The 1,055,109-nt window shown below is 41.8% G+C and overlaps 16 protein-coding genes across 53 annotated transcripts; 9 read left to right on the forward strand and 7 right to left on the reverse strand.

Moving 5' to 3' along the window:
- Positions 1-4,753: 4,753 nt before the first annotated feature.
- On the reverse strand, positions 4,754-15,372 carry LOC144599134 (fetuin-B-like). Its single transcript, XM_078409865.1, has 7 exons — positions 14,989-15,372; positions 12,201-12,311; positions 11,129-11,216; positions 8,936-9,102; positions 7,937-8,047; positions 7,649-7,735; positions 4,754-5,241 (listed from the first exon to the last, which is right to left on the reverse strand). The coding sequence occupies exons 1-7, from the start codon at positions 15,184-15,186 to the stop codon at positions 4,945-4,947; spliced, it is 1,059 nt and encodes a 352-aa protein (XP_078265991.1). The 5' UTR covers positions 15,187-15,372; the 3' UTR covers positions 4,754-4,944.
- A 7,848-nt stretch (positions 15,373-23,220) lies between these two features.
- LOC144599423 (alpha-2-HS-glycoprotein-like) lies at positions 23,221-40,011 on the reverse strand. Its single transcript, XM_078410282.1, has 7 exons — positions 39,740-40,011; positions 36,511-36,621; positions 34,801-34,888; positions 32,604-32,770; positions 28,455-28,550; positions 27,279-27,362; positions 23,221-23,944 (listed from the first exon to the last, which is right to left on the reverse strand). The coding sequence occupies exons 1-7, from the start codon at positions 39,929-39,931 to the stop codon at positions 23,483-23,485; spliced, it is 1,200 nt and encodes a 399-aa protein (XP_078266408.1). The 5' UTR covers positions 39,932-40,011; the 3' UTR covers positions 23,221-23,482.
- Positions 40,012-90,302: 50,291 nt separating this feature from the next.
- LOC144599426 (anosmin-1-like) lies at positions 90,303-194,563 on the forward strand. Its single transcript, XM_078410291.1, has 14 exons — positions 90,303-90,603; positions 121,921-121,968; positions 148,367-148,429; positions 156,100-156,307; positions 159,573-159,757; positions 162,273-162,402; positions 167,235-167,440; positions 175,708-175,843; positions 176,495-176,650; positions 180,309-180,403; positions 185,952-186,123; positions 188,919-189,157; positions 191,406-191,548; positions 191,902-194,563. Exons 1-13 carry the CDS (start codon positions 90,391-90,393, stop codon positions 191,544-191,546), a joined length of 1,992 nt encoding a protein of 663 aa, XP_078266417.1. The 5' UTR covers positions 90,303-90,390; the 3' UTR covers positions 191,547-191,548; positions 191,902-194,563.
- A 15,729-nt stretch (positions 194,564-210,292) lies between these two features.
- LOC144599424 (uncharacterized) lies at positions 210,293-236,072 on the forward strand. The gene is made up of 10 exons (XM_078410284.1): positions 210,293-210,420; positions 214,489-215,992; positions 220,041-220,146; positions 223,596-223,743; positions 224,328-224,375; positions 225,422-225,499; positions 226,561-226,698; positions 230,708-230,791; positions 232,433-232,483; positions 233,658-236,072. The coding sequence occupies exons 2-10, from the start codon at positions 214,504-214,506 to the stop codon at positions 233,766-233,768; spliced, it is 2,253 nt and encodes a 750-aa protein (XP_078266410.1). The 5' UTR covers positions 210,293-210,420; positions 214,489-214,503; the 3' UTR covers positions 233,769-236,072.
- A 4,436-nt stretch (positions 236,073-240,508) lies between these two features.
- On the reverse strand, positions 240,509-272,265 carry ncbp2 (nuclear cap binding protein subunit 2). 4 transcript variants are annotated; one of them, XM_078410295.1, is made up of 5 exons: positions 271,977-272,242; positions 259,740-259,869; positions 244,993-245,174; positions 243,845-243,983; positions 240,509-240,904 (listed from the first exon to the last, which is right to left on the reverse strand). In XM_078410295.1, exons 2-5 carry the CDS (start codon positions 259,770-259,772, stop codon positions 240,806-240,808), a joined length of 453 nt encoding a protein of 150 aa, XP_078266421.1. In that variant the 5' UTR covers positions 259,773-259,869; positions 271,977-272,242; the 3' UTR covers positions 240,509-240,805. The 4 variants fall into 4 exon arrangements, with proteins under 4 accessions (XP_078266421.1, XP_078266422.1, XP_078266420.1 ...); XM_078410296.1 differs by lacking the exons at positions 259,740-259,869; positions 271,977-272,242 and adding an exon at positions 248,242-248,374 and having other exon boundaries at positions 240,511-240,904; positions 244,993-245,169; XM_078410294.1 differs by lacking the exons at positions 259,740-259,869; positions 271,977-272,242 and adding an exon at positions 248,242-248,424 and having other exon boundaries at positions 240,512-240,904.
- Positions 248,099-250,537, forward strand: LOC144599430 (protein NCBP2AS2-like). Its single transcript, XM_078410298.1, has one exon. The coding sequence runs from the start codon at positions 248,873-248,875 to the stop codon at positions 249,143-249,145; it is 273 nt and encodes a 90-aa protein (XP_078266424.1). The 5' UTR covers positions 248,099-248,872; the 3' UTR covers positions 249,146-250,537.
- meltf (melanotransferrin) lies at positions 272,103-381,791 on the forward strand. 6 transcript variants are annotated; one of them, XM_078410289.1, is made up of 17 exons: positions 272,103-272,140; positions 300,982-301,101; positions 328,355-328,512; positions 334,601-334,700; positions 337,724-337,909; positions 341,120-341,276; positions 341,882-341,949; positions 345,957-346,144; positions 349,425-349,599; positions 352,976-353,127; positions 360,771-360,867; positions 364,699-364,893; positions 367,461-367,614; positions 375,009-375,073; positions 377,560-377,747; positions 379,222-379,411; positions 380,649-381,791. In XM_078410289.1, the coding sequence occupies exons 3-17, from the start codon at positions 328,405-328,407 to the stop codon at positions 380,711-380,713; spliced, it is 2,088 nt and encodes a 695-aa protein (XP_078266415.1). In that variant the 5' UTR covers positions 272,103-272,140; positions 300,982-301,101; positions 328,355-328,404; the 3' UTR covers positions 380,714-381,791. The 6 variants fall into 6 exon arrangements, with proteins under 6 accessions (XP_078266415.1, XP_078266416.1, XP_078266413.1 ...); XM_078410287.1 differs by lacking the exon at positions 272,103-272,140 and adding an exon at positions 293,602-293,984; XM_078410288.1 differs by lacking the exon at positions 272,103-272,140 and adding an exon at positions 293,602-293,984 and having other exon boundaries at positions 328,358-328,512.
- LOC144599427 (GPI alpha-1,2-mannosyltransferase 4-like) lies at positions 277,226-293,733 on the reverse strand. Its single transcript, XM_078410292.1, has 3 exons — positions 293,644-293,733; positions 287,610-287,766; positions 277,226-280,269 (listed from the first exon to the last, which is right to left on the reverse strand). The coding sequence occupies exons 2-3, from the start codon at positions 287,725-287,727 to the stop codon at positions 278,639-278,641; spliced, it is 1,749 nt and encodes a 582-aa protein (XP_078266418.1). The 5' UTR covers positions 287,728-287,766; positions 293,644-293,733; the 3' UTR covers positions 277,226-278,638.
- A 3,765-nt stretch (positions 381,792-385,556) lies between the features above and the next one.
- Positions 385,557-739,700, reverse strand: LOC144599431 (disks large homolog 1-like). Of its 29 annotated transcripts, none has more exons than XM_078410301.1 (26): positions 738,760-739,700; positions 738,428-738,559; positions 723,945-724,108; positions 610,002-610,166; positions 518,405-518,500; positions 513,936-513,989; positions 506,053-506,103; positions 500,321-500,445; positions 496,792-496,961; positions 494,559-494,695; positions 488,799-488,943; positions 468,466-468,601; positions 445,952-446,108; positions 443,541-443,643; positions 432,297-432,411; positions 423,980-424,156; positions 413,746-413,812; positions 409,396-409,495; positions 401,247-401,288; positions 398,144-398,179; positions 395,500-395,550; positions 393,990-394,091; positions 391,296-391,468; positions 390,696-390,805; positions 389,137-389,228; positions 385,557-387,323 (listed from the first exon to the last, which is right to left on the reverse strand). In XM_078410301.1, exons 1-26 carry the CDS (start codon positions 738,776-738,778, stop codon positions 387,217-387,219), a joined length of 2,826 nt encoding a protein of 941 aa, XP_078266427.1. In that variant the 5' UTR covers positions 738,779-739,700; the 3' UTR covers positions 385,557-387,216. The 29 variants fall into 29 exon arrangements, with proteins under 29 accessions (XP_078266427.1, XP_078266430.1, XP_078266426.1 ...); XM_078410304.1 differs by lacking the exon at positions 409,396-409,495 and adding an exon at positions 409,000-409,045 and having other exon boundaries at positions 518,405-518,503; XM_078410300.1 differs by having other exon boundaries at positions 409,396-409,492; positions 518,405-518,503.
- Positions 739,701-761,912: 22,212 nt separating this feature from the next.
- LOC144599355 (E3 ubiquitin-protein ligase TRIM21-like) lies at positions 761,913-766,153 on the forward strand. The gene is made up of 6 exons (XM_078410147.1): positions 761,913-762,323; positions 762,424-762,519; positions 762,605-762,838; positions 764,350-764,372; positions 764,472-764,587; positions 765,474-766,153. The coding sequence occupies exons 1-6, from the start codon at positions 761,913-761,915 to the stop codon at positions 766,151-766,153; spliced, it is 1,560 nt and encodes a 519-aa protein (XP_078266273.1).
- A 76,147-nt stretch (positions 766,154-842,300) lies between these two features.
- LOC144599434 (D-beta-hydroxybutyrate dehydrogenase, mitochondrial-like) lies at positions 842,301-859,687 on the reverse strand. The gene is made up of 6 exons (XM_078410331.1): positions 859,562-859,687; positions 852,885-852,945; positions 851,292-851,402; positions 850,237-850,378; positions 849,216-849,368; positions 842,301-844,552 (listed from the first exon to the last, which is right to left on the reverse strand). The coding sequence occupies exons 1-6, from the start codon at positions 859,630-859,632 to the stop codon at positions 844,083-844,085; spliced, it is 1,008 nt and encodes a 335-aa protein (XP_078266457.1). The 5' UTR covers positions 859,633-859,687; the 3' UTR covers positions 842,301-844,082.
- Positions 859,688-866,454: 6,767 nt separating this feature from the next.
- On the forward strand, positions 866,455-900,404 carry LOC144599435 (D-beta-hydroxybutyrate dehydrogenase, mitochondrial-like). Its single transcript, XM_078410332.1, has 5 exons — positions 866,455-866,762; positions 884,085-884,195; positions 886,338-886,479; positions 894,169-894,321; positions 897,192-900,404. The coding sequence occupies exons 1-5, from the start codon at positions 866,550-866,552 to the stop codon at positions 897,659-897,661; spliced, it is 1,089 nt and encodes a 362-aa protein (XP_078266458.1). The 5' UTR covers positions 866,455-866,549; the 3' UTR covers positions 897,662-900,404.
- Positions 900,405-909,932: 9,528 nt separating this feature from the next.
- LOC144599135 (uncharacterized) lies at positions 909,933-914,377 on the reverse strand. 2 transcript variants are annotated; one of them, XM_078409867.1, is made up of 2 exons: positions 914,231-914,377; positions 909,933-911,031 (listed from the first exon to the last, which is right to left on the reverse strand). In XM_078409867.1, exon 2 carries the CDS (start codon positions 911,024-911,026, stop codon positions 910,010-910,012), a length of 1,017 nt encoding a protein of 338 aa, XP_078265993.1. In that variant the 5' UTR covers positions 911,027-911,031; positions 914,231-914,377; the 3' UTR covers positions 909,933-910,009. The 2 variants fall into 2 exon arrangements, with proteins under 2 accessions (XP_078265993.1, XP_078265992.1); XM_078409866.1 differs by having other exon boundaries at positions 909,933-911,071; positions 914,231-914,375.
- Positions 914,378-917,025: 2,648 nt separating this feature from the next.
- On the forward strand, positions 917,026-979,873 carry LOC144599136 (very long-chain specific acyl-CoA dehydrogenase, mitochondrial-like). The gene is made up of 19 exons (XM_078409868.1): positions 917,026-917,147; positions 924,602-924,671; positions 927,542-927,614; positions 936,227-936,291; positions 936,734-936,868; positions 937,706-937,850; positions 941,201-941,324; positions 941,922-942,047; positions 946,136-946,334; positions 949,930-950,034; positions 952,352-952,438; positions 953,324-953,386; positions 954,501-954,602; positions 956,472-956,569; positions 961,591-961,663; positions 967,789-967,861; positions 971,112-971,184; positions 974,379-974,454; positions 979,736-979,873. The coding sequence occupies exons 1-19, from the start codon at positions 917,059-917,061 to the stop codon at positions 979,871-979,873; spliced, it is 1,914 nt and encodes a 637-aa protein (XP_078265994.1). The 5' UTR covers positions 917,026-917,058.
- Positions 979,874-995,794: 15,921 nt separating this feature from the next.
- On the forward strand, positions 995,795-1,015,871 carry LOC144599137 (apolipoprotein D-like). The gene is made up of 6 exons (XM_078409869.1): positions 995,795-995,890; positions 998,053-998,182; positions 1,001,889-1,002,010; positions 1,009,280-1,009,359; positions 1,014,577-1,014,612; positions 1,015,490-1,015,871. Exons 2-6 carry the CDS (start codon positions 998,072-998,074, stop codon positions 1,015,729-1,015,731), a joined length of 591 nt encoding a protein of 196 aa, XP_078265995.1. The 5' UTR covers positions 995,795-995,890; positions 998,053-998,071; the 3' UTR covers positions 1,015,732-1,015,871.
- Positions 1,015,872-1,031,721: 15,850 nt separating this feature from the next.
- LOC144599138 (apolipoprotein D-like) lies at positions 1,031,722-1,045,991 on the forward strand. The gene is made up of 6 exons (XM_078409870.1): positions 1,031,722-1,031,846; positions 1,033,660-1,033,787; positions 1,037,690-1,037,811; positions 1,041,061-1,041,152; positions 1,043,275-1,043,313; positions 1,045,490-1,045,991. The coding sequence occupies exons 2-6, from the start codon at positions 1,033,680-1,033,682 to the stop codon at positions 1,045,723-1,045,725; spliced, it is 597 nt and encodes a 198-aa protein (XP_078265996.1). The 5' UTR covers positions 1,031,722-1,031,846; positions 1,033,660-1,033,679; the 3' UTR covers positions 1,045,726-1,045,991.
- The last annotated feature ends 9,118 nt before the right edge of the window (positions 1,045,992-1,055,109 follow it).

Genomic DNA, 1,055,109 nt, shown 5'->3' on the forward strand with positions numbered 1-1,055,109 from the left:
ATTCTATTTCTCTGTCCCCACTGTGTCTGCCCTCAAGATGATGCTTTCAATTCCAAGACAACTGAGATGTCCTCTTTCTTTGGTAAACGTGGTTTCCCCGCTGCTGTCATAGAAGGCTCCCTCACCTATGTCTTCTCTGTGTCCCGTAGTTCTGCTCTTGCCCCCCCCCCCCTCCCCCACCCCATGCCCCCACTTAACTGCATCTGGAATTCTGATGTGTCCTCACGTACATTAGCAAGACCAAACATCACCTTTTGACTGTTTCGCCAAACACTTGCACTTGGTCAACCAAAGTCGACTAGATCTCCCGGTCGTCAACTATTTTAACTCCCCTTCCCAGTCCCATACTGGCCTTTCTGTCCTGGGCCTCCTCCATTGCCAGAGTGAGGCCACGTGCAAGCTGGAGGAACAGCACCTTATATTCCGCTTGAGTAGTGTACAACCCAACGGTATGCACATTAAATTCTCCAATATTAGGTAACTATCAGAACTCCACTTCTTCCCTCCCCTTTATTCCTCTCCCCTCTCTCCCCTGCGTCCAACTAGCACCTATATTTCCCCTTCCCCTCCCCCTTCCACCTACATTCCTTCCTCCAGTTTCACTATTTGAAACTCTTCACTCCTTTTGCCTTCTGTTTTTCATCTCTAGCCTTTGTCCACCCTCTACCTTTGAAAAATGGCCCTCACCTGTATCTTTTTATTACTGGCCAGGCTTTGTCATGCCCCTCCTATCTTCCAGCTTTCCTCCATCCCCCCACTACAATCAGTCTGAAGAAATGTCCTGACCCAAAACGTCACCTATCCATGTTCTCCAGAACATGCTGCCTGACCCGTTGAGTCACTCCCAGGTTTTGTGTCAGACAGACAGGGAGAGATGAAGAAATATGGTGAACTGATGGGCTGAAATGTTTATTTCAGCACAGGGACTGTAGCGGGTAAAGCAGATGAATTTAGAGCCTGGATCAGTACTTGGAACTAAGATGTTGTGGCCTTTTTACAGAGTTGGTTGCGAGGAGACAGAACTGGCAGCTCAACCTTCGAGGGTTTCAAATTGTTGGAGGTGACAGAATGTATTGTACAGGTCAAATTGACCATGTCAGCTAAAATTGAGTTCGATAAATCACCGGATTCAGACAATAGAGATTGTACCACAAAGTATTTTATTACACTAGCTAATAAGGCACGTAGACTCACATATCCGCGTTCACACTCTCAAACCCCGAGCGCACAGCAAAGAGTGTACTCAGGGTTTGGTGAATTAACAGCACAGCATTCCAGACCCTTCGAAAACAAGTAGATGTTTTGGAACATGTTCCCAAGCAATTCTGGTTATGTCCGGGTTTGCTGAGCAAAACACTGCAATAACTGGGCGGACCACCTACGTCCCCTAACGCAAGTCTTGCGGAAACAGTGCGCACAACCGGCTAAGTGTGGTATGGCCTGGTTGGACGCAAAACACCATAAAGTACCGTGTTGGGCGCCCTCCCGTAGCAGGAGAGAACCCCAGCCTCGGACCGCATCGCGAACAGTGCCAGGAGATCAACATCAGGTCACCACCCGGGGGCGCTCTTTGCTGTGTGCTCGGGGTTGGCGAGTGTGAACGTGGAGACAGGAGTCTACATGCCTTATTAGCTAGTGTAATCAAATACTTTGTGGTACAAACTCTATTGTCTGAATCCGGTGATTTATCGAACACGACACAGAGTCGGAGGTAAAAGAGATGGAGGAGTTGCTCTACTACTCAGGAGGAACATCACGGTGGCACTCAGAGAGCACACACTGGAGGGTTCCTCAGCAATATGGGGAGAGCTCAAAATAAGAAAGGTGCGATCATTCCAATGGGATTGTACAATAGGCCTCCCAGTAGCCAGTGGGAGATGGAGGAACTGTTATGTTGACAGATTACTGAAAGACACAAAAGCAATAGAACTGTCGACTCTAACATTAGTGGGCGACTTTAACTTTGCCAATATTAACTGGGGCTTACTGAGAAAAAAAGCCTTAGATGGGGCAACATTTGTCAGGAGTATCCAAGACGGTTTCCCGAAACAGAATGCAGATGGAATGTGTAGGAAGGAACTGCAGATATTGGTTTGCACCACCCCAGCAACGGACTGTTCCAGCTGCTACGGTCAGGCAAACAGAGAGGATGAGACGGAGTTTCTTCCCACAGGCCATCAGGACTGTTAACTCTCATATCACCAGGGACTCATTTAATTTACTGTATTAATTTATTTTTTGTGTTAAAAAATAAATAAATTCTATTCTGTTTTGTAGTTTTAGCACAATCCGCAGGCGTTTCATTTCACTGCACATCTTGTATATGTATGTGACAAATAAAGTTGACTTGATAGACACAAAATGCTAGAGTAACTCAGATGGACAGGAGCATCTCTGGATAGAAGTAATGAGTGACGTTTTGGGTCGAGACCCTTCTTCAGAGTTAGGGGAGATGGAGACACACAGATAAGATAGACCGACTCGAGGATGGCCATACTGAACTCTGTACTGAGAAATTATCCTGGCCAGGTGATCAGTGTTTCAATAGAAAAGTGTTTTGGGAACAGTAGTCACACCTCCCCAAGCTTTAAGATGATTATGAATAAGGATAGTTTGGCCTTTGGGATAAGGCAGATTGCACTTATTAGGCAGGAGCAAGAGAGAGTAAATCGGGAGTTTTGTTTTTGAGTAAGTCCACATCGATTCAAGTCCAATTTACTAGTAAGTTTGCAGATGACACCAAAGTAGGTGGTATCATAGACAGTGAAGAGGATTATCAAAGATTCCAGCAGGATCTACAGCAGGGAGAGTAAATTGGGTGCTGTTGTTATTGGGTCAGTCCACATTAATTGAAGTTCAATTAATTATTGTTTGCAGATGACACTAAAGTGGGTGGTATTGTAAAAGTGAATATGGTCATCAAAATTACAGCGGGATATTGATCAGCTGGACTTGTGCATTGAGAATTGGCTAATGGAGTCTAATGCAGATAAGTGCGAGGCATTGCAGTTTGGGAAGTCAAGCCAAAGTCACAGTGATAGGATACTGGGGAGTATAGTAGAGCAGAGGGATCCAGACATGCTTTGCGGAACATAAAGCAAGCAGGAAATAACTCAAGCGGACAATTAGAAGGGCTAAAAGAGGTCAAGAAATGTCACTGGTCACAATGTTTTATATGCTCATTAAAAACAAGATGGCAGCAAGCAAGAACCAGTCATGGGTAAAGGAATGAGTTTTTACTTGGAGTCAAAGGATGTAGAGAAGATACTAAATCAGTACTTTGCATCGGTATTCAGCAAGGAGAAGGACTTGGAGGACAGTGGGATCAGTGTGGGGAATACTAGGGCAGTTTTGGATAAAGAAGGAGGAGGTGTTTGGGCATTAAGGTGGATAAATCCCCAGGGTCTGAGGAACTCTATCACAGGTTATTATGAGAGGCAAGAAAAGAGAGGAAGAGTCTGAATGAAAATCTTTGCAACTTTGCTAGCCACAGGCGAAGTTCCAACGGACTAGCGAGTCGTCAATATTGTTCCTTTGTTTAAGAAGAGAAGTAGAAGTAATCTAGGCAATTACAGTATAAGCCAGTGAGCCTCATGTCAGTTGTTATGGAAGCTTTGGGGTGGTATGCTTCAGCAAGGAATCTTCACATTGACTGGTTGAAGAGTCGCAATGTTGCTTTACCTGCTTGCACAGAGTGCACAGCCCACATCGGGGCTGCACCCTCCACTTTCACAGTGAACTCTTGAGGCCATTTCTGCTACACAAAAGCTCACAAGTTGATCAACGTTTAAGAAACAGTTAGACAGGTACATGGATAGGACGAGCTTGGAGGGATATGGACCAAGCGCAGGCAGGTGGGACGAGTGTAGCTGTGACATGTTGGTCTGTGTGGGCAAGTTGAGCCGAAGGGCCTGTTTCCACATTACTGTATCACTCTACGATTCTATGACTGTGGGCAACTGTGAGCATAAAGAACAGCAAACCCTATCATTTAAAATCTCAAAATCTAAATGACTAAATGCAGCCCTATTAATTGAAGTAAGTTTTACATCAAGACATAAAAGCTGAAATTTAATATTAAATTGGATCAAAAATCCAGTAAGATTACAGCTGGATTATTATAACCAGCCTTGGATTATTATTCCTCTTGTCAAGGAGTGATTTTCACTTCCACATTTATGGAAGTACACGGTAGACGAAGGTCTGGGGCAGTAGAGGCTGTGTAGCTGAGACATGTTATTGTTGCTGGACTATGAAGAGATCCAAAGAACCATCTAAACAATTTGCTTTGCTTTCTTTGGAATAAGGAAGATTAAGGAATGAACAGGGGAACGATTGGGGCAAGTTGGTAGAAAGAATTGTTTGATGGAATTAGGGAGCTTAGACTGAGGAGACTCGCATTAGATATCACTCAACAAACTTTGTATAGTACATTGGATCCCAAGATAAATGTTGTTACAGAACAAAGAACAAACAAAGCATTGCAATGTTAAAGTTTTTCAATGTGCTGATGTGACTAAATTTGCTGACCAAAACAACTAAAAGTTAAAGATACACTTTGTACTGTTAGTAATACAGTTAAACATTTCATGAAGAGAATAAACAGAAAAGAGCAAATAGCAACTTACTAGCTCAAGGGGTTTAAATGACAGAAAATGTATTGTAACTAGAAGTGCCATCATGAGAGTGAGAGTATATTGAATAATGCCATTGATCAAAGTGTAGTGCATTAATTTTTTTCTAAAACGTCACATTCATTTCAGGCTTTTATTTTCTTTTAAAGTAAATCAATTATACATTTCTTTTCTGGTTTTCTTCTTCAAATATGTTTCAGGTCTGTGCAATTCGCAATCAATAATTCCTAATATTAAAGAAAATATTAAAGAAAAGAACAGAATGTTGGTCTGCTGTGAAGCTTCTCTCTGTTTTTATTTCAGAGGCACATCACATAGGCACAGCGGTTCTTCCAAAGTACCTGGCTCTCCCCGGACAGTTCCTACGAGGTGCAGGCAGTTGTGGGTAGTCATTTCTACTGCCTGTGCCAATAGTGAAGCCCAGTGCACCCTGCACTTCCTCCGAGGATTCAATTCTCCTGCGAGTTCCGCTGTTTGGGCTTGCCTGTATTCTACCAGGTTTCTTCTTAGGTTTGGATTGCCTCTTATTTCTTTTTCCTTCTCCTTTTTGTCCAAGTCTTTGTTGGATACAGCTCGCTACTCTATTCCTAGCTGAGCTGACGACCACCTTCAACAATACAAAAGATTAAGTCATCTACTTTGTGTATTGCGGACAAATCTATCAGCACTGATAGAAGCAAAGCAGTGACAAATTGTAATCTATCAGCTATTAGGATCAAACCTGGGTCTCTGGCGCTGTAAGGCACCAACTCTACCGCTGTGCCACCGGTGGCGAAGCGGTAGAGTTGGTGCCTTACAGCGCCAGAGACCCAGGTTTGATCCTAACTGTGGGTGCTGTCTGTACGGAGTTTGCACGTTCTCTCTGTGACCTGCATGGGTTTTCTCTGGGTGCTTCGGATTCCTCCCACACTCCAAAGACAGGCACGTTTGTAGGTTAATTGTCTTCCATAAATTGTCCATAGTGTGTAGGATGATAAAGTGTCTCTAAATTAAACTAAACCTGACTGGATATTTACCAGGGAATTACCAGAGTCCAGAAATTAAACATATCAGCAACAAAGTTAGACTGGAAAAGCTAGAGTTGTTCTCCTTGGAACAAAGAAGGATATCAGAGATTTGATGGAGCTGGATGACTGGAATATAGGGAACAAATAAAGCAAACCCATTCCCATTATTGGATGGTTCAAAGAGTGGAGGAATGGATTTAAAATTAATGCCAAGGAATAAAAAGCAAATATGAGGCAAAACAGAATTATTCAGAAAGTTCAAAAGGCACATCGCATAGGCACAGTGAGAACTTGGGAAATAATAATTTGCAGTTAGAAGTGAAGAGCTTGATTGTTGTGCTGAAGGGATTGCTCTACCAAAGCCTAACATTGATTAAATGGGGCTGAATGGCCTCCTTGCTGAGACTGCTGTTTGGTGACTTCTCAAAATTGGCTACAGCATGAACAAAGGTGCCTTGACTGAAGGGGAAACCCATGAAGGGTACTAAATCCAGATAATCACCTACCCTTGTGCCAGATCTCAGTTCTTCCCTGGTTTATTTGATGCAGGAGACAATGGTCTTTGGACAAGCCAAATGCCAATGCTGCTTGGTTAGAGTAATGGATGCTACAGGCAAGCAGGCAAGAGAAGGCAAGAGAACTAAAGGCCATAGGGAATTAAGTTAAAACAGAGAACAAAATGAATTGGAAAGACATATTATTTTTATGTAAAGGTGCCATTAAAATTGTGAAGTCACACATACTGATTAATTCCATCAACAGGGAGAACAGAGACAAGCTGAACAGCTGATTAGCCTTAGATACTGTAGACACAAAATGCTGGATAGACACAAAAAGCTCAAGTAACTCAGCAGGACAGGTAGCATCTCTGGAAAGGAGGAATGAATGACATTTTGGGTTGAGACCCTTCTTCAGACTGGTTCGGGATAAGGGAAATGAAAGATATAGATGTTGATGTGGAGAGATAAAGAACAATGAATGAAAGATATGCAAAAAAGTAACGATGATAAAGGAAACAGGCCATTGTTAGCTGTTTGTAGGGTGAAAATGAGAAGCCAGTGTGACCTGGGTGGGGGAGGGATAGAGAGAGAGGAAATGCTGGGGCTACCTAAAGTGAGAGAAATCAATATCCTACCACTGGGCTGTAAGCTGCCCAAGCAAAATATGAGATGCTGTTCATCCAATTTCCATTTAGCCTCACTCTGACAATGGAGGAGACGGAGGCCAGAAAGGTCTGTGTGGGAATGGGAAGGAGAATTAAAGTGTCCTACTGGGTTGTATTAGCCTTCTTCTCTGCCAGATACCTGACTGTTCTCTCCTGTTTATTGCCAGTGCATGCAGTAATGCTGGCAATGTTCCGTCCATGTACAGAGATATATATTTTCCCGAGGCCCACCCCTGGAACATGGCATGTCCCTTTGGAATGGTTAGTGGAAGTTTCTATCCTTCAATAAACACACGAAACATGCCACAACAAACAGATTCCAGCACTCTCAGTCTCTTGTGACTCAAAGCATGTCAGTTATTTCAAAAATGGTTTTCCTAATCATCCTTCGTCTGATCCTTGAAACTCAATCCCAATGACAACTTGTTTTTTCTAATGCCTCCCGTCTAGAAAATAACACTCAAGACTCATTTCAGGGGCATTTGTAATAACAAAAACTGACACTGTGCATATGTGGAGTCATTAGGGCAGTAACAAAAACAACGGTCATAGAAGCAGAGTGAATTCAAAGAGGGAATGAGGGGTAGAGAAGCAGGGAAGTTGAGGAGTGGATTCCAGAATTAGGGCCTTGGCAGCTGAATGTGTGTCTGCCATGTGTGCAACAATTAAGTGAGATGAGCAAGTCAGATTTATGACAGGACAGATATCCCAGGGGGTGGGAGAGCTAGAGGAAGCTTAGAGCCACAGAGACAGGGATGATGGATTACAGAGATAGAAATAATTGTCAAGCATTTTGAAGTCCCTCTTCCGATGTTTAATGATGTACCTCAGCGACAGATTACCTTTGGTCCGTAGAGTTCACAATTCACTTCAACCTTCTCTTGGCCAGAAATGGGTTTAAAGACAGAGGCAGTGCAGAAACCTTTGGTCTACAAAGCAAAAACAAGTGACAGGAAATACTTAGCAAAAAATGCAACCATTGCTTCCCTTATCATATTCTCTGGTTTATATTGTGTGATTTTAAGATTTATATTCTCAACATTACACTTAAAGATAATGTTTCCTTCACAAATACACACAGGAAATTTGGGAAATATTGAATTGCAGGTTTATATGGAACCAATACTTACACGAGATGCAAACGTTCCTTCATTCACTGGACAATTTGGATGACGGGAGGTTTTAGTACATGCAGTTCCCTGGATGATAAATTCAACAAATATTTTTTTCCCGGCAAGCATCTGAATAAAAACACAGGTCAACATTTATTCAGCCATAAATAACAGTGGAATAACCAAATCAAATTATTACATCAATCATTTTGGAAACATGAATGTTTATTGGCCATATATGTGCATATACAAGGAATGTGCCTTGGTGCTCCGCTCACAAATGACAACACAAACATACAGTTAACAATTAAGAATAAAGCATAAACACATCAAAACAATAAGGATACAATATTACGGTTTAAACATGTGGGTGAAAATAAACCCGAGCAAAAAAGATACTACAGACTCTGGTTGTTGATTAGAACTACTATTCGTGGGAAGAAAGCTGTTTTTATGTCCGGCTGTGGCTGCTTTGACAGTCCGGAGTCGCCTTCCAGAGGGAAGTGTTTCAAAGATTTTGTGGCCAGGGTGAGAGGGGTCAGAGATGATCTTGCCCACTCGCTTCCTGGCAAAAGTTTTAAAAAGTCTAAATAAATGCCAGCAGCAAGTTTAATTGTACATACCTATTTGTAATTTTCACAGGTGTATATTCTGATATTTATACAAAGTGCTACCAACACCATGACAGCAATCACCATTCCCCTTGTGGCAGGTGGGACAATGCATAGTTTTTGTTCTGGCTACTCTGCTGTGCCAGAATTGGATCAGATCTGTTGGATCTGTTAGATGCTACATTTCTAACTGTACAAGCTGACCTGAAGTTGGATGATGATCTTAACGGGTTGCTATTTAAATACAACGAAGGGTTATTGTGAGCTGGGTGGGGGGCATCTGAAATCTATATGGAGTCTAGTAATTCTTTCCATTTCCATTTCCCTACTTCTTTTCCCATATTCCTTCAGATTTCTTTTATTTTTTCACTGAACCCACGCCAGCAAATGTTGACATCAAACTAACCTGGGAGGAAGCTTTAGTTATTTTTTTTACTGCAAAATAATTTGTCCTGTTGCTGTGTCGGTTGTATTTTTTCAGCGCTGCTGTAACAGCATGGTTGGCATCTGAATGATTTAGAGCAATACGATGTGGGCAGGAAGGGCACCGGCTCAGAACCATGTCATCAGAGTCTGTAGTGAGAGCACAAAATGCAGCAAGCTTTTGTTTTACCTTTACAGAAACATAGAAACATAGAAAATAGGTTCAGGGGTAGGCCATTCGGCGCTTCGAGCCAGCACCGCCATTCAATATGATCATGGCTGATCATCCAAAATCAGTACCCTGTTCCTGCTTTCTCCCCATATCCCATGATTCCTTTAGCCCTAAGAGCTAAATCTAACTCTCTCTTGAAAACATCCAGTGAATTGGCCTCCACTGCCTTCTGTGACAGAGAATCCCACAGATTCACAATTCTCTGGGTGAAAAAGCTTTTCCTCATCTCAGTCCTAAATGGCCGACCCCTTATTCTTAAACTGTAACCCCTGGTTCTGGACTCCCCCAACATGGGAAACATTTTTCCTGCATCTAGCCTGTCCAATCCCTTAAGAATTTAAAATTGTATCTATAAGATCCCCTCTCATCCTTCTAAATTCCAGTGAATATAAGCCCAGCCGATCCATATAAGCCCTGTCAATTATATTCATAGTAATATTTTCTGGAATGAATAAACAAAGTACAGGAGAAACTCATTTGGTCAGACCGCATCTGTGGGGGGATTTGGACAAAAGAAAGATCTGAAGAAGGGTCCCAATCTGAAACATTGTCTATCTACTTCCTTTCACAGATGCTGGCTGACCCGCTGTGTTCATTCAGCAGTCATTTTCACTCAAGTTTTCAGCAGCTGCAGTCTTTAACGTCACACAATATTTTCTTCGGGTAAATTATGGAAACACTAGTCTAAAAATAAATCTTTTGATCAGTGATGCTTCTTAACAGGCAGATGCTAATTATTCTTTTTTTACAAAGACAATATCTAATATTTATACTATTTAAAATAGACCTCAGGGGCAAATTTTGCACACAAAGGATAGGAAAGGTTTGGAGAGATATGGACCAGGCACATGCAAGTGGAACTAGCTTAATTGGGCATGGAGAAGATGGGTGAAAGGGCCTGCTTCCATGTTTTATACCTCTATGAATCTATGACTGTGACTCTATTCTTCAGTAGTTAGTAACAAATAATATCTACTAGACTACATTAAAGATGACAGTAAAATGTAGAGACGACAGTACTTCAAGAGTCAAGAGTGTTTTATTGTCATATGTCCCAGGTAGAACAATTAAATTCTTACTTGCAGAAGCACAACAGAATATGTAAACATAGTACACTGTAAATAATATAATAAATGAGAAAAAAAAAGTTCAGTGTGCGTTTATAAAATAAAATAAAATAAAATAAAATAAAATAAAATAAAATAAAATAAAATAAAATAAAATAAAATAAAATAAAATAAAATAAAATAAAATAAAATAAAATAAATTGTCATACGCATAAACAACAACCAAACAGTAATAGTGCTGCATTTAAAATTCTAGAATAACTTTTATGAACTGTGACAGCAGCAATCTCCATAAATCACTACCATTGACATATATGCCACCAGGTAAAATATTTGACAAAAGTGGAATGAACGTATTCATTCAAGGGAAAGCTAAATGAAGAAGTCAACAGAAGGTTACTTTGGTGGAGGTGGATAAAATAGGATATGATAGGCACAATAATCACATCTTGTCACATGCCTGGCTAGATGTTTTATTTCTGTGCCATATATCCTTGGTTAGTTATAGGATCGTCACAGGATGTTGCCGTATGTGGCCTTGAGAGAGGTGTCTCATAGCCTCAGCTACAATCTTCTTAATGAATAAACAAGCAAAGATTTAACATATAAAGACTGGAGAAAAGCTACTTTGGGATGTCAGGCACCATTAAAAAGAAAAACGACTGCTTGACTCAATATAACACCCACTCTATTTGGGGGTTGTTGAGGTGGAATTAACTATTAAAATACAACAGGGGGATAACCAGCAAATAGTAACTTATTGGTTGCTGAGTTATTTTGTTACTGAATCTGTCAGGGTTAAGCATTAGTTGTCAAATAGAACTACCTTCTTGGTACAGCTGAATAAAGATGGCAATCACAGACATCTCTGACTCACCTGGTGATATCAAGCACCAGTACCTCTGGACCTCTATGCATCCGGCTGTTCTATTCATTTGTAACTGAATTTTACAGTCACCAGAAATCTATCAGGAAAGAAGTCCATTATTATTTATATCTAACTTAATTGTCATAGTGCACATAATTTTTAAAGGCCGAAGTGCAGTGTAAAATATGGAAGCAGAAAAACAATCAAAGTTTTTGCTCTAAACAAACAGTTGGAACCATTTTTGAAAGATCGGGTAATTGAGGGTTTCCGGGGAAGTGGCACAGAGGATAGTAGAGTGGTAGTCGGGTTCGATCCCGACCACGGGTGCTGTCTTTACGGAGTTTGTACATTCTCCCCGTGACCTGCGTGGGTTTTCTCCGAGATCTTCGGTTTCCTCCCACGCTCCAAAGACGTACAGGTATGTAGGTTAATTGGCTTGGTAAATGTAAAACAAAAATTGCCCCTAATGTGTGTAGAATCGTGTTAATGTGCGGGGATCGTTGGTCGGTGGGAACCCAGTGGCCCAAAGGGCCTGTTTCCACACTGTATCTCTAAAACTAAAACTAAAAACTAAAAGGAGGGTTTGAGGCGAAGTTGAGGCGAATATATCAACGAGGATCATATCAAGAAGCAGGGCAGGCTTGAGGGGCCAAGTGGACTAATCCTGCTCCTACTTTGCAAGTTTTCATTATATCTGACTTTAAATTAATAAGTAGTAAATTATCATTCCATAATCAAATGCATGTTAGATAATCTGGTTCAGTGACGCTGAGACCAGTATGGTCTAAATTTGAAAAGCCTTATTTTGGGAATAAGATTACACCTGTTGTGGCATCAGTGTAACTTCAACCCTCACTTGCCACAACTGCAGTTGATGTTAAAGTGAGTGACTTTTTCACACAGAGGGTTGTGGTTGTTTGGAATGAGTTGCCAGAGGAGGTAGTTGAGGCAGGTACTATAACAGTTGGGAGTTAACGGATTCAATTTGTAGGCATGGATGCTTACTGAATGGACAGCTTTTTCATGTATGACACTGCATGTCAACTTGTTAAAGTATAAAATACTCAAAAGAGAAACGTACAGCTTCGGGACCGGTTGGCACTGCACACCCTCCTACAGGTTTCCGATTCAATGAGTGGCACCTGGTTTCCAGTATCTCAAATTCAATGTACATAGAAGGTGTACCTTGCTTCTGAAAGACAAATGAAAATGTAAAGTGAAATAAAATTAGTCCCTTCCCACACCCATACTGACCTTTTTGACCTGGGCCTCCTCCACTGTCAGAGTGAGGCCAAACGCAAATTAGAGGAACAACACCTCGTATTTTGCTTGGGCAGCTCTCAACCCAGCGGTAGGAATTCTCTAAGAATGATTTCTCTAATTACAAGTATTTCTTGCATCCTTTCTCTCTCCATCCCTCCCCCACACAAGTCCTGCTTAGTTTCACTATTTGTATCTAATCATTATCACCTCTTCCACAGCCAACAATGGACCATTGTGGACTCCACCTTTCCTTGATCATTCTTGCTGGCTTTGATTCGTTCTTTTTCGTACCTTTAATTCGTTTGTTCTTTGTACCTTTCCATGCCTCGAGTTTCCCTCTCCCCTGAATCTCAGTCTGAAGAAGGGTCTCAACCCAAAACGTCACCTATTCATTTTCTCCAGAGATGCTGCCTGACCCGCGAAGTTACTCCAGCATTTGGTGTCTATCTTTAGTCCCTTCTCATCTGTGTTTGCAGTGAGGTTGCAAATTCCTGTCGTGGATTTGCATACTTAAAATCAATAAAGAAATTAATTGTCTCTGATATCATCAACTAGGTATGAACCTACAGCTTTAATTCACCTGCACATTTTCTGCCACACCTCAGCTTAACGAAAGAGGAATAAATTGCTGATTCCATTCACTGCCTATTCTGGCACTTTCATGCACCACATAACTGCATCATGGATATTCCATAGCAACAATGAGCTCGTTCCATATACCCACTATCCCCACTGTGAAGAAGTTGCCTCTCATGTTCCTATTAAATATTTTCCCTCTCATCTGAAACCTGTGCCCTCTGGTTCTCAGTTCCTCGACCCTTGAAAAAAGACCCTTGCATTCACCCATTCTATTTGCCTCATGATTTTATACATCTCTGCAAGATCAACCTTCAGCCTCCTGCGCTTCACGAAATAAAGTCCTAGCCTGCCCAACAACTCCCTTAGTTTAGGCCCTCGATTCTGACAATATCCTCACGATTCTTCTCTGCATCCTTTCCAGCTTAATTATATTATTCTCATAGCGCGCCCACCCGCCAAACAACCGCGCCACCGACGACCAGAACGACGACCGAAGACGGGAACAATCCCCGGTAGGCCCGACTTGCCCCACAGGCCTTCCAGGGGACGGCGGAGAAGCCGGGCGGCGAGGCCTGTCAGGGCCGAAGAAGCCTCTGCGGTGGCAGCGGTGGGAGCCTCAGCGGTGGTGGCGATGGGAGCCTCGGTGGGGCCTCGCGGTCGATGAGTGGGGGAGGGGGAGGGAAAGACAATGGGCACCCGGCACGGGGGGACTGCCGTGAAGAACAATGGGGACCCGGCGTGGGGGGGATCGCCGTGAGGGACAGTGAGAGAACAAAGGGGGACCTGGTGTGGGGGAGGCGGGGGCACTCTAGTTTAGAATCATCTGTCCAGGGGATAAGTCTCTGTTCGTTTGTTTGTCTGTTCATTTGTTCTGGTGAAGGCACGGCGCACACGGCAGCCAGCCAACATTCACTTGTCTTGTTCTTTTTGTTTTCACTTTTAATTTCAAGTTCTTGTGTGTTGTGACTGTCGGCAGGCCAATTTCCCTCATATCGTATCGTATCGTATCGTATCGTATCGTATCGTATCGTATCGTATCGTATCGTATCGTATCGTATCGTATCATATCGTATCGTATCGTATCGTATCGTATCGTATCATATAGCAAGATGACCAAAAATGAACACAATATCCCAAGTGTGCCCCACCCAAGATTGTGCAACTGCAACATAATGTCCCAACTTCTACACTCATTCCCCTGACTGATGAAAGCCAATATACTGAAAGCCTTCTTAATCATCCTACTTATCTGTGACACCATTTTCATGGAAAGATGTACTTGCATTCCTAAATCCTTCTGTTCTCCAACATTCCCCAGAGCCTTACTATTCACTGCGAAGATCCTGCCCTGGTTTAACTTTAGAAAATGCAACAACTTGCACTTATCTGAATTAAACTCCATTTGCTGTTCTCAGTCCACTTGCCCATCTGTTCAAGATCCTGCTGGAATTCTTAATAACCATCTTCACCGTCTATGATACCACTTATTTTATTGTCATCTGTAAACTTATCAATCACGCCTTGTACATTCTCATCCAAATTGTGCCCAGCGCTGTTCTGTGAGGCACGCCATTAGTCACAGGTCTCCAGCCCATAAAACAACCTCACCCACTTCTTCCTAACACGAGGCAGTACCATCCAACACCACTCTCTGCTTCCTACCAGAGTCATAGTAATTTCCCGATCAAAATGTGCAATAACAAATAGCAGCTTTATTCCTGCCGTAAATGGCAGAAAAGGGTGAAAGTGCACAGTAGATCTGTCAGCTGCTGGAAGAGGGGAATGGTAGATGAACATTTCATGGGTTATAGAAGGTTGGCCAGAAGGTTGGCCAGAAGTGCCAGCCTCTGGAATGCCCCAACGTTGCAGTGCTGACCAATCATCACCATGTTGGTGTCAGTCTGATAAAAAAAATCATCAATGCTCTCCCTGTTTGGGGAATGTTTTTGGGGCACATCCATGTGGCATCACTCCTGTGCTGCCCTAGTCCTGTAATAAATTAACTAAGCTCAGCACTTCATACTCACCTCTCTATCTTCCTGGACATTTTCAACTTTGTTCAGCACATACTTGTATCCCTGTGGCTGGTCAGCATTGATGTGTTCCACTGCCAGCTCTGCTGCCTTCATCACCCTCTGCTCACTGCAGGAGAGGGCTTTGAAGGGAGCTGCATGTGAGGGATGGAAGGACAGAGTGCCTACCACAAGCACGAGCAGCAGCTTCATGTTATCTGAAAGCAACGATGATGTTCCGAGCTGAACTACTTGTGAGTAACCCCTCAAGTGGTCTCTCCAACATCGGGAAGCCCGCTAAAGTAGCGGCAGAAATTCAGATATCACTTATTCAGCATTTTTCCAAATGCAATCTGGTTTGAGCAGAGACATTTGACCATGGGAAAAACAAACTTGTGAACTTGGAAAAATAAACAGGATAATTGATGAAGTCAAAGAAACAAAAAAGCAGTGTCCACAACCTCTTGAAAATCAAAGGTCGCTTGACACATGTGTACACCACTAATCAATGAGAAGGTAAATAACCTATCCTATTAAAAGATAAATGAAAACGACAAATGAAAAATACAACAATTGCTGGAAATTCTAGTTTAAAAATGTTAAATGTTGCAAAAGCACCACACGCACATTGTATCTGAACATTAAAAGGGGGTGTTAGGAGAGGCCCCCATTACCAGACCTTGTTCTTTGGTCATGGCAGAGAATAGCAGAGTCCACCGCTACCTGTAAGTTGAGCCATTTGGTCTACCTGATCTTGAATTTCCAGATACCTGTCATTTTAATTCCCCATCCAAATCCCAGTCTCACTCTTCTGGTCTTTAGTCTCCGATACTGTTTCAACAAAGCCCAATGTGAATTCCAGAAATACCACCTCTCCTTCCATCTAGGTGCCAGATGACCGATGAACAGCAAGCACAGTATCTGAAAGAAAGGCTGCAAGGATAAGACAGTTAATTAAATGCTGGTAGGTCAATCCTCGCTTATAGGAAAATTACTGTAAAAAAATCTGAGGGACAGGAAATTTCTGCACTTGTAAAGGCAGAGGTTGATCAGGCCTCAATCAGGCCTCAGGTTAATCAATGAATATGGTTTTGCTAACGAGAGGTTGCTTCTGATTAATGTGATTGAATTTTTCAAGACCAGCAACTAAGTGTGTCGATACGTGTGGCTCAGTTGGTAGTTTGTGCATGAACTGCAGTAAGGCCTTTGATAAATTCTACATGCAAGATTAGTTCAAAAGAATGGGGGCAACTTGACAAATTGCATCCAAATTTGACTTTTTGTTCGAAGGCAGGTGATAGTAGAGGATTATTCTTTTTGTGATTCAAAGCCTGAGACCAGTTGTGTACCACAAGGATTGGTCCTGGGACTTGCTATGGTTTCTCTATCTTAACAACCTGGATCTGAATGCAAGAGATAGGATTAGTAAGTTCACAGATGACATAAAGATTGGTGATGGTATTGAGAGTATTGGTAGGATAGTCTTCAAACGCAGAACAATATTGATCCATTAGTAAATGGGTAAAATAAATGGCAGGTGGAATTTAATCCTGAAAAATATGTAGCGAGATATTTTGGGACATCCAATAAGGCTAGGATATATTGAATGAATGGTAGCACCCTTAGGAGGTAGTGAAGAACAGAGGGATCTCATTGTACATGTTCAATGATGTCTGCAGGAAGCAATACAGATTAATAAGGTGGTTAATGAAGGACACTTCGTTATGTATGGCGTAATGCATAATGTCAGGGAGTACTCCTGGGATGTCAGAGAGTACTTTCTTGAACTTCTATAGGTGTACAAGAGAGAGAATCTTGACTGGTTACACCACGGCCTGGTTCGGCAACTTGAAAGCCCAGGTACGAAGAAGACTATAAAAAGTGGTGAACACTGCCCAGTCCATCATGGGTACTGACCTTCCCACCATCAAAGGGATTTACAGGAATTGCTGCCTCAAAAAGGAAGCCAGAATCATCAGAGACCCACGCCAGCCTGGCCACACATTCATTTCATTCCTGCCATCGGGAAGATGATATAGAAGCCTGAAAACTCCGACAATCTGGACGTTAATCCAGGTTAAGGAGCAGCGTCCGCCCAACAACCATTAGGCTATTAAACACTACAACCTCAAATAAGTTCTGAACTGCATAGACTTGGGGGCATTGGTTTTGTCTTTGTGCACCGTCATTGTTTATTTGTTCATGTGTATGTATATGTATATATATACTGAACATTTTTCCCATTATTGTTAACGGAGTGCTATGTTTACATATTCTGTGGTGCTGCTGCAAGTAAGATTTTCATTGTTCTGTCTGGGACATATGACAATAAGACGCCCTTGATCCATGACGCCTACCATTATTGCCCAAGGCTCAGAGGATAAGCAGGGGGATTATGGTGCAGCTATATAAATCACAAGTCAGGCTCTGATTGGAGTACTGTGTGCTGTTCCAGTTGCCACGATGTCGGAAGGACTTGGTTCGAGGGGTTACAAAGGAGATTTATCTGAATATGACTTGGAATGTAGTGTTTCAGTTATCAGGGGACTGGATCAATTGGATTTCTTTGGAGCTTTGGGTCATCTGATTAAGGTAAATAAAATTTCGAGGTGGGTGAATAGGGCAGGCAATGAGAAAAAAGTCCCTTTAGCAGAGATGCCTGTCACTAGAAAGCGTAGGTTAAAGATAAGAAGCGATAAACTTAGAGGGAATGTGAGGAAGGATGTTTTCTTTGGGAGACTGGTTGCAATCTGGATCACACTGCCTGCGGGGTTTGTGGAGGTAGCTGAAGTTACGGTGCTTCAAGTACTCATTTGTAAACATTTAATAAGGAGCACTTGAAGCATCACGACATAAAGAGCTGGGGTTGTGGGCTTGGAAATGGGACGAGAATCAACACGCATTGGTCTGTGGCAGTTTGAGAGGTGGGCTTCTTCTTTAAAAAGTAAGATTCTGGGAGGGATTGACAGCTGTTTCCCCAAACTGAGGTGTCTATGGGGCATTGCCTCAAAATAAAGTGCCACCCATTTTGGAAGAAGATGCAAAGAACATCCAGCACAGGAACTATAGTATAAGAAAATAACTGCAGATGCTGGTACAAATCGAAGGTATTTATTCACAAAATGCTGGAGTAACTCAGCAGGTCAGGCAGCATCTCAGGAGAGAAGGAATGGGTGACGTTTCGGGTCGAGACCCTTCTTCAGAAAATAAAATTACGAGGTGGGTGAATAGGGCAGGCAATGAGAAAAAAGTCCTTTTAGCAGAGATGCCTGTCACTAGAAAGCGTAGGTTAAAGGTAAGGAGCGATAAACTTAGAGGGAATGTGAGGAAGGATGTTTTCTTTGGGAGACTGGTTGCAATCCGGATCACACTGCCTGCGGGGTTTGTGGAGGTAGCTGAAGTTACAGCGCTTCAAGTGCTCATTTTTAAACATTTAATAAGGAGCACTTGAAGCATCACGACATAAAGTACTGGGGTTGTGGGCTTGGAAATGGGATGAGAATCAACACCCATTGGTCTGTGGCATTCTGGGGGGGATTGACAGCTGTTTCCCCAAACTGAGGTGTCTATGGGGCATTGCCTCAAAATAAAGTGCCACCCATCAAATTCCAGTCCACCCGAACAACATCCCCAAGACGGCTATCATCACCCCGTTCAGGCTCAAGAACACCACCCAGGCTTTCCAACGGCTCATGGACACAGTGGGCACCGTGCACACCTCCGGCCCCTCTGCCAGCAGCTCAACGATCATGGCCTGGCGAATAACCTTGCTAAGTGTCAGTTTGGCCTCCCTTCCATCAGCTTCCTCGGCCACTACATCAACTGGCACGGTGTGGCCCCACTCCCGACCAAGGTTGAGGCCATTCGCCAGTTTCCCCAACCCTCTACGGTGAGGGGACTCCAAGAGTTTGACGGCATGGTGAACTTCTATCACCGTTTCATGCCAGTGGCCGCCTGGACCATGCAACCGCTGTTCAAGGTCCTGGCAAGCAAGTAGCAAGTAGCAAGTAGCAAGACCTCCTTTGGGACGATGCAGCCATGACCGCTTTCAACAACGCTAAAGAGGCGCTGGCAAAGGCATTGTGGGCAAGAGCAACCGGGTCGCAGATGCGATGTCCCGCACTGCCATCAATGCCATCCACGTTTTGGCCCCGGGTGTCGACCACACGGCCCTGGCGGCCGCACAGCGAGAGGATGAGGAGATGCTAGCCTACCACACCGCCGTCTCAGGCCTGTTGTTGGAGGATGGGTGATTCAGGCCCGCTGACACCACGCTCCTTTGCGACGTGTCTACGGGACAGCCGAGACCCATCATCCCCGCAGCTTGGCGCCGCCGGATTTTCAACGTGATTCATGGTTTGGCTCACCCTTCCATACGGGCAACAACGGCTCTGATGGCGGCCAAGTTCATGTGGCACGGGTTGCACAAACTGGTCGGCAACTGGGCCAGGGCATGCATCGCCTGTCAGACTTCAAAGGTTCAGCGTCACACCAAGGTGCGGTTGCAGAATTTCGACCTGCCGTTTCGACCACATCCACGTCGACATCGTTGGAACACTGCCTCCATCCAGAGGTGTCACCCATCTTCTCACCACCGTGGACCGATTCACAAGATGGCCAGAAACCGTCCCGCTCTCGGATACCTCCGCTGCGACGTGTGCACGTGCCCTCACTGCCCACTGGATCGCCCGCTTTGGTGTGCCGGTGGACATCTCCTCCGACAGAGGTGCGCAGTTCATCTCCGAGTTGTGGTCAGCAGTGGCCCGGCTGTTTGGCGCTCAGCTGCACCACACTACGGCCTCCCACCCGCAAGCCAACGGCCTAGTGGAACATTTTCACCGGCACCTGAAGGCATCCTTAAAGGCACGGCTCACAGGCCCGGAGGGCGGCACGGTAGCGCAGCGGTAGAGTTGCTGCTTTACAGCGAATGCAGCGCCGGAGACTCAGGTTCGATCCTGACTACGGGTGCTGCACTGTAAGGAGTTTGTACGTTCTCCCCGTGACCTGCGTGGGTTTTCTCCGAGATCTTCGGTTTCCTCCCACACTCCAAAGACGTACAGGTATGTAGGTTAATTGGCTGGGTAAATGTAAAAATTGTCCCTAGTGGGTGTAGGATAGTGGGATCACTGGGCGGCACGGACTTGGAGGGCCGAAAAGGCCTGTTTCCGGCTGTAGATATATGATATGATATGATATGACTGGATGGACGAATTGCCGTGGGTACTGCTGGACATACGCACTGCCCCAAAGGTGGACCTGGCAACTTCTTCAGCCGAGCTGGTGTAGGGCGCCCCGCTTACGGTCCCGGGGGACTTCATCCCGGTGGCACGTGGACATCAGGAACCAGCCACGACCGTACTGACATGCCTCCGGGAGAAGGTGGGCACGCTCTCTGCCGTCCCGACGTCCTGACATCCCACCACAGACTTGCCCCCACGTACATCCCACCTGCCCTCCAGGACTGCCAGTACGTTTTCCTTTGCCGCGATTCCCACCGTGCACTACTGCAAAGGCCTTTTGAGGGACCTTCCAGGTACTGCAACACGGTGCCATGACCTTTGCCATCGACATGGGCGGCAGGTACGAGACTGACTCTGTGGACCGTCTTAATCCGGCACACTTGGACATTGACCAACCAGTGCAGCTGGCACAACCCCGCCACAGAGGGCGTCCACTGTCACGACCGCACCCGCCATCAACTCTGCCAACCATGACACTGAACACAGGAGACGCGTACACACGATCAGGCCGCCTCGCTTGTCAGCCAAACCGCCTCCATTACTCCGATTCCGGGGGGGGGGGGGTCATGTGGCCGTCTGAGCCATTTTGGTTTCAAACCGTCGTTTGTCGGACTCGGTCTCTCGCGTGGACTGGGCGGGATCTGGGCCGACCAATCGCGGGGTCCGGGGGGCGGGCCGTTGTGTGCGGGGGTTGGAATTTGAACTTGGGGATGCGCGCGTGGGCGACGTGGCTGTATCGGTTAATTATTAAACGGTGTGTTTACACAACGCGTGGACCTCTACACTAACCTCATTATTACAGACCTTGTAATGGATATAAATGAGAGTGGATGAAATCTGTTGTAACCGTGACACCCATTCATATCGGGCAGGTCAGATTTTTACAATCTATTTCAGAAAACATTGCCATTTTATAGGATTACAAAACTCCAGGGTGGAAAATAGCTAAACCACCTCACAAAATGGAGATTTACTGTGTATCTGATGGTTAACCACCACCAGCAGAATATTGGAAATCCGATCAGGTGGAGTGGAGAGGTGCCACAGATGGAGGCCCGAGCCCAGGGAAAGGCTCCATACTTGGCAGGGGTGAGGTGAGGGTGGGGAAGGATAATCATGGGCAAAACGGATTCTCCTCATCATGACTGATGAAAACAATCGCTCGGCCTCAACACCCCGTTCACGTCTTGTAATGTTAAAGCTGGCAGGCAGCCTCTCTCCCCTGGAGCAGGGAGTGACAGAGGAACACCGTTTCCATGCCTGCAACTCTAAATTGAGCTGTAGCTGAGAACAGGATTTTATCGAATTCAGCCTCTCTGCCGTTTCTGCCACGTACGGCGGTTTCCAAGATCTTTGCCGACTTTCCAAAAGCACCCCTTGGATTAGCTGGTCACAGAGGACAATCAGCAATAGCGGACACCATTTCCCTCCCCGTGGCCCAGTAAAATGAGGGGCTGCAGTGTTCAAGGAAGAGATTGACCGACACAGGAGTGAGGGAGTATGGGTAAGCGGTAGGGATTGTGGTGCCGTGCAGAAGGGTGGATCCACTGTGATCATATTGAGCAGTGCATCAGGCTCAAGGGGTCACTTGGCCAATTCCCATTGACAGTTTCCATTGTTCTCTTGTACACCTCTGCCTGCTGCCCTCTTGTGAAGGACCAGGTACGAATATCTAGTGTGAACAATAGGCTGAAGATTTCTCAATATCTAACTGCACTGCTGTGCATAGTGTCCATTAATGGACTATGGGAAGGGCACTCCCCATTTGAAGCACTGAGGACCCCCTCCTCATTTGCAACCGGTCCCATCTTTTGCCGTGTGTGAATCAAATTTTCTTTTTGATTTCTTGTATTTTGCACAGGAAGAGTGTCATTTCTTTTGCAATTCCCTGATTTGCTGTTCGTTATTTAGGTATTTTATATTTTGTTATTGGAGAAAATGCATCCCATCGAGTCTGAACCTGCTCACAGAACAATTCTATTCTCCAACCTCGCAGTTTTTCCTGGAAACTATTATCCACATATCAACACGTAAACCTAATTCCTCTACTATCCCATACTAGAGGAAATTTACAGTGGCCACTCAACCTATGAACCAATTTATTTCAGGCGTAGTTCATAAGTGATAGGAGCAGAATTAAGCCATTCAGCCCATCAAGCCTATCCCACCATTCAATCATGGCTGATCTATCGTTCCCTCTTGACCCCATTCTCCTGTCTTCTCCCCATAACCCCTGACACCTGTACTAATCAAGAATCTATCCATCTCTGCCTTAAAAATATCCATTGAGGATGTAGCTGGAGTTTAAAAAAAATACAAATTGTTGACAATCTTGTAAATGTGGTGATGGGTGGTTATACTTGAATGCTGGCACCTGACTGAGTTGTGGCACCCAAATAGCTCATTCACCTCAGAGTGAAGCTTTGTGTTCAACTCTCTTCAATGAGAGTTTAGCAACATGCTCTCTCACTGCTCCCCCTCTGTGATCAGTCTGAAGAAGGGTCTCGACCTGAAATGTCACCCATTCCTTCTCTCCTGAGATGCTGCCTGACCCGCTGAGTTACTCCAGCATTTTGTGCCTACCTTTGTGTTCAAGTCTGTCTCCAGAAAATTGTGGAATTCCAGTTTCATACTGCAGAGGGCCACAATTCCTGGTGCCATCAAATAAGATAGTGAACAGTGTCCCAATTATTATTTTTTAGAGGGTCTTACATGTACAGCCTTTGCTAGAAGTACTGAAGAGGAGTTCTCTCTAATGCACTAGTCAATATATACCCATCAACCAACATCATTAACATAAACAGATCATCAGACCTTAATGACATTGCTGTTTACGAGAAACTGATCACATCATCCCCTTTAGTGTTGCTGCAATATATTCATTGTGGCTGCAGTTTTTTTTAACTCCATGGTCATGAGAGGTGCTATCCGAATACTAGTTGTACTGTACGAATCCTTATTGTTAAAATAGTTTAATTGCAATTTAACATTTAAACCAAGAGAAGGCTAAGTTCAAACATATTTTATTGCACATACAAAGTAAAAATCACAAAACAAAATTTGAAGATCTCCAAAATTTTTGTGTGACTTCATAGCGTTGTACATATCATTTATACAATTCCCAGGTCATTTTTTTTGTTTTATTAAGATAAATCTCCAGAAAGAGGAAATGGAAATGTTCCTTATTCTGGTGCAGTTAATTATCCACACAGTAATGCAATATTGTTGTTAAGAATGGGCTTGCCTTTTCGACAGGGAGTTAATTCAGTTCATTGATACTCATGATATCTGTGTTTTTCTGGGCAGGATAGCAGATCTGCAGGGAGATCAGGGAATACAAACGGCTTGCCAGGACTGTACACCAGTTCTTCAGAGGATTCTGAGGAGTCATCGAGTGCTGATCGTTTGCGTTTGGGAGGAATACCCTCAAAACTTTCAGCTTGTTGGATGATAGGTACAGCTTCTAGTGTACTGAGGACATCAATTTCTTCATCGACAATAGTCTGTAATTCCATTGTTGGAGGTAGAGTGCCTCCCTCTTCTGTTGCTGAAGGAGCAGTGCCTCCCTCTTCTAGTGCTGAAGGAGCAGTGCCTTCATCTTCCATTGCTGGAGGAGCAGTACCTCCCTCTTCCATTGTTGGGAATACTGTGCCTTCCCCTTCCATTTCTGGAGGAACAGTTGCGTCCCCCTCAATTGCAAGGCCAGCCTTTTCCCTGCCCGATCCTTCCCCCTGCAATATCAAAACAACAAACTTTGTTATTGGTATTAAAACCCTTCCTTCCTGGATTGCAACAAACCATTCTTTTTTGTTCTCTAGATTTGGGAATTAAGAAGCTTTATTTTGTGTATGAAAGACTGATCTGATTTATACATATATACATGCACATGACAAGTTTCTACATTACACTGCAGTCATTAAATAAATATATTGTTGCATATTTGGGTGGAATATTGGGCCACAATATGAAAGATATAGAATTGGTAAACACAACATGCTAGAATAACTCAATACGACAGGCAGCATCATAATCCTTCTATCCAGAGATGCTGCCTGTCCCGCTGAGTTACTCCAGCATTTTGTGTCTATCTTTGGTGTAAACCAGCACTGCAGTTCCATCCTACACGCATAGAATTGGTTCAAAATTCTTTCGAGTTTGGAAGTATCGGAGGTTACCTAATTGAATGATATAAGAAACAGGGATGGTTGCGTTGTGTTTTATTGCTTACTGTATCCTCTGAAGAATTCTGGCCAAATAAGCAAATCTACTTCCATGCATCTACAACTAATACAAATAGACTCATCGGCATGACAACTGCACTTGCATCTGCCAAATGCCTGGGTGGTCTTGCCAACTCACTGCTTTCAGTGCTTGACATGGCTTGCACTTTCTAACCAGAAAGGTAACTGGCAGGCACGCATTAGTGGTATAAATTGTAAATAATCCATCCTTGAAATAACTCTTCTAGCACTTGGTCTATGGCTCTTCAAATCAAAAGTCTGCATGCAGACAAGGGCTGAACTGTGTTGAGCTTTCTGTCTCTACCACCTTGTTCAGCAGGAGTTTCAGACCCCTCTGGGTAAATTGTGTTGCCCCATAATCCTTCCACTAATTACTTTAAATCTATGCCACCTGGGTTTTCATATTGCTGCTAAAGGAAAACTTATTTGTGTCTTCTGGTTGCTTCAAATTTTCCTTTCAACTTAATCTCTACTCATTCTATGCTCTCTTGAATTTTTCAATATTAGTTCTCAGTATCTGACTTCCATTTTAATTTTACTGCTATCTTCCAATCTTGTTATCCAGGGGACTCTGGATTTGGCAATCTTATCTTTCTATTCTTTGTGGGATCACATTTATCCTGATCTTTTTGAATGTCTCCCATTGGTTTGAATCTGCTTTAGTTTTGGGTAGTGATTTCAATCATGATGCAAGGTTTCAACCTGAACCACCAACTTACACCTTATTTTCCCTCCACAAATGCTGCTTGACCTATTCAGTTCTTCCACCATTCTGTTTTTGTTCTCAGCTATGCAAGTTAGTCTTATCCCAATTTTAAACATTTGCTTCCACTTTATCTTTGCCCTTTTCCATGACCATGCCAAATCTGAAAACGGGAAATTATAGACCAGTTAGTCTGACATCAGTGGTGGGGAAGATGCTGGAGTCAATTATAAAAGACGAAATTGTGGAGCATTTGGATAGTAGTAACAGGATTGTTCCGAGTCAGCAAGGATTTACGAAGGGGGAATCATGCTTGACTAATCTTCTGGAATTCTTTGAGGATGTAACTAGGAAAATTGACAGGGGAAAGCCGGTGGATGTGGTGTACCTCGACTTTCAGAAAGCCTTCGACAAGGTCCCACATAGGAGATTAGTGGGCAAAATTAGAGTACATGGTATTGTAGGTAGGGTACTGACATGGATAGAAAATTGGTTGACAGACAGAAAGCAAAGAATGGTGATAAATGGGTCCTTTTCAGAATGGCAGGCAGTAACTAATGGGGTACCGCAAGGCTCGGTGCTGGGACCGCAGCTATTTACAATATACATTAATGACTTGGATGAAGGGATTAAAAGTACCATTAGCAAATTTGCAAATGATACAAAGCTGGGTGGTTGTGTGAACTGTGAGGAAGATGCTATGTGGTTGCAGGGTGACTTGGACAGGTTGTGTGAGTGGGCGGATGCATGGCAGAAGCAGTTTAATGTGGATAAGTGTGAGGTTATCCACTTTGGTGGTAAGAATAGGAAGGCAGAGTATTATCTGAATGGTGTCAAGTTAGGAAAAGGGGACGTACAACGAGATCTGGGTGTCCTAGTGCATTAATCACTGAAAGGAAGCATGCAGGTATAGCAAGCAGTGAAGAAAGCCAATGGAATGTTGGCATTCATAACAAGAGGAGTTCAGTATAGGAGCAAAGAGGTCCTTCTGCAGTTGTACAGGGCCCTAGTGAGACCGCACCTGGAGTACTGTGTGCAGTTTTGGTCTCCAAATTTGAGGAAGGATATTCTTGCTATTGAGGGCGTGCAGCGTAGGTTTACTAGGTTAATTCCCGGAATGGCGGGACTGTCATATGTTGAAAGACTGGAGCGACTAGGCTTGTATACACTGGAATTTAGAAGGATGAGAGGGTATCTTATCGAAACGTATAAGATTATTAAGGGGTTGGACACGTTAGAGGCAGGAAACATGTTCCCAATGTTGGGGGAGTCCAGAACAAGGGGCCACAGTTTAAGAATAAGGGGTAGGCCATTTAGAACGGAGATGAGGAAAAACCTTTTCAGTCAGAGAGTTGTGAATCTGTGGAATTCTCTGCCTCAGAAGGCAGTGGAGGCCAATTCTCTGAATGCATTCAAGAGAGAGCTAGATAGAGCTCTTAAGGATAGCAGAGTCAAGGTGTATGGGGAGAAAGCAGGAACGGGGTATTGATTGAGAATGATCAGCCATGATCACATTGAATGGTGGTGTTGACTCGAAGGGCCGAATGGCCTCCTCCTGCACCTATTGTCTTTTGTCTATTGTCTAAATCCAGTTCAATTATGATCTTACCACAACATTGTTCCTACCTGCCCAGTTTCATTCCCTAAAACTACATCCAAAATGGCCCCACCTGCTGCATATGGTTTCAACAGGTTTTTCTGATTGTAACTTAGGAAATCGGTGCCCCTCTAGATTGTACACTGACTCTATCCCCATTAAATAGGGTAATTGGTATACATTCCTGGTGAATTTACACCTGTCAGTAATTTGCCTTGAAATTTGCCCTTCACCAGATGAAGTGACGATCCTATCAAATCTTTTGTCATTTTAACTGCTCATTCAAATCACCCTTTGCCTAGTGAATATAATAACTTACAGAAAATAAGGTACATTTATGCAATCTAATCTAATTTTAAACACCTTGGTTTCATTCTGGTGAATTGGCATGATCTCTGCTTCAATGTATTCATACAGAGATTTGATATTGTATGGCAAATAAATATTGTTAATTCTTGATCTATAGTCCTACATTAACAGTGGTGATTGTAGTATTTTCTTATGATCAAGGACTAAAACATTACCTTAGATCCAAAAAGTTCACATTTCACATCCACAATCTCGCCAACAATGCCCGGAGTAACAGTGGACGTACAGAACCCATAGATCTTCAACAGTAAAAACAAAGAATGAAACACAATGATTAAAAATCTGAATGTTTTTCAATTAGAGTCATAGATAGAGTCTTAGGGTGATACAGCGTGGAAACAGGCCCTTCAGTCCAACTTGCCCACACCGGCCAACATGTCCCAGCTACACTAGTCCCACCTGCCCGTACTTGATGCAGCTCTATGGGACTTCGGTTAGGCCTTATTTGGAGTATTGTGTGCAGTTCTGGTCGGCCCATTACAGGAAAGATGTGGAAACCCTGGCCAGGGTGCAGAGGAGGTTTACCAGAATACTGCCTGGATTGGAGGATTTCAGCTGCAGGGAGAGTTTGGATAGACTTTAATTGCTTTCCCTGGAACATCGGAGGTTGAGGGACGACAATGGAAATAAAGAAAATTATGGGAGGCATAGATAGGGTAGACATCAGAACCTTTTACCCAAGGTGGAAATGTCTAGCACTAGAGAGCACAGCTATAAGGTGAGAGAGAGAAAGTTTAATGGAGATGTGCTTTTCCACAGAGGGTGGGGGGAGGCTGGACCAGATTGCCAGAGGTGGTGGTGGAGACAGGTACAACTGTGGTGTTTAAGAAGCTTTAAGATAAGCACGTGGACATGCAGGAAATAGGGTGCTGGATAAGAGAGAGCTGGATAGAGCTCTTAAGGATAGCGGAGTGAGGGGGTATGGGGAGAAGGCAGGAACGGGGTACTGATTGAGAGTGATCAGCCATGATCGCATTGAATGGCGGTGCTGGCTCGAAGGGCTGAATGGCCTACTCCTGCACCTATTGTCAATTGTCTATTGTCTATAGTGGGATCTGGATCATGTGCAAGCAGACGAGTTCAATTCAGTGAGTCATCATGTTGGGCACAAACGTTATGGGCTGAGGGGGCCTGTTCCAGTCAGTCCTGTACCGTTCTTTGTTGAATATTCTATACATGTTGAATATTCTATATTCAACAATAAATTATCAACACCCATTAATTATTTCTCTAAATCATTACAAATTATAGATAATGTTACTTGCAAACTACTTGAAAATTTTGAATGATTATAATTAGTAACTCAGTCAACATTATTTATCTGTACTCACCGGATTTAGGAGAATATTGAGAGTGCATGCATCGCTGTGTTTGAAACAAGTTGTCTCTTTGATGACAAATTCTACATATACCGGAAAACCGACTCCCTGAAATATAATTACAATAATGTTTCCATTGAATGACAGATTAGCTCATTTATTGCTCTCGCTGTGTGCTCAAACCTTAACTTCAGGATTTCAAAGAAATATCTGTTTTGGATACAATTACCTGACAGCAACTCAGGATCTGAAAAATATATACGTGTTCCAAAGCATCAACTTTATACGTGAGTATGATTGTAAAATCCTTGACACATTGGTTATCTCCGTAATTTAATAGCAGGAGATTGATAAGGTGCGAGAGTATGTTTAAACATAGTCAACCCCATTTTCCCTATGAGTTTGTTTTGATAGAATGTATCTTCATTCCCAAATGATTTAAGAATGAAGCAAAGTTTTAATCGACATAACCAGGAGACTGGGTTTGCTATCCAAATCTATTATGTGTAGAATCTTTACACCCACCATAGTAGTCAGAGGCAGTGCACAGTGACTGGCCAAACACAGGCTGGATGTGTTGAAATGTACATTGAGGGACATACGGAAATGTTCTTCAAAGCTAAGAATGTGTAGGAAAATAACTTCAGATGCTGGTACAAATTGGAGGTATCACAAAATGTTGGAGTAACTCAGCAGGTCAGGCAGCATCTTGGAGAGAAGGAATGGGTGACGTTTCGGGTCAAGACCCTTCTTCAGACTGATGTCAGGGGGGCGGGACAAATAAAGGATATAGGTGGAGACAGGAAGACAGTGGGAGAATGGAAGGGAGAGGGGAAGAGAGGGACAGAGGAACTATCTAAAGTTGGAGAAGTCAATGTTCATACCGTTGGGCTGTAAGCTGCCCAAGCGAAATATGAGGTGCTGTTCCTCCAATTTCCGGTGGGCCTCACTATGACACTGGAGGAGGCCCATGACAGAAAGATCAGACTGGGAGTGGGAGGGGGAGTTGAAGTGCTGAGCCACCGGGAGATCAGGTTGGTTAAGGCAGACTGAGCGAAGGTGTTGAGCAAAACAATCGCCGAGCCTGCGTTTGGTCTCGTCGATGTAGAGAGGTTGACATCTGGAACAGTGGATACAATAGGTGAGGTTGGTGGAGGTGCAGGTGAACCTGTGTCTCACCTGGAAAGACTGTTTGGGTCCTTGGATGGAGTCGAGGGGGGAGGTAAAGAGACAGGTATTGCATCTCGTGCGGTTGCAGGGGAAAGTGCCTGGGGATGGGGTGGTTTGGGTAGGAAGGGACGAGTGGACCAGGGAGTTACAGAGGGAACGGTCTCTGCGGAAAGCAGAAAGGGGAGGGGATGGGAAGATGTGGCCAGTAGTGGGGTCCCGTTTGAGTTGACGGAAATGTTGGAGGATAATTTGTTGGATACGCTGGCTGATGGGGTAGAAGGTGGGGACAAGGGGGATTCTATCCTTGTTATGAATGGGGGGAGGGGGAGCAAGAGCGGAGCTGCGGGATATAGAGGGGGCCCTAGTAAGAGCCTCATCTATAATGGAAGAGGGGAAGCCCCGTTTCCAAAAGAATGAGGACATCTCTGATGAAACACCTCACCCTGGGGGCGGATGCAGCGTAGGCGGAGGAATTGGGAGTAGGGGATAGAGTCTACACCTCCATCCCCCACAAGGATGATCTTGAAGCCCTCCGTTTCTTCCTCGACCGTAAAACCAGCCAATCTCCATCCACTAACACTCTCCTCCGCCTAGCAGAGCTGGTTCTTACCCTTAACAACTTCTCCTTTGACTCCTCCCACTTCCTCCAAACCAGAGGCGTAGCTATGGACACTCGCTTGGGCCCTAGCTATGCCTGCCTCTTTGTCGGGTACATCGAACAATCCCTGTTCCAGACGTACACTGGCCCCATCCACGAACTCTACCTCCGCTACATTGACGACTGCATTGGTGCTACCTCTTGTACCCATGCAGAACTCACTGCATACATTTCATACATTTCACCATTAATTTCCATCCTGCTCTTAAATATACTTGGACTATCTCCGACATCTCCCTACCGTTCCTGGATCTCACCATCTCCATCACAGGAGACAGACTAGTGACTGACATCTACTACAAACCTACTGACTTCCACAGCTATCTGGACTACACTTCTTCCCACCCTGGCTCCTGCACAAAGTCTATCCTTTACTCCCAATTCCTCCTTCTATGCCGCATCTGCGCCCAGGATGAGGTGTTTCATACTAGGGCATCAGAGATGTCCTCATTCTTTAGGAAACGGGGCTTCCCCTCTTCCATTATAGATGAGGCTCTCACTAGGGCCTCCTCTATATCCCACAGCTCCGTTCTTGCTCTCCCTCCCCCCATTCATAACAAGGACTGAATCCCCCTTGTCCTCACCTTCCACCCCATCAGCCAGCGTATCCAACAAATTATCCTCCAACATTTCCGTCACCTCCAACAGGATCCCACTACTGGCCACATCTTCCCATTTCCTCCCCTTTCTGCATTCCGCAGAGACCGTTCCCTCCGTAACTCCCTGGTCCACTCGTCTCTTCCCACCCAAACCACCCCCTCCCCAGGCACCTTTCCCTGCAACCGCAGTAGATGCAACACCTGTCCCTTTACCTCCCCCCCTCGACTCCATCCAAGGACCCAAACAGTCTTTCCAGGTGAGACAGAGGTTCACCTGCACCTCCTCCAACCTCATCTATTGTATCCGCTGTTCCAACTTCCAAGATGTCAACTTCTCTACATCGGCGAGACCAAACGCAGGCTCGGCGATCGTTTCGCTCAACACCTTCGCTCAGTCCGCCTTAACCAACCTGATCTCCTGGTGGCTCAGCACTTCAACTCCCCCTCCCACTCCCAGTCTGACCTTTCTGTCATGGGCCTCCTCCAGTGTCATAGTGAGGCCCACCGGAAATTGGAGGAACAGCACCTCATATTTTGCTTGGACAGCTTACAGCCCAGCAGTATGAACATTAACTTCTCTAACTTTAGATAGTTCCTCTGTCCCTCTCTTCCCCTCCCCTTCCCAGTTCTCCCACTGTCTTCCTGTCTCCACCTACATGCTATCTTTGTCCCACCCCCCTGACATCAGTCAGAAGGAGGGTCTAGACCCAAAATGTCACCCATTCCTTCTCTCCAAGATACTGCCTGACCTGCTGAGTTACTCCAGCATTTTGTGATACCTTCAAAGCTAAGAACATCATTTAGGTACAGGGAGTATATGATAGAGATAACAAGGGAATTTGGATACCTGTGCAATGCTAACTAATGTATACCCTCTAAAACCTGACATGTAACTGAACTTCCTAAATTCAACACCCTCAGAGATATTCATATGTTATTAATGTGGCATGAGTTGCCAATGGACACTTTGCTGAAAAAATAATCTATCGCTACACTGCAATACTGATATGCCTGTGGATCGGTCTATTCTGTGTGACCAAACATATTCAGACACTTAATTCGATTATTTAATAGAATATAAATTAACTTTTGAGAAAGCAGAATAGTAAGCCCCATGGAACTGGTGTTGAGGCCAGTCAGGGGGTTGTTGTCAGTGTAGGATGTAGTGGTTTACGCTGTGAAATCTGATACTGTGGGAAATCCTTGGGTCATGTGAGCCTTGTTCTTAGCAATACAATCATGTCATCTATTCCTGTCCAATCGGAACAGCTCAGTGCTTCAGCTCTAACAAGTTAGGCCATATTGTAGTTCCACAAAGCAAATCACTTACTATGACTGGGTCCGAACAATCCTCCAAGCCTCACACAGGCAAGATGGCAAACTTAGAAAGCAATGGCAACAAGTGGTGCAAGAGTACCTAACATTAATATTAAAGTAGTGCCTTGGTGTAGAATAAGAGGTGTCTATTCTAATTACTCCAAAACCAAAAATTACAGATTCGCATTAGTTAAACTTTGCCAAACCAATGTTGAGCTTCCTCATGGATCATGGAGTGCGATGGACATAATATTTCAGTTAACAAGAAATACTTCCTTGTGATCGTCTCCAACATTGTCCAAATGCTGCCCTTGCACTATCTTCTGAAAGCTAAAAGTGCGAGGAGCACAAATGTTGAGCTTGGGTAACATTTACAATGAAAAATGATCAAAGAAGTTAAAACATAAGTTGACTAACCTTTGTAGAGCTTCGCATTATTCCATGAAGATCAAAACGATGTGTAAATGTGCTCTCTTTATTGAATTTGTCAATTGAAACCGTTACAGCATGTTCCACTTGATGACTGGTTATCGGTATTAGATGCGGACAATCAGGGCATTTCTTTAAAACATCATCCACTGAATCTGCAAAGTGTTACAGTATTACTGAATATCCCGTCGGGTACACCTGGTATTCAACTGAACAGCTGTTGGCATTGACGGAAGACTTTGTAAATATAGGATGCCATGATCAGAATTTATTGCCAGAGTCACCTACTCAACGCCTGTAGTCTTTACTCTTATAGTGTTGGTGTCTAGGGGATTCCCAATTTAGATACAGTCTCAATAAAGGGACTGCAATATCTTTTCAAGACAGAAAAGTATGTTATATGGAAAGAAACGATAATTGTGGAATTAGTATATACCCTGTTTTCATTGTGTAACTTGATTTTCAAAGTTGGGAAAGTGGTAATAAAGATGGCATACACTGTAGCCACTGTTGGTGGTATACACTGGAGACTGTGTTGGTGGTATACACTGGAGACTGTGTTGGTGGTATACACTGGAGACTGTGTTGGTGGTATACACTGCAGACAGTGTTGGTGGTATACACTGGAGACAGTGTTGGTGGTATACACTTCAGACAGTGTTGGTGGTATACACTGGAGACTGTGTTGGTGGTATACACTGGAGACTGTGTTGGTGGTATACACTTCAGACAGTGTTGGTGGTATACATTGCAGACAGTGTTGGTGGTATACACTGCAGACAATGTTGGTGGTATACACTAGACAGTGTTGGTGGTATACACTAGACAGTGTTGGTGGTATACACTAGACAGTGTTGGTGGTATACACTGCAGACAGTGTTGGAGATATACACTAGATTGTGTTGGTGGTATACACTGCAGACAGTGTTGGTGGTATACACTAGACAGTGTTGGTGGTATACACTGCAGACAGTGTTGGTGGTATACACTGGAGACAGTGTTGGTGGTATACACTTCAGACAGTGTTGGTGGTATACATTGCAGACAGTGTTGGTGGTATACACTAGACAGTGTTGGTGGTATACACTGGAGACAGTGTTGGAGATATACACTAGATTGTGTTGGTGGTATACACTGCAGACAGTGTTGGTGGTATACACTGCAGACAGTGTTGGGGGTATACATTGCAGACAATGTTGGTGGTATACACTAGACAGTGTAGGTGGTATACACTGGAGACAGTGTTGGTGGTATACACTGTAAACAGTGTTGGCGGTATACACTGGAGACAGTGTTGGTGTTATTCACTGTAAACAGTGTTGGCGGTAACACTGTAGTCGGTGTTGGTGGTAAACACTGCAGCCATGGTGAACCATTGGTGAAGAAAGTGAATATTTATCACAATGGCCAGAGTGCTGGCCAAGAATGTTCTGGGATGTTCTGATGGAGTTCAGTACTAATCCGTACGTGGAGAGTATTAGACTCAGAGCTACATGACATGGAAACAGGCTCTTCAGCACAGCTCGTCCGTGCTGACCAAGTTGCTCAGCCAAACTTGACCCACTTGGCTATGCCTGGCCCATATCCCTCCAAACCTATCCTATTTATGTTCTTGTCCAGGAGTCTTTTAAATGTCATGACTATACCTGCCTCTACCACTTCCTCTGGAACCCTGCTCCCTGTACGCACAACCCTCCCCATGAAAAAGTAGGCCCTCAGGACCCTTTTAAATCTAATCCGTATCACTTAAAATCTATACCCCCTGGTTGATGACTCTTCTACCCTGGGGTAAAGACTGTGGTTGTTCACTTTATCTATGCCCTTCATGATGCCTCTCCGCTGGTTAACCTGAGGACTACCTTCAGCAACAGACTGGTTTCAAGAAGATGTCGCACAAAACGCCACAGGAGATCCTTCTTCCCTGTAGCTATCAAACTGTACAACTCCTCCCCCTTCTGTTGTGGGGTAGACTGACTCCCCTTCCCCCTCCCCACTCCTCCCCAATCTTTGCACATCCCCAATCCTTTCCACTCGTCACTTTAATTTCATGTGTCATGTATCTTGTGTTTTATGACTGTTGGCAGACCAATTTCCCTGCTGGAATACATAAAGTTCTATCGTATCGTATCGTATTCAGTTCTGAATTGTACAACAATTTGTCAATTCAACAAAAACAACAACATACCTGGGGATACATCACACTTGTAGCCACTCACATGATTGGGATTTCCTGGCGAGGTGTCTAAGATTATTTTACAATCTCCATCGCCTTTCTAAAGTAACAACCAGGCAAAGGCAATTTTAATTCAATTGGATTAGAATATCATCCACCATAATCATAGTGACATTTCAATTATCGTTAGGTATATTTGTGATAATGGGATCACACTAACAATTCTCAAATTAAAAATTACTACCTGCAATGGAATAACTTAAGAAATTCATATAGTACTCCCGCATTTACCTTTTTAATGACGGTACAAACAGACAATGGAAATTACTATTTAAATGTAGATTGCTAGAACGGTAATGGTGTCAAAGTTTTAGGCAGTAGAACATTTGTGCCCAGATTTACCACTGATTAATAAGCTTGTTGATTTTTAATTTACTGGCATCTACCAGATTAAAGCATGTTTTTAATATTCACAACATCAGTATTAATAACTTATTTATTCTTGTGTATCATGGAGAGCTTGAATAGGCCAGCAACATTTTCACAATAACAATAACACTCCCAAACAGAACTCAACCACACAACTCGCAAGTGTATATTACTTAGGTCTTTAAAATTTTCATTCAACATCAAAGTTATCTATTTAAAATATAAGCAACAAGGAATCATTTTCTCTTATCCGTTATGTACAATGTACAAATCCTATCCAAAATTATGATTGTTTCTCTGTCCACTTGACACAAGCTACAAAAAGTCACTAGAAATCAGCTTGATCTTGTAATGGAGCCATGTCGCAAAAGAACAAAAACCTAGAGTTCCCTCTGTGACTTAACGATTTGGAGTCTTCAATGGTCCTCAGCAGATCTCACAGGTCTTTTTAGATTAGTTTAGTTTAGAGATACAGCCTGGAAACATTCCCTTCAGCCCAACAACCCCACGCTGACCAGCGATCACCCCATACACTAGCACCTGTATCCTACACACTAGGGACAATTTACAATTTTAACCTAAACCAATGAACCTACAAACCTGTATGTCTTTGGAGTGTGGGAGGAAACCGGAGCACCCGGAGAAAACCAACGCAGGTCACATGGGGAACAAACAAACTCCCTGCAGACAGCACCCGTAGTCAGGATCGAACCCGGGACTTTGGCGCTGTAAGGCAGCAACTCTACCGCTGCATCACCGAGCCGCCCTTGGTCTTTTTGGAGAACATACTGCAGTAGTCGAGTAAGATTGTACAGGTCTGAAACATTGGGTGCTCAAGAAATAACCAAGATACCTCCACTGAGTGCACTAGGTCAGCAGTAGCGGAAGAATCAGCCCTCTCCCGACCTCACTAGAAATGGCAATCATGATGGGCCACGTTTGAGCTACCAGTGAGATCTGCTCTTCATGCTTGATCTAGATTGGGAGTTCAGACCAATCGTGTTGCCTCTGAACGTAAACTATATCAAATGCACAGCCGTTATGAAAAAAAATGGGGGGTTTTCTCTAACCTAGTTTGCCATTTTTATTCTGTTCCTTTGCAAAATAATAACTTGCAAATACTGCCATGCTGTCCATTACTGAACAGGAAATCCAGAAATTAAAATGACTTTTATAAAGATTACCAATTGATTTTTGTCATCACGAAACAAAGCGTTTAATCCAACATTCCCCCTCATGGATTTCACCCTGCCCTTTTTCTCCCCTGGCCCTGTTCTGTTTTGAAAGACTCACTATTTCCTTGAATGGTCGAATTGGACATTCTGCCAGTGATTTAGGACTCAGCACATGGCACTTCGTCTCTCGAATATCCACCTCTAAATAGTAGGTTGTATTTCCATTTGTCTGAAAAAGAAATGGTTGTTAGATATTCCCAAAGATTTAGCTCATATCAATGATTAATTGCACCCATTTCAGCAAACTGGCCTTCATCAGTCAGAGTATTGAGTGTAGAAGTTAGACGGTCATGTGCAGTTATGTAAGTAAGACGTTGGTGAGGCTACATGTAGAGCATTGTGTTCAGTTCTGGTCACCATGATATAGGAAAGATGTTGTCAGGCTGGAAAGGGTGCAGAGAAGATTGACGAGGTTAGTGCCAGGACTCGAGGGCCTGAGCTATGGGGAGAGGTTAAGCAGGCTAGGATATTCCTTGGAGCACAGGAGGATGAGGGGTGATCTTACAGAGGTGTACAAAATTATGAGAGGAGTGGATTGGGTAAATGCACAGAGTTTCTTGCCCAGAGTAGGGAAATTGAGAACCAGAAGATATAGGTTTAAGGTAAAGGGGGAAAGATTTAATATTAACCTGAGGAGTAACTTTTTTGCACAAAGGGTGGTGGGTATATGGAACAATGCCAGAGGAGGTAGTTGAGGCCGATACTATCGCAATGTCTCACCCAGAGAGTTGTGAATCTGTGGAATTCTCTGCCACAGAAGGCAGTGGAGGCCAATTCACTGGATGTTTTCAAGAGAGAGTTAGATTTAGCTCTTCGTGCTAAAGGAATCAAGGGATATGGGGAAAAAGCAGGAACGGGGCACTGATTTTAGATGATCAACCATGATCATATTGAATGGCTCGAAAGGCTGAATGGCCTACTCCTGCAACTATTTTTCTATTTTTTTGATATTTACCATGTTTAAGAAGCATTTAGACAGGTTCATGGATGATAGGTTGAGAGGGATATGGGCCCAATGCAGGCAGGTGAGACTAGTGTAGATGGGGCATGTTGGTTGGCATGGGCAAGTTGGGCCAAAGGGCCTGTTTTGATGCTGAATGACTCTATGACACAATAAATTGGTCACATCATAGCCATCATACAGTCTCAGACCATCTAGAGCATGTGCTCACATTGTTCTGAACAGCAATGAAATAACAGCACTGCAGTCACTATGGAATAATACTTTAAAAATCATATCTGAATGCACGGATTTGTAAGAGCACTGAGTTACTCAGTACGAGTATGGATACTCACACAGGATACTTATCTGCTTCTCTGCTTCCAAAGAACTTATAATTAGATCAACAACATCAATAATATTGTGTCATCATTCTGAAGAAGGGTCCCAGCCCGAAATGTTATCTGCCTATCCCCTCCACAGATGCTGCTGACACCTCGAGTTCCTCCAGTTCAAGATTCCAGCATCTGCAGTCTCTTGTGTCTTAATAATGTTCAGTTTGGATATCATTTTAACATCACATTATTTGGTCAGTGGTTCACTCATTTTCCTTCAGTACTGCAGTTTAGTTTTTCATCTATCTGATCTGCCGTGCAGTTTGGCTCATGAACCACAGTGAGAGACAAGCTGGCTGCCCTTCTCATGTTGCAAGTCGAAGTGATGGCTGAGAAACAGACTGCTCTGCCCAGCTAACAGCTTTCATGGGTTTGACAAAGTGGGTTGGAAACAATAACTGGTAGCCAAGCACAGAGCTGCTTACACAGGTGGCAAAACCATTTCACATCTTAGCAGAATGTCACAACGTTTCCATTGAGCAGAAGCAGTGGACTCTCACTTTTGATTTACCAACTCAAGCGCTATATTGAAGCAGCAAGTACAAAAGTGTACAATACCGAGGGAAGGTATAGTGGAAACTGTAATGTCCTCTGTAAGACCCTGTTGTGGCTAGCACAATGAATATACGCCCGACATCTTGTAAGAAGATTTTATTACTGATCCTTCACCAGGAAATTTCTAGAAGGTCACCTGACCTCAGTTACAAGGCACAAGCCCATTGGCCCTAGAAGGTCACCTGACCTCAGTCACAAGGCACAAGCCCATTGGCCCTAGAAGGTCACCTGACCTCAGTCACAAGGCACAAGCCCATTGGCCAGCTTCTGCTCTTGGCCTCAAGGGGGCACTGGCATTTACATTACATATACATCACATCTCCCCCTTTACTTTACTTACATCACAGAAACCAACTGACCAAGGGGCAGATGTGTAGAGCGAGTAAATGAACTGTTTGAGACGTCAGCATACTTTGTGTTGCACAAAAGAAACAAATGAATCATTTTACTGAAACTAATCTTGAGGAATAATATTGAAGATCTGATGATTCTAGCTTTCCACGCCAGAGTAAAAGACTCTCCGTAAAGGGATGTCAAAGATTCCCTTTAAAAGGACATCGCATAATTCGTTGATGCTCTGGTCACTTTTCTGTGCACCATTTTAACAATTCCCCTTTGTCTCCTTCTCCTTTAGAACCAGTACCATCAGTAACATGAGCCAGGACAGTTTTGCTGTTGGCTATTTTGGAATACAGTACTCTTATTGAGGAGGTTTACCATTCAACTAGAACTTAACTTGTTGACTTTTGCCCACACGGCAGTTTATTGAATGTGGCTGATAATTACACCTCCAACTATTGCCGAGTTGAATAATATGAGGACTCGGGTACCATTCTGCACCCTGCAACACCCTGCGACAACCCTGAGGCCTCTCGCTCAGTAAAAGTGAGGGTGGTAGCATCTGAAAATGGCGTGGAAGGACTCACAGCGCTGCTGCCCCCTCCACTTTCACTGTCACCGACTCCATCTTGCTGGGCTCCTCCACAAAGGCAGCTCAAGCGGAGATGCACGCATACAAACAGGACCCCATTGCAATGTTGGAATCGAAATGGGGAAGTGTGCCCAGTCAGTGCTTCACCTGATACTGGGTAAATCAAAGGAGACAATGCATAGGTTTTGTTTAAAAAATACGACTGTGAAGGGATCATCAGCACCCAATGCAGCTTCATGAAGCTAACGTGGGCCGCTGGTGACTCCCAATCCCACCGTCTCCCTGCTCCCTCCCCCTCCAACCTTCCCCTCAGACTCTCTACCCTCTACTCCAGGCTATAGTTCATTCCATAGAAGCTACACTGCCTCAGAAACCAGCGATGCAGCCCTAAAAACGGCATGTTATTAATTAATTATGAACATCAGTAGTCATGGAATAAAATCTGCATTCATTCTTGTTTCCATACCTGCTTGTGAGAGTTCTCGACTCGGTCCAGAGCGTACTTGAATCCCTGTTTTCGTCCTGCATTGATCTGATCAATTGCCTCTTCTGCCAGTGCAATACTTTCTGGACTAGTGCAAGGCACTGCTACATACGATGACACAACCCAAGTTGTGAACAACTCCAAACAAATTGCAAGTGCAAGGAGCGACTTCATGTTCCTGAAACTGCAGTGTTACTGGGACCACAACCAGATGCCTCACAGATGGAATGGTCACAGAACTAGCAGTGACAGCTCACAAAGACTGATTGGATTAAATACTCTGGGTCTGGGAAGAAATCAATGAAAATCTCACATGACCAAAAGATAACGTTGGAAAAAAAACAGGACTGATTACAAAATCAGAGATAGGAGTTACCTTGTTGAAATCGAAAGATACACTGAAGGTCACCCTCATGAAAGGAAACTTACAGTCTCGTACAAAGTGTTCACTGGGTCATCAGTTTATTGATTCAAACAGTACATTTTAAAAATGTGGGGTCACAATGTACAATTAACCCCTACTCATCAGTTACTTTTCTCAAGCAACCCCACAGTTTTGAAGATAACTTGCCTCCCTCAACAACAATTCTGAGGTGACTGGAAACCCTTATGTCAGATCATATAGACTGTGCCCAAGTGGGGAAGTGGTCAGGGTGAGTGATATGGCTGACTTCAGCATTCAGTCCATGCTAACCACATGATAACTGGACGTATGCAGGTGGAGGGAGTTGAGTGGGAAGGGTTAGCTCCAACTAAAGTAAGACTAAAGCAATTTAAAGGTAGCTTACATCTCTGGGATAGACACAAAGTGCTGGAGTAACTCAGCGGGGCATGCGGCATCTCTGGAGAGAAGGAATGGGTGACGTTTTGGGTCAAGACCCTTCTTCAGACAGACATCTCTGGGAAGTTGATGTGACTTGGGAAATATTGAGGAATGGTACAACATGGCTAAAAGTTTTCAGAGTTTTAGGTTTTGCAGAGGGGACCTTGAAGAAAGAGGTGGGAAGGATGAGGGATGACCTATATTGAGGTGCTCCTGATACAAAATTGAAAGCCAAAAAAACAAATATACCTCATGAAGGCATTGTCAGGAATTAGGCTCAGAGACCTGGTTGTAATAGTGCACAAAATTCCATGGGCTCATGCGAATAATCAGTTAGATAAAGCCCCTTCGAATGCAAAATCTTACTAAATTAGCCTCAAATATTCCTCAGTTCAGTGCATCGCTAACACTCATTTATCTACTGGACCAAGACCTTGCTCCTTGAAGCTCCGGTGGTCATTGGTGTACAACAGCTACTGCACATTAAAATACACCACACAGAGGCACCTTCCGAGCCAGATCATGTATGTCAGAATTTGGAGCAGCAGGACCTGTAATAAAGTGCTTAAGTACACGCTAAGATACAACGCATCATTTTATTGAAGCACTTACAGCATAGGACCTGCAGTACATTACAGCTCCGAGCTGCTACATCTACTGCCTGACGTAGGCGAGTTCTTAATATTATAAAGCACGTACTAGGCGGGACTACTACTAACAAGCACTATGATTGGCTAGCATGCAATAGCCCATCTACAGGACCCTAATGGACAATTCCCACAGTGATTCAAATAAGGAACTCAAGACACGTTGCAACTGAAATTGCCGCACTAATGGCTAATTTAAAGAACAAGCCAATGGGTACACCTTTTCTCTGGAGAGACAAATCAGAATAGGAACACTATCTTCATAAAATGATCAAGTTGACCAGAGACTTGTTCAGTACACCATCAGCCTATTGAATCTTTTCTTCATCATAACATACACACTCTATGCTTCTCTACCAGGCTTTCACCGCACACTTGTTTACAGCCTGTTTAGTGTGGTTCAATGCAGTTTATTCCAAAAATGAACATGCTGTCAGCACCAATTTGGGGTTTTGAACACACTAATTGAACCCCATAAGAAGTTGTTCATCATCCTGACTTTGTGTCAATAGCATTCTTGTATATTCTTCATTTACTTTCTAAATCTGTTTGTTTCCCCATCCTGATTTCCCATCCGGAGCGTCTAGGCTTGTATAGACTGGAATTTAGAAGGATGAGAGGGGATCTTATCGAAACGTATAAGATTATTAAGCGGTTGGGCACGTTAGAGGCAGGAAACATGTTCCCAATGTTGGGGGAGTCCAGAACCAGGGGCCACAGTTTAAAAATAAGGGGTAGGCCATTTAGAACGGAGATGAGGAAAAACATTTTCAGTCAGAGAGTTGTGAATCTGTGGAATTCTCTGCCTCAGAAGGCAGTGGAGGCCAATTCTCTGAATGCATTCAAGAGAGAGCTAGATAGAGCTCTTAAGGATAACGGAGTCAGGGGGTATGGAGAGAAGGCAGGAACGGGGTACTGATTGAGAATGATCAGCCATGATCACATTGAATGGCGGTTCTGGCTCGAAGGGCTGAATGGCCTCCTCCTGCACCTATTCTCTATTGTCTATTGTCTATTGTCTATTTCACGTCCCCCTTTTTTCAACCTACGATAAGATATGATGGAACTTTGTTTATCCCAGGAGGGAAATTGGTCTGCCAACAGTCATAAAAACACAAATTACACGAAACATGAAATTAAAGTGACGCGTGGAAAGGATTGGGGATGTGCAAAGATTGGGGGGGGGGGGGGCAATCTCAGTTTATCCCACAACAGAAGGGGGAGGAGTTGTACAGTTTGATAGCCCCAGGGAAGAAGGATCTCCAGTGTGTCATGGAGGGGGTGTGTTGCATTGTCCAGGATGCTACACAATTTGAGGAGCATCCTCCCCTCCAAGACCACCTCCCAGCCTTCCTGATGAGTTTGTTAATCCTATTGGCGCCTGTAGCCTTCGCCCTGCTGCCCCAGCACACGGCAGCAAAGAAGTAGATGATAGAACATCTGCAGCATCTCACAGCAGACGTTGAAGGAATGGAGCCTTTTCAAAAAGTGCAGCTGGCTCTGTCCCTTCTTGTACAGGGCCTCAGCGTTCCTGGACCAGTCCAGTTTACTGTCCAGGTACACTCCAAGGTATTGCACTTCTCCATAGTGGCCGATCAATGATCCCTTCCTAGGATTTGACCAAATGCTACTATTGAGAAAAGGGCAGCTGCGAGATGAAACTGACATAAATGACGGTTTGATGAAGCAATTTGATGGGCATACCCTCAAGGAACCATAAGCAGAAAAGTAGCCTTGTATTCTGCCATGTACATTTTTCAGAGAGAAAATAGTTGGACCTACAGGAGCCAATATGCAATATGCATATAAAAACACACAAAAATATAACAAAATGCTATCGGAAATATTTTAAGTTCGTAATAAGCAAAGTTTAAGCAGTTGTAATATATGAGACATTGACATATAAATTCTACCCAGTAGTTGACAGTTTCTACCAAACATGCAATCTTGTTAGTGAGTAACGGACTTGTAGAAATTTGTTCCAAGTTGTCAATGCTCATGACGCAGATACGCACAGTGACATCAAATAGATAAGCACAAGACCCAGGAACAATGCAGGCTGTTCATACTAAAGGAGGGTTCGACATTAGATAAAAAGAACCTGATGTTCATTTGATGTGGGAAGGAACTGCAGATGTGGGTTTAAACCAAAGTTAGACACAAAAAACTGGAGAAGCTGAAGAAGGGTGTCGACCCGAAATGTCACCCATTCCTTCTCTCCAGAGATGCTGCCTGTCCCGCTGAGTTACTCCAGCTTTTTGTGCCTGATCTTTGTTGGTCTGTGTCAGGGGATTGTGTCTGGTTCTTTTCTTCGTGATCGCTCCCAGTTCTTGCCTCACTGACATTATCTGACAGATCACTCTAGAAAAACCCTGGAGCTGTTACTTACTTGGCCACCAGACTGTCTACGCACCTAACCACAATCTCCACTGCCCCATCCAACTGTTCAGCTGCCTTCCTGACCCTGGCCTCTGATCGCCTGTCCAACCAATACCCGAAACCCAACACTGAAGACCTATTAAAAACACTCCATCTTCCAATCTTCTAAGGATGACCATTCACAATTTGGTCCAATCTATTGTCCTTTACTCAAACCCACTCCCACTGTTGAATCTCCCTCTAGCCACTTCCATTTGCCCAATCCTGTCTAGACCCCAATTGTGTCTCTACCATCCCGAACCTTTAACTCAAATCCTCAATATAAACTCCGTGGAGAGGCTATGACCATATCAGTTTTTGGCCTGTTCCCTTGGTATCCCTCATACCCAAGACCTTGGTATCTCATGATTGCCCTTTGAATGTCTTTCTTTCCATGATGGAAAGTATGAAATAGAAAATGCAATGGGTCTAAATATATAAAATTAAAAGAAACTGCAGACAATATGATATGAAATCCACTGGTTACAGACTTCCAGTGTTTCTCTGATTGGAAGTGTGTAATTGGTGATGTTCTGCAGAGATATTGTTGAATGCAATATATATAAACACATTGACAAAAATGTAGATGGCTAATTAGTCGGTTTGTAGACTATGGAAAAAACAGTGGAGTTGTGGATAGTGAGGATTGTTTGCAAAAGTTACTGCAGAATATAGATCACTTGAAGGTAAGTCCAGAGAAATAGCAATTGGAGTTTAGCACAGACAGTGTAGAACTTCGGGAGGTCAAATGTAAGGGCAAAGTGGTTGTTAAATGGCAGGACTCTTCGGAGCAATGATGTACAGAGAGGGATTTTGGGGTGCAAGTCCATAGCTCCCTGAAAGTGTCAATGCTAATAGATAGAGTGGTCAAGAAGGAGTATGACATGCTTGCTTTCATCGATATAAAAGTCTGCAAATCATTTTACAGCTCTGTATAATTTGGCTAGGCCACATTTACAGTTTTTTGTGCAGTTCTGGTCACCGCATTGCAGTTAAGGATATCAAGGTTTGAAGGAGATGTAGAAGAAGTTCACCAGGATGTTGCCTGAATTAAACAGGATTACCTCTTCGGAGAGGTTGGACAAACATGGATTGTTTTCTCTGGAGCATCTGAGGCCAAGGGAAGACCTGATGGAAGTTTATAAAATTGTCAGAGACATACATAGCGTGGATAGTCAGAGTCTCTTCCCAGAGTAGAAATATCAAATAAGATCAAGTAAGTTCAAGGTAAGTGGGGGGAAGTTTCAATGACATATGCAAATCAAGTTTTTTTACACAGAGAGTGGCAGGTGCTTTGAACATACTGCTGGGGTGGTGGGAGAAGCCCATACAAAAGTCATATTTAAGAGGCATTTAGACAGGCACATCAATATGTGGGGAATGGAAGGATGTGAATCATGTGCAGGCAGATGAAAATAATTTAATTTGGTATCGGGGTTAGCATAGACATTGTGGGCTGAAGGGCCTGGTCCCGTGCTGTAGTATACGATGCCCTATGTTCTATACTAACTGTTCAGGCCACAGATCAATCGTCAGATCTGGGTAAGAGATGTGGTTTCAAGAGAAAATGGCAGGGACAAAGTGAATATTTACAGTAGGGTGAGACAAGGTCAATTGATTAAATACATTCAGACATTACACATCCTTATATTTGATGTGCGTCATTAATAACACGGCCTTGGGACATGTCCAGCAGGTCAGGCTGTATGAATAGAGAGAAAATGACTGATTCAAAAGCACTGATGGGCGCCTGGCAGAAATGGCCAGTTCTGAAAGTCATTAAATGGCAGGAAAAGTCATCTAAAATTGAAGAATTTGCAATATGCCTTGAGATCAGGTGCAGTATTGTTCCTCAACTTGTACAGGGCTGGAAAGTAAAAGTGCAGGAGGCAGCAGACAGATAGGTCAGAGTAGGAATGGGGTGGAGAATTAAAGGGACAGGCAACCGAAAGGAACATTGTTGCTCCACAAAGCAATCACCTGCTCTGCATTGGCTCTCCCCACTGTAGAGCAGGCGACAATCTGTGAAATAAAAACAGAAATTGTTGGAAACATTCAGCAGGCCCAGCAGCATCTGTGGAAGGAAAAGCAACATGAATGTTTCAGGTCCAAGGTCCTTTGTCAGAATTGGGAAAGAAGGAAAACAAGTTAGTTTTCAGTAAAAGAAGAGATGGGGCAGAATGGTTAGAAAAAAGGGAGTATCTATGATTGCGCGAGACCAAGCAAGTTAACGAGACAGTTGGAATCAGATTTTGTTTCCTTGTTCATAGAGTTCATATTTCATAAAGTCATAGAGCAGGGAAACTGATCCTTCTGCCCACCAAGTCTGTGCTGACCATCAAACACCCATTTCCTCTTATCTTCCAATATTTCCATCGTATTCTCCCCACGTTTCAAGGGTTTCAAGGTTTCATGGTCAGTTTATTGTCATGTGCCAGTTAAGGTACAGTGAAATTTGAGTTACCATACAGTCATACTAAGTGAAAAGCAACAAGATACACAGCCACATAAAAGTTAACAAAAACATCTACCACAGTGGATTCCACATTCCTCACTGATGGAAGGCAACAAAGTTCAATCTTCTGCTTCCTCTTTGTTCTCCCGCGGTCGGGGCAGACAATCCATCCACAGTCGGGGCGATCAAAGCCCCCGCAGCCGACGATCGAAGCCCCCGTCGGGGTGATCGAAACTCCCGCGTCGGGGTGGTTGAAACTCTTTCCGCGGCATGGAGCTCCTGAATTGGCCTCTTCTTACCAGAGACCGCAGGCTTCACGATGTTAAAGTCCACAGGCCCCACGGTTGGAGCTTCAATCCCCGGCAGAGGGATCGCTAGCTCCGCAATGTTAAAGTCCCGCAGACTCCCGCGTCTTGGAGCGTCGGGTCAGTCTCCAGGAAAGGCCGCCAATTCCACGATGTTAGGCCACAGTGCGGACGGAGATACGATACGGAAAACAAATCGCATCTCCATCGAGGTAAGAGATTGAAAAAAATGTTTGCCCCAACCCCCCACCCCCCCCCCCCACCCCCCACATAAAACAAACCAAGGAACACTAAAACATACTTTTAACACGTACTAAAAATTACAAAAAAAGAAGAAAGGACAGACAGACTCCCCTAGATTCTACTATTCCACATTGATTTATATACCAGGGCCAATTTAACCCTCTGACTCACACATCTTTGAGATGAGGGAGCAAAGTGAAGCATCCCAAAGACATGAAGGTTGCTCGGTTAATTGGCCGTTTAAATTGTCCCTTGTGTGGAGGTGAGTGGTAGAATCTGAGGGGAAGAGAGAGAATAAAGTTGGATTAGATCAGTGTTGGATTAGGATAAATGGTTGGTTGATGGTTAATGTGGACTTGGTGAGCCAAAGGGCCTGTTTCTATGTCACATATCCCCATCACCCCATGAAACCCATGCAGACACAGGTAGAATGTGTGAATTCCACACAGTTAGCACCAGAGGTCAGGATTAGATTGAATTGGCGTCACTGGGACTGTGCGGTGGTAGGTCTACTATTGTGGTGCCCATTAGGTGCCACGTCGTAGGTGTGCCCCAAAGGTCAGTCAATATGAGAAATAAATAATATGAGTCCAAATTATCAATGGATGACAGGCAGGATGGAAAATTCTGATTCAGATAGTGAGCCTCAGACTGGGATTAAAGAGGAGAGAAGAGGAGAACTAAACCAGATCAGTCTGAAGAAGGGCCTCGACCTGAAACGTCACCCGTTCCTTCTCTCCCGAGATGCTGCCTGACCCGCTGAGTTACTCCAGCATTTTGACTCTATCTATGACTCTATGTAGCAGTCCGAACACAATGCTGGTTAGGCAGAGTTCCTGGATTTAAAACCCAGTAACAATGAAACACAGGCAATATATACCCAGGTTAGCAGGATGTTGTGTGACTCGGAGGGGGACCTGCAGTTGACGATGCTTCCATGTACCTGCCATCCTCATCCTACTGAGTGGTAGAGGTCCCATGTTTGGAAGGTGCTATTGGGGTAGCCGAGATGAGTGACTGCAGTGTACTTTGTGTACTTTGCAGCTTCTGTGCAAGGACGCTGTAGAGAACGAAAGTTTAGAATGGTTTGTGAGGTGGCAAAGCAAGCTGCTCTGTCCTCCTCTCCAGAGATGCTGCCTGTCCCGCCGAGTTATTCCAGCATTTTGTGTCTATCCTCTGTCCTGAATGATGTTGAGCTTCCTGAGACTTATCAAAGCTGCATTCATCAAGTCACATGGAGAGGACTCCATCACAGTGCTGCCATGGGCTGTAGATGGTGGAAAAACACTGGGATTTGGCGGCTGCACCACCACAAGAAACCCAATTTCTCACCTGTTCAGGAAACCGCTGTAGTTTTGTGGCTGGTCTAGTTAACATTCTATTCAATGGTGACCCCCAAGATACTGACGATGGGGGGTCTGCAATGGTAATGCACTAAAATGCCAGGTATGTGAATAGACTCTCTTAGCTGAGGTTTTAGTAGCACAAAAGTAATTTGCCCATAAGAAGATGTTCTCTCGGTCTTGGATCCATGTATGCACGGACTGCTTCATTTGCTGAGCAGCTACGAATGGAATTGAACATCGTAAAATCCATGAACAAACATTTCCACTTCTAAAACCTATGATGGAAGGTCATCTATGAAACTGGAGAAGATGGTTGATCCATTGTTCACTGCTCTGTCAAAATCCTACAGTGATGTCCTAGGGCTGGAGTAATTGTCCCCCAGCAAATACAACACTCCTCCTTTGTAAGGAGTATAGTTCCAAGCACATTGACTTCAGTTTTGCCAGGAAACTTTGGTACCACTCTTGAGCAACCGTTTCCATGAACTCGATGGCAGTCACTCTCACCTCATCTCTGGAGTTCAGCTGTTTGATTCATATTTGGACCAAGGTAGTGAATAAGTCTGGAACTATTTAATCCTGGCAAAATGTGAACTGGACACTAACATGTCAGTTATTGGTGACAAGGTGCCACTTGACAGCACTGTTCAGGACATTTTATAACAGTTTGTTCCAACAAGGGTTGCCTTCCCTCACTCTCCATCTCTCCCCCATTCTAGTTCTCCAACCAGTTTCACTGTCCTCCTGATTAAATATTGCTGATTATATGCCTCGTTGTCACCTTTTCCCCAGCTAACGATTAACCATTCAACAGTTCCTTGTCAGCATCTGCTTTGATCTGTTGTTTTCACATCTCACCCTTCCATACTTCCAATCTGAAGAAGGGTCTCGACCCGAAGCATCACCCATTCCTTCCTTCTCTCCAGAAATGCCGCCTGTCCCGTTGAGTTACTCCAGCATTTTGTATCTATTTTCAATGTAAACCAGCATCTGCAGTTCCTTCCTACATATTTTTTCGTATTGTATAGAGTGAACTATGGGGTCATACAGTGCAGAAACAAACGCTTCTGCCCACCATGTTCATGCCGACTATCCCATTTACCAGCACTTGGCCCTTAGCCCTCTCCACCTTGGTGATTCAATCATTTGTTGAGATACTCCTTAAATGGTGTGAGAGTACTTGCTTTCATCAACACCCTGGCTGTGCATTCCCAATTCTAACCACCCTGGAGGTGAAAAACGTCTTCTTTGGATCCTCTCGAAGCCCCTTAACCTTTATCCTATGCCCTTTAATTTTAGACGCCTTTACAATGGAGAAATGTTTCCTACTAACCACTCCATTTATGCCCTCATAATTTTGTATATCACCATCATAACCCCCCCCCCCCCCCCCTCCACATAAAGTAAAACAAACCCACACTACCCAGTTTTCTTATGCAGTAGCCGAATCATTCCATTCCAGGTGATATTCTCATTTATCTCCTCTGCACCTTCTCCAACGTAATCCCTCTTACTATGTAGCAATCTCAACAGTGTTCTACTTGCAACCTGGCATTTTTTTATAAAGCTGCATCTCAATCTCCCTCCCCATATCTTCTGCAGTCGTGGCTGATGAAGACAAGCATACCTTATACTTTCTTCACCACATAATCTATCTTTGTTGACCTCTTCGGGGTGCCTTGGACTTTTACACTAAAGTCTTTTAATTTCTCCATATTCCCGAGGGTTTATTTTTCCTCACAAAGTGAACCACCTTACACTTGTAAGTGTAAGGTGGTTCACTTTGTGAGGAAAAATAAACCCTCGGGAATATGGAGAAATTAAAAGACTTTAGTGTAAAAGTTCTCTCTATCTGACCAAGTTCTATCTGACCATTGTTCTGACCATTGTTCTCTCTATCCGACCAAGTGAACTGAAGTGGCTGCAATGCACTTTGTGCGGATCACAGGAGGGAGCCGAAATGGATGATCTATTTGCTATTTCTTGTTAAACATTATTCAGCCGCACAGTCGTCATCAGCCTTCTTCAGCCATATCTCTCAAACTCGCATTTTGTCCCCTCTGCGTTCTGCCATCGTTGGAGTTGGGGAAATTCCTGAGCCTTCTTCCTTCTTTTACCTGGTTAATTATCCACTGCCATTCACGTCTAAATGTAGCTGGACTGCAAAGTTTCCATCTGACCAGCTGGCTGTGAGATCACTCAGCCTTGCTCTCTGCTGCTTATCAGGCCTGAACTGCAGCCTCAGCAGGCTGGCCCCTTGTCATTTTAGCATACCTGGTGCTCTTCACAACATGCCTTCTGCATTCCTCATTGAACCAGAATTAATAACTCGCTTTGATAGTAAAGCTATAGTGAGGGATATGATGGGCCAGTGTAGTAGTGTATATTTCTGCTGGTGTTGATGGTCCACAGTGTCTCATGGATTTCGATCTGCCAAATCTGTTATAGTCATAGAGTCATACAGCATGGAAACAGCCCCATCTGCCCAACTTGTCCACACTGACCAACATGTCCCATCTACATAAGTCCCACCTGCCTGCGTTTGACCCATATTCCTCTAAACCTATCCTAGCCATGTACCTGTCCAAATGTTTGTTAAACGTTGTGATATTCCCTGCAGAGTTCAGAGTCTATCATATTTAACATTATGGCAAGGTTGTAGAGTGTCCTCAATGAGAAGATGGGATGTTATCTCCACAAGGATTGCTCAGTGGGCACACCACCAACACTATTCTGGACAAATGCATTCTGTTAGGGGTTCACTTAAATATCTCTCAGCTTTTTGATGAGCTGAGAAAATGAGTCCTTCGTGATGCACACGACCAGAACTGCCCCCTAGCCAAGAGAACTGCAGTGCTAATCAAGAAATGTTAAAAGTCTGCTGCTCAGAGAGGCACGTTGCAATTTTCTATCTCAATTCTGTCTTTTCTGTGAAATACGGCATACTGATATGACATACACGTAATGATAAGACATGCATAGTAGGAGAAAAGGCAGCAGGGAGTGTTGCTGAAGAGAGAACTAGGAGTACAAGTACATAGTTTCCTGAAAGTGGCAACATGGTAGACAGGGTGGGGAGAAGGATGTGTAGTATACTTGTCTTCATTGTTAAGATATTGAATACGTCATGCTCCCATTGTTCAAGACATTGGTCAGGCTTCACTTGGAGCACTGTGTGCAGTTCTGGTTGCAACACTACAGGAGAGATGTGATTCAGTTGCAACATTTGCAGAAAAGATTCCCAAGGAGGTTGCCTGGACTGAAAGGCTGGTATTACAAGGAGAGATTGGGTAGGTGGTGTCTATGTTCCCTGGAGTGAAGTCAGCCTGGACGTGACATGATAGAAGTGCATAAAATTATCAGAGGCATAGATGGCTGTTTTCCTCTAAAACTAGAGCACACGGGTTTAAATGAAGGCTGAGGTTTAAAAGCGATCTGAGGGGTAACCTCTTTCACACAGAGGGGTGTACATATATCAAACAAACTGCCAGAGGAAATAATAGAGGTGGGTACAATTATGTCATTTAAAAGACATTTGAACAGTTACATGGATAGGAAAAGCTTGAATCAGCAACTTGTTAGACATGGATGGGTTGTGCCAAAATGCCTGTTTCCATGCTGTATAGCGTTATGAATAAATGAATCTAAAGAATAGTTGGTATGTGAAATGAGCTACCAAAAGAGGTGGTGGAGTTAGGAGGCATCTTCACAAGGAGTTGAATGAGCATTCTACGCAGCTTTGATCAGAAGGTCAGTGGTAGAATGTCACCTGCCCCGCCAGACCCCGGGAGCTTCTGCATCAATGGTTACTCTGGCAGACGTCAGATCGGTTTTGCTGAGAGTGATTACGTGGAGAGTAACTGGTCCGGATGGTGTCCCTGGCCATATCCTCAGGGCCCGTGCGGATCAGCTGGTAGAGGGATTCACGAACACCTTTAACCTCTCACCACTCCATTCTGAGATCCTCACCTGCTTCAAAACGATCCCTATCATCCCGATTCCAAAGAAAGGTAAGGTAGCGTGGCTTAATGACTACCATCCAGTGGATCTGACGTCCACCATTATGAAATGCTTCAAGAGACTGGTGATGACGCACATTTACTCCAGCCTTCCAGCCAACCTTGATACACAGCAGTTTGTGTTCCCTCACAACAGGCCCACATCAGGCACCATCCACCCTAACCTTAAGCTTATCTTTGGAACACCTAGACAACAAGGACTCCTGTGTTGCACTCCTATTTATTCACTAAAGCTCTGTCTTCATCACCATAACCCCAATCAAACTCATCCCCAAACTCTGGGATCTAGGAGTCAGCTTCCCCCTCTGCCACTAGATCCTCAAAGATCTGACCCACAGACCTCAATCCATGAGAATAAGTGACAACGTCTTCTCCACAATAACTCTCAAAACCTTAGCATCATTGATGCTGATTGCAGCACATACTCCACCACACTTCCTGACACCATGTCACTAAGTTCTCTATCTCCTTCCGGTACTGTGTCTCATCATTGTTTGTGATTCAGCCCACCACAGCGGTGTAGTCTGCAAACTTATAGATGGAATTGGAGCTGAATTTGGCCTTAGAGTTTTTGCTCTAATTCCATCTATAAGTTTGCAGCCCACACCACTGTAGTGTGCCAAATCAAACAATGATGAGACAAAATACAGGAAGGGGATAGAGAACTTAGTCACATGGTTCCAAGACAATAACCTCTCCCTCAATGTCAGCAAGACAAAGGAACTAGTTATTGATTTCAGGAAGCATGGTGGACTACATGCCACCATCAGCATCAATGGTGTGGATCTGGGAATAGTTGGGAATTTCAAGTTCCTTGTTGTTAATATTACCAATGATCTGGCATGGGCCAACATTGATGCGACAGTCAAGAAGGCACACCAACACCTCCAATTCCTGAGGAGTCTGAAGAAATCCAGCATTTCTCCAATGATTCTTCTAAACTTCTACAGATGCACCATAGAAAGCATACTGTCTGGTTGCATCGCAGCTCGGTTTGGCAATAGATCTGTCAAAAGCGCAAGAAATGTCAGAAAGTTGTTAACGTTACCGAGTCCATCGCACAAACCAGACTTCCCACCAGTCACTCCATCTACACTTCACGCTGCCTCGGAAAGCACCCAAAATAATGAAAGACATCCCACCTTGGTTATTCCTTCTTCTCCCTGATCCCATCCAGCAGAAGGTACAGAACCTTGAACGTGCACTCCACCAGAGTCAGGAATAGCCTCTTCCCCTCCATTATCAGGCTTCTGAATGGCCCTTCCATAAGCTAGGGTACTGTTCATTTTACATCTATGCCATTGAGGACATTGGACTCTGTCTCAGGAACTGATGCACTACAATGCACTTTGATGTCAAGAACTATATTCTGCGCTCTATATCTTACCCTTCGCTCTATTGTATTTGAGTTTGAACTAATTGTATCTATGTAAGGAATATCTGATTGGTTTGAATACACTGCAAAACAAAGCTTTTCACTGTACCTCGATATATGTGACAATAATAAACCTGAACCTAAATAAAGCATAGAGGGAATTAATGCAGACAAATGGGATTAGTATAGATAGGCATAATGGTCGGCCTAGACATGGTAGACAAAGGAGCCTGTTTCTGTGCCTTTACAACTCCTTGACTCTATAACTGTGCATGTGTAATTCACTGTATGGTGTGATTTTGACTGTATAGTGTATATATGGCTGTATAGTGTATTGTGTATATATGGCTGTATAGTGTATATATGGCTGTATATGGCCGTATGGTGTATATATGGCTGTATAGTATATATATAACTGTATAGTGTATATATAACTGCATATTGTATATATGGCTGTATAGTGTATATATAGCTGTATCGTTTATATATGGTTGTGTAGTGTATAATATATATGGCTGTATAGTGTATAGTGCATATGTGGCTGTATTATGTGCGGCGTATATATGGACGTATAGTGTATATATGGCTATAGAGTGTATATATGGCTGTATAGTGTATATATGGTCGTATAGTGTATATATGGCTGTATAGTGCATATATGGCTGTGCAGGGTATAGTGTATATGTGGCTGTATAGTGTATATATGGCTGCATAGTGTATATATGGCTGTATAGTATATAGTGTATATATGACTGTAGTGTATATATGGCTGATTAGTGTTCTCTAGATGAACTATAATATATAACCACTGTAGCATCCCAGCAAAGCTTAGATTTAGAAGAATGAATGTGTAAATGCTTTACAATCAGTGGCACGATACTTAACCCGTTTGTAAGTACAATATTTGTAGGGAAATGTTGATATATTTTAAATAGTTTAATTACCATTGCAATACAGAGCTAACAGGAATGTAATTAATGTATATTAAATCTCAGTTTATTGAAAATAATGTTTCTGTCACGTCCATTTTAGGTTGTGAATAATAGAGTTCGGGTTCCCAAAATTATGCACATTAATGCATATTTATATCATGAGTATTCTATACAAATCTTTACATTTCTCATTGATGCCTTTCTGGAAAAGATAGGTGAGTCCAAAAGATCTGCAAATGACAGAGAATCACTGTCAGTAACTATTGGTATTTGTATTGTGTTGGATTATTATTGTCACGAGCACCAGGATACAGGGAAAAACTTTGTTTTGTGTGCTATCAAGATAAAAAATATCCATGATTAAACTCCAAACCATACATGAATACAACAGCTAGTGCAAAAAGAGAGGAAACAGAGTGTAGAAAATAGTAGGTAGACACAAAATACTGGTGTAACTCAGCGGGTCAGGCAGCATCTCAGGAGCGAAGGAATGGGTGACATTTCGGGTCGAGACCCTGCTTCAGACTGATGTCAGGCAAGGGGGCGGGACAAAGATAGGATGTAGTAGGAGACAGGAAGACAGTGGGAGAACTGGGAAGGGGGAGGAGAAAGAGAGGGACAGAGGAACTATCTAAAGTTAGAGAAGTCACTGTTCATACCACTGCCCAAGCAAAATATGAGGTTCTTCCAATTTGTGCTGGGCCTCACTATAACAATGGAGGAGGCCCATGACAGAAAGGTCAGACTGAAGGAGGGAGGGGGAGTTGAAGTGCTGAGCCACCGGAAGATCAGGTTTGTTAAGGCAGACTGAGCTAAGGTGTTGAGCGAAACGATCACCGAGCCTGCGTTTGGTCTCGCCGATGTAGAGAAGTTGACATCTGGAACAGCGGATACAATAGATGAGGTTGGAGGAGGTGCAGGTGAGCCTCTGCCTCACCTGGAAAGACTGTTTGGGTCCTTGGATGGAGTCGAGGGGGGAGGTAAAGGGACAGGTGTTGCATCTCCTGCGGTTGCTGGGGAAAGTACCAGGGGAGGGGGTGGTTTGGATGGGAAGGGACGGGTGGACCAGGGAGTTACGGAGGGACCAGTCTCTGGGGAAAGCAGAAAGGGGTGTAGATGGGAAGATGTGGCCAGTGGTGGGATCCTGTTGAAGGTGACGGAAATGTTGGAGGATAATTTGTTGTATACGACGGCTGATGGGGTGGAAGGTGAGGGCAAGGGGGACTCTATTCTTGTTACAAATGGGGAGAGGGGGAGCAAGAGCGGAGCAGAGCTGCGGGATATAGAGGAGACCCTAGTGTGAGCCTCATCTATAATGGAAGTGGGGAATCCCCGTTTCCTAAAGAATGAGGACATCTCTAATGCCCTAGTGTGAAACACCTCATCCTGGGCGCAGATGTGGCGTAGACGGAGGAATTGGGAGTAGGGGATAGAGTTTTTCCAGGGAACATGGTGGGAAGAAGTGTAGTCAAGATAGCTGTGGGAGTCAGTAGGTTTGTAGTAGATGTCGGTCACTAGTCTGTCTCCTGTGATGGAGATGATGAGATCCAGAAATGGTAGGGAGATGTCGGAGATGGTCCAAGTATATTTAAGAGCAGGATGGAAATTAGTGGTGAAATTTATGAAGTCAGTGAGTTCTGCATGGGTACAAGAGGTAGCTCCAATGCAGTCGTCAATGTAGTATTACAGCTGCAAAGAAAATGCAAATAACAAAAAGGGTCGCAACGAGGTGGATTGGGGAGTCAGGAATGCATCTTAGCTTGTGGTCCCTTTAGGTGTCGATACCAGTAGGGAAAAAGCTGCCCTTGAATCTGGTGGTAGGTGCTCTCAAGCCATTGTATCTTCTGCCCCACTGGAGAGGGGAGAAGAAAGAATGATCGAGGTGTGAGAGGTCTTTGATTACATTGGCAGCTTCACCTGAGGCAGTACAGTTGGAGTTATAGACAATAGACAATAGACAATAGGTGCAAGAGTAGGTCATTCGGCCCTTCGAGCCAGCACCGCCATTCAATATGATCATGGCTGATCATTCTCAATCAGTACCCCGTTCCTGCCTTCTCCCCATACGCCCTGACTCCGCTATCCTTAAGAGCTCTATCTAGCTCTCTCTTGAATGCATCCAGAGAATTGGCCTCCACTGCCTTCTGAGGCAGAGAATTCCACAGATTCACAATTCTCTGACTGAAAAAGTTTTTCCTCATCTCCGTTCTAAATGGCCTACCCCTTATTCTTAAACTGTGGCCCCTGGTTCTGGACTCCCCCAACATTGGGAACATGTTTCCTGCCTCTAACGTTGATAGGTGGGAGGCTAGTCTGTGTGATGGACTGGACTGTGTTCACAACATTGCAATTTCTTGTGGTCTTGAGCAATGCTGTTGCCAAACCAAGCTGTGATGCATCCTAATAGGATGCTTTATACGTTGCTCCTATTGCAATTGGTGAGAGTCATTTGAAACATGCTGAAATCCTTGGTCTTCTGAGGAAGTAGAGGCATTGGTGTGTTCTCTTGGCCGAGTATTGATGTGATTACACCAGGACAAATTGCTGGTGATATTTACGGTTTGGAACATGAAGCTCCATCTGAAAAGTGGAAGCAGTGGCTTTGATCATTAATTTCTGTTCTCATAAGTTCATATGTCATGAGACAAAGAAGCAGGATTAGGCCATTTGGCCCATCGGGATGGGTGGCACAATGGTGCAGTGGTAGTGTTGCTGCCTTACAGCGCCAGAGACCCGGGTTCGAGCCTGACTATGGACGGGTGCTGTCTGAACTGTGCTTCAGTACATTTCCAAGCTCTGCTGTAAAGCTGCAGCAAGTAAGAATTACATTGCTCCGGTTCCTCTCTGGTGTGTATGGCATATAACACTCTTTCATTCTCTTTGCCCTATCTTCAACATTTTGAAATTATACGCAGGATCAGGTCATTAATACCAATCAAACAAAAAGCAATGAGCCAGACTTGCTTGATACCAGACTGACACAAAATGGTGGAGTAACTCAGTGGGACAGGTAGCATCGCTGGAGAGAAGGAATGGGTGACGTTTCGGGTCGAGACCTTTCTTCAGACTTTATTACTTGATACCAGTCTACTCTGAGATGGAATCTGTTGTTAACTAATTGATTAAGATCTCATCTTCCCTCATGCTATCACTTAACAGAGGCTGGAGGCGAATTTGAGAAGGATGCCTCTAGCTTCCTGTCAACTAATAGAGCCGAAAGGGTCTGTGAGGTCAAAAAAAAATGCATGGTGGATGATGCTGCATCCCTTCATTTCTTCTCAAGTTAACACGGTGAAGATTGTGTCTATTGTAATGCTGGATGGGAAAAATCAAAACAGCATTTGAAGGATGCCACATGGGGGAGCAGTTGAGGAGGACTCTGGCAATGACTGTTACTGTAGCAGGGAGCAGGGAAACCTCTGCAGTTATCATAAATGAATTCACTTCCTTTTTTGAAGATGGTTACAATGATGATTCCTGCTCTTCAAGCATTTGGCCTCTTCCATCATTTCTGCTATGCTGTGATGTATATTTAAAATCATCTAACTTGTCTTTCTACATTTGACTCCTTAAGCAGCAGATGGGAAATGGATGTCAAGATTACAGGTTCGTTCAATGACTTAATGTCAGACTGCGTGCATAGATATTTTGCCACTGCTAAAGGATTGTTTAAGACATGAATTCATGCGGTGAACTGTTGACTTTTGAGAAAAGCTATTATTATCACTGGGGCTTTTTTTTAAAGTGTTTTTCCTTGATGTTAAGAGGGCCACATTTTGCCCTGCCCACATTCAGAGTTCAAGGTGGGTCAGGTCTTCTGGGGAAAGTTTAAATCCAGGGCATCTTTTATAATGACCTCATAATGATTCCAGAAACATTAAAATGCCTTTGAAGCAGTTTTTTAAGTTTTAAGAATCAGCGCGGAAACAGGATCTTTACCCACCGAGTCAACATTGACCAAAGATCACCTGCTCACACTACTTCTAAGTTATCCCATTCCCTGCAAATTAGTGGGCAATTAACCTACAAACTGCACGCCTTTGGGATGTGGAATGAAAACGGAGCACCCGAGGAAATCCACACGGTCACATAGAGAGAGTGTGCAAATAGCACACAGACTGCACCCAAGGCAGGATTGAACCCAGGTCTCTAGCACTGTGAGGCAGCAGCTCTATCAGCTATGTTGGAATTTAGAAGATTGAGGGGGGATCTTATAGAAACTTACAAAATTCTTAAGGGGTTGGACAGGCTAGATGCAGGAAGATTGTTCCCGATGTTGGGAAGTCCAGAACAAGGGGAAGTCCAGAACTAAGGATAAGGGGGAAGTCTTTTAGGACCGAGATGAGAACGTTTTTTTTCACACAGAGAGTGGTGAATCTGTGAAATTCTCTGCCACAGAAGGTAGTTGAGGCCAGTTCATTGGCTATATTTAAGAGGGAGTAGATGTGGCCCTTGTGGCCAAAGGGATCAGGGGGTATGGAGAGAAGGCAGGTACAGGATACTGAGTTGGATGATCAGCCATGATCATATTGAATGGCGGTGCAGGCTTGAAGGGCCGAATGGCCTACTCCTGCACCTATTTTCTATGTTTCTATGTTTCTATGTTTCTATATTTCTATGTTCAAATTAATATTCTGTGATAAAGTGGAAAGAAACAGAGCTTAATATTGAACCCAGGTCTTTAGCACTGTGGGGCAGCAGCTCGACCAGCTATGTTCAAATTAATATTCTGTAATAAAGTGGAAAGAAACAGAGCTTAATATTGCATCTTTTTTGCTGCATTTTCACTGCTGTCTTTTGCCTTCAGAAGAGAAATAAACAGCTTGGGGGATAAAAGATGAGACAAATATGTCTGAAGAGTTGCTTTTTTTGCACGGGATGTGCTTCAATTACTCCTGAAATTACTAAGTATCTTTGATGCCAATAAATGTATTTAAATACAGTCAGATTAGATGAGAACAAGGGCATCCTGTGCCCACTTGAGCACTGAACCATCTCTTTCACAAGGTTCAGTTTAGCATTCAATCGTATGACCATATCTGAGCCTCAGCACTGATTGTCGATTATCTCTTTCTGCACTCAAGATTACCGTCTACTGAAAATGATGATATGCACTTTTTATTGACGTAATCGGCATCATCCTACAGCATACCAAACGGTATCAATTCTACCATTAGATAAACTGTTACTTATTGACTTTGGGAATAGATTCATTATCAGTTTCCCCCTTTGATTAACTCAGATCGCTGAAATGTTGTGGCAAATATTTTTTAACATTTCACTACCTTTGCAATTGCTTTCGATTTTTCAGACCCTGGAAGAAAGATCAAGTCAATGATTATGAACTTGCAGAAAAAGTGCAGGACAAAATTGCAATACCAACCCCAAAACCAACAATAAATATATTAACAAGGCCTTTCTGCCTTTCTTATTTATTGGGAATTCTGTTTAACGGATATGCTGGTTTTGTTATTTTAGGAGGAACTAGACCAAGTGGACCCGTTGGGCCCAAACCTCTCCTGCATTGGTGCAGCACCCTCTCCTCCTCTCCTCCCCCTCTTCCCCCCCCTCCCCCCCATCCCTCTCCCCCTCCCTCTCCCCCTCCCTCTCCCCCCAGCTCCCCTGCTCTTTCCCCCCTCCCCCTCCTCCCTTCCCCCTTCCTCTCCTCCCTCCACCCAGCTCCCTTCCCTTCCCCTCCCACCTTCCCCTCCTCCACTCCATCCCCCTCAACACCCCTTAACCTCCTTCCACCCCCTCCCTCCCCCCTCCCTCTCTAGGCAATAGATTTAAACTTTAAAATGTGAATGACTAAAAATATAACACCGATTTCAAGAAACTTCTTCCATTAGCACCAAAGGGATGACAGTGAGTGAGGAGGGCCTAAATTGTTGCGCTATCGTGTAACGTTTTGGCTGTAGTTCAGGAACAAACAAACAAACAAACGAGAGTTTTAGTATATAGATAAGTCATGAATATAATCTCCTAGAATTTAGAGAAATTTTGTTTAATAATGTCCTTAGGTCTCATGAAAAACTAATTGTCTTATTTAGAGGACTGTAAGAATGCATTTACTTGAATCCATTCTATGAATGAATGAGAGTGGAGGATTTGGTTGGGGGATTTCATTGTTCCATTAAATCTCTTGGCTCTTGAGGATTTGTTGGTGCACTTTCTTTGTTCAAGATAAAACAAAGTAAGGTTTTATTTCAAGGTCTATTCATGCAGAATGGACTGATGGAGAGTAAATGGACAGAGTAAAATATTGTAAAGTCAATTACTGCATGCCACCAAAGAATAATAACACATGGAAGATATGTTGGAAATCATCAGGAGCATAACATTGTCCGACGGCTATTTGTAGGGTATCACAATTCAAGTAACACGAGCAGGAATACCAGCAACCATGCCGGATAACACCAGTTCATCAGTTTAGTGTTATGTCAGAATTAATTCAGCATGGAGAATCTGGCGGATTCAATATGGAGAGAATAAAAGTGGATTAGATTAATGTAAGATTAGTGAAAATAGTGGTTGATGATCAGTGTGCACTTGGTGGGCTAAAGAGCATGTTTCAATACTGTACCTATTTATCTATCTATCTAAATCACATGACATACTGCCAGGACTCAGATATTGCCCATATGGTTGATTTGACCAGATTCTCTCTCGCCTTCTCTGTGTTTTTAACTCAAGGCCTTCCTCTTGCAATGGCGTGTTGTCACTACTGATGTCTTGGACCACTCTTTTATGTAATTTTTCCTTCAACTTTCGAAAGGAAGCCTATAATTTTATTCAAATCCAAAGTTCTCATGACTCTGAAGACAATCATTTCAAATCCAAGTACTGAATAAACAAAACACATCTATTTCCCTCTCATACTCAAGGGTTCTTAACTATGCTGTTGCCTGTTCGTACTTTCTTTCTCATCATATAGTCCCTTTACAAAATGGCCGTCCCCAGACACCTTATCTTGTCCCCACTGTTTCTTCAAGGTCACACCAAATAGCCATAAATCAATCTTCTGATGTACATCCTTCTTTAGCGATCCCAGCATTTCTCTCTCTGTCTCTCTCCCTAGAGAGTAGCTTCCTCCCAGAGGCTGCTGGAATACTTCACACCTTATCTTTGGCTACAACTATTTATTCCAATCAGACGCAAGGAAAAACATGCCAACTTCCCCCATTGTTGATGGAAAGGAATGATTAAGCGTACCGACGCAGGATTGAATCGAGAAAGGTTGTACACACGAGAAATTCACATCATAAGGCAACATGCTGAAGCAAAATCCATATTTATTCAAACAGATGTTCTATTTCAATGATTCAAGGCCAGTAGACTGTTGAGAGGTCAATATCATCCCAATCAGCTACCTAACATCTGAGAGAAAAAGTAGAGCAAGAGCTGAAAACTTCAATCTGACAATATTATTCCTGAGGTTGAAGGAAATCATTGCGTTATGCCACAACTGTAATATAATAGCCTGTGGGGATTATAACGCCATTGTTAATAATGGTTTTGAATCTAATCCACCCGCTGTCAAATGTGGAAGATTTGTTAATGACCATAAGTGAAGTTGGGGACTTTTCAAAATAATATCTGACAAATGTCTTGCATCAACTTATGTTGGAAAAAGTTCAAGTCATACTTAGCCACCAACACACACCAAGAATTTTTCAGTTCAAACTGCCATTAAAGGGATCAAAGGTTTAGTGTGTTATTTTGATGACGTTCTCATCTCAGGTTGAAATAGGCAGAATTATGAAGACAGGTTGAAAGACTTGCTCCAAATTTTGGTAAAGCACAGGGATGTGCACACAAGCCAGGGATGTGCACACATTCTCGGTGTCCGAGCATGAGGTGAGGTGGGCTCTGACGCGTGTGAACACGAGGAAAGCTGGAGGCCCAGATGGTATATCTGGGCGAGTACTAAAGTCTTGTGCTACTCAGCTTGCTCCAGTGCTCACCACAATATTCAACCTCTCCTTGGCAAAGTCCGTGGTCCCTGCATGCTTCAAAAGATCCATCATTGTACCGGTGCCAAAGAATGCCTCTCCAGCGTGTTTAAATGACTACCGACCGGTGGCCCTCACCTCGGTTGTCATGAAATGCTTTGAGAGGCTAGTCAAGAAGCACATCTGCGCCCTCCTTCCTCACAACATGGACCCACTACAGTTCGCATACCGTCCGAACAGGTCCACGGATGATGCGGTCTCCCAGGTTCTACACACCGCTCTCTCTCATCTGGACAGCCAGGGGGGCTATGTGAGGATGCTGTTCATTGACTTTAGTTCAGCATTCAACACAATAGTCCCCAGCAGACTGGTTGAGAAGCTGCTGGAACTGGGGCTTAGCACCCCTCTGTGTGCCTGGGTCCTGGACTTTCTCACTGCCAGGCCCCAAGTGGTCAGGATGGAGGAACACACATCTAGCTCCCTCACCCTGAACATAGGATCCCCCCAGGGCTGCGTCCTTAGCCCCCTACTGTACTCCCTGTACACACATGACTGTGGGGCCAGGTTCAGCTCAAACTCCATCATCAAGTTTGCTGATGACACTGTGGTGGTGGGCCGGATCTCCAACAACGATGAGAAGGCCTACCGGGAGGAGGTGGCTGATCTGGCACTCTGGTGTCAGGACAATAGCCTCCTCTTGAATGTCACTAAAACAAAGGAGCTGATTGTGGACTTCAGAAGGGCTAAACATCCAAGGACGTACACGCCACTGGAGATAAATGGGTCGATTATGGATAGGGTGAGCAGTTTTAAATACTTGGGAGTCCGCATCGCAGAGGATCTGACGTGGGCAACGCACATTGCCGCACTGGTGGGTAAGGCTAAGCAGCGCCTTTACCACCTTAGACAACTGAGGAAATTCAGAGTGTCTCTGAAGATCCTTCATTGCTTCTACTCTGGGGCTGTAGAGAGCATCCTGTCCGGCAACATTACAGTCTGGTTTGGGAACAGCTCTGCCCAGGACAGAATGGCCCTGCAGAGAGTAGTGCGTTCGGCAGAACGCACCATGGGAACTACACTCGTCCCCCTGCAGGACCTATACATCAGGAGGTGCAGATCCAGAGCAAGTAAGATCATGAGGGACCCCTGCCACCCCAGTAACGGACTGTTCCAAATGCTACGATCAGGCAAACGCCTCCGCTGTCACGCTGCGAAAACGGATAGGATGAGACGGAGCTTCTTCCCACAGGCCATCAGGACTGTCAACTTTTATAACCCCAGAGACTAAATTTTTGTCGACACTAATAGTAACTTATTCACTTTATTTATATGCTGTAACTGTAATTCTTTTTGTGCACAACCCGCAGGCATTGCCACTTTCATTTCACTGCACATCGTGTATGTGTATGTGACAAATAAATTTGACTTGACTTGACTTGACTTGAGTGCGTGTTAAAGTAAAGTATTTCAGATGTCTTCACAATCCCTTTTACATTGTGCGGACAACGATGGTCTGTATCCTACCAAAGAAAAGGAGAGCACAATCAAGAACGTACATTCCAAAGGGCATCTCAGAACTCGGATGCCTTCTTGGTTTAATAATATCAAATTTGGAAATACTATTGTATCTATTAAATGATATATTGAGGACGGTTGTTCCATGGAATTGGATGAATAGTTGTAACAAAACAAGCAAGTTGTTAAACATCAGCTTGGTGAGAATTCCATACTTGTACACAATATGTCAACAGAGATCAAACTAATATGTGATGTATCTCCACATGGCATTGCACCAATGATGTTTCATAATGTAGGCAATGTGAAAGTAAGTCCTACTCTACTTGTATCTCATGTCAGTGCTCTGGAGCAGAACTATGTTCAAATAAAATGAAAGAATTGCTGCTTTAGGATCTGGAATAAATGTCAGAAATCATGGTTAGTTATGATTGTAAAATTGTCCCTGAATTTTCAGGTTATAAAGTTCCAAGCTTATTCGTAAGATCATGGTTTTACAATCATAACCAACCATGAGCCTCTGACATCCATTCCAGATCTAAATTCAATTCACTCGTTAATTTCAGCACAATTGAAATGTAGACAATGCGCCTGTGTGCTTGCAATACAGATCTGATAATCACAGATACTGATACTGTACTGCATGTAGGTAATCAGCTGCTGCATTCACTATAGCTGATTTGGCAGAGTAACTAAATAAAATGCTGTTTTTGCTGAGATATATGGAAACATTGCCAGCTCATATCAGATGCTGATTTTTGCTCATATTTTGTTTGCAAGAAAGAATGGTTGTGCACTGTGGGGAAACAGAACAATGATTCATGAGAGAAACAGATATCAACTGATAAGAGCTATATCGAAACAATGCCCTGTTAGATCTCTGATAAAGAATCAGCCCTAGAATTATCTGTCATGGTCTGGATTAGATAAGGACATGGAGATAATAATGAATATATGCACTATACGTCAGATGGTAAACAAAATACCAACATCAGTTTCATCTTGCATCCAAGGAATATCTTACAAGAGAATAGTACTGGTCACATATCGTTTTTCGGAGTTTAAAAGATAACAATTGATCTCTGGAAAAACAGCCATTCAATGTAGATTTAGGGTTCTTTTTGTCATGTATACTGACTACTTCACTGTGTCCGAAGTGGAAAGCTTTGTTTTACCAAACTTAAAAGGAATAGGTAGAGCAAAGGGAAAAGATGCAGAACACAGAATATAGTTGCCAGCAATGTTCCAGAGACAAAGTCCAATGTCAGCAATGAGATAGGATGGAGAATCCGACTGTACCCTAGCTCATGCAAGGCCTGCAGAAGCCTGAAAACAAAGGGGAAAATGCTGTTCCTGAGTCTGGTGGTGAGTGTGAGAGGTGTGTCAGAGGTTATGGGGAAAATGGAGTGAGGAGGGAGAGATAGATCAGCCATGATCAAATGGTGAAGTAGATTTGATGGGCCGAATGGCCTAATTCAACTCCTATCACTTATGACCTTATGAGTGATTTCAAGGTTCTGCCAAGGAGAAGAAGGAATGACCAGGGTTTAATATGTCCATCCTCCTCTCCCGCCGGGGCGGGATTTTTCTTTGTGCGTTTTTTCTGTTGCTAATTTCAACTGTTCCTGTTCGGTGCCTGGTTTTGAGCTGACAGATCTCTTCTCAGTCTGACAGATTTCTTCTCAGTCTATCCTATTTAACACGATTGTAGTGCCACAGAACACAATGGAAAATACCCTTGGTGAAAAGTTTGGACTTTCCATAGAAATGCACAATGCTCACTTGTACCTTCGCTGACAGGAGCATATGGAACTGGAACAGATTGATTGGTAAAGATGAGGTCAAGTAAGTTTATTCCTCATGTTGTTTATTCAGTATCTATCTCAAACCCAATCTGCCACCAATATCCTTCAGTGACTTCACCAACCAATAGTGGCGCACCCACATTCCCGGGTGATTGACATTGATTTCCCTCTTCTATCGGAGTAAATCTGTTCCCTTGATATTTCCAGGTGCTGTTCAACATGGAGCAGCAGTGAATCATTGGGATAGTAGATAGTAATCAGAAGAGCCTCAATACTGGTGATATTGGTCAAAAGAAGATGCTAATGTTAATTTAAGAAAATAACTGTAGATGCTGGTACAAATCGAAGGTATTTATTCACAAAATGCTGGAGTAACTCAGCAGGTCAGGCAGCATCTCAGGAAAGAAGGAATGGGTGACGTTTCGGGTCGAGACCCTTCTTCAGACTGATGTCAGGGGGGCGGGACAAAGGAAGGATATAGGTGGAGACAGGAAGATAGAGGGAGAACTGGGAAGGAAGAGGGGAAGAGAGGGACAAGGGAACTATCTAAAGTTGGAGAAGTCGATGTTCATACCACTGGGCTGCAAGCTGCCCAGGCGAAATATGAGGTGCTGTTCCTCCAATTTCCGGTGGGCCTCACTATGGCACTGGAGGAGGCCCATGACAGAAAGGTTAGACTGGGAATGGGAGGGGGAGTTGAAGTGCTCGTCCACCGGGAGATCAGTTTGGCCAACGCGGACTGAGCACAGGTGTTGAGCGAAGCGATCGCCGAGCCCGCGCATGGTTTCGCCGATGTAAATAAGTTGACATCTGGAGCAGCGGATGCAATAGATGAGGTTGGAGGAGGTGCAGGTGAACCTCTGTCTCACCTGGAAAGACTGTTTGGGTCCTTGGATGGAGTTGAGGGGGGAGGTAAAGGGACAGGTGTTGCATCTCGTGCGGTTGCAGGGGAAAGTGCCCAGGGATGGGGTGGTTTGGGTAGGAAGGGACGAGTGGACCAGGGAGTTATGGAGGGAACGGTCTCTGCTTAACGCAGAGAGGGGAGGGGAGGGGATGGGAAGATATGGCCAGTGGTGGGGTCCCGTTGTAGGTGACTGAAATGTTGGCGAATGATTTGTTGGATCCGCTAATGTTAATTTGCATATCCTTCCATAAGATGTACAGGATTTTGCAGGGAGAGCATTGGGAATATCTCTCCAGTATTGTGAGGTATGTAGGAGATCACCAGATCCTGGGCTCTGTGCCAGGCTTGGTGTGTTCATATTGGACCCTCTATGCCAAATATCGTGTTTGTGTAGTGGACGCAGTGGTTAATTTCACTACATTAACTGCCTGCCTTCACTACATTTCCGTGGTCTCTTCATGACCCTTTACAGTTAGAGGGCATCGCTGTTCAGCAGGGACAGATTGCTAGAGGACCTTTGGGTTGTGAACATCTAGTGTAAGTCTCAGGATCTCTTATGTTTTCATGAATATGTCAATGATGACAATGGAAAATGCCATTGGTGAGAAGTTGGGACTTTGAGATTTTCTAATTTTCCATTTGCTCTGGAAATTAGCTCTACTCCAGTGCAAGTCCTATTAGTCATGAATTGTTGTATGGCAGTGAGGAACATAAAGAAAATGGTTGGAGCACTAACAGAGCCTGCTTGATCATAGACTGTCTACAGTCTTCCAATAAGATGGAATCATGGCATGCCATTATGTAGAAGTTTAAGATGGTATAATTGGATCATTCACAATAGACAATAGACAATAGGTGCAGGAGTAGGCCATTCAGCCCTTCGAGCCAGCACCGCCATTCAATGCGATCATGGCTGATCACTCTCAATCAGTACCCCATTCCTGCCTTCTACCCATACCCCCTCACTCCGCTATCCTTAAGAGCTCTATCCAGCTCTCTCTTGAAAGCATCCAACGAACTGGTCTCCACAATTCCACACCTTCACCACTCTCTGACTGAAAAAGTTCTTCCTCATCTCCGTTCTAAATGGCCTACCCCTTATTCTTAAACTGTGGCTCCTTGTTCTGGACTCCCCCAACATTGGGAACATGTTTCCTGCCTCTAATGTGTCCAATCCCCTAATTATCTTATATGTTTCAATAAGATCCCCCCTCATCCTTCTAAATTCCAGTGTATACAAGCCTAATTGCTCCAGCCTTTCAACATACGACAGTCCCGCCATTCCGGGAATTAACCTAGTGAACCTACGTTGCACATCCTCAATAGCAAGAATATCCATCCTCAAATTTGGAGACCAAAACTGCACACAGTACTCCAGGTGCGGTCTCACCAGTGCCCGGTACAACTGTAGAAGGACCTCTTTGCTCCTATACTCAACTCCTCTTCAGGGCCATATTTCAACATACTATCCGACCCAGTTTTTATAGAAGATAATAATAATAATAATAATACATTTTATTTATATAGCGCTTTTCATATACTCAAAGACGCTTTACAGAGATTTTGAGAACATAGGGAAATTAATAAATAGATAAATAAGTAAATAAATAAATGAACAGAGAAAGGAGACAGTAGGTGAGGTGACCTTCAGTGGTTGAAGGCAGTACTGAACAGGTGAGACTTCAGCGATGTTTTGAATGTGGTGAGTGTGGGGGAGTCTCTAACGGTTTGGGGTAGTGAGTTCCATAGGGTGGGAGCAGCGATGGAGAAAGCCCTGTCCCCCCAGGATCTGAGTTTAGTCCGGATGTGGGGGGATAGGAGATTGGCAGCGGCAGAGCGGAGGGTGCAGGTGGGAGTGTGCCTGTGGAGGAGGTCGGTCAGGTAGGATGGGGCCAGGTTATGGAGGGCTTTGTAGGTTATGAGGAGGATTTTGTACTGGATTCTCTGGGGGATGGGGAGCCAGTGGAGTTTATAAAGGACGGGGGTGATATGGTCACGGATCGAGGTGTGTGTGAGTAGACGGGCAGCGGAGTTTTGAATGTATTGAAGTTTATTGATGATTTTTGAGGGTGCGCCATAGTGCGCCATAGTGCGCCATAGTGCGCCATAGTGCGCCATTTTTGAGGCTGTTGCAGTAGTCCAGACGGGAGGTGATGAAGGCGTGGATGAGGGTTTCTGCAGCTGTGGAGGAGAGGGATGGACGGAGACGGGCAATGTTTTTGAGGTGGAAGAAGGCTGTCTTTGTGATGTGTTTGATGTGTTTGTCGAAGGAGAGGGTTTGATCAAGGATGATTCCAAGATTCCGGATGTGAGGTGAGGTGGATACTGGGAGACCATCAATGTTGAGGATGAAGTTTTGGGTGGATTTGGTGAGCATTTTTGGACCAATGATGATGATTTCAGATTTGTTGCAATTGAGTTTGAGGAAGTTTGATTGAAGCCAAGATTTTATTTCAGTAATGCAGTTTGTCAGTGTAGAGTGTGTGGTGGAGGAGATTGACTTGGTGGAGATGAGGAGCTGGATATCATCGGCGAAGCAGTGGAAGTTGAGACCATGACGGCGGATTAATTGACCAAGGGGGAACAGGTAGAGGATGAAGAGGAGGGGGCCAAGGACTGAGCCTTGGGGGACACCTTGGGGGAGGGGAGCGGTGGGGGATTTACAGTTGTTAATGGAGATGAACTGGTGTCTGTCAGAGAGGTAAGATTTAAACCAGGATAGGGCTGTGCCGGTGATGTTAAGGGAGGTTTCAAGTCGGGTGAGGAGAATGGAGTGATTTATGGTGTCAAAGGCGGCGCTGAGGTCAAGTAGGATGAGGATGTTGAGGTTGCCAGCGTCGGAGGAGAGGAGAATGTCGTTTGTGATTTTGAGGAGCGCAGTTTCAGTACAGTGGTTTGAGCGGAATCCAGATTGGAAAGTTTCATACAGGTTATTGGTAGAGAGGTGGTATTTTAGTTGGGAAGCTACAGCACGTTCCAAAACTTTGGACAGAAAGGGTAGGTTGGAGATTGGTCTGAAGTTGTTTGGGGTGTCAGGGTTTAGACCAGGTTTTTTCAGAATGGGGGTGACAGCAGCGATTTTGAGGGATGGCGGGACGATGCCAGTGGACAGGGAGGAGTTTATTGTTGCAGTGATAAGTGGAGAGAGAGCAGGAAGGCAGGCCTTGACAAAGCTGGAGGGGATGGGGTCCAGAGAGCAGGTGGCAGTTTTTATTCCTGTGAAGAGGTCAGAGAGGTCGGTGGTGGAGATTGGGGAGAACTGAGGCAGGGGCTGACAGGATAAGGGGGGGCAGGTGGTTTGAGGGGGAGCAGGTGCGTTGGTGGTTAAGGTGCTGTAGATGTTGTCTATTTTGCTTTGGAAGAATGAAAGGAAAGTGGTGCATTTGTCAACTGTGAATGATTGGGAGATGGTGTCCAGGGGGCTGAGGAGTTTGTTTATTGTAGAGAAGAGTGTTTTGGGGTTTCCGGAGCCAGAGTGAATTATTTGAGAGTAGTAGGTGGAGTGGGCATGGGAGAGGGCATCTTTATAGTGCTGTATGTGGTCTTTGTAGGCTTGGGAGTGAATTGTGAGAAGATGAAGTGTTATTGCAACCTGGAAATTCCATACAAGCTAGACAAAGATTGCCATTTTAGTTCTGCATGAGTGAACTTTCTGCTCAATGGAGGCAGCCAGAATATTGACAGTGGGGAACTGGGCAAAGGTGGTGCTGTGAACTCTCCCTTCCATCACCATAGCAACCCCATCACACATAAAAGGTTGCAGTCCTCACCATCACAGTACAATACAATTCAATACAATACAATATATCTTTATTGTCATTGTACAGGGGTACAACGAGATTGGGAATGCACCTTCCATACAATACAATAAATTAATTAGCTAATCAGTATAAATTTATACAACCCAGTGAAACAAATTAGAAACAGTTTAAAACAGTGTAAAGTTCAAGTAGGTCTGTGCCGGTTCACTGTGCGATGTGACCATCCGGCTCAGCAGGACCGGTTCATAGCAGCTATGGCCCTGGGGATGAAGCTGTTCCTGAGTCTGGAGGTGCGGGCGTAGAAGGCCTTGTAGCGTCTGCCCGATGGTAGAAATTCGAACAGACTATTGCAGGGGTGTGAAGAGTCTTTGTGGATGCTGGTGGCTTTTCTGAGGCATCGTGTTTTGTAGATGCCATCCAAGGCTGGTAGCTGTGTTCCGATAGTCTTCTGAGCTCTGTGGACTACCCACTGAAGAGCTCTCCTCTCTGCCTCCGTGCAGCTGAGGTACCACACAGGGATGCCATGCGTTAGGATGCTCTCTATGGTGCAGCGGTAGAAGGTCGTCAGCAGCTGAATGTGTGCACACTGCACTATAGCTTCAAGCTGTCTTTCAGCATAATATCCCTACTCTGTTCTTCAGCTCTCCTCAACCAATCAGTCTCAAACTCCACAGATGACCCAACTGTTAACCACCGATCACCAGTCGGTCATTCACACAATATTTACTCATTTACTGATATTAGCCACTTCCTCCCCAGTCAGAAGCAACCGATCATCAGAGCACACTTACTGGCTGAACCTCATCCCTCCCCATCAAAACAGCCACCGTACCTAAGGAACCAAACCGTGAATGATGATCGTAGTTCCAACTCCCTCCCACCGCTGACCACATTGGCCAATCCTCAATCCATCGGCCACTTATCAGTCCAATCCCACCCGCAAGTTCCACAACTCTTTCTCCCGCCCCTTCGCATTCGGCAGTGACCCCAGGCCTGGCGTGAATGTTGTGTGCAATGATACCAATGGTCCCACAAACTATTAACTAAGAGATATTGATGGGTTAATTGAGAGGGCAACAAATTGGCAAAAGATAATGTCAAATTGGTCACTTTGGAAGGAAGAATAATAAGGCATATAAACCTATCAATATTTCTCTGTAATCAGTATCCTCCCTCCAGTGCACAATCTTTGTATCATCCACTCATTAACCTGAGTTGCTTTCCCTGCAGAATTTTTCTACTGTTCTACAGTGCCATCTTCTGAGAAGCAAGTGGAACAATAAAATCCTGGTTTCTAATGCTTCATAGGTAGTGCACAGTTTCACACAAAGCACTATCAATGCCTAGATTATTTTTTGTGCTTGCAAAGTTGTGATTAATAGTTATAGTGGAACAAGTTAATGAATACTTTGCTTGGTATTTGAATGGAGAAAGACTGCTTAAAGTTGTAGTGCAAAGAGATTTGATCATCCTCATACATGAAACTCAAGGGGCTCGCATCCAGACATGGCCAGCAATCAAGAAACACGGGGAATGCTGGCTTATATTTCAAGATAGCTAACACGTAAAAGTAGGGAAGTCTTAGTGCCACTGTGCAATGGCTAATGAGACCACGACTGGAATACTGTAAACAAATTTGGCTCCCTTATTAAAGGAAAATGATGATTGCTGGAAGTAGTTTAGTTTGGTTTAATTTAGTCTATTGTCGTGTGTGCCGAGGTACAAGGGAAAGCTTTTTGTTGCATGCTATCCAGTCAGGGATAACACTTGAGTCATCCAGTGTACAGATACAGGATATAGGGAATAACATTTAGTGCAAGATAGTCCAGTATAGTCCTATTAGAGATAGTCCAAGGGTCTCCAGTGTGGTAGTTGGTAGCTCAGGACTGCTCTCTAGTTGGTGATAGAAGTTTCACTAACATGCTCTCGTGTAAGGAGAGACTGGCCTATAAAGAAGGGAACAGGTACTCATTGGAACTTAAAAAGAATGGCAGGTGATACAGAATACAGAATACAGAATAGCTTTATTTGTCATTCGTTTTACCGAACGAGATTAATTTGCCAGCAGTACGAAAAACAAAAAAACACAAGACACACAACCCCAACACAAACATCCATCACAGTGACTCCAAACACCCCCTCACTGTGATGGAGGCAAAAAAAAACTTCCTCTCTCTTCCCCCATGCCCCTCCCACGGACAGACAGCTCGACCCCCACCGAGGCGACCGACCTGCACAGCCCCCGCAAGGAGATGGAAAGTCCCCGTGGCCGAGCCGAACCGGGCGATGGAAGGCCCCGTGGCCGAGCCGCACCGGGCGCTGGAAAGTCCCGCGGCCGAGCCGCGCCGCGCTGGAAAGTCCTACGGCCGTACCGGGCGATGGAAAATCCCGTGGCCGAGCCGCACCGGGCGATGGAAAATCCCGCGGCCATACCGTGCGATGGAAAATCCCGCGGCTGAGCCGCTCTGGGCGATGGAAGGCCCCGCGGCCGAGCCTCGCCCCGAGGAAGAGACCTAAAAAAGAAAGATTCCCCCCTCCCCACACCTCCCCACACCCCCCCCCCTACACCCCCCTCCCCCCCCCCCACACATACACAGCCAAAAACAAAACACCCCAACACCAACATACAAACAAAAAAGGATAAAGGACAAACAGACTGCCAGCGAGCCGCAGCCGTTAGGCGCCGCCACACGTGACATCATTATTGAAACATATGAGGTTCTTATGGAATCTTGGTCAGGTAAATGCTGAGAGCATGTTTGCCCTCATGGGAGAATCTACAATCTGAGGGTAAGGTCTCAAAATATGAGACCACATATTTAAGCCTGGAATGAAAAAGGATATTTTCTCTCGACAAGTTGTGAGTGTTTAGAATTCCTTGTCCCAGAAAGCTAAATTTTGGGTGAAGCCTTGAATATATTCAAATCTGAAATTAATCTTAAATCACAAAGAGAATGGAGGATTATGCACATAGATTAGGGAACAGACTTTGAGCAAATTTGGGTCAGTTATGATCTTACTGAATGGCTGAGCAAGGCTGAGTGGTCGACTGGCCTCCTCTCTTCCAATTTCTCACTGAATTGAGGAATCATAAATATCAATAAGAACTTTGATCCAAGATTCAGATAATCTCAGAATTCTTCTACTTAATGCTTATTTAATGCTGTGTACTGGCATTTTCATCCAAAAGCCATTTTTGGGAACTTGGTGTCTGTATTATCCACTTTTGTCCTGGCCAATGATAATTCCATTGAATGATGGTAATGCCTTTGAATATCAAGGCCAAATACAGTAGTTGGGCTCTTTCTTGATGTAGATCTCTGCCTTCTGATATTTGGCTTTTCCACCCTGGAAAAAAAATACTGTACATCCTATCCATTCATCTAATATTATGCTTTCATCTGACTTTGTGATGAAAGTAGATGAAACAGATGAAGATGATTGGGGCATTGGGTGCAGTCCTGACAAATTCCTGCAGCCATGTCTTCCTATAAATGGGATGATTGACTTTCAACAACCACAACATATTGCTTTCTTCATGTTGAAATAAGGATGTGATGAGATCTGGAAGTAAGCGATACAGGCAGAATCCATACTGGCTATTGATGAGCCAGTTATTAGTGAGCAAATGTGATCATTGTTGATGACATCTTCCATGACTCTGGTGTTGATAGAGGGGTAAGCAATTGAGTCATAATAAGCCAATGTGAAGTTGTCCTGCAACCTTCACGGTGACAACTATACCCGAACAACTTTGCTGGAGGCACGGTCAATTTAGCAGCACTAGTCCCCAGCCTTATATTTTACCTTTTCTTCATGAGGTGTCATAAAATCAGTTTCTGTTTTACTTTTTCTCATTGCAAATCCACCAAAGCAGGTATCTTCCCAGATAGACACAAAATGCTGGTGTAACTCTGCAGGACAGGCAGCATCTCTGGAGAGAAGGAATGGGTGATGTTTCAGGTCGAGACCCTTCTTCAGACTGAGTCAAGGGAGAGGGAAACTATGATCGGGCAATGTGTGAAAAAAGCTGTTGATTAACTTTAATGTTATTCCTTATTAGTGCAATGTTACTTAGTCATTTGGACACCCCAATGAAAATATCTAACTTTATTTTTTTCTGAAATATTGAAACAATCTCCAGTTTTATAAACAAAAGGCATGAAAGGCCAGAAGTTTAAATCTGTTGGATTTAAAAGTACGCTCTAGACTGTGCAGCATATCTATGGCCACCAGTGGGCGCTCATATCACATTGCAAACAGCTTGGCCTCAACCCCAGCATCATTGCCAGTGCTACAACTCACTGAAGCAGGTGACTGATTCTACCTGTCCAAAGCAAGCTTGGTTATAATATGGCACGTGTTATAAGGACATGCAAACAAATATATAATGGTATCAATATTGGTTTATATATTAGGTAATATGTATTGGGTTACAGTAATTTCCACTTCAACCTTGAACACAATGGCTACAATCCTGAATGATTGTAGCAGTGGTTAAGTTACTGCACCAGTGGTCAGATTTCTGGACCATTAATTCAGATACATAAGTTTGAATTCTACCACAGCAGCAGGGAATTTAAATTGATGTGACTAAATAAACCTAGAATTTAAAAGAGTTAGGTTCAGTAAGAATAAACGTGAAGCTACCAAATAGTTATTAAAATAATATTTTACCACACATGAATGCATCAGGGAGTGCAAAAGAGAACATAAGCTGAGTACAGAATATAGTGTTACAGTTACAGAGAAAATGTAGATAGAAAAAGGGCAAGTATGGTGGTGAGGCAGGCTGAAAGATTGGGTATTCCTCCTTAGCATATAAGAGGTCTGTTCAAGTGAGTGAATACAGCAGAAACGTCACCTATTCTTTTTCTCCAGAGATGTTGCCTGAACCGCTGAGTTACTCCAGCATTTTGTGTCTATCTCTGCAATTTCTAGTGGGGCAGAGCAATTGCCAAACTAAGCTATGATGCATCTCGATATGATGCTTTCAATGGTGCATCTGTAGACATTGAGACTGGACAACAATGCGCCAGAGAATAGCATGCAAATCTGAGTTTAAATGTCTGGAATTAATTTTTTTCACAGAGTTGCCAATGTCTAGAATAAATTCCCACAGAATGCAACAAGTGTAAATTCAACTCAGTCCTCCAAATAGATACTGAGTGAGTTCTGGAGAGATGAAGATAATTCATCTTTTAAAAGGTTAATGAAAGATATCTGTAATTGTTAATGTTCATTCCAGCAACTTTCTAGATCGTCCTCTGAGGTCAGTAATGTATTTCCCAGATTTTCTTCAAATCTAAGGTTTGATCTCTGAATTTTATTTACCATTTCATGACACTAGAATGGCTCATGGCACACATAAGCTACAACTTTACTGGATGGAATAGACTTTATGGTTAATTTGGCACGTTCTTAATTGTTTGTTTCTGTTTTTGGTGCTGTTTTTAAAACAAATTATTTTATGGCAATCAACAACTATCAGTGCAGAGCTTTGTGTATTATTCTCGCACCTACTCAAAAATAGACGATGTGAGAACCCTGAATAATTTTGGCACAAGACTGTCTGAATGATCAGACTGAAATATACTGTAACAGTACAGCACAGGAACAGACCCTTGAGTGCTCAATGCTTCATCCCACCATTATAACACCATTATAGATTCAAATTCGATGACGGACCCAGAGTGTGCTTCATTTTTGTACTGGTCTGAATGCTTCAAAGACATTGGGAAAGAAGCGATGAGTAATTTGATCTGACTCAATATTTTCTTTTAGCTGGTCGGGAAAAGGTAAATATTTCCACAGTGGTTTCGGTTGCAATAATTCTATTAAAAATTGGTGTAATATCCAAAGATGTCTTTGGGAATCATATTCCCTTTTCTCCACAAGGACTTTAATAAAAAGTTCAAATATCCTGCAAATGCTGTATTTTAATAACAGTGCAGATCAGAATTAATTTATTTTTAAGAAGGACAGTCTGAAAGGCTACATCAAATTAAGCCATGTAGTATGATATGTTTTGAATGTAGCATATTGCAATAGTTTAATAATAAGCTCTTATTTAGTTCACAGGAAACAATCATCTTCAGCATTTCTGCCCTTATTGCCATGCCTTGCTATGCTTGCATGCTTTGGAAAAGACAAAATCACTAATAAATTCAATGTGTCACATAGGAGGACCAAGACCTGCCCATATTCAAACAAAACTGTATGATGTCCAAGAAATAATTTCCTTTTGGGGGGTGTAAAATAAATGAAGTACAGCAAGGCAATGCATGTTCTGTCCAGAAGCTCCATCTATAATATTAATTTGGGCTGATGTCTGAAGTTCACATGCACAATAGAATGGACCTTGCACCATGGCCTGGTATGCTGCAGATCACAGATCAAATGTTTTCTCCCCCACTCTCTCTCTCCTACAATCAGTCTGATGTAGAATCCTAACCGAACTGTCAGCTAACCATTTTCTCCAGAGATGCTGCCTGACCCATTGAGTTGCTCCAGCATTTTGTGTCTATCTTTGGTATAAACCAGCATCTTCGGTTCCTTTTTATTACAGATCAAAGGTGGTAGGTCATGATAAAAAGTTATCATGGATGGAGAAGATTGGGATGAAACTCAGGTGGGAAGCAGAGGAAACGGAGAGATTGAGAGTTGGGTTAATACTTTAGGAGCAGGGGACCAGGATTGACTTGGTGGTTGCTGGTAGAGTTGGTTTCGGGTCTTGATCTGCAGCTAAATTCTGTTGTAGGTCACCATCCAACCAAACCTGGGGAGTGAGAATAGTGGAGGAGACCAATTGCACGGGTGAACAGGAGAGCAAAGTGCCCAAGGCAGATACAATTGGGAGCAAATTTATCTTTTGAACCAAGAAATAATAAAAAATCTAATGTTATTTTGAATTGGCAAAACATACAAATGATAAAACATGTCCACTGTCCAACAACCCCTGGTTAACCATTGAAGAACATTCAATTAGCAGGACACAAAGGAACTCAGCAGGCCTAGCAGCATCTGGAGAAGAATGGAAAGATGTTTTGGAAGTGTAGGAAAATAACTGCAGATGCTGGTACAAATCGAAGGTATCACAAAATGCTGGAGTAACTCAGCAGGTCAGGCAGCATCTCAGGAGAGGAAAGGGTGACGTTTCGGGTCGAGACCCTTCTTCAATTTGACCCGAAACGTCACCCTTTCCTTCTCTCCTGAGATGCTGTCTGACCTGCTGAGTTACTCCAGCATTTTGTGATACCTCTGAAAGATATTTTGGGGTCGGAATCCTTCTTCAGAAAGCTGCTGAGACGTAATGGTAGTGTGTAAAAAATGGCTCCAACCCGAAACATGGCCTGTAGAGTCTGAAGAAGGATCCAGATGTGAAATACCGCCTGTCTATTCCCACTCCAGATATTACACGACCCACTGAATTTCTCCAGCACTTTGTGTTATGCTCAACATTCCAGCATATGCAGATTTTCATGGCTCCATTTAATTAGCAAGTATGTTTTCTGCAGAAAAGCAGCAAATTAATTAATAATAGTCAATAAATACTTTGAAGGAAAAAACACGCATGCATAAAAGTTAAATGTGGAACAGGGCAGTAGGTACAATTCCAAACACCACCTTCCAAACACTCTTGAATAATCTGTTCTCAACACTCAATCACCTAGCTATCCAAATTAATCTTGAATGTTGACATATTTTTGCGTTAGCTTCTCACTCAGGAAGTGAATGCACAGCCTTGAAGAATTATATCCTGTTTCCAGAGGTAATTAATTTGGTGACCCTGGATGTATAGGTTAGTGAGTGGTGCATAAATAGGACAATATGAGAGAGCAGAGTTTTGCATGATCTCACGTTCATAGATGGAAAAGATTGAGGGAGAAATTCTTTCTGGTTCTTAACGAAGGTAGACAGAAAATGCTGGAGTAACTCAGCGGGACAGGCAACATCTCTGGAGAGAAGGAATGGGTGACGTTTTGGGTCGAGGCCCTTCTTCAGACTTTCTGGTTCTTGTTCAGGTTGCTAGTTTTATTTTGGCAACATATTAAGTCATTGTATGAAATCAGTTAGCAAGGAAATAAAAACTCCAGGTGTGCAATTAGTCTTGGGTTACAATGCAAATGGGAATGCTGGTATTCCCCTATGCTTCATTTGACACCCAATGAAATCAAAGGAAAAGAAAATCAAACTAAGTGTTGAGCAAGGCGATAATCTGCTGTCATCCATCTAACACCACCACCCAAGGCACGTTTTATCCCATCAGGATTTAAACCATTAAATCGTGATGTTTTCCTGAAATAAAGGGTTTAACATTTTTTCTTGTGATCACATCATTATCTAATTACTAAACTATTTTTACTTTAAAAGTCCTTTTGAAGAAAATGTTCAAAGGACAGCTTTCCCACAGCTCACACAATATAATTAGTACTCCTAAACCTACCAGCCGTACAAACAAATGGAATATTCAATTAAGCAATCTTCTCCTTACTTAATAATAATTTTGAGTGGGTCTCACTAATGTGAAATAACTTTGTGGTGCTGACAATGATCAGGAGGCATTAGTAAATCACTGATTACTGTATCCAATTTCTACTAGCTTGCCAACGTTGACACTGGAGAAATGGCCATTAAGGGAAAATATTTATAACTAATATAAAGTTATGTAATTCACCAAATTTTTCTAGCAAGTTCGAAGTACGATTTCTTACCATCTAATGATCTCAAATTCAGTAAAATACAATAGATGAGAAATCTGAAGGGAAATGCCAAAATAGTCAACAGGTCAGGCAGCATCTATGGGGTGGAAACAACATAGAAACATAGAAACATAGAAAATAGGTGCAGGAGTAGGCCATTCGCCCCATCGAGCCTGCACCGCCATTCAATATGATCATGGCTGATCATTCAGCTCAGTAGCCTGTACCTGCCTTCTCTCCATACCCCCTGATCCCTTTAGCAAAAAGGGCCACATCTAACTCCCTCTTAAATATAGCCAATGAACTGGCCTCAACTACCTTCTGTGGCAGAGAATTCCACAGACTCACCACTCTCTGTGTGAAGAAATGTTTCAGTTTGATTACTTTACACCTGAACTAGGAAAATTTACAGCAGAATAATATTTAATTTTCTTTGAACAACACAGATCTTCTTGGATGGTTCAATGTATGGATGGCATTTTAGGGTAGGATCAAAATTAGGATTAGGGTTGGAATGATTTAGATTTGGGGACCTTGAAAGTTATCAGTGCTTTGCTTCAGCCATAACCCTTGACCAGACAAAAATCACCGTATCCAATTTAAGTAATGTTGCATATGTTTCTCAGTGAGTTAATGCTTGTCACCTCCAAGGAAGAGGTTTTTGGTGAATGAAATCCATGTGCCCTCGCACTATTTAACCAGTATCTATTGCAGTTTGACACAAAAAAAAGTTTCTCGTGATTTTTAAACCACTGTGATCAGTTTGGATTGTTCTCTCTCAGTGGACATGCTTTGAGCATTATTTAACAGGTGAGGCACATCTCTAATGCATTTACCTACAAAATGATGAAAAGCTCTCTGCCAAAGAAAGCATGTTGATGGCCCTAACATTTGTAACATCAAGTGTTGAAGTCAGAAGTATGCCCTTCAAAATGACAGTGAGAAATCCCAAAATAAATCCTGCACAAAAAAAGGTGGTTCAATAGACAATAGACAATAGACAATAGGTGCAGGAGTAGGCCATTCAGCCCTTCGAGCCAGCACCGCCATTCAATGCGATCATGGCTGATCACTCAATCAGTACCCCGTTCCTGCCTTCTCCCCATACCCCCTCACTCCGCTATCCTTAAGAGCTCTATCCAGCTCTCTCTTGAAAGCATCCAACGAACTGGCCTCCACTGCCTTCTGAGGCAGAGAATTCCACACCTTCACCACTCTCTGACTGAAAAAGTTCTTCCTCATCTCCGTTCTAAATGGCCTACCCCTTATTCTTAAACTGTGGTCCCTTGTTCTGGACTCCCCCAACATTGGGAACATGTTTCCTGCCTCTAATGTGTCCAATCCCCTAATTATCTTATATGTTTCAATAAGATCCCCCCTCATCCTTCTAAATTCCAGTGTATACAAGCCCAATCGCTCCAGCCTTTCAACATACGACAGTCCCGCCATTCCGGGAATTAACCTAGTGAACCTATGCTGCACGCCCTCCATAGCAATAATATCCTTCCTCAAATTTGGAGACCAAAACTGCACATAGTACTCCAGGTGCGGTCTCACCAGGGCCCGGTACAACTGTAGAAGGACCTCTTTGCTCCTATACTCAACTCCTCTTGTTACGAAGGCCAACATTCCATTGGCTTTCTTCACTGCCTGCTGTACCTGCATGCTTCCTTTCATTGACTGATGCACTAGGACACCCAGATCTCGTTGAACTCCCCCTCCTCCTAACTTGACACCATTCAGATAATAATCTGCCTTTCTATTCTTACTTCCAAAGTGAATAACCTCACACTTATCTACATTAAACTGCATCTGCCACGTATCCGCCCACTCACACAACCTGTCCAAGTCACCCTGCAGCCTTATTGCATCTTCCTCACAATTCACACTACCCCCCAGCTTAGTATCATCTGCAAATTTGCTAATGGTACTTTTAATCCCTTCGTCTAAGTCATTAATGTATATCGTAAATAGCTGGGGTCCCAGCACCGAACCTTGCGGTACCCCACTGGTCACTGCCTGCCATTCCGAAAGGGACCCATTTATCCCCACTCTTTGCTTTCTGTCTGTCAACCAATTTTCTATCCATGTCAGTACCCTACCCCCAATACCATGTGCCCTAATTTTGCCCACTAATCTCCTATGTGGGACCTTGTCAAAGGCTTTCTGAAAGTCGAGGTACACCACATCCACTGACTCTCCCCTGTCAATTTTCCTAGTTACATCCTCAAAAAATTCCAGTAGATTTGTCAAGCATGATTTCCCCTTCGTAAATCCATGCTGACTCGGAATGATCCTGTTACTGCTATCCAAATGCTCAGCAATTTCGTCTTTTATAATTGACTCCAGCATCTTCCCCACCACTGATGTCAGACTAACTGGTCTATAATTACCCGTTTTCTCTCTCCCTCCTTTCTTAAAAAGTGGGATAACATTTGCTATCCTCCAATCCACAGGAACTGATCCTGAATCTATAGAACATTGAAAAATGATCTCCAATGCTTCCACTATTTCTAGAGCCACCTCCTTAAGTTCCCTGGGATGCAGACCATCAGGCCTTGGGGATTTATCAGCCTTCAGTCCCATCAGTCTACCCAAAACCATTTCCTGCCTAATGTGGATTTCCTTCAGTTCCTCCATCACCCTAGGTTCTCCGGCCCCTAGAACATTTGGGAGATTGTGTGTATCTTCCTCAGTGAAGACAGATCCAAAGTAACGGTTTAACTCGTCTGCCATTTCTTTGTTCCCCATAATAAATTCCCCTGCTTCTGTCTTCAAGGGACCCACATTTGCCTTGACTATTTTTTTCCTCTTCACGTACCTAAAAAAACTTTTGCTATCCTCCTTTATATTATTGGCTAGTTTACCCTCGTACCTCATCTTTTCTCCCCGTATTGCCTTTTTAGTTAACTTTTGTTGCTCTTTAAAAGAGTCCCAATCCTCTGTCTTCCCACTCTTCTTTGCTATGTTATACTTCCTCTCCTTAATTTTTATGCTGTCCCTGACTTCCCTTGTCAGCCACAGGTGTCTCTTACTCCCCTTAGAGTCTTTCCACCTCTTTGGAATAAATTGATCCTGCAACCTCTGCATTATTCCCAGGAATACCTGCCATTGCTGTTCTACCGTCTTCCCTGCTAGGGCCTCCTTCCAGTCAATTTTGGCCAGCTCCTGCCTCATGCCTCCGTAATCCCCTTTGCTATACTGTAATACCGACACTTCCGATTTTCCCTTCTGCCTTTCCATTTGCAGAGTAAAACTTATCATGTTGTGATCACTGCCTCCTAATGGCTCTTTTACCTCTAGTCCCCTTATCAGATCAGGAGATCAAAAAAATTGTTTAAAAGAAAGTTTGCTAAAAACCTCTCACAAAAGTGCTTTCATTTGGAATTACTCCTAGCAAATTTCACTACTTTTAATATAGGTTTTTGAAACCAAAAGACCATAGGTCATATGAGCCAAATTAAGCCATCCAACCCATTGAGTCTACTCCACCATGGCTGAACTATTTTTCCCTATCAAACCTGTTCCCCTGCCTTCTCCCAGCAACCATCTACTCATCAAGATGCTCTCAACTCCACCTTAAAAATTCACCACTCTGGCTAAATAAATTCCTCCTGATCTCCATTTTGAAGATACATCCTTTTATTCTGAGGCTATGCCCTCTCGTCCTACACTCCCATTACTGGAAACATCCTTTTCATATCCACTCTATCTAAGCCTTTCATTATCTGGTAGGTTTCATTGAGACCCACCTTCATCCTAAACTCCAGAGAGTACACCCCAGAGTCTTCAAATGCTCCTCAAACGTCAACCCAATCATCCCTGGGATCATTCTCGTGAATCTCCTCTGGATTCTCCAAAGCCAGCACATTCTTCCTCGGATATGTAGTCCAAACGTCCTCACAATATTCGAAATGGGACCTCACCAGTACCTTATAAAGCCTCAGTATTACATCCTTTCTGTTATATTTTAGTCCCCTCTTAAAGAATGCTAACATTGCATTTGCCTTCCTTATCACTGACTCAAGCTGCAAATGAACTTTTTGGGAATCCTGCATCAGCACTCCAAAGTCCCTTTGCGCCTCTAATTTCTGAATCCTCTCCCCATTTACAAAGTAGTTTATGCCTTCATTCCTTCTACCAAACTGCATGACCATACACTTTGCTGCGTTGTATTCCATTCGCTCTACTTTGCCCACTCTCCCAACCAGTCCAAGTCAATCTGCAGCCTCCCTGCTTTCTCAACACTACCTGCCCCTCGACCTATCTTTGTATCGTCTGCAAACACGGCCCCAAAGCCATCAATTCCGTCATCCAGATTATTAGTGTATAACATGAAAAGTAGCGAACCCCAACTCTGACCCATGTGGAACACCACTAGTTACTGGCAGCCAACCAGAAAAGACCCCCTTTATTCCCACTCTTTGCTTTCTGCCAGTCAGTCAATCTTCTATCCTAGTAACTTGCTCCAATACCATGGGCCAATATCTTGTTTAGCAGCCTCATGTGTGGCACCTTATCAAAGGCCTTCTGAAAATCCAAGCAAACAACATCCACTGACTCTTCTTTGTCTATCCTGCTTGTTACCTCCTCAAAAAACTCTGACAGATTTGTCAGGAAAGATTCCCCCTTAACAAAACCATGCTGACTTTGGCCTATTTTATCAGGCGTTTCCAAGTATCTTGAAACATCCTTAAGAATGGACTCCAAAATTTTACCCACAATAGCAGTCAGACAAACTGGCCGATAATTTCCTTTCCTTTGCCTTGCTCCCTTCTTAAACAGTGGAGTTACATTGCGATTTCCTAATCCTCTGGAATCAATAGTTAATAGTCGTTTATTTGTCACATACACATAAATGTGTAGTGAAATGAAACATTACCCGCAGTTGAAACATTAAGACCAATAAGAATAATCAATAAAAGTGCAATAACACATACAATCATACACTAACACCAAACAAACGAAACATCCATCACAGTGAGTCTCCTCCAGTCCCTTCTCACTGTGATGGAAGGCCACAATGTCTTTTCTCTTCCCTGCCGTCTTCTCCCGAGGTCAGGCTGTTGAACTTGCCACGTCGGGGCTCCCGACATTGGAGCGCCGCGCCGGACGGTGAAAGGACCACGGCCTATTCCAGGCCGCGCCGGACGGTGAAAGGTCCGCGGCGGGCCGACCCAGTCCCCGCGATTCGGGGCGGGTGAACACGCTGCCTCTGCCGCTGCCGGTGCTCCCGATGTCGGCCCCCACCCAGGGGCCTGCGGGCTTCCGACGTCCACGCGGCCCGCGCCGGAGCCTCCAGAGACGAGTCGCAGCCGCTCCCGCAACATCTGCAGGCAGCCAGCGCCGCAGGTGGTGAATCCGGGCCGTGGGCTCTGCGAACCAGAGCCCCAGGTGGTCCCAGATGCATGGCCGGTGGTAGGCCGCAACGGGAACGGAGACACGACACAGAAACAAAGGTCGCGTCTCCGTTCGGGAGAGAGAATTTTTTACAGTTCCCGTTCCCTCCCACCCCCCAAATATAACATACAACACTACACCATATTAAAACTACAATTCATACAAAAACAACAAAAAACACAAAAGACAGACGGACTGCAGGCAAGCCGCAGCTGCGACGGCAGCGCTGGCTCCTCCCCCGTAGATCATTGCTAATGTCTCCACCATCTCTATACCTATTTCTTTCAGAACCCTGGGATTTATCCATCTTTAGACCTTTCAGCTTCCCAAGCACCTTCTCCTCTGTAATAGCGACTGCACTCACTTCTGTCCCCTGACTCTCTTGAATTTCTGGCACATTGTTGGTCTTCCACTGTGTGAGCTGACGCAAAAAACTAGTTCAGTTCATCCGTCATTTCTTTGTTCCCCATTACTATTTCTCCAGCATCATTTCCCAGCAGCCCATTGTCCATGTTTGCCTCTTTTTTACTCCTTACATATCTGTAAAAACTTTTTGTATCCTCTTTTATGTTACTGGCTGGCCTTCATTGATATTTCATCTTCTCCGCTCATTGCTTTTTTAGTTGCCTTCTGTTGGTTTTTAAAAGCTTCCCAATCCTCCAGTTTCCCCACTAATCTTTGCCATGTTATGTGCCTTCTCTTCTGACTGCATGCTATCTTTGACTTCCTTTGTCAGCCATTGTGGCCTCATTCTCTCCTTGGTATATATTTTTTTCACTTTGGGATGAAAAGATCCTGGGTTTCCAAATTATTCCCAGAAACTCCTGCCATTGTTGGTCCACTGTCATTCCTGCTAAGGACGCCCTTCCAATCAACTTCAGCTAGCTCCTCTCTCATGCCTCTTTAGTTATCTTTAATCAGCAGTAATACAAATACATTCAATTTCAGCTTCTCCCTCTCAAACAGCATAAATAATAATAATAATAATAATAATACATTTAATTTATATAGCGCTTTTCTAGAAACTCAAAGACGCTTTACAGAGCAAACAAGACATAAAAACAAACAAACAAACAAAAGATTTATGCAGACGGAGAAGCGGCGAACAAACAGCGCCAGCGTCCTCTCACGTCAGGGTCCGGCGTAAACGGTTGACAATAAACAGTAAATGGTTGACAGTAAACAATAAAGAACACAAGACACACAATTACAATTTAACACAGACAACCATCACAGTGATTGCTCCAGACACACCCTCACTGTGATGGAAGGCAAAGAAAAGTCTTATCTCCTCCTCATTCTTCTCCCGCGGTCAGTCAAACTGCTGTCTCGAGGCGATCGAGTCTCCCGACTTTTGAAACCCCCGCCGGGCGATGGAAGGTCCCAGGGCCGAGGCGAGCAGGCCGATGAACGTCCTAAGCCCCCACCGGGCGGTGGAAAGTGCCGCGGCCGAGCCACGCAGGGCGATGAAGGTCCTGCCAACGGGTCGATCGAGCCTCGCGATTCGGGGCGGTCGAAGGTGCTACAGCTGGAGCTCCCGAAAGCCGGTCGCCAGCCAGGGACCTGCGAGCTCCCGAAGTTGCGGTCCACAGAGCCTGCGGTAAGTCCAGGTAAGTCCAGGTAAGATGGTGAGTCCAGGCCCTGCGACTGGAGCCTTCAAGGTCGCTCCCAGCTGGAGGCCGCCAACTCCACAGTGTTAGGCCGTAGCGCGAACGGAGATACGACATGAAAAAGGGTCGCATCTCCGTTGAGGAGGAGATTTATAAAAAAGGTTTCCCCCACCCCCCCCCACCACCCCCCACATATACACAGCCAAAAATAGGTCAATACATACATTTAAACGGTAACAATAGACAAAGACAGAAAAAAGACAGACAGACTGCCGGTGAGCCGCAGCCGCAAGGCGCAGAAACGCCCCCAAGACATTAAGTACAGTTTTAAAGTCAGAAACGTGGAGCAGGTTAATTTCTACGCAAGGATGTTGAAGGGTTAGGGTGTATGTGTGTGTCCAGTGGGATAATGTTTCAGGTTAAGCTTTGGGCCCATGTCAAGGTGAAGGTTCAAATTTGAAGTGTTTCAACCACAGATGGAATGGCTTGGAGCATTTTCATTTGGGATTTTCTATCAGGGGTGAAGTTAGATTTAAATTTAGATTGAAGTTAGAAATACATTTAGAGTTTAAGATTCTGGTTAGGGTAGAAGTTTTAGGTTTAGAAATTAGTTTAGATTATTATCGCCTGTACCGAGGTAGAGTGAAAAGCTTTTGTTGCATGCTATCCAGTCAGCGTAAAGACTGTATATATTTACAATCTACAGTGTGTAGATATAGGATAAAGAGAATAATATTTAGTGCAAGATAAAGTCCAATTAACGATAGTCCAATGGTAGGAGGGTGGATGAATTGATTGAGTGCTAAAGATATTATGATGGTTGCACTAACTCTATTTAGAATGGAGTAGATAATTTAGTTTACTTAAGTGCAAATAAAGAAAGCCACATTCTGTTTACATTGTGCCTTTCGTATCCTGAGGATGGTCCAAATCATTTCAATGATATTGAGGTATTGCTGTGGTGTGTCCACTGGTGTAATGGAGTAAGTGTAGCAGCTGACTGTGGACGGAGCTTTGTTATAATGACCGGATAATTTGTTTCACTTGGTTGAGGTATAAATATTGCCAGCTTACATGTATGGATAATCCACTTTAAACTAAAGCTTTTGGATCTTTTTTGCCTCGATGGGCCAAGCAAATGTGTCCTCGGTTTAACATTTCCTTTGAAAGTGAATATTTTGCTCTGCACTACCTCAAGAGAATGGTTTTCAAGAACCTAGATTGTCACATTTGTAAATATATTTGCGTGACACTATCCATTTGCAGGTATAAATATCATGAAGCATTCAGATGTATAGTTGTTACAACATGCTTGAATTAGTGGCACAATATGGGCACCGCAATTATTAACTTTATCTATATTTCAAAATGATTGTGATTGATTGCAACAGGATGCAAATCTACAAGTTGCAAAGCAACATCCAGAACTTGTCAGAAAGGTATTTATAACATTTCTCCAAACTTAATTTAATAAACACGTGATGAATTATTACCGTAACAATTCTCTCAGTGATTCCCATGCAAGTAGCTCTGCTATAACATGATACTTATGCTCCTAAGAAACCTAGTGTCATAGGAAATCACTTTATAGATGCGTTTGTGTCAATGGAGGTAAAAGGGTTAAGGGAGGAGAGAGTTTCAAATTCACAATAACAAAGTTAGCTTTCCCATAGGGACATGCCAAACTTCCTAAGCCTTCTAAGGAAGTCGAGGCATTGGTGTGCCTTCTTGGTCGTTGCTTCAATATGGGTGGTCCAGGAGAAGTTGTTATAGACAATAGACAATAGGTGCAGGAGTAGGCCATTCAGCCCTTCGAGCCAGCACCGCCATTCAATGTGATCGGCTGATCATTCTCAATCAGTACCCCGTTCCTGCCTTTTCCCCATACCCCCTGACTCTGCTATCCTTAAGAGCTCTATCTCGCTCTCTCTTGAATGTTGGTGATATTGACTCCGAGGAATTTGAAGTTTTCGACCATCTCTACTTCGGCACCGTCAATGCAAACTCGATCTGCACCACTTTGCTTCCTGAAGGTATCACAAAATGCTGGAGTAACTCAGCAGGTCAGGCAGCATCATGGAGAGAAAGAATGGGTGACGTTTCGAGTCGAGACCCTTCTTCAGACTGATGTGCTTCCTGAAATCAAACACTATCTCCTTTGTCTTGATGACGTTGAGAGAAAGGTTGTTTCTCAACACCAGTACACAAGGTTCTCAATCTCCTTCTTGTACTCTGTCTCATCATTATTTGACATCTGGCCCACAATGATGGTGTCGTCTGTGAATTTGAAAATCGAGTCTGATTTGCACATGGCTGTGCAGTTGTGGCTGTAAAAGGAGTAAAGAAGGGGGCTGAGAACGCATCCTTGCAGAGCACCAGTGTTGAGGATTATCGTAGAGGATAATTTGTCCCCTATCCTCACTGATTGGGGCCTGTTGATCAGGAAGTCGAGGATCCAGTTGCATAGATCAGTGCTGACAGTAAGTCCTGCAAGTTTGGTGATAAGCTTGGATGGTATAATGGTATTAAAGGCAGAGCTGTAGTCTCTGATGTAGGTGTCTCTCTTCTCCAGGTGTTCCAGGGATGAGTGTAGAGCCAGGGAGATGGCATCATCCGTGGACCTATTGTGGTGGTGGGCGAACTGCAGTGGCTCAAGGCCCCTGGGCAGACTGGATTTAATGCATTCCAAAACAAGCCTTTCAAAACATTTCATGATGGTGGATGTCAAGGCTACTGGACAGTAGTAGTTTAGACATGAGGTCTTAATTTCATATTCTGGAAACACATGTTATAGCAGAACTACCTGTACTGTTTGGAGTCACAGAGACTGCAGATACTGAAATCTTGAGTATAAAATAAACCACTGGGGGAACTTAATGGGTCAGACAGTCCTGATCCAAAATATTGTCTGTCCATTCTCTCTCCAGATACTGCCCAACCATTGATTTCCTCCATCGCTTTCTTCTTGAAAAAGTATAACGCTCACACCCACTCTTAGGAATCTTTGGCTCATGATCACCGAAAATGGAAAAGAAGCATTCAGGATGGCATCTGGGCCCCCCTGTGTGAATGGTAGAGGAAGCCTTTCATCATAAACCAACAACCCATCTGTCCCATTTAGAACCTCCCACACTAACTACAGTAGAATCAGAGGGCCCCGCCTTGCCTTCATGGGCCATCTTGGAATCCACTGGAGCAGAGTGGAAACAAACCATCCTAGACATTGGGGAATAAGTCTAAGAAGAAGAAGAATTGTTGATAGTTGACCTTTATGGGAGAAATATGCAAACTGTCCAGATGCACAGGGCTCCAAATCTCATCGTGACATTCCATCAGCCATTCACAGTCAGGCGATGTTAACAGTTTTGGGTGTGTGGGAATTGAACAATTGAACATGGTAAATGGCCATTCCCATTTACCAAATATTCCACACTTCACGTGCAAGGAACATTTGGGTAGATATTGACACAGCAAGGGACTGCTGATGCTGGAATCTTGTGCAAAACACAAAGTGCAAGAGGATCTCAGCTGGTCAGGCAGAATCTGTGAAGGGAATGGACAGGCGATGTTTTGGGACGGGACTCTTCTGCACACTGATTGCATTAAGGGAAGAAAGCTGAAAAATGGGGGCTGGAAAAAGCCTTGCAATAGTTAAATATAGGTGGGGTCTGAAGAAGGGGCCAAAACGTTGCCTATCCATGTCTTTCACAGATGCTGCCTGGCCCGTTAAGTTTAGCATTCTGTGTTCTAAATAGTTGGATACAGCTGAGGGGGGTGGGGGTTGATTAGCAGATAAGTGGAGTAAGTGGCAATGGCTATGTGAAAGTGAGAGATAAAAGGGAGAGGGAGACCCAGGGAACTAAAGATGCTCCACGAATGCTGCCTGTCTGCTGAGTTACTCCAGCACTTTGTGTTCTACTACAGTGGCAGTTGATTGGCAGAGAAGTGGAGTAAGTGACAATGGCTATGTGAAAGTGAGAGATAGAGGGGAGACCCAGGGAACTAAAGATGCTCCACGAACACTGCCTGTCTGCTGAGTTACTCCAGCACTTTGTGTTCCACTACAGTGAAATGCAAATGGCACTTTTCTGGGACATTCACATCTAATCAAGTCCTGGCGTCCAAATATAGAGGGAAGAGGTGGAAGCAAGGAGGTTTGCCAGCCAGCCAACGAAAGTGTGGGAGCAGAGCTGTAGAGGCGTGGTCTGAGGGGGCGTTTCGTGTGTGTATAAGGCGGTCCTGGGGGGGGGGGGGGGGGGGAGTTTGGCAAGGGCTACATGTATCGCAGATGCTGTGGTGGTCACTGTAAAGGTGCAAAGTTGTGGTGCGGGGATCGGTGAAGTTTGCAGCAGCTGTGAGGACGGCGGCAGGCGCGGTGTGTGGTGCTGCTGCTGCTGCAGGCTGTGTGTGTGCATTGAGGGATGCGGGCGGTGCGCTGCCTGCTGCCCGGGCTGCTGCTGTGCTGGCGGCTGCTGCTGCTGCTGCTGCTGCTGCTGCTGCCGGCGGCGGGCGCGAGGCGGCCCGGGGACACCGGGAACACAGTCGCCGCCCACAGCGTCTCCCGGGCCCGCTGCACCTCGCGCTGCCTCGCGCTGCACATCGCGCAGCTCAGCGCCAGCTTCAGGAGTCTGCAGGTAAGACTGGCCCCTGCACCTGGGGAGGAGGCGGGGGGAGACATGCACCTGGGGAGAGGTGAGGGGAGACATGCACCTGGGGAGACGTGCACCTGGGGAGAGGTGGGGGGAGATGCACCTGGGGAGAGGTGGGGGGAGACATGCACCTGGGGAGAGGAGGGGGGAGACCTGCACCTGGCGAGAGGTGGGGGGAGACATGCACCGGGGGAGAGGTGAGGGGTGAGGGGAGACATGCACCTGGGGAGAGGAGGGGGGAGATATGGACCTGGGGAGACATGCACCTGGGGAGAGGAGGGGGGTGACATGCACCTGGGGAGACATGCACCTGGGGAGAGGTGAGGGGAGACATGCACCTGGGGAGAGGTGGGGGGAGACCTGCACCTGGGGAGAGGAGGGGGGAGACATGGACCTGGGGAGAGGAGGGGGGAGACATGGACCTGGGGAGACATGCACCTGGGGAGAGGAGGGGGGGACATGCACCTGGGGAGAGGAGGGGGGAGACATGGACCTGGGGAGACATGCACTTGGGGAGAGGTGAGGAGAGACATGTACCTGGGGAGAGGTGAGGAGAGATGTGCACCTGGGTAGAGGTGAGGGGAGACCTTCACCTGGGTAGAGGTGAGGGGAGACCTGCACCTGGGGAGACCTGCACTTGGGGAGAGGTAAGGGGAGACATGCACCTGGGGAGAAGTAAGGGGAGACCTTTACCTGGGGAGACATGCACCTGGGGAAGGCCTACACCTGGGGAGAGGTGAGGGGAGACCTGTACTTGGGGGAGACCTGCTACCTGGGGAGAGGTGAAGGGGGACCTGCACCTGAGAGAGTAGGGAGGAGCCCTGTATCTGGGGAGAGTAGAGGGGACCCCTGCACCTGGAGAGGTGAGGGGAGACCTGGACGAGCAGAGGAGTGTGCTGGATCTGGGGAGGGGGAATGGGGGGGTGGACCTATGTCTGGGGAGAATAAGGTGAATCCTTGTATTTGGGTACAGGAATGGGAATCCTATCTATGGCGAGGAGAAGGGTAATCCTGGGTCTGGGCATAGGAGGGGAAATCCTGACTCTGGGAGAGTGGAATTGGAAAGAGGGGAAGAAAATGTCTATAGAGTGGAGTGGGTGGGCAAAGAGAATTCATGGATCTAGGGAGAGAGGAGGAGGATGCCGGTGTCTAAGGTGAAGAGGAGCCAGATTTCTGAATCTTGGAAGCGGCAAAAAAACACCAAACCATCAAATACCAAAACTGATGGGAAGCAATGGGTGAATCCCTGGACCTTGCAATGGGAAGGGAAGGATTCGAGGAATGTGGAAAGAAGAAGGTATCCCAGATTCTGTGGAAGAAGCAAGATGCTATGCATTATGGAAAGCGCAAATACTTGGATCTAAACAGGTGTGAAGAAGGGTCTCGACCCGAAACGTCACCCATTCCTTCTCTCCAGAGATGCTGCCTGTCCTGCTGAGTTACTCCAGCTTTTTGTGTCTATCTTCGATCTAAATAGGGAGATGAGTATAGGGGATTGTATCCTCAAATCTGGTAGGTGTGAAGAGAATTCAATTGTGATAGAGGATAGAGTGAATCCCTGTGTTTGGGTAGAGGAAAGTGAGGGATCCTTGTATCTAGGTAAGATCCCCTGAGGAATGTGGGTCAGGAGACAGAAACATCAGAGAGAAGGGAAAGTTATTCCAGTCCTATCTAGTCACTTCTGACAGCTTAAATTGTTTTTTGCAAGACTGATTTATATGGCTCTTCCCAATATTTGTTGTAGCTAAGGATCACTTAAAGTACACAAAGAAGGACATAAAGTGGAGGTCTTAATCAGGTCTTTACACAGAATTCCCACCATACACGCCCTGCCCCTGGAGAATGGGAAGGGAGAAATGAAATGATTGTACACAAGACTTGCTGTACTGAGAAGGAAGGCCATTAATTCTGAACGTGGTTTGGTGAAAGATTTTATTTTACCTCAGCGAGTCACAGAATACAAAATTGCCACAGGTGGACTGATAGAGCTGTTGCCTCATAGTGCCAGAGATCTGGGCTCAATCCTAACCTTGGGTGCTGTCTGTGTGGAGTTTGCGCACACTCCCTGCAAACTGCGTGGGTTTCCCGAGTTAACTGGCCTTTGTAAAAAGTGGATGAAAGAATGTGATAACATAGAACTAGTGTGAACGGGTGATCAATGGTCAGCATGAACACAGTGGGCCAAAGGGCCTGTTTCCTATGTCTCTAAACTAAATTAAAGTAAACTAAATCCTGTGTGGTGTTCATGTATTGTCTTTCCATTGACTGGTTGGCATGCAACAAAAGCTTTTCATTGTACCTCAGTACACATGACAATAAACTAAACTAATCTATAAACTGAGACATTAGTAACCATCCTTCAGGGCAGAAATTGGGTTGTAACGTTACAGTTGTATTTGTGGCAATCTCCAGTGCTTTTATATTTAATAATCTGTCCAATTATAACTGGTTACTGAAAGCCTTATGAAATATAGTGATCCATTTAAAAGTGATATAAAGTTTTTCATAGTTTCTTTATACTTCAGCAGGTGCTAAGTTTTCAAAGCTACTGATACGTTCTGTCAGTGTTTTAAACACATATGTAAATGTAAGTGGATAAGAGAGTGAGAGATATCCTGCCACAGAAATCTAACCAAATTTAAGTCTTTTAAATCAATTACGATACTTACAAGGATACAGAAAGCGAAAGGAATCAGTTTTGTCACAGAACTTCCACCAAATTTTGTTTAGTATTTTTTAGATTTAATATCCTAGTCACATTATCAAAAGGGAACGTGCACTGATGAGAATACAACCGAGAATACCTAATTAAATAAATCAATCCACACCATGGAGAACTGATCAAAAAAAGAATCACATAGTGCTTCACTACTAATGAAGTACTTTTGAACAGCGGCATCTGCTGTTTAGTAGAAAAATATGGCAAATTCCCTCAAACAGGAATGACAAAAGGCCAATTAGTTCCTCAATTCAATATTTCACATGGAAATCGTCATCTCTGATAATGCAATAACTCGTCGTTACTGCTACAATGGTACTGCACAAGTGTTGGCTTAGTTTTCTATTCTTAAATCCTGAAATTGATTTTAATTTGCTGGCAGATCCTAGCATCCTACATGCCCTGAGGGTCTGATTCTTAAAGCATCAGCTGTCAGTACAGTACACCAGCTCCCAGTGACACTATATGTCTTCATAGTGTGGCCAGACTTTGTTTCCAGATGCCATGACACTTTTCCTAAGGCCTACGGAGGTAGGGCCCCACCCAGAGCTCTGACACCCTGCTTTTCCTCAATGAATGAATAAGTTTATTCGCCAAGTATGTGCATATACAAGGAATGTGCCTTGGTGCTCCACTCACAAATGACAACACAATTAAGAATAAAGCATAAACACATCAAAACAATAAGGGTACAACATTACGGTCTAAACATGTGGGTGAAAATAAACCAGAGCAAAAAAGAAACTACAGACTTTGGTTCTCCTGTTACAGTAATGGCACATTCTGGAATCCCTCATCACCATAATTATCTGTGAACTCTTCTTGAAAACTAGACCTCTTCTGTGTATGTTTCCAGATATTAAATATTTACCCTATTTCTCCCAAATCATAGATTTGGATCCGAGATCCCCAGGGATCCCAAACCCATTGCTGTCTTCACAATCTCCAAGAACCCCCATCTCATTCTGTACCAATTGCTGTTGTCGCAAGGCTTCGCACTATGAAGTGAACTGTAATGCACTAATCATTGCTTGACATCTTTCTGAGTATCTTGAGCTTCCAAAAACAGAACGGGTAAAAATATGTGCTAATTCTGACCTGCCATGCTGTTCATAAGAGTTTGCAGATACTGAATATGTGATTTTATGTTATTAAGGGGTCGAAAACTACAGGGGGCTTACCTGCAAAACGGTCTATGGGATTGTTCTACAAGAAATATTTTATTTGGATATTACTTTTGCAATTCACTAATGGCTGTCCATAAATATTTAGGAGGGTTCAGTGCCATAAAATGTGTCAATTTCCACCGGATTTGCAATCTGACTCCATCAATAGAGAGTATGTGGTATCCACACAAACTCATTAAGTTGGTTGATCAGACAGCCACACTGAACTATTTTTACTGACAAGATGGCAACAGTAATTAACATTTCACGGCAAGCTAATTAAAGGATAAGACTTGCACGTGCAATTAAAGGAAAAAATAAATGTTAATGTAAAATTTAAAAATATCTAGGACTTTTTTTTAAGGAAGGCAAGGGATAATCCCACCCTCTTTTTAAACTAATTTTTCAGAGCTGGAGAGGTGATTCGGCAAAAAATATAATTTTGAATGTATCATTGTAATACTTTAAATCTGGATTAACATTACAGGATTTTATTTCAACAAAAATATTCCATAAAAATTGGCATTAACATCCAATGTCACGAGTTATGGGGAGAAGGCAGGAGAATGGGGTTAGGAAGGAGAGATAGATCAGCCAGGATTGAATGGCGTAGTAGACTTGTTGGGCTGAATGGCCTACTTCTGCTCCTCTTACTTATGACATTAAGTTATTGATTCTGTGTTGAATGCATCTGTGAAGGAGCAGAGAATCACATTCGGTATGTACCAGGTCTCCACATTTAACTGCTTGGGTGATATTGAAAGTTGCTATCCATTCCATGTAGTAATGTAACGACAGGTTTCTCTCATTACGACTGTAAATGTTGGGCCGTAATAGTAATTAAGGCTTACCTTTTAGTTTAATTTGGTTTAGTTTGCTTTAGAGATACAGCATGGAAACAGGTTTTTCGGCCTGCCGAATCCACGCCAACCATTGATCAATACCTTCGATTTGTACCAGTATCTGCAGTTATTTTCCTACACAACTTGCCGCTCCACTGCGATTTCTCCTCAAGGTATGTCTACTTTGAAGACGTTCTCCTCTTCTCTTCGATGAGAGTTTAGCAACATGCTCTCTCACTGCTCCCCCTCTGTGATTCCTCCTGCCCTCCTACTCTACGACCATGTTTTGACCCAGACTCGCTACCACAGCCACGTCTGTTTTCTCGGGACTTGCCTGCACCTTCAACTTCTTTCTCTAACTTCAGATAGTTCCTTTGTCCCTCTCTTTCCCCTCCCCTTCCCAGTTCTCCCACTGTCTTCCTGTTTCCAACTACATCCTATCCTTGTCCCGCCCCCTCCCCTGGAAGAAGGGTCTTGACCCAAAACGTCACCCATTCTTTCTCTCCTGAGATGCTGCCTGACCCGCTGAGTTACTCCAGCATTTTGTGATACCTTCGATTTGTACCAGCATCTGCAGTTATTTTTCTACCCATTCACATTGGTTCTATGTATCCCACTTTCGCATCCCATCCTTACACATTGGGGGGCAATTTACAGTGGCCAATTAACCTACAAACCCGCCCATCTTTGCCATGTGGGAGGAAACCAGAGCACCCGGCAGAAACCCAAGCAATCACAGGGAGACCATGCAAACTCCACACAGACAGCACCCAAGGTCAGGATCGAGCCCTGGTCTCTGGCGTTGGGAGGCAGCAACTCTACCAGCTGTGCTACCATGCAAACCTCTATGCCACTGTGCCCTCCATTTATATTCTGTAACTAGCTGATGTAAAATAAAATCTTCCATCAAATCACGTTCAGTATCAAAAGTTATACTTCCCAGCACAGTAAGTCTGTGTACAATCATTTCAATTCTCCCTTCCCATTCTCTAGGGGAAGGGTGTGTATGGTGAGAATTATGTGCAAAGGCCTGATTAAGCTGGCTCCACTTTATGTCCTTGTTTGTGTACTTTAAGAGCTCCCTAGCTGTAACAAATAATGGGAAGAGCCAATTGAAAAGCACAAAAGCACAATTTAATCTTGAAAATAGTTAGCAACTTATGAATAACACAACTAAAGGTGAATAAACTTGATGGTGCATTGCCTTTTTTGATTATATAATGTCCTTATAGCATCTTCTTTGTCTAGATGGGCAGTAATGGAGATATTTCATGGGCAATTAACATTCATAATTGTGTCACTATGTATTCTAGTTCAGAAGATTAACTGAGCATGTTGCCATTAATGCTAATGATCCTCTGTCTTAATTTTCAATTACTTTTCAGTAATCCTCAATGCTTGGGAATCTGGAATGTATTTGATCAGTAAATTGTCTGTCAATTGGTACTTAAATGTATTCAATTAATTGGGGGGGGGGAAGCCTGTTCAATGTATTGCACTGAACTGTCTATCCGTTGACATCACTACTGCTGCTCTGAAATATTTTAGAAATTTGAAAAATAAAACATCTTTTGCTTGTTAAAGGCTCCTCAGGAGAAACCTATGCAGAACTATGAATGAGGGAAAAAGGATAAAAACAAAAGTGGGTACTGAACTTAAGGTCAGGTTTAAAAAAAAATCACTTTCATCTTATTCCATGGGAAAAAAAAGATTCGCTGAAGTGTAATGACAGTGATCTGGTTTTTTTTGGTGGGTTGGGAGTGGAGTGAGACTATTTGTGTGAGTGTAATAAAACAGAAGCTTTTTGTTAATTTTCTCATTGAAGTTTATGTTACTGCAGCTCACATCGAATTCCTGTGGGACACGTATTAGTCAAACAGTACATCACAAGCAACATTTGAGGCACAGCTTAAAGTTTTTCCTCCACTGTGGGTCCTTACGCCACTGGAGAGTTGATTTTTACAATCTTTTAATGGAGCGTGGAGCTTTTCATGCCAGAAACATATGTCAGGAATTTGGACAGGAAGGTTACAGGGCCCCACAGGATTTTCTGTCCATTAATTTTAATATTACAAAACCTCTCGCGCTCCAAACATTGATTATTGACAGTGTTTGCTTCAAAAGAATGAAGTGCTGAGAACAGGATTATATAAAATCCACCCATCCATCTCTAGACTTTGCAATATGTTATACATTTTTGTTTATATGTTTGGTAGGAGGCTTCTAAGTTGCACTAACATATGAAATATCCTGTTGGGCCAAATTAACTTTTGATAATATTGAAGACACTATAACAAATTCTTATCACTCGCATGATACCAGCAAACAGAAATTTCAGTTGGCGTTTCCTTTGAAACTTGATTGTGTGAACAGAGCAACCACTTATCCTAGATATAATGCAGATGAAAGCATTTGTGGTTTTACTCATGCCTGCAATTGTATTGCTGGATATTGTTGATACAAGTTGAATGATCTCAGTTGTTACTCAATTGCTAGCTGTGGTTGTGATCTAGTAACTCAAGTACAGTAACCCAGGTTGACCTCCAGCGCAGCACTGTGGGTATGCTACATTGTTGGAGATGCTCTCTTTTGAATGCAATGTTCTTTCACAGATGGACATGAAAGATTCCATGAGATTGCTTCAAGGATGGGGAGAGAAAAGCCTCAGTGTCCCAAACAATTATTGTCTTTGAAATCACATTGCTAAAAAAAATTGGCTAATCGTTATCAACGTGGTCCTTGTAGGAATTTGCAGTGCACAAATTGGCTATTGTGTTCTGAGTACAAACTGATGTTCTGTCTGATGACAATTCAAAATTACTTCATAGTTTTTAGGACATCTAAAAGGAATGTGGAAGTCACGACATAAATATAGGTTTCCTATTTCTGAAGTATATGCATATATTACATTTTCTATTGCATGAATTGTGAGAGTAAATGTATAATAAAGGCAAATTACACGCTTTAATTTTCCAAGACCCAATTCAATATTGGCCCTGGTAATACTATATTCTTTACTGAATTTATTTTCACTTTTGCTGAACTCGTGTGGAATAATCTGCCTGATTATTTATGTAAAGCAAAGTTTTTCACTGAACCTTCGTACACATGACAATGATAAACCAATTTCAAATGGAGCAAAAATCAAAGTCTTGGACCATTGGGATTAGGAAATGATGAGTGATAGGTGGATCCAGGTAAGAGTATCACAACCCACTGAACTCAACAGCTTGAAGCCAAGGCAGGAGAACAACTTAGAAGCTCAAAACTCGAAAAGTGAAAGGCCTAGATGGAGTGGATGTGGAGAGGATGTTTCCACTAGTGGGAGAGTCTAGGACCAGAAGTCATAGCCTCAGAATACAAGGATGTTCCTTTAGAAAGGAGATGAGGAATTTCTTTAGTCAGAGGGTGGTGAATCCATGGAATACATTGCCACAGAAAGCTATGGAGGCCGTCAATGTATATTTTTAAGGCAGAGATAGATAGATTCCTGATTAGTACGGGTATTGAGGGTTATGGGGAGAAGGCATGAGAATGGGGTTAAAAATGGAAGATAGGTCAGCCATCATTGAATGACAGAGTAGACTTGATGGGCCGAATGACCTAAATCTGCTCCTATCTCTTACGGATTTATGAAAATGGCTGAGTTCTTATTTCCTGGACACATCCAGCTCATACGTATCATAGATGTTCAATCTCACTGCACCTCTATCAATATAAACCTTTCGGAATTGTACATAGATAATGTTTCAGTCTCTTTTTAGTCCATGTGAGGAGGTAAGAGCTTGGTCCTTTAGTTTTTTTACTTCCTCTGTAGTATGCAGAAACGTTGCTTTCACCGAGGTTCTAGTGGGTAGCTTGATAGCTGAGCTAGGATTGCCTGAGGGATTTTAACTCCTGCCATGAATAGAGGTCCAACCAGTTCCACCTCATCGGCACCCACATTCATCTGAAAGATAAACAAACTCCTTGGAGGAATTCAGTTGGCCAGGCAGCAACCCTTCTTCAAACTGATAGAGTAGAATGGAAAATAGCTTGCAAAAAGAGGTGAGGGTAAGGGGTGGGGCAAGAGCCAGCAAGTGATGGATAAGCACAAAAAGCTGGAGTAACTCAGCGGGACAGGCAGCATCTCTGGAGAGAAGGAATGGATGACATTTCGGGTCGAGACCCTTCTTCAGACGATAGGTGGATCCAGGTAAAGGGATTGATTTGCAGGTGAGTTAGGTAGGTGAAAGAAGGGTGGAGATAGTAACCAAGGAATCAAAGCTGGAGGTGATGAGTGAAGAAGACAAAACGGTGCAAAATATAGAATGTAATAAGAAAGGAAGGTGGGGAGTGAATTTTAGAACCAGAGGGATGGATGGTAGGTGGAAGGGAATGGAGAGGAGAGAAAAATGGATGACACATGGTAAGGAGGCTTGGATGATGAGCGGATGGAAAAAGGGAAAGTATAATGGGAGATAGAGTGGTGGGAGTGGAAGGAAAGGTATGTGTGGAGGAGGAGGGGGGGAGGGGTGAAAGAAAGCTGGGTGGATGAAAACGAAGATAGACACAAAATGCTAGAGTAACTCTGCGGGACAGGTAGCATCTCTGGATAGAAGGAATGGGTGATGTTTTGGCGAGAACTTTCTTCAGACGGAGTACAGGGAAGAGGGGGACACAGAGAGACAGGAAAGTGTAAGGTGTGAACACGAGACATCAAAGGGGATGAGATCAAGGCAAATGTAGGGTAGGTGGCAGTGTTAGCTAGGGGAAGGTGACAACGAAGCATACAAAGATAAAATGTCCAATCAAAAGCACCAAATGTAACAGACAAGGAGGAAGTGCATGTAAACCTCTGTCTCATGTGCCACCGTGGGGTGGCATGGTGGCGCAGTGGTAGAGTTGCTGCCTTACAGCGAATGCAGCGCCGGAGACTCGGGTTCGATCCTGACTACGGGCGCCGTCTGTACGGAGTTTGTACGTTCTCCCCGTGACCTGCGTGGGTTTTCTCCGAGATCTTCGGTTTCCTCCCACACTCCAAAGACGTACAGGTATGTAGGTTAATTGACTGGGTAAATGTAAAAATTGTCCCTAGTGTGTGTAGGATAGTGTTAATGTGCGGGGATTGCTGGGCGGCGCGGACTCGGTGGGCTGAAGGGCTGTTTCCGCGCTGTATCTCTAAATCTAAATCTAAAATCTAAATCTCACCTGGTATGGTTGCTGGGTCCCTGAAAAGAGCTGATGGAGGAAGTGTAGAGAACTGTTGCACCTCCAACAGTTACAGGGATAAGTGCGTATTTGAGGGGGGGGGGGTGTTAAAGGTGGGTGGGAAGGAGTCACAGGGAATAGTGGTCTCTGCAGAAAGCAAATAAAGGTGGGAATTTGAAGATGTGACTTTGGTGGGACCACATTGAAGCTGGCAGATACATTGAAGAATAATGTGTTGGATGCGGAGGCTGGTGCATTGAACGATAAGGACTAGGGAAATTCTGTCCTTTTTCTGACTGGAGGGAACAAAGCAGGAGCAGAGCTGTGGGAAACAGGAGACATGGATTTCCATTCACAACAGTTCCCACTCTCCCTTTCTATTCTAGGTCCCCAGTTCTGCTCCCTTTCCACTTACGAGGCTCCTGGATCTCGCACTCCTTTCTATATCACCGGCGCTCCAGTTTTTGTGTTCTCCTTCCACTCATTGGTGCCTTGCTTCCTGCTCCCCATTCCAGTTCATTGGGATCCTGGTTACTGCACTCCCTTTCCACTCCCTGCACTCCCTTACCACAGCCCATGGCTCCCACATTCCCTTTCAACTTTCTAGTCAACTAGGAACCTCATTGTGCAACACCTTGAAGAAAATGAATTGAAAGCAGTTGAAGTTTGGATAATAATACTCGCTGGTCTGGAAAGTCGACTAATGAGTACCACGACAACCTGAATATGCTGGATGCTTGACGTTTCACTGTAGTTACGAAGGCAATTGGCATTTGTTGTCCCATAGGGCTTGGAGTTTTGAAATGAAAACATGGTGTTGGTGAGGCTAGTGTGTACAGATTTTGCCCTCTTATTTTGGTTGTCTTATTTAAGTAGCATTAGGAGCAGACCAGCAGAGTCACTGGGATGTGCTAGTTGGCCTTTTACAAACCGCTAAAAAAATTAGAGTTCTAAAAACAGAAGTCTGGAAGAATGAAGTGTGATCTTATTGAAATGGGTAAATTGGGGCATGACAAAGTAGATGTTGAGATGTTCCCACTTATGGGAGATTCTCAAATGATAGAATATGTTACAGGAGAAAGAGAGAAGTCCTTTAGAAATGGGGTGCATTGGAATATCCTCTCACAGAGGGTGATGAATCTCTGCTCTAAAGGGGTTTTGGAGAATCACCACAGCTATTGAAAACAAGATTTATCAGTCAGAGAGTTGTAAATCTGTGGAATTCTCTGCCTCAGAAGGCAGTGGAGGCCAATTCTCTGAGTGCTTTCAAGAGAGAGCTAGATAGAGCTCTTAAGGATAGCGGAGTCAGAGGGTATAGGGAGAAGGCAGGAACAGGGTACTGATTGAGAATGATCTGCCATGATAACATTGAATGGTGGTGCTGGCTCGAAGGGCCGAATGGCCTACTTCTGCACCTATTGTCTATTGAAAAGGAAAATCAATTTTGAAAGATGGGAAGTTTAACAATAGGAAGTGGGAAATTAGCACAGAAGAGGAGTTTTGGTCTGGGGCAAATCAGCCATGATCACATTCAATGGCAGGGCAGGCATTTGTGGCCTGTGGGGCCACTCTTGCTCCTATTTTTTGTGGGGGGTTTTTATGACCTGAAGCCCTATTTCTCCATTAAAACAAAAGGAATAGGAGATCCCACGCCAGAATCCAAGAATTAATTCCCCAGCATAAACGGGCAAGAGTGAACTTTGCCATTGGCTTCATGTAGAGTTTTGAAAAGTGACCGCACCCAGTATCATTCCGTAAATTTCGGACTTTAGCATTTGGATGGCATGCACAGATGTCACAAACTTGTTGCTATTTCAAATAAAATGTTACAAATGTTAAACTTCAAATAAGATTTGTGTATGATTGGTAATAAATTTTGCAGCTTATCGAGCACATACCATTCTCAAATCTATCTAATTTGTGTTCCGAGTCAAAATTTAATGTAAGTTGGAAATAGTAATTGTAAAAGTCACCTTTAGGTACCGCTTATAGTATTCTTCCTGTTATCACTAACTCCTCTATTCAATATTACCTGCTTGTTACCCTGGGGCATTTTATAAACCATGCTTTATCTTGAATCAGTGCAGATTTTATAATGAACTAATAGTCTTTTTAAGTGAATATTTACCAGTTTTCTTCTCTTGGAATGTTACTTGCTCAGAGATCAAGAAAATTTATGATATCAATTAATGCTCGCTGCAACGTACAGCTAATAATGTATGAAGTATTTAGATTGATATCTGATAGGATTTTTTGGGGTGAGAATGAATGTCTGATTTGTAATTAACCGAGTTTTGAATTTGGATATCTGATTGATTTTCGGATTTATTGGTATCTCCTCATGTTGACTGATTTCATCATAATAATTGTCAAAAGCTCACAAATCTTCCACATAGTCCTCCTAAACATGCTGAGATAAGTATTGTCTACTTCTGAGTATTTATTGTTCCTGAACATTTTTGACCTGCCAAAGACTTGTCTCTGGAGAAAATTGGCATAGGATTGATTTGATTTAGTGTGGTTTCATTTAATCTGTTTCAAAAAACAGATGCTTTCTGCATTATATGTTAAGGGTTAGTAATTCTATATGGTGTAAGCAACAAAGAATTATAGTCTACTGAAATTCAATGTAGTTCAGGAATGGAGATTGTAACTTGGTCTCGTGGGAATTCACTTTATATTCCAATAGACAGGCCTAATACCCACTTTAGTCACTCTGCAGTTTCCTATCTAAGAGACCACAGACTTTATTTTGGCCTGATGTACTTGTACTGATGAAAGATGATGTACTTGGTTTGCAAGATTATTTCCAGGGCTTTGAGAATATTGAATTTTGGTTTATCTATGGCCAGGCATATCATTCCATGAGCACAGCTACTCAAGAATTCCATATTCAGGATTTCCCCCCAGAATTTGTCGACTTCCACTTTCTGCAGGAATAGAAGTCAAAACAGAAAATTCCAAAAAAAACTCAATTTATAAAGCTGAATCTGTGAGAATCAGAGTTAACAGTTCAGACTGAAAAAAGTTAGATATATTATTTTTTTAATGGGGACAGGTTGCTGGAGGCAAATTCATTTTTTTGCTTTCAAAAAGGAATTGGTTCAGTACTTGGAAGAACAGGGCAAGGGTGTTTCTGTGTTTTTGTTGTGTCGCTGGCAAAGACTCCAAACAACAAATGGGCCTTTCTATGATACTGGATGTACAGTGGGTTGGAAGATATTATCTCACAACATAATGAAATGTACATACTTAATGGACAGGTTCTGCCACAGCTGAACATTACTTTTGTCATTTATTACATCAACATCAATTTCTCCGTTGCTGATTTGTTATCTGGCAAATAGCCCATCTGCACATAATCAGCAACTTGCGTTGGTTAACAGCACAAAAGAAAATTAAACCACTCAACTTGTTCAAACTATTTTCAAGGTCCTTTGAGTTAATATATTAAAAATCTTACACAAGGCTGTGGCTCAGAATAATTGTACTTTTTGAAATTGTTTACATTTCTAAGAATGAGGCAATTTTTGGAACCGGGACAGCACAGCTGTGTAGCCAGTGGAACCGATGCTTCACAGGTGCCCCGGTTTCTTCTGACTTCCGTGAGGCACGTAGGTTGGTTTGTTAATTGGCCACTGTAAATTGTCCAGTGCAGTACAATCTGGGGGGAGTTAATTGGAATGTGGGGAGAATAAAAGAGAATTAGTGCAGGATTAGTGTAAATGCGTGTTCGATGTTCAGCATGGACTTGGTGTGTCAAAGGACTTTCCCCCCATTTCCCTTTTATCTTGCATGACTCTAAATATTAACTGTTCCTGAGTATATATTTCAGAAAAATATTTCCTGACTAAATACCTCAATGCTTTATCACATCGTAGAAAAGCTTTTGTAACTTGTCCCAACCTAAATTAGTCAAGGGTTATAGTGAAGCTGCTGACTGTGTACATTTTGAAAATCATACTATCATTTGAATCTCACTCTCCTGATAAATGAGTATGCTGAGCTTCAATACAGATCCACAGGACATTGTTGCAGCAGGAGGGCGAAGAATGCCTATGTATCTGGCATGGAACCACATGGAATCAGACTCGTCTGTTCATTCAATCATGTTCCTCTCCCAAAGTATCCACTTCAAGGATAGAAATATGATTCTTTCAAAAGATGATTGCTAATGAAACTTGATCTTGCCAGTTAGGAGTCGCAATTGATGAATGATATCAAAAACTCCTCTCTGCAAATCTGATGAATAATATAATTTCCTCTGTAACAATCATCACACGAACATCGCTCAAAAAAGTATGCAGCTACATGCTCCAGCAGAAATAAATTGATGTGGAATAAATCAAACATATAGTACTGATAGGAAAAGGTCACGGGAGGTCCACCCAAATCTTTCACAGTCAAGATCAATCATGTGAAGAGAGTCATAATGATTCAACTGAACAAACCCCTTTTGTGACTGGTATTTGATATATTTAAAAGGATTACTTTAAAATATTAAGACGGGCAACAAGAAAAAGATATTAACTACCTCCGGCAATGGGAACACACATCTTCCAAATGTTAGAATGTGCAGTCGTTTTGTGTGTACTCACAAAGATGAGTTTAAAGATTACTTTTCTTCAGTATTGTTAAATCTCTTTCAGTCATGCTCATTCAAATGATGATCTCATTGATATGCCGTGGCGTGCAGTTCCATTATATTTACTCAGGTGGATTTGTACTTCAGTGTAGGTAAGTCATTTATTTGTCAGGATCCTATAAACTTTAGCCTGAAAAAACAAACTTAATTTTTAAAAAGTGTGGGTCAAAAATCGTGCTGTGCCTGGAAGGGCATGTGAAACATGCGATGTATAGCAAGCTAATGCATAATTTATATAAGGACTTTCCAGTACAAAACACAATTGCATACGAGATCAAAGGATTTGTGTACAATGGAATAGACCTCACTCTTTGAATGTGCTCTAAAGCCTTTCCTCCACCATTGCAGCATGAATTGTGGGTAGTAAACAGTTTATGGGTCATGGGGGAATGGGAGTCAGGGAATGTTTCAGTAGAGAGCAATCCAAAAAAAGTGTGGTGTGGGTGGTATCAAGATGACAATTGGAAAGGCTCGGCACTGGAAGGGTTCAGTTGGACTATCGGGAGAGGGGGTATCAAATGTTATTTTTGCAGGAGGGTCTGAATTATGAAGGGGAGAGGGGATTCGAGGTGGAGATGTAGTGTGGTGTGGTTTTGTGCAGCTCCACCTGTGCAGTGCGGTCAGTCAGGAGCTGCATGCACAATCATGCACACGTGATTGCTCAGGAAACTGGAGGTGATTTCCCACATAAACAGGAGAAGCATTCTGCACACCTGCCATGCCCTTGTATATCCTGAAGTGACGACGCAGGTAGACAGGGTGGGAAAAAATGGCTTCTAGCAAGTCGGGATGTCATGCTATCGTTGGTGAGACAATGGAGTAATTTGGAGTATTCTGTGCAGTTCTGGTCAGCTTGCGAGAGGAAGGATGTCATTAAGTTGGAAAGGTGTAGAAAGAACATCACCAGGATGTTAACTGGGTTCAGAATTAGATGTACTTGAATTAAATCAGGCATCCTCTCAAGATGCATCACAACAGTGCTGACACACAGAATACAGACCACAGGGCTGAAATAATCTGATGTATATTGAAGAAACCAAGCACTCAATGCAGCAGGCTCTATAAACTGAATAAATTACAGAAGTTTGGAAAATTAATTCCATTTTACCAAATCAACCTGTTCGCTTCAGCACAATTACCAATTGCAAATCGTATATGCAAACAAGAAACCAAATCATATCAAAGCATGGAGAACATTAGAGTTGTTCAGTAACTTTATGCAAATGTGCATCATATTGTGGTGAGTAGGACTTAGCAATACTCAGTCAAAGATTGAAATTCTTTATTTTTAACATAAATAAGATCCCATCTCGTGCTGGGGCACCTCAAGACTGTGTGCTCAATCCTCTACTCTTTCTATACTTGTCACTGTGCAACCAGTCACAGTTCTAATGGTATCTTCAAATTCACTGACGATACCACTATTGTTGGACAAATAATGGATAATGATGAGTCAGAATATAGGTGAGAAATTGAAAATCTAATTGAATGGTGCCGGATCAATACTCTTCTTTCAACGTCAGCAAGACCAAGGACCTGAGTGTTGACTACAGGAGGTGAAAGCCAAGGATCCATGAACTTGTCTTCATTGACGGAACAGGTGGAGAGCATGAATAGCTTCATGTTCCTGGGAGTGCATATCTCCAAAGACCTGCCATGGGGCCAGCACCAAGAAAGCATCAACACCTCTACTTCCTTAGAAGATAGAAGAGATTTACTACGTCGATGAATAATGTATTGAACCTCTACATGTGTATGGTAGAGACCATACGGACTGGTTGCATCACAGCTTGGTTCAGCAACTTGGAGGCCCAGGAACAAAGATTACTGAGGGTGGTAACACTGCCCGGTCGGTCCATCGCAAATACTGTCTATCCACCATCAATGGATCTGTAGGCGGTGCAGTCTCAAAAAGGCAGCCAATATCATCAAAGATCCTGGCCACACTCTCATTTTGCTCCTACCATCGGGAAGAAGATGCAGGAGCCTGAAAACCATGATCACAAGGTTCAAGAGTAACTTCTTGCCAACAACCACCAGGCTCTTGAACACTACACAACACTAACCTTAGCAACTATAAACCTCTGACTGCTTTTGGTTGCACACTGTTCTGCTGTTGATGTGTATGAATATTAAACACTCTTGACTCTCATTGCAGTGTCAATACCGTAGTTATATTACTACAGCAGCTTCAGAGTCCTGTTAGATTCTAATCATTTCTATAAAATTTGGAAATGTGAAATCTCTAGCTGTATATCTGCTCTCGTTCTCTTAAATCCTCAGTCTTTGATGCATTCCCCTCTCCTACATTCCTCCTCATTCTTGCCAGAATCTTTAACACTGTAATTCTACTCCTTTAGATTTACTCCGTAGACCAGGCTTTATTTTCCACTTATTATAAAAACCAAAACAAAACCCATTGTTTTGAACAAAATGTTGGTCATGCTTTCTAATCTATTCATCCATGGCTTAGCATCTGTTTCCCCTAGCCCTTTATCTAAATGCTGTTGTTTCATAATGGTCACTATCTTTGAATTGCTAAGTCACATTAAATTTCATTCTGACTGTTTGTAATCTAATTGGAAACATTTTTGGTTGAAGAAGCCCTGTTTGTTGAAGCCTATGTAGTTTTCCACATGTGTCATCTGCCACCCTTGCATTGAAAAGGTTAACCTGGGTTGGGCACAGTCTGCAAGCCCTGTGGCAAAGTGTACTTGATCTCTCTCCTATAATTGATGGAGTCTGAGCCCCTCCAGTGATTGCACTTTGATTCCTGATAAGATAACACCTAACTAGCTGAGAAAGAGGTGGCACATGGAGAAAATGGACCCATACTGTTGTGAAGGAGCAATGTGTTAATTATGCAATGGATGAAGTAAGCTGCCCCTTAAGCTTGCATTCACTACTCTACTATTTAGAGAATGCTTTCTTTAGATATTTATGATTTCATTCTTAAATCAAGCAATAATCTCAAAACTTTTATTACTTTTGGTGCTTTAGTATTTCAAACTGTTGCCGTGACAGAAGGGGTTCTTAAATCCTTTGGAGTATTTCCTGTGATTAAAGCACTTAGTGGTGCATAAGATCCTGTTATGTTTACTCTTTCTCAGAGTAGTTATAATCTGTAATTAGACTGATCTTCCCAAATTTGAAATCTTAATTTTAAGTACAAATTTTTTTTGTGGAATATTGTCCGCCTTTAATATTTAAATAGAAATCCATTTTGTCCAGATGTTTTAAAACTGGAAACCCGCAGAATCACTGATTTTTAAGCTAAACATACATGAGGAACCTTTGACAGTGAACAAATATAGTATTTTTAATCATCATTTCTCATAAATTACAGAAGCGAAACAGGTTAAAAATAACTAGTGATAACATTATTAGGTACAGCTCCTGTTGAATTGATTAAAGCATATGTGGGTAGGCTGAATATAGTTGATGAAAGTGGTGGCAGTATGTGGTTTGTGAAGTTAATGGGAGGATGCGGTTAGGAAACGTGGTCATGATGCAAGGGAAGACATAGCCAGAGGAAAGAAAGGGAAATCTGTTAATCTGTAAGTATTTGATCATGCAATTGCATCGGAAAAGGCAAAGAAAGGGATTATTGGAGCCCTTCTCATTGAGAATTGTAATTGTAATGGAGATGTAAGGAAAAAGAATGTGTGTGGCCTGTGAGATTTTTTTTAAGAAGAAGGACTCAAAATGCTGGAGTAACTCAGCGGGTCAGGCAGCATCTCTGGATAGAAGGAATGGGTGACGTTTCAGGTCAAAACCCTTCTACAGACTTTCTTTAGTTTAGTTTAGAGATACAGCATGGAAACGGGCCTTTCAGCCCACCAACTCCACACAGACCATCGATCACCCGTTCCCACTAGTTCTATATTATTCCACAGTCTCATCCACTCCGTAAACACTAGGAGCAATTTACAGGGGCCAATTAACCTTGTAAGATATTACGGCTTCAGCATGTTGATAGAAACAAGCACAGGTTTTCAGTAAACGCTGTTGCCAGTGTGGGTCTTCGTTATTTTACAAAAATACACTGCGCGTACTCACACATATTCACGAAACTGATAAGATATTAAATATATCACATGACACAAATCATACCATTCTCATATTCGGTTCTTAAAGTTACAGTTGCCATTATATACACTACACTGCTGTCCCCTTAGAAAGTAAAATAACTTGTAAATTAGACAAACAAGAATTATTTTATAAATTTAATCTGACCACTGGTTTACGCACACTTTCTGATCTCCCGCGTGGTTTGGGGGAGTGTCAGGTTGTGGTTCTAAAGGAGAGTCAAGTTCAGGATCATTTAACTTTCTTTGGAGATTCTGATTTTACATCTGAACTTGGAGTAATACCAAAAATCCACATGAACCCTCTGAAAAGGTCTAAGCCACGACCATGTTTGCAAAGGGGTTTGGGCAGGCCTACTTCTACAACTTTGGCGGATGGTACATGTGCTTGCCATTGCTTCTATGTCATTGTCTAACCTTGGCCAATACATGCAACCTCTGGCTATAGACTTTATTCCCCCAGTACCTCAAAGGTTTTAAAGGTATTTTATTGTCACATGTACCACTGTCACATGTACCTGTGTGTTCACAATGGTTCTTTAAGTAATCTTTGTCTTAAACAATTGGGTACTACTACTCTGTAACCCCATTTAATATACCCTTGCTCACATGACTGTTCATGTCGTCTATTGTGATAAGATTTTAGTTCATTAGTACATGGTTTTATTTCTGACAATCCACACAAAGTTTATTCGTATACTTGTGTTAGCACTGTTGAGTTTCAGCAACAATTTCAGCTGCTATGACTGGAAAGTCATTGTCCACTGCTTCTGTGACGTAGATGGCACCTTCAGTGCCCACATCTGGTTCTTCATGAAGCAAACGCGACAATGCATCAGCGATAGCATTTTCTTTGGAGCAGCGGTACTCAATGCTGTAGTCATACTGTGACAGGAGAACTGCCCAGCACTGCATCCTTGAGGCTGCCATTGTAGGCATTGCTGACCACGGACTAAGAATAGCGAGAAGTGGCTTATGATCAGTAACCAGGGTGAATTTCCTACCCAACAGAAACTGATGGAATTTCTTGATCCCAAAGATGATACCAAGTGCTTCTTTCTCGATTTGTGCATAATTACACTCACTCTTGGTAAGTGTAATTATGCTATAGGCTTTTCTTCTCCATGTTGCATTACATATGAAATCACAGCTCCTACCCCACAACTATACACATCACAAGCTAACTTTAACTCACAATATGCATCGTAGTAAACAAGTAATGCATCACTGGTCAAGCTCTCGGGTAAGAAGCGTGAGTAATACTGTACCATACCCAGGAAGGAGCGGAGTTGAGACACATTCTGTGGTGTTGATGCGCTTGCTATAGCTTCAATCTTTTCCTTCACTGGTTGTAGTCCATGTTGATCCACTTCCAAACCAAGATACACTACTTCGGTCTGTAAGAATGCACATTTGCTTCTTTTCAACTTTATATTGTGATCATCAAGCCGTTTCAATACTTCACTGAGTATCTCCAGATTCTCCTCCTCAGTAACAGTTGCAATCAGTAAGTCATCTTGATTGCTCAAATAATGTGATATTCCTTGCAGCATCCTGTAGCTTGGAAGATCTTTGGTGCTGACTTTACACCATAGGGTAGCTTTGTGTAGGAATACAGCCCTGTGTGTGTGTTCATGCTGGCTCTTACGATCAACATTTAGCTGTGCATGTGACAGTTCTAGCTTAGAGAATACCTTGGAACCAGCAGGTTCAGCGTATAAATCTTGTGAGGTTGGTAGTGGATACTGTTCATCATCTACTGCCTGGTTGATGGTCACTTTGTAGTCTCCACACAATCTCACTGTGATGTCCGCTTTCAGAACCACTACTATTGGAGTAGCCCAATCACTGCGATCTGTTTTAACCAGTACACCGTTTTGTTCCAAGTTTTTGATTTCAGCTTCCACTTTACTTTTCAGAGAATATAATAATAATAATAATAATATATTTATTTTATATAGCGCCTTAACACATGCACAAAGCGCTTTACAAATACAATTAACATAGAAACAAACAGACAAACAGACAAACTATCCTGACGGAAAAGCTATGGCACTAGTCGCGGTCTACAGTAGACTGGTTCCACATCAGGTCCACATCAGGTCCAATCCTGATGTGTGCTTGCTCACCCCTTAGGCCATCGTAGCTGTCATTGAACATAGCATGATGTTTCTGCAACAACTGATCCAGTTATGTTTGCGCTTCGACTTGGAATACAGATTTCCAGTACAGTTCAGTAAGCGGAGCCAATTTTTGCCCATCAGCATTGGCCAATTGACATAACTTGTGACAACTATTGGCAACTTGAGTCTTGCCTTTGTGTTGTACATCACAAACTATCTCTCCACGTGTCTCCAATACTTCTCCAGATTACGTTTTCAGCTAAACGTTTGTTACCGTGATAGGCATATTGCTAAACAGATTCATAGGTATCTTTGCCTATAATTGTGCAATCAGCAGCAGTATCAATACACATAGTAATGGATTGATTGTTCACTTTGACCCTTGTCTGAAAATCTTCCTTTCCAGACCCGCCGTTCGTAGTATAGATGCCGTACAGTCCAAGTTCGTTACTCGCTGACTGGTCTTCGGGGTTGTGATACCCACGCATTTGGTTTTGTCCAGCCTTTTGTTTTGCTTTGTCCTGTGATGGTGCTCTGCATGCTGATGCAATGTGGTCTTTCTTTTGGCAGTTGTAGCACGTAGAGTCCTTGAACTGGCACTTTTTGCTTTGTGTTGACCATTGCATCGATAGCACATATCTGCGCTTTTCCCAGAACTTTGCTGTGAAGGCCTTTTCTCTGTCTTGTCATGCTTGTGTTTTGGAACTGCCTTTTGACTGTTGACTGTGTTGGTTGAAATTCATGTGCACTTTGACACGCCATCTCCATGGCCAAAGCAGTTTTGCATGCCAAATCAAAGGTAAGGGCTGGTGTGTTCAGTAATTTTGATTGGATTCGCTCTTCCAGCATCCCACATACAAATCTATCACTCAAAGCTCGATCCAGAAATGTTACAAAATTGCAGAGTAGAGACAACTTCTTCAGTGAGATAATGTACTCGCCCACAGTCTCACCAGCCGTCTGTTTTCTTGTGTGAAATTTGTAGCTTTCTGCAATCTCTATGGGCTTCATGGAGCGAGCATCAAGTTTTGAAAGAACAGTCTCAAATGAAACATTCCTTGCTTTCTCTGGTGCTAGGTTGGTGAGAGTTTCATAAACCAGGACCATTTTCAGTTAATGGAATGGCTTTGTTTCGTTCATGGATGGCCTTGTTTTGTGCTCTTACCTGCACTTGATCATCATCTGTTTCGTCCGCTTCAATAAGGTAATTTGCAATAAAAAACATTTCCATTCTCTCACAGTATGCAGTAAAAGTTTCACCGCTCTTGGCGAAAGTCCCTAGTCGGCCTATGTATCCCAAGGATGCCATCTTGCCCCGTGGACACAACACAAAGATAATAATAATAATAATGCATCACATTTATATAGCGCTTTTCATATACTCAAAGACGCTTTACAGGGATTTAGAGAACATAGGGAAGTGAATAAATAGATAAATAAGTAAACGAACAGAGAAAGGAGACAGAAGGTGAGGTGACCTTCAGTGGTTGAAGGCAGTACTGAACAGGTGAGACTTCAGTGATGTTTTGAATGTGGTGAGTGTGGAGGAGTCTCTGACGGTTTGGGGTAGTGAGTTCCATAGGGTGGGAGCAGCGATGGAGAAAGCCCTGTCCCCCCAGGATCTGAGTTTGGTCCGGATGTGGGGGGATAGGAGATTGGCAGCAGCAGAGCGGAGGGTGCAGGTGGGAGTGTGCCTGTGGAGGGGGTCGGTCAGGTAGGATGGGGCCAGGTTATGGAGGGCTTTGTAGGTCATGAGGAGGATTTTGTACTGGATTCTCTGGGGGATGGGGAGCCAGTGGAGTTTGTAAAGGACAGGGGTGATATGGTCACGGATCGGGGTGTGGGTGAGTAGAGGGCAGCGGAGTTTTGAATGTATTGAAGTTTATTGATGATTTTTGAGGCTGTTGCAGTAGTCCAGACGGGAGGTGATGAAGGCGTGGATGAGGGTTTCTGCAGCTGTGGAGGAGAGGGATGGACGGAGACGGGCAATGTTTTTGAGGTGGAAGAAGGCTGTCTTTGTGATGTGTTTGATGTGTTTGTCGAAGGAGAGGGTTTGATCAAAGATGATTCCAAGATTCCGGATGTGAGGGGAGGTGGATACTGGGAGACCATCAATATTGAGGATGAAGTTTTGGGTGGATTTGGTGAGCGTTTTTGGACCAATGATGATGATTTCAGATTTGTTGCAGTTGAGTTTGAGGAAATTTGATTGAAGCCAAGATTTTATTTCAGTGATGCAGTTTGTCAGTGTAGAGTGTGTAGTGGTGGAGATTGACTTGGTGGAGATGAGGAGCTGGATATCATCGGCGAAGCAGTGGAAGTTGAGACCATGACGGCGGATTAATTGACCAAGGGGGAACAGGTAGAGGATGAAGAGAAGGGGGCCAAGGACTGAGCCTTGGGGGACACCTTGGGGGAGGGGAGCGGTGGGGGATTTACAGTTGTTAATGGAGATGAACTGGTGCCTGTCAGAGAGGTAAGATTTGAACCAGGATAGGGCTGTGCCGGTGATGCTAAAGGAGGTTTCAAGTCGGGTGAGGAGAATGGAGTGATTTATGGTGTCAAAGGCGGCGCTGAGGTCAAGTAGGATGAGGATGTTGAGGTTGCCAGCGTCGGAGGAGAGGAAAAGGTCGTTTGTGATTTTGAGGAGCGCAGTTTCAGTACAGTGGTTGGAGCGGAATCCGGATTGGAAAGTTTCATACAGGTTATTGGTAGAGAGGTGGTATTTGAGTTGGGAAGCTACAGCACGTTCCAAAACTTTGGACAGAAAGGGTAGATTGGAGATTGGTCTGAAGTTGTTTGGGGTGTCAGGGTTGAGACCAGGTTTTTTCAGAATGGGGGTGACAGCAGCGATTTTGAGGGATGGCGGGACGATGCCAGTGGACAGGGAGGAGTTTATTGTTGCAGTGATAAGTGGAGTGATAGCCTGACAAACTCTAGAAAGATGATTTGTACGGCTGCTGCTTTAAACTACAGTCCCATGCATAGAAGGATCTGTGGCCTATTGTGTCCAGTTTGCAAACAACTGCACCACAGCTTCGTATTTGCTGTTTAAAATGTTAAACAATACTGCATATTGCAAAACAGTCCTTCACTGTATTTAAAGGTTGAGTTCACAAACTTTATCTGATCCTCGTCGCCATTGTAAGATATTACGACTTCAGCATGTAGATAGAAACAAGCACGGGTTTTCAGTACACGTTGTTGCCAGTGTGGGCCTTCATTTTACAAAAGTACACTGTGCGTACTCACACACATTCACGAGACTGATAAGATATTGAATGTATCACATGACACAAATCATACCATTCTAGTACTCGGTTCTTAAAGTTACAGTTACCATTTTATACACTACAAATCTCTAAACCCACATATTTTTGGGATGTGGGAGGTAACCAGAAACCCACACACTTGCAGGGAGAATGTGCAAACTCCACACAGACAGTACCTCGGGTGAACACCCAAACCTGAACCCTGGTGTCCGGCGCTGTGAGGCAGCAGCTCTAACATTCGCACCACTGTGCCACGGGAGAACAAGATAATAATTTCAATCTGAGGAAAATGTAATGAGATGGGTGTTAATAAAATTACATTGAGAACAACAGAATAAACGTTGAACTTAGCAAAGGGCTGTAGCGAGGAAAAGACAATAGCTTGGAAATTAATGTGCTGAAATTAATCAAAAGAATCGGCTTGATTTTTTTTTTGGCTTCTATTTTTTTGTTTGGTCGATCTCTGTTAAATGGAGGGCAAAAAATGTGCATGTTTCTGACATCTGCTGTGACATTATGTAGGTCCTTTCAACAAAGGCAAATATGATATAAAAACACAACCAGGTAAATAATATAGTATTTAATGTTAGTGTACTACAGAAAATTCATCATTTTGATGCACTGAACAAAATAGTACCGAATATTGGTTTACTGAATAGCTAGGATTTTATTTTTAAAACCTGTTCATCATTAAATGCAATAAATGCAGAGAATGTTGGAAATGGAGAATGTCAGCATCAGTCAAGAGAGGGATATTTTATGATATTTCAAGCATATAACCTCATCAGAGTAGAACAATCCTGATTACAATGTACAATCAGGACCCCATTACCTGCTTCACTACAGATTGCTAACAGCTGTTCATTTATTTCCCGAATTTTGTTTTTATATCAAATTTCCATCATTTGTCTTTTTTCTTTTTTATTTGTAACCAGCTTATGTTTCTACTCTAATAGCTTATCGCTGAGCCATCATAACCTGTTAGAATTGTTGGATTAAAACTGCAAGTTTTTACAGGTATTTACCCACTTCTCTCGTGCATGATTACTTTTCGCCACTGAAGTTTATGATAGTAGAAAGCACTGAGAAAACTATATATGTCCTTATAACATCACAAATCTAAGCCAAATCTAAATGGCATAGCATAAAGGAAACACCTTACCATCTTCATTTGAGAAGCAAGTGAGATATGTTTATGTTGTGACCGGGAACTACTTGAAGTGTGAATTGTTTCATTGTGAAGCTGCCATGAAAACAAGGTATCATGACTATCATAACAGATCATTATAGTGAAGTAATAGGTGACCAACTCCAACTGTATTTGGGCAGTATAGTGGCAGAGCTAGTAGAGCCACTGTCTCACAGCTTCTGCTATCAGGGTCCAGTGTACAGACACTCGATGCTGCCTGTGTGGGATATGCACATTCCCCCATCGGGTGTGTGATGGCTGGCTCATATCACTCTGATTATTAAAATGTGTCTTTGAAGACACATTTTCTTGACTATTTTCTCAAGAAAACATGTTTGTGTTTTTGATCCAGAAATTATACATTCAATTGTCAAGGTATTTGGGAACAGAAGTTGGAAAAATTAATTCTATTCTGGAATTGAATGCAATTGAGTCTGAAGAAGGGTCCCAACCTGAAACATCACCCATCCTTTTTCTCCAGAGATGCTGCCTGACCCACTGAGTTACTCCAGCACTTTGTGTCTATCTTTAGCATAAATTATCTCTGTGCTACAATCGAGCAAAGGTTTATCTTTGCATTATTTAGTCTCATTGACACCAAATTGCTCTTTCATCCCTATTTTCAAATCCCATGGCACCATATTCTCTGAAATAATTAGTGTTTTTCTACAAGGATTGTAATTTTCAGGAACACATGGACAGCCTACTCATAGCACTCAATCTGTTCAGTCCATCTGGGTTCCTGTTGATAGAGCAGAAATCAGCAGCCACACTTACTGCCAGTAATGTTCATTGTCTAAATTTCCAACATCCTTCAGTCAGCTAGCGTCATATAGCATGAAACCAGGCCCTTCTCCATAACTTGCCTATGCCAAGCAAGATGCCCCATCTACACGTGACACCTGCTCACGTTTGGCCCATATTCCTCTAAACCTTTCTTATCCATGTATCTATCCAAATGTCTCTTAACTGTAGTTATTGTACCTGCCTCAACTATCTTATCAGGCAGCTTGTTCCATATATCCACCACCCTCTGTGTGAAAAAGTTGCCCCTTTGGTTCCTATTAAATCTTTTCCTTTTCACCTTAAACCTTCTCTGGGTAAATTCACCTCATAATTTTATACACCTCTATAAGATCACCCCACATCCCTCTGCACTTCAAGGCATAAAGTCCTACCTAGCCTGTTCAACCTCTCCTAGCTCAGGCCTTAACTGCTAGAAAAAAACATTTTGTCATGCCTGCCATGAAAGCTAGCTACCCATGCTCAGAGTAAATTAATATATTTATAAATGATATGGTTTTAAGATGAATAGACTTTTAAAAAGTGATTGTTCAGGTATATGAATTGAGATTGAAGGCTATCGAGTGAAGTTGCCAAGATGATGAGGTCAATTTTCTTGCAAATCACCTAATAGCAATAGCAGAGAGGTCCAGATTTGTCATCAGTTACCCCTGGGCAAGGACTCTCATGTAAGATTTGAACAAATTCAATTATCAGCAGATTATTCTGGTTTGAAAAGAGGGGGTCGGGGGAGCTTATATCTCGTTAAAGAGGAATCTAAAAAGTTGAGAGGTGAAGATACGATGAATGGTCACAGTCTTTTTCCCAGGGTGGGGGGAGTTCAAAACTAGATGGCATTGATTTAAGATGAGAGGGATAGATTTAAAAGGGACATGAAGGGAAACTTTTTCACACAGATGGTGGTGGGTATATGGAATGAGCAGTATGTGGAAGCTGTAGAGACGGGTACAGTTACAATGTTTAAAGGATATTTTAATGGTTGCAGGGGTGGAAAAGATATGGGCCAGGTGCAGACAGACATATCAGCATGAACAAATTGGGCCAAAGGGCCTGTTTCCATGCTCTGAGACCATGACTATGAGGTTGCTTTCTGTGATGAGGGGTGTTTCTGAACACAGCAAGCCTAGTCTTAAATCTCTAGTTTACAAGAGTGAAAGGTGACAGATATATTCAACAGAAGATAGTGTTAATGTATGGGGATCGCTGGGCGGCACGGACTTGGAGGGCCGAAAAGGCCTGTTTCCGGCTGTATATATATGATATGATATGATAAGCAGTAATTTTCAGTACAAACTCCTGGAGTTGATGGCAAATGCCAAAGAGGCAGTGGAACTGCTCGCTCCCACACTGCCCAATCTGGACCACCCAGATTGCCAGAAATTGGGTGATTTGCTGGGAAATTGGCCTCATCATCTTGACAACACCAGTGCATGGCCTTTAATACCACATATACCCGAACACTTTTATTTTTAAATCTGGTCAGCTTAAAAGAATGTTACATATGGAAAAAAGGTCTAACTGACTAAACGATACCAGTACTTGAAGAAATCAAGTCTGAAGTGGAAACATCACCAATACTTTGGTGGGCCAGCCTTAATTATCAGATCAAAAGGATTAGCTGCAAGAGAGAAACTGTCAATGTTCTGACAGAGAATTGTTTTCACGATCACTGTTCATCTTTGGGGATTTAAAGTAAACTCCTCCCTCAGGGCTGTGGGCTCTGTCTAACATTCTGAGGTCTAAAATCCCGCGCAGACCTCAGCTCTCCAGCTTTGGATGTGGTATTCATTGCAGCTGTTGTTTGAAGATTTTGCACTTTGTTCCTGTTAAAATGAAACAAAATATATCAAATCACCAGCAAATTGCAACCAATTTTGTTACCAGAATACTAAAATTATAGTTTTGGTTGTAGGTGACTGTGTGTATTTGGAAAATCATTTGGGAGATGGATGGCAGATTTCCGTCTTTCAATTCTTGTGCTGAAGTTTCTGTTACATACATTGTTTTCCTTCATGATATCATCACATATTAAATCTCAAGTTACCAAAGGGGTCGCAGCTCTTTAACTCTTTAGCTCTGTGCTCCAATCCTTAATAGAGCAATTTGTAAATCAAATGTGTCGATCTCATTATTTGGTTCACCTGCTCCAGTAACACCATTTTTTATGTAAGTCAGAGAAGACTAGGAAAATTTGTTGTACAAGTACAAAGCTGTCGTCTTGTTATTTTAAATATATCTCCACATCTTCACTCTTAAAGCTCTTTGAATATGCTGTGACCTCCCAGATTCTCTATTTGAATCTATTTTTTTCTGCTCCAGCCAACAGCTCCAAAACAGGTCTTTATCAGAGTCACAAATGATATTTCAAGTCAGAGTGACAAAGATTAATCTGTCCCTCCTCTACCGTCTGGACCTACCTACTGTCTGTAATCCACTTAACTGCAATTTTACTCCAAACACCACTATCACCCATTTGAGTGAGGCCACACTCACTTTCTTTCTGTCTATCTGCATCTATTCCGTTGCAACCAAAATACTTTATGCTAATGGTCACGTGTGGCTTCTCTGATGTTTCCCTAAGGTTCTCCCTTTTGCCACTGACAAATATAAAGATAGGATCAAGTGTAACCATTTGGTCGTTTGGGTCCATTGCACTGCTCATCCACTTCAGTACCCTGTCCCTTCTCCCCCTCCCCCCCCCCCCCCCCCCCCCCCCGAGCCCCTAGTCCTTTGGGCATTATGAGATATATCTACTCCTTAAACATTTAATGACTTGGCTTGGCTTAGCTTCTTCCTCTTTCTTTAGTAGAGAACTCTGCAGATTCACAATCCTCTGGGTGAAGAAATGTCTCCTGATATTGGTGATCCTCGGGCTGGTTCTGGACTCTCCATCCATCAGGAACATTCTCTGAATGGTCCTATTACGATTGTACATGTTTCCATGAGATTTCCTCCCATTCTTGCATATTCCAATGAAAATAATCCTAACTGACCCAATCTCTCCATATACACCAATCCTTTTTAAGATAAGAACATTCCTCCTCAGATAAAGAGACCAAATCTATACACAAAATTGCATCTGAGCTCTCAGCAAGGCATTGTTCTTGCTGCTGCACTCAAATCCTCTGGTAGTGAAAGCCATCAGACCATATGCCTGAATAACTGCTTGTTCTGCCTAAATACTTATTTTCAATGACAGGTGTACAACGATTCATTACACCTGTTCCTTTTCCCAATCTATAAACCTTTGGCATATCTCCAGTGACTCTTACAAACTTCTGCACATGCACCATAGAGCATACTATGGAACGGAGATGAGGAAAAGCTTTTTCAGTCAGAGAGTTGTAAATCTGTGGAATTCTCTGCCCCAGAAGGCAGTGGAGGCCAATTCTCTGAATGCATTCAAGAGAGAGCTAGATAGAGCTCTTAAGGATAGCCGAGTCAGGGGGTATGGGGAGAAGGCAGGAACGGGGTACTGATTGAGAATGATCAGCCATGATCACATTGAATGGTGGTGCTGGCTCGAAGGGCCGAATGGCCTCCTCCTGCACCTATTGTCTATTGTCTATACTGCCGGGTTGCATCGCAGCTTGGTTTGGGAACAGCTCTGCCAAAACCACAAGAAATTGCAGAGTTGTGAATGTAGCCGAATCCATCACACAGACCAGACTTCCATTTTTCTGAGGCACTTCACGCTGCCTCGGTAAAGCAGCCAACATAATCAACAACTAGTCTCACCCCGACCTTCCATTCGACATCAGACACAGGAACAGCTGCTTTGTTATCAGCTACTCAACTGTACTTTTATAAGCTAAAGTACTATTCGATTCACCTCTACCCCATTGAGGACATGGGACTTCGTATCTGGAACCGTTGCGCTGCAATGCTGAGAACTTTATTCTGCAAGTTCCCCATTGCTGTATCTATTGTGCTTTAGTTTGAACTGATTGTGTCTATGTATGGTGTATCTGATCTGTTTCGATAACATACAAAACAAAGCTTTCCACTGTACCTCGGTACGTGTAACAATAATGAACCTAAACGTAATTTGTGTAAGCATAATTTGTTTTTTATTCCATCGTACTATTTTATTCGGATTCAGGACCCTAGTTTCTGATTGAAGTTACTTTACATTTTAATGAAGAATGCTCTTCCCTAAACACAACGAGGTTGTTAATTATTGCTTTCTCCTTGTACCATGCCCAATCATGTGAGTATTGTGTTCAGTTTTGGTCACCCTGCTAAAGGAAAGATGCCATTAAGCTGAAAGAGTGCAGAGAAGGTTTACAAGAATGTTGCCAGCACTCGAGGAACTGAGCTAAATGGAGAGGTTGAAAAGGCTAGGACTTCATTCCTTGTGTCGCAGAGACTGATGAGTGACTTTATAGATGTGTGTAGAATCACAAGGGACAAAGATAAGATAAATGCACATTGTCTTTTTTCCCAGGATAGAGTAAACAAGAATCAGAGGGTGTAGGTTTAAGGTTTAAGTTGAAAAGGTAAGGATTTAATAGGAACCTGAGGGGCAACCTTTTCACAGAAGGTGGTGGATGTATGGAACAAGCTGCCAGTGAACATGGTTGAGTTGGGCACAATAACAACAGTTAAAAGACACCTGTGAAAGAAGGAACTGCAGGTGCACGTTTAAACCGAAGACCAACACTAAAAGCTGGAGTAACTCAGCGGGACAGGCAGCATTTCTGGAGAGAAGGAATGGGTGACGTTCCGGGTCGAGACCCTTCTTAAAAGAGACCCGGACAGGTACACGAATAAGATTCCACGGATGTGGATATGGGCCAAATACAAGCAAATGAGACTAGCTTAGAGGGGACATCTTGGACGACATGGACAAGTTGGGATGAAGGGCCTGTTTCCAAGCTGCATGACTCAATGATTATATAAATCTAAAACATTTTTGAAAGAGCATGATTAGCAGTGTGGAAAACCATTTCTTTTTTTAATTTTCATCATCAAAAAATATTTTATGTATTTAAAGTGCATATATGTAAATATGACTAAGAACATAGTTGCTGCTCAAAAACAAACATTTTAGTAAGGATTCAGCAAACTTAACTCCTCCATGAACCACAAAAATTACAAAATGTTACTTGTAACAAAAATATATTCATAAATTTATTGTGTCAATTCTTATTGCATTAAATATTGTTGAGCTGTGGTTAAATATTAGCTATTTTATTGTCAGATTACATTATTTATTTTTCAGGAGATTATTAGAAAATTGATAAATTAATTTTGCTTTGCAGAATGATGAGATTCTAACATGGTGTGAAAGACACAGGAGATGTACACAGGTGAGTAGTCCGACAGTTTTCTTTGCAATATAATTCAAATGCAATCCCATTTTGCAACTTACATTAAATGTATTTCTTAGCTATGTGCTTGTTAAAACAGATGGATCGTGTAATTCTTTTTAACCCAGTTCCTGCAAAAGTCAATGGTTTATTTGTAAATAAAGCAGCAGGTTTCCTGAAGTTTGCTGATGGAATTACAGTAGATGGATTACATGAAGGAAAAAAATTGGAAAAGTGATAATGGGACATTATGAATCTCGTCAAAAGGGGTGTCTTTAGATGCTCCATGTTTAAGCTGCTGAACCTTTTTGCTTCAGTTTACCCACCTGGAACTTAATCACATGCATCATAATGTCTTGGACATCCACACACCTGGAAGTGATTTATAATATTGTGACCCTAATCATTATTTCAACTGGTCTTGTTAAACTGTGAAACTGGAGCATTCCGATTTCTGTCTGCCGTTTCTGTTTGTGGATTGTCAAACTTTTTTTGTGCTAGCTTTCAGAAGTGATGAAATTGCTCTATGCATTGCATATTACGCACAGGAATATACACAAGAAAATAGGAGCAGGAGTAACCCACCAGACCCTCAAGCATTCCTCGCCATTCAATATGATTGTGACTGATCTGCCAACAGCCTCAACTACCCTTAATGCCAATTCCACGTTGTTCTCAACTGCCTGATTTTCAAAAAATTATCTGTGAGAAGATATTGCTATAAACCTCAGTTACAAATGACTGTCACCTTACATTGTAACTAAAAGACCTTTGGACAGATAAATGTGCAGAAAGGGATTTGATGGGCAAATACAGGCAAATGGGACTAACCCAATATTCCGACTTGGTCGGCATGAACAAGGTGGGCTGAAGGGCCTATTTCAATGCTGTTCAGCTTTATAAATCTATGAATCTATAACTATGTCCACTCGTACAAGACTCTTCCACATATAGAAGTCGCACAACATTCACCTTGTCGTGCCCCTTGAGGATCTTATATAATCTATCGCTGCTCCATCGAGAGTGTGCTGGCATACAGTATAACCACATGGTATGCCAGCTGCTCAAAAAAGGACAGGAGGGTCATCACGACGGCCCAGAAGATCATCGGCTGCTCACTGCCCTCCCTGGAGCACCTGTTCAGCCTACGCTGCCTCAGTAGAGCAGGCAAAATAATAAAAGATCCATCCCACCCCGGCCACCGTCTGTTTGTTCATCTGCCCTCTGGTCGACGTTTCAGGTCGATCAAATCCCGAACAAACAGACTTAAGAACAGTTTTTACCCCAGGGCCATACGAGAACTGAACACTACCTTCTGCACTAGGCAACACTGTTAAAAAATCTTTTGTACTTAATATAATTGTATTTATTTGTTTTTGCATTTATTGCATATATGTTTTTACGCACCGTCAGGATTGGCTATTTTTTAATTTCGTTGTACTCGTTGCAATGACAATAAATGAATATTATTATTATTATTAATTCTGTTAAACTTCAAACTTCAGTTAATTTTCTTCCCTGTCATGGTTTATAGATGGCAACATGCTGTTGCCATTATTTTAATTGCTTTATTAAGCAATTATTAGATTGCACTGTTACTTGTGCTTTAAGGAATTATATATCTGAATCTTCATGTTTCTGTGTTTATTAATACCTTTCAACATCTGTCCATTAACCATTATTTGCCCATTCTTAATTCTTCTTCCAAAAATATTTTATTATGAACTTCCCAATATTCAATTGGCTCTGCAACTCGCTGTTCTATAGTATTTCCATACACTTTTCAATTGCTTTGTATCCGTTGCTAGCAAATTGATTTCCACAACATCTATGTTAAGACAAACCAAAACATGATACTGTGGCACATCTTGTACGAGGCAACATTAGTTTTTTTTCCCCTTACCTTGAAGCAGCAGTAGGTCATTTTGCCTGCAGAGTAGGCAATAGGATCAATCCCATTTCAACACTAACTTACTGGAAGCAAAATATAAGAATGGCATGGCAAGAGCATCCGGGTAATAAGTCCAACAATTCATCAATTTTGAAATATAGGATCTGGGAATGAAAGAGAAGAAGCATTTGTGTGTGAAGGTCCATAGAATAAAGAGAGGGAAAGAAGGATCGAACTGAGAAAAAGGGAAAGACAAATTACAAAATATTAAAAAAATTTAAATCTTAAAAACAATCGGAGAACAATTCATTCAATGCGGGATTGAGAATAAACAAAGTTATTTTTCTTTTGGAATGGAGGGATTGATTGGTATTGTATCAAAATTGTCATATTGTTACATGTTGGCTGTGTTTCTAATAATGAGCCCAAATCTCTTGTTAAAATAAATAGGAAATTAACATGAAAATCTGGTAAATTCTCAAAGGTAACGGAGTTTGCAAATGACTGAATATAATAAAGTAACTATTAAGTTTGTGGGTTTTATACAGTAACTGGCATATGTCTCCCACCTCTGAACTTCCTTGTCATTGTGCAGGAATAATCACTTGCATCATTAACACGACTTTATTTTTCCAGGAAGATTTGTCCCCAAACTTCTCTGATCCAGGCAACATTCTGTCAATTTCTTCTCGTGCTGCTGGCATTCCTTGTATATAATTTAGTTTCGTTTATCATTGTCACGTGCACCGAGGTACAGGCAAAAGCATTGGTTGCATGCTATCCAATCAAAGAAAAGACAATAGATGATTATGATCAAGCCGTCCACAGTGTACAGATAAAAGATAAAGGTTACAATATTTAGTGCAAGATAAAGTCCAATTAAAGGTAGTTTAACGGTCTTCAATGAGGAAGGTGAGATGTCAGGATCACATTCTAGCTGGTGAGAGGACGGTTCAGTTGCCTGATAGCTGCTGGAAAGAAACTGTCCCTGAATCTGGAGATAGTCTCCCTGCTAACTTTTATTTCTTCTAACAGTCTTCCGATGAGATAACTTTGAAATTTCGAATAGAGTGTCTGCACCGTTTCCTTTAACCAACTAGTTACTCCAAAATAAAACATCACATTTGTCAAAAGAAATTTGAATTTAGTAGATCCATCCCATGGCTATATTCTCAACAGAATACTTATTCATACATAGATAATATTGCTCTGTCTGTATATAATTTTTCTTTAGGTAGTTCAAGCAGCTCTCAATCCAAGATGTTTCTTTGCCCTTATCTCTATCCAATTTTCCTACCCATTTTATCTGTCAGAGTAACTTGTCTCAGAATCCTAAGCAAAATCAGGGGAAAAAACAATTTTGGCCATGCACTGTATATTCTATATTGTTCGTCACTGTCACTATTCTATATGAACTGGGATTATCTGATGTCCGAGTTACATTTTTCATTGTTTAAAGTTTTATTTGATTTCAGATATGCTTTTTCAATTATTTTGTAAAAAAGTTCGAGTCTAATGTTTATCAGAAAGATGCCTGGGTTAGGGGGTATTAGCTGGAGGGAGAGGTTGGACAGAATTGGATTATTTTGTCTGGTACGCCGGAGGTTGCAGGAAGACCTGATAGAAGTATATAAAATTATGAGATAAATAGATAAGGTAGACTATCAGAACCTTTTTCCCAGAATGGAAAAATCAAAAACTAGGCAGCATACCTTTGAGATGATCGGCAGAACACAGTTGTGAGTGCCTGGAACACACTGTTGGGGGTGGTGGTTGAAACAGGTACATTTGAGGCGTTTAAAACACTTTTGGATAGACGTATGGATATGGACGGATATGGGTTATGTGCAGATAAATATGTGATCTGCATAAGTGATTAGGACAAAGGTGTAGACTATTTTCTAAATGGGGTGAGAATCCAGAAATCAGGGGTGCAAAGGGACTTGGGAGTGCAGAATCCCCAAAAAGTTAATATGCAAGTCGAATCGGTAGTAAAGAAAGCAAACTCAGTGCTAGCATTTCTTTCAAGGGGGTTTATGTACAAAAACAGGGATGTAATGTTGAGGCTCTATATGGCGCTGGTAAGGCAACATTTGGAATATTGTGAGCAATTCTGGGCACCATATATGAGGAAGGATGTGCTGGGTCTGGAGAGGGTCCAGAGGAGGCTTACAAAAATGATCCCAGGATTGAGTAGGTTCACCTATGATGAGCGTTTGTCAGCACTGGGCCTGCATGCGCTGGAGTTTAGATGAATGAGGGGGGGAGGGGGACCTCATTGAAGCATACAGAATAGTGAAAGGCTTGGATAGAGTGGAAGTGGAGAGGATGTTTCCACTAGCGGGAGAGTCTAGGACTAGGGGTCATAGCCTCAGAATTAAAGGTTGTTCTTTTAGGAAGATGGGGAGAAATTTCTTTAGTCAGATGATGGTGAATCTGTGGAATTCTTTACCACTGAAGGCTGTGGAGGCCATGTCAGTAGATATTTTTAAGGCAGAGATAGATAGATTCTTGATTAGTGTGGGTGTCAGAGGTTATGGGGAGAAGGCAGGAGAATGGAGTTAGGAGGGAGAGATAGATCAGCCATGATTGAATGGTGGAGTAGACTTGATGGGTAGAATAGCCTAATTCTACTCATATGCCTTATGACCTTATGATCATCTTGACATCATGTTCAGCACAGACATTATTCTTGAACTGTACTGTTCGATGTACTAGACTGTCTAATGTTAAAACTTATCACTGCCTTCTGTTTTATATTGTACCTCAAGTAGCCATTTTCTTACGCACAGTTGGACTCTTTAAAATTTAGAGGTCCTTGTCTAGATGTTTCAAGGGTATTAGTTTAGCACAGTATTAATTCTTGACATTAATTCGCTCACACCAGTATTAAAGTATTGATCAAGGAAAACTCGGGAAGTTCCTAAAAATCAAAATATGTCAGTTGACTTGTCTTTAACCAAGTTAATAGTAGCCAAGGGACGAAACACTAATATCTGCAGTCATGAATGTGAAATGCAAGTTACATGCTGCAGGGAGTTGGTGAACACCAAGACACACAGCTCATGCCACAGGAGGAACCACGTATCTGCAGTCAGTTGTGCGTCAAGGCTGCACAAGTGCTCAATCCTAACTTTTCTGCACAAGAATTCCTAGCTTCGTCATTGTACCGAGCTGCACGAACTGCAGATTTGCTTACATTTAAGAAATTTGGAAGGAGAATGTTAGAAAGTTTTCATCTGAGACCAGTTATCATAAAATAGGTAACATTCAGCATAATGTGATGATTTTCATTTTGAGTTCCTAACCAACAAAACCACATGTTGCCTCATGTTATTGATGCACAAACACTGAAAATATTCAGTGATGAGTTTATCATTTCTGATCAGCAACTAGAAATTTGCTTATGCTATGGGTCATTCCTGTTCATCCTGTGGACAACTTGTTTTGAAATCTATGGTCACCTTTATGTGTGATTCTATTTCCGTTGAGTGCATTTGTATGTATCTTAATAACCAGATGTGGCTTCAATGACATATACAAGTTAAAAGCATATCCAAGTTAATGTATCGAGGCAAATTTCTGATAATGAAATTATATGCTGCATTCTTTGGATTCTCTTTCCAAACAAAAAGTGTTAAACTAACATACCATTGTTTTGAGTTTAAATATATATATCTTTTAAATATTTTACAGAAGTTGGACAAAATGTATTTACAGAAGAAAAACATAAAATGAAAACCATTAAAATATTGCAAACTATTTTATGTAATACCTTAAAGACAAACAGTCTTTGTTTTTAATTTATTCTAACTGTTATTTAGTTGAACAGATGAAAACTTTCATTAAATGGGTATTTTATTAATAAGACATATCTATTTCAAAGCTTGGTTTTAACATACAGTTTTGTTCGCAATTACAATTATTTGAACTTGTTGACACCTGCAAGTTTAACACTCAAGAACTGGTTGGAAACAATTATGTACACGGGTACCACTCACCTTGCTGCCTGATCCAAAGAGCAGGTTATAATAAAGACAGCAAGAATGGAATAATGCATTAGCCAGTTAGTCTTCTGGACTGATTTAGCAGCATGCCACTTAAAACCAGGTTAAAATTGCTGCTACAGCCACGGTCTCTTCCCCTCCTAGATTAAAGTGTCACATCTCACTGACATGGGCACTGCTCAAGCCAGGACAGAGTGTTCACATCAAAACTGAAATAGCCTAATTGCTTGCAGATGGAGTCCGTCATACTAAACCAGTAAGAAATAATAGGAAAAGCAAATGTTGTGCCTCTGATTAAAATAAACTGAATCCTTTCACATCTCAGTTAACTAAATTATCAGAAAAAAATACAATTATAATTTTCAAAGCAAAATGTCATGGGTGTGCAATAGAACTCGGAATCACACAATTTCATTGTTAAGTTCACGGTAAGCAAATGATTTGGCCACAAGCAGTGGAGATTTTAATCAGAAGTTACCTTTCCATTTGTTGCTTTTAATACGGCAGTGTTCATTTTAAGTTACAACTGTTTTTACTTGGACTAGACGGGACTAAAAGTAAACAAATTTGTAATTAGATCTTTAATTTGTAGTTGAATCGTTGTTGGTTAACTCATTAGAACATCATTACCAAGAGAATTAAGAGTTCTAACCTGCTGAATTCTATTCTGCATTTGTGTAATTATTTTCTTGGGAGGGGCAGCCTGCAAAAGATAAAATAACTTGCATTCATATAGAACCTTCCACTTCATTTAGAGGCCATCCTATAGCATTCTAAGTCAATGGAGTACTTTTGAAGTCTAGTAATTGGTGTTATAGAGGAAACATGGGAATTTCAACACAGCAAGCAAAGCTCACTTAAACAGCAGTGTGATAATGGCTGGCAATGCATTTGATAATGTTGAGTAAGGAATAAGTATTGGTCAGGATATAAGAGTATCTGACCTGCGCCAGTGCTATGATGTCTTGTAAATCTTGGGAATTATCAGAACTTCTTTTTAATAGATGAGATGGAAGCTTACATATTGAACATGCAGCACTTGTTCAGTACTGCACTGAGCATCACATTGTAGCTGAGAGGCAACAGTGGGCGGCACGGTAGCGCAGCGGTAGAGTTGCTGCTTTACAGCGAATGCAGCGCCGGAGACTCGGGTTCGATCCTGACTACGGGTGCTGCACTGTAAGGAGTTTGTACGTTCTCCCCGTGACCTGCGTGGGTTTTCTCCGAGATCTTCGGTTTCCTCCCACACTCCAAAGACGTACAGGTATGTAGCTTAATTGGCTGGGTAAATGTTAAAAAAAAATCTTTTTTAATTGTCCCTAGTTGGTGTAGGATAGTGTTAATGTACGGGGATCACTGGGCGGCACGGACTTGGAGGGCCGAAAAAGCCTGTTTCCGGCTGTATATATATGATATGATATGATATGATAGTGCTCTGCATTGAACCACAGCCAGACAAAATCGGTATTGTGTGATGCTGTATTTTCATTCAAGAATACGCTACAAAGATGTATTGCATAATCTTTGGGCGACAGAATGGCACATCCTGTAGAGAGAAGGCCTCAGAGTGGCAAACACCTGGGTTTGATCCTGACCTTGGTGCTGTCTGTGTGGAGTTTCCACGTTCCCCCTGTGAACGTGTAGGGTTCCTCTGGGTGCTCCGGTTTCCTCCCACTTTAAAGACATGAGGGTTTGAAGGTGCATTGGCCTCTGTAAATTGCCCCTTGTATGTAGGGAAAGGATGCAAAAATGGAATAACATAAAACTAGTGTGTGATCGGGTGAGTAATGGTTGGAATGGACTTGGTGAACTAAGGGCCTGTTTCCATGCTGTATCTTTAAAATAAAATAAACGAATACACTATATGTTCATTTACATTACGTGAAACCAGGCATGAATTCAGTTCCAGAAAATCTTGCATTGTGTTGTACACTTGTCGGGTCAAGGAAAGGTTCTCACCACAGCACATCAAGTTCCCACACTGGGAAATAAGCCTTCACCCCATAGTGAGGTTAGAAACATAGAAAATAGGTGCAGGAGTAGGCCATTCGGCCCTTCGAGCCTGCACCGCCATTCAATATGATCATCGTTGATCATCCAGTTCAGTAGCCTGTACCTGCCTTCTCTCCATACCCCCTGATCCCTTTAGCAAAAAGGGCCACATCTAACTCCCTCTTAAATATAGCCAATGAACTGGCCTCAACTACCTTCTGTGGCAGAGAATTCCACAGATTCACCACTCTCTGTGAAGAAATGTTTTCTCATCTCGGTCCTAAAAGACTTCCCCCTTATCCTTAAGCTGTGACCCCTGGTTCTGGTCTCCCCCAACATCGGGACCAATCTTATAGGGTCATTTCATTTGAGAGCGCAGACTTTTAGTCTTTAACCCTAGCCAGGTGTAAACAATGCAAATAATAGATATTTGGAGAGGGTCCATGGGAGAGAAAGTCGAACACATTGAGATCAAAAACAGGAAATGGTGGAGTGTCTACCTATTATGTTCATCCTATCCATTGTTGCTTTATGTTCCCTTTCCCTGTTTGTATTTGATGGTAAGAATGCACCTTGTGTGCGATCCACTGTGTGGTTTAATCACCATTTTAAAAGAAGCAATTTAGAGAAGTGGGAGTATTTTCTGTTTCCAGCTCCTATTTTAATGTTTGGTAATTCCATCTGATCTGGTTGATTTTCATTGTACCATTTAGGAATGAGAGGGTAGAGAGTGGTGCATAGCAAAGGGGAGAGGGAGACAAAAGATCCTGTTGTACACTTACTTGATAATCTTACACTGAATGCTCTACTCGGAATATTGCACAACCTGAGAATCAAATTTTCATCAGATACTTGTTCTTTTTTCAGAACGTCATATACATATATTTGAAAAGGATTAGGAGATAGAAATTATGTCTTTTAGAATTAATTATTATTACAGGTTTATAAGATGCAGTCTTGTGACATATTATCCAATTTGCACCTCAGTATGTGCACAAATTGGAGAGATATTTCCATGCAGATTGTAGCAATTTGGGTATTACAGTTTGTAAAAGTTGCTACTGATCTTTCCAGTCTTTCGAGTCGAGTGTCGTATGATGCCTCGTGCAGCCTTTTTCCAATAAAAATGCTATTACAGCAAGCTGGTAAATCATTTCATGCTGACAGGGAAGGGAATTGTCATCTATTGAGCATGTTCAGGTGGCAGATGTGGAATGACCTGTAGCTACTAATGCAACAAATCTTCCATCTGTGTGAGTTTGTGTGACAGTGAGCTCCATCAACATCTGACATCTTTGAAATTGTTATAATGATCGTAATAAAATTTGTAACCAGATGCAAATTCCAGACACGCACCAAGAGGCACTTTGATCAAGATGGGTTATACCTCTCTCTGGATAGTGCCTTGCAATGTTAACCTTTTTTTACATTGCAGCTGCATCCATTTTAAACATTACTACTACTTAACATTTTCTCACCGACTTTTTTTTCTGTGCACCATGTTGAAAATTGAAAATTCAACAGAATAAGGAAATTAAATTGAAATTAATCTTTTTTTTAAACTTTTGAATTGGCTCATCTTGCATATATAGTAGCATAATATATATATAATATATATATATTATGCTACTATATATGCAAGATGAGCCAATTCAAAAGTTTTAAAAAAAGATTAATTTCAATTTAGTTTCCTTATTCTGTTGAATTTTCAATTTCAATATATATATATATATATATATATTATAAATATAATATACAATAGCATAAAAGGGCTCAATTTTCCTATAATTTTTTTTATGCTGTTAAAATTATCTAGCACCATGCTATGCTTTATAAAATAAGATTCTAAGTTAGGTTATGCCATTCTGAAGAACAGTGCATTTTCCTGCTTTTTGGATTTTATATTCAAGAGGCCAGAGATGCACTTACCTAAGATCCAATGTCATGCAATCTGATAAATCTTTTAAAATCTGACTATAAATTTCTTACCACATCTTTTTCCACCAAATACTGATCGCAACGTTGTGCTATTGCACCTGTTTACCCTTCGGTTAGAAATTATCGAGCTTCCTGCATCTTTTGCAGCACAGTTCACTTTGTAAGTCAGTGGGGCAGGAAAAAAATCACTTCAGTCACATTTATATTATGCAGACAGTGAGTTCTTTGTGCAGTACATTGACACATTGACAGATTTCAGGAGACACTTCCCGATAAACTGACTTCCGTTTCCATTATACTTTCCATGATGACAAATCCACTAATTTGTGTTAGATATTGTTGACAAGAATAAATAAAAGAAGTACTTGTACTGTAATGCAATTACTTTCTCTTCCATAGCTTTCTGCAATGCCCAGAAATTAATAGTTTAGAATGATTAGAAATATATTTCTTTAAGCCCCAAGAAATGCCACTGCCAGTTTTAAATAATAGGGAACTTTGCTAATATCAAGCTCCTTGTGAATGTATTGGGTGGATTGGTAGGGAGAAGGCCTGCAATGAGGATTGCATCAAGAACTTTCTAATCTAGATGGTTCTGTGGGGTTACCTCAGAGATGAGATAACAAAGAATTGTTAGTTGGAGACTGGACAGATTCTCCAGAGAGAAGGGAAAATTGAAGGGAGAATTATCAAAGGCTTTTGTGTGAGCCTCAAATGCTTATTGCTGCTTGGCTGAGACATGGAACCCAGCATCCTAACTACTGGAATATGCCACAGAGAATTTGGAAGAAAGCACATAATCAAAAACCCAATATTCCCCTAGAGAAATTCCATAATAATCTGTACTGTCATTCGAAATTATGGATGGTGATTCTCAGTAAGGTTCATAAATAGTTTGGATAGATTTAGACCACATAAAATTTTGTATCTGACTGTTTTAAAATGATCGCACTAATTTTGTAAATACAGTGGAGTGACTTTTGCTCTTTAAGTCAGATGATAGTGGCTTATTGATTGCACGTTGTCATTTGACTCGGTCTAATTTTGGGGATTATTTTACTTTCCAAAATGGTAGCTTGATCATCTGCTTAAAGTAGTTGATGTTCGATCTCTTTAATAATTGCACTTAATAAATGCAACAAAAATTGCTCTCAATTTTTTTGCTCAGTCCTGGCTGGAGATCTGGACTTGAACATTGAGATTTTCTAAGTTCTCCATGCAGTAAGTTGCTTGTAAGTTTTTTTCAAACTCTTCTGTGTAGATAAAACTTTGTCTAAAATATGTATGGTTAGCATTTGTCCTGAGCAAAAGGAGTTTATTTTGTTCACACTAAAAATATCAAGTTTGTAATTCTTTCCTAACTTACTTTCTCATAAATGATGTTCTCAGCTTCATTGGTGGAACGAGGGACATATGAAAAAGCTTTATGCAATACTTTTGCCCTCCTGGGTTTTCATACTCCAGTCAACACATCATCAGTTGATAAGATTTATCTTCTCTACCCAAATGTAATAAAAGTAGCTTATGAGCAATTACCGACATGAGATGTTGAACAAAAACAGAACAAGCTGGAATCACTCAGCAGATCAAGAAATACCTATGGAATGAGAAAAAGAGTTAACATTTGAGATTGCAGTCCTTTATCAGAACTCTTTCCACAGATGCTGCACGACATGCTGAGTATTTCTGGCTTTTTTTGTTTCTGTTTCAGTTTTCGCCCATCTGCTGTTTAGTTCTAATTTTCACCAACAAAAAGACCATTGTGTTTAATGATTATACCCTCACTGAGTATAGACTTTCCCTGGTAAATCTCAAATTATGCATGTAAAATTATAAATAAAAACTTAATTTAATGTGGGATTTTTTAATCTTAACATTGTCAAGAATGCAGCGTGATAAGATGTTTCAGCTAATGTTGGTGCACTAGATGTATAAAATTGTTATCAATTGAACCTGAAATGCACTCGTATCGTGGAGCATGTGTACAATTCCGTAATTTGACATTTTATAAACTTACCCAAGCTGTTTTTGTTCCTGCCAAAAGTATAGAGGTGCATTAAAATCCAATTCATTCCAAAAATGTATTTCATAATCCTTGGTGGCAACAATGGAAGCAAAAATGCTGATGCTGGAAACTTGAAACCAAAACAGAAAATGCCAGAAATACTCAGCAGGCCATGCAGTATCTCTGGAAAGAGAAATAGAATCAATATTTCAGAATTGTTGACTCTGTTTTTCATTCCTTCTTAAGGGTGGCACGGTGGCGTAGTGGTAGAGCTACTGCCTTACAGCGGCAGAGACCCAGGTTCCATTCTGACTATGAGTGTTTGTCTGTACAGAGTTTGTACCTTCTCCCCGTGACCTGCATGAGTTTTTATGAGACCTTCGGTTTCCTCCCATACTCCAAAGACGTACAGACTTGCAGGTTAAATGGCTTGGTATAATTGTAAATGTAAAATTGTCCCTAGTGTGTGTAGGATAGTGTTAATGTTCGGGGATCGCTGTTCGGTGCGGACTCAGTTGGCCGAAGCGCCTATTTCCGTGCTGTATCACTAAAATAAATTTGTCATTCATCATCTAAAGCTATCAGCAAAACCTATTCCATTTTCTCTGCCACCTTTTCCAGTGTGTCTGTAAATGCATCGACATTATTCACTTCAATCATACTGTATGGTAATGCACTTTATGTTATTATCACTGTTTGGGTAAAAACATTTCTTCTGAATTCACTATTGGATATTTTTGTGACTCTGTAATATTAATGGCCTTGAGTTATGCTCTTACCATGAACATAACAGCATGGAAACAGGCCCTTCAACCCAGTGAGTCTGTGCTGACCATCGATCACCCTGTACACTAGCACTCTCCTATACACTAGGGACAATTTACAACTTACAGAAGCCAATTAACCTACAAATCTGTACGTCTTTGGAGTGCGGGAGGAAACTGAAGCACAAGGAGAAAATCCACGTGATCACAGGGAGAACGTGCAAACTCCACACAGACAGCACCCGCAGTCAGGATTGAACCTGGATGTCTGGTGGTGTAAGGCAGCAACTCTACCGCTGCGTTACTGTGCCACCTCAGTGCTTGTATATCTTTTTTTGTAATGTAGCAACCAGAACTGCTGCTGCTCCCTTAAGTGTAGGTTGATTGCAAAAAAGGGGCAATTGATGGCCATTTGTGAGAGAGAGTTGCACAGTTCTAGGTAAATATGAAAAAGTGGGATGGAACTAGAGATTGCTCCCCAGGACCCAGCTTTGATCCAATGGACTAAATAGTCTGCTTCTGTTTCGTTACAAGCATTAGCTAGCCAGGTTTTGAAGCAGTTTTAATGCAACACTCCTGCTTTTCAATATTATCCTTCTAAAAATTAACTTGGTTTGCAGAAGGGTCCTGACCCGAAACATTCCCGATTCACGTTCTCCAGAGATGCTGTGTGACCTGCTGAGCTATTCCAACACTTTGTATTGCTATTCCAAAACACTTTATTGTAAACCAGAATCTACAGTTTCTTGTGTCTACATCTTAGTTTGCATTTTTCCAAGCTTTGATAACGATGCTACATTTATAAAACGTTTCCATAGAAATATCAAAACCTGGTGTAATAAAAGATGTTGCAGCATCATATTCTAGCATCTGGTAAATTGTATGTACAGATCCATCACTAAACACTTTGTGCTCTTTAAATTATACTGAACACTTGGGTATAGTTTGATTTCAAACAGACATGTTATTCCCAGCACTGCAGAGTGAATCTAGAATGAGCATACTGCATCATTTTTAAAAGCAACTTGTGATTAGTTTTCCTACAATTCTTTGCCTAATGCTATTCACAATTTTAGATTTAAAGAAATGGTGAACTTTATTTTGAATTGAAGGGATGGAATGGAAGGGATATAATTCATACACCAGTTTGTGTTCATTAATATGGAGGCATGAGTATACTGCTATGTTTTCATTACTGAGGCATAAGGATTGGATTTGGGGTAACAATTCACCCAATCACCGCTGTAGCAATGTGCTCAAGCTCATACACCATTTCTGAAATTCAATTCCGTTAAAGTTAATGTTCTGCACTCGGGTCTAGTGATCTTGGATACATTTTTGTTCTTTTTAAAACTTCATATGTGGTTCAGTATTGTCTAGTTTTTGCTCACTCCAGATATTATTAAATGGTTACTTGAATTTTGTGGGTGATGAAGAACTCTATGACCATTTTGCTATTAATTTTACAAAATTTCAAAGAACACCTTTCCTCTCTAGAAACACTGAATCGTTATCATCATGTTCCTTGTGGCTTATCTGGGAAGGGGTCATTGGGTCATAAGGCCATGTTCACCAGGACTGTTGCTCCTTGAAGAATCATTCATACACTCAAACCAGATGACACCATGGGAAAATGATTGATATTCTAGCTGCTTGATTTAGAAAGGCTGTTGAGCTAAATTAAATGCTTATTTCTTCGGCTTTTGTAACTTGCCCTTTAACCTTCATGTTGCAGAGCCATTTTCGAAAGCATAAGTAAATCACTGATGACACTGTGTACATGGTCATTCACTTGTCTGTTGTTGTGCAGTCGTTTCTACCTCTCTCTCCTTTCTGTCTCTCTCATTCTTTCTTATTGCTTCCTTCACTGTTATTTTATTTTGCTTTGTAATTTCCTTTGTCATCTTTCATTTTAGGTCATTGATATGGAACAAATATTAATGACCAAGGCAACTTTTACAGTTGGGGTTATGTAGAAATTGCAATCTTAATTGTTTACATCTCAGACCCTACCTCCATAATCATTCATCATTTACGCTATCCTTCAGTCCCATTGTGGTGTTTCCCATGGATCTGCAGTGGACTCTTGGGTGCTCATTTTAAAGGCTGAAGGAGTAAAATTGAGCATTCATATTTGTAGATGACACCCAGTTAGCAGGTCTGGTAAGTTGGGAGAAGAAAGTTATATTTCGCCTGGGCAGTTTGCAGCCCGGTGGTATGAACGTCGACTTCTCCAACTTCAGATAGCTCCTCTGTCCCTCCCTTCCCCTCCTCCTTCCCAGATCTCCCTCTATCTTCCTGTCTCCACCTATATCCTTCCTTTGTCCCACCCCCGACATCAGTCTGAAGAAGGGTCTCGACCCGAAACGTCACCCATTCCTTCTCTCCCGAGATGCTGCCTGACCTGCTGAGTTACTCCAGCATTTTGTGAATAAATCGATTTGTACCAGCATCTGCAGTTATTTTCTTATATTACTGAGGGCCCTGGTTAAATTAAGTAAGGTGGAAACTATGGAAGATTCAGGTGGGAAGGAAGAGATCCAGGTGGGAAGGATACAGAGTTTACACAGTCATCTTCAAACTCTCAGTACTATGATCTGAGGTCCCCACCTGCTTTAAAAGAACATCCATAATACCAGTGCCCAAGGCGACATGCCTCAGCAAGTACCAACTGACAGCACTCGCGTCCAGTGTGGCGACGTGCCTCAAGAGGTTGGTAAAGACACAAATCAACTGCTGCCTTAGCAATCATCTGGGCCCACTTCAATTCACCTACAGCCACAACAAATCGACAACAGATACGATCTTGTTGACTCTCAACTCTGCGCGGGACCACTTGGACAAGAAGAACACGCAGTGGGCAGCGGTAAAGTTGCTGCCCTGCAGGGCCAGAGACCCAGGTTCGACCCTGACTATGGGTGCTGTCTGTACGGAGTTTGCACGTCATCCCTGTGACCTGCTTGGGTTTTCTCTGGTATCTCTGGTTTCCTCCCACACTCCACAGACGTACAGGTCTGTGGGCTAATTGGCTTGGTATAATTGTGAATTGTCCCTAGTGTTAGTGTGTGGGGTTGCAGGTCGGCGAGGATACGATGGACCGAAAGGCCTGTTTCCTTACTGTCTCTCTAAACTGAACAAGTTGTAGCCTGCTGTTCATTCACTACAACTCAGCATCCCTTCTAAACTTATCATCCTACTCTGGGAACTTAGTCTCTGCTTATCCCTATGCAACTGGATCCTCAACTTCCTCCTCGGCAGATCATCACAATACGAATGACAACGACACGTCATTCACTGACTATCAGCACAGGATCACCTCAAGGTTGCATAATCAGCACTCTGCTCTACACACTCCATTCCCATGATGGTACAGGTAGGCACAGCTCCAACGACAACTTTAAATTCACCAACAATACCACCGTCATTGAACAAATGATGGTAACCATGAGTCAGAATACAGACGGGAGAACAATTATTTGCTTGAGTGCCAGAGCAACAATCTTGCTCTCGGTGTTAGCAAGACCAAGGAACTGATTACTGACTTCAGGAAGGGAAACCCAAGAGACCATGCACCCGTCTTCACTGGCAGGACAGAGATCGAGAGAGTCGACAGCTTCAAGTTCCTGGATGTACACTTCTCTGATGACCTGTAATGAGCCCAGCACATTAATACAATTGCAAAGAAAGCTCACCAATGCTTCTACGGCCACTCATGTTTGAGGAGATTCGATGTATCACGGAATATTTTATTGAACTTCTACAGATGTACTGTGGGGAGTATACTGATAGGTTGCATTTGGTATTTCAAAGGCTCAAGAACAAGGCAGTAGAAAGTGGTGGACATTACCTGGTGCATCACCAATGTTGGCCTCCCCACCATCAAAGGGATCAACCCATACTACCATGGCCATGCTCTCATCTAGTATGTAGCATCACAAAGGGCTTTCAGGACCCTGAGTACCGCCACCTCCAGAGTGAAAAACAGCTACTCCCGACCAATTATTAGGCTTGTGAACCATTGTACACAACCCTAACAGCAATCCTACCTGAGCACTGAACTACTATGAACTTTGCACCACCAAGGTGGCACGTGTATTTTGCTTGCACTATTATGGTCTGGTTTATTGAGAACAGATAGTTTTATGCATATTTATTTATTTTGTTTCCTTTAAACCGACTATAAAGCTGCAGCAAGTAAAAATGTCATTGTACCTGTTTCAGTGTATATAACAATTAGCACTCTTGACTCGAGATTTTGAAGAGCTCTGGTTTTGAGCACCAGATTAGTTTAGTTTTGAGTTACAGCGCGGAAACGGGCCCTTTGGCCCACCAAGTCCGCGCTGACCACGATCCCCACACACTAACACTATCCTACAGTCACTAGGGACAATTTACATTTATACCAAGCCAATTAACCTACAACCCTGTACATTTTTGGAGTGTGGGATAAACGGAAGATCTCAGAGAAACCCCACGCAGGTCAGGGGAGAAAGTACAAACTCTGTACAGACAAGCATCTGTAGTCAGGATTGAACTCTAGTCTCTGGCACTGTAAGGTAGTAGCTCTACCACTACACCGCCCTAAATCTTGAGAAAAGGGAATATTGAATAGATCTTGGGTTCGTGCAGGTAGTCCAATTAGTAGTTCCAGGACTTTGGCCCAGTAGCTATCGAAGAAAGGCATACACCTCCAAGACAAGAGGATGTCTAACCTCGAGAGAAATTTGGAGACAGATTTTCCCATGTTTCTGCCACCTTTGTCATCAAGATGATGAAAATACAGAGATATAGCTGTATAACCCATATGTGAGACATAATGCATTTGCAGAAATTTCATGATAATGTGGATAGATGTTTACGCCAGTAGAATGAATTTGTGATTAGTTGATTTTGCAGTCATTGGTCACATTTCCATATTTTCTGTGCTGAATTATCAGTCTCAGGATGCAAGTGTCAGTCCAATGAAGAAGAGTCTGCAAAGGATCTATCCCTTCACTATTCACAGCCCCCTCTGTTCAGCTTCACGGAATCATTCCAACGGAAAGGACAAAAGCTTACCTCTATGTCACAGTTTATCTCTCAGAGCCATCTCCAAGCGTTTGGCATGCAGTGCATTAGTTCAAAGAATAATGGCCTTTTAATATTTATTACTAGGTTACAATTCATTGAATGAATGACAGTTACATCCTATAGAAGAGAGCTTCACTCCATCAGTCTTGACTAAATTCGATCACAATTCTCACTGAGACAGGTGTGTAACACACCTTGTAGGCACTGTGAAGAATGTAGATGAGCTTGCAGGTTATCTATGATCATAAGAAAGGCAAGGAATTAATCTTAATTACTGTCAAAAGTGTATCATTAAGCAGTTGAGCAGAAAAATGAGCCATGATGACAGTCATGTTCAGTCAGCTCAGCAACCTTCATTCCTGTAAATACATTTTATTTTGTTTTTACATTGTTCCCTTCCAATTGGTTTTATTCTCCTGCTTTCCATCCTGTTCACCTTTTCAATTTGAGACTGTTGTATTTAGCCTGCTATTCATTTGGTGCAATGGAATTCACCATATTGGTTCAGAACAAAACAAAATGCCATTTACCCAAGGCTGAAAATATCTTTTGGCCTTTTACAGCTTAACACATTTTTAATCCTCTCACTCCGAAATTACTCGACCCTGCGGAAAAAGGAAACAAGACTAAGGGATTGCTAATTAGTCTCAACCATATTATCCAAAGGTGGAATCAGGAGGACCCGCGTTTGTTTGGACACCACTGTCATTTAGCAGCCCCCCCCCCCCCCCCACCACCGCCCCCTGGCTCCTGACACATGAAGCTACATCACAACCTCAATCCCCAAACTACTAACCTACAGTCATTGTGATATGATAGAGCAGTTACTGATCATCCCATTAACTGTCTCTCTGGAGAGAGTAAATCATGCTAATCTATTGGAAAGTGACAAAGTGAGTACAAGTGTCTGCTCCACCACACCCCGTCTATCCTTTGCGGTCTGAGCATCTGCTTGCTGGACCCTTCTCCTATAATCAGCTGCCCGGGTGAGGAGGGTGATCTCATGCTATTCAAAGTCAGAAAGTTCTTATGGGGCAGGCCTGCTTTTCTTCTCTGGTTGTTCCCCACTGGGGCATAATAATGACAGTGTATTTGCTCTCGTTGTTGTGTGTATAGAATATATATAATTTCTCCTAGTAATTTACCAGCCAAATGGTTATTTATAATCCTTGTCCTTTCTGTCATAAAATGTTGAAACTAACAATCTTCAGAGGACAGGCATGGTAGAAATTTATAGGTCCCAAAGGCCTTGAAAATTCCTTAACCAGTTGTATGTCCAAAAGGAATTGTAGATTTTAAATAATAAACTGTCTGCAATACAATCACAAGGGGCTGGGAAAGGCGAGATGATCTCACAAACAAAACAGGTATCATATTTATGAATTATGACAATGCTCGCTGGCTCTCTCTTTCAAGAGACTGGCGTTAGCAGGTTTTAATGCTTCAATTAAAATTTGAAGCAGTAAATCATTTTATTCTGGTCATCACTAGCATCTCGTTTCCCTCCAGCTGCTTAGCTCCTCATTTCATTCCTTCCTTTCCCATCTCCTCCGTGTATTCTAAACATTTGTGCAGGAAGGAACTGCAGATGCTGGTTTACAGCGAAGATAGACACAAAATGCTGGAGTAACTCAGCGGGACAGGTAGCATCTCTGGGGAGAAGGAATGAGTGAAGTTCTTCAGACTTCTGAAGAAGGATCTCAACCCGAAAGTCTGAAGAAGGGTCTTGACCCGAAACGCCACCCATTCCTTCTCTCCAGAGATGCGGCCTGTGCTGCGGAGTTTACTCCAGCATTTTGTGTCCATTCTCTCCATTTGCCAGGGTATGAGACTTGGTTGAGCAAGTCCTGTTCTGCATTTTCTAAATAGGGTGAGAATTCAGAAGTTCGAGGAGCAAAGGGTTTTGGAGTGCCGGGGTAGGATTCCGAGAAAGTTAATTTGCAAGTCGAATCGGTAGTAAGGAAGGTAAACACAATGCTAGCATTTATTTTGAGAGGACTTGAATACAAAAACAGGGATGTAATGCTAAGGGTCTATAAGGCACTGGTCAGACCGCATTTGGAGTATTGTGAGCAATTTTGGGCCTCATATTCGAGGAGAGATGTGCTGGCATTGGAGAGGGTCCAGAGGAGATTTATGAGAATGATCCCAGGAATGAGTGGGTTAATGTATGATGAGAGTTTGGTGGCACTGGGCCTCTACTCGTTGGAGTTTAGAAAGATGACTGGACCAAGTGGACCCATTGGGCCCAAACCACTGCTGCATCGGTGCAGCACCCTCTCCTCCCCCAATCCCCCCTCCCCTCTCCCCCCTCCCGTCCCCTCCCTCGCCCCCTCCCTCTCTCCCCCCTCTATCCCTTTCCCTCTCCCCCCCTTCGCCCTCCACCCTAGGGTTGCCTCCTACATTGGTGCAGCACCCTCTCCTCCCCCGATCCTTCCCCTACTCCCCTCTCCTCTCTCCTCCCCCACCTCCACCCCCTCCCTACCCCCACCCTCCCCCCTCCCTCCCGGGAGCAACCCGCAATTGCTGTAGCAACCCGCCTCCTGGCCCGGGCAGCTGCCATTAGTGGAGCGGGGGTGGGGAGGGGAAGAGTCCTGTCCCATCCCGGTGCGAGGATGATCAGTGGTAGACGGCGGCGGCTCTCCCACTGTTGCTGAGCCGCTGGACGCTGGACGACGTGGGGAAGGCGCTGTGCCGGACGGGGAGCCGAGGGCAGGTCCAGCGTCAGGCCTAGGCCTCAGCCTCCACCTCCACCAATGCCCGGCCTCACCGCCGCCGCTGCTGCTGCTGCTGCCGCCTTTCCCCTTGGCCCACCTCAAGCTCATGGTTACCCGGTCACGTTCAGGCCCAGGCTCCAGCTGCTTCCCCCGTGACCAGGCCTGGCTCTCCCGCCCCCAAGAGACAGGCGGCCGAGCCCTGCTCAACGGGCCCCGACTGCGCAGGCGCGGACGCGTGTGTTCTGCGCACACATAGATGCAGCGGCCATCTTACGTAAGTGACAGATCAACGGAGCCCCAACTGCGCATGCGCGGTTTTAAAAACTTTGAAATGGGAACAACTTTAAAAATATAACACGGATTTCAATGAATCTTCTTCCATCGGACCACGGGATGACGGTGAGTAAGGTGGGCCTAAAATTGTCACGCTGTCATGTACAGTCTTGGCTGTAGTTCAGGAACAAGCGAACAAACAAGTTTTAATATATAGATGGGGACCTCATTGAAACTTAGCAAATAGTGAAGGGCCTGGATAGAGTGGATGTGGAGAGGAGATTTCCACTAGTCAGAGAGTCTTGGACCAGAGGTCATAGCCTCAGAATAAAAGGACGTACCTTTAGAAAGGAGATGAGGAATACAGTCAGAAGGTGGTGAATCTATGGGATTCATTGCCACAGATGCTGTGGAGGCCAACGCAATGGATATTTTAAATGCAGAGTTCTGGGGAGAAGCCAATAGAATGGGGTTGAGGGAAAGATCAATCAGCCATGATTAAATGATGGAGTAAAATTGATGGGCTAAATAGCCTAATTCTGCTCCTATAAGTTTATGAACATTGAAGGGAGTAAGAATGATGTAAAGACGCTTTAGTTAGAAATGGAGATGCTTGATAAATCAGTCAAACTTAAGCTAAAACTCCAGTCCAGGTGGCTTATTTTTACATCTATTAAAGGAGGTGAGATAATATATGCTTTGTTACACCTACACAAAAAATCAGTAGAAAGTAGAATTGTCCCCTGAGGACTGGCCAAAGTGATTAGAGAACATGATGTAGAACGTGTCCAAGGAATCAGAGACCACGAATGTCAGAAATGTCACAGATGTTGGAATCCTTATTTAGTGAGATGTGATTTAAGGGGTCTTCATTCAAGCTTTAATATTTCGGTCACAACATCTCAAAGACTTGTATTGCAATGATCAAATTACTTTCACAATAATTTTCCTTGAACCATCAAAGTTCACAGTTTTTTAATTTTATGCATTTAAGTATATCTTGCTCCAATCTCAACTCTATTCATCATTGTGCTCTGGACCTTGTAATGACCTAGGATCATCCGCAACAGAGATAATACACAGAGGTAATTCCATCCACCCCCCTTCACATTTTCACACACTTCCACGGCAACCTGTTATGCAGCCAGTCTGTGACTGCCATAGAAATGGGTCGTTTAAGGTCTAGTAATCTTCTCCGCACAAAGCTTGGCAAATACGTGACAATCACAATGAACCTGTTTCCGATTGGAAAATGCAAATGTTCCATTTTCTTGGTGTAAATCACTTTAGATTACTCAAATGCCTTTTTTGACTAATTTCGCTATTTTCTGCACGTATCTTCAATGGTGTCAATAATAAACAAAAATAACACACCAAACATAGTGAAATCTAATTTCTGATCAGTTATATAATTTTGTATCAATCACTCTATGTTACTTGCATATGCATTCTCCTCCCCCCTTGTCTCTTCCCTCGCTTTTTAAATTATGTCATATTTGAATGATAAGGGGTATTCAAAATTACTTTGAGATTTGTTGCGACATCTTTCTCACAACAGATTGTGGAGACTGCAGAGAAAATGTGATGCGTTCATGAAATGGAGCTACTGTGATGTTTGTTCAACTGAAATCCCATCCATTATAGTGTGTTTGAAATGTCCTGCCTATTAAACTGAGGTGGAGATAAATTATATGGTTCTAATGAGCAAAGTATACGTTTTGCCAATTGAAACTGTTCCCATGGTGATGAGAAAACTATTGTGTACATTACTCTGTTTTGTCATGGGTTTTATTGTGACGGATAATTTAACATTATATATATCATGTGTTTGTTTAATTATACCATTTTGTTCTATGAATCACATTTTCTTGTCTTAATGAATTCCAAGTCAGTTACACATATGAACGTAGACACATCTTTGGAGTAACTCAGCGGAACAGGCTCCTCTGGATAGGAATGGGTGACATTTCGGGTCGAGACCCTTCTTCAGGCTGAAGAAGGGCTCAACCCGAAACATCGCCCATTTGTTCTATCCAGAAATGCTGCCTGTTCCGCTGAGTTACTGTAGCATTTTGTGTCTATCTTCGGTGTAAACCAGCATCTGCATTTCCTTCCTACTCAGTTACACATGTTGTACACACTTATAAGAAATGACCGATTCCAAAGAAAAATCCTGAAATAGAAATTTATTTTGCTTTCAATCTATGAAGAATCTTGTGTGACTTTTTATTACTATGTTTCCTGCCACAGAGTGGAATGCTCTTCAGTTTCACCATGCAAGGATACATTGTTAACAGCAAATTAGTAAGTAAAGGTTAGCTGGAGCGTTGCACACCATTTGCAGTGGAGCACGTCTGATGAAAGTGTATTAGAGAAGTTCTGGGAGCTATTCAATTTCCCTTCATCTGTGCCGAGTATGGATAAACATAAAAGGGCAATGTAACACACAAGGATGGAAGGAAGACCAGCAATCAATTCAATGGAAGTTGTTATTTGTGCAGGACCAGGTAGAGCAACTAAAAATCATAAAAACCTTTGGGCTCGAAGAGAATATGTTCCACTTCACTAATGATTAACAAACAAGAAATAGGGTGAAAACAAAATACCAAAAAAAAAGAAAGATTAATATGAATCAGATTGGAGAGTGTCATGCTTTATATGTGATATGCACTGACCAAGAAGAAACTTGGGCTTGATAGAGTTACAGAAAACAATGTACCTTACTATCCATCTACAACCCCTAAAGGGAAATTTGTAAAAGTAGTTCCAAATGAGAAGCATTACTCCAATTTTTTTGTGTCCTTAGAGTATCTGGTCTTCAAATTCTGGACATCTGAGACCACACCTGGAGTATTGCGTACAGTTTTGGTCTCCTAATCTGAGGAAAGACATTCTTGCCATAGAGGGAGTACAGAGAAGGTTCACCAGATTGATTCCTGGGATGGCAGGACGTTCATATGAAGAAAGACTGGATAGACTCGGCTTGTACTCGCTGGAATTTAGAAGATTGAGGGAGGATCTTATAGAGACTTACAAAATTCTTAAGGGGTTGGACAGGCTAGATGCAGGAAGATTGTTCCCGATGTTGGGGAAGTCCAGAACAAGGGGTCACCGTTTAAGGATAAGGGGGAAGTCTTTTAGGACCGAGATGAGAACGTTTTTTTTCACACAGAGAGTGGTGAATCTGTGGAATTCTCTGCCACAGAAGGTAGTTGAGGCCAGTTCATTGGCTATATTTAAGAGGGAGTTAGATGTGGCCCTTGTGGTTAAAGGGATCAGGGGGTATGGAGAGAAGGCAGGTACGGGATACTGAGTTGGATGATCAGCCATGATCATATTGAATGGCGGTGCAGGCTCGAAGGGCCGAATGGCCTACTCCTGCACCTATTTTCTATGTTTCTATGTTTCTATTCTTGTAGTTCCTAAGATTGATTCACCTTATGATGGCTAAAACTGAGGCTAGCTTATTTTTGCCCTCTGGCAGCCACCTCTCCTTGATACTGTATAACATTGTTATAACATTCGAGCAAATAATTTGATAGTCAAATTTTTAACCCCATGTTTTCTCTATGTTTATTCCAACTCTTCCTTTTTAATGTAGGGGTTAAAACTTTGAAACTTCAAAGGTCCTTTTCTCAAATCCTTTGACTACCTGGCCCATCAATCTTGAAAACTTAAGTAACAGTTGTAAATTACCAAAGGCAGATTTGTGGTATCTAGGTGATTAGCTACTGTCTGGCTCATGGATATTGAGCCTCTGTTCTTTATACAAATCATAGAAAAACTATTTGAATGAATGCATTTTTTATGACCTTGCAGATGTTGAAGTATGAAAATTCTCCATTGGAAAATCAACTGAATGCAATGTTCCACTGAAAAATAAGACCAGTGAACAAATAACGATTTGTCACTTGTGATTGATCAGCTTCTGTATTTAGATTAAGTGTTGTGCTTTAAAATCGGCATGAAAATAGTTCAAACTGCATCACTGAAACACCTCTGTTTGTGAGCTATGTGGAGATGCTCAATACCTCCAGAGCTCAGCTTTATGGTGCACACAATCTTCAGATTAGAGTTAAATTAGTAGTTGTTGGGTGAAGTTTCTGTAAATTGGTATTGGCATGTGTATCCCCTGTTTCAACCCTTATTTGATGGATAGGGGAAATGTATTAAATTCAAGACTGTTGAATATCATGCACACGTTTTGTAATGTTACTCCTGGAAATTTCAGTAATAAATGTTTTTTAATGAAAGGTGTTATATTATGTAATGCACACAATTTTATTACACCATGGAGCTACAATTGACATGACCTGTTCCTTTAAGTAAAATAATATTACTGATGCTTACATATGACATCTGGAGGTCAATTGAGGGTTAATTATTGTTGTTGAACAAAGTTTGCGTACTGGCTGTTGCTTGAAAATTTCCAGGGCCAGATACGAAGAAACCATCATGAAGCAACTGGTTTTCTTTTCCTTTGTTTCAAAGCTTTGACACTGCGTAATTTCCCAAAATGTGTTTTGTAAAGTCCAGCATGCTTGGGACAACAGGCTTATATTCTTCACCTTTCTGGTGCCACTACCCTCAACTCCATGAAGCATAAGTGAATTTGTATTAATCGGGATGCTAGATGATTGAACAAATTTTATGCCTGCATTGTTCTTGGACTAAAACTGCCAGTGATACATTATAAATGAATGTTATTGTCTTCTCATCGAATAAATATTATATTTCATGCACGAGAATTGTATCAAATGCACAATTGGTGGAAAATATTTGGTAAACTTGCAGCAACTCCCACCAATAGAATGTCCTGACACTGTAATAGGTTAGTGCAAGATATCCATTTAGACTTCTATCACATTTTAAATATGATGTTGTTAGATTGTATTCCCATCTTTAATCCAGAGGTCCTAAAGACATGGTTTTTTATAGATTTAAAAATAAGTTCTTTAGGACCTCTGGACTAAACAAGATTACACATATCACACACATTAGATTTCATTTTCTTTTGATAAGTAGTTTGATTTAGGACCCTTGATGGTCTGCTTCTTACAAAGTCTAAATATGTGGCAGATAGTCTGCTTTGATAATGCAAAGCAGATGTCCATCTTATAAAAGTTTGAAAAATTAGTCCAAATGGTTGTTTGCACCAAACAGGTTCGATCATTCGGCCCCCTCGGAACATATTGTAAATATTAAACTTCAAATCAGAAAACACTTGCTTTAAGTCACCTTGAACACGTGTAAAATGAGGTTGATAGAAATGTTTTAGGACTGGAGAATGAAAAGGGTGAGCATGCCAATGGTTTCAGCAAAAGTGGCAAGATACATCCATTCATGTTCCTTCACTCCAAATGTTAGCTTCTTGATTTGTTCAGGATCAACTCTCATGTGATTTGCACTATGTTAAGTGCAGAATTTGATTTTAAAAATTCAATTGTGACAAAAAGGAATATTGTTAGACCTGGTCTAATGTATGTGTTGCATTATTCCAGGATGGGGTGTGATAAGCAACATGTGCACTGTATTTTCACAAGTGTATTTGTAACCAGCTTGGTGATGATTTAAAAGGCTCTGGTGCCATTTGGGATATTCTGTATCATATGTTCATTTTGCAGTGAGCTAATAATGAGAATTAGGTGAGAAACAGAAGAAAAAGATGCTGAACAACTTTAGGGGGTTCACTGTGGTAAAACTAGTAAGCTAAGTGCTAATTTTGTTTTCCTTTATTACAGTGTCTACAACCTTGCAAGGTGTTGTGGGATACCAATAAAAATCAATGCCAGCAACAGTGTGAGGTAGGAAAACTTTTAATAAAGAATTTACAATGGATTCTGTTTGCTGTGGAAAAGTAACGGACCATTCTAATGATGACAAGCCCTTGTTCAAATTACAAACAGAAAATAATAAAATGTTTAACTGCTGTAATGTTCATTCATATTTTTGCTTTAGTTTATACGCTTTGGCCTCCTGAGGCCCTAGAAATAGAAAGTCAAGACCACATTTAAGGACAGGGAGGTACTATTCGTTTTAACAAGACAATAGAACATTTCCCTTCTCAAGGAAAACATGAGAAGGAACATTGACTGAGTGCACAGAGAAAGCAGGAACCGGCCCCCAGTGAAAGGGAAACATCACTTGATGAGTCCGATGCCCAACCATAGAGATTTCAGAATTGTCAGATCGTGGATTATCCAAGTCATAGTCACAGAGTGTGGAAACAGGCCCTTCGGCCCAAATTATCCACACCGGCCAACATGTCCCAGCTACACTAGTCCCACCTGCCCGCATTTGGTCCATATCTCTCCAAACCTGTCCTATCCATGTACCTGTCTAACTGTTTCTTAAACGTTGGGATAGTCCCAGCCTCAACTACCTCCTCTGGCAGCTCGTTCCATACACCCACCACAAATTTGTGTGAAAAAGTTACCCCTCAGACTCCTATTAAATCTTTTCCCCTTCACCTTAAACCTAGTTTCTCTGTTCCTCGATTCAGCTACTCTGGGCAAGAGACTACCCATCTACCCAATCTATTCCTCTCACGGTTTTATGCACCTCAATAAGATCACCCCGCATCCTCCTGCACTCCAAGGAACAGAGTCCCAGCCTGCCCAACCTGTCCCTATAGCTCAGACCCTTAGCCCTGGCAACATCCTCGTAAATCTTCTTGTACCCTTTCCAGTGTTACTGTGTGTGCAAAACTGCGATATAGGTTAAATAATTTTCAGCTGCACAGCACTTTTTTAAATATCTGGAGCAGTGTGAACAAATTTCTTGGCCCACATTTTTTAATTTTACAACAGATTAAATGCAAGTTACATCCAATGCATTTTTAGCCTCCTGACAACAGCTCCATTCACTGTGGACTTCTCGTGAACCGTTACCAAATCCAGACAATCTTCTTTCTCTTTTCTTTGCTAATGAATGCCCTCTAATTGTGCATGCACAGAGAATTTTACCACCATTCAAGCATGTAGCTGGTATTCTGGGTTCTTGGCAACCACTAACTGGAATGATGCTGACTGTATACAAATGTTTCTCGTATCTTCAGACATGTTTGTATTCTGAGGATACTTTGCATTTGACTCAAGTAAAATGTTTACAATGAGAACAACACATACCCTCAAGTCAAAGCCAGGTCAGACACATTCAAGAAGAATGGTCAACCGCAGGTCACTATGCAACGTGCTAAACCTAAAACAACTATTTACCTACACTGGGGAGGTGAAGGTCACATTAGACATCTCCACTTGCTTTTGATTAATCTGTCCAGTTGCTAGACAGCGAGTTCTTTGAATTTCTTCACTCATAGGTTTGCAAACTGCAGTCTAAAGGGATTTTGTTTTGGATGAAGTGGGGTGCATGGTGACGCCAGTGTTCACAAGGTAATAAAAGTATAAAACAGAATATCAATGCACCAGATCGCTAGGGCATATGATGCCACTCATTGTGACAAGGAGAGAGTGAGGCGAAAGGAATACCATTTGTCCCCATCAACAGTCCAGTTACCCAACTGCAGCATTCAATTCCCAAGGACATTAAATTAAAAACAAAGTGATGCCATATGTTGAATATACCTTTGTTATTTTATTTCCAATTCTCTATTCAAATAAAAAATTCCATCTGTTAGTTTCTTTCTCACCTCAAAGCTACCAAATATGTATTTGCTTGATTCACATAGCCATTTTGTGATAATAAAATTTAAAAGTATTTAAAGTATTTAATTTGAACACTTTCAATTGAACATTAATGGTAAGAACATTGAATTCTCCAAATTTATAGACAATAGACAATAGGTGCAGGAGTAGGCCATTCTGTTCTTCATAGAAACATAGAAAATAGGTGCAGGAGTAGGCCATTCGGCCCTTCGAGCCTGCACCGCCATTCAATATGATAATGGCTGATCATCCAACTCAGTATCCTGTACCTGCCTTCTCTCCATACCCCCTGATCCCTTTAGCCACAAGGGCCACATCTAACTCCCTCTTAAATATAGCCAATGAACTGGCCTCAACTACCTTCCGTGGCAGAGAATTCCACAGATTCGCCACTCTCTTCGAGCTAGCACCACCATTCAATGTGATCATGGCTGATCATTCTCAATCAGTACCCCGTTCCTGCCTTCTCCCCATACCCCCTGACTCCGCTATCCTTAAGAGCTCTATCTAGCTCTCTCTTGAATGCATTCAGAGAATTGGCCTCCACTGCCTTCTGAGACAGAGAATTCCACAGATTTACAACTCTCTGAGTCAAAAAGTTTTTCCTCATCTCCGTTCTAAATGGCCTACCCCTTATTCTTAAACTGTGGCCCCTGGTTCTGGGTAACTAACCTCTTTTTTCAATCATCCCCTCTCTTCCCAGTTTCCCACCGGGATTCACAACCATTTCCCCCCTTTTCCACCTCCCTCTGACCCCTTTCATCTCTGTTCCTTCCTTTGGCTTCACAATTTGCACTTCTATCCTTATCTCAGATTCTCCTTTTCTAACTGAAAAGCTCAAATTTCTCTAGTTTTATAACTCTTTGATCATGTTATAAATTTGCTAAATTGTTCAGTCCAAAGTGGGATGCAGTATTTCGTAACTATCCCAGAGTACTGTGCAATTTGTTCAAAGCACTTCCTTCGACTTCCATTTCACTATTTTGACTATTTAGTTTGACATTCTGTTGATTTGTTCAATGAATCACTCACCTATTTAGACACATTGAACAGGAGTCAACCAACATTCTAGCACAACTTTTAGTTTCATCTGTAACGTTTTATAAAGCGAGTTCCAACATGGTATCACAGCATTTGTCCCGCCCAATAGATTCTTGCTTAATAAACAAATAGTTGTAATTGCAAAAACTCAACTTGTTCCCATGTCTCATTCTCAGTTTTTTTTCCTCCATCTATCCAACCTCAATCACTAACCTTGAAATTGGATTCTTTAGATTTCCAACTATATGTAAGGTGGATCCCTCTTCTAAATCTCTTCATTTTAAAATCTTTACCCTTAGAAGCCACCTCTCTCTCCCCCTTTCACCCCTGTACCCTTCCCCCTCCCCCTCCCCTTGCCCCATCTCTCTTTCCCCCGTGGCTCTTTCCCAGCACCCAGAGTATAACTGAATGAAAATCATCAAGACCTTTGATAAGGTTCCAAATGGTAGGCTTCTCGGGAATGATTTGAATGAGTATGTACAAGGCATGATTAGTAAGTTTGCAGTTTGCACTAAAATAGGTGGCATCGTATACAGCGATGATGGTTTTTAAAAATGACAGCAGGATTTTGATCAGGTGGCCAAGTGAGCTGAGAAATGAATAATGGAGTTTAATGCAGATAAGTGTGAGGTGTTACATTTTGGAAAGCAAAGCATGGCAGGACCTTCACAGTGAATGGACAGGCCCGGGGGGGGGGGGTTGTTGTAGAGCAGAAGGATCTAAGGGTGCAGGTACGTGGTTACTTGAAAGGTAGATAGGCTGGTAAAGAAGGCTTTTCATACATTGGCCTTCATCAGTCAAGGCATTGAGTATAGAAATTGGAACATTATGTTGCAGTCACACAAGGCATTGCCGGGGCTGCATTTGGAGTATTGTATTCAGTTTTGGGCATCCTGCTATAGGAAGGATGTCATTAGGCTGAAAAGAGTACAGACAAGATTTATGAGGATGTTGCCAGGACCAGAAGGATTGAGCTCTAGGGAGAGGTGGGGCAGGCTAGGACTTTATTCCTTGGAGTGTAGGAGGATGATGTGTACTTTTATACTGGTGTATAAAATCATGGGGGGAATAGATAGGGTGAATGTACACAGTTTTCTAAAAGTAGGGGAGTTAAAAACCAGAGGAGCTATGTTTAAGGTGAGAGGGGAAAGATTTAATAACAACCTGAGGGGGAACTTTTTAACTCAGGTGGTGGTGGATGTATGGAATGAGCTGCAGACGACGTAGTTGAAGCAGGTACTATAACTACATTTAAAATAGTCTTGGACAGGTACATGGATAGTAAAGGTTTACAGGGAAAGAGGCCAAACACAATCAAATAGTTGTCATGGATGAGTTGGACTGAAGTGCCTGTTTTCATGCTAAATGATTCTCCGTACTAAGCCACTTTAAGGGACATTTAAGAGTCAGCTACACTATTCTGAATCCAATGTCACATCTCAGCCACGCCAGATATGAATGGCAAATTTTTTATCCAAAATAACCTGAGAAGGACTTTCAGAATTTAAAGGATTATATGGCTGTCTTTAACACTGTTGATATCCCCTTTGATTTTGGATAGTATCCTTTTATTTCTTACATTCTTCCTGTTTGCTACCTTTTTTATGGTTTAACTTTGCTCAGGTGCTACTTTGTGTTATTACTTCACTTTTATTCCCTTTGAACTCAGGTTGTTCTATTTAAGGTGTAATCACAGGTGCTCACCTTTCGATTTAGCTTTGCTCCATCCTCTCGCTTAAATTGGCTGTAACTTTGTTTGAGCTACTCTTTGTTCTCTTTGAAGTTTCACCTCATCAATTTAAACTTGCTTGACCCAAAAATGAGTTTTGTTTAGCGGTGGATCAGCAAAGTCCTCTTTCAACACACACACAAGGTATATTTTATCAGTTCCCAATCCTTGAAATGTACCTCTGCCACGATCCCAGTTTAGTGCTTCTGATGACGATTCATGCTTTTGAAAATTCATAAAGCTGTCCTGCGTAGCATCCACCTTGGTTGATTAGAATGAAAGTGTTTCTATTGAGAGCCCAAATCTAAAATGGCTGCATATTGTCAGCTTACAAACATTTTCTGATTCTAAGTGTGCCTGAATGTTCAAGATCTTTCACTGCACTGAAAAAACCCCTCCAGTTAATATTATCGCATCAGGAGCAAGAAATGGCAATTCAGCATTTGTCTCACCGAGCTTTACTTGTGAGGCATAACGATTATTGTGTGGTAATGACATGCACTAAATCATAGTAAAAGCAACACATTTGATCGCAACAATTGACTTTTAAACCTTCAAAATGTGTTTCTGGTTTTTGTGCTTTTACTGGTACACAAGAATTGAAATGGGAAAATATATAGCGCTTAGAAGACAAATGAGACTGAATATGTATCTCTGTTTCTTCTTCTGACCCTAAAAAAAACAAGTCACATCCAAAATATAGCAGATCAGTTTTCCCAAGCCCACTCTCCTCAATTTAATTACTGCTCAGTGCCTTTATTCCACCGGCTATGGCTAATCATTCAGTTATTACGCACCTGCTTTCTGGAATTTGTATTCAGAACAAATGAAACTTTCAATTGCCTTCAAGCAGTTGTTTCATAAGTCATTTTGCTCTGGTTAACACTGAGGATAAGCACAAAATGCTGGAGTAACTCAACAGGTCAGGCAGCATCTCGGGAGAAATGGAGTAGGTGATGTTTCAGTTCGAGAACCGCCTTCAGACTGAGAGTCGGGGGAGAGGGAAATTGGAGGTATGAAAAGGTACAAAGAACAAATGAATGATAGGTATGAAAAGTACAAATCAGAGGTACAGGTAAATATAAGCTCAGTAATTCTTACACAGTGGCACTGTGCTTTAGCGTACTAAAGAATGTTTACAAAAAATCTGTAATCTCATTTAGTTTTGATATTCTTGGTAGGCATTAATTGTAATTAGGATGTAACATTTTTGATACACTTCCAGCTAGTTCTGCTGTTGGGAAATCATATAAATACGTGACTATTTTCAGCAAATAACCTTGCCATTGAGCATCCTGATAGTCTGGTGATACTTCAACTTAGTAATATAGTCATTGATTAAATAAAAGTTAAAAGTCAAGAAACCCCTCGGCTTTGTGAAGATGCACAAAATGTGTGGTAGGTCAGCAAATGTTTTATGCACGATAGAGAATTCCATGTACATTTAGCAAGCGCAAAAACCTTTCCTCGTTTTCTTAGATGTTGTGAAGAGAACTGATATCAGCAGAGTTATGGAGTGGAGTTGTGAAGTGTCAGTCAGAAGGAAGTCAGGATTTTGAGGAGAAGTGGAATTGCTGTGGTGACAAAGCTGCATTTGGAAGCCAGTGGGATAAAGTTGATTCCCAATGGCAACTTACAGTGAGGCATACATTTTTAACTTAAAGGCACCATCTGTACCTGGTGCCCAGCGCCAATCTTCAGTCAGCTCAGACAACTCCTGTTTAAGTATCACTGAAGCAGATCTCATCTTTGTAGGTAAGGTTTACTTCAGTAATACTGGTCAACCCATGCATTTATGAACCTGTGGAAATTGCATTCAAGTATGTACTAGTGGGAGAGTCTGGGACCCGAAGAGGCACAGCCTCAGAATAAAAGGATAGGAATGGGAATACTTTATTGTCACATGTGTCTAGGCACAGTGAAATTCTTTGCTTGCGTACGCAATGTATACAAATAGCAGCCACCAACGGCTCTGACAAAGTTACAAAGCACGCCGGCTCCACCCTCCCACCAACAGTTCCCTCATGCCGGGTCCCCATTGTCCTTTGTCCCCCCCCCCATTGTCCATTGTTCTCCCCCACCTCCCTCACGGCTGTTCCCCCCACGCCGGGTCCTCCATTGTTCTTCCCCTCCCCCATTGTCCATTGTTCTCCCCCCACCTCCCTCACAGCTGTTCCCCCCCACGCCGGGTCCTCCATTGTTCTTCCCCTCCCCCCTCACGGCGGTCCTCCACACTCTCATCAATCGTCGATCGCGGGTCGACCCACGAGGTTTCACCACCGCCGCGAGGCCCCATCGTCGCAAGGCTTCACCGCCACTTCACCGCCACCGCCATACCACTGCCAACACCCCACTTCACGCCTCTGTGGTGCCGATCCAGGCCTCAGTCGCGGGCTCCGTCGGCCGACCCAGAGTCCAACCCACGAGGCCCCGACCCGGGCTTCTACGTGACGATTCGGGAGGCATCGAGACTGCGGCACCTCAATAAAAGCCTCCGGCCGCGTTCCCAGTCCACAGCCGCGAGGCCTGTCGGGAAGCCTTCTGGCCACTCGGCCCGTCGGGAAGCCTTCTGGCCACTCGGCCCACCGGGCACTTTTAAAAAGGAAATGAGGAGGTATTAACAGCCAGAGGGTGATGAATCGGTCGAATTCTTTGCCACAGACGGCTGTGGAGGCCAAATCTTTGGGTATTTTGAAAGTGGAGATTGATGGGTTCGATTAGTAAAGGTGTGTTAGTAAAGTTATGTGGAGAAGGCAGGAGAATGGGGTTGAGAACGAAGGATGGATCAGCCATGGTGGAGTAGATGCAATGGGCCAAATGGCCTAATTCTGCTCCTATGACTTATGAACTTATTATGTACCACAAACAACTGAATGTCTCTGTCTTTTGTCTTAGAACCTTCCTGATTTAACGCCAAAAACACACAGAGAACCAAAATTGCGTGTTTTATTTTTGCTGCAGTAAACATGTAATCGACCTTGAATAAACTTTTATGGTGTCTTTTTAATTCAGCGGATTGCATCTTGTCTCTGTGTTGTAGAAGCACCATGAATGTTTGACCAGCTGTGAGTTTTTGAGATCCATTCAAACGGTGAAGCAAGGGAATTGCCCAGCACCCCAGAAAGCCTCCGGCTTTGCTGCAGCTTGTATCCAAAGCTGCAACATGGATACTGAGTGCCCCAGTATCAGGAAATGTTGTCCTAATGGTTGTGGTCAAACGTGCCAAACACCAACAAATATGTTCAAAGGTAAGATTATTACAGTTATAAGATAAAGTCATTGTATTTTAGTTTTAGAGATGTAGCATGGAAACAGGCCCTTCAGCCTGCCGAGCCCATGCTGCCCATCAGTCACCCACTCATACTAGTTCTATGTTATCCCACTTTCTCATTCATTGCCTGCACACTAGGGGCAGTTTGTAGAGGCCAATTAACCTACAAACCCACACATCTTTGGAATGTGGGAGGAAATCGAAGCACCTGGAGGAAACCCAAACGGTCACAGGGAGAATATGCAAACTCTACACAGACAGCACCCGAGGTCAGGATCGAACCTGTGTCTCTGGTGCTGTGAGGCGGGAGCACTAGGCACTGGCACTGTGAGACTGGGTGGCATGGTGGTGCAGCGGTAAAGTTGCTGCCTTATGGCACCAGAGACCCAGGTTTGATCATGACTGTCAGGATCGAGTCCTGGTACATTCTCCCCGTGACCTGCGTGTGTTTTCTCCGGACGCTCCAGTTTCCTCCCACACTCCAAAGACGTACAGGTTTGTAGGCTAATTGGCTTCGGTAAAATTGTGAATTGTTCCTAGTGTGAGTCAGATAGTGTTAGTGTGTGGGGATCACTGGTCAGGGCGGACTTGGTGGGCAGAAGGACCTGTCACTATGCTGTTTCTCTAAACTAAACTAAACTAAACACTATCAGCTACTGCTTAATCCTTTATGTCCTTAGTTCTATGTGAACTTTTATTTATTTTGGTGGCTATATAATTCAGAATATTTATTTCAGTCTAGGTATTTTTCTGCTGGATACCTTCCACCGAAAATAATGCAGACTTATTTATATGCTGTACATATATTTCCCTCACTGTAATGTAAAGTTTTGTTTTTGCACAGATGCAGATGAGTTGGAATGAAATTATTAAGCAAATTTAGATTAAAAATTAAAAATGTATTGGAGAAATTTGGTCTTTCTAAATATCTACATTTAGGCAGAGAAAAACTCTTTAAGCAGGGTGTGCGTGATATTCAAGAGCATGTGGACTATGTTTTGTTGAGTTAGATGGTGCTTGGTAGAATCCACTGGTGCAGAATATATGAAATATGTGTTCTGTTTCGGTAACGTTTCATGAGTCTTTGAATCAACTTGACTGAACACTTGCATTAGCTGCCTCTTAAATAGCAGTTGACTTTTTTTCATTTTTTTCTATTTTTGAATATCTGTTTGGGACCAGTAAAATGGGGTTGTGGATGAGATTAGTTTACTTTAGAAATACAGTATGGAAACAAGCCCTTCGGCCCACCAAGTCCACGACGACCCGTGATCACAAACATTATCCGACACACTTGGGACCATATTACAAATTTTACCGAAGCTAATTAACCTACAAACCTGCACGTCTTTGGAGTGTGGGAGGAAACCAAAGCACCTGTTGAAAACCCACATGGTCACAGGGAGAACATACAAAGTCTGTACAGACAGCACCCATAGTCAGGATCGAGCCCTGGTCTCTGGCGGTGCAAGGCAGCAACTCGACTGCTGCGCCACTGTGCCGAACCAAAATCATTGCTTTCAGAACACAGGGAAGGTAACTTAAATCCAGTAGTATAAGAAAATAACTGCAGATGCTGGTACAAATCGATTTATTCACAAAATGCTGGAGTAACTCAGCAGGTCAGGCAGCATCTCGGGAGAGAAGGAATGGGTGACGTTTCGGGTCGAGACCCTTCTTCAGACTGAAGAAGGGTCTCGACCCGAAACGTCACCCATTCCTTCTCTCCCGAGATGCTGCCTGACCTGCTGAGTTACTCCAGCATTTTGTGAATAAATTAAATCCAGGGTATACTTGTCTCTACTAATGGCTGAAATGCATCATTTTACTTTTTCAATAAATGCAGCAGTCTATATTCCCATATATATTTATCAGAAAAGAATATATAGAGAAAATAGTTTATTTCAAAGAACAATCCTTCAGGCAGCATTAAGGTGACTGACATGACCCTGGTTTATGTGATATTGAGTTCCTCGTAGCAATAGGGAGAGCTTCCTGGGGCTGTGCCAAGGAGCACTAAGCACAGCACATACAGTGCTGGTCTCATTGCACATTGGCAAAGGACACCTCACAATTTCATCTCCATCAACTTAACGTTGGGAAAACTCAGCAGATTCCTTTACAGTTCTACATTCCAGCCCATGTTTTTCTGTGATGGCCCCAGGAGACATGCACTGTCAAGTTTTCAAGAAAGAATTCTACCTTCTTTTTCTTCTTGGGCAGTCCCTTGGATCGAGGAATTCTGCCGCAGCGCTTTGATGCATTCAAATGCATACCTGACACACTTGTCCATGGCATTGTCCCATAAAAACAGCAGTTCTTTTGAGGAAAGCCACATGGCGAGCGACATTGCCTTTGCTGCTTCTCTGGAAGAACTTCCAAAAGGCTGCTTTAAAATATCCTCACACCTCCTAAAAGTCTAAAACAGCAAATCACATGTGTCTCTTTCATGAATTAAAAACACATATAGAGATGTTGTCCAGCTAGTATTCCACACAGTGTTTTATGCGTCTCTCATTATTATAGAACCCATATAATGGCCTTTACTGGATAATATCTTCATTTGGGGAGTCTTTGACAGTTTAAACACAATTTATGCCTCGCGTGTGTGTGTATGATCAAGCTATTTTCTGCATCGTACATGGTATTTCATTAACCATCTGCTGTTATTTTTCTTATGCAAGGCTCAGCAGGGTTTCAATGCACACATCCTAAGTGTGTAACTTACTTTACTTTCTTAGCAAAGTAATTTAGGAATAGTTAACTGTTAATATAGCTGATACTTATTCAGCATTTTAACTGCTCTGTCTTTTGCATTGAAAACCAGTCTCTCTTATTCATGCTTGAGTACATTTGCTACTTTATCAAACATCAGAAATATAAGCAGGAATGTGCCATTGACCCTTGTGTTTGCTCCATCATTCAATAAAGTAATGGCTGGTCACTTCCCTCAACAATTTCACTGCAATACCCCCATGTCCCTCGATTCCCCTAACATCTAAATGTACCAAAAACTATTGTTCACTTACATCTCTTTCTCAATAATTCAATTGTCATATCTCAAATATCGTTTTTCATTCATGCAATTTGCCTAGAAATGTATTTGTCGTCAGAAATATGAACTGCAAAAAAAGGAGCTGTACATCTTATTGCAGAACCTGAAATGTAATTGTTTTGGAGTCTACCAACTAGGCATCAATTCCTGGGAGCCTACATTTATAAAGCTTCATTTTGCTTTTCAGGGGTCCCATTAAGGCCCAAGAAAGAATTGAGTTTTGCAGAAGACAAAAGTGGAAAGCTCTCAGTTGCATGGATGTCCCGGTTCAATGTTTCCATGGAACCAGTATTTTATATACTGCAGAGAAGATGGAATTCGGGAATGTATCCGAGTGAAGATGATGCCAGCAAATGGGAGACGGTTGCTTATGTAAGCTTAATACATGAGGCATGCTACACAAATCATATAGCCGAACGTCATTTTATTGAAATGACTCTGTTTCGTTTAGTTTAGAGATACTGCGCGGAAACGGGCCCTTCAGTCCTCCATGCCTGCGCCAACCAGCGATTCCCGCACACTAACACTATCCTACACACACTAGGGACAATTTACAATTTTACCAAGCCAATTAATGCACAAACCTGTACCTCTTTGGAGTGTGGGAGGAAACCAGAGATCCCGGAGAAAACCCACTCGGTCACTGGGAGAACGTACAAACTCCGTACAGGCAGCACCTGTAGTCAGGATCGAGCCAGGGTCTCTGTCGCTGAAAGGCAACAACTCTACTGCTGTGCCAACATGCCGCCTTGTGGATGCTTAAAAAAAGTAAGGTGGTTTGGTTTAGATTCCCTTGGTCTATCTATCTGTTTAAGAAACTGAGAATGCACCGCTTTATTTTTAAAGGCTGTGTAGTTCTAATTCCATGAGGGGGTGTTCAGTATCATCGTAATTAGAATCATGGAGCCCTGGTTGATTAATTGGGTGCAAGCAACACACAAATAAAGAGAGATGTAATAAAGATAAACAGAACCAAATTTACAGAAGCTGACTACAAATAGCAGTCAATTAATTAAATGAAGTATCCTTTCTTTTTAAAATAAAAGTTGGAACTTGAATGTTACACATGAAGGAGCCATTATCCAACAGGAGAGTATGAAAACTATGTCCAAATTCATGCTCTGGTCCTGAGAAGCTTAATTATGGGATAATAATCACTGGGAAATATATATTTACTGTTTAAAGCAGAAATTGGATGTAGTGCTATCACCCATTCAGTTTTGCTGCAAAATTTGTAAGATTGACTAAAAAGATGTTTGAAACAGCAATAGACGGGTTTACACTCAAAAATGCTCGAAAACAGAATATTTATTTTTCACAATACACAATTAAATGCAGCTTCCAAACTTTTGCACCATTGCATTCTGAGAAAGGTATTTATTAGTCCTAAAGACACATTCCCCGTGGCAGCCAGGCACTAGCAATGCATGTTATTGTTCCCATGGAGGAGGGAGAAGCTGCAGGAGAGAGGGACAGAGACCCTTAATTTAGTGAATAAGACTTGGCTATCTTTTTCATGAGATAAGTGCCTGAAGGGACATTCTATGTGGCAGATTGACCTGGACACTAATGAGGGTGTTCTCATAAGTATGTTGAATCAACACCTCGTCCACACAAAGCAGCCTTCTCCCTCTACAAACACTAAACACCAACAAATTAATCAGATGAGAGAGAGAGAGTGCAGACAACATATTAATAGCTTAGTACATCCAATTTTGGTGGGCTGTTCACACTGATCCTAGCACATTAATGAATCAATCCACAATCCAGTTACTGAAATGGCTCTTTGCAACCACAACCATTTTCAGTGATGTGCAGCTCACTCTCACATGTCTTGTGAGCACATTACACTTATTTCTGATTTCCTGAATGAGTGCAGATTCTCGTACCTGGAGAATCTTGACCTACCTCTGGCCAGTAGCCCTCATAGGTGGTCAAGTCAATCTTCTGCAGAGGACCTCCCTTCAGGCACTTATTAAAGAGTATCTCCCTTGAATAAGTGCCCGAAGGGACCACCGGAAGACGTCCTTATTCCCTGCTGCGAGATGAGGCTGTTGTGATATTGCTGACCCTTTCTCTGGTAGCTTTCATTATTATCTTGCTCCTTTTGCACCTGTTGTAGTTCAGCCTTGCCTCCTGTCCCACCAACTCTGGTTTACATACAGCTCCTCTCGCCTTGAAATGGTAGGATGAACAGAATACAGCAATGCTGATCACATTCCCTTGTGGTTGGGTGGGTATTGCAGGTTGATGATACATTTTCAAAAGTTTCCACAATGTATCATTCCCATGAGGACTTGTAAACGTTTATAAAACAATATTTTAAAACCTCTGACTTTTTTCCATATGTTTCCAATTTTTAAAATACGCCTCCCCATTCTTCAGTGGCAGGTAATGTAACCACAGTATAGAACACCTGACACTGAATACATGGGTCAATGTCAAGCATTTTAATGAATATTAACAGGGACAGATCATCCTTTGTCATAATATCCAGTGAGAGCAATGCCCTGTTTCCATAGATAGTGATTGTGAAATTTTATTGTATGTTGAACAGTGGAATATTTTATCATTTATTAACAATAATCACCCTTGTAATCTGCACATCTCTGAGAAAGTAATTTATTTTAAAGTTGGCAGCAGTCCCAGTACATTGATACTACCACTAAATATGTTAATTTTTAGTAATGAGTAATACCATTAAAACATTTAATCATGTTCTAATGAATTATTGTAAAGAGAAATTGACATTTAATTTTGGAATGCCTGAGATGTAACAAAAAGAAATTGCCATTCATCAATTTGGTCCCTGTGGCTCCTAACAATATGTTGCACTGAAGTCCACAGTGAGTAATTGGTCTTCATTTCCCCTTTTCCAAAATCCCAGACAACAGAGGAGCATGTTGGCCTGAAAAATATGAGGCCAAACATATGGTACCAGTTCAGAGTGGCTGCCGTCAACATTCACGGAACCCGAGGTTTCACCACCCCCAGTAAACACTTCCACTCCTCGCGAGGTGAGTAATTGCTGCTAAATGGTGATAATAACCATTCTTGCTTGGAAAGGACAGCCATCAGACATCAATGGCTCTCTCCCCAGTGTACTCACATTCCAATCTGCAGAGTCCTTGAAACCAAGAGTGCATTCAGATCACTGTGATCAATTTAAAGCAATGTTGGAATACAGAAAATAATTGTCACAGTTACTAATACAGACAGGTTCTGTTTTCTATATGACTGGTAAACAAGTACGAGTCAAAAATGTTATCTGGTTATATTGGCATAATTTAGGTGTAAATTACATTTAGGTATTTTTCCATTGTGCTTGTACTTCATCATATTTGTGCATATGACTATAAATTCAACTTGGCCCGACTTGAGATTAAAGCCATTCCAACTTAATTTTCTTTAACACAATCAGTGAGTAATGGAGATGGGATGGACTGCCTGAAAGCATGCTAGTAATATTCAAAATGAAATCAAAATGTGTAATTGAACATTTTCAGGGTTATAAGAAGAGGAGGGTTAAAGAAATGTCTTTTAACCCTTTAACAACTACCTAGCACAATTACAATAGATAAAAGGCCTCTTTCAATGCTTGAAAGCATTATAATTTCAAGGATTGCCTCAAAATTGCTGGAAGGATGGTTTTGAACGATGGCAGCTTTCAATAACATCAACATCAGGAATACCAAAATAATTGATTTCAACATATTTAATATTGCTTTATTCCCTTCCCAAACCATTTACTCCACCCGAACCACGTTACACAAAGTCTCTGGATTTCTCTTGGTTTAGGTTTATTATTGCCAAGTGTACCAAGGTACAGTAAAAAGCTTTGTTTTGCTTGTTATCCAAGCAGATCACATATACTGTACATACTGTAAATACAATTATGTCAAATTCAAGTACAATAATTAGAGCAAAGGGGAGAGATACAGAGTGCAGAATATATTTCTCAGCATTGTAGCCCTTCAGATCCATAGACAAAGTCCAATGTCCGCAATGGGGCAGAGGTGAATTGGACAGTACCCTGGTTTATGGAAGGATCATTCAGAAGCCTGATAACAGAAGGCAAGAAGCTGTTCCTGAGTCTGGTGGTGTGTCCTTTTCAAGCTTTTGTACTTTCTGCCAAACAGGAATAGAGAGAAGAAGGAATGATCGGCGTGGGTAAAATCTTTGATTATGTTGATTGCTTTTCCAAGAGAGTGTGAGGTATAGATAGAGTCAATGGTGGAAGTCTGGTCCGTATCATACACTAGACTATATCTACAACTCTCTTCAATTTCTTGCAGTCTTGGGCAGAGCTGTTCTCAAACCAAATTGTGAGGCAACCCGACAGTACGCTTTCTGTGGTGCAACTGTACAAATTTGAAGACATGCCGAATTTCTTCAATCATGTTAGGAAGTAGAGGCATCGGTGTGCTTCTTCAGACCACAGCCGAGGTTCAAATCCTTTCCCTTTCCTAGTTCCATGTTTAATTTTGGCTGTTTACACCATTATGCCACTGAGACTTTTGGCCACAGTTTTGTAAAATCAACATTACCAAAACATATTCCTGATCATTATCTTTTTGTTATACTTTTTGATATACTTTTTGTTGGTATTTATTCACAAAATGCTGGAGTAACTCAGCAGGTCACGCAGCATCTCAGGAGAGAAGGAATGGGTGACGTTTCGGGTCGAGACCCTTCTTCAGACTTTACTTTTTGTTGGAGCCTGCTTTGTACCAGTTGGTTTTCATTCTATTATTTCAGGAAATGGTTTGTTGACAGGTAAGGGTTTGGGTTGTCTGGAGGTTGTAAAAGGCAATATAAAATATATTGATTTTGGTATTAAGGTTTCATGGTGCTGATTTCTATGGTGTTGAGATTTTCCCACCAGCTGCTCTATGAATTGGGTGGGAACAAAACAAGAAGTCCAGGTGTGGAGAGTTGCAAAGCCAGAGCCTGCAGTGAACTCAATCCCAGCTGTTTTACACTTCTCCTTTGATTTCAATAAGAAAATGGTAGGTCAGAAGTTCCACCCAGCGGCTTCCCACATATAACCCCAAAAGTCCTCCTGATGAAAGACATCCTTGCTGATAATGGGGTGTGGAAAAAACCCAGCTGACAACTGGACATTCTGGTTTGAAAACTCAACCAAGCCTTGATGTTATCAAAGATTTATCACTTTTCTTAATATAAAATAATCCTTTGTTCCAGCAGTGACTTACTCTTTTTCATCACATGAAACATTTGCCCCTAGGTTAAAGGTTATAGAGTTCATCCTGACTTGAATAAGGATCATAACCTAAACAGGTGCAATAGGATTTTAATAGAACTACTGATTGATATTTCTCCATTAACCGTATAAAGATTTCATTGATCATTTTTCAAATAAAGTTAAGATCTCAACTCAGTCTGTTTGTTGCTTTCTGAGACGGCATTCTCACAATCCCCAGCACTTGCAAAACAAAAAAGCAGTAAGTTTGAGCAAAAGGCCAACCCTTGAAGCTGGAATTGTGACAATGAGCCTCTGTACTTTTCTAGTGCCCTGGTCTGAGTGATAAAGGAGCTGTCAGCCTTTACTCTTCAGCACAATCTGATAAATCAGGTAAAGAAAAATGTGAGGACGCAACTCCAATGCTCATTTAATTTTGGGATATTGAATTTCATCTATCATTGTGCCACATCACAGAAGCAATTCAATTATTTATTTATCAGTGCTGAAAAGGTAGAGTAAAGAATCTCAGTTCAGGAACCACTTTGGATGTGGGTGTACCTCTTGAAAATTCACTAAAATCTGAGACCTTAGACATGGGCAAACACTGTAAGCAGCTTACTTCTGATAAAGGGGAATTAACATTTATGGTCGAAATCAGGTTGTCTTAAAGGGTCTGGAGTTGAGAGGAGTCACTGGATCAGGAAAGGCATTTGTTGGTCAGTGTCTAAGGTGTTGAGATGGGCCATAGTTTGTGGCATGGCTGGGAATGGTGTTGGGAACCATGGCCTGAAGATCTAGCGAAGTCATGGATCTGGAATTGATTGTCATGAACCAAGTGCTACTGGCTGGGAGCTTGATTTGTGCGAGTTGTCTATTGAAGTTGGTGAGATAGGGAAAGGTGGGGTGGGAATGGAGAGTGTAGATAAATAATTAACTTAAAGGGATTTATGAATGAAAGATACTTTATTGTTGCATGTGACATGTCACAGTGAAATTCTTTGTTTTGCATGTCATACACAAAGTATGCAAAGAGTTGCCACGTATAGGGCGCCAACAAAGTTACAAAGTGTCCAACGTAATCCAAATTGTCCCTTTTAGTTCTCAGTGGTCCCCCCCCCACACCGGGTCCCTGTTTGTTCTCAGCCCCCCCTCCCCCATGGCAGGTCCCTCTTTGTTCTCTCTTACCTCTGACTTAATATTTCTTAATATCTCTTAACATCTCTGACTTACCCAAGTCATATTGGGATCTGTTCAGAGACCCTGCTCTAGATCATGCTGCTGCAGAAAAGGCTGTGCTGTTTAAACCTGGTTATTCTGAGAGGACACACCAACAAGCAAGCCTCAGAACTAGCTTTACTGCACAACATCATTCATGGGGTGCACATCTGATCTAGAAAAACATGACATCACACAATGGCGGTACACAGATGAAACTGCCCTGTTAAATTTCTAGAGTAGTATTATTCAGCTTGGAAATCATCATCATTGCATTCCACTCTTGGGTGAAAAAAAAACAATTTCCACGCACAGTACATTGGGGAAAAAAAATATATAGCACATGCCAAATCCTAGGACACAGTATTGATTCTTGATATTGATATATAAAATGTCCTCCCAAAATTATTCTTGCAATGAACAGAATCAATGTTTTATGGCAACATGGGGTATCTGTAAGAAACTAAAAAATGAGGAATAAGACTTCAAACCGGAGGACTGCTGCCTCATGGAGTCTACTCGTGGATTAAAATGATCAATGGATCGTCTTCACAAAATTAAAATACTTCCCAAAAGGATTCCAGAAGTTCACCAGGCTTATTTATTCACTATTCATTTCCAGTGTTTTTTACTTTTCATGGTTGAGCCATAGTTTTCCCAGTTGTTATCCTCTAAGGTCACCATCACAGTAAGTGTAAAGTTATAATGTTGTCCATTTTCTAATATCAGGAGACTAGAAGTGATAGGAGCTGCTCGAGTAATTAATATTTAATTTTAATTAAAATTGTATGCAGACAATGGATAATGGTGACAATTATTTCTATAATAATGTAAGTTTATTGTATTGGATTTATTTTTGTAAGATTTATAATAATATATTTGAAATATTATTGCTATAGTTATTATTATATGGCTACTAATTATTATATTGTTATTTTTGTGTGGGATGTTGGTTAGTCAGTCTAGCCCCACATTCATTTTTGTTCCTACCAGCAATTGTATTGGGGACAATTTGTGCAGAAGTCCCTTAGAGGACACTTGGAGACTGCATGTTGACTTACCCGCTGCTGTGATTGCCTGTGATTAAAGACAAGTAAAGAACCCAAATGTAGCCTGATTATTACCCATAACCCTGGGAGACTGGAGTGTCAAAGCCAAAAACTTAGGGTTACATTTCAGTCAGATGGCCTGCGCTCACGGAAGCTTTCACAGTAACATAAACCACTCAGCATCCCGAGTTTCTGACAGCAGTCTGCAACATGGATGGTAATCTTTAGCAGTGGGAGAATATCAAACACTGTGAACTAGGAGTCTTTATCAGATGCCATGTGATATTTTACACATGAGTAGCCCCAACCCTCCTGCCCGATCCTTTCATTCCATTTCAGTACCATTCTGTAATTTGCTGTTATTTAACATTCCTTACAGATCCTTCACCACCAGATGCACCAAGTAATTTGAGGAAAGGCAACTTCACTGCAAGGAACAATGGCGCTTTCAGTCTGATAATTCACTGGGATCCACCCCACAAGAAAGATCTTTACATTCACCATTACAAAATGTACTGGAGTCAATCGGTTTCTAGGAAAACTGTTTTACTCACAAAGAAGGAAAACTGGAAGATAATTGATGGAGTAAGTTTTGAATTTGATCTAAAATGGCTGGGTCTCTTTGTGTTTCAAGCCTTAACCCTAACCTTTATTTTAGAAAACAATTTACTATATTATATATATATCTGCTAGAAATTTACATATATCAATTGCTATATGTATCCTGGAAATGCTAAGTGATGCAATAGTCAGTTTTTAATTATTCAGCAAAGCACACAATGTGGGAGGAACAAAGCGGGACAATAGACAATAGGTGCAGGAGTAGGCCATTCGGCCCTTCGAGCCAGCACCACCATTCAATGTGATCATGGCTGATCATTCTCAATCAGTACCCCGTTCCTGCCTTCTCCCCATACCCCCTGACTCCGCTATCCTTAAGAGCTCTATCCAGCTCTCTCTTGAATGCATTCAGAGAATTGGCCTCCACTGCCTTCTGAGGCAGAGAATTCCACAGATTCACAACTCTCTGACTGAAAAAGTTTTTCCTCATCTCCGTTCTAAATGGCCTACCCCTCATTCTTAAACTGTGGCCCCTGGTTCTGGACTCCCCCAACATTGGGAACATGTTTCCTGCCTCTAACGTGTCCAACCCCTTAATAATCTTATACGTTTCGATAAGATCCCCTCTCATCCTTCTAAATTCCAGTGTATACAAGCCTGGTCGCTCGTGTCTTTCAACATATGACAGTCCCGCCATTCCGGGAATTAACGTAGTAAACCTACGCTGCACGCCCTCAATAGCAAGAATATCCTTCCTCAAATTTGGAGACGAAAACTGCACACTGCAGAAGGACCTCTTTGCTCCTATACTCAACTCCTCTTGTTATGAAGGCCAACATTCCATTGGCTTTCTTCACTGCCTGCTGTACCTGCATGCTTCCTTTCAGTGACTGATGCACTAGGACACCTTTTCACGTCCCCTTTTCCTAACTTGACACCATTCAGATAATACTCTGCCTTCCTATTCTTACCAATGGTGCTGTGGATCTCTGATGATGCTGTGCATCTGTATGATGATGGGGTCGACAGTACCCATGATGAACTGAGCACTGCTCACAAGACAAGACTCTGGCTGCTGAGCATTGAGCCACACCTGATTATAAAGCCACTCAGTGAATAGCAGAGCATTCAGGAAAGGAAGGAGGACAGCTGAGGGAGCTGAAACCCAAATTTAAATGGCAGCGATATCTGCAAATTGCAATCAACCTGCAGATATTGCCAAATCAAAAAGTTTCTAACTTGAAAAGTTTAATTTTATTTGTAGGGTTCTAATGCTGACTAGACAACGAAAGAACAAGAGAATATAGTATTTTAAAAACAAATAAATTGCAGTAGATAAATATTAAAGGTAAATTAAATATAATAAGCATTTCAATGATAAAATAGTCACTCATTTTCATCCACTAAGATGAGTGGATAAGGAAAGCAGGAAGGGAGAATTGAGCAAAGAGCCAAAGTTAGCCAGTTTCAGAGAAGCGATGTAGAGTTCTGGGCATTCAATCTGAAACATCCTGCAGACCCCTCTTCAGAGTTAAATACCTTTCCAGCAGGCTTATAGCAGTCGTTGTCTTGATCACCAGATGCTACTTAATATCTCTCTGTAAGCAGAGGCTAAGCATTGTCCAGAAGAGGCCGGGGAAGTTTGAGTGACAAAGGATGATGGCAACATTGCAGCATTCTGTATACCAAGCATTGACAGAACACAACAGAGTGCAGCACAGGGACAGGCCCTTTGGCCCACAGTGTCGATGCCGATCTCAACTAATCCGATCTGCCTGCACATAGTCCATATGCCTCGATTCCCTGCCTCTTCAGGTGTCTGTCTGTGCCTTTTCAATGTTGCTATTGTACCTTCTACAACTACCCCAGGTTGTGTGCTCCAAGCACCTGCCTCTGTGTGGAAAAAAAAACTTGCCTCTCAAATCTTGTTTAAACTTTTCCCCTCTCTTAAACGCATGTCCTCTAGTCTTTGACATTTTCATCATGGAAAAAGGACTCTGGCCAAGTACCCTCTCTATGCTGCTCAATCTTTTATACCTCTAAGTGGGTTCCCATCAGGCTCTGACACTCCAGAGAAAACAATACTAGTTAGTCCAACCTATTTTTATAATAAATACACTCCAATCCGGCTGCTTTGCAGTCAATGATGTAATGAATGCTTACTGGTGGTCAGCTGCTGTAAAGATTAAATTATCAAGTTGGGGCCATTCAGTAGCACTGGGACAGCCATTCTGAGGTAGGGCACCATCTGGCTGGGGTCAAAGATGCCCAGTTACTCTGATGTGCCCCATGCTGCTGTGTATTCACGTTTGCAATGGAGCTGGTGGAGGAAGGGTTGTTGGGTGAGAGGGATAAAGCCCATTGAGGTGCATCCTGCAAGGCTTCTTGATTTTTCTCCACTGCATCTGCTGCAGACAGTTATTCCCCATTATGGAAAGTCCAAAGAAAAAATCCTACTGCTCTTCAGAAGCACAGACCATCGCAGGGGTATATAAATCTTCTGGTCAGCCAATGCTATGAGAGCCAATTGGAGATAAATAATTATCTTTCTTAAGGAAATGAATCAAGAAAACTGTTTTATTATCAGACACAAGTTGTAGAAATCACTCTTCATACTACAATCCCTGAACCTACCTCGATTAGATAATCTTGAGGAGTTCATATGTTACATTAATCTCAAATGAATTAAACTACTGCAAAGATAGCTGTAATAGAATCATAGAGTTATACATCTTTGTACAGCCATTCATCCTACTACATTTAACGTGACCTTTTTGCTCATCCACACTAATCCTAGTTGCCTGCATTAGGTCTGTATCCATCTATTCCTTTCCTATTCCAGTGCCTGTCTAAATGTTCCTTAAATATTGTGACTGTATCTGATTTTCCACCTTCTATGGTGATGGGGCTTCAAGGAAACTTAAGGGAAGAGTGGTTGATAAAGAATAACGAAAGCAGGAACCCTTTGAAACATCTTCCATTTAACTTAAACTTATGCCTTCTTATTTATGATTCCATTATAATGGGGAGGGGGGGGACTGACTATCCACCCATTGTGTGTCTCTTATAATCTTATTTGCCTCAGTCTTGTCCCTCCCTCCACTCCTTTGCTCCAGAAAAAAAGCTCATCTTCTCCAATCTCACCCCATAGCTAAATTCCTCCAATCCAGCAATGTCCTAGTGAATCTCTTCTGCACTCTCCCAGTGCAACCACATCCTTCTTCTTGAATGGTGGACAGAATTTTGCAAATTACTTCTAGTTTGGTCCAACCAGTGTTTTGGAAGGTTGCAACATGACATCCCCCTGAACTTTTATATTCTGTGCCTGAAGGTCATTATATGCCTTCTTCGTCACTTTATCTATTTGTGTTGTCACTTTCAGAGAACAATGAACTTGAACCCCAAGATCTGTCTGTTCACCGATGTTCCTTCGAGGACTACTATTTAATGTTTATGTTCTAACCCTATTTGACTTACAAAAATGCATCAGATGGCACTTGTCAGGATTAAATCTAGTAGTGAAGTATGGCATTGTAAGTGATGAAGGAGACAGTAATAGAAAGTATATTTGCAAGATGTCACTATGGGAACTGATAAAAATGCTTTTTGACATCTCAACGTCCCTTCAGGCATTTGCTGTAGATGTATTTCTAAAGCACCAACAAAATTATCAAAAATCTTTCATCTGTACATCTGGCTTTAAGATAAACGTGAAAATAATTCATAGGATCGTAAAACTATCTGTTCCAAGAATCTTGCATTCAAGCCTGTTTTATGGCTATTTGACGTGTGTTGGCTGAGGGAGATGAAATATTTAGTTAAGACCAGAAGTGAAAGTTGATCAGTATGGTTTTACTGATGTGAGACTGGCCAAAGAATTCAGCACAAATGGGTAAAATATAGTAGAAGGTGCATACCACCAGTTACATAGAAACATAGAAAATAGGTGCAGGAGTAGGCCATTCGGCCCTTCGAGCCTGCACCGCCATTCAATATGATCATGGCTGATCATCCAACTCAGTATCCCGTACCTGCCTTCTCTCCATACCCCTTGATCCCTTTAGCCACAAGGACCACATCTAACTCCCTATTTAGAGCTATTTCTTGTATGGTTAGTCTGATAACGGCACAGCAGATTTGTTACATTATCAGAAGTAGTTCCATATTACTGTGTCAACCAAATGTCTCATTATTCCAAGCACAATTGTTGAGTACAAGCTATTCAATGTACTTTGAGATGATATGAGAGTCCAGCTATAAGGTACTGTATCACAACATGATGACAGGACTCCACACTGTTTATATTTCACACCCAGAGTCTCAGCCGAGGTATCCAGGAGAGGGTTAAATCAGAGAGAGAATTGTAGCTCAAGGTTTGTTGAGTTTGACATGTGATTGTCAAAGAAACTATTAAGTTACTTCCTCACCAACGAAACATGGAAGGAAAATTAATCGTTTTGAATGTAACCCTGACGATTTCCAACTAAATTAGGAAAAACCTGGGTTCTGGTATTCAATCCATTGTTAGTGCCTCAGGTTACAGTCACTAAACGGGAATTTGAAATTATTGCATTCCATAATTAAACTTCTCCTTCACTGGATCTTGCTAACTATTTCAAATCAATTTATTAAAAACTAGCTTCTCCAAATGGTCCATTACAGTTGGGTTGGTGTTTTCATATTTTGACTAGGATATAATGAAAGATCAATTATGAACAAATGAGTTCCTATTTTCAATATTGGCCATGACACAAATCACTTTTGTTTTGACTATTTTGGTTTTCAGATTTTCTACCAGATGTTCAACATTAGTTTCTTAAAACAAAAGGGTCATTCTTGAATGCTAACTAACTGACTAGCATGAAACAAAACTATTTATTTTTATAGATTGTTTTATTTGGATGGTTTTCAACTTGATTCTGTTTCCTTGGTGCCTCAGGAGGTTATGGATGAAGCAGTTAATCTTACATTTCATGTTTAATTTCGCATTTAGAGCAACACATATTGACATAGCCTATACATTCAATAATCATTGAAAATTGTATGTTCTGTCTGATTATAGGCTAGTTAGTATATCAAAACCCAACTGCTTTGCAGATTCAAGTGCAATAAAGATGACAGACACAATTTGTTTTCAACAGTAATGCATTGGGTAGTTTGAGGAAATCCCTTGTAATAGTCCATAAGTGACAGTCATAGCTAAACATCACCAAACCCAATTAAACGGTGAATGTAATAGGTGTAACTGCCGGGCATTTCAAACAATTTGATCTACAACATGCAAGTTGGCAATTCAACAAAACACAACTCAATGAAGACACAAGAGATTGTAGATGCTGCAATCTTGAGCAAAATATAAACTGTTGGAGGAACACTGCTGCTGCCTAACCTGTTGAGTTCTTCCAGCAGTTTGCTTTTTGCTCATCTCAATAAAGGTAATTTGCAGACTATAAACTTGTTACCTCCAGAAGCTTGTTTCATAAGATATATTGACTTTATTTTTAAATTAACTTGCTGAGAATTATATCAAGAGGTAGTTGATATATTATTTGCCATTTATCCACAAAAAGCAGCAGATATTGGAAATGCTAACAGGAGGGTACATGGTGAACCAACAAATCTGGACCATCTGCTCCAAGGTTCAATGGCCCTTGTGGTCCAAGATGCCATTCGGGCGGCATGGTGGTGCAGCGGTAGAGTTACTGCCATAAGGTACCAGAAACCTGGGTTTGATCCTGCCTGCGGGTGCTGTCAGTACTGAGTCTGTACATTCTCCCCGTGACTGCATGGGTTTTCCCCGGGTGCTCCGGTTTCCTCCCACACTCCAAAGACATATATGTTTGTAGGTTAATTGGCTTCGGTAAAGATTGTAAATTGTCCCTTGCGTGTTATGCAAGTGTATAGTGCTAGTGTATGGGAATTGTTGGTCAGCGCGGACTCGGTGGACCACACTATCTTTTAAATGAAAAGTTTAAAAATATGTACTACTGAAAAGCTCGTCTACTGTAAAAGGACTTTCCTTTCTGTGTTTCCCTATTGCAGGCACTGAAGAGAAATCAAGTAAGTTAACTCCAGGTCCATGACGGGTGGGAGGTAATAGTATCAGTCAGGGGAAAAAATCAAAACTTGTAGGTTTATGGAGGGTCCTTGTGGATTTGGGAGTGTGTGTGGGGGGGAGGGGGAGATAGTGCTGCAGGGATGTGGTAATCAACTGCAAAGAATCAGTATGGCTATTACAGCATGGGTCAGACTGGGGTGGGGAGATCTTTAAGGAGAATGGAGTAGGAAATTGGTTGGAGATGAGATATGATGGTTGGAAGAGAGTTGCCCAGGAAATAAGTAGAATCACAACTAGAGATCAATGCAATGAGGTCAGAGGAGGTCTGATAACAGATGGATGGCTAGGGTAGCTTAGTTTAGTTTAGAGATACAGCGCGGAAACAGGCCCTTTGGCCCACCGGGTCCGCACCGACCAGTGATCCCCGCACACCACACCATCCTACTAGGGACAATTTTTACATTTACCAAGCCAATTAATCCTACATACCTGCCCGTCTTTGGAGTGTGGGAGGAAACCGAAGATCTCTGAGAAATCCCACGCAGGTCATGGGGAGAACGTACAAACTCCGTACAGACAGCACCCGTAGTTGGGATCGAACCCGGGTCTCCAGCGCTGCATTCGCTGTAAGGCAGCAACTCTACTGCTGCACCACCGTGCCGCCGTGCAGCTTCTGTGGAAATGGTAGTCATTGGTAATGAGCAGGGGATGCTGCTGCCATGTACACCAGGTCTTTCCAGACTTTCCTGCATTGTTTGTCCTGACAGCGATCAAAGCAATTAAATCTACTGTTTTACTACATCTCACTTTATCCTAATCGAGGCATCCTTTATCAGCAAAACCTTCTGGACACTTGATTTCAAATGCAGAGAATAATTAAATTCCCCAGAACAATCTTACCTTTCTGCAACCCCTATCCTACTTACACCATTGATTTCCTGTCCTGTTTGTGGGGCTCCATTAACTTTCTACCCATTCAACTTCATTATACTTATAGTTAGCTGGTGTTTCCTAGTAAGTCAAATCAGCTCCTGCAAGCTTTGCATTCTTTGCACAATCTCTATTAGCTTCCTCTACCCTTTTAACGTACAATTTTCCATCAATACCTCTACCCCTCTATGTGGTGTAACAATGTTCTGAAACGACCTAGATTATTCCTCCCCTCCCTTTGTCTACTCCAGTAACTTTGAGTCAGAGCACTTATTATCATTAACATTTCCAAGTTATATTATATACTAAAATCAATATCTCAAAGTATTACATTCTGCAGTCACAGCCAGGTTACTTTACAGATATATTTGATGCACTGAAGTTATTTATCAATTTTGAATATTAACTAATTTACCTTTTATTCAAATGTTGATTTTTCTATGGATTTCATATATTTCAGTTACCTCTATTTTATAATATTTATTTATTTGTTTGTTTGTTTGTCTATATGTTTATTCATGAGTAGCTACTTAATGTTAAAGTGCAAATAAATAATTCCTTACCCTTCTCTAAGTTCTGTCATGCCTGCATTTTCAACAGCTGTGAAGTTTCTATTTCATTCTTTTGTTCAAGTGTTACCACCATTCCAGTTTCAATCGTCATTCCAAATCCTCCTCCTTTGGCACAGTGGAAAGATGGGTGGGAACAACATATTCCAAGGCTGGATCAATTCAGCAGGCTTGGAATTCCACATTGTGCTTACATGGCACTTATGCCATAGACGGTGTGTTGAATTTGATTATAAGTGACTAGCTTTAATCAGGGCATTTCAGGGAATATTTTCTGTGAAGTAGCTATAAAAGTTATAAAAAGCAGGTTCAAGTTGAATTAAGATTCAGAGGTTAGTCAAAGATATTTTGGCAAAACACTAACAAGGTTTAAAAGCAGAAGGGATTCTGGAAGATTCACTGATGCCACCATCAAAATTGTAAATGTCCCGATAGAGGAAGGAACTTGACAAAGTAGCAGATTAAACTTGTTGCAAAGGGAATTATTATTATTTGCTTGACCTGACAGGTGCCTTGTGAATCAACCTCTGGACATATTGAGGATTGCCTTTGTTACCTGCAAACAGTTCATGTTTTCAAGCTTATCCCATTCTTACAATTGCGAAGAAGAGTTTCAATAGAAATATGTCTCAACACTGACAAAGCAGAAATATCTTTTGGGAAACGCCCTTTACATTAATAATGATAACATTGCAAATAGTTTAAAACCTTTCAAATTATGCATCTCGTTTAAGGTGAAAGATGAAGTTGAAATTGAAGACCTTCAGCCAAACACACAATATCTGGTCCAAGTACAATCAGTGGCCAATTGGGGACAAAAGCGATTAAAGAGCAGTAAAGCCCTGTTTTTCTTTACTACTCCTTCAACAGGTAAGAATACTGAAACCCTTCCTGCCATTGGAGTGCTGAAATCATTTGTGGTTTTCTCCAATCTGCTTATAATGCTGGAATGTTTGTTAAAGATGGCCTTTAGATAGCAAGGACATTTTTGAAAAATGTAATCCCCGTGACTGAAGACAAATCTGTTGGATCTTCCTCTCCCTTATACCCACAGAGATCAGAAACTTAGCTGATCAAAAGGCCCAAGGTTTTCAATCGAATAGTGCAACAATACTTCTATATATTGTACCATAGAATCACAATTACTGGAGAAAAAGGCACCATTAATTAATTAACATCCTGTTTATTACTGAGTTGTATCGTTGCAAGCTAATTGTAATTTTTTTTAGTGCAATTAACTAAAATTGCATGTGAACTCAACAATCTGCAGATTCCTCCATAGAGGTGTACAAGCCTTTACAAAGTAATGGCCACTGTGATTAAATAGTTGACATATTCTCATGCCACTAGCAATCCTGATAGTGTGGGTGGGGCTAAATTATTTTTTCTATCTTAAGTCTATCTACTGCCACTCTTACTTATTAAATATTATGTAAATATTTCTCTTTGTTGTGAAAACCAAAATTTGGAAGGGTTGGGCAATTGCAAAAAAAAACTCTTGACTTAAGTTCCTTTATTTAGACATTCCAACAAATGAAGCTATCACTACAACAGAAGTGTCCAATGAACTTCCACACATACATCAAATGTTTGACATTGGAAGTCTAGAGGCTGCAGACCCATATTACCATGGCAACCAGCTGCAAGTTAAAGTGCACTGGAAAAAAGCAAAAGAAGGTAAGACATCCAAGCTAATTTTAACAGTAATGAATTGGTCTAGAGGTCTTTTGTTCTCCTAGATTTCTCCATAAACTTTAATTGAAAGGACCAAAATTAATTACTGCTGTGGCCAACAGTGGTAGACTCTTATAACACTCTTATACTTGGTGTGATAGTGCCTAACGTATCGTAGAATTGCCATTGAACAGTAGGCAAAAAAAGAATTTCGCTGTACTTGGGTATACATGGCAATAAAGTACCAGTGAACCATTGAACCACCATCTCTTGTTATCCAGTTTTGTGCTTTACAACTGGAGCGAGCAGTATAGTGGTTGATCTTCACAAAGTTATATTTCAATGACAGGACAAATGATTGTGCAATGCACAATAACAATTCCAAATATATTCTGTTAACTGTCTTCTGGGACAGATTTCTGCTCCATTCTAGTGAGCAATTGGAATTGTCAATGGATAACTTTCGGTGTTCCTCAGCAGCAGTTGCACGATGCACATTTGTTTTAAGGACGCATCCCTTCAAGCACTTTGTTTAGGGAGGGCAATAACAGGTACAAATTGAATACCTTCTGGCAGGGTGTTCATGGCATCAGTCATTGTGCCTTGACGTTAGCTCTCCCGTTTTGGAATTCAGAGTTCCAGCTGACTCCATCAGCTTAGGACAGAACACACATTTAGAGCAGGAAGGACCTCACAAGGTAACATTTTTAAATATTCTCCACTGGACTGGATGGTTTCTGGTTGACGACCTCTGTCAATTGCTGGGGTTATGCAAAGCTTTGTCGTTGTCCATAGTTGCAAATTCAGGTTGCTTATATTTAGTTTAAGTTTAAAGGTGCACCATGGAAACAGGCCCTTTAGCCCACTAAGTCCATGCTGACCGTTAGGGTTAGTGTGAATCATGCACTCACAGTAGTTGCATGTTTATCCCCCTTTCTTATCCAACCCATGCACACGCACGCACAAACACTCACGCACATACACAAGGGACAATTTACAGAGGTCAATTAACCTACAAACCCCACATCTTTGGGATGTAGGAAGAAACGGGAGCACCCGGAAGAAACCCACAGTGGAAATGCACAAACTCCACACAAAACAGCGCCCTAGGTTAGGATCGAAGCTGGGTCTGTAGTGCTGTGAGGCAGCAGCTCTACCAGCTGCACCACTGTGCCACCCATGGAGTCTTCAGAGGCGAGGGATAGATGCCAAGACCAGTTGCTCCCAGACATGGTGCTTTGTAGATGTTCATAAGTGATAGGAGCAGAATTAGGCCATTCGGCCCATCAAGTCTAATCTGCAATCATGGCTGATCTATCTTTCCCTCTCAACCCCATTCTCCTGCCTTCTCCCCATAACCCCTGACACCTGTAGATGTTTACTTCAGGTTATTGTACAACTGGAGGATGGAGAGCAGGACATGCTGCTGGTAATAGGAATAGAGGAGGAGTGGGTAAGAGCTCTCAGCAGAAAGCCATATCCACACAAAGAATTCCCTTGCTTGAACTTCAGCCTTTCACCTATCAAGAAACGTTGGTGCTGAAATAAGAACTGTCTCAATTAAATCAATTAAAGTCATTGCTGCAATCTTAGAGCATGGCAAGGACAGCATTGCCAAAAGCTGTCATAACAATGAACTTCTGTGTATCTAACCCCTTCAGGATGAAACTAGGTTTATTAACATCATATCACTGAAGCTCAATATTCAGAGAGAACTAATTACATTTCATTTTATTTTATCAAGTCCTAGCAAACAATGAGAATAGATGTCTTTGCTAAGGTTGCAATTTATCCCACATTGCTACTGCCTGCCACTGTATTACCCCATATTCTCTGCTTGGTACTGAAATCAGGAACGAGACCAATCCTTCAATATCCAGCAGGCCTATGGCAGTAATTTAACATTTTGGCCCAGCAGTTTGTCACAGACATGATGCTTCCTTCTGGGGGAACCATCACTAAGGCAAACCACAGGATACTTACTGGAATACGAGGGGTGCCTTTTATGACGTAACCAATAATCCTGGTTCATAATCCAATAAATATCACTAAGGTAGCACAGTGGTAGAGCCGCTATCTCCCAGTGCCAGGGACCCAGGTTTGATCCTGACTACAGGTGCTGTCGGTGTGGAGTTTCTACATTCTCCCTGTGACCACGTGGATTTCCTCCAGGTGCTATGGTTTCCCCCCACATTCCAAAGACAGTGCAGGTTTGTAGGTTAATTGTATTTGTAAATTAGCCCTAGTGTGTGGGTGCGAAAGTGGGCTAACTAGTGTGTGGGTGATCGATGGTTGGCGTGAACTCGATGAGCCGAAGGGCCTGTTTCCATGCTGCATCTCTCTAAATGCACGACATGGTGGCGCAGCGGTAGAATTGCTTCCTTACAGCACCAGATACCCGGGTTCGATCCTGACTACGGGCGCTGTCCATACGGAGTTTGTACGTTCTCCCATGACCTGCGTGGGTTTTCTCCGGGATCTCTGGTTTCCTCCCTCACTCCATAGACATGTTTGTAGGTTAATTGGCTTGGTATAATTTTAAATTGTCCCTAGTGTATAAGATAGCGTTAGTGTGCAGGGATCCTGGTCGGCACGGACTTGGCGGGCCGAAGGGCCTGTTTCCGCACTGTATCTCTAAACTAAAAAAACAAACATATGCAGGCATCGTGCATGCAATGAGAGCCAGGCTGCCAGACAAAATCTAATAATGTGGAGCACTGATGCACTGAAATAACACTTTTGACGGAATGATACTTAAAACATGTACCAAGATTGGTGCTTCAGTTGCATTCAGCACACGTCATTGTTCGGAGGGAGCAGTCAGTGCCATGAGCTATACAGTAGTTGGCATCTATAGAAGGAGGATGTTCACAGCAGGGGCTACTAAGGGGAGGATTTTTACATTTACATTTCAGTGGACAAATTTCTCTTTTATCCTCGATCAGAAAAGAAACATGACGTGATTGAGAAAGAGGGATATTTATTGTTGGACAGCTTGCTGATGGTCATCAGCTTCAAAACAACAGAATATTGGACATACAAGAATGGTTTTCTGCACTGATAAAATGATGAGCAATCTTACAAAGCAGTTAAAAAAATAATAATGTTGTGAACTGGGCCACAAAGTGATATTTTTGCAAGTCTGATTCCAAAGAAACTCTAAAATGAATTACTTCTCTTTACTTTCTCTTTTGCATCTGGGCAGTGAGTTTTTCCCAATGTACGTCAGTGCATTCACGGGAAATTAGCAGTCAACTTGACAACTTGACTGTTGACAGCACATCTTAGGTGGCCTGACATTACTTGGGCTTTGCCCTAGTATGAACTCACACTTCAAAAAGAACTCGGCAATTTTTGTACTTCATTTTTGTATTACTCTAATGTTAGTAGACAGTGTTGTCTCCTCACATAAAAAAAGATGAACCAACTTGGAAGTGAAGCCCAGCACGTCAGCACCAGTTTTGTTGGTGAGCTGAATGCAGTGCACACTGTATTTTCCCATGCAGTTATCTGCCTGAGATCAGTAATTAAATTAAAAGGCAAATTGACGTGACTTTTATATGTGTGCGTGTTTGTGTGCGCCTATGTGTGTGTGTGTGTGCGTGTTGTGTGTGTGCATGCCTGTGCTTTTGTTTAAATGTAGAATCCTTGTTTCCCTCAGAGAATCTCAAGGATCACAATACCTACCTGCTAACATGGATGCCAGAATCCTGTGCCAAGAACAAATCACAAATACAGCAACATGCAACTGTCAAGGTTGGCAATATATACCTGATTGGTTTTTAAATATCGTAAAATTCAAGAAAAAATAAACGTATTGTTTCAACTTTCCTGTCTATTTGTATGAAAAGGACTTGGCTCCTTCATTGTTTCCCCTTATGGTTTAAATGAGTAGAATTGCATGATTGTTCTCCAGACCTTTTGTTTATTAAAAAAAAAGCATTAACAGGAACAAAGTTTCAAAGGGGTTCGGATGTTTCAAAGTTTATGACCAGTTCACCGACACATTTTCCACAACATCCAGATTACATTGCATAAGGTAAAACGTGAATGTTTGATCACAGTTTAAAATAGAAAATGATGTGAAGCAATTAGCTGGAAAGAGACGAAGAGACACAGTTAACATGGTTGAAAGAAATGTTCTCTATGAATCCACCATTATAGTTCAGAGCCTTAGTAAAAGATGCCACCATGACATTGTAAAATGCCCATCTATTTCAATTCATCCGGTTGATATTCTCCACAGCCATGGCCTGGCTAAAAAGCTGAAACTACGATTAACTTAATTTATTTCGACATGACTTCAAGTGTTCTGAATATATTTCGATTTTCGTTCTCTGAACTAAAAATAGTTTTGTAAAAATTCTTTAGTAAACATACAGAAGTATAAAAATACCCATGTATTTAGTTTATCCATTACACCCTTAATTGGTCCTTGTCACCCTGCGAGGACTGTGGTAACTCTTCACTGAATACTCCCTTATAAATGCAATTGCAATTTGCAATTCCCTTCCAACCCTTTAATGCTTCAGTTGTGAATGAAATTGTAATATTTCTTCTTAAGCATCATTAAATTTCAAACTGAATGATAGTTGGGATTGAATCAAAATCCTTTGGATTACAAATTGTTGCAACAATGGGATTTTTCAGAATACGCTGTGGATGTAGCTTTCTTTTATGAATTGCAGTGTTCTTGGATACATTTTGAGGGAATGGCCTTGGTTTCCTAAGTTTGTCAATTATCAAGAGCAATGCTTCTATTTTTCACGGTTTACTGTGAAATTGCAGCCAGTGACGTTGGTCATATTACAACATGTTTGAAGTTGGCATCTGTTTATAATAAAGTACAGATGGATCGCTTGTTCACTGAAACCTATCGCACAACACTGTTTAAAGAACCCAGCGTATGCATCCATCATTCTTATGTTGACAGAGGATTTACCCAACTAGTAAAGTAAATTATTTAGTCACATAGGAAACTGGTCTTTTGATCACAAACAGCATTCTTTCCATTACATTTTAGGGACATGTACACAGGCAGTCGGGCAGAGTGCTTTTGAAGGTGTTGAGGGTGGATGCCGTCTTGTTGCTGATATTGTACAGATATTACTTTTAAGTTAGGTACTTATCTACCTATCTATTAGTTTGAAGTTAGGTACTTATCCACAACAAAACATTCCACCTAAAAATGGAAGAAATTATTAAATAAGAACCAAAATTAAATTTAAAAATATCCTGCCTACGATTCTAAAAAATGTTATTTGTCTTCCTTACTACTAAAACAATAAACTGTTTTAATGAACTCTACTTCTTTACAGGATTAGAAATCATTTAAGAGCATTGCATCCTCTGTTGTTCCAAATCAAAGTCACAATTCACTCAATATGTTAGGACCAGGGGAAAGGCTCAATACATATTAATGCCCAGAATTGAACTGTGTCATTCCAAGTATTTCTGTGCTGTGCAACTAATAGAACAGCAAAGTAAATCATGGATCCTGGAATACACAGTGTCTTACAATGATGTGGGATGTGTGCTTCAATACTATTTCTGGATTATCACTGATTTATGGCTTGACTGCGCCATCTGCAGGCCACTCGTGCAGAAGCACGTTCACCACACGCCTGTGAAGCTGGCTTCTGTACATCTTAAAGGGGACATATGTTCCAAACAATCACTACGAACTTGAATTAGGTAGGTCCCTTCAACATTATTTACCTTTATGCCCACACCCTTCTCTACCACCACCCTCCCCTCCACAACTGCCCAAGCAGTCCCTAGATCCACAAAAGAAAAGAAAAAACCTTATACCATACTGATGGATACCAGAATGATGGTAGCAGTCTTTCAATCTGCCACTCCCTCTTTCCACACATACCTAATGCTCCCCATCCCGTATATGAATCTCCTGTCATAACCCAACAATATTTAAAGGAAGGAAACGTCTTACTTTGTGTAAGGCCTGTTCAGTAGTGCACAGAGATTTGCACTAACAAAATCCTAGGCACTTTTAACTAAAAATATTTGCTTGCCAATGTCTGTAGAGGTCTCTTAATAGATTGCGTTACTTTAATAAACATTCATTAGATGAACCTCCATATCAATGTTCGGGACTAACATTTTAAACATAACAGTATTTTGGATCATTTTAAATAGGAACAGTGTCACAAATTCTGTCCCCATGCATCCAGGATACCCGTTTTCCAAACTCAGTAGCAGGAAAAATTCAATGTCACAAGTCTGTTATCAGTGTGCCTTACTAATAACATTATAGAGATCTATCTGTGGTTTCTTCCCATAGAAACATCAAGGATTATCTGAAATTTGTTTACTTTGGAACAATGTCTCTATCCTTAAATCGTAAAATCCTTTTTGAGTGCCCTTGCTCGTTCTCCCACCTGAAGGTATCATTTAAATAGGGTAATGTAAGAAAATAACTGCAGATGCTGGTACAAATCGAAGGTATTTATTTCACAAAATGCTGGAGTAACTCAGCAGGTCAGGCAGCATCTCAGGAGAGAAGGAATGGGTGACGTTTCAAGTCGAGACCCTTCTTCAGACTGATGTCAGGAGGGCGGGACAAAGGAAGGATATAGGTGGAGACAGGAAGATAGAGGGAGAACTGGGAAGGGGAAGGGGAAGAGAGGGACAAAGGAACTATCTAAAGTTGGAGAAGTCAATGTTCATATCGCTGGGCTGCAAGCTGCCCAAGCAAAATATGAGGTGCTGTTCCTTTTAAATAGGGTATGTAATCACTCATAAACTGACCATTACCACTACTCAGTTTATCCTACCAAACACTGCCCACTAAACTGGCAGCTTCCACCCATTCTTGTCATCTTAACAGCTGCTTTATTACATAGGACAAAATTAAAATATGCCGTAATGGATGTTACTGTAGTGGACTAGTAGTTAGCAATCTGGATGATTGATTCAGAGATACAAGTTTAAATCCCACCAGGGCAGCTGGGGAATTAAAATTTGAGTAATTATTTAAATCAAGAATTAAGTGGTAGTCTCAGTAACAAAAAAACTACTGGCTTTTCAGCAAACTTCATCTGATTTCTTGATGATCTTCAAAAAAGGAAATCCTCCATCTTGCCTGTCCTGTATGTGAGTTCACACCCATCAGTATGTTGATTTTTACCTAATTCCTCTGTTCAGCGACAATTATGGATGGACATTAAATGCTAATGTTGCCAGTAATGTTCACAATCTGAGAATCCATTTTAAAAAGTGATTTGAATTTTTGTGAAAATCTTTTATTAATTGAAATCTGGAACTCGTGTTCATAAGTGATAGGATCAGAATTAGGCCATTTCTGACTATCAAGTCTACTCCGCCATTCAATCATGGCTGATCCTTTCTGCATCTGCTCTACCCCCTCATCATCTTGCATGCTTCAACTATGTCCCCTCTCACTCCTAAATCGATTGGATAGAAGCATAGCTTACCCACTCCTCAAAAAATAACCCATCCATTTCATGCATCAGTTTTGCAAACTTTCTTTGGTCAACATCCAAAGCATTGACATGATACTGCTTGCTCACAGTTATCCAGATGAGCTCTCATCAATAGTCCATATAATTGAAGTATAACCTCCCCACATGTGAATCCATTACTCCTTTCAAATTAATCAAACAGTTAACTTTCCAAATTATTTGTTGCTTCGCCTTCAAGCCTTTTATAACTCATGCATTAGGACGCCCTAATTCGCTTAACCTATCTATATACCTTTGCATGTAGGAAGGAGCTGCAGATGCTGGTTTACAATGAAAATAGAAAATGCTGGAATAATTCAGCGGGTCAGACAGCATCTCTGGAGAGAAGGAACGGGTGACGAGACGGGTCAAGATCCTTCTTGAGTCTGAAGAAGGGTTTTGACCCGAAACGTCGGCCATTCCTTTCTTGTGTCTATTTTCGGTATATACCTTTGGTTCCTCTTTACAGGTTACTTCTCCACTTATAGGTGCATCTTCAGCAAATTTAGCATCATGCGTTTAGCATCATTGCTAAATTTGCTGATGACACAACGGTAGTTAACCTATGCTGGCAACTCATGGCAAAGCAGGCTTTCACAACACATGCACGGCCTGTTTCACCTTAAGTGAAAGGGGATCTGCCTTAATTGAAGATAAGACACAAAATGCTGGAGTAACTCAGCGGGTCAGGCAGCATCTCTGGAGAGAAGGAATGGGTGACTGGAGCACTGCCTGACCAGGTCGAGACAATGAAGGCACTGAACGTTGGATTCAAATCTCCCCCCTGTAATGACACTCCTGTAGAGGGTCAGGAATCCTCTCATCATTTAATTACATGCAGGACATTAGAAATCCAGGGAAATCTGTTCCAGAATCAGATGGATCTTGGCCAGATCTGCTGATATCTTTTCTTTTCTGCTTAACTTCATTCTATTCCCCCTCTAACTAGTTTAGCTCGAACCCTCCTTTCCCAGCAGCCTGGCCTTTTGCATTAAGTTTCATCGGGAGAATTGGTTGGTCAGGGACCTCTGAGGCATTGACCTCTCTGGTAAAATTCAGATTCAAGAACAATAGCCACAACAAATTCTGAAAAACCCGATTGCAACAAATTCTAATCCAAATGATCTTCCGATATATCTTCCATTATGTCTTGGTTTCCCTTTCATTTCATTGTTTACCCACACCCTCCCACAAAATGAAAACCTCAAACTATACAGTGCAGTTCATCCACTCCCTGCCACCAACCAGGTATAATTTGCTGAGAATACAAACAGTCTGAGCTCTCACCAGAAAACGGAGTTGATAACTTAAACACATTTAAAAGTAATTTATTTTCTAATAATAGATTACCGCTTGTGATGAATCATTTATGCATCAGGTCTAAAACCCACACATTTTCATTAGTGACGGATTCCTTCAAAGAAAAACAATTATCAGAACTCTGCATTTTTAGTAATTTGGGGGTTCTTTAAACTGATTTCATTCTGCACCTTAATTCCAATGTTGGGCAGATATTCCGGATCATGTGGCTGAATCCCAGATGTAGTCTTGAATTCTTTTCTAAATACATCATGAATTTCAGTGCTACTCACATTCAGGAGTGTCTATGTTTTTGAAATTATTCAGGCTAATCATCAACATACATATGAAGCTGGAGTAATGTTGCCAGAGCAAAGATTGATGGTTTGCTTTTGTCGTTTAGTAAACATTAGACACGGTGCAGCTTTATTAATTGCTTCTCTTTGCATCCAATGTTGAATCTAAATAGAAAAACAACACGATATTCTTCATTCTGCTATTTATTGAATTTTTTCTTCCTTCAGGGGACTCATTTCATTATCAGTGGTCTCTTATTTGCTTGTGACTATAAGGTGACAGTGCAATCCATCATTCTCCAGGGGCAGGCACCGCAGGCCATAACTTATGTGACAACTCCACATTGCAGCAATTCAATTAAAACCAAAGTGTTAAAACGCCTATTTTGTGCGAAAAAGGGTGAGTATGTTTGGAAAGATTTCACTGTATGGTTGGCATGTGACTCTGGCTAAATTTTCTGAATTTACCTCGAGAACCAGAGGACATAGGTTTAAGGTGAGGGGTGAAAGATTAAATAGGAACCTGAGGGGTAACTTTTTCACACCTAGGGTGTATGGAACGAACTGCCGGGGGCAGTAGTTTGGGTTACCAACTTTCTAACTCCCAAATACGGGACAAGGTGACATCACCGCCCCGCGCCCCACGTGACCTCACCCAGCCAGCGGCCACGTGTTCCTGTTCCACCAATGGCGGCCGCCCGTGCCGGGAGGCGGGTTGCTAAGTAACCTCCATTAGGCGAACACAATCGGCCCCACTCCCCGAACACAGTCAGCCTACACTGTCCGGGCCTACAGTGTCCGGGCCTCAGCGCACCCCCCCCAGGCCCTAATACGGGACAAGGGCGGTCCCTCACGGGACAAACAATTTAGCCCAAAATACGGGATGACCCGACTAATATGGGACAGTTGGCAACCCTAGCAGTAGTTGAACCAAGTACTATTGCAATATTTAAAAAACATTTAGATAGGTACAGGGATAGGACAGGGTTAGAGAGATATATGGGCCAAACACAGGCAGGTGGGACTACTGTAGATGGGACATGTTGGCCGGTTTGGTCAAGTTGGTCCAAAGGGCCTGTTTCCACGCTGTAAGACTCAATGCTCAATGACTCTATGATTGTACTTACATTTCATTACTTGCTCATTCTATGCAATAGTATTTTCTAACTCTAGCATCAGTGTTTCACCCATAAAGTATCTTACCCATTGCAACATTTCATATATGCCTTAAACTTTAATTGTTTGGCATTTTCCTTGCGTATGTACTTAAAAGCAGAGAAGCAAAAGTACAAAGATATTTCCTGGACTGCCATGACACAATGTATAGAGGAATATCTAGAAAGAGGTTTGCACATCAGTAATGCATCTGAAATTATCCACAGGCAGCACATTCTCTCTGAATAACTGCATCAACTTAAAACAATATCTTCAATTGCAATAACTGACTTATTTTCTCAGTTCTCATATAAAGCAATATACCCATCTAACCACTGTTTAAAGTGTTACTGTAAAAAGGGGCATAGAGTGTTAGAGTCATGATGCAGCTCTATAGGACATTGGTTAAGCGTATTTGGTATATTATGTGCAGTTCTGGTCGCCCATTACAGGAAGGTTGTGGAAACTTTGCCTGGGGTGCAGAGGAATTTTAGCAGCATGATGCCTGGATTAGGGTGTATTAGCTACAGGGAGAGATTGGACAGACTTGGATTGTTTTAGTGAGATGTGCAGAACAGATTTTTTACAGAGGTTGGTGAGTGTCTGGAATGTGTTGCCAGGGTGGCGTTTGGAGCAGATACATTAGTGACATTTAAAAGATGTCACATTAGTGACATTTTGTTAAGCTGGAAATCTATTGTTTTTATTTATGCGTCCAAGATGTGAATTTAACTGGTAATGTTGGCATCAGCTGTCGATCTCTAGTGGCCCATGAACTGAACAGGCAAAGTATAACTACATTGGAGGGTCTAGAGTCAACTGTAGGCCCGACTGGGTAAGAATGGCAGGTTTCATTCCTGAAGAATATTAGTGAACCCCATTGGCCTAACATTAGTACACAAATTTCACCATTTCCAAAACAGTATAATTTTAGATTTACGCAATTTATTTGATTTTAAATGTCCCAGCTGCAACAATGGGATTTAAATTCATGGCTCTGAATAGAACTTTAGTTCTTGGTTCTGTATCAATCATTATGCATCAGACCCAACAATTACTTCTTTAATCTTCCCCACTCACAACAAGCCTTCAATCACCAAAGAGAAGCAAAAAGAATCTTCGGTAAAACTATTGAGGTGGAGTGAAATCTAAAAAAGCTTACTCCTAGACCAGGGTGCATTTGCTGGTTGGAGTGGATGCAGCCATTTGTCCTAGTTTCTAGTTTGTGACTGGCAAGTGGATGTAAAATAGTATAAATGATTCAAGATGGACATAGTTTAACAAACATAAATGCTGAACAGCAGCTGTTCTCCACTGCACTAAATTCTTCTGCCTGCATTAAAATCATATTTTGTCCTTTGTGAATATTTCATGTTTTCATGAAACAAAGCACTGGAGAATAAGGGGTGTTTATTTCCAATATTGGAGGCCGTCATTATTTACTACTTAACTCAGACCTGACATTTCTTTCATTTCTTCTACTAGCTGCTCCACTAGTTTTAAGATAACCCATATGGCTTACAATGCATAATCATTGTTTTGGTACCTGAATACTTTTCAACATTTTCAAACTTTAAGCTTCAAATCTACACCTATGAGCGTTTGAATGCAAAACCATGTCTTGTGATACTGAATTATAGGCAGTATCTAAATTATCTATTGCATGCTGCTGATGATAGTATTCTGAGATGGTGGGAATTGGATGCAGAGTTCACAGACATTAAATAAATAAATGCATGAGAAGGAAACAAAGCATGGTATTGTCTGAATACAGATTTGGTTGAAGTTGCTTATTCCTTGCGGCAGACTAGAAGTGTGGTTCTGATTATCTTCAGTTCATTTTTATGTTATTCTAATTTCTTTAAGCTCTTTTCAAGAGGTAAAAATGGAAGACAAAAGTATAATGACAAGTATTTTTATTTACTGTTGCAGATTATCTAAATAACTTCAATAAGAAGAAATATATATGCCTATATATTTGTGCATTAAGAGATAAACATGTAAGTGCACAATGCTAAGATTCTTATGTTTTGATTTCAGGTCTTCGCCAGACATCCAGTAAAACTTCCCGAAAGGTTACATTGAAAGCAGAAAAGCTGACTGCGACTTTTGTTGCCAAAAATGGCTCAGTCAATGGAGAGTTTCACTGGCAGGTTTTACGAAGCCAACATCATCAGCAAGCCACTGGGTACCAAATAAATTGGTCAGAGATATCTGCTGCTAACAGACCGGTTGTCATGCCGAACAAGACCATTTCCCAGTTTCAGATACTGCCACCAGTAAGTTGCTAGTTTTTAGTTTTAGAGATACAGCGCGGAAACAGGCCCTTCGGACCACCGAGTCTGCGCCAACCAGCGATCCCCGCAATATTAACATTATCCTACACACACCAGGGATAATTAACATTTATACAAAGCCAAATTACCTACAAACCTGTACGTCTTTGGAGTGTGGGAGGAAACCGAAGATCTCGGAGAAAACGTGCAAACTCCGCACCTTGTGTGAATCATGGGGAAGGGTAGAAAACCTTCAGCTTCTACTTCAACTGTGTGGAAAGTTTGCAATTTTATTTACAGATGTTGATAAATACTCGTGTAATTGATGTGTAGGAAGGAACTGTGTCATGTTTCGGTCGAGATCCTTCTTCAGACTCAAGAAGAGTCTCGACCTGAAACATCACCCATTTCTTCTCTCCGGAGATGCTGCCTTTCCCGCTGAGTTATGCCAGCATTTTGTGTCGATCTCTAGTGTTATTGATATTACGTAAAGGAACTGGATGTAACTTTATACCCCAAATTGGTGCAAAGTGGGTGGGGAACATGCACCTGAAGAGGTCAGAGTAGAATTTGGTCAAGAACAAAACAGAAAGCTGAGCTTACCAGATCTGCACCCAGTATATATATATATACATATATATATATATATATATATATATATATATATATATATATTATATATATAGGTGGCTGAAACACAATAAATTTAGCCAGCTGCAATGCAGCTGGAGCCAGGGTAAAAGGACAGGGTGTGGAAAAGAGGGTTTAATAGATGGGGTGTAAGGTGTAAAGCATTGGGTAAGGATTCAGAAAGATAAGAACATTTCGTACTATTTCTAAAGTCAAAATCAGTGAATATTATTTAACTTTTGAGTGGCTCCTGACATTCTTTAAAGAGCCACTGTAAAGCCAAGAATGATCGGGTTGAATGTTGGTGCTCTGCACAATTCATCAGCTTTGTCCTAAAACACGTTCGAGGGTTAATCCCTGATTTAAATAGGTCCCATGACCACTGAGACACAGATCCAGTGTTCCAGCCGGCTGGATAGATGATGAGATGTCACCACTAAATAAATCATCCTCTGAGCACATTTAGCACCCAATGTAGGTTCAGTTTCTATCCACAAATACCAATCTTTATCATTTCATGCTAGCCTCCGTGAATTTATTGAATGAACTGCTAAAATTATTTCTCTCTTTCTGATATAATACTTTAACATCTCATTCAATAAATGTATCAGATTACAAAAAGAAGCATTCAGTGTAGGTTCATCAGGATGAAAAGTTACATCTAAAAGGAAAAGTTTTAAGTACTTGAATTACTTCCGTGGAGAATCTCAAAAAGTTTCCAAAGTGACGGTGGTTTTGGTTGTGATTAAAGAAAGACTATTTCTCGTGCTAAGCAACTCAGTGATGAATAGTGAACAATTTAAAACTGCCTGCAGGAGGAGGAGAGAAGTTTGGAAAATCTTCTAGATGGAAGGACCTCAGAGCATAGAATATTTTACAGTTGGAAATGGTTTAGGCATGAGTTGTAAAGCCTCCTTTAGTGGACAGATCTTTGAAGTAGAACTGACACTGAATAACATAAGGTGCAACAGAAAGATTAATTTAAAATTGTTTTTGCAAACATCTAAAACAGACTTCAATCTATGTTGTGGTCCTTCATGGCAATCCCGCTCTGATCACAACACATGCAACTTACGTTTCTACTGTAAGAAAAGCAACATCCTTGATAATTCAGTTTAAATTGAAAATTTTGGTTCTGGGAAAAAAAGGTCCGAATCTCCATATTACTTACATGTTATTAAGGCTGATTGCTCTTTACCACCTTATAGGTAGAAAGAGCAGCAGCTTCAATTTGGCACATATGCTCTCTGGCTGTGCTGGTACTGATGACTCTTACCTTTTGTCCATTATTTATGGTTCACCATGCTATAAATTATAGCCAGAATCATAAAGCTACTCAGATGTTAATGTCAATAGAATGTGAGGACTGATTTACTGGGCAGACATTGCCTAACTTTATTAAGTAATTCCCTTTACTTCTGACTGTACTTATCCTTTTTATATTTCGTCAGTGACCTCTGCTGTTGGGGATTTGTATAATGCTACCTCTAGCATGTCTTGGAGCCCATTGAATATTTAACCAATTTACCACTATTCCATTTTTTTAAACATGTGAGACCGAGGTTAGATTATAAATGATAAATCTTCCACTGAATGCTGAACTATAATCGTGCATTTTCAGGATCAGCCTTTTACAACAATCCCCAAACTTCGACCTTCAGCCACTTATTGGATTCAGGTTCAAGTCTTGACTACAACTGGGAAAGGACCAACCACTGTTAAAATATTTCAAGTTCCACCCGATTACAACACGGCCTTATAAAGGTTGGTCATATCTTCTTCCATAATATTCTGATTTCTACCAATAAAATCTATTGTACATCAAACTGAAAATAACTATTGTTGAGACAAGATTATTGTTTGTGTCACAGACACAGTATGCTGTACTACACTCTATTCTCAACATACAAGAAGATATTTTATAATGATGTTGCATAAATTACATATATGCATCTCTAAGTAACTTTAGTTTTAACTAAAACTAATCATCAGATGATTATAAGCTTGACAACGGTGTGAGTGCACTATATATAGTTTTATTTAGGAAATTTTACTATAGCGGTAGCATGAATTAATAAACTCCTTTGCATTGCTAATATTTTTAACATAAATTTCAGGTGCTAATTGTGACAATCATTTGCATCTGCTGTCAAGAACCTCACAAAGAGAATGGAACTTCTGCCGAATTTGGATTCCATACAAAGTCGTCCTTGTTCTGAAGACTCAGTTGTTTACAGAGCTACCTGAAACCTTGAGCGCCCTGCTCCTCCAATGTTAGATGTCACAACCCTTAGTGACTTTTTCTGATTTGCTCATTTGCCATTAATGTCTCAAGATATAAATGCCAGGAACAAATATTCTGGTGTAACAAATAACCAGTGACCCTAAAAAGCTGGGATTATTATGATGGAGGAAACAAACTTGCGACGGTCTCTCAGTGCTTTAATGATATTTTGATTAAAGGGAAGTAACATGCCTGACATTCCCTTGACATTTACAATGAATCCCAAGAGCCAGCACAAGCAGAATACTACTAATTATGACCTTGGGTAAAGCAGGGTAGAGTCCTACTAATCATTGTGATTTATGAAAACATACTCTGTGGAATAACTACTCCAGTCATGCTTAATAATAATGCCAAAGAAAGCTGATTGTGGTTAAAGAAAAATATAATGTGGTTTCTGATAAATAATGAGATTGCATAGAAGTCATATTAGAGAAGAGTTTCATAATTAGATCTGCTCTTTAAAACAGAAACCTTTAAATCATTTCCACCGAAGTTAACTTTAAGATGTGTTTGGAGTCTAATGTTTACATTGTATCAAACTCTCCCTCTAACATTACATCAAATCAAACAATCAGTTTGTGGGTTAGGAATAGAATTGTAATTTCTTTCAGGCATTCATTATAAGTTCCAGGATATTTCCCAACATTCCTGACTAGTTAGAACTTTTTTTTTTTAATTCCCATACCGCAGTGGAATTGAAATCCTAATATTCTGCACATATTTAACCACCTGTGACAGTGCTCACTGGGCAATTTCTCAGTCAAGTGGAAATGGGAAAAAAATTACCCGAGGCTTTTAACAATGATAACAAATGAGGAATGCACAATATTTTGGCCAACAATATGGGAAAGAAGGTTGCAGGAAATTATTGTTTTCTCTCACTCCCTTACTTCATGCTGGAACATCTTACAAAAAGGAATACGAAAACAGAGTTCAATTTAACATGCTTGCGTGTTTCTTGAGTGGAAAATTAGTACTGCAGTTTTGTATCCTTGCAGGGTCCATGCTCCTATCCTCAGCTTATCAGGACATTGTTGCATTTGGAGAACGGTCGAGAATAACTGCGCAAACCTCAGTAAATTTATGATCATGGATCACACAGGTTGGGACTGGTCTTGCGTAGATAAGCAAAATAAAGGATAACGAACCAGGACACTTTTACACCAATCCATGAACCTTGGCAACTTCACAAGATTTGCTTATAATGAACGATGCATAAAGCTCATCGTGCTTACCTTCCAATTTCCATTGACTGAAGTACTATTTGTGGTACGTGTTATTCAAATGTTTTCAAAAATGAATGGGAAATGCTGTTGTAATTGGCAAGATGGAAAGGAGCACTGGATGGAAAGGGCAAGTAGAGTATCAAGGAGGCAGTCAATGGAGCAGTGAAAACCATACTACCAGCACATGACCAAAACTATCTATACATGCTAATATTTGGGTAAAATAAAACACATTTCTTGTCAGTGGCTTTCAGAAGGTGCTTGTATTGTGAATTGGTATTCTCCACAAAAATGCGATGCACCATTGATGTGATTCATTGTACGGGGTCCATGCAAGAAACATTTATCAACAAGGTTAGTTAGATATTTCTATCCTTGGTGACACAAGGAAAGGTCTAGCTAGACCACAACCTTTGGGAAGTCGAATCTCACCAAGACTGTGCCAAAGTGTGGTAATTTCAACACAATGCAGATGTAGGACTAGCGGGACCAGTGGCAGGATACCACCCATCCACATGAACTGGATCCCTTGTTACACATGCAGGAAGGTGGGAATTCACTGCTGTACAATAGAGTATGAGTTTGGTGCCAGGTCTAAGATATTTTCCTTGGGTGGCTGAAAAGTGTGCTGGCACGGTGAAAGCAGTGGTGGATTTCATTGCCCATGTCTGTCCAAGTAAGGCCTTTCACGATATGGGACGTGTTCCTTGTTGACCAAGGTCTAGAGCTGGATCTAGATTGTCAGGAATCAATGTACTGCAGTGTACTAGATTGCTTTCCTGGAGGTTTAATATGAGCCTATCGCTTTGTAAACTATATTGTATGCTTTAAAGGGAGCCTATCCCTTTGTATGCTTGGAATGGGTGATGGTTTTGAGCTCCTAAATCTCCTAGTCATTCTCAACAAACCAACCTCGGTACTTTCTGGTGGAGAAACTGAGTTTCTACACAGGGGCCACTTCTTGTGGATTTCTGGGCTAAATGTACTATAGATGCCATTCAACTTCAATTGATTGGGTCTTTGAGTCGTTATTATAGATTTTTCTGCCCTTGACATTTAGGGGCCAAGATGACAGAGATGATGGAACCGGTTCGCCACTAATCAGTCCAGCAGTCATATGCTAATATGATAAATTAACAGAATAAGAACAAGCTGTATAGTTGCTTCAGGCTGCACAGACACCAAATCAATTAATGGCTGATTTATTCTTGAAATCATCTCTGCCTTCCTACGTGCTCCTCATTATGCTCCCCCCCCCCCCCCCCCTCCTACAGTCCAGAAATCTGTCTCAGCCTTAAATACATTCAATAATTCACCTTCACTGTTTCAGGGATTGGAGGGATTGACATGAGCTCTTGTAATTGTTGCTCAGATGAGAAAGGATGCTGGTTATTTTCTGTGTCCTGACATTTCATTGAAGGATAGAATCCTTTCGAGTATTCTTTCCTGGCTTCTTCCCAGCCATCCGGGACATTCCAGAGGATTGACCTCTTCAGTCCTGGCATTGAAATTGCCAAAAAGAATCAGTTTGTTCTCCAATGGAAATCGTGTTTGGAGCAGATTTCCACATTGGCTACCTCCATTGCTTCCAGGATTTGGGACATATCTACTGTTGACCATATTGTGCTGTTTCTAACCCGGGGCTGAGGTCAAGTTCAGGTTGCTGAGTTCTGCTCGGGTTTTAATTTTACATCTCGAGAGTGTGACACCGGAGGAGACTATATAGGTCGCAAAGGATGAGTCCATGTGTTGGAGTAACTGGGAAATGACATAAAGCGGCAAAGACAAAGTTGATGGACGATCTGCAATTGAAACAGAATAGCATTATACGGAGCAGAGTTCATGGCGGGTGAAGGGTCTGCATTGGAGTAGCCAAATCTGAAAGGGATTTAGATATGAATGAGGGATGCGGTAGATGGTGGGGGTGCAGCAGGGTGCCATGAAGGCAGGTTAATAACACAGAGAAGTGAAGAATGGCTTTGCCACTTTAAATAAGAGGTCATTATGCACAGCTTGCGTCAAGGATCAGAGCTGTTATTTAATTGGGAAACAAGTAAAAGAAAAGGATATAATACATGAATGTGACTTCAGAAGGTTAGAAAAAAATAAAAAGGTAGTTGTCAAGTGAGTCATTTCCAAACTATTTTGAATGCAAGCATTAGAAAAAAGGAAAGAATGTCAAAAGTAAAAGATTTCTAAAAATAATTCAGTGATGTCATAATATTTTGACCATCTACTTTGTGCTTTTGTTTTAATCAGTGATGATTTATTCTGGACTGTTATTTATAGATTTTATGTGGAAAAATATGACCTTGTTTGTTTTGTATATATTTTTCCAGGGACTGTAAGTAATATGTTGCCTTCCTTTGTACAGAAATGGACCGGGTCATTGAAGTGGTCAAATTTCTGAAATTTTTTCCTTTTAGTGCAAATTTTATGCATGTTACATTTTGCTAATAAACACGTTTTGATAAACGGCCGACTGAAATGTGGCCTTTTTGCAGTAGTTTTCTTCCCTGAGGTATGAATAAATGAAGTGCCATTAGGAGGCTGATAACAGGTGTGGGACTAACAAGGTGGTAGAATTGCAAATTAAGTGTGCAGCACATCAGCTCTCTGGAGGGAAAGGGAGGATGCTTGAGGTGCCCAGGAGAATGGGCTGTGCAAGGTCTTGCAGCTTTTAAACATGTTGTGGTGGCACAAGGGTTACCCTTTTCCTAAAGAAACTTGGTCTGCTCTTTGTATCAAGCAACATAGCAGAGGCGCTACTAACCAGAAACAGAAGGAAAATAAGAGCTCGAGTCCTGCTGAGTCGAACAGACATCATCCGTCTGACTCTGTACAGACATCATCCTTGTGAAAGCATCGAGAGCCGACTGTCAGCTGATCTTTTAGTCTCAAAGATATTCCTTTCTTGTGTGGAAAAAGATTTGGTCTAAAAAGTACAGCAAAGAAAATAACTTGAAGGACAAACTACAGATTGTGAACCTTCTATTTAAGTAGGTGTGACATTCTGACCCGCTATTAGAACAGTGCAGGTTCGTCATCTTTTCCTAAATTAATTTATATTCTCAAGCAAATTGTATCATATGACTAAATAGGTCAATATATAAATGTTGACTCTCAGAAAGTATTTGAAATGATGTATTAGTATAGGGTTATTATTGTCACATACAGTGATTATTGTCACATGTAGAGTGAAAAGCCTTTGTTTGTATGCAATCCAGTCAAGCCAAATTATACTACACACGAGGGTAGACACAAAATGCTGGAGTAACTCAGCGGGTCAGGCAGCATCTCAGGAGAGAAGGAATGGGTGACATTTCGGGTTGAGACCCTTCTTCAGACTGATGTCAGGGAAGGGGGCGGGACAAAGGATGTAGTTGGAGACAGGAAGACTAGTGGGAGAACTGGGAAGGGGGAGGGGATAGAGAGGGAAAGCAGGAACTACCTGAAGTTAGAGAAGTCAATGTTCATACCGCTGGAGTGTAAACTACCCAAGCGAAATACGAGGTGCTGTTCATATTTCAATCAAGCCAAAACCAAGTGCAATAGGTAGTGGAAAGATAAAAACACCAGAGTGCAGAATATAGTTTTACAACATTGCTGCATTACAGTTACAAAGAAATGTCTAACTTCTGCAAGGAGGAAGATCGGGATTATGCCCTAGTTTATGGGAGGATAATTCGGTAGTCTCATAAAAAGGGAAGAAGCTGTTATCATTGAGTATCATGGTTCCTCAATCAAGCATCATCGACTATCATTGTTCCTGAATCTGGTTATATATGCTTTCAGGTTTTTGTATCGTCTGCCTGATGGGTGAGGACAGAAGCAGGAATGTCCTGAGTGGAAAAGCTCTTTGGTTATGTTGGCTGCTTTCCCAAGGCACTGTGAAATGTAGATGGTACCAATGATGGGAAGATTGGTCTGTGTGATGGACTGGGCTTTAATCTTTAATCAGACTTTATCTTGCACCAAATGTTGTACCCTTCATTCTAAATCTGTGCATTGTAATCATGTATACTCTTTTCTTTGACTGGGTAGCACGCATACAAAAACGTTTCACTGTACTGAAACTAAGCTAACTACAACCACATCTCTCTGCAATTTCTTAGGGTCTTGAGAAGAGCGATTCCCAAACCAAGCAGAATGCAACCTGGTGCTTTCTACGGTCTATCTGAATAAGTTGCTAAGAAACATGATGATCTCCCTTAGTCTCCTGAGGAAGCAGGGATGTTTAAATTTTAGACTTTGGACTTACAGGGAGGATACAGGACTTTTGGCCCACTGAGTCCACGCCAACCAATGATCACCCCGTACACTAGCAATATTCTGCACTCTAGGGACAATTTACAATTTTTATCAAAGCCAACTACCCTACAAACCTGTATGTCTTTGGAGTGTGGAAGGTTATTGGAGCACCTGGAGAAAACCCACGCTGTCACAGGGAGAACGTACAAAGTCTGTACAGACAACATCTGTAGTCAGGATCAAAGGAGGTCTCTGGCGCTGTAGGGCAGCAACTCTACTGCTCCCACCAGTGTGCTGCCCCCAAATGTTGGTGTGTCTTTTAGCTGTAGCTTTAAAGTGGTTGATCCAGAACAAATTGTTGGTGCTATTTGCACCTTGGAACTTGAAGCTCTTCACATTGCCACTTTTCCACCATTGATGCTGATTGGGACATATACTCCACCTTGCTTCCTGAAGTCAATAACTAGCTCCTTCATCTTGCTGACATTGAGGGGGAGATTATTGTCTTGACATCGTTATTGATCTCCTTTCTATATTCCTTATCATCATTGTTCAAGATCCAGCCCACTACAATGGTGTTATCTGCAAACTTGTAAAAAAGGTGTTAGAGCAGAATTTGGCCGCAGTCATGAGTCTATAAGAATTATAGAAAGGGGCTGAGAAGGCATCCTTGTGTGTTGACAGTTATTGTGGAGGATATTCTGTCACCTATCCTCACTGATTGTGGTCCATTATGTGCATAGAGTCATGGACGCATGCAGCACAGCATAACACATTTTGGCCCACTAATCCTACACTGAGCACACTTTATGCTCCCCACATTCCGACAATGCTCCCCAAATTCGACTACTTGCCTATACACTAAGGACAATTTATCATCACCAGTTGACCTATCAAACGTCTTTAGGATGTGAAAGGAAACTCATTTGATCACAGGGAAAATATACAAACACTGTGGATACCTCTGACGGTCAGGGTTGTAACAAGATCATCGGAGTTGTGAAGCAACAGCTCTATTATCACTGTGCTGCTCGGTGTTGATCAGTCTAAGATTGGACGTTGATAACCGTATCATTTATAGTTCTCCAAGTGCTCATTAATGACATTTTCTTACTGTTTTAATAAAGGTATTACTTTATTCAGATAAGAAGTTTATACATCCAGTTGAGCATTGAACTGTTCAATTAATTAATGTTGGTATTGAATACCAACCATCTCACTTTAGATAACATGTTGTTGTGACAAAGAATTTTATTTTATAAATGATCCCAAAGTATGATTTTAGCAGTAAAGCACAAGATTTTCAGCACATTTGCTTTTCGCTTTCATGGCTTGTTCACTGGTTGATCTCTATCCAAGAACCGAAATAAAAGTTGTGATTAACATTTACACTCATGAGCCAAAACATTATGACCACCTGCCTAATATGCTGTTGGTCCTCTGTGTGCTGCCAAAACAGTGCCGACCTGCCGAGGCATGAACTCTACAAGACCCCTGAAGGTGTCCTGTGGTATCTGGCACCAAACCATTGGCAGCAGATCCTTCAAGACGTGTAGGTTGCGAGGTGGAGCCGCCGTAGATCAGACTTGTCAATCCAGCGCATCCCACAGATGCTCAATCGGATTGAGATCTGGAGAATTTGGAGGCCAGGGCAACACCGTGAACACTTCATCATGTTCCTCAAACCATTCCCCAACAATGTGTGCAGTGTGGCAGGGCGCATTATCCTGCTGAAAGAGGCCACTGCCATCAGGGAATGCCATTGCCATGAAGGGATATACCTGGTCTGCAACGATGTTTAGGTAGGTGACACGTGTCAAAGTGACGTTTACATGAATGGCCGGACCCAGGATTTCCCAGCAGAACATTGCCTAGAACATCACATTCCCTCCACCAGCTTGTCGTGCTCCCACAGTGCATACCTGGTCCCCAGATAAACGCCGCACATGTACACGGCCATCCACATGATCTAAAAGAAAATGGGACTCATTGCTCCAAGGTCCAGTTCCGACGCTCGCGTGCCCCATGTAGGCGCTTTCGACGGTGGACAGGGGTCATCATGGGCACTCTGACAGGTCTGCGGCTACACAGCCCATACGCAGCACTGTGTATTGTGACACATTCCTCCCATGACCACCATTAAAATTTTCTGTTACTTGTGCCACAGTAGACCTTCTGTCGGTTCGGACCAGATGGGATAGCCTTCGTTGCCCTCGCGCATCGATGAGCCTTGGGCGCCCAACATCCTGTTGCCGGTTTGTGGTTTGTCCCTCCTCGGACCACTGTCGGTAGGTACTCACCACTGCTGACCGGGAGCACCCCACAAGCCTTGCCGTTTCAGAGACGTTCTGACCCAGTTGTCCGGCCATAACAATTTGGCCCTTGTCAAAGTCGCTCAGGTCTTTACTCCTGCCCATTTCTCCTGCATCCAACACATCATCTTCAAGAACTGACTGTTCACTTTCTGCCTAATATATCCCACCCCTTGACAGGTGCCATTGTAATAAGATGATCAATGTTATTCACTTCAACTGTCAGTGGTCATAATGTTTTGGCTCATCAGTATATTATAATTGTCTCCTGCATTCTAATAATCATTTTTTTTCTAATTAAGTATATTGCAGACTAAACATTGTTATTTTGGCATTACATCTGTCATCTCTACTTTCTTCAGGCTGTGGAAGAATCAAATAATTATTTTTTTTAATTACATCCAGACAAACATTTAGATCCACTCTGTCCAACTGCTGTAGGACCTACTGGATTAACCTCAGAAAAGATGTAGCGGACAAGTGAAGTGTCAGTGTGTTATTGTTTTGAGGATAGTGAGCATAATGTAAGTTTCAAGGTGTTTATGGAAAAAAATAACAAAAATTAAGGTCTGAAATTGAGAGCCAATTCTAAGATCATAACCCAACAACAGTAGGACCTAACTGTTGTAGTTCGTGACCAATTAACAGAAACAGTCAGACAACCGAATTCGTTTAACCTCTTTATTCTACTCACCTAGGTGGGAGAGAGCCTAGGCACCAAAGCGTTCAGAAATGCTCAGGCAGCTAATGTAGCCTCGCTCTCCGAAAACTCAGATTCACACACATTTTATATCCTAAATACATGTGCCAGTACTTTTCCGCTGCCTTATATGGCAAGTTTACAATGTCCTATAAATCTTTATGTGTCCTTCGGGACCTCCGTGTCCATTGTGACCTACGTGTCCTCTTCTTTCTTGGGAACAAAGGGCAGTCCATGTGGCAAGATGTTCTTCTTAACACTTGCCGGTTGCTGATATCAGAGGATGCGATCAGCCAGAAACCGTGCTACATGCTGACAAACAGGATGCCTCAGCAATATAACCAAGCTGGAACATTTTACACTCCTGCAATAGCACCCACATAGCTGCATTCCTAATGTTAACCCTTACATAACAACAGTAGACGGGGAGCAGCTGCTTGCAGGTCACACAACGGACGACAGGTGGGAGTCTTTCCGACATAAAAATGAGAGCTTTCAGGGCCCAGGTGTTCCTGCACAGATGAAAGGTAAGGACCATGAGTCGAAGCAACCCTGGTTCCCAAGGGATATCAAGGGTTGGATACAAGAAAAATGAATCGTCTGGCAGCTACAGAGAACTGAAATTGAGGAGGCTCGATAGACAGTGGATGATGGTACTTGAGAAAAGATATCAGGAGGGAAAAATAAATAAAATAATATTGGTGTGCAAGGTTAAGGGCAAGAGGGTAACAAGGGAGAGAGGATGTTCAAAGATACATTCTGTGTTTGAAGCTGCAGGATATGGGTGAGGTCTTATATTGGGGCAGCACAGTGGCATAGTGGTAGTGTTGCTGCCTTACAGCACCAGAGACCTGGGTTCGATCCTGACTACGGGTACTGTCTGTACTGAGTTTGTACGTTCTTTCTGTGACCATATGGGTTTTCTCCAGGTGCACCAGTTTCCTCCCACATACCAAAAATGTGCAGGTTTGTAGCTTAATTGGCTTCTATCAATTGTCCCTGGGGTGTAGTCTAGAGCTAGAGTAAGGAGTGATCATTGGTGGGTGTGGATTCAGTGGGCCGAAGGGACTGTTTCCACTCTGTATCTTTACTTTAAAGTTACCTAAACATGAATGTTTCTCAGTGTGAAGAAGGGTCTCGACCCAAAACGTCACCCATTCCTTCTCTCCAGAGATGCTGCCTGACCTGCTGAGTTACTCCAGCATTTTGTGTGCACCTTCGATTTAAACCAGCATCTGCAGTTCTTTCCTACACATTAATGTTTCTCATCTGTATTCATTATGGAGAGGCATATTGTGATTGATTGATTTAACAAGAGAATCGATGAAATTCTAAGAAAACCCGAAAATTGTAGATGCTGCAGATATTAGATACTTTTATGTGTCGGAAAGAACTGCAGATGCTGGTTTAAACCAAAAATCTGTCTCGTCTCTTCCTTCTTTATTGTTTTATAGTATGTGTTAAATGTATGTTTTAGTGTTCTTTAGCTTGTTTTATGTGGGGGGGGGGGGGGGGGGACGTTGGGGGAAACATTTAAAAAATCTCTTACCTCGACGGAGATGCGACTTTTTCCGTATTCATACCCTTTATGGTTTTATATTTTCATGGTTTTATATATGGCGATATAAATCCAGGACCTGATGAGGTGTATCCCAGCGGTAGAGAGCAAGGCAAGTGACTCCAGATGACTGGATGGCAGCAAATATGATACCTTTACTAAATAATGGCAACAGGGATAAGCCACGTAGTTAAAGGTTTGTGTGTCTAACATCAGTGACAGGAAAATTACACAAATATATAAAATATCCAAGGCAACCCAAAGAAAATGACTGGGCAAAAAACAAGATATTAATGCAAAAACACAATTAGAAAACAGGTCCGTCGTAGTGCAAATGGTAGTCCATGATGCTCCGTTGCTGTGGTAAGATTAGGAGTATGCGGGTTGGTTCAAGAACTTGATAGTTGTAGAAAAGCAGCTGCTCCTGAACATGGTGGTTGGTGTGGGTCTTCAGGCCTCTTCCTGATGGTAGCAGTGAGATTGGACCTGGCACAGACCGTGGGGATCCTTGATGATCGATGCCTCGTTCTTGAGACGGCTTGTGTACATGCTTTTGATGAAGGGGAGTGCTGAGCCCACTCTCTGCCTATCTTGCATTCCTGGAATTTCTGTACCAGGCCGTGGTAAAATGAGTAAGGACAGTGCATCAATATAAGTTAATTAGTGTATTCAGTGACATGCTAAATCTATTTAAATTTCTAACTGGAGACATTAACCCGCCTTCTTCGTGATCACATCTATATGCTGGGTCCAGGAAAGGCCATCCAACATGTTAACGCCTAAAAATTTGGAACAGCTCTCTCCACCGCTAATGAAATGTGGTCTCGTGACTTCCGCTAATGAAATGTGGTCTCGTGACTTCCGCTTTCTGAAGTCAATGATAAGTTCCTTGGTTTTGTTAATGTTGAGCGAGAGTGTGTTGTTGCGGCACCACTCGACCGGGCGTTCTATATTTCTCCTGCACATCACCATTTCAGAGGGACAAACTCAATCTATAGTTAGAATGGCAGGGATTAATTAAATATAGTCTGCAAGGCATATACGAGATACTGTCTGACCAATGTGATTGATTTTTTTAAAATAATACAGTATTGATGAGGTCTAGGTCGAAACAAGAAACATGATTACAGGGATGTCTTTAACAAGGTCCCAAATGGGAGCCAGGTCCAAAAGGTAACAGCCCATGATCCAAGGCAAGTTGGTAAATTAGATCTAAAATTGGCTTGGTAATAGGAGGTGGCGGGTGATGGTGGAAAGTTGTTTTTGAGATTGGAAGCCTGTGACTAGTGGTGTACCATGAGGATAGGTGCTGTGACCCTTCCTGTTGTATACAACAACAATTGTATATAAATATAAACAAAGATAGACACAAACTGCTGGAGTAACTCAGCGGGCCAGGCAGCATCTCTGGAGAGAAGGAATGGGTGACATTTTAGGTTGAGACCCTTCTTCAGACAGAGAGTCAGGGGAGAGGGAGTCTAGTGATATGGAAGGGTAAGGTGTGAAATCAACAGATCAAAGCAGACGATGATCAATATTTATATGAAATCAATATAGAATGGTTCATTGTTGGCTGAGAGGAAGGTGACAACGAGATATACAATCTGTAAAATTAATCAGGACAGTGAAACTAGTCGGAGAACTAAGATGGGGGAGGGACAGAGAGAGAGGGAAAGCAAGGGTTACCTGAAGTTAGAGAAATCAAGGATGTGCTTTGGCAATACTCTACCGGGCTGTTGGTAAGAAAATAATTGCACTGTGCATTTGCACCACACTTGTGACAATAAAAGCACCATTGAACCATTGGAGATCCTTGGTGCATCCAAGGATCCTTGAAGGCTATGGTATGGTTCAATAAAGGAGTTAAAAAAGCATTCCGGACAATTGCCTTTATTTGCCAGGTCATAGAATATAAGAACAGGTAAATGATCGTACAGCTTGTTACAGTAGAACGTCTCAAGGTACAGATTTAGTACCTGTGCAGTTCTAATCATCGCTTTATCTGAAGATATCACAAAATGCTGGAGTAACTCAGCGGGTCAGGCAGCATCTTTGGAGAGAAGGAATGGGTGACATTTTGGGTTGAGACCCTTCTTCAGCTTTATCTGAAGATGTGATTGCTCTGCAGAGGGCACAGAGAAGATTCCGCAAGGTTTACCTGGGTTACTTCTGAGAGAATGGATTTGTTCACTATGAGGGGAGGAGGCTGAGGGGATTGGGAGGTGCAGGTAACCCCCACATTACGGAGGGGACGGGGTTGTGTTCCTAGAAAACGGCCGATGTCATGATTTTTCGTGACGGGAAACTGAGTCATCAGTCAGGAAATGCGAGTTGCAAAACGTTAATTTTTTTCCCCACCTAAATTCTCTGAGAGTGACTTTTATTCCATATCTCAGACTTCTGGGTAGCAAGTGGTGAATTTTGTAAGGCCAAATTCTGGTACCCAAATAGCCAAGGGGTTACAAAATATACAAAATTATGAGGGGGATCGGGTGGATAGCAGGAAACCTTTCCCCATTGCAAAGGTGCGTGAAACCAAACCTAACGGCTGCGGCTCTCTGGCAGTCTGTTGTCTTTTTTTCTTTTTTTTTGTTTGTGTCGGTGTTGGGATGGTTTTTGTTTCTGTTTTTGGCTGTGTATGTGTGGTGGGGGTGTGTGGTGGGGGTGTGGGGTGGGGTGGGGGGGTGGGGCGGGGGGAAACCTTTATTTTATTAGGTCTCTTCCCCGGGGCGCGGCTCGGCTGCGGGCCTTAACATTGCCGGCGCAGCTCGGCTGCGGGACGTTTCAGTGCCCGGTGCGGCTCGGCTGCGGGCCTTAACATTGCCGGCGCAGCTCGGCTGCGGGACGTTTCAGTGCCCGGTGCGGCTCGGCTGCGGGCCTTAACATTGCCGGCGCAGCTCGGCTGCGGGACGTTTCAGTGCCCGGTGCGGCTCGGCTGCGGGCCTTAACATTGCCGGCGCAGCTCGGCCGCGGGACGTTTCAGTGCCCGGTGCGGCTCGGCCGCTGGACTTAACATCGCCCGGTGCGGCCGCGGGACGTTTCAGTGCCCGGTGCGGCTCGGCCGCGGGACGTTTCAGTGCCCGGTGCGGCTCGGCCGCTGGACTTAACATCGCCCGGTGTGGCCGCGGGACGTTTCAGTGCCCGGTGTGGCCGCGGGACGTTTCAGTGCCCGGTGCGGCTCGGCCGCGGGACGTTTCAATGCCTGGTGCGGCTTGGCCGCTGGACTTAACATCGCCCGGTGTGGCCGCGGGACGTTTCAGTGCCCGGCGCGGCTTGGCCGCTGGACTTAACATCGTCAGCGCTGTTTGGCCGCGGGACGTTTCAGTGCCCGGTGCGGCTCGGCCGTTGGACTTAACATCGCCCGGTGTGGCCGCGGGACGTTTCGGTGCCCGGGGCGGCTCGGCCGGGGGGCCTTCCATCCCCTTGCGGGGGCTGTGCGTGTCGTTTGCCTCGGTAGGGGTCGAGCTGCCTGTCCGTGGGTGCGGGGGGAAGAGAGGGGAAGTTTTGTTGCCTCCATCACAGTGAGGGGGTGTTTGGAGTCACTGTGATGGATGTTTGTGTTGGGGTCGGGTGTCCTGTGTTCTTTTCTTTTTGCTGTATTTTGTGTGACTGCTGAAATTTCGCTCGGTGTTGTGCCGAGTGACAATAAAGTGTTGTTATGTTATGTTATGTTATATATTTAAGGTGAAAGGTCGGAGATTTAGATAGGATTTGAAGAGTTGTTTCATACCTAAAGGATGGTTGGAATGCATTGCCCAAGGCAGAAACTCACAAAACATTCAAGTTTACTGATGATAGCATTGTTGTTCACTAGATCTATGACAATAATGGGAGGATGTGCAGAAAAGAGGTAGAAACCCTTCTTCCATGGTGTCAGGACAATAACCTACCCTTTCAACGGCAGCAACAGAAAAGAGTTTGTTTTTGAATTAAGGAAACCGGGCGGGGGGGGGGGGGGGGGGGGTGGCATACGACCCTGCTCCCTCATTAACAGAGCAAAAATCCTCATTAACAGAAACTGCTGTAGAGATGGTTGACTGCTTCAAGTGCCTAGGCATCCATGTCACCAGCAACCTTCAAAATAATACAGCGATCAGGAAAGGGTATCAGCGTATTTACTTTCTTGGGTATCTGAGGGATTCAGCATGTCCTCCAAGGATTCCCTTGTACTTCTACACATGCACTATGAAAACCACTGACGGGATGCTTCTCAGCCAGTGTGCCCACTGCTCAGTTCCTGGCCACCTCAACATGCAGAAGTGAACACATCAGGGTTCATCACAAGCTCATCACTTCCTTCAATCCAGTCCGTCTTCACGGTGCATGGAAGGAAGACTGGAAGTATTGTCAAGGATGCCAAGCACTCTGGCCATTTCCTTTTCCTCTCTTCTACCTTCTGAGAGACAATACAGGAATTTGAAAGCTCAGATAGCCAGACTTCAGAACATCTTTCTCCCCACTGCTATTAGGCTGCTGAATCAACACCCCTTTCCTGGAGGTACTGACACATATTGTTAAGGTCCCGGCCTGCCTGCCGTGGAACCAGGAGATGGAACACGACAAGCTTGGCTCCTGCTCCCCCCACCCCCCAATGAAAAATGGGAACCAGAAAAGAGGTGGAGGGAGTCATCAACAGCAGTGGACTCTGAACTAGGGTCCGGTAAGAAGAACCAGGGTCTTACCTTCCGTGCCCGTAAGATCGGCCGTGTGAGGCACCCCGAGGGCATAAAGATGGAAGATGGCCAGGCAAGGATAGGGACAACAGTTCATGGGACAACCGGATGGAGGTGACGGCTGCAACGGGCCTTTATGGCCTGCTGCAGAAGGGACTGTGAAATGGCGCCAAAACCTGGCGACTCTGACATATGGAGTCAGTGGGCTGTTTCTATGCATTATGTACATAGCCAGGGATTGTACTTATGTAAGGCAATAATCTTACTGATCCGTGTGCAAAAAAAAAATTTCACTGTACCTTGCTACACATTCTCATAAAGGAACGATTTGAACGCCACCTCATTATTGCTGCCTACCCCATTACTGCTATTCCATTATTGTACTTTAATATTCTTTGACACTATTCACATCTGCACTACAATCTTGCACCTTTTGCTGATTTGTACTCGTTGATGTACTTAATGTCATATTTATCATTACTACATGTGTGCTGTTTAATTTGTGAGCCTCATGGGAACAGATGAAGAATTTCATGGCACCTTTGTGTAATTAATAAACTAAGGAGACGGAAGGAACTGTAGATGCTGGTTTACAAAAACGGACACAAAGTGCTGGAGTAACTCAGCAGGCCAGGCCGCATCTCTGAGAAAATGGATAGGTGATGCTTTGGGTTGGGACCCTCCTTCAGACAATAAGCTAATCGCTATCCAGCACTTGAATTGTAAAGGCAGAGTGAAACCAACGCTGGTAAGTTGTCAAGTTGAGTTTATTGTCATATGAACTTAATACAGTGAGGTACAGGTACATTGCAAATCTTGCCTGCAGAAACATCATCGGCACATATACACAGATACATAAAAACATAAATTATACATAAAATTACCCATAAAATTGTTTAGGATGTTAAAAAGAAAGAAGACTGCAGAAGAAAAAGCCATTACTGCAAAACGCAATAAGAAAAAAACAAGTCCATGGTAGTACAAGAAGTGGTCTACAGAGCTCTGTTATTAAGGTGGGATTAGGGTTATGCAGGTTGGTTCAAAAATGTGATTGTTGTAGGACAGTAGCTGTTCCTGAACCTGGTGTTGTGGGACTTCAGTTTTTTGTACCTCCTAACCGATGATAGCAGCAAGAAGAGGGCATGATGATAGATGCCACCTTCAAGAGGCAGTGCCTCATCCCATGGAGCTGAAGGCTGTGCCAGTGATGAACCAGGTTGAGTCCCCACCACTCATTAGAGATGAGCACAGATGAGTAGTCAATGGTCTGCATGAATATAGTGGGCTGAAGAGCTTGTTTCTTGTGCTTAATGACTTGATGGCTCAAACAGATTATAGGCAGAAGGAAATGCAGATGTTGGACTGTTGAGCAAAATGCACAAAGTGCTGGAATAACTCAGTAGGTCAGGCATTTCCCCAGAGATTAATTGATTTGATTGAAAGATACAGCCTGGAAACAGGTCATTTGGCCCACTGTGTCCACACCAATCATCGATCACACGTCCACACTAGTTCTTTGTCATCCCATTTTATCATCCACACCCAGGGGAATTTACAGAGATCAATTAACCTACAAACATGCATGTCTTTGTTTGGGATGTGGGAGGAGACTGGAGCACCCGAAGGAAACCCACGCGTTTACAGGGAGAATGTGCAAACCACACGCAGCACCCGAAGTCTCTGGCATTGTGAGGCAGCCCTTCTACCAGCCATGACATGTCACCGTGCCACACTAAATGCTGCCTGACCAGCTCAGTTGCTCCAGCACTTAGTATTGTTTGCTGAAACAAAATATAGCTGGCTGCCTGGAGAACTGAGTATCAGGGAGGCAAAAGGAACTGGTTTACCAAAAATCAACACAAAGTGCTGGAGTAATTCAGCAGGTTGTGGTGACACCTGGTGGCAACCCAAGGGCAGAACGAACCATCGGCGCTAGAGGGCGGCCGGTGTGGGAGGCGCTAGCCACGGGGTCGGTATCTGAGTTGGTATTTAAGGCCGGGCAACGCCCGTGACTTGGTGTGTGGAGTAGGGAGCTGTATTGCAGAGAATAAACACGTCTAAACAGATCCTGGGGGGGACAGGGCTTTCTCCATCGCTGCTCCCACCCTATGGAACTCACTACCCCAAACTGTCAGAGACTCCTCCTCACTCACCACATTCAAAACATCACTGAAGTCTCACCTCTTCAGCACTGCCTTCAACCACTGAAGGTCACCTCACCTTCTGTCTCCTTTCTCTGTTCGTTTACTTATTTATCTATTTATTCACTTCTCTATGTTCTAGAAATCCCTGTAAAGCGTCTTTGAGTGTTTGAAAAGCGCTATATAAATGTAATGCATTATTATTATTATTATTATTAGTGCACGCAACTCGTGTCCGATTAGTTTTTGGCGGGACTCCTTCTTGTCCCGCTACATTGGTGACCCCGACGCCGAGGAAGGGTAATCCTGGAGGAGAAATTTGAAAAGAAAATGCATTCTGCCGCTGCCGCCCACAAGGCCAACGAGGCCGAACTCAACACGGTATCGCTGAAGCTCCATCCATTTTGGAACTCTTAGCCGGGGGTTTGGTTTCCACAGGCTCTGGCAGCACCTCTGGAGACTGAGGGTCAGTCCACAGATGCTGCCTGACCTGCTGAGTTACTCCAGCACTTGGTCTCTTTTGGCGTATTGACCAGCATCAGCAGTTATTTGTTTCTACAGAGTGCTGAAGTATCAGCACTGGCGGATCTCTGAGTGAAGATAGACATAAAATGCTGGAGTAACTCAGCGGGACGGACAGGCAGCATCTCTGGAGAGAAGGAATGGGCAACGTTTCGGGTCGAGACCATTCTTTAGTCATAAATGGGCGACATTTCGGGTGGGGAACCCTCCCCTCTGACTCTGTGCGTCCAACCTGATCGCTGGCCGCCTGCGCCCCTCCTCCGGCCGCTGCCGCCCACAGGAGTGGTCCCTTGACAAAGATACTAGAGGAGCAAGATATACCACTCGACCCTAAAACTCCATAGTACGTCAGGCGCCATTTTAGTAGGCAGAAACTTGCAGAAACATTTTAAAAGAAAAATAACAACAATCTGTGAATTGATAGATGAGATACATTCTGCATTTTAATGGTATAATCACGCATACTGTTCCCCCAAAACACTGATTACACTGCGAGAGGCATAACGAACGGCGGGCTTTGCCTACTAAAATGGCTCCTTTGCGTACTACACTTCAGTATAGGCGATTTCAATGGAGTGGTCCATCTTGTTCCTCTAGTATCTTTGCCACCTGACGCCTCGCCGTGAGCTCGGTGACGCGGGAGCGGCGGCGGGGGGCGGGCCGGGCCGGGCCGGGCATTGCGTGCGCCTGCGCGACGGGTGGAGGGGCCGGGCAGTGCGTGCGCCTGCGCGGCGGGGGGGAGGGGTCGGGCAGGGCAGTGCGTGCGCCTGCGCGGCGGGGGGAAGGGGCTGGGCAGAGCAGTGCGTGCGCCTGCGCGGCGGGTGGAGGGGTCGGGCACGGCAGTGCGTGCGCCTGCGCGGCGGGGCCGGGCCGGGCCGGGGAGGGGACGAGCGCAGTGATCCGGCACATGGCGGGCAGCCGGCGGCGGTGGCAGCCGGTGCGGCATGGGTAGCGGCTGCGCCCCAGGTAACCGCCCACCGCCCTCCCTCCTTCCCACCCTCGGTGATGGCGGAGCAAAGCCGCATCTCCAGTCGGAGTGCGGAGCAGCCCGCTGTGTGGCGCCGGGGAGCCGGCCTGCGAGCGGCGAGGGCCCGTGGCCGGGGGAGGGAGGTGATGGGGGATCTCTCGGACCGAGAGCTGAGGTGAGGGTGGGTGAGGGACACAGGGCAGACTAGCGCTGCGTGGGACTCAGGGTCCAGGTTGTGGGCGGGTACTGATTGGGATTTCATGTCCAGGACAGGTTATGGGCGGGTACTGACTGAGGATCAGTGTCCAGGTTGTGGACAGGTACTCTGGGGATCAGTGTCCAGGTTGTGGACAGGTACTGACTGGGGATCAGTGTCCAGGTTGTGGACAGGTACTGACTGAGGATCCGTGTCCAGGTTGTGGACAGGTACTGTGGGGATCAGTGTCCAGGTTGTGGACAGGTACTGACTGGGGTTCAGTGTCCAGGTTGTGGGCAGGTACTGATTGGGATTTCATGTCCAGGTTATGGGCGGGTACTGACTGAGGATCAGTGTCCAGGTTGTGGGCAGGTACTGATTGGGATTTCATGTCCAGGTTATGGGCGGGTACTGACTGAGGATCAGTGTCCAGGTTGTGGACAGGTACTCTGGGGATCAGTGTCCAAATTATGGTCAGGTACTGACTGGGATTCAATATCCAGGTTGTGGGCAGGTACTACTTGGGTCTCAGGGAAGATAGACACACAATGTTGGAGTACGGTCCAGGATTGGGAGAAGGAACTGACCTGGGATCAGTGTCCAGGTTGTGGGCAGGTACTGACTGAATCAGTGGCTGGTCTGGGCAAGTATTACCTGGGGATTAGTGACCAGGATATGGGAATATATTGCCTGGGCATCAGGGACTGGAGTGGCAGGTGGTGCCTGAGAATCAAGGGCAGGTGGTGGGCAGGTACTGTCTCAGGATTGGGGGCCGGGCGAGTAATGCCTGGGGATCAGATGCAATAGGAGGCCAGGAGCATTGTCTGGAGAGCCAGATGCAGGGTGGGGAATGGGCATTGCCTATGAGTTTAGGTTTAATGGGGCAGGGACTGCATGGGGATCAGGTGCTGTTTGGCATCCAGGTACTGGTGGCAGGTACTGTGTCCGCTGCAAGAAAACTGTGTTGATGTTTGTTGTACTTTCAAATTAGATTTTTTTTGCAGTGGTGATCTATAAAGGTTGTAATCAAATCATAAGAAAACAATCAGGATGCTCCAAGAATATTGAATGATTGAAATACTTACCTGCCAACTGTAGTCTGCAATAACAAAAGATACACTGACTTTTTAAACAAAAGAATGACAACAGATGTGACTGGATAATCATTACAGCGTATTGGTTTACATAACATCTTTAAACGGTGCTGTGTTAACAGAGAATAGCATATCTGGAGCTCCATTAATGTAATCATTTGAAATAAGCATCTTTTTAAATTGTTGCATATGTATGTAATTTTTATTACATTTTAGAATGTTTTGTGTTTGGCTGTAACATAAGATCTTGTTTTGTCAAAACAGCCATCGCCTTTGTTTCCAAAACTTTCTTTAAGATGCATTTGGCTTGCTCATTTTGAAAGTACCACAGAACATTTTAAAGTGTTAATGAAACTTGCAGCAGACACCATTGTGAGTGTTATAAGTAGTACGCATAGGAGTGAACACAGTTACAATCTATTTTCTAATGAGATGATTTGCCCTTAGGCTAAGGCTTTTTTTTTGAACAGATGGTTCTGGGACTTTTTCATGACTTACTGTATAGGTTTTCATTCACATTCATATAATCATTCACAAATGCTTCATCTTAATATTTCACCTGCCACCTTTTCAGTGGTGTGATTGGACCTTTTTGCTAACAATCTTAAAATGCTGCTGTTCTAACTGGTAACTTACATTTTTCATAAATTAGAGGGGATCACCAGTATGATGGTTACGTTTCTGCTCTTTGGAAGTCCATACCATTCATGTGGCAGCACATGTTTGAATCCCACATCTACAACTGGACAATTTAAAATTAGTTTTAAAAAATTGGTTTCTGTAATACTGGATTGTCGCGGAGACCCAACTGATTCACTAATGTCCCTCGGGAAAGTATTTTTTTACTCATTCACAGGATGTAAATGTCACTAGCAAGCATTTACTGCTCATCCGAAACCATATCTGCCTTCCTACCCAGTCTGGTCTGTGTGATTATTACTTCCACAACCTGGTCATTGACTCTTTATGGCCTCTAACATAGCAGCAAACTTAGTTCATGGGGAATATGCAGTATATGACTGGCTGTGTGAATGATGTACAAATCCCTCAAGCTTATTAATAGGTTTTCAAAAATTGGGGACAGTTGGGTAAAGTATCCTGTTAATTTAATGGAAGGTTCCATCTCCTTATTGAAATTGATTAAGTATTACTCTCTCCACTGGCATCTTGTGAAAACCAGTGGAAGGAAAATGTCCCCTCAGTCAGTATGGATCCTCTTTGCAATAAGTTCGGAGAGATTCTGCCGAGTTCATAAGGGACGTGGTCGGTTAATGCAAGGCTACCTCTAGATGGAGGTATCCAATTAAAATGCCAGTTAGATGTGGCAAAGCCATGCTGGTGCTGTAAATTGTGTTCTTCTTGAGCTAAGGCAAAATACAACACCGTTCAGTTGTCTAGTAGTAATTGACTGGAAAGTGAAGAGTTGCACACATACACACACAGAATGCACACATTCAACCAAATTTCCGACAAAATCCGCCTTCTTTGCTTCCATGTTCTTGGGGAAACATTACTAAAGGAAGACGCCATGCAGTTATTTGTGGGAGTTGGCTGTATGTAAATGTTCTGCTGTTTTCCCTGCATTAACAGTGACTGCAATTCAAAGAAGTGATTGGGATGTTCCGACGTCATGAAAGGCCCTAAATTCACATCTTTTATTTTCATTTAACATTTATATTTTAAACGAAGCAAAAAGTATTTTTGTGCATTACTCAGTCTGCTGCAGTTTTTGCAATTTAGGTTTAATTGGTAGCCATTCCCCCATCTTAAATATTCATTTCCCAATTCATAAGTACATCATGGCTGCAGTGTCACAATATGCATTGCAGTTACTGGTGCTCCTCGACTTACGATGGGGTTACATTCCGAGAAACCCATCGGCAACCAAAAATATTGTATGTCGAAATACATTGAATACACGTGATCATGTGGCCGGAAGCGAGTTGCGGCTCGCTACGGGTTGCTGCCTTTTGCATCATCGCAGTCGAAATATCGTAAGTCGAAGCATCGTAAGGCAGGGAGCATATGTACTCCTTTTGGCCACTTCTGATAGTACCTCTCAAACTACAGACCTCTGCTACCCAGGGCATGGTTATTCAATTACTTCCATTACACATTTTACCTCCAAATTGTATTCATTTCTAACTTGGGAAAAATGCTGCTGGAGTTCCCAATTCTGGGAATATTGTCTCCAGAAGGATCACAAAGGTAGCCCACTGCCATCTTGAGGGTAACTAGAAATTGCAATAAATGTCATCCACACCACAAAAAAATGCTACTGGCAATTTGACGCATTGCTAAACTGTTGGTCAAAGTTTCCTAATGTTAGAACAGAGTTCTGTTTCTCCCTTGGCTAACCACGGGATGGGGAGCATTCTGCATAATCAATGGGATGTGGAGCTAGGGAGAGAAACAGTTTAATGACAATTCAACTTCCAAAATTTAAAGCAAATTTCCAAATACCATCTGGACAGCAATTGGTACACCCATTTTAGAATTTGTTTGGTATTTCCAGGGTTTATTTTGAAGTGTTGTGGCGTGGATCATGTTTGGCATGTTATTATCTGTATTTGTTTTGTAAATTATCCACAAGGCCAATTCTAAGGAAGAGGAGTTTGTGGGTTTGGGCTTAATTTCATTTTGGAAACCATATGTTTAAAGTCTGCCTAATTATCTATCTCTTTCAACAAAAACCTTAAACTTGATGTTTCCTTTCAAAAATGATGAAATAATTGATATTGTATTTTGTTAAAACTTTTTTTAATGTTTCTTCACAGACAAACTGTCAGAGTATGAAGGAGCACAGCAATAACAAATGCTGTAAAAGATTCTTAAAAGTAAACCTCAGAGAACAACTGAGAGCCCACCACAGCAAATGGTACCGATTGGATGGCTCGCTGTGCTCGCAAAGACAGTTTTATTATCAGCAGAAGCAACGTCTGTGGTTGTCAATCAGGAAAAAGCGGGCCAAATCTGTGCTCAAGAAGGCCCTTCCAGATTATCTGCAATGCGGGTCTCCGGAAAGCATTGAATGCATGCGAGTGACACTGAAGAAAAAATCATTGCTGGCCTCAGGAGTCGATGACACGGCAACCAAGGAAGCGTGTACAACAGCATCTTTGGCGCCCTATGAGGAAGTGGAGAGTAAGGGGAGTAACATTTGGAACAGCAGTATTGTTGGTCCTGATTCTGATTGTAAATCAACCATTTTATATTGTAAGCCGGTCTCCAGAAATCTAACTGATCCAGCTACAAAAGTTACGTTTCCCAAATCTGCTCTGAGGAAAAATAGTGGGCTTCAGGACAACATTATAAATCAGAAGCTATCAAATGGATATAACAAAATAGACTTCCAAGCAAGTAGAGATTTTGTATCCAATAATTTATCTCGCAAGACAAAACGACAGCTGAAAGGGCACAAAGTCTCTCTGCTCTATAGGAAACTCTCTCTCTTTAGTTTCCATTGTAGAATATTTAATTGTAAAAACAGACGGAGAAAGGTTGTCAGTCAGAGAAAAGAGAAGCTAAGACGGACACAATCATTGGGTACTGTCTGCGTAAATCCCCAAAAAACTGCCCAGCATTTGGATAAAATAGCATTTGATATTTCTTCACAGCCAGCTGCCAAAGGCGACTTATCCACTCAGAACATGAACTCTGCTTCAGATCAGAATTGTGGTACATCGGAGAAAGCAAAGCAAATTAAGAATTTGTGCCTGGCTAATTGTTGTGAAGTTTCAAAAATGCCCCTTGGTGAAGGAATGGACATTTTGCAGACTCAAACGCCCCATTTTGCTCATTCAGCTGAACTTAATAATCAAATGGCAAATGAAAGCTCAGACATAGTGCGTTCTCATTCAAGCCAGCTTGGTCTGGATGCTTGTGTTAATCGGCTCGTAGCCCCTGATAAGTGGCCCAAGACTGATGGATCATCCCAATTGTTTGCTGCCTCGCAGGGAAGATATTTAAACCAAACCCCAGTCTGTGACGGGGAGATGCAGGTCATCAATGCTGTAACGGAACCCACTGCACACCCATGCAATCACACCAGTGTTCCTGTGACTGATAGCGCACAGTCAGTATGTTGGCAAAGTGGTGAGCCGTGTCCTGTGCTTCAGCCGCAGCTGCTGGACCACATTTACTATAGATCTTCAGAGGAACGTTCTGGCCATGCATTGGTGAGGACTGAGCAGCCAGCTCGATGTCAGGCTGAGAAAGGGAAGGAGAATGAATCTCGAACCTGTTCTGTTGCCACTGAACGATTAATATCCTGTATTCATGGTACAGTTTCTGGTTTAAGAAAACTTACTATTTCCTAAGATTATACCATGTACAATAAGTGTAGAGTATATATCAACGCGGACTGTTCGGCAAATTGCAATATTCTCACCCCATTTTTTGGTTAATTTTTCTTTTTTTGGAAATCGGGCATTGCTTCGCAAGGTCAGCATGCACTGCCCATTCCAAATTGCCATAGAGATGGAGCTGATAAACCTCCACCATAATCTGCTGCAATCCTTGTGAAGATAATTTTGGTGTTACTATAAATGATCCATAATATATTTCCAAGCCAAGAGAGTATAGCTTGGATGAGAGCATGCAGTTGGTAATTCCATGCTGTTGAAGCTCTTATGCATCTTGATAGTAGAGGGTGTGGTTACTCAGAGATGGTGGCACAGTAATCATTTGTGAGTAACAATGTACAACGTGCCCATGCTGACAAAGATGCCCCATCTACACCAGTCCCACCTCCTCACATAGGGCGGCACGGTGGCACAGCAGTAGAGTTGCTGCCTTACTGCCAGAGACCCAGGTTAGATCCTGACCATGGGTGCTTGTCTGTACCAAAGATACTAGAGGAACAAGATAGATCACTTGACCCTAAAAAACGTCGTATGTCATGACGCCATTTTAGTAGGCAGAAACTTGCAGAAACATTTTAAAAGAAAAATAACAAAAATCTGTGAATTGATAGATGAGATATATTCTGCATTTTAATAGTATCATCACACATACTGTTCCCCCAAAACACTGATTACACTGCGAGAGGCATAGCGAACGGCGGGTTTTGCCTGCTAAAATGGCTCCTTTGCGACCTACACTTCAGTATAGGCGATTTCAACGGAGTGGTCCATCTTGTTCCTCTAGTATCTTTGGTCTGTACGGATCTTGTACGTTTTTCACGTGACCTGCATGCGTTTTCCCTGGTAACTCCAGTTTCCTCCCACACTCCAAAGACGTACAGGTTTGTAGGTTAATTGGCTTGGTTAAATTATCCCTAGTGTGTGTAGGATAGTGTTAATGTGAGGGAATCGCTGGTCAGTTTGGATTTGTTGGATCAAAGGGCCTGTTTCCACACTATATCTCTAAATTAAATTTGGCCCATATCCTTCCAAAGGCCCATATCCTTTTCTATCCATGTACCTGACAATAGACAATAGGTGCAGGAGGAGCCAGCACCGCCATTCAATGTGATCATGGCTGATCATTCTCAATCAGTACCCCGTTCCTGCCTTCTCCCCATACCCCCTGACTCCGCTATCCTTAAGAGCTCTATCTAGCTCTCTCTTGAATGCATTCAGAGAATTGGCCTCCACTGCCTTCTGAGGCAGAGAATTCCACAGATTCACAACTCTGACTGAAAAAGTTTTTCCTCATCTTTTAGATGTTTTTTAAATGTTGTTAGTACCTGCATCAACTATCCTCTCTGGTAACTTGTTTCATATACCCACCCTGTGTGAAAACTTTGCCCCTCGGGTTCTTTACCCCTCTCACCTTAAACCTATGTCCTCTGGTTCTTGATTTCCCTACTCTAGATAAAAGACTGTATCTACCCTATCGGTTCCCCTCATAATCTTATACACCTCAATACGATCACCCCACGTCCTCCTGTGCTCCAAGGAATAAAGTCCTAGTCTGCCCAACCTCTCCCAATAACTCAAGTCCTGGCAACATCCTCATAAATCTTCTCTGCACTCTTTCCAGCTTAATAACATATTTCCTATAGCAGAGTGACCAATGCTAAATACGATGCTTCGAACGTCTTGTACAATTGTAACATAACAGCCCAACTTCTATACTCATGACCCTGACTAGTGAAGCCAATATACACTTTGAAGATGGTACAGGGTGTGCTGATGTTAAATTAATTACGCTATTGTAGTACTGTATTCGCAATCTGGATTGCAGAATTCAAATCCTATCATAACAGACGTGAAATTTAAATAGCTAATGATGGTTCACCAATGTTCTTCATCTACCATTTTTAGTATACACTGGTTATATGTGTCTGTAGATCTTCCAATATGATTGACTTAAAATTCCTTCTAAAATGGTCACGCAAGGTGCTAGTTGCACTGTAACAGCTACTGAAACTAAAAGGATAAATCCTGGCACACCAGCTGGCATTGACTTGGATACCAAATTCGAATAGGGCAAAGTCAGATCCCAACCGGTAGAACTTTCAGAATCCTTCTCTCAAACATCTAGGAATCACTACCAGAAAAAGAGCGGTTACCCGATGATTCAGTTGAACATCATCCAACCACCACCAGTGAATGGGTCACTCCACTTTATATTTCTTTAAGACAGTACATCCTGAGCCACCTTGATAGACACAAAATGCTGGCGTAACTCAGCGGGACAGGCAGCAGAGAGAAGCAATGGGTGACGTTTCGGGTCGAGAACCTTCAGACTCATTTAGCATGGTCTGTGGATATTCAGTCCATTAATGTGTGACAACATTATGGGGGAACATCTTGCTTCTTCTCTAGGAGTGGCCAGTTATTCAAAGAAAACAATTTTTTTATTTAATTCATATTTTTATTGAAGGACATTTCCTATTAATAGTTGATTGCTCTGCATCCGCCTTGGATAATAAATAAAGATAAAACTTTCTTAGTAAGACATTAACTCTTTCAGTAATTCTAGGATGGAAGCCACTTTACCAACATGGAACAATACAGTACAGAAACTGTCCCTTCAACCCACAATTTCTATTTGGAACATGATGCCAAGTTAATCTCCTCTGGCTATATGTGATTCGTATCTCTCCATATGTGCTCATCGAAAAGCCTCTTAATTGCTACTATTATATCTTCTTCCAACACCATCCTTGACAGTGCGTCCCAGATTCGCCCAAAATACGCTGCACATCTCCTTTCAACTTCTCCCCTGTGATCTTAAAGCTGTACCCCCCAGTCTTGACATTTCCACCCTGGGAAAAAAAGATTTTGACTGTCTACCCTATCTATGCCTCTCATGATGTTATATACTTTTATCAGTTCTCCCCTCAACCTCTGAAGCTGCAGGGAAACAGTCCAAGTTTATTCAATCTCTCCCTATAGGCAATACACTCTAATTCTGGGAAACCAGAGCTTTCTGCATCCTCCCCAAAGCCTCCATATCTTTCTTTCAAAGAGGGAACCACAACATCTACTACTCCCCCCCGCAAGGAAAAATTCTCTGCAAGGAAAATAAGAATTCAAATTTCTGCCAAAGCATTTTTTGGCCACCACGTTGAATAATCATGTTCACCTGATGGTTGAACGCCGGGTAGTTTTTTTCCAGTTTGCACATTTCCTGACCAAAGAGAAACATTTCCCATTGTAAAATAGCTAAACTTTGTATGTAGTCATTTCCCATTTGAGTTGGTGAGTGGATTGATTGCAGACAAGGATACCTTGATTATTTGATCCAGCATACAGGTGTTATTGTCTAACAGTAGAGAACAATTTTTTGATTTTTTTTTTTGAATGCTCCTTTAGATTTTCCTCTCCTCGCCCACTTTTATTTTGCTCCTCTCTTAAGCCAAAGGGACAACAGTCAATTAGAGGTGGATTAATTCTGCAATGATCAAGGATAGACCTTTAATACCAAATGGATTTTTAATGATAGAGTCTTTAAAACCTTTCAGTTTTAAATCCTTGATTGTTTTCAGAAATATGTTTGAATTTGTTCTGAATGAGTTGGATTATTGCTATGAGAAATATATAATGCAAGTTCCTTGTTTGTTTAAATGCTAAATCTGTATTTTGTCTCCCATGAATTTCTTTATCTTTCTCTAGGTTTATTTTGAATGTGTCCTATGGGAGGCATCCAATTATATTTTAATGGCTTGGCTATGACAGACTATTAGCAATTTATCCTTAATTTTGTTCAGATGAGATAATACATAATGCTTTGTACAGTAATAGATGCTACTTGGAAATTGTCAGCCCAACCATCAAGCTTGAACTGATTATTTCTGCTCTTTGTTTTAGCAAACAATCAATTCCAACCAAGAATATTGTTGGATTTGTGAAAATGTGATCATTATATATTTTTTCAGCTTTCCTGGATGAATTTTTGAGAAAATATGGAAGCCTTATCCCACTTACCGAAAGAGATGTTCTGATGAAATTAGAACAGATCTTTCATCAGGATTTCCGTGATCGGTAAGTAGACCACGTCCTGGTGAGTCCCTGAACAGTTTAATTCTGTGCTTCATTTGAACATTTTTGACACACTGAATGGCCTGAGATTTCTTCAGAAATTTTAAAAGACCATGGGTCAGAATTAGACCATTTGGCCCATCGAGTCCCCTCTGCTATTTAATCATGGTTGGTCTATTTTTCTCTCAACCCCATTCTCCTGCCTTACCCCCATAACCTTTATAACATTCTTGGTAATCAAGAATCTATCAATCTCCACTTTAAAAATACCCAATGTCTTGGCTTCCACTGTCGTTTGTGGCATTGGATTCCACAGATTGACCACCCTCTGGCTAAAGAAATGCCTCCTTATCTCCATTCTAAAGGTACGTTCATTTAATCTGAAGCTGTGCACTCTGGTTCTAGACTCCCTTTACGAGAAACATCTGTTTCATGTTCACTCTATCTAGGTCTTTCATTGGGTTTCAATAAGATCCCACCTCATCCATCCAAACTTCTGTGATTGCAGGCCCAGAGCCATCAAATGCTTCTCATGCGTTAACCTAATCATCCCTGGGATCATTCCTGTAAACCTCCTCTGGTCCCATTCCAATCCCAGCATGTCCTTCCTTAGATATGCGGCCCAAAACTCCTCACAATATTTGAATGTGGCCTCACCAGTGCCTTATTACATCAGCATTACATCCTTTCTTTTATATTCTAGTCCTCGTGAAAGTGAATGATAGCATTGGATTTGCCTTCCTTACCACTGACTCGACCTGCAAATTTCCCTTTTGGGAATATTGCACATTCCCAAATCCCTTTGCACGTCCCGATTTCTGAATCCTCTACCCATTTAGAAAATAATCAGTGCCTTGATTCCTTCTACCAAAGTGCATGACTGTACATTTTTCACCACTGCATTCCATTTGCCACTTCTTTGCCCACTCTCCCAACCTGTCCAAGTTCTTCTGCAAACTTCCTGCTTCCCCAACAAGATCTGCCCATCCACCTATCTTAATGTCATCCGCAAACATGGCCACAAAGCCATCAATTCCATCATCCAGACCATTAACATATAACGTGAAAAGTAGCGAACCCAACACTGACTCTTGCAGAACACTATTAGTTACCAGCAGCCAATCAGAAAAAGCCACTTTTATTCCTATGCTTAGCCTTCTGCCGGTCAGCCAATCTTCTATCCATGTTAGTACCTTGGCTCTAGTACTGTGGGTTCCTATCTTGTTTAGCAGCTTCAAGTTCGGCATCTACCAGACAACGGGTTTCTGAAAATCCAAATAAACAACATCAACTGATTCTCCTTAATCAATCCTGCTTGTTACTTCCTCAAAAATTCAGACTGATTTGTCAGGCAAGATCTCCCCTTAACAGAGCCACGCTGACTTTGGTCTATTTTATCAGGTTCTCACAAATACCCGGAAACCTTATCCTTAATAATGGAAATTTTACCTAATTCAGACCAACTAGCCTATAATCTCCTTTCTTTTGCTTTGCTCCTTTAAACAGTGGTTACATTTGTGATTTTCCAGTCCTCTGGAACCATTCCTAACCGTGGTGTTTATTGAAAGGTCACTACTACTGCCTCCACAATCTCAACAGCTCAACAGCTACCTCTTTTTGAACCTTGGGGTGACACAAAAAATGTAATCAGGTCATCCCCCATTTCTTTGATCCCCATTTCTACTTCTCCACCACATTCTCCACTGTGATGGAAGGCAAATAACTTATATCTTCTTTCCTCGTTTTCTCCCGCGGTCGGGGCAATCGAAACTTCCGCAGTCGAGGCGATCGTAGCTCCTGCATTGGGGCGATTGAAGCTTCTGCGTTTGGAGCTCCCACAGTCAATCCCTAATGAAGGGACCGCCAGCTCCACAACGTTAAAGCCGCAGTACAGATGGAGATACGAAAAAGCCCCATCTCCGTCGCAGAAAGAGTGAAAAAAGGTTTCCCCCAAACCCCCACCCCCACATAATACAAAAACTAAAGGTACACCAAAAATATATAAGTAAATACAGACCAAAACAGCAAAAGAAAAAAAAAATGAGACAGGTGTTGGTGTAGCTGCCATTTACGGCGCCAGCATTGGAACCAGCATGTGTTCAGTGAATACAATCATTTCAGTGGAGAGGAACAAGTATAAAGAAGAGGGATGAGTTCCAGGTAACCTGCGATTTTTTTAATTGATTACATTAATCAATGTTCAATTTTACACCAAAGATAGACACAAAAAGCTGGAGTAACTCTGCGGGACAGGCAGAATCTCTGGAGAGAAGGAATGGGTGACGTATCGGGGGTCTCGACTCTAAAAGGGTCCCGCTGAGTTACTCCAGATTTTTGTGTCTGTCTCTGGAGAACATGCTGCCTGAATAAAGATCCCGACCTGAAATGTCACCTATACATGTTCCCCAGAGATACTGCCTGACCCGCTGAATTACTCCAACACTGTTTCTTTCCGGCGTTTTAGGTGTCCAATTTCTGGAAACTACTCAAACCTCAGTTGGACTGTTTGCCACAATCGCTATGTCTTGCATTCTTATATGTGGGAGTCTCTAACCATAACTGTTGTAACATCAACAGGAATTTATTCTTTGAGAACTTTGTATTATGTTCTATTTCATTTTTTCAGATACTGACAAACATTTAATATCCATGATGCAGATAATTACTGTATCATTTACAAGTAGTACACAATTCTTCCTTCACTTTAAACCTCCCACCATTAAATACAAACCTACTTCAGACTAAAAATAGCTGATTACAAATTAGCCAGTTTCAAAATCAGGACATCGTGTGACAAATTACTACTTTTTGTCTGATTGTGGAGAGCTGAACCTAAAATGAAACAAAACCTCGGTGCTTTTAAGAGAGACGGGAAGATATTTTAACAAGAAAGTACCCCTCATGCACCTTTTTTATGTACCCTGGTCGTCTTGCAGAATCTTTTGTGGCAATTTTATTAAACGACATAACTATTAAGGACAATCTCTTCTCGGACACAAATATCACCTGCAATACAGAGTAGATATTAAACTATATCTTGAATTGCTGGAAATACTCAGCAGGTTGCTTAGCATCAGTTTTTACAGGTCAATGATAATCCACCGTAACTCTAATGAAAGATTAGTAACTCTAATGAAAGACTCACTGGTCATTGAGTCCGTGACCAGCGATCCCTGCACATTAACACTATTCTACATATATCAGGGACAATTTACAATTTTACTAAGCCAATTAACCTACAAACCTGTACATCTTTGGAGTGTGGGAGGAAACTAGAGCTCCAGGGGGAAACCCACACAGGTCACGGGGAGAATGTACAAACCTCGTAGAGACAGCACCCATTGAACCCTGATCCCTGGCGCTGTAAGGCAGCAACTCTACAGCTTCACCACCGTGAAAGCATTTGTAGTGCTTTGCTTCCCAAATGTGTCATTTTGTTCCATCTCCTGCAGGAAAATCTTCATCAAGATGGAAATCCGAAAGTACCAGAAAGCACAGGTCAATAAGCCTGCTTCTGGTTTCCAAGTGGTTTACAACAAACACGTTTTGACTTTGGACGACCTGGCCACACTTTATGGAGAAAACTGGCTAAACGACCAGGTCAGACAAGAATACAAAAGTGATTTTTAAATTTTCATCTATGAAAATGTTTCTCACAAATCTACCAACTTGGTTTGTGATGTGATTGAGAGATTGAATGTGTAATTAAATCTGAGCTCTATCTAGATTAAAGAAAGGTTGTATTCTTGCAGGTAGCCATAATCCACACCCACACTCAATTTCCGGTGGTACATTACTGAATGATACTCTTGGTTACTCAGCACATACGAGCACGTACGATTTAAGTAAGATGGTTCCACCATGGCAGCTGGGAAATTCATATTCAAGTCATTAAATAAATGCTGGTATCACTACTGGTAATAATAAAATTACTGGATTAGCTGATTCACTGTTGGATTCCCACAATGGAAATTGAGCATTTGAATGCTGCGTGTCCCAAATGTGACTATACCTGCAGAACTCCTGTTTTTTCAGCCCTTTGGAATGGCCCATTATGCCACTCATTTCACTGGCAATTACATGTGAACAATAAATGCCAACCATTCCAACAGCATCCACGTCCAACTTTAAAAAGGGCAACTTATTGAACTCTACCAATAATTAGTGCATTTGTTATCTTGTAGGTAATAAACATGTACGGAGAACTGATTGTGGATGCAGTGCCAGATAAGGTGAGTGTATGAACAATAGTATAAAAAGTGTGACCTTTGGAATGATTTGTTTTATCATCGTTTTGATGTTATGCTTTGCCCATTTAATAACATGTTCATGGTCGTTTATCTGTTCACGTTTGTGAGGTTAAATCATCTTGCTCATGCATCTGTAAAGGATGCCAAAAATGCCAATCAAGATTGCCTTTTTGTTGCCCCAATTTGTTAACCCAGAGAGTGCAATGACAATCAGAAAAGCTGCAGGTGTCAGGAATCAGGTCAGACAGCATCTGGGGAACAAGATTCTTTTGGTCTTCAAACTGAAACATTAAACCTGTTTGTCTCTACACAGATACTGCTTGAACAGTTGTTTTTCTGGTGTTTTTTGTTTTTAGTTCAGTGAATTAGCAATTTGTACAGATTAATTCTTAACTGGTTGATTTAACTTGGGCTCGTTGCTCCTCTTAGAAAGGAAACCAGCAAGATTGTCTCTGTGATGGCTACCCAGCATTACACATGTGAAATGTTGGTGTGTGTTGGATTTATCTTTGTTGTTGTGCAATCAGGTAACTAATACTCACATGCAGAATGGACATTTGGGACAACACCTTGGCATGGCTGTTGTCTCACTGATCCAACAACTAGGGTTTAATTCTGACCTGTGCTGCCAGTGTGGAACTTGCATAGCCTCCCTGTGACCATAAGAGTTTCCTTCAGGTATTCTTGTTTCTCCCCACCTTCCAAAGATGTGCAAGTTGAAAGTTAATTCACCATTATAGATAATCCCTCGACCTGTAGATGAGTGGCAGAATCTCAGGTGGAGGGAGGTTTTGATGGAAATATGGGAAGAATAGTTTACAGGAACATTAATGAGTAATGAGATTGATCTGTGAACCAGAAAATGCTCAATGGCCCGAAGTGGCCTCCTCCATCTTATAGAAATATAGATGTTTGGAGTGTGGTTGTCATTTAGTAGTGTCTTGAGAGGGAGAAAAATCTGGGAATTAGAGTATGTTGGTTATTGGTCAGAAAAGTTTATTTTCATTAACTGCCTTTTGCCTTTCTAGGTTCACTTCTTCAATAGCTTCTTTTACAAGCAGCTTCAAACTAAAGGATATAATGGAGTGAAGAGGTGGACAAAAAAGGTGGGACTCAAGGAAATTGGTAGGGCAGCAAGCTGCAATTGTGTATTTTGCTAGATATTGATTTCGACAGCTACCAATTTTTTAATGGGTGAATGCTGTGTTATACTCAAGGCATATATTCTAGATTGTAATATCCACAGTGCACCTCTGCATAAATAAACTGATTTCCATTTGTGTGTTTCAAATTTTGCGTGATCTTCGTCCTTGAAATATATCTTTAACAAAATTGGAATGCCATCAGTATCGACAACACCATAACAGGCACCTAAATATTTAATATGGTCCTGATCCAAATTAATCTCGTGAACTAAAACTGACCACTAGCGAGTAATCAAAAAATATAGATTGATACATTTGTTGTTACACAACCTGAACTAAACGTTTCTTGTGTCTACCACATCCACATTCAAGATACCAGCTATTCCGTGTGAAAAATGTACCCATCAACTTACCTTAAACCTATGTCCTCTAGTTTTAGATACCCCTACCCTGGAAAACAGACACTATCTAGAGGCTAACCATAAGACACACGCCCAGGTCTGATCACCCTGCGGTGGGCCTGCCTCGACTGAGGGTGTCTTGTGATAAAAGGCCGAAACACCCAGTGACGTCGAGGTACACAACTGAAGATGTGTCTGAATGGCAGCACCTAGTGGTCATCCCCAAGAACAACACCAGTCAATTGTTGTGCAAACCCTAGGGATTGTAACATCCAGTCCGACTAATCAACCTACACTATGTCTCATAATTTTTCATTATAACTCAATTCCGGCAAAATCCTCGTGAATCTTCACACCTTCTCCAGTTTAATCACATCCTTCCTGTAGTGAGTGAGCAGTCTGCAGAACAGAAGCTGGGCAGTGAAAATAAGCTAAATTTCTTCGAGGTTCATTTATTTTTTGTTTTGCTGCCATGGATAATATGAGTTGAATGCCTTATTGTGTTGTAAACGTTTATTCGATAAAGAATTCTAAATTTGCCAAACTTGCCTTCTACTTCATTTGGGGTTTTTTCTAAGTGATCTGCCACATTTAACTTTTTTTTCTCTCTCTCTTCTCCAGGTGGATTTATTCAGTAAAGCCCTTTTACTAATCCCTATACATTTGGAAATCCATTGGTCACTGTTAACAGTTGATCTACCAAATAGGAAAATTTGTCTTTACGATTCTCAAGGCATCCATTTTAATTCCTGTGTTCAGGTAAGAGAAGTAATTTGAGGAATTTCTGATCACCATTTTTTATCATTTGTTCCTGAAGATAGTGTCATTTGCTGGTATCTGATATGAGCCCCCTCCTATATTGAGGTGTTTCATTTGTGAGCTCTGATCAGCTTCCATGGTGGAATGGTCTATCAAAGCATGATAATAAATCATTCAACCATGGAATTCAGTCTTCTCTTCACATGAAGTTTTTTAGATTGCCAGATGTCAACCTCGACGAAGCGCCCTGTCAACTTGCATTTTTTCATCATCTTCTAATCCAGTTGATGAAGCCAGTTAAAACAATCCCACTGTAATCAATTTATACAATACCGACTTGGGTTAGCCTTCCTTCCTACATAGCATTTTAAAATCCCAGAATTCTCCAATGTATCTTCTAGGTTGGAAAATGGTTAAATGTAGATCTAATTTAATAAAAGACTGCCCAGCTATTTGGCTACAGAAAGTACAATTACATTTGTGCAATATAATATCATGTAGGATTAGGCTGACTGAGCGGAGGTGTTCAGCGAAACGATTGCCAAGTCTGCACTGTCTACCACTTATTTCTTTTATCCATTTCTATGTATCTTCAATTTGCCATTTGATCTTTATGGCTACAGTGTTTATATGTTTAGTTTTACTGGTAAATTTATAGTATTGTGTCTTTGAATGCAAACCAAAGTTGAAGGAATTGGGAGAGATAGAATTAGTGCAAGGAAGTGGTGCCCAGGAAAAGGGTCAGCAATGATTTTATCGAATGGACCAAGGGCCTGAATGGCCTACTCCTGCTTTGATTTCTAGCTTTTCTGCAAGAGGCTAGGATGCCAAATGGCCTGCTGGCCTTTATTGCGGAGGAGTGGAGTATTAAAGTAGGAGCTCTGTGCAACGATTGTGCAAGGCTTTGGTGAAACTGTCCTTGGAATAGTATTTGCAATTTTTATTCTCAACCTAATGGAAGACATGCTCTTTGTGGAGGTGATGTGCTATCGATTCACTAAGTTGATTATTGCAATGAGGAAGTTATTTAATGAAGATAGATGAGTGGAATGTGCCTATCTCTGCTGCTGTGTAGAAGAATGCAACAATGTCAATAAAGCATGGAAGGTTCTGAGAAGGCTTTACAGGATTGGTGTTTCCTGGTGAGAAGGTCTGAAAACCAGGTGCATAATACCAAGATAAGGCGTTGACGATTTCTTTACTTGGAAGGTTGTGAGTCTTTGGAATTATCAGTGTAGAGGGCTGAAGCCATTGAGTGTATTCAAGGCTGGTATAGATGGATCTATGGACTTTTGATTGGATTTAGATAGTAATTAAGAGCTGAGGGGTTTAGGCAGGAATACAGTTATACTGGAATGGCAGAGCAGGCTAGAAATATCATCATATCATATCATATCATATATATACAGCCGGAAACAGGCCTTTTCGGCCCTCCAAGTCCGTGCCGCCCAGTGATCCCCGTACATTAACACTATCCTACACCCACTAGGGACATTTTTTTACATTTTACCCAGCCAATTAACCTACATACCTACATACAAATATTGAGGTATCTAAGAAATTGGAATCTTGCCTGGTTAGTGGTGTTAACAGAACTCCTGGCATAGTTTTCCCATTTTGTTCCTTTTGTATAATTCTGAGAAAAAAACAGATAGTGCTGTGTTTGTATGTTGTGGCACAACCAACGTCTAGTTTAAGGTGAAGGCAAAAGATTTAATAGGAATCTAAGGGGTAACATTCACACAAAGGGTGGTGGGTGTATGGAACAAGCTACCTAGCTGGGTTGAACTAGCTGTAGTTCAAGCTGGGACTATCCCAACTGACAGATACATGGATAGGACAGGTTTGGAGGGATATGGGACTAGTGTCGCTGGGACAAGTTGGGCCGAAGGGCCTCTTTCCACGCTGTATCATTTTCTGACTCCATGAAACATATTGCTATCCACATAGATAATCTGCTTATAATGTCTTCTCAATGACACCTCAGCAGGCCCATTGTTGTAATGAGATTTTCCTCGATATATTTAAATTAAAATAATATTCTGGGAACTACTGTGGAATACTGAAGTCATTTTCAGATGGGTAGGATGTTTTAATGTATTTTATAAGCCAGGCGGGCAACAGTACAGGTGGTGCTGGAAACCTGAAATAAAATTCACGAGGTCAATGTTATCATCTTTTTTAAATTTTCATATTTTTACTGTGGTTGATTGACAATATTCATTATTTCAATGCTGCCCACAATTAGCCTTGTCTTGAAGTGGAGCATTGAGTAAGTATAGGATGGAGAAACAAAAAAAAGGTTCTATTAAAAAAAGACACAAAGTGCTAGAGTAACTCAGCGGGTCAGGCAGCATTCATGGAGAACATGGATTGGTGCTGTTTTGGGTCGACTCCAGTTCAAAGTGAAAGTTGTTCTGAATACAATGCATTGAATAGAAACAACTCTGGATGACTGATGTATAAATCAGAGGAAATTGCAGGAAGAGAGATTTGTCCTATTTCCCACAGCCTTGTAATTCAAGTCTCCTTGAATTTGATAGTTTGTCTTGTAACATGTGGTGAGATTGTGAGGAAGGAGAGTGGGGCCTGGGGTATTTCCTTTAATGATTGTGCATGGAACAAAAATGCAACTGTTTCCAGATGAGAACACTAAATAGTCTCATAGAATATTATTTGACAATTAATTTAAAATCATTCAGTCTGTCCATGTTTATTCGTCTCACTTTAGTCCTGAGAGGCAGGCAGAGTATCATTTATTTCTGTTACACAAACACTGCCTCAGAGCCTTGATTGTTCTGCAGTATAAGTGTATTTCAGTTGAAGTCTCCCTGCCTCTGGAATTACTTCTTTGAAATCCTGGTCAGCAGTTTCACATCATAAACTGGTACAACATTGCTTTGGCCTGCTGTGTTTGTATGTTGTGGCACCGCAACCAACATCTAGTTTAAGGTGAAGGGAAAAGATTTAATAGGAATCTGAGGGGTAACATTCACACAAAGGGTGGTGGGTGTATGGAACAAGTTGCCTATAGGAGGTAGTTCAAGCTGGGTCTATCCCAACTGACAGATACATGGATAGGACAGGTTTGGAGGGATATGGGACTAGTGTCGCTGGGACAAGTTGGGCCGAAGGGCCTCTTTCCGCATTGTATAATTTTTTGACTCCATGAGACATATTGCTATCCACATAGATAATCTGCTTATAATTTCTTCTCAATGACACCTCAGTAGGCCCATTGTTGTAATGAGATTTTCCTCGATATATTTAAATTAAAATAATATTCTGGGAGCTACTGTGGAATACTGGTCATTTTCAGATGGGTAGGATGTTTTAATGTCTTTTTTATTGGAAAATAGATACCCTAAAAAAATAGCATTTAAAAATACCTAGTATCTTCATGAATAATTGAACCATACTTTGGGTTTGAACTCCTTTTTCTCTAGTGAGAGAAAGATGCTAAAGAATAATGGGCACCTCTCCCAGCCAGATACACGTGGGACAGTCAAAGACTTGTCCCACCCTGGCCGTTTATTCTCCCTTGGGCAAAAGGTTCAAAGCACGCACCACCAGACTTGGGAACAGCTCCTTTCCCCTGTTATCAGACTTCTGAACGGTCCTTCCATAAGCTAGGATACTGTCCGATTCACCGCTGCACCATTGCAGACATTGGAATTTGTCTAAAGAACTGTTGCACTACAATGCTGATAACTATATTCTGCACTCTGTATCTTCCCCTTTGTTCTACTTGTTATACTTGAGTTTGACTTGATTGTATTTCTGTATAGTATTATCTGATCAGATTGGATGGCATGCAAAAAAAAAAAGCTTTTCACTGTACCTCAGTGCATGCAACAATTATAAACCTACACCTAAACCTCTTCCGGAGTTACAATAAGATTGCTGATGAGTTTGTTTTTGATTTATTGCACTGTGGCTTGAAATAATAATTGTAAAATGGTTACTGCTTAGCTTATTTCTTTGCCACCTTCTTTCTTTTGGTTTGTAGAACATTATAAAATATTTAAAGACAGAAGCCGGTGAGCGAAATTGCCCCACGTTCCTGGAAGGGTGGAAAGCTTTCGCCACAATGGTAAGGTTCAGCCAGGCTGATACGCTTCAAAGTTTCATAAAGGTGCTGCAGGAATCCCAGCAGGCCCATTCTTTGGAAAGTGAACCAAAATGCCACACACGTGACCAGGCGTCATCACATAAAGTGATACATAAAAAAATTCTTGTAAGAGATTAATTTTATTCATTGCTAATTTCCTACCTACAGAACTATGATGCGTCTTTTTTTTTAGTTCACAGAGTTTGCAAGATTAAACTGAGTAATGAAAAAAATGCTTCCGTGTGAGGTCACACACGTAACCAGTCACATTTGACCTCTGACCGTAAACAAACATTGTCAGCATAACGCATAAAAATTTCACTTGATAAACTACGACATATATAGGTCATATATACAGTACAAAACAATATACCTGTAACGCTTTCAGAATTAGAAGAGATGTATTCCACAATCTTTCATAATTTTGGTCACACACGTGACTAAGAATGGCCCAGCAAAGGAAAATGTAACCAAGTATGTGCATGGGCTAAAATTGATGGGGCATTATTAGAAGGGCTAATTGTATTTAAAGTGAATAAATCATTTGCTATAATGTGCATTCTTGATTGTGATAGGAGGTAAAGGAGAAAATTGCAGAGGCTCAGGTCACAACCTTCCAAACTCTGGTCTGCACATATTCAGACATATCCTCTTTTGTCTTTACCCATCCCATTCTCTACAGCCTATATAATACAGTTGTTTTCTCACTTTCCCAGTTCTAACGTTCATTGGTCTGTCTTTGTGTGTGCTGCCTACCCTTCTGAGTTCTTCAAGGGTTCCTGTTTTATTCCAGCAAGACACCCTTCCTTTTGTAGTGCAGCCCTTGCAGTAAAAGCTAAGCATTTCCCTTCCTAATTGCTTGTTTAACTTGCATATTCAAACATTTCTCACTCTATTATTTCCTTTTGGTTGGAAGGTTGTGACCTGAGCCTCTGCAATTTTCTCCTTTACCTCCTATCACAATCAAGAATGCACACTATAGCAAATGATTTATCCACTTTAAATACAATTAGCCTTTCTAATAATGCCCCATCAATTTTAGCCCATGCACATTCTTGGTTACATTTTCCTTTGCTGGGCCAATCGTAGTCACGTGTGTGACCAAAATTATGAAAAATTGTGGAATACATCTCTTCTAATTCTGAAAGCGTTGCAGGTATCACTCTATTATTTCCTTTTATTCCATCAAAATGCATACTTGCAGATTTTTCCATTGTGTTTCATCCGCCTCCTGCTTCACTCATTTAAAATCCTTTTTGTAAACGCTCCCTCTTCCTCTTCCTCACAGCTCACTTACCCATGCGTTTGCTCACTTACCCATGCATTCTCCGGTAACCTATCCACTCAGTATCTAAATATCATTATGTTATATTACATAACCTGAATCTGAGAGTCAATACTATTAATTTTAGAGACTGCTTTCGGTAGAAAAAATGCTGGTTTAAAATTTAGCTGGGCAATGTGAATTGTAGATCTCATATACAGCTGGAGTTGACTTAAAACCTCTTAACCTCATAGGCACATTAGATATGGGAACTAAATGGTCAGGACTAGTAGAAGATTCAGAACATCTTTAAGTGGACTGTTGTTTTATTTATTTATGCCTTTGTTCTTCTTCCCTAGTGCATTCCTCAACAAAAAAATGATAGCGACTGTGGTGTGTTTGTGCTTCAGGTAGGATAACTCTCCATCTTCCCTGATTTAATTGTGTGGTTGAAATGTCATGAAAGCTAATGACTAACAAAATGTTCAAATTACCTTCTAAACAGGAGCTGCTTCCTGCCAGCAGTATTCTATCTCCAGATTGTTTTGGGCTTCACACACCAAAGAGCAGATTGATCTTGTCATCAGTACATTTTATAATCCCTAAATTGTTTAGGAGCCCATGCTATGTAGCTTAAGTAAATAGTAGGGCAGAAAAACAAGCCAAAATTAGATCACACAGAGCTAAATTGATCCAGTCTAATTGTTATTCGAGACTTGTTGTGAACTTCATGAATCATTTTCATATATGTTAGGTTCCTAGCTACTGGTACTAGTTTACTATTTCCGAACATTAAGAAGAAAGGGAGAATAGAGAGTTTAATTTCATATTGCCGGATCTGAACTTTCAGAACATCTCCAAACACTCCACGTAAAATATCCCACTTTACTGTGACTTTTAGGGAGAAACTGGGTGGAAATCCAAAATTAATTATGGGCTGTTTTAATGTTTTTGGTTTGGTGTTTTTGTAATTCAAGAAAATATTATATTGCCATTTATGTCCAAATATGTTCTTCGCAATATAACAAAATCAGACTTGAAATGTCCAGAATCTAGCATAAAATTAGAAAAGCCCATCGGAATCTGAAACGGCAAAATAGTGCTTAACAACAGTGATGGTGTGCTGTGTGGTTATTTTTCCTATAAATAATAAGATCTGACTAATTTTTCCTCGCATTAGCATATATTAAGAATTAAGGTGCCAGATTAAGGTTCTGAGCAAAGATTTTTAGCATTTTAGAAAGCTTGTAAAGCTATCAAACAACACTGTCAACCGTGCCCTCTGGTCCTGAGTTACGCCAAAGACCTGCCCAAAATTCATCCCACCACTAACACTGGCAAAATAAAAAAATTGTAATTCATTCACTTTATTGCTATCTTGCTGTATACAAAATCATCAACGTATTATTAAATTATAGATATTTGGGGGGAAAATAGAATAAGTTGCTGCATGAAGAACACGAGTTCAATTTGCGTAAATATATCTACTGTTAATTTCCCTTGTCCTGCCAATATTTCGAAGTATAATTTGTATGTTTTTGATATCATTTCGATGCAGTAACACAGTTTCCATTATCCTTCTAGTACTGCAAGTGCCTGGCTCTAGGAAGACCTTTTCTGTTTTCTCAAAAAGACATGCCCGAAGTAAGAAAATTAATCTACAGAGAACTGTGTGAGTGCAAGCTTATGGAGTAGGCAAGCAGGATGAAGCTGACTGAAACTCCTCACAGGAAATTGCATTCCAGCAGATAGGTGTGGCCAAAGTGGTTTGTAATATCTGGAAGGTGAAGAGGGACGAGACAGGGAGGGAGCACTGAAGGACCAGTGCAGTGTTTACCTCCTTTCCAGGTGTGTGCATGGCCCAAGCATCTGCAGATTTGATAAAAGCACAACTTTGCTTGATTGCCCTGTTGCTGACAAATTGCATGTAGCAGTAGACTATAAATGTAGACTTCCTTACAGGCTCCATATTCTGTGAACCTCTGAGTAAAGGAAGTAGTAAAAGTTACATTAACCTAGCAGGGAGAAAACTGAAGTCTTAGTGTAGAAATTGTCCCAGGTATTAATAAGTGAGAGCCCCTCTTCATATCCACGGGGGAGATTTTTGCTGTTTCCATGGATGTTTAATGGCCATTAGGTCATTGTGTTGAGCTGCAGCATGTTTAAAAGTGAAAATAGTTTCATTTAAAAAAGCAGTAATTCTGCAATCAATGCTGCAACTCTTACTTGTTTAAGCCAAACCATTTTCCCATTTAATTTTTTCACATACATGTACAATAGGTTCCTCTGTGAAGCAGTGTTGCTTCTCCTTTGCAAGTGTGAAACATTGGAATGGTTTTGCTGTGATGAATAATAATCCATTCTCAAAGTTGATGTGTACATCTGCCTGGCTCAGTAACGATGGAAAACCCTTCCTCTTTCTGACTAAAAGTATTGTTTTGTTGCATCTTCTATTAATTTGGATGGTTTACTCTGAAAGATGAAGGAGCACATAGGGCATAGCCAGTCATTGCAAACCAGGATATAGTAAACTTAACTGGGTTTTTTTAATTGAATATTTGAAAGTGAACATTACTGGCAAGATTAGCATGCATCCTCCTCAGGTTGACTGAAGTAGGAAAACGTTGGCCGCATTGTACTGGTAGCAGTTTGATAAACTGAGGGCCTTTGAATCATCTCCAACGGTACACAACTACTGTTGTGCACAAGGCATACTAGACAAGGATATGATGGACATTTTGTTTTAAAGAATAATCAAGAACTTTTATCCTTATTTCAGGGATTGAAATAAAAATGAATTCCATTTCCTAAACTGCCATAGTGGGATTTGATCATAGAATTTTTAGTCCATTACATTACAGTCTTCTGCCTACTTTAATAATTCCATTTTCCCTTTGAATAATTTTGACATCAAATTATGTGAGATGTAACTTAAAACTGGCTGATCGATATAAACTCTTATCGATATCCTAGTTAAGAATTATAGGAATTGAGTGAAGTGTGTGTGAGAATCATTCTAAACAATGGTCACTTTGAAAATAGTGCAAAGTGTCATCTGCTATTGTCCTACTGTGTTCAGAATTGATATTGCGCCTAGGTTTCAGATTTTCTGAAACCAGATTATTTTATTAATTATGTCATCTTTTCAAAATTGTGTTCAATCGTACACTCAGTGTCATACATTCAATATCTGCACTCAGTAACTCTAGGATTCAAAATATTGTTTTGCTATTCAAATGCTTTGTAACAATCAATTCTTTCAATTGTTTAAGATTAAATCCATCAATGAGAAATAATTAGGAAATGCTGGGAATAAACAGCCTTTACTTGGTACAATAAACCCTTGCAATAATGGACCCGGGGGTGGGGGGGGAAAGAAAATGGTATCCGTTATTGGCGATTGTCCGCTATAGCCGTCTGAGGGTAAAGTTTAACACTAAGCCGGCAGGGAAGAAATGCGCCATTGGGGGGGGAGGGGGGAGAAAGGATTAAACAAGCAGGAATTCACAGGCTGGGAAGCCACAGAGTCCCCAGCCCCTCACATGGTGCACCAGGGACGGGGTCCAGTACTCAGGCCGCCTTTATGCTGCTCCCTCTCTCCACTCCCGCAACCCGAAGCACGGCACATGGCGCCAGTTGATTAAGTAACTGGCAGATGTGGGGGGGGGGGGAAGGAATACAACGAGAGTCTCGTTGTAAAGAGGTCCATTATTATCACAGTTTACTGTACTTTCGTTTTCATTATCCAGGAAGGAATGTTTAAATCCGAATTTCCAGAATCTCCATAAGGGCATGCCAGTTGAGTTGGTGATCTTGTATTCAATCTGTATTCAGAGTTTAGCAGTACAATGAAACATATACGGCCAGGTGAAAAATGTTACATATATAAACATTAGTGCAATAACAGAAAGTGTAAGGTAGACTTTTTTTTAACTCACAAAAGGTTGTAATTAGTTCTATGTTGTTATGGAATTGACAATAAAGTAATTGAATATTTAACCCTTTCTTTGGTACTCTTATTGTATCTCCCATTAAACCTTATTTCTCCATTAACATGCCCTTCAACACAGCTAGTTCGTGCCAACCAAGATGGCCCATTAAAGCTAGTCCTATTTGCCCATGTTTGGCCCTTGTCCATCTAAACTCTTCCTATCCATATACCTGTCTGAATATATTTTAAATGCTGTTATCGTATCTGCCTCAACTACCTTCTCTCGCACCTTGTTCCATATACCAACCACCCTCTGGATGAAAATGGTTGCCCCTCAGGTTCCTCTTAAAACTTGTCCCTCTCACCTTAAACCTATGTCCTCTGGTTTTCAATTCCCCTACTCTGGGTAAAAGACTCTGTATTCACCTTATTTATTTCCCTCATGATATTATACACCTCTATAAGGTCACCCCTCAGCCTCCTGCACTCCAAGGAATAAGTTCCTAGCCTGTCCAGCCTTTACCCATAGCTCAGACCCTCAAATCCTGACAATATGCTCATAAATCTCTGCGCACTTTCCAGGTTAATATCATCTTGCCGAAAGCAGGGTGACCATAATTGAACACAGTGCTCCAAATGTGGCCTCACCAACGTCTTGTACAACTGTAACTTAATGTCCCAACTTGTATATTCAATATCCTGACTGATGAAGGCCAATTTATCAAAACCCTTCTTCACCACCCTATCCAAATAGACAAACCCACCAGTCCTCTCCCCAAGCCGCCAGCAGATTGGGGATGTCAACTCACATGGATTTCAGGCCCAGTTCTAGACAGTCTGAAGGGTCTCGACCCGAAATGTCACCTATCCCTGTTTTCCAGAGTTGTGCCTGACCTGATCTACACCAGCACTTTGTGTCCTTTTGTGTATTAACCAGCATCTGCAGTTCTTTGTTTCTACTACTTATGGAATAAAACTGTTTGTAAACAATTATTTATCATACCAAGGATACAAGAAGAGCGAAGGTGTGTGACGATGAGAAAGAGAAGTAAGCATAGAGTGCAGGAGCCCCCAGTGGCTCTACCTATTGGAATCAGGTACACCTTCATGGGAGCTGTCGGGCGGACGACACGTCATGTTTGAGCAGCGACCAGGGCTGTGACTCCAACCCTGGTGTGAGGCTCAACGGGGCAGAGTGACATCAGGCAGAGCCATAGTGGTGGGCGATTCGATAGTCAGAGGTGCGGACGAGATTCTGCGGCAACAGTCGAGACACCAGGATGGTGTGCTGCCTCCCTGGCGCCAGGACGTCTTGGAGCAGCAGCAGAGCATCCTTGAGAGGGAGGGGGAGCAGCCGGTGGTTGTTGTGCATGTTGGCACAAACGATATAGGTAGGAAGAGGAAGGAGGTTCTGCAACATGAGTTTAAGGAATTGGGTAAAAGACTGAAAAGCAGGACCTCCAGGGTAGTGATTTCAGGATTGCTTCCAGTACCCCGTGCTAGTGAAGGTAAGAACAGGAAGATAGGGGAAATGTATGGCTGAGTAGTTGGTGCAGGGGCAGAGATTTAGATTTCTGGATCATTGGGGCAGGGGTGACCTCAACCCGAGGATACCAACATCCTGGCGAGCAGGTTTGCTGAGTCAGTGGATATTTTTAAGGCAGAGATAGATTCGTGATTAGTATAGATGTCAGGTTATGGGGAAAAGGGCGTTAAGAGGGAGATAGATCAGCCATGATTGAATGGAGTTGTAGACTTGATGGGCCGAATGGCCCAATTCTACTCCTATCACTTATGATCTTATGACCCAGTAAAGCAACTCTCCATCCTTTTACCCCCACCTCTATTCCATCTGTACCACGTGTGCCCTGGAACATTAGCTGCCAGTCCTGTCCCTCCCTTAGTCAGGTTTCCGTAATGACTATAATGTCCTTCTACCCTTGATAGAAAAAAACAGTATCAAGATCTGTACCAAAACAGTATCAAGGCTGTAAATTGACAACATTCATTTTCAAATCATGGACTGATGTTTTCTGTGGAGTTGGTTCAAGATGCACAGGGATACTGCATGAATGAAACCTGTTCAAGTCTACCTGTGGAAATAAAATGTTTTGCACATCAAATAGCACTCCTGAATTTAATATTCAAAATAAAAGCAATTATTTGCCGTTCTCCTCTATTCCCCCTATCAAGTGCACTGTGGACGGCTCGCTTGCAATTATGTATTGTCTTTCCACTGACTGGTTAGCACGCATCAAAAGCTTTTCACTGTACCTTGGTACACATGACAATAAATTAAACTCAAAATGTTGCATACCTATCCACACCCAGAGTTCATCTGCCTTGCTCGTCAGGCCTCATGCATTGGTAATAATGCAACTTAATCCAACGGTCCTGCCTCACTCACTGCTCATTCTGTCTACTGAATATGCTTTCATTGCCTTCTTACCTTATGCCAGTATTGGATTCCGCCCCCTATTTTTAACCTTCCAAGTAGCACTCGCAAACCTGCCTGCCAAGATATTAGTTCCCCTCCACTTCAGGTACAACCCATCCCTTTTGTGCGGGTCACCTCTGCCTCAGAAGAGATCCCAAAGGTCCACAAATCTGAATCCTTACCCCAACTCCAAAGCCACAAATTCACTTGTCCTAGCTTCCTGTTCTTACCCTCATTAGCACATGCCTCAGAGAGATTACCCTTGAGGTCCTCCCTCCCCCCGCCATCCACCCCAGTGTACCTGCTTTTGAGGGGAATGGCCACAGGGGATTCCTGCTTTCCCTGCCTATGCCCTTTCCTGATGGTCACACATCTACTTTCTGTCCATATCCTAGCGTGATTACCTCACTGTAATTCCTATCTATGACATTATCAGTCTCCCAAATGAACCAAAGGTTGTCCAGCTGCTGCTCCAGTTCCCCAACGCAATCTGTAAGGAGCTGCATCTGGACAATCTCCCACATGTATAGTCCTTGGACACTACAAGTCTCCCTGACATCCTAAATGAGCATATCACTGCCCTAACTGCCATCTTTACAGCACTAAACCGCAGATGATTTACAAAAAAAACTCTCGCCCCTAAGCAAAAGCCTCGTACATCACCTCCATATGGCCGTCACCTCAAAAGTCTCACTACACATGGCTGCACCACTATTGTCTATCTTTTCGTACATCTACAAGGAACAGTCACTCCATGATGCTAACTGCTTACAACAGCAAAATTGAATCTTAGTGAGTCGTGTGACCATGCTCACCTTGGTATCTTTCTCAGTGTAGACTAATTGGTTAATTGTATAGTATTTAACTGAGTGAGGTTACAGTGTTCTGATTAAGTATTTAAATAAAGCATTGTTTTACCACTATATATTTTGGCATAAATTCTCTGAGCATTCAAAAACACCTTCCTGTTACCTTTAAACAATTTTGAAAAATGGTTGGGAATTGGACACTGCTATTAAATTCAAATTAATTTAATTGAATTTTCTCTCTTGTAAACATGCAACCTATTTGTTAGAATAGAACAAATTTTCTTTCCACGGAGGTCAGCTCTTTGCCACAGTCTAACAATGTTTCATGAATGCCATTTGCAGGCAGGCCACGGCTTTCTCCCACAAAGTAAAAATTGCACTGGCCCAGTGTTATGTAGCTAACAGTCTTTGAGTTAACATATCACCAAAAGCTCAGTAAATTCTAGGGTGGCACAGCAGTAGAGTTGCTGCCTTACAGCATCAGAGACCCGGGTTCAATACAGACTACGGGTGCTGTCTAACCCGAGTTCGTATGTTCTCCCTGTGACTGTGGGTTTTCTCTGGGTACTTGGATTTCCTCAAATTCAAAGACCTGTAGGTTTTTAGGTTAATTGGCTCCTGTAAATTGTCCCTAGTGTGTAGGATAGAATTAGTGTACAGATGATTGTTGGTCAGCATGGACATGGTGGGCCAAAGGGCCTGAATTCATGCCGTATCTAAACTAAACTAAAATCACTTGCTTGTAACCTCCATTGTTCTCCAGTAAATTGATCCAAAAATTGTTATAATTTCTGTGTAAATGTTATAATACTGGTTAAAATAATTGAAACTGCAAAACATAATACTTCCGAACACTAAAGTCCATCCAATGTCCGTGACACTGTTCAGTTCAAAAAAATGTATAGATGATGTGATTAGAAAGACAATGTAAGAAAATAACTGCAGATGCTGGTACAAATCGAAGGTACTCGAGACTCGACCCGAAACGTCACCCATTCCTTCTCTCCTGAGATGCTGCCTGACCTGCTGAGTTACTCCAGCATTTTGTGATTAGAAAGACAAAGTTAGTGTTATTTCCAAATGTTGCATTGCTTTCGATCTTAAATAGACGAGCATGTTAATTACCAAAGCATTCAGTAAATGTAATTAAATTCCCTATCACCTACATATTTTTTCAGCACAGCTAATAAATAGTTCATCTTTTATTATGATCTAAAACTGTGATACCTAGTTATCCACAGTTAAAAAAATGAATCCCCTGAAATGGTCTCAACAACCCTCTCAGCACTAAAACCAAGGGTCACTGGTACAAGGGTGGAAACTTGTACGTTTGCATGTAATAACAAAAAGCTAGATCTTCACAGGTTTTGATACCTCGTGTTAAGATTTCACCAATTTGCACGGTCATCAGTTTAACATTTTATTCGGCTCGATTTAAACATTACAATTCAGGAATTTAAAAAAAGTAAGCTGGTTTCACTGAGGAAAGTGGACGTCCAAGAAAATGAACAACGCAAGAGGCAAGTCATTGAATGGGTAGGCTTCCATGAAGACTCTAGAATTTCTGTCTTGGCTCTGGAACTCTCTGCATCTGGACTAGTTTTCCAAACCCACCTCGGCCTGCATCGTAATCTGTCCTGTATTCATCACGTACCTGCATGGAAATAAATGAAGTATATAATGCTGTACATTGATTATCAACAGTATAATTTATTAATTCTTCCTTGTCTTCTTTGTACTACTTAAGACATTTAGTGTACTAGTTCATGTCAAATCAAGTAAGAATATTTACAAATGCGCTCTTATGCCTTAACCAGCAGACACTGCAATATTTGCCTAGTGCTTTTCCGTCATTGTATAAAATTCAATGCTGCCCACAGCAAAAATTGTCAGCAACAGTAGAATACGTTACAAATTTGCACCTGCACAAAACTGATGTACAATACAGGATAAGATAGGACCAACAAACAACCACTGCTTTTCTTTTTAAAGCAAATTAATCACTGGAGACTGGTGCAAAAGGGATAATTTGGGTTTTGGAGAGGCAGATATTTCTGAGCAGATCTGCCTCTTCCTATGCACATGCTGCCTGACCTGTTGAATATTCCAAGCACCAGGTTTGCATTGATATTCATTTTCAGGAATCTGATTTTTTGATGCAATGACCAGTCTATAAAAGCAAGGTTTTGGTTTGGCCTGGGATAAGGACAAACTTTGGCATCTCACAACATTGTGACAAATTTTAACTTTTGGATTTTCAGCACCTTTTCATGATGAATCTTTAACTGCATTTATTGAAGTTATATTATAAACAACTATAATCACATTTTTCATTCACTATTACTACAAGACTATAGTTGAATCCTGCAGACAAGGAACTGTAGGTAATGATTTACAAAAAAAGGCAGTGCTGGAGTAACTCAGCGGATCAGACAACATCATTGAACAACCCGGATAAGCAACTTTTCAGGTCAAGGCCCTTCAGACTGATTGCAGTAGTGGGGAGAAAGCTAGAAGAGGTGGAGAAAGACAACGTCTGGCAAGTGATAGGATACATGTGAGAGGGGGTTGATTTGCAGGTGGTTGGACAAAGGCCAGAGATGAAAAGAATAAATGCTGATGAGTACACCCAGGATGTTTAGGCGCTAAAAACCTAAAATGTTTAGGTGCTAAAATAGGCATAATAAAATTACAAAAAAGGCACGAAAAAGGCATTTATTCACAAAACAAGGCATAAAAGGCATGTATTTCCACCACCAAAATATGGTTAAAAATGATAATTTTATAGGTATACTACATTAAATGACCAAAGTTACCTGGTTGCACATAATTACTAGCATTTTTTTGAAATTATCTGGTATTAAACTATGCCGTCTGCCAGACAGAATATGCTTCAGTCCTGAGAAACTTCTTTCTACCCCAGCTGAGATCACTGGTGCATAGCCAAAACAAGCTGCAGACTCTATATTCATGTCGATATACTCCTTTGATTGTTGACCTGCCTCCAGTGTACCGATGACCACATTGGCAACATATCTCCCCACAGCATAGGTTGTTTCATCTATTGAGATCCATATTTTGCTGCATGCAACTTCATCTCTAATTTTCTACACAACAATGTTGAAGTTGCTGTCAACATAATTTTTCCATAATGATGACTCGCTCGGTATATGTTCCTCTGTGTGTTTCTCTAAAAAACCTCAGAGTTGTTTTCCAATTTCCACAATGGAATTCTAGCATCAATGAATGCCTTGTACAGATCACTCGAAAACTCAGATTTGCGACTGGATCTAGCAGTAGGAGACAAGCTTGCGTATTTCCCACCTTCAATTTCTCTGCCGCCGACCTGTGTTTAGCTGTATGTACATGCTGGGAGATGAAATATTTCTTATCATGATTTGCCGCTTTCTCACATGCTTTGTAAAACAGCACACATTTGGCTGTGGAGAATATATCACTCCGGTCGGTACACTGTCACCAAATCGTTCCGTTTTTTACAAAGTGTTGACTTGACTTTAGGCATTTTGACGCTTGCAGCTGTAGATCCTACATGAGCGGGGATGCAGACCTCTACAGGCATGCCAAGTACAAGCTGAGAAGAGGAATCAGAGCTGCCAAGGAAAGGTACTCTGAGTTGAGGAGCAAGTTCTCAGCTAATGACTCTTCTTCAGTGTGGAAGGGCTTGTAAGAAATCACCAGCTCCTTGGACAATCGTCAGCTGACCAACGACCTGAAAGAGTTCTACTGCAGGTTCGATAAACAGAAACTTAACCCTGGTACCCCCTCCCCAAACAACACTTCACACCTACTCACAGCCTGAAAAGACTCGACTCTTCCCCACCCACCCCTCTCCAATCACCACTTAACACCCACTTACAGCCTGACTGCAAAAGACTGGGGCCTCGTCCACTACCTACGAATAAACGATCGATGGTGGCGCCCCTGGTTTCACCCCAGTGGTGGAAATTTTCTTGTAAGTTACATTAACACGGCAAAAAAAGGCTGATTTAGGCACTCGATCGTGAAAAAGGCATTATCTTGTTGAAATCATCAAAAAAAGGCACGAAAAAACACTTATGGCACTTATGGCAAAATCCTGGCTCTAGTGATGAGATAAGGATATAAGATACATGAAGTTGAATTCTCCAATTGAAGGTAACTAACCCTTCCCCCCACCCCCTTGTGGCCCACCTGGATGCACACCCATTTCTCCCACAATCCTGTCCCCATTCACCCATTCCTATTTCCACCTATATCTCTTCCTCTGGCTTCACATTTCACACCTCTTCTATCCCTATTTCATGACCTATTCTCTTTTCATCTCTGGCCTTTGTCCATCCACCTGCTAATCAAAACTCCCCTTATATCTGCCGATCAGGCTTTGGGCCGTTCCCATCTCCTGTCCAGCTTCTACACACCCCCCCTCCCCATCAGTCTGAAGGACAGTTTTGACCCGGAAAGTAGCCATTCCATGTTCTCCAAAGATGCTGCTTGACCCGTTGAGTTACTCCAGCAGTGTCTGTACTTGAATCCTTAAGATTTAACTTTAGTGTCATTTCTCAAAACCATCAAGTATCAAATACAAACCACATACCTGACCACCAGATTTTCCTCGACCAAACTGCCTTCCGTCTTTGAAGCCAGTGTCCCAATCTGTCCTGATAATGCGGTCATCCAAACGTGTTCCATTAATAAACCTCATGCAATGTTCAGAGTCTCCACGCGTGTAAAATCTAAGTAATCCATGAAGGATAAATCATCTCTCAAACTCGTGCATTAAGTTACAGAAACAATAGCAACTAATTTTGTCATGTTTTGGATGAACTGTTTCTTATGTACAAAAGAATGTTAATGCGGGAATATAATAATTCTTTTTTTGAACAAAGTGCTAATATAAAAGATAGTCACAAATGCTGGAGTAACAGCGGGATAAGCAACATCTCTGGAGAGAACGAATAGGTGACATTTCGGGTTGAGACCCTTCTTCAGACAAGTCGGGGGAGAGGGTAAAGGGAAACAAGAGATAGAGTGGAGAGAAATAGAACAAACAAATGAAAGATATGCAAAAAAGTAACAATGATAAAGGAAACGCTATTAGTTGTTTGCTAGGTGAGAATGAGAAGCTGGTGTGACTTGGGTGGGGGAGGGATGGAGAGAGAGGGAAGCAGAGATTACTTGAAGTTAGAGAAATCAATATTCATACCACTGGATTGTAAGCTGCCCAAGTGAAATATGAGATGCTGTTCCTCCAATTTGCATTTAGCCTCACTCCGACAATGGAGGCCTAGAACAGAAAGGTAAATGTGGGAATAGGAAGGAAAATTAAAATGTTTGGCTACCTGATGGGAGATCAGGTGGGTCCAGGTGGACTGAGTGAAGGTGTTCAGCAAAACAACTGCCCAGTCTACGTTTGGTCTCACCGATGTATAAGAGTATTACAAAGTTGGTTTGGGATAATTTTAAATCAATAGATTTTTGCTAGGTGTATATTAAAGGGATACAGATGCAAGGTGAATGATATAGAATTAGTTTCCTAATAAAATATTATCTTAATGAAGTACAGAAAGACTTGCCATGCTGTAGGTCTTTTCCAGTTTTTATCCCAATACCACATGAACCAGAACCAACACTCTTACACAAGTTCAATTGAATCAATGCCTCTGTAAAAACTCTCATACTTTTTAATAGTGGTTGTTTCAGAGACGATAAAAATTTTTATCTTGGTCACAAACAAAAAGATACTCCACAAAACAGAATCCACATGACGTTTTCTTGATTTTATCCAGGCCCATGATGATTCTTTTGACATCTCCACTTTTTGAGAAGAGTTCATAGATCTGTTCTTCAGTTGTGTAAAATGATAGATTCCCAACATAGAGAGTACAGCTATATCTCAACAGTTTGTCCTGCTCATATCGGCTTCCCTTAAGAACAAAGAAACAAAATTTAAGTCAGGACACATGGAACAAAAAATCATTTGCACAATAGATCGCTACCAGGGAAATAAATTCACAATTCTGCTCTCCCACAAGATCCAAATACCATGCAAACAAATTTCAGATCATAACATCCCAGGGCAAATCTCTGCAATAAGTGGGCCAGTTGCCAAAATGAAAGCTGGTCACTTCTAGACGTACCAAGTGCCCTCCTGAAATAGAATTTTCTACACTTACAAATGGTTGTCCAAATCAGTTGTAGGACTTTAGATTTCCCCTGCATTCCTGGCCAGTTTTCAAATGTGTGGGCAAACACATGTTCGAAAGAACACCAGAAATGTAATCAATGGTAGCAGGCCAGGCAGCATCTCTGGAGAGAAGGTGACGTTTCAGTTCGAGACCCTTCTTCATAAAAATACATGTTGGGGATATTAATTCCATCTGATGGTCTGGAAAAATCTGCACCAAGACAGACGTGTCCCATTTTAGAATGTAACTCTACATTCAATGCAGACACAAAATGCTGGAGTAACTCAGCGGGACAGGCAGCATCCTTGGTGCTTCTCTCCAGAGATGCTGCCTGTCCCGCTGTTGCTCCAGCATTTTGTATCAATATTCAGTGTAAACCAAAGATACTAGAGTAACAAGATGGACCACTCCGTTGAAATCGCCTATACTGAAGTATAGTACGCAAAGGAGCGGAACGGCCGCCATTTTAGTAGGCAAAAAACAGCCGTTCGCTCTGCCTCTCGCAGTGTGATCAGTGTTGTGGGGGAACAGTATGTGTGATGAAACCATTAAAATGCAGAATATATCTCATCTATCAACTCACATTTTGTTGTTATTTTTAATTTTTAAATATTTTCCCCGTGCTTAATTTCTCTGAATTTATTATTTCTTACTGTTTCTGCCCATTTCCCTCCCATCCTTCCTCCCTAGCCCCCTCTTGTGCAGTTTCCCTTGTATTGCTCAAACACACTCTGCACAAATTTAACACACATACATATATACACATGTATATATATATACATATACACACATACATATCTCTAGTTTCTTTCTTGTGATTTCCTCTAATTATTTGTTTAGCAACCTTTTTCTTTCAATCTCTCTCTATATCTATCTATCTATCTATCTATATATAATCAGTCATGCGCACACTTCTCAGCACATGGTTTGCCCTATCATGATCACTGTTCTCTCACATACATTTCATTAGAGCCTACCCATATACATTTGCAATCAGTGACATCAAACTTATTTCCAGAAATCCTAATATTGTGAATAAAATAACTATGAAAACATGTCAAGATATTTTTTCATTCTTTTCATTCTATATTAGTGTAATAAAATGTAATGCATACATACCTACACTGATAGAGGTGCTAGCTTTGGACATGAATAATGTACATTACCACCATAGTTTAGTTTTGAATGTAACATATAATTGAGGGGGTTGGTGCAATATAGTGCTAACCCTAACTTTTGTGAAAAATGAGTTACATGCATTAAGACGATCCTTACCCATTACCCTACAACCTGTAAAAATTTCATATTTAAATTCAACCGATAAGTTGGTCAAATAACATAGGCACCTTCTTATAAGAAAATAACTGCAGATGCTGTTACAAATCGATTTATTCACAAAATGCTGGAGTAACTCAGCAGGTCAGGCAGCATCTCGGGAGAGAAGGAATGGGTGACGTTTTGGGTCGAGACCCTTCTTCAGACTGATGTCAGGGGGGCGGGACAAAGGAAGGATATAGGTGGAGACAGGAAGATAGAGGGAGATCTGGGAAGGAGGAGGGGAAGGGAGGGTCAGAGGAACTATCTAATTAGTCACCCATTCCTTCTCTCCCGAGATGCTGCCTGACCTGCTGAGTTACTCCAGCATTTTGTGAATAAATCGATAGGCACCTTCTTGTTTTTTTTTGTGATTTATGAATTTTTCAAATGTGAATATCTCATAACGACACATTTGTGGGTAAGCAGTATATTGCACCAACCCCCTTCAATTTTACATCTTTCAAAAATGAACTTCATAAACAAGGATAACACTTTTTATTTCTGTCACTCATGGTAAAATTTACATCATTTCGTGTGCGAGATATACAGGGTTGCACTGTTTTGTATATCAGCTAACCAATGAAAAGATCAGGTCCTGATTTATACTAGCTCTTCACCTACACCCTTTTTCTGAAGAAGGGTCCCAACCTGAAACATCACCCATCCTTTTTCTCCAGAGATGCTGCCTGATTAATTCCAAGACTGTGTCTATTTGAATTAGATTCATGCTTCTGTACCATTTCAGGCAGCATTGGTCATTTTAGTGTCTGTCAAGGGTTTTTAACTAATCAATTCACCAATTGAAATTTTCTTGGCTCTAAGTATTAAGTTAAATGTCTTATTGTGGATACAGTAGAGTTCTATTGTTTGCAAATGCCTAATCTCTGCTTCCCTGACTGTTAAAAATAAAACAAAAATAGATACAGCTCGTGGAGGTGAAATTAAAATTAACAGAGAAAGCAAAGAACAGTTCATTAAATATGATCAATTAGCCAGATAGACAGTGGATCTATAGTGCAAATATTCAATCAGTAACATCCAAAGTTTAAAGATCACGAAGCAGCAACTCTTCAAGAAATAGTTATAAATTTCAACTATCAACTTATCCAAGAAGTTGAACAAAAATAATTGTTTGCAAACATTTTATATACGAAGAAATCGCAGAGTTGTGAACACTGCCCAGTCCAGCACACAGAATCTGCCTACTAAAATGGCGCTGAAATTTACCCATGCCCTACTACGGCTTTCAGTCGAGTGGTCTATCTTGGTATTTTAGTATCTTTGGTGTAAACCAGCATCTGTAGTTCCTTCCTACACTCTACGTTCAATGATTCAGCCGCTACGACTCTTAAGGGTGGGAAAACTCCAGAGATTCGTGGCACTCTGGATGGGAACTCTTGCTGAGCTCCGCCGTTATTCCGTGGCCGGGATGGGGAAGGTCCTCGGCCGGGGAGCGAGGCGATGGCGGGAAATACCGAGGACTCGTTACCCGAAAGTGCTGGTCCCGGTACTGGCTCAGCTCCACGTGAGAATCGCTGTTGAGAGCGTTCAGCAACGCTGCCATCACTCCGGCCGGGAGGGAAGGAGAGAGGGACAGCGCGGCCACCAAGGAAAACACAATCTACTGGCGAAGACCCGCGCTGCAGGAAGCCGGTCCCCACCAAAGATGTCCGGCTGATCACCGAGCCCCGACTTGCCGTTCCGGGTACTTATCTGCTCGGGCACTTTCAAGAGCGTTTTATTGTTATATGCCCCAGATGAACAAAACGTTTGAAGCGTGTTTTATTGGTCTATGTCCCAGATATAACAATTAAACACACTTGCAGCAGCACAACAGAATATGTAAACACCGTACACTATGTGGTCAGGGTGATGTGGTTCTTTAAAAACAATCACAGACGTGTTTAAATCATTATCACGTACTCATTTTATAGTCGTTGTTGTAAACAGAAAACCGCCAGGAATAGATTTTAAAGCGGATACGCTGGGCTCCACCCATCAGCGTGTGACCGGTGCTGGTGTTGACGGAGCCATCGAGCGGGTCTCCGTGGTCTCCCAGCCTGGCGATTCATTGAGTGGGCGGTGCCGACGAGGCCGCTGGCGCTGCTTCACGGTCGGCCATGGTCCTGCGAAGGCTGCTGCTGACACTGGTCCACAACGCGCAGCTGGTGGAGAAGCTGTCGGAGACTCGGACGATCCGCAAGGCGGCCCAGCTCACGGCCTACGCCATCACACGGCTGCAGCTGGGCGGCCAGGAGGCGGCCGAGCGGCTCGGCCGCTCCAGCGCCCTCAGCCAGGGCCCGCTGGCCCGCAGCCTCGGCACTCTGGCCCAGAGGGCGACACGCCTCAAAAACGCACTGATGGACGCCGCCGCGCAGATGAAACAGAAGTAACCCGGTGTCTAACCGAGATCTAGAGTCGGCAGCTGGAGCTGGAACAAGGACATCATGGAAAACGTTTCTGTTGCGAGGCAGAGCAAGAAACTGGTCTCGGAAGGACAGACTCGGGAACATGACTGCACAGATCTCGGTGTCCAACTTTCACTGCGCGGCTTGTCGAATTGAGGATAAGGTCGAATTGAGGATAAGGTCGAATTGTGGATAAGGTCGAATTGAGGATAAGGTCGAAATCATATACCAGGCCAAACTATTTCACATGACGACTTTCCTGGGGGACAATGTGTTGGCCTCCCACCTTGCTTGCCTGTATTGTTTAAAATGTGATTGAAAATGTACTTGAATATACTGAAGCTTGAATAATGACAACTTAAAATGACTATTGAACAGGCAATTGGAAGAAATAAACATGCTTTTTGGCCTACTGTATTGATCCAGTGACACTAAACCTATAATCACAGCATTCTTCACCCTATCAGCATCAGCTTCCTTTCTGATTCTACAACTAATTTACAGTTGGGGCTGTTTACAGTGCATAATTAACCTACCAATCAGAATGTCTGTGATGTGCGAAGACAATCGTGTGTGTTTATATATATCGTATACTGAATACTACTGCTACTAAATTTATTTGATAAAGTTGTGCACCTATTCTTGATCTTTACTGCAAGATCATTCTGTTTGTTAGTGAGGAATTAACATGAATGGTCTTGTTTTTGTGTAATGCCATTGATTTCAGTAAAAATGGCCAAAAGTAATTTATGGCATTGATAAATAATAAGATTAAGCCTAATATTTCTTTATCTGGCTCATTCTTTGGCAATGATATTATAGTGCGGAACCAAAAAGCTTTCTTGAAGAAGTAGGTAGATGCAAAAAGCTGGAATAACTCAGCGGGACAGGCAGAATCTCTGGAGAGATGGAATGGGTGACGTTTCGGGTCGAGACCTTCAGACTGGTTAGGGATATGGGAAACAAGAGATATAGACGATGATGTAGAGAGATAAAGAGCAACGAATGAAAGATATGAAGAAAAAAAAATAACGATGATAAAGGAAACAGGCCATGAGCTGTTTCACCAGTCTGAAGAAGGGTCTCGACCTGAAACGTCACCCATTCCCTTTCTATATAATATAATATAACAACTACAGCATGGAAACAGGCCTGTCCAGCCCTACCAGTCCACGCCGACCATTCTCCCTGACCTAGTCTCATCTACCTGCACTCAGACCATAACCCTCTAATCCCCTCGTATCCATATACTTATCCAATTTACTCTTAAATAATAGACAATAGACAATAGGTGCAGGAGTAGGCCATTCAGCCCTTCGAGCCAGCACCGCCATTCAATGCGATCATGGCTGATCACTCTCAATCAGTACCCCGTTCCTGCCTTCTCCCCATACCCCCTCACTCCGCTATCCTTAAGAGCTCTATCCAGCTCTCTCTTGAAAGCATCCAACGAACTGGCCTCCACTGCCTTCTGAGGCAGAGAATTCCACACCTTCACCACCCTCTGACTGAAAAAGTTCTTCCTCATCTCCGTTCTAAATGGCCTACCCCTTATTCTCAAACTGTGGCCCCTTGTTCTGGACTCCCCCAACATTGGGAACATGTTATCTGCCTCTAATGTGTCCAATCCCCTAATTATCTTATATGTTTCAATAAGATCCCCCCTCATCCTTCTAAATTCCAGTGTATACAAGCCCAATCGCTCCAGCCTTTCAACATACGACAGTCCCGCCATTCCGGGAATTAACCTAGTGAACCTACGCTGCACGCCCTCCATAGCAAGAATATCCTTCCTCAAATTTGGAGACCAAAACTGCACACAGTACTCCAGGTGCGGTCTCACCAGGGCCCGGTACAACTGTAGAAGGACCTCTTTGCTCCTATACTCAACTCCTCTTGTTACGAAGGCCAACATTCCATTGGCTTTCTTCACTGCCTGCTGAACCTGCATGCTTCCTTTCATTGACTGATGCACTAGGACACCCAGATCTCGTTGAACTCCCCCTCCTCCTAACTTGACACCATTCAGATAATAATCTGCCTTTCTATTCTTACTTCCAAAGTGAATAACCTCACACTTATCTACATTAAACTGCATCTGCCATGTATCCGCCCACTCACACAACCTGTCCAAGTCACCCTGCAGCCTTATTGCATCTTCCTCACAATTCACACTACCCCCCAACTTAGTATCATCTGCAAATTTCTAATGGTACTTTTAATCCCTTCGTCTAAGTCATTAATAAAATCGAGCCAGCCTCCACCACTTCCACCGGAAGCCCATTCCATACAGCCACCACCCTCTGAGTAAAGAAGTTCCCCCTCATGTTACCCCTAAACATTTGTCCCTCAATTCTGAAGCTATGTCCCCTTGTTGGAATCTTCCCCACTCTCAAAGGGAAAAGCCTACCCACGTCAACTCTGTCCGTCCCTCTCAAAATTTTAAAAACCTCTATCAAGTCCCCCCTCAACCTTCTACGCTCCAAAGAATAAAGACCCAACCTGTTCAACCTCTCTCTGTAGCCTAAGTGCTGAAACCCAGGCAACATTCTAGTAAATCTCCTCTGTACCCTCTCCATTTTGTCGACATCCTTCCTATAATTTGGCGACCAGAACTGCACACCATACTCCAGATTCGGCCTCACCAATGCCCTGTACAATTTTAACATTACATCCCAACTTCTATACTCAATGCTCTGATTTATAAAGGCAAGCATACCAAACGCCTTCTTCACCACCCTATCCACATGAGATTCCACCTTCAGGGAACAATGCACAGTTATTCCCAGATCCCTCTGTTCCACTGCATTCCTCAATTCCCTACCATTTACCCTGTACGTCCTATTTTGATTTGTCCTACCAAAATGCAGCACCTCACACTTATCAGCATTAAACTCCATCTGCCATCTTTCAGCCCACCCTTCCAAAAGGCCCAAGTCTCTCTGTAGACTTTGAAAATCTACCTCACTATCAACTACTCCACCTATCTTAGTATCATCTGCATATTTACTAATCCAATTTGCCACACCATCATCCAGATCATTAATGTAAATGACAAACAACAGTGGACCCAACACAGATCCTTGGGGTACTCCACTAGACACTGGCCTCCAACCTGACATACAATTGTCAACCGTTACCCTCTGGTATCTCCCATTCAGCCATTGTTGAATCCATCTTGCAACCTCACTATTAATACCCAACGATTTAACCTTCTTAATCAACCTTCCATGTGGAACCTTGTCAAATGCCTTACTGAAGTCCATATAGACAACATCCACAGCCTTGCCCTTATCAATTTCCCTGGTAACCTCTTCAAAAAATTCAAGAAGATTAGTCAAACATGACCTTCCAGGCACAAATCCATGTTGACTGTTTCTAATCAGGCCTTGATTATCCACATAATTATATATATTGTCCCTAAGTATCTTTTCCATTAATTTTCCCACCACAGACGTCAAACTAATAGGTCTATAATTGCTAGGTTTACTTTTAGAACCTTTTTTAAACAAGGGCACAACATGCGCAATGCGCCAATCTTCCGGCACCATCCCCGTTTCTAATGACGTTTGAAATATTTCCGTCATAGCCCCTGCTATTTCTGCACTAACTTCCCTCAATGTCCTAGGGAATATCCTATCAGGACCTGGAGACTTATCCACTTTTATATTTTTCAAAAGTATCCGTACCTCCTCTTCTTTAATCCTCCTAATTTCCATCACTACTCTACTTGTTTCGCTTACCTCACATAATTCAATATCCTTCTCCTCGGTAAATACCGAAGAAAAGAAATTGTTTAATATCTCCCCCATTTCTTCCGGCTCAGCACATAGCTGACCACTCTGACTCTCTAATGGACCAATTGTATCCCTCACTATCCTTTTGCTATTGACATATCTGTAGAACCCCTTGGGGTTTACTTTTACATTACTTGCCAAAGCAGCCTCATATCTTTTTTTCGCTTTTCTAATTTCCTTCTTAAGATTCCTTTTACATTCTTTATATTCCTCAAGAACCTCATTTACTCCCTGCCGCTTATATTTATTGTATATCTCCCTCTTTTTCCGAACCGTGTCCAATTTCCCTGGAAAACCACGGCTCTTTCAAAGATGCTGCTTGTCCCACTGAGTTACTCCAGCTTTTTTGTGTTAGCTGTTGGGTGAAAACAAGAGGCTAGTGCGACTTGGATGGGGGAGGGATAGAGAGAAAGGAAATGCCGATGCTACCTGAAGTTAGAGAAATCAATATTCATACCACTGGGCTGTAAACTGCCCAAGTGAAATATGAGATGCTGGATACCAATGGAGGATACCTAGGACAGAAAGGTCTGTGGGAATGGGAAGGAGAATTAAAGTGCTTCGGAACTGGAAGATCAGGTAGGTTCAGGCAGACTGAGCGAATAAGAAGGTTTTGTATATGTAATATAAAAGAAGAGAAGAAAATCTTTTGGGGGATTTCATAATTTAGGGGTGTAGATAACTAAGATACAGGAAATAGTGGAAACTTAAGAATAATTTGTTAACATGTATTAAGATGCAGATGAGCCTATTCAGTCTCAATTGGATTACTTTGCTGGAAACCAATCAACCCATTCCTCCTCGTTTTATTCCCCTGTAGTTCTGCAACATCCAACAACTACACTAATGATTCCGTCATTTAGCTGCATTATGGATAATTTACAGTAGTTGATTAAACTAGCTGGGATTTGGTGGAAACTGGAGCACCCAGAGGAAATCCATTTGGCCATTTTACCATTCATTCCCCTGCTCTCTTAGTTCCCCTTTATGTTTATTTGTGTACCGCGCATGGTTCACCAGATTTCTAATTTTATCATCGGCAAATTTGTAAACTGCCCTGTTCACCAAAGTCCAAATTATTAAAATGGTTTTTTTTAAAAGCAATTCTAGTACCACTCCCTGAGGTAGTTTGTTCCAGATGAAAAATAACCTTTATCTGCCACTGTTTCATGTTCCTTCACCAATTTTCTGCCCAAGCCACTATCATATTTATTTAAACACATTCAGCTGATCACATCCATGATGGCTGCCAAGACAGCAATCAATTTCATTCTCCCTTGTCTTATTTCACTGTAGCCTTGCAAATGTTGTTTTTTTCTTGCAATTTACCCACATTAAAGTGATTAACATTGAACAATTAACCTATAAAAACATCTTTTCCATAACACGAATTGGATATAACATGAGTGGTGAATTAGAGAACATTATTTGCATTAAGCAGTCCAAATTGGTTATAATATGATTTCAATTGGGAACTAGAGAACCACTTAAAAGTTACTTTTGAAAGTGACTTTCGAAACAGAAAAAAATATGTCTTGTATTTATACAGTGTAGGGGTCAAAAAATCCATTACCATGTAACCTCCCGCACCAATCATGGACCATTGCCTCTTAACACGATCTGTCAATGTCACTGCAGGTGGCCATTGAAATTGACAATCATTTCATTTCGGTTGACACCTGTGCAATGATAATCCAGTAAACAACATACAATACAGCCTTTTGTATTTTTTGCTTGCAGGAACTAAAATAAATTATTGCTCTTAAAAAAACTTTTACTTTTGAAAATCATATGGAGAAAAGAACTTCATTATTACGAGTCTGAAACTATCCAGTGCCTGGTCCACTTTTCCCCATTGACACAAATGTAATTAAAACAAGATTTTCTACAAAGTTTCTCAGGAACCCAACTTTTGTGTTATAGTAGAAAAATGAAGTTACGATCAAACAATGATCCTTAGAGCCATGAGGTATCAACACCATGCTGTAACAAGATGTGGTCACTGCATAAAAAAACAAGTTCTGAAGAGTGGGTGATGCATGGCTGGAGAAAATGTGAAATCTATTCTATTATGGTTTCTGTTCTTGTGTCTTCATGATATTTTCCACGATGTCCTTGTTCTTGTGCCTTTGGAGACTATTGATTCATTTTTACAATTAATATCATCATATTTTTAATCGTCATGTAATTTGATTAAATTCTTGTGGCTAAATGTACAACAGTGATTTGGAAATCTTGGATAATTTCATATTAAATAAATATGAAATTATTATTTCTTGGTATTAAGTCAAATTATTAATTAATTAGAAACCATTGGACCGTACGTTGCTATTTAACTAATAATACAATGGCCATGAGGAAATCATGCTCAAACAGTTTAGAAGTCTGATATGTTAACTATTTTTCTACATATGCTGTCTACATATTGAGTTCATCTAACGATTTATTTTTATTTCAGATTTCTAGCATCTGCAATTCCAGAAAATTTGCAAAATCTTACAAATACATCATAATAGCAGACAGTATGTAAACTTCAAAAATAAAGCAGACTTCCTTACTTTTTAGAATTATTTTCCTTTATATACACCTTGAAAATGTAAAGACTCAGCTGCATCAATATATCCTTAGAAAAAAGTTTAGACGTATCAGGAGGATCTTCCATGGACAAATGAGGGAAAAAGGATGTAATAGATTTACACTGAAAGTTACAAAAAGTAAAGACGTATTCAACAGTACCAGGTGCAATGATGTACATATTCATTCGGTTGTGGTCAATAGAAGAAAAGGGGTCAAGTAATTTATTCACTGTGCTGTTGAGCACAGAAATATCAGACCCACCCAGATCAATGATTCTGACAGATTCTTGATCTGATTTGACATTCAGGAGATGTCTAGGGGGCATATAAGTGTGATAAAATATCAAAATGTATTCTTCCTGATTAACTACAGAATCCTTGACATGGAGAGCTTTTTCTAAATAAGAAATACAAGGAATCAGTCCACCCTGGTGTAGGTAGCCAAAATATACTGAACACAGGATGTTAAAAACAACACCAACTATCTTCCATTTTGATATCTTATGTTTTATAGCACAGTGAAGAACAACTGGTACAATAAGTGGACTAAGAAACCGTACTTCCTGATGACTGAAAAAAGAAAGAATGATAACAGGAACAAAATAAACTAGAATTAAATATTCAGTAATTAAAGGTGTAACAGGAAACACCATCAATAATCTCTGTTCAAATTGCTGTCTCTTTGGAGCATGACTTTTAGCCCCACAGGTAAATATGCTGAATATGATTTGGATACCAGATACAACAGCTGACAAATGAAGAGTACCAAACAGCATAAGACTATTCACGGTCAGATGTGTAAACCAGGGATGACTCCCATGTGTCGAAAGGTTTTCTGATTTCAAGTTGTACACAATGAAATTGAGAGGAGTTAAAGCTATATGTCGTCTTAGATTAGCAATGAGCTTATGTATAGCATTTCCAGTATTCAAAAAACAGGGAATGTCAGAAAACATTGCGTCAAAATATAATGTATCTACCATAATGAATGTAAAAGTGGGTACAATTACAGATGAAAAAGTGCCAAAAGTATTGCTCAAAATTGTTCTGAAACTGAACTGAAATGCGCCTTTCTGATCATGGGAAAGCCACAGGAACATAGGCACTAATGCATAAACAATGAAGGTGGGCCTATTGAAAAATCCTGATACTAAAACAATCCCTATAAGACATTTATTCTTCCTTCTGCTCTTTTTGCCAGCATCTGATGCCACATTTGTTTGCTTTGTGTCTGTAGCCACCAGCAACAGCAGCAATGCAAACAGAGCTGCTTCGATGGAATTTGAAAATGTCCTGGTGTGAAAAACCAACATCACATGAGAGCTACTCAACAGGGTTAATGCATTCCATGGGTCTAAATTCCAGAGACAGGCTAAATGGTATACTGAGTAGTCCAAAATAAAGGATAGGCACGTCAAATAAAGTCTGGGGAAAACCAACAAAGTATAACTGTTTATGATGTTGCCAAAGAGGCCAAAATTTTGTAACGTTTTAAGTATTGTGAATGAAAACCCTGCTGTGACCAATGGGAAAAGAACTGTCCTGCTGGGGTAACAAGTATTGAATTCCCAAGGGTGGAAGGTTTTCAAGTTCAAAATGTCACCTGTAAAGAAAGCATAATGAGCTTGAAATGAACATAAATGACTTTATACAACATAGTCATTTATACCACACAGAAAGATCTAGATGGAGAGAGATCTGAATGCCGTAATACATTATTTACAAAAGGCGAGCAGGCAGCTATAGCATGTAATTAGGAATGCTAACGGATGTTATTGTTTCTTGCAAGGTGAACTGATTAGAAAAGTAGGGTGCTTATTTAGTTTAAATTAGCTTAGAGATACAGCGCGGAAACAGGCCCTTTGGCCCACTGAGTCCACACTGACCAGCGAAGACAATTTACAATTTTTAAAAAACCAAAGCCAAATTAATCTACAACCTGTATGTCTTTGGAATGTGGTAGGAAACCGGAGCACCCGGAGAAAACCCACACATTCACAGGGAGAATGTCCAAACTCTGTAAAGACAGGGTTGAACCCCGGGTCTTTGCTGCCCTTGTGTTTATGTTTATTTACATACTCCACATCAGGAGAACCGCACAGTATTGGTCTTCTTATTTAAGGAACGATGTAAAATCATTAGGAGCAGTTCAGGGGTTTAATAGATTGTTACCAGAAACTTGGCAGGTTGTGCAATGAGTTGGATGGGCTTTGCTTCACATGAAGTCAATGGAAGACTGAAGGGCATACAATTGAAACATACAAGTTCTTGAGGGTTCTTGACAGCATCGGTATGGAGAGGATATTTTGGCTTGTGGAAGAATCTCAAAAGGATTGCCATTTGCGATAGAAGTCAAATAATTTGTTTTCTCTCAGAGAATTGAGAATCTTCGAAACGCACTAACTCAAAAGGTGCTGAAGGGTCAATTTCTGAATGTTTTTAAAGTAGAGGCTGATAGATTGGAGTCATAGAGTCATACAGCACAGAAACGTGGCTTTCAGCCCAACTCGTCCGTACCATCCAATGTGCCCATCTAAGCTAGTGCTAATTACACACTTCCGCATGTTTGACACATATCCCTCTAAACCTGTCCTCAAAAAGGCAGCTAATATTATCCAGGCCACACTGTCTATTCTATTGGTTGCTTCTATTGGGAAGAAGGTACAGAAGCCTAAGAACCACTATCTCCAAGTTCAAGAACAGCTTTTGCCTCTCTAACATTGGACTCTTGAATCACACTGCATAACCTTATCCACAACCTACCTCAGCAATTAATCACTATGGAGTTTTTATAGGTTGCACCACTTACTTTGGCTTGCACTTTATGGTTTGGTTACTTAATATAACTGACAATTTATTTATATTTATTGGTTGTGCTTTTGTTTAATGGGCCAGGAAAGCTGCAGCAAGTAAGAATTCCATTGTTCCATTCCCAGTGCAGATGACAATTAAACACTTTTGACTTTTGAGTCTTTTAAAATTTGTTATTTTATGTGCCTGAACAACTTACTTGTTGATTCCACAACCCTCATAATTTTATGACCTCTATAAAATCAACCCTTAATCTCCTATGCTCCAAGGAATAAAGTCCTAAACCTTATTGACAAACAATGGGGTAAAAGGTTTCAGGGAGTTTGTGTGTTTCTGGAGTCTAAATTATATTCAGAACAGTATGAGCTAATTGAGTGGCTGAATGGCCTACTTCTGCTCCTAAATGTCACTGGATCAAAATTGATTTAATTCCTTAAACATTACCACAACTTGCCACAGTAGAAAATGAAGCAGACTACTACTTTAATGGCTACCTCATCTCCAAGCCTCAAATAGGTTTGTTTTATAGGCATTTAGCTTGATTAATAACTTATTGACTGCTGACAAATGCTTTGGTTTCCTAATCTGTCGGATCAGTATTTACAGCTGAATCACTCTGTTGAAGCAGAACTCTATGGAGGCTGAGGTATTAATAATGTTATCCAAGGACACTAAGATTCACAAAGTAATGTTAAATGCTGAACTTAATAAACCAATTACATTCTCTGACAAATTAAGGATATACCAACATTTTATTATTTTATTGTAACATCTATTAAAAAACTTATATGATGTAAATTTGAATTAAGATTTTGACCCTAAGCTACAAAGTCTGCCATTATTGCATATTCAGCAGCTGGTGTAAATGGACCTGGAGAAGGGTTGGTTTGGGTGGGAAAGGATGAATGAACGAAGGAGTATTCATCCATTGCCTGTTTGATTTCTTATTGTAATTACTTTAATCTATCCTAAGCATATCTTGCGGCAACTTGCAATTTCAAAGGCAAACTGTTCTTCGGTACATGAAAACTAATCAATATATGTTATGCCTGGATTACGTTTTGGTTAATTATATAAACTATGATACTTGAATTGAGAGCAAGTAAAAAATATTGGAATAAAGAATGACATAGTAATTAAGGTGCTTGATTTTGGACTCCATCATCAGTTGAGATCTCCAATGAACATTGCCCCAGAGGTGAGAATTGTTAGTCTTAGCAGCTAGGGGTTTAAGCATGAATAATGACATTTGCTTATTATACACAATGATTCAGATCTAAAGCATTATTAAGCTTCAATAACACATGGAGTTTACTTCCAGAAGGAAACAAAACTAATATTTACAACAAAGAATGCTTTGTATGAGTAGAAAGCAAAATCAAGTAGATATTTTACCTGCCATAACCTCCGGAGACTGAAAAAATTCATCAGGGTGTATATAGCCTGTTTGTGGAGCCAAACACCATAGTATCCTGAACAGCCCAAAAGCCAGCCACATTACCTTGGGCTCCATCCAAAACAGTCACTAGAAAAATAGTAAATATAAAATTTTAATGATGATTAATTTAATATATAGGTCCAATGTCCAAAATCAATAAACCAAAAAGAACACGTCTCCTGTTTTTTTAGATTTAGAGATACAGCGCGGAAACAGGCCCTTCGGCCCACCGAGTCCGCGCCGCCCAGCGATCCCCGCACATTAACACTATCCTACACACACACGGGACAATTTTTACATTTACCCAGTCAATTAACCTACATACCTGTACGTCTTTGGAGTGTGGGAGGAAACCGAAGATCTCGGAGAAAACCCACGCAGGTCACGGGGAGAACATACAAACTCCGTACAGACGGCGCCCGTAGTCAGGATCGAACCTGAGTCTCCGGCGCCGCATTCGCTGTAAGGCAGCAACTCTACTGCTGCGCCACCGTGCCGTTAAGTTTTGTTACTTAATTTCCATCCTCTGTCTGATCCAGCCTGAAGCCCCTGTCATTGCTTTTGAAGTGGAAAACCAGGAAAATATTTTTTCGAATTTAAGTTTTGTATCCAATATCTGTGAATATTAATAAGTTCTTGGTCCTTAGATTTTGGATATAGGATCTGTCGTTTGAATAAGCTTGTGGTAAAATAAATTATGTTAAAAATTAAGTTAAAATGTTTAATGTCATGGAATTATTGGAATGGAAACAAGCTCCTTGGCTGACCACATCTCCACTAACCATAAAACATCTATTTCCACTAATTCTACATTAATTCCATTTTTATGTTCCCAACAGTTCCCTCACTTTCCTTCATATTCTATCACATAATACACACAAGTGAAAGTTTACCATGGCAAATTAACCCACCAACTGGAAATAACCAGATGAACCACACAGTCATCGGGAAAATGTGCAAACTCCTCAAAAACAGTAGCAGCTGTTAGATGGAATCCAGGTCACTGGAGTTACAAGATGGAAGCTTTACCAGAAGTGCCAATGTGCCAATCTTCACTGTGATAGAGAAGCAATGTATGCTGTAAAATCAATGGTGATTATTCAGGTACCTGCACAGATACTGCTGGTCAGTTCTACAAAACAATATTATAGTTCATAGAACCTTTTATAGATGGCGGCGCTGCCCTAGCAGCTGCGGCTTACCTGCAGTCCGTTTGTCTTTGTGTTTTTGTTGGGGGATTTTGTCTTAATTGTAAATGTGATGTCGTGTTTTTGTGGTTGTGTACTATGTGTGTGTGTGGGGGGGAGGGAGGAACTGTAAAATTGTATATTTGTCCCTTCCGAACGGAGACCCGACCTTTGTTTTCTAGGTCGTGTCTCCGTTCCTGCTGCGGCCTACCATCGGCCAAACTCCTGGAGCTGGCGGCCTCCAGGGCTCTGGTTCGCAGAGCCCGCGGATCAGACTCACCATCAGCGGAGCCGGCCGTTCTCGGAGGCTGCGGGAGCGGCTGCGACTCGCCTTAGGCTCGGGCCGCGTGGATGCCGACATCGGGAGCTCCGGCAGCGGCAGCGTGTTCGCCCGCCCCGGATCGCGGGGCTTGGGTCACGGACATTTCACCGTCCGGCGCGGCCTAAAATAGGCCACGGAATTTTCTCTGCTCGGCGGGGGCTTCAATGTCGGGAGCCCCGACCGCCCCGACTTGCAGCGGGGCTTGGGTCGGCCCGTTGCGGACATTTCACCGTCCGGCGCAGCCTGGAACATGGCAACGACAACAGCCTGACCGCAGGAGAAGACGGCAGGGGAAGAGAAAAGACATTCTGGCCTTCCATCACAGTGAGGAGGGGACTGGAGGAGACTCACTGTGATGGATGTTTCTTTTTGGGGGGTTTTGTGTTGGTTGGGGTTGTGTAATTTGCTTATTTTATTGCTCTTATTGTTGGACTGTGGGTGACGAAATTTCGTTCAAAAAACTTGTTTTTTGGATGACAAATAAAGATATCTTGATCTTGAATCTTGGTACAGACTGCAAGCATTAATCTATTGAATAACTTCAACAATTGCTTATGCAAAACAAAATAATTATTATAATCGCTACATGTAGCAAGTGAGTCATAATGTGGCGGATCAGGCCACTCCTTGGGTCAGCCCCCTCGTTACGTGACGGACAGGCGTAAGGGGTTAAAAGCCAGCCCATGGGGAGGCGTGGCTCATCCCTAGGTGGACTACGCTGTGGGCAGGAGCTCACAGCCTAATAAAGAACCTTACTTAAAACTGCCTGGCGTCTTGCCTTTTCTCTGGCCTCCGCCAGGCCACTACAATAACATAATATATTAAAGCAGAATTAAAGATCAAACCAGAATGGTGCCTAGTTTACCAGAATGCTGCCTGGATTAGAGGGTTTCAACTGCAGGAAGAGGTTGGATAGACTTGGATGTTTTCTCTGGAATGTCAGAGATTGAAGGGAGACTTGGTAGAAGTATACAAAATTATGTGAGACCTAGATAGGGTAGACAGTCAGAACCTTTTCCCAGGGTGAAAATGTTCAACACTCGAGGGCATAGCTATAAGCCGAGGGGGGGGGGGGAAGTTTAATGGAGATGTGCAGGACAAGATTTTTTACACAGAGAATGATGGAGGCATGGAACACACTGCCAGGGGTGGTGGTGAAGGCAGATACGATAGTGGAGGGAGATACAATAGTTTAAGAGGCTTTTAGATAGGCAGGGAATAGAGGGATATGGATCATGTACAGAGGAGATCAGTTTGACCAGGCATCATGTTCGGCATAAACATTGTGGGCCGAAGGGCCTGTTCATGTGCTGTACTGTTTCGCAAATTTACAAACACAATGATATACATTGAAATTTCCTTAAATTTTAATGTTTGACTGAATTGCTCCATATTGATCTTGTTATATTTGGTCTTATTTGATCATTGATCCATGTAGTAATAAATGAATGCTTTTGGCTGCCAAGTATGTCTACGATATTAGGGCACAGATTTTTGTATTTGTAAATATGATCTTTTCAAAAAACATAAATATGGTTATGGGGATAATGAAATTCACCTACACTTATGACCAGGGAAGCTGACAATATTCAATTTTAGAACAGAGAAGGTTAAGAAGAGGTACAAGTATTCAAAAATATGAAGGTTCCAGCAAGTTAAATTTTGCATATTTGAAAAGGTTGAGAACTAATGGACATACATTTATGCTGAATGGCAAAAGAACCAAACATGAGGCAAATATATCTTCAAGCTCTGAAATAGTCATGAAATCAGAAATGGCTTTCAAAAAGGAATTGGATAATTTTTAAAGAAAAAACTGCAAGCAGGGTTCGTATACTTGGAACAGCAAAGAATTCAAGGACTTTCAAGTTCCAAAAATCCAATTTTCAAGGACCAAATTCCAGCAAACATCGATGTTTTTTTCCAGTTTTTCTCTGTATAGGTAAGAAAATACTGTATTCAAAACTGTTAATTTGGTGTATATATGGTTAATTAGTAAAAACATCAATGATTTTGTAGGTTTTTTTGCTTTATGCAAAGAGTTCCCCTCAACTCTCCACGACTCTTTAACTTGTCCCGGAGCCGTGGAACCACGGCTGCAGCTGCGGGGACTGGAGGCAGAAGCTGCCGGCGAAGGTTCACCGGAGAGCAGATCGCCACTGACCCAGAGCCGGGACAAGGTGAGAGATCGCAGCGCCCCCTCGCAAACAACAAACCCAAGGAAACTTCCCTCCTCGCCGCCACCGCCGCCGCTCACCCCGGGATGCGGGGCTTCTGAACAACAACTACAACGCTTGTGTTTGTTCTCATTTCGCTGCGTTAGAGGGAGATGGGACCGGGGAAGCGAGTGGAGGAGCCGCGCAGATCACGCTGGCGCTGGGAGAGAGAGAGGAGAGAGAGGAGGAGAGCGAGGGGAGGGAGAGAGTGAGGGGAGAGAGAGAGAGGGGAGAGAGAGAGAGGGGAGAGAGAGAGGGGATAGAGAGAGGGGTAGAGAGAGGGGATAGAGAGAGGGGATAGAGAGAGGGGATAGAGAGAGGGGAGAGAGAGAGAGAGAGGGGAGAGAGTGAGGGGAGAGAGTGAGGGGAGAGAGAGAGAGGGGAGAGGGGGAGAGAGAGGGGGGAGAGAGAGTCGGGGTAAAGGAAGCAGCGGTTGAGAGCGGGAGCGCGGGGAAGGGGAGGGTGTCAGACGGTCCGGTGAAGGAGCGTCGCCACTTGCGGGGGCTACTTCCTCCCTCTCTCTTTCCCCTCTCTTTCCCAGCGGCAGCGAGATCTGCGCCGCTCCTCCATTCTCTTCCCCGGCTCCGTCTCCCTCTAGCGCAGCGAAATAGGAACAAACACAAGCAGCGGTGTCGAGGAGGGAACAATAGGCGACAAAGACAAACATGTCTAACAATGTTTCCCGACTTTTAATAAAATACGCATTATAAACGATGAAAGAACGCCACATTACTCTGCATGAATTAATACTTTTATCATAAAAAGTGAGTTTTCAATGACTTTCAAGGACCTATTATAAATCCAAGGACTTTCACGGCCTTGAAAAACAGATTTTCAAATTCAAGGACCGTACGAGCCCTGTGCAAGGCTACAAGGAAAGTGTCATGGAATTGATAAATGCATGCTGATTCTTTAGTGCATTATTTGGGATGTGAGAGGTGCCAAGGTCAGTACAGGCCCACCTTGGATTATGGCAGGGTTCTGTTCCTGATAACCGTTCGTAACTCAAACAGTTCGCTAATCAGAAATGTGGCTGCCGCGTTCCCACACAACACAAGATACCTGTAGAGTTAGGTTGTTCCATGTCGATAGAAAGTTTGGAGATTTTAGTGTAAATTAAATTTTAAATCCTATTGATGGTTTTAAATAGGACACTGCTGCTGGTCTGGATGGCGTGTCGCTAGATAGGATTCACAGAATGGATATCAACAAGTTAATTGGAATGTATTCTTCCTGGGTCAAATTTCAGCTTGTGTCAAGAACAGTCGGCTGCAGCCACACAACAGATGGCAAATCCATCCCTCCAGTCCCCCAAATGCCTGTTCAATAATTCAGGCTGTACAGAAGTCAGGCATCTGTAAACTGAGGAACAGCAGTGCATTTTACAGATGGTACATAGTACACAGAGGGAATTAATGTTTAGGGTGGTTTGATAAGGTACCAATCAAACAGTTTGCTTTTTAAAAAAAATAGTGTTGAACTTCTTGAGTGTTGTTGGAGTGACATTTTTTCAGGTAAAGCAGAAAGTGTTCCATTGCACTCCTGACTGTGTCATGTGACTTAGTCCATGCCAAACATGATGCCAAGTTAAACTAATCTCCTCTCCCTGCATGTAATCCTATCCCTCCAAACCCAATCCAGATCCAAGTACCCATACAAAACTCTCTTCAATGCCAATATCATAAATGTCTCCACCAACTCTCCTGGCCACAAGTCCCAAGCACCCATCATTCCACGTATAAAAATCTTGCCGCGCACATCTTTAAACTTTGTCCCTCTCACATTAAAGCTATGCCCTCTAGCTGTTGATATTTCCTCACTAGAGAAAAGGTTCTAAATATTTAACTTATTTATGCCTCTCAAGATTTTGTAAACTTCTGACAGGTCTCCTCTTAGCCTCAGGTGCTCCTGACAAAACAATCCAGGGTTGTCCTACCTCTCCTTATGGCTAATACCTTCGAATCTAGACAGCAGTCTGTTAAAAAAAAGACATAAAGTGCGGGGGTAACTCAGCAGGTCAGGCAGCATCCCTGGAGAAACATGGATAGATGATGTTTTGGGCCAAGACCCTTCAGACTGATTATAAAGGAATTGGGTGGGGGGGAGAGGGGAGAAAACTAGAAGAGAGGAGGGGCAGGACAAAACATGGCAGGTAACAAGTGAACAGAAGCTAGAGTGGTTTTTAATAGGCAAATCGTTGGACAAAGGCTAGAGCTGAAAAAAAGGAAGGAATGTAGGGCAAGGGGGAGAGGAGAGATTGGTGTGAGTCTAGGTGGGGCAAAGAGGATGGGGGTGGGGAGAATGGAGGGCAGAAAGGGAGGTGTAGTGGAGAAAGAGGAGGGGGGAGGTGGGTGTTAAAGGTTTCCTAAAATGGAGGATTTCTATGTTCATACCATTGGGTTGTAAGCTACCCAAGCGGAATATGAGGTGTTCTTCCTGTTTGCGCATGGCCTCACTCTCGCAATGGAAGAGGCCCAGGACTGAAAGGCCAGTATGGGAATAGGAAGCGGAGTTAAAATGGTTAGCAACCAGAAGATCCTGTAGGCCTTGGAAGACCGAGCGCAAGTATTCAGCAAAACATTCACAGGGTCTATGCTTGGTGTCGCCAATGTACAGGAGGCCACATTGGGAAAACTGGATGCAGTAGATGAGGTTAGAGGACCTCTGTCTCACCTGCAAGGACAGCTGTGGTCCCTGGATGGAGGCGAGGGAGGAGGTATAGGAAAGGTATTATATCTCCTGCAGTTGCAGGATAAAGTACCTAGGGAGGGGGGTGGTTTGGGTGAAAAGGGATGAGTGAACCAAGAAGTTGTGAAGGGAGTGGTCTTTGTGGTAGGCAAATAAGGATGGAGATGAGAAGGTGTGACTGGTGGTGGGATCATGTGAGAAGTGACGGATAGCCACATCGGGAACACTGGATGCAGTACATAAGGTGAGAGGATATGCACGTAAACCTGTGTCTCAGCCAGAAGGACAGCTGGGATAAACCTCCTCACCGGTGCCCCACTTAAACCTATTTCTCTCCACCCCTCCACCCTCCTTCATTCGTCCCTCTGACTTCAAAATTAATAACTCTTTAATCCTTTAGTCTCACGTCTTTTTTTAAATCTCTGGATGTTGTCCAACCATCTGCATATTAACCCCCCCCCCCCCACCCCACCCTCACCTGTATTCACCTATTACTTGTCATGCTTTGTCCTGCCCCTCCTAGCTTTCTTTCACCCTTCTCCCTCACAATCAGTCTGAAGAAGGATGCTGACCTACTTCCAGCATTTTCGTTATATGTCAGCATTCATTTAACAATTTACAATGAGTTACAATGGATTACATGGTCACATTCTGAAGCAAGAGTAAAGGTCAGATTGTCAAAAGTTTCAAGCAAGAAGGTTCCTACAGAATACCAGAGATTAATAATACAAATTTGACGAGAGGCCACATGAAAAAAAGAGCAATGCCATTGAATGTCCAATGTTGCTATTGGACCAATATCTAATATGTACCTAGAACATGTTTGCTTATGGATTTTGCATAACATGAAAATCAAGTGAAAATAAGGTAAAAAGAGAGAAAGCAAGGAGATACTACACTACCACAGTCATGAACCTAAGACCATTTCCTTCTGCTTCCTTTTTTTCCCTATCCTGTAAATATCATATTTCTGTTTTTAATTTCAATTCAGCGGCAATCCTAGGTAATGCGATACAACCTTTACCTGTGATGAAATTGCCCTCCTCATACTATCATGGCTAACTATATCATATTAAATTTTCATATTATTATCATATTGAACCTGAAATGATACTCATTTGTGGAAGAATGCATATCTTCCCCAGCGTTATCTGTTCCATGATTATAGATTATATAAGAGGTATGATACTTTGAAAGCTTCCCTATAAATTCCAAAGATAGACACAAAATGCTGAAGTAACTCAGTGGAACAGGCAGCATCTCTGGAGAGAGGGAATGGGATGTTCCGGTTCGAGACTGTTCTTCAGACTGAGAGTCAGGGGAAAGGGAGTCTAGAGATATGGAAGGGTAGGGTGTGAAAATGACAAATCAAAGCCGACGATGATAAGGAAATGTAGAATAGTACATATCTTACCCTTCCATATCTCTAGACTCCCTCTCCCGACCCAAAACCTCACCCATTCCTTCTCTCCAGAGATGCTGCCTGTCCCGCTGAGTTACACTAGCATTTTGTGTCTATCTTCAGTGTATAATCAGCATCAGCAGTTCCTTCCTACACCCATAAATTCCAATGGTGAATTTGATGTAGGATTCATTTTCCTGACTTGTAGGATCACATCGATTCAAGATAATTTGTTGAATTTGCAACAGTCACCATAGGTTTTTGTGCTGTGTTCAATGCTGATTGGAATCCACAGTACTGCAATTCACTAGATTCTCCCTGGAAACCTGAAGAGAATGTTGTTTGCTTTCATATGCTGTAGGTGGTGTTGTGATCATTGTTCCAGTAGTGCCTTGGAATCATTCTTATTGTTGTGCAAGCCTATTGGGGATTATCTGATATCCTGCCCGCTTGCAACTAATCAATTAACATTGTGCTTGGATAAAAGAATAATACATGATTTTCAAGTATCACTTATAAAACATTTAGCACTCTTTTGTGGCAAGTAGGACTTTATAAAAATGCATGTCACCCCCACACATATATTTCAATCCTCTAACACCTACTTATTCCTTGTCATTTGTTTCCTCTACCTTATTGGTGGTTGCCTATGTCTTTGCTATCTTGTATGACTTCCTATCCTTGACACATATAGGAAATACAGAAAGCACCATCCCTCTCAATAAACCCCATTTCTGGTTTCCAATTCCATCCTGTCATTGGCTACCATGTCATGCTGGCCCAGATTGCTTGCAACATTAACATCCTATTTGACCCTGAGCTGAACCTCCACAGCTTTAAGTCTCCACTTGAACCCGATTTCAATCTCGATAATATTCCCTGCTTGCGGCTTTCTTCAACTCACCTTCTGCCTTTACTATCAGTTATTTTGACTTCCTGAGACAACTTCTCCAATCTGAAGAAGGGTTTCGACCCGAAATATCACCCAATTTCCTTCTATCCAGAGATGCTGCCTGTCCCACTGAGTTACTCCAGCATTTTGTGTCTATGTTCGGGGTAAACCTGCACCTGCAGTTCCTTCCTACTCAACTTCTCCAATGCTTTACTAACTTGCCCTTCATCACCTTCCCTGCAAAAATGTAATATCCAAAACTTTGTTACCTTTATTTTAACTTGTAATGTCGTCTTCATCCATCGAGCACACGCATAATGATCTAATTTGGCCTCCACAGCTATGTTCTTAACATTATATCATGTGCATGCAAAAATGTACGTTACCACACCAACCGTAAGCCCACAACTATCCAAACCGGAAGCTTTGAAATGAACCCAACTATCTCCTTTTTGCTCCCATTTAAAACCTAGCTCCTTTATCAAGTTTTCAGTCTCCTGCCCAATCATCTCCTTTGTTGACTTGAAGATATAAGAAACTGCAGATGCTGGAATCTTGAGCAAAAGACAAAATGTTGGAGGAACTCAGCGGGTCAGGCAGCATCTCAGGAGGGAATGAAGGAATGAACAGGCAACGTTTTGGGATGGGACCCAAAATCTGAAGGGTCCCAAATTGAAATGTTGTCTATCGAATCCCTGCCCAGCTGCTGCCTGACCTACTGAGATGCTCAGGCTTTTTGTATTTTCCTTTGTTGACTTAGTATATTTTTAACATTTACCACGTTATAAAATGTACACAAATGCATTATTTTTGCTGCCCATTGTTCTTACTTGCGGTGTTGGGCAAGATCCTGTTAGTTCCCAGTAATTTCTTGTATTTTTCCAAGATCTCCAATGTAAGAGCTCCATATGTAAGAATCTGTGGCGGGAAATGGGCATACAACCTTTCCGGTCAGGACATTTCTTCAGACTGATGGATTGATGAAAAAGGATCCCAAAGTGAAATGTTGTCTATCCATTTCCCTCCACACATGCTAACTGACCTGTTGAGCTCCTCCAGTCTCACTTTCTTAACTTCAAACACACTGGCCTTCCTTTTAGTTCTAAAAGTAATCAGTAGAAGGAGCTTACCATTTAAAAAGGCATATCCTTTCCTCTCCTGTATTCTTCAAAGTGAAAAAAATATTTTTTGGCAGTTTGTGAAAAAGTTTAAATTTTGGTAACTTTCCACAATATCTTCAGGCAATTCCACAATTTTGAGATTCCACGACCATCTGCTGTCCTATATCATTAATGATTGCAGGTGATAAATTATGTTTGTAACACACCTTTGAAGTACTTGAGATATTTTATAGCATTTAAATGCTATATAAATAGTTGTTGACAAGGCTACCAACTAGATAAACTGAATATCGTTAATTATCTTGAGATTGCAAACTTAATTGTTAATTTATTCATTGCTTTAAAGAAAGAGACAATGGCTTACATGTTGGCTCTAAATGATTATCATTCTAATTCAATTGCTAAAACTGTTCACAATAGTAAATTACCGTCTCTTCGAAGTTTTATTCACAAAATGCTGGAGTAACTCAGCAGGTCAGGCAGCATCTCGGGAGAGAAGGAATGGGTGACGTTTCGGGTCGAGACCCTTCTTCAGACTGACCTTCGAAGTTTATGTTGGGTCTGAGCAAACATTATGTTGAGTCTTTCCTGCTGTAATTACCCAAAGTATACTCAAAGTCTCTGTAAATTCATTTGCGACTCCAGCAGCTCTTCAGCTCCCACAGTATTAAATTTGAAAGACCTCACTCTCTGTCTCTCCTCCACTCATTTCTCCCTTGAGGCACTCTGCCAAGCCACCCCCTTTGATCAAACACGTTCCCACCTCTTCTAATGTGGGACAATGTTAAATCAAGGTTAACAATGGATTGATTTTTCTGGAATGTCAGAGGGTGAGAGGTGATCTAACAGAAGTATATACAATTATGAGAGGCATAGATGGGGCACACAGCTAGAACATTCTCCCCAGAGTAGAAATGTCAAATTCTAGAGGGCATAGATTTAAGATGAGAAAGGCAAAGTTTAAAGGAAATATTTGGCAAATGTTTTTTGCCCAGAGGGTGGTGGGTGGAGATAGATACTATAGTGGTGGAATGCACTGCCAAGGGTGGTAGTGGAGATAGATACTATAGTGTTATTTAAGAGGCCTATAGATAGACACATGGAAATGCAGAGATTGGAGGTATATTGATCATGGTGCATACGAGGCAGAGATTAGTTTAACGGCATCATGTTCAGCACAAACACTGTGGACCGAGGGGTCGGTTCCTGCACTGTACTGTTCTTTGTTGTATCGCTCGGTATCGTATCTTGTGGTCATCACTTCCGAAGAGTCCACCAGGGACTATATTGGAAGTTGACAAGAGTGGGTCTGGTCCAGCGGGGGCTGTGCGGTCTCTGGGCCTGGATGGAGGTCTTGAAGGTTTAGGTGGGCATGTCAACAGAGGATTGTGGGAGGGTATTCCAGAGGGAAATTGCTTCAGGGAAAAATGACTGGATATAGGGAGTAGATGTGTGTTGTTGAACTACAAGTTGCCTGTTGTGGCTTCTTCTGGATCTTGTTGTAACAAGATGATGGTAACATTCTGGAGAGATGTTTTGAGAGGTCCTACTACTTAAAAAATCCCTGCATTTGCTATGTGCATGAGGCTGTTGTTGCCCACATGCAGGTATTTCAGGATGCACCAGAGGTACAATGATTCCCTCTCCAGACGGCCTCCGCCTCGGCTCCCTCCTGCAACCGCCAGGCTGAAATTCTGGGAGACGGGCGATATTCTCTTCCTCCCTCACATGTAGAGTCATAGTCATAGAGTGATACAGCGTGTAAAAGTAGTAATCTGAAGAAGGGTCTTGACCCAAAACGTCATGTATTCCTTTTCTCCCGAGATGCTGTTTGACCCGCTCAGTTACTCCACCATTTTGTCTCTAAGGTACATGGATAGGACAGGTTTGGAGGGATATGGGACAAATGCAGGCAGGTGGGACTAGTGTAGGCCATTTGACCCAACTGCCAACATGCCCCATCTACACTAGTCCCACCTGCCTGCATTTGTCCCATATCCCTCCAAACCTGTCCTATCCATGTACCTTAGAGACAAAATGCTGGAGTAACTGGTCAAACAGCATCTCTGGAGAAAAGGGTGACGTTTTGGGTCAAGACCTTTCTTCAGATTACCACTTTTCTCCAGAGATGCTGTTTAACCCGCTGAGTTACTCCAGCTTTTCGTGCCTATCTTCGGTTTAAACTATCTGCAGCTCATTCTACACTATCCAATTACGTGCCTAACAGTTTCTTAAACGTGGGGATAGTCCCAGCCTCAACTACCTCCACTGGCAGCTTGTTCCATACACCCACCACCCTGGCTTTGGGTGAAAACATTCTACTTTTCTTCTCTCTCTCGTCCTCGATCGGCAAAGTTACCACTCACCACGTTTACAAGCGAGTGTAAACCTTCCTCCTTGTGTTTTTATTTTACCGCGCACGTTCCCGCCACCCGTTCAAAGGCCCAACGGTCGCTCACGCGCGCGCGCGCGCGCCAGGCCCCCGGCGACCGGTTAACTGGGCGGTCGGGCTCGGCGGAGGCCAGCGATGGTGAGCGGCTTCTTGTTTAAAACTGTGTTCCTTCCAATGTTCAATTATTTGCTGCTTCCCATCCTGCAGCAGAAGCAGATCTTTCGAGAGACGAGCTCTCCCGGCATATCTGCCATTCCCCTCAACTGTCTGGGCTCCACCTGCAGTCCAGCAATGTCGACACAAACTCAGCGGGACAGGCAGCATCTGTGGAGAGAAGGAATGGGCGACGTTTCGGGTCGACACCTTTCTTCAGACTCCCTTCAGACTGATGAGCGCACATAACAAAATGACCCTGTTCTGCTTCAACTTTAAAAAAATCTTATGTGTATGTAGTAATGGGATAAAAGCCACTGGGTAAAATGGTTAGATAGGAAAATATCACACTTGAAGAGAAACAAAGTAGTAAGCTAAAAAGGCGACGTTTTAGGTCGAGACCCTTCTTCAGACTCGACCCGAAACGTCACCTGTTCCTTCTCTCCAGAGATGCTACCTGTCCAGCTGAGTTATTCCAGCATTTTGTGTCTATCTTCGGTGTTAACCAGCATCTGCAGTTCCTTCCTACACATTCCACTGTAGCCTGCCAGCCCCTGCTTTACCCCTCACCTCTACACCATCTCTCCTCAGTCTGAACAAGGGTCTCGACCCAAAACGTCACCCATTCCTTCTCTCCAGAGATACCGCCTGTCCCACTGAGTTACTCCAGCATGTTGTGCCTATCTCCTCCTCTACACCAGTTCTGATGCAGGGACTCGACCTGAAACGTTGACAATTCCTGTAGGAAGGAACTGCAGATGCCGGTTTACACCGAAAATAGACACAAAATGCTGTAGTAACTCAGCGGAACAAGCAGCATCTCTGGAGAGAAGGAATGCGAATAATTCATCCATATCATAGCTAAATGCATAAAATATCTTAATGTGAATGATGCTTTCTAGCAAAGTCCTCGATCCACTAACTTGCTATTGGTGGACCCACCTACTGGTGATGTCGGCAACCGTTCCCATCTCATATAAACATAGCACAAAAAGTAAGGAAATTTGTGTTTGGCAGATTATTTCTTTGTTGTAACAATGCTTCTTGGCAATAAATCTTATACCGTTGGAAAGCCTGTTTATTTCCCTTTTAAATGGTGCCACATTTGTAAGGAACATGCATTTGTGGGATGAGCAGCAGAGCTGAGTATATGGGTTGCGCCCATGAAAAATTTGCCAAATCTTCTCTGCCAATGCCAAACAGCTTATTCTGCTGTTGCTATTGACTCTTGTTTTGAGCTTCTGGTACCCCCAGGTGCTGACAATCAGGTGCCTGATTGGCACCTGATTGGCAGCATCTGTGAGCATGGGCCCTGCTACAGTGGTCAGTAGGTGTCTGCTCCAAGAATCGGCATGCCACGTTTGACTGATCTGGATAGGGCCCGTGCGATAGGGCAACTTCAAGCTGGTGTTCCGCAAAACCAAGTTGCGGCATTATTTGGAGTGAGCCCTAGTACCATCTCCAAAGTGAAGGCCAAGTTCCATATAACGGGGGATGTCAGAGACAGGCCACGAAGTGGGCGTCCCAAGAAGACGACACCCGAAGAAGACCGTTTCCTCACCCTGTCAGCACTTAGGCTGTCTTCTACAGATTTGCAGTCAAGGTTTGCAGGACGATATGGCCGACGGCTCTCTGCCCAGACAATTCGGAACAGACTGCACGCAGCCGATCTCCGGTCTCATAGGGCTGCCAGGAGGCCTGCCATGACTGCCCTTCACCGTCAGGACCGTTTGCACTGGTGTCGGCAACACGTGCACTGGAGCCTGAACATGTGGAGGAACGTTATGTTCAGCGATGAGTCCAGATTCTGCCTACGGCAGTTGGATCATAGGGTCAAGGTGTGGAGAAAACGCGGAGAACGCTATGCTGATTGCTGCACCGATAGAGTAACATCTTTTGGTGGAGGCAGTGTGATGGTGTGGGGCGGCATCTCCCTCACTGGAAAAACGAGGCTTGTCATCATTGGAGGCAATCTCAATGCAGAGAGATATCGAGATGAGATTCTGCAACCAGTGGCAATCCCATATCTCCACAGTCTGGGACCGAACTCTATCCTCTAAGATGACAATGCTCGCCCCCACAGAGCAGGGTTTCTCAGAGACTACCTCCAGAATTTGGGAGTGGAGAGGATGGAATGGCCTGCCAGCAGTCCTGACCTCAACCCCATTGAACACTTGTGGGATCAGCTTGAGCGTGCTGTTCGTGCCAGAGTGACCAACACAACCACGTTGGCTGACTTGTGACAAATGCTGGTTGAAGAATGGGATGCCATCCCACAACAGTGTGTGACCAGGCTGGTGACCAGCATGAGGAGGAGGTGCCAGGCTGTTGTGGCTGTGTATGGTTCTTCCACACGCTACTGAGGCTCCTGTTTATTAAATGAATAAATTGTTAAATTGCCAATATGTCTCGTTTCTTCAAACTTCAATCATCCAATCCACCAAACAACACCGAACAAGAGTCAATGGCAGAATAAGCTGTTTGGCATTGGCAGAGATTTTGCAGAATTTTCATGGGCGCAACCCATATACTCAACTCTGCTGCTCATCCCACAAATGCATGTTCCTTACAAATGTGGCACCATTCAAAAGGGAAATAAACAGGCTTTCCAACGGTATAAGATTTATTGCCAAGAAGCATTGTTACAACAAAGAAATAATCTACCAAACACAAATTTCCTTACTTTTTGTGCTATGTTTATATATATTACATTATGCATTCAGCTACAATATGGATGAATTGTTGATTACTTTAAAAGGAGGATTAAATTTCTCTAATAATGAATCATCTTCCCTTTGATTTGGCCAAATAATGGGAGTGTAGATATGAAAAGCTGGAAAAAACACAATTAATGTATTAACCTTTAATACCAGCATGTTTAAATTGAGTTTTACTTGTTAATCTCCAAATCTTTATTTACCTATAGTTTGACTTTTATATTTACTCTTTAATTTGATTTCTCATCTATATTCTTTACATCATTTACATTCTTACAAATTTCCACAAATTCTGTTTCAAAGTTCATTGTCTTCAAGATCAATCTCACAGATCCTTATGGAGACACAAGAGATTGCAGGTGCGAGAATCTAGAGTAAAAGATAAATTGCTAGAATAACCCAAGAGGTCAAACAGCATGTGGAGACAAAGGGATGGTTGATGTTTCAGATCAAGACCCTGCATCACGACCGACAGCATAGAAGGGAGTGAGATAGAGGCTGTAAGATGAAATAGATGGAACTAGATTGGATAGGGGGTGAGGTAAAAGATGAAGTCTAGATGGAACTGGAAGGAGATGGGGAAATGTTGAAATCCAGGCTGGTAGGTGAAAAGATTAAAAAAAACTAAAATAGGGCCATGGAATCAGTTGTGGTAGGGGAGGGGGAAGAATAGAAACTGGTAGGTGCAATGAGATAAGCATGATGGGCAGATGGCACCAAGTGCTGCTGGGAGTTAGGAATGTGGAACCAATGAAAACATCTAGGAGATATTTATGTGGAAAATGGCACCATGTAATAGAGTGGGTTCCCTGAAATTGTAAAATTCAATGTTGATACCATTTGGTTCTAGGCTACCCAATGAGAAAGCGAAGTGATATTCTTGTAGTTTTTCCTTTGGCCTCACCTGGAGAAAGCTGAGAACGGACAGGGATGTGTGGAAATGGGAAGGGGTTGAAATGACATCCAACTGGAAGCTCAAGAGGGCCACTGCGGTCAGAGCACTGTTACCTAGGCTATGTTTCGTCTCACCAATGTACGGGAGGTTACATTGTGAGTACCGAAAGTAATAGACCAGGTTAGAAGAGGTGCATGTGAATTGATGCCTCACCTGGAAGATCCCACAGGTGTCAGACTAGAGTTTCAATCTCTCAGTAGTTAATTGTGTACATAGTTTTTTTGTCATTAAAGTATTTCATTATAAAATTTGTAAATTCTTATGGAATAATTGTCTATTCCTATTCTTGTGGGAAGGGTAATGTTTCCTCACAGAAGATAATTAACTATGCATAGCTAACCTACATGTAGAAGAAAACACAATTTATCCCACATGATACACCATGCAAAATTCATAATATTAGGGGCACAATCTTATCTGCAAAGATCACCCTCACCTTTTTACATTGTCAGTCTTACTACCATTCATAGAAACATAGAAAATAGGTGCAGGAGGAGGCCATTCGGCCCTTCAAGCCAGCATCGCCATTCATTGTGATCATGGCTGATCGTCCCCAATCAATAACCCGTGCCTGCCTTCTCCCCATATCCCTTGATTCCACTAGCCCCTAGAGCTCTATCTAACTCTCTCTTAAACCCATCCAATGATTTGGCTTCCACTGCCCTCTGTGGCAGAGAATTCCACAAATTCACAACTCCCTGGGTGAAAAAGTTTCTTCTCACCTCAGTTTTAAATGGCCTCCCCTTTATTCTAAGACTGTGGTCGCTGGTTCTGGACTCGCCCAACATTGAGAACATTTTTCCTGCATCTAGCTTGTCCAGACCTTTTATAATTCCTCAAATACAATGTTGCAAACTTAAAATAAAACACCTATTAACATATGTAGGTAAAATAAACTGCTTTTCAATGTCAACATATGTATAATTATCTAAGAAAATGGTCATAGTTATACAGCAGAGAAGCATGTCCATTAGTCCACCATGTCCATGTCAACCATCAGGTACCCATCTGTGCTAATAACATTGACCAGAACCCAGCCCATGGCTTTCTATGCCTTTGAGATTCATGCACTCATTTAGACACTTAAATGTTGTGTGAATACCTTCCTGCTCAGGCAATGCATTAAAGATTCCAGCTACATGGAAAAAAAAATCTTACTCAGGACCCCCCAAATTTTCTTTCCAGTTTTCATCACCTCTGCTATTTGGAAAGGTTTCTTACCATCTATGCCTGTCACAGTTTTGCATTCTTCTATCAGGTAACACATTCAGTTCCAAGGATAACATATCTAGTTTATCCAATCAATCTTCATAATTTTAAACGTCTTATTTGTTTCTATACTTAGAAAACTTGTCACTGTTCTTGACAAGTGTGTTTTTTTCTGCATTCTAACTATTTTGTTTTGGTCATGAAAACTACTGTCGATAGATTCCACAAAGATGCTTTGTAATATAATATTTTATTACCCAAAATGCAAAACACTCAATCCCTAAAAATGTCAATTTTCATTTCTTTATGATTCTTTCACCCTTTTATCCCATACCATTATAAAGTAGAAGGTAACGCTCTGTTGGTCTCTTCCATCAACATAATTGGTGGTGTGTGTACGTTTTCTTTTGTGATGGATTTATTTAAATGTTTGCTTGAAAACCCACAAAACCAGCAAATCACACAGGGGGGACATTGCAGACATATATACATCATCATACACTTCCAGAAGCATCAGAGCATCATATATACCGATTAGCCAAAACATTATGACCAGATGAGCCAAAACAATATGACCACTTGCCTAATATGCTGTTGGTCCTCCGTGTGCAGCCCCATATCCAGCAGGGTGCGATGCACTGTGTATTGTGACACATTCCTCCCGTGACCACCATTAAAATATTCTGTGACTTGTGCCACAGTAGACCTTCTGTCAGTTCAGACCAGACAGGATAGCCTTCGTTGCCCTCGCGCATCGATGAGTCTTGGGCGCCCAACACCATTCGCCGGTTTGTCCCTCCTCGGACTACTGTCGGTAGGTACTCACCACTGCTGACCGAGAGCACCCCACAAGCCTTGCCGTTTCAGAGATGCTCTGACCCAGTCGTCTGGCCACAACAATTTGGCCCTTGTCAAAGTCGCTCATGTAGCGGGACGAGAAGGAGTCCCGCCAAAAACTAATCGGATATGAGTTGCGTGCCCTAGATGTGTTTATTGTCTCCAATACAGCTCCCTACTCCACCCCTGTTCACGGGCGTTGCCCGGCCTTAAATACCAACTCAGGTACCGACCCCGTGGCTAGCGCCTCCCACACCGAGACACCGCCCTCTAGCGCCGATGGTTCGTTCTGCCCTTGGGTTGCCACCAGGTGTCACCACACTCAGGTCTTTACTCCTGCCCATTTCTCCCGCATCCAACACATTAACTTCAAGAACTGACTGTTCACTTTCAGCCTAATCTATCCCACCCCTTAACAGGTGCTGTTGTAACAAGATAATCAATGTTATTCACTTTACCTGTCAGTAGTCATAATGTTTTGGCTGATCGGTGTATATCATTATTTATGTTTTCTAAGTATCCTGGTTCCATGATATTCTGTCTGCAGAAACCAAAATATTTCTTCCCGCATTTATTATTAAACACAGCAATTCTATGATTACTTTTTAAACAACAAAATTTTGAGCATGCGTTGAATTTTTATCTGTTTCAGCTTTAGATGTTGTGAATTATGTGACATTCTGTAAACACATTCAAGTTTTACACTCGGTACATGTTCCAAGATAACTTCACATTAATACTGTACAATAGACACCAAAACTAATACTACATTTCTGAGTTCTTTGACTTTATAATCACCTCAAAAATATAAAGACTCAGCTGATTCCATTCATTCTTCAATAGAAGGGAAGAAAGGTCAGGAGGATCTTCCAGAGTTAAATGGGGAAAGAAGGACTGAACAGTTTTCCAATTAATTCCACAGCTATCAATAGCATTTTGAACAGTACCTGGTGCAATGATATAGATATTCTTTTTCTGATTCTTCCCAATATGTTTGGAATAGCTATTATCAAGTAGACCATTCACTGTACTGTTGAGCACATGTACATCAGACCCACCCAGGTCAATGATTCTGATGAACTCTTGATTTGATTTGACATTAAGAAGATATCTAGGAGGCATGTAGGTGTGGTAAAATATCAAATCATATTCGTTTTGCTGAACCATTTGATTCTTTGAATGCAGAATTTTCTCTAAGTAGGACAGAGAAGGAATTAGACCACCTTGGTGCAAACAACCAAAAAGCACTGACCCCAAGATATTAAATAGGACTATAATAATTTTCCATTGGAATATATCACATTTTGGAGCACTGAGAATAACAAGTGGCACAATGAGTGGGACAATATATCTTGATTCCTGATGACTAAACAATGATAAAAAAAGGATGGGAATTAAATAGACAAGGAACAAATACATATCAAAGTGGGAAATAGAAGAAAACTGTGACGACAATTTATTTTCCAAATGGTTTTTGCAAGTAGTACGAGAGTTGGCTTTGCAGGCAAACTTGCTGACCATCATTTTGGTACCAGATACAACAACAAACAAATGAAGGCAACCAAATAGCAAAAAACTATTCAGAGTCAAATGCGTAAACCAAGGGTGACTCCCATGTGCAACAAGGCTTTTTTGATCTAAGTTATACAAAATAAGATTGACAGGGGTTAAAACTAAATGTTGACTTATGTCGACAATATATTTGTACACAGTATTTCCGTCTTTCAAAAGCCAGTCCCCTTTGGACAACAATGAACCAAAATACAGTGCATCCGTCACAATGAAAAGAAAACTGGTTGCAATTGCAGAAATCAAAACGCTAACACAGTTTATCACGATTCGTTTTAAACTGAACTGAAATGTGCCTTTCTGATCATGAGAAAGCCACAGGAGCATTGGCACTACAGCATAACCAATGAACGTGGGCCTGTTAAAAAATCCAGAAGCTAAAACAATTCCAATAAGATGCTTGTTTCTTCTGTTCTTTTTTCCAGTATGTGGGCCCACATTTGCTTGCTTTGTATCCACAGCTACCAACAACAGCAGCAATGCAAATAAATCTGCTTCTATAAGATTTGAAAATGTTCTTGTGCAAAAAACCAGCATGACATGTGACCCACTTAGCAGCATTAAAGCATTCCATGGATCTACTTTCCAGATATGGGCTAAATGGTATACAGAGTAGTCCAATATAAAGGACAAGCTTGTCAGGGTGAATCTGGGGAAAACTAATAATGTATAACTGTTTATGATGTTGCCAAAAAGGCCAGAATTGTGTAAGGCTTTAAGTGCTGTAAATGAAAAGCCTGCTGTGACCAGTGGGAATAGGACTGATCTGCTGGGGTAACTGGTATTAAATTCCCAAGTACGGAATGTTTTGAGGTTCAAAATATCACCTGTAAAAAAAACAAAGTGAATTCAAAATAAGAAAAGCAAATTAATTTGATGGTTACATACATTACAAATTTGATGGTTACATACATTACAGAGGCAACAAATTACACCCTTACCTTTTATTTTAACTTAATCTCCTTCAACTCCTGGTCTCAATATCTCCTCTGGTCTTTAGTGAAATTGCATCTCCTCTAATGCTAAAACTGGTTCCATGAAACGTCTTTTCATTTCATTTTCTTTATCGCTTACTTATTAAATAGATAAATTCTTCACTCACCTCTGGAATCCAAGTTGCAAAAAATGCAATTTTTGTTCCTAAACTTACTATGGTTATTGGTCATTGTGTTGCTCTCTTACTACTCTCCACAACTAGTCTCTCTTCCTCGTATCCTCATTGCATTGAGATTAGTCGGTCCATCTCCTGCTTGAATTTATTCTTCTCGAGCTTCAAAACTAAGGAAGCCTTTTCCATCTTCAATTCTTCCTACAATGTCTTGGTTTTTATATATATATTCTTGGCACTGCCTAATCCTGAATTATCTTCTTGGCTTTCCTATTCTTTTTGATTGTGGCTTCACTGAGGCCTCATCCTAATAAATAAAACAAAATCTTGTTTATAAGCAAGACGAGATGAAAGCACAAAGAAACATTAATCATTTTAATAAAGTATTCAAGGCTTACTCAACCACATTATTTCTGAAATGCCATTAACTTTCCTAATATCCAAATCCTCACCATAAAGAGTCAAAACTGGAGTGGAAACTGATGACCAGATGAACTGATAGAACAGAAAATATTCAACAGGTCAGTGTACAACAGTTAACATTTCTAATTCACGACCGTGAAACAGGAAGTGGACAAGCTGCAGGAAGAGTGGATGAGGGGTAGACCTGTGTGATCAGGTGAAACTGAGGTGACAATGGAATAAGCATAAACAATATCTGGTTAATGAGTGAATGGGAGCAATGGAGGTCAAGAACCTAGACAAAAGGGGAGGAGGCCATAGAGCGATAGCTCAGTGCGGAAATGCGATGGAAAATTCAAGCGGCAAACAGCAGAATGTTTGGAGGACATCCCTGAGGTGTGAACACGGGTGCTCTTCAAAGCGATCACCCAATCGGTGTTTGGTTACTACAACAAATTCTATAACTTCAGGTAACTTGGTTTCTGTCAGTATTAGTCGTCCAATTGTGATATTTGCAAATACTGATTGGGTGATTGCTTTGCAGAGCACCTAACTGACATCTACAAAGGCAATCCTGAACTTCCCGTTGCCTGCCATTTCAATTCTCTATATCGCTCCTCCACTAATTTACCTGTCCGTAGGCTCCTGTATTATTACAATGAGGCCCAACACATGCTTGTGAAATAACCCAGCTATCCTCTGGGCACGTCACAACCTTCTAGACTTAATATTGAATTCTAAAATTCCAGGCAGCATTTTTTTAGAACAAAGATAGGTGACATTTCTGTTCAGGTCCCAAAGACTCTTTTCTCTAAACTTTGACACCCTGACTAATCAAGAACCTGTCAATCTCTGCTTTAAAATACCCAATAATGACCTCCACAGCCGTCTGGCAATCAGTTCCACAGATTCACCACCCTCTGGCTAAAGACAGAAAAATGAAAGCAGACCATCCTGCCAAAAGAAAACGACAGGATGGTCAGCCTACAAGAAAGATACTTGTTCCCTTTCTCCAACATACACCCGTATGCATCTACAACTGAAGCCCAGTGTATTTTATCTAGGCAGATTGCCTGTTTGGTGATGGTTCCTATTTCCAATGGATAGTGAGAGACTAGGCCAGCACTAAAAATTGGGATTGCCCTTGAGACAATAATGCTGGATTTCCCCAAAAGCACCTGTTTATCCTCACGATAAAATAGTAAATAAGAGATGCTGGAGTGATCAGCTGTCAGTTTAGCTGGAATGTTTACAGTCCCATCATGATGCCAACAATTTGGCAGCATCTTTCTGCTTTGGGAACTGTCATCACAGATTCCAGGTCTGTAGATAGCTCTGCCAGGGGACTGACCATCACAGTGGAACTTAACCGATCACTGCAGGGACAGTTTCAGGCTCCATCTCTGCAGTCATGATGAAACTGAACTCCAGTGAAAGGAGCTAGAAGAGAGGCACAGTGCCATATCTAGTAGAGCCACTATTTCAAAGTATCAGAGAGGCAAATTCAATGCTGACCTCATGTGCTGTCTGTGTGGAGTTTATACATTCTCCCTGTTATTGCCTGGGTTTTCCCTCACATCACAAAGACATAGGGGTTAGTCTACTTCCAATCTTTTAAATAAAGATCAAATATGATTTAAATAGCTTTACCATCTTGGCTCCCAGAACATATTTTAGTAACTCCATACCTGAAAAATAACTATGTACACATGCCATCGATTTGTATTCATATATTGCCTTTAACATGGCAAGATACCTTGTCAATATTCTAGAGAGATTAGATGAGCTTTGCTGACGTCATATTGCATTGTGATGTTTATCTAAGTTCCATAAAACATATACAATTTGCTTCTTCAGCAAATGCTTGCCTCTATTTTAAGAGACTCGTTACTTCCAGATATGTGGAAATCAAAATATCGGCGGCACGGTAGCGCAGCGGTAGAGTTGCTGCTTTACAGCGAATGCAGCGCCGGAGACTCAGGTTCGATCCTGACTACGGGTGCTGCACTGTAAGGAGTTTGTACGTTCTCCCCGTGACCTGCGTGGGTTTTCTCCGAGATCTTCGGTTTCCTCCCACACTCCAAAGACGTACAGGTATGTAGGTTAATTGGCTGGGTAAATGTAAAAATTGTCCCTAGTGGGTGTAGGATAGTGTTAATGTACGGGGATCGCTGGGCGGCACGGACTTGGAGGGCCGAAAAGGCCTGTTTCCGGCTGTATATATATGATATGATATGATACGGGTAACACCACCAGCTCGCCGTCTAAAAACAGCACCGAAGGGGCGCTGGCTAGCGAGGCTGGAGGGGGATCCACCGCCGGGGATGTGCACACATTCTCGGTGTCCGAGCATGAGGTGAGGTGGGCTCTGACGCGTGTGAACACGAGGAAAGCTGGAGGCCCAGATGGTATATCTGGGCGAGTACTAAAGTCTTGTGCTACTCAGCTTGCTCCAGTGCTCACCACAATATTCAACCTCTCCTTGGCAAAGTCCGTGGTCCCTGCATGCTTCAAAAGATCCATCATTGTACCGGTGCCAAAGAATGCCTCTCCAGCGTGTTTAAATGACTACCGACCGGTGGCCCTCACCTCGGTTGTCATGAAATGCTTGGAGAGGCTAGTCAAGAAGCACATCTGCGCCCTCCTTCCTCGCAACATGGACCCACTACAGTTCGCATACCGTCCGAACAGGTCCACGGATGATGCGGTCTCCCAGGTTCTACACACCGCTCTCTCTCATCTGGACAGCCAGGGGGGCTATGTGAGGATGCTGTTCATTGACTTTAGTTCAGCATTCAACACAATAGTCCCCAGCAGACTGGTTGAGAAGCTGCTGGAACTGGGGCTTAGCACCCCTCTGTGTGCCTGGGTCCTGGACTTTCTCACTGCCAGGCCCCAAGTGGTCAGGATGGGGGAACACACATCTAGCTCCCTCACCCTGAACATAGGATCCCCCCAGGGCTGCGTCCTTAGCCCCCTACTGTACTCCCTGTACACACATGACTGTAGGGCCAGGTTCAGCTCAAACTCCATCATCAAGTTTGCTGATGACACTGTGGTGGTGGGCCGGATCTCCAACAACGATGAGAAGGCCTACCGGGAGGAGGTGGCTGATCTGGCACTCTGGTGTCAGGACAATAGCCTCCTCTTGAATGTCACTAAAACAAAGGAGCTGATTGTGGACTTCAGAAGGGCTAAACATCCAAGGACGTACACGCCACTGGAGATAAATGGGTCTATTGTGGATAGGGTGAGCAGTTTCAAATATTTGGGAGTCCGCATCGCAGAGGATCTGACGTGGGCAACGCACATTGCCGCACTGGTGGGTAAGGCTAAGCAGCGCCTTTACCACCTTAGACAACTGAGGAAATTCAGAGTGTCGCTGAGGATCCTTCATTGCTTCTACTCTGGGGCTGTAGAGAGCATCCTGTCCGGCAACATTACAGTCTGGTTTGGGAACAGCTCTGCCCAGGACAGGATGGCCCTGCAGAGAGTAGTGCGTTCGGCAGAACGCACCATGGGAACTACACTCGTCCCCCTGCAGGACCTATACATCAGGAGGTGCAGATCCAGAGCAAGCAAGATCATGAGGGACCCCTGCCACCCCAGTAACGGACTGTTCCAGATGCTACGGTCAGGCAAACGCCTCCGCTGTCACGCTGTGAAAACGGAGAGGATGAGACGGAGCTTCTTCCCACAGGCCATCAGGACTGTCAACTTTGATAACCCCAGAGACTAAATTTTTGTCGACACTTTTTGTGCTATGTTTAGTAACTTATTAACTTTATTTATATGCTGTAACTGTAATTATTTTTGTGCACAACCCGCAGGCATTGCCACTTTCATTTCACTGCACATCGAGTATGTGTATGTGACAAATAAATTTGACTTGACTTGACTTGATAAAACAACAACTAAATATTATAGTTCCCTGCAAATTAATTCCTTGATTAGATCTGGTATTGTTGCTATTATTAGGTTAAAATGCTTTTAGCTAATTGTCATTGATGTGCTCTCCCTCAGTGGCATCATCTAAATTGTATTGTCTGGTTCCTGTGTATTGAGAACATGAAGTCTTATCTTACCACTATCTTAAACATTTCATGTTACTAATACAGACCTCCCAACATTTGATTTTACAAATTCAGAATTTTGATGTCCAAACGTCAGAATTTTACATCAAAATTCATTATATGGCGCGTAATGCAACTTTTCAGCAAAAAAAGTATACACGCCACATGCGCGTACGCGTTGTACGCATGTGTGAAAAACTATTATTTTCACCAGTCTGTAGTTCTTGGACTACATGTACAATGTCAGGCCTATCATGAGTATATTCTGCTATTTATAGAAAGGTTATTGAACAGAAATACTTTTTACAACACAAAGAAAAAAATGTTTTGTTTTGTTTTCTCTATTTTGCTTTTTCCTTACACAAAATGTATGATTAAGTTATGAAGAGAGGTTCATTTAAAACTGAACATACCTAATTTCATTGAAGACATACTTCCTCCAGTGGTCTTCAACACCACATCACAACAGTCCATGTCCCCCACTCCTCCCCACTACCCTCCCCACCACCCACTCCCACTCTACCCCGACTCCCGCCTACTCCATCCCCCCCTCTCCCGCCCTCCCCACCTACACTCCCCCCTCCCCTCCTCACCCCTCCCACCCCACTCCCCTCCCTCCCTTCCTCCACCCCCCCGACTCCCACTCCCCCCTCCCCCGCACCCCTCTCAACATTAACGGGCCTCACGCTACGCAGCGAGGCGAGCCCAGTGGCGGGCGGGGCCAGCGGCGAGGCGAGTCGGGGCCAGCGGCGAGGCGAGTCGGGGCCAGCGGCGAGGCGAGTCGAGGCCAGCGGCGAGGCGAGTCGGGGCCAGCGGCGAGGCGAGTCGGGGCCAGCGGCGAGGCGAGGCCAGAGGCGAAGCGGGGCCAGCGGCGAGGCGAGGCCAGAGGCGAAGCGGGGCCAGCGACGAGGCGAGTCGGGGCCAGCGGCGAGGCGAGTCGGGGCCAGCGGCGACGCGAGGACGGGCCAGCGACGAGGCGAGTCGGGACCAGGGGCGACGCGAGGCCGGGCCAGCGTCGAGGCAAGTCGGGGCCAGCGGCGAGGCCAGAGGCGAGGCGGGGCCAGCGACGAGGCGAGTCGGGCCCAGCGGCGACGCCAGGCCGGGCCAGCGGCGAGGCAAGTCGGGGCCAGCGGCGAGGCCAGAGGCGAGGCGGGGCCAGCGACGAGGCGAGTCGGGCCCAGCGGCGACGCCAGGCCGGGCCAGCGACGAGGCGAGGTGGGGCCAGCGGCGAGTCGAGTCGGGGCCAGCGGCGAGGCCGGGCCAGCGGAGAGGCGAGGCGGGGCCAGCGACGAGGCGGGGCCAGCGGCGAGGCGGAGCCGGGCCAGTGGCGAGGCAAGGCCGGGCCAGCGGCGAGGTGAGGCCAGCGACGAGGCGAGGCGGGGCCAGCGGCGAGTCGAGTCGGGGCCAGCGGCAAGGCCGGGCCAGCGGAGATTTGAGGCGGGGCCAGCGGCGAGGCGGGGTCAGCGGCGAGGCGAGTCAGGACCAGCGGCGAGGCCGGGCCAGCGGCGAGGCGAGGCCGGGCCTCGCCACTGAGGCCCGGCATGAGGCGAGCGGCCGAGAGGTAGGGCGAGTGGGAAGGCATGTGTTTTGCGGAAAAATGTGAGGTGAAATCGGAATGGTGGAAATTGAAATAAGAAAGCGGAACTTTCCGCCAAATTCGGAAGGGTTGGGAGGTCTGCTAATATAGCAGCCAGTCCTGGGTGATGAAGTGTTTCCACCATTTAAACACTTGACTGAAACCACCATCATCCAATCCCTAACAATCCACGGCATCCCTGGTCACTGTCTGAGGCCGAACAAAGTCAATTCCGGTACTCACCAGATCATCCACATTTCAGCTCTACTGTCTCACATATTCTTCATTTTTTCAACTCTGACATCATTGCTCTTCTGACCCTATTTTAATCACTTCATCAATGGCAGTTGCATATTTACAGATTGGGGCTTTTTCCTGGGAGTTATTTCCCTACAGTTCTTTTCTGCCCAGGCCTCTTTGATAACTTTCATTAAAATCTATCACTGGCCATGTTTTTGGTCATCATTTCTAAAACTTCCTTAAATAGGTTATTACATCTCAAAACATTGACATGCTCCACTGAAGAAGGTGGTAAATAATGACTGTTATTGAGCATTATTTCAGTACAAGATTACATACATTAAAGGAATTCTGTAGATAAATATTATTGGTGATGGAACAATTATAAAAATGAATTCTGTATATGTGTAAGAAGGAACTGCAGATGCTAGTTTAAACCAAAGATAGACACAAAAAGCTAGAGTAACTCAGTGGGACAGGCAGCATCTGGAGAGAAGGAATGAGTGACATTCCAGTTCAAGACCCTTCTTGAATTCATTTATTTTGGTTGTATCAGTATTTCACGTGATTATTAAATTGGCCTGTGAAGTTACATGGATTGCAGCCAGGTAGCAAAATAAACAACAACAAAAAAACAGGAATCCAGAATAATGCAAATGTCAGCATGCTGTGCCAAGTGATGTAGTGTGAATGCAAGATAGATGAAGGGGTTTAATTGGGAAATTGTTAGTAGGGGAAAAAAAACTAACAAATACATCATTGCTTTACCTGCCATGATCTCTGGAGATTGAAAAAATTCATCAGGATGTATGTAGCCTGTTTGCGGTGCCAAGCACCACAGTACCCGGACAACTCCAAGAACCATCCACACCAATTTGCGCGCCATACTGAACACGTTACCAGAGAGTACAAAAATGTTGTATGGCTGTTTAAAACAAAAACATTTCTAATTAGTTCATTGATGCCATCAATTTTGTTCACACTTTCAGAAACTATCGACAATATTTTAGCAAAGATATAAGATAAACAGAGTGGATCAGTCTGATCTATAAAAAGGAAGAGCGGAAAGCTGCTTAAACTAATGTCAGCAACCCAAGGGGAGGGAAAACATAGGTGGAATCAAAGTTCTCTACTCTGAAATATTAATGTATTTTTAGGAGATTCTGGTGAATATATACCCAGAGTGCTTTGTGATTTACTTGAATGTTATTGATATCATAGTGGTATATTTTTCTCTTGACAGTAAAGGGGAGCATATAGCCTGCCCAGTCCATAGGGAATTAACTGTAACATCTCCAAGTTTGTCGATGACACAAAGCTGGGTGGCAGTGTGAGCTGCGAGGAGGATACGATGAGGCTGCAGGACGACTTGGATAGGTTGGGTGAGTTGGCAGATGCAGTATTTTGTGGATAAATGTGAGGTTATCCACTTTGGTGGCAAGAACAGCAAGGCAGATTATTATCTGAATGGTATCAGATTAGGAAAAGGAGAGGTGCAACGAGACCTGGGTGTCCTTGTACATCAGTCACTGAAAGTAAGAATGCAGGTACAGCAGTCAGTGAAGAAAGCTAATGGCATGTTGGCCTTCATTGCGAGACGATTTGAATTTAGGAGCAAGGACGTCCTACTGCAGTTGTACAGGGCCCTAGTGAGACCACACCTGGAGTATTGTGTGCAGTTTTGGTTTCCTAATTTGAGGAAGGATATTCTCGCTATTGAAGGAGTACAGCGTAGGTTCACCAGATTAATTCCCGGGATGGTGGGACTGACATATGATGAAAGAATTGGTCGACTGGGCTTGTATTCACTGGAATTTAGAAGGATGAGAGGGGATCTTATAGAAACATAAAGTTCTTAAGGGATTGCACAAGCTATATGCAGGGGAAATGGTTCCCATGTTGGGGGAGTCCAGAACCAGGGGTCACAGATTAAGAATAAGGGGTAGGCCATGGAGTAATGGGGTAGGAGACTGAGATGAAAAAAACGTTTTCAGCCAGAGAGTTGTGAATCTGTGCAATTCTCTGCCACAGAAGGCAGTGGAGGTCAATTCACTGGATGTTTTCAAGAGAGAGTTAGATTTAGCTCTTAGGTCCAACAGAATCAAGAGATATGGGGAAAAAGCAGGAACGGGGTACTGATTTTGGATGATCAGTCATGATCATATTGAATGGCGGTGCTGGCTTGAAGTGCCGAATGGCCTACTCCTGCACCTATTTTCTATCTTCTATGTTTCTAAATTAGAAGGGGGTTATATTCCTCACATGAGGTTTGTTGATGTTACTCGGGGCTTTTAAAACAGCATGGTTTAGGGATAGGAATCATTTGATATGTCCATATCTTATATGTTGGAGTCCTTTAAAGGCCAGCTGGTCGGAATTCAGAACGAATTATGTTCATGTGAGGAAGTAAGACTATACTGGATTATTAGATATATTGTAAATTTAGTCAAAAAGGAAAATAGTATATGGAAAGTTTAGGAACTGAAATCAGATGGGGCCTTGAGGAATGTAAAAGGAAACAGGAGAGAACATAAAAAGGGAATCAGGGGGGCAAAGTGGGACAGGGAATGTCTGACAAGTAGGATTAGGGAGCATACCAAGACATTTTAGTGATACACGAAAAACAAGAGGATAACTTTGGAGAAGCTATGACCACACAAGGACAAAGGAGAGAATTTATGCCTGAAGTCAGGGGAGGTGGGAAAGATATCAAATGAGTACTTTGCATTAGTATTCACTCAGGAGAACATGCCTATCAGGGAGGAGTATGTTGATATTCTCCAGCATATTGCTATCAAAGAAGACTGCTTGGGCTCTGATGAACATCAAGGTCGGTTAAGTCTCTAAGGCTAATTGATCTATTCCAAATATTGATTGAGGCAAGAGAGGAGATTATGAGGGCCTTGACAGAGATCTTAGTATCCTCTTTAGCTTATGCAGAGGACTGGAGAATAACCAATGTTGTTCCTCTGTTTAAGAAGAGCAATGGAAATAAACCAGGAAATTATAGACATGCGAGTCTTATATCAGTGGTAACATATAACATATAACAACTACAGCATGGAAACAGGCCTGTCCGGCCCTACCAGTCCACGCCGACCATTCTCCCTGACCTAGTCTCATCTACCTGCACTCAGACCATAACCCTCCAATCCCCTCCTATCCATATACCTATCCAATTTACTCTTAAATAATAAAATCGAGCCAGCCTCCACCACTTCCTCCGGAAGCCCATTCCATACAGCCACAACCCTCTGAGTAAAGAAGTTCCCCCTCATGTTACCCCTAAACCTTTGTCCCTCAATTCTGAAGCTATGTCCCCTTGTTGGAATCTTCCCCACTCTCAAAGGGAAAAGCCTACCCACGTCAACTCTGTCCGTCCCTCTCAAAATTTTAAAAACCTCTAACAAGTCCCCCCTCAACCTTCTACGCTCCAAAGAATAAAGACCCAACCTGTTCAACCTCTCTCTGTAGCCTAAGTGCTGAAACCCAGGCAACATTCTAGTAAATCTCCTCTGTACCCTCTCCATTTTGTCGACATCCTTCCTATAATTTGGCGACCAGAACCGCACACCATACTCCAGATTCGGCCTCACCAATGCCCTGTACAATTTCAACATTACATCCCAACTTCTATACTCGATGCTCTGATTTATAAAGGCAAGCATACCAAACGCCTTCTTCACCACCCTATCCACATGAGATTCCACCTTCAGGGAACAATGCACAGTTATTCCCAGATCCCTCTGTTCCACTGCATTCCTCAATTCCCTACCATTTACCCTGTACGTCCTATTTTGATTTGTCCTACCAAAATGCAGCACCTCACACTTATCAGCATTAAACTCCATCTGCCATCTTTCAGCCCACCCTTCCAAAAGGCCCAAGTCTCTCTGTAGACTTTGAAAATCTACCTCACTATCAACTACTCCACCTATCTTAGTATCATCTGCATATTTACTAATCCAATTTGCCACACCATCATCCAGATCATTAATGTAAATGACAAACAACAGTGGACCCAACACAGATCCTTGGGGCACTCCACTAGACACTGGCCTCCAACCTGACATACAATTGTCAACCGTTACCCTCTGGTATCTCCCATTCAGCCATTGTTGAATCCATCTTGCAACCTCACTATTAATACCCAACGATTTAACCTTCTTAATCAACCTTCCATGTGGAACCTTGTCAAATGCCTTACTGAAGTCCATATAGACAACATCCACAGCCTTGCCCTTATCAATTTCCCTGGTAACCTCTTCAAAAAATTCAAGAAGATTAGTCAAACATGACCTTCCAGGCACAAATCCATGTTGACTGTTTCTAATCAGGCCTTGATTATCCAAATAATTATATATATTGTCCCTAAGTATCTTTTCCATTAATTTTCCCACCACATACGTCAAACTAATAGGTCTATAATTGCTAGGTTTACTTTTAGAACTTTTTTTAAACAAAGGCACAACATGCGCAATGCGCCAATCTTCCGGCACCATCCCTGTTTCTAATGACGTTTGAAATATTTCCGTCATAGCCCCTGCTATTTCTGCACTAACTTCCCTCAATGTCCTAGGGAATATCCTATCAGGACCTGGAGACTTATCCACTTTTATATTCTTCAAAAGTGTCCGTACCTCCTCTTCTTTAATCCTCCTAATTTCCATCACTACTCTACTTGTTTCGCTTACCTCACATAATTCAATATCCTTCTCCTCGGTAAATACCGAAGAAAAGAAATTGTTTAATATCTCCCCCATTTCTTCCGGCTCAGCACATAGCTGTTCACTCTGACTCTCTAATGGACCAATTTTATCCCTCACTATCCTTTTGCTATTGACATATCTGTAGAACCCCTTGGGGTTTACTTTTACATTACTTGCCAAAGCAGCCTCATATCTTTTTTTCGCTTTTCTAATTTCCTTTTTAAGATTCCTTTTACATTTTTTAAGATTCCTTTTGGTAGGGAAATTATTAGAAAAAAATCTTTGGTGTAATCACTACTTACATCTGAAAAAGCAAAGCCTTATTTTGGATAATGTGCAGGGGAGGTCATGTCATACAGACTTGATTTATGTATTGTTTGAGAAGGTGGCAAAACTGGTTGATGAGAGCAGTTGTTGTATGTTGTATACTGGATGTTGTATACATGGATTTTAGTAAAGCTTTCTAAAAGTCCCTTTTAGTAGATTCATGAAGGCGTGTTAGATTGAATTCAAATTTGGCCTCGCCAAAGAAGATAGAGTAAGGGGTTTATTCCAAATCAAAATGTCAGTGCCGGGACTTGTGTTTGTGATAGAGATAAATCATTCATCAAAGAAGCAGGAGGCCTGATTAGTAAGTTTGCAGACAACACAAAAATTGGCCGAGCGATAGATAGTGAGGAACACTGTCAAAGGATTCAACAGGATGTACACCAATTGGAAGTGTGGGCAAACAATGACAGATGTGGCTTAATCCAACAATTGTGAGGTATTCCACCTTGGAAGGTCAAATGTAAGATGAAGTATACAATGACTAGCAGAACCTTAGGAGCATTGATGTACTAAGGGATCTTAGGGTGCAAGACTTTAGCTCCCTCAAAGTGGCAAACACATGTAGAAAGGATCATAATGAAAGCATAGTGTGCTTGCCTTCATCAGTAAGGGTATTGAATACAAAAATTGGGAAGTCACATTGCAGCTTGATAAAACTTTGGTTAGGCCATGTTTGGAGTATTGTGTGCAATCTGGTTACATTACAGGAAGGTTGTGGAGGCTTTGCAGAGGAGGTTCACCAGGATGCTGCCTGGATTCAAGAGAATTATCTTATTGCTAATACTCTCCAAGAGGATAGGTGGTACAAACTTGGATGGCTTTCTCTGGAGCATTGGAGGCTGGAGGGCAACCCGATGGGCATCTATAAAATTACAAAAGGCATAGATTGGGTAGATAGTCAAAATCTTTTTGTCAGGGTGGAAATTTCAAATAGTGGAGGATGCAACTTTAGATGAGAGGAAGAATGTTTAAAGTAGATTTACCTTTTTTTTTAAAATTACTCCAGAGTGGTAGGTATCTGGAAGCATTGCAATGGAAAACATAGAAACATTGAAAATAGGTGCAGGAATAGGCCATTCGACCCTTTGAACCAACTCTGCCATTCAATATGATCATGGCTGATCATCTAAAGTCAGTACCCCCCGTTCCGGCTTTGTCCCCATATCCCTTGATTCCCTTAGCCCTAAGAGCTAAATCTATCTCTCTCTCTTGAAAACTAGTGGAAACAGATACAACAGCAATGTTTAAGCGGCATCTAGACCGGCACATCGCCAGGCTAGGAATAGAGTGAAATGGACTCTGTCCAGGCAGGTTTGATTAATTTAAACTGGCATCAAGCTCGCCACAGGCACAATTTTTACTAGTACTTCACCACATTTGTGCATGACAGGCTCGACTTGACTCGAGGTAGCGTTGGCTGAAAAGGACCTATTTCTGTGCTGCGCTACAAAAAGGTGCTTTATGTGTGTGAAACTTTCTTGTATAATAATTGCAAGAAGTGCATGTTAGGAGTGCAACTTTCCAATGGTCCACTGGCTGGCGGGCCGACCTCATGGAGAAGCTGCCGGGGCGGACTGTGAGCACCGCTGATGTTTGATCCTCCCTCCAGGCGGGGCAGCCGCGGACCCCGGCGCAACAGCAAACACCGCGAAACGCGGAAGGGTCGCCCAAACGAGACAGCGGCGCTGAGCGAGGTGACAGCGCTTCCCTACATCGCGTTTAGACAAGTGCCCGTCTTCATTCCCCACAGCTCCGACATTTACCTCTGTCGCACACCAAGGTTCGGAGCAGCCACCGAAGGGCGGACGCAACAGCAGCAGCCGCGCAAATATTTTCAAACACGGTCGCCCCGATTTATGGCGTCATGGCGCTGCACCTACGTCGTTGTCAAGACGATGACAAGAAGACTTTAAAGGCGCGCGTTCCACAGGCAATTATTTCCTTGCCGACAAGAAACAATTCTTTCAATTATACTTTCCTGGCAAATGTACCTAGATGCAGTCAAACGGTTCAGAAACAAGGAACTGCAGATGCTGGTTTACAATAAAGACACAAATGCTGGAGTAACAACAGGCGAGGCAGCATCTCTGCAGAACATGGAAAGGTGAAGTTGAATTGAATTAAATACATTTTATTAGCCAAATATGTATACATACAAGGAGTTTGCCTTGGTGCTTTGCTCGCAAGTAACAACATGATATACAGTAGACAATTAAAAATAAAACATTACAATTTAAACATGTGAAGAATGAAATAAAATACCAGAGAACATTGAGGCAACAGACTTTTGGCTGTTTCGGGTTGAACCTCTCTTCAGAGTCTGAAGAAGTGTCCATACCTGAAATGTCACCTGTTCATGTTCTCCAGAGATTCTGCCTGACCCACTGAGTTACTCCAACACTGCTTTTTACAGTGATTTTTTTGTATTTTGCATACAATTCAATAAAATCATAAGATGCATATGCACACTCGTACATAAAAAAAAAGCACGAATATTATTGTGTAAGAATAGTGGACTTCGCCAAGGCAGTACACAAGAGTTGCCATATTTCTGACACTACACTGTCTCCTTTAAGTTTCAAGTTCTTAAAAATCTAACTTGGCCTGAAAAGGCTGTTGTCCTGGCGGCTGCACTGGGTCGGTGATGCAAGAATCGTTCTGAACTGACGATACTGTCAATGATGTGTAGGAAGGAACTGCAGATGCTGGTTTAAATCGAAGATAGACACAAAAAGCTGGAATAACTCAGCGGGACAGGCGGTATCTCCAGAGAGATGGAATGGGCGATGTTTCGGGTCGAGACCCTTCTTCAGACTAAAGACGTCACCCATTCCTTCTCTCCAGAGATGCTGCCTGTCCCGCTGAGTTTCTTCAGCTTTTTGTGTCTATCTTCAATACTGTCAATGACATCCTTCCACCGCTGCTCTGTGCCGCTGCAGGTCGCATCCAGTCTGCATGTTTGTGGATCCTCCAGCGACGCCTGATCTATGTGATCCCCCGGCTGCTGCAGGGCCTCCAGTAACCCACTCCACCAACAACTTGGCCCGTGAACACATCCACTTGCCTCGCACCACCATTCATCCGTGCATTGGGGCGTCTTTTGCAGCTGACTTTGGACCTCTCGGAGTGCCGATAATGCATTCACTCTTTCAAAAAATATGAGCAGCAAGCCAACATAAACAACTGTTTATTCACAAAATGCTGGAGTAACTCAGCAGGTCAGGCAGCATCTCAGGAGAGAAGAAATGGGTGACGTTTCGGACTGAAGAAGGGTCTCGACCCGAAACGTCACCCATTCCTTCTCTCCTGAGATTCTGCCTGACGTGCTGAGTTACTCCAGCATTTTGTGAATAAATACCTTCGATTTGTACCAGCATCTGCATTTAATTTATTATACATAAACAGCTGTAGTCATCTGATAAATAACATTGGAGTTACTCACTTTTTATAAAGACTTTATCAGGTGAGTGTCAGCAACGTTCTGTTTCACAATAGATTCAGGTAGACTGAATGATAGGGAGAAGATCAATTAATAAAAGGCATCCCAAAGTGTTGGAAAAATGCAGCGTTCTGAGGAAGAAGAAAGAAGGGCTATCAACTCAAGGCAAATCAACAAGTCAAAAGCAAATACACCAGATTCTACAAATCTAAAAAAAACAAAATGTTGGAAATATTCAGTAGCTGGGTAGGATCAGTACAGAAAAGAACAAACATTTCAAGCCAGTGACATTTTGAGTCATAGAATCACACAGTGTGGAAACAGGCCCAACAAGCCCACACCGACCAACAAGTCCCATCTACACTAGTCCCACCTGCCTGTCTTTGGCCCATATCCCTCTAAAACTATCCTATCCATTTACCTGTCTAAATGTTTCTTAACTGTTGTGATAGTACCAGCCTCAACTACCTCCAGCGGCAGCTCAATCTATATACCCACCACCCTTTGTGTACAAAGTTACCCTTCAGGTTCTTATTATCTTTCTCCTCTCACCATTAACCTATATCCTCTGGTTCTCGATTCCCCTACCTTGGGCAAGACACTCTGTGAATTTGCCTGATCTATTCCTCTCACAAGTTTGTACACATCTATAAGTTCACCCCTCATCCCCCTGCACTCCAAGGAATGGAGTCTTAGCCTGCTCAACTACTCCACATCAGGCCCTTAAGTCCTGGCAACATCCTTGTAAATCTTCTCTGCACCCTTTCCATCTTGACAACATCTTTCCTATGGTGCCCAAAACTGAACACAATACTCTAAATGTGGTCTCACCAACGTTTTACACAACTGTAATATGACCTCCCATCTTCTGTACTTTACCATGTATTCCTCTTCCCCAGAGATGCTGCCTGACATGCTGAGTTACTCCAGCTTTTTTTGTCTATCTTCTATACTCAATACTCTGACTGATGGCCAAAGTGCTGAAAGCCTTTTTGACCACCCAATATATCAGTGACACCATTTTCAAGGAGTTATGTACCTGCACTCCTAGATTTCTCTGCTCTACAACACTCCCCAGTGCTCTACCATTCACTGTGTAGATTCTGTCATGTTGGACTTCCCAAAATGCAACACCTCACGTTTCTCTGTATTAAATTCCATCAATGCCTTGCTGAAATCAACAATTCTGATGAGAAGCAAATTAATGATATCAGTATTCCATAAACACTTCGTTCCCACTGCGTTGGAATATCCTGGGAACCAGAAATTTAGTTTCACCTTGGTGGCAGCGAAAGTTCCAGAAATAATAATCACAGAGAGAATTATCAGTCACTTGGATAATTGTGGATTGGTTAGGGAAAGCAGGCATGGATGTATTAAAGGCAAATTGTATTTAACTGGCATGTTAGTGTTATTTTTTTGATCAAATATTGGAAAGAAATGATAAAGGAAATTTAGATGTATATATGGACTTATAACATGCATTTGACAAGTTGTCACAAATAAACTCATCAACACTGAAGAACATGAATAAAACAGAGGAGCTTTGATATAAATTGTTTCAGTAATTGTCTTTGTGGGCGGCACAGTGGAGCAGTGGTAGAGTTGCTGCCTTATAGTGCCATAGACCTGGGTTCAATCCTGACTGAGGGTGCTGTATATACGGAGTTTGTACGTTCTTCCTGTGACCGCGTGGGTTTTCTCAGGGCACTCCGGTTTCTTTCCACACTCCAAAGACATACAGTTTTGTAGGTTAATTGGCTTTGGCAAAAATTGTAAATTGTCCCTAATGTGTTGGATAGTGTTAGTGCACTGGAGTGATCACCAATCAGCACAGATTTGGTGGGCTGAAGGGCCTGTTTCTTTGCTGTATCTCTAAAGTCTAAACAGAGAACAAAATAGTAGTGAATTGTTTTCGGTAGTTTAGTGAACTGTACAGTCATTTCCAGTGGTCAGTCCTGTAACCACAGGTTTTTTAAATATAAATGATTTGGACTTGAGAGCATGATTTTCAGATCTACAGATAGCAAAAAAAAAGTGCAGTGAACAGTGAGAAGAATGGTAGAGACTTAAGGATGATGGTGGAATAGAAAGAAAAGTTACAGATGTTATAGTGAAGTGTTAATTTTGGAAGGAAGAATGAGAAGAGGCAACATAAACTAAAACATATTTCTGAAAGGAGTACAAAACATAAAAATCTGATGGCATATATGCATACTTCACTGAAAGTGCAGGGCAGGTTGAGAAAGTGCTTAAAAAAAGCAATGAAATCCTAGGCTTTACAAATAGTCATACAGAGTACAAAAGCAAGGATGCCACGAAGAACCTTTATATAAATAATATTTCACCCAAAACTGGAATACACAGTCCTATCTTACCTATCAAAGATCAGAAGGAGACCATTTAGCCTATCAGGTCCATGAGACCTCCTACAGAACAATTTATCCTCGCGTTATTTCCCCATAACCCTGCAATTATATTGTCTAAGGGGAATTTACAGCAGGTAAACAGGCTCCTGACAATGGGATATGGAAGGAAACCAGATCCCCTGCTGGAACCAGAGGGAAGATATGAAAGCTTTGGGAGGGTGGAAAAGAGATTTATGAAAATCATTTCAGGGATGAGGGTCTTGAATCATGAGAATAATTTGAGGTATTTTAAAATCATGAGATATATTTCATTTCATTTTATTTTATTTCGAACATGTTAAAAGACATCAATTAAAAAACAAAATAAACAAAAAAACAGAAGAAATACAAGGAATTTCATCCATTACTTAACATGTGCGAAAAGGAGTAGGAAGAAGTGTGAACTTATTTAATCCTACCCCCATTCCCTAATCAATATTTATCAAGTATCAGATATTAATGCAAAAATACTCATACACCCTTATATGTTCATATAGATATACTTATTTAAATAATGATGTGTTATTATATGTAGACCCCTGGTGACTGTTAATCCCCTCCTCACTGTACCTAGAAAAAATCATGTGTGTATATTTGTTTTTAAACTGGATGATGTTTGAACATTGTTTTAATTCCGCATTCATTCTGTTCCATAGCTTCACTCCACTGATTGATATAGAAAATCTTTTCATTGTTGTTCGAGTATTGCGAATCTTGAAATTTAATGTTCCCCTTAAATTATACCCCCCCCTCTCTTTCATAAAACATTTCCTGTAAGTTACTTGGTAGCAAATTGTTTCTCACTTTGTATGAATTGAGCTGTTTGATATTCCACAATGTCATAAAATTTGATTATTTTAGACTTTATAAATAATGAGTTGGTGTGTTCACAAAAACCGACATTATGAATTATTCTAATGGCTCTTTTTTGCAGTATGAATAGTGGTTGTAGTGAACTTATATATGTACTTCCCCACACCTCTATACAGTAACTTAAATAAGGTGAAACTAGTGAACAGAACAGAATGCAAAGTGATTTGTTATCTAGGAAATGTTTTGCTTTGGCCAGAACTGAAATGCTTCTAGATACTTTACTGTGGATATGTTTAATGTGAGATTTCCAGCAAATTTTTTCATCTATTATCACCCCAAGGAATTTAGTTTCATTTACACTTTCTATGTTAACACCCTCTATCTGTACCTGTGCTTGATTGTTTATTTTACTGTTCCCAAATATCATAATTTTTGTTTTGCTCAAGTTTAGTGATAATTTGTTAATATCAAACCATTTTTTAATTTTGCAAAATTCTGAGGTGATACTGTCCAAAAGTTGCTGTAAATTTTCACCAGAACCAAGAATGTTAGTGTCATCAGCAAATAGGATGAATTTCAATATTTTTGATAATTTACATATATCATTGATGCAGATGATGAAGAGTTTAGGACCCAACACTGACCCCTGGGGGACTCCACACACAATGTCCTAGAACTCTATAAATCAAAGCGATTGACAAAACACCAGGACTATGAGGAGAGGGATGTATAGAAGGATGAGCCGGATTTTTACAAATCTGAAGAGCTGGTTCAGATTTGATGGTTCAAATGGCTTCTTACATGCTGTAACCCTTCTGTGTTTGTCAGCATAAACCCACCTCACGGTGGACAGAGATAAAAACAAAAACCTGACAATCTTGTTTATAAGAAGATAGCTGCTGGGCAGAATGTTAGAATCTAAACCTATTTTTCCTTTTATATAGGGTATATGTGTATAGAAGTTGGGAGGCCATGGTGCAGTTGTATAAGAAGTTGGTGAGGCCACATTTAGAGTATTGTATTCAGTTCTGGGCACCATGTTATAGGAAAGTTGTTGTCAAGCTAGAAAGGGTACAGAGAAGATTTACAAGGATGTTGCCAGGACTAAAGGTTATGAGCTCTAGGGAGAGTTTGAGTAGGCTGGGACTCTATTCCTTGGAGCACATGAGGATGAGGGGTGATCTTATAAAGTGTATAAAATCATGAGTAGGATAGATCGGGTAGATGCACATAGCCTCCTGCCCAGAGTAGGTGAAACGAGGACCAGAGGACAAAGGTTTAAGGTGAAGGAGAAAAAATATTTAATAGGAATCTGAGGGGTAACTTTTTTGCACTAAGGGTGGTGGGTGTGGACATCCATCACAGTGACTCCAAACACCCCCTCACTGTGATGGAGGCAACGAAACTTCCGCTCTCTTCCCTACGCCCAAGTCCCCGCGGCCGAGCCGCACCGGGCGCTGAAACATCCCGCGGCCGAGCCGGGTGATGGAAGGCCCCGCGGCCGTACCGTGCGCAGCTAAGTCCCGCGGCCGAGCCGCGCCGGGCGATGGAAGGCCTCGCGGACGAGCCGCACCAGCGATGTAAAGTCCCGCGGCCGAGCCACACCAGCGATGTAAAGTCCCGCGGCCGAGCCGCACCGGGCGATGTTAGGTCCCGCGGCCGAGCCGCGCCGGGCGATGGAAGGCCCCGCGGCCGAGCCGTGCCGGGCAATGGAAGGCCCCGCGGCCGAGCCGCACCAGTGATGTAAAGTCCCGCGCCGGGCGATGAAAGGCCCCGCGGCCGAGCCGCACCTGGCGCTGAACCGTCCCGCGGCCGTACCGGGCGATGGAAGGCCCCGCGGCCGAGCCGCACCGGGCACTGTTAAGTCCAGTGGCCGAACCGCACCAGGCGATGGAAGGCCCCGCGGGCGATGGAAGGCCCCGCGTTTTATTTTATTTTTTAGCGCAAACGGAGATATGACTCGGAAAGGGTCGCATCTCCGTTGAGGAAGAGATTTTTTTAAAGGTTTCCCCCACCACCCCCCCACCACCCCCCACATATACACAGCTAAAGATAGGCTATTTCCTACATCTAACACTAACAAATAGACAAAGAAAGAAGAAAGACAAACAGACTGGCGGCGAGCCGCAGCTGCAGGGCAGCGCCGCCACCGCAATGAGGCCAGTGCGTTGTTTTGTTGGCATTTGTTGCCTATTATACAGCAGTCACAATTCCAGAGTATATGGTTTTGAATGATTGGGTGTAATCAGCTGACAACTTGTCATGTTTCATGTATGCGTTATAACAAACTTTAACATGTCATTCTGCATTCATTATCACCTTGAAATTAAAATGCTTTAGTTTTTGCACACTGTAATTGTACATACTATTAGGTGATTTCTAATCACTCTCTAGACACTAGAAGACTTCAGCTTCTGTTTATTTTTTATTTTCCCTTAAAGGTGAAAGAACTTTAAATTAGAGAACCCAAAGCACAGTGGAGGCATAAGAGGGTAGGCCTCAACTGGAACACAGGAACTGAGTTGGAAACATTTTCAAAAAGGAAGAAATAAGGCATTTAGGTAGGTGAGAAAGTGTTATTTACGCTGATTGTAAGTGCAGCTTCTGGTCTTAAAACCTTATGGAAATTTTCCTTTACATACATTATTTCAGAGACAGTACTTATTGTTTTTAAAAGTCAATCAATAACTTCAAAAAGATTTTTATGTTACAGGTTTCATGCTCCATTCCAGCCACAGGCGTTGATGTTGTAATGTTAGTGAGCCGGAATGACTGATTTTAATCCTGTATGTATTAATGCATGACCTTCAGTCAAAGCAGAAAGGGTAGGGGAAACAGGTCACTGAGCCATCACAATGGATTGCTTTGTTATAGTAAAGAAGATATTACTGTTATCACCTGCAGCTTCCTGAGATCACATTTCTGTGTGAAACAGCTGAGGAAATTTTAATTAAAAGTAAAGAATATCCTTTGTTCTTTTTCTTGTTCCTTCATATTTTATACAATTATCAAGATAAAGACTGGTGATGCTGGAAAATTAACCAGTAACTCCATTGTACTATATTTAGTACCTTTATGACCTATAAAAACTAAACTGTTAATTTAAAACCTTTTGCAGTTGAATTTCAAGTGATCTGCATTAAAAATGTCCATTTACTAAAATCTGGTTTGGCTACGATGTCCGTTTGCCGAATGGAAACCCATTCTGTACTTTTAACATTCAGTTAGAGCTATCATACATCGTATGTCACTGAGGTTTTAATCTTTGCAAAATAAACTATCTCTGATAGTTTGATCTCTAATAGCTGGAAGGCCGTTAACCATTGCTTGCACATTTAAGGCCATTGTATGTGGAGAAATCATTTTTATTGGATGAGTAGCATAGTAATAGCATATTCAATTGTAACTTTCAGAAAGGAAGTGGATAAATTCATGAACGTGAAAAGATTGCATGGATTTTGGGGAAAAAGCAGGTGACAGCTTTACCGGATAATCTTTGAAAATGTTGCTGGAGATTGATTGAATGGGCCACTTTCTGCAAAGCTACTCAATTCCCTTTTGCTGCCTGAGGTGCCACAATATTGAATTTCTCACTTATGTCCAACTGCCTCTCTTCTGTTCCCCATAAAACCCATTTTTAAGCAAGTATTTCCAGTCAGATTTTCTTCCTTGGCTTAGTATCCACTATCTTTCCCCTCCTCTATTTCCCATCCCCGAGTCATCTATTTTTTATACCTATTTTTTCCTCTTATCGCCTTTCCCCTCCCGCTGTCCCTTTACACCCATATCCCTCCCTTAGATTTACATTCCTCCACTTCACTCCCAATCTGACAGACTTTATCTCCTTTTCACCTCTTGAACTTTGTCACTTTCTCCACCCACCTGCCAATCAAACCCCCCTCACTTGTATCCATTTATCACTTGCCAGGCTTTGCCCCACTCACACCTCTCTTTTCCAGCATTTTCCTCCTCCACACCATCAGCCTGAAGAAGGGCCTCGACCCAAAATGCCATCTGTCCATTGGTCAGGCATCATTGATTCAGCTGTTCAGGCATCATCTTAGGAGAAAAGGAATAGGTATTGCATTCCAAACATTCTCAATTTTCTGGAAAGTATATCTTACCAAACATCTTTCTGCATCTGTAATGGTTACAATAAAATTACCCATTCAGCCCAGAAATGCTGCCTGACCCGCTGAGTTCCTCCGGCACTTTGTGTTTCGCTCATGATTCCAGCATCTGCAGTTCCTTGTGTGTCTGCTTTCTCACTCTTCTTTAATGTATCGTGTTTGTTCTCCTTCACATTCGAAGCAGTCAGATCATTTTTGATGTTAATATCATTTCATTATAAAATGTAAACTTTGGTTGGAAGATATTGCACTGTTTAGAACTTATCTTTGTATGATTTATGTTGTGCAAAAGGAATAGCTAAGCATTCTCTTCCTCAACTACATGGAACTTCTTGTGATCTCAAACTTAGGACACTCTCATGGTTATGCTGATGCATTCAGTTCAACCTCCTAGTCGATTTCTCTGATGATATCTAAAACATGAATGAAGCAAAAATGAGTTAAAGCATTGCATATAATCACAACTTATTTTCGATGTATTTTTAATATGAATAATATGGGGCAACATTAATTTCTCTGGAATGCCAGAGGTTGTGGGCTGGCCTGATAGGTATATAAAATTATGAGAGGCATAGTTTAGGTGGGCAGTCAGAACCTTTAACCCAGAATGGAAAATCAAATGCTCGAGGGCTTAGTTTTAAGGTGAGAGGGTGAAAGTTTAAAGGAGATGTTTGTTACATGGGGGGGGGGGGGGGGGTACATTAAATACATTTAAGAGACTTTTGGATAGGGATATTGATATGCAGGGAATGGACTGACATGGAATATGTTCAAGCGGATAATGTTTGGTCCTGGCATCAATATCAGCATAAACATTGTGGATCCAGCCTGTTCCTGTGCTATTTTGTTATATGTTCTATGTAAGTGGTGACACGAAAATTCAACTTTAATTAAATTAAAAACCAACTTAAAAGCATGACGGACAGTAATCTTCTCCATCACTAGGATTCAGATCTTTATCTTCCTAAGTGGTTGAAACTTTGGAATTTCCACCATAACCCCCCACCTCTCTACCTCTTTTTTTCTGCCGCTTTAAAATCTGCCTTTTCCTCATAGCTTTTGGCATTCTATCCTAATCCAAAAATCCCCATATGTGATTTGATGTCAAGTTTTGTTTGATGATTAGCATTAGTGATAATTTAGCAGCACTAGTTAAATAAAGTTTTGTTTCTGTAAACAGGTGATCTGCATTTGTGAAAAGTCTATGGACCACTAAAGTTCTCAGAAGGGCTTCACTATTTTCCTGTTAAGAACAATTATATCTTAATGATTGTAGTTCCGCTTTATGAATTTCATATTATCGTTTGGCACTCAATCCAGAATTTGAACCAAAAAATAAAACACAATTATCGATCACTGTTCACATTGCTTGGTATCAGAAAGGCAGGATGGCTCATTGACAGAACTTAAAATGGATATACTATTCTGCAAATGAAAAATACTCATAAATTCAAGCAAAATAGTACAAGCAAACAAATTTGTCATAATTCAGCAATAATATTGCAAAAGCTGCAATGAATCATTTCAAGTGTGAGTGACCACATAACTCTTAAACATTGCAGATAGACACAAAATGCTGAAGTAACTCAGTGGGTCAGGCAGCATCTCTGGAGAAAAGGAATAGGTATTGTATTCCGAACAATCCATTTTCTGGAAAATATATCTTACCAAATATCTTTCTGCATCTGTAATGGTTACCATAAAATTACCCATTAAGCTCAGAAATGTAATTTATGTAAGAACGGCTCTGGCTTAACCCTTAGCTGCCCCCTTAAAACGTTTAGCCACTCATTTTTTGGAGTAATTAGGATTAGGCGTTAAATGATGACTTTGCCAACAACATCCAAACCCCATTAATGAATAAGAAATTTTGAAAGTACTAGTATCTAACATTTGTGCGTGATAAAATCTTCTCTTTTTCCATTTTCTTTTCCTTTGCATCCTTTTCCTGGGCCGGACATTAAAAAACAAAAGTCTGGATAGGTACATCGATGCTTAAATCAAAATAAGAGATTACTTCACATGATCTTCCCTCCCAGCTGTTTCCCTCTGCAATATGGAATATTTGTCCTGACAATATTCCATGGTCAATGGTCAATATGGAAACATTGTTTCAGTAAAGTGTAGACAGAAGCATAAAACAATAAAGCAACAGAGTGTATAAAAAGGTAAAAAACTGGAAAGTTTGAAGAAATATAAAATGGGAAGGATGAAAAACAGCTCAACTATAAATTGGAACAGGTTTGAAAATAAAGATTTAGCTAAGAAATAATGAAAACGATGTTCATATTTATTTTCCCAGAAGGACAATGACATTTTGAAGTAACATTTCCATGGATCAGCAGAAGTTGAAAGAAAAATGACACAAGGATAGAGCGGCATATAGATCAATTACAGATATGGATTGAAAAATGGCAGATGGAAATTAATCTGAGCAAATGTGAAGTGTCATACTTTGGGAGGTCAAATGTATGGGGAAAGTATACAATTAAGCCAAATGCCTTATCAACATTGATGGGTCTTGGGTACAAGTTCTATAACTCTGAAAGTGGCAAGTAGGTAGAGGGGTCCAGGCGTTGTATGGTATGCTTGCCTTCATCAGTAGCAGACATGAGTATAACAGTCAGGAAGTCATATTGCGGCTTTGTAAACCTTTGGTAAGGCTGCATTTGAAGTATTTTGCGCAGTTCTGGTCCAATGGTTACTCCATTGGAGGAAGAATACAGAGGCCTTGGATAAGGTACAGAAGAGGTTTACCAGGATGCTGCCTGGATTGAAGGGTATTAGCTATAAGGAGGGGTTGGACACACCTGTATTGTTTTCTCTGAAGTGTCAGAGGCTGAGGGGAGACTTGATAAAAAATATATAAACCGACAAGAGGCATAGAAAGGGTAGATAGTTAGAACCTTTTTTCCCCTGGGTGGAAATGTCAAAGACTAGAGGACATAGATTTAAATCTAAGAATGGGAAAGTTTAAAGGATCTGTGCAGGGCAATTTTTTTCACACAGAATGGTAGCTGCCGGGAAATCGCTGCCAGGGAGTGGAAGCAGATACGATAGTGGCGTTTTAGATGTGTGGGGAATGATGAGATATGGATCTCATGCAAGCAGAGGAGATTAATTTAGCTTGACATTATATTTGGCACAGATATTGAGGGGCAAAATGTCTGTTCTTGTGCTGTACTGTTCTGTGTTCGATTTTCTAATTGTTCTTGCAGCTGTTACTATGCTTTTCTGCAACATACAAGGCCAGCATCAGAGGTTGTCAGACAACAGAGGAAAGTTAAAGTGACAAGAGATAGCTCAAAATCACTATTGTGGATGGAATGGAGATGTTGGGCGTAGGGATCATATGAATTGCAAGAATTTCCTCTTTGTCCGGGGCAACAATAACTTCAGTTTAGTTATATCAGCTTATTCAAAATGTTTTAAATTTCAATTCTGACACTTCACTCCATCACCACAGGTTTCTATTCCTTCATTATATCCCAATTCATCAGTCTACTACTACCTTAGCTGCTTATATTTCCTCTTTCCGTATAATTCTTCGGCATGTTGCTTAACTAAAACAATCTCCTGTAGGATTTATTTTGTATATTTTTTAACCACTTTTCAAATTAGTTTAATCAAATCACAGGAGCCCAATTTTTCAATTTTGTAAAATAGTCTGACCCTGTTATATAAATTCATCTATCCTCTCTGCATTGAAGTATTGAGAGAATTTGTCTTGGATAATGCTGGTACATTGCAATGAAACTTTGTGTTTTCAAAATAGTGTGGTACAAGGTTAATCATTAAACATTCTCCTGAGCAATGCATTTACAATAAGACAGATATCTGTTTAAAGTTTTTCCTTTTGTGTTTTGAGAGTTTTTGTCGATATTTAGAAATGAATAAAGCTCACGGTTGTCAAAAGTAAGAGCAAAATATCAATTATTTTAATTTGAGACTGTAAACTCATCCCATCTAATATAATTGGGATTAAAGTGTACTGTCAGTGTTTTCATCACTTTTCACTTTATCCTTAAAGAGCATTATTATTAAACTTAGATGTGGAGCTTTGCACAAAAGCTTATTCTGTTCAGTATGTCATCATATCATTTGCGTTTTAATTGCTTGGCTGTGCAACCAGTTTCTGCAAACACAAAAGCCTCATTCTTTCTGTAGTTAAAGCTATTGAAGCAGTAGAAAAGCTATCCTTGACTACCTTAATTCATGTTTAGTTTAGAAATACAGGCCCTTCAGCTCTCCGAGTCCACGCCAACCAATGATCACCCGTCCACTAGTTCTATCCTACACACTAGGAACAACTTATACAAGCCAATTAACCTACAAACCTGCACGTTTTGGGAACATGGGAGGAAACCAGAGCACCCGGCGAAAACTAATGCAGTCACAGGGAGAACGTACAAACTGTGTACAGACAGCATCAATAGGCAGGATCGAACCCAGTTCTCTGGCTCTGTAAGGCAGCAACTTTACCGCTGTGCCACTGTGCTTGAACTGTGTATCCCACAAAATAATCAAAAATGCCTTTCTGGTTATCTAAACCAAGAGAGTTACGTGAAGAATATGCAAGGCACATTCTATAAAGATGAATTGAAACTCATAGTTAACTACATTTCTTTTTTTTTAAACTGCATGTTCTTTTTCTCATGTTTCCCGAGTTTCATTCTTATTTAAGAGAAGTAAGGGTGTCCTTTTCATATTTGGTCAATTGGTCAGAAGATTCATTTGACCGTTATGTAAGACATTAGAAGGTAAGGCTGATTTTTCCTCCACCTCAAGCTAAATGATGAGGTTGATAAGTTAAAAATCCAACAGCAGATTCCAAAGTACAGCAGCAAAACACCTGTTATATTTACCAATGGTTGAACTTGGGTTTATATATTCCTAAAATATGTATTATAACACTCTTTTCAATTACGATAAATCAGTTTGAAACAAATTTCAATGAAATAAATGTGGATAATGCAAATTTATATATTAACCACTATTCAGAGTACAATAAAAATTGTGAATTTAATACTGTGATGAATGCCCTGGAAAATATTCTTGCATTGCAAATTCAAAAATGTTGATTATAAAAGTGTACAAAATTAACAAAAGATTACTGGGACAGATACCTTGACAGGAACAATTATGATGTCCAACAGATGAATCTTAACCCCTTATCCTAACTACTTGTCAATTAAACCCAGTTTAATTCCAAAAAATTCATGATAACCTGATTCATCTTTCTGAGTTGATTTAGTTAATCTGGTGGATTTTAGTAGGATTAACACAACTAACTTCTCATCAGGATTCAGAAAGTTTACACAATCGATTGTTGCTGTTCCTAAACACTGGTGTGTGACATCAGGCTCCTGTACCTCCTGCTCAATGGTAGCACCGCAAAGGTGACATGGTCAGATGGTGGGGAGTACATCCAGTTCCTCCAGCTGTTTGTATTTTGCTTCAGATTCCAACATTTGCAGTATCTTAGTTCTGTCTTTAGTGCTAATACCCTATCAAGCCCTTGCAATAAACACAAGACCAGCCAAAATCCAGTTCAAAACAACATGAATGTTTTCTTCTCTGACCCCTCTCTGACATTCCCCAGTATCTCCTCATTTGGTTTGGTGGTAAAATTTGTTTGATAATCTCTCCTATGAATCAATGAAGGATATTTTAGGTAATTAAAAATAATATGTGATTTTGACTGATATCACAGTCAAAGTTGATGGTCACCATCAAACACAATGGTGCAGAAACAAAGAACTGCAGATGCTGGTTTATACTAAAGATAATCACAAAGTGCTGGGCCAGGCAGCATCTCTGGAGAAAAGAGAAGGAGAAAAAGGACGCCCATCCTTTTTCTCCAGAGATGCTGCCTGACCCTCTGAGTTACAAAAGTGCATTTTATTGTTGTTGGAATATCAGGACCATGTAAAGACAATACTTTGAAAATTTTGGATCACAAAGAAATTTCTCAAGGTGAACTTCATGCTTCCTGGAAGCAAACAATTCTGCAAGAGTCTGCATGGAGGGACAATACCCAGGGAGATGGATCTTGGGGATGAATGCTATCCTCTGTATCTCTGGCTTTCAACACCAGTGCAATCTCAAGCATAGTTTTGCAGCACAGATATGAGACCCATGCATGCGGCAGAATAGTAGTGTAAAAATGTCCCCTCAAGAGGTGATCCTGCCCTTGTTAGTCCAGGGAGGGCATTAGTCATTAAGAAGGATGTAGAAACTTCATTATTATGTGCTACATGATGCAAAATCTAGCAAGCCAGTGCTGGGGAAAGAGAAAAGAGCTGATCCAGAGTCTGAAGACCATAAGACAGAGTTTGAGGAGACACAGTTGCAAGAAGGCTGTCAAAGGATGTTCCTGCTCAATATCTGCTGCTTCATCTTCCAGATGAGTGGCAAAGGCAGACATTGGCCATAGGATATAAAGAATGATTTGCAATATCTCTGCAAAATAAAGTTCCACAAAACTTCAAGTGATCCTCTTCACACCACTGTTTTTAACATCAGCAGAATTAACCACCATCCAAGCTCATCACCAAACACATGGGACTTGTCAAGTCAAAGTCAAGTCAGCACTCATCTCTGCAACTGTGTCCTCGACTTCCTGACCAACAGACCCCAATCAGTGAAGATAGGGGACAAATCATCCTCAACAATGATCCTCAACACTGGTGCTCCACAAGGATGCATTCTCAGCTCCTTTCTTTACTCCTTCTAGACCCATGACTGCAGCCAAGTACAAATCCAACTTCAATTTACAAATTCACAGATAACACCACTGTTGGGGGCTGGATATCAAAAAATGACGAGACGGAGTACAGAGATTGAGAACCTTGTAATCCGGTGTCGAGACAACAGCCTTACTCTCAATGTCAGCAAGAAAAGAAAATAGTGGTCGACTTGAGGAAGTGAAGCAGTACACATTCCCCAGTTTGCATTGACGGGGCCAAAGTAGAGATGGTTGAAAGCTTCAAATTCCTAGTAGTAAATATCACCAATAACTTCTCCTGGACCACCCATACTAAAGCAATGGCCAAGAAAGTGCACCAGGCCATTAGAAGGCTGAGGATGTTTGCCATGTCCTTAACAACTCTCACCAACTTCTATAGATGTGCCGTAGAAAGTATTTAATCAGGATGCATCGCAGCATAGTTTGGGAACAGCCCCGTCCAAGACCACAAGAAATTGCAGAGAATTGTGGACGCAGCCCAGACCATCACACACACCAGCCTCCTTTCCATTGACTCACACTGCCCCACGAGGCCACCAGCATAATCACGGACAGGTTCCGCCACGGCTAATCCCTCTTCTCCCCTCTCCCATCAGACAAGAAGTATAGAAGTGTTTATGGGTTCTGATGTATTAGAACCTCCAGATTCAAGGACAGTTTCTTCCCAGCTGTTATCATGCAACTGAACCATCCTTCCAACAACTAGAGAGGAGTCCTGTGCTATTATCAACCTCAGACTATCTTTGCTTGGACTTTACTGCACTTGCACTAAACATTATTCGTGTTATTCCCTTTGTCATGTATCTACACTGTGGATGGCTCGATGGGAATCATGTATTGTCTTTTCACTGACTGGTTAGAACCCCAGCAACCCTTCCAGGTGAAATAAAGGTTCATGTCCACCTCTTCCAACCTTGTCTATTGCATTCAGCGTGGCCTCTTTTACATCGGCGAGACTAAGGATAGCCTATCCAACTGTTTTGTCAAACACTTGCATGTGGTCCATCAAGGCCTCCTGAAGAGCTCGGTTGCCAACCATTTTAACTTCCCATTCCCCTACCAACATTTCTATCCTTGTCCTCCTTCATTGCCAGGATGAGGCCAATTCAAACTGGAAGAATAGCACTTTATGTTCTGCTTGGGCAATCTGCAATGCAATAGTATGAAAATTTAATTCTCCAATTTCAAGTAATACCCCTACCCTTTCCTCTACCTACCCCCCATCCTCATCCCTGTGTGCACATATTTCTCTCACCATCTCCCACTATCCCATCTCTCTTCTCCTTATGCTCATCTCCTCTTCCTTAGCCCCCTGTTACCTTTTTAGCCCTCCTCGTTCCTTTCCCTCCTTTACCTCACTGTCACCTCTCTTTTCCAGCTTTTTGTTACGCCTATTCCATCAGTCTAAAGAAGGCTCTCGACCCAAAACACCACCTAACCATTTCCTCCAAGGATATATTTATGTCTTACTTAACAAACCATTTTATGGGTTCTGATGTATAAGGTCTCTAATCTGGTTCTGATAAATGTTTTGCTTATTTAGCCTTCATTGCTTAATTTCTATTTTATTTTTTCTCTCCCAACATTTAGATTGATTGATGATTTCAATTTATCGATGAATTTTAGGTAACTCCATTGATGCTTTTAATACATAGAAACATAGAAACATAAAAAATAGGTGCAGGAGTAGGCCATTCTGCCCTTCGAGCCTGCACCGCCATTCAATATGATCATGGCTGATCATCCAACTCAGTATCCCGTACCTGCCTTCTCTCCATACCCCCTGATCCCTTTAGCCACAAGGGCCACATCTAACTCCCTCTTAAATATAGCCAATGAACTGGCCTCAACTACCTTCTGTGGCAGAGAATTCCACAGATTCACCACTCTCTGTGTGAAAAAAAACTTTCTCATCTCAGTTTATCCTTAAACTGTGACCCCTTGTTCTGGACTTCCCCAACATCGGGAACAATTTTCCTGCATCTAGCCTGTCCAACCCCTTAAGAATTTTGTAAGTTTCTATAAGATCCCCCCTCAATCTTCTAACTTCCAGCGAGTAAAAGCCGAGTCTATCCAGTCTTTCTTCATATGAAAGTCCTGCCATCCCAGGAATCAATCTGGTGAACCTTCTCTGTACTCCCTCTATGGCAAGAATGTCTTTCCTAAGATTAGGAGACAAAAACTGTACGCAATACTCCAGGTGTGGTCTCACCAATGCCCTGTACAACTGCAACAGAACCTCCCTGCTCCTATACTCAAATCCCCTCGCTATGAATGCCTAACGTACCATTTGCCAACAATACATTGGGCAAAAAGAGATTTGAAACTAATTCAATACGTGTGCTTTGTAGTGAAATGAAGATGATTATAATAAACAGTATATGAAATTGGTGTGTTTACAATGATTAATTTTTGAAGAGAAAATAAAACAATTTTCATTTTTATGCATTGTTAGGTTAGGTAAATTGTGGGTTAGATGCTGGTGTATGTGCCAAAGATAGCCAACAGGACCAAGTTCCACCTTCTACCGCCCATACTTCCACCCCCACCCCCTCGCCCTCGCCCCAACAATCTATATACTAAAACTCTTGTTTGTTTGTTTGTTTGTTCCTGAACTATAGCCAAAACGGTACACGATAGCGCGACAATTTTAGCCCCACCTTACTCACCATCGTCCCTTTGGTGCTAATGGACGACGTTTCATTGAAATCGGTGTTATATTTTTAAAGTCATTCACATTTTAAAGTTTAAATCTATCTCCTAGGGAGGGGGGTTGGAGGAGGTGTAAGGGGTTAAACATTCGACATTTCGCCATATCGGTTTTATTGCAGGGGTGTAAAAAAGGTGTAAAAGCTCCAGCTCGATTATGTTGCCAGGACATCCTGTTGCTCAGCATGGAGGCACGGTTTATGGTTGACCATCCTTTGATATGGGCAACTGGCTTTAAGGCTTTGATGCTTAACCATCCTTTGATGGTTAAGGGGAACATTTGGTCATATCGACTGTTCTTTGGTCCTGGGAATACCGAGGACATGTAGGTCACACAGGACACGGAGGACATAGGGGTCCTGAAGGGCACATAAAGATTTATAGGACATTGTAAAACTTGCCATATAAGGTAGCAACAGGAAATGTACTGGCACATGTATTTTGGGTATAAATATGTGTAATTGTTAGCATTCGGGGAGAGAGACTACACTAGCTTCCTGAATGTTTCTAAACGCTCCGGTTTCTAGACTCTCTCCCACCTGGGTGAGTAGAATAAAGAGGTTATACGAATTCGGTTGTCTGACTATTTTGTTCATAGGGCACGAACTACAACATTTGGCGTAGTCGGCAGGATCTCTTTGGCACTGTCAACCACGAACGACTAAGAGGCAGCGGTGACTGAAACACGTCCGAAGGGGACAGAGTGCACTTCTCGACCGTTGTTCGAGACCCCGGACGTTGACGTTTTTCAGACACTGAAGTCCCTCGTTTGGGGTTGATTTTGTGTTCAACTGAGATTCACAGACGAACCGATAAGGAAAAGGGCAAGGATAAGGATGATATTGAGGTAAGAGTCTTTATCGCATGAGTCTGTGGTCTGGGTAAATTTAAGAATAATTTCATAACGTGATATAGTGATTGGTTGTCAGGCCAGGAATGGGACAGGCTATGGATATAAGAGAAATTGATCGTTTGGTAATTGGATGTCAGACATGTGAGACGGACTTTGGATAAGGTGATGGCGGTGCCCCGGTATTATAACGTAAAGGGCGGTCACTCTTGTTGACATTGTCTTGGTCTGGGTAAATTGATCGTTTGGTAACAATTAATGTGGGAGCGAGAAGCAGTGAAGAAATGGAAAAAGAGGATTAAAAAAATGGAAAGAGGGGGAAGCACCATCAGGAGTCAAGGGAGCGAAGTTGGAGGGAAAATGCAAGTAGTAGAGGGATATCAGTGTGTGATAGGTTGGGAATACCGAAAACATGCGATATTTTGCAAGCGGAATGTAAGGTGTATGATCTAAGACTTGACCGTGCTACCGGAGCTCGAGGTGAATTTAAAACCTGTACCAAAGGGATATATCTCGCCCAACAACAACAAAAGTCAGAATCCGAACCACTGAAGTCTATAGCGGCTTTATTAGGTAATCAGGAGTCCGAGGGTGACGAGGAACCCTGGACACATCCGATCCCCACAGCCCCACAGGCAGAGCCACCGGCTGCGGTTGTGCCAGTCCCGGTTCTACCCTCCCCGCCAGAATATTGGGGACTACCCCCCGATAATGAGACAGCATCAGGGATTATGGATAGGTCCCAGACAAAGGGTTAAGTTGCGCCACGAACAAGAATCCGCATGATCGGCGCTAGAGATTGATGTTACTGCCCACCATAGCCTTTGTCAGTATACCTCATGCTGCCCAGCAGGCTGAATTATTTGCCCTCACGCAGGCCTGCCACCTTTGCGTTGACCAATGTGCTAATATTTACACCGACTCACGATATGCCTTTGGGATTGCACATGATTTTGGTAACCTGTGGCAGCACAGGGGCTTTTTGACTGCAGCAGGCACTCCTATTAAAAATGCCCTGTTTGTCCGAAGTCTACTAGCGAGTTTAACACTCCCGAAAACCTTGGCTATCATTAAATGTAATTCGCATACATCTGTCAAGGATCCCATTTCTTTCAGGAATGCATTGGCTGACACATTGGTACGCACAGAGGCCCTGACCCCTACCATTTTAGTTTCTTCAGGTGAACAACAGCAGTTTTCTGCAAATACTGCTATGCCCAGTGTTTCGGAATTCTGCCAGCTTCAGGGGGACGCCCCCAAGGCTGAGAGACACCGGTGGAGCCAGGATGGGTGTTCCCCTCGCGAATCTGACTTGCTTTGGGTTACTGCCTCTGGCAAAGTTTGTGTCCCTAACGCGCTTTTACCTGTTTTGTTGCATTATGTTCACTCTCTTACCTATGCTGGTAAGAGGGGAATGTTGGATGTAATAAATGCTACATGGTATCACCCCAAAATATATTGGGGTTTACAAATTGATTTTATTGAATTGCCACGTGTACTTAGTTCTAAGTATTGCTTAGTTATTGTTGATGTGTTTAGCTGATGGATTGATTTTGCTATTGATGTTGCTATTTTGCTATTGTTACTCCTGCTATTAGGGGAAGTGCACTCAAGATCTATATGGGATTGTGGTTAATCTGTATTTACTCCATGACATTTATGTAAAGACGTTCAGATGATATGCAGAGGAGGCAATGGCACAATACCCTGGAAGGCAGAAAGAATAGGACCCTGCTCAGGATGGTTTAATAAAACCAGAGCTAAACAATTGAGAGACCAAGCCTATTGGGTTGTACCCTGTGGACATGCTTTGTGCCAGTTTAATTTCCAATGCCTGACAGATGAATTTAGTTTTTGTCTTTCAGTCCAGGTATTTTTAAATTCATGTTACAAGTTGACAAAGCTTTTAATCAGGCATAGCAACTTCATGGTGAACTATTTTATGGATAACACCTTTCCTTACTCCTATTCCGTGCACGCTTTACTATTGACTTATTTATTGCCTAGTATTGAGAGCGATAACCATTTGCTCGGAGGGTGAGCTGGTGTTTCAGAACACCAGGTCAGCATGTGACAGAGCTGATGTTGTCACCCAAGGATTATGAATGCCAGTTTTTGCAGGAACAAAAACGGTTGATAGCAGCTGTTCTACGCACGTCCAGTATTCTGGCTGTTCCACGTGTTCAGGATGTGCATGCAATAATTCAGCATTTCTCATACAGGTATATAACAAAGAAGGAAATTTGAGCACAAGACTGCTGGACTAGTGTAGATGGTCTAAACGAACTGGGATCTGTATCTTTGGCTTCACATTTCAACATTTGTTTTTTTTAACTGGATGAATTGAATATTTGAGAATGAATTGAAGATTACAATTGTGCTGGAATTGTGGACCCTTCCCATTCTTGTACTAGCTTAGTTGATAAATTAGCCTTTGAAGCCTATTTACTTGGGTCAGTGGGTACATGAGATATTTAAAGGAAGTATTTTGCTTTTCATTTATTCAATGCCTGAGGACCACATTTAGAAAACCTCTATGCGTATAACCCCACTCTACTACAGGATTAGCCCCAGCTGAGGTATTATACGGGAAACCACTCCGAACCCCTTGGGGGATGGAGGGAGAGGGGTGCATCAACCTCCATGAACTGTACGACCTGGATGAGCGTTTAATTGAATAAATGAAATTATTAACCCAATCTTTATCAGCCTAGCATTCTCAGGTCCGAGACGCCCAGAGACCACGGGACAACATGAGGCTGAGATGGGATTGTGGATTATATTGACCCTCGGTAGTCAGATAGAAGGACGAACCTCGGATCTCCGGCAAACCAATCGTTTCTTCAACCAATCGTTTGACCAACCAACCACGCGAACCAATCGTTTATGTCAGACATATGCTTCACAGGTGGAACGGTCTGCCTGTTGGGTGTGCGCCCCAGGTTTCAACACATGGAAAAAGCATGATGCCTCTTTACCCGGTCCCCTTCACTCCGAGTGAAGTCAGGTCTGCCCGGTTCTTTTTGAATCACTCACAGAGCCCTGGCCCCAATAATTGGTGTACGGATTACGACAACCAATCAGATGACTGTGGATGTCAATGTTTTAATGGGTGGTTCTTGAGATCCTATCTTAATCAAACACAGGAGAATTGGCCCCGGATGCAAGTTAATTCTCCTCATGACTCTCCAGAAACACCAATAAATACAACCTGTTTCTGTAGAATGGGATTCAGCACATGCACCCATATCAGTACTACAGTTCCCCCAAGACCTCTCAATGGGACTTACTTAATATGTGGGAGCAGAGCTATGTCTGGTTACCAGGACTTTCGCCACGGTATGATCAGGGATCTTATGAGACCTGGACAGGGTGCTGTTATCTAGCTTTTGTAATCCCACATTTACGAATCATAAATCATCCTCTACAGCATCCAGAGTGGCGCTCTAAACGAGCTGTATCGGAGTTTGAGAGGTTTTGGTGGATAATATTCCCGAGATGGGGAACCGCTCGGGCGGGAACTGAAATTTGAAACTTAGCTAGTGCCCTGGAACAATTAGCAAATTGTACTGCTGATGGACTGTACGAGACTCAGGAACAAATAGGCCAGTTAACAACTGAAATGATGGTCCTGCGTCTTGTCGCTCTCCAGAATCGTATGGCTCTAGATTTCCTGCTAGCCGAGAAAGGGGATACCTGTGCTATGATAGGGCAAGAATGTTGTACATTTGTACCAGATGTATCCTCTAATATCACCAATATCGCGGGGCATGTGAAGGATGTTATAGAAAGAGCATTTAGTGTTTGAGCCCTCTGAGGGGGCGCTGTGAACTGTTTATGTATATGCTGTTATGTTTGTGTGCCATTGTATGTATGTTCTTAGTACCTGAACTGATGTACAGCGCTTTGGTCAATGTGGGTTGTTTTTAAATGTGCTATACAAATAAAATTGACTTGGCTTGACTAGGAAAATAGGGGCAGATTTAGCCCAAAATCAAATTAATGCTTCAGGATGGGATTGGTTTGGTTTAGGATATTTGTGGGGGCCGATTTTCCATTATGGCAGTATCTTTCTGTTAATTGTAGTGATTCTGTTAATTTGTTATTGTTTCGGTCCATGTATACGCCAACTACTTGTTAATCGGTCAATTTAAAAAGAAAAAGAAAACAACACAAACGGTGATTATAGTATAATCAGAGGGGAATGTAAGGGGTTAAACATTCGACATTTCGCCATATGGGTTTTATTGCAGGGGTTTAAAAAAGGTGTAAAAGCTCCAGCTCGATTATGTTGCCAGGACATCCTGTTGCTCAGCATGGAGGCACGGTTTATGGTTGACCATCCTTTGATATGGGCAACTGGCTTTAAGGCTTTGATGCTTAACCATCCTTTGATGGTTAAGGGGAACATTTGGTCATATCGACTGTTCTTTGGTCCTGGGAATACCGAGGACATGTAGGTCACACAGGACACGGAGGACATAGGGGTCCTGAAGGGCACATAAAGATTTATAGGACATTGTAAAACTTGCCATATAAGGTAGCAACAGGAAATGTACTGGCACATGTATTTTGGGTATAAATATGTGTAATTGTTAGCATTCGGGGAGAGAGACTACACTAGCTTTCTGAGTGTTTCTAAACGCTCCGGTTTCTAGACTCTCTCCCACCTGGGTGAGTAGAATAAAGAGGTTATACGAATTCGGTTGTCTGACTATTCTGTTCATAGGGCACGAACTACAACAGAGGGAGTGGGAGAGGAGAGAGGATAAGGGGGGTCGAGAGGGAGGGGGAGGGGGGGAGGGGAGGGAGGGGGAGGGGGGGGAGGGGAGGGAGGGGAGGGGGAAGGGAGAGGGGGAGGAGGGGGGAGGGGAGGGGGAAGGGAGAGGGGGAGGAGGAGGGAGGAGAAGGGGGGAGGGGGGGAGGGGGAGAGGAGAGGGTGCTGCACCAATGCAGGAGAGGTTTGGGCCCAACGGGTCCACTTGGTCTAGTAATCTTTAAAGTTAAGGACATATGCAGATATTTACAATTTGTGTACTCCAAGTGCCCCTCTCACAGCTGACAGATACGGATTCGACAAAAATTTCCCTCATTAGGTATGTAAAGGTTGTCCTACTTTTCTTTAATATATGATTTCTCCTCTTTGGGGGATTATCATATCATATCATATATATACAGCCGGAAACAGGCCTTTTCGGCCCTCCAAGTCCGTGCCGCCCAGCGATCCCCGTACATTAACACTATCCTACACCCACTAGGGACAATTTTTACCCAGCCAATTAACCTACATACCTGTACGTCTTTGGAGTAGTGCTTATCATATCATCTGTGTGTTCTTTCCAGGAAGGCTGATGTTTAACTCTGCTCCCCTGATGATTTTATGCTCGGACTAAGAGAGTATATGATCTCAGTTTACTAAAGACCTTCACAAATTTACAATGGGGCATGGTTTTTACCTTATCTATGTGCATTGGATTTTGACCTGAGTTTAAGCATTAAAAGGTTATTTTCTTCATGCTAATGCTAGCAGAAAAGTTACTGTGAGTAAAAGGTGAGGTCAGCCCATAGAACTGATCCTGATGTTGGAAAGAAAAAGGCTAGCATTCATATACTGTCTTTTATGATTAAAGATATTACATGTATTTTGTAATTGTGAAGTAGTCTGAAGAGTAGTCGTGTTATGATATAGGATAACATTCACAAATAACAAATTCCCACAAACAGCAATGTAATAAAGATTAGATAATCTATGCTTGTGTTTGTTACTGAGGAATGAGCATTGACCACTTCACCAAGGATAGCTTCTCCATTTTCCTTTGGAATACAACAGTGAGATCTTTAAATTCATACAAATGATGGCAGCTCCAATAATGTAGTGTACAATAGTGTAGTGTACACTGGAGAGTTAACCCAGAATTGTATGCTGATGAATGTCTATGAAGTGCGATTTGAATTCGTAACCATCTGTCTCAGATCTGAGACTACTAGCATCTGAATCAGATACAGGTGGCCTTAACCTTTTTTTTTGGGGGGGGGGGGGGGCACAGAGGAATACTTCATTTTATTTTGTTCCACAAGGAAATTTGTGCAAGTAATAAAAGTAACCTGGCAAGTGTCTGTGCCATTCAGAAATTTCTCCACAGTTTTTCCACTCTTTACCTCCTTCTCCTCTAACCTGGGGCTGCATGGAGAAAAAGATGGGTTAAAATCAAAAATGGATGGCACAATTGTCCAGTATTGTCATTATGACTCCAAAGGCTTCCTCCAGACCCCCCTGTTCCTTTTGTGTCCTAAAAGTCAAATGATTGGTAAATAAGTTGATTATTGTACATTAATCATAGTGTTGGAGGGTGGTAGATGAATCAGGTGTTTGATGGACCCTCTGTACAATTTGGGCAGAGCACATACGGAGTATTGCATGCAGTTCTGCTCGCCCCATTACAGAAAAGATATGGAGGGTTTGGAGAGGGTGCAGTGGAGGTTTACTACAATGCTACCTGGATCAGCCAGAGGGAAAGGTTGGATAGACTTGGATTGCTTTCTCTGGAATGTCAGTGGTTGAGAGCGCCTGCGTAGAGTGGATGTGGAGGGGATGTTTCCACTAGATCTATCTCTCCTTCCTTACTCCATTCTCCTGCCTTCTCCCCATAACCCCGGACACCCATACTAATCAAGAAGGCCATTGCACTCGACTGCACTTAATTCTTCCCTGTTTCCTTGTATTGTCAATACAATGGTTTCCACAGTCTCAGAATTAAAGCAAGTTCCTTTAGGAAGGAGATGAGGAGGATTTTTTTTCATCAGAGGGTGATGAATCTGTGGAATTCGTTGCCAAAGAAGGCTGTGGAGGCTGTCAATGGATATTTTCAAGGCAGAGGTAGATAGATTCTTGATTAGTATGGTGTTAGGGGTTATGGGGAGAAGGCAGGAGAATGGGGTTGAGAGGGAAAGATAGATCAGCCATGATTGAATGGTGGAGTAGACTTGATGGGCCGAATGTCCTAATTCTGCTCCTATCACTTATGAACGTATCAGGGGAGACTGATAGAAGTATATAAAAATTATGAGAGGCATAGAAAGTGTAGACAGTCAGAACCTTCTTTTCTGGGTATAAATGTCCAAAACTAGATGTCCTAGTGAGAGGGGAAAGTTTTTTTACAGATTGATGGAGGCCTGGAATGCCGTGCCAGGGGTGGTGGTGGAGGCAGATACAATAGCGGTGTTTAAGAGCCTTTTAGATAGGCCGATAGAAGTGCAAGGAATAAAGGGATATGGATCATGTACAGGCACATGAGATCAGTTAAACTTGGCATCCTGTTTGGCACAAACATTGTGGGACGAAGGGCCCATTCCTGTGCTGTACTGTTCTCTGTTCCAAAACTCATACTGATTGGTTGATTACTATAAATTACCCATAGTGTCAGTGGGTGATAATGGAAGGAGGTACAGGAAAATAAATGGGAGAAAATATTTGATGGGAACACTGTCAGGACTGGCGTGGGTCAAATGGTTTCATATTATATTATAGGACAATTTGAGAAATACAAAATTGGCACTTTTGATCTGTGAGGAAAGCTGGAGACATTACTGAATTGGCTGCATCAAGGCCATAAGGTTATAAGTGATAGGAGAATTAGGCCATCAAGTCTACTCCGCCATTCAATCATGGCTGATCTATCTCTCCTTCCTTACTCCATTCTCCTGCCTTCTCCCCATAACCCCGGACACCCATACTAATCAAGAAGGCCATTGCACTCGACTGTGCACTTAATTCTTCCCTGTTTCCTTGTATTGTCAATACAATGGTGCAAATCATATTTAATCAAGTGCTTATGCAGTTAATTCCCCTTTGGAAGGCTCGATTGATTCTGCTACCTAATAGGTAGCATGTTTCAGATTAAATCTCTTCCCTCCATTAGATTAGAATATTTAGTTCCCCATCAGGGAACTTCTCAATATCAACCGTGAAGATAGTGGTAAGCTATTCTATTTCACTTTTACAAGTAAAACAGATCAAATTGGTTTAAAGGAGGAAAGACCTCTTGGGTATTTTCTAAGTCCATCAAGTGATTTGAGTGGTCAGCTGATTTCTGAAGCTTTCTGATTTTTGTTGAGACAACTTATCTTAAATTTTAAAAACTTGTTTTTCGGTCTGCCTCACAGTATTTTAGAAATGTGACCATGAGCTCATCGGAGTATGCAACGTTTGCAGGTAGTCCCTGGAAGTGATCCATGGGTGTGTCTGAACTTTTGCAGCCAACGTCGGTCAGAAGAATGAATAGAAAGCTAAGTCTTCATCGCAGCAATGAGTGTTTGGCATGTTTGGGAAAGACCAAAAAACAGAGTGAGGATTTCATTTCCATCATTAAGATTTTGAACACGTGAAGCAATGAATGATTGTGAACATTGTTTAAAATCTTGAAATTTACATTTTGTTTTTATTTTATTTTAAAAAGTGAGCAATTTTCATTAAATAATGCCTCCTTCTACAAATTTTAAACATTTGCCATTCTCACTTTTCCAATAATGTATGAATAGTTTTAATTGTGAGACAGTTTAACATGTATCAAAACATGTGTGTATTTCTTTTTCAATAAACATATTTTCTTGCCGTTATGTGGACAGCAACATTTCCCACGGATTAAGGAGTGCCCCTTTAAAAAAAATCAGCGAAACACAAAGTATGCAGTGTATCGGGATCAGAAAGACGCGCGGGTCGTTGAGCACATAGATGTTGAACTGAACGTCCTCGTTGTATGCACATTCTGGTCTTGAATGTGTATCTTTGGGCTTTGGCGTTAAATTAGGACGAAAGTTATTTAACTTTTCCAGGTTCATCACAAAAAAAAATCCAAAGACCTATTGCAATTTGACAATATGATTTGGGGAAAGTCCGAAACTTAACTCCCGACAAACGCCTCTTACAATCATTAACCGGAAAAAAAAACGAAGTGGGGCACTGTGAACTGTATAAAAGGGAGCTGAGAAAATCAAGGTGGAATCGTCCTCAACCCTTTCGCACCATGCGGCTTTCCACTACTGTGTGCATTTTACTCGGCATCTTCACTTTGGGTAAGTACAATAAAGTCTTTCAGTTCTCGCCAAAGTCAAAGTTGTAACGTGAGGCTAAAAGGCAGAAAAGTCTACCAACCAAGTCGATAATAGTCAGTCTGTTTGGACAGGGCAAATGCAGAGGAATCCAAGGAAAGAGTTTCAAAATAATTAGAGCGCGGCACCTTATGTTAAGTAACTAGCATAAACTAATTTAAAGTATTCTTGGATATTTGTCATTTATTTTTTGTTGAACGAATGTAAGATTTGTAGAACTGAATGCCCTTTTGGACTTTTATATATGACCAATATAACCTTAACTGGGTAGGACGTTGCTCCTCCAAGACTATCGTTGGAGTAAATTGGGATTCGAATTCAATTAACATTACAGTAAATTCATTTTGAATTCAGTGTGCCAAATCCAAACTCTGAATGTGCAGAAGGAGAGAAATATGGGAACTCTCCACGAACCTACCTACCGCAAAGTCTGACACATACTCAGTCACCAGAGGGGTGGCTGACACTGATTACACTTGTATCTAGACTGGCAAAGAGTGATGTATGAAGGTCAGTCAACTAACAAGTGCTACAATATGCTGTATGTGGCATATAAAGAGCTTCTACACATTCTACCTGTCGGCTAACAGATTACTTTTCAAAATCCTTTTGTTTGATGGAACCAGAACCTATGCACAAGCCTACTGCAACTTGTCCAAAGTCTTGGCTGTTGCTAAATACCCAGTGACTCGGCTGCGAAGCTATTTTAGACTGAAAGGAAAAAACAAGTACATCAAGTTTAGGCAGGCAGGATCATTCTAATCTCTTGATGAGTGTTGGAAGTGTAGAGGTACACCTAAAAGGGATCAGGCGTGCAAAAAGAGGGCGTGAGATGGATCTGGCAGGCAAGTCAAAGGAAAATCCCAAGAAATTCTACATGAAGATTAAAAGCGTGGCTAGGGAAAGAATATGTCCCTTAAAAACCAGCATGTGTGAAGTCACAGGAGATGGGTGTGATTTTTAAAGAACATTTCCTGTGAAGATCATGGAAGTTAACAAATTGAGGCAAATGAATTGTGATGACATAGACCAGAAACAAATTACCAAAGGGCAGGTAATGGCATCTTGAAGCGCATTAAGTTGGATAAATCTCCAGAGATGAGACGCAAAATGCTGGAGTAACTCAGCTGTTCAGGCATCATCTTTGGAGGAAATGGATAGGTGACGTTTTGGGTCGGGACTTCTACAGACTGATTGTGGGGTGGGGGGGTGGACTGGAAGCAAAAAAAAAGGCCAGGATGATTCATGGCCATCAACAGATGAGCTCAGACAGGGATGTTCCCTGATAGGCCAATTGTTGGCTCGGGACAGTGATCCCAAGGGAGAAACATCATTGCGAAATGTGCACTTTTAGTGGAGAAAGGTGGGGAAGGGGAGAAAAGACGACGGGAGGGAAGAATGTTGTGAAAAATTACAGCAGGATCTTGATCAGCTAGGTAATTGCGCCAAGGGATGGCAAATGGTATTCAGTTTAGCTAAGGGCAATGTGTTGCATTTTGGGAAGTCAAACCAGGATGGGACTTTCATTGTGAATGGTAGTGCCCTGAGAAGTGTTGTACAACTGAGAGACCTAAAAGAACAAGTACATAACTCCCTGAGAGTGGCGTCAACAAGTAGACAGGGTGGTGAAGGCGGTGCTTGGCACACTGTGCTTCATCAGTCAGTGCATTAAGCACAGGAGTTAGGACAGTATGTTGCAGTTATGCAAGACTTTGGTGAGGCTGCACCTGGAATATTATGTACAGTTTTGGTTACCTTGGTAATGAAAAGACGTCATCAGGCTGGAATGAGTGCAAAGACAATGTTTCAGGACTCGAGCCTGAGTTCTTATGAGAGGTTAGGTGGCCTAGGACTTTATTCCCTGAAGCAAAGAAGACTGAGGGGGGCTTAGATAAGGTGAATGCACACAGTCTTTTTCCCAGGAAATGGAAGAAAAAAAATTAAAGGGCATAGATTTAAGGTGAGAGTGAAAGATTTAAAAGGGACGATGGGTAACTCCTTCACACAGATGATGGTGTATATGGAGCGAGCTTCAGAGAAAGTGGTTGGGACAGGTATAATAAAACATTTAAAAAAAAGACAGGTACATGGATAGGAAAGATTTAGAGGGATAGAGTGGATGTGAAGAGGTTGTTTCCACTAGTGGAAGAGCCTTAGACTAGAGGTCGTTGTCAGAGGGTGGTGAATCTGGAATTCTTTGCCACAGAAGGCTGTGCAGGCCAAGTCAGTAGATATTTTTAAGGAAGAAATAGATAGATTCTTGATTAGTACAGGTGTCAAAGGTTATGGGGAAAAGGCAGGAGAATGGGGTTAGGAAGGAGAGATAGATCAGCCATGATTGAATGGCGGAGTAAACTTGATGGGCTGAATGGCCTAATTCTACACCTATTCCTTATGACCTTATGATATGGGCTGAACATAGATAAATAGGACTAGTGTGTATAGGCATCTCTGTCAGCATGGGCAAGTTGGGCCGGAGGGCCTGTTTCCATGGCATTTGGCTCTATGACTCTAGCAAAGAATAAGACATACAAAGGTGGTTTTGGCACTGACCTGATTGCACATCTTGTTTGTCAGCCTTTGAAATACAAAGCTACTATTGTTAAACCCAATCATTCACCTCTCAAAATAATGAATGGTGTCTCAATGGTACTTTCAAGCAGCTTTATCCAATAATCTGCTTACTCATGCACAGTTTTTGTTTTATCAAAATCACTTGGCTCTAGACAGCAGAAGTTGGTTCAAATATGGAGTGGAGAGCTAAATTCCAAAGGGGAAGAGAAAATGGTTACCTCTGGAATTAAGAGAGCATTTGACCAAATTTTCATCAATAAGCCAAAATGAAACTCAAGACGTTGTGTGATCAAAGGGAAAATACTCTGGTGGTCTGTCACACCATACAAAGTAAGTTGGTTTGGTTGTTGGAGGACTATTATCTCAGACGCAGATCATCACTGCAAGAATTCTCTAGGACAACTTTTGGTGTCCAATATGCTCAGTCATGTTCGGTTGTTTCATTAATGACCTTCCTTCCATCCATAGATCAGAAATGGGGATTGCACAATGTTCAGTTCCTATCACAATTGCACAGCAAATGAAGCTGTTCATGCCTGCATATAACCAGATATAGATAAAAAGATTACAAGATCAAATCTAGATAATGTGCAGGCAAGAACTGGTAAGTGTTTAGGTAACAGAAATACTAGGCAATGACCATCACCAACAAGAATCAATGGCATTAACATTGCCATGTCCCTCACCATCAATGTATCACCATTGACCAAAATCTCAAATCAACAAATCGTATGAATATTACAGAAGATAGACACAAAGTGCTGGAGCATCTCTCAGTGGGCCAGGCACCATCTTTGGAGAAAAGGAGCCAGTGACATTTCGGGTTGGAACCCTTCTTCATTCAGTATAAACCAGCATATCTTCTATGACTAGCAATATGAATATTCCCACATATTCTTATATCTTCGGGATAAACCAGCACCTGCAGATTCTTCCTACACATGTGAATATTATATCTGTAGGTGAAGGTCACGAGCAAGGTATTTTTCAGTGAGTGATTCGACTCCCAATGCACCAAAACTTCTCTACAGCCTACAAAATACAAGGAATACTTGTGACTTGCTATGAAGAATGTAACATGGAAGGTAGACACCTAACAGGGCAAAACGCCTTTCTTGATTGACACCCCATCCATGGGGTGGGAGCTGCTTTACGTCCTTGTTGTCCACCCTGGGTAGATCTACGGAACTGGCAAAATTTGCAGCAAAGCCTCAACTACGGTACTCTGAAGCACCAATTGCCACATTTGACTGTTGTAGTTGACATACGAAAGAAAGAAAGACCCCATCCATAACCGAAACATTAATTTCATCTACCTCCGTTGCATCGTGGCCACAGTGCACACCAACTACTAGATTCACTTCTGGAGAAGGGTCTCGACCCGAAACGTCACCCATTCCTTCTCTCCAGAGATGCTGCCTGTCTCGCTGAGTTTCTCTAGCTTTTTTTGTCCATCTTCAGTTTAAACCAGCATCTGCAATTCCTTCTTACACACTAGATACACTTCAGTGGCTCTGCAAGACTACTTCAATAACAATTCTCAAATCCGTCACTTTTACCAGCAAAAGGACAGGCACTGCAGATGCACTGTTACAAAGATTTCCCTCCAATGTGCACAATATCCTAACTTAGAAATATATTGCCATTCCCTTATTTTGACTGTGACAACGTCCCGGAGCTCCACACCCAACTGCACAGCAGAAGTTCCTTTACTGGAAGGACAGCATATGTCACTTTCTGTCATTTCCCATGATTTTAGTTTGGTTTAGTTTAGAGATACAGTGTGGAAACAGGTCCTTTGGCCCACCGAGTCCACACCAATTAACGATCACCTGTACACCAGTTCGATCCTCCACACTAGGGACACATTTACAGAAGCCAATTAACCTACAAACCTACACACCTTTAGAATGTGGGAAGAAACGGACATCCAGAGAAAACCCACGTGGTCACAAGGAGCACGTCCAACTCCGTACAGGCAGCACCATTGGACAGGTTTGTAAGGCAGCAACTCAAACGCTAAACCACTGTACCAGCCTCACTGTGCCACCCTTATGATATTAATGTTGACTTTGCCAATAGCTCCCATATCCCAGGAAGATATATTTTTAATAAAAATAAAAGCACTCCGAAACTCAAATTAGATGACATTTCAACATAATGCAAATAGGATAGTATGTGTAACAGATATCTGGCTGATTCACAATGCCAATTTCACACCCAGTTATCAATTTGAAATTGCATCTCAAGTTAACAGACTGATGTGAGGTTGGCTCTGAGAATACCACTTGTTACGATACTTATCGTTACAATACATTCAGAGTTTTTGTTCCTTATGTAAGGAGAAACACTTCTTATCTGCTGCATCTCCTATTGAATTTCCAAGATCGTGAGCTCTCATTGTGAAGGGATAGGGCTGTAAATACATGCCTATTATTACAACATGCTCATGGGACATGATAAGGGTGGGAAACAGGAGTCAAAACATTTGTGAGGTGAGTCATGTCATGTAGTGAGAGCTTGCACATGTTCCTGCTATGTTAATGCAACATTGTTCCTGCTATTCAAATGGAATTTCAATCAGAATAAACAAGTTAATGAAAAAATGATGACATTTCATACAAATATGTTTAATTGCACATGTGGTAATATCTAATATAATTTAACCAAATTCATATGGTTAAACATTAAGAGCAGGTTATATTTGTTACATTTGCCAGGTATAACTGTTATGAATCAATTAACCTTATAGATTTGTTTACTGTATAAATCCATTTACATAAAGAAGCCAGGATTTAGCTCGTTGTCTTGAAATCATCCTAATTTGTATTCCAGAAGACTCAGTGGAGTAAAGGAAGGTGGTTCGATCACCATAAAGTAACTCTCTTTCCAAACCACATTGCATTTAAATGATCTTGTCTAATAATTGAACAATGTTGGGATCAATGGTTAAGCATTGGATTTTTGACTTAAAACTAGTTTTGTTGTTCAAGGTTGTTGCAGAATTCTTTGAAGAGCAAAGATTTAACGAATGAGATGCTTGTAAACATTGTCTGATGCTGAAATAGATTGACAAATCCTCAGCATTTCGCTTGAAGTAATATATATACTCACCAAGCCGTACCCAATACTAGTACGCCAACAATTTAAAAGCTATCAAGTGGATAGAATTTAAAGCGCACAATTTACAGTGAGGGGGTCAAACATTTAGAGCATTTGAAATTCAGACATATTTTTAATTTTCTGCAGCCAATTTGATGCTTTCAGAGTCACAGGCCAAGATCAGTTATTAAGCTTTCCATATCCTTGTATATCATTAACTTGCTTGAAATCTGAACTTTGAATCATTTGATAATGCCATTTGTGGCTTCACAAACCTACGTCTTATTTAATCACTGCTTTATATCTGTAACTTGACAAGTAAAGGAAATCTTAGAGAACATGTCACTTACGATAACTGTTTTGGAGCTCTGCCATTTAATGAGCTGAACACAAAGCCTTTCCTCACATCCAGAAGATTAAAAAAATAAATTAAATATGTAGAATAATTTAATTGTTCCCTCCAAAACAGTGGATCTTTCTGCATTCAAGGTCTTGCATTGAAGCATTGTCATTGAAAGAATTACTTTCAGTAGGCACAGAAACCCATTTAGTGATGTTAGTGTGTATTGATCAATTATCTTTCATCTTTCCAGCAGCAAATGGGTTAACAAAGCTTCGATGGTGTGTTACTTCTGGTCCTGAGATGAAAAAGTGCAACCAAATGAAGGAAGCCTTTGAATCTGCAAAAATCCAACCCTTGATATACTGTGTCACTGGAAATTCAGCGATGGATTGTGCAACAAAGATAGTGGTATGATTATCCTTTCCCCATTCCTAAAGCTTCTATGCAAACAGAATGACCTTATATCTAGATGTATTTCTTTAAAGTAGTTTGCTTCTCTGAATTTCAGTTATATCTCTTAATTACTTTTCTTACTTGAAAAGTAAGTTCCTTCCATCGTTGACATGTGGAGAAAGAAACAAAGTTAATGTTTCATGCTGATGACCTTGCATCAGAATAAGGATAACGTTGGAGAAAAAAAAAAGTTCTCAATGTCAAAGAGAGAAAGGAGAGTTGAAGAGAACAAACAATAAAGTCAGTGATAGGGTGGACACAGAAAGAGATTGGATGACCTAACAGGCGGTGTGCTCTGAAAGATGATTGTAATGGCCAGTGAATAACAAAAGGTGTACCTGGCAGTGGTGTGCTTGGGTAGGCTGAATGAAATCTGAAATTACCGGAAGAGGTGAGAGAAAATTGCTGTATGCTGGAATTGTGAGATGCAAGACTAGAATGGGTGATTACTTAAATGTTGAGCTCATGCAGCAATATGCCTCGTCAGAAGATAAAATGCTGTTCTTTGAGTTTCTTTGGGAAAATGTTGAAGGGCAAAAACGTATAGATCAGAATGAGAGAGTGGTGGAGAATTAAAGTGACTGGTTCAAATCAGCCTTATGAAGGCTGGAAGAGGAGTGGGTTTGGGTGTTGAGGTGCTCTGGGTGGAGTCTAATCAAAGAGAGAGTAGCAGGATAATTTGGGGAGCTATGTACCCAGGATACATTGCATACATTCTTGTTTCTGCAAAGCCCACACAGTGCTGCAAACCTGCATAAGCTTCCAGACATAAATCCACAGTTCCCTTCAGCTGGTGGGTTAAAACTTGGAGTGATATTAAACCTGAGGTAAATAGCCTCGTTTAGTTGAGGAATCTGCCTCCAGGAGGAAGTTTGGTTATCAGAAAATAACCCGTTTGTTGTGCAAAATCTGCACTAAGACTAGTTGGCTCAATGGGCATTCATTTTGCAACACCTGGTGGAAATAAACAGGATGACTTACATTTTCCAGTCAACCACATTATTCACATCTCTAACCACAAACCAGAAAACTATGTAAAATTATTTCTGACTACAAACAGCATCAGACAGCTAATAACTCAGTTACCCAGGCAACCCTCAACTCAGCTGAACAACTGAACATCAGAATTGTATATAGGAGGTTACTAATTTCATCTAACAATTCAATTCATTCATTTACAGGATTACAGGGAAAGCCAGCATTTGATTTCCATCCCTAGGTGGTAATGAGCCATTTTGTTTGGCTGGTGTAGTCTGTGCAATAGTGGTACTACTACATTCCTGCTGGATATAGAGTTACATGACCATAAATTAGATAAATGGTGGAATAATAAGACATTTCGATGACGGGGTGATGGGTGACTTGGAAGAGAGCTTGGAGAAGGTAATAGTGTGTGCCTAATTGCCTTTTTGTTCTAGATGTTAGAGCACAGCCAGAGGGTGGTGAATATGTGGAATTGGTATTTTTATAGTGGAGATTTAGTGGTATTTTTAAAGTCTAATCAGATTCTGGATTAGTAAGGACGTCAAAGGTTATAGGGAGAAGGCAGGAGAATGGGGTTGAGAAAGAAAAATAGCTTGGCCATGATCGAATGATGGAGCAGACTCAATGGATCTAAAGGCCTAATTCTGCTCCTATGTCTTATGGTCAAATGCACTGTTGATGCTGAACAGGCAAAGGGGTATACAACAAAGTGAAATACTTGTCTCAAAATGCTTGAGAGGCCATGTTAAGTAGGCCATAGAGTCTACAGGTTATTTCAGCTGGAGCAGCCCTTTGCAACATCTGTTAAGCCTAATTCTGCACTGTTTCAATTTTAAAGGGGGCTTCCTTGAAGATGTCCCTGGCCAACATTCGAAATGCAAACTGTTTACTTACTGGCTTTCCGCAACAATGGCATCCATCTTAAGTTAATCTAATAACTTTGGCTTGGCGTGATTCTCTTCACCCATGCACCAATTACCCAGCCTCTACAGGTCCACAAATCACTGAACCAGCAAATGCCACACTGATTACCTGACCACATCACCCCCCCTACGACTAACTCTTCACTTAGCCCAACTCTCCCCTCATTGGCAGTCCCAGACTATCCCCACCACCACTGATGGAGGAGTTGGACCTTAGTTCATGTTGCCCAACCTTCTCCCTCCTCCTTGGATTGTCCCTCAGAATCTCCTGATTTTCTCAGCATGCTCTGGACTGGTATGGCAAACAAAGTAAAGGTTTTATCTCACAAAACACTGACTTAAAAGCAGTTCACTTCAATTACTTTAGTCGAGTGACCATTTTATGACTTTCTGAAGTCATTGTAAAACATCTAGGCTGTTATTGTTACACATTATATTAAGGCAATGTTATCTATGACTTACTTCAGAAAATTATTTTGTTGTGATCCTTGAGGAATAACTCTTCCTGTTTTTGACGGTCATGCAGACGTTTGCTATATCATTTGAAAGCTAGGAATATATTCTTTCCTGCACTTGTTTGAAATAATATACTCAGAGAAATGAAAATGTTTGGTAATGATCATGTTGGCTCCTTATTTTTTTGGCCTGGCTTAAAAATAGATTGAAAGAGTACAATCAAAATGCATTTGATATCCGTTGTCAATATGATATAACATAAGTTTTAACTTTCGTGTGATCTGCTGTGCAAAATAGCCATTCTGAATCTTTTCAATTGTATCATGCCGAATTAGTTAAATGCCTAATACTGCTTGATGAATTAAACAATGCTGGGTATGCTCAGCAGGTCAGGCAGCATCTATAGAGGGAGAATATGCGTGGAAGAGTGAATTAAACAATAATTGAAAAGCAAAAGATTACAGATACTGGAAATCTGAAATAAAAATTAAAATGCTGGAGGTGCTTAACAGCAACTATGGAGAGAAACTTCTCTCGTTAATTATATTACTATGGTAACTTTTTTGATGTATAATTAATTATGTTTAATCTGTGATGCAAAATATTACATTACTAAATTGGATGGTTGGATTTGCAATTGGAATGAGCATCACTTGTTGTGTACCTTAATATATAGGCAGCCTTAGCACTGCTCCTGGAATTCCTGATCCATAGATCCATAAGCAACATAACATTCTCCACGATAATTCTCAGTATCGGTGCCCTACAAGGCTACATTCTCAGCTCCTTGCTATGCTCCCTACTGTGCTAACTCTTTCTACAAGTTTGCAGATGGCAGCTCTATAATGGTGAGATGGAGAAAGGAGAGAGAGAGCTGAGTAGCATGTGTCAAAACAAAACCCTCTCTCTCAATGTCAGCAAAATAAAGGAGTAATCATCGACTTGAGGAAGTCGGTTGGAGTCAAGTCAAGTCAAGTCAAGTCAAATTTATTTGTCACATACACATACTCGATGTGCAGTGAAATGAAAGTGGCAATGCCTGCGGGTTGTGCACAAAAATAATTACAGTTACAGCATATAAATAAAGTTAATAAGTTACTAAACATAGCACAAAAAGTGTCGACAAAAATTTAGTCTCTGGGGTTATCAAAGTTGACAGTCCTGATGGCCTGTGGGAAGAAGCTCCGTCTCATCCTCTCCGTTTTCACAGCGTGACAGCGGAGGCGTTTGCCTGACCGTAGCATCTGGAACAGTCCGTTACTGGGGTGGCAGGGGTCCCTCATGATCTTGCTTGCTCTGGATCTGCACCTCCTGATGTATAGGTCCTGCAGGGGGACGAGTGTAGTTCCCATGGTGCGTTCTGCCGAACGCACTACTCTCTGCAGGGCCATCCTGTCCTGGGCAGAGCTGTTCCCAAACCAGACTGTAATGTTGCCGGACAGGATGCTCTCTACAGCCCCAGAGTAGAAGCAATGAAGGATCCTCAGCGACACTCTGAATTTCCTCAGTTGTCTAAGGTGGTAAAGGCGCTGCTTAGCCTTACCCACCAGTGCGGCAATGTGCGTTGCCCACGTCAGATCCTCTGCGATGCGGACTCCCAAGTATTTGAAACTGCTCACCCTATCCACAATAGACCCATTTATCTCCAGTGGCGTGTACGTCCTTGGATGTTTAGCCCTTCTGAAGTCCACAATCAGCTCCTTTGTTTTAGTGACATTCAAGAGGAGGCTATTGTCCTGACACCAGAGTGCCAGATCAGCCACCTCCTCCCGGTAGGCCTTCTCATCGTTGTTGGAGATCCGGCCCACCACCACAGTGTCATCAGCAAACTTGATGATGGAGTTTGAGCTGAACCTGGCCCTACAGTCATGTGTGTACAGGGAGTACAGTAGGGGGCTAAGGACGCAGCCCTGGGGGGATCCTATGTTCAGGATGAGGGAGCTAGATGTGTGTTCCCCCATCCTGACCACTTGGGGCCTGGCAGTGAGAAAGTCCAGGACCCAGGCACACAGAGGGGTGCTAAGCCCCAGTTCCAGCAGCTTCTCAACCAGTCTGCTGGGGACTATTGTGTTGAATGCTGAACTAAAGTCAATGAACAGCATCCTCACATAGCCCCCCTGGCTGTCCAGATGAGAGAGAGCGGTGTGTAGAACCTGGGAGACCGCATCATCCGTGGACCTGTTCGGACGGTATGCGAACTGTAGTGGGTCCATGTTGCGAGGAAGGAGGGCGCAGATGTGCTTCTTGACTAGCCTCTCCAAGCATTTCATGACAACCGAGGTGAGGGCCACCGGTCGGTAGTCATTTAAACACGCTGGAGAGGCATTCTTTGGCACCGGTACAATCTTTTGAAGCATGCAGGGACCACGGACTTTGTGGTGAGCACTGCCACAGTGTGTATTGAAGGTGGCGAAGTGGTGATGGACAAGAACTTCATGTTGCTAGGTGTAAATATCACCAACATTGCACACTGATGCTATGGTCAAGAAAGCACACCAATACCGTTACTTCCTCAGAGGGCTAAGGAAATTCAGCATGTCTCCGGTCACTCTTATCAATTTCTACAGGTGAATCACAGAAGCATCCTGCCTGGATTCACCATAGCTCTCATTGACTCCATCTATTCTTCATACTGCTTTGGGAAAGCAGCCAACTTAATCAAGGACCACTTATATCCCGATCACATTCTCTTCTCCTCTCTCACACCAGACTGATGATACAAGAGCTTGAAAGCACCTATCACCAGATTGAAGAACTGCTATAATCTTCTCCGCTATAATCAGACTTTTGAACGGAACTCTCACACTAGGGATCCAATCCACCTCTTCGTGTTCCTTGCTCTTTAAAAAAATCTGAACATTATCAGTAGCTGTAATACAATATTCTACACTCTGTTTATTTTTACTTTTGCACTACCTGATGTAATCATGTATGGCATGATTTGCCCGGAAAAAATGGAAAGCATTCTTTTTTAGTTTTTCTCAGCACGGGTGATAATAATAAACCAAGACGATTACCAATACCCTAGACAATTCTAAGTCTACTGATCCTTCTGAAACATACTTGAGTAAATATAATCCATCGGGCATTTGAAATGTGAATGTATCATGTTTTAAAGTGTTCCTCTGCCAATTGCCTTTATCTTGTAGTCATAATCTGTTACATATTATCCATTGGAATGAGAAATATTAATCAATAGATTTCAACCATAGCACAGCTGAATACTTAACAGTCAATAGAAGATTATGGTAATGTTGCACTGTCCAGAGATTTTAACAGAAATGTAGGGTGGAACTTAAGTGTGTGGGTTAATTTATTTCAGGTGAGATGTTAAACTGAAGTTCTGCCTGCCTTTTAGGTGGAATTAAAAATCTCACAGTACTGTGCCATTTCAGTAAAGAACAGAATGTGCCTTCCCAAAGTATGTGGCAACATTTAACCTTCAACCAATGGCTTGGAGAGATTATTTCAACATTCACACATTTGTTGTTTGTGTGATCTAGTGCACAAATGGTCACATTTTCCTATATTGTAGCGGTGAATACATTTCAAAAGTACATAACATTTTGTGATTTTATGTATGTGAATGCAGATTCTTATAATAATGAGACTCTACTGCTATTTCTTACTATTCAAAGTAAAATCTTTCAACTGGTAAATTTCTTCAATTGTTCAAACAGACCAAAGAAGCAGATGCTGTGTCTTTAGATGCCGAGGAGCTTTATCAGGCTACAAGGGCACATGACCTAAAGCCAGTGGTTGGAGAGCAGTATGATCCAGGTATTGCATTTATAAAGATACAAAGAAGCACAGTCAATACATACATCTCAGACTTAACTTTTACGAAGGTAAAGGAGAGACTTCATCGTTAAAAAATCACATCAGTTGTAAATTTGTGTCAGAGTAAATGTAGCATGGGAAGCTACAGAATTAGGTGTGGGAGAAGGCATCTGGGGGAGATAAGACTTGAGGAGGTGGAGAATATAAAAGGAACATAATGTAATGGGGTTTTTTACTGCATTAATAATCCAGAAATCTTTATTTATTTACTCTGTTGCATGTTGTCATGGGAAAGCTGATTCAGATTCCACGTTGTACAGAGAGCTTCATTGGGAAGACATGAGTTGGGATTGTGGTGGGGTATAAATAAACTCAAATTTAACTGCAGCGTATGTGGGATCAGCTGCACAACTACTGACACAAAGGGGTGTCAGATTCAATACAGATTACCAGAAGAAACATCATTGACAAGTCTATTTGGTCAAAACGCAGCCAGTTTATGCAGAACAACAACCTCCCTTGGAATGTGGCCAAATGTTACTAGTAATTCTGAAAAATTATGTTTCGAAGTCTGGCTTTTCAATTATAACACATGTAAGTTCCTTCCAGTGAGACAAAGTAGCCTTTAACTTTTTCACATTCCTTTTTCCTCTCAATTTTATTTACAAGCTTCGAGCAAGTGTCTTAACAACAATTTCTTGTCAATATAAAAACGGGAGCATGAGAAGCTGAAACAGAGTCATATGACCCTTAAACCTGAACCACCATTCAAAATGATAGTGCTCCATTTAACTGTCTATTCCCATATGTAGTAATTCTGCCAGTGTCAAAAAACTCTTGATTCAGCTTGAACATATTCAGTGACTGAGCATCACAGCCCTTTAAGGTAGGGAATTCCAAAGAGATATAATGTTACACTCCAATAACGCAACATAAAAGTTTGAAACTTAACTGGTGTATAGTATCAAGGCTCCATCTCTCCATCCCTCTGCCATCCTAGTTCTCTGACTAGTTTTACCTCTCCTCCTGCTTAAATTTTACTGATTATATGTCTCGTTGTCACCTTTCCCTCATCTAACAATGATCCACATTTGGGATGATTCTACATTTTCCTTGATCTCCATCCCCTCTGATCTCTCATTTCCATACCTTATCCATCCATCTGTCTCCCTCTTCCCTGACAGTCAGTCTGAAGAAGGGTCTCCACCCAAAACATCACCCATTCTTTCTCTCCAGAGATGTTGCCTATCCCGCTGAGTTACTCAAACATCTATAGTTTCAAGGTTTAAAAAAAAATTGAATTGAAAGCTACAGCATGGAAATAGGCCCGTCGGCCCACCAAGTCCATGCCAAACATCGATCATCTGTTCATACAAGTTCTGTGTTAGACCCACTTTCGCATCCACCCCTTACACACCAGGGGCAATTTTACAGAGGCCAATTAATCTACAAACCAGCATATCTTTGCTGGAGCACCTGATGGAAACCCATGTGGACACAGGGAGAACATGCAAACTCCACACAGAGAGCACCCAAGGTCAGGATCAGCACCCGAGGTCCTGGTCTCTGGTGTTATGGGCAGCAGCTCTACCAGTTGCACCACTGGAGCACCTGTGCTACCCGAGGTCAGGATCAGCCCTCGAGGCCCTGGTCTCTGATGTTATGGGCAGCAGCTCTACCAGTTGCACCACTAGATTACCTATGCTGGTGATGGGGATGGAGGAGTGAAATGTAAAGCCAGAGAAAGAGAAAAGCAATGAAGGTTGAATGCCTTTACTTTGCCCCCTCCTATCCCAGTGCCTCACATTTCTCCTGCTACCTCCCAGCATCCTCGTCACTCTGTTCATTACCCCTCCATCATACACTCATCTCCCATCCCCGCCCCATATTTCCATTATATCCCACCTCATTCCTTCTCTCCCCCCCCCCTCTTCTATCCTTATCTATCCCTCTGGCTTAATAATTCATTCATCCTCTTCTTTACTGATCTGATACCATTTTGTCCCCCTTTCTTCTCTCTAGCCTTTGTCACTTACTCCACTTATCTGCCAATCAACCCCCCTCTGCTTTCACCTGTATCCATTATCACTTAGAACATGAAGTGCTGGAGTAAGTCAATGGTTCAGATCCCATGTCATCCTGAGCTGACCCACTGAGTTACTTAAGCACATTGTATTCCATGCAAGATTCCAGTATCATCCAATTCCTGGTGTCTCCACCTATCACTAGGTCAAGCTTTGCCCTACCCCACCTCTCTTTTCCCACTTTCTTTCCCTTCCTCCATCACTCTGAAGAAATGTCCCGAACAGAGATATCCTCTGTTAATTTTCCCTCCACGGATGCTGCCTAACCCGCTGAGTTCTTCTAGCACTTTGCTTTTGCATGTCATTTGTGCTTTTGTTTTGTTTGCTCCAAAATTGGCCTTTCAACCACTGCTTCTGGGAGGTATGGCTTGTGCTACTGGAGTAGTTAAATCTGGGGAATAGGTGAGTGTAGATCAGCCAGTAGAGAGAGAGAGAGATATAGCAACAAAAACATCTGGATAATATATATAAAAGATTGGTGATTGCGGTGAGCTTTGGTCATCAGCGGGGAGTTATTGGTGTTGGCTTAAAATTTGAAGATATCATCATAACCTCAGGGAGCGATAGAACAGGAAAGTGCCCCATTGAGCTAGCGAGGCTGACTAATCATCAAGCACCCATTTACAACAATCCTATACCAATCTGAAGCATGTAGCCTCAATCAAATATTTAAATTAACGTCCATCTCCTTGCTTATCACTTTCCTGCTTCCTTCCACTGCTATTAAACTTGGCAGCTGCATTTGGGATTGTTGATTGGGTGTTAACAATTTCTGCCACATTTTAGTTGGAAATTCAAGAGTTCACTATTGTGCTTAGTACATTGTTTGGTGTGGTGTTGCAATATTATTAAAGTTCCAGTAACTCCATATTAAACGTCTATCAGATTTGCCATGACTCATGTTGATATTAATTTTTTTTTTCTTTCTCATTCCTTTAGAAGTTGGAACCTTTTATTTTACAGTAGCCGTTGTTAAAAAATCAGACAAGTCAACCACGATCAGCAATCTGAAAACGAAAAGGTCCTGCCACAGTGGATACGATAGCGTAGCAGGGTGGAAGGTCCCTATCGGTTATCTGATTTACCATAGAAAGATGTCGGTGATGGGTTGTAAGATTCCACAAGGTAAAGTTTAGGTCTTAAAGTTGTATTTGAATGCTATTGTACCTAACTTTCTGTGAGTTAGTGTTAGGGTAATTTATTGAAGGGAATGGGAGTTTGAGGACAGGCCTTTCCGGCAAGCCGTCAGGTCGCTGTCAGAGGCTGTCGAGTGAAGCAGCAACTGGCTGTGGCTGAAGAGGAAGGACTCCAACCGGGCTGCAAAATGACCAGCAAGAGGGGTAAAATCGGAGGGGAACACACCTGGGATGCCAGGCGTCGCTGTTGAGCCCTCTGGAGGTGTCATGGGCCTATCAACGACACACCAAGGAAGGAGGGTGCCCACCTCATGACCCCAATGAAGTCTTTACCCCTACGCCCACTCAAGATATTAAGAAGGTGCCAATTATAGTAGGGATTGTAATATCAAGTCCTATAAACTCAACTGATCAGTCGCCCCATCAATCGCCCCACACACATTTCTTTCTACCCCAGCCTCTTATTTGTCACTGTCAATCTCCATCAATCTTCCTCCTTCACCCTATTTCTATCTTGCTATCTGCTTTTCTTTCATCAATGGTTTTGCCCATTTGTTTGCCTGTAATGCCCTTCATATCCATCTTTCATTCTCCATCCCTGCACCCTCTCTCTTTTCATTTAATTTCTGGTATTTTCATTTTGTCTTTTTTTAATTTAACTAGTCCTTTTGGATTGCATTCTTTTAATGTTGACAGACATTGTCACTGAGTAATCAGAGGGCATCAGCTGGATAACTGGGCATTGTATTCTAACACTGTCAGAATTTGCAGGGCCAATCATTTGTGTAATCTTGGTGATCTCTTGGCCCATAGTGAAAATGACTGGAAATTCATCACAAAGCAGACAAGAAATGTCCAATTCAATAGCCTGCAAAGATTACTCACGAGGAGTGATGGCCGGAGTTAAATGTACTTATAAAGATTAGTGGCGAGATATGGACTCAGGAGCCTTTACACCATTTAATACTATTTAAACTTTTACAATAGTTGTTTCAATAACTAAGCAATTATCAATTGAATTGGTAAGTGTGAAGGCAAGACTCTGAGTGATATGCTGATGAACATGAATGCTAGATCCTAAGGCTAATATTATTGAGATGATGCTGAAAGTTGCAGTAGTGAGAAAGGTGCACACCTTTCCTCTCTGAGACATTAAAGCAAAGAAGACCATTGTAAGGTGTTTAAGAGACAACAGAGGAGGAGAGCCAGAAGATGCGGCTAACTGTTGCAATCATAATCATTATCACTGTTAGTTTTGATGCATGAAAGGTGTAAGCCTTGCAGTAGATGTTACTACTTTTCAATTAACTATCTACAGTGTGAAGAGCTCATTAAAGTTGGTGTGAGGCAGGGTGAACAAAATACCTTTTGAAAAAGGACATCACCCATTGATCTCACTACCTGAGAACTCACTTTCCCATCCTTTGTAAGACATAAGAAATGGGTGTGTGGGGTGAGCAGAGATGGAGGATTCTAATGAGAGATACACTTTTCATGTGTCTACCAAAATATGGTGGTAGCACAATTCTTGCTGCAAAACCCCATGCTCAAATAGGTTGGGAAAAGAGCAAAGGAAAACAAAGGAAAAAACAAGAGGATAGTTTCAAGTATAGTCTCAAAGTACTGTTTTAGATCTTAAATTAAAAGCAGAAATTGCTTTAAATTTGGGTTTAAAGTTTAGAGAGACAACGTGGAAACAGCCCCACTGAATCCGTCCCAACCATCGATCACCCCACACTAGTTCTATCCTACATACTAGGGACAATTTACAGAAGCAAATTAACCTACAAACTTGCACGTCTTTGGAATGTGGGAGGAAACCAGAGCACTCAGCCGAAACCCAATATTCAAGGTTAATGTCTCGGATTAATGACCTAAATCAGAAGTGAAGGAGGTTAGTGATTTAACAGTCTGGAATTTTTATGGAACCCTCTTGGTCATTTACATAAACAACATTCAGCATATTTTGCTTCACACTGATGAGTGTGTGATTTTCAAGTTGTGTTTTATTTTCCAACTCAAAGATGCAATTGAATATCTTATAAAGCTGCTTCAGAAAGTGTACTGGACTTCCGATTGTGACTGTCAGGTAATCTGTGGCTGCAATGTGCACTGACTGCTGACTGAGTTAGCAGGCTGGGCCTTGGGTGAACTTTGGATCACCCATTGGTTATCAGTGTGCAGCCAAGGCTGCATGACGCAGATGAGATGCGATTCCTAGTCGGTGAGTGTCAAGAAACCCTTGGAGACATTTCTCAGTTATGCCCTTTTCTTAAGGTGCACAGAGGTCTCATAGCCACTTCTCCCCACAGTTGAGAAACATCAAGTCAAGAGAGTCAAGAGTGTTTTATTTACATATGTCCCAGATAGAACAATTAAATTATTTCTTGAACATCATCAACATTTAGACAGATACATGGATAGGACAGTTTGGAGGGATATGGATCAATCACGGGCAGGTGGGACTAATGTAGCTGGGACGTTGGTCGGTGTGGGCAAGTTGGGCCGGAGGTCCTTTTTCCACACTTTATCACTCTATGACTCTATTTTCCACAAGAACAGTATATTTAAAAGATATAGTACAGTCTTTTTAAATGCATGAGCATCCCAACTAACATAGACCAAATCTCATCACTAGTTTCCTTTCACCTTTTCCTCTGTCCCCCATATTTCACAACCTCCCCTTGGATTTCTCCCCCACCCCAGTGATTCTCTTCGCCAGATCCCAGACTTGCATTAGAGTAAGTGGTACTTCACTCACTCACTCTAACTCAAGTATACCCTTCCATAGATAGGGAGACCAGACCTTAATAGAAATCTGCTGTAACACATCACCTTCCATTTGTGCCACTTTATATTTATTTTAAATTTGGAAATAAGCCCAGCTTTGACTAATTTCTGATTCATTGCAGGAGTTTTATATTGATTTAATGTAAATGAGGACGTATAGCTGGAAACAAACATGCAAATTGGTCAACTGGTTCACTGTTTTTTGTTTACAGCCTTATGATAAAAGCTTTGGAGTATTTGAAAGACTAACGGTGTTTTTCAGTAGATTGAAAAGTAAAATCTGTCTGGAGTCAATGCAATACTCTTATTTATATATCATTAACTTAAAATCAGTGTTTTTTAAGGCGGACTGTCGACATCCAGATTATTCTGATCTCCCTGATCTGTTATTTATTTTCTTTCTTCCTAGCTGTGAGTAATTTCTTCACACAAAGTTGTGTCCCTGGAGCACAAGATGTGGATTACCCATCAAATCTTTGCCAATTGTGTATCGGTGATGAACAGGACAAGTACAAATGTAGTGGGGATTCCAGGGAGAGATATTACAGTGACAGTGGGGCATTCAGGTACATAATGTCCACAACTGTTATTTTCTTGTTTCTTTATAGTCATACATAGCACATATAGAATAAAAATAATATAAGCTAACTTCTTATCTTGCCTGAGGAGTGAATGTATGGTGTAGTACTAATGCTTGCAGACCACATTCTCACATTGATATCTAGTCTAATTAGTTGGTGCTATCTTACCCAACTGTCCTCTGTAATGAACTGACCTTGTCCTTCAACCTGAGAATATAATGTTCTTCCCTTACTCCCTTCCACTAAAACCAATAACGAGTATGTGCAATATTCTGCTCTTTTAGCCTCTGTTCCCACTTATCAGCAATGGGAATAAAATGTAACAATAAAGGAGCTTTCCAGTACTGGTTGCTGAAGGAGAAAAGGAATCATATTGCAAAGGTTTTTGCTCTGCCTGATAATCGCTGTGTTTATAGATGGAATGTCTCAGATTATTCACGTTGATTGTTGCTGTGCTTCCCAGGCTAGGTGGTGGTTGGAGGGGCGAGATGCAGGAATAATAACATGCTCCAGGGTTATTTGTCACCTCTTAATACTTTACCATCAAACATGTCTTGAGTATTTGAATGTTCCCCTTTTTTCCACTTCAGGTGCCTAGCTGAAAATGCAGGCGATGTTGCCTTTGTTGAACATTCCACTGTCTCAGATAATACCAATGGTGAGTGATGGGGTAGCACATTACACTGTGAGTTACTTTGCTAATGTGAATTGCATGAGCAGTCTATGCTTGTTTTACACAAAGAATTGTATCATGTTTTGAAAATGTAAATAGATTAATTGATTGATAGACAGACACAAATTGCTGAAGTAATCCAGCGGGTCAGGCAGCATCTCTGGAGAATATGGACAGGTGAGTTACTCCAGCATTTTGTGTCTCTCTTTGGTATAAATCAGCATCTGCAATTCCTTTTTATTACGTATTGATTGATTGATAGTTCTGCACTTGTGCTCTCTCAATTGTTATTAACTTTAAAGAAATCTCTGATCTGTTCTCTATTGTTCATTGATGGGCTTGCACTTGCAGGTGAGAGAGAATGATCTAATCAATGAAGAATTGCTCCAAGATTTACAGTCGCTGCCCATTGTTGAATCTCTTGGTTTGGTTCAAGCTGATTAGTATTGCTCCAGTGTTAATATCTGAAGAAGCATCCATAACTGAGATTCCCTTCACACAGAAATGCCTCCGAACTAGAGCCCAGTGACATGGGGAGTGAGAGCATGTGATTTACTTTTGGGCTTGGGGGAATTTTAAGTTCACTTTGACTTTCAGAAGAAACTAACAGTAGCTTCAGATGGTTTATTTTTTCAGCACAAGTTAGAGATAGATTGCCAAGTCATTATACCAAGATTAATACTTATCACAGGCTATCAGTGTGGTCTTGTGTTACTGTTGATTATGTGAAAAATGTGGATGCTTTTGGCATTACTGTCTATTTCTAGTATTTTCTCAGTTAAGGTATCTCAATTACTGCTGAATCGGAAATTGTATTAGCTGTGTTCTCCTTTCTGCAGATAAGTCCCACAATTGATTTCTTCCCTTCCTCACCCTCAGATTCCTTTCTCTGCCTCTAAAGAGTAGCCATGTTTTGGGATTTTCTTATCACAACTCTTGACATAAAGCAATGGTCTGCCTCCTTGATTGGCCCATTTCCCACTTTTCAGCTTACTACTTTGTTTCTTTTCAAGTGTGATATTTTCCATCTAACCATCTTACTCAGTGCATTTTATCCCTTACTACATACACATAAGATAGAAAAGTGGAAGCAGAACAAGGTGGCTTTGTTATCTGAGCCCATCCTGCCACTCATCAGTCTGAAGGGAGTCTGAAGAAGGGTCTCAATCCGAAACATCACCCATTCCTTCTCTCCAAAGATGCTGCCTGTCCCGCTGAGTTACTCCAGCATTTTGTGTCTATCTGCCATTCCAAAGATTCACTCTCAAGGTGAAGACATGTCTCCTCAGTTCAGTGTTTAGACTTTAGAGATACAGCATGAAAACAGGCCCTTTGGCCCATCAAGTCCGTGCCGACCAGTGATCACCCCATACATGAACACTATCCTACACATTAGGGACAATTTAAACAAAGCCAGTTCACTTACAATGGAGTTTGGGAGTAAACCGGAGCACCTGGAGAAAACCCACTCGATCATAGGGAGTACGTACAAACTTCATAGAGACAGCATCCTTAGTCAGGATTGACTTATCTGTTCAACTAGTTATGTCTTAAAAGAAACCCTGTCGTTAGCAATACATGATTTCCCTCTCATAAATCCATGCAGATTCTGCTCAATCCTATTATACCTCGTCAGATGTCTTGTTACTACATTTTTAATATAGATTCCAGCAGCTACCCAGCAGATTTTAGGCCAATAGTTAGTAGTTTTCTCTCTAGATATTATGAGCCATTGAGTCATTCAGTACGGAAGTATACCCTTTGGCCCAACTCGCCCGTGCCAACCAAATGCCCATCTAAGTCAGACCACATTTGCTGATGATTATTGTATTGGTACATCTTTTCATGCCATTTCCTTTTTACATACCAATAGAAGCTCTTATGATCTGTTTTTATTTTTATTTATCAGTTTGCTGACAAATTCTATCCTACCTTTCTTTATCAATTTCATGGTCTTCTCTTGCTGAGTTCCATCATGCTTCATTCTTCAGAATTAGTTTAGAGATAAAGCATGGAAGCAGGCCCTTTGGCCCTCCAAGTCCATGCTGGCTCTCAATCACCCGTTCCCACTAGTTTTACGTTATCCTGCATTGACATCCACTCCCTACATACACACTATTGTCCCTACAAACCTGTACGCCTTTGCGGATGTGGGTGGAAACCAGAGTACCGGAAGGAAACCCACGCAGTCACAGAGAGAACATGCAAACTCCACATATTACAGCACCTGTGGTCAAGATCAAACCTGGCACTGTGGCACAAAGGCAGCACTGTGCCCCCCCTCCCTTTCTTTTTGTAGAAGATAGATAGATATACTTTAAAAAATGTGTGTACGTGTGTGTCTGTGTACGTGCGCGAGGGAGAGAGAAAGCAGCTCCTGCATTATTCTGACTAAGTTTAAGTTTAAGTTCATGCCTTGGGGAACAATGTGCAATTTGATTCTGAGCCTTGATGTGCCCAATGGATTTAAGTAGCGAAGGTTGTCTTGTGCGATGCTCAAGTATAGTAGTTGATATTTAGAGTATATTTTAGAGATACAGTGCGTACAAAGGCCCTTCCGCCCTCCCAGTCTGTGTTGAGCAGCGATCCCTGCACACTAGCATTATCCTACACACTAGGGATAATTCACAATTCTTACCAAAGCCAACTAACCTACTATTCCTGTACGTCTTTGGAATGTGGGAGGAAACCGGAGCTCCTGGAGAAAACCCATGCAGACACTGGGAGAACGAACAAACTCCGTACAGGCAGCACACGTAATTAGGATTGAACCTGGGTTTCTAGCGCTGTAAGGCAGCAACCATACGGCCGCCCCGTTTATATGTTTACTGTTGAATGACTTTTCTCTACATGCATATAAGGAAAGCATTTGGGAGATCTCTCTCTCTCTCTCTCTCTCTCTCTCTTATCTGCAATGTTGGTCTGTGAAGTTTGATGTTTGTCACTGGTATCTGAAGGATTGTTTCGATTGCACTTGCTTTGCAAGTGTGTGAAAGAATGGCACTCTGCCAGCGTGCTCAGGGTTGGCCTGAGCACAGTTTGACGCTCCTATATAGGATGGCGATGATATAAGGCCACCAGTAGCATATGCAAAGTCCTGGAACAGTGCCTGACTGAGAGGCATGGCACACTGTGGTACTGAGAAATGACTGTTTGCAATTGTGAGTCTATGACAGCTGTGTGCTTGTTCAAAAGTTGCTTGTTCTATTCCCATCTTTGTTTTTTTTTTCATTTACGTACTGGTGCCTTACAACAGATTTCTAATTGATGCAATCTCTTAGCTGAAGTGGCACGACTCTTGAACTCAAGTCACTGATATTCGTTCACTATAGATAAGGTTACTTGTATTATTTATTGGTTGGACTAAAGTGAGACACTTGGTGTGAAGCAGGGCTAGATGTCGAGTGGCATATAAACCAAGACCGATCGCTCTAGATTTTGGACACTCAGCTCTAGATTTTGGACTACTAGGTGGATTGACCTGCATGAATTGGGCTTCAATGGTCATGAACAGATGAGAAATGTTTTATTTTTTGTTTTCCACAGTGAAGAATCCTCCATACTACAATTCCCACAGAGGAGGATACTCTTAGAGTGTACAAGATATTCTCACTCCCTGAATGACAATCAAAGGCAGCAGAATCTGTAGATATCTCCAACTTTTTCTCAAGGAAGATAATGCAATACTGATTTCCTATACTGACGTTTGTACATCAGCCCTACCCCACATGATCTCAGGCTGTCAAAGTGCTTGGATTGTTTTCTCGAAACCATCAACAGTTGAAACCTCCTTAGGATAAATCACCTCCAAAATATGGTGAAAGTAGCACTGATAAACTGTGCTTCCTTGCACTACTAACTTGGTAATTGGATCAGAATCTCATTGCTCTCCATTGTTCACTGCGCTAAGTCTTAGGTCTTGTGGAATTAAATTAAGTGGAACATCACATCATTATCATTTGCTCAAAGCCTATCATTAAATTGTTTTTCAGGAAATAATGTCTCTCCATGGGCAAAGGACCTGAAATCTACTGACTATCAACTTCTGTGTCGAGATGGAAGCCGTGCTGAAGTTTCGGACTGGAAGGCATGCCATCTGGCCAGGGTGCCCACCCGTGCAGTTGTAGTGAGAACAGATACTGATGGCACAGCCATCTTCAATGTACTGGATGCAGGTCAGGTATGGAGATGTTTTGCCAGCTGAGCCAATTTGTCAGTTTTCATCTTTTAAAAAAATGTATGTTTAGATGCAGCTTGCTTTGGATGAAAAATAGTATAAAATGTTTATATACACGTTTAGAGTTTAAAGATACAGCATGGAACAGGCCCTTCTCCCCATCGAGTCCATATCAGCCATCAATCACTTTAGACTTTAGTGCGGAAGCAGGCTCCTCAGCCCACCAAGTCCGTGCGCACCAGTAGTCACCCGTACACTAACAATATCCTGCATGCTAGAGACAATTTACGATTTTACCAAAGCCAATTAACCTACAAACTTATACGTCTTTGGAGTGTGGGAGGAAACCAAAGCATCCGGAGAAAACCTGTGCGGTCATAGGGAGAACGTACAAACTCAGTACAGACAGCACCCATAGACAGGATCAAACCCAGGTCTCTGGCGCTATAAGGCAACAACTCTACCACTGCGACACTGTGCCGCCCCGAATCACCCATTCAAACAATCACTCATTCTATGTTATCTGACTTTCTCATTCACTCCCTGCACAGGGGCAATTTACATAGGCCAATTAACCTATAAACCCTCACGTCTTTGAGGCAGTTCAGTAATTGAAGCTTGGGTTGTTGTATTAAAATCCTAAAATATCAATATTCCAAACATTATTTTGGAGAAGTTTAATTTGCGGGAAAAGACCATTTGAAAATGCTTCAAAAGCTATTCCCTTTTCATAAATTCACTTTGGAATTGTATGGGAGTTGGCTGCTCGTTCAATACATTTGCACCAGTGCTTTTGAAGAGCAATGTCTTTAGTACTTGCTTTTTTCCCCACACCTTTTAAAGTTTCTCCAAGCATTTAGTCATTTCTCTTTTGAAAGTTACTATTGCTTCCATTTCGGCAACTATATCCTTAAAAATTCTAACCGGAGTGTGGAAATATTGTTCCCCATGATAGCTTTGGTTCTTTCGTCAATTATATTGTGTTGGGTACCCTCTGTACCCAGAAACTCACTTGATTTCATCAGCACTTAAGCCCTTTAGACCAGCCATGTCAATAGCTTTCTGTATTGTTATCCGTAAGGTACAGGTGATGTTAAATGGTAGTCTGTGTTGACAGGTGCAGACATTGTCCTTTCTGTTAGTCCGAGAATGAAAGATGCTATCCATAGTCAGATAATATGAAGATAAAGACTTGTGAAACTCTTATTAATCCATTGCAGCTTTTCTGGAGAATTATTGACTATTGTTGATTATTAGAATGGTTTGCTATTTTAATAGAAATGACATTCGTGAAAAAAAGTTCTTCTGCTTGACTAGATGGCAGAGGAATTGCTTTAAGGAGAACCATTGACAATTAGCAGTGCCATACAATTATGGATATACCAGATCAGAATGTCTTCCCTGCTGTCATCAGACTTATAAACGGACCTGTTGTAAGCTAGGGATGAAATCCTGATCTTCCAATCTACCTCATTTCAGCTCCTGTATTTTTTTTAAACTCTTCCCTTACTCTATTGTAACACGTGTTCTGCACTCTGTTTCCTTTCACTTTGTACTACCTGTTGTACTCGAGTATGGTTTTGACTGGATAGTAGGCAGAACAAAATTTTCACTGTCCCTTGGTCCATGTAGCAATAATAAACCAGTACCAATATATCAGCACAATTAATATTGTTTGTTTGAAGTCTCAATGTTATGCAGTTACGGTGCTTCATTTCTGTACTTTTAAATCAGGCTCTGCAAGTAGTAGGAGCCAGGAAGACAGTGGGAGAACTGGGAAGGAGAGGGGAAAGAGAGGGACAGAGGAACTATCTGAAGTTAGAGAAGTCAATGTTCATGCCGCTGGGGTGCAAACTGCCCAAGCAAAATATGAGATGCTGTTCCTCCAATTTGCGCTGGGCCTCACTATGACAATGGAGGAGGCCCATGACAGAAAGGTCAGACTGGGAGTGGGAAGGGGAGTTAAAGTGCTGAGCTACCGGGAGATCAGGTTGGCTAAGGTGGACTGAGCGAAGGTGTTGAGCGAAATGATCGTCGAGCCTGCGTTTGGTCTCGCCGATGTAGAGAAGTTGACATCTGGAACAGCGGATACAATAGATGAGGTTGGAGGAGGTGCAGGTGAACCTCTGCCTCACCTGGAAAGACTGTTTGGGTCCTTGGATGGATTCGAGGGGGGAGGTAAAGGGACAGGTGTTGCATCTCCTGCAGTTGCAGGGGAAAGTACCTGGGGAGGGGAGGGGAGGGGGTGGTTTTGGTGGGAAAGGACGGGGGAGTTACGGAGGGAACGGGTAGCATTGACTTCTCTAACTTCAGATAGTTCCTTTGTCCCTCTCTTTCCCCTCCCCCTTCCCAATTCTCCCACTGTCTTCCTATCTTTGCCCCGTCCCCACACCTGACATCAGTCTGAAGAACGGTCTCGACCCGAAACATCACCCATTCCTTCTCTCCTGAGATGCTGCCTGACCCGCTGTTACTCCAGTATTTTGTGTCTACCTTCGAGTTGAACCAGCATCTGCAGTTATTTTCCTAAAATAGAACTAGTGTGAATGGGTGATTGATGGTCGGCATGGACTCAGTGAGCCGAAGGGTTTGTTTCCCTGCTGTATATCTAAAGTAAACTAAACTATACCTACTGCTTCTCATTCCTCCCCACGGTGCACAAGGAACACTGTTGAAACCACGGTTTAGTCCTGCTTTTTTCTTGTAGAACTTATTTCTTTCTGCCTTTACTCTGTACTATTTCTTCTTTTCAATCCCTTTCACTGCCACTTTGCCAGTTTTCCGTTCCCTGGTTCTAAATGGTACTCATTCACTTTGTGCCCGAGACCCGATCTTGACTACGGGTGCTCTCAGTGCGGAGTTTATACGTTCTCCAGGTGCTTCAGTTTCCTCCCACAAACCAAAGACAAGCAGGTTTGTAGGTTAATTGACTTCTGTAAAATGCCCCTAATTTGTCGGACATGGAACTAGTGTTTGGGTGATTAACGGTCAGCATGGTCTTGGTGGGCCAAAGAGCCTGTTTCCAGGCTGTATCTCTAATTTAAATAAAACGTCTCACATGAGGATCATTTGCGGGGGCCTATTTTAATTTCAGACTCTTAACCTTTGTAGTTTTTGATTTTTCTTAATGAACCAATTCTCTCTCATTGATATAAATTGATTTTGAACAAATTTGATGGGTGACTCTCTTCCAAGAATTGGTGGTGCAGTACACAATTCTAGATAAAGACACTGTAATTGTTGTTTCAAATTCTTCTAATTTAAAAATATCTTTTGTTTACAGAAACAATTTGGCATCACCTCTGCTGGATTTAAGATGTTTGATTCCGCTTCATATAATAGCAAAGATTTGCTGTTCAAAGATGCCACCAAAGAATTAATTCTGATCAGAAACCAAACTTATCAGGCCTGGCTAGGGACAGAATATCTACAATCCTTGCAAGGACTTGATTGCTACAGTAAGTGATAGCTTTCAACTCAAGAAAATCATTAACACACTTGAAATGGTTTAACATAGTGACAGCTGAACTGTGAAATACATTTTGGCATGTTGGAACATTATTGCTCAAATTCTTCTGGTATGGTCAAAACAAACCAAGAGCTTGCAGATATTTGTTCATTCGATTTTAAATCATGTATTGGTTGGCATCGGTGCCAAAGAGGGATTGGCTTTGTTGAATAATAGTTATAATGCTTTTTTTCATTTGTTTTAATAAGCATTGTGTGTGTGCGAGATACATCTTCTGGATGCACTGGGACGCATCCTCAGTGATGTGACCTGGGGTCATCGGGTGTTTCGGGTCTCACAACATCAGACACCCTCGCCCAGGCGACCCAGCCGGGGTTGATCAGGCCTCGACTTGCGTCCCAGCAGTAACTGCCCACGGATCAGCCCTCTTAATCCAAAGCCATCTAGTGGCTTTCTCTGTGGCTTCGCTTGCGGATTGAATGGCCCTCTTCTTTGCCAGCCCCGTAATGCCCAATTGGTTGAGGACTTTGCAGAGTGAGCGTCCTGCAAAGCCTCTACAGCCCACCTCTATGGGTTCACAGCATGTCTTCCAGCCTCTGTCCAGGCACATCTCCACCAGCTCCTGGTACTTTGTGCATTTCCTCTCATTTGCTTCTTCCATACGCTCCACCCAGGGCACTGTCAGCTCCAGAATGATCAGCGGTTTTGTCACTTCGGAGGTGATGATCATGTCTGGCCGGTGATGTTGCTGTGATGTGCTGCGGAAATTTTAGCTGTTTGCCCAGATCGACGTGCAGCTGCCAGACAGTGGCCGTGTAGAGGAGGCCCACTCTTGTATTTGGTTGTGGTCGAGGCTTCTCTCCAACTTTGACAAAAGTGATTGATTTCTTCGGGGCGTGGTGGTGTTTGCTGTTACTGATGGCAGTGGTTATGCTCTCAGCAACCACCTTAAGCACCTGGTCATGGCGCCACCGATAGCGACCTTCACCAAGGGACTTTGGGCAGCTGCTGAGGAGATGTTCTAATGATCCCCTTCCAGTGCAAAGTGGGCAGGAAGGTGTCACGCTCTTGCCCCAGACGTGGAGGTTTGCTGGGCTTGGTAGGGCATCGTAGACAGCTTGGACAAGGAACCGGACACGCTGGAAGTCTGCCTGCATGATGTTTGACCAGGTAATCCTGCGCTGCAGTATGCTCTCTCACCTTGTCCACACTCCCTGCTGCCTGAGCCCCACCGTCCTGCTCACACACTCTTCCTCCACACCTGCTCGGACCTCTTCCTGGATGAGATGGTGTCTCTCCTTGCCCTGGGCCTTGCCAACCTGGGTCTTAGGGAAGTATCCCAAGCCCGCTCTGCCAGTTGCTATGACTCCCACCAATGCCTTTTGTCTTAGGCGTGACTCTGCCACCTCCACTGCTTTCTCCGCCCTCCATTTCCTCCCTGTTCTCACCTCGATGCCAGCCGATGACACCTTCTGGTCCCTGGAGTCCGTGTACTGTAGGGCTTCTCTTGTCCGTGCCACCATAAACTCTTCAGTGAGACCACTGAATGGGAGCTGCAAGATGTTACTGGTCCCGTTCAGTGCTCTATAAGCTGTAGGTTATTAGACACAGAAATGCGCTGCATCCTTAGGTGATGCAAAGGTATCATGGAAAACATTTTCATTTCTCATCTGCCCCCGGGAAGAAGATATAGGAGCTTGAAAACTGTAATGTCCAGGTTCAGGAACAGCTTCTTCCCAACAACCATCAGCCTATTAAACACTTTAACCTCCAACTAGACTCCGAACTACATAGACTTGGGGGCATTATTTTTGTCTCTGCTCTATTATAGTTTGTTTTTTTTGAGTTTATTAAGGTGTTTACAAAGCCATCCTTTTTCTCCAGATATGCTTCGTGACCCGCTTAGTTACTCCAGCACTTTGTATTTATCTTTGGTATAAACCAGCATCTACAGTTCCTTTCTACACATGTTTACAATTCAACTGTGCTGCTGAAAGTAAGAATTCCATTGTTCCATTTTGGGACATATGACAATTAAACACTCTTGACGATCCACAATGTGGAGAGTCTTCTTTTGTTTGGAAGAATTGCAAATTTTCAACAGGTTATCAACCAGTTTAAAGCCATAAAGCTGCATTTCCTGTTTTTGCAATGGGAGCCTCAAATTCTAACTTTAAGTAGCACATTAACTGATGATGCGCCATGTACAGTGTAGAACATGCAAGTGGGGTGCATAGACACACATACACACATTTCTAGTGAGCACCATTTCTCGGGACCTGGGAATACAGGGCATAAATACTTCTGTAGCATTCACCAGATAGTTTAGTTTCATCCATTCAAAGCAGTTTGAGACTTTTATGCTTTTCCCATTTAAGTTCAGACATGGATCTGTAAATGTCTTGTTTGGCTAAACTATATTATAGAATCATTTGTTGGCTACTTCTAAAACTATACTCGGAAATTAAAACTAAAACGAAAGGTTCTAGTAATTTGACATAAAAATAGAAAAGTTTAGTTTATTATTGTCACATTGGGACCTAGACAATAGGTGCAGGAGTAGGCCATTCGGCCCTTCGAGCCAGGACCGCCATTCAATGTGCTCATATCTGATCATCCACAATCAGTACCCCGTTCCTGCCTTCTCCCCATACCCCTTGATTCCGCCAGGCCTAAGAGCTCTGTCTAACCCTCTTTTGAATGCATCCGGTGAATCGGCCTCCACTGCCTTCTAAGGCAGAGAATTCCACAATTTCACAACACTCTGGGTGAAAAAGGTTTTCCTCATCTCAGTTCTAAATGGCCTACCCCTTATTCTTAAACTGTTATCCCTTGTTCTGGACTCCCCCAACTTCGGGAATGTTTCCTGCATCTAGCATCATAGCATCTTCCTATGTTCTAGGAAACACCTGCATCCTACATGTACTCACTGTACATGAGTACAGTGTATTCATGTACACTATTCAATACAGTGTACATGAATACAATCAAGCCGTCCCCAATAACATATAAGGGATACAACATTCAGTGCAAGATATAACATTGAAGTCAGATTAAAGCTAGTTCTCAGGTCTCCAATGAGTTTAATGGGAGGTCAGTACCGTTCTCTAGCTGACAAGATAGATGGGAACACTCGGCAATTCAGGCAGTTACTGTGGAAAGAGAAATCGAGACAATGTTCTAGAGCAAAGATCTTTTATCAGAACTGAGGAAATGAGAAAATACATTGGTCTTAAGTTTCAGAGAGGGATTGATAGGAGACATCCTTGATTTGGTGAGGCTAGAGGTTTATGTGTTTTTAACTGCAAATGATGAGATTGTTCCGTATGTATAGTTAATAAGTGTGTGTTGCTTTCTTAACTCAGTCCTGCCAGAGACTCTGCGCTGGTGCACGCTGTCCAGAGGGGAAATACTCAAATGTGGAGCTATGGCTGAAGCGTTCAACAGTAAAAACCTGACACCATCAATTCAATGTGTGTCTGGTGACATTCCCAGTGACTGCATGCAAAAAATTAAGGTAGGATCCATATTGGCACAATGCCTACAATAGTAATTGCTCAAGGTGGATGGGTGGATGGGTGCATTGGTACAGATTCCTGAAGAACATTAAAACAAAAATAACCCAAATTGGTATTTCGAGGCTTGCATGTTTCCTCACTACAGACCATTGCAGAGAAATGAATGGTTCGTCATACATCATTATCTTCAGTGCAAACATTTCACAAGTTTATTTGGGTTGTTCAAAAGGGCGTGAAGAAAAAAGAACAAAGCCTTCTCTGTAACAATGCAACTCATTAATTTTGTGTGACCATTTTGTTTTAAACCAAATCAGGGAACATACAATGTCATTAAGCAAAATAGGTTGTGCACTTCACCGAGACAGAAATGTCTTGAAACCTACCTTTTAATAGTTTTGCGTTTACATTGCAAATGTGAATATCATTATTGCTTTTAGGGCTTCTTTGTATTGGAATGTAACTGTGGAAAGAAAAACAGAGTTAATGGACCAGTTAAATACCTTTCATCAAAACTGGAAAGTCGCAAGTTAACTTTAAGTTACAAAGGGGATAGGGAGGGTGGGCAGCACGAATGAAATTTCTCAGATAGGGTTGCCAAGGTGATGCAAGATACTGTTTATAAATAATACTAGAACAGGTCCAAGGGCCAAGGAAGATTGGCAAATAGTGTTATACTTGGACAGTACATAATATTTTAAGGAGTCCACTTGAACAAGCTGGTATGGTCTGATCCCTTCCTTCTCCCTATTCAATTCACAATCTTTCTCGCAAGCTCTTGTGTTCACCTCCTCTGTGCTTTCATCGCTCTACTGCCACTACCAGATCTCCTCATTGCGTGATCTCCTGAATCTAAAAATTGTCCCTAGAGTGTGTAGGATAGTGTTAATGTGCGGGGATCGCTGGGCGGCACGGATTCGGTGGGCCTATCTCTAAATCTAAATCTAAAAAAAATCCCCATTCTCCCCAATTTGTTTCCTCTGATTCCTGCATATTGCTCCCATTGTGGCGGCTCCCAAGGGTCGGGCCATACCACTACCGACCCCTCGGCACGGAAATGGACCAGTCCAGGGGGGCGGTCCGGTACTACATATATAAGGACAAGGTTTTGGGCACGAAGCCATTCCGGCAGACTCGACCCGTCTGATAACCGTGTAATAAACCATAACGCTCCCAAAGTACCCGGCTCCTTGCCTTTATTTCGGGCCTCTACCGACGCGCCACATTGGTGACCTCGACGGTCCATTCACAGTATGATGGACACAAGATCGAAAGCCGACCATCCGTCCAGCTCGCAGGCCGACCAGGCCGCAGCTGTCGACGCGGTAGGCATCAAGCTCCCGACTTTCTGGACCACCCAGGCTCGCGTTTGGTTTTACCAAGCGGAGGCCCAGTTCCAGCTGCGGGGCATCACATCGGATGACACCCATTTCTTCCACCTGGTGGGAGCCCTTGACCAGGACACGGCCAAAGAGGTCACGGAGTTCCTCCAGGACCCACCGGCCCACGATAAGTACACAGCCCTGAAGGAGCTGCTGCTCCAAACTTACGGGCTAACCCGAATGGAGCGGGCCGAAAGGCTCCTCCACATGCCAGGCCTCGGTGACTGGCGCCCATCTAGCCTCCTGAAGGAGATGGTCGCGTTGCTCGACGGGCACAGACCGTGCCTGATGTTTGAGTATACTTACCTGCACCTGCTGCCGGCCGACATTCGCCTGCAGCTCACAGACGCCTCCTTCGATGACACCCGGGCCCTCGGCAGGCTTGCGGACGCGCTGTGGGCGGCGCGCCGTGATGACGTCAGCGCGCTAAACGTCACTCGAGCAGCCCCCGATTTTCTCCGGTCGGGCGGGGGAGCTGTGGAAGGAGTTACAGCTATGCCCCGGAGGCTTGCGAGATCGCCCCCGGTGGCCATTGCGGATCCTGCACCCGCACATGCACCTGCAGTCCCACACCAGCAGGCTCCAGCCAGCACCAGCAGGAGGCACTGGTGTTATTACCACCAGCGCTGGGGTGCTGCAGCCCGACAATGCCGCCAGCCGTGCACGTTCCCGGGAAACGCCGGGGCCGGCTGCCAATAGTCCCCGCGGCGGCCGGCCAGATTCACCGCCTCTTCGCCTGCGATCGGCGCTCCGGGGGCCGCTTCCTCGTGGATACCGGGGCGGAGCTGAGCGCCGTGCCCCCTTCGCTGCTGGACATTCGTTCTGGGAAGCGGGGTCCCATCCTCACCGCTGCAAACGGGAGCCACATTTGGACTTATGGCGTCCGCACGGTCCACATCGTTTTCGGCGCCAGTCATTTCACGTGGCAGTTTACTATCGCCGACGTCTCCCAGCCGTTGCTCGGGGCTGACTTTCTGCGGATTCATTCTCTCCTAGTGGACGTCAGGCAGCAGCGCTTGGTCCACGCCGCCACAGTGGAGCCCATTGCGTTGTGGCTGAATGACCCCGTTGTACACCCACTGTCGTCCGTGGACTCCCATTTTGCTCGGGCTCTGCCGGAATTCCCGGATATTATGGCCCCGCAATTCCGGTCGTCGACCCCCAAGCATGGGGTGGTCCATCATATCTTAACTACCGGCCCACCCCTCCACGCACCAGCACGCTGACTGCCGCCTGAGAAGCTACGCCTGGCACGACAGGAGTTCCGCACGATGGAGTCCTTAGGGATCGTCCGCCCTTCCAACAGCCCATGGGCATCCCCACTCCACATGGTCCCCAAGGCAAACGGGGGCTGGAGACCTTGCGGGGATTATCGGCGGCTGAACGTCACTACCACCGAGGACCGATATCCCGTGCCCCATATCCAGGACTTCAACGCCCATTTGGCTGGGGCTACGATATTCTCGAAGGTGGATCTGGTGCGGGGCTACAACCAGATCCCGGTCCGCCCGGAGGATGTGCCCAAGACGGCAATCATCACGCCGTTCGGACTCTGCGAGTTCATACGGATGCCGTTCGGCCTCAAGAACGCCGTGCAGGCATTCCAACGGCTAATGGGTGGCGTGTGTCGCGGGTTGGATTTCCTGTTCGTCTACCTCGCAGCAAGAGCACTGTGCCCACCTCCGGCAGCCCTTCCAGCGGCTCAGCGAGCACGGGTTGGCTATCAACCTCGCCAAGTGCCGTTTTGGTGTGGCCACAATTGACTTTCTCGGCCACCGTGTGTCTTTGCAAGGCGCGGTTCCCCTGCCGGACAAAGTCGACGCCATCCGCCGGTTTCCCCGTCCGTCCTCGGTGCGCGGTCTGCAGGAGTTCGTCGGCATGGTGGCGTTTTACCACCGGTTCCTGCCTTCCGCGGCCCACATCATGCGGCCGCTATACGAGCTGCTGGCGGGGAAGCGGAAAAACGTTGTGTGGACCGACGAGGCGGTAACAGCCTTCGACGGCGCGAAGGAGGCCCTGGCTCAGGCTGTGCTGCTGGTTCACCCACGGGAGGATGCCCCGACAGCCCTTACGGTGGACGCCTCAGAGTCGGCGATTGGTGCCGTACTGGAGCAACTGACGGACGGGGGTTGGCACCCCCTAGCTTTCTTCAGCCGGCACCTCAACAACGCCCAGAGGAAGTACAGCGCCTTCGACCGCGAGCTCCTAGCTCTGTACATGGCCGTGCGCCACTTCCGCTATTTCCTGGAGGGCCGCCCGTTCACCGCTTACACGGACCACAAGCCGCTCACGTTCGCCCTGGCAAAGGTCTCCGACCCGTGGTCCGCCCGACAGCAGCACCATTTAGCATACATCTCGGAGTTCACCACCTCCATCCGCTTCATCGAGGGGAAGGAAAACCGGGTGGCCGACTCGTTGTCTCGCCCCGCCATCAATGCCGTTTTAGAAGTGGCGTCCGGCATTGATTATTCTGCCCTGGCGGAGGCCCAGCTAACGGACGGGGAGATGCCCGCCTACCGGACTGCCATCTCTGGCCTCCGCCTTGAGGATGTTCCCCTCAGCCCAGGAGGAGCGACGATACAGTGCGATGTGTCGGCAGGTCAGCCGCGCCCCATCGTTCCCGCCACGTGGCGCCGCAGGGTGTTCGACGTTGTCCACGGGCTGGCTCACCCATCCATCCGGGCGACGACCGCACTGGTAGCTGCGCAGTTCATGTGGCACGGTCTGCGCAAGCAGGTTGGCCACTGGGCCCGCACCTGCATTCCGTGCCATACGGCAAAGATTCAACGCCACGTCCGGCGCCAGTCCAGGAGATCGGTCTAGCCTGCCGGCGTTTCGACCACCTGCACGTGGACATTGTGGGCCCTCTCCCACCGTCCCAGGGCATCACACACCTCCTCACGGTGGTGGACCGCTTCACACGGTGGCCGGAGGCCATACCGCTGGCCGACACAGCCACAGCTACATGCGCTCATGCGTTGGCCACGCACTGGATCGCTCGCTTTGGGGTGCCGGTGGTCATCTCATCGGACCGGGGGCCACAGTTCACCTCAGCTGTGGTCGGCCATGGCCCACCTTTTGGGCGTGCGGCTGCACCACACCACGGCCTATCACCCGCAGGCAAATGGCCTGGTGGAGATGTTCCACCGGCAGCTGAAGACAGCGCTGAAGGCGCGACTCTCCGGCCCCGACTGGATGGACGAGCTACCATGGGTCTTGCTGGGCATCCGGACTGCGCCCAAGGAGGACATGGCTTCATCATCAGCGGAGCTCGTATACGGGTCGTATGCGTGATCTCCTGAATCTAAAAATTGTCCCTAGAGTGTGTAGGATAGTGTTAATGTGCGGGGATCGCTGGGCGGCGCGGATTCGGTGGGCCTATCTCTAAATCTAAATCTAAAAAAAATCCCCATTCTCCCCAATTTGTTTAATCTGATTCCTGCATATTGCTCCCATTGTGGCGGCTCCCAAGGGTCGGACCATACCACTACCGACCCCTCGGCACGGAAATGGACCAGTCCAGGGGGGCGGTCCGGTACTACATATATAAGGACAAGGTTTTGGGCGCAAAGCCATTCCGGCAGACTCGACCCGTCTGATAACTGTGTAATAAACCATAACGCCCCCAAAGTACCCGGCTCCTTGCCTTTATTTCGGGCCTCTACCGACGCGCCACACCATCCCTCAATTTCCCCACTTTGCTCCATTACACCCTTCCTCATAATCTCCTCACCCTGCTCCCATTCCCAGATCTTATCAAACAGCAGCATAGTTGCACCGATAGAGTTGCTGCTTTACAGCGCCAGAGACCTGGGTTCGATCATGACTTCAGGTGCTGTCGGTACGGAGTTTGTACATTCTCCCTGTGACCGCTTTGACTTTCTCTGGGTGCTCCGATTTCCTCCACATTCCAAAGACATGCCGATTTTGTAGGTTAACTGGCTTCAGAAATTGTCGCTAGTGTGTAGAATAGAACTAATGTATCATTGGTCGGTGCAGACTTGGTGGGCTGAAATGGCCGTTTCCATGCTGTATCTCTAAACTAAACTAATCTTTTAACTTCGATCTGTCCACTCCACTTTGATTGCTCACACTCCCGGATTTGGCCCTCTAGATCCATGCCAACATCTCATCCTTACCAGTCTCACTGACCCAATTTCTGCATTCAGCTTCTGTAACCTGATCTCACCACTTATGTTCCCCATTCTCACCACACTCTTTCTATCCTGCAATCCCCCCTCAATTTTTACCCACTGATCTCTGCACATTGCTCCCACCTACCAGTGTCCTAAGCCTGCTCCTCCCCTCCCCCCCCCCCCCAATTATTGCAAATCTGCACCCAAAACCCAATCTCACCTGGCCCGCACCCTCTCACTCCACTCCCAACCACAATATTATCACTTCCATTCTGTCCACTAATGTCCTCACTCTTCTACCCCCCCCCCACCCCCGATCTCCTCATCCCTCTCCATTCCCTTAGATTTCTTCAGCCAGACCTTACCCTTTTCCCAGATTTCCTCACCAACGTTCTCTCCATCCCTGATGTCCATTTCCCAATCTCACACTCCCCAACACAGTTATCACCCACAAACACGTTGCCCAAAGCAGCCCTTTCCCTATCTCCTGCCATCTACCGGTTGCAATCACTGAAAAAGAATGAGGGGAAGATAATGAAATGATGTGTGACATTGAGTGCATCTGTTTTTTTGTGGAAGAGGGATGATATTTGTGATCCTCAAACATATGCAGACAAGCAGACATTTTATAGTTTCCCTGTAAAAGTCCTTCCCAATCTCCCCAAATACCAACAGCCTTCAGTGGATCTGTTGAATTACTGAGGATTGATCACAAGCTTAGGCTGATGGTGACACTGGTTGCCCAAGAATTGGACACCTCATTCATTGGTTCTTCATGGAAAGTGGGATTATCTTCTCATACAGTTTTGGTTATTAACCGATAATTTGTACAGTGATCTATTGGATATCAACATGGTTTATTTGGTTAGGTCAGGACACCTGTCAGCAAAAGGGCAACTGAGCTGTTATTTAATTATAAGAATTTATTTCACTGAATGTAAAGAAACACACACGTACAGTATTTAAGAATTTTGAGCAAATTTCCTAATTTTAATTTCATGTGTTTTGTTACTTCATTGTGCTTTCTGATTTTCCAATGGCAATTACCATCCCCTGCACTGGTCACACCTCTGATCTGCCCCCTTTGATCCATACTCAGTCTCATCCTTGCATGGTGGCCAAGTTGTCATGGGCCATGTGCGAATTAGGCCACACTCCTTCCATGGGGGAGGAGCAGGCTGCAAGTGGATGGACAGCCTCATTCCTGGGCTGCTTCTGAAAGCTCACTCTTATCAAAGCATTTCGCTGTTTATAAATATTTTTGAATATTAAAGATTAAATAGACTTAAACAAGTAAAAAATATTAATTGTCTTGAAAATAAAAACATTAAATTTAATGTTCTGTTGAAAGTACACGACAGTACTGTAAAGTAATAAGAAGATAAGTATAAAGAAAAATAAATACAAATCTTAACTTTAACAGTTTAATGGGGGAATTAGCAATCCGAGACAACTCAATAAGGCTGTTGCTTATACGGCATCAATGGCTGGTGCAGAGTGGAAAGACCAGCTACAAAGTCAATGATCTGGAACTAATGTTGAGTACTATAAAATAACAATAAAAGTAAGTACAAAGGAAAAGGAAAATAAACAAAAATCACGTTGAAATCCAATAGATCAGCCTACAAATGATCAATGAAGAAGTAAAACTGGATGAGAACAAAAATGGGTTTCCAAGTTCTGGGTTGTGGTGCACAGTCACAGAAGTAGCCTTTGGATGCTGAAACTCGAACATAGACCAGCAACAGGCCATTTGGCCCACAATGTCTATGCCAAACATGATGTGACGTTAAACTAATCGTCTATGTGTATATTAAATCATGTGTTAAAGAATCACTGAAGCACGCCAATGGACATCTTGAACCAAGTAGATGGCTGTATCAGAACTCCCAGCTGATAATTAAATGTTCAGTTTCCTTGTTGAGAACCACCCCTCAATGCTTCTTTTTCTTAAATAATATGTGAAAAAAGTATATCAGTAATGTCCAGCCCCTACCTAGTATCTCCAGCAGGAAGACATAATTTTCATGTTCCTACAATGCCTTTTCTTTAATTCTGTAATAAAATGTAAATTTAATCAATAGAATCTCCTAATTTAAATAGACAATTTTGTTTATTACTTCACAGAATAAAGAAATTGATGCAGTCACTTTGGATGCAGGACATATTTACACAGCTGGAAAGCAATATGGATTGGTGCCTGCTGCTGCAGAAAGTTACACAGGTAGGAAATACAATAGTTTAGTTTAGAAATACAGCGCAGAAACAGGCTGTTCGGCCCACCGGGTCCACACCGACCAGCGATCCCCACACATTAACATTATTCTACACACATTAGGGAAAATTTACACTTATACGTAGCCAATTAACCTACAAACCTGTACGTCTTTGGAGTGTGGGAGGAAACCGAAGATCTCTGTTAAAACCCATGCAGTCACGGAGAGAACGTACAAACTCTGTACAGATAGCACCTGTAGTCTGGATCAATCCTGGGTCTACACTGTAAGGCAGCAACTCTAGCACTGCGCCACCATGCCCCCCTTATAATTTACTGTGCCACCACAATAATTCAGCAATCGTGCTGTTTCATTAAAAATTATACTTAAAGTGAGTAGGCATTAGAATTAAGGTTGACTAACATACTCCTGGAACTTTGCTGCAATTTTGAAACTGTAATTCCCAGAAATCGCAAAGAGGCTATTGAGTCCTCTTGGAAAGCTGAAGCAATCTTCATCTTATCCTATAATTATCACAAACATACAATAAAGAGTCATTTTCCCTATCTTTCTCGAAACAGCAATTTTTTGTGCTTTGACCATTTGGAAATTAATTTCCATTGATAAACAACAAATTTTTGTGCTCTAACGATTTAGAAATTCATTTCCATTACCAAACGGACCACATTTCATGTATATCTAAGTAGAATTTCAATATTACTTTCTAGGCAATATACAGTATTTTGTGTGTGACCATTCATACATAGGGGAAAACTGTATTCTATCTAGTGGGAGAGAATGGAAAATTAGCTATAGTAGAATTCTGTGATTAGTTCAGTGTTATTCATAATAATAATAATAATAATGTATTTTATTTATATAGCGCTTTTCATATACTCAAAGACGCTTTACAGAGATTTAGAGAACATAGGGAAATTAATAAATAGATAAATAAGTAAATAAATAAACGAACAGAGAAAGGAGACAGAAGGTGAGGTGACCTTCAGTGGTTGAAGGCAGTACTGAACAGGTGAGACTTCAGCGATGTTTTGAATGTGGTGAGTGTGGAGGAGTCTCTAACGTTTTGGGGTAGTGAGTTCCATAGGGTGGGAGCAGCGATGGAGAAAGCCCTGTCCCCCCAGGATCTGAGTTTGGTCCGGATGTGGGGGGATAGGAGATTGGCAGCAGCAGAGCGGAGGGTGCAGGTGGGAGTGTGCCTGTGGAGGAGGTCGGTCAGGTAGGATGGGGCCAGGTTATGGAGGGCTTTGTAGGTTATGAGGAGGATTTTGTACTGGATTCTCTGGGGGGATGGGGAGCCAGTGGAGTTTATAAAGGACGGGGGTGATATGGTCACGGATCGGGGTGTGGGTGAGTAGACGGGCAGCGGAGTTTTGAATGTATTGAAGTTTACTGATGAATTTTGAGGGTGCGCCATAGAGGAGGCTGTTGCAGTAGTCCAGACGGGAGGTAATGAAGGCATGGATGAGGGTTTCTGCAGCTGTGGAGGAGAGGGATGGACGGAGACGGGCAATGTTTTTGAGGTGGAAGAAGGCTGTCTTTGTGATGTGTTTGATGTGTTTGTCGAAGGAGAGGGCTTGATCAAAGATGATTCCAAGATTCCGGATGTGAGTCATAGGTCAGTTTTTCAGTGGAAGCATTAAAATAAGTAGTTTACATCTGTTAAAATGTAAAGTAACAGTGACAGTGTTTAGAGTGGCACAAACTGATCATTTGCATTAGCGTGGGCTGATTCAGTTTCCATTTCTCACAAAGTTAATACTTTACGCTCTGCATGGTATCACGTAGAGGTTGAACGAGTGCACTCCACGTAGAGATACTTTATGGAGTGGCCAGCTGTGTACAGGCCAGCCTTTATCACAAAGTAAGAACAATTATTGACCTGGGCTAAATTAGTGTAAAGATAAAACTCCATTACCAAATTGGTTATGGTCTTACTCAGAACATCTTGTTCAAACATTTGGACATTTTGTCAACAATATTGGCAGAAAGCCACAGATTGTAAATTACTTTTTTTTAGACTATTATGCTGTATTAAGGTTGTTCAGTTCAGGCCACAGTGTGACATTCGTGAGTATGAAAGTCATCGTAATCACTGAGTTGGCAAGTTCAAAGTCAAGCCCTTGAGCGTCAGAGGCAGACGCTGACTGGGCATTCGAAGAAGACAAATTACTTCTGACTTGGAAAATAGAATTAGTACCTCTGGGGAGAAGGGGGTGGAGATAGAAGAGAAGATAGTATTTCCATTTTCCCCACGCTAAAGATAAACAATGGATTTCCACATAAGCATATCACAGTTCTGTGTTTTTTTGGCCACTATGTCTCTTTTTTTACTTTGGCGTGTTAGTAAGCTGGGTGTAATTAAAATGTTATGCAAACAGGTGTAAACCAGTAACAACAGGTTGAAAATCAGGTGTGTAGAAATGGATTCCAAAAATAGGCATTTTCGTCATGAATTAGCATTTTTGTAGAGATTGTGACCTTCAGTGTCAAACAGAGGAACTTCACAAAAGAATAGCCTGTAGAACCTTTCATATCATATCATATCATATATATACAGCGCGGAAACAGGCCTTTTCGGCCCACCAAGTCCGCGCCGCCCAGCGATCCCCGCACACTAACACTATTAACACTATCCTACACACACTAGGGACAATTTTTACATTTACCCAGTCCTTTCTAAAAGCGCCCACATTTACCTGCAGTAAGTTGTAAGTCGTGCAAATCTAGCACCATACTAAGTTATAAAGACACCAACCAAATGCTACCTTAGAAAAATAAGTTTGAATGCTTAACTCTCCTTACTCCCTCCATTTGATTATAATCTTAAGTTGTGTTTTTAAATAAAATTGAAATGGTTAGATAGTCTATCCATCACTATTTGCTTTGTGGCCACTGAAGATGAATATAAAATTATTAAGGGATTGGACACACTAGATGCAGGAAACTTGTTCCCGATGTTGGGGGAATCCAGAACCAGGGACCGCAGTTTAAGAATAAGGTGTAGGCCATTTAGAACTGAGATGAGGAAAAACTTTTTCCTCATCTCAGTTGTGAATTTGTGGAATTCTCTGCCTCAGAAGGCAGTGGAGGCCGATTCACTGGATGCATTCAAAAGAGAGTTAGATAGAGCTCTTGGGGCTAGCGGAATCAAGGAATATATGAAGGCAGGAACGGGGTACTGATTGTGGATGATCAACCATGATCACATTGAATGGCGGTGCTGGCTCGAAGGGCAGAATGGCCTCCTCCTGCACCTATTTTCTATAGTATCTATGGTATCTATAACAATTGGAAAAGTCATTCGGCCTCTTATACCTGCTGCACCATTCATTAATATAATGTCTGATCTTTCATTTCAGCACCACTTTCCTACACATCCCAAATCGCTTGATTCTCTTCGTATCTAAAATCTATCAGTCTCTGACTTGAGAACGGAATTTCTGCACTTCTCTTGGTAGAGAATTCTAAAGATTGCTACCTTTTGTGTGAAGAGATTTCTTCACAATTTTGTCCTGGATGGCCAACGTTTTATTTTACGACTGTGACTCGTTGTTATAAACAACCCAGCTCGGGAGAAATGTTAGCTTTGCGTCGACCACCCGATGACTTGTAAGAATTGTGCATGTTGCATAGAGTAGTGGCCCATTCCATTTAACCTTATCTTCTGCTACAAACCTGCCATCCCAAGAATCGTCCTGTGACCAATCAATGCCTTCACAAATACATCTTCCCTTAGGTCGGGAGTTTAGACTTACACACTAGAACTTCACTGCCAATTTCATGCTGAATGATATTGATATATTAATTTCATGCCTTAGATGATAACGATGGAGCATCATATTATGCCGTGGCTGTAGTAAAAAAGTCAAGTCACAATTCGTTCACGATCAATCAGCTGAAAGGAAAGAAGTCTTGTCACACTGGGCTGAACAGGACAGTTGGCTGGAACATCCCCATTGGGACACTGATTGAGAGAGGTGAAATCAAGGCTGACAAATGCAAGATTAGTAAAGGTAAGAAAGATTTTTTTAGTCGTAAACGTACTTGCCTTTATGTTCCCAACAACAACTTTGATCGATTTGTTAATATGGAATAACATTCCTTGCTTGTGGGCCACTATCTGCTTAATACACACAAACCAGTGCGGACTAAATAGGTAAAATCACTGTCATTCCAATGTATCTTTTTAAAGATTACACAGGCCACTGCAAAGACGTAATTGTAATATCAGTTTTAGTTAATTACATAAGTAAATCAAAGTTGCAGATGCTGGAAACCTGCAACAAAAGGTGTAAATATTGGGACCCTGATCCACCATTTGCTTGTTATTTTAATATCCCATCTCAGCACTCACCATGTACATTGTAAGCAGGAGAACAGCATCCATCTTGCATCTGGGCACAATGGACTCAACACTGAATTCAAATATAACAGATAACCAGCCTTTCTTTGAACACAAAGTGCTCCAGTAACTCAACAGTTCAGGCATTTACATCTTTCCATTATCTGTCCACACGTATGTTCCTGTATCTCCTACTAGTTATTACAAGGCCTCTATTTTAACCCCATCAGAGTGATTCCACCTTTCCCCCTTTTGAGCTCTTCCCACATTGCCTCAGTGGATGAACCCTGCAATAGATGCTCTCTACGTACAGCTGCAACATTCTCCTTGACAAGTAATGCAACTCCTCCACCTCTTTTACCCCCCTCTCTAATCACGTCTGAAACATGGAATGTTGAGCTTCCTGCCCTGTCCATCTCACAGCCGAGTTCTCTGTCATTGCTACAATATCATAGCTCTATGCACTGATCCAGACTTCATCCAGTTATCCATAATACCCCTTGCATTGAAATAAACATACTCTACTATTCTAGTTTAAACCCTTGCAAGTAACATTAGCAAACCCTCCTGCAAGGATATTGGTTCCCCTCCAGTTTATTTGCAACCCATCTTGTCAAGGTCCTGCCTGCTCTGGAAGAGAGCCTAATGAACCATATGTCTGAAGCTCTTTCTCCTGCAACAGCTTTTTAGCGCATGTTGAACTGCACTATCTTTCTATTTCTTGCCTCACCACCTCGTGGCGTGGGTATTATTCCTGAGTTTACAATCCTGGAGGATCTGATTTTTAAGCTGTCTGACTCCTTAAATTCTCTTTGAAGGACATCATGTCCCTTCCTACTTATGTCATTGATACCAGCGTGGAGCACAACCTTTGGCTGCTCAGCCTCCTCACCCAGTATGGCCTCTGCCCACTCAAGGATATCCTTAACCTTGGCTCTAGGGAGGCACCACACCATCCTGGCATCTCAATGGCAGCCATGGAACCACCTTATTGTACTCCTGACTATTAAGTATCCTATGCATATTACTTGTCTAGACGCAGCTCTATCCTGCTGTTCACCAGAGCCAGACATGGCGCCACAGTTCAGGCCACTGCTGACATATGCCCCTGAGAGGCTATCCCTCCCCAAATGGTATACTTGTTTAAGAGGGAGATAGCCACAGGAGACTCATATACTACCTACTTGCCCCTCGTGGCAATCACCCATCTATCAAGCTAAACCTTTGGTGTAGCTACCTCCCCGAAACTACTGTAATCCTGCTTCCTGTATGCTCATCAGTGTGTCTAACTGCCGCTACATCCAATCCATGCAGTCCATTGCATTATATTGTTACAATTTCCAGAACCAGACTATAAAGATTCAATAATGATTCCATCTTTCACCTTTCCCTTGGGAACTTGCCTTTACAATTGCAACTTGCTGCTCGATGGAGCAGTGAGACAGTCTTTCTACATCAATTGCAGGAATCTATGCAAGTATTACCTCAGCGACCAGTTACTGGGAGTGAATGGGATGGTCTCAGATTTCCAACAAATGGAGTCGCATGTCATGAGCTTGATGGTTGAAAATAAGGGGAAAAAACTTGCCGATTGGTAATTGGAAGTGTAGTACTTACATATCTTGTCTGTGTGACTCAGTATTATTGCAATACTTGAAAAGTTTAAAACATAAATCCTTGAAATTGGAACTCTTCCTGCTTCCAACATTATCTAAAACCAATGCATTGTGATCTGTCGGGAACGTTTCAGACCACAGGTGCTTCCACTGCAGAACGTCACGAACTGGGTGCAGGTGTGACCCAGCGTCCATCAGGTCAGGACTACCAACCTATGCTGGCCACTAGTGGGAGAAATCGTGAACTCGTATTTGCTGCAATGTAAGAACACAAGAAATAGGAGGAGCAGGAGGAAGCCGATCTCTCAAGCCTGTTCTGTCATTCTTTAAGCTCTTGACTGCTCTGATTTTGGTCTAAGCTTTACATTCCCCAAAATGCATTACTCCTCATTGACTAAAATCTGACCATATTTGCTGTAACTATATTCAATAATTAAGTCTGCACATCTCTCTGGGGTAGAGAGTTCCAATGATTCATGACCTCATGGGAGGAAATTTCTATTCATCTCTATCTTAAAAAGGCAACCCCTTATACAGAATCACTGCCTGCTTGTTTTAGGCCCGTAACATCACTTTAACAAATTTGGTGATGATGGACAATTTAATTGTGTCTCCTGTACAGCGGTTAGTGAGTTCTTCTCTAAGAGCTGTGTGCCAGGTGCCAATCAGAAGAGCTATCCATCACTTTGTGATTTGTGCATCGGGGATGAGGAAAGGCAATCAAAGTGTGACTTTAGTCCGAAGGAACGATACAGTGGCTATACCGGAGCATTCAGGTAATCTTGTCAACTAATTATGCTATCATCATATCATATCATCATATATATACAGCCGGAAACAGGCCTTTTCGGCCCTCCAAGTCCGTGCCGCCCAGTGATCCCCGTACATTAACACTATCCTACACCCACTAGGGACAATTTTTTACATCTACCCAGCCAATAAAGCTATGTTTTGTACCGGTTAGATGGTGATTCAAAAAAGGGCCATTTGCGTGACAATTCTTCAAACTGCATCCTAACAGGATGAATGACAGATTTTCAACTGGCTCTCCAGATGTAAAGGAGAGCCGGAGTGCCAGCATAGACTTGATGGGTTCAAACAGCTTTATCCCTAGAGCGATAGCTGCTCTGAATCAGTCCTGCTGAGAGCCTGCCATGATCTGTCTCTGCCCCCAGGGTCATCTGGCACAACTGACCCCTGCATGAACCTTTTTTTTGCACTTTACCTTGTTCCCCCCTCCCCCACATCCCCCAGATGCTATTTGACCCACTGAGCCTCCAGCAGGTTGATTGTTGATCCAGATTCAACCAGATGCAGTCTCTTGTCCTCTCTTTATGTATTGGCTGCTTGCTTTGGAAACCACTTGATTTCAGTTCTGTTGAAATCAATGCAAATAAAAATGGTGGATGTGGAATGATTGAGTGAGCTGTATCGACATGTTTGTACCATCCACCCAGGTGGCAACTTGTAATTCAGTGGCCAACATGTTAGTTCAATCTGTGCCACTCTTGTGCACCAGAAGTGATGAACTTAGATCATGTCGGCAGCAAGGCTGGGCAAGAAAATTATTAACTTAGCTTTAAAACTAGGCAGTTGTACATGGAACCCAACTGAATGGTGAAAACCATTGCAGTAATTAAGACAGGAATTAGATATAAGCAGCAAAACATTTTCTCTAAAACAAAATCTCAGTGACGAATTAAAAGTTACTAATTGTTTGTCAGCATTTTTGTTTTTGAGGTCATTTGCCATATTTGAACTTTGTTATTATTAACGCAACACTGATAACCAGGCCTTGTTTTCACCTCACTGAGATCTCAACACCTTTTCAATATTTAGTTGAGCTTTAGAACAGGATAGGTTCATTACAATAGGTATGTTAGAGAAAGGATTTTGGTAATAACAAGAATAGATTTCTAATAATATTAACCAAAGGGGAAATTAGTTCCGGGAAATATATGGGGTAATGGGATTGATGAGCTTTTTCTGAGAGCCAGCATAGACAAGATGGGTTGAATGGCCTCCGAGATCATGAAAAATATGAAAATGTGAATCATATGAAATAATTTTTATTTTTGGCGGGGGAGGGTAGGGTGAATATGCTGATTTGAACATGACATTTATGTTACTCTGGTTCATTAGCCATAACATCTTTGGAGCGTACATTGGGAAAAAGAGATTAGGAGAAGCAATTTATTTATGCAAAAAGTATGTGAAGATCAACGTAACATGATTGCTTAAGTGCTTGTGATCGGCAGAATTATCTCTCTACCAATTGAATGACATGACCCAGGTCGAAGTTCTATTGTAGAGAAATTAAATAAATCACTCATATTTTCCTAATCTCACTGCGTGATGTTTAACAGTTTTAGATAGGTAGAGAATGAAAGATGCATCTTAGAGTTAGTCAAGCTGAACAAAAGAGGTGAAGATTTACCTGCAGTTGGTAAAAACAAATTTAATTGCAGTTGAACACCAAATATGCGAGGTAAAGAATTTATCACTGTACTTTACTACTGCTTTATACTACATGATAAGATTAGGCTGTGCGAGAATCTGTGGTTATAAAATCTGCTTGTTAAAAAAATGAAATGTTTGCATCTGCACAATTTAAAATATTCATGGTGCTAATTATTAAATGGACTGGGAAAGGAGAAATATAATTTGTATGCAAAGAGTAAGAGCATGTAATGTTAAGGCCCTGTCCCACTTAGGCGATTTTAAGGCGACTGCTGGCGACTAGGCTGTCGCCGAACGTTCGCCGGGGTGTCGCGGGCATGATCGTGAGGAGTCTTCAATGAATCGTAGCGGATCTCGGCACGTTGCGGAAAAATTTTCCAGATAGAAATTTCTCGGCAACAGCTGGCTTGTCGCCAGGTATCGTAGCTTATTGCGGGCGCTGTCGCATGCTGTCCCCAGGTTTGCTAGGTTGTCGCAGATGCATTTAGAAGCACGTAATATTAAATTAACTAAAGGCATTTGACGATACCAGAAGATAGTTTTGTTTAACCAATTTATTTACCGTCAGGACATTTGACAGGTAGATTGGAGGCGACAGTTTGACGGTCAGGTAAGCGTGGGAATTTTGCGATGTTTCCGAAGATGGTGTAATCTCTTAGCCAGGTGCTAGTTTCACAAAAAAAGTAACTTGTATTGATCTGACTCGGCATTGTCGTGGTCATTGTTGTAGGGTAAAATAAAATTTTGGCGATCTGCTACGACTTTGAGAGTCGCCGGCAATCGCCTTATAAATCGCGTAACTGGGACAGGCCCTTAAGCTCACAAATGGTGGTCGCAAAAATTACCCTGTTCATAGTAGAAGCACAGATTCTTGTGTGACACCTTCATTTGCCACTTATTTAGAGTTAAAAAAATTCAATCTAAATGTCCATTTGGACTAGGATAAGATCAACTGGCAAAAGTAATGTACATATGATGATGTACTCCAATCACAATAAGTGTCTCATTTTAGATTTGATAAAGGCATTAAATGAGGAGAACGAAACAACAGCATATTAATGAATTAGGATGTTTAAACTCAGAGTGTGGAACGAGAAACAGGAATAACAGGAAACCATGACATTTTGTAACTTTCAACACAGAAAACAGATTCAATCCAACATGAAGCAAAAAATTCCAAGGGGAGGACCCACTATCGATGGTTAAATAAAGAAGTCAAAAGTAATGTCAAACTTAAAAAAAGAATACAATTCTGTGATGTCAGAGCACATGTTTGAAGTTCAGACAATACAGAAACAACTTATAATGACTAAAACAATTATTAATGAAATGCAGGGAATTGATAGGGTGAATGCGCAGTCTTTTACCCAGTCTAGGGGAATCAAGAACAAGAGGACATGGGTTTGAGGTGGGAGAGGAAAGATTTAATAGGAACCTGAGGCACAACTTTTTCACTCAAAGGGTGGTAGGTATAAGAGATGAGGTGCCAGATGAAGTAGTTACAATAACAACATTTAACAGACATTAAACAACAGGTATGCGAATAGGAAAGGTTTAGAAGGATATGTACCAAATTTGGGCAAATGGCAATAGCTTAGATGGGGATCTTGGTCAGCGTGGACTTGTTGGGCTGAAGGATGTTTCCATGCTGTATGACAATAACAGATGATGGATGCAGACAGTGAATCTGGAATAAGAGGCTGCAGAGGTTTTACTTCATTTCCATATCCTTGTGCTCAAAGCTGATTAATACCACTATCATGGGCTGGGTCAGGCGTTTGCTGGGGCCATGGAAAGGCTGACGTGGTAGTGGTGCTTGCAGTGCTGCTGCCTCACAGATCTTGCACCCTGGGTTCAGTCCTGATCTCTGGTGCTGCCCGTGTGGAGTTTGCCCAGTGGATGCTCCAGAGTTATGCCAATGCAAACAGTCCCGATGACCATGTAGGTGATTGGTAAAACCTGGGGAGGAGTTAATGGAAATGTGAAGTGAATAAAATGGATTAGTGTAGTACCAGTATAAAAATGGGTGGTCAATGATCAATACAATTGTCCAATAGGACTGTGTACAGATTGGGGAGAAAGGTAGCCCAAGGTAGGAGAGTCTGGATAATAGCCTTATGTTGGTTCACCAAGGATTCCTAACAATGATCGAAACCACTGAGTGCTCCAGATCCCGATAACCAGTATTTCTGCAGCTCACAGAAAACAAAAGCTCATTCAGATACCCAAGGATTGCTTCCAGAATTTGAGTTCTGTGGCTATGGCTTGAAAATAAGAATGATGCAAACATTAGGTGTAAAAATGATGTGAGTAAAAGACAGATCTTCAGCCATTTTACAAATTAATATGCAAGAAAATAATTATTTGTCATGTCCATTAACATTCTGATCATTTAAAGATTACGTGATATTACATCAGCAACATTCTTAATGTAGCAAGGTCATGATTATACGAGTGGGATTTTTGTTTTTCAGTGAAATATATTGATATCGGACTAAATAATATTTGTGAACTGCTCTTTCTTGCAAACGGACCAGGTTTAAACTGCTGCATTATAAAAGTCACTCTCTGGTCTCAGACAGGGGTTGAGTCATAGCTCTACCTCAATCCAAATGATCTAATTTCTGCATTGTGGTGTTAATTATGGTGCAACAAAAAATTGAGAATAGGAGAAAAAGCAAGCTAGAAATGTGAAGACCGAAAATAAGAGCTTCCAAAGTTATTTAACAAAGTGAGCATTGGACTTGCAGAAAGTAATGTTGGAAAATTAGGGATGGAAGTATTGGAATATGGCAGATGAATTGAATAGATAATTTACATCGGTTTTTCACCAAGATACAGAAATTGTGCAATCAGGGAATCAAAGGGAGGCACTCAGGGAAAAATACCATCGTCTGGGAAGTGGTGCTCAGCAAATTGTTGGATCTGCAGACTGACAGGTGCAGGATGCTAAAGGACCTCATCTTAAAGATGGGTGGTGAGATAGTTGATCATTTAGTTTAAATTTTTCAAAATTTAATAGATCCAGGTAAGTTTCCATAAGATTAGGCAAAAATAAAATACAACGGGCATTTAAGAGACTTTTAGACAAGCACATGGAAGTGCAAGGAATAGAGCGATAGGGATCATGTACAGGCGGATGAGAGCAGTTTAACGGCATCATGTTCGGCACAAACATTGTGGGCCAATGGGCCTGTTCCTGTCTGGTACTTTTCTATGTTAACTCATTTAGTTTAAAAGAGAAAGCATAAAGTAGGAAACCATAGTCTGTCATAAAGAAAATATTAGAAGTTTTTATTAAAGATATTATAGCAAGGCACTTCGAAAACAAAATAGGTAAATAGGCATAGTTAACATTATCTTTGTGAAATGGAAGTTACATTGATTGGAGTTCTTTTGAAGAAAATACATGTGCTGTAGATAAAATGGAACTAGTGGATGAAATATATTTGGATATTCAGAAGACATTGGGTAAAATCCTGCATCAAAGGTTAATGCAGAAAATGAAAGCTCATTGAGTCATGCTGGTGACCATGGTGATCACATTCCAAATAGAAAACTCAGCGTAGGCAGAAGTATGTTTTCCTATTGGGAAGATGTAATGAGTGGTGTGAGCCATAGCTGAGATCTCAGCCTTTTACAATTTACAGATACTGACTGGATTATAAATACCCAATATATGGATGCCATACATGTGAACAAGGACCCCCCCCCCCCAAAAAAAAAAAAATACAAAGGAGAATCTGTTTTAGGAAAAAAATACATTTAAATGTAACCTTCCCACTGTAATAAACACCTTTGACTCAAGATCACAGGTTCCACTGTGGCAGGCTATGTGAGAGAGTTGCTTTGGAAATTCGGCAATCGCTTCTGTTGATACTTGTGCAACAATTCTCTTGAATAATGTAACATGCACTGATATTGAGCCCATCGAAGCCAGCCATTGGTTCTGATTCTGGATCATTGTAATCAGGCAAGGAAAGTCAATAAATAAATATTCATGTTAATTGGCCCTCATCAACATTGTTTGTGGTGCAGTGGAATACTTGCTGCTTCACAGCGCCAAAAATCCAGGTTCGATCCCGACTACGGATGCTGTCGGGATGGAGTTTGTACGTTCTCCATGTGATCGCCTTGACTTTTCTCTGGTTTCTTCCCACATTCCAAAGATGTGCAGGTTAATTGGCTTCTGTAAATTGCCCCTAATGTGCAGGATGCAGGAATGGGATAACATAGAACTAGTGTGTGGGCGATCAATGGTCGGCATGAGCTCGGTAGCCTAATGGGCCTTTTCCACGCTGTTCTCTAAACTAAAACTAAATATTACAAAGTGATTTTGTATAAATGAACAAAATCAACTTATGCTGTCTTCATGACTCAGGACATCTTATATATAAATGTGGAAACGAGGAACTGCAGATGCTGGTTAATAAAAGACAGATTCTCAACGAGGAAGGGCCCCAACCCAAATTGTCACCTATCCATGTTCTACAGAGATGCTGCCTGACTCACTGAGTTCCTCCAACATTTTGCGTCTTCTTGTATATAAATGTTTCGTTTAGTTTAGTTTAGAGATACAGCGCGGAAACAGGCCCACCGAGCCTGCACCGACCAGCGATCCCCGCACATTAACACCATCTTACAGACACTAGGAACAATTTACACACACACCAAGCTGATTAACCTACATACCTGTACCACTTTGGAATATGGGAGGAAACAGAAGATCTCTGAGAAAACCCACGTGGTCATGGGAAGAACGTACAAACTCTGTAGACAGCACCTGTAATCTGGATTGAACCCGGGTCTCTGGTGCGGCAAGCGCTGTAAGGCAGCAACTCTACCGCTGCGCCGCCATGGCTGTTGGACAAAAGGATTGAAGTTATTGTTGCTTATTTTGCTGATGACATAAATGTATAGAGGAATGTAAATTGTGAAGGGTACATAGAGACTTTAAAAAAAAGATAAAGATTAGTAAAGCAAATGGGAAACATGCACATGTGGATGATTGAGGATATGTGAAATGGTCGTTTTGTCAAAAATGAGAGTATATTATCTAAGTGTGAGATTGCAGAGCTCTGAGATAGAAAGATTTGGGTGTTTTGGTGCATGATACACAGAAAGATGAGGTGCCAACCCAACAAGTAATTGTGAAAACTAGTAAAATGTTATGATTTTTTGGGGGGGATTTAATATAAAAGTAGAAAGATTAAGCTTCAGTTTTATTGGGCATTGGTGAGACTGGGCATCTGGAGAACTATGGATAGGAAACATAGAAACATAGAAAATAGGTGCAGGAGTAGGCCATTTGGCCCTTTGAGCCTGATCATCCAAAATCAGTACCCCGTTCCTGCTTTTTTCCTCCATATACCTTGATTCCTTTAGCCCTAAGAGCGAAGACCTCTGTATTTAGAAAAGGATGAAAAGTGCATTAGAAGCAGTTTGGAAAATGTCTACAAGACTAATATCTGCAACAAAGGGATTGCTTAATGAAGAAAGGATGACAGGATAGTTTTATATCCACTGGAGAAGAGAGGGAGAGAGAGATAGATGGGTTCCTGATAAACGAAGGGTGAAGGTTTACAGATCCAGAAACTACTATGATCACATCGGGATCAACCATGATTTTATTAAATGGCAAATAGGATCTGAGGGGTCGTGGCCTGTTCCTAATTTATATTTTGAGATGTATTTTTCTTGAAATCAACAGGTGTCTTGTAGAAGTGGGAGATGTAGCATTTGTCAAACATACAACAGTTGATGACAACACTGATGGTAAGTCCAGTTGACTATTTTGTTTGTTTCAGTTTCCATGATTTCCAAGCCCTCATCTTGATTGCTAATTTTCTTTTAATCTACATTTTTTTCCAGTTTCTCCACTGTAAATCTACTCTCTCATATCCTGGACAAAGGAAGTTTTGATCTGTAACTTAATTCAGAGTTCAAAAACTAAATACATAGTTCAATTGAGCTGTCAAAGTGCCTGCCACTCCTATCTTAAAGTTGCTATCACTGTTAGTTACCTCTTCTGAACTTCACCAACCTTATTCTTAAATCAGTTTCTTTCCAGCTGTTATCAGGCAACTGAACCGTCCTCTCACCAATAAGAGAGTGGTCCTGATTGCCATCTACCTCATTGGAGACACTCGGAATATCTTTAATTGGACATTACTGGATTTTATCTTGGCATAACATTATTCCCTTTATCCTGTTTCTGTACATTGTGGATGGCTTGATTTTAATCATGCAGAGTCTTTCCACTGACTGAACAGCACACAATAAAAAAGCTTTTCACTGTAGCTCGGTACACATGACAATAAACTAAACTAAACATATCAAAATGAACATGAATCACATTTTTCTGGACTCATCTTTTCAATAATTTGAGCAGTTTATGATAACCAGAATTTGTGCAAGTCTATTGACGGTTGTATTAAAGCTAGTTAGGCTGCTTGAGGTATTTTGAACTTCCCTTTTGACCAATTCTAACTTGGCATTTGTGACCTAGGCAAACCACACCACGTGACATGAAAATCCTTACTAAAACCATGTAGAATCTAAACCACGAACAATAAAATCACATAGAAGAAGCTGAGGGCAGGAGGAAGAGAGTGAGAAATGAAAGACACTGGAAAGAAGTTTAGAAAAAAGAATACAATAATAATACTGAAAGAATGAGATCCATGGTTAAGAAATTTAATTTTCAAAGCCAGTTGGATTGTTTGGTAATAATTATAACGTGAGCAAGGCATTAAAAATAAAGGTAGCTTGTAATGTGCCCTAACCTTTTATGATGTGCATTTCGGTAAGTACTCCAAATTCAAGTCCTTGCACAGATTTCATTGTAGAATTTATTTGTTGGCCGTGATGTTAGTGTAATGAAGTAACTGAAGCAAGTTGAACATTAACATCTGGATTTCATCATATGGACTGCACCTGTGCAGACTGCAGAAGCTGCTGCCAAGTTTGTTCCATAATACTATTCAAAGACTCTGCTTCCACCTCACCATCATGCTTAAGTCCAAGGCTTCACATAAGCACTATTAGCTGCAGGTTTTCTCTGCTGTAATAAAAAAAACGTTTCTGAAGATGTCACTTGCATTTCAGATATCTAGCATGGTGAATAATCAGCTAGACAGCAGTTTGCGGCATCACTTTCAATGTGGACATCATCTTTCATTGCCCCCCTTCTCTACTAAGCAAACTGGTGTCACTGAGTTTCTTAGAGTTATGTACAGTGCACAAAGATCCCTTGTAACCCATATACGTTTGGTAATTTCACAATGCATTTCACTTACTCCCACTGCGCACAGTTTTCCAAAATGCCTCTGAATTCAAAAATTTCCAAATATTAATCCTTTTCCTTTCAAAAGCAAATTTTGATACATCCACTTTTTCCGCCAGGAAAAAAAACATTCTAAAATTCTCAAAATAAGACAGAATGTGCTGGAGTAACTCTGCAGGTCAGGCAGCATCACTGGAGAATGTGGATAGGAGATGTTTCTAGTCGGGATCCTTCTTCAGACTGATTGGAGTAGGGAGGGGAGAAACTTGGAAAGAGAAGTGGGGTGGGGCAAAGCTTGGCTAGTGATAGGTGGATATGGGTGAGGGGGATGGTTGGACAAAGGCTAGAGATGAAAAGACACCAAATTGTGAGATAAGGTCAGAAGGGATAGGAGCAGAATTGGGCCATTCAGCCCATCAAATCTACTCTGCCAATCATGGCTGATCTATATCGACCTCATAATCCCATTCTCCTGCCTTTTCCCTGTAACCCCTGGAGATGTGAAATGAGAAGCCAGAAAAAGGAATATAGGTGGAAGGGGATGGGAACAGGGGATGGGGACAAGGGTGGTTATAAACTGTTATTTTCAGCATTCTTTTGATCTGTTATTTTTCTCAAAATTCACTTTGGATCTGACTGCATTGAACTTCATCTTCCACCCATCTGCATAAACCATTAATCTCCAATTTCCTGCATTCTTCCTTGCATTTTGCCATGTCTCGAGGACATATTAAATATCTGCATAATTTCAAGCCAATAATAGTCTTACTTTTTGCTTTCAGTTCATTGAAAGTTCTCCTAGCCATGAAGTTACATCTATTTTAGTATCATTAATATTTTTATGATCATTTTGTCCGCAAAAATCTGATAATCTATGCAATTTTTTAAACATGCTCTCTTAGAATAACACTTTTCATTTCAAAGTTGCGTGTTTGTTATCCAGATTTAGATTCATGAATGTAAATTTCTGCATTAGGAAGAAATCGGGAACCCTGGGCAGCAAATCTAACGCCCAGCGATTACCAGTTGCTGTGCCTGAATGGAGCTCGGGCGGAAGTGGATCAGTGGAGGGACTGCAACTGGGCCAAGGTTCCATCTCATGCAGTGATGGTCCATCCTACCACACCCACGCTTACTATCTTCAGGTTACTTGATGAAGGACAGGTAAGCAATGTCCGGACGCCAATTGGATTTGTGAAAAAATCTAATGGAGGGCAGCACTGTGGGCCAGTGGGACAGGTGCTGCCTCACAGCACCAGAGACTCTGGTTCGCTCCTGACTGCGGGTATGTTTGTGTAGAGTTTGAATGTTCTCCCTGTGATTGTGTGAGTTTTCTCTGGCTGCTCCAGTTTAACTCCCGTATCCCAAAGACGTGCAGCTTTGTAGGTTGAATGGCTTCTGTAAATTGTCTCCAGTGTGTAGGATGCAAAAGTGAGATAACATCGAGCTATAGACTAAAGCAAAACCTTTGTCATTTTAAATCCAAAGAGTGAGCCACAAGACTTTTGCCTGCTCTCTCAGCAACTGCAGATCAACCATCCCCTTAAAGCTTCACAATTTGGGATTGTCTTCACAAGTGGTGTACAATTTGATGTCTTCAGTGTTGATACTAACCAAGATTTTAAAAAAGACAGGAGTTCAGGCAGCTTCTGTGCAAAGGAAAATTAAATCAATACTTCAGATCCTTCATCAGAGCATCACTGGCAGCTCCTGCTGTGCCGATCTCCAGCTTCGCCTCACTCAATCACACACACAAACTTTTGCTGGAAATTTTGTCTCAGCTCTATCCGAGCTTATTGTTAATCATTTTGCTCCACCTCCTTTGCCCCGATTACATTCCTGCTCAATTGATGACCACTTCTTGTGTTAAAAACACTTCACTTCAAGCTGCCATCATCTACTAATTATCCCACTGCTTACATATTTATAATCTACATTGTCTTTTCCTCTCCCTGTTCAGCAAACCTGTCATTGGCCTCTCTTATTCTTTGTGAAACAGCCTATTTTATCACTGTGTTCCAGTTTTTCTGCCTCTCAGTTCTATGTATTTGCTGTATCAATGGAGCATTATCCTTTCTTATGCTCTATAGAGACAGTTCTGCAGAATTTGCCAAAGTCAATTTCATCCTCCTTCAGTTAGTCTTCTCCTGATTCTGCCCATCTAAATATACCTAAGGCATCAATAACAATCACTACTTTCTTCTCTATCCATTTTTGAGTTGCGGTTCTCAAGGATCCATTCTTGGATCTTTTTCTTAAGACTTGGGAAATCTAGCAAAAGACATGCGACTAACTTTCACTTAGATTTTATTGACCTTGTACTGGACCTATATTTGTCTAATTCTTTTCTGTTGCTGCTATCACATTGCATGTTCTACTGCCTGAAGCTCAATATTAGGAATATTGGTCTCATCCCTATCATGAACTTAACTAGTCTGGTTCCAACTCATAACATGGCCCAATATGATATATGGCCCAATATTTTTTTCACAATTAGCTGAACTAAACCTGTTAGTGGTCCTTCATTACACTGAGTGTAATGGGTGACAATTCTTGAGCAACTGGAAATCTCTCCTCTTCAAAGTTACCCATTGTATGTGATTTGAGGCACTAAATAATCCCAAATCTTGCCTTCTAGAAATTCTTTGGATCTTCTAGTGACCCCAATGACTTTCAAATGTTTAATTCATCGGGCTATGATGGAAATGATCTGCTCTTTAAAGATTCTACTGTGAGAATTATATCGACACAAGGAAAAAATACTTATGAAAAATGGCTTGGAAAAAGCTACCTGGAAGCAATCAAAAAAATTGAATGTTCGGGTGCAGGTCAGTGATATACTTACCAGTTTACGCTACGCAGAAACGGCCCATACTTTTCCCCAACACATGGCATTTCATTGGTTTGTCCATTATTAATTCTCGCAAAGGGATTCTGGATTAGTTCCACAAGTATTGACTGGTCACCCTTAGGCATTTTGTGCCGACAGTGGTTCCACAGCGACATGTGCAAATGTTTAGCATGTCAATTTTGCTGTTGTGCATGTTCAGTTCATAAGGTCATAAGGAATAGGAGTAAAATTAGGCCATTTGGCCCATCAAGTCTCCTCTGCCATTCAATCATGGCTGATCTATCTCTCCCACCTAACCCCATTCTCCTGCCTTCTCCCCATAACCTCTGACACTCGTACCTGGACACCCAGTTGGACGAATATCAACAGGATTTTTGTTATTAATTATTTCCAGACTGACTAATATCCATACACTCTGACTTATGGTTACTGGGAATAGTAATTTCACTATTCCTTGTTCCCCTTCAACCCAACCCAGATTCACAAGGCAACGGCCCTGTAGACTTTGATCTTACTTGGGATCATCTATATACTAAAACTCTCTTTTGTTTGTTCCTAAACTACAACCAAAACGGTACACGATAGTGCGACAAGTTTAGGCCCACCTTACTTACTGTTGTCCCTTTGGTGCTTATGGACGACGTTTCATTGAAATCGGTGTTATATTTTTAAAGTTATTCACATTTTAAAGTTTAAATCTATCTCCTAGGGAGGGAGGTGGGAGGGAGGATAAGGGGGGTTGGGGGGAGAGGGGAGGGGGAGGAGGGGGGAGGAGAGGGTGCTGCACCAATGCAGGAGAGGTTTGGGCCCAATAGGTCCACTTGCTCTAGTTGATTAATAAAATCTAGATTTCTATTCTCAAGTCTTCTTTTCTTAACGTGAGAAGTGCAGTTTACCTGCATATACCAAGTGTGGGGCATTCAGGTCATATGTGATTAGTGGGCAATTTGTATAAAAAATAATTTTTGCAATTACATCTCTAACAATATTAATGCTAGAAAATAGGACAGATGGCACTGTGTGAAAACCAAATAATGCTGTGGAGATTATAGCTGATATTTGGTATTCCAGAGCTGACTTTTAACATTGTACTCAGATTGTAAATTATGCCAGCTTTGGGAAGGGATGTGACAGTTTGTTAATAAGGTGTTACATTACAAATTTTTATTTCTTTTTTGATTAATTACTAATTAGAGATTCCCCTCAAATTTCAGCAATTCCGTCGCCAGTGTTGTTGCTGCCTCTACTCATTTTAATGTTGCACAGTTTGTGTGTGTAAGTTGCTTGCCTTGACCTGCCACCATGACCAAATCAGATGCACAATGAGACGTCCTTGTTGAACCGAACTGCTCAAGGAGAGGAACTGGAAAACAGAAAATACTCTGCATCAGACAGAGTTAGTTCAGAATTTAAACTGCTACAACGTTGCAAAAAATGGATGTTAAAACAATAAAAGGACATTAGTTTTTCTAAGCTTACTGATGTTGCAACAGTCACAGAGCAGCCGATTGAAGAATAATTTGTAAATTTAAGCATGTTTTTTTTGTTGCAAGCTACAGTAAAGTGATTTGGGTTTGATTTGTGAGTGTTTAGACAGGTCATTGTTGTAACTTATTAGGTGCACATTTTGTTCTTTTTACCTGTTGGCAGTGTATCTAAAAGGAAATACAACAGCAGTGGGTACATTCCTCATTATTGCTGTTGAAGTAATAATTTGATACTGTTTACATATAATGGAACTACTTATAGTCATTTATACAAAATGCTTTAAATGTAGCTTAGCTCTTCAGCATTTATTGTAAAGTCTGTTTGAATTTTTTCTGCTCAAGCTAATGATCACTTCAGTGACATTCGGTATGTATGCAGCTGTTTGTGCTAAACAATGATGCCAAGTTGAACTAATCTCTTCTGTCTGCACATGATCCATATCCCTCTATACCTTGCATAGCCATGTACCTATCCTAAAACCTCTTTATTGCCCCTATTGTGTATACCTCCACTACCACTGAATAAATAGGTTTAAGGTTAACCCTACCACCCCACCCAAAAGCAGTTTTGAGTCATTGTGTTTGCTCCTCTTTTAAACACTGTAAGCTTCTCACAGGATTAGTTAGGAGGGGTGGGGGAGCTGACACATCCAGTCATGAGGATGTTAGGAAAGAACTGCAGACGCTGGTTTACACAGTAGACACAAAATGCTGCAATAACTCAGTGGGTCAGGCAACATTTCTGGAGAGGAATGGGTGACGTGTCTGACGAAGGGTCTCAACCTGAAACGTCATCCATTCCTTCTCTCCAGAGATGCTGCCTGACCCCCAGCATTTTGTGTCTGTCCCAAGGACAGTCCTGTCCGGGGGGGGGGGGAATGAGGATGATCCTGTCTTCATGGTTGGCCTCCTGACCCAGGACGGGTGGGGGGGGGGGGGGGAGGGGTCCTGTGCTGGGGAGGGAACAGGATCCTTTCATGGGAGGGGGTTGGTGGACAATATCCTGTCCTGAAAGGGGGGGGGGGGGAATCCTGCCCTCAGGGGCTGGTGGGAGATGGGTAATGGTATTTTATTGTCACATGTGCAACTGCACAGTGAAATTCCTTTTTTGCATACACTTCAGTAAAATATTGCCATACCCAAGCACAATCCCCAATTAGCAAAGTGCATAAGTAGTCCAGAGACTGCATGCAAGAGGCGCCACATTTTGCTTTCATTCCAAAGTCCAGTCCGATCCGTGCCCTGGGCCCGATCCAGGTAAGCATCAAGGTGCTGCATGGCCTCCAGTCATCGAGTGAACCAATGTCACCTCTCCTTACCCTTCCACCTTTATGTCCTGGGGGCGCCTCCCGCAGCCGGCCTTCAGGGTGCGGAAGGCAAGACCCTGGTTATATGGTTTTTGGCGGTCTCAAAATGGGTAGTTAATATAGCGAAAAGGTGCAGGATGAAGTGGAGAGTTAGCACATATGCAGCAGGATAAATATATTCCTATGGTGCCATAAAATTCCACGAACAATAAATTCAGCTGCTCTATTAAAAGCCATCATTTTCCAAATAAAGTGCAGGTTCATCTTTAACTCAAGGAGGTAAATCCAAAGAAATGCCCGAGGTAGGCAATGATTATATTGCCAGGGAATTCTGCACAGAGGATGGGCTTGGACATATCTGAGGAACAACGGAAAGGGAGTTTATATAATCTTCTGTGAATTTATTTAGTGATGCAGAAGTTAGAAGCCACATTACTATGTATGTTACTCTGGTGCTTTTTTTGTGGACAAAAATATGCCGGTATGCATATTAATTAAAAGTTAAGCTAAGTTTATCAACAATTTTTTGCTATCAGTTTTGAAGTTTTGTTATCAGTTTTGCTATCAGAAGCTATCAGCTTCTGTTTTGATTTTTGTTTTCACCAATCAACATCTAATTTAATAAACTAATAATACAAATGCATAAAAATCAAATTAAAATTCTAAACATTTGCGAATCTAGTTTAACTTTGTAGAGGTGCCACTATGCCGGATGGCATATATCGTCACAAAAAAAGCATTGTTTGATGTGCTATCAGCAACTGTGCTTCAGTTTGATCAGTGCCCAATAACAACAATTTTAACATTGATACTACCTTTCTGTGGCTGTAATGACTGAAAATGCTTATTTCTCACCAGTTTGCTCCACAGGGTCTCAAAATGTATATACCATTTAACAATTATTAGATTGACATAAAGACCACGCCAAGGTATAACAGACTTTCGAAATAGTGGTGCATAATCAAACCTACCACAATGTTAATATTTGATAGTAAATTGGTCTTTTATTTCAAGCAACCATGTTTATTAATTTCTCATGTTCAGCAATCTTTCATGTCAATTGTTAATTCCTGCAATTTATGGGGTGGAAGTACAATCATCGAGGCCATATGACTTCCCCTCTCACTGTCCATTGTGGTAATCTCAGGGCTGAGAAGGTAAATCAAGTCACTTAATTCTGAATTAATTTAGCATTTAGTTTTAAGCATTGCAATGTACATATTTTGTTCAAAACAATTAAAAAACATGCAAATGTCCCAATGTAACTCATGTCAAAAGCTGGGGCCGGAGGTTCTGCAGAACTATTCCCAAGGCCTGTTCACTGCTCCGGCCTCACTGGACATCTCCCACGGGCGGGAGATCTGTTTGACTGCATCTCAGCTTTCGGTGGACTGAATCCAGCTCGATTTGGCCTCATGTTTAACTTACCAACTCACTGGCACAACTACATTTTGAATCACTCGTTATAACCTCCATCATGTTATTTGCAAAAGAGGTTCCATCTCTTTGAATGAAAAAACCTCATCAAGAATGAGATCTGAAGATTTAACTTTAAAGAAATAATATATTTGTCAATACTTTGTTTAACCACCAGATACAAGAATAGAATTAATCAAATAGAGTGTTTCCCAGTGGTTCAATGTGTAACTTCATGAGAATCCCTGGTCTGTGCTTTAACTACATGGATAGTACATGTTAAAATCCTACAGTGCTGCTGTGGAATTTAAATTTATTAAAATAATTCATGAATTTAAAAAAATGACAACCTTGAAACTACTGGCTTGTCATAAAACTTCTTTACAGATACTCTTAAGGAAGGCAATTGGTATTCCTTGCCTCATTTGGTTTATATCAGACTAGATCCAGAGAAAATGTAATAAAAAGGAACTGCAGATGCTGGTTTATACCAAAGATAAGACACAAAATGCTGGAGTAACTCGGCGGGTCAGGCAGCATCTCTGGAGAAAATGGATAGATAATCTGCCGGGTCAGGATCCAGAGAATGTAGTTTACATTTAATTATCTTCATATGGCCGAGCATCTCATTCATTTCAAGGACAATTAACATTAGGCATAAAATGCTGACTACGCTAAATGAACAAGAACAGCCATTCATCTTGAAATGACTGCAGTGTACATGCATCACACGCTTCATTCCACCAACCTTTTACATTTTCATCTAATCTATATACTAAAACTCTTGTTTGTTTGTTCCTCAACTACAGCCAAAACAGTACACGATAGCGCAACAATTTTAGGCCCACCTTACTCACTGTCGTCCCTCTGGTGCTAATAGAAGTTTAATTGAAATCGGTGTTATATTTTAAAAGTTATTCACATTTTAAAGTTTAAATCTACTAGGGAGGGAGGGAGGGAGGATAAGGGGGGGTTGAAGGGGATGGAGGGGAGGGGAGGGAGGGAGGAGAGGGTGCTGCACCAATGCAGGAGAGGTTTAGGCCCAACAGGTCCACTTGGTCTAGTTGATTTATAAAAGTACCAGCCTATTTTTTAGATTTATCTTTAATCTTTTCATTGGGAACAATTAAGGACTTGCTAAAGACACGGAGGCGACCGCATGGTCTATACTTTTCCTGTTCAGTCAAATATGGATCATTGTTCTTCACCTTCCCCATCTAACCCTGGTTATACAATAGACTGAAGGGTCTAGACTCAAAATGTCACATTTCCATGTCCTCCAGAGATGCTGCCTGACCACATAAGCCCAATATACCAACTTGGTCAGCATGGACAAGGTGAGCCAAAGGCGATTCTTCTGTATGTACAGTTCCTTGACGCTATGTCCCCTTATCCAGTATTCATTCATAAACCTCTTGCCACAAAATGGTATTGACTATTAAGAATATTTAAGATTCATAACTTTTCAATTCATGAACAGGGAACATGGACATAATAAGAGCCTGCATTGACCCTGAGATTCTCTACTCAGAACCAAATGAAGCAGTATAATAATCCCTTAGTGATGAATTTAAGGTCTGGGAACCTTTTGTTTGTTTCTCCGCCATTACATTCTGCAGTACCACACCTATCAATGACCTGGATGGAGAGCAAAGTGATCTCCAAGATCACTTATGCAGTATCCAAGTTAGCTCACCTTCTGATTTTCTTGCTGTTTATAGCATCATCTTACCTTGAAGGACTGTGAAAGGTAACCTTTCCAAGAAAAGCCATGGGCCTTAGTTTTGACGAAAGATCTGGTACGACATTTTTATTTAACTTAACATTAAGCCAGATTTCTTTGTTTTTCCATGATGATAATCTTCATCCGGAGTAATAAAAATTCTCACAAAATAATAAATTGTACATTAAATTTTATTAGCTGTTCCCCTCATTTGACAATGGAATGGATATAGATGAGTCTGTACAAACTGCAGCACCAGAGGTCATGTGTACTGAACTGCTTGTAATATTATTCCTATATAAAACATGTCATCTCCAAATTACTAGCAAAGGTCAGGTACCAGGCAGTTAATCTAATAATGTAGTGATAGAGCCTTATTTGAGAACATACCTTATAATTGCTAAAATAAATTCTCTGAAAACAAAACATGTAAATGTCTGATTGAAAGCTACAGTGGAAGATACTGTATGACATCTTTGCAATTCCCACATAGAAACATACAGAAAATGTAAAAATTCATTTAAAGTTGCCTTTAATGTTTTGAAAACATGCACATCTCTGAAGAATCTCACACAGAACTTTCAGGAGTGGGGTGGGGCAGAAGAAAACTGGCTCTTTCGATTATTTCCTGCATTTTTTCTTAAAAACCATTTCATCTCCCCACCGCCACATTCCCTGTGTAATCCACAATAGTTAAAGATGGGAAAACTAATTCACACCTACTTGGAAATTAAAGAAAACATTCATGGAGAAAATGGTTAGAAGCAAAGAAAATATATATTCCTGGTATGTTATATAGTGTATTTTGTTAAAAGTATGCTTAATATAGTTGATAATTTATATCAAAATACATAGTTACTGAGGGTTAATTATTATATATCTTAAAATCTCAAATCTTACAGCCCGTTACAAATAGTCATGATTAGGTTTCAGCTCTGTTCCTCAGTCAGTTCCTTATTCTTTATCACTGCATTGCCCAGAACGTCCCTATTCAAAAAGTCCTATTGAAAATCAAGTCAGTTATCAATTAAAATAGTCACTATATTCACCGGCTTCTCTTTGCTCCCCCTCCCACCCTAAATAATCAAATTCATAAAAGTAGATTCTCTGCAAAATTGTAAGTAATATTCGCAGTATCATAGGAACACATTCTAATCGGCATTCAATATAAACATTTATCGTGCATTTCCACTGGCAGAAGGAAAATAAAACTAAAAGCATGGTCTATTATAGAACCTCTGTAAAGTGAATAAAAATTCCTTTGCACATGAAAGACTAATGTGGATTTATAGTTTGTTCAATGTATGCAGGACTCAATTAACCAGCACTGAAAGGAAGAAGTAAAAGACCTCCCAATAGCTTGGGCAGGTAATGAAGGAGACAATAAACAATAAAGCCGCCAGGATTTCCACTGCCAAACCATGCTTCCAAAATTCACCGTGCAAAAAGCTGCTTAGAATTATTATTTTCCAAATCCAATGCTACACATGAAGATTACTTTCCCTTTGTTTATTTTTAAAAGAAAAATATATATAAAGCTTTTTCTGAAAATTGCTGAAGATTTGTTGCCCTTAAACATTAAGGAACTGTACCATAGAATCTCCCTTCATCAATTAGTCTGGCCGCGCCCCTTCATGTAAATAAAACAATGGTCATAATTTTAATCGAGTATCACGTACAAGCAATTTTCACAAAAACAAAAGATATGTGAATGCCCCCAGTTGAAAGACAAATCACTTTTCATGACACACAAAGAGAGAGAGAGAGATCTGTGATCACAGGAATGAATGAATCCTGCTGAAGGGGTCCAGAGCCATCACACACAATGGACAATGTTTATGACATGACTTCACAGTTTCTCCTTGGTTGGGACCCAGATGCAAGGGCCGGACTGCTCTTCAATCATCTGTATCACCTGGGTGTAAATCTCCTCCAACACATTTCCCTGCACAATACCTGACCAAAACAAAGACAGGAATTAATATTCTATAAAGCCACACTTGTTCCATTTCTTTATTCTTTTAACAAAGGTAAATTTAAACAGTGGAATTTTGAAATAAAAAAATGTTGGAATATTTTGAGGATAAATAGCAACTATGAAGGAAAGCAAGAGGGATTCTGATAAAGGGCATATTGTTAAAACTTTATACGAGAGTCTTAGAGATACAGCATGGACACAGGCCAGTGATTAACCTAGTCCATGTCAGACTGCAACCATCTGCTTGTACTAATCCTACATTAATCCAATTTTTATTTGCCCCACATTCTCATCAACTCCTCCCAAACTCTATTACTCAGCTACACGAGTGTAGTACACTAGAGGAATTTACAGTGACAATAGACAATAGAAAATAGGTGCAGGAGTAGGCCATTCGGCCCTTCGAGCCAGCACCACCATTCAATGTGATCATGGCTGATCATACTCCCTGCCCTCCTCATACCCCCTGACTCCTCTATCCTTAAGAGCTCTATCTATCTCTCTCTTGAAAACAACTAATTGACCTACCAAACTGCGCGTCAAGTTATGGGAAGAAACCTTTGTGGACACTGGGAGAACTTGCAAACTCCACGCCGACAGCACCCGAGATCAAGAATAAACATGGGTCTCTGATACTGCACATCAGCAGCTCTACCAGATGCACAATGTGCTGCCCTAATGGCAGCTCTCTTTATAAAGGTTGACTGACTGACTGAAGTTTTTAGTGTTTCATATTTTTATTTCACAAGAGCAAATGGACGCTCTAAATACATTACTCAGAGCACTGTATTTTGTTCTTGGCACCACACTGCCAAAATTACACCTAGATTCTCGGGGTTCAATTCTAAGGAGAGATTATATAAAGCCAGGGGCCCGGGTTAGATTCTGACTACGGGTGCTGTCTGTATGGAGATTGTATGTTCTCCCGTGACTGCGTGGGTTTTCTCTGGGTGCTCCGGTTTCCTCCCACATCCCAAAGACGTACACATTTGTAGGTTAATTGGCTTTGGTAATTGTCCTTAGTGTATAGGATAGTGTAAGTGTGCGGGGATCACTGGTTGGGGCGGATCAGCGGTGTTTAATTTATCTTTACATGACTTTAACTCGATCTTTTTTTATTTCTAATACATTAGTGTTCCTCAATAAATTTATTTCCCAATAACTTTTCATTTCAATGGTTTTAAATGTAGTAAACTTAAGGACTGGAGGATTCTCCACCACAGATCTGCCCTGCAAGATGTATCTTAAGGATCAGCTGGGTTTCCATATTAGAATCAAATTAGTGTGGACGGATGGACATCATATTTGAAGAGCGGATCAACACCTGAATTATCTGGTGAACAATCTCACTAAATCACAGAACAGATTCAAGGGGATACTTCATTTCTTTTGCACCTATGGGGCTAACAATGCCTTTTGGCCTCTAGTAACTAGGGACACATCCAATTCAACCAGAAATGATGAGAGGCACCTCTTTACTGACAGGTCCTACAATCAGTTGTAATGCAACATCAAACTGGAATATGGTTCAAAGGGTTCTTAATACAAGGATTACATCTGGTTCTTAATACAAGGATTACAAATTAAAACAAAGGTGTACTTATAATATAGGTTGCGAGGAACTTCATACTTTATGTGATCAACAGAGGACCAACTATAATATAACAGAGCCTAATCTTGGCTGATTTTAATCAAGCTCGCTCATCAACTCACTCATGAAGCATCGGCCGAGTCTCCACTCTCAGACAAAAGCTGTGATAACTACGACCGTGGAAGCAACAGAATACTAACATGTGAAATGTTCTGTAAATTCCAGTTCAAGTTTTATGGCTCTGTCAAACGTTTTCCTTGCTTGATCTGCTGTTAGACGCTTATTCATTTCCCTGAAGTGGAAAACACACATTTTAAAATTCAGTCCCTGAATGGGACAAGATGGAGACTCATGTCAGAAAGCATGGGATAGCATAACACATCAGATATCAACCACAATTATGGGATAGCATAACACATCAGGTATTAAACACAAATGCTGCAAAGCACTCCAACTGGCCATTTATTGAAATGTCAAACTGCAGTACATCTTCCCTTTTCCTTCTCTGATCCCCAAAATACCACTTGGTATTAAAACCGGTTTATTCATAACTATAACCAATAGATACTAAAGATATATTATCCCTTTAATTCAGGCAACATCTACCTGATGTTGCAGCACAGAACTCTTTTGCTCCACCAACAGGAAGGCACAGCACTGCAGCAGTCAGAGCGACTTCTAGTCTGATTTTCCTCTACACAATCTGCAAGCCCTTCTTTCTCTAATCTCCAACTACCCCACCACTGCTAATATTCACCAGCACTCAGGAAGAACACCATATCTGACGATTGCTGCCTCTATTCACCCGGTAGAGTGCTCGTGCCATTAAAATATTCTGAGGCACTCTTGGTTGACACGCGGCCTGATCAGGCATTGCCAAGTGAGTCTGAGAGATGAAGGCAAGATTGCAAGTGCAGTTCTTTTACCTCCTCTGATCTGTGGAATTACTGCCTAGATCTACAGCTAAGTTAATGTTCCCTTCTTGCCAACAGAGCCCAGCAGAAGCTCCAGCTTGGAGTGGGGGTGGGAGAAGAAGCATTCATGCTATGCCTGTGCCCACCTATACTATGAATTTCCGGTGACTGGTTAGCACATAACAAAAGCTTTTCACTGTACCTCAGTACACTTGACAATAGACTAAACTAAACACTAAACTACGACCCCTCAAATGATGCCATGAACAAACTTGCACAAACAATTACAGAAAACTGGGAACATCCCTTGCCCTCTCTTAAAGGGGATGCAGCTGGTATAAATATCCTTCCTTGTTCTATTAACGACCATTTCCCCGCTTCCCCAAAGCATAGAAGCAGGTTCTGGCCAGTTCGGATCAAACAGCATCTGCCCACTGTTTTAGAAGTCCCAGATGCCATCCATCTTCAGCTTCTGCCCTCAAAGATATTGAGTGCCATGCTTGAAGGTGGGACCCCTGATAAAGAAACCAACTATGACACAAGACCCATCTCAACCTTAACTACCAGACACTAATGGAGATTTTGTGTATGCAGATAATGCCATCCATGAGCAACTTCCAGGCGATTAAACTTGGCTAATTTAATAGCAAAAGCGGAACTCCTCTGCGGTTTCAATATAAGTAGCCCACAACAAGATTCAAGGTTGGATATTCAATGATGAGAGTAAGTCCACTTGCTGGAGTATTGTAGTGGTTGGAGTAGCCTGGATTACCTGTAAGAACAGAAAAATCCCCTCCCAAAGCAAACTCTGAAAACCTTAGTTGAGGTCTGCACTCTGCACTCACATGATGTTTTCAACTGATTTTGGTTTGATGAAGATAGCAATCGGGTGCAGCTGGGCTATTTGAAGTCTCTTAATAGCATTTCCTGACACATCCAGTATACAGTGTTTACCCTAAAGTGTAAGGAAAGGAAAACATTAAGAAGTTCATTGTCTGGATTGTTTACAAAATTAAATTCACAGTAAAAATATATTTCCTTTTTTCTAAATGCTATATTTCTGTCTTCTAATTTGTTTATATCAATAGGGTCTTCGGTCATTTTTTAAACTTTAATTTAGCTATCCAATTAGAATGAATATCACATTGTCAGCAATCACAGATAAAAGTGATCAACTTGTTAGACAACGAGCAAGGCATACGACTTAGATGGAAAACGTGGTTACAAGTGAACCTGTATGATTAGAAATATTTTCAACATTTTGTTCTAGTTATCTTTAAAGGCAATGAATATAAAATATAACGATAATACGCTGACACTACCAGGAGACGTCAGAGTTGAGCTGAATATAAAGCTTTTATTAACTATTTGCTGTAAAATGAGACCAATCTTGATTTAGACACCCAACAGTTTTATGTTAAAAGATGTGCTCATGGATATGCTACCTTTTCTGCCACTTCTCTCACAGACTGCACACTGGTTCCATACAGATGATTGTTGTACTGTCCGGCTTCAATAAATTTGTGATCTTGAATGTCTTTCTCCATTTGTTCTCGAGATGTGACAAAGTGGTAGTCTCGGCCATCAACTTCATAATCCCGCTTTGGTCTTGTTGTGTCTGCACAAGTGAAACATTGCCGTTACACACTTTCTTTCTTTTACTTGAATTGAATCATAAAATTTAAAATATTCCAGAAGTGGAAATTTAAAACCTAGTGTCAGAATCAGCTACCCGCATCAGAAACAGAAGTGAAAACATACAGGAGAAAGCTCACCTGAAGTCAGAATTGGCCTCAACCACACTTGAGATTTAATACCCAACACTGAATTACAAACATTTCTAAACTATTGATGTACACCCACATTCAGCTATTCCAGAGAAAACATACCAATAACCAGGTTGGGCTGGATGAAACTAGAAGTGGAATAGCTGTAATCGGAAATATATTAACCGCCTATTGATTTAAAATGTTATGGGTCTGAAATATGCATATTATGAAGCTGTATACCATCACCAGTGATGTCTTTGGTCTCTGTTCAGTTGCATCAAAACCAAAAACCATTTTGATTTAAGCGATGATTCACCGTCATTACCAATCTCTCAGGACAACTACTTTGTGCACTAAATGATGGGCTGTGACAGGAACAACGCCATATTATCAATTAAATAACACAAAATGCTGGAGAATGAATCGAGCAGTATCTGTGTGGGGGAAGAAAGGCAATTGTCGAGGTTTCGTGTCGAGACCCTGTATCAGGATTGGGATGATGACGAAAGAGAGCCCGTATAAAGAGGCAGGGTCTTGACCCAAAATGTAGACAATTCCGTTCATCTCACAAATGCTGCTTAACCCGTTGAATTCCTCCAGCAGTTTCTTTTTACTCCAAATTCCAGCATCTGCAGTCTCTTGTGGAGCTACTACTGGACATCAGTTATTTAGAACATTGAACAGTATTGCATAATAACAGACCCTTCAGCTACAATGACCATGTAAAATATGATAGACACAAAATGCTGGAGTAACTCAGCGGGACAGGCAGCATTTCTGGATAGAAAGAATGGGTGACTTTTCAGTTCGAGACCCTTCATCCGACATAAGAAATGTGATATCTATTTAACCTACTGGCATCTGCCTGCATTTGGTCCATATCTCTCCATCTTTTGCCTGTTCATGTGCATGCTTAAAATGCCTCTTAAACGTTGTTATTGCATCTTTCACCAGCATGTTTCAGGCACCTTCCACTCAGTGTAAAAAAACGCCTCACAAATCTACTTTCAATTTTACCCCTCTCAACTTAAATCTATGCCCTCACATTTCCACCCTGAGAAAATAGATTTTTAGATTTAGAGATACTGCGCAGAAACAGGCCCTTCAGCCCACCGGGTCCGCGCCGCCCAGCGATCCCCGCACACTAACACTATCCTACACCCACTAGGGACAATTTTTACATTTGCCCAGCCAATTAACCTAAATACCTGTACGTCTTTGGAGTGTGGGAGAAAAGCCGAAGATCTCGGAGAAAATCCACGCAGGTCACGGGGAGAACGTACAAACTCCGTACAGACGGCGCCCGTAGTCAGGATCAAACCTGAGTCTCCGGCGCTGCACTCGCTGTAAGGCAGCAACTCTACCGCTGCGCCACGGTGCCGCACGATTCTGAATAGCTACTCTAGACAACCTTCTTCACTATTCACAACTCTGCCAATTTCTGTGTCTTCTGCAAACCTACTAGTCAGCCCACCAACAATTTCATCTATATCACTGGTCACAGACTTCAAGTCTGAATAAAACCCCTTTAACACTACCTTCTGTCTTCTCTGGCCAAGCCAATAATGAATCCATTCTGCCAGGTTGCCATGGATCCCATGTGCTTTATGCTGCTCCATCAGGCTACCACAAACAACCTTGTCGATTTCATTACTAAAGTCCACGTAGACAACATCCACTGCCCTACCCTCATCCACCATCTTTGTCACCTCCTCATAAACATCAATCTAGTCTGTAAGATATGACCTCCTTTGCACAAAGCAATGCTGATTTTTCTAACTGGTCCATGCTTTCCCAGATCTGTGTAAATTCTATCCACTAATTTCCCTGATGCTGGTGTAAGACTCACTGGGCTATAATTTACTGGTTGTCCCAACTGTCCTTCGTGAACAATGGAACAACTTGATGATCCCCTATCAACAGGAGCAGTGAGGTGTTCGCAGTGCTCGGACACCCTGATGGTCGTCTTAATCAGTACCTGCAGAGAATTTATTGCTTTTCAACCACAAGAACCAGGACTACTTGGGGGAGTAGTACCAGGGGATAGATAAGCACAAGCACCTATGTATTCCTGCATCGGAAGCTTCAGTATGCCTCAGGGAGTGGGGCAGGGAGGAGGAAACTGCTCCAAAGGCATCTGAAGGCCAAGATCTAACCAAAACCCTTGATATAAAGAACTGATGGTGGGTGGAAAAAGCACAGGAGGTCCAGCAACTCATGTTAACCGTGACAACCGTTGGTGGTGTCAAGGTCATCTATGTCCAAATACACAAGATCCTATTCCACAGAATGCCAGGCGTGGAGATGTTTACAAGGACACATGTGGACGACACCCATTGTGAGGAATAACTTAACTGACAAAATACTTACGTGGAACACATGATCCAAACTTGTCTGGAAACTCCGAGATCAGATCATCGTTAATTCGATCTTTCATGGGTCCGAGGATGATAACTGGTCGAGAGTAGCGGACTGTGCAACAAAAATACAAACTCAGTTGGCAGATTTAGACGGGCTGCTACATCTGCATTTCTACGGCAGTAACTACTGGTTTATCAGATCATTTTGAAGGTGCATGGTTTGACAACAATCCCTTCTCTTATTTATTAAGATTACTTTAGCTTTGAATGGAAAATAATTCGTTGTTGTACATTATCAGACCTTTTGTTATCTATCCCCATATATCTCCGACTCTGGTTATGGGGGAGTTAAGCCAGCTCCTTTCAGTATGGCAGACCCTTTTTCCCCACTAATGCTCAAATAACTTTTAAATATAGCCTGCTTCAAAGTACATCAGAAAGGGAGGAGAGTGCAGAATTGGGAGATGAGTAAAGGAGGCAATGATGACTATAAAGAGGAAAGCTTGGAAAAGTGTAAGAAGAAACTTGATCTGGGGAAATATCCCAGGGTAATGTTTGAAATATGTTCCAGTCCTGGAAATCTGCGGGGTAAACCTTAAAAAATGTAGGAGACAATGTATCCACACTTAGAAATGAGGGAATCCACTTGAACAGAGTACTGGAGAAAATCGAAAGGATGGAATAAGATTACAGAGTGAGAAGAATGAGTGTGAGGACAACATATTGGGGAAATGAATGGGGGTTGGAAAGGGAAAGTCATTGAATAGTTGGATACTATATGGCAAGGATGTAAGCTGAAGAATTTATTTGTGAAATGCAGAGCTTGGGAGGCTGAAAAGGAGTGGATTGGAAAAAATTACCTCAAATTAACAAGGATTTCCCCAAGAATGGTGGTGAAGGAGAGCTGTAAATGTAGAGATAGAGCACAGTAGACTCAATAATGATCTAGATATAGAATTAGAAGTTAGTCTAGGTTAACTGGACTAGTTTTGTTTAGATAACTGCAATGTTTGCATACGATGAATCTTGAATTAAAGAGAAGTTAACAGAGGTGTGATTCACTGCCTTAGATTGGAGAAAATATTGATCGAGCAGAACCAAAAAATGTCTAGTTTGTCTTCATAAAAGCACATGGCAAGTTTGAAACTCCTGCTTCAGCTTGCTGTCTATGCAAATCACCATGATCAAAAACTATTGCCAATATGCTGTTCAGCAGTGGGGCAAAAGTTTATATTGTAGTTTTTCATATCATAAGCCATAAGTTTGGAGCAGGACGGATGTAATTTGAACTTGGCCTAGCATTCCACTTCCCAGTCATTGACTAATACTATGGTGGATCACAGCCTTCACATCATCTGCGTTAGTTAGATGTGGAGGATAGAAAGATGGGGTGTGGGGAAAATTGACATTTTGGGCTAAAGAGAATATTGTTTTCAAAAATCTACATAGATTCATAAAAGAGGGACAAGATTTGTTCAATTTTTCTGGACCGTTACACCGATGTGCCAGTTCCTACTTACCCTCCTGTTGGCCAACTGGTTCGTAGGAGAGGACATAATCTTCCTGACCACCTATCCCAAAAGACAATATGTAGATGCACATTTTTACAATAAAAATCATGTTACAAAGACACGTCTATCAAAAGTATGAGACAAAAATTGGAGCTGAAGCAGGAGGTTGGGGAAGAGGCAGGAGGGAAGATCAGCAGAGCATTCTCCTTCACAGATGTAAGGTTTGATGTTAGAACCTGATGTTTCCCAATCTCAAATGCTGTCATAAGCAGCATTAACAATTCTGTTTATGTAAAAAACAAAAAATGCTGTAAATACTCAGCAAGTATATTGCTGGGCCTGTTACTTACTCAGCCATCAACAATTAACATTGTAAAAGCAATGTTGAAGTTCATGAATACTATAGTGTATTTTTTTTTTTTAAGTTCAATTTAAAAAAAAGTATCTGCACTGTATTTGCTGTTTTATAAAGGACAACTTTCCAACATATGCAATCTGCATTAAATTTGAAAACGTTTGCAGTCGCAAATGTGACTAATATGCAGTTTTAGAGTAATTGAATGTATTAAATGAACACTCACTAACAATCTGAGTCCTATGAAATATGAATCCAGGACTTGAGATTTCAGGAACTGGAATGTCTTGATAAATTGGAAAAAAAATTGCTCTTCTGAAATCCAGGTTTCTGATCCAAGGAAATGATTCAACCCTCTAGGTTTAACTTTCATATATTTAATATTGATCACATTAAAGAACTGCCTTGAATACATGAAGAAATATGGCATATAAATCTACTAATAACTTCTAGTGACAGAATGGTGAATGTCTTTTATTATTAAATTATTTAGCTTGGAGAATGTTTTATCCAATTGGAATGTCAAATTGAATTTGATTAGATTCAAAAGGTAATTCAAAAATGCAAAGCCTGTTACATGTTCCTTGAAAAATTAGTAATAATAAACTAAATTGTATGCGAGGAAAGCAGAATTAAGCTTGTGGTAAAGCACAGACACAGAGGTCTAAATGGTTTACTCCCCAATATTTCTGACACTGTAACAACACTGAAAGGCACAAAAGTATAATTTAAATGCATTGGAAAACTATTCATGCCACAGTACTGAACAGTTGCACATCAGCAACATTAAAGACTGACATATCAGTGGTCAGACACTTACAGCAAGTCCTTGCTTAGAATGGATGCTTATTGCAATTCAAATGAACATTTCAACTGCCACAAAAGAAATACCCAACTCCTACCAACCTAGAATAATTTTCATTAAAAAGGAACACACTTTCATTTTAAACTCAAACGATAATATTAGATATTAGCTATCAGGTGAAATGTACATCTGGGATTTATTACTTTTACATTACCTTGATTATCTGAACTGATTGTACTTTACAAAGTTAAATATAAATGATCATCTTTGAGTTGACAGTTTACTAATTATATAGATGATGGAGAACAGAGTGATCACAATTTAAGGTATGCAAGGCCAAACCCTGCTTAGATGCAAGTAGGTTTTTCATTTCTAAGAGTAGCGGACCTTTGGAAAAGGTCATCAGCTTTTGTAACGGATGCCAATTATCTGAACCCCTTCAAGAGAACATTCAAACCCTTTTGTGAATGAGATGCAAATTACTTTTGACAAAATATAGAAACTTCAGAATTATCAGGGCTAACATGACTTCCTGATGTAAGAGGAATTTTTACTTGTTTTCTCCCCCCCCTCTCCCATGGTGAAACTTCTCGTTTCACAATCAATGCCCCTTCCAAAATTTGCCTGCTCTTTTTCTTGGCCAGCTCAAAGCGCTTGGCAGGATAAATCCTAAACAAGGAAAAAAAGGTATCACAATTTATCTGAAGAAATTTCATTTTGGGAAGAGGTCCATCTGTCATTATAGTATTTGTATGTTCACTTCACATTTTAGTGACCATCTTAGAATGGCAGGTGAAGAGTGAAGAGCTTTAGCAGTTATATATTCAATTAAAGTAGTACATTCACAATCTTTCATAAAAGATTTAGGAATAAGCAAATAATTACTTTTCCAAAAGCAAGGGAGATTGTAACTAATTGTAGTTACTCCAGATTGATCTCCTGGCTGTGATGTGTTATGTCTATGTTGCAGCTGCCATAAAGCTTAGTCTGATTAGTGTTAGACTGAATGAGACAAGCATGTTTCAGTGCTACTTCAACTAAAACAACACTGATAAGATGAAGTATCTCTGTGCATGTTTCATTATTACACCTTTTATTGAAATGTATGCATTAGGATCAATGCATTGTTCAGGATCAATGCATTGTGCAAAAGATCAGAGGAGGGGAAAAACAAAAAAATATTGATTTGTGTGGTGGGGGAAGGGGAGGTGGTGGGGGGAAGCTTTAAGGGAAGGTTCATGTGTTATAAAACAATTAGTAGGTTCAGAAATAATTAACCAGATGAATGTACAACTTTAACTGCTTTCAAGCAGAAGAGGAACTGTTAAAAATTGATTATACAGACAAATGTATTGGCCAAAAGTGAAGCATCTCATGCAGTTTTATGCACTTTTTGACAATGAATCTATCGAGAGTTGGAAACTCATGCAAACATAGGACTGATGAGAAACATTGCAGCTTGAGATACATAGACAGAAGGGTTTGAAATTAACCTCTCGTTTCACCATACTCATCTGTAATCATTATTTCTGTCATGAACAGAGGAAGGCAGAAGGAAAAAGGGGAGAAGTAAAATTTGCAAAATAACAATTTGAAAAGTATTAAGAAGATTCCATTAAGCAACCTGTGCAGCACACCACACAGAACTAGATCAGTGATAGCAGCATCAGTGTTGGCTGCCCTTTCTTCAATGTCTCTACACATTTAATAATAACTGTGCTCCATAAAGGATTAATAAAAAGTAATAATTCATATATGGCTAGTACCTTACAGCGAATGCCAATTAATCAAGACACATTACACAGTATATAACCTAGCTGGCATTCCATGGGTGAAAGAAATCACGCTGACTGGTGAAACCAGAATTCAAACATGAATCAAGTAGTTATGCGTGCATCAACTTAACTTATTTTCCCAAAGGGGTAGATAGTATCTTCTTTTAAATAATATTCGGTTCCAATTTAAACTGACGCCTGTGCACAAAAGGCAGCAGTATCTTGAAGATGAGTTTTGAATTAAATTTAAACAGATAAAAACAGATATCGTGCCATCTTTGCTTGTGTCCAGTACCCTGTGAATTTTGTCTTATCTGGTTTTATTAATCATGTTTTACAAGTCAGTTGTGTTTTCAATGAGATAACCTTCAAATACATTGATTCTAATCCCCGTGAAAGGGTAGCCCATAAGGAAATAAAACCTAATTTGGCTCTGATGTAGCTAAGCAGATGCTGATTTATTCACTAGATTACTTTAACCTGAACAGATATTCACATCTATTGCCATTTTGTCAGTAATAGGTGGGCTCCTTCCACAACACCTAATCTCTCAGATTCAACCAGCCACACCGTATCAATATTATTGCCACACCTTGTCAATACTATTGCCACACCTTGTCAATACTATTTCTAAAGCTGCCCTAAGGTTTGACATGATTTTTTTCCTAAGTTTCAGAAATTATGTGCTGTGCATTTTCTTTGTATGATATCTTTGTATTCAAGCCACTCTACATTCTTTCTTGGCATCACAATACTGAATTATGACCTACTCTCTTGATCTTTCCAGGTAATCTCCCTCCTCAGGATTTTTAACACAATCAAGTGGTCAGTGAAGGGATGGAGGACATAATAAAAATAAACTTGGCCAAGGAAAGAAAACCAAAACTATGCAAATCTTAATCTGTACCAGTAAAGAATCTGTACCAGAAAAGTGTAAGAAGGAAGTGCAGATGCTGGTTTAAATCGAAGATAGACACAAAAAGCTGGAGTAACTCAGAGGGACAGGCAGCAGGCAGCATCCCTGGAGAGAAGGAATGGGTGATGTTTCGGGTCGAGACTTCAAGGGTCTCGACCCGAAACATCACCTGTTCGTTCTCTCCAGAGATGCTGCCTGTATGTTGAAAGGCTGGAGCAATTAGGCTTGTATACACTGGAATTTAGAAGGATGAGGGGGGATCTTATTGAAACATATAAGATAATTAGGGGATTGGACACATTAGAGGCAGGAAACATGTTCCCAATGTTGGGGGAGTCCAGAACAAGGGGCCACAGTTTAAGAATAAGGGGTAGGCCATTTAGAACGGAGATGAGGAAGAACTTTTTCAGTCAGAGAGTGGTGAAGGTGTGGAATTCTCTGCCTCAGAAGGCAGTGGAGGCCAGTTCGTTGGATGCTTTCAAGAGAGAGCTGGATAGAGCTCTTAAGGATAGCGGAGTGAGGGGGTATGGGGAGAAGGCAGGAACGGGGTACTGATTGAGAGTGATCAGCCATGATCGCATTGAATGGCGGTGCTGGCTCGAAGGGCTGAATGGCCTACTCCTGCACCTATTGTTTATTGTCTATTGTCTGTCCCGCTAGGTTACTCCAGCTTTTTGTGTCTATTTTCTGTACCAGAAAATAACTTCTACAGCTGGAAAACCTCTACATTGAACAAAACGGCAATAATATATATTTTTAGTAATACAATCTTTTGGTCTACCAGAATTTGTAAACTCTCTTACAATGTAAGCCACCAATCTATAATTGCTAGAAATAACAATGCTGCACCTCCAACAGGAGGATAGAATTACAGTCACTCAATATGCACAGATAATATAAATATGGACAGAGGAATTTATGAGATGGTTAACAAGATGCTTATATAGAAACACCATTTTAACATTTCCGGTTTTGGGATTATTGCATGGAGTGATTTAATACTAACGAACAACAGATAACCTATTCCCACAAATCTTTATTGGTCGACTTGGCAACATATTGGAATTCCTTATTTCCATCCTACTCTTTCTCAAGATTCAATTTAAGTTTAAAAAAACTGATAAAAGAACATCAAATATAGAGGGCAAATAACTGCAGACTTCAACCTGGGTGAAAAAGACAAACCCTAGAATATATGAACAAAAGTCTTTTAAAATATTACCATAGGACAAGCCACTCTGAACAGAACTTACATAAATCATATGCAACTGAAACACAGGCAATGACAGATATGAGAATATATCATCATTAGTTACAAAAAGGCGAGTGTGGTCGGTGGAACTCATTAATGCTACGTGGGCGGGTTGAAGTACTAGCTCCAACATTTCCTCCCTAAATCTATTCACATTGTTATTTCTTTTTTTAGGATACTCCTCAAAATCACTGCGAACTTGCTTTTAGCCATTTGTCATAATGTTGCCGTATATAGCATGGAATCAAATTTTGTTTGTTTATACACCGGCGAAACATTTTGGAACATTAATGGCGTCATAATCTTTGCAAAATTAAAGTTGCTATTTATAAAAGGCTAATGCATATCCTTAACTGCAAAAAATAAAACACCGCTTCAAGAGGGAATTCAATTAGTTTCCCCCAAGAAAGAGAAATTGTATTTCCAAGCATGAAATGGCCTTAATTTTTAGTCTTAGTTGAACTTACATTAATAGTATGTTTTTATCACCAACTGAGATGCTGCATGGTAATATACAAAAGCCATATATGAACCACTTTTTAAAATTTGCTCGGTCATAAAACATGCAGCTTTTTGGGCAGTGCCATTGAAAGCACTGCCAAGGATTAGGAACAAAAGGGTGAAAACAAACAGCAAACAAGAAAAAAACTTACGGTAACTACTTTCACTATCACTGGCATTAGAGGTTACATGCTCTGAAATCATAACAAAGGAAATATGAGCAACATATTCAAATGTACCAATGCAATACAAATTATGGTCGGCAGAAATTTGCATTTCAAAAATGCAGATCATACCATGGAATCGTGAAATGCATTAACAATTTTATTGAATGATGATGTAATTACTGTGAACTGGAAAAATTGACCAGTCTAAAGTCAAACGTAACAAAATATTTAACCCAAACCTAAAACCTTTAAACCACTGGGTATTAAACTGAAAATGCTAAAAAGGGCAGAGTAGCATACCACATAAATATACAATGGCATCCAAGCAGGAGCATCGCCATTATTAAGTTTTCAATGAAGCCAGTGAATACCACCAAGCTACTCGAGAATACCGCTTAACCCAGCTTAAAGAGAAGAAGCACCAAAGAGGCATCACACCATTTGCATTGTAATACTGTTCAATTGTTATGCAAGGAAGGCAGACAATTGGGAAATTACACTGGCTACCAATGAATATTTTGGAGAAAAATCCTTAAGGAACAATCATTTGAATGACCTTGTGTTGAATGACAATGGTGCAATATTGAGCCTTACCATTTAACATTCTCTGAAATACAAACTAATAATTTCAGATTTAATAATTCCAAGCATATTTTAGACCAGAAATAACACACTTATACATATCAGTTGTTCATTACAATAAAAATGAATAACATTCATTGGCTGTGAAACTCTGCCTATGACACACAACATTTCTGTCAGTTTTTACATTTGGGACTAGCTGCATGATTTTAGGAGCTAACCAGACTGTAAAGCATGTGGTCAATGCTCACGCAGTCTGCTTGGAGTTATATCTCTGTAATCTGCCGCTATTGATCAAACAGAAGTGAGCAGAACTTCACTTACAAAACAATAGAAAAACATCCAAATTATTTCATTTGAAACATTTTATTTATCACCAACATCTCACAAAATTGTTAAGCCCATTTTCCATGATGTATCACTGATCCATATGTATCAGTGCTCCACGGTGCACAGCCTATTTTGAGGTATTTGTGCACATTTACCAAAGGAATCTGATTAAAACCTTGAATGACACCGATAATCTGACCATCAAAACGAATTGAACATAGTCTGAGAGGGACAAATAGTCATGTTAGTGATAGCGGTTTTCAATGCCACAATGTAGTTTGTGTAGGAAATAGACACGGTAGGTACTGGAACTCAACACATTTAAGTCATTGTTAAGTGGCCAAATTCTGCATTTACCAATCTTGAATTTATTTTGTATTGGGTACATGTTGAGGAAGAGAATAGATTTTACCCTTACTAAAAACTAAGTGTCAACACAGTGCTGGAAATGGTTGAAAATAAAGAAAAAAACATGTCCCATCCTTTATTATGGACAACTTTAAGTATAAAGCACAATCTGGATTGTTAGCTAATTTGGAAGTGCACCATCGCAGGGGGATGGGAAAATTATCAGTGAAATGCTTTGAGTGAAATAGATAACAGAAGCCAGGGCAATTGTCAGAAAGTCAATATTCTCTGCTTTTCTACCAGGAATTGTAACTTTTGGTGGAAAAAAAACATCACAAGTCGATTTTCAATAATCATGACAGAAATGTGTGCTTGACTTCAGATTTTACCACACTAAGCGCTGGTTACAAAATGTTTTAATTAACTTTTCCGTTTATGTATCAACAAACCCAGACTTGAAATATCTACGACCACATCTTAACCCAGACCCGAAATTCTACGACCACGTCTTAACCCAGACCTGAAATGCCAGCGGTATAAACATTGACTTCTCTAATCTCAAATACCCCTTGCTTTCCCTCTTTCTCCATCCCCTCCCTAGTTCTCCCACCAGTCTTACTGTCTCCAACTACATTCCATCTCTATCCTGCCCACTCTCCGCATATCAGTCTGAAGAAGGGTCTCGACCCGACACGTCACCCATTCCTTCTTTCCAGAGATACTGCCTGTTCTGCTGAGTTACTCCAGCATTTTGTGTCTACCTTCAAGTATTTAACTATCTGAATATACTCTACACTGGGAAGCAAAGTGTTTATCAGCTGCACTTGTTATTGAGAATAATGAATGGAAGCTTCCCACAGTAACACATGAGTATTACAAACCATCAATAAATGGTCAAGATTCTAATCTACACAGGGGGCAGATATGTTGCATAGAAATTAATCCAATTTTAACGTCACTTTCGTCATTTTTAAAGATTTACCTACTTTGAGAAATAAACTACAATTTTGTAAATCTCAGACTTGCTTCAAATATTTCCCATTACTTGTCCAATATTCATTTCAAAATTCATTTCATTTTATGGAGACATAACTTGCCCCGCTGAGTTCCTCCAACAGTTTCGTATTTGCTCCCTTCAGCCTTGACTGGAAAAACTGTATCTTCAAATACACCCCACTTTTCTCTGAATGTTTATGCTTAAAATATCGTTACTTCTGAGGGCAAAGGGGCATTCCACATTATATTTTGTGAAGCATTTCACCAGCATAGTTGTAATTACAGTAAAACTCAGACAATCTGAGATGATCAGTATGATCGTTGAGAAATTCAGAGAGTTTGGTATCTGGCTCACAGGGACTGTATTTCAGGCACTCCCTTCAAACTCACCAGAGCCCAGTTTCCTTTGCTCCCTTTAAACTGACTTGGTTCTTTTCCCCATATATCATTGAAACTCACTGGAGCCCCTCTTCCTGTGCTCCTTGTCAACTTACCAGGTTTGCCTGAAAACCTATTATACGACTGTGTAATAAGTGAAAAAAAAGGAATTAAAAGCATGTTAATGTATTCATTGGAAATAACTCTCAATTGTCCAGAAAATCTGCTCGTCTGGCATCAACATTCTGAACTTTTCAGATTTACGGAGTTTTCTTGGAATTGTTCAGTATAAATCGGAGTGGGTAGTTAAACCACGACATCTGACAAAATGGATTCAAGTGAGCGAGTCGCTGAAAACATTTCAGGATTGGCTCAGCACAATTGCTGAATATCACTGTGGATGTTTTAAAACTTCAAACATCATTTATGCCATAAATCAATGCCTCAGTAGGTTATTAAGGGATAGTAATTAAGCTGTACAATAGACACATATTTCAGTAGTTTCTACAGACAGCAGGATCACTGCTGGAGGCAATTGAAGATGGTGCATCTCAGTTGTGGTGCAGTGGCAGTCCAGAGCTCTGGACTAACTATGTGGAGACCCAAGTTCAAATCCCACTTTGACACCTGTGGAATTTATATTCAAATAAACTAAAGACAGGTAGTTTTCAAAAAGATGACCACTATTAGCCATCCTCACCTGGTCTGGCCTACATGTGACACCAGACCTATAGTAATGTAGTTAAATTGTTCAGCAAAATGGACTGGCATGCCACTGCATTCAGGGAAAGTAGAGGTTAAAAATAAACAGTGGCTTTGCCAACAATACTTCCATCACAACTAGCGAATAAAGAAACAAACAAAGTTAATCTTCAGCTAATTTGGCTCACTCCACATGATATCCCAGCTATTCCTTCTTCTGCCTGCTCCCATCGGGCAGAAAGTCCAGAGGCTTGAAAGTGGGAACCAGACTCAGGAACAGCTTCTTCCCTATTATCAAGCTTCTGGACAGTCCTTTCATAAGCTAGGGTACTGTCCAATTTACCACTACCCCATTGCGGACATTGGATTTTGTCTATGGAATTGACGTGCTACTATGTTGGGAACTATATACTGCACTTTGTATCGCTCCCTTTGCTCTAACTATACAGCACAGATACCAGCCCTCGTGCCCCATCCATCCATGCCAAACAAGGTGCCTGCACCTAGTCCTTCCCTCCTAACCTTTCCTGTTCATATAACTGTCCAGGTGCATTTTAAATGACATAATCGTACCAGCTCTACTATTTTCTCTGATATCATGTCCCATATACGCACACTTTCTGCAGAAAAAGATAACCTGCAGGTCCCTTTTAAATCTTTCTCCTCTCACCTTAAACATATGGCCTCTAGTTTTAGGTTGTTCTTAGCTCAGGTAAAAGACAATGGTTATTCACCTTCCTACGGCCCTCATGACTTTATAAATCTCTCAACCTCGTACTCTCCAGGGAAAAAAGTCCCAACCTATCCAGCCTGTTCTATTAACTCAAACCTTCTACACTCAATAACATCCTTGCAAATATCTCGCAGTTTTTCCAGTATAATTACATCCTTCCCATAGCAGACATAGAACTGCACACAGTAACCCAAATGTGAGCTATTCACCTTTTGTACAGCTGTAAAATGGCGTCACAACTCCAGTACTCAATACACTGACCAACAGACAAATGTGCCAAATGCCTGTCTACCCATTTGCTTTTTGTTTCCTTCAGCTTTGTTTGGAAAAACTGTATCCTTTGATCTATTTGTGTTACGACATTCATGGAACTATGTACCTGTCTCTCTTTTCTACAACACCCCCCAGGGCCCTACCATTTACTGCATAAATCCTGCTCGGCAGAAAAGATAGTACCATTGAAGAGATTTTTGGATAGGCACATAGATATGCAGAGAATGGAGGGATATGGATTATAGGTGGGCAATTAAGAGTTGGTGTTGGCATCATGGTTGGCACAGACATTGCAGACCAAAGGGCCTGTAGCTGTGCTCCGGTTTCCTCACACATCCCAAAGATGTATGGGCTTGCGAGTAAATTGGCCACTGTACATTGCCCCTAGTGTGCAGGAAGTGGATGCGGAACAGGGATAAACACAGGACTAATGTGAATATGGATCCAGTGGGCTGAAGGGCCTGTTTCAATACTGTATCTAATAGTCAATGTATGGAGGGAATTGTCCACTGCCTCTACAGATGCTGCCTGACTTGGTGAGTTCCTCTAACACTTTACTTGGTGTCCATTTTGGGTTTTGCTAGAACAACTTGGGCTGAGACCTTGCCACAGCCTTGGTGCAAAGACCCGAATTTCAGAAGTGAACGGACAATGATCGACTTTGACATCAAGGAAGTATTCAAGAGTGGCAAAAAAAGAGAGGTCAATGGGCATGAAGAGGAAAATACTCCAATATTTGTGTGCACGGTATCTCACAAAGGAAGACAGTTGTGGTTCTTTAAGGTTGATCATGGGACATTATTTCAATGGCCTTCCTTCAAACATTAGATCAGTGGAAGGATGCATTGACAGCTTTTAGGCAAATAAAGTAATCCATGTTAGCATGCAGCAAAATGTAGATAATCAGGCAATTTACCTCATTGCTATAAAAGGGCCAAACAATTATCACCTGCAACAATAGAGTCGAGCCATCTACCCTTGATGTTCAAGAGCATCACCACTACTGAGCCCTTGTGTCAACATCCCATGAGTCAACATTAACTAGAAGCTCAATTGGGTCTGTCATTTAAGTACTCGAGCTGCAAGTCAGAGGCCAGATATTCTGCACTCACCGACCGCATGGTACTCAAAGCCTTTCTTCGTGGCACAAATAAAGAGTGCAATGTAATACACTCCACCTGCCGAAGTAGCCTGGCACCATATTCTTAATCATACTCTGCTGATCTCTATTGTTACCATTTTGGAAGTGCAATGATATGCACAAAGTGATAAATTATACTAACTGATTTTTTAAAACAAACTGAACAGAAGTGAAAGGTAGGAATATGAAGAACATTAGGAAATTACCCCATCTCACCACCCACCCAGAGTTTTATTTCATCCTCGTCATTTTTCTCTAAGAACAGCTTAAATTAAATTAGCTACTGGATCAAGGTTGCATGCAGTTCTCAGGCATTTTTTCTTCGCGTGAACTCCTTATTTATGCTATAAGAAGGGGTGGGAGGGAAGCCAAACAAGATCTGCAACCTCTTATACCTCCCACAAATCTACTCCAACATCATGTTTGGGTACTTTTCAGCAAGGGACAGTGGGTAGCAAGATAAGCAAACAAAACCTTTTGTCCAAGCTGACTTCTTGATCAGTGCTATTCAATTACACAAAACCTGGCATGTTTTCACCAGTTAGTTGGCAGCATTGAATGATCGTATTGGCTGTCCGTTTTAGAATTTTCTTTCAAAAGCACTTTCAGATACCAAATAAAAATCTTTAAATTCAATTTATCAGCATTTAGAGCAAGGTTGAATTGCTTGTTAAATTCTTGCAGACTACAGCAGGTAATGAACTACTAACTGATAACTAAGTCAGTTCATCTCATGAGGCTAACAAATAGATTGAACTTCCAAGATGATAAAGAGATTTGTAGAAAAATTTGCCCTGTACATTTGATTTCAGGGTGACAAAGGCATGATGGAAGTACCTAACTCTCAAACAAAACATTAATTTTAATTCATCAACTATGACTACATTTCACTACCTCCAGTACTTCGTACAATTAACTATGCTTGCAATTAAAGTTCTAATAGCCTAAAATAACCCAATATTTAAAACATGCATCTACCAGGACTGTATAGACACTCCTCAAACACAGTGAAAAAGAATGTTAACCAGACTAAGAACCCCTATCAGAAAGCCAAGAAAATTGTTAAGAATAATCTTATCCCATCAAGCAAGCAACAATTAAATAGGCATATTTATAATCTTTAAATCAGATTGAAAGATTTTTTTAAAAACTTGTGGTGGAGAGAAATTTGCTTGTTCTGACACAGCGTGTGTAAACCCAAAGTAATTTTCAGACACAACAATGTGTCTTTTACTGAAGTTTACAGCTGTGAGGATTCCAATGATCTTCATAGACAGAACCTTGCTGTTTAATTTCAGTCTCTCATATATTTAAGGATATTTGTACTTTTCCAATTGAATGCATCAAGATTTTGTTTCGTGAATTAGTTTCATGAAATGTACAAAAACACAAGGTATCAAAGACAGTAAACTGAGACAGAGGATAAGGATTCAGATGTAATCTCTGATCCGATTCCAGACTCATAATACACCAAAGGTACTGAGCTGAGGGTAGGCGGTTTTGGGGCAGGAGGATGTCTTTAGTAAACTCTGTGGCTAACAGACAATCGCAGCAGCAAGCTCATCGCAGATCCATACCATAATGAGGGAAAATAACGAACTGAAATATAAGAGAACCTACTTTGTTGCAGCTAATTGAACAAAGGTAATATAACTTCTTTATGATTTCTATTTCCATGAAGTCTGATGTAGTTTAAGGATTATTAAAATAATTTCTTTCCTCCAGCTCACATTATGCAGATCACACGGATTTCCTAATACATTAAAAAAAATCATTTGGTAATGGCCTCCAGCTTTTTCCAATGTCAACATTTAAAACTTGATCATGCACTGAGCCAAGCATTGATATTTTGGTTACTTCGGAATACAAATCAGCAAGTTTATGTACAGAGGCATGCAAAAGGCAGAGGACTCCACCCAGTTGAAAACAATTGTAAGAAACCAGGTGTCATTTATATAGTTTTATGCAAGGGGATTATTTTACCTATATTCAATTAGTTAACAAATTGAAGAAATGCCTGCTTTATCTGTAAAGTTGACATAGGAAATGAAGCCAGGGGTGGTGAACCTGACTTTGCATGGCAATGATTAAAAAAGTAAAAACAAAGATGTAAAAACCAATACCACGAAAACCAATAACCGTGAACCTCCCCCATGCCAGCAGAACCTTACAAACCACTACAGAAAGCAACACAACACCCAGCTTAGAAAATAGATGGAGGCAAATGTGAATGGAGAGGATTTTCCGGCACTTACTCAGGCCTTTTGTTCCCATAACGTCGTCACCTAACCCGGGGATCTCCTGTAGAGTAGTCCCCAGACAGCAAGCAATAAAGAAAAAAGAACAATCACAGAAGAAAAAAAAATCTGTCAGTGACACATAACAAGACCACTACCATGACAGACTGTTTACGCGAACATAACTGGTTTAGAGGCTCCCCAACCCAGAAGTTAACCGTAAAATCTTGGCATACAGTTATATTAACACAAGTGGAAACAGCCAATTTCACACAGATGCACAATTTCTTTAATGAAAGGTGGGGAGGATACCAGCTGTATTCAGCAAAAACACATTGCCATGGTAACATAGCAAAGGTCCCTACTTGGAGATTGACCTTCTCTACAGGTTTGTGTCTGTTTGCAGCTACTTACGTTCAAGATCACTGGTTTCCTGCTCACTCTGCTCCTTGCTCTTGTAGAAGGGGAATTTTCGGGAAAAGATGTTCTTTTTACGCTTGTCATTGAATGACTGCTGAGGAAGAGAAGGAGTGGCAAAAAAAGGGGTGTCTAATGTCCACGTGATTAATGCCCGACCCCAGAAACGCGTGGAAGCTGACTTGGGCCACAATCCCTTGCAATATTTAAAAATATTGTTATACTATTAGATAGATCCAAGAAAATGACCTGGCGCCGTATGTATTTTATTCCTGGAATAAATTTCCTACAGAACTTGAGAAAAACTGTAATGAGCTACCCTGAGAATATTCTGGGACATTTAGCAATTTTTATTTTTTAAAAAGGATGACAGCTGCAATCTTTGCTGGCCTTAAATCACTTCTACAGGATAAAAGGAATCATGTTTTGCAACTGAGATGATTCAACAAAAAGTAACTGATCAAGATGTAAAGAAAAAATTGTCGACAGGAGCTGTTAGGAAGGCTAATTTTCTTGCTAGAATTATTTCAAAAATCTTCTTGGACCAAGTTGAACGCAAATGGATAGATCTTGATATTGAAGGTTGTGAAACAAGGATTTAGGGCAAGATGTGGTTGTTCACATGCTGTCTTATGAACTTTTGAAGTCTTGATTAATAAACTTTAATAACATAGTCAAATTTCAGCAAGAATTTCATTATAAAAATTTACAGCCAATCTAGTAATATCAACGTCAAGGTGCACCAATACAATAAAAATCCAATTTCTCAAGAATTTTTAGGCAGATTTATTCCATATGGCAAAATTTAAAACATTGAACAAATAAAGATATTAAAAACAAATCTCATTCCCAGATTTATCATGCATCATTTGAAGAAACATTAGAAGAACTACAGGTAAATAGACACTAATTTAAGCATCTGAAGGAGCCAGCTGGTGTCAGGAAGCAGGATGCAAACAAAAAAAAACGTGAGAACAACTGTGAGGAATAACAAGAGAGACAGCTCTCGATACAGGAAACTAAGACAAAAAATTACTGAAAATATATATGGGAACTTTATGTGTAGAATGTCTTCTCTACAGAACTTAGCATTTGTAGTTATGTGAAAAAAGTCAAGAACCAAATTAGTTGGATTCAGTTACAATAATTGTGTTGGTGATTTTCCACCAGTTGCATCTTAGCTGTATCCCAAGAAACACTACATTTCACCCTCATCGGCTAAGATTTGTATTTGTATATTAAAATCTTTTTTTCATTTGGACAGGATTCATGGAAATGACATCCAGTGAAATAGAATGGTAAAATTAAACTCCAAAATTATCAAACCAAAATGGCACAAGAAAACTAATCAGATTAGCTCTAAAATTGTATTAGATTTCTCACCAATGAGTACACCCAAAACAAGAGAAATTGGATTCTGAACTCTACAGGCAAGTTTTTCTTTTAGATAAGAGTGCATGCATAGCGTGGTACAGCTTGACATCTGACAAAGCCATGACAGAATTTGAACATGATTTGGTAAAACAGCTCCAGTGAAGCAATCTTTATCAATGGCAAGCGTAGTTTCTTATGGCAATCCTCTTGCAATACAACACATGCATGTTTCTGTGCACATTAGTACACAACCATAAATAGACGTGTAAAGAGCAACAAAACATAGTTTCTAAGGTTAGCATAGAAAACAGTCATAACAAACTTATTTTAATTCCATAGCAAGTAGAAGCGTGCAGTTAATCTTTTATTCATTCCTGGCTATTTATAATTAAGCAGTTCAAATTAGCACACGTTGATAATAAAAAACTAACAAGTCAATGTTTATGAATCAAAACCATAATTTTAAAGTAATTTACTTTTTGATGTTGATTCAGGACTAAACTTTATTTCAACCAGCAACATCCACAACTACCCCTCACTACTTTCCACTCTCTCAACGTCTCTCTATTTCCCTATTCAAAAAGTACCACTGAAAGAAATAGCAATGCTGCCATGATATATTAGGAGAGCTATTGTTGAACCCTCTGGTGGTCAGCATATTAATAAAGACCCATGACTCCTAATGCTCAAGCAGAAAAAAAAAGTCCATGGATTTTTCTAGATGTTCTCACTATGACAGCAAATAAAACTAAATGTGATAATGCAATTTAGAATCTGAGGCATGAAGCATATTGGAACTCAAGTGTGGCAAAGTTATGTGTTTTAAGATATTCCTGATAGGTGTTCTTTTCCATCTGCAGGTGTTTCTACAAAGAGTAGAAAAATGCATACAATGTTAGATGATAACTTATTGCCAATGTGCAATCACAATCCAGACGTTCCACTCTGTGAATGTTGGCCCCCAAAAAATGCACTTGACAGCTATAACTATCAGTGGTACAAAAATATATATTTCTATTTTAAAGAGAACTTCCATCTCGCAGCCCACACAATCTCCTGTCCAAATCATACCCACAACCATAATTTCCTTTTAAAGATACAAATGTATGTCAGTTTTAGAAGATATAATTTAGATTTGCTATTTAAATTCTGCAAGCAAGCAGTGTGCTCAGAACCTTAGATAAAAACATCAGATACCATTCATTAATGCCCAATTTTAAACTAAATTATGAGGGCATCTTCGCTGATGCCCATTAAAAGAATAGTTATCTTATTGATTTATTCTCAGATTGTTCTTGGAGCAAGACACATTTAATGCATGAAGGGCAGAATATATAAATCACTTCAAATTGTCGTGTGCTGTCTGTCTATGTGCCTGTAATCCTGCTGCAAGCAAGCATTGTATTTGTACCTTACCGTACCTGCATATGACAATAAACTCGATTTGACTTGAAATTTAAACATACAACTTTTTTTGCATGTCAAGGATGGTGAAGTGAATGCTGTGGTATCCGAACAACAAAGGAAGAGGGAGAGAAACAGTTGAAAGTAGTATCAAATATGGTTCAGCTGGAAATAAATGTTGCCTGTGTGATGGAGACTGAGAGCAATGATGGGACAGCTGCCTTGCTGGCATCATGTTTACTGACAGAACTGGCTGTGAAGATAGTGTTTTGCACAACTGCTAAATGTGGATGTGGCTAATAGCCAGGGCTGGAGGTAGCATTATTGGAACAAAGTGCAACAGCCGTTTGGAAAAAGTTTCTTGGCTTGACAATAATTACAAAAATGGTCTCAAACAGCGCAAATTTTACCTAACACCAGTTCGTCTTTATTTACATGAGGACATTGGATTGTATTCTGAATCATCTACAGTAATTATTCATGTGCTATTCAATTGGTTGACCCTCGATACTACTTTTGCCCTTCAATCCGACACAACCTGATTGCATCGGAGTCTTCCTTCAGTGGATTTATCACTGGGCAGTCGGCAGTGAAAGTTTTGACACAGAATACCTTTCCATTTAAATAAAAGCCCCACAGAAGATTATATTAACCTTGAATAATTGAGCACCGGGTTTTTGGAATTAACGGTTTTGAATTTGATTGGGATAATCAGATCTAATTTAGAAGCCCATTTACATTCTTGAGTGGCACCCTTGATTCAATGGGAAAACGCTAAGCAGTTTTGTAACCAAACAAAATCCATACATTTGTTGAATGGTTTCTGATGTTTCTCCATATTTATAATTTGTGAAAGCTGCTGAAAGGCTGTTTGATTGCAGTATATGTAAAGTAACTTGCTGCCCCCAACAGTGGCGTGATGTGCAGCTCAGCCATTATCCTCAATATTCATTCAATCACAAGATCACGGTACCACTACAATTACAGGACCTTGGTCCGAGATTCAACACAAACTCCCTTTGCAGCTGATTAATTAGGTACTTTTCCACTGTATCCATGAAAGACCCAGTTATAGGATCAGACAAGCCACTCCACTCTTAATGTGCGAAGCAATTACATGGAATGCGTTCAGGATTTTTGCTGGGGCTAAATATTATGTCCAGTTACATAGCGTCTTTAATCAAAAATACACTAAGCTATTCAACGTTTTAATTTAATAACTGCATCACTTACGTCACAAAATAATTGCATGACTGTGTGACGGTCAGAATTTAATCCCTCTAAGTCCTCAATTGTGACACGCATGGATTTAAATAAAATGGATTCACTTATCAAATTTTAAGAAATAATAAAAATTCATTATGTAATTTTCAGACCCTGACCGTCCCAGTTTAGCAGAGGAAGTCTACAAAGTGAAACAGTTCTATGCCCTTGAGATATTTTTTAAATGTGTTTCACACATTAAGTGTTCACAATCAAGACATTCATGTCCTTGTAATGATGTAAATCATTTTACGGACACAAAGAAATGCAAATTGTAAAACCCCCCTCTGCCCCACATATACTTACCCCTTTATCTCTTGATTTTGAATTGAATTTCACAGTCTTTAACCTGGCCCGTTCTTTCTTTTCAACCCTTTCCGAGACAGCAAAATAAAGAAAGCCAAATAATTAGAATGAAACTCAAGTCATTTAACTGCAAATCTGCTAATACATTTTAAATTGAAGCCCTAGTTTTCACCAATGAACATATTCAAGCCAATGAAGACAGCAGCATTTCACCATCAACACTGTCAAGGGAAGCACAAAAAAATTAACCTACTTACCGACGAACATCCTTAGGACTGTGTTGCCTAAAGCCAACATGTACAAAGTAGCACAGGCACTAAAATTTGATTCATTTATTACTTTGTTTAAATATGAGAAACATGGTGCTGTATAAAAATGGAAGATAACTTTGGGATGGCGTGAGATGTTATGATTAGCTCAGTTCCTGACATTTACATCCAATTCTCTAACAAAACCTTGCCTCTGTGAGGAGGTATCGTTGAGTAATGTAAAATTTGGCTCACAGGGTGGCATTCACAGCAGGGCTCTCTTTCTTGATCCACAACTGTAATTGGCAGAGGCTGCAAGTTTGGCTCAGTTACTTTGTTCTAACCGGGATGGTTTCCATCTTTGGGAAACCCGATCAGAAATAAAAATAGAAGCAAAATGTTAGAAATTTACTGCACACAAGGAAGCTATTTGACCCATCATATCATAATGGAATGAAAGCCAATCTCACCCTCCAGCTTTTGGTCTATAATGTTGTAGGGTATGTATGTAAGAAAATAACTGTAGATGCTGGTACAAATCGAAGGTATCACAAAAAGCAGGAGTAACTCAGCGGGTCAGGCAGCATCTCAGGAGAGAATGAATGGGTGACGTTTTGGGTCGAGACCTTTCTTCAGACTGATGTCAAGGCAGGGGGCGAGACAAAGAAAGGATGTAGTTGGAGACAGGAAGACAGTGGGAGAACTGGGAAGGGCGAGGGGAAAGAGAGGGACAGAGGAGCTATCTAAAGTTAGAGAAATTAATGTTCATACCGCTGGGGTGTAAGCTGCCCAAGCGAAATATGAGGTGCTGTTCCTCCTGGACCAGTTCAGCTTGATGGAAAAGAAAGGAACACACCAAATGCCTAAACTGTTTTTTTAAAGTCAGTCTGAGGAAATCATATGAATTGTGATTGAGTGGAATGCACTTTTTGTGAAATGCAAATCATCATTTTTGAGAGTGGATGTGGCAATGTTTTTTTCTATCCATCGATGTTTGCTGTTTAATAATTTAATACCTCATATATCTTTTGTCATTCAATACATTCTTTCATGGAATAAATATTTAGATGCCTGTATAAATACAAAATGTCATATTTAAAAATCTAATACTTAGTAACTTGAAGATTTCCATGAATGTTTAGTACCTATTTCAAATTGCTTTGGCAATTGTTGCTCCACACTAAAACCTTCAGTATTTGGATTTCCAGCTTCCTCGATACCTCAAGCCACAATTTGAAATTCAGAAATTACTCAGCAACCATAATCAAAAATGGAGAAATTACTGAGTAATCATAATCATTTTAATTACAAAATATTTCCTCGACATTAAATGTTGTACCTCATGCAAAGAATGACAAATGTGAAACCTGATCCTATGTGAAAGGGAATCTTAATCGACAGGATGACGCCAGAGTGCGTTACTTTCAATAAACATACTTAAAAACATTTAAACACATAGCACACACGTATTGCTGGCAGTTTATTGGAGGAACGTAATGGATGGAATTCAGGGGCCATGCCCTGTGTCACTGGCTAGTAAATGGTACTTCTAGAAATTTCTCGGGCATGTGAAGTTCGATATGCGAACATGAAGTTGCAACAATTTCAAACCACTTATATGCTTGAGTGAGCTACACTAATTGGGAATTCTCCATCATTGACTTCAACGTATAAGAAATGTGAAAGATTCAGTTTAAGTATTACTATCATATCATATCATATCATATATATACAGCCGGAAACAGGCCTTTTCGGCCCACCAAGTCCGTGCCGCCCAGCGATCCCCGTACATTAACACTATCCTACACCCACTAGGGACAATTTTTACATTTACCCAGCCAATTAACCTACATACCTGTACGTCTTTGGAGTGTGGGAGGAAACCGAAGATCTCGGAGAAAACCCACGCAGGTCACGGGGAGAACGTACAAACTCCTTACAGTGCAGCACCCGTAGTCAGGATCGAACCTGAGTCTCCGGCGCTGCATTCGCTGTAAAGCAGCAACTCTGCTCATTGCTTATGATATAAAAGGCTCCTTTTGAGTCTGGAACATGTTAAATTTCAGAGGTATTTATTTCACAAAATGCTAGAGTAACTCAGCAGGTCAGGCAGCATCTCAGGAGAGAAGGAATGGGTGACCTTTCGGGTCGAGACCCTTCAGAAATATTTATTAGAACTTTGATAGCAACTAAATCAGGATAAAACATTGCCACTTTGGTTCTATCAGCAGTGTGGAAGTTGGCAATTGTCCTACTGCACCAATCCAAGCACACAACGGGATACGTGTCTTAGAAACTGGTTGCAGAACAAGACCTCATCATGGAGAATTATGCTGGCTCTTTTTATTCAAGTTCCTGCCACAGGCACAGGACAATGGAAGTATAATTTCTCATATTAGTGATTGCAGCGAGGTTGTCACATTTGCAAATACAAGGTCCTTAACTAAACTTAACGTGCCATTAAGAATTTTAAGCTTTAACACCACTGCTAACTCTGGATTCACAAGTATACAGGATCAGGTAAGGGTAGCTGATTTACGTACCTCGACATCATTAAAGAATGATCCCGGGGATGATTGGGTTAATGTAGGACTAGTGTTTGAAGGTACTGGGCCTGTACTCGCTGGTGTTTAGAAGGATGAGGGGAACCTCATTTAAATGAATAGTGAACGACCTGGATCGAGTGGAGGTGGAGAGAATGTTTCCACTAGTGGGAGAGTCAAGGACCAGAGGGCAGTTTCAGAATAAAAGAACATACCTTTAGAAAGGAAATGAGAAATTTCTTTAGTAAGAGGGTGGTGAATCTGTGGAATTCGTTGGCGCAGATGGCTGTGGAGGCCAAGTCATTGGGTACTTTTAAAGCAGAAATTGACAGGTTCTTGATTAGTATAGGTGTCAAAGATTATGGGGAGAAGGCAACAGAATGCTGTTGAGAGGGAAAGATAGATCAGCAATGATTGAATGATGGAGTAAACTCAATGGGTTAAATGGCCTAATTCTGCTCCTATGACTTATGAACTTATTGGGAAACCTGATGAAGTATTCACTATTTTCAAAAGGTCACCATCACTGATACTGGGCTTTTACAAATATATTTAATTCAGTTTATATTCCTCAGCTGCCATACTAAGAGTCAAACTCACATCTCCAGACCAAAATGTAGAAATAAGGAACTGCAGTTGCTTGGGGTCGTAAAAAGACACAGGTGAGCTTACAACTCATTCTCCAAATTTAGATAATGATTAAAACTCCCCTCCCCTTCTTCCCTCATCCACCCCACCCATTCTTTTCCCAGTTTCCCCTGTGTGCCGCACATGGGCTCACACCTATTTTCCCTTCCCCCCCCATCCTTCCCAACTACATTCCTTTCTCTAGCTTCATAATTCTTCAATCCTTTTATCTTACACCTTCTGTCTTATCATTTCTGGCCTTTGTCTAATCATCTACCTATCAACCCCCCCCCCCCCCCTCACTTGATTCACCAATTACATGCCAGGCTTTGTCCCGCCCCTGCTCTCTTCCAGTTTCCCACCCACCCCCCAACAGTCTGAAGAAGAGTCTCGACCCAAAATGTCACCTTTCCATGTTCTCCAGAGATGCTGCCTGACCCACCAAGTTACTCCAGCACTTCATCTCTCTTCTTCTTCAAACCATAAGTCTGGAGGATTCATTCCAATGTTACCCAACACACACAACCATCAAAGAATGCTGGCTCAGAGCATTCTCTTCATGAAATTCTATTTTTAAAGTTAATCCACAATCCAGACATGACCTTGATGGTCAAATGCTAACATTTTGTTTTGCAAGGACAGTGTTAAATAGCAAGTAACGACATTGAACTGGGTGAAAGATATCTTGTCTTTGCCATTAATTAATGAAGACACAGGAACCCTGCAGCAAATTACCTAAGTAGATAATTTCCATCCAAGGTTGATCAAAGGTACATGCAATTAAGATAACTACTATCAGAAATGGATATGAAGTTTAAATAAATCCACGTGAATGACTCATTCTTGCTACATTTAGAACCAGATAGACTATCAGCAGAAACTTAGAAACGAGCAAGTCTTGCTAAATATTGATATCGAGAGCTATGCATCCAACTGAAATCAAGTTTTCTGGTGGATGCATAACCAGAAATGTCTGGCAAGAAAAGCCTTCAAAATACTTATATGCACAGTATGCTATTCATTTACACCTTCTAAATGGAAGTGGTGAATACTATTTCACATCCATAATTGATCAACACCCGCTTACAGTTATTTAAGGGATCACAACAAGGGACAAGTGAGAAGCATTGGTGTACTGTTCCTTGCCCATCATACTCTATAACTTTTAATGTGCACTGTTATATGCCTGTTCAATTGAAAAAGTACTATTGTTGGACAGTTCTTTCCTTATACTTCTCCTGGATTCACTATCAACATTATTGGATACAACACATAGCTAGAAATTGTACTGTTCCTGAAAGGTTAAATGGATCCATGGCAATTTTGGATATGAGCCCCTTGGATCTGCAAAACATAATATATGAAGTGCATTTATTCACAAAATGCTGGAGTAACTCAGCACGTCAGACAGCATCTCAGGAGAGAAGGAATGGGCGATGTTTCGGGTCGCCTGAGATGCTGCCTGACCTGCTGAGTTACTCCAGCATTTTGTGAATAAATACTTTCGATTTGTACCAGCATCTGCAGTTATTTTCTTACATATATGAAGTGCATGTTGTGGAATGAGAGCAGAGATTTATAGGTGGAGGCATGATCAAGCTTAAGATGGGGGTGGAAGGGTGGGAAAGTAGGGCGATAATAATTGTTGGGGGAGATGTTTAGTTGGCAGATTATAGATGTTTGGTTGGCAGATTATAGATGTTTGGTTGGCAGATTATAGATGTTTGGTTGGCAGATTATAGATAAGGCTGCTCACTAAAAGTTTAATGCAAAGGGAGATGCCAAAAGATTGTCAGCAGTATTGAGAAGCTTCATGCTTAGTGGAGGCTGATGCTAAAAAGATGCAACAAGTGTTTGGGACACTTAACTGTATGCTGACTACTGAGACGCATGCTGACTATAAGGTCAAGAATATAGCCCTGGTACTGGGTATGAAATTAAAGTGACCAAAGCTTTTTGTACTTTCCAGAACTGCTTACAGTTGCAATAAATAATCGATGAATGCTCTCTTACTGACAAAGCCCAGGATACAACTTTCTGTTATTCATCTGGATATGTAAGAAAAAAAACCCTGCGAGTATAAATACACAAAATTTGAGATCAAATCAAATATGATACATTCAGGTAAGCTGACCTTTGCTGGGACAGTGAGGCGAGTGGGTGGTGAAGCAGACATAGTCAGGTTGAAAAACTGTGGCTATCCAAGGAGACTGTACAATTAAAGGTGTTAGTTCCAGAAATATGGATGGAGTGAAGCATTGGAAACCATTTAACAGGTTTTATTTAATAGGGAGCCATGCAATTTGGCAAATGCAGGAATAATAGATGGAGATAAAAACAAATCCTGAGGTCAAATGTCAACTGTTCATGTCCCTCCACAGATGCTGCCTGACTTGCCGAGTTCTGCCAGCAGCTTGTTTTCTGCTCCAGATTCCAGCATCTGCAGTCTTTAGTGCCTCATCAGACTTGGTTATACAGATTAGGTAAGATTATTTCGGAGAATGGAAAATGCTGAGCCAGGCAGCATTATAATACTCTAGTCTGGCCATGTTAGTTTAGGGAGAAATATTAGCCAGTACACTGAGAATGCACTACTTCCAATAACGCCGTGGCACCTTTTACATTCAAGTGACAAAGCATACAGACGTCATCTTAGCATAATGCAGCAATCGTGCTGTGAAGCACTCCCACAAAACTGCAATGAAGCAATGTCGATGTTACATATATTTCACCTGAAGTGGATTTTGAACTCAAGGTCATCTGGTTCAGAGTGTTGCAAATAAACCAAGGTTAACTACAAAGAACATCCGACCTTAAAATAATTTTGCCTGGTACATTTCCTAACTACTTATACTGCTTTTGGGCAAAGTCTAAAATGTATAGACATCAAAGGAACATGCTATTAATTCCTTAAAGATTTCGGCACAATTCCACATTTTCAATCCCAATAGTCCAATTATAATTAATATCCGTTCAACTTTTTAGATAAGTTTGACTCTTAGAATCAGCAGACTTACAAAGTTAAACCTGTGGTTATGAATGCTGGATGTGCTGTTTCACATTCTATTCAACATCAGTGAGGAGAATGTTTGTCTTCACTGGATTTTGACACCGATTTATAATTGGTTTGGGGAAATTAGTTATTCTCAAAAGGCATTATGTATTCCATTCATTCTATCTGTTGCTAAGTTTGGACTGAAATGAGCAAATCACAGGCAGATGGCAAAAATTGATATGAAGTAATGGTGAGTGCATTATTTTACGTATTCTGCATTCTCATCAAAATTCTCCAGCTGACTCTACTGGGACCAGAATGCCAAAGACTCAAGTCAAGCCTCTTAAATATTCGGTATCCAGCAACGCAATTACAAAATTCACAAGATGATGGTGGGATAAAACATTTGCAATTTTTGTTTCAAACTCCCATTGTGCCTGAATAATCATATTTTGGAGCTTTATTCTATAGCAAAAAAAAAGTCATATTTGACTATGACCTTGTTATAATTAAAACTGTGAAATTTAGGTCAACAAAGCTTGCTTGCCATAATGAACACTTACATCAACAGTCATTTTCACTGTGACGGTTTTGCATTAAACTGGAAGGGGGGAGCAGGGAGACAAACAGCTGTGCCCCAAGCTGACCCCAATCATAAATCTATTCTAGATCTCAAATTTGATTGAAGATCCTTGTTCTAAAATTTCCCTGCATGACAGTGAACACTGCAGAGAGGAGGGAAGCTGCCATTCAAAGCCCTCCCTTTTTTTATATACTGTATTTCACTATATACTTGATTCATTAAAAAAAAAATCAAAAATATACAAAGAGAATGTTCACGTCAACATTTGCAGAACAAATGATGATATCCCAGCACTTAAAAACAGCACATTATCCTTTATGAATTTGCAGTCTTAAAACAAATAGTTAATGGGATTTTAAAATAAATTTTAATATATGCAAAATCTAGAGGGTTCTTTCCGAAAGAGTTTCTACAGATTTTTTGAAACAATTAATTTACTTACAATGTTCACCACAATTTTTGATTACACTGGATTCCTCTCTGGCCAGGATGCACTTTGACCTATGCAGTGCTCACTGGTCCCAGAAGGCCTCCAGTGAACCGTGAACTAACTGCCCATTGCCATCTGGGGCACAAGGAATTGCAGATGCTGGAATCTTGAACAAAATGCAAAGTGCTGGAGGAACTCAGCGGGTCAGGCACCATCGTTGGAAGGAATGGGCAGATGATGTTTTGGGTTGGGACCCTTATTCAGGCTGACTGGAGTAGGGGGGGGGGAAAGCAGGAAAAGAGAGGCGGGGACAGTACAAAGCTTGGCAACTGATAGACGGATACAGGTGAAAGGATTAGATTGGTAGATGGATGAAGTTAGTGACAAAGGAAAAGAAAGAGTATAAGATAAGGAGAGAAGAGGAGCGAAATGTAAAGCACGAGGATAAGATATAGGTGGAAGGGGTTGGGCGGGGGGATGAAGGGGAAATGAGGGACTTGCAGATGGGAGATGAGTGTACAAAGGAGGGGAAAGGGTGATTGGACAGGGATTGGAAGATAGTGGGAGAAATGGGTGCACACTGGGGTGCGGGGACACAGGAAAGAGAGAGGGGGTGGGGGGGGGGGGTTACAATTTGGGATTGGAGAATTAAATGTTCATTCCATCAGGTTGTAAGGTGTTGGGCTGGAGCTTGGACCGATGAATGGCAAACCTGGCTAGGCCCAATGCGGCCGATCGGAAGGTCCTCCAATTAATGGCCAGGATTGTGGGGCTGAACACGAGGCCGAACATAGGTTTAATGCACTGTGCCATCAAGTTCATCCAATCTTTAGCCTACCAAGTAACTGATACTACACAGGGTACCAACTAAATCAACCAAATGAGCTTGTGCCCACAAACAGGTTTTAAACTCAATTAGAAATCAAGAAAGAGCAAACAAATAACACTCCCAAGGACAGTCAATCAAGTCACTTAGTTTATATTTCCAAAATATTAATAAAATTGTAAATAGCATGTACTATAAAATGCTTTCATTGATGAGTCACCAATTAAACTTTGGGTATTTGTAGATTATGCTTAAATCTGCTGCTTTCCACCAACACAGAAATGGGGCTATAAGTGGGCAAACAAGGGGAAACATGGCTCCCCCTTGCACAAAATTAAAAAGGTTGTGCATCTTTAAGACCTAAAATACATAAACTGAGCTTCTACAATGTTTCCTTCTGCTGAATTATCCAGTTTTCCTATTGTTGATGTTTGTTCATATATCCATAGTTTCAGATGCATTCATGTCTGCTCAATTCTTGTAAGTAGTTGCATGTAAAATGCCAACTGATTAGATATTGGAGCAGTAGTGTATTTGAAAGTTTAATTTTTCAAATCTCCAGTGTTTTAATAGCTGCCAACAATTATCATCTTCCAACTCTGAATACGTGAGAAATAGAAAAAAGAATACCAATCTACAGGAAGCTTTTGTGCTTTAAGCATATTTTCAAGTTGTTCAAACCTAATTCGCTACAGTCAACACATACTGTCTAAGTTCAACAAAATCAGTGAGTTTTTACAATCACATTTACTTTCACATCACTGTCACATTTGACTGGATGCGAGAAGGTGCAATGGAGAAGCCCCTATTGGCCACTTAACTGTGAAGATTACTTTGCTTGTCTCTTCAAGATAGGAGACAATGTAAACTTGCCTCATTGCACAGCATGCGGGAGATGCTGGATTATTTTTCTAACGGCAGCTTTATACATACCCTGAGGAACAATCAACATCATCATCTGCAAAGCGAAACCAACACAGACTAGATATTTCAGAGAAAAGCTCACTTTCTTTTAACACCCAAAATTCAAGGAAACAAAACATTGAATTCAAAGCTCCAAGACAGAATGATATGGTTTCATTCTTTTGTTATCATGTATTTATTCACAAAATGCTGGAGTAACTCAGCAGGTCAGGCAGCATCTCAGGAGAGAAGGAATGGGTGATGTTTCGGGTCGAGACCCTTCTTCAGACTGATGTCAGGGGGGCGGGACAAAGGAAGGATATAGGTGGAGACAGGAAGATAGAGGGAGATCTGGGAAGGAGAAGGGGAAAGAGAGGGACAGAGGAACTATCTAAAGTTGGAGAACTTTATCATGTGGATCCTGTGATTCCATCATGTGGAGATCATGTGATTCCAAGTATTTATTATAATCACATTTCAAAGTGAATATCAAAATAAATTTCTTAGTATAATCTACTTCTGCCCAGATTGTATTACCATGTCAACTGTTTGATTTCAGGCAGAATATTTTCATCAAATATAAACATTTATGAGCTACAGGTTGAAATATAAAAAGTGATAAATATTTTAAAAATGGATGCAAAAATGAGATGAACAAAATGATGACACTAGACTAATTAAAATACCATATTTTAGCTCCCTTACATACAATCTGTAATTAGAGCTAAGAACCAGTGCAATCTTTCATGTTACAATTTTATTAAAGACTGAAAATACTCCTCAAAAATGTTCTTTGTAAATGTTATGCATAAACCTGGCATCCCAATAAGAGGGATCTCGACTCAAGACGTCACCCATTCCTTCTCTCCAGAGATGCTGCCGGTCCCCCTGAGTTACTCCAGCATTTTGTGTCTATCCCGATAATCAACACGCGAAGTAGACGGTATTTCATTTGTTTTTCATTAATTTCGTCAAAGGCAAGTAATCTGGTTTTAGTGATTGCATTTTGACGTGTTCAAAGTACATCCTGCGTTTAAAAATGCATCTAACTAACTTGGAAGTTTGGAAAAGGTCATTACCTTCGCTTGCTTGGGATCACTCCGATTTCCTCACTCTCACCATCCAGCGTCACCTGTCGGGCCTGCCACCACTCATCATCTGATGCATTGATCACGTGAAGGATATCGCCAAAACTGAAATTAAGGCCTTGGCTTGGCAGACCACTGTCTTTGGTCTTGTCATAATCAAACAAAGCTCTGAATTTAAAAAAAAGAAATGATTACACAGAATTAATATTACATTAATACACAGAAATAGGTCATTTACTCTCAATAATGTGTTTACAAAATAATTCAATTTAAGCTCCAACTCACTCTCCTGCTTTACCTCATTATCTCTCCCCATCTCCTTCTCCCGCGTGTGCTTCTCTTAAATGAATCAATACTCTCCCCAACCAATTCCTATGACAGTGAACTCCATGCACTCTCCATTCCAATAGGAGGTTTCCTTCTAACTGCCTCGGAAAATCATTATGAACATTTTATAGTGGTATCTAAATTTTGGCTTGCCTTATCACTGGAGTAGTGCCCCCAATTTTAGGCACCTCAGTTTAAAGTTTGAAGCCTTTGAGAGGGTGTAAAATAAATTTTACAAAATGATTCCAAGGATGAGGGACTTCAGTCATGTCAATTGATTGGAGAGGCTGGAGTTGTTCTCCAGGGAAGGGTGCAAGGAGATCTACTGCAAGTATTTAAAATAACTAAGTGTATGAAAACAGTGGATGGAGACGAATTGTTCCCATAGGCGCAGGGGCAAAGGCAGGATATATAGAATAAAGGTAATTATGAGAAAAAAAGAATGGCACATTGGTTAGAAGTGAAAATGCTCTCTGCTTGTTCCAATAAATCTTTCAACATTTTTAAAACTTTTACTGGATCGCCTGACCATTTCAAGAAGTGATAACAGCATTGCTTACAGTTTATTATAAATAAATATTTATTCACTATTGTTGTTCACCCACAATAAATATTTCAGATACTTTCTATTTTTAGCAAATTAGAAAAATGCCGGAAAGAAAGATCGAGCAGGATCTGTGAAGAGAAACAGTTTATAATAATCTGAATTTTGCCAATAGTTTCATTTGGGAATACTAATTTTGGGAAGTGTTCACAGAAGATTTTTCCATGATAATGTTTTAGTCCTCACAGAATTCAGCTGGACAGTTATTCATGAATTTACTAATAGTTATACTGGGAAATATGCCTCTTGGGTGGAAGAAAATACTGTGGCTGTGAAAGTCATTTTCAGGTGACTTGCATTAGTTTACCAGAAATACAGAGCGGATAAAGGCCCTTCGGCCCACCGAGTCCACGCCAACCAGCGACACCTGCACACTTACACTATCCAACACGCATACAAGGAACAATTTACAATTATACCATGCCAATCAACCTACAAACATGTATGTCTTTGGAGTGTGGGAGGTAACTGGTGATCCCGGAGAAAACCCACGCAAGTCACAGGGAGAACATGCAAACCCCATACAGACAAGCACCCATAGTCAGGATAGAACCCGGGTCTCTGGCTGTAAGGTAGCAACTCTACAGCTACGCCACCATAAATGATTTAAATGAACTATGTTCATTTTATTTACTACAGTATTTTAATTTTGAAGATGTTTTAATTGTGAAACAGCAAGTCTGGAGGCAGGCTTAGTCAGTGGTTAAAGTCTTTTGCTGGGGATGTTTGGACATCATCACGTGATGCAATTTACATTTGGAAGACCGATCGTACAGGACCTCTCCAGTCACAGTCAGAATTGGTCACAAAGTTGACAAGTATGAAGTCAGTGGGTAGGGGTGGGAAGCCCAAGTTCAAAATTCCAGACTATTATTTCAAGGGTAATTCAGAACAGAAGCTCAATTAAATATATATATATATATATAAAAAAAAGATTTTTTTTGGAGGTGACGAAGGTGATCCATGAGGGCAGGTCAGTGGATGTTGTCTATGTGGCTTTGAAGAAGGCATTTGATGAAATCCCTAATTGTAGGCTGTTCCAGGAGATAAAAATGCATAGAATCCATGGTGACTTGGTAGTTTGGATTCATAACTGGCTTACCCATAAAAAGACAGAAGGATGTTGTAGAAGGGTGTTATTCTGGCTGGAGGTCTGTGATCAGTGGTGTTCCGCATGGATCTGGGCGATGACCTCTAAGGTTTGTGATATGTATAAATGACTTGGACATGAAAGTAGATGGGTTGGTCAGTAAGTTAGCAGATGAGACCAAAATAGGTGGAGGTGAAGACAGTGAGGAAGGCTGTCAAAGGATATAGCGAGATTTAGACGAGCTACAGATATAGGGGGAGAAATGGCAGATGGATTTTAATTCAAGCAAGTGAGAGGCGCTGCACTTTGGGACGTGGAATGCACATCATTAATGGCATGACCATTGATGCACGGAGGGATCTTGGGGTGCATGTGCACAGCTCCCCGAAAGTAGCAACACAAGTAGGTAGAGAAGTAAAGAAGACTTGCGATATGCATACTTCATCAGTCGAGGCATTGAGGATAACAGCCAGGAAGTCATGCTGCAGGTTTATAGATCATTTGTTGGGCTGCATTTAAAATATTACGTGCAGTTCTGGTGGCACCATTACAATGAAAGATGTTGAGGCTTTGGAGAGGGTGTAGAAGAGGTACACTAAATGTAACCTGGTTCAGAGAGATGTTGGACAAACTTGGATTGTTTTCCCTGGAAGATTGGAGGTTGAAGGGAGACTGCTCCCTTCAACCTCCAATCTTCCAGGGAAAACAATCCAAGTTTGTCCAACATCTCTCTGAACCAGGTTACATTTAGTGTACCTCTTCTACACCCTCTCCAAAGCCTCAACATCTTTCATTGTAATGGTTCCTGATAGAAGTATATAAAATAATGAGGCATAGATAAGGTAGACAGTCAGAACCTTTTGCAACAGGCTGAAAATATCAAAGGTTAAAAATGAGATATTTAAAATGAATAATATTAGGAATAAGGTGTAGGCCATTTAGGACTGATATGAGAAAAAACGTTTTCACCCAGAGAGTTGTGAATTTGTGGAATTCTCTGCCACAGAAGGCAGTGGAGGCCAATTCACTGGATTCACAAGAGAGAGTTAGATTTGTGAAGAGGATTCACAATTCACAAGAGAGAGTTAGATTTAGTTCTTCGGGCTAAAAGAATAAAGAGATATGGGGGAAAAAGCAGGGACGAGGTACTGATTTTAGATGATCAGCCATGGTCATATTGAATAACAATGCTGGCTCGAAGGGACGAATGGCCTAAACCTGCACCTATTTTTCTATGTTTCTATTAGAAGGCATGGCTTTAAAGTCAGGGGGGGAAAGTTTAAAGATGATGTCCATGGCTATTTTTTAGAGTGGTGGATGCGTGGAACACACTGCCAGGGTGGTGGTGAAGGCAGATATGATAGAGGCAATTAAGAGCCTTTTAGATAAGCACATATTGTGTGAGAAGGAACTGCAGATGCTGGTTTAGACCGAAGATAGACGCAAAAAGCTGGAGTAACTCAGCGGGACAGGCAGCATTTCTGCATAGAAGGAATGGGTGACGTTTTGGGTCGAGACGCCACCCATACCTTCTCTCCAGAGATCCTGCCTGTCCTGCTGAGATATGGATCACATTCAGGCAGTGGAGATTAATTTGGCATCACGTTCAGCACAAACATTGTGAGCTGAAAGGCCAGTTTCTTTGCTGTGCTGCTTTATGTTCTTTGTTCTAAATGAAAATTGAACTAATACACCAAACGAGTTCAATCATTCATTTACATAATCCCCATGACTCCTGTTTATCTTCTTCCACATCTGCTCTTTTTTTTCCTCCTTAGTGCATAAATTTACAACAATTTATTTTTCAACATTCAATTTTAGTTCCTGAATTTTCTTTTTTAATTACAGAATTTTTCTTCACATGCTAGTGTTTTTCTAATTTCCTTTTTGCTACATTTTATCTCTAGATAAATTGCACAATAGTACTGCGAGAACCAGTTAACATGAGCAAAGACTGTAGTCATTAACATTGTGTGCTGCAGCACCCTCATTATTTGATGTCTTATATGATGATGCATTGTTATCAGCCTTTACAACTTCATGGTCTACTCCGCCATTCAAACATGGCTGATCTATCTCTCCCCCTCAGCCCCATTCCCAATATCCCTCAAACAGAAAAAGTGCTCAGGAAATTAAAATCTCACTTGCTGGCTGATACAATAAGATCATTGCTCTATATTAATTCAGGAATATATACATGTCTGCTTTTCAGCTCAATTCAACATTATTTGGAACCGTTATTTTTTTAGTCATTTCTTTATTCCCTTAGTTCATTCTTCAAATCCACTTATGACCAATTAGCTTCACTTTATCTTGGATGTGATTGCGAAATTTTAATTAAATCAGAATTATGTAAATGAATCAGATGCAAGGAATTCATTTATCTTAGCTCAGAAGAAGCAATAGCACAATATCCAAAATGGCCTCATCTTGAATTGGCGAGTCTTTCCCACATCAGTAACACGGTGGCGCAGTAGTTGCTGCCTGACAGTGCCAGAGACTCGGATTAATCCTGACTATGGGTGCTGCCTGTACCGATTTTTTATGTTCTCCCTCTGACCGTATGGGTTTTCTCTGGGGGCTCCGGTTTTCTCCCTCATTCCACAGACATGCATGTTTGTAGGTTAATTGGCTTCCGTAAATGATCCCTATCGCGTAGGATAGAACTAGTGCACGGTGATTGCTGGCTGACGTGGATTCGGTGGGCTGAAGGGCCTGATTCCATGCTGTGTCTCTAATCTAAACTAAACTAATCTTTAAAATTCTGCTCCTTTTAGTCTTGCCTCTCTCTTAGTCTCCACGTTTTATATGATCTCCGTTTGATTTGTCAAGTGTCTGAAGCTTGTTTTTTTCCCCCCCAATAAATATCTGGAAGTTGTAAATGTGTTCAGCAATCAAGTTATATTTTCAGATATGTTATTGAAAATGCAGAAATGGAAGAATGGAATTAATTTCACATCAGAAAAGTTAAAGCACTATGTTTGGCTTTAAACTAGTAAACAGGGTATGTGGTAGAATTCAGGAACAACTTAAATTTAAGAGCAGCAAGTCCAAGAGCAGAAAGGTAATCTTGGTTTGAATGGATTAAATGACTAAAACGGCATTAGGCCAAAACTAAAAAAAATGTTGACGGCAATATAAATCTAAGAGGTACTCAGAGAACAAAGTTAAATTAAAGGCCATCTTTGTGATATATCTGCAGGGTCAGAATGAACCAGGATACTTGTTAAAAAGATGTGATGAGCAAAGTAAAATAGACAGGATTGGGAGAGTGGATGAAATAGCTTTGATAATGAAGAAAATGACAAATGTAATGGAGGGAAGATCGTAAGTCACAAACAACAAGAATCAATTTGGTGGATTTATGAAACAAGAAGACACAATGGTGTAAAATATTTATAGGCTTCCGAACATGCGATTTAATATTGGCCCAAGTATAGTTCAGACGTGCAACTAATAACTGCACATCTGAAAAATTGATAGCTGGTGAAACTTTATTTCTCGTTCCATTACGACTCTACAATATGTATGATGGCTCACTGCATCAGGAGAAGCCGATCAAAATAGACCCTGAATGTTACAGAATTAAGAACCGTAAATTCTCAGGAATTCCATCTTCATCATTTCATGTGATTGGAGCAAAATTCGACCATTCGGCCCATGGTGTACTCCGCCATTCAAACATGGCTGATCTATCTCTCCCCCTCAGCCCCATTCTCCTGCCTTTTCCCCAGAACCCAATACCCATACTAATCAAGAATCTATCTATCTCTGCCTTTGAAGTATCCATTGACGGCCTCCAAGGCCTTCTGTGGCAATGAATTCCACAGATTCATCACCCTCTGACTAAAGAAATTCCTCCTCATCTCCTTCCTATTGGTACGTCCTTTTGCTTGTCAGTAAAACACTAGGTTAAAGTCTCAAGCTAACAGTTTTTTTTAAAGCTACATCATCAAATAAAACACACCTGGCAGTATGAAATTAATGCACCTGCAATTTATTTTAACTTCTGAAAATGGTTCAAAAAGTATTGAAATCCATCAAATACCAAGTCATTTGTGCCCTTTTTTCTCCATCAAATTCCCAAATAAGGTTTTTATTTCTGCAGCAATTAGAGTTGCTAAGCAACCACTTTATATAAAAACTATTAACAACCATTCAGCTAATGTGGTTTGGAAGTCCAAGCATAGTAGTCTGAGGCTAATGGGACTCGAGCCATTCAGGTTCCAAGGCACCAGGGTATCAGCAATTTTATTTGGTAAATTCCTTTCGTTTTTGAAAGTTAGTGCTATTTCCTAAATTCCTTCGAAATTTTGACTTTGCGAACAATAGGCAGTGATTGATGTAAATGTTAGTTGAATTGCCTGTGTACACAGGGCATTCATGAGAGACGGGACTGGATAGCAAGAGATGGCTGTCAAGATATAATCCAATCATTTCAAATATTCCGCCAATGCTTTTATGAATTGAATTCTTGCACCCAAAATTAAAATGTAAATGGGCGTGCAAAATGCTGTGCTGTGTTATGTATTGCTGAAAGGGGGGCCTGAGGTTGGAAGGGGAAGATCTTAAGATGGGAGAAAGAGAGGATGAGTAGGCAAGCAATGGCACTAAGGAAGGTGCAGCAAATAGTCAGTAACATTCACATTGTAAAAAGATGGAGAATGGGGGTAAATAAGGGGGGGGGGGGCCTGAAATGGTGAATCGTTCTAGACCTAACATGTAATTGATGCTTCCATCAAGTCTATGGCCCAAGTCAAAAGCAATAAGAAAAATCAGAGTGGAAATGCAACAAAAAAAAACTAGAGGTTAAGGTAGAGGGGAAAGGTTTCAAGATGTGTGAGATAGGTGTTCCCCTCCCACATACCCCCACAGAATGATAGGAGCCTGGGACATGCCAGGGGAGATGGATGAATCAGATACAATAGCACTATTTAAAAGGAATTCAGGCACACTCCAGTTTAGACCCAGACGAATGGGTAATAGAGCGATGGTTGATGGCCCCCTGTACCAGAATAGAGGAGGAATAAAGACACTTCAGAAGCACTCGTGCAGAAGACGTCATCATTAGGACAGTCTAGAACGAGTGGATCACCCGTTGGGCCCAAACCAACCCTGCATTGGTGCAGCACCCTCTCCACCCCCACTCCCCCCATCTCTCCCACTCCCCCCTCCCCTCCCCCTCCCCTCCCCAATCGCCCCCTCTCCCTCTTCCCCTCCCCCTCTCTCTCCCCTAGGGTTGCCTCTCCTGCATTGGTGCAGCACCCTCTCCTCCCCTACTCCCCCCACCCTCCCCTCTCCCCCTCCCCTCCCTCCCCTCCTCCCTCCCTCTTCCCCCACCTCCCCCTCCCGGAGTACTCTTTTTAACTTCTTCGAAGGGAATGCATCTGTGCTGTATAACTGACATGCCATGAACAGTAATGATTACCAGCAGGAACTAATGTTTCCCGAGAACATTAATGACAAATGGACAACAATATACAAATATAACACATGTATTGGCAACCAAAATACAAGTGGTTGTGCACAATTAAATCTTTCCAATGGTTATTTGGTTAATAGATATTAGGAAATATATACCAATTACAGTTAAACAAAGAAAATGCTATTAAAAAGGATTTGCCCAAACAGGTGCTCAATTAAGAAAATGTGACCTCGAACAAACTATTGGGGCTTTCGTTTTGTAACCTCCATAGCAGCTGGTACATTTATAATAAATTATTCGGCAAATCAGAACCTGATCCACCGGACATTTAATATTACTTCTATTCTAATATTCAACTCAATAACTAATAGTCTATTAAACAAGTAAATGGCTAGTATAAACCTTTCTATTTCTATAAAGTGCATATCACATGGAAAAGTGAAAAATTCATCATCAAAAGAAATGGAAAACCTTACAGATCACTGAATAAATCTGAATACATTTGAGTCTAGATTTCTTCTTTCCACCTCTACGACATCTGTAGACATTATCCAAAATACAGGCACTGCAAACGCAGATTATAAAATGAGGAATAAATACATTTAGGAACTGTGCAGCAGAACAAAATGACGTAGTATGAAGAGTATAAAATGTAAGGGCCTGCTGTTCCACAAAGGAGTATTAGTCTTTTTTCCCCTGACACTAGGCTGAAGAAGGGCCACGACCCGAAATGACACATTCCTTCTTTCCAGAGATGCTGCCTGTCCCACTGACTTACTCCAGCATTTAGTGTCTATCTTCGGTTTAAACCAGCACCTGCAGTTCCTCCCTGCACATTAGTTTATCACTGTTTTGTTTTTACCTGACATAGAGGGACCGCTTCTGGTTGGTTCGCAGTGACCCCGATCCAGAGCTGATACTGCTGTTCATCATCTGCTCCCGTAGGTCATGAATTTTGGCTTCAAATCTGCTGTATTCTGCAAAAAAAAATCTTAAATCAACGTGTATTTCTTTTACATCTACAAGCTAAAGCAATACATAAACACACAGATCCTATCTAAAAAGAATTGTTCCTGTTTAGTGACAGACGATGACCACTTGTCAAAATTAACAGTTTAGTTTGTGAATCACTACCTACAAGCCAATCAACATATTCGCACTTTTGCACTTACGTAAGCAGCCACTGCATTAACTCAGTGTTGTTCTACTTAGGTAGAGAGACAACAACAGTGAATGAAAACAGAACCATCTATCAGTGATTGCTCCCCATAAGTAGAAACAATTCATAGTTATTGATACGTTTAAACAAATGTATCATCATCAATATGATCTGCCTAGAGATCTGTTAAATTCAGGTATTAATTTGAGCAATGGAATGACATTTTTTAAAATAAAAATATATTATTAATCCCTGGCTGGAAATGTTTTAGCATTAAGATACAGTCCACTGACTGAGCCCTGGAAACAAATTCGTCAACTGACAAAATAACAAGGGCTATGTAAAATGATTTGGAAAGTGTAATAAGCAAGGGCCACATATTATATACAAATTTCTAAGCGTCAAATAGATAACAGTACTTCGAAATCAAATGCCTTGTGTCAGTTTAAAATAACTTCCACATCAGTTATTTTAATAATAAATGTAGGAACTGTGCAGCAGAACAAAATGACGTAGTATGAAGAGTATAAAATGTAAGGTATCGGTACCGAATGACAATAAAGCTCATATCATATCATCATGTAGAGGTAATATTTTTTAAATGACTGAATCAGAGAAATTAGGAGGAAATAACTGAAGAATGCTTTCCACATAGCACCTATTACATTATAAACAGAATAGAAGGGGAAGAAACAAGTAAACCCCTGCGCTGAATTATGTTACTGTTCTGTAATTAGAAGTTGGCACTCTGTGCAGATGATCACACTTCACAATCTCTCCACATTCAACAACGAATCTCTGCATTTCAAAGTTAAAAAAATACCAACTGCCAACATATATAATGTTCGTCTAAAATTGAATTCTTACAATTTTGCAGCTTTAATCTGTGTTCATAGCCATAAAAAAAACATTGAATGCCAAAACAGTCCCATATTCATTAAATAACGTATATTTAAGAGTACAATTTTGAATTTGAGGTAAACATTTTAAATACTTACCAATGTCTATAAAACCAGATTTTTTTGCACTACTGCCTATATGGCAGCATTTTTTTCAGCTGCACAGAACTAATATTATTCAGAATATTGCAAAGCACATTTCTAAATGGTGAATGCTGCAGTCCCATTATATTGTCAAGTGTACCTATTCTGCACAAAGGTTTCCAGCATTGTAATAATCAGACAGGATTTCTTCAATAGAAACCTCACACTGATAACTTCAGTTGCTTTCTGCTGAAGCTAATTCAGGATACAGCAACAACAAAGATCAGAAACAACCTTTACCAGATTACTGTTACCAATGCATTCCACCCATTTTCACAAATGGGGAAAAAAGTACTGCATACAATAGCTTGGTTTTATTTTGAATATTAAATTCAGGAATACAATTTAATGTTGTGCAAAAGACATTTTATTTCCCCAAGTAGACTTGAACAGGTTTCATTTGCACAATATCCCTGTGCATCTTGAATCAACTCCACAGAAAGCATCAGTCCATGATTTGAAAATGAATGTTGTCAATTTACAACCGACAGATCTTGATAGTGTTTTGTTTTCCATCAGGGGTAGAATGGGGAGGATGAGGAAGGAAAGAGAGGAGAAAGAAAAAACATTTTATCAAAACATCAACATGGTTTGCCAGTTACAGAACTGATTGGATAAAATCAAGTTTACAAGGTATTCTAAAACTGGATGAAAACGGACATTTTCCTAATGTCCACATTTAAAATCACTTGTGACTGCCATAAAAACATGTTTATAGCTTGGATTACAATGCTTATATTTTGTTGCTTTACTCTCACACACAAGAGCTACTTTGATACGTTATTAAGATTTTCTTCAATTCAGACCACAAACACAGCAATAGCTTTTATACCATTTGAGGTTAGGTATCTGAGAAATTGTAGTTCTTTTAAGTAATGAAGAATTTTCGCAAAAGGACACTTTAAAATAAATCTACATTTGCTTCAGGAAGTATTTCTTCGTTAAAATGCTCTTGGAACTTCATATTAAACCTGGTTCCCAAGCAGTAAATATGTTGAGCAGAAATATTTCTGCATTTATGCTTGATATTCAGTTGTACATGGGATAAAATATATTCAGCAATTGGATAGCTCGTTCAAGACTGCAATGTGGATATTATGGGCAAACTGCAAAGGGAGGGAATTCCTAATAAATTAAAATCAATTAAAAAAAACTGCAGATGCACCAGGAGGACAGTAATCTGTGCACTTCTTGATGAAACAAAAATTGAATCCCTAAAATTATCAAAGCAGTAAAAAAGTGTGGGGTAGGTTGGTTCAAGAAACAAAGAACACTCTCCCTAAATACATGCAAAATCTGAGCATCAATGGCGAGACCAAAACTTATTGCCCCCCAAGCAATTTCAGAGAACTGTTATTAATCATTGAAGAGTAACTCAACGGGTCAAGCAGCATCTCTGGAGAAAAGGAATAGATGATTTCTCGGGTTGAGACTCTTCTTCATAATGAGTCAGGGGAGAGGGAAACTAAAGGTATGAAAAGGCACAGAACAAATCAGAGCCGGCATCGATGACCAAAGAAAGGTGGAGCCCACAATGGTACATTGTTGGCTATGGAAGAGGTGATAATGAAGGGATACGAATAATGAAACTAGCAGGATCTATTCTAGCAGATTAACAATCATCCATGTGAGCTAAATCACATATAATCCAGACTGGGCAGGGACAGCAGATTTATTTGCCCTGAACGAAAAAGGTTTTTACATGAGTTTGGTGGTTTCATGGTCACACTTTCAGATGCAAGTTCCTTTTAAAAAAAAAAGAAAATAAATTCCCTTGCTGACATTGTGGAATTATTTCAGGACTAACAATATCGTCCTCTGGAAAAGTATTAATTAATTTAACAGCTGTTCAACTAACATCTGTTGTCTAGAAATTACCAGAGTCAATAAATTAATATTGGAGTGACTGAACAGTGAAAGGATTTGCAAAAGGTAGGTCATGCCTAACAAACTTGGCTAAACGCTGTGATCAAAGTAGGAGCCTGGGAAGATGTTAGTTATACTGACATCCAGAAGGCATTCAATCGTCCCTCAGAATAAACCCAATTAAAGATGAAACATAATTTAAGTCAAATTATTGAGCCCATTAGGTCAATGATTGACTGAGTAACAAAAATAGCACTCAAATTGATAGGATGGGACTTATTCTGTTAAGTCACAACTGTTCAGATTACTTAAAAATAATAGATAAATGGTTTTCTATCACTTCATCCAAGATACGCAAGGCAAGTGACATGAGAAGCATTATCAAGTGATGCGAGTTAGCATAAAATACAACAGAGACACAAGAGAGATGCTGCAATCTTGAGTAAAAAGCAAATTGCTGGAGGAACTCAATAGATCAGGTCGAATCTGTGGTGGGAAATGGACAGATGTTTGAGTTCCAGTGTGACTGAGCCTTGAAGAATCCCACCCTGAAACACTGTCTCTCCATTTCCCTCCACAGATGCTGCCTGACCCATGTGTTTTTTGCTCATAAGTAAAGCAAATGGGATTCTAATTTGTGTTCTATTTGTAGTTTAGATCATGCTATATGTATCCAAAGCTCTGAACACCACACCCAAAGTAATGTGGGCAGTTTTGGGCATAACGCCATACCCAATGCAATGGCCTTGAACGGAGTGTATGTGGATTTTTCATATTGATACTCCAAGATTTAAATTACAAAGTGAGATTAGAACTAAATTCACTGGATTCAGATAATTAAGGAGTGATTTAATTTGAATTTGAGATATTAACAGGTACCAATAACTAAGATTGAGAACTCAACTCCTGTCCTGCACAATCAATCGCTTCCCTGAGCAACAGAAGTATCAACAACACAATTATCAAATAAATTCCGGCTGGGCACAGCACATAGAAGGAATTCAGATTCCCGAATTAAGATTCTTACGGTAAGGATGATTCAACCTTACATTCTTCTGTAAGGTGATGTCTGATCCCACTGCTGGCATGCCTGAACTCCATAGTGCTGCCCCTGATTCCAGGAGTTGGAGTATAGATTTGTCATGGTGCTGCTCCCGAATCCTCAGTGCTGAGGGAGACAGGATGCGACATTGACCCTGGTTTCCAGAGGTTGGCGAGCTTTGCCTACAGCATCGCTCCCCTCAGTATGTCAGCAGTAGGGTGCACCAGTTCTGTTACTGTCAGTACTTTACTTCCGGTCACAACTCTTTTACTTTGAGGTATGTGGTCAGGTTCAACTTCCTGTTCCTTTCACATTGTACCGTACTTCTGCCAGCCTTCTTATTCCTCATTGGAAAGGTGGTGTCAAGGAAAGAGCGTTCACACGCGGCCCTGTTTCCACCAATCTTTCCACCACTACGCACAAGAAGCGCAGATGCCAAGAAGTGTGTTCAGCTCTGGCTGAACAAATTTTAATCTTGTGATGTGAACTCAATACGAAGATTGGAAAGGTTGCACGCCTGCTCTGTGGACACTTCCAGCATCTCCTGTTGTTGGCTTTTAGATTTTCAGGCTTTTCATTATCTTGAGTGGTGCAGCCTGCTCCTGGTCACTTTCCATCTCCATTGTGGCCTCTGGACCAGTTTCGAAGGTGGCTGTAGGAGATTCATATAATGCCACCTCCACGCTGTTCTGCTTTCCTCCTCCTCCTATTCCTCATCCTGGAGCTCCTCATGTTATACAATATCAATACAGTATAACATCCTTGGTGTCTGCCTTTAATCTCTGCCCTTAGCCCCAAAGTACAAAATACCTTCGAAGGAGGGTAAGGACATCAAGGACAGGCACATGTGGATTGAATACACGAACAAGGGTTTGCTCCTTTCCTTGTTGGATTGGGCAGCCTCTGCACCCAGCAGTGGGAAGGATGTTTCCGTATCCTTCTTCTCAAACAACTATCCCTTTTTTCAAAGGTTACAAGGAAATAGCCTCAGCGAAGGAAATCTAGCAGCATAAAGCAATACCTCGAGCAACACCTCCTTCCCTCCAAAGGTGAAGCAGCTTCCACAATCTGTGACACAGCGTGCTCAGGCAGAATAGCTGTCCTTGTGGCAGCAGATTGTGATTAGAGTCCCTCTCCTGCCACCTTAAGGAAAAACTATATAAATCTCGGAAGATCACAATATCTCCCATCAACATTGTAGTTCTCGACATATGCTCCAGGATGTTTTGTACAAGGTAACTATCATTAAAAACTCTGCGCATAACCATTCTACTAACAGTGGACAATAACAGTAATGAACACGTTGAAGGTCCACCACTAAGTATGACGCACTCTTCTAGAATCTTCAAGAAAATACTCCCTCTTAAACATTTATTTCTGCAAATCAAGGTCTAATGATATGTGATAAGCCCATTGCTATATATGAAGGAGACATTTGGACCAGTGCGAACAGATGGCCCAGAGCTGCTACACTGTCTTATGTGGGATCAGACAGCTGCCTTAGCTGCAGTACAAACTTCCATTAAACAATCTCACAAGCCATTTTCAATTAAACAAAAACAATTTAACCAACTGTGCATTTTAATATTTATTTCTCCCTGGTGCGGCTCATGGTGCATTCCACATCAGAGTCTCAGTAACATGCTGGGCAAAACTTATATCATTTCCATTCCTTAACATACTCCTCAAATCAATGCTGTTGACTGACGGCAATGTAATATTAAGATTAATACATTTTCTTTTGAGGGCAGCTTCTCAATTTTATTTCATATAATTTACAAAACCGTGATATCTTCTGTTGGCATAAAGCCAGGAAGAAGCCTCAGTTAATGAGAATAGCAAGTAAGATTCTGAACCATATTTGACTAGATGATTGATTGAAAGATTCAGCATGGAAACAAGCCCTTCGGTCCACTAGGACCATGCTGACCATCGATCACCCATCCACACCTGTTCAGTTATCCCACTTTCGCATCCACTCTGCAACGTAAATTAACCTGCAAACCTTTGGCACCCAGAGGAAACCCACATGGTCACAAGGAGAACATGCAAACTCCACACAGGCAGTAGCCTAGATCAGGATCGAACCTGGGTCTGTGCTGAGGCAGCAGCTCTATCAGCTGCACTTTGTCTCCTCAAATAAACAGTAAAATCTAGAGGGAAAGATTGTTTAGTCCTTGGTCCCTATCTTACCTTAGCTAAATTTGCCTTTAGGTCATCTTCCCAGAAAATCTTCAGAGGATATAACCACCCATCCAGAAAGTCTACAGGCAGCTGCACCTGACATATCTCTACTCCCTAAAGATAAACTTCTTGTAGGTATTCCTCTCATAAATACAGTTCACACAATTCATACTTCTGCATTTCAAAACTAAATTATGAATGGTCCCTGCAGTAGACACCTTCACGTAGTATTGTACAGGTATGATCCCCTTTTAATCGTCAAGCCCTTTATTAAATTCTCATTAACTTGCTTGAGGAACTGCTGGAGACCCTGCTCACTCCATTCTTATTCTTACTGCCAACACAAAAATTGTGGTTTATTTGTGTTGTCCTGGAGGCACTGTTAAACCCGTGGTGTTAAGGAAGGTAAGGCACGGGGAAGATGACCTCTGGATAAATTTGCATTTCAGAGATTCTTCATTGCATGCAGCACACCTACGTGCAGGTTTACAAACCCCCCCCAGACAAAGCCTGTTGCGTTACAGAGTGGAAAGAGAAAGCAAACACATGGGCTCAGGCACTCAAGGGCCCCGGCATGAAATACCCTAAACAGAGCATGGAAATGGTTAATGGTAAACATTCCAAATTGGAGAGAATTTGTAAAAGTGAGCAGTTACAAATCATCAATGCAATTGGCAGTAATTTGTAAATAGTGAAACAGTGTGGAAACAGGCCCTTCAGCCTAACTTGCTCACACCGACCAACATGTCCCATCTACACTAGTCCCACTTGCCTGAATTTGGCCCACACCCCTCTAAACCTGACCAATCCAGGAACCCGTCTAATTGCTTCTTAAACGTTGCGATAGTCCCCGCTTCAACTACCTCCTCCGACAGCACGTTCTATATATCTACCACCCTTTGCGTGAAAAGGTTACCCCTCAGTTTCCTATAAAATCTTTCCCCCTTCACCTTAAACCTTATGCCCTCTGGTTCTTGATTCTTCCATTCTGGGTAAGAGACTCTGTGCGTAGTTGATTTTACACAATGCAAAAAGATCACCCCTCATCCTCCTGCAATGCAGGAATAGAGTCCCAGCCCGCTCAACCTCTCCACATAGCTTCGACCCTTGAGTCCTGGCAACGTACTTGTAAATTTTCTCTGCACCCTTTCCAACTTAACAATAGCTTTTCTATAACACGGTGAACGCAATACTCTAAATACGGCCTCGCCGACGTCTTATGTAACTGCAACATGACCTCCCAACTTCTATGCTCAATACTCTGACTGATGAAGGCCAATATGCCAAATGCCTTTTTGACCACCGCATCTATCTGTGACGCCACCTTCGAGGAACTATGTACCTGCACTCCTATCGGAGATGTCCTCATTCTTTATGGAACGGGGGTTCCCCTCTTCCAACTAGTCTTCCCGTTAACCCGCAGCACCGCTCTTGCTCCCCCCAGACATAACAGGGACAGAGACACCCTCGTCCTCACCTTCCACCCCATCAGCCGTCGCATAAAGCACATAATCCTCTGACATTTTCGCCATCTCCATCGGTATCCCACCACTAGCCACATCTTCCACATCCTTTCCGCTGAGACCATTCCCTCCACAACTACCTGGTCAACTTGTCCCTTCCCACCCAAACCACCCACTCCCCAGGTAATTTCCCCAGCAACTGCAGGAGATGCAACAGCTCCCCCCTCGACACTGTCCAAGGACTCCGACAGTCTTTTCAGGTGAGGCAGAGGTTCACTTGCACCTCCTCCAACCTCATCTATTGTATCCGCTATTCAAGGTATTGACTCCTATATATCAGCGATCATTTCGCTCAACACCTCCACTCAGTCTGCCTAAACCTACCTGATCTACCGGTTGCTGAACAATTTAACTCCCCCCACCCATTCCCACACTGACCTTTCTGTCTTGGGCCTCCTCCATTGTCAGAGTGAGGCCCAGTGCAAATTGGAGGAACAGCAACTCATATTTTGCTTGGGCAGCTTATACCCCAGTGGTATGAACTTTGTCTTCTATAACTTCAAGTAACCCTTGCTTTCCCTCTCTCTCTCCATCCCTCCCTCCCACTTCCAAGTTCTCCGACCAGTCTTACTGTCTCTGACTACTTTTTAATCTCTGTTTGATTTGTCGTAACCTTTTCCCAGCTAACAATGATCTAGTCTACATTTTCCATGTTCTCTATGCCCTGCTTTCACACCTTACACTTCCTTATCAATGTCTCTCCCTCTCCCCTGACATCAGTCTGAAGAAGGGTCTCGACCCAAAACATCACCCATTCCTTTTCTCCAGAGATGCTGTCTGTCCCGCTGAGTTACTCCAGCATTTTGTATCTATCTACCTGCACTCCTAGATCCTTCTGCTCTACAACACTTCTCAGAATCCTACCATTCTCTGTGTAGGTTCTGCCCATGTTAGACTTTCCAAAATGCAATGCCTCACATTTCTGTATTAAATTCCACCAACCATTCCTCAGCCCACCTGCCCAACCAATCAATATCTTGCTGCAAATTACTGACAAAGAATAATTGCTACTGGAGAGAAGGAATGGGTGACGTTTCGGGTCGAAACATCACCCATTCCTCTCCAGAAATGCTGCCTGTCCCGCTGAGTTACTCCAGCATTTTGTGCTTCGGTTTAAACCAGCGTCTGCAGTTCCTTCCAACACATGAGTAATTACTACACTGATCTGTTTAATGTAAATATCTAGAGCAACTGCCATTTAATTATTAATCACAAATGCAACTGTAACCAACAAAGATAAAGTTCACCTAAAAAAAATGGATGGTCAGACAGTTGCAAACTTTAAACATTCATATAATTGGAGGAAGCAAAGTATTTTAAAGCCATCATTCTTCTGGCAGTTTGTGGTGTGGACCACTAGCTCACTGGAAAAAAATGGAATATAAAAAAAAAGACATGGTGTAATTGTCAGCTTAAATACAAGCAGATTTCAACTTCTCATCGGGAATGTGACATTGATATAAAGGCAATTCCTAAAGATATTTCAAGTGAATTATCTGAAAAGTGAGGGGAGGTCGGCTTTTAAAGGAAATAAGATAAAGTGATTTGCCAAATGATTGATGTAAGAGTGCTGCACTGCAAGAGTTAAAATAGATTACCCATTTACTAAATTGGCCAGGTACCAACAATTACAAGCAATGACATAACATAAATGATTAAAATATCTACTTGCACTTTGTTTTAATTCACAAAGTGAATTCAGAAGCACCAGGTTTCAGTTCCATCTTCCTCAACTCTGCCATTTTAAGTGCTAACTGATTAATAATATTTCAAATAAATCATAATAGTTAAAAAGCAGAGCTTGAGTTATGTGCTTTATCTAATCATGCAATGTCCTGCCATTAGAGGGGCAGCATTAATGCAATTGTCAAACTTAATGAAGAGAGGTGGCTGCAAAACAGTTTGTAAACTTTATGACTTGTTTTCCTGTAAGAGGTTTCTATTTTCTGTACCTTTAATGAGGACAATTTTAAGCTATGATAATTTATTTATGAATGCACAGTCTGCACTTTGCGGGTAGGAATTATTGATAATTCTGATCCATTGATCATTAGTTTCCTTTCTTGTCAATTCAGAAACATCACTGATTCGCTCGTTAAGCGTAAAGACAGAAACACACATTTACAAATTCAAACCATTTACAATATACAAATATAAACCAATAAAATGTCCACACACGTACTTTTAAATGTTAAACGGGATTTGTTGGGATATTGTAAGCAATTTTGGGCACCATATCTGAGGAAGGATGTGCTGGCTCTGGAGAGGGTCCAGAGGAGGTTTACAAGAATGATCCCAGGAATGAGTAGGTTAACCTACGATGAGTGTTTGTTAACCTATGATGAGCATTTGTCGGCACTGGGCTTATACTCGCTGGAGTCTAAAAGAATGGGAGGGGACCTCATTGAAAATACAGAATTGTGAAAGGCTTGCATAGAGTGGATGTGGAGAGGATGTTTCCACTAGTGAGATAGTCTAGGACTAGAGGTCATCATGAAAAGCTTGCATAGAGTGGATGTGGAGAGGATGTTTCCACTAGTGGGATAAGTCTAGGACTAGAGGTCATCATGAAAAGCTTGCATAGAGTGGATGTGGAGAGGATGTGTCCACTAGTGGGATAGTCTAGGACTAGAGGTCATTGTGAAAGGCTTGCATAGAGTGGATGTGGAGAGGATGTTTCCACTAGTGGGATAGTCTAGGACTAAAGGTCAGCCTCAGAATTAAAGGACGTTCCTTTAGGAAGGAGATGAGATGGAATTTCTTTAGTCAGAGGGTGGTGAATCCGTGGAATTCTTTGCCATAGAAGGCTGTGGAGGCCAGATCAGTGGATATTTTTAAGGCAGAGATAGATAGATTCTTGATTCGTACAGGTATCAGAGGTTATGGGGAGAAGACAGGAGAATGGGGTTAGGAGGGAGAGATAGATCAGCCATGATTGAATGGCAGAGTAGACTTGATGGGCCAAATGGCCCAATTCCACTCTTATCACTTATGACATTCAATGAACGATCTACAAAGTTGGAATGAATATATTGGAACCAGTATTACCACAGACAAAAGCTCTCCAAGCATTTCTGTCAGGCACTAATAGTAAATAAACATTGTCCTATTTGATTGTGGTGCAGATGTGATATAGGAGACAGCCAAACATCTGACGAAAATAACTAGATAATTCCAAATTCATTTATATTAATATAAATGCTCATGATTTACTGAAGAATACCAACATTAACTGAAATAAAAGTAAAATAAAGATTTATTTGTGTATTCATTGATCCAAACTACTCACCCTCTGGCCTGTATTGCGCTACAATGGTGACTGCTTGGCCAGCATTTTTCAGTGCTGCCGCTGCCTGTTCATGGGTGGCACCCCGCAGGTCAATACCATTCACCTGCATCACAGATCAAAGGCAGTCAAGAATTTGAAGTAAACATCACAAAGTATCTCTGTATTCCCTTGACTCCATCAGGTTTCAGGAAGCTTCTTATTTTTTATTAAAACTTCTTAAAAATATCTGTTTTCATTACATAATTCAAATCAAAAATGAGACAAACATCTCACACATGAATGAGGTTTTATACTTTCAATTTATTTTAATTCACTTTCTCAAAGAAGATAGCAACACAAGTAGATAGAGTGGTAAAGAAGCCATATGATATGCTTGCTTTCATAGTATAAGAGTCAGGAAGTCATGATGCAACTGCATAAGTCTTTGATAGACACAAAATGCTGGAGTAACTCAGCGGGACAGGCAGATTTTGGAGAGAAGGAATGCATGACGTTTTGGGTCGAGACTCTTCTTCAGACAATAAATCTTTAGTTAGGCTGAACTTGGAGTATTGTGTGCAGATCTGTTCGCCCCTTTACTGAAAGGATGTGGAGGTTTTAGAAAGGGTACAGAGGAAGTTTACCAGAATGATGTCTGGATTAAGGGGCATTAGCCTCAGGGAGAGGTTGGACAGACTTGGATTGTTTTCCCTGGAACACTGGAGGGTGCGGGGAGATCTGATCGGAGTATATAAAATGATGAGAGGCAGAGATAGGGTAGACAGTCAGAATGTTTTTCCACGGATGGACATATCAAATACTGGAGGGCATAGGTTTAAGATGAGAGGAGCAAAGTTTAAAGGAGATGTGCAGGGGCAAGTTTTTGTTTGTACATACAGAGGGTGGCGAGTGCCTGGGGTGGCGGTTAAGCAGATTTGTTAGTGGTGTTTACAATACTTGTGGATAGGTAAATGGATATGCAGAGAATGGAGGGATATGGGTTATGTCAGAGGTAGATAAATGGCATCTTGTTCGGCACAGACATTGTGGGCCGAAGGACCTGTTCTTGTGCTGTACTATTCTATGTGAGCACAAAGGGGAGAAAAGAAAACACTGTCTAACGCAATCTTGAAATCAGAAAAATGATCTATTGGGGGTGCTGCTGATTCGGAACATCAACACGGGCACACTCTTATGAAATACTGCTTGCAAATGAATCTGACCCTTCAATGTTGAGTGTTAAAACCTGGGATAGATCAATGACTCCAACAAGGATCATTGAGCCGTGCTGGAGGAAAGATCTGGAATTTGTAGGCGGGGAAATACTGGAATGGGAGAATATAGTGGAAGAAAAATATTTTCGTGACCACATTTGTTCAATTTTGATATCTCACCTGACACTGAAAATGATCTGTAGACCATCTTCAAATATGACTCAGCAAATACACAAAAACAAATGCCTGAACTCCACAAAGGAGAGACTGGAATCATACGAGTTTTCAAGAGAGAGTTAGATAAAGCTCTTAATAATAGCGGAGTCAGGGGATATGGGGAGAAGGCAGGAACGGGGTACTGATTGTGCATGATCAGCCATGATCACGGTGAATGGCGGTGATGGCTCGAAGGGCCGAGTGGCCTACTCCTGCACCTATTGTCTATTGTCGATAACCATTATGTATAGAATTATCGGGTAGAATCAAGAAACCAAGGACTGAAATAATGAGAAAGGGGAAAGTGTGTTTAAGTGTCAAATCTACCCCTTGCTTTAGTTATTTTATTATTCATCACAGAAAAGCATCGCTAATAAGTTCCAAATCCTACCATTACACTAAATTAAGAGATTCTTTGGTAAAATGCATGTTTTTTTGCATGATTTTTTAACAAGAGGCAAGTACTTACTGTGCATCCTATTTTTGTTCTGGTCACGAATTTGTTAAATTAGCATGTTTTATTTGTTTAATTGTTTTGCTTTTTATCCCATTTATTGCCAACCCATGACATTAATCTACTGGGGACCATCTCACTGCATCAACAAAGCTTTGATTTGGAAATCATAATGTTAAAGAAAAGATTGATGACAGCCACTTAATACTAAATTGAGTGATCAATGGGATAAATGTTTCACATCCTCGGACAAATCCCACTGCACAGTGCATGCACAGAATACTTGTGCGCTGTTCTTGTTTAATATGCAGAATTCTACAAAAACATAACTGAATTCTCATAAAGGTTTGCTACATTTAATTACATTTTAATAAACATGTGAATGCAAATGCTTTATTGCTGATGAACTTAAAAAAATGAATTATGAAAATTTAAATATGAGAGCTTGTGGAGAATGGCAACTCCAAAAATGTCTGAGAATTCCAAGAAAAACAATTATAATCAAGGATAAAATTAAGGAGGCAACTTCAAAACACAAGGCTCTTTACCGAAATGATTCTGTCTCCTTTTCTTAGTTCACCGCTCAGGTCAGCTGGGCCTCCTGCCAATATGAAGGAAATAAAAATTCCTTCTCCATCTTCACCACCAACAATGTTGAAGCCTAGTCCTGTTGATCCTCGATGCAAAACCACTTTTCTAGGTTCCCTACAATGAGAAAAGATAACCAGAGTTTCCAAACAACCTTCTAATTAATATAACAGATTCACACTCCAGCAGTGTTCCACTTAGATTAGGAAAATCTCTATTGGGAGAAATCTGCTAGATAAAGAAGATTAATGGCTACAGCGATTGTTTTACCTATGCAGAAACAGATACAATGATATATGGTGTCAAAGTTCATTTGAACAAAGTAATTCATTAGTCCACTTCCCGTCTGTACATGGCTCTTGGAGCGAGAATATAGTGAGAACAGAAGGAATTGAAGGATAAAAGCCTGATGTTGTTTCCTCTTCAAAATAGCATATTTTCAAGTCAATTTGATAAAGTAAAAATTAGTAGAAGGGCTTTCAGATTTTTACAACTAACTCGGGATCCTCAGCTTTTATCCAGCAAAATTACAATTAACTATGAATGACAATAAGAAAAACATGGAGCTGAGCAAATCCAAAAGAAACTGTGTTCTTCTTTCCACAGATGCTGCCTGACCTGCTGAGTGTTTCCAACATATTCTGTTTGATTTTCATATTTAATAATTGTATTCGCAAGAGAAATACCAATGAAGTTAAAGTAAAAAGGTTTTCTGGAAAAATACATCTTTAATTATTGATTCACTGTTGGTCAACCTGGGAAAAAAAATCACATGCATAACAAAATCTGCGTTGATCTGTCCGTGAAGGCAACATTGTAATTGGAAGTTATCAAATAGTTGCATTTATAGATAACGGCTACTCAGAAAGGCAGAGTGCTGTAGGCACATGTTATTAGACAGTCAAAATTCCAGCTGTTGGCAGCGGCGAACACAGCTTGAAGGAAGTCCAGAGGAAATATAAACCAGTGAATCATTCACATCTTGACTACACTTTGGTGCTAGATATCAGGTGTTCCAGATATCAAGTACATCTTGTACTAATCTATTCTCCATTCTTCTGATCTTTGTAGGATTCATTCACACAAAATGCAGCATCTAACATCTGGAAAAGAGGCACCACACACAAACGTCTGCCATTTTGGCAAAGGGAAAGACAGTAGAAAAACAAGACAATACAATCCACAAAAATCAGATGGGCCTGTATCTCGCATTTCTATCTCTTGTACCTCAAATAATCAAATTTAATATTAATGAACTATCATATTTTTAGTTTACAATTATTCTCAGCTTTAACTGGGATAGTTCATTGCTTTTCTTGGGGATAAAATAAACATTCACTTGAACAAAATAACATATCAAGGCCTACAAAGTTAATTAAACATTCTGAGGAATGACATAATAAGTCCAAAATAAAATTAACTGCAGCAAAATTCAAGCTTTTAATTGAAGTACTAATTATTTGCATATACTTCAAAAAAGAGAGGAATAGTGTCACCAATGACTGAACCAAAAGATGGCAGAGTCAAATGCATGGGCTTTATGTGATACCCGTCATTAGCCTCACCAGAGCTCAATTTGAGTGGCAGTCTCCAAAATAACGGTATGCATTATAGGGTAAACCACAATAAGCCTGTTATGAACACGTTTTGCCAAAAGGCAACAATCGTTGCTGTACAATACCCTCTCTCGCATTTCTGCTTAAGGCTGTTGTTAAGGTTAATCAACATCAGAGGGCAGCAAATCTCAGCCCATATTTATCAAGAACAGCTTTAAAAAAGTTAACAGTATTTTTACTAGAGTTCTCCAGAAATGGATAACTCCTGTGATTTCTGTTGCATTTTGCAAAGAGATTTATGACTTCAAATTTCCTCTCGGTGCTGGGACCGCAGCTATTTACAATATACATTAATGACTTGGATGAAGGGATTAAAAGTACCATTAGCAAATTTGCAGATGATGCAAAACTGGGTGGTAGTGTGAACTGTGAGGAAGATGCTATGAGCTTGCAGGGTGACTTGGACAGGTTGTGTGAGTGGGCGGATGCATGGCAGATGCAGTTTAATGTGGATAAGTGTGAGGTTATCCACTTTGGTGGTAAGAATAGGAAGGCAGAGTATTATCTAAATGGTGTCAAGTTAGGAACAGGGGACGTACAATGAGATCTGGGTGTCATAGTGCATCAGTCACTGAAAGGAAGCATGCAGGTACAGCAGGCAGTGAAGAAAGCCAATTGAATGTTGGCCTTCATAACAAGAGGAGTTGAGTATAGGAGCAAAGAGGTCCTTCTGCAGTTGTACAGGGCCCTAGTGAGACCGCACCTGGAGTACTGTGTGCAGTTTTGGTCTCCAAATTTGAGGAAGGATATTCTTGCTATTGAGGGCGTGCAGCGTAGGTTTACTAGGTTAATTCCCGGAATGGCGGGACTATCATATGTTGAAAGACTGGAGCGACTAGGCTTGTATACACTGGAATTTAGAAGGATGAGAGGAGATCTTATCGAAACGTATAAGATTATTAAGGGGTTGGACACATTAGAGGCAGGAAACATGTTCCCAATGTTGGGGGAGTCCACAACAAGGGGCCACAGTTTAAGAATAAGGGGTAGGCCAATTAGAACTGAGATGAGGAAAAACTTTTTCAGTCAGAGAGTTGTGAATCTGTGGAATTCTCTGCCTCAGAAGGCAGTGGAGGCCAATTCTCTGAATGCATTCAAGAGAGAGCTGGATAGAGCTCTTAAGGATAGTGGAGTCAGGGGGTATGGGGAGAAGGCAGGAACGGGGTACTGATTAAGAATGATCAGCCATGATCACATTGAATGGCGGTGCTGGCTCGAAGGGCCGAATGGCCTCCTCCTGCACCTATTGTCTATTGTCTCTCGAAATCACTGCACTTTTACCTATCTCAACTCTTGCCCCATCCTTCCCCTCACTTCTTTCCACCAACTATCTTCCTTCTACTCCAGAATGGTCCTGACCTGAAACGTCATCTTTCCATTTCACTCCATAGATGTTGCCTGTTCGGCTGAGCACCATCAACAGTTGTTTTTTGTCCAAAATTCCATCACCTACCGTCCCTTGTGCCTCCATTAAACGGATAAATGTCATGCCATTTTTTTAATGCTATTAATATAAATTGTAAAAAGTCAGGACCCAGCTAATCTTGTGGACATTTCTGGCCCTCTACTAGTAACAGTCTTCTAATCTGAAAGCAACTCACTTAATTCCACATTGTTTTTTTGTTCTTTAACCAATCCACCATTCACATTTTTATGCGAGCAGCAAACAATCAAATGGTCATTAGCATGGTCCTGGGACTAGGTCTTAGCCTCGGGCCCAGTCACCACACAAACTGCTCTGCTTTCAGGTAGTTATGGCAGGTAGTCAAGATCAATCTGGTGAATCAATTAACTCAACATTAAACAGAAACAAATACAATGGGGAATAAATCTTCGTGGAACATTAAAAAACTTTGCAAACAGGTTTTGAACAAATTGAACAGGATGAAAGACGAAGAGAATAAGGTGCTCTGTAGGGTTAAAACCTCCTTCAGCCACTGGACCCACACTCTCAACTAATGGCTGGCCTTGAACAGATTGTTTATGTATTCAGCTATCGCCTAGATTCCAATTTATACTAATTTGCTAAAGCAAATTACCAGATTTATTTGACCTATTTGACCAAATGATATTTGCCATTGCAACAAAGATTAATGAATTGATGAGATAATGATGAGATAATGAACCTTCCATAACTGTTTGTGTGGAATGACACAAACCTGTTCTGCCATATTTATCGGCAACTTTCCAAAAGCTTCTCATGAGATTGTTGCAGAGGTAAGTGATCAATCATGGTCTTTTTGAATGGAAGAATAAGCTCGAGAGGACAAATTGTTTACTGATCTTTCTCGTGTTCTTTTGTCCATTACTGCTGTTTGGTAGGTCAATATAGGAGACAGGAGGTTATTTGAAGATTAGTAGGCAATATTAAATTCAATGTTCATATAGCCTTTCTCAATCTGAAAGATTATATGAACACAAAGTACATACAGAAAGCTAGGAAAAATGTTGAGCTATTTAATAACCTTAAAGCAGCCAGTGTAGGGACTGAGGCATCATTTTCTAAAGATAGTCCCCTTAAATGGCTGCTTTCTCAACTAGGAAATGTGGATTGAGAACTTGTGTAATTGAGTGGGGTACAATAAACACAAAATAACAGTATGGTTATAGTCATAATGAAATTAATTTTGCAAAAGTCAATTTGAAAACTTCAAACAACTCCCATTATGCTTAAAGGAAGGTAGACACAAAATGCTGGAGTAACTCAACAGGACAGGCAGCATCTCTGGAGAGAAGGAAAGGGTGACGTTTTGGGTCGAGACCCTTCTTCAGACTGATGTCAGGGGATTGGGCAGGACAAAGATAGAATGTAGTCAGAGACAGTAAGACTGGTGGGAGAACTGGGAAGGGGTAGGGAGGGATGGAGAGAGTGGGAAACCAAGGGCTATTTGAAGTTAGAGAAAACAATGTTCATACCCCTGGGATGTGAGATACCCAAGTGAAATATGAGGTGCTGTTCCTCTAATTTGTGCTGGGCCTCACTCTGACATGGAGGAGGCCCAGGACAGAAAGGTCAGATTGGGAATGGGAGGGGGAGTTGAAGTGCTGAGCAACCGGGAGATCAGGTAGGTTAAGACAGATTGAGTGGAGGTGTTCAGCGAAACAATCGCGGAGCCTGTGCTTGGTCTCGCCGATGTAAAGAAGTTGACACCTGGAACAGAGGATACAGTTGATGAGGTTGGAGGAGGTGCAAATGAACCCCTGCCTCACCTGGAAAGACTGTTTGGTCCTTGGATGGAGTCGAGGGGGGAGGTAAAGGGATAGGTGTTGCATCTCGTTATGTTTTGCGTATTTGAAAATTACTTCATATTATATTCAAATCCTTAATTATGTAGCACAGGCATGCCGATCCAAAGCCAGCAAGTGATAAGAGCAAATAATTAGAGTCCAAGATGATCAAAGAAAAAATGAACATTTCAAAAAGGGTACCCAGATGGGCATTGAGCTTGTGATTCTGGCATTCTGGCAACCAAGTTTAGGTCTCCCCAAGCTAAAGTCCATTCAACAGCAATAAATATGAACATTATTTAATTAAACAAGTATTTTACATGGGACATGCATTCTATGACTAAGATCAAATTCAGAGGATGTCAATTTGTATTTCTCTATTTCAACACTCCACAAAGATCTGCCACCCTGATAAAAAAAACTGCAAGATTCATCATCATGTTTATGTGGAAGAAATGTTGCAAAAAAATGTTTACCATTTAAAATGGTTTTATTTAGGAAAAAAATTAATATCTTACTTGAAAACTCTATTCTATAACTGGTGCATCATCTGTTCAGCCTTCAGACAAGGATCATCTAGGAGCTTTACCCAGTAGAAACATTTCCCCCTGCGACACTGAGCTGTATATGCCCAAGGCCGCAGATGTTGAGGGGTTAAACATTCATCAGTGTGTGTGTGCTAAAAGTTGAGCCCATATCTGATTTACAAGAAAACGACTCAAAATAAAACGGAAAGGTAGCATTACAAATTTGCAATGCCCTTCACAGGATTTACTGAGAGGCTTTACAGCTAAACAGTAGACAAAAAACCCCTCCAAAATACTGTCCAGTATCAAATCAATAGTAACCCCAATAAATAGATAAAAATAATGCTTTGCCTTGTATCATTAAATGGGTTGACCTGGCACCAAAATCAAGCACCACTGCACAGCTGCCTTCATCTACAGACTCATCTCCAAGCTTATCCTTCACCAAATCACCGAGTATTTCCTTTAACCCAACAAACGCCAACATTGCTCTTCATCCACCATACCATATGCTTTCTGCTAAGTACGAAATGCAGATTCAGTGGAATAATCAGTACTCTTATCTGTATTTTATGTGTGCACAGCTAGTCAAACAGCGATAGATATGAACACACGAGGCGGCTCCAACTGAATATACAATGCACATGAGCTTCACTGAAAAGCGGCAGGCTGCCAAACGCGAGAGCCAAATTCTAGACATTTTACTTGACATAAATCACATCTGCAAAGCCCATGTGGCGTGAACTGTGGTCCCTACGCCCAGCACAATGTGTGCTGGTATTAACATTTCTTTTGCACTTATTTCAATATTTACAAGGAGTAGTTAAATATTTTGCCTCATTGTCACTTGAATAATCTCTGCATACTACAGATGTCAGCATCCAGGTCACAGTTACAAGGACAAATGTCTTAACAAATTGACCCGAGTGACTGCAAATAAAGGGAATATGCCATAGCTGTCAATGCATGCATCAACTCCCCTGGGATGAGCAATTTACTCAGTCAGTGAGGAATATTTGATCTGTTTTATTAGCAACAAAATCCACTTCATACAACACAAGATCTTTTTTTTGCATGGATATGGCTTGGGATTCAAAACTCCTTTAAATAACTCCTCTCTGGTTAGCTTGAACAATGTGGTATTACTCTTCCTGTTGAATAATATGCTAAACCAGAGGCTACTCAACCATGTGGAGCATTTGAGCTAATTCTGTCCAATCACATTTATTCATGTTCATTTGGGTTAGCCATTAGTGGTGGAGCACTGCAACTGATTGCTTACTCTGGAGGTTTGAGAAGCTGGAAACCTTCCACTGTCATCACTTCCACTGCCCTGAATTGGTATCGGCAAATCAATAAGATTAAGACTCCCAGCCCTGTAAAACTCAATTTGTTACAGCAACTAAATTATTGAGGGCACCTTTTGAGGTTAAAAGTAGATTTAGAAAGTTGTAGGAAAATAAACAAGAAATAAAGTTGCCATTTTCTATTTATCCAACAGAGGAATATGATTTAAGGATAATAAATGAGAAGCAATGGTATACCAAGTGTTTTTATGATGGCTCTATCCTTAAAGCACACTAAATCTAATCATCTGCATTTTCCATCAAGTAGATTGCACAATCTGAATTATTCCCAAAGCTTTCTAGTTCATGTCCGCATTATAAATAAAATAAACAAGAATGCAAAAAAAAAGTATAATCCTGGTCTTGGGGTTAATCCTGAATTACACAGCCAAATAAAGAGTTATGTATTTTCACTGAGAAAATGAATTAACCGATTTGTGGATGTGTTTTGTTACAAATATCATTACATTACAGGCCTAGTGTTCCAAACACACACTTTGGCACAAACATTCTCTGATTTGCAATACACAAATGTTTTATTTCTGAATAGGGTACTCATGATTCATATGCACCCATGTGAGGTACAGTATGCGTAACAAACGTTTGACAGAAGTGTTTCTTGACATCTTTTTATTAGTCAAAAGATTTCTGCTTCTAAAGATGGTAAAATGATTGTTGGTTACAACCAATGGTGCAAAGAGCCATCTTGCACCTCAATATATTTGGAAAAACTGACCCCAAGATTGTTAAAGAACTAGCTTCAATCCTGATCTCCAGTGCTATGGAGTTTGCAGACCTCCTTGCATATCATAAAGATGTGGTTGGAGGCACAAGAGACTGCATATGCTGAATCTACAGCGAAAAAAGGGAGAACAGGTGGAGGAACTCAGCAGGTCAGACAGCATCTATGGAGGGGAATAACAGTCAAAATTTCATGTCGAGACCTTTGATCATTCCAGATGAAGGGTCTCGACACAAAATATAGACTATTTCCCTCCATAGATGCTGTCTGACCCACTGTTCCTCCAGCAGTTCTCTCTTTTCTGCTACAAAAATGTGGCCGGTATTTTAATTGGCTGCTGTAAATTGTCACGAACATGAAGAAAGTGGAAAAATCTGAGGAGTTGACAGGAATGTTGGAAATATAAAATGGGATTATTCTAAAAATGGTATAAACAGGGCTTGATAGTTGATTCAGACTCTGTGCAAATTCCTGAAATAAAAGTTGGTAAAATGTTCAGAGCAATGGCACAGTGAAATCTAATGGTGTAACTGTGGGGTGATACATTTTGGAAAAATTAATAATGGCAAAACATGTACAAAAATGGAGCATCAAGGAAGAGTTCTTGGTGTGCAAGTCCAAGGATCCATGATGGTGGCAGTAGTGAAGGTTGTATTTACTTTCATTAGATGGAACGTAGAATACACAAAGGTTATGGTACAACTTCTTAAAACATTGGCCGGCCACAACTGGAGTACTATGTACTATTCTGATTTCCGCACTAGAGAAAGGACATGATCGCACCAGTGTGTGGGTAGCCTATTGATCAAGATGTTGCCTGGGATGGAGTGTTTCAGTTCTTAGGAGAGACTGATTCAGCTGGTTTTGTATTCCTTGGTGCAGAAATGGCTGAAGGGGAACCTAATGCAGAGACATAGTAGGGCAGCTAGTAGGAAGCTTCTCCTCATTGCAGAGATGTCTAAAACTAGAAGGCATGCATTTAGGTTCAGTGCTAAGAGGCTTAGTGGGGATCTGAGTAAGAACTTTTTCTCCCAGAGGTTTGTAGGAATCTGGAACACACACGGCCTGTAGGTGGTGAAGGCAGGTACTCTTAGAACATTCAGATAGCAAGTATCATCAAGATGAATACTTGAATCATGAAGGCAAAAGAAGGCTGTGGGTTAAGTGCTGGTAAATGCAATTAGTGCAGATGGGTTGAAACGCACATGGGGGGCTGTCTGACTCCACAGCTCTAAAAGGATTCTGTTTTCTAATTTCTCATAACATCAAAGGCAGAAATCAAGATCAGGGGTAGATGGAGTTGACATTTACATGTAAACATTAAAGTCGTTTCTTACTCATTGAGTCAGTTAGGCTCTTTCTATGAACATCACCCCTTTGTGAACTACTTCCAAATGCAACACTTCCCTGATCTGAAAATATATCTTAGTTGCTTCAAAGCTGTTGGGTCAAAGTTTTGGAATCTCACCTCCCAGCACAAGGATATATCTTGGAGTACAGTCTTCAGGACAATAACTGCCAAATTCAACCGCATCTCATCAATAAATCTATAAAATTCCCACTTTGCCCCTTAGGTCCAATTCAGTTCATCTGCTCAAATGCAGCCTACAGTCAGTCAATGGTTCATGTGGTTCCTCCAAGTTCTATCTTAGAAACATTAGTTAATTGTTGCTGTTTTTCTTCTGAACCGAGTCAAATATTTAAAACTGGCAAAATCCCAGATAGGCACATGGATAGGAAAGGTTTAGAGTGATATGGACCAAATGCAGGCAAATACTCTTAGCTTAGATGGGACACCTTGTTTAGCATGGACGAGTTGGGCAAAGGGCCTGTTTCCGTGCTGCATTCTCCATGACTCTAAAATCTATTGACAGCTTACTGCTGTTTAACAAGCCTCTGCTACATGGTTTTCCAAATTACTCTTCTGTTTTCCAAGGAAAATGGCACAGTTTAAGTTTTTATGAAGGAGAGGAAATCAAAATAAATGCAAGCATTGTGTAGGAAAGAACTGCAGATGCTGGTTTAAATTGAAGGTAGACACAAAATGCTGGAGTAGGCTGCATCTCTGGAGAGACGTTTTGGGTCGAGACCATTCTTCAGACTGATGCTACCAGATTGTACCAATGCAGATTGTACCAATGCTCATGATTAAGGTCACTGCGGCATTCATCAGGTATGAGGGCTCTTGTGCGCAGGGCTTGTCATCAAGGGAAAAAACATCTGGAAGCAGACCAAATTGTAAAACATCTAGCATTGCCTCGAAGTATATATTGAGCAGAGATACTAACTAGGATATCATGGATAATTCCTCCTTCGTCCCCTTCAAAATACTGCCACAAAATATCAAAGTCAACTTGACAAAGGAAAATTGATCTCAGATTATTCTCATGAAAATAAACAATTCTGGCAGTGTAGTATTTTCTTGGAACTGTACAAGAAAATGTGAAATCTCAAATCTCTGGCATGAGATTTTTACTCACAACCTTCTGACTTAAAGGCATGAGTGTTGACAATTGAGTCACAGCTGACTGATTTTTGGGTATGTTATAGTTTGTATATTCTTTAATGAGCTGTAATCAAATTACATACTGAATAAACTATGAGCAGATTGAATCTCAAAAATATCCCAACATCACAATTACGTGGCTCAAGACTTTATTACTAGGAAACCATGGAAGAAGTGGCACTTCTTCAAGCAACAATTTAATTTTGCATTCCTTCAGTTGAAGCTTCCTGCTTTGGCAGATTAAATTAAATGAGTTATATCCAAAGATGCCATAAGTTATATCCCAGCTGTGCAATAAATGTTTGATGACTCTCTATGTTAGGTGCAAGGGAAATATGTTGCACTTGCCATAAGGTTAGAACTTACAACTTAGAATCTCCAAAAAAGCCAACTGGAGCAGTCAGTGCAACGTTACCTTCGCAAAAGAAAAAACCTTTCAGATCCATTCAGAAGATCAAATTGTTACTTAGAGCACAGACCTTAATTACTCCATTGCCATGAGAGAGCTGTCACCACAAACATTTGATGATATGGTGCTGTTATTGAGTATCTTTTTCATTGCAGCCTTCAGAAATCCAATGTTAGTAGACAATGGAATACCCTGAAGGACATTTTTCGATTGAACACAGGAAAATGGAAAGCATTACTATTACCATAATAAATTGGCTATTCTTGCATTCAAACAATGGGCAGCTTTACAGTTAAACCAAGATGACAAAGGCACCAAAAGGACAGAACATTTCTGGAGGGTATTCCTATCTCAAGACGAAGGAATGGATGAAAAAATCCAATTTATGTTCCATTATGTAAAATTCTTCTCTTTTATTTTTATATGACATGAATACCACCATTGGTTTTCCAAGAGGCTGATTTCCAGACAGCATTACGCACAAGTAGACAATAAAGATATGATAATCAGCTCAATGCCACTTCGCTTTTTCTAAAAAGACACCTTTTGATGCAGGAGAGAAAGAAGTGACTTATTCCAGGACGTGATTAATCCTAGTACCTGATGCAGAACATGAAGTTCTACAAGGAAAAAAACACTCTTTCTGAACCTGGCAGTGTTCCAGATGAGAAGCCAACTGCCAAACCTAACAAGGACTATGAATATTAGTAAAATTCAAAAAGATATTAAAAAATTAAAAATCAATTAATTCTTTATATAATTAAAGATTATAAATGCAAACACGATAAAAAGCCTGAGGAGAAGCCAAATGCCAAGCCTAACATGGACTATGGACATTTTGAAAATTCAAAAAGATATAAAAACATTAAAAATCAATGGTAGACACAAAATGCTGGAGTAACTCAGTGAGCCAGGCAGCATCTCTGGAGAGAAGGAATGGGTGACGTTTCGGGTCGAGAACCTTCTTCAGACTGATGTCAGGGGAGGGGGTGGGACAAAGATAGAATGTAGTGTCGGAGGGAAGGAGGAATCACAGAGGGGGAGCAGTGAGAAAGTGTCGGAGGGAAGGAGAAATCACAAAAATCATATTATTTATTTATATAATTAAAGTTTAGAAAAATGAACTGGTTAAAAAGACTTAGAAGAAACTGTACATACTCAATCGGTAATATAAAAATATTGTAACTTGGCTTTTTTTTAACCTTCAAGCCATCCCTTTCCATTCAAACAGATAGAGTTGCTGTTCCGAGCCTCATCTGGTCTAAAATGCCAGAGGTTCAATTGGCAGATGCTTTATGTGGATTTCAATGCCAGAGAGTAATCGGAGAATCACCAGGGAAGAGCAGTCATGTAAAATCAGATAGCAAAGATAACAACTGTTTGCATGGGAATCCTGACCTTGAGGCACTTGTGTTGAGGAATGTTTGAAAGTTTCAAATTTAAAAAAATAAATGAATAGTAATGAAGGCGTACAGTATGCTTGTCTTCATTTGTCAGAGCACTGAGTATAAGAGTCAGGAAGTCAAGTTACAACTTTGATAGGATTTTGGTTGGGCTGCATTTGAATATTGTGTGCTGTTCTGGTTGCCTCATTACAGGAAGGATGTTTAGTTTAGTTTAGAGATACAGCGCCGAAACAGGCCCTTCGGCCCACCGAGTCCACGCCGACCTGTCATCGCCACATTAACACTATCCTGCACACACACTAGGGACAATTTACAATTTTACCAAGCCACTTAACCTACAAACCTGTACATCTTTAGAGTGCGGGAGGAAACCGGAGATCCTGAAGAAAGCCCACGTAGTCACGGGGAGAACGTACAAACTTCACACAGACAGCACCCATAGTCAGGATCGACCCGGATCTCTGGTGCTGTAAGGCAACAAATCTAGCGTTGCGTTCACCATGCCGGGTGTGGAGGCTTTGAAGTGGGTGCAGGAGGTGGATTAGCAGAATGCTACCTGGTTTAGAGGGTATTAGCTATAAGGAGAAGTTGGACAAACTTGGAATGTTTTCTGCCAGCAGTTGACGGAAGTCCTGATAGAAGTATATAAAATTATGAGGCATAGTTAGGGCAGACAGTCAGAATATTATTCCCAGGATGCAAAAGTAAAATACTAGCAGATACAGCTTTAAAGTTAAAGTTAGCTTCAAAGGAGATGCGTGGGGAAAATTCTTTTCAGAGAGTGTAGTGGGTGCCTGGAACAAACTGGAGCAGGGTGGCAGTGGAAGCAGATATGATGGTTGCATTTAAGAGACTTTTAGATATGCACATGCATATACAGGGAGTGGAGGGATATTCAAAACTCAACATACTGTGTTTCAAAATACTATATGTTCAATGTAATTTGAAGTTGATGCAACTGTACTGTATTTGCATCTTCCAATCTTTATTTTGCTCCCCACAATTTTCAATTAATTTCCAGGTTTAGATTGTGAGAATTCTCCAGTTTGAATGGCTGCTCATCAAGCTTCACTGAACACAATCCCTACTGTGGGGCCAAATATAAACTGACAAAGGGAAAGAGGATATCCGTAAATGAAAGATAATCTTCAAGGTTATTGGCAAGTACTATCCTTTGCTGGTGATTGAAAATAACCATGATGATTTTGATTTCTAAAATTAAAAAAGGATAAAGAGACAAAGGAAATTGGACTTATCTTTTTTGAGGAAGTTGCACTGGTTTTCAAGATCCCTATCTAAAGATAAAACTGGCTAAAATGTACATTCTAAAGCATACTGCAAATACCATAGAACACCAAATGATAAGATTTGCGAGTGTTGGCCCAAGGATGGATTTTTTAATTCATAGGTGTAATGCATAATGAGAAACTGAGTGGTTGAGATTAATATCCCAATAGGTTGTATAAAAGTCACGCCGAACTGTTTTGTGTCCAGTTTCTGATATAACCCAATTCTTGGATTGATAACTCTGACTTCTTCCCTTTCTAGGGTTGTCACAGAAAAGTTACAGCCCAGGAGAAGGCCACGTATTTAGGGAGTAGACAGATAATGTCACCCTTCCTCAGGCTGATTGTAAGGGCGGTGGGGGGGGGGGGGGGGGGGGGTGGGGAGAAGGCTGGAAAAGAGATGTGGGACAGGGTAAAGCCTGGCAAGTGATATAGATACAAATAAGGGAGAGAGTGATTGGCAGATGGGTGAAGTAAGTAAAGGAAGAGGTGAAAAGGAGACAAAAGGGTGTTGGATAAGGAGAGGTTGAAATGTGAAGCCAGTTGGAGGTATATAGGTGGCAGGAGACATGGGTCTCAGGGACAGGAGATGAGCTGATGGTGGAGGGTAAGGGACAGTGTGGGTGGAAATGGGTGTGCACTGGCATGGGGAGGGCTTAAGAAAGAGAGGGGGGGGGGCTATTGAAACCAGAGTATTCAATGTTCATAGTGTCAGGTTGTAATCTACCCAAATGGCATACGAGTGCTGTTCCTCAGGTTTGTGCGTGGCCTCACTCTGGCAATGGAGGTGGCCAAGGGAAGAAAGGGAATGGGAAGTGGAAAGGTGAGTTAAAATGTTTAGTAACCGGCCGTGGGGTACAAAGATCATCACCTATCACGTGCTAGGTTTTATCACGCACCACCTCTTTTCCAGCTTTCTCCTCCCTGCTCCAATCAGTCTGAAGAAGGGTCCCGATCTGAAACGCCATCTGTCCATTCTCTCCACAGAATCTTCCTGAGCTGCTGAGTTCCTCCAGAACATTGGGTTTTGCTCGCAATTACATTTTCTGTGGTTTGATATGTGGCCATCTAACCAATACTGACAATCCAGCTAGCTCTATTCCCCAGCCATCTTCCACTCAGACCCCATGTAACAAGGGCCATTTCTTCCTTGTAGTAAATGCAAAAACAGTGTTTTGTAAAGCTAAATTAAGCGAGCTTGTGACCAATGAAGACACAAAGACTACAGGTGATGGAATCTATAGCAAAAAAAAAGAACAGCTTGAGGAACTCAGCAGGTCCAGAAAATGGACAGTTGATGTTGTGGGTCAAGATGTCCAATTAAGTCAGCTAGCCTTTCTTGTACCTCGCCATCAGATACTAGTTCACACAGAAACTTAATTACATTGTTGTTTGCCGTGTCTTGAGCAGCATCTTCTCCCTTAATAATTCATGTACTCATTTTATGCCTCAGTCTTGGTTTCTGCCTGCATGAATAAACTTCCTTTCCAAAGTTCCTGATGTCTTACACTCCTTTTAGCAATCACACACCTATAGAGTACTTTGGATTTTATTTTATGTACAATGTCAGACTTTCCTTATGCTTTGATTTTTTTCCTGATCCCTCTGAATATTCTGTCATCAACTTGCCATCAAGCACTACTTTTTCATCTTCCTGCACTATGTTACTATATTCTTTAGCCATTCAATACATTGTAAAAATCATACATTAAAAAATTCATTAGAAAACAGGTATCTGCATAAATTGCACTGCATTCAGGTTATGTAGTCTCTCTCTGAAAATTACTGAGAATGGCAGCCAAAGGAAACTAAGTTTAAAAAAAGAATGCTGAAAGTGAAACAAGCAACATTGTGGGACAAAGATATAATCAGACCAGAAAATAAATTGTACATAGACACAAAATACTGGAGTAACTCAGCGGGACAGGCAGTATCTCTTTAGAGAAGGAATGGGTGATGTTTCGGGTCGAGACCCTTCTTCAGACTCTGACTTCTTCAGTCTGAAGGACGAGACGTCACCCATTTCTTCTCTCCAGAGATGCTGCCTATCCCGCTGAGTTACTCCAGCATTTTGTGTCTATCTTCGATTTAAACCAGCATTTACAGTTCTTTCCTACAGAGAAAATCAATTATTGTTGGTTTAATTAAAAGACAAAATGTTTAACAGTGGAAAGACAATAGTGCCCCTCATTACAAGCTGCCATTAAAGGCAGTTGAGAGTGCAAAACACCTCAACAGACAAAACTAAAATAAAAATTTGATACCTGGTGAACTGCATTGTTTATGCTACCATTTAAAACACTAGATTAAGTTTACATTTTAAGTTTAAGTTTAGTTTACAAAGAGGAAACAGGCCCTTCGGCCCACCGAGTCTGCACCGAATAGCGATTCCCGCACATTAACACTATTCTACACACACTGGGGACAATATTTTTACATTTATACTAAGCCAATTAACCTACAAACCTGTAGGTCTTTGGAGTGTGGGAGGAAACTGAAGATCTCAGAGAAAACCCACGTGGTCATGGGGAGAACGTACAAACTCCATACAGACAGCACCCGTAGTCGGGATCGAACCCGGGTCTCTGGTGCTGTAAGGCAGCAACTCTACCGCTGCGCCACCGTGCCACCCTAAAAGTGTATCCGTGCAATTTTACTATTAAAAAATTGAATGCTGTGGTGAATAATGACAATAGGTGCAGGAGTAGGCCATTCGGCCCTTCGAGCCAGCACCACCATTCAATGTGATCATGGCTGATCATTCTCAATCAGTAGCCCGTTCCTGCCTTCTCCCCATACCCCCTGACTCCACTATCCTTAAAAGCTCTATCTAGCTCTTTCTTGACATTAGAAATTACAATAGCCTTAATAAATTAAGGTGCGCATCCCAAGATTTTAACAAACTTTAGCAATGACCTTCACTCAGGCTATGTGCTGAGATGTATACAGTGTTGTAAAGATCAGCGAGTCACATCTTAAGGGTACATGACACTTCTAATCCTGGGTCAACATTTCTTCGCTATTTTTTTCATCCATTCCACTCACTGTACAACTTCGTGATGTTTTTTGGGAACTTGAAAAGGAGTATTTTGCCTTTTATCTCGCTGTCTTCAGAGTTAAGACCCCATTCAAAAACTACATTTCAAGCCTCCCATTCACGTTATAGATTTTTTAAAAATCCCCTAATTCCAGACAACTTTTGCAGGATTTTAGACACGTCAGATAATTTAACCTGGAGTCAAACTTAGTTTGGTACCACAGCAACTGAGCTACAGGAATACATATAGCTAATATCCACAAGCTAATGATAGAACTACCCTTCGGTACAATTTTATTCTCAATCTATGCTACCACTGAGACATAGCATCCAATATAAGTTTGGAGGAGAGCCCCGAATACTCTACCCAAAATTGTCTTTGCAAATTTACAACTGAATTCCAGAAACATTTACAAAGTGTATCAAGGGACACAAAGCAAAGCCATCTCCGTGGATCCAAGACACAGGTGAGGCATCACAGAGGGGGATCTGAAGAAGGGTCTCGACCCTAAGCGTCACCCATTCCTTCTCTCCCGAGATGCTGCCTGACCCACTGAGTTACTCCAGCATTTTGTGTCTACCACAGGTGAGGCATGATCTCCATAGGCTAAACAAGCTGTGACTGACTGATTTACTCTTGACCTCCGCCCTTGTAAAACTCATTCTTAATTATTACAAAGCCATAACGGCACATTAAATCCAATGCAATATACAGGTGCAATATTTCACCTCAAAACATGGCCTACTGAGTTCTTGGATTATAATCTAAATTGAGCTGACTATCCAAGCACAGAACCAATTTTAACAAGGCATTTATTTTGAAAAGTACAGACGGCAAAATGATATCAACTGTAAATAGCCAAGTGTAGATGGTAATAGACTGGAAAACGTTTAAATTCATTTTAATAATCTCTTATCGCGTACTCTTCCAAGTACACCCAATATAAAAAAATTGTCATTAAATTTATAAAATGATCTTTGCTTCAGCCCTTTGGATTACATTATTTTGTTGGGGAATATTATTGAAATTTTTAACGAGTTCTGCTGCTAAATTTACATCCCCACATGAGCATTTCTCTTGGGGAATTGGAAATTAAAATATTAGTTATAAAGTTTAGGATGATCGATAGACTTCATAGATAACGTAAATATAATTCCACAGCTTTCTATGCCACTCAAGGTAACAGGTTACTATACTGGAGACTGCACAACCCTACTACATTTGGACACTCAGGTTTCTGTTCATTTGTACGTTTCAGTACCTTTCTATTAAGTATGCACTGTCACTTCTTGCTTGACTCCTGCTGTGTTATCAGAAACTGGAGCAAATGCATTAAAAAAAGGTTAAGATGGAGAAGAATACGAAGATGGTGTAGTAATTTTGGCTTTTTTTGAAGGATGTGGTTAATAACAGGCAATTGCCATACACATGAAAATGAAGGAAATGGGAAGAAAACCATCCAAAATTCTTCATTCTCTCCATCCTCAGCACTCCCAACCCAACATTCACACCTCGGGTAAAGGCACCTCATTTATTAATTCACTAGATAAGTAATCCATTAACACAATCTAGAAACAAATTTAAATCATACCACAGAAATTTTAAATTCAATTATTTCAATAAATGGACTAAAAAGCTATTTATCATTAATGACAGATCATGAATTTGAATTGATGCAAAACTCCATTGCGTTAATGACTATCCTTCAAGTGGGAATCTGCCATCCCTATCTGGTTAGGCTTATATTTCAACAGTCAGCAGTTTTATTTTTTAATCATCCACTGAAATAAACAAAGCCACATCGCTGAAATCAATATATAACAAAATAGGATTAAAATCATGCAGATATGCAACATTCAAATAATAGCTGCTGAATTTCAAAACAACAAGGCATGTTCAGGCCAGTCTATTCTGTAATGTCGTCTTGAACAACAACTGGCCATTGGGATAATGGTCTCTCAGTCAAGTCAATCAGTAGTTCAATATAGCCCTGGGTACAAATCACAACTTCCAATGTTCCAGATTCCTGCATCAGCAACCGCGTATGTCCAAGCCTACTACAGGTGGCAGCAGAGGTACAATTTGCGTACAAATGTGCACAAATACAATTAGACACGCATCTTTCAAAAGTTTTTAAACATACCACACCAAAGGACACATACACAATCAGCTTCCTCAAACCCCAACTTACAATGTTTCTATATGTTCAATATGCTCAGTAAGAACACATCTTATTGCGATCATTTCTCCTGCTCCTGTCCGGCAGAAAGTGCAGAAACAAGAACCCTCAACATTTTTTTCCCTCCATTATCAGGCTTCTAAATGGTCCTTCCATAATCTGGGGCGCTGTTCGATTCACCTCTATCCCACCGAGGACATTGGACTTTGTCTAAGGAATTGAAGGGTCTCGACTCGAAACGTCACCCATTCCTTCTCTCCAGCTTCTCCTGCTGCCTGTCCCGCTGAGTTACTACAGCTTTTAGTGTCTATCTTTGATGCACTAGGATGCTGATAACTATATTCTGCTCTATCGATTGTGCTTGAATTTGAACTTATTGTGCGTGCATGTGCATATCTATCTATCTATCTATCTATCTATCTATCTATCTATCTATCTATCTATCTATCTATCTATCTATCTATCTATCTATCTATCTAGTATATTTGATCTGTTTGGATAACATGAAAAACAACGATTTTCATTGTACATGTGACAATAGTAAAGCTAAACATGAATTTAAAAAAAATAGGTCTAATCTTCGCAACGAGTTCTCACAGCAACTGCTTGAGCTCAGGAAATCAATCGATTGACTGTTTGCTGCAAGACCTCAAAAGCAAATATATCTCTTTTAAAATAATGAGCAAGTGGACAGAGCAGTCTCAAAGCGATCAAATCCTGCACAACTGGGGCCAAACTTATTTTTGTATTTTATTAGATGGGGAATGAAGTCTTGCATCTCATTTTGTAAATTAGAGTCAACTCGTTCATTCGGAGCAAATACCCAAGTTAATGTCCAGTCAACATTTTATTCAAGGATGGAAATCTGACCTCAACACCCTTCAATGTGGACTTTGAAGACAATTATTGGTTCAGCTAATGAAAGATTGAAGCCTCCATTTGAGAAAAATAAAGAGGGCGTACTGGTTCTAACAGTCAGTGCTGGCAAGAGATGAAAAAATTCTATATGGAAATGAATATTTCAAAAGCAGAGGATCTTTGGTGCTCTTTCCACTCCCACCAGTGCAGGATTAGAATAAATCAATTCAAGCAAAACAGGTTTTTTTGTGCTGAACAGATTAGTTTAATATAAACCAAATAGAAGACAACTATTCTGCAGAGAACTGGAATTTTGGTTTCGTTATTTGCCACTGGAGATTTAAAAAAGACATGTTGCAGGGCACCTTGAGCAGAGATTTCCAGATGACACGAATAATGAAAAATCATGGGAATATTGAAGAGGAAATAAGGTTGTCTTTTTACTGCTATGGGTAAATATTAAATCAATTTTAAAGGTCCATTGCTGTCACTACAAAGTTTGGGTTGATTTTATTTAAATTACTAATTGCTTTTATTAGCACTTGTGTTAAATGGTGAATTCAATAAGCAAATAGTTGCAGAATTAATTTTCAATTTAATTTCACAGGAATATTGAGGTTAGTTTTGTTCTGGCACCTGCTTCAGAACAGCCATAACTAACTTGTACATTTAATTTAATTTAACAGTGAACTTGGGTACTTTAAACAGTAAGCACAAAACAGCAGTAGAACAGGCAAGTGGCGGGGTGCGTGGTTCAAGAGATAGTTTTTCAGAGATTCTCTGAAGCTGGGGATTAAGAAGTGTGTTGAGATTCAGAGAATACTCTTCAGGTAGAGATAAGTATATTAGCTGCGTTTTGATACCCAATGACAATATGACAGTACAAAAAGAAATTACACCAGCTGTGAAGTGAAACTCCATAGATTCTTGCTTAAGTAGTTTGCTGGTAAGTTGTGCAAAATAGATATCAGTAAACAGGAATCTCTGAAGAAGGGTCTCAACCCGAAAAGTCACCCATTCCTTCTCTCCAGAGATGCTGCCTGTCCTGCTGAGTTACTCCAGCATTTTGTGTCTAACAGGAATCTTTAACTCCATATAGGGCAACAAGAAATTAATTTGTGAGGGCCATATATTTTATGCCTCCAATTTGAAGTGGTAGCATTAAACTTTGGTGGTGGTTTCAAGAGGTTGTTCAGTAACGCAACAGAGGGGTTTATGGAATTTTGAAATAAAAGGACATATTTATTAAAAGAAACATTCATTATATTGCTGCTCTGGGTGGTGGTGATGATGGAACTGAAGTACTTGTGTATTAACTGCAAACATCACACAATAAAGATCATGTTCATGAACTAACTCAGCTTCATGGTAATGGATTTCTTAAAATGAAACTCCTTCTCCAGCATGCGCAGTCAAAACATTACGGATAGGCTTTTGTTTTCACTGCCAGCACAATAATCTGACAGGAAAGATCGCACAACTGCTACATCATTCAGTCGATATTCTGCCAAAATCAATGAAGAGAAAATCAGATTGACTCTCAGGGCGAGCAATATAATACTCCGATAACTACCCACCAAAGACAAAACTCTGTACCATGGGCTTTATTGAGGACATGTAAACACTAGGAAAGTAGGCCAGATGTATCTGGAATAAAGCTCAAAAGGCTTCTTGGTACAGTAATTGCACATGTTGAGAAAATAACTTGACCATAACAGCAATTATGAAGCCTCTGTAAAATAGAGAAGGAATAAAATATATTACAGGTTCACCACCGATTTTCTGGCAAATGATGGCCTGGACAAAATTATGAGAACGCACTTGAAATTTTCCCTGGAGGTCCCACTGAAAATGTGGCGCCTATGCCTGTGAGGCGGCTGATCTGGACCTCATCAGGACTTCCGTGGCCGATCGGCGGGTCGACTTTGCCCGCTGCAGCTGGGCCTCTAGATCTCTGGTCCGGAGGGAACCAGCTGATCCATTCCCATAGCCGACTTTCCAAGGCAAACTTCTGCAAGCCGATATCTCGGCTCCTCGGCGGCCTAGGCAGACCAGTCCAGAACCGTTGCACTCCCCTGAGAGGGCATGATCTCTGTTGGCCCGGCAACCATGGACCTGTACTATATATACACCATAAAAGAAAAAGACGGGAACCAACAATCAAGCAAGTTAAAAAAAGTAACTCAAAGCTACATGAAATTGATGTCAAGGATTTAGCAAGCACAAGGATTTCTGAGAACTCTAGTGAAAGATTGTAATGCTGAATGGAATGCAGATGGGGACACCTTGCATGAACTGGGGGCAAGTGGAGCCAGCTTACAGCCAGATGGACTAAAGTCTGGTCAGCAGTTAAAAATATTACAAATTCACAGTACTTGTTTAAGCCAAGAAGAAAGGAACATTGAATGGGAGCAAGTTGATACACAAAAAAATTGTAACATTGTCCAGGCCATCCTAAAGATACTTGAATAAAGAAAACTTGTACTGCAGAGAAGATAAAGCAATCCTGAAGGAGACTTATGAATCTCTGGTATCCGACTGGGCTTAAAAAGGACCATCTGCTGTTAAATCTCGCCTACAGATTTGGATGCAGAAGTGGGTGGTGTATCAGCAATTACTGGGGTAAGACCAGGACAAATGCCACATTGATTATTTGATTCTTTGCATGCCAAGAATACTCAATATTTCCACAAAAAAAAGTACTGCTTGTCATTCGCCAGATGGCTTTTGAGAATTTTTTAGATTAAACTGTAGAAGTGATGTTGATGTAGTTACTGCAAATGTAGAAAGAATGAGTCAATTTCCCAGCAGTCAAATAAACCAGGTAGTGGAAACATCTGTTACACACCAAAAGGAGTTAGTTACCAATAGATCAGTGTTAAAAAAATAAATTAGCCAGCAGGAGCCAGGAGACATCAATCAGGCGCCTGGACAGTTATGGATACTTCAGATTGGAAAGCCTATTGTTCATCTGCTGGGGCAGGCAGCAGTGTGTTGACAGCTCTGTTTGGCTGGACAGATTCTCCAAAAGGAGCCAATTCTTATAAGATGAAAACATTGATCGTGTTTTGACAAACACTTGCAAGTGAAATTGTGCAAAGAAAAAAGATAACAGCGAACTCTGTGGTAATTGTATTCAACAAAGCCCACAGCTCTCATTAAAAGAGATTCACAGGACATGAGGACATGACACTGCATTTAGGAAAGGAGACATATTTTACACCCCCCCCCCCCCCCAAATAAAAAATAAAATCACTAGGGGCTACAGTGATGGATTTTCTGTTTTACAGTTACAGAAAATTGTAATTGCATAATAAATTCATGAAATCTTACCTGGTCATTTCGTCATCACCCACAACTTTAGTAATTGGGGAGTATCTGCCTGGCGATGATGGAGGAAGAGACTGTTTGTATTCTGTACTTCCTAAATAGCTGGGTGGTGCAATATGGTTTTCCAACTGTGAGTAAGCTAGAATACAAAAAAGATATGCATTGGTAGCACAATCCTATTTTCACATATTTTGCCAAAATATTCTGTAAGTGAAAGCCACACCTCAGAAATTACCAATTAAAATAAATCTTGACAAATATTCATTTCCTGCAGCTTTTGCTACAATCTATGTTAAAACTACTTAGTGGTCCATTTCATCAGTTTGAACTTAGTGCGTTTACTAATTTAGATCTTTACCATTTCTTTCTCATATTGTTCCTCATCATGATATATTAGGCTCAGAATTATCATGAATTGTAGAATGATTAAAATAGTTGCCTGCCCAACAGAAAGAAGCATTAGCAAATTGGTGGTACATATGCCAACAGAAGCAGGCTTCAGATGGTCACTGTGTGTTGTTATTTCCCAGCAACATGAGGCACAGGGCCAAATAAAATGGACAAAAAGATGCATTAAAGTGGAAAATAAAATCTTTCAACGATCAGTTAGTCATTAAACATGAAATATGCTTCCTTTTGCAACTTCTGTGTTAAAGGAGTGGGGGTAGTGAAGAACATAAAACAGAATTGTACAGCACAGGTACAGGCCCTTCAGCCCATCATGTCTGTGCCCAACATATCACCAAATTAAGCTAATCTCTTCTGCCTGCACATGATCCAAATTTTTCCATCCCCTGCAAATTCGTGCCTAAAAGCCTCTAAAATGCCACAATTGTCTACTTCCACCACAATCCAAGCCAGCTCATCCAAACACCTTTCAATTTTGTATAAACAAAACGTCCCGCACACTTCATTTAAACTTTGCCTGTCTCACTTTACCTTTACAACAATATTCCCTGTAATATTGGACATTTCCACCCAGGAGAAAAAGGATTCAGACCCTATCTACGCCTCTCACAATTTAATAAACTTCCGTCAGATCACTCCTCGGCTTCTGATGCTCCAGAAAAAACAATCCAGGTTTATCCAACCTCTCCTTACAGCTAACACCTTGCAATCCAGGCAACATCCTTGGAAACCTCTTCTGCACCTTCTCCAAAGCATACATATATTTCTAGTATTGAGGCAACCAGAACTGCACAAAAGAGAAGTCGTCAGCTACACATTTACATTATTGACTGCCTAGAATTGTCCATCTTATGACCTGCAACTTCCTCCAGTTAAGAGGGTTAACTTCTTCAACCCTATTACCAACTTAATCACACTATTTGTTTTTCCTGAATCGAAGAAAATCACAGGGCTAATCTATCCAACTGGCTTTATATATGGCAATGGATAATTGCAATTTACAACACGTGACTCAACATACGACGCACAACCATTACTTTCTACAGGGACTTCACATTGCACTGAAGACAGATTAGTTTTCCCAACATGACCTGCGATGAAATGTGTGTGCAACAACTAAACAAAGAAATTGGAATTATATGACCACTGATTCAAAACAAAGGACCATGATTATTCATTGCCACATGAAATGATTTTGCAAATTAGTCAGTTCAGAGGCAATTTGGGACAGAGCTTGTCAGTGAAACACATGCCCTGTGAACGAATATGTATTTGACCAAAAGCTTTTACGAATTCGAAGAATCATAGCCTAGAAATCCAACGGATCCACAGAATGCAAGAGCATCATGACTATTGTTCTTTAAAAAAAAATCTGTTTTGTTTATTCTGCAGTCTGATTAGCACATTGTAATATTGCAAAATTCAACTTGAAAGAGTTCAGCAATGAGGGGCAGCCTAGAAACATTCATCTCATTGTAAACTAGTCAGTACCTTTGATGCATAAATATTCTAAATGATTCCGCTCAAAATAAAATAAGTACTAAATTATGTCGTCTCAAATGCTAAATGTAATCAACAGGGATTTATAAAGCTATACATAAAAATCACCAAAGGTTTCTCACTGGATTAGCATAGAAGCCTGATGAAGAACATGATTTTTAAAATTATTATGCAAAGCTAGTTGGTCACTGCATTAATTTAAATATACTTAAAATAAAATGTTGCTCAACATAAATTAACAAACCTGTGGAGATCAAACTTGTGTTGAAGAATATTTTCAATGAATTAACGAGGAACTTTACCACAAAAATCGCTGACAGATGGGTTAAGCGTGCTGCTGCTACATTGTAGCCTGACTTCAATTCCATAAAATCAAATCAACATGACAAAGCTGAAGTCTAATATTAGATGTAAAATTAAGTTTCCACCTGTCTTTCACTTCACACTTTATATATATATTTGTATATATATATATATATATATATATATATATATATATGTGTGTGTGTGTGTGTGTGTGTGTGTGTGTGTGTGTGTGTGTGTATATATGTAGCTATATACACACACACACACACATATATATATATATATATATATATATGGTCCCAAGGATTCAAAATATATATATAATTTTGTGATCAGAAGTGTGAAGTGAAAGATTCAAGTGGAAACTTAATTCAGTGGAATCATCTTTGATCCTTTCAATTTCACTATTATCAACATTGTCCCTTTCAGTTTCACAGATTATATAAACAACTAAAATGGCGGCACGGTGACGCAGCAGTAGAGTTGCTGCCTTACAGCGCTTGCAGCGCCAGAGACCCGGGTTCGATTCCGACTACGAGTGCTGTCTGTACGGAGTTTGTACATTCACCCGTGACCGAGTGGGTTTTCTCTGAGATCTTCGGTTTCCTCCCACACTCCAAAGACGTACAGGGTTGGAGGTGAATTGGCTTGGTAAATGTAAAAATTGCCCAAGTGTGTGTTGGATAGTGTTAACGTGCAGGATCGCTGGTCGACACGGACCCAGTGAGCCGAAGGGCCTGTGTCTGCGCTGTATCTCTAAACTAATTTATTATTACGCAAAATATGAGTACTGAACATTTTGTAATTCACAAATAAACCAAACAGCCTAAAATCTGAGAACACAAGGGCTTTCTGACTGCAGGCAACTGTTTCCCATCAAGACCCATCAAGATAATAATTTGATCTGATTGAAATGAGAGTTCATTGAATGTTATACATGGCTATCTGAACAATGGTCGATGATGAAATTCACAATTTACTTAATACTTGTTAGTCCAAATTTAACTCCATTTTAAAATCAACAACACTCCCCATCCCAATGATAATATCAAAGCAAGTTCTTGCATTGCAATGTTATCTCTGAATGTATTTTCTGTTGAGAATTAACTTAAATGTTATTAACCTTCATCCAACAGCATTAGTTTATTCAAAGCTGATGCACCTTAATTTTCTAAATTCAAGTCAATTGTGCACTTGTACATTCCCAGGGCAATATCTTTTGAAAGGCTTACTGATTCCTTCATTTTAGGAAGGAAGTCATTTGCCATTATTACACTAATATCCTCTTACAACAAACCCACCTATTTGTTTCACATTATTCATTAATGGAAACATTTAGCTTTGTATTGAATTGCACTCCATATTCTGTCTAACAATTATTCACTCACATGATTATCTTTTGCGTGCCAGGACGTGGAAAAACATAGTAACACGCTTTTGTTTACATTACAAAATATAATTTTATGAATTTATGATAACATTTTAACAAATGAGCCGTCTACTGGGCTCAGAAACCTAATGACAGAAAGTGACGGCTTTCTATTCCAGCTAAGTGCACTCAATTATTTATAATAGCCATCAGTAAATTGAAAAGGTTAATCAACTGTGTAGATGTTCCCAATTTAAAACAATATTAAGCATTTTAAATGTTTAAATGCCGCTCCAGAACAACCTACCTGCAAAACTAGGCAGCTACGATCCAGCAAATTGGCTGGTAATGTAACAGCATGCAGGATCAGGCCTATTGATCTTGGGCTTGAATATGATCAATTAAAAGGGTAGGTGCGTAGATATGTAAGGCATGGGTCATAGGCAGACAGATAAGAGTTCAACTTGGCATCATGTTCCGCACAGACAATGTGGGCTGAAGGACCTGTAGTGTACTGCATTCTGAACATGCCCAGTTTTAGGGGGTATGCAATGCCAAAGATACATAACCCTAGATGAATCTTTTTAAACAATCTGGAGTTTCGCAGTCACCATAAATGCTGCAAGCTTTATCTTTGAGATTTATTTTATTTTGTTTATTTAAATGTCCCAGCTTCTCTAATGTGACTTGAACTCAAAATCAATAGGCTAACCGTTCGATACCTTTCGGTCCAGTAACTTAATTGCAATGGTAAAGAGCTCCTCTAAAAAAAACCTTGAACGTGGGTAGGTGAGAAGTTTGAAAATGTTCCTACCACACAATCACATATTCCTTGTTCACAAAGATCGATAAATCATAATCTGGAACTGAACATCTACCTGTTCTCAGTTTCAGTTTATTGTCATGTGTACCGAGGAAAGCTTTTGTTGCGTGCTAACCAGTCAGCAGAAAGCCAATACATGATTACAATCGATCCATTTACAGCGTACAGATACAAGGGAAGGGAATAACGTTCAGTACAAGGAAAAGCCCGCAAAATCCGATCAAGGATAGTCCGAGGGCACCTAAGAGGTAGATAGTAGTTCAGTACTGCTCTCTGATTGTGGCAAGATGATTCAGTTGCCTGATAACACTGAGAAGAAACAGTCCCTGAATCTGGAGGCGTGCATTTTCTCACCTCTAAACCTTTTTCCTGATGAGAGAGGGGAGAAAAGGGAGTGGCCAAGGTGCGACTCGTCTTTGATTATGCTGCTGGCCTTTCCAAGGCAGCGTGAGGTATAAATGGAGTAAATGCATGGTAGGTTGGTTTGGTTTGTTTTCCATGACCCAATTCCAAGATCAATGGGCAGCAATGGTCTGATTAACTCGGTATTGGCAGCAATAGCTGCTGGGAGCTTCTCTGTGCAGAGCACACAGACGCTTCCCTTGCATATTTCAAAAGTGCATGCACTGTGTAGGACCCTGGCGTTTGTACAAAATGCCATCTGTGTGAAGAGAGGACAACGCTGAACTGACTTAAAAACATTTATTAAAGTGTCATATTTGATCTCAGGACCAATTTATTTGGCTCTCAATTTTCTATCATAGCTATTGACATGACTCTCTGTCTGCATTACAGTCGGAAAAGCTAATCAATGTTTTATTCATTAAATTGATCCTGCACTCAGCCTTTTATGACCACTAATGGCTTTGCTGCTCACTTCCCACAGACATTGCCAGTGTGTGACTGCTGTTGAGTGCTCACACCTAACTAGCTATGTTCATCACCCATCAGTTCACACACACCAACGAAGCAGCCCATTATCTATATACTAAAACTCTCATCTTGTTGGTTTGTCAGTTTGTTCCTGAACTACACCCAAAACGGTACACGATAGAGTGACAATTTTAGGCCTACCTTACTCACCATCATCCAGTGGTGCAATGGATGAAGTTTCATTCAAATTGGTGTTATATTTTTTAAGTTATTCACATTTTAAAGATTAAAAAAAAACGCATGTGCAGTTAGGGCCCCGTTGATCTAGTACTTAAATAAGATGGCTGCTGCATCTGTGCGTGCGCAGAACAAAAGCGTCCGCGCATGCGCAGTTGGGGCCCGTTGATCTCGGGTACGAGCAGGGCTCGGCCGCCTGTCTCTTGGGGGCGGGTTTGCCGGCTCCGTAGCGTTGGGAGAGCCAGGCCTGGTGCCAGGGGAAGCAGCCGGAGCCTGGGCCTGGCCCTGGATGTGACCGGGTAACCGCGAGCCTGAGGTAGGCCAAGGGGAAAGGAGGCAGCAGCAGCAGCAGCAGCAGCGGCGATGAGGCCGGGCGTTGGTGGAGGCCAAGGTCTGGGCCTGCCCTCAGCTCCCCCATTCCCCCTCCTCTCCCCAGCCGGCTCACGCTGCCCAGACTCCAGCGGCATTGGCGCAGCAACAGAGGGAGAGCCGCCGCCATCTATCCACCGCACTGAACATCCCCGCAACAGGACGGGACAGGACTCTTTCCCCCCCCCCCCCAACCCCGCTCCACCAATGGCGGCCGTCCGGACCGGGAGGCGGGTTGCTGTGCAACCTCCGTTAGGCGGCATCCGGGCATACAGCGACCTCCCCCCGGGCCTAATACGGGACAGTTGACAACCCTGGGGGGGGGGGGGAGAGGGGGAGGGGGGGGGGAGAGGGGGAGGAGAGGGGGAGGGAGAGGGGGAGGGAAAGGGGGGGAGGAAGGGAAAGGGGGGAGGGAAGGGGGGGAGAGGATGGGGGGATGGGGTGGAGGGAGGGAGGGGAATGAGGGAAGGGGAGAGGGAAGAGGGGTGGGAAGAGGGGAGGGGGAGGGAAGGGAGGAGGGGGAGAGGAGGGTGGGGAGGGGCAGAGGGAGGGGCAGAGGGAGGGAGGGGAGGGGGAGAGGCAGAGGGAGGGAGGGAGGGTGGAGGGAGGGAGGAAGGGGAGAGGAAGATGGAGGAAGGGGAGGGGGTAGAGTGGAGGGGGGAATGGGGAGGGGAGAGGGTGCTGCACCAATGCAGGAGAGGTTTGGGCCCAACGGGTCCACTTGGCCTAGTGGTTTAATAGATTTTGCCCATTACTTCTTCTTTGACGTTGAAAGATAACGTGCTCAATTTGGGGTTGAAAGAGCATAAAGGCCTTGAGAAATGGAAGAATCACCTCACCAAGTTAAGCATCTTATACAAAACATGGAAAATAAATTTCTTCCTCTCCAACTCTGAAATCCTCTTTCCCCAGTTAAACCATATTATCTGGGATAGTAGAAAGGAATATATAAAATGAATACTTTTTTACTAAAGCATCTATTGCACCATAACAGAAGACGCCACTCTGGTCTTGTGTACGAACAGCAAACTGGGTTGCAAAGATATTTTGAAGGGACCATCCCTCCCCATTGTAAAAATAACATGGCAAACTGGCAGTATCTGGAAAAGTTTGTCAGGCAGTGCTACCACCACCCATAGCTTAATGCAGCTTACAGATGACTGACTGAACATTCCATTCTCCCAGCTTTTAATTATACTGCTGTTTGAGACTATAACACTTCACATTAGCATTCCCGGCTAAGGACTGGAATTTTCCACATACACACCGACATCTAAATATTTTACAGCACATGGAGACCAATCTGAAAGCCGTACAAGAGCTTTCTGACAGAGCCGTTTATTCATTGTCACTCACTTCCCCTATCTCCAATCTCTTCAAAGTTTTTCATGTTAAAGTTTTAACCCCCCTTATATTAAAATTCTTATTATAACAGAGACCATCTAATTTATCAAGTCTATCTTGGAAGCCAGAGGATTGGGACTCTTTTAAAGAGCATCAGAAGATAACTAAAAAGGCAATACATGGAGAAAAGATGAGGTACGAAGGTAAGCTAGCCAAGAATTTAAAGGAGGATAGTAAAAGCCTCTTTAGGTACGTAAAGAGGAAAAAAATAGTTAAGACAAATGTGGGTCCCTTGAAGGCCGAAGCAGGTGAATTTATTATGGGGAACAAGGAAATGGCAGACGAGATGAACAGGTACTTTGGATCTGTCTTCACTAAGGAAGACACAATCTCCCAGATGTTCTAGTGGCCAGAGATCCTAGGGTGACGGAGGAACTGAAGGAAATTCACATTAGGCAGGAAATGGTGTTGGGTAGACTGATGGGACTGAAGGTTGATAAATCCCCGGGTCCTGATGGTCTGCATCCCAGGGTACTTAAGGAAGTGGTTCTAGAAATCGTGGATGCATTGGTGATCATTTTCCGATGTTCTATAGATTCAGGATCAGTTCCTGTGGATTGGAGATTGCCTACGCCATCCCACTTTTTAAGAAAGGAGGGAGAGAGAAAACAGGAAATTACAGACCAGTTAGCCTGACATCGGTGGTGGGGAAGATACTGGAGTCAATTATAAAAGAAGAAATTGCGCAACATTTGGATAGTAGTAACAGGATCGTTCTGAGTCAGCACAGATTTACGAAGGGCAAATCATGCTTGACTAATCTTCTGGAATTTTTTAAAGATGTAACTAGGAAAATGGACAAGGGAGAGCCAGTGGATGTAGTGTACCTGGACTTTCAGAAAGCCTTCGATAAGGTCCCACATAAGAGATTAGTGGGCACAATTAGAGCATATGGTATTGGGGGTAGGGTACTGCCGTGGATAGAAAATTGGTTGGCAGACAGGAAACAAAGAGTAGGGATAAATGGGTCCCTTTCAGAATGGCAGGCAGTGACTAGTGGGGTACCACAAGGCTCGGTGTTGGGACCGCAGCTATTTACAATATACATTAATGACTTAAATTAAGGGACTATTAAAAGTAACATTAACAAATTTGCAGATGACACAAAGCTGGGTGGTAGTGTGAAGTGTGAGGAGGATGCTATGAGGATGCAGGGTGACTTGGACAGGTTGTGTGAGTGGGCAGATGCATGGCAGATGCAGATTAATGTGGATAAATGTGTATCCAGTTTGGTGGTAAGAACAGGAAGGCAGATTATTATCTGAATGGTGTCAAGTTAGGAAAAGGAGAAGTACAACGAGACCTGGGTGTCCTAGTTCATCAGTCACTGAAAGTAAGCATGCAGGTGCAGCAGGCAGTGAAGAAAGTTAATGGAATGTTGGACATAACAAGAGGAATTGAGTATAGGAGCAAAGAGGTCCTTCTGCAGTTGTACCGGGTCCTAGTGAGACCACACCTAGAGTATTGTGTGCAGTTTTGGTCTCCAAATTTGAGGAAGGACATTCTTACTATTGAGGGAGTGCAGCATAGGTACACGAGGTTAATTCCTGGAATGGCGGGACTGGCGTATGTTGAAAGACTGGAGCGACTGGGCTTGTATACTCTGGAATTTAGAAGGACGAGGGAGGATCTTATTGAAACATATAAGATTATTAAGGGATTGGACACTCTAGAGGCAGGAAACATGTTCCCGATAGTGGGGGTGTCCTGAACCAGGGGCCACAGTTTAAGAATAAGGGGTAGGTCATTTAGAACGGAGATGAGGAAAACCTTTTTCACTCAGAGAGTTGTGAAGTTTTGGAACTCTCTGCTTCAGAAGGCAGTGGAGGCCAATTCCCTGGATGTTTTCAAGAGAGAGTTAGATAGAGCTCTTAATGATAGCGGAGTCAAGGGATATGGGGAGAAGGCAGGAACGGGGTACTGATTGTGGATGATCAGCCATGATCACTGTGAATGGAGATGCTGGCTCGAAGGGCCGAATGGCCTACTCCTGCACCTATTGTCTATTGTCTTGATTCTAGCAGAGCAATCTTATCAGTACTGTTTCCCCCTCGTCTCATTTCGCTGCAATTTAAACCCTTTCACATGATCATTAAGCTCCCAGTTGGATTCTTTTCTCATTTCCCCACATGGAGGATTGATTGACTGTAGCCAATTAACCTACCAGCACATCGTTGGGATGTGGGAAGAAATTGGATCACTGGGCACCTGGAGCAGTGAAGCAGCAACATTAACTGCTATGCCACTGTGCCACCTTAACTCCTTGTGAACAGATTTGTGGCTCTTAATTACCAATGGAAACTATATTTTCTGTATTTATCCTACTTTTAAATCTCCTAATTTAGAATTACTGTCAGATTTCCTTTGAATTGAATTTTCTTTCAAGTTCAAATTTACCTTGTTGTGACCTTGAAACTTTGTCAGTGCCAGTAATGTGGCGACTCTGTGTACTGCCTGTATGATTTTACTGGATTGTGTACATAAACAAAGAATTTCACTGTACCAAGGTAGATGTGGTAATAAAGTATCATTGAAGTCATCAAATCATTGTGCTTGCAGAGTAACTCTTTTTAACTTAAATACTTAGAAAGATTTTATTCCAACCAATGATTCGTGTAATGGCATGCTTCTTGGCTAACAACCTTCTCACCGAGTACAATAGTAAAGTTATTATGTATTTGACTTTTAAAATATTCTGAAGTTTTGGATACAAACCTAGATATTTCTACATCCATACTTCTTAAATTTCTGCTTTTTTTTCTTCCAATTACAGTAGCTCCCATTTTTGTATTCCAATTTTCATCTGACCTGTCTGTTCAAACTACAAATTCCATCTAATATGTTCATCGCCCTCAGAGATAGTTACTTAATCCGATCATTGTAAATTTTCAATATGCATTGCATCCAAGTTCAAACTCACCTATATCTCACTTGGCATGCGGGATACCTTCCCAGGAATAAGAGCATTAACGGAATCAATGCTAAAAGGAGTTATAAATGTGACTGACAGCAGTGTTGTACCAGTTGCTTGGTGCCAATTTCTGCCCTCTTTGCTTCTGGAGACGGGTACCAGGGATCTGGTGTGAAGTCCTCTACCAGCAGTCTTGCAACACTTACTAGCCCATGGCTTCGTGTGGAGAAGCTGCATCTGATGACTGGTGGTGTGTAGGTTGGGGCAGGCGGCAAGCCTACTCTGCACTGAGATGTGGGGCTCAGGGATGCCCCCTGACTGGTACCTGGAGTGCAGGCAATTGCTGGAAGCAGCAGCAGTTGTTCCACATGGTGGCAGTGTATCCAAACCTTATGGACTTTCATCAATTCATGTCAGATGTGATGGAGCTGCTGTTTCTCCTTTCTTTATCTGCATAGACCTCTTCAGCCAAGAGTTTTTTCTATGGTGACAAGCTCAATGGCCAGTCATACTGTTGAGCTTATTACCATAGAAAAATCTTTAGCCCAGGAGAGAAGCTTAACTAAACACAGAGGATGCAGCAGCTTCCATCACATTCAACAGGTGGTGACGAGGGAGATGGTAGGAGACTGTCAGGGTCAGGCAGTCTGTCAACACATGGGTTAGGCATTGTGACTTTGCAGCAAACCCTTGGGCTCACATACTATATGTATGGTTACAAGCTTCCAGGTTCCCAGCACAGCGGCTCACAACAACCGGGAAGACAGGGTTTGGTGCCAGCTTCCCTGACCAGCAACGTGACAACGTTTTATTAAAAGTGTGGGATTACATACATGCAAGCATTTAGTCTGGAGGACCAAGAGTATAATAATAAATCAGCACTCAGAAAATGTTAAATGGTTTACAATGTGAATTTACAATGTTTGAGTACGACCAGTGAATCAATGGCCAGATAAGGATTATACATTTAAATTCTATTATGAGTTATGCATGTCATTGTTTGTTATCATCTTTTTTTAAGTGAAAGGTACTCGCAGAGAGTCACTCATGAAGGACTTAGCAGATTATGATCCAGCAACAAATTTAAGATTGTGTGTAACCCGCAGAAATTTGCAGCTGGTAATGCTCCCATATGTTTGCGTTCCTTATATTTCATGATGGGAGAGGTTTCAAGTTTACAGGTCTAATTACAGCGCAGGTACACTGAACTGCCTTTCCCGAATCCATAATTTAACAACCAGTGTGCACATTCTGGAATTAAATTATCCATGAAAGGAAGGTGGTTCTTATTTATTTGGAATGTGGTCGTTGATCAAAAGGCCAGCCCAACCTGATTGTTCTCACAAAGATGGTTGTAGACCACATCACTGAACTGCTGCAGTCTTGGTGAAGCCACTAACACAAGGCTCTTGGCTATGGAGATCCAGGATTTAGACCCTGCAGCAATGAAGGTCAGAATGGTGCGAAATTGGAAGGGAACTTGCAGGTGGTGGGCTTCCAATATGGCACCATCGAGCAAGTGCAGTTTCATATGTTGCCGTCGATGGCAACAGCAGGATTGTAATGGGTGTTGAACATGTGGATGGTGGAATCAATGACTAGTCTTATTTTCAAGAGCATGTAACTCTCTTTTTGGAGTAGTTTACTGCTTGGTATTTGAGGGGCACAAATGGAAAATTTTGCTTTGTAACTCTGTGACAGAATATTATCTAGGTCTTGTAAGAAAATAACTGCAGATGCTGGTACAAACCGAAGGTATTTATTCACAAAATGCTGGAGTAACTCAGCAGGTCAGGCAGCATCTCAGGAGAGAAGGAATGGGTGACGTTTCGGGTCGAGATCCTTCTTCAGACTGATGTCAGGGGGGCGGGACAAAGGAAGGATATAGGTGGAGACAGGAAGTTAGAGGGAGAACTAGGAAGGGGGAGCGGAAGAGACGGACAGAGGAACTATCTAAAGTTGGAGAAATCAATGCCCAAGCGAAATATGAGGTGCTGTTCCCGAAATATGAGGTCCAATTTCCGGTGGGCCTCACTATGGCACTGGAGGAGGCCCATGACAGAAAGGTCAGACTGGGAGTGGGAGGGGGAGTTGACGTGCTCAGCCACCGGGAGATCAGGTTGGTTAAGGCAGACTGAGCGAAGGTGTTGAGCGAAGCGATCGCCGAGCCTGCGTTTGGTTTCGCCGATGTAAAGAAGTTGACATCTAGAGCAGCAGATACAATAGATGAGGTTGGAGGAGGTGCAGGTGAACCTCTGTCTCACCTGGAAAGACTGTTTGGGTCCTTGGATGGAGTTGAGGGGGGAGGTAAAGGGACAGGTGTTGCAGGGGAAAGTGCCCGGGGATGGGGTGGTTTGGGTAGGAAGGGACGAATGGACCAGGGAGTTACGGAGGGAACAGTTATCTAGGTCTTACTGCATTAAGGCTTGGATGACTTTATTTGCCAAGATGTGAACAGAGCTGAACATTGAGCTGTCTTCAGCAAACATCCCCGCTTCTGCTTGACAATAGAGGGATGGGGATTCAGAAACAGCTAAAGATAGTTAGCCTGAGGTTCTGGTCTGAGGAATCCCTGCACCAATGCCCGAGGGCAGAGATGATTCATCTCCATCAACTTTTCTTCTTCTTTTATGCGAGCATGTGTGCGAGCATTCTCTCCGATACTCATTGACTTCTGCTTTACCAGAGCTCTTGATGTTATATGCTATTAAATGCTGCCACATTGCCAAATGTAGTCACTCTCACCTCGGGAATTCAGCTCTTGGTTCCATGTAGTGTAAGAAAATAACTGCAGATGCTGGTACAAATCGAAGGTATTTATTCACAAAATGCTGGAGTAACTCAGCAGGTCAGGCAGCATCTCAGGAGACTCTTCTTCAGACTTCCATGGTTACACAGAGATGGCGAACGAGTCTAGAGCCGAGTGAAGCAAGCAAATCCCAAACTGGGCATTTGTGAACCCTTCTCGAACTTTACTGACGATGGAGATTAGTCTGGGTGGTAATTTGTCAGATTTAATCTGTCCTCTCTTGAACATAGGACGCACTTGGATAATTTTCCACACTGACAAAGGATTGGTGAAGTAAATGTACTGGAGTAGCTGGATAAAGGCATGGCTAGTTTAGGATTGCAAATCTTCAGTAATAGAGCCAGGATGTTATGTGGCCCTATGGCATTTGCTGTGTACTTTGAAATGTGTAACTGTTGAAAATTGCTAGCACCATTAATCACTCAAATACAGAAAAACAATCTAAACATTATGATTGCCTTTTAGTCCATGCACATTCACAGCTCCAAATAATGTCATTCCATTAATATGACCCTCCCCAAAGTTGATTTACACTGTCAAATTGTAAATGAGCCGGATTGTGCTGAGCTGGCCAGATGACACAACTGCTGCCTATGCTAACCCATAGCTACACAAAGGTTTTGTGGAAGCACAGTTCTCAAACCATTACCACAATAGGTCTTAGCAAAGGGAGCTTTGCATGGTGACTGGGCTAACGTTGATGCAAATTCAATTAGCATAAGGCATGTTTATTGTTTACCAAGTCTATGATTGGAGATAATTGAAAATGATTCAAAACTATTACGTTAAAAAGTTAAAAGAAAACAATAAACATTTTAGAAACAAAAATATGAGGAAAAGAAAATATTAAAATATTTACCTTTTAAATAAAAAAATAATGACAGCATTCAAATGAATGAGTCCACACCAGACACTGGCATGAATCTGAGGAGCCAGATATAAAGTGCTATTCATCTCAGTGGTTTTCAGAATGTCCCTTGACTCAATGGTGAGCCATCGAGCAGGGTGCTCAGCATGTAGGCACACAAATCAAAATATGCTGCTGTGCACACTGTGGTTAGCTGGAACACGTTATTTCTCATTTTTAAACTTGCAATCTCCTGACATAGTTTTGGAATAGCTTTATTGAGCTTTGTGACAGTGGTTGGTAAGAGATTCCAGCAAACAATCAATAGACCTCAAAATCCACAGTTGTGTCCCTCAATTTCCCCTTTTGCCCAATTAAAGCATCAATGAAGTCTGGCTGTGGCTAATAAAACATACTTCAGAGCTCGCTGCTGCTCATGGGTTGAGGTCTGATAAAAATAATTGCTTCTATTTCCAATCAGTGCCCTTCTGGTGTGATTTATTGATATTGCTTTTATTGCTTGAAGCAAATTGCTTTTTCATGACACAGGAATTCTAATATAGTAGAGTGATAGAGTAACAGTTGTACACAGCAGAACCAGGCCCCTTACCCATGTTAGGATGGTATCCTTCCAAATCTTGCCGAGTTAACTATCTGCCCAAAAATAAATAATAACCAAGAGGGTGGAAAATCTGTGAGTCCAACGTCTAAGGGGACCAGATTATTGGAATTTTACTGTACTGGTGTTTCTAAAAATTCTTATATTTATAGCTGCTGGATCCTTGTCATGTGAAACATTTTTGTAATGAGGCAAACTGCATTGGAAATAAGGGGGTTAAGGGTTGACTGAGGCTTGGAATGCAAGAGACAGCAGTGATCCTGTAACAGCTTAAAATATTAGCTAGATTGAGTCCTGGTTGTCACATTATTGGCAGGATGTGAAGACATCACAATTTGGTGCAGAGAAAAGTTGAAAATGTTGCTGGGTCTGCAGAGAGTTGGACTTGGCTTGGGAATGAGACAGACACGGAATGAGAGAGGAAATGGAGATGTGCAAAGTTATGAGGACCCTAAACATGGAGAACAGGAAGGATCATTTCCATGAATGGAAGGTTCACTAACGAACAGATGTAGATTTGGCAGAAGGATTAGGGAAACCTAAGGTATTATTTACTTTCATCAAAGTAGTGGCGAGGGGTCTAGATCTGATTGAAAAGTTGGTGGAGGCAACAGCCCTCAATACACTTCAGTATACTACTAGTGTACTGCTTAGTATTGTTCCGCACAATTCTGATTTAATATCATGCTCTTGGCCCTCTAGTCCAAACACTCACAGGAATTTACGCACTGATGCTTTAAAAAGATGCCCACTTGGGCTGCACACTGAGGACCCTAGATCTCCTCTACTGATCTCATAGCGATAAATCACTCATAGCTCAGTGCGGTGAAGCAACCTGTGATGAATGAGGCAGGCAGGCTTTATCGAGTGATGTATAAACACGTATCACTGATCTTCGCCACCATATCAACTGCTTTAGCAGAAAGAGGCAACTGCATTACTCCAGCAGTTTGTGTTTTGCTTAAGATTCCAGCATCCGCAGTTGCTTGAATCTCATCATTTACCTTTATTTCCTAACCATCTGTGTTCAGGCTTAATTTCCTTTAAAGAGGAACCTAAGATGAAGTTTATACTCATGATTGGTATCCAGTCAAGATAAATTATTTTCATTAAAAATAAGTCAGAGAAATACATCCCATCTTCGGGAAGAGCAGTTCTCATTCCTAGAATGCACTCGAGTGGCACAAGCGCATTTCTCTTTAAGAGAAAGTGTGCAGGGAGGTGGAAGTAACACATAATCAAATACTGTGGTGATAGAACATAACTTTGGACAAATTTTACAACAGGCAGTGTCAGCCCTCTGGACTGGGAACAAGATTGCACAAGAATGATGTAAATTAAAAACATAATTTTATCAAGACTAATGACTGCAGTATTTTTGAATCAATATTTGTCAAAGTCATAATTTCACAGGACTGGAAGAAATTTCAGAACATTTGCCAAACTCCAACCTAAAAATAAATTTTAGGATGGCTAGCCTAAGCCTAAATGTAACAACACAATACAAAACTGGATCATAAACTTGGGGTAAAACGTTTAGTTATTTTTGTTCATTTCAATGTGTTTAAATTATCTTACAGTAGTCTGGTGAAATCATTATTTCATTCGTTCATTTTAAATAATCTACAATTTGAATAAAATTTCAACTACTTTAAAATTTTGTCAGAAGCCATCAAGATTTTCCAGGTGGGAGACCTCAGGAAATGTGCCCAAACCCTGGGGCATTCCAGCAGTCTGCACTGGTTCACAGGATGGCTGCAGCAGGCAGACATCCAGCGTGACTGCTAGTGGAGCTGCAAAAGGCTAGTAATGCTGCAAAAGCCAGGGCAGGAATAGGGGAATGGGTGTCATTCTTGATCCAGTATAATCCTCTCCATTATCAGCATCATGCTGAGTGCCCGCACAGTGGTGCAGCTAGTAGAGCACCACAGACCCGGGTTCGATCCTGACCTTAGGTGCTGTTTGTGTGGAGTGTGCACGTTCTCCCTGCGACTGCGTGGGTTTCCTCCAGTAGCTCCAGTTTCCGCAAACACCTCAAAGACGTGTGGGTTTGTTGGTTAACTGGCCTCTGTAAAATTGCACCTAATGTGTAGGAAGTAGATGTGAAAGTGGGATAATAGAACTAGTGTGAACTTGTGATCAATTGTCTCCGTGAGCCAAAGGGCCTATTTCCATGACGTATCTTTAAAGGGGTGGCATGGTGGCACAAAGATTGAGTTACAGCCTTACAGTGGCAAAGACCTGGGTTCGATCCAGACTATAGGTTCTTACTGTATGGAGTTTGTACATTCTCCCTGTGACTGCGTGGGTTTTCTCCAGGTGCTCCCTTTTCCTCCTACATTCCAAAGACATGCAGGTTTGTAGGTTGATTGCCTCTGTAAATTATCCCTATGGATAGAACTAGTGTGTGATTGCTGGTCGGTGTGGACACGGTGGGCCGAAGGGCCTGTTTCCATGCGGTTTCTCTAAAACTGATGGTTACTGACCTCATGGCTGCACTGATTTTTTATTTGGGGTTAGTTAATTTGTCCATTTTCATGGGATTGTGTTATTCTTTCTGAAGTTGATCAGAGTCTGTTAGATCTTTCTAAAGATGTCTTGGCAATCTACTTACATCAGCACCAAGTGCTTAGACCAAAATAACCAATGAGTCAATAATTTTAAGGAGAGATGTAGAAACGAGGAACTGCAGATACTATTTACCAATTTATTTTTCTATTTACCAAAAAAAAGACACAAAGTACTGGAGTAACTCAGTAGGTCGGGCAGCAACCCTGGAGAAAATAGAAAGATGACATTTTTGATTGAGACCCATCTTCAGACTGATTGTGTGGGGGGGGGGGGGGGTTGGGACGCAAGAAGAAATTAAGAGGGCGAGACTTCTAGCTCTCTTCCCCACTCCACACCAACGCACGTGCACGCGCACAAGTCCGCGTGCACACACGCAGACGCTCAGTCTGAAGAAGGGTCCAGCCCGAAACGCAAGCCATCCATGTTCCCCAGGGTTGCTGCCTGACCCACTGAATTACTTCAGCGCTTTGTGTCTAGTTCTGAGATCTCTGCTTCCTCCTTGCCATCACAGAAAAGAACCTTTGGACATTGTGATTCACTCCACGTGATATCAAGTAACAGCCGATAGTAACAGATACAACAAAAGCCATAGGAACAAATAATGTTCTGATTGTAGCACTGAAGAGCTGTACTCTAGAACAAGCAACAGATCTGGTTAAGTTGTTTCAGTGTAGCGACAATGCAGGCGTCTGCATGACATTTAGAAAGATGTACCAGTAGGTGTTGTTCCCTTTATCCTGTCGACTGTGAATAAGCTAACTGCTGTAAGGTTGCTGTTGGGAGTGATATTAAGCAGCACCTACTCACCATACATGCCCACTGATGCCCAGATTATTAAGCTCTAGACATCAGAGTCTTGGACCAAAGAGCTGGATTTCAATGATTCCGTCCTTGGCATCAAGATAACATTTGACCAAGTGGAAATTTAGGAAAACATTGAAACTAAAATCAATGGGCAATAAAGGGGAAAATACTCATGGCTCTATAAGTGCTGTAGTTGATGAAGGTCAATCATTTCAGCATCAGGACATCAATGCAGGAGTTACTCAGGGCAATGTCTTAGATCTAACCACTTTCAATTGCTTCAATAATGACCTTCATTTCATCATAAGGTTAGAAGTGGATAGACTCACGAAATTAAGTTCTCATTGCCAGCATGTCGAAAGATCTAAATAACTTTCCAGCATTGTGTTTTTATTTCATATTTCCAGCATCTACAAATTTCTTCTTGATTTTCATCAAAACCCCATTAACCACCACTGGCCAGTTACTGTGGCTGCAAGAGCAGGTCAAATGCTGGGTAACCGGAGGAAAGTGTCTCACTTTCTGACAACCCAAATCCTTCATGCACATCGACAAATGTAACTCCAACTGAATCAGCTAGACCCTTGCAGGACAAAACTGCCAGCTTGATCTCTACCCCATCCAGATGCCTAAACGTTCATTCCTCCACTACCAATGGATGAAGTGTGCACCTTTAACAAAGTGCACAGCAATTTCTTGCCGTGGCTGCTCTGACCCCACTGCCCAAATTACTTCCACCAAGGAAAAGGGCTGCAGGTGCATGGGTGCTCATCACCTGCAAATCCATCCAGGTTGACACATCCTGACTAGGAAATATATCACTGTTACTTCATTGTCATTAGGACTAAAACTGGCTACTTTAACAGCATTCACCAGGAGTTCACGATACAAGATGGCAGGTCCTACCCAGCAGGGTAATTAGGGCTAGCTAGCAAGGCCGACATACCCAGAAATTATATAAATTAAAAAGAGCCTTAATTCAAAGACGGAATACAGTTAATTCACTAGCAGAACGCCAAGTCAGTGATCTCACACAGTAATGGTCACTCTGTCTCCATAGTTATTGCTTGATGAACCATTTCCTCTCTTTTTCTTCAGATTTCTATTATCTGCAATTTTTTCATTCACCATGCGCATAGTCTCAAGTATATGTGTTACGTTAGAACACGTTACGTACAGCACGTTATGTTTGCCCCCCGGGTCTGTGGCATCCATGATGCCATTTTAAACTGATTCCATCTGCTTGTGCATAATCCATAGCCCTCCATCCCCTGCCTGTCCAAATGCCTCTTAAACATTATAATGGCATCTGCTTCCATCACCTCTCGTAGCAGCGTGCTCTGGGCATCTACCACACTGTGTAGAAAATGTTGCCTCGCGCATATTTTTAAAACTTTATCCCTTCTCATCTTAAATCTACACCCTCTAGTATTTGATATTTTATTTACCCCTCTCACAATTTTTACACTTCTATCAAGTCACCCCTCAGCCTCCAATGCTCCAGAGAAAACAAAACAACAAAACCAAGTTGTGGGACAACACAAAGCTAGTTTGAATGGGTGATCAATGGTCAGCGTGGACTCAGTGGGCCGAAAGGCCTGTTTCCATGCTCTCTCTATAAAACTAAAACCTAAAACTAAAGTTTCTTCAACCTCTACTCAGAGCTAATGTTCTCCAATCTAATCACTCTTCAAAGCCTCTACATCCTTCCTGTAACATAACTACACTTGATACGCCAAATGTGACTGAGCCAAAATATTGTAGTTACAACAGATATGCCAACTTTTATACTCAATGCTGCAACTGATGGCAAGCAAGCCACATATTACCACCCTATATCTTTGCATCTCAAGATCCCTCTGTACATCATCATTCCTAAGAGTCCATCCACCTTCTATATATTTTCCTCTTGCATCTGAACCACCAAAGTTACGTGTTCTTGTTCTATGCCAGTATGAAACTTTGCGAGTCTTCAAGGTACAACAGAAGTCTTTATTACAGTAACTCAATGATGGCAGCAAGACAACTAAAATGGCTGCCACCCCACAATCTGACTCCAATGTAGCCCAACATTGGGAACTCCACACTGTGTACAGCCAAGATAACTATGTACAAAACATCTCCCTTTGTCCTGTGCAGCGCCACCTGCTGCATGGAAGGAGCAACGGGTCCTCCCACCCCACACAGTACACCAAACATCACACAAAGTACAACAAACTTGTATTTACTCTGGATTAAAAGCCATCTGTCATTTATCTGCCCTCATCTCCAACTCATCCTGACGCATCTTTTGGCAACCTTCTTCATTTTCCACAACTCTGCCAATTTGTGCGTCATTTGCAAACCTACTAATTACCCAACCTATATTTTCATCCAACTCATCTACATAATCATATACATATGTTAACTACTTAAAAACAGTTTTCAATAATTAATTCTCGGCGTTGAAAGCACTGCACACCAGCAGTGAACTGAGAAATACTTACAATTGGTGATGTCTGGAGGTGCATACCCATCATGCATGTACATGTTGGTTGGCTTTGCGACCTTCAAGTATACCACTTCTGCTGTGTTTTTTAAAGCCGTCACTGCATCTTCATGGGTAACTTCATCTAGACTGGCTGTGTTAACCTAAAATGCAGAAGGCAACATTGCTAATATATATGTACATTAAAACAGTAAGATCGACACAAAGCTGGAGTAACTCAGCGGGACAGGCAGCATCTCTGGAGAGAAGGAATGGGTGACGTTTCGGGTCGAGACACTTTTCTTCAGAAAAGGGTCTCGACCCGAGACTTGCCCATTCCTTCTCTCCAGAGATGCTGCCTGTCCCGCTGAGTTACTCCAGCTTTTTGTGTCTATCTTCGGTATAAACCAGCATCTGCAGTTCCTTCCTACACATTAAAATGGTAATCTATTGCTAAAATCATTGGTGTTTGCTGAGAAAAAGTCTATAAATGTACTTTTACAGACATTTGCATGTATACATCATATGTCAATTAAATGGAAATCAGCACACAATAACATACTTGATCAAAATAAGTTTTATTGCCCAAAATGTTCTTTCCTTTTACCCATGGCCCACCTCTAACTTGCCTCAGCTATGTTGAGACATTTGAAAGGTGGAGACAAGTGCAGCAATTTATTTCTCACTTCCTAATCTGAATGAAGTCAAGCATGAGCTTGAAATCAGATGCCGGTACTGGGCTGGAGGTAGGTTGCGGTGACCAGAGAAGTCAGATGCACTTCACATCTGACCCTCAGCTGCAGCATCCCTTTCATTTGATTGTGAAGTGCAAAATATTTTTTGTAAAAAATCTTATAATGCTGAATCTGTTTTAATAATTGTTATTCTTTCATTGAGTCATAAAGTTATACAGCATGGAAATAGACCCTTCGGCCCAACTTGCCAAAGCCTGAAATAAACTAATCCCACCGAGCCATGTTTGGGCTATATCTCTCTAAATCTTTCCTATCTAAGTGCCTGTCTAAAGATATTTTAAATAGTGTTATAGCACCTGCTTCAACTACATCCTCTGACCGCTCTTTCCATATACCCACCACTCTCTGGGTAAAAAAATTGTCCTGCAGGCTCCTTTTAAAGCTTCCGCCTCACACCTTAAAACTATGTCCTTTTGAGTCATCATTTGGCTAAAACATTGTGCATCTACCCTATCTATTCCCCTCGTGATTTTATACACCTCTATAAGATTACCCATCAGCCTCCTGTGCTCCAAGGTATAAAGTCCTAGCCTGCCCAACCTCTCCCTTTAGCTCAGGCCCTCAAATCCTGGGAACATCCTCACAAATCTTCTCTGCACTCTTTCTAGCTTAACAACATCCTTCGTATAGCAGAGTGTCCAAAACTGAACATAATAATGTGGCCTTACCAATGTCTTGTACAAATTTAACATAACATCCTAACTTCTATACTCAAATCCCTGACTGATGAAGGCCAATATATCAAAAGCCTTTATGACCATCCTACTACCTGTGATCCCACTTTCCCGAAACCATGTACCTGCACTCCTAGTATAAGAAAATAACTGCAGATGCTGGTACAAATCGATTTATTCACAAAATGCTGAAGTAACTCAGCAGGTCAGGCAGCATCTCGGGAGTATTCACAAAATGCTGGAGTAAGCCTGCACTCCTAGATCCCTCTGCTCTACAACACTCCTCAGAGGCCTGCTATTCAATGTGAAGGCCCTGCCCTGGTTTGGTTTCCCAAAGCACAACACCTCACACTTACCTGCATTAAACTCCATTAGCCATTCCTCATCCTACTTGCCCGACAAATCAAGAACATGCTGTAATTTTTGATAACCATCTTCGCTATCTACAATGCCATCCACATTAGTGTCATCCACAGATTTACTAATCACGCCTATCCATTGTCATTTAAATCATTAATATAAACCACAAACAACAATGGGCCCAGCAATGATTCCCGAGACACACCACCTCTCACAGGCCTCCAGTCCAAATGATCTGAAGTGAATTTATGAGTTTTTAAAAAAACTGAAAACCCTTTTTAGTATTTTTTTTAAATTATCTGCAATCACAAACATGTAAAGGAGTTCAATGAGCTTTGATAGTAAGCTTAAGGATTGAGAAATGTTCAGAATCCAGTGAAGGTAGATCTAGGCATTGATAAGGGAAAGTAGAAAATTAAAGTTGGCTAGCAAGTAACATTAAAATGCCTCTAAATATAAATGTAAAAAGGAAAATATCAGTGAATATTACCCTGGGCTCCTGACTGTCTGAGAAATGAGAAATTAAATAGTAAAAGAGAAATTAAACACATTTTTTGACAGTTTGACCAGAAGGCACAGCAAACCTACCAGAACATTAGAGAATCACAAACAGTAGAACGGCAGATCCAGAATGGACCATGAATGCTAGGAAGTAGTATTAGTTAAAGAAAGGTACTATAGAAAGTAAAGGGACTGGAAGGCAATCAATCGTCAGGACTTGATGATTTACATCCTAGGGTTTTGAAGATGGCAACTATGGAAATAGTAGATGCACTGGATGGCATCTCTCAAATTTCATAGATTTCAAAATGGTTCCCACAATTTTGAAGGTGGTATATGTAACTCTACCTATTTGACAAAAGAGAGTAAGGGGAAACAGGCTATGTAGACTAGTCAATCAAAAGTTAGTTTGGCAAATTGCTCGAATCGGTTAACATGGTAATCGTAACAGTTCACTTAAAAATTTACAATAGGATTGGGGAATGTCCATATGGATTTATGAAAGAGGAATCACTTTTGACAAAAATTTTAGGGGTTTTCCAAGGCTGCAGATAGCAGAATGGACAAGAGTGAACCAGTTTCAGAAAGACTTTGCTGAGGCGTCATGAGAGTCATTAAATAAAACTGAAGGACATAACATTGGAGGTAATGTAATGAAAGTGCATTTCATACAGAAAATAATAAGAATAAATAGGTCATTTAGGCGTTGGAATTCAATGACTAGTAAGATGCAGCAGAGATTGGGGCTGCAGATGAGATGATCGAGTGTGATACATCCAAATATGCTGATGATATAAAGCTAGGCAACGTTGTTGACTGTGTGGAGGATGCAGAAAGGCCTCAGGATGATAATGTGAACAACTGTTATGGAAAAAAAATTTGGAGATTTAAAAAATTTAAATTGGAGATTGAAAAGTGTTGGTTTTCAATTTTTAGCCTTGTACCTCAATAACTCAAAATAAACAGGTTGCTTTCTTTGGTTGAATACTGAAGGGCTTGATGAACAGACGTTGGAGAAGATTGAACAGAGAGTGAAAGAGAGAACAAGGTGCAATTCTATGTGATCCCATTGCCTTCCCACTCAAGTTTCTTTAATCCACTGATCCCAACATCAAATTAGTTTGATTGGATGGACAAACAATCCATTTTGCCACAATTGCTATTTATACCACTTATTAAATCAACCAGATGCAATAGATCAACACAGGATCTATGTCATGGATAAATTGATTTATCGGTCGGTGAACCTCCCACAATAGGTTTGTGCTAGGAAGCAAAGAATGACCAATATATTCTTCAACTTCCCAAACACTTCTCAGCAAGTCCGTACATTTTCACAGGGCCTGTACCCATGCTGTACTGAGATTTGATCCAAATTCTAATTGCATGGACTAGGAAAGAGCAACAGCAACATTTGGAAGGTGAAAGTTCTACTTCTAATATGTGATTCGGATGGATATGGAACATTCATTTCAGGAAAGAAGGAAATAAGGTATTGCCAGAGGATTTGATCTCATCTGAAGTAGAGAGCATTAATCGTCAGCTCTTTTTTATTGGTTCCAGTCTCTCTTTGTCAAGATCTTTACTGACATTCTTAGATAAATGGGCCAATTATACCACGAACACCACTTAACTTTTATTTAAAAACTTCTGAGAAACAGCAGAGTGGAATCTGAAGCAGTAAATTGGATGGTCAAAATCTGAATAAATTAGAGGTCTAAGCACTTTGAGGGAATAAAGATTTTACTGCTTCCATCGCTGTCGTGCACTGTAGCAAACACTGCAATGCTATAAATCTTTGTCTATCCATGCCAGATGGATCTTGAACACTAAGAATCGCAATGAGAATTCAAAGGAAGTGTTTGATGTATTGATTGAGTTCCATTCAGTAGCAACAGTTCAAATGAAAATCATCTATTAACAAAATTACATTTACAGCTATTCCAATTAATACTTTACAAACATTGAAGAACAAGGCATAATCCATTATCTGGAAATTATAATTTTCTCCAGTAATAACTGTCAAGTTCCAGTTGTTAATTGTTGAAATAATGTTACAGTTCTTTCATTATTATTCCAGACCCAAAAGAATGCAATTGGCAACCAGCTCAAGGTGAAACATTAACCACATAACCCAAAAATCACAATTTTCCATTAGCACAATCAAAAATCATCATTTTCTTGCCTCTTTTGATGGACCCATTTTCCCTCTAGGGAAATCACACATAGATTAATGTGAACTGAATGCTCTTCCTAGCTCTGTGTTTGAGAAAGCAGGTAATTTATCTCTTTTGTTTTGATGCAAATGCCTTATAATTTAAAATTGTTATAGAGTCACAGTCATATAGCACATAAACAGGCCCTTCAGCTCAACTTGCCCACGCCAAACAAGATGCCCCATCTACACCAGCCCTGTCTACCCACGTTTTCCCCATATCCCTATTAACCTTTTCTATCCATGTACCTGTCCAAATGCCTTTTAAATGTTGTTATTGTACCTGCCTGAACTGCCTACTCTGGGAGGTTGTTCTATATATCCATCACCCACTGTGTGAAAGAGTTGTCTCTCAGGTTCCTATTAAATCTTTCCCCTCTCACCTCAAACCTGCGTCCCCTCAATTCCCCTACTCTGGGTGACATACTCTGCCTTTACCTTATTCATTCATTAATCTTCCACTTTCCTTGCACTTTATTGACTTGAATTGTGCTGATGGATAGCAGGACAATAATTTGTGCTTCAATGTGTGCGAGATGAAAGGTAGAGTTTGCCTGATTGAGGACAAACGCTAGCCTAACTGACACTTCACTCCACCGACAGACTCTGCAATGAACCCAGGCAAACGTGGGCTTGGGCTGGGTGCAGTTCATATCCAACTAGCAGCTTTGCACCAGGAAGAGTTAGCATGTGAATGGCAACCCAATCTTTTAAATGGGGTCATTGAACCAATGGAAAACAGATAATAAGGCAGTTAAAATTCTAGAAATACTCATCAGGTCAGACAGCATCTGTGGAAAGTGGAATAGTTAATGTTTCAGGACAGACACCCCGCTGGGAAAGGGAGAAAATAAGAGTTTCAGTTGAATAGGGTGGGGAAAACGAGTAAATGTGGTAGTTGGAGGCAGATTGCGCTTCTGCGTTAAGTATTACTTGAAGTGGGGTTGTGGAACACACCCAGCCAGCCACGCTCTCCAAATGGAGAGAAAAACTGAGTCAGTTCTGATGCAGAAAGACAGTAAAAAGCGACTTTAAACTGAATCAGTGTGTATCAGAACTGACCATTTCTGTCCACAAACCTTCCGTGAGTTTGGTTCAGTTTTGATTTTCATGTATCGTTAAGTGCTTCCCACAACTTATTATTCATTATTTTAATCGGCAATTGCTTAAGGTAGCAAAACAATGTCAGTAATTTGTGATCCAAGCATTGTCATAGTTTTATAGAGCAATTTATTTCCTTTGCAATTGATATAGAAAATATACTGAAAACTTACTGCCAGAATTTTGTCTCCTATCTGCAAACGGCCGTCTTTATGTGCTGCCCCTCCTTCAATAATTTTGGTTACATAGATGCTGTTATCTCCTGGAATGTGCTGGTTTCCGACACCTCCAGCTATACTGAAACCAAGACCTTTGGGAGAAAGAAAAATCATATTTCAAATCAACCAAAATATTTTTTTCTTGGTAGAAGAGATATTACCCAAACAACCACATGACATTTCTTAAGCTAGTACGGCACGGATCAACAGCTCAAACATGATCATTACCCAACCATCTACTTTATGAACTTAACATTTCCCACGAATGGTGACAAATCTGCTTATAAATACACAATTTATTCATCACCATCCATTTTTACTTTCATTAGCGTAAAATCATTATTCCTATATTAATTAAGTACAAAATGTTTCTAAAAAGTTCTTTGGGAGAGAATCTTTAGTAGAGAAGGGCTGCTTGATGGTAAGTGTTGATTCAACAAAACGAGTCATTCAGTCCAATGAATTAGCACCAACCATGAAACACGCTGCTCATCCACACTAACCTCATGAATTAAAAACCTGGCCCCGTCCGATTCCATCACTCACCAACATATTAGGGGCAATGTAACCTACTGATCTGGATGTCTTTGAAAAGTGGAAAGAAATGGAGCACTCAGGGAAAAACCTGATGGTTGCAAAGAGAATGCACAAACTCCACATAGACAGCATCAGAGAAAAGGATTGAACCTCAGTTAATGCTGCTGTGCCTCAATGCCAACCAATTAGATAAATGTAAGCATCGTCACCAGTGGCTTCAGTACTCAATGATCTGTATTAATTCTAGAATTACCAGAGTTACTCAAGTATTTATTCAAGTACAGCATGAGGTCCAGCAGTCAATCATGCAAAATGATGGAAACATAGAAAATATGTTTTCTATGGAGGAGGCCATTGGGCCTTTCGAGCCAGCACCGCCATTCATTGTGATCATGGCTGATCGTCCCCAATCAATAACCCGTGCCTGCCTTCTCCCCATATCCCTTGATTCCACTAGCCCCTAGGGCTCTATCCAACTCTCTCTTAAATCCATCCAGTGATTTGGCTTCCACTACCCTCTGTGGCAGAGAATTCCACAAATTCACAACTCTCTGGGTGAAAAAGTTTTTTCTCACCTCAGTTTTAAATGGCCTCCCCTTTATTCGAAGACTGTGGCCCCTGGTTCTGGACTCGCCCAACATTGGGAACATTTTTCCTGCCTCTAGCTTGTCCAGTCCTTTTATAATTTTATATGTCTCTATAAGATCCCCTCTCATCCTTCCTTCTAAATTCCAGTGAATACAAGCCCAGTCTTTTCAATCTTTCCTCATATGACAGTCCCGCCATCCCAGGGATCAATCTCGTGAACCTACGCTGCACTGCCTCAATTACAAGGATGTCCTTCCTCAAATTAGGAGACCAAAACTGTACACAATACTCCAGATGTGGTCTTACCAGGGCCCTATACAACTATGGTCTTTACTCCTATACTGAAATCCTCTCGTTATGAAGGCCAACATTCCATTAGCTTTCTTCACTGCCTGCTGTACCTGCACACCAACTTTCAGTGACTGGTGTACAAGGACACCCAGGTCTCGCTGCACCTCCCCCTTACCTAACCTAACACCATTGAGATAATAATCTGATATATTGTCAAACCAAAGTTTATCGGAAAACATTATTGGGGAGGTGCCGTAGATTTTGATAATAAGTGAAAGAAAAAAGGAAAACCAAAAAGATCAGTCAGGCAAACTTTCATGTTCGCATTCTTCTCTTGAACCGATTCTCAGTTGGAATTACTTATGGTACCCTTGAACATATCAGCAGTCACCTTGCATTTCATGTTTTACATGAAATGTCTTCAATATTTGAATATCTTTTCTGAATCTTCACATCCTGAGGAAACAAACCTTGACTCTCCAGCCAACTCAGATTTATGAAGCTAAATATCAGTTGTCAAATGTTCTGCAGGTTTACAAGGCTCAACCAGAATCGTACATTGCATTTACTCACAGCACAGATTCCTCATCTGTGAGAATCTATGCTGCATTGCTGTAACTATGCAGCTTCATACCCACACATGGGAAATTACTTCAAAGGAGGAACGAGAACCAGAGGTAATTGATGAACAACGCCAAATATCTCAGACTTTGTCGTGGAGAACATGTTTAAAGTTCATTTAACAGATTTATTTTTTTAATGCAGAACCTACCTTTTGGCCCTTTAACTAGTTTTATCTCTAAGATTTTTTCTGTGACTGCTTTCCTTCTCCGCACATATAATCTCACAATCGATCCGGCCTCTTTTAAAGCTTCTACTGCTTTGCTGTGCGTTACTTCCCTTACATCTACATCATTTACTCGAAGGATGCAGTCATTCACCCTAGAATGTAACAAAACATACATTGAAACAAGCTGCACGCTCTACAGCATATAGTTTTCTTTTTAAAAATATTGTGAATAAAACTTTTAACAACCGGTAACTCTTTCAAATGCATCACGACTCATTTTTTGCGGCAGAAATAAATAGTGCAAGAAAAAAAATAAATAGGGGAGAACATTAGTTAGGTATAGTTAAAAATGAAAGGAAAGAACACAAATACTGAATCATTAAGGAAAAGTCAGCATTGTGACTAAATATTCTGTAATAATGCACTCATTGATCGTGGAGCAAGTGCTGGAATTTTAAAATAATTCAATGATTTTTTTTTTTTAGGACAACTTTCACCCAATTGTGATTGTTTCCAAGACTAGAACAATTTCCTGTACTTTGCTTGCTTGTCGTGTACAGAAGGCCCAGTGGTAAATAAATCAATAGAAATACATTAACATGATTGAAAAACAAATTCAGGGAATTAAATTGATCTTTGCCAGGAAGACAAATGAAACAAGTATAAATCATGAGTTTTTTTTATGCCATACTCAATTTCCTCTTTGACCACTGCTGAAGACCAATTTCAACATGTGGTATGGATAGACAAATCATTGAAAGTGTTGAAACAGGTTGAGAAACTGTTTAGTAAGGCTTTTTAAAAAAGGCACAGAGTGAAAAAGAAGGGAAGTCAGGCTGGATTTTGACAAAAAAAACGGACGGCCTCAACTGAAGGCATCAGTGAGGCCCAACAAACATTCCCAAAACCGATTCCTGGGATGAGAGACCACAGTTACGAGGAAAGCTGAGAGAGGCTGGAACTCTTCTTTAAAACAAAAGAATGAGGAGAGATGTAATTATAGTACACCAAATAACAATGGACCAGGATAATGTAGATAATGGGGGACCATTCCTGATGGTAGCAGGAGTCGTGGACTGGAGGAAGCACTTAGAATCTAGGATGTTTACTTGCAGATAGATGTGGAGGAGGCAGGTTCCATTGCGGGTTCCAAAAGAAAATTGGATAAATATATGGCGAGGAAAAATAGGCAAGCAATGGGAAAGGGGCTAAGAGCTAGATCTACCAAGTTACTGATAGAGAACTGGAACAGATACGATGGGCTGAATGGCAAGCACCTGACTCTTCCCATGGATATAATGTAATAATACTATGCTTATAGAACTCTGTATGATCTAGTACATAGTACTTAAATGATTCAATCATTGAGGTGTTCAACTTCGTAAACTTGTAATATTGAATTCTTGAATCATTACATGTTCTCAAGCTGTCATTAAAGTTCAAATTTTAATTAAAGTTCAATCTTTAATGAGTATAAATTATAAATAGAGAATGCTATCCTTCTGGTAAAAGTGGTCAATTCAACATTAATATATCAAATACAAAATGGCAAAAACTTGAAAAGGTGGACAAACTCAACAGCTGGCTCCCATCTTGCTCATTTATAACCCAACTCCACTATTCCCAGGAATCACAGGATGAAACGATAGATGCAATATATTTAACACTGATATTAATCATTCAAGTTCATTTAGACTTAGGTTAAGATTAATCACATCATTCAAGGAAATAACCTCTAGGGAGATAAGGAAACATTCTAAAAATGGAAACATTCTAAAAATGTTATGTATCAACTTATGATGGAAAACTTCCAACTAGTTATAATCATATATTGCATCAGCTGTAAATCTTCACGTTGAGCTGTGAACTTTAGCCATACCATTTAAGGGAGAGTATATGAACGTGTTCTCAATAAAGAGCAAAATGTGAGATGATATTGGGGCACTCTGTAAGAAAATGTAACTATAATTCAAACTCCAGGGATAAAATCTATACTTAGTCCAGATTTGCAGATTGGGAGATGGCCACCTTAATTTCCATTGCATCAGTGGGACTGTTGTCAGATTACAATCAGACAGGAAGGAATCCTGAGGAGTATGTGAGGATTTAAGCAAGAAGCAATACGCAAAGTTCATGGAAAGCATTTATCTTTTGAAATGGTCTTTCTTTTGTATTTAATACACTTTTAATCAATTAGATCATCCCTTAATTTGCTAGACTGAAAAGGAACAAAAACCCCCTTTAAAATTTAAAACATTAAAGCCTTCATTAGAAGATAGGCAAAACGGTAGTTTATTCAACAGGACAGGCAGCATCTCAGGAGAGAAGGAATTGGGTCGAGACCTTCTTCAGACTGAAAGTCAGGGGAGGGGAAGACTAGGCCACCATTCTTTTTCTCCAGAGATGCTACTTGACCCGCTGAGTTACTCCAGCATTTTATGTCTATCTTCCGTATAAACCAGCATCTGCAGTTCCTTCCTACATTAATCCTTCTATAGGTCTGGTAAATCTGCTCTGCGCACCACTAACATTAATAGCGCCATCTTGATAAGCGTTGCTGAGCGCTGCATAACGTTCTCCAAATGAGGTCTGATAAAAACTCCACCCATTTAAACCTCACCTTCTACATTCCAGTTCTCTTGAGATGGCTATTCCATTGTTTTTTTTTATTGTTTTCAGTGCCTTTTGATCAGATTTTTAGTGACGTACACAATGATAGCCAAATCTATCCATTTCTCCACTGATCTAGTGTTTAAGAATATCTCAACTGCCATGTCAATCCAACAGAGACAGGATTTGTTGGCAAGAACTTCAATTACATTTTCCTGCCCCAAAAGGGATGCAAACTAGATGCTGTTTGGCAATATTCCTATAAAACGGAATCTCATTCTCTTGCTACAGACGTGGGAGTACTTCTGGCCATGCACGCGCTGGCCAGACAACAGGCAGTGTTATAAAGGAAGGCATGTTAAATAATACAATACAAAATATAATATTCTTCAAGCAATATGCTCCTTTTGTCCAACTGAGACCACAAATAATACATGGACAGTGTCCATTGGTTGGTCACATGAAATGAGTCCCCATGTTGAAATGTGATTGCAAAGGCTATTTTCAAGTTGGCAGCGTGCAGAAATTAATTCTCTGCTCTGTGACAAATTGATAGGTCTTCTCGACACTCCTAATACTTGACAATTATTTTTTTTAAAGGATTAAAATAGAAGGAAATGCATACATGCATATCCTTTCTAAAGACTGTATCCCCTGTTGTTGAAGTAGTTTACAATTACAATTAAGCCTTTGCATTTTGAATTCTTGTGGCTCCGTTTACAGTTACAATCATTAACATCTGATGTTTTTTTTAAACCACAAGGCACTCAGGGAACATCTCAACAACAGATGTGGAAGCTGATGATAATATTTTTGGTCGCCCATTCATGCACTCTCAAGAACACACTTGAACGAATGAACGTTTGTTATGCAAGCAGCAATGCATCCCAATGAGACATACCGCAATCTTCCATCCTGTGCAGCTGCACCTCCTGCAATGATTTTTGTAATGAATATACTTGGATCGTCACCAATATGTGGATTATCAGTACCACCTGCAATGCTGAATCCGAGCCCAGAATTCCCCTGTGCAGGAGAACAAATAGAAAATCAAGCATAAAAAATGTGTGCTGAACACATGGGAGAAATCTGGACAATAAAGGTTTCATTTTCTCACATAATTTAAATAGAAACATGCTGGAAATACTGAATAAGTCAGGCAGCAGCTGTGGATTGTGAAACTGCTAAGATTTCAGGACGACGATCTTTTTATATAATCAATGCATAGTCCTAATAAAAGGGATTTGACCAAAAACGATAACTTATTTCTACAAATTAATTCATGGGAGCTGGGTGTACCTGGAAAACTCAACATTTATTATTCATCCTTAAATGGCATCCAGTTGATGATAGTGATCCTTGAAATTCCAAATATTGAACCAATGCCTGTAATGCTTTGAAGTACAAAGTCAAACTAGAATTTAGTCTGAATTACGTTTCTGAATTACTGCATTCCATTGGCGGAGGTGCTTCTTAGTTCTTTCAGAATGTGGTTAACTTTGCCACTGGTGGGTGCTCTCAAGCTAACTCTAGTGAAGGCCATTAGAGACCTCACCCAAAATAAATTCTGTACCCTTCTCATCCTGAATGTTTATCCAATTGACACTGACAATGTTGGAATAGTCACCACCGAGGAACAATGGTAATAATGAGCAAGAAGCTTCTTGTTATGAAATACCGCAGATCTTGATTCAAAGTTTAGAACTGCTTGGTTCATTCCCACCAAATGGCCTACCACCATGCACCATCTCTTGTAGGTTTTTATCTTCCAGGCTGCACTTTGGTGCCGTCAGCGATGGCAGCGGAGCTCGTGTTGTCGACCTCCCCGTGGTGAGCCCTGTCAACTGACCTCAGTCAGGCGAACGACAACCAACAGAGACAGCAGAAGCAGCTTCGTAACTTCTGCTGCCTCAAACGCAAGAAGAAAAAGCGATGGCATCTTCGCAAACAGTCTGTCTGTCTTTTCGTCTTTTTGTTATTTTTAGTGTGTTTTAAAAAGTATGTGTTGATGTTCTCTGGTTCGTTTTATGTGGGGGGTGGGTTGGGGAAAACTTTTTTTTCCAATCTCTCACCTTGCCAGAGATGTGATTTTTTTTCCGGATCATAACTCCAGTCGCTCTACAGCCTAAAATCATGGAGCTGGCGGCCTTGCTCGAGACTGACTTTGAGCCCTACAGCGGGGCAGTGGCCTCACCGTCGGAGCCTGCGATCCCTTGCCTGGGATCGACGCTCCAACCGTGGCCTGCGGATTTCAACATCGAAGAGCTCACAGTCTCGGGTAGGGACTAATATCGGGAAGTTTCAATCCGCAGGAGGTTCGACTAGCCCCGACCCGGGGTCCGATTGCCCGGCGCATGGGAGCTGAGACACCCCCAATGCGGGTGCTTCAACGCCCCAACGCGGAGAGCCCGACCGCCGGCTATGAGAGCCAAGATCGTCCTGTCAACGGAAGGCTCGAGGCCCCCGACCACGGGAGGACAAAGAAGGGAAGAGATTGAACTTTTTTTGGCCTTCCATCACAGTGAGGAATGTGGAGGAGTCACTGTGGTGGAAATTGATGTTAAAATGTATTTTGTGTGTCTTGTTGCTTTTTATTGGTATGACTATGGCAAATCAAATTCCTTGTATATTGCAAAACATACCTGGCTAATAAAGTATGATTATGATGATTTGATTGCTCTACAATTAAGGTAGAAAAGATACTTTACAGAAATGACCAAGATGATTGCACAATTGTTGCATCAGAATCCAATGCCTAGGCTAAAGTTGGGTAGCAAAGGCATTACAAGGAAGGGGCTAGTGAAATCAAGGGATATTGGGAGAAGGCAGGCACAGGTTACTGATTGTAGATGATCAGCCATGATCACAATGAATGGCGGTGCTGGCTCAAAGGGCCAAATGGCCTCCTCCTGCACCTATTTTCTATGTTTCTATGTTAAGTGTCAACAGCATTCCAGAAAAATCTGCAGGGGAGTTAAATGTGCAGCTAACTGGATAGAGGCAGGCTTCATTCTTCAAAGGATGACCAAGAATCAGATGAGTTTTAGTAACAATCCAGTTGTTACCATGACCAATATTATGTTTTTACTCCACAATTCTAGTTACATTATTATTACAATAATTTCATTTAGTTTAGATTCTCCTGTGACTTTGGTGGGATTGGAACTCAATTCTCCAGATCATTAGCTTCTGAATTAAAATTCCTTGTAGTTAGACTAAGCGAGTTAAGTATTTCGACTGAGCATGCGCAGGTCATATAGTGTAAGAAAATAACTGCAGATGCTGGTACAAATCGAAGGTATTTCTTTCACAAAATGCTGGAGTAACTCAGCAGGTCAGGCAGCATCTCAGGAGAGAAGGAATGGGTGACGTTTCGGGTCGAGACCCTTCTTCAGACTGTCGGGGGGCGGGACAAAGGAAGGATATAGGTGGAGACAGGAAGATAGAGGGAGAACTGGGAAGGGGGAGGGGAAGAGAGGGACAGAGGAACTATCTAAAGTTGGAGAAGTCAATGTTCATACCACTGGGCTGCAAGCTGCCCAAGCGAAATATGAAGTGCTGTTCCTCCAATTTCCAGTGGGCCTCACTATAGCACTGGAGGAGGCCCATGACAGAAAGGTCAGACTGGGAGTGGGAGGGGGAGTTGAAGCGCAGGTCATAGATCGCAGGGGCAAAATATTCTCGCCGGCTGATCTGCTGCGTGTAAACAAACCGTCATTTCATTCATATTTTCCAGTTTTGCTTCGTTAAGAAAATACTGCTTTCAAAACTGTTAATTAGGTGTGTATATGGTTAATTTGTACAAAACTATGATGATTTTGTAGGTTTTATTGCTTCATGCTTCAGTGAGTGAGCAAGACAGTGACTGAATAACAAGCATTTTTTATTGTTCTTTGTTTTGGAGGGTGGGTGGAGAATGAAATGAAATGTATGATTTCTATAACTATCAAGAGACATCTGAATGAGTCAGTTCATCTCTGAGGCTAGAATATTTGTCGTGGTTAAAGTTTGATGCAAGTTAAGGACAGTGTTTTCTATTTCAACCTGTTTCAGTGCTGCACCGAATGTGTTCTCTTACCCGATCGCAGACATGCTCGCTGCTTTTTGTCTGAAATATTGAAATTAATGAAGATGTTGCCGTTAAGTCGCACTTCAGAGTTAAGTTGGGGAGTGGGCAATCCCGTGACGCGGGTATGTTTTCATTTTTCGCCGGAGAGGCAAGGAAATCTGGCGAAGTGTTCGTACCCACACACCCATTGACATCAGTCTGAGCCGCCTGCCCCTTTAACACACTCTCTGACACAATGTTCACATCTGCACATTCACAACTCAAACTGTCGGCCCGATGCACAGTTCCCAGGGTAGGTTTTCCTCTTCACTCGATCTTTACTGCGGATTCTCGGGGTTGACGTGTAGTTTCCTAGCTCAGTAACTGTTAAGCTCTCCGAGGCCGCTGCTCCTCAGAGTCTCTGATCCCTGGATTCTGATTCGTCTCATCTTTGTTCTGACATGACCCAGTCATTTTAAACAGTCCAACACCTGACACAGACTCTAGTTGTGTAGGAAGGAACTGCAGATGTTGGTTTAAACCGAAGATAGACACAACAAGCTGAAGTAACTCAGCGGTTCGGTCAGACAACATCTCTGAAGAAAAGGAATAGGTGACGTGTCGGGTCGAGACCCGTCTTCAGACTCTAGTTGTGGTATCAACAACTCACAGTATGTCTGAAATATAATTTATTTACTTGTTTATTTAAAACTGATAGAATTGAGGTCTCTGGTATGAAGGGGCTCCCCACTAACACTTCTGAAGAAAGGCCGAGTTTTATTGAGAACTGGTTGGCATTGGTGTACAAAGAGTTGGCTGGGCAAAGATCAAAATTCACACTATATTCTAACACAAAATGTTGGCTAAGAATCCGTTTAAGATTATAAACTTACAACAAATTAACTGAAGTACTAAGTAATTTATGACACATGACCGTAGCAATTTTGAAATTAGTCCTTTGTCCACTGGGAATAATGGCTGAATAGGTCTGTTAAACGTTTTGTTAAGAAACTCTGCCATTTTTGTCTACAACGTCTCTAGAATTACTGCCAATCCATTACTTATTTTTTAATATCTACATGAACTTCAGCTTCTCTGTTGTCAAGCTTGTATGCAATTAAAGATTTTCCCATCAAGTGCAAAGAATTTTTGAAAGCTTGATGTGAATATTAAGCAGATTTATAGTTAGAAGCATCTTAAAGTAACAGCTTGGATAAAGAGCAGTGCTTCAATCAAACCCTCTGAAAATCAGCAAGGATCTCCTTCTTCGAATTCAGAATGAAAGACTCCATATTGAAATAATTCTTGCTGAAGCAATTAATTTGATTATTATGTGACAAAATATCTGATGAGGATGGCTGGCAAGGTGCTGACTGATATGGGACTACCAATCTGGAGATTTAGGAATTCATTTTCTTTTGCTTAATAATTATAATGGTTAAATAAAAACAAGGGCATCATTCATGTCCTGGGAAAGGAACTTCGCAAATAAATTTAAATTGAGCACTATTTTTCATGATATTCAGCATCTCAGAACAGAATCATTCAAGAAAGAACATGCATACAGACATGTCACATCCATCAGGCAGAAGATTTTGAAACCTGAAGTGACACAAAACCAGGATCAGGAACAGCCCTTTCCCACGTATCATGTTCTTGAACCAACCTGCACTACCCTAATCCTATTTTGACAATGGTGGAACACCTTGGAGCACCTCTTGCACTTGTAATGATTCGCTTTTGTTTAATTGCGTTTTGCACTGATATCTTGACTTTTTTTTGCAGTCTTTTTGCTTTTTACTGCCTTGCAAAAATGTGTCATTGATCTATATTTTGTTTTTGTGTGTCTGTCAATGTGCCTGTGACGCTGCTGCAAGCTAGATTTTCATTGTAACTATCCTCACTGTATTTGCACATATGACAATTTGTCATATTTGTACATATGTACTTGACTTGATAGAAGCAGATTATACTACTTGGATATCCAAACACGTTAAAGAACATAATAGACATTAATTGTACATCTGCGTGACAACTTTTCTTAATTGGAAAATGGGAAAGGATGCTGTTGAGATACAAGGCTATTAAATAATTACAACAGTTGAAAGATTTTCAGGTAATTACAGAATGATTCTACAAGGATACAGTAATATCCATTACTAATCCCCTGGTGCAAAGGTCACGTATTAGTTAGACAAAGCACAACAATATTCTGCAACCAATAAATGTGTTTACAAAAGTTAACGCCACAATAAAAACTGTCTTGTTGCTGTAAATCAAATGCATGGAACCAAATCATTACTTGCACTAAATATTAGATCAAATCATGGTTGATATTTTGTGTTGCAAATATTGCTCTCAAATGTTATAAGTTTGCAACTATAAGTATTCAAATTGAACATGATTTTGTAGATGGACGACCAACAGTTGCCAGTGGAGGTTGCTGAGCAACTTGCATGAATTAGATTATCAAAGAAATGGAAGTTTGAAATACATTCCCATTTACTTCAAATTCATTTAATTTTATATGAACATTCCTCTAACCTGAAAATACCCAATTATGAAAGAAAACATAGCTCCCTTACCCGCTCCAGCGTGATTTCTTCATATTCATAGTCTGTATCAGTACCGTTGACCTGCAAAAGTCCCAAAGATACAAGTAAAACATGATGTCAGCTACTCAAGTTGTATTAAGAAAAACTAAAATGCTTTACGTTTCAGTTTAATACAGAAACAAGGAATTGAAGATGCTGGTTTACAAAAATGGACACAAAGTGTTGGAGTAACTCAGCGGGTTAGGCAGCATCTCTGGAGAACATGGATAGGTGCCATTTTGGTTTGGGATCCTTCTTCAGACTGATTGTGGTTAGGGGAGGGGGGGAATAGGGAGAAGAAAACCAGAAGAGCGGAGAGGCGGGGCAAAGCCTGGCAAGTCATAGATGTGGGGAGTTTTTTGATAGGCAGTTGGTTGGACAACGATCAGAGATGAAAAGACAGAAGGTGTGAAACAAAAGATTTGAAGAGTTGCGAGTCCAGGTGCGAACACAGAATGGGGGGAGTGGGGGTGAGGAGTTTGGTAGTTACCTAAAATTGAAGAATTTAATGTTCACACCATTTGGTTGTAAGCTACCCAAGCAGAATATACACCAATCAGCCAAAACATTATGACCACCTGCCTAATATGCTGTTGGTCCTCCATGTGCCGCCAAAACAGCGCCAACCCGCCGATGCATGGTCTCCACAAGACCCCTGAAGGTATCCTGTGGTATCTGGCACCAAAATATTAGTAGCAGATCCTTCAAGTCCTATACGTTGCGAGGTGGAGCTGCCAGACTTGTCAGACTTGTCCATCCAGCACATCCCACAGATGCTCAATCGGATTGAGATCTGGAGAATTTGGAGGCCAGGGCAGCACCGTGAACACTTCATCATGTTCCTCAAACCATTGTGTGCACTGTGGCAGGACACATTATCCTGCTGGAAGAGGCCTTTGCCATCAGGGAATACCATTGCCATGAAGGGGTGTACCTGGTCTACAACGATGTTTAGGTAGGTGACACGTGTCAAAGTGACGTCTACATGAATGGCCGGACCCAGGATTTCCCAGCAGAACATTTCCCAGATCATCACACTCCCTCCACCTGCTTGTCGTCTTCCCACAGTCAGTTCGGACCAGACGGGTTAGCCTTCGTTGCCCTCGCTCATCGATGAGCCTTGGGTGCCCAACACCCTATCGCCAGTTTGTGGTCTGTCCCTCCTCGGACCATTGTCGGTAGGTTCTCACCACTGCTGACTTATTCACTTCACCTGTCAGTGGTCATAATGTTTTGGCTCATCGGTGTATGGGGAGCTGTCTCTTTAGTTAACCTGTGGCCATTCAGGTCAAAACTGGCATTAGGAATTTGGTTAAATCGATTGGTTTATATTGTGAATACTTTATGGTCACAAGAAAAAGGTGAACTTTGGAACTTGATTGCACTTCGGATCTAGCTAGAGTTTGTAGGTCTTCAAATTTTTAATTTAAAGATAATGAATATCACAATTAATGAAAGTTCTTCATGTCTAATTTCCCTGCATACAATTCACCCATCTGCAGGCTTTCATGATCCATAATTCCCAAAGGATTATTCATGTAATATTTTGCCAAATGAAAGTCACAGCTGCAATTTTTGCCTAGTGCAAATACACAAGATTTTTTGCCAATAAAAAAACAAGTGACAAATTGCAATGTGGTTAGAAGCAGCTGAGAGAAAACATTAGCATGGTAATGTACACTTAAAGTTTATTAGTACTTATGGCTTTGCACAATTTTTATCAGTGGTGACTAGCTGCACACTGGTTTCAGAGAATAGAAATTGAAACTTGGTGACAGCACAATTACTAGAAGAATAAACCAACCTGAAGTGGTCCATAAAACAAGAAAACGGGAAATCTAAGTACATGAGGAAAGATTAATAAAGGAGAATTGGACAAGCAAAATAAACAAACGTCTTTTCTGAAACTGACTGGGAAAGGAACGTAACATTAGCACTTTGGCAGTGGGAAATGAAGAGCAAAGCAATATAGTCTGAGGGAACCACTGGCTATGTCCTCAATGGATTTGAAAAGTTTCGACACGATTGAACTTTGTTTATCCCAGGAGGGAAATTGATCTGCCAACAGTCATCAAACACAACAAGAAACGTGAAATTAAAGTGAGGTGTGCGTTTTTACACTTCTTGCTGCCTGACCTGCTGAGTTACTCAGGCACTGTTTTTTTTATATGGAAGTTATTGGCAGAAGGGGCTTTGCAAGAGGAAAGGAAAATGTATCTCAACTAAAAGGTGGTAGAGGTCTGCATCTCAGTGCCTGAAAGGTTTGTGAAGACAAAGTGTCTCATCACATTTAAATGATGTCTGAAGAACGGTCATGATCCAAAACGCTGTCTGTCCATTTCCCTCTGCGGATGCTGCCTGACCCATTGAGTTCCCCTAGCACTTTGTGGTTTTGCTTCAGATTCCAACATTCGTAGAATATTGTGTCGCCACATTTATATAATGCATTTTGTCTGAAGAAGGGTCCTGGCCCAAGATATCACCAATCCATGTTCTCCAGGATTGCAGTCTGACTCACTGAGAGGGTTATATAAGAAAATAACTGCAGATGCTGGTACAAATCAAAGGTATTTATTCACAAAATGCTGGAGTAACTCAGCAGGTCAGGCAGCATCTCAGGAGAGAAGGAATGGGTGACGTTTCGGGTCGAGACCCTTCTTCAGACTGAAGAAGTTATGTAGTTACCCCAGCACTTTTAGTCTTTCCTTTGTAAACCAAGCTTGTTTCTACATAATGTTTGGATGTGTAGTTAAAGGTTTTTTACTTACATAGCTGTGGACCTAAAGGAGGCGAGGTTGAATAGCTTATTTTTTGAAAAGCAGTTATGATAGGCCAAATGGCGTTTATCTTAGTTGTTCCACAATTCATTCAATCATTTTAAACATTCCCCAAGATGTAATCATAACTTTTCAAGATGATATTTAGCTTTACACAAATGAAAAGCTTTAAAGAATTACGATAAAGCTTTCTCAGCACATGACACGGAGGAAATATCTGAGCCATTTGCTGCCATCTGATTTGACAGCAAAATGAAATAAGAACAGAAGTTTTCAATCAGATTGATGGGAAAGTGAAAATGAGATTGTTTAATTACACTTCACAGTTGTGGAAAGATAAACAAATCTCTTGCATGGTTTCTCATTGTAGAATGGAATAAAGCATGCAAATCAAAATTCAACAGTGGAATGAAGAAGGGTGCAATCAGTAAAATCCACAGTGCTATCAATCATGCACTTGCAGACAGAGTCATATAGTCACACAGTACCGAAACAGGTCTGCCCTGACCATTAATCAACCATTTCTTCACAAGCTCCATTTTCATTTTCCCCACACTCTCAGGAACACTTCTCTTCCCCAAATCCTCCCATTCCCCACACCCATGCTTGTAATTCCCCATTGCCACACTGGAGGCAATTTCCAGCCGCCAATTAACCGATCAGCCTGCATGGCTTTGGATTGAGAGGAGATATTGGATGACTTGGAGGAACCCCACGGGTTAACTTCACACAGTCATGACCAGAGGTCAGGATTGAACCAAGATCACTGGAGCTGTGAGGCAGCTGCTCCGTTAGCTGCACAGCTGTGGATGAGGAACCTGGATAAAACAGGAAACTGTAGATGCTGGTTTACAAAAGAAGAAAGTGCTGGAATTACTCAGCAAGTCAGGCAGCATCTCAGAAGAACATGGATATGTGACATTTTGGGTTGGGACTCTTCTTCAGACTGATTGTTTGGGGGAACGAGGGGGGAGAAGATTCAAAAGCGGGGGGGGGGGGGGGGTGGATAAAACCTGGTATATAATAGGCCCAGGACTGAAAGGTCAGTGTAGAAATGAGAAGAGGAGTTAAAATGGTTAGCACCCAGGAGATCCTACAGGTCTTGTCGGACTGAGTGCAAGTGTTTGGTGAAACGGTTGCCAAGTCTATACTTGGTCCCATCTAGGTACAGGAACCCACATTGGGAACAGTGGATGCAGTAGATGAGGTTAGACGAGGTGCATATGAACTTCTATCTCACCTGGAAGGACTGCTGGTGTCTCTGGAGCTGGCATAGGGATAGGTGTTGCAGCTACCACCTGCATTTGCACCTATTTTTCCCCTCCCCTTCCACATATATTCCTTCCTCTAGCTTTGCAATTTACAACTCTTCAACCCTTTTGTCTCACACCTTCCATCCTTTCATCTCTGAACATTGTCCAACCGCCAACCTCTCGTATAACCCTCCTCATCTTTGCCAGCCTATTATGTGCCAGGATTTGTCCTCCCTCTCCTCCAGCTTTCATTTACCCCCCCCCCCCACCATCAGTCTGAAGAAGATTCCCGACCAGAAACATCACCTCTCCATGTTCTCCTGAGATGCAGTCTGACCTATTGAATTACTTCAGCATTATGTCTCTTCTTTTGGAATAAAGCAAACTGGCTACAGTTTTCTCTACAAATCTAACTAAATACTCTGGCAAGCATTCTGGAAAGTTACTGTTCATGTTCCACTTTTCTTTTAAAAAGGAGTATCTTCACAGGACGAAGAGGTGGTTAAGGGACTCTTACTCTTAACCTTTAGAGGTGTGGGTGCACCCTTAACTTTCAGAGGTTCAATGCATCAGCTTTAAGCTACTGGTGAAAACTAAATATTACAGTAATTGATTTTCCAAGCTCGCCATTTGGCTTTATGTGAATAATTTGGTATTCAATTAAATGTGCTAAATGTCATGTCGGTTCAGATTCTGAACACTTCAGTAAAGATTCTTCGATCTAATTATGTAGATCCTCCACACAGGTTCTAGATGCCCTGCAGAGTCGATAACACTGTAGTGACTTGAGTCACAAAAAATCCATCAAAAGTGGCATGAGAGGCAGGCACTGTTCACCCATGACAAGACTCTGACAAAATTTTATTCAAATCAATGAAGTATTTGTTGATAATGCCAATTTTAGTTCTTTGTTTGAATGTTAGGGAGATTAGAGAAAAAAAATCTAAGAGAACACCGGAAAACAATGCTATTTAATCATGAACATTTAATTTTACAGTGAAGATCATTTCTTTACAGCAGTGAGAGTTGTAGTATTTGTGGCCAGTCTGAGAGATTCATTATGATATCTTTATGTGAACAATCTGGTTGTCAGTTCAGAGGTATAATCAAACAAAGCTCACAAGTTTCTTAATTATATGATGTGGAGAGCCAAAAGGAAGAATTAAAAATGAAATGGAAGTAATTTTAATAGCATCTATAAAGAAATATTAGGTATGAGAAGATACTCACACCATTAGACACTTGAAACGCTAACTAAACTATGAATTGTATTGGTTGCATTAAAGAGTTTGGGCTTTCTGCAGTAACATTGGGGGAATTTTAAATGCATTGAATTTTCATGCTTATTATGTTATCTATGAGTGTTGTGTTTACAGGTCTATTATGTTGCAGCAAGAATTTCATTGTTTTATTTTGGGTGCATATGACAATTAAACACTCTAAACTTGACTCTTGGTATTCAGCAATGTGGAGCACATGCGAGGAAATTATTAAAAAATGAAGCTAAAGAATGAAAATACATCTTTTGCAATTTGGTAAAGGGAGTTTCAAGAGTGGAATCTTGCCTAATGATGGCAGAGGTCAAATCTCATTAGGCAACTTTATCAGCCAACCCATCCCTGAGGAAATTATTTTTTCAACAGCCAATAATAGCAATAACAAACAAATGCACTATTTCAGGCCACCCCATGAAACCACAACCAACAGGATTGAGTGTAGGTTTCTCCTTGGAAGATTGTCCAGAATTACATAGTCCAAGCATTTTGAGTGATTCACCCACCAGACAGAAAAATGGCAGTCAAACTAGGAGTTCCTCCAATGAAAAGATTAGTTTCATTTCTTTATCCCAATCTTTGGGATGCACGCAAACATATTCACTCCCACACAGTGCCCAACTCCAACGGAGCTGCTCATCTGCTCCAGTTATTCAGCTGCATAATGGTGGTCGTAGAGGCGATATGATGAGGCATTTAAGAGGCTTTTGGATAGACACAACATGGACATGCAGTGAATGGATGTGGATCATGTGCAGGCAGTGAAGCTTAGCTCAACTTGCAATCATGTTCTGCATGGACATTACGGGTTGAAGGGTTGTAAGGTTGTTCCTTTACTATATTGTTCTATGTTCTAAATGTGCATTCGGATTTCTAGTTATCATGAGTAAGAAATTTGAAGTTAACAATCAACTGGAAGGCAATGAATGACCATTTCCTTACTGTAAGGTTGGCAATAATTATATGTACAAAAATAGTTGCGAATTACCAAATTAGGTGTTGAAATGACCCAGCAAAAGTGACTAATTTTAAAAGGGCACATTAAATGCTCATCATTCAATAGGTGCAAAGATACGCCATACAATGTATAATTGATTAATAACTGATGGCAGTTATGAATCATACCTTGTGGCTGTTGCATCTTACACATATATGTCTTTGAAGTAATTAAATGTCCAGGGCATATACAACAGGATGCAGCAGAAAACCGTAATTCAATCTGGTTATATTAACAGGGGTGCTTTGCAGAAATTTCTGAAAATTTGTAAATGTTTTAATAACAATTGGCATACCATGATAATACATGGCATAAGATAACTGGCAGATTACCAAGAATATAGTTATTCATCATATAGAATGTAGAAATTATTAGCTGTCACCTTTCGCAAATTCTTGTGACATCAGTTGAAAAGAATAGAAGCTTAGGACAAGTATAAGAATCAGCAAAATTATTCTTTTAAATTCTATGCCAATCATTCAAATACATATAGGTTATACATAATTATTGGACTAATTTTAAGTCATCCTTCACATTTAAAAACGTCTCACAAATGTCTGGTGATAAATATTCAGATTAAATGAGCTAGCCCAAAGGACTGAAGTAGTTTGGAGAATTCCCCTAAAGAATTTATGTTCAAATAAATCAACTGCCAAGATATCCAACAGCGAAAAAAAATTGACTTCGAAAATTGTGAAGTCATAGTCATACAGCGTGGAAACAGTCCCTTCGGCCAAACTTGCTCAAGCTAACGATCATGCCCCATCTACATTAGTCCCACCTGCTTGAGTTTGGCCATCTCAAGCTATCCTATCCATATACATATCTAAATGTTTCTTAAACGTTGCATTAGTACATGCCTCAACTATCTCCTCCGGCAGCTTGTTCCATACACCTTTTGTATAAAAAAAGTTACACCTCAGGTTCCCATTAAGTCTTCCCCGACCCCCCCATCTTAGAATCCACAGCAAACAAATTAACATACTGCACTGAAATAACAATTCCTACTTTATAAATAATAAATACTACTGAATATTTAATGTAATACAAGTTGCTTATAATGCGAGTGTAATGTAATATGATTTGTCTCTACAAGAGATGGACAATTCTTTCAGTTGTGGAACAAATCACGTTCTGCAGAGATAGGTTCAACTTGTTAACATGAATCATCTAAAATGAAGCAATTTTATACCTGCATCTTAAAGTACAAATGTTAAAAAACTGACTCAGGCATGGAAATGCCAGTTTACTAAGCCATTGCTTTGCATTCAGTACTTGCTCGCTTCACAAATCATGAACTTTAACTGAAAACGTTGACCATTAGGGCTGTATTATTCAAGAGTTTTCATTCTCATGGAACAGGAATGTAGAAACAAGATGTCAGTATTTAATAATGCCAAGACGTCTGTCCACTGCTGACAGTCTGCTTTCATTCAATCCCAATAGTTTGAATATCAATTTTCAACAACAAGGCGCTTAATCTAAAAAGCAAATCTTGCTATATGAATGGAAAGAGAATTAAAATGTTTATCAAATCATCCAGATACAAACTAGTTTAAAAAATGTAACTTACATATGGTTGAGACTCCAAACTATCTGTATTCACCACAACTGGAGGTGGATTCGCCTTTAAAAAATGAAGACAACCTGGTTACAATGTCAGAATAGCAAATCATGTTAAAAATGGAAATCAATATGTAAAACATAATTTTTTAACACTCCATCCATTTCAGACATTCTCACACGAAAATAGCTGAGTGAGGGGGTATGGGGAGAAGGATAGCGGAGTGAGGGGGTATGGGGAGAAGGCAGGAACGGGGTACTGATTGATAGTGATCAGCCATGATCGCATTGAATGGCGGTGCTGGCTCGAAGGGCTGAATGGCCTACTCCTGCACCTATTGTCTATTGTCTATTGTCTATTGCATATAGAATAGAATGATATACTGTCATTCTGGCTCATTAATTGTACTTCAGTTTGCAAAATTTGAATGCCTTTTTTAAATGGTTTTCTGAATTTTTACAAAAGTGCAACGATGGAGAAGAGCCTACGTTTCTCAACGATACGAGCTGAAAGTTACACCTCAGAAACGACCACATGACCTTCAGTCTCACCTTCCATGTGAGCATATTCCAAGTCACATTTATCCACCCTCTTTCCATATCCCTTCTTCAACATCCAACATGAACTTGAATGTCAACCACTAACCATTTGTAATGAACTCAATAGCTTGACATACCTGTGAAGAACTCTCCTGTTCTAACTCATGTTGAAGCTGATCTGTGCAACTTCATTCTTGCCCTTTCAAATGTGGAAACAGCTGTCTATCTTATCCTTTCGTATTTTAAGAAAATGTTCGGATTGTCCCAAAATCCATATTATCAAAAGATTAAACTCTTACATTTTTAAAAATCACGAATCATTACTCTTGAGCACAACGCTTGAGCACTCATTACTTCTTAGCATTTATATTCTAAATCTCCAAATAGCTTAATCGCCTCAAGCTATTTAAAGCCCCATGGACCAGTAGTCAAGAAACCCACCCCTTTCTGATCTGCACAGCCTTGTTTGCTTGAATCAAAATGCATTAATTCACACACCTGCTATAGAAATTAAAATGCCTCCTGTTAACACATCAACCTTCCATTTGTTTTATGAAGAAAAAAAAAATGGTATATAGACCCACATCCAGAGACATGTGCAGTGAACAGGTGAAGCCCCAAAACAGTTTTAACCCATTTTATGCTTTCCGAAGAATAACTATTTTTAAATCCAGTTTAGCATCCTCCAAAATATTCCTTATATTTTAATTCACATGTGCAAAACATCCATATGATATCCTGTCTAAATTTTCCCTGCTGTGAATATACAGTGGATTTTCGACAATTTTTCTACAAGAAATTCTTTGTGGTGAAGGGCAAGTCGTATTTTTCCTTTGAATTTCATATCAACTGTGACCTTCCCTTTAATTACATCCTTAAAGACCTTAACTTTTCTTGTCATTTACGTGCATTGAACATTACTTGAACTGCATTTGAGCTGAGTCTAAAGGAGCACTAAATGGATCAAAAGTGCTTCCTCAGAAGCACAAATATAAAAGAGAGCAGTTGTAAATGGCACAATTTGTAAAACTGTTTAAAGATTGCAAAATGCCAAAACTATCTACACTATCGGTAAGAGAATATTGTGTGAATAAGAGGCAGTTAAAATAAAAACTCCTTGGAGCAAATACATGGAGAAAAACCCAACATAAATAATTCATTTGGTCTTTTGAGGATAAGAATGCATTTTCATTTATTTTCCTTCATTGAGAAATGGGATTTTTTAATACATTAATAATTCAGCTAAATCTTTTTTGTTCTGCATTTCTAGGCCATGAGCAATTAATATTTATAGCAATGCATTTATTCTTAATAAGTTACACCTGCAAAGTAGCTTAAAAAAATTGACAAAACAATATGATGTTTTTAAGATCAGCATCACAAAGTTTTCTTTTGAAGATGATAATTTTACAATTTGTATTCTCTATTGAATCAATATTTACTAGCCAAATGAACTAGAACCAAATGATGCAACTCAGCAGAATAGGTAGAACTAATAAAGGAAAATGGTCATTTTTTGAGTTTAGTTTAGAGGTACAGCGCGAAAGAAGCCCTTCGGCCCACTGAGTCCGCGCCGACCAGCGATCCCCGCACATTAACACTATCTTAACCACACTAGGGACAATTTACACTTATACCAAGTCAATTAACCTACAAACCTGTACGTCTTTGGAGTGTCGGAGGAAACCGAAGATCTCGGAGGAAACCCACGCTGTCATGTAGGATTACATATCATTGATTAATCAAGGATTGATCCTGATTGTATGGATAAGGCAGGAAATAACCATTGGCAAGGACAAAATACAAATAGTAATGCTAGCATGATTTTGTGATCACCTGCATGAGAAAATACATTCTTATCCAGAAAAACAGGTACATGATTGGAAGGAAGGGAGAGAGAGAAAAGAGTGAATACCCAAAACATTCATTGTCTTGTGATGGGTAAATATTCTTTACCCAAGGAGATCAGAATCATCAAGCACAAGAGCATAGAAATGGGATTGTGCAGCCCAACAGTCTAAACTACTGAAAGGAATTGATCTTGTTTGCAGAAGGAATATGTAATTTGGCAAGGAGCAAAACAAAAAAAATAATTGAAGCAAAAAAAAAAGCATAAAGGAACCAAGAGTTTTGACAAATTAACATCTTGAATGAAAGCCTTAAGAAATGTGTATTTTGAGGGTTGAATAAATATAAAAAAGGATCAAGATCGGTGTTTAGAAAATAAAGGTAATTTGATCTTTTGCCCTGAACTTAAAGTGCTTTAAGAACTGTGTGATTTGAATGTCTGTTGCAATTGTAACTGTACACATTTTCATCATCCAGAACAAGTTAATCTGTGCCATGAAGCCCCAAGATTGAAGTATCTAGATTAAAACATTGTTCCTACTAATTAGTGTGTCAATTTCTGCTCCAAATGAATTTTTCTGTAGTGATGTATATTCAGTGAAGTAGTTACTGGGTTTGAAACAGCAATTTCCATAACTAACTGATTCATAAAATTCAAGCATAATAAACTAGGAAATTCAAAACATGAGCATCAAACGAGAGATTGCCCCACACGGTTGTGATTAGTGGTGTGCTGTGGGAATTGGTGTGGGGACCATTGTGGTTCATCATCTATGTTAACAGTTTGGATGAGAATGAATTGTCATCATTAGTACGTTTGCTGATGACATTGAAATTGGTGGTATCGTGAGGAAAAAAAGTATCCAAGGTTACAATTGGATAGTGATCAACTGGAAAGACGGGCAAAGGGATGGCAAATGGATATTAAATAGAGGTATATAAAATGATGAGGGGAATAGACAAGGTCACAGTCCTTTCCTCATGGCAGGAGAGGCTAAAACTGGAAGGCATAGATTTGTGAGAAGGGTAAGATTTAAGGGGACCTGAAGGGCAACTTTTTATGCACAAACGGCAGTGGATATGTGGAACTAGCTGACAAAGTGGTCGAGGCAACTGCCATTACTACATTTAAAAGACATTTCGATAGGTATGTGGATAGAGAAGATTTAGAGGGATAAAGGCCAAAAGCAAGCAAAAGGGACTAGCTCAGATAAGCAACTTGGTTGGCATGGACATGCTGAGTTGAAGAAGGGTCTGGTTCCATACTATAGAACTATGACTTATTCATATCTTTGCGTTCTCCATGTTGTTGAAGTAGCTCAATTTAGGCAAACATCTCTGCTTTCCCATCACACACTTTCAAATAAAAATTCAGAGTCATTCTATTAATTTATATCATTGCACCATCTCATCATATTCCTGAGGCAGGCAACCAGAACCAAAGAACACCTTAGCCTTGGGAATCCATATACAAATTCAGTGAAATTATTTCAATGTAATAAATATAATTGAAGTTGCAAAATATTGCTACACATTCTCGTGTGGGTATGCAAAACATCTCTGATTGGCAAGTGGGAAAAATTGTGCCGACCATCCAGTACAATCTTCCAGATGATCCACCCCATTAATCTGATATTGTACTACATAAACCTGACATTGAAAAGGTGAAGTGATACCTTATTTTCACAGGATTTGAGAGGATAGAACTGGTGCAGTTTTAAAGGATCACTTAATGTCAAATCAAACAAAAAAATGAATTTGAGAATAAAATATACAATGCATACCAGAAGATTATTGTGCAGGTAGCATGTAACCTTGAAGATTACTAAATAATGAAAATATCGGGCAATATGTATTAGAAAAGAGCCAGTGAGCTAGCAGGTCAGTACTCTGGAGGGGATTCAAGATTGGATGTGTTAAAATTTCAGCCAAAGTTATCACTTTGTCACTTTGGTTCTAATTACTCTTCATAGAAATACAGTGATCTAAAAAAAACCATAATATTAAGATTAAACAATGCACAAAATAAGTTTTAAATATACAGCAACAGAATCAAAACATTCAAAAGAAAAAAAGAAAAAGTAACAAAACCTGTTGACTGTCAGACGAGAAGACACTGGCTTCAGCGGGGACTGGCATAACAGGGATCACAGGGATTACAGGAGTAGAGGGAGGAGAAGCCTCTATCTGCTAAACAATAGCAAAGGGATCAAATTCAAGGTGCACACCAGCATAGCAACACAATTAATCCTAATAACATAATAAATTGCAAAATTTACTGCTTAATAGCAAACTCAAAAATTCAGAGAAAATAACAAATAAGAATTTTGAGGGAAAAAGTGAAGTACAAACCAAGATTTAATTGTCAAACATGAGAGTGTTTATTTCCTTCTGAACAATTAATGTAACAATAGTGCAACCTTGATATAAGGCAGCTATTGGGGGACACCTTTAGCACCGGGGTCTTGTAAACCTAATATTTCATTTTAAACAAATTTCCAGAGAACATGGGTGCTGCCTGACCCGCTGAGTTACTCCAGCACTTTGTGCCATTTTTGTAAACCAGCACATGCAGTTCCTTGCATCTCATATTTCATTAATTTTGGAGTCCCTCTCTAAAGAGCTGCACTTTCATTCCCATGACATGGCGCCATGTCCCAATGCCCTCATCCAACAGAAAACTACCTCATCAATGCAATTGTATATATACAAACGCATACACTCCCAGAATTCGAATAGATACAACATCCATTCCCAGTATCGCCACACAATGTCAATTGTTGAATTCCAAGCTAAAATTTGGGGAACAGTTCCAACGGTCACCAGCAATGAACTGCCAATTCCGTTTCAGCATCTATTACTCTTTTCCTTGTACTGCTTTATCTTAGGGGATTTGGCAAACAAAAATCTCTTGCATTCTAATTGTCTACCTGTGACACTGGAATAACTGGGGTGCAGTTGAACATAGAGAACATTTCAAGAACATTGGAGCCATAACATTTCACTTAACCATTTATAACAGGTGCATACATATTAACCATACATGACTGGTGCAGACATACCAACCCTTCTCTAAGGTATAGGTCTCAGACTCCAATATAATTCTCACTGGGTACAAGTCTACAGATAGTGACTCATAGAGGGATGAGTTCTGCAGACACTAAACTTTCATGACTCCACTTTTGCACACATTAGAACCAGTTTGCCATAATTCTGCCCAGACATTTAATCCTTTAATTTCTCTTTGTAAATCCAATACAACCTGAAAAGGTTAAAACTAATATCGGACTACAGACTTTGATCTTACACTGTCATGAAATAAATTTCGTGAATTGGAAGGGATGCTAATAGTCAAAGCATATCCAAAATATGATATACACAGGTGTGTTATATCGAGATTGCACTGTACTGGTTTAAATTCGCACAAAAAAAATCTAATATCTTCCACCAGATTCACTCTTTACCAAAAATACCTATGCAAGATTTAGCAAAAATTCAATATATCTACAAAAATATAAAATTATACAATTGCTATCTTAAGCAATGGGATTTGACCATTTCTCTCAATGCATTAAAATACACCAATGTTCGTTATTTGACATATGAACCAATTTACACCTGAGGTTTTTACTTCAATAAAAACCAAATTATCATCCTCATTGTATAAAAGAAAGGAAATTCCTCTGTGATACATTTTCAATTTCAAAAATTAGATGGTTAGTGTGTTAAGTACGTGATTATGTTGAGTATTTTAAGAATAATTTAAGAAATTAAAAGCTTGGAAATTAAACAGTAACAGTAATATTAAAAAATGAAACGTTGCTTAATAAATACTTATTAACCCTGAAAGGCAATTAATCTGAAGGCAGCACCAATATAAACCTCAAAATGGATGTGGCACATATATAAACTTGGGCAAGAAACATTAAATATGCACAAAAATACATTATTCATGGTGAATTGGCATTCCTGCACTGGATACTGCTTCTGCTGTACACAGCATAGGCTACCACAGCAAGCCAGCAGCCATTCATCCATCTGGTCCCAAATATTTCAGTCCGAAGAAGGGGTTTGGCCCGAAACGTCACCCTTTCGTTCTCTCCAGAGATGCTGCCTGTCCCGCTGAGTTACTCCAGCATTCTGTGTCTACCTTCCACTTATATTTGGATTTCCGTTCAAGGGAACTTGTGCCTGTTTCTGCATCTTCCTTATGATCTTTATTGTTGTCAGTCTATTCTTCCTATTAACACTTTAGTTCGGATTGCAAGTATTGAGGTGATAGGGAGAAAAACAGGAAAAAAACTAAGAATGAATCAAAGGAGCAAGAAAAGTGAGTAGCAAGGGACTGCAAATGCTGGTTTAAATCGAAGATAGACACAAAATGCTGGAGTAACTCTGGAGAGAAGGAATGGGTGACGTTTCGGGTTAAGACCCTTCTTCAGATTGAAGGAAAGTGGGTGTTCACGACAGCTAATTTGTTTTGCACTAAATTTTTTAAATTGTATTATAATTCATTTATGAAATTTTACATCGGCAAACATAATTTGATTGTTAATATTTTCAAATTTTACTTAAAGTCTTCCCAACACCTCAAAAGCTGCTCAAACAACGCGTTAAATAACCCCAGGGAGCATGCATGGGAGAGGGTGCAGGAATTGTCCCTGGAGGGCATGGGCCTGTTGGTGCACCAACATGGTTCCAGAACACCTGCAATTTACCTGGGCTGAACAGAGGATCATGTGTGCCTTCCTCACCCAAATCAGGCAATGAAATCCCAATGGTGAATAGGTCAAGGGGCGAAATCTCGGGGGGGGGGGGGGGGGGGGAGGTGCTTTGTTGCCTGTCAAAACGACCCTTTTAAAATATATCTGACCTCCACCAGTGAAATTTTTAATCTGGACATCCATTAGATTTCAACTCAGATATTATATGTTCATATATATATATATATATACAGCCGGAAACAGGCCTTTTCGGCCCTCCAAGTCCGTGCCGCCCAGCGATCCCCGCACATTAACACTATCCTACACCCACTAGGGACAATTTTTACATTTACCCAGCCAATTAACCTACATACCTGTACGTCTTTGGAGTGTGGGAGGAAACCGAAGATCTCGGAGAAAACCCACGCAGGTCACGGGGAGAACGTACAAACTCCTTACAGTGCAGCACCCGTAGTCAGGATCGAACCTGAGTCTCCGGCGCTGCATTCGCTGTAAAGCAGCAACTCTACCGCTGCGCTACCGTGCCGCCAGTGCCACTAAAAGACTCCAGAAATCGCTTCTGTTAATAATGATAAATCCCAGAAAACTACTCTGCAGCCTTAGAATCCATGGAAGTCCAGCAGAGCAGACTGTGTAGATGATCGAGTCCAGGGTTGAAGTCTCGTCAACAACCCATCACACATCAGCATTGATCAAGCTTTGTATTCGTGCAAGTGAGTGTGGTTATCTTTTCTCTTTCTTATTATCTTCCGATTAACCCTGTCGATGTTTAGTTTTACTCAATCAAGAACATTGCATTTGTATAGTATCTCATTAAATACTTTACGTACAATGTTTAAGGTTGAAGCCAAATGACTAATTCCCATGTAAACAGAACAGCTATTTTGCACATAAGTATCGGTCCGGAGAAGAACACATCAACTGTGTAATGCAATGCCGTCCAGGCCAATTGAATAATTATTTTCAAACCAGTGAAAAGTTTTAACCACAGCTTTTTAACGAGAATTAAGGAAACAAACAAAAACAATCATGAGCGCATCCCAGTTCTACACAAATCACTTATCTTCATCTGAATAACCTCAGATTTGTGGATGACAAAAGCAAAATCTGCAGGTGGTAGGAATTAAAACAAAAACACAAAACACTGAAAATATCAAAGACATCACAGCAACTGTGGAGGGAAAAAAAGTTAATGTTTGGGGTTGGTTTTAGCATCAGAACTGGGAGAAGGAAACAAGTTTGTTTTAAATTGTAACGGGTACTTTATTGGGATAATAATGGGAACAAATGTGATAGATAAATGCCAGGAGAATCCAGGTGACTCAAGTGGAACTGATACGATCTAAGAGCGGGCATTGAAGGCGGCTTGCTTTAAGGTGCTGCCCCAAACCTAACTTTTAAATCAAGATTTATTTTTGGGCATTTGAATAGACAATGGAGAACAATACAAATTTGAACAGACGGTCAACATGTCTGCAGACTGATGCTTATCTAAATAAGAAAGCAAAAAACTAGAACCTCTCTCAGGACACTGAACTAATTAAGAACAATGACCAAAATAAAAACCACCATGAATAAATAAAACTAAAACTAGAATGAGACAAGCATGTGCAACACATGTTAAGATGAACATAATAGCAGCAATGTGGCACAAGGATATGTGCCAGACAGCAAATTCCAAATTTACCCCAAACAACTTGCCGAAAAATAATCAAATTATAAATGGCTATCGACACACATTTTTCTTGGACAGTTTTATCTGTTGTATTTATACCAACTAATTTTACTGACTTCCTACAAAATTATAGAACTAATTTTATTCTAGATATTGCATTCAACCATATATGCAACTGATATAAATTGTACATTAACTGCCCACAAAATACATTAAAAACTACAAGTTGTCGATGTTGTCCTCTATAAAATTTAAAGAAACTAATTTTGTAAGAAAAGTTTGGGTTGAAAGATTTATTTTTGTAATTTGGATCTGCTTTTTGGTGGGTAAGGTATCCTCTCAGGTTGATTGCAACAGTAACTCAGCGGGACAGGCGGCTGCCTGACCCACTGAGTTACTCCAGCATTTTGTGTCTATCTTTAGTGTAAACCAGCATCTGCAGTTCCTTCCTTCACAATAATGCAACAGCGCTGGCTAGATCTGTGGAACTACTGACCTAATTGCAAATAATCAATTTCCTTAAATAAATACAAAAAAATTAATTAGAAGCACATTAGAATGCTCGAAATTAACCAAACAAAATCTGAGCTCATCTTAAAGCATATCCGCCACTTCCTTGCAATTACTTTTTTATGCAAATCCCATTGCAATGAAGAATGTGGATTGTACTACTTGTACCAGCCACAGTCAGTATAAAGCTGGTGCACAGAGTGGTGCACAGAGTGGTGCATCGGTAGCTGGCCGCAAACTCACCTCAGATTCCTGGTTTTCTATGTGTAGGCTCAGAAGTCAAACATGAACCGACCATCAGGAAGAAAACTGATTCTCAGCTGAACCACTGGCCAAGACAAATTATGATTCAGCCCGATGTTTGTGAACCTGGCAGCTAATGCAAGTTGAAGAATGAGAGATAAACGTAATAGTGTGAAAAATAGAGCTGCATGAGTATCCTGTACAACTGGTTTAGTGACAGAAGTTTAAATATCACAGCAGCTGGGGAATTCTGAAATTCAACTAACGAAATACATCTAGAATTGAAAATCTCGTACCAATAATAGTGACCATAAAAGTACCAGATTACTTTAAAAGCCATCTAGTCCACCAATGTCCTTCAGGAAAAGTTATGTCTACTCACAATTCAGGCACCAGCATGGTCAACTCTGGCCTGACCCTTTTGTAAACCACCAAGTTCAGGGGCAATGAAGATGAGCCTCATCAGGAATGCCCTTATCTCACAAATGGTTATATATAAACCATCATCAAATTCAAATACAACCTCCTTTAAACAAAATCATTTATTGTTCTACCTGTATAAGCGCAAAACAAAACACATACCAAAAGAGGAAATAATCCATCCTCAAATACAAGGCTAACAACAGTTCGGCAATAAACTGTCACCTACAAAGTGATGCGATGTAAAACAATTATGATGTTAAGTTTCAAGGTTATTACAACATTGAATCCTGAAGCTGTTCAAAACAATACCAATGACATCATGCCAAGAAATATCCAGTGCACAGCCCAAGTTTAAACAATGCTCCAACAAAAATGTTTCCTGAACTCAAAATCCATTTCAATCACCTTCTCATTTCACAGGACCAAAAAATACAATGTTAATTCTGTTGATTAGCTACTATTCGCAAACCACCCATTTCCCTACAAGCTTTTTATTCGACATGTATTGTGTTATGATGAACAACATTATGGCAGAATTATCCATGCACCACAATGTGTACAGGCATGGCTGGTCTCATTGTGACATTATGCTTCTGCAAATAGCATGAAAACAAATAGTCATCGCCACTACTTTACTGCAGCCTCATGGAGGAACTAATGGCCCACTCACACTTTGGACAAAAAAAGCATCAAACTGGGCACAGGGCAGTGCAAGTAGAAGCTAAAGAAAAATTTAAGTGCTTATAAATTGAAATCAAGTATTGAAACAACTTAGCAAGTAAATTTATTTTGAAAATGGACTAGTGGACTTTCGGAAAGCAAGAGATCCGAACTAAGATTCTTCTCATTGTTCAAAACACGTGCTTATTCACATTCTTTTGTTACTGCATATGTACGGGGATCACTGGGCGGCACGGACTTGGAGGGCCGAAAAGGCCTGTTTCCGGCTGTAGATATATGATATATGATATGATATGATAACTTGTATCTTTAAATTTGGCATTAGATATTTGGAGGGTTTCCCTTTTACAGGATATTATCTCAGAGTAAGTCAGATAACTCATCGACTTACCACTTTCTAAAATTAATGACGAGGAGGAATACATGCACTTGAGGCTCCAGGTCTGAATTGAGTGGATTCTGTAAAGGTGCCCGCTTTACAGGAGGGGGGGAAGAGAGGTATGTTGATAAAATGAAAATGCGAAATGGAATGTTGAATATATCAGCTGGGTTCAAGGCACTCAACAGCATGATGCGTTGAATAAAAAACAAAAACAGCTCCATAAATTTTTTTTAAAGCTTTGTGTGTTACATTATAAATTTCAGATATCTTCCAGATACCTGAAATTAGACATTCATGAGAACTGATCAATTCCATTGTACAGGGGCTACTGTCATGATTGTTCTATGGCTTTCACTTTGACGTACGCACTAATAACTGCACTGACATTATCAAGAAAAGATCAGCAAACAGTTCCACAGACACTGACCTTATCAAAGGAACCAGTTGACCATGAGCTGTCCGACCACCAGCCGCTGGTTGCTTTCACTTTAGCAGTACTTTTTGTGGGGCTTTTTTTAACACTGTCATGCAGGTTTGTGAACTTGCCTCTATGTTTAGTTTAGGATATGGGCAGAGTTGCAGAGGTATAGTACTTGTGTTTAGTAAAGTGCTGCTGCTGAGGCTCCAGATCTTGTTCATGCGAATTCACTTGCAACCTTGGGCTAATCGAAAAATGAATTAATCTCCCCAGTTCACAACCTTCTGCCACACTACAAGAGTATGCATGTTTGTAACAATAAGTCGTCATTTTGCAGCTCAGCAAGAGAGAGGAATGATTTTGTGGTACTGAAGCAAAAATCGCAAATTGCTAGGTCAGGCAGCAAGTTTTTAAAAAAACAGTACTGCGATGCTGGAGAGTTTATCACGAAAGTGCTCCGCAAGGAAAGCAGAAAAACAGAATCTGATTCTAGCCAGCAGCGCTCTCCAATTAATGAGCACCAATGGGCACTGCACATGACGGCCCTCTTTCCCAGGCACGAATAATCAATGCGTAGCACAGACTTGTTATAGGGGTGGCAAAGGTCACCTTACAAATACATTCAATACATTCTAACGTGTTATCATCCTCAGAACCTTTCATTCTTAAAAAACACTGATGTTCAAAATGCTGTGGGTCGAGAGTTGGAGCAGCTTAAACCCGGCTATGTATCTCAAAATGAAAATTCTATGAGTACAAATTAAAAAATTTACAAAAGTCCAAGGATTTTACATATGGGAATGTAGTCTATTTCATTGTCAGAAATACTGTGTAAAGCAAAGAAGCAAGATTATTAAATGGACCACAACCACTGTCAGTTGTTTTTTTTCCTCAAGTTAACATTTAAAGGTTATTAATCAACATATTTACTACTAATACTTCCATCTCACCCAGTCCAGCTAATGCAATCACAAATAGGACATCATTTAAATTTATGTTGCTTATTGTTAATCTCATGTATTTCATGCGGATTATTTTTGGAGATATATCCCTTGAAGAGCAAAATACAGAAATTTGTTACAGAAAATGCACAGATTCAAAGCTTTAAAACAAAGCACTGAGGGATACTTGGTGAGGCTCAAATCATGGGCAATCAGCTGGTAAGCACAGGCAGAGATGAATAAAAACTGACAGCAATCCAGACTAATCACCATGGAGCTGCCACAGCGCATCTCGTTTGATGTACATATTTGAGGCTCCAAAAGCCACAAATAATGTAACAGTCAAGGCAGGGCAGTTTGAGGAGAGAGGAGCGAGGAGAGCAGCATAAAAAGCCATAATGATGGCCCAGGCTCTGCCTGCAGCTTGCAGAATTCCCCATTGCTTTGTGACAGCAATGTGCAAGTGAAAGCAGAAGCACCACTGTTCAATTCATGGTAATGTTGAACTGGCATTTGAGAGATTTCGGCAATTTCACATCAACTGGTATAGGGCCAAGTTCAGATTTTAACAGCAGCATTTCCTGTCAACTATTAACCGATCAGCCTAGCCCCACATTCTTAAGTTAAAAGACTACTAGAAATGTTAAACTGCTTTCGTGCCCTTTTCAGATCTTGCTTGGTTAGGATTTGTAGAATTGCCTTCCTGAATATAAATTGACATATGGAGAAATAACACTCTGAGGGACAGTGCAGAAGAGGTGAACCGTGGAGATTAATGACCAAGAACCATGTTCGCATTATGTTGTGTTGTTGTGAAGGTATATGTACATTGAAAAGCTGGGGCCGCATGGATTTATCAATGATAAAACTTCTCATTGGAGTTAACCTACGTAATAAGATAACAAAAACACGAGGTACAGATGGTACATCTTGTAATGAAAGTGTGTGTGCTGGGTCTCAGTGGCTAATCACATCAAGATCAGTGAACAATGAGGAATAAGAATGGGAGATATGATCAATCAGCAGAAGCAGTTGCAACCATAGCCATAAGTAGTGAAGTTGAAGTGTCAACATAGTCTTTTAATTTAAGAATGTGGGGCGAGGCCAATCATGTTGAGGAAGGTTTTGTACACAGCAACAATCAGCTGAGTTGAGGATTTTTGAAGTAATAGCAGCTTAACTGATTTGAAAGTAAAACTGTATGTGATTTTATTGTTGCTCAAATCATTTATAATAGTGGTAAGCGTATTAATAATGTCTGTAGAAGATATAATACATAATCTCAATAAAACTATAAAGTTAAAGCTCTCAGTCATCTGTTTTGGTTTTAACTGCAAACCTGAACCCACATTGGGGTCAGAAAGGTTATAAAAAAATCTGAGGTCCTGCAGATTAATTGCTTTAGTTTGTATCTAAATACAAGCTGCAAGGCGAGGATAAGGTTCTCAGTCTGCTGCGCATGCTAGGGATTTCATCACATCACCTGATTTGTGTAACAATCCACGTTACTGCCATGGGTCATCAATAGTCAAAATGCCATACCTTCCAGCGTCAATGAAGAAATAAATCATGCAGCACAATAGTCCAATCTTAAGGAAGAGCCGATGCATAATTGTCCTCGCCCATTTCCAGCATTTGTGCACCTCAGCGAAATGCAAGCAAAGTAAAGGAGGCAGTGCAACAGATAGTAGGGCTGCCGCTTCCTGGGTTTAATCCTGATCTGGGGTGCTGTCTTTGTGGAGTTTCGCATTTCATTACGTTGCACAAATGCTGGAAATGGGCATGGACAGTTATGCATAGGCTCTTCGTTAAGATTGGACTATTGTGCTAAATGATTTATTTCTTCATTGACGTTGGAAGGTATGGCATTTTGACTATTGATGAGTTGACTATTTGTGGAGTTTGCATGTTCTCCAAGTGACTGTGAGCGTTTCCTGCAAGTGCCCTGTCTCCTTCCACATTCTAAAGACGTGCTTGGTAGGTTAATTGATAACTGGTTATTGTCCCTATTGCGTGGGTGTGTGATACCATCCGGAAGGGGTTGAGAATAAGGGGAGAATAAAAAATGGGATTGATGTTGGATTAATGCACGGTGGGGGGGTGGGGGGGGTGGGGAAGGTTGATGGTTTGTAAGGACAAAGGGCTGAAGAGTCTATTTCCATGCTGTATGATTCTATTACTAAAAAAATATTAATTATGCTCTTCAGATATTTTCCAGTATCTGTTATCTTAAATATTATTTGTTCACAACTGCAGGTCATTCTGAAGGTATGACCATCTCAGAGGTTCGGCTCGTTCCCTACACAAAACTGGTTTAGTTGAACATCAGAACATTCTGTGCAATTTACACAGAAAATAAAAATGATTTTTGAAGTACCTGCACACTCTGCTTTAGCTTGGCCTTGAAAGTTACCTTGTTCCTTCACTTCTGTACAAAAGCCAAAACCGTTTTTTTTTAAAATAGGACCAATAGAAGGCCTAGGGTTTTAACTTCTTAATATATTACTACTGCTCTGTAAAGCTTCAAGGTGTTCTTCAATGTCCCTTATCTCATGCCAGTCGGGTTGCAGTCTGCAGTTATATTAATTTAACAGAGTCTTCATTGCCATTGATGGCCTCTCAAGAATTCCTGAGTCAGAATCCTGCCATCTAGAAATCCTGGAGATTCACTCCTCTGATTAAGTCATGGTCAATCTCCTGTCTTATACCTGCAGCATTCTCAGAAATCTTAACAGACCATTACCCATCCTCGTACGCAGTAAACGCCACACGTTGATTGAGTCGAAAAACATTGCCCACTCTTTACTTCTGGGATGATTGTTTTCACCATCTGACTGCCACAACTGGCACGGAGTAATTTTCTTGATATATAATATGTCAACCCTCATCTTTCAATCCATAACCACTGCTGTGTCTGTAACTCAGCAACTCAACACTGAATACGAACCTATAACACCCTACCTAAACTTCACACTTCACTCAGCATTAATTATGGATTCATTATCCAGTGACACTTTTGGACCTCGGATGGAAAATGTCCCTATAAATTCATTTATACAATGCAACCAAATATTTTTAAAGCCTAGAGCTAGAATAATTGTCAGAACTTAAGACTCTCTTAATTTTGCTGGAGAGGGCTGCAAAAAATAAATGTGCAATCGACTAAGAAGCAGAATCACCGTCAAAAACTTGGGGATGCCCACATTTAATTGTGTTAATTTCTTGCACCTAAAAAATTACAATGTAAACATAGCAAATGCTGATCATATGAAAAATAGCAGATTTATTGTGTTTTTTGGAGATTCTGCATTTGTTCCCAGGACCATCTACTTACTCTTGAACTATCATGATTGAGAATTGTGTTCTCTGTCCTGCGTTCATAAAAGTGATTGTATAATGTGGAATCTGCCAAAGGTGCATGCATGACGGATAAAAGGGATGGACCTGACGGATAAAAGGGATGGACCTGATTTCTGCACCTTCCTGCATGGTCAAATGGTACCGACATTCACATTTTAGGCTTCACTTGAAAGTTTTCACTGCAGCCAATTATGGAACATGACTAGCCACAAAGTATCAGTCTAAAAAATAAACCAAGTATTGCAAACATCCAAAATGAGTTTGATAATATTCAAATAAAATTCCTCTGGGAATGGCTTCACAGCACTTTGTGTTTTTTTAAATTAATATAAAACCAGCACCAGCGTCCACAAAACCAGATTATCTCATTATTCATTAAACATCTTGTATGTGTAAAACCTGTCTGCATGAACGTTACCCAAAGTGCTAACCTACCTAATAGATGGCTGCAATTCATAAGCAAACTATAAAATAGAATTTAGGAAACTGGTGATACGAAAATTGCTTCTTCAGCACCACGTTATACATCATTTTCAAAAGCATGACAGGTCATGCATATTTTCCTACCTTTCAAAACTTTGGCAATATTTCAATTTTAAGTCATGAAATAAATTTAAATAATGCTCCAACATTAAATGAAAATAAACCAGGGGTGACAGAATTAATTATTAAATCACTAAGACAGCAAATTAGCCACATGATCTTTACCTTGTACTAAAAGGCCAAAGGAAGAAAATAACATTCCGCACCGTGCACTGAATTCACAAACTTGACAGTTACTCAAAATTATCAAGTACATGACTTGCATTCCCCAATATCCAAATCATAATTTAGATGCAGCTGTTGAGACAATTTCTTTTTGTATTCAACTAAACCTCTAAGGCCTTACATTCAAATTGAAACAGTCTCTATGTCAGAGAAAATTTATACTTTCTAAAATTCTTATGTATATTTGAGTACCTAAAGGTGAATAGTGGAAGTTATTTTCTAACTAATTAAAGCCCCAAACCAAGAAAATCTATAATTTTAACTCCTGCTATTCAACCAAGAGGTTTGAAACTGCAATTATTTCTTTGAAATAGAGTACCCAAGACTGATGGATATTTTGGTGGTCATTTTCCTACTTCTAGAGCATTTGTAATGGAGATTCACGAATGCAAAAATCACAATATTATTACAAAAAGAGGTAGAACAGAAAAGATTAACGAGGATGTTGCCAGGACTCGAGGGCCTGGACTGCAGGGAGAGTTGAGCAGACCAGGACTTTATTCCTTGGGGCACAGGAGGATGAGGGGTGAGCTTATAGAGGTGTACAAGATCTTGAGAGGAACAGATAAGAGTACGGTAATCGAGAAACAGAGGACACAGGCTTAAGGTGAGAGGGGAAAGATTTACTTGGAACCTGTGGGGCAACTTTTTTTAACACATATCATATCATATCATATCATATATATACAGCCGGAAACAGGCCTTTTCGGCCCTCCAAGTCCGTGCCGCCCAGTGATCCCCGTACATTAACACTATCCTACACCCACTAGGGACAATTTTTTACATCTACCCAGCCAATTAACCTACATACCTGTACGTCTTTGGAGTGTGGGAGGAAACCGAAGATCTCGGAGAAAACCCACGCAGGTCACGGGGAGAACGTACAAACTCCTTACAGTGCAGCACCCGTAGTCAGGATCGAACCTGAGTCTCCGGCGCTGCATTCGCTGTAAAGCAGCAACTCTACCGCTGCGCTACCGTGCCGCCCATAGGATGGAATGAGCTGATGGGAGGTAGTTGTGGCAGATACTATCACAACATTTAAGAAACATTTAGACAGATACATGGATACGATAGGTCTAGAGGGATATGGGCCAAATGCAGGCAGGTGGGACTAGTGTAGATGGGACATGTTGGTTGGCGTGGCAAGCTGGACCGAAGCGGCTGTTTCCCCTCTGTGTGCATCATTTAAAAAAATCAAATTAAGTCAACATGGATTTGTGAAAGGCAAATCATACATGACAAATCTATTGAAAGTTTTTTGAAACGTGATGAGTAATATAAAAGAAGGATAACCAATATTGGATTTTCAAAAGGCTTTCAATAAAGGTTCCACATAAGAGATTAACATGCAAAATTATAGCATGCCGCATTGGGTGTAAGCTGCTGATATGAAAGCAGTACACTTGCTGGCTGACAGGAAACAGGGTGTAGGAATAAACTATTTTTCGAAGTGGCAGGCAGTGACTAGCGAGGTCCCTTTAGGATTGGAGCTGGGACCCCAGCTATTTTCGATAAATATTAATTATTTGGATGAGGGTATTAAATGTAATGTTCCATGTTTGAGGACACCATAAAGACTGAAGGAATGAGATATTTTTTCTCCAAAGATTGGTCTCTGTGGAATGTCTGTGCAATGTTCAAATTAATCATTAAATATTTTCCATGAGCTACAAACTGAATTGCAGAGCAGGCTCAGAGGGTCAAATGGCCTCCATCTGCTCCTAGCTTCTATGTTTCTTTAATGAATGGCTAAACTAAAATTGATTCAATTTTTGAGGAATAAATGTTCTCATGAGCACTTGAAAAAGGAACTATCTGGATTTATATCTCAATCTCACCTGCATCTCCAAAAATCCAAGGAACGAGTAATGTTCCAAATAATATTAGATAGCTGTTTGGTCATAAGAAATGTAGTGGAACTCCCTTTTGTAAAGCTGAGACCTGACCTTTTAGCATTATAAGTAGTACAGTGCTCTCCATAATGTTTGGGACAAAGGCCCATCATTTATTTATTTGCTTCTGTACTCCACAATTTGAGATTTGTAATAGAAAAAAAAATCGCATGTGGTTAAAGTGCACATTGTCAGATTTTAATAAGGGCCATTTTTATACATTTTGGTTTCACCATGTAGAAATTACTGCAGTGTTTATACATAGTCTCCCCCCATTTCAGGGCACCATAATGTATGGGACACAGCAATGTAATGTAAATTAAAGTAGTCATGTTTAGTATTTTGACTGCTTGAAGACTGCAATTCATGGACATCACCAGTTGCTGGGTGTCTTCTCTAGTGATGCTCTGCCAGGCCTGTATTGCAGCCATCTTTAGCTTATGCTTGTTTTGGAGGCTAGTCTTCAGTTTTCTCTTCAGCATATAAAAGGCATGTTCAATTGGGTTCAAATCGGGTGATTGACTTGGCCACTCAAGAATTGACCATTTTTTAGCTTTGAAAACTCCTTTGTTGCTTTAGCAGTATGTTTGGGATCATTGTCTTGCTGTAGAATGAACTGCTGGCCAGTGAGTTTTGAGGCATTTGTTTGAACTTGAGCAGATAGGATGTGTCTTTACACATCAGAATTCATTATGCTACTACCATCAGCAGTTGTATCATCAATGAAGATAAGTGAGCCAGTACCTTCAGCAGCCATACATGCCCAGGCCATAACACTCCCACCACTGTGTTTCACAGATGAGATGGTATGCTTTGGATCTTGGGCAGTTCCTTCTCGCCTCCATATTTTGTTCTTGCCATCACTCTGATATAAGTTAAATGTAGTGGCAGTTTCTATACCTTCTCAAAGTCCAACGTTGATAGCCATTACAGCTCGGGGATTTAAGAGAGAGTTAGATAGAGCTCTAGGGGTTAGTGTAATCAAGGGATATGGGGAGAAGGCAGGCACGGGTTATTGATTGTGGACGATCAGCCATGATCACAATAAATGGCGGTGCTGGCTCGAAGGGCCAAATGGCCTCCTCCTGCACCTATTTTCTATGTTTCTATGAAGAAGGGTCTCGACCCAAAATGTCACCCATTCCTTCTCTTCCGAGATGCTGCCTGACCCGCTGAGTTACTCCAGCATTTTGTGTCTACCTTTGATTTAAACCAGCATCTGCAGTTTTTTTCCTAGATACTATGATTTTGATCAGGAACTAGAGAACCACTTATCGGAATTGACAAGCAGGATTTTTAAAAAGGCTGTCTTGGAGTAACAAATCAATGCTGGAAGAAAAACTTTATTGCACATAACCTCCCTGCAGTAATCAGATACTTATCTCTCAAAATACAGCCACTAGCTTCATACGGAAGATCATTGACATTGCAAAGAAGTCACTGCTATTGATACTTGTGCCATGGTACTATATTGAACAATGTAAGATACAGCTTCTAGTATTTTTAGCATGCAGTAATAAAAATACACTTATGGCTATTAAAAATTTTTTTTTTTGAAAATCCCACAGTAAAAATAACTTTGTTAAAGCATCTAATCTCTATATTAACGATTTAGATGAGGGAACTAAATGTGACATCTCCAAGTTTGCAGATGACAAAGCTGAGTGGCAGTGTGAGCTGCGATGAGGATGCTATGAGGCTGCAGGGTGACTTGGATAGGTTGGGTAAGTGGGCTGATGCATGGCAGCTGCAGTATAATGTGGATAAATGTGAGGTTATCCACTTTGGTGGCAAGAACTGGAAGGCAGATTATTATCTGAATGGTGTCAGATCAGGAAAAGGGGAGGTGCAACGAGACCTGGGTGTGCTTGTACATCAGTCACTGAAAGTAAGCCATCAGGTACAGCAGGCAGCGAAGAAAGCTAATGGCATGTTAGGCTTCATTGCGAAAGGATTTGAGTTTAGGAGCAAGGAGGTCCTACTGCAGTTGTACAGCACCATGGTGAGACCACACCTGGAGTATTGTGTGCAATTCTGGTCTCCTAATTTGAGGAAGGACATTATTGCTATTGTGGGAGTGCAGCATAGGTTCACCAGGTTAATTCCCTGGATGGCGGGACTGACATATGATGAAAGAATGGGTCGACTGGGCTTGTATTCACTGGAATTTAGAAGGATGAATGGGGATCTTATAGAAATGTATAAAATTCTTAAAGGATTGGACAGATTAGATGCAGGAAAAATGTTTCCAATGTTGGGGGAGTCCAGAACCAGGGGTCACAGTTTAAGAATAAGGGGAAGGCCATTTAGGACTGAGATGAGGAAAAACTTCTTCACCCAGAGAGTTGTGAATCTGTGGAATTCTCTGCCACAGAAGGCAGTGGAGGCCAATTCACTGGATGTTTTCAAGAGAGTTAGATTCAGCTCTTCGGGCTAAAGGAATCAAGGGATATAGGGAGAAGGCAGGAACGGGGTAATGATTTTGGATGATCAGCCATGATAATTTTGAATGGCGGTGCTGGCTTGAAGGGCCGAATGGCCTACTCCTGCACCTTTTTTTTCTATATTTCTAGCCCCAAATACCCCCTTTTCCCAATGACAATCATTTTTATAACACAATTTTCTATAATGTGAGGTTTCTTAGAAACGCAATTATCACGTTATAATACAACCATCTCTACTTAGATCAATGTCAGGATGGTCTGACTAGTTTATACTTAAGGATCAAGCACACTGCTTTAGGCCTGGAGTTGCAATAAAGCCTTTTTAATTTTAAAACATAACGCAAATTACCCAAAATTTATTGTTAGTGTAATTTATAAAGCACCATTGATTAATGAAACAAAATCTTTTGTGTTTTACTGACATCAATCCTACACAAGTTGCAGAACTACCCTGTGAACTGTATCAGTTACAGAAAACAAAGCAAGATGACTAGACACACAAACTCCCATTAGAAGGCTCAGTTACATGCTAACCTTTCAGTACTTTGCTTACATTGCTACATTCCAGCACTAGAAACCCCGGTTAGATCCTGACTACGGGTGCTGTCTGTACGGAGTCTGTACGTTCTCCCCGTGACCACGTGAGTATTCTCCAGATGTTCCGGTTTCCTCCCACACTCCAAAGACGTACAGGTTTGTAGGTAAATTGGTTTGGTAAATTTGTATATTTGTGTGCGAGATAGCGTTAGTGCGCAGGGGATTGTTGGTCGGCGCGGACCCGGTGGGCCAAAGGGTCAAGTCAAGTCAAGTCAAGTCAAATTTATTTGTCACATACACATACACGATGTGCAGTGAAATGAAAGTGGCAATGCCTGCGGGTTGTGCACAAAAAGAGTTACAGTTACAGCATATAAATAAAGTTAATAAGTTACTATTAGTGTCGACAAAAATTTAGTCTCTGGGGTTATAAAAGTTGACAGTCCTGATGGCCTGTGGGAAGAAGCTCCGTCTCATCCTCTCCGTTTTCACAGCGTGACAGCGGAGGCGTTTGCCTGATCGTAGCATCTGGAACAGTCCGTTACTGGGGTGGCAGGGGTCCCTCATGATCTTGCTTGCTCTGGATCTGCACCTCCTGATGTATAGCTCCTGCAGGGGGATGAGTGTAGTTCCCATGGTGCGTTCTGCCCAACGCACTACTCTCTGCAGGGCCATCCTGTCCTGGGCAGAGCTGTTCCCAAACCAGACTGTAATGTTGCCGGACAGGATGCTCTCTACAGCCCCAGAGTAGAAGCAATGAAGGATCCTCAGAGACACTCTGAATTTCCTCAGTTGTCTAAGGTGGTAAAGGCGCTGCTTAGCCTTACCCACCAGTGCGGCAATGTGCGTTGCCCACGTCAGATCCTCTGCGATGCGGACTCCCAAGTATTTAAAACTGCTCACCCTATCCACAATAGACCCATTTATCTCTAGTGGCGTGTACGTCCTTGGATGTTTAGCCCTTCTGAAGTCCACAATCAGCTCCTTCGTTTTAGTGACATTCAAGAGGAGACTATTGTCCTGACACCAGAGTGCCAGATCAGCCACCTCCTCCCGGTAGGCCTTCTCATCGTTGTTGGTAATCCGGCCCACCACCACAGTGTCATGAGCAAACTTGATGATAGAGTTTGAGCTGAACCTGGCCCCACAGTCATGTGTGTACAGGGAGTACAGTAGGGGGCTAAGGACGCAGCCCTGGGGGGATCCTATGTTCAGGGTGAGGGAGCTAGATGTGTGTTCCCCCATCCTGACCACTTGGGGCCTGGCAGTGAGAAAGTCCAGGACCCAGGCACACAGAGGGGTGCTAAGCCCCAGTTCCAGCAGCTTCTCAACCAGTCTGCTGGGGACTATTGTGTTGAATGCTGAACTAAAGTCAATGAACAGCATCCTCACATAGCCCCCCTGGCTGTCCAGATGAGAGAGAGCGGTGTGTAGAACCTGGGAGACCGCATCATCCGTGGACCTGTTCGGACGGTATGCGAACTGTAGTGGGTCCATGTTGCGAGGAAGGAGGGCGCAGATGTGCTTCTTGTTTGTAGTGGGTCTGTTTCCGCGCTGTATCTCAAACTAACCTGAAGGTAAATCAGATGTGTTGCTCTTCGAACGCTCAAAAATATCAACTTTGCAGCTCCCAGAACGAACCTTGGCCTCTTGTGCACTTTGTGCTGGATTTGCATGTTCTGTCCACGAAAGCATAGATTTCGGAGGGATGCTCTGGTTTCATCCCACATTCCAAAACTTTGCTGTTAGGTTCATTGATGACTGTACATTATTCCTCTGCGTAGGTTAATGGCAAAAATAAAACAATGTGGGAGTTGAGAGGCATGTACAAAGGCAAGTAGGTAGTAGGAATATATAGGGTGAAAATTGGACAAATGGAATTGCATCCCTGGTTACGGGCATGGACTATAGAGGTCAAACAGCCTCCTCTGAAGTCGTTACAAGTATAAGATGGGATAACCAGCAGTAAATTGGATATTGAAATAAGAAGCATTTTGTTTTTGCAGAAGAGTTAGTTGATATCTGGATGCAGCAGAGGTGGATTCCATTGTGGTCATCAAGAGGAACTGGGTAAAAAGATAGTGGATAAAAATTTGAAAGGCTAGAGAAAAATGGTGGTGGGTAGAACTATGGAGCTTTTCTGATAAAACAATGGCGTGGACTTGGGCCAAATAGCTTCCTCACTGATGTTCCATGATCCCATTAAATATGCAACAGTGTCACGTTCCCATCCTTGGTTTGAATGTACTGCTTTATATATGCTCGTTATGGTAATGCTTTGGTTGGCACATAGCTACTAAAGAACAGAAGAAATAAAAGCACCAGGCTTGTCCTCCAGTTAATAAAATCACTGTCAACAAAGTTCATTACCCACGTGATCTCCACAGCTTTCAATCCTGCTGATGCCCTCCAGTAAAATGAATTCTATGAAATTATTCATCCAATAAGTTTTTCAGCTCATTTCTGAACCTGGCCTTTATCCCTCATATGTTGCAATCTAGATCTGAACACAGCCACTCTACATCAACACATCAGTTTCTTACGCAATTTTATATGTTCCACTATCTCTATCAAATGGATTTCTTCTGTTGCATTATTGCACTACTTATTGAATTAATAAATTGCAGAAGAGTTATCAGTCTGAAGAAGGGCTCGGCCCGAAACGTCGCCCATTCCTTCTCTCCTGAGATGCTGCCTGACCTGCTGAGTTACTCCAGCATTTTGTGAATACCTTCGATTTGTACCAGCATTTATTTTCTTACAATAAATTGAAACAATCAACAATAAAGCAGATCGGCTGTTCTGGATTTCAACTCAACATCTCAATTTGATTGTCATTGTACTAGACCCCAGCCCAGAACTCTCTGCGGAAAAATAAAACTTGACTCATCCAGTGACTCAGAATATGTGAAAGCATTTCACAACCGATGAATTACTTTTAAAATATTTTAAACTGCTAAATCTGCCAGCTAATTTACTCAGCATTGTTTTCAAGCGATAAGTGATGTGGCCTCAAAATCAGTTTGTTAACTGCTGGATAAAAGTTGGCAAAATCATGATTGTGAATATGATATTCTTCCAAAAAATTTGAAAATTCCTCACTTAAATCGAACAAGTGGAGAAAGTTTTGTCTTAACCAGTTATTCACAACTGCACATCCAGTGGTGTGGCAAATCCTCAGTACTGCACTTTGTTAGATTAATACTCAAATCCTGTAATGAATTTAACGCAGATTTTCAGGTGAAGGTGCTGTCACCAAATTACAAGTTTGATCTGTGCATATAGAAGATTTTGCCTTCCGTTTTTCATTATAAATTCCTTTCAATTTTTATGTTACAGTTGAATTTCAGAAATTAAATCCCAATTTTTCTCATTTTTTGTCAATGATGCATTACTCCAACGTTTATTCCCCATTCATTTGAAATGTCTATATTAGGTTGATGGTTTGTTTAGGTGTACATTATGGAGCTAGCGGATGAGATTCACTAGGTTATTGATGATAGACACAAAATGCTGGAGTAACTCAGCCGGACAGACATCATCTCTGGAAAGAAAGAGTTGGTGATGATTTGGGTCGAGACCCTTCTTAATTATGACTACTTTACAGACATTTTGCCTACTTGAAGTGTACTGTTAACATTAAACATTTGATAACTTTTGTAGCAGAAATCGAGAAACAGGGAACGTAGGTTTAAGGTGAAGGAGGAAAGATTTATTAGGGATCTGAGGGGTAACTATCACATAAAGGGTGGTGGGTGTATGGAACGAGCTGCCTGAGCAGGTAGTTGAGGCATGACTATTGCAACATTTAAGAAACAATTAGACAGGTACATGGATAGGACAGGTTTGGAGGAAAAGGGCCAAAGGCAGACAGGTGGGGCGAGTGTATTTGGGACATGTTGGTTTTTGTGGGCAAGTTCGGCCAAAGGGCCTGTTTCCACACTGTATGACTCTGAAGTAGGCTGCCAATTTTAGCTGTCAGATCCTTTAACCTTTCCAACTCTTCAGTTCTGAGTTCCCAATTAATAGAAATGTTGAGTCATTGCCATTGAAAGTGAGAAAAGGTATGCATGCCATTTAATGCGAGAAACAAAAGGGACAACAGATTGGATAGAGCAAAGAATTTTAAAGTAGCACTTGCAGAGTCATTGTCATAAAATGGAACAGAAAATGTGGAATGGGAGAGAGAGCTTGGTCCGATTTAGCCAACCGTAATGAACACAAGTATCGCATTCCATCATCTGAAAGTATTTGGACCATTAACAACCAGGTTCTGTCCTGTTAGATGGTCAGTGATGCTTATTAAACAACCCTTATAATATAGAACATTGCTATCATAGAAATTTAAAATAGAGAGCGAATTTAAAATCTGGCAGGCTGATTTGGCAGTGCTACTGTAGAAGATTTAAAGTAAATTGGCATAGAGGCAGGATCCACAGCAGTAGTGGGGCAGATAAGAGTTTGGAAGTTGATAGATAACTCAATGATAGCAGGTTTGCTAGAGTGGACATGCAGGAGCACAGCAGGGAGCAAGGAAAGACTGTGGGATTAAATTGCATTTATCTCAATGCAAGAGGTCTGTCAGGTAAGTCGGATGGACTCAGGGAATGGACAGGTACATGGTGTGGGGATATTATAGCCATTACAGAAACATGGCTAAGGAAGGGACAAGACTGGCAGCATAATGTTCCAGGGTGCAGGTGTTAGAGCTGGGCAGGGGTGAAGCAAAGAGAGGAGGGGGAGTTTTATTTTTGATTAAGGAGATCATGGCAGTAGTCCAAAACAAAATTACTGAGGGGCACCCAGTGTGACTCCATGGGCAGAGCTGAGAAGTAAAACAAGGGGTGACCATCCTGTTAGGATTGTACTAGAATAGTCAACAGAAATTAGAGGAACAAATATGTGGAGATTGCGGAGAGATGCAAAAATAATAGGATGGTCAAAGCAGGTTATTGTAATTTTCGAAAAATAGACTGGGACTGCTGTACTGCTAAGGGCAGGCAAATGGGACAATTTAAATGGGCACAATTTTTTTTTAAATGGGCACAATTTTTTTTTAAAGTGTTGGATGTGGCGGTAGGTGGGGAGCAAGTCAAGGATCAGGGGATCATCTATCCTTCCTCCACTAGGAGCCGGGGGGGGGGGAGCGAGAGCAGAACTGCTAGACATAGGAAACACTCCACAGCGGCAACAAGGGAGCCTTGTTTACTGAAGAGAGTATATCTGAAAACTTAAAATGGAAAGCCTCATCTTGGAAGCAGAAGCAGCAAAGATGGAGAAATTGAGAGTAAGGAAATGGTGTCCTCACAAGAGACAGGGTGGATGGAGATGGATTTTACATGGGTCAAATATGGGCAAACGAGACTAGCTTTAATTGGGATCTTAGGCAGCATGGATGAGTTGGGTTGAAGGGCCTGTTTCCATGCTGTCTGACTACAACGATGTCATTTGACCCATCGCAACACATATTTGGGCAAGGACTTTTAAGAAAATTAGTTTTACCCATTTAAATATTACAGGGCCAAATAACTAAATCCCCCTTATCAACAAATACTTAGATTCAAATCTCTTGCATGTTTCTAGACAAATACCTCAGCAAACAACGCCAAGATTATGTCATATGAAAGCATCAAAGTTTTAATGTAGGGTGTAGCAACAGTAAATAATTTGAGCTGGCAAAATAAATTAACATGGCACTGAGACACTCAATGTAATAGTCATCGCCAGATGGCGCAACACCTTTTACCATCAAAGCTGCACATGTAGTTAGGAACCAAATTTTAAAGCGTGGAACATTATCCAAACTTTCAAATACTTTTATAGAATTATAGGTATACAGGAAGAAAAAACGGGCCCTTCGGCCCAACCTATCCATGCCAACCAAGTTGCCTAACCAAGCTCGTCCCATTTGCCTGCACATGGCCCCTATCACTCCTAATCTTTTCATAAAAGTGTGTAATGTGTAACTTATATTTTCTGAGTCCGCGCTGGTGACAATAAACATAAGTTGACAATCTTTACCAGCCATATTTCCTCAGATTTTACCTTTGTCAAAGTCATGTCGAGCAAAAGAAAATGTCTTACTCAAAATGAGCTTACTCTCCCCATTCCAGTGTAATATGCGGAAATTAGTGCTTTCAGATAAATTACAAATTGACCAATTTCAAATAATTCACCATCAGAATTTTGTTTGGCGGAATTAAAAATGTCACTGATTTTTAAGAGGACAACCTTGTGTCAGAATTTTAATAGACTCCTACTGCTAACAATCAAAACAAGAAATCCTGTGCAGTCAATACAAACAGCAGCAATGTAGCCCGCTGCATTTAGTCGACAAGAACTCTGGCCGACTATTGAAGTGAGAGATTGAAGATGCTGACAAAGGCTGTGGCCAATTGATTGGTGCACGATTTCAAAACACATCCAGGGACTCCACCCGGAACAGCCACTTTCCAAGAACCATTGTCACCTTTGTGAAAGCAGATCAGACTTCTGCTACTAAGATGTATGGAATAGAGCTAGTGGGGGATGGGTGGAACTATGTTTTCTTGTTCAAAACTGTTCATAAAATGCACTGAGTTCATCTGGTAAAAATCAACAGTGCCAGAGATCACCTCAGATTTCGTTTTGTAGCCCATGAAGGTGTTCAGGTCAGGTCAGCCACCTGGTATCCGACTGTAATAGTGTTTTGTGAAATTGAGGAGCAAGGTGAATTTAGGAGGGAGACTCAACAGGCTGCAGATGCTGGAATCTTGTGCAAATTAGGAGGGATTGCTTTTTCCCAATTTGTTAAATCAGTGAGGAATTTCATCAAACTAAGAAAGGAAAAGGGTAGATGGAATTACTTAACATGGCAAAGCCAGAATGCGAAATGCTTTATCCCAAGGATGCCTTAAAAATGGAGAAAAGGTGGAGCACTGGAAATAAATATGGATAACTCCAAAGATAACACTGTTCTTCTTAGTAAGCCGAGACATCAAATGCACAATGCGGTAACTCAATGCAAAAGATGTAGCTATATTTTTAGTTTGACAAACGTGACAAATAATATTAGATTGTTCTCCACCTTCCCTCGTGACAAAGCCCCTTTAATGTCATAAACTGAACAACCAGATGATGCAAGTGACAAATGGTGCACTCTTTACAGGGGCTCATAAGAGCAACAATTCTCAGGGTTTGCATTTAGATTCAGAGGACAGCTTTGTGCTTCAACAACACATTGTGGTTTCAAATCTCAGAGGAGTGCACGATCTGCACCAGTGTGACATTTCCATTTTCCACTCCAGCCACCCTTGTGGCATATTTGAATTAGGTAACTAGTTCAGTGCCAATTAGTCTCAGGTCCCAGAGCAAAAGATCTTTATGTTCAATCCCCTGCATCACCTCCATCTCCACCTGATAACTTTACTATTCTATCTAACTGTGGTTCATAAAACCTACACCATCCACTGCAACAAAAAAAATGGTTTTAATGTGTTTCAGTGAAATACTGGGCACAAGCCAAACATACTGAAACATTCATATTCAGCAGCAATAAAAACATATACAGAAAATAGCAAGACACTGCAGATGCTGGAATCTGAAGCAAAAACCAAACTGTTGGAGGAACTCAGCAGGTCAAGCAGCATCTGTGGAGGGAAATTGTCAGCTGAAGTTTTGGATTGTGGTCCATCATCCAGACTGAAGAGGTAGAAGGGAGATGACTAGGATAAGGAGGCGTAGGAAGGTGGCTAAAGCTGCAGCAATAGGTTGATTGGAGGACGGTGAGGGGGGTGGGAGAGGTGGAGAAGAAATAAAGTCGAGGAGTAGGACAGCAGAAGACATTACTGAGTGTTAGCAGTTAATGAGGGTCTCTCAGAACTCCTATCAAAGAGAGGAAGAAAGCTTCCTCAGAGTGGGCATAACCTGGAGACTTTGCAGGAGAGCAATAAAATAGAAACACAAGAGACTGCAGATACGGGAATATGGACCAGGAACCAAACTGTTAGAAGAACTCAGCAGCATGTGTGGCGGGAAATTGGACAGCCAACGTTTCAGACCCTTTATTTCGACTGAAAGAGCGAGGGCAGATACCAATATAAATGTAAATGGCGAGAGGTTGGACAAAAGGTCTGAAGAAGGGTTCTGAACCAAAACATCACCTATCCATGTTCTCCGGAATCACTGCTTGCCATCACCACATGTCCGTTTTGTAAACCAGCATCTGCAGTTGCTCGTGACTACAAGAGATGATAATAGGTTAGAATTGATAGAACTAATGAACAAATCGGAAGAATGTTTAATCAGCACTGGCTACAGAACAAGTGGATAAATAGAAGAGCATTTAAATTGCACTCGGTACATGACAAATGTCAATGCTCATGCAATGACATAAGCACTGCTTAGCAGATGGCAGACATTATAAGTGAAAATAAGACGCTGATAGGAGAGGAAGTGGCATTGAAAGCTCAGGTGGAATATGATCTAAAAGATGCCAACAATTTAGTTCAACACAAGACAGCAGCAGGAGGTTGACATCTTCATCTTTGTCATCTTCATCTTATGTTAACAGCACTTTATTGCATTATTGTTACTGTGAACCAGTATTTAGAGTAAAATGCATAATCATACCCCCGCTGATTGTACCAAAGACAACTGAAATTACTTCCAGAGGATCTCTATGGAAATGCCAAAATGTAAACGCCTGTGTCGCTACTTCAAACTCCGAATCACTTCCACACCTTAATGAACTCGGTAGCAATTTTACCATCCTTTTTAAATTTACTCATGTATGCACACGATGTAATTTGTCAATTTAACGATAGTCGTTCAACTTTTATTTCAAATACTCTCAGTACCTAGAGTTCTTGAAAGATTAAGAAAAAAACAAACTTTAAGCCAATTATTTTATCTTTGTGTAATTCAGCTCTTCAGGAAAATCTGCAGGCCAGGCCTCAAAACACCAACTTCACCAAATGATATCTCAACCATATTGTGTCAGTTCAACATGGGTACCCATGAAACTATAACTGATTCCTCTTCTTCCAACAGGTTGAGTTCCAAATTTAATCTTATAAAAGGTGTGATGAAGTGAGGGAGACGGAAAATGAGAAAATAAATTGAAAAATTCATAATTTTTTAAACATTGTAAAGACAATCAACTGAAAGTGAAGAATCTGTTACATAATCACAAAAGTTTAAAAAATTGAATGCATCAATGTAAAATATTAAATCTAATATCTTCCGGTAAAGCAACATGTGTTCCCAATAGGTTGAAGGAGTTTCTCAAATTTAAACTGAGTAATTGTCTCATACTCTATCAATGTTGCTGCAGCAACTAACTGTAAAATAATTGAGTGTAAACTGGGAAAGGAGGCCGATTTAAAAATATAGATTTTCATTCACCTCCTGGGAAGCTGGCATTCCTGCAAAAACTTCATAGACCCATAATTAAATATTCAGAGTTCTATACAAAGACCACATAAATGCGTCATAATTCGCTGGAACATATTACCTCCAAAAATGTGTCTGAAAACTACAGAGTAAAAGCTTCCAGACATGTCTCATTATAGTTCACAGTTTATTTTGGATCACTTTATATGCAAAGCAGATTTTTGCCGAGATATTGCTATGATTAGAATCAGAACAGGGAAACAAGCCTTTTGAAATGTCCATCTACACATCTCCGCACGAGGAAGGAACTAAGTCCAAACTCCACATAGACAGCACTTGAGATCATGATTAAAACTGTATATCCAGGGCTGTGCAGCAGCAGTGCTAATTCTGCACTACTACATCACCCTGTTCTTACCAACACTTGTTAAACCAACGTTATTTTCCATAATGGAAATGATTTAAAACATGATTGCAAATGACAAAGATGTCTGAATTTGGTTTCACAAGGATTATAAAAACTACAATGGACAGAAATGGAATGAAATGACAAATCCAGGGCAAAAATCAAAAAGGACCACTTTGCAACATAATTATATAAGGGGCAAGAGTGTTATAAAAACAAGCCTGAAGGCTTTGTGTCTCAATGCAAGGAGTATTCGGAATAAGGTGGATGAATTAAATGTGGAGATAGTTATTAATGATTATGATATAGTTGGGATTACGGAGACATGGCTCCAGGGTGACCAAGGCTGGGAGCTCAACATCCAAGGATATTCTATATTCAGGCGGAATAGACAGAAAGGAAAAGGAGGTGGGGTAGCGTTGCTGGTTAGAGAGGAGATTAACGCAATGGAAAGGAAGGACATTAGCTCGGAGGATGTGGAATCGATATGGGTAGAGCTGCGAAACACTAAGGGGCAGAAAACACTAGTGGGAGTTGTGTACAGGCCACCTAACAGCAGTAGTGAGGTTGGGATGGCATCAAGCAGGAAATTACAAAATGCATGCACCAAAGGTGCAGCAATTATAATGGGTGACTTCAATCTACATATAGATTGGGTGAACCAAACTGGCAGGGGTGCTGAGGAAGAGGATTTCTTGGAATGTTTGCGAGATGGTTTTCTAAACCAACATGTCGAGGAACCAACGAGGGAGCAGGCCATTCTAGACTGGGTATTGAGTAATGAGGAAGGGTTAGTTAGCAGTCTTGTTGTGCGAGACCTCTTGGGCAAGAGTGATCATAATATGGTGGAGTTCTTCATTAGGATGGAGAGTGACAAAGTCAATACAGAAACAAGTGTTCTGAACTTAAAGAAAGGTAACTTTGAGGGTATGAGGTGTGAATTGTCCAAGATAGACTGGCAATTGATGCTGAAAGGGTTGACGGTGGACATACAATGGAAGGCATTTAAAGGTCGCATGGATGAACTACAACAAGTGTTCATCCCAGTTTGGCAAAAGAACAAACCAGGAAAGGTAGTGCATCCGTGGCTAACAAGGGAAATCAAGGATAGTATTAAAACAAAAGATGAAGCATACAGATTAGCCAGAAAAAGTAGCATACCAGAGGACTGGGAGAAATTCAGAGTCCAGCAGCGGAGGACAAAGGGCTTAATTAGGAAAGGGAAAATAGATTATGAGGGAAAACTGGCAAGGAACATAAAAACTGACTGCAAAAGCTTTTATAGATATGTGAAGAGAAAAAGATTAGTTAAGACAAATGTAGGTCCCTTGCAGTCGGAAACAGGTGAATTGATCATAGGGAACAAGGAGATGGCAGACCAATTGAACAAATACTTTGGTTCTGTCTTCACTAAGGAAGACATAAGCCATCTGCGGGAAATAGCGGGGGACCGGGGGTCTAATGAGATGGAGGAACTGAGGGAAATCCAGGTTAGTCGGGAAGTGGTGTTAGGTAAATTAAATGGATTAAAGGCAGATAAATCCCCAGGGCCAGATAGGCTGCAGCCCAGAGTGCTTAAGGAAGTAGCCTCAGAAATAGTGGATACATTAGTGATAATTTTTCAAAACTCCTTAGATTCTGGAGTAGTTCCTGAGGACTGGAGGGTAGCTAATGTAACCCCACTTTTTAAAAAGGGAGGGAGAGAGAAAACGGGGAATTATAGACCAGTTAGCCTAACATCGGTAGTGGGGGAAATGCTAGAGTCAGTTATTAAAGATGTGATAGCATCACATTTGGAAAGTGGTGAAATCATCGAACAAAGTCAGCATGGATTTACAAAAGGCAAATCATGTCTGACGAATCTTATAGAATTTTTCGAGGATGTAACTAGTAGAGTGGATAAGGGAGAACCAGTCGATGTGTTATATCTGGACTTTCAGAAGGCCTTCGACAAGGTCCCACATAGGAGATTGGTGTACAAACTTAAAGCACACGGTATTGAGGGTTCAGTGTTGAGGTGGATAGAAAATTGGTTGGCGGACAGGAGGCAAAGAGTAGGAATAAACGGGTCCTTTTCGGAATGGCAGGCTCAGTGCTGGGACCCCAGTTATTTACAGTGTATATTAATGATTTGGACGAGGGAATTGAATGCAACATCTCTAAGTTTGGGGATGACACGAAGCTGGGTGGCAGTGTTAGCTGCGAGGAGGATGCTAGGAGGCTGCAGAGTGACGGATAGATTAGGCGAGTGGGCAAATGCATGGCAGATGCAATATAATGTGGATAAATGTGAGGTTATCCACTTTGGCGGCAAGAACAGGAAAGCAGAGTATTACCTGAATGGTGAACGATTAGGAGAAGGGGAGATGCAACTTGACCTGGGTGTCATGGTGCACCAGTCATTGAAAGCAAGCGTGCAGGTGCAGCAGGCAGTGAAGAAAGCGAATGGTATGTTGGCATTCATAGCAAGAGGATTTGAGTTTAGGGGCAGGGAGGTTCTACTGCAGAAGTACAGGGCCTTGGTGAGACCGCACCTGGAGTATTGTGTGCAGTTTTGGTCTCCTAATCTGAGGAAAGACGTTCTTGCCTTAGAGGGAGTACCGAGAAGGTTCACCAGATTGATCCCTGGGATGGCGGGACTTTCATATGAAGAAAGACTGGATAGACTAGGCTTGTACTCGCTGGAATTTAGAAGACTGAGGGGGGATCTTATAGAAACATATAAAATTCTTAAGGGGTTGGAGAGGCTAGATGCGGGAAGATTGTTCCCGATGTTGGGGGAGTCCAGAACCAGGGGTCACAGCTTAAGGATAAGGGGGAAGTCTTTTAGGACCGAGATGAGAAAACATTTCTTCACACAGAGAGTGGTGAGTCTGTGGAATTCTCTGCCACAGAAGGTAGTTGAGGCCAGTTCATTGGCTATATTTAAGAGGGAGTTAGATGTGGCCCTTTTTGCTAAAGGGATCAGGGGGTATGGAGAGAAGGCAGGTACAGGTTACTGAGCTGGATGATCAGCCATGATCATATTGAATGGCGGTGCAGGCTCGAAGGGCCGAATGGCCTACTCCTGCACCTATTTTCTATGTTTCTATGTTTCTAAATATTGGTGTCCCCGACCGCTGTTGGTTTCTGCCCATGTCCTACGGAGATGCTGCCTGACCTGCTGAGTTACTCCAGGAATTTTTTTTTTGTGTGTGTGTGTGTTTTTGTTTCTTCGTATAAAGTAAGATGTGACCGCCCCCCGCGCCCCTACCCGCCGTGAAAGGGGAGACCCGAAGATCAAGTTGTTGAAACACAACGTGAAATGGATCTGAGAAGACTGTGCCGATTCATATGCCAAATGTGGGGAAACTCCATAATCCATCTTCAAACGGCAAGCATAAATCAATACTCTGGAAGGAAATTGCTGAAATTAAAAATGTGCAGAAATGCACACACACTCCCTGATTTACACAAGGGGTTACCTCCTGTAAACTCTTACACAAGTCAGATTTTTGCGCAAGTCGGAATTACCTTAAAACTAGGTCGAAACAAAGAATTGCCGATGCTGGTTAGTACACAAAACGTAACAATGTGCTGGAGTAACCCAGCAGGTAAGGCAGTATCTTCGGAGAACATAGATAGGTGGCGTTTTGGTTTGGGACCCTTCTTCAGACTGATTCAGTCTGCTGAGTTACTCTAGCACAATGTTATTTCACCTTTATACTAGGTGCCGATGGTGCTGGTCTGCATCAGCGAGACCCTTTCCCATCGGCTGCTGCACTATTCGGCTGAGGCGGCTCACGTTGTAGCCCTTGGATGACAGAACTTTCTTCAGGCCGCTGCCACTGACAGGACGTGCGCCTTCATCATGAGGCACCCTCCCCTCTCACCAGCTGCCGCTTCTACCTGTGGGCATCGCTTTGGCTGGTCCGCCGCTCCCCCATTCACTGCCGCTGCCTCCTCCTCCCCCAGTGGAAGGATATCAGTAACTCCGGAGAAGGAAGTGGAGGGGGGAGCGGGCAAAGCAACGGCTGACAGGAAGAAGCGGCAGCTGATGAGAGGGAAGGGAGCCCCACAGTGGCTGAGCATGTACTGTTGGTGGCGGCAGCCTTAAGAAAACGCTGTCGGCCATGGACTACAATGCAGATCCCAACAACAGCCGCGTCAACTGGACGGTGCGGTAATTGGCGAAGGGCTTGCCGGTGCACCTTGTGGAAGATGGTGGCGACTCTGCTGGGTGCTGCTCTGCATTGCCTCCCTCGTTCTTGCTTGCCTCCCCAGTGTCGCACCGACAATGGACTAAACTGGAAGAGCAGGAGGCCCAGGCTGCTTTATATCTCTGAAGCAGACGGGAAGCCCTCGCCATGCTCCTGTTGCAATAACACAGGTCATCCAGGAAATAGGACCTCCTATTGTGAATAGTTTACGCAAGTGCGAGTTCATGCAACTCGCCTGTTATGCAAGTTGGAGAGTGCCTGTATTAGAATAATACAGATACTATAATTCGTTACAGCTACAATTTCATTGCATAATGAGTACCATGTCTACCGAGTGCTGTGTTTGCAAATCTGTTGTGCTGTAAGAATTCCATTGTTCAGTTTTGGGACCTGTGAGTATCAAACACTTGTCTATTGACTAATGCCTCAATAATGTGAGAACATAGTTTGTCCTATTAAGCATAGTGCGAAATGGTTCACATTTTGCAATAATACTAAAACTGTGAGAATATGGCAATTATTTATTTAATTAGAGCACAACACAAAAGATGGTATCAGAAATTTAGGTTTGTCATTATAATAAGTGTAAAGATTTTACACTATACGATTTCAATGCATGCAATCATTTGTTTGATTCCACTGGACACTTTATAAGCTCACTTTAATTTCTATTGGAAGCAAACAGTTTTCTTCTCCTCATGCTCTGCAATTTTCAAATTTTGTTGTGATAGATATGGACAGGCATGTGCAGAACCCAATTCAAAAGAGATTATTACTTTTCCAGGCAGGCAGAAGTTAACAAGATTAACTTTCCAAGCAGGTAGAAGCAATGTGACCACAGTGCTGTCTGGTCAGAACCCAAACTGCATCTAAAATATCCTCATGCTGCAGTGTAAAAGCACCTTCAGAATGACTTAAAATCATTGTTCCTGCATTTAACTTTAAACCTATTCCAGGAGGAACTGCAACTTAATAAAATATTCATCAGTAATTTTGCAAAGAGAAAAGAACCTTCAGCCAAACGGCTGCCACAATTGTGTTAGCTGTCATCTCTGATTCACGCACATTGCAAAAAGGAAATGATATACATGCTTCTGCTGCACAGAAATTTTGAAAAGAGCAAAATACAAAAACAGCAGCAAAATATTTGGGTAATAATATCAATGTAGCTATTACATCCAGCTACAACTTTAATGATATGTATCCTGAATAAATGGAAACCAAATATGTAATTACATAGTGCATTAAGGAGTGCACAAGCAAGTCTAATAGATTTGTTGAAATACAAGGACCGTCTAATGAAAACCAATCTGAAACAATAAGGGCATTTACTTGAGCACCATTTGAGAACACAAATTAATTCCCGAGCAATGACAGACATTGTTTAGGAAGAAAGGACAGAGCAAGCACAAATTCTCGCATTTATGTCGTTCATTTCATTCATTTATGTCGTAAGACAGCAAAGCTCTGAGTATGTGTGTGCGTCACAGCAGAAAACTAAAAATCACACCAGGTTTTTAGGGAAACAAATTAGCTACTTGAGCAAAGAGCAACGAAGAAAAGGAATAACTTTGACAATTCCGCTCCGTTTCAACTAAAAAAAAATAGAAACATTTTCTACCATACAATTAATGAACCTACGATTTCATTACCAGAAATGTAGATTGAATGCTTTAATTAGCAGAGCTTTACCTGAGTACAACTGCCACCTGCAGATATACAGTCAATAAAGTAGTGCCTGCGGGTAAAAAACGCCAGCAAAGCCTGCCAGCGGGTAGATTCCACTTCATTCTGCCGCGAGCTTAGCTCATCAGCCGAACTCCTCTTAGCATATTGCTTCAGTTTCAGCCCGGTAGAATGCAGGCCAGCACTGGCATTGCCTCTGTTGGGGCGCGAATACACAAGTGATGTGTTGTTGCCGAAGATGTAATTCATCTCTGCAGCACTGCAGGTGGTTGCCAGGCAGTGTCTACCACTACCAGCTGCCAAATGGTGTATGTAGAAACAACTGCAGATAGAATTTCATCAGCATCACTTTAAGTATGGGAGACAAAATCTGGCCACCTGCAGCAGTTGAAGATCATATCTTGAAATTATTTAAGACCAGAGAACGTAGTTTTAAAAGCTTTGCACAATCATTGCTCTTTGAAAAATCTCAGTGTTGAATGTCCTAATCCCATTTAGCTCGAGTTTCTCCTTTCCATGAACTGATTTTTTCTGGAGAAGCTAAAGTAGTAGTAAACACAGTTGCTCCTTGCTGATCATTCGGCATAATGAACGACAGGATGTGAGGTCAATAATCAGGTAAAATTGTACAGGCATTGGGCTGGCAATCTGGAACTGGCTAATATTGGTAAGAGGCAGGGGGGTGAGCGGAGTACAGAAAGGACTGCAATAACTTGGTTGTGACCTTCCTGGATAGTAGAAGAAAGCATTAAAAAAATGTGACAATTGGAGCGTGATTACATGAACCCATTTACTTCACACACCAAGAATTTAAACTCTCTGAAAGTGCTCACATTTTAATGTACATATAAAACGGATACTGCAAGCAGCAGCTTATCCCCTCGTAATTTTTTCCAATAGTGTTTTCTCCAAGATATTGACAATTGCTTCCGTTGAAAAGCCAACAGGGGATAGCCACAGGAAACAAAAATATTATAGGACTATTAACTGTGATATCAACAGCACGGAATGCTCCTAATCACTTAAAAGTGAACAGTGCGGTTAATATGCCCACTTCAGGACCATTTGAAATTGAATCAATATTTCACTGCAATACCCGAGATTGTGTTGAAGAGCTTCTGAAACCAGAATCTTTCTGCAAAGTTTTAATGGGTATGCAAGAAGCATGCACTCAAGATGCAAAACCACCAGACTACGCCCATTTGCCACAGGCGGCCATTAAGTCATTTACATATGGCATTACATCAGGAAAGAGGCAGAGAAACTTTTTGGGGAAGATTTTCCACTGCCATTTCCCTTTTTGGGACTACATTGTTGCTCTCAGCACAGTCTGGGTGCTGTCTTCAGCTGGGAAGATAGCACCCACTTCAAAGGCATGGGCCAAATATAACAGAGAAGTTGCTGAACAACATAATTAATGGAGAGGGTGGGCATGGACATAGAGCAGATGGTACTGTTAGAGCTTTGGAGGCTTGCGCCTCAGCCTAAATTGGAGTTTTCGATAGCCATTTGGATATCACAATGATGCCAAAAGTGGAAAATGGAAAAATCAACCAGAGAAAATGAAAGAGCTTTATTATCAAGCTCAATGATAACTTTGATTTTAATTCTGGGTGCAAACTAAGATATTCCATTTTCCCAGCAAATCTCCACCACCAACGTTCAACCACAGGAAGCCAAAAGTTTTGATTCTGTAAATATTCATAAATTCTGTAATTTAATTATATTATCTACAAGGGCTTTTGTTTCTGTCTTGAACAAATATACATTTTTGTAAGTGATTTATAATTAAATCAGTTATATTCTCTTAATCCGATGCAATTCCTGGCTGGAGGATGAACAGTGTGTGCATGCACTCACTTTTAAATATTTGTAGGACAATAGACAATAGATGCAGGAGGAGGCCATTCGGCCCTTCGAGCCAGCACCGCCATTCAATGTGATCATGGCTGATCATTCTCAATCAGTACCCCGTTCCTGCCTTCTCCCCATACCCCCTGACTCCGCTATCCTTAAGAGCTCTATCTAGAGCTCTAATATTATAGGACTAGTAACTTCTTTTTCTTCGTTGCTCTTTGCTCAAGTGGCTAATTTGTTAGCTCTAATATTATAGGACTATTAACTGTGATATCAACAGCACGGAATGCTACTAATCACTTAAAAGTGAAAAGTGCGGTTAATATTAATAGTAGGAGATGGAATCAACCATCAATCAAGTGAAACATATGGCACCCTAAATCTCATCTGGTGACAGCCTTTCCAATGGAAAATAACTTGTTAATTCTTTATGATTTGTGACCAGAAATGTTTTTTACTCTCACGGAGACAAAAAAAAATCTTCATATCGAGATCGCCCTCCACAATGCTGTATGGAATAGACTCAGTACAGCTATGTCGGCTCAAAATCGGACATCCCATGGAGCTGTGTATGGTCATCAGCTGCAGAAAGTGTCATCTCGCGACCTGTAACTTTGTGATCCACCACACAAAAAGATAAAATAAATTCAACCCAGCTTATTACTAACGAATCACTCTATTCTCAAACTTCCAGCTTCCAACCATACCATCTCTACTTCTGAGGAGGACAAGATCAGCATAGATAAAAACAGAAAGTGCCGGAAATACTGAAAAGATTAATGGCAAGGTTGCAAAACAAGTGAGAAAGTAAGCTGTGAGGACATGAGAGATACGAAAGTTGAATGGGGCAGAGATCTGGCAGACGGAGAATAATGTACAAATTTGTAAGATTGTAGATTTTGAGGAAAATAGCCCAATACCTAAGAAGGAGACAGCAGACCAGAGATGCAGAGGCTACTGACTATCTAGTGCCTACTTTTCCAAAGTCCACTTTGCAGGAATAGGAAGTGATCATGATGTTTTAAGCTGGTGGAACTAAATGAAAAAAGGAGGGAAGATATTCTTCAGTTATTTTATTGTCATATGTACAAGTATGGCGAGGTACATGTACAATGAAAATCTTCATTTTAGCAGCATCAGAGGCAGAGACCCAGGCAATACACAAAACATGTTGTTGTTGTTGTTGTTCGTCCTTCGAGTTCGAAGATGACCATGACTTCACTGTCAGTTGTTCACAAAACATAAGTCATGCAGAAATTACAAGACAAAGATTGTGCAAAAAAACAAGACATTAGTTCAAATATATAATTAGAAAACAAGACCTTGGCAGTGCAAGAGATGGTCTGTGGCGTTGCGTTGTTGAACTGGAATCAGGGTTGTGCAGGTCAGTTCAAGAACCTGATGGCTGCAGGAAAGAAGCAATTCCTGAACCTGGTGGTGTGGGACTTCAGGCTTCTGTGCCTCCCATCTGATGGTAGCATTGTCCGGAGAGCAAGGATCCTTGTTGATGGCCGTCTGGAAATGCTTTTGATGGTGGGGAGGGCTGTGCCCGTGATGAACATGGCTGAGTCCACCACTCTCTGCAGCCTCTTGCATTCCTGTGCTATGAAAATGCTGTTCCATGAGAACACAACCGGTAAGAATAGTTTCTACAGTGTATCTGGAGAAATTTGGTGACATCCCAAACCTTTTCAAACTTCTAAAAATAGAGGTACTGGTACGCTTTTTGTGATTATATGCACGAGCTTAGAATAGGTCATCCAAGATGTTAACGCCCAGGAATTTGAAGTTGCTGCATCTCTCAGCCACCAATTCGCCAATAGAACTGGCACGTCTCCCCCAAATCTCTCCTTCTGAAATCACCGATTGGTTCCTTATTATTGCAACAACTCTCAATCAAACGTTCTCTCTTTCCCCTGTGCTGACTCATCATCTCTGTGATGATTAGCCAACAACAGTGGTGCCATCAGCAAATTTATAGATGGCATTGGAGCTGTGTTTAGTCACACAGTCATGGGTAAAAAGAGAGTAGAGCAGGGGGCTGGGCACGTAACCTTGTGGTGCACCTGCATTGATGGTCAGTGAGATGTGGTTACCAAACCACACTGATTGAGGTCTTCTAATGAGGAAGTCCAGGATCCAGTTGCAAAAGGAGGTACAGAGGCCCGGAGACTTGAAACAGTGCTGAGGGGATAATTAGTATTGGAGAGGTTGATTTTATCTGATGCTGAGCTGGAGTTAATGAAAAACAGCTCAACATATGTGTCTGTTAGTCCTGAGCAGAGTGGATAGCATCTGCTGTTGTCTTGTTGGGCTGATAGATCAATTCAAGCATATCCAGATCAATTCTGAGGCAGGAGTAGATCCATACCATAACCAACCTCACAAAGTACTTCTTAGAGTGGATGTGAGTGGTACCAGAAGGTAGTCATTGAAGTAAGTCACCATGCTCTTCTTGAGTACTGGTACAATAGATGCTTTTTGAAGCAGGTGGGAACTTCAGACCGCAGAAGCGAGAAGTTGAAGATGTCCTTGAATACTACAGTCAGTTGGTCCACGCAGGTCTTCAGCACTTGGCCAAGTATGCTGTCTGGACTGGACGATTTGTGTGAATTGAGCCTTTGTACGAACGGTCTAATGTTAGCCTCAGAGACCTAGATCACAGGATCAACAGAGGCTTGGAGGCGGGGAGTGGAAGGAAGCTTGTGCAAGAGTGTCGTTGTTTTCATTTAAACGGCATACATAAAATGCATTGAGCTCCTCTGGAAGTCATTTGTCACTTATGCTACACATTGATGCAGAAAGTGACAGCATGCAAGCCCTGCCATAGCCATCAAGCATCCATCAGCGACTCTGTTTAGTCCAGAATTCTCTCAATTGCTCACGGTGACCTTCAGGAGACCGCACCTGGAGTTCTCGACTATGGACCGGCCCCGTCCTAAATACCACAGTTCCAGCATCTGGTTTATTCAGGGCTTCTGGTTAGGAAAGACTCAATATTTTTTTTACAGAGCATTTTTTTATATAGTCAGTGATGAGTGGTATATTCATTCAGGTCTGCTAACATATCTTTGAACATGGCCCAGTCCACCAATTCGAGATAGTCCCATAACTGTTCCTCTGCCTCCCCTGACCAGCTCTTCACAATTCTCTTTGCTGGTGCCATGCTCTTCTATCTCTGCCTGCACACAGGAAGAGACAGCACAGCCACATGGTCAGATTTCCAAAGTGGAGGCAAGGGGTAGCGCAATAAGTGTTCCTAATGGAAGTATAACAGCAATCAAGTGTATTGGTGTTGAAGGTGATATCCTGATAGTTGGGGAGATACTTCTGCAAGCCAGCCTGGTTGAAGGCTCCAGGGTATGCTGTTTCGTGCTTGTTGATTGTGGCGCTCAATTCCCCAAGCGCTAACTTGAGACGGTATGTTGACTGCAGTCAGGCTGGCGACGGTGAATTCTCCTGGTAGGTAGAACAGTCGGCACTTACCACCTGATGTTCCCATTTGAGCGCCAGGATGAGTTTATCCTGAAGCAGTCATTGCTGCCTCTCCCTCTTCCAGACATCGGCATCCAGGCTATACACTGAATGGAAAAATCCTGGGGCAGAGCCATGTCTCTGTGAAAGAGAACACAGCAATCCCTTATATCCCTCTGGTACAAGAGTCTTTCTCTCAAGTCTTCCATCTTGTTCTCTAAGGATTGTATATTGGCTAGAATGTTGCTGAGGGGATTGGTGGGGTGGGGTGGGATTGGGGGTGGGGTTGGGGGTGGGGAGGGTATTGCATGCTAACACATTTAAATGGCTTGTAAGCCCATTTCTACTGTTGTAGTTCTGGCTGCAGATTTCAGTTTTTAAGAGATCAAAATGTGGGTGTACGAGTGTTGTCCTGCATGCTGCCTACAAAATGTCTCCTCTCTCCAGTGCCATCTTGTCAAAACAAATGATACAAAGCTTTATGTAACCACAATCTGGAGTACTGTGTACAGTATTAGTTCCTTATCAAAGAAAAGATGTTAATGCACTGGAAGCAGTTCAGAGAATATTTACCAGACTTACAACCAGAAAAAAAAGGCTGATGTTCCGAAACAATTGGCCAGGGTACACTTGTACCTACTCGAGTTTAGAAGACAGAGTGGTAACTTTATTGAAACATACAAGTTCTGAAGGGTCTTGGCTGGGTAGCTGGGGAGAGAATGTTTTCTTTGCGAGAAATCTGGATCTCAGGATCACTGTTTAAAAATAAGGGGTTCCACACAACACAGATGAAGCAAAACTTTTTCCTTCGGGTGGTGTCTTCGGAATTGTTTCTCAAAAGGATGGCAAAAGCAATTTATTTGAATACCTTTAAGTCAATGTTAAAGCAAGAATGTGAAAGGATACCATGAATAAATCGAATGAGGAATTGAGTTTAAAACCAGTTCCGCTATGATAATAAATGGCCGAGCTAGCTCAAAGGGTCAAGTGACCTACTCCAATTCTTCACTGATGTTTCATCTCCGTGCCAGTAAATTAGTGCAGGATGTCACTCATTCCTCAAACTACTGTCTTAAGACCAATCACTTTCAGTGCTTTAGCAAACAACTCCCAGCACAGTGCCATAAGAGAAGAAATGGACATGATTGTGGCAACAGTACTATGCTTCCTTTTAAACTCTTCAGAAATGGAACTGTCCATTCCAGTACACAACAAACCCTAGACAATATTTAGCTCTCGGTTGTTAAGTGCCAAAGAACATTTATGGCACCAGCTGGAACAAGAGTCAGCTGCCAATCTTCAACATACAATAGCATTAACATCATAGAGAAATCCATTATCAACACTGCGACCCACTATCAACACCCCAGGAGTCAACTTTCCATGACATAGAAGGCACCTCAAAAGCATGACCCCTTTTTACTTGCCTAAATGAACACGAACATACACACACGGACACGAACAGGCACACACTTCAGCATCACCAAAACAAAGCAGTCCCATTTTACTGGCATCCTGGGTACCATCTTAAACATACATTCCCTGCACCATCACCTCCACCATCAAGCAGTGGCTGCTGAATGCACCATCTCCAAAATGAACCTGAGGTTCTCCAACAGCACCATCGGCTCCCATGATTTCTTCCATCTAAGGAAGACATGAGTAGCATGGGAAGACAACCACATGCATATTATCTTCCAAGTTGCACACCTGTTCTTTGTCTTCACTTGGTCTAAATTCTGGAAGTCCTACCAACAGCACTGTGTGAGTACCTTCACTAGAAGGCTCACCACACCTACTCAAATGCATTAAGCATTAAGGAATGGGCATAGGGATTTTGCCAGTGAAACGCACATCCCACAAAATGAAAAAATAAGAAATAAATGTCTTCCGTATTTAATGTGGCACAGGGCAACTCATTTTAAATTTAGAAAAAATATGGAAACAACAGAGCAAGGAAAATACACAAATGAAGTTTTATTGAAAATGGCATCACAAGTATTTAGGGTGGTCAAAAAGGCTTTTGGCAGACTAGCCTTCATCAGAGTATTGAGTAGAGAAGTTGGGAGATCATGTTGCAGTTGTACACGATGTTGGGAGGCCACATTTAGAGTATTGTTTTGCGCACCTTGTTACGGGAAAGATATTGTTAAGCAGGAAAGGGTGCAGAGAAGATTTACAAGGATGTTGCCAGAACTCGAGGGCCTAAGCTATAGGGCAAGGTTCAGCAGGCTAGGACTCTATTCCTTGGAACGCAGGAGGGTGAGGGGTTATATTACAGAGGTTTACGAGATCATGAGAGGAATAAATTGAGTAGACGCAGAGTCTCTTGCCCAGAGAAGGGGAATCGAGAACCAGAGGAAAAATCGCTTTAAGGTGACGGGGGAAAGATTTAACAGAAACATGAGGGGTAACCTTTTCACACAAAGAGTGGTGGGTGTATGGAACAAGCTGATGGAGGAAGTAGTCGTGGCAGGTGCTATAGCAATATTTAAGAAACATTTAGACAGGTACATGGATAGGGCAGGTTTAGTGGGATATGAGCCAAACACAGGCAGGTTGGACAAGTGTAGATGGGACATGTTGGTTAGTGTAAACAAGTTGGACAGAAGGGCCTGTTTCCACACTGTAAGACTCTATGACTATAAATCTTCCTTTGGGATAGGTATAACATTTTGTAAAATCTCATTAAGGAGCATGGTGATTCCATTATCTTCGCACACGAACAGATTGTTTGTTTGCATATCTCTGCCAATGCCATGGGCCATAAAGGGGTAATTGATATTCAGAATCACAATAGGCTGGTGGAAAGAGAAACATGGAATTCAGGATAAAATTAGATTTCAAATGCCTGCTTACCCTGAATCACAGTCAAACCATCAAGCTTAAGAGATATTACTTTGGTCTGGAAAGAGCAAATCCACATCCGTTTGCAGATTTACATTACAGCACTCAGCATACATTGCTCTTAATGACGACAATGGAGTTGGTGAATCGCAACTAATTTGATTGCCTTCTAAATATTGGAGCATTTTGCAATGTCCCTGCAGATTGTTGTGATTCATACCCCATTCGTACAGAAACAAGACCTTGTTGCAGTGAACTTGAATTCAATAAAATAGCATCAACATTTTAAGAGGGAAAATTTGATTAATGGTAATAAACAAGCATGTGCATTTAGCCCTCATCCATTCGAGCTGTTAAAGGCAGCGTAAGAAATACATGTACACCCCTCAACCTGCTAAATGTTAATCTGTGGCATCACCTAAACACTGCCATTTTCACCAATGCCCTTCAGATCTTACAAAAGGTCAACATATTTCCAGGCAAGAGCAGCCTGGTGAGGAACAAGTGTGTTGGCCCAGTATCTTGTAGAAGAGTCCTTGTTTTGCAGGTATCATAGCTAAAATCATAATCCCAGGAAACAGAAGCAAAGCCATATTCTGTACTGCAGAAACAAGATTGCTGCAGACGCTGGTTAACAAAACAAAAGAGTGCTGGAGCAACTCAGTGGCTCAGAAAGCATCCCTGGAGAACATGGATAGGTGGCAGGTATTAGATGAACGTAGGCGAGGGGGGTTTTGATTGAGAGGTGGATGGACAAAAGACGGAGATGAAAAAAAGGGGAGGTAAAAAGGATTCAATAGTTGCAAATTGTGAAGCCAGAGGAAAGAATGTGGATGGGGGAGTGGATTGTTAATGGTTACCGAAAATTTGAGAGTTCAATGTTTAATGGTTGTATGATACAGAAGCGAAATACGAAGTGCTGTTCCTCATCTTTGTGTTTGCCCTCACGATGGTTGGAACATGCTGGCGGTGATGGAAATGCTGGAGGATGATGTGAACAATGCGGAGGCTGGTGGGGTGAAGGTGAGGGCCTGGGGAACTCGATCCATGTTCTGAAAGGAGGTTGGGGGAAAGAGGGAGCAAGAGCAGAACTAGGGGACACGGAGATGTTGGTGAGGGATTCATCTATGACAGCAGAGGGGGAAACCGTGTTTACTAAAGGCAGAGGTCATCTTGGATGTCCAGGAATAGGTAAGATGATCCCACCACCAGTCACATCCTCCCATCCTCCCCCCTCACTACCTTCCGCAGACTCCTTGGTTCACTCATCACTTACCACCCAGACCACCCCCTCCCCGAGAACCGCAAGAGATGGAACACCTGTCCTTATACCTCCTCTCCTGCCTCCAATCAGGGACCCCAGCAGTCCTTCCAGGTGAGATAGAGGTTCACACGCACCACCTCTAACCTCATCTACTCCAACCGGTATTCCCAATGTGGCTTCCTATACATCGGCGAGTTCAAGTGGAGATTCAGTGACTGTTTCGCTGAACACTCGTGTTCAGTCCGCCAAGATCTACTGGATCTGCCCGCTGCTAACCATTTTAACTCCCCTTCCCATTCCCATTCTGACCTTTCTGTCCTGGGCCTCCTCCATTGCCAGAGTGAGGCCACATGCAAACTGGAGAAACAGCACCTCATTCCACTTGGTAATTTACAACCCAACGGTATGAGCATTGAATTCTCTAATTTTAGGTAAACTCTAAACACCGGCCCTTCCCTCCTCTTTCTCCTGTGCCCCTCACACATTTATCTCCTCACCCTACCCTCCTTCCTCTGGCTTCACAAATTGCAACTCTCCAAATCTTTTGTTTCACGTCATTTTTTCCCATCCCTGACCTTTGTACAACCATCTATATTATCACAAAACCTGGCTCACCTGTGTTCACTTATTACCTGTCACATTTTGTCCTCCCCCTCTTTTCTTCTAACTTTCTTTCCACTACCCCACTTTGCAATCAATCTGAAGAAGGGTCCCGACCCAAACCTTCACCTATCTTTGTTCTCCAAGGATGCTGTTTGATACATCAAGCAGCTCAGATACTCCACAAATGGCTTGATTTGGTTGCTCGAGGTGAACCGACATGTGCTAAATCACTGGGAACTAGTGGTAGTTGATGTTAAAGGATGGTCCTAAAGAAGGGAAAGTTTGCATGACAATTCTGGTATGAATAAAGGCTGAAGACAACCAAGCTGTCTAAAGAGGGCAGCTGATATGCATACTCACATCCTTAAGCAGTTGCTTGCACACCTGAAAGCCTAATTGCAATGCTCAAATGGAGGGACACAAAGTGCAATGTTGCACTTGGCTGGGTGCAGACCTGGAATCCAAGCCTGATCTCTCTTGTATGTTTTCAGAACAAATCGTCACCTGAAGTACCTGTGTTAAATGGGTCTAGTAGTGAATAAGAGCAATTCAGCTGTTGTGTTCATGCAGTACTCAGTAAAAGTGGTTATAGTTTTAGGCTTCCTGGATCAGCTGTTGTCTTATCATTATTAGTTCTCAAGCATACTACCCCAGTCAATCCAATAAAGTCTAGCAATTGATTGTTAATCAACACAAACTGGTGTTGGTCTTATGAGGGGCTGTAGTCTGAAACCAGTCCCTGTATGGTCATCCGCAGCTGCCACAACAGCTACTGAACAAGCCATGCATAGCGAAAGAGGACACACGTGGACACATGGAAGACAGGTACCAAGGGAGTGCAAAACATGAGCAGTGGCCCAATTTTGATAGAGCGTTTATGTTTCCTTATTTTTCCATGAAGCAACAGCAATAATGAGGAAAGGGAAGGGGCAGGGACAGAGGTGGAGAGAGACAGCAGCTGCAGCATATAACAAGCCATTGTGATCAATTCTTGCTGAACTCTGCCTTCTCAGGCATTGGCCTTCAGGTGGGTGGATATTCAGGAAGCACTCCTGAAATATCTAGCGTGGATAGAGCTTCAGGCATCATCATCAAGGCTTGATGCCACCAAAACTACAGAAGGTGAGATGAACTTCCTGTTGCTAAATAAAGTACCCAAGTGGAAACTATGGATTTGGGTGGTTGTCAAAACCCAATTTGGCGTGATTGACAAAAGGTCGGCAATTCCCAAGGATTTATATCATCGATTGACGGCTTCACATTTTGTCTGCACCACACTTCTTCTGAATGAGTGTGAACCCATAGCAAAGGGGCAGCACCATGGCGCAGCGGTAGAGACCCAGGTTTGATCCTGACTACGTATGCTATCTGTATGGACTTTGTACATTCTCCCCGTGACTGAGTGGGTTTTCCCCAGGTGCTCCAGTTTCCTCCCAAATTCCAAAGACTTTCAGGTTTGCAGCTTAATTGGCTTTAGTAAAGATTGCAAATTGTCCCTGGTATGTAGGATAGTGCTAGTGCACAGGAATCGCTGGTCGGTGCAGACCCTGTGGGCCGAAGGGACTGTTTCCATGCTGTGTTTCTAAAAGAAACAAAATCTCTCGCACACAGAAAAAGCAAAATACTACTGAAAATCTGAGAAAGAATGCTGGAAGCATTAAGTTGGTCAGGTGTGATCTGTAGAGGGAAAAGTGTTAACGTTGCACAATTGCACAATCATCTGTTCCTTCAACAGAATCAGACAATACTAAAAGACACTGAAGGAAAAGTGAGTAAAGGGGCTCAAGCAAAGTAACAATAAGCAGATAGATTAATCATTTAAAGCTCCCCACTTCGTAAACCATTCTTTTTCATTAATAACTGGAGAAAAAAAAATCGCCTTTTAATTTCTCTACATATACTAGCATATTTTCTTATTAACAGCCTCGACTAGTTTCAAAATTTGGTTGGCATTTTGGAATACTCAGAGGATAAACTTCACATGGTACATTGAGAAGTGTTGACAGTGACATAATGAACTGCAGATGCTGGAAACTTGAGCAAATCAAAGTGCTGGGGGAACTCGGCACTTCAGGCAGCAACTGTTGGGGGAATGGGCAGGTGACATTTCAGGTCAGGACTATTCTTGTTTGGGCAGAAGTCAAAAGTCTTTGTCCATTACATGTATTATGATGTACAGTGGAATGTTCCATGGAATCATGCAAGGAACTGCATGTCAACAGTCAGAATAACAAGTCTTCCCTTTCATTTATTTAGGACTCTGCCAATCTGAGCAATTATTGTTCTTCCCTAAATACTCCTGAACAGAAAAGGAGTTGAGTCAACTCCATCAAGGGCTCTTTCAGCATGTGTGTAAAGACCCCGATTAATATAGTCTTGCTTTTCAAAAAAAAACTCTTATCTACTTTGGTTTAGATTTTAAATTTTTTACGTTGGGATTCAATTTCATGTCTCTGTAACAATGGTCCAGTAGTCTGGCTAGTAGCCTAGTAATGTAACCACGATGCCAGTATACGCACAGTACAGTATCTGGTGTAAGAGCATCTGGTCGCTACATTAGGTGCAAATAAGTACAGGCATCATGTGCCAAGAAAAAAATATCGGAAGTGAAAGCACAGAAACCTAGTTGCAGAAATGGTAAATTCTGCATTATCATATCATATCATATCATATCATATATATATACAGCCGGAAACAGGCCTTTTCGGCCCTCCAAGTCCGTGCCGCCCAGCGATCCCCGTACATTAACACTATCCTACACCCACTAGGGACAATTTTTACATTTACCCAGCCAATTAACCTACATACATTGATTGTAGCTTATCCAGACTTGCTAAAATGTGTACTTGAAACATATTCTACAGCTGGCTAGATATACACACTTCCAAAATAAATTGAATGAAAACATTGTTAAAGATCTCAGGACATCCTAAGGTATCACAAAATGCTGGAGTAACTCAGCAGGTCAGGCAGCATCTAGGAGAGAAGGAATGGGTGACGTTTCGGGTCAAGACCCTTCTTCAGACTGATGTCGGGGGGGGGGGCAAAGAAAGGATATAGGTGGAAACAGGAAGACAGTGGGAGAACTGGGAAGGGGGTCACAAAATGCTGGAGTAACTCAGCAGGCCAGGCAGCATCTAAGAGAGAGGAAAGGGGTGACGTTTCGGGTCGAGACCTTTCTTCAGACTAATGTTAGGGGGAATCACAAAATGCTGGAGTAACCCAGCAGGTCAGGCAGCATCTAGGAGAGGGGGAATGGGTGACGTTTCGGGTCGAGACCCTTCTTCAGACTGATGTCAGGGTCAATGATACCTTCAATTTGTACCAGCATCTGCAGTTATTTTCCTACACTACTCAGGATATCCTAAAGTCTTTATTGCTTACGAAATATTAAAGTGCAATAACTGTTGGGAGTATGCTCTCACAAATAACTGACCAGATAATAGTTTTAAGGAAAACTTGTGAGGAGGAAAAGCTAAGGAACTCTTGAAAACTGCAGCACAAATAATCCTGTGACATCTTTGTACATCTGAAAAGACAGGAGTGTTCTTATTTAATGTCTTAGCTGAAAGACAGCATGTGTAATGGCGTAACCTTTTCTCAGAACTACACTTAAATGTCAGGCCACGTTATGTAATGTATGCAGTGGGACTTGAATGTACAACTTTCTACCGTAGCAGCACTCAAACTGACACTGAGCTATAACAGGCAACAGATTAACAATCGAGTACAAAAAGATTGCAACAAGACCATGACAGATCATGCACACTATGCTGCAACTTCCCACAGATCTTTTTCAAAAAAATCCGTTTAAAATATTCTATATATCTGGCAGGTTAGATAATATCCATCAAGGCTGCGGTTTTCCTTACAGCAGGATATTTTTTTAAATGGGAGTCACCAGTAAGTGTGTGTTTTTTTCCCTCCGTTTCCCAATGTCCTCAGGAAGACTGGTGCTTACTTCTCAAACTGCTGTAATCCTGGTGAAAATGTTCCGACAGTTTAGCTGTCCAATACATGTCACAATGAAGCAATATTTTGAACATGAGTGAGTGAACATCTGGATGAGAGCTTGAGATTTGATGATTTGCCCTGTACTAGCCTGCTTCCTTCATACACATTTGAGATCATGATTCTAAGAGACATGGCAAAACTATCTTGGTGCATAGCTTGTACAGTGAAACAACAGAATGATGGAAGTAATGGGTATTCAAGTCAATGCATATTTTTTTCAAAACAGCATTGCTTAAGTGTTGTTGGAACTTCACTCCAGGAAAGTGGGGAGTGCTTGCTCACAGTCAAATTCTTCCTTGTCAAAGCTTCCAGGGAATTAGAAAGTTAATCACTCGTTAATCACTCGCTATACTAGCTTGAGTAGCCAGTATACAAGCTTCTCAACTGCCTCCAATGCTGTAGCTGTACAAGTTTAGTGGTTTGCATAACTCCGCTCCTCATAGCTCATGGAAGTGGCCAATGGTTACACTCGCGTTTCATTTCCGACACACTTCTTGCAGCTGTAGAGCTAATGGGAAGCTGTTGCAGATGTTGTATATATGGACCAGCAAAGCATTCGACAAGGTTCCGCGTGGTAGGCTGCTCTGGAAGGTTAGATCGCATGGGATCCAAGGAGAGATAGCTGGTAGACACAAAATGCTGGAGTAACTCAGCGGGATAGGCATCATCTCTGGAGAGAAGGAATAGACGACGTATCGGGTCGAGACCCTTCTTCAGCTGAATGGGGAAATTGGCTTCATGAAAGGAAGCAGAAGGTGCTAGTGGAAGGTTGCTTCTCGGACTGGATGCCTGTGACTAGTGCTGTGCCTCAGGGTTCAGTGCTGGGCCCATTACTGTTTGTCATCTATATCAATGATGTAGATGAGAACATACAAGGCAAGATTAGCAAGTTTGTTGATGATACAAAAGTGGATAGTTTTGCAGATAGTGGTTGTGATAAATTGCAGCAGGATCTTGATCGATTGGCCTGGTGGGCTGAGGAATGGTTGATGGAATTTAATACAGAGAAATGTGAGGTGTTGCATTTTGAGAAATCTAACAGGGGCAGGACCTACACAGTGAATAGTAGGGCTTTGGGGAGTGTTGTGGAGCAGAAGGATCTCGGAGTGCAGGTGCGTGGTTGCTTGAAGGTGGAGTCGCAGGTAGATAGAGTGGGCAAAAAGACTTTTGGCACATTGGCCTTCATCAGTCAGAGTATTGAGTATAGAAGTTGGGAGGTCATGTTGCAGTTGTATAAGACGTTGGTGAGGCCACATTTGGAATATTGTGTTTAGTTCTGGGCATCATGTTATAGAAAATATGTTATTAAGCTGGAAAGGGTGCAGTGAAGATTTACAAGCATGTTACCAGGACTAGAGCGTCTGAACTATAGGGAAAGGGTGAGGAGGCTGCAACTCTATTCCTTGGAAGGACGAGGGGTGATCTTATAGAGGTGTGTAAAATCATGAGAGGAATAGATCGGGTAGATGTGCAGTCTCTTGCCCAGAGTAGGGGAATCGAGGACCAGAGGACATAGGTTTAAGGTGAAGGGGAAAAGATTTAATAGGAACTGAAGGGTAACTTTTTCACATTAAGGGTGGTGGGTGTGTGAAACAAGCCGCCAGAGGAAGTAGTTAAGGCAGGGACTGTCCCAATGTTTAAGAAACAGTTAGACGGGTGCATGGATAGGACAGGTTTGTAGGGATATGGATCAAATGCGTGCTGGTGGGACTAGTGGAGCTGGGACGTTGGCCGGTGCGGGCAGGTTGGGCCGCAGGGCCTGTTTCCACACTGTATCACTCTATGATTCTAGTCACTGCCAAAAATCTGTCTGAGATGGCTCCAAATAGAGAAGGACCAACCGGAAAGCATCAAACCAACACAGGTGTCCTGCATAAACAGTCTCCCTCACAAACAACCCACCTACCACCTGCCCCTTCTTTGAAATAGTCCAAGGTTCCCACATTGGCCTGATTACCGATCTCAGAACTCAAAAATGAACAGTACGTGAGTCACTCGAGCTTGGGGGACTGGTTAAGAATATTTGAACTGAAAATGTCCCTAACTTGACACCTTGTGTTTGCAGTTTACCTTTGTCAGCCCAAACTTGCATGGTCAGAGTATTGCTGCAAGGGCACACAAACTATTTTTTTCTGAGAAACTACAAATGGACTGATGACTATAATCATCAGCCAATATCAACTCATTTTATCAAAGGCATTGCGAACTGGGGACGTTGATGGGATGGATGATTGATGGCACAACTGACTATGGCTGTGAGGAGGAAACATTTCTCGATTAATTCTTCTGGTGATGAGTAAGAAGAAGATGCTTGATTAGAAATAACATTACAATTTTTGCACCAAATAGGACACCAAACATAATACTTTTTCACCCTTGCTGTTACTTAAATGCTTATATCCCACTGCAGTCAAAACCAGCCTTTTATGTTAAAGGTAGTTCATCTCATCTCAATTCTGGAATTCTATTATTGTGCTCCGAATGATTCTGGCAGAACCAAAATGGAGGGTGGTTGGGAGAGGACAAAATACAGAATTCAATCATCTAGCACGATGCTTTTCACTCTTAAATTGTCCCTGTTAGATGAAACAAGGAAAACTTCTATATTTCATGAGTCCTGTCATTTCTTGATGTGTATAAAACATACAGCCAATGGTGATCCCAAAATAAAATTGCCAGATATGCAAAGCCACAGCCTTGGGTTAACTTGATTAATCTCTTTTGCCTGTTAAGAATCTCAACAATCCATACTCGCCATCTTACTGAACGCTGACGATGGGAAATAGCTGCATTTCCCTGCAACATATTTACAAATGCAGCTGATGATTCATTATGAAATGCTATCAATCACACAGCATCACACAGCAATCAATCTATGAGCTTGGAGCCAAGTGAGAATGGTTTATAGAAGCATGTCATCCATGACAGGACTTGCAAGACTTTAGTTGATTTTTGGGTACTTTTGAACAAATAGAACCTCAGTTTAATAATTAAACATTACACCAGAAGTGGGGTTTCAGAGGGGTTTAAAACTCAGTACATGCTTTGATCAAATGCAATTACTGTACCCTAGCACACATTGGTAGGATTGAGACCTTATGCTTCTAAGGGTCAAGGAGTATCTCTGGCAACTGAGGGACATGAATGAAAACATTGATTTGGCTGGAACTGGGGTATCCTGTTCTGTTTTGGTCACACATTTTTGGAAGAGTAGCCTTGGATAGAAAATATTTAATAGGATGATTCCAAGGATGTCGGATTTTAGTTACAGGGATGACTAAGTTCTCTCTTTGGAGCAAAGTTATTGACCGGGGTTGCAATGGAAAGCTTTTGATATTAAGACAAGTTTAGACCATTGAGTGAAACTGTTCACACTGGCAGAAGGATCATTACCCAGAGGGATATGGGCCAAATGCAAACAAATGTGATCAGCTTAGATAAGTATGTTGGTTGACATGAATGAGTTGAACCAAAAGGCTTACTTCTGTGTAGTATTACTCTATTACTAAGCGTTTGAAAGAAAAAACATACATGCAGGAATCTGGGAAGGGGAGTGGGATAATTGCTCTTGCATCGAACTAACACAATCTGTGAGCCAAACAGCTTTCTTCCATGCTCTCGTGCTTGTAAGCTTTGTAATTTTATGTAGAATGACTGACTGCCAAAGCACAAGAAATCACATCCAAGCAGGAGTGAAGATACAAGAAGAGTGCACTGAATCAACTGCAGACCAACAATCTGTTCAAAGCAGACATTGCTGAAACACCACCCATTCCTTCTCTCCAGAGATGCTGCCTGTCCCGCTGAGTTGCTCCGAAGGTGTCTATCTTAATTTGTTCAAAGTTCTGCACTCTGAGTTCCAAGCTCCACAAAGAGACACTACCTTGATAAACTTGCACTTCTTTCTACAAATACGGGACATTTAAAAATTTGCATAGCTTCTGAATGGACTCCCCATACGACAGAATAATAATGGAACATTGGATAGAAACACTGCTTTGTGTAAATATAAACATGCCCATAAAGTGGAAACATAAGAAAATACAAATGCTGGAATCTTGACCAAAACAAAGTGCGAGATGCACCTTGGCCTCCTCCATTGTCAGTGACACCAAATGCCATTTTAATTCATTTTCCCATAGTGACCTCTGTCGTTAGCCTCCTTCATTGCCAGTTGGGCCACATGCCATTTTAATTCACCTTCCCGTTCCCATGCCTACCTTTCTGTCCTTATCATTCTCCAATTCCAGAGCGAAGCCATACACAAACTGAAAGAGCAGCACCTCATATTCCACTTGAGTAGCTTATAGCAAACAGTAGGAACATTGAATTCTCCAGCTTCAAGTAATACAACCCCTATCTCTTTGACCCCTGCCCCCCTCCAATCCTGGTGTGCACCCACCTGTCCCACCATCTGAGTCACTCCGCTTCTCCCTCCCACCAACTGCACATGCACATCACCTCTCTTCCATCCCTATGTCCTATATATCATTTTATGTCCTCTTCCATTGCCCCTGTCCACACATATCCTTCCCGCCAGCTCCACATTCCACTCTCCCTTTTCTTTTCTCTGTATCAGTATCACCTTGAACCTTTATCATCCTTCCGCCCCCGCTCCACCTGCATCCACCTATCACTCACCAGGCTTTGCCCCACACCCCTTCTCTCTTTTCCAGCTTTTTCCCCCTACTCTATCAAATGGAAAGATGGTCCCGAACTAAAATATTACAGATCCATTCCATTTACAGATGCTGCTTGACCCACTGAGTTACTCCGGCCCAAAGTTTTGGGACCTCACTGCCCACGGTAGAACAAAAAACTAAGAGTACCATTAGTTTTGTTATTCTGCTACTTTTGTATTGATGTTCATCTAAAAACCACTCAGAGCAATCCAAAAACAAAATATTTCCATCATTTCCATTATTTCCATCATAACAATATTTCCTGAAGAAGGGTCTCGACCCGAAATGTCACCCATTCCTTCTCTCCTGAGATGCTGCCTGACCTGCTGAGTTACTCCAGCATTTTGTGAATAAATACCTTCGATTTGTACCAGCATCTGCAGTTATTCTCTTATATAACAATTTTTCCATCATGTTAGCAATTCAATACTCAGACCAACACAAGTACTGTGAACCCTGTACAATTCTTTACCAAATGTTTACAAAGTTGTATTCACAACTTGTTGGTTTGTTTTGAATTCTGCATTGTTAAATTAAAATGGACCAGTTAACATTAACAATTTTGGCTCCTTCAAAATGTTCAATCTAAAGAGGAAAGACCATATTAAATGCATCAATGGTAACATTAGTCAAACCCAACGAATTTTAAACACAAATTGGCAAATTACACAAGTTCAGAAATTCAACATTAAAGTACAAAAAAATTACTCATATCATATAAGTATTGAATTTTTACATACAGAAAAAGATCATGAATTGTAATGTGTAGAAATCACAAAATGCCAGGGTTATAGGAACTGTAATGTAGCATAAGAAGCCAGTTTCAAAAGTGCCAAGTGGTTGTTTGATCTTTAGCTGTGTGCACGTCTCATTGCAGCACTCATCTGCCCTACAGTATGTCAAAAGGCCTGTCAAAAAGCTGTTTGCTGTTCAGACTGCTGCAACTTAACACTCAAATTTAATTGTTCCAGGTGCAGCAGACCTTTTAAAATTGCGATCGATCATGGAGGTTTGGGCGAACAATGAACTTTTAAACTATGCAAATCCCGAGTCTATGTGCAATGCACAATTGCTCACGGTTTAACTCCACATGGATGTTTTCCAAGAATTAATTTTCAAAATAAGTGATTTTGTAGCTAGATTAATTCAATAATAGCTGATAAATACATCTGTATAGACTAACTCAGTAGCATAAGCACACGCGGCCTGCCTCAGGTTTACTGGTAAGTAATCAATGCAATGCAATATTCACCCTTCCCGCAGCATTTCCCCAAGCAAGTTTATCCTCAAAGCACCAGCCGATCATCAACAAACTTGATCATGGAATACCATGTAACCTTTCATGCACTATCTATAACTTCAACTGTGCAAGGGAGATTGTTAGCAGGGAATCCTAAAAATTCTTCTAGAAAATAAAGCAGCACCAGACCAGAGCAACGTGAAGATAAAAAGAAGAAAAAACAGTATGCAGAAATATCTAAACTGGAAGCTTCTTTTTAAAAAAATGTTGATTTTTAAGAGTTTGACAGAAATAAGTCAAGGATATCATATTTCAGTTCTAAATCTATACAAACCATGAAGCAAGCATTTACTGTCTGTTTCAACAACTTACCGATAGATGAAGATGCTGCTGTCTAGACTTCCTCACATTCTTGATAAAACGACGGCCCAGCTTTTTGGCATACCAAACAGAAGCAAACATCCTTTCCCTACTGCTTTTATTCTACCTCCTCTACAATGGGACTGCTGTATTAGATCTCACTTTATTGTGAAACATCTGACGGTAGCTGGTACTTTAGGAAGATAAACTAGATTGTGCTGCGTCACACAGTCACAGGTTGGTTTTATAAAAGGGGGGGAACCCGATTCCTTGCAATAAATTAGATCGTGTCACACTCTCTGTATGAAGGGCAACCCTGGCCCACACAGCTTGTGTTAAGATTGAGCCCACTTTATATGCTTAATGTTTTGCACCTTTAAAAGCACAGAGTCGGATGAGAGCTCATTTGCAGACTGAGCTGATGTGATTGCAAATAGATTGAACAGAATGCTGCTCAATCCAATTTAAAGGCAGCAGTTAGGAGGCAAGGAGTGGGTGAGTTGCGCCAAGTCTGGTAAAGCTATGACAAGGAACAAAGCTAGTTTTCCACAGGCATGCGTGATTCAGCAAATAAACCCTGTAAGTGCTGACTGGATGCATTGGTTGCATAGTCACAAGTGTTGACTTATGCCAGGAAACTACAAGATACACGACCATCTGCAAATGTGCTGCAGGATAAACTGTAAATGTACTCCGTAGAACGGTATCTCTGAATGCTGGTTAAGCACATGACACTTTAACCTTGGCAATGAAATAATCCCCTGTCAAACACCATAAAAGACTTAAAGCCACTTTTTGCATGAATTAAGTAAATTGATTTAACTATTTATGCAGAATAATTAGTTGCACGAAGCTTTATGTTTAAAATAAAATTAGGTTTAGTTCAAGGAAAAAAGCCCGTTATTTCTCCCACATGTCCAAAAAAAACCTGCCCAAGTATCGTATTTACATAGCATTGCAATTCATTGACTACCAGAAGAGTACCCTATGCGAGACCGCAGAATTCATTTCCCAATGATTATCAGCAGCAACTTACCACTACCAGTTTAGCAAATAAAATACGATATCATCAAGAGCTTTCACTCAGGTTAGTCGTGACCTGCATATATTAAATTCTTAATTTAAAAAGTCAAGAACTGTACAAAAAGCCAGTTATTTGGGAAGTGGGGGAGGGTAAAGAACACTATGGCTTCACTATTGGAGAAGTAAACCCTGTTGCACTGGACTGGATTAAAGAAAACAGTCCAATTGAGAATGATGAGCAATATCCATGATACGAAGGCTGTCCTCTGTCACGGCATAGAGGGAGGGGGTGGTACTGTATTTCTTTTATTCGGCTCCCAATGAAGGAAAAATAAATAATGCATGCTGCATCAAATTATGCAGTATATCAGGTGGGGCTATATTTAAAATATCTCATCAAAATCATACATTGACATAATACAACATCTTGTTTAGAATGACTCAATGATCGCAACAACAATCAGAGCCATATGGAGCAGCAATAAGGGACTGGTGAATTAACCCCTTAGGTAGTGCAAGTTAACGAAGGTATAATCCATTTTATTTCAACTACACCAATTATAGATAATATTAGAGTTAAAGATAGGGATGACCATAATTTAAGGGAGAGCAGGAAAAAAGGCAGCACAAAAATCTGCATTTTTCGAGGTCTAAATTGAGCATAACAGAAGGGATGGATTGTTCATTTACACACACAAAAGGTACAAAGTCATTATCTCATTTAAAGAATGAATTGTTTAGTGTGAGCAGTATCCATTCCCAAATTTCTGGCCGTGGACACAATATCAAGCCATTGCTATAAGATTGAAAATCACTACTCAAGTGTTCTTAGAATTATACAATCAGGGAGACGCATCATGGACATTGCCTTTTGGCCCACTGAGTTCATGCCATCAACCACCAATTTACACTACATAGAACAGTTCAGCACAGGAACAGATACCTTGGCCTACAATATCTATGCCGACCACAATAGCTGACCATAATGCCACAATAAAGTAATCTCACCTGCCAACACGTGATCCTTATCCCACCATATTCATGAACCTATCTAAAAGCATCAAATACCACCATTGCAATTGCCACCACCACCACCCCTGACAGCACATTATCTGCATCCACCACCTTCTGTCGAAAAACTTGCGCGGCACATCTTTAAACTTTGCCTCATACCTGACAGCTTAAGCCCTCTAGTCTTTGACATTTCCATCCTGGGAAAAGGGTTCTGACTTTATTTATTCCCATCAGGTCTTCCCTTGACCTCAGGCATTCTAGAGAAAACAATCCAAGTTTGTCCAACCTCTCCTTGTAACTAATACTGCCTAATCTAGGCAGTATTAAAGGTAATACTCCTGCTCCTTCTCCAAACCGTTTACATCCTTCCTATAATGGGGGTGCCCAGAACTCCACGAAGTACTTTAACTATGGCCGAACCAAAGCCTTATAGAGCTGCATCGTGGCTTCTTGACTCTTGCACTCAATGGCCCAACCAATGGAGGCGAGCACAGCATACGCCTTCTTGACCACTCTATCTACTTGTGTTGCCACTTTCAGGGAACTATAGAACTGGACCCCAAGATCCTTCTGCACATTAATGCTTTTAAGGGTCTTGCCACCAACCATGTACCTTCCCTCGCATTCACATTCATCCCATTTCTTTTTTATTCTCCTCATGTTTTCATCAACTGCCCCCAAATTCTATCCTCACCTGGACATCACTTTTATGGTGGCCATTTAATCTACAAAACTGAACATCTTTTGAACGTGGGATGAAACCAGAGCACCAGTGAAACCCCATGTAATTACAGGTAGAACATGTAAACCCCGCACAGATAGCAATCAAGGTCAGGATTGCATTGAGTTTGCAACAACTCTACTAGATGTGCCAATGGACCTCCCTCATATTGAGTTACTCAATACGTTTTGAATAATAATCCAAATGTTCAGTCCCCCATTTATTGCTCCTTGCTAATTGCCAATACAAGCAGATCAACCAGCTTCAGTTTTGTTTATAGATGTAGCATGGAAACATGCCCTTTGGCCCACTAAGTCCATACTGAGCATCAATTACACATTCACACTTGTTCTATGTTATCCCACTTTTGCATTAAACTCCCTACCCATCAGGGACAATTTGCAGAGGCCAATTGACATACAAATCCGCACATCTTTGGGATGTGGGAAAAAACCGTAGCACCAGTAGGAAACCCACACTGTAATTGGGAGAATGGGCAAAAGTCCACACAGACAGCATCAGACGTCAAGATGGAAACCAGGTTTCTGGCGCTCTGAGGCAGTAGTTCGACCAGCTGTACCACTGCCTCACCCTCTGGGAAGGATTGGCATTACAAAATGAACTCTTGTCCACTCTTGCACAACTGAATCTTAGATTTTTCTCCCAAGTTGTGGAAATTCAATTACTGTCCAAACAATTAGTCGTTCAAGCAAATAGACAGCATTTTAGATCCATGAGATTACAAATGTGTTATAAAACCGCAGCCTCGTTTTATGGATTAACAGTCCAGTACAGTCAGCAGCCAAATGAAAACTATGACCCATGCTAGCCATATTCAAGGACAGTTAAAAAGGAGTGAAATAAATGCTCCTGGTTCCTACCCTCAATGTCACTCAATCAAGTTGTCCAGCAGTATAATCTGAAATCAGCAAATTAGCTTCAATACCAACAAAACTGCAAAATATCATTTTTCAGTCTCTTTTAGGGTCACGTTTTAAACTATATATATTTTAAAAATGTAACCAGTGAAAGCGCAGTGTCACTTAAATAACAAAGCTGCTAATATCTCAATAAAATCAGTATAGGAAAGTGGTTTAAAATGACAGAAAAGCCATAAGTGGTTTTTTTCCATAACGCACTGGGATGCCAAGATAATATATCATACATGAAAACATGTGGGATACAAGATCATTTTCAAATATCAATGTACGCGATGACATTCATTGCTTGTGCGATAACAGTCATTTGGTATCAAATGTGAAGATCAAGGGCAATATATTTTCTAAATAATAACACATTTTTATTATATATCAGTAAGGATATTTTATTATATCATTTGTTATCTGCACATTGCAAAATATATTTTAGTCTGATAACCATTCCCGATGACAAATTCAAGTCTTTGTTTTTTTACAATCAAATTTTAACATACCTTGTATGTTAGGAAGGAAGTGCAGATGCTGGTTTAAACTGAAGATAGACACAAAATGTTGAAGCCAATAACATTAAAATTATCAGACAATAAAGCAAAAGAGGTTTAAGGATAAAGATAATAAATTTACATTTAGAGCACTGGAAGACCAGAAATCAATGTGCAACAGCTAATCTAGGCACATTGGGAAGGAGAGACTTGGTATGATTTAAGGCATTAATAGCTGAATTTAATACAAGCTGAAGTTTGAGTATTGCTAAAAGGAGTGATGAGTGGAGATGGAAGTCAGTAGCCTAATGCAGTCAATAGCTCGTCATAGAATTGAAGTAACATTCTAGTTCAAGCTGAAACAATGACCAGAGTGGAAGATGGAGTCCACGACTGGGCGGGGGTGGGGGGGGGAAGGAAGAGTATTTGAGATATGTGGGTAGTGTGCTTGGTGCATGAATGTCAAGTTCACATGTTACATGAAGATGACAGCGATGGTGCTGACTGCAAGAGAGCCAGTGAAGGAGGTAATTCTCCCCACTACTGAATGCAAGAAATTGTTTCTCCACAAATGGTTCAGTGGACATGTCAGGAAACAAGAGGAAAGGTGTCACCAGAATCACGGGCCAATCTAGGAAACTAACAAAAGCTACTTAGCAACATCTCACCAAAGACAATTATGCTAATAGCACTTTTCTACAATGCCTCAGAAGAGCCAACCCTTTACCACACTAATAACCAGGAAAATATCTGTCGAGGTTCCCAATGCAGCATGGGAGTATACATCAAGAAATTCCACACTCCAAACTCATGGTTTTATGAGGGACTGATCGACACCAGGAATATGAAGCCAAAATTGAACCCCAAAGTCTATAAAAGTCAACATGGCGATGTTTTTGGGGACACTAGGCAGTTGGAGACAGTGGTGTTACAAATACACATTGCAAGCGCAGAATCTGCCTCTTGTGGTGCTCAGCACAAGCCTCACAGAAATCTTCCATTTTCAAATGCACAACAACCAGGCATTATCAAAACAAGCTTTACAAAAGGAATGGCACTAATAACAACTAAGTGATGTCATAAGATCCTTCATTCAGGCAAAGGTTTGGAACTAACCAGTCCCGATGGTGTGCCTGGCCAAGTTGTTAAATGATTTGCGGACCAACTGGCTGGAGTTTTCAAGGACATCATCAACCGCTCACTACTACTCCCCAAGGTCCCCATCTGCTTTAAAAAGACAACTCTAATGCTGGTGTTCAATCAGAACAAGGTGACATGTCTTTATGTGCCAATCAGTGGCACTCACATCCGTTGTGATTATTTGGCCTTGAGGGTTGGTTATGACACATATCAACATCCGCCTTAGCAAGGTCCGGGACCCACCACCATTCACCTGCGGCCACAACAGCTCCACAGGGGATGCCATTTCACTGGCTCTCCACTCTGCACTGGACCACTTGGACAAGAAGATCGTGAACATCTGACTGTTGTTCATCAACTACAGCTTGGCTTTCAACAACATTATCTCCTCCAAACTTATCATGAACCCCAAGGAAATGGGTCTCTGCTCATCTCTATGCAATTGGATTCTCGAATTCCTCATTGGCAGTCTTCAATTGGTATGAATTGGCAACACCTCCTCAATGACATTCAGCACTGGGGCACCTCAAGCTGTGTGCTCGGTTCCCTACTCTCTTTGCCCATGAATTTACAGTCAGACACAACTCTAACAACATCTGTAAATTCGCCGATGTCGGACGAGTCAGAGAACAAGAAAGAGGTTGATAATGCGAAGGAATAGTGTCAGAAAGACCAATCTTGTTCTCAATGTTAGCAAGTACAAGAAGCCGATTGTTGACTTCAGAAAGGGAAAGGCAAGAATCCACAAACCTGTCATTGACAGGGTAGCGGTAGAGTCCACAGCTTCAAGTGCCTGGGCATGTATATCTCTGTGGATCTGTCCTGGGCCCAACATATTCATGCAATCAAAATTGTAATCATGCAATTCATGTAAACTCAACAACTCCTCGACTTCCATAGAAAAATGTGGAAATTTAGCATGTCACAGGACACTTTATCAAACTTGTAATGGTACAAGTGTACATGGGTACATGGTAGAAAGCATACTGGCAGGATGCAATAACTCGGTTCAATAACCCGAATGCCCAAGGACAAAGGAGGCTGCAGAAAGTGGTGGACATTGCCCAGTCCATCACCTTTCCACCATCGAAGGGATTTACAGGAAACATTGCCTAGAAAAGGAAGTGAGCATTTTCAAAGAACTACACCACCATGGCCACACTCTCATCTCACTGCAAACATGGGAAGAATGTACAGGAGCCTGAGAACCATGGCCTCCAAGTTCAAGAACAACTTTTCTCCATCAACCATTTGGGTCTTGAACCACACTGCACAACCCTACCTCAGCAACAATCTATGGTCTTTTAAGGTTGCACTACAAACTCTGGTTTGCATTATTATACTTTGGTTATCCAGTATGACTAATTTGTATGATTACAGTGTATCTATTTGTGTTGTACTGTGTTAATGTGCCTGTAAATCTGCAACAAGTATGAATTTCATTGTCCCGTTCTTGGTGCAATTAAACAATTTTGACTCAAAGTGATTCAATCTTGGCTTTTCACCTCGTGCTATCGTAGTAGGTTGAGAAGCATGTACCCTCAACCTAAATGCTGTCTTCAACCATTCACATCATTCCCAGATCACTGAAATGGCGGAGCAAGATTGAGGGGTCTGGTGACCAACTCCTGCTCTTTTCTTGTGTTCTTGGTCACCTTAATTGGGGGAAAGTGCCTTGGGGAATGGAGTTTACAAATTATAAACTTTTGGCTTAATTTAATTTCACACTTCATGAAAGTCTTTTTGTCTAAAAATAACAAACAATGAGACTTTTGGATGTTTAATCGTCTTTCTGGAGATTTTTTCCTTCCATAAATGCATTCAGAAACTGATTTTATCTCAACCAAAGCATTCTTCACTGCCAGTCTTCTGACCACAGGTTAGAGTTATCCGGCCTCTATCTCCTATCCTTAATTTAATTTAAAACAAAATGCTGCAAATACTCTTTAGGGAACTGTAAAATCCAATTATGATCAGTATTTTCTTACCTTTTTGTGAAGAACTACATTAACATTTTCGACTTTAAAGACACCATATAAAACCAAGTTGCTTCCATTAATATACTCTACAGTTGTCCTGAATACATATGGAAAGAAAACAGCCACTTCCTGATGACTATCAATAAACATTTAAAATAGAAAAAAAACATTCTTTTTTTATTACAGTCAAAGATGGCCAACCACCAGACTGACTTTTCCCAATATAAGCCGTACTTTTTTGTTGAAGTTATCAAAACTTATTTTAAACTGCAGAGTACACCAATTTCACTTCAACACTGTTGCTATGATCATAAGCAGGTAATTGTAAGGACAGATTAAGAAGTCTGCAAACCTGGTAACAAAAGAGATATAATCAACTGAAAAAAACCACTAATTTATTGTGCTGCTGATATTATTTGAAAACAAGCATCTGCGGTTCCTTCCTACACATTTTGTCTGCATATCCTAAGATAGACACAAAGAGCTGGAGTAACTCAGTGGGACAGGCAGCAGCTTTGAAGAGAAGGAATGGGTGACGTTTCGGGTCGAGACCCTTCTTCAGACCCTCGACCAGAAACGTCACCTATTCCTTCTCTCCAGAGATGCTGCTTGTCCCGCTGAGTTACTCCAGCTTTTTGTGTCTATCTTCGGTGTAAACCAGCGTCTGCAGTTCCTTCCTGCACATTTTGCCTGCATATCCTGTGTGATACTGCCACACACTGGTGAATCCAAAAACCGCAGCTATGACCATTTATTGACAAATTTGATTTATACATATAATTTTGAAGCAAGGCTCATATTTAAACACTCACTTTCAGCTGATTGACAATACAGAGACAGAAACACAACTTGTCAAATGTTAGAGCATTGTGACAGTCCCAATGGTAGCACACAAATTCAAATTGACAGTTTCTAGCCCAGTTATACATAGGAATGTCATTGGGTTCCTTGCAGTTGTATCGTCAGTCAAAATGATCATAAATGAGCTTTGTAGAAACAAGGGACTTCAGATGCTGGTTTACACCAAAGATAAAGCGCTGGAGTAACTCAGCAGGTCAGGTAGCATCCCTGAAGGAAAAGGATGGGTGACGTTTCCGGTCGGGACCCTTCAGACTGGAAATGACCTTTAATCTCAATACCACTTTCCTATACTAACCCAATATGCTTTGATTCCTTTAACAATTAAGCATCAATTGACCTTTGCCTCAAATATACTTATTGATTTCCTTGCAAGGAACCAGAAGTCATTTTGGTACATGTAGTCTATACTAGTTCACTGACCAAACTCATTCTGTGACTAATTTTCTCTGGAACCTATTCTTGTCACATTCCCATCAACTTTCCCCATTCTATCACTCACCTGCACACCAGGGGAATTTTGCAGAGCACCCAGGGAAAACATTTGTGGCTGTAGGGAGTTCACGCAAACTCCACACACACAACACTGGATGATTGATGGTTGAAAGTGGGCTACTAGGAAAATGAGCAAAGGGAATGGCAGTTGGAATTCAACTCAGACAAAGTTAAATCTGGGCAGGGACATATACATTGAATGGTGGGGCCCCAAAGAGTGTTGTCGAACAAAGACTCGGAGTTACATGTACTAGCTCCCTGAAAGTGGCAACACGGTTGGACAGAGTGTGACGAAGGCATGCGGCATGGTTGCCTTCACTGATCAGGACAATGACTGCAAGAGTTGGGACATCATTAGTGAGACCATACTTTGAGTATCATGTAGTTCCAGTTGCCACATAGAAAGGATGTGATTAAGTAAGAGAGAACGCAGTAAGATTCACAACAATATCACTGGGACTGAATCCCTGGAATGATGAATGACCACATAGGGGTTTATAAAATCATGAGGCATTGATGAGAGATGGGTGGTTCAGTCTTTTTCCCCAGGGAGGGCGCTCTAAAATGATAGAGTATTGAATTAAGATTTGGAGGGGGGAAAAGATTAAAGATTGCCTGATGGGCAATTTCTTCACACATGGTAGTGTATATGGAACAAGCTGCCAGAGAAAATGGCAGAGGTAGGAGCAATATATTTGGAAGTCATTTGAACAGGTACATGGTTATGAAATGTTTAGAGGGACATGGGCCAAGTGCAGGCAAAATGGGACTGGATAAGGTAGCTTGGTTGGCATGGACGCATTGGGCCAAAAAGCTTGTTTTCAGTGCTAAGCAACTGACTTTATGTACTGGAGCTGTGAGGTAGCACCTGCATAACCCAGACCACGTGCCACCTAATTGATCTGCACAGGCCTCGAGTAGAAAATTGCAAAGATTCACCATCTTCGTCGCAAATCATTTTTTCCTCTTCTCGGAAATGAAAGATCAACCTTTAGTTCTTGGCATGCAGATAGGCAAAACACTTAACCCAAAATTTAAACCAGTTAAGAACTTTGCATAATTCAATAATATTGATTCTTATTTATCCAAACTCTAGAGAATAGGCCGGTCTAGTTAGTCAATCATCGCAACCCTCCATTCCAGGAATCCTTCTGATGAACATTCTCCATGCTCGCTCAATCAAATAATCCAGGTGTGGTTCACCAGAGCCCTGACATAAATGCATTATAGGCTAATCTTGCAAAAAGGCCAATGCAAGAAGCGACTTCCTAATTGTTTGCCGTAGCTTTTCTCTTTTAGTGATTCATTTTCAAGGCTGGCCAGATTCCTCCAAACACCAGCACTCAATCTTTCCCCATTTAAAATATCCTTTCCTTTTCTACTCAGCCAGTCCATATTCTATGAAGCCTCTGCCTTCTGTCAGCAAACTTAAATATGATACTTAGTCCCATCATTGAAATCATTGATAAATTTTGAACAGCTGAGGCCCCTCATTTGTAATCTCCCAACTTGAATATGATCTGTGCACTTCTACTGTTTGTTCTGTCCTGAACCAATCTGCAGGCCACACTAGTATATTATCCCCAATCTGATGTGCTCCAATTCTATTTGATAACCTTGGGTGGCATCTCGCCAAAGATTCTGAACGAGCAAAGGTAGCATATCCATGTGCTCATCCTCGCCCTCTGCTGTTAGTTCCACTCTCATGAAGATGTCAGATTTGATAGGCACGGGTTACTGATTGTGGATGATCAGCCATGATCACAATGAATGGCGCTGCTGGCTTGAAGGGCCGAATGGCCTCCTCCTGCACCTATTTTCTATGTTTCTATGTAACATAACTTCATTTTCATAAATACCTGAATACCCTGGCCAATTCTACTTTCTAATTGCCCTGTCACCACTTTCACAAAGTGAGATTATGGCATTTACATTGTTTGGACTCTCTGGTCTGCAGATCAGAGTCATAGAAAGATAAAATGATATACACCAAGGAAACAAGCCCTTTCAGCTCACCAAGTCTGCATGAACCATCAACAACCCATTTTTAAGCCAGTCTTACATTAATTCCATATTTTTTAATGCTCTCCACACATTCTCATCAACTCTCCCCTGCTAGATTAAACAACTCACCTACGTAAAAATAGAAAGGTGAGGTAATCAATTAATGCACCAGCCTGCACGTCTTCTCTCATGCGATCACAGGGAGAATGTGGATGTTCCATCCACACGGACATACCTTTGTGGTCAGGATTAAACCGAGATTTCTGGTACTTTGAGGCTGCAACTTACTAGCTACGCCACCGTGTCACTCTGGGTCTTCCTCCTTTCTTAAGTATTGGAGTTATGTACCGATTATACAGAACAGAAAACAGGCACTTCAAGCCAACTCCACATCAACTAAGGTGTCTAGTGAGCTAGTCCTATTTGCCTGTGCTTGACTGATATCCCTCTGAGCCTTTCTGTTTGTTTAGCTGTCCAAATGTCTTTTAAATGCTGCAATTGCTCCTGCCTCTACCAGTTCTTCTGACAGCTTGTTCCATTTACCCACCACCATGTGTGAAGAAATTCCCCCTCATGCCTCTTAAATCTTTCTCCTCTCTCTTTACATCTATGCTTTCTAGTTTTAGGCTCCCTGACCCTGTGAAAAAGACTGTGACCATCCACCTAATCTACGCCCCTCATGATTTTATAAGCCACTGTATGGTCATCCTTTAGCACCCTTCAATCCAAGAAAAACTGTTGCAGATTATCCAGTTTCTCCTTGGAACACAAGCCCTTCAGTCCCAGCAACATCATTCTGCATCATCTCTGACTTATCCATTTCCTTCCTGTACTATGGCATACAGATACTTCAAATGCTGTTCCACCAATGCCTTGGACGGACATAACATGATGTCCTAACTCTTGAACTCAATGCCATATGCCTTTATCACAACCTAATTTTGTTGTCACATTTAGGGAACTATGTACTTTAGCCCTCCTAGTACATGTTATTCATCACTCCCCAGGGTCCTACTGTTCACTGTATATGTTCTACCCAGAATGATAAGACCCTGGGGAGTGTTGTAGAATGGTGTCAAGTTAGGAAAAGGGGAAGTACAAAGAGATCTGGGTGTCCTTGTTCATCAGTCACTGAAAGGAAGCATGCAGGTACAGCAGGCAGTTGGAGAAAGCTAATGGCATGTTGGCCTTCATGACAAGAGGAGTTGAGTATAGAAGCAAAGAGGTCCTTCTGCAGTTGTACAGGGCCCTAGTGAGACCACACCTGGAGTACTGCGTGCAGTTTTGGTCTCCAAATATGAGGAAGGACATTCTTGCTATTGAGGGAGTACAGCGTAGGTTCACTAGGTTAATTCCCAGAATGGCGGGACTGTCGTATGTTGAAAGACTGGACCGACTGGGCTTGTATACACTGGAATTTAGAAGGATGAGAAGGGAGCTTATTGAAACATATAAGATTATTAAGGGAGTCCAGAACCAGGGGCCACAGTTTAAGAATAAGGGGTAGGCCATTTAGAACGGAGATGAGGAAAAACTTTTTCACTCAGAGAGTTGTAAATCTGTGGAATTCTCTGCCTCAGAAGGCAATGGAGGCCAATTCTCTGGATGCTTTCAAGAGTTAGATAGAGCTCTTAATGATTGCGGAGTCAGGGAGTATGGGGAGAGGGCAGGAACAGGGTACTGATTGTGGATGATCAGCCATAATCCCATTGAATAGCGGTGCTGGCTCGAAGGGCCGAATGGCCTACTCCTGCACCTATTGTCTATTGTCTATAAAGACTTGTCGATACAAGTACATAGTCCTTCCCAAAGTGCGCTCCTTCCCAAAGTGCGCAACTTTGCACTTTTAAATTAAATTCCAGCTGTTGTTCCTTTGCCCCCTTACCCAGTTGTTCAAGCTTCTGCTGTTCTGTCCACCATACCACCAACTTGGGTGTCCGAAGAAGGGTCCCGACCAGAAACGTCACCTCTCCATTTTTTCCAGTGATGCTTCCTGACCTGCTGAGTTACGTTTTTACCAATTTTGGCGTCCCATGCAAACTTCCTAATCATCCAAATCATTTATATTTAAGACATTTGTTACTTTACAAATCTGTGGGAACCATTATAAAAACAATGGAACTAAATCACTTCCTTTTTTAAAATGCTATAATAAGATGACTATTCATTAACAGGAAAGTTAATTTCTCCTCTCTCATTGTACAATACAAGACCTAAAACTGCCCGTTCCCCAATCGGTTCACGATACGACAAGTGAAATTATATAAATTCATCTTTTAAATCAATTAACCAGTTGGCAAGTCTCTCTCTATGTTAAGGGAATCTGGAGGTTCCTGCCACATGAGCGTTATTTACAACAGCAGAGGGAGCACTACACTAAGCTAAGGCAGGACTTTTCAGATGAAATGTTTAATTCTATGCAGGAGGGTGGTCTGATCACATGTTTAACAATTGCGCCTGAAACGCCAAAAAATATTTTCTCCTCACTTCATTTCATGAGGGGGTCGTGGCTGTGCACAACATCTGTTTTATAATACTCACTGCACTTGAACAATTTGAAAGCATTGCTAAAAAGCTTTGGAATGCTCAGAGGTCATCAAAAGTTACTCAGTGTAAGTTTTCTTTCATTGTTGAATACAATTAAGCTTTGGTCCTGCAGAAATTGGATGCCAAATACCAACTTTCAGATTTATCAGTTGTCAGGTTACCCCCCAGCATGATTGCATTTTTACCCAGTCAATTATCTTAGAATGGATGTTAAACATTGCCCATATGACAAAAAAAATCAATTTTAACTTTTCAATGAACAACCTATCTAGTTAAAAATAGACGAAACCAGTTACTAAAAAAAACAAATTTTACAATTAAACCTCCAATCTAAAAGAAAGCTGTGAAACACCATGAACATGTCTCAAAGGCATGACATAAATGCAACAATACATTATTCCTTTATAAGGGTCTGAAGCAGGGTCTCGACCCGAAACGTCACCCATTCCTTCTCTCCCGAGATGCTGCCTGACCTGCTGAGTTACTCCAGCATTTTGTGAATAATTCCTTTATAAGGCATGGTTTTTGACCAACTTAGGCTGAAAAGTGCAATAGTTGATTAAAGTCTTCATTGAGTAATTCAGAATTTCATGTTTCTAGCTATAGCAGAAGCTGACAATAAAAAAACAAATTTCAATACCAGTAGGACGACAGCTAGTAAAATGAACACAGCATGCATCTTGTTCTCTGGTATGGTTTCTGTTCTTTACTTTCTAATTTAGGAGCATAGTTGGTAATTCTAGGTTGCCCGAGTGTCTATTTTTTAAAAAAGCTTCACAGAAAGAACACGAGAGAATCACCTGTAGAGATGCCTATGTTAAGGGAATCTGGAGGTATCATAATAAAAATTAACTCCACCGTCACAAAACTCTTCCAGCTACTCTTCACAAAGATGGCTTGCTTACCCCAGGGATGTACACCCTGCAATTTGGACCCTGCTGGTGTACATCTCTGAAATCTTCACTAAGTTCAAGGCTCCTGCAAGTTTGCAAACACATCAAATTTGCTGGCCATATCTTGGCTGGCAATTCCCCAGTTGCACTCTGCTGCTGGGCCATGTGCAGTCCAACCACAAAGCTGGAGTTTGATAGAGGATCAGCTTATTGATCCCATGCAAGGTAAAATTAAGTTCATGTTCAAATTGAATGCTAAGCTGCTTGGAACTGACGGCATATAGCCAGTGACTCAGTATCTTCTCTCATTCGTTACCTAAAGTACCGGAGGAGAGCTGGAAGTTTCAACAAACAATGACACTTTACATTGCTTACAGTGATTTTAAAGAGCAACTGAATAGATTCTGCATTGAAACAGTATAGAAACTGTCAGACGTTGGCCACATGCTGCAACTCCACAAGTGGAATCAACCAATATTACATTATGCTTTCAGGTGGAATCCAACAACCAACTCGAAACATGATGAGGATAATAGGAGATAGACACAACAAGCTGGAGCAACTCAGCGGGACAGGCAGCATCTCTGGAGAGAAGGAGTGGGTGACGTTTCGGGTCGAGGCCCTTCTTCACAGTTACCCATCCTTTTCTCCAGAGATGCTTCTTGCTGAGTTACTTTGTGTCCATCTTCAAAATATGATCAAGCAATCGCAGAGAACAACAGAGGTAAAAAAAAAAAGCTGAAACACTCAGATCACATAGCAACCGATTAAAGAGAAACAAGATTAATGTTTTAGATCTTCATCTCAATGGCCTGAAATGTTAACTTTCTCTTTCTATGGATATTACCTGACTAGCATTTTCAAAATGTTCCCTTTTAATTTCAGATTTCCAGCATCTGAAGTGCTTTGATGATCATAGAAGGGATACAATTGAGTTGTCTAAACAAATGATTAGAGACATTCATTATAGTTTGATTGGTATTTTTAACTCCAAATGAATCAGGCAAAACAAAACTAATCGCTACACCAAACTACACAAAAAATCCACATCGATACAGATTTTTCTGATTATATTGAAGGCAATCACACTCTCGAGAAAGAATGCATACTGCTGCAAGTTCAATTTATAAAAAATGCTTACGAACCTAAAGAACTTAGAAACTGTCATGTCGACTCCACAATATCGTCCAAATTCCTCAAGATTAAGTGAACCAACATCAGTGTCAACTCCCAAGCCAACATCCCTGGCATGGATGCCCTAGTTAGACTCCCTGGCATGGATGCCCTAGTTAGACTCAGTTGCCTAGGTTGACGGGTCAGTTTCCCAACACTGACTCCAATCTGAACATTTTCATGAAGACCAACTGTCAGACAGAGAACATTCAAGACTCTATCCCCTACTCCCAATTCCTCCGTCTACGCCGCATCTGCGCCCAGGATGAGGTTTTCCATACCAGGCCATTGGAGATGTCCTCATCTTTAGGGTACGGGGGTTCCCCTCTTCCATTATAGATGAGGCTCTCACTAGGGTCTCCCCGATAGACCGCAGCTCCGTCTTGCTCCCCCTCCCCCCATTCGCAACAAGGACAGAGTCTCCCTTGTCCTCACCTTCCACCTCATCAGCCATCGCATGCAGCATATAATCCTTCGACATTTTCGCCACCTCCAATGGGATCACACTACTGGCCACATCTTCCCATCTCCACCCTTTTCTGCTTTCCGCAGAGACCGTTTCCTCAGCAACTCCCTGGTCAACTCCTCCCTTCCCATCCAAACCACCCCCTCCCCAGGTAACTTCCCCTGCAACCGCAGGAGATGCAACACCTGTCCCTTTATCTCTCCCGTCGACTCCATCCAAGGAACCAGACAGTCTTTCCAGGTGAGGCAGAGGTTCACTTGCACCTCCTCCAACGTCATCAACTGTATCGCTGTTCCAGGTGTCAACTCCTGTACATCGGCACGACCAAGCGCAGGCTCGGCGATCGTTTCGCTGAACACCTCTGCTCAGTCCACCTTAACCTACCTGATCTCCCGGTTACTCAGCACTTTAACTCCCCCTCCCATTCCCGATTTGAGCTTTCTGTCCCGGGCCTCCTCTATCATCAGAGTGAGGCCCAGCACAAATTGGAGGAACATATTTTACTTGGGTAGCTTACACCACAGCAGTATGAACATTGACTTCTCTAACTTTAAATAGCCATTGTTTTCCCTCTCTTTCCATCCCCTTCCCCTTCCCAGTTATCCCACCCGTCTTACTGTGTCCGACTACATTCTATCTCTGTCCCACCCACTCCCCTGACATTCTGAAGAAGGGTCTCGACCCGAAACATCACCAATTTCTTCTCTCCAGAGATGCTGCCTTCCCCACTGAGTTACTCCAGCTTTTTGTATCTACCTTCGATTTAAACCAGCATCTGCAGTTCTTTCCTACAGAGAACATTCAAGGATTTGCTCAAAACTTTCTTGAGGAAACATATCATTCTTACAGACTTCTGGGACCACCTGGCCCATGTCTGCTTGAAGTGGAGCAGCTGCCTTTGGGGTGGCATTGGGAGCAATGGTCAGGAGCATAGATAAGCCTTGCAAAAGCCGTGGAAGTAGCTGTCTGCCTCACAAAATACCCATCTGCCTGCTCCCCATTAATGGGGAGTCTGCGATTCTCACTTTGTCCTCAGGACTCGAGTGGAAGCAAGTCATACTGAGGAACTGTGTAGCCCTTTGAAAGAGGTAAGATTAAGACTGGACAACTGACTGGTCAGGGGAACAGCCTTTACTGGCAGACAGCAGTTAGAAAAGTGAAGAGCAGCAGAGAGAGCAGCTTCAGTGAAAACCGCTTTATGTCGTACATACTGTATAAATAGATTCTAAAGCACATGACAAACATTGATGACACAAACACAATTTTGTCCCGACAAGATATGATGGATAAAAAGGTTGAGGTGAATGTATTCTATTTCCAGATGGATCTGATAAGATGAGAGGTAGATAGAGTGGTCAACAAAGCTTTTGGCACATTGGCCTTCATCAGTTAGCGCACTGAGTATAGAAGTTGAGAGATCATGTTGCAGTTATACAAGATGTTGGTGAGGCCGCACTTATAGAGTATTGTGTTCAGTTTTGGGTACCATCCTATAGGAAAGATATATTCTCAAGCTGGAACAGGTGCAGGGAAGATTTACGAGGATGTTGCCAGGACTCATGGGCCTGAGCTAAAGGGAGTGATTGTGCAAGATAGGACTCTATTCCTTGGAGCGCAGGAGGATGAGGGGGGGTAACCTTAGAGGTATATAAAAATCATGAGAGAAATAGATCGGGTAAATGCACAAAGTCTCTTGCCCAGAGTAGGGGAATCGAGAACCAGGGGACATGAGTTTAAGGTGAGGGGAGAAAGAATGAATAGGAATCTGATGGGTAACTTTTTCCACACAAAGGGAGGTTTGTGAATGGAACGAGCTGCTGGAGGAGGTAGTTGAAGCAGGTATTATCACAACGTTTAAGAAACATTTAGACACATCCATGGAAATGACAGGTTTAGAGGGATATGGACCAAATACAGGCAGGTGGGATTAGTGTAGATGGGACATGTTGGCCGGTGTGGGCAAGTTGGAACCGAAGGGCCTGTTTTCACGCTGCAAGATTCAATTACTCTATGACATAAAGATACTGCAAAGAAATAAAAGCTCAGGCATAAGAGGCAGCATATTAGTGTTGAGGGAAGATTAGCTAGTTTACAAAAAGCAGGAAGTAAACAAAAATGTGTACTGGTTTGGAGAGTGGGGAGGGTGGGGAGGGGGAAGGGAGAGGAAGGGGGGAGGGAGGGGGAGAGGGGAGGGGGAGGGGGGGAGGAGAGGGTGTTGCACCAATGCAGGAGAGGTTTGGGCCCAACGGGTCCACTTGGTCTCGTAGGTGATAAATTTGAAGATGTGGAAAGATGGTAAAGAGAAGTGAGGATGCAAGGAACTTATTAGAGAGATAAATAGGTTAAGTGAACAGGCAAAGCTCTGTCAGACGCAGAATAATGTAGGAAAATGTGAATCTGGTCATTTTGGCAGGATGTTCTACTGCACGATTCTAAGCTTATGCTTTTATTTATCTAGGGCTCTAATGTGACCACAAATGGACAGGCTCATCTTGTAGTTTAGTAGAGTGGAAGGGACATGATTGAACTCTTCAGGATCCCAAGGGTTCTTGAAAAAAGTTGATATGGAGAGGATGTTTCCTCCTGTGGGAGAAATCTACCATTAGGAATTACTGTTTAAATATAAACGGTTGTCATTCAAGACAAATGGGGCCTGGATTAGAGCACCGTGCCTTTGAAACACGGACTTTATGGATATTTTTTAAGTAATGGTGGATAAATGTTTAACAAACAAGGGGGTAAAAATATATATTTAGTTAACAAGAATGCATAGTTGAGGTTATAATTAGATCAGCCGTGATCTTATTAAATAATAGAGCAGTCTTAAGAGACAGAGGAGTCTATTCTTGCTCCAATGTTGTACATTATTTTACTTAAATTATGTTAGGTTTTAAGTATAAGTATGCAAGACAAGAAATAAGAATACTTAAAAATGGAGAACATTCATTTCAATGAAAGGGTACAGAGGTAAATACAAAAACAGGTTCCTTTCACGCTGTGATTAAAACAATCCCCCCCATTACTTAGCTTTGAAGTTTCAAACACAAATTCTTAATGCATAGCTCTCTGAGAGGATAGACAATTCAAAAGTCAGCGCACTGAAATGGTCATTGCTTAACTCACCCTTGCTGACCAAGATGCCCCATCTAAACTAGCCCTATTTGCTTGCATGTGGCCCAACCTTTCCTCTCCATGTACCTGTCCACCAATGTTGGATATACTTTTCAAATTCATTGGCTGGAATTTCTCTTGGCAAAGTGGAGATTTGAACTCAATCCTCCAGATCATTAGGAAAGCATCAAGAATTGGTTCTGCAACATTTTGAAGTGTAAGCTGTAGCAGCACCTCACACAGGCCTTTTCACAGCATCTATGGTCATTCCATTTTAACATTTCCATTGTGGAAAATATCCATCTTCTTAGAGGCACAAATTAGTAATTTGGCGAAATGGCAATTTAATCCACAGTGGCAAAACCAGGTAATGAACTATCACGGTACAAACAACATACAGGGATACTAGTGCATTTTTTTGAAAGCCCAGTAAACTGAAGCTTACATTGACAGGTCATTAACCCAAAACATTATTCCTCTGTGCAGAGAAATTTCACATTCTCAGAGAGAAATCTTTGACTTAGACAGAACTAGAATGCAATCTCTCTATCAAGGGGAAACCATTTCTCAGTATCCATTCTGTCAGTTCCTCCCAGAAAGAAATGCAGAAACCATTTATTATGCAACAGATAGATGCAGCTGGTAGAGCTGCTGCCTCAGCACCAAAGACAGTGGTTTGACTCATCTGACTCAGATTCTGTCTGTGTGGAGTTTGCACATTCCCCGTGTGACAGTGTGGGTTTTCTCTGAGTGCTCCGGTTTACTCCCACATTCCAAAGACGTGTGGGTTTGCAGGTTAATTGGCCACTGTAAAATTGCCCTGGTGTGTACGGTGTGGATGAGAAAGTGGAACACCATAGAACTAATGTGAACAGGTTGGCTTGGACATAGTGGCTTGGACATAGTGGGTCGAAGAATTTGTTTCCATGCTTCAGATGCAAAAGAAACATGTTTAGTGTTTGTACGCTGTTTCATTCAGGTCCCACTTATAAGCTGTTTCAAGTGGGCTACGAGAGGGAACAGTACGGCAAACTGAGCATTAATTAAAACACAATGTTACATATCCAAGTTTATTGCTGACACAAAGATAGGTGAGAAAGTTGCCTTTGAAGAGCAGATCTGCTAAAAAGGACAGGAGACAAGGGACTGCTGACGCCGGAATTTTAAGCATTAAACAAACTGCTGGAGGAATTCAGCAGCTCCGGTGATATCTATGGAGGAAATAGACAGATGGCATTTCAGGCCGGGACCCTTCTTCAGTCATCTGTCCATTTCCCGCCACAGATACTTGCTGAGGTCCTCCAGCTGTTTGTTTTATGCTAAAATATAGACAGGTAAAGCAATTAGGCAAACTGCGAGCAGTTGGAAGTAATTTGGGGAAAATAGAGGTGGCGCAGTTGCGTAGAGGATAGAAAGACATCCTTAAAGCAGTGAGGAAAACAATGAACATTGGCATGCTGGGACATCTTGTCGTACTGGTTCAGGAAAAGTGCAACAAATGATTAGAAAACAAACGGTTTTGCTGAGATTGTACAGGGCTTCAGTGAAACACAAATGGAGTACTCCAGTCTCCATATCAGCAATGATGTGCTGACCTTCGAGTCAGTGCAGCACAGAAATGCCAAATTTATTCCTGTCATGTCAGTTATCTGGCAATGACAGATTGAGGAAGATTAACCTACACTCGAGAGATTCAAAGGATGAGAGGAAATCTCATTGAGATGCAAGATGTCGACAAAGAATGATGGAGAAGGTGCTGAGAAACTGTTTCCCCTTGGTAAAGAGAGTCTGTCTGAGTGGAAGTGGTCAAACATTTCTCTCCGAGAGACATCTGTATCTTTAATTTTTTCTACTCAGAAAATCACGGAGTATTTTCAAGGCTGAACAATAGATTTCTAGAGACCTAGGGAAACAGGGGACAGAGTGATCTGCTGAGGGGACAAACCACAGATGTCAGTCAAGATTGTCAATGGTGTTACCACTAACAAGCTATACGACCTGTTCTTCTGCTTCGAAGGTGTCATGAATGAACAACTGGGAGGTTGCTGCTTATCGACCTCAATGTCAGCTAAATCCATTGTGTTCCATTATACTTATAAGTTTATTGACTCATGTACGAGGTGGCATCTCCTTCCCTTTGTGCAGGAAGGAACTGCAGATGCTGGTTTATACCGAAGATAGGCACAAAATGATGGAGTAACTCAGTGGGACAGGCAGCATCTCTGGAACGAAGGAATGGGTGTCTGAAGAAGGGTCACGACCCGAAACGTCACACATTCTTTCTATCCAGAGATGATGCCAGTCCCCGCTGAGTTAATCCAGCATTGTGTGTCTATCTCCTCTACATCAGTTCTGATGCAGGGACTCAACCTGAATCTCCTACCCTTTATTCCTTAAGAACCTGAGCACACAGAAGAATTCCAAGGAAGTAGGAAATGAACAGATTTGTTTCATGTTATTCAACTGGCCTGGATCCAGCCATTTCTGGCTGGTCACATAACTGTACTGCCACAGGATCATGTAAAAACAAGGAACCAACTGTTTTCTCATTTATACCAAGATAATTCTGTACCCAAGAGGCTGCCATCTGGTGTTAGAAGAACCAAACTGCAACAGGTTTCCAATTGTTGTCATCTTTCAGATAGCCCTGGCAGATTTCTTAAGTAGTTTTAATGCAAGATTCAACAACTGAGTATTCAAAAGAGCTTGCCAACAAAACGCGTTACCAAGGAAGGGAGAGATAAAGAACAAATGACTTGAAACAGTCCCTTTTTCCATCAAAAATATCCCAAGAAAATAATTAATATTGAACAGTGTGTTTCTCCACTAGCCCACTGTGTAGCAGAGACTGTGATATTGTTCATCCTGTCCATCATACCTATCCTGCAGGGCAGAGTACAATTCGGTTTGATTAATCCATGGGTTTTCAGACCTCAAACCAATAGCTAGAAAGATCCACTAGGCTGTCAGATTTGTGACATCCCTTGATAAATTACACAGTTAATCTGAAGCTTGCAATATTTTCTTTAGAATGCCCTTTCTATGCCCTTTCTTTAGAAACACACTTCCTGTACACAAAAAAAAAATCAAATTTCAAGGACAAATTGAAAAATTCTACTGGAAATGAATTACCAATCTTTTGTGTGCCACTGATTAATTTCAGAAGAATGGCAATTTGCGCATGTGAAGACAAGATGAAAAATGTATTTAAAATCTCCAGTAGGAATCACGAAGGGCAGAGTCAGCTACAAGACACACAATTAAATATTCTACTGAGGTTTACCACCACAAGATGCCATAAATTATATACCTCAAGGAATCAAAATACTAAGATTTTCCACTGGAGAAAAAAAAAATTGTATTTAATTTATTAATTGTGTGAAGCACTTCCAAACGCAGAGAATCAGGATATTTAACTGGAGCAAGCAAATTGGTTTTGACTCCAGTCCCCAGGGTAGATATGCCGTTGAATTATTTCTGTTGCCATCTGGACTGTGCAACTGTTCACCTGGCACCATGCAGTCTAATCTTTCTCTATCCGCCACCTCTCAAAACAAAATGGATTGAAGGGGTACATTTAAAATATTGGGGGGAAAAAATATGATATTTTCAGTTCCACACCTTTGTTAACCTTTTGCTGCATTATAATTTTTCATAATAGACAGATTCTGTTTGTACCATATTTTTACTTTGATGCATCTCAAGATTGGAAGTATCACAAAATGCTGGAGTAACTCAGCAGGTCAGGCAGCATCTAGGAGAGAAGGAATGGGTGGCGTTTCGAGCGACGTTTCGGGTGGAGACCCTTCTTCAAGATTGGAAGAATTGTTCAAGATAAAAGTTAAGAATCATGAAAGTTATGAGAGTAAATGCAGAATTGTTGACCAGACCAGCATGCTTACCAGACAATTGGATGTTACTCCTGTGAATACTTAAATGTATTTCTTTTTTTTAAATATACGTTAAATATGTTAAAAATACATGTTAAGAGTGTCAGGGGTTAACGTGAGAAGGCAGGAGACAGGAGAATGGGATTGCGAGGGATAGATCAGCCATAATTGAATGGCGGAGTAGACTTGATGGGACGAATGGCCTAATACTGTTAGCTATAACTTATGATATAATAAATAAATGTATTGAGTAAATAAATAGAATGAATACATTTATTCCAATGAGCTTCCAGGTGGCAGGATATATAAAGCACTCCAGAGCCAGACTCCAGCCACAAATGTATCATCGCTCCCTATTCCTGGTGTTCTAGACATTGCACATGGCTCCAGCTACACCTGCTCAAGAGTCTGGGCCCTGATTCTGTCTGCACACTCCAATTGGACGAAAGAGTAAAGCAGATGACAAATCATCAGGATTTCTGAACTACAAGATGATGGACAGTAGGAGTATTACTGCAATATCCAGTTATTAGTACTTCTACAGAATATATGATGGTAGCACAATCGAATCTACAGTCCAGTAAAGCAACACCATACCCAAGCACATCCCCGATTAGTAATGTGTAGAGAAATAGTTTATTGAGTGCGCATGCAAGAGGCACCAGGTTTTGGCCCAGTTTTCAAAGCCTCGCATAATTTCATATACCTCTATCAGGTCTCTCCACAACCTCCGGCATTCCAGAAAACACAATCAAAGTCTGTTCAACCTCATCCTGCAACTAATACCCCTAATCCAAGCATCATTCCGGTAAACCACCTCTGCAACATTTCTAGGGTTGCCAACTATCTCACTCCCAAATACGGGACGAGCGGGAACACGTGGCCGCTGAGCGGGTGAGATCACCGTCCCACGCCCCACGTGACCTCACCCAGCCAGCGGCCACGTGCTCCCGCTCCACCAATGGCGGCCGCCTGGGCTGGGAGGCGGGTTGCTACGCAACCTCTGTTAGGGGCTCCCAGAAATCGCAACAAAATGTAGTAATAATCAGTGAGATCCTAAAATCCCAGGGTTTAAATGTACAGGTTTGGGCTAACAGTGTAAAATTTATTCCCGTCATTAATGGCACTGGAGACACCAAGGAATTAAACCGGACTGTCAATGGGGAACCTGCGATTAGTGTCAAAGAATGGCTCAGTTTCTGGCTGTTTTTTGTGGATTGGACGAATTCCCGTAGGTTTAAGGAATTTAAGTGGATTGTAACCCGCTGCGTGACTTGGAAGCACTGATTTAATGTTACTCCCTCTGAGTCTGGTTTAATTCCTTGCGGCAGCTGGTAAACCGAGCCGGGCTCTGCTGCCTTGGAGGGCACGTTTGGATGGTTGGTTGGGTGGGCGGGAAGTCGCAGGGTTTTTTGATTCCTTTCCCCTCCCCAGAACTTACAGACTAAGGCAGCGTCCTTGGTAAACCTGCACATAATGCCGGTGGAGTTTGTGATTGAAGCGGTGGGCGAGCCCGGCTCGCAAGAGGGGGCGGCGCCGGCCATCAGGAGGAACAGGGGGCCGAGCTGCCCCAATAGGAACATGGTGTGCAGTCGGCGTTACTGAGAGAGCTGCCCTAGATGTCTCCAGTGCCATTATATATATGGAGCAGGCGCTGGCCGCACTCGCACACACTGCAATCGCTATCCCAATGCAAGGGCGTGATGGATTTCCTGCCCATACTCTGCAGAGATCCCCACTTGTACTTTAGAAACCATCTTCCGACCTTTACACAAGGAGTCACAATGCTCCACCGTCCGATTTAGAGCGATTTGGGAATGAAGACCGGCCGCCAACTCCAAACATTAACTCTGTTTCTCTTTCTGACCCGCTGAGCTTTTCCCCCCGCGGCATTTCCGTTAAATTTTACACCGTTAGCCCAAACCTGTACATTTAAACCCGGGATTTTAGGACCTCGCTGATTATTACTACATTTTGTTGCGGTTTCTGGGAGCCTCTAATGGACGTTGCATTGCAACCCGCCTCCCTGTCCGGGCGATCACCATTGGTGGAGCGGGAGCACGTGGCCGCTGGCTGGATGAGTTCACGTGGGGCGTGGGGTGGTGACGTCACCCTCTGTCCCTTATTTGGGATTGAGGAAGTTGGCAACCCTACCAATACGGGACAAGGGTACGGGAGAAACCAATTTAGCCCAAAATACGGGATGTCCCAGCTAATACGGGACAGTTGGCAACCCAAACCATTTCCAAAGCCTCCAAAATCTTCCTGCAATGAGCCAGCCAGAACTGCACACAATACTCCAAATGTGGCCTAGTCAAAGTCCGATAAAGCTGCAACATGACTTCCTGACTCTTATGCTCAATGCCCCAACTTATGAAGGCAACAATACCATATGGCATCTTTATCAGATGATGCACAACAATATGGCCAATACCATTCCCTGAGTAACACCACCAGTCACAGGCCTCCAGCCCAACAAACAATCTCTGCTTCCTACCAATGAAGCCAATTTTCTATCCAGTTGGCTAGCTCAAAAGTACAAAGTAAAATTGATTTTAAGTTAGGACATTTGAAACATCAGTTAAAACAAGCTCAGGTGCCATTTATTTTTAAACCAAGCAGCTTGGATCATTAAAACTAATGCAATTCACAGGCTAGGATATTTGATGTTGTTTTAATGGTCGCAATTCCTTCAGTGCAGTACACTGCTGAAGATCAAAGATAGATACTAATCTGACCAATGCTCATTGTTTAATGAAATAATGCGATGAGATCCCCGATGATCTCATGAGGGCGGAAGTGGTGTTGATGGATTTTCTGTTGCAGGATTACAGGTGTGTCACTCCATGCAAATTCTTCCAGCACTTTGTTGCTGTCAGTCATCGCTTCATCTTAAATGAGAGTAATCAAAATACATAAAAATGCACAATTTTGGTTAATTCTGCTCAACACTGGATGAATGTAGTATTTCACCAATTGGCAGCAAACTTGTCCTAGAAAATATGCAATATGCAGTTGAAGCACAGCTATACTTTTTATGTATTCCTTCGGAGTACAGGCATTGCAACAAATACAAGGCCATTAAAGGTCATTATACTTCTCAGCTAGAGATGCTGCAAGGCACTTTTATACGTGTCATTTAAACCAATTCTCTTTGCAGACACTGCAATTCCCAGGTCTATAATGCTGCTGCCAGGAATAGGTAACAAGATAAAGAATTGAAAATTTAAAAAATTTCCAGAAATTAAAACTGAGTATGCACCAGGGTGAAGTGTCATAAATATACACTATTGAGATTTCATTTGGAGGGTTAACAAAAACTTTTCTCAAGTAGTTCAGACAATTCAGCTGCATTTTTAAACATCAAATTTCAAAGACCTTAACTACTTGAAATATATTCCAAATACAATATAGTATCATAGACCATTGCCAATGAATAATATCACATCAGTTTCATTTCCCCAATCCCTTGGTGGCCAGAAAATGTTTTGATGTTACATGGGAACAAAGACTGGTCTCGCAAAAGAAATTCCCCTTTGTTAATAAGGGTAAGTTTTATTGGATTGGCTTTAAACCACTGTGTCAGAAACTGGTTGAACCAGAAAAATAATACTTCAAAAAGCAGCTTTCAGTCATCCCAGTCAAGATTATGTGGCAACAATAACAAAAAATGATTCATAGTGTTCATCATTTGGGAAAACAAATTCTGGCACAGCACACCGCAATCACATAGCTTCTGAGCTCTCTCCCCTCGACTTACATTACGACATCACTCCAAGAGACTCAGAAAGACAGGTTTTTGCAAATAAGTGAATTCTCACGTATGTTAAGTATTACTCTTTCATAATCCAGTCATACTAAAGTCACATACTTGCAGATTTGAATTGTTGTAAATTTTAAATACTCCTTTCTCACTCAACCCATGTTCTTATGCTTCACTGCATAATTTTACACTTTGCTGAATATTCTGACTTGCAATTTCCAATTTCTATTCCTTCACTAAGGTTTCCTCAATCCAACTGGTTGATGTCAGTGGAGGCACAAGACACCGACTGCAGTTGCTATTATTTGTAGCAAATAAAGGAGAGCTGCTGGATGAACAGCAGATCCAGCCATATCTGTGGAGGGAAATGGGTAGTTGAGATGGATCTAGATGAGACCCATCATCTAGACCTAACGTCCACATCCCACCCCCACCTCCTGTTCACCTTTTTCTCCTGATTACGTCCACTCTACTTTGAGCCTATATGAAGGGTCTCAACCTGAAATGTCAACTATCCAGCTGCTGCCTGACCCGATGAGTTCCACTAGCAGTCCTCTTTTTATTTTGTTTTAAGTCAGTGGCGCTTGCCTTTGTGCACCAGTTTCCTGAAATATTTTGGGCTAAATTGGTTTATCCCGTACGGGATCACCCTTGTCCTGTATTAGGCCCGGGGGGCACGGGGGGAGGGGGCCCGGACACTGTAGGAAAAAACTGCAGATGCTGGTTAAAATCGAAGGTAGACACAAAATGCTGGAGTAACTCAGCGGGACGGGGAGCATCTCGGGAGAGAAGGAATAGGCGATGTTTCGGGTCGAGACCCTTCTTCAGACTGAAGATTAAAAAAAAACTAAAATACTATATTTCTGAGTGTTGTTTTGCACAAGTCAACTGAGATTAAACGGCCCCTGTACCGCACGGTTCAGTTTGGGCACGGCGATCTGCGGGCATCTCGGTCCCCGGCGCTGTGCGGCCGCTCATTCCCACCGGCCGCTCCACACTCCGTCCCGACTCAGTGACGTTTCCAGTCCGTGCTCCGGCTTCTCCTGCGGCCACTCCGCCTCTTGCTCCTAGGAGGCCCACTGACGAAGCCCCAGTCCACGCTGATGGGCTGCCCGGCCAGCTCCGACCCGCTCAAACCCTCCATGGCCGCCTGTGCCTCCTTGTGGGTCTCGTACTCCACCAGAGCGCAGCCCTTGAGGTAGCCGGTGTGCCGGTCCAGGTTGAGGTGCAGGTTCTTGATCTCACCGTACTCGGCAAACTTGTCGTGGATGTCCTTCCTCCTCGATGGCTTCCTCGTGGACCCCAGTCACAAACAGGATCCACCTCTCCACCGAGCGTTGAGGGCCCGGTTCGTCGCCGTCTTTCTCCACAGAGTCGTAGTCTTCTCGCAGCCTGGATCGAGCGCCTTCATCGGAGCCAAATCCTTGCCCCTTCCTCTTCTTCACTTTCTCCTTCTCCTTCAGTTTGTGGATACTTTCGTCGACCCTCGTCGTCCATGGCGAAGTCCTCGCCGCCCGCCTCATGGAGGTCCAGCAGAAGATGGGTGACGTTTTGGGTCGAGACCCTTCTTCAGACTGAGGAAGGGTCTCGACCCGAAACATCACCCATTCCTTCTCTCCCAAGATGCTGCCTGACCCGCTGAGTTACTCCAGCATTTTGTGTCTACCTCCGGACAGTGTAGGCCCGGATGCCCGGGCGCCGCCTAACGGAGGTTGCGTAGCAATCCGCCTCCCGGCCTAGGTGGCCGCCATTGGTGGAGAAGGAGCTAGCTGGGTGAGATTACATGGGGCGGTTACGTCACGTTGTCCCGTATTTGGGAGTGTGGAAGTTGGCAACCCTACCTCTGATAGTGATAGGTTGCTGCTCAAAAGCACAGGTCAAGTCTGTGGTAAACTACAGGGAAAAAATTGACAAATGCCAGACTGACTAAAATCTAGGCCTATTTATTTGCAACCCTTTAAATGAGTATTAAAGATTACTCATTTGAAATATGGGCAGTGATCACATTTTGATTTACATCATCTCCAACAGTTAAATATCATGCGATTGCTCAGATATAGAAACAGCGGTTCCTTTGAGCCACCAGACAACAGGTCACCTCTGCAAAAACATACCATGATTTAGCGTAGGAAAATAACTGCAGATGCTGGGACCATGATTTTGCAACCATTATAAACTGCATGCAAAAGGGAACAATTGAGATGCCACACAGGCTCTGATGCTACAGGCTAGTCAGTTTTCAATCTCGATTCAACTTGCAAAAGTTGAAAGTATCCTCAGCTGAGCTGCAGGTGCCACAGCAAGTTACACTTCACATTCTCAGTCAAAGCTAATGCATGCATGTCAATAATGGTCTTTGCAATATACCTTAACAAGTCACTGCTTACAGGGGGCAAATTAGATTTTTTTTTTTTAATTACTGGAGTTAAGATGAAAGGCATTGTTAAAAAATAAGGCAAGAACCAAGCATGGGACGTAGTTGTACATGACCATCGCATGCAGTGCATTGATTCATAACATGAATAAAGTGTTCCTAGGACACAAGTAGAATACAATTCAGTGAAAAATAAGTAAAACTATTACATTTCATGAAAGATTATTTTCTGGGTTTTAATTTCATCAGCAAGAAGCCACATTTTACAGTAATCTCAGGTGGCATAGTTTGGTTAATCCAACAACATAAAACATCTTCTATCTGTACAAATGTACAGTAGTGATTCTTTTCCCGAGGTATCATAGACCTTTTTTAAAAAGAAATGTCGTCAGGATGTGAGCACTGACAATATGGCCATTAACAGTCACTTGATGATGAGGAAGGGACACTTAAAATGAAATTCATCAATAATTTATCAGAGTTTAAAATCTTTCAGAGGCAAAAGTCAATGGCATTAGTTGGGGATGTCCTACATCAGGTTAGACATCAGATTTCAATTCTCTGGAGATTTGAGGTGAATCACAGCTGGATACCAACAATAATTCTGGAATCTTGGTGGTTAGACTTTCCAGCGCATGTCAAAACCACTAGATTAAATTAAGTTGGAATCTTAACCTACCATATTAGTGTCGGCCTAGTAAGAGAACCACTGGGAAATTGTATGTAACACTGTTCATATGCGATTAGGAAAGCAAACCGTATAATGGACTTTGCAAAAGGATTTGGATTTACAAGAGTAACGTTGATATTGTTCTGCATTCATATTTTGCATCTGAATAATATATTGCATCTGAAGAATTGTGTAGAGTTTTGATTGTCTTATCTAAACGAGGATTTCGTTCCCATTAAAATGTTTGTATGAATGAGAAATCGCATTGAAACTTACTGATTCTTACTAGAAGCAACAGGCTGGGTGCAGGGAAATTGTTTTCCCAGCTGAGGATAGATTCAGTGTCTCAGAAAAAGGGATAATCCATTTAGGATTGCGATGAGATGTTTTTTTCACTGCAAGGATTATGAACTTTTGGAATTCTCCTTCTTGGTGGCTGTTATTGCAGAGATTGATATTAAGGATATCAGGAGAAACAAGTGGTCAAAATGGCCATGGGGATCAGCCATAATCTCATTAAATGGCTGAGCAGGTTCTTAGGACCCGATGGCGTACACCTGTCCCTCTTTACGTTCTTGCATTCTCACTACAAAGCGTGCCATTCCATTAATAATTCCATGTCCATGAGCCATTTGGTCCTAATTCAACATTCCTACTTACTCCACAATATTTAATACAAAACTTCTGTTCAAGCCACAAAATCCTTTAAAACTAGTTTAACAACTGCGTCAAGATTTCCATTTTTCAACCAACCTTTGTACAAACAAATAACCCGTTTCATGCCCCAACCCGTAGAATTCAACCATTGGCCTATTAACTAAATTTGTATCCTCTCATTCCCCTCACATCAGCCACTGGAAATGATCCCACAGTTTACTTCCACTTACCTTCAGACACCATGAAGTTTTTTTTCCATTATGTTAGCGTTTAACCTACTCAGCTCCAGAAACGAAACGCCCTAACTTCTGAGATCTCCAAAAATACAATATTACATCTTCTCCAACATTCCTCATTACTGTTTTTGATTCCAAGGTAGTATTTAAGCTGCACAATGTATGTCTCCGATTTAGGTTGCTCGGCGTGTTTTTAATTGCACTGTTCTTTTAATAACCTGAATGCATGAACACTGCCCTTGCAATGTTATTATTTAAAGGTGAATTCTTCACAGCAGAATAGCAGCATGCAGATGCTCTACCTTCCTTTACATAGTCGCAATCTGCCACAACTTGATCAAGTAACAATTTGGTGCATTCACCAATTTTTTATATTGTTTTCCTTATCCTGATCATTTATCTTTATGATCACGAACTTTTCACTTTGTACTTTCCCGTCATAATAAGCACATTGTGATAATTTCATGAGTTACCACAAATATGTCTTTTCCATAAAAACTAAGGGTTTTTTAAAAACCTGATTGAAGAATCTTCAAAAGATAGAGCAAGCAGAACCAGCCATAATTAAATCTGTTAAGCGGCATCAATTAACGCAAACATGTTTGTGTTCCATTTTAGCCAGCATTACAGATACAAGCAATTTAAATTAGCAACTATCAGGAAACAAACTGCCTCAATTTCCTGGTTTGTCCCTCTGTCATCTTAAGTTGCCATCATTGTTGCTATTCATCAATTGGACTACAATCTTTTTCCCCACAAAAGTTGGAAAACTAGAAGCAGCACATACGCTATGTTTAACTCCAACTTCAATTCAAGATTCTCATATCAAATAGGTATTAATGAAGCTTTCTTCAATAGTTTTGGGCACAACGTTTTCTCATTTCTCTTAATAGTAACTCCTAATATTTACAACTATAGTGCCCTCCATAATGTTTGGGACAAAGATCCATTATTTTTTTATTTGCCTCTGTACTCCACAATTTGAGATTTGTAATTGAAAAAAATCACATGTGGTTAAAGTGGTTGTCAGATTTTAATAAGCGCTATTTTTATATATTTTGGTTTCACCATGTAGAAATTACATCAGTGCTTATACATAGTCCCCCCATTTCATGGTACCATAATGTTTGAGGCACAACAATGTCACGTAAATGAAAGTAGTCATGTTGCATATCCTTTGCATGCAATGATGCTTGAAGTCTGCAATTCATGGACATCACCAGTCTTCTCTGGTGATGCTCTGCCAGGCCTATATAGCAGCCATCCTTAGCTTATGCTTGTTTTGGAGGCTACTCCCCTTCAGTTTTCTCTTCAGCATATAAATGTCATGCTCAATTGGGTTCAGATCGGGTGATTGACTTGGCCACTCAAGAATCGACCATTTTTTAGCTTTGAAAACCACCTTTGTTGTTTTAGCAGTATGCTTTGTATCATTGTCTTGCTGTAGAATGAACCGCTGGCCAATGAGTTTTGAGGCATTTGTTTGAACTTGAGCAGATAGGATGTGTCTATACACTTCAGAATTCATTATGCTACTACCATCAAGCAGTTGTATAATCAATGAAGATAAGTGAGCCAGTACCTTCAGCAGCCATACATGCCCAGGCCATAACACCCCCACTACCGTGTTTCACAGAAGAGGTGGTATGCTTTGGATCTTGGGCAGTTCCTTCTCTCCTCCATACTTTGCTCTTGCCATCACTCTGATATAAGTTAATCTTTGTCTCATCTGTCCACAAGAACTTTTCAAGAACCGTGATTGCTCTTTTAAGTACTTCTTGGCAAACTGGAACCTGGCCATCCTATTTTTGCCGCTAACCAGTGGTTTGCATCTTGCAGTGTAGCCTCTGTATTTCTGTTCATGAAGTCTTCTGGGGACAGTGGTCATTGACAAATCTACACCTGACTCCTGAAGAGTGTTTCTGATCTGTCGGACACGTGTTTGGGGATTTTTCTTTATTATAGAGAGAATTCTTCTGTCATCAGCTGTGGAGGTCTTCCTTGGCCTGCCAGTCCCTTTGCGATTAGTAAGCTCACCAGTGCTCTCTTTCTTCTTAATGATGTTCCAAATAGTTGATTTTGGTAAGGTTTGGCTGATGTCTCTAATAATTTTATTCTTGTTTCTCAGTCTCACAATGGCTTCTTTGACTTTCATTGGGACAACTTTGGTCCTCATGTTGATAAACAGCAATAAAAGTTTCCAAAGGTGATGGAAAGACTGGAGGAAAGACAAGATGCTGAGAGCTCTCTTATACCTGCATTAAGGAGGCAATTAAACACACCTGAGCAATTACAAACGCCTGTGAAGCCATGTGTCCAAAACATTATGGTGCCCTGAAATGGGGGGACCATGTATAAACACAGCTGTAATTTCTACACGGTGAAACAAAATGTGTAAAAATGGCCATTAATAAAATCTGACAATGTGCACTTTAACCACATGTGATTTTTTTCTATCACAAATCTCAAATTGTGGAATACAGAGGCAAATAAATAAATGATGGGTCATCGTCCCAAACATTATGCAGAGCACTATATGCCCTATCTTATCTTGTGCCAAGTTAAATTCACACAACGACCTATAAAGCTGGCTGTGCAAAATAATGACAAGAATATCAAATTAATTCAAGCATGAGATATGAATTTATATGACCTCGTATTCAAATTTCTTAATTTTTGTTAAACATTATAGTAAACCCTCGTTTTAACAGACCCCTTTTGAAATGGATTTTGGTCACAGCAGACTGACCTGCCCATGCCACCCCTGGCTCACACCACCTCACTGGCCACTTACACTCCCGGCTTCTGATGCCACCTCCAGCAGAATGGACAAAGTGACGGGAGGAGGCGGCAGAGGTGAAGCAGGGAGCAAGAGGAAGCAACAGCTGGTGAGAGGGGAGGGAGCTCCACAGTGACCGAACTGAAGAAGCTGACGGCCAGGATCTACAACGTGAGCTGCAACAGCAGCCATGTGAAACGGACTGTGCAGCAGCTGGTGAAGGGCTCGCTGGTGCAGATTCGGCGCCCAGCTTTATGATGAAATGACACAAAGTGCTGGAGTAAGCAGACTGAGTCAGGCTGAAGATGGGTCCCAAGGTCACCGATGCATGGTCTCCAGAGATGCTGCCTGACCCGCTGAGTTACGACTATGTCCTCAGAATCTGCATGGGTTAGCTACCAGGTGTATTTACAAAGGTCTTTAACTTCTTCCAATGCCGATCTATAATCCCCACCTAATACAAGAGCACACAATCATCCAGGTACCAAAGAATAAAAGCAAGATAATGTGCCCTAATGACTATCGTGCGGTGGCTTTGACATCCACCATCATGAAGTGCCTCAAGAGGCACATCAATCCAGCCTCGCTGACTTGGTCAATAGTGTAGTCAATAGTACTTTATTGGTCACATATGCAACTGCACAATGAAATTCGTCTTATATGCTTTACACATACGGGCACTGTCATTTTTGGCGCCATTATAACATCCTAGTTCCACTGCAATTCACCCACTGGGGCAATAGGTCCATGGCAGACACCTATCTTTCTTGCTCTACACTCATCCCTGGAACATGTGGATAAGGACACCGAGGTAAGACTTCTATTAATTGTCAATAGCTGCACCGTAGCACCTTAATTCCAAAGTGTCTCCAAACTCCTGGACCTACGATTCAGGAACCCCCATTTGCAATGGGGTCCTTGACTTCCTGACCCATAGACTGCGATCAGTATGGATAGGTGACAAAACATTTCTTCATGAAATTTCTCAACCATGGTGCTCCACAAGGCTGCATCTCCAGCCCTTTACTATACGCCCAATAGACAACCACCTGTCTATCAATGTCAACAAAACAAAGGGGCTGATTACTGATTTCAGGAAGCAGGTTGGAGTGCACGCCCCAGTCTGTGTCAATGATTCATCCCGTTCTCTTTTCTCTTCTCTCCTGTCAGGTACATACAAGAGCTTGAAAGCATGGTCCACCAGATTCAAGAGCTTCTTTCCCATTGTTATTAAACTCTTGAACTGACCTCTCATATGCTAATATTCCTGATCTTCAAATCTACCTCCTTTCAGTCATTGCATTCTTTTAATCTGCATTTTCTCTGTAGCTGTAAGACTATATCCAGCACTGTTTCCTATATCGATCTGCACTGTTTGTTGTGTTAATTTTGTACGACGACACTCATGTATGGCATGATCGGCCGGGAAAGCACACAACGTTTTTCACTGTATATTGGTACTTGGTATGACAATACAAAAAAACTAAACCAATAAGATATCCAAACATTTTGCTCCCAGCAGTACATGCTACTGAATGAATATCAAGATAATCTTGATCATTCTGATCTTGCTGTTTTATTTTAAGAGTTGCATGGCATGCAATTCTGTACTGATTTAAGCTAACATTAGTTTGTATCACTAACAGCAAGCAGGATATCAATTACATAGCACAATAGAATCTAATATGGGAACTAACAAGTATTGATTCAACTTACATTGCAAAACAGGCAGGGAATAAAATTTGAAGACAGACACAAAATGCTGGAGTAACTCAGCGGGTCAGGCTGCATCTCTGGTGAAAAAGAAAAGGTGACGTTTTGGGTCGAGACCCTTCATCAGACTGAGAAACAGGGAGGGGGACACTGGAGGAAGGGACGGTACAGAACAAAGTAGAGCCTGCATTGATGACTCAGGAAAGGTGGAGCCCACAATGGTCCATCGTCTGGGGACGTGGATATAACGAAGGAATACAAACAGTGAAGTTAACAAGAGGACAAGGGTGGGGGAGGAACGGAGGGAGAGGGAATGCAAGGGTTACTTGAAGTTAGAGAATTCAATATTCATGCCACTGGGTTGTAAGTTGCCCAAGCTAAATATGAGGTGCTGTTCCTCCAATTAGCGAGTGGCCTCATTCTAACAGTGGAGGAGGCAGAGGACAGAAGGTCAGTATGGGAGTAGGAAGGGGAGTAAAAATGTTAAAAGGTATAAAATTTAACGGCTAGCAGATTTCAGAGATACAAGACTAGCTCATCACATGCATGTTCACAAAATGAATGAAAGGAGGAACTGCAGATACTGGTTTAAAAAAAGTACAGGAGCAACTCAACAGAGACAACATTTTAGACTCAAGAAGGGTCCTGATCCAAAATATTACCTATCAATGTCCTGCCAGGATGCTGCCTGACCCGCTGAGTTACTCCAGCACTGCTTCCCCCCACCCCCCTCACTTTAGATACCTCTACTATGGGAAAATGATTTTGACTATCTTCCCCATCTCTGCTCATTATACTTTTGAACAGCTCTGACACATCAACCACAGAAACCTAATCAGCCTATGCAACTCTCTCCAAAGCTAAAATGCTCCAATCCAGGCAACATACGAGTGAATCTTCTCTGCATCTGCTCCAGCACAACCATACCTTGCCAATAGTGTGATGGCTGGAACCACACACAGTATTCTAAGTGCATTCTCACTAGTGTTTTGTAAAGTTGCAAATGTCTGAATTGTATATTCTATTCTCTGATTAAGGAAAGCATGCATGCAATACATCTTCTTCATCCCTCTATCAACCTTTAGCCATTTTCAGCGATCAATGGACTTGAACGGCAAGGTTTCTCTGGTCCTTTCTTGGCGCCTTACCACCAAATGTATAAGTCCAACATCTGTATGACTTCCCAAAATGCATGGAGTGGGTGGGTGGGGGGCGGGAGGGGTGGAGAGGGGCTCAAGGGGGATGGAGTGGGTGAGTGGGGGGGAGGGAGGAAAAGGGAGGAGTGGGGGGAGAGGGTGCTAGACCAATGCAAGAGAGGCTTGGGGGGTTGAGGGGGAGGGGGCTGCTGAGCCCACGGGCTGCTGCTAACTTTAATAAATGCGCTCCCCCCACCCCCGCCGGGAGGACCGGCCCCGTCCCGGCGTGCCCCGCGCCACCTTCCTCCCGTGATGCAGCCTGGCGGCAGGGGGTCCAACAAGATGGCAGTCGCCGCTGTTTGTCGCCGTGCAGCAGGAGAGTCTTTGAGTCCACGGCTCGCTCTGGCGGCACGGGGCCGAGTTGAGTGGCTCCCTCTCCCCATCCCTGTCCCCCCTCACCTGCCCATGGTCCCGGGGGACACTTCCCGCCCGGCAACAGGCTTCGCCAGTTGGAGAGGGTTGCCAGGCCTGCAGGATCGTCAGTTGGGGGAGGGTTGCCCCAGGAGAGGCCCCCAGGAAAGATTTGGACCCAATGGGTCTACCTCAGTCTATTGCTCTTAACATTTGCTGCAGGATGGTTAAGCTTCAGTGGTTTGTCAACTTTTTCCAATCACAAAGAGCCTGCATCAAAGCTACATTGTAACTTAATTTATGCAAAGAAATAATCCATTCAGGCTGGTGAAAACATGGCTAATTATGCTGAGAAAAATAACTGCAGATGCTGGTACAAATCGATTTATTCACAAAATGCTGGAGTAACTTTTCAATGCAATTCAATGCAATGGTGGCCGTTCACTGTGTGCAAAAGTCCCATGATGAATCAGAAAGCTAAGCATGATTTTCAGCTACTAATTCGTCAGCCACCACATTCATTGCAGACACAAAAGATTGCAGATACAGTATTCTGGAACAAAGACAAACTGATGGAGGAACTCAATTTAGAGATAGTTTTCTCTCTCCTTACCTGCCTCCACCTATCACCCAATGGATGCCATCTCCCAACTCGTCCCCTTTCGTGTCCGGTTCCGATTGCCCCTCACATCCATCATGACCCGACTCCACCTAAAGGGCCTGCAAGCCCCTTTAAACTTCACACTGCAAGCCTCGTTATTACTCGCCATCTCCCCTAAATTCTCAGTCTGCAATGATACAAAGTTTTGTCACGAACAGTTGCCCCTCCATCTGTCTCCACAGATGCTGCCTGACCGACTGAGTACCTCCATCTGTTTTTCACATCACATTCATTGTGACAGATTACCAAAGTTAACATCTACATCTGTGGCATGATTTCAGAACAGTTATACCATTAATAAACACACCACACCTTACAGTTCAATATTGGGCTCACTATTTTCCAACCATCATGAATCACCATTCAATACTTAAATTGGATACCTCAGATCAGAAGTAGAAGAGAAATAGATGGATCGATAATCGCACAGCATTTAACTTAGCAGATAACTGCCTCTGACAATTTTAGTTCCTGACAAGTAAAATGATGCATGAAACAGAAATAAAGGGGGAGGAAGGGGGAAATGCATCATGGTTAACATGCCCGACTAATCTTCAACACAGGAAACAGCTGAAGGCATCTGCATGTAAACATTAAAATATTCAAATTAACATTGTTGAGTTTGTAATGCTTGCAGCAGACATCCCATGTAATATTAATTTCTAAAGACTCAAGGGGCTGTCAAAACAGATGTTAGAAAAGTGAATCCATAAAGTGGATTCAGTGCTTCATCTTGAAAGAAAATTGCAAAGGAACCAGAATCCCAATCAAAGATTTAAAATTGCTTTGATCTGTAAGCCAGTGAGTTTCTAACCATAATTTATTCAATGTCTTCAAGATTATAAAGGGGTTGCTTCATTCTAAATTTACCTGAAATACAGGGCTGTAGCAGGCAAACCATGTTTCAAAGGGCATCTCCCATCTCTGTGGAAATTTGTAAGCTAGTCTTTTACACAACCTCCTTCACTACATTGGCGCAACTTAATAAAATTAAAACATGCATTACAAATATCTTGAAAGCCAACCAAATCTCAAATTGCTCAAATCTCAGATTTTATTTCACCATCCTCTGATTTTGTGGCAATACCAAATGCAATGGCAAAAGTTGGCTTTGCAAAATCAAACAAGTGACTCCCCCACTCTGCAACAAAACACAGTTGCAGAATTCTGAACAAAATCTTTTTGTAAATGTACAATCTCCTTATTCTTTTGCATCAAAAAAAATGGTGTGCTATGAAAATAATTTCATTACTCTAGCATGTACATTTCAGCAAGAATTCTACCACAGTGCAATATTTACAATGTTACATAGTGATACATCATATTTAAAAGCCTTAGTTATCATTAAAAATTCATTGTGATAATACAACAATCTTCTGTAGTCAGAGCATAAATGTATCCTGTTTCATTAAAAAAGAATTCTAAACTAGATATATTATATATTGTTATAAAGCTAAAGAATATTAGTCTGTTAATTGTGTTAAATATCAGATAATTTCTATAAATAATTGTCATATTGCTTGCTTGCTTGCAGAATTGAGCCTCTTACCTTCATTGGAGATATATGTGACTGAGAAACAAAACCATGAATGTTCTCAATCTGAGAGAGGTTCTTCTCTGACACATGCACAAGTTCTGGGCCTTTCACGTCATTGCTAATCTGTGGAGAGCCGTGTTCTTGTGGAGATGCATCGTCATCTTGATAACGATACTTCTATAAAAACAAAAGTGAAGAAACAAAGGGCATTAACAAAAATAATGGCAAAATCTAAAAATCCAGACCATGATGTTAACTTTCCAGTTTACAACGTAGATATTTAACTCATCATTCAATGGAACTATTTTACAATGTATAAATTTGCCAAGTAAATGCAAAGGGAAATTTTAATTATGTTGGAAATAACTCAAGTGCTGATGAACGAGCTATAACCCAAAACATTAACTGCTCATCTCTTCTTTGGCACTGCCTAACTTAAATACCACATGCATTGTTGCTTTATTAAATGGCAGTTTCAATCATTTCAATCAAATAAATAGTTTTATAAACACCAACACAATCCTTGAAATGGCCACTCCAATGTACTAAAGAGTTTTTTATTGTAACTGTACGATCACCTATATTCTGTATATTAGCACTCTCATAGAAAATCAAATTTGAGGGGCTTTGAAGAAGGGTCTCGACCCGAAACGTCACCCATTCCTTCTCTCCCCTGAGTTTCTCCAGCATTTTGTGTCTATCTTTGGTTTAAACCAGCATCTGCAGTTCCTTCATACAAATTTGAGGGGATTTGCTTCTGAACGCTTAAGTGGAAGATGCCGATTAGTTAGATGGATATGGTGACATGCTCCAATGTTGAGCACAAGATTCTTACATACACCTCGTGCATATTAATCAAATTTCATCATCATTCAACAACCAGGGATGGACAAAAATCAAAATATTCAAACTGTGCTTCATACCTATTACTTAACCAAGAGGACAAAAAGCTCAATGTACAAAGAATGAGTCAGGGAAGAATGCCGTGGTCTCTTCGAATTACAGAGCTGGTATTTTACAACAACAAATAGCATGCTATTCTATCTGCACAGTAATATACTGCAGCGAAATACCCGTTATCAATTTCCCAGCCTTTCTGACTTATGTCATTTTGTGCAATGAAATGCTTTCCAAGAACACCTATTTCATAATTTGAGGCATAAAGTTAAATAAATTAAACAGTTTGCACCTGCATGCACTCACCAACACAAGTCAACGCGTGCAGCTCCTCTCAAGGCAGCTCAAAATCTTTAGCTGGATACTTCAGGTACGAACAGCATCAAATCGAGACAGTTAATGACTCAAGAAACCATTGCTTCTACTCTCAATTACACAACTGCTTCCATTGTAAATTATTCACAGGGCTCAGTTCACAAAATAAGGTCAATAAGATTGTTAATGGAAAAGGAATCATTACAATAACTCAAGGACAATTAAACAAAGCAAAGTCTTATTAGAAAGGACAGACAGTGAAACCCATAGAGAAGGTGAAAATGTGCCTTTTGAGGATAACAACAAAATCCATGAGATGAGGATTGGTGGTATTAGAGATTGTAAGGATAGCCTTTCATATGACACACGGTTAAACCTAGTAAATCACTAAGTGTTGTGCTTCCTTCGTGAATGTAATGATTTAAAAAATGAATCTGGGGAGTCTCGGTTCAGTTTAGCATTTTACTACCTTTTGAAACAAAGCACTCTATAATTCACCACAAAACTGAACCAAAGATGTCAAGAACAAAATGTGCAGACGCTGAAAATAAGAAAACAATGCAGAAAATGCTGGGAGAATACAGGAATATCAGAGGAAAAAGAAATAGAGTTAATGTTTCAGGTTGAATACTCTTCAAATGCACTTCAGAACACTAAATGGGCCATGACTGGTGGTGGAATCTTGCAGATCAGTGAAGGTAACATTCCAAAAACATTTCCCCTTTGTGACACTCTGGCCAGGTCTTTCTCACCTATCTCTCCACTTCCCCATTTAACCACAAGAGAGGCAATATGTTTTTAAAAAATCTTTCACCATCCAGTGAACACTAGGAAACTAAATAGCCCTTTCAGATGAAGTAGTGATCATTGCACTTCTAATCTAGTGCACACGGTGTGGTCTTCCCTACAATTGAGTAACCGAATGTCAATTAGATGACCACTGAGCAGCAACCTTTCTTCAGTCTGTAGGAGTGACACCAAACTTCTTGTTACCCGTCACATTAATTTGCCATCCCACTCACATTCTCACCTGTTTGTGGTCTCCTGTACTTTTCCCCAGTGAAAGCCTGACCAGCATCCCATCTTTAATCTGAGCATGTTGTAATCTTCAGATTTCAAATCAAATTCAGCAATTTCAGGTTTTAGCTTTAGTTCCGTTTTCGAGGCCCTTCAGCCCACTGCATCCGCACCGACCTGCGATCCCTGTACACTAGCACTACCTTACACACAAGGAACAAATCACAATTTTTACCGAAGCCAATTAACCTACATACCTGTACATCTTTGGCGTGTGGGAGGAAACCCCACATGGTGACAGGGAGAAAGTACAAACTCTGTACAGACAGCACCCGTGGTCAGGATCGAACCCAGGTCTCTAGCGCTGTAAGGCAGCAACCTTGTTGCCCCAACCTTTCAAACAAAGCTCCACTCAAATGTCATCCCTGATCCCTGGTGATGTTGCACACCTCCAGATGCAACCTAACCAGGGAACCAGAAGGTAACTGAGTTTATTATCGGAAATGGCCACTTCTGATGCTGCAAGATTATCAACCTTTTGAATATTTTTACTATTGCTTTCGCTCACTATCCAATTTATTTGGTATTTCCAACATTCTCGTTTGGTTTCGATTCTCTACATCTGCTCCAGCCTATATTCAGCAGCTTTTATATCTGCCCTATATATTTTCTTTCTACATTCTCTTTCTAATTACTCACCCTTATCAAACAGATGGCTTCAAAAACAGCATATCAATATGACAGCTTGCCCTTGCCCTATCAAAGATATTACATTTGTCCTATTCATCTTTCTCCGGCCCTCTTTGCAGTTTAAAACCAATTTGCTCTCCAACTTGTTGAAACAAGGAACTGGAGATGCTGGTTTACAGAAAGAAAGACACAAAGTGCTGAAGTAACTCAGTGGGTCAGGCAGCAGGCAGCATTGCTGGAGAACATGAATAGGTGATGTTTCAGGTCTGGACCTTTCTTCAGACTGATAGTGAGGACAGGAGAGGAACGAGGTGGAGAGAAAGCTGGAAGAGGGGCAGAAGCTTGGCAGGTGAATAGGTTGACTGGTAACTCACCCGCGTGTTGGGTTTTTGATAGGCCGATGGTTGAACAAAGACCCGAGATGGAAAGACAGAAGGTGTGAGACAAAAGGATTGAAGAGTTGCGAATTGTGATGCTAGAGGAAGAAATGTAGGAAGGGGAGAGAAAAAGTACAAATCCAAGTGGGGCACTAAATACAAATCAAGGTGGGGCACTAAGTACAAATCCAGGTGGGGCACTAAGGGGGGGGGGGGAGAAGAGGGAGGGTTTGTGGGGGGAGAAGAGGGAGGGTTGTGGGGGAAAGACAGGTTCATGGTTGATGCCTATAATTGGAGCTCTCGCTGATTGACAAATTCCTCCTTATCCTTAGCATAGCAAGAGACTACATGTTTCCTGAACAGTCATATAGTTTGCTTACTTCTCTCCAACAGGTTTGATCCGTGGGGATTAAAGCTAACCTGTGCACAGAACATGCCTCCAATCCTTTGTTTATCTTCAATTCCAGTCAAGTACAGAAGCTCGTGCAAAAGATCAGGTCGAGCGAACAGAAGGTTGCAGCGTTTAAAGCAAAAATAGCATCATCGTCCATCAGCCAAAACTGAAACAATGCTGAATGAGGTCACAACAACATTTATATTTTTTTCCTCCTTGATGTCCATTCCATTCACTTCCTTCTTAACATATGCTTGAGGTTAAACACCACAACACAAAATGAGGTCACATCATCATCTCAACTTGCAACACTGCTCATTTCACTTCTCGGCAATTTATATTGTGAAACACATTGAGAGATAATCAATGAATTCCAGTTCACTGAGCTGCTTTACTATTTGCACCATCTTTTAACACCAAATACACATTTAATGAAATCTAATGTGCTGAAAATCGTTTTAACTGTTTCACCTATACAAGATCAAAAAACTAGCTTTGGTTTGGTTACTTCAACAGAGTAAGGATAATTAGTTCAAAAATGTTAAAGATTGCAAAGTGACTAATAGAATAAACCTGGCCTCAAGCTTCTCCACATCAGTCCTTAGATGTCAGGCTCAAAACTTAAATGTATGCATGATTCAATTTAGAAATAGGTTATATGCTTCAAATTTGAAGTGCAGGAAACCATAACTGCAGCACCAACCATTGATGACTTGAAAACATCACAAGTGATCACTAATCATTTTTATTTTGATCATTTTTTATTCATAAGTGGGTATAGTACTTGCTGGCAAGACCAGAATGTTTACAACAGGAGGCCATTCAGCATATTAAACATATGCTGACACGCAGAGTAACCCTTTCAATCACATTTCCCCCTCATTCATTCACACATGTTCTCGTCAGATGCTGCTTGACCCACCAAGTTCCTCCACCGCTTTGTGTTTTGTTGAAGATTACAGCATCTGCAGTTCCTTGTGGAGCCACTTTCACAAACCATTACAGTGCTTCCCAAGGTATACCCAAGGCAGGAAAGAGTTCCAGGGTTTAGAACAAGCAACAATAAAGGAATGGTAATACATTTCCAAATAAGGACTGTGCGCGACTTTCGGGAAAGTGGCAAGCTGTTTTTGTCATTAGTAATACGGGTCACAAATCTGGAAAGTGTTGTCTGGATAACTGAAGCAAGTAATAGTCATACTTTCCAGTTGTACACAGCAGATCCGCTGTGTGTCAGTGCTATGGGGAGATAATGTTTAGGTTGAATGGTGGAGTGATATTTAATCATCCCAACTTCGTACAATGTAGAGGCAGCAGTGTGAAGAAGTAGATATTGACGTTGCCTCACTATTCAAACAATCTAGGTTCCAGTCCAAGCTCAAGTGCCATCTGCATTGATTTCCCCCAAGGCTTTGGTTTCCTCCTAGATCCCAAAGTTATGCTGGTAGTTGCCCTAAGTGAAGGCAAGTAACACGGGGAGATTCTGGTGGGAGTGGGGAAGGGTAGCAAATGTGCATATGAGCAAAATCACTGTCAGAAACTTCTAACCACCATATTTACTTAGCTGGTTCAGCTGAATTTCTGGCCACTGGTGACCTCCAGGATACTGATGATGAGAGTTTCCACAACAGAAATGCCCAAAAATGTTTTTTTAGTTTAGTTTAGTTTATTAGTGTCAAAGGTACCAAGGTACAGTGAAAAGCTTTTGGTTGCATGCTACTTAAAGAAAAAACTATACATTATTACAATCAAGCCGTCCAGTGTACAGACAAAGGATAAATGGTACAACATTTAGTGCAAGATAAAGTCAGATTGAGTCCAATTAAAGATAGTTCAAAGGTCTACAATGAGGTAGATGGGAAGTCAGGGCCGCACACGAGCTGACGAGAGGACTGTTCAGTTGCCCGATTACAGCTGGAAAGAAATCTACATATGGAGGTATCTATTTTCAAACTCCGGTACCTCTTGCCTAATGGGAGAGGGGAGAAATGGCATTGACTCGGATGAGACTGGTCCTTGATTTGCTGGTGCCCATTGCCTGGCATTTGTGTGGTACAACCGCAACCACTTACGGACCAATGCCAAGTATTGCACACTCCTTGCTGCATGTAGGCATGTACTGTTTGGTTTTCGAAATACATGGTAAATGGAATTGAACAATGTGCAATTAGCAAACATCTACATTACACTTGCCATTGAGGGAAAGTCAACAATGAAAACTTCCTAGTCTTTCTACTAGTTCTACTATTCGCACCCTTGAATCCCAGTCATGAGCACATCTTCCCAGCCAACATTGGATTATTATCCAAGACTTCACCCTTCCTGAGGACATCTGTTGCCAGCCCTGTTATGTTCTGGCCTTCTCTAGTTTTCAGTCTGAACAAGGGTCCGACCCGAAACATCACCTATTCCTTTTCTCCAGAGGTGTCGCCTGACCCACAGTTACTCCAGCATTTTGTATCTATCTTCAGTGTACACCAGCATCTGCAGTTCTTTCCTACACAAAACCATGAAAGAAGATCCAACCTGGTACAACGTATAAGAAAATCCTGTTGCTCTGCCCTGTGGTTAATGGATTTAATGGATTTACAACAACCCAACTAACTTACAATCCATGTCTTTTATCACACTGAAGAAAAATCTTGACCTGAAACATCGTCTGTCAATTTACCTCCACAGATACTGCTCAGTCTGCTGAGGTCCTCCAGGACTGTGTGTTTTGCTCTTTTACCCTCTCGATGCCCGTTAGACTGCAGTTCTGACAGGACTCCTCGAAGCTAGACTTGGTCAATAATTGCTTGACATTGAAAAGTAAACATACTCGCCTCATCTGTGGAATTCAGCTCCCTGGTCCAAATTTGGACCGGAGAGAGGTCTAAACAATGCCAAAAGTGGGCACTGTTGTAAACAAGTGTTGCTTGATAATAACTTCAACATCTCCTCCTCAGACTTTTGTAATTGTAACTGATAACAGACTGATTAGTTGGTAACTAGCCAAATCTTTTTGGATCTTTTTTTTCCTCATGGACAGAACATCCCTGGGGATTTTCTTTTAAAAAACAGGCAGATTCCAGGGATTTGGAGCAACTTCTATAGAAGTGTAGCAGGACAGATGCACAACTTTGTTGGTACTTTCACTGGGAGTCACTTGGTCCCAATGCCTTTGGTATATCTAGCACTCTTTTGTTTCATTCCAATATAAGGAATAAATTTTTTTGGCACTGTATTTTATTTTACTGCACACATAACTATTTCTGTAGGTAACACATTTTGCAATAAAATGTACCCATAGGAGTAAAATGTAGGAAGGAACTGCAGATACTGGTTTACATCGAAGATAAGACATAAAATATTAGAGTAACTCAGCCGGACAGGAGACATCTCTGGAGAGAAGAAATGGGTGCCATTTTGGGTGGACCCTTCTTCAGACTGAACAAGGGTCTTGACCTGAAACGTCACCCAGGCAGCATTTCTCCAGCATTTTGTGTATATCTCCCACAGGCATAAAGTTGGTTCATGTGATAATTGTCCTTATTTAAGGCTTCAAATCATTAAAATGAAGAAGAAATCAATTTTTTTTAAACGACTAAATTCTGCAGCAGCAAAATAGTGTAGATTTCATCTTTAAATTCAGAAAAGGTCTGAGGAGTTATCCAGAAGGGGTGGTATTAAAACTTAATCCTCCAAAGTACAGCATGGAAGAGATTTAATCAATTACAAAAACCTAATAGGTTACAATATTGGAAGTTACATAACTACAAATCATTCATATGCAACCCTTATTCAGCAAAAATAATACAGCAATCTAGCAAGTGGCAAACCAAAAGCATTAGCATGCTAGTCATGTTTTCCTTATCTACAACTTTCTGTGCCTGCCGAGCATAAATTTTCATCTGTATTGATCTCCATGTCACTATAAAATGCTTTCCACGCCCCCCCCCCCCCCCCCCCTCACACACTCTTCACAATTTTTTTTATTGAACGGTGACATTGCCTAATAAGTCTGGTCTACCCCAACAGCTGCTGAAGACCTTCTACCGCTGCACCATAGAGAGCATCCTAACGCATGGAATCCCTGTGTGGTACCTCAGCTGCACGGAGGCAGAAAGGAAAGCTCTACAGCGGGTAGTCCATAGAGCTCAGAGGGCCATCGGAACACAGCTACCAGACTTGGAGGGCATCTACAACACACGATGCCTCAGAAAAGCCACCAGCATCCACAAAGACTCTTCACACCCCTGCAACAGTCTGTTCGAACTCCTTCCATCGGGCAGACGATACAAGGCCTTCTATGCCCGCACCTCCAGACTCAGGAACAGCTTCATCCCCAGGGCCATAGCTGCTATGAACCGGTCCTGCTGAGCCGGATGGCCACAACGCATAGATCAACTTGCACTTTACCCTGTCCAAAACTGTTACAACTGTTCGTTTCGTTGGGTTGCTGCTGTCTAAATTACCTAAATTAGTGCATCGTATGGGAGGCGCATTCCCAATCTCGTTGTACCCCTGGGTACAATGACAATAAAGATATATTGTATTGTATTGTATTGTATTGTAAGGGACAGAGTTGGTTGGATATAAAAGGGTAGAAATATACCTGTCCAGCAGTGGTGAAAAATGAAATTTGTTCAAAACTATGGTATTTAAAGCATTTAGCACCCCTCCGAAATGAATACTGGCATTTCCTCAATGCAAATAGTTTAAGCGCTTAAAAATAATTTCCCTTGTCTCATTGTTAACCGGGAGCACAACCTGGACAATGTCCACAGCAAGGGACATACTTCCACTAATTTTCACTAGTTAGATAAATGGTAATTTTTTTAACCTTTCCTCTGATTTATTAGTAACCCAGAATTTGAAACCATGCACACCTTTTGATGTTGAATAAGGATTCATTGCTTGGAAGAAACATCAGGAGCAGCCCAGACAGTCCTCCAATTCAAACATTCTATCGATTGACACAGTGCTTGTACATTAACTCACTTTCTATCCCTATCCTCAAATTCTTCAATTGCTTTCTGATGACAAATGCTTAAATACACTGAGCAAATCTGTCCTCTGGGAACTGCACTGCAGACTCAGAAACCTTTGAGGAAAGGCATCTAATCTCAGTGCTGAATGTTGAGATTCTGACACTTTTTATAAATAAGTACTCCATTCAGTGTAGCCATCACTGGCAATATTAGAAGCATCTGTTGTCTATCCCTCAAAGCCCTTGCTCGCAAGTCAGTTAATAGTCAACCATGTTGCTTTAGGTGCATTTATGCAGAACCCAGATCACGTAAGGATGGCAGATTCCTTCTCCAAAAAGAAAGCACTGAACCCAGTCCTCTATAATAAAAATTCTAATAAAAACAGAGGACACTCAAAAAAATTCTGAACTAAAAACAGAATATTAACTTTCTCTTTCCAAAAATGCTGTCTGGAAATTGTTATTATCGGCTGGCATTTTCATAGTCACCATCACAGATGTTGATGTGGTTTCCAAACACATTAGCTAGAATTTCCCCTGGCAAACCAGGGGATTTGAACTCAATTCCTGATCTTTACAAAAGGTTATTGATTCTGTAACAATATTAAGTACAAGTTGCAACAAGATTTCACAACCAACTGCTTTTTGAAATATTATTGTTTTTTACTTGCCTAGTAATATGCAAACATCCTGCCCAAGCACATAATTGTAAAAAAATATAAAGGAAAATTTATATATGGAACAGGAATGTCAGTGAAGGCCAGCATTTATTGGCAGTCTTTAATTGTCCGAGGAGACGCAGGCAAGCGGTCCTTCTTGAACGACTGCACACCTTCTGAAGGTACTTTGATATCAGCACCAGGGTTACTTATAGCAAATTGCTTTGCCAGTGGTCATTAATTAAAAGGTCTATCTGTAAGGAGCTGAGCAAAATGAAAGGAAAGGCTGTGGGGACAGAAGTGGAATATTCATGTGTGCTCACATATTGATAAATGTTTTAAAAATTTGAAGGTACTTTCATATTTTTACAACAAACTACCAACACTTGTCAAGTCAATTTTATTTGTATAGCACATTTAAAAACAACCCACGTTGACCAAAGTGCTGTACATCTGATTAGGTTCCAATGGGAAAAAAAAAGAAACATACAGTAGCACGCAAACAGTTCACAGCGCCTCCTCAATGAGCCTCAAACGCTAGGGAGTAGAAATAGGTTTTGAGCCTGGACTTAAAGGAGTCGATGGAGGGGGCAGTTCTGATGGGGAGAGGGATGCTGTTCCACTAGAAGACTAACGCCTTAAATCTGGAGGTCAATAGGACTGATACAAATTACACATACCAAAGAGGCAACAAAATAAATAGTTTAGAAACATAGGAAATAGGTGCAGGTGTAGGCCATTTGGCCCTTCGAGCCAGCACCGCCATTCAATATGATCATGGCTGATCATCAAAAATCAGTGCCGTTCCTGCTTTTTCCCCATATCCCTTGATTCCATTAGCCCTAACAGCTAAATCTAACTCTCTCTTGAAAACATCCAGTAAATTGGCCTTCACTGTCTTCTGTGGTAGAAAATTCCACAGATTCACAACTCTCTGGGTGAAAAAGATTTTCCTCATCTCAGTCCTAAATGGCCTACCCCTTATTCGTAAACTGTGACCCCTGGTTCTGGACTCCCCCAACATTGGGAACATTTTTCCTGCATCTAGCCTGTCCAATCCCTTGAATTTTCTATAAGATCCCCTCTCATCCTTCTAAATTCCAGTGAATACAAACCCAGTCGACCCATTCTTTCATCATATGTCAGTGTTCACGTGCAATAACTGCAATATGTTATTCCATCCTTCCGCATGCTCCCATCTCCCCATCACACCCTACTTGCAAACAGCATAACGCTGGCAAGATAAAGTCACTGCAACTTTGCAGAACAGTTCAGTGTTTAAATCTTACTATTTACAGGCAACCATTTTGAAGATTCAAATATTTCTTTACATTCGTATTAATAGGCAGGTCTCATGGGCTTGAATTCACATCCAGTGCAAGTTTGACTGGCTGCAAAGCTCTGAGGTTGCTGATTGATTATTATATTTTTCATTATATTATTATATATTACATTATATTTCAGATTATGTCACTGTCCAAACTGCAACTGCACAATACATTTTTAAACTAATGGCATCCCACAGTACCGTAGACCACTGGTAAAATGCATTAAACATTTGAAACTTCCCAATGAGACAAATTTGGATAAATAATTGACTGCTGTATTAATCTAGAAGGAGAGTAGAATAATTTCTTGCAAGCTCAAACACTAAGCTATTTCTGCAATGCTTGCTGATGTTCCAAACCACAGATTTACATCCCTCATTTTGTATGGGGAGGGGGTAATATTGGAAGGCTCTATACTCTGATTAAAAAAATTAAGTCAACATAAACTAATGCGTCTAATAATAAAATTGTGCAATTGTGAAACAAGTCTCAACATTTCAGGAATGATGGAAAACCAAATCAGAAAAGGCCAGAAGCTAAACACACCAAATGCCCATAAACCACAAATGCAAAGCTTAAAAGCTGCAGGGTGATAGAACCAATGTATAATCACCTACTGTTAATTAAATAATTGAAGCGCAAACAACTGCACGTGCTGGAAACTTGAAACCACCCAAAATGCTGGGTATATTCAGTAACGTCCGAGAAAGTGAAAAGAGAAAAGTTAACACATCAGATCGACATCACTTCACTTGAACAACTTTTCAGGTCAGGTAATGTTAACAACCTGAAATGTTAACCGTTTCTCTCTGTACATATACTGCCTAACATGCTGAATACTTTTGATATTTTCTGTTTTAGCTTTAAAAAACATCTTAAAACAAATTTTATATTGCCAAATGGCTTATAAATCTATTGTCTTTGCAAATGAATTCAGTACTCAGTTCAAAGATTTTATTTTAAAATTCAGTATTTTAAATGTGCATCATATATAACAGACATTTTGAGTATATTTTCAAGCATCCTATTGGTTAGCCACTTGCTTTTAATCACCTCCTGGTTGCTTGATTTCAACAAAAACTATAGAAAATTGTTTTGCCTGTTTTCTTAATGGCTAGTATGAGTTTATTTCTATTTCGAATAAGAACTTAACCCAGCTGAACAGAACTTTGCAACATGAGAAGTACAGTGCCACATAAGTAAAGATGCACATTTTTAATTGCTCTCACGTCCTTAATGTTCAACTGGGCCAACAGTAAGCATAAGTACTGCAATCAGTTGAAGCAAACTTAGGCTGGGAGAAAGAATAAACATCTAGACTGCTACCCAATGGCCTGTTGGAAAAGACATCTATAGGCTTGAACAAAAGCATCCAAATTGATACAATGCCATATTTTTAATGCGTGCCCTGCTCAGTGCACTACTCATGGCAAGCATGCCCATCACATAGGAACTGCCTATGTGAAATGAGGTTATTGTATTTCCCTACAACACAAAACTAATTTGTGTAGAACTTAAATCATCCACAAGTTCTGAAATGTGACATAAATACAACTTTAGAAAAAAAAATACAGCACTGGCCACAATTGTGTTATCTTTTACTATCAGTTTATACACAGCTCACAAAATGAGTGTTTTAAACAGCCACAAACAAATATGCAAATATATCCTAGCAAAATGAGGAAGATCTAAGGTGCCGGACTAAGGGCCATCAAATTAACCAAAGACTCTTTAAAAAGCTGTTTCAATTATCCCATGCAGATAAAAGTTGTGCTAACTGCACATGTAAACTGGATCTTAAAAGCTAAATGCTTTCAAATGTAAAATAGGGAAGAGCAAGAGTCACAGATCATACAGCGTATTTATGCCTGATAAATGAACCACCAATCCAAATACGCTACTAACCATTTATGGTAGCTTCAACCAACCCCCAAATATTAGCTTGGCTCCACAACTGAACTGGCCACATTTTGCTAGGCATAATTGATAATAGACATTAACCTACCATAAGCGATGTTTGTTAATGACGTATTGCATCCTTTCTCTGCTCCAACATATTTAGTTTAGTTAAGTAATACAGCATGGAAACAGGCCCTTCGGCCCACCAAGATCAGACGGACCAGCCATCCCCGCACACTATCACTATCTCGGGATGCTCGGGATAATTTTCACATTTACACCAAGCCAATTAACCTCCAAACCTGTACATCTTTGGAGTGTGGGAGAAAACTGAAGATCTCGGAGAAAACCCATGGCGGTCACGGGGAGAACGTATAAACTCCATACAGACAAGCACCGTAGTCAGGGTCAAACACGGATCTCTGGAGCTGTAAGGCAGCAACTCTACCACTACGCCATTGAAGATATATTTATGTTAATTTACAAAGATACCCTCCAGCTCCAAAAATCACCCCGAAATGCCACAGCTGCCCATAAATTGAGTCTAGGTTGCAAACCACTGTTGTGGGATGAATGGATGACAGGCCACAGGGCAAAAGTAGTTTTAGTCCATTTAGACAAAGGCCTTAAAAAGACACTACAAATCTCTAGAAAAACATTTCCATAATAAGACAGTTGACAGGAGTACATAGAGAAAGCCCATTAATGCTTAAGAAACACAATTTTCATGCTAGAATCCTTATTTTATTATAACCTATAGGCACTGGAACAAATACATTTCAAATGGGATTATTTTCAGTGGTAACGTGCAATAAGGGATGGATACGACATTAGTCAAGCAATTATTACGTCTATAATATCATAGCTGAAAATAAATAAGCTCGCTTTTTTGTTCAGGATAAAAATTCATTTATTTAGCTAACATTTGAACACAACATCAATTAACTGCAGCATTTATAGCTTAAAGACATATATATATATGAAAAATATTCCAGTAGTATTTCCTCCAGTTTTGCTCTAAACTCCATGAATTTCAAAAAAACACAACAATTTCATTTTGCTGGACTACATACTTATGCTAGAATATACTAGACCAGAAAATTAGAATATCCAAATAAGACATGAAATGTCAAAATGCCGTACCCTCATCACTGCTGTAAATGTTGCACAAATAAAATTCTGTATAGGAAAATGAAAACACTAATGCTCAGACAAGTTTCACAAAGATCAAATTCTAACAGCGTTAAGCATCAATATTATTTTAATATGATTCCTGTAATGAAGAGCAGTAGTTTCCGTTTGTCTCACTTTACATGCAATAGTTTGGTGCTCGAGCTAAACAGCCGAGTACACTTATCTCCCATTGATTGAATTGCAGTACGTAATCTCAGCACCATTTAAGAGAAAGCTTTTTAATCTACGGTCCTAATATTGACATCAGTTTGCACACACTTAAAAAGGCTGACAAATGCACCAGTGATTCTCACTGTATTTTCAAAATATACAAGCAGGAACGTCATTTCAACCCACCTTACATCCAAACATCAATGATATCGTATTGTTGGTACACGCCACCTTACAGTGACACAGCATTGGAGAGAAACAATCCAAGTTTTTGATGCTAGGAGACATGTTAATTCCAGGCTAATAAATGATAAATTACAGAAGGACTGAACGGCTCAGCAAGCAACGGCTTAGAGCCTCTCAGCATCTCTTCCACTTCTCTGGCATCTTCACTTTTGAAAGCTCCTTGGCGGACTTGCATTCCTTATAATACTTTTATTTTCTCTACCCGCTCCTCTCGAACCCCCCCCCATAAAACAACTCTTGTTCACCTTTCGGCGTAGATTCACAGTATTTAAAATTTCACAGTAAACCTGCCATCATTTGGCCGTCCTTATTCCCAAGGAACACATTCCTGCCAAGGAGCAATTTCTTTAAGGCCAAGGGTCTCCGAGGGGGGCTGAATGTCAGTCAGCTGAGCTGAACATACTGCAGCAGCTCCACCTGCTGCACTGCTACTAATGCCATCTCCTCCATAGGATAAGCAGCAAATACAGCAAAGACACAAAAGCAGGGTATGCTGGTTTGAACAAGAGGAGGGGGGAGGGGGGGAGGGGAGGCTTGTTGCAGTGAGAAACTCATTACATGCCCCGACAGACATGAACCCGACAGCATCCCTGCAAGGTACTTTCATGTTGGGATCACTGGAGCTGCAAGAATCTGGTGAAACCACACAATCACAACTAAGCAGGCAAAGCTATTTTATTGATCGTGTAAAACTCACAGCATAGATTAAATGAAATTACTGACAATAAGATTTTTACTATTTTTTGAAATTCATCCAAAATATTTTAGCGGAGCCATAAATTAGGTTGGTAATTTAACAGCGTCACTGCCTAACCCCACAAATAAGAGCTGTTTATATTCATCTGAGTTTAAAGAATGATACTAGAAAATCATGTGCAGCAATGTGATTAACAGTGGGGGTTGTAAAGCACAGCTTTTAAACCTAAGGGGGTCCTATTATTATAAGCACTCTGCTGTGACAGTACAAGCCTGAACAAACCCTTGGGTAATTTTTCCAGTCGTCTTTATGCCATCCTCAAACCTGTCTCATCGCTCCCATCCCAGAACTGACCAATCAAATCACATTGCCTTGTGTCGGACAACGCAAGCCAGCACACGTGACCTGTCGCACACATCATTTTCCCATGGCTGAACAGATTACACAAGCAATGATCTGACAAGCAAGCAAAGGGTGGTTATTACATTTAGTCTGGCATGGTTATTTAAAAACTTTAATACATTCTTTAAAAGTGCACCATATAACTAAATCCTTTTAGGATGCGTATTATTGAATCAACCGATGCTTTGACAAATAAGTTCAGGTCAATTTTTCCATAGCAATTGATAGTCCAGCAACATATTAATAGAGAAAGGGCAATGTGGGGGTAGGAAAGTGAAACTGCCTTCTGGGTAAACCAGTCCTATTTAAGAAGTTCTGAAGAAGGGTCTCGACCCGAAACGTCACCCATTCCTATCCAGAGATGCTGCCTGTCCCACTGAGTTACTCCAGCATTTTGTGTCTGTCTATATTTAAGAAGTTTATTGCACACAAATCTTATAATAGGTGGGTTCAAAAGATGTTGATCAACTAAACGAATTGATCCATCCAAATTAATCCCACCCATTCCACATCAACTTCACCACCACTTGGACCCTGGAGACAAGAAAGACCAGGACAAATCAAGGTCAGCAACAAATAACCTCAGATAGACACAAAAAACTGGAGTAACTCAGTGGGATAAGTAGCATCTCTGGAGAGAAGGAATGGGTGACGTTTTGGGTCGAGACCCTTCTTCAGACCTCTTTCTAATGGGAATGGGAAGGGGAGCTGAAATGGTTAGCAACCGGGGGATCCTGTAGGCCTCGTCGGACCAAGAGCATGTGTTCAGCGAAACGATCGCCGAGTCTAGGTTTGGTCTCGCAGATGTACAGGAGCCCACATTGGGGACACCAAGTGCAGTAGATGAGATTAGAGGAGGTGCATGTGAACCTCTGTCTCATCTGAAAGGACTGTCAGGGTCCGTGGATGGAGTCTAGGGAGGAGGTACAAGGACAGGTTTTGCATCTCCTGCAGTTGCAGGAAAACGTACCTGGGGAGGCAGTGGTTTGGGTGGGAACCAAGGAATTGCAGAAGGAGCAGTGGAGATGGGAACATGTGATTAGTCGTGGGATCACTGAGGAAATGATGGAAATGTTGGAGGATAATGTGAAGGACATGGAAGCTGGTGGGGCAAAAGGTGAGAACTAGGGAAACACCGTCCTTGCTGCGTCTGGAGGGAGGGGCTGCGGGAGTAGAATTATGGGACACGGGAGCCATATGTGAGGGCCCATCTATGGCAGAAAGGGGGAATCCACGTTCCCTGAAAAATAAGGACATCTCGGATGTCCTAGTATTGAAAACCTCATCTTGCGAGTAGATGTGGCGGAGACGAGGAATTGAGAGTAGGGAATAGCATCGTTGCAAAAGGCCGGGTGGGAATAAGTGTAGCACAGATAAATGTGCGAATCGGTAGGTTTATAATTGGTACAAAAAATGGTATTGGGGGCAGGGTATTGACATGGATAGAAACTTGGTTGGCAGACAGGAAACAAAGAGTGGGGATAAATGGGTCCCTTTCAGAATGGCAGGCAGTGACTAGTGGGGTACCGCAAGGCTCGGTGCTGGGACCACAGCTATTTACAATATACATTAATGATTTAGATGAAGGGATTAAAAGTAACATTCGCAAATTTGCAGATGACACAAAGCTGCGTGGCAGTGTGAAGTGTGAGGAGGATGCTATGAGGATGCAGGGTGACTTGGACAGGTTGTGTGAGTGGGCAGATGCATGGCAGATGCAGTTTAATGTGGATAAAGTGTTTGGTGGTTATCCAGTTTGGTGGTAAGATCAGGAAGGCAAATTATTATCTGAATGGTGTCAAGTTGGAAAATGGGGAAGTACAACGAGATCTGGGTGTCCTAGTTCATCAGTCACTGAAACTAAGCATGCAGGTACAGCAGGCAGTAAAGAAAGCTAATGGAATGTTGGCCTTCATAACAAGAGGAGTTGAGTATAGGAGTAAAGAGGTCCTTCTGCAGTTGTATAGGGCCCTAGTGAGACCACACCTGGAGTACTGTGTGCAGTTTGTCTCCAAATTTGAGGAAGGACATTCTTACCATTGAGGGAGTGCAGCGTAGGTTCACAAGGTTAATTCCCGGAATGGCAGGACTATCTTATGTTGAAAGACTGGAGCGACTGGGCTTGTATACTCTGGAATTTAGAAGGATGAGAGGGGATCTTATTGAAACATAAAAGATTGGACACGCTAGAGGCAGGAAACATGTTCCGATGTTGGGGGAGTCCTGAACCAGGGGCCAGTTTAAGAATAAGGGGTAGACCATTTAGAACGGAGATGAGGAAAAACCTTTTCACTCAGAGTTGTGAAACTGTGGAACTCTCTGCCTCAAAAGGCAGTGGAGGCCAATTCCCTAGATGCTTTCAAGAGAGAGTTAGACAGAGCTCTTAATGATAGCGGAGTCAAGGGATATGGGGAGAAGGCAGGAACAGGGTACTATTGACTATCGACTAACATCCAACAATAGACAATAGGTGCAGGAGGAGGCCATTCGGCCCTTCGAGCCAGCACCGCCGTTCACCGTGATCATGGCTGATCATCCACAATCACGGTGCTGGCTCGAAGGGCCGAATGGCCTCCTCCTGCACCTATTGTCTATTGTAATAGATGTTAGTCGATAGTCTGTCACCTGTTGTGATGGAGACAAAGAGATCAAGGGGAGTGAGGTTTCCAAAATAGTCCCGGTGAATTTGAGGGCAGAGTGGAAGTTAGTGACGTTAAAAAAAAGTCCATGAATCCTGCACGGATGCAGGAGGAAGCCCCGATGTAGTTGATGATGCGGAGAAAGAGTTGCAGGATACGGCCAGTTTATGCCTGGAATAAGATCTGTTCGACTTAACCAGCAAAAGGGCACACATAGCCTGGGACCTATGCAATTGCACATGGCTTCAGCTTTGATTTAGAGAAAATGGGAAGAGTCAAAGGAAAAGTTGTTGAGGGTGAGGACAAGTTTCAATAGGGAGAGGAGAGTGTTAGTAGAGAAAAATTGGTTGGGTATTTGTTTGAGGAAAAAAACAGATGACCTTAAGGTCTTCTTGATGGGGGATGGTGCAGAGGGGCTGAACATCCATGGTAAAGATGAGTGTATGGGGGCCTGGAAATGGAAAGTTATTAAAGAGTTGAAGGGCACCTGAGGTGTCTTGGACGTAGGTGGGAAAGAATTGGACAAGGGAGGATTGTATCGAAGTATGTGGCGATGAGTTCCGTGGGGGCAGGGACAACCGGAAACAATGGGTCTGCCACGGTGGTTCTGTTTTGTGGATTTTCAGGAGAAGGTAGAAGTGGTCCCTACGCTCCCTCCCCGCCCCCCCCCCCCCCCCCACTCTCCCCCCCCCCCCCCACTCTCCCCCCCCCCCAGGCACTTTCCCCTGCAACAACAAGAGATGTGACATCTGTTCCTGCACCTCTCTCACTTCCATCCAGGAACCACAATAGCCCTTGAGGTTCACATGCACCTCTTCCAGCCTCATCTACAGCATTTGGTGCTCCTGATGTGACATTCTCTACACCGGCAAGAATGTAAAGAATTAACTAATGAATGAAAGAATAAAGAAAGAACTATACACCCACCCCCCCCCCCCCCCAACTCTATATTCAAGCATTCGCCCTCCAGCATCAATCAGTCTAAAGGGTCCTGACCCAAAACTTTGTGCTTTCCCTTCACATTTGCTGCCCAACCTGCCGAGTTCCTCCACCACTGTGCGCTTTGCCCAAAATTCCAACATCTGCAGTTTCTTGAGTCTCTGTGTAGATGCTTGGGTTTACTCTGATCCAAATGTGCCAAAAACACATTATGCTGTTCTGCAGATGTGAATGGCATTCTTGGTTCAGTTGAAGTTGCATGGTTTACCCACGATTGATTGGAATGATGTGAAATTATTTAATATCTTAAATGCATCATGGCCTTCATTATTACAGATTAAATTACATCCTGCAAGTAGATTGCAAGAAGAAGAACAGCTTCTTCCCTAGAGCCATCAGCCTATTAAACACTACAACCTCCAATAAGCTCTGAACCACAGAGACTTAGAGGCACTGGTTTTGTCTTTTTGCACTATTATTGATTGTTTGTTTTTTGCGTGCGTGCGTACTTACATAATTACATACTTAACTATTTTCTTGGTTATTATATTGATTGCAGTGTACTATGTTTACAAATTCTGTTGTGCTGCTGCAAGTAAGAATTTCATTATTCTATCTGAGACATCTATATACTAAAACTCTCGTTTGTTATCTTGTTTGTGACTGAACTTCAGCCAAAACGGTATACGATAGCGCGACAATTTTAGGCCCACCTTACTCACCATTGTCACTTTAGTGATAATGCAAATAGTTTCATTGAAATCGGTGTTATATTTTTAAAGTTATTCACTTTTTAAAGTTCAAAAGGAGGGGGGGGGAGGGGAGGAGGGGGGTGGGGGAGAAGGGAGAGGGGAGGGGGGGTTGAGGAGAGAGGGGAGGGGGGGAGGACAGGGTGCTGCACCAATGCAGGAGAGGTTTGGGCCCAACGGGTCCACTTTGTCTAGTATGACAATAAAACACTCTTTACTCTTGACTGATTCAGAGTTTGAACAGAATTCTACTTAGGTGATAAATGGTTTCCTCTGAAACACAACAGGTGGTCCAGTTTTCTGCCACATTTCAAACATGCATTGTTTGGTTAACTGGCTACTGTATATTGTCCCAAGTGCACAGCAGGATAATGGGAACATGAGAGAGAATAAGTGACAAAGAAATAAGAGGTAAATTGAAGGTAGTGTTCTGAGAAGCTGCATTGGCACGGTAGCGCAGCGGTAGAGTTGCTGCTTTACAGCGAATGCAGCGCCGGAGACACAGGTTCGATCCTGACTACGGGTGCTGCACTGTAAGGAGTTTGTACGTTCTCCCCGTGACCTGCGTGGGTTTTCTCCGAGATCTTCGGTTTCCTCCCACACTCCAAAGACGTACAGGTATGTAGGTTAATTGGCTGGGTAAATGTAAAAATTGTCCCTAGTGGGTGTAGGATAGTGTTAATGTACGGGGATCACTGGGCGGCACGGACTTGGAGGGCCGAAAAGGCCTGTTTCCGGCTGTATATATATGATATGATATGATATGATATGATAACTTGATAGGCCAAATAACCTCCTTCCTTAATTCAAGGCCATGGCGGTTTAAGGTTATTTGCAGAAAAGGGTCAAAGAGACAGAAGGGAGATACCAGGAAAAAAATATATAAAAGGACAGCTTTTAAAACTGAGACACCACTCAACAGAACTAGCATAGATGAATAAGGTTTAATAGGGGTTTATAGACAATGGACAATAGGTGCAGGAGTAGGCCATTCGGCCCTTCGAGCCAGCACCGCCATTCAATGTGATCATGGCTGATCATTCCCAATCAGTACCCCGTTCCTGCTTTCTCCCCATACCCCCCGACTCCGCTATCCTTAAGAGCTCTATCTAGCTCTCTTTTGAATGTATTCAGAGAATTGGCCTCCACTGCCCTCTGAGGCAGAGAATTCCACAGATTCACAACTCTCTGACTAAAAAAGTTTTTCCTCATCTCTGTTCTAAATGGCCTACCCCTTATTCTTAAACTGTGGCCCCTGGTTCTGGACTCCCCCAACATTGGGAACATGTTTCCTGCCTCTAACATGTCCAACCCCTTAATAATCTTATACGTTTCGATAAGATCCCCTCTCATCCTTCTAAATTCCAGTGTATACAAACCTAGTCGCTCCAGTCTTTCAACATATGACAGTCCCGCCATTCCGGGAATTAACCTAGTAAACCTACGCTGCACGCCCTCAATAGCAAGAATATCCTTCCTCAAATTTGGAGACCAAAACTGCACACAGTACTCCAGGTGCGGTCTCACTAGGGCCCTGTACAACTGCAGAAGGACCTCTTTGCTCCTATACTCAACTCCTCTTGTTATGAATGCCAACATTCCATTGGCTTTCTTCACTGCCTGCTGTACCTGCATGCTTCCTTTCAGTGACTGATGCTCTAAGACACCCAGATCACGTTGTACGTCCCCTTTTCCTAACTTGACACCATTCAAATAATAATCTGCCTTCCTATTCTTACCACCAAAGTGGATAACCTCACACTTATCTACATTAAACTGCATCTGCCATGCATCCGCCCACTCACACAACCTGTCCAAGTCACCCTGCAACCTCATAGCATCTTCCTCACAGTTCACACTGCCACCTAGCTTTGTATCATCTGCAAATTTGCTAATGGTACTTTTAATCCCTTCATCCAAGTCATTGATGTATATTGTAAATAGCTGCGGTCCCAACACCGAGCCTTGCGGTACCCCACTAGTCACTGCCTGCCATTCTGAAAGGGACCCATTTATCCCCACTCTTTGCTTTCTGTCTGTCAACCAACTTTCTATCCATGTCAGTACCCTACCTCCAATACCATGTGCTCTAAATTTGCCCACCAATCTCCTATGTGGGACCTTGTCAAAGGCTTTCTGAAAGTCGAGGTACACCACATCCACTGGCTCTCCCCTGTCAATTTTCCTAGTTACATCCTCAATAAATTCCAGTAGATTAGTCAAGCACGATTTCCCCTTCGTAAATCCATGCTGATTCGGAGCGATCCTGTTACTGCAATCCAAATGCTCCGCAATTTCGTCTTTTATAATTGACTCCAGCATCTTCCCCACCACTGATGTCAGACTAACTGGTCTATAATTTCTCGTTTTTTCTCTCCCTCCTTTCTTGAAAAGTGGGATAACATTAGCTACCCTCCAATCCACAGGAACTGACCCGGAATCTATAGAACATTGGAAAATAATTACTAATGCGTCCACAATTTCTAGAGCCACCTCCTTAAGCACCCTGGGATGCAGACCATCAGGCCCTGGGGATTTATCAGCCTTGAGTCCCATTAGTCTACCCAAAACTTTTTCCTGCCTAATGTGGATTTCCTCCAGTTCCTCTGTCACCCTAGGATCTCTGGCCACTAGAACATCTGGGAGATTGTTTGTATCCTCCTCAGTGAAGACAGATCCAAAGTACCGGTTCAACTCTTCTGCCATTTCCTTGTTCCCCATAATAAATTCCCCTGCTTCTGTCTTCAAGGGACCCATATTTGCCTTGACTATTTTTTTGCTCTTCACATACCTAAAAAAGCTTTTACTATCCTCCTTTATATTATTGGCTAGTTTACCCTCGTACCTCATCTTTTCTCCCCGTATTGCCTTTTTAGTTATCTTCTGTTGCTCTTTAAAAGAGTCCCAATCCTCTGGCTTCCCACTCTTCTTTGCTATGTTATACTTCTTCCCTTTTATTTTTATGTTGTCCTTGACTTCCCTTGTCAGCCATGGGTGCCTCTTACTCCCCTTAGAATCTTTCCTCCTCTTTGGGATAAATTGATCCTGCAACTTTTGCATTATTCCCAGGAATACCTGCCATTGCTGTTCCACAGTCTTCCCTGCTAGGGCCTCCTTCCAGTCAATTTTGGCCAACTCCTGCCTCATGCCTCTGTAATCCCCTTTGCTATACTGTAATACTGACACCTCCGATTTTCCCTTCTCCCTCTCCATTTGTAGAGTAAAACTTATCATATTGTGGTCACTGCCTCCTAATGGCTCATTTACCTCGAGTCCCCTTATCAGGTCAGGTTCATTACATAACACTAAATCCAGAATTGCCTTCTCCCTGGTAGGCTCCAGTACAAGCTGTTCTAAGAATCCATCTTGGAGGCACTCCACAAGCTCTCTTTCCTGGGGTCCATTACCAACCTGATTTTCCCAGTCTACCTGCATGTTGAAATCTCCCATGACCACCGTAGCATTACATTTGTGACATGCCAATTTTAGCTCCTGATTCAACTTAGTAGAAGTTTAATGTGAATTTTAGGAGGAGCAATGCATCTTTGGATTATCTCTTCAGTTTCAGTTTCATTTATTGTCATGTGTACCAAGATGCAGCGAAAGGCTTTTGTGCAATAAAGGATAAGGAAAACCAGCCGAGAATGGAATCAAGTTGGTGCTTACCAGTTTGTGAGAGGTTCTGGTAAAGATTACAGCTGCTCTGTAAAAAAGGGTTTCAATGTAAAGGAGTAGCAGAGAATTTGGGTGATGAAACTGGGAATAGTCCCACAGGAGTTTTCAGCCGCTGCAACAACTGGAGCCCAAGTACAGCACTGTGTGTTATCTTCTGACCGTGATAATCCATAACACAAGGAGAGTCATTCACAATAAAAGTGGGACAGTTTGAAGTCTAACTCCAAGTCTGAAGAAGGGTCTCGACCCAAAACGTCACCCATTCCTATCCAGAGATGCTGCTTGACCCGCTGAGTTACTCCAGCATTTTGTGTCTATCTTCGGTTTAAACCAGCATCTGCAGTTCCTTCCTATAACACACTGAAAGTGGTATTGTAATCCTGTAGTTGCATTTTGATATTTAGCTAGGAGCTGGTTAGTAAACGGCCTGTCCCACTTAGGCGATTTTAAGGTGACTGGCAGCGACTAGGCTGTCGCCGACAGTTCGCCGGGGTGTCGCGGGCATAATGGTGAGGAGTCTTCAAAGAATCGTAGTGGATCTCGGCGCATCGCTGAGAAATTCTCTAGATAGAAATTTCTCGGCGACAGCTGGCTTGTCGCCAGATATCGTTGCTTATTGCGGGGGCTGTCGCACGCTGTCCCCAGGTTTGCTAGGTTGTCGCAGATGCATTTAGAAGCTCGTAATATTAAATTAAGTAAAGTCATTTGAAGATACCATAAAATACTTGTGTTTAACCAATTTATTTACCGTCGGGACATTTGACAGGTAGATTGGAGACGACAGTTTGACGGTCAGGTAAGCATAGAAACATTGAAACACGGTAGCGCAGCGGTAGAGTTGCTGCTTTACAGCGAATGCAGCGCCGGAGACTCAGGTTCGATCCTGACTACGGGTGCTGCACTGTAAGGAGTTTGTACGTTCTCCCCGTGACCTGCGTGGGTTTTCTCCGAGATCTTCGGTTTCCTCCCACACTCCAAAGACGTACAGGTATGTAGGTTAATTGGCTGGGTAAATGTAAAAATTGTCCCTAGTGGGTGTAGGATAGTGTTAATGTACGGGGATCGCTGGGCGGCACGGACTTGGAGGGCCGAAAAGGCCTGTTTCCGGCTGTATATATATGATAAAATAGGTGCAGGAGGCCATTCGGCCCTTCGAGCCAGCACCGCCATTCATTGTGATCATGACTGATCGTCCACAATCAATAACCCGTGCCTGCCTTCTCCTCATATCCTTTGATTCCACTAGCCCCTAGAGCTCCATCTAACTCTCTCTTAAATTCATCCAGTGATTTGACTTCCACTGCCCTCTTTGCACAGCTTCCCCTCGTACTTCATCTTTTCAGCTCATCAAAGCATGGGAATTTCGCTATATTTATGGCCATCAGCGATTACTTTAAAGTAGGCTCCCAACCCAGATATGCATCTCCCAACCCAGAAACCAGATATGCATCTCCCAACCCAGAAACCGGATATGCATCTCCCGTACATTTTCAAAGAATGCCCACAAAAATCCATTTAACCACATTTAAAATTAAATTTCTTAATACTGCTATTAGTAAACTGGAAGTCAATCCAGTTTATGCTTTGTTACCGTGAAGCTTGGTTTTCAAGTAACCAGGGGAAGATGTTATATTTCAAAACTCTCAAGTAATTACAGACTTATCAGTGATTTCAGCGAAAATTAGGACGCCGGAGAAGCATTGATAAGCGTGGGAATTTTGCGATGTTTCCGAAGACGGTGTAATCTCTTACCAGGTTCTAGTTTCACAAAAAAAGTAACTTGTATCGACCTGACTCGGCATTGTCGTGGTCATTGTCGTAGGGTAAAAGAAAATGTTGCCGATCTGCTACGACTCTGACAGTCGCCTAAAAAAATCGCCTAAGTGGGATTTTGTTCTTTAATTGTGGGAACAAAAAGTGAGGTATTTGCTAGTGCATACATCTGGTGCATACATCTGGAAAACTGCTAGTTACCTATAAATTTTCCTTAAATTTCAAACAGAATCAAAATCATTGTTCCAATGGAAATTGAATATTTGTATTCTGTTTATAGTACTCAAATTTAATGCTCGATATAAACAATGTTCATTATATTTGCCACAGAAGTCGAGTCCAGAAGTAAGTTGGAGATAAATGTTATAACAGTTACTAGTTTTATTATTATAGTCATTATTATTATTATTATTATTAGTCTAAATACTCTTGCATTCCAAGCTAATGTTAAACAGCAGCTACTTGACATCGACTCAAAGCAAAGTCAGAAAATAATGTGTCTATATGCAAAGCGACCATTTTGTTACAAATTGGCAGAGTGAATTGAGATACCAATGGACTGTACACAATGATGAGTTAAGAGTCATAGAGAGATAGTGTGGAACTTGCCCACACCAGCCAACATGTCCCAGCTACACATGACCCACCTGCCTGCATTTAGTCCATATCCCTCCAAACCTGTAGTATAAGAAGATAACTACAGATGCTGGTACAAATCAAAGGTATTTATTCACAAAATGCTGGAGTAACTCAGCAGGTCAAGCAGCATCTCGGGAGAGAAGGAATGGGTGACGTTTCGGGTTGAGACCCTTCTTCAGACTGAATATCCCTCCAAACTTGTCCTATACATGTACCTGTCCAACTGTTTCTTAAATGTTGGGATAGTCCCAGCCTCAACGACCTCCTCTGGCAGCTCATTCCATACACCCACCACCCTTTGTGTGAAATTAACTCCCATCAGCAAGCCAGAGCAGTGAAGCTCTGTCCTAATGGTAATGATAAGGATATTGACAGCCAGCAAAGGACCACAGCCAAAGGCCTGCTTTGAGGGATCCTGCTCAAATAACAGACAGCACTGGTACCACTCAAAGCAGGAGGTCAATCTTCGCAAAGAGCAGAGAACGCTAGAGACTGGGAGTCCGATGACACATGACCAGTCCCAAGTGCAAGAGGGTTGGGACTTGGATAGATAGGCAGGGTTTGCCTAAAATTTAGGCCCTAAATGGTCCGAATGTTCATGGAGTTGCCTCAATAACAGGTTAATGAAGGCATTTAGAGAAAACATAGTGATATGATAAAACTGTCAAGTGCTGATCATTACTGACAATTGAAACCAAAAAAGGCTGGAAATGGCCAACAGCCAACCATGGGAGCACAGTCACTGAAGATGTCAGATCAGCCTGCCTCAGAGTAAACCCTTGGAAAGCAATTATCTGAGCTAGATGGAATCCCTGGCCCTGTCCTCAGAACATGAGTGGAGCAGTTGCCAGGATTATTTGCAGACATTTTGAACTTCTCCCTACTCCATGGGGTTCACACTGGTTTTAAGAGGACCATCTGGTGCCAACGAAAAGCAAGGTAGCTTGCCTTAATAACCGCCATCCAGTAGCCCTGACGACTGTCATCATGAACTGCTTCAAAAAGCTGGGTGCGATCTCAAACAATGATAAGACGGAGTATCGGAAGAAGATAGAAAGCATCATAGTGGGGTGTCAAGACAAAAACCTTGCCCTCAATTACTTCAAGAAGTGAGGAGGAATACATGCCCAGTCTACATCAATGGTGGTGGAGTGGAAATGGTTGAGAGCTTTAATTTCCTAGTTCTACTAACCGAACTTCGTTCAAATATCACCAATAATTTGCCCTGCTCTAACAACAATGACACTGCAGCCAAGGAAGAACACTAACACCTTTACTTCATGAGAAGACTCAGGAAATTCAGCATGTCTCCAATTAGTCATACCCAATTTCCACAAATGCACCATTGAAAGCACCCTATAAAGATGCAACACACCTTGGTCTGGCAACTGTTCTGCCCAAGACTGCAAGAAATTTACAGTGTTGTGGCAGTCGAAGTCCATCCTGCAAGGTTGCAGATGCTGCGGTAGGAATGTTTGCAGATGGTGAGGGGGTATGAACAATGAATTGTCCAAATTAAAGTAACCCCATAGCCCCCTTCTTTCCCTCCTCTCTCAGTGCAGACATTTCTCTCGCCACTGCAGTCTAAGAATAAAGGGAAGGCCATTTAAAACAGAGGTGAGAAGAAACATTTTCACCCAGAGTTGTGAATTTGTGGAATTTTCTGCCACAGAAGGCAGTGGAGGCCAATTCACTGGATGAATTTAAAAGAGAGTTAGATAGAGCTCTATGGGCTAGTGGAATCAAGGGATATGGGGAGAAGGCAGGCACAGGTTACTGATTGTAGATGGTCAGCCATGATCCCAATGAATGGTGGTGCTGGCTTAAAGGGCCAAATGGCCTCCTCCTGCACCTATTTTCTACCTTTCTATGTTTCACCCCAGTCACCATTCCTTTCCCGTCTTCCTTACTCCATTTCTCTTCCCACTTTCCCTTCCCCCATAACCCTCCTTCCAGCTTTATATTTTACTACTCTTTTTACCTTATCTGACACCCTTTCACCTCTCGTCTTTGCCACTATATCCACCCATATGTCCAACACCCCTCCTCCTCAACTGTCCATTTCCTGCACAGATGATGCTGGACCTCTGAGTTCTGCCAGCATTTTGTTTTTGCACCATCTAGTTTCGACTCAAAGTCTTAATCTCTATAACTGTGATGCTGCTCGAATTCATCAGCCTTTTCAGTTTCTAGTAATTAGTTTCTTGACAAGGCACAGATCCAATCAAATCAGCTGAACACTAGATTCTCTGATGAGTAGAAAGGCACATTATTCATTCCTCACCTGTTGTGCTGATAAAAAGGAACAGCAGATGCTTGTTTATATCAAAGATAGACACAAATGCTGGAATGACTCAGCGGGTCAGGCAGCATCTTTGGAGAAAATGAATAGGTGACGTTTTGGGTCAGGACTGAAGAAGGGCCCCAACCCAAATCGTCCATTTTCTCCAAAGATGCTTCCTGACCTGCTGAATTACTCCAGCATTTTATGTCTATCTTCTGTCTTGCTGATATCTCAGTAGTCAGGATGTAGGCCACGTGCAGAAAATGCTACATTTCCTAGCTGAAATAATTATAAATACTTCAGTCTTGATTTCTGGACCCATGAGAATGAGGAGTGGCTTAATGAAATCCCCAAAGTTGTGTAATTTCCAACAACTATTCAAAACATCATCTGCCAGGGTTGTAAAGCTTTGATCTAATGCCTGAGTGTCAGAATCATTTAGTTCCTTCGTTAGCATGCTCTTGTTGTTTAACATTTATGCGTTTTAACTAAGAGCTGTGCCAGCTGGGCATTTCTGTTAACAACCTGAGTATATGGTTCTTATGCACTCATTGAATTAGGTTTGGGATCCTGGGTTGACAGTTGATGTACTGTGAAGGATAAGCAAACTCATGAAAAGGGAATAGAAAGATAGAGGCAGTTAAGACAAAGAAAAACGTCATGAGATTCACAGTAAAGGAAGCACGCATTCTGACAGTTTTAGGTACAGTCACATGCATCCATACTCTCACAAATAGCCTTGATCATTACACACTTCAAATTGACGTGGAATCAATGAAAGAATTAGTAGTGAAAATGTCAAACAGTTTATAATTGGATGCTTATAAGATTGAACAGCATGGGGCATAACTAGAACAAGAGACAACTGGAAAGAATTAACAGAACTGGAGGTTGAAAGAGAGAGCATAATATCTAAAGTAACCAGCACACAATTGGACCCAGATCCAAAATTAATTATACTCGGAATATTAGAATTAAATCAAACATTTAGAACAACACAAAGAAACTTTATAGATTATAGTTTAATAACAGGAAAAAAATTAATTCTAAAATTTTGGAAAGGCCCTACGGCCCCCACAATCAAAATGTGGATTATAGAAATGACGGAGACCTTAAACGTGGAAAGAATCAGATTTTCCCTGTTGGATAAACAGGAATTATTTATTGGAATATGGTCTCCTTTTATTGATTACTTAAAGGGTCAGAATGGCTCAGCACAGGAACCTGACTAGCACTCGGACTAAAGAATGGATGAAATGCTATACTTTGAAATGTACGAATATATCTCGAATGAAGTTTTTGTTATTTTAATAAATTTCTCCACTCTTCTTTAACTAACTTTTTCCTTATCTTTATAATCTGTTTTTGTTTTTGTTTTTATTTTTCTTCTCTCTTTTTTCTTTCTTTACTTCATCTATTTCTTTAGTTCTATCTAGTTTAAAAAAAAAAAAGGGGCAAAAGGTATTGGAGACAATATAATAATAATTGACAATATTATCAATTTAAAAATGTATGACTGTAAAGAGGTAAACAGGTGATGTACCTATCTCCAATAAAAAATTTATTCAAAAAAAAAAAAAGAAAGAGAGAGCAAGAGGACGTTCAACGACGAAAAAATAAAATTAATCTTCTGCAACGGAGAAATTAAAGCCAAAATATTTTAGCAAAGCCAGACATCAAAAATTATCAGGCCTCTGGACATGGCCACCAAATTTTAAACATTGGCTTTTTATAAAGTTGAGGTTGGGAGATCAGCCAGAAAAGTGAGGTGTTGCATTTTGGGAAATCAAACCAGGACAGAATTTTCACTATAAATGCTTGGACCCTGGAGAGTGTTGTAGAGCAGAAATGCCTACTATGTTGTAGATGTAGAAGTGTAGAGGTGTAAAAGTGTAGAGGTGTAGAAGTACATAGTTGCCTGAAATTGTCATTGCAGTTAGATAGGGTAGTGAAGGTGACTTTTGGCATGTTGGCCTTCAATTAGGGAACTGAATATAGATGGTGGGGTGTTAAGTTACAGCTGTACATGTGGGTGAGCCTGCACTTGGTGCATTACGTTCAATTTTGGACACCCTCTTCTTGGAAAGATGCATTAAGCTGGAAAGAACACAGAGAAGATTTAAGAAAATGTTGTTAGAACGAGGGCCTAAGCCGCAGGGAAAGGCTGGGTGGCCTAGTACTATTTCTTGGAGTGCAGGAGGCCAAGGGTGATCTGAAAGAGGTGTATAAAATCATGAGGTGAATAAATAGGTTGAATGCATAGTCTTTTTCTCCAGGGTAGGGGAATGAACTAGAAGGCGTAGGTTTAAGGTGCGAGGGAAAATATTTAATCGGAACATGAGGGACAAATTTTCACACAGCGGATGATGATTACATGGAACAACTGGTGAGAGGAAGTAGTTGAAGCAGTGAAAATGTTGAAAAGGTGTTTGGACATGTACACGGATAGCAAAAATTCAAAAGAGATATGGGCCAAACATGTTTAGATGGGGAATCTTGGTTGACACGATTCTTGGATGATTTGGGTAGAAGAGTCCGTTTCCATGCTGTTTGACGATAACTAAGAGTATTGGATCAGGAACTGATAAATAGCCAGGTCAGTGGGAGGCAACATAGTAGGCAGTGCAAGTGAGAGAGACTTTAACCAGCCTGAAGATGCCTTCATCAGTGATAACATTATGACTGGTCTCCAGTACTCTAATTAAACAGCAAAGTTTGTTTTGGCAGCAATGATTGGCACAGCCTAACTGATAAATTAAAAACTGGTTAATTTCTAATTTCCACTTGTTCCAAAAGCTTTGGTTGTGATACTGAATAGTCTAGGATTATTAGACCTAACAATTAAGTTAACAAAGGTGAAGACACATTGCGTACAGTCACGGGAAGCCATCTGTTGAAATCCTCAAAATTGACTCAAGGATGAAAGGTCTCAGAACATCAGGTCAAAGACTGCCATAAACTAGTCCCTCTTGCAATTGCACTCCTCGGTGGGAACTAAATCCAGCACAAAAGGGTGGCTCCATCACACTCGCACTACATAAAATGTTCATGTCCTGGGAGATTTAGCAGCCAATCAGGGTTTGAGCCAGTGGCAAGAATATGATACGATACAATAAAACCTTATTCAGCCCCAGAGGGAAATTGGTCTCCCGACAGTCACAACACACAACTTGAAATTAAAAGTGAAAACAAAAAGAAAAAGACAAGCGACTGTTGGCTGGCTGCCGTATGCACATCACCTTCACCAGAACGAACGAACAAACAAACACAGACTTATCCCCAGGACAGAGGATTGTAAACTAGAGTGCCCCCCCCCCCCCAACACCGGGTCCCCCTTTGATCTCCCACCGTTCCTCACGGCGATCCCCCCACGCCAGATCCCCATTGTTTTTCACAGCGGTCCCCCCCACGCCAGGTCCCCATTGTCTTCCCCTACCCCCTCACGCTCATCGATTGCAATGCCCCACCGAGGCTCCCGTTGCCGCTGAGGCCTCTATCGCCCCAGGCAGGCCTCGCCGCCTGGCTTCACCACAGTCCCCTGGGAAGCCTATGGGGCGAGTCGGGCCTACCAGAGCACGTTCCAGTCATCAGCGCCACGGTGGTTCAGCGGGTGCATCGGGCCCGCACAGCTCCCCAGGACACTCCAGTCATGCGTGAGAATAACGGAAGAAATCTACTGGACTTTGCATATCGCAATAAACGATTAGGTCCCCAATTCCGATATTTATCCTTGCGATCAAAAGAAATTGTGTACCTTCTTTGCTACCAAAGGAAGGGATGCTTATCACTTGGTTTGTCCCTAAAACATCCCAATACACTGGAATACTCCATTACTGCTTTAAATGAATCACTTTTAAATCTGCGGCAATAAAAGGATGCTATTTATTATAGATGCAAGCTTATCATAAAGATGAGATTTTCTAAATCAAGTAAAGCTCAACTATTGCATCTTCCTGTCGCCCCATGAGACATCCCCAAAACTACTATTCTGCTATGATATGACTTTGTATGTACTTCCATCTCCAATTGGAGACTCAAAAGATTCCTGTACTTTTTTTTCCTGAATCATATTATCAAATTGAAGGTTCACAGAAGCAGCAGTCAACCAAAGAAAGAACCAGAACCACAGAAACGGGCAGAGAAATGGCAGATGGAGTTTAACCCGAGCAAGTGCGATGTATTGCACTTTGGGAGGTTGAATACAAAGTATCCTGTAGTTAATTGCAGGACCCTTAACACCACTGATGTACAGGGGGATCTTGGAGTCCAAGTTTTAGTTCACTAAAGGTGACAACACAAGTAGATAGTGTGGTAAAGACAGCATATAGTTTGTCATCATTGCTAAGGCCATTGAATAAAAGAGTCATATGAACATTAGTTAGGCCGCATTGGAAGTACTGCATGCAGTTCTGGTTGCCCCATTGCAGGAACGATGTGGAAGCTTTGGAGACGGTGCAGAGGTGGCTTACCAGAATGCAGCCTGGATTAGAGGGTTTCAGCTGAAGGAAGTGGTTGGATAGACTTGGTTTGGTTTCTCTGGAACATTAGCGGTTGAGGGGAGACTTGATGGAAGCATATAAAATTATCAGAGGCATAGACTGGGTAGACAGTCAGAACTTCGCCCTTCAGGGTGGAAATGTCCGACAGCAGAGAGTATAGCTATCAGGTGAGAGGGGAAATGCTTTAAAGGAGGTGTGTGAGGTAAATTATATATTTTTTAACACAGAGGGTGGTGGAGGCATGAAACACATTGCCAGTGGTGGTGGTGGAGGCAAATACGATAGAGCTGTTTAAGAGGCTTTTCGATAGGCACATGAAGTGCAGGGAAGAGAGGGATATGGATCATCGACAGGCAGATGTGTTCAGTTCAGCTATGCATCATTTTCATCACAAACATTGCGGGCCTAAGGCCCCATTCCCATGCTGTACAGTTCTATGTTTTAACTGCACCACAATACTCCAAGTGTATTCTCATCAATGACTTGTATAGTTGTTACACGACGTCCCAACTCCTGCATTCAATACTCTGACTAATGATAGTAAGCACATCAAATGCCTTCTTACCCATTGCCTATGCTGTAATTCCACTTTCAGGGAACTGCATACTTGCAGCCCTCTGTCTCTTGATTCCACAACACTATCCTGAGTCCTGCATTTGCTGTGCGCATCCTGCCCTAGTTTTACTTAAATGCAACATTTCACACTTGTTTAAATTATATTCCATCTCCCCAAATAAGGAACGGGATGGGACCCAGGTGGTGTTGTGAAGGTCAAAGTTTTTCTCAATACTCCCATAGATTGGCTCCATTCATGCAGGCAGCGTTTTGGAAGTACAGCATTGCAATGAGAATGATTGAAAAAATGTATAAGCTCAATGACATAACCTTGTCTAAGACAAGTCTTTATTGAAATTTGTAGCAGAATAATTCATTAGCTTTACGGCAGGCAAGCCTTCATGAGACACACCTAAGATAAATTTCGGCAGGCAGCCAAATTTGAGAATTAAACAGACCTTTTTACTGACAGCATCCTCTGTTCGAAGGCCAAAAAGACCACATATGATGATCAGTTCTTCCACCTGAACTTTCCTTGCCATTATGTTGAAATGAAAGGCATCTACACCGATGAGCCAAAACATTATGACCACTGACAGGTATTGTGTATAACATTGATTATCTTGTTACAATAGCACCTGTCAAGGGATGGGATATATTAGGCAGCAAGTGAACAGTCAGTTCTTGAAGTTGATGTGTCACGTGTGGCTGCGCCTAACGGCTGCGGCTCGCTGGCAGTCTGTTCGTCTTTTTTCCTTTTTTTTTTGTTTGTGTGTCGGTGTTGGGATGGGTTTTGTTTCTGTTTTTGGCTGTGTACGTGTGGGGGGGTGGGGTGGGGCTGGGGGTGGTGGGGGAAACCTTTCTTTTATTAGGTCTCTTCCCCGGGGGCGCAGCTTGCCCGCAGGGCCTTCCATCGCCCGGCGCTGCTCGGCCGCAGAACGGTTCAGCGCCCGGCGCGGCCGCGGGGCCTTCCATCGCCCGGCGCGGCGCGGCCGCTGGACTTAACATCGCCGGCGCGGCTCGGCCGCGGGACTTAGCAGCGCCCAGTGCGGCTCGGCCGTGGGGCCTTCTATCACCCGGCGCGGCTCGGCCGCTGGACTTAACATCGCCGGCGCGGCTCGGCAGTGGGACGTTTCAGTGCCCGGTGCGGCTCAGCCGCGGGGCCTTCCATCCCCTTGCGGGGGCTGTGCGTGTCGGTCGTCTCGGTAGGGGTCGAGCTGCCTGTCCGTGGGCGTAGGGGGAAGAGAGTGGAAGTTTTGTTGCCTTCCATCACAGTGAGGGGGTGTTTGGAGTCACTGTGATGGATGTTTGTGTTGGGTTCGTGTGTCCTGTGTTCTTTTCTTTTTTGTTGTGTTCTGTGACTGCTGTAATTTCGTTCGGTATCTGTACCGAATGACAATAAAGTTCTGTATTCTTGGATGCAGGAGAAATGGCTAGGAGTAAAGACCTGATCGACTTTGACAAGGGCCAAATTGTTATGGCCAGATGACTGGGTCAGAGCATCTCTGAAACGGCAAGGCTTGTGGGGTGCTCCCAGTCAGCAGTGGTGAGTACCTACTGACAGTGGTCCAAGGAGGGACAAACCACAAACTGGCGACAGGGTGTTGGTGCCCAAGGCTCATCGATGCGCGAGGGCATCGAAGGCTATCCCGTCTGGTCCGAACTGACAGAAGGTCTACTGTGGTACAAGTCACAGAAGATTTTAATGGTGGTCATGGGAGGAATGTGTCACGATACACAGTGCATCGCACCCTGCTGCGTATGGGGCTGCACATGGAGGACCAACAGCATATTAGGCAGCTGGTCATAATGTTTTGGCTCATCAGGTCATAATGTTTTGGCTGATTGGTGTACACCAACATTTAGTGTGTAACTCATTGGAGAATCCTGGTGATGATCTCCTCTAATATGGACTTTAACAAAGTGCTATTGATATCACCATTAGAAAGGATCTGTTTAATACTCTCAAATTTGGTTGCCCACAGAATTTTTTTTCTGTTTACTTCATGTTGGCCATATCAAACAGTTAAAAACAATAGTCGGAAGAAGGGTCTCGACCCGAAACGACACCCATTCCTTCTCTCCAGAGATGCTGCCTGTCCCTCTGAGTTACTCCAGTTTTTTGTGTCTATCTTCGGTTTAAAGCAGCATCTGCAGTTCCTTCTCACACACGGAGGACGCGTCTGGACCTGAAACATTGACTATCCATTTCCCCCTCTTCCCAATCCCTGACCTGCTTAATTCTTCCAAAGATAGACACAAAATGCTGGAGTAACTCAGCAGGTCAGGCAATATTCTGGGGAAAAGGAATAGGTGACGTTACACGTCAAGACCCTTCTTCAGACCGAGACTAGTTCTTCCAAAAGTTTGTTTTTACTCCAGATTCTGACACATCTGCAGTCTTTAGTGCTACAGAGCCATTGCAGATCCAAGTATCTTTAATCTCAGTCTTGGTCAGCACAAAGTTGCAGTTAGCCTTTGTCTACCATTATCTCCCTCTCACGGACATTTCATACCCATTCATGGGCCTTATATTCTACAGATGTCCAATCTCATGAGTCTCCCTTGGCCTTCTCCATTTTAATGACTTTCCTTATCTTTAATCACAAACAACAAGACAACAGAATTGGAATTGCATTGAAGAGGCCAATTCAACAATGTAATTTACTCCTCAACTTTATCTGAAGCAAGTCTTCGAGTAATTACAAAATGAAGGAGCCTCACATTTAACAGAAACACCAGCACATTTAGTTTACACTAGCTGCATAATTCTATAACCCTCGCTATATATAGTTTCAGAGGTTCACTTGCACCTCATCCAACCTCATCTACTGCATCCGCTGTTCCAGGTGAGACCAAACACAGATCATTTTGCTGAACACCTTCGCTCAGTCCACCTAGGCCTATGTGATCTCCAGGTTGTTAAACACTTTAACTCCCCTTCACATATTGATCTTTCTGTCCTGGGCCTCTTCCACTGTCAGAGTGAAACCAAACGCATTTTGTTTGTGCAGCTTACAACCCAGCAGTATAAATTTTGATTTCTCTAACTTCAAGTAACCCTAGCTTTCCCTCTCTCCGCCATCCTTGTTCTCCAACTAGTTTCACTGACTTCATGATTAATTTTACTGTATTTCTGCCTTGTTGTCACCTTCCCCTCAGCCAACAATGAACCATTCTACATCTCCTTTTACCATCTGCTTTGATCTGTAGTTTTCACACCTGACACTTCCATATCTCTAGTTTCCCTCTCTCCTGACTCTCACTGAAGGGCCTCACCCCAAAACGTCATCCATTCCCTCTCCAGAGATGCTGCCTGTCCCGCTGAGTTACTCCAGCATTGTGTGTCTATCTTCACAATCCCTTTCCTGCACTATATCCTCATTGTTATTGACCCGACCAACAACAGCAGAATCATTGTCTAACTTCAAGATTCTTTTTGCACTATACTTGGCCAGTCATAGGTGTGCAGGGAGTAGAATAGGAGACTCAGCCCACAACCTTGATAAGCATCAGTGTTCAAGATCGGAGTGGAGGAAATGCCATCACCAATTCTAGCCGTCCCAGGTCAGCCAGTAAGGAAATTCAGAAGCCAATTGCGGATGGAAGTCTCAAGGAAAAGGTCCACGAGTTTAGTGATGCACTTATTCGACAGTATAGCGATGAAGGCTATGCAAATGTCAGTGAATATCTTCCTGAGATATTTATTCACAAAATGCTGGAGTAACTCAGCAGGTCAGGCAGCATCTCAGGAGAGAAGAAATGGGTAATGTTTCGGGTCGAGACCCTTCTTCAGATCTTCCTGAGATAGGTATTCTTATTGGCAAACTAATCCTGAGGCAAACGCAGTGCATATTTATTTTACATGATATTGGTAGAGCTAAAATTGGTTTAGACAATTGAATACATATTCCAATGAATCAATGGTCTTATTGTTATTATCCATAAATGGAGCAAATACTGTACTTTAAAGATCAAGAGTTGCTTTACACTGTTCAGAAGGGTACTTCAGTTTAACAGCTGAAAAGGACAGTATTACAAGTTATTTTTAACTGGTTTACTTCAAAAGTTCTTTATTTCAGTTCAATTATTGTAAAAACTAATTAAGGTAAAGCATTAACTGTTAGAAACAAAAAGAGTGTCCATTTTAAAGGACAAAACTAGACCTGCAGCTTTAATTTCAGGGGGTTCCACGAGCACAGCTAGTTGAGCTGAGCTTCACAGAGAGATCCAAGCTCAATCCTGACCTCAAATGCTGTCTCGAGTTTGCATGCTCTCTCTGTGTACACCTGGGTTTCCTCCAGTTTCCACTCCCATCCCAAAGATGTCCGAATCAGGTTAATTAGCCACTGCAAATTGGCCATGTTTGATAAATGGTGGAATCTAGGGGATTTTGATAGGATCTGGGAATTGAAGGGAGGATTATGTAAATAGGTGGTTGGCGCCAGCAATGGCTGCCTCGCTAACAGTCTGTCTGTTCCTTCCTCCTTTGAGGGAGCCCTTCTTGATGGAAGGCAAAAAAGTCCAATCCAATCAATGCTGTTGAGTCTTCATTGTGGAAATCTCACTGCAGAGATGCAATTTCAGGTGAGAAAGGCAAGAGATTTAGAGTAGAACATAAGTGCCTGTGTTTTAATGCATCCATAACCCCAGTCCTTCATGGTGGTAAAAATCATACATTTAGAAATGCAGTCAAACAAGTCTAGACTTGTTTTGGGTCTCGACCCATCACTTATCCATGATGTAAAAACAAAGATTAGCAGATGCTCATTTACACCAAAGATAGACAAAAAGTGCTGGAGTAACTCAGCCGGTCAGGCAGTACCTCCGGAAAAAAGGATAGGTGGCATTTCAGGTCAGTCTGAAAAGGGTCCCTACCCGCAATGTCACCTATCCTTTTTCACCAGAGATGCTGCCAGACTGTTATCCAGCACTTTGTGTCTATCTTATGTCCCATATCCATGTTCTCCAGGGGATGCTGCCTGACCTGCTGCGTTACTCCAGCTCTTTTTGCCCTTGTGTATTAATCAGCATCTGCAGTTCTTCGTTTCCGAGTCTAGACAAGTAACTGAAGCATATCTTGTAAATGTTAAACACTTTGGGCAGCACAGTGGTGCAGCGATAGAGCTGCTGCCTTACTGCGCCAGACACCAGGGTTCAATCCTAACTACGGGTGCTGTCTGTACGGAGTTTGAACGTTCTCCCTGTGACTGCGTAGGTTTTCTCCTGTTGCTCCGGATGCAAACGTTTGTAGGTTACTTTGGGTTTGATAAAATTGTAAATTGTTCATAGTGGTCAGCATAGACTCGGTGGGCCAAAGGGCCTGTTTCCGTGCTATATCTCTAAAGTCTAAAGAGTTGTGCCAACCTGCAGCAGTTGTGAAGGGAATGACTGTTTAGGGTGCAATGTTAACCAAGCAGGCAATTTCATCTTGGATGACATCAAGCTCAGGGTTGCTGCTCCATTTATCCAGACACATGGAAAGTGCAACATTCCTGACTTAGAGTCATAGACTCATATTGCCCACACCGGCCAATATGCCCCATCTAGTCCCACCAGCCTGTGTGTGAACTCCTGTAAATCGGTGACACCAAGCACAGGTTCGGCAAACGTTTCGCTCAACACCTCCGCTCAGTCTGCCTAAACCTACCTGATCTCCTGGTTGCTCAACACTTTAACTCCCCATCCCATTCCCACACTGACCTTACTGCCCTGGGCTTCCTCCATTGTCAGAGTGCAGCCCAGTGCACTCATATTGTGCTTGGGTTGCTTGCACCCCAGTGGTATGAACATTGACTTCTCTAACTTCAAGTAGCTCTTTCTTTCCCTCTCGCTCCATCCCCTCCCCTTTCCCAGTTCTCCTACCAGTCTTAATGTCTCCAACTACATTTTATCTGTATACCGCCGCCCACTCCCCTGACATCAGTCTGAAGCAGGGTCTCGACCCAAAACATCACCTATTCCTTCTCTTCAGAGATGCGGCTTGTCCCGCTTAGTTACTCCAGCATTTTGTGTCTACCTGTCTTTGGCACACATCCCTCTAAACCTATCTTACCACATACCTGTTCAAGTGTCTTTTAATTGTTATAGTACCTGCCCCAACCACCACTGCCGGCAGCTCATTCCATATACCAACTACCCTTTGTGTAAAAAGGTTGGCCCTCAGGTTCCTATTAAATTTTTCCTCACTCACCTTAACCCAAGTCAGCTGGTTCTTGATTCCACTTCTCTCGGTAAAAGACTGTGCATTTACCCAATCTATTCCTCTCTTGATCTTGTACACCTCCATAAGATCACCCTTCATCCTCCAGCGCTCCAAGGAACAAAATCCTAGCCTGCTCAACCATTTCCTTTCGCTCAGGCCCTTAAGTCCTGGCAACATCCTCCTAAATCTTTTCTGCACCTTTTCCATCTTAACAACATGTGCTGTGTAGATTAAATAAAGAGTCGGGCAAAATTAGGAGGCAAGTTACTCACTGCAGAACAACCAAATTCTGACTTCACGTAGACAATAATGCTTATAATAGTTGGTCCAGTGATTTTCTACCTTAGGTGTCCTGCTTCCCCGTGGATTGCGTTAATGGGGTATTTAACAATAGTTATGCCATCAAGTGTGAAGGGTGGGTTGTTAGCCTGGCGCTGTCTGTACGGAGTTTGTACGTTCTCCCTGTGGGTTTTCTCCAAGATCTTTGGTTTCCTCCCACACTCCAAAGACGTACAGGTATGTGGGTTAATTGGCTGGGCAAATGTTTTTTAAAAATTGTCCCTAGGGTGTAGGATAGTGTTAATGTGCGGGGATCGCTGGGCGGCGCGGACCCGGTGGGCCTGTTTCCGCGCTGTATCTCTAAATCTAAAAATCAAAAATCTTAGCCTCTTGTTAGAAATTGTCATTGTTTGGCTCCTCCAACAAATGCTACTTGCAACTTATCAGGTCTGAAATTTTGTTTGAGATTTGCTGCAATCAAGTCATAAACATAGAAACATAGAAAATAGGTGCAGGAGTAGGCCATTCGGCCCTTCGAGCCTGCACCGCCATTCAATATGATCATGGCTGATCATCCAGCTCAGTAGCCTGTACCTGCCTTCTCTCCATACCCCCTGATCCCTTTAGCAAAAAGGGCCACATCTAACTCCCTCTTAAATATAGCCAATGAACTGGCCTCAACTACCTTCTGTGGCAGAGAATTCCACAGACTCACCACTCTCTGTGTGAAGAAATGTTTTCTCATCTTGGTCCTAAAAGACTTCCCCCTTATCCTTAAGCTGTGACCCCTGGTTCTGGACTCCCCCAACATCGGGAACAATCTTCCCGCATCTAGCCTCTCCAACCCCTTAAGAATTTTATATGTTTCTATAAGATCCCCCCTCAGTCTTCTAAATTCCAGCGAGTACAAGCCCAGTCTATCCAGTCTTTCCTCATATGAAAGTCCCGCCATCCCAGGGATCAATCTGGTGAACCTTCTCTGTACTCCCTCTAAGGCAAGAACGTCTTTCCTCAGGTTAGGAGACCAAAACTGCACACAATACTCCAGGTGCGGTCTCACCAAGGCCCTGTACAACTGCAGCAGAACCTCCCTGCTCCTAAACTCAAATCCTCTTGCTATGAATGCCAACATACCATTCGCTTTCTTCACTGCCTGCTGCACCTGCATGCTTGCTTTCAATGACTGGTGCACCATGACACCCAGGTCACGTTGCATCTCCCCTTCTCCCAATCGATCACCATTCTGGTAATACTCTGCTTTCCTGTTCTTGCCGCCAAAGTGGATAACCTCACATTTATCCACATTATATTGCATCTGCCATGCATTTGCCCACTCGCCTAATCTATCCAAGTCACTCTGCAGCGTCCTAGCATCCTCCTCGCAGCTAACACTGCCACCCAGCTTCGTGTCATCCGCAAACTTAGAGATGTTGCATTCAATTCCCTCGTCCAAATCATTAATATACACTGTAAATAACTGGGGTCCCAGCACTGAGCCTTGCGGTACCCCACTAGTCACTGCCTGCCATTCCGAAAAGGACCCGTTTATTCCTACTCTTTGCTTCCTATCCGCCAACCAATTTTCTATCCACCTCAACACTGAACCCTCAATACCGTGTGCTTTAAGTTTGTACACCAATCTCCTATGTGGGACCTTGTCGAAGGCCTTCTGAAAGTCCAAATATAACACATCGACTGGTTCTCCCTTATCCACTCTACTAGTTACATCCTCGAAAAATTCTATAAGATTCGTCAGACATGATTTGCCTTTGGTAAATCCATGCAGACTTTGTCCGATGATTTCACCACTTTCCAAATGTGATGCTATCACATCTTTAATAACTGACTCTAGCATTTTCCCCACTACCGATGTTAGGCTAACTGGTCTATAATTCCCCGTTTTCTCTCTACCTCCCTTTTTTAAAAATGGGGTTACATTAGCTACCCTCCAGTCCTCAGGAACCACTCCAGAATCTAAAGAGTTTTGAAAAATTATCACTAATGCATCCACTATTTCTGAGGCTACTTCCTTAAGCACTCTGGGATGCAGCCTATCTGGCCCTGGGGATTTATCTGCCTTTAATCCATTTAATTTACCCAACACCACTTCCCGACTAACCTGGATTTCCCTCAGTTCCTCCATCTCATTAGACCCCCAGTCCCCGCTATTTCCGGCAGACGGTTTATGTCTTCCTTAGTGAAGACAGAACCAAAGTATTTGTTCAATTGGTCTGCCATCTCCTTGTTCCCTATGATCAATTCACCTGTTTCCGACTGCAAGGGACCTACATTTGTTTTAACTAATCTTTTTCTCTTCACATATCTATAAAAGCTTTTGCAGTCAGTTTTTATGTTCCTTGCCAGTTTTCCCTCATAATCTATTTTCCCTTTCCTAATTAAGCCCTTTGTCCTCCTCTGCTGGACTCTGAATTTCTTCCAGTCCTCTGGTATGCTACTTTTTCTATCTAATCTGTATGCTTCATCTTTTGTTTTAATACTATCCTTGATTTCCCTTGTTAGCCACGGATGCACTACCTTTCCTGGTTTGTTCTTTTGCCAAACTGGGATGAACACTTGTTGTAGTTCATCCATGCGACCTTTAAATGCCTTCCATTGCATGTCCACCGTCAACCCTTTCAGCATCAATCGCCAGTCTATCTTGGACAATTCACGCCTCATACCCTCAAAGTTACCTTTCATTAAGTTCAGAACACTTGTTTCTGTATCGACTTTGTCACTCTCCATCCTAATGAAGAACTCTACCATATTATGATCACTCTTGCCCAAGGGGCCTCGCACAACAAGACTGCTAACTAACCCTTCCTCATTACTCAATACCCAGTCTAGAATGGCCTGTTCTCTCGTTGGTTCCTCGACATGTTGGTTTAAGAGAACCATCTCTCAAACATTCCAAGAAATCCTCTTCCTCAGCACCCCTGCCAGTTTGGTTCACCCAATCTATATGTAGATTGAAGTCACCCATTATAACTGCTGCACCTTTAGTGCACGCATTTCTAATTTCCTGCTTGATGCCATCCCCAACCTCACTACTGCTGTTAGGTGGCCTGTACACAACTCCCACTAGCGTTTTCTGCCCCTTAGTGTTTCGTAGCTCTACCCATATCGATTCCACTTCCTCCAAGCTAATGTCCTTCCTTTCCACTGCTTTAATCTCCTCTCTAACCAGTAACGCTACCGCACCTCCTTTTCCTTTCTGTCTATCCCGCCTGAATATAGAATATCCCTGGATGTTGAGCTCCCAGCCTTGGTCACCCTGGAGCCATGTCTCCGTAATCCCAACTATATCATAATCATTAATAACTATCTCCACATTTAATTCATCCACCTTATTACGTATACTCCTTGCATTGAGACACAAAGCTTTCAGGCTTGTTTTTACAACTCTCTTACCCCTTATACAATTATGTTGAAAAGTGGCCCTTTTTGATTTTTGCCCTGGATTTGTCTGCCTGCCACTTTTACTTTTCACCTTGCTACCTGTTGCTTCTACCCTCATTTTACACCCCTCTGTCTCTCTGCTCCTGCTCCCATCCCCCTGCCACATTAGTTTAAATCCTCCCCGACAGCACTAGCAAACACTCCCCCTAGGACATTGGTTCCATTCCAGCTCAGGTGCAGACCGTCCTGTTTGTACTGGTCCCACCTCTCCCAGAACTGGTTCCAATGTCCTAAAAATTTGAATCCCTCCCCCTTGCACCATTTTTCAAGCCACGTATTCATCTGAAATATCCTCCTATTCCTACTCTGACTAGCACGTGGCACTGGTAGTAATCCAGAGATTATTACCTTTGAGGTCCTACTTTTAAGTTTTTCTCCTAGCTCTCTAAATTCACCTTGTAGGACCTCATCCCGTTTTTTACCTAAATCGTTGGTGCCAATGTGCACCACGACAACTGGCTGCTCACCCTCCCCCTCCAGAATGTCCTGCAGCCGCTCAGAGATATCCCTGACCCTTGCACCAGGGAGGCAACATACCATCCTGGAGTCTCGTTTGCGGCAGCAGAAACGCCTATCTATTCCCCTTACAATTGAATCCCCTATCACTATAGCCCTTCCACTCTTTTTCCTCCCCTCTTTTGCCGCAGAGCCACCCACAGTGCCATGAACTTGGCTGCTGCTGCCTTCCCCTGATGAGCCATCTCCCCCAACAATATCCAAAATGGCATATCTGTTTAGGAGGGAGATGACCGCAGGGGACTCCTGCACTACCTGCCTACTGCTACGCTGGCTAGTGGCCACCCGTTTCCTTTCTGTCCGCTTATCTTTTACCTGTGGTGTGGCCAACTCACTATACGTGCTATCCACGACCTTCTCAGCATCGTGGATGCTCCAGAATGAGTCCAACTGCAGCTCCAACCGTTCAATGCGGTTTGCCAGGAGCTGCAGAATAATATCCTCAGGTCAGCATAGTAGTTTGTATTATAATTTAGCTCAGCAGACTGGACCAGGAAGACAAATATTTCTACCTTCCTTGGAAAATATCCAAGTTTGCCTGGTAGGAAATGCACAAAAAAGGTGCAAGATTCTGTCCTTATACAACTATGTTTAGTTATGATGCCCATTTAATGTCAAGAACACACAAGGAAGCAAGGCACAGTGGCCCCATTTGTTATCAGAGATTCCAGTCAAAAAAACTATTAAAGTGTTTCAGCATTAACCGTCTTCATTCTCATTTATAGGAAATTACACTCAAACCAAGATAAACATTTCCGTAATGAAAAGAACAATTGATTATAAATTTTAAGAGTACGACTGTAAGATTGCAGTGTATTACAAATGCACATTGGGAATTCAGCTGTGAAGGTCATTGGATGCCACTGGCTTTTCTTTGCATTAGATTAATGCATGCAAAATGCTCCCGGGTATTGAGCTCGAGGCCCAGATTCTTGATGTATATTCCTTGCCACAACAGGTGATAACACATTAAACTGATCGAAATGGAAAAGCAGAAAGCCTGTAAACTGGGAACCAATCATTATCTTTAGACTACAGAATAATGGTACTTGATAAAAGGGAGGCAGGCCAAAGAATCCAGCAAAAAGCAAAAAAACATGCTTTCAGAACTAAACATGGGATAAACCCCAATTTTCATTGGATGATGAATCTTACTGGCCTGATAATTTCACTCAACCTTGCTTCTTTTATGCTAATGAAAATAACAAAGCTTAGATAAGGGAAAGACATATTAATAAAATAATCAAAACCAACAGCTTTCAATCAACATCAATCACCAGTTCACATTAGTTCCATGTTATCCCACTTTCTCATCCACACCCTACATATTAAGGGCAATCAGAGTCCAATTAACCTACAAACACGCACATGTTTGGAATGTGAGAGATGACTGGAGCACCTGGAGGAAACCCACGCGGTCACAGGGAGAACATGCAAACTCCACGCAGACCGCTCCCGAGGTCAGTATCAAACCCGGGCTTTGGCACTGTGAGGCAGCAGCTCAAAACTTGAAAGAATCCTACCATTCATGTTCATAAACCCGAATACTAGAAAATGAGAGTAGAAATAGTCTGAAACGCAGCAGGGAGCGGTTGATGAAGCCAAAATTAATGTTAGTGTTATGATGGATTTCCTTCCATCAGACCTGTCCAGATTTGACAAACAGGAAAGGCCTGTAATTTCAAATGATTAAATTCAATATCCAGTTCCAAAGACAATGGCAGGCTGAAGTAGTTAAGGTTTTTTGTTGGAACAACATAGCGGTAGGGGGAAGGAGTTGAAGTGACCAAGGACAGGGTCAAAGACAATGTATTTGAGAGACAAAACAGAGGTGACAGAAATTAGAGGTTGATCCAATGTATATGAAACTAGTGAGGTAGAAGGCGACATGGTGAATCCCAACCTTGCTCTGACTGGGAGAGGCAACAAGAACATGAGTGGGAAGTAGAAGTGTGTTTGAGAACGCCGTTAAAAATTGTTTTAAACTACAGAAGGTGGCGAGTGCCTGGTGGTCGTGGTTAAAGCAGATACGTTTAGCAGCATTTAAAAGACTTTTGTATGGGCAGGTAATGAAGGGATATGGGTCAAGTGCAGGTACAGTGCCCTCCATAATGTTTGGGACAAAGACCTATCATTTATTTATTTGCCGCTGAACTCCACAATTTGAGATTCATCATAGAAAATAAATCACATGTGGTTAAACTGCACATTGTCAGATTTTAATAAAGGCCATTTTTATACATTTTGGTTTCACCGCGTAGAAATTACAGAAGTGTTTATACATAGTCCCCCTATTTCAGGGCACCATAATGTTTGGGACACAGCAATGTCATGTAAATGAAAGTAGTCATGTTTAGTATTTTGTTGCATATCCTTTGCATGCAATGACTGCTTGAAGTCTGCGATTCATGGACATCACCAGTTGCTGGGTGTCTTCTCTGGTGATGCTCTGCCAGGCCTGTATTGCAGCCATCTTTAGCTTATGCTTGTTTTGAGGGCTCGTACCCTTCAGTTTTCTCTTCAGCATATAAATGTCATGCTCAATTGGGTTCAGATCGGGTGATTGACTTGGCCAATCAAGAATTGACCATTTTTTAGCTTTGAAAAACTCCTTTGTTGCTTTAGCAGTATGTTTGGGATCATTGTCTTGCTGTAGAATGAACCACCAGCCAATGAGTTTTGAGGCATTTGTTTGAACTTCAGCAGGTAGGATGTGTCTATACACTTCAGAATTCATTATGCTACTACCATCAGCAGTTGTATCATCAATGAAGATAAGTGAGCCAGTACCTTTAGTAGCCATACCCAGACCATAACACCTCCACCACCGTGTTCCACAGATGAATTGGTTTGCTTTTGATCTTGGGCAGTTCCTTCTCTCCTCCATACTTTGCTCTTGCTATCTCTCTAATATAAATTAATCTTCGTCTCATCTGTCCACAACACCTTTTTCCAGAACTGTGGTTGCTCTTTTAAGTACTTCTTGGCAAATTGTAACCCGGCCATTCTATTTTTGCGGCTAACCAGTGGTTTGCATCTTGGAGTGCAGCCTCTCGATTTCTGTTCATGAAGTCTGCAGACAGTGGTCATTGACAAATCCACACCTGTCTCCTGAAGACTGTTTCTGATCTGTCAGACAGGTGTTTGGGGATTTTTCTTTATTATATGGGGAGAATTCTTCTGTCATTAGCTGTGGAGGTCATCCTTGGCCTGCCAGTTGCTTTGCAATTAGTAAGCTCACCAGTGCTCTCTTTCTTCTTAATGGTGTTCTAAACAGTTGATTTTGGTAAGCCCAAGGTTTGACTGGTGTCTCTAACAGTTTTATTCCTGTTTCTCAATCTCATAATGGCTTATTTGACTTTAATTGGCACAACTTTGGTCCTCATGTTGATAAACAGCAATAAAAGTTTCCAAAGGTGATGGAAAGACTGGAGGAAAGACTCGGTGTTGAGAGCTCTCCTATACCTGCATTAAGGAGGCAATTAAACACACCTGAGCAATTACAAACGCCTGTGAGGCCATATGTCCCAAACATTATGGTGCCCTGAAATTTTTTTGGGGGGGGGGGGGGGGGTTATGTATAAACACAGCTGTAATTTCTACATGGTGAAACCAAAATGTATAAAAATTGCCTTTAATAAAATCTGACAATGTGCACTTTAACAACTTGATTTTTCCTATTACAAATCTCAAATTGTGGAGTACAGAGGCAAATAAATAAATGATGGGTCCTTGTCCCAAACATTATGGAGGGCACTGCAGATAAGTGATGGTCTTGGCATCGTATTCAGCACATACATTGTGAGCCCAAGGGCCTGTTCTTGTGCTGTACTGTTACTGCGGCACGGTAGCGCAGCGGTAGAGTTGCTGCTTTACAGCGAATGCAGCGCCGGAGACACAGGTTCGATCCTGACTATGGGTGCTGCACTGTAAGGAGTTTGTACGTTCTCCCCGTGACCTGCGTGGGTTTTCTCCGAGATCTTCGGTTTCCTCCCACACTCCAAAGACGTACAGGTATGTAGGTTAATTGGCTGGGTAAATGTAAAAATTGTCCCTAGTGGGTGTAGGATAGTGTTAATGTGCGGGGATCACTGGGCGGCACGGACTTGGAGGGCCGAAAAGGCCTGTTTCCGGCTGTAGATATATGATATGATATACCGCAGACTCGCATAATTTGGGCTTGTGTGAATTCTAAAAGCTACACTTACAATTGAGAGAGCAAGGAAGCAAGCTCAATGCATGATTTTACATTACAACTCTTATTGTTCTCTGTAATCAAAGATATAGTCCAGTCACATGGACAATAAATGTTTTCCTCCTGGATAATGTCAAACTTGCATTAGCACAGCTACACCTAAGCCAAAGCAGGAGAATTATTTTATTCTTTATTCGCTTTGCAGATAGTGAAAGCACTTTATTCAAATTTAACTGATTGCTAAATTAACTTTCCTTGCCACCAAATTAGATTTCCACATCCAAAATAACAATGCTAAAAAGGATTAATCGCACACTTTAATCTTTATCTTAAAGAAACATTATCAACAAGTTCAATCATGTCACTGAGTATGCAGTCACACAACTGAAGTCTAATGAAACAAAATGCTTAAGTGAGAATGTGCCAAATAATTTAAAGCACTACAACAAGATGATTGTACAGACATTACACAATTTGAATAAAATAGAAAACATCAAAAAATACTTGGGTGAAGTGGCATCAGTGGGGTGAGAAATCAATTCAAAGTCAAGGACCCTTCATCAGAACTAGAAGTTAGGAAATAAGCCAAGTGCGATTTAGATTTAGAGATACAGCGCAGAAACAGGCCCTTCAGCCCACCGGGTCCGCGCCACCCAGCGATCCCCGCACATTAACACTATCCTACACCCACTAGGGACAATTTTAACATTTGCCCAACCAATTAACCTATAAACCTGTATGTCTTTGGAGTGTGGGAGGAAACCGAAGATCTCGGAGAAAACCCACGCAGGTCACGGGGAGAACTTACAAACTCCGTACAGTACAGCACCCTTAGTCGGGATCGAACCCGAGTCTCCGGCGCTGCATTCGCTGTAAGGCAGCAACTCTACCGCTGCGCCACCGCTCTTAATATTTTCCGTTTCACAATTTCAACATCTGCAGCAGATTTTTATTCAAATTACTACTCATGAATATGTTTAGCTTACCATGAGGTTTCAAAGAAGTTCATAAAATATGAAAAGCAGCAACCGAAATAATGTTGCTGTCCTCCACAATTACTGTGACTGGATTTCCTTCTATTAAGTGAATTGCAATTTAACAGGAAGTCTATGTTCTAATAGGGCCCAATAAAACAGCACTTAGGATACAAAAACATCCTGGAAATAAGCACTCAAAGTGGAGGACCTGAAATGGTCTATGCGCACTATAATTAAGTACAAATTTTGTTAAGAAAATAGAGACATGACTGCGTATTGAAATATTTTATTTGTAAGAGCATTGTATCATTATTTGAAGTGGAGAAAAAATTACAACCCCAAGAATTTCTAAATATAAAGTATTTTTGATGTGGTCTTGAAAAGCTTGTATACACATGACCCCTGTTACAAAAGGTCATCATTCTTGGCCAACACAAAGTTCCAAAGGGCAGATTATCTTCCACTAATCACTGGCCTGCTTTTAACAATATTTTCCCAGTTATAATGGCATTGTAATACTTTAAGAAAAAATGTAAAATACAGACATGAATTTCAAGAACTTTCAACAATTTAATAGAACAGATCGAATTGTTATAGTCCAAAAAGGAACCATTACTCCTTTTGTACTTGTAGACAAACCTTCAAAAGAAACACAATTACCTCAAGATAATGTCTCCCTGAACCATTTAACTGATTACCCAAATCCAGAGATAGAGTAACCCGAGTCATACAATCAGAATCACATCAAAAGAAAACAGGCCCTTCGGCCCAATTCGTTCAAGCCGACCAAGATGAATACATACACGAAAACCATTTTACCCATTCTTCTCCATTTCTTTTTTATCCAAATGCTTTAAAAACACTGATTTTTAGCTCATCTGGCAGATGGTTCCATATACCCACCACCCTCTGTGGAAAAACCTGCTCCTCAGATCTCCTTTAAATGTTCCCCGTTTTACCTTAAACGTGTATCCCCTAGGTTTGTAATCCTGCCGATGAAAGCAAACAAGCTCAGCGCCTTCATTGCCCTATTTACTTGCATCACTTTCACTGAGCTATGACCCTTTCGAAAATCGATGTTTCCGAGTTCTGTTTATTGTGGGAGTGAACTAAGTGGACTTGGCGGAACAGAAGTCTTCAAAAATGTTAATGTCCAAATGATTGAAGTCAAATGCACCCATCTGCTTTTTAAAATGCTTACAAATCTAGAACATTCCCCAACAAAACACCAAATCAGACAACGTTCCCTTGAAAGGATGGAATATTTCACATAATCTTGTATTTTGGTGCTGTGGTGCTCAAATTAAAATAGCACCCGTTAAAGAAGTGGCAAGATGGTTACTTCCAATTGTTACTGGTATGATTCTCTAAAATGAGCCAGGGGAAAACTTTAACACCTTACAAACAAGCTGCTGAATGGATTGATTCCCTAGGTACATGGGAACAAACGCCAAACAATTGCATAGATGTTATATTCAAAATCATCACGAGTAAGAGAACCGTATGTGTTGGTTGCATTTGAAAATCAGCATTTATGTGAATTGAGGATAGAGCTTCCTGGACAGATAGTAATGGACTACTGCAAATGAACACCAAAATGACTTGTTACCGTTGCCAACATTAGAAAACTGTACATGTATGAGTGTGCATCCATGTCCTGATTCCAATTGCCTGCCTTCAGGCACTGCACCGATCCTTACATGCAGAGAGCATCCTCCAAGAGGGTGCATACTGGCAACCAGTTATGTCAGGAGCACACTCTCCAAAATGATGAAAAGCTCTCATCTACAATTATGTGGACTTGCCTATTGTTTACCAGGATCTTTGCAAGACTCTGTGACATGGTCCACTCCAGTCAGATGCCTGCCTGCAAGCTGAGTGCACTCTAGTCGTCAGGCTAGCAAATCTGGGAATAATAGATCAAAATACAGAATCAAACCACGATACTAAAAGCTTGTATCCAAAGCCTCTGGTAACCTCATCGCTGGGAGGACCCAGGGAGTTCAAGAGCATGGGTGATACTGTTGACTCTCATTATTGTTCATTAGACTCAAAACTATTCAGGAGTTAGTCATAAACCCTGACCCTCTCGTCACCAAATTGCTCTCTGTGCCTTTTTCACGACTTGGAGTTTCCTATTCAGGTTGCTCTGACACACTCCACTTTCTCTCCCACATTTGACCTAGTGTTGGCATCTCTACCTTTATGTGAGAGCAACCTTCCACCACACCTTCACTGAAGTACAGAGGTAGACAGTATGTAGAGCAGTCCCATGCAGTCAATTTTCAAAGATGATTAATGCGTTTCAGGCTGCCTATTACTTCTATAACCTGAACAGATCAGTGTCCCATGCATACAAGGAAAGCAAGAATCTTTGGAATATCTCAAAGCACAACTCTTCAAATTCTGGACAAACTTCAGGGCCACTCCCCTAATCTCCATACAACTTGTGGAGGGGGATAGATTGGTGAGGAGACCTCCTTGCTACCCTATCTTCGGCTTACTTAAGAAAATAACTGCAGATGCTGGTACAAATCGAAGGTATTTATTCACAAAATGCTGGAGTAACTCAGCAGGTCAGGCAGCATCTCGGGAGAGAAGGAATGGGTGACGTTTCGGGTCGAGACCCTTCTTCAGACTGATGTCAGGGGGGCGGGGCAAAGGAAAGATATAGGTGGAGACAGGAAGATAGAGGGAGAGGAGGGCAGGAGAAATCACAGAGGGGAAGCAGCGAGAGAGCTTGTTGCTAAACTCTCGTCGAAGAGAGGAGGAGAACTTCTTCAAAGTGGACATACCTTGAGGAGAAATCGCAGTGGAGCAACAAGTAGCATAAGAAAATAACTGCAGATGCTGGTACAAATCGAAGGTATTTATTCACAAAATGCTGGAGTAACTCAGCAGGTCAGGCAGCATCTCGGGAGAGAAGGAATGGGTGACGTTTCGGGTTGAGACCCTTCTTCGCCAATCACAGGTCAATGCAAGAGACCATCAAGCAGTTCGCCCAAGCCAACTGACCGTTTATCCTTCAAAGATAACATGCTCTGGGCTCTCCAGAGGGAGCTTGCCTTGTACACCGGTTACCCTCTGAGACTAATGTATACCCACATGGGCTGGGCTGCATCCAAGGCAAGGGAAATAAATTTATGAAAAAGTTTTTTTTTAAATTAAACAAATAAAACACTCAAAAGCCAGGTTCATCAAGTAAAAATATTACTCAATTTAAGATGTAAAAGTTGTCCACAACAGGTCAAAATGACCTATTGCTCACACCACGTGGTTATCGACTACAAAGGATGGCATTCAAGTGCATCTTTGTCATTATTTATGATACAATCTCATTCCCAAACTCTAGATTTTTACTCAAGATGCAATTGTATACTAAACTTGTTTACAAGTTACTTACAGGCTTTGGGGAAATGTTAATCTAACATTTTTGAAAGTTGTAGCTTCCCAAACAACCAATTCACAAGTTTTCTTCCTTTTTCATCTTCACCTGGAACTGGCTGCCAGAGGTGGTGGAGGAGGCAGACACAATTGCAGCATTTAAAAGACATTTGGGCAGCTATTTAGAAACGAAAGGTGTGAAAGGGATACAGGACAAGTGCAGGCAAATAGGATTAATATTGATAGGCACCACAATCGGTGAGAATGAACTGGGCCAAAAAGGCCCTGTGCTGTATGAATATGATTCTACAACTTGCCTAGATTACAATAAATAAACCATAAATAATTGATTAGCTGTTAAGCATTTTGGATGTCCTGAGGGCTGAGAAAAAAATTACCCAAGTACAAAAACTACAAATGCTAGATTTTGAAATAAAAACAGAAAGCTTTGGAAATACTCAGCAAGTCACATTTTCTGTTTTCACTTAAGTGCATAATTTATTCAGTTCACCATTCAAGGTTCAGTAAATCAACATATCAATTGTAAATTAAATATGTAAAGATCCAAGACTTAAATCCAAGCCCTTCGATGTTTAATTAACTACAACAGGTTGGCAAAAAAAATCCAAGTTCAGCTTCAAAGCCATTTTTCGTGAAGATTATCAATTTACTGCTGCTGTAATGACAAGAGATCGTCTAAAATTTATAATTCAATAACCATTCCTACAATATTTCAATGTCCAGTGATTCTATTTCAGGCTACACTATTGCCCTCAAAATTATGCAATGCAGTTAATTGGCTGTCAGATGTTGAGTGAATAAATTGAAACAATTTTCAAATACTCAAATTATTAAAAACCACAAATATTCTAATTATTAAAAATAACACCCACCCTTGGAACAGGTTACATGCACAGAGTCTTTTAACCAGAGTAGGGGAATCCAGAATCAGAGGACATAGGTTTAAGGTATAGCGGGAAAGATTTATTAGGAACCCGAACGCCACCTTTTTTTAAATATAAAGGGTGGTAGGTGTATGGAACGAGTTACCGGAGGAGGTAGTTGAGGCAGGTACTATTACAACATTTAAGAAACATTTAGATAGGGTAGGTTTAGAAAGATATGAGCCAAAGGCAGGCAGATGGGACAAGTGTATACGGGGCATGTGGGTAGGTGTGGGCAAGTTTGGCAGAAGGCCCTGTTTTCATGCTGTATGAAAAGACAGATTATTATCTGAATGGTGTCAGATTAGGAAAATCGAGACCCGAGTGTCCTTATACATCAGTCACTGAAAGTAAGCATGCAGCTACAGCAGTCAGTGAAGAAAGCAAATGGCAAATGGCAAAGCAAGAGAATTTGAGTATAGGTACAAGTAGGTCCTATTGCAGTTGTACAGGGCCCTGGTGAGACCACACCTGGGCATTGTGTGTCATTTTGGTCTCCCCATTTGATGAAGGACATTCTTGCGATTGAGGGAGTGCAAAGTAGGTTCCCTATGATGTAAGAATGAGTCGACTGTGCTTATATTCACTGGAATTTAGGATGGGAGGGGATCTTATGGAAACACAGAATTCTTAGCAGATTTGACAGACTAGATGCAGGAATAATGTTCCCGAAGTTGGGGGAGTCCAGAACCAGGGCTCACAGTTTAAGAATGTTAGGCCATTTAGGACAGAGATGAGGTAAACCTTTTTTACCCAGAGAGTTGTGAATCTGTGGAATTCTCTGCCGCAGACTTGCAGTGGAGGCCAATTCACTGGCTGTATTTAAGAGGGAGTTAGATATAGCTCTTAGGGCTAACGGAATCAAGGGTTACAGAGAGAAAGCAGGAACAGGGGACTGATTTTGGATGATTATATTGAATGGCAGTGCTGGCACAAAGGGCCGAATGGCCTACCCCTCCACCTATTTTCTATGTTTCTATGATTCTATGACACAATATTACAAGCACTACCCTTTTTTAAAAAAAAAGATATTCACCAAGCTGTATGAAGTTGTGTGAATAACGACAAGTTGTTAAACTTCATAAGGTGCTTTATTAACCACGAGGCTGTAGACCAAAGACAAAGCCTGTACATTCCACCCGAATACTCAGTCTGACTGAACCTCAATAGCATGCATGCGCTAGATAAGATACTGCAGGAACAATCTAAACGAATACCCGACATGGATCAAGAATATAGTGACTGATACATCCTTCTTCAGCTAATGCCCCATGAAATAAAAGCAAACATGCATACATTAAACTATGGCAGAGCTAGCACAAAATGAATAAAATGGCATACTATACAATAACTACAGCAAAGCAAAGCAACACCAATCAATAACTGTCATGAAGAAAACGATCAGTTTTTGTATTTAGGATTAGGTTTGCAGATACGTCCTGCGTGCGTCCTGTAAAACCCCTCCACGGCATCCTTCACAGGTGATTTCCTGGAAAACCCCTCCATGGTATCCTTCGCAGGTGATTTGACCACAGGCACAACAAATACAGGCACCTGAACCTGAGGCTGCTCAGAGTCCATTGTTACTTGTCCATCACCCATGAGAACATTCTCATCATCTGACCGCATCTCTGGGTAATCAGTAGAAACATCGAATGGACTTTGCTGCGTTGGCGCATGCTCGCTTACGGGCAAAAAGGTGTCTTTGATTCCTCCTGTAGAACCCTCCTTCCGATTGTACAATGTAAGATCTGGGCTCTTGGCATGTCTCCTTTACTACGCCCATACGATTGTAGCCGTGTGGGTTCTGTAACCGGATAACCTGCCCTTCCACCAAAGGCTGGAGTGGGTGACGATTGATCATAACACGCCTTCTGTGCCAGCCTTTTATCGAGAAGTTGAGCCTGGACCTCTTGAGGCTTACAAATGTTTGGTGCCAGCAGTTTCTTTGATACTGGAAGAGTAGTGCGCGTTTGTCTCGACATCAGTCTCTGCGCTGGAGATCCAAGCGTTGCAACACGTGGCACATTGAGATTAAGGAGATCAAGGAAGACGTCCGACCGGCCTCGGTAAGATTTTTCCATGACTTGTTTCGCACTGCGGACTGCCCGTTCAGCCAACCCATTCGTCTGGGGATACACCGGGCTGCTGGTTATGTGAGTAAAGTCCCACTGTTTAGCGAAGTCCTTAAATCGTTGGCTTGTAAACTGCCAGCATTGTCTGACAAGAGAGTATGTGGTGCTCCATGGACTGAAAAGTGTCTCTTTAGCTTTGTAATAAGTGCTGTTGAAGTAGTGGTGCGAAGCAGGTCAATCTCATACCAGCCGGAATACGAGTCTATTAGCACCAGGTACTGTTGACTGTGCCATTCAAAGGTATCAGTTGCCACCATGGACCAGCGCAATTCTGGAACTGGATGCAACAGAAGTGGTTCCCTCTGATTGTACCTCCTGAATGACATATTCCTTCATTGCAGACCAGAAGACCATGTCCCTTGCTCTTCTTAGTGGCTTCTGCCCCAGGATGCCCCCTCAGCATGATGCTGACATACTCTTTTTGTAATGAGACCGGGGTAACTGCTTTGTGGCCCTTCATTACGACTCCATCTTCAATGGTTAATTCATCCCTGAAAGGGAAATACGGCTGAATAGCATGCGGGAGCATGCGTTGTTTGCTGGGCCATCCATGCTTGATGATGGTGGTAAGTGTCTGTAAAGTCGCATCCTTTGCCGTGTGCAACTTCAATTCGTCCAGGCGAGACAAAGAAATGATTGACCACCATAACATCGAAGCTGTCCTTCTTTGCTGCATGCTGGGCTGTAGATTTCCTGGGAGCTCGAGACAGAGCGTCTGCCAGGTATATTCATTTTCCACATTTGTAAACAAGGGTGATGCTGTACTTCTGAAGTCGCAGCATCATCCGCTGAAGTCTTGCTGGAGCCGCATGTATGGGCTTGTTCAGAATGGTGACCAGTGGCTGGTGGTCCATTTCTATGGTCACTGGCTTGCCATAGATGTAGTCGTTGAACTTGGCACACACAAAAACCACCGCCAATAACTCTTTCTCAATTTGAGCATATCGAGTCTCAGTGTCCATCATAGTTCATGAAGCATTCGCAACATGCCTTCCTTCCTGCAGACATGCTGCACCAAGGCCATACTGTGAGGCATCACAGGTGAGCGTGACTGCCTTATTGACATCATAGTAAGACAGGACAGGTGGGCAAGACATACGAGTTTCAGTGCGTCAAAGGCACGTTGCTGCTGCTCATGCCACGTCCAGGCAGTATCTTTATGGGTGAGCTGTCGCAGGGGAGCCGATAGTTGGCTGAAATTGGGAATAAATTTACCGAGGTAGTTGACCATCCCCAGAAGCCTTTGCAAAGCAGGGACATCTGCCGGCGCCATAATCTCACCGATAGCCGACGTTTGAGGGGTCAGCTTTAAGGCCTTCGCTCGTAAAGATGTGCCCAACATAGCTAACCTGATTCACCCAGAACTTGCATTTGAGAGGATTAAGCTTCAAATGCACCTCTCTGGCACAGTCAAGCACTCGCCTCAAATTTGCGTCGTGTTCTGCAACATTTTTACCCACAATGATGATATCGTCAATGATGACCGCACAGGGATACCCATTGAAAATCTGTTCCATGGTACAGACTGGAACACCTCACTGGCAGAGTTGAGTCTGAAAGGCATCCATAAAAACCTGTACTGGCCAAAAGGAGTGCCAAATATAATATTTGAGCATTGATGAAACAAAAATCAATGGGGCTGGTAACATACAAGACCTTACACACAGGACCAAAAAGCAGTTGTGCTAGAATTATTGTCGTTTGAATACTTGACAAATCAAAATAGAGGAAAAAAATTCAGCAGGCGGAATGATCATAGTTAGAATGGAAATCACTTGTAATGCTCAAATGACTCCAGGATTTGGAAAACAAATTGCGAAATCTGGAGTTCAGAGACATTCAGATTGCCAGTAAGGAGAGCAGTATGATGAACATGCTCTTTGCAGCACTGGTAGAAGTAAAAAATTACAGGAGTCTTGTTCTGCTGGGTAGGTGGGTTGAAGAATGGTTGAAGGACATTAATGCAGATAAGTATGAGGTGTTGCATTATGGGAAGTCAAACCAGGGCAGGACCTTCATAGTGAATGGTACGGTAAAGGCAGCTTTTGGATCATTGGCCTTCATCAGTGAGGGCGTTGAGTCCAGAAGTTGGTATGGTATGTTATGTTACAGTTGTACAAGACGCTGGTGTGTGACTGCATTTGAAGTATTGTGTTCGGTTTTGGTCATGAAGCTAAAATGAATGCAGAGATTTACAAGAATATTAGCAATGCTCGAGGGCCTGAGTGATAGGGAAAGGCTGGGCAGCCTAGCACTTTATTCCTTGTGGCATGGGAGGCTGAGGGATGATCTTATAGAGGTGTATAACATAATGAGGGGAATAGATAAGGTGAATGCACAGTCTTTTACCCAGAGTAAAGGAATTAAAAACCAAAGGACATGGGTTTTGATGATTTCATGATGATTTCATGATACTTAATTGTCATATAGGAAGGGTTTAGAGGGATATTGGGCAAATAGGACTAGCTTAGTTGGGGCATCTTGGTGGCATGAATGAGTTGGGCTGAGGGCCTGTTTCCGTGCTTCATGACTGCGAGCATGTCAAGTCCCACCAGTACAATGCAGTGACCAAGCAGCCCTAGTAGCGTTCTATTATCATAGAAACATAGAAACATAGAAAATAGGTGCAGGAGTAGGCCATTCGGCCCTTCGAGCCTGCACCGCCATTCAATATGATCATGGCTGATCATCCAGCTCAGTAGCCTGTACCTGCCTTCTCTCCATACCCCCTGATCCCTTTAGCAAAAAGGGCCACATCTAACTCCCTCTTAAATATAGCCAATGAACTGGCCTTAACTACCTTCTGTGGCAGAGAATTCCACAGACTCACCACTCTCTGTGTGAAGAAATGTTTTCTCATCTTGGTCCTAAAAGACTTCCCCCTTATCCTTAAGCTGTGACCCCTGGTTCTGGACTCCCCCAACATCGGGAACAATCTTCCCGCATCTAGCCTCTCCAACCCCTTAAGAATTTTATATGTTTCTATAAGGTCCCCCCTCAGTCTTCTAAATTCCAGCGAGTACAAGCCCAGTCTATCCAGTCTTTCCTCATATGCAAGTCCCGCCATCCCAGGGATTAATCTGGTGAACCTTCTCTGTACTCCCTCTAAGGCAAGAACGTCTTTCCTCAGGTTAGGAGACCAAAACTGCACACAATACTCCAGGTGCGGTCTCACCAAGGCCCTGTACAACTGCAGCAGAACCTCGCTGCTCCTAAACTCAAATCCTCTTGCTATGAATGCCAACATACCATTCGCTTTCTTCACTGCCTGCTGCACCTGCATGCTTGCTTTCAATGACTGGTGCACCATGACACCCAGGTCACGTTGCATCTCCCCTTCTCCCAATCGGTCACCATTCAGGTAATACTCTGCTTTCCTGTTCTTGCCGCCAAAGTGGATAACCTCACATTTATCCACATTATAATGCATCTGCCATGCATTTGCCCACTCGCCTAATCTATCTGTCTTTTTGAGACAAAAAGTAGTTTTGGGAATGTATGTATATCAGAGTATGAATTAAAAGTTTAATTTCTTCAGTATTATCATCTGCAGCATTGATGATAGTACAAAGAACAAAGTTCAAGGGCGACCCTTAATTAAAGCCCAATTTAAGAAAGCAAACCGAGAAGCAATGCAGTTAAAAAACATTTTTAGATTGTCAGGCGGCACGGTAGCGCAGCGGTAGAGTTGCTGCTTTACAGCGAATGCAGCGCCGGAGACACAGGTTCTATCCTGACTACGGGTGCTGCACTGTAAGGAGTTTGTACGTTCTCCCCGTGACCTGCGTGGGTTTTCTCCGAGATCTTCGGTTTCCTCCCACACTCCAAAGACGTACAGGTATGCAGGTTAATTGGCTGGGTAAATGTAAAAATTGTCCCTAGTGGGTGTAGGATAGTGTTAATGTACGGGGATCACTGGGCGGCACGGACTTGGAGGGCCGAAAAGGCCTGTTTCCGGCTGTAGATATATGATGATATGATGATGATGATGAATACTGAAGAAATTAAACTTTTCATTCATACTCTGATATACATACATTCCCAAAACTACTTTTTGTCTCAAAAAGGCTTTGACTCAAAATTTAACTGCTGGTTGTGTTGAAACATAAAGTTGGGTAATTTTCTGCAATACAGCAGAGGGCAGTGTAAATTCAAATACTCCACTGCAGCACTATAAAGCATGAAGGAAACAAAAGCCTAGGCCATCAGCATTGCACCATGCAATGCTGAAAGAATCAAAGTTCAGCTGACTCTTTGAAGTGCCTAGTCTTCAATGCACCCTGATTTTGCAAATAACATACAATGTTACAGAAGTGTACTTAGCAATGCAATAAGTAAACAGGAGTTATGCATGAGGTTTGCACATTTAGAATATTAAGACTAAGGTCCAGTTAATCACTACATGGTCAGGAGGTCACCATTTTGCAATTGCAATTATAGGGTTGATATTCAGAGACTGTACTAAACATTAATCATTTTGTTTCCTCACGATTCAAAAGATGCAATGCATTATATTAAACCAACTGCAAAAACATTCAGTACATTAATGGAGACTGTACATTGAGTAAAATCTAAAACAATGCAGGGTTAATAGATGACAACAAAACATGCTGTAATCAAAACAACACAAGTTTTAGTCAGAATTCTGTAAACTAATCAGTAATAATGACAAAAAACTTTAATTTTCGCAGATTGTGAAATTATTCCAAAATGATGGCCCAATTTAAGAATATAGAACCGTGCAGTTCTATATAGGAGGCAAGTCTGAAGAAGGGTCTCAACCATAAACGTCACCCATTCCTTCTATCCAGAGATGCTGCCTGTCCCGCTGAGTTACCCCAACATTTTGTGTCATCTACAGTACAGGAATGTGTTCTATAACCCACAATACCCATGTCAAACATGATGAAAGTTAAACTAATCGCCTCTGCCTGCATACATGCCTCAAAGCTTGTGTTCTTGCATCTCTCTCCCATACCTGCATATTCACCTGCTTTTCTAAAAATCTATCATATCTGCTTCCACCACCCTGCCAGCACTTTCCAGGGATCCACCACTGAAAAAACATGCCTTGCACATTCCCTTTAAACTTTCCCCCTCTCACCTTAAAGCAATGCCTTCAAAATCTTTGACATTTTCACAGAGGGAAATTTGGTCAGCCATGATTGAAAGGCAAAGTAGACTTGATGAGCCGAATGGCCTAATTCCACTCCTATCTCTTATGAACAATTCCACCCTGGGGAAAAAGATTTTGTTCAGACAGTAACTTCTCCATTAATATATTTCAATCAGGTTGCCATCAGCCTCGAATCCCCCAGAGTTTGTCCAACTTCTCCTTATAGCTGTCACCTGATAATCCAGGCAACATCCTGGGAAAGTTGTACCCATTCCAAAGCCTCCACATATTTCCTGTTACGGGACAACCCAAACGGTACACAATACTCCAGCTGTGGCTTATCAAATGACTTACTCAAATCTATGCAAACAACATCCACAGCCCGACTCTCAATCACCTTCACTCGAAATAAAACTCAATTAAGTTCATAAGACATGACCTGCTGCAGACAAAGCTATGCTATCTGCCTCACTTTGCCTATTTTCCTCCAAATGAGAGTAACTCATCTCAAAGAATCCTCTCCAATAGCTTCCCTACAAATGATGCATTACCAGCCCACAATTCCTTGGATTATCCCTACTTCTTAAAGAAACAATACTTGCTTTTCTTCAGTCTTCAGGCACCTAGCCAGTGGTAGAGATGATACAAAGATTTCAATCATGGCCGTCAGAATCTCCTCTTGCCTCAATAACCTGGTAACTCTTTTATACACCACTGATACTGTCTGACATGGGCATTTTCAACTTTTGTTTTGGATTTCCAACAGCAATCTTTGGAAAGTTCACTACTTTTTAATAATATAGTTCAATTGAACACATCCACCACTTTTCCACCATCTTTATAAACTTGTGTACACTCCTATAAGGCTGTAATACACATTTGTCAATGTAGTCTCCATGTCAAGATGGAATGACTAAAATGGCAGCCTCAGCCACGGAACCAACGATAACCTGCGTATCAACATTTCGAATTGGTAGTTTCAAAGATTGCTTTTTTCTCCTCTAAAAAACCACCAAATTCAACTCTTTTTACACCCTCCCTTTTACATTGCATATTACTTTCCCTTTTAATATTTTAATAGTCATGGTGGCTCATTATTAACACAGCAGGGTTTCACTCAGGACCCAGGATTCGGAGGTGCAGATTTCCAAGAGGTCAGTTGAATGTTGGAGATTAATGTTTAGGACTTCTAAGATACGATTGGAGAAGATGGGCAAAGGATCAACACAAGCTTTGAGGAGTTCTTCTGTAATTTATCTATAAACATGCAGACAACCATTTGTGAACTACTAAACAGTGGGAACTCTTTCACACATGACAACTAATATACAAGTGCAGTCTTGACACCATATCATGGGTAATTCTACTGCTTTAGTGATTAAGTGCAAATCAGTAAAATGAACCTCTGATCTTATGAAGCATTGCAAGCTTAATTTGCACACTATCAAGGAAGCCAGCATTTAATTAGAGCTATGCTCAAATGCAAGGAATTGTTTCAAATAAGACTATTTTTTACAATCCTTAAATACCACTGATATTTGTAACAATAGACGGCATTTACAGAAATTGGGGGGGGGGGGGGGGGGAGATGACGGATAGAGTGACTGCCTGTCGCAAATCACCAGGGGATACCAGGGAAGGAATTGTACTTGTGGATTAATATTAAATAATATTTCAATTTGCCACTTTTCAAATATTACTGATAGAGGCAACAATCGCCATAAGTCTGCATACCTTAAGAGCTTTCCTATTTATCAGCCTCCCGATGCACCTGCTGATAATATAACAAGCTTTTGAAACCAATAAATACCTCAAGCCAAGTGCTCTGCAGTCCGATAAGGAAGTTCGAATTTTTACACCAAACACCAATTGAGGTTGTGAACTAGCAGGAGTGCAATCAAAGAATATGCACGTGTTAATCTGAAACATAGTTGTATCTAACCCAAAGATGTACATTGCTAAACACATGCAAAGAATTAATCAAAACTGGCTTAAAATATAATGGCTAAGCTCGTAATAGTTTGCAATTCACAATTTTGACCCAATTTCCAGTTTTTGTACGACTATACTTCCCCATTCTACCAACAAGATGAAACTCAGTAAATCAAACATGATACTACATGCCATTTTCCCCAAATTCAGGTCTCCCCATCTTGCAGCTTGAGGGAAGCTCAAAGAAAGCTCAGCCGATTTACTTCAATTCTGTAAACACCTGAATAAATATATGTGAATGTGCTGCAAATACCAATAACATAGGACTTGGCCCCACATAAAAGCATGGCAAGTCAAGTTCGGGCACAGCAGCACTCACTGATAGTAACCACACACCTTTTACATTGCACACAAAAGGGGAAAAAGCCAGGACACTATATTTGTTACATTGCCAGCAAACTATGCCATTCTGATCAAGACCAGGGTGGCAAGCTCAATTGGCCATGCTAAAACTGCCCCTTGTTTATAGGTGAGAAATAGAACCGAGAAAGGGGGGAGGAAAGAGCCTGAGAAAAATACAATGGGATAATAGAATGGGAAAAATACAAAAATATAATGTGCTACCTCTTGTATCCATGCAGAACTCTGACTTCATAAATTTCACCACTAATTTCCATCCTGCTCTTAAGTACACTTGGACCATCTCTGACATCTCCTTACCGTTTCTGGATCTCACCATCTCCATCACAGGAGACAGACTTGTGACCGACATCCACTACAAACCTACTCCCAGTTATCTTGACTGCACTTCTTCCCACCCTGTTCCCTGTAAAACGTCTATCCCCTATTCCCAATTCCTCCGTCTACACTGCATCTGCACCCAGGATGAGGTGTTTCACACTAGGGAATTAGAGATGTCCTCATTCTTTAGGAAACGGGGGTTCCCCTCTTCCATCTTCCAGAGATGGGCGGAACGGTGGCGCAGCGGTAGAGTTGCTGTCTTACAGCGAATGCAGCGCCGGTGACTCAGGTTCGATCCTGACTACGGGCGCCGTCTGTACGGAGTTTTTACGTTCTCCCCGTGACCAGCGTGGGTTTTCTCCGAGATCTTCGGTTTCCTCCCACACTCCAAAGACGCACAGGTTTGTAGGTTGATGGGTAAAATGTAAAAATTGTCCCTAGTGTGTGTAGGATAGTGTTAATGTGCGGGGACTCGGTGGGCCGAAGGGCCTGTTTCCGCACTGTATCTCTAAATAGATGAGGCTCACACTAGGGTCTCCTCTATATCCCGCAGCTCTGCTCTGCTCTTGCTCCCCCTCTCCCTATTCGTAACAAGGATAGAGTCCCCCTTGTCCTCGCCTTCCACCCCATCAGCCATCGTATACAACAAATTATCCTCCAACATTTCCGTCACCTCCAACGGGATCCCACTACTGGCCACATCTTCCCATCTCCACCCCTTTCTGCTTTCCGCAGAGACCGTTCCCTCCGTGACTCCCTGGTCCACTCGTCCCTTCCCACCCAAACCACTTCCTCTCCAAGTACTTTCCCCTGCAACCGCAGGAGATACAACACCTGTCCCTTTACCTCCCCCCTCGACTCCAAGGACCCAAACAGTCTTTCCAGGTGAGGCAGAGGTTCACCTGCACCTCCTCCAACCTCATCTATTGTATCCACTGTTCCAGATGTCAACTTCTCTATATCGGCGAGACCAAACGCAGGCTCGACGATCGTTTCGCTCAACACCTTCGCTTAGTCCGCCTTAACCAACCTGATCTCCCAATGGCTCAGCACTTCAACTCCCCCTCCCACTCTGACCTTTCTGTCATGGGCCTCCTCCATTGTCATAGTAAGGCCCAGCGCAAATTGGAGGAACGGCATCTCATATTTCGCTTGGGCAGTTTACACCCCAGCGGCATTTACATTGACTTCTCTAACTTCCGAAAGTTCCTCTGTCCCTCTCTTTCCCCTCCCCTTCCCCGTTCTCTCATTGTCTTCCTGTGTCCTACAACATCGTATCTTTGACCCGCCCCCTCCCCTGACATCAGTCTGAAGAAGGGTCTCGACCCGAAACATCATCCATTCCTTCTCTCCTGAGATGCTGCCTGACCTGCTGAGTTACTCCAGCATTTTGTGTCTACCTTCGATTTGAACCAGCATCTGCAGCTATTTTCCTATACACATTGCAACGGTCATCTCATTTGCTTCAGGTCAGTCAGTCATACAGCACAGAAACAGACTCTTCAGCACAACACGCCCACGCTGACCAAGATGCCCCATCTAAACTAATCCCATTTACTCACGTTTGGCCCACATCCCTCCAAGCCTTTCCTACCCATGTATCCGTCAGTCAGCAATTCTGTAGACTGTACATGCATAACAACTTTTGCTCTGAACTTGTGCAGTCTCATCTGTCAGCGTTGTCTGTTTCATTATGACCAAACTTGATCCATATTTCATCACTGCAGCATCTGAATGGAATGGGGGGTCTTTTAATTGTTTTAATCTTTGTGTATTCTTATCATTGCATAGTCATTGTCTTCATACTTGCGTTCATTGATCTCTCCCATTATTTCAATGGGCAAGAATTGCTCAAGCTCCAGCTTGTCAAAATCATATTCAAAATGTCCAGTTATAGGCTTTGGACTATTGTCATTCATAATGTACCGGCCACTTCAGGAGTAATACATCCTGGTCTAGTTTTACAGCCAGCTTGTTATTTCTCTTGGATGTTTTCCCAGCCTCATACTGACGACCAAGCACTTTGATAATTGATACCTGCCCCAATGCTCTTTGCCATTATAATGCTTTATCCAATTCACTTGCTGATGCACAATGAAAGACGAATGTCCAAAATTACTGGTAAATACCCAGACAACCATCACCATAGGCACGTTCTCTGCTCACTGCTCCGATAGTGCGAAAATCTCCATTCTGACAGCAATTCTCCAATGTCCTTGACTGCAAACTCAAATGGATCCGTTTACAGTGAATTATCTCATTCACCAGCGTAGACACTAAGCAATCATTCATGAACTAAAATAAAAGACACTAAGCAATCCTTCATGAACTAAAATAAAAAGAGCCAGAAATTGCTTTTGTTCGAGTTTTTTTTAAGCCTGACTAGTTTTTCCACCAGACATTTTATTTGGTTCTTTCTGGACTTTATAAAGCTATAATACACAAAAAATTCTGATATGACCAGAATTAAAATGTGCTGGTTAATTGGCTCTGTAAAATACCCCTAATCCGTAGGGAGTGGTGAGAAAGTGGGATAACATAGAACTCAAATGAACAGGTGATCGATGTTCGGCATGGACTTGATGGGCCGAGATACCCGTTTCCATGTTGCCATATCTCCATACCAAAGTAAAATGTTCCTTCAAGACTTCTACCGTGTCTTCCATAGCTTGTGACAATAATAAACGGACTAGTATCCTGATCCCTTATGCCGTACAGCCAGCAATTATATCGCCATCTTTTTTAGCATAGCAATTTCAGATTTTTTTTTGTCCTCGCCCAGGATCCTGATAATCTTTTTGGCTCTCAAAAACATTACCATTAGTTCTACATACAGAGCAAATTATCAAGACCACTCGTATTTCGAGAACAACAAATCGTTTCCAGCTATCACTGTACTACCTGGGAACCCTCATTCTCCATTGTGCTTCAGAGAGGAGAAACCGAAAAGGGAAACAAAACATTATTCTCAAAACCCTTTGCCTGCTTTCACTGACACAGAAAGGGAAATAAGTTTAGAAAATACACATGAACAATCTGTTCACGAAAACCTCTTACAGTAATCAACACATTTGTCACAAATACAACTATTTCTAGAAATACTTGGATAGAAAAGATAAAATACAAGTGATTAAAATCCTCATGATGTGAACGTTTCCCCATTTATCCTGCAGTCATTTCCCTTTCATGGAAAATGGACGGATCTTTATTTAATTAGTCACATTAGTAAAGTCCTTATCTCAAAACATCTATATACTAAAACTCTCGTTTGTTTGTTCCTGAACTACAGCCAAAACTGTACATGATAGCTCGACAATTTTAGGCCCACCTTACCCACTGTCGTCTCTTTGGTGCTAATGGAAGAAGTATTATTGAAATTAGTGTTATATTTTTTAAGTTATTCACATTTTAAAGTTTAAATCTATCTCCTAGGGTGGATGGAGGGGGAGGGGAGTGGACGGGTGGAGTGGAGGCTGCACCAATGCAGGAGAGGTTTGCCGCTGGACTTAACAGTGCCCGGTGCGGCTCGGCCGCGGGACTTTACATCGCCCGGCGTGGCTCGGCCGCGGGACCTAACATCGCACGGCGCGGCTCGGCCGCGGGACTTTACATCGCACGGCGCGGCTCGGCCGCGGGACTTTACATCGCCCGGTGCGGCTCAGCCGCGGGACTTAGCAGCGCACGGTACGGCCGCGGGGCCTTCCATCGCCCGGCTCGGCCACGGGACGTTTCAGCACCCGGTACGGCTCGGCCGCGGGGCCTTCAATCGCCCGGCTCGGCCGTGGGATGTTTCGGCGCCCGGTGCGGCTCGGCCGCGGGGACACCCATCCCCTTGCGGGGACTGTGCGGGTTGGTCGGGGACGAGCTGTCTGTCTGTGGGCGTGGGGAAGAGAGTGGAAGTTTTGTTGCCTCCATCACAGTGAAGGGGTGTTTGGTGTCACTGTGATGGACGTTTGTGTTGGGGTCATGTGTCTTGTGTTTTTTTTTTGTGTGACTGCTAATGTAATTTCGTTCGGTACCTTGGTACCGAATGACAAATAAAGCTCTGTGCTCTGTAAGGTTCGGGCCCACTTGGTCTAGTCATATCCATTATCCAATTAAGAAACCTCTCTCATTCCCAGACAAAATGAATAAGATGTGCGTATAGAGTCCTTAATAGCTAACAATCCAAATACATTTTACAATGGTAGTTAAAGTCAGCCTGGTGGTGCAGTGGTAGAGTTGCGGCCTTACAGCACTTGCAGCGCGAGTGAACAGGGTTCGATCCCGACTACGGGTGTTGTCTGTGCTGAATTCATACATTCTCCTCGTGACCTGCGTGGGTTTTCTCCGAGATCTTCGATTTCCTCCCATACTCCAAAGACATGCAGGTTTGTAGGTTGATTGGCTTGGTATACGTGTAAATTTTCCCTAATGTTAATGTGCGGGGATCGCTGGTCGGTGTGGACTTGGAGGGCCGAAGGGTCTGTTTCCACGCTGTATCTCTAAACTAATGTCACAGGACATTTAACAGTTACACGGAGAGATGTTACTACACTAAATATAGAACTATTGGAGAAACAATTGAAACTATATTCAGATCTTTTCCACAACAATCTACGTTACAATAGAAAGGTCTCGCCACTCATCACAAAATTATTATATTTCTGTCATAATTAGGAAACCTGATAATGAGTTATTGGAGAGTAGTACTCATCCAGTTGAATCCATTTTCATTCATCAAAAAATTACAATCCCAATAGCACAGGAAATATAATCTGCAAATCTAGTGCTGGGCAACTTCAGCAGTGGTAAAAAAAACTGTTTAGTAGGTCAGACAGCATTTGTAGAAGGAAATGAAGACATTTCATGTCAGGACCTTTCTTCAGACTGATGGGAGTGGAGGGGTGATAGCTCGTAGAAAGAGGGGAAGGGGTGGATCAAGAGATAGCAGGTGATACATGGGCCCAGGTGAGGTAATTGGCAGATGCATCAGGAGTTGGAAGAGAGAAAAGGGAGAGATCATCATGGGTATTTCGCAGTTGGAAAAAAAACGTCTGATTTGTCCGTCATCATTCATTTACTTCACAAAGACAAATCGTCTGGAATAAATTAGTCACCTTTCTGCTGAAGACAACAGAAAAAAACAAAGAATAGTGCATTAATTTTTATTGCCAATTGCAGCACACTGACCTATATTTTCTGGTTCAATTAGCAAAAAAAAATTCTTCTGGTTAATAAAATGAAGCAACAGTAATCACAGCAAGGTTTTGTAATTTTAGAAGTTTCACACTTCAAATTACGACAGTTACAACTTGCACAGGCAAGTGTTTTTGTACTTTCCACCTTCCAGAAAGATGCTTGAGTTTTTAAATTTAGATTAAAAGTTCTAAAAACATTCAAAGAGAAAATGCTTGGACAGTTGATTAACTGAACAGGACCAGAAACAAAGGTTTTAAACTGTTAGTTTGAACTAGACCAGGTGGACCCGTTGGGAATTGTGGAATTCTCTGCCAGAGGGCAGTGGAAACCAAATCACTGGATGGATTTAAGAGAGAGTTAGATAGAGCTCTCGGGGCTAGTGGAATCAAGGGATATGGGGAGAAGGCAGGCATGGGTTATTGATTGGGGACGATCAGCCATGATCACAATGAATGGCGGTGCTGGCTCAAAGGGCCGAATGGCCTCCTCCTGCACCTATTTTCTATGTCTATGTCAATAGCCCAAACCTCTCCTGCATTGGTGCAGCACCCTGTCCTCCCCTCCTCCTCCCCCTTCCCATCCCCTCCATCCCCCTCATCCTCCCTCCTCGCCCTCCTCCCTAGGAGATAGATTTAAACTAAAATGTGAATAATTTAAAAAATACAACACTGATTTCAATGAAACTTCTTCCATTAGCACCAAAGGGACGACGGTGAACAAGGTGGGCCTAAAATTGCCGTGCTATCGTGTACTGTTTTGGCTGTAGTTCAGGAACAAAGAGTTTTAATATATAGATTACAAATGAAGTGAGTCTAATTGTAATGCTTATTACAAGTCGCCAGAGATGGATTAATGTATCTCTAAATATAATGGAAGTTACAATTGACTCATTTATAGTAAAACTGACAGTTTGCTACCCGATTGGTTGTAAATCCTGGTGGTTCAGCAAGTGACGCCTCAGATGCTCCTCTTAAATTCACTGGGCCCGAGCTCCAATACACTTTACAAATTAACCAGGTATACTTTTCCCAAATGTTGGTGAGGACACATTTGGAGTATTGTGTTCAGTTTTGGTCATCCGGTTATAGGATGGATGTTGTTAAGTTGAAAAGAATGCAGAGAGGTTTGAAGAGGATGTCCCAGGACTCGAGGGCTGAGCTATACGAATGGTTGGACAGGCTAGGACTTTATTCCAATGAAGCAGAAGGGTTATGGGTGATCTAGTAGAGATATACAAAATCATGAGGGGAATAGATAGGTTGAATGCAGAGTCTTTTACCCAGAATAGGAGGATCACAAATCGGAGGACAAAGGTTTAAGATGAGGGGGGGGGGGGGGGGGGTAGGTTTAACAGGAACCCGAGAAACAACCTTTTCCACACAGAGGGTGACAGGTATATGGAACAAGTTGCTAGAGGAGGTAGAGGCAAATAATCATAGTCTTACAGTGTGGAAACACGCCATTTGGCCCAACTTGCCCACACCGACCAACAGGTCCCATCCACACTAGTCCCACCTACCCGAGTTTGGCCCATATCCCTCTAAACCTGTCCTGTCCATGTACCTCTCTAAATGTTTCTTAAACATAGCGATCGTACCTGCCTCAACTCCCTCCTCTGGCAATTGAAGCAGATATTACAACATTTGGACAACTGCATGGATAGGGAAGGTTTAGAGGGATGTGGAACAAAAGCATGCAGGTGGGACTGGTGCTGATGGGGCATCTTGGTCAGCAGGGGTAAGTTGGGCCAAAGGGCCTGTTTCAGTGCTGTATGACTTCCATTACACTTAGCCGATTGTAGTTTCTCAAAGATAGGATGGACAGATATTACCATTTGCTAAAATATTACACACACCAGAGTGGCTCATTCTTTTTCAGCAAAGTCTATGAAGTTTCCGTTGCAATCTACTCTGCCAGATGCTAAACCATTGTCCTTCGAACTGGCTATCTCATGCCTGTCAAATCTCACTCAGTAGGTGAACGCCAATGCCTCAAGTTAGCAAACATCCTGATCATGCACAATCACTGGAAAGTCTTGATGTTTCAAATGTAAATACTTAATGGACTTTTAGCACACAAGAGCCATTGTACAAAGCTATGACAGACTTGACTGAGTGAAGCGTTAACCTTACGGCAAAGGGCCCCAAGATGAGGGGTTCATACTCAATAGAACACAAGACAATGGATACTGTGGTATCCATCGGCCCTTGCACAGACTACATCCTTGGCCTCTGCATCTTTTTCCTCAACCCTTCTGCTTCTCTTCTCCACCATACTTTCTCTCCATCTTCCAAATGCCAAAAGCTCAAACCACACCCTTTCCCAGATCTTCAGGCCATTCTCAGAAAACCATCATGGGAGACCTACCTGCCGAAATGTTGGCGGATCAGTCCCCAGTCCTCTCCAAGCCAAAATACGAGACCCAGGACACAGAAGCAATCCATCCTGTGAAAGCATCTCACTCAAAAGCTGGCTTAAAGTGAATAATATACTCATGAAAATAGTCTACCAATCCATCTGATCACAGCAACCTTTGAGTGAAGTTAATGCCAAGATCCATTTCCTTCAGTTAATGTCTCATGCAGTGAAATGGGAAAGGTACAATTTGAACTGCCTATGCTGGTTTATACCAAAGATAGATGTAAAGCACTGGAGTAACTCAGCAGATCAGGCAGCATCTCTGGAGAAAAAGGATGGGTGACATTTTGGGTCAGGACCCTTCTTCAGACTGAAAGGGGTGGGGGGGGGGAAAGAGATCCAATATGATAAACTTTATTCATCCCCAGACAACACACAAAGTACACAAAAACTTGAAATTAAAAGTGAAAACAAAAAGAAAAAGACAAGCGACGGTTGGCTGACTGCCGTGTGCACAGTGTCTTAACCGGAACAAATGCACAAACGGACACATTTATCCCCTGGGCAGACGATTCTAAACTAGAGTGCCGACCCCCCCCCCCCCCCTTCCCCATACCTGGTCCCCCTTTCTTCTCCACGTTCCACAGATCACCATCTTCTCAACCGCTGACCCACTAGGCACCGGCCTACCCAAGGTCATTTATGGCTGGTCCCGATTGGTCCTGGGGTTTTTTCTGCCTCCAGCTCTTCACCTCCCACCCCCACCCCCCTCTTACTTTCAGTGTGAAGAAGGTCCTGACTCAAAACACCACCCATGCATTTTCTCCAGACATGCTACCTGACCCACTGAGTTACTCCAGCATCTTGTATATTTTATGCAGTGAACTTGGCAGTGAACTAGGGTAGACACAAAATGCTGGAGTAACTCAGCGGGTCAGGTAGCATCTCGGTAGAGAAGGAATAGGTGACGTCTCAATCTGAAACGTCACCCATTCCTTCTCTCCCAAGATGCTGCCTGACCCACTGTTACTCCAGCATTTTGTGTCTACCTTCAATTTAAACCAGCATCTGCAGTTTTTTTTCCCTGGCAAAGCTAGAGATCACCGACATCAAATGCTCGCAGAACTGTATGTGAATCTGGAGCAAAAAGCAAACAGTAAATGCGGGGAATCTGAAAACCAGAAAATGGCAGCACTCCATAGTTCAAACTACATGCGAGGACAGAAATTTCAACATTTCAAGTCAAGGACCCACCATGAACCGTGCAACAGGATCTATACCATTTTTAAAAATTTTAAACTGGTATTAATAGAAATCGATATCCAGAAAACAATAATTTCTGTGTGGAGTCAACTCGTTTCTTCAATTCAAGGTACATTTCTGCCATGAATCAATGACAAACTCGGGAATCTTTCTTTTTACTCTGCCTGATATATACTTTATGAATATTACCAAACTTTTCAGCAGAATTCAGTTTAAAACAAAACTTTTTCCTTAAGAACACGTGGGCAATCAGATTGTAGACATTTCAGAATCTTAGGCAGCACAATATTAACAAGGCACCAACATTTATATGTGACATCCATTCCAATGGGACAAGATATACAGAAGCTGCTACCATGGTACCATGCCATTTTAAAGCAAAGTATTAGATTTTCAGTTTTGCGCTCTACTTAATCTTTCATTGCAAATTGCACCTTTACCTGAAACATAATCCTTGAATGCCTAAAAATGAATTATTTATTGGAACTTAAGTTTATTGATGCACACTTAAGATTCTGAAGAAATTCTGTTACCCACATTTTTCCTCAAACCTTTGTTGCCCGGAAAAGATTTGAAACATCTGTTCATTCATGACTGCACTAAACAAGTGCCAATTAAGATTTTTCTGTTACAATAGTGAGGCATTTCATATTCAGTATCGTTACATCTATAGTTTCAACAGCAATTTCTAGAACACCAACTTGCAGTTAAATGCAGAAAGCCAGGATTTGTCATTTGCAATACATTCTCCTCTACAAGATGCTCAAAGTCAAGGATCAAATTCAAAAATTGAAACAAAAGGGAAAAATAACAATATTGTTCACTTAACATAAAAATAACTTGGATAAAGTGCATGCATACTGATTGAGGTAATACTGTTTTTAAAACTGTGTATACTCCTAAGCGCTTTGCTGATCACAAACTAATTTTGTATTTTCTGTATTTCGTTGAATTACTTCAAAACCCATGATCTAACTCATTTTGTTTTAAATTCATGATATTCAAGTTTCTATTTTAAGCTAATTTTAAAAGTTAGATTAAATATTTCCAGGTTTATCAAGTCATTTCTCCACATTGATTGATTGCCTAACCTGCTTAATTGCTGGTCTGCCTGATGCTCAAGATCCCTTATAGCTAATACCAAAACATGCCAGGAAGAGGAAATCCATCTGCAGGTGGTTGGATTTCTAGGCAGCTCTTTGCAGTGAGCTTTTCAGATAACTTCAAGGTGTCCACACAAAATAAAGAATCCACAACCCCTTGCCTTGCAGAGTTTTTGATCGTTGGGTTTTATCGGGTAATACCAGAGAAATCTGAAATGGGTAATGCAGAAATAGAATTCTGCCCAAGTTATCTGCAAAGTCAAGAAAGCAACAAGATTTGATATGGGTGCATAAATGTAGATCGACAAATGACAGAATGCAGCATACAATTTCCTCTAGCAGAATACACTTTAGAGAAAAAAAATATCCAATTGTGTCCCAAATCAACTATGCTATGATGTCAAGCTAAAACACAAAAAGCAGATAAAGTGGAAATCCAGAATTCTAAATGTTACAAAGCTAATATTTTTTAAAATTAGGTGCACAAAATAAAGTCGAAGTAAAAACAAGATTTCTTAATAATTAAGGAAATTTGGTAATGTAAATTATTTATTACACATAATGTTTAAAAATTCTTAACATTTATTTTAGCTCCAAGAATCAAAACACTCAGCGTATTAAAGATGCCAAGACTGTTTTCCTTCCTGTGGGGAATGTAGTAAATAATTTACCTCAAGTGACCTCAACTACCTGTTATTATTATAGTTCAAAATAATGTGGTTTCTTTCCTCCTTTACTGTCATTTTGAGGATACTGTAGACACCAGAAATTGGAAATCTTTTCTAATTTACTATAAAGCACAGAATAGACACAAAATGGATTTATTACCCTTAATAGTTACAACAGATCCAATTGGCACAATTGTTCTCTCATGTTGTGTAATCAAATAATACTGTGGCAAAACCAAGTATTTAAAATTTCCTAAAGGAATACGAGAAGACATTGCCATGTCTGAAGAGAAATAATGTGCATACAATACACTTCATGTGATTTTTTATTGTTGCAGAAACATGCTATCTTTAAAAATCAAATCTTGATTACAGCACACTCAGTTATTTTGGTGTCATGAAAGTATTATTGTGCAAGGAACTAATTTATTTCAGGTAATTAAAACCCTCAATATTTCAAAACTTTTTACCCAAATCAGAGGCAAAAGGTTGGGACAGCATTTTCATAAATCAATAGATTCCAAACAAACTGTAGGCACAATTCCCAACTGGTACATGCCCAGGTTGAGGTCCAGAGCAAATCTCCAGGGAACAATTGCATGAACAGTGGTAGAATTCTACAATAAAATTCCACCATACCAGTTTGTAATCACCTCGACATTCGCTATTCACGAAACAGGGAAAATTATGCAAGGGAGGTGGAAGGGAGAGGGTGGTTGTGGTAACATATTAGTTAACCACTCAGCTTAATATTCATCATGAACAAAATATTAGAAGCCAACGGGCAACACAGTGGTGCAGCGGTAGAGTTGCTGCCTTACATCACCGGAGACTCAGGTTCAATCCCGACTACGGGTGCTGTCTGTATGGAGTTTGTACGTTCTCCCCGTGACCGCATGGGTTTTCTCCAAGAACTTTGGTTTCCTCCCACACTCCAGACATACAGGTATGTAGGTAAATTGGCTTGGTACAAGTGTAAATTGTCCCCAGTGTGTGTAGGATAGTATTTATGTGCAGGGATCGCTGTTCAGTGAGAACTTGGTGGGCCAGAGGGCACGCTCTCTAAAACTATAAAAACTGGAACATTAAAGATGACGAAGAATGCACCCTAAGAATTCTACTTATTCAATGTCCTTATGTGAAAGGGAAATCATGATTGACCAATTTAACGGAGTTCACAGAAGTAGTACATGCCATGGAAGAGGAACAGGTGCTTGTACTATACTTAGATTTTCAGAAGACATTTGATAACATGCACCCACGGTCATTGCAGAAAATAACAGCTCACGTGCAGATGCTGACACATTGGCTAGCAAACAAGAAACAGTACGCATAAATGGAACTTTTCCTGGTTGGCAAGATATAAAGGTTGGTGCGCCACAGGAGGTTAAGTGTTGGGTTCTTCACTAGTCAATTTAGAAATGACATGAAGGTACCAAAAAGGTAAAGTTGATAAATTTGCTGATTACAGTTAGGTTAGAAAATAAGTTGTGAAGAGGACTTAAGGCAGCTACAAAGGGCAATTGATATGTTAAGTGGGCAAAGATCTGGCAAATTGAGAATATGAAATTGTCCATTTTCAAAGAATATTGTAGATCTCCAAGATGCAGTGAGAACTGTACACCGATGACCCAAAACATTATGACCACTGACAATGTTAAGTGAAGAACATTGGTTATCTTGTTACAATGGCACCTGTCAAGGGGTGGGATATATTAGGTAGCAAGTGAACAATCAGTTCTTGAAGTTGATGTGTTGGATGCAGAAGAAATGGGCAGGAGTAAAAACCTGAGTGACTTTGACAAGGGCCAAATTGTTATGGCCAGACGACTGGGTCAGAGCATCTCTGAAACAGCAAAGCTTGTGGGGTGCTCCCGGTCAGCAGTGGCAAGTACCTACTGATAGTGGTCCGAGGAGGGACAAACCACAAACCGGCGACAGGGTGTTGGGCGCCCAAGGAGCATCGATGTGCGAGGGCAATGAAGGCTATCCCTTCTGGTCCGAATCGACTGTGGGAAGACGAAAAGCCGGTGGAGGGAGTGTGATGCTCTGGGAGATGTTCTGCTGGGAATCCCTGGGTCCGGCCATTCATGTGGATGTCAATTTGACACGTGTCACCTACCTAAACATCGTTGCAGACCAGGTACACCCCTTCATTGCAATCGTAATCTCTGATGGCAGTGGCCTCTTGTTCGGGAATGGTTTGAGGAACATGAAGTGTTCAGTGTTGCCCTGGCCTCCAAATTCTCCAGATCTCAATCCGATTGAGCAGCTGTGGGATGTGCTGGATCGACAAGTCCGATCCATGGTGGTTTCACCTCGCAACTTACAGGACTTGAAGGATCTGCTGCTAATGTTTTGGTGCCAGATACCACAGAACATCTTCAGGGGTCTTGTAGTGTTCATGCCTCGGTGGGTCGGCGCTGTTTTGGTGGCACATGGAGGACCAACTGCATATTAGGCAGGTGGTCATAATGTTTTGGCTGATCGGTGTCTGTCCTGGTGAATGATTTGCAAATGGCAAGTGTTCAGTTAGAGCAAATAATTGGATTAGCCAACGATGCTATCGTTTATTGCGACGGAACAAATATAGATGCGAGGTTATGCTTCAGTTATACACGGCATTGTGGAAATGACAACTTTAGCATCATGTACAGCATTAGCAACCTTAAGGATGTTAATACATTGCATGCTCAGAAGGCTTGAGCAGTACATTGATTGGGTTGATTGTCAAATGAGGAAAGGTTGGACATGCTTGGCTCACATTTGCTGGAGTTTTGAACAGATGGAACGTGATAGACACACAAAATCCTGTAGGATCTCAACATGGAGATATTTTGTCTTATGATAAGATCTTGAACTGGGTATCTCCATTTGAAAATAAGTCAGCACCCAATAAGAACAATGAAATAAAACCTCCAAGGATAATAAGTCTTTGTAATTGCTTCCATGGTCCTTTGAGGAAATGATCTTTGGATATTTTTTAGCCCAAAGTAAATAGACATGGTGACAAAGTGAAAGGTTATATTACGTAGAGAGTAAGGCAAACATGATGTTGCAATCAGGTCAATGACCTTAAATGATGGTGCAGGATTGAAAGTGGTCTATACCTACTCCGCCTAACTGCTGCATTCACATGAAACAGATCCTTACGTCAGCAACTGAAGTTGTCAGATGCATGTGTTTATAAATTTATCTATAATCAACCAACATTCACGAAGGAATAAGGTACAATTGTCAAATCCTTGCCCGTGTTCACTTCATCTGGATATTTCAATGGTTTATAACTAGTTTCAGGAAAGACCTTGTTCAATGATAGGTTAATGGTTAGATGTGCATCCATGCTGAGCCAAACAGATTGTTTCTGTTACTCTTAAGAATCTTACAAGCAGGTTTGCGCTATGGCGACACAGTTTAATTGCTGCAGTACATTTCTAAAATTCCACCCGTGCACTGCAGAACAAGAATGAGAACCTCTTTCTCCACCCCAATTTCACTTTCAAATCCAGGGTCTTGCGAACATTTCCTTGACTAGCATTGATTGGCATCTTGGTCAATGACATGGACAATTTGGACCAAAAGCGTGTTTCTGTGCTGCATTACTATGACTCAGGAGCCCAGTGTAAGACTAATTGTAAGACTGTTACAAATGCAAAATCAAGCCACAAAGCTGGTCCAGCACATTCCAACTTATTTTCTGAGGTGAATGACAAAGAAAACCTGCTTCAAGCCAGCAACAGCAGAACTTTAACTCAAAATCAGCAGTGCTAAAATATAGCTTGCAATGTGTTCACACTTATTACTTATGTGGTACATTGAATTCTCTTTTCAAACCACATTTACTGACAGTACTTTCAAATAGTCTTAAACAGAATTCTTAATGAGCAGATAAAACTAAATGAACACGAGGTTAATTCCAATTAATTTTGAAGTCAACATTTCTGAAGAAAGTTATTTTTCTACACATCTACTTAACAGTAGTAGGTAACCTGAAATAATGCAATAGAAAAATTAAAGTTCAACATACCACTTAATGTGAAAAAATGATCAAATTCCTTGTCACTTTGATCAGCTTTCATGGAGGAATTTATGATGGATAAATACATTGTGTAAATGTAATTTAAATGCGAAAATGTAACTTCTTGAAATTACTATGCAATAGACAATAGGTGCAGGAATAGGCCATTCGGCCCTTCGAGCCAGCACTACCATTCAATGTGATCATGGCTGATCATTCACAATCAGTACCCCGTTCCTGCCTTCTCCCCATACCCGCTGACTCCGCTATCCTTAAAAGCTTTATCTAGCTCTCTCTTAAATGCATTCAGAGAATTGGCCTCCACTGCCTTCTGAGGCAGTGAATTCCACAGATTTACAACTCTCTGACTGAAAAGGTTTTTCCTCATCTCCTTTCTAAATGGCCTACCCCTTATTCTTACTGTGGCCCCTGGTTCTGGACGTCCCCAACATTGGGAACATGTTTCCTGCCTCTAACATGTCCAACCCCTTAATAATCTTATATGTTTCGATAAGATCCCCTCTCATCCTTCTAAATTCCAGTGTATACAAGCCTAGCCGCTCCAATCTTTCAACATACGACAGTCCCGCCATTCCGGGAATTAATCTAGTAAACCTACGCTGCATGCCCTCAATAGCAAGAATATCCTTCCTCAAATTTGGAGACCAAAAATGCACACAGTACTCCAGGTGCAGTCTCACTAGGGCCCTATACAACTGCAGAAGGACCTCTTTGCTCCTATACTCAACTCCTCTTGTTATGAAAGCCAACATTCCGTTGGCTTTCTTCACTGCATGCTTCCTTTCAGTGACTGATGCACTAGGACACCAAGATCTCGTTGTACATCCCCTTTTCCTAACTTGACACCATTCAGATAATAATCTGCCTTCTTATTACCACCAAAGTGGATAACCTCACACTTATCCACATTAAACTGCATCTGCCATGCATCTGCCCACTCACACAACCTGTCCAAGTCACCCTGCAACCTCATAGCATCTTCCTCACAGCTCACACTACCACCCAGCTTTGTATCATCTGCAAATTTGCTAATGGTACTTTTAATCCCTTCATCCAAGACATTAATGTATATTGTAAATAGCTGCGGCCCCAGCACCGAGCCTTGCGGTACCCCACTAGTCACTGCCTGACATTCTGAAAGGGACCCTTTGCTTTCTGTCTGCCAACCAATTTTCTATCCATGTCAGTACCCTACCCCCAATCCCATGTGCTCTAATTTTGCCCACTAATCTCCCATGTGGGACCTGGTCGAAGGCTTTCTGAAAGTCGAGGTACACCACATCCACCGGCTCTCCCCAGTCAATTTTCCTAGTTACATCCCCAAAAAATTCCAGAAGATTAGTCAAGCATGATTTCCCCGTCGTAAATCCATGCTGACTCGGAACGATCCTGTTACTGCTATCCAAATGCTTCACAATTTCGTCTTTTATAATTTACTCCAGCATCTTCCCCACCACTGATGTCAGACTAACGGGTCTATAATTTCCCGTTTTCTCTCTCCCTCCTTTCTTAAAAAGTGGGATAACATTAGCTACCCTCCAATCCACAGGAACTGATCCTGAAACTATAGAAGATTGGAAAATGATCACCAAGGCATCCACAATTTCTAGAGCCATCTCCTTAAGTACCCTGGGATGCAGACCTTCAGGCCCTGGGGATTTATCAGCCTTCAGTCCCATCAGTCTACCCAACACCATTTCCTGCCCAATGTGAATCTCCTTTAGTTTCTCCGTCACCCTAGGATCTCTGGCCACTAGAACATCTGGGAGATTGTTTGTATCTTCCTTAGAAGACAGATCCAAAGTACCGGTTCAACTCGTCTGCCATTTCCTCATTCCCCATAATAAATTCCCCTGCTTCTGACTTCAAGGGACCCACATTTGCCTTGACTATTTTTTCCTTTTCACAAACCTAAAATATTTTAAAAAATCATTTAAGTAAATAACTTTAATGAAAGTAAGTGAAAGATATCTTTGCTTAGCAGCGATTCTATCAGATTTTTAACAATTCCAGAAAGGCAGATGGATGGTTATTTTGATCATTACAACAGATTTGCCAAACTCCTGATGGCAGAAGCATTTGCTGCTTATTGTTCAATCCCAAAAAAATTAACTCCAGAGAGTTCAATATTGCTCCTTAGCAGTTTAAATCAAAATACATTATACAAAAAAATTAAACATTCCATTTCTGATAACTTGGTGCAACATAAACCAACTGCATCCCTGCACAACTATAATACATAACTGCAATAAGTTTAGATGTGCCATGCATTAATGTTACATATTTTTGGTTGAAAAAGTTGAGATATTGAATTTTGGCTATATTTGCATTTCAAGACTTTACTATAAACTTCAACATCCACCCGATTCTTAATCTAATTTCTGGGGTCAGGTTAACTGATTCATCAACTTTTGCTATAAACTCAGAATAGCATCCTCGTTTTGTCTAAATTTCATATATTTTTAAGCCTCAATTCAAATTTTTACTTACACCACACATTGTGATTTCTAATATTGACTCAAATTACAAAAGGCAAGGCAAGATACAGTCTTTGACATCAAGGCAGAACAAGGCCCATTAGAAAGCCCTATGGGAATTACATCAATAATGTAATTGGAAAACGGACCAGAGCCTTACTAAAATAAACTGTTGAGACGGTTGCAGGCCAATCATCTCAGCTCAAGATATCAATGCAACCCTTTGTCCTGGGCCAGCCCTCAGTGGCTTCAAAGATTGTCCATAACCACGTCAGAAAGGGGAACAAATGTAGTGTTCAGTTTTATTTACAACTCCACATCAACCATCAGTCTTTGCCTACACATTTGCTCAGACTGGAGTATTGAAAGGCACGTAAGAAGCATGCCATACATCTCAATAAATATTACCGAGAATGCCTAATTCCCTCGGCATGACATGCCACAGCAGTATCATCGAATCTTGCACTCAAGACCACCAGGAGTCACAAATGACCATGAAGCTAATTGGACCAATGCATAAATACGGCTGTAAAAGCAGGCCCGATGCTGGATATTCTGCATTAAGTGTCACAGCATATAGCTTCCGCAGGACAGTCTACCATCTAGAATAAACTCTCGGTGTACATTTCTAAAATAATTCTGGAAACTTCACCATTTATAATAAAGCCAAACAAACATAGCTTCACATTTAATTTCAACATCACTGAATAACTGAACACATGGGTGTATCTGTAAATACAGCACTCCGTAGTGAAACTGAAGGTCTCCAAACTTCCAGGTTATTTTCCTGTTTTTTAATGTAATAATCCTCGTTTCATATCCCGTATTTTAAGTAGTATAGATCATGGTGTACAGCCAAAATAATGAGATGAAAAATAAATAAATCTGTTTTTACAAAGAAAAATGTCAGATATGTCCCCATGTTTCCTTGCCTTTTTTTGTGACATTTTAAGCAGGATTTCATCAAATCCTTAGGCTAATTTATACCAGAAAGATTACATTAATTTTGCAATTAAATAACTCTATATGCCAAATTCTGATTATGCTTATGATTTTTATCATTTATCACCTGATAAGATGTTTTTTTTGATGCCCCAGGTTTTTGCAAAATGTGAGTAGCAGTGTCAATTTGGTCACGTGTTATATGTGAATTAAAAGCAGAGTAACCGTTTTTATATTTATTGTTCCCTTTTTATTGTTTATATTTTGTGTTTAAGCTTTCCATTAAAATACTGAATGAATAGAACTTAAAATCATGAAATAAAAATCTAGTGTGCTCATCTATTTTAGCGATGTCTCATTCTGTTGTCCCTCACGCTGCGTAACATCGTGAATGCTATTTATTGCGCTATGATGGGGTTTTTGTGCACGTCACGATTTTTTTAAATTCAAACAACGCGCTTATAATGACCCTGATGTGAACTATGGGCCTCGTGGTGGGTTAGGTGCTGACATTTTGTAAGGGAGCTTAGAAATCAGTAAGTGTCCCATATGTCTTAGAAATAATTTGTTTTTGGGTTTTTTTTTCAAATTTTGAAAGTGTTAAATTTTGGTCAAATTTTGAACACAAATTAGCTCAAAGGGATTACAGGCAGGCCCATTTTTAATGCTGTGGTATTTCATTACGATTTAATAACTTTCAAATTTGGGCACCTATGTCACAGGTTGATACCCTTATTTACGGAAACACCCACATGCAAGATACAGCAGCAACACACCAAGCCGTTCATAGCATCAACCAACCAAGTGATCACACACACCTGGAAACAATAGGTCAGTGATTTCTCTGCCAACGGAACTGCAGGAGCACCATCACTATATGCATTGCAACTCTTCAAGGTGGGGGCTCTATCACGTTGAAGACAATTTGCCCTGTGGTAAAAATGGTAGTTCTTCCAGTAATTGTTCAAGCAATCAAATAAATATAAAAATGCGATTTAAAAGTAAAGTGTAATATTCATAAATTCTAAGAAACAAAATGAAAGACGGGTCCATTAAAACATCTCAATTCCAAGCGGTTGAAGCGGGTGAGTGTACGAACACGGATAAGGCGAGGTGCCAGGTGAATTCCGCAAGGGTTGTTTAATTAACTCAAAACCGCTACCGTTCGCTTCAGTGGGAGACTGAAGACTGAAACCTAACCCCTGAAGGAAACCCCGTGGCCCCTGAAGGAGAACCCGCAGCCTGGGCCATCCCAGGACCTGTCCATCACAGTGCCTATCCTTTGGGAACCGCCACAGGACCCCTCCCCCCCCCCCCCCCAGAACCGGAGGCAGGAAACGGACCGGCGGACGCTCGAGACGACCAGATCGCATATGCGTGTCCACAGGCATCGGGCCTGGCGAAGGGACGGGTGGGGGGAGCCGAGACGGAGGGCGACCCCGTGGACAAGGCTTGGTCGATGTCCAGATGGGCCGGCTTCAGGCGATCGATTAACAGTCGCACACCGGCCCCCTACGTCCAGCACAAAGGTGGTTGGCCCATGTTGCAGCACCCGGAACGGGCCCTCATACGGCCTCTGAAATGGCGTCCGGTGTGCGCCACGGCGCAAGACATAAGGGCAGTCCCGGAGGGCTAATGGCACGTGTGGGCAAAATGCCCCATGGCGGGATGTTGGCACTGGCGCAAGCTTGCCCACCCGCTCACGGAGGCGCTGTAGGGCGGACGAGGTTGGCTCCTGCTGTCCTTGCGCCGACGGTACAAACTCCCCAGGCACCGTGAGCGTAGATCCGTAGACGAGCTCCGCCAAGGACAAGTCCTCCTTTGGGGCAGTCCGAATGCCCAACAAGACCCGTAATGCGTCCAACCAGTCCGGGTCGGCGAGCCGTGCCTTCTGTGCAGCTTTGAGTTGCTAGTGGAACCTCCGTCTGGCCATCTACAGCATGTCGGCGTGCTCTCCGAGCGCCTGGGGGTCCGCGAAGGAGACTCCGGCGAGCTGCAGGCGGATGTCGTCCGACAGCTGTCGTAGGAAGGCATATTCGAAGAGGAGGCATGGTTGGTGCCCTTCCAGGAGCGCGGGCATCTCACTCAACAGGGCTGATGGCCACCGGTCGCCAAGGCCTTCCATCCGCAAGATTCTCACCACTCGCTCCATGCGGATAAGCCCGAAGGTGTGGAGCAGGAGCACTTTTAGGCCGCGGTATTTGTTGTTGGCTGGGGGATCGCGCAGGTAAGGGATAACGCGGCCGGCCGTTTCGTGTTCCAGGGCGCTGACCACATAGTAGAAGCAGGTGGCATCTACAGTAATGCCCCGGAGGTTGAATTGAGCCCCGGCCTGCTGGAACCAGACATGTGGCTGTGCGGTCCAAAACGTAGGAAGCTTCAACGCGACAGCGTTGAGCTGGGCCTGGTCGGGCAGCGCGGCGGGCGGTGCGTTGGAAGGTGCGGCAGGCGCCATGTTCAATTCCATCATTTTAGAAAATGGAGCATCGAGGTCACCAGTGTAGCGGGTGAGTGTACGAACCCAGAATAAGGCGAAGAGCCAGGTGAATTCTGCAAGGGTTGTTTAATTCAAAACCACTACTGAAGGAAGTCCCGTAGCCTGGGCTGCCCCAGGACCTGTCCATCACAATGGTAGCGGTAGCGCAGCGGTAGAGTTGCTGCTTTACAGCGAATGCGGCGCCGGAGACTCAGGTTCGATCCTGACTACGGGTGCTGCACTGTAAGGAGTTTGTACGTTCTCCCCGTGACCTGCGTGGGTTTTCTCCGAGATCTTCGGTTTCCTCCCACACTCCAAAGACGTACAGGTATGTAGGTTAATTGGCTGGGTAAATGTAAAAATTGTCCCTAGTGGGTGTAGGATAGTGTTAATGTACGGGGATCACTGGGCGGCACGGACTTGGAGGGCCGAAAAGGCTTGTTTCCGGCTGTATATATATGATATGATATGATGATAATGCCGAGGGGTTCGATCAGTAGCCTAACCTTTGGGAGCCACCACACAGTTAATATTTTAGCTTTAACTGCCAAAAAGCACCATTCCATCCCAGAAACGTATGCTTTGTTTATCCACCAGCCTAATAAAACTCAAGTGATTGGCAATTGTGGATGAGAATATTTCTTCAAGCAAATAAAAATAACATTGTTTTGGGTAGGAAGGAACTGTAGATGCTCGCTTACACCGGAGAGCGACAAAATGCTGGAGTAACTCAGCAGGACAGGCAGCATCCTAGATAGAAGGAATGGGTGATGTTTCAGGTTGAGACCCTTATTCAACAATTAATTTTATTAATTTTATTTCAAAAAGTACATGTAGTCTACTGACCAGGCTTATTTTTTTGTGGGATATTCTGGTCAGTAGTTTGATCAAAGTCAAAGAGGACAGAACAGAAAGGCAAACTGAAGTGGCAAAAAAGTTTGTAATATGATTGACAGATTGAAGAATAAAGTCTAAACTAATTGGAAACATATTGAATATTGTTTAGTTGCACTTTGGGACTGAAAGTTAACAAACCTTGGGTAAACTTTTAAAATAACCAACAGGGCCAGATGTTTGCCAAATATGAACACACATCAAAAACAAAGATAGACACAAAATGCTGGAGTAACTCAGTGGGACAGGCAACATCTCAGGAGAAAAGGAATCGGTGACATTTCGGGTCGAGGCCCTGCTTCAGACTGAGTGTCAGGGGAGAGGGAGACACAGAGGTAAGGAAGTGAAAGGTGTGAAAACGAGACTCAGGGGATGGAGATCATGGAAAATGGAGAATAGATCATTGTTAGCCAGGTGAAGGTGACAACAAAGCATACCAAGATGAAAATTTAATCAAGTGGACAATCAGACTGGTCCAAGAACTAGGAAGGGGGGGGACAGAGAGAGAGGGAAAGCAAGGGTTACTTGAAGTTAAAGTAAGTATTCATACCGCTGGGGTGTAAGCTGCCCAAGTGAAATATGCGGTGCTGTTCGCCCAATTTACACTGGGCCTCACTCTGACAGTTGAGGCCTAGGACAGAAAGGTCAGTATGGGAATGGGAGGGGAAGTTAGAGTGTTTAATAATTGGGAGATCAGGTAGGTTTCGGCAGACTGAGGGCAGGTGCTCAGCAAAACTATCGTCGAGCCTGTGCTTAGTCTCGCCGATATATAGGAGTCCACTCACGTCGCAATAGTGAATTATTGTGTTATGGTTAAAATCTCATCTGCACAGCAACATGCATTTAACACTGATGATTAAGATAATTATAACCATTTCTCACTTTGGCTCCAATCAACAGAAATTTCTTGCAGGTGTATACTCTCAGCCAGACTATGTAAATCAGATTAAATTTAAGACACTAAATTCAAGATACACCACCCAGAATCGGATAGTCTTAAAATAAATAAATAAAATAAATAAACGCCTCTGTCATGATCGCATTCTCTAAACTGAAGTTGTCAAACAATGAAGTATCAACAGTTAAAACAGAACATCCAGTATGTTCACAACTATAATTTCATGTGAATAGATACCATGTGTAAATCACTCAATAAATCAAAATTACACTCAAAATTTGAACCCAATTCACTTTTGCTGATAGGTTTTCCCAACCCACCCACTGGAGAACAGGCACAGTTTGCAGGTTTTAGTACTGAAACGGAAAAGGATGGGTTACAGAAATAAATCAAATAGCCAGAGTCAAAACCAGAACTCTTTAAAACCTAGTATTAGCACAAATCCAAAATCAAGAAATCAAGCATCTGAAAATTTCAGATTACTAAGTTTTAGCAATTCAATGTCAGTTTACAACTCAAATGCTTACCTTCGTTGTTACAATACAAAGGCAGTCCATCTCTTGAGCATAATTACTGCATTATAAAAAATCATTGATGCTTTGAAATTTCAATGGAATATCAACAGGAGATTTTCGGAAAATAAAGACCCAAGGGAGATTAGATGATTCAAACTAGAGCTGCAATTACTGCTGTGAACATACAATAGCAAAGATGGCTTTTTGCTTGTTTCGTTAGAAGCAGTGTACATAAAAGGCTTTGAAACCCATCCACTTGATGCTGCAGCTATGCTAATCTGCAGGGTTAAATTTATACAGCAGCAGTGAGAAATGCGGAGGAGACAACAGTTATCAGCACTTCTCCAACTCCCACTTCTACTGCTTCATTAACCCATCCCCTCAGTACGTCTGGATGTACGTTTTTCAACCAGCTCCACTGAATGGTTTATGTTTAATGCTTAATGCTCAAGATATACTTGGCTGATCCCAGCTAGCGTTCAAGGATACAGGAAGAGTACGTCCATCACTCAAGTATTAGTGTACGAAAAATAATCACCTTTCTTGACATGTAATCAATGGATTAGTCGAATGGGGAGGGGGGAAACAGAGACAAGAAGAAGAGAAGAAATTGTGACTGGTAGGGAGAAAGAGCCAATCCATTTGGCATCTAAAAACTCAGACCCTTTTATAAAACAAAACCCTGCAATTGGCTGACAGAAACTGCACATGGCAAAAGATGCACATCAAAATATTGCATCCATCAGCATTATGTGGACTCCAACTCCAAAGACGAGGTTTTGGAGAATCAAAACATGCAAGACACAAAACTAATTAATATCATGAACAACCTGAAATCTATATTGCATTATCCTTAAACATCTGGAAAACTATCAACATTGGTGGTGTTTAAAGCTGCTTTTTAAACAATAGTAAATCAACGCACTAAAACATGTTTGAGGTAAAGATGAATTGATACGTTACATTCACCCGATAGAATACAGAACTGATTAAAATCTAGGAAACACGGCATGCAGTAGGAAGCTATTTTCCTATTCGTAGCTTTCATTTGCAATTGAGTAGGAGAGAAAATAGGACATGCTCATCAAGTATTCTCAATTTTAAAGGTTAATGTAATATATGGGTGTTTTAGAGCTTCACAAAATGTTACCAACTCTTCGGGAGACATCAGATTCATTTACTTATTCAAACATTACAGGTAATTAGAATATTCTTCGCATAAAATTTATGACTTGTAGAAAATATGAAAATATGCAGTGAAGCTAGGCTGATATTACAATTCTGGTAGTTGTATTTACATAGCACAGCCTCTGAAGCAGTCATGTCCACATAAGGACCCTATTGCCTGCCTGCCATTAACGTGCTTATTCAATGGGATTCCACCAGTCACACCTCCCCCTCTTCTAATCTTTCTACTTCCCGCAAAATCCACTCTTCATGATGCAATGGTCTGTTCATTCTTCCGCACCCACTCCTGTCACAGGCACTTATATTAGTGTTAACCCCCCCCCCCCCCCCCCCACCTCAGACAGCGTGCAGATCAGGCAGGTGGTGAGGAGTGGAAAAGAAAGCAGGAAGAGAGGAGGAGCAGGACAAAGCATGGTCAGTAATAAGTGAGCACAGGTGAGGGGATTTAAATAAAAATCAAAAATTTGATAAAGCAAGAAACCATTCGCCTGTGTTCAACTGTTACCGGCCACGCTTTGTCCCGATCCCCTGCAATCAGTCTGAAGAAGGGTCCCGACACAAAACGTCACCTATCCACATTCCCCGGAGCTGATGCCTGACCTGCCAAGTTACTCCAGTATTTTATATTTCTGCAATCTCCTTACTCTTTTGCTTTTACTTGTAGCTTTGGTTGTTTGAATTCAACATTGCTGCTGATTTTAAAGCAATTTTATTAAATAAAGCCAAATACATTCATTGTCAAAAACTTAAACACAATGAACATGAAGAATGACCATTGATCAAGGCCCTTTTATTCATCCCATCTGCCGCCCACAACTGTGATATCTTGTGTATATGATGCTATAAATGCTCCATTCCATCCCAACCTGAGAAAGAAATAATACAGGATAAAATTTGGGATGGTGGGCAGGGGGAGTAGCAAGACAGAAAAACTGGCAAATTCTAAAATTTCTCATCAACCTACAAAAACCAGTCCAAGAAATAATTCCGGCCCTTAATTCCCTAAAAGACCCATAGTGTATTTGTCATGATCCCTTTGTCTGCAACGTATAAAATCTGATTGTAACCCAAATCAAGCCTATACAGGAACAAAATAGCATGTCTCATTTAAAACCTAGTCGCCCTATCAAAGCACCTCTAATATCTTTTAGGCACAAATTGCTTCCAGACTTGTGTATTTCCAATGTAATAGGCACTAAAAGATTGCTTTTAAAAATGTTGTGCAGGATTCCACAATTCATAATTAAGCACCTCTAGATAATGGATAAATGGATGCCAAAAATCAATTCTCAAGACTTTTGAATGTGCCAAACATCTCAGCATACACTAGGCACAGGTGTAATGAATACTGTGACCACCAAGCCTAGGGGGATTATCCAAACTGCCAGCCGCCAAACATTTCTTTGGATACATTGGAAATATTTTAAACTAGCCCGTTAAAAAGCACGGCGAAAATAAATTGAGGGTAATTGTTTGCACACGAGGTGAAAATTAATACAACTTCATATCTGCAACAGCTGCTGACGGCATCAAGTATGATGTGTGGTATTGGCAATGGCCCGAATAAATCAGCCCTAAAAGTCATCAGTTCATACATAAAGGATATTTTTTTAAACACATGTTAAGTGCAAAGCATCAGTAAGTACAACTTAAAAAGTCAGACCCAAAGATTCAAAAGAAAAATCAAAGTCATGGCATCATCAGCAATATCTACTATAAAAGATGGTGTAAAAGTCTACATTCTAGAAGGGGGAGCTTAAATATTAGTGCTGTCATTTAAAAATTGGGCATAGCAAAAATCTATTTTTCAAAAAAGTATTCATGTCTGCATTTGTTTATTTCGGGCGCTTTAGTAAACTTTGCAACATTGTAAAACAATATAAACCAGGCTTCAAAACTTTATTTTCTCTCCATGCTTAATGTAAAATATATATTTAGCTCAGCTTAAATCAAAGAAAGGGGACTTCATATGATTGAGGACTTCACAAACAATCCCATCCTCCTCCTCCTCCTCCTCCTTCCCCCACCCAAAAAACCAAAATATTTGGGTCCTACCAAGAGCACACTGCTCCAGATTTCATCACAATAGGTTTTGCTGCTTAATTCAAGGCAAGAAAATACTGACTACCTTTGACATTAAAGTGACATCATCAGTATTGCATAAAAGAGCCTCACAAAAAAATTAATTCAATTGCAACCAAAGGGGAAACGCTCTGCACAGGCTGAATTCATACCCAATAGAAGGGAATGACTAGGAATGTTGGGGAGCAAACAATCTTTCAAAACCGAGAATATCAGAGTTCCTCAGGGTAATCCTTTGGGGTAAATTATCTTCAGCGACTGACCTCTGTGACTAGAAGTGCAGATGGCCACAAAACTCAGTTCTGTTCAAAATTTCAGTCAGTAAACAATACTATGTCCACGTGTCAACCTGGTCTTATGCCATCCTGGCTGACAAACAGGATGGCAAACAGGATTTGCCCAGCACATTGCTGGAAATTCCAGACCAACATGTTCAGCCAGTAATCTCCACATGGAACCTAGTGATAGTGTAATAAATGTGCTGGCACATTATCCAGCACATCCCAGTCTTTGATGCTGTTTGCCACTCCAGGACCTATGCAAAGTGAAAAACAAAACAGAGGAAATCTGAAACAGAAACAAATACCCCAAGGATCATTGACTTGAATATTTCTTTTGTTCTGCTCCTCACAGATGTTGCCTAGACTGTAACATGCTTCAGGAACCTACTTAACTTAAAGGAGCTGGAAACATCTCAGAAACTGCCAATCATAATCAATGGCCCAGATTGCACTCATTGTAGGTAACGAATAAGAGCAAAAACACTAGATGTGTGAAATCTGAGAAAATGGTGCTGGAGATTTCCAGGCCGAACAGCATTTGAACAAACAGTTAATATTTCAGGTAGACACAAAAATCAAGTTTCTCTTTCCTTGGATGCCGTCTGATCTGTTGAGTATTTCCAGCCTATTTTGGTCAAATCATTGATGATCAATGGCTTATGTTAAAAAGAACTTGGTTAAAAGATAACGTTGAAATCAACAAACTTATTCATAAACAATATAATTACAGATCAAAAACAGAACATCGTATCCAACTGAATGCACAAAGTTTTAACTAGAAAAACTGAAAGTTGACTCGTGTTCAGATTTTATGAGGTATCTACAAATTTGATCGTCTTGTTAGCAGACAAGTTAAATAACAAGTACAAAATTATTTTTAATTATCAAGTGACAACCAAGATTCTAAATAAAATGGCAAATAACGAAGAAATTAACTAAATAAGTGGTAGTCCAGCTTGTACGACCTGCTCATTAAATATAAGGAGCAAAACAAACTTCTTCAGTTTTAACTAATTACAATCAACAGTGCCACATTTCTAGCTGCTGCCTACATTACGTCTAAAAATCACCTTCAAAAAGGTAACAGATATTAGTAATCTCTTGGTAATCAGTCAAAAAACCACACTTTATAAATCTACTTTACAGCAGCTGCTGCAGCACTACCAAAGTGCTGCAGCAGTTATTCTTCAGAGATAATCCCATCCAGAACATCGGAGTCTCCTGCACGCATGGTGGTGCTAATACAGAAGCAAAGATAACTTACCTTATGTGATCTTCAGTCACGCATTGCAAAAAGGTTCAGGCTAACCAAAGCTCTTTCAAGCTAATGATTTCTCTGATCTCACTGCAGTTAAAGGTTCCTTATATAACTTCCATACTGTTGCTCAATTTCATTAAAATTTAAGAACTTGACAACGATAAATTTGGAATACAACTCCAGGGATTTTAGCGCGAATTTGCAAAATGGTTCACAACTCCCTTATTAAACCGTCTTAGCATTGCACTGGAACCTAGCTTTAACTGCTGAAAATTCGACAAATTCGAACTTTGAGTTTTAATTCCTCAACAGAGATGCTGCTTGTCCTGTTGAGTTACTCCAGTATTTTGTGTCTAGCTTAGGTTTAAACCATCATCTGCAGTTCCTTCATACACATTCTTGCGTTCTAATTCTTTGGTTTATGCAACCTGTTAGATTTGGCAAAAGCTATTTATTTAACAGAACAATAACTATCTGATGTTTTACATTTACAAAGTAATAATAAGACAGTAAATTACCATTTTCCTAACCCTTAAATATTAACAACTAAAAATACCTAAATAACCAAGATATATGATGGCCATAACTATCCCACCTTGAATATTAAGTAATGGTTAACAGCTACTACTTTTGAGCTGCAAGGAAAATTATAAAATTTCCTATAACTTATTTTTTTAATATACAATTTAAAAAGTTGAAAACACTTGGCCCAAAGAATTCACACAAACATGAATCAATTGATATTCCGAAGAAGGATCTCAACCCAAAACGTCACCCATTCCTTCTCTCCAGAGATGCTGCCTGACCCGCTGAGTTGCACCAGCATTGTGTGTCTACCTTCGATATTCCAGATGTACATGAAATGGAAGAATTTTGTTTGTAAATATACAACAGCTGATATATATTCCTAAAGTTAAAGGAAATGTGGCATATTCAAGTGGCCACAAGATTCTAAATGGTTACCTCAAATGACGAGAAGCTATATCACTCACCCCAACACCAAGCAGTCTCTACACACTGCCAGTGGGTCACTCCATGCTGAGCCATGTAACGATGCAACTGCAGCTTTACTGCTGCAACAGCAGTGGTTAGAATTTGTGCCAAGATCCAGGAGAATCAATTACAAGCCAAGCAGAAGTCCTCTTTTGAAATACAGAATGTGTGCACGTGCTCAGACTCATGTCAAGAGTATCATAACAAATCAGCACCCGAGGGTCAATGCTATACAAGGTGCTGATGCAGTATACTGCCACTTTGGAATAGAGTAAGTCTGATTCTCCACTTTAAAATTATTATCGTTACCAATGCAGTTATTGAGCCAAATTAAATCAATGAGATTAAGGATTAATTTTGACAAAACTACAGCACTATTGCCATCATGGCACAAGAAGACCAACTAGAATGTGGAACAATACAGAGTCATGCACCATGAAGTGGAGGGAGTGAAAGAATGGGGGGAGGGTGTTAATTGGATGACAGTAAAAAATCTCAAAATGCATCTTATACAAAGAACCAAATAATTAACTCAGACGTTTTAAGCAGGAATGAATATTGATCTGACATCAGAAACTGAAGGAAGCCATTTCCAATTAAACAGTAAACAATAGGTCCCATAAAATTCACTTTCACTAACATATAAAGTGGTGCACCTCTACAAAGAGTTTGGTGAAGACCTAACAGGGGAAAATAAATACATCTGAAGTTAAAACTCGTATTCTTTGCAAAGCTTTGTACTGTAGGCGTATGCAACATTTGGAGGGCAACCACTGATAAAAGTAAACTTCAACAGCAATTCCCTTGTCCAATATACTCAGTTAGACATGCAATTGAAATAAATTCACATCCAGACAATGGTGGATTGGTTTCAATATTTGGATAACTGGAACACAGGCGTCTATGAACCAATAAATCAACTGAGCACCACATCCAAATGGATAATTGAATGCTATTTTTATTCCACAATTACATGACATATACATAGCACATAAATATTCATTTACTGTTGCTGAACAAAATCTGTTCTATTTTATTCAGCAAACGTTTTGCATATATCTACAAAGATGGACAGCACCCAATATATCATAATATATCATAACACATTTAACCCCAGTTCTTAAGACAGTATTTATTTAATGCATCCATTTTATTCATAACATGCTTAAGCATTCATATGGAATGCTTTAAGCAAGTCCTTATTCAAGTGTGAAACAAAAATGTATACATCTGTTTAAAAAATAAATATTTCTTGTGCAACAAGTTACCAGCCCTGATTGCGAAAAAAATAGCACAAAGGCATTAAAGAAAATAAATGTAATTTCTCTTCACATTACATATTTAGTTTGGACATAATTCTTAACTTTTAACAATAAATACTTTAATCTTATAGTTTCTGCAGCAAGCACAAAAATTGGACATTTGGAAAGTAATAGGACAGCATAGTCCAGCTTTAATGGCTGAAAAACACAACTTGCAGCTTAAGAATTAGTCTCCATCCTTCCGCAACTGTAATTGCTTGTAGATCTGTGGCAGTTCTCCACTAGCCTGTTTGATCAACTCTTTTATCAAAGATGAAACTTAATTACTCGTCAGGATTCAGTCCACAAGCTGAAAATTTCCATGATTTAGGACAAAAAAGTTAACTTGTATCAATCTAATAAAAAGGAACTACAGATGTTGCTAAAGATATGCACAAAATACTACAGTTACTCAGCGGATCAGGTAGCATCCCTGGAGAAAATAGTTAGGCAAAGTTTCGGGTCAGGAACCTTCTTAAGACTGATTGTAGAAGGGAGAAGGTTTGCGACCTGAAACATCACCTATCTATTTTCTCCAGTGATGCCGCCTAACCCACTGAGTTACTCTAGCATTTTGTGCCTATCTTTAACTTACAACGCGTTCTTCAAACATAGCTACAGTATTGTCCAAAGCTATTTTTAAACATAAAAACAGTGAAACACTTAAGATTCAAATTAAAATATTTAGTTTGCTTATTTTTGAAAACATTCTCCAACAAGGATATTTTAAAGTTCAAAAACATAACTGTACTGAGAACAAAAGTGAGAGAATAATCCCAAATAACTGGGACTTTCTATCTACTTTAACAGCCTCTTTCCCCATTTTCCCATCAATAAACTAGGTTGGATACCACCATGACACATTTACCAAGCTATCACTAATTCCCTTCATATGAACTTTTTGTTCTGGTATAACAAAGTTTGATGAAACACTGCCTTATTAAAAAACAGAAACAATTCCCACAAATTCTGTCTCCTTAACCTGGGCAAAAAGTAAAAATCAAACTTTTACCTCGTATTCATGTCTTTCCCAAGTTGAAAGCTAATTTATTTGCTCCCCCTCTGCATTCACACCTTTAATATACTCCTCAAACCCTACTTTCAATGCTTAGTTATTTCCCAACAAATTTTCTTACCCAACTGTGAAATTCATATAACCCTACAAAACATTTGAAATGAATACCACATTAAAAAAAAGCATCAAATAAAGGTTTGTTGCTTCTAACAATGGATGCAGCAGAAACATTCCTTTACTTTTGTAATCACTAAATTTCTTCACAGTACTTCCATGTTTTTAATTGCCACACTGACTTCAAGTTTAAAATAGTAATAATTTGGATGGTCAATGTTTTAGACATCAGAAAATCAATGTAATATTCATCCTTGCCCTCAATAAAACTTGCACCTTAGTTGTACATACAATTCCCTGCTCCTCTCCCACTTTCATGCCATCAATTAATGAGAGCTGCTTGCCATTGAGAGAAGAAAATTCCACGTAAATAGAAACTGTTACAATGATAAATTGAGCTTAATCTTGTTCTGAGGAACAGTGGGCATGCCATGGGAAGAGCCTACAACCATCATCCAATATCAATGGTTTAAACAGTTCGCACAAATTTTGTGCAAGAGGTCACCACCAAACATTGAATAGTATTAAAACTCCAGGTGAGCTACTGATCTTCAGTTAATAAAACAGGTATATAACACAAGAAACAGATTTGATTTCAGGCCAAAATTATCCAGCAACTCTTTCTTCATCCATTTCACATTACTTGATAACATTGAATTAGCTGATAAAACACATTAACCACAGAAATAAAATTTGAAATAAACCAGATGAAATATGTTTCATTTGTATTGTCCATGACACTATATTAGTTGAATTGGAGGAAAATCATTCAACTTATGCAATTCCCAATAAAAGCATTTGAGTGAAATGAACATCCATTACTTAACCGAATAGCCAGCATCAGTTGCACAGTTGTTCTCTCAAGATCTGGCCACACAACTCATGCCACCAGAAAGCGATATATTTCTAGAAACAAGTTACCCGTTTAATGCAAAAGTGAGGAGAAAGAAGTATGCACAAATTCAGATGATTCAATCTTGAGGGGGGAAAGCCTTTTACTATCCCCAAAACACCCTTCAAATCCATTTCTTCTCTGGTTGGAAGTTGAAATCAAGTCAACACATCTATTATTCATTCCTCTACTATATATCAGAACCAGCCCGATCTTCCATTGTGACCTGTCCGAGAAAAACATCAAGGAAAACATTTTCACAACTGTAGGAAAGTCACTATGTATTCAGCTTAATTGCCCAAAAGGAAGAGTAGTTGTTTTTTTAGAAAACGTTTGGTTTCTATAAATGTCAAGTTTCACAAAACAATGATAGATTATAAACAAATGTCCAATTTAATTGATCAGGTACTAGCCAGATAGCTGTATGCCAATCATTCATATACCTTACTTCAGGGCAGTTTTAAACAGCTTTGGGACCTATTTTATCTCTGGTGTTATCGTATTAAGCAGATTTCTTGAATGTTATTTTACTTATTATAACGTATAAAAGTTGGTAAGATGCTAGAGTCAATAATCAATCATGGTTTTATGAATAGTATATTCACATTTGGCAAATTTGCTCAAATTCTTTGAGAATGTGACAGGGAGAGTTGATGTAGGGATACTCAAGGCTGTAATTTATTTAGATTTTTAAAAGGCATTTGACACAGCATCACATTATAGGCTGAATTTAAAACCCCAATGTCTTGAAGTATGCAGGTCTAAATGGATTGCAAACTAGCTGATGCATAGAAAACAGAGTTGGAATAAATAGGTCCTTTTCCAGCTGGAAGGATTTAATTAGATGAGTACATCAGATTGGTTCTTGGTCCTCAATTGTTTACTATTTACATGAATAACCTGGAAGGAGGAACGAAAAGCATGGCTTCAAAGTTTGCCAATGATACAAAAATAGGTCAAATGGCATTGGATGAAGACATTCTACAATAGAATAAATGATTGGGGAAAAGCCCAATAAATGGAATTCAAGGTGGGCATGTGCAAAGACATGCACTTCGATCTAAAGGCAGATTATCATCTCAATGGTGAGAATGCAAATGAGTAAAGTTCAGAAAGATCAAGGCGATCCAATGCACAGATCAAAATGCTTGCAGTTACGTCCAACGGGTAGTTAAGACAAATGGAATTTTGGCCAATATCGCAACAGTAAAAAATTGTTGTACAGGGTATTGGTAAAGCCACACCTGGAATACACTGAAGATTTGGTCCCCTTATCAAAAAGCACAATTGAGTAGCATTGGAGGCAGTCCAAAAGACTTATCAGGTCAATTCCTGCCCTATCAAAGGCCTGCCCTACCACAAGAAACAAAACAGCTTGGGTTTCCTTGTCATTTAGAAAAATGTGGGGTGACTTTTTCCAACCAAGATCTTGAGGAGATTTAATAAGGTGACTACTGAGATGTTTTCACTAGTTGGAAACTCACAAACAAGGGAAAATGGTTACAAAATACATAGACGTTTCTTCTCAGGGTAAATCATTAGAATTATCTCGTTCAGAACAGGGTCGAGGCCAGATCATTAGATATTACAAGGTAGAGATAGATAAGTACTCGGAAGATAAAGGAACTGAGGGCTGTAGGTACAAGAAAAATGACTTAAATTTAAGCGAGATTCAACTAGCACCTACAGATAGTAAAATTGTTTGGAAACACCAAATATTTGGAATATTTCATGCATAAAAGGCCTTCTATGGTCATCATTCTATGCATCCAAACTCAGTTCTTAAAATTATACAAATTCAAAATGCTTCTTTTACATATCAGAATGAAGAATCAAATCTGGCAAAAATGAACAGCATGTGTATGTAGGAAGGAATGAGAACAACGCAGATGTCCCTGGCATCCGCTGTCAAAATGTCACAAGACATGGTTGTTCAGCATTCTCTTCTTGGTTAAGTCTATGAAGAGGGTGAATGTTCATTTTACTTATATGAATTCACCTAATCTGAAAAAGCAATGCTGATCAAAGCAATGTATCTGATCAAACAGGAATACATTTCAGATGAAGTGATTTACACCAACACAAATCTTATCAAGTCACTATTCAGTAGTTTTCTCTAAGGAAGAGTAACAAAGAATACTTCAACACAAATAGGCGGAGAATAAGATTGAGAATACTTCAAAATTTGTCAAGAATTTCATAAACATCATTGGCAAGGGGATTATTAAATTTTGCTTTTAAAATACACATTTGGTTTCTAAATACTGCAGTTACTCTGACACTGCAATCTCTCAATGCCAGATGGAAGGCAATGTGGTTGGTCAGTACTCCACCAGATGTAAAATAGCTTTCTCTCTCACTTCAAAGCGGCAATACTGAAGAATCAATGTATCAATGATTCAGAACAAAATGGAGCAACTTGTAGTTAACACAATGATGTATTTTCGGATTTTTAATTTTTTTTTTTTTTTTTTTTAAACACACTTTTTGAAACTTATTGCCTGTTGTAAAGACAAAAAGAATCCTGCCATTTTCAGAGCAAACAAAACATTTTCCAACTATTTGCACATTCACCATGGTGAAAAGGCAAATCCTTAGAGGAAACCGACTAATACAACATTTTAAATATTCAGCAAGCACATATCATGCAATGTCAATCATGGGAGAAAAAAAAATGACTTAATGATTGAAAATATAAACTGGCACCAAATTCATTCAGTGTACTTACGTTTTTGGACATTTCTGACTCAGAAATAATTTTAAGATATTTTCCCTTACATTACACAAATTGCCTACTTTCCACAGGTACTTCAGAGAAAATAAATCAATTTTGACTCGAATACAAAACAGAGTTCAATTCTTTATTGATGCCCAATATTTATCTTCTCACTCAAATTAATGAAGCTTGTTGGTAAAAGAATGACAGAATTGGTAAAATGAATCCTTGGACTGTGTTAGTGTTCAACATGCATTTCAGATTTTCAACTCGTATTTTAATTTTTGGAAGTGATAAAAGCAGAAAAGCAATTCAGCTAAAGGAATTTCATTATGAAGTCATTCATTTTGTTATACAAAACAGGAATAGCCCCTTCAGTCCACCATGTCGCTGCTGACTATCACATAGATATCGAAATTAATCTAATTTATTAGCGTTTGGTCGATCGACTGCCCTGCCTTGGTGATTCAAGTACTCATCTGATGCCAGATGCCCACAGGGTGGAAAAGAAAAGCTTCCTCAGATACCCACTATTACATCTTGCCCCTTAACCAAAACTTCTTACTATCCATCTAATCTAGGAAAATAACTGCAGATGCTGGTACAAATCGAAGGTATCACAAAATGCTGGAGTAACTCAGCAGGGCAGGCAGCATCTTGGAGAGAAGGAATGGGTGACGTTTTGGGTCGAGACCCTTCTTCAGACTGATCCACAAAATGCTGGAGTAACTCAGGTCAGGCAGCATCTTGGAGAGAAGGAAAGGGTGACGTTTCGGGTCGAGACCCTTCTTCAGTCTGAAGAAGGGTCTCTACCGGAAAAGTCACCCATTCCTTCTCTCCAAGATGCTGCCTGACCTACTGCGTTACTCCAGCATTTTGGGATTCATCTAACCTATGTGTCTTGATTTGGTATACCCTTCAACCTACATTCCTGAGAAAAGCATAGCCTATCCAATCTCTTATTAAAAAAGAAACCATCCCAAGCTACATCTGGTGGAATATTCTCTGTCCCAACTCCAGTGCAAGCACGTGCTACCCACGGTGTGGCAACACAAACTGCACAAAATATTCCAGCTGCGGCTTTAACCAATAGATCTTAAAGATGTACCAAGACCTCCCTGCTCCATTGTAGGCCCCAGCAATTGAAAGTTAGCCTGATGCAGGATCTTAACCCGAAACGTCGACCTTCCTACTCCGTTTTCATAACTGCTGCCTAACCCACTGATTGCAGTTAAGGGGCCACAATAGGAGTACTCATAAAATACAGTTAAAATAAGTATTAGGTCAAAGAAAGAAGTGTTTAAAAGCCCGAGGATAGGGAACTCAGCCACAGAACACCATAGATGGGGGGAAAAACTGAATCTAGCAAGGATTAAAAACAGGCTTTTATAGATATAAAGAGGAAAGCATTAGTGACTTCCAGGTTCACTAATAAATAAGGGGCAGAGAAAAAGGTCTGCCTACATGGAAGACAAAGCTTCCTGGAAATAGGTCAAAAATGATTGTGAAATTGGTGTCAATGAAAGCACAAGAAGTTAAAAGGGTTCTGAAAGTTAATAAATTCCTAGGCCCCGACAACCTGTACATCAAGTTTAGTGATCAAAACAGTAGATGCATAAGCTGTAATTTTCCAAAAATATTCTACAAAAAGCAGAAACTAACCCCACTATTTTAGGAGGGAAAAAAACTCCAGGCCAGTTAAGCTAACCTTAATGTGCAAAATGCTAGAATGCACAACAGGGCACTTGGAAAATAATGGTAGGACTGAACGAAATCAACATGAATTTATAAGTTTTATATCTGTTGAAATTTTATTTTGAGATTGTGGCTAGCATAACAGGTAAGAGCAGGGAGGGGAAGAACCCAATGAAATCATGCATTTTTATGCTCTAAAAAAAAGTCTGCAATGGCACAAAGGTCACAACCATTTTTCTTCTCCCCCCCCCCAGAAACTTAAAACACTGCACTTCCTCATCAAACATGTAGGTCTGGTGGGGGGGGATCAGTAACTAACCACCAGAAGAGAATAATACAATCTCAGTGAGAAGTGCAATAGATTGATATTGGCATTGCGCATGGCTTCCTGACACTTATATTCAATGTTCCGTTCGTAAAGTCCTATCATTAGCTTCTTTCCCCACCCCACACACCTGTTCTGCTAGCTACATCCTCAAAATAAAATTTCTACAGATAACAAACATGATATCCCTTAAATATAAAGAGAACTTCTATAAATTAATGTTGTTTTTTCAGGGAAATTCATACAACGCAGGTTGCATTATAGCTTTGTTTGGCAAGAATTTGCAGAGTTGTGGATGTAGCCCAGTCCATCATGTAGACCGCATCATTGACATCATCTACACTTCACACTGTCTCAGAAAAGCAGCCAACATAATCAAAGACTCATCCCACCCCAGTCATATTCCTTCTCCCTGCATCCATCTGGCTGAACACATGCTTGAAAGTCCGCACCACCAGACTCGAACAGCTTCTTCCGCTGAAATACTCCAGCATTTTGTGTCTATCTTTGGGATAAACCAGCATCTGCAGTTCCTTTTTTATTACCTTGTGCCTTTCATTGCGCCTTACTACGCATGACAATAATAAACCTAAATGGCATAAAACAGCTCTACATGCTCTTGCATACACCTCCCACTTAAAATAAAAGTTTTATAGTGAGACTGGTAAATGTAGATTTGTGTGTGACACCCATGAAAGAAATACTTGAAGCCTTATACAAAACACATTATCGACCAGAAGGCACTGATCATCATCCTCTCGTGTGCTTCTGGACCTCTGATATCCACTGAAGGCACTCGAAAAAAGTCCTCCAAATTCACTGGAAGGACAAGTAAATCAATGTTAACACCTACCCTGGGCAAATATTCCCATAATTTCCTAACTACACTCAGTCACCTCAGTTGGGCACAACAGGTTGCTCACAAGCTTGCTGCCCGACTCCTGAAATGGTCACTCACATCTCATGAGAAAGGTTAGAACAGATTATTGAGAGACAAAGATTCCTAGATGTTCCCAAAACCCCTCAGAGACTAGCATGAGGAATGACATGTGCACTGCTGATCACACTATTCTTCAAACTATCAGCCTACCTATCCCTTCAGGCACTTCATTTCCATCTACAAGAGATTCTTCAATTTGTGCATCGGCATCAATCACTGCAAACCTCTGCAAACTGGAGCAAACCCACATTGTTCTCAATCCAATGGGCAAACCAGAGGTGGTGCATATGGGCAGAACCAACTTCAAGCATAGGCTAACTAAATTGGTACCAATTGAGTAAAGGATCTTGACATTATATCCAATCTAGAAACTATGGACAAATACAAATTAGCATTTCAATGTGTATTGAAGACTTTTTTTTTTTTTTAAATAAGACCATTTTCCCCATCATGAAACACTACTTAAATCACATTCAGGACACTGCAGGCTGCTCTGGTACATTACACAGTGGATGATATGAAGCTCATGTTCACAAACGGTTCATTAGAATCAATTATTGATGAATTAACCTTACTCCCTTGCAATTCAAAAGCCAGTTCTTGGGTATATTAGCAACATATGACAAACAAAGGAGTAAATTAGCCCTTGACGAGATAGGCAATGTATGGAACTCATACAAGGTTATTTTGTGTAGCCTAAACTATTAGGCTCACAGAAAAACAAACAACTACTTTTCACATTTCAAACAGAATTTGATCAGTTCCTCCATGGGATAGGGATATCTGCATTCCCAGATTTGATAATAACTGATCTACATGGTCTTGTTTACATGTTCCTTGGCAAGATGCTTCAATTCAATAATATAACCCAAGCTTAATTTATCACGTAATGCTTGTGTGCTAAGCAGCAAAAAGTTTGTAGATACAAATATTAGTCATTGTGCAAATGCACCAAAATGGAGTGTCCTCACTAGTCAAAAACACCCCTGCACCAAACTAAATTGGGCTTTCCTTTGAAACCTCTAACAATATGAAATACAATATGCAAACATGACCATTTTGAAAAATACAACAGCCTCAAAAAGACATAATGGAACTTCAAATGCAAGTGAAACCTTCCAAGCATCAGGCTTTTACACATCAAAATAATTCTTCATGTACCTTCGTTGAAGCAGAGTTAACACTTTCTATCCCAACACGATGCAAGATTCTCAACTGTGGTATTGCTGGAGTGTTCAAATACACTGCTAGGAGCTAACAAGTCACATGACACTGACCATGTTAAAAACTCAAAGTTTTTGTTATTCGAGTGCATCGGGGTACACATCCTGATTCTTTTCCCGAGTAGGATTCCAGTTAGGCATTTCACATTGGAAACGGGGATAGTCAGCATATCCCCTGCTCTCGCTTATACTGGCTATTTCTCCTCTGCACCAACCTGATGCATGGTCTTGACCCAAGACTTCGACCATCTCCACCTCCACAAATGCTGCCTGACCTGCTGAGTTTCTGCAGCAGGATTTTTACTTCAGATTGTGTACTGCGTTAACTTGCATACAGTATGAAATTTATTCAGCATATATGTAGTTGTTGGCAAATTTAATACATGGTTGTACTCATTAACATTCCTAAGCAGAGACAATTTCTCACTCTAATGGAGAACACCCAGTTCAATAGAAAATTTAATATAATTAAAGGGCAAGCACCACGGTTCATACAATATTCACTTCTTTTTTATACCTATCCAATGAAATTTAGTACCATTGAAATTAGTACGCCTTGCAACTTTCTGGTGTAATCAAGTGCAGAATAGTCAACAGCTCTTCTTCCTGAACACTGTCATTTCATACCAAGTGTGAACAGATCCTACAATTTAATTAACCAATTAGATTTTGAATTTTTTTTATCCTTAGTTATCATAAAATGAATGAATTTTGTGCTAGTAGAAAATAAAACACTGAGAAAAATGAATGTCACTGAATATGTAGGATGGAGAATATTACAGATTTTTGTACTTACATTTATAACCTGAGTAGGGACAGAAGTCTGAAGAACATCAAGTATTTCATTCAGCAGAGAGTGATCCTTCAGAAGTAAGAGACAGTGAAAGAATTGACACAAATGTCAGAAGAAACACAGTACGTTTTATTTGTCACCGCAAACAGGGTATGGTATACATCGATGAATTTAACTCAATAGATATTAACAATGCATAATATCCCTGAATTTCTATTTTCCCTGAAAGTTCAAATTTCCTTAGACATATCAAGTTCTGTCCAGAGAAGCAAAAAAAAATTTGAGAAAATGTAATAGACTCTAAAAATTAAATTTACATGCCACATTAATCAATTCCTCTCAAAATGTTGACAAAAAGTTAGGAACTCGCTAAATTGATATTAAAATATTAAACAGACCAACTAAATTGTTCTTTCTAAATTTAGAATAAAAAAATGTTAACTTGCTTGCAATCACCTGCACCCAATCATAACCCCAAGGCATCAATGCGTTTGCCACAACTGTCATTGAGTGAGGTAAAACTGAAAAAGTGGCAAAGTTAGAAAATATTTAGCACATTTAATTTACCGAGTTGAATCAAGTCACTGAGCATACTAAGATTTCCTTTAACAGTAAGGGAAAAAATGGAGGAATCCGAGGTGACCATCCTTTAATTTTGTCAGTGTTCTCAATTTCGTCTGATAGAGTTGGAAAATTGTGCAGGAGGGGCCCAACTATCTTTAATCCTACTTCATGAAAAAGATTTAGCACGTTCGGGGTTCAAAGATCCTATCAGGACAGAGTGCATTTGTTGATAATAGTTCACAAAAGTGATGTTCTGTGTTAAGATCTGCTACGAGAAACAAGAATCTGCTACGAGATTGGTAACTGATAAAATGAATAATTTTTCAAATGTGACCCATTACATACACATACAATCACAGATTCAAATGTGGATATATCCAAACTTATTGTGAACATATAAAAAAATAACTAATCCTACATCAGCTTTGGATAAGTATTGTGGAAATGGGTTTTGATAAGAGTGGCTCAAGTGTAGTTGCACTCTCCCTTGGATCTCGATGGCTTACACAAAATTTAGATAAGAACCTTTGCAAGTACAGTGAAACTCCAAAAATCCATTATCCAACTGTTTGGACAGCCCAATGCGTCAGCATCCATTTTACCAGGACCCTGGTTCCCATGCTCCTTTTAAACTCACCGCGTTTTAGTTCTTGCAGTCCCTTTAAGCTCACCTGCTTCAATGAAACATCTAAAAAAAGTGAATTCAAAGTGGATTGGAGCATTAATAGGAGTAACATCCAATAGTCAGCACCAAAGTCCCAAGGATGCTGGGTTATCGAATTTTTACCAAGTTTTCAGCAAGGCAACAAGATTGTCTTTTTTCTTTCAAAGAGATATTGTCTTAAAAACAATCATTTTAAAATGATAGCAGCTAAACTGAATACTTTATTAAGCATAATCCATGTTTTAAAAACTTAGATATGAGCTTTATTTGCTACACGTGGCTGCATGCCACAGTGCAATGGGTCAGCAAGATGTCAAGAACTACATTGCTTACTTAATGATCTATTTATTCCTCAACACCCTGAAAATAGGGGCCGTCCGTTTTTAGAAAGTAATATTGCCAGTTCTCATGGGTTTCTTCCAAAACATAAGTCATTTCCAATACTTCCCAAGATAGATCACAAACACTAAAGTTTTGAAGCGGAAAGTAATATTTAAAATTAGTTTCCCAAAGAAGCTGTGAAAGTGGAGAAAATTCTAATTCACATGTTCAAACATAAATCATATGTATGAAATTTCAATTAATTGTTGAGATGCAGCAATGGAGAACGACCATACCCTGCAGATAGCAGGATGGGCACAGAAATATCAATCCGAGCACCTGCAATGCCACTCAATGGTCAGAGCTGGAGTCCCTCAATCCACTGAAATAGTCAGCGTTCATGTTTATGCAAACTGATCAACTGCAAATGAATACTTATGTTAGAGATCACTCGCAATGACTTATTTTCTAAAGAAAGCTCAAATGAACTATTTTCAATTGTAATAGTACAAACGACAGAAAACTATACTCAAGTCCACTCTTCTCACACAACATCCGCACTTTTCCCCAAAACTGAAGTTTCTAGAAGTATTGGCAAGGCAATAAGTTTCAACATGCTCACAAGATATTTATTAAAGAATATACCAAGTTATAGCAATAGTAAAAATTGTTTAACAATTTTTACAATAAAATGCAGATATGTTCTGGAAGGTAACATAAAAAGACGATTTGTTATTACTAAGTTAGAGTAGTAATACTCAACATTTGTAATTTTAAAAAAATAGGATATTGTATTTGGCTTCCATTTCACATGAAACTTAAGCTATTTGAATGGAATTCAAGACAATACAAAAAAAATCCACATTTATGAGTTCTCAAGGAGCAAATCGGGAATTGATGGTCTCAGATTAATTATGTCATCATTCTATGCTGGTTAACTCTTCAGCTACAAACAAACAAATTCTTTCAGAAATCAAGAGACAAAAATTAACTATCACCAATATCTTGCAGCTGTGTAACCTCAAATCAGGTGCTTGAAATCAGACAAAGTGAAAAACTTAGTAAAAAAAGACTAAATAATTCATTTAAAGCAGTAGTTAACTAAAAAAATTACAGTGAATTCACAATACAACCACAATTTCCAAGGTAAATGTCCTAGAAACCTACTGGGTTCATGTTGGAAATTGCAATTGTATTTTGAATTCAACTGATCACACAGATATTATTAGTTTTGAAATATATCAATTAAATACAAAAAAGCAGAAAAGGCAGTAAACAACCAAGAAGTCAGACAACATCTGAGGAAAGAGATAAACGTAATGCTCCCAATCCTGAAACATGAACATCTTCTTTCCACAGCTGCTGCTTAATTTGAGTATTTCCAGAATCTCCCGTTTTTTTATTTCAGATGTCCAGCATCTGCTTTTATCGATTGTCAGATCAAACATCAAGATCAGTTAGTAACAAGAATATCCTTGCACTAGTTCATATGACTATTTCACACATTATGTTGTGCCTACATTTCTTTCCATAGGGAAGGATAGGAAAAATTAACATCAATGATTGCAAGGAAAGAAAAAATAAACTGGGTTATCAAGGGACACCAAGGAGTATTTTTCCATTTAACAGTACAGAGAATTACTGCTTCCCTCTAACACAAAGCTGGGCAGAAGGTGAGGAGGGGGTGGCTATGAGGGATGGTAATTGGAGCTTTCAAGACTGATATTAGATTGAAGAAAGGTGTAATGGGATATCAAGTCACGTGAAATGCAGGCATAGACCAGCCAAAACCTACCTAAAATGGTAGGTTTCATATGATGAACTGCCTATTTGCATTTCTTTCCCAAAACTCTCCCAGAGGGACATTAAGTGCTTACACATAAAAATGTAAACTTCCTGACTAGTTTTCTTAGTCAGCTATTACTACGATATTCAATTGACTAAAAATGCATAATTTATAGGTTCATAAGGTGATCAAATGTTTATCCATTGAATGACCAGGTATTAGCACAAAACGTTTCAGGAAGAGTCCTGGTGGCAGTTAAAACCTACTTCCTGAAAGCAGCAGAAATCAATGTAACAAAAGAAAAATCTCTCAACTATTCCCATCGCTTTATCTTGAGTAACCAATTCCAGGATAATATCAGTGACCAAAGGACATTAGAAATCACAGACATACTCCAGTCTGACCAGCTCAATAATGACACAAGACAAATTAGCTTTTCTCTCATCCTCATTATGGATGCTGCAGATAAAATAGGATGTGCACTTCACTGTATTGACTGCAGAGAATTGTTACAAGGCAAGGAAGGCAGCCACATTCAATAGCAGCAGCACGGATCTATTGAGCAAACAAATGTAAAAACAGCAAGGTACTCAGAAAATAGAAATCAAGGAGATGGTACTTGTGCAAACATTACTAACACAATGATTATTGGATTAAGGTTGTCCAATTTTCCATCTAAAACAAAATTAGTGATCTAGTCCATGGCACTAAACCATGTAGTACTTACAGGAAACATTAAAAAAAACAATTTGGAACAGTCACATATGGAATAGCACAAACGAACAATCTCCCCCACTAGACACTCTACTAAACCAGCTATTGACCATCACTTCTGTAGTACTCTTACAAAGAGTCCTGCCAGACCATTAAAAAATTAATCACAAATGCTGTAGTTAATTGCCATAGGTGTCTATAAATTGATTACATTTAAACAGCAAGTCTTTAAATTTTTAATGTCAACCAAGACTTTTGTGCAGTCAGAAAGTGACAAAACTCAATGGACCAATTTAATAACAGTATTCTCTACAGTCCTTTTAAAATTAACTAAATGTAAGCAATTAGTTGGTATCGTGGGTGTTTTCAATAATCTAGTGATTGATGCCACTAAAGTAGTTAAAATACAAAGTTAATGATATTGAAACACTATGAAATAGCTCTTTGTGATATCAATGATAAACAGATTTGGAATCAACTGCTGAATTTACAGAAGATGGTACAATTAAGCAAAGTCCCTTTTCCTTCATTCACCAAGAGAAAACTGATCAAACCACAATGAACGCATAAGAAAATGAAAGGTAAAACTAATCAGGAAAATGATGAGTTTCTGATGTCTGAAGTATCTTAAGTTCAAACAGGTACACTCTTCCACTTCATTTGTTACTGTTCAAGTATTTACCTCAAGCTTCGCTTTTTAAAATGTTATCAAAATCACAGCTACCAATTTTCTTTCACCAAATTTTTCCAAGATACCAAAAGGAAATGATTCGCCATTACTAGCTGGAGTGTGGCGGTGCCACAGCAGTTAACTAACCATACTGTGGAAAATGCACCCAGCCGTAGCTCCTGACAGATCGCATAAATGAACTGGACATATCAATGATAGTCGAGGTGGGCGACCACCACGAAAAGGGATTAGACAGAGACTACAAGAATCATTGGCACAAATGATATGGGTAGGAAAAGGGATGACGTCCAACAAAGTGAATATCAGGAGTTGGGTAAAACATTAAAAAGCAGAACATCATGGGTAGTAACCTTGTGATTAGTGACATGTGCGAGAGACGGTTGGAGTTGGCAGATAGGACAGATGAATGTGTGGTCAGAGTCTGGACAACGAGCAGGGATTTGGATTTTTGGTCCATTGGAATCTCTTCTGGGGGAAGAGGACACTTGTAGAAGAACAGGGTTTACCTGAACTGGAGAGGGGCCAATGCCCTGCTTGGCAGATTAGCAAGTGCTACTGAAAAAGGTTTCAACAAGATTGGCAGGGGGATACCATAGTGGTAATGAGGTAGCTGGGAGAATGGAAATCTATCAAAGTTTAAAAGTCTTCTGACAAGTACACAGAAGATGCATTTCATTCCATTTATGAATATACTTACATTGGACATACTTCAAAAAAAGCTCATGTGGTGGATTTAGCCTTCATCCACTCCTACTTATGTTCCAACATTAATTCAACTAATAACACCTGGATATAAAAGAATGGAAGCTCATGATTTTTCTCCTTCCTTCCCACCCACCTACCCCCCACCCCCAGAAAATGCAGATGCTGGAAACTGGAGCAAGAAGAAAATACTGCAAGATGAACTCAGTGGTCAAGCAGCATCTGTGAAGGCAAAGGAATTGAAAATTAGAATACTACAGTCACACTGTCAAAAAAGGACACAAAGTGCTGGAGTAATTCAGCAGGTCAGGTAGCATCTCTGGAGAACATAGATGGGCAACGTTGCAGACCGGGACTCTTCTGTCTGCGATCTTCAATCTACTTTATTTCCTAATCTATAATCGAATAATATGCATGCTGCTTGTCTATTGTATTATTGCAGCCCTACAGATTATGTTGATGTCATATTTAGAAAGACAAGATACATAATTACTACAAAAAAAGACTCAAACATATATCAGTTTGGAGAATAGTAAAGATGGCTTCCATGTGTGGAAAAAAGCATTTGAGTGGGATTGGAAATGGTGGTAGAAAAGCTTAGCAAAATGGTTCAGAAACTTGGAACAATCAGGCTCCAAACTGAGGAACACGATGGGTTATGGATTCCCTGTTTATGTTTTGTTACACAGGGAAATTAAAAAGACTTTTGTAACAGGACTTGACAGAGAAGACTTTTTGAAGAAGCTTCATCAGAGCAAAGCGTTGACATTTGTTAACCACTACTAACAGTACAGGATCTTCCCATTTAAGTACAAACATACATTATTCCTTCAATTCCATCGTGCTGTAAATAAATATTCATGAGTACCAGACAAGCTGTACAGAATGTGTTACCAATACTCCAAAATAGTTGGCAAATTTCTTCACTGAACCTACAAGCAAAAAATTGTCATAGTTTAATAAAGCCTTCAATTCAAATATATTCATTGTGGGTTAGACACAAAACTGGAAAACTAATTATAACTAACATATTGAGTGTCATTCATCGCATTTTCTTACAATGCAAGAGACGCAGAAGGATCATCACAGAACAGCTTTACATAACACCTCACTGCCCACACACACCATCCTGCAGATCCAACACTGCGAAGAAACACCTACAGATTTTATTCAAATCATTTGCATCACTTGCACTAGTGTACAGCGCCGCTGAGTACGCCGCCCCAGCATGGTGCCGCAGCGCTCATACCAGCAAGCTAGACACCACCCTCAACGACACCATGCGTATCATCACTACCTGTCTACGCCCTACTCCGCCGGATCTCCTGCTGGTGCTCGCAGGTATCGCACCCGCCAAGCTTCGCAGAGTTCTTCATTCATAGGCTGGTGTGCAAGGCCACATTGGACACCAAACATCCTTTGCACCACCTCGCCCAGGATTCATAGCAATTGGGACCTCAACGCCCGTCATCTCGTTACCCTTTCTCCCGTCATGCAGCGACCCTCTGTGGCTCCGGTTTCAACATACTAGGAGCATGGAGAACCAGCTGGGAACAGACATCACAACCTCCTCAATTCACTGTCGCACCGAACACCATAGCCCCACCCGGCTCGGACATGCCCCGCAAAGAGTGGGTCACCCTGGACCGGCTCCGCACAGGTGTCGGCCGGTTCAATGCCAACATGCATCATTGGGGGTTGCATTCATCAGCAGCCTGCGTGTCTGGAGCAGACCAGAAAACAGTGCAGCACGTCATTTTCGACTGCACTGTCCTCCGTCCCCCTGGTGGAGGGGTAGACCTCACGGCCCTTGACAACAGCACATTGCACTGACTACAGCGCCTGGAGGGCGATACATAATTTCTGCTGCCTCAAACGCAATAAGATTTGCATCAGTAGAAATGTCACTTACATAAGTCATAAGAAAACTTGACAATAGCATAACCGCCCTTTGCCATATTTGTGATTTCAACAAATTATTGCTAAATATACAATCATTTGCTTTCTCTTCCCAACAACCTAAAAAAAAAATCGCCTCGCTTCTGAAGACTACAAGAGAATATCTGTGCACTATTATACCCAAATGACTAGTCCATACACAAGCTTACACAAAAGTTAGATTTTAAGCATCAAGGTAAGGCAATTTAATCAATGCCCATTTGTGTACAAGTGGAATAGGAATAAAGATTAATTGGGTATCAATAAATGGACATTAGCAACCTTTCCTCCAGACTGTCAAAAAAAGTTTTGCATCAGGACTAACGCTACATTTCACGCCCCTCTCCACACTATCTCTCCCCAAGATTAATTTATTCTAACCAGACCAGAAAAAAAAAACCTGTTGTGGTCTTTCTAACTTGATAACACAACAATATCACGTGTATTGACCATCTATTGAAGACGCTGCCTCAAAATTGCAGCAAATATCAAAGACCCACACTATCCTTTCTCTGATCTCATTTCACTATTACCTTCAGGAAGATGGTACAGGTGCCCAAAAACAATGACGACCAGGTTCAAGAGCAGTTTATTCCCAGCAACTATCAGGCTCTTGAACACTGCATAACGCTAACCAGTACTTCTGCACCAGTGATCTTCTATGGACTTTGACTGCACTATGGAGTTCAGTTTTGAACTATTATGATTACCGAGAATTACTATTTTATTTAGAATAAATTTGTGCATAATGGCATTAATGAGCCTGTTAACCTACGGCAAGTAAGAATTACATTGCTCCATTGCTGGTATGGAAGGCAGTTGACCTTATTTTTCATCCATGTTCCTGCTGTCATTATTTCAGAAAGACACCATTTCTTCCTTCTGGCACATGTCCTTTTCTTTAAGTTTCACTTTTCTCCAGTCACCAATGCAGGTTTCATTTTAAAAAGTAATTTAATCATTTTAGTCCACATAATCATAGACATTCCCTCTTTTAAGGCACAAAGAACACATTAGTCTATTTTTCTGGTTCTATTGAAGGGTCCTTTGGACCCAAAATGTTGACTGTTTTTCTTCCCACTGTTGATGCCAGACATGCCGAATTCTTCCAACATTTCTTACATTTGTACCAAACTTTCAAGCATCTGCAGATTTTACTCCAAACCCAATTTTTGTTTTTGTGTTGACAACGTACAACACTCACTACCCCTTAACAACGTATCCTCACCATGTCAATTTATTGTCCACTGCTGGCAGAATTTCTACCGTTCCAAATTCCACAATCACCAGTGCGCATAGTGGCATTTCAATATTTGCTGCCCAGTGGTAACAGAGGGTAATGTATGACAGCAGATACGTGTTTTGTGATTAAAAGTCTGACCACTGGAAGCCTTGCTTATGTTATGTAAATTAAATGATTTGGATGTGAATGTAGGAAATGTGATAAATTTGTATTTCGAATTAAAATCGGTTGTGTTCTTGAGTGAGGAAGATAGCTTTAGGCTTCAGGACAATATTGATTAGTTGGTAATTAGTTGGTGCAGAGGAAAGGCAGGAGCAATTTTAATTTGTACCTGCTTTTATTTATCAGGGCCTAGAATTGAGCAGTAAACTTACGACGCATATTTATAAAACATTGGTCAAGTAATGGCTGGCGTACAGTGGAGTTCAGGTCACAATATGGAAAATAATTCACTGGAAATGATCCAGAGAACATTCTCCAGAATGTTACATGGGACCATGGACACCTCTCTCTACTTATTATTGTTATTAATCAGATTTGATGCTACTAATTACAATTACAGAGGTATCATTGCCAGTGCGATTTTTGAGTATTGTTTGTCTGCAAGTCAAACATTGGGCGATAAGGAGCAAGGAAACTGACTGTTAGCAAGGTAGTTTAAGGAAACAGGGCAGGGTAGGAAGAAATGATAAACAATCAGTGCAGATTACCTGAAGATGGAAATGTCATTGTTGTTCAACATCTTTTCTTCAATTTCAGCACTTTGCAACCTTCTTGACTTAAGCTAAACTTATCATTATCGTAGATGTGTTTAAAACCAGACGGCATAGGTTTTCAAGGTAAATGTAGGTGGTTTACAGGGAATTTGAGGAATAATTTTTATCCTCCCTCCCAGGGTGATTGGAACCAGAAACATAATGCCTAGAGTGGTGGAGGCAAAGACTTTAGCAACATTTTAGAATTTGAATGTGCACAAATCCAGGCCACAGAAGGCTGCAGATCAAGTGCTGGAAAATGAGATTACTTCAGGTGTTTCTTGATGGTTGGTTGACATGCATGGCCTGAAGGACCTATTTCTACATGAAATGACCATCTCTAACAGAAATACAGCATCTATCAATGATATTGTCATCATGAAGTCTCCCAGGTTTTGCAGATTACCACAGAGCAAAAACTCAACTGGACCAGCTGCACTAGTACCTTGGTTGCAAGTGCACGTCAGAGGTTGGCAAGTAACTCACCCTTTGACATCCCAATGCCTTATTGCCACCCACAAAACAGCTGTCAATTAAAAACTCTCCACTTATCTGCACAAATACACTAACAACTCTTAAGCAACTCAATGGTTACCTTTCCACTATACACAAAATGAACTCCAAGTCTCAGCCATGATAACACAATCGCACCTCCCAAGCCCACAAACTCTGTCCCCAAGGAGGCCAACAACAGCATGTTCATTTGCATGAAGCCTATCCAAGTTTCCCCTCCATGTCAAGTACTATTCCAACTTGGAAAGATGTTGAGTCCTTCATTGTTTGATCTAAATCCTGGAATGTTCTATTCAACAGCAATGTTAGTACCTTCATCAGAAGGACTGCAGCACTCAAATTGGCAGCATGCTTACTTTCTCAAGGAATGTTGGGACTGGCAATAACTGCTGGCCTTGCTCATTACATCCCAAACTGAAAATGAATATAAACACCTCAAAGTGAATCCTCTGACAGTACATTCAACACAGAAAACAATGGAATGGAGTATGATAAGACAAGTAGACAAGGAGGGTCAACCATGCATTGCTGAACCCCAAAATTAATTCATGGGCCACATGGCCTACCTTTATTCCTCTGCTTCTGTTCATAAGTAACAAATTTCTGACAGCAGACAAAAATAAAATAGCATTCCAATTCTGTTAAAAGTATCTGATTGAGCCTTGGTTTCAACAAAATACAGTAGGGCTACTGCCTTCCAGTGCCAGAGACCCGGGTTCTGGCTGTATAGAGTTTGTACATTCTCCCTGTAACCACGCAGGATTTCTCCGGGTACACAGGTTTACTCCCACATTCTAGACATGCGGGTTTGTAGGTTAATTGGATTCTGTAAATTGTCCCTAGTGTGTAGGATATAACTAATGTATTGTTGGTCAGCGCAGACTCGTTGGGCTGAAGGGCCTGTTTCCACACTGTATTTCTAAACTAAACTTTAAACACAATTTTAAACTACTATAATTTAATCCAAATTAATGCCAATCGTCCTTAAGTAATTAATAAATTGTCTCCACTATGTGGGGTGTGTGCGCACGTGTGTGTGGGTATGTGTGCGCATTGGTGTAAACATACCTCTAAATGACAAGTAAAATTGGGTCCCACCAAAGTCCTGTTTTTCTCAAACTTATCACAGCTGCAAAAGATGGTATGCACCCCAATACATTTGAAGCACAAATTTTACATTCACTTAGATCTATGCAGAGGTCATTAAATCAAAGTCAAATTTCAGATTCGGCAACCTGTTTGTAAAAGGATGTTTGAGAGATTCAACAACTCAGCAAGCAATTCTGCCACAATAACTATGAACAAGGACACCTTTAGCTGAACTTCACAAGGTGATCCTGCAGTCTGTCAGGCTGCTGATCACTCAGGCTGACCCGCTTGTTTTCAATGAAAGATCAGCGATTCAAAACTACAGATGCTGCCTGATTTGCTATTTTCAATTTATGGTTTTTACTTTGTTTTTTTAAAAATTAATACCACATGATTTAATGGATTCTATTCAAATACCTTATTATTAATTGAACTTTTATCGTCTTGTTGGTTTTACCTTAATGCACACTTACCTCTGCACTGGGGCTAAGGCTGATGGGTAGCAATTCCGATATAACAGCAGTGCTTGGAAGGCTAGAAATATCCCAGTTACGGACAGCTGGAATAATGCCAGTTGTTTTCTGAGGAAGAACCAGTTGATTATCCAGCAATGATACCTCATAAAATTCCTGAATATCTGAAAATAAAAAGGATATTTATTGGATGTTCAAAGTTAAATGAACATGATTTACAAGTCTGCACCCAACGTCAACCTCACTATATTTATTTTCCGTAGGCAAATACAAACTCCAGTTTTAAAAAGTTAAAACTGCAACGGTTTTATAGCATTTACACCATTAAAGTATACCGATCTTAAGAGACCCTTATGTACACATTCAACTTTACATGGCTTTCATGACACAATATCCGTGCACCAACTCTATTGATCCAATGACAAAATTAAAACCAAAGAATTCTATGGAATTGTACAGTTTAGAATAGAAAAAGTTGTATTCACATAAAAATGTAATAAGAGATCAAAGAACAAAATGCCGAAGGAACTCAGCGGGTCAGGAAGCAACTGTGGAGGGAAATAGGCACATGACGTTTCAGTATTCCAGTTGCTGTCACAGTTCATTTACATCACTGCTATTCCTCCGACACATGACCCTTTCAGGTCCACGGTGGATGACAATTGGAAATAAGTTCTACTCCAAAAAATGCCACCTGATAATTTCCCTTGACAAATGCTGCCTGACCCACTGAGTGCCCCCAGCACTGTTTTTTGGTTTAGATTCTGCCATCTGCAGTTTTTTTGGGCCTTCTCTGTAGTAAGATATTCATGCCTCTGTGCATCTATGCACAAATCTACAACATCTATTAATGTTAACGTTGCGATTCTTAGATGATGCTTTATTCATTTGTGAGCTGCAACTGTCACAGGTCCAACGATTTCCAAAATGCCTCAAAACCTGGTGATGGAATATCACTTACTCAAGTTGATGCAATTGTTATGCTAGGGAGTACTGCAGAGATGGTGGCAGAGATTTACTGTTAGAATCAGACTAAAGAGATGAAGGAGGCTCATTAAAGAATTAAGAAATTTCAAACATGCACATTCAAGCACGTAAAGACAATCTCCCCATCATAAAGCTTCTTTGTTTAGATTTGTCTTTATTTCCCTGCTATCTCAAAGGACATTGGTCCAGAGAAGCCCCAAAATGCATTTAAATGCTTTCCTTCAGTTAATATTCGGTGTAGAATAAAACATCACATATTGCATTCAGCAGCTAGAACAATTATACTTGGAGTATGATGGCCGATTGGAAATTTCTCATAACCATCAACTAACGCGAAAAAAATAATTCTCAGATTTTGCACTGGTGTCAATTCATCATTCATCAAGTTCATTGACCTCCTATCTTTTCACCATGTAAATCTACCAACCCATAATCATAATCCTTTGCCAGGCCAAACCAACTAAAAGTCCAATCAGATTCCTTTCTACTGCCCAAATATTTCATTTCATGTTTGCCCCCAAAAAATACTTTACCAAATTCTCAACATATCAAATTAGAAATTTATCTTGTGTACATTCAAGGAATTCATTTTCTGCATAGATGAGCTACACCGAGTCACAAGGGAAACATTTTTTTCTATTAAAAGCTCTAACCAGATCCATTGAATGAATGTTATAGACTCTAGAAGGCATCATAGTTAATTTTTAAAAGTCAAATGATTTAACAAGAATCCTTGTTCTATTTTAGGAGCACTGAAAGGAATTATCCAAGACGACAAAATACAGAGGTCATCTTACTGTAGAGTGCATTACAAAATAGTAACAATGCTGAAGTTCAAATATTCTTGCTTTCTAGATGTAATCTGCAAACTAATCAGAACCAAATTGTGCCTTTGCAAACTAATTTGCCTATTTAAAGCTTGTTTTTTCCTTTAACATTGTATTGAAAGACACGATAATTAGTCATCTTTGCCAAATAGCACAAACTGACAGCAACCTTGGAAGTAGTTAAAGGAAAAATAATCATGAGAACCAATTCACAGTCCAACCATCTGTTCATTACACCAAAACAGAGCCATAGGTTTCAATGCATTTGGTGCTCACTTTGAGCAGGTCAGTCTATTGATGTCACCCACACTGGCAGCCACAGTCACTGTTATGGTCTTCAGATCAGCCTTCCGGAGAATGAACCCATAGAAAGTGACGGACCAGGCGTATTTGTTAACATCTGCACACTCTAACCCAAGGTAACCCCCACTCACTTAAGATGACCGCCATCATCCCAGTACCAGTGAAAAGCATTAGTCAGCATCATACAGCATGGAAACAGGTCCTTCAGCCCAACTTACCAACACCAATCAACGGGCCCCATCTACACTAAATCCAAGGAAGTGGCATATAAATTGGCCAGAGGAAGCAGCAAACCGGAGGACTGGGAGAAATTTAGAATTCGGAGGACAAAGGGGTTAATTAAGAGGGGGGAAATAGAGCATGAAAGAAAGCTTGCATAAAAACTGACAGAGATATGTGGAGGAAAAGATTAGTGAAGACAAATGTAGGTCCCTTACAGTCAGAGACAGGTGAATTTAGAATGGGGAAACAAGGAAATGGCAGACCAGTTAAACGAGTACTTTGATTCTGTCTTCACTAAGGAAGACACAAACAACCAGAAATACTAGGGGTCCAAGGATCCACTAGGAGGGAGGAACTGAAGGGAATCCACATTAGTCAGGAAATGGTGTTAGGTAAACTGTTGGGACTGAAGGCAGATAAATCCCCAGGGCTTGATGGCCTGCATCCCAGAGTACTCAAGGAGGTGGCTCTAGAAATCGTGGATGCATTGGTGATCATTTTTCAATGTTCTATAGACCCTGGATCAGTTCCTGTGGACTGGAGGGTAGCCAATGTAACCCCACTTTTTAAGGACGTAGAGAGAAAACAGGGAATAATAGACCAGTCAGCCTTACATCGGTAGTGGGGAAGATGCTCGAGTCGATTATTAAAGACATAATAGCAGCACATTTGGAAAGCAGTGATGGGATCGGTCAAAGTCAGCATGGATTTATGAAGGGAAAATCATGCTTGACTAATCTTCTGGAATTTTTTTGAGGATGTAACAAGTAGAATGGATAAGGGATAGCCAGTGGATGTGGTGTGCCTAGATTGTCAAAAAGTCTTTGACAAGGTCCCACACAAGAGATTAGTGTGCAAAATGAGAGTACATGGTATTGGGGGTAGGGTATTGACATGGAGATAGAACTGGTTGGCAGACAGGAAGCAAAGAGTAGGAATTCATGGGTCTTTTTCAGAATGGCAGCCAGTGACTAGTCGGTGCCACAATAGTTTACTAAATATGTATGTGATACAAGTGCTTAAGAGTTTACAACCTATGTTCTTCCAATGCAGAGTATAGTTTAAATACAAGTACTAAGTTCACCTGTGATAGCAACATTTTCAATATCCAAATCCCAATGAATTCACAGAACTGCCAACCTTTACAATTTTGCTTCACAGCTGAAAACCAATATAACTGGTGGTTTCTGCTCCTGAAATGACTATCAAATGCAATTCCGCACCCAATTTTGTACAGAACAAAAATCCACCTGCCCAGTAAAACCAACTACTATCAAAACCAGAGACACAAATAAATGCTGATGTTGAAAACCTGAAGGGTTCCAACCCAAAATATCACCTGTTCAAACCTTCCACAGATGCTGTCTGACTGGCTGAATTCCTCCAGCAATATACTTTTCACGTGGGTTTGGCTAATGAATATAACACATTCAATGGAACTCTGGTTATGGCAAGTTGGAAAATACTCCTACTTATGCATTATCCTGTTGGGACACTAAAATGATCAACTCTAATCTTTTAATATCCCATGTCATATAAAACTTCCAAACATTTAAAAAATCTCTCCCTATTATAAACATAGCACAAAAAGTAAGGCAATTTGTGTTTGGTAGATTATTTCTTTGTTGTAACAATGCTTCTTGGCAATAAATCTTATACCGTTGGAAAGCCTGTTTATTTCCCTTTTAAATGGTAAGGAACATGCATTCGTGGGATGAGCGAGCAGCAGAGCTGAGTATGTGGGTTGCGCCCATGAAAAATCTGCCAAATCTTCTCTGCCAATGCCAAACAGCTTATTCTGCCATTGACTTGTTCGGTGTTGTTTGGTGGATTGGATGATTGAAGTCTGAAGAAACAAGACATATTGGCAATTTAACAATTTATTCATTTAATAAACAGGAGCCTCAGTAGCGTGTGGAAGAACCATACACAGCCACAACAGCCTGGCACCTCCTCCTCATGCTGGTCACCAGCCTGGTCACACACTGTTGTGGGATGGCATCCCATTCTTCAACCAGCATTTGTCGCAAGTCAGCCAACGTGGTTGCGTTGGCCACTCTGGCACGAACAGCACGCCCAAGCTGATCCCACAAGTGTTCAATGGGGTTGAGGTCAGGACTGCTGGCAGGCCATTCCATCCTCTCCACTCCCAAATTCTGGAGGTAGTCTCTGAGAAACCCTGCTCTGTGGGGGCGAGTATTGTCATCTTGGAGGATAGAGTTCGGTCCCAGACTGTGGAGATATGGGATTGCCACTGGTTGCAGAATCTCATCTCGATATCTCTCTGCATTGAGATTGCCTCGAATGATGACAAGCCTCGTTTTTCCAGTGAGGGAGATGCCGCCCCACACCATCACACTGCCTCCACCAAAAGATGTTACTCTATTGGTGCAGCAATCAGCATAGCGTTCTCCGCGTCTTCTCCACACTTTGACCATATGATCCAACTGCCGTAGGCAGAATCTGGACTCATCGCTGAACATAACGTTCCTCCACATGTTCAGGTTCCAGTGCACGTGTTGCCGACACCAGCGCAAACGGGCCTGACGGTGAAGGGCAGTCATGGCAGGCCTCCTGGCAGCCCTATGAGACCGGAGATCGGCTGCGTGCAGTCTGTTCCGAATTGTCTGGGCAGAGAGCCGTCCGCCATATCGTCCTGCAAACCTTGACTACAAATCTGTAGAAGACAGCCTACGGTCCCTAAGTGCTGACAGGGTGAGGAAACGGTCTTCTTCGGGTGTCGTCTTCTTGGGACGCCCACTTCGCGGCCTGTCTCTGACATCCCCCGTTATATGGAACTTGGCCTTCACTTTGGAGATGGTACTAGGGCTCACTCCAAATAATGCCGCAACTTGGTTTTGCGGAACACCAGCTTGAAGTTGCCCTATCGCACGGGCCCTATCCAGATCTGTCAAACGTGGCATGCCGATTCTTGGAGCAGACACCTACTGACCACTGTAGCAGGGCCCCTGCTCACAGATGCTGCCAATCAGGTGCCAATCAGGCACCTGATTGTCAGCACCTGGGGGTACCAGAAGCTCAAAACAAGAGTCAATAGCAACAGCAGAATAAGCTGTTTGGCATTGGCAGAGAAGATTTGGCAATTTTTTTATGGGCGCAACCCATATACTCAGCTCTGCTGCTCATCCCACAAATGCATGTTCCTTACAAATGTGGCACCATTTAAAAGGGAAATAAACAGGCTTTCCAACGGTATAAGATTTATTGCCAAGAAGCATTGTTACAACAAAGAAATAATCTACCAAACACAAATTTCCTTACTTTTTGTGCTATGTTTATATATATATCCACACACATGTATGTTCCCAAAATATAGCCAAAACGGTACACGATAGCACAATTTTAGGGGCACCTTACTCAACATTCGCCTGCAGTATGCAGTGTCAAGTTTTGTTCAAATTGGTGCGTTAACATGTACCGTTTTGGCTGTATTTCGGGTACATACATATATATATATACGTCGCAGCTGCGGCTTGCCTGCAGTCCGTCTGTCTATTGTGTTGTTTTTGTCTGAATTGTAGTTTTAATATGATGTAGTGTTGTATGTTATGTTTTTGGGGGGGGGGGGGGGGGTGGGAGGGAACGGGAACTGTAACATTCCCTCTCCAGAACGGAGACGTGACCTTTGTTCTGTGTCGTGTCTCCGTTCCCGTTGCGGCCTACCACCGGCCATGCACCTGGGACCACCTGGGGCTCTGGTTCGCAGAGCCCGCGGCCCAGACTCACCACCTGCGGCGCTGGCTGCCTGCGGATGCTGCGGGCGCGGCTGCGACTCATCTCCGGAGGCTCCGGTGCGGGCCGCGTGGACGTCGGAAGCCCGCAGGCCCCTGGATGGGGGCCGACATCGGGAGCTCCGGCAGCGGCAGAGGCAGCGTGTTCGCCCGCCCCGAATCGCGGGGCTTGGGTCGGCCCGCCACGGACCTTTCACCATCCGGCGCGGCCTGGAATAGGCCGTGGACCTTTCACCGCCCGGCAGGGGCTTCAATATCGGGAGCCCCGACCGCCCCGACGTGGCAACTCCAACAGCCTGACCGTGGGAGAAGACGGCAGGGAAGAGAAAAATACATTTTTGGCCTTACGTCACAGTGAGAAGGGACTGGAGGAGACTCACTGTGATGGATGTTTCTTTTTGTTTGGTGTTAGTTGTGATTGTATGTGTTATTGCAATTTTATTGATTAATCTTATTGGTCTTATTGTTCAACTGCGGGTAATGTTTCATTTTACTACACATTTATGTGTATGTAACAAATAAACGACTATTGACTATTGACTATTGACACAAGATGAAATCGCCATTTTGATTTAATACTTCCGTGTTCATCTATCTATCTATCTATCTATCTATCTATCTATCTATCTATCTATCTATCTATCTATCTATATATATATATATGTATATTACTAAAAATCTCATCTTGTATACTTATTTGCACTGTCTGCTGTGGCTTGACGACAAATACGTGATCAAGTACACCTTGAAGGGGAGTGATCAAGCAGTTTTTGGAGTTAACAGAGATGACGAAATTACACTGTACTTGACTGGCGTCACAACGGGAACCTGACGGGTCATCTAGTGCCATATAAAATTTAGCAGCAAGTCTATATTTATATTGCTGCAAAGATATACAGTCGGTATGGGTATTATTCAGCATACTTGAAACAAGCCATGTGGAGATGTTGAATCTTACAATGTAGAGACAGCCAATTAACTGACTGCAACTGAAAATTGCGAAGAGACAAAATTCTTTGAATGTTCCTTCCAATTATACATTCAATTTCCTTCGCAATTAAATAGCATTCTTGACCAAATTATGTCTCCCATGCCTTCCATCATAGTACTTAAATATAAATAGCAATGCAATTAAGTATAATTAAGATACCAGTCAAGCTGCTGGGATCTTTTTACCATAGCACATGTACATTACAAATGCAGTGCATTCAGAAAACCTATTTATAAAGGAGATTTACAGCATGGGAAATAGCCTGCATGAGATGCCAGAATTTAAAGTGATACAATATACATCAATTTTAATCCAATGCTACACCCTGGACAGATAGGCAAGTTCTCAATTAAACTGTTAGCACAAGACAAAAATCCTACCAGAGATTTATTTGACATTAAGTGCTCCCATATAATAAATGTGTGAAGGGCAAAATAAAACATGATCACATGATGATTACAAAAATGCCACTTTGTCTAGAAGCAATTCCTTGGACAGTCCTTCTGAATCAAGAATGTGCTTCCACTCTAGCTTCATAGTTCAAAGGTCATTGTAGCCAATGTGGCAATGGCAGACATTGCTACTCGCAAATTAAAATCCCACCTGTCACGTCTGCAAACAGAGAAACACTCTATTTTTACCTACATTTTGCTGCCGTCTAGGCTAATATTTGTCAAAACACTCCCTCTGGACCATCTCAAATATACCTTCTCTGAGTTGACAACTCAGGACAACTATTCCCAGACTTCTTGCACTTTTACCAAAACTTTAAAAACACCCTTGAATCTTTTCTACTGACCACCTGATAATCTCTCGCCATGTGCGAGCTTGGAATGGTTTACTACGTTTTGGAAGTATAGCAATAGGCATGTAAACCAGTCTGAAGAGCATCCCTACCCAAAATGTCACCAATGTGTGTCTCCATGCAAACTAAATAGCAATGCCAATGGTGGCAATGAAGTAGAATCACACTGTTAGGAATATTGGCCTGGGAAGAAATGCTGAAATTACTTCACCGACTCCTCCACATCGCAAATCCAAACTAAAACTACATTCCTAAGAAGCCTTGCGTTTAGGAAAATCATGTTACAAAGACAATTGTGTCAATGGTGAGAAGGGGTTGCTATTGAGTTTCAGACATGCAATGGCAAATTGTTTTCCCTGCAGGGTTTTCAAAAATAAAAAAGATCTTTTCAAAAGCACTGTTTTTCTTCTTGCTAAAGCTAACAGCACTAAAGTCTGCATGTTACTTTGTTTAACAGAGTAACGTTGCACAAGTGTCAATAGAAGCGATTGTCTATAAAACTCAATGGCCACCCGAGGTCAAAACTGTGTTCTTGAAATAATCATGTTTGATTATTGCAGGAAGGTTACATTGAAACAGCCCCCCCTCCCATGCTGTCAAAATCCAACATGCTCCCCCCCCTCCCCACCTCCCAATTTCTTTAAGTAACTTTTAAGTTGTTTTTAATTCCTGATGTGTTCGATCCCGACTATGGGCGCTGTCTTTACGGAGATTGTACGTTCTCCCCATGATCTGCGTAGGCTTTCTCTGAGATCTTCGGTTTCCTCCCACACTCCAAAGACGTACAGGTTAAGTGGGTTGGTAAATGTAAAAATTGTTCCTAGCGGGTGTAGTATAGTGTTAATATGCAGGGATAGCTGGTCAGCGTGGACCTGGTGGGCCAAAGGGCCTGGTTCCTCGCTGTATCTCTAAAGGAAAAAAACTTTACAATCCATTCAGCCCATGAAATGCAAATAGTCACTTAATTCATCCCTCATGTCCAATTTGTGCTATGGAAACAGGCATTATAGACTTACTTTGCCATCCATTCAGCAATGATATCAGATGTTTCATTAAAAATAAAATTCAAAAGTAACTATTTTAATTGTTTTACAAGTTGTATCAAGTTAGACAATGAGATACTTTTCTTTTCAATTCTTTTCTTTGTACCATAATTATCTTCACCTCAACAACAGAGTATAAAACTGATCCCCAAATCAAATCAAGGCAATGCTTTCACTTCAGACGATTTACACCACCAACAGATAAAACAGCAAATATTCCTGTTGGTTCCTTAAGTGATGCACATTGCAAAATGCAATAAACTTTCAGTAGCATTACAGGTGCAGGTAGAGGATAAGTTCATCGTTTGACTTGACACAAGGAGATGAGAACTTAGTAACATGGTGTTGAGACAACTCTCCCTCAATGTTAGCAAGACAAGGGAGCTGATCATTCACTTCAAATAACAGATGGTCTACATGCTCCAGTGGTGCTGAAATTAAGTTGGTCAAAAGCTTCAAGGTCCTAGGTATAAATATCATCACACTTTATCCTGGTCCTATCACATTGACACTAAGACCAAGTAAGCACATCAATGCTTCCACTTCCTCAGAAGGCTACATAAGTTCAGCATGTCTCCAATAACTCATCACAACATCTACGATACGATAGAACTTATTTATCCCAGGAGGGAAATTGGTCTACCAACTGCCATAAAAAAACAACCAGATACATGAAATGAAAGTGACGAGTGAAAAGTCCAGGATTGGGGATGTGCACAGTTTAGGGAGGGGAGAGGGGACGTCAGTCTACCCCACGACAGAAGGAGTTGTACAGTTTGAGAGCCACAGGAAAAAAGGATCTCCTGTGGCATTCTTTTCTGCATTTTGGGGGAACCAGTCAGTTGAAGATGCTCTGCAGGTTGACCAGTGTATCATGGAGGGGGTGAGCTGTATTGTCTAAGATGCTCTGCAGTTTGAGGAGCATTCTCCCCTCCAAGACTATCTCCTGTGAACCCACCTTCCTGATGAGCTTGTTAATTCTGTTGGCGTCCACAGCATTCGCCCTGCTATCCCAGCAGACGACTGCGAAGATGGCACTGGCCACCACCTTCTTGATAGAACATCTGCAACATCTTACTGTAGACGTTGAAAGAGCGGAGCCTCCTCAGAAAGTACTGTTGGCTGTCCCTTTTTATACAGAGCATCAGCGTTCCAGAACCAGTCTAGTTTACTATACAGGTTTACTCCAAGGTAAACCTTGGAGTACACTGCACATCCACACCATTAATGGAGACGGGGTTGTTCCTATCCTCCTAAAGTCCACCAGTGACTATTTAGTCTTGTCAGTGTTGAGCATCAGGTGATTCAGCCCAAACCACTCAAAGTCATTGACTACACCTCTATATTCAGCTTCTCTCCCCTCACTGATGCAGCCCACAATTGCAGTCATCCGAAAACTTCTGCAGGTGGCAGGATTCAGAGTTGTATCTGAGGTCCGAGGTGCAGATGGTGAACAGCACGGGGCGGCCCAGCGGTAGAATTGTTGCCTTACAGCTCTTGCGGCGTCAGAGACCCGGGTTCGATCCTAACTACGGGAGAAGTGTCTGTACAGAATTTCTACGTTCTCCCTGTGACCACGTGGGTTTTATCCGAGATCTTCGGTTTCCTCCCACACTCCAAAGGCATACAGATTTGTAGATTAATTGGATTGGTACCAGTGTAAATTATCCCTAGTGTGTGCAGGATAGTGTAAGTGTGCGAGGATTGCTGGTCGGTGCAGATGCGGTCGGCCAAAGGGACCGTTTCCGCCCTGTATCTCTCAACTAAACAAAATGGGAAGGGAGAGAGGACCGTCCCAAGTGGGGGCCCCTGTGCTGTCCACCACCATGTCCGAGATACAGTTCTGGACCTCAGAGGTGGTCGTCCAGTCAGGTAGTTGGTGATCCAGGACAACAATGGAGCATCCACCCGCATCTTCCTCAGTTTGCTCCCTAGCAGTGCAGGCTGGAGGATGTTAAAAGCACTGGAGAAGTCAAAAACATGACTCACACTGCTCCCTGGCTTATCCAGGAGAGCATAGGAAAGATAGAGCAGGTGGACGATGGCTTCATCAACCCCCATCTTTGTTTGGTAAGCGAATTGCAACTACAGATGCAACATAGAAACCATTCTCAGGAAGCCTCACAACTTAGTTTAGCAACTACTCTGCTCAAGTTGTAATAAAATTGCAGATCTGTGGATGCAGTCCATCGGACAAATTAGTCTCTCTCCCCATTGAGACTTCATGCTGCATTTGGAAAGCAGCCAACACAATCAAAGGACTATTTACACTCCTATCATTCCCTCTACTCCCCTCTAATGTCAGCTAGAAGATAAAAGCACGCCCCACAAGTTTTAGGATTAACCTCTTGCCCACTATTATCAGACTACTCAAACTACCAACAAGGTGATCACTGTTCTATTAACTTTAAAATAGTTATGGATAAAGAGAAAAAAGAGGCTATCGTCAGTAAAATGGAGATGGTGGAAAAAAATGGACGTGCTGGGATCAAGTGTATCGCTGGAGGCGTTGCGGGAACGAAAGGGCTTAGAGAGCATAAAGAGGCAATAGATAGTTCTGGCATGTAATACTAAGGAAACTCCAAAGAGATTTATGTACATTAAAGGAGAGGAGGTAGCTACTCGAGCCCATTAGAAACCTTAGTAGCCGCACGAGATGGGCAAGGTCCTCAATAAGTATTTCTCCTCTGCTTTTACCGTGGAAAAAACATGAATACTGGAAAACTTTGGACAATAAATAGGTATGTCTTGAGGACAGTCACATGGGCAGTTTGGGTAGAAGGGCATGTTTCCATACTTTATGACTACTGAATTTGTTAAATCTTATCAAGATTTTTTCTCATCCCTCCAACATCATTTATCATAATGCTGTGGAGATGCTGTAACTGTTGAGTGATTTTCTGAATTTTCTAATCATTGAACAAAATTCAACTCATTGACATCAGTAAAAATAGAACACATCCCTGACTTAATGTTGGCCTGCCACTTACATCATGCAAGCATTTAATGGAGCTATATATTATTGGCCAACTGGAGCCATCAGTGCTCAGTCGGTCAGGTTCAGGACGAAACATACTTATGCTGCATGGCTTAACAACCTTGGTTGGTAGAGACCAATGATGAAGCTGAAGATCCCAAGTCTAATTTTGCCTTGACTTCATCTTCAACAAATGACTGTTCAAACTACACATATTCCTAGTTGTGCATGTTTCCTTGCACTAAATTATTCAAATTAGACCCCACAATGAGATGCAATATTACTAACCCTTCACTAATTCAATATCCAATATGCAGCCAGTTTCATCTTTACATCGCACATCTGCTTTTCTGTAGTAAGACCAAAATGGGCTGGCAGAGCTGCTGCCTTACCGTGCCAGAAAACTGGGTTTAATCCCGACCTCGGGTGCTGTCTGTATGGAGTTTGCATGCTCTGTGACTGCATGGGTTCCTTCCAGGTACTCCAGCTTCCTCTCACATCCAAAGACGTGAGGATCTGTAGGTTAATTGGCCTCGGTGAAGTTGGCCCTAGTTCGTAGGGAATGTATGCAAAAGTGGGATAATGTAGAACTAGTGTGAATGGGCAGTTGATGGCTGGCATGAACCGAAGGACCTGTTTCCATGCTGCATCTTAAAACTAAAAATCTAATAACACCAACCCCTAACCACAAATATTACCATACTTCCCCGATAAATTCAGCATTAGATTGAGTAATCTGGTCTGGGGTTGTGATGAAATCCTACAATAAACATGTAAAGCCTGTGTGCATTACGAATAGTTGACAAGTCAATATCATGAACCACAGCAATTCTTTTGGAAGTTACTTCAGCATTTTTGGATAGAGGGGTCCAGAACTTAGAACAAACGACAATGAAGATTAGCAATGCAATTTCAAACCAGTCTGCTGAGGAGCAGAACTTGCTAAGAGAGGGTTCTCTTACGCATCTGCCACCACATCCTGAATGGCGGTCACAGTTTTGCAGTAGCAAGTGGAAGCTCTGCCAGAAGATGATTGTGTAAATTAGTTTGTTTACATTTCCACCAAATGAAATTGTTTCAATTTGGTCAAGTCAAAGCATATTAGTTCTGCAGTCATCCTGGCAAGACAGCGGACAGTAGAAAAGTGTAAATGAGCAGACGTCACTTGCCTCTCAAAGTCCAGTCTCAATTCAATGATACATTGTCACAAGTACCTAGGTACAGTGAAATTCTTTGATTTTGCATATAATCCGTTGAAATCATACAGCAGATGTCACTTAGGCAGTCCACAAAGAGTCGCCACACTTCTGGTGCTGACAAAGTTGCTAAAAGTTCATCGAGCTCTCCACCGACTAGCTGCTGTAGTCTTTCCACCTATTCACTCTGAACTATGTGCAAAACAAATCAGCAAATATTCTATCATTAAGTGACGAGGAGGAACTCCACATCCAGTAGTATGTTGGGAGCATTTTGAAACTGAAGGATATCTTCAGGAATAATCAAATTAGAATAAATTATTGGGGCTATTTATTAGAATTACTTTTCCAAATAGGGTACAAGGACTTGTCAAAAGTTTATAAAAGGCACCAGGTAGCATCTTTTGACTACTCCAAAAAATGTAGTTGTCAAATCCACTTTAGAACCAACACAACAGAGCCTAGTTTCAACATACACATAGCCATGAAAAGATTATTTTTAGATACAATGGGTTGATAGAAAATATTCAGTATGTCCATAATGTATACTGCTTACGTTTAGAACTCAAACAAATGATTTTACTCGTTGTTCACATTATGAAAAATAATTACAGAAAACTATCTGTGAGACGTCAATTAACTGTGGATTGGCAGTTGCATTGGTTCGTCAACTGATTCCGAAACGAGTTTACATCTAACAATTAAATTCCAACTCCTGTATCATATTTTTTAACGTAAAAACATTTGAATGAAGTTATATCCTTCCCCCTAAAAATTCCTATGTCGTGAAAGCGAATGATTTTCTCAGCGCCAACTCGACACGTGTACAACTGTAAGCCTCGACTACAGGAAAGCCATCCTTCGCCAAGCCTGTTTACATCCACAAGTCACGCCCATTCACTCCAAAGCTTCCTGTACACCGCGAAAAAAAAACCCTACTAAACCATCCAGGAGGCAGACGCATTCCATAAAACACACCATTGGCATCCGTGAATTTTGCGTAATATGGCGAATTAATGGTAAATTCATAAACATCTGTAGTTCTGCCCTTGTTTTGTTTTAAACCCACAGAGAATACAAATCTGGAAACTGCTGAAATATCGAAAACCAGATGTAGGAATACGATTTCTGGTTTTGTTCCCGTCTCGATAGTTCAAAAACGGAATGTTTCTGCAACAGGCCATCAGTACAATTCATAGTCTACTGGACCAGAGAAGCCACGGATTGACAGCTTAGAGACACACTCCATTTGTTGCATTAAAAAAAAATCAGAGCATATTCGAAACAACGTGTGGATATTTGTTTGCAACTCGCGCCATCTGATCAAACATGATTTCTAAATAAACAGTGAAGGAGTTTGTAAATAGTGCACATGAGTACCTATTAACGCTTGGAAGAGGTTGCTCCGGAATATATTGATGACTCTTTCGATGGACGCACGGAGCTGACGGTCCTCGGTCTTACCGAGCTTGGCACGATAATTCTCCAAGAGCTTCAGAGCTCGCTGCGCATCTATCGCACAGGGCAACAACAAAATAAATGCATATGCCAGAGTCATGAACACCCGAAGCACTAAAGTGGTTCAAATCTACAAAGTGTTTAAGAGCAAAATAAATCTTGCAAAATTAACTTTAAAGCATAAAAGTAATCGTGCATTTTAAATATTTACATTGACAGGTTAAAGGTGAGACGTCAATTAAAATTTAACTCACCTTGCTTTCGAATTGGCATTCTCTCGCCGAGGGTTTCGCTGCACAGATGGCAATTCCCTTAACTTCAACTCTAAATTATTCTGTGGAAGTTGATGATAGTTTCCTTTCTTCAGTGCTTTAAAAATTATTGGTGAGATTCCAAATTTCCCACCCCGAGAAAATAAGGCGTTAAATGCATGTACCCTATAAATTCACTAACTCTTAATCTTAAAAGGCAAACTTTTCTTTTCTTTTAAAAAAAAATGAACAGTTTAATGTCTCAAGCCCACATCCCTGACTTTTAAACGAAAAAATAACTACACAGAGCCGCCTTTTCCAAATGCCAGAAAACACTCCATTTGGGATATGAGTCAGGAACTCCTTATCTTCGCCGGTGTCCTAATTTTTCAAGGTGACTGGAGGAGAATTCCCCTTTCCTCGCCACTTGAGAAGGTGGACGTTGGTGCCGATCGCTGCCGCTCTGAGATTCACAAGCTCCCGCAACCAGTTGCTTCCATTCAAAAGAGTGGGGCAATTTGAGACGGGTCCCTGCTGCTTCGCCGCTGGGATAGGGAGGGGGCGTCGTTGGGTGCCCGCCCCCTCCAAGTCTATCTGCCTGGCACCCTTGGGGGGGGAGGGGGAAGAGGGACGTCGGCCTCCCCTCCTGAAAACTCCGAGTGTGTGTATGTATGTGTGTGAAGTAAGACCCACTGCTCAGGGTCGAGGGAGTTCACGCTGCAGAGAGGCTCTCCTGAGGAGCGAGGGGGTGATCCTCCACCTCTCAGCTCCAGTCGCTCGGTCTCCGGTTATTCCCTCCACGGCATCAAGACCAGTGTGCCGGTGATTGTTCCCTATATTCTTTTTTTCTTCTCACTCTCTCCCCTGCGCGCTCCGCAAACTTTGCCGCTCGTTCACTCGCTCCCGCACCACCTCCGCCTCCTCCCGGCGACTGACTGACTGACTGAGAAATTTCCCAAACTTTCCACCAAAATGGCGTCCGGGACCGGGAATCTGGTCCACGTGACGGGCGCGCCGGCCAATCGGGAGTGTCGCCCGGGGCGGCGGGTGCCAACGGAAGGACGTGTCGTGGTGATCCCGCCCGCCCCGCATCCCCTCATCCCCACAGAAAAAAGTCAGCACCGCTGAAGCCCGACAGCCGACACCAAATGGTCAGAAAATGCTGGAAACATTCGGCAAAAGAGAGAGAGAGAGAGAGAGAGTGATGATGTGTAGGAAGGGACTCCAGATGCCGGTTTACACCGAAGGAAAGTGAGACAGGTAACCGTGTCTTCCATCAGAAAGTCCGTCTCCTTCAGAGAATTACAGTTCCCCACCATCAGAATGAAAAGTTTAATAATCAAGTTGCACATGGACAACTAAATACATGAACGTGAAATTAAATTTATCAAATCTGCCCACACGATATAAAGGAAGGAAATGCTCCTTTACGTTTCCCTCACAATCTTGTAAAAAAGTGTCCCAACAAACAATGGAAATGTTCAATAAATCACGGCAACGGAAAGTTGCTTTGAAATGAATGGGATTACAATGCGCAAGGGATACTGATCTGTTGAAATCCTCAACTCCTTTCTCTGACTATAGAGCCAATAAGGGATGGGTAACTTACGTTGTTTATTTATTTGAATTCAGTGTTAGAAAATAATACTTGCAAACAAAAACATTCAGTGCAAATACCCATGGTTGAAACACTGCCACTTTTTAAAGTACGATTGCAAGTATTCAGTTTCCCTTGAATTACTATCCCACAAATTGAAACCCAGTCTCCCGAAATGTCCTTTTGTTAATACCAGCCCAATTAATTGTATGCTCAGAAAATCTCTGCAAAAGAAACTCGACTTTTAATTCTGCGAGTTCGACCATATTAAGTTCAAATGTTAGTGAATGAAAAAGTTAGATGAATTTGTCTGTCATACAATGACGGCTGCACACAGAGTTACTATTCTGCGTACGTTCGGCACCTAGATCCATAAGCACATGATTAGGAACTGCCCACAGTCTTCTTTTCATTTATCTAGGATTTAAATGTAATTTATGTATAATTCATTATTTTGTGTATTGTTTGAGTCTATGTGCCTGTGGTGCTGCTGCAAGCAAGGTTTTCCTTGTACCTGTACCTCACTGAACTAGTACATACGACAATAAAGTCGACTTAAGATAGACACAAAAAGCTGGAGTAACTCAGCGGGACAGGCAGCATCTCTGGGGAGAAGGAATGGGTAACGTTTCGGGTCGAGACATCTGCAGACCAGTCTGAAGAAGGGTCTCGACCCGAAACGTCACCCATTCATTCCTTCTCTCCAGAGATGTTGCCTGTCCCGCTGAGTTACTCCAGCTTTTTGTGTCTACGGTTCAAACCAGCATCTACAGTTCCTTCTTACACAATAAAGTCGACTTGACTTGCACTGTAACCTGACGCTCTAATTTCCACTGCAGTCAGGTCAGGGATTGGAAATCGATCTCCTGACAGCTGGAAATGACGGAACAGGGCGAGACGCCCAGGTTTCTGATAGCGTCGGAGGCCAGATGGCGGCGACTGAAGCTTCCACTTTTAAATGTCCTCTTCCAAGAGAGCCACATATTTAAATGTTAACAATATTTTAAGGACCATGCCCTTTCTAATTTATGGCCATCCAGGCAATAAAACGTTAGGTGGACCTGAGAATTCAATACCTCGCATCCTAAATCGAAATAAAAATTAATGAAGTAACAACTGAACCAGAGCTCTCGCTGTTCAAAATGGAACCACATTTTTGGGAGAACGGAGGGAAAGTTTAGGCCCTTGAGGTTATGAGTCATCCAAAACTTTAAATTAGCAATGTGCAATACAAAAAAAAACATGTTAGAAATTAGAAAGTTGAATATAATAAAAAGATAACAAATGCAAGTTTGAGGATTTGAGAGAGGCATGACGCGGTTTAATGGGAAAAAAGTAGATAGTTTGTATGCAAGTAAGTTGTTTTCATTCCAATGATATTTGATAATTGACCACTGTAAATTACTCTAGTGTATTTTCACAAGCGGGAGAGTCGCAAACAAGGGGTTATAGTTAGAAAATAAGGGACCAGTCATTTAAAACTGAACCTCTGAAATTCGCATCCCCCGAGTGGTGAAGCCTAGATGATTAGATATATTTAAGTTGGAGATAGATAAATATTTCAAAGATTGAGGATTATGGGGAACTGATATACAAGAGTTGAGCTATGATCATATTAAATAGTTTGAGGAATCTGGTGGCCTACTCCTGCTAATCTTTTTTTTTGTGTTGGGTAGGTGAGTGATAAAATCAGTATTTGATGGGAATGTGTGGAGAATAAAGTGGGATTAATGTAAGATTCATATAAATGGTTGGTGGTCAACACAGACTCAGTGGGCCAAGGACCTGTTTCCAAGCTGTATGATTCTGTGTCGCGATCTTACAGTTGACTCTTGCGATCATGAGGAAAAATATTCTACTTGTTGCATAGCTTACCATGAAAAAAAGTTAAGATATAGATAAATCTTTAACACTGTTCTAATCACAACTTTGAGAATCATAGCTAATCTTTTGTTAATAAACTGGTGGACTTCAGAAGTGATATTTCTTGCATTTTGGTGATAATACCATTGTGGTGGCTAACTTACTTACTTTACTTTTTTACAGACTCAGGGTCCAGATAAAAGACAAGACATTACATTGAATAAATTACATACAAAGGCACAATAAATTACATACAAAAGCACAGTAAATTACTTACAAAAGCACAATAAATTTCATACAAAAGCACAATACATGGTTTATAATCAAGAATTTAAAAAATCAGTGTCCTACAACGATATAACCATACCAATGTCTCCACAGCTGGGATTGGTAGCGTGTAGTGCTAAACCTTGTATTTGATAATGCCAAGATGATTTTAGAGATTAATGACTCTGAAAATGACTCTTTTTCAGAGTCATTAATCTGGCAAATAAATTTATACATAAGATTTGTTAAGACAGTTTGTACACTCCTGCAGCCACAAACATTTCACTTGCACCACTCCATCTAGGTTTCTTTTGCACTATTTCACTTGCACTAACCCATCTAGGTTTCTTAAGTAATATTCTCATCGCATCATTATAAGCTTGCTCTGTAAGCTTGCTTTTCTGTAGTTTGACCACAAGTGTGCAGTATAGAGTGCTGTACAATATGCTCTGAACAGAGACATCTTCACTCCATCTGTACACGCACTAAACTTGCGTAAGAGAATGTTTGCTTGTGCATAGATCATGCGGCATTGCCTATAAATATCCTCATCATCTGTCATTTGTTCTGTAATAAAATGGCCAAGATATTTTACCGTATTACAGACACTAAGATTATTATCAGACAATTTAAAATCAGGAAATTTTAGACATTTATCCACTTTGGTTCTCCAGATCATAACAACACTCTTACCGGCATTAGATTTGATATCATGTTCCACACCATGCACAGAACATATATTAAGGAGCTGCTAGATGGACTAAGGACCACAAGATCATCTGCACACATAATATGGTTCACTGGAGTATTACCAATCATACACCCAGTATTACAGGCTTTCAATTGCTTGGACAGATCATCAATATAGAGATTAAAAAGAACTGGGGACAAAATTCCCACTTGTCTGACACCATTGCTAACCCCAAATGGGGCTGAGATCCTATTTGCCCCATTTTACTTGCATAGTCTGGTGGGCATTACCAGTAAGCCAGAATTCGCACAATGTATTTGGGCACCCCTCTTTGAGTTGATTGTTAAATTGAGTCAATTTAACAAACAACTTTCTATGATTAACACAATCAAAGGATTTGGAAGCATCAATAAAGCACATAAGAACTGATGAGTTTTAACCTCTATATTTGTTTACAATTTCCTTTATGGCATTTTTTTACACAAGTCAGTGCCATGTTTAGCTTTAAAACCAAACTGGTTATCTGTGGAGTTAACAAACTCATTTAATCTATCTAACAGAATTATTTTTAGGACCTTTGACAGTATGTTGGCTAAAGCTATGGGCCTGTAATTATCTAGGCTGCTTACTTTACCAGTTTTGTCCTTAATGACTGGCATGAACAAAACAGACAACATTGAGTCTGGTAACAAGCCATGAATCATAAAGCCAGTAAAATAAATAGGAAGGAGAGGAGCTATCCTCATACTGGCATATTTAAGATGTTCAGCAGACATATGATCGAAACCACTTGCTTTGTTGTCGGACAGCTTGTTTATAGCTTGGTACACCTCATGTGACATAATCACCATTGAATCATTACTCTCAATATTGTCCACCCTATACAAATCGATTTGGACACAATTAAATAAAGTACTATAATGCTGTCGCCGTAATTCCGCAATATTGTCTGTTCCGGAGATTCCATCTACAGTGCACAGTAGAGATTTTTTGCAGTTGTTAAGAACTCTCACTGCTTTAAAAAAATCAGTAGCATTATTACTTAGCAGCTTCTTAGCCATGGAATCAGCCCTCATGGCTTGCCCATTTTTACAGATGAAGCGAACAACATACTTATATCTTGCATTAGTGAGCTTCTTGTACTCAAGCACAGGCCCTTGTCTGGGTCTACCTGCCATAGCCCATGATTTAGTGGCTTCACGGGCTTCAGCATGATACTCAGCTACATACTTATTCCAGCCAGGCCTGATGTTATGTGTCTTAGTTTTATGCTTGTAGTAGGGCTTACTGCCTACATATAAAGCGCTTACTATATCATTATACATGGAGCAGATATCTCTCCTATACTTCACATCCTTACAATTAACATTACTACACATAATTGCATCTTTAGGCAGATGAATATTGCTTGATTTATCTGTGTGAGCATAATAGACTAAGATGTCTTCCTTTGTGAGGGTTGACCAGTTCAGTTTTTCTGTGTTAACACTATTTCCATCTCTGGATACCACAAGTAGATGTTCAACATTTATTGACATAGCAACATGTATATGATCAGTCATTGCTGCCCCATACAGAATGCTCATACACCACAATGAGGCATGTGTATCAGCTGTACTAATACAATGGTCTAGCCATGACGTAATGTGCCAGGCCTCACGAATATGTATAACTATCTGTAGGTAAAAGCAATTTGCTTGACAATATAACATTATTATCTGGACAGAACTGAACCATATGATTGGCAAATAATGAGTTCCTGTCTGAGATATATATCCCCAATAACATGCACAAGAATAATTATTGTTTTGAATAAAGGAATTGATGAAGGCAAGCCTATTTAAATATTCATCCTCATTCTGATGGCATTCATAGGGTGTGTACACATTTAGGATAACAAATTCCTTGTCATTGTGTGCAAAGTGTATTGCAATACACCAGTCAGCATCAAGCCTAACCACATTTATTGATGAGTCAAGCTTCTTGTTCCATAGAATAGCCATACCCCCTGACATTCTACCTCTGACTATTCCCATGCCAAGGTCAGTTGTAGACCCCCCTGCCCCATGAAAGTTATCATTGGGAGAGTTCCGGTTGTCCAAGTCTTGCTGCACTAAAAATGTCTATTGCAAACATAGTATGTCACAGATCTCCAGAAGGTTGTCAACAACAGTTGTACGACAGAACCCGAATGGTCATTTAGGAATTCCAAAATCAAAATCGGGATTTAGTGATAGTTATAAATTAATATTGTTCTCTTTTTTAATTTAACAGATTACAAATTATTTAGTTGCAAACATTCTTTGTAATTAGGAACATCTCGTTTATCAAAAATAAATAGAAATGACTCAAATAATTGGTAGAAGAACCAAATGCTTTACAAAACGTAATGGTTTAATGACTTTTTGCACTACAAAAACTGCATTCACCCTGAAGTGTGTGATAAGTAGATTTAAACTTTGTTTGCCATGCTCATTATCGTTCTTCAGCTACCTTTTTGTGTGATATATCTAACATAACGAAATCATAGTGTTTTTTAAAGTTAATTCGTTGTTTTGAAGTAATATTCTATAACTATTAAACAATGACAAAATGTTTTTGGTAAGGTGCTGTAAAGTAATTGGAGCATTCTGAGGTTTTCTTTGAAAGTTGCTATGAATTTCATGAATTTGGTTGCATACATTTGTCAATACCTAAAGAGAACCAGTATCAAATGTTACAGAAAATCTAAAAAGAGAAGTTTAATGTACCACACTCCAAAATATCAAAACAATTGCAATAATTGGCAACAGTTGTTGAAAGCTCAATTCCACTTGCTTCCAAACTAATTTCAATTTTAATTCTTAATTTACAGATCTTGGTGATAATTCAAAGTTAATACATAAGTTTGCCGTTAAAAACAAATGTAATATAAACATTGTTTCAGAGCACTTCTCATGTGGGCTAATTGAAAACAACTGCTGACTCAGAGAGAAGGTATAGAGGAGCGACTTACTTTCAGGGGAAGTTTCTCACAAAATGAAGACTTTTGTCAAGGCAAAATTCAGGAAGAGAAATCTAAACTGAGGATAAAGCATTTCTGTCTGAGTCTTCAATGTAGAGTTCCTTCTCCCAATTGTGATTGCAGAAATAAGAGATGGAGGGTGTTTTAAGGGTCATAGTAATGGAATATTTAGGAAACCTGAGTTACTAAGAAATAGGATATTCATGACAGTATATGAACATGGAGGAGAACTGGAGAGTATGAGAAGAACCTAAAGGGATTACTAAATTAAAGTTTGGATTGTGCCAACTGAGGTAACTCAATGCAGGGGTTTATAAACAAATGGAACTTAGTGTGGGACAGGATATATATGGCTATTATCCACAATGCAATTTCAATAAATAGATCAAGTTTCATTTATCAAAATGCTTTCTCATAACATGTTGTAGCCAAAGCTCTGCACAACCTTTTTCTGATAACTCCCATAAACAGATTAATCAGAGGTTTTGTGTTTTGTCAAATGCACAAAATCACCTGGCTGCACACCATTTGTGGCAAATTAGCCATGACTACTGAATAAGTTAAATGAGGATCATTTGAAACATATGGGATCCAAGCTGGCATGACTGGGTTGATATTTCCACCAGTTCTTGAGAATCTTGAATAAAGGGATATGGTTACAAGATTAGTGTGGAATATTTAATTCAAATTGAAATATATAGGGGCTTCTTGCAGAGGGTTATGAATCTCTGGTATTCGCTACCTCAGAGAATTCTGGAGGCTAGGTCATTAGCGATACTTAAAGAGGAAATAGTTACACTTTTTAAAGATCAGAGAATTCAGGGCTACTGGGAACTGGTACAAAGGAGGAGTTGAAGCTCGAGACAGATCAGCTATGATTTTATTGAATGGTGGGGCAAAATTAAGGGCATGGGAAGCCTAATCCTGCTCCTACTTTCTTATGTTCGTATGTACAGACCACTTGAGGTAGAAAAAAATGGGAAAAGAAACAGGCAGAATTTGTATGCCTGCTTTTTGTATGCCTGCCCTCAATCCATGGTAACAGTGGAATCAGAGCAATTTTGGCAACAACATAAGTTTGTTTGGCAGGTCAAAACTTTGATTTGGGTACTCACATGACTGTCGGCTTCTACCTGTCTTGACACCCCAAGTATTGAAAAATAATTAACCACCATTTCCATATTGGAATGGGTCGCATTAGAATTTGTACAATGACCTGCACAAAATTGAAACTAGGTTCCTTGAAGCTATTAGACCTCACACGTTGGCCTTCAGGAAATCTAGATGTGTCACAAGCATTTTCATGTGGTGTAATCAAACTCTTCTACCTTGTCTTCAGGCTGAATCCTTCCTGGCAGAGTTGGTGTGCAATCTTACCTTCCAATTACAGTGCCCTCCATAATGTTTGGGACGATGACCCATCGCTTATTTATTTGCCTCTGTCCTCCACAATTTGAGATTTGTAATAGAAAAAAACACATGTGGTTAAAGTGCACATTGTCAGATTTTATTAAAGGCCATTTTTATACATTTTGGTTTCACCATGTAGAAATTATAGCTGTGTTTATACATAGTCCCCCCATTTCAGGGCACCATAATGTTTGGGATACATGGCTTCACAGGCGTTTGTAATTGCTCAGGTGTGTTTAATTGCCTCCTTAATGCAGGTATAAGAGAGCTCTCAGCACCTAGTCTTTCCTCCAGTCTTTCTATCACCTTTGGAAACATTTTTTGCTGATAATCAACATGAGGACCAAAGTTGTGCCAATGAAAGTCAAATAAGCCATTATGAGACTGAGAAACAAGAATAAAACTGTTAGAGCCATCAGCAAAACCTTAGGATTACCAAAATCAACTGTTTGGAACATCATTTGGAGCTTACTAATCGCAAAGGGGTTGGCAGGCCAAGGAAGACCTCCACAGCTGATGACAGAAGAATTCTCAATAATAAAGAAAAATCCCCAAACACCTGTCCAACAGATCAGAAACACTCTTCAGGAGTCAGGTGGGGATTTGTCAATGACCACTGTCCACAGAAGACTTCATGAACAGAAATCCAGAGACTACACTGCAAGATGCAAACCAGTGGTTAGCCGCAAAAATAGGATGGCCAGGTTACAGCTTGCCAAGAATGACTTAAAAGAGCAACCACAGTTCTGGAAAAAGGTCTTGTGGACAGATAAGACCGTTTAACTTATATCAGAGTGATGGCAAGAGCAAAGTATGGAGGAGAGAAGGCACTGCCCAAGATCCAAAGCATACCACCACACTGTGAAACACAGTGGTGGGAGTGTTATGGCCTCGGTATGTATGGCAGCTGTAGGTTCTGGCTCACTTATCTTTATTGATGATACAACTGCTGATGGTAGTAGCATAATGAATTCTGAAATGTGTAGACACATCCTATCTGCTCATGTTCAAACAAATGCCTCAAAACTCATTGGCCGGCGGTTCATTCTACAGCAAGACAATGATGCCAAACATACTGCTAAAGCAACAAAGGAGTTTTTCAAAGCAAAAAAATTGTTAATTCTTCAGTGGCCAAGTCAATCACCTGATCTAAACCCAATTAAGCATGCCTTAGAAATGCGGAAGAGAAAACTGAAGGGGACTAGCTCCCTAAACAAGCATAAGTTAAAGATGGCTGCAATACAGGCCTGGCAGAGCATCACCAGAAAAGACTGGTGATGTCCATGAATCGCAGACATCAAGCAGTCATTGCATGCAAAGGATACGCAACAAAATACTAAACATGGCTACTTTCATTTACATTACATTGCTGTGTCCCAAACATTATCGCACCCTGAAATGGGGGGACTATGTATAAACACTGCTGTAATTTCTACATGGTGAAACCAAAATGTATAAAAATATCCTTTATTAAAATCTGACAATGTGCATTTTAACCACATATGATTTTTTTTTCTATTACAGATCTCAAATTGTGGAGTACAGAGGCAGATAAATAAATGATGGGTTTTTGTCCCAAACATTATGGAGGGCACTGTAGCTGGCACCCAAGCTACCCTTTTTTCTGGCATGGCAACATTCCACACGTATATGGTGATACATCATGTGTTGATCTCACCTCTAAACTAACCTCTACATGATGTGAAGTGCCAAGATCAAAGCTGGTGAATACACAGAATAAGTGACAATTACTGTACCTGTCTCCTATTACTGTTGAGGCTCGGCTGCCAGGTCTCACACAATGATCAGTCCTGTGTACTGTAACTGAAACAAGTATGTCAAAAGGTTATTGCCATGGTGATGTGAGGAGGCAGGTATAAGGGTCACATCTGAAAAAACAGATTAACGGAAGTAGATAAGATAGGATGCGAGAAGGTGATTAGACATGACAATCTTACTTAATGATCTCCAGACCAGTCTTTCTCTGTTTTTGAGTTGTACATCCATGATCATCAGCATGCTGTCCTGCAAATAATTGTGCCAGTCCACAAATGCATAGTTTAACTTCATTCACCCATCTCTTGCAAGACAGGATGAAGAATGTTACTAAATGTAATAAAACTCTGACAATCTGGCATCCCTGAGACTTTGGTGATGCCAGGCTAACAGATGTTCTGGACTATTTGATACTACAATATCCCAACACACTTGATACACTTGTTTCAGATATTATAAAACAGTATAATACATTTTCCAGGAATTTAGTGAGTTTAAAGGGACAATGGGAAATGAGGCCTCAGTAAGTTTAAAGGAAGTATGGAAAACAAAACCCAATGAGTTTAAGGGGAGTGCAGGGAATAGAATCTGGTGAGCCAAATGTCAAACTATCAGAATTTCCCCAAAATCAGTTACCAGGTTATCAGATGTTTACTGCATGTTGCTTTGTATGATTATGGTTGCAAAACAGAAAATTAATAAAAGTCTGAGATATATTTGAATTTTGGTAGTGGTATACCTGTTATTGTGACCTTCCATTTGCTAGTAAAAGGAATTTGTAGCTGCACACTGATATTGCCAAATGTATGGAGTTATAAAACTTATTATTTTCACTGGGACCTAATCGACTGGACGCAATTCCAGACACTGAACACTTCTTCCTGCTCCAATTTTTTCCCTCCAGGCTTTTAGAATGCAGAATATTTTTGAACTGGTTTCCCAGCATGATATCCTGGTCTTTGTGGTGCAATGGGTTGCCTATACTCATAGTCCGGCTATCATAGTTCCGGTGCCGAAAAAAACAAAGATCTCCAACCTGAACGACTACCGCCCGGTTGCCCTAACGCCGATAGTCATGAAGTGCTTTGAGAGGCTGGTCCTCTCGCACATCAAATCCAGCATCCCTGACTCACTGGACCCACATCAATTTGCATACAGGGCAAATAGATCCAGAGGACGCCATCTCTCTGGCTCTTCACACTGTCCTGACTCACCTAGAGAGACAGGGCACGTACGTGAGGATGCTATTCATAGACTATAGCTCCGCCTTCAACACGGTCATCCCCACCAAGCTCATCACCAAACTCCACCAGCTAGGCCTCAGCTCGTCATTATGTGACTGGATCCTGGACTTCCTGCTGGAACGACCGCAGGCAGTGAGAATGGGCCCGCACCTGTCCTCCACTATCACCCTGAGTACCGGCACACCACAGGGCTGTGTTCTGAGCCCCATGCTCTACTCCCTCTTCACACACGACTGTGTTCCTGCATTCGACACCAACACCATTGTCAAGTTTGCAGACGACACAACGGTGATCGGGCTGATCACCAACGGTGATGAAACAAACTATAGAGCGGAGGTGCAGAACCTGGCGGACTGGTGCTCGGATAACAACCTGTCCCTAAATACCACCAAGACCAAGGAGCTGATCATCAACTTCCGTAGGTCACATAACGGGGAATATGCCCTGATCTCTATCAACGGGGACAGTGTGGAGAGAGTGTCCAGCTTCAAGTTTCTGGGCACTCACATTTCGGAGGACCTAACATGGTCCAATAACACTGCTGCGCTGGTCAAGAAGGCACAACAAAGACTGTTCTACTTAAGAACACTGAAAAAGTCTGGTCTACCCCAACAGTTGCTGATGACCTTCTACCGCTGCACCATAGAGAGCATCCTAACGCATGGCATCCCTGTGTGGTACCTCAGCTGCACGGAGGCAGAAAGGAAAGCTCTACAGCGGGTAGTCCATAGAGCTCAGAGGGCCATCGGAACACAGCTACCAGACTTGGAGGGCATCTACAACACACGATGCCTCAGAAAAGCCACCAGCATCCACAAAGACTCTTCACACCCCTGCAACAGTCTGTTCGAACTCCTTCCATTGGGCAGACGATACAAGGCCTTCTACGCCCGCACCTCCAGACTCAGGAACAGCTTCATCCCCAGGGCCATAGCTGCTATGAACCGGTCCTGCTGAGCCGGATGGCCACAACGCATAGATCAACTTGCACTTTACCCTGTCTAAAAACTGTTACAATTGTTTCGTTTCGTTGGGTTGCTGTTAATTACTTAAATTATTGCATCGTATGGGAGGCGCATTCCCAATCTCGTTGTACCCCTGGGTACAATGACAATAAAGATATATTGTATTGTATTGTATTGTACCTTTGTTGCTATTACTGTTCTAAGTGTTCTACAGGGTGCATGGAAGTTTCCAACATGATTGGAATCATTTGTCACATTGCAATTAAAGATGCAGGAGTGTTTATTTAGTTTAGATATACAGCATGGAAACAGGTCTTTTGGCCCACCGAGTCCACACCAACCATTAATCACCCATTCACATGAGTTTTATGTTTATCGCTACAGTTGGGGCAATTTTACAGAGGTCAATTTTACAAACTCCACTATGGCACCACTTGAGGTCAGGATCAACCCTGGGTCTCTTGTGCTGTGAGGCAGCAACTCTACCAGTTGCGTCACTGTGCTGCCCTGGTGTGTGAATTAGCTTTGGTCACTTTTACAGTTGCACAAGATATCCAAAATTACACTGGCATATCAAATGTCAATAGGAAAAGCCTTCAGTTGTTGTCTCCAAAACACAGATTTGCACAAGGTTATGCAAGTATCATACACAACGGACACAAGAACAACCTAGCAAAGGAACCCTGCGCAGTTTTATTCAGGGGATATCATTATGAACAAGTGATTTGTTGCACCCAGCAAATCTTCCCGGCATTTCAGTCCAGTTCAGAGGATGGAGTAAGGGTCTTCTTGTGCAGGAGCCCTAGTTTCTGCTGACACCGCAGTTTGTAGTGACAGAAATGCCTAGATGCCAAAAACAAAGGTATCTCTTCCATGGAACTATATTTTTAGTTAACTTTGTTTGGCAAAGAAGTAAATAAATGGAAAGATGTTCGGGGCTGCGGAATGTTGTTTGCAATAGGAGTCACAAAGAAAGAATGATTGTTCTTAGTTCTTGTAGAGAATGGAGCAATTGGTACCATTACCCAATGGCATAAGTCCAACGTAAAATAAATATGCCTTCTTACTAAATTGACTGTGCCAGATGATCACAATGGTAACTTGTTTTACCTCAATCACCAATCAGTTTGGCAAATTGATGTGCACTCTTTAAAGATTAGAATTCTTTGTTGATCAACGTTGGAATTTTCCTATGCAATCACTTGTTGGAAATACAATATCCTTTGCTTTGGCTGACCTGAGAATTTATCTATTTATCTACAGGTTTATTAATTACTTAGTTTCTCTGCACCAATTTTAATGTGGTTAAAAACCTCCCAAGTTTCTTTACCTCTCAGTGAAATCTACCATAATTCCTTGCAGTCCAACCCGCCTTATTGTCCACAATTAAAGAATTTTGTTCCTCATTCTTGATAATGAATAAAACTGGTAGGTAAATAAAAGAATTCTGTTCCTCATTCTTGTTAATGATAGACATCAGTGTGTAAATAATGGATCCCTGTTTTCTTTGGTCTATAACATAGCAATGGTGAAGTCCCTGCGATTCAAGTCTTTGGGAGGCAGGACTTGAGGCTTGGTTAAACATCACGGTGTTTAAATTCACCCAGGATATCATGCACTATGTCTGCTTCATGGTGGTATACATGTCTCTATCCTACTTCTTAAATTTAATCCCGTTGTCTTCAGTATTACAATTTATCAATTATAGGTGAAGAAGTTGAATAGAGTATCACAATTGCAAATTACAGCTCCTTTGAACACAGCCAAAACCTAGGAGACTCAAAATAAAATAAATCAGGGGACTACTTTCATGTGAACATCACTATGAAATTGACTGTCCCATTCTACAGGGTATTGCTGAAAATGTCAAAACAATATCTGATAAAGAAATATTCATTTCCAAATATACACTTTATTCATAAAATTGCTCATTTAGAATATAGCACTTTCATATGCCACCATGTACAGTATTTAAAATTGCTTTTACCTACAAGGCAAACAAGGGAATTTTACAGTTCCCAGCCAGTCAGTGTGAAAAAGAGCATTTTCCATGACCATTCCCCTTTGATTCCTTGTGAGTGTTGGTAACGAGATTGGGTTAACATATGATGAGCGTTTAAAGGAACTGGGCCTGTACTCGCTGGAATTTAGAAGGATGAGGTGGGACCTCATTGAAACTTAGCGAATAGTTGAAGGGCTGGATAGAGTGAATGTGGAAAGGATGTTTACACTAGTGGGAGAGTCTAGAACCAGGGGCCTCAGCCTCAGAATAAAAAGACGAACCCTTATCTGTCACAGTCTGTCCTGTTCACTCACCTGCCAGCCACGCACACCACGTTAAGCCAACTCCCCTCACCTGTTCACTCACCTGCTCCAGATCACCAATCAAGCCAGCATATAAACCCTTCCTGCACACACACTCTTTGCCAGATTGTTCTTAGCCCTCATTCAAGACTCTCCAGCATCCACTACATCTTCCAGAGGGGCACCCGGATAACCTCGCCGTCTGTTGCTCCAGATTCTCCGGAGGAAGAAGACTCATCTGGTGACGAGGAGATTTCCAGTCCCGGACACACTAGTGCTGGTAGTCCCGAGGGGCCATCCTCTGATGAGGATGATTCCCCCCACCAGTCACCTGCCTCCCACCCAGTTGCGACTATGGAATGGGACGGCGTCTCCGAAGAGTATTAGCCCACCTCCACGGCCCCTCCTCCCACTCGGTTTCTGTTTATTGACTTTTGGGGACGTCAGGTCCGTCCCTTGAGGGAGGGGTTCTGTCACAGTCTGTCCTGTTCACTCACCTGCCAGCCACACCCACCACATTAAGCCAACTCCCCTCACATGCTCCAGATCACCAATCAAGCCAGCATATAAACCCTTCCTGCGCACACACTCTTTGCCAGATTGTTCTTAGCCCTCATGCAAGACTCTCCAGCATTCTCTCTTGGACTGATTTCCCCTTGCCGACCCTGCCTGCTCCCGACCTTCATGCCTCGTCGTAGCCCTGGTGAACGCCTCAGTCTTCTGTCCCCGACCACGAGCAGGTAGAAATAAAGCTCATTCTAAAACTGCTTCCTTGGTTCCGTGTGCTGCATTTGGGTCTACCTGCGGTCCGTTACATTATCAGAGAGATGAGGAGGAATTTCTTTACCCAGACGGTGGTGAATCTATGGAATTAATTGTCACAGACGGCTGTGGAGGCCAAGTCAATGGATATTTTTAAGGTGGAGATTGACAGATTCTTGATTAGTAAGGGTGTCAGGGGTTATGGGGAGAAGGCAGGAGAATGGGGTTGAAGGGAAAGATAGATCAGTCATGATTGAATGGCGGAGTAGACTTGATGGGCCAATTGGCCTAATTCTGCTCCGAGAACTTATGAACAACATGCCCCTTGGCATATAATCCCAGACCTTGGCCATTTCTTTCACTGGAAGAGCTGTAAATTTCAGGCAGACCAGAGGGAAAATTGCACCAGCAACAGCAGTAGATATTTGTTTTTGCATATTGCCATGTGTATGGATAGCTAAAAGAGCAAAGTCATGTGTTCAACCATGATTCAGACCACTGCATTTATTTTTGGGGCAAACATAGAAATACTGGAGACACTCCATTGATGAAGAAGCAGTCATATGGAGAGAAACAAAATCATGTTCCAGATCAAGGTCCCATCTTCACAACAGGAAAACTGAGAAAACAAGCATGATTTAATTTTTTTTTAAAGGAAAACACACCTTTGGCTGAACTTCCAGACCTATAAGAATGTACATTCCAAAACAAGGTGGGTGACAATTTTATTCAGGTGCATTGGGCTTGAGAATGTTGTCATAGAGTCATACATTATGGAGACAGGCCTTTCGGCTAAACTTGCCAATGCCGATCAAGATGACTCGTCTACACTAGATCCAACTGCCTGTATTTGACCCATTTCTCCCTAACTATGTACCTGTCCAAATGTCTTTTAAATGGTGTTATAGTACCTGCCTCAACTACCTCCTCTGGCAGCTCATTCCATATATCAACCACCCTCTGTGTGAAAAGGTTGCCCCTCAGGTTTCTATTAAATCTCCTCTCACCTTAAACCTATGCCCTCTGATTCTTGATTCCCCTGGTCTAGGTAAAAGACTGCATCTACAATATATATATATATCTTCATAATCTTGTACACTTCTACAAGATCACTTCTTATCCTCCTGCACTCAAAGGAATAAAGTCCTAGCTTGCCCTGTGGAGCAGGCCGTCACAAGTCCTGGCAACATCCTCGTAAATCTTCTCTACACTCTTTCCAGCTTAACAACATCTTTCCTACTCCAGGGTGACCAATACTGAACACAATACACCAAATGTGGCCTCACTGTAACAACATTCCAACTTCGATATTTAATACGCTGACTGATGAAGGCATAATGCTGTAGGGAGGCTGTAGCTGTGTCTGAAGAATCTGACAGGGCATGGCCTCACTCGAGCAAGCTCTTGGCTTGACAGTTCTACTGATGAGATCTTCTGCCACATAGTTTTTATCATTCATTGCTCAGTATAAATTTTAAGCTGTTAAATGTGAAGAAGCATATGACGAAAAAAGTTCTAATTTGACTGTGTAATGTATTCTTTAATTCAAACACATTACATCAGAACTCTGAAGTAATCCTGTGACACTCTTTGTTGCAGTATTGTTATCCATTTCTCAGGATCTGGACGTTACTGGTATGGTGACTATAAATCAAGTTAAAATTTTCCATGAATAGTAACTTGCAGCTATTTAAATATTTTTTTTATACTTAACTGTCCTTATTTTTGAGGATTTGGCATTATGTTCCATTTACTTTTTCAATGTTAATTTATATACTTCCAATATGTTCATTAACACTTAATCTTTCACTATTTAATGAGCCATGATGAAACTTACAAATTTCTTTATCAGGTCAGGCAGCATCTCTGGAGAAAATGGACAGGTGACTTTTGGGTCGGGAGGCTTCTTCATAATGATTGCTGTAGGTGGATCGGGGGAAAAACTTAGCGAAAAGAGGACAGGACAAATCACAGTCGGCAACAAGTGACCTTAGGCAAGGGAGCTCCTGACAGACAGATTGTTGGACGAGGTTAGATATAGAAACAGATGCGAGTCCAAGAGGGATACAAAGTTTTGAACTGTGCAACTGGTTAACAGGCTTTTAGTGGAGGCTGGGAGTGGGGAGGAGGGCAGGGAGGAAGGGTGTTTGCAGAAGTTATTTAAAATTGGAGAATTCAATATTCATATTCAGTTCTGAACCCTAGTTGCTTTGTAATCAAATATTCATTTCTATTCATTGCGAGACGGGCATGAAGCTGTTGGCTCTAAATCTCTCCTGTGGGCGCGGCAACCCCCGTTGGGTGCAAACCTCTCCCGCGGCAACCCTCCCCCAACTGACGGTCCGTGGACCCGTTGCCGGCCAGGGAGTGTCCCCCGAAGCTGTGGGCGGGCGAGAGGGGTGGGGAGAGGGAGCCACTCACCTCGGCCCCGGGCGGCCATCGCGTCGGCCAGAGTGCGCCGTGGACCCGTTGGGTGGAAAACTCTTCTGCAGCGGTAGCTCGGCGGTGATCGCCATCGCCATCTTATTTGATCCTCTGCCACCCCGCTGCACCACGGGAGGAAGGTCAGGCGCGGGGCACACCGGGATGGGCATCGGTCCTCCCGGCGGGGGGGGGGGGGGGGGGAAGCGCATTTATTAAAGTTTATTAATTGTTTTTAAAATGTAACAAAACTTGATCGATTGAGACCGTAGGGAAATAGTGAGTAGGGTGGGTGTAAAATTGTTGCGCTATCGTGTACCGTTTTGGCTGTATTTTGGGAACAGACAAGTATACAAACAAATATACGAATATATATACAAGATGAGAGTTTTAGTAATATAGGGTTCTCGTAGGGATTTCCATTGTAACCTGGGGAAATCGCATTTTTTCCGTTAAAATAAAGTGTCTGTTCAAAAAAAAAGAATCTCAATGGGGGCGAGATGAGGGGGGGAGGGGGTGGAGAGGGGAGGGGGTTGGAGAGGAGGGGTGGGTGAGGAGGGTGAGGGGTGGGAATGGGGTGGGGGAGACACCGACACCGTCCTGCCAATGGCCATCAAATTTCTCCTTCACTGTGGTGCCGTGCTCCTCCAGGGGAGGGGGAGCGCAATTAAAGGCGGTACAGGGAAGGGGAGAAGGTGTGACCGAGGAGCCCTGGACCCAAAGCCTCTCCTGTATTGGTGTAGCACCCTCAACCCCCTACTCAATCACCCATATCCCCCCACCCCCCCACTCTCCCATCTTCCCTGACCCCCACTGTCCTTTCTCCCCCACCACCATCCCCCCCTCCCCCCACCCCTGCTGTCCCCTTCCCCAGTCCCACTCCCTCCCACCCCCACTCGCTCTCTCCCCACCACCTCCCTTTCCACCACTTTCCCCTCCCCCATTCTCTCCTCCCTCAGCCCCACTCTCGCTCTCCCCAGCCCCCCGTTCCCCCACACTCTCCTCCCCCCCCACCCCCCATATTCTCTCCTCCCCCAGCCCCAATCTCTCTCCCCCAGCCCCAATCTCTCTCCCCCAGCCCCAATCTCACTCTCCCCCACCCCTCTCTCCTCCACCCCGCCTCCCCCACTGTCTCCTCCCCTACCCTCATCCCCCTCCCACCCCTACCCTCCACCCACTCTCCCCACCCGCATTCTCACTGTCCCCCTCCCTCCCACCCCTTCTCCCCTCTTCCCCACTCCCACTCTCTCCTGACCCCCACAGTCGCCCTTTCCCCCTACCCCCCACCACCAACCCCCTTCCCCACACACCCCTTCTCTCCTCCCCCTCCTTTCAATAGACAATAGACAATAGGTGCAGGAGTAGGCCATTCAGCCCTTCGAGCCAGCACCGCCATTCAATGCGATCATGGCTGATCACTCTCAATCAGTACCCCGTTCCTGCCTTCTCCCCATACCCCCTCACTCCGCTATCCTTAAGAGCTCTATCCAGCTCTCTCTTGAAAGCATCCAACGAACTGGCCTCCACTGCCTTCTGAGGCAGAGAATTCCACACCTTCACCACTCTCTGACTGAAAAAGTTCTTCCTCATCTCCGTTTCACTCTTACTGTCCCCTTCCCCCCCGCCCACCTTCCCCACCTCCCTCCCAGCCCCACCTTCTCCTCCCCTCATCACCATCCCCCTTCCCCCCAGCTGTCCCCCAGCTGTCCCCCTCCCCAGTCCCACTCTCCCTCCCATATGTTGGGATTATGTACCCAGATTATTATCTCTCCTGTTTCAAGGCCAGTCATCTTGATTCATCGCCCCAGTTCCTCTCAACTAACAAACATCAGAATGTTTTCACTTGTTGATATATCATTGCATTTGATCGGTTAACCGGCCACGGAATCATTCGATACGATGAGGACTGATGAGATGATACAGGGAGCGAAGGTGGAGTGAAATGGATCGAGAGGAACAGTGGTGCAGGTTGTAACACATGGAACTCTAGCTGAAGTTGGGTGACAGGCGAATGGTGGAACCTCAGTAGGTAACCGCTACACAGCAACGCACAACTCATACCTTTCTGATTCTGACACGTAATTACACACGGAAATCAAACAGGTAATATGTTAGTAGCAGTCAAAGGAAACAGTTTATTTTCCCCTCACCACGCAGCACTGGCCCGTTCATTCCACTTTCTACATCTTCACCGTCAGTATCCCAGCCCGGCATTTCATCCCAGCATCTAATCATAATTGCATGTGTTCCGGTCCCATCCCATAGCCACCTATCCACGCGAAGACAATATTTCATTCCCTATCGTTTTATGTTATCCCACATTCTCGCGCACTAACTGGATAGTATCGGCAATTTACAAACCCGCACTTTATCTTCGGGTGTAAGGGGAAATCGGACAACCGGAGGAAACCCACGCGGTGAGAGAGGTTAAACCAGCAAACTGCACACAGACGGCACCCGGGGTCAGGGTAGAGCCCGGGTCTCTGGCGCTGTGAGGCAGCAGCTCTACCCAGTGTGCCTACTCTCTGCCCTTGCCCTGTGAGGCAGCAGCTCTACCCAGTGTGTCTACTCTCTGCCCTTGCCCTGTGAGGCAGCAGCTCTACCCAGTGTGTCTACTCTCTGCCCTTGCCCTTTCTAAGAAACGCCGCTATTTCATTCCCCCCCGCAGATGCTGCTCGACCCGCTGCGTCTCTCCGGCAGTTTGTTTCTTCTGCTCTTCTTTCCTGCTCCAGACATAATCAGGCAGATTTAGTGTTTTGTGTAGGAAGGAACTGTAGATGCTGGGTCACACCGAAGATGGACACAAGATGCTGGAGTGAATCAGCGGGTCAGACGGCATCTCTGGAAATAAAAATAGGCGACGTTTCAGGTTGAGACCCTTCTTCGGAATGTGAGTCAGCGGAGAGTGATACTGGCGGGTTGAAAAAGGTACAAACGAAATGCGAGCCGGCACCGATCACCAATGATCGCTAGGGCCCACAATGGTCCATTGTTGGCAGTGGGAGAATTGATAACGAAGGAATACGAACAGCGAAACTATCAGGACCACTCAGAGGACGGAGGGACGGGCAGAGAGGGAATTGAAGTTAGAAAAATCATTATTCATGCCGCTGGTTTGTAAGCTTCCCAAACACTGTTCCTCCAATTTGTGTGTGGTCTCATTCAACCAGTGGAGGAGGCCCAGGACAGAAAGGGCACTCCGGGAAGGGGATTTACAAAGTTTGGCAAACGGGAGATCGCGGAGGCCAAGGTTCAATGTCTTGTCAACTGCTCCCTATAGTGGAGTTCGCCTGGAGTTGCCACGACACCTTGTGCCCTCGCCTTGTCTGAAGAAGAGAGAGAAAGAATGGGTGACGTTTTTCGGGTGGAGAAACATAGAAAATAGGTGCAGGAGTAGGGCATTCGGCCCTTCGAGCCAGCACCGCCATTCAATAGAGGGAGTTAGATGTGACCCTTGTGGCTAAAGGGATCAGGGGGTATGGAGAGAAGGCAGGTACGGGATACTGAGCTGGATGATCAGCCATGATCATATTGAATGGTGGTGCAGGCTCGAAGGGCCGAATGGCCTACTCCTGCACCTATTTTCTATGTTTCTCCACCCGAAAAACGTCACCCATTCATCCCTTCTCTCCGGAGACGCTGCCTGTCCCGCTGGGTTACCCCAGCTTTTTTGTGTCCATATATAACATATAACATATAACAACTACAGCATGGAAACAGGCCTGTCCGGCCCTACCAGTCCACGCCGACCATTCTCCCTGACCTAGTCTCATCTACCTGCACTCAGACCATAACCCTCCAATCCCCTCCTATCCATATACCTATCCAATTTACTCTTAAATAATAAAATCGAGCCAGCCTCCACCACTTCCACCGGAAGCCCATTCCATACAGCCACAACCCTCTGAGTAAAGAAGTTCCCCCTCATGTTACCCCTAAACCTTTGTCCCTCAATTCTGAAGCTATGTCCCCTTGTTGGAATCTTCCCCACTCTCAAAGGGAAAAGCCTACCCACGTCAACTCTGTCCGTCCCTCTCAAAATTTTAAAAACCTCTATCAAGTCCCCCCTCAACCTTCTACGCTCCAAAGAATAAAGACCCAACCTGTTCAACCTCTCTCTGTAGCCTAAGTGCTGAAACCCAGGCAACATTCTAGTAAATCTCCTCTGTACCCTCTCCATTTTGTCGACATCCTTCCTATAATTTGGCGACCAGAACTGCACACCATACTCCAGATTCGGCCTCACCAATGCCCTGTACAATTTCAACATTACATCCCAACTTCTATACTCGATGCTCTGATTTATAAAGGCAAGCATACCAAACGCCTTCTTCACCACCCTATCCACATGAGATTCCACCTTCAGGGAACAATGCACAGTTATTCCCAGATCCCTCTGTTCCACTGCATTCCTCAATTCCCTACCATTTACCCTGTACGTCCTATTTTGATTTGTCCTACCAAAATGCAGCACCTCACATTTATCAGCATTAAACTCCATCTGCCATCTTTCCCCCTGACACTGCAGCGCGGAACTCCTCCCCTTTAGTGTTCCCCCTGACCCTACAGCGCGGAACTCCTCCCCTTTAGTGTTCCCCCTGACCCTGCAGCGCCGAACTCCTCCCCTTTAGTGTTCCCCCTGACCCTGCAGCGCGGAACTCCTCGCCTTTAGTGTCCGTTCCCTGACCCTGCAGCGCGGAACTCCTCCCCTTTAGTGTTCCCCCCGAACCTGCAGCGCGGAACTCCTCCCCTTTAGTGTTCCCCCGACCCTGCAGCGCGGCGATTGGACAATCGCGGCATCTCATCTACATCTCGGGTGTTCAGCGCCTCACCGTAACTGCCGAAAATCAACATGGCCGCCGAATGGCAGGTTGAGAGTTCGCGCCAAGAACTAATTTGTCCCGTCTGCCTGGATATCTTCACCGACCTGGATTCCCTGCAGTGCGGACACAACTTCTGCCGCTCCTGTATCACACAGATTTGGGACAAGGACGGGAACAACAACTGCCCGGAATGCGGAGCGGAGTTTGCAGACGGCACCCTGATTGGGAATTGGGCCTTGTCAAACCTGGCTGAGAAAACTCACAAATTAAACCTGAATCAGAGAGAGAAGGAAAGTAAACTTCACTGCGAGAAACATCAGGAAGAACTGAAGCTGTTTTGTGAAACTGACAACATATTGGTCTGTGTGAATTGTCGAGATGCGCGGGAACACAGAGAGCACCGCTTCATACCGGTAGAAGAAGCTGTTGAAAACTACAAGGTAAAAGCAAACATCTTATGATCACATTAATTCTACATCGTTTTTTTCCTGATGTACAATACTTTCATTTCGCTTTTTGTTTTTGCAAACCTATTTTCAGGCTCATATCAAATCTTCCCTGGAATCTCTCACAAAAACAAATTCAGAGATACAGGAAATGGAACAATTGCAGAAAACAAATATTTCTGGACTGGTGGTAAGGTCTCATCCTGTGCTGTGTGATGCTGTGTACATTTGTTCCCCTTGAGACAACATAATAATATCCCCATTTCTCTAAACAGGAACAGTCTCGCAGTGTGCAGTCCCACATCACATCTGTATTCACTAAAAAGCGACAGGTTCTCGCTGAGGAAGAGCAGCGCTTACTCAAAGATCTCAGGGAAGCAGAAGCGAAGAGCCTAGATATAATGGAGAAAAATCTTCAAGCAATTCAAGAGAAGTTAAATTCCATGCAGGAGAAACTCACAAAGATGCAGGAACGGATGGATCAAAAAGACAGTGTGATATTTCTCGTGGTGAGAATTTATTTTCAGTTTAGGCCAATCCAAGTGCACACAATAAATGCACAACCTCTCGGGAATAAGTGGAGACCTTGACGCTAAATGTTTGATTGTTCCTGTGTTTCCAAAGTTAAATATTACCTGTGTAGCGGGTGTTAGAGACAGTGCATTAATTAATGGGAACTAACATTCAGTTATACACCTTGGCACTTATGCCAGATATATCATCTAAATCCTCTTTGTATAATCGGTGTTTGATAACTTTGGGTGTTTTGCATGACCCATTGTACGAAATCCTTTGATAATGTAAAAAAACATTATCAATACATTCATTTTAGAGTTGCTAGTAAATATGTCCCGTGTGGTTCACCTTTCCTGTCTATTGAAATATTTTTGACATAGGCAATAGACAATAGGTGCAGGAGGAGGCCATTCGGCCCTTCGAGCCAGCACCGCCATTCAATGTGATCATAGCTGATCATTCTCAATCAGTACCCTGCCTTCTCCCCATACCCCCTGACTCCGCTATCCTTAAGAGCTCTATCTAGCGCTCTTGAATGCATTCAGAGAATTGTCCTCTACTGCTATCTGAGGCAGAGAATTCCACAGATTCACAACTCTCTGACTGAAAAAGTTCTTCCTCATCTCAGTTCTAAATGGCCTACCCCTTATTCTTAAACTGTGGCCCCTTGTTCTGGACTCCCCCAACATTGGGAACATGTTTCCTGCCTCTAACGTGTCCAACCCCTTAATAATCTTATACGTTTCGATAAGATCTCCTCTCATCCTTCTAAATTCCAGTGCATACAAGCCTAGTCGCTCCAGTCTTTCAACATATGATAGTCCCCCCCTATGATAGTCCCACCATTCCAGGAATTAACCTAGTAAACCTACGCAACGTGCACTCAATTCTTGCCCCCAATAGCAAGAATATCCTTCCTCAAATTTGGAGACCAAAACTGCACACAGTACTCCAGGTGCGGTCTCACTAGGGCCCTGTACAACTGCAGAAGGGCCTTGTTGCTCCTATACTCAACTCCTCTTGTTATGAAGGCCAACATTCCATTGGCTTTCTTCACTGCCTGCTGTACCTGCATGCTTCCTTTCAGTGACTGATGCACTAGGACACCCAGATCTCGTTGTACGTCCCCTGTTCCTAACTTGACACCATTCAGATAATACTCTGCCTTCCTATTCTTGCCACCAAAGTGGATAACCTCACACTTATCCACATTAAACTGCATCTGCCATGCATCCGCCCACTCACACAACCTGTCCAAGTCACCCTGCAACCTCATAGCATCTTCCTCACAGTTCACACTACCACCAGACATAATACATTTTCTTCCTCTTTCATGTTTGTCCTGTGTTCCCTCATCCGAACTGCACCGTTCCCGTGCTCTGTGCGTCAGAAGGTGTGATACTGCAGAATTCCCAACAGGTTGCAAGAATTAGTAGAAAATTCTGCTGTTGGATTGTGTATGGTCAGTGTAAATCAATTAAAATTTGGCTTTTATTGATTTCAGGGGGAAATTCGTCGGAATAGGAGGTAAGAAATGTTCTTTACTAAAAAACAATGCATGATTTTTAAAAATAACTCAGAAATTCATTGTTGTTCATTCTGTAACCCAGCTGCTTATATTTACAGGATTAGTGAAGAGGATTACACGTCTGTCGAAGATGGGGCACCGGATGTTGCAGAATTCGATCACCCCTTTTTATTGAAGAGAGTGCTGAGCGAATTGTCCTGTGGTAGTCCGGAAGGTAATGTTGTTATAATTTATTTTTCTGGTGTAATAGAGATCGCTAGATGTTAGTTGGATGCAAAGAGTGATATGAATAATGGACACTTTAATGAAAACATACAGCCACCTGAACAGCTATTCAACAACAAACACCTACGATAATATTATGCCTCTGATCATTATTCCAAGCAACTCTCTCTCTCGTTGAGCCCGTTGGCTTCAACTCTGTTCATGGATGCCCCTGTTCCATGAATATTCCTAGCCGCTTCTCTTTTTATTTTCTCTCTCGCATGTGGATGGTTCTACTTTCATATACTTACTCCTAAGGTCAGCGGAATTCATTCAAATCGGGGAAAAACTAACCCAGACTCGCAGGGCACCAGAATCGAGCCAGTCTAATGCTTTAATAAAAGCTCTATATGCGACACAACGTTACAGCCTGATTGTAACCGTTACTTGATCGCATATTTTTCTCTCTCAGATGCAGGAACACTGACTATTTCTCGTGGAGATCATTCCTTGCAAGAAGTTGTGAACCTGTCTGGAATATCATGACACCCCTCTGACAATAGGTATTAATGCACACCCTTCATTTCGATTGCAGCATCTGTGCCCAATTTATCTCTGCCTCCTCCCTCCCTCTCAGGTTTATACATCAGCTTTTTTCCGTAGTCAGGAAATTACTTTCCACATTGCAATCTCTCCTGCTTCAATCAATCTCCGCCACAAAACAAATTAAACGCGTGGGATAAAAATGTTGTCCATCAGAAATAGTATGGTGCAACTCCGGGAAATGTGTTTGTTGTCCGCCCGTCTGTGCCCGAGGCCGACGGTCCCGGGGCGGCGCTGCCCGAGTCTCCCCCCGATCCCCGGGGACTCTCTGATTCTCTGCTTCTCCCCCCCAGTCTCCATCACCCTGGATGTGGAAACAGCGCATCCGGAGCTCGAGGTGTCTGAGGATCGGAAGAGGGTGAGACGGACCCAGACCAGGAGGAGTGTCCCTGACACCGGGAAGTGGTTTACAGGCAGTGTGTGTGTGCTGGGATCAGAGGGATTCACATTGGGGAGACATTACTGGGTGGTAGAGGTGGCGGGGAGTTTGGGCTGGAGTCTGGGAGTCGCCGTAGAGTCTGCGAAGAGGAAGGGTTGGGTCACTTCCACCCCGGAGACTGGAGTCTGGAGCATCGGGTGGCGGTGTGATGGCGAGTTTGAAGCATTCACCTCCCCTCCGTCCTATCTCCCCGCCCGTGTCGTCCCCGGGAGGGTGGGAGTTTATCTCAGTTACGAGTCCGGGACCGTTTCATTTTACGACGCGGACACCAAGTCCCTTCTCCACACCTTCACTGAGAATAAATTCACGGGGAAACTTTATCCTTTCTTCGGGCCTTGGGCACCAAACGAGTGGCTGAGAATCTGCTCCGGTTCCGCTCCGGGAGAGGGGCTCGGGAGCTGTGGGGCAGAAACACAGTGGACAAGGTTTTCCGTGGAATGGCCCCAATTTAACCCCCCCAATTCCGGGTCGCAAAAACCCAGCAAGCGTGGAAATAAAAGCAGGGGGAATGTAAATGTGGGAAGAGTGAAATAAACCGCAACTGAAAACAGAGCTGTCGATCCGTTCATTTTAATGCTTTAACCGCGTCCGGGAACGGAACAGAAATTACTTTTGTGAAAATATAAAGATTGAAACGATCGCGGAGGGCAGCGGGTCCCGACTCCAGTCTTTCCTGGTCCTCAAGTCCACTTACTCGCTTTGAAGGTTGTTAGAGCTGTCTGGCAAAAATAAAACCGGTAAAAGTGACCCTGTGGTGGTGTAAAAAAGAGTGGCGGATAATTTGGAAATTACTAAAGGAGGGGTGAGCTGAATGTCGAGAACGCGTAGCAGAAGGTTTGATAATTACGTGAAAATGTAGAATTCATTGTTGAGTCTTCTTGACGCCGCGCGGTGCCCTGCGAAGATGGACCAGGTTTCTATGTTCGCCAACTTCACTGCCCAGCAGCGCAACGCACGATGTTGATCGAGCACCAAAGAACTAAAGTACCACTGAAACTGATTGGTTTGTTGGAACGTGCATTCTTATCGGTTCCGTCGTAGAGGAACATGGAAACATAGAAAATTGGGGCAGGAGGAAGCCATTTGGCCCTTCGAGCCAGCACCGCCATTCATTGCGATCATGGCTGATCATGCACAATCAGTAACCCGTGTCTGCCTTCTCCCCATATCCCTTGATTCCACTAGCCTCTAGAGCTCTATCTAACGCTCTCTTAAATCCATCCAGTGATTTGGCTTCCACTGCCCTCTGTGGCAAAGAATTCCACAAAAGGAAGCATGCAGTGAAGAAAGCCAATGGAATGTTGGCCTTCATAACAAGAGGAGTTGAGTATAGGAGCAAAGAGTTCCTTCTGCAGTTGTACAGGGCCCTAGTGAGACCGCACCTGGAGTACTGTGTGCAGTTTTGGTCTCCAAATTTAAGGAAGGATATTCTTGCTATTGAGGGCGTGCAGCGTAGGTTTACTAGGTTAATTCCCGGAATGGCGGGAGTGGCATATGTTGAAAGACTGCAGCGACTAGGCTTGTATACACTGGAATTTAGGATGAGAGGGGATCTTATTGAAACGTATAAGATTATTAAGGGTTGTACACATTAAAGGCAGGAAACATGTTCGCAATGTTTGTGGAGTCCAGAACCAGGGGCCACAGTTTAAGAATAAGGGGTAGGCCATTTAGAACGGAGATGAGGAAAAACTAGTTCAGTCAGAGAGTTGTGAATCTGTGGAATTTTCTGCTTCAGAAGGCAGTGGAGGCTAATTCTCTGAATGCATTAAAGAGAGAGTTAGATAGAGGTCTTAAGGATAGCGGGGTCAGGGGGTATGGGGGAAAGGCAGGAGTGGGGTACTGATTGAGAATGATCAGCCATGATCACATTGAAGGGCCGAATGGCATACTCCTGCACCTATTGTCTATTGTCTGAATTCACAACTCTCTGGGTGAAAAAGTTACGTTAGTTTTAAATGGCCTCCCCTATAATTCAAATTTATTCTTCTGGCAGCTTGTTCCATACACCCACCACCACATTTGTGAAAACGTTACCCCTCAGATTCCTATTAAATCTTTCCCTCGTCACCTTAAGCCTATGTCCTCTAGTTCTTGATTACCCTAATCTGGGCAAGAGACTGTGCGTCTACTTGATTTATTCCTCTCATGACTTTGTGTACCTTCAAAAAGACCACCCCTCATCTTCCTGTGCTCTTATTTTGGAAACAAAATGTAACTCGATTAGTTTGTCCAAATGCAGCACTGCCTAGCTCTGCTGTGAAAGTAGGGTGGCTGCCTGGCCTCGAAACAATCATTTCACTTCACCTCCAGTAGGTTTCGGATCACATTAGCCTCTCCACTGTCAGCACAGCTTGAATCTCCGGCAATGCTTAATGTGATAGGAGAGAAAGAGAGAGATGCAGAGAGATATCTATCTGTCTGTCCGTCCGTCCATCTATCTGCATCTCTCTTTCCCCCTCTCTCCCTTTATATTAATACTAGGCCAAGTGGACCCGTTGGGCCCATTCCTCGTAGAGGGGGGGCAGGGAAGGGGAGAGGGTATGATTGAGTGAGGCCTGGACCCAAAGCCTCTCTTGTATTGTAGCACCCTCAACCCTCCACTCAATCCCCCCTCCTCCCCTACTAACCCACTCCATCCCCCCTATCCACCCCCAATTGCCCCTCCCCTTCGCCCTTCCCCCACCCGGGAACACGGGGGGATGGAGTGGCTGAGTGTTAGACCAATGCAGTAGAGGTTTGGGGGAGTTTCAAAGGGGGTTCAGGGGGGATGAATTGGGTGAATGGAGGGTGGAAGAGAGGGGGGATAATGGGGCTGGGGGATGGAGTGGGTGAGAAGAGGATAAGGGGGTGGGTTGTGGGGTGGGGGATGATAAGTGGAGTTGAGGGGGTGTGGATGGAGTGGGTGAGTGGGGCTCTCAAAAAAACAAACTGAAACCAATTTAAGTTAATGCAGCACAGGTTTGGGGAGTTTTAAGGGGGGGAATGGAGTGCGTGAGTGGGGCTCTGAAGAAAATTCCTAAACACAATTTCAGTTAATGCAGGAAAGGTTTGGGGGAGTTTTAAGAGGGGGGGGGGCGTTGAGGTGGGAATGGAGTGCGTGAGTGAGGGGATGGGGTGGCTGAGTAAGGGGAGGGTGTTAGACCAATGCTGTCGAGGTTTGGGGAAGTTTTAAAGGGGGTTCAGGGGGGATGAATTGGGCGAATGGGGGATGGAGGAGAGGGGATAAGGGGGCTGAGGGGAGGATAAGGGGGTTGAGGTGGGTTGTGTGGGGTTGAGGGGTTGTGGATGGAGTGGGTGAGTGCGGCTCTTAAAAAAGCCTGAAGCCAATTTAAATTAATGCAGCACATGTTTGGGGGAGTTAAGGGGGATTGAGGGGCGAATGGAGTACATGAGCGGGGCTCTGAAAAAGATTTGAATGAAAGTAGTTTTATTATATGGCAAGGATAATGTTGAATATGGCGGTGCAAAAATTGTAGCGCTATGGTGTACCGTTTTGGCTGCGCGAGCGTCAAAGGTTAAGCTGCCCACGTACACACGGACACAGAGCTTTAGTAATATACTCGACCAAGTGGGTGGAGGGGAGGGCGCCTTCCTCGTAGGGTTTCCATTGTGATCTGGGGAAATCGTGTTTTTTCTTTTAAATAAATTGTCTGTTGAAAAAAAAAAGAATCAATTGGGGGGGAGAGGGGTGGGGTGTGTGAGACGGGGCGAATGGGGTGGGGGAGGGGAAAGGGGAGAGGGAGCCACTGGCACGGTCCTGCCAGCGGCCATCTTTCTCCTTCACTGGTGCCGTGCTCCATCGGGCGAGGGGGAGCACAATTAAAGGCGGTACAGGGAAGGGCAGAGTGTGTGACTGAGGAATCCTGGACCCAAAGCCTCCCCTGTATTGGTGTAGCACCCTCAACCCCCTACTCAATCAACCTTTTCGCCCCACTCTCCCATCTTCCCTGACCCCCACTGTCCCTTCTCCCCCACCACCACCCCTCCCCACCCCACCCTGCCCTCCTCCCCAGTCCCACTCTCCCTCCCACCCCCACTCGCACTTTCCCCACCACCCCCCTTTCCAGCACTTTCCCCTCCCCCCACCCCCCATTCTCTCCTCCCTCAGCCCCACTCTCACTCTCCCCAGCCCTCCTTTCTCCCACTCTCTCCTCCCCCACCCCCGTTTCCCCCACTCTCTCCTCCCCCCCACCCCCCGTTCTCCCACTCTCTCCCCCCCCACCCCCCATATTTTCTTCTCCCCCAACCCCACTCTCTCTCCCCCAGCCCCAATCTCACTCTCCCCCACCCCCTCTCCTCCACCCCTCCTCACCCACCCCGTCTCCCCCACTGTCTCCTCCCCACACCCTCATCCCCCTCCCACCCCTACTCTCCACCCACTCTCCCCACCCACATTCTCACTGTCCCCCTCCCTCCCACATTCCCACTGTCCCCCTCCCTCCCATCCCCTCTTCCCCACCCCCACTCTCTCCCGACCCCCACAGTTGCCCTTTCCCCCTAACCCCCCACCACCAACCCCCTTCCCCACACGCCCCCACTCTCCTCCCCCACCCTTCACTCTCACTGTACCCTTTCCCCCCGCCCACCTTCCCCCCCGCCCACCTTCCCCCCCGCCCACCTTCCCCCCCGTCCCTCACTCCCTCCCAGCCCCACTTTCTCCTCCCCTCACCACCATCCCCCTTCCCCCCAGCTGTCCCCCTCCCCAGTCCCACTCTCCCTCCCAACCTCTTTGCTCCTCCCAACTTCCCCCGCCTCCCCTGACCCCCACTGTCCCCCTTCTCCCCCACCACCACTCTCTCACCCCCCACCACCAACCCACTCCCCTGCTGTCACCTTCTCCCCACCTGCATTCTGCCCTCCTCCCCAGTCCCACTCTCCCTCCCACCCCCACTCTCCCTCACCCCTCTTTCCCCACCACCCCCCTTTACCCCACTCTCTCCTCCCCCCACCCCCTCATTTTCTCCTCCCCAACCCCACTCTCCCCACCCCACCTTTCCCCTCCACACCACTCTCTCCTCCCCAGCCCCACTTTCACTCTCCCCCGCTCCTCTCCCCACCCTCACCCCCTCCTACCCCCACCCACTCGCCCCACCCCCATTCTCACTGTCCCCCTCCCCCGCACCCCCACTCTCCCCTCTTCCCCACTGTCCCCCTTCCCCCCCACCCCCACTCTCTACCCCCCACTCTCTTCCCCCCACCACCACCCCCACTCTCTTCCCACCAACACCACCCCCTTCCCCCCACACCCCTCTCTCCTTCCCCCTTTCACTCACTGTCCCCTCCCCCCCACTCTTCCCTGACCGTCACTCCCCATCCCCCACACCCTCTTCCCCCACCATCACCCCCCACTGTCCCTCTCCCCAGTCCCACTCCCTCCGACCCCCACTCTCTGCTCCTCCCACACTCCCCCTCCCCCCATTCTCTCCTCCCCCCACACTCCCTCTCCCCGCCAATCTCTCCTCCACTCCCCCACCCCTCTCCTCCCCCAGCCCCACTCTCACTCTCCCCCATCCCCCCTCCACGCCTCCTCCCCACCTTCACCCCCACCCCACCTTCACCCCCATCCTCCCCTCCCCATTCTCTCCTCCCGCAGCCCCACTCACTCTCCCCATCCCCCCTCTCCTCCACCCCACTAACTCTCCCCCATCCCCCCTCTCCTCCACCCCACTAACTCTCCCCCATCCCCCCTCTCCTCCACCCCACCTCTCTCCTCCCCCACCTTCAACCCCACCCACCCATCCACATTCGCCCCACCCCCATTCTCACTGTCCCCCACCCACTGTCCCCACTTCCCCACCCCCACTGTCCCCCTTCCCCCCCACTCTCTTCCCCCCACCACCACCCCCCTCCCCCCACTCCTCCCCCCACCACCACCCCCTTCCCCCCACTCCTCCCCCCACCACCACCTCCCTTCCCCCCACTCTCCTCCCCCAGCCTCCCCCTCCTCCCTCACCCCTCCCTCCTCCTCCTCCCCTTTCACTCTGTCCCCTTCCCCCCCATCCACCTCCCCTTTCCCTCCCCCACTCTTCCCTGACCCCCACTGTTCCCCTTCCCCCACCCCCTCTATCTCTTCCCCCCACCATCACCCCCTCCCCAGTCCCACTCTCCGCTCCTCCCACCCGCCCTTCCCCCCCCCAGTCTCCCCACTTCCCTCTCCCCCACTGTTCCACTTCCCACCACCCCGCTCCCTTTTCCCCCAACCACCCCCATACCCTCGCTGTCCCACTCTCCCCTTCACCCCACTCTCTCCTCACCTACTCTCACTCTCACTCCCCTTTCCCATTTTCTGAGGAGTCTAAAGCCTTCCCCTGAATTCTCCACACATTCATCCATTCTAGCTGCTTTTAAACCTTTCTCCAAACTCCCTAATCTCTACCTGCAGAAACTTTTATTGTTCTGAGTCGACCAGAACTTGGTATTCAAAGCTACCATCAGAACCACAGTTGATCAAATTATAACCACTTCTTGATATCTGACTGTTTATTACACACTCATGGTTTACCAATGCAGCTGTGGTTTATGAAACAAGCTGGTCTTCTATAACCTTTTAAATTGTGTGCATTACATCTAACCACGCATTGCTGAATTCAAATTGATTGGCATCCATTGTAGTAATCGGATGGAAAATTACTCAACCCAGTAAATTTTCCCTCAAAGTCCACACAGAAAAATACTGCGGCCAATCTTAGTTACACTGCAGAGCAGGTGATCGGTGGAACAGTTGGAACGCCATCCCCTAATATCACAGTTGAGAGGTCTGAACGATTTTTATGGTCAGGCTTTTAAACCTTAATGGAACGCTGTCCATGTATTTCCAGTGATATCAACCAGCATGCTAAATTTCGGGGAGTATTTTAACTAAGCATTTATAAGTTTAGTTTTGAAAGACATGCCAAATAAGTAATTTGCATATTTATTATTTACAGAAATTGGCTAATTTTGGACACAAAATTGCCATAGCAGCATTAATTGAGAAACTGTCTGAAGATTGGATAGATCTTCGTTCATTTCTACCCTCATAACGTGATTTTCTTAATCACATAGAGCTGCTATATGCATGTCATCAATTTATGAATTTATCACCTGCATTTTTGCTTTAAGTAGACAGAACAGAAAAATTATTGGGAAATGTTTAAATCACTTTGGTTTTTAATCATTCACCAACCTGTGCAAAACTCTATCTCTATTTTTAAAACAGAAATTTTAAAATTTCTGTTTTTAAAAAAAATCTGTTTTTTTTTAAAACAGAAAGCACAAAAATATACTCACCAGATCAGGCTGTCGATGGAAAGAGAAATTAAGTTAAATTTCAGGACAAAATAATTTTTGTCATAACTAGGGACAGTTTGGTCTGAAACATTAAATCTATTTCTTCTTTCATATATGGTGCCTAATCTGCTGAATGTGTTGTTTTGTAATCAATCCATTACAAAGTATTGGGTAAACCACAAAGCATTTATTGAAACCCATGCAAAGTAAACAATACATAATGTTGCATTCCTGGTATCAGTTTACAGATTACCAAACTAAAGGGACGAGCAGGCTGTTATCAGTGACTGCAGTCCTATTCAAATCCCGGACTGGAGTACCTGATGGAATGTGTATCATGCATAAGATATGTGGTGAAGGTTATATTGACAGAGGTAAATGTGGTTGATCTACTTCCTTTTACAGAAGCAAATCACAATTAAGCAAACACAAAGTGGAGTATATAAAAAAACACCAATATGAGGGGAATGCACTTTACTTTGCATACTGTACGCTGAGAGCAGCAAATAAGAAGACAGTTCACTGACTGTAAAAAATACAGTCCTTGTACTAGTCATTGTACTTCGGATTCGGCTTGAAGACACGACCTGCACATGTACGGTACCAACCGTCACCTCCCTTCACCAAAGATTGAATACGAGAAGGGAGTGATACCGCAGGTCTGACCGGTGATGAGGTTGAGGACGGAGACCTCTGCAGCAGCCGGGGAGGTGAAGCAGCAGGCGAGACATCTGGACCGGGGTCAGCAGGCAGTTGTGGGACCGAGGAGCAAGAACCGTTGGACTGTGGATGAGACACAGTGGTGTAGTCAGGATAGTGTCGAGGCGGCACTGGCTCATTACAGCCGGGTACGTCTAAGTGCCATCATCAACACGGACCAGGTAAGAGCGCAGCTCAGGGGTAGGTCCTTGAATGACGCCCAGCCGGTCGTAGCCTTTTGGTGTTTGCAAGCAGCCAACCTGTCCCTTGGTCAGTGGCGGAAGCGGTGTGCTTGACTTATAGTATTTTTTCTGAGTATCGCGGCACTGTTGGAGTTTTGTCTGGACCACAGCAGGGGCACGAATTTGTGGTTGTAACATCTGTTTGGCTACAGGTAGCGCAGTGCGAGTCTGCCTGGACATAAGGCGCTGGGCAGGGGAACCCAGAATCGGATCACGAGAAATTTTTCGTAAATTAAGCAGATCGAGATAGACGTCGGAACCGGCCTGATGGGATCATTCCATCACTTGCTTCGCACTTCTCACCGCACGTTCGGCCAAACCATTGGACTGCGGGTATTCTGAACTGCTGGTGACGTGGCGAAATCCCAGCGTTTAGCAACGTTTTTGCAGTGCTGGCTGGTGAATTGGCTGCCATTGTCGGAGAGAAGATGGACGGGAGCCCCGTGGACAGAAAAGTGGCGTGCCAGTTTTGGCAAAGGTGGGACTGCGGAGTGGGTCGATCTCGAACCATCCGGAGTACGAGTCAACTAGGACCAGGTACTGATTGCCATGCCACTCGAAAATGTCAGTTGCAACTGTCGACCATGGCAATTCAGGTGTGGGGTGCGAGAGAAGGAGCTGTTTGGGTTGGTGCACACCGCACAGGACTCGACTTTCCCACGCACAAAGTCAGCCATTCCAGGCCAGAAGAACATGCTCTTTGTCCTCAGAACAGTTGCCTCCACAGCGGGATAACCCCTGTGGATGGCATCAAAATACTTGCTTTGCAGAGATGCAGGAACCACTGCCTTGTGTCCTTTCACCACGATGCCATCCTGAAGTACCAGTTCATCACAAACAGGGTAAAATGGGCGAATCAGGGGTAGTAGCCTGTATTGCTTGTCTGGCCAACTGCGTCGGATGACAGAGGAGAGTGACTGTAGAGTGTCATCTGCAGCTGTTTGTGCTGCCAGATCATCCAGACACGAGGATGGGAGGTAGGAGACCATCTATATACTAAAACTCTCTGTTTGTTTGTTTGTTCCTGTACTACAGTCAAAACGGTACACGATAGCGTGACAATTTTAGGCTCACCTTATTCACCGTTGTCCCTTTGAAGTTTCATTGAAATTGGTTATATTTTTAAAGTTACTCACATTTTAAAGTTTAAATCTATCTCTTAGGGAGAGAGAGACGGAGGGGGAGAGAGGAGAGAGGAGGGGGCGGAGGGAGAGGGGAGGGAGGGGGCGAGGGGAGGGAGGAGTGGGGGAGGAGAGGGTGCTGCACCAATGCAGGAGAGGTTTAGGCCCAACGGGTCCACTTGGTCTAGTCATAACAACAAAACCATCAGTGTCCGGCAGGTGTTTCTCGCAGGGGTTGTGCGGAGCCCATGACAGAGTGCCAGCTAGGTGCCTATCCTTTCTGCGTCTGTAAACCAGCCTTTGTAATGCCATCATCATACATTGAAGGCGCACAGGGGTGGCGTGTATCGGCTTTTTCAGAATGCTGCCCAGTGGCTGGTAGTCAGTTTCAACAGTGACAGGGTTCCCGAAAATGAAGTAATTGAACTTCCTGCAGGGAAAGACCACAGCTAGCAGTTCCTTTTCAATTTGAGCCTAGCGCTGTTCAGTATCGGTCATGGTGCGGGAGGCACAAGCAATGGGTCTGCGGTCTTTACCATCATTCTGGAGACAGGCAGCTCCCAGTCCGTATTGGGAGGCGTCGCAAGTTAAAGTGACAGGTAGCTTGACATCGAAGTAAGCGAGTGTTGGAGCGCAGTACATTTGTTGCTTGAGAGCGTGCCTGGCTGGTGTTCGTGCCAGGACCAGGCTGTATCTTTGTGAGTCAGTTGCCTTAGCGGGGCTGAGAGTCCACTAAAGTTTGGGATGAACTTTCCCAAGTAGTTTACCATGCCAAGAAACCGTTGTAATGTTGTCACGTCCGTGGGTACTGGCAGCTGGTTGATAGCCATGGTTTTCGAGGGGTCTGGTTTGAGACTATCGCCAGTGAATATGTGACCTACATAGGTCACCTCGTTAACCCGGAACCTGCATTTTTTGGGGTTGAACTTGAGGTTGATTGCTCTGGCACGGTCCAGAACCAACTTTAAGTATGCGTCATGCTCTCGAACGTTCTGTCTGGCGAGTAGGTTGCCATCTACAATGATGGCACATGGGTATCTGGCAAATAACTGCTCCATGGTGCGTTGGAACACCTCACTACCCGAGTTTATTCCAAATGACATGCGTAAAAATCTGTAGCGTCCGAAAGGTGTGCTAAATGTGGTCAACATGGAGGATGCATGGTCTAGTGGAATTTGCCAGAATGAGTTCTTTGCATCTAAGATTGAGAATACCATTGCTTTTCCCAGGTGTGCCGCGACTTCTTCTACCGAGTGCATCGGGTGGTGTGGGCGTTTAATGGCAGATTGTTGCAAATTCATATTTCAGCTGTGTTTTTCTTGGTTGCTGCAACCATGGTCGAGACCCAGGCAGGTGGATCATTGACAGGGGCAATCACACCCAGAGTTTCCATCCTGGTAAGTTCGTTCTGAACGCGGTCTCGCGGTGAGGGGCGCGGACAACTGGCGTGACCTCTGGGTCAGTTACAATGGTGTACCTATGGGGGAGTTTGCCAAGTTTGTTATCAAAGAGGTCTTGGTACTGTGAGAGGAATTGTTGAGCGGGACCCGGGCTGGGGGTGAGCTGGTGTACTGTTTTGCCGAAGGTGACCAAACCCAGGTCATGGCAGGCATCAATGCCCATTTTCAATTTTCATTTCTGTTTTAATTCTTCTCAGATTTTCATATACAGTATAACCAGAGTGGTTGACCAGGGTGGTGATTCTGATTGATCCATCTTCAAGGACTACATAGCTTCCTTTGAATTCCTGCAGAATGTTATTATTTATAATAATTCCAGGATTATTTTATGTTATTAGTAGTCCATCTGAACGCCTACCATGTATCAACTGACATCAAGAAGAATTTCCAGTATCTCTTGCTCTTCTTTTACAACTTAGTTAAAAGTTAACTATTAATTTACCTTTCACTTACTGCATTATGCCTTGCAATAAAATTACTATTCTTTTATCCTTCACCAGCCATTTTCTGCGAGAAATGGCTGGGCATTTGATTGGTGACTCTCAAATGAGTTAAACTCTGCCAGACCTCCAATTTGTACTCGTGTATGGGATCATCATCCCATTAGCTTGTTCCTGAGAGTTATAATCAGCCATGTAGGTTATTTTACTTTTATTTTTGCATTATTTTCCTTTCATTTTCTCTAATCTGGATTAGTTTTACATGCTTCCTTTTAAAAGTCTTTGTTATTTTACTGACTAAAACTCACCTAAAATTCTTGTGTTTTATTTTGCAGAGCAGATCTACTAAATAGTTACAGCTTTTGCTCCTACTCGTACCTACATTTCATCTTCCTGCATCTACAACTCAGAGAATCCTTTTCTATTATGCTCTTTTTGGGGGCTTTTGAAACTCCTTCTCTTATGTTATGCTTTTAAATTTAAAATTATCATTTTTTTCCATAGGATTTTACTTTTAGTACTGTTTTCTACATATATATACCAATTAATACACCTCCTCTAATCTGGAAAACATCTCAAATTGCTTTGCGGAACCCAAGCAGAAGTCTAACAGTAATGGAAATAGAAAGAGTCATAAGAGACTGCAGATGCTGGAATCTTGAATGAACGAAACTCAAGGATTTAGGATCAAGGATTTGCTATTTCCGGTTGGGACCCCACTTCAGACAATGTAATGCAATTAGGTAAATAATGGAATTAGATGAGATGTGGAGAGATTTAAAATGGAGATTCTGGGGGAAAGACAGATTATTGAAAGCTTGGTCAAGCTTCATCAAGCTCGTCGCACCAGCCCTGGGCTTTGGTCACAGAGAGGGCTCCCTAGCCCTGTGGTAGTTCCAATCATCAGCTGGTCGATGTATGTTTTTCCCCTCCAGGCTACCTCCTCACTTCCTCCCCCTTCCGTTTCAAGCAACTGTGCAATGATGGGAGGGCTGCTCTTCAGGTAAAGGCTTTATGGGCACAGCTGAAGTATTAGGACTGCAGTAGATTACAAGGGTAGAAAATATATTTATTTAGAATGCTAAAATGCTTCAAAATGCTCTAATATATCTAAAAACTGATCAATTCGTTTTGAATACTATTGTTATTTAGACAAATACCGCAGTGAATTTGCAAAGCTGCACATTCACAAACAACAAATGAGTGAAACACCAGATTTTTTATGGTAATACTGAGCGAGGACTGAGGGAACTCAACAATTATTCTTTGAACAGTGTTCTGCTACTCTTTTGCATTTATCTGAACAGTAACATCATGCCTTAATTAAAATTGTATTCAACAAATACCAATAAGTCAATAGCCTCCCTTGAGCCTTTGTTAAAATGCACCCAAGTTTGGAGTGGAATTTGAATTCTTAATCTTCTGACTCAGAGGGTGAGAATATTACTGACAGTTTAGCTATTTTTCAGCGTGTTACTTGGCGAGACCCCATGGAAGAGATTGGAATGGGAATGAAAATATTTCAGAAAATATTTTGTGAAACAGGAATTTAGTAGAGTTCAGGAAGTTTGGGGAGGATAAAGAACGTACTTGTGGGCCAGGGTGGAAGTGGTGCTTTTTTTTTAACAATTGGAGCTGTGCTTCATGGAACTAAGGAAATGGGAAGAAGTACATTGGAAAAATCAATCTTTAAGAGATTGGAAAGTAGGGATGGAGACTGGTAAAGATAGAAATGATCACATGGTGTCAGATAGATACTGGGTTTGAAATGTAGCATGGGGCCAAATATGACTAATCCTGGAGTCTTAATCAAAGGTTGGCCTGGAATTGGACTGAAATTGAATTTGTTATTTCTGCATTGATTATATCTAACCAGCTGAATATATTCAGCAATATCTATGATACATTTATTTGAAAGCAATACAGTATCATGGAAAATATGAAGAAGATTGAAAGAGGCTACAAAGGCACATAGATTGGATAAGAAGATGGGTAAAATGAGGTTGGATAGATTTTAATATGGTTCCTGCAAATTGGAAGATAATAAATGTAACCACACCATTTAATAATAGACGGGGAAATTAACCACCAATCAGTTAGCATAATGTAGTGGTAGGAAATAATAAAATCTATTAAGGAAATTGCATCATGATACTTGGAAAATAATAATAGGGTTGGACAAAGTCAATGCAGAATTATGAAAGGGAAACAATGTTTGACAAATTATTAGAATATTCTTTTGCGGTTGTAACAAGCAAAATAAATACTGTAATGGAAAAATCAATGGATGAGGTGTATTTGTATTTTTTTTTATGAAAGCACAAATTATTGGAGGTAATGTACTACCATGGGTAGGGGATTAATTAACTGAGAGAAGATAGAGAGTAGAAATAAATTGATCATTTTTAGATTGGCATGGTATGACATAGGATGCGAGAGGAATTGCTACTGGTGTGATTCAGTGTTGAGAATACAAAAAAATGTTAAGGCAGTTTGAGATTGAGAAGGAGGTGGTGCTTTGGCTCTTGAAAAAACATTAAGGTGATAAGTCCCGAGGGCATGATGGAATCTATCCCAGGTTATTGAGGGAGACAAGAGAGGACATTGCAGGGGCCTTGATGAGGATCTTTGTTTATTCTTTAGCCACAGATGAGGTCCCAGAGGACTGGAGAGTGGCCAATGTTGCTCTGTTGTTTAAGAAAGGAAGTAGAGAGAATCCAGGGAACTATAGGCCACTGAGCCTCATGTCAGTGTAGGGAATTTATTGGAGAATTCTTCAAAATAGGATTTTCACCATTTGGAAGAGAATGAGCTAATTAAGGTAGCCATAATGGCTTTGTATGGGGCAGGTTTTGTCTGACTAACTTGATCGCATTTTTTGAGGAGGTATCAAGAGAGATTGTTGAAGGTAGGGCAGTGGATGCTGCATACATGAATTTTAGTAAGGCTTTTGATAAGATCCTTCATCGGAAACCAATCCAGAAGATTAAGATGTATGAAATTCACAATTACTTGGGGGTATGGATGTGGAACTGGCTTAGTCATAGAAGATTGAGGGTTCTGGTCAAAGGCAGATATTCTGGCTGGAGGTCTATGATCAGTGGAGTTCCGTGGGGATTTGTGCTGGGACCTCTGCTCTTTGTGATATATACAAATGTAAATGTAGATGGGTTGGTGAGGACGTTTGCTGATGACACCAAAATTGGATGAGTTACAGACAATGAGGAAGGCTGTCAGAAGACAAAGCGGGAATTAGATCAGCTGCAGAAATGGGCAGAAATAGTTTAACCCGAGCAAGTGCAAGGTGTTGCACTTTGGGAGGTTGAATATAAGGAGAGAATATTCAATTAATAGCAAGACCCCTTAACAGTATTGATACGCAGAGGGATCTTGTAATCTAAGTTCACAGCTCATTAAAGGTGGTACAAAGGTAGTGTGTAAGAAGTGTAGGGGTTTCGTTCCCTTTGTTCCACTTCGGGCCCAACTGCCCGAGTGATTCTCTCCCTTGTCGGTGGGTCAAACGGCCACCCCGGCCACCACTCCACTCGTTCCCAAGAGAGAATACAAAAGGGAGAGTGGGCGTTTCGAGGCGCCCGGATTCCCCTGGGTTCTAGACCTCGGAATTATGGTGGGATATGATAAAAGGTTGACTTGACCAGAGCATGCTGATGAGAGAAAACAGAAACCCAGACGGACTCAAAGCGAGTCTAAAATTTACAGGCTTTATTAAACAAGGGGAAAATCAAATCTCACCAATACTACATAACACGTGACAAAACTTATGCTTTAAACTAAGACTATGGAAAGAAAATTATCGGGCATGTCGTAAAAAAACTTACTTTACACAATTTAATTACAAATACACCCTCTCCTTCTTCTCTCAACCTCTATCCTATTTCGGGGACTTCACCAGGTCGTCTGGGGTACTTACAGCTAGATTGATGGTCACGTGTGGCTGCGGCTCGCTGGCAGTCTGTCTTTTTTCCTTTTTTTTTGTTTGTGTGTCGGTGTTGGGATGGTTTTTGTTTCTGTTTTTGGCTGTGTATGTGTGGGGGGGGGGGGGTGGGGGAAACCTTTCTTTTTTTTAGGTCTCTTCCCCAGGGCGCAGCTCGGCAGCGGGGCCTTCCATCGCCCGCGGGGCCTTCCATCGCCCGGCGCGGCTCGGCCGCTGGACTTAGCATCGCCGGCGCGGCTCGGCCGCGGGACCTAACAGTGCCCGGCACGGCTCGGCCGCGGGGCCTTCCATCGCCCGGTACGGCCACGGGACGTTTCAGCGCTCGGTGCGGCTCGGCTGCGAGGCCTTCCATCGCTCGGCGCCGCTCGGCCGCGGAACGGTTCAGCGCCCGGCGTGGCCGCGGGGCCTTCCATCGCCCGGTGCGGCTCGGCCGCGGGGCCTTCCATCGCCCGGTATGGCTTGGCTGCTGGACTTAATATCGCCGGCGCGGCTCAGCTGCGGGACGTTTCAGTGCCCGGTGCGGCTCGGCCGCGGGGCCTTCCATCCCCTTGCGGGGGCTGTGCGTGTCGGTCGCCTCGGTAGGGGTCGAGCTGCCTGTCCATGGGCGTGGGGGGAAGAGAGAGGAAGTTTTGTTGCCTTCCATCACAGTGAGGGGGTGTTTGGAGTCACTGTGATGGATGTTTGTGTTGGGGTCGTGTGTCCTGTGTTCTTTTCATTTTTGTTGTGTTCAGTGACTGCTGTAATTTCGTTCGGTATCTGTACCGAATGACAATAAAGTTCTGTAATGCAGGGTCAGGAGATGTCCAACAGAGCAGCCGAAAACCAAGAAGGGGCCTCTTCTCTTGCCTGCTCCCCTTTTCTACCTGAGAGTTTCTCCCTTGAAAACTCCCAGGTGATCCTCTGGACAAAAAGGTAATTTGATGATTGCCAGTTTCGATCTGGCATGAACAATAGGCTTCCGATGATAATGGGTTTGCTGATGTCACGATGCATCGGCCTAATCGTTATCCCATCAAAACCTGGATGGGCTCCCATTGTCCCGATGGATGGGCCATTTACGATGGTGATTGTCTTGCTGCTGGGCTATTCACCCCCCCCCCCCCCCCCCCCCCCCCCCCCCGTCTGCTGAGCTCCGTTCCTTCCTTTGTCTTTCCAAGGTAATCTCGTTATCTCTGTCCCGGCCTTTCCTGTTCTCACTACTCGCATAGTCATGTGGCTGCCCAGGCCCACAAACAGGCTTTGAACTTGTTCTTCCTTTGTGATCCCTGGGGGGGGGGGGGGGTTGTGCTTTTGCAGCCAGCATGTCTGTTTTAAAAAATGTTCAGGTCCTTATCCCGAGTTCTTCCATAATTTTGGAGGATTTGCCCCAATAACTTACAGAAGGCACTGCAGATGTTGGTTTACACCGAAGATAGACAAAATGCTGGAGTAACTCAGTGTGTCAGCATCTCTGGAGAAAAGGCATAGGTCTAGACCCTTCATCAGACTGAGAGTCAGGGAGGGGCAACAAAGGTAGGTGGGGTAGTAAAGAAGACATATGGTATGCTTGCCTTCATTGCTCGGGACATTGAATATAAGAGTCAAGAAGTCATGATGCAGCTCTATAGTCAAGTCAAGTCAATTTTATTTGTATAGCACATTTAAAAACAACCCACGTTGACCAAAGTGCTGTACATCTGATTAGGTACTAAGGAAAAAAATAAAACATACAGTAGCACGCAAACAGTTCACAGCGCCTCCTCAATGAGCCTCAAACGCTAGGGAGTAGAAATAGGTTTTGAGCCTGGACTTAATGGAGTCGATGGAGGGGGCAGTTCTGATGGGGAGAGGGATGCTGTTCCACTCTATAGGATTTAGATTTCCTCACCCATAGGAAAATGGAGTTTTTGACCCAAGAGGAATGTGGAAGTTCATTCATTGATTGCATTCAGGGTAGATGTCGATAATTCTTTGGATATTAAGTGAATCAAGGAACATGGGGTCAATAGAGGAAAGTGGCACTGAGTTAAAAAGGTCAACCATGATTTTATTGAACGGTGGAGAAGGTGAAAAGGGCCAAGTAATAAATTCTTGCTTATGTTCTTAAAGAGGATTAACAGACCCGGAGCCAACGTTTAAATATCTGTCAAAGTAACAAAATCAATAAAGAGAAATACTTAAGTAGAAAATAGTTATTAATCCTCTTTGACTGGGATATAATGTTTAAATAGCAAGGGAAGGGCACAAAAATCTGAAATGGTTTTGTAACCTTCAAAGAAAAGCCTGTTTGTCATTAAAATATCCAGTGACACCAAGCACATTTGCAGATCTTCCAGGATTGCTGCCGCAACAAGAGCAGACAATGAATTTACTGTTGTGTATCAAACAAAGCAGACAATGCTTGCCAATGAATGCTACTTAATGCACATGAACATTTAATTCATTTGTCACAATTGCAGACTGATCATTGCATTAATGACTTTTATATAACAATGCTTGTATGTAAGACAGAGATGCTGTTTATTTAGTTATGCACATGGAACAAATGTAACCCTGCTCCTCCCAACTGCTCCCACTCTTATTTTTGTAAGCCATATTGTGAAGACCTCTTGTTTATCAATTTTTTTGCAAAATAGTATTTACAGCAATGTTACTGGAATATTGATTGAAATATAATCACTCATAAATATCTGGGAGTGGAGGCCTATAAACCTTCGTGCAAAGTCACAAATCTTGAACCAGGTCAGTGTACCACTGGTGATCCTGCAGAACTAGCTGACTTCAATTATCATGCACCTGATTCTGCCTGACTCCCCATAATCACTGCAGGACCTCATCCATTTCCCTACCAATGTCATTTGTGCCAATGTGCACAGTGACTTCCAGCTGCTTCCCCTCCCCCTCCCGAGAACTAACTTCTGAGAATGTTTTGCAGCTGTTCAGATATCCTGGCTCTAGGGAGGGAATACATCGTCCTGGAGTCTCTTTTGCTGCCACAGAATTTCCTGTGTGTCCCCCTAACTAATGAGCCTTCTATCATTATGGCTCTGCCTGTTTTAACCCTTTCTTGCAGTGTGTCAGAGCCAAGTGTGATGCCTTAGACCTGACCATTGCTTCTCACCTCTGACCAATCATCCCCCCCAACAGCATCCAAAGGGCATACCCTGTTGTCAAGGGCAATGCCACAGGGGACTGCTGAACTCTTGTGTCTACTCCCATTCCTGGTGGTCACCCATCTACTTTCTGCCTGTACCCTAGGTGTGACCACCTCACAATAACTCCTATCTATGACCTTCTCAGTCTCCTGGATGGCTCTAATTGCCATCTTTACTGCACTAGAAAGATTTACAGAAGAAAGAAAAAATATAGTCCATATCTTATCCCATCGTCAACCTCTTTGCTGAAGCCTGTTGAGCCAAGCCTCACACTTAACCTCAGCACTCCCAACAGGTTCCTCCAATAGTGTCTGCCATCATTTTTATACACCCACTACGATCAGTCACTCCAGGATGCTAACTACTATCATTTGCAAAAACTAAATGAGCCTCGTTAACTGACCGCTGAGAACTTCAACTGACCACTGAGTTTTAAATATCCCAATCTTCTGTTCCTGTCGGCAGTTACCTACTGAATATGACCTTCTATCCCACTTACTTTTAATATTCTGATCATCTTCTTTCAATTGCAAAAGCTGATGATTTGAGTTTTCAAAACATTTTACATTGGTCTTTCTGCTGATCACAAAATTAAAGCACTAACTAAAAAGCAAATTAAATAATTGAAAACAAAATTAAAGCACAACATTTAAAAAATGTTGAAACCTCTTTTGGAATTTTGGAAACCACATTTTCAATCCTTCATGGCACCAATCAACTTGCTTATAGAAACCCTTGAAAACGCCAACATTAATTGTTTCTATTTCCATAGAGGCTTCCTGACCTGTTGAGTCTTTGCAGCATTTTTGTTTTTTACAGCACATTGCAAGTATCTGTAGTCTTTTTGATTTTCAATAATTAGGTGATCTCTGTTGGCATCTTTCCCTTCAGGATGCGTGAAATTATTATTATTCACTTTGGAGCCAGGGGAGACAAACCGATGGCTCTACATATATATCCAGCTTCACTGATTGACTTCTTTCTTTCAGCACTGTACTGATAGCCTTATTCTGTTTTTTTTTACCATCGAGGAATTTCAATACAGTTGAAATTAAGACTATGAGTGGTGCAGCTACCGGAGCTGCTGCCTTGTAAGTGTTGGAGGCTCAAGTTAAATCCTGACCTCTACATGGAGTTTGCACATTCCCCCTGTGACTGAATGGGATTCTTCCATGTGCTCTGGTTTCCTCTCACATCCCAAAGATGTACAGGTTGGTAGGTTAATTGGCTGATGTAAATTGCCTTCTGTGTTTAAATGAGTTGTTTGACCTTGGAGAGTTGATTATTTGGCCCTTTAGCATGAACTATGCCCATTTCATTTGTGTCATAAATTGTGTGATTCTTTAACAACATTTAAATTGAGAAATAGCTCTCTATCCTCTTTCATGGTATTAAGATGATCAACAATAGATCATGTTGACAAGGATATGTAGATATCTTGGTCAGCATGAACAAGTTGGTCTGAACTAGATAGAGCTCTAAAGGATAGCTGAGTCAGTGGGTATGGGGAGAAGGCAGGAACGGGGTACTAATTGAGAATGAACAGCCATGATCACATTGAATGGCGGTGCTGGCTCGAAGGGCCGAATGGCCTACTCCTGCACCTATTGTCTATGTGCTGTATAACTCTGTGATTCTAAAACGCTCTGTGTTAAAGTTGCATACAGACTGAGAACTTCAATGACGATGTTCACATGACATCATTGTCAGGTTTTCCCTTGTAATGTCACACCGAAGGTAATATTGTTAGTTGCAAGTTCATGCAGTCTTTACAATATTACACAGCAGGTGTGAACTTTGCAAACAGCTCCTAAAGCGAGATTACACAATATGAGCAATTCTCGCAGCTACAGGGAGTGTTGCAACTCTATCAATATAATGGGTTCTGTAGTGATGAGGGTGGTGGAGGGAATGATCTTGGGATGTCGTGGTGCTACCCATGGATCGGAGGGACTTAGACTGATGCATAACAGTGCCACTAGAGATGTGCTCTCTGTTGAATGGGCCACAGGGATCTTCCAATGCAACAATATGATGTTCCTGACAGGACATTACTAAGCAGGACATGAGGACATACCGGTAAGTATAGTCTGTGAATGCCTGCACAATGGGAAAGCCTGCAGTGTAGCAAATGCCATGCCTACTCTGGAGAGAAATATCTGCAGAGAAAATCCTTCTCTCCAGAGATGCTGCCTGTCCCGCTGAGTTACTCTAGCTTTTTGTGTCTATCTTCGGTTTAAACCAGTATCTGCAGTTCCTTCCTACACATTTTGCCATGCCTACTTTGCCTGATTTTCTTGGCTGAAAAAAGTATAGTCTCCTCTTTCTGTGAATTGGGTGCTGCGCAGTGAAAACCATTTGTGCAATGTGTGAGGAATCTGCAGCAGAAGCCTGGAATAATTCAAAGTTAAGCAAATTGTGAGTGACTCAGGCCTTGACCTCCATGACCAAAGCAGACATGAAATATAGGAGGTATTTATTCACAAAATGCTGGAGTAACTCAGCAGGTCAGGCAGCATCTCAGGAGAGAAGGAATGGGTGACGTTTCGGGTCGAGATCCTTCTTCAGACAAATATAGGAGATTTGTAGAACTCGGTGAGGACAATGAATACAGAGTCCAAGCCTTTTAAAATGCACGGTTCCACGGAAAAAACATTTGCAGAAGCAGGTTGTTATTTAAGTGGCGCCAGCAATGGCTGCCTCGCCAACAGTCTGTTTGTCCTTTCCTTCTTTGTGTTTTAATTGTGTGTGTGTTAAATGTTTGTTTTTAGAGTTCTTTAGCTTGTTTTATGTGGTGGGAGGGGTTGGGGGAAACTTTTTCTAATATCTTACCTCGACGGAGATGCGTTTTTTTCCCCGTATCGTATCCGTCCGCACTGCAGCCTAACATCAAGGAGTTAGTGGCCTTTGCTGGAGTCCGATTTTGAGAGCTCCACCGTGGTCGCCTATGGACTTACCATCGCTTAGCTCGCCATCCCTTTGCTAGGGGTCGACCTCAGACCTCCAACCGTGGGTGCTTGCAGACTTAACATCATGGAGCCAGCAGTCTGTGGTCAGAGACCGACTTCGGGAACTCCAAGCCACAGGGGAGTTTCGACTGCACTGATGCGGGAGTTTCGATCGCCCCGAACTTCGACCACCGGCTGCGGAAGCTTTGATCAACCCAACGGATGGTTTGATTGCCCCGACCGCGGGAGAATAAAGAGGAAGTGGATTGGAATTTTTTGCCTTCCATCACGGTGAGGAATGTGGGGAATCCGCTGCAGTGGATGTTTATGCTAACTTTTATGTAGTTGTGTGTCTTGTGCTTTTTTTTCATATGGCTGTTTGCAATTCGCATATCACTGTACCTTGATTTCCGGCATGTGAAAATAAAAGGCCTTTGAAACCTTTGAAGTAAATAGGAACTCTTAATTTTCAGACTAGTGAATTGAAAATCTTCTTGAAGACAAATATTATTTGTTGCAGCGTTGTTGACATTGTTTTGGGGGGAGTTTTATGCCAGAGAAACATTTCCTGGTTAGAATATAATCCCTGTCAAAAAACAAATAGACCAATTTCCAACATGCACCAAGGTTCCAAAATTTCTCAACACTGGGAGATTTTAAAAAGCAGAACAATGTTTTGGGGTCGTGTAAACAGATTTGTAACCCACCATGTCTAAATTCATACAGATAATTAGTTATGTTTGATGTTTATAACACAGGCCATTCATAAAATAGACTCCAATTGCTGGATTTATGTTGCATGAGAAGAATTACTTGACCTATAGCCTGAGAATCCATTTCCACAACGTTGCACCATTAAGTACAACATCAGACTAAAGAAGTGGTATTTTGCATAGTTTGAAGATGAGTTTTCGTGCTCCAAAAGTACAACATTTGGAAATAATTTGTATCGCAAATGAAAAATACCAAAAAAGGATATTCATAGGTCAAAGTCTGCACTACATTGCAAGATACTAACAGAGAGCTTACAATGAGACCCCAGAGAGTCTGCCAGCTGCCAATGAACAGACAAAACCATTTATTACCAAAAAGCAACATAATATTTCTTTTTAAGGTACTTAAATTGTTTCTTGATCTGTATCTAATAACAATTGTAACAGATAGGTATTGTACACTGTTTAACATTAAAAAATATCAAAAGGTCATAAGCGATAGGAGCAGAATTAGGCCATTTGGCCCATCAAGTCTACTCCGCTATTCAATCATGGCCTATCTTTCCCTCCTCACCCCATTTTCCTGCCTTCTCCCCATAACCCCTGACACTCGTATTAATCAAGAATCTACTTATCTCTGCTTTAAAAATATCCATTGACGGCTTCTACAGCCATCGGTGGCAAGGAATTCCACAGATTCACCACATTCTGACTAAAGAAATTCCTTCTCATCTTCCTAAAGGAACGTCCTTCAATTCTGAGGCTATGACCTTTAGTCCTAGACTCTCCCACTTGTGGAGCCATCCTCTCCACATCCACTCTATCCAGGCCTTTCACTATTCAGTATGTTTCAATGAGGTCACCCCTCATTCTTCTAAACTCCAGCGAGTACAAGCCCAGTGCCATCAAATGCTCATCATAAGTTAACCCACTCATTCCTGGGATTATTCTTGTAAACCTTCTCTGGTCCGTCTCCAGGGCCAGCACATCCTTCCTCAGATATGGTGCCCAAAATTGCTCACAATACTCCAAATGCGGCCTGACCAGCGCCTTATAGTTATTACATCCGTTTTTGTATTCTAGCCCTCTTGAAATAAATGATAGATTCTAGATCTAGGATAAATGAAATACATGCCAGTAATAAAATATGATCCTGTTTTTATGAATTCAAGACCTCAACGGCAGACCAGGCGGACAAAGTTATCTTGAACACAACGGCTGTGAAGGCGGATGAAGGCTGCAACAGATCCATCATCTCCAATCGTCTTGGTTCCCTTGGCATTGGAATTAGTTGATTGATTTGTGAAGGACCGTGTGCTTCTTGGAGTGCAACATCAAGTACGCGTTAAACAAACACACGCACAGGTGTCTTCGTTCTGTGAGCAGCACAAAACTTCACTCAAGACTTTCGGCGATGGGGAAGGGCGACGGGAGCAGGCTACGGGATGGCTGGAAGCTCCTAGTCAAGAACCGGCATGGAAGCAGTGAATACTCGATTCAATTGCTCAACTTTGGACATAAGCCACCTGAGTGTTCATAAAATCAACGGAACGTAGACAATCATCCTTGACCTCGACGGATAGCACGACGATATATAAATATATATATTTATGTATATATGCATCTACAAATGTCTAAAATATATCAGCCATATTTAATTTGTTTCAGACTGAATTTACCTTATGTTATGATTGTTCCAAATCACCACAAATAAAACTATCAAAATGTGCCAATAAAAAAAAAAGGAAATCTCCAGAAGGTATCGGTCTAACATTGAAATTCATTGAATTCTGTCTGAATTGGTACTGTTGTCTGTATTTAAAGAGTGCTGCAATAAAAATAGGACATCCATTCTCCTGTATGAATAAAATGCCAAATTTAAACTACCAAGAGCGGTGTTTAGTGTTCTAAATGTGTCTTTGTCAATAAGTTGCATATTGTAAATCACATCCATACAATAGAGGTGCTTTTCCTGTATCCGTTACCAAAAATCACCCAATAAACAGATGATGTACAAGAGAAAATAATTAGATATAGGAGATGGTAGGGAGGACTCATATCATTTTCATTCCTGATGCCCCTTCATTTATTATTTTTTCTTGGTCTATACATTGCTTCTCAGCTTTCCTTTCTCAGCTTAAACCTATGTACCCTGGTCCATCTTATTTGGTTCTATTGATATATTTCAGGATATCACTGTTCTCTTACCTTATTTCCATGAACCTCTCCATTGGTAAATACAGGACTTTTAAGACCTCACCCATTAGCTGTGGCTCCACACAGAGTTGATCACATTGATTCTGAAGGGAATCTTAACATGGAATTGAGGTAGAGAGAATTTTGTGCAGGTGAACGTGGTAATGGAGGAAATTTGGCACAGCGTGTAAACTAGCGGTGTTGTCACAGAATGGTGCATCTCAGAGGGAGGCTGTTTAAACCTCTATGCTGATGCTGGTTGAAGCACATGGCGCTTGGTGCACATGGGCATGTAAACAATAAAACCATATCCAGGATATTTTATTTTGTTTAATATAAATTATGATGCTGATGGCTTTATTTAATGATCTGTCTGCCTAGTTAGCAGCAGTTAATGTCTATCGGCAATATGATTAATGCTGCTTCCAAATAGGATGATCTTTGTTGAAGGATTAATAATCATCACAAATCTCTTGCATGATAACTCTGTTACCAGAAAATATGGCCAAACTTTATCAAAATGTATGTGGAAGGGCACTGACAGTAACTGCTGGTAACTAGGCAGACAGAACATTAAATAAAATCCAAACCATCCTGATTTATATGAAACAAAATAAAATCTACAGGATGTGGAAGGCTACTGATAATGAATTAGAAGTTCAGCAGGCAGTTGTAAGGTGTAAGGAATGCAGTCATTTCATGGGTGCATATAATTCATTATTTGTTATCATATCAGAAGCAATATCTTCTCCATTCCCATTTGCACATTTTTTCTTTCTCCTGCCTACCTTGGCATTTCAACACCCATCATCTCTCTGCTGGAAGAACAGGTTGCCAATCTGGGACTTCTGCCAACACTGCTCTACAGCTGACTTTTGTGACTTTGCATGAGTAGCTTAACTTTGACTTCATTTTTTAATTTTCCCTTGTCTCTTTTGGGAGACTCTGCTCTGTTGAAATATAGACAAAAAAACTATGTTCTAGCACAATCTGGCACTGCCAGATTGAAATTGATATTTTGCAATTACCCTGTGACCTTCCAAATAGTACCTGTGGTGCTCATGTACAATTTGGGGGCTGATTGTGATAGTTAATATATTAGTGAGGGTAATTGTAAGTTCATAGTAAGTATTCAGTGGAAGTATATGCCATGATGTTAATCACTATGCTTTGTTAATTTGATACCAGTGGCACCATTTTGGAGATGAGCCCTTCCAGAACATCCCACCCAGGACTTCACGTGGCTAAAGACAATAGACAATAGACAATAGGTGCAGGAGTAGGCCATTCAGCCCTTCGAGCCAGCACCGCCATTCAATGCGATCATGGCTGATCACTCTCAATCAGTACCCTGTTCCTGCCTTCTCCCCATACCCCCTCACTCCGCTATCCTTAAGAGCTCTATCCAGCTCTCTCTTGAAAGCATCCAACGAACTGGCCTCCACTGCCTTCTGAGGCAGAGAATTCCACACCTTCACCACTCTCTGACTGAAAAAGTTCTTCCTCATCTCCGTTCTAAATGGCCTACCCCTTATTCTTAAACTGTGGCCCCTTGTTCTGGACTCCCCCAACATTGGGAACATGTTTCCTGCCTCTAATGTGTCCAATCCCCTAATTATCTTATATGTTTCAATAAGATCCCCCCTCATCCTTCTAAATTCCTGTGTATACAAGCCTAATTGCTCCAGCCTTTCAACATACGACAGTCCCGCCATTCCGGGAATCAACCTAGTGAACCTACACTGCACATGCTCAACAGTAAAACAAAACCACACCAGTGCCATTTAAGGGGATTATTCACTTGTAACAGTTCTACTTCAATCACAAGGAGTGGTCGGAGGGAATAGTATAGATGCAATTAAGGGGAGGCTTCGCAAGTATTTGAGGAAGAAAGGCACAGACGATTAACCTGATAGATATATCAGGGAAAGATGGGATGAGATAAGTACAAAAATTGGCATGCACAGTTAGGCTGAACGGCTTCTTTCCATGTTGTACATCTTATGCAATTCTATGTTATTGATAGCTTCTGGCTGCTGCTACATTTCCATAAGTGATGATACTGTATGCAGTTGCTTAAAGTTGAAAAACTCTACAGGAAGTGGTATGCTGAAGGACTTTTTGTTCACTTCAAGATTTCTGACCAAATCAGTTTCTGCCAGGAATCAGTGGTTACTTGGCCTTCTCCTTGAAATAAAGCACGAGCAGACGAATGGCAAGAAGGTGGGGCAGAAGGATTCTTAGCAGCAGGCTACATCCACGAGGAGTATTCCAAGAGCAATTCTTTTTGATCTTCAGTGACAAATAATTTGCGAGACATCTATATTTCAATAATAGATGGCATATTTCAACGTTTGCTGAAATATGCCATCTACTGCCACCTAATTGCAACCCTGCAGAAGGTTTACATGCACTACATGTCAACTTAAACTTGAACTGAAATGGATTCCATTCTATCAGTATCAGGCTCATGTGCGAACACACGCAGGGATTCACGGAGGTTAAGCTTGGCATTCTGGTGGCACATATATTATACCTTCATTCTATGATAGGTTACTGTCTCAAATGTGTAGGAGCCACCATTGCAAACCAAATTATCCTACCAATTGCCTATCTGCTGGCAACAAGAAGGGATGTTCTGTTATGCGACTCAAACACACGTGGACAATCTATATATAATGAAAGCTTGTTGCCACATGAAATTTGCATGCAGGTTGACATGCTGAAGTAATGACTCCGGTACCTGGACTGCTCTGGAGAAGCTCTGCAATATTTGGCAAAGATGATATTCAAGATTCAAGATTCAAGATAGCTTTATTTGTCATCCAAATTGGACGAAATTCAGTCACCCACAGTCCAACAATAAAAGCATTAAATAGGCATTAAAATTACACAACCCCAAAAACACACAAAAAAAGAAACATCCATCAAAGAAACATCCATCACAGTGAGTCTCCTCCAGTCCTCTCCTCACTGTGATGGAAGGCCACAATGTCTTTCCCTTCTCCTGCCGTCTTCTCCCGCAGTCAGGTTGTTGTGGTTGCAGGATTATCAGGATTTCTAGGCTGTGTGCAGTCGACCCTTGTGATAATGAGATGAGAAGCCTTGCGAACCAGCAATAGAGCACGCATATATAGCACGGTGTAAAGATATAACCTTCTCAGGCCCTTTCTTCTGAGTTGTCCTTGGAGAAGTCATCTGACTAATATCAGTTAATGCATGTCCCTTTTACCTCACTCCCTCTATCATTGATCATCGCAGCCAGAATGCAAATATAAGTATTGAAATTACATTTTAAAATGAAATCATGCAAAATTGCATATGTCATTGAATTACCATTGTGTATTTCATTGTGTAAGATTTTGACTGTTCTTGTGTTCATTTAGAGTGTTGTTGAAGTGCTGCAATTGATGAGCATGTTGAGGCCGATCGCAAGGAAGCTTAGAAAGTCCATCTATGGACCTCAGCAGAAACAGCCTGGGCTGATAAACTGACACAAAACAGCAACAGCACTGATGGAGAAGTGGCAGTGGGAGAATAATTGTGCCCATTTGCTTCAGGCAGTCCTCTTGGTGATGTCTCAACAATCTCTTGGTGATGTCTCAACTTCTCTACATCGGCGAGACCAAGCGCAGGCTCGACGATCGTTTTGCTGAACACCTCTGCTCAGTCTGTCTCAACCAACCTGATCTCCTGGTGGCTCAGCACTTCAACTCCCCCTCCCATTCCCAACCTGACCTTTCTGTCCTGTGCCTCCTCCATTGTCAGAGTGAGGCCCAGCGCAAATTGGAGGAACAGCACCTCATATTTCACTTGGGCAGTTTACACCCCAGTGGTATGAACATTGACCTCTCTAACTTCAAGTAGTCCCTGCTTCCCCTTTCTATCCCCCTCCCCTTCCCAGTTCTCCCACTAGTCTTCCTGTCTCCGACTACATCCTATCTTTGTCCCGCCCCCTCCCCTGACATCAGTCTGAAGAAGGGTCTCGACCTGAAACGTCACCCATTCCTTCTCTCCAAATATACTGCCTGACCCGCTGAGGTACTCCAGTATTTTGTGTCTACTCTCAACAAGCGTATTTGAAGATTAATTGCCCGAGACCTGACAAGAGTCTTGGCTCACTACATTCCATAACCATGATGGCAGCAGTCTGAACTTGCACTATGCCAGCCAGCCAGAGGGTAACTCCTGGCTCTGCTGCAGAGGAATCGAAAATGTCAGTCTTCCAAAGCCACCTCACATATAGAATGATAGAATGCCACTGTTAGAATTGGCCACAAGTTCCTTGCCAGAAAGTGGGGCTCCAAACTGTGTGTAAGGCCCTGTTTATCGTCGACATTGAACTCAAAGTTTGTGGCAGGTTTCCCAATGTAGTAACAAAATTATATTGTGCACAATTCTTCTCAAAACCTCCCCATTAAACTCACATTCTGAGTACCCGATAACAAAGGTCAGGTGTAGCCTTGCTCTCGGTTGATTCATAACTGTACTATCATTAAAGTTGCCCCGTTTAAAGTCATGGGGAGAATTTTATGTTGGATTTGAAAAGGAAAGTTAGGAATGAGAATAAAAGTTTTTCAATTGCCACAACTAAGACTAGACTAAAAGAGAGGACAAAAAAGTCCAAGGTAGGGTTACAATGCATGTGTGTAATTGGGTTACAATGCATGTGTGTAATATGGTTACAATGCATGTGTGTAATATGGTTACAATGCATGTGTGTAATCCGGTTACAATGCATGTGTGTAATTGGGTTACAATGCATGTGTGTAACGGCAGGAATTCAATAAAAAATAGGTGATGAGTAGAGAATTAAGTAGGGGTGGCAAGGTGGCACTGCGGTAAAATTGCTGCCTTACAGCGCTTGCAGCGCCAGAGACCCAGATTCAATCCCGACTGTGGGTGTTGTCTGTACGGAGTTTGTACGTTCTCCCCGTGACCGCATGGGTTTTCTCTGAGATCTTCGGTTTCCTCCCACACTCCAAAGACATACAAGTTTGTAGGTTAATTGGCTTGGGTTTGTATACATGGTATAAGTGTAAATTGTAAAGTGTGTGTAGGCTTGTGTTAATGTACGGGGATCGCTGGTCGGCGCAGACTCAGTGGGCCGAAGGCCCTGTTTCCACACTGTATCTCCAAAACTAAAACGAAATAAAGTATCATTGTTAGACTTATTCTGGGAAATGTGCAAGTATCAGGAGGGAAATGTAAAAAATAGTGATCATAAACTGAGTGAAGAAGGGTCTTGGCCCAAAACGTCACCTATTTCTTTTCTGCAGAGGTACTACCTGACCTGCTGAGTTACTCTAACTTTTTGTGTCTATCTTCGATTTAAACCAGCATCTGCAGTTCCTTCCTACACATAAACTGATAAGGTTTGGAGTAAATATGGAAAATAATCCAGGCTTCTTCAAGATAAAGACATTTAATTAGAGAAGGAGCAATTTCAAAGGGAAGAGAGCAGATCCAACCTGGGTAATTTGGATCTAAAGCTCAGAAAGCTAAATTGTAATTTAGTAATGTGAAGAGATGCTTCAGCTATTGTTTGCATATTTGCCCTTGAGGTGAAAGAGTGCGGAAATTATATCTAGAGTTCTATGGTTGGTTCAAAAGTCAGAGGGGAAGATAGAGCACAACAGGAGTATATGATAAATGCTATGTTATTGATACGTGAAATCTAGATTGATTAAAGAGAGTTCAGAGGGGCAGTAAAATAAGAACTGTGAAACGCAGAGAGGTAGAAAGAAAGAAAGAAGTATAGATAGATAGAGAGAGGGGTAGAGAGGTGGCACTATCCCTTGACCTGGAAGATCTGGGCTACAGATCATAAAAGGCAATCCAAAAAATCCTTATGCAAACAACAATAGGTTGCAGGAGGCTAGGTAAAGTTAATCAGATTGAATGATGCCAGAATGTACGGGGATCGCTGGGCGGCACGGACTTGGTGGGCCGAAAAGGCCTGTTTCTGGCTGTATATATATGAACAACCTTGCTCTCAATATCAGCAAGATCAAGGAGCTGATTGTTGGCTTTAGAAGAGGGAGGCCAAAAATCCACAAACCTGTCTGCATTGACAGTGGTGGAGAGAGTTAACAACTTCAAGTTACTGGGTGTGCATATCACTGAAGATCTGTCTTGGACCCAGCACATTGATGCACTCATAAAGAAATTCCTTCAACGCTTCTACATCCTCAGAAGACTGAGGAGATTCGATATGTCGACGAACATTCTCTTGAACTGATACAGGTGTAAGGTAGAGAGCATATAGACTGGTTATATTATGGTCTGGTTCAGCAACTCCAATCCCCAGGAACGAAGGAGATTCCAAAAAGTAGAGGACACTGCCCAGTCTATTGTGGGTACTGACCTCTACACCATCAAAGGGATCTATAGGAGGCGCTGTTTCAAACTCTCATTTTACTCCTGCCATCGGCAAGAAGGTATTGCAGCCTGAAAACTGTAATGTCCTGATTCGGGACTGCTACTTCCCAATAACCATCAGGCTATTGAACACTAAATAAGTTACCTAACAAATGGCAACTAAATTACAAACTGTCTTGGTAGCACTAGGGACTTTGAGCTTTTGTTTTGCCCTCATATTGTTCTTTTTTAATCTATTGAACTTTTTCATTCGTTTGTTTATTATGTTATCAATGAGTACTGCGTTTACAGACCTGCTATGCTGCTGCAAGTACAAATTTCATTGTTCCATTTTTGGTACATCTGACAATTAAACACTTTTGACTCGAGAAGCAAAATGAAATGTACACATGAACACAGAATACAGAATAGCTTTATTGTCATTCGTTTTACCGAACGAAATTAATTTGCCAGCAGTCACAGAGCAAAACACAAAGAACACAAGACACACAACCCCAACACAAACATCCATCACAGTGACTCCAAACACCCCCTCACTGTGATGGAGGCAAAAAAACGTCCTCTCTCTTCCCCCATGCCCCTCCCACGGACAGACAGCTCGACCCCCACCGAGGCGATCGACCCGCACAGTACCCGCAAGGAGATGGAAAGTCCCGCGGCCGATCCTCTACAAGGGTCTAATTGAAGTACTAAATGAATACATTTAGTCACTTTTTGGTAAAGAAGAAGAAACTATTCACATCCGAGAAAAGGAAGATACAAATCGGATTTTCAAAACCTTTGTAGAGTGTGTTCTAGGAAGTTGAAATGCATTAAAGTGGATAAACTATCTGGTCCAAATGGGATGCACACACGGTTGCAAAAGAATGTAAGGAAACAAATTGCAGAGGTCCGACCATAACATTTCAAACAGGGTTGTATTTGAGGACTGGAAAGTTGCAATGTTACATTGTCCGTTGTTATGGGGGAAGTATGCAATGGAGCTAATACAGGGATTACAGTTTTCTTCATATATATTAATAATTTAGATTTAATTTTCAAAGCTGCAGATATCACACTACTTGGAGCAATAAGGAACTGTGAGGAGCTGAATAACAGAGTTTAAGAATGGTGGAATGGGCAACAGATGAAACATAACATGAGAAATAGGAAGTGCTCTATCTTGGAAGAAAGAATGAGAGGAGGCTACATAAATATGAGAATACAAAATCAAATTGGCCACAAGATTAGAGAGATCTGGAGGTAAATGTGTCAAGAGCTAGATGGCATAAAATGAAGTTAGGTGGTGAAGAACTGGCACAGTGGTGTACACAGGGCAGCACAGTGGTGTTGTGGTCAGGGTGAATCCTGACTACTGGTGCTATTGGTACGGAGTTTGTACATTCTCCCTGTAACTTCATGGATTTTCTCTGGGTGCCACAGTTTCCTGCCACACCCAAAGATGTACAGGTTTGTAGGTTAGTTTGCTTCAGTAAAAATTTAAAATTGTCCCTAGTGTGTAGGATCGTGTTAGTGTATTGGGTGATTGATTATTGGTTGGGGCGGACTCGGTGGGCCAAAGGGCTTGTTTCTGTGCTGTATCTCTAAAATAAAAAATAAAAAATAAAAAGCTAAAGTGACCTGATTTTGTTTTGCATAGCTAGCAGATTGGATTTGGAAGACACTGTCAAAGGCTGTACGTGAAACAGGTTTAATTACAGCATGCAAAAGAGAGATGGATAAGCATCTGAAAGAAAATAATTAGCAGGGCCTGGGGAGACAATGCGGATGTGGGACTTGCTGGATTTCATAGACCTCTTTCGTAGATCTAGAAGGGATGATGGGCAAGTGGTCTCCTTGCAAGCTGTAAGTATTCCAAGATTGCGTGATTCTATGAAGCCTGCCACTACCCTCAGGGTCAGCAACAATTGTTTCAATAAAAAAGGCAGCGACTGATAAAGTAGAAGCTTGTGGCCTTTTGCTAGTGGAGTTAATATCATATCTCAAAAATAGCACTACAGGAATGAATTGACCAAATAATATCTCAAAAGCTGGAAATTATGGAGTGCTATACACAGTGGTGCAGCGGTAGAGTTGCTGCCTTACAGTACCACAGACCCGGGTTTGATCCTGACTATGGGTGCTGTCTGTAGGAGTTTGTACGTTCTCCCTGTGACCGCGTGGGTTTCCTCCGGGTGCTCCGGTTTGCTCCCACATTCCAAAGATTCGATAGGATGTGTGCCTTGGATATTCAGCTCCCAGCTCAGACCCCGACTCAGCCACGTCTCCATAATGCCCACAGCGTCGTACCTACCAATTTCTAACTGCGCTGTAAGCTCATCCACTTTGTTCCACATACTACGTGCATTAAAATATAACACCTTTAACTTGATATTCAAATAGAATTTTAAATGAATCTATGAACATTTATGAGAAAAATGAAGATTAGAATTCCAGACAAATGCATCATGCATTAATCTCCAGATATTTTGGGTGAGTTTTTTTGCTGTGCAGAAGATAAAAAGAATAACTTTTCAGTTTAGAATGGTGATATTATACATTCTGCTTAGTTCTACTTAGTTTATTAAAACATGTCATGTGCAATTAACATTGTTCAAAAATCACTGGTGCAGTAATGGACAATGTGTTAAACAACATAAATAAGGCCGGATTGTTATAGTGTCTTATCAAATGATAAGAAGTACTTGTTATGTAACAGAAAGTTATTTGTTTTTTGTATAGAAGAAAGAGACTTTCCACTGATTGAGAAAATTTCACCTTTGGGCTGGGGTTGTTAGTGGTGTTAATGGTCTTTAAACGTAAACGATACTCTGACATTGAATGTTGTCAGGTGTTCCTAACTCTGGAAGGAATATGGAAACACTTTTTCTTGTTGTTTCATGGATTAAAAGCGTGAGTTTCCTGTTTAAAATGTGGTTGTGAATAGTGTCAAGGGCAAATGAGAATTCTTATGGGGTTTCCCTTGGCAGAAGGGTATGAGTTATATTTATTTTAACATGGCAAACTTTTTCCTTTACTATTAATTTCTCAATAGAACAATTTTCTTGAACCTTGACTGGATCAGAACCACATTGTAACTAACCAGTTTTTGCAATAGGTATTATTAAATGATGCTTTTATACTTGCTGTAACAGTCACTGAAAAGGTCATTTCGGCCCTTAACCTTCTTAACATCTACAAGTTCAGATTATTTTAGGCTCATGCATCTTCGTATATGTCGGGGTTTTTTTTGCACTGGTGTAATTTCTATAATGGGTGGCCATAAACACAAATTGCATTCAAAATGTGGCCTATAATATATCTATAGAATTTCTCAAAATTATCCCAAGATGCTTCTGAGACCTCCAACTCAATGTTGGAAATTTTAAAAATATTTTATAAATCTAACTCAAAATCGTAAAAATAATGAGTGTATTCTTTGAAGGTTAAATCATAAATTTCAAAACCTTTAATAACATCAACTTAGACAGATGTTGAGGTTCAGCATATGTTAGCAATGCCATTTATGACTAAAATAACACTTGCTTTATGTAGTAAATGTTGACTAGTTCCAAAGAACATGAATGCTCCTACCTGTTTAAGTAAAAGCAGACCCTAGACTCCCACATGGCAAACCAGACAGTCATGTCAATAGACAATAGACATTAGGTGCAGGAGTAAGCCATTGGTCCCTTCGAGCCAGCACCACCATTCCTAAAGTCCTAAACAAAGTGAATGATATGTGTCAAATTGCGTTGTCACTGGGATTCCCCATCAAACAGCCCTCACCAATGTCCATGGGGATTGTATGGCTTTAGGGAGTAAAAGAAAGTGATGGTAAGTTTCTTTCTAAAATTATTTTATATTTGTTTAATTACTTAGTTGTTTATAATTGATTTTATAATTACATTTATGCAAAATGTTTTAAATTGAGTTGGGGTGGGGCATGGTGATTGTGGATGGTAGTTGCTGATGGGAGCCCATGTCAGTAAGATCTGGCCTAATATGTGCAGCAGCAAAACTATACAGTTACCTTCCTGCAGGTTATTCCTCAAGGTGAGAAATTATACCCGTGGTTAGTCCAGTGTCATGTGCAGAGAAAGGAACTACTGTGATAAATGTGACCTTCTGAAAGAAATCAGATAATCAATAAAGTGAACACGTGCACTCCATTCCCACACAACTGCCTATGGTTTCCTGATAGTCAAGTTGGGGATCAGGTCATTATTCTGTCTTAAGACAATAACATATGCCAAAGGAAAAGATATACTGTATAAAGGGGAAACAGCAATTTACTATGTAGAGACAAAATCAATGCGTCTTTCCTTGCTGAAAGAAATAGAACGTTATTGCCCAGGGTAAAACTGTCTGGGAATAAATTAGAGCAATAATCCCGATGGCATTAGTGGAAGCCAATGCTCTCATTGTTTTGTCTCAAAGCTATATGCGGGTGCGAAGGAAGTCTGACAAGAAAAAAATCACAATACAGCTCCTCTCTTTGATCTCTTTCTCTTTTGCCTAAAATCTGGAAAGACATTTAACATTGGATTGAACATTAATCTCACTGTTCTGGCAGTTCTCTCATACGTGGCTTTGTGCTTATGTCACATGTAACAGACTGAAACTCTTGATGTGAGTTATTAATAATGTGTAGTGGGCTATCGAGGTCTGGGTGAATTGTTATGACAGATCTGCAAACATGTGGTGGCAGAGCATCAAAAATAGATTTAAATTCTGAGTTGTATTATATGTATCATTTTATCTATTGCAAGGAATAACAAATAGTATAGTCTTACTGTCATACAGCTTTGAAACAGGCCCTTCAACCCACCAAGTCTACAACCACTGAGCGCGCATCTGCACTAGTTCCATTTTTATTCCCCAAGGTCCTACCACTCACTTATACAACAAGGGCAATTTAGAATTGTCCATTAACCTACCAATCTGCATGTCTTTGGAATGTGGGAGGAAACCGAAGCAACCAGCAGACACCCACATGGTCACAAGTATAACATGCAAACCCCTCTAAAGGCCAGTGTAGGAGCCATTTTGCATTTATTAGTTATTTTTGCATATTATTATATTCTTTGTTTCCTGCTGTATTATTTTTGTACACCAGGGATTGTCCTGAGATGAATGTTGGAGTTTACGTATATGGACTGGGAGCTGCCATGGGCGGGGTCATATTATGAGTATAATTTGCCCAGCACTGACGTAATGCTTCAGTGTGACAACGAGGAGTGTACTGAAAGGGTTTAGTAGCCATACGATGGAAGCCTGCTGAGATATAGGGTCTTAGCAATAACAGGTTGCGAAGGAACGAGGGTAAGATAATAAGATCTTACCAGATTAACAAACAGATTGATACAATGGATATGCCAATCTTTGTATTATTGCTTCAATAAATGATCAATGATACTGAGACGTCGTGAAGATCTTAATGTTGTTATCTGCCTGGAAGAAATATCACTCCCTTTTCCTTCGTCAAACGATAAGCTTTGGGGCTTTATAGGGAAGACTAAAGTTGCCGCTACAGCCAGGTTTGGACTTGCTACAGCTGCAAGGTAGACAATAGACAATAGACAATAGGTGCAGGAGGAGGCCTTTCGGCCCTTCGAGCCAGCACCGCCATTCAATGTGATCATAGCTGATCATTCTCAATCAGTACCCCGTTCCTGCCTTCTCCCCATACCCCCTGACTCCGCTATCCTTAAGAGCTCTATCTAGCTCTCTCATGAATGCATTCAGAGAATTGGCCTCCACTGCCTTCTGAGGCAGAGAATTCCACAGATTCACAACTCTCTGACTGAATTTTTTTTTCCTTATCTCAGTTCTAAATGGCCTACCCCTTATTCTTAAACTGTGGCCCCTTGTTCTGGACTCCCCCAACATTGGGAACATGTTTCCTGCCTCTAACGTGTCCAACCCCTTAATAATCTTATACGTTTCGATAAGATCTCCTCTCATCCTTCTAAATTCCAGTGTATACAAGCCTAGTCGCTCCAGTCTTTCAACATATGACAGTCCCGCCATTCCGGGAATTAACCTAGTAAACCTACGTTGCACGCCCTCAATAGCAGCTCTACTCTCTGCACTACTGTGCTGCCAACTAAAATTGTTCAAAGATTTTATCGCACAGAGAAGCGGCAACATTTGTTAATCATTGCAGTGATTAGCTTTCCGCTATTAAAATAAAATAAGGATATATCAATGAATTACAAATTCATCTGAATTTATCCCAACAACAAGTTGCATTTATACAGGAATGACTTAAATGAGAAATGAGGGGCAGAGGTTGGATCTTTCTATTGCAAGATTCAGTGGCAGAGATGAAGCATTTAAAACTGAGGTAGCAGAATAAATCATAAATAGAGGAATGGGAAGATCTCAGAGGGTTATGGGCAAAGATACTAGAGGAACAAGATGACCACTCCGTTGAAATCGCCTATACTGAAGTGTAGTACGCAAAGGAGCTAGTAACATCTGCCATTTTAGTAGGCAAAACCCGCCGTTCGCTATGCCTCGCAGTGTAATCAGTGATTTGGGGGAAGTGTGTGTGATGATACCATTAAAATGCAGAATATATCTCATCTATCAATTTACAGATTTTTGTTATTTTTCTTTTTAAATGTTTCTGCAAGTTTCTGCCTACTAAAATGGCGCCATGACATACTATCGTTTTTTGGGTTGAGTGGTCTAACTTGCTCCTCTAGTATCTTTGGTTATGGGGTTGAGGATAATGTTGAGGAAAATCTTCCAAATATCTCAATAGAACAATTTTCTTGAACATTGATTGGAACAGAAGCATATTGCAGCTGACCAATTTTTTGCAACAGATATTATTAAATGATGCTTTCAAACTTTCTGAAACAGAGTCACTAACAAGGCCATTTGGACCCTTAACCTCAACATTTGCAAGTTTAGGTTGTTTTAGTCCCAGCATTGTAGCGAATATATGTGGGTCTTTTTTTTGCATTGATATAATTTCTGATAATTGATGTAATATGGTATAATGAGATTTTTTCTGACTGGTTCTTGAAAATTCTTCAGTGCAGTTATTTTCCTGTTAATTCTGATTTTTGCATATAAGTTATATTTTTCAAAAAAGCTCAGCTTTGTGATGTATATTTACATCTAAGATAGCTTTGTTTAGAATATACATTGCGTATATTTTATCCTATTAAAACTCTTTCCAAACATATACTTTCATACTCTCCCGGGGTTAATCCCAAGACTTACTGTAACAGATGGTCTGACACAGTTGCAATGAAATTTCTGTCAAAGCCATCTGGCCTGCAGACTTGCTGCGATTTCAACAATTTAGTGGCTGAAAGGAAACCTGATGTTAAAACTTTCTTTAAAAGAGTCTGGAATTTTCATCAGGCAGAATTAAACGAAAGAAAAAAATTAGGAAAGGTCCAAGAATAAATCTTTCTTTTTTTATGAAGCAGCACTTTGTTTTTACATTATTTTGCTTCAGAATTGTGTAGTCAGTCCCTTGTGTTAAAAGAAGTCCAGTCAACAATGAGGAGGTATTTGAATATCCTTGCAACTCCTGATCACATTTCAAGGCTACTTCATTCTTAATCTCTCATTTGTTCTGTCTGACCTCTGATTGTTTTCATTCTAAAGCTGTTAACTGTGTTTTATTGAGTTGCCTCTGACAGCCTTCTGCAAAACACAAAAAAAACCACTTTTCTTTTTCATCCATTCGACGTCAAGATTTGTATAAGATGCTGCGATCTTGAAGCTTTGTGTTTATACTACAGCAGTAGACTAAATAAATAGTTTTGATATTCATCGGAAAGGAATGAGGAACGGAAGTTGGAAAAACTAAAAACATGAGATTAATAACAGAAAATGCCGGGACCACTCAGCAGGTCAGGCACCATCTGTAAAAAGAGAAACAGCATTAACATATAAGATCAAAAAACTGGTAAAATGAGAAAACAAGTTAGTTTTACATTGCATGGAGGTGAGGGAAATATGGACAATAAGAAAGATAGACACAAAAAGCTGGTGTAACTCAGCGGGTCAGACAGCATTCAAACAAAGACGCATATAAAAACTGAAATTCAAATCAGAGCTATTGCTGAGAACTGAAATCAAAAAGAAAATCAGAAATGTCCATCTGATCAACCTTTGCCCATACAGGGCAAAAAAACGGAGTTAATTTTACAGATAGAAATTTGACAGCTGACCTGGATAGTTCGGATACAAAAAAGTACAGCAAGTTATTCGAGATTGTTGAATTTGATATCGACTCCTGAAGGCTGCCCAACTGGAAGATGAGATGCTTTTTTGTTGGGCCTCTTTGGGAAAGGGGCAGGAGGCCACAGGCAGAGTGGAGAATTAAAGAAACTCATTTGGAAGCTCAGAGTTAGCCAGTGTTGGGAGACTATGAGATTTTATAATTGGTAGCAGTTTCATTTGTAAATATATCAATTATTTTTGTTAAATTCATTGTTTTTTCAAGTGCTTCCAAAAATCTCAGTTGATTTACGATGCTTCATTGAAGGACCACATCAGAGATAGCAGCATTGAATTAGAAGCCACATGGCTACAAAACTTTATTGTGGCCACAGGACTAACACTAGTCATAACCCTTGAGAGGTGAGCCAAGATCAGTGTAATCTAGCCTACTATATAATGGGCATGTCCATAAATAAATGGGAGAAGAACAGGATTAATTGAAGAGATGTACACAACTCTCCCAAATGATTAAGCAGGAAACAGAATTAGCTGATGTAGTCTTAAATTGGAAAAAAATGCTAAAATCAATTCCTCTCCTGCACTCATTCAGTGGAATTTGGCAATCAGGAGATTGCAATTAGACAGAGGAGCCACTATAACATTTTAAGAATGATAGTTGATCATATTGAAGCGTAACTTATTTTTAAGAGGGTGTAAAACTTTTAACTTTTAACTCTTTAAAAAAATTAAAAGAGACTCGTTTTCCTTTCTGAAGAGTACAGGGAGAGCCCATGTAAGTCTGAGATGAGGAGGAATTTCTTTGAGGATTGAGATTCTTTGGAATTTTCAATGCCAGAGAGTTGTAGATGTTCAGCCAGGAGTAAACTGAAGACTGGAATAACATTTTGAGCACCATGAGAATCAAGAAATTAGTCAGCTATTGATTTTATTAACAGTTGCATTTTGCAATGGAATATAATGAGCAATAATCAGACTGGGGCTTTTGTTTCTCTTTACAATGTCTTAGGAACACAAATCTGAGCACAGTAAAACCTTGTCATAACTTACCATAGCAGAGTCGGGGAAGGGGGGATTGGTGTTCATTATTGCCAATTGTCCGCAATAACTAAATAAAAGATTACCGATTACCAAATAATAGAGTATCATTGTATAAGTAATAGAAATAAAGAACTGCAGATGCTGGTTAATACACAAAAGGACAGAGCTGGTCATCTTGTAATTCAGCAGGTCAGGCAGCATCTCTGGAGAACATGGATTGGTGACGTTTGAGTCGGGACCCTTCTTTGGACTCTCGGTCTGGAACTGTGGCTGGAATCCAGGTGAGTTGACTGCTGGTGGCCGGGGGAGAGGCGGGGATCGGTGGAGTCATTGGTCACGGCGTAAGAGTGGCAATGATGGTGGCAGTGGCAGGTGCTGCCGAGAAACCTGTGTGGGCCGTCGATGGCAGCTGTAGGCCTGGCCTAGAAGCAGCCAGGAAGACAGTATGGGCAGGGGTTGCGCCTGCAGCCCGACCTCGCAGTGAAGGCCTGCAGGTCCAGCCTGGAAACAGCTGGAGAGGTGGTGTGAGCCAGCAGCATGGCTTGATGGTGAAGGTCAGCAGCCTGGTCTGGAAGTGGTCAGAGTGGCAGTGCGGGCAGGGTTGGAGGGGGGGGGGGGGGTGAGGGGGAATTAACAGCCAGGGATGGAAGAGGGCAGTGTGAGCCAGGGTTGGCGTTGGCAGCATGGCCTGGCAGTGAAGGTCGGGAGTCTGGCCTGCAAGCAGCTGGTGTGGTGGTGCGGGTCAGTGGCAGCTTCAGTGGTCCAGGCCTCAGAGAGACTGGGGAGATGGTGAACATTGACACTGTGTCTCCCAGGACCGCTGTGGGTCTCAGCTTTGTGGCAATCGAGTGCTGCAGCGTGATCCAGTGATGGGTTTCGACCCAAAACGTAATTTATCCGTTTTCTCCAGAGAGGCTGCCTGACCTGCTGAGTTATTCTAGCACTTTAAGTCCTTCATCATGGTACAAGTGTCGATGTCAATTTCATGGCCTCCCGCAATGTAACTGGCATCCTGTGTTCTTAAAGAGACAGTGGAGTCTGATTACTGTGGAGCCACCCCATCTGCTATAACCACAATCTGTTATAAAGAGGTCCCTAATAACAAAGGTTTATTATTTTGTAAAATGAAGTGGTAGCTTACAAAATATGAATTATCCCATCCACTACATCCAATCAAACAAAATCATAACTTGGGGAACGGCGCCGTGGTGCAGCAATAGAGCTGCTGCCTTACAGCACCAGAGACCCGGGTTCAATCCTGACTACGGGTGCTGTCTGTATGGAGTTTGTACATTCTCCCTGTGACCGCGTGGGTTTTCTCCAGGTGCTCCAGTTTCCTCCCACACTCCAAAGACGTACAGGTTTGTAGATTTATTGGCTTAGGTAAAATTGTAAATTGTCCCTATTGTGTGTAGGTTAGTGTACGGTGTGGACTCTGGTCGGCACGGATTCGAACAGCCAAAGGGCCTGTTTCCATGCTGTGCCCGTAAAGTCTAAAGTCTAAATGCTCTGATCCTCACTTTGTATTCTTGCTATTGAGGCATTGCAGCGTAGGCTCACAAGGTTAATCCCTGGGATGGAGGGACTGTCATATGAGGAAAGATTGGAAAGACTGGGCTTGTATTCACTGGAGTTTAGAAGGATGAGAGGGATCTTATAGAGATTTATAAAAGGACTGGACAAGCTAGATGCAGGAAAAATGTTCCCAATGTTGGGGGAGTCCAGAACCAGGGGGCACAGTCCAAGAATAAAGGGGAGGCCATTTAAAACTAAAGTGAAAAGAAACTTTTTCACCCAGAGTTGTGAATTTGTGGAATTCTCTGCCACAGAAGGCAGTGGAGGCCAAATCACTGGATGAATTTGAAAGATAGAGCTCTGGGGGCTAGTGGAATCAGGGGATATGGGGATAAGGCAGGCATAGGTTACCGATTGTAGATGATCAGCCATGATCATAATGAATGGCGGTGCTGGCTCAAAGGGTCAAATGGCCTCCTCCTGCACCTATTTTCTATGTTTCTATGTCTGCAACAGTCTAAACTTGAGGTTTCACTTCAGATAGTTACATCCTTGAAATTTGAGAAGGGAATTAATGATGCCATGTGGCTGAAGGGAAGCACCATCCCCCTTCCACCATGTGCTTGCAGCTGTAATTGGTGCCAGTACATTTGTGATGTATCAAATGTAATTAGTACAAATGCTCATGCTGGCTTTTGAATTACAGTTTATAACAGTCTATAGCACTCTTTATTTATTAGATGTGACGATTGAGCATTGTCCACAGGCACATTGCTGCATGGAATATGTATTTTCCCAAGGAATATGTCCTGTTAGTAATATTCTGATTTGTACTCAGTCACATTAATGATTTCCAATACAATGCATCTTTAGAGTTAACTGTTCAGTCAATATTACTGATGACACTACCATGATATCATAGTCAATGTTAAATAAAGCAATTCCAAAGGCCATTAGATTTTTTGTTGCCTGTTTTAGGAAAAAGGATTTTTAAAATTAATTATTACACAAATGTGTACGCATCTGAGTTTCATGCCTATTATATTCTGATTCTTCTCAACTAAGCAAGGTCAGGATACTTTCGGGAGTCAGTTCAAAACTCAATGTTAGCTCTAGGCAATTAGTGGATGATATACTGTGTATAAAACGCACTTTTGTATTTTCCAGCTCACAGTAATAGTTAAATAAGAGAGAATCCCAAACATTTCCTTTAAATGTTCAGTTTCATACATTGACTTCAAGCACGGTTCCATCTTACCAAGATTGGTTTGCAATTTGAAACAAAAAAAATTGCTGCACTAGTTCAAAAGGAGATTTTAAAAAACGTCAGTTTTGAAATGTGGATATTCTGCTAACATATGGTGAGTTCCAAATCACAACTGGGTTGCCAGAATTATTGGGGGAGGGGAAGTAGACATTCCTTCTAATTGCTCATAAAAGAGTAATAATGGTTCAGACTTCATTTGCCTGCTCTTTCTTTGGTCGCAAAAACAACATGAGAGGAAAGGAATGAGAAGGATCTAAAAAAAAGTAAATAAAAATTAGAGGGGAAAGGCATGAAACAAAGACAAAGAAATTTTAAACCATAAACAGAAAAGCGCTCATAAATATCAATTTAGTAATATTATTTAAGATCACACCCAACTTTTGATTTTAAATAATCTGAATTAGTTTCACTAAATAAAACAATATTACTAGGAACTACACCTTGACAAAATGAACACATCTTTTCTTTCTTTCATTAATTAGCACAAAATATCTGAATCAGAGGAAGAAGGAAGTGCCTGTAGTTATTACCACCTAATCAATCAATAACTGCAGTGATACAGGATATCCTGAATTAGGCCAGAATGTTTAAGGCAGTGCCAAATTGATCATTTGAAACCATAAGGTTTATTTTCTGTCCAGTGACAGTTTGAGTGTTTGAACTAACAGATCAAGAAGTAGAACTAATTCAGGAAAGTTGTAAATTTAACTGTGTAAACCGCACAGTGGTGAAAAGTCAAAGTGAACTCAATTTTTGTTCAAAATTTATCAGTAAACTGGTCCCTACACTTTCTAGATCAAGTAAAGGGCTAACTTTCCTCCTATATTCTAATCTTCCAAATCAAATGGTTCAATTCAATGGATATTTATTGTCATATATGCAAATAAACGTTACACAGTGAAATTCATTTTGCATATAATGCCAGTGCCGCCATGTTTGCCGCCATTTCATCAAGTTCACAGTCTCAGCCCGGCCAAGCGTAGCCCTGGTGTTCTCCGCCGTTGCTCCCCACTGTAGGCCGCGCCTGGTCTACGCATTTAACCTCTTGGAGTGGCACCCCGTCCAGCCGATCCCCAGACTGCTGCAGGGCCCACGGCGGCCTACTCCACTGTTGAGGCACTACATTGCCTCCTGCAGCCGGTCTGCTTACTTGACCTCTGTCCGGCTACTTCCACTCTGGGTGGGAAAGAGGGGCACTGGGCGCCACCCGCGGCGGGCTTCTGGGCGGGTTCCGGTCTGCGACTCTGGTCCTCTGTCCACAGCGGACGGCTCTGGCCCACCGGGCGAGTCCCCCGTCGGTCTCTGGCGGGTGAGATGGGCCCACCGGCCGTTCCTCGGTCTCTGGGCCACAGCTCCCCAGGATACATCGCTCTCTCCCACCACAATAAACAGATTTCCATATACAAGGGGGAGAATTTCTGTGTAGCTTCAATAAATGTGCATTAAACACAACAAAATTAAATTATAACCCTGCTACATAGATGGAAATGAGCAGTATTTCTGGTAAATACCATAGCGTGCTATCTCAATGAGTTCCTAAAGCACGTGAGAATTCCTTCACTTATACTTTGGGTATTAATTACCGCTAACTGATTTTAAACATTTCTTATCATTTGGGAAATTATTGGAAAATACATGGCTGAATCACAATGTGCTTGCTCGTCAACCTAGAAAGCCAGCCACAATTAGCAATCTTCTCATTACAAGAATGGGCAGATAGTCCAATAACCAGTAATCATTCTATGGCAGGCCGAGATATGAAGGTTTGGAAATTGCATTGCTACCTTTCAATTGGGTTAAAAGGGTGTTGAGAATCATTCTGAAGGTCACATAAAGATTGAGATCTTCAATTACAAGATTTGCAGGATGTCAGTTTCAACTCAAAGTCTTCAGTTGATGTACTGCAAGTCCTTGCAGCTGCCAGCTTAAGTGCAACAGGTTCCATCTCTGAAGCCGGCTCCTAAGGGAATGCATCGCAATCTAAGCTACATTTGTTTAGCTGCCAAGGAGCATGACAACAGAATATATGGATGTTGCAGTGACTTCACTGGAAAGAATGGGGTGCCGTTCTTAATGTCTGTGATTTGTATAAGATGGTGATGAATAGAGTCTGCAGGAGGTATCTTCTCCATGCAAATGCTCGTTGGGGACCCACCCCCATCTCAACACACATACACGCACAGACACCCAGACACAGACAAACACACATACATACACACACAAATACACACATAAAACACACACAGATATACACACACACATACACACACACACACACACGCGCACACACACACACACACACACACACACACACACACACACACACACACACACACACACAGCAGGTATTCTGAGGTGTCAAAATTCATTCGCACATCTCCAAACTTAAGACGACATGCAGTCAGAAATTGGCGGAAACCAGGCCAAAACAATTGTGCACACAATTCGGGGAATTTTAGCACCCGATGAGATTCGTGACAAGTGCTAAGATGCCCAGAAGTATTGGCAGAATTGTTCTTTCTCTTTCCCTCTCAAAGGCTACTTGTCTCTCCTTCACCAATAGCTATATTCCCCTTCTTTTCACTTACGATTCTAGTTCCATTTTACTTTGCTCTTTGTCCTCTGATGGTTTTCTTCCCTTTTCATTTTTAATCCTCTCTTGCAACAGCAACAAGAGTTCATGGTGTGTGAAGAAGTGAGGTGAGGAAGTGAAGAAAATTAATCTTTGTCAAGACCCAAGGGCAAAGCTTATGAGCTTCCTTGGGACAATGCACGTAGCATGATTTGCCAAAAAATTAACCTTTAGGGAACCTATGTCTGTTTAATACAGATTACAGATATCTAATTTAATTTTTTTCTAGTGCTGCTTAATAGAAGTAATTAATGCAGTAATCTAAAATAGCTCTTTATTATTTTCCATTATCCCCAGCAGAGGAATTCTAAGCACATGGAAGTTATCAGAATGTATCATTTGAGAGTTAATTAAAATTTGTAATCCAGCCTGCCTTCATAGCAGCCTGGAATCAAAGTTCTGGAAAATAATTGGTCTGCTTTTCTCTCGTGCTTATAGAGAAAGAAAAATAAATGAATTTTCTTTTTGCCTTTTTTTGTAAGGATAAATGTAGCCCAGGTAAAATTAATATTGAAGTAAAATTGAGCAATTTGATGGAAAAAATAGCAATGAGACACTGAAGGGTTTGTTATGGTGCGTTATGAGAGAAGTTGCTGCTTGCTGTTTCTCCATGTACATAAAGGTCAAAATACTCAATAATTCCAGCAGACAGACACTGTGCTGAGGGAAGATGCTTATGGTAGTTTTGAGGTAAAATCAAGCAGCAGCATGCTTTGATTGATTGAAAGATACAGCATGGAAACAGGCCATCAATCACCCATTCACGATAGTTCTATGTTATTGTACTTTCGCATACACTCCCAGCACATTAGGGACAATTTACAGAGGCCAATTAATCTGCAAACCCGCACATCTTTGGGAGCGGAGCACCCAGAGGAAACCAAAGTAGTTACAGGAAAAACATGCAAATTCCACACAGATATCACCCATGGTTAGGGTCAAACCCATGTCTCTGGCGCTGTGAGGCAGCGGCTCTACCATCTGAGGCACTGTTGCTACTCTGTGCTGTGTTGTGGATACAATTCTCAGGCAAGAAGGTTAGAATTCTTTACCTAGGAAGGCTGCAAGTGCTCCAGGCTAAAATTGCTAGGTTTTTAGATACTAAGAAAATCACAGAATATGAACTAGGATTTAGGATTAAGCATGACTGATGATGGAGCAGATTGAGAGCCTGCATAATTATCTTCTGTTTCTACTTGTGTAAGAAGGAACTGCAGATGCTGGTTTAAACCGAAGATAGACACAAAAACTGCATCTCTGGAGAAAAGGAGACAGTTTTGGTTCTGAAAGAGGGTCTCGACCCGAAATGTTACCTATTCCATTTCTCCAGAGATGCTGTCTGACCCGCTGAGATACTCCAGCTTTTTGTGTCAATCTCCTGTTTCTACTTATTATGTTTCATTCTTAATGGCTGCCACAGAACAGGAAAGGGTCAGGTATGTACCCTAGTGACTGTTCTAAGCTCAGGGAGTGCCAAAGGTTGTTTTCTCTCAAGCATATGTCACAAAGATGTGCGGGTTTGTAGGTTAATTGTCCTCTATAAAATTGCCCCTAATGTGTAGGGAGTGGATGTAAAAGTGGGCTAACATAGAACAATTGGAACAGGTCAGTATGGACTTGGTGGGCCAAAGGGCCTGTTTCCATGCTGTATCTCTAAGATTCTAAAGTAAAACACTAACACTAAAAAACCAAAACAATGAAAATAGGACATTTAGAATTACCACAAAAAGACACAGTGCTGGAGTAACTCAGCAGATCAGGCAGCATCTCTGGAGAATTGAGCCTTGGCTCAATGACACCACCAGAGCCCTAAGAAGGGGGTGCAGAAAATCAGAACGGAGGTGGAAATGTGATAAGCTTCAAATTTCCTTCGAAATTCTGAGAAACAATCTTCTCAAATACCAGGAAGCAGTAAAGTCTGCGAGAGCACAATACCTTTCCAACCTTATTTTCAAAAACTCTCATAATTCCAAGGTCCTATTTAGCACTATTACCTCTGTCATATGTCCCGCCCCCAGTACCAGCTTAGTTGGGTCCCCTGCTAAGTGCGAAGAATTCTCTAAATTTTTCACTAGCAAAGTTGAGAACATTAGAATGAATATTTCCCTTCCCACCCGTGACCTAGCTGTCTCACTGGTCTGTTCATCTAAATTGGACTGTTTCCAACCCGTCACTCTATCCTCCCTTGCAAAGCTTATCTCCGCTATGAAACCTGCAACCTGCCCCCTTGATCCTGCCCCCACTGCCCTTCTGAAGGATGTCATTGCAATAGCCGGTCCCAGCATCCTCTCTATTATCAACAGTTCTCTGGCCACTGGCACTGTTCCAACCTGTTTCAAGCACGCGGTAGTCCAGCCCCTCCTGAAAAAACCTAACCTAGACCCCACCTTGCCTAGCAACTACAGACCCATTTCCAAACTGCCATTCCTGTCAAAAGTCCTTGAAAAGGTAATTCTAAATCAACTACTGCCTTACCTACACCAAAATACCATCCTGGAAAGTTTCCAGTCAGGTTTCAGGGCCCACCACAGCACAGAGTCTGCCTTGTTGAAGGTACACAACGACCTGCTTCCCGCCATCGACACCGGCGACTGTGCAATCTTGCTCCATCTCGACCTCAGTGCAGCGATCGATACAGTGGACCACACCATCCTTATTGACCGTCTCCGGTATGGGGTTGGCGTTGATGGCACTGCCTTGAGCTGGTTCGTTTCCTACCTCAAAAATAGGAGTTTCTCCATCACCATAGGCAATTATTCCTCTTCCCCAGCTAGCCTCTCCTGCGGGGTTCCACAAGGCTCCATCCTAGGCCCCATTCTCTTCTCTCTGTACATGCCCCCCCTCGGCCAAATCATTCAAAGGCACGGCATTTCTTTCCACTGCTATGCGGATGACACACAGCTTTATCTCCCCCTCAAATTTAATCAGCCTCATGCACTGCCTTGAGGGCATAAAATGTTGGATGGCACAGAACTTCCTTCAACAAAACAAGAGCAAGTCTGAGGTCATCCTATTCGGCCTCCCCGACTCCATCAAAACGATAACAGGCATCCTTGGAAGCCTATCCCCCCTGGTCAAACTGCATGTCAAAAACCTTGGCGTGATATTTGACTGCATTAAAGTTTGACAAGCAAGTCAACGCTGTGGTAAAAGCCAGCTTCTTCCAGCTTGGTACCATAGCTAAAATCAAACCATTCCTCCAACTTGACGACATTGAAAAAATCATCCACGTTTTCATTTCCTCCCACCTAGACTACTGCAACTCCCTATACACTGGGATCAGCCAATCATCCCTGTACCGCCTGCAATTGGTCCAAAACGCCGCAGCGAGACTCCTGACGGGTACCCGTAAAAGGGACCACATCACCCCAATTCTGGCCTCTCTCCACTGGCTCCCAGTACTGTACAGAATCAACTTCAAGCTCCTCCTATTCACATACAAACCCTAAACGGGCTTGCCCCCCTTATATCAAAAATCCTCTAACCCACCACTCTATCTCCAGGTCCCTCAGGTTGGCCGTCTTGGGGCTACTGACTATCCCGCGGTCTAGGCTTAAGCTCAGGGGTGACCGCGCTTTTGCGGTTGCAGCTCCTAGACTGTGGAACAGCATCCCTCTCCCCATCAGAACTGCCCCCTCCATCGACTCCTTTAAGTCCAGGCTCAAAACCTATTTCTACTCCCTAGTGTTTGAGGCCCTCTGAGGGGGCGCTGTGAACTGTTTATGTATGTGCTGTTATGTTTGTGTGCCATTGTATGTTCGTTCTTAGTACCTGAACTGATGTACAGCACTTTGGTCAACGTGGGTTGTTTTTAAATGTGCTATACAAATAAAATTGACTTGACTTGAGAACATGGATAGGCCATGTTTCAGGAAGGGTCCCAACTCGAAACATTGCCTATCCATGGTGTGCAGAGATTCTGCCTGACCCATTCAGTTACTCCAACGCTTTGTGTCTTTCTTTGTAAACCAGCATCTGCAGTTCCTTGTGCTTACATTTAGAATTATCATATTTTTTTAACATCTACCTGCCATTGCTACCAGACCAAATCAAAAAATGAAAGTGAATTCCATTCTGTCAGTGTTCTGTTGATCGTGTACATACTGCGGTCTAAGCCAACAAATGACTCATCAGCATCTAATTTTGGCTTCATCTCAACAATTAAGGGGATTGATTTTTACTGCTGAGCAGATTATTGAATGGTGATCTTCGAGATAATTAGGCATCTCAAATGCAAAAATCCGGGCTGATATTCCACTGCAGTACTGTGGGAGCACTGCTCTGTTGGATGTGTCCTTGTTAGAAAAGTTAAATCAAGGTCCATCTGCTCTCTCATTTACAAATGCTATTGCATTATTTCAAACAACAACAAGACCAAATATTGATCCACACTCGACATCACTGAACAAATTATCTGGTCATTAATCTCACAGTTTAGTTAAGTTTAGTTTAGTTTAGTTTAGAGATACAGCATGGAACCAGGCTCTTCGGCACACTGAGTCCGCACCGATCAACAATCCCCGCACATTAACACTGCCCTACGTACACTAGGGACAATTTTACATTTATACCAAGCCAATTAACCTACAAACCTGTAGGTCTTAATGTGATGAGGAAACCAAAGATCTTGGAGAAAACCCGCGCAGGTCACAGAGAGAAGCTACACACTCTATACAGACAGCACCCATAGTCAGGATCGAACCCGGGTCTCTGTAAGGCAGTAGCTCTACCACTACGCCACTGTGCCACCCATTGCTGTTTGGCTTTCCCACATTCCGGTGATCATACTTAAAAAAAACACTAATTAACTTGAAAAATATGTGAATGGCGCTAGATGAATGCAAATCTTCTTACTAGGTTAATTAACCTAGGCTACGGCAAAGTTATTAAAGTGTTATTTCAAGATAAACTTGTTTATCCCATGGACCTGGTGCTCAGGGGATTGAACTATTTGACTATTATTGTTTTCATTATTGTTCTCTTTTCAAGTTGTTATCAATTATGTAGACATAAAACTAAATGCTTTTTTACACTGTTTAATGAACAACTGCTGTCAGGTTGTAGAATTAATTTAACACGCTGCCCAGTAACCATTAATTATTTATTTTCACTCTAATACCTAATTCTTCCTCTAATTTTATTTCAACTGCAGTGAAGTTGCTTATAATAGCTTTTCTAATTAAGCCCACCTGACTTGCTGTTGACTCTGGAAAATAGATTGACAGGTTTGAGCCATGAGAAGTGTTTGAAGCACCTTTGGTAATAAAACTAAACAGCTGGACTCTGCAAGATGAAGAGCATGAAGCCGCAGAAGATTGTGTAATGAAGCTTGTTGGCTGCATTAAAAAACACACGTCTCTTTCAAATTATGCATCATAAATATTATGATCTTAAATACTAGAACTCCTTTTGCCTCAAAAATACCAATGATAAAGTCCAGAAAAGGCTTATTTCACAATATTGCTCATTTTCCCTGTTAAACTGCTTAATTGTGTTAGTTTCCCCATGCTCCAAAACAGAGCCAGCTCCCACTTGCCAATGTTCTAGTTTCAACTATTAGCCTGTACCCATGGCCTGAGTCCATAAGACTCAGAATTCATCCTAGTTGAAACTCAATGTTCACTTAGGTTATGGACCACAACTGAAAGTGGAAAAATGTGAGGTTATCCACAGTGGGAGGAGACAAGTGGGGGTGGCATGGTGGCGCAGCGGTAGAGTTGCTACCCTGCTGTAGGACAGATGTTTTAACCTGGTAAGAGGACAGAAAAGAATCAGTAGGTTGTCATTAGGACTGAAGGACCTGAGTTATATGGTATGGATGGATAGGCTGGAATATTTTTCCCTGGAGAATAGGAGGTGTGGGATGACCATCTAGAGGTATATAAAATCATGAGAGATATTGATAAGCCGGATGTCCATGGACTTTTTCCTAAGATGGGGCGGTCTACAACTAGAGAACATGGAATGAAGATGAGAGGGGAGAGAGTTTGATGGGTATATGGAATGAGCTGCTCGGGGAAGCTGCAGAGGAGGGTACAATTACAATGTTTAAAGATGTTTGGCCAGGGACAAGGGCAATAAAGAGGGATATGGGTCAAACACAAGCAAATGGGATTAGCTTAGATAGCATCTTAGTTAACATGGACGAATTAGGTCCGCCTCCCATTCCCAGTCTGACTTTTCTGTCAAGGGCCTCCTCCAGTGCCATAGTGAGGCCCACCGGAAATTGGAGGAACAGCACCTCATATTTCGCCTGGGCAGTTTGCAGCCCAGTGGTATGAACATTGACTTCTCCAACTTTAGATAGTTCCTCTGTCCCCCTCTTCCCCTCCTCCTTCCCAGATCTCCCTCTATCTTCCTGTCTCCACCTATATCCTTCCTTTGTCCCGCCCCCCTGACGTCAGTCTGAGGAAGGGTCTCGACCCGAAACGTCACCCATTCCTTCTCTCCCGAGATGCTGCCTGACCTGCTGAGTTACTCCAGCATTTTGTGAATAAATACCTTCGATTTGTACCAGCATCTGCAGTTATTTTCTTATAGGTCAAACATACACGTTCGGCTAAAATTGTAGAATTTGACATTGAGTTTAGAAGGCTGCAAACCACCCCGACTCAAGATCAGGTGCTGTTTGGCCTTGTTCTCACATTGAACTAACTTCCATCCATTCTCATCACTTTCACCATATCCAAGGTGTAGCTACAGGAACTCACATGGGCTCATGCTACACCTATCTTTTTGAGGAATCTTCAGTTTGGGCATGTTGCAGCCTTCCAATTTAGTATCAACTTCTCCAACTTTGGTAACTTGCTTTCGCAGTCCCTCGCAAAACTTGCCATTTCAGTAATATGTCATCTATAAGTGATATTGGCTCACCGTTCTCTCCTCGTTAGCACAGCCTGACCTGCTTGCCATGCCCAACAATCCTTTGTATTCTCACTCTCTAAATGCTTTAATTTCATTGCTTTTGTTTATTTTCTCTTTTGCTCCAATCGTCCCCCTCTGCCATTTATCCCCATGGCAAATCCAGCCACAATCTTTCTGAAATATTGTCTTTGTCCTATCTAATCCTCACTACTACCTAAAACTAACATGAAGATAGACACAAAAAGCTGGAGTAACTCAGCGGGTCAGACGGCATCTCAGGAGTAAAGGAATAGGTGATGTTTTGGGTCGAGATCCTTCAGAAGAAGGGTCTCGACCCGAAACGTCATCTATTCCTTCTCTCCAGGAATGCTGCCTGACCCGCTGAGTTACTCCAGCTTTTTGTGTCTATCTTTGGTTTAAACCAGCACCTGCAGTTCCTTCCTACAAATTAAAACTAATGTGTTTTCGTTTGTTTCCTGTTCTGACAAAGGGCTTTGATGATGTGTCCTGACTGGGTGAGTGGTTCCAACATTTTGCGGGTTTTCTATCAGATTTCTTTCAGATGCAGCTCGCTAAGACTCTGGTCAGGCTGCATTTAGAGTATTGCGCGCAGTTCTGATTGCCCCATTACAGGAAGGATGTGGAGGCGTTGTAGGGGTGCAGAGGGGGTTTACCAGAATACTGTGTGGATGAGAGGGCTACCGCTACAGGACCAGGTTGGATAAATTTGAATTGTTTTCTTTGGAATGTCGGAGATTGAGGGGAGACTTGAGAGAAGTACATAAAATTATGAGAGGCATCAATAGAGTAGACAGAACCTTTTTACCACGGTGGAAATGTCCAATGCTAGAGGGCATAGCTATAATGTGAAAGGAACAAAGTTTAAAGCAGATGTGCGGGGCGTCTTTTTACACAGAGTGTTATAGGGGCCTGGAATAAACTTCCAGGAATGGTGGTGGAGGCAAATACGATAGTGGCGTTTAAGAGGCTGTTAGATAGGCACATGGAATTGTAAGGAATAGATTATATCAATTTAGCTTGGCATCATGTCCGGCACACACATTGTGGGCTGAAGGATCCGTTCCTGTGTTGTACTGTTCTGTTTTATGTTCTCGTTCCAGTTTTTTGATTTTTGATCTCTCTCCTTCCTGCCATCATCTTCAGACAAGCTTGCCAATTGTCCAAAATTGTCCCGGTATTTCCCTTAATTATAGATTTACTCTTAGAAATTGTTACTACCCTTTAATGGGTTTAAAACAGCGTGTGTCACCTTTATGTTACTGGTGGAAGTCACAGAAAGGTTAAGATCTTCAACTGTAAACATCACAGGACAGAGTTGTTATACCTCCCTGCACAATACTGTGCTGTTACACACATTAGCACTGTGGTATTCAGTTATCAAGGTTTTGTGTACTTTCATCGCTGTCAGCCCAGAGGCTGTGATCTCTGAATCCAGCCTTTGAAGGGACATATTACACAGCATGCCAGAAAGGTTGGTGATCTCACTACAGGTGAATGTTGCATCTTATATTAATACTGATATTATTTGTGACAATATAAAAGTGACACCCCAAATAAAAGCACCACCCATAAAATTTTGAATTTCCCTACGGTGCTGATGGCTGCTCTACTCAGACCCAAATTAATTTTTAACTGCATTGCACATTTTCTTTTGGAGCTGAGCAAACACATGTTTAGACCTTAATCTCCTGGATACTGCTAAGAACAACCCTATAGAAATATCATGGGTGCATTTAAAAAAAAAGAAATTTGCCCTCCTTGGCATGTTCTAATAGTTTTTACTCATACTTCACTTCCAAAGTTAGGTTCCATTGAATAGAACTCACACATTATCCAATCATGTGTTTGGTGCATACAACCAAACATATATATCTATTTGAACGGTTTAATTGGTGTATTATAAACCCATTAGTTATTGGTATTGATTTATTATTGTCACGTGTTGTGAGATAAAATGAAAGACGTTGTTTGACCGCTATCCAGGCAAATCATACTGCACAATCAGCAGGTAGCGCAGAAGAGAAATTAAGCAGAGCGCAGAATGTAGTGTTAAAGCTCCAGAGAAAGTGCAGGTAAGAAAAAAATTGCAAGGCAGATTGGAAGATTGGGGATTTATCTCTGGCACGAGATGTCCATTCAAGAGACTGATAACAGAGGGAAAGAAGCTGTCTGAACATGGTGGTAAGTGTCCTTCGATGTTAAACCTCAATAGCTTTTTTACCTATGTCCCACCTTCTGGAATGACTCTTGGTCATTATAAACAAGAATAATTTGGATTCAAAAATTTAAGGCACAGTGTTGAAATCTACAGACGAAGCCGAGCTGGAGGGTAGAACTCATAATCTGGAGTATTTTGCCAATGTTTAGACGAAACAAGAAACATATGTGCTTTTCTGGTATCCACGTTATAAAAACCCTGAAGTACGTGCAGAAAAGATGCACATGTGTTTGACCAGAATTGAAGGAGAAGGTCGAGTCGGTTGGAGGTTATTTCTTGGGAAAGAAGAGCGAAAGAGTCTATTGTGCAATCACTTCCTGTATCTCAGGAGCAAACTCTAAGATAAAAATGATTAAATTCACTGAAATACTCGAGTGTGTTTGAAGATCAGTACCTCACATCCAGCACTAAGCTTTTATGCCCGGGATGAATCCCCAATCTTCCAATCTACATAGTTGCAGCCTTTGCATGGTTTTTTTGCCTGCACTTTCTCTGTAGCTGTAACACTATATTCCACGCTCAGTTTATTTTCTCTTTTGCATTACCTGATGTAATCACGTATAGTATGATTTGCCAGGATAGCATGCAAAACAAAGTCTTTCACTGTATCTCAATACATGTGACAAAAATAGATCAATACCAATAAATAACAGGTTTATCATACATCAATTGAATTGTTCAAACAAATACATATCTTATGTTACAGGCACCATCACCTGATTCAATAATTTTAGTTTTAGCTTTCGAGACACAGCATGGAAAGAGACCCTTCAGCCAACCTTTGATCAACCTTGAATCTATATTACCAGGAGCACTTAAACAAGGTAGATGGCAGAAATAATGCATCACCTCCTAAATGACCACCTGGTTAAACATCTCCTGCCCCACTTGTGGCAGAGTCTGCATGGCCCGTACTGACCTGATCTCTGATCATACCTCAAAGCAGGAATGGAGGTTCTATGTTATCCCACTGCCTACATATTAGGGGCAATTTTATAGAGGCCAATTAATCTATAAACACACACGTCTTTGGGATGTGTGAGGACAGAGGACTGGAATTTAGAAGGATGAGAGGAGATCTTATCAAAACGTATAAGATTATTAAGGGGTTGGACGCGTTAGAGGCAGGAAACATGTTCCCAATGTTGGGGGAGTCCAGAACAAGGGGCCACATTTTAAGAATAAGGGGTAGGCCATTTAGAACTGAGATGAGGAAAAACATTTTCAGTCAGAGAGTTGTGAATCTGTGGAATTCTCAGCCTCAGAAGGCAGTGGAGGCCAATTCTCTGAATGCATTCAAGAGAGAGCTGGATAGAGCTCTTAAGGATAGCGGAGTCAGGGGGTATGGGGAGAAGGCTGATTGAGAATGATTGAGAATGATCAGCTATGATCACATTGAATGGCGGTGCTGGCTCAAAGGGCCGAATGGCCTCCTCCTGCACCTATTGTCTATTGTCTATTGTCATCTGGAGGAAACCCACGCGGTCACAGGGAGAACGTGCAAACTTCACCTGAGGTTAGGATCAAACCCAGGACTCTGGCCCTGTGAGGTAGCAGCTCTACCAGCTGCACCAACCCTTTCTAAATAACTCTAGATAATGGCACTGGGCTAACAGTCCAGTATAGTGTGTCCTAATGATGTGTGAGTTCCATTCAAAAGAATCTAATTTTTAAAGTGAAGTACATGTGTATGCTCTTAGAATGTGCAAAGAAAGGCAAACGTCGAGTTTTTTTTACAGTGATCCCTGTCCTCGAATGTGCTTCTGAGACTTGGACTATCTACAGCAGGCATCTCAAATCTCTGCAGAGATATCACTGATGCTCTCTCTGCAAAATATTTTACATCTACAGGCAGGATAAGTGAGCATCAGCCTCCTCTCCCAGGCCAGCATCGCCAACTTCGAGGCCATAATCACACTCATCTGGGTCTAATGACAAACACCATCATCTGCACACCCATCTTCAGACTGGCAATAAAGACTACCAGGGATGGTGGTGGAGGAAAATATGACAGTGGCATTTAAGAGGCTTTGAGATAAGCACATGGAAGTGCAGGGAACAGAGGGATATGGAACATGTACAGGCACATGAGGTCAGTTCAGCTAGACATCATGTTCAACACAAAAATTGTGGGCCGAACAACCCGTTCCTGGGCTGTACTGTTCTATGTCTATGTAACAACTAATGCGTGAGAAACCACGACCCATTACTGCCTGGAATGGATAAGTAGTATTTGAGAACCTTGAATCTATATTATCAGGAGCACGTAAGCAAGGTAGATGGCAGAAATAATGCATCACCTCCTAAATGATCACCCAGTTAAACATCTCCTGCCCCACTTGTGGCAGAGTCTGCGTGGCCCGCAATGACCTGACCAGCCACCTCAAAGCAGGAATGGCGGTAAAATCATCCTTGATTCCAAGTGACTGGCTAAGAAGAAGAGATTAGGGTGTCACAGTGGTGCAGCTGGTATACCTACAGCCTCATAGCACCAGTGACCTGGGTTCGATCCTGACCTGGGTGCTGTCTGTGCTGAGTTTGCACGTACTTCCTGTGACCATGTGAGTTTCTTCCGGGTGTTTCGGTTTCCACCCACATCCCAATGACGTGCAGATTTGTAGATTAATTGGCCTCTGTCAATTGCTCCTCTTACGTAGGGAGTGGATGCGAAAGTGGGATAACATTGAAGTAGTGTGAACGGGTGATCAATGTCCGGTGGGTGATGTTTCCTTACTGGACCTTTCAATTAAAAAAATTAATAGAAGTGAATTGAAGCACAGAAGCATGTGGAGAAATGATTTGCCAAAGATGCCAGCCATGGGCTTTTAAAAATATGAAGGAATTCTTTCCAGTGGGTGAGAGCAAGACCAGAGATACACTGGTCACGAGGGATACCCAGCAAACTAGATAAAGAATGTGGGAAGGATTTATTTGCACAGGGAAGCAAGAATGTGGAATGTGGTTGTGGCATACCATGTGGTTTCAGCACTGATGCATTTAAACAGGCTTGATATATACCTGATACCCTGTATAAAATAAATAAAGGGACACAGAAAACAGCGAGGAAAAATATAATAAAAGACTGAGGAGACACTTACCAGATTATGATTACCAGAATGCATCCATTCCTGTGGAGTAAATTCAAAGTAATTCTTTATATTGTAATTCAAAAGCCTTACAGGGCCTTAATCACATCCCATAGATTACATTCCAATAACTTACTTATTTGTTATGAAATGAGTAATAATACAAGAAACTCTTCGTACACTGGATCAATTATCCACATATCAGGAAAATAATCCAGTATCTTAACTATGTAGGAAGGAAGTGTAGATGCTGGTTTACACCGGACAGACACAAAATGCTGTAGCAACTCCTTTTCTCCAGAGATGTTGCCTAACCCGCTGAGTTACTCCAGCATTTTGTGTCTATCTCCAATAGATGAACTCATGTACTTTCATGTAGCTCGTGTCCACTATGTCATTCTGACTTTGCTTCCAATTTCTCAGTGTTTAATAGGTGCTGAGTTTAGACCAGTTTACATGTCCTCTTGTTACAGGAGACAGGGGAAGAGGAGGAATGGAATGCAGATTACCAAAGCTTGTAAAAAGCTTGTTCATTGTTATCCATGTAATGTATGTGGGTGTGAATGAGGTCATTTTGTGAATGGTACTGGCTAAATCCTGTCACTACAGCAGAATTGTTTATAATTGTGAACCCTGAACCAAGGATAAACATTTCTCCACAATCTTTCTACTTAAGATGAAATGCTTTGCTAAAAGCGGTATGAATAAAATGGCTTTGGCAAAAGACAACTTGCTATTTAATCTGTTCAACAATGAGTCATCCTCAGTACAACAGAATTGCAAATATAGAGATTGACTGAGGGATGGCATACACTGTTACAGCAGAGGGTTTCCAGTCATATTGTGGGCAGGGAGTTATTTGAATGCTTGGCAGCCTTGTGATTACACGGTGCCGATCTGTACAAAAGGGTTGTTATTTCGTCAGAAAACATCAGCGAGAAATTGTGCTCATACTGAATAACTTGTTTGTCCAATAGCAATACCTTTTAGCATTTATTCCCTGGTCAGCTTGGTCGGTTCCATGATTAGGTGGGAGGCTTAGCACTGGACGATGTTTAAAGAAAGACTTCCACTCATCATTTGAAAACAAGTCTCTTTGTGCAAAGTTTTTGTATGGCTCATGAAGCAATTTTATGCAAAACGATTACATTTAATGTGCCAGGAAAACACTTCCAAACATTTGCTCTGGATCTTCAATGCAAGCATCTATTCTTTGTCCCGTTCCAATTCCCAACTATCTATTGTTCGTTGATGATGCAATAGAAAAAAAACAGAGGTTCAGTTTCAATGTTATTGAGCTGTGTCTTGATTATCAAATTCTCAGCCTTGTCCCTGGGAACCAATGCTTAGTTCCTGGGAACCTTCCAATTGCTTCAAACCCCCTTAGCCCTACACCATTTAAGACTCTTAAATTCATCAAGTTATCCACCACGGAAACAGACCCTAAGTCCCAACTCATCCATGCCAATCAAGATTGGTAGTAAGGAAGGCAAATTCAATGCTAGCATTTATATCAAGAGGATTGGAATACAAAATCAGAGATGTATTACTGAGGATCTATTACTGGTCAGGCCGCATTTGGAGTACTGTGAGCAGATTTGTGCCCCGTATCAGAGGAAGGATGTGCTGGCTCTGGAAAGGGTCCAGAGGAGGTTTTCAAGAATGATTCCAGGAATGAGTGGGTTAGCATATGATGTGCGCTTGACGTCACTAGGCCTCTAGATCTTCTTGACCACTCGTCTAACTGCGTCGTTACTTTCAGGGAATTATGTACTTCTACCCCTAGATCTTGTAGATCTTGCTCTTCAACAACACTCCTCAGGGACCTGACATTTATTATGTACCCTGGACTGGTTGAACTTCCAAAATGCATCACTTCACTCTTGTCCGAGTTACATTTCATCAGCCATTCCCTTGCCCACTTTTTCAGTTGATCTAGAAACTGATGTAACCTTAAAACAATCTTTATCAATGTCCATTACACCACCAATTTTTGTGTCACCTGCAAACTTACTAATCATACCACCCACATTCTCTTCCAAATAATTAATATATGGCAATCAATGAAAAACGTAGCACCAATTCTTGTGGTACACCACCGATTATAGGTCTCCAATCTGAAAAAAAACAATTCTTCACTACCATAGAAACATAGAAAATAGGTGCAGGAGTAGGCCATTCGGCCCTTCGAGCCTGCACCGCCATTCAATATGATCATGGCTGATCATCCAGCTCAGTAGCCTGTACCTGCCTTCTCTCCATACCCCTTGATCCCTTTAGCAAAAAGGGCCACATCTAACTCCCTCTTAAATATAGCCAATGAACTGGCCTCAACTACCTTCTGTGGCAGAGAATTCCACAGACTCACCACTCTCTGTGTGAAGAAATGTTTTCTCATCTCGGTCCTAAAAGACCCCCCTTATCCTTAAGCTGTGACCCCTGGTTCTGGACTCCCCCAACATCGGGAACAATCTTCCCGCATCTAGCCTCTCCAACCCCTTAAGAATTTTATATGTTTCTATAAGATCCCCCCTCAGTCTTCTAAATTCCAGCGAGTACAAGCCCAGTCTATCCAGTCTTTCCTCATATGAAAGTCCCGCCATCCCAGGGATCAATCTGGTGAACCTTCTCTGTACTCCCTCTAAGGCAAGAACGTCTTTCCTCAGGTTAGGAGACCAAAACTGCACACAATACTCCAGGTGCGATCTCACCAAGGCCCTGTACAACTGCAGCAGAACCTCCCTGCTCCTAAACTCAAATCCTCTTGCTATGAATGCCAACATACCATTCGCTTTCTTCACTGCCTGCTGCACCTGCATGCTTGCTTTCAATGACTGGTGCACCATGACACCCAGGTCACGTTGCATCTCCCCTTCTCCCAATCGGTCACCATTCAGGTAATACTCTGCTTTCCTGTTCTTGCCGCTAAAGTGGATAACCTCACATTTATCCACATTATATTGCATCTGCCATGCATTTGCCCACTCGCCTAATCTATCCAAGTCACTCTGCAGCCTCCTAGCATCCTCCTCGCAGCTAACACTGCCACCCAGCTTCGTGTCATCCGCAAACTTAGAGATGTTGCATTCAATTCCCTCGTCCAAATCATTAATATACACTGTAAATAACTGGGGTCCCAGCACTGAGCCTTGCGGTACCCCACTAGTCACTGCCTGCCATTCCGAAAAGGACCCGTTTATTCCTACTCTTTGCTTCCTGTCCGCCAACCAATTTTCTATCCACCTCAACACTGAACCCTCAATACCATGTGCTTTAAGTTTGTACACCAATCTCCTATGTGGGACCTTGTCGAAGGCCTTCTGAAAGTCCAGATATAACACATCGACTGGTTCTCCCTTATCTACTCTACTAGTTACATCCTCGAAAAATTCTATAAGATTCATCAGACATGATTTGCCTTTGGTAAATCCATGCTGACTTTGTCTGATGATTTCACCACTTTCCAAATGTGATGCTATCACATCTTTAATAACTGACTCTAGCATTTTCCCCACTACCGATGTTAGGCTAACTGGTCTATAATTCCCCGTTTTCTCTCTCCCTCCCTTTTTAAAAAGTGGGGTTACATTAGCTACCCTCCAGTCCTCAGGAACTACTCCAGAATCTAAAGAGTTTTGAAAAATTATCACTAATGCATCCACTATTTCTGAGGCTACTTCCTTAAGCACTCTGGGATGCAGCCTATCTGGCCCTGGGGATTTATCTGCCTTTAATCCATTTAATTTACCTAACACCACTTCCCGACTAACCTGGATTTCCCTCAGTTCCTCCATCTCATTAGACCCCCGGTCCCCCGCTATTTCCGGCAGACGGTTTATGTCTTCCTTAGTGAAGACAGAACCAAAGTATTTGTTCAATTGGTCTGCCATCTCCTTGTTCCCTATGATCAATTCACCTGTTTCCGACTGCAAGGGACCTACATTTGTCTTAACTAATCTTTTTCTCTTGACATATCTATAAAAGCTTTTGCACTCAGTTTTTATGTTCCTTGCCAGTTTTCCCCTCATAATCTATTTTCCCTTTCCTAATTAAGCCCTTTGTCCTCCTCTGCTGGACTCTGAATTTCTCCCAGTCCTCTGGTATGCTACTTTTTCTGGCTAATCTGTATGCTTCATCTTTTGTTTTAATACTATCCTTGATTTCCCTTGTTAGCCACGGATGCACAACCTTTCCTGGTTTGTTCTTTTGCCAAACTGGGATGAACACTTGTTGTAGTTCATCCATGCGACCTTTAAATGCCTTCCATTGCATGTCCACCGTCAACTCTTTCAGCATCAATCGCCAGTCTATCTTGGACAATTCAATTCACGCCTCATACCCTCAAAGTTACCTTTCTTTAAGTTCAGAACACTTGTTTCTGTATCGACTTTGTCACTCTCCATCCTAATGAAGAACTCTACCATATTATGATCACTCTTGCCCAAGGGGCCTCGCACAACAAGACTGCTAACTAACCCTTCCTCATTACTCAATACCCAGTCTAGAATGGCCTGTTCTCTCGTTGGTTCCTCGACATGTTGGTTTAGAAAACCATCTCTCAAACATTCCAAGAAATCCTCTTCCTCAGCACCCCTGCCAGTTTGGTTCACCCAATCTATATGTAGATTGAAGTCACCCATTACAACTGCTGCACCTTTAGTGCACGCATTTCTAATTTCCTGCTTGATGCCATCCCCAATCTCACTACTGCTGTTAGGTGGCCTGTACACAACTCCCACTAGCGTTTTCTGCCCCTTAGTGTTTCGTAGCTCTACCCATATCGATTCCACTTCCTCCAAGCTAATGTCCTTCCTTTCCACTGCTTTAATCTCCTCTCTAACCAGTAACGCTACCCCACCTCCTTTTCCTTTCTGTCTATCCCGCCTGAATATAGAATATCCCTGGATGTTGAGCTCCCAGCCTTGGTCACCCTGGAGCCATGTCTCCGTAATCCCCACTATATCATAATCATTAATAACTATCTCCACATTTAATTCATCCACCTTATTACGTATACTCCTTGCATTGAGACACAAAGCCTTCAGGCTTGTTTTTACAACTCTCTTACCCCTTATACAATTATGTTGAAAAGTGGCCTTTTTTGATTTTTGCTCTGGATTTGTCTGCCTGCCACTTTTACTTTTCACCTTGCTACCTGTTGCTTCTACCCTCATTTTACACCCCTCTGTCTCTCTGCTCCTGCTCCCATCCCCCTGCCACATTAGTTTAAATCCTCCCCGACAGCACTAGCAAACACTCCCCCTAGGACATTGGTTCCATTCCAGCTCAGGTGCAGACCGTCCTGTTTGTACTGGTCCCACCTCTCCCAGAACTGGTTCCAATGTCCTAAAAATTTGAATCCCTCCCCCTTGCACCATTTTTCAAGCCACGTATTCATCTGAAATATCCTCCTATTCCTACTCTGACTAGCACGTGGCACTGGCAGTAATCCAGAGATTATTACCTTTGAGGTCCTACTTTTAAGTTTTTCTCCTAGCTCTCTAAATTCACCTTGTAGGACCTCATCCCGTTTTTTACCTAAATCGTTGGTGCCAATGTGCACCACGACAACTGGCTGCTCACCCTCCCCCTCCAGAATGTCCTGCAGCCGCTCAGAGATATCCCTGACCCTTGCACCAGGGAGGCAACATACCATCCTGGAGTCTCGTTTGCGGCCGCAGAAACGCCTATCTATTCCCCTTACAATCGAATCCCCTATCACTATAGCCCTTCCACTCTTTTTCCTCCCCTCTTTTGTCGCAGAGTCACCCACGGTGCCATGAACTTGGCTGCTGCTGCCTTCCCCTGATGAGCCATCTCCCCCAACAGTATCCAAAATGGCATATCTGTTTAGGAGGGAGATGACCGCAGGGGACTCCTGCACTACCTGCCTACTGCTACGCTGGCTAATGGCCATCCGTTTCCTTTCTGTCCGCTTATCTTTTACCTGTGGTGTGGCCAACTCACTATACGTGCTATCCACGACTTTCTCAGCATCGTGGATGCTCCAGAATGAGTCCAACCGCAGCTCCAACCGTTCAATGCGGTTTGCCAGGAGCTGCAGCTGGACACACTTCCTGCACATGTAGTCATCAGGGAGGACCGACTACATGTGACAATATCCCTGATCTCCCACATGTTGCAGGATGAGCATTCCACGGGGCCGATCTCACCTGACATGTCTTACCCCCAAATTAAATCAAATCCCTCTTAATCCTTTAAACTGTACCTTTACTAAAAAGCACTGAACCCTTAACTCACTGAACCCTTAAATCACTGAACCCTGAACTCACTGAACCCTTAACTCACTGAACCCTTAACTCACTGAACCCTTAAATCACTGAACCCTGAACTCACTGAACCCTTAACTCACTGAACCCGTAACTAAAAGTACGAACAAAAAGCAGAAATACAACCCCGGGGTTACGCCCAATCAGCTGCTTCCTCTAGTCGGCTTCCACCAATCAGCGGTTTCCTCCAGACCACTTCTTTTAAAGTGTGTGGGAACGTTTTTATCTCCAACCGCCTCCAACCACTTCTGGGCCTCATCTTTACCTCACCATCTTTACCTTCCTACCACTAATTTCTATGCTTTTCCAATTTTGGTTTTCACTTTATTTTTTTCATCACTGGAGCTGTGCCTTCAATTGTTTATGTCAGTAACTCTCCAGTCCTCTCTCTAAATTATTTGTCTTTTCACCTCTCTTTCCTTTTTCACAATGTTCCAGATCTCCCATCTCTCTGACCAAAGCTTCTGGCCCTTTGCCTTGCTAACTCCTCCTGGAGGCTGGTGTCAAATTCTAGTTGATAACATTTCCAAGACCAAGGAAACGGCGGCACGGTGGCGCAGCGGTAGAGTTGCTGCCTTACAGCGAATGCAGCGCCAGAGACTAAGGTTCGATCTTGACCACGGGGCGCTGTCTGTACGGAGTTTGTACGTTCTCCCCGTGACCTGCGTGGGTTTTCTCCAAGATCTTCGGTTTCCTCCCACACTCCAAAGACATACAGGTATGTAGGTTAATTGACTGAGTAAAATGTAAAAATTGTCCCTAGTGTGTGTAGGATAGTGTTAATCTGCGGGAATCGCTGGGCGGCGCGGACTCGGTGGGCCGAAGGGCCTGTTTCCGCGCTGTATCTCTAAAATAAAGGAGCTGATCATCAACTTCTGTAGGTCACACAACGGGGAATACGCTCCAATCTTTATCAACGGAGACAGTGTGGAGAGAGTGTCCAGCTTCAAGTTTCTGGGCACTCACATTTTGGAGGACCTCACATGGTCCACTAACACTGCTGCGTTGGTCAAGAAGGCGCAGCAACGACAGTTCTACCTGAGAACACTGAAAAAGTCTGGTCTGCCACAACAGCTGCTGACGACCTTCTACCGCTGCACCATAGAGAGCATCCTAATGCATAGCACCCTTGTGTGGTATCTCAGCTGCACGAAGGCAGAGAGAAGAGCTCTTCAGCGGGTAGTCCATAGAGCTCAGAAGACTATCGGAACACAGCTACCAGCCTTGGGGGGCATCTACAACACATGATGCCTCAGAAAAGCCACCAGCATTCACAAAGACTCCTCACACCCCTGCAATAGTCTGTTCGAACTTCCATCATCGGGCAGACGCTACAAGGCCTTCTACGCCCGCACCTCCAGACTCAGGAACAGCTTCATCCCCAGGGCCATAGCTGCTATGAACCGGTCCTGCTGAGTCGGATGGTCACATCGCACAGCAAACCGGCACAGACCTACTTGCACTTTATTCTGTTTTAAAACTGTTTCTAATTTTGTTTCATTGAGTTGTCTAAATTTATGCTGATTAGCTAATTAATTTATTGCATCGTATGGAAGTAGCATTCCCAATCTCGTTGTACCCCTGTACAATGACAAAAAGACTATATTGTATTGTGAAGTGTCACCAGATATTTTGCAACACTTTCATAACTATATAAATACTAGTTATTATTAGAATATAGGTTAGTTTTCCTATCATGATATGTAGATGACAGAGTTGGACACTGTATTCTGAACTGAGGTTGGCAGCGTAATTATTGACATGTTATAAAATATAACACTATTTGTTTCAGTAATGTATTACACTGGAGAATTACTTCAATAGACAATAGGTGCAGGAGTAGGCCATTCGGCCCTTCGAGCCAGGACTACCATTCAATGTGATCATGGCTGATCATTCTCAATCAGTACCCCGTTCCTGCCTTCTCCCCATACCTCAGAAATTGTCTTTATCAAACTGCCTCAATAAAGCAACGGTTATAAACTGATAAACATCAGCAATGCACAATTCTATAGGAAGGAACTGCTGCATATGCTGGTTTACACCGAAGATAGAAACAAAATGCTGGGGTAACTCAGCGGGACAGGCAGCATCTCTGGACAGAAGGAATGGGTGTCATTTCGGGTCGAGACTTTTCGAGAAGGTACTCGACCCAAAACTTCACCCATTCCTCCTATCCAGAGATGCTGCCTGTCCCGCTGAGTTACTCCAGCATTTTGTTTCTATCAGCAATGCACAGTTTATGGATGTGGAAAATCCTCTGCTGGTTTTCTTTAAAAGACTGAATTTTGCTAAAGCAATTATCGGTTCACCCTTCAGAACAGGAATACTGTGATAGATGATAAAGTAACTTTCTTCATGCAACAAACTGATACTTTTATAATGCAACTGCACCCTCTACTGTTAGTGTGAAGCTAATCAAATGAACCTTCTACAGTGAATGAGGAGGATTACAGAGCCTTGACGAAGATGGAGATGGGATGATTAATATGTTTGCAGAGAAAAATATGAAACTTTTCAGAGCTATATAATTGTAATGGAACTAATAAGTTGTCTTGCTATTATTTAAAATGCTCGTTTTTTTCGCATAAAATGCTTCTGCTAAATTTTCAGAGAACCTTGCAATCCCAGTGTGGACATTGGGCTTTGTATATGGAACTGGTGCACCACAGTGCTGAGAACTATATTGAATGCTCTGTATCTTCCCCTTTTTCTCTATCTACTGTACTTGAGTTTGACTTGATTGTATTTATGTGTAGTATTATCTGATTTGATTGGATAGCATGCAAGACAAAGCTTTTCACTGTATCTTGGTACACGTGACAATAATAAACCTAAACACATTTAAAAGAATAACCTCAGATATGAAAGGGTTAAACCTGCATGGAACCTATCAAAAGCCTTCACCAACATATATAACAAAGGAGAAATTCAATTATTTTGAAAAGCTGATTTTGCAACTGCTCCTTGGAATATAGCTTTGAAGTAAAGGGGAAAAGATTTAATAGGAATCTGAGAGGTAACCTTTTCACACAAAGGGTGGTGGGTGTATGGAACAAGCTGCCAGAGGAGGTAGTTAAGGCTGGGACAATCCCAACGTTTAAGAAACAGTTAGACAGGTACATGGATAGGACAGGTTTAGAGGGATATGGTCCAAACGCAGGCAGTTGGGACTAGTGTAGCTGGAACATGTTGGCCAGTGTGGGCAAGTTGAGCCGAAGGGCCTTTTTCCACGCTGTATGACTCTATGATTACGGGAGAATTGACTCAGGTTAAATCATTCAAATAAAATTCAGCCGAGTCTTGATAACTGCAATTTTTCTGTTGACCTTTGTTGATGGGACATTCATTCTAGAGAGGCAATAGAAAGGGGCAGCTGGTTGGAAAATCAGAGAAATTTAGCAAAAGCATTTTATGAGAAAAAACAAGCATTCAAAATCATAGCACAACAACTTATTAGTTGCATTACAATTATATAGCTCTGAAGGTGTTTCATGTTTTTTTCTGCAAACATATTAATCAGCCCGTCTCCATTTTCATCAAAGTTATGTATATATCACCAAAGACCCAAGGTGCTAATACTGATCCCTGAGGAACACCACTGGTCAGGAATCTCCAGTCAGAATAATACTCCTCCGCCATCACCCCCTCATCTTCCATAGCCAAGCTCATTTTGAATCCAAACTATCAAGTCACCGTGGATCCAATGCATCTTAATCTTCTGGATCAGCCTTGGCAAGTGCCTTACTAAAGTCCGTGCAGACAACATCGACAGCCCACATCTCATCAATCATCTTCATCACCTCCTCAAGGTTTGTAAGATATGACCTTCCCTTCACAAATCCATGCCAACTCTCCTTAATAAGCTTTTTGCTTTTCCCAATATGAGTAAATCCTATCCCTAAGAGTACAAAGCAATAGGTTGTCTAACACTGATGTAAGGCTCACTGGCCTATAACTTCCTGGATTATTCCTTTTGCCTTTCTGCAACAAAGGAACAATATTCAAACCAAATGAAATATTAGGGCAAGTAAGCAAAAGCTTGGTCAAGGATCATCTCAAAGAGAAAAAGAGAAAGGTGGATAGGTTTGGTAGTTACAATCAGAGATGCACAAGAAGCCATGTTTGATGGAACTCTTGGCAGGGGTTATGGGGAGAAGGCTGGAGAATGGGGTTGAGAGGGAAAGATAGATCAGTTATGATTGAATGGCGGAGTAGACTTGATGGGCCGAAGTACCTAATTCTGCTCCTATAATTTATGACACGTTGGAGAGTTCAGGCCCAGACAAAAGTTTGAACATAGGGAATGACAAGTGCTCTATTTTAGGACTTTCATAATGTGCGGTTATATGGACTTGTGTTGACTTTTAGAGTTTTAGGAACTTTCTTACAGTTGAATGCATCACTGAATGAACACTGGAAGTATGTAAGTCATAATTATTCTGTTCTGGCAATTGATTATGTCTCGAGAGTTTTGATCATTGACAAGTAGCACAGAAAATGAAAATTAAGCTAGAAAAGGCTGAAAACACGCACCAGGTTTCTCAATAATATTTCCTGGAACTCAGATGGATTGAATCACAGATGAATCATTTGTTCAGCAAATACAAAATGTGAGACTATATTTACTTAGTCAGATCTTTCGACTCTTGAGAATTGGCTCACTGCCTGACTTGACAAGCAATGTCTGTGGCCTTTTTAAAAAATTGTCTGTACAATGGCATATAATTATTTTTTGCTAAATTAAGTATCAGCTTTTCAACTTGAAACATTTTTACCTTTTGACTTTTTAAGATTTGTTTGATCCATCCATCACTGTACCTGAATGGGAGAATAGACTGAGTATGACCCATAAACACCACTAAAACCATTGTCTATAAGAAGCTTACCATGAGCCAACGAGCAGCCTGATTCAAGACATACATGCCATTGTCTAATACCCACAGAGGTAATTGTTTACTTGGACTACAATTCCCTGCCCAATATTAAGGTAACTGACATAAAAATGATATGCCGCGGGATATTTCTCTGCTGGGCGGGGGCTTCAATGTCGGGAGCCACGACCGCTCCGACGTGCAGCAACAGCGGCAGCAGCGTGTTCGCCCGCCCCGGATCGGACTTATCATCGGCGGAGCCGGCCGTTTTCGGAGGCTGCGGGAGCGGCTGCGACGCGACGCGCCTTAGGCTCGGGCCGCTGTGGACCGTCCGGTGCGGCCTGCAACCACAACAGCCTGACTGCGGGCGAGGACAGCAGGAGAAGGGAAAGACATTGTGGCCTTCCATCACAGTGAGGAGAGGACTGGAGGAGACTCACTGTGATGGATGTTTCTTTGATGGATGTTTCTTTTTTTGTGTGTTTTTGGGGTTGGGTAATTTTAATGCCTATTTAATGCTTTTATTGTTGGACTGTGTTTTGGGGGTTTTGGGGTTGTGTAATTTGAATGCCTATTTAATGCTTTTATTGTTGGACTGTGGGTGACCGAATTTCGTCCAATATTGGATGACAAATAAAGCTATCTTGATCTTGATCTTGATCTTGACCTTATTGAAAAGTACAGCGAGACCATGTCCTTTTGATAGAAAGCACATTAAGCCCTATAGCGGCAACTTTACTCCTTCCCAATAAAGTACTTAAGCTTACCGTTGACGAAGGAGTGGAGCGACATTTCTTGACGCAAAACAACAACAGAGAGATCTTCACGACGTTTCAGTTTAGTTATTCGTTTATTGAAGTGGCAATACAAACAGATTAGTATATCTCCCGTCGTATAACTTCTGCTAAGAACTTAATATCTCACCGTCGCTCCTTCGTATCCTGTTATTGACTTGCTAAAACCTTATATTTTAGCAGGCTTCTAACGTGACTTGTATGGCTTGCTAAAACCTTATGTCTTAGCAGGCTCTTAACGTGACTGAAGCATTACGTCAGTGCTGGCTGAATTATACTCATATTCTAACTCCTCCCCTGGCTCCTCCCAGTCAATATACGTAAGCCAAGTATATATCTCAGGACAACCCCCAAGTGTCCAAAAATAATACAACAGGTTACAAAATAACAATATATGCTAAAATAGCTAATAAACACAAATGGCTCCTACAAGCCCAATGAGTTTAGATCATTTTGATTTCAAATTTAGAATTCAAGTAAGGTAGAGAAAATGGCCGATTAGCCCAACCAATGGAGGTTCTCAGAGAGCTAACTATTACACCCAGTTCTCTGTTCTTCCCCACACCCAATAAGTTGTAATATTTTTATTATATTGTAATATTTTTATGTTCATCCAAATCCTTTTAGGAAGTGATGTTTTGGGTCAGCACCCTTCGGGCTGAAGTCCAAAAAGTCCTTGGTTCCGACGCAAAATGTTACCTGTTCCTTTTCTCCAGTGATGCTGCCTGATCCGCTGAGTTACTCCAGCATTTTGTGTCTATCTTCGGTATAAACCAGCATCTGCAGTTCCTTCCTACACTCCTTTTAGGAAGTTATTGTTGAATCTGCTTCTACTGCACTTGCAGGCAATGCATTCTGGAATCTAACAATTTATTAAGTAAACGTCTTCCTATGCCAACAATGACCAATGTTTCAAGGGTTCTTTAGTCACATGTGCAAATGCACAGTGAAATTATTTTCTTCCATACAGACCAGCAGATTATTGACATACATAAGCGCAATCCCTGATTAACAAAGAGTACAGAAATAGTCCACTGAACCTGCATGTGAGGCGCCACATTTTAGTGCCATTTTCAAACACCAGTCTGAGCTTTAGGTTTATGAGCGGCGCCCAATCCAGGCAAGGCCCAGGCTGTTGCAGGGCCTCCAGCTGTCACCTTTCTCGAATTCGACCAACGAACCGAGTCCCTCTCCTCACCCGTCCACCTTTATGCCCCAGGGCGCTTCTTGCAAACAAATTCGAGGGCGCGGTAGGCCAGACCACGGTTCCCTCTCCTACGTCCGTTGTTGTCGCCTGCTCCATCCTCCTAGTCTTTCATCTTTGGGGATGAGCAGGGGCCTGTTCGACAGCTTCTCCCTTACCCAATGCAGCCCACTGGGTGTTTGTGCGTCCGGCCGTGGGGGATTAGCAGGGGCTTCCAACCACTAGCGGGCCAATTATTTGAAACCTGTCACCTCAACTTGCTGATCCTTCTGGGATGGAAATTGATTCTTCCCATCGACAATACATTGACATCTACTGGAAACCCCTTTAATTTCCAGTTTCACTCCCACACACAAATCTCTTTAAACATGCCTACCCACAGATACCTCTTTGGATGAGTTCTTGGTTGGCATAAGTGGTGAAGTATCAAAAGTATTGAAACTCTCAACCTTGGATGGAGAAACTTACACCTTTGTTTTAAAGCTTTCCAACATATCCAATCAACAAAAACAATATATTGCAGATTGTGGAAATCTGAAAAGTAATCATAAAATACTGTAAATACACATTAGGTCAGTGTGGAGAAATAAAATGAATGAACCTGTTAGGTTAGTTGATCTACCCAGATCAATCATCAACATAAACCACATGAAACCTCACCTTTTTTGGATCTATTCTTGATCAGTTGCCACAACAGGCAAGGTGTTAATTTTTTGGCAATCTTTCCTCCAAATCATTTAGTAACTGTGACGTTTCTCTTTCGACAGAAGATAACCTGAAGGTGGACATTCACTAAGAATGAGTTTTCCCAGATGTCAGTAGTTACCCTGCATTCACAAGATAAATATATGTGAATGTTCGTGTGGTCAAGGAAGAAAGTCTGTTATGCAAGTGAATTACAAAAAGAACATTTTAATTAATTAATTTTGAATTTTGGCAGAAAGGGCAATTGGGAAAGATGAGGGAATGTTGGAGCAATGCAACTTTTTAAAACTATGAAAGTGCAGTAATTTAACCATTATGGTTAGAAGGGACCACCTGAAGGGCCAGCCACCACTACCGTCCAGCACCTTCAAGGTAGGTTGCAGGAGGCACCCCCGGGACACAAACGCAGTTGGGCAAGGAGAGGGGCGTCAATTTGTGGACCGAGCCAGTCGAGGGCGTTGGAGGAGGCCCTGCAGCAGCCTGGGGCTTACTTGGATCGGGAGCCGTTCATCGAGTACAACAACTTTGGACATTTTGTAAATGACGCCAAAATATAGCGACTCGTGCAAAACAAATGTCACAGTACAGTGCACATGTAACAATAAAGCTCCATTGAATCGTTGATGAGATAAAGGTGAGATGGTCAGGAGGCCAGAGCTAAAACTGAAAATGGTGGAGACTAGAGGGTTGTGACAGCTGGACAATACCGGCTGAGGGTGATCAATATTACTGCAAGAGTAGCTTTACAGGCTGGTCCGGTAAAATGCTAAATTTGTGCAGTGTGGTTTTGGTTGAGAGAATTGCCATGGAAGTTTACATACAGTTAAATCCCTGACCTCCATGTTTCCATTTTACAGCTGATGTAAATCTTTGAAGGCGTATATTAGATAGACAGTCTGTCAGAACTGTAGTCATTGTAGAATGTACAGAATGTAGAATTGTAGAATTAAAGCATTTGTCCAAAAAATTCTCGGTATTCTTACAGAAGCTGACTCCTCATGTGGATGAGCTTGCCAAGTGGAATAAGGAAAATCTGTAGATAATGACATTGAGTAGAGAAATGATGGTGGAAAGGAAATGATAAAACATTAATTGAATAAAATGGAATAAAAAGAGATTCAGCAAGAGAAAGATTTTAAGATCAAAAGTAGATTTAATTCCACTTTTAATTAAAAACTCATCCTGTGATATCTACAGCTGCAATTTTCAGATAAAATAAAATGTTGTGATTTCTTAGACTTGTTTTTCGTTTTGTTCTTAGGTGTCAAGTAATCAAATGTTTAAAAAAATCATGTCTGCTGAGATTTATCAGCAAAATCCCAGCCCCCCGCCCCCCGTGTACTTATTGTTTCCCTATGCACTGTTCACAAAAAAACCATTTCACAATTGTTTCTAGAAACACAAACTAACTTTCTTAGAACTTTCAATGATGCCTGACCAAAAAAAAAACTAATCACGATAGCAGAGAATAACAAGATTATATACACAAAATGCGAGAGTAACTCAGTGGGACAGGCAGCATCTCTGGAGAGTAGAATGGGTGACGTTTCGGGTCGAGATCCTTCTTCAGACTGTGTGTCAGGGGAGAGGGAAACGAGATATGGAAGGGTACAAAGAAAATGTAAGGTATGAAAAGAACTGATCAAAGCAGACGATGATCAAGGAAATGTACAATGGTTCATTGTTGGATGAGGGGAAGGTGACAACGAGGCATACAAAGTAAGATTATAACCAATGGTCAAGGAGGAATGCAGGTAGCGAGGTAAAGAGCATAGAAAGCAAGTCAAAGTAAATAGCGCCATAAACAGGCAACAGGGCACGTGATAAGTAGGCAGCTAAATTCCTACATCTGATGTTCTTTGGTACTGATGGTACAGAAGATTTTGTGGTACGATTATGGTAGAAGTTGAATTGATTGAGAGTCATAGATTCTCAAATAAAGTCATCTTATCGAGTCCACATCACAAGATTAGAATTTGTTCAGCCAGAGCTGAACACACTTCTCGGCATCTGCATACAACGGCGTCCTGTGCTTCTTGTGCTTCTTGTGCTTCTTGTGCGTAGTGGTGGAAAGATTGGTGGAAACAGGGCCGCGACGTGAACGCTCTTTCCTTGACCCCTCAAATAAAGTAATGGTCAGACTATTATATTGGTGTATACAGTCTGACAATCACCCCAATTATATTCACCACTGCTCCCTTTAGAAGTGATAATGTTGAACATTCTTTTAAGCGGAGCTCTTGTGTTAGTTTGGATCGTGTGGAATCCTTGGCATTAGAGAGCATTTTGAGGAGAAAGTGTGTGCAAATTTGTGTAGATTGCACGGTCCATTGGAATGAAACTGCTTGCTACAAAAAAGCCTTGTAGTAAAATGTTTACCTTTACATATATAAAAATCTAAGTCATAGAGCAAGTAAACAGGCTGAGTTCGGTAATATTCAAAGTCCAAATTTTCTTGCCACATCAAATGCTTCTTCTAACTCACAGCTAATCACAATTCAGTTGAAACACGACCAATTTAAAAACCAAAAGTGATCTTTTTTCTTTAGTGACGAGACTTGTGATTATATTTCAGCAGTGTACTGGAACATTTATTTCAGAGGGTTATTTTATGTTTTGTCCATTAGCTTATATATGATTCAATAGGAATTTTCCATTGATGTTGACTGTCTTGGCCAGGACAACGCTGGACGCGAATGCAGGCTGTCAGCATGTATTCTGGCCAGAATTCGCCCTCATCGCTGTCATGAGGCTCAAGTGTTTGAACATAATTTTACCACTGATAGTTGTTAACAAATGGAGATTAACAGTGGAATAATCTCCACGACGGTTTATTGCTTGATACACAGTTTAAAAAGAAACAACTCAGGCAGCAGCCATTTAGTAACCTTTGGATTGTCTCAATAACAGATGGTGATGAGTCAGAGTACAGAAGTGCGATCGACCGATTGACCAAATGGTGCCAGCACAACAACCTGGCTCTCAATGTCAGTAAGACCAATGAACTGATAATGGACTTTGAAAGAGGAAAGATGAGGACCCACAATCCTGTTTCTATCAGTGGAGAGAGTCACAAACTTCAAATTCATGGGTGGGCATATTTTCAAAAATCTTTCCTGGACCCGGCACACTGATGGAATTATAAATAAAGCACATCAACGCCTCTACTTCCTGAGAATATTACGGAGATTCAGTATGTCAGAGAGGATTCTCTTGAACTTCTAAAGGTGTACAGTAGAGAGCATATTGACTGGTTGTATCACGGCCTGGTTCGGCAACTTGAACGCCCAGGAGCGGAAAAGACTGCAAGAAGTTGTGAACACTGCCCAGTCCATCATCGGCTCTGACTTCCCCACCATCGAAGGGATTTATCAGGGTCGTTGCCTCAAAAAGGCAGTCAGCATCATCAGAGACCCACACCATCCTGGCCACACACTCATTTCACTCCTGCCATCGGGAAGAAGGTACAGGAGCCTGAAAACTGTAACGCCAGGTTCAGGAACAGCTTCTTCCCATCAGCCATCAGGCTATTAAACACTACAACCTCAAATAAGCTCTGAACTACAATAGACTGTTATTATTATTATTATTATTGCACTACTATTGTTTGTTTTTAGAGTATGTGTGTGTATGTATGGGTTTTTTTCCGTCCATCTGCGGGAGATGATGGTGCGGCTTGGCGTTATCCTGCTTGGAGAGGGGGATTTTTCAGTGTCCTTTCAATTTGATTTGGCTGCTGAGCCTGGGCAGGTAAATGGGAATACAAATGCCCAGCATCTGCATTCCCCTCTCGACCTAATCGGCTGATTCCAGAGGAACGGCGTGGCTGCTACGTCTGGGGCCTACTCGGTTGCAGGAGTTGCCGGAAGGCAGACGCACGAGGGATCAGCCGACCGTCTCTAGGGACTCCAGCTCCGGTTCCTTTGGCTCTCCTAAGCCTTACCCACAAGGCAACGGGGCGCTATTTAACCCATAGTTGGGACCTGGTTGATGGACGTCAGGACGTGTCCACACGCTGGTGGGCCTGCACGTCGCATCTCTGGGGGCCAGGGTTCCTCCGAGATATATGTATATATGTGTGTGTGTGTGTGTGTGTGTGTGTGTGAATATATATATATATATATATATATATATATATATATATGTATGTGGATATATATATATATATATATATATATATATATATATAAAAATATAAATATAAATATTTATTTTTATATATATGTGGGTGTGTGTCTACTTGTGGTTAAGGGTATATATACACTCACTGAACTTTTTTTTCTCTCTCCTTTATCATATTGTTACAGTGTACAATGTTTACATATTCTGTTGTGCTGCAGCAAGTAAGAATTTCATTGTTCTATCTGGGGCATATGACAATAAAACACTCTTGATCTCTGGAGCTCTGGCTGAGGGGTAACCTGATAGAGATTTATAAAATTATCAGAGGCATGGATAAGGGAGACAGTCAGACCCTTTTCCCTTCGGTGGAAATGTCAAAGAACACTTCTTAAGATTCAGCTTGAGGTCAGAGGGGGAATGTTTAAATGAGATGTACAGGGCAAGTTTTTTTCTTTGACACAGGAGTTTTTGCTTTGACACAGGTTCTTGGATTGCACTGCCAGGGGCAGTGGTGCAGGTAGATATGTTAGCAGCATTTAAGAGGCTTTTGGATAGGCAGGGAATGGATCATGTGCAGGCCGAGATTAGCTTAATGCTATCATGTTCCACTAGGACATTGTGTGCCAAACGCCTGTTCCTGTGCTGTATTGTTCTGTGTTTTTAACATAGCAAAATCTTAAAGGTCCTTCATGGTACTACAATCAATCAGAATTACACAGCAAGCCATGTAAGGACATGCATGAATACCTGAACAGTAAATTCTCCAATCTTATGTAACCCCAAACAATCCCCTCTTAGCCACTTCTCCTTTCTCCCCCCCCCCTCTCCTTCCCCTCCCCAGTGCCTCACCTATTCCCCCCCCCTCCCCCTACATTCATTACACTGGCTTCACAATTCACAACTCTTCAATCCCCTCTCACACCTGCTGCCTTTATTTCTGGGCTTTGTTCCATCTGCGTATTGAAACTTGCCTGGGTCCACCTATTAACTGCTACACATTGTCCTACCTCTCTCTTCCAGCTCTCTCCCCCCCCCCCCCTCCCGCCCCAAATCAGTCTGAAGGAGAGTCCTGACTCAAAATGCCACCTATCCATGTTCTCCAGAGATGCTGCCTGACCCGCTGAATTCCTCCAAAACTTTATATCCCTTTGTGTAAACCAGCACCTGCAGTTCCTTGTTTCTGCCTCCTATTGCATAGGTACTGTTATGGAAATATTTAAGAATCGCTTTTCCGACCTCTCCAGAGTCAATTCAGTGTTAGCAAAAAATAAATATCAACATCAACATGTTTTGTTCATTGCAATTTTATTGGTTTTGTAACATTTCAATTGGGAACCTTGAACATAATTCACCAAAAATATCTTTAAACAGCCATTTTGAACAAAGACAGGGACTTCTCAATTTTATTACAATAAAGGAATGCTAAAATTTGGTACTTAAAACTTATTAAAAATGAGGCACTTTAAGCTAAATTACTCCTAAACTGCCCCAAAAATCACATCAAGGTCAAAATAATCTGCAATAATTTAGAAAATGGGATAAGTCATTTTGAAAAGTAGAATGCTATCTAAGGAGTCATGTTAAAAATAAATTTTGCACAATTTACTTTGTGCATGGTCTGTTCAGGAAGCTGAATTGATGAAAACATACAAAATCATGTAAAAAATAGTGTAGGATATGTTCCTTAATGTAGTAAAAGTGCTTGAGTTTTCAATGCAGCCACTTATACAAACAAGCCTGGGACATGTAGATGGCTGAATCAATTCACAGTCACATTAAACTATGTGCCTGAAGTTGGATTTTCATCTCGTGCAGAGCTCAGCTCTCAGCTTGCAAATGATGAATGCCTCAGAGCAGAGGCACCCAGCACTGGCAGCTTTCTTCACAACATAAAATGCTCAAGGTCACAAGTAGTGCTCAGGACGACGTTCTTCAGATTCTCAGAGCATTTCATGAACAAGAGCTAATAGTGCATTTCATCTGTACTCCATTTTAACCTAAGGTATGAGGCCCCGAGAATGGTTTGTTGGAAAACATTCCCCAAAACCACTGTTTGGAAGGACAGGGACAGCAGGTACATGGCAACATCACCATCTCGAAGTTACATGTCATCCTGATTTGGAAATATACTCTTCCTTTGCAGTGGCTGAAATCCTGGCACTTGCTAGCTATCAATATCATGGGTGTACCTTCAGTAGAGGGTATGGTAATATTCTTGTCTCTCAATAACAAGACTTTGAATTCAAGCACTATTGTGAAGACACAGACTATGGATTGGCACATCAATAAAGTTTTGAGGGACTGCTAGGTTTTTGGTTTTGATGTTGAACCAAAGTACCATCTCCCTTCTTAACGAACAACTATGAAACAAAGTAGGGAAATTATCTTTGGTGATTTTCAATTAACAGTTCGACAACAATTTATTAGTTGTAATCTGGCTGCTTACATTACAAATGTTACTACATTTCCTTGGTTGTAAAAACATTGGGACTGCCATGTCTTGGGAAAGGTGCAATGCAAATGTCCATTTGTTGTCAGGGACATGCAAGGAATGCTCATTTCACAAATTGGGTTGGCCATTTAAAACAGATGAAAAAAAACTTTTTCACCCAGAGAGTTGTGAATCTGTGGAGTTCTCTGCCACAGAAGGCAGTGGAGGCCTATTCACTGGATGTTTGCAAGAGAGAGTTAAATTTAGCTCTTAGGGCTAAGGGAATCAAAGGATATGGGGAAAAAGTCGGAACGGGGTACTGATTTTGGATGATCAGCCATGATCATATTGAATGACGGTGCTGGCTGGAAGGGCCGAATGGCCTACCCTGCACCTATTTCCTATGTTTCTACCTATATCTCCACGTGGCAGATGTGCAAATTTAGTTCAATATCTGTTGCTGTAAATACTTTCAGTATAAATCCCAGTAATGGAAGTCACTGAAATGAATAGCACAATGTATTCTTCTCAGATTCAATTTTGTGAATATTATATAAAAGCACTCTGTTAATCAACTTAATTACTACTACCATCAGCAAGAGACACAATGCCTTGTTAGAAAAAGCAAGCATTGGATTGACAATCACTTCAATGAATGTATATCCGGTCAGATAGTGCTGCGGGAAAGTGTGTCATAATCTGCATCCTCACCCACCAATAGTAATCCATTGGATTGTAGCGGGTATGGGGGGTTGGAGAGGTCAATGCGTGAGTGATATCATCAACAACTGTTGACAGGTCCGAGGAACCACTCTCAACATAGGATTTCATTCTAGTAACCTGCGCATCGAAGTAGTCCTTCCCATAATCTTTACGGACAATCTCTGGCAGATCATTCCACATATTTTCTAAAATAATTTTGACACGTTCGGGAGTATAAAGACTAGTGCCTGCAATGAAGTTACCAGGTTCAACGATACTAACTTTAACACCCCAGCGATGCATTTCATAGCGCAGGCAGTCTGAGAATGCCTCCACTCCAAACTTAGTGACACAGTAAGGAGATCGCGATGGGTTGGCCATCCGCCCCAGCATACTTGTGATGTTAACCACACGACCTTCAAACGAGAATCAATGAGAGATTCAAATGATGTATTTTTACACAAGTAAAGACTTTATACATTATTCATTCCTGAGCACATTTTGTCAAGATCGTGCCATGTGGGACAATGTAAGCAATGATACATGCAGTTAAAAAACTATAAATGCTCTAAAGTGCTAAAACTTAGTGCATTTGTACAAAATAATGAAATTCAAAAAAGGTGCCCAATACTTGTTCGGAAGTTTAACCTCATGGTGGTGAATCTGTGGAATTCTTTGCCACAGAAGGCTGTTGAGGGCCTAGTGAATGGATATTTTTAAAACAGATAGATAAATTCTTGATTCGTACAGGTGTTATGGGGAGAAAGCAGGAGAATGCGTTAGGAGGGAGAGATGGATCAGAGGAATGACGGAGTAGACTTGATGGGCCGAGTGGCCTAATTATATATGACCTTATGCCTCTTAAGCCATTGCCCTACAGAGAGCTCAGCTTCATGTTTAAGCTGCTGTCATTCTAGCCTTGAAATGGACAGAGTGAGGCAGATCTTAACAAGTGTCAGTTGTTTTCCCTCATCCTATCTCCCTACCTCAGCAAAAATTCAAAAGTCAAGAGTGTTTTAGTCATGTGTCCCAGATAGAACAATTAAATTCTTACTTGCTGCAGCATATGTAAATGTAGTATACTGTAAACAATATGATAAACGAGAGAAAAAAAAGTTGTGTTTATATACACTTACCCACAAGTACACACATATATGTGTATATATATAAATACATATACACATATCCACACACTTATAATATATATATATATATACACACACATATTCAAAAAACAAACAATAGAAGTGCAATAATAATAATAATGATAATAATGTCTTGAGCTAGACACATAGTCTGGGAAAGAAACAATGTCTGACTACTCCAGCAAATAATGATACGTACTGTACAATAAAAGTGAACTTGATTGCCAAAATAGATGGGAGGCAAACGGATAGTTTAAAATAACTCATTAAGTAACCTGCAAAGCTGTATTCTCTGTCAACATTGTCATGGGATTAAGGTTCGCTTTTGCATCACAAAAAAACATTTTACTTACATATCGGCACAATAGTTCAAATGAATGAAATGGTTCAAGTTAATTATCCCAAGGATGATTTAACGTTTTAATGTGTTTTGATTCAATGTAGTTGGCAGTGGTGTTTAGCAGCTGTTGAAACTGCAGGTTGCACTAGATGGATGTTATTTTAGTGGCCACATTGTGAAAGGAGATTCAAAGGTGATTTTTGAGATATTTAATGTAGTAATGAAGATGCCATACGAAGCAAAGGTGGTCTCTGTTGTTTTGAAGTAAATAAATCTAATTTCAGTGGGAGTTTGTAGAGAAATATTTGCCAATCTCTGGTAAAACTGAAATTTCATGTGTTCATGAGTTCAGTCAGTGAAAACTAAGTTTTCCTTTTATCAAGTTGTAGAGGGAATAGAGTGCAAAGAAAAACTAGCAAGATTAAAACAGTACAAGTGCATTGATTCTATATTTGGGATTAGTATCAGTCTTATCGATAGATTTTTCTCATAAATGCACTATAGAATGGATTATGAATACATAAATAAAATTTCCATTGGGTTCAGCTTTACATCCCCACTTCATAGAAAGCAAGTTCAAATTAATAAAATGGTGAAGGATTTGTGTGCTTCCTTGCACATTCATTTCCACACTTCCCAGATTACTTTCTCTCTTGAGAAATGTTTTTTTTTAAATTAACTCCCCAAAATGCACACTGCATCTGGACTATCAGTATGAATGAGCTGTCTGCCGGATGAAAATTTGCCACTGAATCATGTGCATTGATAGGCCATTTTAGATCATAAGGTCATAAGTGATAGGGGTAGAATTAGGCCATTCGGCCCACCAAGTCTACTCCACCATTCAATCATGACTGACCTATTTCTCCCTCCTAACCCCATTCTCCTGCCCTCTCCCCATAACCTCTGACACATGTACTAACCAAGAATCTATCTATCTCTGCCTTAAAAATATCCGCTGACTTGGCCTCCACAGCCTTTTGTGGCAAAGAATTCCACAGATTCACCACCCTCTGACGAATTTTTTTTCGCATCATCTCCTTACTAAAAGAACGTCCATCCACTCTATCCAAGCCTTTCACTGTTCTGTACGTTTCAATGAGGTCCCCCCTCATTCTTCTAAACTCCAGCTAACTGGCTAGTTGTGGACATGGGTATTACGTAGGATAGATTGGGGAAGGGTAGGGCAGCAGATTTCTTTTCCTGCTGGACGTTAGAGAATCAAACGTTGATTCAATCAAATCAGAAGGAAATGAGAGAAAATGACTGGGAACGATTTTAGGTCAATCCAATGGTTTCATGGATTGAGAGAACTTAGACAAATGATCAAAAGAACAAAAATAAAATGAGCAGAAAAGTAGTGAGAACATTCCATCAATTTCATTAAGCAAATGCCCTTAACATGTCTCTGCTCACTTGCCTTAATCAATTTATGTTCCTCTGCATGACTATTAATCCTGTCTTGAATCAATATTTCTAAACAGAATTTCACCTCCGAGGTCAAACTGATTGGCCTGTAGTGCTCTCTCTCTCTCTTTTTTTCTCTCCTTGAAGGTACAATAATTGCCACTCATTAATCCTCTGGCACCATGCCCATATCCACAGAGCACTTGCCATTTCCTCACATACTTCCCCCAAAATTCAGGATGCATCCCAGTGGGTTCCAGTAACTTACCCACTGTTCAATCAATACTTATAATAAATGCTAATGATTAAGATAGTCACTCTTTCAACTATCACCTTTTTCATGATTAATTTGGAAGCACCCTCTTCCCCAATGAGGGCAATAGACAATAGACAATAGGTGTAGGAGGAGGCCATTCGGCCCTTCGAACCAGCACCGCCATTCAATGTGATCATGGCTGATCATTCTCAATCAGTACCCCGTTTCTGCCTTCTCCCCATACCCCCTGACTCCGCTATCCTTAAGAGCTCTATCTAGCTCTCTCTTGAATGCATTCAGAGAATTGGCCTCCACTGCCTTCTAAGGTAGAGAATTCCACAGATTCACAACTCTCTGACTGAAAAAGTTTTTCCTCATCTCCGTTCTAAAAGGCCCACAGAAGGCCCTTATTCTTAAACTGTGGCCCCTTGTTCTGGTCTCCCCCAACATTGGGAACATGTTTCCTGCCTCTAACGTGTCCAACCCCTTAATAATCTTATACGTTTCGATAAGATCTCCTCTCATCCTTCTGCTTTTCTACTTTTCTGCTCATTTTATTTTTGTTCTTTTGATCATTTGGCTAAGTTCTCTCAATCCATGAAACCATTGGATTGACCTAAAAACATTCCCAGTCAGATGAAAGTACTCATGTAAAAACTAAACAATGCCCCCAGTATACAAGTACATGTTTTCACTTCTCCTCCACTTCTTTTGTAATCAAAGATGGACACAAAATGCTGGAGTAACATAGCAGGTCAGGCAGCACCTCTGGAAAAAAGAAATAGGTGACGTTTCAGGAGACAGTGCCACGTCTGAAACATCACCTATCCATTTTCTCCAGAGATGCTGCCTGACTCACTGAGTTACTTCAGCATTTTGTGCCTATCTTTGGTATAAACCAACATGTGCAGTTCCTTGCTACACATCTTTTGTAATCAGCCTGGGTGTCAGTAGTATTACGTTGGCATTACATAGTCTTCTTTAGCTCATCTTCCTCTGTATCTCTTTAGTCATCCACCGAGCTGGATTTATTTGTTCTTTTTGCCCTGCTGGGAATGTGCCTTACAGTTACGTGAAAAACCTCCCTTAAGGGAAGCCCGTCAGTTTTGGTTTCAGTTTACCCAGGCTGGATCTGCTCTCAGCCCATTGAGATTGGCCTTCTTCCAATTAATTATATTTTTGGATTGCTCCTCCTTCTTTTATATTGCTAACCTCAACCTTAGGATTTCATGATCTCATAGATGTTCACAAGAAATTTGAAAGTGAGAGTAATGAAACGGCAGAAATATTAATTTACTTATTAGTTTCTATCTTCAGAGAACATACTGCAAATCATGGGGAACAAAGGATTCAATAGGCATGAAGAATTTAAGGAAAATAATTTAATTAAATGAAAAGCACAAGAGAAATTAATGAGATGAAAAACGGACAAATTTGCTTCTCTGAACCAACAGCCAAAGGTTTTAGAAGATGTGGCTCTCGAGATAAAGAGATGAATTGGTTTTGAGCTTCCAAGATTTCTCTGATTTGAGAACAGTTCTTGTGGATTGGCAGATAGAAAGTTCAATTAAGGCAGAGAATAGATGACAGAGATCTATGCGAGAGTTGGTCTGACATCAGTAGCATAGAAAACAGATAGGTTTAACAAAGATGTAACAAAGAAGCACTTTGCTAAATTTCCTGTTGTCAAAATTTAAAGTCAGTTTCTGAGCTTCTCATGATGCACAAGTGTAGCAATGCCAATTTTATTGCAATAAAAAACAAGCAGGAATATGGATCAAATCATTCCTCGATGCCTTTGGATGACAGAGTGGATTCCTTGCCCAACAGGGACCTGCCTGTAAGCATTTTATACAGTAGTATAATGTTCAGTCCAAATGAGCTATTAAATATGCCATAACACATGCATGCTACTCAAGCTCATCACTCACCTTTTGCTCTGCGAATATATGGGATGAATCCCTTGGTCACACGAATGGTCCCCCATAGGTTAACTTCTGCAACTTCCTTATAGGTTTTCATGGTGGTGAACTCGACTTCACCGAAAGTTGAGATTCCGGCATTGTTAATCAGTCCCCAGAGACCTAATCAAGAAATTATGTTGAAACAGCCTCATCACGAGATATATTTGAAAAGCCTGATTAATTATTGTACTTAATCTCATACATAGACTGGAAAAGGACAGTGTACTTCTATTTCACATTGCAGAAAACATGTAATTTTTCCAATTCTTTTGCAATGTATATATCACTCCCATCACTGAGATGCAAATCAATAAAGTTTCTCTTTACGATAAACAGCGTTATCTTCTCAAGTTAGGCGTTTTGGCACTCTGACCCAATGTTATTATGTAATCAGCCTGCAGAAAGTTTCTCCAGAACACAAAAACACACTATAATTAATGAATCACAAAGGTAAAATAATATCTGTAATTCACTGATCAACAACGCACACGCATACCCATGTAATTCTACACTATTACTCAACTTAAAATATAAAGAAAGGCAATAACTTCCTCATCCTATACAGTAATTTCAATGCTATGGAATGTAAGAGGAGAATATTACGGATATTGGAAATACAAAACAAAGTTCTAGCAATGCTTAGCAGGTCACGGATGTGAACAGAGAGAGACAGCTAACATTTCAGGCCGATGGCATCTCAGCATAACCGGAGGAAAGGTGGAAATAGATAAAATTCTTTGGTGGGTAGCTTCTCCTGCCTGAAAAAATCCTGCATTGTAAACAGCACCTGGAGAACATAATCTTGCAGTCATACCCTTTCTATGTTTTATGTTCAACCTCTACCCTACTATTCTAATGGATGTGTTTTATACATTCTCAAACACAAAAAATATAATGGATTTAAATTTTGTTAATTATGTTATTCCATCTTTCAGTTAATTGTGTGTATTTTCCAATCTTCATTTAGCATTCATTTAAACCAACCAACCGTTATCTGAATCCGTCAAATGCTCTTTCACAACATCCACAGCTGTCTCCACTTCTTCATCTTTGCAAACATCTAACTGGATGACAACCATTCGATCGCTCTTCATATCCACCAGCTTCTTTGCTCCTTCCCCATTCTTGTCCTGAAAGCAAGAAGTCACAGTGAGTGCAGTACATGTACAGGTTTGAGGATCATCTTCAGCGTAGTCACTGGATGCACTGCATTCACGACAGCTCAATATAATCCTGTTGCCATTCAAGAATTCTCACAGCAACCAAGACAACAGTAGCCACCATCTCCTCCAAGAAGGGAGGTGATATTCATATTGGTTGGAGGAGATGAGTTTCCCCACCAGCCAGGCATTATTAAAATTAATGAATATACAGCACTTGGATTTTGACCAAAATTCATTTATGGCCCTTGTCTAAAATAATAATTTAAATACAGATATTGGGTTAGGACTAGGCTTGGCTGTGATATGTTCACATTTTAAATATTTTAAATTGTATTTGTTTGACAGCTTGTTGATTTGAAAATTTTAACTTTGTACGTATTTGGCAATTCAGTGTATCCTGTCCTAACCCAATATCCACACTTACCTACATGCGAATAGATATTTTAAGTATGGGTCAAATTGATATTTGGGTCATATTATAAATATATGTTATTTTTTTGATGATGATTGATAAACTCAAAGGAGTTTATTTTTTTCCTTTTCTGGGGCAAAGTTTAAAGGAGATGTGCAGGCCATTTTTATTTTCTCACAGAGGGTGGGAAGTGTGTGGAATGTGATACCAGGAGTGGTGATGGAGGAGGTACGCTGTTGGCATTTAACAGACTTTTAGAGAAGCACATAAATATGCAGAAAATGGAGGAATATGAATGAAGTGCAGGAAGATAAGAGTTGGTCTTGGCAAAATGTTCAGCACAGAAATTGTGAGCCAAGGGCGTATTCCTGTGCTGTACTGTTCTGTGTGATTAATTACTTTTTAAATAATAGCCTTTACAGGCAACACATTCTCCGGTTTCTGAATCCCGTGCAATTTCATCTATACCTTTAACAGACATGCTGCAAAAATCTTGAATCCTTGATTGTGCAGGTGCTGGGCCAATGAAAACCCAAATCCAGTGTCACAGCCAGTGATGACAACACCTTTGCCTTCATTCTGAACAAAAATAAAATTATAACACATTTTAGAAAGTACATGCAAATAGGTGGCAACTTTCATCAAATAAGGACCTCCCAATGTATTTTTCTTCCAGGAAATGCTGTTAAAAGCTAGTTCACTGTTATGAAGGAAATGCAACAACTATTGAGTGTAATTTGTTAGCAATTTTCCATAAATTATATGATACAAGTCAACATTTTTATTCAATTGTGTGTATGTTGCTTTTACACACAAACATCAAAGCAGGGGTTTGCTTGCAGTCAGAATTGTAGAATCACAGAAAATGTATGGCACAGGAGGACAGATGGCTCATTGGAATTGCAAATGCTGGTTTACACCGAAGATAGACACAAAATGCTGGAGTAACTCTGCAGGTCAGGCAGCATCTCTGGGGAGAAGGAATGGAAAGGTCACCCATTCCTTCTCTCCAGAGATCTTGCCTGTCCCGCTGAGTTACTCCAGCATTTTGTGTGTATCTTTGGGTCATTGGAACCATGACCATTGAAAATAAAATGTCCAACTTAACCCCACCTTCCAAAACATGGAAAACTCAATATTCAGGAGGTGGAAATTCATTTCATTACATCTTTGTTGGCCAAAATAAGGCTGAATTCCTCCTTCCTGCATTAGATTAAACTTATATCACATTAAACCTTATCTGCTTGCTCTTTACAGTCAAAAGCAGCTTTGAATTTCCTTTGATTTTAATTGCAAAATGTTTTCTTGTCTTCTCTTTGTTTTCTTAATTTTTCTTTAAATTTCACTCCAAGGTTTCTCATATTCTTTTGGCCTTAAGTTTTCAATGTCTGACATGAACTTCCTATTTTTTAATTGTATTTTACCTCTACGCACCTTGTAAAAAATGAGCGGGATTGCCGAATTTACAGCCCCTGGAATGTGAGTGAACATTTTTATCCTGAACCCCTTGAATCCCTCGAATATACATTGAGTTAGATTAATCAAGCAGTTCTTTCCAGTCCAGTAACATGGTATGCTCCAAATGCAATTCTTTATGGCATATTTTCCTCAGACAATAAAGCTTCCAATCCCACACAACACGAGCTCCCCTAAATTTCAGTTTCAGTTTAGTTTATTGCCACGTGTACCAAATTACAGTGAAAGCTTTTGTTGCGTGCTAACCAGTCAGCGGAAAGACAATACATTATTATATTCGACCCATTCACAGTGTACAGATACATGATAAAGAAATAAAGTTGAGTGCAAGATAAAGCCAGTAAAGTTCGATCATAGATTGTGTGTCACCAAAGAGGTAGATAGTAGTTCAGGACTGCTCTCTAGTTGTGGTAGGATGGTTCTGTAATGACATGATGTGGCAAATGGCTAATTGTTTTTTTGCATTTCACCATGAAGCTGACAGCAACCAAGTTTCACTAAAAGTTATAAAGCATTATCGCTGATATTTCAATATTTTTTTACTACTACGGCACTCTGAACCTTTCTGCAGCTTGAACTACTCACCTCCCCTGGTTGACTTGCAAGCAATCGAATATTTGAGGTGCAAATTGCTGGTTGAACTCTCCTGAAACAGAATATCATAGGAAAAAAAATAATTATTATACAAAGAATATGAAAGAGTCTCCAACAACATTTTAGCAAAAAAGAAAGAACATCTTAAACAGGAATCCTGGACTTGAGTTCATCAGATGAACAGAAACCAAACTTCAGAGTCAACACAGTACAGAAGAAATGTGGAGAAAGGAGCTGCAGATTCTGGTTTGCACCAAAGATAGACACAAAATGCTGGAGTAACAGCAGGTCAGGCAGCATCTCTGAAGAAAAGGAATAGGTGACGTTTCAGGTTGAGACCATTCTAGTATGAATATTGATTTCTATAATTTTAAATAATCTTTGCATTCTCTCTCTGTCCCTCCCCCACCCCCATAGTCATTGCGCTAGTTTCAGTCATCCTGCTAGTTTTACTGTTCGTACCCCCTCGTTAACACCTCTTCCACAGCCAACAATAGACCATTGTGGGCTCCTTGATCATCCTTGCTGGCCTTGATTTGTTCTTTTCATACCTTTCATTCCTTTGTTCTTTGTACTTCCTCCTACCTCCAGTTTCCCTCTCTCCTGACTCTCAGTCTGAAGAAGGGTCGAGACACGAAACATCACCTATTCCTTTTCTCCAGAGATGCTGCCTGACCCGCTGAGTTACTCTACCATTTTGTGTCTATCTACAGTGCAGAAGAAGGTAGGTAATGTAAATTTAATCATGAATGGACTATCATGTTATTTGCAGTAAGCAAGGAAAGGCCATAAATCAACCATCTTCCCCATATATTTAAATAGAACTATGTCACTGTGGTCGATGCAGATACTAGGCAAGTCATAATTAGCAATGGCTGAGTATTGTATAAATGGCTGGCTTTAGTTGGCCATGCTTGGGGTTTTGCATTATTTGAATAGCATGCTGTTGAAAATGCAGGCGGATGATATTGTGGTGAGGCAAACCAGATGAGATTATTCTTAACCAGTTAAAGTGATGGACTGTAAAATTAATAGCACACGGAATAACAAATAACAATGGCTGCATTCAATGTCAAATCAGCTCAAAGAAAATTAAAGGAGAAGGAGAAAGAAAGATTTGATTGTGACGGAAAGAGAAATGTGATAGAGGAAAAGCAATAAACATTTAGAATTGTGCATTGTTAAAACTATAATGATCACAAAACCTGAAGGAATGAAACTCATTTTTAATCCAAAAGCTAATGACAATTTGAAATTAAAAGTTACTTCTCATTAGATTGAAAGGGATAAAATATAAGTTTCTGTGGAGAGCTTGGTTTGTATCTGCTAAGCAATGCGGGCACTAGGGTATTATTTTTGCAAAGCTAATGGCTCAACTTGGGTAGCAACCTCTGGGTATTTGGCTAAAAGCACAACCAATCCTAATATACATGGTTTACCTTTAAATAACACAAAATGCTATTACTGTTATTTCTGAGGAAATAGAAGGGAACCTGAAAGCACAATTAAGAACTAAGGAAATTCTGTACTGAATTTAAAGATATATAGCCTGATATCATCTGACTAACTATTCTACATACAAGCCAAAGTCAACTGCGATGTTCTGAGTGGTTTCTTGCCATCTTGAACACCTACAGAGCCTGGTGCATTGGTTAAAGCATAACGCTGAAATAGCAAAAAGACACAATTGATTGTATTCAGAGAAAGTGGTATTTTTAGATACATTTAATGAATCAGGAAAGTATGACTGTGCCATTATGTAGAACCACATCAAATCCTCAAGATACCCCAAATACATTAAAATTGTTAAGCACAGATATGTGTCATATTGCCGAACAGCAGTTTTACACAAAGAAAATACAACTGAATTGTTTGAGAGAAAAATGAAGACCAGAGCATAAATTTCTATTTTTTAAATTGAAGCAATTGAATCTTATGTTGATTTGACTTTGTTGATCTGCTCACTTTTAAAATCTGGCATCTCCAATAATGCCGGAGTTATCCAGAAATGCACAGAAAGATCACTAAATTTGGTTCAAAACACAATGTGCTGGGTCTGGAAATGGATGAGCAATGTTTTAAGACAAGACACGACCCTTCTTCAGTCTGACCTTGTGTATCCATTCCCTCCACAGATGGTGCCTTACCTGCTGAGTTACTCAAGATTCCATCACCTGCAGTTTCTTGTGTCTCCACAAAATTAGGTTATCAAGTTCACAGCGGATACTGAATTCAAAGATATTTCATGAGAAAATAAGTTAACTAAAATATGGTAGTCGCAGATATTTGGATGCTTCTCACCCCTGAGATAAAGAGCATTCAAGTGATGAGTTTTACAACTATTATTGACTTAATCGGCACTTCAAACCACTTTGCCACGATATAAAGTTGGTTCTGTAAAAGGTAGCCTGAGATCTAAAATGTCTGTAAAACCTCATTCAGCCTATTATTCCCTCCTCAAATCATTTACAACTGACTGCCTTGCAAAAACAAGAACTCCCCAAAAAATTCTATATTGCAAATCAGTTAAAATCCAGGATGTTTATTTAAACCTGAATTCTAAATTAAAAATTATCAACAGGTTCAAAGTTCCCAGGAGGTCAAATTGAGTAAGAAATTAACCTTGTTACAATCATTTATTTCTCAATTTTTAGATATGGCAGTATATTTAAAACCACTTCAGAAGGGTAGCATTCACTGTTTATTCTCTTCGGGACTAAGTTCAAAGTCAAATGACGGAATCCCTATATTTTCTTTCATAGGTAGAAGCATACCAATGACATTTGTAGATCACTAAGTTTAAGGGCCTACAATGCTACTGGTTTACACCACAGAAAGTAACTAGAGGACAAAGGGCAATCTGCAGTTGGCTGTGCAGGCATCTTAATGAATCTGCCACAAACCTCGGTTTATTGGCAGCAGTGCTCCCTGTCCTCCCATATGTTTCTGAGTCTCGGTCCATCTACTGGAAACACCACAAGACCATGGAAAGATTCTAACAATGCTGTACATACAAAACCTTTCAAATCTATTGGAAAGATCAATGAACAAATTTCAGTGTCTTTTCCACAGCCGACTCCTAAGCCCTAATTTCATTCAGTTGGTTCCACTAGGCAGGCCATACTGTTCATATGCCTGGCCATAAAATTCCCAAATCAAACACTCCTTTGCCAGCTCTTTCACATGAAGAGATTCAAGGATGTTCTCAAAGTCTCCATGGTGAAAGAAAAAGCAACAGCCCCACCAACTCCTGGAAATTTCTTGCCAATGACTGCTCAAAGTGAAGAAGTAACATTCAGGATGCTGCCGAGAATCATAAGTTCATCGAGAGGTCCAACATAAACGGTGGAAAGAGTGAACCACCTGACAAACTACATCCCACTTCCTGCCTTTTGCAGAAGAGTCTGAAGTTCTCACATTGGCCTTGGCAGTTGCCTTAGCAGCAGCAAAACCAGACTGGACAAAAGTCACCTCAACCCTGAACTGCTGCCCAAGAAGACGTATACTTGTCTGGCTTTTGAGGCAATAATTACAATATATCTGATGGATGTGTACGAAGGAACTGCAGATGCTGGTTTACACTGTAGACACAAAACGTTGGAGTAACTCAGCAGGACATGCAGCATCTCTGGAGAGAAGGAATGGGTGACATTTCAGGCTGAGACCCTTCTTCAGACTGAGAGTCAGGGGAGAGAGAGTCTAGAGATATGGAGGAGTAAGGTGTGAAAATGACAGATCAAAGAAGGAAATGTAGAATGGTTCATTGTTGGCTGACGGGAAGGTGGCAAGGAGACATACAATCAGTAAAATTAATCAGGACAGTGAAACTAGTCGGAGAACTGGGGGGGGGGGGAAGGACGAAGAGAGAGGGAAAGCAAGGCTTACTTGAAGTTAGATAAATCAAATTCATACCCCTGGGTTGTAAGCTGCGCAAGCGAAATATGAGGTGCTGTTCCTCTGATGGAGTTTACTGTCAATATTTTGTGGAAATGGCAGCAACATTTGGAATTCCATACATGTGTAGCTTAACGTAGAATTACCTAGGTTGGTGCCAATGATTCACCAAGGTTGCCCACACTTTCACCTTTACAACTAATCACTTGATATCCCTTAAATTGGCATAAAATAATGAATCAGCTGCATTGTAAAATAGCCTGAAAATCTTATTTTCATATAGCCCGATTGTTTTTAAAAATAGCATCTTAAGGTTAATCTTAATGCTTCACAAATCAGGTGGCCATAAAGATATTAAAGAAATATCACAAAAATAAATTACATTTTCCACTTTATTATATGTACATATTCCAATCTTTATTTAACACTCTTTAATTTTTTTAAATACTTTAAAATTGCTTCCTGGCTTTTAGACCAGGCCATCATCTCCCAGACTATTTCTGATCTCATCACCTCTGGTAATTTCTCCTCCAGTTTCCAACCTTATCATTCCATCACTTCGAATGTGATCCCGTCACGAGTCATTTGTTTCCATCTCTATCCCTTTCCTCTTTCCGCAGAGACCGTTCCCTTTGCAACTCCTGGGTTCACATCCCTTCCCACCCAAACTACTCCTCCCCAGGTATTTTCCCTTGCAATTGCAGATGTAACATCTGCCCCATCACCTCCTCCCTCACCTCCATCAAGACTCCCCAGCGGGCCTAACAGACGAGGCAGATGTTCAAAGGCACCTCCTATAACCTCATCTACCGCATCTGGTATTCCCGATGTGGCCTCCTGTACATCGGTGAGACCAAGCAAAGACTCAGCGACCATTTTGCCGTACACATTGCTCGGTCTGCCAAGGCTTACTGGATCTCCCGGTTGCTAACTATTTTAATACCCTTCCTATTCCCAGTCTGAAGAAGGGTCTCGAGCCGAAATGTCACCCATTCCTTCTCTCCAGAGATGCTGCCTGTCCCACTGAGTTACTCCTGCATTTTGTGTCTATCCATACTGATCTTTCTGTCCTGGGCCTCCTCCATTGCCTGAGTGAGGCCACAGCCAAACTAAGAGAACAGCACCTCATATTCCACTTGGATAGCTTACAACCCAATAGTATGAACATTGAATTCTCTCATTTTAGGAAACTACAACTCTCCCCCCAATACCCCCTTCCTCTTACATCCCTCACTCCACTTCCTCCACTCCCCCCCCCCCCCCCCACCTAGATATGCACATATTTTCCCCCATCTCCTCCTATTCCACCTACATTCCTTCCTCTAGCTTCACAATTTGCAACTCCCAAAAGAATCTTTTTTTTTCTGGGGAAATACTGTCACTTTTTCATTGACTACAAATTCTGGGCATAAGTTTATTATTCTGGCCTGCTGATAACTATTTATAAAGATACTACATTAAACTAACTGCCATTGCTGAGAACACTTTCTTTCCTCTTACAATCCCTGCTATGTAATTGGCATCCGTATAACACAAATCCCTTAATTTCCACTATTATTGGTTTTATCCTCAGTTCAATTCAAATAGTTTTCATAAAGCATAGGCTTGGACATTAACCAATATGGGATGCAGCAAGAGATAACTCAGAATGGGATTCAATGAACAGTTTGAGAAATCACTTACTAATATTGAAGAGCAGAGAATCAAGGCATAGAGAGTTGAATGTCGAAAGGTAAACTGAAAATACCACCCCTTCCCTGCTTTTGGAAAATGGGCCATCATGTTGAAGATAAGAATGGAAGGTGAGGCAAGAATCAGAAATGAAGGAGGACATGGAGATAGAGCACAACAAGATCTTGCAGAAATTAATGTGCGAGTCCATGGGACTGATTGGAAATATTTCATACATATTCAGTGTGGCAGGAAAAGTGAATTCAACTAGGTTGGTGAGAAAATCATTAAAATAATCAGACCACAAAGCGAAAATATGTAACGACAAAGGGCAGAGGAAACGCGTTGTGAAAGCTGGCATTTGGTCTCTGAAACTTGCTCGGTGGAACTACTGTGAACTGCTTCTCCCAAAATGCTTTGGATCTGGGTTAATGAATAGTTTTCAACAAGATATTGTTTTGCAGCTAGGTGCAACAAGCAATATGGATCAGTTGTGGCAGCAAGATGATGTGAGGCAGCGTAGACATGAGCCGTGATCACTTTGTTGGTGGAGTAAGTTGCACTGTTGCTGCGGTGTCAAACTCCACATAACCACACAAGCCTTGAACTTGAAACGCTCCGTTCTGACGCGCTGGGCCTTGCATCGCAGCCTCTCAAAGATGCATTCAGGAGAAAACATACGCGGCCCTTCTATATGTAGGAGGATTATTGAATTGACGGTCCCATTACTGGAAAAAGGCGTGCGTCGATTTTAATTTATAATAAATATAAAATACTTTGAAATGAAAAAAACCGCATGATCGACTCATCGGCATGCAATTTAAAACAACAATAGTCCGGAAAGCTCCACTATCCAGCTTGTGTGCAAAAAAAATAATCATATTTTAATTATTTTTTACAGTTTTGTCCCGAGTTATTTGAGCGAGAACACACTGGGACTGTCCTTGCTGTCAATGTGGACCTGGACCAGGGGGCGCCAGGCAGGCTGGCAGGCAGGCTGGCTGTCATCTGGTCCTGCACTACTCCCCGCCCCAGGGCCGGTGTGTCCCGCTCGCCGCCCTACCCTGCCCTGCACTACCCTGCACTACCCTACCCTGCCCTACCTCAGTATGGGCGCAGCAGCCGCCCGCAGCACAGCCATGGCCAAGGCACCCCGACTCACGCAGCAGTACATGGTCCCAGCAGCTCCGCACAGTCACCAGCTCCAAGGTCAACCCTTTTGTGTCAACGCGCCCTCTAGCTGAATATATCTCCACTGCTTCAACCTCAGCGTTGCCATTGGTTCTATCTGTGCCTGAGTGTAGACAGTATTCCCTTCCCCACTCACTGGGCGCTGCTTGTGCGCTTCCTGGATTTGGTCATTAGTGATAGGAGCAGAATTAGGCCATTCGGCCCATCAAGTCTACTCCGCCATTCAATTATGGCTGATCTATCTCCCCCTCCTAACCACATTCTCCTGTCTTCCCAAAACTCCTGACACCCGTACTAATTAAGAATCTATCTCTGCCTTAACTTGGCTTCCACAGCCTTCTGTGGCAAAGAATTACAGATTCACCACCCTCTGACTAAAGAAATTCCTTCTCATCTTCCTAAAGGAACATCCTTTAATTCTGAGGCTATGACCTCCAGTCCTAGAATCTCCCACTAGTGGAAATATCCACATTCACTATCCAAGGTTAAATCAGAATAATGTATATATTTTCCAATCAACTTTACATTTGTTTTATCCACTCGTCTGCACATTGCCTCGTCTGCAATGTGTCTTTTTACAAACTGGTTGTCATGCTCTCTGGATTATCACGGTGTACTATAAAACTATTAAAAAATATTTCTTTGGAACAGATTGGAGACATTGAATACAGAATACAGAATACAGAGCTTTATTTGTCATTCGGTACCGAGGTACCGAACGAAATTACATAGTTGTTGATGGTAGGTGTTCTGTAGAATAAATCTAGTCTAAGTAAAGTAGTTCTACCATAACGCGATCCTAAGGAACCTCATGTTTATGGGACATTGCTTTGCAAAGACAGTTGTCAATGAGGGGAAGGGTTTGGGGATTAGGGGCTAGAGGGCTCCAGACTAGCAAATAACAAAGATATTTTCCCCCAAGAGTTTCACAAATAACATTTTTTTTCCAAAAGCAGTACTTTTTAAAAAAAACTGCAAGCAAAAAATACTACGGGCTACAAAGAACAGAAAGCAGGGCAGCACAGAAACAGGCCCTTTGCCCCACAATAACCGTGCGTTTATGATGTCAAGTTCAACAATCTTTTCTGCCTGCACGTGACCCATACCCCTCCCCTCCCTAGACATCCATTTACCTATCTAAAATCATCTTAAATGCTTTCATCTGCTCCACTGCCACTGCTGGCAGCGTGTTCCAGGAACCCATACTCTGTAAAACAAAAGGGTACTGTACATCTCTCTAAACTTTGCCCCTCTCACAACACTTTGTCCTCTAGTTTTTGACATCATGAGAAAAAGATTCTGACTATCTTCCTTATCAATGCCTCTCATCATTTTATATACTTCTATCAGGTCTTACCTCAACTTACAACTTTCCGGAGAAAGTAGTTCAAGTGTGTCCAACCTCTCCTTGTGGGTAATACCCCTAATCCAGGCAGCATTCTTGTAAACTTCCTCTGCATCTTCTTCAAAACCTCCACATATTTCATGTAATAGGGTGACCAGAACTGCACAAAATACTCTTAATGCGGCATAACCAAGGTCTTATTGGCAATATGACTTCCTGACTCTTGTATTCAATGCCCTGACTGATTAAGGCAAGCATACCATAGGCCTTCTTTACCATTCTATCTACTTGTGTTGCCACTTTCAGGGAGCTATCGACCCCAAGATCCCTTTGCTGTTATCATATCATATCATATATATACAGCCGGAAACAGGCCTTTTCGGCCCTCCAAGTCCGTGCCGCCCAGTGATCCCCGTACATTAACACTATCCTACACCCACTAGGGACAATTTTTACATTTACCCAGCCAATTAACCTACATACCTGTACGTCTTTGGAGTGTGGGAGGAAACCGAAGATCTCGGAGAAAACCCACGCAGGTCACGGGGAGAACGTACAAACTCCTTACAGTGCAGCACCCGTAGTCAGGATCGAACCTGAGTCTCCGGCGCTGCATTCGCTGTAAAGCAGCAACTCTACCGCTGCGCTACCGTGCCGCCCTAATGGTCTTGCCATTTACTGTTTACTTTCTCCTTACATTCGACCTCCAAGGTCTCACACTTGCTCACATTAAACTCCGCCTGCCATTTCTCTCCCCATTTCAGTAGCTGATTTATATCCTGCTGTATACTTTGACAGACATTTTCAGTCTCTGCAACTCCACCAATTTTGGTGTTGTCTGCAAACTTACTAACCAACCCATTTATGTTTATGTCCAAGTTGTTTGTATATATTACAAAAAACAGGTCACAGACCTCCATCCAGAATAACACCCTTCCACCACAACCCTCTGTCATCTATGAGTAAACCAGTTCTGAATCAAATGACCAAGTCACCATGGATCCCATGCATCTGAATCTCAATCTGTGTATCTTGAGAGGAGTTATCAAACACCTTACTAAAATACCTCGCAACACATCCACTGCCCTGCACTCATTGATCACCTTCATCGCCTCCTCAAAAAACTTGATCAAGTTCATAAAATATGAACTGTCATGGACAAAGCCATGCTGACTGTCCCGAATTAGCCCCCAGTGAATGTTACATTGTTTGACAGAGTATTGTTGCACAAGTGTCCATTTAAGCGATTGTTTGTCAATTTCAATAGCTACAGGTTAAAGTGGCAGCTGTGTACTGATGAAACAATGGTGTCCGTTTACTGCGGGGAGCTTATATGAAAACATTTTTTTTCCCCCTTTGTTGTTTAAATCCAAGACAGCTTTTTTCTTTTCCTGTTTGTCAATTTCCAAAGTAACCCTTAAGTGGTTCTCTAATTTCAGATTGAAAGTGAGTTATAACCAATTTGGCTAGCCAAATGCCGTGTTCCCTAATTCATTACTCACATTATATCAAATTTGTGTTATTTATTATTTATTTCATATTTCAGATACAGCGCGGAAACAGGCCTTTTCGGCCCACCAAGTCCGCACCGCCCAGTGATCCCCGCACACTAACACTATCCTACACACACTAGGGACAATTTTTACATTTACCCAGTCAATTAACCTACATACCTGTACGTCTTTGGAATGTGGGAGGAAACCGAAGATCTCGGAGAAAACTCACACAGGTCACGGGGAGAACGTACAAACTCCTTACAGTACAGCACCCGTTGTCAGGATCGAACCTGAGTCTCCGGCGCTGCATTCGCTGTAAAGCAGCAACTCTACCGCTGTGCTATGCGCTACATATGCTTTATAGCAGAACTACCTGAATCTCAAACAGCCCAGGACTAAGAAAACCTATTTTTACACTCTTGTGGTGGTACACTTCTGTCCCAACTGACAATTATTATTGTATGAATAGTTGTTGGTGTGTCATTTCAATTGCTGTACCACAAATCAACCAATTCTGTAATCCAATCTTGTCAAATTTCCTGATCAATAGGGAGGGGGTTCGTTCCAGAGTACTCAGAAACCTGGCTGATTCCTATTTACCTCTCAAAGCATGAACACAGATCAGGTTCCTATCCATTCTTTCCCTTCTCACCTTAGACCTATGTCCTCTGGTTCTTGATTTCCCATACTCTTGGTAATAGACTGTGCATTCACCCTATCAATTCCCCTCATGATCTTATACACCTCTATAAGATCATGCCTTAGCCTCCTGTGCTCCGAGGATAAAAGTCCTAGCTTGCCCAACCTCTCCCTATAGCTCAGCCCCTCAAGTCCTAACAGCATCCCCGTAAATCTTCTCCAGCTTAACGACATCTTAATTTAGTTTTCAAAATTTCACAACTGCACCAAAAACCTATTGCAGCAAGTATGTATTTCTGTTCTATTATTTTTTTGTATTATTCTACGTTAAGAAGACCGATGTGAAATACAACCTAGATTGCTTTATCTGCAGACGCAGTCTGTCTAACTGAGTTTTTTTTGTTGCCTTTTTGCCTAATTCACTTAAAATTGTAGAAACTGTTGATCGGTTCAAGTCAACCATCAGATAGAAAAAGAGTATTTGAATCAACAATAAACATAATCATTAAAAAGTGCATTCAATCAATAATTAACTCAAAGACAAACCAAAAAGAAATGAGGCAACAATAAAAGGCTTGGGTGTAGTTTTTCATTGTACTAGTTTCAAAATCCAGAGTTAGTTTGAGTTGGAAAACAGAAGGAATGAATTGGCGAGTGGAAATGAATGGAAATGAGTGGAAATGAATCACAGGCACAACTTGATTCATGCATGAAATGTCTTCAAAAATGTTTGAAGTAAAATTTTGTAAATTGAAAAGGCTAGATAAAATGCAGCTGTTAATCAGTCCAAGGACCACAAATTGAAAATCAGAGTATTATTTCAAAACCATTCAGTACATACATGGAATTAGGGATTCTGAGCCATACATTTGCATTTTAATTGAATTACTATTAGATTGCTGTAATGTAAATCGATAAAATAGATTAAGTAGGTAATCCCAATTTGAAAGTGTGTTAAATACAGCTTCAAATTGATACTAACTGTATGTGAGGCCCAATTTAATTTAATGTGGTGAGGTTCTGTTCTATCAATTTTTTTTCAAATATTAATTGTAATGTACATGTGCTTATCCACAAATTAACTGCAGAAATATTTTTATTTTATTACATAAAGGTCTAAAGAATGCCAATGTGCAGCTTTTAATAGTTGTGAATCTTTGAAGGAATACATGTGATGAAAACATCAAAACTATTGTCATTTAAGAACCTGAGAAAATAGAGATTTCTGACAAGGCCGCCTAAAGGTTGGGATCAAAATAGATAATGAACTGAGTAACATCTTTCGTTAGATAGGGAAATCAAACTCAATTGCAATATATTCCTACAGTCCAGCTGCAAACGTATGTAAGACCTATATAATTGGAGTAAGACATCTCTATTCCTGCACACAAATTACATAGAATAAAGGCCAATGCTGCCTTTGCCTTATTTGCTTATTGTACCTTCTTGTTGAATTTCACTGATATCCATTCCTCAGAACGTCAATACCTCTCAATCTATCACCATTTAAAAAATATTTTATCTATTTTTATACCATGTGCTTGACCTCACGCTCTTCAATATTATATTATATTATATTATATCTACTGTATCCTCACACCATTATAGAACCTGATTATATTTCTCTGAAGACTCTATACATCCTCCTTAAATCCCACACTGCCACATAGCAAGCTTGGAACTATCCAAATAAATCCAAGTTAATAGTTGTGAATCTTTGAAGGAATACATGTGATGAAAACATCATCATCCCATCATCCATAATCCATGAAAACAACCCTATCCAAAGAGAATGGTTCCAACACAAAACATCACCCATTCTTTCTCTCCAGAAATGCTGCCTTCCTCTCTGAGTTACTTCAGCTTTTTGTGTTTATCGTCTGTTTAAACCAGAATCTGCAGTTCGTTCCTACACATTGTCTCTTTGCTCCTAACTCAACTCCTCTCGTGATGAAGGCCAACATGCCATGCCACTCCTGTTATCTCACACCCTGCTGTCTCCTTTTCATCACTAGCCTTACTCCACTCGTCTGCCTATCAATTCCCCTCACCTATATCCACAGTCGGGTCTGGACCCGAAATGTCACCTATTCCTTTTCTCCAGAGATGCTGCCTGACCCCCTGAGTTACTCCAGCTTTTTGTGTGTATCTTTGGTTTAAACCAGAAACTGCAATTCCTTCCTCCACATATGACTTGTCAGGCTTTGTACCACCCCCACCTCTTTTCCAGCTTTTTCCCCTCTACTACAATCAGTCAGAAGGTCTCGACCAGAAACATTGTCTGTCCGGCCACAGCCAATTTTCCGTCCCCTTCACTAGCAGTTGTACAGGGCCCTGGTGAGATCACACCTGGAGTATTGTGTGCAGTTTTGGTCTCCTAATTTGAGGAAGGATATTCTTGCTATTGAGGGAGTGCAGCGTAGGTTCACAAGGTTAATTCCCGGGATGGCGGGACTGTCATGTGATGAAAGAATGGAAAGACTGGGCTTGTATTCACAGGAATTTAGGATGAGAGGGGATTTTATAGAAACATAAAATTATTAAGGGATTGGACAAGCTAGATGCAAGAAACATGTTCCCGATGTTGGGAGGGTCCAGAATCAGGTGCCATAGTTTAAGAATAAGGGGTAGGCCATTTAGGACTGAGATGAGAAAAAACCTTTTCACCCAGAGAGTTGTGAATTTGTGGAATTCTCTGCATCAGACGGCATTGGAGGCCGATTCATTGGATGCATTCAAAAGAGAGTTAGATAGAGCTCTTGGGGCTAGCAGAAGGGATGTGGGGAGAAGGCAGGAATGGGTACTGATCGTGGATGATCAGCCATGATCACATTGAATGTTGGTGCTCTCTCGAAGGGCCGAATGGCATACTCCTGCACCTATTGTCTATGTATTTGAGTGAGATGCAAACCCAGAGGGAAGGAGGGACACATTCTTCATTATGTGTCAAGGGTTATTGGGAGAAGGCAGGAAAATTGGATTAGGAGGGAGAGATAGATCAGCCATGATTGAATGGCAGAGTGGGCCGAATTCTACTCCTATAACTTGTGAACGTGGTTCATAAGTTCCTGCTGACCCTGAGGGATACAGGTGAAATGGTACGGGTTCCATTAACCCCCTTAAGGGTTCCCGTCCTGAGTTCCTCCAGCAGCTGGTGTTCTGCTCTGGAAGCCTGAGGTGTCTCCTTCACTTTCCCACCATGCTCGCTTTCCTCCTCGGTTGTCAGGCACCACATGGACGGAAGTGACATAATTCCCAATCCGGGGCGGGGCGCGGCTGGTTGGTTGGCGGAGGCGGGGGGAGAGGGAGGGAGTGTGTGTGTGCCTGGGTGCCTGGTTCACTCGCTGACAGCGGCCGCGGTGGGTGTGTGCGCCGGAGTACCAGTGTGCCCCAGTCGGCCTGTGTGGCCCGCCGCCCGCCATGACCAAGTTCTCCCACCTGCAGATGGCCGCCATGGTGCTGTTCTCCTTCCTGCTGACCCTGAGCCTGGGCTTGTGGCTGCCCGAGGTGCTGAGGGCGTTTGTCAAAGTGTTTGGTTGCCCCGAGGAACTGGTGCCCCACAGCATCGTGCTGATGTACCTGGTGTTTGTGCTGTGCCTGGCAATGCCCGCTCTGCCCCGCGGCTCTGTGAAGGTATGGCTCGCCTTTCAACACGGCCTTTGCTCTGCTAAATGCTGCTCCTTTCAAAAGCAGGCGACGCATTGCAAATATACCCTTTTCTCTTTCTTTCTCTCTCTCTCTCTCTCGCCCACTCTCTCACTCATTCTCTCACTCACTCACTCACACACACACTCTCTCTCACACTCTCTCTCACACTGTCTCTCACACTCTATCTCTATCTCTCTCTCTATCTCCTGTAAGTGAACAAGTATCTTGCAGAGTGGCCATACGTGACATTCAGATTGGCACGTTTTTAACACGTCCAACTCTGATCTGATCATTTCTCGCACTTTCAGTTTATTTCAAGTTTCCTGCGACTGAATTGTTCTGCTTTTGTAGCGGTCTTAAGCTTGAGGGTGAATTAATAAAACCCCTACAAACTCTAAATATCTGCTGGTATGGTAATTGGTTTATTGAACTGAAATTATTCCAATTTTGAATAATACCGGGGTTTTCTTTCTTGCCATTACATTTCCTGGAAGGCTATTGATTTATTTTCGTGTGAGAAATAAGTTCAAATCTGTGAACCCTCGTCCTATTGGCAATGTTTATTCTACTGTTCATTATCATAAAGGTAAACACAATTGGGGAAGGATGTTATTTCCATAGAAATCTACTCCTCTTCCTTCAGAAACAAAAGGTTAACTTTCTAATCAGTCCTCAAAATCTTCTGATGCTCGTGATCACTGCTGTGTAGAAATTGTTAGTGTTTATGTGAATCCCTGTGAATCCCTTACACTTGTCTCCCTTTGGGTGAAAAACATTTTCTCATTGTTCCTCGAGCTTTACTGATTACTTTAATCCGTAGCATCTGATTATTCACCATACCGTTGAAAATAGTTCTGTATGGAAAAAATGCCTCAAAATGAACCCAATTAAAATTTTCCTCAACCCATTCTGTTCCAGGTTACGGAATTAAAAAACTGAACAGGCTATAATTTACCACTCCGGACAACAAATAATCTTGTTTGTGCCATAGTCAAGTGTTATCACATCTTTACTAATGTGGAGACTGGAATTGTCTGCAGTACTTAAATTGTGGCGTAAATATTGCGTACGCTTCTGGCATAACCTACCTGCTCTTCTATTCCATTCATCAAATAAAGGTCTCATCTTGTCTGTCTTTTCACTGCCTTATGACGTGGCCTGCTGTCTTTGACGATCTGTGCAGATTCCCCAAGGTCTCTGTTTCTCGACAGTACTCAATATCCTCCAACATATGTATGCAATTTGCCTTGATCTACCTCCCCAAATGCAATGCCTTCCACCTCTGATTAGATTCCATTTTGCTGTTCTTATACCCAACACACCCAAGCCATCGAAATGTTCTTGCAGTTTAAAGGTTTCCTCTTCAGTCAACGACAGAGCTAATTTCTAAATCATCAGCAGTCAGTTCTTTTTATCATGTCCTGCAAATTTGGACTTGTTATTGATTTATTATTAGCACATTAACTGAGATACAGTCAAAAACTTTGTTTTGCGTGTTATCCGGGTAAATGTTGCCATTCATTCATGATCACAATTAAACGACACGAGTAGAATATAGGCTGTGCAAAAAATTAGAAAGGAAATAGAGTGCAAAATACATCTTTACTGCTGCAGAGAAAGTGAGATGGATTTTACTCGGTAATACCTCCGTACCTTATGAGAGATCCATTCATGAGTGTGATAAATTGGGGAAGAAGCTGTTGCTGTACCTGGTGATATATGCTTTGAAACTTTTGTATATTTTACCCACCAGGAGAGGGTAAAAGAGGTAATGATCAGAGCATGAATGGTCATGATTACGTTGGGTGCTTTCCCAAGTGTCAAGGTGGTCAGGGATTTACGTGATGGACAGGGCTGCATCCACAATTCTTTGCAATGTATCATGGTCATAGCATCAGCCAAACCATGTTGTGATGACTCCCCACAGAATGCTTTATACGGTACATTTGCAGACCTCGGTAAGAGTAATTGGAGACATGCTGAATTTCCTTAGTCTTCTGAGGAAGTTGAGGCATTGGTGTGATTTCTGAGCTGTAGTTTCAAAATGGTTGGATCAGGGCAAATTGTTGGTTATGTTTGTGCCAAGGAACTTGAAGGTCTCAACCATTTTCACTTCAGCATCATTGATAAGTATTGGGGCATACACTCCACCACAATTTCTGAAGGCGATGACCAGCTCCATTATAGTAAGGGACTGGGAACGCAGCCTTGTGGAACTGATTGTGGTCTATGAGTCAGGAAGTCAAGGATTCAATTGCAGAGGGATGCTGAGGTTTAGATCCAAGTGTTTGAAGATGCGTTTGGTTGGAATTGTAGAGTTATAGTCAATAAATAGAGTCTGACATAGGCATTGTTGTCATCCAGATGTTTTAGGAACAGTGCAAGACCAGGAGAATGGTATCAGCCATGGACTTGTGGCATTAGGCGAACTGCAATGGATCAAGATTGTCTCGGAGGCAGGAGTTGATGGGCGCTATGATTAGTCTCTTGAAGTACTTCATGATGATGGTCATCAGAGCCAATGGACAGTAATTAGGGGATCGCTGCCATGTTTTTCTTTGACTCCATGATGATGGTGGTCTTCTCAAAGCAGGTAGGGACTTTAGAATGGAGTCGGGAGAGGCTAAAGATGTGCACAAATACTCCTGCAGCAGGTCAGCACAGGATCTGAGCTGGAGTCCAAATCTGGGTCGTTTGTTTTCCGTGGGTTCAAATTTAGGTCTTGATCGTTACTCTACATTAGAAAAGGCAATTTTATTGAGTATTACGTCCAGTGAAACTTAATTGGTTGTAGCATTTGATCAGAAAAAAACACCCCTTTAACCATTTGCTACTCATTTAAATCCCATGAGCTTTTCTTTTGAACAATCTATTGTGAAGAATTTTTATCAAAAACCTTGCAAAATTCCACATGGACTACATCAAATACACAGCTCTCAATCTGCCCTCCTTGTTATTTTCTCAAAGCATTAAGCATAATTTGTTAGACAGGACATTTCTCTAACAAATTCTGGCTGGCTGATTAATATATGTCCTTTTAATTAAAGCTTTATCAGTTCTACGAATCTGATAAATTGCCCACCCCTGAAGTTAAATTAGCTCATGTAGTATTGCGTAGTTTATCCTTTATTCCCTTTCTACACAAGAGTGCAACATTAGTTTCGACTGGTGATGCTCCTCGAAACAGGAGACCTGCAAGATTGCAGTTAGAGGTTCTGAGGTTTCTTCCCTTGCTTTTAACAGCTACGATAGATTTCATTTGGTCCTGATAATTTATCCTATGCAAAGATAATATGTCCTGTTATGTTTATCATCACCAACATTTTGTACTCAACTGCATTAACTACACCATTGCCAAAATCAATCACTTTTGCAGAGTATTTCTTTAGAATTTCACGTTACCTCTGATTTCTAATGGGCCCTACATAATCCTTAATTTTCACTTTTTTGTGCAATTTGTATTTTTATATTTGCTTGCCAATACTGTAGTTGTTTTATACTATCTCTATGGTCTTCATTTTTATTTCACTTGCACTCTTTCTGTACCCTTCTGGTCTTACTGTTGTATTGAGCACTTGAAGTCTGACATAAACTTCCCTTTTTTTAAATCTAAACCTACACTACTTGGATCTTGTTTTTCATTTGGCAATAATTTCCCCCCAATTTTGGGGAAGTAAGTTTACCGCACATCTATTGAAACTCCTAAATGCTTTCTCTTGCTTGCTATGGGACAAATTAAACTCCAGTTGCTGTTACCGGTTAACTTTAGCTAAATCTCTTCAGTCTAGTACGTGCAGCAAGTGGCGTAGCCTTTAGAGTTACTGCCTAGCACTCTCGTGATCCTGACCTCTGCTGCTGTCCATGTCGGGGTTGCATGTTCTCCATGCTCCAGTTTCCCCTCACATCCCAAAGACGTGTGAGTTAGTAGGTTAATTGGCCACTGTAAATTGCACTTAGTATGTGTTAGGGGAGTGGGAGAATGTTGGGGTTGAAAATTTAGAGAGAATAAAATAGGATTAGTGTATGTGGGTGCTTGATGGTTGGCATGGAGTCAATGGGCTCAAGGGCCTGTTTCCGTGATTCGAGGCAGGAAACATGTTCCCAATGTTGGGGGAGTCCAGAACAAGGGGCCACAGTTTAAGAATAAGGGGTAGGCCATTTTGAACTGAGATGAGGAAAAACCTTTTCAGTCAGAGAGTTGTGAATCTGTGGAATTCTCGTCCTCGGAAGGCAGTGGAGGCCAATTCTCTGAATGCATTCAAGAGAGAGCTAGATAGAGCTCTTAAGGATAGCGGAGTCAGAGGGTATGGGGAGAAGGCAGGAACGGGGTACTGATTGAGAATGATCAGCCATGATCACATTGAATGGCGGTGCTGGCTCAAAGGGCCGAATGGCCTCCTCCTGCACCTATTGTCTATCTCTCTATGACTACATTTTAGAATTTTTACTTCTATTTTATATTTATTTTTCTATAACAATGTTAAGTTTAATCAAATTATCACTATGTGGAAGTACTCTTCATTAATACTCTTTTAATCTGCCCAGTCCACTGCCCTGAAGTTAAATCCAGAATTTAAATCCTCTACCCTTCTGTTGAGTTTGTGCACTATACTTAAAAATTCTTCCAGTACAATGAATAAATCATCATTACATATAACATATAACATATAACAATTACAGCATGGAAACAGGCCTGTCCGGCCCTACCATTCCACGCCGACCATTCTCCCTGACCTAGTCTCATCTACCTGCACTCAGACCATAACCCTCCAATCCCCTCCTATCCATATACCTATCCAATTTACTCTTAAATAATAAAATCGAGCCAGCCTCCACCACTTCCACCGGAAGCCCATTCCATACAGCCACAACCCTCTGAGTAAAGAAGTTCCCCCTCATGTTACCCCTAAACCTTTGTCCCTCAATTCTGAAGCTATGTCCCCTTGTTGGAATCTTCCCCACTCTCAAAGGGAAAAGCCTACCCACGTCAACTCTGTCCGTCCCTCTCAAAATTTTAAAAACCTCTATCAAGTCCCCCCTCAACCTTCTACGCTCCAAAGAATAAAGACCCAACCTGTTCAACCTCTCTCTGTAGCCTAAGTGCTGAAACCCAGGCAACATTCTAGTAAATCTCCTCTGTACCCTCTCCATTTTGTCGACATCCTTCCTATAATTTGGCGACCAGAACTGCACACCATACTCCAGATTTGGCCTCACCAATGCCCTGTACAATTTCAACATTACATCCCAACTTCTATACTCGATGCTCTGATTTATAAAGGCAAGCATACCAAACGCCTTCTTCACCACCCTATCCACATGAGATTCCACCTTCAGGGAACAATGCACAGTTATTCCCAGATCCCTCTGTTCCACTGCATTCCTCAATTCCCTACCATTTACCCTGTACGTCCTATTTTGATTTGTCCTACCAAAATGCAGCACCTCACACTTATCAGCATTAAACTCCATCTGCCATCTTTCAGCCCACCCTTCCAAAAGGCCCAAGTCTCTCTGTAGACTTTGAAAATCTACCTCACTATCAACTACTCCACCTATCTTAGTATCATCTGCATATTTACTAATCCAATTTGCCACACCATCATCCAGATCATTAATGTAAATGGCAAACAACAGTGGACCCAACACAGATCCTTGGGGCACTCCACTAGACACTGGCCTCCAACCTGACATACAATTGTCAACCGTTACCCTCTGGTATCTCCCATTCAGCCATTGTTGAATCCATCTTGCAACCTCACTATTAATACCCAACGATTTAACCTTCTTAATCAACCTTCCATGTGGAACCTTGTCAAATGCCTTACTGAAGTCCATATAGACAACATCCACAGCCTTGCCCTTATCAATTTCCCTGGTAACCTCTTCAAAAAATTCAAGAAGAGGTTACCAGGGAAATTGCACTGGCATCATTCCCCAACTCTTTCTCAGGCACACCAATGACTGCATCGGAGCTGCCTCCTGCACCCGTTTAGAACTTGTTGATTTCATTAACTTGAGCACCACCCTGCCCTCTAATTCACTTGGATTATCTCTGGCATCTCTCTCCCCTTTCTTGATCTCTCTGCCTCTACTGCAGGGGAACGACTTGTACTCTGAGCCCACCAACTCCCACAGTTCTCTGGACTACACCTCCACCCACCCTGCCTCTTGCAAAGAAGCAACCCCCCTACTCTCAATAGATAATAGGTGCAGGAGTAGGCCATTCGGCCCTTCGAGCCAGCACCACCATTCAATGTGATCATGGCTGATCATTCTCAATCAGTACTCCGTTCCTGCCTTCTCCCCATACTTCCTGACTCCGCTATCCTTAAGAGCTCTATCTAGCTCTCTCTTGAATGCATTCAGAGAATTGGCCGCCACTGCCTTCTGAGGCAGAGAATTCCACAGATTTGCAACTCTCTGACTGAAAAAGTTTTTCCTCATCTCCGTTCTAAATGGCCTACCCCTTATTCTTAAACTGTGGCCCCTGGTTCTGGACTCCCCCAACATTGGGAACATGTTTCCTGCCTCTAACGTGTCCAACCCCTTAATAATCTTAATAATTTTTATGTCTCTGCCGCATCTGCTCCCAGGATGAGGCTTACCATTCTAGGACATCTGAAATATCCTCCTCCTTTAGTACAGTATATTCCTCACCTGCGTTTCTTCTGTGTCCTGGAAGTTTGCTCTTGTACCTCTCCTCCCAGGCAGAACAAGGATTGAAATTCTCTAATTTGAGTAACTAATTTACAAATACCCGCCTTCCCCCCACCCCCTATTTCCCCCTCTCTTCTCCATGCCCCATCTGATGGGTACCCATTTTTCTCTTTCCTCATCCCCTCTGTCATCTTTCACCTATATTCCTTCCTCTACCTCCCATTGCACTCGTCTTCTGTCCTTATTTGATTATCTCACAGTTTTAGCTTTTCATATCTGGCCTTTATCCAAACTCCCCTCCCCTCCCCCCCTCGCATGCATCCACCTATCACTTGCCAGAAGATAGACACAAAACGCTGGAGTAACTCAGCGGGACAGGCAGCATCTCTGGAGAGAAGGAGTGGGTGGCGTTTCGGGCCGAGACCCTTCTTCAGACTGACCCATTCCTTCTCTCCAGAGATGCTGCCTGTCCCGCTGTGTTACTCCAGCATTTTGTGTCTATCTTCGGTTTAAATCAGCACCTGCAGTTCCTTCCTACACTATCACTTGCCAGACTTTGTCCCGCCCTCACCTCCCTTCCATTGTTCTCCCCTCCTCCACACCCACAACAGTTGAGCTGAAGAAGGCTCTTGACCCGAAACGCCGCCCATCCTTGCTCTTCAGAAATACAGCCTGACCTGTGAACTTACTCTAGCACTTGGTATCTTTTTTTTGTCAGGCTCCCCTTTTTGTCAATCTCCCCTTTTGTTCTGAAAAACCTAACAGCACAAAGATGATCCTGCCTCTCCAAATGGCTTGTTTCATTGTGGTTACAATGTTATCCTTCCATATATCTATCAATGCCTACAGCTCATCTATCTTACTCAATTTCCTCCTTGCATTTAAATATAGCCAGACTTAATGTTTTTCTCTATGGTCTAACCTTTGTTTTATCTCCCTTTTAAACTCCACCTTTATTTTTATGCTTTACATTTACAGTTTTATTTTTCTCTGTTCTGAATTTTTGCCTTTCACCCTGCCAAGCTAACTTAAATCCACTCCAACAGTATTGTGTAATCAGTCCACAAGGATCTTACTTTCATCCCTGTAGAGGCACAACTCATCTGCCTTTATAGGCCCCACCTTGCTCAGAACAGGTCCTGCTGCCCCATAAATCTACAGCATCCTGCACCATCTCTTCACCTAAGTGTTCGTCATCACTTTCCACATGTTTCTGTGCTCACTCACCTGTTGCATCAGGAACGGTCCAAAGATTACTAACTTTTGAGGTTCTGTTTTTTAAATCTCATTCCTAACTCCTTAAAACCTATCTTTTTTTTACCATTGGTGCAGATATGCACCAAGGCTTTTTGCTACTCATTCTCCCCCTCCCGGTCTCTGTAACTGTTCGGTGGGTGATATTCTTGATCTTGACACCCATGGGGCAGCATGTTGCTCTGGAATCAGAGTTGTAACCACTCTTATGCTGTGTGTTCTAACTAGAATGTCTATAGCTCTTATTCTTTTGACTTTGCTCCTCCCTCTTTACAGTTGAGCCACCCTTGTTGTCATAGACTTGGCTCTGGCTGCACTCTTCAGACGAAACCTCTCCATCATTTTCTATTTAGAGATGATACATCGGTGATTCCCTGAAATAAATAAATAAATAAATATCTACTTTTTTTTTGTGTGTATGTGGTGATCATCCATTTCCTTGTTGACTGCACTCTTTTGAACTGCACATTATCATATGTAAATAATATCCCTGAAAGACTCAGCTTTGAAGACAGACCGTAGTGCCATGGTTCAGCAGTTGTTCAGCTTCCAAAACTTGGAGCACACACCTGTCCAGCTGAAGAGTTCCTCCACCTGTGATCCAAGGCATTCCATGCTGAAATTCCAGCATAGGATGTGCATTGCATGTGTTGGAGATGTCCTGCCATACTCCCTTCTGTTCCATTTTGCACACTCAGCAGAAGTCAGATTAATTTAATTTAATTTTTTTTTTAATATAAAATTGCATGGTTGTCCATGCAGGCTGTTCTATAGCAACGCCCATGGATGTATTGGCTATTTGCATACAATATTTTACTATTGGCACACCAAGTGAACTATAAGGTGCTCGCAGTACTAAATATGCCATACATGCAAATCTCTGTGCTCTTCTGCAGCATTGAGTTAACTAATGATCAGATTATTATTACTACTTGTCATTTTTAGTAACATGCATTATTCTGAACTTACTGACACCAAATTCCACTTGTTGTTTTAAAAGACACTTGGACAGGTACATAGATAAGAAAGGTTTGAGGGACATGGGCCCAGCGCAGGTAAGTGGGGCTAGCTTAGATGGGGCATCATGGCAAACATGGGCAAGTTGGGCTGAAGGGTCTGGTTCCATGCTCTATGATTCTACAACACATTTCCTACTCCCAGATCCTTAAAGAACACTAGTAAAGCAAGGTGTTGGTGTAATAATTCAACAATTTGTGCTGATACCAGTTTATAATGAGCCAATCCACTGGATTCTTTGACGAGTGAATAGAATGAGATGTTGATTTGACTTAAATATTTTTTAGGTATTTGCGTCTAAATTACAAGAAGCGATGTTGATTATTGATATATCTGGAAGCAGAAAGCTCATCTGGTATCTTCTATGTCAGAAACTAGTAGAGATTACGTACAAATAATCAGCTGTCAAATGATAAACAGGTCAAAATTACATTGGAGGTTGCTGGAATGTTTTTTTTTTGTTTGTTTTTTTTTTGTTTTTTTAAATTTTTTTATTTTCTTTGGAAGTAAGCACATTACATTTTAATGGTTCCTTTTTACAGGTGCCAAGAATTATTAAAACATTATTTGTACAACTTCCTTTTTTAAAAAGAAATGAGAAAGAAAGAAGTAGTGAAGAGTAAAGAATAAATTAGTGAGTATAGAGTGAAAAAAAAAAAAAAAAAAAAAAAAAAAAAGAAATGTGCGAAAGTAAAGCAGAAAGGAGATTCTTAATCAATTTTCAATCAAACCCAGAATTTTTAATTTTATGCTGATATTACACCGCATGATTCCACAAGGTCAATAAATGGAGACCGACTCGATAAGAATTGGTCTTTTTTTTCTATTAGGAGGAGTCTCATTTCTTCCAAATGTGCTGTTTCCAACATATTACCAATCCACATTTTAAGTGTTGGTGGAGTAGACTTTTTCCACAATTTAAGTATGAGTTTTTTCGCTATTATTAAACCATAATTCAAAAATGAGATTTGGGATATATTTAATTTATTTAATTTATTTACATCTCCAAAGATAATCATTTCCATGCTAGGTTCCATTTTTGTCTTAAATAAACTAGTAAATACATCAAATATATCACCCCAAAAACTTTTAAGTTTTATGCACGAAACGAAAGCGTGTGTAAGATTGGCATTTTGTGAAAGACATTTATCACAAATGGGTGAGATATTTGAATAAAATTTATTCAACCTAACTTTTGAGTAATATAGTCTGTGTAATATTTTAAATTGGATTAAATTATGTCTAGAGTTAATCGAACATTTATGTATGTATATCAAATACCTCTCCCATGTTTCTTTAGAAATTTTTATCAGTAATTCTTTTTCCCAGTCTTCTCTAATTGCCTCTGTTGGAGGCAATTCTCTATTAAGAATACTGTTATATAGATATGATATTAATTTTTGTGAGTCCGCCTTAATATTCATTGCTTCTTCCAGTGGGTCTATCGTTATATTCTGTGATCTTGGTATATATTTTTTTATAAAGTCACATATCTGTAAATATTTAAAGTATTGGTTATTATTGAGATTAAATTTTGATTTTAATTGTTGAAATGATAATAAATTTCCCGTTTCATACATGTCACCCAACTTTTTAATTCCCTGTCTTTCCCATTGTCTATATGTTTTATCCATAATAGCTGGTTTAAATACCGGGTTATTCACTATTGGTGTTAATGAAGATAAGTTTCTTAATTTTAAATTTAATTTTATTTGTTTCCAAATTCGAATTATATTGTGTATAATTGGATTCTTCTTATATAATATATTATTCAATTTTATCGGGGAGAAGAGGATCGCTCCTAAATCATAAGGCAGACAATCCTCTTTTTCCATTCTTATCCATTCCATCTGTTGAGAAGGACACTCCAACCAATAAATAATATTCTTAATATGCACTGCCCAATAATAATATAAAAAATTAGGCAGTGCAAGTCCCCCTACATCTTTAGGTTTACACAAATGATTTCTTTTAATTCTATGTGCTTTGTAGTCCCATATAAAATTAGTAATATTTGACTCTAGTTTTTAAAAAAAATATTTTGGTATATATATTGGTATGGATTGAAATAAATATAATATTTGTGGTAGCACTATCATTTTGATAGCATTTATTCTGCCAATTAATGATAGTGGGAGCGTTTTCCAAAATATAATCAAAGCGTTCAATTTATTTAACAGAGGACTAAAATTAGCGTTAAATAATGATTTATATCTTCTGGTAACTTGAATACCTAAATACTTAAATTTTTCCGTTGCAATTTTAAATGGAAATTTTAATAGATGATTCGCTTTCTGAGGATGTAATGACATAATTTCACTTTTATTCCAATTTATTCTGTATCCAGAAAAGGAGCCAAATTCCTCTATTACATTTAATACGTTCGGGATACTCGTTTTTGAATTTGTAATATATAAAAGTATATCATCCGCGTATAATGAAATTTTATTATTAGAGTCCTTAGTATTGTATCCATGAATATTCGGATGAGTTCTTATCCTTTCCGCCAGTGGCTCTATCATAAGGGCAAATAGCAGGGGTGATAAAACACATCCCTGCCTATTGCCCCGTGATAATTGGAATTTTTGAGACAACGTATTATTAGTTAATATTCTTGCTGTTGGTTTATCGTATAATAATTTTACCCATCTAATAAAATTATCTCCTATATTAAATTTTTGGAGTACTATGTATAAATACTGCCACTCTACCTGATCAAATGCTTTTTCTGCGTCCAAAGATATAACTGCTAAGTCTTCCTTTTCCCCTTTATGTGAATACATTATATTATAAAGTCGTCTCAAATTATGAAATGATTGTCTTTTGGGTATAAACCCCGTTTGGTCCTGATTTATCAATTTATTAATATATTTGCTCAATCTTCTTGCTAAAATCTTTGCTAAAATTTTTTGGTCTGTATTTAACAGTGCTATAGCTCTATACGAGCCCGGATCTTCTAAATCTTTATCTTTTTTTGGTATAAGCATAATCCTTCCACACTACTACATCCATCTTCACAGAAGTCAGTCCCTGGCCAATTTGATTCATTCCATGTGATACCAGGAAATCCCGTGGAGCCCTGGATACTAGAAAGATTATTGAATCCAACAACATCCCATCTGTATTACTGAAGACCTGTGCTCCAAAGCTGGCTCCATCCAAGATGTATCAGGACATGAACAACAATGGTATCTACCTGACAATGCGGGCTGGTGCCCAGATAATCCTGTTTATTTTTTTAAAAAGTCAAATTCAATCGACTAATTACTGTCCATTGAGCCCACTCTTAATTTTCAGCAAAGTCATAGAAGCTCTGGCAACAATTTTATCAAGAAGCACCTATTCACTGTTGTCCATTTCTGATTTTGCCAGGACCATTTAACTCCAGACCTTCTCAGAGCCATGATCTAAACATTGACGAAAGAAATGAATTGGAAAAGTGAAGTGAGATTGATTATCCTTGACAACGGGGAAATGTTCAACCACATGGCATCAGGCTGCCCAGTATAACTGGTCAATGGCTGCCAAAGGAGGACAGCCCATCAGTTGGAGTTGTCCCTGGAACAATGAAAGGTAGTTGCGATTGTCAATCATTCCACTCCCAGGATAGCACTGTTGGAATTCCTCGGGACAGTGTCTAATGTTCAACCATTTCAATAACCTACCTTCCATCATGAGTCTAAAACGCGTGTTCACTGGGGATTGTGCAACCTTAATTATTATTCAGAATTCAGCAAAAATAGTATCCTATGTCTGCTGCTTTAGATCTAGACAATATTTAAACATAGGCTGATAAACTAAGACCATTCATGCCGCAAAAAGACATCTACAAGAGAATCTAATGACCAACCCTTAATATTCAATGGCATCACCATCATTGAGTACCCCAATATCAATAGCATGAGTTAACATGGGACATTCATATAAATGGGTGAAAGAGATTCAGATGTTTGTCATGTACACCAGGGTGTCATGAAATTCCTTGTTCCCATGAAGCTCACAAAGTACACTGTATACATAAAGTAATAATGAATACAAGGATGAGGACACAGCAGCAGAATGTAATCTGAAATGCAAAAAATATTCATGAACAATTATGGATTAATCAAATGAGGTTGGGAAGAGTAAGGATTTGCGGCAGCACTTCTGAGAATAGGATATGAAGGGGCAATTGGCTTACAAATCTGATAGCAGTAGGAAAGAAGCTTTCAAGTCTGGATGTCTGAGCTTTCAAGATCCTGTATATTCTTCCATAGGGCAGAGATGCGGAAAGTGACCAGCCAGGGTGGGAAATGTCTTTGACGATCCTGCCAACCTTGCTGATGGAGTGGATAGAAAGAAGTGACAAGCCTGTGATGGACTGTGTTCACCACTTGCAGGTGTAGATGGTCAAGAGTAGAGCAGTTGCCAAACCAGATGTGTCCCGAATACTTTCTACAGCACATCTGTAGAATGCTCGTGGGCATGTCAAATCCTAATGATACCCAAAAAGTAAATATGCGAATGTACTTTCTTGATCACTGCACCAGTGCAAAGAGATCAGGTTAGGTTGCTAGTGATACGGCTGCCTAGGTATCTGTAGCTGTTGACCATCTCTGCAGCAGGGCCATTGATGAGAACAGGATTGTGTTCACCTCTGCGCTTCCTCAGGTCAACAATGAATTATTTTGTCTTGCTGATGCTAAGGGCTAAGTTGTTGTACTGTCACCATGACACAAGGTCCTTGCTCTTTTTTGTGCCATTCATCGTATCGTCGTTGCAAATCCGACTGACAATATTGGTATAATTGGCAAACAAAGATTGGAAGACGGTGAAAGGCTGAGTATCCTGTGGCAAGAGTCTCAGCTGATACTCCATAGCCTTTCTACCATCCAGAAGGCAAGAGCATAATGGAATGCTCACCTAAATGAATACGTCACCAAAACTTAGGAAGCTCGACACCATCCCGGAAAAAACAGTCCTTTTGACTCGCATCCCATCGACCACCCTGAACGTTCATTCTGTCTACAGTGCATGCCATCTATAAATTGCACTGTATTTATGCATCCATGCTACAAAGGCAGTATCTTCCAAACCTGTGAATTATTCATAAGTTTATGTTCATAAGTGATAGGAGCAGAATTAGGCCATTTGGCCCATCAAGTCTACTCCGCCATTTAATAATGTCTGATCTATCTCTCCCTCCTAACCCCAATACAAGCTTGAGGAACAGCAATGCATCTTCCATCTGGGCAAATTTGTAGCTTTCGAGGTTCACTGATGAACTCTACAAGTTCAGGTACGAGAACCCAAGCATAGATTGGGTGACTGCATTGAGGTGCATGTGGCTTTGGTGGACAGGGCAATACCTGAGCTTCCTGTTGCCTACCTATTTCTCCATCCTACTCACAACTATCAGTCTGTGCCTCCTGCATTGTGCCTAGGACAACGTAAAACTCGGAGTGAAATTGGTGGGGGTGGTCCTTGATAGGGCAAATTACAAGTGACATTTTGACTCCTAGACTTTGAATGCAAAATAATAAATCAAGTTTATTTATAAAGCACATTTAAAAACAACCCATGTTAACCAAAGTGCTGTACATCAGGTACTAAAAACACAATAAAAAAGACATCACAGCACACAGGCACAAAAAAGCAGTTCAGCACAAAACAAAAATCAGCCCCATCAGAACGCTTCAAAACGCTAAAGAATAGAAGTATGTTTTGAGCCTGGACTTAAAAGAGCAGATGGAGGGGGCTGATCTGATAGAGAGGGGGATGCTGTTCCACAGTCTAGGAGCTGCAACCGCAAAAGCATGGTTCAATGTCACCTTCTGGTTTAATGGGGAGGACTATCCTGGTTCACAGGGCATCATATAGAATATCATGGACTTGGGCTTTATTTGAACTAGTCTTTTTTTGAGTTCTATGTATTTTGATGAAAATGCAAAATAAATATGATTTGGAGGAATGGATAAGGAAACTGGAAATTCTGAAATAAAAATAGATAATACCCACAAATACAATTAACATTTAAAGTTGAGGAGCTGTCATTAGAATAGTAGTATAGACTATTGGAAGATACTTACAATGTTGCACTGTGAAAAGGGTATGTGGAACAGTTGGACTAAATCCTTTACTAATACTGAGATCTAAAGCTATGAAGAGATTTTAGCTGGATTAGTTTTAATCAAGTGGTGATTTAGGATCGCTAAAGATGAAGGAATTTGGGGAATGTGAACTTGTACAGAATTATTAGTGGATTGCTAATTCTAATAAAAAACATTGTTTTAATTGTGATTATTACATATTGGGAGATGTGGAAATATGGAAAGTTTGAGCAAATAACATTTGTAAAAGAATCAAACTTACAATCAACAAAGATAACGACAGGAACTGTGAACAGATTTAATTTAAGTTTCTGTTCATGGATAGCACGCATTTTTATTGCATTTAGCTACACAATCTTCCAAGAAGGTTAATGTGTGCCAAGCTATTTTTGGTCCCTCATTGCTATTAAACTTATGTTGACTGAATTAATTGTGAAGGCTCAAACTGAAACAAAGTAGATTGACCCTTTTCTCCTTGTGTTTGCTTTCACTGCACCTCAGGTCGGGTCTCTCTTTTCACTGTAACTTTAGGGTAAATGCGAAGTCAAACAAATGCACTCTCGGCAGAGATGTTATGTTAAAGCACCTAGAGAAATTTGTGAAGGGAATTCTGTGATGCTGGATCAATAACTTATTGTGCATAAAAGTTTGTCACTATGGTACTCTGAAGATTTTGAATCCAAGTCATTGATGTACATTAGGAACCGTAGAGATTGCAGCACTGAATGCCAACAGGTCCCTTCAGAATAACTCCAACCTAATATTATTAATTTAATCTTGATATTTCAAATCCTTCCAATGATTTCTTGGTTCTCTTCCTTTTATTTAACTGAACGCATGCACGTGGTTATATATGATTTTCTGTCTAATCCTACTGGTCTATTTATTGGAGCACAGGTCGAATTGGAGACATTACAACTTTTATTAAGCCCTCACTGAAAGGGAGTATTATTTGCGATACTCGAGGCTTGAAACAAAAGAAAATGTTACATTCTTAATGTTTAAGGGAAATGATTGTTAGGGTAAATAATTTGTTAAATTCAGATTAGTCTGGTTTTTTATAAAATGTGACATTTGTGGAAATATTTTACACAAAACAAATCACTTATGTTCATTAAATTAATTATTATTTGTGAGTATTAAATGGATGATTTAGTGAGAAACCTCAGAGATATTTTCTAAGCCAGTTCCTTTAAGTGAGACTTATAACGAGTCAGGCCACTGCTATGAAAAACATTTATTTGAGAGGTCAGCTCTCTCATTTTGATCGGTCCCGTTAAAGAGTGCTTCTCCAGGTACTTTGAAATGTAACATTTTGGAACGATTCTCTGAAGCACCTTTGTCGGACTGTTCCTTCTAATGTCAATTGTCAATAGTCAGCTGGCAAATGGCGTGCATGTGAGTATGTGCAGAACTTGCAATAATAGGCATTGCAGTCGTTAACCTGTGGGTAAGGAAACTAGGTACAGATATAATGAAACATAGAAACATAGAAAATAGGTGCAGGAGTAGGCCATTCGGCCCTTCGAGCCTGCACTGCCATTCAATATGATCACGGCTGATCATCCAACTCAGTAACCTGTACCTGCCTTCTCTCCATACCCCCTGATCCCTTTAGCCACAAGGGCCACATCTAACTCCCTCTTAAATATAGCCAATGAACTGGCCTCAACTACCTTCTGTGGCAGAGAATTCCACAGATTCACCACTCTCTGTGTGAAAAAAAAGTTCTCATCTCGGTCCTAAAAGACTTCCCCCTTATCCTTAAACTGTGACCCCTTGTTCTGGACCAGCGGTTTCTCAGGCACATGGACACAACATCCAAAAAACATAAATTATAAATAAATCACACCTTCTATAAGACAGTGAAAAGGAAAAGACTATGCAAAAAAACAAGGTATTACCACAAAACACAATAGCAAATAAGTTCATGGTAGTGCAAGAGGCAGTCTGCAATGTTCTTTTGCTGGGGAAGAGTTTGCGCAGGTTGGTTCAAGAATCCAATATTTGCAGGAAAGTAGTTGTTCCTGAACCTGTATGGGACCTCGGGATACTCTTATCTCCTGGCCAACGGTAGCAGTGAGATGAGAGTATGGCCTGGATGATCGGAATCCTTAATGGAAGATGCCAGGTTCTTGATGATGGTGGGGATGGCCTTTAATGAATTGGGCTGAACTCTCCACTTTCTGCAGCCTCGTGTTCAGTGGTTTGGAATTTGGACGAGATTTTTACCATTTTCTTGAGGTAATTTAAATTTTGAACATCGGTATTATTTTATTGTTTCTAGGTTGAGGATAAAGCCATCTTGATTACTGGATGTGATAAAGGATTTGGCTTCGCTTTGGCAAAGCATCTGCATGCCAAGGGGTTTTCTGTTTATGCGGGTTGTCTCTTGAAGGTGAGTCCATTACATCTATCGATGTTGATTTGAAGATGTGCTGTGCATTTCTTGATCATCTCTGCTTTATTTTAAATTGTGTGATGATGGAAAAATGAAAACCCCTGTAGTTTGAAAATAATCTGAAAAATCGAGCTTTTGGATAAAAATTGTCAATGAATTATGAATAAAACTTTATGGTAGATTCTCATTCTATTAAAATGCCCGGCAAATATTAATACCCATCCAGCAGACAGTGAGGACGTTGCAATTGACCAGTTGGATTAGTACCCAGTTCCCAGAGAAAAAAAGGGTATATTCCAATATATTTTTATGCCAAATGTCTTCAATATCCGATTGAACCTCTATGGTGCAAGATTAACATTGAAGTTAGTCTCTTAAATAATGTTTCAAAGGCATCCTATAAACAGATTTTAAGAAAACTGTAGGAGATTACAGATTGTTTTTTTATAAAGTTGAGAATCAGAAGTTACCATGTCTGAAGCCTTGCAAATGAGCTTTTATGCACTCTGCAAAACATTGTGGATCTCGTGCCTCTTTCTAATGCCAACTGGAATGAACAGAAAGTTGTTCCGTTTCTGTACAGAGCACTTCTGAACTTTATTGAACTTTGGCATCTGTTACCTAAACTCCGGCATGACCAACAGGTTCTGTAGCAATCTGACTATAATATACCATAGCTTAGAGTTCATAGGCAAAACAATTACGGTGCTGAATTCAACTGCATAGAATTAAAACCTCTGTATATTTAAACACATAAATACACATTTTTTGTGTTTCCACCAACAAAACATTTTATTATACTCATTTTGTATCATCATTCAATTTGAAGTGGTAATAAATAATAGATTACCCGAGCATGGAATGGAAAGACCTCAGGACTGGGCCATTTATTAAAGTAATACACCACGTATGCATTTTTATTTATTTTATTCTGATTGTTGATTCTGAGCATTTATCCATTAATTTGAACTTAAGTTGATATTATTGTTAAAGGGTAGAAACCCCTAATTAAAAGGGAATGGAACTTCTGATTTTGCCTGCTATCTTCCGATGGTTACATGATGCATTGCTAATCAAATTGGTGCTTATCATAATAATCAATCGCTATTGCTTGTATGAAATTCAGAATTTCCACAACGTGAATTGCAGTACTGAGCAGATTTGAGAATTATAGATCCTATATCCACCTTTGCCTCTCATTTATCACATCATAATGGTCATAGTTATTTAAATGAGGATGATAGTTATGTTTCTTCATTTTTTGTTATGCAAACAAAGAAATGAAAAGGTAACTAAGTGCAAAGCTATGTGATGGCCAGAACGTACAGAATGCCAGCATTGAGAATTATGTTTCTGGAGATGTTTTTAAATTATTGGTTTATTAATTTCAAAATCAAGGGCAGCTCTTTGTTATTTGTATTTTAATTGAAGATGCATTTTAAATGCACAGGAGGAGCAAGGAAATATATTGCCAGTGAGGGAAAAGTGGTGAATTTATTTATTTCTATTGACTAGAAGACACAGTGAATTGATTATTTGTGTACTGAAGTATAAGATGGGAAAAACAGTGATGCAAAATCAATTTAGTGTTCAGTAAAACTTAAAAGAAAGGAGCAGTAGACTTTCAGGTTTGAAATTTTTTAAAGGCAAAATTTTAAGATGTTTCTTTGCCAAGCAATTATTGCAATGAATGCCTAGGTAATTTAGAAGTTGCTAGTGGATAAAGTGAAAATGTAACATTGTTGCCTTGGGAGAAATGGTTATTACATGTGTGACCGTATCATACTACCCCTTTGAAATGTACACAAAAAAGTAGGATATAAATCCTCCATGTTGGGTGTTTTCATGGTGTTATCTTTTTTGGGTATCTTTGTTGAATTATCCTGTGAGTACTCTTTAGCTAAGTCTAACCTTCACCCAGGTGTCACATGTGCGTACATTTTAGTGGGTTCAATGATGCTCTGAGTATGGGGCGGTATTAACACGATTCCAGCTAAACTGTGCTTTCCATTTGGCATCTCTAAGATGACGTTACATTTCACTCCTGCTCTGGTGAAGGTTGGGTAACAAAGGATGGAACGTTTGTCTTAATTCTGACAGTTCTTGAAAAAGTAGTGTAATTATATTTTTCTTTGGAAGGATAAAAACGGAGAAGGTGCTCAAATACTTGAGAAGATGAAATGTGAGCGTCTAAAAGTTCTTCAAATGAACGTATGCTCAGATGAGGAAGTGCAACAGGCGGTGGAATTTGTAAGGAGACATTTGAGGGATCCGGAGAAGGGTACGCTGTGGGTTCAGTTTTACATTGAACCGTGTTATATCAGTGTTAAATCAAATTCTTTACCTTCAGTCTGAATAATCACACGTGATACTGGATTAGCACATCAGATTTATTCCACCATGGGGTTCTTCCCGAGAAGATCTCCAGACACAACACTAGTGTCTGAAGAGACCTCAACTCAGGAGAGGGGAAGAACAACTTCTCCTTTGTTGTTACCTCCTAATCTAATACCCTTCCTAGTCGTTCACACTCTTCCTCCACACCATCAATATCCTCAGTCTTCGTATCATTCAATTCAATTTGTCTTACCACTAACATTTTTGAAGCACCAATACTTTCTAACGCCGTCTGCATTTTCCTCAATACACATTTCAGAATAGCCAACCCCACAAATATACAAATAATTAAAATTCCCAGGTACAATGCCATATTAATCAATTTGTCTGACCAGCCTCCGAAACCCCAATCACCCCAACTAGTCGATTCCTTCATGTTATCCATTTGCTCTCTTATCTTTGTGATATAACGAGTAATATTCTTTGTCTGATCCCTAACTCCCATCATGCACCTACCTTTCACTATAGCACAAACACCACCTTCTCGAGCCAACAAATAATCTAGGGCATATCTGTTCTGCATAGTAAAAAGCCTAAGTTCAGTAAGTCCCTGGGTAATCATGTCTAGGGCCCCCGTGGTTGCATTACCCATGATAGTGAGACCACAAATGAGGTAATTACGATTATTGACAGCCAAATACCCTCCAATGAAGCCTAGACTAAAGGAGCTCGTCCATCCGTATACCACAGAGCTCCCATATGTTCCCAGAGAAGCGGGATTCTTCCACTTTGAACAAAATTTTTCCGAAACAGCTTTAGTCACCAACCTTTGATGAGAGACCCACTGGGAGGGACAGGGTATTGTCATAGGAATTATGGTTCCGATCGCCACTTGTCTCGGAAACGGTGGATTCAGGACATTAGTGGCTGTACCATTATAGAAAAAGAAAAGGTTTGAATTCGTTAAAAACAATGTGCCATAACATATCGAATACATGTTTAATTCACCTCCCTCTATCCAATCCCTAAACTGTTCAGAGAACCATCGCGCATCCCTGCCACCTCTTTCCTTAGTCATCTGGGTAAGTGGGAACGTATAGTTTCCCACCATCACATGCGTTCTATTGCAGAATCCACAGATTAGTTGGATTCCCATGGCAAGAGGAACACAGGTATAGTGGTGACATTTACATTTCCCTTGACCGTCTTTGACCTGACACGTCCTGTTATCACAAAACGACATCAAGCATGTGATGTTGCTCGGGTTATTAACATATACGCATCCCTCCTTTTCCTGGTGGAAACAATTCTCATATGACCTGAGGTCATCGTTGGGTGTGAATTTGCACGGTTTGGCGATATCCGCGACCAAACATACGTCCCGTGAATGTGAATTATCCTTTGGTAACGGAAGACAAATAGCAGGCGGGGCAGTAAAAGGTTCATAAATGAAGTGGATAGGTTTCGGCGCCTTTATTTTGGCTTTTTCCCTCCAATTATCACATGTAAGGTACTTTAGAGGGTCCCATTCTGGTTTTATGCTGAATAGTGCCTGTACTGAGGTCATGGATGGGTAACAAACAACTGACTGTGGGGAGTACATAGCTGAGTGAGCTTGGAGAAATAAGTTACCTCCTGGGACTCCTCTGAGAAACTTGAGATCACGCTTACGTCTCTGTAGTGGAGAGACCCGACATAGTTCCATGGGAAATCTACCTTCCATACTTTGGCATGCATAATCAAATTTACACTTAGTTACTCTGTTCCTAAACATAAAATAATTCTTACTTTTTCAAAAACATAACAGAAATCTGAAATAAAGACAGAAAATGCTGGAAGTATTGAATTGGTCAGGTGGCAACCATGGAGAGAGAAGCAAAATTAAAATTTTGGGTGAACAGGTTTCCATCAAAACCGTGATGAACTATATATCAAACAGGAAATTTAATCCACTTCTTCACAGATGCTGTTTTACCTGCTGAAAATTTTCAGCATTTTTTGTTTTTGCATAAGTTTAATTGTAGAGGTTAATGAGTGGGATGGTGATTTAGTTTAGTTTAGAGCGTGGGAACTGCCCCTTCGGTCCACTAAGTTCACGCCGACCAGCGACCACTCCATTAGTGTCGTTATGATGTGGACTTACACTTAACTTGATTAGGTTTACCTGAATGGAGTTTATAGAGGACTTTTAGTGACAAATACATTAAAAAATAATTACGGGCAGGCTACGTCCCCAGAAAACTGGTTGTATCGTGACTCTCCGTAATGAATATCTGTGTTTTTGTTAAGAAACGTGAGTTGAAAAAAACTGTGTTGAATTATTTACTTCCATCCCCAATTTCATTCGGAGCAAATTTTATTCAATAGCTCAAATTTTTGGGTAATGATTTGTGAATTCTATCAAGGCAAATTTCCATTACACAAATAGTTGTTACACAGCGGCTGCCTGTATATGATTTTTTCACTAGGATTTGATCCAAGTTCTAAATGCAATAGGAATGTAACAAAGTGATCTGATTTGTACCTTTAGGTACAGTAGGTTAGTATTTAATTTTGAAACTAAATATGACATGCAAAGACACCATTGATTTGTAAGCATGTGTTCGAACTTTGTGCACTAATATCCACTAAGACATGCTTTTGTTAGACAATAGACAATAGGTGCAGGAGTAGGCCATTCGACCCTTCGAGCCAGCACCACCATTCAATGTGATCATGGCTGATCATTCTCGATCAGTACCCCATTCCTGCCTTCTCCCCATACCCGCTGACTCCGCTATCCTTAAGAGCTCTATCTAGCTCTCTCTTTGAAAGCATTCAGAGAACTGGCCTCCACTGCCTTCTGAGGCAGAGAATTCCACAGATATACAACTCTCTGACTGAAAAAGTTTTTCCTCGTCTCTGTTCTAAATGGCCTACCCCATATTCTTAAACTGTGGCCCCGGTTAGCTACAATCAGTTGCGTTTCCTGGTATTCCAGATGGAAGCCAGTCTCCAGCCTACTTGATTCACACTATTTGACATCAAGAAATGCCTGAGAGCACTGGATGATAAGAATATTTTAAGAAACAGTTTAGTTTAAAGATAGAGTGGGGAAGCAGGCCCATCTACCAACCAACGGTCTGCGCCAACCAAAGATCACCAATCCCTTTAGTTCTATCCTACACACTGGGGACCATTTACAGAAGTCAATTAATTTACAAATCTGCATGTCTTTGTAATGTGGGAAGAAACTGGACCACATGGTCACTGGAAGAACGTACAAAATGCATAGACAGCACCCGTAGTCAGGATCGAACCCACGTCTCTGTCGCTGTAAGGCAGCAACTCTCCCACTGTGCCACTCTGTCGCCACCATTTCTCATTCTTTGGCAGGATTCATCTTGGCTCATTCTGTATTTTCCTATTTTCCTTACTGCTTTGTTAGCTGACCTTTCTATAGAACGTGTAGTACAGATAACTAATCCTTGGCAGACACAAGTACTTCCTGCACTTCTACAGTACTCAAAAACTTTTATTGTTTTGCTGCTAATTTCAACTCTATTTTCACTTTTTTTGTGGTTCATCTCTTCCCTTTCTGGATGCCCATGTCCTTCTTGGAGGATAGGTAAGTCACAAACATCCATTACAAGCCCATAGACTCTCATAGTGATCTTAATAATACTTCACCTACCTTGCTTCCTGCTAGGAATACATTTCATACTCCTCATATATGCTCCAACGACAAGACTTTCCGCAATCGGGGCATCAGATATATTTTCCTTCCTCTTGAACCATGATTTTTCCTTTACCATAATTAGCAGAGCACTTAACTGCATCTCATCTGATTCCCACAACTCAACCCCCATCTCCGCCAGCACCGAGCAAGGATAGAGTTCTTCAATACTTGATTTCTACCCCACCAGCCACCACTTTCAATAGGTCATCCTTTCCACTGACTTTGAGATTTCACCACTGAGTTACTCCGGCACTTTGTGTATTTTTAATGTACTAACCAGCATCTGCAGTTCTTTATTGCTAGTCCTTACCTCTCCTTCTGTTCTATCTGCTTGTGATTCAAGATATCTTTATTTGTCATCCAAAAAACAAGTCTTTTGGACGAAATTTAGTCACCCACAGTCCAACAATAAAAGCAATAAAATAAGCAAATTACACAACCCCAACCAACACACAAAAAAAAGAAACATCCATCACGGTGAGTCTCCTCCAGTCCCCTCCTCACTGTGATGGAAGGCCAGAATGTCTTTTCCCTTCCCCTGCCGTCTTCTCCCGCGGCCAGGCTGGTGTCGTTGCCACGTTCCAGGCCGCGCCGGACGGTGAAAGGTCCGCAGCGGGCCGACCCAAGCCCCGCGATCCGGGGTGGGCGAACACGCTGCCGCTGCTGATGCTGCTGCACGTCGGGGCGGTCGTGGCTCCCGACATTGAAGCCCCCGCCGAGCAGAAAAAAATCCCGCGGCCTATTTCAGGCTGCACCGGACGGTGAAATGTCCGCGGCGGGCCGACCCAGGCCCCGCGATCCGGGGCGGGCGAACACGCCGCCGCTGCCGGAGCTCCCGATGTCGGCATCCACGCGGCCCGAGCCTAAGGCGAGTCGCAGCCGCTCCCGCAGCCTCCGAGGACGGCCGGCTCCGCTGATGGTGAGTCCGGTCGGCTCCGCTGATGGTGAGTCCGGTCCGCGGGCTCTGCGAACCGGAGCCCTGGAGGCCGCCAACTCCAGGAGTTGGGCCGATGGTAGGCCGCAGCAGGAACGGAGACCCGACCCAGAAAACAAAGGTCGGGTCTCGGTTCGGAAGGGACACATTTACAATTTTACAGTTCCCCCCCTCCCCCCCCCCCACACACACACACATAGTACCCAACCACAAAAACACGACATCACATCTACAATTAAGACAAAAAAACAACAAAACACAAAGACAAACGGACCGCAGGTAAGCCGCAGCTGCTAGGGCAGCGCTGCCATTTTGTGATCCCCAGTACTGTTATTACAAGGCCCAACATGAGCTCAAGAGACAATACGTCATCCTCTGTCTGGGCATGTTGCAGCCCTGCAAATTGATATCAAATTCAACAACTAAGAAAATTTGCTTTCTTTTCTTATATCAGCTCTTCCTGTTAGTGCAACCTGATCTAATGGTCATTGTCTCCCTCTCATTTCCTCTTGCTCTCCTTCCCCCACTACGTTAATCCCCACTGCAACCCTGGCTTCACTCTTTTTCACACTTCCTCTTTGTCCTTTCCATCCCTCCCCTTTTGTCTCTGCAACTTTAACACAAACTTTTTCTTTTCTTTCCCACTTCTGACAATGGTCTTTTATCTGAAAAAATGTCTATTTCTAACTTTAAAGATGCTGGTTCACCTTCCAGCATTTTCTTTTATATTTCGGATTTTGAGAATCGGTCGTTTTTTTGAATTTTTTACAACCTTCTATAACTAACTGGAAAGTTAAGGCATCTATAGTTTTCACTTGCCCCTTTTTAGCAGACAAATGCACCACATTCTGCTTTAGTTAAACATTTTGTTCAAGATGGCCGCGCCATTGTGTTTGGCTGCCTGCCACTGTATGTTTCTTTTTTTTCCTAATCAGATGTGCAGCACTTTGGTCAACGTGGGTTGTTTTTAAATGTGCTATACAAATAAAATTGACTTGACTTGACATATGCCACCAGCTGTGTTTTGATCGAACGTACGTTCACCTCTTAGTAAGAAGGTTATAAGCTCAAATTTATCTCCAGAAACTTGAACATGAAAGCTTAGACTGACACTGGTTAAATACCGAGGAGTTGCTGTTGTCTTTAAGTTGTTGTCTTTCGGATAAGATTTAAAACCGTTTTCTTTCTCAGGTGAAAAGTTTCGAAGTCAATATTTATCTCTCAATCAATAATTCTAAATCACATTATCGGGACATTATTATGTTGCTGTTTGTGGAAATTTACTGTTAGCAAATTTCTCATTCTGATGGTAACTGCCCTTCAATGTAATTAAATGGCTGTTATGCATAATAGGTTATCAGTCAAAGAAAGGCATAAGGTGCTAAGTAAAAGCATGTTTGTCTTTTCTTTCATTTACTGTTAAAGAAAAAATCCACTTGCAGAGCTGTGTTTAGCTACATGGGAGATCTGTGAAGACAAAGATTTACAGATATACAGGAAGGCAGCATCTTGCAGGGTCACTTTGAAATACTATGGATAGACATGCCTGGGAGTTTGGAGTCAGTGATTGACATGCAGAGGGTGCAGGAAGGAACTGCAGATGCTGGTTTACACTGAAGATAGACACAAAATGCTGGAGTAACTCCACAGGACAGGCAACATCTGTGGATAGAAGGATCGGGTGATGTTTCGGGTTGGGACCCTTCTTTAGATTCTTCAGACTGAAGAAGGGTCTCGACCCGAAACGTCACCCATTCGTTCTATCCAGAGATGCTGCCTGTCCTGCTGAGCTACTCCAGCATTTTGTGTCTCTTCAACTTTCAGAAGGTGTTGGATATCTTGAGTACAGATGCTAATGCATTCTGTCCTTGTTACAATAATTCAAGAATACATTTGGATTCCTGTTTAGGAAGCATGGCTCAATCATGGTGTCATGAAATGAGATGGACCTTATGAATTAGTGTCATCTGAGTTATTCAATTTCTTTCTGTTTTAATGTAAAATGAAAACACAGACAGACAGACAGACAGACACTCTCATTTACCAGTGGAGATTATTTTAAAGATTTCTTTATCATGTTTAAGTAGCTCTGTAATATTGTATTTTCACAAGCATGACAATCTTATTGGAAGAGGGGGAAGTTAAATACTACTAAGAAGCATCATAACCACTGTCATTTCATTTTCAAGATACTAACACCAGCTCCACTTACTACTCAGTACTTTTCTTTTGTCACAGCCCTTCTCTAATTTAAGTCGAAGTCTTTCTTAATCTGTAAATTGAAAACCCTAAGAACAGGAGTGGAATCCGTCCCTTTGTTCAGTAAGTAATGCTGTAAGAATTCAAATAACAAGCCAAAGAGAGTTACGAGTGTTTCACTATTATATGTACCAACAACAAAACAAATACATTTTTCATTGCAACGGCTTACCAGGCCTGCAAAAGCAATAACAAACAGATAAATCTGTATAATCAAAAATACAGTAAATTAACAACTGTAATACTAGGCGATCATAATAGGGTAAAATACAAAAGTTTGTGGTGCAACTAAAAGCACCGTCCATAGAAGATCATAGGTTAGTTAGAGGTTAGTGTTGTGTAGTGTTCAAGAGCTTGATGGTTGCCAGGCAGAAACTGTTGTGGAACCTGGTGATCACAGTTTTCAGGCTCCTGTACCTTCTCCATTGTAGTAGCAAATTGAAAGCCTGGTCAGGATAGTGTGGGGCTTTGGTGATATTGACTTTTTTTTTGGTGGTAGCGCCTCCTATAGATCCCTTATTACATTTTTGTATTTGGTCAGGAAATGTTGACAAAAGGTTTCTTTTTTCTAGGAATTTTTAGAATGGAAAGTTTCAAACTGTTGGTGAGCTATAGCAACTTTCAATCTTTTTGTTATATTCCATTGCATGTTACATGGAGGATTTTGTGATGCATGAATAATATGTACTGCACTGAGTTAATATGCTGTGCCCTTTATTCAGGACTCTGGGGTGTGGTGAACAATGCCGGCATTTCCACGTTTGGGGAGGTGGAATTTACAAGTATGGCACATTACAAGGAAATTGCAGATGTCAACTTGTGGGGAACTATCCGAGTTACTAAGGCATTCCTTCCCCTTATCCGGCGAGCTAAGGGTGAGTAAAATTGTGTTTTGAAATCACAGATACTTATCAATTCCTGGCTGCCTGACATGAAAGCCAGCACAATGTTTAATTAAGAATTTAACTAGGTATTGGTTAAAGAAGAAATTAATTTTAAACTAATTTGATATTTGAATCTGATTTCAGTGGGCTTACTTTCCTGGTAGTGGTTTACTGTTAGTACTGGTTGATTTCTGTATCTACTGTACTTTCTAAAAACTTGTCTCTATGAGAAAAGCAAACGTATAATGTTGTTGTACTTCATTTGAAAGGTTTGTGCCTTGTATTTGTCGAAAACACTGTGTAAAGGTAGAACTGGATTTTCACATTTGCAACAACTGCAGTGTTTTCGGCATGGGTTCATTATTGATTTTTAAATAAAGATAGATATTAGACCAGTTTTAACATTGCAGCTGTTGTGTAAGCCCCCCTGTTTCAGCCAGATGTATGAAACGTTGTTGGACGAGGTGCATGCTGATGTCTGCAAGGATTTATTGTTGAACGTGTAATGGGGAAATATAACAGGTATAACAGAGCTTTATTTGTCGTTCAGTACCGAAGTACCGAACGAAACTACATAGCAGTCATAGAAAAAAAAAAAAAGAACACAAGACACATAACCCCAACACAAACGTCCATCACAGTGACTCCAAACACCCCCTCACTGTGATGGAAGCAACAAAACTTCCACTCTCTTCCCCACGCCCACGGACAGACAGCTCGTCCCCGACCAACCCGCACAGTCCCCGCACCGGGCGCTGAAACGTCTCGCGGCCGAACCGGGCGATGAAAGGCCCGCGACCAAGCCTTGCGCAGCTAAGTCCCGTGGTCGAGCCGCACCGGGCGATGTCAAGTCCGCAGCCGAGCCGCACCAGCGGTGAAAAGTCCCGCAGCCGAGCTGCACCGGGCGGTGTTAAGCCCCGCAGCCGAGCTGCACCGGGCGATGTTAAGCCCCGCAGCCGAGCTGCACCGGGCGATGTTAAGCCCCGCAGCCGAGCTGCACCGGGCACTGTTAAGTCCAGCGGCCAAGCCGCACCGGGATGTAAAGTCCAGCGGCCAAGCCGCACCGGGTGATGTAAAGTCCAGCGGCCGAGCCGCAGCGGGCGATGTTAGGCCCCGCAGCCGAGCCGCACCCCGCGCCGTGAGGAAGAGAAAAGTTCCCCCCCCCCCCCCCACACCCACCCACACCACCACCCCCTCCCACACATACACAACCAAAAAATATATATAAAAACCATCCCAACACCGACACACAACAAAAAAAGGGGAAAAAAAAAAGACGGACAGACTGCTAGTCAGCCGCTGCCGTTAGGCACCGCCACGAGAGGGATTGACATCAGAAAGGAGGGTATCTAAAGTCAATGAGATTAGAGTTCGATGTTAAAAAAGGAATTAATCCACACCGTCATTGTATTGACTCCAGATGGAGTCCCTTGTCGGGGGGGGGGGGGGAATGATACTGGCAGCTCGGCCTGAAAGTGGCTGGGAAGGTGATGCAGGCCGGGGACAGAGTCGGCAGTAGGACCGAAGGTCAGTCGGACCATCCACTATAACTGAAATCCGTTATAAAGAAGTCAGAAATAACGACAGATAACTGTAAGTAAGGAAGTCATACGTTATTTTAGGAGGCATTGGATAAGTACTAGAGGAATCATTGTTCAGCTGCATTTGGAGCTCCTCAGGTGCTGCTTCCATTTTGTCTAGACTTAAACAATATTCAGGCATGGCTCTGTATTAAGTAGCATTTGTACAACAGTTCAACAACAGAGCTTTATTTGTCATTCGGTACCAAGGTACCGAACGAAATTACATAGCAGTCATACACAAAAAAGAACACAAGACACATGACCCCAACACAAACGTCCATCACAATATAAGTACCAAGCAATAACGGTCTCCAGAAGTGATTTTCTCAGTATCTACCATTGACTTTCAAATGCATACTATCATTCAATTCCCCTGCAATGGTGGGATGGGAATTACTATTACGCAGAAACTGAGTGGACCAACTACACGCCTACTGTGACAACAGCGATAGGCCAGAAACTGGATCATCTATCGCAAGTGACTCTCTTCCTGATTATCCAAAGCCTTTAAGCCATCTACATGGCACAAGTCAGCAGAGTGATGAAATATGGTCCAGCTCACTGAATGAGAGCAAGTCCAGCAGATGACAAGAAACCTAATGCTCCCCAGCACTAACCAGCCTCTTGATTAGCACTATTGACCAGCCATTCACTCTACCACTTGGAATGTGCGACTGTACTTTGTATGATCTGCAGCAAATTGGCAGGGCTTCAGTGACAGAATATCCCACACCTGCAAAAAGAAGTAGGATTAAAGCATCATGTGAATGGAAATTCCACCATGTAAGTTCCTCTCCAAATTGCAATCCATCTTTTGTTGGAATGTCCAACCAAACAGCACAGTGGAAGTACCTTCCCCACAAACACTTCACAATGATGGTGTGTGACTACCTCAGTTGGTGATGGGCATTAAATACCAACAATGCTCATTCAATAATGAATAATACAGAGATTGGAAGCCATTTAAAACTGGCAAGGGCAATAATGTTTGGAACAATGATAGTGGTTTTGAGAGAATATGAGAAAATACGAAATTCATAAATATTTCGTTTATTATACCATAATATTTTGTAATCATGCAGAATTCTGTAAATGAAATGGGTACGTCTCAGTAATAATGTTGTTGCTAATCTGTAATAAAATTCAGAATATATTGATGAGACCAAGTTTGAAAGGATTTTAATAGTTTTTCAGCTGTAGTAAAATATCAAAAGTTCATTATCTTAAATTAACAAGAGTTAACCATCTTTGAATTTTATTTTATTTTTTGCTTCACAGGTCGTGTTGTGAATATTGCCAGCATGTTTGGACGCATTGGCATTGCTGGCCAGTCTGCCTACTGTATTTCAAATTACGGAATGGAGGCTCTCTCGGACTGCCTGCGTTATGAACAACGGCGTTGGGGTGTTAAAGTCAGCATCATCGAGCCAGGAAACGCTATAGCTGCCACAGACATCCTCACTCGTGACCACATTGAAAGCACAGCTCGTAGACTGTGGGATGAAACTGATGAAATTGTTCAAGAAGATTATGGAAAAACATATTTTGACCGACAGACAATAACAATGAAATCTTTCTGTAGCAGCAGTTCAAAAGACATGGCTCCTGTTATTAATGCCATCACTGACGCACTAACTTCCAGATATCCATACTGTCGTTATGAACCAGTGGATACCTACTGGTGGATTAGATTGCATGCGCTGAACTACTTACCAACTCCAATAGCTGACTGGTTGTACAACAATTAACCAACCTTCCAGTGTGTTACCAGGGTGATCCGCTTCCAATGTATCGTGCCAATTTCCTCATTCTTCCAGCTCCATTACTTAATGTCCACTAACTATTATCTTAACTCAAGTTTACCTGCTGGAATTGTATACAAATTAACCATGTCATACTTTATAAGTTTTATGTGCACTTCAATGCAATTACTTTTTATTTGAAGCATTATGTGGTAGAAAATAATTTTTAGTTATTTGCGTTGAATGTGATGTACTGTAGTTCATGTCCAAAGCAGAGTGCAGCATGCTGCCACATTATATACAGGGTATTCATTGATTAGCAGATTTGTGATATATCGCTATTGACTCTTTTAGGGCCATCGATTCATGAAGCTGTTTTTCCACTTTAATGAATAGAGAAGTTCTCTATATTCGGTACCAAGCCTTTTTAGATTTTTTAAGTTTTCGCAGATTGCATCCATTTTGTAAGTTGAGGAATGACTTTGCGAGTTTAGTATAAACTAAGTTCAATCCTGACTTGCACAGTAATGGGTTTCCCTCAAGTGCTCCAGTTTCCTCGCACATGCCAAAGATGTGCTAGTATGTTAATGGTTACTGGAAACGGCCCTGAATGTAGGTTGGTTGCAGGAGAATCGGTGGGCAATGAAACGTTAGAGGGGGTATGTGACAAGATATAAGATTAGTGTATTCTTAGTATGTATGCGTCCTTGATGCTTGGTGAATATATGTGTGGTGGGCCACAGAGCCTGCTACCATTCTAAGACTGAAATTATTTTTATTTATACAGCTAGTTTGTTGAAGGTAACCATTCCCAGAGAACACACAGATCTTTTTTCAGAGATGGTCTTTCTTGTCGTACCTGTATAGAAATTAACTTTTCTGTTATAAGTGACACTAGTATCCCATGGCTGTTCATTGTGCATATGAATTATAATATAATTGGAGATGTATGACTTTCCACAAGAAGTACACAATTCCTCAATCTCCTGTGGTTCAGTTGAATATTTGAGAATAAATTCAGTGAGCTTCATGCAGCATTCTGTCTCAGCAGGGCAGATCATAATCACTGATAATCTTAACTCACGTACACACTGCTCAACAAAACAGTCCATTTGTTGATCCTCTAAATTACATATGCCTGTCTTGCTGTCTGTTTGAAAACTGGTTGGCACCTGTTGTTGAATGAGACCTTTTAGTTTTGGGTCAAGAGTAATCCCAGTTCTATGAAATGAACAAATATTGTGTTCTTTACAACTACATTTTTATCCTTTGAGAATAATGGCATTGCCATTATTTACACTGCACGCACAGCCCTATATCAATGTAATAAGCTATGAAAATAATAGCATATCTGAATATATACACAATCAGGTCTTACCACTAGTTTTCATATCTACCAGTTTTCTTCCTCTGGAACAGTTTAATTTACCCTCTGTTATTTGTAGCTTGGATACAGTGTGTGGTGTGGTAGCAGGTTTCGCAGATACTTGTAGAATCTGACAGGGACCGCGACAAGAACGCTCCTGCTATGGGCCCCCTGCATGACATCCCCTACATGACCACCCTTTGCTACCTCAGCGTTTGAAATCACACAGAAGTTTCCTCTCTTCTGTCCATCCCCTGGACTGCAGTGCATCGTCCTGAAGGCTCAAACTCTGGGAAGAGAGACTAGAGAATTCTCCGGAAGACATTCACATGGCAATCGACCCCACTGAGAAAGTCCCTCCAGGTCCCGACCAACCGTGGATAACCTGGCGCAGTCTCAACAGACGGGGGACAGGCTTGGGGAGGAGCAAATCGGACATGCTGAAGTGGGGATACATTGAAGATGCGGCAGACTGCGAGTGTAGACGGAACCTCCAGACTATGGAACATCTCCTGAGCTGTGACATGCTGCATGACACATGCACTGTAAAGGATCTTGCAGAGGCCAACGACATGGCACTAAAATTTGCTCGCTATTGGCAAACAGTTGTGTGATGACACGAAATAATAATAATTTGTAACATCAGTTCTTCCTTAACCTCCAGTTCTGTTTCAGAGTTTGAATTTCCAAGGATAAGATCAATCAAAACTGAGAGAAGCTATTCTAAGTAACTAAAGAATCTTGATCTTCTGACAGGTGCCTTTTAGGAAATGCCTCTTGGTCACCAAACTACAGATTGTGCTTTGATCTGATTGGTGATATATCTCCATTATGAACAGTGTCCATCTTTAAAGTTGATTTATCACTTGTTGAAATTGGCATTGAGGAAAAGCTGCAATTAAGAAAATAACTTTGTTTGAGGCCATGTAAATGAAATAGCAACATAATTTACCCAAGAGTCAATTTAAATATCGAATAGACAACAGATCCAGTGATCTTTGCTCTTCTGCTACAGCTGGGGCTAAAACTCAATTCTAGAGTAAGACCTCTACTTTTTAAGACCCCACGTTTAATTTTTTTTTTCATTGGAGAAAACCTACCAGGTTTTGAATCGGCTTCAAGAAAGAGGACTTACCACCCCTTGCACTCATTCGCATGAACTAGCTGTTGAACAGCTGAAATGGTTTGATTGAAGGGGTTTGTCTCTACACAGTGAGGCTATGAGGTAAAGATTATCATTGACTTGTTTTGGTGCTCTAACCTTGAACAGGGTAAACATGCCGATTGGACATGAGTTTGCTGACATGAGATCAAAGTGAACAGTGAAGTTCAATGATGATGTGTATTAATTTTGAGTAGTTTACACAAAATAAAACAATTTGCACAAGGTTCATGAGGTTTACACAATTCTGTTTTTTTACGGTACATTGGATGTCCTTCCATGTTACTTCAAGCAAGATTAGTAATCATTTTCCTATTTTTAAAATGGAAAAGCTGAAGTGAATGGCTAGTATTCTCAAACTAGACAGCCAAGTTCCAAGAAAAACAAGATTTTTCTCTGTATTTCAACTGGATTTGGGAAAAGCAGGAGTGGAGAATTGAGGAAAATAAGTTATGGAGAGGTGAAGGGTCAGGAATAGGTGGGAAAGGCTTCTTAGTTAATTCTTCCTCTGAATCAAGAACGATAGATTTAAGGTGAGGGGCAAGATTTAATAAAAACCTGAGGGGCGCTTTTTTAACTGAGGATGGGGTATATGAAACTGCCAGAGGAAGTAGTACTGTATTGGCATTTAAAAAAGTACTTGGACAGGTACATGTGTAGGAAAGGTTCAGAGAGATATGTGATCATTGTGTCCAAAGGGGACTAGCTTAACTGGGGCATCTTGTTTGGCACGGGTGAGTTGGATCAAAGGGCCTGGTTCCGTGCTGGATGTCTCTATGAATTTACAACTTTCAATTTTGGGATCAGAATTTCTTTTTATTTCAATCCTCTGCCACTACTGACAATCACATTCTCATTGTCCACCCTCTTCCAACCAAATTATAATAACCTTCGAATGATGTTCCACCTAACAGGCAGTGCATTTCTCTGCATCCTCCCAATGCACCTGGACTTGGAGATTTGATCGGATGAACCTTCTATCACGGGATGCTTGTCGCCACTCAAAAGATTGAGTGATAAGAAAGGGACACAATGTCTGAAGAAGGGTTCTGAACCGAAATGTCATCTATCCATATTCTTCAGGGATGCTGCCTGACCCGCTGAGTTACGCCAGCACTTTGTGTCTTTTGTTAGATTGACAGGTTTTTATTTTTGATTAAGTGATATTTGCCTCTTGTTATTTTTATCTTGCAATACTAGCATTTGTTTTATGGCCTGATGGCATTTGATTCAGTTTGTTCCTGATTAATTGTTAATAATATGAGCTCTGCTTTATTGGAATTTCTCATCTATTGCTCTGCCTCCATTAAGGGAGCCAATGGTGCAATGGGTAGAGCTGCTACCTTGCAGCACCAGGGACCCGGGCTCAATCCTGACATTGGGTGCTGTCTGTGTGGAGTTTGCACGTTCTCCCTGCAAGTCATCAGTAAATAATATATATAAAAGGATGTTGTTGGTCATCTGCTGTGTGTGGCCTTTGTTTAGAGACACAAGAAACTGCAGATGCTGGAATATTGGGCTAAACACAAAGTGCTGGAGGAACTCAGCGGGTCAGGCAGCATCAGTGGCGGAGATGGAATAGTAGTCTGAACAAGGATCCTGACCCAAATCATGGCCTGTCCATTCCTGCAACAAATGCTACCTGATCTGCTGGGTTCCTCCAGCACTTTGTGATTTGCTTTTGTTTGGGTTTGCTGTATTCCCTTTGCTGGATAAAAGTGGTCGATTCTTGTGAGCTTCAATCTGTTCTCCAATTTAAATAAGTCAAGTCAAGTCAAGTCAATTTTATTTGTATAGCACATTTAAAAACAACCCACGTTGACCAAAGTGCTGTACATTTGATTAGGTTCCAATAGAAAAAAAATTAAAACATACAGTAGCACGCAAACAGTTCACAGCGCCTCCTCAATGAGCCTCAAACGCTAGGGAATAGAAATATGTTTTGAGCCTGGACTTAAAGGAGTCGATGGAGGGGGCAGTTCTGATGGGGAGAGGGATGCTGTTCCACAGTCTAGGAGCTGCAACCGCAAAAGCGCGGTCACCCCTGAGTTTAAGCCTAGACCGCGGGATAGTGAATAGCCCCAAGTCGGCCGATCTGAGGGACCTGGAGTTAGAGAGGGGGGTTAGAAGATTTTTGATGTAGGGGGGGGAGTGTCCATTTAGGGCTTTATACATGAATAGGAGGAGCTTGAAGTTGATTCTGTACCGTACAGGGAGCCAGTGGAGAGAGGCCAGAATCGGGGTGATGTGGTCCCTTTTACGGGTACCCGTCAGGAGTCTCGCTGCGGCGTTTTGGACCAGTTGCAGGCGGGACAGGGAAGATTGGCTGATCCCAGTGTATAGGGAGTTGCAGTAGTCTAGGCGGGAGGAAATGAAAGCGTGAATGATTTTTTCTGTGTCGTCGAATTGGAGGAAAGGTTTGATTTTAGCTATGGTTCGAAGTTGGAAGAAGCTGGCTTTTACCACAGCGTTGACTTGCTTATCAAATTTTAATGCAGAGTCAAATATCATGCCGAGGTTTTTGACATGCGGTTTGACTAGGCAGGATAGGCTTCCAAGACTGCCTGTTATCAATTTGATGGAGTCGGGGGGGGGGGGGCGAATAGGATGACCTCAGACTTGCTCTCATTTAATTGGAGGAAGTTCTGTGCCATCCAACATTTTATGTCCTCAAGGCAGTGTGAGAGGCTGTTTAAATTTGACTGGTTGTTGGGTTTCAGGGGGAGGTAAAGCTGAGTGTCATCGGCATAGCAGTGGAAAGAAATGCCATGCCTTTGAATGATTTGGCCAAGGGGGAGCATGTATAGAGAGAAGAGAATGGGGCCTAGGATGGAGCCTTGTGGAACTCCGCAGGAGAGGCGAGCTGGAGCAGAGGAATAACTGCCTATGTTGATGGCGAAACTCCTATCTTTGAGGTACGAAGCGAACCAGCTCAGGGCAGTGCCATCAATGCCAACCGCGTACCGGAGACGGTCAATAAGGATGGTGTGGTCCACTGTATCGAACGCTGCGCTGAGGTCGAGAAGGAGCAGGATAAGCATGAATTATATTTCCTGGCTTTGTTGCAAATAATGTAGGTAAGTATAACTTGCAGACCCTTCCTCTGTCAGCAGCTCCAATAGTTCCAGAATGGGCAAATGTGGATTTTAGCTCTGCATTTAACAGCATTGTGCCAGAGCTACTGCACTACAAACTCTCCCAGCTGACTGTGCCTGAACCCCTCTGTCAGTGGATCATCAACTTCCTGGCAGACATGTGAGGCTGGGAAAGCACATCTCGGACCCGCAGACCCTCAGCATAGGAGCACCGCAAGGCTGCGTATTCTCCCCTCTCTTTTACTCTCTCTACACCAACGACTGCACCTCCGCAGACTCCTCTGTCAAGCTTCTCAACTTTGCGGATGACACAACCCTGATTGGACTGATCCAGGATAGGGAGGTACTGTGTACAGACAGGAAGTGACACAGCTGACATCCTGATGCCTTCGTAAAAGCCTGGAGCTCAATGCTCTCAAGACAGTGGAACTGATAGTAGACTTTAGGAGAACTTCCCCTCCCCTCCCCCAACTCACCATCAACAACACCACAGTCACATCTGTGGAGTCATTTAAGTTCCTTGGAACCATCATCTCCAAGAACCTTAAATAGGGGGCCACCATCGACTCCACAGTCAAAAAGGCCCAACAGGGAATGTACTTCCTGAGGAGACACAATCTGCCACAGGCAATGATGGTCCAATTCTATACTGTCATCGTAGAGTCTGTCCTCACCTCCTCCATCATGGTCTGGTTTGGCTCAGCCACCAAGCATGACATCAGGAGGCTGCAATGAATCGTTCGATCAGCTGAGAAGGTTGTTGGCTGCAACGTTCCCCCAATTGACGACCTGTACACAGCAAGGGCCAGGAAGTGAGCAGGCAAGATCATCTCTGACCCCTCTCACCCTGGCCACAAACTCTTTGAAGCACTTCCCTCTGGAAAGCGGCTCCGGACTGTCAAAGCCACCACAGCCAGACATAAAAACTGTTTTTTTCCCGCGAGTAACGTACCGCGTGCAAGGCCCGGGCTACCTCCACTTCCACTGCAGCACCCATCCACTTGTGCCCTACGTGCGGGCGTGCCTTCCGGGCCTGGATTGGCCTCACCAGTCACTTCCGAACCCACAGTCACCAATCCTCCAACTGAAAGTGAACTCATGGTCATCTTCGAACCCGAAGGACGAACAACAACAACAGTAGCTCTACTCAATAACTAAAACTCTGTAGTCTCCTTTTGCTCTGGTTCATTTCATTCACATGTTTAAACTATAATGTTTTATTCTTAATGTTTTATGCTTTATTCTTAATTGTTTACTGTATGTTCGTGTTGTTACTTGCGAGCGGAGCACCAAGGCACATTCCTTGTATGTGTACATACTTGGCCAATAATTAGTCAATTCAATGTAACAGCGGCTTCGAAATAATTATAAGTTTGTAGATTTACAAAGGAAAATAGTGTTTATCAAATCTGTTAAGAGCTTTTTAGAATGTAACCAGCAAAATAAATAATTGAAAAGCCGTGGTGCCACACAGGATGTTACTAAACAATAATGGAGCACGTGGGATTGGAGTAATATACGGGTATAGATTGAGGACTGGTTCATGGAAAGAAACATCTGTAAATGGGTCATTTTCAATTTGACGGACAGTGCCTATTAGTGTTCCATAAGCATCAGTGCTCGGCTTCGAGCTGTCAACAATTTAATTTAATAATTCTGAATAGGGTCAAGTGAAATATATGTTTTTTATGCTACAAAGCTGAACGGCGTTGTGAAGAGAAAGCAGAGGTTGTAAGACAGTATGGTGTCAGAGATGACGCCTGGTTCGCCCGTGACTACACTGACACTCACAAGGGTGAGCTCACGTGATGTGCTTTATTTACAGTGACAAGAAAGTCCAGGCCGCATGGTCGTCATGGCGCAGGTGTGGTGGTGCTGGCAATCTCGGGCTAGTCCCAGCATCTCAGTCCAGGCCGCATGGTCGTCATGGCGCAGGTGTGGTGGTGCTGGCAATCTCGGGCTAGTCCCAGCATCTCAGTCCAGGTCTTGATGGAGGAGGTGTGGTGATCTCGGGCTCCTCCCTGCAGTTCACTTTTGCTTCGAGAGGAATACAAACTCTGTCTGAATCCAATGTATTTTATTACACTAGGTAATAAGCCACACGGACTCACGTCTCCGCGTTCACACTCGCCAACTCCGAGCTCACAGCAAAGCGCGCTCCTGGGTGGTGACCTGTTGTCGATCACCTGGCACCTTTCTATCGTCTTTTGTGGCATTTCTCAACCATTCAGACCTTGCCATACTGCCCTCCCGTGGGCCAACCAGGTCGTGCCACACTTAGCCGGTTGTGCGCACTGTTTCTGCAATGCTTGCGGCAGGTGGTCCGCCCAGTTATTGCAGTGTTTTGCTCGGCAAACCCAGACATAACCAGAATTGTTTGGGAACATGTTTGAACTTCTTCGACTTGTTTGGGAACATCTTCAAAAACATCTACTTATTTTCGAAGGGTCTGGAATGCTATGCTGCTAATTTAGCTGATAATGCCATTTTAGATAACATGGTGTGTTTGACCCTTACACGACAGAGGCGCTGGCGATCCCAGGCTGATCCTGGTGGCTCTACTTCTGGGCTGGATGAGGCCCCTCTCTGGAGTATCCAGGCCCCTCAGTCTTTGCCTCTGTGTGTCTGCGTGCAGTCGCTCGTTGTCCGTGGACAGGAAGAGGCACTGGTGTCTCGGGTTTGTCCCACTCACAGTGTTTGCCTCAGTAAAGATGCAGGCTGCCTGGGGATTCTTTCCGGCTGCCCAGTCTTGACCACAAGGTGGCGCTAGTGGTCTTGCATTTGTCCCAGTGGCTCAGTCTTCCTTGAACCTGCAAAAAGGGGAACAAGGCTTGCATGAGGGCCCTCCCCTCTGGGTGGAATGCCTGGGCTTTATACAGAGAAGGCTGACAAGGTTCAGGTGGGCCAAACCAATGTCCACTAATTGGACACAGCTGTTACCAATGATGCTGAGGATTGGCCTCTCCTGGCCAGTCAGTCAGTGATAGGGATCAAGAGTTGCATCCAAAGAGGAGGGGAGGAGGAAATATCATGTAGGAAAGATGTGAGGTTATCCACAGTGGTAGAAAAAGCTTGGAAGGAGGAATATTATAGAAAGATAATGAGATTGGAAGGTCTGGATACTGAGGGACCTTGCACAGAAATCGCTGGTTAACAGACAGGTACAGCAATTCTGTGGTGCTTTATTGCAAGAGAATTTGGATGCAAACGTAAAGTTATCTTCCTGTAATTATTTGAAATCCCAGTGAGTTTACAAATGGACTATTGTGTACATCTAAAAGAAGAATATACCTGTGCAGGAAGGAACTGCTGGTTTAAGAGAGACACAAAAAGCTGGAGTAACTCAGCGGGTCAGACAGCATCTCTGGAGAAAAAGAATAGGTGTTGTTTCGGTTTGAGACTCTTCTTCAGGCTGGGAGTCAGGGGAAAGGGACATGAGTGATATAGACAATGATGTAGAGAGATACAGAACAAATGAATGAAAGATATGCAAAAAAAGTAACGATGATAAAGGAAACAGCCCATTGTTACCTGGGCTTGCACAGGTGAAAACGAGTTACAGACAACGCGACTCAACAAGACGACTGAAGCTGGTACGACTTGGGTGGGGGAGGGATGGAGAGAAAGGGGATGCAAGGGTCACTTGAAGTTAGAGAAATCAATATTCATAGCACTGGGTTGTAAGTTGTCCAAGCAAAATATGAGATGCTGTACCTCCAATTTGCATTTAGCCTTACCCTGTCAATGGAGGAGGCCTACAGACAGGAAGTGACACAGCTGACATCCTGATGCCAGGACAGAAAGGTCAGTGAAGGAATGGGAGGGGGAATTAAAATGTTTGGCAACCGGGGGATCAGGTAGGTATAGGCGAACTGAGCGAAGGTGTTCAGTGAAATGATCACCCTCTCTACATTTGGTCTCGCCGATATAAAAGAATAAACCTGTGCTGCATGGCATGCATCATGGATTTCCAGATTGAGTTCTGGGATGAGTATTTGTCCTCTGAGGAGAGATAAGATAAGGTGTAGATAGGATGAATGCACAGTCTTTTACCCAGAGTAGGGGAATCAAGAATCAGAGGACATGGTGGAGAGGGGAAAACTTTAACTGGAACCTGAGGGGCAACCTTTTCCACACTGAGGGTGGTGGGTATATGGAACAAGCTGCCAGAGATTGTAGATGAGGCAGTTATGACAAACAGTAATTTAAAGACATTTGGACAGGTACTTGGACAGGAAGGGTTTAGAAGGATGTGGCCCAAACGCAGGCCAGTGTTGATGGGGCAGCTTGGTCGGCATTGACAAGTTGGGCCGAATGGCCTATTTCTGTGTTGTATGGCACTGAAATCTTGAAGAACATAAGGTAATATTAGTGCAACATAATTCTTGTGGGTTTTGACAGGACAGAGGCAAGGATGAAGCTTTTCCATGTGCCTGGAACCAGGGGACACAATCTCAAAATAAGGATTCACTATTCAGGGCTGAGAATTATTTTCACCCAGAGAATGGAGAATCTTTGCAATTCTTTACCCAGGAGGATTTTGGAGACTCACTAGTTGAGTATATTTTGGATAGAGATTGATAGGTTTGCAGACATTAAGGGATACGGGGTTAGTTTGAAGAGGTTCGGCTGAAGGACCTGTTTCCACACGAAGTGAGGCCAGCGACATGTTTTTGAAATTAATTTTGTGGATAGCACCAAAGACACCTTTAAGATGATTTATGTTCCAAAGCCCTTAACAGTGCACAGATTTACACCTGACAGTTAATTTTGAAGAAGTTGGTTTGAGGTACGGGCAAAACAAAATAATGTTTTCCAAGATGGATGTTGCAAGATGAAAAGATTTATAAAGGGAGTTCCTGAGATAGAAATTTCACCAAGAAACAATTACTAGGAAGGAGGAACATGTAAAAATCCCAAGGCCAAATCCCAAGGGCAGTAGAAGGGACAGAGAGAGAGAGAGAGAGAGGAGAATGTGGGTTCCAGTAATTTGATTTCACAACCTATTGCTAAATTCTACATCAATATCAGTATCTTAATACAGCCAGACATTTTTGGAACATTGCTAATGCAATCTTCAATTCTTTATATATTGATAATTTTTATGGGAGGGGAAGGGTGGAGGGGAGATGGAGGGGAGGAGGGAGGGGAGGGGGATGACGGGAGGAGGGGGAGAGGGGAGGGGGATGGGGGGAGAGGGACGGGGGGGAGAGGGACGGGGGGAGAGGGACGGGGGGAGAGGGATGGGGGAGGGAGAGGGTGCTGCACTAATGCAGGAGAGGGTTTGGGCCCAATGGGTTCACCTGGTCTAGTATAAACTAAATTCATTCTGCTTTTTTGTTCCACGACCCTTCTCCTGCTCTCAAATGCATCAAGGAAAATAATAGCTGGTTTTGCCACTGAAGGGGTCGCTGATGAGATAGACATTTTCCCGGAAGACTATCGAGGGAACATCTGTGCTCTGGGACTCCTATGTATGGCATGTAATGATCAAATGAACGGTAGTTTGGTAAAGTGAACTTCTTTGAGTTTTATATATACTTCCTCGAACTCTTCATCATTGCCATGGTATGGTGTTGAGAGGAATAGATCTTATTATTGTAATTTTTTATTCACAAATATTTGAATTATTTCCTCTTCATTCCCAATATCAACACTTCATTAATAGCTATTGTCGTACTTTGATCAGTATGGTTGAAATTGTGCTACAATGACTTGGAAATTAGATCTTGTCTATCTCTTATTGAATCTACCATCTTTGGCAAAGCAGCATCAAGATTCCCATTTCTTTACCCCATGTGCAAAAGTCAGCCACAGCTCATATTTAAACAAGAGTCTACTCTGAATGCAAATTGCTGCAATAGCATTTTAGGGGATTTGTACCACTACATTCACATTGGGCTTCAGCATGGCACATCATCCAATTTTGGTTTATCTCTGCTTGGCTCAAAACAACCTTTAAATCCCCACTTTGAATATGTTTCCAAATACACAGGACGTGATGTTAAAAATCCAAAGTGCCAAATGTCAACTTGCTCCCGGTGGTGATCGGAGACTTATGCACTCACCTATGCTCCTCCGATGTTGAGAAAGGCTGGGCAGACATGTCATTGGGTTTATCAAGTGGGCACCTACTTTCATGAAATGTTCCCTCAATACTAAATGTAATGTCATGAAGGATAGGCTTACTATTTCCATGTGCTTAACAATTTCTTACTATAGATGCATGTTTTATTTTTCCCCACCTCATCATAATTCTGGCTAATAGGACAGGTTATTAGCTTTGCTAATGCCCCAGTGTTACTGTCCGTCCACTCGTATTTTTTAAATTTTCTCTCGCCTAGATATTTACTTGATAACTTGTTTCTTCTTTCATATGCAATGAAAAGCTTCTACTGAGTGCAGAATGCAAACACTGCAACAACCATGATTAAATTGTATGTTCTTTGTGCCAGCATTAGTCATTGAACTTAGCAACTGTTTCACCGAGGCAAATGTTCTGGGGATCCAGTTGAGCACACTAGCCATAGGGAAACCAATGGTGTGTGTGAGTGATTGAGATTGTTCGATGTGATAATGTGCTGGTTGGAGCAGCACATTTGGTTTGTAAACTGGATAATCTGCTGACAGATAAAGAAGAACTATAAAATTAGATGCCAGACATCAGAGAACTTTTATTTTCTTGACATCATTCAAATGAAGAACAATCTAAATATTCTTTTGTAATCACTTCAGCACATTAGCTCTGCTAGGGAAAATGTTGTAATTTCTTTCCCGCTGAACGTGTCAGGTTTGGCGCAAACTGTAGTGCTAAGAAAGTACACTTTTTCAAAATTCACATTCAGCCAGTTCCACAGATATATTATGTCACAATTACAATCCCATGGATTATGTGATAGATCCATACCCTGATGCCAACCCGCCCCAATTTGCAAGAGGTTATCAAATAATCCTATAGGCAATGATGTTAACTTGTTTTGGGATAGATCCAGCATGTCCAGTATTGGTAATCTATGAAATAGCATCTCTGGGATCTTTACAATCTTATTATTATTAAGAAACAAATATTTCAACTTGTTTACATTGTCAAAGGTACCAGGGCTAAATGTAGTAAACTCATTTTCTCCCAGGGATAACCTATCCAGTTTGGGCATATTGTCAAATAGAGTGGCTGGTATATATTCAAGTTTATTACTGGATAAGTCAAGTATTTCCAAACTGGTCAAGTTATGAAATAAATCATTATATAAAGATACCAACATATTCTTTGATAAATCCAACCATTTAAGACCCTGAAGTTGATAAAACCAAGAAGGATTCACTTTATTCAGTCTGTTTCCCTGTAAAACTAGCGAGGAGAGATTGAAAATCGACCTGAACAAATTTGGTGGCAATGTAGTCAACAAATTGTTGCTTAAATCCAGTATTTTCAGGTGATGAAGATCTTTTAGAGCACCTGATGAGATGTTTGCCAACCGATTACTTGAAAGAAGAAGCTCTTGAAGTCGGAAAAGACCAAGCAAATCTTGGTCTGTTAAGGCATTGATGTTGGTGAATTCAATCGACATGGTGGTTGTCTGAGCAGGGATGAATTTTGGCACCTTGACAAAGCTTTCGACCGAAACACATGTCACAGATGTGATAATGCCGGAAGAGTAGCAGGAGCAGTGATTTGGGCAAACGATCAAGGAAGACGAAAAGGAAACACAGCTCAGGATCAACACCACTGCAATCTTCAACATTTCCATCTGATCTGAAATGTGTGAGAAAAACGAGAATGCACACATTTATGGCTAAAGTGGATAACAGGTAAAAATGGTTACAGTGAATTTTCAATGTTTGCATTTTTTTTGTTTCATTGCATATCAAATTTATTTTTTTTCACAAAAGATTTCTGCTTCAACAAAATCCCCAGTTGTTTAGGAGGATAAAAAAAGCCCTGTCATTTGGAGCTTGTAACTTATGCAATCCCATTCAGCTGAGGTTGGAAAGTGGCATGATGGGAGTTTAATATGGAATCCATTGCCAAGTTCTGAATGACTGATTCAGGGTACTTTTGTTGACAAATTGGCATAGTTATGAAATAGGCAACTCAATCTTTGTCCCCGGTTCTTGTCAGGGGCGTACCAACGGAAACTAGCGCCTATGGCAAACACTGAAATTGCGCCCCTGTGCAAACATCAGACCGGGACCACGTTGGGCCCGTCCTGAGAATGTTTGGGGGTACAGTTTAGTGATACAGCGCGGAAACAGGCCCTTTCGGCCCACCGGCGATTCCCGCAAATTAACACTACCCTGTACCGACTAGGGACAATTTTTACATTTACCAAGCCAATTAACCTACATTCTTGTATGTCTTTGGAGTGTGAGAGGAAACCGAAGATCTCTGAGAAAATCCACGCAGGTCACGGGGAGAATGTATAAACTCCGTATAGAACCCGGGTCTCTGGCACAGCATTCGTTGTAAGGCAGCAACTCTACCGCTGCGCCACTGTGCTGCCCACAGGGCTACAGGTGCTACTGCTCCACCGCCTATTTTCCGGTAACTGGTGGTCCAGCCCCCCCCCCCCTTTAATCCGGACAGAGAGCGCACTTGAAATCTCACCCTGGAAGTCCTCGTCTCTCCCCTCCTCCCTCCCCCCCCCCCTCCTCCCTCCCCCCCCCCCCCCCACGAAAATGTTGTGCCCAGGCTGGGTGAGGCGGCCAATCTCAACCTTATCGGGACTTCCATGCCGATCGGTGGATCGAATTTGCTCCCTGCAGCTGGGGCTCTGGAATTCCGGCCCGGCTGGAGCTGGCAGATTTGTCCCCTTAGCCGACTTCCGAGGCCGGCTTTGCGGGCCAGTATCTCGGCCCCATAAGACCGTGACCTCCGTTGGTCCGTCAAAATGGATAATTTGGCGAGGCTCTGGAACCAAGGGTGCCGGAAAATCAGAGGTGGACCTGTATTCCAACAACAGCCTAGATCAGAGGTGTTCTGCTAGCCTCTGAGAAGTCTATATATGTGTATAACTGTGGAGTGGAACAAGACCTCCAGTTACAAAGCACCATTTAATTTTTTACTATGACTTGTGTAAAGGGCTAATGGTATCGCAGATCGGTTGGACTAAAGCACTCATTATCGGCAATTTGACGGTGGAGCTACTGCCTTACAATCCTGACCACTGGCGCTGTCCGTGCGGAGTTTGTGCGTTCTCCCCGTAACCTGCGTGGGTTTTCACCGGGTTCTCCGGTTTCCTCCCACACTCCAAAGGCGTGCAGGCTTGTAGGTTGATTGGCTTGGTATAAAATGTAAAATTGTCCCTTGTGTCACTGGCGACCCCCCTTCAAGAGGCTCCCAGGGCATGTGCCATACCCTAGATATGCCACTGGTTTTTGTTGAGCAATGCTTATTTTTAAATTGTAAATGAAGCCTATCAAAAAATGACAAATTATAGCATTTATTTTAAGCTCATATATTTGGCATTTTGCATTCGTACAGTTTTAAGACACCAGTCCATAAACCAACCTCAATGTGGCAGACTCTATTGTTCTATCGAACTCGACTGATTTTCTTGATTGAAACCTAATGCAGATGATCAGGTAGGTTTGAGCATTGAAGGGGTTAAAACATTCTGGGGGAAATGAGTGATCCGCTGATACAAATAACTAGAGGGATGTGGGCCAGGCGCAGGTCAGTGGGATTAGTTTGAGTGGGGAACTTAGTCAGTGTCAAGGGGCACAATGGTTCAAGTAGCCAATGCGTTAAAGAGGGCAGTTTAAACCTTGGATTCCACATGAATTTTTCCTTTCTGCAGTCAGCATGGAAAAGTTGGGCTGAAGGGGCTATTTCTGTGCTGCCTGGATCTATGAATTTATCTGGAAGAAGATACACACAAGGATTAAGAATCTCTAGATTAAATTATATCTATTATTTATTTGGTCAGGTCTCTATTATTATCTGTCGAAACCTATCTTATTTTGAGCTTCTCCCAGGAAATCCCTAATGTAACGGCAGTAAAGCTTGACGATAAATATAAAATTACCACAAGGGCAGGAAGTAGACAGCAGAATGCCCAGAATACGAAAGTTCACAAGGAATTGAAAGCACGGACAGAGAGAAGATTGTCAGCAGAAGAGGGAAATTTGCTAAACTAGATGAAGGAGATCATCTGGTGGGTTGTGAAAAACTGACCCAAATTATTGCTTCATTAAGTGGAAAGAACAATGTTAACTCGAGATGAGTTCAGGCCTGAAACTAGAGTGTGTACTGAGAGATCTGTAACTTGGGGCTATATCAGTGAATATTATAGCTGAAGATAAATTATCCATGAACTATGAAAGTTTATCACTTTTGTTAGTTTATTCGCGTTAATGTGGTTGAATTGGAATGTTTTGTTGATAGAGTTAAATTGCTTATATGCTGATTAATGAGTTGAACGTACATCTGTGGGACAGCTCTGCTCTTCCAGTTTAAGTTTAGCACTAGTTCAATGAGTAAATAATAAAGCAAGGCCAAACACTATTATTTAAAAGCATTTTACTCTATCTGGAGTCTTTCAGCAGACTTTGTTTGATAAATGCATGAATAAATGAGTTACTTTAAACAATTGTGTCTGAACCATCTATCGCCCTCTTTAAAACTACATGCATTTAGCAATTAGCATTTTAACAAACATTATTTACTACCTGGTTAACATAAAACAATAATTTTCCTCCATTACTCCAGCATTTTGTGTCTTTCTTTATTATTAACCAGCGTCTGCAGTTCCTTGTATTATACTTAGTCATCAATTTTTTACACCCTCATGACTGGTTTGGAAAGTAACAAGGACATGAGGCCGAGCCTTTCTCTGCTGGCTGCAAGCTCCAGTGCGCACAGAATGCAGACATATTCCTGTAAAAATCCCTCATGTTCACTGATAAGAATTTAAGTTTGAACAAGACTTTTCATTCCATCAGAATATTCTTACCTAATTAAGTGGAGTCTGAGTTAACTTTGTTCTGTCTGCTTCATGAAAGCAATCGATGTGGAGGAGTTTTTAAAATGACTCAGCAGCTTCTCTCTGCACAAACGAGCAACTGGTTTACCGTTCCTTTCTAAGGAAGTGAGGTTAAAATACTGGGGCTGGTCATATTTGAAGAGAAGTTACACAATAATTGGAATGGGAACATTGCACAGATCACTGCTGTGTTGTCAGCCGATAACTAATTTGTTCAGAACATCCAGTACCTTTGACAGAGTTGTGTGCTTGTTACTTACATTAAATACACCTCTGAAAAAGAAGACACTGTGTCAAAACTGAAACCTGCAAATATCCAATTTAGCACACTTTCAATTGAAAGTGTAAAGTTTACTGAACATTTTGCTGTTTTAATCAATTTGTATCTAACCTGCCTGAGTGAGAACTGGGAACCGATGGATCAATATTTTTGAAGTATCTAAATACAGGTCAGGGATTATTGTTGTAGAAATGAATGCACTGTCGTTCATTGTTGAAAGTGGTAATTCTGCAGAAGTCGTGAGAGTCATTTAGGACACGTATGCCCAAGCAAGAAATGTGATTCCTCTTCTTAGAACTTTGTTAGAACTTTATAACTTTAGTTAACTCTTTGTCAACTGCAACCAAGTGTTCTGTCCCACTGCTGAACACATCATTGTGGGCATTTATTCACAAAATGCTGGAGTAACTCAGCAGGTCAGGCAGCATCTCAGGAGAGAAGGAATGGGCGACGTTTCGGGTCGAGACCCTTCTTCAGACTGAAGAAGGGTCTCGACCCGAAACGTCGTCCATTCCTTCTCTCCTGAGATACTGCCTGACCTGCTGAGTTACTCCAGCATTTTGTGAATAAATACCTTCGATTTGTACCAGCATCTGCAGTTATTTTCTTATACATCATTGTGGGCTGTCAGCTCCATTTTGAGAGCATATTTTTACATAAAAATTTGAAAAGTAATAAAAAAGGCCATCTGCCAACTTCTCTCTCCATAGCAGAGACCCAGGACATGTCTTGATCAACAGTGGAGCAGAAACACAGAAGTATAATTGTGAAGCGAGAGCATTTCTCTCATGTGTAGGAAAGAACTGCTGATGCTAGTTTAGTTTATTGTCACCTGTAGGTACAGTGAAAAGCTTTTGTTGCGTGCTAGCCAGTCAGAGGCATGACAATACATGATTACAATCGAGCTATCCACAGTGTACAGATAGATACATGATAAAGGGAATAACGTCAATAATGTTTAATGCAAGACACAGTCCAGTCAAGTCCAATCATAGACAGTCCGTAGGTCTCCAATGAGGGAGATAGTGGCTCAGGACTGCTCTCTAGTTGTTGGTAGGATGATTCAGGTTGATTAGAATGGCGATTAAGAGGAATTTCTTTAGCAGAGGGTGGTTAATCTGTGAAATTAATTGCCCAAGACAGCTGTGGAGGCCAAGTAATCGGGTATTTTTAAAGCAGAGATTGATAGGTTCTTGACTAGTAAGGGCATCAAAGATTATGGGGAGGAGGCAGGAGAATGGGGTGGAGAGGGAAAAAATAGATCAGCCATGATCGAATGGTGGGGCAGACCCGCTGGGCCAAAGGGCCTACTTCTGCTCTTATGTTTTATGGTCCATTGGCAATTTACAGAGGCCAATAAACTTACAGCCCCACATGTCTTTGGGATGTGGGAGGAAACTGGAGCACCCAGAGGAAACCCACATGGCCACAGGGTGAATATATTGGGAGGAAACCAGAGTACCCGGCTGAAAACCACGCAGTCACAGTGAGAAGGTGCAAACTCCACAGACAGCACCCAAAGTCAGAATCAAACCCTGTCTCTGGTGCCATGAGGCCACAGCTTTCCCAACTGTGCCCCTGTGCTACCCTAATGTGCAGCCCTGCTGTGAAAAAAGTAAATTGTACTATGTTAATCTTGAGTGCACGAACATATGAAAGGGACAATTATTATCTTTATCCATATTTGGGATCTTTTGTGTTGGAAGGAACTGCAGATGCTGGTTTGCACTGAAGATAGACACAAACTGCTGGAGCAACTCAGCATCTTTGGAGAAAAAGGAGTAGGTGACGTTTTGACCCGAAACATCACCCATTCCTTCTCTCCAGAGATGGTGCCTGACCCTCTGAGTTACTCCAACTTTTTGTGTCTATCTTTGGGATCTTTTGATTAAGATGTTAGAAGGGAACAAGGATTTTTTTTATTTTTAAACCGAACAATTTCCCAGTTGCTCCACCGTGAAGAAGCCACATATTTGAAGTTTGATAAGTGGGGCTTTATAAATAGGAATCTGCGACATTGTCAGATGGCCATTTGAAACTGAACTGGACGATTTCGTCGCAACTGATAACGAAACGATGATAATCAATCAGAAAAAAAAAGCTGGTTCTGAGGCTGAACTCCTGGCAAAGATCTCATTGGATCGATATTGGCTCATTTCATACAAAGCCCCTGTGCAGAAACAAGAGGCAGAAATCCCCCTCCCCCGCAAATTTTTCATTTCACTACACATTTATGTGTATGTGACAAATAATTGACTATTGATGTTCACAGCCAGATGTTACTCATAGTGACACACAGGTGTCATTAGGGGCGTCACAGAGAGGTTGCCCTGGGGATTGATCACTGTGCAACGTGAGGATGTGGAGGGCAGCATCAGGCTGCATCCTCTCCTCTCCGAGCGGGAGGAAGAGGGGGGAGGAAAGAAGCAAGTTGTTTTGGGATTGGTGAAAGTAGACGCGGTGCTGCGGATGGTGGTAGCGAGTGGCCGCGGAGACGCTTCGCCCTGCGGTGCAGAGCATGTTGGCGGTGCGCTGTCTGGTGCAGAGCGGCTGTCTGATCCTCTCCAGAGCAGGCACCAGGTGGAGCCCGGACCCCACCGCCAGCAGGTGTGTACACTGCCAAGCCCCACCACTTCACTCAAACTCCTGCAGCCCTCGGCTGTGACTCTGCTTCGCGGGAAGAGTGCAGTGGGCGAATGTCCGTGTCCCACCCTCGGTGTTGGAGCTTGTTTGCACCTGAAAATATGGTTAACATCTGAAGGGTCTCCCCTGCAAACGCCACCCATTCCCTCTATCCAGAGATGCTGCCTGTCCCTCTGAGTTACTACAGCTTTTTTTGTGTCGATAATAGATACAGCGCAACAACCTTTGTTCATAAGCGATAGGAGCAGAATTAGGCCATTCGGCCCATCAAGTCTACACCATTCAATCATTTCCCTCGCAACCCCATTCTCCTGCCTTCTACCCATAACCCCTGACACCTGTACTAATTCACAAAGTGCTGGAGTAACTCAGCAGGTCGGGCAGCATCTCGGGAGAGAAGGAATGGGTGACGTTTCGGGTCGAGACCCTTCTTCAGACTAATCAAGAATCTATCTATCTCTGCCTTAAATATATCCACTGACTTGGCCTCCACAGTGGCAATGAATTCCTCAGATTCAACCAGAACCAGATTCACCACCTTCTGACTAAATAAATTCTCCTTCCTGAAGGTACTGTACATACTTTTATTCTGAGGCTATGACCTCTGGTCCTGGACTCTCCCACTGGAAGAAACATCCTCTCCACATCCACTCTATCCAGGCCTATTTGTTCATATTTACTCTGCAGTAAAGGCTCTGCCACTTCGTCAACGAGATCAACCTTTAATTCGTATAAAAATGCTTCTATCGAAATAGCAATAAGTAGATAAATATAGCTCTGCCTACACATCAATGACTGCAGGAGACCAGCCAGTAACTAATTCATCTTGTGGTAAGTTAGTTCCCATCCCAAGGAGGGAGGTGCCAACACATTTGAACATGGTACATAGAAGAGTGCACCACAGGAACAAACCCTTCAACCCACAATGTCTGAGGTGAACATGATGCCAGGACAAACTCTTACCTGCCTGCACATGATCTATATCCATGCCATGCCTTGCTTAACAATAAGGGGTAGGCCATTTAGGATTGAGGTGAGGAAAAACTTTTTCACCCAGAGAGTTGTGAATCTATGGAATTCTCTGCCACAGAAGGCAGTGGAGGTCAATTTACTGGATGTTTTCAAGAGAGAGTTGGATTTAGTTCTTGGGGTGAAAGGAATCAAGGGATACGGGGAAAAAAGCAGGAACGGGGTACTGATTTGAAATGATCAGCCACGATCATATTGAATGGCTGGTCGAAGGGCTGAATGGCCTACTCCTGCACCTATGTTTCTATGTTCTATATCCAGGTGCCTATCTAAAGCTCCACGCCTCAGCACTGGGCACAGACCAAATCAGATTAGAAATTGAATAGCTATGTCCTCACTTTGAAACTCAATTTAACAACTGCACCACGCAATTAGTGTGTAAATATTGATCTTTAATGCTGTCAGATAGGAACAAAAGTAGCCCATTTAGTTGCCTGAGCCCATTCTGATCTTCAATAAGATAGATTAGATTTTAGTTTAGTTTAGAGATTTAGCACGGAAACAGGCCCTTCGACCCACCAAGTCTGCACCAACCAGTGATCCCGGCAAACTTACACTATCCTACACACACTAGGGACAATTTGAAATTATACCAAGCCAATTAACCTACACTCCTGAAAGTCTGTGGAGTGTGGGAGGAAACCGAAGATCTCGGAGAAAACCCATGCGGTCATGGGGAGAACCTACAATCTCCGTACAAGCAACACCCATAGACAGGATCCAACCTGAGTGGTGCTGTAAGGCAGCAGCTCTACCGCTGTGCCAAAGGGATACTTCCTTTGACAGAGAAGAATTAGATGGAAATTCAGCTCTTCAGGTCCATGTCAGCTCCCAGCAGAGGAAATTCCATCAGTCCCATTTTCCCTTTTATACCCTTATATGCACCCAGTCACTCTCAAATACGTTATCAACTGCCCTTTGATTCTTTTACCACTCAGCCAGAAGCCAATTATCCTCCAGAACCTCTTTGGGATATTGGTGTTGGAGGAGCGGGGTTAACTGGGGAAATGGGCAAAAACTCATATATTCACATGGAAGAAAGGCAAATTCCATGCAGAATAGTGCCTTCCAAACCTGATACTGCATGACCAAACCTTATCAGTGATTACATGTGTCATGTATGTAGTATATTTTAATATCTTTGACTAACAAATGGATCAATTTCAGCCCTGATATTAACCATGGATCCAGCTTTTCTACCATTTTCAGAAATGTGTTGTAAATATCCATTTCTTCATGCACTAAATATTGCTTTTCAAAGGCTTGGCTGTTCCACTAGCCAAGACTCAAATACCTTACCCTGCATCTACCCAGTCTATCAACCCAGTCACCTTTTCCTAATATTTTGAAACCTACTCTGTCCTCATTCCAAGACCAATATATTCTCCCGAAGGTGTCAGGCTGCTCAAAGTGCTTCAGATGTTCTCTAACCAAGGCTTTGAATAGATTGAATAGCTTTCATTAATTATTTTCCATGCCTATCCATTGGATTTTAATTCATGTACGTGTAGCCTTCTGTCTCCTAAGGTCTGCATCATTTCTTGCTTTTCACCATTTAGAAAGTAACTAGACAAAGTGGACCCGTTGGGCCCAAACCTCTCCTGCATTGGTGCAGCACCCTGTCCTCCTCCCCCCATCCCCTCTCTCCTCAACCCCCCCTCCCCTCTCCCCCCTTCCCCCCTCCCTCCTCCCTCCTCCCCTCCCCCCTCCCTCCTCCCCACCCCCCTCCTCCCCTCCCCCTCCCCTCCCCTCCTTTTAAACTTTAAAATGTGAATAACTTAAAAAATATAACACCGATTTCAATAAAACTACTTGCATTATCACTAAAGTGACAATGGTGAGTAAAGTGAACCTAAAATTGTCACACTATCGTGTACCATTTTGGCAGAAGTTCAGTCACAAACAAGATAACAAACGAGCTTTAGTATGTAGATTTGCGTCTGGTCTGCTGCTTTAGAGGCAAATTGTAAGACTTGGTTTTTCCCCCACAGTTTTACCATTCAGTTACAGCTGATAAGTTATTGCATCCATGTATACTACTTATACAGTAATATCAACTTTATTCAGTCATTACCTAACTTGCATATGTAGCATTTCTACCGCTTCATCTAACTCATTCATTAAGGTCGTCTTTCAGTAAGAGGAGCGGAATTAGGCCATTTGGCCTATCAAGTCTACTCCGCCATTCAATCATGGCTAATCTAGCTCTCCCTCCTAACCTGATTCTCCTGCCTTCTCCCCAGAACCCCTGGCACATGGACACCATAGTAGAACAAAATCTATGTTCAGCTCAGCAAAACTTCCCAAAGCATTTTATAGGAGGGTCATTAAATAGAATCTGATGCAAAGCTATATAAGAATAAATTATTACCAAAGTTTCAGTCAATGAGGTAAGTTTAAAGAACATAACCATAGAGGTGTGATGAAGGGATAGGAAGATCCACAGGAAGAATAATGACATGTATCATTAACAGTAAAGATGGACACAATGCTGAAGTAACAGCGGTTTAGGCAGCATCCCTGGATAAAAGGAACAGGTGATGTTTCAGGTCGAGACCCTTCTTCAGCCTGGAATAAAGTCTGACGAGGGACTCGACCCAAAACGTCACCTGTTCCTTTTCTCCATAGATGCTGCCTGACCTCCAGCACTTTGTGTCTATTCTCGGTGTAAACCAGCATCTGCAGTTCCTTCCTACCCAATCCTATAATTAACAGTTTCTGGTTTCAAGGTGTGATTAAATTTAGTGATAATCAAGATGGCAGAATTGGACATGGAAAGTTGGGGAGGGATTACAAATAAACATAGAAACATAGAACATGGAAAAATAGGTGCAGGAGTAGGCCATTCAGCCCTTCAAGCCAGCACCACCATTCAATATGATCAAGGTTCAAGGTCTTTTATTGTCACATGTATCAATTAAGATACAGCGATATTTGATTTACCATACAGCCACATTAAAAAAAAAAGCAACAAGGCACACAACTACATAAAGGTTAACATAAACGTCCACCACAGCGGATTCCCCACATTCCTCACTGTGATGGAAGGCAATAAAGTCCAATCTTCTTCCCTCTTTATTCTCCTGCTGTCGGGGCAATCGAACCATCCGCAGTCGGAGCAGTCCAAATGCGCTGCTATTACATTTTTAACAATCGACTCAAGAATCTCCCCCACTACCGATGTAAGGCTAACTGGTCTATAATTCCCTGTTTTCTCTCTCCCTCCTTTCTTAAAAAGTGGAGTTACACTGGCTACCCTCCAGTCCACAGGAACTGATCCAGAATTTATAGTCCCAACAGTTTACCTACTTAATATCATTTCCTGATCAGTTCCTCCCTCCCACTAGATCCTCGGTCCCCTAGTATTTCTGGGAGATTGTTTGTGTCTTCCGTAGTGAAGACAGAACCAAAGTACCCATTTAACTGCTCTGCCATTTCCTTGTTTCCCATTATAATTTCACCTGATTGTAAAGGATCTACATTTAATCTTTTCCTTTTTACATATCTAAAGAAGCTTTTTGAGTCTGTTTTTATATTCCCAGCAAGCTTTCTTCAAATGCTCTTTTCCCCCTCTTTTCTGTTGTTCTAAATTTCTCCCAGTCCTCCGGTTTGCTGCTCCCTCTGGCCAATTTATATGCCTCTTCCTTGGTTTTAACACTATCCGTGATTTCTCTCATTAGCCACGGTTGTGCTGCCTTCCCCGTTTAATTTTTTCGCCAGACAAGGATGAACAATTTTTGGACATTTAAATCCTTGCCATTGCATTTCCACCATCAACCTGTTAAGTATAATTTGCCAATTCCCGTCCCATACCTTCAAAGTCTCCTTTCTTTAAGTTCAGGATCCTCGTCCTGAATTAACCATGTCACTCTCTATCCTAATACAGAATTCCACCATATTATGGCCCAAGGGGCCTTGTACAACAAGATCGCTAACTAATCCTTCCTCATTACACAATACCCAGTCTAGGATGGCCTGCCCTCTAGTCAGTTCTTCGACATATTGGTTTAAAAACCCATCCCATATACATTCCAGAAAATCATCCTCCTCAGCGCTGCTACCAATTTGGTTGGCCCAATCTATATGTAGATTAAAGTCACCCATGATAACCGCTGTACCTTTGGTACATGCATTCCTAATTTTCTGCTTGATGCTGTCCCCAACCTCCCTACTGCTGTTTGGTGGTCTGTAATGCAACTCCAACAAGCTTTTTCTGCCCTGGGCTATTTCGCACTTTTACCCATCCCAATTCTACTGCATCCAAGCTAATGTCTCTCCTTGCTATTGCATTAATCTCTTCTTTAACCGGCAATGCCATCCTTTCTGTCTATCCTTCCTGAATTTTGAATACCCCTGCATGTTTAGCTTCCAGCCTTGGTCACCCTGGAGCCATGTCTCCGTAATTCCAACTATATCCTATTCGTGAACGACTAACTGCGCATTCAATTCATCCAACTTATTATGAATGCTCCTCGCATTGAGGCACAAAGCTTTCAGGTTTGTTTTTCTTATCTCCCTTCTACCTTTTGCTTCTGTCCTCCTTTTACGGCCCTCTGCCTCCTTGCATTGGTTCCCATCCCCCTGCCCTGTTAGTTTAAGCATGACCTTTCCTACACTCTCTTTCCCGTTAACTGCACGCATTCGCTTCAACATGGTTGACTCCACCCCCCCACTATTTAGTTTAAATAAAGGGAATTATGAGGTGAGAAAGGTATGAATCAAGGGAGATTTTCTTCTTAACTGCTAGTGGTTAATTGGAAGCCAGGGTAGGTTTAATGAGTACAGTGGTTGAGGTGCCAACATTGAACTGGATGCATCACCAATGGTAACGACTGACTGTTCACATTACCTTCCCATTATTCTTACCATCAGTCTCCTGTCACTCAGAATTTCAAAAATTGCTTGGAATTACATGAATTTCAATCTTAGGTTTTAAAATCCAGAACAAATTGAGAAGGCACAATCTGTCCATTAAAGCTTAAAAGCAGTTGTCTTTAAATGGTGACATCTTTACACTTCAAAAAATCAGTAAAACTACAAAGCAGCTTATTTGTTGAGATGTGTTCTGTATTCTCTGGGCAATTGTCTGTTTGAAGGCCTGTGACCCGTGGTGTGCTGCAGAGGTCAGTGGCTTTGCTGTTTGTTATCTACATTAACGATTTGGATGACGGTGTTGGCAAAATTGCTGATGACATCAAAATTGATGGTACAGTAGACAATGAGGAAGGCTTTCTTAGTTTACACCGAGGTCTAGATTAGTTGGGAAGGTTGGCTCTGACAAGTGTTAGATATTGTAGGTTTAGTTCTGAAGGTTTAGCTCTGACAAGTGTGGGATATTGTAGTTTGTAGTTTGATGTGGATGTTGTAGTTTGGTGTGTCACACCAAGACAGGACTTGCACAGTAAATGGTAGAGCTCTGGAAAGTACGAAAGACCAGAGAGATAAGGGAGATGAAAGTGATGAGTCAGGTAGACGGTACGGTGAAGAAGGCATTTGATATCATCACCTTAATTGGGAAGGGTATTGAGTACAATTATTGGGACATGCAGCTATATAAGTCATTGGTGAGACCACACCTGGAGTGCCATGTGCAGTTCTGGTCTTTCAGCTGTAGGAAGGAAGTCTTTAATTTGGAAAAGGTACAGAAGTGATTCACCAGAATGTTACCTGGGCTTGTGGGTCTGAGTTATCGGGAAAGGTTGGATAAGCTAGAACTTTTTTTCTTTGGAGTGTAGGTGGCAGAGGGGTGACCTTATTGAGGTGTAGAAGATTATGAGGGGCATGGATAAAGTGCATGCTCACAGTTTTTTCCTGTTGTAGAGGGTTCTAAAACTAGAGAGCATATGGTTATGCTGCGAGGAGAGTTACTTAAGTGGGGTCTCAGGGCCTACCTCTGTCTATCTGGAATGAGCTGCCAGAGGAAGCTATAGAAGCATGTGTCGGAAGGAACTACAGATGTTGGTTAACTCCGAAGATAGACACAAAATGCTGGAGTAACTCAGCGGGTCAGGCAGCATCTCTAGAGAAAAGGAATAGGTGACTTTTAGGCTGAGACCCTTCTTCAGACTGACATTCAGGTGAGAGGGAAATTTGAGGCATGAAAAAGTTCAGATCAAATCAGAGCCGGTTCCGACGACCAAGGAAAGGTGGAGCCCACAATGGTCTATTGTTGGCTGTGGAAGAGGTGATAATGAAGCGATATATGGATCCAAACAGTGGAACTACCAGGACAACTAGGGGAGGGTAGGGGCAGAGAGAGAGGGAATGCAGAGGTTATTATGGACAAGTGGGCCGAAGAGCCTGTTTCCATGCTGTATAGCTCTACACTCTATTCCATGATTCAGTCCCGATGGTTTCCTGATGTTATTAACTTGTTCCTTTTTCTTCAGGAATATTTTATCTGCGGTGTTTGTTCCAAGGTTACAGTTTGGTGCCCACTACGCAAGTGAGAGAGGAAAGGTGAATCAGATCATTGAACATTTGTGAGCTTACATTACACTGTAATAATTTTTAATCCTGGTAATTCATCTGATGATTAAAATGTTCAATTAGTTATTAAATCTAGATCCAACAATATGTTGTTTCATGTATTTTGTGTTTTATGACTGTTGGCGGATCAATTTCCCTCCTGGGATAAATAAAGTTATCTCGTATCGTATTGTATCGTATCGTATGTCCTTGATGATATCCTCCTGATCAATATAACTCCTCATCCTCATTCATAATTTCCTTAGGTCCCCCCATCATGCCCACAATACGTTTGGAATTGTGTCCTGACCTATGAACATGGAGTCATGGTATACTAACCCTAAACCACTTGAAATGCCCCTTCCTGCCCATCAGCATCCCGGTCACATTGTCTCCATCCCTTCCCTGAAGGGTCCCAAGCTGAATTGTTGCCTGTCCATTCCTTCCACAGACCCACTGAGTTCGACCAGCAGCTTGCTTTTTTGTTCAAAATTCCAGCATGTGCAGCTTCTTGTGGGATCGTTTTCCTTTCTGGAGTCCCTCTTCTCTTGGTGCTTTGTATTTTTCTAAACATCTTCAGTTTTTGTCAAGTTCTTTTTGAAGTCAGCTGAATTCATCAATTGGATGTTGGTAATGATGAGGATTACAAGAAGTTCCCCTTCTCATTCTCTATATCAAATACAGTTTCTTAGCTAAATCACTTGTGTTGTGCTGTATGATTCAGTGCAATCCTTTCATGCACTACCTTGAATCTATTGCCAGCTTAATAATAAGGAGTGTTGAACTTCAGGCTAGCATTGAATGGGAGTCTCCAAGTTTATTTGTTTGTGACTTTGCATCATTTACTTAAAGAATCAGATCCATAATTGAACTTATCTCCAGGATCAGAATAAGGAAGGATTCAACTCATTGCACAGCCTTGCCCCCTCTGAATATCTTTGGGGTAACGCAGTGGAGATTGGGAGTTTTACAAGAATGTGAACTCAGCTCTGTTGCAACCAACAAGGAGTCATGAATGTGAACTCAATCCGACTGGGACAATCACTGTAACATAAATGTGAACTCAGTCCTATCAGTGAATGATGACTTCAGTTCAGTTGAGATAACCAGTGAGTTACTGGGATGAATTCATCTGAGGGAAGCACTGGTGATTCATGAATGTGAATTCATGGTGAGTGATGAGCATGAGCTCAGCTAAGTAGGTGAAATCAATATATCACACATGTTGCTGTAAAACCTCTGGGGCAACTGGACTTTTGGAATATGGAAGTCTAGAACATGTGGCTGTAGACAACAACTTCCACTGAAAGACCAGAAAACATTGGGGAGTCCCTATGGATGATAGGCAGCAAGGATTTTAGTCAGAGGGTGGTGAATCTGTGGAATTCTTTGCAACAGAAGGCTGTGGTGGCCAAGTCAATGGATATTTTTAAGGCAGAGATAGGTAGATTTTTGATTAGTACGGGTGCCAGGGGTTATGGGGAGAAGGCAGGAGAATGGGGTTAGGAGGGAGAGATAGATCAGCCATAATTGAATGGCAGAGTAGACTTGATGGGTCGAATGGTCTAATTCTACTCCTATTCTTTATGATATGACAACAAGAATGACTCTGCCAGTGAATGGAGGATGATGGAGGGGGTCCTTTGCAAGTGAAGATTTCATTTTTTAGTTTATTGTCAGGCGTATTGAGGTACAGCGAAAAGTTTTTGTTGCGTGCTAACCAGTCAGTGGAAAGACAATACATGATGACAATCGAGCCATTTACAGTGTACAGATTCCTGATAAGGGAATAACGTTTAGTGCAAGGTAAAGCCAGTAAAGTCCGGTCAAAGATAGTCCAGGGGTCATCGATGAGGTAGATGGTAGCTGATAGTTGCCTGATAACACCTGGGAAGAAACTGTCCCTGAATTTGGAAGTGTGCATTTTCACACTTCTATACCTTTTGCCACATGGCTGTGGAGGTCAAGTCAATGGTTATTTTTAAGGCGGAGGTTGACAGATTCTTGATTAGTAAGGGTGTCAGGGATTATGGGGGGAAGGCAGGAGAATGAAGTTGAGGGGGAAAGATAGATCAGTTAGGAGTGAATGGCGGAGTAGACTTGATGGGCTGGATGGCCTAAATCTGCCCCTAGAACTTATGAACATGTGTAGCAACACCAAGAGCATCTCGCACCTGATGGAGGATTTTTCTCCAAGATGGAACATCGCTCCCACAATCCCAGATTCAATTTCACCTTGTCTGAACACCCTAGCCAGTGGAGATGCAACTCATTTAAACCATATTCCCAATGGGAGCCAAGGGCACAAAGGGTTACTTCAACCAGTTCCTTTTTAAAAAGCATCTTTTCTCTTCATACTAATTACAAACAAGATCTTTGTAGGTTCAGGCTCATCAAAGTGCTGGAGGTGCTTTAGTCATTGCTCACTGGAAGACCAGCCAGTGGTAACACAGCATGAAAAATTGGTGTAAATTAAAGGACAAAGTGGAGAAAATCTTTGTGTGCATGTCTGCTATAAAGAATTAGACTGAGATTGCACCAAATCACTTTGCAGGGAACTTACAGAGCCCATTATTAAATTTGTAATCAATAAAGGTTGAAATTAAATCTAGCTTCCAAAGTTAGGCATGATTAACATACTACTCCAATCAATTTGGAAATAATAGGCTTGAAGCAAAAAAAAATAGCAATCACAATTTACAAATGATAATATAAATGATTAATAGGAAGAATATCTGGTTAATTCTAGATCTAAAATCTTTTAAAGTAACGTATTCAATACTGAAGAAAACTTATTACACAGCTGTATAGCTTCTTCAAGAACTATACAAAATGTATCTTATTGATATCTTCCTCTGCAGGAGTCAGCATCCTTTGGTGTGAACATTTTTAAGGGGAAAGTCGTCACCGAACAGGTTTTTCCATATCCAAGAGGCGAGTTGCTCAGTACAGTAGGAAAGAAAGCATGTTTATGTATTTGTTTTTATTATTCCCCAAATGTATGAATGTGCATTTTCAAACAAAAGGTGGCAGACTCTCTGCAAATTGTCAGTCATACCATCATGAGAAGGTGAAATATATATATTTAGCGCTCAGTATTTAAATCCATGGGATTTCCTGTTGGGGTAAGGAGGACCTCATCCTGCAACGTGGAGTTAGGGAGGGCAAGTCCTTTCTTGATCAACACTGACACCATGGTCCAAAAGTGCTCCTTGTGTTCTATGATTCAATGTTTAAAATTCTCCCAGTACCACCACCCACTGAAAGAGTGGGACCCAGAATTGTGTGCAGTAGCTATAAGGTATGGCTGAACCAATGCTTTTGGTATAGACTCTTGTATCTCGAGATTGAATCATATCGTTGTACTGCACAGAAATAGGCCATTCAGCCCATCTTGTCCTACTAGCCAGGGAACATTCCTGATCTTGCCCCATGTACCTGTATTTGGCCCATATCCCTCTAAATCTATCCTATCCACGAACCTATCCAAATGTTTTTTAAACATTGTACTTGTACCCACCCCTATCACTTTCCTCTGACAACTCATTCCATACACCGAGCACCCTTTGTGTGAAAGACCACCCTCTCAGGTGCCCTTTCAATATTTCCCTTGTCACCTTAAACCTCTGCCCTCTAGTTTTAGACTACAAAGAGCATCCATATTATCAATGTTTCTTACAACTTCATAAACTTCTATGAGGTCACTCTTCAGCCTCCTTTGCTCCAGAGAAAGTAGCCTCCGCCTATCCAAACTCCTTGTAACTCAAGCCTTGCAGTCCTGGCAATATCTTCGTGAATAGGATAGTGACCAGAATTGCACACATTATTCCATGTGCGGGCCTCACCAAAGCCCTACTCATAAAGTAGTCTGACGTCCAAACTTTTGTATTCAATACTCCATCCAATGAAGGCATTTGTGCTATTTACCACCTTTATGATCTTGTCTATCTGTGTCACCATTTTCATGGAATTATATACTAGGTCTCTCTGTTTTACAACAGTCCCCAGAGCCCTGCCATTTATCGTGTATGCCCTGCCCTAATGCAACTTTTCAAACTGCATCACTTCACATGTGTCTGAGTTAAATTCTGTCTGCCATTCCTTTGCCCACTTTCCTGTTTGATGTCGACCCTGTTGTCACCTTACACAACCTTCATCACTGTCCACCGCATCACCAAATTTGGTGTCATTGGTAAACTTACTTATCACGTCACTTACATTCTTTAGTTTAGTTTACTTTAGAGATACAGCACGGAAACACGCCCTTGGGACCACCAGGTCCGCACCGACCAACGTTCCCCGCGCATTAACACTATCCTACACGAGGGACAATTTACACTTATACCAAGCCAATTAACCTACAAACCTGTACGTCTTTGGAGTGTGGGAGGAAACCGAAGATCTCGGAGAAAACCCAAGTGGTTACAGGGAGAATGTACAAACTCAATACAGACAGCACCTGTGGTCGGGATCGAACCCGGGTCTCCGGCGCTGCAAGCGTTGTAAGGCAGCAACTCTACCACTGCATCACTGTGTCACCCTTGTTCTTGTTCAAATCATTAATGTACACCGATCAGCCAAAACATTATGACCTGATGAGCAAAAACATTACGACCACCTGCCTAACATGCTGTTGGTCCTCCGTGTGCAGCCCCATACGCAGCAGGGTGCGATGCACTGTGTATTGTGACACCTTCCTCCCATGACCACCATTAAAATTTTCTGTGACTTTTGCCACAGTAGACCTTCTGTTGGTTCGGACCAGACGGGATAACCTTTGTTGCCCTCGTGCATCGATGAGCCTTGGGCACAAAACACCCTGTCGCCGGTTACAGGCTGCTTACAGGCCTCTAATCTGAAAAATAACTCTCCATTGGAGTAATATCACCTATCCATGTTCTCCAGAGATGCTGCCTGACCCGCTGAGTTACTCCAGCACTTTGTGTCTTTTTTTGTGAACCGGCATCTGCAGTTCCTTGTTTCGCCTCCATATTAATACCTCTATTTACTCTCTCATGCTTATTCCTTTTGTTTAGTGCCTTCTAGTTGATTGATGTTATGAGAATCATAAATGCAAACCCAGACACTACACGAAAGACACTACTTTCTTTATCATTCTGATTTTTGAAGAACATAGCAAGTTTTTCATGAGCATCAGTTATGGTGCAGTACATATTCTTCACTGGCCATGTGATTCAGCAGGCAGGAAACCAGGAAAATGTTCCTGTCAGCATGTTTACTGTGCAAAGAAGAGAGTGATAAACATTTCAAGTGTTGTGCTTGTTCTGGGATGTTCAGGGTCATGGCGGTAATGTGTCTTGCCAAATACCAAAAGTCACGCTGATTCCTGAACATAGTCTTACTCTGTTTACAGATGTCTTATTTACTGAACGCTGTGGAGGCCAAGTCAATGGATATTTTTAAAGCAGAGATGGATAGATTCATGATTAGTACGGGTGTCAGAGGTTATGGGGAGAAGGCAGGAGATTGGGGTTGAGAAGGATAGATAGATCAGCCATGATTGAATGGTGTAGACATGATGAACCGAATGGCCTAATTCTCCTCCTATCACTTATGAACTTATGAAATTTGCATATGATCTTGGACATCAGATATCTCAATTTTTATCCAGGTTTGCAATAATTACAATTTCATCAAAGAAGTTCATAGCACAACATACAAAAATGAACCAATCTGTGCACAAAGCAAACTACTTATCAACATCTATTTATCCCAAAACTTTATATTTTGTTCTCATGTGAGTTTTTACTCCCTTGTCCATTGTATACATCATGCAGCTCCTTGATTTCCCACTGGCCAAGCAAGCTGCATTATTAAGAACATGTTTGTAATATTGCTGCAGAATAGGTTATGAAGCATAGATGGAGGATCAAATCAACCCATACATCTGGACTGCTTTAAGAAAATGGCTCCAGCAAAATTACTTTTAGTCTATAATATAAGAAAATAACTGCAGATGCTGGTACAAATTGAAGGTATTTATTCACAAAATGCTGGAGTAACTCAGTGGGTCAGGCAGCATCTCAGGAGAGAAGGAATGGGTGACGTTTCGGGTCGAGACCCTTCTTCAATCTATAATATGTCAAAAGGCAGAAAATGCTGAAAGTACTCTGCAGGTTAGGCACCGTCTGGTGAGAAATCTAGAACTAAACTTTCATCAACCTGAACTAACTCTGTTAATGAATTGCAAGCTCAGTTTATAGTTTAGTTTAGAAATACTGTGGCCCACCGTGTCCCAGCGATCACCCCGTACACGCACTATCCTACACAGTAGAGACAATTTACAATTTTTACAGAACCAATTGATCTACAAACCTGTATGTCTTTGGAGTGTGGGAGGAAACCAGAGCATCCGAAGATAACTCACAGTCACAGGGAGAATGTACAAACTCTGTAAAGACAGCACTCGTAGTCGGGATCGAACCCGGATTACTGGAGCTATAAGGTAGCAATTCTACCACTGCGATGCTGAGCGCATGCAATTTGTAACTGAGTTCTAGGGTGGGATATTTATTGAACACCATTAAATCTGTGATGTGGTAACAAAGAACTGCAGATGCTGGTTTATACCAAAGATAGACATAAAGTGCTGGAGTAACTCAGCAGAGATGCTGCCTGGCCCGCTGAGTTATTCCAGCTTTTTATGACTACCATTCAAACTGATATATTTTTATTTGTTAGTAGTTTATTATCCAGCAATCACTAATCTGTTGAGAGTTAGATTTAGCTCTTGGGGCTAAAGGAATTAAGGGATATGGGGAAAAAGCAGGAACGGGGTACTGATTTTAGTTGATCAGCCTTGATCAAATTGAATGGCGGTGCTGGCTCGAAGGGCCGAATGGCCTACTTCTGCACCTATTTTCTAAGTCTCTATGTTTCCTCATGAGATTGGAATGGATATCTTCTTTGTATAGTTTTGCTTGCAATGCACAGTTCTTAAATCTGTACCGTACCAGATGAATTTTATGAATATGACACACTGAAGTCAAAACTTTATTTTATTTTGGTTATAGTCTGGAAGTGAGTATCATAATTTTTTTTTGTCGTTTGGCATTTTATGTACCTGCAATTGAGCATGGACATGACCGCTTAAAACACTGGCAGTCCAGGCTATGGCATCATCTTCCCATGTTAATTTTTAAACCTGAATTCTGCTGAACTTTGATCAATGTTGCATGTTAAAAACATTAGAGCAAGGTTATATTTAATCCCCTGAACATTTGTGCAATAGCTTTGATACAAGGTAATCCAGTGACTTCTCGAGCTAATTCAAAAGCAGGGCATGTATTGGAGTGGGAAGCAAGGAAGTGAACAATTGCAACAGCCAAGTTTCTAATTACTATGCTGTCCTTTTTAAGTGTTTCAATTCAAAAAGTGATTACCAATTAACTAAGCAAATGTTGCAAAACAAAATATGGGAATGAGAATGAGAATGAGAACTAATTTCTTTGGGAATATTGCCATATGTGTCAGATTTCTTTTCATTTTCTGAAATAATGGCTTCTGTCAATTTAAAATGAATCAAGTGTAAAAATGGTGCTTAATGAAATCATACAATATGAAAACAAACCCTTCAACCCATTGTGTCTGTGCCGACCATCAACCACGCCTTTAGACTAATCCTACATTCAGTTTTTCTAATCTCCCCTCGATCTTACCAACTCTCTCTCAGATTAGTCCACTCACCTACTGTGGCCAATAAGCATAACAACCCGTACGTCTTTTGGGATGTGGAAAGAAATTGGGTGACCTGGGGGAAACCCATGAAATCATAAGGAGAACATGCAAACTCCACACAGACAACACCCAAGATCAGATTCGAACCCGGGACTCTGGCACTGCGCGGCAGAGGTTCCTCTGTGCCACCAACGTTAAAAAAATAAAGTATTGATTTTCAATGTCATATCTGAAAGGATAATTCAGGGTTTTAGAAGACTCCTTTGCCAAAGGTTTAAAATATTCCATAAACATATCAGCTACATTTGGGTTTATTTCATTCACATCTATTTTTCTGAGAACGTTATCAACTTTATCACCACAGATAGACTAAATTTCTCCAATTCTCTACGCACCAACCTGCTGTCCTACTTCAACTCAAAATCATACAAACCTTAACCACTCATATATCTCTCAATAATTCCTACCAGTTTAATGCCCCAATTTTCATTGTCAAAGGTATTCTCTATATATTCTCCAACTTTCCAACTCTTAGTCCCATTTTCACTCCATGCTGGCCTTGCCCTGTCTGGCACCTCCTGTGCCCTTTCATGTTTTGTATGTTTGTGTATCTCTCTCCCTTTCATGCACTTATGCTGATGGGGTCTCACCTGCCTCAGTCTCCCACTCTTTCAAACCTTCTCCATTACATTATTCCCTCCTATTGAAACGGCAATGAAATCAATTCTTGAGATCAGATTTTCAGTTGTTTCCTTATGTTTTCCCTTACTTGGCTGAATTGTTCACCTTTAATTAAGTTGTATAATTGCAACTCAGTCTACTTCCATTGAATCCACTGGAATGTTTCCATCTCTTATTCAGAAGGATATAAGAAGATGGGCTATGGGCTGGAGTTGGAAATGTATTAGAACTCGTATGCTTCTCCTGCAGACATTGTCCCAACTACCCATATCTCTGTTCAGATGGTCACAAATCGGGCAACCACCAGGTTTCACTGTTTGAGTTAATCAATTTGTTTCAACCAGGTCACGTTCTCCCCGTGACCTGCGTGGGTTTTCTCCGAGATCTTCGGTTTCCTCTCACACTCCAAAGACGTACAGGTATGTAGGTTAATTGGCTGGGCAAATGTAAAAATTGTCCCTCGTGGGTGTAGGATAGTGTTAGTGTGCGGGGATCGCTGGGCGGCGCGGACCCGGTGGGCTGAAGGGCCCGTTTCTGCGCTGTATCTCTAAATCTAAATCTCTCCCCCATACTCTCCGCAACTTAAATGGTCCCCCCAATTCCCTTTCCACAGAAACTACCCGACCTACGGAGAGTTTTTTAATGTTTTTGTTTTTAAAATCACTAGGCAGTCAACCTCAAAAAAAAATTCAAGTAAAAAAATATAAGTTTATATGTATAAAAAATTCATCCAAATTATTGATAATGTAGATGGCGCAGTATTAAAACTTCCATTGCTTCATTAAGTGCTAAAATACAGTTTCCATTTAATTTTATACCATAATTAATCCAAATAGGTTAATGTCTCAGGAGACAATAAATTCCTTAAACAATTCTGACTTTTCTGCAATATAGCAATGATGGATGCATCCAACTAAAGTTTTTGCTTCATCCCTTGTACTGAATAATTGACACATTTATGGTTCTGTGCATGTTTCCAAATTCTGATTCTGGTTATTGTGTAATTTTAAAATAGTGCGGAATGGATTTTCAAATGCATTCCCAGAGTTAGTATCCTGTGGTATAACCAAGATCCTATAAATCAGTGGTATTGCATATTCAATCTGTTTTTTTGCTATCATGCCTGCCAAGGACACCTGCAACTTATATTTGTAAAGCATTTCACAAGTCATGAGTTAAGAGTATATTTGTAAAGCACTTCACCAGTCATGAGTTAAGTGTGTTTAATTGTCATATATACTGAGAATAAAACAATGAAATTCTTATTTGCAGCAGCTGCGTAACTGATTTATAAACTCAGTATTCATAGATAACATAATAAACAAAAAATCAATAATTTTAAAAGTCTAATATAAGTGCAGAAAAGCCTAAAGTCCTTTAGTTGCAACCAAGCCAGTTCATAGTTTAGTTGGTGTATGTTGTGTTCAAGAGCCTATTGGTTGTTGGTAAGAATCCGTTCTTGAACCTGGAGGGCACGTTTTTTAGATTCCTGTATCTTCTTCCCGATGGCAGGAGTGAAATGAGAGCATGGCCAGGATGTAGTAGTAATAATAACAATAATATCATAATAAAAAGCTTTTAAAAAGGCATGTTTAGATGATTAAAGCTTAATCATAGTGGGTTTAAATGACAATCTTAAAAATGAAAAGGGTTGTCATATAGGGAGAGATTTTGATTGTGTGATTAGACATAAAGTTATAAGGTCATAAGTGATAGGAGCAGAATTGGGCCATTCAGTCCAAGTCTACTCTGCCAATCAATCATGGCTGCACCTTAACCCCATTCTCCTGCCTTCTCCCTAAAACCCATGACACATGTTATTTAATGGTGAGGCAAGGGGAAATGTATAAACCTGAGTCTAGCATCTGGTAAATGGAGAGTCAATATATGAGAAACTAACTGGGAAAGCATTATATTAGTTGAATCTGGAGGCAATTAAGATGTTGTTAAGGGGACTGTTGGAGACCAACACAAAGGCAGAGATGGCTGATGTTATCGATGGGGAAACTGGTGATTATTTTTGACAAAGAAATGATAAGTTTAGAAACTTATTTGGGGGTATAAAATGAACCTGAAATAATAACCAGGAAGAGAAGTCACAAGATTTCCTATTTTCCATGAGAGATGGATTGTAGTTGGTGGGTGAACCTAAAAGTTTTAGTCTGAAGCAGGTTCTTGACACAAAACATGGCCTATCCATGTTCTCTAGAGAGATGGTGCCTGACTCGCTGAGTTACTCCACTACTCTGTGCCCTTTTTTTGAAAACCAACATTTGCAATTTCTTGGGTATTCACAAAATGCTGGAGTAACTCAGCGGGTCAGGCAGCATCTCAGGAGAGAAGGAATGGGTGATGTTTCGGGTCGAGACCCTTCTTCAGACTGAAATTTGCAATTTATTTTCTGCTTTGTCTTACCACTGTTAGCTGAGGGAAATTGTGGCTCAAACAAACACAAGCAGTCGTGCGGCAGGTGGTGCAGCGGTACAGTTGCTGCCTTACAGCGCTTGCAGTGCAGGAGATCCGGGTTCGATCCCGACTTTGTGTGCTGTCTGTACGGAATTTGTACATTCTCCCCGTGACCACGTGGGTTTTCTCCGAGATCTTCGGTTTCCTCCCACACTCCAAAGACATACAGGGTTTGTAGGTTAATTGGCTTGGTAAATGTAAAAATTGTCCCTAGTGTGTGTAGGATAGTGTTAATATGCGGGGATCACTGGTCGACGTGGACCGGATGGGTCGAAGGGCCTGTTTCTGTGCTGTATTTCTAAACTAAACTGTCAGCACAGGCTGTGGGGGTGGAGGAAATGGATTGCAAATGGTAGCAGATGAAGGCAGCTGGAGACACAGATCCTTGGTGCCACTGTCACACTAGCTTACACTTGGTAGTGATGCCAAGGACAAGCACATTGAGGAGAAAGGGAAAAGGTGAAACATATATTCCCAAGGGCTCCAGGAATGGTGACTGAAACGATAGGAAACGATTTCTGGTGATGCGTTGTTTATCATCAGGAATTTAACATTGGAAAATAATTAATAAATCCTCCAGCCTGTTTTTAAATGTAAAGTTAAATCTGAACATTATTGAGTGTTTTGTGTAATTAAGTTGTTTTTTTTCTGTATTTGCGAATTCAAATCAAAGACCAATAATGTGTTGTCCCTTCATGCAGTTCTCAGCAATGAGCAGTCACAGTTTCTCCAGGAGATCATGGAACCAATCTCCAAGTTTTTCTTGGCAAGTAATACAATGCTGTTTTTCTTTTTTGGTCATTATTATTGCAACCATTTCTTTTTAATCACTTCAGTGCACCATAATTAGGCTGATCAATTATGCCAAAATATGAATAGAATTGCCTTTAATATCATAGTATGTAGCAAAACAAAACGTTGCTTTTATTTTACATTCTCATGTAAATGGATGGGGGATTGGGGGGGTGGGGGGGGGGGTGATAACTCATTTCTACATCAATGGTGATAATCTTTTGTGGCTTCTACTCTTGATTCACTTGTAACAGCCCAGGTTAGAAATGTGCAACTGTTGATGGCTTGCAAATATAATGTTGGCCCCGCAGTTGACATCTAGCAAGCACCCGCCAAATGGAGAAAGATAACATGAAAAACAAAACAAAGGACTTCACGGCTGTGATGTTGAATTAAATTGGCACGTTTCATTCTAGGAGGTCAATGATGCTGCTGAGAATGATAAACTGGAGAAGGTGGAAGATAAGACGATGGAAGGACTGAAGGAATTGGGAGCTTTTGGGCTGCAAATTCCTATAGAACATGGTGGAATGGGACTCACCAACACTCAGGTAATAAATCTTTGACTATGGGTGCATGAGTTTCCTCTTTGTGCAGAGCAATGGAGAGAATTATTGTGGCTACTGGGCTGGTTCAGTAGCTTCTGTAAAAGTTAATCTGACATTGCCTTCAACTTTGAACTGATCAAGGAACAATTAGCAATGTGTTATCATCTCATTATTGTACAACAGGATCGTAAATTAATTATATTATTGGAGTTCTTCAGCTAATGTTTGTTCATCTCTGATTACTCAGATTGCTCTTCTTCAGTTCCTTTTTTGTTTGTAATTCAAATTGTGTCTGTATTCAGATCTTATTTTTGGTGTGTGCTAGTTTTTGAGGTAGAGTGGTTGCTTATGCAGGCCCCCTGTTTGCCTCTGATTCACGGCCTCATGGTTCTCTAAAATACTCATTCTGCATTTAGTGCGGTTATCATTAGTTGTGTAGGACATCTCTCTGTTCACAGAGGAACATGTACATAAGACAGTCGACTGTTTGCTTAGGATCCAGACTGGAAACACACCCCTTCCTTGCATGTTTCGGGTTTGGACCTTTCTTCAGACCGGGTCTGAAGTCTGAAGCAGGGTCTCGACCCGAAACATCAGCCATTCCTTCTCTCCAGAAGATGCTGCCTGCCCGCTGAGTTACGCCAGCACTTTGTGTCTATCTTCCATCCATTCCCTCCCCAGGTGCTGCCTAATCTGCTGAGTTCTTCCTGCACTTTGTGTTTTGCTGAAGATTCCAGTATCTGCAGTTTCTTGTGCTGGAATTTCTACTACCATGAGTTAATTTTAATTTTAATTTTTCTTGTTTTAATGGAATTCATCTGACAACTCTTTCTCTCACAGTATGGTCGACTGGTGGAGATTGTTGGCCTTCATGACCTTGGAGTGGGTATAACTCTTGGAGCTCATCAATCCATTGGCTTCAAAGGAATCCTATTGTTTGGTACTGATAAACAGAAAGAGAAATACTTGCCTGACCTTGCAACAGGTAGGTTGGAATAGTTTCATTTGGAATTCCAAGGGGTGTGCGTAATATCTGAATCAGAATCAGAAACAGAATAACCTTTATTGTCATCCAAAAAAACCCAGTCTTTTGGACGAGATTCCATTACCCACAGTCCAACAATAAGAGCAATAAAAAATAAGCAATTACACACACAATCACAAACCAACACAAAACAAAAAAAGAAACATCCATCACAGAGTCTCCTCCAGTCACCTCCTCACTGTGATGGAAAGCCAGAATGTCTTTTCTCTTCCCCTGCCGTCTTCTCCCGCGGTCAGGCTGTTAAAGTTGCCACGCCAGGCCGCGCCGGATGGTGAAAGGTCCGCAGTGGGCCGACCCAAGCCCCGCGATTCCGGGCGGGCGAAGACGCTGCCGCTGCTGGAGCTCCCGATGTCGGCCCTCACCCAGGGGCCTGCGAGCTTCCGATATCCATGCGGCCCACGGCCGGAGCCTCCGAAGGCGAGTCGCAGCCGCTCCCGCAGCGCCACCACAGCCTCCAAAGGCAGCCAGCTCCGCAGATGGTAAGTCCGGTCCGCAGGCTCTGCGAACCAGAGTGGTCCCAGCTGGAGGCCGCCAGCTCCAGGTGTTTGGCCGATGGTAGGCCGCAGTGGGAACGGAGACACCACCCAGAAAGAAGGTCAGGTCTCCATTCGGAAGAGACAATTTTACAGTTCCCCCCCCACACATAGTACACAACCACAAAAAACACTACATCACATCTAAACACTACAGTTAAGACAAAAAACAACAAAAAACACAAAAGACAAACGGACTGCAGGTAAGCCGCAGCTGCTGGGCAGCACCGTCATTTGGATATGACATTCATTTTATCTCCTGTTAAGTCAAATAAGTTGGCTGAGGACGTAGGGAAAAAACATTTTTTCACACAAAGGGGTGGTGGGTGTATGGAACAAGCTGCCAGAGGAGGTAGTTGAGGCAGGGACTATCCCAACATTTAAGAAACAGTTGGACAGGTACAGAGATAGGACAGGTTTGGAGTGATATGGACCAAACGCGGGCAGGTGGGACTAATGTAGCTGGGACATGTTGGCCGGTGTGGGCAAGTTGGGCCGAAGGACCTGTTTCCACACTGTGTCACTCTATGACTATTTATTCTTATGATTATGAAAAAGGCAGGTTCCAATATATATTCGGATAGGTGCAGAACTCATTGGTTTCATCCATTGCTTGATCTTTGCATGTATCGCATTGAATTTAAACTTTGAATACTTTATAAGCAGAAAGATTTAATCTTTCATAATGGGTGTTTCAATAACATTCCTTGAAGAACCCAAACTCCAGAATAAAGATATAATAGTTATGTAGTTTTAGATATTTCATTTTACTATGGGATCTGACTTTATTGATAAATCCTTATTCAGTGCTGAGTTAATTGGTTTCACTGAGATTTTAAACATTGGTGTGTCTTCCCTAAGATAAGGAAATAATCTGTTGGTGAATTCACACTTTAAGATGGCGGTGGCAGGGGGAGGAGGTAGGTTTTGGTGTCGGTGAGCGGGCTGGGGGCTCTGCCCCCATTCCCTTGGAGGTGATCTGGGTGTTGTGAGGTGGGCTGCAGAGACACCTCGGGCATGGAGGCTGAGCTCGGCCCTGTGCAGTCAGGGGGTGTGCATCCGTGGGTCGATGTGTCCAGAATGATGTGTTGGTGGAGTGGGCCACTGGAGGCCCTGCAGCAGCCTCGGGCTCAATTAAATTGGCCCCAAAGAGGCCGGGTTTATGGATTGGATATGGCCGGTAGTGTCACGGAGCAGCAGAGCATGAGTGGAGGAACATCAACACCGTCGCTTGGTCACGCCAACCCCTACAACTCCAACTCAACGCCATCGCCAGGACAACGGGATTTCATGGTCAAGTTTAGACTGTACACTTTTACCAACTTTGAACTTGAAGGATACAAGTTGGCACTGGAAGCCTGCTGCTTCAGTGCAATCAAAGGACGAGTGATCATAGACTCTAATTTATTGACTATAGTTCATCCCTCAACGTCATAATTCCAACCAAATTCATCTTCAATCTCCTGAACCTAGGCCTTAGCATCCCCATCTGCAAATGGATCGGCGACTTCCTGACCCATAGACCACAATAAGTAAGGATAGGCGACAAAAGACCCTCCATGATAATTCTCAACGTGGGTGCCCTGCAGAGGTGTGCCTTCAGCCCCAACACACTCACCACTGTGCGGTCAGATTCTGCCCGAACTCCATTTAGAAGTTTGCAGATGATACCACTGTAGTGGGCTGGATCTCAACCGATGACGAGACGGAGTGCAGGAAGGAGATGGAGAGATTAGTAGCGTGGTGTCAAGACAACAACTTCAGCAAATGAAGGTGGTAGTCATCGACTTCTGGAGACGTGTGCAGTTACAGGCCCCAGTCTGCATTAATGGTGCTGAAGGGGAGATGGTTGCGAGCTTCAAGTTTCTAGGTGTAAATATCACCATCAATTTGTCCTCGTCCAACGACATTGATACTACTGCCAAGACAGCACATCAACACCTCTACTTCCTGAGAAGTCCAAGGAAATTCAGTCTCTAATGGCTTTTACTAATTTCCATGGATGTACCACAGAAAGCATCCTATCTCTATGCATCACACTTGGTTTGGTAACTGATCTGCCCCAGACTGCAAGAAATTGCACACTCGTGAACACAGTCCAATCCAGTCCATCATGCAAATCAGCCTACCTCTCCCACCCATCCTCCATCTACACCACAATGCACCTGGAAAGCAAACAACATAATCAAAGACCACTCACACCCCAACCATTCTCTTTTCTCCCCTCTCTCATGGGACAGAAGATATAAACCCTTGAAGAACTGCTTCTTCCCTGCTGTTATCAGACTTATGAACGGACCTCTCGTATGCTAAGGATAAATTCTTGATCTTCCAATCTACCTTGTTGCAGCCCTTGCACTTTTTTAAACTGCACTTTCTCTGTAGTTGTAAAATTATATTCTGCACTCTGTTTAATTTGTCTTTTGTATTACCCGATGTATTCATTTATGGTATGATGTGCCAGGATGGCATGCAAAATAAAGATGTTCACCGTATCTTGGTTCGTGTGACAATAGTCAACCAATACTAACATCTAGGCTCATTTCTCTCCTTGTGACATCAACATCTTTTGGGGCCCTACGATTCCTTGATCTGGATTACCAACCCAAAACCAATTTTGTTTGGAGACTTACCACATACAGACTGTAAAAACTTTTATTTAATTAAGTTATACTTCAACCCAGATGTGGAAGAATTTGTTTAACCAAGTAACTGTTTCATTTGAGCATTTTTATGTCTTTGATTGTCCATGTGCAGGTAAGACAATTGCCGCCTTCTGCCTCACTGAGACGGCCAGTGGTTCTGATGCAGCTTCAATAAAGACAACTGCTGTGAAGAAGGGCAAGACATATATTCTAAATGGAAGCAAACTCTGGATCAGGTGAGAGACAACCATCTTATCACCATCAGTGTTAACAGCGTTAAGTGATTGCTGTTTCTTGTGTGCATCTCATAGGGGAGATAATAGGTTCTTGGAAGAGGAGTAGATGCCAGGTGAATGCAAATGCTTCAGTTATGGTCGACACATCTTTCAACGACTTGGCTGCCCTATGCCTCACTCTAGTGTCGAGGCTTCTTTATGCATTTGTAAAACTCTCATAAAACCTTGGGGTGTATATTAACTGGCACTGGAGTTGATGTGGGGATGATTAACTGGCACTGGCACTGGAATTGATGTGGGGGTGATTCTATTTAATCTTCACAGTGGAAATCTCAGTCAGGCTCTGTTAATAAGCCTTGACATGAGCATTGGCAAAAGTATGGTCCCACGCCAACTCTGCTGCAATAAGGAAAATAAATTGAGTGAAATTGGAGTAAAGTTCAAATTATCCCATATTGAATGCTTTTTGTCTGCCTGCTCAACAAAATAGGCTCCTCAATGGAGGGTTAAGTTGTTGTGGGACAATATTTTTGGGCTGAAATAATTATGTTGGGAGTGATTATTTTCTTTAAAGGTTCCTATCTGAATTGCTTGCAGCAATGGTGGCATAGCAGAGATCTTCACTGTGTTTGCCAAAACTCCTATTGAAAATGAACAAACTGGAAATACGAAGGACAAGATCACAGCGTTTATTGTCGAAAGAAAATTTGGAGGAATTACTCAGTTGAGTGAAGATTTATTTTAAGAAATCTATGTATCTGTTGAGACCTTTTAAAAAATATATTTGATTTAGGATCTACTGTTCTCTCCCTCTATAGAAGAAGTCTATATTGATATTAGTCTGTATTATGATGATCAATACTTTTGAGATGTAAGTTCATAAGTTCATAAGTGATAGAAGCGGAATTAGGCCATTCGATCCATCAAGTGCATTCTGCCATTCAATCATGGCTGATCGATCTCTCCCTCTCAACCCCATTCTCCTGCCTCCTACCTGACATCCTTCTTAATTAAGAAGCAATCTATCTCTACCTTAAAAATATCAATTGACTTGACCTCCACAGCCTTCTTGTGAAGGAGGAAATCGGAGCCCCCGTAGGAAACCCATGTGGTCACAGGGAGAATGTGCATACTCCACAGGACAACACCTGTGATACATTTTCTTCTTGATTTTCCCTCCAAACCTTTTTCTAATCTCTGCCAAAGACAGCAATTGACTTCAACCTGAGTAATGATCATGGCCTACTGACTTCTAGTCTTGGCAACATGGCCCTCGTAACAGCCATGTCCTTAGCCTATTGGTGGCCATTTCTTGTTTGTTGGCTTGTACAGTTAGAGAATTATTGGGCAGGAATTTAGAAAATGCTGCTTCAAGTGCACTAACCTCACATCGAGATAAATTCACAACATTAACATCATAAGTATTCCTAATTCTGAAATGGCGCATCATCAAGAATGTCGATTTAATAGTCAACTAATTGTGCATCTAATATTTCAACGGTTAATAAATACATCATTAAAACCTACCGGGCTTAAATGTAAAATCCAGAATTTCCATCTTATCACAATATCATAATAAGGGCAACACAGTGGCACAGCTGGTAGAGCTGCTGCCTTATAGCGCCAGAGACCTGGGATTAATCCTGACCTCAGGTGTTGTCTGTGTGGAGTTTGCACGTTTTCCCCGTGACCACATGGGATTCCTCTGTACATCCCAAAGACATGCGGGTTTGTAAGTTAATTGGCTGCTGTAAATTGCCCTGAGTGTGTAATGAACAATTGTGAAAGTGGGATAACAGAACTAATGTGAACAGGTGATCGATGGTCGGTGTGGACTCGGTGTGCCAAAGGCCCTGTTTCTATCTCTAAGTACTAAATATATGCTGCTACTTTCCTCAGAAGTAGCTATTAATAATGCATGGAGCATGTTGGAGCAGAAGATACAGAGCATCAGGATGGAGAAGATAGAATTGGAAAAATGTTTGACTAAAAATATTTCGTATAAACTTCACGTGCAAGTTTTTCGCAATTTCAGGATGTCCAAGGTGCTACCAGCAAGCACTCATGACCCTGAGTCTTAGAAATCTGGCCTTTGAAACACATTCCTATTCTATTTGAAGAAATGTCTTATTTGCTAGTTTATACATTTTAAATTTTATTGTTCTGAAGTGTTGGAAGGGTTATTTCATGTGTATGTGGATTATTTCTAAGTTCCACGTGCCAGTTTGATTCCATTGAAGGTCATGCTGATTTGTAATTTGAGTCACACTAGCCAATGTATTGGGAAAGGCAGTAGTGCTTTTACATATACACATGGAAACAGGCCCTTTAGCCCACCGAGTCCACACTGACCATCCACCGCCTGTTCACACTAGTTCTGTGTTATCTCACATTTATATCCACTTGCCACGCATTTGGGGCAATTTACAGAGACAATGAACCTAATCCCACACTTCTTCGGGATGTAGAAGGAACCTAGATGGCAGGCAGGGGAGATTTACTTGGCATAATGTTTGGTACAGACATCGTGGAACAAAAGGCTTGTTCCTGTGCTGTAATGTTCTATATTCTAAAGCCTGGGTCACGCATGTTTTAATATCTTGTCGAATAAGGTGCAAAAAACTTGCAATGGCTTTCATCACCAGTTTCTGCAAAAGGAAAATGTATGATCCTTTTAAAAATCAGCTGTGAAGTATTGATATTGATATTGCTTTATTATTATCACATATACCCAGAAAAAATGGGAAACTTTGTCCGGGCAAATTAACTTATGCATGAGTACATCAGCTAGTGCAAAAGAAAAAAATAAACAGAGTGCAGGATGTATTGTTACAGCTACAGAGGAAATGCAGATAAAAAAAAGTGCCTGAGCCACAGCGAGGTAGATTGGGTGATTAGGAATAGATCCTTAGCAATTGAAGTAGGCCTCGTTCTAGGCCTTGTTGGTAGGGTCAGTTTGGGTCCTCAGTTGTTCCTGGTGGATGTATATCGCCACATCTGAAAGTATATTTAAGAGAACATTGTTAGTAAATCTAACCGTCTTAGAATTATGATTCAAGAGAGTAGAACAATTGTAATACATGCAAGTAGATCAACTCGGGCCAGCGCACATGTTTTGTGCCTTCAAATGAAGGAAAGGTTCATGTATACTAGGTGCAAGGAAGTGGGACTAGCCTGGTTAGACAACTTGGTTGGCAGGGACGAGTTTGGCCAAAGGGCCTGTTTCTGTGCTGTTGCCTCCATGACTTTATGACTCCATGATTTTTACTCTCTTGGATGTTGGAATGTCTGCGACCTCTCCGGACAAACTGCGAAATGTTTAGCATCTCCCGTACTCTTGGCTGGCAGAGAACGGGCAGAGAAATCAATGGGCACTGCGATTTTAATAACATGGCAGCTCTGCAGTTGCAAGTGCAGATGCATCTTTGCCAGGACCTCTTCACTGAAACCGAATCTTCAGTGTGTTGTATATTACTGATGTGTGGGGAGGAGAATGCCTTGGAACACCTTTAGTACACCCTGTCGAGGGAATTTCTCCCTCTTTTCCCTGACTCCCTTTCCCAAGAGGTTGATTTGCTTTATGAATCCTCTCTGCATTCTTCCTGTCATGCTACACTCCTCAAGATTTCAAGATCAATTTATTGTCACATGCACCAATTAAAGTACAGTGAAATTTGAGTTACCATACAGTCATACTAAGTGAAAAGCAGCAAGACACACAGCCACAAAAAAAACATTTAACATAAACATCCACCACAGCGGATTCCACATTCCTCACTGTGATGGAAGGTAATAAAGTTCCATCATCTTCCTCTTTGTTCTCCCGCGGTTGGGGCTGTTGAATCACCCGCAGTCGGGGCGATCAAAGCCCCCGCAGCCGACGGTCCGAAGCCCTCGCGTCGGGATGATCGAAACTCCCGCGTCGGCACAGTTGAAACTCTCCGCGGCATGGAGCTCCCGAGTCGGCCTCTTCTTACCAGAGACCGCGGGCTTCACGATGTTAAAGTCCACAGGCCCCACGGTTGGAGTTCTCCACAGTCGATCCCCGGCAGGGATCGCAAGCTCCGCGATGTTAAAGTCCGCGCCGCGACCATGGCATGCAGCTCCGGGCCAGTTTCCAGGGAAGGCCGCCAACTTCTCGATGTTAGGCCGCAGTGGGGACGGAGATATGATACGGAAAAAAAATCGCATCTCCGACGAAGTAAGAGATTGAAAAAAGGTTTCCCCCAACTCCCCCCCCCCCCCCCCACCCCTCACATAAAACAAACCAAGGAACTCTAAAACATACTTTTAACACATACTTAAAATAATAAAATCAGAAGAAAGGACAGACAGACTGTTGGCGAGGCAGCCATTGCTGGTGGCGCCATCCTAAGGGAATCGTTACCAACAACCCATGACGAGGAGCAAATGAGTCCTAGTCCTTCAGGTCCATCCAATCTAAACCTATTCCCATAATAGTGTCCGTGGGCTCTTCAGTATTGTTGCTGATGGAGGCAAGTGAGAAGAAGAGCTACAAATAATATTTATGTTCATAAGTTATAAGTGACAAATTAGGCCATTCGGCCCATCAAGTCCACTCTGCCATTTAATCATGGTGATCTATCTTTCCCTCTCAACCACATTCTCCTGCCTTCTCCCCATAGCTCCTGACACCGTACTAATCAAGAACTTTTAGCAATATACAATAATTTAAAATAATCATTATATATGGAGAATCTATTCTTCTTATTCCATTCAGATGTTTCCTCACAAAGTCCCCTGTTGCCTCAGACAAAAATAATCATCATGTTGTTATTGTTTTGGTCCAGTGGTCCTCCTGAAAAGAAGATGGGGATCAAGGCTTCAAATACATCCGAGGTTTATTTTGACAATGTGAAGGTGCCGGCAGAAAACCTGCTGGGCGAGGTTGGAGGAGGGTTTAAGGTGGCCATGAACATATTGAACAATGGTCGATTTGGCATGGCTGCTGCTCTTTCCGGAACAATGATTGGTGCAATTTCCAAAGCTGTGAGTATAACATTGCTCCATTACTAACCTTTTGTGTGCAGTCGGCTCACAAGTGGAGCGGCACAGTAGCATAGCGGTAGAGTTGCTGCCTTACAGCGCCAGAGACTCCGGTTCGATCCTGATTAAGGATACTATTTGTGTGGAATTTGTACGTTCTCCCCCAAGACAGCATTGGCTTTCCCCGGGTGCTCCGTTTTCCTCCCACACTCCAAAGACATACAGGTTTGTAGGTTAATTGATGGGTAAAGATTGTAAATTATCCCTGATATGTAGGATTGTACTAGTGTATGGGGATCACAGGAAGGGCCTGTTTCCGCACTGTGTCTCTAAACTAAACTAAACTAATCAAGTACGTCAATTGTCTCCAGTGCAGATATCTTATTATTTTGAACATAACATGCAAATAAAATGCGGCTTTGTAAATAAAACTTTCATGTTTAGTTCATTTACTTGCATGGACCAGAATAGTAATATTGGCTTTAAGTAGAGTCATGTCGGTATAAATAGGAAAAATGCTACTAAAAACATTTTGCCAATTAGCTGATAGTGTGTATGTGTGGTGGAGGGTTGGTGTATGAGAATCGCATGATAATTTATCCTTGGCCCCTTGGTGAATTCACGGAAAGACATTACTTTGCTGTACCTTTCCTGAACTATCACATCTGCGAAATGTGCTTGGAATCTGAACAGACTCTCCTTGAACAAATTAATTGCTCCAGAAATGTTTAAGCTTTTGCTGGTAAGATGATTGGCAGAACATGTGAACGGATTGAATTCTAACAACATTTTGACGAGGTTCTATAGACATTTTGATTAAACTCCACCTGGAATTTAATCAGGAGAAAAAGATTAGGCCATAAAATCACAGTGGTGCCATTTGGAGCAAAATTATTGGTGTATTGGATTTGGTCCAAAAAAACACATAGTTCTGCCTGCAGTATATATTCATGAGTTAAAAACTGTGCTAAATCAAAATTGATTTGAAGGCTAAATCAAAATTGATAAATTTCCCCAATGTGTTGTACATCCTTACTGATTCATGTGCCCTGAGCTAGCACCTCAGGGATAACCAAGAAATCCTGCTCTTCCTGGCAATGGCCACATCTCATTTTCATCCACATGAGAAATAATTTTGAAGAAATTTCATCAGTCTGAAGAAGGGTCTCGACCCGAAACGTCACCCATTCCTTCTCTCCAGAGATGCTGCCTGACCCGCTGAGTTACTCCAGCATTTTGTGATACCTAGAAATAATTTTCTGTACTTGTGCAAAATAGATTGGAGACCATTCTGGTTATTCATCAGCGTATGCAACAGACCCTTCCGCCATCAGTTAAGATGTAAATTAACATCCCGATCTCTCTGGATCGGTTAGAAATTGTGAAGGAATCATTTTGAAACTGAGCTTTGTCAGCAATGCCACACTGAACTGCTAATAACATGATCTTTTGTGGCACTTCTAAGTGCTTGTTTCTAGCTGAATTTATAAAAATGCGATTGATACATTATCTTGTTAAGAAATCATAGTGCTGCAAAACAAAAAGATAATCTAATTGTTACAAATAAAGTAAAACGCCAAAAGAAAATGATGGTATCATAAAATTAAGTAATTCTTCCAGTGCAAGAAGAGGCGATTTAGCCTTTCGAGCTTATACTGGTTTTTTATTTCAGAAATCGCTTCTGTTCCAATTCCTCACCATTTCTCCATTGCTTTACAAATTATTCCAAGTGTCCAACAATTCAAAAGAAGTGCCCAGCATCAGGTTTTGGTTGAGTATATACTTTGAATTTAAAAGAGCAAATTTTACAACTAAAATCATGCTTTCCAACCAAAAATCTGAAGTTTGTTTAGTGACCAGAACTTTAAATTGGATGGGTCGGAAACTAAAAAGAAATATTGTAAGAGTGTATCGCCATGGTTTCCCCTGCTCCTGTGACATCCACTGTGTATCACGGTCCACTAATGGAAAGAAACGTTAACACTTCCAGAGTTTAATACTACATAATATATTGGAGAGGAGAAGCAATACAGGGCGCTGCACACGTGTGTATGTGTGAGCTTGTCTGTGTGCACGTGTCTGTGTGCGCATGTGTGTGTGCGTGTGTATGTGTCAATAGTCAATAGTCATTTATTTGTCACACACACATAAATGTGAAATGAAAAATTACCCGCAGTTCAACAATAAGACCAATAAGAATAATCAATAAAAATGCAATAACACATACAATCATAAACCAACACCAAACAAAAGAAACATCCATCACAGTGAGTCTCCTCCAGTCACCTTCTCACTGTGATGGAAGGCCAGAATGTCTTTTTCTCTTTCCCTGCCGTCTTCACCCGCGGTCAGGCTGTTGGAGTTGCCACGTCGGGGCGGTCGGGGCGTCCGACATTGAAGCCCCCGCCGGGCAGAAAAAATCCCCCGCGCCGGACGGTGAAAGGTCCGCGGCGGGCCGACCCAAGCGGGCGAAGACGCTGCCGCTGCCGGAGCTCCCGATGTCAGCCCCCACCCAGGGGCCTGCGGGCTTCCGACGTCCCGCAGCATCCGAAGGCAGCCAGCGCCGCAGGTGGTGAGTCCGGGCCGCTGGCTCTGCGAACCAGAGCCCAGGTGGTCCCAGCCGGAGGCCGCCAGCTCCAGGTGCATGGCCGGTGGTAGGCCGCAGCGGGAACGGATACACGGCCCAGAAACAAAGGCCGGGTCTCCGTTCGGGAGAGACACTTTCCCACCCCCCCCCCCCCCTACATAACACACAACCGCAAACATTACATCATATTTAAACTACAATTAAGACAAAAACAACAAAAAACATAAAAGACAAACGGACTGCAGGCAAGCCGCAGCTGTGAGGGCAGCGCTGGCTCCTCCCCTAAGTGTGTGTGTGTGTATGTGCCTGTATATATGTATGTGCGCATGTGTGTCTGTCTATGTATGTGTGCGTGTGTCAGTATATATATCTATGCGTGTCAGTCTGTGTGCGTCTGTGTGTGTGCGCGCGCATGTGTGTATGTGTCTGTGAGGAGATGGGGAGTGATTCCAGGTTATAGATATTCCACTGTACTGGATGCTAATATCTTGCTGGGGTGCAGCATGAATAACAATGAGAAGTCCAAATGGACTGGGCAATGTTCTGAGAACCAGGCTGCGAGGGGCTGGATATAATTTTCACCCGACTCAACAGGAAATTTACTTAGCCTAATTTCAGCATTGGACAGTGTCCAGCTCCATTTAGCACCTCATTGCCCAGTGCCTATTCACCCCAGACATGTTCCTGGTCCCCGGGATATTTTGCATCATTATGTAGGCTTACATCGTACCAATTCCACACAGATAGATGGAGTTTTGTGCAGAACAATGGTCGCATTGGGCACACACTTATTTAAAGTTAATGAAGTGAAGGATTTGTTGAAGTGATTAAACAATAATCATTGGTGGGAAAGTGAAGGAAATATTTTTATTACAGCAAGATTAATCATGCTTTGCTCCAGCACCAATTCCTCTTTAAAATGATTTCCCCTAGTGCACAGGGCTCGAGCAATAAAATCTGCCCGCAATGCTGTGTTTACCTAATACCCTTTTACATTTTCTTTTTTAATAGGTGGACCATGCTGCCAATCGAACACAATTTGGTAACAAGATACATAATTATGGTCTCATCCAAGAGAAAATTGCTACCATGGCTATGCAGCAGTATGTAACTGAGGTAATAAAATGCTCAGCATTGCTCATTTGAGAGCACAATTGCTCTCAGAGCATTTTAGTTACACATTTGATGATGACTCTATGCAGCTGAACCAAAATCGAGGGCCCCACAGATTCAATCAGCACAGCCAGGCATGCAGCAAGTGATTGGAATTATCTCAAAAACCCAGGTCTGGGGAGAGGACAATTAAGTTTGTTTCCAAGCACAGTGCTCAAGCAGTTCGTGCTGCTGCCTCACAGCTCCAGCCACCTGGGCCTGATCCTGACCTTGGGCGCTGTTTGTGTGAAGCTTACATGTTCTTCCTGTGATCACGTGGGTTTTCCTCAGTGCCCTGATTTCCCCTCACATGCCAAAGATATGCTGGTTGGTAATGCGCCCCAAGATCACAATAGAAACGGGAACATGGTAAATTGATGGGGAAGCAAGAGGAAAAAATGGGGTTAGTGTAGATGGTCTTTGATGATCTGTATGGAGATGCTGGGCGGTATCTCTGTTTCCATGCTGTATGACGTTCGACAATGAAAGAAATTAGGCATTTAAAAAAATAAGTGTTGTAGAAATATAGGCATTACTCGACAGTGACCAGTAGCCTTTGCTCCTTGTAGTTACTTAATGCAATTAAGGTTTTGGCTATTAAGGATGGCACAGTGGTATAGCAGATATAGAGATACTCCTATATGACTCAAGTTCGATTCTGACCTCTGGTGTTATCTGTGTGGAGTTTGCTAGTTCTTCTTGTGACCATATAGGTTTCTCGTAGGTTTCTCGTAGGTGCTCTGATTTACATCCACTTGATTTACTTGTATACACTGGAATTTAGAAGGATGAGAGGAGATCTTGTCGAAACGTATAAGATTATTAAGGGGTTGGACACGTTAGAGGCAGGAAACATGTTCCCAATGTTGGTGGAGTCCAGAACAAGGGGCCACAGTTTAAGAATAAGGGGTAGGCCATTTAGAACTGAGATGAGGAAAAACATTTTCAGTCAGAGAGTTGTGAATCTGTGGAATTCTCTGCCTCAGAAGGCAGTGGAGGCCAATTCTCTGAATGCATTCAAGAGAGAGCTAGATAGAGCTCTTAAGGATAGCGGAGTCAGGGGGTATGGGGAGAAGGCAGGAACGGGGTACTGATTGAGAATGATCAGCCATGATCACATTGAATGGCGGTGCTGGCTCGAAGGGCCGAATGGCCTCCTCCTGCACCTATTGTCTATTGTCTATTGTCCATGGCCAGGGAAATGTGCACGTTGACAGATTAATTGGCAGCTGTGAGCTACTCATGAATAAGCAGGTTGCAGGAGAGAGAATAGTTTATGGGAGAATAGATTGATAGGGTTACTAGAGCTGGCCTAGATACCATGGTCTAACTGGCCTTCTTTTCTATCCTGAGAAATTATGAGTTCAATATCATTTAATGTCTGCAGCTGACTCAAATATGCAGCAAAGAAAATCCCTGTGGTATTTTCTGAAAACCTTTGAGGCAAAGTCACTTCCCCCCCCCAATTATGCGACATCACATATAAGTGATGTATCAAAGTACCTACAATTTCACTTGTCTCTACTGTTTTCATTTCAACTATCAATTTTATATACTTGCCAATGGAAGATGTTTTATTGGAATCGGTGTTATATTTTTAGTTATTCATATTTTAAAGTTTAAATTGATCTCCTAGGGAGGGAGGGGGGAGGAGGGAGGATAAGGGGGGTTGAGGGGGATGGAGTGGGGGGGAGGGGGAGGGGGGTGGGGAGAGGAGGAGGGAGGGAGGGAGTGGAAGGAGGGAGGATAAGGGGGGTTGAGGGGGATGGAGTGGGGTGGGGGGAGGGGGGGAGGGGAAGGGGGGAGTGGGGGAGGGGAAGGGGGAGTGGGGGAGGAGAGGGTGGTGTACCAATGCAGGAGAGGTACTCCTAGGGAGGGGGAGAGGGAGGGAGGAAGGGGGAGGAGGGAGGATAAGGGGGGTTGAGAGGGATGGTGGGGGGTGAGGGGAAGGGAGGGAAGGGGGGGGAGGGAAGGGGGAAGGGAGGGAGGGGGAGGGGGGGGTGGAGAGGGTGCTGCACCAATGCAGGAGAGGTTTGGGCCCAATGGGTCCACTTGGTCTAGTACTGTATAACATTCGATATAAAATCTGAATTTGAACAACTGAACCAAATCAATTTTTTTAATGTATTTTTAAATGTATATTTCTATTAAGTTAATCAAGAGTATAGAGCCAGCTACAGATCATTCATTTCAAAAGATACCCGCGGAAGTTAAAGAAATAACGATAAAGTTATTCCATGGCAACATATTTTCTTACTGAAGCTGGTGTGTATTTCTACAGTCAATGGCTTATATGGTCAGTGGTAACATGGATAGAGGTGCAACTGAGTTCCAGATTGAAGCTGCAATTAGCAAAATCTTTGCTTCAGTGAGTATTGATATAGTTTAGGGATTGTTGCTGTGATTGAACCTTGTTAGTATTTTTTATTACTAAATTGTACTGTGTGCAACCTTTTGCTTCCTTGATCCAGTTTCAGTCTGTTTTAGTTTAAAGTCTCTGTGTTTAAAGTGCCTGTCCAGACAAACTGATCTCATGATTTGTGCCTGCAAGTTACCTTACTGTAAGTTCTGTATCCACCATTCTAAGTTCATTCACATCATTGTGGGAAGATACTGAGAGATCTCAGCAATGTATCCCAAACATTAGAGAGAAAACTAAAGGAAATACACATCTCCTCAGGAGACCTTGAGTATTCAAATAGATTTTAGCATTTTGCAGCGAGATTGCAAATGGCAAATACTGTACAGAACAAAAAAACAAGTAAGCACGATCTTTTTTTGATTTTTGCATGTCATGCTTTGTCCTGAAAAAATGTAAATGCATTCAATATGTACATTGCATGGAATATTCACTATACAGTTTGACATTGTTTGAAGTAGATTATTTAGATTTGGATGATAGAGAATAACCATAGTGTTTGACCAATAGAAGTAATTGGATTAAATATAAAGTTTAGACTGTGCTATGACTCTGGTCCAATGCAAACCTCCCCCCCCCCCCTCCACGTCTCCACCCTTCAATGCCCAACATCCACATGCACCCCCCCCCCTCCTCATCCCCTCACCCCTCACCACCCCTTTCCCAGTCCTCGGGAAGATGAATGCAATCATTTGGAAATCATTGCAGAAAATCTGTTCAGATGGGGGATGGGAGAAATTATTCCAATGAACAATTTTCCAAGTTAAATAGCTATTGACTGAAGATGGAGATGGATTTTCTTTCCATTTATCCTATTCATTCATTTTTCCGCAGGAGGCTGCCTGGTTTGTGACTGATGAATGTATCCAGATCTTGGGAGGCATGGGCTATATGCAGGTACTTTGGAGGTGTTGCATGGCCTATATCTGCACACCAAATGGAATGCTCTGTGAAGCAACTGTGGAATTCTTAGCTGGAGTAAGAGATGCATGAATAGCTATAATCGAAGGTGTGGAATTTAAAACAAACTGCACAAAAACATATAAATGGAATCAAAAGGAGCAGGAATATGCTTTTTTGACCTTTTGAGCCTGCACCAAGAGTCACTACTAACATAGCCGATCCTTTGTCTCAACACCAAATTCTTTCCCCCTCTCCCTCCATACTCAATGATGTATTTTGAGTCTATAAATCTACCCATTTCCACCACCTTCTGTGGTAGAGAATTCCTCAGGTACACCGAGCTTTGGGAGAAGAGGTTTCTCCTCACCTGTTCCTACCCTTACCCTGAGACTGTATTCGCTGGTTCTAGACAGTGGAAATATTCTTCCTGTGTCCAGATTGTCAGGCTCTGTCAAAATTATGTGCCTTTCAACAAGGTCGCCCCTCATTCTAAAAACTAGTAAACCTACTGTTTTTTAAAAATCTTCAAACACAACTCATAATATCATATCATGTTGAAAGGCTGGAGCGATTGGGCTTGTATACACTGGAATTTAGAAGGATGAGGGGGGATCTTATTGAAACATATAAGATAATTAGGGGATTGGACACATTAGAGGCAGATAACATGTTCCCAATGTTGGGGGAGTCCAGAACAAGGGGCCACAGTTTAAGAATAAGGGGTAGGCCATTTAGAACGGAGATGAGGAAGAACTTTTTCAGTCAGAGGGTGGTGAAGGTGTGGAATTCTCTGCCTCAGAAGGCAGTGGAGGCCAGTTCGTTGGATGCTTTCAAGAGAGAGCTGGATAGAGCTCTTAAGGATAGCGGAGTGAGGGGGTATGGGGAGAAGGCAGGAACGGGGTACTGATTGAGAGTGATCAGCCATGATCGCATTGAATGGCGGTGCTGGCTCGAAGGGCTGAATGGCCTACTCCTGCACCTATTGTCTATTGTCTATTGTCTATTAATATTGAGGATTTAAAACCTATACATACAAGTACTAGATTGTTCGTAAGTTATCTACTATGTATGCCTCCGTACTAATGTTTACTTATTTGCAATGCTGCAGGAAACAGATATAGAAAGAGTGATGAGAGATTTACGCATCTTCCGTATTTTTGAGGGAACTAATGACATTCTACGATTATTTATTGCACTAACTGGTATTCAGGTATGTTCTGACTGCTTTCGGTATAATATAATCTCATTACAACAAATGCTGATATAGTTCCTGTCCAAAATAACACTTTGCATTTTTCTGCATTGTCTAACAGAAAAAATGTTGTGTACTTTGGTGTACTTACTTATCCAATAGAGTATAAAACACTTGCTTCTCCTGTTTATAGACACAAAATGCTGGAGTAACTCAGCGGGACAGGGAGCAGAATCTGAAGCTTCTCTCCAGAGAAGCTGCCTGTCCCTCTGAGTTACTACAGCATTTTGTGTCTATCTTCGGTTTAAACCAGCATCTGCAGTTCCTTCCAACAACCTTGCCTCTCCTGTTCATTCGCCTTGTGACACACAGTCCTGTGTCAAGCCAGTAGGAGGTGAGCAATTTCACTAATACTGATTCTGATTATTTTTTGAAGCACAATTTATTTTATTTTTGATTGTTATTACATAAGTTGACTTGATTCTCCCATTATAGCATTATTTGTCACTGGTTCACCAGGATTACTTAAGCCTCTACATTATGACTGCCATTGAAGTCCTTTATATGCTCCTTTTATTTTATGCCCCTTTAAGGAATGGGCTTTTCAATAACATTTAGAGCTTCTGTTTCTATCCTATTACTGTTCAATGGACCAAGTCATTCATATTTACTTAACACATAGAGGTTAGATCCATTGTGTCTATGTTATCTGCCAGGTTCCTACTGGTCAGTGTGGATGTGGTGGGCCGAACGGCCGTCTCCATGTTGTATGTCTCCATGACAATACTTTCATTCCCTTTCCCCTCCTTCTTTCTTGTAACCCATTCCCCCAAGTATACCCATTAACAGTCTGTGGTGGGCAATGGTAGCATTGCTGCCTGACAGCGCTTGCAGCGCTGGAGACCTGGGTTCGATCCCGACCACGGGTGCTGTCTTGTACGGACCCCATGGGTTTTCTCCGAGATCTTCAGTTTCCTTCCACACTCCAAAGATGTACTGGTATGTAGGTTAGTTGGCTTGGTGTATGCGTAAATTATCCCTATTGTGTGAAGGATAGTGTTAATGTGTAGGGATCGCTGGTCGGCGTGGACTCAGTGGGCCGAAGGGCCTGTCTCCATGCTGTATCTCTAAAACTAAAAACATTTGATTCTCTTACCACCCACCTAAACTAAGGATATTTACAGCAGCCAATTAACCTAACAATCTTAGTGGGTCAGGCAGCATCTGTGGAGGGAATGGACGGATGATGTTTTGGGTCGGGACGCTTCTTCAAACTTTCCTCTACAAAACTAAGGTAGATTGTTTTTGAAAAAGGACATAAACTTGAAAATGTAAAAGCAAGAAACTGCAGATGCTGTTTGACCAACGAAAGACACAGAGTGCTGGAGTAACTCAGCGGGTCAGGCAGCATCCCTGATGGTTGTTTTGGTTTTGTCACTTATAACTTGAGAAACTGGTGAAAAGAGAAAGCAAGATTGTTCAGTTATAACATTCTATTGCATGTCAATAGTGGCAATCTCTGATAATAAATGAATCATCCTTATTATCAACTAACAGTAGACACCAACTTGTGGAAGTCTAACAGGCTAGAACAAACAAGTTAATCAAATGATGATCTGAAGAAGGGTCTCGACCCAAAATGTCACCTATTCCTTTTCTCCAGACATGCTGTCTGACCCGCTGAGTTACTCCAGCTTTTTGTGTCTATCTTCACAAAAATAATGATTTTTGTTTTTCTAAAATAGCAAAGTTTTAACTTCCATTATTTCAATCTTAGTAATGGAAGAAGTAGATAGTATGAACGGTATATTGTTTATTTGGTACTTTCAGAATGGAATATTTCTGATGTTTTATTCAGCAACATATCTCCATCTGCTCTTGTAACAGAACGCTGCGGTTCACTTGAAGAGACTGCAGGCAATTATGAAGAATCCATTCGCTGACCCCGGAACTCTAATAGCACAAGTCATGAAAAGAGCCAAGCGGTATCGTGAATTCATCTGGAGTACTCCAAGCGTTTAGAGTTTAATAACCCAAGTCGAGCCACAGACTTGGTTGGCGTTTAAGATAGACACAAAATGCTGGATTAACTCAGCGGGACGAGGTAGCTTCTTGAGAGAAGTAATGGGTGACGTTTCAGGTCGAGACCCTTTAGATTGAGAGTCAGGGGAGAGGGAGACGAGAGACCTGGAAGGGTAAGGTGTGAAAATAACAGATGAAAGCAGACGATGATCAAGGAAATATAGAATGGTTCATTGTTGGCTGAGGAGAAGGTGACAACGAGGTGTACAGTCAGAAAAATTAATCAGGACAGTGAAACTAGTCAGAGAACTAGGGTGGGGGAAGTATGAATATTGCTCTCTTTAACTTCAAGTAACCATTGCTTTCCTTCTCTCTCTGTCCGAGAGATGGAAAGCAATGGTTACTTGAAGTTAAAGAGAGCAATATTCATACTGCTGGGTTGCAAGCTACCCAAGCGAAATATGAGGAGCTACTCCCCATATTTGCATTGGGCCTTGCTCTGACAGTGGAGAAGGCCCAGGACAGAAAGGTCAGTTTGGGAATGGGAGGGGGAGTAAAAGTGTTTAGGAGATCACGTAGGCCAAGGTAGACTGAGCAGAGGTGCTTAGAGAAACGAATGCCGAGCCTGTGCTTGGTTGGCATTTGATGGGTGTCTTATGTATGTCTAGTTTTAACTGGGTTTTCTTGTGGCTGGTGAGGACCATGTAGATGGGACTTTGTTTGCAGACCTCAAGTCAACCTTCTTGGTAGTGGAGTAATGAAAGGCCTCTACAGATGTTTGGGGCAGGTTTCAAACTTTCTCACTGGATGTTAAATGCTCATTGTAGATAGGCCCCACAATATAGAACCTGATAGTTTTAATTCCATTAAGAATATTTGGAAGCTTTTAGGGTGCAGTGCATGAAGGATGACTGTGGTGCAGTCATAAAGGTGCACTATAGTGAAAATCTACCACTGATATTCTACCACATGACATTGGGGAACAGTCTAGCACAGTGAGGAATCACTGTTGGCACAATGGACGGTGTTCTTTGGAAGACCAAGAGCTTCAACCCATTTGCCCTGTAATATCTTGTTCTTCATGACTTGTTCAAAGCCCTTTTTTGTAATGATCTATTAATTCAACTTTTTTATAATGGTGAATATTTTTTATAATTATGTATGAATTCAAAATTATGCATGTTACTGATTCCAACTACGCTGAGTAAAACAAAATCCTCTTGCTTCCCTGATATATTTTTGCCAAAGAGTTTTGTTTATTGATCTACTTTCCAGGACAAATAGTTTTTCTTATCTCCTCCATGAAAAGCTCACATCATTGTAAAAACCTTAAATAATTCGCTTAACCACCCTCTATTACAAAGAAACCAATCTTGATATTTCCAGCCTCTCCTTATTGAAGATGTTTTGTGGTAACATCTTGGAGAATCTCCTCTACATCTTATCTAAGTCCTTTACCCTCTACATAAGAATATAAGAATAGTCTAGATATGCCTGTTGTTTCAAATGTTTCCTGGAAGTAACAATATATACTTTCAAATGCACTACGTGTGCCTGGAAATGGACAATTATCAGTTTGGGTCAAGACTCTTGATTTGGTCCTGATGAAGAGTCACAATCCAAAACATCAACTCTTCCCTCCATAGATGGCTGCTTGACCTGCTAAGTTCCTCCATCAGTCTCTTGTGTCTGCATCTTCTAATGTATGACCAGCATCAACCTCTTCTGTTACCTGTTCAACGAATGCCATCAAATTTATTCAATGCAATTTGCCTTTAGTAAATTCACAAGGTTTTGTTGTTTATTGGTGACAAGAGATATTACGGGCGTATGAGGACTAATATGAAGGGTAGGCAATTTAGGCTGCACAAATAATTAATGCAAATATTTCCTTAGAATATGAATTTGTAAACAAGGACATCTCCTGTGTTTGTGTGGGGCCATGTATCCCATGACATGCAAAGGTATTCCACAAAATATCCCACAGCACTAGTTCACATGGCCAGCTAGTATTCATGTGGCTACTTATGTTCCCTTTCTTATATCAAACATTGCTTTAAATACAACCATTTAAAATTTCCTTCAAATTTGTGACGTTTTTCCTACAACCTTCTCAAAAATCATGGCTGAATAAAAAGGAAATGGTAATCTCTTTTACCTGTCTTCCAATCTCCAGCTCACAGTACTTTTCCATTAACTCGCTTTTCTTCCAGATTCACATAAACAAACCTATATCTTCCTCCTCCATCCCTTCTGCTGTAAGTATATTGTCATTTATTCCTGTTGGAATCAACACACTACATGATTATCTACCCCCGAATATTACTTGCCTTCCTTTTTTGCCTCCAATAGTTGGCAGGCTGTTAAAGTACATTGTCACCTCATAACTATTTCAAGGACTTTGGTGGCATACGGCAAATTTAATAGCATCCCTTCACCCTGATATTTACTTTTCAGCTTGGTATAATTCATACCAGGCAAAACAGGTCTGAAGAAGGGTCTCGACCCGAAACGTCACCTATCCTTTTTCTCCAGAGATGCTGTCTTACCTGCTGGGTTTCTCCAGCTTTTTGTGTCTATCTTCAAAATAGTGCGCTTATTCCATGCTAGATTGGATTAGTGTATGTGGCCAGACTGTCAGGTTTGAGATAAAACAAGACAAAAATATTTCAATCACAATGATTATCGTTGGATTCATTTGTAGCTTGGTATTTCTATATTTAGTCATCTTAATGTAGACTTTATGAAATGCAGTAAAATGCAACCTTCCAGGTTGGATGGGTTTGGTTCGCTAGCTCTCTCTCAGTAATAACTCCGGGCCATATCATTGAAAGGTAGGTCTACCCTTCAGTTGACCTCTCCACCTACTTACTTCATTCAGAGGCACAGTGTTCATAAGTGATAGGAGCACAATTAGGCCATTCGGCCCATCAAGTCTACTCTGCCATTCAATCATGGCTGATCTAACTCTTCCCCTCAACCCCATTCTCCTGCCTTCTCCTGCCTTCTCCTCATAACTCCTGACACCCGTACTAATCAAGAATCTATTTAACTCTGTCTTAAACGTTTCCATTGAGTTGGCCTTCAAGTGGCAATGAATTCCACAGATCCACCACCTTCTGACCAAACAAATTAATCCTCATCTCCTTCCTAGAGGAACTTCTTTTTGATCTGAGGCTCTGACCTCTGGTCCTAGACTCTCTCATTAGTGGAAACATCCTCCCCACATCCACTCTATCCAAGCCTTTCACCTATCGATGTTTCAATGTGCCTGCGTAACTCAGCGGGTCAGGCAGCATTGCAGAAGAGCATGGACAGATGACGTTTCGGGTTGGGATCCTGCTTCAGATTCAAGACGGAGAGGTGACATCAAGATGGACAGGTTGGGACCTTTCTTCAGAATTCCAGCAGAAATTATCTAGTGGCACAAGGTTGTGTAATCATATATATGAGCATTCCAATGAAACTATTTTGACAGATATTTTTGATTCACTCGCTGAACTAGTTGGTCATATGGAAGAACCATTCCAGCTTACATTGTACTGGCAGTTTTTGAAGACTCTCTGCTAACTGAATGATAAACATGAGCAGATAGAGTCGTAGAGTCACACAGCTTGGAAACAGGCCCTTCAGCCCAACTTGCCCACACCGCCCAACATGTCCCAACTACAGCAGTCCCACCTGCCTGCGTTTGATGAACAGCGATGAAAAGAGTAAGAGCAGCCATGGCCATTCAGGCTCTTCAGCTGCTCTGCCATTCAATATCACGTAATCCGATTGTAACCTCTGTAATAAAATCCCATCTACAAGTGGGATCTTGTCATGCCCACGCCCATCAGGAAAATATCTACCTCTGCCTCAAAAATATTCAAAGATCTGTATCCATCAGTTTTTGAGGTTCCAAAGAACTCCTAAGAAGAAATACTTCCCTCATCTCTAAAATGGATTAAATCTGGTTGCTCTGAGGCAGTAACTCTAGCACCGAAGCATTGTGTTCCCAAATCTTCTAGCATACTATTTTTGTTTCAGTAGCTCACACAGTGGTTATTAGTACATAATTAGCACCTTTATAAAAACGTAACCCAGTGCACTTTAGGGCAACCATATTGAGAGGAAATATTTGTAAGCTGAGTTCAGTTGCAACTACAAATGATAAAAAAAGGAACACAAGTAAATCACCCCTCATCCGCCTGAAGAAGGGTCTCGACCTGAAACGTCACCCATTCCTTCTCTCCAGAGATGAGTTACTCCAGCATTTTGTGTCTATCACTCCTCATATTTCACTTGGGCAGCTTACAAAGCAGCGGTATGAATATCGATTTCTCCAACATCAAGTAACCCTTGCATCACCATCTCTCTCTCTCCCTCCCTTCCCCACCCTAGTCGTTGTACTAGATTCGCTGTCGTCCTGGTGAGTTTCATTATCTGTAACTCGTTATCACCTAGCCCACAGCTAGCAATGGCCTGCTTCCTTTATTAACGTCACTTTTTTGCATATCTTTCGTTCATTTGTTCTATACATCTCTCTATATTACCGTCTATGTCTCTCATTTCCCTTTCCCCAGACTCTGTCTGAAGAAGGGTCTCGACCCAAAACATCACCTGTTCCTTTCCTCCAGAGATGCTGTCTGGCCCGCTGATCCAGCATTGTGTCTATCTTCACACAAGTAAATCAGGCAGGTATCGGCTGTAGACCCCTGTCTAGTTTCCTCCCTTCTGTTGAAAAAAACACCCTGGACAGTAAACAGGATGATTTTGCTGAAAGAAGGCATAGATTCCGAACACCTCAATGTTGTGCCCAAGATCGAAATCTCAATGCAAAGCTAGCCTATTTTATGCTGCATTTCGCAATAAATGTTCACAATTTAATTCCTCGTGCAAGCAATATGGAAATAAAGAGATGAAAGATGTGGATTGCTACACAAATAGTTATATTTCTTTCTTGGTTGTTGATGTGCTTTAATCCCTCTGCTGTATTCCACAGAAAACTGGGCATGTCTCCTAATCAATCGTTAAGGAACGTAATACACCAGGATCTGAACTCCAGTGGGGAATTGGTAATTATTTATAAGAATATTGTAATATTTTGCTTAAAGGGATACACAAGACCATGTGTATTCCTTAGTGTAGACCAATTTAGTTTAGAGATTCAGCGAGGAAACAGGCACTTCGGCCCACTGTGCCTGCACTGCCCAGCGATCTTGGCACACTAACACTATCCTATACACACACACACACACACACAGGACAATTTACAATTATATCAAACCAATTAACCTACAAACGCCTTTGGAGTGTGGGAGGAAACTGAAGATCTCGGAGAAAAACCCACACAGTCACGGGGAGAACGTACAGAGTTTGTCGGTGGTTGGGATCGAACCTGGGCTTCTGGCATTGTAAGCATTGTAAGGGGCCTGTCCCAATTAGGCGTTTTTTTAGTCGACTGCCGGCGACTGTCATAGTCGTAGCAGGTCGCCGAAAAACCGGCGACTGGACCCCCCCTACGACAATGTCTACAACAAGCTACAACAACCTACCACCTAGTCGACGTCTAGCTACGGCAAGCTACCGACAACCGGCAACCCAGTTGTCGCGATGTAGGACATCCACCTACGACCGCGCCTATGACAAACTACGACCACGCAGGCAACAACCTACGACAACTGAAGTCAACCTATGTCTACCCGCGACAAGCTACGACAATCTACGACCCTGTCAAAGACAACTGAAGACAATTCACATCATTTTGGCCTCCGGTTTTGATGTCGGTACCTGTCGTCGGTTGACGTAGGTTGACGTAGGTAGTCGCCAATGGAATTTGCCGAAGTCAGCACCGGCGACAACCTACGTCACCTGGCGACAACCTACGCCAGTACCCAGGTCAGGAGAGGTCAAGCTACGATCATTGGCGTCAAACCAACAGCTGCCAACATTTTTTTAACATTTTAAAATCCGGAAGCGACCAGAAAAACGCTACGACTCTTTGGAGACTACTCACGACAATGCAGGGGACACACCAGCGACCGTGTGGCGACAGCCTAGTCGCCTGTCATCGCCTAAAAACTCGCCTAAGTGGGACTGGGGTTTAAGGCAGCAACTCTACCACTGCACCACCATGCCGCCCCTTGAAGCCGCCAATTCTTGAAGTAGTACGGATTGAAATGCAATCTTCTAGCTGCTGGAGTAGTTTTGTTCTGCGAGATGTACCCCATACACTTTGAGATGGGTGTGAATGCCTGAGAAGTATCCCATCTCCATTGCCATGAGGGTTCTGGAAGCTTGGCAAAAAATCGATTCGCAGAATGGAACCAGCTTTGATAAATCTTGTTTACATTTATTTCAATGTGTCGTTCAAGACGAATGATGGTGCGGGGCAGTGTGGTGAAAAATAAGTTTGTGTAAAAATCTATTAATTCCCTACATTTAATATTCTGATCCTTAGCATTCCCTCGCCCCCAAAGTAAGTTAACATTTCTGCTTACCACCTAATTTTCCTCTGTAAAAATTCCTGAAACCTAATTTTTGACTTTTATTCATCTGGGGCACATACCTCCTGATGTGTCCCTGGGTACAATTCCGTTTATAACATAGTAGAATGTTTGCAAGGCACCTCATGAAGCTGTTTAATAACAGTACTGTAAAGTGCTGTGCAATGCTTTACTAATTAAAACTATAATTTACACGCCCACGTTGTTGCTTATGATACATGCCAGTCACTGACATACTATTTAGTTCCCCAAAGGACTTTTATTAAACTCTGACCCAAGCTGTTAAGTTTCTTGCATAAAACAACAAATACTTGTTAGGTTTTTTTCAGCTTATTGCTTGCAGATGTAACCTCTCAACTGTTAACAAATCTATCAAACATTTCTTTTTTGTAAGGAACAAAAATACAGGCGAATTTCACATTAATATGAAAATTATATTGACCTTCTGCCCCAATGAATATTAATAGTACATGCAGATATCATTTAGGAAAAACTCTAATCTTTCTGCATTGACATTTCACAAGTGATAAACATAGAAAATAGAACAGTACAGCGCAATAGTCCACGATGTCTGTGCTGAACATGATGCCTAACTGAATTGGAAACATAGAAATAATAGAAAAATAGGTTCAGGAGTCGGCCATTCACCCTTCGAGCCAGCACCACCATTCAATATGATCAAGGCTGATCATCTAAAATCAGTACCCCATTCCTGCTTTTTCCCCATATCAATGGATTCCTTTAGCCCTAAGAGAAAAATCTAACTCTCTCTTGAAAACATCCAGTGAATTGGCCTCCACTGCCTGCCCCTTATTCTTAAACTGTGACCCCTGGTTCTGGACCCCCCAATATCAGGAACATTTTTTCTGCATCTAGCCTGTCCAATCCATTAAGAATTTTATATGTTTCTATAAGATCTCTCATCCTAAATTCCAGTTAATACAAGCCCAGTCGACCCATTCTTTCATCATATGTCAGTCCCGCCATCCCGGGAATTAACCTGGTGAACCTGCGCTGCACTCCCTCAATAGCAAAAATGTCCTTCCTCAAATTAGGAGACCACAACTGCACACAATACTCCAGGTCCGGTCTCACCAGGGCCCTGTACAACTGCAGTAGAACCTCCTTGCTCCTAAACTCAAATCCTCTCGCAATGAAGGCCAACAAGCCAATAAGCTTTCTTCACTGCCTGCTGTACCTATATGCTTATTTTTCAGTGACTGATGTATAAACACACCCAGGTCTTGTTGCACCTCCCCTTTTCCTAATCTGACACCATTCAGATAATATTCTGCCTTCCTGTTCTTGCCACCAAAGCGGATAACCTCACATTTATCTACATTATACTGCATCTGCCGACTCACCCAACCTATCCAGGTCACCCTGCAGCCTCATAGCATCCTCCTTGCAGCTCACACTGCCACCCAGCTTTATGTCATCCACAAACTTGGAGATGTCATACTTAATTCCTTCGTCTAAATGTTAATATATATTGTAAATAACTGGGGTCCCAGCTCCGAGCCTTGCGGCACCCCACTAGTCACTGCTTGTCATTCTGAAAAGGACCTGTTAATTCCTACTCTTTGCTTCCTGTCTGCCAACCAGTTCTCTATCCATGTCTATACCCTACTCCCAATACCATGTGCTCCAATTTTACATACTAATCTCTTGTGTGGGACCTTGTCAAAGGCTTTTTGAAAGTCCAGATGCACCACATTCACTGGCTCTCCCTTATCCATTCTACTTGTTACATCCTCAAAAAATTCCAGAAGATTGGTCAAGCATGATTTCCCCTTCATAAATCCATGCTGACTTTGACCGATCCTGTCACTGCTTTCCAAATGCGTTGCTATAACATCTTTAACAATCGACTCAAGTATCTTCCCCACTACCGATGTCAGGCTAACTGGTTTTCCCCGATTTCTTACTCCCTCCTTTCTTAAAAAGTGGGGTTACATTGGCTACCCTCCAGCCCACAGGACCTGCTGAGAGTCGAGAGAACATTGGAAAATTATCACCAATGCATCCACGATTTCTAGGGCCACCTCCTTGAGTACTCTGGGATGCAGACCATCAGGCCCTGGGGATTTATCTGCCTTCAGTCCCAACAGTTTACCTAACACCATTTCCTGACTAATGTGGTTTCCCTTCAGTACCACCTCCCACTAGATCCTCGGTCCCCTAGTATTTCTGGGAGATTGTTTGTGTCTTCCTTAGTGAAGACAGAACCAAAGTACTCGTTTAACTGTTCTGTCATTTCTTTGTTTCCCATTATAATTTCACCTGTCTCTGATTGTAAGGGACCTATATTTGTCTTCACTAATCTTTTCCTTTTTGCATATCTAAAGAAGCTTTTAGAGTCAGTTTTTATATTCCCCACAAGCTTTCTTTATTGTTCTTTTTTCCCCCCTCTTAATTAACCCCTTTGTCTTCTGTTGAGTTCTAAATTTCTCCCAGTCCTCTGGTTTGCTGCTTCCTCGGGCCAATTTATATGCCTCTTCCTTGGGTTTAACACTATCCTTGACTTCCCTCATTAGCCACGGTTGAGCCGCCTTCCCCGTTTTGTTTTTTCACCAGACAGCAATAAACAATTTTTGAAGTTCATCCATGCGGTCTTTAAATTTTTGCCATTGCATTTCCACCGTCAACCCTTTAAGTATAATTTGCCAGCTAATTAGCTATCCTGGCTATTTCCCCTCTCATCCCTTCAAAGTCTCCTTTCTTTAAGTTCAGGACCCTAGTCTCTGAATTAACCGTGTTACTTTCCATCCTAATGTAGAATTCCACCATATTATGGTCGCTGTTGCCCAAGGGGCCTTGTACAACAAGATTGCTAACTAATCCTTCCTTATTACACAATACCCTGTCTAGGATGACCTGTCCTCTCGTCGGTTCTTCTACATATTGGTTTACAAAACCATCCCATAAACATTCCAGGAAATCCTCCTCCTCAACGCTGCTACCAATTTGGTTGGCCCAATCTATATGTAGATTAAAGTCACCCATGATAACTGCTGTACTTTTGGTACATGTATCCCTAATTTCCTGCTTGATGCTGTCCCCAACCTCTCCCCACTGCTGTCTGGTGGTCTGTATACAACTCCAACAAGTGTTTTCTGCCCTGGGCTATTTCGCAGTTCTACCCATACCGATTCTACAGCATCCAAGCTAATGTCTCTCCTTGCTATTGCATTAATCTTCTCTTTGACCAGCAATGCCACCCACCTCCTCTTCCTTCTGCATATCCTTCCTGAATATCGAATACCCCTGCATGTTTAGCTCCCAGCCTTGGTCACCCTGGAGCCATGTTTCCCTAATTCCGACTATATCATATTCCTTAACTACTAACTGCACATTCAATCCATCCACCTAATTACTAATTAATCCCTTCTGCCTGCATATGTTCCATATCCCACCATTCCCTGCTTATTCATGTGTCTATCTAAAAGCCTCTTAAACGTCACTATTGTATCTGCTTCTACCACTGCTCCTGGCAGTGCATTCCGGGCAGTTACTAATCTCATCATAATAAATTTGTCCCACTCATCTCCTTTAAGCTTTTTCCCTCTGTCCTTTGTTGTGATGCTCTTTAGTATTTGATAATTTCACTGGGACAAAGGTTTTGACTATCACCTCTATCTAAACCTCTCACAATTTTATAAACTTCTATTAGATCTCCCCACTCCACTCCAGAAAAAGCCATCCAAGTTTGTCCAGCCTCTTCTATTCAGAGATCACCCTGGTAAACCTCTTCTGCATCCTCTCCAACGTCACCACTTCCTCGCTGTAATTGGGCAACCAGAACCGCACACAATGCTCCAAATATGGCCCAGCCAAATTTCAATAAAGCCACAGCATGACTTCTTTACTCTTATACCCATTGCCCTGACTGATGAATTCAAGTATATTATATGCATATGTAAAATATTTGACTAAATCAAAGCCCCTTCCTTGTGTTCTTTTCTCCAGATTCTCATTTTCAGTATATTTGAGAGTAATAGTCAGTATTTTAAGTAGAAACAAGGAATGCTGGTTTCCACAAAAGGACACAAAATGTTGGAGTAACTCAGCAGGTCAGGCAGCATCTCTGGAGAACATGGATAGATGGCATTTTGGGTCTGGGCCCTTCTTCAGACTGAAGAAGGGTCCCAATCGAAAACACCACCTATCCATGTTCTCCAGAGATGTTGCCTGGCCTGCTGAGTTACTCCAGTACTTTGTGTCCTGTAGGTATTTTAAGTTTTATTTGATGATAACCAACCACTCAACACACATAGGATTGGCTGAATGTTTTGATCAGAATTGTTAAGTCAAGTCGATTGTTAGTTATTGCCACGGTCTGAAGAACAGTGAGGTACTGGTAGAATGAAAATCATGCTTACAGCAACATCCCAGGCACAGAGACTCGCGAGAACATAGTATTTTGTACCATCATAAGGCAAAATAAAATCAATTTAGTTAATACAAACCTTGCAGCAACCTGGTGCAATTGTTATCAAGCAATTACGGATAGGAATATTTAGGTTTATACATTGAAATTCATCATGCAAATATAAAACTGAGTTATGTTTTCAGGCAAAGGAGAATTACATTGTAGCTTGACATGTCTGAATGGTGTTTTTCTGAGACCAATAACTTGACAATGCCTTCCCTTCAAACAAGTTGAAAATTAATAGAGGGCTTTATGTTTACAGGTGGTGAAGGCCATCGACCACTTTGGGACATCCATTGAAGATCTGCTATTGAAATATAAAAATAAAGTAATAGGTATGTGTGGCACCACTTGTATGATCCAAAAATAAGTAACGAGTAAAAGAACATTTGCCCTTTTGCAAAGCAACCATATGTGTAAAACATATTATTGTCATGACCACGTTATAGAAGCATAAATGCACTTCCTCGTGAGTTAGTTACTCATTGTGAGTTACTCATTACTCAATCTGCACACTGGCTGATGTTGCTTGTTGTGAGTCGTGGATTCCACCTTGCCTATGGGAGATCAGTGGTACTCAGGTGCTCATTAACTTCATCAGTCTGAAGAAGGGTCTCGACCCGAAACGTCACCCATTCCTTCTCTCCTGAGATGCTGCCTGACTTGCTGAGTTACTCCAGCATTTTGTGAATAAATACCTTCGATTTGTACCAGCATCTGCAGTTATCTTCTTATAGTACTCGTGTATCTAGCTGCTCTCCCGGTCCAGCCCAGAACACAAACCCAGCTCCACAGATCTTATTTGTTTTTAAGTTCAGTAAAATGTTTTTAGGTTTGATCAGATAAAGCTGTGGCTCCCCCAAACTTGCCTGGGGTTTAACTTCATCTGCTTCCCCTAACTGAATTGGAGGTGAGAGAGTGACCCTTTGGAAAAGCAGGACAAATGGGGGCGGGGAGAGGGGAGGGGAAGATATCCTTTAGCTAGTGGAAATGTTGAAGAATGAGGTGCTGGATCCAGAAGCTGGTGGGGTGGAAGGTAAGAGATCTCTCAAGTGCCTCCAACTGGATAGTTCCCCAACCCTATTCACTGGAATTTAGAAGGAAGAGAGGGTGATTTTATAGAAACATATAAAATTCATAAAGGATTGGACAGGCTAGATGCAGGAGAAAATGTTCCCAATGTTGCGAGAGTCCAGAATCATGGGGTCACAGTTTAAGAATAAGGAGTAGGCCATTTAGGACTGAGATGAGGAAAAACTTCACCCAGAGAGTTGTGAATTTGTGGAATTCTCTGCCACAGAAGGTAGTGAAGGCCAATTCACTGGATGTTTTGAAGAGAGAGTTAGATTTAGCTCTTAGGGCTAAAGGAATCAAGGGAATCTGAATTTAGATGATCAGCCATGATCATATTGAATGGCGGTGCTGGCTCAAAGGGCCGAATGGCCTACTCTTGCACCTATTTTTCTATGTTTCTATATTGCCCGTTTCCATCTCCTACCCAAGGTTCACAAGCAGGACTGTTCTGCCAGGCTTATTGTATCCACATGCACTTGTCCTGCTGAAATGATCTGGATTCCATCTTGAGCATGTCATTTCAACAACTTCCAATTCTCTGCGTAATTCATCGTGACTGTGTGGTCTGCTTATTCCCTCTCCATGCTTCCCTTCTCCTTCCACCTCTCTGCTTCATCTAGAGGAGGCGCGTCATCTGTCCCCTCACCTCCACCCTCACCATCACCCAGGGACCTAAGCAGCCCTTCCTGGTGAGACAGAGAGTCATCTGCACTTCCTCCCACCTCATCTGCGGCATTTGGTGACCTTGATGTGGCCTCCTCATCATTGGTGGGACCAAACACGTACTTGACGATGATTTTCCGAGCACCTGTGCTCTGTCCGCTTCTGGATCTTCTGGTTGACAGTATTTTAATTCCCTTTCTCATTCCCTTACCAACCCTATGTGTTCTCAGCCTTTGCACTGCCAAGGTGAGGTGAAACACAAACCAGAGGAACGGCACCTTACAATCTTCATGGGTTCACCCAATGTTATGAACATTGCATTCTCCAATTTCAAATAACCTGCCATTCGGCCCTTTGAGCCAGCACCGCCATTCAATATGATCATGGCTGATCATCTAAAATGAGTACCCCGTTCCTGCTTTTTCCTCATTCTGTCCCTTCTCCCTTCCCATCTACCACCAGCCCTCATCCCATCTCCCTTCCCATCGACCACCAGCCCTCATCCCATTTCCCTGGTTCTCTCTCACGCTCCCTTCTTCCAACCTACTCCCAGTCCCCTATCTTTCTTCAATCCCAGTCACATCCTCCCACTGAATCCCCGTCCCTCCTGTTGCTCACCCCTCCCCTGGTTATTACCTTCCATCTACCACCAGCCCTCATTCACTTCAATTCTTCACCATCCTTTCTTATCTTTTTGCAGAATCTGCAGCCTATTGTCCTCCACGTTACCTCTCAGACTCTGTTGTTATTTTGACTCTCTCCTCCACCACCTCCCAATTATTTCCCAATCCACCCTTCTTACCTGTCGCTTGCCAGTTCTTGTCCCAGTCCCTCCACCACCTCTTTGCAACGGCTAATCCCCTGCTGCCCTTTCTGTCCAGATGAAGTATCCCGACCACAAACATGGAATGTTTGTTTCCTTCCACAAAAGCTGCCCGAACGGCTGAGTTCCTCCTGTTGCTCTCATTTTTTAACAAAGTTCTATGTTGCCCTGTCCATCTAAAGTTTTGCATGGCAATGAAATTATTTCTGAGGTCATTTTCTGCCTTAACTATAAGATACTTTGAATAAGAGAGAATATTGCCATGTTCATCATGGAGTTTCTGGCTTTAATAATGTTTTTTAAAAAATCCTGTACATCTCATCTTGTTGAAACCAGTACATAATAGTGTCCTGATTAAGGAGATATTAACTACAAACACAAACAAAAAACTTTCCTCCTACCTTCTAGTATTCCAAAAGTTCAAACCGGAAATAAATATAAATGCACAAAATGCTCTGTTGTCTGGGCATTATGGAAAGGGCTACCAGGTCTGGGTGGCACATGTGATAAAGCCAGAGACCCAGGTTCGATCCTGACATTGGGTGGTGTCTCTGTGAAGTTTGCACGTTCTCACTGTGACTATGTGGGTTTCTCTCTGGGTACTCCGGTTTCCTCCCACACTCCAAAGTCGTACGGGTTTATAGGTTAATTGGATTCTGTAAAAACTACCCCCAATGTGTAGGGGGTGGATGAGAATGTGGGATAACATGGAACAGGTGTGAACGGCTGATTGATGGGCGGTGTGGACTTGGTGGGTTAAAAGTGTAGGAAGGAACTGCAGATGCTAGTTTAAAGCAAAAATAGACACAAAAAGCTGGAGTAATTCAGCAGTCAGGCAGCATCTCTGAGAAAAGGAAAAGGTGACATTTCGGGTCGAGCCCCTTAAAGGGCCTGTTTCCATGCTTTGTCTCTAAACTAACTTAAACTAAAGTCAGAGGATTGCTTTTGGCATGTGCTGTAGTCTGCACATGGTGCTGTATTTGTCTGATATCAAAGCTTTACACTAACTTCATGCTGTTTTACAGATCAGCAATTTTTATTAAAGAAAATTGCGGATGCAGCCATTGATATTTATGCCATGACTGTGGTCATCTCCAGGTAAGCTCTTGAAAGGCAATATTCTGCTCTCTGATATTATCGTTTAATTTAGTTTAGAGATACAGTGCGGAAACAGGCCCTTCGGTCTACCGAGCCCACGCCGACCTGCGATACCTCCACACACTTAACACTATTCTGCAAATACTAGGGACAATTTATTATTTTTTTTACCAAAGCCTTAACCTACAAACCTGTACGTCTTTGGAGTGTGGGATGAAACCGGAGTACCCGGAGAAAACACACGCAGGTCTCGGGTAGAACATACAAACTCCGTACAGACAGCACCCGTAGTCAGGATCGAACCCGGGTCTCTGGCGCTGTTAGGCAGCAACTCTACCGCTTTGCCCCTTGCTGAATTTCAGCATTCATTATTTCACACAGCTATTGAAAGAATCAATGGATATCTTCTGCTACTTTGTGTGATTTTCATTACAAACACTTCATTTCAATACCAGAATGTGAACAGTCAATGATTTGTCATATCGTTCATTACTAATGTACAAAATGCACTGTTTTACAATACAATGTTTGGTATAAAGCATTTTAAGATCTTATTATTGCAATATAGAAAACATAGAAAACATAGAAAATAGGTGCAGGAGTAGGCCATTCGGTCCTTCGAGCCTGCACCGCCATTCAATATGATCATGGCTGATCATCCAGCTCAGTAACCTGTACCTGCCTTCTCTCCATACCCCCTGATCCCTTTAGCCACAAGGGCCACATCTAACTCTCTCTTAAATATAGCCAATGAACTGGCCTCAACTACCTTCTGTGACAGAGAATTTCACAGAGTCACCACTCTCTGTGTGAAGAAATGTTTTCTCATCTTGGTCCTAAAAGACTTCCCCCTTATCCTTAAGCTGTGACCCCTGGTTCTGGACTTCCCCAACATCGGTAACAATCTTCCCGCATCTAGCCTCTCCAACCCCTTAAGAATTTTATATGTTTCAATAAGATCCCCCCTCAGTCTTCTAAATTCCAGCGAGTACAAGCCTAGTCTATCCAGTCTTTCTTCATATGAAAGTCCTGCCATCCAAGGGATCAATCTGGGATATACAATATAAGCTGCACAATTCACCTCAATGGTATGCATGGCATACTGCACTATCAATGAAAGTTATTAAAATAATTTATTTCAATATTACCACATTCAAAAAAGAATAATACATACAGGATAGAGTGGGGACTGCCATCTTTCAGAGGATTTTATGATATAAAATGACTTACCTTTTGGCCTTGCAGTTTATGAGGCAGCATTTATGAAAACGTTGCAACTAAATCCCACAGTGAGCATTTGACTATGGAGGTAGTATAGGATCTGTATACTATACTTATATTTGCTTTAATGTTGACTACACATGAGAGAACAATTGCTGACAATGGAAGGTTAGGTAAATTATGTGAGTATTTGTAAAAGGCTGGAAAGGATACATAGACAAATGGAATGGGCAATACTGTTGATAGACACAAAAAGCTGGAGTAACTCAGTGGGACAGGCAGCATCTCTGGAGATAACGAGTTTCGGGTCGAGACCTTTCTTCAGACTTCGGGTCGAGAACTTTCTTCAGTCAAAACTGTGGCAGGTGTGGTGGACATGTACGAGAAGGGTGAGCTCATTCACTTTGGACCCATCAAAACAAAAAGTATGCCTAGAAATGTGGTCCATATGCTGCAGAACGTGGCCAATTTTGATTGTGTGGCTCCACAATTGGAAAATTCAGGGGCATTCCCCTATGACCAATGCAGACAAAGGACAGGAGCAGGTAAGGGGAGGATATGACTGTATGCTGGGCAATGTGTGGAAAAGGGTGAGTGGCTGAGAATAGGTCATTAGGTTGAGGCCTAGGATGGCCCACTTAGCTGAATGGTCTTCAGAGGATCATAGCCTCAAAGATAGTCTCATTGGAGGATCCGAACTTGGAACAGCGGTTGTGTTGGAAGATCAGTGCCACAACAAAGTTTGTATTGATGGACTGGGCTTGAGGTAGTGTAGGAAAATAACTGCAGATGCTGGTACAAATCGAAGGTATTACAAAATGCTGGAGTAACTCAGCAGGTCAGGCAGCATCTCAGGAGAGAAGGAATGGGTGACGTTCCGGGTCGAGACCCTGTGCTTCAGTCTGAAGAAGGGTCTCGACCCGAAACGTCACCCATTCCTTCTCTCCTGAGATGCTGCCTGACCTGCTGAGTTACTCCAGCATTTTGTGATACCTTCGACTGGGCTTGAGGTTGCTGGATCAGAACCTGGGTAAGGGTTGCATAGGAGTAAGTGTTGTTGTCATGGGGGGATTGTCAAGAAGGCTCTCTGTGCTTCTGGATAAGGGACAACAGTTAGGTAAGCAAATTACAAGTGTCCATTCAAGTTGGTTTTCCTGTTCTGTGTATGAAGATCTTCTATGAATCAAATTGCTGCAGAGAAAGTATTGCAATGAAAACCTGGTTGTTCTGAGAACACCAAACTGCAAGTGCATATTGGCACCAAGCAGCGAAATGTCATCATTTAGTGTGCATTTAACATGGAAATGTGCCATTCTAATAAAACAGGATTCATGACTATAAATGCCTGGTTAAATTAGTGATGCGGCGTGATATGGCCCAGAAACCATTGTAATCATGTTCCATTGCAGAAAAAGTACACGTTTTCACACATATGGCACGGAAGCAATTGTCTGAAATGCTAGGCCAAGTTATTTTTGAAATGTTGAGGAACTAGGAACTCTGAGGAGCAAGGAGAAATAGGGTGTTCTCAAACTACTGGACGATACAACAAAAATAAAAAAGAGTGGCATCGTGGTGCTGCCTTATGGCGCTTACAGCACCGGAGACCCAGGTATGATCCCGACTAAGGGCGCTGTCTGTACGGAGTTTGTACGTTCTCCCCGTGACCTCTGAGATCTTCGGTTTCCTCCCACACTCCAAAGTACAGCTTAATAGGCTTGGTATAAGTGTAAGTTGCCCCTAGTGTGTGTAGGGTAGTGTTAATGTGTGGGGATCGCTGGTCGGTGTGGACTCGGTGGGTTTCCGCGCTGTATCTCTAAAACTGAAAACTAAAAGAGAGCTAACAGAATGTTACCATTCAGAAGTCTGAAGTGCACTGAGGAGGAGCTGTGTTACAGCAGTATAAAGCATTGCATACACGCCACCTAGAGTCCATCTTGGTAACTTATGTTGAGGCTTATTATGTATTCCAGGGCATCTCGGGCACTCAGCAAAGGTCACCCAACAGCTCAACATGAAAAGGTTCTCTGTGAAACCTGGTGCATTGAGGTATGTTTTTTACACCACTGTTACCTGATGGAAACTCGACTTTCGAAAATACTAGTTCTCTTTTTAGCAGCGATAACTGTTGAGGAGGTAATTGTCCGCCCTTTGGTTATCCAGAAGATGGACACAAAATGTTGGAGTAACTCAGCGGGACAGGCAACATCTCTGGAGAGAAGGAATGGGTGACGTTTCGGGTCGAGACCCTTCTTCAGACTTTCCTTCTTACACCTTTGGTTATCCAGGATGTTTATGGAACAGTTACAATTGCACTCACATGAGGAACGAGTAATATTTGATCAAAACAGATGTCCTGCCCTGGCATTCATGTTTTTTCCATGGCAATTTATTCTTTGGATAGGAAATGAATATCAGATGTTGTTGATGCCACTTAGAAGTAGCCAACCTTTTTAAAACAAAACAGAGACCTGACTTTGCTGCAAACAACTGGGGCACTGTGGAGAGCTCTGATAAAGCCAGGACAAACTTGTAATGCCAGGGATTCTGTTGTACTTCGTGGTCCGGTGTCTGTTATACCTTTGTTATGACTCTGGACGGACCACAAGTACACGTGTTTAAAAGGTTAGAATGCTGGAGCTTAAATCCAGGCTGTTTATTCCACGGCCACCTGGAACCAGAGTGACCACCTAATCACCTCATTCTCTTATATACACGTTACTACACAGGCAAACAAAGTAGTCCTTGTGATACAACAAAGTAGTCCTTGCAATATCACAACATCCCCCTTGTCTTATAAAATAAAATATATTTAACAAACTCTAGACATTTGCAATATCACAACAGATTCTAGCTTCTGGGAGTCTGCCTTATTGAGGATGGGTGTGAAAGGAAGAAAGTATGGCGAGTCCGGAAACTTGTTCTTTGTTGAAGAAGTTTATTGCGACAGCAATATTCGATTACAAAGGTTTCTTAACAAGATAACGGACAACCATCAAAAACTCACAGTCTTCTTCGAAGACGTCTCCGAACTAACTCTTTTCGGGCGCCAAAAGCGCACATAACAACGCTGTCCAATCAGCGATGTCGCTCTCTGGACCAATCCCTACGGTCGCGCCCACACGTGACCTTGCTGGCCAATCTGAGGGTTCGACGACCAGGACCACTCTCTATGGTCGCTACAAAAGTATGCTTTCTGTGTAGGAAACCAGCATTCTGCAGATGCTGGTTTAAACTGAAGATAGACACAATTGTATTGAACATACACTAACACAAGGCTCTTGCAATGCTGACAGGGTTTCCAAAAGTGCATTTTGCTAATTATACACCCACCTACAGGTGTCACCCTTGGCTCTCAGAGAGACCTGGTGCTTCTGGATTATGAGTTTGAACTTTACTCCCGATATTATCTCCACAGATGGTTTAGTCCAGCATTGTGGAAACGCTGCAGATTCAGCAGTGCCATATTAAATTGTCACCCTTCTTAGGTTTGCAATTATAACTAACTAATTCTGTTGTGTGGTCCGAGGATCATAGAGCATGGAAACAGGCTTTTCAGCCCTACTTGTCCATACCGACCGATACCCATCTACACTGGTCCCATTGCCCATGTTTGACCCAGATCCCTCCAAACCTTTCTTATTCATGTACCAGTCTAAATCCCCGTAAATGTTATTATTGTACCTGCCTCAAAAGCTTCCTTCGATTCCCCTGTCCTTGTTGCTCAAAGAAATCCTCTACTTCCAACTCTACGATGTCTTCCCTAATCAGTTCCACCATCCCACCTCTCTCCTGGACTTCCCTCTTTTCTGAATACTTCCTGTGTCTGCATATCAACCACACGGCCTTGTCATTTTACCCACATTTTGATGTTGCTTCGATAACTTATTTTTGAAATGACTATTGATGTTTGTAGTTCACTATCTTTAATTTGTTATACTTTGTGCAGTTATACAATAAATATATTGTAAATATCACTGTACCTTAATTGGTACATGTGACAATAAAAGACCTTTGTATCTTTGAACCTTTGAACCTTTGAAACCTGTCTTCCATTCCTCATAAGCCTTTGTAGTCTGATTTTGATCAAAAGAGTCCTGGAAAATGTGGGAGGGTGGTAAGTGGTCAGGAAATGGTGGGCAGGGGGAGTGTGCAGGAGAAGGGAGTGTTGGAAACTACTTACAGAGAGAGTAATGATCTGAAGTGAAATTGGGAAGGGCAATTGGGAGATGTGCAAGTGATCCCTATGAAGGTAGATGGTTTGAGAAAGCAATGGGGAGTGGTAAGAGCAATCAAGAAAAGGGAAACTGGTTGGGAGGGGTTTAGCAGGTAGATGTTATCTTTGGCAGCTGATTACTTTGTAACAAACTGGTCTCATCCAGAGTAGACACAAAATGCTGGAGTAATTCAGCAGGATAGACAGCATCTCTGGAGAGAAGGAATGGATGACGTTTCGGGTCAAGACCCTTCTTCTTCACAGAGGGGAGGCAGTGAGAGAAGATGTTGCTGAACTTTCGTCAGAGAGAGGAGGAGAACTTCTTCAAAGTAGACATACCTCGAGGAGATTTCGCAGTGGAGCGGACAAAATGAGTAGGAAAGAACTGCAGATGCTGGCTTTGTAGGAAAGAACTGCAGATGCTGGTTAAAGGGCCTGTCCCATTTAGGCGATTTTAAGATGACTGCCGGCGACTAGGCTGTCGCTGACAGTTCGCCGGGGTGTCGCGGGCATGATCGTGAGGAGTCTTCCAAGAACCGTAGTGGATCTCAGCGCATCGCTGAGAAATCAACCGGAGTAACGCCAGGTATCGTTGCTTATTGCGGGCGCTGTCGCATGCTGTCCCCAGGTTTGCTAGGTTCTCTTAGATGCATTTAGAAGCACATAATATTAAAATAAGTAAAGTCATTTGAAGATACCATAAAATACTTGTGTTTAACCAATTTATTTACCGTCAGGACATTTGACAGGTAGATTGAAAGGGACAGTTTGACGGTCAGTTAAACGTGGGAATTTTGGCAATGTTTATGTCCATCAGCGATTACATTTAAAGTAGGCTCCCAACCCAGATATGCAACCCAGAAACCAGATATGCACCTCCTGTACATTTTCAAAGAATGCCCACACTCCGCTCAAAAATCCATTTAACCACTTTTAAAATTAAATGTCTTATTACTGCTATTAGTAAACTGGAAGTAAATCCAGTTTATGCGTTGTTACTGTGAAGCTTGGTTTTCAAGTAACCCGGGCAAGATGTTTTATTTCAAAACTGTCAAGTACTTACCGACTTGTCAGTGATTTCGGCGAAAATTAGGACGCCGGAGAAGCATTGACAGCATGGGAATTTTCACGATGTTTCCGAAGACGGTGTAATCTCGACCCGTCATTGTCGTAGGGTAAAAGAAAATTTTGCCGATCTGCTACGACTTTGACAGTCGCCAGCACTCGCCTAAAAAATCGCCTAAGTGGGACAGGCCCTTTATAGATGCGGGTGTCTCTCCCATTCCTTCTCTCCAGAGATGCTGCATGTCCCGCCGAATTACTCCAGCATTTTGTGTCTCACCCATTCCTTCTCTCTAGAGGTGCTGTGCCTGTCTTGCTGAGTTACTCCAGCATTTTGTGTCTACCTTCGATTCAAACCAGCATCTGCAGTTCTTTCCAGGTGGATTTATCCCACATGCTCCTGAATGTAGCCATAAGCCCTGGTCCTTGAAAGTTCTTTTCTGCATTTACTGATATAGCGGGTACTGTTTGGCACCACATTCCCTGCAGCATGTTTGGGTTTCTGTTTTCCATTTTAAAAGCAGTCCAGGTTCAAGGCCAGTATAAACCTAAATTAAATAATACCATCATGTTTACCTGATTATCATGTTTATCGGCGAAACCAAACGCAGGCTCGGCGATCGTTTCTCTCAACACCTTCACTCAGTCCGCCTTAACCAACCTGATCTCCCGGTGGCTGAGCACTTCAACTCCCTCTCCCACTCCCAGTCTGACCTTTCTGCATTGGGCCTCCTCCAGTGCCATAGTGAGGCCCACCGGAAATTGGAGGAACAGCACCTCATATTTCGCTTGGGCCGCTTTCAGCCCAGTGGTATGAATATTGACTTCTCCAACTTTAGATAGTTCCTCTGTCCCTCTCTTCCCCTCCCCCTTCCCAGTTCTCCCTCTATCTTCCTGTCTCCACCTATATCCTTCCTTTGTCCCATCCCCCTGACATCAGTCTGAAGAAGGGTCTCGACCCGAAACGTCACCCATTCCTTCCCTCCTGAGATGCTGCCTGACCTGCTGAGTTACTCCAGCATTTTGTGAAATAAATACCTTCGATCATGTTTACCTGTATCAGGGCAAGATTTAAGAGACCTGAGCTTCTAAGGCCATAGGTTCAAAGCTATGACACAAAATCTCTGGAGAAAAGGAATAGATGACGTTTCAGGTCGTGACCCTTCTTCAGACCTACTTCAGAATTTCAAATCTATATTTTGTCAGGAATTCTAACATTACCATTCCTGATCTGAATCCTTCGAGTCATTCCTCGTCTGAAGAACGGTCCTGACCCGAAACCTCACCTACCCATCTTCTTTAAATCTGCTGCCTGGTCCAATGAGTTACTCCGGCACTTAGTGTCCTTTTTTATTCCTAATTTGAACTTGTATAAAACCCTTTGACATAAGCGACAAATAAGAAATTAGATCTCGTGAAAATTATATCTCGTGAAAATGTCATCTTAATTCTTTTGCTTGCTACTCTGGATCTACCAAAGATAACAACAAGTGTATAAGAAGGAACAGCATATGCTGGTTTACACTGAAGATCGACACAAAATGCTGGAGTAACTCAGCCGGTCAGGCAGCATCTCTGGAGAAAAGGAATAGGTCACGTTTCGGGCCGAGACCCTTCAACAGACACACACCCAAGGCTGCTTGATACAAATATTTATTTGTAAGATGAATGATTATTCTACATATTACAAAGAATTGCCTTTACATTGATGACAGAATGCTTCCCTACTTGAAGAAGACATGTCAACTAATGAAGAAACATGGAGCTGCAGATGCTGGTTTACAAACAAAGACAACAAAATGCCAGTCTGAAGAAGGGTCCCAACCCAGAGCGTCGCCCATCCATGTTCTGCAGGGATGCTGCCTGACCCACTGAGTTACTCCAGCACTTGGGTTTTTTTTATAGTCAACTTATGATCTGTTTTATGTTTTCAGGCATGAAAACGAATTAAAAATTAAAAAATAACGTTGCATTTTACAATATTCCAGCTCATGTAAGTGCTCTTTAGATAAGGCATCCAATGTTTTAACTAACCTTCTATCTTTGTTGCAGGCATTTGCTCGTGTAACCAAAAATCTGAACGCGTTAAAGTCAAAGTCCAACATGCAGGTCGTCAGCAACATGCAAGCTCTGTCCAAAGACATTGTGGACAAAGGAGGAGTCGTGCCAATTCATCCACTTGGATTCTAAGCAATTTGACGTTTGGTAATATTTAATGCAATTAAATCTCGGTCCATATTACAATAAAGCCAATCTTCCCCTTGAACCAGATTAGTACATCATGTGAACATTAATAATAATAATAATAATACATTTAATTTATATAGCGCTTTTCAGGATACTCAAAGACGCTTTACAGAGGAAACAAGACATAAAAACAAACAAACAAACAAAAGATTTGTCATTCAAAGTTTTTTTTGCAAAATTTGGCCGTGAAGAGAGCACAGAAGTGGTATTGGTTTTGGTTTTATTGCTGTCATGTGTATCGAGATACAGTGAAAAACGTTGTTTTGTGAATGATTCAGGCAGGTCAATAGACAATAGACAATAGACAATAGGTGCAGGAGTAGGCCATTCAGCCCTTCGAGCCAGCACCGCCATTCAATGCGATCATGGCTGATCACTCTCAATCAGTACCCCGTTCCTGCCTTCTCCCCATACCCCCACTATCCTTAAGAGCTCTATCCAGCTCTCTCTTGAAAGCATCCAACGAACTGGCCTCCACTGCCTTCTGAGGCAGAGAATTCCACACCTTCACCACTCTCTGACTGAAAAAGTTCTTCCTCATCTCCGTTCTAAATGGCCTACCCCTTATTCTTAAACTGTGGCCCCTTGTTCTGGACTCCCCCAACATTGGGAACATGTTTCCTGCCTCTAATGTGTCCAATCCCCTAATTATCTTATATGTTTCAATAAGATCCCCCCTCATCCTTCTAAATTCCAGTGTATACAAGCCTAATTGCTCCAGCCTTTCAACATACGACAGTCCCGCCATTCCGGGAATCAACCTAGTGAACCTACGCTGCACGCCCTCAATAGCAAGAATATCCTTCCTCAAATTTGGAGACCAAAACTGCACACAGTACTCCAGGTGCGGTCTCACCAGGGCCCGGTACAACTGTAGAAGGACCTCTTTGCTCCTATACTCAACTCCTCTTGTTACGAAGGCCAACATTCCATTGGCTTTCTTCACTGCCTGCTGTACCTGCATGCTTCCTTTCAGTGACTGATGCACTAGGACACCCAGATCTCGTTGAACATCCCCTCTTCCTAACTTGACACCATTCAGATAATAATCTGCCTTTCTATTCTTACTTCCAAAGTGAATAACCTCACACTTATCTACATTAAACTGCATCTGCCATGTATCCGCCCACTCACACAACCTCACACAGGTCATTCCATATGTAAGTATAACAGGTAATATGAAAAAGAAAATAAAGAGCAGAATATAGTGTTACAGCTACAGGGAAAATGCTGTTTAAGAAAAGGTGCAAGTGCCATAATGAGTAGGAAAAAAACCCTGCTGATGCTGGTTTAAATCGAAGGTAGACACAAATTGCTGGAGTAACTCAGCAGGTCAGGCAGCCTCTCAGGGTGATGTTTCGGGTCGAGACCCTTCCTCAGACTGATCAGTCTGAAGAAGGGTCTCAACCCGAAACGTCACCCATTCCTTCTCTCCTGAGATGCTGCCTGACCCGCTGAGTTACTCCAGCATTTTGTGTCTAAGTGCCATAATGAGATGGATTAGGATTACTTCTCAGTGTATGAGGGATCCATTCAAGAGTATGATAACAGTGGGAATGTAGCTTTCCTTGAACCTTTGTGGTGCAGGCTTTCAAGTCTTCATATCTTCTGATCGAGTGGAGAAGAAAGAATGACTTGGATGTGATTTTACTGAGTGTTCCTTGATTACATTGGCTGCTTTCCAAAGCAGTCTAAAGTGTAAATGAACATGATTGGCAGAGGGTGCAGGCGGGGGAATTGGTTTGCTTGTTCTGCAACTTTCTATAGTTGTTTTTGCCATCTTGGGCAGAGCAATTGCCATACCAACCTGTGATCCATCAAGGGTGTATCTTGTAGAAATTGGTAAAGTTTATTGGGGACATGCTAAATTTCCTGAAACTTCTGAGGAAGGAAAGATGTTGGTGTTCCTCTTGGCTGTATCGTCGATGTGGTTGGGCCAAGTCAATTTGTTGGTGATATTTACACTAAGAAACTTGAAGCTCTTGACTCATGTTCAGCACCATTGATGCAGACTATGTTCTTTGCTCCACAACTCTTAGAGCCATACAGTCACGCAGTCATACTGCACAGAAACAGGCCTTTGGCCTAACTCGTCCCTGCCAACCAAGATGCCCCATCTAAGCTAGTCCCATTTGGCCGTGTTTGGCCCATATTCCTCTAAACCTTTCCTATCCATGTACCTGCCCAAATGGCTTTGAAATGATGTTATTGATCCTGTGTCAACTACTTTCTCTGGCAGCTTATTCTACTTACCGATCACCTACTGTGTGGAAACGTTGCCCCTCAGGGTCCTAGTAAGCCATTCTCATCTCACCTTAAACCTATGCCATCTAGTTCTTGATTCCCCCACCCTGGTGAAAGTAGTCTGTGTGTTTACCATGTCTATTCTCCTTATGATTTTATACCCCTCTATATGATCGTTCCACAGCCTCCTGCGCTCCAAGGATTAAAGTCGCAGCAAAAAGGAAAAAAAATCATTAGTACAAAAAATCATCAGGTCCATTCAAACTGATACAATAAATCAAATAAATTCTGACTGTCTATGCTCCTCATAATTTTATAAATCTCCATGTCACTCCTCAACTTCTTATGTCCCAGTGAAAATAAGCCCAGCCTTTCCAATCTCTCTGTAACTACAGCCCTCCACTCCAAGCCACATCATGGTGGATCTCAATTGCTACCCATTGATGATACCTATTGATGCTGGAGTCCTTGGAATAATGTGGTTAAAGTCTATGAGTTATGTGAAATTGCACACATTCACCCATCTCCGTCAGTAGTTTTCTGGCTGTGGATAACTGCACAAGTGATGTGAAACATGCGTTTGATGTCATCAGAGCCTCTTGAGGATATTACAGAACCATCTGTTATTCTTTTATACAGTAAACCATTAGCACGCCATTAAAGGAGATGCAAGCTTGTTTTGACAAGCACTGCAGCCTTGTAGTCAGGTGCTTCACAAATACATTTAATGAGACCCCAGAGTACAAGTTAACGCATTTGATTTTTTTATTGTGTTCGTATCGGGATATTCTACTCGGCAAATTACAGTGGCACATACTGTTTCTGTGAAAGAGGTTTCTGCACCTGTCTGAATGTTTTTGCACAGTAAAAGGCGTATGGAATGCTTGGTTTTCCACTTGGTGTTCATAATCATTCAACTTCAGCAGATGTTTGGCATCACAATATAATACCATGCTGCTTGCTTGAGATCCAAATCGTACAGACGTTCAGTTTAGTTTAGTTTAGATATACAGCGCAAAAACAGGCCCTTCTGCACAATGTCTACACTGACCAGCAATCCCCGCACACTAAAAGTATCCTACACACACTAGGGACAATTTACAATTTTATCAAAGCCAATTAACCTACTAATCTGTACGTCTTTGGAGTGTGAGAGGAAACTGGAGCACCCGGAGAAAACCCATGCAGGTCACAGGGAGAATGTACAATCTAGGATCAAACCCGGGTCTCTGGCGCTGTAGGCAGCAATTCTACTGCTGCGCCACCGTGCTGCCCAAAGTCTTGAGGGTTGAATTTAACCTTTGTCACTCTTTACCCACAACCTTCCAATTTAATCTCCCTTTATGAGGAGCAGGGAGTGGTATGGACCAGAGGTTGGCAGGGTATTTGTAATGAGCGGATCTGGGTCAGAAGGTGACACACACAAATGACTCGTACAGGTTAGACAGATGTACCAGATGTGAGAATGATTTGTGACCAGATGATGCCCAAGCAGGAGTAGATGGTGTTCTGCTTTCTGAGATCCCATTCCAAACTCCAACCAGTTGCTCTTCACCTGTGATCCCCGCACACGAACACTATCCTGCACTATCCTACACACTAGGGACAATTTACAATTTTACCGAAGTCAAATTAACCTACAAACCTGTACATGTTTGGAATGTGGGAGGAAACTGGGGCACCTGGGGGTAACCCACATGGTCACGGGGAGAACGTGCAAACTCCGTACAGACAGCACCTGCAGTCAGGATCAAACCCGGGTCTCTGGCGCTGTAAGGCAGCAACTCTACCGCTGCGCCACCAAGCCGAAGTTTGTTCAGCCTTGTTTTAAATCAGTCATCAATATGGTTTGCCTGGAGAGCCACCATTATGGCTGTGCTGACCGTAATATTTATCTGCACTAATTTGCCCACATTCGGTCCATTTCCCGCTACTTCTTTCCTGTTCAACTATGTATGCAAATGTCTTTTATGAATGATCTATCCCTCCCTCCTAACCCCATTCCCCTGCCTTCTCCCCATAGCCCCTGACATCCATACTAATCAAGAACCTATCTATGTCTGCCTTAAATAAGGTCATCAGTGTATCTGCCTCCACCTCCTTTTCTGGCAACTTGTTCCGGATTTTCAGATTCAGATTCAGAATATCTAAAGTGCAAATATGGAATTACTGAATATGGTAGAGTTAAGAGTTGACAGTATGTGTTAGCACCACCGGAAGAAAATGCAGAAGAGGTATTGGTATTGGCATTATTATTGATACGGTGTATCAAGATGCAGTGAAAAACATTGTTTTGTGAGCTACAAGCATGTTTTGACAAGCACCGCAGCCTTGCAGTCAGGTGCTTCACAAATACATTTAATGAGGCCCCAGGGTGCAAGGTGACGCATTTGATTTTTCGATTGGGATATTCTACTCAGCAAATCACAGTGGCACATACTATTTCTGTGAAAGAGGTTTCTGCACCTGTCTGAATTATTTTGCACAGTAAAAGGCATATGGAGTGGTTGGTTTTCCACTTGGTGTTCATAATCATTCAACTTTAGCAGATGTTTTTTGTATCACAATATAATACCATGCTGCTTGCTTGAGATCCAAATCAAACAGAAGTTTAGTTTAGTTTAGTTTAGTGAAACAGCGCAGAAACAGATCCTTTGGCCACTGAATCTGTGCCGACCGGTAACCCCCACACACTAACTCTATCCTACACACATTAGGGACAATTTACAATTTTACCAAAGCCAATTAACCTACAAACCTTGTACGTCTTTGGAGTGTGGGAGGAAACTGGAAGAAACCCACACTGTCATGGGGAGAATGTACAAACTCTGTACAAATAGCACCCACATAGTCGGGATTGAACCTGCTGCCTCTGTAAGGCAGCAACTCTACCGCTGCACCACCACTATTTGGATAGGTGCATATTTGGAAACTAGAAATAAGACCCAAGAACTTGTCTTAAGTAATATTGAATCATACAGGGACACCCAGATACTGTAAAAGCCAACGACATAAGTACTTTCTAATAAGGTTGTGAGGAATTTGAGTTTACATTTTCGAAATTGTTGTATGAAGGAATATCTGAATTTCTAGAAAAAGTCATATTTATTAATATTTATTTCAAAAGGAAAATCTATCCATTTATTTGATGTAGGAATAAAAAGGGAAGATTTGCAATCACTGATTTCTGCCTTTAATTTTCTATCTTGATGCACATTTAGTGGAGCAGCAGCAGTAATTGGCCACAATGTGGAAAACCCATCATCTGTTGACTGGAAATATCTGCCTCATACGATACTTGATCCTGCTGTTTGCCTGATTGGTGGTGTTTTTCTGATGCCTCTTTATCGCAGCACCTGCCCATGTTCTGAGGACAGAACCATGTTGTGAACTTCACTTCAATTAGACATATTTGTTTAAAAAAAGCTCAATAGTTTGCATCACAAAACCTCTTGTTTGCAGAAAATATTCTTGATGAAATCGGGAATCGGGCTAGAAAATTAATGACACAATGTATAGCATATGTGCCTTTCATTCTGAGTTGAGAGCTGGTGGTTATCTTCCCTGGAGACCTGTGCCCTTTTATATATTCCCCTGGATCCATTTTGTGCTCTATATTAAAGCACTATTAGTGGCACCAGCTGACAAGGCCTGCTTTTGAATATGTCACCATGCATTCCTCCCTACTAATAAAAACTGTGCAAATAAAGATAGGTAACATCTGTGATCAAATGGAAGGTATATTAGAAGGTTAGAAAGATGGTGTGGAGGAGATCAACAAAAACTATTCGTATGTATCAGATTAGTTGTGCTGAAGATCACAAATATATTTATTATATTAATGAATATGAGATACAAGTGAGAAATTTGGCAAATTGAGCATAATTTGTACTTGAGTGGTGTGTGCTTTAATATAATATGAAATATGCCATTTTAACAATGCTGTCCTAGTTAAGACTGTTTAATTATCATAAGCGCCGAGACTGGAACAATGAAATTCTTACTTGGTGCAGCTTTGCAGGCACATTAAATGCAACAACAAAACAAATAAATATGTAATAAATTAGCAGGAATGCAAGGTAAATCGGACAGTAATAGTGCAAGGCAAGTATGTCGTGTAACCTTATACAAGATCTATAGTAGATTGGTGCTGAGGTGGGGTTGCAGTTTGGGTTGTGCAGGGTGGTTCAAGAATTGATGGGAAGAAGCTGTCCTTGAACTTAGAGGTCAAGGTTCTCATGCTCCTGTTCCTTCCTGATGGTACCAATGAGATGAGAGCGTGACTAGAGAGATGTGGACTTTTGACGATACTAGCCGCCTTCCTGCAGGCAGCTTTGATGGTGGGGAGGTACTCTTGATGAACTGAGCAATGTGCCCACCATTTTCTCCTTCATACTTGTGTGTTCAAATGACCAAGATGGACCCTCAAGCAATCAGTCAGTGTGCTCTCTACTGTATACATGTAGAGGTTGAATAGTGTATTTGGCGACAGGCTGCATCTCCAACGTCTGGAAGTAGATATTGGTGAGCAGTCTTTGTAATTGCACCAATATACAGGGTCCGGGATAGGTCGTTGAAGACGTACATGCCCAGGAACTTGAAGCAGCTGATGATACTTTATTGTCACTTGTATCTAGCTAAGTGCAGTGAAATTCTTTGGTTTTGCATACAATGTACACAAAATAGACGCCAAAAAGGCACTGACAAAGTTACATTTGGATAGTAGTAACAGGATTGTTCCGAGTCAGCATGGATTTACGAAGGGGAAATCATGCTTGACTAATCTTTTGGAATTCTTTGAGGATGTAACTAGGAAAATTGACAGGGGAGAGCCGGTGGATGTGGTGCACCCTGACTTTCAGAAAGCCTTTGACAAGGTTCCACATAGGAGATTAGTGGGCAAAATTAGAGCATATGGTATTGGAGGTAGGGTACTGACATGGATAGAAAATTGGTTGACAGACAGAAAGCAAAGAGTGGGGATAAATGGGTCCCTTTCAGAATGGCAGGCAGTAACTAGTGGGGTACCGCAAGGCTCGGTGCTCGGACCGCAGCTATTTACAATATACATTAATGACTTGGATGATGGGATTAAAAGTACCATTAGCAAATTTGCAGATGATACAAAGCTGGGTGGTAGTGTGAACTGTGAGGAAGATGCCATGAGGTTGCAGGGTGACTTGGACAGGTTGTGTGAGTGGGCGGATACATGGCAGATGCAGTTTAATGTGGATAAGTGTGAGGTTATGGTCTCCAAATTTGAGGAAGGATATTCTTGCTACTGAGGGAGTGCAGCGTAGGTTTACTAGGTTAATTCCCGGAATGGCGGGACTGTCATATGTTGAAAGACTGGAGCGACTAGGCTTGTATACACTGGAATTTAGAAGGATGAGAGGAGATCTTATCAAAACGTATAAGATTATTAAGGGGTTGGACACGTTAGAGGCAGGAAACATGTTCCCAATGTTGGGGGAGTCCAGAACCAGGGGCCACAGTTTAAGAATAAGGGGTAGGCCATTTAGAACAGAGATGAGGAAAAACCTTTTTAGTGAGAGAGTTGTGAATCTGTGGAATTCTCTGCCTCGGAGGGTAGAGGAGGCCAATTCTCTGAATACATTCAAGAGAGAGCTAGATAGAGCTCTTAAGGATAGCGGAGTCAGGGGGTATGGGGAGAAGGCAGGAATGGGGTACTGATTGAGAATGATCAGCCATGATCACATTGAATGGCGGTGCTGGCTCGAAGGGCCGAATGGCCTTCTCCTGCACCTATTTTCTATTGTCGATTGTCTATTGTCTATTGAAGGGCCAAATGGCATCCTCCTGCACCATTTTGTCTATTGTCTATTGTCTATAAAGTACTCATCCCTGCTTCGTCGCCCCCACTTAATTCTCAACGGCCCCCACGCCGCGACACTCTTTGTTCTGGGTGGCCCCCCATGCCAGGTCCCCCTTTGTTCATGGTGGTGCGACCCGTCCACCTCGGCCCGACTGCTTCCTCGGCCATTCTCAACCCTGAGGCTCCGTCCTCGGCCCGAGCCCTACCTCAAGACTCAAACTTGTCCTCGACCTGGCAATGAAGACAGCTTTGTGGATCTTTGGCTTTCCCTCCCTGAAGTCAACTCCATTCCTTTGGATAGACACAAAATGCTGGAGTAAATCAGCGGGTCAGGCAGCATCTCTGGAGAGAAGGAATGGGTGACGTTTCGGGTCAAGACCCTTCTTCAGACCCAAAACATTACCCATTCCTTCTCTCCAGAGATGCTGCATGACCCGCTGAGTTACTCCAGCATTTTGTGTCTATCTTCGGTTTAAACCAGCATCTGCAGTTCCTTTCTACACATTCAATTCTTTGATCTTGTTAACATTGCAAGCAAGATTGTAGTTCTAGCACCACTCAATCAGATTATCGATCTTCCTCCTGTACTCTGACTCGCATTACCTGTTATCTGTCCAGCGGCGTTAAAGATGCCTTTGGAGTGGTGTCTGGCTGCACAGTCATGGGTACAGAGAGAGTAGAGGTGGGGAATGATAAGCACAGTGTATGTGGGACTGAGAAAACCTATTTAAATGGAGAAAGACGACAGAAAACTGCAGCACAAAGAGATTTGGGGTCCTTTCTATGTGAAACCAAGGAAGTCAGTACACAGATGCAGCAGGTCATTGGGAAACTTAATGGAATGCAATTATTTCAAAGGGGCTGTGATATTAAAGGAGGAAAATCTTACCACAAGTCGAGTTAATTGCCAAAGGCACAAGAATAACGAGGTCACAGGTAACATTTACAATGGCACAAGGCACTCGTGACTAAATCCAGTGTGTAGGAAAGAACTGCAGATACTGGTTTACACCGAAGATAGACGCACAATTCTGGAGTAACTTAGCGGGACAGGCAGCATCTCTGAATAGAAGGAATGGGTGACGTTTCGAGTCTTGATCCGAAACATCACCCATTCCTTCTGCTGCCTGTCCCGCTAAGTTACTCCAGAATTGTGTGTCTATACCGGTGTATTGTGGACATTTTAAATCCTCTTAGTCAAGAAAATATGTATTATCCTTGGAGCCAGTTCAGAGACATTTCACCATGATAAACCCGGGTTGAGAGAGAGATTACTTTTAAGGAAAGTTGAACTGGTTGAGTCCATACTCTACAGTTCAGAAGGTCTTGTTGAATTAGATCGGATTATTAGAGGGTGACATGGAAAGTGCTCGGATTGAGTTTCCATTTACAAGAGAGCCTGGCACCAGAGTATTCCTTGCCCCAGAAATCTGTGGACGCTCAAGGAGTAAGGGGATAAGGAGGGAAGCTGGACTCGAGAAAATCGGATTATCCACGTTCTTTTTGAATGGACAGATTTAAGATATTAATGCCCAGAAATTTCAGTCTGCTAACTCTCTCTACCTCCGACCTATTGGTGAAAAATGGCCCATGGTCTCTCAGCTTTCCCTTTCTGAAGAGAAAGATTAGTTCTTGAGTTTTGTTGACATTGAACGAGAGGCCGTTGATGTGGCCCTGCACAGCCAGGGTTCCATGTCTCTCCTGTTTGCTCACTGCTCAGCACTCGTGATTCGGCCAGCAACTAGTCCTGTTGTTGATGAATTAAAAGGTGGCATTACCACTGACCTGTCGTAGTAAAAGGCAAAATGTAGCCCAAACTGGTCATTTCTGAGGCAGGAGTTGATTTAGGCCATAACCAACCTCTCGAAGCACTTCATTAAAGAGGCCACATGCAAATTGGAGGAACAGCACCTCCTATTCCGCTTGGGTACATGCTTACAATCCAAGGGTGCTAATATCGAGTACACCAATATTAGGTCATCTCCAGCAACCCCCCTCCCCTTTCTCTCCCACACACTCTTTTCTTCCCTCCCCTGTAGTCCACCTAGATTCACACCCATTTCTCCCACCCCCTCCACCTACATTCCTTCCTCTGACTTCACAATTTTCAACTCTTTAATCCTTTTGTCTCACATCTATTTTTAAAAATCTCTGGCCCTTGTCCAACCATCTGCCTGTCAAATACCCCCCCCCCCTCACCCTACTATATTTCACCTATTACCTGTCACGCTTTGTCCTGCCCCTTCCCTCTTCTAGGTTTCTTCCATCCCACCCTACAATCGGTCTGAAGAAGGGTCCCGACCCAAAACATCACCTATCCATGTCCTACAGAGATGCTGCCTGGCCCACTGAGTTACACCAGCACTTTGCGCCTTTTCTCATTAAAGCGGACATAAGTTCCAGCCCACGATAGTCATTGAGAAAGGGCACCATTCTCTTCTTGGGCACCGATAAGATCGATGGCCTTTTGAAGCAGGAGGTGCGAACCTCAGACTGCAGAGATGAAAAGTTCAAGACGTCTTTAAGTTCTACAGCCAGTTGGTGCGTACATGTCTTTAGGACTGAACCCAGTCTGGGCTGGATGCTTTGCCTGGATTTGCCTTCTTGAAGGATAGTCGGCCTGGAAGGTTGAGCTCACAGGATCTTCAGGGGCTGTGGGGACTTGTGGGGGCGTCATTGCTCTCCCCTTCAAAGTGTGCCTAAAATACTTTAAGCTCATCTGGAAGCGATGTGTCGTTGCCAGCTATGATATCTAGTTTTTGCCTTGTGGGAGGCGATAACAAACAAATCCTGCTGCAGCTCTCGATCCTCTGTTTATGAATTCCAGCTTAGCCTGATATTGTCTACTTGGGCTTGTGGTGGCCTTGAAGAGGTCATACTTGGACTCCTGGGATGATACTAGATGACCAGTCCTAAACCCCACTGATCTCACCCTCAGCAGATTATTAATCTCCTGCTTCATCCAGGTTAGACACAAAAAAGCTGGAGCAACTCAGCGGGACAGGCAGCATCTCGGGAGAGAAGGAATTGGTGACTTTTCGGGTCTCGAGCAGAAATGTCACCCATTCCTTCTCTCCAGAGATGCTGCCTGTCCCGCAGAGTTACTCCAGCATTTTGCGTCTACCTTCGATTTAAACCAGCATCTGCAGTTCTTTCCTACCCACATCTATCCTATATGCTAGGGACAATTTACAATTCATAATTTACAATTTTACTGATGCCAATTAACCTACAAACCTGTACGTCTTTGGAGTGTGGGAGAAAACCGGAGCACCCGGGGAGAACTCACACGGTCACAGGGAGGATACCTGTACAAACGCCGTACAGACAGCATCCGCAGTCAGGATTGAACCCGACGACACCTCTCCCACTGCGCCACCGTGCCACTTGATATTAATGATGAGCATGAGATTGGGTTCGCAGACTTTGCAATTTTTGAGGATATGATTAAAATGACAAGATGGAGAAATTGTTTCCACCTGCGCTGGAGATCATTGATAAAAATAATTCACAAAGGAACTAGGCGGGGAATGAGAAAAAACTACTTTGCATTTTCTTTTTCTTAGGCAGTCCATCGGGATTTAGCATGACTTGTTTAGACTCCGGTTTTATGAGTTCACAGGTTCTAGATAACCTAACATGGGAACTGCAAAAACGTCTGCAGATAGCAGAAATAAGGAACTGCAGATGCTAGTTAATACACAAAAGGGTCTCGACTTGAAGCGTTGCCTATCCATGTTCTCCAGAGATGCTGCCTAACCTGCTGAGTTACTCCAGCACTTAGTGCCCCTCCGTAGATGGGGTGGGACATGCTTTATGGGGCATTTGTGTCGTTTGTTTGGTCGTGGACTCTAACTGCCACTGACTCGGCCTCTGTAGACTCCCAAGGTTCTCAATGTCATCACCATTGCTCCCTCTTCAATTGAGCAATCATGGTCCAAGGATTCCAAGGGAACAGAGAGGATGTTCTGATTTTTTTTTCCATTCTTGGATAGAGGGATCCTAGGTGTTATCAGACAATGAATCATCCTACCACAACCAGAGAGCAGTCCTGAACTACTATCTACCTCATTGGTGACCCTCGGATTATCCTTGATCAGACTTTGCTGGCTTTACCTTGCACTAAATGTTATTCCCTTATCATGTATTGACACACTGTGGTTGGCTCGATTGTAATCATGTATTGTCTTTCCACTGACTGGATAGCACGCAACAGAAGCTTTTCACTGTACTTCGCTATACATGACAATAAACTAAACTAATATGGAAAACACAATTTGAAGCATTCCACAAAAAAAAGCCATGAATTTGAAAATAATCAATTTTCCAGAATATGAATAAAAAGTATGGTCTGGGTCTAAGTAGTTCTTTGTAAGAGTCAGCACGGACATGGTAGGCCCAAGGCCTTTCTTCTCTGCTGTAATCTTGGAATTGAGATATCCATGGTTTGGAAAGATGATGGGGAGATGTGGCCATACATATTTCTGATATAAATGAACCTAGGTGCCTGTTTGATAAACGTGACACTTTTTAGTTAATTATTTGCATTTACAAGGATGGAGCCAACTGCCATTCTGATCCCTGCCCCAAGGCAGCAACACCACTTCTGATTGCTTCCAGCAAATCCACTTTTAAACACCATGTTAACAAAAAGATTAATTTGCCATAATCTTCCTAACTCAGAGCAATAACCTTGTTTCTGACAATCTCCTCCAATCTACTCCCTATTGCAATCCCCAGCCCCTCAAACATTGGTATTGATGTTGGCATTGGTTTACTATTATCATGTGTACCGAGATGCAGTGAACAACTATGCTATCTGCTCATATCCCACCATACTTGAGTGCAATCAAGCCATTGACAAGTGCAATGGGTGGAGCAAAGAGAAATATACCTGAGTGTGGATCATAGTGGCACAGCATCATTGCGAGACTGCTACAGAGAAAATGCCACAATGAGGTAGTTTGGGGGACTGGGACCACACCCTTAGTTTATGAGAGGGCCGTTCAGTAATTTGATCACAGTGGGGAAGAAGCTGTTCACAAATGAGTTCCCAAGAAGTTGCCTGACATCCGAGCAGTACCCCCATGGCCTGAGGACATCTTAACTGATGCTTCTCCATTAGACCTTGCCCTGCCCACCATTACCCCTGAGACCTGCCACCTACTCACCCATTCCCTTCTCTCCCCAACCCCCCCCCCCCCAGAACAATGACCCAAGGTTTACAAACTTTCCTTCTGATCAACCAACCCCTTGAATAATAATCTTGAGTCTGCCATCACCCTTTGCAAGCATTCCCCCACCCACCCCACCCCTATCATAAATATGTTAGACCACCTAATCTTTCCTCTGAGCCCCAGTAAAGGAGTAAACCACTGCTCCTGCATACTTATATTATTTAATCCAGAAACTGATGCGCGACTTTAGGTGAGTTTACACCCCAGTTCCACCTGCATTATGATGTGGTATTTGGCCTATAATCCCTGGGGCCCTTGGACCTCTCGGAAAATGCGTAGCCTGCTGATCAGACTGATGCTCAAAACTTTGGAAAGGATGCAGAAGAGGTTTATCAGAGTGCCTGAATTAGAGCGTTTCAGCTACAGGGAGAGGTTGAATAGACTAGGATTCTTTTGCCTGGAATGTCAGAGGTTGAGGGGAGACTCGGTGGAAGTATATTAAATTATGAAAGGCATCGATGGGGTTGGCAGTCAGAACTTTTTTTCTCAGGGTGGAAATGCCCAACACTAGAGGAATTAGCTGTAAAGTGAGAGGGGGAAAGGTTAATGGAGATTTGCGGGGCACATTTTTTACACAGAGAATGGTGGGGGCTTGGAACACAGTGCCTGTGGTGGCAGTGGAGGCAGAAACGATAGTGGGGTTTAAGAGGCTTTTAGATAGGTACATGGGAGAGCATGGAAGAGAGGGATATGGATCATGTACACACACATGAGATCACTTTAACTTGGCATCATGGTATGTTGGCATTCATAGCAAGAGGATTTGATTTTAGGAGCAGGGAGGTTCTACTGCAGTTGTACAGGGCCTTGGTGAGACCGCACCTGGAGTATTGTGTGCAGTTTTGGTCTCCTAATCTGAGGAAAGACGTCCTTGCCTTAGAGGGAGTACAGAGAAGGTTCACTAGATTGATCCCTGGGATGGCGGGACTTTCATATGAAGAAAGACTGGATAGACTAGGCTTGTACTCGCTGGAATTTAGAAGACTGAGGGGGGATCTTATAGAAACATATAAAATTCTTAAGGGGTTGGAGAGGCTAGATGCGGGAAGATTGTTTCCGATGTTGGGGGAGTCCAGAACCAGGGGTCACAGCTTAAGGATAAGGGGGAAGTCTTTTAGGACCAAGATGAGAAAACATTTCTTCACACAGAGAGTGGTGAGTCTGTGGAATTCTCTGCCACAGAAGGTAGTTGGGGCCAGTTCATTGGCTATATTTAAGAGGGAGTTAGATGTGGCCCTTTTTGCTAAAGGGATCGGGGGGTACGGAGAGAAGGCAGGTACAGGTTACTGAGCTGGATGATCAGCCATGATCATATTGAATGGCGGTGCAGGCTCGATGGGCCGAATGGCCTACTCCTGCACCTACTTTCTATGTTTCTATAGTTGGCACAAACATTGTGGGCCAAAGGGCCCATTCCTGTGCTGTACTGTTCTATGTTCTATTCTAGGTAAGTCAGGTAATGTTTGCAGGGAGAGAAAGGGAGAAACCTATGTGATATTTCAGGTGGTAAACCTTACACCAGTTCTGGTAAAAAGGTAATTGGTCTGAAAAGTAATTTCTGTTTCTGGCTTTGCCAATATTAAGTGGGCGCCATTTAATTGTTGTTTGTGGGATCTTGCTGTGTGTGCAGTATCCTATTTAGCCTGAACAGCAAACACCTGTGATTCAACAACGTTCAATCTCAAATAAGTGATGGCAGCAGAATTAGGCCATTCGGCCCATCAAGTCCACTCCACCATTCAATCATAGCTGAACTACCTCTCCCTCCCAACCCCATTCTCCTGCATTCTCCCCATAACCCTTGACACCCGTAATAAACAAGAATCTGTCTATCTCTGCCTTAAAAATATCCATTGACTTGGCCCCCACAGACTCCTGTGGCAATGAATTCCACAGATTCACCATCCTCTGACTAAAGAAATTCCTCCTCATCTCCTGCCTGAAGGCTAGTCCTTTAATTGTGAGGCTATGTCCTCTGGTCCTCGACTCTCCCACTAATGGAAACATCATCTTCACATCCACTCTATCCAGGCCATTCAGGTAAGTGCTTATGTTTCTCAAAGTGGGGGTGGGGGGGGGGGGGGGGGATGGGGGGTTGGGGGTGGGCGCGTCTGCCACAGAATAGAATAAGATCTCTAACAAACGGTGGAAACAAGTACTGTTTGAAGGCGAATCTTTGGAGCATAAAACTATCAGGGGTTTGAATTAAATAATGCCTACGATTTAAGAAATATTAATAAGATATTATGGATAGGACAGGTTTGGAGGGATATGGACCAAACGCGGGCAGGTGGGAGTAGTGTAGCTAGCACATGTTGGTCGGTGTGGGCAAGTTGGGCCGAAGGACCAGTTTCCACACCATGTCACCCTATGACCCTTTATAGCTTTAATGTACATTGTAGGAACTTGGAGCACGACACTTAGCAGACGCACACACATACACGCTCCGGCGTGTGCATGACTGTGATCTTCCCTGGGGCTGGGCTGGGATTGGTGTCACCTGTCCTGTCACATAGACCCGCTTCCCCGGTTAAGTGTTGACACGGATATAAGGATTGGTCGCGGTGCGGTGAATTAGACAGTGGCACACATCAGCTGGGACCAACTCCAGAACACACAGCACCCGCGCATCTTGTTTGCCAGGTAAGCTATATTATAAGGTTTCTTATAATATGGAGATACATTACATATAATCAGACGGATATATATATATATGTATATGTATATGTATGTATGTATGTATGTAAGTATGTATGTATGTATGTATGTATGTATGTATGTATGTATGTATGTATGTATATATATATATATATATATATATATATCCAAAGATATATATATATATATATATAATCAGACGGGTCCCTTTGACAAGTTTGCCCTCCATGAAACGTGATGGTTTTGTCTGATCTCCTGTTCCTTTGGAATATGGTTCGCCTGAAAGAGCCGGTGATCCGAGGGCTTGTTTTGTGGCTGATTTTAAGAGGAATTCTATCAGGTTAGATAGGAGCCATTAAGCCTTTTGTTTGCAGAGATTGTCGGTCTGGTTGAAGGGATATAATTAACTGCCCTGCCGAACAACGCATTTTGCCGGAATAGATGGGATTCCTAGTTACGAGAATCTTTTTTTACGAGGATGTTAGTTTTTTTCCCCATGGAAGCAGAGTCTCGACCCCCTTTCCTTCTCTCCAAAGATGCTGCCTGTCCCGCGGAGTTACTCCAGCATTTTGTGTCTATCCTCGGTGTAAGATCCTCCCGACACGGGTTCGTTTTTTACGGGCGTGGTGTAAGGGTGAATGGAGCGAGGAAAGTGATTGAAGACCGGAGTCAGGTTTTTGCTTGGAGCCCCAGCCTCCCCATGAGCAGAGAATTGCTAACTAACTGGTAACAGAGTGTGAAATAGAATGGAGCGCATTTAAGTTCAACGCTGAAGATGTTCACCGCACAGTCTCCCCGTTATAAAACTAGAACTGAAATCTTGGGACGGAAAGAACTGTTCGCACATTAACGGAGAGAGGAAGGTCGAGGATAGACCACGGGCTGGTGCTTACCCGAGAAGGGTCTGGACCAGAAACGCCACCCGTTCCTTCCACCCACAGATGCTGCCTGACCCGCTGAGTTACATTTCGCGTCTATCTTCTGCGTCAGGTTAAAGCATAAAGCAACTAAAAACAGGCCACAGTTTTCACAGTAGAACGTTTAGAGTCTGAAAGTGAACGGGAAGTGAATAATTTCAGGCTGGTGTATATATACTTAAACAAATGACATGCGCTTGTTCAACTAGAAAACCCCTTTACTTAGTGAAAAGGTAATGATCGGAAGGAGCTCGGACATTTCCATCCATATTACTGTATACCTTGAGAAAACCTATGGAAGGGGAACAGGAGCTCTTCACGATTCGTTGCCAAACTTCCCCTTCTTATGATGATTCACAAAGAGCTTCAAGCCAACGGGTCCCAGATACAGCACGGCTCCATCGAGGGGAATGGTGAGAGGCAAATGTGCAGATGTCATTTGAACATTTGTCAGTGTTGTTATCGAAGAGCGGGTCTTATTTACTCTGCAGACTCTTGTTTAAGGAAACGGAGATGCATAGAAAAGGAGCAAAGAATGAAAATATGCAAAGCAGGGAAACTGCAAACTGGGAATTACATGCTGGGGGCAGGGGTGGGAGAGGGAGATAGTCTGATCCACCCATACACCCACCCATACAACCCATATAGCCCAATCCACCCACCCATATAACCCATACAGTCCCACCAACCCACCCATCCATCCACCCACCCATAAACCCATACACCCACCTATATTCCCACCCACCCATACAACCCATCCAGCCCCACACCCACCCATACACCCACCCATACACCCACCCTCCAATACACCCATACACCCACCCATACACCCACCCACCCATACACCCACCAATACACCCACCCACCCATACACCCACCATACACCCATACACCCACCCACCCATACACCCACCAATACACCCACCCACCCATACACCCACCCATACACCCATACACCCACCCACCCCCCCACCCATACACCCACCACCCACACTCCAACCCATACACCCACCCACCAATACACCCATACACCCACCCATACACCCACCCACCCATACACCAACGCTCCCACCCATACACCCACCCACCCACCCATACACACACCCACCCACCCATACACCCACCCATGTTTTTTTCCATTTGTTTTCACGCGTCTCCTTCTATTGCTGCAACCAAAGTATCCGAGTGATGGGTGAGAAACCTACTGTGTGTATCCGCTTCCTCTTCCAGGTGCCGCCGAGAAGCTAACATGCAGGGGCTTCTGCTGTTGCTGGCTATTTCCACCTTCTGCTTCACCCGAGCAAGTAGCTCGAATCTCTGTCCCAATGTAGAAATACAACAAAATTTCACTCTGAGGAAGGTTAGTAGTTAATTATGTGGCTATATGTGATCTTTGCATTTGTTATGTGACGAGATATTCCTGGCAGCTTTTACATTGGAAAATAAGCAGCACTTGCTGAATGGTGTATGAGTTGTGTATCTGGTTCTCTCACCTTGTGGGTCTTTAGTTCTGCTGATCACCATGATCCTTTGGACTGTTAGCACAATCCCAAATAAAAAAGGTTTTAAACCATTCAGTGTTTCTCATAGAGTTGCTACATTATTCACCACGATGAAAGAAGGTAAGTGAATTCACTAAAGAGGGCAAAGGCATTGACTGTATGGCTGCCAGATGTAGATAACTCCAAGAGAAAGCTTTACATTTACCTTTGGGCAAACATGGGAGAAAGCTGTGTTCTATTCTTTTTAATGTCAATGGCAAGGCCAACATTTATTGGTCTTCCCAAACTGTTGCTGAAAAAGTGGTTGTGAGCTGCCATTGAGCATTGTTGGTGGTAACTTTCACAGTGTTATTGGGTAGGGAGTTCAAGGCTTGTGACCCTGCAATGATAAAGGACTGGCAATATATTTCTAAATGAGGACTACGAGTGTGTGACAGAGGAGAATCTGAAGGTACCTTTGTCCTTGGTGGTAGAACGCACAGCTTCATGAAGAGTTTGTAGTCGCAGTCTGGCTCATAACTTCAGTGCCATTTGTAGATGATACAGGAGAATATCACTCTAAAGGACATTCGTTGATTGTGTAAGAAGGAACTGCAGATGCTGGTTTACACCAAAGATAGACACAAAATTCCAGAGTAACTCAGCGGATCAGGCAGCATCTCTGGAGAGAAGGAATAGGTGATGTTTCAGGTCGAGACCCTTCATCAGTGAAGCGTTACCTATTCCTTTTCTCCAGAGATGCTGCCTGAGCTGCTGCATTACTCCTGCATTTTGTCTATCAGTTAATTGCGTACCTATTTGGCTGGACAAAACACAGCAGATAATAGGTGAACACAGACGAGGGGAGTTTTTGATAGGCAGATGGTAGAGGATAAAGGCCAGAGATGAAAAAAACAGAAGATGTGAGACAAAAGGATTGAAGTTGTGAATTGTAAAGCCAGAGGAAGGAATGGAGGGGGAGGGGAGAAATAGAAGGGACACAGGGGAGGGGGGGAGAAAGAGGGGTGTGGAGGAGTAAAGGGTTTGTTAGAGGTCATCTAAAATTGGAGAATTCAATGTCCATACCATTGGGTTGTGAGTGACCCAAGTGGAATAATCCTTCTTCACTTCAGTTCTGCTCTTGATAAAACAGACTTGTTATCAGTGAAAACAATATGCATGAATAGACTCCACGAAGAATATATTGCAACATGATTTTCAAAATTATAATATTGATTGAAACAGACCCTTCAGCCCACTGAGTCCATGTCGGCCATCGATTACCTGTACACACTGGTTCTATGTTATCCCACTTTTGCATCCACGATACACTTGGGGCAAATTTGCCCTCTAACAACTCCCATTCACACATTGACCAGGTAACCCTGGTTACACTTTTAACCCTCTGGTCACCAGTTTTACCCTACCGTACATAGACATTCTTCCCTTCCCTTCCCCCTCAACAACTTTCTTTCGTCTCCTTCCCAGTTCAGGTGGACGGTCTTTGATGTGAAACATTGACTCCGTTTCTCTTCCCAGCAGACCTGAGTATTTCCAGTATTTCTTTGTTTCTACTTTAGTTTTCCAGCACCTAGAACTTTGATTTTCAAGGTTAGCATACTGGCAGATTCAATGGAGAACTAGGTCACCCTCCTAACACTGGAAGATGTTTAGTTTAGTTTAGCTTAGTTTTAGTTTAGTTTAGAGATACACTTATCCATTTGTATGTAAGTGTAGAAACAGGCCCATCGGCCCACCGAGTCCACACCGACCAGCGATCCCCGCACACTAACACTATCTTACACACACTAAGGTCAATTTACAATTTTACCAAGCCAATTAACCTGAAAACCTGTACATTTTTGGAGTGTGGGAGGAAACCGGGGCTCCTGGAGAAAACCCACATGGTCACAGGGAGAACGTTCAAAATCCATACAGACATCACCCATTGTTAGGATTGAACCTGGGTCTCTGGCGCTGTAAGGCAGCAACTCTACCACTGCGCCACCGTGCCGCTCCCATTCTGGGATTGCTAGGATTTCCGACAGGAATGGAAAACAGAAATAGAAATGGATAGGTGACATTTCAGATCGAGACCCATCTTCAGACTGATCACGTTTCCTATCCACATTCCACAGGGGTGCTGCCTGACCTGCTGAATTACTCACACTTTGAGTGTTTTTTTCATTAACCAGCATCTGCAGTTCCTTGCTTCGACTGAGTTACAGATGTTCTTGAAATAATGTTGGTGTCAGTTGAATTCGTGCAATGGGTGTGTTTTCCATGAGACCTCGGCAACATTTCTTCCATCGAACGGGTCCAAAGACAGGCAGCTCGTTTTGTTACAAATACCTATGAGAGAGAGAAGCGAGTGTTACCGAACTTCTAAATTCATTGGGATGAAACACTCTCCAAGACAGACGTAAAGCCCACCATTTGACCTGTTTTTACAAAATGTTAAATGGTCAGCTCGACATAGATTACCACATCTACACCAAACCCAAACCTATCAGGAGTAGACGAGGGCACTCGATTCAATTTGAGATGCCAGCTATCGACAGATGTATATTCATTCTCCCCTCGCACAATTAAAGCATGGAATAGTCTTCACCCTACTATAGTTACTCAACCAGACGCAACTAAATTTAAGACGGCTCTTCTTCTCCAAGAAGCCCTTCTTGCTTAAGTCCATACTCCGCCACCTCAAGTTTAAATTCCATTTGGAATATTTTGGAGGACCAAGAACCAAGAACACCATCCGATTCAAAACTTGAGGGTATTGTTGCAACGATACCCAAAGAGATATTTATTCCTTAATTTAAAAAAATCTTCAATTAAGTATTTTTGATATATAGTAGTAAATCAATCCTTTTGACGCTGTGAATATGTTTATGGTTTAGGGTGGACATTAATGCTTTAAAACAAGACAGATGTCAGAAGGGTCTCGACCTGAAACATTACCCATTCCTTCTATGCAGAGATGCTTCCTGTCCTGCTGAGTTACTCGAGCATTTTGTGTCTATCTGTAGATCATTAATTTTTATTTTCTTAATTTGGCTCATTGGTTCTGAAGTCTACAATGAGACCAGAATGTTATGGTTTCAAATAAATTCCGAACATTTATTCTATTTTATCATTTCAGTGCAGTTCCAAGGGAGCACTGATTTACTTGGAACACAATTGTGCAATGTAATCTGATTCATCTCTTGAGGGAAAGTGTTTTGGATGAAATTGTAGGCAAAGATCCATCTGATTTTCAGGTACACAAAAGATTACATTGCACATTTTTGTAGATTATTTTATTACTCTTATTTTATTTCTCCAATGTACTATCTGATAACCATAAACATGATATCAAATTGTCATTTGTTGCACTGCTGTTTCAGAACTTGCTATATAAATGAATTGTAAGAAAACAATGATTGCACCCAAGCACAGAAACTACCTGATTCTTCACTTTGGAATAATTTGAAGATGACAGGGCTTCTGAAGTGGTTGAATTTGTTGGCTTTTTTTGAGTTATTTCCCAGGACTGTGATCAGTATACGCAGCCAAAATAAACCAGGATGTTTTTTTTGTCCATAGTACTTGGGGATATGGCATGAGATTGAACGACTTCCCACACATTTTGTTTCCGGTCAATGCGTTTCAGAAAAATACACCCTGGATGATGGCGGTTGGATAAAGCTTAATACAGTGGAGAGGTTGTAAGTATTCCACACATCGATGGAGAAAAAAACAAGACCAAAATCAAAGGCATAAATGTTCTAACATTTTGGACATGCAAAGAATGCAGTTTTAAAATCAGGACCTCCAAAGAAGCTCTTGAAGCTAATTTGAATTATATTTGAACAGATACCGTACCAAAGACGTACAGGTATGTAGGTTAATTGGCTGGGTAAATGTAAAAATTGTCCCTCGTGGGTGTGGGATGGTGTTGATGTGCGGGGATCGCTGGGCGGCGCGGACTTGGTGGGCCGAAAAGGCCTGTTTCCGGCTGTATATATATGATATGATGATGATATACCAAAGCCTTGTTCAGCATAAATTTTGTTTGGTTACTCCAGAAGTGTCAAAGCCCAATATCTGCATTACCATCCTAAGCAAAATGTTACAATTGGTAATAAGTTACTTTGTGCAGGTGTCATTAACAACTTTCTTTAACTGATTTCTCCAAAGAATCAAAATAAGGCAAAAATGAAACCTAAGTGAAAGGAGAACATATTAACAATACAGTGGTAACATAGGCCACATAGGTCAATAGGCTACTGACGAAGCCATCTGCCTACATTGGTTGTGGCATAGATTTGGGATGTTATGTTACAATTTTACAAAACACTGGTTAGGCTCCACTAGGTGTATTTTATGCAATTTTGGTTGCTGCACTTTAGGAAAGATTTGATAGCGCTGGAAAGAGCTCAGAGGAGATTCATCAGAATGTTGCCTAGATTGGAGGATTTTAGAGAGATTGGATAAACTGGGCTTGATTTCATTGGAGCAAAGCATGCTGAGAGTGACCTGACAGAGTACATGAAAGGTGTAGAAAGGAACTGCAGATGTCAGTTTACACTGAAGATAGACACAAAGTGCAGACAGACACAAAGTGCACTCCAGTCTCTCTGGAGCGAAGGAATAGGTGACTTTTCAGGTCAAGGCAGACAGTTCTTCGGACAGAGATATAATGGCAAAGATATAATGTGTAGGCCGGGGCTTTCTTTTGGAAATTAGGCTGGCGGAGAGGGATTGCCTGTTCACTCAGATAAGTCGTGAATTTTTTGTTGCCACTAGATTCACAATCTATGTCCTTCTCACTCTGTGAGGAAAATTCAAAAACTTGTCAGTATTGCCCCTCGGGCCCTGATCTTAATTCTAACATCTTCACCTTTTGGGGAAACCAGATGACATCCATGCTGGGCTCACTGTTACAATTGTAGATGGGCCTGAGGTAACAATCTGTTTACCTCACCAGTTTGTCCTTGCCATAGATTCAGTGGAGATAAATTTGGTTTCTGATGAAAGGAAAGGAGTGGGATTTGGAGGCAGGAGAGTCTGCAGATGCTGGAATCTTGAGTAAAATCAATGTGTTGGAGGAACTCAACAGGTCAGGCAGCATCCATGGTGGGAAATGGACATTATGGTTGCCACCCTTCTTCAAACTGATGCAGTAGACAGAGGATACCAGGTAGAATGAGGTGAGGAAAGGGGTGGGGCAAGCGCTGGGAAGTAATAGGTAGATCCAGGTAAGGAGCTGATTAGCACTTGAGTCGGGTGGGGGGGAGAAGGGTGAAGATAGTAACCAAGGCTGGAGGTGATAAGTAGAGAAGGCAAAGGGGGTGTGAATGGGGAGTAAAATGTTCAACTATAGGGAGGGATGGTGGATGGATGGGAACAGGGGAGGGTGGAGAAGAAAAATGAGAGACCCAGTGGAGTGAGTGGTCAGCTTGAACTCCCGGTTACTAGCCATTTCAATTCCCCTCACCAGTCCCATGTTGACCTGTCTGTCCTTGGCCTCCAAAATAGCCACAGAGAGAGGCCATGCACAAACTGGAAGCACAGCACCCCCTTGGTTAGACTAAGACCTAATAGCAAGAATGTTAAATTCTCCAATTTTGGGCAAATCCTTGCTCTCCACTTCTTCTACCCAGCTGTGCCCCCACATTTCTCCATTCCCCTTACCTGTGTCACCCAGTTCCTTCCTCCTCCACCACCTCTTACATCTGCTCATCACCCACCCCTCCCTACTAGGGGTCCCCCATTTTTGATTCCACTGTTCCCTTCCACCCATCACCCCTCTGAAGAAGGGTCTCGACCCGAAACATCACCCTTTACTTCTCTCCAGAGATGCTGCCTGTCTTGCCGAGTTACTCCAGCATTTTGTGTCTATCTTTGGTTTAAACCAGCATCTGCAGTTCCTTACTACACATCCCTCCCTCCAGTTCTATCTTACACTCATCGCCTTTTCTTTCTTATCATCCACCATTTGCACCCTTTTATCTTCTCCAGCCTTGGTTACCATCTCCACCCTTCTCTCCCCTATGTGTCTCATCTTCCAATCAACCTTCTGGATTACCTGGATCTATCAACCATTTACCAACTCTTGCCCCACCCCTCCCCCTGGGCTACCCTTCGGCTACACCATCAGTTTGACGAAGGATCCCAACCCAAAATGCCAACTGTCCATTTCCCTTCCCAGACTCTGCCTGACCCACTGAGATCCTCCAGCAGTTTGGATTTTTCTCAAGGGTGAGATTTGTCGAGCTAGGCTTGCTCCTGTTTTTAACTGCTCACCTGCTTCATTTCCGTTGGGCATCAGCTCTTTCATGTGAAGAGTAAAATGGTTCTCTGGATCAACATTTAAAAGATATTTAGACATGTACATGGATAGGGAAGAAAAGGTTGCGAGGGATTGGGTATCTTTGTCTGCATGGGCAAGTTGGACAAAGTGGTTGTTTCCATGCTGTTTCACTCTGTGCCTCTATAATTGGCAATTTATAAAATTGCTAACACTCACTCCATGCATTCAGTGATGTTCATGGACAGTGAGGTGGCATGACACTAGAAAAAATTTGCTGAAAATGTCCATTCTCAGCTTTTCTCCACTTCCCATCTTAGACAATAGACAATAGACAATAGGTGCAGGAGTAGGCCATTCGGCCCTTCGAGCCAGCACCGCCATTCAATGTGATCATGGCTGATCATTCTCAATCAGTACCCCGTTCCTGCTTTCTCCCCATACCCCCTGACTCCGCTATCCTTAAGAGCTCTATCTAGCTCTCTCTTGAATGTATTCAGAGAATTGGCCTCCACTGCCCTCTGAGGCAGAGAATTCCACAGATTCACAACTCTCTGACTGAAAAAGTTTTTCCTCATCTCAGTTCTCTTCTACTAAGTCTGAAGAAGGGTCTCGACTCGAAACGTCACCCATTCCTTCTCTCCGGAGATGCTGCCTGGCCCGCTGAGTTACTCCAGCATTTTGTGTCTATCTTCCCTCTTCCACTAAACCCCTCTATCCTGGGAAAAAGACTGTGACCTTATCTGTGACTCTCGTGATTTTATGTACCTCTGTAAGACCACCCCTCAGCTCCTATTCTCCAGGGAAAATAGTCCCAGCCTTCTATCTAAAGCCATCCTATCTGGGCAACATCCTTGTGGATCTTATCTGTACTTTTTCCAGTTTAATAATATCCTTCCTGTAGTTAGGTAATCAGAACTCTACACTATAAACTATATTCCTCAATGTCTTAGACAGCGAGATGGATTCTTAGAACAGCTTGTACTGGAGCCTACCAGGGAGAAGGCAATTCTGGATTGAGTGTTGTGTAATGATCCTGATCTGATAAGGGGACTAGAGGTAAAAGAGCCATTATGAGGCAGTGATCACAACATGATAAGTTTTACTCTGCAAATGGAAAGGCAGAAGGGAAAATCGGAAGTGTCAGTATTACAGTATAGCAAAGGGGATTACAGAGGCATGAGGCAGGAGCTGGCCAAAATTGACTGGAAGGAGGCCCAAGCAGGGAAGACGGTAGAACAGCAATGGCAGGTATTCCTGGGAATAATGCAGAGGTTGCAGGATCAATTTATCCCAAAGAGGCGGAAAGACTCTAAGGGGAGTAAGAGACACCTGTGGCTGACAAGGGAAGTAAAGGACAGCATAAAAATTAAGGAGAGGAAGTATAACATAGCAAAGAAGAGTGGGAAGACAGGGGATTGGGACTCTTTTAAAGAGCAACAAAAGTTAACTAAAAAGGCAATACGGGGAGAAAAGATGAGGTACGAGGGTAAACTAGCCAATAATATAAAGGAGGATAGCAAAAGTTTTTTTACGTACGTAAAGAGGAAAAAAATAGTCAAGGCAAATGTGGGTCCCTTGAAGACAGAAGCAGGGGAATTTATTATGGGGAACAAAGAAATGGCAGACGAGTTAAACCGTTACTTTGGATCTGTCTTCACTGAGGAAGATACACACAATCTCCCAAATGTTCTAGGGGCCGGAGAACCTAGGGTGACGGAGGAACTGAAGGAAATCCACATTAGGCAGGAAATGGTTTTGGGTAGACTGATGGGACTGAAGGCTGATAAATCCCCAGGGCCTGATGGTCTGCATCCCAGGGTACTTAAGGAGGTGGCTCTAGAAATAGTGGAAGCATTGGAGATCATTTTTCAATGTTCTATAGATTCAGGATCAGTTCCTGTGGATTGGAGGATAGCAAATGTTATCCCACTTTTTAAGAAAGGAGGGAGAGAAAAAACGGGTAATTATAGACCAGTTAGTCTGACATCAGTGGTGGGGAAGATGCTGGAGTCAATTATAAAAGACGAAATTGCTGAGCATTTGGATAGCAGTAACAGGATCATTCCGAGTCAGCATGGATTTACGAAGGGGAAATCATGCTTGACAAATCTATTGGAATTCTTTGAGGATGTAACTAGGAAAATTGACAGGGGAGAGTCAGTGGATGTGGTGTACCTCGACTTTCAGAAAGCCTTCGACAAGGTCCCACATAGGAGATTAGTGGGCAAAATTAGAGCACATGGTATTGGGGGTAGGGTACTGACATGGATAGAAAATTGGTTGACAGACAGAAAGCAAAGAGTGGGGATAAATGGGTCCCTTTCGGAATGGCAGGCAGTGACCAGTGGGATACCGCAAGGTTCGGTGCTGGGACCCCAGCTATTTACGATATACATTAATGACTTAGATGAAGGGATTAAAAGTACCATTAGCAAATTTGCAGATGATACTAAGCTGGGGGGGTAGTGTGAATTGTGAGGAAGATTCAATAAGGCTGCAGGGTGACTTGGACAGGTTGTGTGAGTGGGCGGACACATGGCAGATGCAGTTTAATGTAGATAAGTGTGAGGTTATTCACTTTGGAAGTAAGAATAGAAAGGCAGATTATTATCTGAATGGTGTCAAGTTAGGAAGAGGGGATGTTCAACGAGATCTGGGTGTCCTAGGGCATCAGTCACTGAAAGGAAGCATGCAGGTACAGCAGGCAGTGAAGAAAGCCAATGGAATGTTGGCCTTCATTACAAGAGGAGTTGAGTATAGGAGCAAAGAGGTCCTTCTACAGTTGTACCGGGCCCTGGTGAGACAGCACCTGGAGTACTGTGTGCAGTTTTGGTCTCCAAATTTGAGGAAGGATATTCTTGCTATTGAGGGCGTGCAGCGTAGGTTCACTAGGTTAATTCCCGGAATGGCGGGACTGTCGTATGTTGAAAGGCTGGAGCAATTAGGCTTGTATACACTGGAATTTAGAAGGATGAGGGGGGATCTTATTGAAACATATAAGATAATTAGGGGATTGGACACATTAGAGGCAGGAAACATGTTCCCAATGTTGGGGGAGTCCAGAACAAGGGGCCACAGTTTAAGAATAAGGGGTAGGCCATTTAGAACGGAGATGAGGAAGAACTTTTTCAGTCAGAGAGTGGTGAAGGTGTGGAATTCTCTGCCTCAGAAGGCAGTGGAGGCCAGTTCGTTGGATGCTTTCAAGAGAGAGCTGGATAGAGCTCTTAAGGATAGCGGAGTGAGGGGGTATGGGGAGAAGGCAGGAACGGGGTACTGATTGAGAGTGATCAGCCATGATCGCATTGAATGGCGGTGCTGGCTCGAAGGGCTGAATGGCCTACTCCTGCACCTATTGTCTATTGTCTATTGTCTATTAACATGACATCCCAACCAGTCTATGAACTGACTGTAGAAAACAAGCATGCCATATGCTTTTTTTACCACCCTGTCTCTCTGTGTTGCAACTTCGAAGGAATTAGGCACATGTTCCCTTAGGCCTCTCTGCTCTACAACACTCCCCAGGACTCTCATTTATTGTGCCCTGGTTTATCATCCCAAATGCATCACTTCACATTTGACTGAGTTAAATTCCATCTGCCATTCCCTGGCCTACTTTTCCAGTTGATCTAGTTTTTGCGGTAATCTTAAATAACCATCACTGTCTTCTGCACCATTAATTTTGGTGTCAGCTTGAAATCTACCAACCATGTCCACTACATTGTCACCCAAATCAGTAATATAGATGGCAAACTACAGGGATCTAGCATGGATCCCCATTAAACACCACTGGTCACAGGCCTCTAATTTGGAAACAAAAAACCTCCACTTCTACCCTCTTGCTCTCATCACCAGGACAATGTCTTTATCCATTTGGCTCGCTCACCCTGGATCCCATGTGATCTAACCTTCTGGACTAATCTACCATATGCTGCCTTATCAAAGGCCTTGCTAAAGTTCATGTAGATAACATCCACCACCCCGACCTTGTCTGTCCTCTTGGTCACCTCTTCAAAAACCTCAATCAAATTTAAGGGGCACAATTTCCCACGAGAAATGCTGCACTGGCTTTCGCTAATCAGTCCTTGCCTTTCCAAATGCAGCTGGATCTTGCATCTCACAATCCTCTCTGTTAACAACAGCACTGATATTAGGCTTACCAGCCTGTAGTTCTATGGTTAGCCTTGCAAAAGCACAGCATTAGGCACCGTGTAGTCTTCCCGTATCTCACCTGTGGCTAACAATAATGCAAATATCCATGCTAGGACCCCAGCAATTTCTTTCCTGGATTCCCACATGTACTAGGATATATTTTGTCAGGCCCTGGGGACCTCTCCACCTTTATGCTCGTCAAGACTGACAGCATCTTCTCTTTTTTGTGAGGTGGATATATTTCAGGACATCACTTGAAATCCACAACCTTCTTCATCGTAAGTAAGAAGTAAATTCTGCTACATGGTCAGTAAACCTTTTGTTCTGTAGATGTCCTAAACATGTCCCTTTAGTGAATGAAGTGGATCCTGCAATGCTACATGGCTAATTGAATGAGGAGCCAGTTCTTCATTTGCTTTCCTCTGCTGATTGAGCCAGATGTTCACTGACTGCACTTGAGACCTCAAAAATATGGTAACGCTGGAAAGATTATTCATTTTATTCAAAACCAATAAATATGTGCTTTTTCCAGGGAGAATGGTTCTTTGCAACATTATGAGGGAGACCTAGTTCCAACCACTTTGAATGTAACAGCTACTCTTCAATATAAATGTAAGTATACAAAGTTGGGAGAAATATATATTTATTGTTTTAATGACTTGTCAAATTTCTCCATAATATTAATCACCTTTTGGCTTCTCATCGGCTACTTCTAAGCAAACTTAAAAATGAAGTGACTTGGTTGTTACACATTGACTGGGGCATTGAAATGTCAGTGATCCCACCTGTGCCATGCTAGTGCTTAAGATGAGAGCCTACTTGTAGTTAATGTAGTTTGCTCATTCTATCTATAGAAGATTCCATTCCGTGACCACAGAGAATTCGTTAGGTTCTTCCATGTTCCATGAAGAGAGAATTTCACGCTTCCATCATGTCTGTGGAAGAATAATATATCACGTGATAGCAGACACTCTGTTCCAAGTGATGAGATTACCAGGTAGATGGAGAAAAAGTTTGAAAGATGTGCTCAAAGCCTTGGAGAAGCATGGGACACTCCAACCATCTCCCGCAAAGTTCTTTCCTATGTCTGCTCAAAATAGTGAAGTATTGTGAAACTCAGGTTCCATCAATGGGAGCATATATAGGTCCGAAGTAAATTTAGTTTAGTTTAGTTTAGAGACACAGTATGGAAACATGTCTCTTTTCCCTTTACCCTGAAGAAGGATCTCGACCTGAAATGTCACCTATCCCTTTTCTCCAGATATGCTGTCTGACCTGCTGAGTTACTCCAGCTTTTTGTGTCTATCTATGGAAAAAAACCCTTTGGTTCACCAAGCCCATACTTACTATTGTTCAACCGTTCACACTAATTCTATGTTGTCCCACTTTCTCATCCAGTCCTTTTGCACTAGGAACAATTTCCTGAGGCCAATTAACCTACAAACCCACACATCATTGAGATGTGGGAGGAAACCAGATTCCCTGGATGAGAGTGAACATGCCAACTCCACATGGACAGCACACAAAGTTAGGGTTCTCTGGCGCTGTGAAACAGCAGATCAATCAGCTGTGTCACTGTGCCACCTTTAAATGATGGAAGGAGCACACCATCTTACAAACCACCCTTCCAGTATTCTCTTGCAGAGAGAAGGGGCTTGTTTTTATCTCCCTAAATCTCCAATTCTGATTTTATTGGCCTCCACCATCAAAAATCCTTTATGTAGAAACAAGGAACTGCAGATGCTGGTTTACAAACAAAGGCACAAAGTGCTGGAGTAACTCAGTGGGTCAGGCAGCATCTCTGGAAAACACGGATAGGTGACGTTTAAGTTTGGGACCCTTCTTCAGACTTTTGGGGTTGGGACCCTTTAGAGTCTGAAGAAAGGTCCCGAACAGTAGCGCAATGGTAGAGTTGCTGCTTTACAGCGAATGCAGCGCCGGAGACTCAGGTTCGATCCTGACTACGGGTGCTGCACTGTAAGGAGTTTGTACGTTCTCCCCGTGACCTGCGTGGGTTTTCTCCGAGATCTTCGGTTTCCTCCCACACTCCAAAGACGTACAGGTATGTAGGTTCATTGGCTGGGTAAATGTAAAAATTGTCCCTAGTGGGTGTAGGATAGTGTTAATGTGCGGGGATCACTGGGCGGCACGGACTTGGTGGGCCGAAAAAGGCCTGTTTCCGGCTGTATATATATGATATGATCACCAGCCCATGTTCTCAAGAATTGCTCTCTGTCCTGCTCAGTTTCTCCAGCAGTTTGTGCCTACATTGATAAAACACATTTATGTCCCCTGATCTAACATGTTTTGAGAAGAAAAATTGTTTTATTGTCATATGTCTCGAAACAGAATGACAAAATTCTTACTTGCAGCAGCACAACAGATATGTAAACATATTACTCTGTAAAACCCATAATAAACAACAGAGAAAAGTTCAGTATTTATATTTAAAAAAACCAAATAAATAGACAATAGTAGTGCTTGTATGATGCACTTTGAAATAATGGTGACATATGATTAATTGGCTCATCGTTTAAAAAGCTGTGCTTCAATATTACTTAATTGCAAACCTGGAAAGTTTGTTACATAAGTATAGAATTCATAACTTTGAACACAGGTCATGATTTTTAATCTTCTTATCCATATTCCATAGAATGGGAAGGTTGTTAATAAATATTTCTTGACATATCGACTGGTGTGGGCAAGTTGGGCCAAAGGGCCTGTTTCCATTCTGTATCACTCTATGACCTCTCTACTTGCATATGTTTTTTTTAAATGAATAAGCATCAAACTTCATGCAGGAGAAATTTGAGCCATTTTAGGATGTTTTGTTTGGCATTAATTGACCAGAGCTGGTACTGTAAAACCTGTCCCTGCACCTCCTCCCTCACTTTCATCCAGAGCCCCAACAGCGCTTATAGGAGAGACAGATCCACTCCCGGTGCTCCCAATGTGGCCTCCTCTACATCGAAGGGACAAGGCACAGGCAAGGCAACCATTTCACAAGCACTTATGCCGTGTCCACCAATGCTGCTGGACTTTCTGATTGCCAGCCATTTTAGCTCCCATTCCCATTCCCATACTGACCTTTCTGTCCTTGGCCTCTTCCACTGTCAGAGTGAGGCCACACACAAACTGAAAGAACAACACCTCATATTTCGCTTGGGTAGCTCATCCCAATGGTATGAATATCGAATTCTCTAATTTCAAGTAAAACCTGTGACCCCCACTTCTTACTTCTTTCCCCATCCCCCTATGCACACACTGTGTAACTACCCCATCGACCTGTTCTTTTCCCTTCCTCTGTTTGCTCTCCCTCCTCCAAGTCCCTCAATTTCCCTGTTATCCCTCTTCTTCCTCCTTCCACTAGATCTATATCCCTCGCTCCAGCTTTACGTTTCACTCCTCTCCTTCTTTCATCATCTGCCACCCTTATTTCTCCATTTCACCGTGGTCAAAGATATGAAAGGATCATATCTTTTCATCTCCTTTTAACACTAAAACCATTCATCTGCCTATCAAGCCTCCCCCTTCCCCTTATCCATGCCCACCTATCACTTATCAGGCTTTGACCCACCCCTAACGCACTTCCCCAACTTTATTTACACCATACCATCAACCTGAAGATGTGTCCCAATCCGAAATGTTGTCTGTCCATTTCCCTCCACAGATGCTGTCTGACACACTGAGTTCCTACATCACTTTTTATTTTGCTCAAGATTCCAGCATCTGCAATCTCTTGTGTCAGTATTAAGCTGCAGTTAAGGATTGCAAACTGACAGTACTGATAACATCGCACTGCAAGGTCATGGTTGCAATGAAATTGGGTGTTTGAACTAGGTGAATACAAGGGGAGATATAAGGAAAAACATCCTTCTTCAGACATTTGGATTATTGTGTGCAGTTTTGGCCACCCTGTTATAGGAAAGATGTTACAGGAAAGATGTTGTTAAGGTGGATAAGGTGCAGAGAAGATTTATGAGGATGTTGCCAGGACTCGAGGGCCTGAGCTACAGGGAGAGGTTGAGCAGGCTAGAACTTTATTTCTTGGAGTGCAGGTGGATGAGGGGTGATCTTGTAGAGGTGTATAAGATCATAAGGGGAATAGACACGGTCAATGCTCAGTCTTTTACCCAGGGTAGGGGAATCAAAAACCAGAGGACATAGATTTAAGGTGAGGGGGGAAAGATTTCATAGCGAACTGAGGGGAAACTTTTTTACACAAAGGATGGTGGGTATATGGAACGAGATGTCAGAGTACTATCACAACGTTTAAAAGACATTTGGACAGGTACATGGATAGGATAGGGTTAGAATGATATAGGCAACACAGGCATGTGTGACTTGTGTCGATGTGACATGTTGGTCGGCGTGGGCAAGTTGGGCCGAACGACCTGTTTCCACACTGACTCTATGTTGCCTGACCCAATGAGCATTGAGATGACAAACTGTTCATTTATCCCTAGATTTTAAGTAGAACTCTAGGCTGAAAAAAATGGCACATCTTCCAGAGCTCTTTCAAATAATGGTCAAAGTAATTGGGTTTTATAGCAGAGGCTGAAAATTTCAGCCTCAGAGTTTCTGATGTTCAACTGGAGGATATCTGCATCCCAATGTCGGACAGGCAGCATATCAATAAATGGAAATCAAAAAAAGGGAACATCTCAAACAGAAGCAGAAAATGCTGGAAATTGAGCTGGAAATACTGTTGGAAATAATGCCGAGGCTTTATCCAACACCGGTGATGACACATTTGGAATATTGTGAGCAGCTTTGGGCTCCACATCTGTGGAAGGATGTGCTGGCTTTGGAGAGGGTCCAGAGGTGGTTTACAAGAATAATCCCAGGGATGACTGAGTTAACATATGATGAGCGTTTGACGGCTCTGGGACTGTACTCGCTGGAGCTTAAGATTGGGGGGGGGGGGGGACCTCATTGAAACCTTCTGGATAAAGAAAGGTCTAGATAGAGCGGACATGGAATATATGTTTCCAGTATTTGGAGAGTCTAGAACCAGAGGGCACAGCCTCAGAATAAAAGGATGTACCTTCAAAGTGGAGATGAGGAGGAATTTCTTTAGTCAGAGGATAGTGAATCTGTGGAGTTCATTGCCACAGACGGCTGTGGAGGAAAGACATTTGGGTATTTTTTTAAGGCTTAGATTGATTAGGAAGGGCATCAAAGATCAGGGGGAGAAGGCAAGAGATTGGGGTTGAGAGGGAACCATAGATCAGTCATGATTGAATAGACTTCATGGGCTGAATGGCCGAGTTCTGCTCCTATGTCTGATGGTCTTATGGAAATATTTCATAGGTCAGGTCATACCTGTGGAAAGTGAAACAGAATTATTATATTATATTATATTATATTATATTATATTATATTATATTATATTATATTATATTATATTATATTATATTATATTATATTATATTATATTATATTTTATATTTATTATATTATAAAGGTTACAGACCCAGTCAGTTCTATTGAACAATCTAGCAAGATATTTGATAATACAGCTAATTTTTGTCATAATGGTATTAAAATATTGTAAGAAAACTATGTCCATTCTTGTATGAATTTTTGTGCATTTTGTTTAAAATATGCAGATACTCAATGTTAAGTTTTGATGTTTCTTTTTGAAAATGCAATGTTTCACATTATCCATTGCCTGGTCAGGTATGTGCCACTCGGCTTTCTTTAGAAAGTATGAGAGGCATGCAATTAGGCTGGGTTTCAATGCTTGTACTTATAAAGTGATGGATATTCTTAATTCTAGTTTTTTTTTGTTCGTGCTAACTAGCCCTTTTGTTTTTGTTAATTTAGCAGGACTTCCATTTCAAAGTATTCCAGATTTGTCTGGTATGTACTTTCTTTTCAACTTGTATAATGTTTCATTTAGATCAAGTGTTGTTTCTTAAGCTAATGTTGAGCCTCTGATATAATGGTATAATGGTCAAGTTAATGGCATAGGAAGGGAAGGGATGAAGGGACTGGAGCTTGCACGCCCATGGATCTAGACAAAGCAGCAATTCACTTGCACTTCTTCCAATCTAGTGCAATGCCTTGGTGTTTATAATGTGATCTCCCCAAAACACCGGGGAAACCAAAAGTAAATTATGTAATCGCTTTGTGGAGCAATTACATCCAATCCTCTTTATCTGCCATTTTAATTTCTAAGGCAGCCCCACTCTGATTTTTCAATCTATGATCTCATGCACTGTTACAATGAGGCCATGATAGCTTGAGGAACAATACCTCATTTTCAGTCTAGGCCCATTGCAGCATTTCAATTCAATAGAGGGGTTTTTTCCATTTTAGATTTCCATTTCCTCCCTCTTTCTGATTGTGTCTAAACAGGTCATCTTTGCCTGCCACTGTTTTACATCACTGTCTCACAGCTTCGCATTAGCAACAGCTCGCACAGACAAAGAAGCGTTGTGGGCTTCTCCACCACTGAAAACAAACTTGTTTTCGCTATTTTTTCTCATTTTTTATGTTTTTTTGACAACAGTGAAACTGTGTTTTTTATTAAATATCTACACATGAAAGGCCAACTAATTAGGCAACTTATGGACTTGAACGTCATGTGCATCTGATGCGTATATTTTGCATGTTGTTTGCCATTTATTCTAATTTTAAAGCATTATTGGTTGAAGATAATTTTGTGTAACAGTTAGTGAAATGGAAATAACTTGCTTTAATCCTGATTAACATTTTGGGTGGTGTGTTTCTGCAGAGTTCTCCTTTGTCCCATACATCGTATTATCCACTAACTACACCAGTTATTCGCTGGTTTACTCCTGCGTCCCCAAGATTCCTTTTCATTGGGGTTTTGCAGAATATGCTTGGATTCTGGCAAGAGAACGACACCTGCCAGAAAAGGTCATTCTCGACCTGCATAAGATCCTGGAGAAGAATAATATTCCATTTGAAGAAATGATTAAAACTCATCAAGAAAATTGCCCTCAATATACATAGAGCGTTGTGCAGAATAAATTCGAAATCAACAAGTAAATCTGGAAAAAAAATTATCTTTAGTTTTCATAATTGTACTCTACAATTGTATTAGTATAATTTGGATTATATCATTCATGCTGAAGTGTCACTGTTGGGCATGAAATGAGTGTAAGTTACTTTGACTAAAAGTGGGCCATAATAAACATTTCCTAAACATGGGCAGTTGTCAACATTTGCCTCTTTTCAGGTCTGTGGTGATTGTGAAATATTGCTCAGTTCATCATTACATTTATTGACTCACAATATCTGTATAGAGATGTTTTTCACAAATTTCAAAGGAACCTACTATGAACAAACTGGCATAAACAGAGGTGTAGGAAGGAACTGCAGATGCTGGTTTAAACCAAAGAGAGACAAAAAATGCTGGAGTAACTCAGCGGGACAGGCAGCACTCCTGGAGAGAAGGAATGGGTGATGTTTCAGGTCGAGGCCCTTCTTCAGACTGAAGAAGGGTCTTGACCCAAAACGTCACCCATTCCTTCTCATCAGAGATGCTGCCTGTCCCACTGAGTTAGTCCAGAAATCTGTGCCTATGTTTGGCATAAACAGATAATGGCTTTGATTGTATTGATAGACAATAGGTGCAGGATAGGCCATTCGGCTCTTCGAGCCAGCACCACCATTCAATGTGATCATGGCTGATCATTCTCATCAGTACCCCATTCCTGCCTTCTCCCCATACCCCCTGACTCCACTATCCTTAAGAGCTCTATCTAGCTCTCTCTTGAATGCATTCAGAGAATTGGCCTCCACTGCCTTCTGAGGCAGAGAATTCCACAGATTTACAACTCTGACTGAAAAAGTTTTTCCTCATCTCCGTTCTAAATGGCCTACCCCTTATTCTTAAACTGTGGCCCCTGGTTTTGGACTCCCCTAACATTGGGAACATGTTTCCTGCCTCTAACGTGTCCAACCTCTTAATAATCTTATAAGTTTCGATAAGATCCCCTCTCATCCTTCTAAATTCCAGTGTATACAAGGCTAGTTGCTCCAGTCTTTCAACAGATGACAGTCCCGCCATTCCGGGAATTAATCTAGTAAACCTACGCTGCACCCCCTCAATAGCAAGAATATCCTTCCTCAAATTTGGAGACCAAAACTGCACACAGTACTCCAGGTGCCGTCTCACTAGGGCCCTGTACAACTGCAGAAGGACCTCTTTGCTCCTATACTCAACTCCTCTTGTTATGAAGACCAACATTCCATTGGCTTTCTTCACTGCCTGCTGTACCTGCATGCTTCCTTTCAGCGACTGATGCACTAGGACACCCAGATCTCATTGTACGTCCCCTTTTCCTAACTTGACAGCATTAAGATAATAATCTGCCTTCCTGTTCTTACCACCAAAGTGGATAACCTCACACTTATCCACATTAAACTGCATCTGCCATGCATCCGCCCACTCACACAACTTGTCCAAGTCATTAATGTATATTGTAAATAGCTACGGTCCCAGCACCGAGCATTGCGGTACCTCACTAGTCACTGCCTGCCATTCTGAAAGGGACCCATTTATCCCTACTCTTTGCTTTCTGTCTGTCAACCAATTTTCTATCCATGTCAGTACCCTACCCCCAATACCATGCGCTCTAATTTTGTCCACTAATGTCCTATGTGGGACCTTGTCGAAGGCTTTCTGAAAGTCGAGGTACACCACATCCACCGGCTCTCCTCTGTCAATTTTCCTAGTTACATCCTCAAAAAATTCCAGAAGATTAGTCAAGCATGATTTCCCCTTCGTAAATCCATGCTGACTTGGAACGATCCTGTTATTGCTATCCAAATGCACTGCAATTTCGTCTTTTATAATTGACTCCAGCATCTTCCCTACCACTGATGTCAGACTAACTGGTCTATAATTTCCCGTTTTCTCTCTCCCTCCTTTCTTAAAAAGTGGGATAACATTAGCTACCCTCCAATCCACAGGAAGTAATCCTGAATCTATAGAACATTGGAAAATGATTACCAATGCGTCCACAATTTCTAGCGCCACCTCCTTAAGTACCCTGGGATGCAGACCATCAGGCCCTGGGGATTTATCAGCCTTCAGTCCCATCAGTCTACCCAACACAATTTCCTGCCTAATGTGGACTTCCTTCAGTTCCTCCGTCACCCTAGGATCTCTGGCCACTAGAACATCTGGGAGATTGTTTGTATCTTCCTTAGTGAAGACAGATCCAAAGTACCGGTTCAACTCGTCTCCCATTTCCTTGTTCCCCATAATAAATCCCCCATCTTCTGTCTTCAAGGGACGTACATTTGCCTTGACTATTTTTTTCCTCTTCACATACCTAAAAAAGTTTGTATGTGAAAATATTGCAGCTCACGATTTCAGACCGAGCAAGCAATCTCATCATTTGGGGTCAATCCCCAATCAATTTGTCTTTGCCACAGGATATGTTTTCAACTTGCTAGTCAGGTGTGAAGCTATCAATGTGAATCACTTACTTGACTCATGTTTCCATAATTTAAATAGGACTAGACAGCTGCTACAAAAGGTAGTCAATTCTCAACAGCATGTGAGTTTCAGTCAACCAACTTGCTTTTGATCCACAGCTATTCTAGATCAGCTGGGTCACAAAGCGAAGAGTTCATTAATAATGTGTTGAGTTGTCATCCATGCCATCATTTTGAATACCATATTGTGATGGTGCAGAAACTTGCAGCATTGAGTAACACATACTTGTCAATACAAATATGAAACCAAAGTTGTCAAGTTCCTTATCAGTTCCATTATGTCGTATGTTGAAAGACTGGAGCGACTGGGCTTGAATACACTGGAATTTGGAAAGATGAGAGGAGATCTCATTGAAACATATAAGATTATTAAGGGATTGGACATGCTTGAGGCAGGAAACATGTTCCCAATATTGGTGGAGTCCAGAACCAGGGGCCACAGTTTAAGAATAAGGGGTAGGCCATTTAAAACGGAGATGAGGAAAAACTTTTTCACTCAGAGAGTTGTAAATCTGTGGAATTCTCTGCCTCAGAAGGCAGTGGTGGCCAATTCTCTGGGTGCTTTCAAGAGAGGGTTAGATAGAGCTCTTAATGATAGCGGAGTCGGGAGTATGGGGAGAGGGCAGGAACGGGGTACTAATTGTGGATGATCAGCCATGATTACATCGGCTCGAAGGGTCGAATGGCCTACTCCTGCACCTATTGTCTAATGTCTATTGTCTATTATATCTGTTTGAGTGGTCATGACCATTTTTTGGTCCACTGTGGCAAATGTCAAGATGGATGCAGTCTATGTGAAATACTAAATCAATTTTTTCCAAGAAGTCTAGTAATAAGTCTTCTTATGAAAATATTAGATCTTAATACGTTATTTGATGATCATCCAAGTATACCAGTGGGCTTTGCCTCACTGTCTATGTCTTATATTAAAATTAATACATCGAACGTGATCTATCACACTTCACATAATTCGCATGGGATCTGGCAGTCTTAAAAAAAATCTTTAACACAGTTGAGTTGCCAATTCAGTTCAGAGTCTATCCCATTTAGAATAATTCTAGTGCCACACCCATAATGGAAGGAGTTCTCAATGTGAAGATGGGACTTCCTAACGTCTTTTCACTCATCACTTCAACCAATGCTACCGTGGACGGATGCATCTTCACAAGTAAATTAGTGAGGATGAAGGCAACTATGTCCCTCATGCTAGATCACTGACGACCTGCTCCACATGCAGCCTAGTAGCTCTGACCTTAAGTGGCGGTGTTATGAATGCATTTCACAGTGATGGACATTGAAGTCCCCATCTTGCTTTCAATGTGTTTTAAATAACCATTTTGGAGGTGATATTCAGATCTACTAGTCGAAATGGAATATGTGGTCACAGACCACAGATACCTGTGGAATCTGCCCCAGCAGACACAAATATGCATCTTACTGCAACTCAGGAAGTATCGTTTCTTGTGCTTCATTGGTAAGTAAGTTAATCAAATGGATCTGAACCAATCTAACACATGAATCTATATCTCTTTTGAATGTATGATTCCACGAGAAATCAACTTAAAGATGTTATTTTTTTCAGAGATGCAGGAAAAGTCAATAAGAATAAGCAGAAATTAGCTGTGGCTTAATGTTTTAATGTTTTAATGATGTATTAATTATTCTTGAGCTGTAATGTTTAACTGCATGGTAATTCTAAGGAAGTGACCTTTCTTCATAGGCACTTCTTCAGCACTGATGATAACTTGCTTCCTTTGGGTTTCTATGGGTTCTGAAATAGCTGATGAGCCCTTGATGCTATTGCAGGCTCTTGCACAAACAGCTGAGCGGGTGGATGGGATAGTCATTTGCCAGCTGGTCCACACCTTCTGCCATTAATGCTGAGCTTCAGTGGGATCCTTGGTGCTTGGACTGTAGGTTCACAATATCATCCCAAGTCCTCCTTTAGTTTTTAGTTTTTTAATTTTAGAGATACAGCGCGGAAACAGTTCCTTCGGCCCACCGAGACCACACTGACCAGTCTGAAGAAGGGTCTCGACCCGAAACGTCACCCATTCCTTCTCTCCTGAGATGCTGCCTGACCTGCTGAATTACTCCAGCATTTTGGGAATAAATACCTTCGATTTGTACCAGCATCTGCAGTTATTTTCTTACACCACACTGACCAGTTATCACCGTACATTTACACTATTCTACGCACACTAGGGACAATTTACAATTATACCAATCCAACAACCTGCAAACCTGTATGCCTTTGGAGTGTGGGGGGGGAAACCGAAGATCTTGGGAAAGCCCACAAGGTCACGGGGAGAACGTACAAACTCTGTACAGACAGCACCCGTAGTCGGGATCGAACCCCCTGTCTCCGACGCTGCAAGCGCTATAAGGTAGCAACTCTACCGCTGTGCCACCATGCCGCCTGTTCCTTTTCCACTTTGAGTGATCATGAGCAAAGGATTCCCAGAAGCCTGTGGGGATATTGTATTTACTCAAGGAAATTTTGAGCATATCTTTGAATCTTTTCCACCATCCACTGGGTAATCCCAAAGGACAGAACAGAGCATCTGTTTCAGGAGTATGGTGTTGGGCACCTGAACAATGTAGCCTGTCTATCAGAGCCAATGGAAATTTAATTCAGGCCCTGTGCTGAGGATGTAGAAGCAAGGAACTGCAATTGCTGGTTTGCAAAATAGGATACAAAGTGCAGTAGTAACCCAGTGGGTCAGGGGCAACTCATCCATGGAGAACATGGATAGATAACATTTCGGGTCAGGATCAACCTGAAGAAGGATCCCGACCTGAAACGTCATCTATCCATATTCTCCAGAGATGTAACACGACCTGCTGAGATATTCAGACACTTTGTGTCTTTCCTTGTGTTGGGAATGATGGCCTGGGAGAGTTCTGTTGTTAGTTCACTCTTCCATTTTGTGGATTTGACCAATTTTATAAGGAAAGCAATTTTATGGTATTTTGACATGACTTTACTTATTTTAATATGATGTGCTTCTAAATGCATCTTAAGAGAACCTATCAAACCTGGGGACAGCATGCGACAGCGCCCGCAATAAGCTACGATGCCTGGCGACAAGCCAGCTATCGCCGAGAGATTTCAAACCGTTTGATTTCTCGGCGACGCGTCGAGATCCACTACGACCCACTACGATCTTTGGAGGACTCCTCACGATCATGCCCGTGACACCCCGGCGAACTGTTGGCGACAACCTAGTCGCCGGCAGTCGCCTTAAAATCGCCTAAGTGGGACAGGCCCTTAAGATGCCTGCTATAAGTAGTCCAGGTATTGTAAGCATTTAGGAAGGCAGCCATCACTAAAGCCCTGTAGGCCAAGACTTTGTGTCTGGATTGAGTCTTGATCAACACCTTATTTCTCAAAATGCCATTGAACTGTTGACTAACATTAAGACCAATAATTTGCCTGTTCGAGGTCCGGTAGCACTGTGGATCTTGAATATTTGCAAAAACAGAAGATGTGTGCATAATATTAGCTCTTAATTTAGAGATTAGGGCAGGGCAAGCATTAAACTTCAATTTTTGCTTGCAGGTATAATGATAGAATGATAAGGGGAATAATGTTGATTGTGCTGTGCAATCATAAAGTCATAAGGAATAGGAGTAGAATTAGGCCATTCGGCCCATCAAGTCTACTACCGCCATTCAATCATGGCTGATCTATCTCCCCCTCCTAACCCCATTCTCCTGCCTTCTCCCCATTACCTCTGACACCTGTATTAATCAAGCAATAATAGTTTATTGGTGTGGAAATCACATTTTCTACTAACATGTAGATTATTTTAGTTTCTCCTTGTAAAGAATAGTTTTTTTAATGGGAGACAACTGGTAGAATTAGGAGGGAAAGTGTAAATATTGAAAATAGTAGCAGCTCTCTGGAATTGAAAGCTTCAATTGACACAAATACCAACAGTAGTCTAGAAATCCTTTTGATTCTCCAATCCTATAACCAACTGTGTGGTTGCAAGCAGTTTTGCAGCATATGCTTAAGTACTATTGCCTTGGAACTCCAGGCAAATGGATGACATGAATCCAAACATCCCTGGAGTTGGGAATTTAATTTCTTATAATTAAATAAATCTGAAATGGAAATCCAGTGCTGTTAGTTAATATGTGGTGATGTGAACCATGAAAGTACCAGATTGTCCTTCAGGGAAGGAGAGCTGTTGTCCTTACCCAGTCTGATCAAAAAGTGCCAGCCTTATCTTATGGACAAATAAAGAAAAAATGTACCAAATACATTTGTGAACTCTTATCCTTAAGAATCTTATTTTGAAGAACAGACAGAACATCTGTTAAATATATATAATCTAATCACCTAATAAATATAAACTCCTATAAAGAAGCGGGTAAAGCAATTGATGCAGATAATTAAGTGTCCGCTGTTTTAAAAAAAATGTTTGTCAAGAGAATTGGAAAACAACGGTTGTTTACATAAAGAATGCACAGCGCAGCTGAGGTGATAAGGAAAATATTATTTGTATCTTCAAGGAACCAATATTAGAAACATTGAAAATAGGTGCACGTGGATGTGTTACCTGATGTGTTACCTGGCCCAAATCTTAGCATAAGACTGCAGGTGCCCGAAGCAGGAAGAAAATAGTGAAAGCCCTCAGCTTTCTTTTCCTGGGCTTTCATGATAAAATGGAAAGATTTTGTTAATATATGAGGCCTACACCAGACCTGGAAAATATTAGTTTCTAAGAAATAAAATGGGGCAGAGAAAATTGACCATGTGCCTCTGGAAAAGAATCATCCATAATCTATTTCCAAATGTATCACATTACAGGTCACTATTTTGTTTTCCTGCTTATAAGATAATTTTACTATGTCCTCTTCCGTTAGTCTGCGCTTCCCTTAAACTACATACTTGTAACAACGGCATATTATACTACAATAACATTTAAAAGACAATTGGATGGGTACATGGGCAGGAAAGGTCCAGAGGGATATGGGCTAATTGTGGGCAGGGCAGACATTATAGATAGGGCATTTTGGTCGGTATGGGCAAGTTGGGCTGAAGGACCCGTTTATGTGCTGTATGAATCTACGGTGTAATCTGACTCAATTATTATGGAATAAATCACACAACAATTTCTTAGTTGCAAAAGTTCTCAGTCTGAATTTCTCTCCTCCACATGCTGCACGATCAAACAACACATAGGGGATAAAGGCTCTATACTTACCAACTAGTTACCTGTTTAGCACATCAAAAGTATAGTGCGGGTACATTCAGGTGTAAATGAATTTATAATGGTGTGATGAATTAAGATTATAGCCAAAGAACCATCCTGGTGCAGAACATTTAATTTTACAAGCATAGTTTAATTCCATTAGATTTTAGTTAGTTTTGAAGATTTTTTAAAATTAAGGTAATTTTGTTCTGAAAATCAAAAAAACTGTGGATGCTGGAAATCTGAAATAAAAACAGAACATGCTTGAAATATTCAGTAAATCCGGTAGCACCTGTGGAGAGAGAGGGACATACACACACAAACACAGCCAATATTTCAGGTACTCTTCCTCTCTGTGTTTCTAATTTCATATTCCCTAAATCCCTTTTTCTCTCCCTTAATTTCACATTCTGGACATAAATTCATATTTCATAAGTTCATGTCATAGGCACACAAATAGGTCATTCAGCCCATTGGGTCTACTCCGCCATTCAGTCATGGTTGATGTCTCAACCCCATTCTCCTGCCATCTCCCCATAACCCATGACACCCTTAAATTAAAAACCTGTCTTAAAAATACCCCATGACTTGGCCTCCACAGCTGTCTGTGGCAATGAATTCCACAGAACCATCACCTTCTGACTGAAGAAATTCCACCTCATCTCCTTTTCAAAGGTACATCCTTTTATTCTAAGGCTATGCCCGATAGTTGTAGATTCTCCCAACAGTGGAACCATCCTCTCCACATTCATTCTATCCAGGCCTTTCACTGTTCAGTATGTTTCAATGAGGTTCCCCCTCATTCTTCTAAACTTCAGCGGGTGCAGGCCCAGTGCCATCAAATGCTCATCATATGTTAATCCATTCATCCCTGGGATCAGTCTCATAGGCCTCCTCTGGACCCTATCCAACATCCTTACCCAGATATGCCCAAACTGCTCACTATACTCCAAATGTGGTTTGACCAGTGCCTTATAAACTCTCAACATTACATCATCTGTTTTTATATTCTAGTCCTCTTAAAAATAAATGTAAAACATTGCATTTGCATTCCTTACTACTGATTCAACTTGCAGATTAACATTCTGGGAATCCTGCACCAGCACTCCCAAGTACCTTTGCACCTCCGATTTTTGAATCCATTTAGAAAATAGTCTCTGCCTTTATTTCTCCTACCAACAAAAATGGTATACCTATACTTCATTTGGATTTGGAACAGCATTAATTGTAGTCTAAGCATGTTGAGTTCCCTCCTGCAAGGCAACCATTGTGTGGATTCAGAACTGAGTCATGGCAATTCTATATTTTTTGTGGGAGATAGGGTGTACCTGTGGCCCAGGGCAGCCCAGGCAAGACAGTGTCTAAAGGGCGACACAGTGTCACAGTGGTAGAGCTGCTGCCTCACAGTGTCAGAGACCTGGGTTTGATCCTGACCATGGGTGCTGTATGTATGAAGTTTATACTTTCTCACCGTGGCCGCGTGGGCTTTCTCCGGATGCTCCGGTTTCTTCCCATATTCCAAAGGTGTGCAGGTTTGTACGTTAATTGGTTTCTGTAAATTGCCCCTAGTGTGTAGGATGCAAAAGTGGGATAACGTAGAGCTAGTGTATGGGCGATTGATGGTTGGCGTTGGCTCAGTGGGCCATAGGCCTGTTTCCAGACTGTATCTCTAAAACTAAAAGCATCACAGTAATACAAATTCGATGCCAAGGCTGCCAAGTTAAAATTCCATGTTTCAGCCAACGCCTTTTAAACGGCACTACTGAACATGTTCAGCATCAGAATGGACGTGACCTTCGCCCCATCCACACCTCCATGGTTATTTAAAGTACTTGAGAGTTCAACAACTGATTGGTTTCTCTCCCTGATTGTTCTCAGAGTTTTCCAACGTAGCTAACATCTGTAGAGTGAAGAATTTTATCTTCTGCACAAAGCCATTGCTCTTTTGCATGATCACATTACTTGGCACTCCCTGTAAGCAGAGCGTGACTGGGAGACTGAGGAAAGGTCATGAAAAGGAAGTGGGTAAACAGAAATTGGGAAAGGCTGTCAGAAAGGGGCCTTATCAACCTAGAATGTCTAATGAACAATTCTTCCAATGGTAGGTTGGTGTGAAACAGTGTGTATGGCATGTGAGGGAATAAAATGTGGTGGAATAAAAAAAATGGGATCAATGCGGGATTAGTATACACAGGGAGTATTTTTTACATAGACAGTGGAGGGTGCCTGGAATATGCTACCATGGATTGTGGTGGAGGCAGGTACGAGAGAGGCAATTTAGACATTTTTAGATAGGCAGATGAATAGGAAGGGAATGGAGAGATGTGGATCACATGCAGGCAGATGACATTAATTTAACTTAGCATCATGTTCAGCACAGACACGGTGGGTCAATGGGCCTTTTTCTGTACTGCACTGTTTTGTTTTATGAGGTTGTCAGACTCAGTGAGCCAAAGAGTCTGTTTCTGTGCTGTATCGCTCTTTGACTATTAATCTAGCTGAATATCACAACAAAAATTATGACTAAGGAAAGATACTAACTGCTGGTATAACACAGTGGGATAGGCAGCATCTCTGGAGGACATAGGTAAGTGAGGTTTCAGGACAGGACCCTTCTTGACCCCGAACCAAACGTCACCTATATCTTTTCTCCAGAGATGCTGCCTGATCTGCTGAGTTACTCCAGCAATTTCTCTGGTAAACTAGCATCTGCAGTTTCTTGTTACTATAAACATTCCGACTATCTAAGGATATGTTCCAGTATGATTTTAGGATAATGTAGGCATGGTTAATAAATATCCTCTGTAGCCTGGGGAAAAGGAAGCTCAAGACATATATTTTTCTCTTTTCTGGTAATATGGTGTAAAGTGGAGTCAAGCTCAGGGTGGAAGTTTACAGATCATTGCATTCGCTATCCTTTGTTCCAAGCATCTGCGAGACTATCTTAGATACATCTTCCCTGGAGGTTCAGAAATTGTTGAGGAGAATTCACTTGTTGACAAACAGAATTGAAATGTGCAATAACAGGTGATGATCAGTAGCCTGCTCTCTGGTGCATTATCTTGTGATCCTCCTCAGGTATTGATGACAAGAATCCAAACATCCGCTGACTTGTTTTTGAAGCCATCAAGGATAGCTGCAACCATTGCAGGAAGTGCCATTTGAGCTTTTGTGGCTAATGACTATGCATTTGCACAAAAGGTCATCAGCCTAAAATATTAACGCTGTTAGTTTAGTTTAGCGATACAGCGCGGAAACAGGTCTTTCGGCCCACCGAATCTACACCGACCAGCAATCCCAGCACGTTAACACTACCCTACACACACTAGAGACAATTTTACACTTATACCAAGCCAATTAATACAAACTTCTACGTCTTTGGAGTGTGGGAGGAAACCGAAGATCTCGGAGATAACCCACGCGTCACGGGGAGAACGTACGAACTCCGTACGGACCGCACCCGTAGACAGGATCAAACCCGGGTCTCCGGCGCTGCAAGCACTGTAAGGCAGCAACTCTACCACTGCGCCACTGTGACACCTATATCTCTCTCATAATGCTGATGTGGTCTAAGATGCTGAGATGTTGCTGTGTTTGACCTTTTTTTTAGCATTTATGCTTTTAATGTTGATTACCTTAAATACATTTACCGATGGTTACTCTTCCTGAACTTGGATATGACCTTGTACAGATGGACAACAGTTAATTGCAGTTGGGCATTGAGAGAATGTTAGCTTATGTGGTTTATAAATTCAATCCTAACTGCAGGAACATGCAAGGCTTCATTGTTGGATCAGGCTGGAATGAATCTGGAGCTCTGGGATAAATATGACAGGCCATGATGCTATCGCAAAACTCCATGGGGACGGTGGTATATTGTCATTAGTTAAGGCAAACACTCAAGGCATCTGGTTAGCACATGTGTTCTTTGTGCATTACTGATGTTATCGAGGTCCCCTGTGACAGCTTGGAATGAAGCTAAAGTGCAATAGTTCAAGCAGTAGCAACCTTGACAGTCACTGGGAATGCTCCAGCTGATTTGGAGACTGTTCCAGAGGTGGCTTGCAATAGGTGACTTTCATAGTCTCTCCCCAGTGAATCTTCATTCAGCCATCCAAAGACTTTTTCTCATATAGTCCCAGTAAGTGCAATTTTCCTATCTTTTCAATTAGGAGTACAATGACAGGTGTTCCTCCTCAAATGTAATCTATGAAAGGCATGCCCTTCCAACGTCTTCTCCATGGAGTTAAATATGGAGTGATTCCTACAGGGGCATTTTTCTTTAGCTTCTGTACTGTAGGCTTTGGTTGGTTTAAATCCCTTCCCATTAAAAGTCCTGACATTAAGATGGAATACATAACATAGCTTCTAATAAACAGAGACGCAATGAATAGGTTGCTTCAGGTATTAATTGATCCCATTCTCCTTGCTCCTCTTGGAGATGTGCTGGGGCTAATACAGGTTTTTAATATGTTTGGAACTGAATAACTGTGTTAAAAGGCAATTGAGCAAGAGAGTGACAATGTTTAATATATGTTTACAACAACTATTGCATTATTCTAGGGTCGGGTGAATGGAAAATTGAGAAATAATTTGATTATGCATTTTTATGCAGTACCTCCCTTTGAAATCTCAGCAATCGTTTTTTACCATAAAACCTTTGCAGGTTTGTCCAATGACCACTTTTCAGAGGCTTCAGATCATACTCAATGATAATCTAATTAAATCCGAACAAAGTGCAACAATTTGACGTTTGAATGCAGTACATTGTCCACCCTCAGATCAAATGAACAATGGACAGAATGACTCTAAAATCTAGGAGGTAAAATGCCAAATTTCCCATGTTTAGTTGAGACAGATCACTATAACATGTTAATAATTTCACAGCCATCACCAAGAACATAAATAACAGCAATTTAATCATTAGGCCATTGTTTTGAAATTGGAAGTCTAAAATGAATCAAAAATGTAGCATTGAAAAATCAAATATGATTCTCCTTTAAAAACAGTTCATGCGGAAAGTGATGTTTCTGTTTACATTGGTACATCTTTTGCTCCCATATACCTGCTCATTGTGTGACATCGGGAGAGATGGAATAGTGAGCTTGTTTTGCTGGCAGCTTCAGGTTGACGCCTCCTCCTGCTGCTTCAGAAATATATAAATATAGTCAACAGATGTATTTTGGTGTTGTAGTATCTATCTCTGCCTCAGAAGGCAGTGGAGGCCAATTCTCTGAATGCATTCAAGAGAGAGCTCTTAAGGATAGCGGAGTCAGGGGGTATGGGGAGAAGGCAGGAACGGGGTACTGATTGAGAATGATCAGCCATGATCACATTGAATGGCGGTGCTGGCTCGAAGGGCCGAATGGCCTACTCCTGCACCTATTGTCTATTGTCGATAGATAGATAGACAGACAGACAGACAGACAGACAGACAGACAGACAGACAGACAGACAGACAGACAGACAGATAGATAGATAGATAGATAGATAGATAGATAGATAGATAGATAGATAGATAGATAGATAGATAGATAGATAGATAGACAGACAGACAGACAGACAGGGAGACAGACAGATAGATAGATAGATAGATAGATAGATAGATAGATAGATAGATAGATAGATAGATAGATAGATAGATAGATAGATAGATAGATAGATAGATAGATAGATATGATTGAGAAAGTAATGGGTTAAAATGAACTGCAGACTGTTATTTACATGTCACTGTTTTTTTCTTGAATAAATTATTCAATTAATTCTCGGTGTAAGGGAATTGCATGCGATTTGGCTATGTCTATCATCTAAATTCTTGCTAAATAATTGATAGAGCCCAATCCTATGATCCTCGCTGACGATGGATCGATCAACAACAAATATATTGAACGTTTTAAAAATTAACTCATATCAAAGTTCCCAATCTCATGTTCTTCATTTTTAAGAAAGGATATGCTTGTAATGCATGCAGTGCAGAGACAGTTTGCTGGATAAACTCTTACGATAGGAGGATGGAGTGAACGATTAAGCCTGCACTGTCTTGAGTCGAGAAGATTGAGAAGCAACCTTTTGAAACACATACAACAGCAAGGGATCTTATCAGCAGAATGCTGGAGTAACTCAGCGGGACAGGCAGCATCTCTGGAGAGAAGGAATGGATGGCTTTTTTGGTTGAGACCCTTCTTCAGACTTTATCAGCAGGGATGTTAGGAGGATGTTTCACCTTTGATCAAGAGCCACTGAACATTGTCTGACGAGTCATCCTACAACATTGAGATGGAGAGAAATTTCTTCTCATGGAGGCCCTAGATTTCTCTACCCAGAGAGCTGTGGTCACTGAGTCATTAAATATATTCATAGCATTTTTGCATGCTGGGGGACTCAAGTGTTTTGGGGATTAGGTAGGAAAGTAAAGTTGAGGCAATGATTTGACCAGCCATGATCTTCGGGATGGACAGAATCGGTGGAAGGGGCCCTCTGACCTCTACTTTCTACTATTCCCTATGTTATGGTCTAAATGGGTTCTATCTACCTTGCAGTGAGATGGGCTTATATATGGGAGGATTATATTTTGGTTTCTATATCACCCAAATAAACTTTTACAAAACCAACAATAACAGGGTGAGTGTTCCAGGTGCCAGAACATCATCTCAGCATCAACGTAGGAGGATGGAATTCTCTGCCACAGAAGGTAGTTGAGGCCAGTTCATTGGCTATATTTAAGAGGGAGTTAGATGTGGCCCTTGTGGCTAAAGGGATCAGGGGGTATGGAGAGAAGGCAGGTACAGGTTACTGAGCTGGATGACCAGCCATGATCATATTGAATGGCGGTGCAGGCTCGAAGGGCCGAATGGCCTACTCCTGCACCTATTTTCTATGTTTCTATGTTTGTATGATGGGGAACTAAAGCATCCGACCGCAATCAGAGAGCAATCCTGAACTACTTTTGGACTATCTTTGATTAGACTTTACTGGCTTTGCCTTGCACTAAACGTTATTCCCTTATCATGTATCTGTACACTGTGAATGGCTCGATTGTAATCGTGTATTGTCTTTCGGCTGACTGTTTAGTACGAAACAAATGCTTCTCACTGTACCTCGGTACACGTGACAATAAACTAAACTGAAAGGGAGTGCCAGACTGTCAGAGAGGGAGTCTTTGAAATGTCAATGCAAGGCACCTGTAGGTTGGCTGAGAAGGATGCTGAAGATCTAACGGTTCTATTCCAAACAAAATGACCAGTGACCTCTCTCAATGTTCTCTATGACCTTAATGCCTCACCGACAACACCGAGAAAGGCCACTCATCTCACGTACTTGTTGTACACCCTTTGATTATATGTTTCACAGAACCTAGTTCCATGTGAAGGATACAAAGTGCGGGAGTAACTCAGCGGGTCAGGCAGCATCTCTGGAGAACATGTTCTTGAAGGAAGACGGATACACAATGTTGGAGAAACTCAGCGGGTCAGGCAACATCTCTGACCCAGTCTGAAGAAATCACCTATTCCTTTTCCCCAGAGATGCTGCCTGTCCTACTGAGTTACTCTACCATTTTGTGCCTATCTTCGGTGTAAACCAGCATCTGCAGTTCCTTCCCACACATGTCCCCGAAGGATGCTGCCTGACCCGCTGAGTTACTCCAGCACTTTGAGTCTTATTTTTGTAAACCAGCATCTGCAGTTCCTGGTTTCAACTTTTCTATCTTCGAAAGACTATAAATTTAGACAAGAAGGCTCAGTTAAAATTTAATTCTTGCTTCGCTGTCAGAATATTCTCTTGGCTAGCAGTCCAACAAAAGTCCTGGCACTAAGTAGTACAAGAAAATAACTGCAGATGCTGGTACAAATCGATTTATTCACAAAATGCTGGAGGAACTCAGCAGGTCGGGCAGCATCTCGGGAAAGAAGGAATGGGTGACGTTTCGGGTCGAGACCCTTCTTCAGACCAGTCTGAAGAAGGGTCTCGACCTGAAACGTCACCCATTCCTTCTCTCCCGAGATGCTGCCTGACCTGCTGAGTTACTCCAGCATTTTGTGAATAAATCCTGGCACTAAGTTCATGATTAGGTAACATATTGTATTCTTTGATACCACTTTAGTGTAATTCGCTTTAAAACAAAACATGAGGTATGGGTAAGCGATCTGTGGAACAAAGGATTTGTATAAAGTGTTTTTTTTTAATATAAAGGAGGCACTGTAACTTTACCTGATGAACACACCTCTTTGGGCGTTGAGGAGTTCTCCCGCGGGACAGTGGGGGTGGGATCGCACCTTATTCTGTTCGAGAGGGCTGGTCTCGTGGTTCCTAGGTTAGTGCTGTCTCTGATAGTGTTCGTTGTAGAGCGGTACAACTTCAGCCGGGCTCGACTCCTGCACACATCGTCGCCCAGTCTTCCTTCGGTTCTGGGCTAAGGTATTGGGGTTACTGCAACACGAGCCACAGGAGGGGGATCGGTGGTTTTGTAACGTGAAGTGGGGAGGGGGGGAGGGGGGGCGGTGTAGCGAGGGGTGTCTGCGGTAGGGCTCCGTCCTAATGAAATGTCATCTTTTTTCCCCTCCACAATCTGGTACTCGCCTTGAATGGAATCGCGGCCTTGTGAGATTGGCAAGAATTGGGAGGGTATCAGGCTAAATAAATGGAATTCCCCAGGAAATGAAGACAACTGCCTTATTTTGTAGACGTGACAGTTTATTGAGGAGGGAGAGTTGGTTTGTAAGGTTGTTGTCCCCACTGTTCATTCATGGAGAGAGATTGGAGATTGTCTGTAGTTGGGTAATTAGACTGTGCGGGTGGACTAGTAGAAATGGTCTCCTTGTGAAAAGGAGATTGGGGGGGCTTCCGAAAGGGATATCAAAATCGTCTTTGCTCTATCGGGAGAAATGCAGGAGGTGATAAATTCGCAGATCCCGAGTGAAGCGGTGTGATTTTCATTGGAAGACGATGAAAGCGTAAAGGCAAAGTCGTGTTCACAGACCGTGATGAGCAGGGACCAGCGATTGCAAAGAGATTGCAAGGCGATTGCAAAGAGCAAAATTGCTGTGTGCCAACAAATTAGAAGACAGACACAAAATGCTGGAGAAACTCCGCGGGCCAGAGGCAGCAACTCTGGAGAAAAGGAATGGGTGGCATTTCGGGTCGAGAGACCCTTCTTCAAAACTAAGCAGCATAGGATGAAATGTATCCCCAACAGCCGTTCTGTGTGCCCGTGGACCATTCTCTGTCTAACTGTGTTCGTCTTCTGCGGTTTGAGTCTCGAGTTCCCAATTTGCGAGAACCAAGAGTTTTGTGTAGGAGCCGCACTTGGAGACTCTCAGCAGAAGTGCTCTAAATCTCTTGACAGCGCTCTCTTCTCCAGAGTTGCTCATTGACTATGAAGATGGACACAAAATGCTGGAGTAACTCTGCGGGCAGGGCAGCATCGCTGAGTTACTCCAGCATTTTGTGTCTATAGTCGGTGTTAACCAGCATCTGCAGTTCCTTCCTACCTCGTTGACTATAACCACTGAGTTACCCCAGCATTTTTGTGTCCCGCTAAGATACTCCAGCATTTTGTGTCTATCTACGGAAGTTTTGTTTTTTGGTTAATAGTAGCAAAATAGTAGAAACCCACAACTTAGCACGTTGGAGAATCGGCTAAAGGTTAACGATCGTAAAATGGGCAAGAATTGAAAATTAATCAGATTCATTCGAATCGGCTGCACAAAGAGGGTATGCTTAAGGAGGGTGATTATTCACAAAATGCTGGAGTAACTCAGCAGGTCAGGCAGCATCTCAGGAGAGAAGGAATGGGCGACGTTTCGGGTCGAGACGTCTGAAAAACCAGTCTGAAGAAGGGTCTCGACCCAAAACGTCGCCCATTCCTTCCCTCCTGAGATGCTGCCTGACCTGCTGAGTTACTCCAGCATTTTGTGAATAAATACCTTCGATTTGTACCAGCATCTGCAGTTATTTTCTTACGCTTAAAGAGGGTGATGTTTAGAAGGTGAAATGGCGGCGTTTTCTTCACTCAAGTGAAGGTCCCGACTGCAGAAACGGGCAAAGTGCTCAGAGGACGCGGCGACCAAAAAAACACCACCAATATTTGTCACTGTGTATTGGAGGAATGATACCTGTTGGATTGGTTGCTGCAGGTGAAGTCTTATTCACCAGGAAGAGGAATTGAGTTTGCAAACCTTGCTGGCATTCAGTCAACTGCAGGCTTTAAGAGGTCTCTCTTGTGCTGCAGGCTCCTATCCAGGCGGCACCATGCAACTGTTGTACCTGACTTTGCTGCTTGCCCTTTGTTCCCATGCAACAGCGATATGGGGTGGTTGTAAAAATCAGGTCGTTCAAGAAAATTTCACCATGGCTAAGGTTAGTGGCAACGAACATCTCGGTTTTCTATTATTTTACGTCGTGTACGGGAACGCTCCATATAATAATTTCTGGCCATTGGTGGAGAAAATGATTTCAACAGGGTTGGGTTTCGGCTGTTCCACGCGTATCGTTTGGAGCGCGGTGTGTAATTCAGTTAACTCACTCCTGCTTCTGCGGTAGATTTGAGCACTGGCGATTTCAACGATGGAGTCATAGAGTGATAGATAGATAGAGCGTGGAAACAAGCCCTACGGACCAACTTGTCCACGCCGACCAACATGCCCCATCTACACTAGTCCCACCTACCCGCACTTGGCCCCATAAGCTTTTCAACATGTCCTGTCCATGTACCTGTCCATGTACCTGTCCAAGTGTCTCTCAAATGTCATGATAGCACGTGCCCCAACTACCTCCTCGGGCAGCTCGTTCCATCTACCACCCACCAAAAGAAAAAAATGCCCCTCAGATTCCTATTAAATCTTTGCCCCTTCACCTTAAAGCGACGGCTCTCTGGTTGCAGATGTAGGAAAGGTAAGAAATTAGGAGCAGCTGAATTGGTAATTACTTTTTCCTAATTTTCAATCTTCTCTTTTAATTTTCAATTTTCTCTTTTACACATCTCATTCGGGTTATCTAAAAAAAACATTTTAGGCAACAGGACGATCAGGGTACGAGAGGGCAGTTGGAATTTTTGGGGAGGGTAAAAAAAAACTTACAACTGTTGCTTCTCTTTTTGGGATCGAATGTTTTTTTTCACCGACCTACAGAAAGGTCGAGAGCATGTTGACATGCACTGGGTGATTTTTATTTTGCTGAACGAAAAAGCTTTTCACTGTACCTCTGTACACGTGACGATAAACTAAACTAAACTAAAATTCGCCACACACAAATTGGAGGAGCAACGCCTCATATTTCGCTTGGGCAGCTTACAACCCAGCGGTATGAACGTTGATTTCTCTACTTTCAATTAACTCCTGCATTCCCTCTCTCTCTCCCCTCCCCCATCTTATGAGTTGCACTGTTCACATCCCTGTGTCCCTTCATTATCTCTCTACTTTCAGATGAAGAAGGGTCCCGACTCGAAATGTCCTTTTTCTCCAGAGATGCTGCCTGATCTGCTGTGTTACTCCAGCACTTTATGTCCATAACGTAAACTTTAATCATATAATATAAGAAAATAACTGCAGATGCTGGTACAATTCGAAGGTATTTATTCACAAAATGCTGGAGTAACTCAGCAGGTCCGGCAGCATCTCGGGAGAGAAGGAATGGGTGACGTTTCAGGTCGAGACCCTTCTTCGCCAATCACAGGTCAATGCAAGAGACCATCAAGCAGTTCGCCCAAGCCAACTGACCATTTATCCTTCAAAGATAACATGCTCTGGGCTCTCCAGAGGGAGCTTGCCTTATACACCGGTTACCCTCTGAGACTAATGTATACCCACATGGGCTGGACTGCATCCAAGGCAAGGGAGATAAATTTATGAAAAAGTTAAAAAAAAATTAAACAAATAAAACAGACTCAAAAGCCAGGTTCATCAAGTAAAAATATTACTCAATTTAAGATGTAAAAGTTGTCCACAACAGGTCACAATGACCTATTGCTCACATCACATCTCATTCCCAAACTCTAGATTTTTACTCAAGATGCAATTGTATACTAAACTTGTTTACAAGTTACTTACAGGCCTTGGGGAAATGTTAATCTAACATTTTTGAAAGTTGTAGCTTCCCAAACAACCAATTCACAAGTTTTCTTCCTTTTTTATTTTAATTTTTAATTTTTTAATTTTTTAATTTTTAATTTTTTTTCTCCAGTTACCAATGTGCCATTTAAGCTGTCGTTTTGTTGTGGATCTTCTTGTAATGTGGCAGTGTGGCTCCCTTTCTATTCTCACCTACGGTTTTCTATTTTAGGCTTTCTAAATGATATCAATCAAATTTAGTGTAATTTCATTGGTGTCCTTTTTTAGTTCAACTTTTTTTAGTTTTAGAGATACAGCGTGCAAACAGGCCCTTTGGCCCACCGTGTCCACATCGACCAGCGATCCCTGCACATTAACACTATCCTACACACACTAGAGACAATTTGCAGTTATACCAAGCCAATTAACCTACACACCTGTACGTCTTTGGAGTGTGGGAGGAGACCGAAGATCTCGGAGAAAACCCACACAGTCACGGGGGGAATGTACAAACTCTGTACAGACAGCATCTGTCGCCGGGCCCGAACCGGGATCTACGGCACTGCAAGTGCTGTCAGGCAGCGACTCTACTATTGTACCACCCTGCCACCCTTGTGCCGACAAGCTGGATACACTTCGAAAGTTACACGTAGAAAGTATCCTGACTGGTTGCATTAAGGCCTGGCACTGCAATGACAAGGCACTGCAATGCAAGCGAGTGAAGTCCATCTCGGCACTACCCTCTCCAATAATGCAAGCATCCACTTGAGGTGCTGATTTCAGAAGGTGACATCAGCCATCAAAGATCCCCACCATCTGGGTCATGCCTTCTTCTTGCTGCAACCATCGGGCAGGAGGTACAGAAACCTGAAGTCCCACCTCATCAGGTCCATGAGTTACTTCCCTACAAGATGAGGTTCTTGATTGACCTGTTCAACCCAATACCAATTCACTAAGAGTACATTATTAACCTCCACTTGCACTGCCATGGACTTGTTTTTTTTAACATTGTGTTTTGCATGAATGCCTTATTTTTGCACAGCCTTATTCCTTTTCCTGTCTTGTATAATTTAGGAATAATTTACATTCTTGTGTGTTGTCTGAGTCTTTGTGACTGTCCCTGCACCTCACCATACTCGTGCATAGAACAATAACCTCGATTTGACTTAACACCGCAGTTTCCATCTTTGCCATATTATCTGACCACTTCACATGATATTTCCATTTAGTGCCATGGATTAATTTCCCTTTCACCAATTCAATATACTGTCACAATCTAGCACATTAAATGTTACTGTACCATTCAGAAGTTTTTTACAATATTAATAGATTTTCAGAAGCTATTAAACGTATTTGCCCATAAAGACTGTTAGCTCAGCATTATTCTAAATCTTAACCTGCTGTTCATTTTCTATGCAAATACCTTCCTATGCAAATTAGAGAAAGTATTACCATCCAAAACATGGCATATCCATAGATTTAAGGTGCCAATGAAACGTTTTATTCATTTTTTAGCATTTGCTTATTCCATGAATATACCACAAAGAATGATCAGCCATGATCACATTGAATGGTGGTGCTGGCTCGAAGGGCCGAATGGCCTCCTCCTGCACCTATTGTCTATTGAAGAAAGGCACTGGATGATTATTTTATGAGTAGGGGCGGCACACGGTAGAGTTGCTGCCTTACAGCGCCAGAGACCCGGGTTTGATCCTGACCACCGGTGCTGTCTGTACGGAGTTTGTATGTTCTCCCTGTGACCACATTGGTTTTCTCCGGGTGCTCCTATTCCCTCTCACGCTCCAAAGACGTACAGGTTTGTAGGTTAACTGGCTTCGATGAAAATTGTAAATTGCCCCTCGTGTGCAGGATAATGCTCGTGTATGGGGATTGCTGGTCGGCACTGGTAGGCCAAAGGGCCTGTGTCTGCACTGTATCTTGTATCTTTTTAGTGTCTTTAAAACCTGTGACCATGATGTGGTGGAAAACGCAGTATGCGCCAAAACTCATCCCGTTTATCTTCCAACACAATATAGTTGCTTGCCGTGGGTACACTGTAACATTTATTGCAACGTCATCACTATTGCCACCAGTGAACTACTTCACTTAATATTTTATTTCCAATGATATTTTGTGTAATGCATTTTCAGTGCTGATTCACCTGTGTGTGTACTACATTAGTGTGCACTAATTTATTTGCCTTTAATTTCCCAGTATTTGGGAACATGGTATGAAATTGAAACATCTGAGGAGACTGAGGTGGAAAACAGATGCCTTATGGAAAAATACAAGGCGATAGGAACGGACAAGGTGGCACTTTTGACACAGTTTATTCTGTAAGTACTGTTGAAACACCTTTTAAATTGCAGCAAAATATTTAAAATATTTAACTTGTGCACCAATAGATCTGTAAATGAATTTTTGGAGACGGTGATTTGAATAGGTTTCTCATGTTTTTTAAATTTCTAAGCTTACATTTAATTTCATTGAAGGATTTCATTATTCCGTTTTGATAAGACATTCTTGACACTTAATTTATATCAGCTCATTCCAGATCAACTATTAGTTTCCGCCTCTGTCTGATCCTTCATAGTGTCTCTATTGCATCAACCAGTAATCTAAACAAAAGTAAAAACTGGTTGCACAGTAAACCTTGTCAGGGACTGGGGTTAATTCTTGAAAAAACAACAACATTTGTGCTCCATTAGGGGGTAAACTTTCGTTCTGTTTGCAGTAAGCATAAAGGAGACCCCAAACACAAGTTCTTCTATTATTTGTTCAGTCACAATGTATCATATCTCACTGAGTAATGCTCAGACCTATTTGCCATTTATTTGGCCCAGTTCTTCCATGTTATGAATATCTTGAGCAGTTTATTTCAGACTCTTGTAAGATAACCTATAGATCCTGTTTAGATTCTTTATACCAATATCCAAATAATTGAGAAGTACGGTAAAAATAATTGGACTTGGAGGAACATTACTTCCAAATATTTTAAAAATAATATTCATAACAACTTCACTTTTTGTCCTACACCTTACAAACCATTTTTAAATCTAGTGTGCGTTCAGCCACATAACTCCTCGTTCTTTTACCTTCTGACATCATTTGCATTCTGATACACTGTAAAATATTTGTGTGAAGCTCAAGTATACTGGAACTACCACCGTGCCCCTATCTACCATCTCCATTATCTCAAAAGTGTACTATACACAACCTCCCTTTGATTCTTTGTTTGAATCCATGGTACGTTCAACATTACAAGCTCTGAAATGTTCCTTGCCAGAGGCACTCAGCCAACTGGCTTATCATTCGTTAGATTACCTTGACTGTTGTTAAAAATGGCTCCAGTACTTACTATACTGGTGCCCAAGCACAGTACCAAGCATAAAACATTGACATTTTATTTCTTGGGTCCACTTCTTGTGTGTTCTGAACCCCGTTATCCCACCGTGCTGCAGGATCTACCATCCACACCTCTGAACAATTTTATCCAGAGTTTTTAATCGATTTTTTGTTGATTACAATTATCATTGTTCCCACTTCACTTAATAATAATTAACCACTTATTGATCACAGGTGTGATTGTTCTGCTGTTGATTGTCCTGATTTGTTTTACTTAATTATTCTCTCAACTTCCTTTCCCCATCTTCAGAATTGTCATGTGCATGATGTTCAAATGGCTTGCCTTTAGGTTTTAATTGGTTTCGGGGAAGGGCTGGTGGGACTTCCTTATAAATCGTTAATTTTAATCCTTAATTTCCATTTCTTTGCAAATTCACTGATGATTTTTGCTCCTGTGTGGAGGAATAGCACCTCATATTTTGCTTGGGCAGTTTACAACCCAGTGGCATGAAAATAGATTTCTCAAACTTCATAACCCTTGCGTTCCCCCTCTCTCCGTCCCTCCCCCACCCTAGTCCTCTTGCTAATTTTACCATTGGTGTTCCTTCATTATCACCAGCCAACAATGGACCATTGTGGGCTCCACATTTCCAGGGTCTTCGATGCAGGCTCTGCTTAGTTCTGTACCTTCCCATATATCCAGTGTCCCCCTCCCTGACTCGCAGTCTGATGAAGGGTCTCGACAAGAAACATCACCTATTCCTTTTCTGCAGAGAAGCTGCCTGACCCGGCGGTGTTACTCCAGTATTTTGTGTCCACCAATTTCTTCATCACCCCAAACTCTTGCTTTTTTATATAATATAATTTGTACTTATTTTTATCATTTTATTCTAGATGTTAAATATCATTAGTTCATAAGCCTGCATGGTAGAATACACACACACACACACACAATTAATTCATCTATTTTTATATTTCATTATTTGTAAATTTGCCCGGTGTGGGACGAATAAAGGAATATATTATTTGTTTCTCATTCTCAGCATTTGTACCTACATAGACCTTTATTTGCTAAAACAAAGAGACCAAGATTTCCATTATTATTTGCCTCCTCGACATCCCAATGAGTTAAAGCCAATTTAAAGTGGCCTAATAAATGTATTATTTCTACTCTAATCTAACCGTAAACCTTCTTTCCTGGTGTTTAATGTATGTACTAATATAAACAAGGATGCACTTTCTAATTTAAAAAAAATGCATCCATGTTTACATTGGTAGATATTTATACTCAGTATCCTTTCCCCATTCTTGTCTGAATCAATCTTTCCTACCATGTTATGGTATGGTAGATGAAGATATGTAAAACATTTCTCCTGACCAAAGAAGTAGGGTGGCATCATGGCGCAGTGGTAGAGTTGCTGCCTTACTACACCAGAGACCCGGGTTTGATCCTGTTTACAAACGTTTTATACGGCTTCAGTTACTCTTTTCATATCAACGGGTGGCGCCGTCAGCGATGGCAGCCTTGCCAACAGTCTGTCTGTCTGTTTTTTAATCTTTTTTGATTTTTAGTGTGTTTTAAAAGTAGGTGTTAATGTTCTCTGGTTTGTTTTATGTGGGGGTGGGAGAGGGGGTCGGGGGAAACATTTTGCAATCTCTTACCTTGCGGGAGGTGCGATTGTTTTCTGGATCATATCTCCGGTCGCTCTGCGGCCTAACATCATGAAGCTGGCGGCCTTGCTCGAGACTGACTTTGAGCCCCACCGCAGGGCCGTGGACTCACCATCCCTCGCCTGGGATCGATGCTCCAAATACGGCCTGCGGATTTCAACATCGAGGAGCTCGCAGTCTCGGGTATAGACTGATGTCAGGAAGCTCCAAGCCGCAGGAGGTTCGACCAGCCCCGACTTGTGGTCCGATCACCCGGTGCAGGGGAGCTTGATCGCCCCAATGCAGAGGGCTCGACCACCTGCTGCGGGAGCCAAGATCATCCCGCCAACGGAAGGCTCAAGGCCCCCGACCACGGGAGAACAAAGAAGGGAAGAAGATTGAATTTTGTTTGCCTTCCATCACAGTGAGGAGTGTGGGGGAGTCGCTGTGGTGGATGTTCATGTAAAAAAAATATTTGGGTGTCTCTTTATTGGTATGACTGTACGGCAAATCAAATTCCTCGTATGTTGCAAAACAAGGCTAATAAATTACTATTATGATTACGATTGTGATTTTTCTCATTTGTGCAGAGATGATGGTATTGTGACAATTCGGGAAGGAGAAATGTTTAACGATTCAAACACGGCGAACCCTGCTAAAATGTACTTCAGAATTTCACAAGGTAAGTATGCGAAAAATATTTGATATTGCCTTCTACCAGATTTGTAAGCAAGATTTGCTTTGAAAAGCCCATATTAGAATCAAAGATTCATACAGCATGGTCATTCGGCCCAACATATCCAGGTTGACTAGTGGGCACCTGTTTGTGTTAACCTCATTGCCTAGTGTTTGGTGCAGGGCTCCCTTTACCTCAGGGCTGTTATTGTTTATCATGAAACTTTTTAAATGCTGTCAGTGACCCAGCTTCAATCATTCACAGGCAGTGCATTCTAGCCACTTGCCCCTCTCTGGTGAAGAATATCTTACTCATAAGTCATAAAAGGGGCAGCACAGTGGTGCAGCGGTAGAGTAAGAAAATAACTGCAGATGCTGGTACAAATCGAAGGTATTTATTCACAAAATGCTGGAGTAACTCAGCAGGTCAGGCAGCATCTCAGGAGAGAAGGAATGGGCGACGTTTCAGGTCGAGACCCTTCTTCAGACTGATGTCAGGGGGGCGGGACAAAGGAAGGATATAGGTGGAGACAGGAAGACAGTGGGAGATCTGGGAAGGGGGAGGGGAAGAGAGGGACAGAGGAACTATCTAAAGTTGGAGAAGTCAATGTTCATATCACTGGGCTGCAAGCTGCTGTTCCTCCAATTTCCGGTGGGACTCACTGCAGCGGTAGAGTTGCTGCCTAACAGCAGCGGAGACCCGGGTTTGATCCTGACTACGGGTGCTGTCTGTATGGATTTAGTACGTTCTCCCCGTGACTGCATGTGTTTTCTCCGGGTGCTCCGGCTTCCTCACACATTCCAAAGTCGCACTGGTTTATAGGTCGATAGGCTTTGGTAAATTGTCCCTAGTGTGTTGGATAGTGTTAGTGTATGGGGATCACAGGACGCCACCGACTCTGGGCCTCCCTCATATCCTCAAGCTGTGTCCTCTAGTTTTATCAAGCTCACGTGGGGAAAAGTTTCCTGCGGTCTCGCCTATCCCTACTCCTCATCATTTTGTGCATGTTAATCAAACCCCCTTTTTAACGTCCTGAATGCTGGGGAGAACAGAGCCAACTCTCCTCATAACTGAAATGCTCCATTCCAGTCTAACATCCTGGCAAATTTTCTGCATCAAGGTCCTCTTCTATTTCACTGAGCGTGTGGATATTCTGCGAAAGTTATGTCTGTTCATTTGTTAAGAACTCATTGCTGTTAGTGTGATCTGTGAATTTAAACTTGGTTCCACAAGTATCCAGACTGCCACACCAATGCAGTACTGAATGAGTGCTAAAATGTTAGAGGGTCTTGTCTTGGGTAAATGAAGGCACATTCCTTTCTTCAAGATTTCAAGATCAATTTATTGTCACATGCACCAATTAAGGTAGAGTGAAAGGTGGGAAAGAAAACTGCGGATGCTGGTTTAAATCGAATGTAGACACAAAATGCTGGAGTAACTCAACGGGTCAGGCAGCATCTCTGGAGAGCAGGAATAGGTGACGTTTCGGGTCGAGAAGGGTTTCGACCCGAAACGTCACCAATTCCTTCACTCCAGAGATGCTGCCTGACCTGCTGAGTTACTCCAGCATTTTGTGCCTACTCAAGGTACAGTGAAATTTGAGTTACCATACAGCCATACTAAGTGAAAGGCAACAAGACACACAGCCACATAAAATAAAATTTAACATAAACATCCACCATAGCGGATTCCACATTCCTCACTGTGATGGAAGGTAATTAAGTCCAAGCAACTTCCTCTTTGTTCTCCCGCGGTCGGGGCTGTTGAGCCATCCACAGTCGGGGCGATCAAAGCCCCCGCAGCCGACGGTCTGACGGTAAGAAGGACATTCGTACACAGAATGCAAAATATCCTAATGCTAATGGTGAACAATATTATTACTGATGAGTACCTGCTGGTTGGTATGGATGTGGTGGGATGAAGGGCTCGTTTCTTTGCCAGATGACTCCTGGCAGGAAGAGTCAGAATCTAGTTTATAATAATGTGGGGGACTGCAGACAGAAAGGGCAGAGAACAAACATTCAGTACTTTGATTTATGAATGTTTCCAATGTCATTACTGTCAGTCATATTCCCTGACATTATGGCTCATGATTGTGAACTAAATATTTTTTAAATTAATTCAACAGATCTTGACTTGTGGAGAATGCAGGACATCAGGCCAAGTTGTAAGTTGGAGTAATACTTATATTTTCTGCTGATGAAATCAGATTCTCTCTTGGAACACAACTCTCATAGAATCTTAGAGGAGTACAACATGGAAACCTATCCATGGTGACCAAGATGCCCTATCTAAGCTAATCCTATTTGCCTACATTTGGCCCATATCCCTCAAAACCTATCCATATATCTGTCCAAATATCTTTAAAATGTTGTTATTGTACCAGTTTCAACTATTTCCTCGGGCAACTTGTTCCATCTACCTACCATTCTGTGTGTGAAAAAGTTGCTCCTTGGGCTCCTGTTAAATCATTCCCATCTCATCCTAAACCTATGCCCTCTAGTTTTTGATTACTCCATCCTCGGAGAAAAAGATGATGAGCATTCACCCTATGTATACACTTGGATGGGGAATTCAGAGTGGAGTAGAGAAAAAAACTGTCCAGCAATCAATAGGTTGAGACCACATTTGCCAAATGGAAGAGGTGTTTCATTTTTTTTTTAAAGCTTAAAGTGCTGGAGTAACTCAGTGGGTTAGGCAGTATCTGTGGAGAACATGGGTAGGTGACATTTCACAGAGTGCTGGAGTAACTCAGTGGGTCAGGCAGCATGTGTGGAGAACATGGGTAGGTGACGTTTCGGGTTTAATATGTGGTCACAGACTCTATGCTTGGTCTTCCTGATGGAGATGTGATAATATCCAATTTGTTATTTAATCATACCCCAACATAATTTTTCCTCCGTGTGTCTTTCCTACTCGCATTCTCCTTTCTGTGTTTCCATACTTGCTTGTTACGGTTTACTTTTCTGACACCTTCTACTTCTGCTGAAAGTCATTGACCTGAAATATTAACAATATTTCGCTCATCATGGATACTGGCTGCCGCATGTTGAAATTTGAACTTTTTTCCATTGTTATCCCTCATTTTTGCATTATTTCTCATTGTAATGTCTTCTTTGATCTTTGATTCAAGCTATCTATGTCTCCATTGGGAGTGTACAATGAACCTTATTGTGTATGCAGTATGCCATAATGCTACATGTCAACTGAGTACCTCCTGCTTTTTGTTTTCTTGGGTTTTAATAGTAAAAACAACCAAACTAATTCTGGATGTGTCTAAACAGGTACAACATGGATGAGAAGCATTTGCAATTCCTTGCTAAATTTGTAGATGTGCGTGATTTTTCGATATCAACTATGATATCGCAGAATTAAGTCCTGCAATGCACAGGATTGTTCTCGAAGGGAGTGGAGCTCACGGAAGTAGATCTATAAAGTTAAGAATCCTTGTGCAGTCTACACTCCCCATGAAAGGGAAACAGCAACATGATTTTTAAAATAGAAACACAAAATGGTGAAAACCAGCAGGTCAGGCAGCATCTGTGGAAAAAAAAGCAATTGACATTTCGGGTCAAGGATCCCCAGAAAGGGTCTTTGAACTAAAACCTTCACCCTGTTTCTCTTTCCACAGGTATAGCCTAACCTGTTGGATGTTTCCTGCATGGTTTGCTTTTATTTCTGATTTCCAATATGTGCATTTTTTTGATTTTATACAATATAAATTCATTCCTTAAAGACAGGTCACAATATTTAATTATGCTAACCTCAAACCTTGTTAATTTTGCATTCCTGACGAAGTTCACTGAAAAACCAAATTCCCTTCAGAAATACTCATGTCAGATTGGCCTGTCATTTTTATAATGTTCCTTGTTTTGCAAGTCTGACTTCTAACAGACAGTTTATAACTATTTGGTATTGGTGAGACACTTCCTCCACAGAGGGGAAATTCTCTTATTTCTTTCGCACATTATGACTGTTTCTTTTCTGTAACAGTGTCTAACAAGATTTTATCAGGGCTATCTCAAGAAGATAAAAGAGCAGATCACCTGTTTGCATTAGTAGTGCATTGGCCAAAGCCAACAACCTTATAACGGACCTGTAATATTGATGAGTGTAGGAGAGCTTAGGATCTGGACATGGTTAGGGATCTGGACATGGTTAGGGATCTGGTTGTTCTCAAATAGTCTAAATGTATCTGTTGAAGATATTTATTGCATCTCTTATGCAGCAATTATGTCTTCTTGTGTTTCTAATGTTTTTAAAGCCACTATTAAGAAAGTGAGATGATCCATTGAGAAAGCTGGCTTGGCTAGACTAACGTTGTGTACTTTCTGTTTTTGCAGCCAGTTTCGTTATGAAATATTGGGTATTAGACACTGACTATACAACGTACTCTCTTGTGTACTCATGCATTAGTGTTTTGGGAATTTCACACAGCAATCATGTCTGGATTCTGGGAAAAAAACGACATTTATCAAATAACGTTACTGACTACCTGCATGAAAAACTGATCTCAAATAATATCAAAGTTAAAAAGTTGTATCAAATTGATCAGAACAATTGTGAGATGAATTTCTGATCAGAACTGTAAAAAAAGTAAACACTTTAATCTTTATCAAAAATCAACTTGTCTTTACTTTATTCCATTGTTATTTACACTAGGATAACCAGGATTTTTAGCAAATCCACAGAGCGACGAGCTAAGTGGATTTTTTACATCCCCAAATTTAGGAGTCGTTATGAACAACACTGAAATATGTCATAAATTTCAACATTATTCATATTAAAGTCAGTTCTCAAATTCCAATCAGCTGGCATTCACAATTTATTCACAATTCTATTGCTCGAAGGTATCACAAAATGCTGGAGTAACTCAATGGGTCAGGCAGCATCTCAGGAGAGAAGGAATGGGTGACGTTTCAGGTCGAGACCCTTCTTCAGATCCGAAACGTCACCCATTCCTTCTTTCCTGAGATGCTGCCTGACCCGCTGAGTTACTCCAGCATTTTGTGATACCTTCGATTTATACCAGCATCTGCAGTTATTTTCCTACACAACTTAGTAGTGCTGATGAGGTGAACTTTTCTCCTTCATATACACTTGTGTACAAAAGCAAGCTGACAATCCCCCCCGTAATTATACTCCATTCTGCTCCACCATACCCAATTCATACTAATCTGGGAAGAACCTGAACAGAAACTTCTTGCACTAGTTTATTCACTTTAACATCATTCTATCTTATGGTTTTGTAATTATCTGCTTGTTCTTTGATGATTATATCAACCCTTGTTTGGTACTTAGAAATGTTTCTTGTTGAGTGTGTTGCTGCCATTGTACCTTCTGAAATATACCAACTCAATAAATATTTAGCACAAAGTGGTATTTTCAGCAATAAAACTGCAAAATTACTGTTGTGTTTTTCTTCCCTTCCTTGTCCTCATGCTTTCAATGGGATGCTTTGTATTTCTTGGATTGCTACGATGCTTTGAAACTTCACGTGCTTGGTGTGATATTCATGCTTTAGAATTAGCAGAAAGAACAGCATTGTGTGGACTTATGTTGATGGCTTTCCCCCGTCTACAAGCTGCATGTTATGCGTATGATTAAGTACTTTCTTCTTGCTTTCAAGAAGCTCAAAACCTTCCCGAACAAAGCAGCCTGCTTGATTGGTACCTCAGCCACCAACTTAAGTGTTCATTCCTTCTAACATTGATGCACAATGGCTAAATGGCTTTTACAGAATGTACCGCACTAACTATCCCAGGCTAACATAGCCGCATCTCTCAAACCTGTGAGCTTTAGCACCAAGAGAGACAAGTGCAGCAGGTTTATGGGAACATCTTTGCTTGCAGGTTCCTTTCACAAATGGCAAACCATCCTGAATTGGAAACATATTTGTAGAACTTAATAATTGCTGGGTTAAAATCTTGGAACTCTTTATTCAGTAGCACTGCTGGAATTTAGAAGGATGAGGGGGGATCTTATTGAAACATATAATTAGGGGATTGGACACATTAGAGGCAGGAAACATGTTCCCAATGTTGGGGGAGTCCAGAACAAGGGGCCACAGTTTAAGAATAAGGGAAAGGCCATTTAGAACGGAGATGAGGAAGAACCTTTTCAGTCAGAGAGTGGTGAAGGTGTGGAATTCTCTGCCTCAGAAGGCAGTGGAGGCCAGTTCGTTGGATACTTTCAAGAGAGAGCTGGATAGAGCTCTTAAGGATAGCTGAGTGAGGGGGTATGGGGAGAAGGCAGGAATGGGGTACTGATTGAGAGTGATCAGCCATGATCGCATTGAATGGTGGTGCTGGCTCGAAGGGCTGAATGGCCTACTCCTGCACCTATTGTCTATTGTCTATTGTACCTTCACCAGAAGCACTGTAGCAACATAAGGAGATGGCTCATTACCATGTTCTGAAAAATGATTAAGGATGGGCAGTAAATACTTAACAGTAATACACAAATCCTGCTTCTTAAATAGTGGAATCACGTTTTCTACTTCTAATCCACTGGATCAATTTTGCAATTTGGATGGGAAGGGAATTGCTTGTCCATGATTGGCCATCCTTCTGAAAAATTGCTCTGGAAACAAATAAGATTGAAAACTGCACTGAGTAGCTTCTTCAGTAACAGACTCCTTCACCACAAGTGCGTGAAGGAGAGATATAGGAGGTCCTTCCTTCCCGCTGCTGTGAGACTGCACAACCAGCACTGCTCCCAGCAGACGAGTCAACAGTAACAGTAACATTTAACAAATACACAGTAAACTGATGACAATTTATCCTTGTCTTTACTTTTATTTATAATGAATGCTCTCTTGCTATCCACTTTGCTGCTGTAACACTAACTTTCCCCGGTGTGGGACAAATAAAGGAATATATTATTATTATTATTATTAATAATCTTGTCTCTGCCTACATCTCCAACATCGGTTCTTCTTACCTTTTACTTTAACCTCATTCTCAGCTGTTACCAAGCTTTTAAAGTGTTTAATTTTAACACCGAAGAACATTTCTTTTCCACTTCAGCTAAATTAATTTCAGTAATTCGGAGGACACCTAACACTTAGGATTCTTGACCAACTTTAACCTGCAAATTCTTTAATTGTCAGAGCAAATATGGAAATTTAGAAAGATGCACAAAGCTAATCTTCAACTTTGATTTGATGTACACAACGACACTTGGCTTTGATAGTTTCTTCTTCCAGGAGTCTTGTATTCTGTTGACCATCATATATCCCCATAATTAGCACAGTTGGTGTACTGTAGCCCCTCTTTTTCATAGCTTTGAGATGTTAGGGTCTCATCGGATAAAGTCATGGATTGTCTTGGCTAAAAACAACTATAGTGCTCTCCATAATGTTTGGGACAAAGACCCATCATTTATTTATTTGCTTCTGTACTCCACAATTTGAGATTTGTAATAGAAAAAAAATCACATTGGTTAAAGTGCACATTGTCAGATTTTATTAAAGGGTATTTTTATATATTTTGGTTTTACCATGTTGAAATTACAGCTGTGTTTATACATAGTCGCCCCATTTCAGGACACCATAATGTTTGGGACACATGGCTTCACAGGCGTCTGTAATTGCTCAGGTGTGTTTAATTGCCTCCTTAATGCAGGTATAAGAGAGCTCTCAGCATCTTGTCTTTCCTCCAGTCTTTCCATCACATTTGGAAAATTTTATTGCTGTTTATCAACATGAGGACCAAAGTTGTGCCAATGAAAGTCAACAAAGCCATTATGGGACCGAGAAACAAGAATAAAACTGTTAGAAAAATAACTGCAGATGCTGGTACAAATCAAAGGTATCACAAAATGCTGGAGTAACTCAGCAGGTCATGCAGCATTTCAGGAGAGAAGGAATGGGTGATGTTTTGGGCCGAAACCCTTCTTCAGACTGATGTCAGGGTCCCTAAAACTGTTAGAGACATCAGCCAAACCTTAGGCTTACCAAAACCAACTGTTTGGAACATCATTAAGAAACAAGAGAGCACTGGTGAGCTTACTAATCGCAAAGGGACTGGCAGGCCAAGGAAGACCTCCACAGCTGATGACAGAAGAATTCTCTCTATAACAAAGAAAAATCCCCAAACACATATCCGACAGATCAGAAACAGTCTTCAGGAGTCAGGTGTGGATTTGTCAATGACCACTGTCCGCAGAAGACTTCATGAACAGAAATACAGAGGCTGCATTACAAGATGCAAACCACTGGTTAGCCGCAAACATAGGACGGCCGGGTTACAGTTTGCCAAGAAGTACTTAAAAGAGCAACCACAGTTCTGGAAAATGGTCTTGTGAACAGATGGGACGAAGATTAACATATCAGAGTGATGGCAAGAGCAAAGGATAGCGGAGTGAGGGGGTACGGGGAGAAGGCAGGAACGGGGTACTGATTGAGAGTGATCAGCCATGATCGCATTGAATGGCGGTGCTGGCTCGAGGGGCTGAATGGCCTACTCCTGCACCTATTGTCTATTGTCTATTGTCTAGTATGGAGGAGAGAAGGAACTGCCCAAGATCCAAAGCATACCACCTCATCTGTGAAACACGGTGGTGGGGGTGTTATGGCCTGGGCATGTATGGATGCTGAAGGTACTGGCTCACTTATCTTCATTGATGATACAACCGCTGATGGTAGCAGCATAATGAATTCAGAATTGTATAGACATATCCTATCTGCTCAATTTCAAACAAATGCCTCAAAACTCATTGGCCGGTGGTTCATTCTACAGCAAGACAATGATCCCAAACATACAAAGCAACAAAGGAGTTTTTCAAAGCTAAAAAATGGTCAGTTCTTGAGTGGCCAAGTCAATCACCCGATCTGAACCCAATTGAGCATGGCTTTTATATGCTGAAGAGAAAACTGAAGGGGACTAGCCCCCAAAACAAGCAGAAGCTAAAGATGGCTGCAATACAGGCTGAAGAGAAGAAGATACAGAGCATCACCAGAGAAGACACCCAGCAACTGGTGATGTCCATGAATCGCAGACTTCAAGCAGGCATGGGATGCAAAGGATATGCAACAAAATACTAAACATGACAACTTTCATTTACATGACACTGCTGTGTCCCAAATATTATGGCGCCCTGAAATGGGGGGACTATGTATAAACACTGCTGTAATTTCTACATGGCCTTTAAAATGGCCTTTATTAAAATCTGACAATGTGCACTTTAACCACATGTGAGTTTTTTTCTATTACAAATCTCAAATTGTGGAGTACAGAGGCAAATAAATAATGATGGGTCTTTGTCCCAAACATTATGGAGGGCACTGTAGCCTGTGAGTCAACTTTTTCTCAATGTCATTGCCTTCCAGGGGACCTTTACACCCCATCTCAGATTTAGATTAAATTTTTGCCATATACACCAAGGTGCAAATATATTTCTTGTTTGCAAGAACCCACCTCCTTTCAGAGAAGATTGAGGAGATTTGGTATGTGTCGATGTGCACTCTCTTGAACTTCTACAGGTATATGATAGAGAGTATCTTGACCATAAGAGTTAGGATTAGAATTAGGGCATTCAGCCCCTTGAGTCTATTCCACCATTCAGTCATGGCTGATCTATTATCCTGCTCAACACCACTGACCTGCATTCTCCCTGTAACCTTTGATGCCCTTCCTAATTAAGGACCTATCAATCTCTACCTTAAAACACCCAATGTGTCTCCACCACATCTGTTGACGGCAATGAATTCCACAGATTCACCACCCTCTGGCTAAAGAAATTCCTCCTTATCTCCATTCTGATGGTGTCCTTTTATTCTGAGACTTTGTCCTCTGTTTCAGGGAATGAACACCCAACCTCGAAGAGCACCGATAGTCAGGGTCAGGGTGGAAGAAACGTTGTGAGCAATCGTAACCAATTGAAGTTTGTCAGTCAGGAAGTCCAAAGCTAGGTGCAGATGAAGGCCCCAAGGCAAAGGTGCATGAGTTTAGACATGAGCTGATTCTTTGTAAAGACTCAGACTTCACACTTCCACAATACTCTAACCCTAATGCCTCGAGTCCTCTTGTTGCTGCTACAATTGGGCAGGAGGTTCAGAAGCCTGAAGTCCCACACCAGCAGGTTCAGAAACAGTTACTAAGCATCAAGTTCTTGATTTGACCTGCACTTACTAGTACTAACTATCTCAGCAATGGAACAACTCTCTTGCACGGCCATGGACTTGTTTTCTAATTGTGTTTTGTAATAATGGCTTGTTTTTGCAACTCTCTTTCTTTTCACTGCATTGTATAATTTATGTCTGTGTGATGTCTAATTCTATGTGCCCGCGATCTGCTGTTAGATTTTCCTTGTACACGTATCTCACCGTACTGTTCATACGACAATAATTTGATTTGACTACTTGCTTACTGAACGCTGTGATTTTCCATCTGTTTACCCTGATTTTCTCAAGGAGGACATTGGCCTCATTTGTCTTAGAGCTACTCCTTTTTCCATACTTATTTTGCTATAATCCATTTTATAGTGAAATAAGTGCCCATTAATAACTTTCCCTATTTATTCACAAAATGCTGGAGTAACTCAGCAGGTCAGGCAGCATCTCGGGAGAGAAGGAATGGGTGACGTTTCGGGTCGAGACCCTTCTTCAGACTGAACTTCCAAGATGCTGCCTGACCTGCTGAGTTACTCCAGCATTTTGTGAATAAATCGATTTGTGCCAGCATCTGCAGTTATTTTCTTATAATAACTTTTCCTAAACAGGCACGCGTGCACACACACACAAACACTCACACTCCTGCCCCCCTCCTACACTGGGGTAATTTATAGTAGCCAATAAACCTAACAACCAGTACTCCTTTGGGATGTGGGAGGAAACCAAAAAGCTCGTGGATAAAACAATGCATGCGCAGAAAGAATGTGCTAACACCAGACTACAGCACTAGAGGTCAGGATTGAACCTGGCTGACTGGAGCTATGACATAGCCACACTACTGTAAGACCCAGTACTGAGTACATGATGCACAAGTCTCAATAATGAACAACACATCAACTATCAACCTTTCAAACCAAAAAAACCCCATATATATTAGCCTTTATATTTAAGCTTATCTCTTACGTTACAGTTTGCTTATTGATAAAACAAGTTGCGACACAAAGTTAAGAACATCAGATAAATTGTAAAACTAATGGTAAAATGGTAAAACATATCTGAATGGTAAAACAAATCATATTAAATATGTTAAACCCAGAAGATTATTAATTATAGCAGACGTGGGTTATTTCCAGATCTCTTCCTTAATATACCCTTTTCCTCTCCGTTTCTCCTTTGAACATTCTCTTCTTTCCTCTCTTGCTTCCCCCTCCACTCAACCTCTAGGTGGGAGACCAGATTCAACACAGCTGTCCAAGTATCTGTCACGGCTGCCACTTAGACTGGCATGATTGAATATTCATTTGCCCTTTGATGATCAATTCACTTTTGTTTAGAAGGAGCAGACATCTGCACTGCGTTTCCTTTAATCCACCCAGGTGAAATCAGAGACTCACAGTGGGATTATAGTGGGATTTCTAAAAGGAGTACACATGAACTGTATTGCAGGGTGAAATAGTAATTACTCTCAAGAGTATTGTTCTTAAAAGGCACAGTCGGGGCCTAAACTACGATTCCCTTCCAACATAAGTGGTGCAGTTAAAGAAAAAAACACTCTGAAATCTTTTTTTTCCATTTACAATTGCTATATCTCTCACTCTTCCATCATTTTCATTCTGACCATATCGACAAGCCATGTAGGACTGTGAGTGTTACATTTTACTAGTCTGACATTGCCATCAGCACTTATAAATCTCACCAATTTATTTTACAATTCGGAATCAAACGTGCTGGGCTATGCATTATGAATGTCTTTGAGTTTGCATACTCTCCTGCTTTGAGTGATGGTAAAATAATAAAGAATACTTTAATCTCCTTAACATTATGTTGTATATAGTGGAATTTTGTAAGTTGTCCCTGTAGAATAGGTTGATTATTGCCAGCCTTGCTTCCTGAATCTTAATGCTGCACAATGCCAAAATGGATTTCCTTTCAGTATTTAAAGTAATCTAAAGAATATGATCTCTCGGCCCCACGAGAAACATTTTTGAGTGTATTGGAGACTAGAACATGCATGCTTTCTGTACATGAATTTGTGCTGTCCTCCCTTCAGCTTACAGATTTCAGCAAATTTGTACCAGTAATCAGCAAACATTAGGGTTGAGTGGTGTCTTTTTGATTTTGCCTTTACATGTGCATGTGTATTCATTTAAATGCACTTTTCTCTGTCTGTGTATTAATTTATAAAAGAGACAACAAAGGTACTCTGTGTTACTGTAGTCAGAACATTGCTTTCCTTTGGTCAGAATATTGAACATTTGAGGCCCACAGAAAATAGGAAGCGTGTTACCACCCTATCGACTCTCAATCATCAGCATAGAAGTGTTATCAATTGTGATCTCAAGTGACAAGTACCAGGAGTGACCATGCTCAGCCCAGAATATGTATCGAGTCCAGATTCATGATATCCTTAGATAGCCACAAAATGCTGGAGTAACTCAGCGGGTTAGGGAACATCTCTGGAGAAAAGGAATAGGTGATGTTTCTTGTCGAGACCCGTCTTCAGACCTGAAACGTCACCTGTTCCTTTTCTCCAGAGATGTTCCCTGACCCACTGTTACTGAAGCTTTTTTTGTGTCTATCTTTGATGTAAACCAGCATTCACAATTCCTTCCTACTCATTATAGCCTTAGTCTAAGTATGGGCAAAATAGAGGAAAAATAATGTGGCACCTTTGAACTTTACCGAAATTGAACGAAATAAGAATTAAAGCGCACGGCACGGTGGCATAGCGGTCGAGTTGTTGCCCTGCAGCAATTACAGCACCAGAGACCTGGGTTCGATCCCGACTACTTGTGCTTTCTGTACGGAGTGTGTACATTCTCCCCATGACCGTGTGGTGTTTTCTCCAAGATTTCCAGTTTCCTCCCACACTCCAAAGACATACAGGTATGTAGGTTGATTAGCTTGGTATAAATATAAATTTTCCATAGTGTATGTTAGATAGTGTTAATATGTGGGGATCACTGGTCGGTGCGGACTCAGTGGGCTAAAGGGCCTGTTTCAGCTCTGTATCTCTGAAATAAACTAAACTAAACTAAAGGGAAAATCTAGCATTGATTAAGTTTATACTCATCAGTGACAAACAGAGCAGGTGGGATAACATCTAGCAAGTAATTCACCTTTTGTCTCCCACACTTTTCCACCATCTACAAGGCCCAAGTGGTACAGAGTGAATGTGTGAATGGTGCATTTCCAACACCACGTGAGAATCACATCACTATCCACAAGACGAGCAGCCTGCTTGAAGGGCTTGGCATCCACAACCGGAAGCATTCACTTCCTCCACAATAGGCGCACGTTTGCCATTGTCTGCAGCAAATGATTGTCTGGTAATACCCTCCAGAAGCAAGACCTTCACAATTTAATTCAGTCTGAAGAAGGGTCTCGGCCCGAAACGTCACCCATTCCTTCTCTCCCGAGATGCTGCCTGACCTGCTGAGTTACTCCAGCATTTTGTGAATAAATCGATTTGTACCAGCATCTGCAGTTATTTTCTTATACCTTCACAATTGAGATGGATTAGGATTATAGCCTTACTGACACATCACCACATATATGATGTGTAAGAAGGAACTGCAGATGTTGGTTTAAACTGAAGATAGACACAAATTGCTCGACTAACTCGCGGGACAGGCAGCATCTCTGGAGAGAAGAAATGGGTGACATTTTGGGTCGAGACCCAGTCTAACCATATTTTCGATGTCTGAAGAAGGCTCTCGACCCGAAACGTCACCTGTTCCTTTCCTCCAGAGATGTTGTCCGATCCGCTGAGTTACTCCGGCTTTATGTGTCTTTCTTTGATTTAAACCTTCCTACACACCACAGATATGTTCCCTTCCAAGTCAAACA

Source organism: Rhinoraja longicauda, chromosome 13 (assembly GCF_053455715.1).
Source record: "Rhinoraja longicauda isolate Sanriku21f chromosome 13, sRhiLon1.1, whole genome shotgun sequence".
Taxonomy (NCBI): Eukaryota; Metazoa; Chordata; class Chondrichthyes; order Rajiformes; family Arhynchobatidae; genus Rhinoraja; species Rhinoraja longicauda.

Coding starts and splice junctions, on each gene's coding strand:
- LOC144599430 (XM_078410298.1), top strand. CDS start 248,873: ATGGTCCTGCGAAGGCTGCTGCTGACACTGGTCCACAACGCGCAGCTG.
- LOC144599431 (XM_078410299.1), bottom strand. Junction 518,504..610,001: donor CACATATATCTCCAATGAAG/GTAAGAGGCTCA, acceptor GCTATTGTTTAG/CAGATAGAGGCTTCTCCTCC. Junction 468,602..488,798: donor ACCTCCAGACATCACCAATT/GTAAGTATTTCT, acceptor TTTGTATTCTAG/CTTACTCACAGTTGGAAAAC.
- LOC144599426 (XM_078410291.1), top strand. CDS start 90,391: ATGCGGGCGGTGCGCTGCCTGCTGCCCGGGCTGCTGCTGTGCTGGCGG. Junction 167,441..175,707: donor ACTGGAAGATAATTGATGGA/GTAAGTTTTGAA, acceptor ATCTCGTTTAAG/GTGAAAGATGAAGTTGAAAT. Junction 176,651..180,308: donor CTGGAAAAAAGCAAAAGAAG/GTAAGACATCCA, acceptor TGTTTCCCTCAG/AGAATCTCAAGGATCACAAT.
- LOC144599424 (XM_078410284.1), top strand. CDS start 214,504: ATGAAGGAGCACAGCAATAACAAATGCTGTAAAAGATTCTTAAAAGTA. Junction 225,500..226,560: donor TGAAGAGGTGGACAAAAAAG/GTGGGACTCAAG, acceptor TCTCTTCTCCAG/GTGGATTTATTCAGTAAAGC. Junction 226,699..230,707: donor ATTTTAATTCCTGTGTTCAG/GTAAGAGAAGTA, acceptor TTTGGTTTGTAG/AACATTATAAAATATTTAAA.
- LOC144599138 (XM_078409870.1), top strand. CDS start 1,033,680: ATGCAACTGTTGTACCTGACTTTGCTGCTTGCCCTTTGTTCCCATGCA. Junction 1,037,812..1,041,060: donor CTTTTGACACAGTTTATTCT/GTAAGTACTGTT, acceptor TCATTTGTGCAG/AGATGATGGTATTGTGACAA. Junction 1,041,153..1,043,274: donor GTACTTCAGAATTTCACAAG/GTAAGTATGCGA, acceptor TTAATTCAACAG/ATCTTGACTTGTGGAGAATG.
- ncbp2 (XM_078410293.1), bottom strand. CDS start 259,857: ATGGAGCCCAAGGTAATGTGGCTGGCTTTTGGGCTGTTCAGGATACTA. Junction 257,137..259,739: donor GTCTCCGGAGGTTATGGCAG/GTAAAATATCTA, acceptor CTTTCTTTACAG/GTGACATTTTGAACTTGAAA.
- LOC144599136 (XM_078409868.1), top strand. CDS start 917,059: ATGTTGGCGGTGCGCTGTCTGGTGCAGAGCGGCTGTCTGATCCTCTCC. Junction 950,035..952,351: donor TGCAGCAGTATGTAACTGAG/GTAATAAAATGC, acceptor GTATTTCTACAG/TCAATGGCTTATATGGTCAG. Junction 961,664..967,788: donor TGAACTCCAGTGGGGAATTG/GTAATTATTTAT, acceptor TTATGTTTACAG/GTGGTGAAGGCCATCGACCA.
- LOC144599355 (XM_078410147.1), top strand. CDS start 761,913: ATGGCCGCCGAATGGCAGGTTGAGAGTTCGCGCCAAGAACTAATTTGT. Junction 762,839..764,349: donor ACAGTGTGATATTTCTCGTG/GTGAGAATTTAT, acceptor TATTGATTTCAG/GGGGAAATTCGTCGGAATAG. Junction 764,588..765,473: donor GTCCTGTGGTAGTCCGGAAG/GTAATGTTGTTA, acceptor TCTCCCCCCCAG/TCTCCATCACCCTGGATGTG.
- LOC144599434 (XM_078410331.1), bottom strand. CDS start 859,632: ATGTACTGCTGCGTGAGTCGGGGTGCCTTGGCCATGGCTGTGCTGCGG. Junction 849,369..850,236: donor TTTGACGGATTCAGATAACG/GTTGGTTGGTTT, acceptor TTTCTTGATTAG/GTCTCTGGGGACTGATTAAC. Junction 844,553..849,215: donor ATATATTCGCAGAGCAAAAG/GTGAGTGATGAG, acceptor TCTCGTTTGAAG/GTCGTGTGGTTAACATCACA.
- LOC144599427 (XM_078410292.1), bottom strand. CDS start 287,727: ATGGCGCGCAAATTGGTGTGGATGGTTCTTGGAGTTGTCCGGGTACTG. Junction 280,270..287,609: donor ATCTCCAGAGATCATGGCAG/GTAAAGCAATGA, acceptor TTTTTTTTACAG/GTGATATTTTGAACCTCAAA.
- LOC144599423 (XM_078410282.1), bottom strand. CDS start 39,931: ATGAAGTCGCTCCTTGCACTTGCAATTTGTTTGGAGTTGTTCACAACT. Junction 34,889..36,510: donor TTCGACCATTCAAGGAAATA/GTGAGTCTTTCA, acceptor TTGTTACTTTAG/AAAGGCGATGGAGATTGTAA. Junction 27,363..28,454: donor TCAATATTCTCCTAAATCCG/GTGAGTACAGAT, acceptor TTACTGTTGAAG/ATCTATGGGTTCTGTACGTC.
- LOC144599435 (XM_078410332.1), top strand. CDS start 866,550: ATGACCAAGTTCTCCCACCTGCAGATGGCCGCCATGGTGCTGTTCTCC. Junction 884,196..886,337: donor ATGCGGGTTGTCTCTTGAAG/GTGAGTCCATTA, acceptor TTTCTTTGGAAG/GATAAAAACGGAGAAGGTGC. Junction 894,322..897,191: donor CCTTATCCGGCGAGCTAAGG/GTGAGTAAAATT, acceptor TTTGCTTCACAG/GTCGTGTTGTGAATATTGCC.
- LOC144599135 (XM_078409866.1), bottom strand. CDS start 911,065: ATGTGTGCATTCTCGTTTTTCTCACACATTTCAGATCAGATGGAAATG.
- LOC144599137 (XM_078409869.1), top strand. CDS start 998,072: ATGCAGGGGCTTCTGCTGTTGCTGGCTATTTCCACCTTCTGCTTCACC. Junction 1,009,360..1,014,576: donor AGCTACTCTTCAATATAAAT/GTAAGTATACAA, acceptor TTGTTAATTTAG/CAGGACTTCCATTTCAAAGT. Junction 1,014,613..1,015,489: donor AAGTATTCCAGATTTGTCTG/GTATGTACTTTC, acceptor GTGTTTCTGCAG/AGTTCTCCTTTGTCCCATAC.
- LOC144599134 (XM_078409865.1), bottom strand. CDS start 15,186: ATGAAGCTGCTGCTCGTGCTTGTGGTAGGCACTCTGTCCTTCCATCCC. Junction 12,312..14,988: donor ATGTCCAGGAAGATAGAGAG/GTGAGTATGAAG, acceptor TTTGTCTTTCAG/AAGCAAGGTACACCTTCTAT. Junction 9,103..11,128: donor CTGGTGCTTGATATCACCAG/GTGAGTCAGAGA, acceptor CTCTCACTACAG/ACTCTGATGACATGGTTCTG.
- meltf (XM_078410285.1), top strand. CDS start 322,001: ATGCGGCTTTCCACTACTGTGTGCATTTTACTCGGCATCTTCACTTTG. Junction 328,513..334,600: donor ATTGTGCAACAAAGATAGTG/GTATGATTATCC, acceptor TTGTTCAAACAG/ACCAAAGAAGCAGATGCTGT. Junction 334,701..337,723: donor TGGAGAGCAGTATGATCCAG/GTATTGCATTTA, acceptor TCATTCCTTTAG/AAGTTGGAACCTTTTATTTT.